This window comes from Balaenoptera physalus (assembly GCF_965194825.1).
Source record: "Balaenoptera physalus genome assembly, chromosome: 6".
Lineage (NCBI taxonomy): Eukaryota > Metazoa > Chordata > Mammalia > Artiodactyla > Balaenopteridae > Balaenoptera > Balaenoptera physalus.
In genome coordinates this window covers 69,259,492-70,404,182 of record NC_138885.1, presented here as the reverse complement: position 1 = coordinate 70,404,182, position 1,144,691 = coordinate 69,259,492, and the positions used below count along the sequence as shown (strand labels likewise).

General features: G+C 39.5%; 5 protein-coding genes and 2 long non-coding RNA genes across 26 annotated transcripts in view; 4 read left to right on the top strand and 3 right to left on the bottom strand.

Annotated features, from left to right (window-relative positions):
• Nucleotides 1-140,171: 140,171 nt before the first annotated feature.
• Nucleotides 140,172-175,811, top strand: NFE2L2 (NFE2 like bZIP transcription factor 2). 3 transcript variants are annotated; one of them, XM_082466717.1, is made up of 5 exons: nt 140,172-140,444; nt 171,819-172,085; nt 172,687-172,776; nt 173,464-173,655; nt 174,073-175,811. In XM_082466717.1, the coding sequence occupies exons 1-5, from the start codon at nt 140,400-140,402 to the stop codon at nt 175,318-175,320; spliced, it is 1,842 nt and encodes a 613-aa protein (XP_082322843.1). In that variant the 5' UTR covers nt 140,172-140,399; the 3' UTR covers nt 175,321-175,811. The 3 variants fall into 3 exon arrangements, with proteins under 3 accessions (XP_082322843.1, XP_082322842.1, XP_082322844.1); XM_082466716.1 differs by lacking the exon at nt 140,172-140,444 and adding an exon at nt 140,903-141,054; XM_082466718.1 differs by lacking the exon at nt 140,172-140,444 and adding an exon at nt 141,449-141,596.
• Nucleotides 175,812-179,061: 3,250 nt separating this feature from the next.
• On the bottom strand, nt 179,062-189,931 carry HNRNPA3 (heterogeneous nuclear ribonucleoprotein A3). 12 transcript variants are annotated; one of them, XR_014265144.1, is made up of 13 exons: nt 189,759-189,916; nt 187,678-187,800; nt 187,442-187,588; nt 187,140-187,350; nt 186,712-186,801; nt 186,533-186,628; nt 186,358-186,438; nt 185,718-185,861; nt 184,731-184,853; nt 184,568-184,637; nt 181,656-181,729; nt 180,775-180,808; nt 179,062-179,168 (listed from the first exon to the last, which is right to left on the bottom strand). XR_014265144.1 is itself a non-coding variant. In XM_082466780.1 (11 exons), exons 1-10 carry the CDS (start codon nt 189,828-189,830, stop codon nt 184,585-184,587), a joined length of 1,140 nt encoding a protein of 379 aa, XP_082322906.1. In that variant the 5' UTR covers nt 189,831-189,916; the 3' UTR covers nt 180,081-181,729; nt 184,568-184,584. The 12 variants fall into 12 exon arrangements, 8 of the variants coding, with proteins under 8 accessions (XP_082322906.1, XP_082322908.1, XP_082322907.1 ...); XR_014265143.1 differs by having other exon boundaries at nt 180,775-181,729; XR_014265145.1 differs by lacking the exon at nt 180,775-180,808.
• LOC309663210 (uncharacterized protein) lies at nt 189,869-759,019 on the top strand (the record flags this gene model as incomplete). 5 transcript variants are annotated; one of them, XM_082466830.1, is made up of 15 exons in its annotated part: nt 189,869-190,186; nt 197,532-197,721; nt 288,634-288,740; nt 291,730-291,804; nt 547,325-547,427; nt 609,346-611,466; nt 613,908-614,045; nt 615,903-615,989; nt 617,571-617,737; nt 618,550-618,675; nt 619,285-619,369; nt 621,144-621,240; nt 724,788-725,766; nt 730,628-742,094; nt 754,320-759,019. In XM_082466830.1, 2 exons carry the CDS (start codon nt 189,869-189,871, stop codon nt 197,613-197,615), a joined length of 402 nt encoding a protein of 133 aa, XP_082322956.1. In that variant the 3' UTR covers nt 197,616-197,721; nt 288,634-288,740; nt 291,730-291,804; nt 547,325-547,427; nt 609,346-611,466; nt 613,908-614,045; nt 615,903-615,989; nt 617,571-617,737; nt 618,550-618,675; nt 619,285-619,369; nt 621,144-621,240; nt 724,788-725,766; nt 730,628-742,094; nt 754,320-759,019. The 5 variants fall into 5 exon arrangements, 3 of the variants coding, with proteins under 3 accessions (XP_082322956.1, XP_082322958.1, XP_082322957.1); XM_082466832.1 differs by lacking the exons at nt 609,346-611,466; nt 613,908-614,045; nt 615,903-615,989; ... (5 more) ...; nt 730,628-742,094; nt 754,320-759,019 and adding exons at nt 190,310-190,523; nt 551,987-552,090; nt 554,735-556,888 and having other exon boundaries at nt 190,005-190,186; XM_082466831.1 differs by lacking the exons at nt 609,346-611,466; nt 613,908-614,045; nt 615,903-615,989; ... (5 more) ...; nt 730,628-742,094; nt 754,320-759,019 and adding exons at nt 190,310-190,523; nt 551,987-552,090; nt 554,395-556,888 and having other exon boundaries at nt 190,005-190,186.
• Nucleotides 759,020-1,015,349: 256,330 nt separating this feature from the next.
• On the bottom strand, nt 1,015,350-1,072,607 carry MTX2 (metaxin 2). 3 transcript variants are annotated; one of them, XM_082466812.1, is made up of 11 exons: nt 1,072,342-1,072,605; nt 1,069,433-1,069,447; nt 1,050,487-1,050,534; nt 1,049,391-1,049,437; nt 1,029,403-1,029,475; nt 1,024,401-1,024,477; nt 1,023,046-1,023,138; nt 1,022,499-1,022,537; nt 1,021,983-1,022,108; nt 1,020,373-1,020,449; nt 1,015,350-1,015,806 (listed from the first exon to the last, which is right to left on the bottom strand). In XM_082466812.1, exons 1-11 carry the CDS (start codon nt 1,072,379-1,072,381, stop codon nt 1,015,632-1,015,634), a joined length of 810 nt encoding a protein of 269 aa, XP_082322938.1. In that variant the 5' UTR covers nt 1,072,382-1,072,605; the 3' UTR covers nt 1,015,350-1,015,631. The 3 variants fall into 3 exon arrangements, with proteins under 3 accessions (XP_082322938.1, XP_082322940.1, XP_082322939.1); XM_082466814.1 differs by lacking the exon at nt 1,023,046-1,023,138 and having other exon boundaries at nt 1,072,342-1,072,607; XM_082466813.1 differs by lacking the exon at nt 1,069,433-1,069,447 and having other exon boundaries at nt 1,072,342-1,072,604.
• A 49,448-nt stretch (nt 1,072,608-1,122,055) lies between these two features.
• The window catches only part of LOC309662610, a 592,813-nt gene continuing 570,177 nt past the window's right edge, over nt 1,122,056-1,144,691 (top strand). The window contains exon 1 of the long non-coding RNA XR_014264814.1: nt 1,122,056-1,126,121. This is a non-coding gene — a long non-coding RNA (uncharacterized lncRNA). The remainder of the gene's footprint in view (nt 1,126,122-1,144,691) is intronic.
• HOXD1 (homeobox D1) lies at nt 1,135,955-1,142,199 on the bottom strand. Its single transcript, XM_082465492.1, has 2 exons — nt 1,138,899-1,142,199; nt 1,135,955-1,138,540 (listed from the first exon to the last, which is right to left on the bottom strand). The coding sequence occupies exons 1-2, from the start codon at nt 1,139,542-1,139,544 to the stop codon at nt 1,138,206-1,138,208; spliced, it is 981 nt and encodes a 326-aa protein (XP_082321618.1). The 5' UTR covers nt 1,139,545-1,142,199; the 3' UTR covers nt 1,135,955-1,138,205.
• The window catches only part of LOC309662601, a 7,778-nt gene continuing 6,967 nt past the window's right edge, over nt 1,143,881-1,144,691 (top strand). The window contains exon 1 of the long non-coding RNA XR_014264803.1: nt 1,143,881-1,144,415. This is a non-coding gene — a long non-coding RNA (uncharacterized lncRNA). The remainder of the gene's footprint in view (nt 1,144,416-1,144,691) is intronic.

Here is a 1,144,691-nt window from a genome sequence, read left to right as displayed (position 1 = left end):
TTAGCACAAAAGCTTGGATCATTTAGCCTATTTAAATTTAATTCACTTACCAATATATTTGGTGTAATGGCTAAGAGCACTAGCCTCATTGCCAGACAGACTTGGGTTTGAATATTGGCTCCACCATTGATCAGATGTGTTGTCTTAAGGTTGTCGCATTAATATCTTTGGGCTCAGCTCCTTGTCTGTAAAATTAGGATAGTAATAGCTAATTCCCAGGGGTATTAAAGGATTAATGAGCAAAAATATAGTAAATTCTAACTGCTCTTATGGAAGTGGGAATGAGGCTAGTATAAGGATGACAGCCCTCCTGCATAAGATAATGCATGCTGGAGGGAAAAGAAATAAGGTTGAACAAGAAATGTGAGACCAAATCTGGGGAGCATTGAAAACTTAGCAGAAGAGTAAACACTTGATCTGGTGGAAGTTATTTTAAGTTCTTGAGCAGGGAATTATCATGACAATCCTGGAAAGACCACTACTTTGGAATTCATTCTCAAGTGGAAGTCAGCCTATCAGGTGTACCTGAGAAGCTGTCCACAGTTGTAAAAAGAAGCTCTACCAGCAAATGATGAAGACATAAAGAACTACGGGGACTTCCCTGGTGGCGCGGTGGTTAAGAATCTGCCTGCCAATGCAGGGGACAGGGGTTCGATCCCTGGTCCAGGAAGATCCCACATGCCACGGAGCAGCTAAGCCTGTGTGCCACAACTACTGAGCCTTTGCTCTAGGGCCCATGCTCCACAACAAGAGAAGCCACAACAAGAGAAGCCACGGCAATGAGAAGCCCGCGCACCACAACAAAGAGTAGCCCCCACTACCCGCAACTAAAGAAAGCCTGCGCGCAGCAACGAAGACCCAGTGCAGCCAGGAAAAAAAAGAACTCCTACAAAAGAAGTTAGTAATGTTTTCGAATGAACGGAAAGCATTGAACTGTGCTTAGCTGTCTGCTCCAGTAAAGGGCACTGAGTTAGCTCAAGAAATGAAGATGTTTAATGTGAAAGTGGCTACAGGTGGTTACGCATTCTATTGCAATACCGTTCTATTTCAGGATGTCACAATCACCCTATGTAGGGTAAGGAGGAACTGCATTAATTAGCAAAATTATTGGGCTGGAGTTGAAAGTACTTTATGTTTTTTTGCTGCTCTGCTACTAACTTGCTATGCAATCTAAAACTCTGTTTCTTCATTTCTTTGTACTTTAGGTAAGAATAATTTCTGGCCTGCCTACCTCTCAGATTTATTGCAAAATGATAAATGTGCAAGGACTTTGGAAACCAAAGTCAAAAGTTACTTTAAAATAAATATTTTCTTTAGAACATATAAAATCAAGATTTGCTATTTATCAATTAATACTCTAAACCAGTAAACTTTTAAACTTTTGCTTTTAGGTAAACTTAAACTCTTTCGTCTCTAGGACTTCTTTATAATCTTAAAAACTGAGAACCCCTAAAGAGCTTTCATTTATTTTTTCCCCCGATATGTCTTTTTTTTTTTAATTGGAGTATAATTGCTTTACAATGTTCTGTTAGTTTCTGCTATACAATGAAGGGAATCAGCTATATGTATACATATATCCCCTCCCTCTTGGACCTCCCTTCCACCCCCACCCCCACCCCACCCATGTAGGTCACCACAGAGCACCAAGATGAGCTCCCTGTGCTATACAGCAGGTTCCCACTAGCTATCTGTTTCACACATGGTAGTGTATATATGTCAATCCTAATCTCCCAATTCGTCCCACCCTCCCCTTCCCCGCCACCCCCCTGCCCCCGCTATGTCCACATGTCCTTTCTCTACATCTGTGTCTCTATTCCTGCCCTGAAAATAGGTTCATCTGTACCATTTTTCTAGATTCCACATATGTGCATTAATATATGATATTTTTCTCTTTCTGACTTACTTCACTCTGTGTGACAAACTCTAGGTCCAGCCACATCTCTATAAATGACCCAATTTCGTTCCTTTTTATGCCTGAGTAATACTCCATTGTATATATGTACCACATCTTCTTTATCCATTCATCTGTCATTGGACATTTAGGTTGCTTCCATGTCCTGGCTATTGTAAATAGTGCTGCAATGAACATTGGGGTACATGTGTCATTTTGAATTATGGTTTTCTCAGGGTATATGCCCAGTAGTGGGATTGCTGGGTCATACGGTAGTTCTATGTTTAGTTTTTTTTTTGTTTTTTTTTTTAAATTTTATTTATTTATTTATTTATTTATGGCTGTGTTGGGTCTTCGTTTCTGTGCGAGGGCTTTCTCTAGTTGTGGCAAGCGGGGGCCACTCTTCATCGCGGTGTGCGGGCCTCTCACTATCGCGGCCTCTCTTGTTGCAGAGCACAGGCTCCAGATGCGCAGGCTCAGTCGTTGTGGCTCACGGGCCCAGTTGCTCCGCGGCATGTGGGATCTTCCCAGACCAGGGCTCGAACCCGTGTGCCCTGCATTGGCAGGCAGATTCTCAACCACTGCGCCACCAGGGAAGCCCTATGTTTAGTTTTTTAAGGAACCTCCATACTGTTCTCCATAGTGGCTATATCAATTTACATTCCCACCAACAGTACAAGAGGGTTCCCTTTTCTCCGCACCCTCTCCAGCATTTACTGTTTGTAGATTTTTTGATGGTGACCATTCTGACCAGTGTGAGGTGATACCTCATTGTAGTTTTGATTTGCATTTCTCTAATAATTAGTGATGTTGAGCATATTTTCATGTGCCTCCTGGCCATCTGTATGTCTTCTTTGGAGAAATGTCTATTTAGGTCTTCTGCCCATTTTTTGATTGGGCTGTTTTTTTGATATTGAGCTCCATGAGCTGTTTATATATTTTGGAGATTAATCCTTTGTCCGTTGCTTTGTTTGCAAATATTTTCTCCCATTCTGAGGGTTGTCTTTTCATCTTGTTTATGGTTTCCTTTGCTGTGCAAAACTTTCAAGTTTCATTAGGTCCCATTTGTTTATTTTTGGTTTTTTTTTTCATTACTCTAGGAAGTGGGTCAAAAAAGATCTTGCTGTGGTTTATCAAAGAGTGTTTTTCCTATGTTTTCCTCTAAGAGTTTTATAGTGTCTGGTCTTAATTTAGGTCTTTAATCCATTTGGAGTTTATTTTTGTGTATGGTGTTAGGGACTGTTCTAATTTCATCCTTTTACATGTAGCTGTTCAGTTTTCCCAGCACCACTTTTTTTTTTTTTTAACATCTTTATTGGAGTATAATTGCTTTACAATGGTGTGTTAGTTTCTGCTTTATAACAAAGTGAATCAGCTATACATATACATATATCCCCATATCTCCTCCCTCTTGTTTCTCCCTCCCACCCTCCCTATCCCCCCCCAGGTGGTCACAAAGCACCGAGCTGATCTCCCTGCCAGCACCACTTATTGAAGAGGCTGTTTTTCCTCCATTGTTTATTCTTGTCCCCTTTGTCATAGATTAGGTAACCATAGGTGCATGGGTTTATCTCTGGGTTTCTATCCTGTACTATTGATCTATATTTCTGTTTTTGTGCCAGTACCATACTGTCTTGATTACTGGAGCTTTGAAGTATAGTCTGAAGTTGGGGAGCCTGATTCCTCCAGCTCTGTTTTTTCTTTCTCAAGATTGTTTTGGCTATTCGGGGTCTTTTGTGTTTCCATACAAATTGTAAAATTTCTTGTTCTAATTCTGTGAAGAATGCCATTGGTAATTTGTTAGGAATTGCATTGAATCTGTAGATTACTTTGGGTAGTATAGTCATTTTCATAATATTGATTCTTCCAGTCCAGGAACATGGTATACTTCTCCACCTGTTTGTGTCATCTTTGATTTCTTTCATCAGTGTTTTATAGTTTTCTGAGTACAGGTCTTTTGTCTCCTTAGGTAGGTTTATTCCTAGGTATTTTATTCTTTTTGTTGTGATGGTAAATGGGATTGTTTCCTTAATCTCTCTTTCTGATCTTTTGTTGTTAGTGTATAGGAATGCAAGAGATTTCTGTGCATTAATCTTGTATCCTGCAACTTTACCAGATTCATTGATTAGCTCTAGTAGTTTTCTGGTGGCATCTTTAGGATTTTCTATGTATAGTGTCATGTCATCTGCAAACAGTGACAGGTTTACTTATTCTTTTCCAGTTTGGATTCCTTTTATTTCTTTTTCTTCTCTGATTGCCATGGCTAGGACTTCCAAAACTATGTTGAATAAGAGTGGCAAGAGTAGACATCTTTGTCTTATTCCTGTTCTTAGAGGAAATGCTTTCAGTTTTTCACCATTGAGAATGATGTTTGCTGTGGGTTTGTTGTATATGACCTTTATTATATTGAGGTAGGTTCCCTCTGCCCACTTTCTGGAGAGTTTTTATCATAAATGGGTGTTGAATTTTGTCAGAAGCTTTTTCTACATCTATTAGGATGATCGTATGGTTTTTATTTTTTAATTTGTTAATATTGTGTATCATATTGATTGATTTGTGTATACGGAAGAATCCTTGCATTCCCGGGATAAATTCCACTTGATCATGGAATATGATCCTTTTAATGTGCTGTTGGATTCTGTTTGCTAGTATTTTGTTATCCTCATCAGTGATATTGGTCTGTGATTTTCTTTTTTTGTGATATCTTTGTCTGGTTTTGGTATCAGGGTGATGGTGGCCTCATAGAATGAGTTTGGGAGTGTTCCTCCCTCTGCAATTTTTTGGAAGGGCTTAAAAAGGATAGGTGTTAGCTGTTCTCTAAATGTTTGATAGAATTCACCTGTGAAACCATCTGGTCCTGGGCTTTTGTTTTTTTGAAAATTTTAAATTACAGTTTCAATTTCATTACTTGTGATTGGTCTGTTTATATTTTCTCATTCCTCCTGGTTCAGTCTTGGAAAGTTGTACCTGTCCAAGAATTTGTCCATTTCTTCCAGGTTGTCCATTTTATTGGCATAAAGTTGCTTGTAGTAGTCTCTTAGGATGCTTTGTATTTCTGCAGTGTCAGTTATAATTTCCCTTTTTTCATTTCTTATTTTATTGATTTGAGTCCTCTCTTTTTCTTGATGAGTCTGGCTATAAAGGTTTATCAATTTTCTTTATCTTCTCAAAGAACCAACTTTTAGTTTTATTGATCTTTGCTATTGTTTTCTTTGTTTCTATTTCATTTATTTCTGCTCTGATCTTTATGATTTCTTTCCTTCTACTAACTTTGGGTTCTCTTTGTTCTTCTTTCTCTAGTTGCTTTAGCTGTAAGGTTAGATTGTTTATTTGAGATTTTCCTTGTTTCTTGAGGTTAGATTGAATTGCTGTATACTTCCATCTTAGAACTGCTTTTGCTGCATCCCATAGGTTTTGGGTTGTCATGTTTTCGTTGTCATTTGTTTCTATGTATTTTTTTTATTTCCTCTTTGATTTCTGCAGTGATCTCTTGGTTATTTAGCAGTGCACTGTTTAGCCTCCATGTGTTTGTGTTTTTTACAGTTTTTTTTCCTGTAATTGATTTCTAATCTCATAGCATTGTGATAGGAAAAGATGCTTGATATGATTTCAATTTTCTTAAGTTTTCCGGGGCTTGATTTGTGACTCAAGATGTTATCTATCCTGGAGAATGTTCCATGTGCACTTGAGAAGAAAGTGTATTCTGCCACTTGGGTGGAATGTCCTATAAATACCAATTAAATCTATCTGGTCTGTTGTGTCATTTAAAGCTTGTGTTTCCTTATTTATTTTCTGTCTGGATGATCTGTCCATTGGTGTAAGTGGGGTGTTAAAGTCCCCCACTATTATTGTGTTGCTGTCAATTTCCCTTTTCATGGCTGTTAGCATTTGCCTTATGTATTGACGTGCTCCTATGTTGGGTGCATAAATATATATAATTGTTATATCTTCTTCTTGGATTGTTCCCTTGATTATTATGTAGGTCTTTCCTTATCTCTTATAACAGTCTTTATTTTAAAGTCTATTTTATCTGATATGAGTGTTACTACTCCAGCTTTCTTTTGATTTCCATTTGCGTGGAATAGCTTCTTCCATCCCCTCACTTTCATTCTGTATGTGTCCCTAGGTCTGAAGTGGGTCTCTTGTAGACAGCATATATACGGGTTTTGTTTTTGTATGCATTCAGCCAGTCTGTGTCTTTTGGTTGGAGCATTTAATCCATTTACATTCAAGGTAATTATCAATATGTATGTTCCTATTACCATTTTCTTAATTGTTTTGGGTTTGTTTTTGTGGGTCTTTTTCTTCTCTTTGTTTCCCACCTAGAGAAGTTCCTTTAGCATTTGATGTAAAGCTGTTTTGGTGGTGCTGGATTCTCTTAGCTCTTGCTTGTCTGTAAAGCTTTTGATTTCTGTCAAGTTTGAATGAGATCCTTGCTGGGTAGAGTAATCTTGGTTGTAAGATTTTCCCTTTCCTCTCTTTAAGTTTATCCTACCACTCCCTCCTGGCCTGCAGAGTTTCTGCTGAAAAATCAGCTGATAACCTTATGGGGATTCCCTTGTATGTTATTTGTTGCTTTTCCCTTGCTGCTTTTAATATTTTTTCTTTGAATTTAATTTTTGTTAGTTTGATTAATATGTGTCTTGGTGTGTTTCTCCTAGTGTTTATCCTGTATGGGACTCTCTGCACTTCCTGGACTTGGGTGGCTATTTCCTTTCCCATGTTAAGGAAGTTTTTGAGTATAATCTCTTCAAGTATTTTCTCAGAATCTTTCTTTTTCTCTTCTTCTTCTGGGACCCCTATAATTCGAATGTTGGTGTGTTTGATGTTGTCCCAGAGGTCTCTGAGACTGTCCTCAATTCTTTTCACTCTTTTTTCTTTATTCTGCTCTGCGGCAGTTATTTCCACCATTCTATCTTCTGGCTCACTTATTCATCTGCCTCAGTTATTCTGCTATAGACTCCTTCTAGTGTATTTTTCATTTCCGTTACTGTGTTGTTCACCACTGCTTGTTTGTTCTTTAGTTCTTCTAGGTCTTTGTTAAACATTTCTTGTGTTTTCTCGATCCATGCCTCCATCCTATTTCTGAGATTTTGGATCATCTTTACTATCATTACTCTGAATTCTTTTTCAGGTAGGTTGCCTATTTCCTCTTCATTTATTTGGTCTTGTAGGTTTTTACCTTGCTCCTTTGTCTGTAACATATTTTTTTGTCGTCTCATTTTTTTTGATGGGTGGGGCTGTGTTCCTGTCTTACTGGTTGTTTGGCCTGAGGCTTCCAACACTGGAGTTTGGAGGCAGTTGGGTAGAGCCAGGTCTTGGCGCTGAGATGAGGACCTCTGGGAGACCTCACTCCAATTAATATTCCCTGTGATCTGAGGTTCTGTGTTAGTCCAGTTGTTCGGACTCAGTGCTTCCACCACAGGAGCTCAGGCCCGACCCTCAGCCTGTAAACCAAGATCTCACAAGCTGCACAGCATGGCAAAAAAAAAAAAAAAGAGCAGAACAATAACAAAGAATACAAAATAAAATAAAATTAGAAAAATAAAAGATATATTAGTAAAAATATAAATGAAACAACAGCAAGGTAATACAGAGCCACAATAGCAAAAATAAATAAATAAATAAAAGGCCTTGGCTGTGGTGGCAGAGCTTAGGTGGGAGTGGGGCTTAGGCAGGGCGGGGTTTAGGCAGGGTGGGGTTTAGGCAGCAGCGGGGCCTAGGCTCAGGACCTGTGTAGCTGGAAAAGGCCCTGTGGGGGGTGGGGCTTAGGCTCAGCACAGCCAGAGGGGGCCTCAGAGTGTGGAGGTTTAGGCCTGGAACCCCAGTAGGCTTGCCGGGACCCAAGTGGGCGGGGGAAATGCTGGCCGCGTTCCCTTCTGCTCCTCCAGTCCTCTGAGGGCCTCTCCCCATCCCCACTGATCCCCTCACTGTGGGTGGGCCCCTCCCAAGTGTGGGAACCCCTCCCCTCCCCCAGCCGCCCCTCAAAGTCACTGGTCCTGCCCCACCTCCACTTCTCCTCCCCCCTTGCTACCCCCCACGTCCTACCCAGTTGCTCGGGGGTTCCTTCCATCCCCTTAGGTGTCCGAGGTCCCCCACCAGTGCCTGGAAGTGCCCTAGTTTTGAGGACATGTGAACTCCCTGTCCTCCTACTCTGCCATCTTGACTCCGCCCCAGAGCTTTTGTTTATGTTTTTATCTACCTACCTGCCTAAATATACCATATTAGAAATTAAAATTTAAAAATATTTAAGGTATTTCTTTATCAATTTATTTTAAAATAATAATGAGAAACTTATACATATTTATAGAAATAAAATATTTTACTAAAAATGACTATATTTTCCGGGGGGGGGGAAGAAAACACGGGAAAAATGGCATTCATTTACATTTTTGCAAAGTCTTTAATGTCTTGCTTAATAAAAGACAGTTGGATTCTCATATCTGCTTCTGAATTCAATCTGTTGAGATACTACATGTCATGTAACTACTGAAAAACTGTTACGCTCATGAGGGAATCAGAGTGAAAAAGACAAATAATGTCTTAGTCTTATTATGAAAATAGTTTTGACCTTGCTGATCCCCTGAAAGGGTTTGGAGGACTCAACAAAGGTTTCCATACTACAACTTGAGAACTGCTACTCTAAAGTATTTCTATAGAAGTCTGCTAAAACGTTTGCTGGGTAAGCTCTAGACAACTGAATGCTGAAAGTAGCTAATGCTCTTGCCACAAAGTAGTATGAAATGCCACTATTGATAAAACAAAGTTGTCAAAAACATTTAAGGTGTAATTTCATATTTTGATACATTCTATATGAAATACATATTTTTAAATTTCGTACAATCACATTTTGAAAGTGACTCCTGCACTTTTTTTAATTAATTAATTTATTTGTTTTTGGCCTTGCTGGGTCTTTGTTGCTGCATGATGCGGGCTTTCTCTAGTTGTGGTGAGCGGGGGCTACTCTTCATTGTGGTGCATGGGCTTCTTATTGCGGTGGCTTCTCTTATTGCGAAGCATGGGTTCTAGGTGCACGGGCTTCAGTAGTTGTGGCACGTGGGCTCAGTAGTTGTGGCTCGCAGGCTCCGGAGTGCAGGCTCAGTAGTTGTGGCGCACGGGCTTAGTTGCTCCGCAGCATGTGGGATCTTCCCGGACCAGGGCTCAAACCCGTGTCCCCTGCATTGGCAGGCAGATTCTTAACCACTGCGCCACCAGAGAAGTCCTGATTCCTGCACTTTAAAAATCAAATTTCCAAATCCAATTCATATATGAACAGAAACTTAATTCTTATAAACGGGGTAGCTGAATTTAGTGTGACTTTTGTGCCATAACATGATTTAAGCTATTTTGTAAAATCAGGCTCACTCCAGTGTTAGTCTTACAATGTTATTTTTATCACTGCATTTAGATTAGTGGTAAATAGTTAGAAGGATGTCCTGGGCCAGTTGTTCCCAAGGTCATTTTTTTTAATGCTTTGGAGATGGGAGTTTGGAAATTATTCATTCACAAATCCTAGCATTTGGACTTTTCATACGTCTAGGTTCCTTAGCCCCACTCGTCATTCCCTTTATGTGTGGGGCCAGTAGCAGTGGAGCTCCTAGTAGCAAGTGATATTCTCAGAGGCAAGTCTCTTCTGTGCTAATGCAGGACAACTCCCAGCAGAACTGTTTTCTTCCCATCGATCAGAAGTTTGCTTTGGGGGTAAGAAGAGGAAGTATCTTTGAGTGCACTAGGACTTCTCCAGAGCACCAGAGAGAGCCAGGTTTGAGGATATTGTGGCATAAGTCAGGGATCTCCAGGGACCTATACCAAATGCTAAATCTGGCTAAATCTGCTTCAGGACGGTAGACTCTTTTAGAAATCCCTACTCCATATTCAGGAGAACTTACTAAGGAAGTAATTTACCTGCTTAACCCTACCAAGTGGCCCTCAGCATTATCTCTACTCTACATTTCCCATTATTTTCTTTGAAATAAGAAACTGATTTCTGAAAGGAGACTCCACTAATTTGGGTTAGAGGGTTATAGTGTAAGAAGCTACTGTGAGTATATTTGGGGTATATACACACCTCTAATGGTCATCCCATCCTTATGCTTTTACAGAAAGTGAAGTTTTCTCTCCAGTCTAACTGAACCATGGCACTACCTGCCGCTACTCCAGCAATCACATCTCCATGAAGCCTGAGGAGGTATATAAGCTACTTTGAATTAGGTGGGGGGGTTTGGGTTGTTTTTTTTTGGCTGCACCATGCGGCATGCAGGATCTTAGTTCCCAGACCAGGGATTGAACCCGGGATCCCCTGCAGTGGAAGCACGGAGTCTTAACCACTGGACCACCAGGGAAGTCCCTGAATTAGGTGTTTAACATGACCTATTAACCACCCATGCAGTGTTTCCACTGCAGCCCTACATCTACCATTTAGAGTAGCAATATCTGGTTTTGCAATCTACTTTTTTATTTATTTTTTTTTTAGTTAAACAGTATTTGTATAATTAAAACACATGACAACAACAATGCAAAAGGCAGAGGGATAAATGGAATCAAAGTGTTGCAAAATACTGTTTTTATTTGAGAAATGATAAAAGTGATACACTTGATTATTTTTTCTTTTGCAATCTACTTTTTTAAATGTTGACATCTTAAATGACTATTTTTCAGGCAAGATATATGGTAGCTACTTCATGCTCTTCTTACTTTTTTTTCCTTATTTTTTTAACAGCCCCTCCCCTTCCTATTTTTTCTTTCTTTTAAACCTATCTATTTCTCTTCTGTTTTTTTCCACTTGGATCAATATAGTGCAAGACTAGAGAAAGGTGAGAAAAGTAAGTATTCAGGGTCAGTAAAATGAGCAATAAAATCGATCCGTGAGCCAAGAGACAAAATCATAGGAAGACAGCCAAGGCTAATGCCAAGAGGTCCCCCTAGGAGAAGACAAAGCAGGAAACACACCTCAAAGTAGAGCCCCTGCATAGAACCACAGATAGCCAGACCACAAAGCAGGAGTGTGAAGATGGTCATTAGGAAGCTGACTAATTCTGCTAAAGGGGGTCCTTTTTGAAATATGCTCTTCAAGGACATTGTCTGACCCTCTGAATATAGACCTCAGAATAGATCCTTGATCCAGCTTACTTTAAGCTTGTATGCAAAATAATGATGTGTCTGAAGTATTAGATAATTTTTCATTTCTGTTTTGAAGGCATTCAAATATCAGGTACTATGAGCACATTCATTGCTTATTTCTTAAAAAAAAATGCCAAAGCTATTGGATCAAAAGTATTGATAATATTCTGATTTGCTTGTATGTGGTAGGAGGAGGACAGAGTTGAAATTCATATAACTGGAATTTTAATTATAGTCAGTTCTAACGCTATTTTTGTGATGAGCCATATGATCCATAAGCAGCTTTTAAACCCATCCATTTAATCACAGTTCAGGTTAGAAGCAGAGGTTGTCTGTGTAGCGTAGGGTCAGAGGATGAGCCCCCATAGAGCAGGCAGGAGGCTGGTAGAGGGGTGAACATCAAGAAGCCTCCTACAGGGAAGCAGTGCACCAGCTGGAAAAACAGGACACCAGGTGCAATAATAATCATGAAGAGATCTAGGCCCTACTGCAGCCAGGGGTTCTACAAAAGGGAGGGGAAGATATTTGAGTGAATGAGCCACTTTTCATGCTCGTTCTGGGTGTTACTTATAAAGCACTAGGGGTCAAGAAAATCAGCCTTCAGTGGCTATGCACCGACCTGCCCTTTTTTGTGCCTTAGCTACAAGTACATTTGCAGTCATGGGAAGCACCATCCCAAGTTCTAACTACAATTTTCTAAGAATCCATCACTGAGAGAGCTTGTTTATTATAACTAATCTACAGATCTTCCAGCTCTCCAGCAGATCTTAAAATGTCAAAGAAAAAATTGCAGAAACTCAGAATTCAGCATATGAATACATAAAATCACCCAAAAATGTGTGAAAATTCAGTTTTACCTTAGAAGAAATCATGCACTAGAGGATGATGACCAGCTATGCAACTTGCCTAGAATAAAAACATATTTCTGCTAAATAACATTTTCCTTAGAACCAATCCGTGAGAGCAACAGGTAAACTTCTGCTTCGCAGATTTGAAATAAGATTATTAAAATTACCTTGTCTTATGGAGGAATATGATGTTTTGGATTTGCATCCGAATAATCCAATGCAGGTGGCAAGCAGGGGAGGCAGTAAGAGGTCTGGAGAACAGATCAAACAAAATTGGCCATGTTAAAGGCTACACAGGGATTCATATACTCTCTGCTTTTGTATATGTTTCAAATTTTCCACAATAAAAACTTTAAGAATTATATTGAAATTTTTTAACTTTATCTTTTTTATTACTCTTTCAAAAACAATGCCAATTGCAAAACATCTAGATGGGATAGTAAAGTGTAAAGAAGGAGAAAAAAATTTTAGCGTGCATGACCTTTCCCAACATTCAAAAATCAAATATGATAATAATATCATTCCATAAATGTAAGCTGATCACTGATCCTGGTAGCCTCAACTAGTCCTTAACTTTAATGCCGTGATTTTTCCAGTATTGACTGAAATTGGTATTTCCCACATTTCTGAAAGTGAGAGATGATAAAAGCAGCTGTAAAATACATTGTGTTACTTAACCACACAGCAGTTGTGATAATTACAAGGTCAGGACCACTGGTGAACCAATGTGAGTGAACAAATATCTTAGAGTAATGTGTTTATCCTCCACGATTTGAAGGAACTCTTTCAGGGAACCAAGACATCATCAGGTCAACTACTGTCTGCAATAGCTTTGCAAAGTACCTTGAAAAACGCACTGGTGAGCAGTTAACTGCCACCTGCAGAAACAGCAAGAGAGGTTATTTCTTCAACCTAACATAAAACCAGTATTTCATATTCCAATACAGTTATATACTGGTTATCTCTTGCTGGCTAACAAACCATGCCAAAATTTAGCAGCTTAAAACAGTAAACATTTATCATCTCACACCTTTTCTGAGGGTCAGGAATGCAGGAGTGGCTTACATAGGTGGCTCTAGCTTAGGATCTTGTAACAAGTTTCGATCAAGTTGTTGGCCAGAGCTGCAGTCATCGTAAGGTTTAACTAGAGCTTCAGAGCCACTTCCAAGTTTACTCACAAGATTAGCCAGCCTCAGTTCCTCACCACAAGGGTCTCTCCATAGGCTGCCTGAGTGTCCTTATGACATGGCAACTGGTTTCCCAGAGAGTAAGTTATCAGAGAAAGTAAGAAAGAGAAAGAAAAGAGCACCAAGTGAGAGTACCCAAGATAGGAGCCACAGTCTTTTATAATCTAGTCCTAGAAGTAACACACCATCATTTCTGCCTTATTCTGTTGGTCATACAGACCAACCCTAGTATATCGTGGGAGGGGAAACACAAGGATGTGAGTACCAGGAGGCAGGAGTCATTGGGGGCCATTTTGGAGGTTGGCTACTACATGGAAGATAGAAGAAGAGAAATAACCCTTAAATATTAGAGATAAGATATATAAAAATGGATTTGCAGGGGTTGTCTTGAAGTGATGTATAGTTGGACCCCAATCCATCTGGGATGGTTATATTACTGAAGTCAAGAGGGAGCCAAACCATAACTTCCAGTTACTTAAAACTTTCAAAATACCTTAAGGCTGTAAATCTCCATGTACAAAAGCAGAGTACCCTATCAAACAATCTAGAGGAGTGCTAATTTTATCTGCCTTCAGAGCTGAAGAGAATAGCAGTGGCAATTTCTGCTGAAGTCTGTTTTATCCCCACTATTCCCAAATGCAGTTATGCATATGCCTCTGCCACAGTTCAATCCCTAGTTTCTGGTTGCATTCCTGACAGACTTCAGTCTGACTTGGCATAAGTGTTCTAGCCTGGCTGCTTGTTGATTCTTAGTCTTAACCATCCCAACCAAAGAATCATGTTAGAAGAGAAAGAAAATGCAGCATATGATTTTTGCCTTCAACTTAAAATCTCAACAAAAGAAGAAAATAATCACTATACCCACAACTAGAGGCCTTGAAAAAAAGTGAGAAACTTTATAAACTGATAGTCCCTAGCTATCCTTAGGCCTCAGTTTATATATACCAAATTAAAAGTTATACTTCAGTCTCAGTCTCTGTATTCCTCTCTAAATCCACACCTATGTATTGATTTCTAGCACCAGTAGTTTTAAAAAATAGTAATTTCAGGGTTTCCTACTGTACTTTCAGAATGCAAATCAGCATTGCAAATAACTTGACCCAATAACTTAATAATTGATATGGGTAAACAACTGAAGTAGTAAATTCCGCAGTCCATCCAGAGAATCATATTTTTTCAACTGTGATATTGACCAGATTATAATAAGGCATGTGATCTACTGGCAAGCAGATATCTTCTCATCAAAAATAGAGACTAACAACATACTCCAAAGTAGCTCTATACTTGGTAAACTGTGGAAACTAAAGAGTGTTATACAGATATAGTAGAAGGGAAAGGGAAAGATGAGTGATATCTTTTCACTTTCATAATAGCTATCATGGAAGAAATAGGCTTTATAATAATTTTACTCTTTGGTAAAAATGAGATTTAATCATTTTTACAATTAGTTGAATAATAAATTAACTCTCTTCAGTGAAAAGAGGTTGATGCAATGACCATCCATTCTGAGTCTAATAGTCACTATTAATCATTATCTCCTTCCAACCCAATAGTACTCTCAATACCCTGCAATTCTGAGGTGCAGATTGCTTTTTGAGCCCTCTCTTGTTATCAGAACATGTCGAACTATATTGTTGTCAGGTATTTTCTCCTTGTCAAGATAATTCATTGCTACCTTTTCAAAGGAGATTTTTTTGGGTTCCAGTCTAAAGCATAAAGCATCTATACTACATCCCCTCCCCACCAAAATTAAAATAAAATATTTTATTCTTTAACAGAGAATAAAATAGTTTAGGATGAAGAGGCTCTCCTCTCTGGTTCATTCTCTATGAGTTATTATATTTATACAGCCAAATTATGTAGGTTTTCTTTTTAGGTTCGCTTTAACAGACACTTTCTCCTCAGGAAAAACAGTGTTGTTGATCACAGCAGTAGGTCTAATTCCTTTCTCATATGTTTATTTTTGAAGAACTCCCACAGACTGACTTGGCCTCAGCCACAGAGAGACGTTTATTCTGTAGGCTTTGCCTGTGTGTGTGAAGTAAGGGGCAACAAGGGTAGTGTAGGAAACAAATCTTGTTTTATGCAAACATGTAATAGAACCCTCAAATACTCTAGATAATTTCTCACCAAAGAATAAATGATTAATGTCAGATTCTTTCCTAAGAGCAAGTTTTGATAGTCCAAGAATAGAGACACCACAAGAAAACAGGCACCTGAAAGAGGGTTAGGAGAGGTCAGGCAGAACAGAGCTACAGCCAAGATTAGTCATCTGTCCTTCTCTCCAAGTTCTGCCTCTGGCCACACCTCCCCAATGACGTCCAAATATTTGGAATTTTTAAAATTTTCCTTCGAAATTAAAATGAATATATGCAAATATTCCTTCACCTTATGACTTCAAAACTATTGTCTACTCAGTAAAACTCTTTTCCTTATTTTTTCATTAAAAAAAACTAATTTCACAATTACTCTCATGTTTCAGGGAATTGTCCCTGATATCCAGACAAGACTCCTTGAGGCTAAATTACATAAGAGTAACATGAAGGATGGTGTTCATTTTATAGGGAAAGATGAGAGAAAGATAAATAAGAAATGAGATGCAATCTAAAATGGATATAAAGTTTAACAGAAAAGCATTCTTCAATTATACATATTAAAGAAAGAGGAAAATATTATACATACTCCCAAACAGGAAAGGAAGGTGCTTACAATTGACCATGTAAAGATAATTGTTTTCCTTTTTTTTTTTTTTGCCATTTTATTTTTATTTATTTATTTTTATAAACCACTTTACTGAGATAATATATCACACAATTCTCCCATTTAAAGTACACAATTCAATGGTTTTTAGTATATTCATAGACTTGTGCAACCAACACCAGAACTAATTTTAGAACATTTTCATCAACACAAGAGATAATCCCACCCCCCCATAAGCAGTCATTCTTCATTCCTGTCACCCCAGTCCCTGGTCACCGCTGCTCTGCTTTCTGTCTCCATGGATTTACCTCTTTGAGTCATTTCATAGAAATGGAATCATTCAATATATGGCCTGTCGTGTCTGGCTTCTTTCAGTGAGACCATGCTTTCAAGGTTCAGCCATGCTGTAGTGTGTGTCAGTATTTCATTCCTTTTTTTTTAGTATTAGTTGTTTGTTTGTTTTTTTGTTTGTTTGTATTGCAGGTTCTTATCAGTCATCAATTTTATACACATCAGTGTATACATGTCAATCCCAATCGCCCAATTCAGCACACCACCATCCCCACCCCACCACGGTTTTCCCCCCTTGGTGTCCATACGTTTGTTCTCTACATCTGTCTCTCAACTTCTGCCCTGCAAACCAGTTCATCTGTACCATTTTTCTAGGTTCCACATACATGCGTTAATATACGATATTTGTTTTTCTCTTTCTGACTTACTTCACTCTGTATGACAGTCTCTAGATCCATCCACGTCTCAACAAATGACTCAATTTCGTTCCTTTTCATGGCTGAGTAATATTCCATTGTATATATGTACCACAACTTCTTTATCCATTCATCTGTTGATGGGCATTTAGGTTGCTTCCATGACCTGGCATTGTAAATACTGCTGCAATGAACATTGGGATGAATGTGTCTTTTTGAATTACAGATTTCTCTGGGTATATGCCCAGTAGTGGGATTGCTGGATCATATGGTAATTCTATTTTTAGTTTTTTAAGGAAACTCCATATTGTTCTCCATGGTGGCTGTATCAACTTACATTCCCACCAACAGTGCAAGAGGGTTCCCTTTTCTCCACACCCTCTCCAGCATTTGTTGTTTGTAGATTTTCTGATGATGCCCATTCTAAGTGGTGTGAGGTGATACCTCATTGTAGTTTTGATTTGCATTTCTCTAATGATTAGTGATGTTGAGCAGCTTTTCATGTGCTTCTTGGCCGTCTGTGTGTCTTCTTTGGAGAAATGTCTATTTAGGTCTTCTGCCCATTTTTGGATTGGGTTGTTTTTTTCTTTAATATTGAGCTGAATGAGCTGTTTATATATTTTGGAGATTAATCCTTTGTCCGTTGATTCGTTTGCAAATATTTTCTCCCATTCTAAGGGTTGTCTTCTCGTCTTGTTTATGGTTTCCTTTGCTGTGCAAAAGCTTTGAAGTTTCATTAGGTCCCATTTGTTTATTTTTGTTTTTATTTCCATTACTCTAGGAGGTGGATCAAAAAAGATCTTGCTGTGATTGATGTCAAAGAGTGTTCTTCCTATGTTTTCCTCTAAGAGTTTTATAGTGTCCAGTCTTACATTTAGGTCTCGAATCCATTTTGAGTTTATTTTTGTATATGGTGTTAGGGAGTATTCTAATTTCATTCTTTTACATGTAGCTGTCCAGTTTTCCCAGCACCACTTATTGAACAGACTGTCTTTTCTCCATTGTATATCTTTTCCTCCTTTGTCATAGATTAGTTGACCATAGGTGCGTGGGTTTATCTCTGGGATTTCTATCTTATTCCATTGATCTATGTTTCTGTTTCTGTGCCAGTACCATGTTGTCTTGATTGCTGTAGCTTTGTAGTATAGTCTGAAGTCAGGGAGTCTGATTCCTCCAGCTCCGTTATTTTCCCTCAAGACTGCTTTGGCTATTTGGGGTCTTTTGTGTCTCCATACAAATTTTAAGATGATTTGTTCCGTAAAAAATGCCATTAGTAATTTGATAGGGATTGCATTGAATCTGTAGATTGCTTTGGGTAGTATACTCATTTTCACAATATTGATTCTTCCAATCCAAGAACATGGTATATCTCTCCATCTGTTGGTATCATCTTTAATTTCTTTCATCAGTGTCTTATAGTTTTCTGCATACAGGTCTTTTGTCTCCCTAGGTAGGTTTATTCCTAGGTATTTTAATCTTTTTGTTGCAATGGTAAATGGGAATGTTTCCATAATTTCTCTTTCAGATTTTTCATCATTAGTGTATAGGAATGCAAGAGATTTCTGTGCATTAATTTTGTATCCTGCAACTTTACCAAATTCATTAATTAGCTCTAGTAGTTTTCTGGTGGCAGTTTTAGGATTCTCTATGTATAGTATCATATCATCTACAAACAGTGACGGTTTTACTTCTTCTTTTCCAATTTGTATTCCTTTTATTTCTTTTTCTTCTCTGATTGCCGTGGCTAGGACTTCCAAAACTATGCTGAATAATAGTGGTGAGAGTGGACATCCTTTTCTCGTTCCGGATCTTAAAGGAAATGCTTTCAGTTTTTCACCGTTGAGAATGATGTTTGCTGTGGGTTTGTCATATATAGCCACTATTATGTTGAGGTAAGTTCCCTCTATGCCCACTTTCTGGAGAGTTTTTATCATAAATAGGTGTTGAATTTTGTCAAAAGCTTTTTCTGCATCTATTGAGATGATCATATGGTTTTTATTCTTCAATTTGTTAATATGGTGTATCACATTCATTGATTTACGTATATTGAAGAATCCTTGCATCCCTGGGATAAATCCCACTTGATCGTGGTGTATGATCCGTTTAATGTGTTGTTGGATTCTGTTTGCTAGTATTTTGTTGAGGATTTTTGCATCTGTATTCATCAGTGATATTGGTCTGTAATTTTCTTTTTTTGTAGCATCTTTGTCTGGTATCGGTATCAGGGTGATGGTGGCCTCATAGAATGCATTTGGGAGTGTTCCTTCCTCTGCAATTTTTTGGAAGAGTTTGAGAAGGATGGGTGTTAGCTCTTCTCTAAATGTTGGATAGAATTCACCTGTGAAGCCATCTGGTCCTGGACTTTTGTTTGTTGGAAGATTTTTAATAACAGTTTCAATTTCATTACTTGTGATTGGTGTGTTCAAATTTTCTGTTTCTCCCTGGTTCAGTCTTGGAAGGTTATACCTCTCTACGAATTTGTCCATTTCTTCCAGGTTGTCCATTTTATTGGCATAGAGTTGCTTGTAGTAGTCTCTTAGGATGCTTTGTATTTCTGCGGTGTCTGTTGTAGCTTCTCCCTTTTCATTTCTGATTTTATTGATTTGAGTCCTCTCCCTCTTTTTCTTGATGAGTCTGACTAATGGCTTATCAATTTTGTTTATCTTCTCAAAGAACCAGCTTTTAGTTTTATTGATCTTTCCTTTTGTTTTCTTTGTTTCTATTTCATTTATTTCTGCTCTGATCTTTATGATTTCTTTCCTTCTGCTAACTTTGGGTTTTGTTTGTTCTTCTTTCTCTAGTTGCTTTAGGTGTAAGGTTAGATTGTTTGCTTGAGATTTTTCTTGTTTCTTTAGGTAGGCTTGTATAGCTATAAACTTCCCTCTTAGAACTGCTTTTGCTGCATCCCATAGGTTTTGGATTGTCGTGTTTTCACTGTCATTTGTCTGTAGGTATTTTTTGATTTCCTCTTTGATTTCTTCAGTGATCTCTTGGTTATTTAGTAACGTATTGTTTAGCCTCCATGTGTTTGTGTTTTTTACGTTTTTTTTCCCTGTAATTGATTTCTAATCTCATAGCGTTGTGGTCAGAAAAGATGCTTGATATGATTTCAATTTTCTTAAATTTACTGAGGCTTGATTTGTGACCCACGACGTGATCTATCCTGGAGAATGTTCCGTGCGCACTTGAGAAGAAAGTGTGATCTGCTGTTTGTGGATGGAATGTCTTATAAATATCAATTAAATCTATCTGGTCTATTGTGTCATTTAAAGCTTCTGTTTCCTTATTTATTTTCATTTTGGATGATCTGTCCATTGGTGTAAGTGAGGTGTTATAGTCCCCCACTATTATTGTGTTACTGTCGATTTCCTCTTTTATAGCTGTTAGCAGTTGCCTTATGTATTGAGGTGCTCCTATGTTGAGTGCATATATATTTATAATTGTTATATCTTCTTCTTGGATTAATCCCTTGATCATTATGTAGTGTCCTTCCTTGTCTCTTGTAACATTCTTTATTTTAAAGTCTATTTTATCTGATATGAGTATAGCTACTCCAGCTTTCTTTTGATTTCCATTTGCATGGAATATCTTTTTCCATCCCCTCACTTTCAGTCTGTAGGTGTCCCTAGGTCTAAAATGGGTCTCTTGTAGACAGCATATAGATGGGTCTTGTTTTTGTATCCATTCAGCGAGCCTGTGTCTTTTGGTTGGAGCATTTAATCCATTCACATTTAAGGTAATTATCGATATGTATGTTCCTATGACCATTTTCTTAATTGTTTTGGGTTGGTTTTGTAGGTCCTTTTCTTCTCTTGTGTTTCCCACTTAGAGAAGTTCCTTTAGCATTTGTTGTAGAGCCGGTTCGGTGGTGCTGAATTCTCTTAGCTTTTGCTTGTCTGTAAAGCTTTTGATTTCTCCATCAAATCTAAATGAGATCCTTGCCGGGTAGAGTAATCTTGGTTGTAGGTTCTTCCCTTTCATCACTTTAAGTATATCATGCCACTCCCTTCTGGCTTGTAGAGTTTCTGCTGAGAAATCAGCTGTTAACCTTATGGGAGTTCCCTTGTATGTTATTTGTTGTTTTTCCCTTGCTGCTTTCAATAATTTTTCTTTGTCTTTAATTTTTGCCACTTTGATTACTATGTGTCTCATTGTGTTTCTCCTTGGGTTTCTCCTGTATGGGACTCTCTGCGCTTCCTGGACTTGGGTAGCTATTTCCTTTCCCATGTTAGGGAAGTTTTCGACTATAATCTCTTCAAATATTTTCTCTCGCCCTTTCTCTCTCTCTTCTCCTTCTGGGACCCCTATAATGCGAATGTTGTTGTGTTTAATGTTGTCCCAGAGGTCTCTTAGGCTGTCTTCATTTCTTTTTTCTTTATTCTGTTCCATAGCAGTGAATTCCACCATTCTGTCTTCCAGGTCACTTATCCGTTCTTCTGCCTCAGTTATTCTGCTATTGATTCCTTCTAGTGTAGTTTTCATTTAAGTTATTGTATTGTTCAACTCTGTTTGTTTGTTCTTTAATTCTTCTAGGTCTTTGTTAAACATTTCTTGCATCTTCTCGATCTTTGCCTCCATTCTTTTTTTTTTTTTTAAATGGAATGGTTCTTAAGTAACCACTTCTTTTTTTTTTTTTTTTTTTGAAATTCACGTTCTTTTATTTATTTATTTATTTATTTATTTATTTATGACTGTGTTGAGTCTTCGTTTCTGTGCGAGGGCTTTCTCTAGTTGTGGCAAGTGGTGGCCACTCTTCATCGCGGTGCGTGGGCCTCTCACCATCGCGGCCTCTCTTGTTGCGGAGCACAGGCTCCAGACGCGCAGGCTCAGCAATTGTGGCTCACGGGCCTAGTCACTCCGCGGCATGTGGGATCTTCCCAGACCAGGGCTCGAACCCGTGTCCCCTGCATTGGCAGGCAGATTCTCAACCACTGCGCCACCAGGGAAGCCCTTTGCCTCCATTCTTATTCCGAGGTCCTGGATCATCTTCACTATCATTATTCTGAATTCTTTTTCTGGAAGGTTGCCTATCTCCCCTTCATTTAGTTGTTTTTCTGGGGTTTTATCTTGTTCCTTCATCTGGTATATAGCCCTCTGCCTTTTCATCTTGTCTATCTTTCTGTGAATGTGGTTTTTGTTCCACAGGCTGCAGGACTGTAGTTTTTCTTGCTTCTGCTGTCTGCCCTCTGGTGGTGGAGGCTATCTAAGAGGCTTGATGGGAGGCTCTGGTGGTGGGTAGAACTGACTGTTGCTGTGGTGGTCAGAGCTCAGTAAAACTTTAATCCACTTGACTGTTGATGGGTGGGGCTGCGTTCCCTCCCTGTTGGTAGTTTTGCCTGAGGCAACCCAACACTGGAGCCTACCTGGGTTCTTTGGTGGGGCTAATGACAGACTCTGGGAGAGCTCACTCCAGGGGGTACTTCCCAGAGCTTCTGCTGCCAGTGTCCTTGTCCCCACGGTGAAACAGAGACACCCCCGCCTCTGCAGGAGACCTTCCAACACTAGCAGGTAGGTCTGGTTCAGTCTCCCCCGGGGTCACTGCTCCTTCCCCTGGGTCCTGATGCACACACTATTTTGTGTGCGCCCTCCAAGAGTGGGATCTCTGTTTCCCCCAGTCCTGTCGAAGTCCTGCAATCAATTCCCACTAGGCTTCAAAGTCTGATTCTCTGAATTCTTCCTCCCGTTGCTGGACCCCCAGGTTAGGAAGCCTGACGTGAGGCTCAGAACCTTCACTCCAGTGGGTGGACTTCTGTGGTATAAGTGTTCGCCAGTCTGTGAGTCACCCACCCACCAGTTATGGGATTTGATTTTACTGTGATTGTGCCCCTCTTACCGTCTCATTGTGGCTTCTCCTTTGTCTTTGGATGTGGGGTATCTTTTTTGGTGACTTCCAGTGTCTTCCTGTCAATGATTGTCCAGCAGCTAGTTGTGATTCTGGTGTTCTCGCAAGAGGAAGTGAGAGCACGTCCTTCTACTCTGCCATCTTGGTTCCTCTCTTGTTTTCCTTTTTTTTTAATGGCTTCTAGGTTGTGGTTGTTTTATCCCCATATTTTATAAGATAATTTATTTGGTAAAACAGTTGGTCTTGGGACTTCCCTGGTGGCACAGTGCTTGAGAGTCTGCCTGCCAATGCAGGGGACATGGGTTTGAGCCCTGGTCTGGGAAGATCCCACATGCCATGGAGCAACTGGGCCCATGAGCCACAACTACTGAGCCTGTGCGTCTGGAGCCTGTGCTCCGCAACAAGAGAGGCCGCGATAGTGAGAGGCCCGCACACCGCGATGAAGAGTGGCCCCCACTTGCCACAACTAGAGAAAGCCCTCACACAGAAACGAAGACCCAACACAGCCAAAAATAAAATAAAAAATTAAAAAAAACAAAGTCCTGTAGAATTAAAAAAAAAAACAACAGTTGGTCTTGGTGAAGTAAAGTAGAAAGCCAAACATTGGGTCAGGGATGGAAATGGCTGGTAAATATTTTTAGTTATTGAATTTATTTAGTATGAGGACCTGAATGGGATATACCTCCCTGTACTAGAGAGAGAGAGAAAAACCTCTTGCTCTTATAGAAATAACTCAAAATCGTGAGTCAGAAGACCTGGATTGAAGTTCTGGTTGTGCTGCTTAAAAAGTCTATGACCTTAGGCAAACTTTTGTTCTATTTCTTCATTTCCTTAGCTTTGTTCACCTAGTTTACCCTTTGGGTAGAGGTCTTAATACCTATTTACCTTTGGAGAGGTCTCATTCCTGGTTCACCTATTGAGATATTGTTAGGGTCAAATGAAATAATGCATATAAATATACTTTTCAAAGTTGAGTCCTGTAAAAATACCAGTATTCCTAAATACATGTTGTCATTTGTCATTCAATTTTTTTTTTTTTTTTTTTTTTTGGCTGCACTGTGTGGCTTGTGGGATCTTAGTTCCCTGCAGGGATTGAGCCTAGGCCCTGGCAGTGGAAGCACTGAGTTCTAACCACTGGACTGCCAGGGAATTCCCTGTCATTCTATTTTACACCTTGGAAGAGAAATAAAACTTCTTAAAAGATAGCAAAAGGCTAAATGGAATACCTATAGCTAAAAAGAAGGGAGAGGACAACCCCAATTTACTTTAGTTTTCATATACATAAAAATACTAAAACAAATCAGTAAAGTAATATTATTAATTCTTTAGGAAAGTACCAATCCCCAGCTCAGATAGCAATTAATATGGTTTCTTAAAGAGTAATGATGCTAAATAAGTTTATTTTATAACATAATAACAGACCATCCACATAAGGAAAAAATAACAGGTAAGTCTGCTTCAAGCCACAGTTCAAATGCTCACAAATATTTAATATGATTGGAGACAAACTAATAAAGCTTTCACTCTGTTTCACATTCTCTTTCTTACTCTATGACTAATAATCGCTTATCAGTGTAGGCAAAACTTGGCTTTAGCCTTGAGCTGGAGTGTTGGGGTATCTAGGGTGATAAATGGGAAATTAAATATAAAATATTTTTTAAAATTGAAGTTTCAGTACAATTGTAAAGTATGTACACAAACACATACAAACACACACACACACACACACACACACACACACACACACACACCCCAAAAAAACAAATGTAATGTAATAGGAAGAACTGTTTACATTAAGGATCAGGATTCTTACATTCTACCCTAGGACTCATTAAGTGACCACACGTTAGTCTGGTAGCTGCACATCTGGTTCTGATGTTCTACCAAGAGTTGTTCTAACCCCAAAATTCAATTGGGCACTTTCCAGAGACCTATGGAATATTCTGCAGTTTTCCCTTGAGGAGAAGAGAAAAGAAGAATATGGACTGCAGAAATCTGCCACTTTGGAAATTTAGCTAGTTCGAGAGTCCCCAATATAAATTCTGTAAGATGCTAGTTCTTCTGGGGGCCGGGCATGTTTCTGCGGTTCTGCTGTCATAAATTTGGAAAACACTTCTCACTATAACTCTGCCCCCTTGAAGTCACAGTACCTATTAGCGTATTAAAGGTTCTGAAAATTCTTTGTAACAGTGCGCTTTACAGAGAAAGCCACAGAATGCTTTTCCCCTAACACCTATTTATATCCCTTTGGGATGCGTTGGCTTAAATTATAAGGTCCTACAGAGCAAGTGCTCAAGATATGAATAACCAAAGCCAGCACCCAAAGCACTATGATCATTGATGAATCATTTTGTGAATGGTGGGCCAAAGTTGTCGGTCCAAAATTTAAATTATTAACATCCTGGATGACGGTCATGGGAGCATATTCTTAACATTTGAAGATGATACTAAGACTAAATCTATGTAATGAAAACTTTTTTTCGTAGCTATAAGGTTAAGTTCAGCCAATTGTACAGAATTGAGCCTTTTAGACAAACCTAGAAAGCTTATTGCACACACAAACCCTCACATGTACACATATAAATTCAATGTTTTTATACATTAAAGCCATAAGATGGTTGACCAATGTCTGTGAGTTTGCTAATTTCCTGGGTGAAAGAAAAAGGATTCAAGCGATATTGAAACATTCAACAAACAGTGGTGTAGAAGAAACAAAGAGTCTAGTATTTCTTAGTTACAATGAAGGAAGAGGTGCAGATTTAGAAAAATGTTGTGAAAAGAAAAGGAAGGGATTTAACAATATCTCAGCACACAGAAAGTATCATGATACTTCCAAATGTATTCCTGTGTTCTTATTTGAGAGGATAATGTTTGCTGTGATAGGACAGTTGTATATGGTGGGGGATGAGATTAGCAGCTCTGTCTTTGATATTCCACTTGAATTAGCAACAGTATTATAGACAGAATGGGGTTCAGATAAAGTGTCATGTTTGTATAAAATGGAGAGAGTATCTCCTACCCTAAATTCCATGAATAATCCTCATTATCCTCTTTCAGCTTTTTTTGTCCAGAAAAAGAAGAAAATCATCTTTGTGCATTTGTCCATTTGTTTAGAAAGTGACCTTCTAGGACTGCATCTTTGGCATGTTCTGGGTGGGTGTAAGCATCCTGGGGGTGTTCAGCAAATAATGATAAAGAAGCTTAGATGAAGAGCACAAAGTCAGAAAGTTAATAAGGTCCAATTCAGGATTCTTAATGCCTGAGATTCCTGCAAAACCAGCTCTCACATCACTCTTAAACTGGGTTTTAAAGCATATTGATTTTGTTCCCTTAAGGTAATTTACTCAAGTAGCTCTGTTAAGTGTTGACTTGAAATGCCAGCAAGTTTCATTGTGCTGAATTATTGTGGAAAGACCAAATATTTTGAAGACATGTACAGTCAAAGACAAGTTTTGCTCTATTACCTTTCCCTTGGCTGGGGAGAAAGAGGACTTGCTACAGCATAGCAGGATTAGTGGATCACAAAATGAATTACTACTCACTCATGCGAAATCACGAACTTCTCGTTACTGTTTTCATGGTCTGTCAGGCATAACATTTTTACCAAGCCTGGCCTGAAATTTATGCAAGTTATTTAGTCATTATTATCTACAAGGCTCCTCAAGTCAGTGATGCCAGCTCACTTGTTAGATATAGTCTTTAAATTTCCAATCAAAGTGTCTGTATAGTCTATAACTTACATAGTAATTAGTTTTACAGTCTTCCCAATATATTCTAGAGTTGTAACTTCCAAGAGCTTGTATTGGTGGCACCTCTAGTAACAAATTTCTTCAAATTTGCTGGTGCTGCCACTGTTCTCCCAGTCTCTAAAGAAACCCGAAAGCTCTCCCTGACTTGTCTCCTGACCTTCCACTTCTATTTCAACCATCACCAAGTTACACCCGAAAAGGAATCACCTTTTCCTGACTATTCCCACTACCATAGCCTATGCCAGGCCAAATCTCCTCACTCCTGGCCAATCTAACTTTCTCCAGGTTCCCACTTTTGAATTACTCTTATATACATTCCTGCCAGAATAATCTTAGTAAAGTACCATTTATAAAACCCTGTAGTAAATCTGACTACTCCACACCTTGGTAACCTCAGAGTACCCATAGTACTTATAGTCAGGCCCATACATCTTAACACTTAAGTATTCCCAGGTGGTTTCATTTGAATTCATTTTGTCTTCCTTGAGGAGAGTGTGTCTCATGTTTCTTTTCAGCTACTATAGCTGTAACATAAGACTTATTCAAGATCAATCCTCAGGGTCAAATCCTACCCAATTATTAATCCTTTATTTTTTTAATTAATTTATTTTATTTTATTTATTTTTGGCTGCATTGGGTCTTGGTTGCTGTGTGCAGGCTTTCTCTAGTTGCAGCGAGCAGGGACTACTCTTCCTTGCGGTGCGCGGGCTTCTCATTGCGGTGGCTTCTCTTGTTGCAGAACACGGGCTCTAGGCACAAGGGCTTCAGTAGTTGTGGCACACGGTCTCAGTAGTTGTGGCTCACAGGCTCTAGAGCGCAGGCTCAGTAGTTGTGGTGCCCGGGCTTAGTTGCTCCGTGGCATGTGGGATCTTCCCAGACCAGGGCTCGAACCCGTGTCCCCTGCATTGGCAGGTGGATTCTTAACCACTGCGCCACCAGGGAAGTCCCCAATTATTAATACTTTAAATGTGCCATAGAATATTCTGTGCTATGCTTGGAAGAGGTAGGTTACCATACCTTACTGTATTAATTCACTCATCAGACATTTTCAAGCAAACTCTGTATGCCAATCACAGTGCAATGGATACAAGAGATGTAAGCCTTGTCTTGAAGGAGCTTGTGGGAGAATCAGACAAGTCCAGTTTGGTGAGGACTAGAATCGAAGTATGTGTGGGTGCTTATGGGCACCCGGAGGGAACACAACTAAATCAGACTGGGAGTAGTAAGGAAGGGAACATTATTGTCCAAAGTGTGTTTCCCAGAGCACTTGTCCTGAAAAATTCTCCATGAAAAAGAAAATACAAGACTATGGTCAAGTAAATGTGGGAAACCCTGGACACTCTCACTTCCTTTCCCAAAGAGTCAATCACAAAGCCCATTAGCACACTAACTCTGTAAAGAAACCTGTGGGAAACCCCAGGTGTGAGATAGAGATTTCCCAGTTATCGAGAGAAAAGTGGTGGTTGAAACCTTCTGCATAAGGTCACTGAGGGACTGACAGAGAAGAACAGTGGGCTGGGGCCAAGGTCAAGGAGAATACCAACATTTAAGCACAGAGTAGCCCACAGGGAGATTAAGATGAACTGGCCAGGGATGTGGAAACATCCCAAAACACAGTGGAATACCAGGAGCAGAGGGAGAGGAGAGAATTTCAAGGAAGGGTTGGCCAGAAACGTCAAAGCCCCCACATGAAGACATTAGAGTGTCCCCTAGACTTAGCAATCAAGTGGTTATTAGGGACATTGGCAAGAGTGTTATCAAGGGAACATTGGAAGGAAGGGGGATTGCAGTGGACTGAGGCTGTGAGGAAGTAGAGACAGTAAGTATAGACTAGCCTTTTGAGAAATTTGGCTGTGAACGGTTGGGATTAATATAAGAAGAGAGTAAGAGTGTTGAAGGAGTGTTATTTTACAATGAGAAGATATGAACCTCTTCGTATGCTAAGGGAAAAGAGCCAAGTAGGAAAGGTTAAGATATGGGGAATCAGGGGTGAGAGGTGCTTGATAGAGGCTAGATAAGGCTAGATAGCCTAAGGCTAGATAGCTGAGAAACAGGGAGGAGGGGACGAATCACAGGTGAGGTGAAATTCGCCACTGACAGCAAAAGGGTGACCTTTTCTGCTGGGCAAAAAAAGAAAAGACAAAACAGGCTGAGGGAGAGAGAAAGTTGTAAGCGGTGAGAGAGAAAGTTATTAATAACATGAATATTCATTGAGGACCTACTCTGTGCCAGGCATAAGTGGCTTACATATAAGTTGCCTCATTTAATCCTTACAGTAACCCTTTAGCATCACACTAATATTATCCCAATTTTGCAGAGGAAGAAATTGCAGTATGGAGTAAGTACCCTGTCACATAGTGGAGTCAGGATGCAGAGTCAGGTTAAAAAAAAAAAAAAAAGATCTCTTGCCTAATGAATACTTTCTAGGGAGGAAGTTCTTCTTTAAGTGTCCTCAATTGTTCAGGATTAAGTGGACAGTACGGCTGTTTCCTGAGAGTGAGCCAGGGTGGTGGCAAGGTAAGGGAGCTGAGGAACGGGGCGCTCTCGACTGGCGTAGCTGTGGAGAAGAATGGGAGAGAGCCAGCTAGGGGCACGTGAGTGAGCATAGCCGAAGCTGAGGGGCGTGCTCTATTAGAGGCTTCAGTTCCTATGGTTTGTGACCTCCACCCCACCCCCACCTGCTATGCCGGAGCCTGGATAAGAAGACAGGGAAAAGATAGGCTGAGACTTGGAGGCTCTTTGAGAAGAGACGCACGCATCCTCAGAAGTGACCACCCGTAGACTGAAGGTGCTTTCTCTGCTATAGATATAAGAAAGGGCTGCCAGGGTACAGAGCGATTTGCTCTGATTGAGGGAACTGGAGAAATCTGAGGGTGTGGGGGAAATTTAAACTAGGTCTTGCCATATAAAACTGAGCAAATTTCAAGCCTGGTTTCCTGAGAAATGAACTGACGTAGCACAAAAAGAAGAGCAAGCTTGGGGGAAAACTGTAAGTTCAGTTTTCAGATGTGTTGATTTTGAAATGCCTACAGTTTCACCACATGGAAATGTTTGGACTTGGAAGTTATCACCTAAAGATAATAGTTCAAGATTTCACACACCAAGTTGCTGGCTCACAGAGAGAGTGAAAAAGTATCACAGAGGGCAGAAAGATACTATGGCCACCTGACTATGATCAGAGTAATATAACGGTACTGCCAAGCACCAGAGCAGAGTTCTCCGGCAATGAGACCAAGATGGAAGAGGAGAAAAAAACCTTGGTATCTTGTGGGGCATGGAGTGGGTAGAGTCACTGATATGGCCCTTTAAAGTGAATGAGAGATTGCATAAGGGGTATATGAAAGATTTAATATTATGCAGAGGGAAGTGGCACCTGGAGCAATTGCAAAAACAAAGTTAACTTCTTTCACAAGCTTGCCTGAATCCAGCCGTACAGGAAATTATAGCAAAAATATTCTGGGTTCGATAGCTAGGTCAAGATGATTGGGTAAGGCCCCAAGGCACCAATGCTGTCTTCTAACTTTTTTCATGATGTCCTCTGCTATCGTCATTGAACTTCACGTACAATGCTCTCCCAGTCTCACTCACGTCGTCTCACATATCCCTCTTGACCCTAAAATCTATTTTAAATGTAAAGAAACCCAAAAGTAACAAATTTGTAAAAGAAAATTATTTTACTGTTTTGTAATAAGCTCCAAACCCTGTGTATGTTTCTGTCTGGTTAAATCCTGAGCTTGAATCTTAAAATTCAAAAGTGCAGCAGCAACAGAAGAACGCTTTAGGAATAGCCCCTGGAAGTCAGATTAGGCAAAAGCCACCTCAATCACATCTGCCAAGTGCGTAACAAATTGCTGGTTAGACACCACTTACTTTATCTACATTTGCACTTATCCCTGAGCACAAACCTTTTTTATTGGACACTACTTGCTGTAACTTAAAATTAGCTACCATAATCCAGTTTCAACTCCATCTAAGAGAACACAGCCACCAGAACTCTTAAATTCTAGTCTCAAACTCATTGTTAGCTACCTATGCTATCATAAACAGGTCAATCTCTTGGAGCCTTATTTCTTCATCTGAAAAATAGAAGTAATATACCTGCTGCCCTTCTTCACATGGTGGCACTGAATCAAACCAGACTGATACTAGATGGGAACATTATTTTATAAGGTGACTATCATGATTCAAAAATAAGGTATCATTATAGTTATAATAATTTTATTAGTCATAGTAATAATTGTTATTATTATTAATAACAGTAGGAAATATGAGGAATTTATTTTCACACAGTCTCATGGCATAATTCCCAAGGGTTATGTACTAGGATCTTAGCGAGCATTAAAAGGCCCATCCATCTGGTACATCATTAAGTTCAGTAAAGGGCAGGGAGAGAGACAAGGAGAAAAAAAATGTAGTAAAAAGAAAAAGGGAGGGGGGTAGGGAAAGGATGAGGAGGAAGAAGAGAGAGAAGGAAGAAGGGTGACAGAGCAGATGGAGAGAAAGGGGCAAAGGGAATCCAGAGAAATAAGGAGGATGAGAAGGAAGGCCTTCCTTTGGCCTCCTGAAACCCCCTTTATCAGAGTTACTAAGAGGTGGTTTTCAGAAGGGATTTTTTTCCATAAGAGGTCATCGAAATCATGACCTACTAATCCATTGTGTTTTGGATAGGTTCTGGTCTTCTACATGGCCCCTGGAGAAAGATACCAAAGAGGGCAGTTTTGATGGCAAAAAATTAAAAAATATTTAAATGAGCAAGGAAATAATCTGGCTCAGGGTGAGCCATTATTTTCAATGAGACCCAACTTGGGGGAAAATATTTATGGTTGCATTTTTTTCAAACTAAATGAAATATCTTTGTTTTATTAAGTCACTTAGGGAAAATGTATATTTTACAATATATATTCCCTATCTATTAAATTTTAAAATGTCAATTAGCAAATTGGCACAGCTTCTTGGGACTTGAATTGCTAATGAAAAGTAGCAAATTGCTAATGAAAAGTAGCAAAGCAGATGCCATTGTCGGATTTCTTATTCTGGTTAGCAGCGTAGGTGAACTGATATGGTGAGGGTGGCTGGGGTTCAGAAAAGGAAAAGAGGGAAGGAGACAAATGCATCAAGTAGGTATTGAAAGATTTAATTTTTCCATATTTCCTCTGTTTGGAAGAACCTCAGAGTTTAACTTTTGTGAGATTTCATTGATTTTTTGTTTTTTGGTTGGCGGTTGGTGGATCCAGAAAAACACCTTAAAACATATATACCCAGGCTGACTCATAGAGGAACAAGACCCATTCCTTCTCTCTCTCTCTCTCTCCCTCTCTCTCTCTCTCACACACACACACACATACACTCACATCATTAATATTCAGTAGTTTCTGAACCTTGTTTTTAATTTATTTTGTTTCTCATGTACAGAAACTTAGGATTATACTCCTCCTCCTTATGTGTTATGAAAGAAGGTTTAGGTGCAATATTAAGGAATTTAAATTAATAACCTTTTACCTTCCAAGTGAAGTAAAAAGTCTACCCCTAGGATTAATAGTTTATGCTTTCTTGTTGGCTTGAATTATGTGGGTAAGTGAGGGAGTTTTTTCCTTAAAAAAAAAAACTATCCATATATTATATATACATGAAAATCAATAGATGGGTGAGAATGAAGCAAGGCTACCCTTTACAGAGAACTAAGACACCTTCCAAAAATTAAAAAGGGGACTGAGCTGTTTCAGCTGAAAGACCAGCAGTCATTTCAGATAAGTCTTCCCTTTCAGCTGAAAATGTGGAAAATGGAGTGGCACAAGTGAGTGTCCTCCTTGATTGTCCCAAATATCTGCAGGATAATTAATGTGCCCCTCACCTTGATTCACAGGAGCCCACTGCTCCATTCTGTTTAAATGAAGGCAGGATCCTTTCAACCATTAGAAATAGGGGGAGAAGGATGTTTTATATATATATATAATGTTCTTTTCTTTTTTTAATTTTTATTGGAGAATAGTTGATTTACAGTGTTGTGTTAGTTTCAGGTATACAGCAAAGTAAATCAGTTATACATATACGTATATACATATACTCTTCTTTTAGGTTCTTTTCCCATATAGGCCATTACAGGGTACTGAGTAGAGTTCCCTGTGCTATACAGCAGGTTCTTGTTAGTTATCTATTTTATATATAGTAGTGTATATATGTCAATCCCAATCCCAGTTTATCACTCCCCCCTCTTATGCCCTGGCAACCGTAAGTTTGTTTTCTACATCTGTGACTCTACTTCTGTTTTGTAAATAAGTTCATTTTTTAAAAGGGTATAAAATGTTCTTTCCTGATTATAAAGTAATTCATGAGAAAAAATTTAATTAAAAAAATTAAATTAATGTTCATTGTAGAAAAGTTGGAATGTACCAAAAAAGATAAGGAAAAAAATTAAAAATAGTTTCTAATTCCACACCAAGAAAGATGTGCTGAGAGTATTTTCTTGTATTTCTTCCTGGTATTTTTTTTTCTTTAATGCTAGACTCTTTGCTTAGTACAAGAAAAATACTGTCATTTGATGCTTTCAGCACAGGTGGACAAGAAATGAATAAAAAACACAAAAATAAAAGAGAAACAATAATTGCATCCAGTTGAACTGTGGGAAGCTGTACCAGCCTCCAGAACTAAGTATTCCAAGAAAGAAGGCTGTTGTGAGAAATCAGCAGAGTGCAGTGGAAAGAATGCACAGAAGATTCTGTCCTAGTACTGCCTGTTACCTCACTCCATGACCTTGGGAAAACCATTTTCCTTCTCTAGCCTTCATTTTCTTAATCTTTAAAATAGGGGCCTGAAGCTCAGCAGTTCTGCAAACTTTATAAGGTATTTTGCCCTGTGCTGCAAGCCAGAGATGGCAGGCAGGAAGCTTCTAATGTAATCTAGTGTGTTTTGCAACTTTGAAATGAAATTCAGGTAAAATTTTGTTATGTCCCTGAGATGGCCCCTGAAATTTAAAGGAAGATAATTTTCTAATTCTTTGTTTAGTGGAATGGACCAGATGCTACTCAAAGTTCCTCAAGCTCCAAAATTCTGTAATATAGTGTCACCAAAAGTCAAGCGCATCTTTAAGATACCACCCTGAACCAATACTGACCATTCTCACACTAAGAACAATCAGTAAATTTATTGAGAGTCTAGAAGAACCCTACTTTCAAAACAAACAGAAACCAGAGGTGAATATTCTGTCAATTCAATTGTCATTATATATTCCCTAAATATTACCAAAGGCCAGGCTTTCACAAAATAGGGTAGTAAAAATCTACCCTTACTCCAAACCTTTTTCCTCTGATCCTCTCCTCAACCAGTTCCACCTTAATCTAGGAATTCAGCAACTTTGAATTTTCTCTTCCATTTCCTATGAAAACTTATTGGAAAGTGGTAAATATGAGTCATTTACAGCTTAGTGTGTTTCTTCCAAGGATATTTGTACTAAATTTTTGTATGTAATTGCTTAGTAAAAGGGTTTTTTTCCCTGTTGAAGGAATTTCATATATCATTGAGTAGGTGGAGAAGTTCTATGTAGAGGTAAGACAAAAGGACTTTCTTCAGTTCCCTAAATTCATACCAGATATGGGGAGCCTTTGTCTAAGAGTCTTTCAAATTCAGGAACAATGTTGGTTATGTCTTTAATATGGTCAGTCCCCAAAATTCACTAGTAAGGACCTTTTCTTCCCCCACCCCCCACTTGGAGCTACATTTAAACATAGTTTTAACTTTTTAACAACTTACAGAAAGACCACCCCAATTACGACAAGCCTTAAAAGAAATGTAATATCAAAGAATCATTTCAAGAAATAGAAAGAAGATTGCTTGCTTTTTTTCTGCTTTTTGTAGTGAGGCTGAAAGAATTTAGGGAGGTGTCTCAATTTAAATGAATTAGAAATTGAATTAGTAATTGATATATTTATAAATAAATGACTCTTCTAAATCAGTGCTTTCCAACAGAACTTCTATGATGATGGAAATGCTCTATAATCGCACTGTCCAATAGGTAGCCACTAGCTCCATGTGGTTATTGAGTGCTTGAAATATGGCACTTGAGATTAAGAAACTGAATTTTTAATTTTTATTAATTTAAATTTAAATAGCCTCATGTGGCTAACAGATATCATTTTAGGCAGAACAGCTCTAGATGATTCTTTATGGAAGCTGGTTGGGTGCCAGATACCCCATTCTGAACCTGACAAGGGAACTTCATCCAAGTAAGGTGAATGTCTTTAGAATTTCAGGTCTATTGTAATTATATTAGTTGCCCAGGCAAAGACAGTTGTTATTGACAAACCAGAAAATCTACAGAACTGCCATGGAAACCCTACTGGAGAAACATAGGACAAGCTAGCATATTGCAGTTTAACTGAGCCTGTCCCTCAGAGTGATCCAAATAATGCCAACTCAATGCTTTTTTTTCCCTTAAATTTGTGTCTACTGGAAGTTTTTCATGTTTCTATGTTAAGCCTTGTTACAGGATACCTTGAAAAGATCTCCTATGACCGAAGATTCCCTCAAATCACAATTTTTTTTAACTAATGAATTAGGAGACTATGACTATTGTCTGTTGTTCATAAGCAAGACCTTTGAGGCCCTTTGAAGAAGTAGCTTGAATATCTGTTATAAGGAAGGAGACTTATACAGTGTCTAAAGGCCCTTTGTTGAAATTTTGTCTATTGATAATTATGTTTTTATCTAAAGGCTCTTTGTCAGAAATTCCTCTTTGAGAATATGCTTGCTCCCTCCTCTGATATGAGTTTCTATTTAAAAAAGAAAAGATAAAGGAAAAGCTTGCGCATCAGTGTTTCAAGTAAATTAAGATGATAAGATGTTACCACTGGTCTTTAATTTCTATCCTGATTAAAACATTAAGGGATTCCAACCATTGCCCCTACCCCTTTTGGAACGGTTAAGCTTGCCAGGGTCTCAGTTACCTGTGACTTGTAGCCCAAAGCCCAGTGAGCTCTACAAGCTTCAGAGATCACTGTTTGCAAGAGCAAATATGCATGGAGATCCCAGCTAGCCTCGCCATACCTACCCTCATTGCCACATGCAGAGAATAGAATTCATTAGAAGTTATAAAATTTTATTTATTTCTAGGGTTTAAAAAATAACTTTTTCCTTAGCTATGAAAAATTAAGGGGCTTGTAAAGGAGGCCACCCTGGGTAAGGACCCTAGGAGGCTGGGGTTGAAGAATCTTAGATGAAACCAAGTCCTTGGCAAGGCTGCTGGGCTTCCTATGTTGTGAAGAAAGTTGCTGGGAAACTGAGGACTTTAGTGAATGGAGAATACTTGTTTCAGACAATAATAGCTGCTGGTATGAATAAAAACATGACAGGAATCACTTCCTAGTCAGAAGCCCAGAGAGAAGAATACACATTTGGATCCTGTCTCAGTTTAAGATTGAAACGGAGTAGAGAAGCCTCCCTAATTGCCTTCAGTAATTGACTTGCTTTCTTTTCTTTCTCCACCTGAATCTATATAAGATTTTGGGCTTTACTTTCCATAGACTTTACTTTCCCTAGACTAAAAATTACACTTGGGGCCCATGTTAAATAATCCCCCTATTTTAAAACAGAAAACAGAGACAGAGACTTGTCAAGGGTTAACTAGTTATTACTAGAACTCGTGGCCCAGAACTTACTTCATATGCCACAAAGATCCTGTTTCTCCAGCAGTAACCAAGCCCCTGTCTGTTCCCTATTTCCTTCTCCTTTCCATAACGAAACGGTAGAAGTTGGAGACTCTAAATTGTGCTGAGAATATAGAGCCCTCCAGATCTTAGAACAGCCTGTCTTACCCTTCATTATGATTCAATTCAACAAATATTTACTGAGTGATTGCAAGGCCCAAACCCTAGTACTAGGTGTTCTTCCAGCAGATAAGAGCCTCAAACTAAAGAGTGACTTTATCTCCACCCAAAACAGGAAGGCCTGGGGGACTTGTTTCAAAACATATTTCTGACTCAGTACAATTGACACATATTTACTCATCTTCCTTTTCTTTCTAGCTGATTACAGGTTTACTCTTTCCCCTTACAGTTTCCTAGCATCCTTGACTGTTATCCCTGTTTAAGGTTGAGCACAAGGTTCTAGGAAGGGAGTGAGAAAGCCGAGGGTGTGACCCCACAAGCCAAATCTTGCACAGTTTCTGTAAATGGGGATAAGGAAAAGAATGATTCTTGAAGTTCTGGTCTGCTTTGGGCCTGGCTTGGGAGTGTGGGGATTATGGCGTGAAGGAAAAGAGAGTATAACTAAAAACGGTGCAGAATTGTTAAGATAATGTCTAGTTCCTGCTTACAGAAATAATCTGATCCCTCTCACTGCTGTGGAACACGCGCATGCAGGCGCACATGTGATCTTGTCAACCCATGCTCTCTCTTCAGATTGTGCCCTCCTCCTCCCAACCTTTCTTCTGGACTCTCTCCAGCCCCACTGTCTCTACCCTAGTGCAAGTCACCCTCATTTCTTTGCCCAAACTCTAGGCAGGCCTATAACCTGCTGACTGGCCTTTCCACACCTATATTTGTCTCACTTTGATCCTTTCTCCATTCCGCCCTCAGAATGACCCTTCAAAAATATGTTGCTTCCCACCCACGCACCCATGGTCAACTAATCTATGACAAAGGAGACAAGGATATACAATGGAGAAAAGACAGTCTCTTCAATAATGGTCTGGGAAAACTGGACAGCTACATGTAAAAGAATGAAATTAGAACACCCCCTAACATGATACACAAAAATAAACTCAAAATGGATTAGAGACCTAAATGTAAGACTGGACACTATAAAACTCTTAGAGGAAAACATAGGAAGAACACTCTTTGACATAAATCACAGCAAGATCTTTTTTGACCCACCTCCTAGAGTAATGGAAATAAAAACAAAAATAAACAAATGGGACCTAATGAAACTTAAAAGTTTTTGCAAAGCAAAGGAAAGTACAAACAAGATGAAAAGACAACCCTCAGAATTTGCAAACGAATCAATGGACAAAGGATTAATCTCCAAAGTATATAAACAGCTCATGCAGCTCAATTAAAAAAACAAACAACCCAATCAAAAAATGGGCAGAAGACCTAAATAGACATTTCTCCAAAGAAGACATACAGATGGCCAAGATGTACATGAAAAGCTGCTTAATATCACTAATCATTAGAGAAATGCAAATCAAAACTACAATGAGTTATCACCTCACACCAGTTAGAATGGGCATCATCAGAAAATCTACAAACAACAAATGCTGGAGAGGGTGTGGAGAAAAGGGAACCCTCTTGTACTGTTGGTGGGAATGTAAGTTGATACAGCCACTATGGAGAACAATATGGAGGTTCCTTAGAAAACTAAAACTAGAATTACCATATGACCCAGCAATCCCACTACTGGGCATATACCCAGAGAAAACCATAATTCAAAAAGACACATACACCCCAATGTTCATTGCAGCACTATTTACAATAGCCAGGTCATGGAAGCAATCTAAATGCCCATCGACAGATGAATGGATAAAGAAGATGTGGTACATATATACAATGCAATATTACTCAGCCATAAAAAGTAATGAAATTGGGTCACTTGTAGCGATGTGGATGGACCTAGAGACTGTCATACAGAGTGATGTAAATCAGAAAGAGAAAAACAAATGCCGTATGCTAACACATATATATGGAATCTAAAAACAAATGGTTCTGATGAACCTAGAGGCAGGGCAGGAATAAAGATGCAGATGTAGAGAATGGACTTGACATGGGGAGTGGGAAGGGTAAGCTGGGATGAAGTGAGAGAATAACATTGACATATCTACACTACCAAATGTAAAATAGATAACTAGTGGGAAGCAGCTATATAGCACAGGGAGATCAGCTGGGTGCTTTGTGACCACCTCAAGGGGTGGGATAGGGACGGTGGGAGGGAGATGCAAGACGGAGGAGATATAGGGATATATGTATACATATAGCTGATTCACTTTGTTGCACAGCAGAAACCAACACAACATTGTAAAGCAATTATACTCCAATAAAGATGTTAAAACAACAGCAACAACAAAAAATATGTTGCTTCCCTGTGTGCAAGGGTACAGACTCAAATCACCAATGAGGCCTACAAGGCCGTGCACAAAGAGGCTTTCACTCATCCTTAGCCTTCTCACTCTATGCAGGCCACCCACACTGGTTTCCACACCAGCCTTGTTTCTTCTGCCTTCAACCCTAACCCCAGCCCCTGCACCCCTACTTTTCCTTCAGAACTCAGCTCAAATATCACTTAAGGCCAACTTACCTAATATGCCAGACTAAGCCAGGTCCCCCATCAGAAGTTCCCCTAGCATCTCACACTTCTCTTTCACAATGCTTATTTCAGTTGCAATTATATAATTAGTTGTTGTTTAATGACTGTCTCCCAAGTCAGAATATAAACTTAGTGAAGTCAGAGACCATGGCTGTCTTGTTCACTGTTTTATCCCCAGCATCTATCACCGTGCCCAGCACAAGTGGAGGGGGCCGGAGGGTGGGGGGGGGTGTTAAATATTTGTCAAGTGGCAACAATTGCATTCTAGAGATGCACACAGCCCCTTCCCCTGACACACTGATTCTGCAGTATAGGGAAACCATCCTGTTCTTATTGTATCCTCTGTTCTATTATTCTTTTAACTTTGATTTGGCTTGCTTATTTTTGTCCTCTGTGCTTTACATTTTATTTCCAAAAGGTGAAAAGGAACTCTCAGGTAGAATTGCAGCTGGCAGTTGCAGCCACACCAGTGTTTTCAGAACACATGCTGTCCTTTCCCATTTCCTTTATATACTGAAACCACCAACAGTTTTGGGTGACAAGTCTACTGATTCTCAGTCAGTTGAAGTAAGATCCCTTAAGGGCCCAATCACATGCCACTTTCCCTCTGACAGCCTGCCTGTTCTTGTCAGAGTTTCTCTCCTCTTGCCAAAGCATTTTGCTTTTACCCATTTGGCAGTTATGTTCTGGCTTTTTATCATAGTTGTTTGATACCCATCTACCTAACCTACTGAACTCCCTGAGGACAGGGACTGAACTGATATATTATCTGAATCATCTTTATAGCTCAGCATCTAACACAATGTTAAGCATTCATTAAACTAAATTGATTTTTTCCATAGGTATAGTACAAGAGTGACTAGGGAAAGTCCTTTAGTCTTATCAGTTCCATTTATCAATTTCATCATGTATTGTCTCCTACTTCCATGAAGAAGTACAGATAATAGAAACATCCTGTTCTCTTTTTCATTCCTATGAAAGTTTTCCAAAATTCCTGAAGAAGAAGAAAGGAAAAGCTTATAAAAATATATAAAAACCAAGTAATGCCAATAAATACACATAAGGATATAGTGCATGTTTAAAGCTGCACAGCTCTTTCTCAAACAGATGACAAGAAGTTTAAAATGCCAGGGGCATGAAACTGATATAAAAAAAAAAAAAAAAGAAAAAAATAGTGTGCTGATAAATCGAACATGCTGTATTGTTGATTCTGTTGGGGGAGGAAAAAATTTCCCCCTACCCTTTCTAGGTTCTTCTGGCTGGTCTAACAAGTAAATTGAAATGAGACAGATTAACAGGGGAAAATCAAATGTAATTACATATGTACGGGGGCCCCATGAGAAAAATGAGACCCCAGGACAAGATAGACAATTGAGGCTTATATGCCATCTGAGAGAAAGAGGAGAGGGTAGGTAGGGGTTTGGGACTTCAAAGGGGAGGAAGACAATTCACAGGGAGATAGAAAAACAAATGTTTGGTAAACAGTTGTTTGTTATACCATGCAGAGACAATGGGACACAGAGACTTTGATTTCTAGGCCCTGCCAAGGATTTTTCCCTACCACACCTAGCCCATATTCTTTGTAAACATCTCTGGTGATAGTGCTTTTCCTGGACCAAGGCTTTATCTAAATTCTTTTAGGCAGTTAAGGGGGAAGTAAAAAGAAAGACATCCTGAGTCTTCTGTTTCTTAAAAATAATCAGCCCCAAATAATCCTCAAGTTAAAGAGACACATTTTGGGGTGGCAGTGTTTGTTCCCCTACAGTCCTGACTTTGAAACTTCCCCAAGAAGTTCCATAGTCTAGAAGTTAAGTTGGTAGACTGTTCCATCCCATTGAACCACTGTCTTAGTCCTGACAATAAGGCAGTTCAGTTAAACTCATTTCAGAAGGCAGTGATGCAGGTGGGCTTCTCAAAGTTAAGCCTATGGTGTAAGTAATCAGGTATTTAATAAAAGGCATTTCTATAGAAACAAAATAAAAACAATGGTTAATGATTGGAGCAGACCATAATCCCAGTTTCTGAGTTCTAAAGGCAACCAGTCAAGAAGATTTTTAGATGTCCAGCTCAAAGTAATTTTAGTTGGAATGAGGGCAGGCAATGACAATCTGATAGATTTTTCTAGTTTGCAGTTTCAATGTCTCTGATGATCTTTTTGAGTGGCCCATACAGTAACAGGCATGAAGATTCTCTATACTTGAGCTGTTGTGATTTCTCTGAAATTTATATCAAGTTGTCCAACTTTAGCTTGCATGACTTCAGAAAAAGGGCAAATTTAGTCCTTTATGATTCCAAGTCAGAAGGTTGAGAGAAAATTTAAGAAATGTTAGCTCCGAGAGTTGTAGCTAGATAGTGGAGGAAGCTAGAAGAATTCAGGATCCAGTCCAGTTTAGAGGTAGGAAAAAAGAAAAAGTCTTAAAAGACAATAAACAGCACTAGATTAGATAGCCTCATCCACCAGAGGGCAGACAGCAGAAGTAAGAACTACAATCCTGCAGCCTGTGGAACAAAAACCACATTCACAGAACGATAGACAAGATGAAAAGGCAGAGGGCTATGTACCAGATGAAGGAACAAGATAAAACCCCAGAAAAACAACTAAATGAAGTGGAGATAGGCAACCTTCCAGAAAAAGAATTCAGAATAATGATAATGAAGATGATCCAGGACCTCAGAAAAAGAATGGAGGCAAAGATCGAGAAGATGCAAGAAATGTTTAACAAAAACCTAGAAAAATGAAAGAACAAACAAACAGAGATGAACAATACAATAACTTAAATGAAAACTACATTAGAAGGAATCAATAGCAGAATAACTGAGGCAGAAGAACGGATAAGTGACCTGGAAGACAGAATGGTGGAATTCACTGCTATGGAACAGAATAAAGAAAAGAGAATGAAAAGAAACGAAGACAGCCTAAGAGACCTCTGGGACAACATTAAACGCAACAACATTCACATTATAGGGGTCCCAGAAGGAGAAGAGAGAGAGAAAGGGCGAGAGAAAATATTTGAAGAGATTATAGTCGAAAACTTCCCTAACATGGGAAAGGAAATAGCCACCCAAGTCCAGGAAGCGCAGAGAGTCCCATACAGGATAAACCCAAGGAGAAACACGCCAAGACACATAGTAATCAAATTGGCAAAAATTAAAGACAAAGAAAAATTATTGAAAGCAGCAAGGGAAAAACGACAAATAACATACAAGGGAACTCCCATAGGTTAACAGCTGATTTCTCAGCAGAAACTCTACAAGCCAGAAGGGAGTGGCATGATATACTTAAAGTGATGAAAGGGAAGAACCTACAACCAAGATTACTCAACCTGGCAAGGATCTCATTTAGATTTGATGGAGAAATCAAAAGCTTTACAGACAAGCAAAAGCTAAGAGAATTCAGCACCACCGAACCGGCTCTACAACAAATGCTAAAGGAACTTCTCTAAGTGGGAAACACAAGAGAAGAAAAGGACCTACAAAACCAAAACCAAAACAATTAAGAAAATGGTCATAGGAACATACATATCGATAATTACCTTAAATGTGAATGGATTAAATGCTCCAACCAAAAGACACAGGCTTGCTGAATGGATACAAAAACAAGACCCATCTATATGCTGTCTACAAGAGACCCACTTCAGACCTAGGGACACATACAGGCTGAAAGTGAGGGGATGGAAAAAGATATTCCATGCAAATGGAAATCAAAAGAAAGCTGGAGTAGCAATACTCATATCAGCTAAAATAGACTTTAAAATAAAGAATGTTACAAGAGACAAAGAAGGACACTACATAATGATCAAGGGATCAATCCAAGAAGAAGATATAACAATTATAAATATATATGCACCCACCATAGGAGCACCTCAATACCTAAGGCAACTGCTAACAGCTATAAAAGAGGAAATCAACAGTAACACAATAATAGTGGGGGACTTTAACACCTCACTTACACCAATGGACAGATCATCCAAAATGAAAATAAATAAGGAAACAGAAGCTTTAAATGACACAATAGACCAGATAGATTTAATTGATATTTATAGGACATTCCATCCAAAAACAGCAGATCGCACTTTCTTCTCAAGTGCGCACGGAACATTCTCCAGGATAGATCACGTCGTGGGTCACAAATCAAGCCTCAGTAAATTTAAGAAAATTGAAATCATATCAAGCATCTTTTCTGACCACAACGCTATGAGATTAGAAATCAATTACAGGGAAAAAAACGTAAAAAACACAAACACATGGAGGCTAAACAATACGTTACTAAATAACCAAGAGATCACTGAAGAAATCAAAGAGGAAATCAAAAAATACCTAGAGACAAATGACAACAAAAACACAATGATCCAAAACCTATGGGATGCAGCAAAAGCAGTTCTAAGAGGGAAGTTTATAGCTATACAAGCCTACCTCAAGAAAGAAGAAAAATCTCAAATAAACAATCTAACCTTACACCTAAAGGAACGAGTGAAAGAAGAACGAACAAAACCCAATGTTAGCAGAAGGAAAGAAATCATAAAGATCAGAGCAGAAATGAATGAAATAGAAACAAAGAAAACAATAGCAAAGATCAATAAAACTAAAAGCTGGTTCTTTGAGAAGATAAACAAAATTGATAAACCATTAGCCAGACTCATCATGAAAAAGAGGGAGAGGACTCAAATCAATAAAATGAGAAATGAAAAAGGAGAAGTTGCAACAGACACTGCAGAAATACAAAGCATCCTAAGAGACTACTACAAGCAACTCTGCGCCAATAAAATGGACAACCTGGAAGAAATGGACAAATTCTTAGAAAGGTATAACCTTCCAAGACTGAACCAGGAAGAAATACAAAATATGAACAGACCCATCACAAGTAATGAAATTGAAACTGTGATTAAAAATCTTCCAACAAACAAAAGTCCAGGACCAGATGGCTTCACAGGTGAATTCTATCAAACATTTAGAGAAGAGCTAACACCCATCCTTCTCAAACTCTTTCAAAAAATTGCAGAGGAAGGAACACTCCCAAACGCATTCTATGAGGCCACCATCACCCTGATACCAAAACCAGACAAAGATACTACAAAAAAAGAAAATTACAGACCAATATCACTGATGAATATAGACGCAAAAATCCTCAACAAAATACTAGCAAACAGAATCCAACAACACATTAAAAGGATCAAACACCATGATCAAGTGGGATTTATCCCAGGGATGCACGGAGTCTTCAAAATACGCAAATCAATCAATATGATACACCATATTAACAAATTGAAGAATAAAAACCATATGGTCATCTCCATAGATGCTGCAAAAGCTTTAGACAAAATTCAACACCCATTTATGATAAAAACTCTCCAGAAAGTGGGCATAGAGAGAACCTACCTCAACATAATAGTGGCTATATATGACAAACCCACAGGAAACATCGTTCTCAATGGTGAAAAACTGAAAGCATTTCCTCCAGGATCAGGAACGAGACAAGCATGTCCACTCTCACCACTATTATTCAACATAGTTTTTGAAGTCCTAGCCACGGCAATCAGAGAAGAAAAAGAAATAAAAGGAATACAAATTGGAAAAGAAGAAGTAAAACTGTCACTGTTTGCAGATTATATGATACTATACATAGAGAATCCTAAAACTGCCACCAGAAAACTGCTAGAGCTAATTAATGAATATGGTAAACTTGCAGGATACAAAATTAATGCACAGAAATCTCTTGCATTCCTATACACTAATGATGAAAAATCTGAAAGAGAAACTAAGGAAACACTCCCATTTACCACTGCAACAAAAAGAATAAAATACCTAGGAATAAACCTACCTAGGGAGACAAAAGACCTGTATGCAGAAAACTATAAGACACTGATGAAAGAAATTAAAGATGATACCAACAGATGGAGAGATATACCATGTTCTTGGGTTGGAAGATTCAATATTGTGAAAATGACTATACTACCGAAAGCAATCTACAGATTCAATGCAATCCCTATCAAATTACCAATGGCAATTTTTACAGAACTAGAACAAAAATTCTTAAAATTTGTATGGAGACACAAAAGACCCCAAATAGCCAAAGCAGTCTTGAGGGAGAAAAACGGAGCTGGAGGAATCAGACTCCCTGACCTCAGACTATACTACAAAGCTACAGTAATCAAGACAATATGGTACTGGCAGAAAAAGAGAAACATAGATCTATGGAACAAGATAGAAAGCCAGAGATAAACCCACGCACCTATGGTCAACTAGTCTATGACAAAGGAGGCAAGGATATACAATGGAGAAAAGACAGTCTCTTCAATAAGTGGTGCTGGGAAAACTGGCCAGCTACATGTAAAAGAATGAAATTAGAACACTCCCTAACATGATACACAAAAATAAACTCAAAATGGGTTTGAGACCTAAATATAAGACTGGACACTATAAAACTCTTAGAGGAAAACATAGGAAGAACACTCTTTGACATAAATCACAGCAATATCTTTTTTGATCAACCTCCTAGAGTAATGGAAATAAAAACAAAAATAAACAAATGGGACCTAATGAAACTTCAGAGCTTTTGCACAGCAAAGGAAACCATAAGAAGATGAAAAGACAACCCTCAGAATGGGAGAAAATATTTGCAAACGAATCAACGGACAAAGGATTAATCTCCAAAATATATAAACAGCTCATGCAGCTCAATGTTAAAGAAACAAACAACCCAATCAGAAAATGGGCAGAAGACCTAAATAGACATTTCTCCAAAGAAGACATACAGATGGCCACGAAGCACATGAAAAGCTGCTCAACATCAGTAATTATTAGAGAAATGCAAATTAAAACTACAATGAGGTATCACCTCACACCAGTTAGAATGGGCATCATCAGAAAATCTACAAACAACAAATGCTGGAGAGGGTGTGGAGAAATGGGAACCCTCTTGCACTGTTGGTGGGAATGTAAATTGATAGAGCCACTATGGAGAACAGTATGGAGGTTCCTTAAAAACTAAAAATAGAATTACCATATGACCCAGCAGTCCCACTACTGGGCATATACCCAGAGAAAACCATAATTCAAAAAGACACATGCACCCCAGTGTTCACTGCAGCACTATTTACAATAGCTAGGTCACGGAAGCAACCTAAATGCCCATCGACAGATGAATGGATTAAGATGTGGCACATATATACAATGCAATATTACTCAACCATAAAAAGGAACGAAATTGAATGATTTGTTGAGACGTGTATGGATCTAGAGACTGTCATACAGAGTGAAGTAAGTCAGAAAGAGAAAAAAAAATATCGTATATTAACGCATGTATGTGGAACCTAGAAAAATGGTACAGATGAACTGGTTTGCAGGGCAGAAGTTGAGAGACAGATGTAGAGAACAAACGTATGGACACCAAGGGGGAAAACCCACGCGGGGGTGGGTTTGGTTGTGTGCTGAATTGGGCGATTGGGATTGACATGTATACACTGATGTGTATAAAATTAATAACTAATAAGAATCTGCAGTATAAAAAAATAAAATGAAATTTAAAAAGAAAAAAAAATAAACAGCACTAGAATCTAATATCCACAAAGGTGTATTATTGTAACATAGTGAAACATAGTTTTTCTCTTTAAAATTACCCCCATTGTTACAAAGAAAGTCAAATGAAGAGTAATTTGTTTGCAAAGTAAGTCTAGATTCAATAAACTTGGCCTGATAATCACATAAGTGTAGCAAGAATAGCAATTGCTCTTATAGGCTCTTTTCAATCTGCTTTGTTGGAACTTTTTGTAAGGAATCTCAGACTGAATGTTTAAAGTCCTCTTAAGTCTAGAAAGCCAAACCAAGAATATATCCTCAGACTTGCACACAGTACCTACAGATTTGGGTGAAATTCTTTCTTCTTGAAATCCCCCAAATATCCTGAGGTTCCTGTACCTGCCAGGAAGTGACCTTCATTATCTCATTAAGGCTGTTGAGAACCCTGTAAGCAACATAGCAGGTAGTTTTTTTAAGGCGCTTTATTGGCTCCATAAAGTCAATTCTCATTTCCTTAAAGCCATCTGATCAAATCTGAGTCTATCCATGACTCTCTCAAATATGGCATTACAGTCAAAGCCTTGGCAATATAACCAGTTTCCAATTGTATTCTGTTACAAGGAGAAGAGATTCCTATTGAACTTGTGCAAATAGCTAAGTTGCCATGAAAATAAGAATACTTACTGAGAGTTTCTGAATTTTGGAGGAATCAGGTTGGGAGAAAAAGTAAAAGTTTCATCTTTATTCACAAAGGCATATCTTACCAAATTGTTGATAGCTTAAGAGAAAAGAGACAAAGATTTCCTTAAATCTGAAAAGTCAAACATTTTTAAAAAAATCAGTAATCTTTCGAACAAAAACGTCATAAAGAATTATAATCATCTTCATCAGTTCATTCATTCCCATGTGATTAATTCTTGTGGCTCCTCATCTTTTGTTAGAAGTTTATGAAGCCATAAGTTTCTCCATTAGGGTTCTGTAAATTCTTTTATTCTAGAGTACTTGTTAGATTCCTTTCCATAATTTTTTCTGAAGATGAAACACATTTGCAGGCAGATTTTGTAAAAACATCTGAGTAAGACAATAACTGTCTATAAATAATAAAAGACTTAAAATGCCCATTATTAGAGTTCATTTGATAAGGAAGTATAGTTATTTTTGTGATGTACGACATTTTAAGGTAACAACTGACATTATGATGACATTACACAAAACATATCAGATTTTTAGGAATTTCACATAATTTCTGGAACATTTATAATATATGCCTATTCACACACAACATAAAGAAGGCCTAGTATTACTTCTTATTTGACAAGGCTCCTCATGTAATTTAATATATCAAATAAGCCAAATTAGTTTAATATCTCTCTTTTATAAAGAGAGAGAGCAAATCCAGCAAATCCCAGGGACCCCCTAGGAAATTTTAAAGTTAGTTCAAGGTAAAAAGAGAGAGCGAGCTCATCTAGTATTTGGTTGAAGTTTGTCAAAAATATTAAAAGGCTTTAAAACACTTGATCAAATAGGAAAATAGATCACTATGAAACAATACTTAGATATCCATTTAACCAAGGTGACAATTAAAGACATTGTAAGTAAATACAAAAAGTTAAATAATTGTAAATAAAATTCAACTCTTGTAATATTAATATTAAGAAGATTCAATTTTAAGCAAACAAAGACCTGATGGACACAGCGTGAAGCACAGTTGGTAAGACCTAAAATCTTTGCTTTCTAGGCAAAAAATTTTCATAACATCTTATCAGGAGCAGACCAATAGTTCAAAAATTTTTTGGTTTTTTGGCAGAAAAAAATCTAGGTTTTAGTTTTACATAACTACACTATTGATGTTAAAGCTTATTTCTAAAATCCTTATAGTGAATCAATTCAATCTTATCCAGCTTGATCATACACAAAATTTCTTTTCCAAGATTTCTTTTTTCATAAACCTTTTACAACTTTCTATGTCCAGAGTTTGTCCTTTATTTTCCTCTTTCTCATTCTGGAATACCAGCTATATTTTAGGACAAAATCACTTTGTTTTCCCTCAATAAAAATGCATCTCCATACCTCATAATTTTCTTACCCAAAAATGCATTTTATTTTCCTTGCATACATAATTGTAGAATTCTTAACCCTTAGAAACCTTAATTTTTAATGAAAACTAAGTAAGCAATTATGAACTGTCTTTTACATTAGCATTTTTGTGAATTGGCAGACTAATTTTTTTTATAATTTCCATAATATGTTTCTTGTACCATTTTTCAAAGCACAAGACATGTTTACTAACAAACACAAATTTATCTTTTAATTCCTTTGTAATAGGAAGCCAAAAGTAGATAAACCTATGTTCAATAATTAATGTACCATACTTTGTCTTATTTGGAAATGATCTAGCTATTTAATACATTTACATCATATAATTTAACTTAGCAAAACTGTACAGTTTCAAGTTACCAAAAGATTTTGGAAGCTGTTTTTTTTTTTTAATTTATTTATTTATTTATTTTTGGCTGGGTTGGTTCTTCATTGCTGCATGTGGGCTTTCTCTAGTTGTGGTGAGTGGGGGCTACTCTTCATTGCAGTGCATGGGCTTCTCATTGCTGGGGCTTCTCTTGTTGCAGAGCACGGGCTCTAGGCGCACAGGCTTCAGTAGTTGTGATGTGCAGGCTTCAGTAGTTGTGGCTCGCAGGCTCTAGAGCGCAGGCTCAGTAGTTGTGGCACACAGGCTTAGTTGCTCTGCAGCATGTGGGATCTTCTTGGAACAAGGCTTGAATCCATGTCCCCTGCATTGGCAGGCAGATTCTTAACAACTGCGCCACCAGGGAAGCCCTGGAAGCTATTTTTAGTACACCTACAAAAAAACAGAATTATTATACCTAAAAACTCTTATATCTATTTAATGTATTAGTTTTCAACAATTGTGATATGAAAATTTTGTCATACCACATTTTTTTTTTTGCTAGTGAATTTTGTAACAAGGATAAATTTGATGCCAAAACCTTAGCCTCTGTGCACCAGGGCCAAATCGAATCTCACGGACAGAGTTTTGGGTGAAGTAGAAAAGAATAACTTTATTTCTTTGCCAGGCAAAGAGGGACACAGCAGACTCCTGCCCTGAAACACTGTGTGTCCCAACCCAGGAGGAATTGGTGAGTTTTTATAGCAATGGTTCAAGGGTGGGTTTGCTGATAAGATTGGGGTGTGTGAAGGGCCTGCACCCCTTTAATCTCATCTCAGGTGGTCTCCTAATCTTGATGAACTTCTCTGGTTCCTTTAATCTTGCCTCAGGTGGTTTCTTGTCTGCTCCTCCCTTGTCTCTGCATCCCCTCCCTTCCCCAACTAGCAACCAGTTGAATCTGCCCTTTGGAATTCAGGGAAGGTCATGAGGCTGGTGTCTGTTCCCTACAAACAAGAACGGGACAGAAAGGCTTCTGTGCCCAGGAGCCCCACAGGGTCCTGCTGGGTTTCAAAATGAGCTTATTTGATTAGTAAACCCAGGTAGAATAAAAATTTTGTATTGAATGCTAATAACTCTAAGACATGTCTGTTTTTATTAAACCAACAAGTTTAAATTAACTTTAATACTCAGTATTTTCCCAGATCATGGAAACTTGAAAAACATTTGGGTTAGTTTTCATCATATTTCTGAGAACTTTAGGAATACTGAATTTATAAGTATTTAATTCTAAACCAGTTAAATAGAGATGTTTTAAAATTAATTTTGGCAATATTGTTACCCGAAAACTGGGTTTGCCTCTTGGTGGGTGTCAAGTCAAAAAACACAACCAAGTCAAAAATCAGGAGAAGGAAGAATTTATTACTTGCAACAAGTAAAGAGAACACTGGGGATCTTTCCCAAAGCAGTATCTCCCCAAACAGCAAAACTGGGGAAGTTTTAAGTGAAGGGTACATGCATATTCGTGAAGGGGCTAGAACAGAGGATAATTCAGCATAGAATTGGGGCAAAGGTTGACAGAGTCCCAGTTTTAGTTGATTGAAGTCACGAGGGCCAAAAAAGTTCAACATCATCATTTCATCCTCCACCTGGGTTGGGGCCTTAGTTCCTGCAGAACTCAAAGATATATATCAGATTGTTACCTATATCCCTTGAGAAGGAACTGGGACTCTGTTTTATCGCTGTACTATTGCTTCTTGACTGCTTTTCCTTTGTTCCTGCATTCCCTCACTTCCTTTAAGATCATTAATTACTGAGACCTATTCAAGGGCAAGCATTGTGGCCAGGCTTAGATCACAAAATGGCTTAGGTCAAAATGGCTTCCTTTTTTTTCTTTTAATTGAAGTATAGTTGAGGCTGTACAGTAAAGTGATTCAGTTATACACATATATTCATTCTTTTTTTATATTCTTTTCCATTATGGTTTATCACAGGATATTGAATCTAGATCCCATAAAGTAGGGATCCCATAAAGATCCCTATACAGTAGGACCTTGTTGTTTATCCATTCTATATATAATAGTTTGCATCTACTAACCCCATACTCCCACTCCCTCCATCCCCCACCTCCCCTCCCCCTTGGCAACCACAAATCTGTTCCCTATGTCTGTGAGTCTGTCTCTGTTTCGTAGATAAGTTCATTTGTGTCATATTTTAGATTCCACATATAAGTGATATCATGTGGTATTTGTCCTTTTCTTTCTGACTTACTTCACTTAGTATGATAATCTCTAGTTCCATTCATTTTGTTGTAAATGGCGTTATTTCATTCTTTTTTATGGCTGAGTAGTATTCCATTGTATATATGTACCACATCTTCTTTATCCATTCATCCGTTGATGGACATTTAGGTTGTTTTCATGTCTTGGCTATTGTGAATAGTGCTGCTGTGGACATAGGGGTGCAGTTATCTTTTTGAATTATAGTTTTGTCTGGATATATATCCAGGAGTGGGATTGCTGGATCATATGGCAACTCTATTTTTAGTTTTTGAGGAACCTGCATACTGTGTTCCATGTTGACTGCACCAACTTACATTCCCACTAACAGTGTAGGAGGGTTGCCTTTTCTCCACACCCTCTCTAGCATTTGTTATTTTGTAGACTTTAATGATGGACATTCTGACCGGCCTGAGGTGGTACCTCATTTCAGTTTTGATTTACATTTATCTAATAATTAGTGATGTTGAGCATCTTTTCATGTGCCTGTTTGCCATCTGTATGTCTTCTTTGGAGAAATGTCTACTTAGTTCTGCCCATTTTTCAATTGGGTTGTTTGGTTTTTTGTTGTTGAGTTGTATGAGCTGTTTGTATATTTTGGAAATTAAGCCCTTGTAGGTCGCATCATTTGCAAATTTCTCCCATTCCATAGGTTGTCTTTTCGTTTGTTTATGGCTTCCTTTGCTGTGCAAAAGCTTGTAAGCTTGATTAGGTCCCATTTGTTTATTTTTGCTTTTATTTCTATTGCCTTGGGAGACTGACCTAAGAAAACATTGGTACAAAACATTAGAGAACGTTTTTCCTATGTTCTCTTGTAGGAGTTTTATAATGTCATGTCTTATGTTTTAAGTCTTTTTTTTTTTTCCTAGTTTTTTTTTTTTTTTTAATAAATTTATTTATTTATTTTTTTTGGCTGCGTTGGGTCTTCATTGCTGTGCGCGGGCTTTTTCTCTAGTTCCGGGAGCGGGGCATACTCTTCGTTGCGTTGCGCGGGCTTCTCATTGCAGTGGCTTCTCTTGTGTTGCGGAGCACGGACTCTAGGCACAAGGACTTCAGTAGTTGTGGCTCGCAGGGTCTAGAGCGCAGACTCAGTAGTTGTGGCACACGGGCTTAGTTGCTCCGCGGCATGTGGGATCTTCCTGGGCCAGGGCTTGAACCCGTGTTCCCTGCATTGGCAGGCGGATTCTTAATCACTGCGCCACCAGGGAAGTCCATGTTTAAGTCTTTAAGCCACAAAATAGCTTCTCTTATGTCAAGAAAGCCATGCCTGGTTCTCTTTCTCCAGGGATCCCATACCCTATCTGCTTGCAATACCATCCGAAGGTAGAAAAATATCACACATCTACAACATATGTATACAGATACACACAAACATGTGGGCAGATGCAGAGAACTTATAGCTCTCATTTTTAAAAAAATTTATTAAGGAGGTACACTAGTACAAAACTCACTAGTTTATAAAAGAATAGTTGGATTCAAATTTTGTTTTGGCAGTTGGAAAAAGTTGTGTTCATCTGTTCAGATGACTAAAGCCTTTTTACTAATATTTATAGATAAGATTTTTAAGATTTCTCATTTGCCCCATTTCCAAATATTTCCACCCTTCTTTTTGTTTTGTTTTGTTTTGTTGGATGAGAAACATCTCCCTAAAGTTTGCATTTCAAAGAATGGCTCTTAGGTCCTACAGAAGATGGGGGTAGAAAATCTACATCACAAAGGCACAGTTCAATGTCCCAGTAACTACAAGCATTTTGAGATGAATAGGCGAGGTTTGGGGATTGGCAAAAGGACAGGTGAACTTTGAACCACTTTCTAGAGCCACACCTCTGGTCCTGTAGAGATTTCCAAGGCAAAGACAGTTGTTTCCAGTTTTCCAAAGAACTGGGTTGCAGCCTGAATGATAAAGAGACTGACCCACCCTTCCGACTACATTTTTTCCAATTTGCTTCTTTTCTCTGGGTACATAGTTTCATTTTAGTTTAGGGGAGAAAGCCTAAAAAAAATTCCTGCCAGGCTCTGAGTGTCAGCTATTGTCATTCACCCTAAAGAGTTTCCCCACATCTAGACTTGATTGCATTCCTGTGGCATCAATTAACATGTTTCTCTGTCCGCTTTAATCATCTACAAACTTCCAGTTAGATCTAGAGGTTTGATCTTATTAAGCTTTAACATTTTTTTAAAACAAAAACATTTCATAAGTGGTAATAAGCTCTTCCATCAGGAGATAGTGATATCTAGTGTTTTTCTTTTTATGTTAACAGCCCTCAGTGATAATTGCCTAGTTCCATTATTTCCATTAAGGGATTGCAAAATGGTAATATTCTAATTATATCTTTTCTTCTTCATTTATTAGCTATACTATTTCTATAATATCTATTTGTATAATTTCCCTGACCTCAACTATTTACCTACCAAGAGAAAGCTTCTTCACTGTTTATATGACAATATTTCCAGGCTCATCTTATACATTTCTTGCTCCAGATCTCAAAGTAGCCGTTTCTCTAAGCCCTAGAGACCACAGTCTTGGCCGTGGTAGTATTTATTTCTCTGAGGTTGTTCACTGTTTCTGAGCCTTTTCAGTGAACAGAATTAGGAAAATAGAAGTTTAAGGATAAAAATGCATTATGAGTTCATACTCATATTTTCAATACAAACTTGAGTACAAAGTTTTGCTTCTTTGGTTTTGTAGTTGTATTTCTTTTTGCTAAAGATCTTGGTCCCTTCTTTTAGACTACTTTAATACTTTCAGAATTTTTACTGACAATTTGGTGATCAAAGATGACATAAGATTTTTTTGTAAGTTTTTTTTTTTTGTCCTGAGGGTGTATCCCACTAGGAATCAAATTACATAAATTACTGTGTTTTAATATCACTGGTGCTCAAAATATTAAACAACCAGCTGGAAACAATCAACCCCTACTATGCCAAGATCTAACCTTTTAGTTGTTGAACTGTGGAGAGCTGGAGGAAGGGTAGTATTTCAGGTCAACCCCAGCTTACCAACCCATTTAGTATTGTTCGAATATTTTAAAAACTAAGAATGCCATACTCTGCATCCCAACTTGTTATAAGCCTTGCTGTCATTGAGTTCCCTTCTAGCTCCAACAGGAACCTATACAGTCACTCAGTTGAGGTACCCTTTTCCTGCTTCCTTACCCTACTAGCCTTTATTTATACATTTATCTAAAAATTTTACAATGATACAAATGATTATTTTACCTGATTCTTGAAGTTCTGGCCAATAAAATAAGCAAATACAGAAATATGAGTTATGACTATTAGGAACTTAAATTAACAGTATTTGGAACCAATATCATTAGAAACCTAAAACAAAACAAACAAGAAAATCTTAAGTAGAAAAAGCAAATTATGAGCACAAATTTGTAGGCCAAGCAGGCCTAAAAATCTCTTATAGTGGTGCCAGCTATAGTGTTAGCATGCCTGGATCAATTAGTAATTAAAATTGAAGTTAAATATAATTAAAAATTACACAATTTGCAGCTGTTTTTATCTAATATCACTAAAATTATTTAAGAATTACTTGAGTGATTGTCTGTGATACTGCCTTCCCTAAAAGCTCTCTTTCCTAAGAAGTGGTATCCCTCTCCCTCTCTACAATCCACATGGTTGTAGGCAGAACTTTTCTTGCTTACATGACCCCACTCCCCTGGAACACTTGTTGGGTCCAGGGGTAGGCACCTGACCTAAGACAGTACAGTCAGAGGCTTTCCTCTGAATTTTTCAAGTTGGAATCAAGAAAGAGAGGCAGCCACATGGTTATTAAAGAACACTGACCCAAAGAACTGTTGTTATCCTTGTTTTCCGCTTTGTGGGGACATCCTGTCTGCAGTGAGAGCAGATGCAGGCGACATGCAGAGAGGAGCTGAGCCAAGTGTCAAAAGGAATTTTGATGGCAGTGGAGTTCCTGCAGTCATTCTGCATTCCTGCAGAAAGCCAATAATTTCTAATTTTGCCAAAGCTAATTCAAATTTGATTTCTGTCCCTTGCTATCAAAAGAATTCCCACTTCATTGACAAAGGGCAATACACAGAATAAATTTTCTATAAGTAATAGATTTATATTTGAGTAATGTCTGTTTTATTATACAATACATAAATCCCCTCAGTTCCCCCAATATTAACAATAAAAAATCCAGAATGTTGAAGGATTTTTGATTATGTGATTTTTCTTTTTTTTTTTTTTTTTTAAAGTCAGATTCCTTTTTTTTTTTTTTTTCAATTTATTTATTTATTTATGGCTGTGTTGGGTCTTCGTTTCTGTGCGAGGGCTCTCTCCAGTTGCGGCAAGCGGGGACCACTCTTCATTGCGGTGCGCGGGCTTCTCACTATCGCGGTCTCTCTTGTTGCGGAGCACAGGCTCCAGACGCGCAGGCTCAGTAATTGTGGCTCACGGGCCCAGTTGCTCCGTGGCATGTGGGATCTTCCCGGACCAGGGCTCGAACCCGTGCCCCCTGCATTGGCAGGCAGACTCTCAACCACTGCGCCACCAGGGAAGCCCCTATTTTTCTTTTAAACATAGGTTTCCTAGTCTAGGATGTGGTGGGAGAGGCAGAACGTAAGTCTAGAAAAGTAAATTGAGATTAGAACATATAGAGCCTTAAGGTTATGTTAAGGAGTTTGGACTTTATCCTGTAGGTGTAAGGATCCAGTTGGAAATATCTTTAGGATATTTGGATAGGTCATTGTGGTGGCAATATGGACCTTCAGTTAAAGTGGGAAAAAGTTGCAGACAGGTCCTCATTTTGGAAACTTAATCATTTGAAGGCTATTCCAGGTATCAGAGGCCAAGTTGATGAGTGACTCACCTAGGAAAGTTATCCTGAAAATGGTTGAGAGAGGGAAGAATTCAAGAGACATTTCAAAGTTAGACTTGACACTACTTAATGACCACTTGGACACATGGAATGAAAGTGAGGAAATATAGAAGGACTGTGAATAGATGGTGATACCATCAACACCGGAGAAGGAGGAGGAACAGATTTGAGAAGAAGACACTAATCTGACTGAGCATCACCACTGACCTTTATGGTCCATTTTAGCAGGTGTGGTGCTGTGCCCCCATGTAGCACTCACAGTCTCTGTCATTTCAAAGACAGCCATAATATGATTCTATTTTGGAAGGTTGTTTGAACTTTATTGGAACGCCTCCGTAATGTAGGACACCAAGGAAATCATTAAGTTCTGGAAAGTTAGCATTCCTACTTGGAAGACATCAGTTGTGGTTTTGTCATGCTGGTGTGTATTAGTCTAATATAATATGTTTTATATATTAGATATGTAATATATATAATGATATATTTTATTTATTTATGGGTTTGATTTAATGAATATTGTAAAAGAATGATTATAGCCAACCTAAAATTTTACATATCAAAAAGAATATCATCATCTCATTATAGAGGAATTAAAATTTTATAGTGAAATAAAATTAGAAATAATATGATAAAGTGATATAAGCCTCAGATTTTCTTTCTTTCTTTCTTTCTTTCTTTTTTCATTCTTTAAGGGAAGTAATTTCATTTTAACAACCTTTAGCAGCTTTTCAAAAGTAGCAACCTCCCCTTATAAGCCTCAGATTTTCAAAGTAAATATTTCTATGTTCAAAGCAACTAACCAATAGGCCCTTTTTCACTATACTTTCCCTGGGGAGCTAAATTGCTTTTGTCCACCTGATTTCTAAAGCAAAATTATCAAATACCATCAATGTAACTTGTTCTGTGTTAAAAGCAGAATTAGACACAGTCCCGGCTTACTGCCATTCCAATATTTTCTGAAAAATGAAAAATTCCAATTTGCAGATGGTGATTTTGTCAAAAGTAAAAACTCAGCAGCTCATAGACTTGTGAAGTAACTGACATCTTTAATATTTTGACAGCTCTAATGAACCACAGGAAACTTTGTCCGAATTCCATTCAATTTGATTTGGTTTTCTCTCATCAACACTGATTAAGGGAAATAGAAAGCAAAGTACAAATGTCATTTTACACTTTCTAATAGCCACGCTGAGGTAAAAAAACAGGTAAAATTAATTTTAATAATATGTTTTATTTAACCAAAAATTTCCAGAATGTTATCACTTTAACATACAGTCAGTATTTTAAAATTTCTAATGAAATATGTTACATTATTTTTTCGTACTAAGTTTTCAAAGTCTGGTGTATATTTTATACAGCACATCTCAATTCAGAATAGCCACATTTCAAGTGCTCAAAAGCCTCATGTGGACAGTGCAACCTTAGATAAAAGTCACAGCTGGAGACAGCAACATCTTTCAGAGATTTATGCTGCCTTCCCCTTAAACTACACGATGAATACAACACTCTGAGCACAATGTATACCACTTGTAGCTCGAAGGCCATTCCAAGTCTGAGGGGAAAATGTATGATGCAGATTATAAATATACATTCAAATATTTAATGTTTTTTATTCTAGTGTCTATCCCTGCAACTCTCTTTTCCACGTTTTGAAGAACAGAAAATGGTGCTACTTTTCTGTCATCATGAGTTATGGATTAGATAACAAGGAAGGGTGGAGTTACCATTAAATGGCATTTATTCCCAGTTACAGAACTAATATGCTATTCTGGTGAGGGCACTAGTTTACGAGGCAGACTTGAGTTTTCATCCTGGCTATGCCACTAACAGTATGACATGCAACATGTCAAGTCAATTCTTTGAACATTTTCTCATCTCTAAAATGAGGATGGACTGACTATATGAGTAGCTTTAATCATACTCTGAATAGCCTACGGGTTTATAAGGGAAGAGTGAGAAGGAAATAAGTAGAATTTTTGTCACACACACACACACTCCACCAGAATCAACCACTGCAGGATCAAGTTTATTTGTTTTATAAATTAATCTTTAGTGTAAACCCCAAAACTAATTAAAATTTTAAATACTGTAACCAGGAAATGTAATCATCTCCACTTTTCAACAATATACAATATGATATTCTCATCTTCTGGCCCATACCTAAAGGTCCTTTCACATACCTTTTTCTCAAACTTCCTTGTCACTAATCTTACCCCTTTCAAGTTGCTCATCAAGTTACCAAATCATTAGCCACTATTGATTCCAGGAAGATTGAACAATGAGATATATTTGTTCAAAATCTGCCCATTGTAAGGACTGTCTTTTTCCCTCGTCCATCTGGTCTCTAAGTGAGCTATAAATCCTAAAGCAGTCCACTCCAAGCCAGTAAGACACATCTGTAACCCAGGTTTTAATTTTTTCCTCCTAAGTTAATTGGTCATAGTGAAAGCCCCCATGAGTCAATATATGTAAGTTGGAGAGGAACAGCAAGGCTCACAGGAATAGGCAACAGGAGAATATGAGTAACTTGTTCATTGAACTTACTTGCTTTCAGGACCTGTCCAGGCCTGGTTCTATATTTACCTTTTCAACTTGAGGTAGGAGTCTCAGATAACACCTGGATCATGATAAGCAAGTGGGATTGCAGTTGTTTGGTGTTCCAGGGTTAGATGCTCCGCTTGGACCCAGTAGTAAACCACTAAAATTCAAAGAGGTCCACCAAAATAGTGTCTCTTCTTCATGGGAAAGGGCTCAAGTACAATGTTTAACCCTTACTTTAGAATCACGACCAAACATATTCTCTACACCACTGAACCCTTGAACATTTTTCAAAGTTTCAAAGATATATATACTTTCTACTCTTTTGTCCCGATCTATGTAGTGTTAACAGTCTAATGAGCCAATATGATGTCCTGTAATGAGGAAAATAGCAAGTTTTCTGCTGGATTGTGGCCCGGAGCCTGAAAGGTAATATAATCCCGTGGCAAGAAGGTGAAACTGTGTGTGCTATTGTTCATCAGATGAAAGCAAACTATTTCTGCTTCATCATTAACAATTATCCTAATAAATGGCCACATGTCCCTTTGCATGATGAAAGGAAGATTCAAGTAGGCACTGCCTCAAGAGTACTCAGATTTCCATAAACTGTGTCTAAGAACTGATTTGTATCTGGAGACTAGATAATGTCTCTCTTTTCTAGCCCTGAAAGTTTTTTGTTTGTTTGATTCTTTGATAAATAAAGCAAGTAGGACCTTAGTGGGCTGCACTGCTATTTCAGTCCTAGGGACTCCATGACCAGCTAGCCACCTCAAAGAACCTACGGGTCAGACCATTTGGGTTTTCAGACTGACCCTACTACCTTTCAAGTTAACCACATATGAATGTTACATGCTGCTACTCGGATCATGCCTCTCTGGGATCCTCTTGTAACTCTGTAAGCCAAATTCAACTCCAGCTTCTCTCATCATCATCCCTGGTCTAAAGAGAACATTCTCCAAAGCACTTTAAAATATGCTGAACTTCTCTTTGTAGATTTGTTTCTCAAAGCCTTTGTGAAGAGTATCTTCTGGACCCTTTGGAAAGACACAGTTGAGGTGAATGGTTGGGTCAGAAATGATAAATCCTCTCCTGCATTCCTATCTCCTGAAATTTTTTAATTTGTTCTTTTACATTTTACCAAAGAGATTTGCATCTCAACTTCATTTTGCATGAGTCACCATTGTGTCCAGATTTAAATCAACTGTTAGCAGAACAAACAGAATTATGCGCAGTTTCTCAAGCTAACAGTTAATCCAGAATCTCTTGTGAAATCTGTAAAATCAGCCCACTCTAAAATTGTGTCCTTCTCTTTTTCATTCAACATTCTTAAAGTCTATTCTAACCCACATTCCACGATTAATCAGCAAAATTCTTCAATTCCTTGGGTGCTTAAGCCATCTATTCCTGAATTTCACTTTGTAATTGGTCCCTTGAAGCATACTACAATTTGACTCTGATTAAAGATCTGAAGATACTGCAGGGTGAGAAAAGGGCATAAGAGAACTGGCCTCCTCTTATAAGGTAACTCCCTTCGGTATCTTCAGACAAAGGAGAAACACTCTTGTAAGCAAAAGGAGATACTGCTTCAGCTGGCAAAGGAGGCTTAGTGGAGTTTGGGGGTGGGAGTCCTCTAACTTCTCCAAATTCTCTCCTATATAGCATTTCAATTTTAAAGCTGTAACTCTTTTTTTTTTTAATTGATGTGATAAAATTTGCATTTTATTTATTTATTTTTTATTGAAGTATAGTTGACTTACAATATTATGTTAATTTTAGGTGTACAACATAGTGTTTCAAAATTTTTATAGATTATGCTCCATTTAAAGTTATTATAAAATGTTGGTGAGATTCCCAGTGCTGCACAATATATCCTTGTAGTTTATTTAGTTCATACATAGTAGTTTGTACCTCTTAATCCTCTTCCTCTATCTTGCCCCTCCTCCCTTACCTTCGCCACTAGTTTATTCTCTATATGAGTCTGTTTCTGTTTTGTTGTACTCATTCATCTATTTTTTAGATTCCACATATAAGTGATAATATACAGTATTTGTCTTTCTCTGTCTGACTTATTTCACTAAGCATAATACCTCCCAGGTCCATCTATGTGGTTGCAAATTGCTAAATTTCGTTCTTTTTTATCACTGAGTAATATTCTATTGTGTGTGTGTGTGTGTATGTCCATATATATATATATATATATATATATATATATATATATATGCCATATTTTCTTTATCCATTCATCTATTGATGGACACTTAGGTTGCTTCCATATCTTGGCTATAGTAAATAATGCTGCTATGAACACTGGGTGCATGTCTTTTTGAATTAGTGTTTTCATTTTCTTCAGATATATACCAGGATTAGAATTGCTAGAGCATATGGTAGTTCTGCTTTTAGTTTTTTGAGAAATCTCCATTTGTTTTCTATAGTGGCTGAACCAATTTACTTTCCTACCAACAATGTACTAGGCTTCCCTTTTCTCTACATCCTCGCCAACATTTCTGACAGGTGTGAGGTGATATCTCATGGTTTTGATTTACATTTCACTGATGATTAGCAATGTTGAGCAGCTTTTCATGTGCCTGTTGGCCATGTGTATGTTTTCTTTGGACAAATGTCTATTCAGTTCTTCTGCCCATTTTTTGATCGAGTTGTTGGTTTTTTTAATATTGAGTTGTATGAACGCTTTATATATTTTGGATATTAACCCCTTATTTGTCATATCATTTGCAAATATTTTCTTTCATTCAGTATGTTGTTTTTTCGTTTTGTCAGTGGTTTCCTTTGCTGTGCAAAAGCTCTTAAATTTAGCTAAGTCCCATTTGTTTATTTTTTCTTTTGTTTCCTTTGCCTTTGGAGACTGATCCAAAAAAAATTCCTATGATTTGTGTCAGAGAATGTTTTGCCTACATTTTCTTCTGGGAGTTTTATACTTTCCAGTCTTATATTTAGGTCTTTAATCCATTTTGAGTTTATTTTTGTATATGGTGTGAGAAAGTCTTCTAATTTTATTATTTTACATGTTGCTGCCCAGTTTTTCTGAGCACCACTTATTGAAGAGACTATCTTTTCCCATCATGTATTCTTTCCTTTGTCATAGATTATTGACCATAAGGGCATGGGTTTATTTCTGGTCTCTGTTCCATTGATCTATGTGTCTGTTTTTGTGCTAGTGCCATACTGTTTTGATTACTGTAGCTTTGTAGCATAGTCTAAAGTCAGGGAACATGAAACCTCCAGCTTTGTTCTTTTTCCTCAAGATTGTTTTGGCTATTCAGTGTCTTTTGTGGTTCCATATAAATTTTACGATTATTTCTTCTAGTTCTGTGAAAAATGTCATGGGTATTTTAATAGGGATTGCATTAAATCTGTAGATTGCTTTGGGTAGTATGAACATTTTAACAATATCAATTCTTCCAATTCACAAACATGGGATATCGTTCCATTTCTTGGTATCATCTTCAGTTTCCTTCATCAGTGTTTAATAGTTTTTGGCTTATAAGTCTTTCATTTCCTTGGTTAAGTTTATTCCTAGGTATTTTATTCTTACTGGTGTGATTTTGAATGGGATTGCTTTTTCTTTCTGATAGTTCATTATCAGTGCATAGAAAAGCCATAAATTTCTGTATATTAATCTTGTATCCTGCAAATTTACTGAATTCATTTGTTAGTTCCAATAGTTTTTTGGTGGAGATGTTAAGGTTTTCTGTATATAGTATCATGTCATCTGCAAATAGTGACAGTTTTACTTCTCCCCTTCCAATTTGGATGCCTTTTATTTCTTTTTCTTGTTTGATTCCTGTGGTTAGTACTTCTAATACTATGTTAAATAGAAGTGGTGAGAGTAGGCATTCTTGTCTTGTTCCTGATTTTAGAGGAAAAGCTTTCAGCTTTTCACCAATGAGTATGATGTTTACTATGGGTTTGTCTTATATGGTCTTAATTATGTTGAGATACGTTCCCTCTGTACCAACTTTGATGAGACTTTTTATCATGAATGGATGCTGAATTTTGTCAAATGCTTTTTCTATGTATATTGAAATGATCATGTAATTTGTATCCTTCCTTTTGTTAATGTGGTGTATCACATTGATTGATTTGCAGATACTGAAGCATCCTTGCATCCCTGGAATAAATCCCACTTGATCATAGTATACGGTCCTTTTTACATATTGTTGAATCTGGTTTTTTTTTTAAATTTTTTTAATTTAATTTTACTTATTTTTTTATACAGCTGGTTCTTATTAGTAATCAATTTTATACACATCAGTGTATACATGTCAATCCCAATCGCCCAATTCAGCACACCACCATCCCCACTCCCCCATGGCTTTCCCCGCTTGGTGTCCATACGTTTGCTCTCTACATCTGTCTCTCAACTTCTGCCCTGCAAACCAGTTCATCTGTACCATTTTTCTAGGTTCCACATACATGCGTTAATATACGATATTTGTTTTTCTCTTTCTGACTTACTTCACTCTGTATGACAGTCTCTAGATCCATACACGTCTCAACAAATGACTCAATTTCGTTCCTTTTTATGGCTGAGTAATATTCCATTGTATATATGTACCACATCTTCTTTATCCATTCATCTGTCGATGGGCATTTAGGTTGCTTCCATGACCTGGCTATTGTAAATAGTGCTGCAATGAACATTGGGGTGCATGCGTCTTTTTGAATAATGGTTTTCTCTGGGTATATGCCCAGTAGTGGGATTGCTGGATCATATGGTAATTCTATTTTTAGTTTTTTAAGGAAACTCCATACTGTTCTCCATAGTGGCTGTATCAATTTACATTCCCACCAACCGTGCAAGAGGGTTCCCTTTTCTTCACACCCTCTCCAGCATTTGTTGTTTGTAGATTTTCTGATGATGCCCATTCTAAGTGGTGTGAGGTGATACCTCATTGTAGTTTTGATTTGCATTTCTTTAATAATTAGTGATATTGAGCAGCTTTTCATGTGCTTCATGGCCATCTGTATGTCTTCTTTGGAGAAATGTCTATTTAGGTCTTCTGCCCATGTTTTGATTGGGTTTTTGTTTTTTAATATTGAGCTGCATGAGCTGTTTATATATTTTTTCCTTTTTATATATTGTTGAATTTGGTTTGCTAAGATTTGTTGAGCTACCAACTCTAGGTAGCTTAAATAGAATGGAATTTGTTTGAAGGATGCCAAATAGTTCACAAAGTCTATGGGAAAGTTAAAAACCAAACTCAAGAAACAGAAGCCAAAAGAGGCTGGCAACAGATAACTTAGCCAAGGACCTCTGTTGGAACAGTCTAGTTAGAATGCTGGCAGAACTTGGCCAAGACCTGTTAAAGGAAGAGTCTAGGCAGAATGCTTCTAGTGACACTGCTACCACCAGGCATTCTCTTCTCCTGGGTTATTGACATCACCACTCTCTCTGTAAATAAATTGCTGGTCCCTGTACCTTTGCACCACTCCTGGATTCAGTGTCAGAATCTCACTGGGTAAACCTCAGTTATATGCTGATGTCCTTCCTATTTAGAAGAAGGAAGATGTGCCCTTCTTCAGTTTCCATACTGGGAAAAGCATTCATATGCTAGGTAACCAAAACACACACACACACACACACGTGCACACACACACACACACACACACACACACACACACACACACACACATCCAGGCCATCATACTTGGATTTATTTCTGGACTTCCTATTCTATTTTATTGGTTGTTTATTTTGTTGCCACTATGATATTGTTTCAGTTTCAGCCATTTTATAATTTCTTTAAAATCTGATCATTCAAATCCCCTTCCCACTCAAAAGTTTAAAATTTTTTTCTTTGCTCTTATTAGCTTCATTTTTCTCAATGAATTTCAGAACTCTTTTATCAAGATTCCAAGAATATCTAATTAGAATTTTGATTGGAATTTTATTATATTTATGAATACTTTGAGGGAATAATTTAAAATTTTTACAATGTTGAACCTTCTTATCCAAGAACATGGTATAGCTCTCTATTTAAGCCTTCTTTTATTTATTTATTTATTTATTTATTTATTTATTTTTGGCTGTGCTGGGTCTTCGTTTCATGCGAGGGTTTTCTCTAGTTGCGGCAAGCGGGGGCCACTCTTCATCGCGGTGCGCGGGCCTTTCACTATCGCGGCCTCTCTTGTTGCGGGGCACAGGCTCCAGACGTGCAGGCTCAGTAGTTGTGGCTCACGGGCCTAGGTGCTCCGCGGCATGTGGGATCTTCCCAGACCAGGGCTCGAACCTGTGTCCCCTGCATTGGCAGGCAGATTCTCAACCACTGCGCCACCAGGGAAGCCCTAAGCCTTCTTTTAAACTCTTGGTTAGTTATATAGTTGTCTTCATGTAGATTTGGCACATTTCTTAAATTTCTGTTTTTGTTAGGGTAAGTGGAATTTGCTCCATTTTGTTTTCCGTTAAAAGAGTGTCAAGGCCCCCTTTTTGGCCCAAGCAAAATCTTAACATCTCATAACCTTACTAAGCAAATAGTTCTATGGCTTCTCTACTAAGCTATATTAATCATCATGGAGCTAAATTCTTCCTAGGTTTATCCAGCTTCCATTATAGAATTAAATCTTATACTTTGTAGTATAAATTTGAGTTTGAAAGTTAAAAGTAAGGAATGTCCATTTATTCACATAATTTTGGTGTTCTATTGTTAAAATATTCAGAAGATTGTCAAAGGAAATGGAAAAACCAATTGCTCTCTTTGGTAAACATGGTGTGAATCACTCAGAAAAGAGGGACATCCTAACTTGTTCTTTCCACTATGAATGCCAACTCTGAAAAAAGAGAATGGACAACCAGATTGGACAGATAGCAAAATTCTGAGTAAAAGAAATTACATTAACTGTGTGCCTGGTGCAGGATTTCTTATCCAGTCCCTGCTCAATCTAATACAACCCAGGCCTTAGCCATGACTTAAGGAGTCACTGGAGAGAGCTAAGAAAACATTTGGAAGACCTTTGAAGCCTTCTGAGGACTGGTCAGAGATGACCTTCAGCATCACCCAGTCACTGAGGAACTCCTGCTGCCAATTCATTCTTGGTAACTGAGACATTAGGAACTCTACTCAGTACTCTGTAATGACAGATATGGGAAAAGAATCTAAAAAAGTGTGGATATAGGTATATGTATAACTGATTCACTTTGCTGTACTGCAGAAACTAACACAACATTGTAAATCAACTATACTCCAATAAAATTTTTTTTAAAAAACATACTTCAAAAAAAAAAAGGAAAAGGAATGTCTTTCAGGGGAGTAAATTCAGAAAAAAAAATCAGAATTGGATAAATTGGAAGACAGTGGCCACTGTACTAGTACTACAGTACCCCCTAGTGGAAACAAACAAACATGGTCTTGTTTGTATCAAGAATGACCCCAGTCTCTTCCACAGGCATTTAAAATCTGGAGGGGCCTCAGTGATCAAGTAGGTCAACATCCCTAGCTCCAGAAAAGGAAACTGAGGAACAAAAAAGAAATGCTTGGCCCAAGTTTACATAGCCAACCCAAGGCTAAAGTCCAAGATTCTTAACTCTCATTTTTCTTCCTTTCCCCTCCCCTTTCTTTCTTCCTTCTTTTTTCAACATGTACCATGCACCTATTATGAAGCAGAGTGCTAAGAATACAAATATAAAAAATATTTAGTCTTTGCCTTCAAGTCTAGTTTTCTTTCAAGCCTACTTCTTTTAACACATTTCAAGGAATGAATTTGCAGAGAATGACCAAACAACCATGCAGGCGAAGGTTCTCAATCATCCACAAATTGACTCACAATGTGATTAACTATTGAGCCTGGACTGGAAAACACATTTGCAAATGTCGAAAGTGCCCTTGACCAGGTTCAAACCATTTCATGAAGAGAGAAGACTTTACGGTTTATAACTGAATTCTACTGCAAAAAATGGCAATAGAATACTGAAGGTTTGATGTGTGCCCAGCACCTAATCCCAAACGTTATCATTTGAGTGCACTCCATTCAGCAAATCCTTATTGAGGACCTACGTGCAAGGCATGTACTAAACACCAGGTTTAGTATGGTAAAGAAAACAGATGCGGTCCTATGGTTTCTGCTCTCATAAAGCTTACGGTCTCCTATATTTGTGTGTGTGTGTGTGTGTGTGTGTGTGTGTGTGTAATTCTCTAAATCCCAGGAAAACTGTTTTCCTCATTTCACTTTGGGAAGTCTTATTTTGATATTGTGGAAATCAGGTAGTATGCAAACATTTTCTAAAATTACTCTGCCCCCACCATAAGGGAAATAAATAATAAAGATTTAGGAACAGATAGGACTGGAATTGAATCCCAGTCCCACCATTTACAAGTTATTAGACAAACTGATTCACTTCTCTAAGCCCCAGTTGCTTCTATAAAATGAAAATAATATTTATCCTTTGGGAGAGATGATGTTTTATCATTATCCTTATTAATTCCTAAACAGAGACATTACTTCTTGAGTCAAAAGCATGAATTATATATTCTTTTTCCTAAAGTTCAGATAAATTATCAAAAGAGAAACATTAATATTGTTCACTCAGTTTCACAAAGAATGTCATTTTCCAGGATTAATGCAGGAAAATATTCATGGCCATTGACATTTTAATTTAAAAAAAAAATAAGGTAAAATCCTCTAACAATGGTTGCTATTACAAAAGCATTTCTTAATTTTTTTAAATTTATTTATTTTGTTTTATTTATTTTTGCCTGCATTGGGTCTTTATCGCTGTGCACGGGTTTTCCCTAGCTGCGACAGGCACGCGGGCCTCTCATTGCGGTGGCTTCTCTTGTTGCGGAGCACGGGCCCTAGGCACACGGGCTTCAGTAGTTGTGGCTCTCGAGCTCTAGAGCGCAGGCTCAGTAGTTGTGGTGCACAGGCTTAGTTGTTCTGTGGCATGTGGGATCCTCTGGGACCTGGGTTCGAACCCGTGTCCCCTGCCTTGGCAGGCGGATTCTTAACCACTGTGCCACCAGGGAAGCCCCTGCAAAAGCATTTCTAAAGGCTATTTTCTTCCATGGGTGAACATGGCCTTGCTGCACAGAAACAAAGCCTGTTATTTCAGTTATGATGAATAAACCTGGTATGACCATTGTTTAAAGGATTTTTTAGTATATTGTATCTAAACTTACCACTCCACCTATTTGTTTGTCAAAAGCAAGAATCATGTTTTACTCTCACTATCCTCCCTGCCCAATGGTACCTTGCATAGATTTAGAGCATGCTAAATGTGTGCTAAGTAAAAAGACCATATCTTATTATTTGCTATTTGATAAGTAAGCTGAGAGAGAAAATCTGGCCTACGTTATAGGTACACTTACTTTGTCATACCTGCAAGTAGCAATTATCAAACAAATTCCATTCCTATAACATTCCTTCTAGAGGAATGGAGGACTGGTATGTTTGCACATGGCGTGCATGCAGCAGGCCAACTTCCTTTCCCTGTTGTAATATTTCCTAAAGCTTGCTCCACACAACACCGGTCCTATGAAAAGCCCAGGGTTTCAAGATCAAATAAGTTTGGGAAACTTTGCCCAGCACTTTCCTCTCTTGCAAGTTCACAGTGCACATTGGTAAACTAAAGACTGTTAGAAGTCCTGGCTGTAATAAAGAAAACTGTTTAAAATGGTTTTACCTAGCATTCCCCAAATTTATTTGACCGATGTTTCACCTATAAACATTCTGCAGAACTAGGAGCTTCTGTGGAACACACTGACTTCAGGAAACTGCCCCTCAGTCTTCAAAGAACCTCTTTATCTTGTTAACACACACACACACACACACACACACACACGCACGCACGCACGCCTGCCATTTCATCTCCAAATCTTGCAGAACTGAGAATATGAGCATTTCCAGCAACATCTTAACTATGGAAAAATTACACCACTTCGGAGGTCCCAGAAAGTTAACACAATTTAACTTTATTTATGTAAGAAGAGTTCAATTTGAATACAGGAAATGGCTCCGCAGGAATGCCTGTCATAAACACCGGTAACAGATATCCAAATTCTGATTTGTATCTGGGAGGGACGGAGAGAGAGGGGGGAAAAACATAAAATTATCGCCACCAAATCTCCCTGATGTTTCTTACAGTTTTCTACAAATCAGTATACAGTGTCCATTTTCCCATAACTCCGTCCTGGGACTTCCAGTTTATTTTTCCAGTTTATGAGTGTTTCTCATTCTCTTCTCTAGATGGCAGCACAGATGAAAAAATGCCAGAAAACCTCAGAGCAGTCTGGCCTCAACCACAGCAAACAGCTCTCAACAGCCTGCCCCCAGCTCACCCTTCCTTTTCATAAAAAAATAGACACAGAACCTGAGGTATGATGGTTGACATTTAATTTTTTCAAATAGATTTACAGGTATATGAGGATGAAAAGAATTAATGACAAGGTGATATCAGTGAGTGAGGAAACTGACTACTTAGCAGAGTCTCTCCCATGCTAGTTGTGTTTTCTGTATCTTAATGTCATCAATGTGCAGGTCATGCATCCTGCCATACAAGCATATAAGCATCATTACGCTGGGCATGTGAAACAGCCAAACTCCAAGCCACTTGGTTTGCTATAAGTATTGGATTCATTTAAGATACATAATAATGCTATTTTACTGATTGTTTTGTGAACCGATGCTTTGAATGTGCTGTAAAGTGATTGCCATGTCACCAGATGCTGCACAAGCTTAGAGCTTAGGAAGTTAGCATGAAGGGAACACTGCATTAAAAGCTGAAAGTTACAGTTACTTTAATAAGGCAAGAAAAAAGGAGTGGAATAGACTTAGAAGATCTTTATATCAAAGCCCCACTAGGATTTTCTTAAAACATCCCTTTTCCTGGGGTCATTGAATCTCTTTATTAAACAATAAAATGAGGTCTACCAGAAAGATGTTCACTAAAAAATCTGCTGACAGAGAGAATGTAAGGAAGATGAAGCCCTCAACTTATGGCATTTCAAGGGTTCAGGAGTACTCCAAAGAACACTAAATTGTTCATGTGTAGTGAACTGGACACACACTAAAATGCGACCTGTGCCTTTTAAACAAACAAAAAAACTCACCATGGAGAGTGAAAATAAATATAGTGTGTAAATAAACCAACCTGAGGCCAAGAGTGGACTGTGGTTCATATTTAAGAAAAAATCAATTTGCAGTGATCAGAGTCCTTTATAAATTTTCTTTCACCTTTCTTTTTTCCAAATATTGACATATTTTATTATTCAATATCAACAATTACATTTTTTTTTGAAATTATTGAATTTTATTTTATTTATTTTTTTATACAGCAGGTTCTTATTAGTTATCCATTTTATATATATTACTGTATTTATGTATTTTCTAGGTTCCACATATATGCATTAATATACAATATTTGTTTTTCTCTTTCTGACTTACTTCACTCTGTGTGACAGTCTCTAGATCCATCCATATCTCTACAAATGACCCAGTTTTGTTCCTTTTTATGGCTGAGTAATATTCCATTGTATACATGTACCACATCTTCTTTATCCATTCGTCTGTCAGTGGGCATTTAGGTTGCTTCCATGACCTGGCTATTGTAAATAGTGCTGCAATGAACATTGGGGTGAATGTGTCTTTTTGAATTATGGTTTTCTCAGGGTATATGCCCTGTAGTGGGATTGCTGGGTCATATGGTAATTCTATTTTTAGTTTTTTAAGGAACCTCCATACTGTTCTCCATAGTGGCTCTATCAATTTACATTCCCACCAACAGTGCAAGAGGGTTCCCTTTTCTCCACACCCTCTCCAGCATTTGTTGTTTGTAGATTTTCTGATGATGCCTATTCTAACTGGTGTGAGGTTAATACCTCATTGTAGTTTTGATTTGCATTTCTCTAATAATTAGTGATGTTGAGCAGCTTTTCATGTGCTTCGTGGCCATCTGTATGTCTTCTTTGGAGAAATGTCTATTTAGGTCTTCTGCCCATTTTTTGATTGGGTTGTTTGTTTTTTAAATATTGAGCTGCATGAGCTGTTTATATATTTTGGAGATTAATCCTTTGTCCGTTGATTCATTTGCAAATATTTTCTCCCATTCTGAGGGTTGTCTTTTCCTCTTGTTTGTACTTTCCTTTGCTTTGCAAAAACTTGTAAGTTTCATTAGGTCCCATTTGTTTATTTTTGTTTTTATTTCCATTACTCCAGGAGGTGGATCAAAAAAGATCTTTCTGTGACTGATGTCAGAGGGTGTTCTTCCTATGTTTTCCTCTAAGAGTTTTATAGTGTCCAGTCTTACATTTAGGTCTCGAATCCATTTTGAGTTTATTTTTGTGTATCATGTTAAGGAGTGTTCTAATTTCATTCTTTTACATGTAGGTGTCCAGTTCTCCCAGCACCACTTATTGAAGAGACTGTCTTTTCTCCATTGTATATCCTTACCTCCTTTGTCATAGGTTAGTTGACCATAAGAGCATGGGTTTATCTCTGGGCTTTCTATCCTGTTCCGTTGACCTATATTTCTGTTTTTGTGCCAGTACCGTATTGTCTTGATTACTGTAGCTTTGTAGTATAGTCTGAAGTCAGGGAGTCTGATTCCTCCAGCTCTGTTTTTTTCCCTCAAGACTGCTTTGGCTATTCGGGGGCTTTTGTGTCTCCATACAAATTGTGCAATTTTTTGTTCTAGTTCTGGAAAAAATGCCATTGGTAATTTGAGAGGGATTGCATTGAATCTGTAGATTGTTTTGGGTGGTATAGTCATTTTCACAATGTTGATTCTTCCAATCCAAGAACATGGTATATCTCTCCATCTGTTTATATCATCTTTAATTCTTTCATCAGTGTCTTATACTTTTTTGCATACAGGTCTTTTGTCTCCCTTGGTAGGTTTATTCCTAGGTATTTTATTCTTTTTGTTGCAATGGTAAATGGGAGTGTTTCCTTAATTTCTCTTTCAGATTTTTCATCATTAGTGTATAGCAATGCAAGAGATTTCTATGCATTAGTTTTGTATCCTGCAACTTTACCAAATTCATTGATTAGCTCTAATAGTTTTCTGGTGGCAGTTTTAGGATTCTCTGTGTATAGTATCATGTCATCTGCAAACAGTGACAGTTCTACTTCTTCTTTTCCAGTTTGTATTCCTTTTATTTCTTTTTCTTCTCTGATTGTCGTGGCTAGGACTTCCAAAACTATGTTGAATAATAGTGGTGAGAGTGGACATCCTTGTCTTCTTCCTGATCTTACAGGAAATGCTTTCAGTTTTTCACCATTGAGATTGATGTTTGCTGTGGGTTTGTCGTATATGGCCTTTATTATGTTGAGGTAGGTTCCCTCTATGCCCACTTTCTGAAGAGTTTTTATCATTTTGAATTGAATTTTGAATTTTGTCAAAAGCTCTTTCTTCATCTATTGAGATGATCATATGGTTTCTATTCTTCAATTTGTTAATATGGTGTATCACATTGATTGATTTGCATATATTGAAGAATCCTTGCATCCCTGGGATAAATCCCACTTGATCATAGTGTATGATCCTTTTAATGTGTTGTTGGATTCTGTTTGCTAGTATTTTGTTGAGGATTTTTGTGTCTATATTCATCAGTGATATTGGTCTGTAATTTTCTTTTTTTTGTAGTATCTGGTATCAGGGTGGTTTTGGTATCAGGGTGATGGTGGCCTCATAGAATGCGTTTGGGAGTGTTCCTTCCTCTGCAATATTTTGGAAGAGTTTGAGAGGGATGGGTGTTAGCTCTTCTCTAAATGTTTGATAGAATTCACCTGTGAAGCCATCTGGTCCTGGACTTTTGTTTGTTGGAAGATTTTTTTTTTTTTTTAAAGATGCTACTTTTTTAAAAAAATTAATAGCTACTTTATTTATTTATTTTATTTTTGGCTGTGTTGGGTCTTCATTTCGTGCGAGGGCTTTCTCTAGTTGCGGCAAGCGCGGGCCACTCTTCATCGTGGTGTGGGGGCCACTCTTCATCGCGGTGCGCGGGCCTCTCACTATCGCAGCCCCTCCCGCTGCGGGGCACAGGCTCCAGACGCGCAGGCTCAGCAGCTGTGGCTCACGGGCCCAGTTGCTCCGCGGCATGTGGGATCTTCCCAGACCAGGGCTCGAACCCGTGTCCCCTGCATTAGCAGGCAGATTCCTAACCACTGCGCCACCAGGGAAGCCCTGTTGGAAGATTTTTAATCACAGTTTCAATTTCATTACTTGTGATTGGTCTGTTCATAGTTTCTATTTCTTCCTGGTTCAGTCTTGGAAGGTTATATCTTTCTAAGAATTTGTCCATTTCTTCCAGGTTGTGCATTTTATTGGCATAGAGTTGCTTGTAGTAGTCTCTTAGGATGCTTTGTATTTCTGCAGTGTCTATGGTAACTTCTCCTTTTTCATTTCTCATTTTATTGATTTGAGTCCTCTCCCTCTTTTCCTTGATGAGTCTGGCTAATTGTTGATCAATTTTGTTTATCTTCTCAAAGAACCAGCTTTTAGTTTTATTGATCTTTGCTATTGTTTTCTTTATTTCTATTTCATTTATTTCTGCTCTGATCTTTATGATTTCTTTCCTTCTACTAACTTTGGGTTTTGTTTGTTCTTCTTTCTCTCGTTCCTTTAGGTGTAAGGTTAGGTTGTTTATTTGAGATTTTTCTTGTTTCTTGAGGTAGGCTTGTATTGCTATAAACTTCCTCTTAGAACTGCTTTTGCTGCATCCCACAGGTTTTGGATCATCGTATTTTCATTGTAATTTGTCTCTAGGTATTTTTTTTTGTTTTCCTCTTTGGTTTCTTCAGTGACCTCTTGGCTATTTAGTAATGTATTGTTTAGCCTCCATGTGTTTGTGTTTTTTACGTTTTTTTCCCTGTAATTCATTTCTAATCTCATAGCATTGTGGTCAGAAAAGATGCTTGATATGATTTCAATTTTCTTAAATTTACTGAGGCTTGATTTCTGACCCAAGATGTGATCTCTCCTGGAGACTGTTCCATGTGCACTTGAGAAGAAAGTGTAATCTGCTGTTTTGGGATGGAATGTCCTATAAATATCAATTAAATCTATCTGGTCCATTGTGTCATTTAAAGCTTCTGTTTCCTTATTTATTTTCATTTTGGATGATCTGTCCATTGGTGTAAGTGAGGTGTTAAAGTCCCCCACTATTATTGTGTTACTGTCGATTTCCTCTTTTATAGCTGTTAGCAGTTGCCTTATGTATTGAGGTGCTCCTATGTTGGGTGCATACATATTTATAATTGTTGTATCTTCTTCTTGGATTGATCCCTTGATCATTATGTAGTGTCCTTCCTTGTCCCTTGTAACATTCTATATTTTAAAGTCTATTTTATCTGATATGAGTATTGCTACTCCAGCTTTCTTTTGAGTTCCATTTGCATGGAATATCTTTTTCCATCCCCTCACGTTCAGTCTGTATGTGTCCCTAGGTCTGAAGTGGGTCTCTTTTAGACAGCATATAGATGGGTCTTGTTTTTGTATCCATTCAGCAAGCCTGTGTCTTTTGGTTGGAGCATTTAATCCATTCACATTTAAGGTAATTATCGATATGTATGTTCCTATGACCATTTTCTTAATTGCTTTGGGTTTGCTTTTGTAGGTCCTTTTCTTCTCTTGTGTTTCCCTCTCAGAGAAGTCCCTTTAGCATTTGTTGAAGAGCTGGTTTGGTGGTGCTGAATTCTCTTAGCTTTTGCTTGTCTGTAAAGCTTTTGATTTCTCCCTCGAATCTGAATGAGATCCTTGCCAGGTAGAGTAACCTTGGTTATAGGTTTTTCCCTTTCATCACTTTAAATATGTCATGCCACTCCCTTCTTTAACCTTATGGGAGTTCCCTTGTATGTTATTTGTCGTTTTTCCTTGTTGCTTTCAATAATTTTTCTTTGTCTTTAATTTTTGTCAGTTTGATTACTGTGTGTCTCGACGTGTTTCTCCTTGGGTTTATCCTGCCTGGGACTCTCTGCACTTCCTGGACTTGGGTGGCTATTTCCTTTCCCATGTTAGGGAAGTTTTCGACTATAATCTCTTCAAATATTTTCTCTGGTCTTTTCTCTCTCTCTTCTCCTTCTGGGACCCCTATAATGCGAATGTTGTTGCATTTAATGTTGTCCCAGAGGTCTCTTAGGCTGTCTTCATTTCTTTTCATTCTTTTTTCTTTATTCTGTTCCATAGCAGTGAATTCCACCATTCTGTCTTCCAGGTCACTTATCTGTTCTTCTGCCTCAGTTATTCTGCTATTGATTCCTTCTAGTGTATTTTTCATTTCAGTTATTGTATTGATCATCTCTGTTTGTTTGTTCTTTAATTCTTCTAGGTGTTTGTTCTTTAATTCTTCTAGGTCTTTGTTAAACATTTCTTGCAGCTTCTCGATCTTTGCCTCTGTTCTTTTTCCAAGGTCCTTGATCATCTTCACTATCATTATTCTGAATTCTCTTTCTGGACGGTTTCTTATCTCCACTTCATTTAGTTGCTTTTCTGGGGGTTTATCTTGTTCCTTTATCTGGTACATAGCCCTCTGCCTTTTCATCTTGTCTATCTGTGAATGTGGCTTTCCTTCCACAGGCTGCAGGATTGTAGCTCTTCTTGCTTCTGCTGTCTGCCCTGTGGTAGATAAGGCTATCTAAGAGGCTTGTGCAAGCTTCCTGATGGGAGGGACTGGTGGTGGGTAGAGCTGGCTGTTGCTCTGGTGGGCAGAGCTCAGTAAAACTTTAATCCGCTTGTCTGCTGATGGGTGGGGCTGGGTTCCCTCCCTGTTGGTTGTTTGGCCTGAGGCGACCCAACACTGGAGCCTGCAGGCTCTTTGGTGGGGCTAATGGCGGACTCTGGGAAGGCTCACGCCAAGGAGTACTTCCCAGAACTTCTGCTGCCAATGTCCTTGTCCCCATGGTGAGCCACAGCCACCCCCCACCTCTGCAGGAGACCCTCCAACACTAACAGGTAGTTCTGGTTCAGTCTCCTATGGGGTCACTGCTCCTTCCCCTGGGTCCCGATGCACACACTACTTTCTGTGTGCCCTCCAAGAGTGAAGTCTCTGTTTCCCCCAGTCCTGTGGAAGTCCTGCAATCAAATCCCATTAGGCTTCATAGTCTGATTCTCTAGGAATTCCTCCTCCCATTGCTGGACCGTCAGGTTGGGAAGCCTGACGTGAGGCTCAGAACCTTTACTCCAGTGGGTGGACTTCTGTGGTATAAGTGTTCTCCAGTTTGTGAGTCACCCACCCAGCAGTTATGGGATTTGATTTTATTGTGATTGCGCCCCTCCTACCATCTCATTGTGGCTTCTCCTTTGTCTTTGGATGTGGGGTATCGTTTTTGGTGAGTTCCAGTGTCTTCCTGTCGATTATTGTTCAGCACTTGTGATTCTGGTGCTCTCACAAGAGGGAGTGAGTGCACATCCTTCTACTCCGCTATCTTGAACAAATCTCCTTTTTTTTTTTTAATGAAAGCAACCATTCTAGGAAATTACTCTAAACACCGCATCTTTCCTTGAAGGAGTACTCTTTGATACTCCTTGGGTTGAAATTAGTTAATGCTATGATGAGTCAGGCTATCTGCTTTTCCCAAAACATCTCCTGGTGCTCTAAGGTTACTGAATGCTTTTCCTTGGGCTCTAAGTTTAGAAACAAAACCAAGCCCTAAAATGAACAGGCATAGAGGCACTGAGATAGATAGTGCAGAATATGAGGGAGTGAAGGAAGCTGGGATGTTGAGTATCACCCAGCCACCGGCTTACATAGGTCACAAGGGTCATACCATCCCACACCATCCAGAACTGCCAACCAGCAGCCCTCAACTATAGCCTTTTTCTGGAGTCAAGACCCAACTCATTCCTTCCAGACACCCATGAGTCTTGGAGGTGTGACACACCAGGACAAAGCTGAATCCCGAGAGGTCTGACCTATTAATTCTCCTGCATCAATGCAGCTGCCAAACCACCATCCCTCAGACCCCTGATATCCCTGATGTGTGCTCAAGAGAGGGGCCCTTTCAATGAGTTATCCTCTTAGGAACACTCATCCTTATACCTGACTCAGTGTTCCACTCCTCCCTCTTCTCCTTCATTTTTCCTCTGTGACCCCTGGAATCCCATTGCATCATCAACAAAGCCCCTGATACCCGCATCCTCTTCCCTTAGAAAGCTGGCTTTACCCCAGGCACAGTGCTTCCTCTGCAGCCCTCACAAGTGGAGACTGCCGGGTCAGGTCCTTTCTGTCATACACACCCATTTCCATGGGTCTCAGTTCTCTGCCCTCTGAGACCCAGGCAACATAGCCATTATGCCACACTCTGTACTCTAGCTGTCATCTTCTGACTGGCTGGTCATACCCTTCATTTATTGAAGTCATTGGCAATGGGCCCACAGTATTCCTTTTCATTCCAAATTCTGCCAACAATCTGGCCCATTTGGTATGTCCATGAGGCATTCTTGACCTCTCAGTTCCTTGATTCCATCTCCAATTAAATTTTCCATTCTGTTTCAATCACTCAATCCCATGGTCACTCCCAGACTTTGTCATCGAGAAACCACAGCACTGAGAATTCCCTGGTGGTCCAGTGGTTACGACTTGGCGCTTTCACTGCCATGGCCCGGGTTCGATCCCTGGTCAGGGAACTAAGATCCCCGCAAGCTGCCCGGCACAGCGAAAAAAAGAGAAAGAAACCACAGCACCTCTGAACCTATGACTTTCTATTCCTCCAATTCTTCTCACTTGGTTATTTTCACTCTATCAGTTTTCCAAAAGTAGAATCTTTCTGGTTTTTTTCTGTCTCCTTATTTATCATCCACTAGCTGTCTACTTTTTCTTCTCTACCCAGGAAGGACCATGCTTCATACCGTTAGCCTTTGACCAGTGTCCTCAACTCTATTGCTCCATTACTCTTCTGTTTCATCTGCCTGACAAGACTTAGAACATATACCTTGAATCCAGTTGTCTGCTTTGACCATTCCTTTGGGCTGCTAGACACTGCTGGAGAAAGCCACATACTCACATAGACGCCCTAAATTCATGTTAGGCAACATCAGGTGGGACTTTGGTGTGGCCTGTGATCCTATCACATTCCCCTGACCTGCTTACTCTTTCTTTCTGAGTCCCCAGAGGGGCTATGTCAAGAATTCTCCTCTCTCCAAACCTCCATGCCTGCCCTCTCTACATTCTCTGTTTGTGATTTTATTTCCCACTTATCAAGGTGAGGGGAAATAAAAGTTATCAGATGTGAGCAGCCTCAGTTTTCCATGGCAACCTGTAAACTTACTTGCATCTTTACCCATCCTGCTTCTTATTATAAAAAAGGTTCTCCTCCCCATCTAAGGCCGATCTCTTGACCTGTGCCCTGGATCCCATCTCCTCCTGACTTCTCATTGACCTCACTCTCAGTTATTCCTTCTCACTCTTATCTTTATAGTCAACCTCTTCCTCCATATTGGCTCCTTCCTTCTCAGGTTAAAAAAAGCCGCATTCCCCTCCATCCACAGCCCTCTCTTCCCCTTGCCAGCTAAACTTCTTGTAGAAGTTGTCTCTACTCACTTTATAAAATCACTTTCTCCAAGGTAAGCAGTGATCTCCATGCATCTAAATTCAAGGGACACTTTTCAGTTCTCTCTTTATTTGACCTTAAGCGGCCTCTGGCATATCCTCCTTCTGGATACTTTCTCTTTCCTGGGCATCTGTGACACTATCTACATGCTCCTAGATATGACTATCTACACCAGACCTTTCTCTTGAGCTTCAGACCCAGATAGCTACCTTTTAGTCAGCCCCTCCTACAAGTTCCATGGGCATCTTAAACTTAACTAATTTCCTCTTCAAACCCGTATCTCCTCCTGAATTTCCCCTGAGTGGTGAGCACTACCTTGAACTCATTTATGCAGCCAGAAATTTGTGTATCATCCTGACTACTTTCTTTCCATCACCTCTCATGTCCAACTGTGTCACCATGAACTCTTGATTCTATTTCCCTTATCCTTTTGCTGATCTCCTTCCTCTCTGCCACCATCACACCTCACCTAACCCTGGTCTCTCTGTTTTTATTCTTCCTCTTAAACCATTCCCCACACAGTAGCCATGTGATTGTAACAAGCAAGGAATTTCACAGATACAAGAATCTCCAAACACTCAGGTATGCAAAAATGAAACATTTTTTCCTAGAGTCAATTTAATGTCTGAATCTGAACCTCCAGCCTTCTTCCTGGCAGACAACTTAATCTAGATTCTCTCAAGTAAATTCAGTGATTTGGCAGAAACTGAGATTATATAAGTATTTCAGTTTAGAATTCAATTTCAGACCTTCTTTCCCCTCTTCCTGCCTCCTACTCTTGGGTCTCCTTGGGTTGACTACCCAAGGGAAGTAGAGAAGGGGATGGTGGTTCATGTCTGATTGGCTGCATATGGCGATGGAGTGGGAACTACCCATTTAGTCTCATCTGGGGTGGTCCTCATGCTGGTGCCAGCTGCTAACGCTGCTGTTTTCTATCCTCTCCACATGGGCAGGGCCCCCTGTGCCCTCTAGGTTTTGGACCCTGCTGGCTCTGATGGGTGGTGATGGGTTGGCTGGGTGCACATGCAGGTCCCGTGTAGCTTCACCCCTCAAAGGGTCAGCCACTTTCCTGCAACCCCAGCAAGCAATCCAGGAACATTTCTTCCTTTTGTCCAACACATCCCCTTTCCAAGCCAGGTCATTTCTTCTCCCCTCCCAGCACAGAGGGAAAAAAATCAATTCACATTTATGCATGTGTGTGAATTGTTTAATCTCATTAGTTTAATCTCTGAATTAAAGTGCAGAACCTTTTGTATTTGAATTTTGTAGTGTAGAGTCTGGGTCTCTCTCAGCAGCAGACTGCCTCCTCAAATGTGCTTTTCACTCTACTAACAAAAGAGTCTGGTGAGTGTGTGTGTGTGTGTGTGTGTGTGTGTGTGTGTGTGTGTGTGTGTGTGTGTGTGTTGGTGAGGTGGCAGGGTGCAGGCTGGTAGCTCAGAGCCCAAGGAGAGAGGTGAGCAGAGAGAGTACATTCCATTAATACTTCACATATCATCCTGTCACATATTCTTTCAAAATCATAAATCTTATCAGGTCATTCACCTGCTAAAAGACCATCTGTAGCTTCCCATTGCCTTTAGAATAAAGTGTAAAACTTTTAAACTTGACTTAAAGTTAAGCTCTGTCCCCAGTTTACCTCTCCCACCTTATTTCCCACAATTTCCCCTCTTCTTTCAGTTCCTTGGGCTCACCATCCCCTCTTTTGCCTCTGGACTTTCTCACATTCCTAGAAGATTTTCTCCATCTTTTCCCTACACCTGGCTAATTCCTCCACATTCCTGTGGTCTCCAGTTAAATGCCACCTCCCTAGGGAAGTCCTCTTTGACCTTCTTCCTACCCCTGACTTTGATGTGTCCCTTCCAGGCACTCCCATAACCTTCTCATGTCATAGCACTTATCGCATTTTAGTTTGTTTTATTTGTCTGCTCTCCCACTAGACTATAAATGCTTTTAAGGCAAGACTGTGTCTGTCTGGATCACTGTTCACCCTCCAGCACCTAGCATATGGTAGGAGCTCAGTAAATAATTGTTAAATAAGAAATAAGCGAATGAATGAAGAATAATTGAACACACAAGCCAGATGAAAGCAAGTCAACTCCACAAAGAAGAGGTAAGCAATGTAGATTTGACTGAAATTTTTATGAAGAGACAGAGGAGAGGGTTTGAATGCAAGCATTTCTATTCTCCCCTCAGTGTCCTTCTTTGGCTTCCAAATTTTGGGTCTCGCTCTCCTTTGACTCTTCCTTCCTCCCCCACCACAACTCACCCTTCCCTTCCCTAAGAAACTATCCCTCTGAGAAGACTATTCAGTATGAATTGGAGAGAGATGAGGCTAGTATCTGTGAATGCCATTTAGAAGACAATTGAAAAAGACCAGGCAGAGATGGTGAAGGCCTGAATTAAGAAAATGACAAAATAAAGAGGAGAGGGTGAGTTTAGGAAATGTTTTGGAGGGAAGATCAACAGGATGTGGTTATTGATTAGATTGGGGTAGAAGAGAAAAGAAAGAAGAATATAAGGTACATCCCAGGTATTGGTGTATGTGAAAGAAAGAGAAAGTGAGAGGAAGGAAGGAAAGAAGGGAAGAAGGGAAGGAAGGGAGGAAGGGAGGTAGGGAAGGGAAGGAAAGAAATGATTGGAAGACAGTGAGTGAAAGTGTAGAATTGAGAATGCCATAGGATTAGATTTATTACCAAGAGAAGTAAGAGAGGGGATTAAGCAAGGAAGGACAACTATAAGAATTATTACCTCTTGAGAGTATAACTGAAGTAACAGACCAAAATTGCTGTTGGCACTAGTCCACATAATTGCATGATTTTCTTTAATAACTTGGGTTATTAATGGTAAGAGCTGAGAAAATTGGTGGTAGATTGATCCAAGACTTGGAATTTGCTGGGAAGATCTGCTGGGGCAGAAGGACCAAGGGGCAAGGGGATTGGTGATGCCATGAAAAAACGTTCAAAGTGACGGGCAATGGCACCTAGGCTCAATAGTGATAGAAGTGAGCCAGGAAGGCGCTGATAGACTGTGGGGGGCGGGGAGGAGTAGAAGAGGGGCCAGGTAATTGGATGTTTTGATGTAGTGAAGAGTAAGTAAGAAAACGAGCATACTAAGAAACAAAGGATATAGAACAGCGAAGGGACCATGTATGTTTGCAGGGAGTAGGAATCCACAGACTCCAGGACCCAAGAAGAAAACAAACCTAGAAAGGAAAGGGTTCCCTTCTTCCTCTGAAATGAGAGGGAAGGAGAAAAGGAAATATCTTGTTTAAATATTTCTTAGCAGAGAAAAATCAGGAAGAGGAAGCTGACATTGTAGAATCTTGATCTCTTCCGTCAAGCAAGATGGGAGTGATATTGCAGGAGGTGGGACTGCAGGAAAGATGAATAAAATGTGGTGGGAAAGCTCCTGTCTTGATTGAAAAAATCAGACAATTGCCAGTTGGTAGTGAGGGCTCAGCTGGAACAGTCAGCTGACACTGGCTTGGATCAGATTTCTAAATTTTCCGCAGCAACATCTTCTGCTTTACAGCAGAAACAGAAAGCATGTGGTGGATTTCATTTGGCATGGAGAGTACAAAGATAGGAGTGGATGAAGGACCAAGGGGATAAGGGCACTTATCAGGATTACTGCTGAAATCATCAGCACTGGTAACAAGCTGAGAGGAAGACAAGCAGGGCTGATGGGTCCTTGGTGCTATGAGAACAGCGGTGGTGAGGTAGCAGGGCTCACTACGAGGAGGACAAACAGAGAGTTCAGTGGCCCTGATAAAAATAACACCAGAATCTTCCAGACATTCTCCCCATAAAATAAAAAGGTGAATGCCCCTTTAAATGATTAACTAAACCAGCATTCAAATCTGGGCAGACTTTCCCAGGTTGGGCTGTTCTGCTTTGCCAGGAATCAATAAGCTTCCGTGAACCCTCCAGGGCAAGTGAGGCATGCTCCATCCTCCCTGTCTGAACAAGCTTGATCTGGCCTCCCTCCTCCTGCTAAAGCAGGCCTGAGGTATGTGCCAGGATTCCGTGTTTTAGGCTAATTATCACATTCCAGAATGCTCTGGACTCCTGCTGATATAGCTTTTCAGCTTTTAGAGGGCCCTGCTCTAACCCTCCCTGGCTGTACCCCTCTCAGAACCCACACTGATTCCCTTTAGACCACACTCTGGGTACCTTGGACCATTTCAGAATTCCTTGCCCAAATGCCCCAAGCTCACTTTCCAGGCCTGCCTACACTTCCTTCCCGGTCCCATCCTCTCAAGGACAGACCGTGCCACTAGTACACTCACTCCTCAGCCTGAAGGTCACCAGGGGATGTGCATAGTGTGGATGTTTGGGCCGGGGCATGTACACTTCTGCAGGAGGGGCCCTTCTCCATCAGAGCCAAGGGTGGGAAGAGAAGAGGGGCAGCTTCAGCCTGGGGTCCAGCTCACCCCGTGCCTCCATGTCTTATTGCAGGACTCCAAGGAGTTCAAGAATTATACATTCAGACTTGGTCTTCAGATCATTAGGAAGATAGAGTTATCAAATTAGGAAAATAGAACATATTTTATTTATAATTTTACATAGTTAGGCATGGGATACAGACCTCCATTTGTACTTTCCCTTGGTTTCACAAATGTCAGGGGTAGTCCTGGCTCCAACTATGTATCATTTGCCCATTGTGAAGAACAGCTCTTCAGAATTATTATTCTAAGCCTATTTGACATCTAGTTAGGTCCAAATCATATCCCAGGATGGTGAAAAATAAAAATCCATTTAAAATCCTGTCTGGATTTCTAAAATGTTTTGGTAGCCTCAGCCCTTTCTCTAATTTTTCTTTTTTTTAATTAATTAACTTATTTATTTATTTTTGGCTGCATTGGGTCTTCGTTGCTGCACGTGGGCTTTCTCTAGTTGAGGCGAGCAGGGGCTACTGTTCGTTGCGGTGCGTGGCCTTCTCATTGCGGTGGCTTCTCTTGTTGCAGAGCACAGGCTCTAGGCACGCGGGCTTCAGTAGTTGTGGCACGCGGGCTCAGTAGTTGTGGCTTGCGGGCTTTAGAGCGCAGGCTCAGTAGTTGTGGCGCATGGGCTTAGTTGCTCCGTGGCATGTGGGATCTTCCCAGACCAGGGCTCGAACACGTGTCCCCTGCATTGGCAGGCGGATTCTTAACCACTGCGCCACCAGGGAAGTCCCTTAGCTTAATGTTTTCAAGGTTCATTCATATTTCAGTATGTATCAGCACTTCCTTTTTATTGTTGAATAATAATCCATTGTATGGATATAACATATTTTATTTATCCATTTATCAGTTGATGGAACTTGAGCTGTTTCTACTTTTTAGATGTTATGAATAGTGCTATTATGAACATTTGTGTACAAGTTTTTGTGTGGACATTTGATTTCATTTACCTTGGGTTATATACCTAAAAAGGGAATTGTTGGATCACAGGGTAACTCTATGTTTAGCCTTTTGAGAAAGCCAGACTGTTTTCCTAATTGGCTACATTTTACATTTCCACTAGCAATGTATGAAGGTTCGAATTTCTCCAGTCCCTCACCAACACTTGTTATTATCTGTCTTTTTTATTATAGCCATCCTAGTGGGTGTGAGGGAAATCACTGTGATTGTGATTGCCATTTTCCTGAAGGCTAATGATGTTGTGCATCTTTTCATGTGCTTATTGGCCATTTGTATATCTTCTTTGGAGAAATGTATATTCAGATCTTTTGCCCGTTCTTAAATTGGGTTGTCTTTTTATTGTTGCGTTTAAATTTTTTTTATGTATTCTAGATACAAATCTCATATCAGATATATGATTTGCAAATCTTTTCTTGCCTTCTATAGGTTTCTTGCTGGTGTCCTTTGAAACACAAAGGTTTTTGATTTTGATGAAGTCAAATTTATCTGTTTTCTTTTTTTGCTTGTACTTTTGGTGTTATATCTAATGAGCCGTTGACTAAAGTTACAGATTTATGCCTGGGTTTTCTTCTAAACTTTTATAGGTTTAGCTTTTACATTTCAGTCTTTGCTTTTGGGGGGTTAATTTTTGTATTTGGTGTGAGGTAAAGGTCTAATTATATCCTTTTGCATGTGATATCCAGTTGTCCCAAACCTTTTGTTGAAAAGACTATTCTTTCCTCATTGGATTATCTTGGAACCCTTGTCAAAAAACCACCTGACCGGGGCTTCCCTGGTGGCGCAGTGGTTGAGAATCTGCCTGCCAATGCAGGGGACACGGGTTCGAGCCCTGGTCTGGGAAGATCCCACATGCCGCAGAGCGACTAGGCCCGTGAGCCACAATTACTGAGCCTGCGCGTCTGGAGCCTGTGCTCCGCAACAAGAGAGGCTGCGATAGTGAGAGCCCGCGCACCGCGATGAAGAGTGGCCCCCACTTGCCGCAGCTAGAGAAAGCCCTCGCACAGAAACGAAGACCCAACACAGCCATAGATAGATAGATAAATAAATAAATAAATAAACCCAAAAAGTTAAAAAAAAAAAGAAACCACCTGACCATAAAAAATAAAAATTAAAAAAAACCAACTGACCATAAGTGTGTGTAAGAGTTTTTAAAATACCTTTTTTCCTAATACTTATAATTTCTTTTCTAAAAGGATAAGTAATAGGTCACATCTCAGGTTACTATGACACTTTTAAATCAAAAATTTCAGAATAGAAGCATTTTAACAATTGTTTTGTTCCCCTAGAGCCATTTAGAAAATTCTACTTGCAGCTAAAACATTCTTTCCCGTTAGAGGTATTTCACCCAGATAGAAAACAGAAAGCTAGATAAACTGGGAAACTGAGGTCACACAAAGGATCCCCTTAATCTCTTGGGTACGTGTTCTAATTTCCCCCTTTTTGCCCTCCTTTTTTTTTCTTTTATCCAGAAGAGTAATATTAACTTTTTAATAAAATTCGTAGCGATCAATCAGCTATCTAGTGTTCAGGCCCAGAATGTATTTCTTGGCTAAAAGATCTCTACCCCACTTCCACATGTGGAAAGAAATAAAACGTGGGACTCTAATCTCATAAATGAGTAACAAGGGTTGTTTCCTCAAATGAGACAAGGATTTAGGATGAGAACATGTTTTGAATTGAGGTGGTTTTCATAAATCTGATTAGCTCTGATTGTAGGCTTATTTTATTGTTCACTGTATTTTGTTCCCATTTATAGCAATCAATAATAGATTTAATTGTACTCTATCATTTATATCATTAATATTTCCCCTAGGTTTGAGTGCTGTGAAGTTCTCCTTTAAACTTGTATGGGGATTAAACTTGGCAGTGATTTAAAGTAATTAATTCATATGTCAGTTGTTAGCAAGGTCCAGTAATTAAAGTCTACTTTAGAGTAAGTTATTAACTCTCCAATAAAAAAAAAAAAAAGCACTTTATCAACTTATCAGTTTTAGCTATTTATTCTGGTTGACAGATGAGATAGGGAAGTTATTGACTGCACATAATCACCTCTGTACTTTCACCAGTAAGCACTGGGGTCAAATGGAAGTCTAGGTTGTTCAAGGTCGTAATTTAAATATAGAATAAACCAGTTCAGATTGCTGGGGTGGGGGAAGGTGCCCTTGGATCTTGTCACCTTTGCAATACTGTCTCCTGAAATTTTGCAAAGTCTGTTTTTACTCTGTTCACAATTTTCAAATTTCTAAAGTAAAAACCTAGACCAAGTATTTCATATTGAGGTCAGATATTAAATTGCTTTACTATTATGTTTTTTTTCCAATATTATTAACTATAGTCACCATGCTGTACATTACATACCCCTGACTAATTTATTTTATAAGTGGAAGTTTGTACCTTTTGACTCCCTTTGTGTAATACTTTTAAAAACTAATATAGTATAAAAATACTAATATTATATGTCAGTTATATCTCAATTTTTTAAAAAGGTAAAATTAAAAATTTTTTTAAACCTTTAGATGCTCTCCTTGTGAACAGGCTAAGGGGAAGAATTCTAGTTAAGTGTAATACCTGGGACACAACAGGTGCAGGCCTTTTATTTGCAGGCCTAAACTAGCCACATTTTTCCATTTCATGATAGCAAGGTTCCTTTTATTCTGCTTTGCTTTTTGGCCTGACATTTGGTTACATTTATTCAGCTTGAGGGCAACCATAATGGGCCCTTTGCTTTCCCCTGGTTGGCTTGTGATGAGCTACTACCAAGGTCAGTTCAGGTCTAACTCTGTATGTAGTCAGCCATGACTACAATAGTGGTTCCCAAGCCCAGCTGATCATCAGGACTATCTGGGGTGGGTTTTTTTGTTTGTTTTTTTGGTTTTTTTAATAGTAATCTTTTATTTATTTATTTATTTATTTATTTTTATATTTATTTTTGGCTGTGTTGGGTCTTCATTTCTGTGCGAGGGCTTTCTCTAGTTGCGGCAAGCGGGGGCCACTCTTCATCGTGGTGCACAGGCCTCTCACTGTCGCAGCCTCTCCCGTTGCGGAGCACAGGCTCAGTAGTTGTGGCTCATGGGCCTAGTTGCTCCATGGCATGTGGGATCTTCCCAGACCAGGGCTTGAACCCGTGTCCCCTGCATTAGCAGGCAGATTCTCAACCACTGCGCCACCAGGGAAGCCCCTCTGGGGTGGTTTTTAAAGAGCTTTTTAGGCCTCATCCCAAACGTACTGAATCTGGATCTAGAGCTGATGAATCTGTATGTTTCAAATCTTCCCAAGGTGATTCTGATATTCAGCCAAGTTTGGGACGTGGTCCGGGACGTGGTCCAGGACCCTCTCCAGGTAATTAGAGATCCCATGAGTGTGGCCTTAGGGCATTGCCTCTGAGAAACTGCCATCTACTTACCAGAAGATTCTAAAAAGACCAGAGGTTCCTATTTGCAGTCTGCCCTTAATGACTATCCACTACCTTGGCAAAGAATTCAGTGTTCTTTCTCTGTCACTCTCACTCCCTCAGGCTGTCCTTGTGACTTATTTACTCTTTCAAGCTGCCCAGCAGTGGTGCTGGTGAAAATAAGATAGGCTTTGGTCTTGTAGACCTGACATGGCCTCTTGGCTCAGCCTCCTCTATGGGTGCCATTTGCCTCATCTGTACAGTGGAGATAATATTGTCCCCCCAAGGATGTTATGAAGACTAGAAGAATGTATTAATCTTACACCCTGCACTAGGCATTATAACTTGTTTGGTTTTACTTATCCACCTCTATGAATATGTTGGGTAAATGAAGCTTGGTCATCACTTTTCCCTGATTGTAGCCCCTGGATTGCTCTAGGCAGTGTTTCTCAAAGTAAGGATCATAGATCACCTGCATCTGAATAGGAGGGAGAGAGGAGAGAAATCTGCTCTTATGTAACTGTAACTTTCTGCACTTTTGAATTTTTTATTGCAGTATAACATACACATAGCAAAGTATATTTATTATAAGTGAACAGCTCAGTGAATTTTCATAAACTGAAGACACTCATGAAACCAACACCCAGATCAAGAAATAAAACATGACCAGAACCCCAGAAGCCCTCTGCACTTGAACTTTGAGAACCAGTGTCATAGGAAGAGCCCAGCTGGGGAGCTCCCCTTTGCCACAGTCCCACTCCTTTCTCACGAACCAAATCTGAGTGCTGTGTGAGCCCTCCCCAATCTGAGAGCCTGTGGCCTCACATACACCCATAATAGCGATGAGACTTCCTTTGTCAGAAGGGTCACAGAGGATGTTTCCATCATTTATATTCTTGCATACACCCTAAACTGCTTACAGTAAATGAATTCAGGTCCTAGCCAACAAGGAGTGGAGATCACTCATTGTCTGAAAGCATCAGCTTATTACAACACTCCAGCATTTTCTCACGGAAGGGTGAATGAGGTAGATTCTAGTGTAATTACCTTTGTGTAATTGAAAACTAAATCACTGATGACTGCATAGTTTAAATATCCATTTAAATACTTTCATTTTCTTGCACTTATTTTTGCAGGACATGCTACTACGAAATAGGCTATTAATTTTTCTAGTGGATTAAAATCTGCATGGGTACATTAAAAACTTAGCACAGCTCAAATAGATGCCCTCTTCTTCCAGAAATCATTAGAGAGAGCTTGTCTTTTTCTTTAATCCAGCTATTCAAAATAATCTATTAGACCAAGACCTATAATAACACAGGTCTTGCCCAAAAGAGATCAGGTTTTTCTATGCAATATAATTTAGGCAAGATTTTAAATAATAGAACAAGAGCCCATGGTGCTTTTGCCTGTATCTCCTCAAATTTTAACATGCACACAAATCACCTGGGGGTCTTGTTAAAATGCAGATTCCGATTTCTTGGGTCTTGAGGCCTGAGAGTCTGCGTTTCTAACAGGTTCCCAGGTGCTGCTGATGCTGCTGGTCTGAGGGCCACACCTTGAGCAGCAAGAGTATTCGGAATAAGCCCTGACTAGAAGCCTGGGTACATATCTGAGCTTCAGTTTCCTGGTATATATAGACAATTTCTAAGTCCCTTCTAACTGTACAATTCCACAATTCAATAATCTCTCTTCACTTATTAGCTCATTTTTCTTTAGGTTGCTGATTCTCATTGTTTATAAGTTGTTGTATTAGGTATTGTTGTGTATTGGAGAGCCAGGTAAAAACTCTTACTTATGGCTGAAAAGTTTTATTTTTCAATCTTCTACAAGTCTACCTCAATCCATGGAAAATTTTGGCTAATAATAACATGATACTGGCCCTGGACCATAAGCTAAACTTGAGTCAGCAGTGCAGGGCTTTGGATAGATAAGCAAGTGTGAACCTGGGAGTATAACCAAAAGAAAGGGACAGCTAGTGGTGGCTGGTGGCACAGTGGTTAAGTGTCCACCTGCCAATGCAGGGGACACAGGTTCGAGCCCTGGTCCGGGAGGATCCCACATGCCGCGGAGCAACTAAGTCCATGTGCCACAACTACTGAGCTACTGAGCCTGCGCTTTAGAGCCCGCAAGCCACAACTACTGAGCCCCCGTGCCACAACTACTGAAGCCCACGTGCCTAGAGCCCATGCTCCTCAACAAGAGAAGCCACCGCGATGAGAAGCCTGTGCACCACAACAAAGAGTAGCCCCTGCTCACCGCAACCAGAGAAAAGCCCACGCACCACAACGAAGACCCAACGCAGCCAAAGATAGAATAAAATAAAATAAAATAAATTTAAAAAAAAAGAAAGCTATGGAGACCACTGCCAATACCACAGCCAGTTCTTACCAATGGAGGTGGTGACAGCATGGAGGCAGAGAAAGTCTAGCCACTGAAAATTATTTCTAATACAGCATACACATCAACAACTAACAGGGAAAACTAACAGGCAGGGAAAATAGCACCCATCTTCCTTTTACCTTCTACATCTCACTTCAGTATATCTAATTGGCAAAATCTAGTTTATATAGTCATAGTTTTTTAGCTACAAGTCAATATTTACTGAAGTATAACATACACACAGAAAAATGCACAAATCACAATTAGTCAGCCTGATGAACTTTCCTAAAGTGAACATACCCATGTAACCAGCACCCAGATGAGGAGATGGAAATTCCTAGCACCCAGAAGCACCCGTTATGCTCTTTTCTAGGCATTATCCTCCCTGAAGTTAACTGCAATCTTGGCTTCTAACATCATAGAGCAATTTTGCCTATTTTTGAACCTTATACAAAGTGGAATAATATGATATGTACTCTTTTATAACTGACTTTTTCACTCAGCATTACTTCTGTGAGATTTATCCATGTTGCGTGTAGCAATTGTACCTTCATTTTCATTGCTGTATTGTGTTCCATTGGATGAATATAACAACATTTATGTATTCTACTGCAGATGGACATTTGGATTGTTTCCAGTTTGGTTATTACAAATAGTGCTGCTATGAAAATAACATATGTATGCATTTCAGTTAGATATATAAGAATAGAATTTCTGGGTTATAGGAGATGCACACACTTAGCTCAAGTAGATATTGCCAAACCATTTTCCAAAGTAATGGATGTGCCACATCCTTACCAAAATTTATATTTTCCATCTTTTACATTTTAGTCATTCTGTTGAAAGGCTAATGCAATGTATTGAAATCATATTGTGGTTTTAGTTTTTATTTACCTGATGTCTAACAAGTGAAGCACCTTTTCTTATATTTATTGGCCATTTGGATATCCTCTTCCATGAAGTGCCTGTCCAAGTCTTTCGCCCAATTTTCTGTTGGCTTGTCTGACTTTTTCTTGTTCTTTGTGGTTCTTTATTCTGAATATGATTCTTTTGTTGGGTATGCATCGGAAACACCTTTTGCCTCTCTGCAGCTTGTTTTTTCACTCCTTTAATAGTGTCTTTTGATGAAGATGTTCATAATTTTGATGTAGTTCAGTTCATCAGAGGTTTTCCTTTATGGTCTATTTATTTTGTGAGTATCCAGTTTAAGACTGCTGACTCCAAGGTCGTAAAGGTATTCTCCTATGTTTTCTTGTGAAAGCTTGTTTTACTGTTGACATGTAGATTTATAATTCATCTGATACTGATTTCTGTATATGATGAAAAGTAGGAAATATAGTTTTGAGCCTTCCAACTCCTATAATGCTGTGCCATGGGGATGGGGTATCTATAGAAGTTGGTGAACATGAAGCTGAGTGCCAAGAGGCCATATCTAACACAGTTAACCTAGGTGAGTTTTTATACTGTAAAACATGGAGCTCCAAACCATGAATTTTACTGAACCTCTTTTCAATACGACTTTCTGTGATAGCGATTTTACAGATTCCACACCTCCCTAATGGCAACAGTCCACTTCAAGCACTCGCTTTGCCTCTTCTTCCTTACCCTACCTCTTGGAATGTCATCATTTTTGCAAGAGCACTGTGTTCTTTTTCAAAACTTACAGCAAGAATTGATCTGCTTTCAAATAAATTAAAAGAAGCCCAAGGTTAGACTTGGTTAGTAAATGTGAATGTTAGAATACTTTTAAAGATTTGTAGTTATATTATCTAATCTAAGAAAGTGTGGTCAAGTATGGAATATTGTTCTAAAAGGCTTGAGGACATGGAAACAACCTCAGCGTCCATCAGTGGATGAATGGATAAAGAAGTTGTGAGATATATTATATATATATGTGTGTGTGTGTGTGTGTGTGTGTATATATATATATATATATATATATATATATACAGCAGAATACTATTCAGCCATAAGAAAGAGGAAATCCTGCCATGTACAATAATATGGACCTTGAAGGCATTGTGGTAAGTAAAATATGTCAGAGAGAGACAAAACTGTATGATCTCACTTGTATGTGGAATCTTAAAAAACAAAAAACCCTTAGAAAAAGAGATCAGACTTGTGGTTACCAGAACGGGTTGAGCCGGGGGAGGAGAAATTTAAGGAAGGTGGTCAAAAGGTACAAACTTTCAGTTATAAGATAAATAAGTACGAGGGATGTAATGTACAATATGATGACTATAGTTAACCCTGCTGTATAATATATAGGAAAATAGTTAAGAGAGTAAATTCTAAGAGTTCGTGTCACAAGGGAAAAAAGGTTTTTTCTGCTTTTTCCCTTGATTGTATCTACATGAGATGATGCATGCTGACTAAACGTATTGTGGTAATCATTTCACAATATATGTAAGTCAAACCATCATGCAGTACACCTTAAACCTGTACAGATATATGTCATTATATCTCAGTAAAACTGGAAAAAGTAAATAAAAGGCTTGAGGAAAAAGCGAGTTCTCCTAGGTGGGTTAAACAAGCTCCATCACCCTACCTCTCCCCACTTAGAGGCACAACCACTTCAGGCAATTTTTTTCATATGGAACAACTGATGCCTCAATCTGATGTAAGGTATTATACAAAGGAGATTTTGAAACAAACTCCCTACAACCAGATTTCTCTGTATAGGATCCTCCTCTAGAAATTACAGGGTGGCCCCTGGAACAATAAAATGCATCTAGAGCAAAATTCTTCTCAACTGCCTTGTGCCTGAATCCCTGCTCTTTCCTTTGACATTTGGATATATCCTTTGATTCCCTAATAATAATAGCTGAAGTGGGTTGTGAAATATGACTTTTTTATTATTCAACTCAATTTTTATTTCATGTCCCTATATCTCTGGGTCCTTAGGAAAGTAACACTGGTCAGTTCAGGTCATACTGAAATGGTCATTTCCAAGCCATGCTATACAATTTCAGGATCTTACATAGTGCCAAGGCTTCTGGAACAGGGTGAGTATTTTAGCTGGTCCTTAATTAGTTCACAGTGATAAGGCCAAGACTGATATACATTGTAGGGGTCCTCTGGCCCCCTTATGTCTAGGAGTCTTCTGTTGTTTCTGGGTTCCCTAGAGATCTGACTATCTGCATAGATGCACCTGGCAGCAATTGCCCCTAGGTTCTCCCAATTCTTATTTGCCAGGCACTCTTCTAGTTATTCTATATGTATTGTCCTACTTAATTTCCATAATAACCCTATATGATAATTGCTATTATTATCTACATTTTATAAATGAGGACACTGAGGTTAGATAACATGCCTAAAGCCCTCGCTTCTCGTTAGTGGTGAAGCTTTTGCTGTGGATTGATTCCCTTTACTCTTCGTGTGAATGCTCATTAATAATCCATTTGCCCACCCTTGCTTTGCCTCTCAGATCTTAGACAAACCTCTTATTATCATCTCCACTTGCCTCCAGAATTTTTCTTTGCAAAGATCCATCACACCAAGGTTTGCCAGTCATCTTAGTTAATCTTCTTATTCAATTTATGAAGCGAGTATTTGTAGGCACCAGCTGTGTGTCCAGCACAAGTTCTGATGACTGAATGGGATAGGGAGGAAAGAAATACAAGAGTCCCTTTCATAGGAAACACAAACGGAATTTAACTTAATTAGAAAGAAACCTGAGTGCTTCAATCACTAACCATTGATTTGACAATTGGGACTCAGATGTATGAACAGCTATTGTTGTTTTTGATGGCCCTTTCATCTGGGTCATCTCCCAGAAGTAGCATATGTTTCCTCTTATGCTCATCTGAGAACTACTGATCCTTCTGAGGGGCCCACCTCCACCCACAGTCCCCCTCAGGGTTCAGTGGGTCTCAAGTGTCAATTTCCCAGCGTTCACTCACGCTTCCACAGGGATTAGGCTAAGTATGGAATCTTTGGGAAATTGAAAGTGCCATTTTAGACTCAATATAGTTTGTTTTTTCAAAGATTTTTTTGATGTGGACCATTTTTAAAGTCTTTATTGAATTTGTTACAACATTGCTTCTGTTTCATGTTTTGGCCTTTTGGCCACGAGGCATGTGGGATCCTAGCTCCCCAACCAGGGATCAAACCTGCACCCCCTGCACTGGAAGGTGAAGTCCCAACCACTGGACCGCCAGGGAAGTCCCGTAGACTCAATATAGTTTTGACAGATTTTATGGATGAATCTGGTACCTAATCACTAAATATAAGGTTTTTATGGAAAAATATGTACATGTTCCCCAAAAAACAATTTTGTAAACTAATCTGACTACAGTCCTTGATTATGAACCATGTTACATTCTTTGCATTTCTTGGGTACCTTAACTTGTAAACCTGACCATTTTAAGTGGAACGTCTGGTGTTTTCTCTATTCTTTACTCTTTCAGAATGAGGTAGATGTCTCTGTCCTGAAAACAGTTCTCAACTTGAGCAAATTAGTGCCTCTAGCCACTTCAGAGAAAACAGATCTCTGGTAGGGATCATTTAAGACTTTACAGCAGTGTTTTAGAAAGTTCTAATTACCCTTGTTTATCTGGAATCTCCTGAAAATTAATCCCTAATTAGCTGAATGTAAGATGATCTACTGTGGGAACTAGTTTTACTGGAACATTTCATCCTAGATTTCTGTGACCACGAGTTTAGTCCTAGAGAAAAGTAAATCGGCACCATTTTCTCCATTTCGTCATGTAGTAATCACGAAATGTAGGAGCCTGATCAAACAGTCCATGATCCTGATGGAAGGCAGAATGTCATGGCTTTGTAAGAGGAAACATAAAATCCCTAACCCTAGAGAGTGATCAGTTTATCTTGTTGCTCCCTCCTTAGATTAAGAGCAATTTCGGTAGGATGAGATCCCTGGGCACAGCACCTGCAGGAAGGAGAGAGGACTGAAATGGAAGATAACTCCAAGCTTTGTCTTGAGGAATTTTTAAACCTCCATCCATCTCAATTTTGTTATTTGTGAAATGGGGTCTTAATAACTATTTAATAGGAGAATTATAAGATCGCATCGGATGTGTGAAAGTGCTTTATGTTTAAAGCAGTATATGCCACTACAGATTTTGAAAATTCATTTTTCTATTTCCTTTGCTTTTTAACCTAGTAAGTGCCCTGACCAGCCATAATGACCACATTACACATTTTAAAACCATTGCTAGACTTTGGTGCTGGTGGTGTGATAGTAGCAATAGCAAGACAAACAGAAAGAGGAGTGTGGGCAGGTGGTGGGGGTGTGTGTGTGCATGCCCATGTGCTGGGTTTTCTTTATGTTCCGAAAAGTTCTGTGAAAGCCATCTAGTGTGCAAATGGGAAGGAACACAAATCAGGTAGGGAATCTACCCAGGTGTCAGAGAGTCCACATTGATCTTACTGACAAAATAACTGTCCATCCCAAGTTCATGTCATTACTTTTTAAAAAATAATAACCATTTTTACTGCTAATAGTTTCAAAGACTTGTGTAGATGTTTTTTACTTCGTTATATTGGTTAAGATTTTTAAAGTTAGCTCTTAAGGTAATAGCTTATCTTAAGATGGCTTTGTTTAAGAGATGAGGTAAATTCCATTCTGGAAGCAAGAATGACCTACAACAGATGCTTTTTTCCAATTCCACTCCAATGTATCCCTTAGGCTGAATTCCACCTCTTAAAAAAAAAAAAAAAAAAGCAGGGATAAGTATGGACTCAGTAAGGGTGGAGAAAGGAAAGCTGATAGTGACTCACTCCAGTTTATAGGAGGAGAGGATTATGTTTCCACCCCCATAAGCCTGATAGTAGGAACTCCCACATAGAAAGATGAGGCAGATCTTGACATGAAAGCAGTTTGTAGTGGCCCACCCTACAAAACAAGCTAAATTCATTGTTAACTTCTAGACTACACAGTTAAAATGTAAGAACAGCAGGTGCCCCCATACACTCAAAGGCCTGAAAAAATGTATATATCTTTTGGTGAGGAATTTCAATTTTAGAATTCTATCCTTAGGGAGTAATCAAGCATAAATGCAAAGATTGAGCTACTGGGTAGATCATCCAAGCTATGTTCATCATACAGAAATAGTAAAAGCAACCTAAGCAACCAACAATAAGGGTTTAGTTAAATAAATACATCCATATAATGTGTACTATTTATATTTAAAGTAATGTAATAGATAAATATTTATTCATATGATAAGATTTTAAAATTTATTAAGGACAAACACAGGTGACCAATCAACCAATTGATTCCAATTTTGTAAAATAAATAAATGTGTGAATGTAAGTGTGGTTTTAAAAGCCCTTAAAGGGCTTCTAACTCAAAATGGTAGAATGTACACACGCATTTAATCTCCTCTTGCTCTCCAAATCCCACTAAAATGATTTTAGGTCAGACCCACTCACAAACGACACAGTTTATAAAAGTGCAAAAAGGAACACCCCCTGATTTCACCCCCAACCCAACTCTGGGTCTTGCCTACATCTCTTCAAGTGGAAGGAAAGCTAAGGAATGAGACACGAGAATGGGAAGAGAAGATTTTTACTTTTTATTTTATACTTTCTGTACTAGTTGAATTTTTTAATTAGTATGTATGTATTTTTGTAACTTTAACAGTTATTGAAGGATAAATACAAATGTATTAATACAGCAGCACCACACCATTTTGCATTTAGCTTCATGAGGATTCACCTAAATTTGGTAAAGGTAGAAGGCAAAAGAGAAAGAATAAAGGAAAGAGGGAAAGGGAAGAAAGAGAGGAGGAGGAGGAGAACGAGAGAGAATGTTTTAAATGGTGTGATGATTTCTGCCTGACCTGCCTGTCAGTTAGCTTGAACTTAACCGGAAGTTAATCTGAAAAAGGTGTTGTAAATTTGATCCATTTCTGGTCCTGTGCACTGTTCATATTTATAGTATCTGGTCATGATGAATGTGATTCTAGCATTAACAGATTCTTTTATTTTTATTTGTTTATTTAGACTTAAATAACATGGCTTATTAACACAACTACTTCATAAGGGCTCAACTGAGGGAGCAACATTCTATTCTGACACTGAACGATGTAAGGTATTTTCAAGGGTAATTCTCATTCCTCCCTTGATTTAGAAGTTAATTCCCAAAACTATGGAAAGCCAGTGCAGAAATTAGTAATCAGTGGTGGTATTAAGATGTTTTTTATTCTCTTCCCCTCTCTCCTTAGTCATGTTTTCTATTTGAAGTACGAGGAAGTGTTCCTTTTGTAATAAGACAAGTATATTTAAAAAAAATTTTTTTAACAGAACGTGTAGCTCTCATTCCACCTTCACCTGGCTGGTGAGCACCCAGTGGCTCCTAGTCTTTTACAGAGGCAACCAGATTTCATGACTCTGTTCTTAGAACCATCTCATTCCCTCCTGCTGCCCCACATGGAGCACTTTTTAGTAATAAGATACCATAGCGTCATAATTTTTTACCTTACAAAACTCTCAGTCCCAGTCTGTGTCAAATGCTGTTCATAACTAGCCCTTCAACTGTTTTTCTTTTTCTTTGTGTAAAGTGCTCCATTAAATTTTAAGCAACTCAAATTTATATTCATCAGTAAAAAAAAAAATTTTTTTTAGAGTTTGAAATACACTTAGAAAAGGCCATTTGCAGAAGAAACATTAAATAGGCTACCCCTTTATTACGTAAGTTAAAAAGCCATCCAAGAAACTTCAGATAGTGTAAAAAGGAACTCACATACTGATGATTAATCTGTGTTTCTGCCTGCAAAATTGAGCAATCAGGGTTAGGCTGTCCCCAAAGAACAACTTCGAAATCCTGAAAGGATAATCAAGCATTTATCCAAATCCTTTGGATACTTAAAAGGTAGAGAATAAGAAGCAGCTGAAGGCTGCCTGCTCTCGAGGCAGGGCTAGCCCTGTGGAAATGTGTCCAAAACTGGTAGCCTGACCAGGTTGCAGTTAATGGTTCTGATCTGTAGAAAGTGAGACTTCAAGACCACGGGTTCTCTGTGGAGGATAGGTACTTGAATAGATACCTAACTACAAGTTAGGAATACAGTTTTAATAACTTATTATGTGATGCAGAACAATTTATTTAATCTTCTGGACTCCTTTATTTTTATAGATTTAAAATGGGAATCATACTATTTGTTTAATCCACAAATTAAATGAGAGGCGCCTTTTGGGTATACAGTGCTGGCTCCTAACGTATAAGAATAAATTTTCAAATATTTATTAAGAAAAAAGATAAAACACACTCTATCTACAGCAGAATTGTTGGGCCGTTTAGTGTGGGAAGTGGCAGACAAGCAGTTCCTGATGAGGCCAGTGGGAAGCCTGGAGACATCTTTATGTTCCCCTTTAACATTTTGCAACTTGTTTACTTGTTAAATACCTTGGCAACAAGAATTGCATTTTTCTTGCATGGAATCCATGTCTAAGAAAACACACACCTGGAAGCTGTCAACAACAATATGCTTGCCAAGTTAGATAAGCCCACTGACGGGGTTGGCATGGATCAGCCTTAATCCTTTCAAAGGGCACTGAAGCAAAAGACACAGGAGAGTAGCTGTCAGGAGTTTTCAGGTGAATCCCATTCTGCCTCTGTGCACCAGAGGCCTGCACCATAGCCGCCTCCTCTGTCATCTGACCAGCAGGATTGCTGCTGTGCTTTACGGATGGTGAAGACATATTTTCGGCTCTTCCTTCTTTTTAATTCCTCCTTCTTTCCTTACTTCTGACATGGGGACTGAATGGAGAGTACCAAGTTGACCTGGAGAGCATGAACTAGATGTGCTTAGATTATGGAGCCTGGCCTCAGTGGGGAAGAAATGTATCCTAACCTACCACTCCAACCATGATATCCAATTTTAAGATTTAAGCATCTAAAACAAGAACAGTTATGAAAATACCAACCTTCTTGTGAGAGCAAGATCAAACAAGGTAATGAATATAAAAGCACTTTGCCAACTGTAAACTATTTTTAAAAAATAAATCATGTTAACAATTATTGTAGCAATTCTTTTCAAAGGGAAACAGCCAAGACCTCGAGTGAATGGAAAAGTCACTGCATCTTCCCACCTGGCCCAACACTCACTGCCTTCTGTAAGACCCAAATCTCCCTCTCCCTCTTCCTCACCCCAGATTTCCTTACACCCTTCAGCACCAGTGGAAACTTCTCAACTAGCTGTTGATCTCAATATCGGATTATAGAAATTCACAGTAAGGCATAAATGAGGATTAATTCTTTTGGAAGACATTTACATGTTAAAAGAATTTGTTAATCAAAAGAATTTTATCTAGATGGAATGATCTGTAGAGAAAAAAGGGAAACTGATTTTTTTTTGTAGTTTAGGTTTATTTTTTCAGATTTTAAATTAATACATGTGATAGTTGGCAGAAATGTATTCATATTTTCACCAAAAAATAGGTACACAAATATTCATGGCAACACTATTTGTAATAGCCCCAAACCAGAAACAATCTGAATGCCCATAGATAAATTATAATCTATTCACATAATGGAGCACTACACAGCAGAGAGAATGAAGGAACTAAAACTTTATGCAACAACATGGATGAATCTCATGAACACGGTGGTGTAAGGAAGCCAGGCACAAATGAATATACACCATGTGATTCCATTTATATAAAGTTAAACAGGGAATTCCCTGGTGGTCCAGTGGTTAGGACTCTGCATTCTCACTGCAGGGGCCCCAGGTTCGATTCCTGTTCGGGGAGATGAATCTCTGATGTTAGAAGTCAGGTCTGTTTTGGTGGGGAAGTAGTAGTGACTAGGAGGGAGGCACAAGGGCAACTTCTGGGGTGGTAATAATGTTCTATTCCTTGATCTGAAGACTGGTTACGTACGTGTATTAATTTTGTGAAAATTTGTTGAGCTATAAACTTATGTATGCATGCATACATACTTCATTAAAACATGCATGTGTTAATTTGATATGCATGTATAATGTACTTAAATTAAAAGTTTACTAAAAAGTTGGCAACACTGGGACTTCCCTGGTGGTCCAGTGGTTAAGAATCCGCCTTCCAATGCAGGGGACAGGGGTTCAATCTCTGGTCGGGGAACTAAGATCCCACATGCCGTGGGGCAACTAAGCCCGCTTGCTGCAACTACAAAGCCCACGCGCTCTGTAGCCCGCCCGCCACAACTAGAGAGAAGTCCGCATGCCGCAACGAAGACTGACGCAGCCAAAAATAATTAATAAATAAATAAATAAATATTTTTTAAAAATTAGCAACACATGTTTATTGTAGAAAATCTAGAATATAGGAAATATATAGTGTTAAAGGATAGCTTTTGAAAAGCTAGGTAAAAGGTAAAATCATGACTCATGTAAATATCAAATTAACACACATTAAAGATTTTATTTAACTCAATTACTGAGGAAACCAGTAAGATGTTATAGGCAGTTCAAATGATTTGATATACAGAGACTTATATTATCTACCAGGCAAAATTCATTTGCATTACATTAATAGAAATCATTTACATAGCTATGGACAGAAAACATTTGCACTACTATCAATTTTCTAAATCTTAACCCTCTTTCTCTACTGAGTTGTAAAGTAGTCTAGTCAAAGACAATGAAAGCAGAATAACCAGAATGGATGAGCTAAATTTCATCCACTAAATTTCAAAGACTTTCTTAACACTAGAGTAAAATCAAAGCAACCTGTAATCCTTGCATTCAGGGATAACCTACATGTGCCATATTTTTTAATATCGTGCAAGAACTGTCTTAAATCTGTAGCAAAACTTAACTGCTTCCATACTGAGTATAGATTTTTCCCTTTGTTCCAGAAAGCATTTGTTCACATTCCTGATTATATCCTTAGCATACTTTCTTAGAAGGAGAAATACTAGATCAAAAGGTTCGACCATTTTAAGACTCTTGATATATATTACCAAATATTATAGGAATACTTTGAAGCACATAGCTGGGCTGGAGGAAGAGAGAAAGAAAAAACCTTTCTAGGCCACATGCCCGTAAGACTTCAGCAGTAAAATGTATGTTTACAGCCTTGCAGCTACCCACTATCAGCCTTCTTCTTTTCCTTCGCTTTTGGACTTCACCAGGATTGAGCAAAAACTCAGTCATCGACTGAGGAAAAAGCGTGGGTTGGCACAGCAAGCCACAAAAAATCTCCAGTTCAAACACAAATCCAAGATTACAAGAGATCTCCCTACACTGATGGCTTCATCTGTATTAGGTTATAAATCCCTTGAGGGATTTTCCAGAACTCAAACCCCACTTCCTCCATATGACTTCCTGTGTTCACATGTATTTTCTGATCTATTTTGCCAGTCAGGATTTAAAATATTCTCTAAGCTACATGTATCTAACCATGAGACCTAAATTATTCAATTATTCAATAGTGTTTATCAATTGTCTTCTAAGTGATGTGCTAGTCCTGGGGTAAGTGATAAGCAAAAGAGACTTGTTTCTGCCCTGTGAGTCTCAAAAGTACGTTTAGCATATAATGAACAAAATATAACCATATATATGGAATGAACATCATGCATTTTAATGTCAGGTTATTTATTGTTTTATTTGCTGACTATTCTCAGGAGATAGGTCTTTTCTTTCCAACTAGATAAGATGCTCCTTGAAGTCAGGGGCTATGTCTTCACTTCTCTAGCATCTTCCTAAGTATTGTGCACTTAATAGGCACCCAGTAGAGAGCAACCAAATTGAAAACATTAGTGCTTCATGTCTGTATGGACCAAGAAATTTATTCCTTCCAGCTCCTCAATTATTCTTATAATCTCTATGGGAGTAAGTAACAAATGATCGGGAAACATAAAGTAACTTATCATGTTAGTGATCGTTTTACATTTTATCTTCACCAATAGGTGGCATCATCCATTTTGAAATTATATTTTATAATGTTATAGCCCCAAATTTTTAAGTATGGAGTTCATTCAATAAATGTTTATTGGGCATCTTCTATGTGGAAGCTGCCCAACTGGCCACCACTAACAGAGTGAAAAATAAAAATACTACAGATATGCTTTAACCTACTTCCTTTCCTAGTATACCCTAAAGGACATTCCACTTTCAGATTTCATCCTTGTTCTATAAAATAACATCTAAATCTCGGATAACGACTATTCAAAAACAACAGTTTTGCGTGCGTGCGTGCGTGTGTGTGTGTGTGTGTGTGTGTGTATTTTCAGCTCAACCTAGTATCATATTTTAAAAAGATGAGAGGGATGCTAAGTTAAATAAAATGTAAACCAGAAAAATATGGATTGGGTAGGGTGGGGTCAATCTGCAGAATCTAATCCAAGTTGGCTTTTTAATTAACACTATTTACCACTTCTCAGTGAAAGGAACTTTCTTTCCTTTTGGAAGATAAGAAAAGTGTGATCCAGGCATAGCAGAACTACTTCTACAGCTTCCAAGGCTGCACAGTCCCATCTGGAGATAATAAAAGGTCCCATTCCTCTGTGTTTATTTCAAAAGGTTCATTCTCTGGAATGACCTGAGGTTGCAAGCTGTAGAGCATTTGCCAGCTAAAAAGGGCTGCTGCCTTAATATTACTCAGGAAGTGTCTAGTCCCTAGGAGAGCTCCTCCAAGCTCTCCTTAGAGTAGAAAGAAGCCCCTTCTGCTCTTCCCAACAACATTACCTTCTCCACAGGCTGGGGGAAGAAAAGGAGAAAAAAGAGAGAAAGGGGGAGGGGGAGCATTGGGGAAATGAAACTGCAGTATTTGCATTAAACACCATGTAACAGCCACTAATTTATCCACCTATTGATGAGAGAAAGGGGACATTTGACCAAATATGTGCTTCTTTTTACTGAGCAACTTTAAAGGGCAATGAATGGCATTAGGTACTTTGGGAGATGCAAAGATGGAGCATACAAGGATTTTTGCCATCTGGGAGCTCCCAGTCTAGTAACCACAGTAGTGTCTTGTGTAGTAGTGGTTAGAAGTATAGGTCCAGGCTCTATTCATTTGAACCCGGACTCCACCACTTACACATTCCTGGATAAGTTATTTAACCTTTTCATGCTTCAGTTTCCTAACTTGCAAAATGGGGATAGAGTCATTAGGAAGATAAAATGAAATAATGCGTTACATTTTTAATAAAGAATGTTTATTATTATTAATACCAATAACTTTAATACACAAAGGAAATGTTCAGTGTCATAAGAGAGGTATATATAAAGACCTATGAAAACTCAGGGGCTAGAGCAGGAACTTCTTAGGAGGGCAGGGCAGAGCAAAGCATTCATTGTTAGTGTTTAAAAAAAAGAGACAACAGACCCCAAATGGAGTCACTTGTGTTAAGCCATGTCACCAATCAAGACTTAATACCTAACTTAATTGTGGTTTCAACCTCCCCCAGGAACATAATCTTAACTGGTCAGTCTGGAATTTCCTGGTCAGCACTAGTGAGGTAATCCACTTGTTAGACCCCTTCCATCCTCCAGAGAAAGATGAGGTAATCTGCTGTTTCCTTGTCCTGCCCCCTTCTGCTTATAAAAGCCTTCCATTTTGTACAGCTCCTTTCTATATGCTACATGGGATGCTACCCAATTCATGAATCACTGAACAAAGCCAATAAAATCTATAAAATTTACTCAGTTGAATATTGTTTTTTTAACAGATTTGGTGGCAGCAGTGGGACCTGAAGTGAACTTCTGATGGCTTCAGGACAACAAGAAACACAGGCATGGTATTCCACAAACCCACTGAGTTCTCTATCTTCCTGCCATTTCCGAAGGCCATGGGTAAGTTCCTCTTGGTTCTGAGTTTCACTCTCTTTGGATCGAGCTCCTGATTTAATTGGTTTTCCAGTCCAGGGCAGGTCAGTTTAAGCTAGCAGACAGTTCCACCCAGAACTAACCCCTAGCCCTTGGTTCAGTTTTCAATTCCCCATTTAATTGGAAATCTTAGCCCTTGGTTCTGTGACCAGATTCCACACTGGTAACTGTTGGCAATTTAGTCTGCAGTTTCCCATTTGTTTGGAATCAGTTTGCAGTCCCCATTCTTTGGGGTCTCTTGTTTCAATTCTCTCCCCAACCCCCATTCCACATTGGGAATGGCTGGCAGTGTGCACAGTGCCTTCTGTTGGCCAGTCTGCAGTAACATTTCTTTGGTTACTGCGTGGTATATTAAGGTTCACATGTTTGTTTGTTTTGTTTTGTATGAAAGGCTATTATTGACAAGGATCTTGGAAGCCTAAAAGCCACAAAAATTGGTGGGCATGGATTGAACACTTAAAAGCTATTAGAGTACTTGCCACCAAACTCTAACACTCCTGTGTTAGGATAAGTTGGCCATAGAATGGGTAGGTTGACACTAGGTCACCAGCCAACCTCAAGAAAATTTGCATGCAATGAAGTACACTGTAAAACACCACACAATTCCCAACCAAGGAGCACATTCCCTTCTTAGTATTAGTTTGACTCCAGAAGCTTAGCTAAATAAATACATAAATAAATAATTAAAAAATAATAAAATTTAAAATTAATTAATAACTCTTAAAATCTAAAATTCTAAAGAGTTAAGCACACCACCTTCCAGCACACCTGCTTATTTTATGTCTAAGTAAATTGACCTGGAAGCTGTAGATTTTTACAAAAATGGCAAAATCTTACTAAAACCAAGCTAGGATTACAGTGGCCATTACGGGGAATGTTCCAGTTAGACAAGATCTAATGAAGTGAACTTGAAAGCAAGCGTTCCCAAATTAAACAGAATGAGATAGTATTTTAATGGGTATGCAGAAGGCTCCAAAAGGCTTCATGATTCCAAAATGACTTCATTGAAAGATTCATTGCAAAGGCTAATAAAAAATTCAAGACACAAGAGGTACCTGAAATAAAAGACTGTAAGACTGACATGGCCCCTACTGCTCCTCTCTATCCTCATTTACCTGAGTATTCACGTTCCACTAATTCTCTGTCTGAACTGCTTTTCCATTCTGAAGAGGCTATTAAGCAGTTTAAAATAAAACCATCCAAGGTTGCAGGCAGTTCTCCTCAGGTATCTTTCACTCCTTGGTCAAAGACTGAACTAAGGGCCATACTTAAAGAATTTGCTAAACCCAGAGAGGATTAAAAAACAAGCACTTCAAAAGTTTTTTGAAGAATTTAGAGTCATTATCGGGCCTATGACCCTGGTCTGACAGATCTTTATCAGCTCGTGCACATGCTGGTAGAATCTGGTGAAGCACAAAAATGAAGGAAGCAAAATGCAAAACGCTGAGGATGATAATTTGAGATCCTCAATCTTCAACATGGTCCCCTGTGGACCATAAAATGCTCTCAGAGTAGAAACTGATCTTTTAAGAGTCGTTCCTAGAGTCTTCCTTGGTCTATTATTCAGACATGCAAACAAAAGAAAGATGAATCTGTGACAGACTTTAAAGCTCATCTGGAAGCGCTCTTCCTACAGCTTTCTGGGTTTCATACAATAGATGAGGTCACCCAACCTGCTCTAGCTACCCTATTTGTAGATGGATTATGTCCTGAGGTTAGTGGATTAATAAAAAGATAAAAAAATGTGATGGGAGGCTGGCTACCTGTTTGACTGAACTTGTGACCGTAGCTGAATACTTTGAAAGGACTTTGGAACAAGATTGTAAACAAAAATCCACCAAAGCTATTGACTTTAAAGTTATAACAGCTCCAAGGCCAGCTTGGATGCTTGGGTCCCCTACATCACAGTCTCCTAAGGGGGTCTGTCATTCAAATGCTGACTCAGGGGTTGATGCCTCAGTTGTATAGTCACTTGGGACTCTGGAAAAGATAATGTCCTCAAACAGCCTATGAATAATTTTCAACAGATCTGTAGGTATGCGCGCCCTCATATCGACCCTCAAAGGAGGGCCCCTGTATGGGCCCCTCCCAGAGTTGATGAGACTCTGAGGGATTTTCTGGTAAACTGTTAATGTTATTCCCTTAAATAACCAAGGGAAACTAAAATTAAAATCAGTGGAAAACCTTGCCAAATTCTGGTAGATACTGGAGCTACACTCTCTACTTTAAACCCCTCTCAGGGCCTGCAGATGTGGTCCTGGAAAAACTGGCAGAAGCCGGCTAAGGGGGAGAATACTTACCAGAGCCCACTCTCCCAGATCTCTGTCTACAGTACCCAATAGAGAGAGAAAAATAGAATATCTTTTGCACCTTCTTTGGGGACAACAAAGGAGTTGTTTAGCACTTCCAGAAATATTTACTGTTTGTCCTGGCTGAAAATGGACAAGATATTTAGAAGGATTTTTAAGCAGCTCTGTGGTCAGAAATTGGCCAGTCTAAAAGTTGATATTCAGACCCTGATAGGAATTTTTTTAGGCCTCCTCCACTAAGCTAAAGTAAAACTATGTACACAAAGAAAAAGAAAAACCTTCTAAAGATGGGTGGAGCAACCTATGATGTCATTTAAGTTGCAACCCAATTCCTTGAAGAATTAAAAACAACTGTTCTTTTCTTATGAATCTTTACAAAACCAGAAATGCTCCAAGAACTCTTATCTAGGTCATCTCTTTAAAATATAAACTTCAGGGAGGTAATTCTCATTAGAACAAAAAAAGTGGGAGGGGAGGTCATTTTAAACTTAAGCAAATGAAAAATCTCTTATATGTCTTCTCCACAAATATTAGTAAAAAGCTCTAGCAATCTGAGCAGGTAACCTTAACTTATTTCATCTACCAGAAAACATTGATACAACTTCTTTTATAACTAGTAAGTTTTGTATTATTATACCTGACCCATGGCAGTAATTTTAAAACAGAAGCTATAATATCTGTTTTCATCTGTCTATATGTTTGCGTGTGTGTGTGTGTGTGTGTGTGTGTGTGTGTGTGTGTGTGTGTGTGTGTAATAGATGTGTAGTATTTTCTACCTTTGGATGGTAGTACCAAAATTAATTTGTAAAAGAACTCTACTTGGCTTGAAGAGAATTAAGCACTTATATGAATTAAGGATTCCTAAAACTCTCAAAAATATAATGGAAACTAATCCAAATGCTTTTCAAGTTCACATGATTTGAAATAATCTTTGGTAAATAAAAGCTAGTTTAAGGTTGTTGGATTAATTAAAAGAGGTATGTCTTCAGAATTATCAGCATTAAAATAATGCAGGCATACTTATTCTACTTGGGTTTCTTGGTCAAACAAGTTCATGTAATCTTTGTTACACAATTTGTCAGCAAGAAAAATAGCTTGGGATGACAGCTGACTTTGTCTAATGTCTCATGAAATTTCTGCAGGTAGTCTAAACATAATTATCCAGAGTAAGTGAATTTAATAGATATAAACAGGATAAAAGTTTTTAGGTGAACTTTTAAAATAGTTTCCCCAAATCTTTTTGGTAAGCTGAAACCTTAAAGTTCTGCTAAGTTAAATTAAATGATGGATAGTCATTATATATCTAGATCATTTCCAAATGAGATAAAATGCTAAAACATTAGTTGCTGAACACAGGCTTTTCTACTTTTTCTTCCTTTCCCAGAGGAACTAAAGATACTTGGATTTATTAGTAAACATGTTTCATGCCACACTGAAAACTTTACTATGAGAAAGCGTATGTTTCTAGAAATTATAAAAAGTATTTATAAATTTGTCATTAGAATGCTAATATAACAGACAGTTCACAATTGTTTACACATATATATACATACATTTATATATTTTTACGTATATATATAATTAAAGCTACTAGAAATAATAAGGGAAACATCTCCATCTGCAAGGAAAGTAGGATGTATGTTTTCAGTAAAAGAAGGTATAAGGAATAGAGATGCATTTTTGTTGAGGAAAAAGAAAGTAATTTTGTCCTAAAGTGAGACTGGTTATTTCAGAACGAGAAAGAGGAAAAACAAGTACAAAATTGTAAAGGTTTGTGGAAAAGGAATCTTGGGGATAGAATTTTACATGTAGTCAAGCTGGCTAAGATTAAAATGAACTTATTTAAGTTAATGAGTTTTAATATCAAAAGTAAGCTGGTACAATATTAAAATTTGGTTTTCTCACTGTTGAAAGGACAGGTTTTTTTTGGATTGTTGGTCTGCTCTTAATATGACGTTGTAAACAAAGGTTTTTCTTTACCTTTTAAGTGATCTGCCTAGAGAGCAAAGATTCTGTGTCTTATCAAAATACTTTCCTGTGTTTGTTGTTTTTATCAGGTCTTTGATTACTTGAGTAAACCTAGTCTTCTTCCTATTAAAAGAGCTAAGTTTTGCTCAGAACTATGTAACCTTCTGTATTTGCATTCAAAGTCTTTCTCACTATGGTTAAATGGCTAAGTATTGTTTCACAGTGACCTATGATCCTATATGACCAATTGTTTTAAAATCTTTTGATATTTGTTTACAAACTTCCCAAAATCAAATTCTAAATAAATTCTTTTTGATTTATAACTAACTTTAGGATTTCCCAGAGGGTCCCTGGAAAATCACAAAAGATTTGTTCTTTCTCCTTATAAAAAGGGAGAGGTTAAACTAATTAGGCTTATTTGATATGTTAAATTACATGGGAAGCATTGTCAAATAAGAAGTAATATTAAGCCTTCTTTATGTTGTATTTGTATAGATATATGTTACAAGTGTTCCAGAAAATGAGAGAAATTCTTGGAAATCTGATATGTTCTCGTCTAATGTAACCAGTCACAATTATTATCTTAAAATGTGTATGTCACAGAAATAACCGAATTTCCTTGTCAATTAAATTGTAAAAAACTCTCATCAGATCTTTTTTTTCTTTTCTTCTTTTTTCTTTTTTAGATCTTTAACCATGTCCATTTTTTATGTCTTTTATCATTTACAGAGTTATTGTTTTACTCTGATGCTTTTTCAAAAGTGTTCTTGCAAAAGTGCTTCATCTTTAAGGAGATTCATGGAAAGGACTTTTACAAGTACAGGTTTCTGGTAACTTTAAGATCATAAAACTGAACTGGGTAAGAACTTCCAGAACTAATGGAAAAACTGGATTCAAGCAAAATAAGTGTTAATTACGTGGGACTGAATGAACTGAGGAGGATGACTATAATTTTTTATGACTTTTTGTTTGAAACATTGCTGGTTCCTTAATGGGTTTTTTCCCAGATTTAAGGAAACCTTTTCTCTTAATTTATACATGACATGCAGCAATTTGGTAAAGTATACCTTTGTAAACACAGATGAAACATTTACTTTTTCTCCCTACCTGATCTCTCCATAATTAGAAAATTCTTGAGTATTCTTCCACAGCAATAGAGTTAGCTATTTGCGTAAGTTCAGTATGAATCAGTTCTCCTGTAACAGGACACAATTGGAAACATTGGCTATATTACCAAGGCTTTGACTGGAATGTCATATTTGAGAGAGATATACATGGACTCAGATATGACCAAAGTTTATATGGTCAGTCACTGTAAGTTTAATGCAAACAAATTGGTTTAACTTTATCTTTTTTTTAATGGGGGAAATTGTGGAGAGAAAAATTATGTTTGCACCTTTGCAGCTATTATATTCTAGTTCTGGTAATTGTCTTTAAGGTTTTGCTATATACCTATAAACTGGTCTGGATTCTAAAGTCTTATAGTTTCCTCAAATATCTTGCTACATTTCCAATTTTCTCCCCCTTTTCTGATTTGGAATCACTAAGAACATAGAATGCCCTTGAACCTCCTTGGAAGGGACTATACCAGATCCTCCTAACTACCTAGATGGCAGCCAGACTTCAGGGATTTGAACCTTAGGTATACATCTCACAGCTGTATTCAAGTCAAACTGACTAGGAAGAGAGGTAGCCGACTTAGAGGTAGACTGCTTCCTCTCAAGGCGCTGGATCAAGACTTCATGAAACCCTTTAAAGTAGTGAGACAATTGGGCAGTGACGTCCAGGAGGCAGCTAGAAATGTGGGCCTTGGGAGAAAAGCTCAGGACTGGAAAGATTTTCAGATGACCTGCAGAGTTATACCAGTAGATGGAGAAACAGAAGACTGGATTAAATTACCAAGGGAGAGTAGAAAGAGTGGCAAAAGATGACCAAGGGTGAGTCCTTGGGGTACACTCATATTGGGGAAAGGGTGACAATGACTCTGCAACATAACCAATTCATCAAATTTCACTATCACCTGATAGCCTGTGGACAGGAGCAGAGAAATTAGACAGTGTGTCCTATCCAGAGTTGGGATCAGCAGGATCGGCTGCATAGGGAGGGCAGCAGTGATGGAACCAGGGATGCTGGTCAAAGCCTTGCTAGAATGTCTCCCTATGGATCTCAGGCTTAGAAAGGGCTGTCCAGGTTTGGTTTTATAGGGGTTCCATAACAAAGTACCACAAACTGGTTGGTTTAAGACAAAAGAAATTTATACTCCTCCAGTTCTGGAGGTTAGAAGTCCAAAATCAGGGTGTTTGCAAGGTTGGTTCCTTCTGAGGACTGTGTAGAAGAATCTGTTTCATGCCTCTTTCCGAGCTTCTGGTGATGACTGGCATTCTTAGGTGTTCCTTGGCTTGTAGATGCATCTCTCCAATCTCTGTTTCCATTGTCACATAGCATTCTCCATGTATCTCTGTGTCTTCACATGGCCTTCTTCTTATAAGGACACCGGTCATGTTGGATTAATGACCTTATCTTAACTGATTACATCTGCAATGACCCTATTTATTGGTAAGGACACATTCTGAGGTATTAAGGGTTAGGACTTCAACTTTCCTTTTTGGGAGGATACAATTCAACCAATAAAAGGCCTGATAGAAAGAAAGAAAGTAGTGTAGGTAGGGGGAGGAGGAGAGAAATGGGGGCTGGTCAGTGTGGCAGAGATGTAGGTGGAATTGAACACTAGAGAATGGTGGAAGTGCTTTTCGCCGCAAATGAGTCTGAGTTTGAGATGACTGTATTGGTTTATACACATTTAATTACACCTCTAGCTTTAGAATATTTTTTTTCCATCAGGAATTGACTTGGATATATGAGTTGGGTGCTTTCCTAAAGTTCCAGCGTAGACGGACCCAGTCCTCTGCAGAGACTTGGGCTGATAATCTGGTTGGAAGTGGGAGGCTAGGGGATTTGCCCTAAGCCATGTTTTATGGCAAGCCCATCATGTTTATATGGTTTGTTGTTATTTGGGGTGACCTGGGGTTAGGGGAGCTGGTGGAAGTAAGGGGGGCCAGACTCCCAACCAACCTTTGGATGTCCATTGATCTCTAGTTTATCCTTTCATCCTGCTGACCTTTCCAGGTGTATTGTAACTATAGTAACTCAAATGTGTTAGTTGAAAATGGAACCAAGACTACATGATTTCCATGCTCTCAGACTCATTTGCTGGGTCAGGCTCATCAGCAGAGAGGGCAGTGTGTGAGTTAACTTTTCTAGTATGGTAGTTCAAGCATTTGGGGGCAGCCTCTAGCAGCAGCGGTCTTACATAATGATGACACAGGCTTTTGCTGCCCTTGGAACAGTGAATAAGAAACTGCACACAACATAACACGACCTGTGTTACAACACAGATTTTGCAACTCACACAAACAGCAAGGTACACATTAAGTACAGTAGAATGGTTGCTTCTAGGCCAAAGGAGGAGGGTGGGGGGAGACCCAAGTAAAGTGAGATGACTGACTGATTGATAAGACAAGAGGGGGGCATTGCAGAGACCGATGAGGAGAGGGTACTATAGACTATGGAGTGTGATTAATACAATCTCCTGCATCAGAAGTTTTGAAAAACAAACAAAAAACAGCCAGAATATCTGGGTCGGAACTGCAAATCCACTATTCACTAGCTTTTTGGAAGTTAGCTAACCTGTCTATCCCTCAGATCATCATCTGTAAAATGAGATAGTATTAGTACCTACCTCATGAGATTGTTGTGACAATGAAATGAATCTGAATGTATAAAGTGCTTAGAAGAACACCTGGCACATAGTGAACACTCAATCGGAGGGTTGAGTGAATTAAGTAAAATAATCCATATAAAATGCTTAGCACAGCACCCGGCCCATAGTGTTCAATCCATGTTAGTTAACTGCTGTTGTCGTAGGCATCATCGTTATCACCACCATCATTTCTTTACATGGCCAACACCATGCCTTAAATGAGAGAGAGAGAGAGAGCTGGAGACCGTTTTGTACCATTGAGAGACAATGCTTTCTACTATGCTAATTCCACCTTCATCATTCCTTTTGTGTAATCTTGGGCAAGTCGCTTCACTTCTTGCAGTATTGGTTTCCCCAAGTAAGCCTCCTGCACCTGTCGTCAGCGTTAAATCTCACTCTTGGCACATCACTCCCTTGGAAGCTCTAGTGCTGGAACCCCGCACTTAGTTGTATTCGTTGCCGTGACAGGACCCAAAGCAAAGGCAGGGGCCTGATCCTTAGGGAAGTCACATTGGTCCTTGTGAAATTGCCTGACCCCTTGGGCATGTCACGCCCTCTAACACAAGCCCTATCAGTGCAGCCTACTTGAACCCCAAATATGGGGTCATTGGGAACTATTGGTGCTACATAGAAGCAGAGGCCCACCCAAGATGGGATAATCTGGGTTACCCACCGTCGTCTCAGGGATTCTACTCGTCTTGTTCTGACCTTTTATTTTCTGTTTTGTGTCAGAGTTACCAAGGACTTGCTTTGTCAGTTGTTGTACTGTTTCACAGCTCTTCTCTCATCACTTTGTGGAAAGAACTGTTACTCTCATCACTTTGTGAATGAGGAAACTGAGGCACAGGGATGCAGAGTCATTTGCTCCAGGTTATACAACTAGTAAGTGGCTGAACCAGTGGCTGAACGCTTGCAGCCTGGCAGCAGAACCTTTGCTACTATACCACCCCTTGGAAATTCCCAGGGAGTTTGGCAGTTTGGATCCAAAGGGAAATTGGACGTCATCTTGATGCAACAATTTCACCTTAATGAATTTATCTGATAGGTCTGTTTGACTGGCTGTTTGAATGCTTATAAGGCAAAAACAAACAAACAGGAAAACAGCTGAACATCCATTTATAGAAGACTGTTTAAGTAATTTACGCTACATAGTTGCAGTGGGATGATGCAGACTCATGAAAAAGAATAATGTAGATTTATATGCATTAATATGAAGCTATCCCCAAGATGTAGTCTTAAGTGAAAAAAAAAGCTTGCACAAGTATGTATATTAAAAAAAAGATTGCAGGGACTTCCCTGGTGGTCCAGTGGTTAAGAATCTGCCTTCCAATGCAGGGTATGCCGGTTCAATCCCTGGTCGGAACTAAGATCCCACATGATGCGGGGCAACTAAGCCCGCACGCTCTAGAGCCCTGCACCACAACTAGAGAGCCAGCGTGCTGCAACCAAGATCCCACGTGCCACAATGAAGACCCGATGCAGCCAAATAAATTTTTTTTTTTAAACTTTTTTTAAAAAATTTATTTATTTATTTTTTTATTGATTGATTGATTGATTGATTGATTGATTGCTGTGTTGGGTCTTAGTTTCCGTGCGAGGGCTTTCTCCGGTTGCGGCAAGTGGGGGCCACTCCTCATCGCGGTGCGCGGGCCCCTCACTATCGCGGCCTCTCCCGTTGCGGAGCACAGGCTCCAGACGCGCAGGCTCAGCAATTGTGGCTCACGGCCTTAGTCGCTCCGCGGCATGTGGGATCTTCCCAGACCAGGGCTCGAACCCGTGTCCCCTGCATTGACAGGCAGACTCCCAACCACTGCGCCACCAGGGAAGCCCCAAATAAATATTTTTAAAAATTGCAAAAGCAATGTATATAACATGCTATCATTAACACTTTTTTAAAATAAATTTATTTATTTATTTATTTTTGGCTGCGTTGGGTCTTCGTTGCGGCACGTGGGCTTTCTCTAGTTTTGGCGAGCGGGTGCTACTCTTCGTTGCAGTGCACGGGATTCTCATTGCAGTGGCTTCTCTTGTTGCGAAGCACGGCTCTAGGCACGTGGGCTTCAGTAGTTGTGGCTCACTGGCTCTAGAGCACAGGTGCAGTAGTTGCGGCACACAGGCTTAGTTGCTCCGCGGCATGTAGTTGTGGCACACGGGCTTAGTTGCTCTGCGGCATGTGGGATCTTCCCGGCCCAGGGCTCGAACCTGTGTACCCTGCATTGGCGAGTGGATTCTTAACCATTGCGCCACCAGGGAAGCCCTCTATCATTAATACTTTTAAAAAAGAGGTGGACACACACATACTTACTTGTAGTTTTAGCTAAAAAAAAATGCCCCTAGAGGCATATGTAAGAAACTGGAACTAGTGCTTATATCTGTGGGCAGAATTGGAAGATTAGAGATCTTCTGGGGGAGGCAAAATTACTTCTCATCCTTTTGTATGATTATGTATTTTAAATCATAAATGTTTATTGCCCTTTCAAAAATTATTTTAAAAGAGAACGGAAAAAAAAAAAAAAGAACGGGCAAGAAAAGAAGAAAGACTCATGGGAGGCATGGAGGTTTCAGCCCCTTCTCCGATGTTCCTGTTCACTCCTGGGTTTCTGGGGAAAAATGGTTTAGCATTGCATGCTAGCATTGTTTGAGTGCTTACTTTGTGGCCACTTTCGCACTAAGGGCTTGGTATGCCTTATCTCACTTAAACCTCACAACTCTCTACAAGGCCATTTTATTTCACCTCTTTCTTATAGAGACTGCTCACAAGCAGACCTGAGTCTGCAGTGCAACCTGAGCGGAGTCACCAGAGGTAATAAACATCTAGAATAGGCCTCACTGCCACTAGCCCATGCCCATTCCATTCAGTTGTTAAGGATGCTGAAGTTCTCTTACAACAGTGGTTCTCAAAATGTGGTCGCCAGATGGCAGCATAATTATCATCTGGGAGCTTGTTAGAAATGCAAATTCTCAGGCCACACCCCAGGCCTACTGAATCACAAATTCTGTGGGTGGGACCCAGTGGATACGTTTTAACAAGCCCTCCAGCTGATTCTGATATATGTTTAATATTTAGAACCACAGTCCTAGGCCAATGGCTTCACCTGGGAAACATTAAAAATACCAATGCCTGAGTCTCACCTCACCCTGGAGATTCTGATCTAATTGGTTTGGGATGTGGCCTGGGCATGAGTTTTTCAATGCTCCCCAGGTGATTGAAACCACTGTGACCTAGACCTTTAGAAGCAGTCCCCTGCATCTGGGAATGGCTAACGGCACAGAGCATAAAATCAAGCTGCAGGGACTAACAAATGTGTAGGAGCATCCCAACTTCCCAATTTTAAGTCCCGTCCCCTTCCCCAAACTCTGCACCTAACCCAGGAGGCAGAGCCATGGGTGGGCAATGCTCTTTGGCTAAGCAGGTATGAGCTTATTAGTTTGAGCCCTTTAGTAGTGTTACTTACTTTAAGCCTACAAATTCAGTCTTTAGTGAACACTGAGAAGAGGCAGGAGAGAAAATATCAAATTATCCACAAAATAATTTAATAGGGGAAATGAGATCTGTAAATGGCACAGTAAAAACCTAATTTTACCAGCTCACCATTTCTTGTACTTAAATATTTTGTACTGAAGATCACATCATATTACATAGCACATCTCCAACAAAAGAGGGGTTCAATCAGCGTTTTGTCTAGTCAATGAATCCACTAATCAATAAATGAATGAATGGATGTCACTGAAGGAGAAGCTGATTCTGTCTTTGGCATCCACGGCCCAACTTACCACAAATGCTGTTCTTGGAGTGGAGCGTGGGGAATAAAAATCCATTGACGATAAATGTGCTAAAATCAGGTGCTAGAGCTGAATGTCACCCTAAGGGGACTATAAACCGCGAAGGGAGTGGGAAGGGTGAAGCAGATATGGTGGTCGTTAGAGCTGGCAATCAAATATTTCCAGGTTTCCTCCCCGGAATATAGTAGGATGGCACTTCCCCACCCCTTGGAGTTCTCTGTGGCCATGTGACTTGCTTGGGTCACTGAAATAAACAGAAGTGTTGTGTTTTGCTTCTACACAAAAGCTTTAAGAGCCAGTGTGTGATTTGTCCTACTTCTCCGTAGGGTGACCAACCTTCCTGGTTGCCTGAGATTAAGGAATTTTCCAAGGTGTGGGATTTAAAGCGCTAAAATTGGGCCACCTCCAGGCATTAATGTTTCAAGTAGTGATCATTCCATCAGCTTGGGTCCAGGAATGAGGGCAATTCATCAGACAAGAGACTCAGAGCATTGAAATAACTTGCCGGGGGGACACACTGCTAGTAAGATTAGAGATGGGTTCCAGGCCATGTCTGTCTGACTTCAGAGACCACAGCCATGCACCACTCCACCTGGGTGTAGGTAGTCTTTATTACAGGTATCTTTTTTTATTTTGTTTTCAACTGTGGAGACTGTGGTCCACAAAGGTAGGTGAGAACACCAGCTTTCCCAAATTCATTGAATGACACTCATTCGGCCAACAGGTGTCCTGGGCTACACAAAGATGAAGAAATGCTATCTATGATTTCTTCCCTCAAGAACTATACAGTGTAGAAGGGAGATAGACATGTACATAGCTCACTGTATCACAAGACAAGCTGATAGACATTATTAAAACATTTTGTATACCTTTCTGTATTTAGCAAATTTACCACAACAAGCACATACTAGTTTTTTTAAAAGCATTTATTTTAGAAAGCAACAATGAAAAACAGTTAAAGTATCTTTACCCTTCAGGTTACCAATTCTCAGCACATCAGTAATAATAACAATAATAATAATACCTAGAGAAAGTATATTAATGCTTTCTTTTGCTGAAGGTCAGTACCATTTATTCAAAGATGATGGTACAGTTGCACTTACCTGCCTTCAGTAGGATAGGAGCATTGAGATTTCATTCTATTATGCTGACAAATTTCCCATTGTATTCATGGTTCCTCATTCATCCTGTGTGACCAATGGCCCAAGTATGCATGCCCACTGGGCAGGATTCTCTGCTATGGATCAAAGACAGCTAACTGGTCCAAAGGAGGGTAGTCTTTGTTAAGGAATGAAGGAACCAGCCCTCCCTAAAGATCCTTCCCTCTGGTCAAAGGCATTAGAATAAAGCCTTATGCAGAGAGGGGGTGATGACCAGACCTGAGGCAGAGGAAATTTGAAGCCCAGGACCTTCCAAGATAACTGGGCTCTCTTGCCAGTCCTGGACAAAGAGAGTGTGGTTTCTGGAGAAAGCATGACTGTCCTGCTGTCTGCAGGTGGACAGCCTCCAGGGCTGCAGGGAAATTTTGGTCTCAGAGTACAGTCAATAGTACCACCTGCTTTGGTGACTTGAGCAGGAGTTAAGCTGCAAATGTGCGCACGTTGGAACTGTTTGGGGAATGGAGATGACAATAAGCAAACAAACAAAACCTACTGCTTTGAGATGTTTTGTAACCGCTGTGCTCCCTACAGAATGGGTTTCCTCATTGCCTGGATCCAAGAGCATCTTCTGGGTCCTCCCTGTTCGAATGCTGAGTGTTCATGGAGAACATGAGCCGAGGAGGGAGGGGGGCTGTCTCCCAGCTAAGACAGGGCAGCAATCATGCAGGTAAAATCTCAGCAGCTGTGATGAGGTGGTGCAGAGGGCCTGGGGTCTGTCAACTCCAGGTGAGAGATTTCCCCCAGGTCTATTGGTGAATGTGCTTCCGCTGAGCAAGCCATAGACTGAATGTCACTGTAACTTGTGCTTGTGACATCTTTGCCCAAGAACAGCACAGATTGAATTTTATGTTCTTTATAATATGGAAGGAAAGATGTAGACTGGCCACTTCTTCATGCCTTGAGACATCTCATAATATATGTTATACGTGATATGTGTATATATATAATAATCATTATATTATTATCCTATTATTCTAGTACTATGCCAGTCAGGAAAGGCTAGATAGGCTGCATTAACACATAAGCCCCAAATATTATTGACTTAACATGATAAAAGTTTATATCTTACACCACAATGCAGTGTAGGTAGGGGGCTCTCCTGGGTGACTCCTCCAAGTGGTGACTTTGGGATTCAGGCTCCTTACATCTCAAAATGCCATCAGCTTGGGACTTCCCTGGGGGTCCAGTGGTTGAGACTCCGTGCTGCTCCCAATGCAGGGGGCATGGGTTTTGATCCCGTGTCGGAGAACTAAGATCCCGCATGCCGCGTGGTGCGGCCTAAAACACAAACAAAACCAACAAACAAAAAATGCCATCAGCTTCAACATTTGGCCTCAACAGTTGCCACCGAGGGAGAAGGGAGTACGTTAAAGTCTGTGGCTACGTCCACTACTTCTGCCACATCCCACTGGCAGAACCCAATCACAGGGTCCCATCCTAACTGCAAGGGAGCCAGGAAATGTTGTCTTTTGTGTGCCAGGAAGAGAAAACGAAATTGATGGGTGTCTTGCTAGTCTTTCCTGCAAGTTTCTCCAGGGTGAGTTATTATGTAGTATTTTTCTTCTAATTATGCTTTGCATTTGATACCATTTAGGCTGCCTCCTTGCTTTGCGCTGTGTTCTGTGACATCCACGTGCAACATCCCATTCCTCGCAACAGCACTGTGAGTTGTCAGGACGGGTATTATTCCACACGTTTTCTAGACTGAGGACCTCGAGACCCAGCGTAGTCACATGACTTGTCCAAAGTCACACACTATGGTGACAGAGCTCTCTCTTAGGTTGGCAGTCTCTCCACTACACCACCCTGTCTACCCCAGAAGCTCAAACTAGATTAGGCACAGATCCAAGTGTGCAAGAAATATATTTTTATTCTACTATAAATCAACCTAATTTATCTTTTAAGCCCCTGCTGTCTCTTGGAAGGTGTCAGCAACGAGTCCCATCATTTTAGTATCTCTCTGCCTTCAAGGGCGTGTCTGGGTTTGGGGTGGGACATGGCGGGGGTGCAGGGGTTAGTGCCAAGGTGCTGGGGGATCCATGTGTTCCTCAAGTCAGCTCTTTGAGAAGGCACCAACCCAGATGACTACAGTTCCTTCTAGTCTCCCCACTGATAGTGATGCATCTGTGCCTCTTTCCTGTGCACACGGCCCATGTGTGTCCAGCAGCTCCCTGCTACTTTGGGGCCACTCCAGGGTCTGGGAAGCTTCGTAGGCCCACACCGCACAGGCATTCTTCTCTCCAGGCGTGTGCCTTTCCGAAGAAGGAGGGGAGGGGAGGAGGGAAGGACTCACCCAGGCCTTTGCTCTCTCATTTTTCATCCATCTCTCCTCCCACCCCAGTGAAGGGAAGTGTTTCCTCATCTTTCAGGGAAAACCCACTCTCCCCAAACCTTTTTCCTCCAAATAACTTTGGCTATACTCCAAATCCTCTCCAGTCCTCTGAGGGCATTTATAACACAAAACACAACTCAGAGAAGTTTCTCGTCCTTGTTTTGCTTTTTATCCTGTCACATCATTCCCCTACCTTGAGGCAATGATACAAGGGCCTGCTGTCCAAGGCATGGAGGTGGGGACGGGGAATACCAAGAAAAAAACATTTCTCAATCACATGTGTATCACATGTAACTTCAGCAGGTCCTTGTGAAGTGAAGTCTCTGTGTCATTTTCCTGCAACTAACAGTGAGGGGAAGAGGCATTGATGGAAGTTGTTATATTTGGGAACTAGCAAGTTAGACCCCTTCCTGCCTGATTGGCCTTTAAATGTACCCTTCCCCCTCCTCCACCTTGTCCCCTATAGCTCCACCCACAAAGGATTGATCTGACAATCTTGGTGATCAGGTTTTCACTTAAGAACTGAAGACCTGGTCTTCTCAGAGGAAAACCCACAGCTGGGAAAGCCTGTCTATAGATGATTCCCTAGTCTTCTAAATGTGGAAAAGGGGATTTGTTTCTCTGTGTGTTTAAATGTTTATCACTTCCCTTACCTCAGTTATGAGCATGCACCATAGTGGTAATCTGTTCCCAGGAGGACATGTCATTGTATGGTACATCCACAGTGATGATGGGAAAAGGAAGCATTAAGACGGCTTAAGTGGAAAGATCACTTGTAAGAGCTGCAGAAGTCAGACCAACTGACAGGGAAAGAAATGCTGCCTTAAAGCAAAGCATCATGTAAAAAAAAATCTGACTTGTACCAAATCCTATTTGCAAAGTGGATTTTAGAATCATTTCAAAACACACTAGGCTTTCAAAAGATGTTTGTTTTAGAGTGCAACTGGCCTCTGGTCAAAAACTGAAGTTTCGGTAATGCACAGTAACAATTGTTGTATAATTACTGGCCACAAAATACCAGGTGCCCAACCAAGCCTTTTCTACCCATTTAAGAGAGCCACGCCAAGCAAAAATGCCCTGCCTAGCCATACCCAGAAGTTCCAGAGCTCAGCCTTTGTCACCAGGAAGGACAAAGGAATTAATTCACAGAGAAAAGCCATTATAAGGCACAACCAGGCGTTCTGTTGTAAACACCTTTTGTTAATACATGTTGAGAGTTGAACTTTCTCACATGTAAAGGAGGCCTGCTTGAGAGAGAATTTAAACCAAGCCAGGCCCAAGGTTGTTTTCTTCTCTTTTTTAGATGTGTGACATCATAACTATGGGATCTACAGAGTAGGGAGCGCTGGCTTTGGAATCCGAAGTCTCCCCCAGCTATCCTTTGACCTAAGGATTGTAGTGTTCCCTGTTCTTGTGTGAACAGATTGCTTTAGCATCAAGGGAATGAACTCGAAGAGAACAGACAAAACACAGGAGTGTTACAGGGAAGAAACATATTAAGAGACCTAAAGATGCACTTCCTCATTATATGCAAGGAAGCTATTTCCTAGATTCCTGGAGCTATAAAAAGCCAAGTGAATTTGCTTAAGTTAATAAATTTTATTGAATTATGATGATAATACCACAGCAAAATGTTTTGTTTCCTCTCTTTTTATTGCCTCCTGTTAGTAACTGAGAGAAGAAATCCAGTGTAACTTTTTTGTACTCTGATAATGATGAGGCTATCTCTCTCATTTGTTTTGCATGTGCTTCCCAATGTGTGTGTTTGTGTGCCTATATAATTAAATTGAATAAGATGGATGCGTTGTGTGGTTGCTACAAACACAGATGTAAGGCTAAAGGTGGGGCCCAGTTTTGTCACAGCAAAACCCCATCATAAAAGCCCTTTGCCAGGTATTGGAACTGATTGTTCTGGACTGAGAGGAAAGGCAAAATCTTCCGTTCTCAGAATGACCTGAAAAATCTGTGGTATGAACCTTATTCTTCTTTCCTAACCCTGGGATTAGAATGAAGGTCCACATTCAGCTAAGATGATCAATCTGCTTTGGTTTGTCAGTGTCACATGTCCCAGAAACAGTCTGGGTGCCCCTGGGTTCAGCTGATGGACCCCGAGTTCCTCCTCACCAGTGGCGGCAGAGGCTGAGGCGGCGGCAGCGGTAGAGTGGACATTGCTGAGCCGGGGGTGTGAGCCAGGGGCTATCTGAGCGTCTCCCTGTCCCCTCTCTGTGTCCCCTCAAGGTTGGTGCCGATCTGCATTCCACTCATGGGGAAACCAAGGAAAAGAGATGTTATGAACCTGAGCCATGTGGAATTCCTGTTTTTTGCAGGTCAAAAAAGTCTAATATCAGCAAGTTCATATGATTCAACCTAATATTTGCCCAGTTAGTAGGCTGTGATTCCAGAGTCTGAACTCTTACCTACCCCCAAAATGGTAGCTGCATATCTGTATTTCAGATGGCAAGCTGGGGCTCTGAGCAAATGCATTCAAAAATAAATAAATAGTGCTATCAGTAGATGACTTCCTTTCTTCTCCAGTCTGAGGTTTCAACTACTGACTTTACTCACGTCATAGTGTGAAAGTTGGTTGGAGCCAGACAAGACTGCCCTGCCTGTGGCTATTGTTCTTGCTGTGAAGCTGAAACCAGCCCATCAAACCAGCTCTGTCAGGCTGGCTGCCTCCAAACCTGCCTGCCTAAATGTATCTTCCTCTCAGGATGGCACAGAGGCATACACCCCATCTCCGCAGCTGAACTACCACCGCTGGAACCACTCACCTATGACCACATGCCTTCCTCCTAGAACCATGGTTAAACTCCTCTCAACCTCCCCTGTTAACACACTGATGATTAGTTTAGCATCAGATTATGTGAACTCGGGGCCTGGATCAAGTGAATTTGGTTTGGAGCTGACGGGTAAGGTCAGGAGCGTGAGGGTGAATCGTAGACTATTAGGTGCAGCAGGAACGTTAGAAGCTGTATTGGCCAATCCCAGCATTTTACAGCCGTAGAAACTGATATACAGGTGCCAAAGCTTTGGTGTCTTGATTGTGGAATGACCACATTTTGCCTGAGACCGAAGGGTTTCCTGGAGTGTGAGACTTGCAGTGCTCAAACTGGGAAAGTCCTGGACAAACCAGGACGAGTTGACCACTCTGCTTGCTTGGGAGCCCCAAACTCTTCTGCTTCTCTGGGCAAGTCAGATTTGCGCAAGCCCTGATGGCAAAGGCCCCACGGCTGCTTGGTACAGCTCAAAAACCCCAGGTGGAGAAATGACAGCAGCACAAACTTACACGGCACAGTTTAGCCCTGGCTCGCTCCCCTGAACGGTCAGTATCCAGGCATGAACTTGGATGCCACATGGAAGCAGCCATGTGAGGTAAGGTTGTGTCTGCCTCATGGCTGACTGAACTCTTAGCCTCTTGAGCCAACTGCATTTGGGAAAGCCGGGTGGATTGAGTCAGTCTCAGAAAATAAGGCTGTGGTCTGCTTTATTGACTTCATAGAGAGGGCCACTGGGTCTGCCTCAGCCGTGCAGTTCACAGAGGCTGCAAGGAGAGGGCCGCTGCATCTTGTCTGTGCTCCGTGTGGCTGCGTGGAGGGTGGAATGGAGAAGTGGTCAGGCAGGGAGAAGGGTCAGCGGGGTGCCCCGTGCTACCATCACTTCCTCTTTCAGAAGTTTTGTCATTCAGAGGTTTTGAATCCTGCAGTAGGCAGTTATTCTTGGCTAACTTTGGACTTTTTCCTTAAATGTCAAGCATCTAATTTTTAAATATTTCTTGGTTTTACTTCTCCTCCTGGCCTATTTTGCCCCTAGCCCTTGGTTGCTTGGTAGCTGTTTCCTTCACCAGGACTCCTGCTTTCTGTTCTGCTGGGATGCAGTCTCTAGCTCATGCCCTGCACCTGGGGATGAGTGTGTGGGGATGAGAGGAGAAGGAAAGGGGGAAGCAAGAAAGGAATAATGCAAGGATTCCAGTCAGGCAAAATTGTCAGATGGTACAGGTTCGCTTCAACATTCTCTTTCCTCTGGGCATTGCCTTAAGCTATGCCTGGACACCCCTGCCCCCATCCCTATTCCTACACACACCTGCTGAGATCTACTTTTTTCATGCCCCACACTTGTTCTCGACCACCACTGAAATGTCTTTCTTAGTGCCCAAATAACAAATTTACAAATTTACTGATCAGAAAAACTAGTCACTGTTAATGGGAGTTAAAGCCAGAGGCAAAGGCCTCAAAAGTGAATCCTAACTATGACCTGTATAATTAATACCCCTCTTAGGTTGTCTTAACACTTTAGTGAACCTGATGCCAGTGGAGGGATTTTGAAATTGGGGGAGGGGATAAGAAGCATAGTGGAGGATTATTTGTGATAAGGGTTGCCAGATTGAGCAGAGAAAAATTGGGCACCCAGTTGAGTCTGAATTTCACATAAAAAAATATGTTTTTTATAGTTTAGTATAAGGATGTCCCTTGCAATATTCGTGATATACTAAAAATTATTCATTGTTTATCTGAAATTCAAATTTAACTGGGAGTCTGGTATTTTATCTGGCAACCCTCTGACCCACAATGTCTCCTGAACATGCAGCCTGTGCAGCAGGAGGTCGGGATTGCTGCAGAATTTGGAACAGTTTCCAGATGTCTGGCAGAAAGGAAGCAAGTCCATCAGAGAGGGCATCATGTGGTACAGTCAGGTGAAATCTCTGCCCCCCAGTGCCAGGCCTGCTGATGTGCGGAGGCTTGTGAGGTAGGCCTGAACGGAATACCCCTGGAGCCTGGCCAAGGTGCTGGTAGAAAGGGCATGTTCTGCTGGGTCCTTCCCAGAAGATACAGTGTCTGGTTCCGGTGCTGACAACTGACCCATCTAATATCCATCACACTAGAACATTATTTTTAGATCTGGGGAGGGAGTGGTAAGGTTTTAAAAATAAGGTACTAGATATAGAGGGAAACTACATTCAGGAAGCTCAATCCTGACTAGGAAATGCAGTCCCTGGGCCTGCTAACATTAGACCTAGAAAAGGTTAGTACCAGCAGCTTTCTATGTAAAAATGTCTAAGACTGAGACCCAGCACTTTTCTTTTACTTTTTTAATAAACAAAGGTAATGCTACTAGCTTCAAGAGAATTGCTTTAGCCACCTATAATAATCTTTTTGTTTTCAATTAATGAAGAAAGTGAAATTAATCTTTTGTTTTCTTTTTGTTTTGTTATCTGTTTTTGGCTTCTGTATGGGATATACCCTGTCTGCTCTTCCAGGTCTACCCTCAGTGATGATGGGAAAAGGAAGCATTAAGACGGCTTAATTAACATAATCCTTCTTCTCTACCCTGCTCTGTGCTCTGGGAAGCTGACCCTTAGGACTCCCTTCATTTCTGTCTTCTGTTAGGACCAGCCAATGGGAGACATCAGCAAGAGATTGGAGGTTGGAAGACAGATAGGTCAGAAGGATAACTTTACTGTAGTTGGCGTTTATTAAAATGCTCATGGTTTCAACAACTTGATAAAAAGCACTCAAAATAGGAACAGATGAATACTTCTTTAACGTGATAAAATACATCAATATCATCCCCCCAAACCAGCATGCTGCTTGACAAGGAAATGCTAGAGGCAGGAATAAAACAGGAGTGCTTTGCTATCACCATTATTAGTTAAAATTTTACTGAAGATACTAGCAATCATAATCAGACATGATCAAGACTTCAAGTATAAAAATGGGAAAGGAAGAAAAAATAGTCACTATGTACAGATGATAAGATTTTATCTCTATAAGCCCAAGAAAAATCACTATAAACAATAAGAAAGGGTTTGCAGGGCAGAAATAGAGACACAGATGTAGAGAACAAACGTATGGACACCAAGGGGGGAAAGCGGTGGGGGGTGGGTAGTGGTGGGATGAATTGGGAGATTGGGATTGACATGTATACACTAATATGTATAAAATAGATAACTAATAAGAACCTGCTGTATAAAAAAATAAATAAAATAAAATTCAAAAATTCAAAAAACACACAACAAAACGAAACAAAACCAAAAAAACAATAAGTGAGGGACTTCCATGTCAGTCCAATGGTTAAGACTTCACCTTCCAATGCAGGGGGTGTGGGTTTGATCTCTGGTCAGGGAGCTAAGATCCCACATGCCTCACAGCCCAAAAAACCAGAACATAAAACAACAAATTCAATAAAGACTTAAAAAAAAAAGAGAATTCAGTAAATTAGAAGGATGCAAAATTAATTGATCTCATATATACACAAACAATAACCTATTAGAAGATAGAAGGATGAAGGATCTTATTTAAAGTAGCAACGAAAAATACCTAGGAATAAATTTAACAACTATGCACAAGCCCTATATGTAGAAAACTTAAAAGGAAAAAAAGAAGACCCAAAATAGATTTTAACAGGTAGAAGACATAACTGGATAGGAAAATTAAAAATTGTTAAAATGTCACTTATCTCAAAGTTAATTTAAAATTTTAACACAATTCCAATAAAAATACTGAATTTTTTCCTTTTGAAGTTGACAAGATAATCCTCAAATTTATATTGGAGACAGGGGTAGAATAGCCAGGAAAATTCTGAAAAGAAGAGAAATATGTACATCTGTTTGTGAGAAAAGGTTGTATGGTTAGCCTTGCCAGATATTAAAACACATTATAGAGCCTCAGTAATTAAAACAACGTGGGACTAGTCCATAAATGAACATACAGATGAATGGAACCAATGAGAATGTTCTGATACACACCCAAGTAGATAAAGGAATTAGTGACATTGCGGGGCTTCCCTGGTGACACAGTGGTTAAGAATCCGCCTGCCATTGCAGGGGACATGGGTTCAAGCCCTGGTCCGGGAAGATCCCACATGCCGCACAGCAACTAAGCCCCTGCGCCACAACTACTGCCTGCGCTCTAGAGCCCGAGAGCCACAACTACTGAGCCCACGTGCCTAGAGCCCGTACTCTGCAACAAGAAAAGCCACCACTATAAGAAACCTGCACACTGCAATGAAGAGTAGCCCCCGCTCACCGCAGCTAGAGAAAGCCAGCATGCAGCAATGAAGACCCAATGCAGCCAAAAATAAAATTAAAAAGAAAAAAGGTGACATTGCAAATCACCAGAGAAAAGAGTAACTATTCAATAAATGGTGTTGGTATAACTGGATAGCCATCTGGAATAAAACTGGATCCATAGTTCACACTGTCTAATAAATTACAAAGAAATCATATATTTCAATGTAAAAAAACATACTAAAATTACTAGAAGAAAATTATGGAAGAATTTCTTTATAACCTTGGAAGGTCTTTATAAATGTGACTCAAAATCCAGAAGCCATTTGAAAACTGATAAATTCAGTTATGTAAAAACAAAAAAATTTCTGTGTGGTGATATATATATATATGATGATATGTATATCTATATAGATCTATATAGGCCTATATAGATCTATATAGATATATAGATATAATTAAACTTAAAAGATAAATGACAAACCAGGAAAAAGTATTTTCAACTCATATTACAAAGTACTAATATCCCTTATATATCAATACAAAGCACTACTAGAAATAAATGAGACCAAAAAAAAATTTTTTTTGACAACTCAATAGAAAAATGGGCAATGGAAATGAATAAACAACTAAGGAGTTCTGGTGTGGTGTTGGGGGAGTTTTGCCACACCAACAAGCTGGCTAGCCTACAATTCAACTCAGTTCTGACACTATCTACCCAGAGATACCATTAGATCCCACAGGTTAGGGGTTCAGTCCAAGACTGCCCACCCTCCACTTCAAAGATCAGTAGCAAGTCCAGGTTGTCACTTGTACTTCTAAAGAAGGGCTATAGATTGGAGTTTCCAATGACGCCCCTCTTTGGTTTTGATTCATTTGCTAGAACGGCTTACAGAATTCAGAGAAATGTTTTACTTACTGGATTACCGGTTTATTATAAAAGTATATAACTCAGGAATGACCAGATGGAAGAGATGCATAGGGCAAGGTATGGGGAAAGGTTAAGGAGCTTCCAAGCCCTCTCTGGGCTCGCTACTCTCCCTAAATCTCCATGTGTCACCACCCCAAAAAGATCTCTGAAGCTCTTCCTTTGGGTTTGTAAGGAGGCTTCGTTACACAGGCATAATTGATTAAATTGTTGGCCTTTGGTGATTGAACTCAATCTCCAGCCCATCTCCCCTCTCTGGAGGTGGAGAGGTGGTGGTGGGACTGAAAGTTCCAACCCTCTAATCACATCGTTGGCTCCCCTGTCAACCAGCCCTCAACCTTAGGTGCTTTCCAAAAGTTAACATAACATGAGACACCTTTACTGCTCTCATCACTTAGGAAATTCCAAGGGTTTTAGGAGCTCTGTGCCAGAAAACCAAATATATATTTCTTATTATAAACCTCAATATCATAACAACTCATGGAAAATTTCATAAATATATGAAAAGATATTCACATAAGAAATGCAAATTTAAGCTATGCTGATATATCATTTTTCACATATCAGATTTTCAAAAATCTAAAAGTTTGCTTATCTTTGTATGATTGTAAATTGGAATAAGTCCATAGAGTTTAATTTGGCAAGATCAATCAATCTTATGAATGCACATACCCTTTGACCCAACAATCCCTTCTAACTGAATATATCCTATGAATAGATTTGACACATAAAATGACCTAGGTACAGGTTAATCGTTAAAGCATTATTTGTAATAGCAAGGTTGGAAACAATCCAATGACCATCAATACAAAACCTGTGAAATAAATCATGATGCACTTATATATACTAATGGAATATTATTCAGCCATAAAAAAGATAGAAATAAAAAAGGAAGATAGTGAGGATGTGCTATATATTGTACCAACATGGGAAAATCTCCAAGCTATATTTAATGAAAAATGCAAGATGCAGAGCAGTATGCACTATCTATCTGCTACATTTTGTGTGATAAAAAGAAAAAAAAATACATATAAGTATTTGCTTGCATATACATAAACTACTCTGAAATAATATCCAAGAAACCAGTAACAGTGGATTGGGAAGAGAAAAAGGGAGGAGATCTAATGAATGTGAGATCGGGAAGGAAGAGAGACTTTCACCTTTTATAGTTTTTAAATATTTGAGTTATGAGCATATGTTACTTATTCAAATATTAATATATAAATAGTGCTTGTTAAAAAAAATCAAACAATTCAGAAATACATAAGGTAGGAAGTAAACATTCCCCTACTCCTAAACTTACCACTCAGAGAAAACCAGTGCCAACAATTTAGTCATTGAGAAGCAGGTAGGAAACTTTTTAAAAAGTATATAGTAGGCAAGGAAAGCATTATTTTCTGAGTCCCTGAAATCACGCAGTTGTGACAGTGCCAAATCCACTTAGACCAAAAATAAGCAGCTGAGATCAATATTGATCTCCTTCTGCAGGCTCACAGTGAGCCACTAGGCTTAAATAGCGCATTCAATCCCATATGTAGAATTGGGACTGGAAAATATTTCTGAGTTAGATAGCAATGTAAAAGTGAATGGTAGGGGTCATTAGCTCTAATGGACTAAGTATTATGTGGTTTTGAAATTAAGACATTAACATTTCAGCAAATGAAAATGTTTGTGCAGTCCTCAAATTCTTGGCAATAGTACCAGAGAATTCAGCCAGCAGTGGCTCCTAAATTACAAACATAAAGAGTTGCAGAGAACACTAAGAATTATTCCTTATTTTCCACTGCCATTATTAAAAATTATTTAAAATATTTTCTATTCAGAATCTGACATTCCCTCATCACAATAAAGCAAACCTCATGTTACAGTCTCCCTCAAGATCATGTTCCTTTGACTCAGAAAATTCCTTGATGAGTAGAAAATGAATATCTATTAACAAAAAATGTACAAAATGACATACATAGCCTCCCTTTTACAACATAAATACCAAGGTCTTAGCCAAACCAGCAGCTGATATTTTTAATGCATGTGCCCTAATACAACACAACAAAATAGTGTTTATACAATGCACTCTCTTTCCTGTCATCTTCTTATAAAAGCAGGGTGTTGATGTTGGAAGAAAATTTAGAAATCAACAAGTCTATTCATGCAATCATTTATTCATTTAACAAATATTTATCAAGAATCTCCCATAACAAGTTAAATAAAAAGCAATAGGGATAAAACAAAATAACAAAGTCTCTGGTCCTTGAGGAGCTTATGTCTAAGCCAACCCCTTTATTTTCATTTTGAAGAATCTCTAGGTCTTCCAAGTTCAGACCAGTTGTTCTTTTCATTATGCCAAATATCAAGCATTTATGAGAAGAACTAAACAATTTATATTTATGAATTGGCAGTGGTCTATTATTACTTTAATGCTTTTCACATCCTAGTTTTTTGGTTTGGGGTTATCATTTCAGAGGATCTAACTGCTTCATCTTCACAAGTAACTTTATATACATTATGCCAGTTAACCTCACAACAACCTTCATTTCACAAATGAGGAAACGGATTCAGTGAGATAAATCAAGTTTCCCAGGATCACACAGCTAGTAAGTAAGCAAACTCAGATCTATCTGTCTCTAGTGCTTATATTCTCTCTGTCATAGTACCCAGCAGGATTTGTCAAAATATAGGCTAGAGAAAGTGTAATTTGTACTAGTCCTTTCAGAACATATGATTGTTAAAGAAGATGTGGCATATATATATATATATATATATATATATATATATATACATACATACATACATACATATACATACATACATACATACATACATACAATGGAATACTACTCAGCCACAAAAAAGAATGAAATTTTGCCATTTGCAGCAACATGGATGCACTTGGAGGGTATTATGCTAAGTGAAATAAGTCAGAGCAAGACAAATACTGTATGATATCACTTATATGTAGAATCTGAAAAATACAACAAACTAGTGAATATAGCAAAATAAAAGGAAGCAGACTCACAGGTATAGAGAACAAACTAGTGGTTACCAGTGAGGAGAGGGAAGAGGGAGGGGCTAGATAGGGATAGGGGATTAGGTACGAACTATTATGTATAAAATAAGCTACAAGGTATATTGTACAGCATGAGGAACATAGCCAATATTTTATAACTATAATAACTATATTTATGGAGTATAACCTTTAAAAATTGTGAATCACTATATTGTACACCTGTAACTTATATAATATTGTACATCAACTATCTTCAATTAAAAAAAAAAAGAGTAGGGCTTCCCTGGTGGCTCAGTGGTTAAGAATTCACCTGCCAGTGCAGGGGACATGGGTTCAAGCCCTGGTCCGGGAAAATCCCACATGCCGCGGAGCAACTAAGCCCATGCACCACAACTACTGAGCCTGCCCTCTAGAGCCCGAGAGCCACAACTACTGAGCCCACGTGCTACAACTACTGAAGCCTGTACGCCTAGAGCCCATGCTCCGCAAAAAAGAAGCCACCGCGATAAGAAGCCCGCGCACCACAACGAAGACTAGCCCCCACTCACTGCAACTAGAGAAAGCCTGTGGACAGCAACGAAGACCCAATACAGCCAAAAATAAATAAATAAATAAATAAAAATTTATTTTTTAAAAAAAGAGTACATGATTGTTATTTGATTGTTAAATCCTTCGCTGCTTCACAGAGAATTTCTTAGAGAAAAGCACTTTATAATGGTAAACACAATGTACTTCTGGGTACCTTAATGTCAGTTCATGAAGACCATGAAATTACACTGGGTCATTGTTAGTTTCGATCATTACAGTACTCTGCATTAAAATGATCAATGTTTAAATAAAGTTACTTTTTTCCCCATTATATTCCTTTACCTTTTTATCCTTGAACTTTCCTATAGCCTTATCTTTCATTTTTTTGAACTTTTTGCTCTACATCTTTTGAATACCCATATCAAATCTACTATATTTTTAATGATCCTACAATATTTTTATTTTATATTATTATTACGTTTATTAAGAGGTATCTGATTTTTCTTCTGTTAGCCACGTTGATGTCAATCTCTTCCTCATAAGTACACTCCTCAACTTAAGCCTTCTGAGAAGTAAGACATTCACTCTATAGTGAGTGACTAATGCAGCAGTCCCCAACCTTTTTGGCACCAGGGACTGGTTTCGTGGAAGACAATTTTTCCACGGACCAGGGTGGGGGGATGGTTTCAGGATGATTCAAACACATTACATTTATTGTGCCCTTTATTTCTATTATTATTACATTGTAATATATAATGAAATAATTATACAACTCACCATAATGCTGACTGGAGAAGGAGCTCAGGCGGTAATGCGAGCGATGGGGAGCAGCCGTAAATACAGATGAAGCTTTGCTCGCTTGCCTGGTGCTTACCTCCTGCTGTGCAGCCCGGTTCCTAACAGGCCATGGACCGGCACCGGTCCACGACCTGGGGGTTGGGGACCCCTGGACTAATGCATAACTCACTCAAAACAGAATAGAGACTATTGCAATCATGAAGGTGATCTGTAGTAAAAGAGAGAATTTTGATGCAGTCCCATGATCGAATCTGACACTGATTGGCAGTTGGCTTTGAAGACCTTGGGCCATGGCATCAAACCATAAAATCTGAATCATAATCCTTAGAGTGGTGTTCTTCATATCCACCCATGAGCCACTAGCAACAAATACAGGTTTCTAGGGGCCCTTATAATTTCTTTTTTATGTATTTACAGACTTAGATCAATAATAGAGGGTTGGTAAGCAGCAATCAAGAAAGGAAAACAAATGCATGGAAACCTTAAATTGAATTTCAATGTGAAAATTATGGCATGGCTTTATTCTATCCCAGTAGCATAAAATTATGGTTCACCCTTCAAAGTATGTCATACACTTAAATGAGGTCCATGGCAAAAATTATAGTATAGCTTATAGTCCCTACACTGTTTAATTATTCACAAAGAATTGGGTGGTATCTTGGGACTAGCTTGGCTCAGGGAAAAGAACAAAGGTTTTGGAATGAGTTAAACCTAGGATTTCAAGGAATTCCCTGGCAGTCCAGTGGTCAGCACTCCATGCTTCCTATGCTGGGGACACGGGTTCGACCTCTGGTAGGGGAGCTAAGTTCCCACATGCCACGAGGAGCGGTCAAAAAATAAATAAATAAAAATAACCTAGGATTTCACCTGAACTCTGCTGTGGAAACTTAGCCAAGTTACTGAATCATGGAACTGTGTGTCTCGGCCAAGTTACTGTACCAGATTGAGCTCAGATTTATCACCTGTAAAATGGTTGTTGTAAAGATTAGTAATAATACATATAAGGTGTCTGGAAGTAGAGCCTCATACATAGTATGTTCTCAGTCAGTGCAAGTCTCACATGGGGCACCTCACACAGTACACACAATGATTTTTTTTATTAAATTGAATTGATTATAAGGAGATTAAATGTTGGTATTATATGTCCTTCTTCCTAGAGTGGACAATTGAAATTGAAAGGACATATTTCTTGCTGCTGACTATACAGTCTTACTTCCCCAAGAGACTAGAATGGACAAACTTTAGCAAAAAATGTCTCTGTAATGTTCCTTTAAGGAGAAGTCTATAGTGTGCAGGAAAAACTTCCTCTATTTTATAAATCAGTATTGTCACAAAATATCTATTTATTTGGTGTTTAGGACCCCTTTTTTTAAAAAATAATAATGAAACTGCAGTGCCTTTTCAGGATGGTTAATAGATGATTTTAACCAATTTGGTTAAAATTGTTCATGGTAACAACTAGCGTTTCAAAAGGAGAGGAGTCAAGGAGGAAAAAGAAACCGATAATACTTGTTGCTTCTCAGTGCAGTTCAGGAACCATGAGTGGGTCCATCAATGCATGGTGAGTGAAAGAAATTCTCAGGCACCAGGTGAAAGTAAAATCTTAGTATTCTGTAGCTTATTTTTTAATAACTCAAATTTGCATTAAGGTGCATATTCTATATTTTCTGGATTTTTAAATGTCATTTAAATCAATGGTTAATGATATTTTCTTACCATAACTCTTTGATTTATCTGACAGCAAAGTTACTAACAATGAAGCATACTGTAGGGATGTATCCCTTCCTCTCAGTCAACATATAAAAAACATTATATTACACATTAAAATTGCTGTGCCATGTAAAGATAGTCAGCATCTTTAGTCATTAGGAGATGTGAATTAAATGAAAAATAAAACCACAATGATATATATTGATATAGATATATATATATAGATATATATAGATATATATATATATCTATATATATATATATTAGAATGACTATACCAAGTAGTCTTGGAAAGGATGTGGAGGAACTGAAACTCTAATAGTTTGCTGGTGGGACTGTAAAATGGTATAAACACTTAGAAAAAGGTCTGGCAGATTCTTATAAAGTTAATCATACTCCTACCATATGACCCAGCTATTCTACTCCTAGATATTTACCCAAAAGAAATGAAATGTATATCCATACAAAGACTTATACATGAAGGCTTAGCAACTTAAAAAATGGAAACAACCCAATATCTATCAACATATGAATGGATAAACAAATTGTGGTATATCCCCACAATGAATACTACTCTACAATAAAAAGGAATTAGCTATTGTTACATGCAACAACATATATGAATCTCAATTATGCAGAGCGAAAGAGGTCAGATTAAAAAAAGAGTACATATTGTCTCATTCCATTTATAATATTCTAGAACATGCAAACTAATTAATAGTTACAGAAAGTAGATCAGTGGTTGCCTGGGGATGGGTTGGCGGACAGGGAGAAGCAGGAGTTAAATGAGGCACAAGCAAATTTTGGAGGATGATAGATGGGTTCATTATCTTGATTGTGTTGATGGCTTCACACATATATATCAAAACTTATCAAATTGTATATTTAAATATATGCCATTTTTTACATGTCAATTATACCTCAGTAAAGCTGTTTTACAAAAATCATTGTGTCAATTTTCTTTAAAACTGAAGAGACAACTGTGACCGTCTGCCGTTAAGTTTGGTAGATTGACTGTCGGCCCCTTCTGTGGCATTCACCACTTCTTGGCTATGGTCAGTTGTAATGTTTTATTACGGGACTATAAGGACTTTGAGAGCAGGATCCAAGCTTAACTCATCTTGGTCTTCCCTCTAACGCCCAGCATGGTACACTTCATCAACTGTTATTTTTTATTTTTTATTTTTATTTATTTATTTTTTTAACTGTTATTTTTTAAATGAGTGGATTACTTGGATAATTTTTGGCAAAACATTTCAGAAGACATTTCTTCCCAAATTCCCTAATTAATTAACCCTTGCCATTTTTTTTAAACATCCATGGGAGACAGCAAATCTTCATGCTTAAGAACTTTAAATCCAGAGTGACCTGCTCAGCTACTTGCTAACTGCTTGAGCATAGGTAAAATTAGCTAGCCTCTCTAAGCCTCATTTTCCTCATTTCTAAAGGGGGTAATAATATACCTATGTCACTGGTTTCCTGAGAGAATTAAATGGAGTAATCCATATACAGTGCATGGCCCATAGTCAAAACTCAAAAAGGCAAGTGAATTTGTACATTTACCATCATAGACTTTTGAAAGTTTATGAACTCCAAAGACTGAAATAATCTATTTTTCACCAGGAGAAAGAAAATGTGATGAACTGGTACCTGAATCTTATGAGGAGAGATGGCTCTAAACTGACATTGAAGTTACCTGCATGTTAGGCTTTTTAGAAGCATACAACCAGAGAAATTTAATGTATTGGAAGAAGTACAAGGGTTACAATAGCTTATAGTCTTGTTCTTAGACCTTTTCATTAAAACAGAAATATTAAAACCTTGTCATTAGGTGGAGAGGCTGAAGTTGCAAATAGCCCATTTAGTTTCTCCTTACACTTCACTTTGAGGTTCTTAAATGTAGAAATCCTGTTCTCATATTTGTTTGCAAGCTTTCTCTCTAGTGAAAAAGACTTTATCATTCCATCTATGGGGAATTAATTGAATGAAATGTGAAACAATGTAATCTTCAGGGAGCTCTGCTGTGAGTACTCTCAGTAAATACAGCACAGCCAAGGGACTCTGCACAGACCTGACCTAGAGTGGACAGAGCCTGGGCTTTAGATCCAGCCAGTTTCAGATAAAATAATTTTCTTGAGCTATGAGCAACTCATTTCATTGTTTTGCAGTCTTTTGATTTATAATATTGGGCCTAGTCACATCGCCATGATTTGTAGGGAATGTTTATAAAATACATGAAATAATTATTATCATTAATAAACTGGGTTATTAAATCTCTTCCAAAAATAAGGTGCTGACATGTAAGTAAAATTTATACCTGATGCTTTAGGTCTGGCCCAGTGCTAGACATGCCTTCAAAAGTCCAAATCAATTTGTTGTGCTGGAAGAACATAATACCAGGAGTCAGGAAATGTTATTCTATGCCTGGCTCTGCCAAAAGCTAGTTCTGTGATCATTTTTAACCACTTCACCCCTCAATTTTCTCAAATGTAAAAGTAGAGAGTTGGACTAGATCAGGGAGGGAAAACACCTGATACTATAATCACTCCTATCTGTCTGTGCCCATGGCAGACGCTGTTAATCAATCACTGAAACTTTTCTACCAAACTAGGAAGCTGCTTCTGAATTCTTCTCAGCAAATCATTGTAGGCACTCACTACCAATCAACCGGGGTTAGCAACCAAAGTAAAACTTACTTGCCATCTTTGAGCCAGAAGATCTCTAAAGGTTTTTTTAATTCCAGTATTACTCAAAGGTCAAAATGAGAGTCTGTGCCAGAAAGAAATATGTTGGCAAATCTTACTTCCCTTTTTCACATTCTAGCCTCTGAATGTTAAAGACTTTGCAAGGCCTGTCCGTGAGGATGCTCTGCTATTCTGTCATTGCATTTTGCTTTTGTTTGTCCAAAATGAAAACAGTTTAGTGGATTTTCCCACTAATTCTGAACATGCATACTGTAAAAATTTGAACAATGCAGAAAAGTACAAAGATGAAAGTGAAAAGTATCTGATATTCAACATCCATTATTAATATTTGGTAACTGGTCTTAGAGACACAGCTCTAGGTGTGTTTTTCTGTACTCTGTTTAATTTCCCTATACAGCAACATTCTGTATGAGCAACTTTGCATATCACTCGGAAGATGTGGTTCTTAGTCTCTATGTACTCATAAAATTCCATCTTTATCTGGGGGTTCCTATTCTGCTGAGTGAAACTTTGCAAATATAGCAGCAGATTGAAAGAGCAAAGGGTCTTTAGACCCTTACCATCAACCACTCTTAAAGATGTGGTCAAGTTCTCCAGTTTCCACTATAGCAAATACAAAATGGAAAGATTGGTAAAGCTTGTGGTTAAAATTCAATCTGAAAATGAGATGGACCCAGTGTCTTGGGAGAAAAGTAGGTGTTCCTCCCTTACCCGTACACCCCACTGCCACTTCTTTTTTTTTTGCTTATTACTATAAAAGTAATATATGTTTATTTAGGAAAAATGAGAAAAATAAAAATCATCAGTAATCTAACTAAGCAGAATAATTGTGGTTAACGTTTTGGAGCGTATATGTTCAGGCTTTCTTTTTCCTATGCATATATTTTTACGTAGGTATCAACATACATAATTAAAAAGCACTCTTTTAAACTTGTGGGGGTTTTCTCTTTACTCACTGCATTGCAGTTCCTGTAGAGCACTGTTTCTACTATGAGCAGGAAACTATACGAGTTAAAACTGGCTTTGGTGATATACAACTCTTTCATTTCATTTCAGAGCAAAATGCATTGAAATGTTAATTTCTGAGAATTTGAGGTGATTTGGGTAAGTACCTTCAATGTTATTTTCATTAAGACCTAAGGTTCTATTTAATTGCAATTAAGATGACTTCCCTGATTTAGAGTTAAATTTGGATGGAAGTAGGCAATTCAAATATGGCAAAACCTTAAGATGTTATTTAAAAATCAACATAATTTTATATTTCCTTGCTTGATTTTTTTGAACACATGAATTAAAGTATATTCCAATTGGAAAAGGAATAAAAGTGAATAATAGTCTAACAGAAATTAAATTTAATCTTTCTTTTTGAAGACACATATGACAAATTTTGAGAAAATATCAAAAGAATATTTCATATTTCTTTAAATTAGTGGGCTAGATGAATACTTCTTTCTCCAGTCATATTTCAAAGTCAACAAACCTAAGCTAGAGGTATTTAATATATATTTTAAATGTTTGAGTGATTCCTTTCTAAACCAGCATCTTTGAGGTCTTTGGAACAGATGACAGTAAAATGAAATTCTTCTGATACTTATATTTTTAAATACATCTCTTTAGTATAGTTGTTCTCAGTTGCTAACAATAATTTCCTGTCAAATGTAAAATGCTGCATGTAAAATATTTTTCAAACTTAAAATGGTTATGGATAAGCAATCAATGTGCCTTTTCATTTGTAAAAAGGAAGAGGAAGTAACTATGAAGCAAAGCCATCTTAGAGCAAGATGAGCCTTAAAAGTTTACTTAGTGCATCCCGTTCCTTTTAGAGCTAAGAACATTGATGTCAGAGGGGGTGATTCTTTTCAAAGTAACACAGAGGAACTGGAACTGGATGTTGACCCCCGAGTCCATGCAACCTCTTTCACTACTTCTGCCACTACTCCCAGGAAGTGAAAATCATATTCATCCCCATTCAACATCTAGAATGCCAAGTATAACATAAAGTATTTACCAACCTAGCTGTTGTGGCCAACAGATGCCAAAGAACTTAACATCTAATTGGAAAAGTAACAAATAGAATAGACAGGCAATGGTAAGTGATACAGAGCACTAAAAATAGTAGAAGATCATTTCCAGTTGGGAAGGATAGGGACATCTTTATAGAGAATGGTTTATTTGAATCAGGTCTTTAAGTGGGCATGAGATTGCAGGAGAAAGAGTGAAAGGAGGACTTTTGGATGGGAAACCGATGTGAACAAACATATAGAGGTAGGAAATCATAGATATAGTTGGAAAAAAATGAAAAGACTAATTTGACCAGGGCATATGATTTGCATAGAGGATGTGGTGATAAAATTAAGAAAGACAGTTGGAGCTCAGTGGTTCTTGTGCATTATAACTTTTTAAGGATTGTAGACAGGTAATTTTTATAATATGAAGGAAAATTTTGTTTGTGTATTTCTACGGTGTTTTTTTTTTTTATATTGTGGCACCCAGGTAGCAAAATGTAACTTTATGAACCTACTAAAATTGGTCCACATGAACTTTTGAACTGAAGATTTTTAAAGTTTCTGATGATTCTTGATGTCAAATTTGTGGTATTCCTGACATTTATAAATAACTTTCTAAAACCTACAGAAGTAGTGAATTATGGTCCTAGTTTCACTCGAAGCTGTTAAACATTTGGAGTTCAACAGTAAAGTTTTTGTGGAAGAAAAGTGATAATTAAATGGCCAAGAAAATAAGTAATTAACATAGAATTTTAATAAAAAAAAAAAAAAGCTTAGGGCTTCCCTGGTGGCGCAGTGGTTGAGAATCTGCTGCTAATGCGGGGGACACGGGTTCGAGCCCTGGTCTGGGAGGATCCCACATGCCGCGGAGCAATTAGGCCCGTTAGCCACAACTGCTGAGCCTGCGCGTCTGGAGCCTGTGCTCCGCAGCAGGAGAGGCCGCGATAGTGAGAGGCCCGCGCACCGCGATGAAGAGTGGCCCCGCTTGCCACAACTAGAGAAAGCCCTCGCACAGAAACGAAGACCCAACACAGCCAAAAATAAATAAATAAATAAGTAAATTAAAAAAAAAAAAGCTTAGGTGGAGACTTGGCATAGTGTCACTTCCAGCCTCCTTCTGTAAGTTAAAGCAAGTCTCAGGGTCAGCCTGGCTGCAATGTTGGGGGACTACACAAGCACGTCAATATCGGGAGGGGGCGTTCACTGGGCGCCATCTGTGGAAACTAGCTACCCGATACGCTTAAATTGTAAGCTGGACAAATTTAGAATTTCAATGATAATTCCAAGGGAGTTTGGATATTTTCTGGCTCAAACATAGAGTACAATTAAAAGGAAGTGAAAAGAAGAGGGAAGAAGCCTCAAGGTGATGAAGGATTTTGAAATAGTAGGTAGTTTCTTGGGCCTTGCAAATTTGGCAGATTAGATCACGGAGAAGAAGCTGAAATAAATGGGTCACTGCATCACTATCCAAACTTTGTATACTTGGAAGGATTACCTGATGATGCTTGTTTTTTATGAGAACTCTGGAGCAAAGTATTACAATTCTGCCCTATCTCAAGCATACACGGAAGGTTCTCTTTCTAAAGATGGCAAAGAACTCAGACATCAATGGAAATGTACAAGGGTTAGTAGAATGTAAAACTAGTTGAGAGAAAAAATAAAATAGCAAGGAGAGCCTGGCAGTAAAAGAACTCCCATGGCACCAGGACAAGAGAGAAAAGCCAGCATTCTCCTGGAACTTCTCAATGCATAGTATCTGTGTCCTCATAGCACAATATATAAGTTTAGAGGGCAAGGCCTAGGTTCTCACATGAATATGATCTTACTTCAGAATTCTGCAAAGACCAGGAACCTCCTTGACGTGGGTGGTCTGAGACTGGGGTTCCCTGTTCTTATGCTGAACCACCATTCAATGCCAAACAGCTTTTCCTTAGCTGTTTCCTTTATTTTTCTTAAACATGTTCAGACTCTTACCATATTGTCCTCCTCCCTTTGAAAATACGTACTCTGCAGGTGCCTGAAATAATATACTCCCAGTAATTGCAGTTTTGCAAAAGTAGAGTTTATTTCATTCAGTCTAAACTCAATGGAAATTTGTTGCCTAACAAGGAAATACCAAACACTTTATAAACTCCCGGAGGGCAGCAACGATGTCGTATGTGACTTTGTTATCTCCTGCCTCCTGGGCTCACTGTCTACCTTCTCGGATGTACTAATTTTAATAAGTAACTTGAATTGTTAACAATATACTCTTGTGCCCTTCTTTGACGCAGAAATGTCATTTCATTTTGTCTTCGCATGTTTCATGTCAAGTTCATTGTAAATCATTTCTCCTGAGCTTGTTGTTAGCCTGCAGATCATTTTGTAGGCTTTTCACATAACAGCTGAAAGAGTTTAATTCAACTTGAAGAAACTTACTTCATTTACAAGCAATTAATTTGGGCTTCACTTACCTTAAGGAATATTCGAACATGTAAATTTACAGATAAATCCTGGGAGTGTCAAATTATGCAACCAAGAGAAAGTTAAGTTCTTTGCAGCTTTGGGGGCATTGGTCGACTGTAGTCAGGCTTTTTTTTTTTTTTTTTGGGCGTCAGGTTTTTGAATGAAATAGTAAAACCGGTGCCAGGAACTGTCTACTTCACCTGGTTTTGCATAATTCCAAGAAGTTAGAAACTGAAAACCAGGCTTGTTAAAGAGTTAGAAAGATTGCTATTGCATAAGAGAAAAAAGCAAAACCAAACCATTTATCTACTCTCTTTTAAATCATAAGATTTCACAATATTCCTGTTTTCAAGTACTTGAAGTTTTCTCTGGGCAATGATTAATTTTTAAATAATTGTTTTTAATGTGGAACGTAATACATACTCATCGTAGATTTAAAACATACTTAAAGTAACAAAGAGAAAGATAAAAATCATTCATGATCCTAAAACCATTAATATTTTGAGGAACGACTTTTTTTTTTTTTTTTGAGGAACGACTTTTAATTTTTTTTCTAGGTACATGTTTTCACAGAACGGGTCCACACTACAGTTTTATAACTTGGTCTTTTGGATTTTTATTTTAAAAATTATATCGTGAGTACGTGAAAAGAAAACGTATGAGGATTATGACATGTAGTAGCATCGCACGGTGTTAGAGGACGCCATCTGTGGTGTGGCGTGTACGGTCTGGCGGGAAAAGAACGCTCCGGGTGGGCAACATCGACCACTCTCCGACCAAAAGAGACTTCATTTGCCCTCGGCGACTAGAGCCTGACGAGAGTGCAAGGCGTGGGAGTAAGTGGAGGGCGTTCAGGGTGACCGCGAGCACAAACTCCCCGCGTGGTCCTCATTTCCCCCCGGGCAAGTCCCACTGGCCCAAGCCCCGGAGGGGAGCCGGGGAGAGAGGGCGGCGCGCGGTGCGCTCGGCCTGGGTCCCAGCCTCCGGCCTCCGCCCCCGGGACTGGCGCCACTCTCGGGCGGTGGGGTGAGATAAAGCGGGGCAAGGTTCTGCAAGTCCAAATCAGGGAAGCGCAGCTCCGATACCAGCGCTTCTACGGGTTCTCCAGGCGTGTTTGTTCCAACTGTTTAAACTTTCAAAGCACCCGCACCCCAGCGACCTTCGGCAAACAACTCTTAATCCCGCGGGCGGAGAGCGTTGGCTGTGTTTGCGGGGAGGGTAAATTGAGAGCGGGGGAGCGGGGACCTAAGGCGACCCTCCTCCCGGCATCCCGCCCGCGGCCGCCCACTGCTACCCCCTCCCGCGGCCCTTTCCCGCCCCAGGACCGCCAGCTTCTTGCGTCAGCCGGAGCGGGGGTGGGGGATTTTCGGAAGCTCAGCCCGCGCGGCCGGCGGGGGAAGGAAGGGCCTGGGCTCTTGCCCCGCCCTCGGGGGTCGGGAGGCGGAGCCGGGCAAGAGCCCGGCCGGCGAGTCGGGCCGAGTCGCTGAGAAGCTAGTTCCTAGGATTCTAGAGAAGCCGCCGCCGCCGCCGCCAGTACTGCCCTCTCTGCACCGCGCCTCGGCAGCCGGGACAGGGCCGCCGTCGGGGAGCCTCAGAGCACTGTCCCTAGCTCAGCATGATGGACTTGGAGCTGCCGCCGCCGGGACTGCCGTCCCAGCAGGTGGTGCCAGGACGGGGGCGGGGGCGCGAGGGAGCCGCGGCCCGGGAGGGACAGCCGCAGCTGGCCTCTCTTCCCGTCTGTGGCCTGAGCTGGGACTGCTGCGGCCGCGCGCGCACCAGAGCCGCTGCGCTTGCGCTGGGGCCGGGGGAGGGGAGCTGGGACCAGAGGGCTTGCGAGAGGGGTGTGGGGACGCGGCCGGGTGGTGGGACTGACAGCGCGCCCGCAGCCCCCGAGGGAGACTGTGTTGGGGTTGGGGGGCTACGCCCTCGCGCGTGGGGCGAAGGGCGTCTTTAACCACGCCCCGGGCCGCTGGAGCCCCGGCCGGGCCCCCTCCCGAATTTGAGCGGCCCGGAGGCAGCGGGGCAGGAGGGGGCGGACGCTGGCGGTCTGAGCCGGCGCGGCCCGGCCCTTCCGGGACTGTGCGGCTCCCCCGCCTCGGAACCGGCAAAAATGTGCCTAGTCACGGGGCCGCTCTCGGGGGAACTGAGGTCTCCTTTGGGCTGGGAGCCGGAGCCCCTCCTCTGCCGCTGCCCCTCGGCCCATGACCTCCGCGGGCGCGGGCTGCGGCGCCCTCACTCCGCTGGGCCGTCTGAGGGTGCTCCTGTGCAAAGTAATCGATCGGTCCATCCATGGGATCTCCCTTAGGCAGCTTGGCGAGAATGCCCAGTCCCCAGGGTGGGGGCGGGAGGAGATCATAAAGTGCCCAGCGCGCTAGGCTGCCCCGACGTACAGCGACCGAACCCCGCCCCGCGCGCCCCCTCGCGCCGAGGGAAAGGTTCGGGTTCGGAGACCGGGAGTTTTCCCCGTGCAACACGCCGGGAAGTGGCGGCGGGGCAGTGGACTCTGAGGTCAGAGGCGGCTGCGCCCCCGGCCTCTCAATTCCGGCGTGGTGCCTCCCGGGGGCGCACGCCGCAAGCGTGGCTTCGGCCGCCGTGACAGTGGCCGGTTGGCTGTCACGGCGGCCCTCAGTTGGCCCTTTCCTGCTTTATAGCGTGCAAACCTTGCCGCGCCGGGGCCAAGGGACAAGTTGGAGCTGTTGATCTGTTGCGCAATTGTTATTTTCCCCCGGGCGGCTTTGTTTTTGGATTTAGCGTTTCGGAATTGTAATTCCAAAATGTGTAAGGCAGGATATTCTGTTCTGTGCTGTCAAGGGTAAGAGTTTCGAGTGTAGATTAGAACTTCTGTTGTTTTTAGACTGTTAACTACTTTTTGTTCTTTCATATATTGATTCTTCCTTGGGTGCTTTATATAGTTTTCCTTTTCTGTTTGAGAATTTGCCTCGATTTCTTATTTTGTTGCTTCATTTGCGAGGGCAGAGGGTGGGACAGCTGTGTTTCATAAGGCTTTGCTAACAAGTTCTGTAAATTGTCACAAATGTGAAAACAAGTTTCTGTATATACTTTGTAGGGACTTTTAAAGGAGTAGATATTTTTATTTCCAATTTTTGTGTGTGAATGGGTTCTTTGGAAAAATATTTGGTTCAAGGAAATGTGTAACTTATTAGGAACGGTAAATACATTTATGCTCTGGAACGTCACGTTTTAGACTAATCCTGAAGATCTAAAGTAAGGTTTTGAGTTATTGACAATGTACTAATTGTGCCTTTTTTTTTTTTTCTTTAAAGCTGTATGTCTTGAACTTTCCCCTAGTAATGATTAGGATTGGATTCCCCCTTCCCACTCGTATGAGGAAGTAAATTGTGCTTTCCGATTTAGCTGCTGTTCAAGACTAATCCTTATAGCCATTTCTTTAATACTCTGTATGACCCAAAGACATATAATGCTAATAGACTTTAGTTTTCCTAGATTCAGGAATGTAGCCTAGAGTGTTATTAAAATTTTTTTTTTTCTTTCTTTACTGTGTGATTTAAGATTCCATCTATACTGCTTTCTCTTTTAAATGTGAATTTTCCAATTACGTTTGTTAAGGTAACTGCTTTTCCACCTTTTGTAATCAGACGTCAGTTTGCATATTTGAAGACTATAAAAAAAATGGAATAAAATTTGGAATCAATTTCATGCCTATAACTATGATTCATATTAAATCTTTGTAGTCCAGAAAGATTTGAAGAGTTAAAAGTGGATTCTAACCTTTTGTCAAAGAAACACCAGGTGTGAAGTGGTACTGGGATACAGTTTTTCACCCTCTGTGCGGAGGAGGTGTTGATGAATAGCAATAAAGAGAGTTTTATATTCTTTATTTCCAGTAGCTGGAAGGAACCATCCATTACTCTTTTCAAGGGTGTTTTGGAGAAAGTATTTTTGTATATGAGGGATGAAGTTGATCTTGGACTAGACCAATGAGATAACTTTTAAAGAAAAATAGGACAGGTTTCTCATCTCCTGAATCAATGTTGAGCAAAGAACAACTTGACTTTTTAGATATTTGAAAAAAATCTCTTGATAGATTGTGAAAGATTGTAGGAGGGTAAATACATAAGTCACATAAGTCTTTCTGCATTAAAAATAACTTGGGCCATTTGGGACTCTTTCTTTCTTGTTAACTTGGGTTCTTATAAACAATGCTGGGGGAAAAAAACCTCAAAACCCGACTTTCTTCAGGATAACCAGGAAGAATTGAAAGCCAGATACATTAGTTTTCTTTCTTGATTTTTATTCAGAATGAATTATACTTACAGAGCTGCATGAAGAAAAGAACCCTCTGTGGACTATGAGCACATTTTTTTTCTGGGAATTTTCTCTCAATTGGCTGAACACATTTAAAGGGGATTTTGCATAAATAATGTTTCCTCTTTGATTTTTCCTTGATCTGTGGTTAACTCGTCACTGTAAACTCTTGGGCTCAGGAAGAGTTCGGCACTAACATGGTCATAGATGAGTTATTGAGTATTTCCTTGTGTGCGAGGCAGCATGATAATTGCTTCACGTGCATAATTTCACAGTAACCCCATGGGAAATACTATTATCTCCAGTTTCTAGGCGAGGAAAGAGGCGTACAGCCGCCCCGAGTTCTGGTTAAAGTGACCCAACTACTGAGTGACAAAGGTGGGATTCAAACCTAGGTAGTCTGACTCCAAACCTAGGTAGAATGACTCCACTTCCAAACTGGACCAGGACTAGTTAAACTTTAAACAGGAGGAAACTCTTACACTTTAAAAAGTGGATAAATTGAGAAAAACTCAGAGAAGGACAGGCAGGGATTTAAAAGGTTAATCTTTGTACCTTTTCTAGTTATCAAGAAATATAATAACTTTATATTTTGTATTTGTGAGAGGGGAGGTGGACCTTGAATACAGTGAAGGTAAATACAACCTATCAATTGGACTTAACACATGGAGGTCTTTTAAGCAAGTTGCACAGGCCTAGCGGGGTTTAATTTAGAGAGGCAGGACTATTTCTTAATATAATAATAGTTTTTAAAATTCTTGGTATTTCATCAGTGTCCGAGATTCTGCCTCACATTTTTCAGGGACTCTTTCCCTTTTTCTTAATTAAAACTCTTAGTTCCTGGAGTCTTTAACTTTATTTGCCTTGTTAGTTGGTACATTCTCCTGGTCCGTTGGCTCTTTTTATTTTTTTAACATCTTTATTGGAGTATAATTGCTTTACAATGTTGTGTTAGTTTCTGCTGTATAACAAAGTGAATCAGCTATATGTATACATATATCCCCATATCCCCTCCCTCTTGCATCTCCCGCCCACCCTCCCTATCCCACCTCTCTAGGTGGTCACAAAGCACAGAGCTGATCTCCCTGTGCTATGCAGCTGCTTCCCACTAGCTATCTATTTTACATTTGGTAGTGTAGATATGTCAATGCTACTCTCTCCCTTCGTCCCAGCTTACCATTCCCTCTCCCCGTGTCCTCAAGTCTATTCTCTACATCTCCATCTTTCTTCCTGTCCTGCCCCTAGGTTCATTAGAACCATTTTTTTTTTAGAGTCCATATATATGTGTTAGCATACAGTATTTCTTTTTCTCTCTCTGACTTCACTCTGTAACACAGATTCTAGGTCCATCCACCTCACTACAAATAACTCAATTTCGTTTCTCTTCATGGCTGAGTAGTATTCCATTGTATATATGTGCCACATCTTCTTTATCCATTCATCTGTCAATGGACACTTAGATTGCTTCCATGTCCTGGCTATTGTAAATAGTGCTGTAATGAACATTGTGGTACATGACTCTTTTTGAATTATGGTTTTCTCAGGGTATATGCCCAGTAGTGGGATTGCTGGGTCATATGGTAGTTCTATTTTTAGGTTTCTAAGGAACCGCCATACTGTTCTCCATAGTGGCTGTATCAGTTTACATTCCCACCAACAGTGCAAGAGGGTTCCCTTTTCTCCACACCCTTTCCAGCATTTATTGTTTGTAGATTTTTTGATGATGGCCATTCTGGCTGGTGTGAGGTGATATCTCATTGTAGTTTTGATTTGCATTTCTCTAATGATTAGTGATGCTGAGCATCTTTTCATGTGTTTGTTGGCAATCTGTATATCTTCTTTGGAGAAATGTCTATTTAGGTCTTCTGCCCATTTTTGGATTGGGTTGTTGTTTTTTTGATATTGAGCTGCATGAGCTGCTTGTATATTTTGGAGATTAATCCTTTGTCAGTTGCTTCGTTTGCATATATTTTCTCCTATTCTGAGCGTTGTCTTTTTTATGGTTTCCTTTGCTGTGCAAAAGCTTTTAAGTTTCATTAGGTCCCATTTGTTTATTTTTGTTTTTATTTCCATTTCTCTAGGAGATGGGTCACAAAGGATCTTGCTGTGATTTAAGTCATAGAGTGTTCTGCCTATGTTTTCCCCTGAGAGTTTTATAGTGTCTGGCATTACATTTAGGTCTTTAATCCATTTTGAGTTTATTTTTGTGTATGGTGTTAGGGAGTGTTCTAATTTCATTCTTCTACATGTAGCTGTCCAGTTTTCCCAGCACCACTTATTGAAAAGGCTGTCTTTTCTCCATTGTATATTCTTGCCTCTTTTATCAAAGATAAGGTGACCATATGTGCGTGGGTTTATCTCTGGGCTTTCTATCCTGTACCATTGATCTATATTTCTGTTTTTGTGCCAGTACCATACTGCCTTGATTACTGTAGCTTTGTAGTATAGTCTGAAGTCAGGGAGCCTGATTCCTCCAGCTCCATTTTTCTTTCTCAAGATTGCTTTGGCTTTTTGGGGTCTTTTGTGTTTACATACAAATTGTGCAATTTTTTGTTCTAGTTCTGTGAAAAATGCCATTGGTAATTTGATAGGGATTGCATTGAATCTGTAGAATGCTTTGGGTAGTATAGTCATTTTCACAATATTGATTCTTCCAATCCAAGAGCATGGTATATGTCTCCATCTGTTTGTATCATCTCTAATTTCTTTTTTTTTTTTTTTTTAAAGAATTTCACGTTCTTTTATTTATTTATTTATTTTTATTTATGACTGTGTTGAGTCTTCGTTTCTGTGCGTGGGCTTTCTCTAGTTGCGGCAAGTGGGGACCACTCTTCATCGCGGTGCGCGGGCCTCTCACCATCGCGGCCTCTCTTGTTGCGGAGCACAGGCTCCAGGCGCGCAGGCTCAGTAATTGTGGCTCACGGGCCCAGTTGCTCCGTGGCATGTGGGATCTTCCCAGACCAGGGCTCGAACCCGTGTCCCCTGCATTGGCAGGCAGATTCTCAACCACTGCGCCACCAGGGAAGCCCGATCTCTAATTTCTTTCATCAGTGTCTTATAGTTTTCTGCATACAGGTCTTTTGTCTCCTTTGGTAGGTTTATTCCTAGGTATTTTATTCTTTGTGTTGCAATGGTAAGTGGGAGTGTTTCCTTAATTTCTCTTTCAGATTTTTCATCATTAGTGTATAGGAATGCAAGAGATTTCTGTGCATTAATTTTGTATCCTGCTCCTCTACCAAATTCATTGATTAGCTCTAGTAGTTTTCTGGTAGCCTCTTTAGGATTCTTTATGTATAGTATCATGTCATCTGCAAACAGTGACATTGGCTCTTTTTATTTTGAAATAGTGTTGAAAAATAAGTTTGGTAGTGAAGATGTTTATGTATATGGTAAAGAGTGGGACAGACAGGGTTAAACCTGGTTGAAGGAAAGTGGGAAAAATGGGGAGAATTTGAGTTGAAAACAGCTAGTAGAAACCTGTTGGCTCAAATTAAACACTAATCTCCTGTTCTGGCATTTCTGATTTGAAGCAAGCACAAGGGCTCAGGTCTGTCTAATTGAAGCTTTCTTGGGGTTTTGAGAACAGTACATTTCAAAATTAAATACTTTATTTCTTAGTCCTTATTATTAAACAAATTGTTTTCAGAATTATTGTCTTATTTGTCTGAGTTAAGGATGCTGCAGGATTTTTTAGGTTTCAGTGGATGATTTGCCTAAAAGTTGGTCTGACTAATCCCAGGGTATTTAACAGTGGTCAAGCCGCTTCTGAAAGTTTGCTGGAATCTCTTGTTGCACACCAGGGTATAGCAGGACAGATTTACAGATTTAGCATTTACTAAATACTAAATACTAAATTTACTAAATTCAACCTGCTTCCTTCACCAATGGCTATATGTTTAAGTTTACTGTAAAATGGAGAACAGAGTTTATATTTTGATAATAAGATTTATAGGAGTTTTAAAAATGTAATTACCACCTGCTTTTAAATATGCTCTAACAAACATTTATTAAAGAGGTTCTAAGATACAGGCCAAGCCTTCTTTCATTGATAATGGTATGTTTTCTGGAAATGAAAGCAAAACATATGTTCAAATGTATAACGTTCCCAAAAAGTGTTAGAAAAATACAAATGGTGTTCTTACACTAACTTTCCCCGCCAAGACAAAACAAGATTGCTAAACAAAATCCTGTCTTTCCTAAAGTAGGAATTTTCTCTGGGTTAGCCCCTTCCACAGTAAACACTTTTTAACTATTGGTACGAAGAATTTTAGGAACACCGAGGATAGGAAGCACTTGAACCTATCGTTTTTATGGCATATGTCCTGTAACACCTGTGTATCACAGAGCCTTATATATGAAAATCTTCCTCTGTGTGTGAGCATGTAAGTTTATTTGGCCCAAACTCTGGTAGAAGTGAAGACAAACCTGGGACGTAAGAAGTATTTAGAGCACCAAATTCATCTTTCAAAGACCCTGTTGATAATTGAGAGTCACTGTAATCCATCAACAGCCTGTATTCTGTTTTTTTAGTTGTTGTTTATTTTCTTGGCCATGCTGCAAGGCTTGCTGGGATCTTCCCTGACCAGGGATTGAACCCAGGCCACGGCAGTGAAAGCCCAGAATCCTAACCACTAGACCATCAGGGAACTCCCAACAGCCTGTATCCTGAAGGATTAAAAAAATTCCCTGGCAATGCTAAGTTAGTCATTCTGTTTCTCACAAACTTGGAAATTGAAACTTTGGGGCCTTTGATATCGGCAGCATACTGATGAGATCCAAACTCTCCATTGCTTTTCTTCAATCAGAGAAGAATGACTGGGTAAGAAAAGAAAACAATCAGATCATTTTGGCTTTGAAGCCTTCTTCTGAACTTAGAGTTTTTATTTTCTGCATTAGGCAATTCTCTAATTGCTTTTTAAAATCTCTGATACTTGTCTTATGTATGTATCTGTGTTTTTTTCCTCTACAGCTAGATTGTAAGTTCCTTGAGAGCTGGGCATAGAATTTATATTTCTCTCCTCTTTAAACAGCTTTATGAGATGTAATCCGCATACTATACAGTCCACTCATTTAAAATGGACAGTTCAGTGACTGAGTGTATTCAGAGTAGTACAACCATCATCACAATCAATTTTAGAACATTTTCATCACCCGGAAAAGAAACCCCATATCCATTAGCAGTCACACCCCATTTCCCCCAAACTCCCTTATAGTTCCTGGTAAGCACTCATTATTCTCTCTCTCTGTGGATTTGTCTCCTGGATATTTCATATAAATGGAATCATAGCATGTGTGGTTCTCTGTGACTGGCTTCTTTCACTTAACATGTTTACACAGATTGACCATATTGTAGCATATATCAGGACTGTGTACTTATTGCCAAATACTATTCCATTATATGGATACACCACATTTTATTTACCCACTTATCAGTTCATGGACATTTGGGTTGTTTCTACTTTATGTGTATATTTTTGTTCCCTGTGGTAATGGTTCTTAAAATTCACTGTATATTAGAGTCACCATCAGTATTTAAAATACTGATGCCCAGGCCTTATCACCTCATTACATTAAAATCTCTGGGGGTGGGACCCAGGCATCAATATCTTTTCAGGCTTTGGAAGGAATTCCTTTGTGCAATTAGGTTTGAGAACCAGTACCCTAGAGAAGCTGGCACAGTGCTTGGTATCCATGAAAGGTATTTATATTTGTATAGTGATTTAGAAAATCTGGTTAGGATGTTGCTTAATTCATGAAAGGAAGTGTTTTTATATTTGATCACTGACCTTCACAGCCTTAAGATTAATACCTAAATCTGGGAAATGTGTTTAAGATGCCTGGTGAATGTTCGAAATTCAATAAGTATAATTTGAGCTCTTTAATCCCTCATGGAGATTTGGGTGATAATTTTATTATCAAAAGGTTTTCCCCAAGTGGGTTAGTAGAAGTGTGTTTGGTCAGGAGTGTGGCGAGTGATAACCTGCAGTGTAGATTATTTGGCAATCACATAGAAAAGGCAGTGAGGACCAATGCAGGGCACTGGGGAGGTTGGAGAGCCTGGAGGCCAGGACCCAACACTGCCTCCTAGAGGAAGCTCTGAGCTCTGCATCCCTGGGCCTCTATCTTCCTCCATTAAAAAACAAAAAACTTACACCTACAAGGCCACTTTTAGCAACTCAGCTTTTTGATTCTCTGTATATGCTTGGTAAAGTCAACTTTATATTCTGACCACAGTAGTTATCGTTTGTACTTACCTGGATGGTTTCTGGTTTACACTTTGGAAACTGGGGCTAACTTCTGAATTGTTTGCGAGTGTGTGTGTGTGTCGTGCAGCACACTCGAGGGTTTGGTTCAGGGCCTTCTGAAGCTGCCTCAGCCCTGCCTTGCAGACAGGGTGAGAACAGGGCCAGCAGGGCGTGGGTGCCCCGAGCCAGCCGTGACCTCTCTCCAGTGTTGCCAGGCCCCTCTTTGTGTGGCCCAGGTCCAGTCTTACCCCGGCCATCACCTGTTGGGGGGGTACATTTAGTCTGCCCTCGGGAAGCTGCCTGCTTTTCTAATTCTAGTCATCAGTAGTTTGAAATTCTTTTAACCTGTCCCTCCTATTACTGTTTTAAGATTTAAAAAACAGTCCTGTTCTTTCGCTTGTTTTGTGCTGAATGATGTACCTACATGTTTAAAGTACCTTAAAACAGAAGGATTTTGGTGTTAACGGTATTTGCAGTGCATACTTGTATTTCAGTGAATCATTCTTCGCATTAAATGCCCTTTCCCTTTCCTGGATGTAGCCGATTTTGGGGTGGGTTGGTGTCCACCCCCAATTCTGTTTGGGAGGCAGGGGCAGTATTAACTGTATGTAAGGGGCCTGCTGCTAAACGGTATAGAAATTTGCTTTACTCCAGACTTGACAGTCTTGTGTGTGCTCTGCTTCAGCACAGAATTGTATGGATTACATGGATGCAGAACCCAGCCTATCCCCCCGGCAATTCTAAGGGATTAGAATACAGGGAGCAATGATTGATCAGGTTCTGAGGCCTTCTGTGAACAGAATCGGACCAAGGGTGTGACCCAAGGTGGGCGTGCACCGCTTCTCCAGGTGCCTGAGGGTTGGCTTATTAAGAACCTGTGCTTTTTGCTGGTGGGTTTTACAGTCCTGGAGCCAGGGAGTCTTGCTGCTGTGGCTAGAGCGTGTTGAAGAACCATGAATTTTTTTGACCTAGCCAAAAAAATAAAATTCTTTTAATCATTACAATCCTGGTAATGAAAACCACCAAAAATAAAAACTATCACTTTTTTTTCTTGTAACAGAAAAAATTGCCAGTTTTTGAAGAAGTTATTTTTGTTCTTGGTACTTCTCAATGAAACATGTTTAAAATGTACATTGAGAAACCAACCTCAGAGGACAGGAGCGGGGCTGGTGTGCTTAGTGCTACCCCCAGCTCGTATGTTCTTTCTCTGCTGCTTCCCAAGCTGAGATGAGGCCAAGAATGAGAACCAAACTGTGGGTTCAGGTTCTTTCTTCTTCAGAGACAGAGGTTCACCCTCTGCTAGAAACTTCTTTACCAGGCTGCACGTTTGGGAGAATCCTTGGGGCAGTGGACTGAGAGTGGGGAGATTCCAGGTAACCTTCCACTTGGAAAAAGGGTTCTAGAAGTAAAGGGGGAGAGGTTGGGAGGAAAAGGAAAACTAGTTTAAAGGATTCCTTTTAATGAACCCAGGAGGGATATAGCTTTTTGGTCTCTTCTGTAACACTTCGATTTGCTCCTCAACATGCAGCTTGTACTTAGGTCCTTCATGTGAGAAAAGGAAAAGCATTTTGGGGAGTATTTACTTGTGCTGTGTACACACTCATTATCTTTAGTTCTTTTAACAACCCTGTTAAGGTAGGTTTTGTTATTATTGAGAAAACTCTTTGGAGAGGTTAAGAAGCAGTCCAGAGTTCGGTTTAGGAACTGGAAAGCACATGAGGTATTTCAAGCAGAAGGATTTTATATAGGAAATTAATTATATAGGTGATGGGAGAGCCAAGAAACCAGACAGCCCAGAGATTAGCAGCCTCTGGAAACCACTTGCCAGCCCTAGAGCTGGAGGGGCAGAGAGAGGAGGTGCAATTCCAGGACCTCACCGGCCCTCCCGCAGCTGGACCGAGTGAGGGGCTGGGGCCACTGAGAGAGGGGCTCTGCCCCCTACCATCCAGAGTCTCTCCAGTGTTCCCTGCCCCTCTCGCAGACCCTTGGTGGAATGTAGTTGGAAGCCACATGGCAAGGGAGCCTGGGGACAGATGGGGAAGGGATCTGGGGGCCATGGGCAAATGACCAAAGCAGTCACATAGCTGGTAAGAGCTAGAGCTGGCACTGGAGCATTCTCTGCCATCAGAGTCCTTGCACTTTTCTCCAAACCATCTTCTTTTTAGGAACCTTAGACCAGAAATGATGCTTTGCCTTTGGGGCACTTGTCACACCTGCTTGGAGGCAAGTTGCATGGGAATCCCCTTAGACCGCAGCGCCTACTTTATTCTGACTTGCATGGCACATTTTATGCTATATATTTCTTCTGGTTAACAGAGTGCACATATGTGACCACAGAGTGATTCAATAATAATGAAATGTTAGGAATTCCTCTCAAGAGTGCGGATGGAGATTTCATTAGGGGAGTTCCCAGATTTGATAAGCATTCCCACTATTGGTAGGTTCTGTGCCCCCTTCCCCCATGAGGTGCCCCTGGGATGCCAGGGCAGGATTGATTATATACGGAAGTTTTTGGTGTCGCTGAAGGACTTGGGCCTCTGGGTCTTGAACTTGGGGGGAGGTTCAGAAAGGAGGAAAAGCATCTTAAGAAGAGCTGGGGGAACATCTCTTCTATTGATCCTGAAAAATAAAGCCTTTTCTCCCTGGAGAGATGTGGGTAAAAATGACACCCCTTTCCTCTGTCCCTGTGGGACTCTTGGAAACCTGCGGCTCCGGAGCACACAGCATTGCCCTGTGCTACAGGTTTCCAAAGTTCACTTGATAACAGCACTGTCGTCAAGCTTCAGTGACCGGTGTGTGTGCTGGCAAAGATAATGGAGGCGGAGGGAACAATTACTCTTTCATTTTTGTTCATGTTACCAACTGGCTTGCATTACCAACTCGCTTGCAACATTGTAAAGAGAACCAACCTTTGGATGTTACAAGACATCAGGATACAGGCAACTGGCAATTTCAGGGGGAAGAAAAAGGGAAAAAACTAACATTTACTGAACAGCTGCTAGTACTGTACTAGGTCCTGGACATGTTCTCTCTTACTTGATCTTGACAATAAAGCTATGGTGATGGCAGCTGTTACCCCCTTTTTATAGACGAGGAAACCTATTCAAAGAGGTAAAGTAACTTGTCCAAGGCCATGCCACTCTCGATGGCAGAACAGGGATTTAGAAAGTTTGTAATCACTGCTTTCCCTTCCCTTCTTTCTTTCCTTCCTTGTCTGATGACTGTGGGTGTTTGGTTAGATGCTAAAGAATGAGGGGCTCCTTTACAGAGATTCATTAAGACAGTGTCTCTCTACCTAAAGGAGCTCCCTCAGTGTTCCTCAAAGAGGGTACCGCTGGCAAAGGGGCTGGACTTCTCTTTGGAGTGGGGGATTGTCCCACATACAGGGTATTTAGCTTCACTGTGACAACCAGAAAGGGCCGCCCTCCCCTGTCCCGACACCATTCCAATTGCTTCTAGGTGGTGGTCCCAGCCCCAGTGGAACCACTGTGATGCAGTGACTTCCAGAGACAGTTTGAAGCCGGGATATTACTGTTTGTTCTCAGGAAACCTCAGGATATTCCTTGTTCTTTGCAGGGTAGCCCACCATCTCCTCAGATGGCAGCCTGTTCATACCTCTTATTCTAAACCAGAAGGGGGTAGTGGGAGAGAGAACACAGAACGTGATGAATCTCTAGAAACCAGAGGGACCAAGTATACTTCATTTACTCAGGTAGAGTGTCTCCTCCAGATCCTTTAACACAGAGCAGTTTTATTTGACCTGGTGATGTTACTGCTGATATTTACCATTTCTCCAGCCTATAGCTGCAGGGGACTAGTCCTAAAAAGATAAGCTAAACATTTTTTAAAATTTCAGGGTGAAGTTAAAAGTCATATGCCACACCTCTCTGGGTCTTGACTGCCTTTTCTACCGGGTACTTTTTGAAGAAGTTTGGGTACTGAGGACAGATAGTAAGGGAAGCTATAGAGTAGCTGAAGAGGTTGAGCTATTCTGTGATAGATTGATGCTTTAGAAACAAAGTCTAGAATAGGGAGGAAAGTGAGGTTGCCCACTTTCTTGTCCTTTTCCTGACTATCAGCCTGAGGGAAATAGCTAGTGTCCTCTATGAAAATACAGTTAATCTGCATTTATATTGACTGATTGTTATATTATCCTGATTACAAAATTCCTTAATGGGTATTTGAAAATACTAACACGTTTGTTGTCTCAAAAGATCAGTTTTATTGTTAACCTGAAGGAGTGTGCATTTATGATTCTTAAGGTATAATATTTTGTTCTTAGTAGAGTACCCAAAGAATAATTTGAATGAAGTTAAATAATTCTTCTATGACTAGTAGTTGGGCTATAACTGATACTAAACATGATACCTTTATTAAGTAATTAGAATTCTTTAACCCCCCAGACACCTTAGGTACACAATGAAAATACTGAGTTCTAAGCCTAAATGTAACTTATTCATTCCACAAGTATTATTAGGTATTAACACACCCTAGGGAACTTTTAGGGCATGAAGTTGTTTTAATCTTCCAAGATAGTGTAGCAAATATATTATCCTCCTTGAAGGACATTTGCTTCTCAAATTACCCCTCCTCTTAATTAATCAGTCCCTTTGTTCTTTGTACACCTGGATTATAGGGCATGTTTCATATCATAATGAGTATAAATTACATCTCCATCTCCCCTGCTTAAGGTATGACTTCCTCTAGGGTAGGGACTGTATTTTTGTCATTTTTGTAATTCTGGTGGCTTGCACCATGCCTGGTGCTTATTTAATAGTACTTGCTCAGCAGATGTGAGAACGAATCCATTACTGCCCTCTAGGAACTTGGTATTTATACAAGCTGTATTCTTTGGTGATATATGACGGCGCAGAGGAGAAAATGTCACTTCCAACTGGGGTGCTCAGAGAGGACGTCCTGGAGGACGTAGCAGTCTATCTAGATTTTTTAAGCTGGTAGGATTCCTCTTGGCTCAACTTCACTTGGAAGCTGGAGGAAGGGCGCAGGCGTGATCTGGCCTGTGGTGGCATATTGGGTCACTTGGAGTGAAAAGGTTAATGTGGGGCATGCTGAACAGGGCCTTCGGTGCCCATGCGTGGCGTTTCACGTTTATCTAAGGCGTTTGGAAATCATGGGAGGTTTTGGAAAGGGCAAGACACATGAGCTGGATGTGGACAGGAAGTTACTATGGCCCGTGCATCAGAAGATGGGCAGGTGGGGGCAGAGATGCTGAGGGGCTCTGGCTGCGGTACGGGTGTGGCTTAGTTGCCTTGGCATCACCAGCGCAGTATTGAGGATCTGTAGCTGTCACTCTGATCTGTACCACCTTTGTTAGCCATTTAAGAAGAAATTTTTTAAGCTCCCTTTTTCAAGGAGGGAGTAGATTTTTCTCCTTCTGTTGGCCCCACTGTGAAACCATCTGTGCTCAAGCTTGCAGGCCCTGCTGTTCCTAGGTTTTAACAGAAACTCATCACCAGGGTGTTCACTCCATTGGTGAAAGGAGAGGAAGAACGGGCCAGAGTTGCTGGTTTGCTTTTAGGATGAATTGTTTTCTTCTCTGTGGTGGCACAGGGGGAGTTTCTCTCTTCCTGACCTTCCCTAAGATCCTTTTGCTCTCACCGTCTTCATTCAGCTGGAACCATCTCATCCTTGCCTTCCAGCCTCAGTGATTAGCAAAATTCACCCAAGAAAGAAAAAACAGACAATATCCTCTCGTTTCTGTCCCACGGCTTTGCTTGTGCGCCCTGAGCTAACGGATGTGGACATCTAGCAATGTCGGGGAAGGCAGCCGCAGTCTCTCAGGCTCTTCCTCATGCCGGCCAGGTGCCAGGTGCTTTCACACACTGATTTTTGTCATGTGTACTCCTTACTCCGCCCTGTGAGGTAAGGAGCCTTATCCCTGATTTATAGGGAGAGAACCGAGGCCCAGAGAGCTTGAGTGAGTGATAATACAGTGGGATGTGCCTCGACTTTATCATCATTAGATGTGGGTGATAGGTATGTCACAGCATTCTTAGAATTAAGTAAGAACTGGGCACAAGATCTAGCACACAACAACTGGTGGCTGTGATGAATATTATCATAATTATACATTTTGTTTGTCAGGAATGTTTGAATGTGTGGCATCTGAGATTTCCTTGGCCCACTTGAAAAAAAAAAATCCCTCCTTGAATCCTGGTTATCCATGCCCCTTTTCGCTCTTTGCTATAAGCTTCATATTCTCCTGTGGCTTGTCTTGGTCTCATGTCAGGGCCTGATTGTTGTGGAGACAGAAAACCAATCCATGGCAAGGCCTATGTGTGCCCTGTCTCCTCTGTGGGATCCTGCAGCTTGTCCGCTGGATCCCCTACTTGTGTGGATTGATGAGCCATCTCTTTGAACCCCATCCCAGACACACTCCTTCACTGGTAGCAGAATTTCTTCCTCTGGGGTTCTGGGCCTAGAGATGGGGCAGTGTCCACAGGCAAGTTGTATGAACAGAAAGAGCTGGGGCGGGGGTGGGGGGGGATGTGTTAGTGGAAGGCTAAACCCAGCCGTGACCTGAGCTGACCCCTGCGGCCTTGCCCTCTTCCCAGCCCATCTTTTAGTCTTTAAAGACTAAAATATTTCTTTTGTAATAACTACCCCTAAGTAACTCTTTAGAAAGGCAGAGTGGTGAAGGGAAAGACCTTCTATAAGAGCCATGGGGGAGATGACACAGCTGAAAACTTTTTACACCTACTGCCCTTCGGTGTTGCCATGTGATGTCTGATATGTAAATACGTTAGGAGCTCACCTTCTATTTTTTGTATAGTGGTTAGACCCAGAAGCCTCAGAATTAGATGCTTCTCATGTTCCTTTGACATCTGCAACAGGTGTTGAACTTATTAATAGCGTTAATACCTCACCCCTGGCTTGTCTTCTGTATTTTTAAGGGGCATTCACGTACCTTTTTCCCACATGAAAAACAGTTCTGTGAGGACAGGTATGATGTCTCGGTTTTCCCTTACAGCCCAGAGCTCTCTGTACAGCTAGTCAGCAGCAGAGCCCCGGCAGGACGGCACTGTGCAGCCTCCTTAAAGAGGCCTCGGGTATTCTGAGTAAGAGCCTCTGTTATGTGAGTTCTTCTGTAATAGAAACAGGGTGTGGATCTTAATACCACCTTCCTTGCCAATTGGTGTGAGTACAAGTGAGCTTATGGATACAAGTGCTTGGAAGAGTCTTGAGCACATAGAAAGCGCACAATAAATGCACTTACTGTTACTATTGTTAGATTGTGTCATACTTACCTTTACCTGGATTTAGAATATTGTCACTGTGATCTTTTGTTTTCAAATCTTAATGTAAAGGCTCACCAGGTAGCCATTGTCCTTATATATTTATTTAGTGGGTTAATGAAAAGATTTACCTTAAGGAAAGTAAAAGATTCCTGTACTGATTTTTTTTTTAAATAAGTTTATTTATTTATTTTTGGCTGCGTTGGGTCCTTACTGCTGCGCGTGGGCCCTCTCCAGTTGCAGAGAGCGGGGGCCCCTCCTGGCCGCGGTGCCTGGGCCTCTCATTGCGGTGGCTTCCCCTGTTGTGGAGCACGGGCTCCAGGTGCGCAGGCTTCAGTAGTTGTGGCTCGCGGACTCTAGAGCGCAGGCTCAGTAGTTGTGCGCACGGGCTTAGTTGCTCCACCGTATGCAGGATCTTCCAGGACCAGGGCTCAAACCCATGTCCCCTGCGTTGGCAGGCGGATTCTTAACCACTGCGCCACCAGGGAAGCCCCTTCTATACTGATTTTAAGAGAATGAAATGTGGTATATATACTTATCAATTACTTTTTAAGAGCTCCAAATTGCTGCCTGGCAGTTGGTGACAACAGTGGATACTGTGCATGTTCAAATGTATACATTTGAAGCAGTTGAAATGTAATTTCCAAACTCAGGGTTAATTCATATCCTTAGTTGGAACAGATAGTATTTTCCTAGCGCCTAAGCCCCTTATTTCTACCCATTTTTCATATGACCTTTGCAGTAACCTGGTAATTGTGTGGCCTCTGGACCATAACATTGCTCATTAACATCAAGGTGATCCCTGTAGTCATTATGAGCCCTCTTAGTAACTTAAGACTCACACTGTCACTTTCAGGTCATTGAAGTAGCTTTTTGCAAATAATTGCTAACAGTATAAATACTGCCTAGTGTCCTTTGGAAGGGTTAATGTTCCCATCATATCTTCAGGAAGTAATTTGCGAAACAGAGGAGTTTGGTTCATTAGAATTCCCCCCTAAGGAGTGTGGAGGACTCACTCTGTAGGTCCCCAGAGCTGCACTGTCACTTGCCATTGGTCACTTTTGACCACTTGAAATGGGACTGGTGTAACTGAGGATCCGCATTTTTAATCTTAATGAACTATTTAAAATTTAAAACAGAAGCAGTATAAGATATTTTTCTGTTGAATATAACTTTATTCTGGGGGACAGCATTTCATGTGATCCTGTCAGGTGAGATTTGTTATGTATGTTGAGTGTTTTGTCACTTCTAATAGCTCGTTAATAATTTAAACATTTGGGTTACATGGTAGAATAATTTTTTGACATTGGGTGAAATAAATATATTGTTTAAATTAAATTCACTTTTTTTTTTTTTTTTTTAGTAAGGCTACTAAAATTGTTTAAATTACACATGTGGCTTATATTAGATTTCTACTGGGAAGTACTGCTTTAGAGCATCTGTTATAGGTAGCTGTAATTAGTTTGTTCTAAAGTTCAAAATCAGTTTTCAGACTTGTATTTTTGACTTTATAGAATCAGAGGTGTTTAGAGGAAGGAATCTTAGGAGTCACTTAACCCAACCCTGTCCTTCAGCAAATGGAGAAACTGAGGTTAAAAGTTACTGTAACATGGCATGCCCTAATTCTAGATGGGTACTGAATTTAATGTTCCTTATAGCCTATTGCTTTGGGTCCTGGGTTTACTTGGCATTGGAAACATGGTGGGCGTCAGGGCTGTAAAGAGCTTCCACGAGATCCAGACCGAAGAAAAAGCCTTTAAAAAGAAATTATTTTAGGCACTGAGAGAAAGGAATTTTTGTGCTGTGCCTACCAGTAGATAGGGTGATTGATTCCATGTTTGACATGTATTTTTGTTGGGCAGTATAATGATACTTTCATGGGGAATAATAATAAGGTACAAATAATACCCATACTTTGTGTGATCATTTACTTTAGAAAACTCCATACATCTGGCTTTCATATTTTAATTTAGAGAGTTCTTTTCCCAAAGCCAGAGATTTTAAACCAGACCCACAGCTTTTGTCCTTGAGAAAAAGACTGAGAGCTTGACTTCATGTGTTTATTGTTAAGGTAGGTTGCCTGAGATCATTCGGTAAAAGTTTAGGCCTGTTGCATGGTATTGTTTTCTTATTAACAAAACTGACTTAAAGGAAGAAGCCACCAACAACTGCAATGGGCACCCTTAGAGCAAACCAGAATTTTATTTCTATTTTGAGGCATAGAGGAGGAAAGGGAGGCATTACGAGTTATTAAATGGTGATTTGATTTATGGGTCTGTCCATCAGGTTTAGAGAGGGCTGCTTCTGCTACAGATGCAGCTGACAAGCTGGGCAACCTTTGATATTTAACCTTTCTGAACCTGTTTCTTCATCCCACTAATCTTCACACAGAGTAGCATGAGGATTAAATGATACAATCATGCAAGTGAAAGTATTTTGTGCTCCGAAAGCACTGCAAATGGAAGGACTGGTGTCTTGAGGGCTTCCTTTCTCCAAGGAGTTGTAGAACTATTTCTGGGGTCACCCTTGGCCTTGGTGAGCCCTTGGATGAGTCAGTCACGTTTGGAATGTGCATTTAGTGGGTCCAAGGCCTTGACCCCATGATTTAGGAGTTCTCAGGGGTCCACTTTAATTTAGAGCCACTTTTGCTCTTGGTAGTGGAGATGATCTGCCTGAAGTAAGGGTTAGAACTGGGAGGCTCTTAGCCCTATTGTATTGAGCATGGGCACAGACCACCCAGGATTTAGAGATTAGGAGTAGGGAAAGGAGAGTTCTCTGCAGAAACTTCGGTCAGGTAACAGAGTTTTATAGGCCATTAATTTGGCTGCAGGGTCGAATGCCATACAACAGTTTTGTAAACGTCTGTTTTCAAAATAATTCCTAGTATTTCATGAATTTAAGGAATAGAAATTGCAATAGGGGTCTTTCCTGGTGGTCCAGTAGTTAAGATTCTGCACTCCCAGTGTAGGGGGCCTGGGTTCGACCCCTGGTCGGGGAACTAGCCTGCATGCATGCTGTAACTAAGAGTCCACATGCCATAACTAGGGGTTCGCATACTGCAACGAAGATCCCGTGTGTCACAATGAAGATCCTGAGTGCCGCAACTAAGACCCGGCGCAGCCAAATAAATGAATGAATGAATGCATGCATGCGTGCATGAAATAGGAAAGTCTAGTTTGAAATCTAATTTGTGTTAGTTGACCAGATGACCCACCCTGGGTTCTGCTCAGTCAAATGAGACCTAGGGCCATTTACCCATTTAGCATCTCTGGGCCCTGGGATCCTCATTTGTAAACCTGGGGTTTGGTCTGTGGTCTGCAAGATCACTGTCAGCTCTCCTTAGTCAATTGTGTGTTCAGTGTAATTTAATGGCCACCAGACATATGTTTCTGAGAGACACATCCCTAGACAGGATGCCTTTTCCTGCTCTTTAAAGAGCTGGTAGATGGGTCAGCCTGGCTGAACTTGCTTTTCCTTTTATAGATTATACTCCATTTAAAGTTATAAAATATTGGTTATATTCCTTGTGCTGTACATTGATTGCATCTTTGTATCTTATTTATTTTATACCTAGTAGTTTGTTACTTCTTAATTCTCTTCTCCCCCAGGCCTCTCTTCACTGGTAACCACTAGTTGGTTCTCTGTATCTGTGAGTCTGTTTCTGTTTTGTTATATTCATTTGTTTTATTTTTTATATTCCATATATAAAATGAAAACATAACAGTATTTGTCTTTGTCTATTGGACTTATTTCAGCAAGCATTAATACCTCCAGGTCCATCCATGCTGTTGCAAATGGCAAAATTGCATTCTTTGTGGCTAATACTCCATTGTATATAAACACCACATCTTCTTTAAACATTCATCTCTTGATGGACACTTTGGTTGCTTCCATATCTTGGCTATTGTAAACAACGCTGCAGTGAACATTGGGGTGCATATATCTTTTCAAATTATTTCAATTATTTCAAATTCAAGTTATTTTGTTTTCTTCAGATATATGCCCAGGTGTGGATTTGCTGGATCATATGGTAGTTCCATTTTTTAATTTTTAAAAATTTTTTTTTATTTTTATTTTTTGGTAGTTCCATTTTTAATTGGACTTGGTTTTTCTTTGGAGTTTACCTTGTCTGTTAGAAGGGCTGAGGTTGCTGATTTTGCCTGTTTCACCTGTTGAGACTTTGCCTAGCCTCTGTCTATCTGTGTGCACCATGGCCTTTACATTTCTTGCCCCTGCAGATGTTTTACCAGCTCCAAAGGCACCAACCAAGGTTACCTTGGCTGGACATAGGCTGGTGATTAAAGAAATGCTGTTTGCTGGACAGCTGATTCTATGTACAGTATATTCTCTTCTTTAGTCTTAATTTTATTATCTTTAAAAATAGTGGGGGGGCTGATTTTGAAATGATTCTGGAATTAATATAGGAGACCTTGTATCAACAATTACAATGTATTTATTGAGTGGGTACCACGTGCCTATATGCCGCAAGGTGTGAAGGACACATGAGTGGGGAAAAGAGTGGGGAAATGAGCATTTCTCATTGCTGGTGGGGTGTAAAAGGTACAGCCTCTGTGGAGAGCTGTTTGGCAATATGTATCATAAATAAAAATGCATATACTCTTTGACCAGCAATTCCACTTCTAAGTATCTATCCCACAGATAGTCTTCACACATTCGTGAAATGATTTATGTACAAAGGTAGCCATTATAGCATCATTTGTAACAGCAAAAGATTAGGAATAACTTAAAAGCCCAATGAGGGACTGATTAAGTAATTATATTATTAAATAATATAGTACATCCTCATAATGAACTACTACTCAACCATTAAAAATAATGGAACAATTCTAGGCCCTGATATAGAACCATCTCTAAAATAAATAGGGAGAAATAAGTGTGGAACATTATGATTATATGCTACTTGTACGTGTGCCTACGGGTGTGTATTTAATAGAATATCTTCCTAAGAACACAGAAAACTGATGCCAGTGGTTGCCTTGGGGAAGGATAACTGGGAGATTACTTTTGCAACTTTTAAATTTTATACTATGTACATCTACCATCTATTAAGAAAAGACATTGTCAGGCTTCCCTGGTGGTGCAGTGGCTGAGAATCTGCCTGCCAGTGAAGGGGGACACGGGTTTGAGCCCTGGGCCGGGAAGATCCCACATGCCGCGGAACAACTAAGCCTGTGTGCCACAACTACTGAGCCTGCGCTCTAGAGCCCACGAGCCACAAATTCTGAGCCCACGTGCCACAACTACTGAAGCCCGCGCGCCTAGAGCCCGTGCTCTGCAACAAGAGAAGCCACCGCAATGAGAAGCCCGCGCACCACAACGAATGAAGAGTAGCCCCCGCTCACCGCATCTAGAGAAAGCCCGCGCACAGCAACAAAGACCCAACGCAGCCAGAAACAATAAATTAAAAAAAAAAAAAAAAAAAGACATTGTCATGCCTTGAAGGAGTTTGCAGTTTAGTCAGACCAGTTAACGTAAGATATACAAAGTACGGGGTAAATATTGGCTTTATGGGAAGATTTAAATGCTAAGCTCTGTGTGTGCGGTTGACTGGGTTTGCCCTGAGTCATCAAGACGGGTGGGTCTGAGCTTCAGCAGAGCCAGCTTCCAAGCCTTAGCATCCCACCTGGGGCTAAAGCAGTTTGCAGCCTTTGTCCTGCAGTGGCGGGAAGAGCCCACAGGCTCGGAATCAGTTCTTGGTTGGGGTCCTGGCTCTGCCACGTGCCAAGCATGCAATTTGGAGCAGGGATGCTCGAGGCCCAAAGCCTAATTGTGCTCATTCGTAGATGAAGATAAGCCACCTCCCCCTTGCTCTGCAGTGAACACCCCTGCAATCCATGAAGTGCTCTGCAAATGTCAGCTCAAATAAGCTGTGAGGCACCTGCAGACTGGCAAGCTGGAGCCAGAGGTGCAAATTGAAACAGTGAAGCAAAAATGTATCTTTTTCCCCCTCTGCCAAATAACTTGGCAGGATTTGTAAAATTAGAAAAGTAGACCATAGTAGTTTTGGAATCCTTGACCTCTGACCTTGGGGCAAGTCATTTCATCCTCTAGACCTGTTTCCCTATTTGAAAAATGGAAGGGGCTGTGCATCCTCTGGGCCCCTCCAGTCGCAGCATTCTGTGACAGTATGGCGTTAGCAGTAATTCCCATCTCAGCTGAGATGAGTCATACTGACCGAAAAGTCCACATGCGAGGAGGAAGTCTCTGAGAATTTTCCTCGTGCTGGAGGATCTGAGCCTCTGGGGGGAAACGGGGAGTCGGGGGGGGATTGCTGCCACCAAGAGGGGAGACCAAGAAAGCAGAGTGAGTGGAGTTGGGTCGTTTGTGTTCTCCACTCCAGAACCTCCTTTGCTTTCAGATAGTCATGTGGACTAGACGTTTGGAAAAACCCGGCTTACCCTTTGTTTAAGCGGGTGGGATGTTCATGCAGTTGTGACCGGCGTACTTAAGTCAGTTGTCACTCCTGTGAGGTCTTTCTGTGCAGTTTAGTGACACTTCCTCTGTGCTGCCTTGGCTCCTACATGTTTCTCCTTGAGTCTCTAAACTGAGATCAGAGACTGTCCCCTGTTTATCTCTGTGTCCCCAGCACCTAGTGCAGTTCCTGGCACCTGAATGGCGAGCTATATGTATGTAGTAGATGGGTTGCTGGATTAATGATCCATTTAGGGTAGTATGGACAGTAAATCTTGTTAATCTTGACCACCACCTTTATTATAACTATCACCATTCTGAAGTGGTCTTTTAGCTATTAGTATGAAATATTTCATACTCAAAAAAGCTCACACTAAAAAAGAAATTAAAGACCCCCCCCTTTGGAAAGTATTTTAACAGGATGCACAAAAAAGAAAAAGAAAAAAATCTTAAGTGTTTTAGAGTCTTTCTATATTACAATATATAATACATATGTATCTAAAATTCATCACTGCCACCACCAGCACAGGCACACAGGTCTTCGGCTAGCGGCAAGAAACAGCAAGCCTTGGTGACTGTCCCAGTTCTTAGCTTTTAAAGCTTAATTGTAGGCAGTTAAATCTGAAAAGGAGCTTTAAGATTGAAATAAATAATTTCTGTTTACAAATGCAGGATCCACAGAGGGTGAAGGATCACTGAGGAAGTTCAGAAGTAGCAGTAAACAGCCCCAGTAGTTCCAGTGTGCTGGGGTACTGCCGTCCCTCATGGGGGCTGCCCTTTAGGAGGAGGGGGCAGGAGGGCGAGCAAACAGGGCTGTTTGAGCCAAGGTAGATATCTGACGACCTGGTTAGTCCACGCTAGGTTAATTTCAGTGTATGTTAGGTAAAGTGAGTTAGGGAGTTAGAGCCAATGCTCCTGAAGGTTATATTGGTAAGATGGGTGTGTATGTTTTCCTGTAGACTCATTCTAATAGTGATGGAAGACCTAGTCACAAAGTTCCTTTCATGTGTGGAGGACAACATCCAGGACTGAATACATTCATGGCTTGTTCAAAAACGGGGAAGAGATGAGAAAAAATATGTCCTGAAGTTTGCTTATCTAACCAAGCCATTCTCTTGACATAGTGACTGACCCTTGCATAAGCTCTTTGATTGAGGCCCAGCAGCAGCATCCTGCTTAAATGCAAACAACCAGAAGTTAACTCTGCTGGCATCCAGGTATGAAACTTCCCGTGGGAAAGTTGGATCCATCCACTTTTCGTAGCAGTGGCATCACCTGCTATTTTGGAAATTAACTGTCCTTTATGATTTCTTTTTGGCCAAACACATATGTGCCTCTTGAGAAAATAAATAGTCCAAGTTCCTATTCTATTCACTTTTCAGTTTTGCTTTTATCTTTGCATCATGCTTTACAGTGTACAGACAAGCGTAATGGGTGAGAGTTCCAGTAAACTGGCTGGATCACATTTCTTAGATTGAGTCATTGCTGAGAAACTTGTTTGTGAACAGGAAGCAGCCCATGAAAATGTCTGTACACAGTAACAAGCTGGACTGTGAGGAAACTGGACCATTTTTTAGCTGAAAGACAAAAGGGTAGAAGGATGCATCTGTGATCCAGGGAATAGCAAATTTGTGATCTAGAGTTTGTTTCTTTTTATTTTTTTGGCTGCGTTGGGTCTTCGTTACTGCGCTCGGGCTTTCTCTAGTTGTGGCGAGCGGGGGCTACTCTTTGTTGTGGTGCACGGGCTTCTCATTGCAGTGGCTTCTCTTGTTGTGGAGCACAGGCTCTAGGTGTGCGGGCTCAGTAGTTGTGGCTCGCGGGCTTTAGAGCGCAGGCTCAGTAGCTGTGGTGCACGGGCTTAGTTGCTCCACGGCATGTGGGATCTTACCGGCCCAGGGCTCAAACCCGTGTCCCCTGCATTGGCAGGCGGATTCTTGACCACTGCGCCACCAGGAAAGTCCCTAGAGTTTTAACTTGTTGAATAATTCATATCTTGATGTGTGTTTAAGATTTTTTATGCTGTTAAAAATTGCTAGTTATTTTAATGAGAACCTACTGTATAGCACAGGGAACTCTACTCAGTGCTCTGTGGTGACCTAAATGGGAAGGAAATCCAAAAAGGAGGGGATATATGTATACTTATAGCTGATTGACTTTGCTGTACAGCAGAAACTAACATTGTAAAGCAACTATACTCCAATAAAAATAAATTAAAAAACAAAGCAAAACAAAAAAAATTGCTAGTTATTGAAGTTGAGGAAATAATCCCTGGTAAGTTTTCTCTAGAAGGAAAACTTGGATTAGTGGTAACTGTTACCTATTAGGAGTCTGCTGACATAGAAACTGGTTGCTAGGCCAGTTATTTTTAAAAATGGAGCTATAGTTAACACAAATTAACCCAGTGACATTTACACTTGGCCTAGGTGGCTGTAAGTCCCCTTCCATCTCTAACATTCTGTGATTCTATATAAATGTTTTTTTGTGATCTTTGTTTTTTATCACCTGCTCGATAATTATTACAGCAGTATATTCAGAAGTTAGCACATCAGTCCAGTAGACTCAAAAGTACCTGAATGTGGGCAGACTATAGAGAATAACCTGTCATCTCATCTGCCTTCTCTAGAAGTCTGAGAAAACAACTGGCCTTGTCTTGTGTATCTTCTTGTAATGAAGCAGGAGAGAAGTAAATAGGCAGATAAATATTTATGAAATAGAATAGTCATCAGTGAGATGTATTTTAAAAACACACCTACCTGCTTGGTGTCATTTTACTTTAGGAGTAAGGTTTGTGACTGCAGAGTAGAACCTTGTGAATCAAGGAGATCTTTGTTGTTCAGTCAATTCTTCAGAATTCGAGCATGCCCTCAGTTGTTTTTGTACTTTCCTATAGCTCTTTGGTTTATACTCTAACGGATGGCAGGATGAGATTCATGTTCCATCTGGTTTTGCCCAAAAATATTTGAGCAGCTTCTATGGAAAAAAATATTAAACCAGATTTAGCTTTTAGGTGAATAATATAACCACCTGGGCATAATATAAAGACTGAAATGTATGAAAGAAAAGCATTACCAGGTGTAATTTAGACTCTGAATGCCAGTAGTTAATATTTGGATGGAGAGATCGATCTCAGGAGAATAAACTTTAAAAGAAGATTTATTATTTTCTTAATGGAAATACATGATTTTAAGAAGGAATCTGTATAAAGCAATTATACTCCAATAAAGATGTAAAAAAAATAAAATAAAATAAATTTTTGAAAAAGGAATCACTTGAGACATTGTCTTAACACTTATACTGTAAAATTGGAAGTGAGGATCAGTTTTCATTGTTTGTTTACAAAGTTATCTGTGCAATTTTTTAAAAAACAGTTTATTGGTGAAATTTGTTTTTAGAAGAAACCTCCCACCACCTTCCTGTCATCCTCTGGACAAAACAGGATGGGAGAGGGAAGGTAGGGAAAGGGGTTGGGAGGTGCAAGCTTCATTTATACATTTGAATGTATATAATAAAAACCATTTTATTTTTCATTTCAGATACTTTTCTAAAGCCTTAGTTTACTGAATTGCTTTAATTTAGGAAGAGATCATGATATCTTTGCTTTATCTTTTCTGATTTTGGGGGATCATCTGAGCATGATAAATGCTTGTTTGTTCAAAGCACTAAAATTGGCTTGCAAAAGACATATTATTATGGGATTCTGTGTTCAAGGGCTTTCTTCTTTTTATCCTGGAACAAAGACATTTGTTTTAAAGTGGTACGAGTTAATAGTCCAACTTCAGATTTCCCATAAAACGTGTAACAGATTACCCAGATGGCAAATGAGGATATATATATAGAGAGAGAAACATTTTCAATATGACTGTTTCCATTGGGCCAGATGGTGATTTAACGTGAATTGTCAAACATTTACGTTTCTTATTAAATTGTCTTATTTTGTCGAAGCCAAGCTAGCAACATAACGTGGAATACACTCAGGAATTGCAAAAGGACAGCAACAACAAAAATTCAGACACCAAGTATGGCAGACGGCATTTGCTCCATATGGCATGTGAAGGCTCACAGCCAGTGCCTGTGTTGCCCTTGGGAAGCTTAACGAAATACCTGTTGAAATGCCATACATTTCCTCTCCCTCCCCAGACCCTTTTTATCTGCCCTCTTGCAGGGCAGCCATGCTTCCTCAGTGCCTCAGGTTGAAGTGTGGGAGAGCAGTTTAGTTCTCCCTCTGGCATTTTCCTTCCACAGTGTCCGTTGTCATGCTCTTGTTTGTTATGGGCACCACCCCAACTATTTCCTCTTAGATGGTTCGGGAATTTTGCAGAGAGATGGGTCATTTGTGGAGTAAGTCATGTGCCCAGTCACGGGGCTCCTTCAAGACAGCTCACTGCCTGAGGTCAGCACAGAACACAGTCCTGGGCCTGCAGGGCTCCCCACCAGTGAGTCGTGGGTCAACAAACTTCTGCTGTTCTCATTTTCAACATAAAGCTTTGAATATTTCATGCAATATCAAATCGCTGCAGGTTTTTTCTTCCAAACCTTATGTGAAAATCTGAGTAACACAGTATATGATATATCAAGGCCATGACAAGCAACCCCTTGTTACTGCATTCTGAATTTGATCAGAACATCTGTTTTAAAGGAATTCAAAGTGGTTAAAACTCAGCTTTTTTTTTTTAAGCAGATGTTTTCTTTCAGAGACCTCGCATGGCAAGATTCAACATTATATAAAAATAAACTTAAAAATGAAAACCTCTGAGAACACTTTGAAACCTGTTTTGGTATATTATCTCACTGAAGGCTGCCCAGCCTTCATTAAGAACAATTAGATGTTGTCACTTGAAACATCTTTTGGTGGCATTCCTGGTGGAGACAGTCAGCTCTGGCTGTAGGAGCCCCTCCACCTCCCAGGGTCCAGCATTGTTTCAGATCAGATAACAAGAACAGGTGCTCAAGAGCTGATCCAAATGACATTTTGTGTTTTATTTTTCCTGTTTGTTGATGAGGACCCGTCAAGGTGTCCTTGGCTAATTATGTTATGGGAAATTTTAAAACACTGAGTTGGTTTGGCGCTGTGCATTGAAGGGTAGTCATGTCAGGAATTGAGAGGGTGTTGCGTGTGTACATAAAAGTGTATGTTATTTACTTTTATTTACAACACACGATGCACGTGCCTAGTGGTCAATTTCAGACCTTCCCTGAGGAGGAACCAAGTAGCTTCATGGCTGAGTGTTGTTTCAAGGCTCCCACTACAGTTCGGTCTGTAACTTCATTATTATCCTTTGGCCTGGAGCTTGGTCTCACTTACAGCAAGTAGTAGGGCCCATCCTACTTCTTGTTGGGATGCAATAACAACACTTACATATAGTTTATAGAGAAATTTCTTCCACATTTCATTTGATCCGCCAACATCTGTATGGTAGGGGTAGGATGGAACAATTATACTAAATTTATAGCTAAAACACCTAAACCCACTCAAGACATCTCATCTGATGGGGAAGAAAGGGGGGGAAAAGGAAAGAACAGAGTTGTATCAACTCTTGGTTTGACTGCCACTGACAATTTTAGAGTAAATTACATTAGAAAGTTTACTCCCACCCATAGTTCTGGGTTCTAGGAATACTTTGGACTAGTCATATTTGTGAGGTGTTTCCAACATAAATTCTTCAGTGCTCTTTCAGTTCTTTTATGAAAAAGTCAAAACTGAGTACTGGTTTTTATCCTGGGATCTCTTAACAAGGAGAAGCCCCAGGCCTAGGGCAGTCTGGGGAAGTGAGGGCAGATGTGGCCGAGTGACCCCCAGGTGCAGGGACAAGTATTTGCGTTTCTCTATTGTTGACCTTCTGAAGAGCTCAATGCACTTTCTGTGTCAGTTTTTGAGAGGTGGCAACAGGTACTGCTTATTTTATAGAGAAACTAGAGTTCAATTTGAGATAGCCTGAGTATGCATTTCCTTAATTTTTGTGCTAGCATTTAGTAGCAGTGAACACCCTGAACGTCTCCTTAGCGCCTTGGTCGTTAGCTCCAGTTTGGAGAATGGCCCAGACAGGATACTCAGCTGTAGCTAGATTCCCCCAGAAGATATGGCCCAACCTAATTAGAATTTTAAAGTAGGTTTCTCTATACATTGGGCCTTTCTCTTTTCACATGACCTTTGTGTAAACATGTCTATTAAAGTGGAAACAAATTATTTTTAAAATGGAAATTCTCATGTTTTATTTTAGTGGGGAGCCCCCTGAGAAGATAGCCACGTATGACGGAATGCTCTACGATTTCTATTTTGTTGCTTATGGCCAGGAAAATAATCCAGGTGACATTTGCTCAATCCAGTCTTCTAAAGTGGTGGTGGCCACTTCTTCCCACCACCAATACGTCAAGGCAAAGTCTACATGTACAACAATGGATTTTATTTCCTGCCCCACTTAGGAACCACTGTCCAATGATCAGACTTCATGTTTTTAGTGTGGGCTAGTGGTTAAAAATCAGGAGTCCAAGATTGACTCATATTGTACTCATGCCTGGGTATATATCCCTGTTCTGGCACTTTCTCGTAGTACGTCTTCTTTCTAAGCTTCAATATACTTATCTGTAAAATAGGGATACATGTTCTCTGTATGTGGTTTTGAGGGTTGGTTTGTGTATATCTGAAGTACTTAGAACAATGCTTGGCATATATAGAAAGCCCTTAATAGATGTTGGCTTACAAACAGGTATACCCTAGCCAGTTCTGAAGAGCTACAGATACTGCTCTAATTATACCTACTGTGTGTGCTTTGTACTACAAGTTATACTGTTCAAAGCTAGAATAATGAACCTCATGAGCAGGGTTTCATAGCATTTAAGATTCTAACACCAACTTTCAGTCAAGGCTAGAGGTGGCCTCTACTATCCAGTTAGCTGGGCTGCCTCTAGGCTGGCTGGTCTGTGCTTGTACTTTGTTGGGTGAAATAGCCTGACTGCTCAGTGAAGCAACAGCCACATTGTTTTTTGTCCTTTGGAGGCTGACAGTAGTAGAGCCGTAAATGCACTGGGCAGCCCAGTGCTGCCAGCTGTTGTCCGAACCGCAATACAAAGTTTGATGTCTGTGCACACTGTGTCTGCTGGCCTTCAGATCCCAATTCCCTTTCTCTCTCAATTTTTCCAGTCTCCATCTCATTATTTTCAACATAGATGATTTGTTAAATGGAAACTGATTTACATTTCCTACCTGTTCAGACTTTTACAAAAACTAAAGTTGTAAATCAGAAAAATTGCTTTTGACACATTTGTGGTTAGGAAAATATGGACATGGTAACCTAAGCCTAGCCTTGTAATATAAATCAGAATAACCATTCCCTCATTGTACAATTCTCCCCATATCTTAGAACGTATTACTTTCCATCCTTCCCTAGAGCCACATTTTTTTGGTTTGTGTTATTAAGAGGGTTATTTATGATTTCTCGGGAGTGAGCCTAGTGGGCACTACCCCTTTCCCAGTTCTTTTGGCAATCTCTTGCTTCACCCACACAAGATTACCATTCGCTAGGACTTGAATTTACTAATTTGTTCATACCTCAGGAGCTAAAACTCAAGTCAAGAGGAAACTGTTTTGGGGCTTCCCTGGTGGCGCAGTGGTTGAGAATCCGCCTGCCAGTGCAGGGGACACGGGTTTGATCCCTGGTCCAGGAAGATCCCACATGCCGCAGAGCAACTAAGCCCATGAGCCACAACTACTGAGCCCGTGTGCCGCATTTACTGAAGCCTATGCACCTATAGCCCGTGCTCCGCAACGAGAAGCCACCGCAATGAGCAGCCCGCGCACTGCAACGAAGAGTAGCCCCCGCTCACCGCAACTAGAGAGAGCCCGCATGCAGCAACGAAGACCCAACTCAGCCAAAAATAAATAAATAAAATAAATTTATAAAAAAAAAAGGGGGGGGGCTTCCCTGGTGGCGCAGTGGTTGAGAATCTGCCTGCCAATGCAGGGGACACGGGTTCGAGCCCTGGTCTGGGAAGATCCCACATGCCGCGGAGCAATTAGGCCCGTGAGCCACAACTGCTGAGCCTGCGCGTCTGGAGCCTGTGCTCCGCAACAAGAGAGGCCGCGATAGTGAGAGGCCCGCGCACCGCAACGAAGAGTGGCCCCCGCTTGCCGCAACTGGAGAAAGCCCTCGCACAGAAATGAAGACCCAACACAGCCATAAATTAATTAATTAATTTAAAAAAAAAAAAAAGAGGAAACTGTTTTAATAAGTAACCACAGACACAGAAGTAGTGAGAAATGATGGGGAAAAGATAATCCACTGTAGGAAAGCCCGAAAGAAAGGTGATATTTCACAACTGCTAGGTTGACAGTTTAACTTGGGGTTTTTTTTCCCCCTGTAAACTGGTATTTGCTAATCAAGTTTAGGGAAAAATTCCACATACTCAATCATGTTTTCCAAACTCCACTTCTTGGCTTCTTGGCTTGGAGTGCTTGCTCTAATTTCTCTATTCCATTAGACAAGTGTGGGATTTCTTTTAATTCAAGAATGTTAATGTGCAACATTTGTTACTTTGTTGTTAGTGACCTCTACCATCACCCAAATAGTTAATAATCCAAGTAATAAGTGATTACATTGGATAGCTATTTGTAGGTGATTTACAAAAAAAAGATACATATGTTGAATAGAATTAACTGTGCCCTTCCAGAACATTGGATCTGTGTTCCCATTCAGATTTTATTTGTAATCTCCCTACCCCCCACCATCAGCAATGGCATAACGTAAATTATGTGGTATCTGCCGTTTTAAAACCATTTTAACCATGGTCTCTCTCCTTCCTTTTTTGTTTTAAACATAGGACATGGATTTGATTGACATACTTTGGAGGCAAGATATAGATCTCGGGGTAAGTCGAGAAGTATTTGACTTCAGTCAACGACGGAAGGAGCATGAGCTGGAAAAACAGAAAAAACTTGAAAAGGAAAGACAAGAACAACTGCAAAAGGAGCAAGAGAAAGCCTTTTTCGCTCAGTTACAACTAGATGAAGAGACAGGTGAATTCCTCCCGGTTCAGCCAGCACAACACATCCCGTCGGAAACCAGTGGATCTGCCAACTACTCCCAGGTACAGGGTACTCAGTTCTTGGGAAGGTAAAACATCTGGATTTGAGTTCCTGCTTTGCCTTTTACTTCATGATCTTATTAAGTCAACTTCCCAACCTCAGCCTACTGATGAGTTCAGTGCCTGACTGACTTACCTCAGAGTGTAAGGATTAGGAGGACATAAATTACATGGAAGAGCTTTGTAAGCTATAAAAACATTATGTAATTATAAGGATCAAACAGCTGCAACAGTAGTGACAGTAGTAGGACTGTTGTAGTAGGGATTATTCATGTATTGTGACAGGTACTGTTCTACTAAAGTACTTGAAATATTGACTGATTTAATCAACACAACAATTATATGAGTTAATTACCATTATCCTACTTTATCTACAGATGAGCAGTTGAAGCCCAAAGAGGTTAAATAACTTGCCCAGAAACTGGGCAGTAAATTGGGGGGCGGGGGCCAAGATTTGAAACTAGATAGTCTGGTTTGATTCTGTGCTCTTTACTATACTAAACTGACTTCTGAAACAAGAGAAATGTTTGACTAACTAGACTGTAAACATTTTATGAACACGGAACAATTTTTTTCTTCCTCTGTGTCTTTCTCTTTTATGCAGGTAGCCCACATTCCCAAACCAGATGATTTGTACTTCGATGACTGCATGCAGCTTTTGGCAGAGACATTCCCATTTGTAGATGACAATGAGGTATTAACATTTAGCTAACAGCAAATCTCCACAACTATATCTAACATATTGTATATTGGTCCCTTTGATGTATCTCCATTTAAAAAAAAAAAATGAAAAACTATTTCAGGAGCAAATTTTACCAAGGAAACCTTAGCCTATAGGTAACTTCATGATTTGAAAAAAAACAAAAAAATAACACCCCTCCTTCCCCCACATAATACAAAACCAAAAACGTTTACTCCTGCATAGCCAGAGGGATGGGTGAGCATAACCGTGGAAACAAGTTATAACTCTTTTGTTATAGGTACTTAGAAATAAATTTTGGTGAGTAAAAAGCAAGCTGGGTAGTACACCAAGACTTGTTCGGTTAACAATTTTAATAAGTTTATTGTCTGAAGCACTATACTAGGTATTACATACATATATACAAATTAAATTCTAAAGATTGTTCTTACCCATTTTGAAGTTTACCTTCAAATGCATAGGATAAAGCAATTAAGCTAGTAAATGAATAAATTTGGAGTCAGCTGGGCAGGACAAAAACATTTGTTTCATTATATAGAAATAGGAGTCGTAAGTCACCATTTTAAGTAGAGAAATACAGAACTGCAGCCAATTCCAGTCTAAGATGTTGTGATGGCCTTGGAGCGTACCCATCCACTGCTGGTGGCAGATTCATGTAGATAAATGCCTTCTCAATTTTAGGTTTCTTCAGCTACGTTTCAATCACTTGTTCCTGATATTCCCAGCCACATCGACAGCCCAGTCTTTATTGCTCCTAATCAGACTCAGTCACCTGAAACTGCTGTCCTTCAGTTAGCCACTGCTGATTTAGACGATATGCAGCAGGATATTGAGCAAGTTTGGGAGGAGCTATTATCCATTCCAGAATTACAGGTAACTAAGATCTAATATAATAAATACCAAAGATGCTATTTTATATTCAGTCCCTTTAAATTAGTCATTCCAGTTGTTTATTATTTATATGCCACCTACTTATAGGAAGGATTGGAGGGTGCTTTTAAATTAGTCACGAGAGCTGCCCATGCTCACTTCAGTGAACTTTTGTTAGTTAAATGGACTGGATGTCTTGAGGGACAGATCAGGTTATAAACCTGAAGTCTGATCTGGGAACTCTGAAAATAATACATATGCTTAGGCATAAGTATCTGTTGGAAATGGGAATTACCTCTGAATTCTAGAAGAGCCTGGTGTGAATGGGGGTGGGGAGAGATTACCATCAGATATGGATTATCAGCTATTAAAAATAGCTTAACCTTGACTTAACATAGTATAAACTTCTTTTCCACGCAGTGTCTTAATATTCAAAATGACAGACTGGCTGAGACTAGCATGGTTCCAAGTCCAGAAACCAAACTGACGGAAATTAACAACAATTATCATTTCTATCCATCAATCCCCTCACTGGAAAAAGAAGTAGGTAACTGCAGTCCACATTTTCTCAATGCTTTTGAGGATTCCTTCAGCAGCATCCTCTCCACAGAAGAGTCCAGCCAGTTGACAGTGAACTCATTAAATTCAAATGCCACAGTAAATACAGATTTTGGTGATGAATTTTATTCTGCTTTCATAGCAGAGCCCAGTACCAGCAACAGCATGCCCTCCTCTGCCACTTTAAGCCAGTCACTCTCTGAACTTCTAAACGGGCCCATTGATATCTCTGATCTATCACTTTGTAAAGCCTTCAACCAAAACCACCCTGAAAGTGCAACAGCAGAATTCAATGATTCTGACTCTGGCATATCACTGAATACAAGTCCCAGCATGGCATCTCCCAGCATGGCATCACCTGAACACTCAGTGGAATCTTCCATCTATGGAGACACACTGCTTGGCTTCAGTGATTCTGAAATGGAAGAGATAGATAGTTCCCCTGGAAGTGTCAAACAGAAGGGTCCTAAAACACAGCCAGTAAGGCCTTCTGGGGATACAGTCCAACCCTTGTCATCGTCTCGGAGGAACAGTGCTCCAGTGTGTGATGCCCAGTGTGAAAACACACCAAAGAAAGAAGTGCCTGTAAGTCCTGGTCATCGAAAAACCCCATTCACAAAAGACAAACATTCAAGCCGCTTGGAGGCTCATCTCACGAGAGATGAGCTACGGGCAAAAGCTCTCCATATCCCATTTCCTGTAGAAAAAATCATTAACCTCCCAGTTGATGACTTCAATGAAATGATGTCCAAGGAGCAATTCAACGAGGCTCAACTTGCATTAATTAGAGATATACGTAGGAGGGGTAAGAATAAAGTGGCTGCTCAGAATTGCAGAAAAAGAAAACTGGAAAATATAGTGGAACTGGAGCAAGATTTAGATCATTTAAAAGATGAAAAAGAAAAATTGCTCAAAGAAAAAGGAGAAAATGACAAAAGCCTCCATCTACTGAAAAAACAACTCAGCACCTTGTATCTTGAAGTCTTCAGCATGCTACGTGATGAAGATGGAAAGCCTTATTCCCCAAGTGAATACTCCTTGCAGCAAACGAGAGATGGCAATGTATTCCTTGTTCCCAAAAGTAAGAAGCCAGATATTAAGAAAAACTAGATTTGAGCAGATCTGACCTTTTCTGAGCTAGTGGGTTTTTGTTGTTGTTGTTGTACTGTTATACTAAAAGCTCCTACTGTGATGTGAAATGCAGAAATATAAATTCTATGCAAAAATTATAGTCAAAACTAGTGTAGAAAATATAAAACTTCAAAAAGCATTAAAATAAGTTATCAGTATGCTGAATCAGTAGTTTCACTTTAACTGCAAACTTAATTTCTTAAAACACCATTGGGGCTAGTTTCTATATACATGTAAATACTACAAAAACTCCTTATTTATACTGTTCTTATCTCATTTGTTACTTTCATAGATTTGTATGATACATCTGGCTAAAAGCAAATTGTTGCAAAACTAACCACTATGTACTTTTTTAAATAAATACTGTATGAACAAAAAAATGGCATTTTTTATATTAAATTGTTTAGCTCTGGCAAAAGACAATTTAGTTGAAAAGCTGGTACTAATAAAGTAATATTATGACCGTTAAATTATTTTTTCGAAGTTCATTCACAATCTTTCATGACAATAATATGGAAAGCACTACACTAAATTGGTACTGGAGATACAGGAAAAGAGAGTATATCAAAAAGATTTTCTCTTCAGCAGCAAGTATATCTCAACTAAAAATATGCTATATATACTCTGACATGAAAACACTGGTTCTTTTACTCCTATCAAGGTATATGCCATACATTTGAAGGTGTGGGAGAACCATCCTATTAACAAAAAGAGTATTACAGACACAGGAAGTTGGAAGGCTCTGAGGCCTGTTTCCTGTTTGAGAAATAACTATATGGCTGAACATGGAGGGGGAGAAAAAGGGTGGTCAGTAGAGAAGCACATGGCACAGATCCTTGTTAAGCCTTCATAACCTTTGCTTTTTTACCTTGTGGAAAACTACTGGCAGTGTTTGTTAAGCAGGGGTAACATCTGAGTTAAAAGTTTGCTCTGCCTTGTGTGTCAGCAGTAGTCTAAAGGGTAAAGGTAGGAGCAGACCAATGGGGAGGCTCTGAAACATTCACATGGGGTAGGGTGTCTTGGTTTAGAGTGATAGCAGTAGTGAGAAGGCACTGGATTCTGCATGTTTCAAAGGAGGAACCAAAAGGATTTTCCAACAGAATGGATGCAGGATGAAGGTAGACTCAAGGACTTGAACATCTGAAAGAACTGAGTTGCCCAGAGATGGTTAGGACTGTGGCTAGAAGGTTTAGGTGGGAAAACCAGTTCACTTTGGGACATATCCAGTGATTAAATATGTAAACAGCAGGTACAATAGCAAGGCCCCTCAAAATTTTGAGACTGCAGGCCACCCAAGAAACCATTCACAGCATTGATCATTTTTTTCATCTGGTCAGATACCTCATTCATGTCGTTTGGTTTCATTTTGAAGTGGGGAAATGGAAGTCACCTGAGGGCTCAGCATGTTTAAAATAAGCACTATGTGCAGGTTATTCACCAAAAGTCCTATCAATCCATTAGGAGCAATATAGTGTACAGGTCCACAGGCCCTAGAGCCAGACTGCCTGGGCTGCTACCATTTTCCAAGAATGACCTCCAGTGAGGCAAAGCACCCAGGCTGCTTCCTCATCTGTAAAGCAGGGATAAGTATGCAGTGAATTACTCCACAAAAACTACTGACCCTAGCTAATAGTAAGCACTCATTATAAATGAGATTTTCTTCTTCAGCCTTTTATTAGCATGCCTTTTGGTTGAAAGTGAAAGAAACTAAAGTCAAACCAGCTTAATAAGAATTTGACTCAGCCCAAAGTTCAGGGTTGAAAACTACTTCGAGAACTATCTAGGCATTCAAATGTGGAGATTCTGCTGTGGTCTGTCCTGTGTGGTCAAGAATTCCTTCCCATAGTGGTGTTCTAGAGATCCCTGGAAGAGACATCACTTTTCCAGCCTCAGAAGACAAAAATCTCATCTCGAATCAAGTGCCCTTAAACAAAATTATGGGTGGGAGTGATGGCAACAATCTGTTAACAGTAGCCCCCATCTGGAGCACGTGGAGTTAACTTGTACCTACTATCTACTGCCCCCCCCCCCAAAGGGGGAAGAACACCTAGGCAGACCAGATTTCTACTATCATGAAAGCAGATGCCTTCACTCACACATTCATTAGTCAAACTTTAGAACTTTGCAAGTTGAAGATAACTGATCACAACCTTTCAGTGCCTAAAAATTACTCTGAAGTACTATATATACTGCATTACATAGAACTAAAATTTTAAAATCTAACAAATCCTGACCCATGACTAGAAGTAGATTTCACCTCTTGATCATGAAATGTTTATCTGACTCCTCAGATTAAACTTGGCTATCCAACTGTTAAACCTTACCTGAACGCAGTTCCTAATTTTAAAATGTGTACCTATGCCTTTTACATTGAGGTACACCCTATTAGAAATCTTAACTGCATGACACTACATTTGTTATATAAAATTCTTGCCGAGATTTTTCTGAAGTCTGTGGAGTAGCTGCTCAAATGTACCTTATAATACTTCCATACCCATTCTTCTAAGTCTCAGAACATATACAAAATATTATCATTTTTAAAGATATTTATCAGGCCAATTACAGCTTTTTAACACTTTTTGAGAACTGGAAAAAAATTAAAGACCACAAGAACTTTAATTCTATGTGGAGGAAAAAACCTCCCATTGGCATTAACTTTGTCACCCTTTAAAATTTAGGTATCGCTTCAGCACATTCTTAAAACAGTACTCATGATTATTACCAAAAATACTATCTTTAGGGACCATGGACCAAGAGCCAGCTTAAGCTCTTTAAATGCATTATCCCATTTAACCATCACTTACTGAGGGCAGGTAATATCAGATTACTGTTGCCAAGCATCTCAAAATACCACTTAACCATCACAAATTCGAAGTTAGAAGTCAGACCCACCACTAGCCTTACCTGACACTTAAGAGCACATATTACCGAATCAAACCTGATTTTTGGTTAACTACTTTCAAAGTAACATATTTAACGCGTATAAAAAAACATTCTAAGAGGTCTGCTACCATCACCAAACTGCCAAAGGGAGCATGGCATTAAAAAAGAAACCCCAAACAACCTGATCAAGGTCACAAACCACCGTGTTAGTTCTGAACTTAAAATTTTTCCTGATAGGCAAAATCTCTCAGAATCAAACAAAATCCTGATTGCATTTTTCTGATAACCTACTAAATAAGGATGTTAAGAGTAGAAAACAGACTAAATCCAAATAACCGATCACTTCTTTTGATGCAGTTTACTCAACATTTCTGCTGGTGGAATAGACTAATACAATGTATTTTTAAACATGAAAATTCCGTGTATTCTCATTTTCAGATATAGTTGGTATCTGATAGTTCTTTCATCTTTGTGATAAACCCTTATTAATTGTAATGGCTATACACGTGGATGTAGTGAAATTTAACCATTTCTCATTAAGCTGTCCACTTTCTTATACATAACACTATCCACATTACCAGTAAATTTTAGAAGTAAAATAGTACATACAGGTAAATCCGTTATTTCCTAGCTAGCTTTCAGTACCATGCCCACTTAACTTCTACCAGGTGAATGCAGTTCAATGCACCCTTGCCATTACCTGATTGAAAATATATTAAGCAAAAATGGCATATATTACCTATTACCTTACTCTTCCCCCCAACCCTTGGTACTTTTTATTCAGTTCCAAGTTTAATTAACCTAATGTATTAACAGGATCCCACTTTTGCAAAACACTAATCCTCAAAAAAAATTTTAATTGCAGTTTGTAATGAGTACACAGGAGATTCCAAATTTATCTTGTTGCCTGAACATTTTGCAGTTTCATTTAATGTATTTTCACTCTGAGAAAATAAAGGTAAACGTTATTTTACAACTCAAGCATTAAACTGGAATTATAAGGCACTTACAGCTGCAGAGAATACAAGCAAAATGTGTCAAAATCCTAAAATCCTCACATGGCTTCAATTCACAAAGCATTTCACATGTTAACAGCTATCAATGCTATGAACCCAAATAAGTGTGGTATGAAAATAACTTTAAAAAAATCACATCAAAACCATACCTCACACACACACAAAAAAACAAACCATACCTCACATATTTGTCAAATTTTTTTGGTGGTGTGCTGCCCAAAATATCTTAGTTCCCCAACTAGGGACTGAACCGGGGCTCCTGAAGTGGAAGCATGGAATCCTAACCACTGGACTGCCAGAGAATTCCCTCAATTTGTCAAACTCTGACACATTATCACTTGGGTTAAACTGCATAACAGTAGTTTAATACTACTTAATTTTATTAAAGTTTCCCCGACCCACCTTCACACCACAAAATGCTCAATTGCATTTCTCAAGATTAAGAAACCAAGTACCTCCAAAAACAAAAAACACGCAGTACCTTCCAACATTTTGAACCCTCATTTCACCGTTCTCCCAAATTACCATTCACGTAATTGTCCTTACCCACAATTTTTCTCCAAAGAAAAGTTCACTGACTCCTCACCAATCACCCAAGTATCTCATGTACTCTGTCCTTTAAGAATTAAATCCTTAAGTGGCAATAAGCTAAGATTTTTCCCCACACCTACTTCTCGTGTGATCTGTTTTCCACTGAATAAAATCTACATCCTTTAAATCAACTGATAATGTTCAAGGCTCATTCCAAGTTTCCTGTTTTTTACTTACTAGTAAAGTATGTAATGTCCACCTATACAGCATTTAAGTCACATGAACATTGTGAAGTGACAAAACCACACACACATTTCTAAAAATATTTTAATGAAAAAGTTATCTTTCTGTAAACATTTCATTATACTACAAATGAAACATTTGAATCCATTACAGACCACCTCTTAAGTCTTATAAATCAGAGTAAAACATTGAGATTTAAAAGTAATCTTGAATATTTATATAGGCTAACAATCCTTACATTACCCCTGCACATTAGCATGCTTACTCACTACTTTGTGACATCAATTACTGGAATTCCAAGAGATACTGGCATTTAATTAGAAATGTTTCAAATGGTGACTTACATATTAGAACTCTTAAAACCAAGTGTATTTCAACTGTTCAGTTCCTTAACAAACGGTCTTTGTTACCAGATAGTTTTTGCTCTTTAGGACATGAGTGTAAAATGAGCTTTTTCAGAAGAAATGTAGTGTGGGAAGCTGTAACCTATGAATTGCTTTGACAAAACGGGTTAAGGTTTGCCTTGACCATTTCTCCCTTGTATAACTTCCTTCGTTTACTGGTGTTATGACTTAACAGCAACGTATTTTTCAGAAATGACAGTGGAACTACATTTAAGTAAAATCGCTTTATTTCATAAAGAAATGAGATGGACTGGAAAAGAACAATGCCTTTAAAAAAGAAAATATTTCCTATCTTAGGAAGTTTGCTTCATTAAAAACATGTTGTAAAGAAAAATTACCATAAAAAGGCTATTTACCTTATTGAACACTTCATTCTGTAGAAATTCAGTCCTGATTTAGATAGATACAGAAAGAGACCCAACCAGTTATTTTCTGAAAATAAAATCTGTGGCAACCTAACTGCTCCTGTATATAAATAACTTGACTTATAATTTAGAAACTAGTTTTATTTTAACCATCTGCCCCCCCCAAAGTGTTATTTTTTTAAAAAGTGAATTAACATCAAACCTCAAATTTTAACAAGCCCTTTTGGGGCAGCAATAATAGCCCTTATGAACAATCAGCATCTGATTTGTGTAGTAATTGAGTAATATTTTAACTATTCTTTGGGAAAGGTTGTCTTAAAAAGGAGCTTTAGTGGAATTAGGCCCCCACTGCCTCTGATTAACAGATTAAACACAAAGAAACCTAAAAAAGAACCAAAAGTTTATCCTATTAGTCCAAATAATTCCCTGAAGTCATATGCGAAAGAACTTATTTATGTATGAGGCCACTTGAACGAAGACCATTTTTGTATCTGTATGATCTGACAGTTCTTAAATTTCATTCCAAGATTTTCTTTTCTCTAGAATGAGGATTGGAAGCGTAATGCTTCTGTTACAAGTCATGCTTATTACAAAAATTCTTTAAAAAAACCTGGTCACTCTTTCTCTTGTCAAAAATTGACTTTATCCTAAAGACACCAACAATGAATTGTATATATCTGACTGAAGATGAACACTCATGGTCACTGCAGGGAAAATTTTAAAACTGTTTAAAATGTGTTTGATGTGGCTCCAAGATAAACTTTTCAGCTGAACAATTTTGCCAATGTATCTAATAGTTTTAAAATATGTAATATAAATTTATAGGGAAACAAATGGTGTCATCAGGCTTTACTGTAAGCTACAAACCTTACCCAGCCAGAAACCTTCGTATTTAAGATGGTAGGAAAGACATTCCTCATTTAGGCAAGTAGGGTTCTCATTCAACCTGCAAATCAAAAAAATTACTCTTACCTTGCTTTACAAAAAATTACTCTTTAATTAGTGAAAAAATTCAAATTCAAGCCTTACCTAATGCTTATTGCCCTTCCTTGCAGGTCTAAATGCTAGACCTAGTGACTGTGGCCAACTATCTCTCATTGGTGTTCCAAAAGGCGAAGAGCTCCTTCCTGCTAGACTTTCTTCGATATTTCAGTTGCAATAAGCAGATTTAACTAGCTTTTGGAAAGTTGCTCACTATCACCATAGTATCTTATGCCTTCACTTCTCTGTAGTTGAAGCTCTTGCTGCTGCCTTGTCATTCTTTATTTATGCTGACTTGTCCATACTCAAAAGGCTGCTGAAGTCCTGTCTTAGTGAGTCTCCTTTGATCCACATTGTGCTTAAAAAGCACATCTTAGGTCCTTTAAAGCTGGTTAAATCGCTCTCCTCATGGCTTAACTTTTCCACACTGTTCACAAGAACTAAGCTAATACAACTTATAAACAGGTCACATACACAGATTTCACCTGCTTATAGGTTGCAAACATCAACTTACTGACAATATTTTCACTATTAAACTAGTTCCAGAACATAGAAAGTTTGTTAACAGTACAAATTAACCTCATATGCCATTAAAGGATACTGTCAAGGTTGTGTCAAACAATTTCACAAACATAGAAACAGGAAATGTTAATCTCCCCCATTCCTTCAACCTTTATTATATGAATAAAAGAACCTGAGACAATTTAGCTTAATTTTAATAAAATGTTTCCCAAGCATTATTTTGACCAGGTACCCAGGTTTAAGTTATGAACATTGACAGTGTCCATTTATATAACCAACACTTGAAGTTGTTAAAGACTTAACCATTTTCTAATAATTAGCCTATTTTCTACACTGCTTATTCACATATGTCCATTAACAAATGGAATGTTGTCTGTTACATTTATTGGTTTGTGAGTGTTTTCTGGAAAACTGCAGTGTCTGTGAAGACCGATTTCCATGCTGGCATTGCATGCATCCAAATACTAATGCACAGAGGCACAGAATTAGAGCAACGAGAGCATATTCAAACACTAGCACGCCCCATCCCCCCTTTTATTGCTTGTTTTGCTTAGTACTTCTTAAAACAAAAATAAGAATTTCAAATTTAACGTTCAACTACCCAAGAAATAATAACAGCAGGGCACATACTTAGGGCTCGAATGAAATTTTAAGCACTAGCTGGCGCGAAACAGTAGACATTGGTTTATATATATATGTGTGTATATATATATATATATATATATATATATATATATATATATATATATATGACCTTGTTATCTAAGACTCTTCTCAACCAGGGTCTTCCAAATTGTAAACTCATACCAACATGATTTAGGTTCAAGCATACACATGGAAATAACAGTGTGTTCTTCGGGATTTTTAGTGAGTACAAACTCTATCCAAATTTGAATTCAGGTCTTGAGGAAGTGAAGAGCTTGTTTGTACTAAGCAACTGTGCTACACTTCTACTACAGTAATCATTTGGGATGATTATATCTAGACTATCCTTGGTTTCATCCAGTAAAATGCAGAGGGTACAAAGAGGAAAGCATGCCAGCCAGTTAAGGGTTCAACAATGCATGATTTTTATTCTCTTGCTCTGAGAGCTTGTATCAAAAAAAATATATATTAAACCAAGGAAAATAACTGAAGATTTACGGGCCTCTTGTGCTTTAAAAAGGAAAAAAAAAAAGGTAGCCACTAATTCGCTCAGATAGAGCAGGCTTAGTGGTCCTGTATTTTGAAGATTTTAAGAATGTTTCTTAAGGTAGGAGGAAACGGAAAACATTCACTATCCCTTTCCAGAATTTAAACAGAGGGCAGGAGACATTCTTTACACCCAAATAAAACTATGGCAGCAGTTCACATGTGACCAAGGTGAATGTAGAATGGAGATGTTCTAAACACAGCTAGGACTCTCAGCAAAGCTAATACACTAAAATCATATGATTACATTTTGAAAGAAAATGCACAAAAACCAAATAGGAATTTTGAGATTTTTCATTTGAAGTAAATCTTAATGCTATTAAATTCACAAATATGCTAATTTAAATACCCAATTCTATTATCTAAAACACACATTGCAAACATACAAATATCTATTCTCTCCACATGTCAGAGCCCATTCATTTCATGGTTTGGAAATGGGGAGAATAGATCCCCTTAAACTGCAAGTCAGCAGGTGTTTCTTTACAGTTAACTTTAGCAAAATTCATACAAAATATTAATTAACAATGATCTTCTTTACTTGTTAACTCACAAGGAAACACCTTCAAAACTGCATTTTGTTAAAGTTTCTGTACTAAAATGTAGAAAAACTGAACTACACAAATATTGAAAAGTTAAAAATTCCTTAATTTTTTATTCCTGGTACCACTACCACAATTTACAGGGCAATATACCTGATGTAATGAAAAGAAAAAGAAAAAGACAAAGCTACAACAGATAAAAGACCTCAGGAATGTACATCTAATTGACACTACATTGCATTAATCAATAGCTGCACTTTTTGCAAACTGTGGCTATGACAGTCCTGAACAAGAAGGGTTTCCTGTTTAAGCTGCAGTAACTTTTCTGACTATGGATCATCGTTCCTTCTGTGGCAGATTTTTACAGTTCCTCTAATGCATTTGGGACGACTGTCTCAAAGTAACCTGCAGCTTTCCTGACAACTCCTCGCTCTCTCTCCTGCTAAGAACTGTAGCCTGTTGAATAATACAGGATAAAAAAATTATTACACTCAGTGAACAGTTCCACATATTCTTTATCATCATGATAAAAATTTAAAGATACCTACCCTTTTCTTCTGAGTTTTTAGAACCTTCTGCTACCATATCCACCACTTCCACCACCAGATCCATAACCACCTGGAAACATACACACAAAGATTTTAAAGAAACACATGAGTTTTTAATTTAAAAGGCTATGAAAAATTTTGATAGGAAAAAAAAATTATTTACCACCATAGGGACTTCCCGAGCTTCTTCCACCAAAACTGCCCCCCTTCATGGGTCCATAATTTGATTGCTGTTGTCCACTATAATTTCCAAAATCATTATAGCTCCCACCACCACCATAGTTACCTGAAATTACAAAGGTTTTATTTGTGGCTGACCTACACAATTATTTTCCTTTTTTAATATACGTACTCATTATCTTTTGACAATCGTGGCAGCATGTGCTCTAACACTTACACACAACTCTTTGAAAAGAGATTTTACAGAGCTACCAAACTCTTTCCACTACAGAGGCCCGCTAGCAGACCTCAGACATAGGCAGGAGAGGAAAAAACAAAGAGTGAAAGACTATGTATTTAGACAGCTACCGTATTTTGTTTATATTAGATGCTACACCCTAGCACATTCTCTCCTTCATACCGCTAAACAGCATCAAAATTGTGTTTGATTCACCCTAATTCTGATACCGTATAACTTTTAAATCAATGACAAAAAAGCATTTCAAGTTGACTGTTAAGAAAAACCTGTTGTTGATACATCAATACAGTTCAACAAAACTCAGTGCATTCATAACTAAGCTCTTTATAGCATCGTGGAATAATGATGCAGACCTGCTTAAGAGTCTGCAACGCACCTGACACATTAAGACTCAAAGTATTTTTGTCACCTAGACTCCAGATGACACCCGATTCATTTCAACATGTCTGCATATTCAATTTACAGTTTCCATCCGTCCAGCTTAAAAGTACCTAGAGTTACTAAAATTCAGGCAACAAATATTACTGATAAATGTCCATTTCAATACAAAAATAAGAGTTGAATACACTTTGCCAATTTACTGAATTGCTAGCAAAGAAGTTTAATTTCCCACCATTTGAGTATTTTCTATTATAAAACATCAAATTTGACCAAATGCTGTTTTAACATGTTTTTAAACACCTGTAAGAAACTACAAAAACTACTGAATATTCAAAACAAGTGAAAGTCTACCACCTCCAAAATTTCCTCCTTCATTGTAACCATCATATCCTCCACCACCGCCACCATATCCACCACCTTGGTTTCCATATCCTGGTCCACCACCACCATAGCCTCCTCTACTACTGTAACCAGGACCACCGCCATAGTTACCACCTAGAACAACAAATTGGGTTGTCAGACAAAAATATAAATGTACAGAGGATCAAGTTATTGAATGCTAGTTTACCATACTTTTAAGCCCCCAGAAAACAGGTCAATGAATTGATTTAACACTCTAAAGCCTGGTAATACCTGGCTAATAGAACAGCAAGAATCTGGGCTAGGAACACTTAGGATGAATGCTTAAATCTTTTGATATTAAAAAATTGTCTCAATTTTTAAAAATCTCACTAAGGAAAATAGTGAACAGTCTCCTCTGAGACCAGTAATTCCACCTCAGCTGCTAGTACAATAAATCTTATCAGCCCAAAAGAACTACGTAATGTTAAATCTTTAGGACTTTAAGGTCTAGTTTTCTACAGTATTAGTTTAAAAGCATACTTTAATGGTCAAGCCACACAAGTTTTAAATTAGGAAAATGTAAACAAACACTTTCATTCTTAATAAAGTACAGAAACAAAGTCAAAATATCAAACATTAAAAAACTTACCGTCGCCTCCAAATCCGTTATATCCACCATCACCTCCTCCATAACTACCTCTGCTGCCACCACCTCCACCACCATAGCCTCCTGAAAAAAAGCAAAGTGTGAATTAAATGAATATGTTCAATTTACCAATAACACTTAGGTAGACATGTTCTTAGAAATAAGGTAACTGTCCTACCTCTTCCACCAAAGTTTCCACCACGGCCAAAGTTACCTCCACCACCTCCAAAGTTTCCTCCACGACCCATAAAGTTGCCAGATCCACCTCCACGACCTTTAACACAGGCAAGAAAGTTCTTTAAGAACCTTACAAACATCACTCAACTCTATTTTGTATGTATATGTGGTACTACTCACCTCTTTGTGATCCAGCAGATTGCATTTCTTGTTTAGAAAGGGCCTTTTTCACTTCACAATTATGCCCATTAATAGTGTGGTATTTCTGAACTAAATTTTGTTTAATCAAACAAACAAACAAAAGTTATTTGATGTTTGGAAAAGCACACATAAATGATATCCTTTATCACTATATAACTTATTAAAACATCATCAAAAAGGTAGTGACTTTGAGTGGTGATGAGGAAGTGTTCTGGGATGTTAATAACATTTATTTCTTGATCCAGATGCTGGTTACACAGGTATAGTCACTTCATGAAAACTAAACCATACACTTCATATGCTATTATTGTGCACAATACAAAGTTATAAGCAATTTAGCAAGTTTAGTAGAGAGCAAAGAAGCCATTTCTGCTTTCTCATTCAAGTTCTGAGAAACTGCTACTTACCAACAATTTTATCAACTGTATCATGATCATCAAAAGTTACAAAAGCAAATCCTCTCTTTTTTCCACTCTGCCTGTCTTCCATAACTTCTATGGTTTCAATCTTGCCATACTTTTCAAAGTAGTCTCTCAAATTATATTCTTCCGTATCTTCTTTAATACCACCAACAAAAATTTTCTTCACTGTTAGATGGGCACCAGGCTTTACAGAATCCTACAAATAAAAAATACGTAAGTTAAAAAAAATACCCTCAAAAATTTTACAACAATTTCACATGTCACACAACATGGTATTATTAAAATACCTCTCTAGAAACAGCTCTCTTTGGTTCCACTACACGCCCATCAACCTTGTGTGGTCGAGCACACATTGCTGCATCCACCTCTTCAACACAAGAGTAAGTCACAAAACCAAAGCCCCTGGAACGTTTTGTTTGGGGGTCTCTCATCACCTACAAAACAAAAATTTTAAAGCACTGAAACACACCTCCACAGGTCCTCTGCCCTCTTCCAAGAACCTTTTGTTCCCTTAATAACTTACCACACAATCTGTAAGTGTGCCCCATTTCTCAAAATGTTCTCTTAAGCTATCATCTGTAGTTTCAAAGCTCAGACCACCAATAAACAGTTTTCTCAACTGTTCTGGTTCCTTTGGATCATGGCCCTGAGGAAACAAACCAATATATTTTAATTATTTCCTTTAGTAGGTAAATGCAAAGATGCACAAGCCTTTTTAATCTCCTACAAATAAACTTTAACGTCAAATTCCTGTACCATTAACACTTTCTCCAGTTAAAAACTGGAGTAGGATCACACACATCAACTGATTAAAGGGACCAAGAAAACCTATAACCAGACTTTGAAATGCCAAACATCACTTAAAAACTAAATTGAAGCCCAAGAGAATTCCAGAATCAAAAGTCCCATAATTTTGAGCTACAACTGCAAGTGTCTGGGGACAGATTATTTTAGAAGTGGCTACTGAGAAACCAGTTTCTAAGACACCAGTAGTGTTGTAAACGCAGTGTTTCATCTATGCCATTTCTTCTCTCGTCTTCCCTCCTGAGTCTACACCCCCAAAAGCATATAATTATAAACCACAAGACTGTCAACTACAACTTAAGAGTGGAGAAATTCACCACTTTCAAGCAAATAAAAAGGTGAAAATAAGTGTTTCTCAATAAAAGGCTAAACCAGCATTTCCCCCCAAAAAAACTATGGAAAAAACTCGCCACGTAAAAATTTTCTATTTGCATTTGTACCACATGACAAAAATGTCAAAACCAACATTTTACTGGGTCACAAAAAGGGCAGTTTGGACTTGTTAGGTATACTGTCTGACAAGAAAAGAACGCAATAAAAAAGAAATGGAGATTTAAAAAAAAATTGATATAACCTGAACTGTTTTACAATTTAACTAGTTCTTTAACAAATCACATAACTACCACTTAATACATATATGCATTAAGATAACTTTCATCCAAAGTCCTTAAATAGAGGCACTCACATTTACATTCTAAGATCTTCCTGTGTCTTCTAAAAGTAGAGACGTTAAGGCATTTAATATGAAGAGACTGTCACATGCCACGAAAAAATGTTAAATGATTAATAGCCTAAAGCATTTATTCACTTAGTCTCATCTTTTCAAGTCCCGGTTAAATGCATCTAATTAACAATACACAAAGTTGAGAGAAAGAAACAATAACCCACATGAAATTATCCCAAACAAATGAAAAATTCGACTCTGGTTGCAGTCCTCTAAAACAAAATTACAAGAAAGTACAACCTGAGCCGACCCATCAGAATAGGAAAAACGAAGGTGAAAAAATTTCAACTTCCTATTTTACATCCACACTCTTAATTATGAAATGGGGCACTTCACCCACATGGAACGAAGCTACGTATAATTCTAAGGGCTTTAGCGAAAACTGCAGATCAAGAAGTACTTTAAAACAGCAAACTTAAAAAAAAATTATTTTCAACCGAGTGCTGCGAGGTACAGAACGGGACGGAAAATTCTCCTTAGCGGTCTGTAAGGCCTGGAAACGCGTTGAGAGAACATCACTGAAAGTACTAGGCCCCAAGCTTCGAGGCCGTTTGCGGCATTCTCTGCTGGGCCGCCTCCTCCCTCTTCCTTACAATCCCACGCTCTCTCTCCCAGCGGAGGAGCCAGGCGGCGGCCATTGCGTGCCAATGCGCCATTTCGTAACGCGGCAGCGGATCAATGTCAATGTGGCCGCCGCCCGCCTGCTCGCTCGCCCGGATGTGCCTGCTCGTCCCCTCCCCTCCCCCACCGCCTCCTCCCAACCGCTCCCGCCGAGGCCCGCCATGCCGCCCTCGGCCTCGAATGGGAGGCCGCGCGGCCGGCGGGCCAGCTCCCCTCCCGAGGTCTCCCCAGCCACACCGCGCCTCCGAGGGACCACTTCTGCAGCCCAAGGAGACGGCAAGGCTGGCGAGAAGCCCCAAGGAGGCCTCCGAGGCCCGCTCCCCTCCCCCTCCCGCCGCCCGTCTCAACGCAGAGCGCGGGAGGGCCGACCCAGTCCACCCGGCCTCCCCACTCCCACCGAGCCCGGCCCCCCTTGCCGGCCACTACCCAGCAACCCCCCGCTCTCCCCCTAATACCTCCTCCCCCCGGCGGCGGCGGCGACGGCCGGAGTCGGGCTGGGGGCGACCGGGCGGCGGTTTTACCTCCATTTTGAGACCGGACTCGCCTCTTCCAACTCGAGTTCAATATGGGACCGAGAGGAAGAGGCGGGGCCAGCCGTCACGTGACGCGCTTTTCGCGCGCCGCCGGCCTAGTGGGGGAGGGGCGAGTTGGGAAGGGGCGTGGCCAGCTGGGCGCGAAGAGGGACTGGACGAGCGGGTTGGTGGGCAGAGGACGGGGGCGTGGCAGGCCCCGGGAGCGCGCGCGCCTCGCTAACTTCCAGTGCGGCGCCGCCCTTGCCGCCGTTCGCGCCCGGGCTGCTGCAAGGACGTCAGCTAGGCTTCCGCCAATGGTCGGCGCCCACGTCGGGAGAACGCCTCGTGACCGCGCGTCACCGGAGAAAAAGGCCTGTTTCCCTTTCTTCTCGCGTTTCTTTCCCCTCCCCCACGTGGGCTTTTCGGTCTCCATTATAGAATTCATTTCATTCCCGCACCTGAATAAAACCACATTTTCCCTTCTTGTACTTTAGGGTTGTAAGAAAGCCCTCTCGGCCCCTTGGCGTCTCCTCGCACGTTTCCAAATGGCAGGGCCTGGTGTCCGTGACTGGGATGCCCACTGTGAGGGCCCGAACTGAAAATCCCTGACACTGACATATGTGAATCATGGGCATCTTGAAAAGGCCTCAAAACGCGGCTGAAACACTGAAATTTCACCCTTAATGAGCTGAGGCAAGACTGGTCGAGGTCAGTTAATTAGGTACTCATTGATATCTCAAGAAATCTGTCGGCACTATTTTCTTAAATTTCTAGTTACTGTGGAAAGAGCTGAAGGAACTGTTCTCGTGGACTGGATTTAAGGAATGATTTACAGGATTGCTAAAAGTAAGACCACCAGATACACTCCCTATTCGCGAGTGATTTTTACCTAATTATTTTCACTTGTGAAGTAAAACAAACAAGATCAAAGAGTTGATCTAATTCTTTCTTGGTCTCCCAAGTGACCTTAAGTCATTTGACCTTACTGAGCTTTAGTTTTAGGAGTTTTTTTTAATGAAAATGCGGATAAGATTTGGTGATCTCCAACACCCATGACAGCTGTAAGGTAATAATCTATGGATCCGTATTGAAGCAAAGGTGCTGGTAAAAGTGACCACAGTTGACAGGTCTCCCTACCATGCTAAGAAATGCCCTATATTTTAATGTAGCAATCCATATGAGCATCTCGTTTAGAATTGATCAGGCCCTCCCTTGGAAAGATTAGAAATCTAATCAGTTATATTCTAAGTTGTTTGAAAAGCAGTTTGTTAACCAGTGGGGAATGGTCAGCTCGGAGTTTGGGGGAAAAAATGAGCACAAAGAATAACAGTTCGTTGATGTTTATCTAATATTGCCCAAGTGGAACAGTGTTTGATTGGGGAGACACGAACAAAAGGTACTCTGTTCTGGGGCAGAAACCAGTCACCAGGCCTTACTGTATCTTGGCTGAAACAACCCTCCAAGCAAAGTAACCCTCCTCTGGTTGCTCTGATTCTATTATCACAAGCAAATTATTACGTATTCTGCTTATCAGGTACTCCTGATAGCCAACAATAGTACTTGAGATATTGGGAAATTTTCTACCCTTAGTGTCTCGTTAATATGTAAAAGCTTTGTGAGTTTGATTACTATGAAATAGTCTTGAATAACTCGGTCACTTCTGAGTATGTAGAAAAACGTGAAGTTAGAGACTTTAGGGAGATGGTATTCAAACCAAGGTGCCTATGAGAAACTGCAAGAAAACTGATCACTTGGCTTCACTTTAGGGCATGTTTGTCTAGGTGTTTTCTAACCAAGTTATTTCTAATCAATAACTTCTGTTATTCTTTCTTTGAATTGTATGAAGTTTTCATATTAATTTGAGAAATGGTGGGGGATGGGATACTAAGTACTTCCATCCAGGAACACGGTATGTCAGTCCATTTGTTCAAGTCTTTTGTCCTACAGTAAAATGTGGATTCCTCCCAGATACGTTGTTCACACAGATTCTGTAGTTTTTAGACATTAGCTATTTTTTATGCTTTTGTCTAAGCCTCCTCTCCAGCTCCGGGGCACATGATATCTCCTTCAAATATCCCTGTTGGAGTTCTTGACCCTGTTGGACACAGACTTGAACCTTGGCTGTTTTCTATCCTTGTAACCCTGGCAGTTTTTGAAATGTGAGAGACAGAGAGTGTATGGGGTAGGGAGCAGAGGACAAGGGTCCTAGAGTGGGATGGGGTGGCAGACTGATTTTATGAATAATCTATATCAGGGCCTCTCAACTTCTTTCACATCACAACACATAGAGAAAATGCTAATTTTTTTAAAATAAATTTATTTTATGTATTTATTTTTGGCTGCGTTGGGTCTACGTTGCTGTGCACGGGCTTTCTCTAGTTGCAGCGAGCGGGGGCTACTCTTCGTTGCGGTGCGCGGGCTTCTCACTGCAGTGGCTTCTCTTGCTGCCGAGCACGGGCTCTAGGCGCGCAGGCTTCAGTAGTTGCGGCACATGGGCTCAGTTGTTGTGACTCGCGGGCTGTAGAGCGCAGGCTCAGTAGCTGTTGCGCACGGGCTTAGCTGCTCCGTGGTATGTGGGATCTTCCCGGACCAGGGATTGAACCCGTCTCCCCTGCATTAGCAGGCGGATTCTTAACCACTTCGACACCAGGGGAGTCCCAGAAAATGCTAATTTTTGTACAACACACTAGGTTACATAAAAGAAGAGATTTAGAGGCATCTAAATGATGGTAAAAAAAAAATTATCACATTTTCTTTAAATAATTATGATAAAGTAAAATACAGTGTATTAGGGAAGATATTAAAAATTAAATTTGGATAAAACTTTCAAATAAAAATTTTCCACATGTTTTAATAATCGACTTGAATTTGTTCCTGTGAATATACTTTGATATTAGATTTTATGGTTGAAATGGCTTTATTCAGTTTCTGATCTAGACTTTTTAATGATAAACTCATATTCTGAATAGTAATTATCAGTGAGGGACTCTGATCACCTAAGAGTCAGAGTGGGTGATAAAATATTTAAAACCATTTTATACAACCGTTCAAAATGTACAATTGTAATTATATTTAAAGAATAACAATTCTTACAACTCTTCCGTTTCGTTTATTGACAAATGTAATGTTGCAGTTTCATATGATAATGCAAATGGATTTCAATCCCAATAGTACATTTTTAGTCCGTTTTTATATCAAGATTTCCACACTGAAACTCTAGTTTTCAGAACACGCATGCATTGTCAATAGCTAGCCTGGGCACTATTCAAAGAGTGTACTGCTGCAAAGGGATAGAGATGGCCAGTATATGTTTAGACAGATATTAAAGGCATTGCCTGGAGCTGAGCCCACCAGCAAACTACACTCTGCCAAGGCTCCTCTCTCATCCCCTGACAGATTACCCCTGAGGCTGTGTGCTGTGCCCCATGGGTCTCCTGCATTGGCTCCAGGATCTTCGGTCCATGACAGGCAGTGGGGTGCTTTGCAGATAGATGCCAGATGTGGCATCTCCTTGGCCGCATGCAGACAGCAGAACTGTAAGTGCTGGTTGCTTCTTTGGCATACACCTCAGACTGCTCTGCACAGGTGCCTGAGGAGACCTAAACAAGGCTGCTCATGGCCAGAGGTAGTAGCCCAAAGGGCTCTGGCTGCCCCTGACTGCTCTCAACTGCCCCATGCAGGAGGGGTCAATTTCTCACTTACATTCAGGACACCAGCACACCAAAGTCCACCAGTTGGGAAGCTCTGTCTGTATTGTGTGCCTCATTTTATGAATGAGGAAGCTGTTTTACAGGTCAAGGAGTTGATTTTTTTTCCCAAAATTAAGAGCAAATATGACAGAGTCAGAACTGAAAGAAAGAAAAGAGAAATTGAAAATATTTTGGACAGGAGGAGGGTAATTCTTAGAAGGGAGGAATTGTAATATACTATAAGCTTTGTTATCTGCCACTATATTCAGAACATGCTAATAGCTTTATTTTTCTAAATTCTTGATTTTTAAATGAGTATATGAAGTAAAACACAAAACAAAACAAACATCTCTCCCTCCAAATCCTATTACACAGATTTGACTGCAGTCAGTGTAACTTGGTACATACGCTTTTACATTCTCTTCTAGGCCTAATCAAAGCTTTAAGTATATATAAATGTGTATACATAGCCATATCTGTTTCATTATAGAACATATAAAACTATCCGGATTGATCTGAAATTTCCTTTTTACCACCCACTTACCAAACCAGTCATTTATTGAACTCTTACTATGTGCCAGGAGATGCTGGCTGCTGGAAATTCATCATGGTCACTCACATTATTGAACACTTACCCTGTACCTTGCACTGTTGTAAGCACCTTATGTTCTTGATCTCACTTAATTCTCATAACAACCTTAGGAGTAGGCCTTATTGTTATTGTCATTTTTATTAGGTGAGTAAACTAGGGCTTAGGAAGTTGAATAAATTGACCAGGGTCATATAGCCTCTACAACTAAGGAGATGAGGTAGAATGTCATGTCATAGCTGTATTTACATTTTAATATTCTTAGAAGTAACAACATTTTCTTAAAAGATTTTCTGTCATGCATTTGTCATGTTCGCTACCTTTTTTCATCATGTCTCCAGAGACTGGATGGCTCATAGTAAGCAATTCATTTATTTGTTGTTGAATAAATAAGTGAATGAACAATGAATGAAATTTTTGGGTCCCCTTCAGTGCTCTGCAGGACCTACTGTATAATTTGTGGGCCTACTGCAAAATGAAAATGCAGGACCCCTTCCTCAAAAATTATTAAAAATTTCAAGACAGTGACACCTGAGCATTAAGCCAAGCCAGGACCCTTATGAATGCAGGGCCCTGTACAACCTTGATGCTGGCCCTGGTGCCTAGGGTAGTGCCCTGTCTAGAGCAGGCTCTCAGTCTCTTTTGGATGATTTATTCATTTTTCATTTTGTGATCTACCTCCACTTCCTCATCAGCCACTCATTTCTTATGTGTTCAGAATCTAGTTTCTGTCCCAAGTTATGGAAATTCCTTCTCCAAAGTCACAAAAGACTATCTAGCTGTCAAATTAATTTCCCTATTCTTAATGTTAATCCTCCTGTTTTAGTCATTTCAGGATGCTTTAACAAAATATCATTGACTGGGTGAACTAAAAAACAAACATTTATTTGTCACAGTTCGAGAGGCTGGGAAGCCTATCAGCATGCTAGCATGATCAGATTCTGGTGAAAGCCCTCTTCCTGGTTTGCAGATGGCTGTCTTCTCACTGTGTCTTCATACGGCAGAGAGAGGGGGACAGAGAGAGAACCAGTGAGAGCGTGAGCACTAGCTCTCGTGTTTCTTCTTTATAAGGACACTAATCCCATTATGGGGACTTTACCTTCATGACCTAATTACCTCCTAAAGGCCCACCACATTGGGATTAGGATCTCAGCAAATGAATTTTGGGGAGACACAAGCATGCAGTCTATAACACCTCCCTAACCCAGGGATTGATATTACTGCCTATCCCTCCTTTTGGTGTTCTCCTCTCTTGTCTTTGTTAAGAACATTGATTCTCTTTTTCAGTACTGTCTCTGCTTCCTTTTGGAGCCTTCCCTCTTTCATTGTCTTCTCCCTCCCATAAGGTTTTGTTAACACTGAGGTATGGAACCTCTGGAGGAACTTTGTGAAGTGTACCCATTGCTCTCCCTGGAGTGGCCACTTTCCCTGGGAAAAATGTGAATGGTGTACATGCCTGAGAACCCTCAAGGAATTTGTACATGCCTCCTGGGAGGCTGAAGTAGTGGTCAGGTCTGATTAGTGTTTTGAGATGATGGGATGAATCACACCCTCCTCCCAACACACACACACACACACACACACACACACACACACACACACACACACACCATGGATAGGTGATTTAAAAGGTGAGGAGGTAATTTGACACTAGAAATATTAATGAATCATACAATCATACAATGACTATGCTCTCTCTCAGATCTCAACTTGGAAATTTGAAAGGGCTAAAATCTTTGTAGCAAGTCTTTTACATATGACTTCCCTGTATTTCCCTAGTCACATCTTTTGGGATGGATATCTGTAATTTTGTCTGCCTAGTATCTAGTTCCCTTCAGGGTTCTAGTAATAGTGCTCTGACTTTCTTATGGAACCACCCACTTCTCTTTCTTATACGATATGGTTCAGGGGGAACTGATCCCACCCCTGACCACAGGGGCAGCATTTGACTTAGGCCTGGCCAATTAGACCATTGTGTCCTCTAGCTTCGGTAACTGGTTCAAGATTGGGCAAGTGTCTTATCATTCAGTGATTCATTTATTCTCTCAACAAATATTTATTGAGCACCAGCCATGTGCCTGGTAATGTTTTAGGTGCTAGGGATACATCACGGGGGAAAAAAAAGACAAAAGTTCTTGCCTTCATGGAGCTTACATTCAATTGAGGGAGGCAGACAATAAAATAAATCAATAAATAATATAGGATATTGCAAGGTGATAAATGGATGCTGTGGAGCAAAACAAAATAAGGAAGTTGGTAGGGAGTGCTGGGAGAGGAAGGAGAACATGCATTTGGATGGTCCAAGATGGCCTAACTGAGAAGGTTGATGTTTGAGCAAAAACTAGAAGGAGATGAGTGATTGAACACTGGACATTTGGGGGAACAGGAAATAAAGAATAAGGAAGAGAGGATAGCAAGTTCAGTGACCCTGAAGCAGATTCACATCTGGAGTATTTGAGCAAGGAAGCCAGTTTGCTAAAAGCAGAGTGAGTGAGAGGTTAAAAGAATTGGAGTAAGGTCAGAGGTAATAGGAGGTATGATCTTACAAGAATTATAGGACTTTGCAAGAATTTTGGTTTTTACTATGACAGGAGAATCCATTGGATAGTTTTGAGCCTTAAGTTCTTACAGGATCACTCTGAACTCTTTGTCAGGTAAATCACTTATCTCTGTTTCATTAAGATCTGTTTCTGGGGTTTTATCTTATTCTTTCATTTGGAACATATTTCTCTGTTTCTTCATTTTCCATGACTCTCTGTGTTGGTTTCTGTGCACTAGATAAAACACCCACCTCTCCCCGTCTTGAAGGAGTAGTGTTGTGTAAGAGATGAAACTTATTGTTCAGTCGGCCCTAGCTCTTGGTGTCTTTTAAACCTTAGTGATTGTCTAAGCAGTCTTCATTGTTCTTAGTGGATGAGGGTATGCCAAGACTTGTCAGTGTTCCAAAGGGGAGTATCTCAGTCATCACCTAGATGCAGGCTGATTGGATGGTGGACCTTCAGGCAGTAACTCTTAGAGTATGCAAATAGGCCTCTTTCAGGGAAAGTCTGGGAGATGGTCATTTCTGTCTACTCCTTCTGCACTGAGCCCTGGGAGGATGGCTGGTTAAGAACTGTTTGTTTGCTACACTTTACAGGATCACTCTAGTTGCTTGTTGAGAATGGATTATAAGGGGGCAAGAATAGAAGTAGTGATACTCATAAGATTATTGGAGTACTTCAGTTTAGATACGACGGTGTCTTATACCTGGGGGATAGCTAAGAAGTTGATGAGAAATGGTTAAATTCTGGATATGTTTTGATGGTAGAGCCAACAAGATTTCCTGTCAGACTGAACATGTGGCGTGAGAGAAAGAAAGGAGTCAAGGGTGAGTTAATGAGTTATTACACTCAAAGATAGAGTTAATGAGTCTAAATTCTGAATCTTTTGTTTAAACAGTTGGAAAGAGAGACTCTTTTCAATGTGGCTGCTGAAATGAAAGGAGGAAGTCTGCAGTTTCTTATTGCCTCCTTATCATCATGAGGAAAAAGCCAGCGCAAGAATGGAGCAAACTGGGAGCGAAGCAGAACCAATAGATCACAAGCACAGAACCAAGTCCTGATGACATTGTTTGCGCTCCTTGATCCAGGTAGGCTCAAGGCAGGATCTGCCCCTTGATGTTTCAGTTACAAGAGCCTAAGTTCTTTTTGTACTTAAGCAAGTTGGATTGGGTTTCTGTTACTCGGGGCAAAAGAGCCCCAACTAATATACCCCAGGAATAGAGCAAAGGTGTATATCTTTCAGGTGAAAAGTGAACCAGCAAGACGATGAGGCTTTACTCCTCCTCAGAGGATAAAGAGCCTCATCCTCTGCCCCAGGCTGAAACGCCTTGAGAAAGAAAGGGTAAGAGACCACTAGGGCCTGCAGAGGCCTTTCTTAAGACTACTCTTTTGGGGGAATTCCCTGGTGGTCCAGTGGTTAGGACTTGGTGCTCTCACTGCTGGGGCACTGGGTTCAATCCCTGGCTGGGGAACTAAAATCCCATAAGCATCATGGTGCAGCAAAAAAAAAAAAAAAAAAGAAGAAGAATGAAGACTACTCTTTTTGAAGAGTTCTTTGAGTTCTTTATTTTAGCCAAGACAGACAAAGAACTAGAAACCCTGTGGAAGGAAGGGCACAGGGTTGTGCAATTTTCTGAGCTGAAGGAACAAAAGAGCGATGGGACAATTCCCTTCCCAAGTCCTTCTGATTATCATAGAGATTCCCTGAGGAGTGTCTCAAATAAATCTGCCTCATATCTTCCTTAACATGGCACCTTGCCTTGCCTCTGCTGCCAGCCACCTCTATGAGAACGTCATCCACACAGCACTGCAGTCTTCTGAGGGACCACCCTCAGCTCTGAGGGTGCACTGTGGGCTGTGGTACAGTGGTGACAGGCTGGGAGAATGGCCCTCTCCCCAGCTCTGTTACACTTGCACCAAGTTTCACAAAGACTTTAATGAACACAGCTAAAAACCTCAATAAATAAAGCAAAGTACAAGTAATTTAATGGAAAAAATAATTTAAAAGACAGAATCTATTAAACAAAAAAACTTTAGCTTTTAAATATTTTCTTGGTTATTTTCTCCCGTTTATTCTTTTTTAAATTTAATTTTATTATTATTTTTAAAAATTAATTAATTAATTTTATTTATTTGGCTGCATCGGGTCTTAGTTGTGGCAGGTGGGATCTTTCGTTGCAGCATGCAGGCTGTTCGTTGTGGCGCGTGGGCTTTTCTCTAGTTGTGGCGCACGGGCTCCAGAGCGCGCTGGCTCAGTAGTTGTGGTGCTCAGGCTTAGCTGCCCTGCAGCATGTGGGATCTTAGTTCCCGACCAGGGATTGAACCCGCGTCCCTGCATTGAAAGGCGGATTCTTAACCACTACACCACCAGGGAAGTCCCCCATTTATTCTTCTAGATAAACTTCAGAATCACTTTGTCAGCTTCCAAAAACAAATTCCAAAAAAATTTGCTACAAAACTGTAAGTTTGAAGAGAACTGACCTCTTTGCAATAAGAAGACTTTCCATCCCAGAGCATGGAACATGGATTATATCTCAGTCAGAGACTTGAGCATATTTACAGGAGGAGGCAGCAGAGAGGGATCATTTGCAAATGCAAGAGAAAAGAAAACTGATGGATGGAATGAGATCTTAGAGGTGGGAGCAGGTGGGCTCTGGGACACAGAGGGAAGGCTTAGCCTAGACGGGGGAGTCGGTTGTCCCACTCAAGGATGGATATAGTACAAGTAAGATTGTAGATAGAACCTCAGGAAGTTGAAGGAGTACCTGCCTGATGGCCTCTGTTCTCCCTCATGAGTAAGAAACAAGGTTATCTGCAGAGATGGTTAGGGGCAGTGGAGGGTGGTAAAATTTTGAATAGATGTTGTGAAAGAACTGATTAGGTCCTCCAGAAACCCAGTTTGAACTGGGGTGGCTTCACTCTCCTTAACTGGGTAATTTCCTCCAGCATGTCTCAGTAGATTGAGAGTAAGATCAAAGAAATCAGCCAGTCAGTTTGGTCCAGGATTGGGGAGTGGAATTGGAGGCCTTAGGGAGCAAAGGAGTTGAGAGTATTAAGAGCGTGGTTGAGGTCATGGGTAATGAAGATTAGATAAAGAGGTGAAGTCTGTGATGGATTGGGAGAAAATTGAGCAATCAAATTAAAAAAGAAGAGTGGAAATAACTGGATGAGAGAACTAGAGGGATCAAAGGTTGTGATCAGGTGGGATACATATCAGAGGTGGAGGAGTCCTCTGTGATGACCGGCTGTGTGGCCGGCTGAAGTGGAGGGGAGATGATGCCTTCTCAGGTGAGGGGGTCAGGGAAATGTGAAGCCAGAGTGTTAGGTTAGTTGGACAAGGACACTGGATTTAAAGGGTTAAATGAGATAATATGCATGAGTGTGCTTATGATACACACACTGCCTACATGACATTCCACTAGATGCGAGGGCTTTGGAAAGCCTCAGGTCTTCAAAGGAGACCACGACCCAGTAGAGTGCTGGTACTGATGTCTGGTTAATGAAATTCATATCCCATCCTACATGAATGGTAGGTAGAACTGCAATACTAGGGCAGGAGGGGCTCAGAACTGGAGAAGCTGAGGGTGAATTGTCAGCTCCAGTCCTGGGAGCAAGTCACAGAGTTTTGAATGGATCTGGGAGGAATCTCAGCATGAAATGGGAGTCAAATGTTAGGAAGGAACTAGGCAGATGGAGTGAGAGGAAGGAGATGGGAGCCCTAGAAAGAAGATGGACTTAATTTTGGTGAACAGGTTCCCCAGCACAGGATTACTTTCATGCAACTGGGAGTGCCCCGAGTAACAACTTGGATCTGGCATTTCTTACTGTGATATCTTGGTAGCTATCACTGGCCAGCCCTCAGTTTTATCTTTATTTCTCAAGCTCGCCAATACCACCACTACCTGTACTACCCTAATTTTGATTTATTTTAGTTTTAACTACACGCAGCAACCTGGCTTCTATGTGGCTGAGAAAGGTCAGTGCACACACAAAATGAAAATAGTACGAAGTGTAAGACTGTAAGAAAAAGAATTTTTTTTGGGGGGGGGGGTGTTGCCGTCAGTACAGTTGGTCTCAGCTTTTGGAAGAAAGTCATCTGATTGAAAGAAATGAGATTAACACCCGAATTGACTGGCAGACCTTCAATTTTTCTCAGGGCTACTTTCCCCCAATCTTTTTATTATAGAAAAAAAAAAAATACCGAAAAGTTGAAAGAATTGTACAAAAATCACCTTTATACCCACCAACTAGGTTCAACAATTGATAACCATCTGTCATTTATTTTTCATCTATCTGTATAGAAATGCATTGCAAATATCATGACACTTTTCCCCTGATATAACCTGCATAACCTAAAAACAAGGACATCCTCTTATATAATCACATTACCATGGGTTTTTTATTTATTAAATGTTTTGTAATTAATTGCAGTCATTATTCCTTTTGATATTTGAATTGCCTCCAATTTGGCATCTATGTACTTTTTGTCATGCTCCCATTAGTCTTAAAGAGCTTACTTGAATTCTGTCTCAGGTACACTTGAATTTTATTAGTCAAAGCAAACTCTATAGTGGATTTTAGGCAATATGTGGAAAAGATGTGGGGATGAGGAGAGGGAGAAAGTGGCCTCTATATAGGTAGGCCAGTGGGATTGTCCTTGGACTCAGCCAGCCTAGGCTTATCTTGACCAGAGCAGTCTTCTCTTGCTTTCATCAGAGCCCCAGATTCACCAAAAGCTCCACTGTTACTCAGAATTTATTGACAGTGGGAGGCCAAAATTACTATATGAATGTTTCGCTTGTTTATAAATTAAGAACTGCCTGCTTATTTGTGTAGGAAGAATGAGGATGAATATGATTAAAATTGAAGGGAAATACTCATCAGTAGAAATATGGGATATTAAATTAGAAAAGCATGTTAATGTGTATGGTGATGAGAGACTTCTGACTGAGACCCGGAGAGAGCAGACCATGGGTCCCTCCGCACACAGAAACTTAGCTGTCCTGTGCCGTATTCCTCATGGCCTTTATGAGCTCACATTGACAAATGAGTCCCATGGCTTTGGGTTATGAGAGAGTTATATTTTAAGAAAATTTCTTGTGACAATAATACCTTGACTCAAAGCAAACATTTTCAAAGGGTGGGAATTTGGGCCACTGAGGCAAGTCAGTGGAGGAATTTGATTTTTCGACAGCGGCTCTTTCAACAAGTCACACCATAATAGCTATTCCTATTCTGCTACCTATCTCTGGCCCTCCTACAGTCTTATCACATTGAACATGTAAAAGGTAGAGAAGATTCAATTACCCTGAGTGGCAGTTATGAAATATCCTTCCTTGTAGAAGCAAGGACAAATACTTTCATGTTGCTGTGAATATAGTAATACTCAAGACATTGTTGATAGAGGATATTTAAATAACTCTCTGTGAAGGCTTAAAGAGTGGAAAAGTCATTCAGGATTGCCTGTTTTTTCAATAATCCCCAACCTCTTCACATTCTATTTGCTTAGATCCCCACTTAGATTTTAGAATATGTTTACTTTATTTGTTGCTTTTAATTTCCTCATATTTCCCTTTCTTCTGGTTCATCTGGTCCTTCTACTATCATTGCCTTAGTTAATATAGTGTCATTTGCTTCCAGCCATGAACTTTTAAAAATATGCTTTAGTCCTCCTAAATAAGGAGCTTTGGGTTTCTTGATTTAGATAAATCTTTCCAGGAGACAAAAATATGAAGGAGAGTCTGCTAATCCTACAACTATATAAAATTATATACAATCCTGGGACTTCCCTGGTGGCACAGTGGTTAAGAATCCGCCTGCCAATGCAGGGGACATGGGTTTGAGCCCTGGTCCTGGAAGATCCAACATGCCGAGGAACAACTAAGCCCGTGCACCACAACTACTGAGCCCATGCTCTAGGGCCCACGAGCCACAACTACTGAGCCCACGTGCCGCAACTACTGAAGCCCATGGGCCTAGAGACTGTGCTCTGCAACAAGAGAAGCCACTGCAATGAGAAGCCCGTGCACCGCAACGAAGAGCAGCCCCTTCTCGCCCCAACTAGAGAAACCCCGCATCTAGCAATGAAGACCCAACGCAGCCAAAAATAAAGTAAAAAAAAAAATATATACAATCCTAGAAGGAAATTACTTTGTAAATTAATCAAGGAGGTGGGTTTGACAGGTTCAAATGTAATTCAGGTGTTCCCTCTCTCTCCTTTGCTGTATGGAGTAGCTGAAGTGGTGCCTTCCCCAGCTCTGGTTCCCTTTCATCTCAGAGCTCTGCTCAAATAAAGTCTGTCTCTGCAAAAGGGATTTTGGTGTGAGCGGCTAAGTCACTTCTCCTACCCCCACGTTATTAAATATACATGGAAGAAGCCATGTACTAAGAAAAGTGCTTTTATGTACAGCTATTCAGCTGAGCAAACAAAACAAGCTGGTTACCACTGCAGCATGTCTCAGGCACATTCTTTAACCTCCAAAAGTATACATAAAAATTAGAAAGCAAAATAAAAAGAGTAGTGTAGGAAGAGACATATGAAGCTTTAGGGGTGGGCATGACGCTCTACTCCCTTAATGGACATTTTTTCTGGCATTTTATTTATTTGTTGGTTTATTTATTTTTATTGTGGTAAAATACATATAACATAAAACATGCCATTTTAACTGTTTTTAAGGTACAACTCAGTGACATTAATTATATTCACAATGTTGTGTAACTATCACTGCTATCTATTACCAAAAAGTTTCTATCACTGCAAGCAGAACTCTGTACCTACTAAGCAATGACTCCCCCTTCCTCCTCCTCCCAGCCCTGGTAACCTCTAATCTATTTTCTGTCTCTATGAATTTATCTGTTATTTTAAAAAGATGAATTTTGGTGGCTATGTAGATGGGAAATGGCTTAAGGAATGCATGAGAACAAGACTTAACTCTTTTCCTTCAGGTAATTTAATGGGATAATATTTTGAAAACCATTATTGTGACTTTCTCTTTTGCTTTTCTCAGAACATAATTTCTGCTCTGTGTGGCAGAGGTGCTGATCTAGCTGGCAGAACTGGGAGATTAGGGTTTGAAATGGAAAGGGCACAAAAAGAAAAAGCTACATGATACTCACCTCTGAAAGCCTCTGAAAGCAAAAATAGTGTTATACATGTTGGTGGCCTTGCAAGCTGTGTTTTTAAGAGAGGATTTTTCCAAATTTCTTTAATATTCACTGAATCAGGAGGGACCAGCTCACAAAGTGCTGCGGTATAGAGAGGATACTCTTCTGTTCGTATTAACAAACCCACAAGTCTTGCTGCTCAATAGCAAAAAGAGGGGGAATAGTTAGGTTAAGGTTGCCTGCAAGTAACAAAAATACTCCAGATAATAGTAGACGAGGGAGAAGTTTATTTCTTTATCATGTTCCTGAAGTCTTTTTAGTTCACAAGGTTGTCAGTCCAAGACTGGCATGGCATTTCATGAGACTTGAGACTTGACTTAGGCTCCTCTGTCTTGCTGTCTGCTGTGCTTCATGCCAGAAAGTAAATCTGCATTGCAGCCAGCAGGCAGGAGGAAAGGGGGAAGGAAGGATACATCACCTTCCTTTAAGGATACTTCCTATAAATTGCACACACAATGTGTGTTCATATCACAGGGGCAAGACTTAGTCACATGGCCATAACTAACTGCAAGGGGGCCAGAAAATGGGAGCTCTGTCATTATGGAAGAAGGGACATTCAGATATTTGGGATAATTCGCACTTTATGCCACAGAAAGAGAGGTCGTTTGAAGAATGAAACTTTAAGATGGAGGGGAGTACTGAGTGGAAGGTCATAATGGGGGGCTCTGGGCAGCCCAAGGGCAACTCCGGGGGAGGTTATTGAGTGTCAGGAGTGGGTTCATTCTGAGAACATCAAGAGGCTCGGAAATGGGTCTTGCTAGCTGAGAATGTAACAAAGAAGTGTTCTTGATGGGAATTCCCTGGCGGACCAGGACCACTGGTTAAGACTCCACGCTCTTGCTGCCGAGGGTCCCGGTTCAATCCCTGGTCAGGGTCCCGGTTCAATCCCTGGTCAGGGAGCTAAGATCCCATAAGCCAAGAAGCGCGGCCAAAAATAAGAGGTATTCTCAGTCTTATAATCTTGGGAAGAAGACTGGTTCTGTCCTGTCTTCACCACAAACTACGTGTGAAATGGCTTCTTCCTTCAGAAAATGAGTCCCAAGGAGGGAGCGTGATGGATATCTCTCTTCATCATGCTGCCTGAAGAGCCTGGAGACAGGGATAAGGGGAGTAGGAAAGGCCTTGACCAGAATCTCTGATACAGGATGTGGACCTGTGGCCTGCTGAGGGATCTGCCTCTTGGGAGTAGCGGCAGGTTAGGGTGTATAGTTTGAGATGTGTGCACCTCTGATGCGTTCAGTTTCAGAGGGGATTCTGCTTTGCTCTGGCCTTCAATTTATTTATTTATTTTTATTTTATTTTATTTATGGCTGTGTTGGGTCTTCGTTTCTGTGCGAGGGCTTTCTCTAGTTGCGGCAAGTGGGGGCCACTCTTCATCGCGGTGCGTGGGCCTCTCACTATCACGGCCTCTCTTGTTGCGGAGCACAGGCTCCAGACGTGCAGGCTCAGTAATTGTGGCTCACAGGCCTAGTTGCTCCGCGGCATGTGGGATCTTCCCAGACCAGGGCTCGAACCCGTGTCCCCTGCATTGGCAGGCAGATTCTCAACCACTGCGCCACCAGGGAAGCCCTGGCCTTCAATTTATGACACATGGGTACAGAGGCCACATCATATAGTGATTTGCAGCAAGGATTTGGGAGCCAGACTGTCCAGATTTGAACCCCAGCACTACCCCTTACTATCCCTTAAGTAACCTGAGACAAGTTACTTAATCACTCTTAATATGAAAGGAGACAATAATACTAGTACCTGCCTCATACTACATGACTACAGGATGTAAATAAGACCAGAGATATATTATCAATATAAAGTTCAATATGGTTGGTCCTACCAAATGGAGATTGTTTGCCTGCATCTTACCAAAAAAAAAAAAAAAAAGACTTTTGGCATTCTATCTACTTTGTCCCTACAGCTTTGTGTAATGTCTCTCCTATTATGTCAGATTTCTTACTAGTAGTCCTGTTTTGTGTTTTTTTTACAAGGTTTTAAAATAAGGATTAGGTTAATTAAAACATGATATAGAAAAAACTAAAAAAAGTTAGCTATTATATATTATTATTATTATTATGACTCATAGAACAAAATGGAGAAAATGGCTGAAAAATGGAACCCTAAAGAGTCTACTTGGGCATAGAAAATAGGTGTTTATTGATTCTTCATAGATGTTGATGTAGCATGATGTGGATGGTGATAACCTATTCAACCTTTTTAAAAGTTAGTAGATGAATAAATACACTTTCAGTGTGTTATCAGTTCATACAATGGAAACAACCTTAAAGCCATAGGAAATGACAGACACAAATGGGTGAAAGCTGAGTCAATGAATTTTTTTAACAGTTGAGCAATATTAAATCCAAACAATGCTACTCTGCTGTTTATATGACAAATCTGTGCTTTTGGTTAGTCCCTTGTAGCAATTATGACAATCACAAAACTGCAAGTAGAAAACAAAGTGCAATTCAGATTGTTCTTGGGAGTAAATGTAAGAGAACAAAGCAAGACAACTAGGAAGAAATCTGACATAATAGGAGAGACAATGTAAAGGGTTGTTGCAACAAAGTAGAAGGAACCCTGAATGATCTCTCTCTCTCTCCCTTTCACTCTCTCTCTCTCACTTTCTCTCTCTCTCTCTCTCTTTTCCTTTTTGTAATATACAAGCAGTCTCCATTTGGTAGGGCTAACCTTGTTGAATCTACGATGATACCACATCTTTGGTCTTGTTTACATCCTGTAGCTTATTCATAGAGCGTGCTAACTAGCACATGCTGTGTGTTTACTTCAAGCTTACAATACCAACTGTGAATTATGTTCAGTCTAAGTATTACATGGTCTTTTAAAATTGTAGTTAGAATATTTTAAACACTATTAGATATACTAGTAAAGCCAGATTAAATTTTTTCAGTTTATAGTTCAGATTTCTTCAATTATTATTATTATTATTATTATTATTATTATTAATTTTTATATTTATTTTTGGCTGTGTTGGGTCTTATTTTAATTATCTACATGTTATAATTATATTCCTACTGTACTTTTTTTCAGCAGGTTAATTATGTCTTGGTATAACGTTCCTTAAATCAGATAATATCATATGAACCATATGAAAAGAGTAATTATAAATATTCTAATATGTTGTGATTTAGATGTAAAGCAGTTTTAATGAGTTCTGAAAATAAAATTTATATATTACTTCATTAATATTATTTTAAATTTGGATTTATCTTAAGCATTAACTAGCACTATTAGGGATAAGACAATTTTTTTTTTTTTAGAAGTTTTTAAAAATTAATTTATTTTTGGCTGTGTTGGGTCTTCATTGCTGCGCATGGGCTTTTCTCTAGTTGCAGCGAGTGGGGGCTACTCTTCGTTGTGGTGCGTGGGCTTCTCATTGCGGTGGCTTCTCTTGTTGTGGAGCACGGGCTCTAGGCGTGCGGGCTTCAGTAGTTGTGGCACATGGGCTCAGTAGTTGTGGCTTGCGGGCTCTAGAGCACAGGCTCAGTAGTTGTGGCACAGGGGCTTAGTTGCTCCGCGGCATGTGGGATCTTCCCGGACCAGGGCTCGAACCCGTGTCCCCTGCATCGACGGGCGGATTCTTAACCACTGCGCCACCAGGGAAGTCCCGGGATAAGAAAATTTAAAAAGCAGAAAGTGGGCTTGTGATCTGCAACAAGAGAAGCCACCGCAATGAGAAACCCGTGCACTGCAACAAAGAGTAGCCCCCGCTAGCCACAACTAGAGAAAGCTTGCGTGCAGCAGCGAAGACCCAACACAGCCAAAAATAATAAATAAATAAAATAAATAGATTTTTTAAAAAAAGCAGAAAGTACTGTTATTAAATAATAGAGCAATAAAAATGTTTTGGGGGTGTGGGAAAGAGAAGGTTCAAATACACCTAAACAGTGACTCAAACAGCCTAATAAAAAATCAATTAGTATTAAGAACCTCAAAATGTGCTAACATGTTCATAACACTTGGTTCCATGTATGAGGAAGAATTGTCACAAATTTTGATCCCCCAATTTGAAATAATTTTGAGTTCTTCTCCTTTTGGCTAAAAAATGACCTTGATTTCTCAATTCTGAAATTACACATTCCTTAGTCTAGACCTTATAGCAAGTAACAAAGACAAACTGGGCACATACTGGTGTAACTACTAAAGTTAGAATTGTATTAGGTAGTTAACCTGAGTTAAGTTTCTAAAATGTAAAAAAGTGACTCTCCTTCGATGAGTTTTGCTATTTGCTGACAGGTAAAACAGTGTTACATGGTGTAGACGATCGGGTAGGTAATCACATCTTCAGCTGGTGGGTGCTCAGTGCTCCACTGAATCAGACCCCCAGCCTTCCTGGGTCTCCAGTCTGCTCTCAGGAAGCACTTTGGGTCAATTAATACCAGGCTAGGTACTCAAATCATTGTTCCCAGTAAACTAGCAACATAGAGCCTTGTAAACCAATCCCTTGGGTGGCCTATGAAGTCCTTTCCAGTGCTGCTTTCTCCTAACTGCCTGTCATAGATCAAGCCAGCACTACAGGCAGTCACTGTGGTTTTAGCTATCCCCAGTGGTTTTAGCCTCAGCCCTACCCTTTTTGTGTTCTTTTGGCTGGTCTAATAATTAAATTGACACAAGACATTAACAGGAGGAAAAAATGTTAATTTGTATGTATGGAGGTCTCATAGAAATAGGATCCCCAAAAAGTTTAAAAGCAAGAAGGTTTTATACTTTTTAGACAAAGAAACAAATTTGTGAGGAGTTGACTAGACAAAGAAACTTAGGCTTGGGTGTTTAATTAGTGAAGAATCTGAGTTTGGGCTTGGGGTAGTAAATTAGTAAAGAAGTAACAAGGTTTGTTTATATAGGCTTCTTAGCCCTGAATTCCCTATCTCTGGTGATAAGGATGTCTCTCTGCCTCCAGATGCAGGGAGTATACCTTTCACGTGGGAGATTTATTTTCTGTTTTCAGAGGGTCAAGGTGTCCTTCTTGTATTGGCTGTCTCTTAAGTAACTTTAATTCAAAATAACCAGTATGCCACCTTGGCATATTTTGGGGCAACCTGCCCCGAGCTCCAACACCACCAGTCTCTGGTATTTGTTATAGCAGCCTGAACTAAGACAGACAAACATAATCTAACAATGTTATTTAAAGATTTCTCTCCCTTGATATTTGATGATTTTAACAAATTTGCATTGGATTGACGTGTAAGCATGAGTGTATTACTTACTCTCTAGGGGCCTCAGTTCTTTTGAGTTACTATAATTTACTTTGTAATAATGAAGTTCCATATACATTCAAACCCATCCAAAAAGAATTGCCTGATTGGATTACAGAAAGGATTCTACACCTCAGGTGTTTCAGTTAATTCACTGTTGCTATGATGATATTTTTCTCCTCTAATTCCCTTTATATTATTTATGAAATTTTATTATAATAGAATTTAGAATATTAGATCTGGAAGAAATATTAGAAATTATGTGGTCCAACTCCCTTATTAATTTATTCCATATTTTGTTCTTTTGGTTATTGATATATTACTGAGGTGGCAAGAAGGAATAGGAAAAATCTGGGACTATGTAAAATGAAGCACTTTTTGGAGAAGGAATGAAACTCAAGTGAGGCCTCATCTTTATTGATGAAACTTTATTCATTTACACCGTAATTATTAACTGAATATTTATACAGGATAGATTTTTGTTTTAATTTGTATTACTTAAATCATACTATTCACAGATATGAAATAAGATCATCATGTTTACAGCAAATAAAAGCAACTTTTAGGTGATTCTCCTACCTTCATAATGAGCCTCGAATATACATAGATATTAAATATATCATTGATGTTGAGTATTTTTTATATATAAATCTGAAAAGCTTGCTTAAGTCTTACTATAATTTTTTTTAAAGCTTGACTTTGATTTTTGTTTTAATTTTTATTGGAGTATAGTTGCTTTACAATGGCGTATTAGTTTCTACTGTACAGCAACGTGAATCAGCTATACATATACATATATCCCCTCTTTTTTGGATTTCCTTCCCATTTAGGTCACCACAGAACATTGAGTAGAGTTCCCTGTGCTATACAGTAGGTTCTCATTAGTTATCTATTTTATACATAGTATCAATAGTGTTTATATGTCAATCCCAATCTCCCAATTCATCCCACCCAAGTCTTACTATAATTTTTGAAGATTCTTTATGCTATTTGATAACAAAAGGTGTATTTCTATAATATATTCCTTAATATGGCAGTGCTCTGATGGACAAGACACCATCTCAGCTAACAACAGTGTGTGTTCTGAAGTCCTCAAGCTAGAGTTCCATGTCAAATGCTTCAGTTTTGTTCATGTTTTAGTGATGGCACACCTTTGAGAACTGAAACAAGTCTTTTAGCATAGTGATGGAAAGGACAGACACAAGGCTATTTTTAGTTGCCAAGAACATCATATTCTAGCCAACACATTTTTTTACATGGTAGTATGAGCCAAGTCTGAGGGTGTCATTAAAGTATCCCTTAATGTGTGGAGCAAAGATTGTTTTTAAATAGTGTTCATAAAGTCAAATTCCTAAATAGTAAAAAAATTTAAAAATAGATATCTAAAATTTCAAAAAAAGTTTTGCTCATTCCTTTGAGAACCTGTTTCACTAGAGTTAAGTAATTCTCAGGTAAGAAAGTTACAGCCATCTCGCCCATTCCTGGCTCTCTGTCAATTTCAACCTTAGACTCTGTGCTATTTCCTGTACTGTGAGCTTGAATTTCTAGGCAATAAAGATAAGGTAGGAACAGGGTGGCTTCTCATTTCCACCCATATTTAAAAACTCAGAGGTGGATGGAAACTTATGTAGATTAAGAGCTTACTAGTTGACAACAGTCCTTGCATACCTTATTTCAATTAATCCTTTTATATGCCATAAGTAGGTTTATTATCTCCATTTTAGAGACTAGGATGCCATGGGTCAGAGAAGCTAAGTAATTTGCCTAAGATCATATAGCTAATAAGAGTAAGATAGGAGCAGAAAGATCTGACTGGAGACACAGAGAGTGTTTGGTGAAATGTCTCACTCCATAAGCAGCTCACCCCAGTCTTTCTCCTTGGTCCTGCCACATGGACAGTAGCAGTAGTAATAGCTTAGGCAGCCCTGGACCTCTGTGCAGGATGAAGACAGCTGCCTAATTTTTTGAAATAAAGGCCATGGCTTGCCCAGTATACTTCAAGCAAAATGCCATAAAAAATTTAAGGTATAATATTGAATTCCTTCTTTCATTAGCAGTTTTATAGTGAAAATTCTCCATATTAGCTCATTCTGCAGGGCCATGTGGGGCACCTGTACCGCGGCTACTTTCTCTTCTGGTGACCTCATAGAAGCCTTACAGGCTTATTTTTGTGCTTTCAAACCTTTCTCCATTTGGTTCTCTCAATTAACAGGCAACTCGTTTCTTAAGACTCAGAATTGGCTTTCAGTAAAGATTCTTTTTCTTCCAAAGTGGTGTGAAATTTAGATGCTCATTGTGTTTTGCTCATCTAATTAGATGTGTGAGTTAAGGGGTATAAAATAAGCCACTAGCTACTTTCTCACAAGAGACAATAAATCTCTCAAATTGAAAAGCAAAACGGCATAAATTGTAATCAAAATAGTGTACGATATCATTTCATGCCAGAAGAATGAATTACTTCCAAGGGCTCTCCCTGAGAAATTAGGCTGGGAAATTGGCTAAATCCTCAAATTCTCTCTACTTCTTCATCCACAAGAGAAACAAAACAGGTATTTTGCAGTACACAATTTAAAGTGAAGCTATAATTATCACCTAGTACCTCTCACCATGTAATGTAATTACATTCCTTACCATGTAATTCTTCACACCATTCTGCTTTGATACTTCTCTGCTCAAAATATTCTCTGCAGTATAAGCCAATGAATGTCAATAATCAATTCCTTGGCTAGATTACATGATAGGATAACAAAACAAAGCCTTTGTTGCTGCACAACAGAGCCTTTGATTCCTCATCCGAAGTATATGTATCCACTCACCCCAAATGCCAGTATGTCATCTGCAGTCAATAAGCAGTACTGACACCACCCCTAGAAACTTGTTGGAAGGCCTTCAGGCCTAAACAGAGCAGGGCCTGTCCGCTGCTTTCAACTACTTACAGCAAGATTTGCAATTCTGCATTTTCTGGGGACAACCCCCTTTCTAGACCATGCTCTGGCTTCCTGGGACCTTTTATTATATATACATTATATATAATTACATATATATATAATGTAATACAATAGATATATAATGTATTACTTTTTTTATTATATATAATATACATTATATATAATAATTATAGATACACATTATATATACATTGTATAATTACATATATATACATTACTTTTATTATGTATATAATATATAAAAATTACATATATATATAAAATGTAATACAATATATATATAACGTATTACATGGAAAACAGAGAAGCCAGTTCCCACTGCTCACTCATCCCTATATGGTAGCTGGCCAGAAGGGGTGCCTCTTTATCTTAGACTATAACGTAATTCTATTTAAGTGAGCAAAGATCCTTGTGCTACGCAAGTAGAATGAAAGCTGGGGCATTCCATTTGATTACTGTAATGAACATATCATGGTGCTTTTGAGAATTCAGTGAAAGACTTCTCAGAGAACATGGGAGATGGTCTTCTTGTCCTCTGAACCTTATGATAGATTATGTCAGAGACATACACCTCCTCAGATTCCCCCTGCCCCTGCAGAGCTGGTTGCTTTATCTTAGCCACAAACACAAGTGACTGACTGCTCTAGGGCCTGCATGAGTCTGCTGCCTGGGGCTGGCCAGTCACTTGTCTGGGATATTGGCTCTTCCGGGCTGCTGCTGTGCCAATCATTTGGAGTTTCTGGCTCCTCCTACCACTTTGAGACTTGGATGAAACCCCACACTAAAGAGCATGGTATCTGGCTTCCCAAATGGCTGCCAAAGAATCTGGATGATGCAATGCAGTGGGCTGGATGTTAACTCACATGGGATGAACTTTGATCGATACAAATAGGAGAGTGTGGCAGATCAGTCATCACCCTCCTTCCTCCCTTTCATTAACTGACTATCCCATGGCATAGTTTTTCCATACAGCCTTCCTATGCATAGCTTTCCATTCTTTCCTGCCTCTCCTCCCTTTTTTCTCACTCTCACTGCCCTGGGTTTACACCTACCAAATAAAGCAAGAGCACTCAATTTCCCTCAGACTTTGTTTTCTAGTAAACTGGGCTAAAACATAGGCCTGCTATATGAATCAGAAAAAATAAAATTCTAAGAATGTGTAAGGTACAAATGCAGGTGGTCTTAGGAATAACTGATATAGACCTATTTTTATACCAACATCTTCAAATTGCATGCATGATAGCTAATTATTTCAATGTGATTTTAGGGACACTATGGCACTTAGATGTAAATTTCATCTCTTTTTTTTTTTTTTTTCCCCTCAGACTCCCAAGACCCTTCCTTTTTATCCTAATTAACCAAGAATTTATTGAGAATCTAGTGTATGTGAAGCACTATGCAAAGCTTTGGAAACATTTAAAGGTCTTAAGCCTTATCTGTCCTCTATCCTCATAATATAGTTAGGACAGGGAGATAATATACAAGTACTGACTTGTGTGGTCTGGATTAAAGTGCTGTGCCTCAGAGAAATGGGGACATAATTGAAGGTTTCAAGTGTCTAGGAAGGTTTCATGATGGAGATGAAACTTGAATGACATTTTAAAGAATTGATAATATCTGAATTATTAGAGGGGAGACAGAGACCAGGAGGTGAGCATTTCAAATCTGAGTGAAGGCATGCAGACTGTGTCTGGCACTTGTGATGCACTCACTACTCCTGCATTCTTCATAACAGAATCCCTGGGGGGTTATGGACCCTCTAAAACTCACCTCTAGAACCCAGGTTAATCTATGATATACAAAGATTCATAACTTGACAATTTTCTTAACACAGTAACAACAAGAAAATACAAAATGAAGCAGAATTTAAACTCCAAATCTGGATCTTCAAACAGGCAAAAATTCTGAAAAGGGCCCTCTAAATTTTATTAATAAAAATAAACATTTCTGATGGAAAGGTACCTTCTTGATAACCTGGATGCTTAAGAGTGAATAAAGTAATACATAGTAAGTAGCATAGTCAGACTTACAGGATAATTTACACACGAGTGAAAACTGAGATAATAATTCACATTAGAGTAATATTGAATTATGGGATATTCTGAGAATAAGTGAATTGAACTTTTGACAAAAGATAGTCTAGGCCGTTATCTAACATTCAAGTATGTGACCTAATAAATTTTTGTTGATCTGGGAGCAAAATTCAAGAATTTAATTTTACTTGAGGACAGTTTATTAGTTGAGAACTCACAATTCAGCATAAAAAACCCTACTTGAATTTAAATCATTGAATTCAATATAATTATGAAACTTAAAGAACATTTTATGAAGGAAGGGAAAATAGAAAAATTCCTAAAGACTCTATGAAAAACTCTCATCATTAAGGGGATAGATTGTGTTCCCAGACCATCAGCTATCTCCTTCCTCTCTTTTCTTGAGTGTAATTAAAATTTCAAAAATTCAGTATATGAAGTATACACTGGTAAACTGATATGATGAAGGAATTTGCTTCAAAATACTCCAGGGAAAAAAAGTTGGGAGAGGAGTGGAGATGAGGATCATGTGATAGGTGGTAGGTCATGAAGGTCCATTATTCCTTCTCTTTTCTTTTGTACATATTTGAAATTTTTATAATATAAAGTTCTTATAAAATCTGATATATTTTCAGTAGATGACAACTGATGAATCAGATCTAAATTTTCTTTGTTTTCTTCAAGGGGTTTATAAATATCCATTAATTATTTTGTTTCAGCTAAATATATCCTGTTATTAGGGGTGAGTAAGGCAGAGGAAGGGATAGGTTTGGCAGGAGAGGTGATGGGCTAGAGTTGTTAGATATAAGGAAAACAAGAAGCAGCTTTGAAGACAGTTTACAGGAGTCAATAACTGATTTGATTAGAGGTGGGGGTTGAAGTTTCTGCAATTGAGTAGATGATGGCACCACTAATTCCTGAGAATGTAGAGATAAGATAGGGCTTAGGAGAGATGAAGAAAGATGTAAGAGCATGGTTTGGCTGGGCTGATTTTGAAACAGCTAAAGGGTATTCTGCCCAAGGAACATGTTTCAGTTTTTCACGTTGAAATAAAATATCACAATCCTTTTTTTTAAAAATTAATTAATTAATTTATTTATTTTTGGCTGTGTTGGGTCTTCGTTTCTGTGCGAGGGCTTTCTCTAGTTGCGGCAAGCGGGGACCACTCTTCATTGCGGTGCACGGGCCTCTCACTATCGCGGCCTCTCCTGTTGCAGAGCACAGGCTCCAGACGCGCAGGCTCAGCAGTTGTGGCTCACGGGCCCAGTTGCTCCGCGGCATGTGGGATCCTCCCAGACCAGTGCTCGAACCCGTATCCCCTGCATTGGCAGGCAGATTCTCAACCACTGTGCCACCAGGGAAGCCCCTCACAATCCTTTTGATAGGAACTACACCTTGATATTTTCAGAGGTATCCTTCCTTTTAATGGTTTTGTCTGCACAGTCGCCTGTGGGCATCCTCGGGAAGACTCAGGAACCTTTGGCTAGCATCACGTTGCTGAGAAAATGTTATGTTTTCAGGATTAAAAAATTAAACATTTAATTTACATTTAATCACAAAAACAAAAATAAAAACTACCAAACCTTGATCCTGTTGGTATTTAGTAATGGGGTGCTTTACAACCATTTATTATCATTTCCTCTCAACTCAGTCAAATTGCTGTCTCCTTATTGTAGGTTGGGTAATTCGACCAAAGTCTAAGTGCTAACCACAGGCAAAGTCCAAGTTAAAACTGCACCTTTTTACTCCTTGTTCCTTTTGCTTGATCTTAAAAAAAAATCTCCACAGTAGTTATAAAATAATAAAAACATATTCATGAAAGAACCAGTAGTGTGTTCCTGTAAGTAGTGTTTCTCGGCTGAGCTCCATGTAACTGAGACCAGAACCATAGCTCCTTCCCTTTCCTATTGCACCTTCACCAAGTTCTTCCAGTTAACAGAATATCCTCTCTGCTCATTTCCCTTCAGTCCATTAACCCATATCTTCTAGGCTAAAAAAACAAACTTCAGTAGATTATTTTAACATATGTATATACGTATGGTAGCTTCTTCACTCCATCCCAGGACAGATTTCTAGCACTAACCAGGCACCTTTTCAGCCTTCCTTACAGAGAAAGATTTTTGTGAATATTAGACTTATTATTATTAGGTAATAACCTTGATGTCTTGGGCTCAGACCAATCATTAATAGCGTTTCCCCTTCAGAGTTGGTTTGGGCAAAAACCAGAAAGGAAATTGGGAGAAAGGAGCAAAGACCTCAACTTTCCTACATGTAAGAAAACAGATTACAGTAAGATTTTGGTGAGGATGGAAGCTTATAGGTGAGAGTATCAGGAGTAAAGTAGGAATGACAAGCCTGGGTAGATCAATGTGGTGGGATTCCTGCACATCAAGGAGAAGCCCAAAGAACAAGATCTCTGGTAGAAAGGGGTGCTGAAACTGAGAAAATGGGGCACCAAAAACAAGTTTTACCTAGAACTTTACCTGGGGTAGGTTCTAAAACATTCATTATCTTTGGCTTAAATAATACATACTAATTTAAGATCTGCTTTATTCCACTGACATTTTGAATCACTATAAAATCCAATTGTAAAATATTTAGGAAGCAAAATGCAGAATAAATACTTTTTTTTTTTTTAACTTGATGCCTTAACTTTTTTTAAGAGCCAAGATACTGGGATGTTTGAAGATAAACTTTTAAAGGAGAAATGTAAATGATCTGGGGGGATAACAGAGCATTTTTGTACATGATCTACTCTAAGGTATTGATCAATCCAACAAGTATTTATTGAGTTAACAAGGTCGGTGTATGGATCACACTCCACAGTAATTCTTGACTCAATAATAATTCTGTGCTAAAAATCAATTTTTTTTTTGTATATGCTCACAAAGCATCTATTTAACTAATTGTGCTGTTGACCTTTGCCCAGGATTGGTATTAAAATCATACATCTTTAGTATTGATCACCCTTTAATTTTGTTCTCTTTACACTATTCTGTTCTGTCTGCTTTTAATCTGTCTTTTTATTTAAAGATGAGATTTTAAAGCAATTGACATAATTTCTTGTTTTCAAATCCCACTTAGAAATTATCTGATGGGTATATTTTTTAAATTCAAATTTGGGAAAATTATTGAAATTTGGGATATTTATTGAAAAGCTGGTATCATTTTAGAAGTGGAATGATATCTCTTGGAAAGTTAAAACTTTAGTTTTGAGCTTGCTGACATATGAACCAGTAAAAATGTTCTTGGAAGTATCTGTGGTGCTAAAGTATAATTTTTAAAAAGTTAAAAAACATAATTTTCGTGCAAATATAAAATGAAGATGTGTCCAAGATTTCGTTACCTTGTTAATTAATGAGGGAACCAGTAAGATATTAAGACCAGTTCAAAGGAGAACCGGAAAACATGTTTTTATCAATAAATATCAGTATTGTGTTGATAAATATATCTACACATACACAGTCAGGAATGCTGAAATGAATTTGTGAATAGATACAAAACTGGTTAATATCCTATAGGGCAGTAAAATACAATGTTTGCTTTTTCCCTGGTCTTTCACATGGAACTTACTCTAAGCTCAATATCTGGGAAATAGACGTCTACCAGCACTCTTCCTTCAGTAACATCTCTCTGATGTGTTCCCCCACACACCATGTAGGATGTATCAGAATGGGGAGGGGCAAATATACAAGAGACTTGAAGAAAGTCTCTCCCTTACGCTTCCTCTGTGTAGGCCCCCAGACTCTAAAATAACTCTATTAGGAGAATGTCTTTCCTTATTCTTGAAAAAAATTCAACTCCCTCCTTTCCCGTCCTCAGTAAAACTTATTTTTTCCTTGTCCCTTTCCTACTGCATTTTACAAGAATGTAGACTTGCTTTTTTGGATCAACTAAGGTGTTAAGTGTATTACATTTCTTGGAATACGTATTTTTGGTTTATCAGGAGTCTTCATTGTCTTAATGCAAAGAATTTACAAGTACAGGGATTTTAGGCATGATGGCAAGTGGTAAAGGAACTAAGTTTTGACATTTGTGCAACAAATATTTCCTGAATCTCTGGTAAGCACAAGGTACTGTGTATTAGGTGTTGTGAAAGAAATCAAGTTGCATAAAACTTGGTCCGTTCACAATTTGGAAAGTGAAATATCAATAAAATATTTACACAGGTACCTATAATGCAAGACCTGTCCTTTCTTTTAAATATTATGAATTTTTTAAATAATAGAAATGATGGGTGATCAGTGAAGAAAATTTTGAACAAGAGAAAACTAGAAAAAACATTATCCAGAATTCTACCACCTGAAAATAACCACTATTAATATTTTAGAGGAATTTCTCCAGGTTCCTTTTTTTCATGGTCCCCTTTTCCTTTTTCTTTTCTTTTTACATACTTGCCACCTTAACAAACATATGATTTTGCATCTTTTTTTTTTTGTAAATCATATTCTTTCTTTTTTTAAAATTTGTTTATTTATTTATTTTTGGCTGTGTTGGGTCTTCGTTTCTGTGCGAGGGCTTTCTCTAGTTGCGGCGAGCAGGGGCCACTCTTCATCACGGTGCACGGGCCTCTCACTGTCGCGGCCTCTCTTGTTGTGGAGCACAGGCTCCAGACGCGCAGGCTCAGTAGTTGTGGCTCATGGGCCTAGTTGCTCCGCGGCATGTGGGATCTTCCCAGACCAGGGCTCGAACCCGTATCCCCTGCATTGGCAGGCAGACTCTCAACCACTGCGCCACCAGGGAAGCCCCTGCATCTTTTTTAAAAATTTAGTTTTATATTTTGAGTCCTTTGCATGGCTTCATAGATTGGTTAGTTTTTTTGTTTGTTCCACAGCCTTTCTCCTGCTCCGAGTGATTATAGTTGGCCAACCACAATACCCTACTCCTCTGGCAATAAAGATTGGTTTAAGAATGGGCTTGTGGCCTGTCTGAGCAGGGGCAACTGTTTTGGGAGATTGACATGAATTCTCAAAGAGGGAGAGTTTTGTGAACTGCCAGGGGCCATATTCCCCACCTGAGAATAAAGCTGATAAGGAAAGGGAGAGGGAGGGAGAAAGGGAGTGGGGGAGAAAGAGAGACTGATTCCAGAAAATACTGTTTGAGCATCTGGATATAGACATGCTGAAGCCAACTCAGAACTGGAACTTTATAATAGTTTTGTGAGCAAAAATATTTTCTTTATTTGCTTAAAATAGTGGAGTGGGGTTTCTGTCACCTGCAACCAAAAAGTTCTGACCATATGCATGTGATTGTGTAGTCTTAATAACCATCATTTTAAAATATTTGATTTTCTATGCAGAGACCTTATTTACAGCAAAGGTAATAAATGTGGTCAGGACTTCCCTCGTGGTGCAGTGGTTAAGAATCCACCTGCCAATGCAGGGGACATGGGTTCTAGCCCTGGTCCGGGAAGATCCCACATGCCACAGAGCAACTAAGCCCTTGCGCCGCAACTATTGAGCCCGCGTGCCTGGAGCCCGTGCTCCACGACAAGAGAAGCCACCATAATGAGAAGCCAGCGCAACGCGACGAAGAGTAGCCCCCACTCTCCACAACTAGAGAAAGCCCGTGCACAGCAACAAATACCCGACACAGCCAAAAATAAATAAATAAATAAATAAAAGATGTGGTCAAAACAAAAAGCGTTCCATACCAGAATTTGTGAAATGTTCTCCCATTTACTTTCCATGATATATTCTCACTTCCTTCCTCCTTCCTTTCCTTTTATTCTCCTTGCATGTTTAGTCTCTTTAAACATTTATTGATTGATTATTTACCATGTGCTCGTCACAGTGTCACAGTGCTAAGTGCTGAACACACAACAGTGAGTAGCACAGACTTGGTCCCTGCCTTCTTAGAAATTATGAGCTCACAAAAATGGATAACTAATAAGAACCTGCTATATAAAAAAATAAATAAAATAAAATTCAAAAAAAAAAAGAAATTATGAGCTCACAGACTTCTTTTTTCCTACATTGTATTGGTATAATATTGTACAGTACAGCATTGGTGGTGTAGCATTTTTTTATGTTTTACTTTGAGTAAAATGGAAATGCTTTTTTAAATAGCAACTAATATTAATATGCTAATATTATTTTTTAAAAATCTCATGATTTTGAGATAATACAATAATGACTATATAGGTTTTAAACAGTGTAAGTCAAATAATAACTAGAAGCCTTTGAAATTGATGAACACTATAAATATTTATGACACTATATAACCTTTTGACTTGATTGCTTTTGAAATACACATGCTTTAAATTTCCCTCATTTTTTGACTACACATCAAATCATTTTCCTTATATTAATAAGTACAATAGTAATAAAAACTGCACAGAGAGATGCCACAGGTACAGTATGTCTGAGGAGGGGAAATAAGTAAAGTGAATGTTATTTATAGAAGATTTTCCCAAGTTTTTTTCATTTGCCCCTTGAACAACGTTTAGCCCTTTCAAAATGTCTTGACTAAAATAGAATGAAGGTGTGAACCTCCTCTGATAAAAATGTATGGAATATTTTTAGAATGAAATACAAAAGCAAATGGGTAAGGTGATGATAAATGTATTTGGAAGGAGCAAACTTTCGCACCGAAATCGTTACAGAAAAGTTGTTTTCTCAGAAGTAAAGGTAGACCACTTTTCCTTTCGTACAAGAGTGTAGGAGCATTTCGAGCAAGTTTCCTCTTCTTGTCGGGAGTCTGGCCCTCTAAAGGAGTTAAGGGTCACTGCTACTCAGCCTTCCAGAGTCTACATACAAAGCAGAGGTAGTGGGCTTGGGGGTGGTTCTGACCTCCTGGAAGCTGTGACTCCCCTCGTCACGTCAGGAGAGGAACAGAGAGTCTGATACCTGGGCTAGGCAGGACAACGAAAGTACACAGATCAGGTGTGTGTCCTGTTGCCTCAGCCCGTCCAGAAAAGATGGCCATCAAAGTCACCTTTTAATGGGGCCCATGGGGTCTAATCCAGACTCTTAAACACGGGTGGCCAGGGATTCTGGGTCTGGCTTGTCTGGACACAAATAATTCACCAATTATTTTTAAGTAGTTAGATGAAAGCCTGTCACATATTTCAAACCTAACATTAATGCTAATTTTCAACCTTGACTGCACATTGGAATCAGCTGGGGGAGCTTTTAAAAGTCCTGATGTCCAAGTTGTACCCCAGACCAATTCAATCAGAATACTTGGGAGTGGAATCCAGGCACCAGTAGTTTAAAAAGCTCCCCAGGTGATTCCACTATGCAGCCAAGTCTGCGAGCTACTGCATTAGAACCTAACTGCCTACAGCTGTAATAGAATCAAGTGGTAACACCTAACTTTTATTTTTTAAGGATAGGCTTTGATTACTTCAGTGGATGCTCTTGTGACTAAGGAAATAAAGACTTGCTACAAAGTGGCACTTGCTTGGAGGATCCCAGAGAGATTGTCATGGGGGCACCTTAGGAAGGTCTTGTATCATTTTTCATCCTCTTTTCTTGTTATGTTGGTTCTATATTTATTCTCACTTTTCACTCTTCTTGGTAGATGCTTACACGTAGCCATTGGATCATGGGGGGTGTGTGTGTGTTAACAGAGCAAACCTATTTTGAGGGTAGAGCTACTTTTACTTGCCTTGGATTGCTTTGTATCTCCACTAAACAGGGCAAAATGGGGGATCCTCGACTTGAACTGGGATCTCCAGAGTTTGAATTACAGCTGTTCTCAACATCCCAGGCTTTTCCCCCACCTGTAAGGGAAGAGTGTGTTGAGATCAGTTTGCCAGCTAGGAGCTTTCTAACAAAAATGCAGAGTAGGTTAAGTTACTAAGGGGACTTTATTCTACCCCAGCACTAGGTGAGAAGTTAGGTAAAGGTGCCACCATACTTTAAGGCTGTCCTGAGAATGCCATTACCTTTCAACACCCTCAAAAAAGGAGGTAAAGGCAAAATGTTTTTCATCATAAACTAAAGATATTTCCTTTAAAGACTTTACTTCAGAACTAACAGGCCTTTAATCTAACATCCCCTTGCTCCCAAATCTACTCCCTGCCCAATACACACATGGATTTTACTGTAAAAATTCATGTATTCAAACTGTAAGAAAATTGTGATTATTATTTAGAAAGTCCATGGGGGGTTAGTTAACTATCATTGACTTTCATTCTTTTCATGGAACTTCTATATTTCAGTGTGGAATAGAGGAAACAGACTTTTAAAACAGGGATCTGGATTTGAGTCTCTGCCACTTGCTCGCTCTGTGACTACTGCCAATTTAACTTTTCACTGCCTTAGTTTCTTTGTCTGTAAAATAGGTACAGAGTTACTTTCGGGACTGTGTAATTACATGTGAAGTTTTTGGTACAAGATAGGGAATCAGTAATTGGTAGTGTTTAATATTAAAGTTTTGATATGTTTTTAAAAGTCTGAGGGTTTTTCTCTCTTACGTTCTCCAGTAATAATCTATGACCACTGAGTTCCCACACTTGACTGTAAACTCCAGGAAAGCAGGAATTGCCATCATTTACCCCAGTGCCTGGAATAGAGGAGGTGATAAATAAATATTTGCCAAGTGAATGTATGTGTCTGTTGTTGTACATTGTGCTCAAAATCTGCCATGTGAGCAAATATCTTTACTATGATATGAATTTGGAGACACATTCTACTAATGAATGAGGTTGTAAAAACACGATCTTATGTTCCTCATTTGAAAACATTAGCTTGTTCTTCCCAGTTTTGTTATTCTTCTTTGGGTTAGGACTATAGCATAGTGATTAAGAGGCAGGCTCTACAACTGAAGAGCTACACTACCTGGTTGTGAATCCAGACTACATTACCTACTAGCTGGGCAGAAATAAATTAACTGTTCTGTTTCTCAATTTTCTCATTTGTAAAATGGGCATGATAATAACCACTGCACTGAGCTCTTGTTGATGGTTAAATGAGCTAATGCATGAAAGTGCTTAGAATAGTGCCTGCCACACAGTATGAGTGTTAGCTCTTTTGCTAGCTCCTTTCCTGGCTCACCCTATACTGGTTATTGCATCATCCTTCTATTGCTAGGTTTAGGATGAATTGTCTCTGGTTCCTGGAGGAGGCTTTTTCCTGACTTTGCTCTAGTTCACCAGCTTTGCCTTCCAGTATTGACACTGTTCTCTCCCCAGCCACCTAACTGGCTTGCCAGCTGCATATCCTGGACTGTATTTCTTGGTTATGAAAGCTCACCCTCTGATCAGTTTCCCTGCGGTGAGCTTCCTATCAGCAAGCATTCTCTTTCTGTCCTCTCCTGCCTTTGCTCCTTGCTGGAGCTCTTCTCTTCTACGTCAGTACATTGTGGAGCCTCTCTTACGGTTTCTCTTGAAAGTCTTCAGCTCTTCACAAGCCCCTCTCCCCAAGCTCAATATGCCTACCTTGATCCAGAGGACACATCTGCCTCCTTCCCCACCTTCCTTCCCTCAGTCCCTCTGGGGCAGAGGGCACAGTCATTCCAGCAGGCTTTTGCTCAGAGTCTTAGATAAGTCCCTGCGGGGTTGTATGCAAGGTATTTAAATATTGCCAGAAATGAGAATAGACTACCTAGCTGCCTGCCCCCACAAAAAACAAACAACTAAAACAATAAAATTAGGGCAAACAGGGGCTCTTGGATAGTAAAACGGATTTGCAGAGCCTCTTCACCTAGCAAGTGCCTAGTGCATAGTAGGGGCTCCTTAAACATGTGTGGAATACTGAGCTGGCTCAGCCTGTCAGCCAGGCTGCAGTCTGGGAAGGACAGCCTTCCAGGGCTCCTGTCTGTACTTTACTTGGGACTCAGTCCACCCCCTTCTTTTGTTGGTTATCTTGATCTGCCTGAGGAGAGAGCTCTAAGTATTTCACTGTGGATTCCTAGCAAGTGTGAGGAAATGTTTATTTCTTGTCCCCTGATAGCATCATCTAGCAATATTAAAAAAAAAAAAAGGTGGCTAGGGAGAGCCATGAAAAGAAGAAAAAAATGGAATGGTTGTCTGCCAACAAGAAAGCAAACACATGAAAGGAGGGGAGAAAACATGGGTATTGCTAAGAAATGGCAAAAGTGGGATTCCTGATCAGTTCCTCCTTGATCCTTTTATCCATAGCTGACTGTCATGCTCCCTGGCAGCATTCTCTAACTGGGCATTTGTCTGTCAAGTGACTATAGCTGACTGTTCTGACTTCCTGGGCTGTCTGAGACAGAAACACTAGACGGAGGGTAATTTGCTTCTGGCCTTCTCCCTATACTCCCCCAAATCAAAAGGCCCGTGTCCTTCAATCTAAGGCTGGGGAGGGTAAAGGATTGAACATGCTCTGGATTCTGTACAAATTCCTCGTTCAACTAGGCTGACTGGCTCCAAATTTATTATAACTTTCCAAGAGAAGATAGTGAAGGAGAGGGAGGGGTGGGCGGGAGATGAGAATTTCAGAGAAAGAGATAAGGAAAAGGAGAGGGAGGGAAAGTGGGTCTTAGATGTCTGTGTGCTCTGATTTTTATAATTTTAAGAGCAAATTTTTAAGAATTTACTTGTGTGCCCTCTTTAGAATTCCATATAATGCCAAATCTGAGAGAAAATACGTAAAATATATACTGGGAATGTCATAGGATGAAGGTCAAAAGGTTATTTAAATGGAGAGGGGATGTTGTCTATTGGTGGTTACTAAATTCCTACTGTTTTTTCAAAGCTCCATCACTGAATCATAAGACTAGGAAAATAAGATTTCTAAGTATTGATAAGCAGCAATTTAGCAATCTTGGAGATAATCATCAAAACGTTTCCCTGTTACAAAGTTATCTTACTTTTAGTTTTCAAACTGGGCCCCCTGGGGTATTAATGTGGAGGAGAATGAGTGCTGGGGGTGGTGCAGAGTTCTCCAAGGTGAGCTGCTCACTGGAACAGATAGGGAGCGTTTCTTCCCAAGTCTTCCTTCAGTGATGGCCATGGTGGGAGCATTTACCCCATAGAAAGCAGCAAGCCTCCAAATCAGTTTCTCCTGGAATGCTCCTTGTTAAATATTTACTAGCACACCCCTGTAGCAGATCTGCTTTTACTTGTTGTAAAAGAGTAAATTATAGGAAATGTCTGTGTAAAATAGAGCTTTTGAGAAAGGTCTCACGGCCACAAAGAAGTTTGAAAACCATGCCTCACTTGGAAATTTTCTTTTTTTCTGAGCAACACACATAGTGAACATTATAATTGGAAGAACTATGAATCGTTCTACTGTTTACATGGGTATTTGTTTTAAGTGACTGCATTGATTTTATTATTTACTAAAACTATAGCAGTTGCATTACATACCATTAGCTTTCTAATAAATCTACAGTGACAGTTTAAAGTACTTTAAGATGTTTTAAGATACATCAAAAGAAAGAAAAACCCTTGGTTGTGAGCTTGGAGTTTAGTAAATTTAGCCTTTATTGGATTAGTCAGTTAAGTAATTACAGAAATGGATGTGTTCCAGAAAAATGCCACTCCTCTAGGTATTATGTGCCAGGGAGCAGTGTTAATATTTAAATTCTTGTTAACATTTTTGTTCCTTTTGGATTATGGTATTGGAATACCATATTGATTTATTCCACATTACTTTTGGCTCCCTAATTTGTTTTCCCTCTCCTGCTTGCTGAAGTGGCTCCCTAAAATTGCACTTTGAGAACTAATACGGTCAATCACGTTATCATCAAGTGTTGGCGATTTAAGCGTTAGATCCCTTTTCCTAGGTCTCCACCCCCACTCCTCTTGTTGCTCCTTTCTCAGGCTTTGTTAGGTCAAATGTCAGGTCATTATTTGGACTATTTTTACTTTGGCCTCTTATCCCATGAGACTAGCTGGCTTAAGGGATGAAAGATGCCAAGACGCAAGTTGGGCGTAAGGGGAGGGAGAGAACTCATTTTGAGTTTAAACCTAAACCATGTTCTTGGCCTGTTAACTAGAGAGCTCTGCATGGGGATTTTGGGCACATGGGCGTTTGATTTCTCATTTCTCATTGCTTCTAAATATCTTTCCCAGGACCTGTGGGGAGGAGAAGTGGCTGGGCTGATGCAGGAGTTGGGTACTTTTGGGTCCCTCAGTTAATAGCACGAATATCATTCCAGTGAGGGCCTCCATGAGTGGCTGTCTGGCTGTGAACTGCAGTTACCTGCCCCAGCCTGTCCCTCAGCCAGGTTTGATGCAGGGCATCTAAGCTGGAGAAGCCGTGGTTGTTTCAGGCTTGTTTTTTGTCCTGGTACCAAAACCTGCTTAAGCCTCTAACAGTGATGATTCCATTAGGTACACAGATTCTGACCTTGTGTCCCACTATCCCAGGACTGAAAAACAAGCATAAGGATTATTTTGAGTGCTTGCTTCGGCAGCACATATACTAAAATTTGACCCATACAGAAAAGATTAGCATAATTGATAGTTGCCAGTGGTGAGGGTGGGGTGGACTGAGCAAAATAAGTGAAGGGTGTCAAAAGGTACAAACTTCTAGTTATAAAGTAAATGTCATGGGGATGTAATGTACAGCATGGTGACTATAGTTAATAATACTGAACTGCATATTTGAAAGTTGCTAAGAGAGTCGATCTTAAAAGTTCTCATTACAAAAAAGAATTCTGAAACTATGTACAGTGATGGATGTTAACTAGACATTGTGGTGATCATTTCCAACATATACATAAATCAAATCATTATGTTATGTACCTGAAACTAATATAATGTTGTATGTCAATTATACCTCAATTAAGAAAAATATTTTGAGAGGGGAAAATAAATCAGTCCTTGTGTCATGCAAATAAGGCTCTCTCTCTTCACTGAGAATGAGTTCTTTTGTTGGGAGATTTTTCTGAATGTCACACATACCCCTTCTCCTCCCACTACTAATTTGCCAGACTTGTCTGGATGTGTTTGAATTTAACTAGCAGACCCAGTCTGAGTCCACGGCCAGAGGCTCATCATGCTTCTGCAAGGTTAGTTTGACAAACATGCTCAGGCATGCTTGAAACCCAGCAATGGACAATAGCTTTCTCACTATGTAAATAAAGAAAGGAAGCAGGAAAAGAAGCAGAGGTCAAAGAAAGGAGAATGAAAGGATAGCGTGACACTACGTCACTGTCTGCCTCAGGTCCCCTTTTGATTTGCATTTTGATGTTTCTTTTGGAACAAAAATTGTGGTACACCCACTGGTCTGCCTTTCTCTCTACATCTTGGACCATAAATACTTTGTGGGTCAGGCTTCTTCCGGGCCTAGGTGTAGTGCTCACCAAAAATGCTTAAGAAACATTTTTTTTTTTAAATTAATTTATTTATGGTTGTGTTGTGTCTTCTTTTCTGTGCGAGGACTTTCTCCAGTTGTGGCAAGCGGGGGCCACTCTTCATCGCGGTGCGCGGGCCTCTCACTATCGCGGCCTCTCTTGTTGCGGAGCACAGGCTCCAGACGCGCAGGCTCAGTAGTTGTGGCTCACGGGCCCAGTTGCTCCGCGGCATGTGGGATCTTCCCAGACCAGGGCTCGAACCCGTGTCCCCTGCATTGGCAGGCGGATTCTTAACCACTGCGCCACCAGGGAAGCCCCCAAGAAACATTTTTGAAAATTAAAAAAAAAAAAAATTTTTTTTCTACACAAGGAGCGGTGACCAAAAGTGAACTTAGATGTGAGACTAAAACAACGAAAAAACTTGTTACTTTGCTTTGAACTGAGTACATTGTGAAAAGAACAAGGCTCTTTCTTCAGTGTGATACAGTTTTGCCGTGACCACTTTCACCGTGTCTGTTTAGCGAGCATCTTGGGAGCTGGATCAGCTGTGGTGTGCACCTTTAAAGGTGGCAGCACTAACTCCTGCGGCCAGCTTCAGCTCAGACACATTGGGAAAACAACTCCCCCAAGTTAGAACTAATCACCCTGATTGATTTTTCTTTAGTTCTGGTCTTTGCAAGAAACAATGGATGTATAGCCAAACTCACTATCCCTGTATTTTGTATTTCTGGGACCGTTAGTAAGATATCATAGCAGATAATATAAATTTGATTTTTGTGGGTTTTTTTCTTTTTTTAAAAAGTAGCCAGATGAGCAAGTACATGGAATTAATACAAATAGTGTCATTTCAAATCTTGTTGAAGGTTATAATGAGGACTGTTATCTCAAAGCCTCTTACTAACAGAGGGGGAAGAAAAAGAGCCCCTCCCTAACAGCAAACTAAATTCAGGTGGCCTCAGTTTCTCATCATCCACATTGATCTGTAGTCTAGTGATTTCTGCATTTGTATGAAAATGGCGGTGGTTGGGGCAGAGCAGTCCCATCACCAGCCTCCATTTGCAAAAGGAGTTTTTGCGAGTTGGAAGCACAGCAGCAGTACCTGTCTCCCCTTATGTAGTGAAACAGTCCATTTTGGGGCTGAACCTCATCCAGCCTTTCTCCATTCCTCTTCTCTTGCAGCTCTAGGGGTAGCCATGTGAGCAAGTTCTGGCCAGGGTGATCTAAGTGGAAGGGAGTCTGCGTCTGGGAGCTTCTGCTTCCTGTTGCTTGGAATCCTAGAACCTGAGCACAGGGCCACACCTACCTGAATAGCAAGACAGAAGAGCTTGGGTCCCTAAAACTGTGGATCACTGTGTCAGTTCTGGCCCTCCCACCCAGACTTTTATGTGAGAAAGAAATTTAATCTGTGGCTTAACACCACACAAGTTTATTTCTTGATCACATCACCTCGTCCAATGCTGGTCAGCACGGAGACCCTGCTCATTGCGGGTACCCAGAGGCCCAGGCTGAAGTGTTCCACCTCAACCAACGCTTCCACCATGGCTGAGACAGGCAAAGGGAATGTGGTGAATTGTATACTCTTAAAACTTTCACCTGAAAATGACACACATTTCATTTTTTTGGCTAATCCAAGTCACATTACCATGCCTAATCTCAGAGGGTATGGAAGTACAGTCCTACCATGTGCCCCAAAGGGAGGAGAACCAGAGTATGTGAACTGTCCTAATGACTACTGCAATTTCTGTTTTGTTTAAGCCACTATTATTTTGGGTTTTCAGCCACTTTCAACTTTACTGAATCCCAACCAATACAGGAATGATCACATCAGTGCTGTGATCAGTAACTTTAAACCAAGTCCCATAAGAGAGGTTGTTGCTGAGTGTCCCCCTTATTCTCTGCAGGATTTGCAGGGGTCATTTTCTCCCCAGGGTTTTCTGGGAGAAACACCTCCTCCTCCCATCTCATTTATAGTCATCCACGAATCATTAAGATCTAGTACGTGGAGACAAATCTCTAAGAATTCCCACTCCTACCGTTTACATTGTCATCCCTAGCTCCTTCTGTTTAGAAAATGTTCCCAATTTTTGTAAAACAGAGCTCTCTTCTTGCTCAATTCTGCCTTGTTCCTGTGTTCAAAACTTACTCCTGGAGTTCTGTCATCTTTCCCAGTGGCTCTAAATATGTTCTGGGACTTCTCTGGTGGTCCAGTCGTTAAGACTCCTCATTTCCAATGCAGGGGGTGTGGGTATGATCCCTGGTCGGGGAACTAAGATCCGACATGCCATGTGACGTGGCCAAAAAAAAAAATGTTCTTACCTCCCTCAATTTGGTAATCATCTTTACTTGACCCTATTACACCTTCCAAATACACGGACAAATGGGTTGTTTATAACTATTGCCTTTATTCTCTCCCTGTTCACCTTTTCTGAACCCCCCGTGATGAGGCTTCTGTTTGCTCCACTCCACTGAAACTGTTCTAAAAAGCCCTTGATGGCCTTTATCAAGAAGTGTTTGTCTAAAACTCTGGAATTCCCTGGAAACATGCTTTCATATATTTCATATAGTGAGATAATAGTAGCAGATAAAAACAATCATAAGTGCAGTAAAACACAGTAGAACCGCATTAGCATTGAGTAGTTTAGGAATGCATTTTGATCTGCTGTAGGTAAAATCGTATGTCTGACTTTCCCTGCCCCCAAACACAGGAACCGTCTGTGGCAGAAGGCTGACAAAAGATATTTATTCTTTAAACCAGCCCTATTCTGTAACACATGCATTAGATGTGTAATCCAGAGTGTTTATTTGCTATGTGTAGCTGTCACCTAGAAGCAGGCCTACTTCATTAAAAAAAAAAATTAGGTTAGTTGCAGGGATAAAAATTCTATAGACTATTGACAGGGGAAGTCTTTTTTTTTTTTTAGTTACTGGAGAACTAGCCCATACACAGAATGGACCACGCTTGCTCTTTTGCAGTCTCATTCTTTAGCAGGAAAGCAGAGCCGTTATCAGATATGAATATGAAGGACAAAAGCAGCCCTGGAAATACAAAGCAATAGTCTATGTTACAGGTTTAACACACTCATTTAATTTCATTGGAAAAAATAATGAAACTGGTAAAAAGTATTTATGGAACCAGAGGAGAGCATATTTTGCTGGTTTTACTTTATGTTTGAAGTTTTGGGTATAGCTCTGCCTATAAATACTGAAATTCCTAACATAAAGAACGCAGCCTGGGGCATACCCCATAAAACTTACAGTGCAATTAAATGAGCAATTTCCACTGGAAATAAAACGGGCATGTTGCGTGGAATATGAATTAAATTGTGCATAGAGCTCAGGCCTGCACTAGGCTTTGGAGAGGACCTGCTGGTTTCAGTAGCAACCTGTGCTCTACTGACCTACATCTATAGGTCAAGGCCAGTAAGTAACAAAAGATAACCCACAGTTAGCCTGAAGATCAGGGCATTTCAAATGGTGGTTAATAAAGTTCCCTTGTCATTATGTCTCCTGGATAGCCGCAGCAAAATGATGACTGATAACAAAGGATTAAATCTGACCCTCCATTACACTGTAGATACACTGAGTTCCTCCACTGCGTTTGCTATACAGAATTTTTGACATGTCCCTCAAACTTTATTTTCACCTTCTGAATGTTCCCTCCTGCATCAAAGTCAGCTAGGTGTCCCTAGATAAGCGTTCACGAAGACTTCAGTTAGAAAACCTAAAAGTCATCAACACAAATATCCGTTGATATTATAAACCACAGTCTGTCCTGGTTCATTTCTGGGACCTTATTTGGAAACTAAAGGTCAATGATTCACTGCTATCCTAAGGGAAAACTCAGCTCAGGAAGGGATTTAGCCCTGTAGCCCTGTGAGGTGCCACATGTATACATTTGACTCAGGGAGGGACCGGCTTGTATGTACAGAAAACACGTTTATCTCATTTACAGTGTAGTTGGTAAAGCAAGTCCGCCCAAGATAAAGCTTAGCATTTTTTTCTTTGAGAAGTCAGGGTGAGGGAAGGAAAGCTTGACATTTTCCTGCCCATGAAAGCCAGAGGCTAGCACAGGGAAACCAGCCCTTCCCTCCCAGTCTTCTCCCAAGCCTCCCACCTCTACTGTGGCAGGAGGAAATGAGGGGTAGGGGTGGGGCTAATAGGCCGGTGACTCGAATGAGTATCACCTGCTATTTAAAACGTTGGCAAGTCAAACAATAAATTATTTCTTTTTGAAATTATGACATTTCACTGTAGTTTTGTCTGTATTCACCTTCTCTTGCCAAAATAAACGGTGTCTGTCATTTTTCTAATTGTAGAAATGTACTACATATATATATGAAACTTTCCCAAATGAAAAATATTTTCCATGGCAGCATATACTTTGAATTTTCTGCGTACGACTTTGTCCCATCCAGACCCACATCTCAGCATATCTTACTTGCATAACGATAATTTCTGTCGTGAACCATGTACTGTTTCCTGCTCTTTTGTCCAGGCGCTGGCTTTCCCTAAAATGAGCAGTTGTGTGCATTTAGATGGCTGACCCGTTCCTCCCCATGGACCTGCAGGCACGGAAGTGCCTGGAAGGGCAGGATGAAAGAACCGAAATCTGGTCTCTTGGAGCCCGGAAGTGGAAAGCTGAAGCTAGTTACAAGAGAGGAAGATGTAGGAGTTAATTAGGAGCTAAACCAGTAAAGTCGCTCTCTGTGTGTGACCTTGTTGTATGGGACATTTCTGTCTTAGACTAAAGGCATAATAAAAAAGACACTTTATTTAGGTTAACAGAGCATTATATAACCGGAAAATTTTAATTTTATATGTATAGTGAATACTTTGTGGAGGAAAAAAGACTTCCCCTCGGTTTATTATTTGAATAAGAAAAAAAAAACCCACTAATTTTTAATGATGCATTTCTTTCTTTTTTGACGACAAAAGCTTGGAGGCATAAAATTGGGTTATTTTAATCGGAATGGCACCTCCTATGCTACTGGTTTACTATATGTTCACAGTTAAAGTCATTTCCTGTTTTCCTGGGAAAACTATGGTCAGTTTAAAAACATCTTTGTTAATTAGCAAGCTGTGACGCAATGTATCACTGCATCTTTAGAGCTCTGGCGCCAGCTAGTGGCCGAAGAGGGGAGCGGCGTTGTCGCTCTCAAATCGGAGAAAGCGGCAGTCATCTTGTTGCCTCCTCTTAACTATCGTTCTTCCCCATTTTTTCCGGTCAGTATAATGGGGGATCACTGCAGTGTGGCCAGAGAGGGGCAGACGTGACTACAGATGAAAGTAGAGGAAAGTGGTGAGCAGGGGCGGAGAGAGGAAAAGCCAGACAAATGCAGTCGTTCTTCCAAAGGATTTTAGAAGAGATCATTTATTTGAACTACTCCTGACATGTTGATGGAGCAGCTCAATCTTTTGCCAGTGAATGTTTAGCCTTTTGTTTTTCATTTATAGATATATTTGAATATATACTTAGGACATGTAATAACTATGGAACTTCACCACAAACACAGCACTGAGGACAGACACGTTGTAAGTCTAAATTTGTGTTCATTTTTAAGTAGCAAATATTTCTACTGTGAACAGGCTCTGCTACCTTCTCACTGGTACAACTCTTAAGATGAATAACTCTCAAATGGTTAATAAAGCAGAAACCTCTTAAGATGATATTTGTAGCTGGTACACTATGAAAAAAAATATAAAAATTCCAGGCAAAGGACACTTTATTTGGGATGTATGAAGTATGTTTAGGCTTGAGCCCAGTCTGTCCTCCAGTTGAAATAGGTTCTGATGATTTGCAGGAAAACTGAAAACATACAGTATTTATTTTAAGAACAAAGAATCTTTGGCAGGTCATCTTTCTCATTTAATTAAGCCATAACTGATCTTACTAGGGTTATGGAGGGACTTCAAATGCTAATAAATAAAACCTGAAGCTGAGACATTTCTTTCATTAAATAGCGGGAGCTGTTTATAACTCTTACTTATTGCTCAAATCAATTACTAGTACTAATATTTGGTGTGGAATTTATTATGAAAACAAGCTGAAGCTTGTGAAGAACTTTCCTTTTTAGATGTCATTTGTATGTCTATGTCTGTATCAGTTATAGAGAATAAGAATAATCTGAACTGGAATTTCTTATAATAATATTTTTGGAAGGCAGATCTAATTTAAGAGGAGGTTTCAGGCAGGAAGAATTGTCAGTCTTACCTGGTAGTCTAATTTATGTTACTCTGTTGTTGGGGAAATGCATTTAAAATCTTCTCTATGTGAGATAGATGGTAGAATAGCTGGTCATGGTTCTGCTCTGTGAGATTTACATAAACTACTATTTTAAGCTTATTTTACACTTTTGCTAAAAGCTGCATATTTCATATTAAAAATTCGCCTAACCTTGTTAGCCAAGTTAAAATGTAGATATTTTCTCTTTGGTTTTAAGCATCTTGTAACTTTTGGTGAATAATAAGGCCCTGGTTAACAATCTTAACATTTTCATTTTATCTGGTCTCCTCTGTGTCTCTTTTATCTTTTTCTTGAGATGGAAGCTGAGCTCATATAATTGAATGAGTTTCAAATCAGTATCTGAAAAGGAGCATTATTATTTTTTTGAAAAAGAAAATTAATATAAACAAGGCTCTTTCAATGACAGTAGATTAATTGAAACTGAAAAGAATGATAGAATTTAACTGCCATAAAATTTTGAGAGTTACAGCAAGATAAAATAATTTATGCTCTTTTAAAACAGCTTTGTGGTATGTAAGTATGTATGTACTTATTTTAAATGCTGAGTTTGTGATTAGGTCTATCTTTAAAACTGTTAATGGTTGCATTAAAATATTTTGATGCCTGCTATAATCCTTATGTAATTTCCCATATGCTGCCAAATAAATGCTTTGAAATGTCATTCCATCATAATTCAAAATTTACTCATATTTTGATTTATCATTTGAATTTAATTTCTCATTACTTTTTGATATTATAAAATTAGAAATTATATTGCAAAATGAACACATTTGAAGGAAGGAAGGAAAACATACCTGAATATATACATAGTTTTCATCTTTGGGATTTCTCTGATGACTTTTTAATAGTGACATTAGCAAATAACTAGTTCACTCAGTTTGGATCCTCCTTTCATTTGAAATAGTCTATAAAATTTTTACAAAAGGATATCATTTTTAATCGTGGGTGTCCCTGAATGTGACAACATGAAAACAAATTTACAAATAAATACACTCATACCTCATTCTGATATTCATATTTGAAGAGACAAGGCATACTAAAATGCATATTTACGAATAGTTAAATGTTGGTCTGGCCTCTAGATAACGCGGTTGCTAAATAGCACCATCTTCCCTCACAGAGTGATACTGGAGCCCTCTACAGACCTCCCCATTAGGAGACGTTGGCACAGTATGAGGGGGGACACATTATGAGGGGAGACACATCTGCCAGCAAAGTACTACAGATGGTTCCCCTCATTAGCCTTCAGAACTCCAAGCAACCATCGTGGAGGAGGCTGGGATCTCACTTGGACAAGATGTTAAGCTAGCCTCCTGTTCAATGTCATTATGGTTTTACAAAATAATCTCCTTAGTGTGCCCTCTTGGGCTTGAGCTGGTCTACACATCTCACTTGCAGAGATTTGAGATTGCAGCCCTGTGTCCAATTTGCTAAAGGGCATTATATGATCTTCAGATTTGATAAAGTTCCACAGCAAGTCGGACTTGGAAAATTTCTTAATCTAAATGCGGTGGCAGGACAGCCTTGCTGCTCCCCAGAAGCTCATTAGCGTAGCTTTTGGAATTCCAGGCAATGCCCATCGTCATGTACGTGCTTACTTATTACACTCAATGCATCGACAGTCTCATTTCTCCTCTTCCTCTCGACCCACTGATTATATTGGCATAATGGCATTTTAATTTTGTTTTGTTTACTGTTTGTTTATGAATCAGCCTTAAAGTCAGGGCACCAAGCCCTGACAACCGGAAGTGTTAGTTAAGTTTAGCAGTAGAAACAGCAGGGGAAGACCATACTGTTTTATGCTCTGCAGTTTCTCTGGCTGGATTATTATTATAATAATTATTATCGTTGTTGTTTTACATTTATAACAAAGATGTTTACAATCTATGTACATTTATAACATAGATGATTAGAATACAGATAATCTCCATTTGCTAGACTCTTACAATTTTAAGTCACAGAGGGTCCAATTTTATTCTTTAATTATATGAAATTATTAGGATACTGCTAAGAATAATTGATAGGCAAGAATTTGGCAGTAAGTTTTCTTTTCTGTCTTTAATCCAGGGAAAGATTCTGTCTACAATTTTTTTAATTTCTTGAAAAGTGAAATCAGCTAAAATCTTTATGTAATCTCTGTGGTTCTTCTCTGGCCTTTACAGCTCTCCCCCCCACTTTTTGTCCTCCTGAAATAAAGCATAGAAGTTAAAATACACCGTCTGACATATTTTTGAGATTGTGATGGTGAGGGGAGGTCCTACCACAATCACTGGGTGTTCTAATATGACTCAGACTTAATTTTCACTTTGGAAGTTAATAAAATACAAAAGCCTAGTGTTCTTTTTTTTTTTTTTTTTTTTTTGAAAGGAACATTTATTTATTTATTTATTTTGGCTGCGTTGGGACTTCGTTGCGGTGCACGGGCTTCTCATTGCGGTGGCTTCTCTTGTTGCAGAGCACGGGCTCTAGGCACGTGGGTTTCAGTAGTTGTGACACATGGGTTCAGTAGTTGTGGCTCGCAGGCTCTAGAGCACAGGCTCAGTAGTTGTGGCGCACGGGCTTAGTTGCTCCCCGGCATGTGGGATCTTCCCGGGCCAGGAATTGAACCCTTGTCCCCTGCGTTGGCAGGTAGATTCTTAACCACTGTGCCACCGGGGAGGTCCCAGCCCAGTGGTTTTTAATATTGTTCTCTTATGCTTGATGAGGTCCTTGGGTTAGTAGGTTTTCACTACCGTAAAATAATTCACAATATCTGAATGACTTTTTACTTTCTAAATCAGCCATTGTAATATCTCTGGACATACATTTTGTATATTGTAGTCCTTCCTAGATTATTCTGCTCTATTGGAGGGGAAGGAACTCAAGAGTAATACTCCCATACCTGAATTGGTGATTTTGCCCACACTGTCAGGAAAATTATGTCTTAATGTGTGGCTCAAACCCATGTCCCCTGCATTGGCAGGCAGATTCTTAACCACTGTGCCACCAGGAAGGCCCCAATTTTTAAAAAAATTAAGAAAGAATTAGTTTTTTTTGTAAAACAGTGTAAGACTTAAAATTCTATGATAGGGAGTTCCCTGGTGGTCCAGTGGTTAGGACTTGGCTCTTTCACTGCCGGGGCCTGGGTTCAATCCCTGGTCAGGGAACTAAGATCCAGCAAGCTGCACTGTGTGGCCAAAAAAAAAAAAAAAAAAATCTATGATGGAATGACAATTCTGTGGATCCACATTTCTGGTTCTCCCCCATGTTGAAATTAAAATCTGCAATCTCAGAGTGATCAGAAAACTTTAGGGAGGAGTAGTATTTGAGCAGAGCTTTGAAGTTGGAAAGAACTTTACGGGGTTGGTGGTGGGACTATAGTAGTGATGAGAGAGAAAGATACTTCAGGCAGAAAGAAGATCATAAACAAAGGGGCCCCTGTTAGACCGGAACATAGCAACTTTGGGTAACTACAGGGGAGTGGGAGGCTATCTGTGAAGTTTCAGTGTGCAGCTAATTAGTTAGGGCTTTATTCTGGAGGCAGTGGGAGCCAGGGAGGGTTTTAGAGGGAGACATAATAGGAATAAGATTCCAGGGAGATTGATTTGGTGACAGGGTACAGGATCCTTAAAGATTTAATCAAATTGATTTAGCATCAGCATTAGAAAGCAAAATAAAGGAGTTATAATTTAAAAGTCACTGTTCACATAATTCTAGAATATGATTTAAAGTGTTTTTATATCATCTTCCTTTATTAATACACTCAATACTAAAGTCTGGGAGAACAAATCTGAGTAGAGCTATGTATGGGTATTTTTGTTCCATGAATATTAATAACAACATTGTGCATTTGGGGAGTGTATTTTATTATTCCAAATGGTTGTTTCGTTCTTCCATCGATCTGGTAATGTTAGCAGATGTTTATAAAAATAACAGGTTTATAAGCCCCTCCCTTTACCTCCATGATCTCCTTTTGATTGCATATGTAAATGCAGAGTTCTAGATTAGACTGAAGCTTATAGCTATTTCAGTTTTTCTGTCAGGAGTTGAGAATATTGTTCTATGGCTATTTGTTTTAAGTAAGGTTTGCATTTCATGTTGTAGGTGTCTTACATTGTGATACCATAGTTGATTCAATTATATGCACTCATAGGAAACACTTTTTGGAGGGGAATAGATTAGAGTGTCATCCAGTTACATGTAAGTATTCAGTACTGCCTTTCTTTTTCTAAAAAAAATTTATAGTTTATAGACATACTACATTAATATTAATAGTGTATTTTATTTTGTCCAGAAAGAAGAAAGTACAATAACATGAAAAAAGCTAAAGGGAGTCCTAATTACAGACAGAGAAGAGATTTAAAAAATTTTAGTAAAATATAATATTTAAAAACTTAAAAACTGATATAAAATACAGTTTATATCAATAAATTAAAAGGCCATATACTATACTTTAAAAAGTATCAAAATATGTTTGGGGGTGGGGAGGAAAGCCCAATAAAAAATCAGTTTCTTCTAAACCGTTTGACAAAGAATGGGAACTTAGAATAATTAGCTGTGCTTAGTGTTCATACTCTTTTAATGCAGTACATGTGTTTATCTGTTGAACCAATAGTACCACGATTCAAGTGACACATCATTTCTGGCTTATGCAGCCGTAATTGTCATCTTTGACTTCCATGTCAATGAGTACTTCCATCTAACTTTATGTAAATACATAGGGCTCTTTAGACCCTGTGTTTGGTGTTATCACAATTTTTGCTTGGCTCAGACAGGGCAGGTTGATTATCATTAAAGTGTTATTTATTTCTATTTTATTAAGCCCCTTTTATATTCATGTTACAGGTTAATTTATACTTTTATTTCATGCACTACTTGGCTTTACTGATTAATATGCCCCATGGCATTCAATAAAATCAGACAGTGGAGGAAATAAGAGTGGTATTAATTTCTAACATTGCTATAAATTTGCCTTAATAAAACTAGCTCAATAGCATTACCGAAGTAACACAATGGATACTTTCAAATTGCTAACAAAGATGCAACCAAACAATTTTCTTTTCTGAATTAACATAATCCTACTGCCTTTTCTTTCTAGTGTTGAAATGAAACCTGCCATATATTTTTTCCCTCTTTCAAAGGTAATTTAATAGTTGGCATAATACTACAGTACACAGCTCTCCATTTGACTTATTCTAATGCCTTATTCAGACTTTAGATTATAAACTGTGCAAATTAACACAGGCCCACAGGCCCCTGGGGGAAGAAAAAACCTTTATTCTTGTAATAATTTTCATAAAGATTAAACTATATCTCCGGCATCAGTTACTTGTCCTTCTTTAGTGTATTAATGCTCAATGCCAATAATAAATATTCTTACTGTGAAATCTGATAATATGGAGTGGTAGTGAAAATCTATGTGCTAGATTAATTTTTTTGTCGGTTTCCCCACCACTGCCACCCCAACCGCTCAATTAAATAAGGTTGGAGTTAGGATTTATAGGAACTTATAAAGACAAGGACACACTACCACCCACTGATTTTTGGATTATAAAATTTTGATGGTAAAGAATGTTATCCATTATTATGTAATCAAATTCATAAGAGAACACTTATTCTCTCCCTGTCGTTTATTAGATTGTAGCCAGACAGGCCAAAAAATTGTTACAAATCAGAAATTTGCCCTCATCTCCATTTTTCTGAAATAATAAGTATACTTTGTTTACCCTGAAGTTCCCCCTTTCTTAGCTTTTCAATAATTTCTTTCAGTTCTAGCATAAATCTAATTGGAAAGAGAATTGATTTAAAACTCATACACACATCTCACAGGGAGATGTGTGTAACCAAGTAACCTATATATTTACATCTCACAGGGAGATGTGTGTATGAGTTTTTTTTTTTTTTTTTTTTTTTTTTAATTAATTTATTTATTTATTTGTGGATGTGTTGGGTCTTAGTTTCTGTGCAAGGGCTTTCTCCAGTTGCGGAGAGCGGGGGCCACTCTTCATCGCGGTGCACGGGCCTCTCACTGTCGCGGCCTCTCCCGTTGCGGAGCACAGGCTCCAGACGCGCAGGCTCAGTAGTTGTGGCTCACGGGCCTAGCCGCTCCGCGGCATGTGGGATCTTCCCGGACCGGGGCACGAACCCGTGTCCCCTGCATTGGCAGGTGGATTTCTAACCACTGCGCCACCAGGGAAGCCCATGTATGAGTTTTAAGTTAGTAAAAATGACTCGAGAGGCAGAGGTTCAAAAACCAACTAAAATCAACATCCCTGGGGGAAATGGTCACCGGTAGCTTAAGGTCTAGATCAAGCATCCAAAAACTACAGCCCATAGGCCAAATGTGGCCTGCCCCTGTCCTATACATATAGCTTGCAAATTCAGCCATACTCATATATGGCTGAACAAATAACAAATAACATTTAAAAATTCTCCTTTGCATAAAAATATCAGGAACTATGTTCCTTCAACAGATATTTATCAGCCTCTGTGCCAGGCACTGATCTCGTCCTGGGGATAGAACTGTGAGACAGTTAGGGCTTCTGTCTCCTTACGATATAGACTTGCTCTTTTATTTACTTTAATATACCGGTGAAATTTCACACATTAGTAGGGAAGATATTTGGGGACAGGAAGAAATTCTTTTTTGGGGGGTCTATTTGTATTTTAAATGGAAAAGGAACTCCTGGATTCCTTAAATCCCCATCACAACAAACATCTTTGCCCACGAAACAGTTCAAGAAGCAGTGGAAGACTGAGTCATCCTTACACCCATGCTCTGCTCAAGGGCTTATTTCTTGGCTTTTATTAAATCAACTTAATGGAGTGATTTTTTCCCCCCGCTCAACTCAAATGAATCCAGGTCTAGTAGATAGGTGGATTTGGTGTTACCGTGCGTTCTCTTGCTCAGTGTTTGGTTAAAATCACATTTTTAGGTAATTCACATTAAAAAAGATGTGCCTTTCATGTTGGTGTATTTATGCAGCCTTCAATTTTATGGAAAAGTGAAAAGTCCATCTTTGCTCTTTCTGTTACTCGGTCAACAAAGATCCTCTTTGCTCATAAAAAGGAGACTTTAAGAAGAAGCATTTCTAAATCACTACTCAAAACAGTTTTTAGTAAAAAGTTATTTTCAAGGGAATAAACTACATCCTGGATCCTGAGAGTGCTGATTCAAAAGCAAAACAACAATTTTGGAGACTTGGGAATGTCCCATCTTAGAAAGTTAGTATTAGCAAGCAGAGAACCATTTGTTTCCAGAGGCCAACTTATAACCTCAGCCTGGGAAATAAGGGGCTTCCACTGGGTTCACAGTCTTCAAGTAACCATTTACTCGCAAACATGCTGACTCAATGAATTGACTCAATCCATTGAGAGAGTGGCCATACTAGCCTCGGTTAGCTCCAGGAAATCTGTTTGTCAGCTACTTTGGAAAAAAGAGTTTGGAATGTTTGACCCAAACTCCTTAATTTCTATATGTCTAGATGGATTTTTTGAAGTGGACAGACAGAATCTAGTTTATTATATTTCAGGATGTATTTGACAATGCCTTTGAACAGTAGCTGGTCAACACACAAAGGACTAAACACACACACACACCCTCAGTCAATAGGCTAAACTAAAACTAAAGTTTTGCTTTATAATCAAATGGGGAAATTTTATCTAGGAAGAGTGGGGAAGTCAGGCCTGTTGGTGAAATGAGTTAGGCAGTGAATTGAAACAGAATATAAGGTTATGTACTTTTAGCTAATAGGTAATTAAACTGTATTGTTTGTGACACCTCATAACTTTGAATCCAGGTACAATTACATGGCTTGGAATCCTCCCACCCCATACTATCTAATCCAAAGTCTTTGCAAATAAAATACAAATTAAATAATGCCCCAAATGCTTCCAACTTAAAATCTTGTTCTATAAATAAATCTAAAAACTTTAGGAGTCTAAAAATGTATCTTAATAAGTCATTCTTTGCAGAGCTTTCTGGGATATGTTGCTTAACAGAATGGATCACCTGCAAAAATATGATAGTTTGGGAGATGTTGGTATAAAGCAAATAGAACTTGTTTGATTGGTGAGAACTAGAGAATATTGATGCAACTTTAAATATCAGATAGTCTCAACTTAAATCTTTAGTTAAATCAAATGATCAGAACTCAGCAAAACATATACAAATGTGAGGTGAAAGGTGCCAAGATTTTTTCCCCTGTATTTATTTTTTAAACAACTCCTTAAAGAGTTACTACTCTTTGAGGATAAGGATATTATATTCTTTTTGAAGGGAAACATTGTACTCTATAGTGAGACTTGCACTGTCTTTTGTGCCATTATTAATACATTTCCTGTTTAAGGAAATGACTTTTTTTTAACATGATAGTTTAAACTTCAAAATAAGTGCTATTGACTTTTAAAATGTCTTATCTTACCAATGTCATTCTGGGCATGAAGAATAAAGTGTGGAAAATGGTTGTCATATTAATCCTATTGTCATGAGATTCTCCTTTTTGAATAAATGGTTTATGTTTGGTGTCTTTTTTTTTTGTAAGGGGGGCAATTAAGAGAGGGAAAGTAAGTTTTGTTGTAGCTAAAACAAACAGACGTTTACTTTTAGATTAATGACATTTAAAAATACAAATATATTTATAATATAAGTTAAGATCAAGAACATCTTCCAAAGATCTTGTCCTCATATTTACAAAGATCATACAAGTGTCCTCATACAATTCTATCTAATCAATTTTATTTTCTTTCACTTCCTTTTTCTGTTCTTATTGCATTCTTCAAAACCATAATTATATTTTATTTTTTTTAAAGAACTATTTTTATTTTATTTTATTTTTTTTGGTTGTGTTGTGTCTTCGTTACTGTGCGTGGGCTTTTCTCTGGTTGCGCTGAGCGGAGGCTACTCTTCTTTGCAGTGTGCAGGCTTCTCTTTTTGCGGAGCACAGGCTCTAGGCGTGCGGGCTTCAGTAGATGTGGCACGTGGGCTCAGTAGTCGTGGCTCATGGGCTCCAGAGCGCAGGCTCAGTAGTTATGGCGCACGGGCTTAGTTGCTCTGAGGCATGTGGGATCTTCCCGGACCAGGGCTCGAACCCGTGTCCCCTGCATTGGCAGGCGGATTCTTAACCACTGCACCACCAGGGAAGTCCAAAACCATAATTTTAAATTTAACAAAATTTGAATTGCAATATTAAGCACAGAAAATAGGAATAGCAAAGGTTTTGTGGTATCAGATTTTTCATGTTATCTACTGAAAGCACATTTTACCAGTGAATGACATATATGATTAATGAGTATTTAATATTATTATTTAATATTAATAAAAGATATGGATTCCACTGTGAAAACACTGACATTTGCTGACTGGAATCTACTTATACTTTCACTTAATTTATTCTAGTTCAGATATTTTTCAGTTATAAAATAAGCAAGGTAGTTATACTGTTAAAGTACACAAGTGTATTTTTTAGTTTTTTTCCCCTGTATATTTATATATTTTAAAAATCTCTCTCTTTCATTATTGAGGTCTTAATCTTAAAGGTTAGGTGACCCTTAGTTCTGAAAAGTACAGAGCATTATAATGAATAATAAATTATAGTTTGTGGAGTAACTGTCTTAACTGTGCATTAATAGTAATAGCTAATATTTATTGCATACTTATTTGTGCTAGGCAATGTGCTAAGTGCTTTAGGTACATTAGTTCATTTAGTCTCACAAGAAAGCCATGGGTTACTTTTACCCTCATTTAATAGGTGAGAAAACAAACTTGCGGTTGAGTGACTTACTGAGTCTCCCACAGCTGTTAGTGGTAGAGCAAACCAAGAGAAGAATTTCAAGGAGTAAGGAACAGTCAACAGTGTCAAATGATGTAGAGAAAAGATGTTCACTGGATTTAATAACTAGAAGGTAGGTCCCTGGTGACTTGCTAGAGCAGTTTTGGGTGAGTGGTTCAGGAAGAAGCCAGTGGGATTGAGGAGTGACCAGGGATGAGTGGGAAGGAAATACTGTGAGTGCAGTCTCTGCGTTTTCGACTTTTCTACTCCCTGTGGTGATTTCTTCCTCTGCTTCCAATCTCAGGGAAAGAAAAAAAACACTTCTTGGGCAATTAATGAAAAGCAGTACATTGTGTAAGCTTCATAGTGACCCTATGATATAACTATGGTCTTCATTTTGTAGGTGGAGAATGGAGGATTTGAGAGGTTTATACACCAGCCCAAGGCCCACAGTTGGCAAGTAGCAGGGCTCTAGGCCAAATTCACGTCTCATTCCAGAGCTCACATTCCAACCACTGCATTCGTCTAGAATTTAGTTGTCTTCATGCTTGCTCTTTTCTCCTTTCCTCCCAAATCTGCCTGCAGTCATAGAACTAATAAACTTATTCTCACAAAAGCACAAATAATGGATAAAGCTTAATGTGTTCTTTTTCCTGATGCATTTTTGGAATGATCATTGGATGTGCTCATTTTACACTTTTATAGTGTAATTTTAATTTTACATTTAATATGTTACATTGTAGGAAATATACAAACAGAAAAGTGAACACAGCATGAGTGTACAATTTGATGAAGTATTGCCAGACCTCCGGAAATTTCCCAGTCTCCTTCCTTATCCCATTCCCCCTCCTCTCAGAGGCAACCACTAGCCCAACTTTTGTGGCATCATTTCCTTGTGTTTCTCTGTAGTTTTCTCATCTTAGTTATGCATCCCTAAGCAACATAGTTTAGTTTGGACTGTTTCGGCACTTTAGGTAAACGGAATTATGTGTATTCTTCTGTCTTGCCTCAGTTGCTCAAAATTATACTTTGAGATTCATCCATATTGTGTGTGGCATTACTGCATTAATTTTCAATGCTGAATAATATTTCATTTTATGAATTTACTATGTTATTCATTTTATTGTTTAGGGACATGTGAGTTCTTTCTAGTTTTGAGCGATTAAGACCAATGCTGTCCCTTTTTTGATTAAATTGAAGGCAAGAAGCTCTAAGAACGCACTTTTAAACATTTTAAAATATTTTAGGAGGTTGGGAGCCCTTTCCAATTCCCGTGAAATGAAACCCCACAGGTGGTTCCTGTGGGGTTCCTGATTTGCTTACTCATGAGGCCAAGCTCGAGGACTAAGAGGGGCATTTCTAAATTAAAATGTTTAAAGAGGTCAGGTGAACTGAAAAAACAAAGAAACAGTTATTACCAGATCTCCCATTTCCCCTAGCTCTTCCACTTCATTGTTGCAATCTTAGCTAAATGCAGTCAGCTTGCATATTTTCCTACATCAGTCCTTTGATCAGCAAAGTAATTTCTTTTCCTTCCTCTGTACAGATCTTTTAATTATAGTAAGCTCATTCTTTGAAGAACAAACATGGTAAAAAATACGAGCAACTTGAATAATTTTCAGTAAGTATCTAAAATAACTGATTTTGCATGGGATCAAATAACTACGTAATTTTTGCAAAATGAATCATCCAAATATAATACAACCAGTAATAAGATCACAGTGTATCATATATTTAATAACATAGACAAATAACAAAATAACAAAATAGGCAAAGTACAGTAGAGTGGTTCAGCATATAGGCTCTGGAGACAGACTGAGATCAGATGCTAGGTTTACCTTTTACTACCTATAACAACTGGGTGAATTTCTCAACCTTTCAAACTCAGCTATCCTGAGCTATAAAATAAGGACAGTAGCAGTACTTATTTCATAGGGCTGTTGTGAGCTGAGCATCCAATAAGAAAATGTATTAAGTGCTTAACATAGTGTCTACTTTAGCGAAGTTCAATAAATGTTAGATACTGTTGATACATTTAGCCTACCAAAAGGGCAGAATAACCAGAGGATTCATTAACAGATCTTTACAGATAGTCATCTACTTATGTCATAGCTATTATTCAACATTTAATAGGCTCCTCTACTGTGCTAGGGGTTGTGGGTCACACAAAAGAACGATTTGTGGAGATAAGCATTAGGAAATCAGAGACAAGTGGCAATGCTAAATAAAATACATTCGGAAACATAAAGTAGGAAGTGATTGTGGATCAGTCAGGAGTACAGCTTTCCAGGAGTTGTATTTTGAATCTGATATTAAACTGAGTAGTAGACATAACTTTGCCAAGGAGAAAGTTGAAGTTCTGTCATCCAGAAAATAATTTGTGTGCAAAGAACAGAGAGGAGAAATAGTAAGACCTCTTTTCTGAGGTGTTAGGAATAGGTGATGTTGGGCTGAAGAAGGGAGAAATACTTGGTGGAGTATTTTATAAGCAGCATCTTTAGGACTCATGTTATATATTAGGTAGTAGGAAAAATAAGTTTCAATTCCATTTGGATTGGCTTAAACTATAAACCCTTAAGGTAAAATGTAACTGTACAGTATCCAACTTGGCAGATTATAGGAAAGTGGTAATATTTTGGCAAAATAAACTTTTCATATTTTCCTTTTCATAATAAGTGTATAAATAATGAAGTACTTTGACCTTTCAAAGACTTAAGATTCATATTGAAAAACCAGTTGTGAAATTCCTATAAGTCATTTGAGTTAATATATATTCTTCTTTTCCTTTATCTTTAGAAATGCCCCCTTTCCTACTGCTTCGATTGTAGTTTGAAGAAAAATTTATTTTATAGTTTGGCTGTAGTAATTGTTGCCCAAATTTTATATAACCTCCATATTCTCTTGACGACTCCCCCAGATCAATAGAATCCACTAGATGGCGCCCAGATCTACCGCTGTGTCTTGCCTCCGCCGGCGGCAGATCTGGGAACAGCTGTGGATTGTCTAAGAGTGGCTGGAGAGGTCAATACGATCCATGTGTAGCAGCTTCCTTAAGGTCTGCTCCAAAATGCTGTTAAGCCTGGTGCTCCTTCAAATTGTTACTGTAATGGAATCACCAAATATGGTCAGTGATGGTGTGGTTTTGAGTATGAGAAAGCCTGCAATTTTGCCCTCTGAGACTTAGCCACAAGCACGCAGACAGGCATGAGCTGCAGTCCACAGCCTACTCATGGGCAAATAGCATGCTGGCGATTTAGAAGCTACATAGAAGCTACTCCTTGATGCCAAAGTATTGATTTAGGCAACGACACTTCTATTTATGGGAAAGGGAAAAAGAGACAAGAAGAAGGTATCTAAATGGGAGAGATTATTTTAATATTAGCTTTCATGCAGGCAGTAATCCTCTCATTTCTGTCAGGCAGTTGAACACTCTGCTTGATATGCAAAATCGAGGATATATTCTGATGTAGATTTCAGAGAGTAGGAAATGAGGTTATTTTGTTTTTCTTTTGAAATAGCACTGGGCAGTTTCACTTATTTCACATATGAAATGCTGAAGACTTTGTAAATTATTTTATACTTTATTAACATTCTAAAAGGGACAGATCTCTTCTTTCCAATTCAAAGTAGTGGATAATGACTGGCAGCATTTCCTTGCCTTTTCCAAGTTTATGGAAGCCCATTTCTCATCATTAGGCTGAAGATGCAGAATAGAAAGGATGAGCCTTATTCTGGAGCTTGTCACATCAGTGTTGCTACTTAGGTGATTAAAAAGAAGCAGCGGGATCTTGGACAAAACGTCTGACAAAAGGTAATGGAAACCCAGTAACGGATGAAAATCCGTGATAGATTAAGCATAACTGGCCTGGAAAACACTCTCTACGAAGTACAGGTGTGCCTTTTAGCTCAAGAGCAAAAATAAGACTCTATTTTTCTGAGGCTCTTAAAAAACTTGACCTGCTCTGGCCCCACAAACTAAGGTTTATTTGAAGCTCCCTGAAGTTGATTAGACCCAGGAGGAGGTGTTTTTCTGCAGTTTAGTTTAGGAATTCAGTGCCAGCCAAGTGCTTAATGCAGCTGCTAGTTGGCAGGTTCAAAGGTATGGAACTTCTTTAATTAAAAATAGGCAGGCTCCTTTTAATTTTGGTCAAAATAGATTTTGTTATTTTTAAACTTCCTGTGGAATAAAACAGAAATATTTCCCTTTCTTGTACTTGCCCAGCACTCTTATACCCATTCCCATCCTCTTCTGTCATAACAATGGGAGGGTTCAGTACAGAATTCTTAAAACTCTCCCTAGGATTATAATTTTGCCTTACACATACAATAGTTCAGCATCATAATTTTTAGAAAAAACATAATTTCGGGTGTATGGAAATTGTGTAGTAGTCACAGAACCTTCTCTTAAAAATGTTTTAGTTAATAATTTTTGTAGGCTAGAAGTAGACAAGTGGGCATTATATTCAATTCTGGAAAGTATTTTGCCTGGTTGTTCAGTTTGTTTATTGTTTTGAAGGGGGAAAATTGATATACAGTTTAACCCAGAAGTAAAGTACTTTTTCTAAAATAAAACACTTATTTTTATTCATTAAAATATGGTATTTCAATATGCAACTAGGAAAATAATGATTTCTGGTACATTACTCGTGAAAAACCTGGAAGTGACAAAAATGATGGCTGAAAAGCAGATTATGGTTAACCATATAAATCTCTAGAAGTAATATACTTTTCACCTCTGGGTGCCACTGTTCAACTGCTTCTTGTTTTTTATGATTGTTTGAAAACCTGATGCTTCCTGTAGATGTATCCTTAAAAGAATCTGTTAAAGAGACATTTCCTCTATCTCTAGTTATCTGCTAAATAACTTTTTGGCACATGATGTAAATTCAGTATGGTTGTGATTTGCCATTTTAATTACCAAATGATGACCAAATAACATTTAAGATTGTTTATATGGGCAGTTGGCCAGGTTAAAAGCCTGACTTCATCTCCCGTGGAAATGAGTCTTGTACTTACCTTTTTGGTAGTCATTTAACTAGAAAAAGCCATTGAAACACAAGGGAGTCTTGGTTTAAATTTGTTGCCATTTGTAGACATGATTTTAATTCTACACATATGTTTCCATAGAACTCAATTTTATAAAAGGGAAATAATAGGTAGACTTTGGAGGGATTAATCTATTAAAATAAAAATTTAAGACTCTAACATTGTTAATTGAGATATTTTTCACTTAATTTTTAAAGCTTAACTACTTCAGTAGTTCCATTAAAAAAACCCTACAGAAATCTTCTATATTTTTTCAGGAATCTTAATTCTTAAGTGATTATTTTAATAATTAAATATAATAACCATATTTGTAATTTTACTAAATGTATGAGTAATCTTTTCTTTTGACAAACTAGGCAGTGAGTTAGTATTCTGTACCAAGAAACAAATGCACATGTTTGGTTGGTTTTTAAATCTCCAATTATTTATTTTAAACTTGGGGTTCATCTGAAATGCCAGAAGAAGGGGTTATAATGCCAAAGTTAATTTTGTTTTGTCATATACAAAGTAGTTAATCTAAAAATTATTGATTGATATTCTCCCTCTTTTAACTCTTTTAGGACTCAATATTTAAAGCAAATTTATCTAGGTGTTCTACTGCACAAAATTAATTCTACTGGGACTGGTCCAGGCCAAGCCCTCATTATGGAACAGTTCTTCTTGCTGAACTAGCCTAAGCCTGACTCTTACTGGGATACTTTTTCAAAATTATTCACAACACAGAACTTAACCCTTGAGATGCTGTAGAACTGACTTCAGTATTACACTTACTAGGCCACTTGATGGTATCAGGGGTACATTAAAATGAAAGTATGTCTTACCCTTGTTGGCGCTGAGACTCTTACATTAGGCAACTGTATTTGTGTATATTGGAGGGATTTTTTAGTTTTGTGATTCATATACCAGGGCTGAGGTAGTCATTAAAAAAACTTTTTTTCCCTTGTCTAGTCTGTTTCATCATAAACATATTGCTGACCCTTTTTTCATTTATACACAAGTGGTGAATTTACCTCTTTGCCTGGGTGGGTGTATAGTTGTTTAGATCACCCAGCGTGTTTGATGGACTTTCTTTGCTCAAATGTCTGGCTGAATCAGTTGGTTATTTTGGTGTTTTGTACATACATAGAGCCTAGGAGTATTGCTGTTAAACATCAGTTTTTGTTACAGCTACAAAAGTAGTTCAGCATCACACGCTTTCCTTGTGTGTGTGTGTATAGTTTTCTTTTAATATCTGTGCAGAATATTATTGGGGAATGGACTTTTTATTTATACATTTTATTTGGAGTATAATTGCTTCACAATGCTGTGCTCATTTCTGTTGCACAACAAAGTGAATCAGCCATATGCATATACATACATCCCCATATCCCCTCCCTCTTGAGCCTCCCTCCCACCCTCCCGATCCCACCCCTCTAAGTTGGGAATGGACTTTTTAATGTCAATTTTTATGTTGACTTTTTGCCTGTTGTGTAGTGGCTCGTGAGGATTTTCCACTGGAGAATCTCTTGCACTTTAAGGTTCTTTGCTCATTATGGGCGTCTCACCAAATTTTTTCATTAAAGTAGTTTTCCTTATTCAAAGGGCCTCATTTTCTGTTACAATGTTACTAATATGGCACTGTGTGTGTGTGTGTGTGTGTGTGTGTGTATATATATATATGTATATGTGGCTGGTAAAAATATTTATTTGGTGGTAGTGAAGAGGCACTGAGCCCCAATCTACCTGTGAGGTCTTCCACAGAGACTCATATGGTGCAAATTTGAGTATGAGTAGGTGTCTTTATGATGGAAAACCAATAATTTAGTCTGTAGTTGGTTGCTTGATCTATATGCTAATAAACCAACACCTTTCCCCCCACGCCCAAGAACAGACAGATTTCCATTAAATTAGTAAATTGACTTGTTGCCTCAGTCTCACATATATGTATACCAAGAGCAGGTGTTGCAGTTATGTTGTGAGATCTAATTCATCAATTTAAACTCATTTTATCTGAAATACAATAACAATTGCTAAGTTTTCCTAATGTAAAAATAACCTAAATCAATTATTCTAGGCTATCATTAAACCACACTAAGTAACAGGATTAATAAGTAAACCTTTAGGTAATTCAGTGGTGCTTAATAAGGATATCCCATTGGTTTACGTAAAATTAAATTGTAAAAATCACCAATAGAGATCCTATTGTTTAAAATAAAGTAAGTTTTTTTAAAAAGCTTTGTAAAAACATAGATTGGCCAGTGAATTCTCCGTAATATAAGAGACTTAATAGAAACTGTTGCCTTGTGAAACTGAATTCTCCATCTGTAATGTGCTTCTGTTATAAATCCATTATAAAAGGTATTTACTCAGGTAAACTGCTAAGGTAAACTGCTTAGATTACCACCCCCATGTTCTTATTAGCCTACTACATTCACTAAGAAAGAATAAAGCTCTATACTTTGTGGACATTTAATAAATGTTAATTTTTTTTTTTTTTTGGAAATTCACATTCTTTTATTTATTTATTTATTTATTTATGACTGTGTTGGGTCTTCGTTTCTCTGCGAGGGCTTTCTCTAATTGTGGCAAGTGGGGACCACTCTTCATCACGGTGCGCGGGCCTCTCACCATCGCGGCCTCTCTTGCCAGACGCGCAGGCTCAGTAGTTGTGGCTCACGGGCCCGGTTGCTCCGTGGCATGTGGGATCTTCCCAGACCAGGGCTCGAACCCGTGTCCCCTGCATTGGCAGGCAGATTCTCAACCACTGCGCCACCAGGGAAGCCCAATAAATGTTAATTTTTTAATTAACAGTTTAAGTATAATCTCCAAATAGATGCAGATCTATTTTCTTTCAAACCCTTTCTCAGTAAGTAACAGATTTATGGTTCTCCAAAAGAAAATGTGCTTAGAGCTTGGAAGGGAACATTTTACAATTTTTTTTCCCCTGCATCTTCCTTCTGCAGATATCACTAATCCCAATCAACAGTGAAGAGAAAACTAAAAAAAAAGAACACCCCCCTGCCCAGCTTTCAATTTATTTTTTATTTCAGTTGGAAAATCCCCACTGAATGAGTTAAAAAAAATTTTAATGTATCCTGGGAACATGCCGTTCAGGATTTTGGAATGGGAACTTCAAACGGAGTTGGTAAAGGAGTCAAATGCGTAAGTGGAAACTCTGAGGAAACTGGCAGTGAGAGACTGGAAATCAGGCAGTCATTTACGTTTTACTCCACCACCCTCGGCAAGAGCGAGTACAAAGCAGGGAGCTGGCACGGCCTTGAGTCAAAATTCTCTTCTCAGGAACTGAGCAGAGAGAGATTCCCAGCATCTGTTTCCTCAACTATCACCCAGAGGATACTGGTGGTAAATCACAGGGAATAAAAATAGCCTTAGAAGTCTAGTTCCAAACAAATGAGACATGGTGGATATTTGATAGTGGTGTGGAGTCTCTTCTCTCAAAATTCTTCATTAGCTAATTAACAAATTTATTTTTACATTAATGAGTTATATTGCTTAAGTCATTCATCAAAATGTTGAGCAAAATCTTGATATTTTTATTGATCTGAATTGAACTATTACCGGAATGACATGGTACTTGATATTAAAATCTGAACCTTGTAGTTGTGTAAAGGTTGGTCTATAACCAATAATCACAGATGTTAAAGCTTTGCCTCAGACACAAAAAACATATATTTCTGAAATTTTAAAAAACCCTGCAAGCTTCGTACCATAATGTCAATTGCCAGTAGACTGATAAGATCGCTCTGCATTTTGGCTGCAGGAAATTTTATGGCTAGACTCTTACAATTTAACACAACTTAAGATCCTTTAAGGCTATATTTCACATATAAGGAAGTATTTCTTAGGTCTGGCTAGACTTGTAGTTTGATATTAAGTTATAGCTTCAGATTTTCAACAAAGCAGCAGCTTTAATAGATGCGATTAGCAAATGGTGAAAAGTTCAAAGCATTTAATGGAATTGATCTACTAAATTAGCATTGACAATTTTTAGTGGCTATCTTAAATATAGATTATTATCATGAAAGAATTAGTCCAATTAAGCCTTTACGTTTGGAAGATGCCCAGTCTGACCTTGTTCTATTCAATGTGAAAAGTGAGAGGGTCTCTGGGCTTATTTAAATTTGGTGCTAAATTAATAGGTTTGGGGACCCTTTCACTGCTTTTTGGAAAGGAAAAGAAACCCAAAGGCTCTTTATGTTGACAAATGGGTTATTAGAATGGTTATATATTGCAAATAAAAATAATGGCCAAAAAATAGAAAAATATAACCTTCAATAAATAGGTCAGAAGAATCAACAAGAGTTGGGTTGTTTTCTCACTATTTCTCACTACAACTGTATATTACTGTGTATACTGAACACATTAGTTTCATTTTGAAACTGAAATAATTATATCATGTTTAATATCAGGTTTTATTTAGAACATTCTGAATTAATAAATAGCCAGCTAATTAAAAAAGAATCGAAATCTATGCAAATATACATAAAGAAATAATTATGGCATTTTCCAGAAATCTGCTTTCTTTTTTTTTTTTTTTTTAAATAGTTTGGCAGATTTTTAAAAAATAATTAATTTATTTATTTATTAATTAATTTATTTTTGGCTGTGTTGAGTCTTCGTTTCTGTGCGAGGGCTTTCTCTAGTTGCGGCAAGCGGGGGCCACTCTTCATCGCAGTGCGCGGGCCTCTCACTATCGCGGCCTCTCTTGTTGTGGAGCACAGGCTCCAGACGCGCAGGCTCAGTAGTTGTGGCTCACGGGCCCAGTTGCTCCGCGGCATGTGGGATCCTCCCAGACCAGGGCTCGAACCCGTGTCCCCTGCATTGGCAGGCAGATTCTCAACCACTGCGCCACCAGGGAAGCCCCAGAAATCTGCTTTCTATACATCCACAGTGTATTTTATATTCTATTGATATATAGACCTCTATGACACCTTGAACATAAATATCATGAAAATAAAATTGAGTTTTGCATTTTCAGCTTAATCATGCAAAGCTTCTGATGATGGCTGATTACTCATACTTATCATGAAATTGTGGGGTCCTGGCTCTGGAAGGGGCTTGCTTTCGAGAGGCCAGCTCCTTAATTCACAGGGGCTCATGTGTAGCCTTCATCACTGGAACCGAGGAGCTAGCTCTTTTGTGAAAGCAGTCAGCAAAATGTATTTTAGTTTTGTTGTTGCTGCTGTTATTGTTATTATCCATTACAATATTTAATGGTTCATTTCCCTAATCTAGGCTTCAGACCCAGCCATTTTGGGACATTTCTAGTGGAAAAAGATATATCCTTTGTGTAAGATGTCTTTAGAATTTGAGAATTGTAACTAATATACCTCCGGCTTTCTCTTCCAGAAATTGAATAATTCAGTTCTATAAACTGAACAATCCCATTTCATTTATCAACCCCCCAGCATTTCTAACTTCTCCCCTGAATGGTCAGCGAATTATTCATATCCATCTAAAATTACAGAACTCCAGGGGGGAGCTTAGTGCTTTAGAGGAGTATACTGAGGAAGATGGGAAGATGATTTCATTTGTTCTTAAGGATTTATTGAAAGACTCCTCTTGCCAGAATCTGCTAGGTGCTGGGAATACAGCAAGGAAAAAACAAACTTGAGGGAGAGAACGACTTGCCAACAAATAATGGCAATACAATGTGCTACTGCTAATGTGAGTGTGTACAACGTGCACTTGTACGTCATAGTCCTAATTCCGTATCCATTGTCAGAACAGTATTTTAAGCTGCTATTTCAGTGTCTATTGGTAGTCTGATTTCTATCCAAATACTTTATTTCCCACAATCCAGGTATACTTGCAGCACATTTTTCATACTAAGTTAAGGTCTGAATTTTGCTTCTGGACGTTTATACAGTTTCATCTTCAATGGTTATTTTACCTTCTGAACACCCTTTTTCGCATGCCCGTTGTTCAGTTTGTTGTTACAAAACATCATCTGTGATCTTCTACATTTGAATGTGTTGATTATTGCTTGATAGCCAAGCTGTAGTTAGCTAATGGACAGTTGTGTGCTCCTGGTCATGTTTTCCCAGCCTGTCTTATAGGACAGGATCAAAAGCCTTCCTCAAGTCAAACTAGGTTTCATCAATTTATCTCCTGTGACCTGCCAAGCCTGCCACTTTGCCATGTAAGAAGATGGCTGTCTGTTACCAAGACAGGACAAGTTCTTTGTGAAGTCATATTGGTTATTCATGATCAGATAATTGCAAACACCCTCAAGAGTTCTGGTTATTTTGGTCCATTTTTCAGTCTTTAGGCATCTACTCAGTTCTCTGATTGTTACAACCAAAGTAGAGACAATAATTTTGTCATTCAGTGTTGTCAGATGGAAAAAATCAGAGCAAGGGCTATCTGAAAAGTGGACAAGCTTTCTTCATCCTGGTCACAATCTATGACGTGTCCACATTAGCTCCTTCATAGTCCAGCACTAATCATGGCATGGTGCAAGCTTTTATTTGGTCACCATGGGCAAGTTTTCTGCATTTATTGGTATGTAATACATAATTCAGGTTTATTGTAGTAAAATAGGACACAACAGATAACAAATTGATAAACAAAACAAAACAAACCAACAAACAAACCACCTGTAACACCCCTATCTAAAGATTGGGATTGTTAACATTTTGGTATACATATTTCTGAGGTGTATGTGTGGGCCTTTGTGTGTAAAATGTGTATATTACACATGCATACTATTTTGGAGCTTCCTTTTTTTTTACTTAGAACTATATAGAGTTCATTATTATAAGGTAATTATATCAAATAACCATAGAAATTCAGCTTTTTAGTACCGAATCTCAATTGTGTGTTTTTTTAATTGTTTAATAATACTTCCCTAATTCCCTGAGTAAAAAGAAACCTCTCCATCATACATACCTTTCTTGTGGCATTATCTCTTTTTAAATTTAAGTAGATCCCTCTTAGTAACTGTGGTCTCTTAGAGGAGATCTGTACATGATTTATTCTTATGTTTCTTAAATTTTAGCTGCATAATAAATATTAAATAAATGAATAACTGAAATTTAGCAATGGGAATTGAAATCCTGAAACTTTGTGTTTTGATCTTAGAGTTCTGCCTCTGCTTTTAGTTGGTAATTAAGTTTACTCAGGGACAGAAAGAAAATAAAGCAATTTCTCACTTAGCTGGTATGAAGTATGCTGCAGAAGGCAAGACCACATGGCTGAAAACAGTTTCTTAATATTAACCTTTTTGGATGAAGCTCTTTCTGATATACTACAAAGCTTTATTACTTTTTTTAACAAGTGAAACCTTAGAGTAAATGTTTAGAAAATACAAAAAAAGAAAAAACAACCAACCTATAATTCTACTACCCAGAAATAAACCTTATTATTATTTCAAGGTACGCCCTTCTAACTTTCTTCTCTGTGTATTCTTATGTATGTAAAATATCATTTTCACTTATATTTTTATTAAAATGGGGTCATAATGTTTTACTATTTATAACTTCTTTTCTTCACTAATGTAAACATCTTTACATGACAAATGTATGCCTAATAACCAATGTTGATGGTTGTATAGTATACTAGTATGGTGATATACCATAATTTATTTACTCTATCCTCCCCTAATTGGGTATTTAAGTTGTTATCTACTTTATACATTATACATTACAAACAACATTGTAACAAATAACCTGGTTCCTACATCTTTGGGCACTTGTCAAGGAAAGGTTTTAAATATCCTCTTTTAAACTACCAAAGGTTAGGTAAGCTTATAGTCCTTTTTCCTTTCATCTCAAAATAAAAATAAAATATAGCTTATTTGAATTTCATCAGTGTATAAGACGGCCTGAGATTTAAAAAATTATTATTGAACCAGGGCATGCTACCCTAATTTATGGTAATAGAATTACTTTCTGTCTCAAATTGATTCTAGAAGACTTGTTTGGCTACATTTGGTCTTTTGTGGCATGCAAAGTGGCCTTCTTTCTCAGTCATATAAGAATCTAAATGTTCACATTTCCTGGAAGAAGTTGATACCTAGCTAAATCTTTGTGTAATTTCATAAAAGTATAGGTTTGTGGGGAGATTGGTTTCTGTGACCAACTCAGTTCCCCAGTTTTCATTTGTGAGTGGGGACAGCAGGAATCACTCTTCTCATAGGGTGGTGAGAGTAACACTAATGGGAACAGCAAAATCACCATAGCTGGCTATGAACATGTGGGCAGTATTACAGCACTGCCTTCAGTTAGAAAGCGGGATGCAAGTTGCATCCATACTTGTGGGAGTCTTCTGTTATTCGTTTTTTTTTAAAATTTAATTTAATTAATTTATTTTTTTATATAGTACTTCTTATTAGTTATCTATTTTATACATATTAGTGTATATATGTCAATCCCAATCTCCCAATTCATCACACCACTACCCCACCCACTTTACTCCCTTGGTGTCCATACATTTGTTCTCTACAACTGTGTCTCTATTTCTGCCTTGCAAACTGGTTCATCTGTACCACTTTTTCTAGATTCCACATACATGCGTTAATATACGATATTTGTTTTTCTCTTTCTGACTTACTTCACTCTGTATGACAGTCTCTAGGTCCATCCACGTCTCTACAAATGACCCCATTTCATTCCATTTTATGGCTGAGTAATATTCCATTGTATATATGTACCATATCTTCTTTATCCATTCGCCTATCGATGGGCATTTAGGTTGCTTCCATGTCCTGGCTATTGTAAATAGTGGTGCAATGAACATTGTGGTACATGTCTCTTTTTGAATTATGGTTTTCTCAGGGTATATGCCCAGTAGTAGGATTGCTGGGTCATATGGTAGTTCTATTTTAATTAATTTATTAATTGATTTATTTTTTGAATTTTTGAATTTTATCTTATTTTTTTTTTATACAGCAGGTTCTTATTAGTCATCCATTTTATACACATCACTGTATACATGTCAATCCCAATCTCTCAATTCATCACACCACCACCCCCACCCCCCCGCTGCTTTCCTCCCTTGGTGTCCATAGGTTTGTTCTCTATTTCTGTGTCTCAGTTTCTGCCCTGCAAACCAGTTCATCTGTACCATTTTTCTAGGTTCCACATATATGCGTTAACATACGGTATTTTTCTCTTTCTGACTTACTTCACTCTGTATGACAGTCTCTAGATCCATCCACGTCTCTACAAATGACCCAATTTCGTTCCTTTTTATGGCTGAGTAACATTCCATTGTATATATGTACCACATCTTCTTTATCCATTCATCTGTCGATGGGCATTTAGGTTGCTTCTATGACCTGGCTATTGTAAATAGTGCTGCAGTGAACATTGGGGTGCATGTGTCTTTCTGAATTATGATTTTCTCAGGGTATATGCCCAGTAGTGGGTTTGCTGGGTCATATGGTAGTTCTATTTTTAGCTTTTTAAGGAACCTTCATACTGTTCTCCAGGAGTGGCTGTATCGATTTACATTCCCACCAACAGTGCAAGGGGGTGCCCTTTTCTCCACACCCTTTCCAGCATTTATTGGTTGTAGATTTTTTGATGATGGCCATTCTGACTGGTGTGAGGTGATACCTCATTGTAGTTTTAATTTGCATTTCTCTAATGATTAGTGATGTTGAGCATCCTTTCATGTGTTTGTTGGCAGTCTGTATATCTTCTTTGGAGAAATGTCTATTTAGGTCTTCTGCCCTTTTTTGGATTGAGTTGTTTGTTTTTTTGATATTGAGCTGTGTGAGCTGCTTGTAAATTTTGGAGATTAATCCTTTATCAGTTGCTTCATTTGCAAATATTTTCTCCCATTCTGAGGGCTGTCTTTTCATCTTGTTTATGGTTTCCTTTGCTGTGCAAAAGCTTTTAAGTTTCATTAGGTCCCATTTGTTTATTTTTGTTTTTATTTCCATTTCTCTAGGAGGTGGGTCAAAAAGGATCTTGCTGTGATTTATGTCATAGAGTGTTCTGCCTATGTTTTCCTCTAAGAGTTTGATAGTGTCTGGCCTTACATTTAGGTCTTTAATCCATTTTGAGTTTATTTTTGTGTATGGTGTTAGGGAGTGTTCTAATTTCATTCTTTTACATGTAGCTGTCCAGTTTTCCCAGCACCACTTATTGAAGAGACTGTCTTTTCTCCATTGTATATCCTTGACTCCTTTGTCATAGATTAGTTGACCATAAGTGCGTGGGTTTATCTCTGGGCTTTCTATCCTGTTCCATTGATTTATATTTCTGTTTCTGTGCCAGTACCATATTGTCTTGATTACTATAGCTTTGTAGTAGAGTCTGAAGTCAGGGAGTCTCATTCTTCCACCTCCATTTTTTTCCCTCAAGATTGCTTTGGCTATTCAGGGTCTTTCGTGTCTCCATATGAATTTTAAGATTTTTTTGTTCTAGTTCTGTAAAAAATTCCATTGGTAATTTGATAGGGATTGCACTGAATCTGTAGATTGCTTTGGGTAGTATAGTCATTTTCACAGTATTGATTCTTCCAATCCATGAACATTGTATATCTCTCCATCTGTTTGTGTCATCTTTGATTTCTTTCATCAGTGTCTTATAGTTTTCGGAGTACAGGTCTTTTACCTCCTTAGGTAGGTTTATTCGTAGGTATTTTATTCTTTTTGTTGCAATGGTAAGTGGGATTGTTTCCTTAATTTCTCTTTCTGATCTTTTGTTGTTAGTGTAGAGGAATGCAAGAGATTTCTGTGCATTAATTTTGTATCCTGCAACTTTACCAAATTCATTGATTAGCTCTAGTAGTTTTCTGGTGGCATCTTTAGGATTATCTTTATATAGTGTCATGTCATTTGCAAACAGTGACAGTTTTACTTCTTCTTTTCCAGTTTGTATTCCTTTTTTTTCTTTTTCTTCTCTGATTGCTGTGGCTAGGACTTCCAAAACTATGTTGAATAATAGTGGTGAGAGTGGACATCCTTGTCTTGTTGCTGATCTTAGAGGAAATGCTTTTAGTTTTTCACCATTGAGAATGATGTTTGCTGTGGGTTTGTCATATATGGCCTTTATTATGTTGAGGTAGGTTCCCTCTATGCCCACTTTCTAGAGAGTCTTTATCATAAATGGGTGTTGAATTTTGTCAAAGGCTTTTTCTGCATCTAATGAGATGATCATATGGCTTTTATTCTTCAATTTGTTAATATGGTGTATCACATTTATTGATTGTTATTCTTGATAAAAGCACTTGCTTTTGCCTCAGCTGTTGCTTTAATGCTAAGCAGTGTTTATAGGTAAGCTCATGTTTATACTAGATCAAAACATTTACTAAATCAAAACACTTGCAAGAAGGAGGATGGCATAGTAGGGTCTCTGGGTGTGGAGTAGGAAGATTAGGAATTCCAGCACTTTTTGTGTTGTCATACTGGCTAAGTCACATAGCCTTCCTGGCCTTAACATCTTAATCAATACTACAAAAAAACTAATATTTATCAAGTGTTTACCTAATGATAGGTTCTTTCTTAGTTCCTCCCAAATCCCAAATGAGTATTTATATTATTTTATTTAATCCTCAGGAAATGAATGAGGTAAATGTCATTGTTACCCTATTTTACAGATGAGAATACTGAGCTTTAGGAGATAGTCTACTTGATCAACTTAACATAAAAGAAGGTGATGGAGTCAGGATTTGAACCCTGACCATCAAGTTCCAGAGTGTGAGCTCTTAACCACAACACTGGGTTGCCTGTCTCTTTTTTAAATAGAGGGGTAGAACTTCTCAGTCCCTTCTGTCTGTAACTCATATAAGCTCTAACTTCAGGTATTTCTGTTAAAAGTGAAAAATGAACTGGCTTTTGGATGGATTATATACACCCCCAAGCATCCACATAATCTGCCTTTTTAAACTTTTTAATCCAGATGCTTTACCTTCTGTGACTCCAGCCTCTGTTTTTTGACACTAGTCAGGTCTAGTGGGCTCTTTGGGGCCCCACAAAGCAGACAAAGCCTCTGCTTTATATGTCTCATTGGGAAGACGTTCATGCAGTAAGTGGTATTGGATTCAAATATATCTACCTTAGAAGGAGGCTACATGAACCTTGCTTGAGACTGTGATCTGATGGCTCCAGGGAGCCAGTGCATAAGAGGATGAATTGTGGTGTCGAAGAAGAAGCACGGGCTGGGGGATGGTTGACTGGGCTGTAATGCCAATGCTATGGCTCACTGGCTGTGTAGCCTGGGCAGGTCTTACTCAGTCTGTGCTCAATTTCCTCTTAAATAAAACAAGGAGTTTGATATTGGATGCTGGAACAGTGATCTCTGTGGTCATTCCCAAATTTGGGGTGTCTTGGTCTCAGGTAGCCTGGGTCCCTAGGACTGGGAGTTTTGTTTGCTCTGAGTGACTACAGCCGTAGTGGCTAAAGGAAAAACTTTGTCCTGAGGCTATGCTTTATATCATTGTGATGCTCAAGGGCAGGGCTAGGGGGTGGATGGGTATTGACATTAATGCTGAGATTTCTTTTAAAGCTTATTTTGATACATTGGTACATTTTATTCTTTCTTAAATTCTTAAACTGGTCTTGTGTTTGTACAAGGAACACACATTCCTGTGAACCTATTTATGTTTTGGAATTTCAGTAGAAAGAAATGCTGTCAGTTAATATTTGAGGTCGATAAGGCATTCTGATAAAAAGGAGTTACTTTTGTTCTTGATAAGATTCTAGAGTAATTAAGAAACAAAGGTGGGAGGGAGGGAGATGCAAGAGGGAAGAGATATGGGAACATATGTATATGTATAAATGATTCACTTTGTTATAAAGCAGAAACTAACACACCATTGTAAAGCAATTATACTCCAATAAAGATGTTAAAAAAAAAAAAACAAATACAGTTATGCTAACATAGTCATCAGGAAACTACCTATAAAGAAAATTCTTCTTTTTTTCTTTTGGCTGTGCCACACAGCTTGCGGTATCTTAGTTCCCAGACCAGGGCTTGAACCCGGGTCCCAGCAGTGAAGGCGCTGAGTCCTAACCACTGGACTACCAGGGAATTCCCAAAATTCTTGATATTTGGTTTCATAAAATATGATTCTTAGCTATTTACCATATTCTTTACCTTTTCACTATTGGAATTAAGATATTTACAAGCCTCAGAAAATAGTATCCTTTCTATAACAAAATGATAAATTGTTTAAAACATTTAAATTTTATTTAAATTTATTTAAATTATTAAAAACCAAACCACACTAGCGTAATATTTAACAATTCTGTTGACATACTCTCTTCTATGAGAAATTTGGAAAACAAATTTCCAAATAAGCAAGTGTTTGGAAAGCAAGTATTCCTTACTTGCCTGTGTACAAATGGCTAATTAATCATTTGTTTTTGAACTGATGTGGATCCAGAAATGCTTCTTAAGGGAAAATTCTGACTCAGCCTATAGGTTCTCCTCGACCCAACTCTGCATATAGTGGACTGACCAGAATCTTGTTCAGACTCCTCAGTGTTTCCCAAAGATATCAATTTTACCATCAGCTCATTTGGTTGCTGATGCCTACAGATTCACTTCAGCCACCAGTCAGGAATATTTATGTTGCAGGTCACTGCCTAGGAGTACCTGTCATTTAACTCTTATCAATTCTTAACAGTTTAAAGGGCAGGTTGGCAAACCTTTTCTATAAAGGGCCAGATAGAAAATATTTTGGCTTTGCCAGTCATATGCTGTCTGTTCCAGCTGTTTAACTCTGCTGTTGTGTAGTGCAGAAGCAGCCATGGATAATAAATATATAAGCAAATGAGTGTGCCTGTGTTCCAATAAAACTTCATTTATGGAGACTGAAATCTGAATTTCATATCATTTTCATGTGTTGCAAAACATTATTCCTCTTTTAATTTTTTTTTCAACCATTAAAAAATGGAGAAATCATTCTTACCTCATGGGCCATATGAAAACAGGTGGTGAAGTAGACTTCACCTGCAGGCTGTAGCTTGCTGAACTTTGATTTAGAAAATTGAAATTATGAAGAAATGTTTGAAAGACACAAGTGATCATTTGTGGATGAAAGTGTTCTAGGTTCTAGCCAGTGGCATGTGAGCAGAAGTGATGTATTGTTACTTCCGGGCTTGGCCCATAAAAACCTCTCATACATGATTCTCTGTGCTTTTTCTCTATGTGTTGAATATGGCAGGGCCTCAAGATGGAAGGAGACTGGTTCTCATTTTGGATTTACATGAGTAAGAAATAAACTTCTATTCCCAAATTTCCCAGATCTCAGTGTTCTGAGATTTTAAGGGTTTCTGTTTCAGCAATTTGTGTTATCTTAACTAATATGTCATTAATTCTTCCAGATATTTTTGGTTTGATTCTTATACTAATTTGAACTCTCAAAGACTACATGCTTGGATGGACTTTTTTTCTTTTTTTAATTGATTAATTAATTAATTTATTTTTGGCTGTGTTGGGTCTTCGTTTCTGTGCGAAGGCTTTCTCTAGTTGTGGCAAGCGGGGGCCACTCTTCATCGCGGTGCGCGGGCCTCTCACTATCGCGGCCTCTCTTGTTGCGGAGCACAGGCTCCAGACGCGCAGGCTCAGTAGTTGTGGCTCACGGGCCTAGTTGCTCCGCGGCATGTGGGATCTTCCCAGACCAGGGCTCGAACCCGTGTCCCCTGCATTAGCAGGCAGATTCTCAACCACTGCGCCACCAGGGAAGCCCTTGGATGGACTTTTTTTTGGGTCTCCTCCTCTCCTCTTCATTTTCTCCTCACATTTAACTGGGTGATGATAGACTGGGTTACTTTCCATGTTCTAGGTGATGATAGTTTGGGGGCCATTAGCTTTCACTGAGAGCTGTTACAAGAAACAAGACACATGGCTTTTACCACAGAGATGTTAGTGAGGGAACTGTCCCTAACATGAAGCCCACCTGAGAAATTCCTTTGGAACTCAGGGCCAGGAAAAGCTTATCTTTCCCTGAGGAACTTGTATGTTTTCTTATCAACAAAGAGAGTATCATTGAATGTGCCTGATTGTATTCCCTTTTCCCTTTTCCCTCTGGTTGCCAAGAAGCTCAGAGCCAAATTTTTGGCTCAACATTAATAACTTTGTGGAACCCTGTGGCCTACATATCTGCATTCTCAGTTTCCTCCTGGTCTTGACCTTCTATTCTGCTCTGTGCTTTCCTTGTTCCTGATTTTTTTGTTATTTATATTTTTTCAATTTTATTGCTTGTTTTCTTGTAAGCTTCCTCAGATCCTTTGTGGAACAAGGTGGGGTAAATAAAAAATGGCTTCAGCTTAATAATAGAACACAGCAAAAGCATTCCTTAATCACCAGTTTAGTCGTCTGGGAACTAGAACTTCAAATTTACTTTTCAGGCTCCCTGCTGAGTCATTGTGTCTCATAGTTTGGTGAAGGGATGCTTTTGCAATTATGAAAGCTGTAGGCCTTCACATTTTTCCATTCTACCGTAAAGGAAAGAGAATGTCATTTTACGAAAAGTTCTTATTATTTACCATTGAAAATGTAGAAAGATGACAGATAACTTGACTGACAGATGATAGTCTGGGAAAGGATATTTGCAGTGTTTAAAAGAAACAAATAGTTAATATAAAGAATTATAATTTGCAGGCCTACTACAAATTAACATGTAAAAGATAAGAAACCCAACAGAGAAATGGTGAAAAGATATGAATAGGTTATTTTTGCAAGGGTGTACTGGAAAATGTAACAAGTATAATGTGAACAGATGCTGAAACGTAACAGTGATCAGAGAACAGCAAATTTAAACAGGTTATCACTTTGCAAAATTAAAAGGTGGACAGTAACAAGCATGGGCAATGGAAACCCCCATGTACTGTTGATGGTAGTCTGGACTGTATAGCCGTTCTGGAGAGCAATCTGTCAGTATTTAGTTAAAGTTTGTAAATGTCTTATGACCTCTCCTAGGTATATATTCCAGATAAATTATTCCATAAGTCCAGTAGGGCATACACACAAAAAAGTTCATCACAGTCTTGTTTGTGATAGCGAGATGTTTGAGACATCCTATGTGTCCATCACAAAGGGAGTGAATGAATAAAATGCGGTAGTTGCATATTTTGCAGTAGTTAGAAGATGTCTATATAGATTTACAGTAACATCCTATGATTTAAAAAAATGGTGTTCAGTGAAAACTGTATGAGAGAGTGATATCTTTAGCATAGTACTATTTATACACGTTTAAAATAGCCACAAAGAAAATAACATGACATAATTTAAAGGGATTCAGACAAATCAAGTTAATGTATCAAACCCATTGGAGTGTGTATGTATAGAGTGGAAAGGAGTAGGAGGGACAGATGATCATCTACCATGAATTCATCTACCATGAAGTAACTGTACTGCAGTTAAAAAAAGAAGTATGTGTCTTCCTGGTAGGAAGTGGGCACTGCAGTGCTGCCTTTCTATATCCTAAGATATCCAAGTCTTATATGAGAATTCACTGATGACAGCAGCACAGATTTTAAGAGTGCATTCAGATTCACCCTGATGCCCCATCCTGCTATCGAAGGGCATCCCCCGAATCTTCTATTTTGGGAGGAAGTGTTTGTATTCTTTCTTTTTCAGAACCATGACCCTGAGAGAATCTCTCCTAGATCTGATCAGTATCAAGGACCAGCCCTGGGTCCAAAACATCAGATGTGGGTGAACAAGCAGAGAGGAACTGAGCAGTTGGGGCTGAGTCACCAGACAGTGCCTGAACCAAGGGTAGCTGCAGCTGGGGATGAGATGAAGCAGACAGAGGGGGGAGGGGGTGAAGGTACAGGCTAGAGTCCAAGCAGCTTCGTCATGATTTGAGGAGAGGGGTGTGAAGGGCTGGAGTAGGCGGAGGGGAGAACAGAGGAAGACTGAAAAACCTGACAGGGCTTCCTGCAATTCTTTCCTCAAGTCACAGATGGGCTTTTTACTGACCCAGTTTCTTTTCCTGATGAGGCCAGTCACCACAAAGACCCTGCCAGAATTTAATGGTCTCTTTAAGCTGGTGGGCCTCAATCTCATTAGAATCATCTGGAAAGCTTTAAAAAAAAAATAGAATGCCTGGTTCCACCCACCTAAGACCAATACAGTGAGTCTCTAGGGGGTTGAGGTGGTTTAGGGTAGGTGGGCTTGGGCCCAGGCATATGTGATTTCTTTAAAAGTTCACCTTGTGATTCTGATGCACAGTGAGGGGTTAGAACCACTGCTTTAAGCAGTCTTACTCGAAGAAAACAGGATCATTCACACCTTTTGAAATTATTTTAAATTAGAGAATTTTGCACCTAGACAATACTCTGGAGTAGTGTGTGTGAATTGCCTGGGGGCCTTGTTACAAGGCAGATCTTGGTTGAGGTGGCTGGAAGTGGGGCCTAAACTGTGGTATTTCTCACAAGCAACCATGTGATTTGGGGGCTGCTGGCCCGAGGGGCACCTTGAGCACAGCAAAGCTTTAGATCTAACATTGGTGGGGTGGAGGGAGGGCTGACTCTGTCAGGCCCCAGGCTTAGTGCTTCACAGGCATTGAATGCTCATAAGCCTGTAAGAGAAGTACTGTCTATATTTCCATTTCACAGATGAGAAAACTGAGGCCTACGGCAGTTCAGCAACTTGCCTAGGATCCGTAATGCTGGTAAGTAGCAGAGCCAGAATTTGAATCTAGGCTGACCGTTTTCAGAGATCGTGAGCTTAACTACAGTGTAATACAACTGCAATGGCAGGATGGGGCATCAGGGACTTGCTTGAAGCTGTCTTTGTATAACAAGTACATTGTATTTACAAGCTTGCATATTTGAGATGGTGCTGGAAGAGGGGGATAAAAATGGAGATTACAGATGGGCTACAGAAGGTATGAACAAACCTGTAAATACATCTGTCTGTTCACTCGGTTAGTAGTTGTCTACTCTTAGATAATGTGCTACACATGGGGAAAAAGGATAAGTCACATGAGTCCTTCCTCCCAGGATTTCACTTTCATATATTTGAGTAGTAACCGTGCAATGTATTGTGCTTTAATAGAGTTCCAGTAAGCACAGGATGGAAAACATGTCAGAGAAGGATTCACATGGAAGCAAGCTACATGCACAGAATACACAACAATGGTGTCAGAGGACAGGGATAACATTTCAACGGTACTGAAAGGACAGCTCCCGGCAATGGGGGTGCCATGTGTTTTTGTAGGAGGAGATCCATGATACATCATAATGGAGTTTTACTGGAGACCCACTCTCAGAAAAAGCTCTAAAAGGTATTTCTAAAGGTGTCTAACTGACAAACACATCGAAAAATCTGGTTTCGTATCTCTAAGTAATAGTAACAGTTTGCTATGCCATCAGAGAAAGATTATGTTGGTTATGGTTTGGTGTACTAGTAAGGATAGGCTAGTTGTGCTTGCAATAAAAATAACCCCAAATATCAGTGGCTAAAAGAAAAAAGGTTTATTTCTTGCTCACCCTTCATGTCCAGTGTAGATGGATGTGTCAGTGGGTGGGGAATTCTGCTCCATGTAGTCATCTCCTAGAGAGATGGCGATTTCACCATCTTGAGATGTGACCTGACAGTACAATAGTTCTTGAAGTGGAGAACAGCTGAATATTGGGGAATGTTACTAATGTCTGCTAAAGCCAATCACTTCAGCCCCACCCATGTGACTTGGAAATAAAAGGGTTGTGCTTTTCATGCATAAAGAAAAAAATAACTTCATTACTATTAGTCATTATTCTTTTTTAATATTTTAATATGTGTAAGATTGTTGCCAATCAACTTTTTATTTAAAAGAATTAGAAAGATCAGTCTTCATTAATATTAAAACTATTGTTTTTAATAGCTTCACTTTGAAATTAAACTATCAAGGCTATTACTTGATGCAGCATGAATATGAATTCCAACCACCAACCAGTATGATGATTGTATGACAAAAACAATTATAACCGAATAAATGTGCCCCTGCTGAGCATCTAGGGATTATAAGAGCAACTTCCATTTCGAAGCTACCCCAGTGAGCCGGTTTACTGTGTGGGACAGCAATACAAATGCAGGCATAGCACCACATTTTGAACACAAGATGTATTTGCTATTTTTTTTTTTAATTGCCTTTGAAAACTCTCACACACTATTACCCTGTTCCTCCTCTGTGCTCAGGAAATATGGGAAAAATTTGAGGAGCAGAAAGGGTAGAATCTATGGGGGAAGGAAAAGGAGGTGGATTTGTAGGACTGAAAATATGCTAGAGAAATAGTGGACTGCCCTATTTCTTCCTTGTCTCCTTGGTTGACACTTCAAGTGGTAAAGGAACCATTATTTCCCTTCTTAGCTATGCCCTCTGGAGACTAGTTCTGCCCAATAGACCTTTCTGTGTCTGCTGTTGAATATGGTGGCCACTAGACACAGATGGCTATTGAGCACTTGAAATGTGGCTAGTGCAACCGAGGAATGGAATTTTAAATTTTACTGAATATAAAAAACTTAAATAGCCTCGTGAATCTAGGTGATAGGGGAGAGAGAGGTTGTTTTTATTTCTGCTTTCTTGGTGTAGATTTATCTGCATATTATGACTATTTTATCTGTCACACAGGGAGTTAAGGATGAACTTGGCCAGTTTTTGGGTGGGGGGTCAGGGGTGTGTGGACCTAGCAGAGATGTGAGTCTGCTGCAATGGTCCCCTCCCTTAGCCTGTGCAGCCCAGGCTCCCATCATGAACAGTGGGATCTAGGGGACCAAATGGTGCCCAAAGACTTTGCAGACATAAAAGTTGGGACTATTACATGGATCTCAGACCTGGTCCTTTTTAAGGGAAGGCTGGAGCTTTGTTTATGGGAAAAAAGGAAAGAGGCAAATGAACGTAGTGTGGTAAACTTTTAGTGTAGCATCACATCTATTTCTTTTTTTTTTTTTTTTTATCTATTTCTTTGTAAATATATTTGGGTATAAAGTCTTTATTGTGCTTGAAATTCTTATTAAAAATGCAGTGAACTTTAGTTTGCACATTTGTAGCCTTTCTTTCCTCAAGTCATTCTTATGTAAGAAATGATTTTTTTGATGGTAGTTGTTTAATGAAAGACCTGGGCAGTTATTGAAGGGAAGCTAATATCATCAAACATTTATTCAGTGACTCCTGTGTGCTGGTGATGTGCTAATAATGAATGGCACTTCGCAACACTATTTATTTTTTAGAAAAATGACTCCTTAGCTGTAAAGTCCTCATGAGTGTGCGTCCTGGAAGGCAATATACTTTTCTACTTTTGTCTTCTGTTCATTTTGGAAAGCATTTACTTTTATTACACAAGAGTAAAAATTAGTGCTCGTATTAAACAATTTAATGATCCAAAGTGCTTCAGACCTCACATAGCCTGACTAGCCTCCCCTAGACCCTTGAGCAGAGGCTAATCAGAGTGCTTTGGTGAGATGCTTGGATTTTATTCTTGGGACTTAACATGAAGGCAAGAGAGTGAAGAGAGGTAGGAAAGCAAGTGTGATTCCAAGATAATTTGATTTAAAAGAAAATAGAAATTCTTGCTTTCTGAATTAAAGCTCTAATTTACCTTAAATAAACTTAGCGCAAAGGAAGTTCTTTTCAAAACATAATAACCAATGACATCAAATGTTTTTTCCACCAGAGCATACGTATAAACAGGAAAATTTTTTTTCAGTGGAAGGTTAATTGTTGACACCACCATATTTACACTCAAGTGCAAGACTATTTCTAGTTCCATCCCTTGTAACATTCCAGAGCCTACTTTTGTTTTACCCTGACATTGTCCCAGTGTAAGATTCTGATATGCTAATTACATCTCCAGATCATACCCTTGGTTCTGATGCCATAAGACAAGTAGTAAAGGTTTAGTTTTTGAGTTCAGAATAATTGGATAATTGGCATCATCCTGTGACAAGTTTCCCCTTTTCCTGAGGCCTTTTGACTGATGTCCCCATTGTTATTGTTGGAGTGGCTCAAGCCCCATAGAGCTATGACGCAAAACTTGATCTTTGGTAGAAATGCCTTACACATTTATTGCCTCCAGGAAACCAAAGGGCAATAAAGCCACATTCCAGATTGAGATCCTGGCCTTTTGCACCATGACCTAACCTGTTACAGGTGAAAAATAATTTCCTAAGAAAACTTCTACTTGGGTTCTTGCCGTGATTCTTAGTCCTAGCTGCACATTAAAATCTCCTGGAGGACTTAAAAAGACCACCATCCGAGCCCCACCTGAAGCTTGTTAAAAAGACTGATTTTTGCGGGCCCATCACATACCTGCTGATTTTGGACCCTCCATAGGAGGGCTTTGGGTATCTGTATTTTAAACAAGACTCCCAGACGATCAGGGAAATCTGGTCAGCTTGTTTTAGGGTGTTGATCTTGGGAAAGAGCATGTAATATATTTTCAGATGAATTTAGTGGTCTTAAAGACATTTCTAATGTTGGTGTCTTTTTTTGTCTTCTTTTACTTATTCACGTATGAATGCTATCAAAGAGGAGTTATTTAACAGAAGAGAAGGTTTAACATTTTTATCTCTAGTCAAACCAAGTCTGTGATCCTAGGGGGTGATTTTTATGTATTAAAAATAAAATTTGTATTTTCATATAACAGCTTTCAGCAGCGCTAGATAGTGTGCTACAGCTCAGAGCCCAGCAGAGTGGCCCTCACACTCTGTTTTAAGAGGAGCTTGATACTAATGGAGGTTTGTCTTGGGTTCTTGTACTGTGAGACCAATTAGTCATTCCGTCTCCAAATGAAATGGCAAGGGATTCATGATTTCACCCATTTCTTCCATTCAGCAGATATTGTTTGAATGTCTGCAATATGTCAGTCTCTGTGTTATGTACTAGGGATACCAAATAGAAGAAATTGGGGTTCTTCTCCCCAAGGAACTGGTAGACTAGAGCAGGGGTTCTCAGTGTGTTCTTGGACCAACAGTATCAGTATTCCTGGGAACTTGTTGAAAGTGCAAATTCTTGTACGCCACCCTAGAGCTACTAAATCAGAAACTGGGGGTGGGGGCCAGCACGCTGGTTTCACAAGCCTTCCAGGTGATTCAGATAAAATTTGATACCCACTGGTCTCTGGGAGGAGCATCCATTTAGCAGACAATTGAGTACACTGTGACAGGTGCAGTGGATATGGGAAAGGGGTAGAGGCATGAGGGACGCCTCCGGGAGAAGGCAATGTTTGAACTCTCAGGAGAGTTGGTGCAGAGCGGGGGAGAGGTGCTCCTGGAGAGGTCAGCAGGGACCACACTTAGGAGTTGGAATTTTACTCTGAATGCAACGTGGAACCTTTCTGAAACTATAGTTAGGTCATTTGCACTCGGTATCATCTTTTGGCCAGACTTTCAGCTGAGCTGTGCTGGGTTTGAGCTCTGTGCTTCAAGTACTCCCTCAGAAATGGAAAGTTAGAGAAATATAGGCATAAAAATTCCTCTTACATTAAAAAATCTAACATAGTAGGAGTTAAACATTTGTTGAATAAGCAAATAAATGAAAGAATGGAGAAAGCTAGGACTTGTGAAGGTAAGGAAAGTGTATGATGGCAGCATAGCAGAGTAAGCACTGGTTTCTGAACTAATTGAAAATCCCATGGTATTAAAAAGATTATGTAAGCCTTCAGTGGCTTAATCAAAGAAAATAAGTATCTCCCCCAGGAGCCAGAATACGAAGGCTCAGAATCACCAAGTAGGAGGGCAATGGTAAGAGTAGCAGTGAATCTCTCTGCAGCTCCGCCTGTCGCATCCCCAGTTTTCCTGAGTTTGCCTCCACATTTGCACAGTACCGTTACTGAGAACTGATGTGTTCCAGGTACTGGACATATAATATTTTCAATATATTCACCAATGCTAAAAAGTAGATATTGTCACCCCGTGTTTTGAAAAGAACTAAGAATCACAGGGCGCTAGAGTCTAAGGAAAAAAAGGATTTCCAGAGATGACTGGGATAAACATTGCTGTTCACTCAGGGTCAAACTGAGTTCAGGGTCAAACTGGGATGTAAGGAGGGTAAGTGACTTCTTCAAAGTCACTATGCTGGTGACTGGAATAGCTGGGATCCAAAACCTGGTCTGTGGAAGGAGAATTCGTCACACTGCTGTCTGCAACCAGAGGGAGACTGAGTGTCCTGCCCCAGGAGATGGCCTGTTAAATGTCCAGACCTCTGGGATGCCTTGTTCATTCTTCACTGACACCACAAGGCACTTTCCTTTCTGGGCAAATTCAATTTTCACAAAAACCTGCCTCATTCTACTACACTACACATATATCTAAATTCATGCAAAAGACACAAATTGTTTGTTCTCAAGTACAATAAACATTTTAATTTAACCTTTTCCTGTGTTGCAGTTAACCCAGTGATTTATAGAACTTGTTTTTACTTTCTCCATCCAAACAATAAATGATTGTTTTATATTTATAGCAACATAAGGAGCCATCTTCACAGATCTCAATAGCTAAATTTTTCATTTAATCGCCCCTAGTGTTATATGACTTCTTATCTCTTCAAATGGCATGTGGACCAGGTACAAAGTGGGCTGACTTCTCATGACTAAGAATTTTATAATTTGAATTTAATGATTGGGTTTAAGTCACTGCATTATGTTGAAAAAACAAAAAGGTATATACGTACGTATATATGTATGTATATGTATATGTGTATATACCAAAAGTCTATTTTACTGCACATTCTTTTTTTTTTTTTAATCATTTATTTATTTTTGGCTGCGTTGGGTCTTCGTTGCGGTGCGCAGGCTTCTCACTGTGGTGGCCTCCCCTGCTGCGGAGCCCGGGCTCTAGGTGGGCAGGATTCAGTAGTTGTGGCACGTGGGCCCAGCTGCTCCACGGCACGTGGGATCGTCCCAGACCAGGGCTCGAACCCGTGCCCCTGCATTGGCAGGCGGACCCCCAACCACTGCGCCACCAGGGAAGTCCCTACAGCACATTCTTGTACCTAGCACGGATTATGTACCATGTATTATAGGTTTTTGTCAAAACTGAAAGAGGAGGGTAATAAATCACATATTAAAAAAGCCTCGCCCATTTAATTCTGTGTTTTTCTTCCTACAGTTAGAATAAACAATGAAAGAGATAGATTTTGGTAAAAAATAAAGCCTTCTATAGTTTTATTTCAAAGACTATTGGCAAAATTTTAGAGACATGTTTCCTAACTTCATCTCTGTGTTCTGGTTTATTTAAAAAACATGGCATGATACAAGATAAACAATTAATAATCACTTTCTATGTTTTCAATTGATTGTAAGCTTTTTCTTTTTCTCCAGACAATTGTAAATATGTTTGCTTTTCTGTAATCTTCTACTATAGCAAATTGTGGGGAAAATATAAGAGACTCAGAGGAGGAGGAAATCAAGAAAAATAACACCTCTTTCAAATATGGGGGCAGCTGTTTCTTGTATGTATGATGGAGTCTCCTGGGGACCAAGGAAAATTTGAGAAGGTCTGCCCCTGTCTCTAGCGGCTCTTGTCATAATGGATAAACTACAGATTGACTCAGCACAGCTCAAGAGAAGAGTTTCCTCTCCTTTCCTTATCCTCCTTGCCTTCTCTTGGTTAAAATCAGCAGACAGTAACTCAGATTAAAACCCACTATCTAGATATAAACAACAGTACTGATTAAATGGATCACTTTGCCAAGGGAGATGCAGCAGGAGTGCCCATTTTTCATTCAAATGTTCCAGTCTAGTAGAAGTAGCTTCCAGCTCTAAATATATTGAATCACCATTAACCTACTGGAAAAATAGGAACACAAACACACACTTTCTTATTAGATGAACATGGCAGGTTGTCTGATAATGCAAACAATTAAATGCAAGAATTTATTTATAGCTCTCAAAGGGTCTTGACAAAATTTCTTCTGTCAGAGAAACACAATTCCTTTCTCTTACAGCAGCCCAACTAGAATCTTGAGATTCGAATCCTTTGGAGTTTGGAGATGTGTGTCGATTTGTTTGTAATGGATATTGGTTAGGGTGATGCATAAAAAGTAAATGTTCTAGGTCCTTGCAACCCAAAGAATGACCCAAGACCAGCAGCATCTAACATCACATGGGAGCTTGTTAAAATCGCAGAATCTTGAGTTCTGCACCCTCCACCTACTGAACTAGGATCTGAATTTTAAAAGCTCCCCAGGTGATTTGTATGCACACTAAACTTTGATTAAAGTTGTTCTAGCAATGGTTCTCAAACTTTAACCTGGATCAGAATCTTTTGGAGGATTTATTAAAATGCAGATTGCTGGGTTCCATCCCTAGAATTCAGACTCAGTAATTCTGGGGTGTGGTACGAGAATGTATGTTTCTCACATCTTCCTAAGTGATGATGATGCTACTGGTCCAGAGACCACACTGAGAACCCCTGCTCAAGGCAGTGCCGTCTGTTAAAATTATGCTGTGAGCTGCATGTGTAATTTAAAATTTTCTGGTAGCCACATTTTAAAAGTGAAGTGTGAAATTATTTTTAATAACTTTTATTTACTTCAATATATCCAGAATGTTATTTCAACATCAGATTAATATAAAAATTATTTCTGAAACATTTTGCATTCTTTTTTGGTGGTAAATCCTTAAAATCCAGTGTGTGTCTTATACTTACAGCATATCTCAATTCAGATTAGCCATATTTCAAATATTCAATAGCCACATATGGCTGGTTAGGGCTACCTTATCAGACAGTGTACTAGGGCACTGGTTTTCAAATGTTACTTCAAAGACTTACCGTTTGTGAAACTTTTACTGACCTTGGGAGAAATGAGAAACATAAGCTCAATTTACTCAATTTAAATGATTCTCCTTTATTCTGAGATGATCTTTCTTCATTTTTGCTGCTGAAATGGACTCTTTAATGCCGTGATTTTCAAAGTGTGGTCCCCCAGACCAGTCGCATCAGCATCATGTGGGAACTTGTTAGAAATGCAAACTCTTGGACCCTAACCCAGACCTACTGAATCAGAAACTGCCAGTGGGGCCCAGCAATCTGTGGCTTAACAAGTCCTCCAGGTGATTCTGATGCATTCTAAATTTTGAGACCCACTGCTTTAATGCAATGATGGTGATAAAATGTGGTAGATTTTAATTATTTTTTTAATAACCATAATTGGCAGAATAAGAAATTGTCAGTTTTATGCTAGTCCCTCAGTTAAAACATGTATTTTTTTGTTGGTTTATGAAACCTGAAAGTCAGAAAACCAATGTACTGAAGGTTAGTTAAATAATATTTTCTGCTGCTGTGGATAAAATACAGTTTAAAAAATAGGGAAAGACCAGGAAAATGAGTGTGTATGTAAGTATACAAATGAGTCCTAGAAAGTCAGTGCTTGGTTCTTATTAGTAATACCTTTATACAATTACTGCTGGAAAATGAATACACTTGCTGAACAACACTTGCTAAGAAAATTCACATTTCCTATGCAAAATAGTGAAAATGAGTCAGAAAAAAAAATCCCATAAATATTGATGATCTCATTCTCTAGCTCTCTGGTAATTAGTCAGTATTTGGCTTTTATTGCTACAAAAGTTCTACAAAAATTATAATATCTGGTCCTTAAAAAATAAGGAAACAAAACCTTTTACCAGTTGTATATTTCCTTTTAGAAACATTATATAGCATGAAGTTAGCATATTAAATTTAGTTCCTGCCACCAATTTAGTGGGAGAATATTGAAATGAAGTAAAGTGAAATATGAAATAATATAAGGAATTAAGCATGAATGATTAGACAGGTGGAAGCAAAAGGAAATCTAATAACCTAAGGAAACATGTATGTGTGCCCAGGGGTTTTAGCTCAGGGACTCAGAATCCCAGACCTGGGTTCAGTTTCTGTCTCCATATGTGATGTTAGCCATTCTTTTCTAAGGCTCAATTTTTCTAAATATACATGAATTGCAATGGCAGAATATGTCAAGACTGTCAATTAGTGAACCAATGTTCTTGAAATGTTTTATTTTTAAAAAAATATTTATTTATTTGGCTGCATCGGGTCTTTTTTAAAAAAAATTTATTTATTTTATTTTATTTTTGGCTGCGTTGGGTCTTCGTTGCTGTGCGTAGGCTTTCCCTAGTTGCGGTGAGCGGGGGCTACTCTTCCTTGCGGTGCGCGGGCTTCTCACTGCGGTGGCTTCTCTTGTTGCGGAGCACGGGCTCTAGGTGCATGGGCTTCAGTAGTTGTGGCTCACCGGCTCTAGAGTGCAGGCTCAGTAGTTGTGGTGCACGGGCTTAGTTGCTCCGCGGCATGTGGGATCTTCCTGGACCAGGGCTCGAACCCGTGTCCCCTGCATTGGCAGGCAGATTTTTAACCACTGTGCCACCAGGGAAGCCCTGGTTGCATCGGGTCTTAATTGCGGCATGCGGGATCTAGTTCCCTGACCAGGGATTGAACCTGGGCCGCTTGCGTTGGGAGTGCAGAGTCTTAGCCACTGGACCACCAGGGAAGTCCCTTAAAATGTTTTAGATTCCTGAGGAAAATGGGCTTAAGAACTCCAAAGCATTATTATTTCCCTTTTACAAGAAGTTCCTGTTAGGCCTAATCCAGAGGAAATTCAGGGATATAAAGAGAAAACTGACTAGTTCTATTGTTCTGTGTGAATAAGATACTTACTTCTACTTAAAGCTAGAATTAGAAATCTTCTCCTTTGTAGTTTGGAGGTCTAATAGGCCTCTGGATTTGGTGGGTGGCCATTTCAGCAGCAAAAATTTCTAAAGCTGATGCCAAGTAGATCATTATTCATGTGGAGACTGTGAAATGGTGCTGTCCAGCATGGTAGTCACAAGCCCCATGTGGCTGCTGAGCACTTGAAATGAGTCTAGTCCAGATCGAGATGTGCTGTAAGTGGTAAATACACACAGAATTTTGAAAATTTAATATGAAAAAAGAATATAAAACATCTCATTAATCATTTAAAAAATACTGATCAGATGTTGAAATGAGGCTACTACAAAGTTTAATATTACATATTTGGCTTGTGCTATATTTCTATCAGACAACACGGCTATAGAGTAATATTTCTTGAGTATTATGAATGCTGTTAAGAATAAAAGAGATGTGATATAAGTTTTAACATGCTTTCAGTGACTATAAAAACCTTCACTGCTTAATTGAAACCTATTGCTAAATAAACAGGGATTATGCATAAAAATACTTCTTTCAGTTTTATCATAGAGAGAAACCTCAAGTTCTGTGACTCCCTTTTACAAGTGCAAAAGGCAAAACTGGAATAATTATTTTTGTAATTCAGGAAAAAATGTTTTAGTTTGAAAAATTCAGATAATCAAGGCATATGTCAAATGTTTTTAATCTTATTTTTATTATAATATATAGCAGGCATACAAAAAAAGTATAAAAATATATGTGTACAGGTTAAAGGAAAATAAAATGGATTCCTCTATTTTTAGCAGCCAGGCTGAGAAAAAAAACATTACTGTATCCCAGAAGTTCCCTATGTGTTCTTCTTCTCTGGAAGTAGCCAAAGTTCTGAACTTTGTTAATCCTTTCCTTACTTTTCTTTATGGTCATCGTTGCCTATTTGTATGTTCCTTAAACATTGTATTATTTAGTTTGAACCATTTAAAAACTCTATATAAATGAAACCATACCATACATATTCTTTGATGATTTGTTTCTTTTAATTTAACATTTTATTTTTGAGATCCATTCATGTTGGTTTATAGCTATACTAAATTTTTATTGCTGTATGGTATTTGATTATGAAAATATACCACAGCTTATTGATCTAGTCTGTTGAATGCATTGAGATTGTTTTCCAGTTTTCACTGCAATAAACAATGCTGTAATACACGTCTTTCTACATATCTCCTGGTGACCATATACAAGATTTCTCTAGGGTATATACTTGGGAGTGGATCACAGAGTATATATGCAAGCTTAATTTTACTAGGTAATGTCAAGCTATTTTCCAAAAGTGTTGTACTAATTTACATTCTCACCAGCAGAGTATGAGCATTTTCATCGCTCCTCAATCTCATGAACAGTTGGTTGTATCACACTTCTTAAGTCTGGCAGTTTTGGAAAGGTCTTCCATGTGTTTAATTTCCCTGATTTGCCATGAGGTTGAACATCTTGTTTTGTGTTTGTGTGCTATTTGTGATTCATTTTTCTATTTGGTTGTTTGTCATTCTTGCTGATTGGTAGAAGTTTAAAAGTACATTTTGTATTCTGTTACATAATGTGTTACAACTATCTTCTCTCAGTTTGGACTTGTCTCCTCACCTTTTATAACACTTTTTGATCAAGAGAGGACATTAATTTTAATGTAGTCAACATTTCCCTTTGTAATTTGAACTTTTTATGTCTAGTTTAAGAACTCTTTTCCTACTTTGAGACCATAAAGATGCTCTACTATATTGTCTTCTGAAAGTTTTATTTTCTTGCCTTTCACGTTTAAGTCTATAATTTACCTCAGACTGATTTTTGTTTACTGTGTGAGGTAGGAGTCTAATTTAATTTTTGCATGTTGAAAACAAATTGTTCTACCACTACTTACTGAGAAAAATATCCATCATCTACCGCTGATCTGCAGTAGCACCACTGTCATATGTTAAACGGCAATTTATGTGTGGGTTTGCTTCTGAACTCTCTATTTTGTTCCATTGGTCTAGGGTTCTCTACCCCCCTCCCTTCTTAAAAAGTATCATATTGTATAGCTCTTCATTAATTAAAGTCTTCTTTAATATCTGTCAGTAAAGGTATATACTTTTCTCCTTAAAGGTCTTATATATCTTTTGTTACATTTATTTCTAAGTACGTCATATTTTTGATGCTATAAGAAATGACATCTAATTTTTTTCTGCTTATTACTGGTATATAGAAATACAATAGATTTTGCATAATTATCTTACATTTAGCATATTTAACAAACTTTTTATTTTAATAATTTATATTTGTAGACAATCACATCATTTTTGAATAATGATAGGTTTGTTCTCTTTCCGAAATTCTTTGCTTCTCTTTTTTTTTTTTAAATAGCATTACTCTGAGGTATTTTTCTAAATTAATGAATTAATTAATTATTTTTGGCTGTGTTGGGTCTTTGTTGCTGCGCGCAGGCTTTCTTTAGTTGTGGCGAGCGGGGGCTACTCTTGGTTGTGGTGCGCGGGCTTCTCATTGCAGTAGCTTCTCTTGTTGTGGAGCATGGGCTCTAGGCGAGCGGGCTCAGTAGTTGTGGCTTGTGGGCTCTAGAGCACAGGCTCAGTAGTTGTGGTGCACGGGCTTAGTTGCTCTGCGGCATGTGGGATCTTCCTGGACCAGGGCTCGAACCAGTGTCCCCTGCATTGGCAGGCGGATTCTTAACCTCTGTGCCACCAGGAAAGTCCCTCTCTTTCTGAAATTCTATACATTTTATTTATTTTTCTTGCTTTATTGGACTGGGCTGGACCTCCAGTTTAATTTTGCATAGGAGTGGGGATATTAATGTTTACTGCATGTCAGGTCATTGCCAAGTAATTTACTTGTATTTTTTTCAATTATCACCATTTTATAGATGAGGAGACAAAGGTTTAGAGAGTTACTTGCTCAATGTCACTCAGTAGCCACCAATCAAATATCCAGAGAGTGCATTTAGATTTAGGGTAAGATAATGGTGTTTGGTGTCCTGTCATGCCTGCTTTGCCTCCTCCTGTACTCAACAGAATAGTTCTAAAGTATTAATAACAACAACTAATGCTTATTATGTACCAGACACTCTTCTAATTGCTTTACATCTATTACTCACTTAATCCTAAAAACAACCCTGCAAGGTAGGTCCTATTATTATCATCATCCCCATTATGAAAATGAGGAAACTGGAGTTTAGAGGGTTAAAGTAACTTGCCCAAAGTTATACAACTATTGAATAATATGTGGAAAATCTGGGATTTGAAGTCTGCGTTATCTATTTCCATTGTCTGTGTTCTTGACTACCATGCTATACTGCTTCTCAAAATGCGAACCAAGACTTTTTTGAGAATGTAAAGGAGATTCTGCTTTGTGATGGAATCAGGATTTCTTGCTAACAAGTAGCCCAGACATATTCACCAGAATCAGGGGGTGGTTAAACAAGTGAGGGGATAAGGAAAGAATTGGTATCATGTTTCAAAACTGTTGATCTTAAAATGAATTGTGGAATGAAAAGGCTGTCTGTCATTGCCAAGATTGATAACCCCTGAGAAAACTGTTGTGTGGGGGAACAAATGTACAGAGTGAAGAGATCAGCAGAGAAAAACAGCTCTCCTGAGACCCACTGTCAATTTCTTCTTGTGCTTCCTTTTAGACAGGTGAAAATTATCGGGTGGGACAGAGGAGAGTTACTAAACTCTTGTGTATGTTACTAATCTTAGAGCATTCCTAACTACTCTCTCATTCCTTGTTTGTAAGGGCCCAAAAGATTAAAAATGGTTAAATTATTTTGCAAGCCATTTGTGACATCATTAAATATAATTGGTTCTGTTTGCCTGGTTTACTTACTCATTTACTCTGGGAGAGTGGACAAACGGGAATTTTAGGGTCATAATTTAAATTATTTTGGTGAAAATTGATACCAAAGGAAGAAATATAATAACTTGTTCTAATTAAAAAATTATTTCTCTTAAAATAATAAACCCAAAACTTTAACCAAAGAGCCCTTCTCTAGAGGAAACTAAAAAGGTATTTTTCTTCTTCCAAAGTTAGTGCCTTTGTTTAGCTTTTCAGTGGGGTGATGAATGTATATGGGGATCTCGGCTTGAGCCTGGGCTAGAGTTTAAATATACATGGACACATTTGGTAGACGCGTGGGACAGCCCTAAAGAAGATTTGTAAGGGGGACTGGGGAGCTTCCGAGGAGAGAAGTCATTTTAAAGAAAGGAGGAGCCAGGCATGCCTGTCCCAGTAATAGAGGTCTCACTACACATCTCTGGCACCTCTGGTGGCAGAAGAGCAGCAGTGTGGTCTGGCAGAGTGCAAGCTTGGCGACATGACAGCAGTGCCTGGTGAAATGGAAGTGCTCAGCAGATGTTGGAGAGAGCCACCACAGATGTTGTGAGATTATTCATGAGAACACCTGAATTCCAGAAGTACCTGACTTCAGAGAGCACTTGGACCTCCAGAGGACTTGAGAACATTTTAGAGGGTATTGAGGTCCTGCTGGATGGAGGTTGGGGAGGCCTGGGGAAACTCAGGGTGCATTCATATTTGTACAAGAAGATTTTCAGTACAATTAGAGGCTACTCTCTCTCTCTCTCTCTCTCTCTCTCTCTCTCTCTCTCTCTATATATATATATATATATCATGTTGCTGAATATGTAGATGTCTTACCATTTAGGGTCTTTAAAGTGCTTTCTAAAAGGGTTAAAGCTGGTCAAAAGGTACAAACTTCCAGTTACAAGAAATAACAAATAAGTTCTGGGACTTCCCTGGTGGCACAATGGTTGAGAATCTGCCTGCCAATGCAGGGGACATGGGTTCGAGCCCTGGTCCGGGAATATCCCACATGCCGCGGAGCAACTAAGCCCATGCGCCACAACTACTGAGCCTGCGCTATAGAGCCCGAGAGCCACAACTAATGAAGCCCGCGCGCCTAGAGCCGCAGGCTCCGCAACAAGAGAAGCCACGGCAATGAGAAGCCGCGCACCACGACGAAGAGTAGACCCCACTTGCACAACTAGAGAAAAGCCCATGAGCAGCAACGAAGACCCAATGCAGCCAAAAATAAATAAATAAATAAATTGATTAATTAAAAAAAAGAAATAGGGCTTCCCTGGTGGCGCAGTGGTTGAGAATCTGCCTGCCAATGCAGGGGACACGGGTTCGAGCCCTGGTCTGGGAAGATCCCACATGCCGTGGAGCAGCTAGGCCTGTGAGCCACAACTACTGAGCCTGCGCGTCTGGAGCCTGTGCTCCGTAACAAGAGAGGCCGCGATAGTGAGAGGCCCGCACACCGCGATGAAGAGTGGCCCCCGCTTGCTGCAACTAGAGAACGCTCTCACACAGAAACGAAGACCCAACATAGCCAAAAATAAATAAATAAATAAAAGAAACCATGTTCTCATGTGAAAAATTAAAAAAAAAAAAAAAAAAGAAATAAGTTCTGAGGATGTAATGTACAACATGGTGACAGTATAGTTAACAATATATATTAACAATATGGTTAACAGTATAGTTAATGATACCGTATCATACATTGCAAAGTTGCTAGAGAGTAGATCTTAGAAGTTCTCACCACAAGAAAAAAAAAATTGTAAGCATGTGAGATGATAGATGTTAACTAAACTTATTTTGGTAATCATTTTGCAATATATACATATATCAAATCATTATGTTACACATGTAAAACTAATACAGTGTTATACATGAATTATATCTCAATAAAACTGGGGGAAAAAGTTGCTAAGCATTCATTAATTGACACGTCACTGATTTGAAGTTTAGCATTGTCATATAGTATATATTCTCAAGCTCTGTACTTGAAAATAGAATCAGAAAATATGAGTAAGTTAAAAACTTTATGGTAATGATATTTTAACATTTGGATTTTATTACTTTTCATATATTATTGGGTAGAGAAGGCTTTGAGGAAGAATGGCTAGATGGCTAGTGGGCAACAGAAAACAAATAAGTTGTTTTAAAATTGCCACTGATTAAATAAATGAATATTTTTCAGCACCTATTTATTCAATAGTGCATTTCAGAGAGTAACTGGTTAATAAATATTTGTTAAATAAATTTTTCTGATAAGGCCATTGGGCCTCAGGAAGCTTAATTGGTCAGTTTCAGGTCACCTAGCAATGCAAATGTTTAAATACAAATTAGGAGGACTAAGCTTTCTAGTGTGAGATCAGAAAAAACCATGAACATGTCAAAGACTGCAAAAACATATAATATGAATTTTTTTGTTAATCCCTTTCCATATATTATGCATCCTTTGCTACAATAGAAACCAATGCTCTGTAGATTGTGGTATAAACTTTTCTTAGTAGTTACTTTTTATCAGTATTTCTGATTTCCAGAGCATGTCTGATTTATATTTAATTTTATTTGAGCTTCAAATAATTATCCAGGGAAATTCTTGTTAGAGTTGACAAGAAGCTTTGGGAGGTCCACAGGTGTCCGTTTCTCCTGGGAAAGTTGGGAGCAGGGAGGAACGCCACAGTCAATTCCACATGAAGACTATAGGCAGGACTGGGTTAACTCTGGCCACATCAGGCATTGTAATTTTCATTTCATTACTATTTGGTTTAACAACTGAAATAATAGAAATAGAAATTTTATGGCAAATGAAATTTACCTGTTGACTATTTTGACAGAAAATGGAGACTGCTAATTTAGGAGACTCCATCTTCATTTTTACAAATCATTATAGTAATGTTATAGTCCGATTAGCATTTATGAAGTAGCCGTAGTGTTGAGATCTATAGAATGATGATTTGAGAACTTGCGTAAGAAAAGGATGGGCCTGAACTCAGTGTCTTTCAGAACTGTCACAGCAATACTGTGTATTTTCCTTTTTTATAAATTGTGTTTTGCTTGTTTTGGACTAGTAATTGAAATTTTGAAACGTTCTTGCATTGCATTATTATACTGACAGTGCTGATTGAAAGCCATCTTAGAAGTTTGAGGAAGATTTGTTAGAGAGATTGCACTGTTTCACTTTTCTACTTTATTCTACACAGAGTCTTTGGGAAAAGCCCAAGAAAATTACCTACCTAAGTTTCTTTAATGTCTAAAATGTCTATAATCCTCTTTATTTGGAAAGTCTATGAAATATGTCTACACTGTAAACTATATTTTATCAAGCCTTTATATCCTGAATCGGAAGGCATTTCTGAGTCTTTTTTGGTTTTTCTGTTCCTGCACTCCACAGTCTTAAGCACTGGCTCCTTTATTTAAACAAACAAACAAACAAACCCAATTAAACAAAAACATTTTTCCCATAATTATCAAAGTGACACATGCCTATTAACATAACAATGAAATAAATTACCCATAGTGCCATTTCCCAGAGATAACTACTGCTATGACTGTGATTTCTTTCTTTCTAGATGGGGGTAGATGTATAATTTTTCATTTTCTTTTGAACATTGGCTTTGCAAGGGGTCCATGAGCAGTTGCTGGCTCCCCACTGGTTCAGTGTTACTACATCAGAAATGGGTCTTACTTTTCATTGGCTTATTTACTCCTAAGACCTACTCAGAGAAGTGGAGTCCAATTATTATTGACTCACCTCCTTTCTTATGCTTACGGAACTAATAGTAGGAATTGAAACATTCTTTAAGCCAAGTAATGCTGATACATGAAAGTTTTCTCTAATTTATTTGCTGAAAGCAGAGCATTATCAACTAAAACATGTTCATTATGACTAATGGTCTCTTCCTAAGGCAAGATAATCACAACAGTATTCTTAAGAAAATTCTCTGTATAATTGGGGTCAAACTCATGTACAGTTTTGTGTCAGCGTTTTCACTCAACGTTGCATTACCAGCATTTTCCATGTCACTAAATATTTTTCAAAAAGATTATTTTTAGTGGCTTTGTGAAATTTATTGAATTGGGAATACCATCATTTACTTAACTAACTTTACTATATTTGGATATTTTGGTTGTTTCCATGTTTTAGAAACATTTTTGCTTTTATAAGACTGTGGCAAAAATACTTGTATATAAACCTTTGACCTTATTTAAGACTACTTCCTTGAGAATATATGCTTTAAGGATTCAATAACCTCTTTTTTTAAACATCTTTATTGGAATATAATTGCTTTACAATGGTGTGCTTGTTTCTGCTGCATAACAAAGTGAATCAGCTATACATATACATATATCCCCATATCTCCTCCCTCTTGGGTCTCCCTCCCACCCTCCCTATCCCACCCCTCTAGGTGGTCACAAAGCACCGAGCTGATCTCCCTGTGCTATGCAGGTGCTTCCCACTAGCTATATCTATTTTACATTTGTTAGTGTATATATGTCCATGCCACTATCTCACTTCCTCCCAGCTTACCCATCCCCCTCCCCGTGTCCTCAAGTCCATTCTCTACGTCTGCATCTTTATTGCTGTCCTGCCCCTAGGTTCTTCAGAACCATTTTTTTTTTTAGATTCCATATATATGCGTTAGCATACGGTATTTGTTTTTCTCTTTCTGACTTACTTCACTCAGTATGACAGTCTCTAAGTCCATCCACCTCACTACAAATAACTCAATTTCATTTCTTTTTATGGCTGAATAATATTCCATTGTATATATGTGCCACATCTTCTTTATCCATTCCTCCGTCGATGGACACTTAGGTTGCTTCCATGTCCTGGCTATTGTAAATAGAGCTGCAATGAACATTGTGGTACATGACTCTTTTTGAATTATGGTTTTCTCAGGGTATATGGAAAGAGCATTGACTTTGACATTAAAAGGATCTGGATTTGAATCCTAGCTCCACCATTACTAAATTCTGTTATCTTAGGCAAGTTACTTGACCTAGTTAGTCTCCATCCTTATACATAAAAATGAGGATAATAGTCTTTGTCCTGCTGAACTATCTATGTGAATGCACCCAAGACAATGCCTGATACATAGTATGTTCTCAGGAAATGTTAGTTTCCTTTCTTCGTCAGTAACTTTGATTCATGAAAGGTGCACTTTAAAAAGCAGCAAATGCTATTTTTTATATTTATACAATTATAAAGGAAATTCAGAGAGAATTTAAAACTGAGATATGATAAGTATGAATATGTGCATATACAACTATAAAGGAAATTCAGAGAGAATTTAAAACTGAGATGTGATAATTATGAAAATGTGCAGAGAGTTTGTGTAATCCTTGCTCTAACTGTATGCTGGAATACAGAGCCCCATAGGCCTTTATCTTATTTTCTTTCTTATAGGACTTTAGGTTGTAGCCACTGACAGAAGGGTTATAAAAGTCAAGTGCATCTTTGGTGCCATATAATGTGTTGGTTAAGGTAGTCAACAACTAGGAACCTTAAATGAAATACTATAGCTCCTTTCATGCTTTCAGGGCCGACATCTATTAGGCACAGTAGATACAGTGCCGAGGGCCCACAATACTTCTAGGGGCCCGTGAAATTGTTTTAATTTCTTTTAAAATCAGAAGAATAAAATAAGCTTTTAAGTTGAAGAAAATATTTCAGTATATAACATTAATATATACATCCTTATACCAGTGCAGTTGAAAAGTATAGTTATTATTATTTTTATTTTTAATGGAGGGGACCACAAAAGTCATAAAGTAGCCCTAGATGCTTTAATAACGTTGTAGGCTTTCTCCCAGAAAACACATCTCTTGAGCATGTCAGACTGAGTAGTTTTGTTATGCTAATTTCACCGTTTCCTGAGATACACCAAGAAAGGAGGCTAATTGGGGTGGTCAGAGACCTATCCACTGCCTAGATCTTTCTGTTTTTATTCGTGGCTCCACGAAAAGGTAGGAGATAAGCCAAACATGAAAACAAAACAGTAAAAACAGGTATTTATAACAAGCCTCAGAGCCTCCTAATGTAAGATTAGAATCTTGGGAGCAGAGACTTCCCTCTTATCACAGACTTATGTAAATTTAATATATAAATGCCATGAATATTAATGAATTTGTAAAGGAAGGTTTGGGGGAAAAAACTTAAACCACAATCACACATACGCAGAAAAATTGGTAATCTAATTTTGGCTGAATAAAAGAGAAAATATGAACTGCTTGAAATAGGATATGTAGAGTAGAGCTGACCTTCTGAGATACGGAAAAGCAGTTACTGTGAGAAGAAAGCTGTGTAGCATAATATCTCAGTATAAAGGACACCATGTAAAGTAGGACATTTGGTCAGTAAATTCAGTGACCTCAGCTCTGCCTCTTAGGAAATCTTGTAGCATTAAAGGTGGAGTAATGTGGAGATCAGCCACTGTAATTCTAAGTCAGCCATTCCTGAGAGCTTGGCTCTGAGAGTCCACCTTAATCTAAAAGGCAGCCTAAGTAGAGGGGGCTGTAAATTGGTGGGAGAGGAAAGCTCGAAACTGTTTTCTCCCACCCTTGGGTTTGTGAGCTTTACTTTTCAGTTTAGACTGATCATTTTAGGTTAATAATTCATGCGAATAGTTGTGCAGTGGAGGCTAACACAACATTGTAAAGCAACCATACTCTAGTAAAAATTAATTTTAAAAAATTCATGCTAATAATAACTAGTGTATTAGGAGCACTTAACTATGTGCCAGACACTGGGCTAAGCACTTCACATGGTTGACAGTTTACTCCTCACAGCCACCCTGTGGGGTAGGAACTATTATCATTCCCATTTTACAGGTGAAGAAATGGAGCTTAAGGAGGTTAGGTGACTCGTTTGAGGTCTCACAGTTAGCCAGGGGCTGTGACTGGACGCTGGAGCTTGCATTCTGACCTTTGCCGTTACCCCAGTGGAACCCGTCTTTGCAGATCATATAACCAAAATGCAAGAGTGTTAGGGAGTGTTATGGGTTGAATTGTGTCCCCTTCCAAATTCATATGTTGAAGTCCTTACCCTAGTACCTCAGAATGTGACTTTATTTGGAGAGAGGCTCTTTACAGAGGTAATCAAGTTAAAATGAGATCATTAGGATGCAACCTAATCCAATATGACTGTTGTCCTTACCAAAAGGGAAAACTTGGACACAGAGACATGCATAGAGGCAAGACATTGTGAGGAGACATAGGGAGAAGATGGCCATCTGCAAGCCAAGGAGAGAGGCCTGGAACAGATCCTTCCGTCACAGCACTCAGAAGGAAACAACCCTGCCAACACCTTGATTTTGTACTCCTGGTTTTTGGAAAATGATACAATAAATTTCTGTTGTTTAAGCCACTCAGTCTGTGTGTGGTACTTTGTTGTGGCAACTCTAGCAAACTAGGACATCTTTTGTGTGGACTAGTCCTATAACAAGATAAGGTCCCCTATTACTATTTTGGATGGCCTGAGCACACTCCTTATTCTCCTTGTAGGTAGAGAATTACCACATGTAAGTAATAGATTTTTTTTCGAGAATTTTTGGACGAACTGAAAATAAAAGTAGACCAAAGATTTGGGGTTAACAGTGTAAGCACCTTGAACTGCTAATTCATGGCGAGTAAGACTTGGTACATAGCAGAATTAAGTTGTCTTCTATGCTTTTCAAATAAATGACTTCTTTAACATCAGATATTATGTTATCCAAGTACTTAATGATGGTAGTGGTGATGGTAGTTATGGATGGAGTTATCTGTCCTTAAGGACATTTGGACACCCTTGAAGCAGAAAGAAATTAGACTGAGCTGAAGTGTTTTAATCACAATTAAAGATATGTCCAACAATACTGGTTCAGATTACATCATATGCAGAGTTATTCTGGCCCAAATAATTCAGTGGAAAGTTTGGTAGGATAGTAAAAAAAGCTTTTTTCTTCCCCCAGGCAGATGAATTTAAACGATTTCTTTGTAAGACCAAGTATTATAACCGCAGTGCTGCTCATATTATTTGCATATAAATAATTTATTTGCATACTAATGAAGGAAGTAATCTATTCTTCCTAAATTTCTCCCTCCTTCTCCCATAACAGTGGACATGATACTCACATTTTGTTAAGGAAGTTAGAGTCATCCCTAACCACCTTACCATAGGTGACCACCTGGAGAACTCACTTGATTTTTGAATGTTTCCTTAGAAGCTTATGTTTAATATTTATTTAATTCTGCTAGTCTAGAGGGGCTTCAGCAGTCTTCTCTAGAAAAATCAACTGTTTTTTCTTTGATTGACGTTTATTGTTTAGCAATACTAGAAATGAAATTCATAGGTAAAAACAATTCCTAAAAAAATTATATACTATTACATATGTCTTCTTCAAAGGCAACCAATGATCAAAAGTTACTTTTTTCTTAGTTGTGATTTGAAAATACAGGTAGGATATATTTAATTTTAATTTTGATAGTCATATTTGACTAGGAAATATACTATGAAAGGGCTTCCATTGTGCATGATAAATGTATCAAGACACCTCTTTTGTGCCACCTCAGATTCTCTGGCCTTTATGTCTCTCTAGAGCTCTGGATTTCTTCTTCCACTCCAGTTGCTGGATGGCAACTTATGGTTGCGGGATATAATAGATGGGAGGAAGCTGATGGTTAATTTCTCTCTTTTTTCCACCGCGTGATGGACTATACCAAGAGAAAGCTTTCTGTATAGCTTATCCCAAGAGACTGTTTGTCTTTGTGAAATGACTAATTTTGTAACACAATACCTTGTATGTGCTTCCCAATCTTACCTGCCTCAGTTCTCTTTTCTATCACTCACACTGCCCTGGAATTCTATCTCCCAGTAAAGCTTAGAATTTAAGACTTGCCCCAGGCTCAATTTTCAAGGGAACTTATTCCAGGACAGTAAAAGTTCTGTAAATGTTTAACAAATTGAACTGAATAAAAAATAAAATCTGAACCAAATGGGGGCTTTTGTTTAATCACTCTCATCTTTCTATACTTCAGAACTTGATCTGCACCTAGTGACTCATTCGTCTTGTGGCTGCCTCTGGATTCGTGAGTATGGTGCCTAGAAAGAAATAACCAACAAATCAAAGTCTATTTCATTGATGGTAAGTGGTCTACCAGATGACTCAAAGAGAAGTAACATTTCCAAAAGGCTGATTTAATAAGGGAAGAATACGGTGAATGAATCTGGGTGAGAAGAGAATAGTCCAGACTGTGGGCCTGAAGCCCAGCTTTTTCTCAAAGACATAGCTTACTTCTCCATAAGTCATGGCCATTTTCTCCTGTTAGAAAAACTCCTACATAAATTAGGTTTTTATTCTTCCTTGAGAAGAAAACAGAATTATTTCTCTAATAACATTCAAATTTCAAAGAATTTGTGATGTGTATATGAGACTTGAAATATCGAAAATGTGAGGCCGCTCTGTTAAAAGGACAAAAGGAAAGAAGGAAAATTTAATTTTTTTTTACCACTCTCTTGCCTTTAGTAACTGGGATTGTTAGGAACTTCCACAGTAACTAAAGGAAAATTGTTTAAGACATTCAAGATGCTAAAAAAAAAAAGAAAGATACACAGCATCTGTCATATATTTTAGTGCATGTTGGTACCCAGAGCCAAGACGTTTGTGCTCTTGGGAAAATATGCAGACATTATTATTACTTTTATTGCCATCACCTTATTAATAATAAAGAAGATTGTTACAGAAATGAAAGTAAGGCGGCACCAGCAATGCTGACCTGTGTGAAACCTTTTGTAATTCAACGAAAAATGACAAGATGAGATAGCATTTAGAGTATTATCTATTTTTTGTGTGTATATGAAATTGGGGTCAAGTAATTTTATTTGCAGGTAACTGTTTTTTAAGGACTATGTAGTCAATCATATCCATAGTAAATGAGGAAAATTATAATTTTGTATAATTTGGCAACTGAAAAGTATGAAAAGGAAAGCCTTGATAGGGAACTTAAAAAAATCCTGAAAAGTCTGCTTTTATCAAGATACACATAGGGAAGATTTATTATAAATCAACTGATCAGACTATGACTTATCTTCAGGGATGTTACTGGAACTGGCTATTTGAATCTTACCATCACTGGAGGTAATGCTGATCTTTTCACTGACTATAAAGATGTCTCAAAACAGTGACATAAGCTGCACCTTGGCAGAGTCCACAGAGGCCACTGCAGCAACAAATGTATTTAAGTGTTTAGTCCAGCAAAGATGTGATGTTCATCTTGCTTTTACTTCTGCTAGAAGGGCAGAAATGAAGAAACATTCATTTTGGCTACATAAAGTCATTACAAATGAGGCAAGAGGGCAGAAGAGAGTAAAGAGCAGGCAGCCCGTCCTTGTCAGGGGGAAAATTAAGAGAAGTTGTGGTGCTTCATGTCCACGGAGGTGGAATAAGTAGGATTTGCATGTGCATCCACCACTGTCATTTCTAGACTGGCGGGAACCCTGGACTCCCACAGCTGATTGGGCAGGGATTGTGCTCCCGAGTTGCATCAGTGTGTTGAGTTCTAAGAGCCATATGTGGGACAGAGAACAGACAACATTAACAGACTTCAGGTTCAGGTAGAGGAGAAAGAAGAAGAAATAAAATATAAAGGCAGACCATTCAGTCCAGACTCCTCTTTAGTGAAGAAATCCCTCTCATTGTGTCCTGGAAAAAAGTATGGCCAAGAGTATAGCCCAGTGGGACCCTAATATCAGCCTCTGAATTAGCTGTATCAGAATCTATCAGGGAGCTTTAGAAATATGCCTCCCAGAGGTTCTGATCCAGTAAGTCTGAAGTAGGACTTGGGACTCTGTATTTTAATAATTCTCTTCAGGTGTTAAAGCCAGTCATGTTTGGGAACCTTTGACTTGAACTCTACTTATGCTACCAATAGCAATACTGAGCTCATTACTATTCTGTTCCTGGTTAGCTGACCTGGTTATAAATTGCTATCTTGTGTCATCAAAAATCTGCATCTTTAAGACTTCCATCCATGTTTTGGTTCTCTCTGGGTCTTTTGAAGTAATTTAAACTTCTTAGATCAAGTTGAAGAATTTGAATTTGTGGTGGAACTAGTCATTGTAGTTTTATGATCTTATCTAGCAGCAAGGTAGTCTGGGAGCAGAGAATGTGAATGATGAAGTGACCTGGATTTGGGGATTGGAATGATGGACGATCAATGAACTGAAGGATTTTAGGATGCTAGAGAGGGTAACCATCCATTGCTGAGGAGACAGTTGAGGCCTTCAGAGCAGGTGTGCACTGGTGTATAGTGAGCTGCTACCTGACCGAGAGGTCCAAGAGGGCACTAGGCCCGTGGTTAGCTGGTCTTACACTGATTTCCCAGGCCTGGGTGCAGTAGGTTCTCAGTTGGTATTCTTTTGACTGACTGATTATTGCAGTAGGCAGATTAAGTAGATATGTGAGAGGAAAGTGAATTGTGCCAGAAGAGGAAAACTGACTAGAGATTTCAGAGGTGAGCAGTTCTTAGTGATGAGAAAATCCAAGTTGTGGCTGAAGTGTGATGGAGTTGAGGATGAGAATTGTTGAGAAATTTTCTGGTCATCAGCTTGGATGATTCTGTTCCTGAGAATGATGGCTGAAGATTGGGGAGAGAGAGCAACTGTGACTCAGATGCTGAAGTATTTGAGCAAAGTGTTTGGAGGTGATATGGATGTGAAATAGAAATGGAAAAGAGGATGCAGAGAGCATGGAGGGCAAGGTCCTGGCTCTGCCTTGTGGGTGAGTTTGGGCAAGTCACACATCCATTCTGGACCTCCGTATTCTTTTGAGTTAGTAACCTGAGATACAGTGATCATGTATGTAAAAGCTACTTTGAAAAGATAGACAATCTCTAAGGGCTGTCCTAGTTTTGAGATCATGTAACACAAGTATAGTTATTACACCATATCAATGTTATGAGATACCATAAAATGTATTACAGTAAAGCTACAATTTCACTTGAAAGAAAAATATCTAAAGCCAGTACTCTAGCCCAAGCAGCCAAACAACCATTAAGCTAAGTGACTTTTATCTCTGAAATTAGTAGGTCAAGTTTGAGGAAGATGATTCTAATATTTCTTTTTCTTTCATTTAGCACATGTTGGCACCCTTTGAAAGATCCAGAAATCCACATGTTGAATATGAATCTAGGGCTGCGGTTGCTGCAAAGGTATCTTCCACAACTTGATTTTCTATAATATCAATTACTCAGGTAAAAATATGATACCACTATATGGTCCTTTGATTCTGCTATTTGGTTTTCAGATTTGTTAGAATTAGTTATAATTCTGTTAACTCTTAGTTCTGGAGACTAGACATTTTCCTCCAAGGTTTCTTTACATATCTCTTGAATCGTGGCTCCTCTTCTGACTTTGGAATATTCAAAACTCCACCCAATCTAGGGGGAAAATGCAGTTACAAAGATTAGTCTAAGCATTTCTTACATTGGCTCTACTTTATATGGTATTGCTTCCACTGTGGAGTACAATCTCAAAATCTCACACATATCCAAAGTTGGATTCAGATATGATTTCTATTACTTGGTCTCTTGTCCTTCGTTTCTCATACAGTATTTGCCAGCTAGTCCTTTAGGAGGTTCCAAAGCTTAAAACATATACTTTTGGCAAAGGAAGGAGATATTCCCAGATTCATAGTGTTCCTCCTTGCAGTATACTTGAGAGAAAGCAAAAGTCCATTTCTAAGAGCCCAGTCCTTGGCAGAGGCATTATTTATGGCTAAGAACATCATAAATGCTGTAGATTCTTTATTTAAACCCTTCCTGAATGGTGTTGGTTCTAAGAAGCTGGAGGCCAGAGGTGAAGAGAGGAAAAACATTCTCTGAGAAAGATGAGATCAACTTTCCAATGTTTGGAAGGATTTTGTCAACTTATAACTAACTCAAGTCTAATGATAATCACCATACACATCTATTATTCTCAGCAAAATATGATACAGAACAGTTGGCTGTAAGTTATTCCAAACCCTTTTGCTAAAGAAATAACAAATATAGAAAGCTCAGGGAAATCCTGTACCTAACAGAATAACCTATTAGGGAACTAGACATCCCAAGACAGATCTGGGAAAAAAGGTTATCAAATTGTTCTCTGTGCTTTGAATTACAGAGATTGAAAGTGAAACAATGGTAGCTTGCATAAAAGGAGACTAAACAATGGAAAAATAATTTTGGAAGGCACGAATGATAATCTTTTGTATTACTTTGGCATTTTTCCTGGTCCTACATTGCTGTAATATGGCTGTGCCATTTCCTTGCTCTGTTTTGCTCTCATTTTCGCATATTGTATATTAGGGGTTGAATTGTGTCACCCAGAAAACATCTGTTGAAGTCCTAACCCCCTCAGAACATGACCTTATTTGGAAATAGGACCTTTACAGAGGTAATTGAGCTAAAATGAGGTCATAAGGGTGGACCCTAATCCAATATGACAAATGTCTTTGTATAAAAAAAAATTTGGACACAGAGATACATGTATGTGGAGGGAAGGTGATGTAAACACACAAGGGAGAAGACAGCCATGTGAAGATGGAGGCAGAGGTTGAAGTTATGCTGTCACAAGCCAAGGAATACCTTGGGCCACCAGAAGCTAGGAGAGAGCCATGGAACAGATGTGCCCTCATAGCTCTTAGAAGGAACCAATCTTGCTGATACTTTGATTTTGGATTTCTAGCCTCCAGAACCATGAGACAGTAAATCTCCTTTAAGCCACCCAGTTTACGGTACTTTGTTATGGCAGCCCTAGGAAATTAATACACTGTACTTATACCAAACCTAGGAACTTTCAATGTTTCATCCCATCCTTTGCTGCCTGTTGGGAAGTAAAATTTCAGACCCTCTAAAATGCCCTTAACTCTATCCTCCACCCAGTTTCTTCTGCACAGTTGTAGGTGAATGGCAGGTAAATATAGTTCCTGTTGGGAGGATTTTCACTTGTTCAGAAAGGTTGAACTGTATAAGTGATGTGAATTACATGTGAATTGTGATGCAGATTACTTCATGTCAGGACCAGTAAAACCTTAGACCTTAAGCATCTCGCAGATGAAGGAATATTGACAGATCTTAACTATGGGGATGGTGTTGTGATAATAACCAATTCAGAGTGGAATATTGCTTTTCTCCAAAGAAGATTCAAACAGGGAGTCAATAACATGAAACTTTACATCATCTAGTCCAAGATGAAATATTAGTTCAGGCATTGACTAATCAAGATTGTCTTGCCCCTTGTGTTCTTGTGTTGGGAAATAACTTAGTTCAATATCTTTAAGATTTATTCACCTTGTGAATTTGCACTGATCACATTCATTGAACTGCGGAGTGGAGCCAAGAGCTGTATTTCGAAACTGAGCTGGTGATAGGCAGACTGTGTTTCAGCCCTTGGAGTAAATCCGCCCATATTAAATATTGAAGTGTTTCTTTATGGTGCTCTAGAGACATTTTCATCATGCTGTATTCTTTGTGATATGCCGAGCCCAACCACAGCATTTGAATGCTTTTTAAAAATAGGTAGATTCTCTTGGTAAAAGTTACTTGAAAAGCTGGTATGAATGAATGACAGAAAATACCCATGTGGACATTTAAAAAATATAAATAAAATATACCTGGAGAAAAGGGAAAATATAAATATTTTAACTTATACATGGGTATGTATGTTCATACTCATATCCATACATATTTTAAGTCCAGTTTATATATCTGTAGAGAAAGGAATTCATTTGCATGCTCATGAGTCCTTTACTTTATGTCATCATAGTCCTTTGTCAGTTAGATATTGTTAACCACCATTGCTACTACTGGTAGTGCTACTATTACTGTAGTTACCATTTAGTGGGTTTTACTAAGCACCAGTGATGTGATAATTGCTTTGTCTACATAGAACCTTTTAACCCCTTTGACAGGAAGTATATATCTTTGTCTCCATTTTTCAGACTAGGATACTAAGGCTCAGTGATATGAAGTAGCTTGGACAAGATTACACAGTGGTGGAGCAAGGATTAGAAATCCAGAGCTTTTTGACCCCAAAGCTTGTGTTCTTATCTACTTTGCAATTTGGTCTCAAGTGTACTGTTGGGAACACAAAACATCCTATTAGGACAGGTAAAGACCCTACTCTGAGAGCTCAGTTCTAAGTTGGCAGAGATCGGTGCACAGCTGACATACATACAAGGAAACAGCAGGAGCGCCTCAGGGACTGAACGATGCAAAAGTAGCACCAGTGGAGAGAGAAGCCATTCCTGGCACTAAACAACCAGCACCAGCTCCTTGTAATAAAAGTAATGAGGACTCAGTCCCTTAGTGTATACCTCATGCAGCCATGGATGAAGACTGAGAACCTTATGTAACGAGGGCCCTGATCCAGGAAATGACCATCCAACACAACACTGCAGGGGACAGGAACATGCCGAGTGTGCAGAACAGACAGAAGGCTAGCAAATTTGGGTGACTTGAGAAGAGGAAATGGGTGGCATGGGAACAGAGACAGCTCTCTTGACCACCATTGGCTAAGAGGAGGAATTATAAGTTAATATAAGAAACCCATATGGAACTGTTTAAAATCATGGCCATGAATCCTTTAACACTCTTCTCATGGAGGGGTAGGGGTCTGTGTCTCCTCTCCTTGGATCTGAGCAGGCTGGTGACTGCTTCGGCCAAAAGAGTATGATGGAAGTGATGCTATGTCACTTCTGAGGCTAGGTCACAAAAGACCATGCAGCTCCTGCCTCATCACTCTTGAGCCCTGAGACTCCAGGTAAAAAGTCTGATTACCCTGAGGCTGCCATACTGGAAAGGTCGCATACAGGTGCTCTGGCTGATAGTCCCAGCTAAGTCCAGTGTTACAGCCATTTTCCTTCCCCTGTAAGGTGTCAGACGTGTGATTGAGGCCATCTTCCAGCTGAATATAGCAGAGTGATCACCATCAACATCACGTGGAATAGATGAATCACCCAGATAAGCTCAGCCCGAATTCCTGACAGATAGAATCATGACTCATAGTAAAATTGTTGTTTTAAACCATTGGGTTTCAGAATAATTTATGTAGCAATAGATAAGTGGAACGCCTAGTTATGGAATTCATAGTTCATTAACCATTTCTACTCATTAACCTGGTGGAATAATTGCCTGTGGAACTTCGGGGTGAGATGTAGAACAACAGGGGTCTCCATCATGAGTTAGGTTGTGAGGTCTCAGAGTATGTATCACAGTGTTATTGAATGATGTTGGTTATATAGGAAAGCAGTCTGCCTGGAAAAGGAATAGATCATGAAAGTGGAGACTCAGGTTCTGGGCCAGATCTCTGTGGTTTGGACTCTAGCTTTAGTTCTCCTACCGATACACTGTCAGAACTTGGGCAAGTCTTGCAAACTTGTTAATACTTGGTAATAATACCTGCTCTACCTACCACCTAGGGGAGGATGTGACCTTAAGAAAACTATGAGCTAGTATTGTGAAAGCAATTTAAAAAGTAGGAAGCACTGCAAAAATGAGTTACTTCTCGGTTGATTCAGAGAGCTTCATTTATACTGCTGCTTTGACTTATCACATTGTATTCCCTACTCCTTGCACCTAGAATAGGACAAAGTTTATAGTAGGTGTTTAATAAGTATTTGTTGAAATGGCTTCTTAGAGTTAACACTAGATAAGGGAGAAGATCTAGTTAGAGACTAGTGGAGACTTTTTATAATGTTTGTAGTATAAAAGATGTTAGACATAATCCATTCCCATCCATCTTAATTTTCTAATGCACTCAATAGAATACCATATATTTGAACTTGACAAATATTAGTAAAAAGCCAGATGAAGCCTGTCATCCAGTGTTTGCAGTGGGTACAATACTTACCAGTTCTGCCTTAAAATAGTAGAAAGCATGATAAGAGAGAAGGATAACCAGAAGAGATAGAGATCATTTCAGTGATTAATGAATACAGCATTGTCCAAAGTTTATTGCCTGGAAAATCAAGCTGCTAGAAACACTGGGTGTCCTATACTGATAGAATGCCTTGGATCCTCTAAAGAGCTACAGAGGAAGTTCACAGGCCAGTGTTGCCTTGTATGGTTAAAAGAATCACCGTGAGCCTCTCCTGTGTCAGACCCCACTCCAGCTGCTCAGGAGAGTAGGTGTGTAAAAGACGCGGTCCCTTCCCTTGGGGAGTTTACAGTTTAGAAGGAGGGCGCTGCCTTCAAGTTGTTTTTGTACTTCATCTGTGAAACAATGTTTTAGATGCTCTCTTTTCCCTGCCCAGTACTTTCTTCCTTCTAGAATTTGGGGAATCTGCTTATAATAACAGAAAGCTACTGGGAAGTTGTACAGATGGGGAGAGCCCTTCCTTCCCTTTTCTTCATCCTTTTTGGCACTCAGTTCCTCCTCTATCAAGTAAGGATCATAGTTTCTTTACTGTCTTTGGAGTAATAAAAAAAATCCAGAATGCATCTAGAACAATGCTTGCAGTGGCAGCTGGGTAAAATATCCTCCCCACAATCTCCCTTTTCCCTTCAAAAGTACTGAAGCGTTCTGTTTGTCCACAATGTTCTGAAATTTGTGCAGCCCTCGCAAGGATTAGGGATATATTTCTGTGGTTTGATTCAGTTCCTTATCTCTCTGAAGTGGGGTGGTGGATGAAAAGAATTACTTGTATTGCAAAATTGAAAGAGTGTCTAAAGACTCTTTATCTCCAAATAGCTTTATTCTGATGCCCTGAAATTCCATCAGAAATCTATTTCTTGGAGGTATTTGGTTTTTAGACTCCCTATTAAAATGCAAAATTTCTCCAAGCCAGAAGGAGGCAGTGGAGTGTAGTGGAAATGGGAGTAAGTTTTAAGCCATACAGACCTGAGTTTAAATACTGAGTCTTCCACTTTGTTGCCTTGGGCAAGTTATTTAACCTCCTGAGCTTCAGTTGTGTTTTTTTATTTTTTCCATAAAATGTCTTGGATGGTTGTCATAAGGCACATAAATAATGTATGCAAAATGGTAGACAGTCAATGAATGGTGGTTATTATACATGAGCTATGCTATCACATCAGCTTATCAAAACTACCATAGGGTAGGTATACAGGGAAGGAAGAGCCAACCAGAAGAGTAAAGAGGGCCAAAAAAGGAAGGTGGACAGGCCTTCAAAATATTGCCTGAGTCATAATTTGTCTAGAGCAAGAGATCTGTGAATTTGAATGGGAAAAACTTAAGTATTTTCACTGAATTCTAACTGAAATTTAACATTTCCTTTTATTATGTATATAAGCAACAAACCCCAATTATATCAGCAGTATCTGTGAATTTTTCACCAAATCATAAATTTTTAAAATAACATATTATAGTGGTTACAGATATTTCAAAATACTTTGTATACTAATCACTACTTTAAACTTATGATAAATATTATTCTTGCTCCTGACACTTGCTATTTAATATATTAATAAAAAAGCACAAATACTACTATGCCACAAAATTGCTTTTAAAAATGTTTTTATAACAGTATTTCAAGATGATTGTCTCCTTTTGCAATCTTACTCATTTCTTATGTGTATTCTGCAAAGGGGTCCATACAATCCCACTCCCAAAAGAATTGAAATCAGGATCCTGAAGAGACACTTGCACTTCCAAGTTCATTGCAGCACTATTCACAATAGCCAAGATATAGAAACAACCTGAGTGTCCACTGATGGATGAATGAATGAAGAAAATGAGATTTATATATACAATGGAATATTATTCAACCTTAAAAAAGAAGGAAATCCTGCCATTTACAATGACATGGATGGATCTGGAGGGCATTATGCTAAGTAAAATAAGCCAGACACACATGGACAAGTACTATATGATCTGACTTATCTGAGGAATCAGAAATAGTCAGTTCATAGAAGCAGAGAGTAAAATGGTGGTTACCAGGAGCTGGCAGAGGGGGAAATGGGAAGTTATTTTTCCACAGGCATAAAGTTTCAGTTATGCAAGATAAATAAGTTCTAGTGTCTATAGTTAACAGGATTGTATTGTACAGTTAAAAATTTGTTAAAAGGATAGATCTCCTGGGACTTCCCTGGTGGTCCAGTGGCTAAGACTCCACGCTCCCAATGCAGGGGGCCCAGGTTCGATCCCTGGTCAGGGAACAAGATCCCGCCTGCCACAACTAAGACCAGGCGCAATCAAATAAATAAATAAATGAATATTTTTAAAAAGGGTAGATCTCCTGTTAAGTGCTACCATAATTTAAAAAAAAGTGGTGCAGCCACTCTGGAGAAAAAAGGGGTTCCATAGACATTACTGGATGGCTAAAGGGGGCCATGGCACGAAAAAATTAGAGAAATTTTGTCTAAAGCAAAACCAGCTGGCTAGTATAGCTAATCAGAGTCACTGAAGAGTTTATCTCCTTTTCTGAGGTTTATTGGTAACAATAGAGATTCTTACCACTCTGGCCTTCTATAAATCAAGCAAAGGGAGTGGGAGCTATTCTATATATCTCTATATCTCTCTCTCTCTCTCTCTCTCTATTTGTCTCTATCTCTCTATATCTATGTATTTTTTTCTTCTCATTTTCACATCCAGGAGTGATCATTGTGGACAAATATGAGAATTGTGTCAATTAAGTGCATTACAAAGAGAAAGTTAAAAAGAAACGTTGGTGTTTGACCTTGAATATCATATCTCTTTCTTATGAGTGGGAAGTAAACATTAAGTTAGTGCTGTGGGGAGATTGGGACAGACCAGTTTATTATTTTTACTGACCAGTTGAGATGTTCAGTCTGTTCATTCCAGTCCCCTCATCTGTAAGATGGTCAAGACATATGGAAAGTGCTCTGGGGACTTTCTGCCTGGCTCCCATAGCTTCTCCCTCGACTTTTCTGGGTCTTTCAGGTTAGTTCTATTTGGGGGTAGCTGAAGGGATACTGAACACTAGTAACAAAGTCTCCTCTCAAATACTGTGATTGATAAAGCATTGTGGCAAGGCTAGGAGACTCAGGTATACGGCTGGGTGCAGAGAGAGGGAGAAAGAGAAAAGACTAAGAAATTTCACATGCAGTTGACCTGGAAAGAACTCCAGACTAGTGGAATTCCTTCCTAGACTAGTGGCTTCAGTCTTTTTTGCTCATGTAGTCTGTAAAATAATTTGGAAAGGTCCTTTGTGAGTTGACATCTAAAATTTTTATCATAAATTTAAATAGTTACAAAGTATATTTTAGCTGATGTACTGAATATTATATCCATGATTAAAACTATATTTTCATCAAAACTTTGGAGCTGCAGATTTAGCTCATTAAATTTATGGAGAGTGTCCATCATATAAATTATTTGGCAAAGCTAGTCCTTATTGTCAAACCATTCTGCCAAATTGGGCTTACTTTCTGTCAGAAAAAAAAATCTTATTTCATTTTTTAATTCAAATGAATGTGTTAGTATGTGACCCTTTGGAACCTTCTTGCTTCTGAATTCCGACTGTAAGAAATGAAGGAAGGAAAGACGAGAGTGAGGGAAAGAAGAAGGAAAGAAAGAGGCTTGCCATGAGTGTTTCACCTCCCTTCAGTGTTTCTTTTTGAAACGCTCCTGCTTTTCTCTCAAAGGACTCTCCCTCAGGAAGAAGCTCTGGAGGTTTTCACACCTCAGGACAATGCACCTGAGTAGGACTGTGGTGGGTGAAGAGTGTGCTTTTCTTTTGCAAAGTAGGAAAAGGATTATTGGAGGAAAAAAAGAGTCCTTGAGACATGATTTTAGCAGATTAATTTCAGGAAAGAGGACATGTGGAACTTGAAGATTTGGCAGTTGATTCCCCAAAGCTCTCTCTTCCCCTGGAAAGCCCTCAGAAAGTCTTCATGCACCAGGGCAAATGTCACTGCACCCCAGTTTGAAGACCACTGAGCTACTTCAACTCATTTATTGCAATTTGCCCCAGTTCATCTTGATAGTTAGTGGCAGAGACCAGAACAATCTATGGGTCTTGAACTCTGCACCACTGTATCCACCACTGCCCCAGCGTGGCCACAGGCCATTGGAATTGAGGTGGGTGGATTGAAACACTGTCACCCCAGGAATTAACCAAGTTGAGTAGATTATTATTATTTTTCTTTGTAAACTCCACATGGTTAACCAGCCTTTTTTGTTTCACAAAACATAAATGCCCTGGCTTTGTTTTTCTGTTTCTTTCTGAAAAACACTGCCTTTGTTCTTACAGTCCCGCTGAGAAGGAGGGGAACACAACTTCTCATTGCTATGCAGTCCTTGCCACTGAGCAGCAGTGTGGAGCGAACGCCTCCTTTGCAACACAGGAGTCGTTTATGTTTGGCACGCTCAGAGGCTGAACAAACGGATAGATCTCTTCCTTCGTGTTTCCACACCCCAGTGGAGTGGGAAGGGGGTGTCCCATCAGTACAATGGTTGGACCAATTGCATTTTTCCCCACAGGCACGAATTTGCATGGAAATTGCTGCTCTGTGTTGGCAGGACTCTTCTAAACATTTCACCCAAAGAATTATACCCAACATGGGAGTTTGCCCTCTGGGCTGTATCTCTGTTGGATGAGGGAAGTGAAATTCCTCAATGAAAAAGGACTTGCCTCAAGTTTTCAGATTCAGGAATTACCAGCGTAACACTCCAGCAGATTTTATGGTCTCCTGAGTTGTCTGTGTAAACGTTGTAAATGCTGGGGTGGTGCAGGAGTCTTTGGGGGTGGGAGGTGGGTTCAGGATTTTGATCTTGTGTTAATGATTGGAGGACGTGTTAAAGTATTTCCCCAAATTCTCTGATTGTGGCAGGCAAAAATACTGACCGTGCTGCAGGTTGGAGGAGGAGCAAAGTGGGAGCAGGGTAGGAAGGAAAGTCAGGCAAAATAGTGCAGTGACTGCCACGCCTCCCACCTCAGGTACCTTGTCCCTGCCTCGGTGGGGCCTCCCGCCAACTTCGTGGCTCCAGGTCTCTCCTTTCTCCTACCACCTAACCTTGCTTTGAGGAATGTGCCCGACATCCGACATCCGGTAGTTATCCCTCAGTATGGATTGAAGTTTACTGAAGCTTTTCCTGGGACACAGTCTCCTGTACCTCGGAGGTGGAATGAAAAGCTTGACCTGAGGTTTCAGTCGTTGTGAACAGGTGGGGACGTTTTCAGTTTTTATTGTATTTGGTAAATCTCCGTAGGTAGGTAATTGCCTACTCTCTCTAGACTCAAGATTGGCCCTGTTTTGACACCTCAGTCTTATGAAATGACCAGAAATTGGGTCTAATCCAGAAAATGAGGGGTGAAAATGTGTCAGTGTTGGCGGAGTGTCGGGTTGCTGAAGTGCTAGATATCTAGAAAATTCCTTCTGAGACCTTCCAGCCATGGCCATGTTTCCTCACAGAGGGTTAGAGCCCCAGGAGGTCCAAGGAGGGCTCCAGGCACCTCTGTCGGCTAACTCCAAAGAGAGAGGTCTGAAATGTTAGCAGTTTTATGTTTGTGGAGAGGAGGAGGGACATTTGGGAGCTGGAGTGGTTTGAACAAGGGAAGCTGACAGGGCTCTTCACTTCAAGAGCTTAAAGAGAAAACACAGCGTATGTATGAGGTAATATCAAGTAGGAATAAAAAAATCAATTCAATCAAGTGTGAGCCTTTGAATTATTAATACGCCTGAAGTTCCCTCGGGACAGAGGAGTCTACTAGGTGGCTTTTAATGCAAGGTTTAAAAGTTTTGCTCATTTTGATTTTTCATAAATTGCTTTATTTGATGGGGGGGTTGGGTCTTTTTATATAATCATTATAATGGAATTTGGATAAGTGGACAGCATTAGAGAAGGGAGTGAGGGTTTGGATTGAAGGAATTAGGATGATGTGAGTGGAAGCAAAAGAAAAGGTAGAGGAAAAGCCAAGGAGGAGGGGTAGAGGCTGCAGGGAGGGCACAATTTAAAGGAACAATCTAGTGAAAGGAAAGAAGCAGCTAATCTTAACTTTCAGGCATCAGGCAGGGGTTGCAAACTGGCAGTCCATAGGTCACATCTGCATGTCCATAGGCAAGGGCACACATAATTTAAAAATATATTAAAATTGTCAATAACGTTTAAAAATTGAGATGTTTCACATTAAAATGTGGGTTTATGAGTTCTCTGGGAAGATCAGAGGAGCTGGCACCACTGACCACAATCCTACAATGCAATGATAGGTGGCTGGCTCCTTCTGCTTGGGCAGGAGTTCTACAGTTTGCATGTGCACTCTTGTTTGTTTGTTTGTTTGTTTTTGGCCATACTGTGCAGCATGTGGAATCTTAATTCCCGGACCAGGGATCGAACCCACGTCCTCTGCATTGGAAGAATGGGGTCTTACCACTGGACCACCAGGGAAGTCCCTGCATGTGCACACTTGATTGCCGCTCTCTTGGTCACCTCACTCATTTACATCATCTGCTCTGCCTGTGTGGCACTTAATTTGTAAGCTCTGGACTCAGCCTGTCTTGGCCTAGGGAAGGGAGGCTGTCTATTGCCTGGCTTCCCAAGGGAACTGCTCCTCCCTGCTGATGTTCCTGATGACTAAAGGACGATGTCAGGAATATCGTCCTTTAGTCATCACTGTAAAGGACATCGGCCCTGGTTGCTTCCCCTGGCGCTCATCATCACCTGCTCTCTTTTCCAAGCATAGCTCTGTAATAGAGACCTTGGGCTAGAGTCTCCAGAAGGCTGAACCTTAAGTGAGGCAGGGCATGGACATGGGTTGTGCTGCCATATAGTATATACACGAGCTTTGGAGTCAACAGTGAGGGTACTTGGTTGCCTGAATTGACAGCCATTATTTTAACTCCCCAAGTACCTTCTGCTCAACACCCCCTGCCACCTTCTTTGTCTTCTTCATACTCTTGAATGGTTGATTTCCTTTCTTTTTTTTACCAATTAAAGTATCATAATTCAGGGAAAGCTAAGAAAATGCTAATGGGTACAAAAGAATAAGCAAATGGTATGTAACATAACAGTAAATAGTCAATAGTAATGGAATATAATGTGAATGGTGTTTTCTGGATTGGTTGGAGAGGAAAGGCCCCCATGGGGCAGAAAGGGTGTTCTATTGGGCAGTAAAGGGATCAAGCTGTAGACATTTAGAAAAGGTCTTTCAGGAGAGAGGTCCTCCTACAATTGAGTTGGTCAAGGCCTGCTGCTAATGTCTATGGATCTTAGAAAGTAAAGAGTACACATCAGAGTGGGATATCAGGAAAGCTAGGGAAATGTATCATGACATCAGGGAGGGCCCATATGGATGGTGGTCACAAGATCTTTTGAATGTGCTTAAGATCAGAAATTGGAAATGGTGCTTTAGGGAAAGGAGTTTGCCAGCCTTAAACACAAATACTGAATTAATAATTTCTATAACAATTAAGTGTATTAATAAAGCTGTGAGAAGAGTCATTGTCCTATACCTTCAGTAGTTCCATAAGTGGTATGAAAAGTAAATACGTAAATTATATAGCATGCCAGGAAAATAATGCACCTAAGAAATGCATCTAAGAATACGCAGATGTGAGTGGGTGAAAACTCAGACCCATATATCTTATTTATTTTCATATTCGTGGTACTATGAATTCCATGCTTTGACATTGTTATTATTTTAAATGAACATATTCCTATACCTCTACATAATGAGGTGATTTAGCCCCCTCTTCCAGCAGGGGCTCATAATGGGTTAGTAGGCATTGCAGGCACTCAGATTAGCCTGTCCAGGCTACCCGAATTCCAATCCTGTCTTTGCACCTTCCTAGCTGTTAATCTTGGGCATATTACCTAAACACTCTAAGCTAATTTCTAAAATGGAGATAAGAATACATAATACATTGGGCTGCTGTATTAAAGGGTAAGCATATCCTTTACATATTTATATGGGGATTAAAGTATAAACAGGTAACACCCACAGGTTAATGTATGAGACCTAGTTGGTCTCAATAAATGGTGGCTTTTATTATGAGGTGATGATTTGTGCTGCTCTTCCTGAAGGCCCTTTTGGAAGGTCTCAGATTCTCTGGGTCAAACTAATTATGAGCCTATCAAGCTGTGTAGCATCTGGATGAGATGAGACTATGGGCAAAATACACAGAGCTGTGATGGCTATACCATTTTATTCTCTTTCAACACGTTTGTAAAGCATTCATAAAACCTGTGTTTACTGAAGAACCCCAGTGGGTAAAATTAGTGACGGGAAAGGCTAAAATGGATGGTTAGCACCAGGTCTGAAATATCAAACAAAAAAGAAGAGAAAGGCTCTTTACAGCCTCTGAGCATGTGCTTGGTGGAGAAGGAAGGCAGGAGAGAGTGGAGGTGCCTGGACTTCATGCTGGGCCCCTGCTGATTGTGCTAGGAGGGCGGCTGGCTTGAATGACTTACTGTGGTTTGACCTTCCGCTACAGCCTAGAAGCTAAATGAGCCTAATTAAGTGAGCAAGCAAGCAGACAAACACTGCAACATGGGGAGCTGTAAGGGAACCCACTGGATTGGGAGCTTTAAAAGAAACTTTAAGGCTGGGGAAGGGAGGTTCTGGGGAGCTGCCCAGTGACCAGGGAAGTGGCCTCGGCCTCGGCCTTGGCCAGCAGCGGCTGTTTTCGTGTTCTCCAGCATGAGCAATGAGTGGGGAGAGGCAGAGGGTGGAAACACAGTCCAGGCTAGAGACACCTGCTGGGGTCAGTGACCCTGCCGGGTGAGAGCAGCTCTAGCCCAGAGCGAGGGCTGTGTGGTCTCTGCCGGTGAAGGAGCCTTCCTGGGCTCCTTAACTTTGAACAGAAATTTCTTCTAATGGTAGTTGATTTTCTTCTAATGAAGTTTTTTTTTGTGATTCATGTGGCCAATATGCTTGCAAGTGAGGGAGTTGGTGTCAACTTATTGGGCTGTCTAAATTTCCTCAGGTTTCTGAACAGGGCTTAGACTCTGATAATGCTGACCCGACCCACTAGAAGGTATCCTGAGAACCAAGTACAAGTGTTAGAGTTGACATGTTTTTGATATTCATGGGTTACCTGGAGCTGTAGCAGCCGGTCATCCCTGTCTTATTTTCCATGCCTCTGCCTCCCTTGTTCCACTAGCTAAATGTAGATGACTCCCACCTGTGTGTTTGGACCAGCACCAGGACCTGGGCCAAACTGACAAAAAAAAAAAAAAAGAGAGAGAGAGAAAGAATATTAACTAAATTATTAAGACCCTCCCTCTCACTTCCCCACTTCTGTGTGGGCTTAGAAGCAATCATACTCTGTGGATTCCGACCTGGGGGTCCAAAGCGTGACTTCTGGGCTGCAGTAGCCTTCTGTCCCAGGGTTCTCGCTGTGCTCTGCGTTCTTAGTTTTCCCCGGCACGTTCACTCTCCACACTTGTCTGCCCTGCTCTTGCTCTGAGGGACTGTCTTGTGTGTCCTGCATCAGCCGGGCGCCCCCCTCCCCCTCTGCTGCATCCGGCCAGCGAAGAGCAGAGCAAGACAACGTGTGGTATTTGTTCCTGGGCTCCCTCCCTGCCAGGCCCTGTGTTAGCAGTGGCTGTGCTCCTCCGTAAAGGCCACAGCTTCTGTTTGCTGGCTGTCTCCCATAGCCACAGCTGGTGACTCTCTAGGTCAGAGCCCCTGAGAGACAATTCCCCCCAGCTCCTTCCCCTTGACCCTTCAGGCACAGGGGCAGTAACTCCTTCTGCTGCCCTGTTCCAGTTCCAGAGCACATCAAGTCCCTTGTTGGTTTTCTTTAACCCTGCCCCTCCACTGAAAATCATCCCTTCGTGAAACTCTTCCTTTCTCTTTCGTGTATGCATCTGTTTTCTTCCAGGACCATGACTGATCTGTCATTTAAGTCCTCGATGCCTGTACGGCTACCCTGGTCCCAGGTTTATCCCCCTCGCTCATTTCAGTTAATCCAAGGATGGGGCTTCTATTCTCAGCACCATGGGCTTCCTGCTTGCTTCTCCCTAAACCAAAGCCTGCTTGACTAACACCCGTCCAGTCCCTCCCTACTGAGTGCTGGCTTCCTCTGCTGGACTATACAAACGGCTCTCCTAGAGCCATGACCACAGCCTCAGACCCCTAAACACTGAATTGCTTCTGCTTCTCTAGTTGCTCTTTGCCCCCCAGACCTGCTCAGATACCCTCATACCCTCAATGCCTTCATCATGAGGGCTGAAACCACTGCACTCCTTCCCTTGCTGTAGAGTCCTCCCCACCACCTTCTGCTAGTCTGGCATCTTCCATCCTCCCTTGTCTTAGTGAGTCTGTGTTGTCGATGGCATCCCACCTCTCCCCTGTATCAGCCAGAACTGTAGTGGAGAGCTGTCTTTCGGAGGTTTTCAATTAAATAACTGAGGCAGAGGAGAAGCTTTGATGCTGCAAAAATTGACCTCTGATACTGCCCTTAAGTTTGGAATGAAGATTTATGAGGTGGAGCTGAAGAGTTAAACTATTTTTCTCAAAAATCTGAGGCAGGGACTCCCCTGGTGGCACAGTGGTTAAGAATCTGCCTGCTAATGCAGGGGACACGGGTTCGAGCCCTGGTCCGGGAAGATCCCACATGCCACGGAGCAACTAAGCCATGTGCCACAACTACTGAGCCTGCACTCTAGAGCCCGTGAGCCACAGCTACTGAAGCCCGCACACCCTAGAGCCCACGTGCCACAACTACTGAGCCCACACGCCACAACTACTGAAGCCAGCGTGCCTAGAGCCCATGCTCCGCAACAAGAGAAGCCACTGCAATGAGAAGCCTGTGCACCGCAACAAAGAGTAGCCCGTGCACAGCAACAAAGAGCAGACCCCGCTCGCCACAAATAGAGAGAAAGCCCCCTCACAGCGCAGCCAAAAAAAAAAAAAAAAAATCTGAAGCATTTGCCAGGGAACACAAACATACCATGTTTTACATCACCCTGATTTGTTATAATACTATATGTTTCTGAAATATTTTCCTAAAATTTGTAAAACTGAATGAAAATGTATAATAAATATAAATATCAATATGTATATATGATAGTCTATTATAGTACACTATATTTATAAAATATATATTTTCTCCTTATCCGAGTGTGATTGTGTACTCTTAGTCACTGAAAGCTTTCAGGGCAGAAGGCACTGAACCCTCTCAGCTAAGAAGCATTAGCCCACCACACTGTCCATGCAGTCAGCAACCAGCCCGCCACCTCTCTACCTTGAGTGGAGTATATTCCGCAATGTACATGTTTATTTTCTGCCATTTGATCTAAAGAATACTTTTAACCCCGTAAAGTGATGTAAAGCCACTAAGAGAGAGTTTTGGACTTGCTGCAAAGAAACACAAGAAAAATAACACCCTGGGTGTTTGTGATTGGAGGAAATTTCAAGGAAGTGGTTGGGGAAAAAAGTCAAGTAGGGATGGGTGGGAGGCCTTTGTTATCTTGAGGAACCTCAAAAACTTCCCTGCAGCCTGAGAGGATCATCCAAAAACGGTAGGCATGGTAACTGGAAGAAACAAGGCAGGAGGCCTGTCATGACTTGAAGGGAGTTGAAGAGACCTGAGGAGGGTCTATCTGTCTGTAGATGATGACTTTGGTACTAAGGTGGAGATGTTATTCATCATACTGCAAAGAGACTGCTCAAAGCACCGGTTCAGCCAGCATGCCCATTTCAAGCACGTACCGACCCTCCGTGCCAAAAGGGTTCCAGGAGCCATTTCTTTTCTGCTCTCTGTAACAGTTACCCTGAGTATGTTCTGATAAATGAAACAAAGGGAAGAAATAGAATTTCCATTTAGAGCTAGCTACAGCTATGCAAAAGAGCCAAACAATGCTAGCTATAGCTTTGCAAAAGAGGCCAAAATAAGCAGCTGTCATGCATTCATCAAATTCAGCACTCTCCCTAGTATTAAATCAATCCCATCAAAGCAGTTTTATTGCTGATGGATAAATGGATTGAAGGAGATGTATAGCTTTAAAAGGGCTTGCCACTTGGAGTAGGAAACATGCTGTGAGGCCCATGGCTTGGCACCAGTCTTTCAGAGCCCAACAGTATTTACTGAGTAGCTTCCAGTTCTATTTCTCCTGGGCTTACTTTGTTGAATTGCACTATTTTAAGAGTATTCTATTTTCCAAGGACTTAAGATCAAACTCAGAACATTTCTGTGATTCTGGTGAGTTGTAAAGAGCTGTGGTCATTCACTCAAAATCATTAATGTGTAGGCCAGTACTCACCTTTGCTTAGTCTTTTGGTAACTGTAGTAGAAGGAATAGTATCTGGTCTAACTTTATTATAATAAATTATCGTGTTGTTTCTCTAATTAGCAATTTGACTGTTTAAACATGAGTGACACATTGGAGTCTCTCATCTCAATTATTATTACTGAAATTTAAGTAGGGATGACATAAAAAAATAAGCTCCTTTTTATGTGTAAAGACTAGCAAGGCATAAGTTGTGTCTATTTCCTGGAAGTGATGATGAGTTTACATTGAGCTACTTATTTTCTTTCATCCAGTCATCATGCTTGGGTAATAAATGGCAGGGGTTTGTGAATTCACCTGAGGCACATGAGAAGTGGCTTCTTTAGCACAGTGAGTTGAGAACAGTGGCTCACCTAAGTCCAGCTGCAAAGAGCCATGTTCTATTCCCTTGATTGCCTGTGTCTCTAGGAGTACTTGTGTTTTCTAGGGATTGGCAAGCTGAGTAGAGGTGAGCAACTGGAAACCAACGATCACTCATCCTTACGGAATGACTTTTTCTTTAGTCCATTGCAAATTTATTACCTTTCAAATGACATTCAATATACTTTTTCAAGAAGTTTTAATGTGAGACAGTTTGGGTGAATGAGCAGAGTTTCCCAGTATGTTCCTTTTTAACACAGCCTCCTTTCTTAGGAAGGAGCCAGCAATGATGAACCAGATAAAGGCAGTGTGTTAACACTAGGCAATCCAACATGACCAAATGCAGGATGTTGAATGTTGGCAGAAGCAAAAATGGCTGACTCATAAATCAGCAAGGGTTTTGTAAACGTCTCATGTACTGCAAACTACTCTCTTTCTGGAAACCCTGAAATATTTATTCTCATTCTCCCTCTGTCTCTATCTCTGTCCATTTCTTTCTCTTACACACACACACACACACACACACACACACACACACAGAAGCAGTTTTGAATAATTACTGGCACTTTTTATATTTTATTTTATTATTATGGGATCCTAATCCTTTTATTGACTGTGATAACTGCATTAGTTCTAATCATTCCAAATTTGAGCTACTTTGTATGAAGATTAGAACATTAATTGTTTTTGAATTAGAACAATAAAAGGAAACAATCTTTATATGGGTGGATTTATGATATAAAACTAATTATCTCATTAGCCTTACCTACAGAATGATTAGCATGGTCAAAAAAATACAGGACAGTATCACATTTCAGTATACAACATTTTTAAAAACAATTTATAGCTAAATAGGAATAAATTTTATTTACACAAATTCCATTTTAAAAAAGTATCTGATAAGTAGCAAGTAGCTAATTATTACAATCTTTCATTTTTGTGTCTAGAAAGTATCTATAAATTTAGCAAATTTGGTGCTGGGATTTTCTTTGGCCCTAAGCGAGTCTTTTAGCTTTTACCTCAGGTTTTCCACTTGTAATGTGGGGTATCATTTTTAGAATCACAAATTTAAGATAGTGAGAAGTGTTAAGAGATGAACTTAACCAACCATATGCCTTTATTTTATTTTATTTTATTTTATTTTATTTTATTTTATTTTATTTTATTTTATTTTATTTTATTTTTAATAATAATGTACCTAACACTCAGATGAAATGACTTGTCCATGGTCTCATAGTTCATTGGAACTTTGGGAGTTCAGAGGGTCTTTCTCTACACCAGCTTGGCCTGAGCTTTCATAAGAACAGGGGTTTCTTGGTGACAGCAGGTATTCCAGGCAGGGGCCATGAGATTATTCGCTCAACAGGTCTCATCAGCCTGCCTGTGGTTTCTCGTCCCTGCAGTGCTTTCTTTTTTTTTTTTTTTCTTTTATTTATTTTTTTATACAGCAGGTTCTTATTAGTCATCCATTTTATACAGATGAGTGTATACATGTCAATCCCAATCTCCCAATTCAGCACACCTACACCCCCTGCCACTTTCCCCCCTTGGTGTCCATACGTTTGTTCTCTACATCTGTGTCTCAATTTCTGTCCTGCAAACCAGTTCATCTGTACCATTTTCTAGGTTCCACATATATGCGTTAATATACGATGTTTGTTTTTCTCTTTCTGACTTACTTCACTCTGTATGACAGTCTCTAGATCCATCCACGTCTCTACAAATGACCCAATTTCGTTCCTTTTTATGGCTGAGTAATATTCCATTGTATATATGTATCACATCTTCTTTATCCATTCATCTGTCGATGGGCATTTAGGTTGCTTCCATGTCCTGGCTATTGTAAATAGTGCTGCAGTGAACATTGGGGTGCATGTGTCTTTTTGAATTATGGTTTTCTCAGGGTATATGCCCAGTAGTGGGATTGCTGGATCATATGGTAATTTTATTTTTAGTTTTTTAAGGAAGCTCCATACTGTTCTCCATATTGGCTGTATCAATTTACATTCCCACCAACAGTGCAAGAGGGTTCCCTTTTCTCCACACCCTCTCCAGTATTTGTTGTTTGTAGATTTTCTGATGACGCCCATTCTAACTGGTGTGAGGTGGTACCTCATTGTCGTTTTGATTTGCATTTCTCTAATAATTAGTGATGTTGAGCATCTTTTCATGTGCTTCTTGGCCATCTGTATGTCTTCTTTGGAGAAATGTCTATTTAGGTCTTCTGCCCATTTTTGGATTGGGTTGTTTGTTTTTTTAATATTGAGCTGCATGAGCTGTTTATATATTTTGGAGATTAATCCTTTGTCCATTGATTCGTTTGCAAATATTTTCTCCCATTCTGAGGGTTGTCTTTTCATCTTGTTTATGGTTTTCTTTGCTGTGCAAAAGCTTTGAAGTTTCATTAGGTCCCATTTGTTTATTTTTGTTTTTATTTCCATTACTCTAGGAGGTGGATCAAAAAAGATCTTGCTGTGATTTATGTCAAAGAGTGTTCTTCCTATGTTTTCCTCTAAGAGTTTTATAGTGTGCGGTCTTACATTTAGGTCTCAAACCCATTTTGAGTTTATTTTTGTGTATGGTGTTAGGGAGTGTTCTAATTTCATTCTTTCACATGTAGCTGTCCAGTTTTCCCAGCACCACTTATTGAAGAGACTGTCTTTTCTCCATTGTATGTCCTTGCCTCCTTTGTCATAGATTAGTTGACCGTAAGTGTGTGGGTTTATCTCTGGGCTTTCTATCCTGTTCCATTGATCTATATTTCTGTTTTTGTGCCAGTACCATATTGTCTTGATAACTGTAGCCTTGTAGTATAGTCTGAAGTCAGGGAGCCTGATTCCTCCACCTCTGTTTTCTTCCGTCAAGGCTGTTTTGGCTATTCGAGGTCTTTTGTGTCTCCATACAAATTTTAAGATTTTTTGTTCTAGTTCCGTAAAAAATGCCATTGGTAATTTGATAGGGATTGCATTGAATCTTTAGATGGCTTTTGGTAGTATAGTCATTTTCACAGTATTGATTCTTCCAATACAAGAACATGGTATATCTCTCCATCTGTTGGTATCGTCTTTAATTTCCTTCATCAGTGTCTTATAGTTTTCTGCATACAGGTCTTTTGTCTCCTTAGGTAGGTTTATTCCTAGGTATTTTATTCTTTTTGTTGCAATGGTAAATGGGAGTGTTTCCATAATTTCTCTTTCAGATTTTTCATCATTGGTGTATAGGAATGCAAGAGATTTCTGTGCATTAATTTTGTATCCTGCAACTTTACCAGATTCATTGACTAGCTCTAGTAGTTTTCTGGTGGCATCTTTAGGATTCTCTATGTATAGTATCACGTCATCTGCAAACAGTGACAGTTTTACTTCTTCTTTTCCAATTTCTATTCCTCTTATTTCTTTTTCTTCTCTGATTGCCGTGGCTAGGACTTCCAAAACTATGTTCAGTAATAGTGGTGAGAGTGGACATCTTTGTCTTGTTCCTGATCTTAGAGGAAATGCTTTCAGTTTTTCACCATTGAGAATGATGTTTGCTGTGGGTTTGCCGTATATGGCCTTTATTATGTTGAGGTAGGTTCCCTCTATGCCCACTTTCTGGAGAATTTTTATCGTAAATGGGTATTAAATTTTGTCAAAAGCTTTTTCTGCATCTGTTGAGATGATCATATGGTTTTTACTCTTCAGTTTGTTAATATGGTGTATCACATTGATTGATTTGCATATATTGAAGAATCCTTGCATCCCTGGGATAAATCCCACTTGATCATGGTGTAAGCTCCTTTTAATGTGTTGTTGGATTCTGTTTGCTAGTATTTTGTTGAGGATTTTTGCATCTATATTCATCAGTGATATTGGTTGGTAATTTTCTTTTTTTGTAGTATCTTTGTCTGGTTTTGGTATCAGGGTGATGGTGGCCTCATAGAATGAGTTTGGGAGTGTTCCTTCCTCTGCAATTTTTTAGAAGAGTTTAAGAAGGATGGATGTTAGCTCTTCTCTAAATGTTTGATAGAATTCACCTGTGAAGCCATCTGGTCCTGGACTTCTGTTTGTTGGAAGATTTTTAATCACAGTTTCAATTTCATTACTTGTGATTGGTCTGTTCATATTTTCTACTTCTTCCTGGTTCAGTCTTGGAAGTTTATACCTTTCTAAGAATTTGTCCATTTCTTCCAGGTTGTCCATTTGATTGGCATAGAGTTGCTTGTAGTAGTCTCTTAGGATGCGTTGTATTTCTGCGGTGTCTTGTAACTTCTCCTTTCTCTTTTCTAATTTTATTGATTTGAGTCCTCTCCCTCTTTTTCTTGATGAGTCTGGCTAATGGTTTATCAATTTTGTTTATCTTCTCAAAGAACCAGCTTTTAGTTTTATTGATCTTTGCTATTGTTTTCTTTGTTTCTATTTCATTTATTTCTGCTCTGATCTTTATGATTTCTTTCCTTCTACTAACTTTGGGTTTTGTTTGTTCTTCTTTCTCTAATTCCTTTAGGTATAAGTTTGGATTGTTAATTTGAGATTTTCCTTGTTTCTTGAGGTAGGCTTGTATTGCTATAAACTTCTCTCTTAGAACTGCTTTTGCTGCATCCTATAGGTTTTGGATCATCGTGTTTTCATTGTCATTTGTCTCTAAGTGTTTTTTTATTTCCTCTTTGATTTCTGCAGTGACCTCTTGGTTATTTAGTAACGTATAGTTTAGCCTCCATTTGTTTGTGTTTTTTATGTTTTTTTTCCCTGTAATTGATCTCTAATCTCATAGCGTTGTGGTTAGAAAAGATGCTTGATATGATTTCACTTTTCTTAAATTTATTGAGGCTTGATTTGTGACCCAAGATGTGATCTATCCTGGAGAATTTTCTGTGTGCGCTTGAGAAGAAAGTGTAATCTGCTGTTTTTGGATGGAATGTCCTATAAATATCAAGTAAATCTATCTGGTCTATTGTGTCATTTAAAGCTTGTGTTTCCTTATTAATTTTCTGTTTGATGATCTGTCCATTGGTGTGAGGTGTTAAATTCCCCCACTATCATTGTGTTACTGTCAATTTCCTCTTTCTAGCTGTTTGCAGTTGCCTTATGTATTGCTCCTATGTTGGGTGCATATATATTTATAATTGTTATATCCTCTTCTTGGATTGATCCCTTGATCATTATGTAGTGTCCTTCCTTGTCTCTTGTAGCATTCTTTATTTTAAGGTCTGTTTTATCTGATGTGAATATTGCTACTTCAGCTTTCTTTTGATTTCCATTTGCATGGAATATCTTTTTCCATCCCCTCACTTTCAGTCTGTATGTGTCCCTAGTTCTGAAGTGGGTCTCTTGTAGACAGCATATATATGAGTCCTGTTTTTGTATCCATTCAGTGAGCCTGTGTCTTTTGGTTGGAGCATTTAATCCATTCATGTTTAAGGTAACTATCGATATTTATGTTCCTATTACCATTTTCTTAATTGTTATGGGTTTGTTTTTGTAAGTCCTTTTCTTCTCTTGTGTTTCCCAGTTAGAGAAGTTCCTTTAGCATTTGTTTTAGAGTTGGTTTGGTGGTTCTGAATTCTCTTAGGTTTTGCTTGTCTGTAAAGCTTTTGATTTCTCTGTCGAATCTGAATGAGATCCTTACCGGCTAGAGTAATCTTGGTTGTAGGTTCTTCCCTGTCATCACTTTAAGTATATCATGCCACTCCCTTCTGGCTTGTAGAGTTTCTGCTGAGAAATCAGCTGTTAACCTTATGGGAGTTCCCTTGTATGTTATTTGTCATTTCTCCCTTGTTGCTTTCAATCGTTTTTCTTTGTCTTTAATTTTTGTCAGTTTGATTACTATGTGTCTCGGGCATGTTTCTCCTTGGGTTTATCCTGCCTGGGACTCTCTGTGCTTCCTGGATTTGGGTGGCTATTTCCTTTCCCATGTTAGGGAAGTTTTTGACTATAATCTCTTCAAATATTTTCTCTGGTCCTTTCTCTGTCTCTTCTCCTTCTGGGACCCCTGTAATGTGAATGTTGTTGCGTTTAATGTTGTTCCAGAGGTCTCTTAGGCTGTCTTCATTTCTTTTCTTTCTTTTTTCTTTATTCTGTTCTGCGGCAGTGAATTCCACCATTCTGTCTTCCAGGTCACTTATCCATTTTTCTGCCTCAGTTATTCTGCTACTGATTGCTTCTAGTGTATTTTTCATTTCAGTTATTGTATTGTTCATCTCTGTTTGTTTGTTCTTTAATTCTTCTAGGTGTTTGTTCTTTAATTCTTCTAGGTCTTCGTTAAACATTTCTTGCATCTTCTCGATCTTTGCCTCCATTCTTTTTCTGAGGTCCTGGATCATCTTCACTATCATTATTCGTTTTCTGAAAGGTTTCTTATATCCACTTCATTTAGTTGTTTTTCTGGGGTTTTATCTTGTTCCTTCATCTGGTACATAGCCCTCTGCCTTTTCATCCTGTGTATCTTTCTGTGAATGTGGTTTTTGTTCCACAGGTCCTTCAGTGCTTTCTAAATTCAGTGACAGTGGGGAGATTCTGTCATACGTTGTTTATGTGTGGCTGGTCCCCTGAATTTCCCTGGTAGTCCTTCTCAACACCTCAGCCATCTCAAAGAAACAGAAGCCATTTCTAGCTTATGTTGTGTAAAACAAGATGATTGTTAATAGGACCTTCTGGGAAACTGACAATTTTGGTGTAGAAACCTGGTCCCAATTGCAGTTCTTCTATAACTAGACCTGCTGTTATCTGTAGCCTTGGGCTAATCACGTGGCCTCTGGGCCTCACCTGTAAGGAAATGATACTCCTATCCACCTCAAGGGTATGGTGGTAATGGAAGGGAAACCCCAGCTCCCTTGTTTCCTAGTGGTGTGTGACCTAGGGGAAGTTACTCAACCTCTCAGTGCCTCACTTTCCTCATCTATAAAATTTGGATAATAAAACAGTATCTACGTCATAGGGTTGTTGTGAAGAATGAATTACTATACGTCAAACACTTAGAGAAATGCCTTGAACATAGTAAGCATTCAATATATGTTAGCTATTATTATTAGTATATAAAATTGCTTTGAAAGAAACAAGTATATTAAGGTAAAGAATTATTTATTAGTACCTAAATGGCACATATAAGAATTGGGTTTAAACACATTTCTCATAATGTGGGAATCCATCGATACTTGTAGAAAGGACTTGTTCTAAGTATTACTTCCTCTTCATTTTCCTTTTTTCCCCCCCCTTCTTTTTATTGTAGTTTTTCCTCTTCTCCTTATCTTCTATTTTCCTTCAATTCTCTGGAAAATGAAAAGTGATCTTGAAGGGGGGAAGATTAAATTCTTTCATCTCCTCAGAAAATAGAGGCTATAAAACTGCAATATAATAATGCTAACAATAGAAGCAATATGTATTCAAATTTGCAAGCAGTGAAAACAAACTTAGCTCTGTTTTTGGAGTGGCTGATGAAAGCCTACAAGTTTTTCAGTGATTTGCAGGATGCAGAATGCAGTTCAGATTGTAAGGCATCCCTGCAGTTTAGTAAAATTGTTGGGAGTGAATGGGGAAGGGCTTTTTCAAATGTTTCTCTCCCGTATATTTGTAAGTTTGAAATGACACAGAAGGTTTATTAAGTAAATAGATTAAAAGTGTGTTCAACTGTGAATGATATATTGGCTGAGATTAATACTATGCATACAGACTATTTGGACAGCCATTTTAAGAGTGGGTGTTGTAGAGGCTGACTATGATAAGGATGTGGGCTATGTGTAACTGAGACTATTGAGAAGTGACTAGGAGGCATTTGGATAGATATCCTACCAGTTCCTGGCATGTGGCTTCTGTTTAATTTACACAGCTGGTTATTTGAAGGAGGACTCTGCAGGATACCCTGCCAGCTGTCTGTAAATAATGGATGGTCCTACATAGAAAAGAGGACTCCAAGACCACCAGACAGTGATTGGTGCCCACTGCTACCTCCACTCCTATCTATCTGTCTACCTATCTGTCTATCTACGCATCCGTCCATTCGCCCATCCATGATCTCAGAATCAATTGAATTCAGAGAGACTCTTGTAGGAATTATCAAGAATCCACACTAAGGGAGGGAACACTAAGTGTCTTAATTCACATTAAGGACAAACTGTGAAATGTGTTTGGATACAGTTAATCTCAGTGGACTGTTATATTCATAGTTTAGTGGAGAAATCACTCATTTGCAAATTGAGAAAGTCCCCATTAAAGCTGTGTGATTTTATTGATAAGAACAATCCCAGAAATTATACTGTTTGAGCAATAGTATACATGTTTAAATCTCTCAGGAATGTGTTTATGCAGAGAAGAGCAGCAATGGCCTATTGTACCCATAATCTGTGTGTTAAAGAGCCCCGCAGTGCACGTTTACACAGCAGACCATGGCCTGACTTCAGTGGCAATGAGCTGTGGACTGAGTGCTCATTGAGAGCTACCAGGCACTTCCCCTTACTTGGTAGTAATAGCTCCAGTGGAACCCTTACACACTTACGATCCTAGTGTAACAAGCAGGATGGAATGCATGCATTTCTGCCTTTACTTCGACAAAGTTGTTGTCAGCTTTTCCTTTTAAAAAGGCTCATTTCCATTGGCATTAACTAAACACAAGAATTCCCAGAAATCTGAATTGAAAAGGAGAGTTCAAGTCTATACTAACCATGCTATTCAGAATTTAGTCATGTTATAATATACCATATATCATATAATTGGCAAATATTGCTTTGGTCTGCAGACATAATTAATATAAGCTAGCCATTAATCGTGTGATATATGATCCAGGAGTCTTTAAAAGCCAGCTAATATTTATCTCTAATGTGCTATAATCTTTACTCACATCACAAAGCATTAACAAAGGGTATATCCTTTAATGCTAGACTCCCAAGGGTTTACTTGAACTTTTTTTCTGGTTTAATTAGCTTATTCATTTTAATTAAAGTACAGTGCAACATTTACATGGTGTTTAATCTGAAAGTTAATCCTGTTTTCTTAAAAGATTAAGTACAGTAATAAATATAAAATAATGGTGGCTGTATCTCATAGGATTGGTACTTCGGCTACATGAACAACTTGTGCTGGAAATAGCAGAAACATAGATTTTCTCTAGTATTCTTTTGTTAAGACATTAATGTCACAAGAATAGCTTTCTAACCAATTAAGAGCTTCCATAAAAACCAGATTCCTACACTGCCCTCTGACTCATGGATTTGCACATCTTTTGAATTTGAGGTGGAACCCCAAGACCTGCTGCAGTGATCCTACAGCCTGTATTCAGGTGTTTATGGACCACTCCCCTCCTAGAATTTTCCCCTTCCATGCCCAGTTCATCTTGACCAGGGAGTCCGACTTTTTCCTAGAGACAAGCATGCTTGTCATCAGCATTCTTTCTTAGCCTAACTCTTGCTTTTGCCTTTGGCAAATTCATTGTGGGCAGCCCGTACAGCAAACACCCCATACCTCAGTTTCTTGACCTCCACATTGATGATGGCTTTCTCTTCCACTCTGACTTAGCCACTCACTTCCATAGTCACTTTCTAGACTTATTGCCAGAGACTGCCTTACCCTGAAGTCACTTACTCAAATATGCCACTCTTCAACCCCTACTTCCTTTCCTCCCTGCTTTCACTCAGCAGTACTTCATTAAGACCTCTAGTCCATCAACCTCTCCATTGTCAATCACATTCATGTTATCAAATTTAATTGACACTTTTAAGTTCACATCCTATTTTGCTTTACAGCAGCATTTGTCAGAGATGTCAACTCCTGCCATTTTGAAATACTTTTTCTCTTGGCTTCAGTGACACTATATTTAACTAGCTTTCTTCTACTACACTGGCCTTTCTATCCAACTCTGTCTTAGGAACTTCTCTTCTATTCAAACTCTACATAGAATATCTCAGAGCTTGGTCCTAGACTTTCTTTTTTTCTTAAATCCTAAAGATTCAAAATCCATCTATATGGAAACACAAGTCCACGCAAAGACTTCTACATAAATGTTCATGGCAGCTTCATTTACAATAGCCCCAAACTGGAACCAACCCCAAAGTCCATCAGTAGGTAAATGGATAAACAAAATGTACTATCTATACATGGATGCCTTATGCTAAGTGAAAGGAGACTGACATAAAGTACATACTTTGATTCTTCTTATTTAAAATTTTAGAAAATGTAGGCTAATCTATAGTGACAAAAGCCAATCAACATTACTTGAGGCTGGGGGCAGAGGGAGGGATGGTCTGAAAAAGACCACGAGGATAGCTTTTGGGGTGATGAAAAGTTCTGTATCTTTATTGTGCGGTGGTTTCATAGGTGTATATATCAGTCAAAGCCTATGAAACTGAACACATTAAATAGGTGCAGTTTATTGTAAGTTATGCCTCAATAAGGTTGGTTAAAATCTGTATGCTGACAGTGCTTGCATTTATGTCTTTAACATAGATCTTTCTTATGAGCTTCAGACTGTGGATCCAACTATTCACCTGACATCACCATTTTGATATTTCGTAGGCATTTCAAACTTAAGTCTAAAACTGAATCCTAGATTTATTCTCCACAGGCTTTTTGTCTGACCTCAATAAATTGCTGTCTCAAGGAGACCTCAAAATACAGTGGCTTAAATAAAACAGGAATTTACTTCTGTTTCACAGGGTAGTCTAGAGATAGGAGAGCCAGTGCTGGTAGTGTGACTCTACATCCTAACCCCAGGATTCCATTTCTGGGTTCCAGGAATGCTTCAGTCTTCATCATATCCCACCAGCAGGGGCAGGGAAAGGGTCAAAGGAGTGCCTGCACATTTCTTTTTTAGAGAAAAAGTGTCAAACGGCCATTCTTCACAACGAGGGAGGCTGGGAAATATTGTCTTTATGTGATCATGTGTTCAACTAAAACTTTATTTCTATGGTAGAAGCGGAGAATTAATGTTGAAGACGGAGCTTCCGGCTTTTTGGAGGGTGTATGGGGGCTTGGGCAAATATATTTTTATAGGACCCCTATCTATCTATGCAGTTTGATTACAAATATATTACAAAATCCATGGGCCTATGTGAAGTAAAGTGATTTATTGATGAAGATTTAGAATAATGGTTATAGAAGAGGTCCTTACATATTTGTGTATTGTCTAATCAGTGCACAGGCATCTCTTCATGTTCTTTATTATTAATTGCATTATTCCTGGCTAATTTTGTATCTCCCATGCAATAAAAAAGTAACAATATTGTTATTACTCACAATGACATGACTCTTCAGAACTTTTGCACTGAAACGGAATACCTAACTTCAGTACCCTAACACCATTTATTTCAATGCTGGTTATGTTATTACTCATGACATGGTGTCATTTACCTTGCATCCTTGCATACTGGCTTTCAGTGACTCTCTGATTATACTGTGCTTCCTTGATGACTACAGATGCAAGTCTTACCCAGGGTATGCAGGAAAATGCAAATGATCATTTTCTCATAGTTCTAAATTTCCCAATCTTAAGTTTATGGCATAAATGTGGAGCAACACATCTTCCAACCATGTCTTTTCTTGAGCTCTTCAGGTTGGAATCACTGCATTCATAGAATGTGATCTCTTAAAATGTTGGCTGCACTTCTGCAGGGAGCAAGGGTGAGGGATCCATGGTTAGAGAGGAGCAGTCCATTTACACAAGGAGTGTCCATCCTTCATCCTTCATCCAGCACAGCTTAAGACTGACCTGAGAGAGCATGGCATTGCCACATCCACGAGGGCAAGAGAAGGCACTGATTGGAAGGGTGTGTTGCTATCAGGGAGCGGTGGCCTTGAAAACCTTCAGAGGGGATACTCACTCCTGCTAGTGGACTTGACCAGTCTTTCTTTTCCTCTTTGGTTCAGCCCAGTGATACAGGCTGTTTTCCTCTACTTATAAAAGTAGCCACCAGCCACCTTTTATCCTGCTATTCTTTTTTCCAGAAGATAGCTATAGAGTGAGACGCAATGTCCTCAATCTCCTGAGTCCCAGCTGACTTTGAAGATAAGCACCCAGTCCCTTTAATGGTAAAGGTATGGGATAACAAGGGGAAGGTATAAACTTCTAGAAAAAAATGACTAAGTTCTCATGATCATGATTCCTGGGCTAGATATTGTTTCTTTAAAGTGTGTTAACTGGAAGTCCCTTTGGACTCTTACTCTTAGATTTAATTTCTAAATGTGGAGTTTCTCAAGGCATTCTGAACACAGAAGACTTCTTCAGCTTCTTCAGGAAACACCGTCTGGGCCTGGCCAACCAGCCGTGGCAGAATCACAGTTGTCATTTTATTTCTAGTGAACAATGTGCAATCTGAGGCCTGCAACACCAGGTCTTCCCCTCCCTTCCATTGGATGGTAGCCTCACACAGTTTTGAGTATAAAATAGTCAGTCTGTAGGTGTCAGTGCAACAAGACTAATGAAATCTGTCATCTGTTACATTTTATAATCATTATCCTGTGGTGCCTCTCAGCAACATAATGGGGGAATGATTGTTTTCTCCATTTTAAAGATAAGCAAAATGAGATGCAGAAAGATTAAATAATTCTCCCAAGTCTGTCTGACTCCAAAGTACTCAGGTGTTTCTATCTCAGTTGTTCTCTCAAAGGGAAGGAATAAAACACAGTTTATGCATCTTACCCTGATGCCACCAGAGAAACAGTTTTGGAGAAATTTTGACTAGCTAGTGCCAAATTTCTGTTTCATAGGCTACTTGTTCTTGGAGGTTGTGAGCTGCAGAAGGAAATATGCCTCCTTAGGAGATTAAGCTGGACATGGCCTGGCCATCTGCTCTCTTGGCAGGGGCTGACATAGGCTGCCTTTATGGATAAGGGAGATGGAGCAGGGCATGTCACTGCCAGCAGTACTGCTGGCCGTGAGGCATGGAGGCAGACAGACTCCTAAGCTGACTGATTGCTGTCAACATCTTAGAGTCTGTGGAGCAGACATAGTGAAAATTGTACATCTTGAAGGAAAGGGATGAGGTGGAGTCTTGACAGCAGTGAAGCCCCAGTGGTAGAAGGAGACCCCGTTTGGGCCAGTATCGCTGTTAGGTATTGTCCTAGGTGCTGCGGTTAGAATAATAAACAAGAGAGTATGGTGGGATAGAAAGACATTAAGTTTTAAGGCACATATTTATTTAATTACAATTATGATCAACTCCATAATGAAAAAGTAGAGTGTTCTTTGATAGTATGTGGTGGGGAGATCTGAGTCTGGGCTTGGAGTGGGTTTCAGGGAAGTTTTTCCTGAGAACGTGACATCTAGAATAAACCCTCTGGGTTGTTTGTAACAGACCCTATAGATTGCTCACTAAACACCCACTTCCCTTCCCTTTCCTTCCTTAGAGGATTGCCCTCCTCCATTAATATTTTCATGTATCCACCTTTCTCTATCTAGCCATGTGCTGCGGGGAAGGTGACCCCAAGATACTGGTCTTGATTTATCTAAGTCAATAATGGTGTTCTCAGTGCCTTGCCATTGATTGGTTTAGGCATGTGTTAGGGCAATATGTTATGATTTTGACTATTCAGACAAAAAAGAAGTCTGTTAGAGGGCTTTTGGGAATGGTTTTCTCACTCTTTACAAGGAAGAGGTGACCTTTTTTGCCTCTGAATGTTGTCATGTCTGACTTTGAGTGGAGCTCGCTTGAGGACAAATCCCACTCACCAAAAGCAGAGCAGGAAGATGGAAAGAATCTGGATTTCTGTTGGCTTCCTTAACTGTATAAGTCAACATGGAGCAACCCTGGCTTTGGAGTTTTCAATGTATTCATCATTATGTGAGCCAGTTGAGTTTGAGTTTTTGTTTCTTTGCACCTGAAAAGATAACAGGAGTAATCCAGGTAATGAGTGTGAGTGGAGAAGGCCACACGATCAGAAGAACAATGCATGCATAGCCCCGAAGTGGAAATAGAAAGTAGTCCCATATGGTCAGAGAGGAGTGAGTGAGGAGGAAGATGAAGCTGGAGAGCTGGTGGGGGTTAGATCATGCCACTTTCGTGCCTGGATATTAGCTAATGATTTATATTTGGACTCCTTACAGACTTAGGCTTATAATTTTTCCTTTGTTTTGGATGACTCCAACAGAACACTTGATGATTCTTACTTTTACTTCTGTATAGTGGAGAATGGAAATAATTGTGTACCTTGATGGTCTACAATATGAATAAAACTCACTAGTAATCACTCAATTCCCTAACTTACTTGGCTTATGTAACAATAGCCTGAAGTGGTTCCTATATTGTTGCTCCTGGGCTCACTATGTAGTAGGAATGCCTGAAGGTTACCCAGTCTCAGTGGTCCTTAACACTTAAGTATTTTGGGCAGTACTTTAGAGGGTAGTTATGCTAGTTGAGTTTATTATTATGAATCTGGAGATCTTCAAATTCTTTGGTCTAGAGATCTCAGGGAGAATCTGGAAGTTCCATAAAATAATGAGGATGGAAGTGCAACGGCCCTTGCAGAGGAATTCCCATGTGGTCCTAGCAGGTGGGAGAGACCCAGAGAAGTAATAGGTCCAAAATATAGCTCCTAGGGGTGTGGTTTACAAGAAACTAAAGTAACTTCGACAAGAGACCTGTCTGCTCAGCTCAACCTTGCCCATTGTCTTTGGCTCTGCACTTTAGGGTCTTTGCTCATTTTTCACCAGACTCCTCTGGCTATCTGTGTCTTCTGGCAGGTGAGCCTTCTCTGGATGATAGCCTGCAAGATTTGGACTCTGGATTTCCAATGTAGTATAGTGTCCAGGAGCTCAGGCTTTGGAAGCAGATGCCATTTAGAAGCTGTGTGAACTTGAGTACATTATCTAACTTCTCTAAGCTACCGTTTACTCATTTGTAAGGTGGTAATAATAGTAGTACTTAACTCATAGAAATGTCGGGAAGAGCAAATGAAGTAATCTATGGCAAGTGCTCAGCACAGTACAGATGTTCAATCTATGACAGCTAGTATTTAAAATCATTATTTCTTGTCATCACTGCCATCAGTATTCGTGGGTTGGGTCCTGATCCTCCTAGGAATGCAGTATGGAGGACCCTGTCACCCTTGCCATCGTCATGGTTAATACAGTGCCACAATACAACTATTTATTGAGCTAGGTACCAGGCACTCTACTAGGGTCTGGGGACTGAAGAAAGCAAAAACAAACAAAACGACCCCACAGTTTTCTAAGTTCCAGAAGGAATAGCTTGGCTTTACCATGAGCATTCATTTCTCACAGTATCATCTAATCCAAGAATATCATTGTGATAGTGTGAATTTTAAAAACTATGACTGTAAAAATCTTTCAAAAAGTTTCCTTGCAAAAATATTTTTTTGATTTTGCTCTTTGATGGGTATGTTGAACCACCTAAATCTACAGACTCATTACATGTGCCTCATATTCAAAGAGGTTGATTTTTTTCTTTTTTTTTTCTTTCTTTTTTGTTTTTTTGGTATATGGACCCTTCTGGGATGTCTCCAGCATAAGCACAGCTCTGAGCAAACCATGCTTTGCAAAGTCAGTTATTTGTTTTACTTCTGCCAGAATATTGAAAGTTTGCCTGGTGAACATTCCCTGAAATCAAAATGACTTATTATCAGGCTTCCTTTGCTTTTGATCCTGCTGCAGGATGGTGTGTTTTCCTAATGATGCAGAATCTCTCGTTAAGTTCAGGAAACAGGATATAAGGATAAGTCAATTGACTCAATTTATGGACATAATAAAACGGTCCCTATTACCTTCAGCAGTCAAGGCAAGACAAGGTGAACCACAGTGCTGTAAAGTTATTACGACAAAATAGTTTAGTATTTACCTGACCAAATAAAGTGAAAATACTGCATTTATTTTTGAAGCGGCATTTCAGACATTATGACCTAAAATTAATAGTGGTAGATGGTCATTTATTCTGTCGCACAGGGATATTGCAGAGTTCACTCAAAGCCAGGAATATCTGCTATTAAATCACGGCAAGCTAAAAAACTTTTTTTGAAGTATTTCCTCATGTCTGCTCTATGTCTACTGTCGGCCCCACCGAGCCAGTGTTAACAGCTAAGGCATTTCTTTTTCCATCTTGTAATATAATTAAAAACAAATTTAGAAGCAGAATAGATGTTTTGTATGTCAGAGCCCTGTTAGTTTGGGGGAAGGCATTGGCAACGCACACAGCTGTTCCTGACAATTATAAACTCAGGGGGGAAAGAAACCAAATTGACCAAATATGGTTGCTTTTGTCTTCCAGTGGGAAGCAAGTCCTTGGGGTGGCTATAGGAAAAACAGATGTAAATCAAATATTTTTAACCTGTTATATTTTAGAAGAGATGGACATGAAGCTAAGGGGATATAGAAGGTTTCAAGTAGTTAAGGACATCTAAGGAGTATATATGGTATTAGTAGCTTATGGAAATACTTGAGGTTTGGGCTAAATTTCAGTTTATTTCTGGCTTTCGGTAATTTCCTAGACTCTGGAGTCTATAGTCTAAAGTGATTTTGTGTTTCTGAGTTAAAGTGGGACTATGACTTCAGGTTAGGTAAGCAAGACTTTGTAGGCATAGAGCAGACATGAAAAAGTCCTAAGTTTTGCTTTGAATATTTAATCATCTGTTTGCATATATTGATTGTGAGTTGCAGAGTGACCAACAATAAGATTCTTTGAGTCTTTGCTAGCTATCGCCTGCATAAGGCCTACTGCTGACAACTCATTTGCTATTGCATCTGGCCATGCTTCCTTCACCCGCCCCCCCTTCCAATCCATTTTACCCCACATGGCTTTTTCTTTTTTATAGTTCTATCTCTTCCTAACATTCTACATAATTTACTTTTTATGTTTGATTTTAATTTTCTGCCCTCACCATCTCCCATGTAAGGCTGGGATCTTTGATTTGTTCACCAATTTATCCCAAGCATCCAGAGTAGTGCCTAGTATGTAGTAGGTGCTCAATAAATATTTGTTGAATGAATGCATTATATCCTTCTTTTGCCTAAAATATGATAATCGGTTTCACTGGCCTTGTGATAAAGTGTAACATCTCTGTGTGGCCAACATGATCCAGATCCTGGTAACCCATCCAAATATACTTCTTTCCATTTTTCTCCTGAATGGTTCCAGCTCTACCAAACCTATTGGCCTATTCTGTTTGTGGGTTTTTACACATGTTGATTCTTTTGCCTGGGATTCTCTTTGCCCTTTTTATTCCTCACTAACTCTGATTAAGTTTTTAGAACTCAGCTTAGATTTTTTTCCCAGGAATCCTTGCCTGGTCTTCTAAGTCTGGGTTAGGAGCCCCTCCTGTGTGTCCTAAAGCACATTACACTTCCTTTATCATAGCACAATTATATTGGTAAGGATTGCCCATTTGTCTCTTTCTCCTTTAGGCTATAAGCTCTATGGGGGCAAGAGCCAGGACTGCCTTGTTCATAGTTTTCTTTGTGCCGAATACGTGGCCTGGCACCTTGTAGGATGTTCATTAAATATGCATTGAATCAATGAATCATGAAAGGAAGGGTATATAACACAGATATCAGCTAGGATCATCCTACCCAATATGATCTGGGGAAGGCTGGCCAAGGCTGCCCTTGTCTAAGGTATTTGGACTATCTCTAGGGCTTATTACTTTCTGCCTCATTTTCCCTTTTGCATTGAATTCTTATTGTCCCTTAATTTAGTATAGTGTAGTATAGTGCATGTGGCCTTGGAGCTCCACCACCTAAGCTCAAATCCCACCCCTGTCATTTACTAGCTTGCTAACTTCTTTCTGCCTCAGTTTCCTTATTTGTAAAATGGAGATGATTTTGGTAAAAACACCTACCTTGTGGTCCCTCGTAAGAATTCAATTCATTTGTACATGTAAAGTACAAGGAATTTAAGATATAGTAGGTCTCAAAATTTTAGCTCTCCCAGTCAACTAAATAAACAAGGCTGTTGGATTTATCAGGATTTTCACTGAAGGTTTGCAGGTCCCACGGTCACACCACAGCAAATAAATGAAGACATCTCTGTTGGGAAAAGTCTTCTTGACCATCCACCATCAGGATTTCTCTCCAGTGCACTTCCCAGCAAAGGGCTCTGGCCTTCGGCTCCCTCCTGGCCCCTGTCTCTTCCTCTTCTCTGCCTTTGCTTTTCCATAACCTACACCTCTGTGCCTCTCTCCACAGTGACGGCTGGGAATGCCCAACTCTTCCCTCTGTCTCTTTTGCAATGCGGTTAAGCTCTACTGCTCCAGGCTGACTTCCAAACTGGACTCCACACCCATCTTTAATATATATAAAGCTCAGGCCGATGACCAGGCTATCTCCAGTTTTAGTAGATGCTCATCTTCCTTTTAATAGGGCCATTTTCCTTAGGAGGCAGCTGCAGTTTTAAATGGCAAATTTCTTTTCTTCATTACAAGGAGAAGGAAAAAATAATGGTAGGTACCTTAACAGATATGTGCATGCGTGTGTGTGTGCATGTGTGTGACGAATAATCACGATCTTTGGGAAGCAGAAAACACTAGGGGCTAGTCAGTCCTCAGCTTTTGCTTTTGAGACAATGCAGTTCCCTTTTGCATGAATGGCACTGGTGGAGGCCTCTTACCCCAGAGAAGCATCCTTTTGCTTTCCTCCCAAAGAAGTCCTTGCCTAAGTGCTATGTTGTAAGCAGCCACATTAGCAGAGCTGAGCTGCTGCAACATTGTAAATGCCAGCAAATAAAAGTGTCAGCAGCCAGGGCTGTGGGAGGCTGGCAGGGCTGGAGTTTAGTGCTGCTCTGTCCAGATCAGCATTTCTAGGGGGCTGGTTCATATCCAGCCCACATGAGTAGTGGTTCAAAGTTATTTCCTGCTGATGGTTCTTCCTGACCCCTGGAAAAGGTGTTTGGAGGTCTCTAGCCTCAGCCCACCAGGAAGGAGGAATACCTGCTCAACTTGAACTGCCCTCTCTCTCCAACAGATGGCACCATCCTAGTTAATGGATGGCATTTTGAATGGTTGGAGGGAGCTTCCCCGCCACTGCCTATACTGATAATAGAATTTTTGTATTACTTCTCATGGGACCCATAATCACATGAAAAAAAATGTAAGAAGACTTGTTTTCTTTTCACCACTGGATGTATTTATTTACAAAGAGGGACTTTAAATGGCCAGAGGCACATACACTTACTGGTAGTAAAACTCCACCCTGTGATTCACTGAATTCTGGGCTGTGTGCTTCCCTCAGAATTGAGGATTTGTAATATCACAGCGCTCAGAGGGGAGTTTCGGCCATTTCTGTCTTGTGCCACTGGACAGATGATTCCTACGTTTGGTGAGTTTGGCAAAAGCAAATAGTGTTTTAGGCTGTAGGGTACCTTTTACATTTTAATTTGAGAGACAAATGCAGCTTTGGCCCTTGAAATTGACCATGTAAAAGAAAATACTTGTTTTTGTGTAGTGGATATTCAGTGGTCTGACTCCCAAAGCCTATACACCCATGGCAAGGTCCTAACTATGTGGCCAGGGAAGTTTCACCAGGATGAGGTCTCAGGAGAGGCAGAAATCAGAGCCCCATATTGCTGAGCGCTCTCTATAATGGGTGTGTTAATGGCTTGGAAATCACAGACGGCCATTTCAAATGATGTTTTCAAAGAGTTTTTAAGACATGAGAAAATGCCTCAGATCATTAGTAAGTGAAGGAAACAAGTAGGATGCAAAATATACACAGTATGATCTAAACTCTGAAATAATAGGTATTAAGAGGGACGTACACCAAAATGCCCATCGTGGGTGGCAAGCTTAGGAGGCTATTTTAGTCTTGTGTCTATTAATGATGTCCAGTGATTTCCAGGTTTCCTAAAGTGAGCAAATATTACTTTTAAAATCTGCATAAAGTAAATGTTTATTTTAAAAAATAGAATGGAATAATCTACTTCTGTCAGTGCCAATTAAAAAGGGTTTAAATTTTTACATTGAGGCGAAACCTATTATTATTCCCTTTTATCATTCTCTGTTGGGAGGTAAAATGACCTCAGACTACGTTAGCCAACTCTTGTGATTTGCTGTGTATATGTTCACTTCAGAAATATTGATGTTTTACATATGACCTGGGTTAGCACATTTGTGACAGATGCCAACTTTTTGGGGGCAAATCAGAACCACTTGGTTTTAGCTTTGATGCTAAAGCTTTTATCTTTTATCTTAGAGCAGTGTGATAAAATTCTATAGGCAAAAATTACAAGGTAGATGTGTATAGCATATATACTTACATTAAAAAATTTGCCAGGGTTATTACCGTTATAATAAAATCTTATTTAAAAAAGTAATCAAGTAATTAAATATCCTAAGTCGCTTAGCTTTTATTTGTGACATTTGACTATTTCAGAGAGAAAAAGCAAGTTCCTTTACTGAATAACTCCAGTCTCCTTCCTATTTCTCTCACACTAATATATAAGGTTTTAATGGACAGTTTATAAGATATATCCTTAGGTCATAGCTATTCATCACAGTTTCATGCACCTTTCACATCTCCATTTAGGTTCTAAAATAGGAATTCTAGAAGTGCATTTTGGCAACAGATAGTTTCATAACATGTTTGTGAAAAAAGTGTTCTGTGCTCAAAAAATTTTTAAAACACTATGTACTATACCACCTCCCAACTCCATTCTCAATTCATATACTCGCTTTAAGTGCTCTGAAATATTCTGCAGCAAAGAAATCCTTTAAACTCTGTTTAAACCCGTATTTCCTAAACTTAGCCAACCAGGATATTCAGAAGTACTATTTCCAAAACAGTGCAAGAGGCCATACCATCAAAGAAACATTAAATGGCTTTTATTTATTTATTTATTTATTTATGGCTGCGCTGGGTCTTGTTGCTGCATGTGGGCTTTCTCTAGTTGTGTTGAGCGGGGGCTACTCTTCCTTGTGGTGCGTGGGCTTCTCATCGCGGTGGCTTCTCTTGTTGCGGAGCATGGGCTCTAGGTGCACAGGCTTCAGTAGTTGTGGCTTGTGGACTTCAGTAGTTGTGGCGCACGGGCTTAGTTGCTCCACGGCATGTGGGATCTTCCCGGACCAGGGCTCGAACCCGTGTGCCCTGAATTGTCAGGCGGACTCTTAACCACTGCGCCACCAGGGAAGCCCTAAATGGCTTTCTTTTGCTGGACTGAAAAAGAAGGAAGAGAGTACACAGATAAAATGAGCAGGCTTTTCTATAAAAATAACTCAAAAAGGGGTTTTATGCTTAAGTCATAACCCTCTGCCCCAAGCCTTTTGATTAACTGTAGAATTCCTCTGTATCTTAAGTGCCTGTAGCAACCATTGCTTTAATTCAGGTCACAGAAGCACCAGAAGCCAGAGTATAGTTCTTGGCCATCTCTGATCATTTCAATTTATTCCCTAACTTAAGGGTAATGCTTGCAGTAGCCGCAGAGTTGATCTATTTGATATAGAATGTTAGCACAAACATCCTGCTCTGGAAACACTCTCTTTGTGTTTCTTTCAGCTTGTCTTTTTTGTTTTGTCTCAGATCTCAAAGTGACTATGTGAGCACAAGAGGATCTCCTCTTAACACCATTTGCTTATCATTTATGAGGGTAGGTCCTTGGAGGTCCATTCTAACAGGTACATGCTTGGCCTGTTTAAAGGATGGTTTTTAGACTTCGCTTAGCAGCAAAACTTTGGAGACATTATTTGAAAATGTCCATGAAGTCTTCTGGGCCTACTTTGTGATACTTATATTTTTTTCAAGGACTGTGGCTATATTTGTTTGTGCAGTACCTAATGTACTGGAATCTTCCATTATTATCTCTTGATGCTGGTGAAATCAGTCCCTGCATTTACTGAAGTGTGGGCAAATTCATAAACAAAGAGAAGTGGTTGGGATGTCACAGTTGTTTTACAAAAGGTATCCATGACAAGGCTAATTGATTCAGGGGACTTTGTTTTTAATAAAGGAACAGAGATTAGTTTACTGTCGATCTTAATTATTCCATCCATCAACCATTTGTTGCCCTGGGCAACTGGCATCATCTTTGCTGCTTGTTAATTTTAGCTCATTTTACTTACTGAGGCTTGTTTCCTTTGTTTCATTTTTGTGGATTTGGATGAGGAAAGAAGGAACTGATGTTTCTATGGGTGAAATTGTTAGCTGTGCTCTGTTGAATTCACCAACAGAAGACATTTATTTCTCTTTTTTAAAAAATACTGCTTGATTGAAATTCATAAGCTATATGTGTTTTGAGGTATATGTGTACAGATGAACCAGTAAATGAACATAAATTATATGAACCTGTAAATGAACATAATCTGACCTACTTGCATATAAGCCAAAATGAGTGAGGAGAAAGTAAAATTACCATCCCCGGAGGATATTTGGTCAAGGTCTCAAAAGAGTCCTGAAGTTCTGGCTCTAGGAATTAAAATATGCTCAGTATTTTTTAGTTGTGTTACTTTTAAATTGGTTTTTGGTTTTGTTTTGCTAACCCCCATGTACCATTCCACCTTTCTGCACATACCCCCAGTGCATTCGTGTGCCTTTATGTATCTTTGCCCTGTCTGCCTCTGCAGAGCACTCTCTTCGTGAACCACTTTGAATATATGCAATTTGGACAGAGGAGCCTTCTAATTGGAGCCATAGGTGGCAGGAAGAGAAGCAAAAGACAGGTGAAACACAATGAGATACTTCCAGAAAAAGAACAACTGCATGGCTAAAAACACTGGGAACATATTTTGAGATTTGGTCCAAAAGTACAACATAATAAAACTGCATTTAGATTTTCACTTGTCTGGGAGGTAAACTCAACTTATTTGGAGACAGCTTAGCTTATGTTGGGGCACAGATCGCAACTGCTTGGTACCTACTGTTCCTTCTTATTGTCTTACATTCTCAGCATGTGACTACACTGTGTAAGTCTGATCATACCTATGTAGAGTTTTCTAGGGTAATCAGATAAAACTCATAACAGGCTAATCCAACACATTTAACTAATATTTCTTCTCTTTTTTGCAGCATGGCAGTCACCTAATAGTTGCCAGGTCACATAAATGACTCCTGTCTTTGTCAGATATCCTCTTTGTTGCAAGGAACAGAAATTCACTTAAGGAAGCTCAAGTCAACAAAGTGCTGATTAAAAGAGCATAGGGTCAATCACATGGAACCCAGTTATGGGAAATGTAGCTGGGCTTCCTGGAAACTAGAACGCCATCAAGGAGCTACTCTCGATCTCTCTGGCTCTCTCTTTGAGCTTATATATTCTTGCATCTAAATTTTTTCTATAAATATACTCCATTCTCCTCTGTGGCAGATAAGCTTTCTTTGCAAGGTTCTTAGGTTTTGCTCCTTCAAAACTTATGCCCGCATGGGGTCTGGCCACTGCTCTACATGATCTCAGTTTCTTACCTAGCACCATCTGATGGACTCTCACTGACTTTTTAGTTCTCTTATTTCAAATGAAGGATTATTGTTGATCTCCCCCACCAGACTATAAGCTCCATGAAGGCAGTAGCCGTAACTGTTTTGCTGATCAGTATATTCTCATTGCCTAGCACGGTTCATGACATGTAGCAGGTATGCAATGAATTGGTGAGTAAATGATAACTCCAAAATTTGGATCTCCTGAGGTTTGTTTCTGTTGTCTGATATATTTTCACCTCTTGGTTTTGGTTAAATGGTCTCCTGTTGAGTGCTGAAAATTGTATATGAAGGATTGAAGAAATCGTTTAAGGGTCTAGATGATGTTATCGTTCCCCAGAGAGGATATACTTTTGCTTCTGGTCCTTGGACAGAGTTATTAGGATAGAGGCTAATTACCTTAATCCAATCTGAAATTGAGCTAATTCAAATTTGTGTTTCAGTCTTTACAGAGATGTCCTTAGGGTGTGGCCCTTCAGTGATTCCAAAGGAAAGTTTGGGGTATTTCCAGGACCCTTATTCTTGGTGAGGCCTGAACTCTGATTTTTTATCTCAGTAGCAGAAAACTGAAAGAGAAGCCTCTTCTCAGCTTTTCAGCCTCTTTGCCACAATGCCTCAAGAAGAAAAGCATTGCCAAATGTCAGGTTAATCTCTCTCTGTGCTTTCCTTTCCTTTTCTCCAGGATCTTGGCTCTCAGGTCTTGCTACCTTAGTAGCTATTTTAGTTTATTTTAATTTTGGCGGGGGGTGCTTCCCTGGTGGTCCAGTGGTTAAGAATCTGCCTTCCAATGCAGGGTTCGATCCGTGGTCGGGGAACTAAGATCCCACATGCTGCAGGGCAACTAAGCCTGTGCGCCACAATGAAAGATCCCGCATGCCGCAACTAAGACCTGACGCGGCCAAAAATAAAATAAAAAAATAAATATTTTAATTTTTTTGGTTTGTATTTTAACTCATCTGGTTGTTCTTGGCAAGAGGGTTGGTTTGATGTAAGTCGAGTTTATTACAGCCAAAAGTGGAAGCCAACTGTTCTAGAGAAAGAATCCAAAGGGCCTATCTTGGATTAGGTGTTTCTAGTCATTTCATCAGCTCCAGCCAAAGGGAATGGCATACTGTAGTTCTTGAAGAGCTGCTCTGCTCCAGGCAGGGCAGGCTAAACTCATGAGAGGTTGTACATGACAGGCATTGTGAAAGGTGTCTGCTTCAAATATCTTCATCATCATCGTTATCATCACTCTTATTAATGCCTCGTTTTTAAGGCATTTATAAAACTCTGATTTATAAAAATTTATGATTTATAAAACTCTGCAGTTTGAGTTTTCTCCTCTCATTTCAGTCTTCTAGGGTCTGTAATTGGTATTTACGTTAACGTTTACTCTAATACCCTACGGTATTTAATCATCCCTCATTTTTACCATTGTCATCATCAATAGCCTATACACCTAAAATATAAATGTCCTAGATCTGATAATGACCAGTTTTCCATTGTTCTCAACATGGTCTCTTTCTACCTTCTCCACCCACCCCTAGACTTCCTCAAGCCCCAGGGCAGGAATGGCCAGTGTTTGGTCATTACACCACTTCTCTCTCTACCCTCTTCAACTCTCCTATTGTTCTGCTACCCCCAAAGGTGTTGCCCATGTCTGCCTGGCTGAAGCTGGCAGTTTGTCCACACTTGAGCCCACGGGAAGGGGAAATGAGAGAGAGAAGAGTGCAGACTCAGATTTCTTAAGCTTTAACTTATGTTCTCGGTATGCATTCCATTTAATTCTTATTACAACCCTATGAGGTAGGCATTGTCACCGTCACATTTATAGATGATGGAACTGAGGTTAGATAGGGTAATTTCCTCAAAGATACATAGACCTTAGTAAGCGGCAATGCCAATATTTGAATTATGGAGTCTGATCTCAGAAATACTACACTATTCTGCCTGCCTAGATATATACACTACATGTTAAAATGTTTATTTTTTGACTGTCCACACAGTAAGAAAAATACATGGGGAAGTTTGGTTTTCTGTAGGAAAAGGGACTGTACAGTAAAAGGTTAAATCAGTATTTCCTTATTTGGGTATTTACTAAACCGCTGTAACAAAATGCAGTGGCTCAGTCAAGACTGATGTTCGTTTCTCTTTCATGTAACAGCCTAGAGGAAGACAGGGGTCCGGCATCATCCAGGAATTGAGATTCTTTCTCTCCTATTGTTCTGCTACTCCCAAAGGTGTTCCCCATGTCTGCCTGGCTGAAGCTGGCATTATGTCCATACTTGAGCCCACGGGAAGGGGAAATGAGAGAGAGAAGAGTGCAGACTCAGATTTTTTAAAATGCCATGAGCTGGAAGTTGCACATATCACTTCTGCTCACATCCTATTTATAAGAATTTAATCACGTGGCCACACCTAGCTGCAAGGGAGGCGAAGGCATGTAATCTTTATCTAGATGGCTCTGTGCTTTGCTAAAGCTTACAAGGGGATTCTATTACTAAAAGAGAGAAGGAGGAGATGAATACTGGGGGACAGTTAACGGTCTCTGCCCGATTTCCAAATTAGTAACACAAACAATAATATATCTATGAGTTTGGAATTTTTAGAGTTAGTTGACATTGGTTATAAGTGATTCTTTTCCTTATTTCTAATAAAACTATCCTGTCTTGTATATAATCAAGATAACCAGAATAATACTCTAACTCAAAGCAGGTTCTATAGTCTAAATTATATTAAAACCAGAAGAGATTCCATGCCATTGTTTTATAGCAAAAGGGATTATAAATACCATTAAGATAAGCTTCACTTTAAGGATATTTATGGATACACCTTGTATAGGGCACCTGACTGGATATTTGGAATTAGCTTATAGGAATTAATTATAAACATGCTATTTCTTCTTTATTTGATTTGTAAGATAAGATTGATGGGTGTACCTGCAGAACAAAAGGGGATTTAATAACAGGGTTCAGCCTTACACCAAGTAGGCGGTCTGATTTAAAACAAACAAAGCACATCAGCACACAAGCTCATAACTCTAAGCCTCTAGGCTTGATTAGCATCCTTAGGCAAATTAAGATTTCTTAAACCCCCTGGGGGTAGGGACATACTGAATGCAGTCACCTGAGTGCTCACAGCCTTAGGAAAATGATGACATCTAGGACTGCAGTTTTTATTTCCAAAGAATGTTTGCTTTGGAAATTTCTGTGCATGAATGTTGATGAAAATTCACAAAGGTCCCAAGTATCATGTAAAACAAAACAGCCTTTTGGGTGCAGCAACCCTCTGAGTTACTGCCATTTGTCATTATTTGGTATGGCTTGGTCTCTGAAGGCAGGGCTTGTTTGTTTTTCTCACATAGTTTCCACAGTCCTCCTTGCCTGAAGCGATCATTAGTTTTAGCTCATGGACCAGGAAGGAGCTTCTCCAGGGATGGGCACTAAAATCACAGAACATGAAGCTGTAAGCATCTCACACAGCACAGTCCAGCAACTGATGGACGGATGAGGGAATTGAGGTGCTGGGAAGTTGAGGGGCTACATCATGGCTTCCTGGCCAGTACAAGACAGTTGGGTCTAGAACCTGTGTCTCTAGACTCCTAGTCCAGTGCTCTTTCCCAGCCCCACTTGCATTTATTAATTGCAGATATTAGGCAGTTGGGGAATTTAATCAAAGACCTATCTTTTTGTTTAAAACCCATTTAGAGTCTAAAAGTCCTTGGATTCTCTAGTGAATTAGGAATTCCCTGGCACAGGTAGTCTGTCCCAAGGGCCCAGAAGGTCTCACCTTGACCAAGGCTCTTATTTAGATTTGGACATTATTTACAAGTGAGTTATCTATATCCAGTCATTGTAGTTGTATGGATGTGTGTTCAGCACATTAATTTGTTAACTCTAAACATTTAAGTGCCCTCAATTTTTATAATTGTCTTGGCATAATATAGTTTGTTTTAATAAAACAGGAGCCTGGACAATTGAAAGTTATGAGGGCCTCATGATCTTTGAGAGATATTTGGGGTGATGCCATGTGCAGGTACAGAGTTGAGGCTGAATAAACATTTGTTGAACTGAGTTTGAGTCCTGATTAGGGAATTAAGTCTCTACTTGATTGCTTTGCTGTTGCTTTCAGTCCTGGTGAAAATCAGCAAAGTACAATACAGGACCTGGTATGAAGACATGGACTTAGAATACTAACTCCACTTATGAGTTATGTAGCCTTCAGCCAGTCATTTATGCTTCCAGAACCTCAGTTTTTTCATCTGTGTTGTGGGGATAAGATCACTTGCTTCACAGTAGTGTTGTGAAGCAGGGTTATATCTTCAAGAAAGACGATGTTTATGCAAGTCTTTTAAAATGGGAGGCGCTATTCAAACGTGAGGCATATTGGTTTTTGTTACTACTGTGGTAGCTTTATTATTATATTATTACAATTGTAGTTGATTTCCAGTTCAGTGGCCCACGTTCTAGTAAGTTAGGTTGTTGCAAACTAGAAGAGGAAAGGTACCATGCTTGATTATAGGAGAGTGCGTTTGGCCCATACAGTCATACAGTGATCTGAGAACCTGACATCCAGCAGTGTAACATCAGACCAGGATATCTTTGTCAACTGATGGGATACCTTCTTTGGATAACCCCCCAGCTGCACACCCCTGCCCACCAACCTGCTGGGGAGGTGACTCATTAGTTTCAGAATCACCCCACCCCCACCCCAGGAAATAAGCAGCAATGAGTGATACGTGACCATCAGCACGTTCCTCTGGTCTCTAGAATACCTGTTCTCTGCAAACCACCTTCATCTCCTGAGGTCCACATGGCTGTGGGAAGGTGGCCAAGCAGACAAAACACTGTCCTTGAGCAGCCACAGGGACTTCCCTGTCTTCTGAACATGCATGATATCGATAGTCTGAAACCCTCATGCTGTCTTGGTTGTCTTGTCTTCTTCTTCTTTTTTTTTTTTTTTGGTAATAAAATCTCACAAATGCGAAAATTTGGGAACATTTGTTCTAGACATAAACTCTTCCCTCCAGTAGTGACCCAGTTCCTTCTTAGAGCTCTACCTTTGTCAAGGTTCTTACGTTACTCTTGCTGATTAAGTTGGGGAGACATTCTTAGTAGAGCTCTGGCAAGGAAGCTGCACATGTAAAAGTTCAGAGGTCACTAAGTCCCTGGAAGTCCAAGTAGTTGAGGGATTCATTGTGTGAGACACTGAGGCAGGAGAGGGCAAGGGCCAAATAGGCTAGCCTTGTAGACCCATGAAAGGAGATGGCCATGGTCCCTGTGGGCAGTAGGGAGCCACAGAAGTGTGTTAAGCTGGGTAAGGCTTGCATTTGATCCCTCTCCTCCTTCTCTGATCCTTTGCTTCGAGGCCCACAGAGCTCCTGGGCCTCTGCACATGGGAACCAGAGAAATGACATCTAAAGGCATATGTTCTGGAATAATAGCTTAGTGGGGTTGAAGGGCAAGTGATTTCCTTGAAAGAGAGAAGTAATAAAGAGGTAGATTATTTTTGGCTTTATAGCAGAGGGAAGATTAAATACTTTGAAGTCAGAAGAAGTCAGTCAGAGACCCTGTTGTCAGGGTCCAGTGTGAGGGGCCATGCCCAGAAGTCTTCCAGGAGCCTGTCCATGGTCACACATGACTCCCACCAACTGGGGCCTGCACTCTGTGAGAACAAGTTCAATTCCAATCAGCCATGACCAGATCCATCTCCAGCCTGCCTGCGCTTTTCTTAGTCTAGAAAGAACTGAGCACAGCAAGCTAGCTTTACGTCATAGCAAAGCTGGCCTTAAGATCAAGGGAAACTGTACCAAGACCGTATGGTTACCGCCGGGAGTCACTGCGTGATCCGGGTTTGTCCTGCATCGTAGGTAAACATTCTTGGCCTTTCAAGACAAACACAGCTTTTGGCATTGAAAATGGTTTTCAGGTTTACATGTGGGCATGTTGGTAGTTCTATAACAAACATGAGCCATAGAGGAGGTCCATCCTGAAAATCATCATGGGAACGGGCTCTGTGTAATTAGAGGTATAAACACAAAAAAATGGAATAATTTGAACTAATCTTTGATGAACTTATTTAATATAATTAGGATATTTTAGCAAACAATATTGTGATGAAATGAACACCTTAATCTACAAACTGGAAAAGAAGTGGGAAGAGCCAGAGAACTTGGAATGATTTCATAATTTTGCCTGGGTCTGGTCCTGGTTTCTTCTTTTATCCTGAGAACCAGTGGGAAGGAGCTTTCTTTTTGGAAAACGCTAGTTGAGGTGTGTATGTGTGTCCTTCTACCTCCCTGACTGATTTTAGCCCAGAACACAGGGACTGCTTTTGTTACATGAAATTAATAAAAAAACAGAGAAGTACATATTCTGCAGGGGCAGTTTGGGTTGGCTGATAGATTTGCGACGTTGCCTTGAGAACTACTCTTCCTTTTCACTGCTTCAAAGAGTAGCAGTAGGACCCAAAGTGAGAGTAACAGGGAGACAAGGAACTTCTCTCACCTCAGGGGGTGTCCACTGACGAGAGAGTGACCTGCCTTTTGGGCAAATCAGCTAATGCTTTGGCATGGTAGGCAGGCATCTGTGAGGGATGCAGAGAAGGACATTCTGATATAGATGATATTGATGGAGGATAAGCTTAGAAGAGCTCTAAAGTTCCCTTTAATTGAAGGGCTTAGCACTCTGGAGAGAGGGAGAGGAAGAGAGGGTAGGGAAGGGAGGGGGGTGGGGAGAGGGGAGGGGAAGGAGGGAGGGAGGTAGAGGGACAGGAGGAGGAGGAGAGAGGGGAGGGGAGGGAGACAATTAATTCCTTTCCTAATTGTAAATATGCCAGCTGAAGTTTAGAGAGATTATTATTTCAACTACTGAGTGAAGCCTAATATAATTTCCTTTTGATTTGTTCTCTTTTTTTTCCTTTTTTTTGTCCTTTTCTCAGTTTGCTGTGGCTACTCCTCCTCCTTTTACTTTTCTTTCTCCTTTTTAAGAGAAACTGGTAAATAGAAGAATTTTAGTACAGTTTAGTACAACGTCATTGGAAAAAAATCAAGAGTTTATTTTATCTGGGGATTTTAGAAACACCGACTGGTAGAAACCATGAGAATGTGCTATGGAACAGAACTGTAAAACGCACAGTCAGTTACACAGGTATTTTAAATCTGATGGTTCTGGGGGTGTGATTTGATTAGGTAATTACCCTTGTAAAGGAGTAACTTAATCTGTGAGACACTCCCCCAGTAGAAAATTCATACTGCCCTGGTTTAAAATAATTTCTTCACAAATTGCACTTAAAAATAATTGGAAATTTTAAAAAACCAAATCTAATTTTTCAATAAAAAATCAACTTTAAAAATTCCTCCCTGGCAGTCCGGTATTATTAAATATTCTTCTGGATTTTTTTATCTTGCTTTATTGGAAGGAGAAAAACAATTATCTGTAAATGTAATTTTTAATGCATGGTAATAAAAATAAATGGCATAGTTCTGCTGCAGTTCACCTAAATCTTCTTCCCTGGTGGTCTAGTGGTATTAAATAATCAGTACCACATGTATTCATCATTTGCTGACAGCAAAAGAAAAACTTTGGCATTTTATTGTCTGAAGAAACAGGCATGATGCTACTTAGGCTTCTGGGGCGACATTGCTGATGGTCTGTGAAGAAACCTTCATTTTCCTTGCTGGTGGGGCTGCGCTTTTTGTTAATTTACACGGCAATTAGTATAGAACCAGAGACAGGCACTCTTTACAAGGTTGATTTGAGTTCCTTTTGCAGGTTGCCCTAAGAGTTTTTTAGCTTTTTTTCCTGCATTAATGGGGGCAATGAAAATATATTATATATTGTTAACTCTGTGTTGGATGGGAAACTATTGCAGCTGGGTAGCACCGAAAAATGAGCACTGAATAAGTCCTCTTTTCTTTGCAATTGTGTTGAAGGTGAATTGTTAGCAATCTCAGGAGAACGTCTCAACACACGCGGCAAACTTTAAACTTGAAAACTGATTCACATTTCTGTTATGTGTGTTAGAAACCATACCTTGTTTCCTCTTGTGAAAAAAGACACACTTATAAAAGCTTAAGTAAGAAAGTTGTCAGTGCCCTTGTTGGGGTATGTAATAAATACAGTGGTTATCTACTGCACCGGAAAATACATTGGTTGTCTGGAGTACACAGATGTGATCTGTATGTCACATTTTAGGAGGTACAATGAAAGGCAAAGTGATCTCATTTGCATACATATTTATTTATACATATTTATTGCCAAAGCAATAAAGTCACTTCTTCCCTAGAAATACATGCCTTACATAATTGAAGTGATTGGTAAAAAAGTAGAGGCATGATGGTTATGAATGTTGATATGTTTAATGAGGTGAGTTTTGTCCCCTGATGCATCAGTAGAGGGAAAATGGAGGCCTCACACCAGTTGTTATTTCTGAGGGGGCGGCACCATTTTATAGCAATAAGCCCTGATACAGTGTTGAGTTCAAATCCTACTACCCTTCCTTATTAGCTGTGTCACATCAAGCAACTTAAACTGCCTGAGCCTTAATTTCTTCACTTATAAAATGGAGGATAAGAACACATACCTTATGATGCTAAGGATTGAGTGAGTGATCTCTTGGCACAATGGCTGGCACATACTAAGTGTTCAGTATTTGCTGGCTTAAAAAAAAGAATTATGATGTGAACTACCACTTTCCATGTTTTGGGGGAATTTGTTACTTTAAATTAAAAAAAAATTCTTCTCCAAAATTACTCTTGTCTTGGATCATTCCGTAAAAATGAGATCTTTTTTTTTTAAAGGGAGATAGTAACCTTGTAAATTCATAAGCTTATATGCATCAGGAAAATTAAATCAAGAAAGAGCAACACTCTCTGACCTCATTTTCCTTAGAAGTTCCTCAGACTGCCTTCAGAGCTACCTTATTTTGACCACCTTAAGCTATGGAAAGAGCAAAATGTGGACATTTAATGTTGTCTCAAATATCCAGAGCTTACCATGCTCCAAAGAGTCTAGAAATAAGAAGTACTCCTTAGGTTGTTACGAGATGCAACTTTGATTTCACAATTTTGAGAAGGTGTGATAACTCAAGGAATTCAAAGCAGAGCTGCAAAACAGATTTCACTTTTCCGGGGTCTTAACACTTCCCCCTCCTTGAATTGGACACGTAGTGGGTGGTGCAGCCTTCTTCCTGAGAAGTCCAACTACGTGGGCTATAGACATTTGCCTCCTCAAAGAGTTTCTCCCATGCCAGCAGTATAAAACAATTAATTTTAACTCTGATAGAAATCTTCAGTTTGTAATGGAAAACATGTGTGCTGGGGTTGAGTGCAGTTGCTGCTGCCAAGCTGTGTGTGGCAAGAGTGAATCTCCACTGAGCTCCAAAGCATTCCTGACTTTATGGCAAGTCTCTCCACTGGAGTCCTTATTAATAGGCTTTAGGTAGGTGGCTTTTTAGTGATCCACTGCAGAGCAAAAAGCTTTTTGTAAAAGGTTTGAAAGGCAGCATTCAAGCCCTGGAGGGAACAGGTTTTAATTTTGTGGTGTTTTGATTTTAAATGATATTCGAAGGTGTGGCTTTGCCATTAAACTTCTCCATTTGATGCTAGCAGCATCCCTGGACTTGTGAGAGACACTCCCTCACAATGTAGCAATTACTGATTTATGTTCCAGTGATAAGAATGTGTTTTATTGTGATCATAATATTTGTTCAATTTAACTACTATGCACTGTAAAGTATCATAAAAACTTCTCCTCTGATCAAATGTTATGAGACAAAGGATCATAAGCTGCTCTTGATGCATGCCCTCTCTGTCTGTGGTATCTGTGGGCATGCCACCACAAAGAGAGGACAGACTATGGTCCTGAGGGTAAATTTCTGCATCCTCCTACACATATTTTAAAGTCATTTCCCAATATAGGTTGTTTAAGCATATCTGATGCTTTCTTGTCATTTGTTGGACTCTTTTTCAAGACTATTATCTATCCCTTTATAAACAAGTTTAGAAAGACTCTTCATTTCTCATGGCTAGATCTCAACTTCTCATCCATCTTTCCCCAGACAGTCTCTTGGGAAGTTGTGAATCTCACTGAGTTTTGCTGTCAACATTTGAACCTGACTTAGGTTCATGTATATTCTATGACCACAGCTAAGGAGAAGGGAAAACCAAAGAGATCCTTCTTATCTTTTATTTTGATCTTTTATTATTAGGTGCCATGGCAAACCTCAACTAAGTAGGCAGGGATATTACCTCGATGCTAGATCACCACACAAGTTCTAGGGAAAGGACTTCTCATCTGTCCTTAAACCGCCACTGTTGGGAGTGATCTCCCTTGGTTCAGATTCTCCAGCGGTTCTCCATAGCCCTCTGAGTCAAGTCTATGCACCCTTAGTGATCCAGCACCTGATTATGTCTTTAGGCTCATCTCTAGGACTGCCTCACTTCACCCTCACCATCTGTTTTACCCACTACTCTAACCTCCAGTCATAGGGAACTACTTGAATTCAACAGATTCACCATGTCATATTCTTCAAACCCAGCATCTTCTGAGAAGCCTTTCCTGCTGCCTCAGTGAGCTTCAGTAGCATCCAGTGTGGACCAACTGGAGCTGGGTAGGTGAGGGAAAACATTAGATACTGCAATGGAACCACCTTAAGAGGGTTCTTCTAGGTGCCAGTCCTGTCCATTTCAGTGTGAAATCAAACAAGAAATTATTTGTAAGCCTATTTACCTCTCCTGATAGAATGAAAAGAATCACATTTTCTGTATATGCTGTATTCCCTCTTCCATCTCGGACTGAGCTGAGACCGGTTTGTTTCTCAGCAGAACCTGCTGAGGAAATCCCAGGACTGAGGGAGAAGAGTAGAAACTATTTTATTGTGTAGTTGTTGGGTATTCCTTTGTCCCTTTTCTCCTGCAAAATGTGGTCACTTGTATGCTGGGTAGTGGAAAATTCCTTCATTGTTCAGGCCTAGGTAAAGGGGGAAGCACAGATGCAGACAAGGATGAGACATGTTCAATGGCAGGCATTGCTTCTGGGCAATAATTTGTATTTATCTTTTGAGACTATGTAGATATTTATGTTCACAAATGAAGAGTTTACAAAGCTGATCCCTCTATAGATTTTAAACGTAATTTTTGTTAAAATGCCAACAATTCATTATGTTTTAAAAATTAATTATCGAACCTCTAATAACTTAATTTGTAATCATTAGGCCTAATAGTCATGGAGGGATCATGGAAGGGAGTGGGGAGATAGACTGAGGCAGGGTAGCACTGTGGTAAAGCAGTGGGCTCTGGAGACCTGCTGTGTGGCCTTAAGCAAGTTACTTGGCTTCTCTGTGGCTTAGTTTTCTCATCTATGGAAATGGGAAACGATAAACATATCCATCTCACAGAGTTGTTATGGGGAACGTATGTGTTAACTCATGTAATGTGCTTACATCAGTATCTGACATTTAGCTAATACTTACTGAGCACTTTCTATGATATTTTGGTCACTTATTTATTTATTTTTTAAAGCATCTGCTTGTCTTTAAATACTTCTAAAGAAGTACCAACCATGTCTGTTCACGTGCCTTTCTCCCCACTAGACTCTGAGTTCCTTTAGCCATCTGTGTATCTGTAGCACTTACTGTGCAGGAAACATCCATAGTTATTTCTTGAATGAATTAATGAGTAAATGGTAGTGAACTACTGCTTCTTCCTGCTTTCTCCTTCATTATGGAAGAATGAAAAAGGAGTGTGAGTTCTGCCACGGTGTATGATTACTCTCTGGGGGTTGTCCAACCACAGCAATTAACAATTCACAAAGATGATTAATCTTACACGGCTGTGCTAGTAAAATAACTTTGATAGGCTCATTGAATGAGAATTTCCCTAAAGGGTCATAGAAGCCATCTTCCTGCTTTTGGGCAGGTGGTTCTAATATAATGTAAGAATGTTAGCTGTGTACTGTTTTTAATAAATCTCCAAGAGAGAGAATTTCTTCTCTTCCTTGGTGCTAATATATAATAATTTAGTGGCCTATATCTCTTAGATAGGAATGTCAATGGGTAGTTTTAAAGGCATTAAAGATTTAGGTGAATTACAATGAAAATGAATGTCAGACTTTGGAGTGAATTCTCATTCAAGTAGCTGTCTTTCCTACTTCAGAAATTCTTTGAAAATAAAGCTTGATAAGTATCAATCCTGTGTTGTGTAACTGGAATCCTATCTAAGACGTCTATTGATATACTGATTGATGTTCCTGATCCGGTCTTTATTGAGTGCCTTCTCTGTGCTAGGCACCAGGCTCTCAGGGCTAAGCTATAGTAGTGTGTACTGTGCATATGGTCCCTGCCCCTTTGGAGCTGGTACTCTAATGATAAAGCTAGACTTTGAACAAGCAATTAAAAGGGCACTATGATTCCATATACATGTGTTAGCATACTGTATTTGTTTTTCTCTTTCTGACTTACTTCACTCTGTATGACAGACTCTAACTCCATCCACCTCATTACAAATACCTCCATTTCATTTCTTTTTATGGGATAGGGAGGGTGGGAGGGAGGGAGATGCAAGAGGGAAGAGATATGCGAACATATGTATATGTATAACTGATTCACTTCGTTATAAAGCAGAAACTAACACACCATTGTAAAGCAATTATACTCCAATAAAGATGTTTAAAAAAAAAAAAGGGCACTATGTATTTTACAGAAGATCTTGGTCAAGGGAATCTTTCTGGGAGAATGACCTTTAAAGAATAGAAAAGGGGAGAAATTCACTCAGACAAGAAGATGGAGAAGTAGGCAGGGATCAGATCATGCCAGCTTTTACAGGGCACATGTGGCGGCATTGGATTGTGTCCACTTAGCTAAGCTGAACCGTGTTTCCCAGAAATCCCTTGCTTGTATGATTCTGGGTTGGTTAGGCCACAAAAGACATTTTGCGGGAGATTTGGAAGGCAGAAGGGAAGCACCAGCCATACTCTTCATGCACTGAAGGTTGGTGCAGGGCTTCATGGGCTGCGGCGGATCGTGCGTGCTGTCTTAGATCCACTAGCTCACCTTAATGGTGTGAGGCAGCACCTGGATCTACTGCTCCTCAAGCTCCCGCCAGATCTCCTACTTTAGCTTCTTCGTGTCCTGGGCCATGAGTGGACAGCTCCATGGCCAAAGTTGAAATTGGAGGTAGTGAGAGGCAGACATGGGTTCCAATTTGTCCTTGTGGATTCCAGTTCATCCTCATGAGTTCCAATTTGTTCTTGCTCTCATCCACATCCAGCTGGCCTTCTGATCACCAGCCTTTCTGATCTATGATAACTTCAGGCTCAGAACTAGATACAGAGGCAATGGCCAAGATAGACTACTCCATCAGCATCCACAATTGTGTAAGGCCTACTCCTTCTATGAAAGCACTTTCTTTATTATAGTGGTTCTTCTTGTCTGGCTGATATACCCTGAAAAGAATTTTGATGCCCTTGAAACCTCCAAGTGGAGGTGTTTTTGTTTCTTTCTCTTCACTTCTGACCAGTAGCTTGTAATGTATCCATATGGCATTTTGTGTTGTTTTTTTCCCTTCTCCTTCTTGAAATCTCTCCAAGATTATGTTACACAGTCTCATCTCTGTCAATTTCTAATATTTAGGTATCGAGTCTTCTCTGCAAAGGGAGAAGGTGCTCATCATTGACCTTGCTAGGTTGTCTTCCTCATCTTTGTCCTTACCTGGGCCTCTTAATGGAAGACAAAAGGCAATGCAAGATGAACGTCCACAGGGACATCTTTTTGTTTGGGTTTTCATGGATTGTGATCACCAAGAGGCTCCTAACCTGCCTCTAGAGGAAAAATGATTGTTGGCCTGTACTGTCCAACCAACCCTTTATGTCTTGGAGGATAGAGATAATTAAAATGGACAATAGTGATTTTCCATTTCCTCTGGCTTTGGATTTTGGCTGCTGGAAATGATGTTAATACCCATGACCAAATAGGAATTTATTGATATCAATTTTCATGTTGCCTACCAAGTTTGGATGCAAACCAGTAACCTCAAACTCCCCATGTACAAAGCTGAACTCTTACTCCTTCCTTTCAAAAATCTGCTTTTTCTCCAGTATTCATTATCTTAGTTAATGACACTGGTATTCATCCTGTTATCCAAACTGGAAACTTGGGACCCATTCTTGCCTCATCATTGGAGACATAGTATCCCATCACTAATCTCTAGATCCATAAACTTCATTTTCTGTGCTTGCCTTACCTTCCTTCCTCTGGATAACAAGTCAGACTGGTCTAAGTGTGCTGGTTTGTTTACTCATTCATTTAACCAACCTTTGTTCCTACTGTATGCCAGCCACTGAACAGAGTACTGGGGATGCAAAACCCAACAAGTTGGAGTCCTTATGTTACAGTTTATATTTTAGTGAAATTATGGACAAATTATTAGGCAGTTGTAATCCAGAGTCGGAACACATGTGAAGGAAACCTAACCCAATCTTAAGGAATTCTAAAGGCTTGCAGAGGACTGACAGAGTGAGAAGGTGAGGGGATTTTGGAGGGGAGGGAAGGAAGAGAGGAATCACTTTTGCTAAGGAGACAGGATTCCTCAGAATCCTCTATTCCACGGGAGCAGGGAAATAGGGGAAGTCTTCAGCTTGTTCTTTCTTTGAGGTTTGTTTGGGATGTGTTTTTTCCAATATTTTGCGTCTAAATTTGTTTCTGGATGTGTGTGTGTGTGTGTGTGTGTGTGTGTGTGTGTGTGTGTGTGTACGTACCTATCTCCTTACCTCTTTTTACCTATTTCCTCCCTAATGTCCTCAGACCACAGAAAAAATTGAATTAGATAGGGTAAGATGCTGGGAATAGAATCAAATAGGCTTTCATTCTTCTACAAGTGCCTGATTATGATTTAAGGGAGACACTGATTAAAAACACAAGGGGGAATGGGTCTACATTTTAAGGCACCAACATGCAGGGGCAAATGTGCTTGAAAATGATAGTTCAAAAAACATTGCTCCTGAGGTATGTATGCAGCTGTGATTGGCAAGAAGAGCACAGAGATTTTTGTGTCAGTGTAGGACAAAGCTGAAGTAACCTGGTAGAGACAATATGTGAAACTTCCCTGAGATTTCCAAGGAACACTCAGGTGATTCAGATGCAAAAGTCCACAGAGCTCAGTTTTAAGAAACAGTGCTCTAAAAGAATCAGCTTAAAATGAGACATTTAATTTCTTTTTTTTCTGTGTCCCCATGGAATTGTTTTCCATTCGTTTTTGGCTCTTCCTGAAGACATTTCCACGTGATGACATAGGGAGAGCACATTTGCAAATCACATTCAGGGTGGTGAGAGATAATGAAATTGAAGTGTCAGCAGTTTGCAAAAGGAAAGCTTTTTTTTTTTTTTCCCCTCTCAAGCTCTGTTATTACCTTATTCAATTTGCACTTTATTTTGAAGCACATGTATAGAAATAAGCAAATTATTAATTCAAGCTTGTCTTCAATTTTGTGCTTGGCCTGCAAACCTCTAACATCTCTCCCAGTACCCCAGGCGGACTGCTGAAGGCTTGGTGATAGGCTGAGGTGGTCATATTCATTATTCAATATGAGCTGCAAGCAATTTGATATTTCATGCGAGCATGTGGCAGAGCTGAGAGAGAGGTGGGGGAAAGTGTCATTCAGGGGAATACAGTCTAGGCTACTACAATTTTCATGTTTAGCTGAAGGCTTAACATTAGCTGTGGTCACAGATTCCAAGGATAAGGATAATTCCATTGAGAATTCTGGTTACAACCAGGTATTTTTGTCTCTGTGACCTGTCCTATTTCTCTGCACAGGAGAGCACATCTTGAGCCAGGCCATATGCTCAGCGTCACAGGGCTTTGTGTGTTCCATCTGGAGCGCTGGGAATAATGAGATCCTGAGCAGCAAAGGGCAGAGTTCCTGGAAAGCAGCCATACTTGGTGGAGGTGGGGAATGCTCATGGCCCGTAGCTCCTGGGGCTCTGGAAGAATTTCTAGATGGTGTCTGCGTCGTCTGTCAGCGCCTCCATTCCACTGGTGGGCACTCACACCGTTTGAAAGAGCCCCGGACCTTATGCCCAGTTATAAGAGAAATGTGCCCACAATCTTCCTTCCTCACCCAACTAAAAGTGTCTTTTTTTCTGCTCTGTATTTGTAGGTTGCCACCAGGCTTTAGGATTACAGAATGTTAGAACAAAAAGGTCATTAGAGTTCACTTGTTTTAGTGTCCCCATTTTTACCATTTGGAAACTTGGGGTTAGAGAAGTTAGGTGATTCATCTGGGGACACACAGCTAGTTAGATACAGCCCAGGGACCAGATCCCAGATATCTGGATTCCACAGTTGAGTGATCTTTCTACTAAGAAGGCAATATCCAGAACACATGGAGAGCTCGATTTATGTGCGCCGACAATGAAAGTTTTTTGTAATCTATCATATTCTCCCCAAATGTTCAGTCCAAGACATATTCATTTTCAAAACCTTCACCATCAGACATCAGCAAATGCCTTCTTGACTGTCTGAGAGAGTGTGCCTGCAGCTTTTGGAGTTCTGGAAGCTGAATGCCTGTGCCACCTGCCCGCCATGCTTTCCCTGTGTTTTGTGGATGGATGGCTCGGGTCTTCCATGGCTGATCTGTTAACTGAGTAATATCAGGGGTCACTTTGGGATGAGAACAGTCTGTGTGTTTAGAATAAACAAGGTAAATTATTGAGTTATCAGGAAAAATTAAAATTAAAAAAGTCCTCACCCCAGCCATTTCAAATGGTTTCCTTAAGCAACACACCTGTGGTTGATGGTCTAGGTTGCTCCTCTGACTCATTTTGCTTGCTGCAGACTAAAATGACTACTTAATTGGCAGGCAAGGACACTCAGGGCACAGACAGTGCGGCTAAATAGTACAGGAAATAATGGTGTTTTAGCTGAACTGCTGGGGCAAATTAACACAACACTCTATTAGGGTAAAAAGTGAGGTTAGAAACAGGAAGGCTTACGAATCTACTTTCCTTAGAGCAACGTTAAGGAGCTTCTGAATTCCCATTCTGTATTTGCTTTAGCTCTCAGTTTTCATACACACACACACAGACGCACACACACACACACACACTTGCTCACACAGACATCTGCATACATACTCACATTCACTCACACACACAGTTGTGTTTATTGTCAGAATCCAGGTGCGACTCTAAAGCAGTGGTTTTCCCAGTGTGGTCTGAGGAAACCTGGGGGTGCTGAGATTCAGGGATTCTGTAAAATCAGACTATTTTCATTATAGCATTAAAATATTATCTGTCTTTCTCACTCTCATTTTTCATAGTGTACAGTGTTTTCCAGAACACACACAACAGGAGCAGGTGTGAGAATCTGGCAGTTTTAAGTCAGAAATTAAACGGATGTGCAAAGATGTAAAACAATGCCATATTCTTGGTAAATTTTGTTTTGTTCTGCAAAATGTAGTCATTTTACATAAAAATATGTTATTTATATTAACATGTAGTGGGGTTATTATTATTATTTTAAAATGAATCAACAGACATTTTACACATTTCTCAGTTTAAATTTCTAATACGGTAAATATCAATAGTTATAACTCATGTAAACAAAAGTTCTTTGGAGTCCTGCATAATTTTAAAAGTGTAGAGGAGTCCTGAGACCAAGCATTTAAGAATTGCTTCTCAAAAGTGATGAGACTTTCTGTTGAGACTTTCTCTCAAACAGATGCTGTAGCATACATCAAGTGAGGGTTTCTCCTTTCAAAACAGTCACTTTGAAATCCTATATTCCTAGTTCAGTGATGTCATTGCTCAGTCCACTTTTAAATGTTCTGTTTTAGAGCTGTCTTGTTGGCCAGTTTTTTATTTCATTTTCAAACTTTGTTTTTGATCCATAATGCTTTATCTCCATTGATAAGCTACATTGCTAATCAAACAAGGTTTCAAATGACTCTGGATTCTTTGCAACAATAAAATCCATCACTCAAGGGACCAACATGTGCAACCAGTAACGTTGTATTATATCAGAAGGATATACCTGAGTTCAGAATGCAGCTCCTCGAAAGGAGCTACAAAAATGTTTTGATAAAAGCAGTATCATGGGAATTACATATCTTTCTAGGATTCTGCTTTGAGGGAGATACCTTTTGTTGAGAAAGTTTAAGTCCTGCCATATTTTTCAAAACTTGATCTCATTATTTTATGGATTTATCTCATAGCTCAAAAATACAGGACATACACCCACATGGAGTTTTTATTTTCAAGCTGAGTACATATTTCTATACTATGATAAAATCTTATGAGTTGTCATATATCTTTTTGGTTGAGTAATAACTTTATCTTGTTTTCAGTGCTCTGTGATAATCTTCAGAAGTAGGTAAGTACAAGTGAATGCCTCGCCCCACTGATGGCTCATCGACCTTCCACGGGACAGGAAGTCTGTTGGTGCTACTTTTATTTTTATTTTATTTTTTTAGTCGCGTGGCATAGCTTATGAGATCTTAGTTCCTCAGACCAGGGATTGAACCCAGTCCCTCAGCAGTGAAAGCGCTGAGTCCTAACCATTGGACTGCCAGGGAATTCCCCTGTTGGTGCTACTTTTAAAAGGATGCATTATGTTTTCTGTGTTCATGGGAGCCTGCCTGGTGATTATATTTTAGAACAATTTGTACACTTCCTGGGAAAGAAAAAAAATGGTAGCGTGCTTTGCAAATCTTTTAGGAAAGAGAAATCTCAGCATTTCTTGTTAGAATCATCTTTCACTCAGTTTTGTAACATCCTTTGCAGGTGAATTACCCAGGGCGGTTTTGGTGGTGTCCAGGACAAGACTGAAGGGTTAAATGCAATCATTACTCTGAACAATGGAGGATTACCTATTCGGTCTTTTAGAGAGAGACACAGGGTATTGATCCAGTTCTGCTGTGAAGTTCTTTGTTTATCAATGAATTCTAAACAGAAAACATCTTGAAAACATCTTGAAGATGCAGGAGCAGAGGCATTTTCGGAAACATCAGGGATAGGCAGGCTTTTGAGTTTAAAAATGTAGGAGCCTACACCTACATCACCGAATTATCTAATGTTAGTGCTTTTTTTAAAAAATGGGAAACTACATGGGTCGATAGATTATAAACTGAGTCATCCATTTACCTGCTTCTCTTCACTTTCCCACTTCTCCCATTGCAATCTCTGGCACATGTGATTTACTTAGAGGTACTGGTATATAATGTGCTCAGTGAACATCACTGAAAACAAAAGAGGAACAGCTTAACACTTCTTCCAGTGTTTATTTTCTTGAAAACATTATGTACTTTAGAAAATTATTTTGTGTGTCTATATATCATTATATATTTTGTATTCTTATGTAGATTATATTTTATCACTTCTCAGTGAGACACAGAAGCTCAGGTCAAGTACTGTGGTTATAACCAAAAGCTAATGTCAGAGTTGAGATTCAGTCTTTTTGGCTTCAAAGCACAAACTCTTTGCAGTACATCAAACTGTTTTTTTCCCCCCAATAAAAGAGTCAGTTGAAATGGAAGTTTTTTGTTTTTGTTTTTAAGTGAACCTAGTTTAAGCATTATTCTGACAAATATATCGTGATGAACTGTAATGGTATGTTATGTTTCCCCATAATATACTGCTTAAGGTCATGACTGGATGGGTGATCATTGATTAGAAGATGGGGAACCTAGATATTTCCCTGGGGAAGGATCCACTTATTAACATGCATTTAAGGTTCCTCCATGTCTTTTCATGGCTTAATAGCCCATTTCTTTTTATCATTGAATAATATTCCCTTGTATGGAGGTACCAAGGTTTGTTTACCCATTCACCTCCTGAAGGACATCTTGATTGCTTCCATTGTTGGCAATTACGAATAAAGCTACTATTAACATTTGCATGCAGGTTTTTGTGTAAACATAAGTTTTCAACTTATTTAGGTAAATATCTAAGAGTCTGACTGCTGGGTCATATAGTAAGATTATATTGAGCTTTATAAGAAACTGCAAAAGATCAGTGTTGTTTTTTTTTTTTAATTTTTTAAACATCTTTATTGGAGTATAATTGCTTTACAATGGTGTGCTTGTTTCTGCTGCATAACAAAGTGAATCAGCTATACATATACATACATCCCCATATCTCCTCCCTCCTGTGTCTCCCTCCCACCCTCCGTATCCCACCCATCTAGGTGGACACAAAGCACTGAGCTAATCTCCCTGTGCTATGCAGCTGCTTCCCACTAGCTATTTTACATTTGTTAGTGTATATATGTCCATGCCACTCTCTCACTTTGTCCTAGCTTACCCTTCCCCCTCCCCATGTCCTCAAGTCCATTCTCTATGTATGCATCTTTATTTCTGACCTACCCCTAGGTTCTTCAGAACCATTTTTTTTTTTTTTAGATTCCATATATATGTGTTAGCGTACAGTATTTGTTTTTCTCTTTCTGACTTACTTCACTCTGTATGACAGACTCTAACTCCATCCACCTCACTACAAATACCTCCATTTCATTTCTTTTTATGGCTGAGTAGTATTCCATTGTATATGTGTGCCACATCTTCTTTATCCATTCATCTGTTGATGGACACTTAGGTTGCTTCCATGTCCTGGCTACTGTAAATAGAGCTGCAGTGAACATTGTGGTACATGACTCTTTTTGAATTATGGTTTTCTCAGGGTATATGCCCAGTAGTGGGATTGCTGGGTCGTATGGTAGTTCTATTTTTAGTTTTTTGAGGAGCCTCCATACTGTTCTCCATAGTGGCTGTATCAATTTACATTCCCACCAGCAGTGCAAGAGGGTTCCCTTTTCTCCACACCCTCTCCAGCATTTATTGTTTCTAGATTTTTTGATGATGGCCATTCTGACTGGTGTGAGGTGATACCTCATTGTAGTTTTGATTTGCATTTCTCTAATAATTAGTGATGTTGAGCATCCTTTCATGTATTTGTTGGCAATCTGTCTATCTTCTTTGGAGAAATGTCTATTTAGGTCTTCTGCCCATTTTTGGATTGCATTTTTTTTTTTTTTTTTGATATTGAACTGTATGAGCTGCTTGTATACTTTGGAGATTAATCCTTTGTCAGTTGCTTCATTTGCAAATATTTTCTCCCATTCTGAGGGTTGTCTTTTCATCTTGTTTATGGTTTCCTTTGCTGTGCAAAACCTCTTAAGTTTCATTAGGTCCCATTTGTTTATTTTTGTTTTTATTTCCATTTCTCTAGGAGGTGGGTCAAAAAGGATCTTGCTGTGATTTATGTCAAAGAGTGTTCTGCCTACGTTTTCCTCTAAGAGTTTTATAGTGTCTGGCCTTACGTTTAGGTCTTTAATCCATTTTGAGTTTATTTTTGTGTATGGTGTTAAGGAGTGTTCTAATTTTATTCTTTTACATGTAGCTGTCCAGTTTTCCCAGCATCACTTATTGAAGAGGCTGTCTTTTCTCCATTGTATATTCTTGCCTCTTTTATCAAAGATAAGGTGACCATATGTGCGTGGGTTTATCTCTGGGCTTTTTATCCTGTCCCATTGAAGATCAGTGTTTTTTAACTTAGAGTTTCAGGGTAATGGGGGAAAGTTGAGCTGGCTGTGCTTTGCTGCTGCTCCCAAAACTTAGACCAGAGAAGTTCTGATTTTATGAACTTTATTTATTGAGTTTCTGAGTAAGACTGCATTTACAAAAGGATTCTGCTGCTAAAAAAACAGTTTGAAAGCTGTTGAATACCTAATGTGCCATTACAAAGGTCCTTTTTCCCCACCTTCTCCTCTACTCTTGATCTTGACTGGGAGTACAATAGGTAAACTTCATTGTAAGGCAGGTAATTAGTAGGACTTTTGAATGTCACCTTGCAGTAGACCCAGCGCTGATCACACCGGTGAGAAGGCAGACAAATCTCTCCTGGAGAAAGATAACATTACAGTCTGAGAACAAGGAAATTGTCCTAACAATAACATATGAGAGTGCTCTGCAGCAGAACATAACTCCCCAGAGGCTTACAACTACACAGTTATTTGTCTAGATAAATATACACACCACCCACTTGTGTACACACCACTGATGACTGATATGTACAGCCTTAATTGACTCTTTTATGTTGCTACAGAGACTGTGTCTTAGTAGTTGGTAGTGTAGCCTCAGGATGGGTTTGAATCCTAGTTTCACCACTAACTTCCCATCTGACCTTGGGAAATGATCGATCCTCTCTAAACCTCAGTTTCCTCGTCCATAAAATGAGGTAATGGTAGTATCTACCTTGTAGGGTTGTTGTGTGGACATAATGAGAAGATATATGTAAAGCCCAATTCCTAGCACATAGTAAGTTCTCAGTAAATGCTAGACATACAGAAAACTACCTTTCTTTTTTAAACTCCCACATTTTGGTCATTTTTCCCCAAATGAGGTTCCAGAGGTAGGATTAAGTAGGGTGGTGTTTAATAGCCTTCATGTTATCCCACTCAGGAATCCCTATCATTTTGGCAACTGGGTTTATTTAACCCCCATCCACCACTCTCCTTACTTTTCCAGCTCAGTCCCTCCCAGATTTCAGTTCCATTCCTAACTCCAGGCAGATGGTTTAAAGGAGTCCAAGAACATGTGCTCATTGATCTGCTTGGTTGGTTTTTGCATCTGGTCTCATTCTGAGCCTGACAGTTCAGCTCTTCTGTGGCTGAGGCCCTGCCATGTGTACCTCTTTCTGAGTGATATTAGAAGAGTTTTTTTCCCCAGTGTTTTATTTCCTGCATTGTTTCTTGTCTCTGAACTGAAGTTCTCCCCATAGCTGAGTCATCATAAACCTAGACACACACACACACACACACACACACACACACACACACACACACACACATATCTTTAATGCCTCTCATTTGGCTGTAAGCTGATCACCTGCCATGTCCTGCCTAGACTGGAACACCAGTTGGCACTTGTTCTAATAGTTTTTTGTGCCTTTTGTCCTGGTTTGGACATGCCTTCAGCTTCACCTGTGAGGTAGTCATCCCTTGTAGCCCAACTCCACTTTTTTTTTTTTTTTTGACTTCTAGACTTTGATGTATCTTGCAATTTATTTGCTGGATGTTGGCTCTCACTGTTTCCTAGTCTGACCTACTTGGATCCATTACTAGAACCTGAGCTACTGACCACAGACCCCAGTGTTACCAAAAGACATACCCTATAGATCTTATAAATTGATCAAAGAGGTAAATTGTGATATAAGGAGTGAATTATTCAGGACTTTAGCAGGAAACAGATAGCATATTCAAGATGGGTGATTGAGGAGAGATTAACAAATGGACTATTTACAAATATGTGGGTAGGGTTTGGGAAAAGCAACTAAGCATAATGTATAACTGCTGGATTAATCCCAGCACAGAGGTATTACACCACTAGGCCTAATGGAGCAGGGGAATAAGTGGTTACTGGAACTCAGAGAGAGACAGAATGTGTGTTATAAGGAGAGGGCTGCTTGACAAGTACTGGGGCCTTCAGCTGAAGCATGCAGCCAGCACAAAGCCACCATGCCGGGAGGCAGTCAATAAAATAAATATCTTTATCTCATTCTCTTCCTTCCCTTTGCTGGTACGCCCAATGCCTGAACCCACCTGGATGCCTGAGAGCAAGGGAGCCCACTGATTCAGTTCACACAAGTTACCCAGAGTAGTGAGAAGTGTAGAGAGTGGGACCTGAAGGGACAAACAGAAGCAAGGGGTCCCCAACTATGAGTAATATCTGGCCACGGATGGCTCTGTTCTTTGTGAACACTGAGGGTAATTATGTTGCTGTTAGTATTAAGGACATTCTGCACCTTCTTAGTGACCTTATGGCTTATAGTGACTCTCTTTGACAGCTGACTACCATTCAGGCAGAATTGTATGATATTGCAGATCCAGGGCTTTGGCAATAATAACAATGTTGTTTTGACCGTAAACTTTGTATGATAGGTCAAAGGCAATAACATCTTGGAAATGATGCTTTGAGGATGAGAAGAGAATCTATTGTTTTATTTATGATTATTAACTAAATTTCATGGGTTGAGTCACACAGTACTCCAAAAAAGCTTGTTTCATCAACTTCCATAATACATAATTTTATGCTCTTGTACATGTGTAAAATCTCTATTCAAGGGTGTGCTACTTGAAAAAGAATCAAATGGGTCCAAAAGAAATCTAGTTTTCAAAACAGGTAAATGAGGGGGTTATTTACACCAATAAATGTTCCTTGCTTCTCAAAGTGATTGAGTATATGTTGCATTAGAGTAGCAGAATCACAGTAATTTAACATGAAATATGCCTTGATTTACCAGAATGTAGTTTTCAAGAATGCATCTTTGAGTAAAGGTAGACTGATACTAATAATATGTGTAAGAATGAATACTATTTAGGATTAATAATAACTTCACAGACTCTGTGGTTGGAAGGATCCTTAGAGTATATGGTGCATTTACTCAGCTAATGCCTGGACCCCTTCTTCTGTACCCTCCAAAAAGGTCATCTGAGCTATGCTTGACATTATTTCCTCAACAAGTGACATTTGTCATGGTTCAGATAAACATAGTCTTGATTTATCATAGTAATATGGCTAATTACATTATAATTGTCTATTATTGAAAAAGAAATTTACTAGTGTATGAAAATAATCAGGTTTGAACTGCAGGAGTCCTCATTTGCATCAAATAGTTTTAATTGGGGGATGACAGCGTAGGGGACTGGCTGAATTGAGATGAAGCTGATGAAAGAGACCTTGAGAGATGAGGGGCGTAACATCTCCCTTTGGATAGGACCTTTGATGCCCATTTTACAGATGCTCGCCCCCCACTGGTAAGTATGATGCCCAAGGTCATGGAGCTGGTGAGCAGGAACTTGAACTCAGAGCACCCTCCACCAGGTCAGCCTTCCTTAGATGAACTTATAAAGGGCAGGAAGGGTGAAGAAAGAGGCTTCCCCTGGCTGGAAGCCTTTATTTCATAAGGTGAAAATGAAGCTGAATATTGCTCAACATTGGTCTGGTACTGAAACACGTTAGATTGGGTTTAGAGATGGCCAGGGTTCATTCTCATTTCTAGGGAAGGAAAGGAAAGGCCTTTATGCGTACCTATAAATCCTGCCTTTTACAGTAGCCTAATGGAATGAAGAAGTTAACAATAGCCAATTTCATTTTCCTACTGGATACAATTGGCTGGTCAAATGTGTCAATTTGGTAGACTCAGCTGATTGAATTGAAGCTAGCATCCTGTTTAGCAAAATATAAACGTGGTTAATATGACTGATTCTTTTCCTCCATTTTGTACATATTATCAATATTATGGCTTCAGCCTTTGCTGGTAGTTAATCCCCTCAAGCTCCCATTCTAACTTGCTGAAGGCAGGCCCAGTTTTGGAGAAGGAGCTTAGGTAGCAGATCATGTGATAATTCCCTGAAGCCAGGCTGTTGATGATCCCTGGCCTGGCTGCCTTAAAATTGCTGGGGTAGATTGCCAGGCTGCCCTCTGGAGATTCCAGCCCTGTGGAACAGACCAGTATACGATCTCCCCAGATAATTCTGAAATTCCTCTAGGTTTTAGGGGCTAATGATCAAAGATTATGTTTCCAAGGACTTAAAATTCCAAATATAATTTTCTCCCCAGCCTTTAAGAATCCTTTGAAAAAATGTAAATGTTCTGGCAAAGTTACTACTTAAGGCCTTTCATCTTGTAGGGGAGAGCAGTGGGGCTGGTGGGTGGGACAGCAGAGAGACAGTGGGGTAGGAGGAGGTGGAAGATGGTGGCGGGGAGGCCTGAGGAATGAGGACTCGGGAATCAAAAAGTCCGGGGGGAGAATCAAAGAGGAACTTGGCCCATTTGACAAACATGCTCAGGGCCAGCTCTGGATGAGTGAACACAGCTTGTAACCTTTGCTATCCTACTTCCTTTGAGATGAAGATGATAATTATAATAAGTGGGGTAGAGGGTTGTTAGCTTTCAAGAATTTATATGGTATTGTGATTTTTATCCTCTTCTCAACCTAAGAAACAAAATGAAATTGAACAGTTAAGCAAACTAACCAGCAATTCTGAGTGCTGAACGCAGTCTTTGAGAACTTTTATTAGAACTTATTAGATGTGAAAGTATCCAACTTCATCCTGAGGAGGCCACTTTTGCAATTTGATGGTGGAAAGTTGAAGGTTCCGGTAGTGAGTATCATATTTTTCTTAACTTTGAAGAAGGTAAATATACAATAATTGAGTATATTCTACAGTCCTAAAGGAAACAGTGTTCTCATGGCATATGTGGTGGGAAAAGTGGAGTGCTGGTGAAATCCTGAAGTTCCTCAGTGTTGGGCCCTGCTGCTGGCCCCAGGCTGAGGCTGCAGAGATGGACCAGACACAGAGCTGCCCCCTCTCAGGTATGAGGCCAGCAGCCTAAATGGCCAACAATGAGCAGTTTAGTTAGCTGAAAAATATTGTCATTTAGAAGAGCTACTGATGGGGAATTCCCTGGCAGTCCAGTGGTTAGGACCACTGCAGGGGATATGGGTTCAATCCCTTGTCAGGGAACTAAGATCCCGCATGCCGTGCAGCATGGCTTAAAAAAAAAAAAAAAAAAAAAAAAAAAAAAAGAGCTACTGATGCTTCTTGCTCAGGAATTAGAAAGAAAAAAGACCTCATTTTCTCATGTATTTGAACAATTTTTAGGTTATCTGAGATTTCACCTCAAGCTTAAGTCATTCACTTCTCCTTGAATTGTGCCTTGTCCCTTTTTCTTAAGACCATGAAACATTAAACTGTGATTTACTCATCTCTGTAATTAGATGTAGTGATTAGAATCCCCTTTATCTTACTCTGCAATTTCACTTTATGGGGAATTATGAAAGAATAATAGGTAAAAAGTTCAGAATGGGGGAAAGAATAAACAGAATGCTGAATGGTAAAAGGAGACAGAATGCTGAATGGATAATAAAATATTTAGTGCTTTTCAATTAACTGTTCTCACGATTAGTACACTAGTATATTATATCATAAAAATCATGTCTATTAATTTTTTGCAGCCATTATCTTGACTGTGATTTACTCCTCTCAAATCATTAACAATGCCATTACAAAGGTGGATGGAGATGAACGTCCTGGAGAGAGTTCAGGGATGTAATAGGATTATCGTTCAGGGTCACAGAGAGATTGAAGACCAGTGAATGGAGGGCAGGGGATTTGAGAGTGTGGTGCTTGGTGAGAGGAGAAAATAGAAGAGGAAGGCACAGAGCCCCAGGGTTTGAGAGACAAGCCAGTCCCCTGGTGCTAGAGTAGGGGCAGAGAGCCTTAGAGAAGGCAGTGCTACCCTAATCCGTGGAAGACTTGGGTAGTGGAAAGCCCAGTGACTTGGAGAGCATGGCTTTTCCTCATGGTGCAATTTTGTAAGCACAGGGAGAAGATAAATATGTGTGTGTAAGAGTCCCCAGGGTCCTGTCGGAGGCAGTGAGCATTCCTGTTCCAGGTTATGCTGGCGGCTTGAGCGCAGCATTTCCATCCAGTCAAAGAAGGGGCTGTGACTTTCATAAATAGTTCTCTTCTTGGGAAAATGAGACAAGCTGTATCACCAGAAAAGTGATAATCAAGTAGACTAGGGAAACCCGAGCTCTGTAAGGTGGTCCTGCAGCCGTGCATTTTTAATTTACTCGTGGAAATCCCTTTCCTTTGTATTATTTTCCTGTCTGGGTGTTTATCTTCAAGTACTCAGTTAATCAATATTCAATTCATCAATCTATTATTGGTTCTGCATCATTAGAGTCTTGAAAGTATCTTTTGGCTATACTTAAACATAGGAATTTTATTACTATTAAAAACAGTTCCTGGAAGATTTTTATTATTTTTTAGTTTTTTTTTTGTCTTCTCACTGGTACCTGGGACAACCATAGGGCCTTCGTGAATATAGAATCTATTTTAATTCAGGGTCTGAAATTCTAATTTTCTATCTGGGCTGCTCAGAGTGCACATTGGAGGTGGGCCAGTAAGTCCTCTTTATATTTATATTGTGCAAGTGAATGGTAGAAGCCAGAGTGAAAATCCTCTGGTTTTTAAATTTTAAATAGGCCTTTTCCAAGTGAGGTTTGGCTGCAAGACCTATCCTCTTAAAACAAGTTAATCTGTACAATTTCATAAGCAGGAAATTTGGACTAACTAATCGATCAGACAGCATTTTTAGCAGCTTAGTATACTAATGAGTTTACACCATTTTTAAGCATAACATTTCTCTCTACTCTAATACCAGCCATGGAAGTCAGCATTACTGCTCATAGCCTGATCTTGAAAGACTAGACTGAAACCTCAAGAAATTAAAAAAAAATTTTGATAACAATGTTTTATAATCCAGAGTTCAGGTGTTATATTTTTCTAGATTACTGTCTTCCTTATTCCCATTATGAGATTATATATATATACATATAAAATATAATTATATATGTATATAAATATATATAATTTAATATTATATATTTGTATGTAAATAATAGAATATATAAACACATTATTTATAATATATTTAAATAATATATAGGACATATATAATTTACATAATTATAAACTTATATAGAATAATATATAAAATTATATAATTTTAAGTATATAATCATATATTAAAATAATATGTAAAATAAAATAAATTTTAATATATAATTATGTATATAAAATTATATGGCTGTCAATGGATAAATGGACAGTGGTCCAACTCACACATGGTCTCACTTTCATGATCACTTCTGATTGCTCCATGTGAATCAAATCATGACCATTTTTTTAGTCTTTAGAATCTACAATGAATGGCTTTGCTGGTGTTAAGTTCTGGCCATTCATGTGACTCTTGAGTCACAAGTGACAGTGGAATCAAAGTCCCTCTTATGGTCCCCATGCTTCTAATGATTGGAGCTCCTTTTCAAGATGCGGTGAAATCTCCTTAATGGAGAACTCAGCAGCCTGGCACTAGCTGTACAAGTTATAAGAAATCTGTTTACAGGAACGTTTCTTACAGGACACTCTGCAAAGAGCATACATCCTACAACAGGAAAATCATGAAGTTCCACTGAGTCTGGCAAGATGCAGCCCACAAGCCTTCCCTGAAGCCCTGGATGAAGACTGTTTTTCCTACCAGGGCCTCCTGTGGTCACAAACTCTTCCACAAAGTTGGCAGCAGCCTCCTCTGCTCTCATTTTCTCAGTGGGCATGCTAGACCAATAGTTCTCAACCTTGGCTGTGTATCAGGGTTTTCAAACTACAAATTCTTAAGCCCTACCCATGGAAATTCTGATCTAGTCCTTGGGGGTGGGACTTAGGCATTAATATTTTTTAAAAGCTTCTCAAGGGGTGACTTCAACTTCCAAGAGCAGAGTTAAGAGTTATTACCCTAGGGAGTTTGAAAGAAAGGCTAATATTATCTTATTTGCACACCCAACAGGTGACAAAAATTTTGAAGACTCACCAAGGAGTAGTATTTCCCCATAGAGTATCAAATGCCCTCCTTCCAGCAGCCCTACTCATTTACAAATAAGGTGGATAAACCTTCTACCTAACTCTGGTGTCCTTCCTACCTCTTAACAATCAACACTGATGTCCCTTCCCTAAGGAACTGCCCTCTTCTAGTCTATAGGTGTGCAGATCATCCCATTACTCACTGGTTGAACTCTCACTTCCACTGTCAGAAGCATTCCAGATGACTGAATCCTGGTTGTTAATCCCATCTCAGATAAATGGGGTGCTCAGCAGCTCTTAGGCACATTGATCCCGCCTTCCCCATGGCTGGGAGAGGTCAAGCTCATGATCCATACTCTTACAAAGCATGGTCATATTTCTTTGAACCATGTCTAGCCTAGGACCAGCCGGTAGACATTATCCTGAGACAAAGAATAGCTCACTTGAATAAGATACCAAATGTTTTTTGATATCTCTAGAAAAGGGTTTCTCAAAGGCAACACTATTAACATTTTAGATTGGATAATTTTTTGTTGTGAGGGCTGTCTTACACATTGTAGGATGTTTAGCAGCATCATTGGCCTCTACACACTAGATGCCAGTAGCAACCCTTCCACCCAAGTCAGGACAATCACAGATGTCTCCAGACATTGCCAAGTGTCCCCTGGGGGGAAAATCATTCCCAGTTGAGAACCACTGCTCTAAGGTGGAACTTTGCAAATTAATCATTATGAATCATAGCAGGGGTCAGTGTTCACTCATGTTGCATTCCATCCCCTTGTTACTGCTTTTAGAATGGTGCACCTTTCGCCAGATTTACTGGAGTTCTGCTTAGATGTTGTCCTAGGTCTGTTAACCTAGGAAGCAGAGATGGAGATTAGCCCAAGGGAGGTTTGTTGAGGGATGTTCCCTGGGACACCTGTAGGGAATGAGGGAAGAGGATTGGGTAGTAGCAGATGTTGAACTGCTGGACAGTTATCCCAAATTGAGGTGAAGTAACCAGACCTTTAAACCCTCGCCAGTCATTGAATTTGGGCTGCCCCCCACCACTGCCCCCAGGGTTGGTAGCGAGGGATAGGGGTTAACCTCAGTGAGGCAGCTGTCCTTAGTCAAGGGGAATTCCTGCACAGGTACTTGGCTTTGATCTGGTCAGGGGTCAAAACTCCAGACAGCAGAGTCATTGCCCTGAGAGGTGTTCTGGGCAGTGCACCACAGATTAAAAGAAAACAGTTTTAATTCATTTTACTGATGCTTTGAGGCTGAGCATGTGATAACATAAGAAATGTAGTCCATGAGTAAATGGACAGTGCTGGAGACCTGTGATGGCTGAAACCTACATAAGGCATCCGTATAAAGGTTTTTCTAATGCAAAATGTGCTCTTCTGGTTTCCTATACTGAATGATCTAGTCTTTGCCTTGATCTATCTCAGAGCCAGAAATTACATTAGCTAAAGCACATTTTGAATGATCATGAAAGAACATGATCCCCACAGAAAGGCAGATAATGCAAAGGGGTGACCTATGATGGATGATCACTGACATTGTTTAGGCAAAATGTCACCTGTCACCATTATGGGTCAAAAGTATGTAATAAGAAGATTGCTTATCACAGCAAACTGCTGGGAACGTTGCTGGGCAGGTTCCCACAGCTACAGAGGCCTTGGATGTTGCATATTTCATGTTTAGAAGCGGCGCGTTAACAACAGCTAAACATTGCTTTGGAGCGTGTAGCTGCATGCTTAGAAAGTGATATTGTCAGAGTGATGGGTTAAATTTTGTGCCGACCATGCATCATTCAATAATGCCAGGGAGGCTCAGAGGCTCACAGTTAGCTCTTGAGATTGGTTTCAGATACACTAGAGGGAAAGAGAAGCAGGAAGAGAAGGGGAAAACGGTGAAGAGGATGAGAAAAAAAAGGAGGGAGAAGAGATTAGGGGAGGAGGTAATAAAGATGATACTGGAGTGAGTGCCTAGTTCTAGTAAAAAACACTAGGTTTCACTGGCATAAGTCTTACATATCTAGAATATTTTATACTGTTTCACTTGACCCAGGTTTTTATTATGAATTTGTATTTACTCTTCGTTTCTTACTCACTACCAGACAAATACACACACACACCCCTTATTTGTTTCATGGCAATAACAAACAACCCCACAAAATACTCTATTCTTTTATTTTGCTCTTCCATTATACTATTCCCAGTAGTGTTTTTATTCTTGTGGATGGTTTCTAATTTGTTTGGATCAACCCCGTGCTTCGTGGTGGCTACATAATTACTATATGGAAGGGTCTTTGGAGTGGCTGTCTGATTGGACGGGGTGGGAAGGGGGGACGGGGACATTGTCTTGAGGCGGCATTTGCCTAGCAAGCACACTATTATATGTACTTATTGGAGTCACATGGGAGGAGGCTTATGGAAATTACAGAGGACCCCTCAGCCCCAAACCACCCTTGGAATGGCTATGCCTGTGATGTGGGAAGAACGAGCGATATTATTTTTACAGAAATTGGGAACTGAACCAAGCTTCTTATTACCAAGGCATCTGCAGGATGTTCTTTATCAGAAGCCACCAGTCCCTTCCCAACCACCTGAAAACACTTATCTGGAGGCTATTTTCATGGCATAACTAGTCGTGGTGATGGAATTACCACTACCACCTCTGCCATCATTACCATCCTGTCTGCCCTCCCTAGGGACACAGCCCCAGACTAATTGCCATCACCCTTTCCCTGAGAGGTTAGTGCTTTTTGGGGCAGCTTGCCTGGTATGTGACTTGAATCTTTCAGCCTGGTGAGGAAGGGGAGAGGAGGGACTGGAGGTGGCAGCTACAGATGGGTAGTCTGTGGGGAGCAGAGTTCAGCAATTTCGAACTCAGGCAGCCTGGCTCTACTGTGTGGGCTTTGGTGAGGACTTTTCATTTTATCAAACAGCACTCTACCTCCTTCTCCACAGCCTCCCACAGCCAGCCTTCTGAGCCATGTGGGAAGACAAAAACAGCTGTGCACGTTCGTGGCTTCAGCTGTTCCCACAGCAGCGCTACACTGCAGTATCCCAGGAGTCATCAAATATTTAGGAGGAGGTTGTAGACCTTTGTATCATGGCCAGAAATGCCATGTGCTCAGGTTTGGATTCCACTGGGTTCTTGTTCATGTTAGCAGAAAATTGTGAGAAAAAGGAAATGGCTCTTTTACCAAATTGTATGGTGCTATCAGATCAACTGTGTCTTTATGCTCACTATACAATGACAGCTTTTTGGTTTCTTGTTAGGGAATAACTAAACAAGAACAATACTGGAATAAGAGTCTATCTCTCCCAGATGAAAAACACTTAAGAATATTTCTCATTATAATCTATTCATTAAATGCCGTAGCCTGGCCCTCTGGGGAGAGTCACGCACTACAACCCATACTGGAGATGAGATTGTGTGTTTAGAGTTGGCCTCGGCTGATGAATGTGGAAAACTACAAGCTGCCTGAAAATTCCCTCGTGACTCTGGATACTGGAAAACACAGCTGGGGATGCCGAGAAGCATGTGGTATTACAGAAAAGTGTGGTCTAAATTTCCATTAAATATTTCCTTTCAGATGTGTGACTTTTTGCAGGGAGAGATATATATTAACAGCTCCTGTAATCAGGGGCTAGAATACCCACTTTGGGTAAAATTTGTTCTCAATTTAAAGTTGTTTTTTTCCTTAACACAGCTAAAATACCATTCTTAACACAGCTAAAATGATTTTAGAGTTTTGTCTTTTCTGGATGACTTGGAAAGCCAATCTGCATTGTAGCTTAATATTATGTCATTGGTTCAGTGTCAGCCAATGGGAAGATTAAGTGGAATTCCATAATGGCCTTCTTTGGTCCAGTCCTAGTCAACGTTTCCTTCATCACTGGGATGATGGAATAGGAATCTGCTCATTAATTTTGCCAATAAAAACAGCTGGGTGGGGTGGCTTGTATCTTGGAAAGTCAGTCTTGAACTGTGTAAAAAAAAGAAGAAATGGGTGATTGAAAACTGTAGAAGTTTAGAGGGTAGTTACCAAGTCATATTAGAGAGAACCATCAAACTGCACAGCACCAGAGAGTACCTAATTCTTGGGGCAGAGATATTGCAGAAAATGACCTGAAGGTCACAACAGATCCAACTGTAGCAAATGGAAAACTCAAGATGTATGTCTTGGAATAGCCAGATCAGCATCTGCATTTCCAGTGCTCAGCCTTTTGACTGTTGCCTGGTTATGAAACATTTACTCTGCACTGGGGATAGTGAAAATAGATCTCTTTACAATTCTGATGAGGGCTGGTGTTGACTTTAAGAAATCCAGATTGCAAAGAGCACTGGTGTAATGGTTTCATTGGAAGAAAAGACCTAACTAGGTATATGGATTTAGAGTAGGAAAGCTTCAACACCCTCAAATGAGTCAAAAGATTTGGATCCTGTTCAGACTTTAATTAGCTGAGTGACCTTGAACAAATCCTCCAACATTTTGGGTCCTCCATTTTTTAATCCCAGAAATAAGAAGTTGGGTTAGTACAGTGATTCTCAGTCTCTGGTCCTTAAGAGAGTAATTTAAGTCTGTGAACTAAAAGACCTAAAGCAATAGTGTATTTCTTATTAAGGAGGCCATGTAGACTTTTATTTAACAAATGCAAATGGTAGATGAAAAATTTTAAAACATGAGTACACATAGGAAAAATAATAAAACTCTTCTTCTTGGTAATCAAAAAATAGGAAGCATTTCAGCCTCTAAACTACGGCTTATGAGGACCCTGATTGCCAGCAGAACTGAGAAGCCTGGAAGACACTGCATCTTTACTGCATGAAGACGGAACTAGGGAAGCATTTTCAGCGGGCAGGTGCACTTTGGTTGCAAGATTAGAAAGAAGGAGGTATCACTAATACTAGCTATGTGCCAGCCACTCTTCTAAATGCATTAATTCATTTAATCCTCAAAACCACCTTGTAAGGTAGGAACTGTCAACATCCCACCTTGAAGATGAGGAATCTGAAGCACAAAGGTAACACTTACTAAACTCATTGTTAGCAACTATTACAAATAACCTGGATTATTCCCAGTGATATGTGACCACTGATCCCACAGAAATGAGAGAAATACATAAAGAGAGCAAAAATGGAGCTTCTCCTCTTCAACCTCCTCTCAAGGGTGTAATTAAAGGCTCTGAACTAGAGGACCTTTGTTCCAGGTGAGCGTCTGGTATTAAATACCTGTGTGACCTTGGGTGAGTCATCCTACCTTTCTGAATCATAATCTCCTCATCTGTAAAATGGGGTGATATCCTTGCCCAGTTACACCACAGGATTACTGGGAAAACATGGAAAAATCTTCAGGTGCTTTGAAGATGGTACAAATATGGGAGAATGAGGGATGACTTGCCTCAGTGGAGCTGCTCCCCAGAGACATCAGTCATTCATTTAACAAACGTTCATGATGTGCTCATTATGTGGGAGAAGAAGGAAATGAAGATCTTAGGGTAATCCTTATCTCCTGTGTTGAGATGAAAAAGTGGCCAGTGATTCTGTTGCTGTTTTTTGCTCAGATATTCTTGCTGTAAATAACATCTTTAGATGATAAAGTGTCCCAAATTTGCTGTAACCTAGTTTCCTGCCATTAGTTCATGGTCTTCACTGGTGAGTGTCTTCATTTTCTTGCTTCTGCCCCATTACCTCCCAATGGTGTGTGTTGTCATCACCCCTTAGCTCCAGGATCAATTTGTGGTCTGTGATTGATTCTACTCCATTCTTGTATCTTGTCCCTCCTTTCTGGAAAATTAGATCAAACACTTCAGGTGACCAGTAAGTATCAAGACCAGCGAAGATGTCTTGACGTCCCCTTTGGGAGGTAGGGCGGGCAGGGTCATTTGTACGTGCAGCTTCCTGTTTGTGCATAACCACCAGGCAGGTTCATCTGACTAGTTGGATGCTGTTTCTGGTTGTGTGATAAAAGCGGGATAGGATGTGAAGGCAAGCGGTTTCTCATTCTTACACACTGAGAACATGGTCTCATTTCAAATGAAATGCCCTCAGCTTTTGGCTGTGATAAATTATACCCATGTAATGCCATGATCTCTCAGGTCATAGGTAATATACTAATTAATGCCATCTCAGTATTGGAATCTCTATGTTGAGCTTGGAATTGAGAAGTCCCCTGCTTGAAATATAAAACCTCATTAAGGGCTCTTTTTCTACACTAGGCCATGAATAACTGATACATTGCACCAGACCAGCACATTCAAGCTCAGCTGGAGAGGGGGCCGGAGATGCAGGGATGTCAGGGACAAGACGCATGTATTGTACCTGGGCAAAAAGGTTTAATTTAAAAAGAAGTCAAAATAGAGACCAAAAAGATCCAGGAGTTCAGAACGCAGGTGCCTTTAAAATGAATATGAATGTTAAAAGAAAATAAAATTTAAAAAAAATACACCATTCGGTAGTTTAAAGAGTTCCCTATATCTAGGTGGGCTGAGAAAGAGCTGAGAACACACAGCATGAGTATTTCTTGTATTTTAACCTTTATGCTCATGATAGTACATGGTGCTTTTCTTTTAAATTACATTTTGTTGCAGAGCTTAAGTAGTGAACATCTCCTTTCTTTGCTATTGCCTGTTAATATCTATGAGAGAAACATTCCATGTTCTCTACATCTTTCAGTATTTACAGCATCATGTATGTGTCCCCTTATGAAATTTTAAAAATTCATAATTATTCCTATAGTTGCCATGTTTTTTAGGAGAAAATATATCTTTATGGGAAGTGTAAGGGTTTGGATCTATTGAGAGACCCAGTTCTGAATCATGATTCTGGCACTTACTAGATGTGGGACCTTGGGTAAGTACTTCACCTCGCCAAGCCTCTGTCTCTTTTGATATAAAATGGGTAATAATATGCACCTCCAACACTTGGGAGAAATAAGTGATACAGTGGCTGTAAAAGTACCTAGCACTTGGCCCAGTAGATATTATTTCTCATTACATCTGTTTTTCTTAGCTTCTTGAGTTCTGCAACAAAGTATTGTGTTTCCTATAATTCATCATAGAATATTTATTGAATACTCAAAATACTATTGAATGAGAGAATCTATTCTATGTTAATACTAAAGACAAAAAATGTAACTTTCTTGCGTTTTTGACTTACCTTTATTCTGGGGTAGTTGATTATTCATCTTTGATAATTTTGTCTTATAGCTTATATTTCTTATATTATAGCTTATTTTTCTATTGCACAAAAGTAATATCTGGTAGGTACTGCTATCACTGAGGATTAGTTCCCGGTCCAGTTATGAACTTCATTTAAATTTACACTGACTTGTTACTCTGGCTCAAGCCAACTCCAAACCATAGAGAATGAGTAATGCTATATATGCATCCTTCAGCATAACTGTTCTTTATAACAATTATGTTTTTGATGGGAAAACTGAGCAAAAATATCTGTCCAATGAATGCCTAAGAATACACAGTAAGTTCCTGTGAATGCTCTGTTCCATTTCCCCAGGCTTCCTTGTTCTTAGCAACCATTGTCTCTTGCCATTAACAGTCTCTTTAAATGATGTATGGGGACTGGGAGAAAAAAGAGGAACAGGACGTGAAAATATTCTGAAGAATTTTTAAGAACTAATTAGGCAGGGCTAATAGGGAGAGCACTTGCATCAGGCTCTTGAAAGTTCTAAGGAAGAGATGCACACCAGTGATCATCATGGACAAGTGATTATTATAAGGCTAAATGGGGGTGCTGGGCAGCTCCAGGAACCCTCTGGGCAGTTACACAGTTGCTTTGACTTCCAGTGCTAACGTGGCCAGAGCTCAGAGGGACATGCTTCCCTCCTGGGGACCTTCTCTCCTGATCCTTCTTGATCACCTGTCATTTATCTGCCCAAGGAGTGGGCTCTGATTTCATAGGTTTCCCAGTACACAGCACACAGCCTTTCTTTCTTTCTATTTAAATATTTATTTCTTTATTTGGCTGTGCCATGTCTTAGTTGCGGCACGCAGTATCTTCGTTGCCGCGTGCAAGATATTTTTTTTTTAACATCTTTATTGGAGTATAATTGCTTTACAATAGTGTGTTAGTTTCTGATTTATAACAAAGTGAATCAGCTATACATATACATATGTCCCTATATCTCCTCCCTCTTGGGTCTCCCTCCCACCCTCCCTATCCCACCCCTCTAGGTGGTCACAAAGCACCCAGTTGATCTCCCTGTGCTATGCAGCTGCTTCCCACTAGCTATCTATTTTACATTTGGTAGTGTATATATGTCCATGCCACTCTCTTCATCACAGCTTACCCTTCCCACTCCCTGTGTCCTCATGTCTATTCTCTACGTCTGCATCTTTATTCCTGTCCTGCCCCTAGGTTCTTCAGAACCATTTTTTTTTTTTTAGAGTCCATATATATGTGTTAGCATACAGTATTTGTTTTTCTCTTTCCCTTTCTGACTTAATTCACTCTGTATGACAGACTCTAGGTCCATCCACGTAAATGTAGTAAATGTAGGTCCATTTACTACAAATAACTCAATTTTGTTTCTTTTTATGGCTGAGTAATATTCCATTGTATATGTGTGCCACATCTTCTTTACCCATTCATCTGTTGATGGACACTTAGGTTGCTTCCATGTCCTGGCTACTGTAAATAGAGCTGCAATGAACATTGTGGTACATGACTCTTTTTGAATTATGGTTTTCTCAGGGTATATGCCCAGTAGTGGGATTGCTGGGTCATATGGTAGTTCTATTTTTAGTTTTTTAAGGAACCGCCATACTGTTCTCCATAGTGGCTGTATCAATTTCCATTCCCACCAACAGTGCAAGAGGGTTCCCTTTTCTCCACACCCTCTCCAGCATTTATTGTTTCTAGATTTTTTGATGATGGCCATTCTGACTGGTGTGAAGTGATACCTCATTGCAGTTTTGATTTGCATTTCTCTAATGATTAGTGATGTTGAGCATCCTTTCATGTGTTTGTTGGCAATCTGTATATCTTCTTTGGAGAAATGTCTATTTAGATCTTCTGCCCATTTTTTGATTGGGTTGTGTTTTTTTTGATATTGAGCTGCATGAGCTGCTTGTAAATTTTGGAGATTAATCCTTTGTCAGTTGCTTCGTTTGCAAATATTTTCTCCCATTCTGAGGGTTGTCTTTTTGTCTTGTTTATGGTTTCCTTTGCTGTGCAAAAGCTTTTAAGTTTCATTAGGTCCCATTTATTTATTTTTGTTTTTATTTCCATTTCTCTAGGAGGTGGGTCAAAAAGGATCTTGCTGTGATTAATGTCATAGAGTGTTCTGCCTATGTTTTCCTCTAAGTTTTATAGTGTCTGGCCTTACATTTGGGTCTTCAATCCATTTGAGTTTATTTTTGTGTATGGTGTTAGGGAGTGTTCTAATTTCATTCTTTTACATGTAGCTGTCCAGTTTTCCCAGCACCACTTATTGAAGAGACTGTCCTTTCTCCATTGTATATTCTTGCCTCCTTTATCAAAGATAAGGTGACAGTATGTGCGTGGGTTTATCTCTGGGCTTTATATCCTGTTCCATTGAGCTATATTTCTGTTTTTGTGCCAGTACCATACTGTCTTGATTACTGTAGCTTTGTAGTTAGTCTGAAGTCCAGGAGCCTGATTCCTCCAGCTCCATTTTTCTTTCTCAAGATTGCTTTGGCTATTCGGGGTCTTTGTGTTTATATACAAATTGTGAAATTTTTTGTTCTAGTTCTGTGAAAAATGTCATTGGTAGTTTGATAAGGATTGCATTGAACCTGTAGTTAGCTTTGGGTAGTATAGTCATTTTCACAGTGTTGATTCTTCCAATCCAAGAACATGGTATATCTCTCCATCTGTTGGTATCATCTTTAATTTCTTTCATCAGTATCTTATAGTTTTCTGCATACAGGTCTTTTGTCTCCTTAGGTAGGTTTATTCCTAGGTATTTTATTCTTTTTGTTGCAATGGTAAATGGGAGTGTTTCCTTAATTTCTCTTTCAGATTTTTTATCATTAGTGTATAGGAATGCAAGAGATTTTTGTGCATTAATTTTGTACCCTGCTACTCTACCAAATTCATTGCTTAGCTCTAGTAGTTTTCTGGTAGCATCTTTAGGATTCTCTATGTATAGTATCATGTCATCTGCAAACAGTGACAGTTTTACTTCTTTTCCGATTTGGATTCCTTTTATTTCTTTTTCTTCTCTGATTGCTGTGGCTAAAACTTCCAAAACTATGTTGAATAATAGTAGTGAGAGTGGACAGCCTTCTCTTGTTCCTGATCTTGGTGGAAATGGTTTCAGTTTTTCACCATTGAGAAGGATGTTGGCTGTGGGTTTGTCATATATAGCATTTATTATGTTGAGGTAAGTTCCCTCTGTGCCTACTTTCTGGAGGTTTTTTATCATAAATGGGTGTTGAATTCTGTCAAAAGCTTTTTTCCATCTATTGAGATGATCATATGGTTTTTCTCCTTCAATTTGTTAATGTGGTTTATCACATTGAGTGATTTGCGTATATTGAACAATCCTTGCATTCCTGGGTTAAACTCCACTTGATCATGGTGTACGATTCTTTTAATGTGCCGTTGGATTCTGTTTGCTAGTGTTTTGTTGAGGATTTTTGCATCTATGTTCATCAGTGATATTGGCCTGTAGTTTTCTTTCTTTGTGACATCTTTGTCTGGTTTTGGTATCAGGGTGATGGTGGCCTCATAGAATGAGTTTGGGAGTGTTCCTCCCTCTGCTATATTTTGGAAGAGTTTGAGAAGGATAGGTGTTAGTGCTTCTCTAAATGTGTGATAGAATTCACCTGTGAAGCCATCTGGTCCTGGGCTTTTGTTTGTTGGAAGATTTTTAATCAGTGTCTCAATTTCAGTGCTTGTGATTGGTCTGTTCATATTTTCTATTCCTTCCTGGTTCAGTCTTGGAAAGTTGTGCTTTTCTAAGAATTTGTCTATTTCTTCCAGGTTGTACATTTTATTGGCATATAGTTGCTTGTAGTAATCTCTCATGATCTTTTGTATTTCTGCAGTGTCAGTTGTTACTTCTTTTTCATTTCTAATTCTATTGATTTGAGTCTTCTCCCTTTTTTCCTTGATGAGTCTGGCTAATGGTTTATCAATTTTGTTTATCTTCTCAAAGAACCAGCTTTTAGTTTTATTGATCTTTGCTATTGTTTCCTTCATTTCTTTTTCAGTTATTTCTGATCTGATCTTTATGATTTCTTTCCTTCTGCTAACCTTGGGGCTTTTTTGTTCTTCTTTCTCTAACTGCTTTAGGTGTAAGGTTAGGTTGTTTTTGAGTTGTTTCTTGTTTCTTAAGGTAGGATTGTATTGCTATAAACTTCCCTCTTAGAACTGCTTTTGCTGCATCCCATAGGTTTTGGGTCGTCGTGTTTTCATTGTCATTTGTTTCTAGGTATTTTTTGATTTACTCTTTGATTTCTTCAGTGATCTCTTGGTTATTTAGTAGTGTATTGTGTAGCTTCCATGTGTTTGTATTTTTTACAGATCTTTTCCTGTAATTGATATCTAGTCTCATAGTGTTGTGGTCAGAAAAGATACTTGATATGATTTCAGTTTTCTTAAATTTACCAAAGCGTGATTTGTGATCCAAGATATGATCTATCCTGGAGAATGTTCCATGAGCACTTGAGAAGAAGGTGTGTTCTGTGGTTTTTGGATGGAATGTCCTATAAATATTGATTAAGTCCATCTTGTTTAATGTATCATTTAAAGCTTGTGTTTCCTTATTTATTTTCATTTTGGATGATCTGTCCATTGGTGAAAGTGGGCTGTTAAAGTCCCCTACTATGATTCTGTTACTGTCGATTTCCCCTTTTATGGCTGGTAGCAGTTGCCTTATGTATTGAGGTGCTCCTATGTTGGGTGCATAAATATTTACAATTGTTATATCTTCTTCTTGGATCGATGCCTTAATCATTATGTAGTGTCCTTCTTTGTCTCTTGCAATAGTCTTTATTTTTAAGTCTATTTTGTCTGATATGAGGATTGCTACTCCAGCTTTCTTTTGATTTCTATTTGCATGGAATATCTTTTTCCATCCCCTCACTTTCAGTCTGTATGTGTCCCTAGGTCTGAAGTGGGTGTCATGTAGACAGCATATATACCCGTCTTGTTTCTCTATCCATTCAGCCAGTCTATGTCTTTTGGTTGGAGCATTTAATCCATTCACATTTAAGGTAGTTATCGATATGTATGTTCCTGTTACCATTTTCTTAATTGTTTTGGGTTTGTTATTGTAGGTCTTTTCCTTCTCCTGTGTTTCCTGCCTAGAGAAGTTCCTTTAGCATTTGTTGTAAAGCTGGTTTGGTGGTGCTGAATTCTCTTAGCTTTTGCTTGTCTGTAAAGGTTTTAATTTCTCCGTCAAATCTGAGTGACATCCTTGCTGGGTAGAGTAATCTTGGTTGTAGGTTTTCCCCTTTCATCACTTTAAATATTCCTGCCACTCCCTTCTGGCTTGCAGAGTTTCTGCTGAAAGTTCAGCTCTTAACATTATGGGGATTCCCTTGTATGTTATTTGTTGTTTTTCCCTTGCTGCTTTTTTTGTGTGTGGTTTATTTATTTATTTATATTTATTTTTGTGTGTCCCTTGCTGCTTTTAATATTCTTTCTTTGTATTTAATTTTTGATAGTTTGATTAACCTGTGTTTTGGTGTGTTTCTCCTTGGATTTATCCTGTATGGGACTCTCTGCCCTTCCTGGACTTGATTGACTATTTCCTTTCCCATATTAGGGAATTTTTCAACTATAACCTCTTCAAATATTTTCTCAGTCCCTTTCTCTTTCTCTTCTTCTTCTGGGACCACTATAATTCGAATGTTGGTGTGTTTAATGTTGTCCCAGAGGTCTCTGAGACTGTCCTCCATTCTTTTCATTCCTTTTTCTTTATTCTGCTCTGCAATAGTTATTTCCACTATTTTATCTTCCAGGTCACTTATCCGTTCTTCTGCCTCAGTTATTCTGCTATTGATTCCTTCTAGAGAATTTTAAATTTCATTTATTGTGCTGTTCATCATTGTTTGTTTGCTCTTTAGTTCTTCTAGGTCCTTGTTAAATGTTTCTTGTATTTTCTCCATTCTATTTCCAAGATTTTGGATCATCTTTACTATCATTATTTTGAATTCTTTTTCAGGTAAACTCCCTATTTCCTCTTCATTTGTTTGGTCTGGTGGGTCTTTACTTTGCTCCTTCATCTGCTGTATGTTTCTCTTAGTTTAGTATTTAGAGTTTATTATCATTGGTAGACTTGTTTACTGATTTGGTTGCTTACTGTGTTTAACTTACTGTGTTCGGGGTCTCTTTTTCGCAGGCTGCATGTTCATATCCCATTGTTTTTGGTGTCTGTCCCCAGTGGGTAAGGTTGTTTCAGTGGGTTGTGTAGGCTTCCTGGTGGAGGGGACCAGTGCCTGTATTCTGGTGGATGAGGCTGGATCTGGTCTTTTTGGTGGTAGGACCACATCTGGTGGTGTGTTTTGGGGTGTCTGTGACCTTATTATGATTTTAGGCAGCCTCTCTGCTAATGGGTGGGGTTGTGGTCCTGTCTTGCTAGTTGTTTGGCATGGGGTGTCCAGCACTGTAGCTTGCTGGTCGTTGAGTGGAGCTGGGTCTTAGCATTGAGATGGAGATCTCTGGGAGAGCTTTCGCCGTTTGATAATACGTGGAGGTGGGAGGTCTCTGGTAGACCAATGTCCTTAACTCGGCTCTCCCACCTCAGAGGCACAGGCCTGACACCTGGCCGGAGCACCAAGACCCTGTCAGCCACACGGCTCACAAGAAAAGGGACAAAAAAAGAAAGAAAGAAAGAAAAATAAAATAAAGTTATTAAAATAAAAAATAAAATTATTAAAAATATAAAAAAATTAAAAAGTAATAATGAAAGAAGAGAGCAACCAAACCAAAAAACAAATCTACCAATGATAACAAGCCCTAAAAACTATACTAAAGAAAACCCAAAAAACAAAAAAAAAAACGGACAGACAGAAGCCTATGACAGATGGTAAAAGCAAAGCTATACAGACAAAATCACACAAAGAAGCATACACATACACACTCACAAAAACAGAAAAAGGAAAAGAAAATATATCTATATATAAAAAAAAACCAGAAGAGAGCAACCAAATTAGTAAACAAATCTACCAATGATAATAAACTCTAAATACTAAACTAAGATAAACCTAAAACCAGAAACAAATTAGATGCAGAAAGCAAACCCCAGGTCTCCAGTTGCTCCCAAAGTCCACCACCTCAATTTTGAGATGATTCGTTGTCTATTCAGGTATGCCACAGATGCAGGGTACATCAAGTTGATTGTGGAGATTTAATCCGCTGCTCCTGAGGCTGCTGGGAGAGATTTCCCTTTCTCTTCTTTGTTCGCACAGCTCCTGGGGTTCAGCTTTGGATTTGGCCCCGCTTCTGCATGTAGGTCGCTTGAGGGCGTCTGTTTTTCTCTCAGACAGGACGGGGTTAAAGTAGCAGCTGATTAGGGGGCTCTGGCTCACTCAGGCCTGGGGGAGGGAGGGGTACGGAATGCGGGGCAAGCCTGCGGCGGCAGAGGCCAGTGTGACGTTGCAACAGCCTGAGGGACACCATGTATTTTCCAGGGGAAGTTGTCCCTGGATCACAGGACCCTGGCAGTGGTGGGCTGCACAGGCTCCCACGAGGGGAGTTGTGGATAGTGACCTGTGCTTGTACCCAGGCTTCTTGGTGGTTGCACACAGGCTTCTTGGTGGTTGCAGCAGCAGCTTTAGCATTTCATACCCATCTCTGGTGTCCACGCTGATAGCAGGGGCTTGCGCCCATCTCTGGAGCTCATTTAGGCGGTCTCTTACCTCTTAGGCAGGTCCAGACTCCCTCCCAACTAGCTGTGGAGCACTAACCCCCTTCAGGCTGTGTTCACGCAGCCAACCCCAGTCCTCTCCCTGGGATCTGACCTCCGAAGCCTGAGCCTCAGCTCCCAGCCCCTACCCGCCCCAGCGGGTGAGCAGACAAGCCTCTTGGGCCGGTGAGTGCTGGTCAGCACCGATCCTCTGTGCGGAAATCTCTCCACTTTGCCCTCTGCACCCCTGTTGCTGTGCTCTCCTCCATGGCTCCGAAGCTTCCCCTCTGCCACCCCCATCTCTGCCAGTGAAGGGGCTTTCTAGTGTGTGGAAACTTTTCCTCCTTCACAGCTCCCTCCCAGAGGTGCAGGTCCTGTCCCTATTCTTTTGTCTCTGTTTTTTCTTTTTTCTTTTGCCCTACCCAGGTACGTGGGGAGCTTTTTGCCTTTGGGGAAGTCTGAGGTCTTCTGCCAGCGTTCAGTAGGTGTTCTGTAGGAGTTGTTCCACATGTACATGTATTTCTGATATATTTGTGGGGAGGAAGGTGATCTCCACATCTTACTCCTCCGCCATCTTGAAGGTCTCTCCGCGTGCAGGATCTTTAGTTGCAGCATGTGGGCTCTTAGTTGTGACATGCAGGACCTAGTTCCCTGACCAGGGACAGAACCCAGGCCCCCTGCAGTGGGAGCGTGGAGTCTTAACCAGTGGACGACCAGGAAAGTCCCCAGCACACAGCTTTTCTGCAGGGCACACACTTGTTTGGCTTCTTCAGTGTCTGCCATAACTTTGGCTTGGGAACTATTATCACTCCAGAAATACAAATAGAGATTTGGGAGTCTGGCAGGTGGTTAGAGCTAGGAGGAGGGAATAGTATGAACAGAGGCACAAATTGCTGCATGGAGCATATTTGGGGAACAGCAAACAGCTCATGATGGCTAGAGAAGTGTTTCAGTTAGGGGTCTGTGAACTTCTAAGGGACCATGAAGGTATTATTAGGGCAGCTGAGTTCTCTTTATGCATTATTATAATTTTAGTTTTATTTCAGTAATAACCCTAAAATAATGAACACAAGCACATTTGGGGCCATCAGTGTGGCCATCTTCTGTGTAATCTGCACTGAGCAGATTATATCATATTCATGGTGCTGTGAGTTTAATTAGAGCATCATGACTAGACATGCCAAATTGATGTTATTTGAATTTTATTGGTTTTGTAAGCTTACTTGTGTTTAATTCATAAATAGTTTTTGATTTGTGGTTGTTTAAGAGCTACATGTGTAAGGAGTTTTTTGGGTTTTTTTTTAACCAAGTTTTTGTTATTACAATTATAATAACAGTGTAATGAAATGTTTAATTCAACACTGGGTATCTGAAAGAATGTATCTCCTTTAAAAGGGGTTCCATATTCTACTCAAATTTGAGAAACAATTGGCTCGAGTGGGAGTTGGCAAACTTTTTCTGTAAAGAGCCAGGTGGTAAATATTTTAGGATTTGCAGATCAAGAGGTATTATGTTGGTTGTTTATATAATAAAAGAGAAAGCAAATTTCCACAATTTTTATTGATAAAATAATATAATAATAATAATATTTGAGTATATATTTTTGGTAATATAGGCCTACTAATGAGCAAAATGAAATTTCTTTTTGGGGGAGGATAACGTTTCATTTAATTGGGGTTCAAAGTTAGTGTTCCCTATCATTAGATAGATTGCTGACATTCATCTGTGAAACTCATTCTTAGCTTGCTGATTATATAGAAGCAGAAGATTTAACCTGTGGGCCAAGTTCGTTGATATTTGAGTAGAGTATAAGGTATGTGTTGGGAGTGGAGTAATTTATCTAACCTCTCCACACCTGTTTTGTCTTCTGTATGTTCTTCTATAAACTGGGGACATTAAAAGCAGCAATCTCTTTGGGCTGTTGTAAAGATAAGTGTGATAATTCATGAGAAGTACTTCAATCACTGTCTTATCATCATCATCATTAAATTTCAGAGAATATTTTATACTTACTTTGGAAAGTAATATAGGTCACAGGAGGATTTGAACAGTAAATAACAGCATTGTAGCTACACTCCTAGAGTCATCTGGCAACAGCATGAGGGATGGATCAGAGCAGGGGAGGGCTGAGAGGGCCAGGAGGACAGGAGTCCAGTTAGGAGGCTGTTAAAGTAGCTCTCAGTCTTGTCATGGCTTGTTGGTACTTTTATCAATATTGGTTATATTGACTCCAAGCAAGTAGGGAAGACCAATTGTGGTAGGCAGAATGATGGCCCCAAAGACGTCCACACCCTAATCTACAGAACCTGTGAATATATTACCTTATATGGAAAAAAGAGACTTTGCAGATGTGATTAAGGTTAAGGACCATGAGATGGGGAAATTATCCTGAATTATTGGGCCCAGTCTAATCACATGAGTCCTTAAAAGTGGAGAACATTTCCCCACTGCAGAGAACCAGAAAGATAGCAATGTGAGAAAGACTCAGCCCACCATTGCTGGCCTTGAAGATGAAGGAAGGGGGCCATGAGCCAAGGAATATTAGCAGCTTCTAGATGCTGGAAAAGACAAGGGAATGGGTTCTCTCTTAGATCCCCCAGAAAGGAATACAGTCCTGCCAACACCTTGATCTTAGCCCTGTGAGATTTGTGTTGAATTTCTGAACTACAGAACCGTAAGGTAATAAATTTATATTGCTTAAGCCACCAAGTTTGTGGCAATTTGTTATAGCAATAATAGAAAACTAATACACCAATATGGTCTAGTTATACATGATAATAAGAAAGTGGAATGAGAGACTTCCAAATATGTCTAAATATTGTTATATTCCAAGAGTTTCCTTATTTTGAATTTGAAGAAGATAGTTGTTTTTATTAATAGACAGTTTTTCTTGACCCCACTGGATAACTGATAAACCAATATTTAAAGAATACTTATTTGAAAGGCACCAAATTATTGGCATACATGGGGTCTTAGCTTGGAAGTATGGAGAGGTTTACCCAAGGTTGGTTCAACAAATTCTACCAATAATTCATGAGTACTTCATTTCAGGGGGGCTGAAAATGATTATTTTATAGTCCCTGCTAACAAACTAGTGAGCCATGCATGAATATGAGTAGCGATATGAACCAGGCATTTCAAGCTCTGAGTTCCTAAGAGTTCCTAGGAAGTAGGGGTGGTGCCAGAGCAGTTGACATTCTTGAAGATGACCCCAGTTCTTGGTCTTGAAGGATGAGCGGGAGTGACCAGAGGAGGAAAGAGCCAAGGCAGAGGTACCCAAGGCACAGTGGGATGAATATGAGGAGTCCTAGGCAGTCCTGGAGAGCTCTGACACTGACCTGGCCAGTCTCCCCCATCCACCCATAGCTGTCATGGTCCTGTGGAGTTGAGTGGAGTAGAGGAGAGATATCCTGGCAGGTCTTGTTCTCTGAGTACTGCATCATGCCTTGACACACTGCTTGGCCTGTCTCAGACTCTTTTCTCCCCACATTGGTCTATTCAATATTTGGAAAAATTGGAAAAAAATCCTATTATCTATAGAATTCTAACAAGTGTTTTCTTCTGTTCTGTAGAGGGAAGGAATAGTTAATTCATCTACCCATGGGTTTAATTAATGACAGGAAGTTACCTCAGTACTGGGGAGATAGAGTAAATTGAAGGATATTTATGAATGTTTTATAAATTGATCATTTCTGATTAATGGAGTTGGGCCTAAGAAGGTGGGAAGGTATGATGGCACCTGGGATAGATAAGGAAATGAATGAAGACAGAGATGTAAGGACAGGTCACCCTGGATGGGGAATGATGAGGGCCTTGATTAATTTTGACATTTTCTTCAGAGAGAGTCATGTCCTGGAGCTTCCTTCCTTGAGGTTGTGGATCCCAGACTTTGAGCTGTGGAGAAATTGCTAAACATAATAACTCATTCATTATCACATCTCTTAGCTGAAGCTGTATAGTAACTCATAAAGCTGCCTCACAGTTTACATTATGTGAGACACATACCTTATAAGATAGCTTCATGTATTTCCAGCTTTTCATAGAGTCTGAATGAAGAGCACCTGGTTCTTGAGCAAATCCTACTTTAGTGCCAACAAAACCCAACAAATCAGCAGCAGCAGCAACAGCAACAATAACAAATACCTAGCATTTCTAAAATAAAGTGCAGTTTACAAATACCTCCATGTGCATTACACCATTTTCTCTTGTTCATCTGCCTTCTAGGGCCAGGTGGACTATGTAAGAATGTTATCAGGACACCTGGTCACTACCTGGTGTAGGTCAACCAAAACTGTGATGTTGAGTTAACCACACCTTAAATGAGACCTATTCCTGGGGCTTCCTTCCTTGAGCTCACCTCACTTATGATGGGTATGAAAGGAAGTCTGCTGGCCTAAGGCACAAAAAGAGCAAGGATTGAAATATAGAAGTAAGGAAAAGAATTCTGCATGTTTGTCTTGTGCTCCCGAGTTTCTCCAGGAACAAGGGGTGATTCAGTTTATAAATAGGGATGAGACCACACATGCTAATCAGGATCTAAAATAAACCCTGGGACAACTCTGAGGGAAAGGTGCTCTGGGATGTTAGTTGTTAGATGTAAGGAGAGAACACCATTGTCTCCTTATGTGTCAGTAGCAACAAAGTAAAAGTTAGTGTGAACATGAACATGTCTCATCTGCTGTTTCTGAATTCAGTCTGGTGACTGGGAGAAATGTGGCTGCTAAGTACTGGCTTCTAGAGCACATGAAGGCAGTTGTTTCCTGAGAATTCCCAGATGATTTAAAAAATTCAAAGATAAAAGATGATAAGAGGAACTGAATTAAAGTAATTAGCTAAATATCTGTGAATAACAGAAGCCTCCGATGGTTGTCCTGAGTTTTTGCTGTGAAGTTCTTGTCTGCAATATTTTAAGGACTTAATAGAATTTTATATTAAAGCCATGGCATTAGCATAGTTAAGCCAATCAATGTATTTTAATAGCCTTTTAGAGGTGCCTTTTTAATTGTGCTCTGTGGGAGGGAAAGGTACATGAAGACTAGAAAATATCTAAAAATGGCTTAGTCAGAGCTTTCAAAAACATTTGCAAGTGCAAATTTCTGGCTTGGTTTGATTGCTGTGAAAGTGGGGTTAAAGTGTGAGATCTAAAGGGCTTATTCCCGAGTGAAAAAACAAAGACTTAACTTGTGTAGATTCACTCAGCTTGGCACCATAGCAAAATATTTGGAATCTGCACCATTTTCCCTTTAGAGCAGCAAGACTGAGAGTTGGGGTTTCTCTTAGAGGAGAATTAGCTCTATGCAGAAGTTTTCCTGCCTTCCTCAGGGCCCAGGAAGGCCAGAGAACACCCGTGTTGCTCTTTCTAGAAGTCCTCTGATCTGAATGTTTGCCAGTGATAGCTTCAGTTTTTATAGTTAGAATGTGCCTAACATCTGGATGAATAGCAAAAAGTACTATTAATGTTCCAACTTGCTTGTTGGCACAGTGCCTACGTTATTGGCAGAACCTTCATAGTCCATCTCCCTTTCTTCATAACTTACTTTTGTATGATGTTTTATTGTTTAAAAAATGTTTTTATATATATTATTCTATGGGGAGCCCCACAATAGCCATGTGATACGAGGGAGTTATGATTAGTTTCTGTTTTATACAATGTAGAAACTGAAGCTTGGAAATATGGAGAGGTTTACCCAAGGTCGGTTCAACAAATTCAGCCAACATTTCACAAGTACTGTCGAATGCTTTGTGTATCCAGGGAGCTTTCAAAATGATTATTTTATAGTCTCTGCTAACAAACTAGTGAGCCACATATCTACCAAATCTTCTCACTTGTTCTCTAGTGCTGTTTCCATGAAATTAGGTTGTCTCTTGCACGTCACGTGGAATTGTCTGAAGAATTTCCTTCTTTAAAAATTTTCAATCCAAGTAGTTATTGGTTTGGAGTTGCAACATAAAGACAGAGTGTGGTAGAGGTAACTTGGGGGGATGAATTAACCAATAGAAAAGAGTATTTGATCTTGCTTTTTGTTTTGATTAGTTTCTGAAAGAGGAGTAATTTGGGGGATTTGTTTTTCCAATCATTTCACTGCAGTGTTTCATCACAGCACTGTGTGCTGCTATATTGATCTGCTATTCTCAGTTCCAGCCAGAGGCCATCGGTGTACCCACACAATAGGACAAACTGAACGAGGTAGAGAGAAGGATTGGAGAAGAGGGGAAGTGCCTGGGAACTGGGCCACCATGGCCATATGTGGCCAGGAAGGGACTATACCAGAAGATTTTAATGCCTTTACGTTTGGCCCTATACTTGGCTAGTCCTATTAGCAAGTGAAGTGCTTGATGGGTTGTTGTTTTCCTTAATTTCCTAGAGAAAAGGTCTCTTTGAAAACTCTAAATTTTTCTAAGTGAAACTGAGAGAGTAAGTTTTCCCCCCTGTATCTCAGTTAGTTTTGGCTGAAGGTCCTCAGTGAGAAATGTATAGGAACCAGAAGTTAGGAGTAGCCATCAGGGATGGTACGGTATTGAAACCAAGGAGAGGTTCTATTCTAGGGCAAAAGAGCATGGTGTAGTCTCACAGAGCTGAATTAGCACACTAGCTTGCTGTGTCATCCTTAGGCAATTAATCTTTAAAGGGACTCTGTTTCCTTATAGTAAAATTGATCTAATAATGCCTATTTTAATTGGCTGTTTTAAGGGTTACATGAAACAACATATGCAAAGGGTTAAGCAGAGTGCGTGGTATACAGCCAGAACTCGATAATGATAGCAACTTCTGCTACTGTTATTGGCACTCTGACTACCACTAGTGCAATCAGGATAGAAAGCAGGAAACCAAGTCTGGTCTGCCACATTTTCCATCCTCTTGGATCCTGTTATTAAGGATAGAAATGGCAAGACTTCTATCAATAAAACCACAGTTAGAAACCCATGCCTCAAATATTTTTGCTAAAGAGGTAGGCACGGGCTTCCCTGGTGGCGCAGTGGTTGAGAATCTGCCTGCCAGTTCAGGGGACAAGGGTTCGAGCCCTGGTCTGGGAAGATCCCACGTGCCGCGGAGCAGCTAGGCCCGTGAGCCACAATTACTGAGCCTGCGTGTCTGGAGCCTGTGCTCCGCAACAAGAGAGGCTGCGATAGTAAGAGGCCTGCGCACCGCGATGAAGAGTGGCCCCCGCTTGCCACAACTAGAGAAAGCCCTCGCACAGAAACGAAGACCCAACACAGCCATAAATAAATAAATTAATTAAAAAAAAAAAAAGAGGTAGGCACTACAAAGATTTTACCAATAATATTTTAAAATAGGTTTTGTCTGGAGGCTACACCAAGCACTACAATTTGAGATTCCAGATATGTTCTCAGGTGCAATTCAAGTGTTCAGCCACTGTGGTGACGACCTTAGTTTTCTGAACTTCAGTTAGCCTTGTGCTAAATGGAAGTAGAACTATGTCTCAATCAAATCAAAGCGGTAGAAATGTTTGAATGATACAGGCCAGATAATTAGTGACTGATTTCTTGTGTCTTGTCCCCCATCTCCATCACAGATACACACACTTCATCTCTCTTGTTCTTTTGGTCATAAACGTTTTGATTCAACGAAGACAGAACCAGGGAGTCCATGCTTTCATTTGTCCATTTATTCAAGGACTTTTTCTGAGCATCTATTATATGTCAAGCATTGACCTATTTAGGGAAATTCTTGGGTTCCCATAGGCATTGTAATGGGGAGCACATGAATCATGGGTTCATATATCTGGCAGCATAAGAACTTTGTAAGTCGAAACAGTGTGCCAGGAAGCAGAGAGGCGAAGTCCATCTCTGTACAATGAGAGAGACTGAGCTTGGAATGATGCACTGTGGCCTGGGAACCTCATTATTAGCAAGTCGGAGACATACTGGAGAGTGTTCAGAGCAAAGCAACAAAGATGATAAATGGGCGGAAAAACTGATTTATGAAGACTTACACAACAAAATATGTATTCTTGGATCAACAAAGACTTCATAAGAAATGTGATCACTATGAACAACTCTCTGAAGGTTATGAATACCCCAGAGGCACCTCAGAGGTGTTTAGCCTGATATTTGAAATGGTGACAAGGAATTAGAAGATGGTAAATTCAACCTGTGGATCAGAGAAGTATGAGGCGAGCAAATCTATCTGTGCCTTATTGATGGAAAGTAGCTTCCAAGGGCAACATCCTTAACCTATTTTACCTCATATATATATTTCTGCAGTTGTAATTATGTGTAATCATTTGTTGTCTCTTTATGTCCAGGGATTTTATGTGTGTTTCCTATTTATACACACCTTCCCTGAAGATGTCAAGAATGAAATATTTGATTATTTTTTTTACCCTCCACTTCAAAGGCTTGAAGATAAAAGCAGTTGAATTATGGACAAACTTTTTTTAAACCAAAGTTTGCATGCTTAACCTTTGTTGAAGGTCATTGTCATGATATAGGATTTTATTCCTATGAAAAGCCAGATGGGTGACTCTTTATAAAACTATCCCTCAGTGACTTGATCAACAATTTTACACAACACACACACACACACACACACACACACACACACACACACACACACACACGAGATACAATATAAAGCTTTTAAAGGCTATAAAATCATTTTAGGGGTAGAATCCAATCCCATGCAATTTTATTTATTCTGGGCTCCTGCAAGAGGGGCTATTTTAGCTCTAAGGTAAAAGTGTAATAACCCAATGGGACTGGGCCTAAGGTTTGGGCGACAGAAAACCCCAGAAGAGCTGGATCCTGTGGACTGACTGGGCTGTTTCCTCTCAGCATTGCTCACTGTAAGTGCTAGGGCAGGTAACTGGCTCCGGTGGAAGACTGCCATTGAATCTATTAAAATACTTTTTGGCTCCACAAACCTGACTTCCATTAATGATCCAACTGTTCCTAGGCAGTGATTCTCTGTCTGGGCTGGGGCTGGGCTTAGGGCATGGGTTGAGGGCACAACATAGGCTAAGACTGGGAGCTTGGTCCATCCCCCTGCCCACAGTAATTGGCTTAGGAGTAGGCATGTGACCTGAGCTGGGACTCAAAAGACATTTTCTGAGAATGCTGCCATCAGATCTTCTCTTTATGGTCAGTGTGGCACGCAGATATAAAGTCTGGAACTGCTGGGGTAAATTTTGCTATCATGATAGGGGGCAGCCTGAGAGTGAGGCCTGTACATGGACAAATGCAAAGCCAGACGAAAACTGCAGGCAAGAGGAGCCAGAGCCCTAATGACGAAATCGTATTTGGATCCAGTGCTGCCCACCTCTGCTGTTTTTCAGTTATCAGAGCTAATAAGTGCCCCTTATTTATTAAGCAGTTTTGACCAGAACTTTAGCCCCTTATGACATGAAGAATCGCTATTTGCGTGAGTACCAAGAACATCTGAGTTGCAGTCTCAGTTCTAGCTATTCAACCTTGGACAAGTCACTTACGTTCCCTGCGCCTTAGTGTCCTCCTGTGTAAAATAGTGACGACAATGCCCACCTTTCAGAATCAATATGAAAGTTAATGAATGGGAAGCACTTTGTTAATTGTGAAGTGCCAGGTGAAAGTGAGGCATTATCTCATTGAGGAAGGTTTCAGGGAGGAAATAACATGTAAGCTAGGGATAGGAGAAGAGGTAAGTTGTTGTAGAGATTTAATGGGAAAAGGATGAACTGAACAGAACAGATCAACCTGGGCAAAAGCAGGGAATACAGCTGAGCACAAGTCATTTGTGCAAAAGGAAAGAAACTGCCTTAGTAGTTCCTGATGGGAAGCTTTGGGGAATAAGATACATGATAGTGTTCCTTCGTATTTTGGGTCTGTTCATTTTTCATTTCATTTATTCAAGGAGAAATATACTCTTATAACTCCATTTAAATGTATTCCTCTTGCCTAAATGCTTGTATTCTACTGATGTTACTCAATACATGTAATTTCTCTAGCTTTCCTCTCCAAGATGACTTTCTTTCCCTCTTATCCTTATCTCATATACTATATGTTTTATTTTTTAAATTAGAAACATTTTAAAATTAAATTTTTTTTTTATTTTTATTTTTTACTTTTGATTCCTTTCACCCATTTCTCCCACCTCCACTCCCCATCTCTGGCAACCACCAATCTGTTCTGAGTATCTATGAGCTTTTTTTTTTTTAGATTCCACATAAAAAATAGATCATACTATATTTGTCTTTTTCTGTCTGATTTATTTCACTGAGCATAATGCCCTCAAGGTCTATCCACGTTGTTGCAAATGGCAAAATTTCATTTCTTTTTTATGGCTTAATAATAGTCCATTGTATATATGTACCACAGTTTCTTTATTTATTCATCCATTGATGGACACTTAAGTTGTTTCCCTAGTTTGGCTGTTGTAAATAATGCTGCAATGAACATGGGGTGCAGATATCTTTTCAAGTTAGTGTTTTTGTTTTCTTTGGAGAAATACCCGAAAGTGGAATTGCTGGATCATATGGTAGTTCTATTTTTAATTTTTTGAAGAACCCCATATCGTTCTCTATAGTGGCTGCACCAACATACATTCCCACCAACAGTGCACAAGGGCTCCCTTTTCTCCATATGCTCAACAATACTTCTTACTTGTTGTCTTTTTGATTATAGCATTCTGACAGGCATGAGGTGATATCTCATTGTGGTTTTGATTTGCATTTCCCTGATGGTTAATGATGTTGAGCATCTTTTCATGTACCTGTTGTCCATCTGTATGTCTTCTTTGGAAAAATGTCTATTCAGATATTTTGCCCATTTTTTAATCAGATTGTTTTTACTGAGTTGTATGAGTTATTTGCATATTTTGGATATTAACCTCTTATCAGATATATGATTTGCAAATATCTTTTCCCATTCAGTAGGTTGTGTCTTTATTTTTTTGATGGTTTCCTTTGCTATGCAGAAGCTTTTTAGTTTCATGTAGTCTCACTTGTTTATTTTTGCTTTTATTGCTTTTACTTTTGGTGTCAGATTAAAAAAAATACTGTCAAGACCTATGTCAGGGAGCTTACCACCTATGTTTTCTTCTAGAAATTTTATGGTTTCAGGTCTTATATTAAAATCTTCAATCCATTTTTTTTTAATATTTGGAATTTTTTTCTTTTCTTCTTTTTTTATTGAAGTCTAATTGCTATACAATATTATGTAAGTAACAGATGTATGATATAGTGATTAACAATTTTAAAGGTTATATTCCATTTTAGTTATTATAAAATATTGGCTATATTCCTCATGTTGTACAATATATCCTTGTAGCTTACTTTATACCTAATAATTTGTACCTCTTAATCCCCTACCCCTTTATTGCTCCTCCCCCTTCTCTCTCCCCCCTGGTAACCACTCATTAGTTCTCTATATCCGTGAGTCTGCTTCTTTTTTGTTATATTCACTAGTTTGTTATATTTTTTAGATTCCACGTATAAGTGATACCATACAGTATTTGTCTTTCTATGTCTGACTTATTTCACATAACATAATGCCCTCCAAGTCCATGCATGTTGCTGCAAATGGAAAATTTTCATTTTTTATGGCTGAGTAGTATTCCATTGTATATATATACCACATCTTCTTTATCCATTCATCCGTTGATGGACACTTAGGTTGCTTCCATATCTTGGCAATTGTAAATAATGGTGCTATGAATATTGGGGTGCATGTATCTTTTCTAATTAGAGGGGTTTTTTTCCTGATATATACCCAGGAGTGGAATGCTGGGTCATATGGTAGTTCTAGTTTTAGTTTTTTGAGAAACTTCCATACTGTTTTCCACAGTGGCTACACCAATTTACATTCCCACCAACAGTATATGAGGGTTCCCTTTTCTCACATCCTCACCAACATTTGTTATTTGTGTTCTTTTTGATGATAGCCATTCTGACAGGTGTGAGGTGATATCTCATTGTGGTTTTGATTTGCATTTCCCTGATGATTAGCGATGTTGAGCAACTTTTCATATGCCTGTTGGCCATTTGCATTTCTTCTTTGGAAAAATGCCTATTCATTTCTTCTGCCCATTTTTAAATCGGGTTTTGTTTTTTTGATATTGAGTTGTGTGAGCTGTTTATACATGTTGGATGTTATCAGCCATATCATTTGCAGATATTTTCTCCCATTCAGTAGGGACAGACTTTTCCCTTGGTAAAGCTGATCTTCTTTTGGAGTATAATTAACTTTGACACACTGACATACTCTCAAAGCCTCTATCTCTTTCCTTTCAAAGATAGCCCCCTTTCCAGGAGAGGATGAAGAAGACCAGGAAAGAAAGGAGAAAATGAAAAAAAATTTCATCCTGTCATACATGTATTCCCAATTCCCTAATTAAGGAAAAAGATAAAAATCAAATTCTTAATTTTTCTTAATTTGGATGAGACAGTATATTGGGCAACAGACCTAATATTAATCACTAATTTTATTTCTCTCACTCCTACCTCCTTTTAAATTTAATGATGCTTTATGCTAAGTAATGGGTAGAAACACAGTCTAGTATTTTTAGTGGTGTAATGGCTAGAATATTGCATCAAGCAAATATGCAAATATGTTTATATCTACTTCTGCTAACATTTCTTATACTATGTAAAACCTTGCTAGTTTTACCTACTCATTTTTCTCTTGAACCCAGATATTCAAATCAAATCGTTTCTGAATTAAAATAGCTATTGTGGGCAAATGGAACGATAAAATTAAGAAGGTGGTCTTAGTCGAAGGATAGCTGAAAATAATCAAATTGATAAAGCTGCAGACTCTAAGGATTTTGCATATTCATTTATTCCAATCCTTAAAATTTCAATTGGAAATTTCAAAGAACCACAGAGAAGAGATGGACAAATGCTATTAAGTCACAGTATGTGTTCTTTGCCAAGATTCTTCCTTTTCAGCCCATGCCTTGATGCTTTTCCTGTTCTGGATATACCATTAGCAGATAGCTCCTGTGTGGCATTTGGGTTAGATTATTTTTATGTGTGGGTAACACGCACCTCTATTGCATCCACTCTGTGGCACTTGGACTTGGCCATTCTTCCTGGGGGCCAGGGTTGCTCATGTAGACTCAAGGTTCCCTTTGGTCAAAGAGAGCCCAGTGTCAGGGTTTGGTCAGCAATAAACCACCATCTGATAAACAAGGATGATGTGATGATTCTGTTCACTCCTTGGTGCTGCCAAACCTGGGGCAAATCTCATCAGTGCAGGCTTCCTGGAAGGTTTTCAGTGTTTCCTGCTTCTGGCTGGAAACCCAGAGGATGCCAATAGTGAAAAATAACAGGGTGGAGAAACATGCTCTGTTAATGTGTGCTGGTGCTGTTTAAGGGAAGAGATTTCATTTGTGAGTTGATTTTAGTTTTAAATTGACCATTAGTCTTGCTTTATGACTTTTAGAAAAAAAGATATATTTTTCAATCATATTTTTATTCATGTGTGCTTCAGTCCATAGTATTAATTTCTAGGTGGAAGCTTTATTTTCAAGGGCATCCTTTCTTTCCTACTTGCCAAATTGTGCCAGTATTAATTCTTAAACTCCAGGAAGAGATGCTTGTAAAAACAGAAGACTAGACTCAGATGAAAAGTAGGGGCTTTGAAGATCAACTAGGGTACAGAGTTTAAAATGGTTATTTAGCTTGTGTAATTATTATTTGTATTTCAGCAGAATCAAATGGCAAGCAGCAAAGGCCAAGATGGCCAAAGTGATATATACAAGTTCAAAAAGCAGGAGGCCTCAAGAATTATGGTGTAATGGGTGGGGTTATGGTACTTTCATGCAGAGAAATACCAACCAGCCAGCTTTTCAGGACTGGTGTCTGAAAACATTGTATACCTGCATCTTTGAGCATACTTTGACTTAGAATCTGTACAAAGGCCTAAATCTGCCAAATGACCTATTCATCTATGAATATTGAAATACTCACTGGTCCATTTTTAATTTTCCTGTTCTTATTATTTCTCTCTAATTTTACAATATACTTTGACCATCCTGTGGAATTCATTGGGTTATATTTCTGAAATCCTCATTCTTTTCTTGTCTGTCCCCAGTTTTATCAAGATAATAATTGACATATTGCATAAGTTTAAGGTGTACAATGTGTTGATTTGATACACTTACTTATTTTGAAATGATTACCACCAGAGTGATAGCTAACACCTCCATCATGTTACATAATGACCATTTCTTTTTTGTGGTGAGAACATCTAAGATCTACTCTCTTAGCAACTTTCAAATATATAATACAGTATTATTAACTATCACAATGCTGTATATTAAATCCCTAGAACTTATTCATCTTATAACTGGCACTTTGTACCTTTGACCAACATCTCACCATTTTTCTCACCTACCCTTCCCCTGGTAACCACCCCTCTACTCTGTTTCTGAGTTTGGCTTTTTTAGATTCCACATGTAAGTGATATCATACAGTTTTTGTCTTTCTCTTTCTGACTTGTTTCACTTAGCATGATATCCTCAAGTTTCATCCATGTTGTCACAAATGGCAGAATGGAATCCTTATTCTTTTTTTTTTTAAATAAATCACATTTGGTGGCTTCACAGTTTTTTGTTTTTGTTTTTGTTTTTTAAAAAATTTATTTATTTTTTAAATTTTTATTTATTTTTGGCTGTGTTGGGTCTTTGTTGCTGCAGGCGGGCTTCCTCTAGTTGTGGCGAGCGGGGGCTACTCTTCATTGCGGTGGCTTCTCTTGTTGCGGAGCATGTTCTCCAGAGCGCAGGCTCAGTAGTTGTGGCACACGGGCTTAGTTGCTCTGTGGCATGTGGGACCTTCCCGGACCAGGGCACCAACCCGTGTCCTCTGCACTGGCAGGCGGATTCTTAACCGCTGCGCCACCAGGGAAGCCCGGAATCCTTATTAAATAATTCTCTGAAAATATCTGATTTTTTTTATAAACAGAGGGAAAAATTTGGCTTGAGAATTCTTGCTTGTGAATTCAGATCTTAATGATATTACATGTAATGTCATGGAAAGATCTTTCTATTCCAGAAATGAATGATCCCATTGAATATTAAGATGTTTCCAATTGGTCAGTAATTCATAACGGGAGAAGGTCTGGAGACCATAACTTTTATTATGGAAAAGTAGGAAAATCCAACTCTAGATGGAGGTATATGGGAAAGAATTATCACTTTATATTGTGTATCTCTAAAGGGCATAACTAGAGAATAATAGGAAAAAGTTATCAGAAGGAGAATTTCCACACATCACATAGAGATTTCTAACAGTTGAAACTGTTAAAAAGGAATGGGTCACCACCTAGTAATGTGGCCACTGGGGTCTGGAAAAGATGCTCTCAGTCAGGGCTCTTGAAGGGGAGTGTATGGAAAGGGAGTGGATAATCATTAAGGAAATGGTGGGGGGGGAATGAGCTTCAGTATGGGGGGAGGGGCAGGGAGCTGGGCAAATAGATGTTTTATCAGTGGAGCTGGGAAGGAAAACTCAGAAAAATGAGGCTGGTGCTAGGAGGGAATGGGAAAAAGGCCAGCCACTAATTAGTCTGTGAGGACTGAGAAGATAATGGATATGTATGATCTTTCTCAAATCTTGCCTTGTTGCCTAATGAGTATATTTGACTTTTCTAACTCTAAGAATCTGTGAAAGAGCACATATTCGTGGTGCACTTGCAAAACCACCCAAGCCCACCAAGACCTCCTTTCGGATGTCACTCTCTCGATATGGTTATTTGGAGCTCTACTGACCTTGTCTCATTATTGGAACTTTTCTAAGTGTCTTTAATGTGTGGGAGGGAGGAGAAGGGATAATAACAATACCAAAAACTGAAGCCACAACAGCATGATTTATTATAGGACGTATTTCTCACAAGAGACAAAAACAGCATCAATGAAGAGCAATCACAGGAGGCTCACAGTTGTCACAGAGCTAGTTCAACAATTCGTAGAGGGCTGGATTCATATAAACAGCTGCAGAATAGCAGTCAGATGATTTTCTTCATGTACTTGGGAGGAGACTGTGTCTCATCTGATGCCATTGTGCTAAAAGAGTGCTGTTAATGACATCTACACCAAATATCAGTTCAATAAATTGCTTCCCATCATTAATCTGAGTGTCAATGTCTGCATTATTGGTGTTTACACAGCAGAAGGTCTCAGGGAGAGATAATAAGGACCTGTTATTAGTGACATGTGATGGTGGCCCCATAAAAACAAGCAAATATATAGCTGGTCTCTTGACTCTGGTGAATCAAAATCACTTCACTTATTCATTCTTTCACTCTATTCTTTGAGTGACTTCTGTGTGCCCAGCACAGTGCTAGGTCCTTACATAGCAATGAACAAAAATATTCAGGGAGCTTATAGTCAGTGGGGAGACAGAAATCATCACCCACATATATAATGGACTGTGAGGGCCATTAAAGAAAAGTACAGATTTCTTTGAAAGAGTGTAACAGGGGAAACAAGTTTAGATGGCACTTGACCATTTTTCCAAAAAGCTCAGGGCTTCAGGCTGGAAAAGCTTACAATATTATATGGGCGATGGTGGGTCTGTTTGGGAGTCTAGCTATGAATGAACGCTGTGCCTCTGTAACTATCAAATCTGTATACGGCTCTCAAGAAAGTGGAAGTTTCCTTATCTCAACTATTAAATAACAGCGTTTTGGTGAGATGCTTGTGGATGACAATGACCATTTGCGTAATTAACAACAGGTGCACTGTCAATGAGACTGAGACACAGTATGTCTCTGGGCAGTTGTGTAATATTTAGGCACTCTCCTCCCACCCTTAAGCTTTAGGTGGATTAAAAAACCCTTTGTCCCTGTGGCGCTCACTGACTATCAGTGTGCATTGCTTCAGGGATGAGCTGGGGCTGCCTTTGGACAGAGTATTTTTTCTCTGAATTCTGGTGTCTGTGAGGTGGTTCAGCTGATTCAGGTGTTCTAGAGCTTTCTGGACTCACCCTGACAATGACATCAACATCAAAGATTGTGAATCTGTTTGTCAGGGGATGCAGATGTGAAGAGCACTCTGGCTTAGCACTGGCTGCATTTGTGCTAGTTTAGGAGGAGCAAATGTCCAAGAAAATGCCACTCACTGGTGGGAACATCCCAGCACCTGGAAAGGTCATAAAAATAGCATAAGAATATACCTTACCATTTTTGCCGCTATCCCATTGAGTGAGGGAGTAGGTATTATGATGCATCATCATGTGACTGGAATGTACCATCATTAGCATCTTCCTCCTCACTGATTACATTGTTGTATCAGTCACTGTTGTATGTCAGCACTGTTTTAAATTCTATCTATCATCTATTTGTCTGTCTAGGACCTCATTTAATACTCATAACTGATCTCCAGAATGTAACTCCCAAACACATGAATTTTCAAATTTATCCTCATTGTAAAAGAGGATATCTTCCAGTTTCCAAAAGGAAAGAGTACTAATTTTATGTACAAGGTGTCCAGTCTCCTACCTGCCCACCTGTGTCTTTGAATGTTATTCAGAATTTGGCTGCCATATTTGGCTTCAAGGGCAGGAGGAAGCCAGCAGAGTTTGGGGTAATCTGTCAGATTCTTTAAGTTCACAGGTGCTTAGTCACATAATATACAATTGTATATATGTGTCTCCCAACAATGTTCTAGGGTTGACAGTGACTGTTAGCCTCTAAGGACAAGGATTGTAACCCCTTTTCAGTGCTTTTCCTCCACTCACTAGAAAATGCCTGCTACATAGTAAGGGCTCAGTAAATATTTGTTGAGTAAAAGAAGATATTTTGTTGAATAAAAGAAGGAAAATCAGGGCTTTCTAATTGGAACTCTTCTAAATCTAATATTTCTGTTTCTAATTTAGCCCTTGGTTTAGTTAGAAATGAAAATAGTGGTTGGAAGCCTCGTAGAGCTGAGAAGGTAAATGGTTGCTTCTTTAGTTAAGCTCTTAACTAAATATTTTGTACTGATTCATTGAAGGTAAGTGAAACAAGCAAAAGTCACCAAGCGACCTTAATACTTCCGCTATGTGCTCATCTATGTTTTATTATCATGCATGTCACCTGAAAAGTTATCCGCCCTAAACCTTCCTCTACTTGGTATTCACGTTGGTGGCGGTGAAGACGAGGGACGTCGTCAAGGCATTTGTGAACGTACTTGATATCTTTCAACTTAGCAGTTGTAGCTTGGAATCCTCAGTGCCAACAAGATGTCATCAGCCCTGGGTATTTTATAAGCCTTTTAAAAGGGTGAGTATCCAGGAATGATACTCGAGCAGTTTGTCAGGGTGCTGTGCAATAACTGCTTTGAGGAGCTGCTTCTTGGACTGAAATCAAATTGCAATGGCTCCACACAGCCGACGGAGGTTTTAATATCAGTCCAGTCCATCACCCGTGGAGAACACTATTAATAACCAGGTAAAAGCCTTTGTGTATAAGCCGGTTCCATTTACAGTTATACCATGTCAGGCAGATGTCAGCGTCCTATCTTGTCTTAGTCATGATGGCTAATATGATCCATACAGGATAATAGACGGGGTGGGAAGGATTATGGAGTTAAAAATCAATCAGGGCTTTCTCATACATTTCTATGCTTTCGTGGCTTGTTAAATCATCAGAGTCTCAAGATTGATTTTTTTGCTTTAGTAATCAATCCTTCACAGTCTGTTACCTTTCCCCTCCTCCTTCTTCTCCCGCCCTACTTTTTTTTTTTTTTTTTTTTAACATGTAGACAAGAGTTAAATTCTTTCTCTGGATAAATACAGAGATGCACTCTTTGCCCCCAGAGGGAAGATTTACCATGTTTTGAAGGCAGAGCTAAAAACTTGTGAATGCTACTATACCAGACCGGCAAGATATGGGGGTTGATAAGTACGAAGTAGTTTGTTCTTTTCAGAAATAAGTCATTTATGCTTGGATATTTGATATTTTATTTTCATCAGTTAAAGCAGAGGCTCAGTTTGTAACCTCCAAAGGAAATCCGGTTTTAACATTTATACAATGAGATGTATCAACATGAAACACTGGTATCCTCAAGCACTGAATGCAGCAACAGATCATGTATCTTTGTCTTTGAGATATATATGATATATATGTGTGTGCATATATAATATGTGTGCATATTCGTCAGGGTTCTAAGATGCAAAGATGAGAGTGCTAACTTGATACAGAGCCGTGCGAAGGGGAAGCCATGTGTTTGCTTCCCCTGAGAATTTAGATCTCTTTGGCTAAAAAACACTAAAAATCCAGGTAGTTATCTCAGAACAGGTTGACAGTAGATATATGAGGGGTGAAAAGGAGAGAGAGTGGGACTTAGAGATGGATAAGAGGTAGGACAGGAACCCTGGGATGGGCCCATCTGAGGAACTGGGAGGAGGACCAGAGTGTCAGCACAACTTGTGCTATGGAGGTGCTGTTACCTGCACAGCAGTTGGTAGGAGGGAGATCTGACATGCAATAATGGCATTCCATAGGTGTGGGGGACATGGCAACCTGGAAGGGGCCATTCATTCATGACTTCCAGCGGAGAAATTCAGTCTTTAAAAGGATAGTGGTTTGGATCTGGTACAAGAAAGCATCCTTAGATCCTCAGCTCTTTTGAGATTCACCAAGCTCTGGTCATACTGGGGTCATTCAAGTGTTCTTATAGAGCAGTGTTTTGGCAGCACTATATGCCTCTGCCGGCCCCCTCCACCTTTGGAGGAGCTGCTGGACTTCCACCTCCAGGCCCAGCCCCATCAAGGTTCTTTAGGGACTCCCTAAAGTCCCTAATATATATTATATAATATATATATTATATAATATATATATATATATTTCATATCACTATTATTGTTGATGCCACTATCTCAAAATACAATTTACATTCATCACTACTTCAGAATTCTGGTGGTTATCAGACACATTGCTATATTTTGTTATTTTGTTATTAATCTATTAAATAAAGCAAATATATTACTAATCACAATTTTAGAATATTTTATAACTGTATTTCAATATGATTGGTTTTTCTTATAATTCTAGATATTTTATTTTATTTCATTCACTAATCACAGTCTTTCATTAAACAGGCACTATACAAGTTATTGTGAACAAATAACTTGGCTCCAAGGAGATAACCTTCACAACTGATGAGTGTGAAAGACCTGGTACTCTAAGCAGTGATCAGGAAGCTCTAGGGTTCACTGGTGATACTCTGGGGACAGGCTAACAAGAACAATCCAGTAGCTTTCTCCACAGTACCTCCCAACACATCCTGCACTTATTGTCTTCTGTTTGCCCCTCCAGAATCACTCATTTTCCTTCACTCTGTAGAGACCTATCATTGGACTTGCTTTCCCTCTGGCCAACAGTGAGTCCTGATAGGAGGTTGGAGAGAGGGAAAAGGGTGGTGTCGGCATGTTTATTCCTGTCGGTGGCCTTCCAAAGTGGTAACGTAGCCTAGGGCTGGCTATGCCCCCTGCCCGAAGGTCAGAGCTTCTCTTGAGGCCGCCATCTTTGCACACTTTCTCCTTCTGGGTTCCAGTAGCCTCACTTCCCATTCCTTTTGGGCTTCAGGTTAAAAGTCTTGGGCTACTGTGCTATCCCTTGTGGTTTCCTTATACTCAGTCCACACATTTGTAAATTGTCCTTTTTAAACTTCCCTCAGATTATCTTGGTTTTGGCACTGCCTCCTGCTGCCACCCAGCCTGATACATATCCCAATTCCATCACTCTCTCTTCATCTCTTCTACTACCACCTGGTCCTGCACGGTTACCACCCTAGCCTCCTAATTCACTGCCTGATTTCACTTTTGTGTTCTTAAAGCCTACTCCGTACATAGCAGCCAAAACAATCTTTTTAAAAATGTAAATCAGGTCATGACAATCTCCTGCTTAAAACCCTTGAATGGCTGCCCAGCACTTTTGTAAAATCCGAAGTTCTTACCCTGACTTAGGACACCCTTCATGAAAGAATCCCTTCTTTCCACTCTGGCTCATCTATGACTACTCTCTACCTCAGAACTGTGTTCCAACTACCCTTGCCTTCTCTGATCACTCAAATACTCCAATGATTTTCCTCTCTGAACATCAAATGGCTGCTCCTACTAACCAAATCTCAGAAAGGTCATGCATGACCACCAAGACAATGTGGCCAAGCAGTCATTTTCCATGACATTGACTTATTCTAATTTTCTACATAGCTTCCTGCCTAACTGCTTCTATCTCTCTATCTCTCTATCTATCTCTCTATCTATCTATCCATCCTCCCACTAGAATCTAAGCTCTACTGGAACAGGGAACTTGTCTTTCTTGTTCTGCACTATATCTCCGCCACATCGTACAGTATCCGACATATAGTTGGCACTCAATATATACTTATTGAATGAAAGAATGAATCAATGAGCAAACAAGAGGACCCGGTTCTGGAAGGAACAGAGAATGAACCAAGTTTCTAAGACAGAAATTCAAACAGGAAATGTAGACGGATTGGGCTACTATAACTGCAACAGTTTTTAGGACCAGATAGAAACTGGCTTTTTTGGCACTGGGTTATGTGGTAATGGCCAGATAAGAACTCCAGAGTCATGCTAGGGTCAAAGTTCTTCATCTTTTTGTGTGTGTGTGCTATGGACTCCTTTGGAAGTATGATGTAACCAGTAAATCCTCTCAGAAAAATGATTTTAATGCATAAAATAAAATACCTAGAATTATAAGAAAAACCAATCATATTGAAATACAGTTATAAATTATTCTAAAATTGTGGTTAGTAATATATTTGCTTTATTTAATAGATTAATAACAAAATATAGCAATGTGTCTGATAACCACCGGAATTCTGAAGTAGTGATGAATGTAAATTGTATTTTGAGATAGTGGCATCAACAATAATAGTGATATGAAATATATATATATTATATAATATATATTATATAATATATATATAATATATATATAATTTCTGTAAGTCCCAGGTGTGCTAATTTTGCTCTGGCTTGCTGTCTACATTCACAATTCAAGGAAATACCAAATTTAGTTAGAATTTAATGAAAATAATTTTTCTCTCACTGAAGTTCACCAGACATCCTGTATTCTATCCATGGATCCTTGGGAGTCCCTAAAGAACCTTGATGGGGCTGGGCCTGGAGGTGGAAGTCCAGCAGCTCCTCCAAAGGTGGAGGGGGCCGGCAGAGGCATATAGTGCTGCCAAAACACTGCTCTATAAGAACACTTGAATGACCCCAGTATGACCAGAGCTTGGTGAATCTCAAAAGAGCTGAGGATCTAAGGATGCTTTCTTGTACCAGATCCAAACCACTATCCTTTTAAAGACTGAATTTCTCCGCTGGAAGTCATGAAAGAGATTACTTTCTGATGTGATGTTTGGGGCTCGTGCTTCCCAATAGTCAAAGAAACAGTTTAAGGAGGAGGCTTCATGCAGTATCCCTGTGTTTCCCCTGGTTTCCATACACATAAAATGAAATCCTGTGGTTCTGCAAGACATTCCACACATATTTGCTATAAAAAAGAATCCCTCTTGAAGAGTGTTTTAGGGTAAGCCATTCAAGCTCTACCATTAAATCTAGAATGCATAAGCACTTACAGATGGGGTTCCTTTGGTTCATTCATCACATTTATGATCCATAGACTCTCCCCAAAGTAGTTTCTTCTTTAACCACATTGGTGTGTGTTGTGTGAAATACATCTGTAATTGATCAGAGTTGGAGATGCTCCCACTCACCCTACTTAGAAGAGGGTTCACTTGACTGTGCCCCTTGTTCCTGGCTACAAGGAAGCAGGCCTAGAGTGAGACAAACTTTCAAAATGCAGACTTGTGGCTTATTGCCTGGATTTCCTGCTCTTCATAAGAGGGCTTTAACAGGATACAAATTTCTCTTGTATGAAATGTCTGAAAACAATGGAGGTCCTTACCTACGTATTTTGTGGAACAGGTCTACAGCTTGGAAAGTCTGTCACAGATTTGGCCCATGATAAGATTGTTTTGGTCTGGTCCAAAGAACAGAGGAATTTAGATCTAGGCACCGAGTAATTCAAGGGGCCATAGGACCCTGATGTGTATTGAACCAAAGACTCTGGTGTGCAAAACTCAGAAATCCTTCAAGGTTTTCTTCTTGTGTGCCACCTATCAGCTTGTCTTATATAGGAGGGTTTTCCAGGGGTAACTAATCCTAATGCTTTGTGACAGATCTTGGCTTTGTGGCAAGTTTTCAAGTGGATTTGAATGGCTTTGGGTTGTTGAAATAATTCACTACAATGTAGGTTGAAATGTGACATCTTATTTTATTAAGCAAAGAAATTGGAATGGAAATCAAGAGCATGAAACATTCTTTGCTAAAATAAATCAGCAATAATTTCCTATAGGGTTGGAGTAGAATTGAGGTTTAGTCTTATAAGCCCACCCTTATGACATCTGACAATCAAATTAAAACCAGGTGTAACCTGTATCACCACAGCCTGTCCCTTCTAACCACTTCCTGGTTTTTGCAGCTACTATATGTGATTCTGATAAGTAGCACATGCTCTCCTGGTAGGAACTTCTGAAAATATTCAATACAAATCATGAAAGCATGTAAAAAGGGCAAAAATCCCCACTTTTTGGTTTGAATTTACAGTGTAGAGTGCTGAGAGCTTGTTGCTCATGGGAAAGATGATTTTTCATCCTGTCCGCTCTAGCACAGCTGATGGTTGTAGGTGGCTGATGGCCTCCCAGGCGGTAGTTCTCAGAGAGGGTCAGATTGAAACACATTAGTACTAACTAGAATTCAATCCCCTTGACAGGAAGTCACGGCTGAACCTGACTTAGGGTTGTGGCCCAGGTCTTCATAGCCAGCACCTCTTTCTCTGTTTCCACTCCTAGGTCAAAGGCTTATTACCCTTTAAGCCTAAACTTTTACAAGTAATTAGCAGTTGAATCTTCTCTGGGCTCAATTCTCTTATCCATTCTGTAACCACATATCCATTGAAAACAACAACTAGACTTATTGATTTAATTTAGACTAATTTAATTTTAATCGATGACTAGCAGTTGCTTTCACTGGAAGTTTAAATTAAGAAAGTCCCCAATGAAATAAGCTAATAGATTTTGGTATTTCATAAATATTTAGCTTGAAAATGCTAAATCTAGTTGTGCCTATAGAGGAAGTAGACTTCTTTAACTTTTGGAAAGCATAAGAATCAAGTAAATAAATGATTTGTCAGAAACAGTACAATACTCATAGGGTTGAAAGCTCTGTCTAAAGTCCTTTTCTCCACGTTGAGAAGTGATTGGTTTAAGAATAATTTCCCACAAGCCACTGTATTGAACATTCATTCACCTTGAAAGCCAAGTCAGAGTGAGGGCAACTTTGTCAAGGGAGCAGAACCTGACAGCACAAATTTCACTCCTTTCTGGTTACTTAAAAAAAAAACCAAACAAACCAACAACAACAAAAAAACAGTCACCCAACCCAGCATGTACAGAGAAGTCCAGGCCTTGATGCTACTTTAAGAAAAAAATTATTCTCTTTCTTGTTATGAAAACTTTGGCTTATCCATTTCCCATTGACTTTCAGGACTTAGGAATAATTTGAAGATTGGACTTGTATGTTGAAGGCTTAAATGCTATGCTCAGAAGTGACCAACATTAATTCATGTTTTAAATTCTGTTTGGTTCCCTCCATTTCCATTCTGAGTTCTAATGTCTTTTCATCCTGGCCAGAAGCTGCAGCTATTTTTCTCCATGCTTGACCTAGCCATTTATCCCACTTTCTTTTGGCAGAAGAATAGAAAACAACATTTGCGGCATCCCTAAATTAATTATAATTTTCTCAAGCTAAAGAACTGTGACAGAACCACAAAACAGCAACTGAAAAGTAATTCCTTAAAAGAATATGAAAAAAGGAAGTTGTATAAGATAGGGCAATTAATCTTGCAATAAAAATAATTGTTTACAGTTAAAATTAATGTAACATGCATTCCTCAGCAGATAATAAATTATGGACTTTCTCATTAGCATTTGAATTGATTTCCTCTAATTTCTGAGGAACACATGAGCATGTGACTAGATTAAGTTTAATTGGACTACAGCTGGTGCTGATTGTATGCACATGGGGTGGGCACTTTGCTGACTGATTGGCTGTCTCTGCATTTTGTTTCCATTGTCTTTCTCCCCTGTTTTTTCCTTACAGGTAGAAAGATTGAAAATACTAGGGTCTTAAAATAGAATTAACTGGAGGAAGGACTGTGGTTTTGGATAATGTTAGGCAATGAGTTCCCACCAAGAATGATTATGATATAATATATGATTATCATATAATTGTTATTACCATCTTCTCATTATTACATAATTATTATTTTGTCAACAGCTAACTTATTGAGCATTCACCGTGTGCTGCTATTGCACTCAGTACTTTACGTGTCATTTAATCTTTACAACAGCTTTATTGTAGATGTTATTATTCTTCCCATTTTATGGATGAGTAAATAAAGGCTCACAGGGGTAAATAACTTGTCCAAGGTAACACAGATGAATATGGTAGAATTGAGATTGGAAACCAGTGTTTGTTTTTTTAATTCTAGGGATCATGCTCTTAACCATTTTATTATTCTGATTGTTTGAAGTTTCGAGCAGTCTAATTACCCTGTTAATGGGGAATGAAAATAGGTAGTCTATGTTCCTAAATAAGCATCTGGGCAGGTAGCAGAGCATCTATAGAAGGTGGAAATAGCTAAGAAGGGGTTAACTTAGAGCTGATGAAGGTCTATATGGTCACCATGGAGATAGCCAAGGTTTCTCATAGGCCCATAGTTAGGAAAAAAGCATGAGTCCAATTAATATTGGGATTCCTAAAAAGTGGGAAGCAACCAGTTTTTCAAAAAAACTGAGGGGAAGAATTGGTAAAACGTAAGCCCAATTCTACTAGGTTGTATCTTATTAGAGCTGAGAAAATTAAGAAGAAAAGAGTAATAGTAGAGTTTTAGTTCTACAATGGATGTTTTCTCTTAGAATAAATTTCTCACTTAAATGAGTAGAAGAACTGTTTAGAGCAATTTGAAAATTAAGCTCCTCTAGAGAGTGTGATGGGACTTTGGTGGTGTCAAGCTTTGGTATCTTTCTCATTCAAGAGGGGACTTAGGTCCCATCGCAACAGGAATGGCTCAAGCCTTTTGCTTTATTGATATATAGTACAGGTTTGGAAGTAGGGGTTCTTTCAGCAGAAGATAAAACAATTTTAGGTGGTCCCATCGCAACAGGAATGGCTCAAGCCTTTTGCTTTATTGATATATAGTACAGGTTTGGAAGTAGGGGTTCTTTCAGCAGAAGATAAAACAATTTTAGGTGAACTTAATGTTTTTTCTTTGGGTTGCCATTAGCACCTGAACTTAACGCAGGGTCCTCATTTTACTCTGCCTTGCCTTACAGTCCATTGTTGACATGACTGTTCCCCAAACACTGGGCACTCCTTGAGGATGGGGCCTCAAGGTGTGATAAATAAAAACACCAAAGTGTAGGTATTAGCTACAATTCTAAATAAAAATTTCCTAATTCTAAATAAAGTTAGGTCTTGAAAGGTTTTCCTCCCTAATTTGCCAAATATATTTTATTACACAATGTTGTATTCAGTAGGTTTATTAATAAATTCAAATGTAGGTAATAATATGGAGAAATAGAAGTCGATCATGGTACCCAATATTAGTGGACAAAAAGGAAGACTTTAGGAAACATGATATATGAGGTTAAACTTTGAATATAAAATTTTGATCAAGGTAGAGACCTGCCAGAGTATTAAACAGGGAACCCATATTTTTAAAATACACACACACACACACACACACACACACACGCGTGTGCGCGCACACACAATTTGGGTTTCTCCTCTGTGCTTCAATATTAATCATGGGAAAGAAATAAAAATTAGACACTTGGCTGGTGTGCTACTGTTTTAGTTGAGCTGATGTGCCCAGTGTAAATGCCAAGGAACCAGTCTGCTTGGAACCTACTTTGATCCTTTGACTTTTGGCATTTTTCACTAAGTTCCTAGATGGCTCCTCTCTTTTTCACTCTCCTCTTGTTTGGAGCCATTAAAAATCTGTAATCCCTATCCTTTGTTTCAGTTTTATCACAAGTTGAAATACAGCACCACTTAAATTTTCCCAATAAACAAAGTGCCATGTTGTCGCAGCCTAGCCTTTCACCTTTTTATGGCGGGAGCAGAGTGTGATGTCACAGTTGACCCAATACCAGCCTGCCCATAAATGATACAGCCTATTCCCCCTTTGCTTCCTGGCTCAAGCACTGGGAAGGAGCTTAGTATGAAATTCATACTGTGTTGACAGATTTAAAAGTTGCTACAAACTCTAACAGACAGCAACTGCAGTTTGTAGACATACACAACATATACCGCTCTCTTGTATTCCTAAGTGATGACATTCTTCGTTTAAAGAGTTAACGTTTATATAGCTCATTACTGTGACCTGTCTATGAAATGAAGGTGATGGAGAGAAGGGGTAAGAAAGCTAAATTGGATATGAAGACATTTACCAGAAGAATTTTCCAAATGTTAATGAGCAGCTTAAAGGGCTGCACACGTGTTGCAACGTAATTGAGTTTGATGCCTTCTGGGAACTCTGAAGCTTTTCCACTCTTGCCCATTGTATTTTGAGAGGTGGAATGAGCCCCTTAGATTTCTAACACTTTGGCTCGGAGGATCCACATGGTGCTAAATTGTAAATCTGCAGACAGCCAACAAACAGGGCCAAGCTCCAGTGACTCTTGTTTGGTTTGGGCTTTTCAAGCAACTAAATGAATGGCAGTCTCTAAATGTCCCTGGGGAGGTACAACGTGCTATGAGGAGAATTTACTGGAAAGGGGCAAGGAGGGGTTCCTTTCCTGTTACTGGGGCTTTTCCTGGAAAAAAAAGAATAAGCAATTATATCCAAATGTGTCCTGAGAATCTTGCCGACCTGTTCCTATCCCTTAGTCCCCATCCCTTCATAGTCTATCTGAGCTCTGTATTGGGAAGGCCTTGGGTTTTTTCCATGTGAAGCAACTACAACTCAGAATGAGCTTATGTTGTAGTTAAATATGTGTATATTTTAAAAGGTTCCCTTTGGTTACCAAAGGGGAGACGGGTGGAGGGAGGGGCAAATTAGGGGTATGGGTTTAAGAGATGCAAACAACTATGTGTAGAATAGACTGTCAGACTGTCTGTTAGGTTCACTGTGGGAGTTCCCAGCACTTAGGACTATGCTGAAGAGTTATAGGCACTCAATAGATAAGAAAGAAAGGGAGGGGATAAGGGAAGAAGTGGGGATGGAGGGGAAAAGGGAGGCAAGAAGGGAGAGAAGGAAGGAGGAGGGATAAAGGAATTATTGAACTTTATTGCCTTGAGGAGTGATGTGCTGAATGATGTTTGGGACGTCTAATCTTGATGTAGATGTTTAGAATGGCATGTGATTGGGGAGCCTAGAGGCAGAGTTAAATGATGGAAAGAGCATCAAATTTAAACTGTAGATGTTCAAATTTGGATTTAGAGAATTTTTGACTCATGATCCATATATGGTTGTTTTATAATTTTTTTGCTGTCTTAAAAATCTTATCTGAATTCATGCTTCGTAAAACAACATTATATCTGGTTGGGACTCTGTCTCACCTGCATAAATAATGTGAAGTGACTGAAGATGAAGTACTTAATAGCTTGTTTAATGTTTCCAATATATACACAGTTGGGACTGTCTTGATGCTACTCAGCCTTAAAATTCACTCTTTCAAACCTTTCTCCTAATAAGTGCCAGGTTATTTTGGTAATCAGGGACAGTTATTGTGATAATGGCCAATTGCACACGAGTCATTAGGCTGTCAGGGTTCACGGCTTTATGTGATCAGTCAGAAATTTGAGGAAAATAAATTTGAATTTCACTTTGGCCCCTGGGGCCAGAAGAGTGCCTGGTGCTTGATAGATATTTCCTATGTGAATGAACGAGTATAATAGTTGATCAGACCACTTAAACTTGACCTGGGTGTTAGATGGGAATAGCAATGAGTTAAAATCACTTAATGACTCACCATAATTTTCTCAAATTAATGTCTCTGTTTTTATTCCGATTCCTGCCTCCTAAATCTAGGTCCTTATCATTTTATAATTGATATTCTGCAGTAGTTTAATAGCTGGTATTCCTTTCTCCTACCATTTTTTCTTCCAGTCCCCTGAAACCCCTAATAGTTCATGTCCAGAAATAATAAGCTCCTCAAAAATTTTTGCATCATTTGTTTGTTCGTTAGTATATTCTTTCATTTGCTTAGAATAATTCAAGCAAATGAATTATTATTTTGGTGCCTCCCTGTGTAAAGTAATCATCCAAGTGTAATGGGAGGTGGACACACAGTCAGGGAGGAATATACAGTATTGTAGCACACAGTGTTTTGCCTGCCCCTGGATTCTATAAGAAACTTTTATATTAAGAAAACCAGGCTTTCCACTTTGGCCCTGGAAGGTCAGGAGGTGGGTTAGGAATAGCCTACTCATCCCTGATGAAACTTCTCATCCTGGTCCTCGAGCCTCTCTTTGCATCTCCCTGTCTTATTTTCTGTTCCTTCCCTTTATGATGGAACATCTGTCCTCCTTTCAGTGATAGAGTATTCAATGGCTCCACAAAGCAAATCATGTCTTGCTCATGTACCATGCTCATTTCTACATTTCTGCTCTTGTTGAACTGTTGCCTTCTTCCCTCCTTGGACATTTCTCCCTCCTTTCTGCCAATTCATTCTTTAATGTCCAGCTCAGTTTCTGTTTTCTCCAGTGAACTGTCTTATGCCTCAGCCCATACTTACTCATTCTTTCCTGAATCATAGGATTTAACCTCTTAGTTGTATTTTCTATCATGTCATTATTTCCCATTTAAGTCTCTCCACTCCTCCTTTTGGAAGACGAGTCTTTATATCAATGACTTTATTTTTGTTCTTTTTGTGGATGCCCTACATCCCTGGCCCAGCACTCCATTTCATTTAACAATAACTGACCAACAGGAGAGGGGTCGCCAGGGCATTTGTTTCTTCATTAGGTGAGGGTACAGTTGTGAACTTGGTGAATATGAGACTATCTGTTATTAATTAACATTTTTTTACAGCACTTAGTAGTAGAATACAAAGAATGAAAAGATGGCTAAAATTTTTTATATTCTCAAGATATCAAAATGAAGTTTTATCTTCCACAGCTGTTTTTGTTACAGGGAATGGTTCCTTTGACTCATGCTGTCCACATTATTTCATTATTGTTGCTATTGTTAATTTTATTGTTGTTAGCTTTCATAAATCCATCATTTTATGACCCATTGAGAAGAATTTTGTTGCAGAATTTAAAGAGAGCCAAACAGGCATGATGAAATCAGAAGGAATTTGCATATTTTAAAGCTGGCTGTAACTCTCTTGACCAGGAGTCTGGATTAACAACATGTCAAAGGAAAACCTGTAGGGACCAATTATTAAATATTGACTCACTGAGCAGGTCCTCATCAATGAATGCTGTGTGCATGTGTGGAGGTCATGCATCAGGCTGTGGCATTATTGTCACTCTATCCTTCATGAACTTTGGGATTCCTGTGTAGCATCTCCAGGAAAGCAAAGAGAAATTTTTCTAGAATGCTTCATCTGTCAATGAGAGTGAATGATTTTCTGTTGTTTTATCCCATGTGTGGTCATTATGGAAACATTTCCAGCCAAGCTCTGGCTGGATCTCGCCTCACAGTTTGAAGCTGTGATACTTGCATCTATATTCTGCAACAGCTTGTAAAATTGTTTTCTGACCACATTAGAGTTTTCTATTGGGATTACTTTATTACAGGTAATAAATATGGAAGATGCAAAGTATCACGTACTAATTGGCACAAACAGGATTTTGAAAATATTGATTTTTCCCCTTTAAAAATATTGATAAATATGTTAACTTTAGTCATCATTAAATTTTTTTTTCTGGTAGTGTTAAGGACTATGGTTGTGTAATAAATAGCCTAAACTATATTTTCAAAAGTTCTAATTTGATTTCCAGGTGACATTTTAATGTTGACAAGATGAGGAATCTATCTTAAATCTCAGAAACTACATAACATACTAAAATTGCATGGCATCAAAGCCAAGAACATAAAGGAAAAAGCTGATAATTTGACTACATTAAAAACAAAAGTGTAGTAAAACAAAAACCCACCCCACAAACAAAGGTAAAGATGAAGACAAACTCAAAAAAGATTTCTACAACATATGGCAAGGGATTTACATCCCTAATATATAAAGAGCTCCTACAAATTGATAAGAATGTGAATATGATAATAGAACAATACAAATGGCAAAAAAATGTAAAAGAATATTAAAGCCCATGAATAATCAAAGAACTACAACTTAAAACAGCAACAGATATTTTCTTCTATGAAATGAATGAATATTGAAATTACTTATTGCTGATAGGAAAGTAGGGAAGCATATGGTTTTATAAACATTTTTTTAAAAAATAAATAAATTTATTTATTTATTTATTTATTTATTTTTGGCTGTGTTGGGTCCTCATTGCTGCGTGCGGGCTTTCTCTGGTTGTGGCGAGCGGGGGCTGCTCTTTGTTGCAGTGCGCGGGCTTCTCATTGCGGTGGCTTCTCTTGTTGCGGAGCACAGGCTCTAGGCACGCACGCTTCAGTAGTTGTGACGTGGGCTCAGTAGTCGTGGCTTATGGGCTCTAGAGCGCAGGCTTAGTAGCTGTGGCGCACGGGCTTAGTTGCTCTGCGGCATGTGGGATCTTCCCAGACCAGGGCTCGAACCCGTGTCCCCTGCATTGGCAGGCAGATTCTTAACCACTGCGCCACCAGGGAAGCCCTATAAACTTTTGATAGTGATAAAAATTCGTCTAACATATTCTGTTGGCAGTTTAGCGTAATGTCAGAATTAAAGCTATATAAACTCCTTGGTTCAGGAATTCCACTTCTGGAAATTTGTTTGAAGGGAATACTTGGATAAATACATAAAAATGTATAGATGAGGGTATCCATCACAGCACTGTTTATAACAGAAACTGAAATCAATCTATGACTGCCAATAGCAGTTCGTTCAATAACTAATGGCTCCACCACAGATCACCTACAGGCATTAGAAATGATGATGTAAATATGTATTTATTAACATGGAAAAATATATCCCATGTGTTGTTAAATGGGAAAAAAAGCAGGCTAGAAAACTGTATTTATGCTCCCACTTTTCTAAAAAATAATAAAAAATCTTTATTTGTACATATAGAAAAGGTACAGATAGAGAAAAGGTTTAAAGGATATAAACAAAAGATGAGAATGGTCATTAATCTTTGATTATTAGTGAGTTACTAATTTTAAAAAAAGTAATGAATCTTTTTATTTTGGGGAAAATACCAAAATATACTTCTGTCCATAATCACAGATATTAATACAATCATTTTTTTTTTAATACAATCATTTTTTAAAGATGGCATTCTCACATCTGTTTCTTAAGGTCACTCCAAGATCATGGTCACAGCCAGGCTACTGGAGGATGCAGACATCTTTGCAGCAAGAAGGATAGTTAATCAGTAAGGCAAGCATGAATTTAGATGTAGGACTTCTTTTTTTTTTTTAGAAATAAAAAGTTTAGTTATATTTGGCTTTGTTGGGTCTTCGTTTCTTTGTGAGGGCTTTCTCCAGTTGCGGTGAGCGGGGGCCACTCTTCATCGCGGTGCACGGGCCTCTCACTGTCGCGGCCTCTCTTGTTGCGGAGCACAAGCTCCAGACGCGCAGGCTCAGTAGTTGTGGCTCACGGGCCCAGCCGCTCCGCGGCATGTGGGATCTTCCCAGACCAGGGCTCGAACCCGTGTCCTCTGCATTGGCAGGCAGACTCCCAACCACTGCGCCACCAGGGAAGCCCAAGATGTAGGACTTCTTGATGAATGTTTCTTTGAATTTTCAAACAACACCAACGTCTGAGAATGAGAATACAACAAGTCACGAAAAACAAGGCAAGGGATGAGGAGTTTGTATGAAACAGTCAGAAGAGAGCTTCTGCCCGAAAGCATGTTCTGTGCACTCCTGGAGGCATTTAACACACCCAGCAGTGTCTTACAGGCATTTCCCGTCAACTGGCAAACTGCTTCGGACTGAGAAATAGAACTCATTTCTCACATGGTTCATTGAGCGTGTCCTATGTGCCAGGCACGGAGCCAGGCACCAGGAATACAAAGGTCAATGCAGACAAACCTGTCCTCCAGGAGCCCAGGGGGAGGGTGGCAGGCACATTAAATAGGCAATTTCAGTGCAGTTTAATAAGTGCTTCGTGAGGGTTTAGGGTTGAGCTTAGTCTGTCCTAACCTGTTTCCTAGGGACTAGGGGAACCTTCCTGGAGTGTATAGCCAAAGGAAGACCTGTTAACTGGGGATGCAGGAGGAGACTTGTGGAAGAGTGTGTTCCAGGCAGAGGCACCATTTTGTGCAGAGGCCTTGAGCTGAGAACACATTGGTGGGCTGCAACTTCCAGAGTGAAAAGGAGAGCAGACAGCCAGGAGGGCGGGTGAGCAGGGACCAGAGTTTTTCAATCCTGGCTGCATGCGAACATCAATGAGAGATTAAATAAATAAACAACAAGCAAGCAAATCCAAAACAAAGCTATACCTAGGCCCCACCCTCAGTCTGATTTAATTGGTCTCTGTGTGGTAAGGGGTGGTCTTTGAACCTGGCCTCCCACCCCCCGCCATAGGACACTCTCTCTGCCACCTGCCTGTCAGATTCCCCCAAACTACAGCTTTCCCTTTGTCTAACAGGTCCCTGGGTGATTGCCATATGCAGCCAGGATCAGAATTGAAGCGAGAGTGTGAGGAGCCTGGTACACCAGGCTAAGATGTTTGAATTTGCCTTAAGGGCAAGGAAGTGCCTTGTTGAATAAATGTATATGCCACCAGCCACCATGAATAATGTTTAAACAGACTTTAGCATGTTTGCCAAAGCCCTGGGATTTTTATGGTAACCACCTGGGTATATAAATGTTTTGCATGAAGGGATGAGGTACAAGAAAGCACAAAAATAGATACGCTATAGAATGGGTTATAAATCTAAACTTTAGTACATTCAGAAGATACATTTCTGAATAGGTGCATGTAAATGGAAAACGTGTAAAGCAAATCATAAAGCCACCTGGGGAGGTTGCTTTTAAAAGAATCAGTGAAGTAAAACCTACTGAAATGTTAACAATAACTCCTGATTTATTTGTTCTGCATTATTTGGATTTTCATATACAGTATTGAGTTTTTTAAAAGATGGTACACACATGGAACATTTGCATGTTCACCTAAACAACAAAGTATGTTTTATTTCATCAGAGGAGAACACGTCGAGGCATTTGGGAATAAACGTGGATTCATTTCCAGACTTAAGGTTGAAGTTTTTTAGGGATATGATTTTGAGACAATAATTTAATCTTTGAGAGACTTCATCAGAATAATAACAATAAACCTCGTTGGAAAAATGAGAATAACACACCCACCTTGCAAGTTTGTAGTACAGGGTTATAGATGGTAAAGCAAGTCAGGCATCTAGCATAATGCCTGGCACATACTAGGTGCTCAATAAATGGTAACTCATTAACCTGCTTTCAGAAAGAGTTGTAGATGGCTTTAAGAATGCTTCTTAGAATTTGAATTCCTCTAACCTTTCCTAGATTCTATTTCCAAAACATATTTTGGGCAAAAATTGTTGATTGTTGCTAGATGTTTGTTACTTACTCAATAACGACTTGGTATCTAACCGGAGCCCCAAAGAGTAATTCAGTGTTACCCATACAAGATGAAAATAATTGTTTTTTGATAGGCAAGCTCCCAAACTCAGTAAACCTGTTACATAATTCCAAGCAGTTAATTGGGAATGCATTTTATAGCTCACGCCTGGGAAGTGACAGAATTCCCATGCTCTGGTTCAGATGAAGCTAGGGAGTGTTTTTGAAGCTGTTCTGTGGTTAGAGTGGATGACTAGCAACACCTGCTTTGAAAATTTTCCGAGCCAAAATGATTTCTGCTGTATGTCATGGAACCCTGGGGACTGAGCAGAGCATTTTTCATGTATTGGAACTGACCCCAAGCTGCTGAAGGAGGACAATGCTGGCTGTCTTTCTGCAGGGACCCTGTCCCCGCCCCACTCCTCCATGTGGTGGGGTGGTCCCTCTAGCTTTCATATAGATGCTTGCCGGTGCCATTTCCATCCTTTATCTCCCTAATGAAAAATTAGTTCTGGGGCCCCCTTAGAGAGAATAATTTCAAACTTTATGCAAGCCAGCTTAATACCTGCCAATAGTTCTCCATTGTCTATTAGAGTAAAATCTTGATCTTTATGTAGGGTGAGCGGACATCCTGTTTTGCCTGTGACAGTCCCCAGTTTTTACCTATTGTCCCTATGCCTATGCCTATTAATAAACACCCTCTTTCACTCTCAAGGATATTCTGGTCTAGACACATACTGTGTAATCACACAAACTCTCAGGCCCCATGCGACTGGACCTCTGCCAGCCTCCCCAGCTCATCTCCCACATCTGCTTTGCTCACTTGGTGCCAGTCGTTCTGCCCTTCTCTTCCTCCTTTGAAGACATCAGGCCTGTTACTGCCTCAAGACATTTGTTCTTCATGGATGGCTCAGCCCCCAGATCTTTGCATGGTTTTCTACTTCTTGTCATTCAGGGCTCAGATGTCACCTCCTCAAAGATACCTATACTGATCACCCCATCTAAAGTGGCCTGCACACCCAGCACAATATTACTTCACCTGCTTTTATTTCCTTCGTCCTATATCCCAGTCTGAAATTGTTCTCTTATTTATGTGTTTATTGTCTATCTCCCTCCTCTAGAATATAAGTTCCATAAGGACAGGACTCTTGTCTGCCATGATTGCTGTTACATCCCCAACTCCTAGAAGAGAGCCTGTCATATAGAAGGTGGTTGGTAAACATATGCTGAATCAGGGAATGAATGTGCAACTCCAGGTTTTGTCAAGAAGTGAGGGGGAGAGAATTGGTGAAAATTCACTTTAACAAAACAGCTTTATTGAGACTTAATTCACGTACCATACAATTCGCCCATTTAAAGTGTACAGTGGTTTTAGTATATTCACAGACTTGTGCATCCATTGCCACAATCAACTTTAGAACATTTTCATTACACCAGAAAGTTACCCCACACCCCTTAGCCATCACTCCAAGTCACCTATACCCCCCAGCCCTAGGCAAACATCAATCTACTTTCTATCTCTATATAGATTTGCCTGTTCTGGACATTTCATATAAATGGAATCATACAGTTTGTGGTCCTCTGTAAATGGCCTCTTTCACTTAGCACAATGTTTTCAAGGTTTGTCCATGGTGTATTATGTCATTTACTTTTACAGATTTAGAAATTCTATCCCTAGATCTTGTTAGACCACCAGAAGGCTACACACTGAGATGGTGGTAGTTAATCCCGGAGGTTTTATTTTATTTTATTTTTTTAAAGTTTTTTTTATGTGGACCATTTTTAAAAGTCTTTATTGAATTTGTTACAGTATTGCTTCTGTTTTATGTTTTGGTTTTTTGGCTGCAAGGCGAGGCATGTGGGATCTTAGCTCCCCAACCAGGGATCAAACCCACACCCCCTGCATTGGAAGGCGAAGTCTTAACAACTGGACCGCCAGGGAAGTCCCTATCTCAGAGGTTTTAAAATCATGGCTGCACATCAGAATTCCTCCTCCCTCTCATTTTCCAGCTTGTGGCATGTTTAGAATACCCAGAGCATCTGGTTCTACTCTAGAGTCTATGGAGTGCAGCCTGAGTTGAGAACCATTGGTTTAGCTAATTACCTTCATTGGGTTGTTATGTGACGTTATGCATTTGACTTCAATATTACAAGTGAAGGTCATATGAAACTTGCTGTTGCAAGATATTGTCCCCTAACCAGCTGTTGGTGAATCAGATCTTGGACACCAGTCATTTTACAAGTATAGGTGCTACCTATAGAATAATGCAAAAGCACAGAGTTAGGAGTTGTGCCATGCTTTGATTCAGCCTCAAGACTTTTCCTTTGTGATGGTAGTCAAGCTGTTTAACTTCTTAGCACCTCAGTTTCCTTATCTGTAAAACAGTCTCTCTCCTAGGGTGGTTGGAAGCATTAAAAGAAATAGTGTATGAAAAGTACATCAAACACTACAAAATGTGTAAAAAGTATAACTTATCCTTACTATTGTTGAAATGTAGAATCATGGACTTTTAGATTTAGAATAGGATGGAGTAGAAGTGGGGTAAGCTTAAAGTCAAAAGAATTGGTTCTGCTTCTGTTGGTCCATGAAATGAGCAACGCCCTCACTTTGATTTCTCTTTCCTTGTTGGTATACGTTACGGTTGGACCAGCTGATAACTAAAGACCCTTCAAATGAAAAAAATATGCAAATCAGATATTCTCTGACCCATTATAGTGACTCCTTCTCTCATACTTCAAATGACTTCCAGTGGCTTGGGCTGACTCTACCCTGACATTACTTATAACGCACACGTACCTACTTCAATTCAGTCATTACTCAGAGCCAACCATCTTTTGTAAAAGTCTACCTTCCAATACTAACCACCTCCCAGTACATTAGTATTATGAAAAATTTCTAAACATATAGAAAAGCAGAGAGTACAGTTGAGCCTTGAACAGTGTGGGTGTGAACTTCATGGATCCACTTACATGTGGATTTTTTCCCAATAATAAATACTACAGTACTACAGGATCTGCAGTTGGTTGAATTGTGGATGCATAACCGCAGATCTGGAGGGCTGACTATAAATTATAGGTGTATTTTCAACTGCCTGCAGGGTCAGCACCCCTAACAACTGCGTTGTTCAAGGGTCAGCTGTATAATGAACAACGATAAACTCATCCTACATAAAATTTACCATATGTTATCTTCTTTGAACTATTTTAAAAAAATTTATTCATAATATTTAACTTTATTCCAGAGTGCCTACATAAGATAATGACATTTACCTACATAACCACAGTGGCATTATCACGCCTAATGAAATTAACAATTTAATCATTTAACATCCAGCCTGTATTCATATTTCCATTATTTTCTCAAAATGTCTTTTATAGCTACTTTGTTTGAACCAGAATGTATTGCAATGTATGCATTTATAACGTCTCTTAATCAGGAGTCCCCCCTTTCAGCTTGTTTAGTCTCCATGAAATTGACAAGTTGAAAAGACTAGTTTTTCTGTAGAACATTCTACTTTCTGGATTTGTCAGTTTCATTGTGGTGTCATTTAACTTTTTCCTTTATCCTTTGTATTTCCTGTATGCTGGGAATTGGATCTAAAGCTTCTGTAGATTTGGAGCTGTAGAATTGGATCTAAATTCTTGTAAATTGGATCTAAATCTTCTGTAGAATTGGATCTAAAGCTTCTGTAGATTTCTGTAAATTGATTAGATTTAGATTAAACAATTTTGGCAACAATGCTTCATGATACCATGTGTTTTATTTGCATCCTATCAGGAGACAGTGTACTACCAGAGACGTAGAGGGCCCCCACTGCTCACTGTAATTTTCATTCAATAGTGTTGGCTACAACAGCACTGGAGAACTAACAAAGTAGAAAAAACATTTTATTTGACTGGTTACTAGTAACATAAATTGTATTAATTTATGTGAACTGTTTACTGTTCTTTTCTAATTAGAGAATAGCACTGTTATGATTATATATTTCATTAACTCATGTGCCTGAATCATTTTGTGATAAGTTCTATTTACTTAGACTGGAAAACCCTACACATGTAATCTTCATAGATTGTTGTTGGGTAACATTGTGGTCTCCTCAGTCCCTCCCCCAAACCTAGAGGAACATTGTAAAACATTTTCACTCCTGGGAACGCACACACACACACTCTCTCTCTCTCTCTCTCACACACTTTGTCCTGGCATTATATATACCAGTTATAATAATAAAGCCCAACAGAACATTAAAGATATATTAAACAAAAGCAAAATTTAATTGTTTACAATATCCAAATTTCTCTCTTATGTCCTCTTTTCTTTGCCACAAATAAAGAGGAATAATGTGAGAGTCTACTTATTTAGGATTTACTAAGAAATTGGTCTATTTGATAAGGAAAATGAATGTAGGTGGGAAATCTTTGCATCTTTTTGTCCCATGCTTATTATTCAATATAGTTACAGGAAGCCTCTCATCTGTTTTTCTTTTTTAAAGTGTCAAATTTTATTGGTAATATTACAAATCTCTTAAAAACATGAGATCTGAAGTAAACATTATTAAATGCTAATATTTTAAAACTAGGTGTTGGGTATTGGTGATGGTATTAATAAGCAGTATTTATTAATGGAGCTTTTGCTAAGGGTTGGGCAGTGTTTCTCAAGCCCAGCTTCACATTAGGGTGACCAAGAGGCTCACATGTAGAGATCCTGAAATTGGTTCTAGGCTGAGGCTGGGGTAGCTGTGTATTTTTTTTTTTTAATTTTTATTGGAGTATAGTTGCTTTACAATATTGTGTTAATTTATACTGTACAGCAAAGTGAATCAGCTATACGTATACATATATCCCCTCTTTTTTGGATTTCCTTCTCATTTAGGTCACCACAGAGCATTGAGTAGAGTTCCCCTGTGCTATACAGTAGGTTCTCATTAGTTATCTATTTTATACATAGTATCAATAGTGTATATATGTCAATCCCAATCTCCCAATTCACCCCACCCACCCCCTTTCCCCCTTGGTATCCATACATTTGTTCTTTACGTCTGTGTCTCTATTTCTGCTTTGTAAATAAGATCGTCTAAACCAATTTTTTTCAGATTCCACATGTATGTGTTAATATACAATATTTGTTTTTCTCTTTCTGACTTCACTCTGTATGAGTGTCTCTAGGTCCATCCATGTCTCTACAAATGATGCAATTTTGTTCCTTTTTATGGCTGAGTAATATTCCATTGTATATATGTACCACATCTTCTTTATCCATTCCTCTCTTGATGGACATTTAGGGTGCTTCCATGTCCTGGCTATTGTAAATAGTGCTGCGATGAACATTGGGGTGCATGTGTCTTTTTGAATTATGGTTTTCTCTGGGTATATGCCCAGTAGTGGGATTGCTGGGTCGTATGGTAGTTCTATTTTTAGTTTTTTAAGGAACCTCCATACTGTTCTCCATAGTGGCTGTATCAATTTACATTCCCACCAACAGTGCAAGAGGGTTCCCTTTTCTCCACACTCTCTCCAGCATTAATTGTTTGTAAATTTTTTAATGGTGGCCATTCTGACCAGTGTGAGGTGATACCTCATTGTGGTTTTGATTTGCATTTCTCTAATAATTAGTGACTCTTATCTGTTTTCTAATTGTTTATTGAACTTGGGAGTGTCCTCCACCCCCATCTACTGCTCCTTATAATACCCATAAGAAAAATCCAGACATTTCGCCTGAGCCACCATCTTGATTTTCTTCTATAGTGATGTTAACATTAGGCATTTCACTGCTATTTGGTTCTTATGTTACTTTTTTATTGTCCTGGGTTATTTTCCCTGATCACCAGAAAGTTATAGTGTTATCTATTTTCACATCAAGCAATCTTGATGCTTACATGATTTATATATATTTTTACAGGTTCCTCACCTCCTTTCTTCTTCCTCTTTCTTCCACCCGCTGCTCCATCATTTCTCAGTTTTTGTACCTTTAACTTGTTTGCAATTGAAAAGGCAGAATATATTCTATTATTTGCTCTGTATTTTAATTCTACTTTCTGTAATCTGGGGTAGATATGAATGTTTGGGGGCAGCTTTTCCTTCTATCTCTAGACCTCCTGAGGGATTTGTATATAATTTTTAAAAAATGAATACTAAAAGGTCAGCTCTGTGCACAGTGAAGAAGAGTTTGAAGAATTTAAGTAGCCTGCTGCTTTTATCTCGTTTGTTCTTATGGTCCTCTAAACAGATTTTATGACTTTTCAAGTTTTGGTATTTCAATAGACTTCTCTAGTTTTTGTTATCTTTGTAAAATGCTTATAAGATGAATAAATTTGCAGTCAGCCCTGCATGCAGAACTTGTCATTTGTGAAACTGTTACTAAATAATCCTGGATAATTAGAACAGAAGGTAGTTGCTTCAAGAAATATAAGAAATATTCAGCTCAAGCCACTAAAATCATTAAGTTTGGGATTTTATCATGTCACTAAGCCCAAGATTTTCTGTGAAAATCAGCCAACTTCAAAATATACAAGCTTCTAGAATTTTCTAGTACACATTTTACAAAGGTAGAATTAATTTTTCACTGTTTCCTCTCCCTACCCCCACCCCCTCACCTGGGATGGGTAGGTAATTAACTTGACTCTAAATTTATTGCCAGTAAAAACTAACAAGAGTATCTGCATTGAAATAGTTGTCTTGTGATATCACTTTTTAAATATAATAAATGAAACAGATATGATGCATAGCTTATGCATACTCTTTGCATAGAGGTGAACAAGAGATTTACCATTTGGTATAAGATATTTACATCCGTTCATCAAAATATGACTCCCTTTGTAGTCTTCTAAAGCCATGCCTATAATATACATTATTATGGTAATTTAAAAATGGAACATAGAGTACAGAAAGAACATGATAAATGCATATCATCTTACTCTTTATAGCTCCAGTAAATTTTGTACCTTAGGCTAGACTGAATACATTTGGAGATTCTCATGCAACAATCATTTGGAAATGTGTCAGTCAACAGGCTTCCTTTACTCATTATTATTTAGCCTAAAGATCTGAGGATCTGTTTTTATTCTGTTATCAATTTATTTCCAAGAAATGTTCCTGCCTTTACCTCCTTGAATGAACATTCCTTTCTTCCCATTTATAGCGATTGTAAAGCTAGACCCCTTTCCACCCTCGTTTCACCAACTATTTCCAAGGGTCCCACATTTCTTTTTTCCACAGGATGCATTCATCTACAAATTGGTATAACAGATATTTGTGAAACAGCAGCTGAGCCTCTAAAAAAGTATATTTATCCTCTCTCAAAGCAAAGGCTAGAGAATATCTTTCAGAAGATATATCTTTCTTTTATTTTCTAAGCATTAAATCCTTTAGTCCAAATCCTGGAAAAAATAAGAGAAGGCATTTGTTGAATTACACAAAGGGCATTCAACCTGGTTTCGACCTCGGTAGCAACGCAGTCTGCAGCCTAGCTGTCCACTATCCTTCCCTGCAAAGGTGAAATGATTTAGAGGCCTAGAGAAACTTAATTTTTCTTGATCACCATGTGCAACCCGGAATTTTAATGGCAGGCATAATTAATTCTTCTGATGTTAATCATCAGGGCTGGGCTCCACAATTATCAGTCTGGTGCAGCTGGGGCATGGTGCAGACATGAAAAATTAGGAAAATGAATCCGTAATAGGGTGGCAGATTTAATCTGCATCATGAAAACAAAGTTAAAAAGAGGAAGATCGAGAGAATTTCAGCTGAAGCTTTTGTGCCAATGTGCAGTGACAGAACTGAAAAATGTTGCCGATGTCCGAAGTGATTGGTAATTACCAAGCCATTGAATTTTTTATTGTCAATTTATCATTGCGCCAGAGGTTAAATTTAACATCTTCTTCTAAAGCCATCACTCTAAGAAGGCTCACTGCGCATCACGTGGCTCAGAGTCAGTGAAAGGTTAATCAGGTATTTCTTTAGTTTGCATGTGTCTCCAAACTCCCCTTCCTTCTGAGCTGTGCCGGGCTACTGCCGAATGCCTGCCATAAGAGGCTTTCCACTATTTCTTACCTATGACTTTCAGATAAATATCAGATTGTATTACTTACACACTTCTCTCTCTCTATTGGCATTTACTAAGAACCTTGGTGCAAAAAAGAATTATACCTCAAGGAAGAAAAATCCCATCATTTCAAGCCCTGGGGATACTTCAGTTAAGGTGCAGCTGAGGCAAGGGGTGTTCTCTCTCTTTTTCTCTCTTCCTAGCTCTTTCTCTGTTTTAAATGCTATTTTGTCAGGAACACTGGAAGAAATGATATTCCCTCTTCTTAAAGCAAAATTAAAATTCCATAACAATTTTATCTGATTCAGATTTAACTCTCTTCATCTCTTTCTTTTTTTTTGCATAGGATATCCATTTATTAATAGTTGGAAAAAAGCTTACTCTAAAAGGAAGGAGATATTTATCCATGTGAATACTGGATACTTCAAATAACTGCTTCTTTAAACAGCTTGATGAAATATTTGAACAGATTCAGAGCAGATACTGAAATTCCACAGGAAAAGCCTCTTCATACTGATTTTTTAAAAGTGACTTTGCTTTAATTCAGTCACTGCCCCAATCTTTAACATCACCTACCTGTTTCACCTTTTTGTTGTTTGCTTGATTGTGCCTCTTCTATGTATTTTGAAATATAGAGCATTCTCTTATTAAGGGAATGGTATATATTTTCTGTAAATTAAAAATGGAAATAGCCTTTAGGGAGACTTGAAAAAATCAATGTGTGCATTAATTACTGCAATTCATTACTCAAATAAATATGGGCTCAACCTTGCATTGGATACAGATTTAGGGACTGAGGATGTTTGCAAAAGACAAAGCCTGTGTTCCTGATCATGTTAATCTGCAGATCAAAGACTGTGAATCCATGCCTGGTAGAAGCTCCTCAGGGGATAGGCGAGCTGGGCTCCATCCCGGCAGCGGGCAGTGAGTTATTATTGCTGAATACAAAGCTGGTCACGTGACTGTCACCTACCAGCAGTGGCACGAGTCCTCTTGCCTGGGCTTCCTGAGACCTTGCTTTCCTGAGCCCTTGCTTTTCTATAATTAACTCTGAACCATAAAAGCCATACCTGTTAAATGACCTCCAGCTGCCCTCATAAACAACACTGGGAATTTTGCTGGTAGCAACTCTTTGCTTTTGGAAGGAACATAGGAAAATATCCTATTTAGCCTCCTAGAGACTTCCTTCCTCTATCTTTTTTTTTTTTTTTCCAATTCTCCCCCTTTTTGGAATTTAAATAGGGGACTCGAAAATGCACAGCAAATAAAAATATAGTATAATTTATTGAAAAGATTCAGCTGTCTTCTTCTGAATTAGTAACCTGTCCTTTTAGGAAGAAGAGAGAGAAAGTGGAATGAAGGAATGTAATTTTTCTAACAGCATTTGGCTGCCTTTCTTTGATCATGTTTTATGGCTAGGGGATAAATTACCATGTGAAGGTTTCTGTTTAAAACCTGAACATGTTTAGTATGATTTGAATCCTGCCATATTTTGCATAGCTGCCTTTTGCCTGAGCAAGTTTAATGCAAAGATCAGCAGCTCAGAGCATAACACATATTAGCCAGCTCTATTCTGCTGTTGGAATCCCCCACTATTTTAATTGGATTCTTTCCAAAACTGCAACTAATTAAGAATCAATTCAGGACCATTAGCAAGTGGGACCAGCTAGCTAGTGTTGCTATTTCAAAAGAGTTAGTTTTAATGAGTGCGGATACTGGATGGGGAAAAAGAAACAGATTAAAGATAGTGTAGGGGCCTTCTTCAGCTAAACTGAGCTACTAATGGTACATGGAAAGATGCTGAACTTGTAGTCCTTTGTAGTTGATCTACGTACTGTTCTTAAAGAAACTTTGAAAACATGAATGCAGGTATTTAGAGGTACATGAGAGGTTCAATAACGATTTATAAATGTTACAGATTGTTGGCTTCTGTAGTGGAGTGCTCCTTTTATTGGAGAAACATATGCTGTCTGCTTTCAGACCCGTTAACCTCAGCATTGCCAAGCCATTTTCTCTTCCCTGGGCTTTGTACTGGCGCACATCTGCTTATCCAGACTGCAGTGCATGCAGATGGTGCTTTTTAATTTGTTAAAGAGTTAGCAGTGCCATATTTTTGACAGCTGTTCTTGAGTTCCTTTACCACAAAGAAAAACTTTGCTAGAACCTGGTGTTTAGGAGAGAAATTTGATGCTCACATCTTTATTAATTTCTTCTACTCTTTCTTGGATCTTAGTATCCAATCCTTCTTTGTTATCATGAGTTGTGTGCAGGCTGCTGTTTTTCTCCAGAGGATGAAGGTGAAAAGTTAGTGTACAGTTAACCTGCTTTGAACATTATAGTGTGAATATATGTGTGGTTTCAATGGGGCAGCCGAATATTTAATCATTAGAAAGGATAGGCAATAAATCAAATGTCTGAACTTGGATGCATTATCTGATATGCTTGATTTGAGACTTAACCTTCCTCATGGACTTCTGTTGTGAGAAATTACCTGGACTAAGTTTCTTCATTTGAAGCAATCATAACCCAACCAAAGAGCTTTTATGATTGTAAGATAATAGCAATAAAAAAGAGATTGTTGACTTCTAGCAGTGCACAAGGACAATAAAATATATTACTCCATAGAAAAATAATTTTACTAAGTTTAGGTTTGATTACATGTTTGAGGTGGTATAGGGTAGACATTGAAAAGGCAATTACAAGGATATTGAAAACTTGTGAATTTAAAGGATTCTCTATAATGCCTAGGGCTAAGGAAAGTCATGCATGCTTATTGGGGTAGGTTTTTCTCTAGTTACAATTGTTATCAAAACAATAGAGTAGCTACTTTGAATCTGTGTACTGTTATTTAAAATTGCAGTATAAGGAAACATTGTCTCCCCTCTGCGCTACCATCCGCCCAGTCACCTGGTAGTCATCCTTGATATGTGGGAAGGGAGTGTGAGTCACCCTCACACTCCCTTCCCACATATACTCAATAACAAAAACCTTTTGATTTTCCCTCCTTCAGTTTTCAATTCTGGCAACTTTGTTCCACCCCCTTGCCTCTGTCTTAGTTTGGACCTTCATCATTTCTTGATTGAAACCAAAACCAGATGTTTCACCTCTGTATCTCCAGTCCTAGCGCAGTACACACAGTAGGATCTCGAGAAAAATAAATCGCTGAATGAATTACTTCCCACAAATATTAGTCCCTGCTCTAGGCTGGGAATGGGACTCAGAAAATCTGTGTCTTTATGGATTCAGCCTCATGTACATGAACATGCAAATGAACAGTTGGTTGATCTCAAAAGCTCACTTGCTTGGGTGCTGTGTGCAATGTTTAGGCTGTGTTCTAGCCCACAATTGACCATCAGAGGCACACACAGAGGAAACCATAAATGATAAGACATTTTCCAAATTCCAAATTAGTATCAGCTTTACTTCATGTACATCAGAGGGCAAATGTTTTAAAGCGGTTGAAGAATGAAGTCACTTTGGGTCAAGGTTGTGTGGTAGATTGTTGTGGTAATGGCCTCCAATTTGTTCATGGCTTCCTTGTACCCATGTCCTGGGGCAGTCCCCTCTTACAATGACTCTGAGCTTGACCATGTGACTTGCTTTGGCTGGTGGTATAATAGCAAATGTGAGACAGTCAGAGATGTGAAAAGTGCTTGCACAATGGGGCTTGCCCTCTTTTGTTGCCCATGAAGCTGCAGCTACTGCCACTATGTGAAGAAACTTTGCTAGCCTGTTGGATGATGAGAGACATGTGGCTCAGCCACCCTCATCACTTCAGACAACTGCAGACACATGAGTGAGGCCATCCTAGACCATCCAGCTCTCACCTGACGAGTCAGCTGACCAAAGATGCACCAGCAAACCGAGCCAAAAGCAGACAGTCCTGACCCAGATCAGCAGCGTCACCCAGCTGACCAAAGACTTGTCAGCAGTAATAAAGGGCTATTATTTGCAGCCATCAAGGTTTGGGTAGTGTGTTATGCAGCAAAAGCTAACCAATGCAAACTGACAACTGTCTTCTCCATTCCAGCTATTTAGAACAGTGTTTGGGAGACTAGATGTTTCACTGGAAGTCCCCAACTAGATGAATCCTAGGTATGGGGTGGGGTGGGGGAAAAAATTGTTTAAAAAAAGCCATTGATTTCAACCTAGGGATGTTTGACATTTTTTGTCCTTAGGTGTAGCTAACTCATTTGCAGAGGATAGTAGGAAACAGAATGAGAGTGAGCAGTGAGTTTATGTGATGGTGCAGTGGGGGGAGGGGGTGGGGTGGAGTATGCTGGGACTGGGACTCAGGAATACTAAACTGAGCAAAGAGCTAAGGAGCATGGTGCTGGGGTGGAGAGAACCTGCAGCTGGAGCCACCTCTCAAACTTAACCCTCTAAACCTTTTCTGAAGGTCATGGGTGCATCGTGGTTTGCAGGGTCATCGCTTGCAAAAAAAAAAAAAAATAGTTGAGAATTTGTTCTGACTAATGTTCTGAGGTTGTTAAGAAGTAATACAGAAGCACCTATTACTTTTAATTTTTGCCTTTTGAAGTCAAAACACTGAAGTTTTATTTCATTCATTTGTTTAACAAATATTTACTTATTTCCTATAGGTATCAAGTACTGTGATTTGTGAAAGAAATACAAACTCTCTTTCCTCAGAGTGCTTTCAGTCCAGAAGTGCTGACAGACAAGTGAACAGAGCAGATATTTACAGTAGGGTGAGCAATATGATACAGGCAAGAACACTCTGCTTGGGACACAGAGGAGGAGAACCTAGCTCATTCTACTGGTGAGGGTAGAGGGAGGGCTGGTTTGCCAGGAATAGGAGCTCTGAGGCTTCTCATAATGTAGTAGTTCCTATATATATTCAATAGAGCGTGATGACTTGAGAAATATTGAGGTACAAGTCCCCTCTTTACCTTCAACCTTATCTCTCACACTTGCTTTCTATTGAGTCCAAATGTGTTCTTGATGGAGGAGGCCCAGGTATTCCAAAATCAAGGCAGCCAGGCACCAGCCTGAGGACCAGCCTGATGAGGTTACATCTTCACCTGATGGCCAGAAGAACAAGGGCTTCCACAACTTGGCTCTTTGGCCACATGCTGGGCCCTGTGACTGTTTCTATTTTTACTCTTGTATATTTAGTTTTATGTCTGAATTTCAAAAAGACTTGCCATGTGTCTTACTGTTGATGTGTGAAGGGTTTATAAGTAAGTGCAGATATTACCTCGTAAAAAGAGACATACATTTAAAGAAGTTTAGAGAAAGTCCTTTGTTAAAGCTGTCCAGCTTTGCTACCCTCTTGCTAAGTGTGGAGAATTTGCCAACTTATGACGCTTAGCACAGCCTTTCCCATTTAGAGAAGCTGAAAAACGCTAGATAACTTTTTCAGTTTTATCAGCTGGGGGGCGGGCACCTAGCGTTGGCCAATCAGATGCATCCATTGAGGATAATGCCCATGGAAGTACTGATGTGAAGGACCAGTGACCTAGAGAATTCCCTTGCCCAGCTGCGGACATTTCCTGTGCCTTTGGTCAGCAGTGTGAGAGACACTGCATTGTGGCTGACGCTGGACTGTGCTTCTGCTGCCTGGCCTCCCTTTGTTCCTGTTGTTTCCAAGCCGGGGTCTCTAGCCCTCCAGGCGATTCTAAGAGCTGCCCAATATCCTTCAGTAATTTTTTTTTTCCTAAACAAGGCAGCTACTCACAACTAAAGGACACTGATATGCTTCATTATTGTAATTTTAAAAGAGAGATTGGGGAGGAGACTTCACAGAGCAGGCTAACTAATTGTATTTGTTGAGGCTTGGTTGCTGAGAACAGAATCCACCCTATCCAGTTTTAGCAGGAAAGGATTTAAGGCAGGGGATTAATTGACTTGTAATCATTGGGAGAGTTGAAGAAATAGATCTAGGTTGAGCTTTATGAAAACTCCCCCAATTCTGTACTTATTTATTGGTTATTGTTCACTGTCTATCTCTTCTATTAGAGCGTAATACTTTAATCATAATCAGTAATACTTTAATCATAATGATAATACAAGGTACATAGGGAGAACTTTTGAAAGAGAGAAACCAGAAAAAAAGGCTTTTACCCTTCCCCAAAGAGACCATAAGTTTTGGGTGACTTTTCTGAGTTGGGAGATAGTAGGACCTTATTGTCCACTAAAAAGAGCTTTTTTTTTTTCCAAAAGGATCAATCAATATATTTATGTTTAATGTGTATAATTTAGGGCATCTCTCATGTAGAGGGTGACATGAGTAATGTATCCTGGTTTCTATTACTTGAAAATTTTGATTAGGGGTTTTATAAATAGAGTAAATTCCAGAATTATGGAATTTGAGATAAGGCTGGGTTGACATAAAAACTGGAATAATTTGGACTAGATAAGCCTCAGTAATATACCAAAATTTATCTAGATGATGAATTTCTTATCGATTCTGGGGAAGAGTTTGATAGGTTTTACAAGGTAGAGAAATCAGAGGAGGGTGGATTCTGTTCCCTCTCTCCCTCCCTCCCTCCCTCCCTCCCTTCCTTCTTCCCTCCCTCCCTTCCTTCCTCCTTCTCTCCTCCACCTCTCTCTGTCTTTTTTAAATTTTTAGTTGTATCCTTTTTCTATACTTAAAAAGCCATGTATGATAGTAGACCAAGATATCTCAAAATTCAATTAAATTCATTCATGAAAAATCCCATTAAAAGAACATTAAAAAAATCTACTCTAATTCAATAGGAGCCAGGGAACTTGGAACAAGTCTGACACTTCTGTTTTTAATCACTAAATTTTTATTGATAGACTTTACAACAATAATCTCTTATTTAGATAACCAAATTTATACTCGCAATAAATTCCACACCAGTGTCAGTTCTTCCCCATGTCCAAATAAAAAGAAAAACAAAATTCCTTGAAGCTCTCATCAGTTTCACAGGACATTGCTGAAACAAATGCTAGAGCCAGAATAGTTACAAAAATTAACTGTATATTTAATTAATTGTGCCCAAGTTAGTAAGTTATCTGCTTAAAATGCAGCTTTAGTTTAAAAATAGACTATTCTTACTTGTCAGTAATGCAGGCTCAGAAAGATGGATTTTCTTGTGTAGGCAAAACAGTTTATCATAGCTAGCTAGCTGGCTGGGATCTGCTGGCCAACTGAGCCCTGGGCTTCTGATCAAGCAGGAAGGCCTCCTCTTCCCAAAGACCTAATCACTTGATGCTAACAAAGCAAAAAAAAAAATGTAGGCAAACTTGCAAACCCTTGAGAATCAGAATTACAATAGATATTAGAGTCTACCAAGATATTAAAGAAACCCTGGGTTTCAATTCAGATTTACTGAGTCCAACAAAGTTGTTTTCAAGTTTGTAGATGGTTCATCATTTCACTCTCTTGACCATTTCACTGCTTGTTTGCAAACTCTTTTGAGGCAGAGATTGAAATCACTGTACTTTTTACAAACTGTTGACAATTCTTGTAAAACCTTTTTCTCCCAAGACAAATCTAAAATTTATTGGCTAAAGGGATATTTGGGTGTTATCAATGATCTATCAAATCCTGACCTCAGGATCATCTTCTGCAACAAGCCTCCCTTCATTATTTGGGAGAGAAATTTCCATTTAAGCATGTATCTTCCTTAATTTCTTTTTTTAAAAAATTGAAATATAATTGATTGACAATATTAAATTAGTTTCACGTGTACAACATAATAATTTGGTATTTGTATTGATATATATTGCAAAATGATCACCACAATGTCTAGTTAACATCAATCACCACACAGTTACAAATATTTTTTCTTGTGATGCGAACTTTTAAGATCTACTTGCTTAGCAACTTTCAAATGTACAATACAGTATTATTAACCATAGTCATTATGCTGTATGTTACATCCCCAGGGCTTATTTATTTTATAGGTAGAAGTCTATACCTTTTGACCCATTTCATCCATTTTGCCTACTCCCCAACCGCCTCTGGCAACCACCAATCTGTTCTCTGAATCTATGAGTTCAGTTTGTTAGTTTGTTTGTTTAGATTTCACATATAAGTGAGATCATATGGTATTTGTCTTTCTCAATGTGACTTATTTCACTTAGCGTAATGCCCTCGGGGTCCATCCATATTGTTGCAAATGGCAGAGTTTCCTTCTCTTTTAAGGATTAAAAAAAAAAGGATGAACAACATTCCATTGTGTGTATACATATAGTGTGTATTTGTGTGTGTGTGTGTATTTGTGTGTGTGTATATATTCATTCATCCAGTGATGGACACTTCTGTTGTTTCTGTGTCTTGGCTATTGTAAATAATGCTGCAGTGAACTTGGAGGTGCAGAAATCTTTTTGAGTTAGGGTTTTTGTTTTCTTTGAATAAATATCCTTAATTTCCTTTTGTCTTACCGCTTATTAATTACTCTGAAACACTCTCTCCCTTTTTTACATATTGGTGTATTTCAAATTCACAATAGCATTGTACTTGAGGTACGATGTGCATAAATACTTACTTGAATCAAATAAGACTTTAAGTGCACCTGGGGAGATTATTGTTAATGGAATATTTAGTATCACTCACTTGTGAGCATCTACTCTGTTCAAAGTACCCTGTGGGATTCAGCAAAGCCTGCTTTTCTTTTTGTTAAACGATAGAAAGAAACAGCATCTGATTTGTCTTTTTGGAAGCTGGCTATTTTCACATACTTGGTTTTATTACGTATCTACTAAATGAACTAGACTGTGCTATATAATACACTTAATTTCCATCTTAAGACTTCATTCTGCCTGGTAGAGAAAATGTCTTCTTTGTCAATTCAGGGTGAAGTCTGTCAAATCAGGATGATTATCAGTTAATTCAAGGTTTATCATTTCTTTGCCTCTTATATTTGAACTCCTGGTTGGTCTTGTGTGGTCTCCAGCTGCATCCAGTACTGCGTCCTTCCTGTCCAGCTGGGCAGCCCTAGCAGGTCTGCTGTCCAGTGTCTGCACAGAAAACACTTTATTACTAGGTGAAGCTGCCTCAAGACGTTTGTCCTAGACACCCCATGCAGGTATTTGTACTCATGGCTCCAGCCTCACACTGGGGTGTGATGGAACTCGAGGCCTAGCTGCTTTCCTGGGCCCACGTGATATGAAGCACTGGTCTTCTCTGCCTTTGTCTTCCTGGAGTCATCAGGGGACATTCTGTTGCTTCATCCCCCACCCCTGGAATCAGCCTAGGAGTGATGGGGCAGGGATTAGGACCCCTTCTCCGGGACACCTACCTGAGTCTTGCATGTTCCCCATCTCTCTCCTTCCCCCAGCCTGGCTCTCTTTTTTCTTCAGGGTTTGGAAAAACTGGCCTTCTTATCAATCATGTACTCTCTAAATTTTTCTGTTTTAAACCTGGGATGCGGCTTTAAAACGTTGATTCCTTTATTCTAGGATTCCCTGAGGCAATGGCCATTACCTGGTCTAGTTGCAAGAAGAAAAGGTTGAAGGGCAAAAGTTTCAGAAAGCCTGTCTTGTTCATATCAAAATGTTTTCCCGCTCTACTGGGTTTTCTTAAGACCCATCAAACCTACTCACTATTTTATATCTCCAATTTAGTTTTCAACATTTTCTTTCTATGTCTCTCTGCTTTACAAGGTCCAAATATCTGAAAGGTCTAAAGTTTTGCCTGTGGGTCTGTCTTGTGACACTTGCCACAGTTTGTGTAGGGATTGCCGATTACTAGTTTCCTTTCTAAATAACCCAGTAATCTGAGCTAATAATCCTACCACTCCCTTCCTCAAGCCCAGAAATCATTTCTGGAGAACAGGATTGCTGTAAATATTAGTGGAAATTATAGCCATTAATGCAGTTTTCCCAGTTAATGTGAAATACTAGCCAGCATAGTTCTAATGACAGAACTCAATCTTGCTTGCTTATGGTTACAGGAAAGAAAATCTGAAGATGAGTCACTCATGAATGAGAAGAGGTTGGATTGTAGTACTCAGGAAGGGGGTGACAGCATGTAGAGGTTGGGTGCGTTGACGAGACTGGGAGTGGGGCTTTATTTGTGCTGATTTTTAGAATGCTCAGTAAATTTTGCGTAGGATTTTTCCTTGGCTGTGAATTTTCTTTGATCATCATTATGGACACTAGCATTTGCCTCATTAAGGCATGTAATACTGTGGTAGACAAAACTCTCTACCTGGACCCCATCCATTCACCTGGAATTTATTATTTTGTACCTAGGTGAATGTTCAGGTATAGGCCGTGCAGGTAACAAAATACAAGCAATAAACTAAGGCACAAGTGGAGGGTTAACTGACCCATATCCCTTAGGTTTTCTTCAGACAGACTGAATTAAGTGACAAGGTTGTGGTAGGGTCAGAATTCAGTGGCTTGAAATTTATCAAGAAAGGTCCACAGAATGATTCAGGGTGCGGCTACTCCAGAGCATGGTCGTAACAAGGAGCAGCTAATAGAGTCACACAGTTCTAACTGGATGAGCATCTGGTCCTAAGAAATGCCCCATGTTGGGGTTCTCCCTCCTTCTGCACTCGCATAGCCCACATTTGGATTTCATCATGTGTCCCACATTGGAGGACTCATTTAATTTTGTCTTTGGGCTGATATCACTTTCCCACTCCAAGCCATTGGCAGGTAGCATTGTGTGCTTTTCCTCCTCTGTCAGAAGTTGAAGAGTCACACATCAACCTGGAGAGAAAAATCAGATCATCAGCATAATCACAGAAAGTACTCCTCTGCCCAGCTCCCCTCCAATTTTGAGTCTCCCCAGGGGTGTCTTACATGTGCTGCAAACCTGACCACCAAGAGACCACCTCTGTTTTCCCCGCCTGGCTGAGCTCGCACTGGGAATATCTCTGGTTGCTGATAATGGCCAAACCCACCAACTGTGTGGCAGGGGCTTCTGTCAGTGCTGAGAGCTCCCAGAGCTGCTGTTGCCACCTCGTCCACTCTGCCCGCTCATTTGCTCCAGATCTGAGCCCTGGCCCTGGAGCTTCTACTGGAATCCTTGAGAAATCAGGTGGCCACCCCCTTCTCCTCTCTGATACTGAGTGTTGTGCTTGCACTGATGTGTCTCGCTGTCGGGATGCATCTTTTCCCAGGAGGTTCCACACCCTCCGCCAAATCTCTGAATGTTCCCCAACACAACCAGATCCTTAAACTCAAGCTGGAACCTTTGAAAATCTAAACACTTGGCAGTCATAGAATGCTGTTGCCATATTTTTTTAAATTTAAGAAATTCCCAGAAGCACTTTCCTGATCATGTTTCCCAAAGGGATCTCTCCTGCTTATTCCTTAAGCCTACCCTCTAAGCCTCTCCTCAACCCTGAGGGACTTACTGGACTCCAAGAGTTGCCTTGTTACTCCAAGCTCACCAAGCTGCTGCCTGGTGAGCTTCTGATAGGTCTGTTTTAGTCTTCCTTATGTGTCAGTGGGGTTAATTTCACTGACTACCCTACAGGTAGGGTGTGGTTGGAGAGCTAGTTTGGAATTAGAGTGCCTGGGTTTGAATCCTGTCTCTACAAGTTATTAGCTTTTTTTAGGTAGCTCACTCAACCCCTCTAAGCCTCGGTGTTCTCACCTGTAAAATGAGTTAATGGTATAATGATAACCTCATGGGTTATTGTAAATATTCACTGAGGCAACATATGCAAAACACATTGCACAGTGCTGGGTACATTATAAATATACATAAATGTTAAGTTATAATTATAAATGTAATTTATAATTATAAATAAAATTTATAATTATAAATAAATGATTATGATACTGGATATGATTCAGGGTTGCTGTTCAGAAAATTATGATCCTTGTGTTCTGCTGACTGCTAATTTCTTTTTTATTATTACATTCTTAAATTATGAGGTGATTTAGGAGGAAAAATCATGGCCTCTCTGCAGAGGAGTGAAAACTTACAAATCTAGAGTAAAAAAAAAAAAACAGTTTAATCTTTTTGAACCTCTTCAATAACTGTCTCTTGTGTGGGTAATGTAATTACCAGTGGAAAAATGAATAAAAGCTAAAACCTTATAAATTACATTTTCATTGAATTTCTTTGCTTATTTTCTAAGGGGATAAGATTTCGAATTTTGGAACATTTTTTTGCCACTTTATTTTTTATGCGCTAAGACATGACATAGTATGCATTTTAATGTATTCATTCATGTCCAGTTTCAACAAAACTGGGTGGGAATTAGTACCCCATAATTCATGTGCTAGGTTGTCTTATTACAACATTTTATTATAAAATGTTTTTTTAATATTTATATTGTTAATTAAATGACGCTGAATCCTCGTAAATTCTGAGCAGGGAGTTATTTCCATTAGTCCCTGCTCATACTTCTTATTAGCCAATCAGAATATTTGATTTCTCCTTCTAACACATTCAGATGTTTGATGGTAAAGCTTGCTGATGATGCTGGTTCCTTTCTATACCTCTGGAGTCTCTGAAAGAAGAAAGCTCTCAAAGTAGTTTACAACCATATTGAGGTTATTACAAGGTGGTCATTTTCTTAGGGCATTTTTAGAGTGCTCTGTGATTATTAAAACAAACAAACAAACAAACTCCTTCTGAGCATTAGTTTCCAAGGTGTTTTCTATACTAGGGATGGAAATATACGGTAACTATAAAAACATCAGTCATATCCTGATATAAGGATTTCTGCCCCCCTCCACACACACGTGCACTTGTAGTCACTACAGCTGTTGTGATTGGGCATTAAATGATGATGCAGTTACCACCCAGGCAGCAGCAATAGGGAGCCAAGAAACCCCAGGAGAATGGTCTAGACTTGCACTGTCCAGTAACGTAACCAGTAGCCACACGTGTGGCTACTAAGTGCTTGAAATGTCGCTAGTGAGACTGAAGAAACAAATTGAAAATTTTTTTACTTTTAATTATTTAAGATTTAAATTTAAATAGCCAGTGAATTAAAAAAAATCGGTTTTTCAGCCACACTAATTACATTTCTGGGTTTTTTGTTCTGTTTTGCCGAATCACACAGCTTGCAGGATCTTAGTTCACTGACCAGGGATTGAACCCGGGCCACGGCAGAAAGTGCTGAGTCCGAACCACTGGACTGCCAGGGAATTCCCAACACTAGTTACATTTCAATTGCTCAGTAGTCACATGTGGCAGGTGGCCCTCAGACTGAGCAGTGCAGGTATAGAAGATACCCATCATCCCAGCAAGTTCTATTGGGTAGCAGTAATCTTCGGAGTCAAGGGGGATGGTAAGAAGACGTAGGAGTCTTTCTTCTTTTTGTTTTACCTTATCCTATGTGCAGGCACTCTCAACACTATAGAAATGCAAGGTTCAGAAGGAGGGAGAGGGAACTGATAATGTAAAACTTACAAAGGAGCTTTGTGGTGGACAGAGCTGTAGCCAACATGCTGGGAGCAGAAGCTGAGGAGGGTTCTACTGCAAGAGAGCTGCTACACCTTTCAGGTGTCCAGATGTGCTGACTGTCAGAATGAATTTAGTGAAAGACTACAATGGTCGTGGAGTTGAAGACAAATGTTGAAAATAACAGCCAGAGGTATAAACCTTTCATCTTTTTCTCCCACACTACTCTCTTGTGTGGGAAGAACAATCCTGGAACCCAAACATCATCTTATTTACATTTCTTCTTAAACTTTAATGTGCATGTGAATCACCCAGGCATCTGGTTAAAATGCAGATTCTTATTCAGTCGGTCTGTAATGCAGTCTGCTCTTCTACATTTCTGACAAGCAACTAGATAATGCACATGGTCAAGGACCACACTTAGGGTTGCAAAGATCCAGAATGTCTAAAAAATATTTGCACTTCAGACCTTCTGTATGAACACTGTCCTAATTGCTGGTTTAAAAGTAGAAGGTCACAGCTCTCCAGAAATCAATATGCCTTTAGTTTTAAAATGACTAGGGAAGTTAGGCTGGGAGTAGGGGGTGGAGGGAGTCTGTTGTTTTTGGAGAAATCAGGCTCATTACCTGGAATAAATGTGTTCCAATGTTTTCATAGAGAAGTATGGAATATTTAAAATTTGAGGAGCACTGACCTACAAAAAATTCAAATTTCTTACATAAATAAAAATCAAGTTACATGTTTCGTTTTAGTACTGTGATTATTTTTGTAACACTAAGCCTTTGAATAGAAGGCGGTTTCTATCTGATACTAAGATTTAGAGCTAGTTGAAGAAGGAATCGATTTTAAGTAGAGGCCAGCTATTGATCAGAAAGGGGAATGGGAAACTGGAACATTTCTCAAATACGGAAAAATTCAGAATTAAAGGCAGAGGAATTGCTGTTTGGAAAAATGCAATCAGGAGTTTTCATAATATCTAGATGCACTATAGGACTTCTCTACTTCTGATAAAGATGGAGAGGCTGGGAATAGCTAAGGAGCAGAGGATCCAAAAGGAATGATGTATCTATCTCTGTTCCTTGGTTAAGACTTGCATGACAAGCAGGATTGGCTGAGCAAGTGTAGCTGCTTGAAAGGACCGTTGGGCTGCCCTGAGTCTAAAGCATCATTGTGCGTATATGCCAGGAGGATTTAGACCCAAAACTAAAGACCCAGCTTTGTTACTTCTGCTCATATTGACGCAGGAGATACATGGGCCCCAGGCTGAGCAGCTGAAGTTTGTCCCCTGTGGACAGATACTCCATAACAGAGGGATAATTGGAGAGGATGAGCCCTGCCCAGATAAAAGATAGAGACCACATATTTCTCATTCTCAAAGTCAAGGAGAACTTCCCGAATATAAAGCTCCTTGAAGGTCAAAAAGGGAGGGATTCCTTTGAGAAGGAATCACCCCATAGTAGGTGATGTCAACCTACCCATAGGCCTTTTTGCTGGAATCCATCTTGGCTAAGAGATGCACGTGCACACATGGGAGGATCCTGAGATATACCAAATACGGACTCAGAACCAGGCAAAGCAAAATGATTGGCCAAAGGAAGCCCAGAAGAAATGCCCCATATAAGTGATTTAAGCTATCACGAAGGCATGATTGTCTCTCTGAGTCTGCCCGTGTGTCTATCCACACATACTTTTTTCCTCCTAATAAACACTTTACTTGTTTCACTGCTTTCCGACTTTGTGGGAATTCTTTTCCCCTAAGCCAAAGGGCCAGGGCCTTGTCACTGGCTACTGGTTCCTGGTGGTCTAGTGGCTAGGATTCAGCACTCTTACTGCCGTGGCCCAACCTCAATCTCTGGCTGGGAACCGAAACCCTGCTTCAAGCCACTGCAGGCCGAGGCCACCCGAGATCAATATCTAGAGGAGAAACAAGACCAGATTGAGTAGAAATTTGAGGCATCCACACAAGGTTCATGCTTTGCTTAGTTGCTTTTTAAATAAAGAGTTCACTGTTCATGGAAAAATCAAAATTGAGAGGAAAAGCATGCCCTCTAGATTTCCCATTTATTCATGCTCAAGGGAACCTGTGATGCCCATTTATTTTATTTGTTGTTTAACCATAAATCCAGAAACCCTCGTCCACCTGGTGGAAATTACCTAAAATTGCAGATATGTCCTATAAGAAGTAAAGTGTCTGATGAGTGCTAGTCATAATAATAAAAACTAACAAAAAAGAAACAAAGGTCTTTATATCTGAAAAGTAACAGCACACAACTCAAAAAAGATAATGTTGTAGTAACCTAATTCACCATTAGGATAATGGTCTGGTTTAACAGAGAGGACTCCACCGGCAGTTAGGAGACCTATTGCCAAGCATAAAAGAAAGTCAACTCAAGATTGAAGAGAGTTGATATGATGTACAATGGATGAAACATTTGGCTTGACATCTTCACAGACTAACTCCACCTACCCTTCCATATGTGGGACAGACTTGCTCAGATGCTACCCTTTGGATCTATGTGGTGCCGAGGTAGCTACACCAATCCAGAAGGAGATAAGGGAGCTTCTGCAGCAATTTCAGGGTTTACCTTTTGCTGAAATTCTTTTCCTCTTCTTCCTTTTTCTTCCTTAGGGAATTCCCACATTCTCTCTCCTCTCCTATTAGTACTACTTCTGCCCCCCTATCTCAATGCACTTAAAAAATTTCCTGTACTGTGAAATTTACTCGCTATATTTCTTTTTCATTATCTGTTTCTCTCCCACTAGAATATAAGCTCCTTGAGGGCAGGGCTCTTTGCTTTGTTCATGGATGGATCCTGAAGAGCAGTGCTGGGCACAGAGCAGGTGCTTGGTGTTTATCTACTGAAGGAATGATGATGTTTTGGCTTTGAGATGGGGTCTGGGTATCTCTGTCACCTCTTATGAATTCCTCCTTTATGCTTTTTCATTATATTGATTTTTAAAATATTCTTTATAGGTGGCAAATTAGCTCCAACCTTTGCAGATCTGTTTCATCTTCATTTTCCTTTTCCCTCTGCCTTTCTCAGTATCTTCTTTTGTACTTTCATGTCTCAATTTAAGTGTTACTTCTTCCAAAAGCGTTCTCTGACCTCACAGACTAAAATAGGATCTCCTGCCCCATGCTCTTGCCACATGGTTGTCCCAAGTCACAAATTTATCCCCCTTTTTGTAACTATCTGACTCCCTCACAAGACTAAACTTTGAGAAGGAATCAAGCCTACATTATTATCGTTGTGTGCTCTACTATACAGTAAGCACTATGCCAAGGACATAATAGGAGCTCAACACATACGTGTTGAATGAATGAAGGAATAATTATTTGTTTTGAGGTCAGTTTCATCAAAAGTATTATAAGCACTTTGAAAGCAAAGATATTTTCATCCCTGTATCTCTCACCAGGCACAGTGCCTGCACATAGTAGATGCTTGCTAAATATCTGTTGAATGAAAATAACACTTTGGTTTTAATATGTCAGATAGTCTACAACTTTAATTATGAGCAAAATAGTGATCGATTGTGAATTATTGAGCTCCAAGATTCTTACAAAAATTCTTTGCAAAATAAAAGATTTTCAAAATAGGGTCAAACTACTTTTATAAAACAGATTGGAAATATTTCCAGGATGCCAGACTATGAGCAGAAAAGTGCCAGACTTTCCCCAGGCTCCTGGGCAAGTGTTCACACACCTCAAGGGCAACCCTACCCTTCTTCAAAGTACAACCACTAAATTAGAATAATGTAGCAGTTTGCAAATGAAAACCATGCGTTATTAAAAGAAAGGAAGTGAAAGGCAAAGCAGGCTGGCCAGTTCTTTATAATTGCTTACTATTTCCCTATTGTGTTTTTAAAACATTACGTTTCAAGGGGAAGCTTTTTAATTTGGTTTAATTCTCTGAGGCAACACTGCAAATAAATATCACTCAGAGGACCCAGATTCCTGCCAATTCTTGCTGATGCTAAGGAGCCATGGGCAAGTGTCTGAGTTCAAATTTAACTTAAGACTGCTGTAAAAAAGAAAACAGGCAGAGTTGAGCTGCACCACGAGCAAAAGCTGTTCTGTTTTCACAGTGGGGGATCACTGCATACCCAGCAAGTGGGAAGAAATGAGAATACCTGCCGTGGAGATTTGAGAGGGAAATTGATTGCACACATTTAAATAGATGGGGCTAAGATTTTTCCCTGACAGTAAAACTCCAGAATTCTAAGATGCAGAATTTAAGAACAAATGCTTTGAGGTGGACACTGAGAAGTGTGAACTCTCTCTTATCCTCCTAAATCCTTCTTGGATGCAAGCCAGAAAGCTTCCCAAACCACTGGCATAACTATAAGTTTGGGGCAGAGTGTGCTGAGTCCTTGCTGAGTCCCAAGCAGGCTTGGGAACTCTGCTTGCTGTTTGCTGCAGACACGGTCTCTTCCAGAGGGAACTCATCTGGAAGGCTGTGGAATCTTGGCTCTGGCCCCACTCATTTATTGGTCAGAGGAGGTGATGGAAAACGTGCCTTGGGAAAACACAGATGGGTATGTGAACCGGCAACCTTGTGCTTAACCCTTGATAGCCTGAGGGAGCGGATCTCACGGTGTGGTTCTGGAACTAGCAGCATCAGCACCAGCCTAGGAACTTGAGAGGAATGCACATTCTGAGGCTGGGGTTGACTGCAGACCAATTAAATCAGAAACTCTGGAGGTGGGGCCGAGTCTTCTAAGAAGCTCTGCAGGTGGTTCTGGCCACACCGAAATTGGACAACTCCTTGCCTAAGATGCTCAGAGAACATGAAAAGATTATGTACCAAAAAGAATACAGTGATAATGACTCAGAATCAATCTGTCACTCATGCTAATAAAGGTAGGGAAAGATCAGACAGTCACAAATATCTTGAGGTGTGGCAATGTCAACATCATCATCAGTACCAGTTAGTATTAGGGAAGGTCAATGTATCGATATTAGTTAGCTATTGCCATGAAATTGTTGTGTAACAAACAAGCACATCTCAGGGGTATACAACAGAGTAGACTTTTTTTTTCTCCTGCATCTGCAGGGTTCAATTGATCTCGTCTGGGCTCTCTCTTGTGTCTCAGGGCTTGCTAGATCTAGTTTGGGCTTGTTCGGGATGACTTGGCTTTGCTCCCCGTGACCCTCATCCTTCTCCTGAAACCCCCAGATAACACACGCATGTACTTGTCATGGTAATGGCAGAAGTAGGAAACGACAAGCCAAAACACTCAAGGTTTCTTGAGGTCTAGGCTTAGTACTGGCACACCTGTCAGTTCTATCTCATTCTGTTGGCCAAAGCAAGTCATATGTCCAAGACCAGATTCAAGGTATGAGGAAATAGTTTTGCCTTTTTAGTGAGAGAAACTGTAAAGTCACAGGGCAAAGGCATGTATACAAGTAGGGGTGAAGGATTGAGGCCATTCATGTGATCAACCAGTCAACTGTAAATAAGCTTCTCTTTGAGCTCATTAGTAGCACTTACACGATTTGGGATTTGCAAATCCCAAATATGAATTTGACTTAGAAAAAAAAGTATCTTTCTTTTTTGCCCCCCAAAGAGTACTGATTTTACTGATTTCAGTTGGATCACCTGTATGATTCTCAGTGAAGACATGTTAAGTCAGATTAACCATGTGAAAAATTAGAGAAAGAATAAAAGGAAAAGTAATTAATTGTGTTTTAAAACTCCATAACATATTGATCATGTTTAAGCCACTTTGTTTCTCAATAATATATCAAATCCAGTCCTTAAAGACAAACTTTCTTATCTACCCTGGGCTTTTATTCTTCAGTAAACTCCTGGCATTCTGTATCTACAAGGGGTCATCTTATGTATACCTCCGTCTCAAATAGACTTTGTAGACTAGATCCCACCACAGCTTTTTGGGTTGGTTTACTGATTGTGTTCATACTGCATTTCTAATTAGCTGCTGACTCGTAGGTGTAGGGGGTAAGTGCAGCTCGCCCATAGTTGCCAGGTGTGATCATTCATGAGCAGAGATTCAAAGCAAGGAGAAATCAGTATGTGGAAACGTGCAACAAGCAGCCAGAGGCAGGGAGATCCCTGCCTTTTTCCCCGCTGGGATCTTTGAAGTGTGAACCCAATAGAAGAAACAGCGAGTAGCTATGGTTTAATTGTCTTTAACTTCTGAAAATGAGCATTTCCCCATGTTGGTGGCCAAACATCAGTTTTCTTTTTGTTTTTTACATGTAATGAAACAAAATGACTTTTTCCTCACTGCCCTGAGTCTTACAGTTGTTTATGGTCTGAAAGAAACCTCAGATCATTTTTGAAAACACTCTTTATTTTTCTGGTGAAAAGACAAGGCCTAAAGCAACAACAGAACTTACTAAAAGTCACCCTGTCAGTTAAGAAAGGCCAACCAGAGAAGCTAGTTTACTCATTACACTACACTTTTCTTTTGGGAAGGGAGTATTCATGGTTTGATGAATCTAATATAAAATAGGTCCGGGACATTAATGGAATTCAATTTTCCTATTTGTGAATTGGAGATAAATATGCTTGTTAGGTGCTTAGACTGTTTGAGTCAGGAACAAGTTCTTTTCTTTTAAAAATTAGGGACTTACCTGGTGGCGCAGTGGTTAAGAATCCGCCTGCCAGTACAGGGGACATGGGTTCGAGCCCTGGTCCAGGAAGATCCCACATGCCGAGGAGCATCTGAGCCCTTGTGCCACAACTACTGAAGCCTGCACGCTCTAGGGCCTGTGTGCCGCAACTACCGAGCCCGAATGCCACAACTACTGAAGCCCGCGTGCCTGGAGCCCATGCTCTGCAACAAGAGAAGCCACCGCGATGAGAAGCCCGTGCGCCGCAACTAGAGAAAGCCCGCATGCAGCAACGAAGACCCAATGCAGCCAAAAATAAATTTAAAATAAATAAATAAATAAATAAAAATTAGTAATTGTCATTAAGTGATTTGGAAAAAAAGCACCACTAGCTAATCATTTTAAACAAGTTCACGTGGTCAACAGTGAATTCTAGTATACTGAGATGGTCTGTGCTAGGGATAGAGTGAGAGATGGAGTTCAATGTCTTTTTCAACAACTGGAGTTATTTGCTTAAATATTTATTTTTAAAAAAGACCTTCGAGGTGCAATACGAGCAGGGAGTGGGGGAGTGAGGACTGCTCCAACACTGCCACTAAGTACTCTCAGGGCACCCCTCCTAACCCCCTTGAAAGAGGGGCTGCCAGAAGCCTATGCCTAAAATTTGCTTGGAATTCATTTCTTCCCTTTCTTTTCTTTATGATGCTGAAGCAGAGGATAAAAAGATAAAGGATTGCATAGCCTGGCACGTGAACGCTTCCCCACTGCGTGCTGCTTTTGTGGGGAGGAAGTAGCAGCCACCAACCGCTGTTTTATTAATAATGAGGCATTCACATAAATTCCATGCAAAATTGATTTTTGACTGTTATATAAGAATCAAATACCAGGCTTTAAAAAGTAATTGAGAAATCTATTTGTAATTTACTTTGCCTATAAGAACCCGCTGTCCTGCCATAAACAATTTTACAGTATCCCCCCCACCCCCCTTAAACAGCTATTTTTATACATCTGTTTGGCCTCTCTTGGATGACATGCAGTCAGGAGGTATAATGAATACAGGTTTGAAACAACATGTGGTCACAATTTCTTTCCGTTTCATCTTCAAGGGGATATCTTGCAAGTTGTGATATCATTTTCATTGCAGTACAGGTGAAGCATGTTAATGGCTAATTATCTGACACTGGGTGTTGACTGATGAATCATAAATGCACTTTGTGGCAGTAAGAGAGCATGATGAACTAGTTAAGCACTGCTGAAAACAAACAAAACAAAAACCCCAAAACAACAACAACAAAAAACCCCAAATCCAAAGAACTAAAAAACCAAAACAATGTTTCTCACTGTCTTCAAATGCCTTAAGCAGCTATGGTCCAATGAAAAGGTCTCTTGTAACAAAGATTTTCTCTGGGAACCTATTTGATATTCAAGTAATTTTGTGTATATTAAAGTCAGCCAAAAGTATTTAAGGTGTCATTGATTTATTTCTAATTTTTCTTGAGATGGAGATTAGAGGGACAAAAAAATGAAAGAAGACAGCCTCAAGAAGTCAACCTTTTTCATATATTGTAAAACTTCTGTGTATATTTCCTTGGTATTATTTTGCAGAAGGGTACACACTGTTCTAATTCTAGAACATATTTTCTTTCTTTTTTAGGGATTCTGAAACCCTAGTAATTAGAAAAATCATTTTACTGAGGTACACTTTACACAGGATAAAACTGTAAGTGTGCAGTTTAATGAATTTAGGTAATTGTGTATGGTTGTATAACCATTTCCATGATCAAGATAGACTATTTCCATCACCCTAAAAAGTTCCCTTGTGCCCCTTTGCAGTCAGTCCACTCCCCCAGCTCCTGGCCCCAAGGCAACTGCTGATTTACTGTCTGTCACTATAGGCTTACCTTTTCTGGAATTTCATATAAATGGAATCATAGTATGTAGTCCTTTGTGTTTAACTTTTGTTCACTTAGCGTAAATGTTTTTGACATTCATCCAGGTTGTTGAGCATATTAATACTTTGTTTCTTTTAGTGTTGAGTAGTATCTCATGGTATGGGTATATTACAATTTGTTTTTCCATTCACTAATCAATATTTAAGTTGTTCTCAGTTTTTGACTATTATGAATAAAGCTGCTGTAAACATTCATGTAAAAGTTTTTGTGTGGACACATTTTTATTTCTTTTGGGTAAATATCTAGGAGTGATATTGCTGGGTCATATGACGCATTGTATATATGTTTAACCTTATATGACACCATACCATTTTATACTTTCACGCATGCAGTGTATGAGAGTTCTAGTTGCCCCACCTCCTCACCAATACTTTATTGTCAGCTGTGTGATAAATAGTTCATGTACTTTTTTTTTTTTAAATGTTGAGTTTCTTTAGAAGTTTTTGTTTAAATTCCTCTACTTTTTAAAAAAAATTTATTTATTTATTATTTATGGCTGTGTTGGGTCTTCGTTTCTGTGCGAGGGCTTTCTCTAGTTGCGGCAAGTGGGGGCCACTCTTCATCGCGGTGCGCGGGCCTCTCATTATTGCAGCCTCTCTTGTTGTGGAGCACAGGCTCCAGACGCGCAGGCTCAGTAATTGTGGCTCACGGGCCTAGTTGCTCCGCGGCATATGGGATCTTCCCAGACCAGGGCTTGAACCCGTGTCCCCTGCATTGGCAGGCAGATTCTCAACCACTGCGCCACCAGGGAAGCCCTAGTTCATGTACTTTTAATTGGCATTTTCCTCATAATTTGTGATGTTGGACATCTTTTCATATGCCTTTTGGTATTTGTATTTCTTCTATTGTGAAGTGTTCAAATCTGTTCAAATCTTTTCCCTATTTTTATTGGATTGTTTCCTTCTTATTGAGTTGTAAGACTTCTTTGTATATTCTGGATACAAGCCTTTTGTTAGATATATGTTTTGTATATCGCAGTCTGTTGCTTGGCTTCCCCCTACTCCGGCTCCAGTTTTATTGAGATATAATTGACATACAGCTCTTTTTTAAGTTTAAGATATACAGCATAATGACTTGACTTATGTATACTGTACTGGGAAATGATACCTTTTTGTCTTTTTAAGTTTTTTAAGAGCAAAAGCTTTTAATTTTGAAAAAGTCAATTTAATAAATATTTTCTTTTATGATTTGTGCTTTTGTGCTTCTTCTAACTGGATGTCATGAAGATTTTCTTCCAGAAATTAGTGTTAGTTCTTATGTTTAAATCTAGGATCTATTTTGAGTTCACGTTTCTATGTATTGTAAGGTAAACGTAGAGGCTAAAATTTTTCCGCTACAGATATCCAGTTGTTCCAGCACCATTTTGCCGATTTTCCCATTTAATTATCTTGGCATCTTTGTCAAAAAAATCAATTGACAATATAAGTTTGGTTCTGTCTCTGGACTGTCTATTCTGTTCTACTAATCCATAAAGTCTATCCTTACTCTAATACTGTCTTAATTATGGTAGCTTTTTTGTAAGTCTTAGAATCAGGTAGGGTAAATCCTCCAACCTTATTTTTCTTTTTCAAAGTTGTTTTGGCTAGTCTAGGTCTTTTGCATTTCCATACAAATTTTAGGATCTGCTTGTCAATTTCTGCAAAGAGATTACTGGGATTTTAATTAGGATGGATTGAATTTATAGATCAACTTGGGAAGAATCCATTCTGAAATATTAAATACACTTTAAACTATTACTAAAATTGTGATAAGTACAACATGCACACTAAAATGTCACATGTAACAATTTTTAACACATTGGTGAAAATTAATGTCAATTTCTGCAACCAGGTTAACAAGTTTTTTTCTTTGCAGACAGAATAAGTTCTTTCTGTCATATCTGTTTAATCAAGGCATGACTTGAGATCCCAAACCACTACTAAGACTATTAAAACCATTATTAAAAGACACTTGCACCTACTGAATCGTTATTTCCTTAATTCTATGTAATCTAAATAAAATACAGCATAAAGAGGCAGAGCTAGAATGCCTGTTGCAGCTGTGTTTATCAAGGCAGCTTCATTATTTCATTAATTGAATTTATAATAAGTATATTATCAGCATATTTAGAAATTAGAATGTCCACAAATTTATACTAATACAAACTTCTTCAAAATGTTTTATATAATTTAACTGCTGGCAAGATTTCAATTGAAATTCTAATAGAGAGTTAGAATAGAGGTACTGTATTTTACTAGAAAGTAAATAGATTTGAAACAACAGAGATCTGAATTTAAATGATAGCTCTATCTCCAAGTGGCTTGTGCAAGTTATTCATATTTATGAGCCCAGTTTGTCCTTCTGTAAAATGGGGATAATAGTGCCTAACTCACAGGTGTGATACAATGAAATATTATATGTAAAACACCTTGTGTGTACATAGGCAAAGTGTATAAGGGAATGGTATTAATAAAAGTGGGAGCAAAATGTAGGTCTTGGAATCTGTTGAAAATTTTGGGGGCCTGATGGGTGCTGAAATGGATTGAAAGGCCAAGCAAGGCAGTTGCTTATGCTATGTGTGGCTTACTCGTGATGGTGTGCCTTCCCTGCCTCCAGGTCCCTAGTAGCAACCTATCCACTCGTAGAAGCTCAAGAGTGAAGACCATCACGTCACCAAGCCATGTTCTAGTGGGAAAGTCTGGGACTGGATGGGTAGTGCCAAGTTTAAGTGACCCTCCAGAGTCTGTTTGGAAACCCTCATTCCTCAAAAGCTTTCCATAAATGGTAATAGGGCTTCAGGGTTATTGGCCTTGAGTGCACTCAGATATTTTTTCAGTTGTTCCTTTGACTATCCCTTTACTCCTGTCTTCACCCTTTCCTTTATTGCTACTTGGCACAGGCATGTCAGTGAACAGTCATCCTGTGACCACTGTAAGCACCTACAAGCCATCAATACTTGCCCTCAGCTGCTCATTCCTCACTGTCCCAGTGCCATCGGAGATAGAGTGGTGTAGTGAGACAATGTGATGAACACAGACTGGGAGACAGGAGCCTCAGGGTCCATTGCTGCCTCGATAAAATGCCTGACTTGTTCAAGAGGCTGTCATGGGGACCTTTATGAGAAATTGCATGGAGAATTGCTTTGTAAACTGTAGAGTGCTATATAAACCTCTGGGGTTTTGTAATATGATGCCACTGTCACCTTGTTCTGTTTCCTCCTGCCACCAGAGCCACAGGAAGTTTAGTCCTATCTAAATTCCCTGACTTGAATGGAATGGGGTGGTGGTAGGAGGTGAAGGTGGAGTGGGGTGGAGTGGTGGAGTAGTGGTGGCAGCTACACACACAAACCAAAAACCAGAATCCTAGACTCCTGGAGCTGCATAGGACCACACAGGCCATCTGTTTAAACATCTGTGTATGGAGAAAACAAGCACAGGTCCCAGAGCCTCAGGGAAATGAAAACTAGGCTTCCCATGGACACCTACCTGAGTATCAGAGATGCATGTATTTTGTAGTTTATGGGTGAGGGAATCTAGACTAAAAGGCTTGCAGATGAGTTGAAGTATAAACGATTCTGGAAAGAATTGGAATATTCTTGGTGTCTAGTAAATAAATAGAAAACAAGAAATGATTCCACGAAAAGGTGAAAAAATATATTTCTGATTTTTTAAAGAGGTCTGTCTGATGGTGTTTTATTATTTAAGGAAAGCAAGGAATTAGAGTTTTCATGGCAGTGATGCAAATAAAGTCAAAAAGTCTTGGATGGACTAGATGAGCTGAATTTTACCGATTTGTTTTTTGGTTACTGGTCATTTTATTCAGTCATTTTCCTGGTTTACTGAATTTTACTGATTTACTTGCTGTTTGTTTTAGTTGGTTAAACTGTCAAATTGCTGTGTCCAGAAGTCTAGTATGTAAGTGATAAATGAATTTTTAAAATGTGGTATATCCATACAATGCAATATTATTTAGCCATAAAAAGGAGTGAAGTGCTGACACATGCTACCACATGAATGAATCTTAAAAACATTGTGCTAACTAAAGGAAGCCAGACACAGAAGGCCACATATTGCGTGGTTCTATATATAGGAAATGTTCAGAATAGGCAAATAGAAACAGAAACAGAAGAGAGATTAGTGATTTCTAGGAGCTTGTGGGAGGAGGGAATGGGGAGTGATTGCTAATGGATATGGGTTTTTGCCGGGGTGGGTAGTGGTGGTGTTGACAATGTTCTGGAATTAGGTAGTGGTGATAGTTACACAACTTGTGAATATAGTAAAAATCACTGAATTGTACACTTTAAAAAAGGGTGAGGTTTATGGTATGTGAATTATAGCTCAACAGCAACAAAAAAGAAATCTAGTATAATATGTTTTTTAAAAAATCCTATCATTACAAAAATTCTCAGGCATTAGGAATAGAATTTTCTTGTCTATCGTCTGTACCATGGACGACGGGCAGTGATGGTGTAATTGAAAGGAACACTGATCATAGCTAGTGGTGTGGTCTTGAGCAAAGCACTGCACTTCTCTTAGCCTCAGTTGCCTGATCTATAAAATGAAGATAGTAAGTCCTGTCCTACCTATGTCACAGAGTAAATGTGAAATAATACTAATAGCATGTATTTATGAGCTCTCATTATCTACCAGCCACTATTGCTGGCATTTTACATGTATAATTGAATTTTTCTTAGGAAGTATTATTCTTATCCTGATTTTGCAGGTAAAGAAAATAATGTGTTTAAAACTGCTATACAAATGAAAAGCATGAATATATTATTTAATTTCACAAAATCATTAAAAATAATACTTATTTTTTCAGTTTATTAAAGAGATGTGTTCATTGAGAAAATCAGAAGATATAAAAAGCTACAGGGAAGAAAATTAAAACCAACTCATAAACCCAAGGAAAACATATTTTTGTATCTTCAGTTTTTTAAAAGTATATGTATGTATGTACATCTATACATATATGCATATGTATATATAAATTGGTTTTATGTCATAAAAACCATATGGTATTCTGCTTTTAAAAATAATTTTAATAACTTGTTATGGATGTACCCTTTTAAGCTGTGTACTCAGGCCAGTAGTTGGTTAGTAATTGAAAAATTTGGTTTAAAGCAAGTGAGGCAGACACTGTTGTCACCCTCAGTACTTTCCCTCTTTATCTTAGTTAAAATGACTCTGATTTTGTTCAGATGTGTGGAAAAGAGTAGTTCAGAGAAGGCGAACATTCTCTAGGCGGGGAGGATAAACTTGGATCCATTTAAGCCCCAAGACTGAGATACCTATGATTGTTCTAAGCCAGTCATGACGGTCTCATTCTTCTTTGCCAGCAAGTAGTTTGGGGGTTATCATGTGATCCAGTTCTGCCAGAGAGATATAAGGGGAAGTCTGTTAAAGCCTTTTGTTAAAGATCTTCCTCCTGCTAAGGAGAGAGAAGCTTGAGGTGAAAACCTCCCCATCTCCAACCTGAGCCCTACCTTCCTGCCATTGGCTCCCCAGAGCTGTGATTGCCATCCTGTGAACATTGGGGAAAGTCAAGACCACCTCAGGGATGCCAACTCGGAGCCCTGCTGTGTTTTAGTTACTGGATTAACAAACCTTGCAACCACATAACTTTCAGACTCCTATGTGAAATAATGAGTGCTTAAGTAACTGTGGCCCAAAGTGCAATAGCTAGTGGGGAACAATAAAATAAATGATGTGGAATTATTCTTAAAATGCATACACTTCTTCCCCCCCCCACTTTATTATTTATTTATTTTCCTTCCAGTTTTACTGAGATATAATTGACATACAACTCTAAGAGTTTAAGGTGTACAGCATAATAATTTGACTTACATACATCATGAAATGATTGCCGTGGTAAGTTTAGTGAACATGCATCATTTCATATCGATACAAAATAAAAGAAAAAGAATATTTCTTCCTGTGATGAGAACTCTTAGGATTTACTCTCTTAACAACTTTCATATATGACATACAGCAGTGTTAACTATATTTATCATGTTGTACATCACATCCCTAGTACTTATTTATCTGATGACACCTTCATCCAACTGCCTCTCCTCCCCCAACCCTGCCTCTGGTAACCACAAATCTGATCTCTTTTTCTATGAGTTTGTTTGTTTTTATTTGAAGTATAATTGACCTATAACATTATGTTAGTGCCTGGTGCACAACAGAGTGATTTGATATCTGTACATTTCAAAATAATCACCACAATAAGTCTAGATACTATCTGTCACCATACAAAGATATCGTGTTATTATTGTGTAATTATTATATTATCATTGACTATATTTCCCACACTGTACATCTCAAATCCATGACTCACTTATTTTGTAACTGGAAGTTGGTACCTCTTAATCTCTTTCACCTATTTCTCTCATTCCTCTGACCCCCTCTCCTCTGGCAACCACCTGTTTGTTCTCTGTATCAGTGAGTCTGTTTTTATTTTGTTTTGTTTGTTTGTTTTGTTTTTGATATTCCACATATGAGATCATATGGTATTTGTCTTTTTCTCTCTGACTTATTTCACTTAGCGTAATAGCCTCTAGATTCATCCATGTTGTCACAAATGGCAAGATTTCATTCTTTTTAATGGCTGAGTAATATTCCTGTATATACACACACACTACATCTTCTTTATTCATCTATCTGTGGGCACTTAGGTTGCTTCCATATCTTGGCTATTGTAAATAATGCTGCAGTGAACATAGGGGTGCATATATCTTCTAGAATTAGTGTTTTTGTTTCCTTCAGATAAATACCCAGGTGTGGAATTGCTGGTATGGTATTTCTATTTTTAATTTGTTGAGGAACTTCCATATTGTTTTCCATAACGGCTGTACCAATTTACAGTCCCACCAACAGTGCACAGGGTTCCCTTTTCTCCACATCCTCAACAACACTTGTATTTATTGTCTTTTTGATATCATTCATTCTGACAGGTGTGAGATGGTATGCCATTGTGGTTTTCATTTGCATTTCCCTGATGATTAGTGATGTTGAGCATCTTTTCATGTGTCTGTTGGCCATCTGTATGTCTGGAAAAATGTCTATTGGAAAAATGTCTATTCAGGTCCTCTGCCCATTTTTAATTGGTTTTTTTCTTTGGTGTTGAGTTGTATGAGTTCTTTGTATATTTGGATATTAACCCCTTATCAGATACATCGTTTGCTAATATTTTCTCCTATTCAGTAGGCTGAGGTAGTCTTTTTGTTTGTTGATAGTTTCCTTCACTGTGGAAAAGCTTTTTAGTTTGATGTTGTCCCATTTGTTTGTTTTTGTTTCTGTTTCCCTTGCCTGAGGAGGCAGATCCAAAAAAATATTGCTAAGACTGATGTCAAAGAGTGTACTGCCTCTGGTTTCTTCTAGGAGTTTTATGGTTTCAGGTCTTATATTTAAGTCTTTAATCCATTTTGAGTTTATTTTTGTGTATAGTATGAGAAGGTATTCTTTTGTGTGTAGCTGTCCAGTTTTCCCAACACCATTTATTGGAGAGGCTGTCATTTCCCCATTGTATATTCTTGCCTCCTCTGTCATAGATTAATTGACCTTATAAGTGTGGATTCATTTCTGAGTGAATCTATTCTGTTCCATTGATCTGTTTTTGTGCTAGTACCCTACTGTTTTGATTACTGTAGTTTTGCAATATAGTTTGAAATCAAGGAGCACAGTGCCTCCAGCTTTGTTCTTCTTTCTCAAGGTTGTTTTGGCTATTCAGGACCTTTTGTGTTTCCATACAAATTTTGGAATTCTTTGCTCTAGTTCTATGAAAAATGCCATTGGTACTTTGATAGGGATTGCACTGAATCTGTAGCTTGCCTTGGGTAATATGATCATTTTTTTTTTCATACACACACACTGTATTTTATTTTTACAAGAGATAAATAGACTGACACCAAGCATTGTAAATGGATGACCACAACAAAAGCAACAATGATTGCAATTACCAAACACGAAACACACTCATATTATGTCATAATATTGACATTCAGTCCAGTAATCCTCCACTGTAACAGCTCCTTTAGTTTGCAGTGAAATTTGATTTCTATATTCTTTGCCTCTGAGTCCTTGTGGGATTTTTTTTTTAATTCAAAGAGAAAGTCACAAAAATTATAATAATCCTCATCAGTTCACTCAGTCCCATGTAATTAATTTTTTTTCATCTTGATCTTTTGTTAGCACTTTTATGAGTTCATCAGTTTTTCATTAGAGTTCTGAAAATGCTTATTCATTCAGTTCAGCAGTACAGTTACCAGAAACGTGTACTTGTCAGAGTCTTTTCTATGAATTCCTTGAAGATGAAACCCTTTTATAGGAACATATTTGCAAAAGCATCAGAGTACACCCAGAACTGTCTTTAAATGACAAAAGACTTAAAAATGTCCACAGTTAAAGATTTGATGAAAGTTCATAATAGTGCAATTGACAAGGAAATTTAGTTTTCTCTGAGACATACATTTTAAAGTAATAACTAGAATTATGACTTATAACATTATACCAGAACATATAAGATTTTTAGAAATTTCACGTAATGTCTGAAACATTTATATTAACATATTTCCATACAGATAACCCAATGAAAGTTTAGTATTAGTTGTTTTGTTTGTTTGTTTGTTTATACTGTAGGTTCTTATTAATCATCAATTTTATACAAATCACTGTATACACGTCAATCCCAATCGCCCAATTCTGCACACCACCATCCCCATCACAGTTTTCCCCCCTTGGTGTCCATATGTCTGTTCTCTACATCTGTGTCTCAACTTCTGCCCTGCAAACCGGCTCATCTGTACCATTTTTCTAGGTTCCACATACATGCATTAATATACGATATTTGTTTTTCTCCTTCTGACTTACTTCACTCTGTATGACAGTCTCTACATCCATCCACGTTTCTACAAATGACTCAGTTTCGTTCCTTTTTATGGCTGAGTAATATTCCATTGTATATATGTACCACAACTTCTTTATCCATTCGTCTGTTGATGGGCACTTAGGTTGCTTCCACGTCCTGGCTATTGTAAATAGTGCTGCAATGAACATTGGGGTGCATGTGTCTTTTTGAATTATGGTTTTCTCTGGGTATACGCCCAGTAGTGGGATTGCTGGATCATATGGTAAATCTATTTTTAGTTTTTTAAGGAACCTCCATACTGTTCTCCATAGTGGCTGTATCAATTTACATTCCCACCAACAGTGCAAGAGGGTTCCCTTTTCTCCACACCCTCTCCAGCATTTGTTGTTTGTAGATTTTCTGATGATGCCCATTCTAACTGGTGTGAGGTGATACCTCATTGTAGTTTTGATTTGCATTTCTCTAATAACTAGTGATGTTGAGCATCTTTTCATGTGCTTCTTGGCCATCTGTATGTCTTCTTTGGAGAAATGTCTATTTACGTCTTCTGCCCATTTGTGGATTGGGTTGTTTGTTTCTTTAATATTGAGCTGAATGAGCTGTTTGTATATTTTGGAGATTAATCCTTTGTCCGTTGATTCGTTTGCAAATATTTTCTCCCATTCTGAGGGTTGTCTTTTCGTCTTGTTTATGGTTTCCTTTGCTGTGCAAAAGCCTTTACGTTTCATTAGGTACCATTTGTTTATTTTTGTTTTTATTCCCATTACTCTAGGAGGTGGATCAAAAAAGATCTTGCTGTGATTTATGTCAAAGAGTGTTCTTCCTATGTTTTCCTCTAAGAGTTTCATAGTGTCCGGTCTTACATTTAAGTCTCGAATCCATTTTGAGTTCATTTTTGTGTATGGTGTTAGGGAGTGTTCTAATTTCATTCTTTCACATGTATCTGTCCAGTTTTCCCAGCACCACTTATTGAAGAGACTGTCTTTTCTGCATTGGATATCTTTGCCTCCTTTGTCATAGATTAGTTGACCATAGGTGCTTGGGTTTATCTCTGGGCTTTCTATCTTGTTCCATTGATATATGTTTCTGTTTTTGTGCCAGTACCATATTGTCTTGATTGCTGTAGCTTTGTAGTATAGTCTGAAGTCAGGGAGTCTGATTCCTCCAGCTCCGTTTTTTTCCCTCAAGACTGCTTTGGCTATTCGGGGTCTTTTGTGTCTCCATACAAATTTTAAGATGATTTGTTCTAGTTCCGTAAAGAATGCCTGTGGTAATTTGATAGGGATTGCATTGAATCTGTAGATTGCTTTGGGTAGTATAGTCATTTTCACAATGTTGATTCTTCCAATCCAAGAACATGGTATATCTCTCCATCTTTTGGTATCACCTTTAATTTCTTTCATCAGTGTCTTATAGTTTTCTGCATACAGGTCTTTTGTCTCCCTAGGTAGGTTTATTCCTAGGTATTTTATTCTTTTTGTTGCAATGGTAAATGGGAGTGTTTCCATAATTTCTGTTTCAGATTTTTCATCATTAGTGTATAGGAATGCAAGAGATTTCTGTGCATTAATTTTGTATCCTGCAACTTTACCAAATTCATTGATTAGCTCTACTAGTTTGCTGGTGGCATCTTTAGGATTCTCTATGTATAGTATCATGTCATCTGCAAACAGTGACAGTTTTACTTCTTCTTTTCCAATTTGTATTCCTTTTATTTCTTTTTCTTCTCTGTTTGCCGTGGCTAGGACTTCCAGAACTATGTTGAATAATAGTGGTGAGAGTGGACATCCTTGTCTCGTTCCTGATCTTAGAGGAAATGCTTTCAGTTTTTCACCGTTGAGAATGATGTTTGCTGTGGGTTTGTCATATATGGCCTTTATTATGTTGAGGTAGGTTCCTTCTGTGCCCACTTTCTGGAGAGTTTTTATCATAAATGGGTGTTGAATTTTGTCAAAAGCTTTTTCTGCATCTATTGAGATGATCATATGGTTTTTATTCTTCAATTTGTTAATATGGTGTATCACATTGATTGATTTGCATATATTGAAGAATCCTTGCATCCCTGGGATAAATCCCTCTTGATCGTGGTGTATGATCCTTTCAGTGTGTTGTTGGATTCTGTTTGCTAGTATTTTGTTGAGGATTTTTGCATCTATAGTCATCAGTGATATTGGTCTGTAATTTTCTTTTTTTGTAGTGTCTTTGTCTGGTTTTGGTATCAGGGTGATGGTGGCCTCATAGAATGAGTTTGGGAGTGTTCCTTCCTCTGCAATTTTTTGGAAGAGTTTGAGAAGGATGGGTGTTAGCTCTTCTCTAAATGTTTGATAGAATTCACCTGTGAAGCCATCTGGTCCTGGACTTTTGTTTGTTGGAAGATTTTTAATCATGGTTTCAATTTAATTACTTGTGATTGGTCTGTTCATACTTTCTCTATCTTCCTGGTTCAGTCTTGGAAGGTTATACCTTTCTAAGAATTTGTCCATTTCTTCCAGGTTGTCCATTTTATTGGCATAGAGTTGCTTGTAGTAGTCTCTTAGGATGCTTGGTATTTCTGCAGTGTCTGTTGTAACTTCTCCTTTTTCATTTCTAATTTTATTGATTTGAGTCCTCTCCCTCTTTTTCTTGATGAGGATGGCTAATGGCTTATCATTTTGTTTATCTTCTCAAAGAATCAGCTTTTAGTTTTATTGATCTTTGCTATTGTTTTCTTTGTTTCTATTTCATTTATTTCCGCTCTGATCTTTATGATTTCTTTCCTTCTGCTAACTTTGGGTTTTGTTTGTTCTTCTTTCTCTAGTTTCTTTAAGTGTAAGGTTAGATTGTTTGCTTGAGATTTTTCTTGTTTCTTTAGGTAGGCTTGTATAGCTATAAACTTCCCTCTTAGAACTGCTTTTGCTGCATCCCACAGGTTTTGGGTCGTCGTGTTTTCATTGTCATTTGTCTCTAGGTATTTTTTGATTTCCTCTTTGATTTATTCAGTGATCTCTTGGTTATTTAGTAACGTATTGTTTAGCCTCCATGTGTTTGTGTTTTTAACGTTTTTTTCCCTGTAATTCATCTCTAATCTCACAGCGTTGTGGTCAGAAAAGGTGCTTGATATGATTTCAATTTTCTTAAATTTACTGAGACTTGATTTGTGACCCAAGATGTGATCTATCCTGTAGAATGTTCCGTGCGCACTTGAGAAGAAAGTGTAATCTGCTGTTTTTGGATGGAATGTCCTATAAATATCAATGAAATCTATCTGGTCTATTGTGTCATTTAAAGCTTCTGTTTCCTTATTTATTTTCATTTTGGATGATCTGTCCATTGGTGTAAGTGAGGTGTTAAAGTCCCCCACTATTATTGTGTTACTGTCAATTTCCTCTTTTATACATGTTAGCAGTTGCCTTATGTATTGAGGTGCTCCTATGTTGGGTGCATATATATTTATAATTGTTATATCTTCTTCTTGGATTGGTCCCTTGATCATTATGTAGCGTCCTTCCTTGTCTCTTGTAACATTCTTTATTTTAAAGTCTATTTTATCTGATATGAGTATAGCTACTCCAGCTTTCTTTTGATTTCCATTTGCATGGAATATCTTTTTCCATCCCCTCACTTTCAGTCTGTATGTGTCCCTAGGTCTAAAGTGGGTCTCTTGTAGACAGCATATAGATGGGTCTTGTTTTTGTATCCATTCAGCAAGCCTGTGTCTTTTGGTTGGAGCATTTAACCCATTCACGTTTAAGGTAATTATCGATATGTATGTTCCTATGACCATTTTCTTAATTGTTTTGGGTTTGTTTTTGTAGGTCCTTTTCTTCTCTTGTGTTTCCCACTTAGAGAAGTTCCTTTAGTATTTTTTGTAGAGCTGGTTTGGTGGTGCTGAATTCTCTTAGCTTTTGCTTGTCTGTAAAGCTTTTGATTTCTCCATCAAATCTAAATGAGATCCTTGCCGGGTAGAGTAATCTTGGTTGTAGGTTCTTCCCGTTCATTACTTTAAGTATATCATGCCACTCCCTTCTGGCTTGTAGAGTTTCTGCTGAGAAATCAGCTGTTAACCTTATGGGAGTTCCCTTGTATGTTATTTGTCGTTTTTCCCTTGCTGCTTTCAATAATTTTTCTTTGTCTTTAATTTTTGCCACTTTGATTACTATGTGTCTCGGCGTGTTTCTCCTTGGGTTTATCCTGTATGGGACTCTCTGCACTTCCTGGACTCGGGTGGCTGTTTCCTTTCCCATGTTAGGGAAGTTTTCGACTATAATCTCTTCAAATATTTTCTCTGGTCCTTTCTCTCTCTCTTCTCCTTCTGGGACCCCTATAATGCGAATGTTGTTGCGTTTAATGTTGTCCCAGAGGTCTCTTAGGCTGTCTTCATTTCTTTTCATTCTTTTTTCTTTAGTCTGTTCCACAGCAGTGAATTCCACTATTCTGTCTTCCAGGTTACTTAATCGTTCTTCTGCCTCAGTTATTCTGCTATTGATTCCTTCTAGTGTAGTTTTCATTTCAGTTATTGTATTGGTCATCTCTGTTTGTTTGTTCTTTAATTCTTCTAGGTCTTTGTTAATCATTTCTTGCATCTTCTCAATCTTTGCCTCCATTCTTTTTCTGAGGTCCTGGATCATCTTCACTACCATTATTCTGAATTCTTTTTCTGGAAAGTTGCCTATCTCCACTTCATTTAGTTGTTTTTCTGGGGTTTTTTCTTGTTCCTTCATCTGGTATATAGCCCTCTGCCTTTTCATCTTGTCTATCTTTCTGTAAATGTGGTTTTTGTTCCACACGCTGCAGGATTGTAGTTTTTCTTGCTTCTGCTGTCTGCCCTCTGGTGGTGGAGGCTATCTAAGAGGCTTGATGGGAGGCTCTGGTGGTGGGTAGAGCTGACTGTTGCTGTGGTGGTCAGAGCTCCATAAAACTTTAATCCAAATGTCTGTTGATGGGTGGGGCTGGGTTCCCTCCCTGTTGGTTGTTTTGCCTGAGGCAACCCAACACTGGAGCCTACCTGGGTTCTTTGGTGGGGTTAATGGCAGACTCTGGGAGGGCTCACGCCAAGGAGTACTTCCCAGAACCCCCACTGCCAGTGTCCTTGTCCCCATGGTGAAACAGAGCCAGCCTCCGCCTCTGCAGGAGACCCTCCAACACTAGCAGGTAGGTCTGGTTCAGTCTCCCCCAGGGTCACTGCTCCTTCCCCTGGGTCCCGATGCGCACACTATTCTGTGTGCGCCCTCCAAGAGTGGGGTCTCTGTTTCCCCCAGTCCTGTCAAAGTCCTGCAGTCAATTCCCACTAGGCTTCAAAGTCTGATTCTCTATGAGTTCCTCCTCCCGTTGCTGGACCCCCAGGTTGGGAAGCCTGACGTGGGGCTCAGAACCTTCACTCCAGTGGGTGGACTTCTGTGGTATAAGTGTTTGCCAGTCTGTGAGTCACCCACCCTGCAGTTATAGGATTTGATTTTACTCTGATTGCGCCCCTCCTACCGTCTCACTGTGGCTTCTCCTCTGTCCTTGGACGTGGGGTATCCTCCTTGGTGAAGTCCAGTGTCTTCCTTTCGATGATTGTCCAGCAGCCAGTTGTGATTCTGGTGCTCTCGCAAGAGGGAGTGAGAGCACGTCCTTCTACTCCGCCATCTTGGTTAATATCCTCCAATATGATCATTTTAACAATATTAATTCTTCCAACCCATGAGCATGGTATATCTTACCATTTGTTTGTGTTGTCTTCAATTTCTTTCATCAGTGTCTTACAGTTTTCCAAGTGAAGGTATTTTACTTCCTTAGATAGATTTATTCCTAGGTATTTTATTCTTTTTGATGCAATTGTAAGTGGGGTTGTTTTCTTAATTTCTTTCTGATAGTTCATTGTTAGAGTATAGAAACACAAGAGATTTCTATATATTAGTTTTGTATCCTGCAGCTTTACTGAATTCATTGGTGAGTGTTAATAGTTTTCTTGGTGGCATTTTTAGGGTTTTCTATATATAGTATTATGTCATCCTCAAACAGTGACAGTTTTACTTCTTTTCAATTTGGATTCCTTTTATTTCTTTTTCTTGTCTGATTGCTATGGATAGGCAACACAGTATTGGAAGAATAAAAGTGGCAAGAGTGGGCATCCCTGTCTTGTTCCTGATCTTAGAGGAAATGCTTTCAGCTTTTCACCATTGAGTATGATGTGGGTCAAGAACTTAGAGACAATTATAAGTGGTCTGAGTACAGACCCCTGTTAAATCAGCAATTCTCAATGTGTGGTCCATGGGCTCCTAGAGATTTCCAAGACTCTATAAGGATGTCTGTGAAGCCAAAATTATATTCATAATAATATTAAGGCGTTATTGCCTCTCTCACACTCATCTGTTCATGAGTATACAGCAAGGTTTTCTAGAGGCTACATGACTTGATAATACCACAATAGATTAAACAGTGAAGCAATATGAATATCCAGCTGCCTTCAATTAAGCCAGGCATTAGAGATTTATAATAATTTCACCACTCTAAATATCTTTGGAAATGTATTTACTTCTTATAAAAATATGTTATTTAACATATAATGAATTTATTATTGTTATTTTAAGAATGAATTCAAAGTTAATGATTTATAAATTCTCAGCTTAATTTTTTTAAAATATTTATTTGTTTATTTATTTCGCCGCACTGGGTCTTATTTGCGGCACCTGGGATCTTTGTTGCAGTGTGCAAGATCTTTGTTGCAGCATGCAGGATCTTTTTAGTTGTGGCCTGCAGGGTCTTTTAGTTGTAGCATGAGGGATCTTTTAGTTGCAGCATGTGGGCTCTTAGTTGCGGCATGTGGGGTCTAGTTCCCTGACCAGGGGTCGAACCCAGGCCCCCTGCATTGGGAGCGTGGAGTCTTAACCACTGGACTACCAGGGAAGTTCCTCTCAGCTTAATTTTTAATATGGCAAATATCAGTAGGTATTTCCCACATAAAAAGAGGCTATTTAAGGTTCTCAATCATTTTTTAGGAGGGTAAATGGACCAAAAATCTTGAGAATCACTGCTCTAGACTTTATTGATTTTCTCCAATGATTGCTGTTGCCTAGTAACAGTAACTTCCTTTCCTTTCCTTCCTTCCTTCCTTTTTTCTTTTCTTTTTAGCAATTTGCTTTTAGCTAAATATTGCAAAGCACTCAACTCAACTTTCATAGGAACTGCTATTGTCTTTCCTTTTGCATTCATAATGACAACAGCAAGTACCAAGTTTGTACAAAGGCCTAGGCACAAACACATCCCACTCTTGGTAAGCGTCCACCTAACTGGAGGGAGAGAAGTGCATGGGTGTCTGAATGAGGAATGCTCAGTGTGTTTCACGGAGTCCTAATAAGTGACAAGAGTCAATAAACTATTGACGAATCAGGCAAGTTGGTTAAGTTGATGTGCATTGAGAATGCTTCTACTGTACATCCTTAACCATTTTCATATTGTTAAACAAATTTTTGCTTATACTTTTTAACTTTAAAAAAACAGAGCTAAAATGAATATTCTTATACATAAATCTTTGAATAAATATTTATTAGGATAAATTCCTAGAATAAGAATTGATGTGTCAAAAAGTTATGGACATCCTTTTTTAAAAAATATTTATTTATTTATTTATTTTGGCTGCACCGGGTCTTAGTTGTGGCACACAGGATCTTTGTTATGGCATGCGGGATCTTTAGTTGCAGCATGCAGGCTTCTTAGTTGTGGCATGCATGCAGGATCTAGTTCCCCGACCAGGGATCGATCCCTGGGCCCCCTGCATTGGGAGCTCGGAGTCTTACCCACTGAATCACAGTTATGGACATCTTGAAGGTTTTGGTATATATACTCAAATTGCTTTCTGCAAAGCTTGTATAAATTCGTGCATCTACCATTTCTCCATGTCTTTACTAATTCAAAGTATTATCATTAGTAAAGAAACATGCTAATTTTAACCCCACATAATTGCTTTGATTTTCTAGAAATATTATAATTTATCTGATATAGTGAGATCGAATACTTTAAAAAACTTATTAACAATTTGTATTTCTTTTTCTGAGAGTTTCCATTTTATGTCCTTTGACCATTTATTTAGAGAGGGGTGCTAGTCAGAATTCTTGGTTGCAAATGGCAGGAACTGTCAGTTAACTTAAGAAGATGCCAGTTAACTTAAGAATAATAATTGGTTGCTAAAGGTGTTGGGTAGCTCACAGAATTGACGGGAAGGCTGAGAACCAGGCTTGGGCAGGAGCCAAGAGAGACAAGGCACAGCTGACATCCTGCCTTAGGAACAGTTAAGACATCATAGCTACCACTAGAACTGCTGGACAATGGTTGGCGCCATGACCACTGTCACCATGATTGCTGATTCATGATTGCTGAATCACTGATTCATGATTGACAATGAATCCTTTGGCCTCTGAATTCCACCGCAGCATCTGTGAATAATCTTTAGTAGATTCTATGCGTTTCTCCCTTACCTTCAAAAAGGGAAAGGCTCAGCGTATGATTGGCTGTGTTGAGATCTCACGGCCTCCCACCCTTGGCCAGTGGGCAAGGATGGCAGCCTGTCCATAGGGCAATTTCCTCCAAATGGGAGGGCACTTAAACTACAGAAATCCACTACATGGAGCTTTATCCGACTGTATGAGCTTCTTATACACAAAGTATATGAACATATTGTCTGTCACATTAAAAAATTATTTTACCAGTTTGCTTGCTTTTAAATCTTATTTATATTTCTTTTTGAAATAGAGAAATTTAATTTTTTTAAAAATTTTTTTAAAATAAATTTATTTATTTATTTTTGGCTGTGTTGGGTCTTCGTTTCTGTGCGAGGGCTTTCTCTGGTGGCAGCGAGCAGGGGCCACTCTTCATCGCGGTGCGCGGGCCTCTCACTGTCGCGGCCTCTCCTTGCGGAGCACAGGCTCCAGACGCGCAGGCAGTAGTTGTGGCTCACGGGCTCAGTTGCTCCGCGGCATGTGGGATCTTCCCAGACCAGGGCTCAAACCCGTGTCCGCTGCATTGGCAGGCAGATTCTCAACCACTGCGCCACCAGGGAAGCCCCGAGAAATTTAATTTTTTTAATGTAGCCAAGCCTATTGACTTTTTGCCTTTTTGATATTTTCCATTACATTTAGGCCTGGAAAACCTTCCCCCGATCCTTACATTATGTATTCATCTACTTTCAAAGGTTTTGAAATAATTTAATTTCTTGAATTTTATATTTACGTCTTTAAACTGTGCCTGTGCCTGTGTGTTTTGTAAGGGAAGGATCTAATTCCTGTTCATCCTCTGTCCTGTGTAGTTTCCTTGCTGCATTGACTGCATAATTCTTTCCACACTGTGTTGACACCTTTATCACATGCTAATTTCTTTATATATCATGTGTGTTTCTAGCCTATTTTTTCTATTCCATTGATCTACCCACTGATTTTTGCAACAGTTTTTTACAGTTTACTTGCTAAAACTTTGTAGGACATTTTAATCACTTCATTACTCATTTTTATTTTTAATCTTCCAAAAATGTGTTGGTCAGTCCCCTGTTTTTATTTGTTAAACTTTAGAAATATTTTGCCAAATTTTGAAAATTATCCCCATGAAGATTGAGTTAAATCCTCAAATTAATTTTAGAGGAATTTTTTAACATCTTTATAAAATTGAGTTTTCCTATTCAGGAACATTTTTTAAAGTCTTTCTTTGTTTCTTGATAAAATTTGATGTTTGTTCATTCTGGTTCTATACCTGAGTTTTAAAGATTATTCTTGTTTGGACCAAAAAAATTTACTGTTTTTATATCATTCTAACCATTGTGCCTTTGATAATTTTCCATTTTTTCTACAGCTTTGTCTGTTCAGATGATCTATTTCTTCTCAGTACAATCAATAATTTATATTTTATTAAGAAATAATCCAGTTTATCAATATTTACAAATTTATTAACATAAAAATAATTATTTTAAAATTATAATGTATCTGATATATCCTCTTTCTTCTTATTTAAAACTTAAAAAGAGATATTTTTTTTCTTTTCGGCCACGCCTCTCTGCTTGCAGGGTCTTAGTTCCTCAAGCAGGGATTGAACCTGGGCCCTCAGTGAAAGCCCGAGTCCTAACCACTGGACTGCAAGGGAATTCCCTAAAGCTTTTTTTGTTTTTTCTTTTTAGTATCTGTTTTCTATATTATGTTTGCCAGTTCTTTGTCTTGTTTTTCCAAAGAGCCAGCTTTTGTTTGTATTTATCATTTAGACTCTTTGGTGTTTTCTAATCCTGTAATAGCAGTGATTAAAGGCAAAGAATTTGGGTGAGAGAAACCTGGAATAAATCTTGATTTTGTCTACTAGCTGTGTGATCTTGGGCAAATTACTTAATGTCTCAAAATCTTAATTTCTTTATAAAATACAACTAATAATACCCATCTCTCAGGAATAATGTGAGGGTTCAACAAAGATAATTTTATAGGCATTAGGTTCAGTACCTGACTCATGGCAAGTGCTCAAACATCATCATCATCATCATTTTATTTTCAATTTATTTTATCAATTATCAGATTAATCACTTTATCAAATTACTTATTTTATACTTGATTTAATAATTCATTAAATGGTATGAATTGATTCTTGATTGGAATTTTGGCCACCTCCCACAATTTTTATTAGTATTCTTAGTCACGTTATTTCTTAGTTACACTATTTAAAGTCTAGTTTATAATTAAGGATTTGATATCCTTTGTAACTTAGTATAAGAGAGTGTTTTTTAAAAGTTCAAAGTTATTGGTTTTGCTTATTTATTATTTTGTTTGTTTAAATATGTGGTAATAGTTTTGTTTTGATTGTATTGTGGTTGGAAATATGTGGCCTTTAGAATTTCTGCTTTGGGGAATTAATTGTTGTTTTTATGGTCTGATATATGGGCATTGCTTATTAAATCTTGTTATGCTATTTGGTGTATAAAAAATATTTGTATTTTCAAATCTGCCATCTCTTAGGTCATTAAAATTTGTTGTGGTGGTGGTTAAAAAAATCCATAAGATTAACAATTTTTAAGTGTGCAGTATAGTATCATTAACTATAGTATTATTAAATATATGCACATTGTTGTAACACAGATCTGTAGAACTTTTTCATCTTGCATGACTGAAACTCTATAGCCGTTGAAAAACTCCCGTTTCTCCCTCCCCCAACCCCCTGGCAACCACCATTCTACTTTCTGCTTCTATGAGTTTGATTATTTTAAATACCTCATATAAGTGGAATCATTTAGTATTTGCCTTTTTGTGATTGGCTTATTTCACTTATTAATAGCCTCAAGTTTCATCCATGTTGTAGCATATGACAGGATTTCCTTCATTTTTAAGGCTTCATAGTATTCCATTATACATATATACCATGTTTTGTTTATCCATTCATCTGTTGTTGGACGTTTGGGTTGCTTCCACCTCTTGGCTACTGCAAATAGTGCTGCTATGAACATGGGTGTACAAATATTTCTTCAAGATCCTATTTTCAATTCTCCTGTATATATACCCAGGAGTGAAATTTCTGGGTCATATGGTAGTTGTATTTTTAATTTTTTGAGGAACCTCCAAACTGTTTTCCATAGTGGCTGTATTATTTTATATTCCCACCAACAGTACACAGGTGTTCCAATTTCTCTAAATCCTCACTAACACTTATTATTTTCTACATTTTTGATTGAGGCCATCCTAATGGGTGTGAGGTGATATCGCATTGTGGTTTTTTTTTTGTTTTTTTGTTTTTGATGCGCATTGTGGTTTTGATTTGTATTTCCCTGATGATTAGTGATGTTGAGCATCTTTTCATACGCTTCTTGGCCAATTGTGTATCTTCTTTGGAGAAATGTCTATTCAAGTCCTTTGCCCATTTTTTATTTTTATTTTTTGTTGTTATTGAATTGTAAGAGTTCTTTTAAAATTATTTATTTATTTATTTTAATTGAAGTATAGTTGATTTGCAATAATATCAATCCTTTTTTATCTCACACATTTTCTTTTCTTCTAACCTTGCTGTCTCTTTCTTGTGACCTATTACCTTGTCATGGATATCTACTTCTGTTCCATAGAGGCCATTACTTCTTGAATTCTATTGAAGATGGAAAAACTTTCTCTGAAAATTTCTTTCAATTCCTGTGATAAATCATTTTCAGAAGTTTGTGTTCCCTCTGAGTCTTAGGATAATATTCTCTATCTCTATTTCTATGTCATTTATCAAAATGCATTTGTTAGTTATTCTTCTTGTCATTTTCTTAACACAGAAGATCTATCCAGATTTGGTGTTTCTAGCAGGTTCTATTTTCTGTTCACTTGAAAACTAGTTCATTTCCCTTTCCAGAGCTACATCTGAAGGGCAAGGTGATGTCCAGTTACTAGCTCGATTTCTGGTGTTTGACTTGCTTTCATTCCATAAGTGTCAACCTAATATTAGCTCTTCTCCTGTCTCCATTGCCTTTCTTTCTGACCTGAAATCTGTAATATTCAGTGTAGATGGTAGCCAGAGATTTTTTTTTTTGTTCTCTCTTCTCTCATATAGTGCTTTCTTCATGGGGACGCCTTTCTGGTTGGAATGAGCCCCCCTCCAACCCCCCAAGCTTGCTTCCCCATTCCCTCTTGCTGACCAGTTCTTTCTGGGTAGCTGCTCTGACTGTTTTTATGGAAAGAGCTGTGGCTGAGGGGTTGGATGTGGAAGGAAAATAACACTCCAGCCTAAAAAAAGAGCACTTATGTAGTAGAAGAATGACTGTCTGATTTAATGAGCCAGGTGGCAGACAGTAGAGAAGGTATAATGGGCGTTTCTCACTTCAGACAGGTGGGCTTTCTCTAAGTCTGGTGGCAAGCACAGGTGGACCACTAAGTGCCTTTAAAAATCCAGGTTCATTGACCTTACAGTTAGTGGTAAGGAGTTGACTGTCAACCTCAATTTTTGGTGGCAATGTAAATATTTGTCTTTTAGTGAATGTGTGTGTGTATGTGTGTGTGTTTTAGTGGAAGAGACTATGTCAGGGCTATTAGCCAGATGCCATTTTAAATTGGAACTCCTTGGGGTCTTTTTATTTAAAAAATTAATTACCAGGTTGCTTTTATCTCTCAACTCATGTAGCATATGTGAGATATAAGTGAAGAGCTAGAATATGCCCAGTGGAATGAAGAGAAAAGGCAGGAATCGCGCTTTGTCTCTCACCACTTTACCTTCCACTCTTCAGCTGTCACCTGGTGCCCCATGACTTCTCTTTGTTCTTACTTCTCGCTTCCTCTTTTTCCCAAGCCTGGACTAAAACCTTATCTTACAGCCATTCTCTCAGGTCTACTTAATACAAGCATCATGTTCCTTCCGTTGCCGCCTGCCCAATGACTCTGGTTTTATTCATCAAGATCTCGATAGGCCCTGATGATCGTGTCCTCAATCGTGCAGAAACGGTATATGCTGGGTGCACTTGCCTTTTCCTCCCACCCTTTATAGAGGACCAGTGTGTCAGCTGGCACCTCAGTTTTAGGAGGCCTTTACAGGTAACAGGTGGAGGAATGACTGCATTGCTCCCCAGTAGCTTGCAGATTCAAGACTGACCCCACTTTGATGCACAGGTACAGCGTGTTTCATGGGCAGAGGATTTAGACCTGGGCATCCTGCCTGTCCCACAGGTGTGATTGCTGCTGCTGCTTCCATGATTTCCAGCCTGATGGCATAGCCTAGGCTCCCACGTTGTAGGAAGCTAAAAGGGGAAGCCAAGGACCAGCTTCTACTTGTTGCACGTCAGGTCAAGATGGGTAACCTAGCAGCACAAATGTCAAATGTTTTCATCTTATTGGTTAAACTAACAAAGTGCTGTAATTATGCAAGTTGAGCAAATATGTAAAAAACCTTTAAAACGACGAAAGTTCAAATCTTGGAAGTGAAGGCACAGGTCACCATTAGAATTCCCTTTATGATCCTGATTTGAGCATCTAGGTTGTTGTCATATTTCAAGTATGTTAAGGGTTTAATGTACCAGGGCTCATAGATAAATCCCATATTTTATCTCACTTTTACATTTCCATATTTTTGTATAGCTGTTGCTAGCCTGAATATCATCCTCGATAAAAGAAATATCATAAAGCCTGTATACTTCAACCATACTTTACCTTTTTATTGTGTTGTTTTGTTATACCTGGTAAAAATGCACTTGTACAGTGAAAACAGGAAGCAATGAGTGTGAGCATATCAGGATATCAAATACTTTTTCCAAATAATCTTTTACCTTTCATTGTCTTTAAAGAAGAGATAAGAAGACTAAATTCTAAGTATTTCAACCATGTGTTGTTACTTGAATAATACTTTCTTTTTTAACATACTATTAATGGTAACATTGTAAACTATGCCTGCACAACAGCAAATAATCAAATCTTCACAGATACTAAGAGGACTTGTCTAAAAAATACCAAACAGTTTGTGTGATTCATTTTGTATGCTCCAGTGCCTTGCACATAGACATGTTAAATAATTATTTGATAAATGAATGAATATTTGATGTGTTGCTAATATAACTTAGATGGCCTGAGGCATCTAATACTTGATAACATGAGATTGGAAAGGTAAGAATGATCATGTTTGTGGTTTGCAGGTGAAAGAGTAAGTTTGGACCGTAAGGAATCAGGGAATGAAATTGTGCAGTTTAATCTGTGATACATTTAGCTTTTTCTGAAAGCGATGGCCTTGCCTAGGCATGGACTGGGAACCCCATTCTGTGCCTGTGCTGAGGCTCCTCTGGGTCCAGGCTACAGGAGGTTTTTGTCCTCAAGGGAGGCACTCTGAGACATCTCTGGGACATGTGTTGATTTCTGGCTCTCTAATGATTCTCTCTTAAGGGAGAGTATGGGCATAACCAATTATGCCAGCAGAGTTGATCAACTGGCTGTTTAAAACTATGTTTTACTTGTTTTAAACAAAGCAACAGGTTAGCTGGTAGACATTTTTCATTTTTATTTTGGTTGCTTTGCTGTTATAGAAATATCCCTTTGAAGTAAACGCTGAGAAGCCTGGACTATGATGGTAGGAGGGCAGGATGCTGTGAATCACCAGAACACAAGCTAGTTGTTGGAAATTCCGAGGATCCAAAGTACCCTATTTCTCCCTCCAAGCCCATAAGATGCATGACTGGTGCTCTGTCAGCCTCAAAGGGGAGAAAATAAGCTGTTTGAGTGATAAAGTAATAATTCTCAAATCAAATAATATGTACTGAGTACCAATAAATGATACATTTGTAAAACACCCTAAAAGTATTTATTTGATTTTCACAGCAATGGAACGTTGGCAAGGAGTGTTGCATTTCTGATTTTTATGAGTGAACAATTTGAGGCTCAGAGAATTTAATAGACTTTCTGAAAGTCACAAAGGTACTATTTGGTAGAGGTGGAACCAGGTTTCTGTTTTGCTCATTTCTAGCCCTGTATTTTTCCTTTGCCCTAATATAATATTAATAATACTAATAAAATATGCTATCCAACAATTATTGAATCAGACATAATTTACTCCTCACAGTCTCATTTTCTCTTTACAATAGGTCTGTAAAGTAAGTACTATCATTATCCCCACTCTACAGATGAAAAAACTAAGGTACAGAGCTTACTATGGCAACTCACTAGGATCTGGTGGGAATACTCCGAGTGAATGGCACAAAACTTGCTCTCAAGGAATTTATAATCAAGTCAGGGCAATAAACTGTGCATATGTAAAAGAGAATAATAATAATTTTGAATAATACTTTGATAGCAGAAAAGCGATATCACAGAGCAGTACTTGATTATAAAATGGATTGCATTGGAGAAGTTGAAAAGGGTGAAGTGATTACTCTGGGCTGAGGCAGTTATGAGGAGTGGAGAGCACAGGTGGAGGTTGAGTTACATTGGAGAAGGGACAGTGAAAAGTGTTGGAGGCCCTTCCAGGAGATGAAACTGTGGGCAAGTCACAAAGCTACAAACGTGCCCCCTGGGGTGTTATGAGTCTCACTCCTCCTTCTATACTTTTACTTCCTTTTATTTAAATTTAATTTTATTTATTTTTGTATACAGCAGGTTCTTATTAGTCATCCATTTTATACACATCACTGTATACACGTCAATCCCAATCTCCCAATTCATCCCACACACCCCCACCCCCGCCACTTTCCCCCCTTGGTCTCCACACGTTTTTTCTCTGCTTCTGTGTCTCAATTTCTGCCCTGCAAACTGGTTCATCTGGACCATTTTCTAGGTTCCACATATATGCGTTAATATACTATATTTGTTTTTCTCTTTCTGACTTACTTCACTCTGTATGACAGTCTCTAGATACATCCACGTCTCTACAAAAGACCCAATTTCGTTCCTTTTTATGCCTGAGTAATATTCCATTGTATATATGTACCACTTCTTTATCCATTCATCTGTTGATGGGCATTTAGCTTGCTTCCATGTCCTGGCTATTGTAAATAGTGCTGCAATGAACATTCGGGTACATGTGTCTTTTTGAATTATGGTTTTCTCAGGGTATATGCCCAGTAGTGGGATTGCTGGGTCATATGGTAATTCTATTTTTAGTTTTTTAAGGACCCTCCATATTGTTCTCCATAGTGGCTGTATCAATTTACATTCCCACCAACAGTGCAAGAGGGTTCCCTTTTCTCCACACCCTCTCCAGCATTTGTTGTTTGTAGATTTTCTGATGATGCCCATGGTGCCCACACCATGCCCGTTGGTGTGATGTGATACTTCATTGTAGTTTTGATTTGCATTTCTCTAATGATTAGTGATGTTGAGCAGCTTTTCATGTGCTTCTTGGCCATCTGTATGTCTTCTTTGGAGAAATGTCTATTTAGGTCTTCTGCCCATTTTTGGATTGGGTTGTTTGTTTTTTTCATATTGAGCTGCATGAGCTGTTTATGCATTTTGGAGATTAATCCTTTGTCTGATGATTCGTTTCCAAATATTTTCTCCCATTCTGAGGGTTGTCTTTTCATCTTGTTTATGGTTTTCTTTGCTGTGCAAAAGCTTTGAAGTTTCATTAGGTCCCATTTGTTTATTTTTGTTTTTATTTCCATTACTCTAGGAGGTGGATCAAAAAAGATTTTGCTGTGATTTATGTCAAAGAGTGTTCTTCCTATGTTTTTCTCTAAGAGTTTTATAATGTCTGGTCTTACATTTAGGTCTCTAATCCATTTTGAATTTATTTTTGTGTATGGTGTTAGGGAGTGTTCTAATTTCATTCTTTTACATGTAGCTGTCCAGTTTTCCCAGTACCGCTTATTTAAGAGACTGTTTTTTCTCGATTGTATATCCTTGCCTCCTTTGTCATAGATTAGTTGACCATAGGTGCATGGGTTTATATCTGGACTTTCTATCTTGTTCCATTGATCTATATTTCTGTTTTTGTGCCAGTACCATACTATCTTGATTACTGTAGCTTTGTAGTATAGTCTGAAGCCAGGGAGTTTGATTCCTCCAGCTCTGGTTTTTTCCCTCAAGACTGCTTTGGCAATTCAGGGTCTTTTGTGTTTCCATACAAATTTTAAGATTTTTTGTTCTAGTTCTGTAAAAAATGCCGTTGGTAATTTGATAGGGATTGCATTGAATCTGTAGATTGCTTTGGGTAGGATAGTCATTTTCACAATATTGATTCTTCAATCCAAGAACATGGTATATCTCTCCATCTGTTGGTATCATCTTTAATTTCTTTCATCAGTGTCTTATAGTTTTCTGCCTACAGGTCTTTTATCTCCCTAGGTAGGTTTATTCCTAGGTACTTTATTCTTTTTGTTGCAGTGGTAAATGGGAGTGTTTCCTTAATTTCTTTTTCAGATTTTTCATCATTAGTGTATAGGAATGCAAGAGATTTCTGTGCATTAATTTTGTGTCATGCAATTTTTCCAAATTCATTGATTAGCTCTACTAGTTTGCTGGTGGCATCTTTAGGATTCTCTATGTATAGTATCATGTCATTTGCGAACAGTGACAGTTTTACTTCTTCTTTTCCAATTTCTATTCCTCTTATTTCTTTTTCTTCTCTGATTGCCATAGCTAGGACTTCCAAAACTATGTTGAATAATAGTGGTGAGAGTGGGCACCCTTGTCTTGTTCCTGATCTTAGAGGAAATGCGTCAGTTTTTCACCATTGAGAATGATGTTTGCTGTAGGTTTGTCATATATAGCCTTTATTATGTTGAGGAAGGTTCTCTCTATGCCCACTTTCTGGAGAGTTTTTATCATAAATGGGTGTTGAATTTTGTCAAAAGCTTTTTCTGCATCTATTGAGGTGATCATATGGTTTTTATTCTTCAATTTGTTAATATGGTGTATCACATTGATTGATTTACGTATATTGAAGGATCCTTGCATCTCTGGGATAAATCCCACTTGATCATGGTGTAAGCTCCTTTTAATGTGTTGTTGGATTCTGTTTGCTAGTATTTTGTTGAGGATTTTTGCATCTATAGTCATCAGTGATATTGGTCTGTAATTTTCTTTTTTTGTAGTATCTTTGTCTGGTTTTGGTATCAGGGTGATGGTGGCCTCATAGAATGAGTTTGGGAGTGTTCCTTCCTCTGCAAATTTTTGGAAGAGTTTGAGAAGGATGGGTGTTAGCTCTTCTCTGAATGTTTGATAGAATTCACCTGTGAAGCCATCTGGTCCTGGACTTTTGTTTGTTGGAAGATTTTTAATCACAGTTTCAATTTCATTACTTGTGATTGGTCTGTTCATATTTTCTATTTCTTCCTGGTTCAGTCTTGGAAGGTTATACCTTTCTAAGAATTTGTCCATTTCTTCCAGGTTGTCCATTTTATTGGCATAGAGTTGCTTGTAGTTCTCTTAGGATGCTTGATATTTCTGCGGTATCTGTTGTAACTTCTCCTTTTTAGTTTCTAATTTTACTGATTTGCGTCCTCTCCCTCTTTTTCTTGATGAGTCTGGCTAATGGTTTATCAATTTTGTTTATCTTCTCAAAGAACCAGCTTTTAGTTTTATTGATCTTTGCTATTGTTTCTTTGTTTCTATTTCATTTGTTTCTGCTCTAATGTTTACGATTTCTTTCCTTCTGCTAACTTTGGGTTTTGTTTTTTCTTCTTTCTCTAGTTCCTTTAGGTGTAAGGTTAGATTGTTTATTTGAGATTTTTCTTGTTTCTTGAGGTAGGATTGTATTGCTATAAACTTCTCTCTTAGAACTGCTTTTGCTGCAGCCCATAGGTTTTGGTTCATTGTGTTTTCATTGTCATTTGTCTCTAGGTATCTTTTGGTTTCCTCTTTAACTTCTTCAGTGATCTCTTGGTTATTTAGTAACGTATTGTTTAGCCTCCATGTGTTTGTGTTTTTTTAATCTCATAGCGTTGTGGTCAGAAAAGATGCTTGATATGATTTCAGTTTTCTTAAATTCACTGAGGCTTGATTTGTGACCCAAGATGTGATCTATCGTGGAGAATGTTCTGTGCGCACTCAAGAAGAAAGTGTAATCTGCTGTTTTTGGGTAGAATGTCCTATAAATATCGATTAAATCTATCTGGTCTATTGTGTCATTTAAAGCTTGTGTTTCCTTATTAATTTTCTGTTTGGATGATCTGTCCATTGGTGTAAGTGAGGTGTTAAAGTCCCCCACTATTATTGTGTTACTGTTGATTTCCTCTTTTAGAGCTGTTAGCAGTTGCCTTATGTATTGAGGTGCTCCTATGTTGGGTGCATATATATTTATAATTGTTATATCTTCTTCTTGGATTGGTCCCTTGATCATTATGTAGCGTCCTTCCTTGTCTCTTGTAACGTTCTTTATTTTAAAGTCTATTTTATCTGATATGAGTATTGCTACTCCGGCTTTCTTTTGATTTCCATTTGCATGGAATATCTTTTTCCATCCCCTCACTTTCAGTCTGTATGTGTCCCTAGGTCTGAAGTGGGTCTCTTGTAGACAGCATATAGATGGGTCTTGTTTTTGTATCCATTCAGCAAGCCTGTGTCTTTTGGTTGGAGCATTTAACCCATTCATGTTTAGGTAGTTATCGATATGTATGTTCCTATGACCATTTTCTTAATTGTTTTGGGTTTGTTTTTGTAGGTCCTTTTCTTCTCTTGTGTTTCCCACTTAGAGAAGTTCCTTTAGTATTTTTTGTAGAGCTGGTTTGGTGGTGCTGAATTCTCTTAGCTTTTGATTGTCCTTAAAGCTTTTGATATCTCCATCGAATCTGAATGAGATCCTTGCTGGGTAGAGTAATCTTGGTTATAGATTCTTCCCTGCCATCACTTTAAGTATATCATGCCACTCCCTTCTGGCTTGTAGAGTTTCTACTGAGAACTCAGCTGTTAACCTTATGGGAGTTCACCTGTATGTTATTTGTCGTTTTTCCCTTGCTGCTTCAGTAATTTTTCTTTGTCTTTAATTTTTGTCAATTTGATTACTATGTGTCTCAGTGTGTTTCTCATTGGGTTTATCCTGCCTGGGACTCTCTGCACTTCCTGGACTTGGGTGGCTATTTCCTTTCTCACGTTAGGGAAGTTTTCAACTATAATCTCTTCAAATATTTTCTCGGTTCCTTTCTCTCTCTCTTCTCCTTCTGAGACCCCTATAATGCGAATGTTGTTGCGTTTAATGTTGTCCCAGAGGTCTCTTAGGCTGTCTTCATTTCTTTTCATTCTTTTTTATTTATGCTGTTCCGTGATAGTGAATTCCACCATTCTGTCTTCCAGGTCACTTATTCGTTCTTCTGCCTCAGTTATTCTGCAATTGATTCCTTCTAGTGTATTTGTCATTTCAGTTATTGTATTGTTCATCTCTGTTTGTTTGTTCTTTAATTTTTCTAGATGTTTGTTAAACATTTCTTGCATCTTCTTGATCTTTGCCTCCATTCTTTTTCCGAGATCCTGGATCATCTTCACTATCATTATTCTGAATTCTTCATCTGGAAGGTTGCCTATCTCCACTTCATTTAGTTGTTTTTCTGGGGTTTAATCTTGTTCCTTCATCTGGTACATAGCCCTCTTCCTTTTCATCTTGTCTATCTCTCTGTGAATGTGGTTTTTGTTCCACAGGCTGCAGGATTGTAGTTCTTCTTGCATCTGCTGTCTGCCCTCTCACTTTTACTTTCTCTGTGGAAATTCTTTCACTATTTCATAACTTAAGATAAAAAATAACTGAAGAGCATTTTCTGAGGGTTCAGTAGTTAACAGAATTAAGCAGCAAATCAGCACAGGTATACTTTTTTAAAAATTGAAGTATAGTTGATTTACAATGTTGTCTTAGTTTCTGGTGTACAGCAAAGTGGTTCAGTTATATATATAATTTTCCAGATTTTTTTCCATTATAGGTTATTACAAGATATTGAATATAGTTCCCTGTGCTATACAGTAGGTCCTTGTTGTTTACCTATTTTATATAAAGTAGAGTGTATCTCTTAAACCCAGGCTCCTAATTTATGTCCCTCACCTTTTCCCTTTGGTAATCATAAATTTGTTTTCTATGTCTGTGAGTCTGTTTCTGTTTTGTAAATAAGTTCATTCATATTATTTCTTTTAGATTCCACATATAAGTGACATCATACGATATTTGTCTTTCTCTGTCTGACTTACTTAGTATGATAATCTCTAGGTGCATACACATTGTTGCAAATGGCATTATTCCATTTTTTTTATGGCTGAGTAATATTCCATTGTATATATGTACCACATCTTTTTTATCCATTTGTCTGTCAGTGGGCACTTAGATTGCTTCCATATCTTGGCAATTGTGAATAATGTTGCTATGAACATTGGGGTGCATGTATCTTTTCGAATTAGAGTTTTCTCCAGATATATGCCCAGGAGTGGGATTTCTGGATCATATGGCAACTCTGTTTTTAGTTTTTTAAGGAACCTCCATACTATTCTCCATAGTGGCTGCATCAATTTACATTCCCAACAACAGTGTAGGAGGGCTCCCTTCTCTCCATACCCTCTCCAGCATTTATTATTAGCACAGGCATACTTTTGATTCGTGAGACAGTTTTGCTTAAGCAAATGCAATTTGGAAGTCTTTTCCTGAACTCTTTCTGCATTGGATGGTCCTGGCGGTAAATAAGGCCCTTTTGTAGGTCCTGTCTCTCTGTTAAGGGTTACAGTTCCCCTCATTAGGCAACGTGCTGCCCAATTCTCCCCACCTAACTCAATGCTCTTGGCAAGCATTGCTCCTCTGTGAATCAGGGAAAGATGTTTTCGAGCTCCTGGATCTGTGAATTCCTAGTTTTCTCTTCCTGACCAAATTTGCCCTTGCTTTGCAAACTTGACTTCCAGTGGGAAGGGAAAAGGTGTCTGTAGAGAGGATATGAAGTTGCAGGTTTCTCCTGTAGGCTCTGATGAAGCCCTTTCCTTAGACTGTACAAACTAAAAAATGAGCAGTGTTTTTAAGCTTTGGGCTAAAGTTCTATTGGCAAACATTAATTCCCAACCTTCTGCTTGCCTTGGTAGAACAAGCCTAAAACTTTTAGACTTGGAAGGGGCTGGAAATCTAATCCACAGCCCACTCTTGATGCACGGGGATAGAAGAGCCTGAGGCAACAGAGAAATCCAATAACAGGTGCAAGGTTACCTAGTCAGGGAATGTCAGTGTTTAGAGGAGAACCCCAGCATTTGACTCTTAGTTCAGTGTTCATGCAGATAGTGTCTCTGAAGTGTTTGCTAGAATATTTAAACTTCTAGGAATAGAGCATTATAATTATTAATTTTTTATAAGCCTAGAGACCCTCAGACCTGGCTGGTGGTGGTAGTCAATGCATAGGAGGGCCAATGTGTAATCACTGATTACACCCATATAATGCTGTACCCCTAGTGAAGCTTCAGTCCAGGTTTGCTGGGATCTTCATGTAAATAACTTTATGGAATATGGACATCTTCTGACTTTGCCTGCACCCCCGGCTCCTAGTCCCCTCTTCTTTGTCTTTATTCACCAACTACTGTCAGCCTTGGCTTCTCTATCCTTCCTTTCCATGGAAGAAACATGAGGTACTGATTTCAGTCATTTACTTTCTTCTACTAAGTTCCAGTCAGTGACAAAAACTCGATTGTCTTAAGGGTGTCACTTAGAGGAACAAAGCAGGAGTGCCATTTTGTTAATGTCAGATATAAATATTTTTATAAACCTTATATGTCTGGATTCATTAGCCATTTAATGAATTTGATGCACAGATGTTCAGGAAATTAGGAACAACTGACTTCACTGGGAAATTATAGCGAGCTTGGTGCCATCCAAGATATCAAAAACATGCTGTTCCTACAATCTGCCAGAAACCAGGTATAGTAATGGTTCCTGTGTTATATATAAGCTCACTATTAACACTCAATAAATGTTAATTGTATAATAATAAAAAATATTGAGCGTGACTCTCCCCAGTGGAAATCAGGTTGTGGACATAAAGGGATGCGCTTTGTGTTCAGAATATATCTTTCCTTGGATTTACATTATATTTACTTGAAGGAAAGAAAGAGTTGAGAAAGAACTAATTGATGCCTTAGGCTGAGGTTATTAATTTTTAGTCCAAGAACTGAATTTGGCTTACAGAATTTTTCATTGAAACAACTGTATCAAATGTCTTGATTTGCTCTGCTAATCACCTTGTGGTTTGCAGCCAGTGTGAGGGAAGAAATTGGTTGAAGAGGAATGGCAGAAGCAGGTCAGACTGGGCATTGAAGCTGAGACTGTGTAGGGACACACCTAGCCTAGAGGTTGGCACCATTTTTCAGGGTATTAGTCCTGCTTTATTGCTAACTTTGTCACATTAAGCATTTTGGAGACAATTAATATGGAGGGGAAGAAAGTGCCACATAATTCTATGGTACTTGGAAATGTTCTTCCTTGGCAGTGATGTGTTGATAAATGTTTAAAAACTGGTGCTCTCATTCCTTTTTTAAAAAAAGCCCTTATTTGTTCTGTTTGCCTATTTACATTGTGTAAATACTCCCACCGTGGCCAATTTCAAGCCACCAACATGACAACAACCAGCTCACAGACTTCCTCAAAATTTAACAATCAGCTCTTCCAAGCTGACACAAGTGGCCCCAGCAAGCCCCTGGTCCCCAGTATACAGTAATCATGGTGATAGACATGAGTAGTAATTGAAGAAGCTCTAGAGTGAGTAATACCCAAGGTTAAATTCTAGCTCTGCTTCTTACTAACTCTATGATCTCTAGCCAGCTATTTAACCTCTCTATCCTCAGTCTCCTCAGTGGCAAATGGAAATAGTCTATCATAAGGTTGATAGCTGTATAAAGCACCCAGCAAGGTTCTTGGCATGTAAGTGCTCAAAAATGGTAAGTGTTATTAGCATTATTATATCTTGAGATTAAATATGACAGTCCCCAACTCTATGTGAAATATTTTGATTATCATAGAATGTGGAATATTATACATATCAATTGGCCCTGGCATTTGGGTTATGGGAAATTCATATCTTAATATTGGCCAGATATTAATTATGGTAGGCTTGTGTACATAGATGGGAAATTGCCTCATAAATAGCCTTGTAAAGGAAAAACATATGTGCTTGATTTCTGAGAAAGACAAAGAACCATCCATGCCATATTATTTTAAAGATGCTTCCTAGAGCATGTCTGTCGTGTCTTCTTTCTTGGTGAGGTGTTAGCAGCTTTTATCTTTAAAAACCAGTGTTTTGAAATAAGATGGGCATAAACAGTAGTGGCAGGTGCAAAACTGTCCGAATGTCCTGCTTCTCCCAGGCTTGAAATGCCCAAGTTTCCTTACTCAACTCAGAGAAACGCTGAACGTCTGTAGGTCCTGTGGTGCACATCTCCCCCTGCCCACCCCTGTCATGGCGCCCATCTCCACTCCTTCAAGCACGGAGCAACTTGATAAAGGGAAGTTCAGAGAAAACAGGCTTTCTTTCCCAAGGGAACCATGGAAATCTTATATCTCTCTTTCTCAGGCACTTAAAAATGATAATTGATCTAGCTTTTGCACTCTCTGAACCAGTTCATCTTGTTGAAATTATTTGAATGACAACTGATGAGGAACTCAAATGTGTAACACTTTGTAAAATAGGAATTCTAGGTAAGGGGAGGAAATTCTGAGCATCGCCATTAAGCATACCTTAATCTTGTCATACACATTTAAGCATCCCAAATAATTACTTGGCTTTCCCCTTCCCACTATTTTCTGGAAAAGCTTGTCTGCTGTTACCAAAATCTAACAAACTGCTCAGGGCTCTATATTTTCCCATTGCTGTTTACCATTATGCCACTAATTCTAATCTGATTCAGATTCAGCGAGCTCTTTTTCTTCATAGCGTGAAAGTGTTTTGGCACCCATTAGCTCCAAGAGTAAGGATCGTGAGCAATCACATACACAAAGAAACTGCAAATTAGAGCTTATATTCCTTATATCTTCGCCTGGCTGACTGAAGGAAGACAACTCCACAAACAATGCATTTTAAAGAACATTGCAGGATGAATATATTACAAATATGGCTACAAAGTGGGCTGCAGTATATCTTCAAAAGTGACTGATTTAAACCCAAACTTAATGTATTTTGGAGGCCAGCAATAATTTGACTTGCTGAGTGGATGGAATTTATGGGTATAATGTAGTGCAAATAAAAACATCCTCTTGCAGTCATAAAGGTGTAAGCTGTGTCCACGCTGGGAAACATAGCTTTCCTTACCCCTGACTTCTGGAGAGAACTCAGGGGAATAGCTAAGTCAGGCCCAATGCCTTTTCTTTGTGGCCTTATGGAAATAAAAATAGTTTTATTTTTGTGTTTAAGGGGGTTTACAGTGCCATCTCTGGATCTGGGCTTTTGTGTTTGAGAACCGAATAAATAAGGGAAACTCAGAAATGCACTGCTGAGCTATAAGTTGTTTTCGTCATGAGGTGACCCAGACCACAGTGAAGGAAAAGTGGAAGGTAGGACTAAGATTTGGGACACAGAATGTTCACATGCACCTCTCAAATGGATGACCCAAGGGGAAGACTGAGGTTTGTAAGAAGCCCACTGTCAAGGGACTTCGGACTTTGGGGGTTTCCTATTTCTGGCCTGTGTGCTTATGATGTGTAACCCTGACAAAGAAACCTCTCATGGTACATGTGTGGTCAAATGTCCATGGAGTGCTGAATTTGAGCTTGGAATACAGGAAGTGATGAATTTCTGTGGGTGAACTGTCATGAAGTGAAACAGGCTGCAGACTCCCTTCTCCGCATCCTCAGCATTTGAGAGAATCTCCTGCTCTGCCCCTCAGCTCTCAGCCTGATCCCGACCCATCCCCCTACTTTATCCCCTCCTCCAGTACAACAGCCTTTGCCCCACCCAGCCCAATGACTCCAGTTCTCTGTGGACGTCCCGAGGAGAAGGAGCAAGATCAGGTCTGGAAGGTTGATCATGGGCACTAGAGTGGGTCATCTTTCCTGCCCTGGCCGCTCTTTATTCATGAAGGAGGAATAAACTCCAGGGGAAGGCTCTACCCTCATATCTACTAGACTGATGATATGATGGGATGCAAAATGGTTAGAGCCTAGGGAGATTCACAGAACATCAATAATTCATGGTTTACATGCCTGCAATGAAGGCAGGGAAAAAAATGCAATGGTATACGCTCAAGGACTTTGTATTTCCTGAGATACTTTCAGTATAAATTGCAGTTTTTGGAGAAGGCATGTTCCCAGCCCAATCCAATAACTTCACCAGTTTCCTAAGAAAAAGTGTAAAGATCTTTCAAGTTGATATTTGTTTCAGAAGTCTGGAACAAATAAATACTGGGATATAGATGACCACCTTCCTCCTACTTCAAAGTTCAAGATTAGTCATGTTGGCCTACCTAATGGGGACAGTTAGAGGGTGAAAAAAGCTGTTGGGAAAAGATGTAGGGCAACTGTGAAATCATGACATATGGAATAGCCACAAAATATTAGGTGTCCTATTGAAAAATTCAGAGTTAGTCCAAATTTCCATTGAAATGTCTTTGTTTAAAGAAGTTTTCTGTTATATATATATTATATATATTATATATATATATATATATATATATAATATATATATACACACACACACACACACACATATATGTATATTTCCTTAATTACTTGGTAAATCAGCCAGAATTTATAGCACCTCCTCATTGTTTAAGTTCATTTTGAATTTCTAGGGCGCTTCTCAGCAATGGTTTTTTCAAAGGAGAGTGGCAGCTTTTAAAGTGTGTGGGAGGTACTGGAGAGATGGGGAAATGGAGCTGGTTTCAGATGTTCCTAGCTTTGCCAGTGGTTATAGTTGTGACTTTTTTCCAACTGTCAGGCTAGGGGAGTACATGACTTAAGGTATATACTGCCAGCCCTTTGGGCCTATGACCTGTATGCTTAAATCCTAAGTTGGTTCTGGGGTTCAGAAGACCAAACATGCAGTGACATTTAGTTGAAATCTTTTGCCCCCATAGGCCATTAATAATTTTTTTATCCTCGCCCATATTTCTTTTTCCTACTTCCCCAAGCCTTGGATAATCCAAACCAGCAGGGTTCTTGGACTTCAGAGATCCTTAAAGCCTTGTCTAGTATGACGTTAGATTTGGGGGGCTTCTTAAGGTAGCCCAGATTTTGGTAATACATGGGCCAGGGGTGCTGGAAGACCACAGAGAAGACATAGTAATTACCCATCTTGTGGCAGGGCCTTCCTGCTTTCTAGATTGATACTAAAATTTGGCATTTTTAGAATGGTTTATTTCAAGACTTGGGGAGGGATATGCCCTATTTAAGATTTCTCTAGATAATTTTTGCCAACTAAAACTTAATTCCCAAAGTTGATAGGTAGCATCCCTCTGCACTTCCCCCTGGTGCTGGCATTTTGTTAGGATGCTATTTATGCTTTGGGAGTGCTTGTCCTGGAGCTGCCTTATAGGGTACATGGGAGGGGGCTGTGGAGAAAATGAGAGCTATGATGGTCAGAAGACCTTGATTCCTATCCTGTTCTAATATTCCACTAACTAATACAACTACTTGATTTTTCTCACCTGTAAAATGAGAATGAGGTAATACCCCCTCTCCTAACCAACTGTTGTTGAGATAGACTCCTGAAGGTAACATGGCACTCTAGTAACTAAACCTGTCTAGATGGGTTCAGACTAAACCTCCTTATTCCACATCTCCCTGTGAGAGATAATATTATGGACAGGATTCATGTAGTTCTATCCAGTTTATTGTTTCCTTTCTCTGTAAAATAGTAAGAGTTCTCACTTATTGAGCACCCGCTGCATGCCAGGTGCCCTTGTATGTGATTCATTACTAATCATCACAAGGCTTCTTCAGGTTGGGGATCATTAACCTGAGTTTACAAGCGCAGTGGACCAAGTACCAAGCCTGCTCTCACATGGGGTGGTGATGAGGCTGGAGCCCACCGGAAACATCAGACTCTGAGATCTGTGGTTTTCCCATGACAGTATATGGATTCCACTTACCTATCAAAGTTGTTTCCCTCTGTATTAGTCTGTTTAAAGCAGTTCTTCTCAAAATATATTCTAAGAGATCAGAAAACCCAAAGTACCACCTAGTTGTTCTTAGATTTAGGCAGACAGTGAAAAAAAATGCTTTCAATAAAATATCCTTTCATATCTAAATAATGTTCTTCAGTTTACAAAACACTTTCACATATAGTATCTCAATGAATCTTCAAAAGCCTTTGGAAGGGAGAATGTGTATTTATAATGTGTTTAATCGACGAGGAGACTTTGAAAGGCCACTTGCTACAACTTTCCAGAGGTAAGGTAACCAGTAGGAAGCAGAGGTGGGGCTTGAGCCTGGTATTCTGGTGTTCTTTCATTGTACCACACTGCTCACATTCACTGAGAAAAAGGGGCAGGGAAAGAACAGAGGGTAGGAGAGTGACATCAACAAAATGATGGAATACGGGTTTTCTGCTGTCTTTCCCCCCAAAAACACTGATTTTGACAAACTCCCATGGGTGAGAGTGCCTTTGTGGAAGTCTGGGGGTTTACTGGAGATGTTCCAGCATACTGCTGAAGAAAAAATATCTGAGACTGGATGCACTGAAGAGGATAAGAGGAACAGCTTTATTTTACCTACATCTCCCTTCTCCCAAGACAGCACAGCTGAAAGCCAAGAGAGACCTTCATGGCCCACCCTTCTCCCATGAGGGAAAGCAAGAGCATGTGTGTGAGCATCTGGGTTCCCCAGTTATGTGGGGTGGTTTCAGAGAGGTCCACTTCTTTCTTGCCCCATCCAGGATACTGGGGTGTGCTGCACAGGAGAGCAGGAGGGGCTGGAAGAACCGCAGCCAGCGCTCTCAGAGGGCATCAAAGGGACACGGATCCTACTAACTACTTCATAGACTGCATCAGGAAGTCTGCCTATGAGCTGCTGGGGATCCCCCCAGCTGGCCTACAGGCACCCCCAATGCTCTGAGTGCATCACCCCATCCTCTGCCCCACCCTGTGACCAACTCCCTGTGCATGCCCCCGAGGGCAGCAAGGGCGAGACTTTGCAGATGACTAGTGAGTATGTGCAGAAAGCCAACCTGAGTCTGAGGGATTGGGAGAAGGCACACAAACTTGAGCATTCAACCCTGCCCTGGGGAAAGCAAACCGGAGGCTGTCAGTGTCTAGTCAGGATTGAGAAACAGCATGCAAGCTTAAGAATTCCCCCAAAAGGGAAGGAGGAGTGTGAAGCAGGCATATCCATAGAAAAGGTCTGAGAAATCTAAGAAGTCTCGTACAAAATCCAAAGCCTTTTGACTCAGAGCTGGGCTCCTTTGAATCATTGTCAGACTGAATATAAGCAGTAGCTGTTGGACTGTAGTGAAAAGAACACAGCCCAGAAGTCTTAAGTACTAGAATCTAGTTCTTAATCTCTGTCATCAACAGCAGTTCATGTAGAGATCTACTTGGAAGGCCCAAACTGAGATTCAATGATTAAATGAGATTTAATGATGGAACCATGTCACACTGTGTCTTTCTTCCTTCTATGTTCAGGTGTCCAATAGCACAAACTAATTTTTTTCTGGAAAATTAACTCAAAGAGTTTCAGTGATTAGGATTCATGCATATATAGGTATTTCTGGCTGATTGAAGCAACCCAGTGATTCCACACCACAAAGAGAAGAACAGATACCCTGAGGGGTAGTTCATTATAAGGAGAAGAAGCTGAACATGAGCAGGTAGATTTAGCAGTGAGTTCATAGGTTGAATTCAGAGAGCAAGAAGTTCTGAATATAGCATAACTGCTGTTACCTGAACTGATCCCAACTTAGGAAATGGGTATATACCCTGAGAGTAAAAGGGTAGGCCAAAAGAACTATTTCACTAGATTTTGAAATAATTTTTGGACTACCAACCCAGGTTTGGGCTCCACTCTCATAGTATAGCACAGAGGGGAGGAAACATTCCCCTTCTGGCAATGAGCATTTCTTTGTCATAGTACAGTAAGTGCTGGCCAATCTGTTGCCCAAGATATCAAGGCGGCAGTGCCTGGAGCTGAGAGAAGGCTGAATTGGATCATCTCTAAGTCCCCTTATGGGGACTTAAATTCTGTGAGTTCTAAGATTATTGAATCTAAAACAGAGTTAATAAGCTCTGTTCTGGGTCTGAGAGGTAATACAAGGGCTAAAGGAAATCAAGAAAAGTCTAAATAACATAGTATACACTGATTAGGGAGCAACTGCCAAGATGTCTCAAGGTGTTTAATTTCTTTCTTTTTTTGTTTGTTTTTTAAAAATTTTATTTTATTTATTTATTTTTCATACAGCAGGTTCTTATTAGTTATCAATTTTATACATATCAGTGTATATATGTATGTCAATCCCAATCTCCCAATTCATCCCACTCCCCCGGCCCCCGCTTTCCCCCTTGATGTCAATACATTTGTTCTCTATATCTGTGTCTCTATTTCTGCCTTGCAAACCAGTTCATCTGTACCATTTTTCTAGATTCCACATAAATGTGTTAATATACGATATTTGTTTTTCTCTTTCTGACTTACTTCACTCTGTATGACAGTCTCTAGGTCCATCCACATCTCTACAAAAGACCCAATTTCGTTCCTTTTTACAGCTAATATTCCACTGTATATATATGTACCACATCTTCTTTATCCATTCGTCTGTCGATGGGCATTTAGGTTGCTTCCATGTCCTGGCTATTGTAAATAGTGCTGCAGTGAACATTGGGGTGCATGTGTCTTTTTGAATTATGGTTTTCTCAGGGTATATGCCCAGTAGTGGGATTGCTGGGACATATGGTAATTCTATTTTTAGTTTTTTAAGGAACCTCCATACTGTTCTCCATAGTGGCTGTATCAATTTACATTCCTACCAATAGTGCAAGAGGGTTCTCTTTTCTCCACACCGCTCCAGCATTTGTTGTTTGTAGATTTTCTGATGATGGCCAGTCTGACCGGTGTGAGGTGATACTTCATTGTAGTTTTGATTTGCATTTCTCAAATAATTAGTGATGTTGAGCAGCTTTTCATGTGCCTCTTGGCCATCTGTATGTCTTCTTTGGAGAAATCTCTGTTTAGGTCTTCTGTGTATTTTTAGATTGGGTTGTTTTTTTATTTTTAATATTGAGCTGCATGAGCTGTTTATATATTCTGGAGATTAATCCTTTGTCCGTTAATTCGTTTGCAAATATTTTCTCCCATTCTGAGGGTTGTCTTTCTGTCTTATTTATAGTTTCCTTTGCTGTGCAAAAGCTTTTAAGTTTCATTAGGTCCCATTAATTTATTTTTGTTTTTATTTCCATTACTCTAGGAGGTGGGTCAAAAAAGATCTTGCTGTGATTTATGTCAAAGAGTGTTCTTCCTATGTTCTCCTCTAAGAGTTTTATAGTGTCCAGTCTTTAATACAGTTTGAGTTTATTTTTGTGCATGGTATTAGGGAGTGTTCTAATTTCATTCTTTTACATGTAGCTGTCCAGTTTTCCCAGCACCACTTATTGAAGAGGCTGTCTTTCCTCCATTGTATATTCTTGCCGCCTTTGTCATAGATTAGGTGACCATAGGTGCATGGGTTTATCTCTGGGCTTTCTGTCCTGTACTGTTGATCTATATTTCTGTTTTTGTGCCAGTACCATACTATCTTGATTACTGTAGCTTTGTAGTATAGTCTGAAGTCCAGGAGCCTGATTCCTCCAGCTCCGTTTTTCTTTCTCTAGGTTGCTTTGGCTATTCGGGGTCTTTTGTGTTTCCATAAAATTGTAAAATTTTTTGTTCTAATTCTGTGAAGAATGCCATTGGTAATTTGATAGGGATTGCATTGAATCTGTACATTGCTTTGGGTAGTATAGCCAGTTTCACAATATTGATTCTTCCAATCCAAGAACATGGTATATTTCTCCATCTGTTTGTGTCATCTTTGATTTCTTTCATCAGTGTTTTATAGTTTATTGAGTACAGGTCTTTTGCTTTCTTAGGTAGGTTTACTCCTAGGTATTTTATTCTTTTTGTTGTGATGGTAAATGGGATTGTTTCCTTAATTTCTCTTTCTGATATTTTGTTGTTAGTGTATACGAATGCAAGAGATTTCTGTGCATTAATTTTGTATCCTGCAACTTTACCAAATTCATTGGCTAGCTCTAGTAGTTTTCTGGTGACATCTTTAGGATTCTCTGTGTATAGTATCATGTCATCTGTGAACAGTGACAGTTTTACTTCTTTTCCAATTTGTATTCCTTTTATTTCTTTTTCTTCTCTGATTGCTGTGGCTAGGACTTCCAAAACTATGTTGAATAATAGTGGTGAGAGTGGACATCCTTGCCTTGTTCCTGATCTTAGAGGAAGTGCTTTCAATTTTTCACCATTGAGAATGATGTTTGCTGTGGGTTTGTCGTATATGGCCCTTATTATGTTGAGGTAGGTTCCCTCTATGCCTACTTTCTGGAGAGTTTTTATCATAAATGGGTGTTGAATTTTGTCAGAAGCTTTTTCTGCATCTATTGAGATGACCATATGGTTTTTACTCTTCAGTTTGTTAATATGGTGTATCACATTGAGTGATGTGTATCGCATTGAGTGATTTGAAGAATCCTTGCATCCCTGGGATACATCCCACTTGATCATGGTGTATGATCCTTTTAATGTGTTGTTGGATTCTGTTTGCTAGATTTTGTTGAGGATTTTTGAACCTATATTCATCAGTGATATTGGTTGGTAATTTTCTTTTTTTGTAGTATCTTTGTCTGATTTTGGTATCAGGGTGATGGTGGCCTTGTAGAATGAGTTTGGGAGTGTTCCTTCCTCTGCAATTTTTTGGAAGAGTTTGAGAAGAATGGGTGATAGCTCTTCTCTAAATGTTTGATAGAATTCACCTGTGAAGCCTATCTGATCCTGGACTTTTGTTTGTTGGAAGATTTTTAATCACAGTTTCAATTTCATTACTTGTGATTGGTCTGTTCATATTTTCTATTTCTTCCTGGTTCAGTCTTGGAAGGTTATACCTTTCTAAGAATTTGTCCATTTCTTCCAGGTTGTCCACTTTATTGGCATAGAGTTGCTTGTAGTAGGCTCTTAGGATGCTTTGTATTTCTGCGATGTCCGTTGTAACTTCTCCTTTTTCATTTCTGATTTTATTGGTTTGAGTCCTCTCCCTCTTTTTCTTGATGAGTCTGGCTAATGGTTTATCAATTTTGTTTATCTTCTCAAAGAACCAGCTTTTAGTTTTATTGATCTTTGCTATTGTTTTGTTTCTGTTTCATTTATTTCTGCTCTGATCTTTATGATTTCTTTCCTTCTACTAACTTTGGATTTTGTTTGTTCTTCTTTCTCCAGTTCGTTTAGGTGTAAGGTTAGATTGTTTCTTTGAGATTTTTCTTGCTTCCTGAGGTAAGATTATATTGCTATAAACTTCCCTCTTAGAACTGCTTTTGCTGCATCCCATAGGTTTTGGATTGTCATGTTTTCATTGTCATTTGTCTCTAGGTATTTTTTGGTTTGCTCTTTGATTTCTTCAGTGATTAGTAATGTACTTAGTAACGTATTGTTTAGCCTCCATGTGTTTGTGGTTTTTTACATTTTCTTCCCTGTAATTTATTTCTAATGTCATAGCCTTTTGGTTGAAAAAGATGTTTGATATGATTTCAGTTTTCTTGAATTTACCAAGGCTTGATTTGTGACCCAAGATGTGATGTATCCTGGAGAATGTTCTGTGCGCACTTGAGAAGAAAGTGTAATCTGCTGTTTTTGGATGGAATGTCCTATAAATATCAATTAAATCTATCTGGTCTATTGTGTCATTTTAAGCTTCTGTTTCCTTATTAATTTTCTGTTTGGATGATCTGTCCATTGGTGTAAGTGAGGTGTTAAAGTTCCCCACTATTATTGTGTTACTGTAAATTTCCTGTTTTAGAGCTGTTAGCAGTTGCCTTATGTATTGAGGTGCTCCTATGTTGGGTGCATATATATTTATAATTGTTATATCTTCTTCTTGGATTGGTCCCTTGATCATTATGTAGTGTCCTTCCTTGTCTCTTGTAACATTCTTTATTTTAAAGTCTATTTTATCTGATATGAGTATTGCTACTCCGGCTTTCTTTTGATTTCCATTTGCATGGAATATCTTTTTCCATCCCCTCACTTTCAGTCTGTATGTGTCCCTAGGTCTGAAGTGGGTCTCTTGTAGACAGCATATAGATGGGTCTTGTTTTTGTATCCATTCAGCAAGCCTGTGTCTTTTGGTTGGAGCATTTAATCCATTCACATTTAAGGTAATTATCAATATGTATGTTCCTATTACCATTTTCTTAATTGTTTTGGGTTTGTTTTTGTAGGTCCTTTTCTTCTCTTGTGTTTCCCACTTAGAGAAGTGTCTTTAGCATTTGTTATAGAGCTGGTTTGGTGGTGGTGAATTCTCTTAGGTTTTGTTCTGTAAAGCTTTTGATTTCTCCATCAAATCTGAATGTTATCCTTGCCTGACAGAGTAATCTTGGTTGTAGGTTCTTCCCTTTCATCACTTAATATATCGTGTCCCTCCCTTCTGGCTTGTAGAGTTTCTGCTGAGAAATCAGCTGTAAACCTTATGGGAGTTTCCTTGTATGTTATCTCTCGTTTTTCCCTTGTTGCTTTTAATAATTTTTCTTTGTCTTTAATTTTTGTCAATTTGATTACTATGTGTCTCAACGTGTTTCTCCTTGGGTTTATACTTCCTGGGACTCTCTGCATATCCTGGACTTGGGTGGCTATTTCCTTTCCCATGTTAGGGAAGTTTTCCACTATAATCTCTTCAAATGTTTTCTCGGGTCCTTTCTCTCTTTCTTCTCCTGCTGGGACCCCTATAATGCGAATGTTGGTGTGTTTAATGTTATCCCAGAGGTCTCTTAGGCCGTCTGCATTTCTTTTCATTCTTTTTTATTTATGCTGTTCCGTGATAGTGAATTCCACCATTCTGTCTTCCAGGTCACTTATCCGTTCTTCTGCCTCAGTTATTCTGCTATTGATTCCTTCTAGTGTATTTTTCATTTCAGTTATTGTATTGTTCATCTCTGTTTGTATGTTCTTTAATTCTTCTAGGTGTTTTTAATTCTTCTAGGTCTTTGTTCAACATTTCTTGGGTCTTCTCTATCTTTGCCTCCATTCTTTTTCCGAGGCCCTGGATCATCTTCACTATCATTATTCTGAATTCTTCATCTGGAAGGTTGCCTATCTGCCCTTCATTTAGTTGTTTTTCTGGGGTTTTCTCTTGTTCTTTCATCTGGTACATAGTCCTCTGCCTTTTCATTTTGTCTGTCTTTCTGTGAATGTGTTTTTTGTTCCACATACTGCAGGATTGTAGTTCTTCTTGCTTCTGGTGTTTAATTTCTTTAAATCTTGCTTCAAATTGTATTTATTTCCTGTGCTTAATAGCCAAATATAATTAAATAGTATTTAGTAAATATTTATATTGATGTTTTAATATAGAGGTTTTTGAGTGGAGAAAAAGATTAAATAAACAACCTAATCTGTAGAAAATACCTCAGTCATTCAGGCCTAATGAGATGCTTCAATTCGTGAGATTAGATAACATCTATTAGTTGGCACTACTAATATTGCAGCCTAGTGTCAAGGAGAAGCCAACTAGTTTTCAGAGTCTATACCTTGTAAATTCAACAATATTCAAGTCCAGAAACATCACTTTTCCCCATTTGATTGTGGCCCCTTCTAGGAAAGCTGTGCTATACTTGTGCCCAGTATAATATTCAGCGACGTGGTTGCTTACAGCATACCTTCAAGTATCTCTGTTTCCATTAAGGGAGTTCCCCTTTTTGTACTCTTAATTCCTTCCCTGGCTACAGGAGGATTTCTAGTAAGAAAGGTTGGGTGATGGATTGTACCACAGTATGAAGAATATCCATATTCTCTCCAGAAGTAGAAATTAAGCACACATAATGTGTGAGGACATATGGACATATTTCTTCATGGTTCTTAATTCTGGCTGCACTTTGGAATCACCTAGGAACTTTAAAAACTACTGATGCTTGGGTCTTGTGTCTAGAGAATTTGATCTCAGAAGTCTTGGGTGGAACCAGGACATCAAGAGTTTGAAAAGCTCCCCCGATGATTCTAACATGCAGCTGAGGCTGAGAACCACTGTCTGATCATACTGAAGGCAGCTGCTTTCTTAGCAGCTTTGCTTTTCTGCTACCCCAGACCCCACTTATCATGAGCCACACACACCCTTTTCTTGGTTTCAAGTCTGGGACAATATATACAGTACATACTCTTCTTTATACATTAGAACATTTGGAGATCCAAGGCATCCTCATTCAAACTTTATAAAAACAAATGTTTGCTTCAGTGGGAGAAAGAAGGAATACAAGCAAAATAGAAAGGGCTGAAAAATATCTGAACACAGTGATGACATAAGGCCTCATTGTGGTGGGCCCTTAAATGGACTTTTTCCCCTCTATATACTAATGCATTCTTTTTTCACGTATTTCAAGACACATAACCCTCCTTCCTCTGCTCTATAGAGCAGCAGGCTTGTAAATAACACACAGTTCCAAAAAGTATGCCAATTGATTGATCTGAAACATGGTACTTTGACACTGATAAGGATGAATACAATACACAGAAATAGTTTAAGGTGAGTGGTTTTAACACATCTTTTTTTCCTTTATTTTAAGTTGAGATATAGTTGATGTACAATATTATGCTAGTTTCAGGTGTACTGCATAGTGATTTGACATTTGTATACATTATGAAATAGTCACCAAATAAGTCTAAGTAACCATCTGTCCCCATAAGAGTTATTACAATATTACAGACCATATTCCTATATATTACATCCCAGTAGCTTATTTATTTTATAACTGGAGGCTTGTACATCTTAATTACCTCCACCTATTTCTCCCACACCCCTCCCCCCTCCCCTGTGGCAATTACCTGTTTGTTCTCTGCATCTATGAGTCTGTTTTCATTTTGTTTTATTTGTTTGGTTTTTTTTTTAGATTCCGCATAGGAGATACACGGTATTTGTCTTTTTCTGTCTGACTTATTTCCCTTAGCATAATACCCTCTAGGTTCATTCATGTTGTCACAATGGCAAGGTTTCATTTTTATTTATGGTTAAGTAATACTCCATTGTGTGTATATATATGTATATACATATATGTGTATATGTATATACATGTGTGTATATATATGTATATACATGTGTGTATATATATACCACGTATTCTTTATCCATTCATCTATTAATGGACATTTAGGTTGTTTCCATATTTTGGCTATTATAAATAATGCTACAAAAAAAGTGGTGTGTGTATATCTTTTCAAATTAGTATTTTTGATTTCTTTGGGTAAATATCCAGAAGTGAAGTTGCTGGATCATATGGTAGTTCTATTTTTAATTTTTTGAGGAACCTCAAAACTGTCTTCCATAAGGGCTACATGAATTTACAGTCCCATCAACAGTACACGAGGGTTCCCTTTTCTCCATATTCTTGTATTTGCTGTCTTTCTGATGATTCTGACAGGTGTGAGGTGGTATGTCACTGTGGTTTTGATTTGCATTTCCCTGATGATTAGCGATGTTGAGCATCTTTTCATGTATCTGTTGGCTATCTGTATGTCTTCTTTGGAGAAATGTCTATTCAGGTCCTCTGCCCATTTTATTTGTTTTTTTATTTTTAATTTTTATTTTATATTGGAGTACCGTTGATTAACAGTGTGTTAGTTTCAGGTTTACAGCAAAGTGATTCAGTTATACATATACAAGTATCTATTCTTTTCCAAATTCTTTTCCTGTATAAGTTATTACAGAATACTGAGCAGAGTTCCCTGTGCTATACAGTAGGTCCTTGTTGGTTATCTATTATAAATATAGCAGTGTGTACATGTCAATCCCAAACTCCCAATCTATCCCTCCCCCCCGATCCCAGTAACCATAAGTTTATTCTCTAAGTCTGTGAGTCTGTTTCTGTTTCGTAGTAAGTTCGTTTGTATCATTTTTTTTTTTTAGATTTCACTTATAAGTGTTATCATATGATATTTGTCTTTTCTCTATCTGACTTACTTCATGATAATGTCCAGGTTCATCCACGTTGCTGCAAATGGCATTGTTTCATTCTTTTTAATGGCTGAGTAATATTCCTTTGTATATATGTACCACATCTTCTTTACCTATTCATTTGTCGATGGACATTTCAGTTGCTTCCCTGTCTTGACTATTGTAAACAGTGCTGCAATGAACATTGGGGTGCGTGTATCCTTTCGAACCATGTTTTTCTCTGGATATATGCCCAGGAGTGGGATTGCTGGATCATATAGTAGCTCTATTTTTAGTTTTTTAAGGAACCTTCATAATGTTCTCCATAGTGGCTGTACCAATTTACATTCCCACCAACAGTGTAGGAGGGTTCCCTTTTCTTCACACTCTCTCCAGCATTTATTGTTTGTAGACTTTTTGATGATGGCCATTCTGACTGGTGTGAGGTGATATCTCATTGTAGTTTTGATTTGCATTTCTCTAATAATTAGCAATGTTGAGCATCTTTTCATGTGCCTCTTGGTCATCTGTATGTCTTCTTTGGAGAAATGTCTATTTAGATCTTCTGTTCATTTCTTGATTGGGTTGTTTGGTTTTTTTTGATATTGAGCTGCATGAGCTGTTTGTAAATTTTGGAGATTAATCCCTTCTTGGTCACATTGTTTGCAAATATTATCTCCCATTCTGTGGGTTGTCTTTTCATTTTATTTATGGTTTACTTTGCTGTGCAAAAGCTTTTGAGTTTAATTAGGTCCCATTTATTTATTTTTGATTTTATTTCTGTTACTCTAGGAGATGGATTGAAAAAGATATTGCTGTGATCTATGTCAAACAGTGTTCTGCCTATGTTTTCCTCTGAGTTTTATAGTATCCAGTCTTACATTTAGGTCTTTAATGCATTTTGAGTTTATTTTTGTGTATGGTGTTAAAGAAAGTTCTAATTTCATTTTTCTGCCCATTTTAAAATCATGTTGTTATTTTTCGATGTTGAGTTGTATGAGTTCTTTGTATACTTTGGATATTAACCCCTGATCAGATATATTGGTTGCAAGTGAAGGCCAGTTTCTGGTGGTACCCAAGAAACTCACTCTTCCTTATTCAACTACCTTAAACTTTGTAACTCTCTAACTCTCAAGCTGCTTTGATGCTGGGCTCTTCCAGAATATAGAGTTGTAAATGTTGTAAGTCAAATACAAGCCAGTTTCCTTTTTGAAATGTCACAGAGAGCATGAGGAGGAAGTGGGCTTTAATGCTATTCCTCTGTGACCTCTGCTATGAGTTTCACCACTCCACAGAGTCATCTATTAGAGTAAGTTACATTCATGGTGGGATTTTGTTGAGCCCTTCTCTTGCTTTGATTCTATATATGGATCAAGCAACATGAATTCAATTTAGGGCCTTTTGATGACCTCAGTGGAGGTAAAGCAGGGGTGTGTCCCAGCCCTTCCTACTTAATATGATTTTTAATAACTTAATGCCACCTTTGGATCAGCTAGATCCAGGATTACCTCATCATATTCTTTCTCCTCCTCTCCTCATCTTCCTCCTTGTCCTTTGTCCTTGTCCTTGTCATCCCCCTCCTTCTCCCTCTTCCTCTCTCTCTCCCCCTCCTCTTTCTCTTCCTCCTCCTCCAATACAGATGACCTAGTTTGGATAAGTTAGGAATGGTCCAAGCCAAAACAGTTTGAGATCCATAGACTAAAACCAGAATTAACATTTTGATAAAAGCTCTTCTGTGTTATCTCACTTACAGAGTAAACATTACAGATACACACAAACAGATATATAGATAGATGGATTGGAGAGTAAGCCAAGTCATCTATTTATGTAGGTGTAAATATTGGCACCTGAGTGACCTTCAAGGTAGACTAGGAAGGTACATTATTCAAAATTAGGTATCGTATGGGTGGTTTACTAATAGTTTTATTTTTTATGACTCTTCAATATCTATACGTTGACAGAAAACAATATTTCGGGAAAGGCATTGTTTGATTCTCCTGCAGAATTGTGTTTATTAAATTGCACTTTGGTGTATGGTCATGGACTCTGAAAAGCTTTATAGTTCTAGCCCTACAAAACACAGTGGTCTATTTACAGCAATTGTGTTAAGGAAGATGTTGTTTATCACATCATCAAGGTTTGGTTTCTAAGGACCTGGGGAAATTCTCTCTGTTCTCAGCACGATGTGTCATTGTGCTTTTTTTGCACATCTGCTTTTTGTTTTGCTTTGTTTTGTTTTAATCTTCCAGACATGGAATCACTTGGCTGATTATGTTTCCTTTTTTGTGCTGGAAGCTCAGAATCAAACTTATGGTTCACTTAAAATCCTTTCTATAGCAAAGCAGGGTATAAATATATAAGCAGGCAAAAATGGTGGTAAAAATATGGTAAAAGAGACAAGGGGAGAACATCAAGTATGGAATCAGAGACCACCTTTTTCCTGAATTCCTTATTCCACATGACAAAGGACTCTTACCACCTACTACTGAGAGCTAGCCTTATTCAACTCTGTGTCCTCATGCTCGGACCAGTATCTGGCATTCAGTGGGTGCTCAGTAAATATTTTCTGTATGAACAAGGAAAGCTCATCTCTTAACACTAATTATTATTAATTAGTGATAATAATTATTACCAAGAAGACTAACTTAAATAATTATTATTACCAAGAAGACTAACTTAAAGTCTTAGCTGATTAAAAAATGTGTGATGAGATCCAGACTGATTTAAATACTATTTTAGACTTGACCTGGACTGATTTTTTGAACTGATTTTTATTTTCAAGTTATCCAGATAGGATTTTAAAAATCAATAGCTAGCTAAGAGAATATCCTTTTCCCTTATATGAGGAGGAGCTTCTTTCAAGCAGGCGGATGAGTTTGTTATTACCTGACAAGAATCGTTTCCCAAGCTATAATTTTTCAACTATGGTAATAAAAAGTTAGTGGTACTATCTATGTATTGAAACAGATTTCATTCATAGATACCTGTCCCACTTTGGCATGTAACCATGTTATTCAAGTGCTTTCTGAAGTTTTATAACTTCACCTGCAAAAATTAATATTCAGTCTGTGCTGTGATCAGTGTCACTGCAGTAAACTGGTTGGCTATCTGCCTCAAATTCTTTTGGAATAAGGAGGGGTATAAATAAACAATTTTATAGAGTTTGTTGACTGAGGTTCTTGACAAATCAACCTAAAAGTAGAGATAAGTGGTATGTATTTTCATTCAGATGAGTAAATCATGAATTTTTTTCAACATAACATGTCACATATATATTTGTAAGGAGAACATTTACCTTATGAAAGACACCAGAGAGGCCATATCACCTTGTTTCCTCATCTGAAAAAGGAGGGGGTAGGATGAGACCATCATGAAGGTTGTTTCCAAAGCAGATTGAATGAAACATCCATGGACAATGGAAATATTACACAGAGCGAAAGGCTTGCAGAAGGATTCTGCATGACATTGTTTTTATTTTCACTACTCCTTCAACTGAGGTTGAAGAATCCATTCTTTAACACAGATGCAGGGTCAAACCCTAGCTGTTTTTTATGGAAATTAGACCTATATTATTCTTTGCTTTTGTATCTTCAGTTGTTTGAAGACAACCATCTTATCAGCTGGGCCAATAAGATCATTAATGGAAAACAGTGCTCTGCACCAGTAGATCTTTACTCCTTGATCAATAGTTATTTACTTCTGAGGGGTTCACAGCTTGGTTAATATAACCAAATAATTTTATTGATAGATAATATAACAATGAAAAATAAAGTTGAAGATAGAAGACGAATGAATATAGAACTTTCTTCAGGCATGAATATTATTATTTGAAAACTGTAATAGCTGCTGGAATGTTGGAAGAGCAGACAACAAAAGCATTGAATAATTGTCCTAGGACTATAATCAGACTTCCATTATTGACCTCTGTTAATATTCTACTGTAACTGTCTGCTAAATTGGTTCCTTGGGGCTTGAAATATACAGTGATGTTATGAGTTCCTATCGTAAATTGCCACACAGTAAAGTAGCAGGTCTCTGAAATAGTGTTGGTCCTAGTTTGATCAATACTCAATTCAAAGCAGTGCAATAGGCAACTGTTTCCATAGAAACATTGATGTCACAGAGGTTGAACAGGGGCTGTTACAACAAATCATTTCCTTTGAGCAGTTGTAATTGACTATATGTACAGTTTGCTGTCACTTGAGACCATTTACATCAAGCAAGTAACAGAACCGCATTAGTTATTCCAGGAGTAAGAGGGTTAGCTCTTCCTTTTGTGACCTTACAAGTACCTAGGAGGATATTGCCATAGCAACCAGCAATATAAAAGGATGAACATTAAGGTAGCTAGCCTTAATTCAGTAGCATTCTTCTGGAAGCTGAAAGGTAGTTTTAATAAAGTTTACCTAGTTATAACATTAACACAAATCCTTTGCACCCCACAATAATGACTTGGTTCATATCTCACAGATGTCACCAATAACACAGACATTACAATTTCATTTGCACTTCCTTTCCCGTTCCTCACCTTTGATTTTCCCTCGGCATCTAGTTGCTAAGGCAGCACACATGCACATTTGGCAAAATCTTGTTTACTGAGTACAGAGTTTAGCCCTGGAGAAGCACTGAAATCTGAAGTGCTTCAGATTTGAAAAGTGAGATAATGAGAGAAAGGAAACTTTGATAAAAAGTTAAATTTTTACTCTGGCTAAATAATCTCTAGATTTTAAGGACATGAAAGAAAACAGATGCAAGCTTAGCTTACTCTTGTTGTGTTCCCTTAGGCTAAAATCACCACCAGAATTGAGTTTCATATTCTAGATTTTTTCATATTATCCCACTGCCTTACCACAGTTTTCCTGGGGTAACTGTGTCCAATGACACATTTTGGAATATTTCACGTAGTTCTGGGGAAATTAAGAGGTTTGTGTATCCTTTGGTAGGTATACAGGCAGAAAATAGTATCAGTGTGTTATCAAACTCCATGCCAAATCAAAGAGCATAGGCTAACAGGAGTATTTCTAGAACCATGAGCGCTAAATATGCCCAGACAGAATATCTAGTTTCCCGAAAATCTTGCCAACATCTCACCTGAGCTTTATGTAGCAGGTGAAATTATCAAGAATGAGAAGCTGTAGTGGCATTAACATTGTGTTCACTGCCATTTGCAATGGTGTCAGGGATAGAAGGAGTTTACGGGGTGTGTCAGGGTCTAAACAAGCATTTGCAGCCAAAACCTAGCGAGCAGCCTGGAAAGAACATGCACTGCCCAGCTCAGCCATAACTGCAGGCATGATTAGCAATTCTGTCGTCTTGGCACCTCCAGGAAAGAAAAACTATATATGGTCATCAATGAAGAGAGAAAGCAAAAATCCTTACAGGAGGTGTTTACTTGGAAAGGATTTTCTAACGCAGACCCACAATGATCAGCCTATAGATTTTTGACCAGTCTGCCGCATTCCTCAGGGTGAATCCTCAGAGGTAATAAAATTGAATTGCAATCAGTATTCTTTGATACTAGCCTTCCACTGACTGTTACTCACCTTGAACTAGAGAGCAACTATTTATAAGATCGTTTAGAGACACAAATCCAGTAAATTACTCTGTTTGGCCTTAAAAGAATGTTTGACTTGAAGCATAGAAATGACTGTAAATCTTACAGGAATAATTTATAAGGCAACATAGTGAGCAGTGGTCCTCCGGTTACAATGGGTAAAGAAAGACAGTTTGAAAGGAAAAAGTGTTCTCCACCCCCAGACCCCCTGCCTGAGGCCAGAGAAATTTTCCAGGGCCACACATACAGGAAATTTAGTAATGGCACCTGGGAGTCCTGAGAGAGAAGGGAAACAGCTGCCCTTTGCACGTATGCCCTTTCCTGGAGCAGTTCTTTTTCCTAGCTGGCCATCTTTCCTCTGACTACATGGCTTGGCAAGTGGAAAAAGAGAATGAGTCAGCTGTTACTGGGTACCCAGAGGGGTCTGTCAGTCAGGAGTCAGTCAACAGCCCAATAACCTTTCACAAAGGCATCCTACTAGTCAAAAAAGCGTGTGTGTGTGTGTGTGTGTGTGTGTGTGTGTGTGTGTGTGTGAGTGAGAGAGAGAGAGAGAGAGAGAGAATATGAGAGGCACCATGCATTCTAGCTGAATATGATAATTCCTAATCATGTACAAAAACATTTGAGTCAGTCTTAATACATGCAACATTTTACTGATTAACATATTATATTAGAGTAACATATCTTAATTTTATTAGTAAAAGAGTCTTTCATTAGTTCAGAGAGTCTATGGATGGGAAAATGACATAGTGAATTAGAATAAAAAAGAAAGGAAATCAGGAGAAATGAGTTATAAATTTGGCTTCTCTATATACTGGTTTAATTCCTTCTCCCACCTTCCTAATGATTTGTGAGTGAAATAGTCAAGGGGGACAGATATTTCAGTAGAACCCCTTCACCCAAGTTAGAGACTTAAAATCCTATTAAATTTGTTATTTTTGAGCCTAGGGGAATACAAGGAAACCTCCCAAACTCATTGCTTCTCTTTTTTCATTTTGTATCTCAATAATTTAAAAGTAGTTACAGAAAGGAATGGAATATTTCAAAAAATGTTTTCTCAGACCACATGAGGCTAATTTATTCATAAGTGATTTAATTTTTGATTTCTGAAACTCATAGAAGCACCAAGACCATCTACAATATTGCCAAAATAAATTTGCTGTGAGACTATCTACAACCAAAGATTACTCCATTTGAATTTGATTAATCCTAATGAGGTAATATCTACCTCATAGGGTGTTGACAAGGTTAAGCGGAATAGAAATTTTAAAGGATAAAATTTTGTTAAGTAAAGTATATGAGCATAAGTAAGTAGTTCTTCAGTGATTGGATCTTTTATTTCAGGGTTATTATCCCAAACATCAGTTCTTGTATGGCTGGAAGGGGCATGAGGGTTGAGTTGAATCTGTATAGATCCTATATTTCTAAAATATGTGCGTGTTTACAATTTTCCTCCCTGTTTTAGAAGTGGAGGACAGAAGAACAAAATCTGGTTCATTAAAGATTCCAGGTAGCTGGGTTTCTGCTGGTCAATATGTTGGTGTCATTATTGTCACCAGGCATAGTAGCACTCCTCTGAGACAGTGTGAAGTACCTAAACTATGCCTTTTTGTTGGTGGTGAGAGGAGAGTGAATAGGTTTTTTTTAAAAGTATTTTCTATACAATATTGACTTAATTTTTCTCAGTTTGGCAACGTCAATGTCTGTGACTCCTTGGGACTAGTTGTAGCCAGTCAGTCTCCGGCCTCCTACCACTGTTGGGTTTTGCCTCCTCCTGGGCAGACTCTGGCTGCCCTTGCCAGCCAGTGTTTGCTCTGTCATCCTGTGCCTGCCTGAGATGAGTGAGTCTGGGTTCCAATGTCTCTCAGTTACTGACTCTCTGTCTGCTCCATCTCTCTCTGCCTGTGGCACTATTGCCCAGCCCCCATTCTTTTCTTTTCTTTTTTTAAAATAAATTTATTTATTTATATTTGGCTGTGTTGGGTCTTCGTTGCTGTGCGCGGGCTTTCTCTAGTTGCGACGAACGGGGGCTACTCTTCGTTGCGGTGTGCTGGCTTCTCATTGCGGTGGCTTCTCTTGTTGCGGAGCACGGCCTCTAGGTGCACAGGCATCAGTAGTTGTGGCACACAGGCTCGGTAGTTGTGACACGGGCTTAGTTGCTCCACGGCATGTGGGATCTTCCCAGACCGGGGCTCAAACCCACGTCCCCTGCATTGGCAGGCGGATTCTTAACCACTGCGCCACCAGGGAAGTCCCCCAGCCCCCCTTCTTAAAAGCTTTCTCTCCACCTTCACTTCTCTGATATTTCCCTTGGTTTTTCCTTGTTCTCTCTGGTTCCTCTTTTCCACCCCCCATCCCTTACATCTTGCATTCTCCAGAAATCTGTCTTTGGCTTTATCCCCATTCTACCCTCTTTCTCTGAGAGTTCACATCTATTTCCATAGCTTCCATTCTTGGGCAATGATTCCCAATCCCGGATCCCATGCTGCTTGTCTCCCTGTGTGTTGGATTCTGAGACATTTGAGTAAAGTCAGTTAAGGAGATATTCCAAGGTGGAAGTCACTGTGAGGGTTTTTTTTTTTTTAATTTATTTTTTAATTTTTTTGGCTCCATTGGGTCTTCGTTGCTGTGCACGGGCTTTCTCTAGTTAACGGTGGGCGGGGGCTACTCTTCGTTTTGCTGTGCGGGCTTCTCACTGCGGTGGCTTCTCCTGTTGTGGAGCACGGGCTCTAGGCACGCGGGCTTCAGTAGTTGTGGCTCGTGGGCTCTAGAGCGCAGGCTCAGTATTTGTGGCGCGAAGGCTTAGTTGCTGCGCGGCATGTGGGATCTTCCTGGACCAGGGCTTGAACCCGTGTCCTCTGCATTGGCAGGCGGATTCTTAACCACTGTGCCACCAGAGAAGTCCCACTGTGAGGGATTTTATCAGGACTTCTAGAGCCTACTGGGGCTCCTTGGGGTAGGGTGGGTGTTTGTGTAGGAGAGAATACTTGAGGGGAGTAGAAGAGCCTATGGGAGATGTCTACTTTGCAGTAGCTTAGGAGAAGTCTTCGAATTGTTAGAATTATTATTACTACTAGTAGTGGGGTACTAGTCCTAGTACTACCACTAGTGAAGTAGTAATACCTGTAGAAATATAAATATCTTTTAAAGGAGTAACACTTAAAGTTATTTACAGGGAATCCCTTAAAAGGAGTGAACTCACCACCTTTTGTGACTAAATGAATACCTGGAGAGTGTGTGAGGAGCTGATACCCAGAGAGTGCAGGAGATGGCACCAGGGAAGGGGCCCGGGAGGTGAAGGAGCAACCTTCCAGCCATCCCAATGCAAGGATGTCATCCTCCCGTGTGACCGTCTGTGTCCTCCTCCTGTCCCACAGCCTGGCCTTGCCTTGGTTTTCAGCTGCTGACGTCAGGGCCACCTTCCTGTGATGTCAGCAGGACTCCAGTCACTGACCATTGTTTCCTGCAGGAAGTGATCCTTTGGCAGTGAAAGTGCCAAATCTTCACCACTAGACCACCAGGGAACTCCCGGCGCAGGAAGCGATCCTTTTAACAAGGCAACATTATTCTGGGTTCTGCTGACAACAGCGCAGGCCCCCCGACTGGGTTTTCCAGTCCCCTTTATGCTATTTGCAAACCTGTCAAGGAGAGACCAGAAAGGGGACTTTGAATCTCCTTTACTCATATCTTCTCCAACCCAGACTGAGGGGCTGAGTCAATCCCAAATTCTCAGGAGAGAAAATATGATTGGCCCAACTTGGGCCAGTGTAAAACTCCCTTTTGTGAAGGGGGGGTGATATAGTTATAAACATAGCTGCCAAGGGTTTACCTTGGAGGGTGAGGCAGGCAGCTCCCAGACAAGTGTGGTCGGTGGGGTCAGAGCAGATATTTCAAAGACTTTTTCTACACTTAAGCAAATGTAAAAAAATAAGAAAAATCATTTCTATGTTCTTAATTAAATAGCACTGATGCTTAGTGTGTTATCAATTGGATCAAAATGTCATTTTATCCAGGAATGGTAATGGATAATGTTGCTTAAAATGTTTCTAAGGGAGCAGACACACAGGACTAATGCTTACACTATCTGTGAGGCTTTGGGCGAGTCTCCTGAATTCATAATTAGTCTGATGCTAATGGCTCTTGAGCAAGGACCTGAATTCAACACCAGCTGAGTTCAGTCAGGCTGGGGCCAGTGGTGCCCATCTGTAACCATGTAAAAGGGCAAAGTAAATGATTCAAATAGAGGTTGAATTCTGAATTTTGCTTAAGGCTGATGAGCATTACTTCCAGTTAATAGAGGTTAATCTAGGGCTTTTCTGGGGTAGGGGGAAGGATGGGGATCTTGCTCCTATTATATTGCAATAAATTTATAATATATATTCCTATATGATGACTATGTGCCTATATGGGATGGGAAGCAAGATTTTACAGACCAGGTTTTTAATATCCAGTTTTGTTTTGTGTATGTGTGTTTTTAAAGCATAGCTTGTAATCATGACCATATAGTAATATATCCTGTATGAAACTAACTGAAATTGAAGAATGACCTGACAATTTGATTTAGGTATAAGAAATTTTTACAGCTTGGCCATAAGAATGAGATGTTCTTGGGGGAAAGTGGTGGGGGGGTAGCGTGGGGGTGGGATGAACTGGGAGACTGGGATTGACATGTATACACTAATATGTATAAAATGGATAACTAATAAGAACGTGCTGTGTAAAAAAATAAATAAAATAAAATTCAAAAAAAAAAATGAGATGTTCTTTCCTTCCTCAAGACTTGTATGCAGTGTCTCTTTGGAAATAGCCAGGTGATCTTCCTGGGGCAAAATGAACCTTCTCAGGCCCTATGTCATCTTTGCTTTCCTGCCATAAAAAAAGGAAACAGGGCAATGGAAATAAATAATTTCAGCTGAAAGAAATTTTGGTTTTGGATACTCAGGATAATGAAAAGAAAGACATTACAGGAAAGATGGCAGGGAGGAGAGACCCTACTTTTATCTGGAGTTTGCTGAACTAGTTTGGACCTAGTTCTGTTATTTCTAATTTAGTGGAATGGCTTAGGTGTGACTTCTGTCTTGAAGGTTTCAATTGCTGGGTTTGCTGTGACTTAAATCTAATACTTATGCAGGAGACGTGGAACTACTCTGTACTACTGGTGCCAGAACAATATTTATAAATACTTATGAATGATTAATATGTGATAAGCAGTATAATATTTTGCATGCATTGCTTATTTTTTTTGTAAATTTATTTATTTATTTGTTTTTGGCTGTATTGGGTCTTCATTGCTGCACGTGGGCTTTCTCTAGTTGCGGCGAGTGGGGGCTACTCTTCGTTACAGTGCGCGGGCTTCTCATTGTGATGGCTTCTCTTGTTGTAGAGCATGGACTCTACATGGGCGCTCGCGCTTCAGTAGTTGTGGCTCGCGGGCTGTAGAGCACAGGTTCAGTAGTTGTGGTGCACGGGCTTAGTTGTTCCGCGGCATGTGGGATCTTCCTGGACCAGGGCTGGAACCCGTGTCCCCTGCATTGGCAGGCGGATTCTTAACCACTGCGCCACCAGGGAAGTCCCCTGCATTGCTTATTTAATCCTCCAAACAACTTTTCATGGTAGGTACTGTTTTTATCCCCATCTTACCAGTAAAGAAACCACTGAGAGGTTAAATCAATTGCTTGAGGTTGCACTGGTGATAAGGGTTAGGGCTAGGATTCAAATCCCAACAGTCTGACTTCAGAGCCAAAGCATTTCACCACCATGCTCAGTTCCCAGGAACCATTTTGGCTCTGAGAAAGTTGTTTAATCTTTGTGTCTAATTCCTTTGTCTTTAAAGGCCTGTAACAGCACTTCCTGACTCGCCAGCTCAGAGAAGTGTTCCAAGATTAATAGCAGTGTTTGTCCATTTCAGCCTCTGTGGGTCTCTCCCTTATGCACCAAGCCTCCTTTGAAGTTGATAAAAGCCCTAGGTGTGTGTGAAGGGAAGCAGGGCCCTTCGCGGGTGAGGGGATATGTAAATATTGAGGGAACATATATAAATCACTTTTATTTTCTTGGAAAATTATCTACATAAACATCAAATAGCGTGAAATGCTTTGTATTGTATGTTTGCAGGTGACATTCTCCCATATGTGAGATCCACATTTTGAAGTCACAGTCCATGGAAACTACCCTCAGGGAATAAATTTATGTTTCTTGGGTTTGTTCCTCAGGTAACCCACAAGCTTCTCAGGGGCAAGAACCAGGTCTGGTTCCTTTTTATGCTACAAGTTTCCTTATCTTCCTCTCCCCACTCCCTTTTAGCATTTGCTTTGGTACTTGGTACACAGGTGCTCAGTGAAGCCTTGATGAGGGAATGGAAGCTTGGAGAGTCAGGTTTTTTGTAGTGATTTCTCAGTTAGCTTCATTACTAGTGAGGGAGACCACCTGGAAGGGCAAGACCTATTCTGGGAGAATTTTGACAAGAGCAATTTAAAAAAGCTAATTGCAAGAGAAGAGAGTATGAGGAATTGAGGCTAGACGTTAGGAGGAGTTTCTTGACCAAGAGGACTGTGAAAAGCTGGAAATTGTCTTATAGGACAAGGCTCCTATCTTTCTTTACAGATTTTGAATATTGGGTTACTCAGTTCTCCCTGGAAGTAGGGGCATTGAGGGAGGAAGAGGTGGTCCCCCATCTGGGCTCAGATTCCACAGCTGGAGAATGGAAGCAACAAAGAAACCATTTACCATGGATGGAGTGCAGAAGAGAGCATATTGGCAGACACTGTGCCACAGGAAATTTTTACTCTTATAGTTATTCCAGTTAAACTTTCTCAGACGGAGTGATATCTCCTAAGGGTTCATAGCAGGTCTGTTTTTCAGATGTTAACCTATCCAATTTACTTTAGCACTTATCAAGTCAAGGGACATAAAAATCTACCTTAAAGCCAGTAACTACCTTCTCCCAGGAATTGAAACTTAATACCCAGAGGAATTTCATCCTTGGCATTCATCACTCCTGGACATCATTAATTTGGGTCCTTGTTTTCTTCAGTATCTTAAGGAAAATAATATCATCATGGCAATTTTAATTACTAAGACAGAGAAGAGCAGTGACTTTGATTTTCATTTTCCAATCAGTCAGTAAATCAATCAATATTTTTTGTACCTGTTTTGTGAAAGTCATCATGCTCCAATCAAATGGAATATTAAAAGAACAATTTAAGGGTAAGGAAGCTTCAGGAATACAAGGATAGGTCAACATTAGAAGATTTGTTAAAAAATAAAGGGAAAAACCAGATAAATCTCATAAGAGAAAAAATTTGATAAAAATCAATATTCAATCTTAATAAAATCCTGTAGTTATATGAGATTATAATGATACTATCAATACTTTAAAATAATAAAATGTATTTATTTAAAGACAAAAGCTAGAGAAATTTGCATAAAGAGAAGAAATAAGACAATGATGTCCATTTTTACCATTATTATTCAATATTGTTTGGCAGTCCTAGCCAATGCAAGCAGACAAGGCAAGGAAAAAAGAGGTATAAATATTGGAGATAAAGTAAAAGCATTTTTATTTGCAGATAAGAATCAAATAAGAACTATTGGAATCAGTAAGAAAGCCAGAAAGCTGGGCAGTTATAAGTATACAAACAAAACAAAACAATAGCCTTTCAAACTAACTCTTTTGTATTTTTAACTAAAACTTTCCGATTGAATAGAATGAGAAATTTCACTAACAATAGAATATAGAAACAACAAAATAGAAAATTTGTAAAAATAAACAATAAGAAAAGTATAAGACCTAAATAAAAAAAAAAAAATATATATATATATATATATATATATATATATACTTTATATACATATAAAACTTAACTGCAAGGAATAAAAGAGACTTGAATAAATTGAGATATAATTATAGGGATATTAACTGTAGATATAAAATGCCATGTTCTTGGAAGGATTCAGTATTGTGAGGAGGTAAAAAATTTAATGCAAATGCAATCAAAATCCTAATGGGATTTTTTTTGAAACCTGACAAAAATGATTATGTAATTCATTTGGAATACACAAAAATAGCCCAGAAAAAATTTAAAAGAGAAATGAAAGAGATGTTCTAAAGGAGATAAAAATGTATTTTGAAGATATACTATTAGAACAGTGTGATACTGGCCTTTAAAAACAGAGATAAATCAATGGACCAGAATAGAAATCCATGGAACACATCCAAGTATTCATCAGAATTTATTATATCGTAAAGGTAAAGTAGAAGGTTGGTTTATTCAAATAAAAGGTATTATGACAACATGCTAACATTTGGGGGGAAAAGTTTAGGTCCTTACCACATGCTTTACATGTAAATGAATTTCAGATAAAGATTTTTTGTTTTATTTTATTTTATTGTGGGAAGCTGAAAATATGGGAGTAAAATATGACTATTTTTATAATCTTCTAATAGGAGAAGACCTTCCTAATATAATACTAAAGGCTGAAACCACAAAGTTTTGGTAGATTTAACCACATAAAAATTTAAAACTTTAGTATGAAAAAAACTTCACCTAAGTAAGGTTACCATGCTCCAGATGTGTGCTTGCACCATCCATCTCTTACCAGATCTGATGGTTAAATTATTAGGAATTTTGCAAGCTGATTGTTAAACAGAGCCATCATTAAAAATTAAATTATATACACTTGCAATTAAATAAATTGTATTAAGAACAAAGGTAATAAATATACAAAACAACTTATCTCTTCATAATTATTTTTTTACAGTTTGCTGTTATGTGAGCTCTTGAGTTTATGTGTATTATATCTATATGGTAGGAATATAATATAATCAGATTATAAGGAGGAGGACAACTGGAACCAGTGACTGGGCTGCCACCAGCATCTTCCATTTCCATTCCTTGTTCTGCTCTGCTATTTTCTGAATGTCAATATCGTCTTCTTTTACTGAAGACCAGTTTCTTTTGCATGGTTGGGACATGTTAGCCAGCAACTATCAGACTTCCATCTTTAATTTTACTGTCAGAAAGTCAAAGAGGCACTAAAACTTGTTCTTATCTCAAGGTAAAAATAGCCCAGAAAGAACTCTGGTTGATCTGTTTGGGTTAAGTGCCACCCCTAGACCAGTCACAATGACCAGAGGGCTTTGCTTAATGATTGGCCCAGATTTGGTGGGGTGGCTGGTCCTAGACCCATGTTAAGTGGGAGGTAAGATCTATGAGAAAACAGCCACTGCTTTTTTTTTTTAATTTATTCTTTTTTTAAAATTTATTTATTATTTTATTTATTTATTTTTGGCTTCATTGGGTCTTTGTTGCTGCGCGCGGGCTTTCTCTAGTTGCAGTGAGTGGGGGCTACTCTTCATTGTGGTGTGCGGGCCTCTCATTGTGGTGGCTTCTCTTGTTGCAGAGCATGAGCTCTAGGCACACGGGCTTCCGTAGTTGTGGCTTGTAGGCTCTAGAGCGCAGGCTTAGTAGTTGTGGTGCACAGGCTTAGTGGCTCCGCAGCATGTGGGAACTTTCCACACGAGGGCTCGAATCTGTGTCCCCTGCATTGGCAGGCGGATTCTTAACCATTGCACCACCAGGGAAGCCCTCCACTGATTTTTGAAGCACGTATTAGAAGGAGCATTTCCTAGAGAAATGTCTTGTTCTGGGCAGACAAAAAAAGAAAAAAAAAATCAATGTCCAGAACTCTGAGCTTCTGCCTAGGTTTTATCCAGCTTTTGGAGAGATACTTCCTTGAATTACAGAAATTTGTGAACTGCAAGAAATTCAGGTCAGAGAGGGCAGATAGCAGAAGCAAGAAGAACTACAATCCTGCAGCCTGTGGAACAAAAAACACATTCACAGAAAGATAGACAAGATGAAAAGGCAGAGGGCTATGTACCAGATGAAGGAACAAGATAAAACCCCAGAGAAACAACTGAATGAAGTGTAGATAGGCAACCTTGCAGAAAAAGAATTCAAAATAATGATACTGAAGATAATGCAGGACTTTGGAAAAAGAATGGAGGCAAAGATCGAGAAGGTGCAAGCAATGTATAACAAAGACCTAGAAGAATTAAAGAACAAACAAACAGAGATGAACAATACAATAACTGAAATGAAAACTACACTAGAGGAATCAATAGCAGAATAACTGAGGCAGAAGAACGGATAAGTGACCTGGAATACAGAATGGTGGAATTCACTGCTGCAGAACAGAGTAAAGAAAAAAGAGTGAAAAGAAATGAAGACAGCCTAAGAGACCTCTGGGACAACATTAAACTCAACAACATTCGCATTATAGGGGTCCCAGAAGGAGAAGAGAGAGAGAAAGGACCAGAGAAAATATTTGAAGAGATAATAGTCAGAAACTTCCCTAACATGGGAAAGGAAATAGCTACCCAAGTCCAGGAAGCACAGAGAGTCCCATACAGGATAAACCCAAGGAGAAACACGCCGAGACACATAGTAATCAAATTGGCAAAAATTAAAGACAAAGAAAAATTATTGAAAGCAAGCAGCAAGGGAGAAATGACAAATAACATACAAGGGAACTCCCATAAGGTTAACAGCTGATTCCTCAGTAGAAACTCTACAAACCAGAAGGGAGTGGCATGATATACTTAAAGTGATGAAAGGGAAGAACCTACAACCAAGATTACTCTACCCGGCTAGGATCTCATTCAGATTCGATGTAGAAATCAAAAGCTTTACAGACAAGCAAAAGCTAAGAGAATTCAGCACCACCAAACCAGCTCTACAACAAATGCTAAAGGAACTTCTCTAAGTGGCAAACACAGAGGAAAAAAGGAGCTACAAAAACAAACCCAAAGCAATTAAGAAAATGGTAATAGGAACATACATATTGAAAATTACCTTAAATGTGAATGGATTAAATGCTCCAACCAAAAGACATAGGCTCACTGAATGGATACAAAAACAAGACCCATCTATATGCTGTCTACAAGAGACCCACTTCAGACCTAGGGACACCTACAGACTGAAAGTGAGGGGATGGAAAAAGATATTCCATGCAAATGGAAATCAAAAGAAAGCTGGAGTAGCGATACTCATATCAGGTAAAATAGACTTTAAAATAAAGAATTTTACAAGAGACAAGGAAGGACACTACATAATGATCAAGGGACCAATCCAAGAAGAAGATATAAAAATTATAAATATATATGCACCCAACATAGGAGCACCACAATACATAAGGCAACTGCTAACAGCTCTAAAAGAGGAAATCAACAGTAACACAGTAAGAGTGGGGGACTTAACCCCTCACTTACACCAATGGACAGATCATCCAAACAGAAAATTAATAAGGAAACACAAGCTTTAAATGACACAATAGACCAGATAGATTTAATTGCTATTTATAGGACATTCCATCCAAAAACAGTAGATTACACTTTCTTCTCAAGTGCATACAGAACATTCTCCAGGATAGATCACATCTTAGGTCACAAATGAAGCCAAAATCTTAGAAAGGTATAACCTTCCAAGACTGAACCAGGAAGAAGTAGAAAATATGAACAGACCAATCACAAGTAATGAAATTGAAACTCTGATTTAAAATCTTCCAACAAACCAAAGTTCAGGACCAGATGGCTTCACAGGTGAATTCTATCAAACATTTAGAGAAGAGCTAACACCCATCCTTCTCAAACTCTTCCAAAAAACTGCAGAGGAAGGAACACTCCCAAACTCATTCTACGAGGCCACCATCACCCTGATACCAAAACCAGACAAAGATACTACAAAAAAAGAAAATTACAGACCAATATCACTGATGAATATAGATGCAAAAATCCTCAACAAAATACTAGCAAACAGAATCCAACAACACATTAAAAGGATCATACACCATGATCAAGTGGGATTTATCCCAGGCATGCAAGGATTCCTCAATGTATGCAAATCAATCAATGTGATACACCATATTAACAAACTGAAGAATAAAAACCATATGATCACCTCAATAGATGCAGCAAAAGCTTTAGACAAAATTCAACACCCATTTATGATAAAAACTCTCCAGAAAGTGGGAATAGAGGGAACCTACCTCAACATAATAAAGGCCATATATGACAAACCCACAGCAAACATCATTCTCAATGGTGAAAAACTGAATGCATCTCCTCTAAGATCAGGAACAAGTCAAGATGTCCATTCTCACCACTATTATTGAACATAGTTTTGGAAGCCCTAGCCACAGCAATCAGAGAAGAAAAAGAAATAAAAGGAATACAAATTGGAAAAGAAGAAGTAAAACTGTCACTGTTCACAGATGACATGATACTATACATAGATGCCACCAGAAAACTACTAGAGCTAGTCAATGAATTTGATAAAGTTGCAGGATACAAAATTAATGCACAGAAATCTCTTGCATTCCTATAGACTAATGATGAAAAATCTGAAAGAGAAATTAAGGAAACATTCCCATTTACCATTGCAACAAAAAGAATAAAATACCTAGGAATAAACCTTCCTAAGGAGACAAAAGACCTGTATGCAGAAAACTATAAGACACTGATGAAAGAAATTAAAGATGATACCAACAGATGGAGAGATATACCATGTTCTTGGATTGGAAGAATCAATATTGTGAAAATGACTATACTACCCAAAGCAATCTACAGGTTCAGTGCAATCCTTATCAAACTACCAATGACATTTTTATAGAACTAGAACAAAAAATTTCACAATTTATGTAAACACAAAAGACCCTGAATAGCCAAAGCAATCTTGAGAAAGAAAAATGGAGCTGCAGGAATCAGGCCCCCGGACTTCAGACTGTACTACAAAGCTACAGTAATCAAGACAGTATGGTACTGGCACAAAAACAGAAATATAGATCAATGGACAGGGTAGAGAGCCCAGAGATAAACCCACGTGCATATGGTCACCTTATCTTTGATAAAGGAGGGAAGGAAATACAAAGGAGAAAAGACAGTCTCTTCAATAAGTGGTGCTGGGAAAACTGGACAGCTACATGTAAAAGAATGAAATTAGAACACTCCCTAACACCATACACAAAAATAAACTCAGAATGGATTAAAGAACTAAATATAAGGCCAGACACTATAAAACTCTTAAAGGAAAACATAGGTAGAACACTCTATGACATAAATCACAGCAAGATCCTTTTTCACCCACCTCCTAGAGAAATGGAAATTAAAACAAAAATAAACAAATGGGACCTAATGAAACTTCAAAGCTTTTGCACAGCAAAGGAAACCATAAACAAGACGAAAAGACAACCCTCAGAATGGGAGAAAGTATTTGCAAACGAAGCAACTGACAAAGGATTAATCTCCAAAATTTACAAGCAGCCCATGCAGCTCAATATCAAAAAAACAAACAACCCAATCCAAAAATGGGCAGAAGACCTAAATTGACATTTCTCCAGAGAAGATATACAGATTGCCAACAAACACATGAAAGGATGCTCAACATCACTAATCATTAGAGAAATGCAAATCAAAACTACAATGAGGTATCACCTCACACCAGTCAGAATGGCTGTCATCAAAAAATCTAGAAACAATAAATGCTGGAGAGGGTGTGGAGAAAAGGGAACCCTCTTGCACTGTTGGTGGGAATGGAAATTGATACAGCCACTATGGAGAACAGTATGGAGGTTCCTTAAAAAACTAAAAATAGAATTACCATATGACCCAGCAATCCCACTACTGTTCATATACCCTGAGAAAACCATAATTGAAAAAGACACATGCACCCCAATGTTCACTGCAGCACTATTTACAATAGCCAGGACATGGAAGCAACCTAAATGCCCATCGACAGACGAATGGATAAAGAAGTTGTGGTACATATATACAATGGAATATTACTCAGGCATAAAAAGGAACGAAATTGGGTCATTTGTAGAGACGTGGATGGATCTAGAGACTGTCATACAGAGTGAAGTAAGTCAGAAAGAGAAAAACAAATATCGTATATTAACGCATATATGTGGAACCTAGAAACGTACAGATGAACTGGTTTGCACGGCAGAAATTGAGACACAGATGTAGAGAACAAACATATGGACACTAAGGGGGGATAGCGGCAGGTGTTGGGGGTGGTGGTGTGATGAACTGGGAGATTGGGATTGACATGTGTACACTGATGTGTATAAAATGGAAGACTAATAAGAACCTGCTGTATAAAAAAATAAATAAAATTCAAAAATTCAAAAATTAAAAAAAAAAAAAAAAAAAAAGGAATTAAGGTCCTGCGTAAGCCCAAAGCCTATGTTATTATAAAAGTGATTCTGGAGATTTTGAGGTACAGATATGGTTTTGTCTTCTCCTCTAAACTGATACTCCTCTACCAATCTTCTTTGCCATGGCCAATTGAATTCATAACTTCTGAAATTTCCTTTTTCTTAAACTAACATTATAATTTAACTAATATTTTAATTAATTAATTAATTATAAAAATAAATTTGTTTAATTAATTTATGTATTTTTGGTTGCATTGGGTCTTTGTTGCTGTGCTTGGGCTTTCTCTAGTTGCAGAGAGCGGGGGCTACTCTTCATTGTGGTGCATGGGCTTCTCACCATGGTGGCTTCTCTTGTTGTGGAGCATGGGCTCTAGGGCATGTGGGCTTCAGAAGTTGTGGTGCACGGGCTCAGTAGTTGTGGCGCTCAGGCTTAGTTGCTCCGCAGCATGTGGGATCTTCCCGGACCACGGATCGAACCTGTGTCCCCTGCATTGGCAGGTGGATTCTTAACCACTGCACCACCAGGGAAGTCCAAACTAATATTTTAGAAACCATAAAAAATTAAAACTGTCACCATTTTTCTACTTACTATCCCAAACAGCTATCATAGACATGAATTTACTAAACATTTATTGTATTAGAAAACATTATCACATCTTGCATGATCGGATTTATTATGCTTCACGTGGATGTCTTAGTTTGGGGAAGTCAAAAAGTATCTGCTGACTGCAGTATTTTACCCAGCTATGGAAAGAGTTAAAGGACTGTGTTGGGGTGGGGTGGGCTGGGAGGTGGTACTCAAGGTGCAAAATTCTAATTTTGTGGACAAGGTGGGAGTCTCAGGGGCCTGACAATTTTGGCAAGCCCATTCCAGGCTGATACACTCAAGCCCGTTTTCATGAGCCACTGTAGCAAGGCAGGATTTGGGCCTCTTCCTCTGACTTTGAAAATGGAGACTGCTCCAGGCCAGAGGTGTCAGTGTATATAGTTAACTGTTATGGATTTTACAATAAAAATTTGTTGAAGGTCATTAAACACTCATCTCTCTATGTTTATTACTTTAGTCTTTTATTTGTTGGTAGACATGGATCGTTTGATGTCCATTACCACCACACTTGGCATTTTATGCAGTAAAGGTCCTTATGGTTCTTGATGGGTAAATAAACAAGCTAGTGAAAAGCTATAGTGACAGTGGTTCTTACATTTCTGCTCACTTAACTGCCTGAAGCGAGAGGAGGAGAAGGTTTCTCTGGAGTTGTGTCTTTTGTGAGTGATGCTTTGGGCTTGAATCCATAGCCCTGCCCTGCTCCCTTCTGCACCCCACATGCTTTCCTCACCTAGGTGAATTTGGGACTGGGCATTTCCTTTCTTAGTTGTTTTTCTTTTTAAACTCATCTCAAAACACTTGTTTATGTGGACTGCTGCTTTCTTTAACACTATATGAAGAGAGAAATTTATAGTCTTGCTCAGAGCAACCATTGTTTTTTACTTATTTTAAATGGGTTGAGGTGAACATTTCCTCTGTTCCTTCCTTCCCTCCCTCCCTCCCTCCTTCCTTCCTTCCTTCCTTCCTTGTTTGATAATTCAGAGTGATCCTCCTTGTGTTGAGCCCCTTAGAGAATATTTTTGCTCAGCTTTTCCGTAACTATATGCATGATTATATGTTTCCTCAGTTTCCCATAATGGTCAGTATACCCAAAATAATATATTAGTTGCTCTCTTAGAGTATGTATCTTGTGCCTGTTTTTGTGCTAAATGCTCTGCCTATATGATCTGATAACTTCATGACAACCCTGTAGGGTAGGTACTAATGTAATCCCATTTTACAGATGAGAAAACTGAGGCAATCACTTGCTCAAGGTCACATAACTAATAGGAAGCAGGACTGGAATTCCAAATCAAGTCATTCACACTTGACAGATGTGCCCTTGACCACTTTGCTGAACAGCTCAAACTTCATTACTCGCATGCCTGTTGAATCAATTGTTCTGAAAAATAACATTAATATATATACTCAAGACTCAGATAATTTTCAAATTATGATAAAATATGCTTAACTCTAAAATGATACCTCCCATAACTTATTCTTAATTTAATGTTTTATAAGATTCTGCAGAAAATCAGAACTACAATGAGGTACCACTTCACACCGGTCAGAATGGCCATCATCAAAAATTCTACAAATAATAAATGCTGGAGAGGGTGTGGAGAAAAGGAAACCCTCCTACACTGTTGGTGGAAATGTAAATTGGTGCAGCCACTATGGAGAACAGTATGGAGGCTCCTTTAAAAACTAAAAATAGACTTACCACATGATCCAGCAATCCCACTCCTGGGCATATATCTGGAAAAGATGAAAACTATAATTCAAAAAGATATATGCGCCCTAATGTTCATAGCAACACTATTTACAATAGCCAAGACATGGAAGCAACTTAAGTGTGACATATATATATACAATGGAATATTACTCAGCCATAAAAAGAATGAAATAATGCCATTTGCAGCAACATGGATAGACCTAGAGATTATCATACTAAGTGAAGTATGTCTGACAAAGACAAATATCATATGATATCTCATATCTGGAATCTACAAAAATGATACAAATGAACTATTTACAAAACAGAAATAGACTAACAGACATAGAAAACAAACTTATGGTTACCAAAGGGGAAAGGGTCGGGAGGGAAAATTGGGAGGTTGGGATTAACAGATACACACTACTATATATAAAATAGATAAACAACAAGGACCTACTGTATAGCACAGGGAACTGTATTCAATATCTTGTAATAACCTATAATGGAAAAGAATCTGAAAAAGATTCCCTGATATATATCTATGTATCCAATATATCTATGTCTATATTTATATCTATATCTGAATCACTTTGCTGTACACCTGAATCATTGTAAATCAACTATACTTGAATAAAGAAAGAAAAGTAAAAAATTTAAAAAAAGATCATGAAGACTCTTACTACAGTCGTTATTATGAAACACCAATTATCCTGTCTTGTGGGTATAAAAGGATGCTGGGTAATAGAAATTTTTGTTTTAAAAAACCCAGATAAATCGTAGCAAACATTGTATATGATAAAGAAATTTTTAAACAAATTTAATTCTGTGTAGCTGAAGAGAGAAGAGATGGGTTGTCCCTGAATTCCAGTTGAGTAACTTTAAAAGAAAATGTAATGAGCTTAATGTCGAGGAATAGGTAGCCTGCTCACATTAAAACACTCCTTATTCTCTCCTATATATTTTTTTGAACTCCATTTTACAGTGATAGTTTGTGCATTGTATACTTGGTCATGTAATGGTCATAACATTGTATGGCAAATCATTAGTATTTGTTTTAAAGAGAAAAATAGTCCAGGAACCAATTTTATTGATTTATTCATTAGATTTATTAAACACTCACTAGCTAAAAGCTATTAATAATCTATTCTCTCAAATATAGAGGTCAGTTTGAAATTATACCTAATTTTCAAAACATAAACTTTCTCTTAAAGGGAAAAATGCTTCTGAAGAAAGAAACCTTTCATCCCAGCCTGTGATAAAGCCCGAGAATTTTAGGTCTCTACCGAGGAACACTCAAATACACGTTTTGTGATGTCCTCCTGAAAATTAATTGCAGCTTCAGGAAAGTGAAACAGGTGAGGCGAACCATGCATGTGCCTTTGTCTTCAGACCTGGAACATCTCACCCTTAAGTTAGCTGTAGCTCTTTCTTCTGTCACTGTGTTATTACCCTTGTCTTTTGCACTCACAGCACTTAGAGTAGATTGGATTCAGAGAGTTTATAAGGTGCTGCCTAACATTATCACCTTTTATTTACAAGCACATTTGGCATATTTATTAGAACTGGCCATTTCACGAAAAATATTTTTCCTCTAACATTACGTATAAAATGCTATTTGTCAGCAGGTGATGAATTATTCGTCATATTTAAATTCCTTTTGTGCATTTAGGCATAGTAACACATCTAATGCATTTCTATTTGAAGTGTGTTAATCTTTTATTTATTTATTTATTTATGACTGTGTTGGGTCTTCGTTTCTGTGCGAGGGCTTTCTCTAGTTGTGGCAAGCGGCGGCCACTCTTCATCGCGGTGCGTGGGCCTCTCACTATCGCGGCCTCTCTTGTTGCGGAGCACAGGCTCCAGACGCGCAGGCTCAGTAGTGGTGGCTCACGGGCCCAGTTGCTCCGCGGCCTGTGGGATCTTCCTGGACCTGGGCTCGAACCCGTGTCCCCTGCATTGGCAGGCGGATTCTTAACCACTGCGCCACCAGGGAAGCCCTGAAGTGTGTTAATCTTTAAGTGCAATATTCCATTACCCAACATAATTCCCTTAACCCTTTTATGTACATAAAAAGCTCACATTCATATTAAACAATTCTTTTCTTTTCCAAAATAGAAAATGAGGACATAACATAACATGTGCTATACATTTCTCTCCAAAGCAGTCTGTGATTGACTGAAGCCAAAGCTTTTGAAAAATGCTATATTTCTGGTATTATAGAAAAGAAATGGTCATTGTGAATCATTCTAATACTCAGCCGAGGAAATTCTTTAAAATGTCAATGGTCATATGACAGGATATGTATCTGTGTCCAGATCTGAAATCTGTCACTCATTTTTGTCATTCTATAAGTCACTTCTGTATCTAACTTTCCTGAATTGTAAAATAATCATAATGCTATTAATTGTATAATGATAACAAGGGATACTATTTAATATCTTAACAAGTAAATGGATAACAGCAAATTCAAACTGAAATATATGTTTTGTAGCACAAAACATATCAGTAGTGACCATTTAAATTAGCATTCTTGGAAATACCATTTCCATTTGTTCTTCTTAGAAAACTGGACCTGAATTCAGAAATTCAGGTTCCATTTCTGACTCACCACCTTTGCAAGTAATTTAATCTGTTTAAAGTTCAGTCTCCTTTTATAGAAGAGATTATATGACATGGACCGCATCTACTCCCCACCAGTTGCAAAAGTGTTTTACATATTGTAAAGGGATATTTACGTGGAAAGTGTTAATTCAACCTATCTAAATATGTCATCCTTTAGGAATACTTTAGATGAACTGTCTTCGATTCACATATTACACACATTGTTTTTAATTATCAGAGAAGCCTTTTGTGCTAAGTATTATTAACTTCCTTTTACAGATGAGGGAACTGAGGTTCAGAGATTTGATGTAACATACCCAAGTTCAAATACATAAAAAGTAGAGGAGCCAGAATTTGAATCCAAGTGTGTCTGAATAAAAATTTCTCAGTCATTCTACCATATAATGCCAACAGCTAAAGAATTCACCAAGCTCAGCTGATGGGCACATGTGGGAAGGTGTCACCGTCCTGGTCTTCAATGCTCTCGGGTGGAATATATAGGCTTTCAAAATGGCGAAGAGCCTCAGTAAAGAGAGCTGCATTGTATGTCAATATTCCATTCCAGGAAAATCCAGCATACATCCAAAAGGCATAAAGAGGCCAATTCTTTCCTGAAGAATGAATGAAGTGAAAGGTCTAGATTCATTTCCAGAGCACTACCACCCACCATTTATAATCTATTAGCACTGCCCTACAATGTATTAAATAATACTTTAAAAGACACTACCTAAATAGATTCAAGAAGCTCAGAAAATCCCAGATAGGATACATCCAAAGAAATCAATGCCCAGACGCACCACAATCAAACTGCTGAAAACTGAAGACAAAGAAAATAAAATGAAAGCAGCCAGAGGGAAATGATGCATTTTACTTATGGGGAACAACAGTTAGAATGGCTGTGCATTTCCCAGCAGAAGCCAGGAAGGCCAAAGGAAGTGGCATAACATTTTTAAGGTGCTGGAAGTAAAGAACTGTCAACCCAGGATCCTATATCAAGTGAAAATATCTTTTAGGAATGAAAGTAAAATAAAGATATTCTCAGATAAATGAAAACTGAGAGAATTCATTGCTAGCAGACCTACTCTAAAAGAATTACTAATGGACAGAAGGGATGTGATGTTGGAAGACACTTGGAATGTAGGGAATGAAGGAAGAGCAATAGAAATAGTAAATATCTGGGTAAATATAATAGAGTATTATTCTCCTCTTAAGTTGTTTAAAATATCTTCGACCATTGAAAGCAAAAATTAAAATGTCGCTTGATAAGGTCTTCAAGAATGTAAATGTAATATGTAAGACAAGCATAACATAAAGAGGAGAGGGTAAATGGCCCCATGTGGTGGCAAGTTCCTGTAATCCAGAAGTATTAAAATATTGATTCTAAGTAGACTTTGAATAGCTATATATGTATATTGTAATTCCTAGAGCAATCACTTAAAATTATGGAAAAAGATAATTTGTTAAAAGGTAAATTAAAATGGAATATTAAAACTGTTCCAATAATACAAGAATTCAGGAAAGATAAAACAGAGGAACAAAAAACAGAGGGTACAAACAGAAAACAAATAATAAAATGGCAAATTTAAATCCAAACATACCAATAATGTCAACAAATGTACACTGTCAAACACATCAATAAAAAGAAATAATCAAAATGGATTAAAAAAGATATGACCCAACTATGTGCTGCTTATAAGAAACTCACTTCAAATGTAATAATATAGGTAGGCTAAAAAGAAGGATGGAAAAAGATACACCATGTAAACACTAATAAAAAGAAATCTGCAAAATAGATAACTAGTAAGAACCTGCTGTAAAAAAAATAAAATTCTAAAATTCAAAAAAAAAAAAAGAAATCTGGTTCTTTAAAAAGATCAATTAAATTGATACACATCTGGTAAGACTGCGAAAGAAAGAAGACACAAGTTACTAACAGCAGGAATGATGAGGAAATATAACTAAACCCCGTGACCTTAAAGGATAGTAAGGAATGCTACAAACAGCTCTACACACAAAAAGCATCAACTTCTAAGAAATGGATCAATTCCTCAAAAACTACAAACTTGCTTAGCTCATCCAAAATGAAATAGTTAACCTGAATTTACAGTAAGTCCCCTCATATGAACGGGTTCCATTCCAAGAGTGTGTTCATAAGTCCAATTTGTTCGTAAGTCCAACTTGTTCATAAGTCCAACAAAGTCAGCCTAGGTACCTGACACAATCGGCTACATAGTACTGTACTGTAATAGGTTTATAATACTTTTCACACAAATAATACATAAAAAACAAACACAAAAAATAAAGAAAACATTTTTAATCTTACAGTACAGTACCTCAAAAAGTACAGTAGTACAGTACAACAGCTGGCACTTCTTAGCAGTACCAGCTGCATCACCACTATTTTTATGCTTGCTTCTGGACATCCTGGGCTTGAAATAAAGATACTGTACTACTGTACTCTATATAGTACTCTACAGTAAAGTACACAAAAGCACAACCACTTGTAGAGGATGCACACATGTGACAATGTATGCCAGACACGTGAATTAACTTAGGTGATTGGACATGTGAACACACGTTCGCACCTTTGAAAGTTCGCAACTTGAAGGTTCGTATGTAGGGGACTTACTGTAAATTAAATTCAGTCCTATTACTGAACTATTATATTAAACTATAACTATTAACAGAACTGAATTTGTTGTAAAACAAATAACCAGCCTTCCAAAAAAGAAATCTCCAAGCCCAGTTGGCTTCATTGGTTAATTTTACCAAACATTTAAAGAAGAAATAAAATCAATTATACACAAATTCTAGAAAATATAAGAGAGAGAAATATTCTCTCTTCTATTTTATAAAGCCAGCATTACCACGATACCAAAATCAGACAAATACAGTCCACAAAAACCTCACTACAGATCAATATTCCTCATAAAGGTAGATACAAAATGCTCAATTAAATATTAACAAAATTAATCCAACAACATATAAAAAATAATAAGCATGACCAAGTGGGATTTATCTAGAGATGTATGTAAGACAGATTTAATATTCAGAAATCAGTATAATCCCCCACATGAACAGTCTAAAGAAACACTGCATGGTCATATAAACTGATGCAGAAAAAGTACGTGACAAAATTCAACACACGTTCATGACAAAAACTCTGAGCAAACTGGAAATAGAAGGAAACTTTCTCAATCTAATAAAGGGCATCTATAAAAATCCTACAGCCAACATATTTAATCATGAAAGACTGAATGCTTTCTTTCTAAGATTGGGAAAAAGGCAAAGATGTTCACGCATACCACTCCTATTAAACATTATACTGGAAGTACTAGCTACTGCAATAAAGCAAGAAAAAAAAGATTGGAAATGAAGAAATTAAACTGCCCTCTTTCAAGGACAACATGATTGTTTATGTAAAAAAATCCCAAGGAATCTACAAGTAACTTCTAGAACTAATGAGTTTAGCAAGGTTGCAGGATACAAAGTCAATATATACAAAAATATTTCTACATAATAGCAATGAGCAAGTAGAAACAGAAATTTAAAAAATAATACCATTTATAACAGCACAAAAATTGGTGCAAGTCTAGCAAAATATGTACAGGACCCATACGCTAAAAAATTTTTAATGCTGATGATTAATATAAAAGAAGACCCCCAAAAATAGACATGTTCATGGATTGGAAGACTTAACATAGTAAAGATGCTAATTCTCCCCCAAATTGATCTATAGAACTTAATGCAGTTCCAATCAAAATTCCAGCAAGAGTTTTCATAGATATCAATAACCAATTAAAATTTTATATGGAAAGGCAAAATAACTAGGAAAGCTAAAATGATTTTAGAAAATAGTACAATTGGAGGAATCCCACTACTCAATTTTATACTGAAAACTATAGTAATTAAGACAGCATGGTATTGGTGAAAGGATAGACACATAAATCAATGGAACAGGCTAGAGAGTGCAGAAATAGACCCACTCAAATATGAACAATTGATTTTTGGCAAATTGAAAGGTGATTCAATGGAGAAAGGATAGTCTTTTCAACAAATGATGATGAAACAATTGGACACCCATAAGCCCTAAAAAGAACTTGAATCTAAGCCTTACATCTTTTACAAAAAATTAACACAAAATGAGTCATAAGCCTAAAAGTAAAACATGAAATTATAAAACTTTCAGAAAAAGCATAGGAGAGAATCTTTGTGACCCGGCGTTAAACAAGTACACCTTTTGGTATGGCTATAATTAAAAATTGTAGGATGTAGAGTAACTTTAACTCTCGTATATTACTGGTGGGAATTCAAAATGTGCTCTGGAGAACAGTTGGAAGTTTCTTATAAGGTTAATACATTTATCATGTAACCCAGGAATCCCACTCCTGATATTTACTCTAGAGAAATGGAAACCTATGTTCACATAAAACCCAACTCAATTCATAATTGCCCCAAACTGGAGACAACCCAAACAGCCCTCAAACAGGAAGTGGGTAACAAACTGTGGCACAGTCATATAATGGAATACTACTCAGACCTGTAAAGGAAGGAACTTTTGATACTTGTGACAATAGGGATAAATCTCAAAGGCAGTATGCTGAGTCAAAGAAGCCAGTCTTAAAAGGCTTCATACTGTATAATTCCGTTTATATGACATTCTCTGTATATATATGTATGACTGAATCACTTTGCTATACAGCAGAAATTAACTCAACATTGTAAATCAACTATACTTCAATAAAATAAATTTTAAAAAAATATATAACACCCTCAGAAAAATAAAACTATGGTGATGGAGAGAAAAAGAATCAATGGTTGCCAGGGGTTAAGGGTGAGGGCAGGATAGCATGAGGGAGTTTTGGGGGACGGTGGACTGTTCTGTATCTTGATAGTGGTGGTGGTTACACAAATGTTTACATTTATTAAAATACATAGAACTGTATGCCCCCCCAAAATGTCAATTTTACTGTATGATAATTTAGGAAATATACATTTTTAAAAAGTATCCAGAGTGAGGTTTGACTGACTCCAGAGTTCACATTTTTAACTACTAAATACTAAATGCTGCCTTAGAAATCTTCGAATGAGTAGGTAGACATCAGTGAATTTGCATGTTTATTATCAACGCTGAATAAATGAAACAATGAAAAATGTGAGTTCCCATCAAAAGGTAGAAATGTCTATATAATAACTACCTATTGTATTTAGATCAGAAGTCCAAGTAAAGGGGCTGCACTTCATCTGGGCTTTGTTCAGTACTTAGTGTACAATTGATTTCAGATGTGCCTTGAATCTGTCTTCTCCTCTTCATCTCTCTAATCTCTGTGTAGGTCCAGCCACTCACTTCCTCTTACCTGCAGTGTTACAGAAATGTGTCTCCCAGTCTCCAAGCCTCCAGGCCTGTCTCGACCAAACCTATTCTCCGCAGAGCTGCCAGAGAGGCCTTTCTAAATCTGACCTTCCATGCCCCTGCTTGTTGGATATACTCCTTCACAGGGAGCATAAGCCCTTTTGTGATCGGTTTCTGCCTTTTTTCTGCAGCAACCCCTCCCTCGTTTGTACCACATATGTTCCAGCCATATTGAACAACTTTGACCCTTTCTGCACCCCTTTTCACTATTGTTTTCTTGGTTAACCCCAGCTCATGTTTCGAGATTCAACTCTCTGAAGCCTCCCCTGATGCCCAGGCAGGCATATGCACCCTTTCTCTGAGGTTCCAGAGCAGCCCGTGTCTGCCTGTGCCAGGGCCCTTAACTGCAGTGTATTGTAACTGTCTACTTTCTCATCTATCCTAATTAGACCGTGAGGACCTCTAGAGCAGGGACTATGATTTCATCCCATATCTCTAGCCCCTAGCACGTAGTAGGAACTCAGTAAACATTTATTTATTTATTTATTTAATGAAGTCAAACTAAAGCCACCCAGAACCTTTTTGGAAGTAGACAATGTACAAGTGAACAAATACAAATAAAAGATGGCCCTGTCAATGCTTTGTATGATCAGATAATGATTTATTAGGAATAACCATGATGATACGTATGACCAAAATAACTGTTTCTTCTGTGTAGAAGAGCATGGGAAAGCTGCTGGCTTCTTGATCTACAGGGCTTGGGGAAAAAAAGGACACAAGGAGAAGGCAGCAGCTGGAATTAGGGAGCAGGAGTGTCAGGGTCCCCCCCCCCCCCAGTGAAGAGCAGAAGTGGAGGGTCAGGAGATGAATGACGTGCCTGCCCAAGGGGATTTCAAACAGGTGGTTCCCTTCTCCCGAGTGTGGGAGTCAGGATGGAGGCTCTCAGCCACCACAGAGACCTTGAACCGATGGAAATGCCTAAACCTTGACTTCCTCAGCGGAATTCATGTTAGGAGGAAGCCCTGAAAAGAGAAAATGAACCCTGTTTCTGTCATCATGATTTCTTCAGTTTGGGTGTATTGAGGGGGAGAGGTGAAAAGAGTTGGGGGGGTTAGTGCCTGATGGCAGGGCAAACCACACCTCACTCATCTATTTGCTCCACAGCTGGGTCTTTCTCTAAATTGATAGACTATTAAATTAAAACCAGTTCTTTTTCTGATTTGGAACCTAAGTTTTTAAAGTTAATTTTTGATTTACATGCAGAAATATTCATTATTTTGTCTACTGTTCTATAAGTTTTCACAAATGCACAGAGTCACGTAAACACCACCATAATCAAGTTACCAAATGGTTTCCGTGCCCCCTGCTCCCTAAAATTACCTCATGCTACTCCTTTTTGGTCAGACCCTTCTCCACCTTTGACCTCTTGCAACCTCTGATCTTTTGTTTGTCCTTCTAGTTTTGCTTTTCCAGAATATCATATAAATGGAATTATATAGTATGTAGCTTTTTGAGACTGGCTTCTTTCACTCTGCATATACATTTGAGATTCATCTATATTGTTGCATGTAACAGTAGTGTTGAGGCTGAATTGTGTTCCCCCTGACCAAATTCTTATATTGAAATCCTAATCCCCAACACCTCAGAATGTGACATGGGGTAGGATCCCTTCTTTGACTTCTACCAAAAGGAAAAAAATCTGAGATGTGCTCAATATGCTTTACTTGAGACTTTTGGGGACACAAGAGGGGTTTACATTATAACAAAGTGAATAATCTCAAGTTGAATTTATTCATTTTCTTCTTAAGAGTCCCCCCTCATACCCTTCCTACCACAGGGGATTTTTTCACCAGTTTCATCATCTCCACGTGCCCCATCTTACACCATCTTCCTGGCTTCTCGTCCTCCTTTGTTTCCCTTTCCTCTATTTCTCTCTTCCTCTGAAGAGCAGTCTTAATTCTCTTCTGACCTTAGCTCCTGCTAATACTGGGTCCTCTGGGTTTCATCGTCTCCCCCTCAAAGCTTATCAAGGGCTTTTCCTAAGCAGGTAGTTTACTCCCTAAGAAGAATTTTGGTGCTAGCTGTTCAGATATCTTTTCCCCCCCATCTCAAAATGTGATAATTACAAAATGCTTTGAGATTCTTGCAAGTCTCCTTACCCTTGATAAGGCATTTTGTTATTTTGACTGATGGCATATATACCTCATAGGATGCATATTTGTTTAAACTGCCATGCAGAGTCTGCACTATTTTAAATGCTTTATAAAGACTTCACTCGGGGTGGGGGGTGGTGGTGGGATGAATTGGGAGACTGGGATTGACATATATACACTAATATGTATAAAACAGGTAACTAATAAGAACCTGCTGTATAAAAAATAAAAATAAGAGTTAAAAAAATGAGATGAATAAAAATACGGTAATATTTAAAATTAAAATAAAAAACAAAAATAAATAAAAATAAAAATCAAATAGCTATGAAATCTAAATAACAGTAATTTGGGGTAGTATCTAAATGATAGTCATAATGATGCTTTTGAAGATAGCAAAAACCTCAAGTACCCCTCAAATCATTGGAAATTTTAAATCTCACATTGTTTTAGTGTTTCTTATTCTTATATCTTTAGAATTTTGTAAATCTGGTGATATTTTTTAAATGTCCAACATGGTACATTGATTAAAATGTATTAAAAATAATTTGTTTTAAAAATTCAAAACAAACAGACAAACAACAGCAACAACAAAAAGACTTCACTGACCACATAATCTCTGGCAGAGTGAAGTGGGAAAATATGAAAAGTTAATCCAATATCTAGAAAACTACAGAGAAAAAAATGTATGTTTTTATATCTGAGAATAATTTGCCTCTCTTTGTGTTCCATAATCCATATTCCTAGTATCGCACATAGTGTGTTGAGGACTCTCAACCAGTTTTACAGTTTGTGAGGGGAAGGGAGGGTATCAGATCCTGATCTGCAAATCTGCATTGCAATGATGGTTAGGCTCTTTTTGGAGACAGGGCCTTTATGGGTGTTGACATAGGTCCCTGTGGGCACCATTATTTGACCATTTCTTCTTGGTGCCCTGAATGCTTTTGCTCTTCTCCTTTCCTCATGCTTTCTAAGTGCTCCCCATTTGATCCCGGGCCAACAGCTTGTTTAGAAGGTCAAGGAGAAGAGAAACAGAAATATGGTGGAAACATGGAACAGCTGTTTCTAAGATGGGAGCTCCCAAGAAGGACAAGTTAACATAGGAAAGGAGAAGGCATGTATATTTTGTTCAAGGGGCAGAAGGAGGGGGAGTGATTGTCTGGAAAGATGATGATTTGGCTCAGGCCGACTTCATTTTCTGCATAAGGAAGGAGTTTCTTGAATTTGTGATGATGATGCTTTTTGCAAATAAAGAGACAGAGAAGGCTGAATCATAGCGTTCTTCCTCCTTTGTCCAAAGAGCTCTAACTTTCCATGTATCTTCACTCACCCCTTTATCACTCTCTGGGGTTATTAACAGTGTTTTTATTTAAATGCAGAGCCGGGAGACTCTAAAGTTACCTGGGCATATTTGCTTACGGTAATTGGAAAATCATCTGGTTGGGAAGGAGAGTGGTGGGCAGCACAGGCCTGACCCTGTGGGGCCTGCCTTGTGGGTGGCCCAAGGCATTTTTCAGTCTCCCATGAGAAGGGCCTAACTTTGCTCCCTGGGGCAGCTCGTTGACATGCCACACCTCTGGCTTTTAGAGAGGCTGCTTTTGCCTTAGCATACACAGTATACTTCTCTCCTTGCTGGAAATTTCTCTTGGAGGTCATCTGTTTGTATAAAAGCCTAAAAACTTTATTTAATTTGGTTCAGCATGCAAAGATTTGCATAAGAAAATGTCATTTTGTATCTGCTTCCATCTTGGGTATACTGTACTCTATGGATTTGAAATCACTAAACCATATACTAAATGGCAATTTTTTCCTGCAACACCTGTGTCCTCGTTGAACACCAAACTAAATACTGTCTGTGTCCAGCTCTGATGAGCCCCAGAGTATGAGAGCACAGGATGAGAGAAGGGAAGACCACTCTGCTGTGGCATCTTACCATATCCTGATTATGTTTCCATCTTCCTGTCGTAACTTCTCATTGTAAAATCTTCCCTACAGCCTCTTCTCATTTCTTTCCAAGAGCAGTATTTTCCTTTTGTTTTCTTTATTGTCTTTAGTGATATATTCTCAGGGTGGTAATGCTAAAGAGGGCCTTTTAGGTAACCTCTTCTTCAATTTACAGTTGAGAAAATGGACAACTCTATGTTTACATTTTAAAAATTAGAAACTGCTATTTAAGAATCCAGATGGTTTGTTTTATTACCTATTTCTCTCTGGCTGCCTTGATTTCCCCTTCAAACTCCATTACTCTCAGACTATGCAAACATCCTTTGAGCTCTCTCTATTTTGAATAATCCATGGAGTGTGCCTTCATTTCTTTCTGTTGGATGTGTTTAAAGGGTTGGTTCAAGCTAATCCCAGACTTCCTATGTATCCACAAATTCAATTCTTCTCAACTTCTTGAATTTCCTTTCCATTTATTTTTGGACATGGATATGGGCCATGCTGGTTTTAGCGGCCCTTTCAAAATCTGTGACACACAGGCTGAAGAAACCCTAAGAACATAGTGAGACTGTCCAGTGTGGAGGCCACAGTAATAGCACATTTCGAACAATCAAATAGACAAAATTTGCAATTTGTTATAATAGCAATATAGTTAACTTCAACCAACTCACTAACCCCATAGGTGTTATCAATCTGCTACTACTCAGGCCATCGAGATATTCAAGTGGCTCTGGCCAGCAGTGGAGAGAAGTGCTTATATCCTCCTTTTTCTTCCTTTATGGCTATTAATGCAGCTCAATTAAGTATTGCATCATTGAAGGAGGGTTGGACAACAAAAACTAAAGTGAAACCTTGTGAAATATTTGCTGCAGGATCTCAAATTTCTAGATATATGCCAACTACAGAAAGCAATGATATTAAACAATACAACTAAAGCAAGAGTTTGAGCTCTGGGCTTGTTTGAATATGAGAGAGCCATTTGGAGCAGCCTTCATTTAGAAACAGGATTATCAAATTCTCCCGTACTATAAAAAACTAGAACTGGAAGAGGCCTGAACAACCATTTATTCCAGTTGTTATCCTTATCTGGATTATGATCTTTTTTGAGAATCTCATAAAAGCTATAAAGCTGAATCCAGAAATATATGTATATGTGAAAACAAACAACATTTGGTCCATCATTTCAGAAGATTCATGGGTATAATCAAGCCCATCAGTGGATCCCCTAGGGGATACAGGAAACCCAGATTAAGAACCTCTGATCTGGTCCAAGACCAAAGGAGGCAACTGAAGCCCCATAGTGTAAGTGACCCACCCTGGGTTGTCCAACTTCATCATTTTTTTTCTGTTATCGTCTCCCTTTCTTTTTGTTACGTGTATGTCTATTTTTTCTTTGACGCTAAACTGATATGTGTGTAGAAAATTTCTCTTACTGCAAATCTCTTCCCAAATGATAGGTGATAGGAAGTCTGTTCACTGTCTCTCTGCCTCATTTAATTGATGTGGCACCATAAACTCTATCAAAGGGCCAATATAATAGATCTGCTTTATTACAGTGAAAGTCGGCCATGGTGTTCAAAATTACCAACATGTCTGCAGATGTGATAATTAAGAAAAACCACAAAAGGTCCTGAGGGTTGTGTGGGGCAAAGGTGAAGCCAAGCTCTACTCTGTTCCCTCAATGGGCAGCTAGAATCTAGGAGTTCTCTCTGAAGTGGTTTGGCTCTTGATTTGGAAACTTCTGGCACACCAAACCCCTTATTACTGTAACACCTTTTTATAAACATTTAATGTTGGGAAATTACACATTTTGATCAAAAAGCTTCCTTGTTCTTCTTCTGCCCAGTAGTGAGTAGTAATGTAAATAGCACTAGCAATCCCTGGGTGTTAATGCCAGACAACCCAGGAAACAAAATGTATATGTTAGCATTCTAGATGCTGCTGAAAGAACTTCTACAGCCCAAGGAAGAAACTTGGAGAATTCTGTGCTGTACTCCTTTTGCTCTTTAGAAATTTAGAATAATAATATATCCTGTAATCTTGATCTGTAAAAACTACGCATTTTCTAAAAATCATCTTATAATTCACATCAGGTTCTTTAGGGCAACCTGAGTTGTGGCCATGAAGCTATGTTACCCAGTCAGCTTTTGTACCCTCATGGCTTTCTTTGTCAATTCATTCCTGGCCCTCTGAAAGATCTTCCTACAAAAATAAACAGCATAGTCTTTGTGTCTTAGTAAAATGCTTCTAAGTAAATAATGATTGTTCTGACTCAGATGCTTTTTTGGCCCCAAATTGATGTTTCAAAAAAAGGAGGGGGTTAGATTAAGGTCTTGTGAGATATGTATATATGATAACCCAAAGAAGGAATTCTAATTTAAGGATGGCATAATCGTTGTGCCTTGATAGGAAAGCATCCATCTTCAAAGGTTTCTCTTTTAAAATATAATAAAATCAAAAGCAATCACTTAAGGAGGCTGGGTAAATAATTTGCCATTTGTGAGCAATAGCTGCAAAATGATGCGACTGTGAGGACTGCCTTCCCTGGAAAAGCTTGTAACCATTTAAATCACCATCCTAGTGTTATTGCCTGAATCACCAACGGGAGCCAGATACACACCTGTGATCTGCTGGTAATTCAGCGAAGGAAGCAGCCCTCCCGTGTCCTGCTTGTTGCTTTTAAGTAGTTCTGGTGTAGTAAACCGTGTGCACAATTTTGGACATGCAAAGAAGATATGGTGGTAAGCTGAGGTTACTGCTCCTTGCTTAACGCCTAGCCGACAAAGCTAATAGCAGGAAAAGCGTGGTGGTTTAGCATCTCAATATGGTGTACTTGAAGATGCAAGGTTAGGCGTGCAGACAATAGATACCAGTAGTACTTGGAAGGAAATTCAGCAAGTCGGCCTAAAAATGAGAGTAAATGATGCATCTTTGGAAGAGCAAAAAAGGATAGCTGTCTTGTTTAAACTAAATGTTTAAGCCACGACATGGCCATTGGAATAATAATCTCCTGGGAAGCAGTATTTAAATGTATCCATCATCATTTAGGTTTTAGACACACAGTTAAATATTATTGATCATTTGCAATTGTGTGCATCCATGTGTACATATATTAAACTGAAAAGTAACAGTAGCATGGAAAACGTAGAAGATGAAGTGTAAAAATAGTACTTGAGTTTCTAATTACCAGTTTTTAATTAAGAAAGCCACAAGCAAATTATAAACATCCAGTTTATAGCATTGCAATCTTAGAGGCTTACACTCATGAATATGGTAATTTTTTATTTTATGCCCTCTTGAGATGTCTTGTTAAAAACATTTTATTGGTGATCCTAAAATTCAGTAAATTTGAAGCCCTTGGCACTTTGTAGATAAAGTTCTTCAAAAAAATGTCAGCAATAAATATTGGACAAATATAAAGAATATGCACATTTTCCCAAGTGGGTACTTTTTTTTTTTTTTGCAGTTCTTATATTCAGGTGATGACACTGCAGTTCAGAATGTGAATGCATATTGATATTTTCTTCCAGAAACTGCACGGGTTGCTGGGAGAATACTGCTCCCCCAGAGTTATTTTTATGCAGGCACCTGGAAATGGAGGCATACTTGCTCCGGCTTGCAGAGTTGTTTTGGACAATCAGGTGTACATATGAGCAAGTGGTCTTTATTTAGAGCAATTAAAATTCTCACATTCTCCTCTCTTGACATGCAATTACTAGGGCTCTGCTGTTCCCACTAATTGCTCTTGCTGGGGACATTGGTGAGAAGCCAATGATTTTGATGGGTAGCAGATTATCATTTTTACTTTGCTACCTGAGAAAAAAATCATTTGCAAAATCCCATGTGTAATTAGCGAGACTCATGATTAATTGTCCTGCAAAATTAGCTTCACTGTTGCTTTTATTTTACTGCTTCAAATATTAATTAATGTTAACTCCTTTCCTTCAGTTCCAGCTTTTGAATATTCAACATGGCTTTGAAAAATTATCAAGGTTTCTACTTGCATTAGCATGCTGGAGCTTTGATTTCAGGAATAAGTATTCTGATTTAAAAGATCACACTTGGGTCATAAATAATTTTTATAGGAGGACAAACAAAGCATCAGAGCATCATGGGAAGGCATTCATGCACTAACTGAAAGTAAATTGTTTCAATAATGATTCATTCCCGCGTGCTTTTGGGGGGAAACATCAGCAAATATGCAAACCATTGCATTGTGTGGGGCTAAAAACCATTCCCCAGTGACAAGCAATCTACACCAGCATTTTTCTACCTGTAATTATGTGGTGGGTGAGGCTCAGAGCCTTGGCAAGAAATCATAGACCCTCGGGTTTAAAGGAATCATGAAGGTTATCCTATCCAAAGATTCTCAGTCCTGGGGGCACTAGAATAGCTGTGACTTTTATGAAAATTACAGATTCCTTAAGTTCCACTACAGACCTAATGAATCTAACCGTATGACACTGAGCCCAGCAATATGTATTTTTTCAAAGTTCTCCAAGAGACTGGTGAACATCTAGGTTTGGAAGCTATTGATCTAGTCAAACCACCTAGATGCCTGAATTCCCTTTATAACATATGGGCCAAGTGATGCTTGAATACTTCCAGTGTCAAGGAGCTCACTCTGTCACCCTTGAAACTATCTTTAACCTGTGTCTTATCTTTAGCATTGATTCCTTCTGTTCTGTTAACTGCAGGTGGTTAATTTTGTGGTGCAAGATTGCAAATGCCTCTTGCCTATGTTGCGAGAGCAGTTCTCCATCAAAATGCTTGGAATTTGACTGATGGTATCTATCACACTGACATGGTCAAGGTTTCACATTATATCTAGACTCCTAGGAAAGAAACCAGTGCTTGCCCTTTCCTCGTCAAATCCTTTGTGCCATCTGGTGCAGGGAGGGCACTCTGGTCCAGAGCACCGGGCATTTGATCGCCGAGATGGGTGTGAGCCCAGCTGCCACTTCTCCCCCCTGCCTGCCCTGTCTGTCCAATCACCCAGCCCTGGAGCAATGGCTCTTGCATATCTCGTGGAGAAGGTTTTGCCTGGCATCTTTTAAAGCTTTTATTATTAGTCTTTGTTTTCCACTGAGATCTCTTTTGGTGCAAGATTCTCCTCCCTCAAGTCTAGGGTCAAGGAGCCACAGAGTGGACTCTGCTTTGTCTCTTCCTTCCCTGGCTTAAGGGGCCTGAAGGTGTTTGCATTGAAGATCTCTTGCTTTTCCTGGCATTGAGCAGATTTTGCTCTGGATACAGGGTTCAGGTGGGAGCATTTCCAGCAGGTAGCAGAGAATGGGGTGCCTTGGGGATGAACATGAGCTGTTCAGACTGTCATTCTCAGAGCTTCCCTGACAAACAGATATCCAGACAGATTAGAAAAGATTGTGTGGAAGTTGCTACTCCCACCTGCTGTGTGACCCTGTGGATATTACCTAACCTCTCAGTGCTTAGTTTCCTCATCTGTAAATGGGGTCAATAACAGCACCTTTCTCATAGAGTTCCAATGAGGCTTTAATGGGTTAAAACTAGTGGTGTTTAGAACCATTCCTGATACACCGTGAGGCCTAAATAAGTGATTGCTGGACAAATAAAACTAAGTGCTACTTCCACATCTGTTTAACATAAATTCATTTTAAATCCCCAAATACTACTTCCCAATGAATATTAGGAAGACAACTTATAAAGAAATTGGTAACTGGATGCAGGACCTAACAAAATCCAGTCTTTGCTTATATTCTAAGGAGGCAGAAGTTCTCATTTAGATTTACTTTCTAACCTGGAAAACCTCCAAGAATATAGTCAGAAATCATATCTGGGCCTGAAAGACTACACATTCCTTTCTTACCAAAGTGGTTCAAAAGTTTTCTTTGCCCCCTTTAAGTTGGCCTTATGAAGGGAAGGTGGCCTCTGTGTGGTCGGCCTGAGAACCTCCATTTTTATCGTTGATATAGTTTTTGTTCTCATTTCCTACACACTCATTCCACCTCATAGGAATGAATTGTCCCTTGACTTAGAAGCTGAATGAGAGCAAGACCCTGGCTTCTGCGGGAGTCAGGATAGGTTTGTTGAGGGGCTAAGAGAGAGTAAAGGTGAGTCAGGGTAAGGTCCTGGCTGAATACTGCCCACTGACAGACCACTAGTACTGCGGCTTAGGAATCACCTATCAAAACGGCAGGAGGCACCATGAGATATTATCTGCTGTAGAAATTTCCTCCTTAGCAATCGTCCATTTATGTAGGGTCCGGCTGATTTTTTTTCTATGTGTATCATTAGCCGGTGTTTCAGAGAGGTGAAGATAAGTACATAGCAGCATTCAAAATAACTCAGAATTTCTGAGAAGCGGCATTTGTATATAACACCTCAAAAAAAATGGATTTGGCCCAGGATGTGGGGTGGTGGGTACCTGTGTGAGGAGATATGAAGGGACAGCGCAACGCATGCATGGTTCATGTGCACGTGGGTCCGCAGCTGCTTTGACTTACCCCGCCTGGCTTCCCAGTAATTGCGATAATACAGAAAACAGAGGTCTTGACTATCTGGGGTCATTAAAGGAGCCGATGCCCCTCTCTCCCCACCCCGGAGGGAGGGAGTGTTAGCTCGGGTGCTCTGGTTAAGGTGCAGCTGAATGAGCTGCCTCCTGCCTGTCAAATACCCCTCCTCCCATCCAGCTTCAACCAGGCTTCTGGTGTCCTTGGGTCCTCTGTCCCTGTACCAGGGCTGCTTCCTGCTACGACCAGTCTTGCAAGAAGAGATTGAGATTGGCATTGGATCAACAAAGTCTTTTTTAGTTTAAAAGCAGAGTGAGAAAATGTCTTCTGTAGTTTTCAAGGTTTGATCTCACTTTTAAAAAATTTACCTTAACTTTTATTTCTTTATTTCTACACTATTGATAAAGCCAATGGGGCTTCTCACTGACTGTTGGCAAATGTTTGCAATGCCAGGATAGAGAAGATGGGTTCACGAAATTCTGGATTTCTGCCTGGTTACCTTTGGTACATGAATTTGAATTGAATATGCCATCGTATGGTTGGAGTTTTACTGCAGGTGATAAGGTGGAGAAGAGTAAAAAGAGAGGGACTATCTTCTGATTGCTTTTATCCCATTCACTTTTCAATTCTAAGAAACCTGAAGCTAAGAGATTAAAAGAATTAAAAAACCAACAAACAAAAAACTGGACGAGTCCAAAACTTATTTTGGCCTTTCCGTAGATTTTTATACTTTTCTGCGGCCAACTTGGGCCATGGAAATGTTTATTTTTAGTGTTTCTAGTGAAGAATAATCCCTTATACACACCAGTCACCAACAGTAATGCAGTGATGTAGTAGGAACATGGGCTTCTTCCCCATAAGTTAGCTTGGGGTCAGGGTTACCTCTGGTTGGGGATAGCTGGCAAACCACACATGTGCGGGTAAGCTGTTTAGTTTTGAAATGACTTTGACATCGTATTTACTGCTAAGTGAAAGAACTATAGGCCAGTTGTTAATATGAGAATTATAGCCAGGAGATGGCTCTAACACAACACTAACGGGAAGTTAAGGCCTGCAGGAACACTACATAAATAGTGTTCCTCCTGTATTATGTGAATTCTTAGAATAACCTCACAGCAACATTTCATCATGACATTTGCATCTATCTATACAGCCTCGTGAAGTCTTAGGTTGATTCTTCAAGTACAGAAATATGTTCTTCTTGCCTGTGCCTGCCAAAGTAAATAGAAATCAATGGAAGGCAGCAGAAGTGCTGAAGTCATTCCAATAAGGGAAGTGCTTGTTAATTTAAATTTTGCACTTGACATTGGTAAGGACTAATAGCAGAAAATAATGTCCTACACTGACTTCTAAAGTCATTTTGGTCATCACTTATCCCACATTTCTTTGTTGTTGCAAAAATAGTGTTATAAATAAGAAACACATCTAATTGTGATAGGTCATTAAAATAAGGGGAAAAAAGTTTTGTATATCTGAGTGATATTAAGTCCTTGGAAAACTTTTGCACGAAAGGGATCTTTTGTCGGTGGATCGAATGATCTGTGTGTGTGTACATGCACACATATGCACATACCCATGTGTATGCATTTCAGAAACTTCAAAAAGCACCTCCCGCTGCTTTCAAAACCAGGCAAATATGTTTGAAGCCTGGTGGTAATTTAAAATAGGAAGATATACGCAGAGGTGAAGGTGGCTACACAGGAAATTAGAAAAGTCTTGGCTTCTCTGAACAACATGAATGTGCCATTGTATCACTAAATAATTGGAGAGGTGGGTCTGTGATGCTAAGCAGGTGTCCATAAATCAGAATAAATGTTAGTAATTAATTGTTATTAATGTTAATAACAAAGGGTTTTAAATACGCTAACGTGCTTTTCCTCAGTTCAATCTTTTAGAGTTTACCACTTGTCATTTCAATCCTAAATAGATTGAGAAGCTAAAGCATTCTTGAGGCTTTTGTGCTAGATCAGTAGAATATGATAACCTAGAATCCATCTTCTCTTTTTCCTGAATACAGATCCTAACTTTAGAAAAAAGTTAGATTCCTGGTCTGAGCTGAGGCATCCCACATGCTGTTGGAACATCCACTTCAAAGCAGATGCTTTTTAAAAAAGGAAACACCCAGTTTGTCAATCCTTGAGGTGGAAGTTTTAGATTGCATTGTTCTGTCATGTTCGCCTGCTGTGCTGTGGGTCCTTCTGGCTCCATACCTGACTCAAGAAAATCAACTTTGTTAGGTGGACTCAGACATCTGTTCTCTCTCCATCTCTTTCCCTTCAAAGATAGCTGTTAAAGAATAGCAGAACTATCTAGATTCATTTCTCAGATTTGTGGGAAAGCCTGAGTCAGGCACTTTGCACCCCACCACACCTCCCCAAGCCTGCTGATGAGGATTGTTACTGTTTAATCCATATACATTCCTGTAAAGGAGCAATTCTGGAGGGAAAGACAGGCTATGCATTCGCCAAATGGCTGGGAAGAGAGACCACAGAAAATAAATAGCCTAGCATTTATTCTAGGGCTCTAACCTGGAGCAAGGACACAAGCGGAAGGAGGAGTCTTGAATCATGTGGGATGAAATCAAGATATGGAATTTGCAGTGAGACTGTTTCATAAGTGGACATAGAAGAATCTAAGGCTAATTGCCACAGATGAAATTCAAAGCTTAGCAAACACAAGGAGGCATTTATTCTAACTCAGCAAAGTGATAGCAAAATATTTTTGAGAATAGGGTAGCAGTCAGAAAATATTTCATAGCTAGCTTGGATCTACAACCATGAGATGGGCCTAATGGGTTGAAAGGAAGCAGATTATATGCTCTATTTTCTGTTGTACTCTGGTTTTTGGTGCTCTCCCGTGTGCCATAGTCATCAGTTGTCCAGAGGAAGATGCTGTATAGACCACACCACCATTAGATGGGTGTTCAACTAGCTAACAGAATACAGCCAGAGTGGTTACCCCAAGACCAGGTCAGCATGACCCAGAAGGCAGAGGAAGGTGAGGTTTATGAGTATTGGGCTGAGCTCAACTCTTGCTTAAATGTTTTAGGAATGATCTTCTTGATGGAAAAGAGAGATAGGAGAGGAAACTCATTAAACTTGCCAAATATGAGATGTAGCTAGGCTGGCTCCATGCAAGCACGACAGAAAAACATTTAGGGGTCATAATGTGCTTACTGGAATGCTATTCAGCCTTAAAAAGAAGGAAATTCTGCAATATGGAACAACGTGGATGAACCTCAAGGATGTCATGCTAAATGAAATAAGCCAATCACAAAAAGATGGATGCCACATGATTTCACCTATAGGAGGGTCTAAAATAGTCAAATTAATAGAATCAAAGAGTAGAATATAGTTTCCAGTGGCTGGTGGGGAGAGTGAACTGGGGAGTTACTACAGCGGGCATAAAGTTTCAGTTGAGCAAAATGAATTAGTTTTAGAGATCTGTTGTACAACATTGTAACTATAGTCAACAGTACTATATTGTACTCTTAAAAATTTGTTAAAAGGATAGATCTCAGGTTAAATGTTCTTGCCACAATAAAATAATTTTTAAAAATGAGCTAGCAGCATAGCATTAAAGTGAAGAAACCATGTGTTCTGTTAGAAATTTGAAAAGACTTTTATTGTGAAAGATAGTGAGGTTTAAGCTGATAGCTTTTGAAGCAAATGCACATGGGTCGTGTGGGTTAACAGGGCACAAAGGGCATGCAGAGAGGACCCTGTTTCTCCACTCCTGATCCGATTTCACTGAGTCTATGTCAGGACGTTCAGAAGCTCCCTTCACAGAACCCTCTGAAGGACCAGTTAGGCACTGGCCACCTCCCTAAGCCTGGGTCAGGGTGAGGGTCTACACCATGGCTTAGCTTTGTTTTGTACTGAAGATTCTCCTGCAGTACAAGTTATCATTCTGGAAACATTTGGAAGAGTGAAATGCCACATCTCCAATTTCTAGCAATATATTCATCTGCCATCATTTGGCCTGGAAGCTTAAGCAAGACCACTTGGAGCCAGACTTCAGAGTGATCTGTCTCTAAGGAATAACTTTTATATCGCACTGTTCAGTTTTGTAATTCTTAAGCTACTGTAAATTCTCAACATAAATCTGCAGAGAGACTTCACTGTCCACATCAGACCCTTATAAGGCTCTATTTCTGCTCTTATTTCGGAATCTCCTTTCTAATGGCTAGACACAGACAGAGGCAAAGCAAGAAGTCCAGACAGTGCACCAATGGGTTAAATCATATGTCAAAGGTACAACCATAACGTATTATAAGCTTTTCATCCCATAATACATCACTCGGGAAAAAAATATTAGGGGCAACTTTTCTGATTCATCTTCCTGGTGTGAAATGAGCACATCTCCGGTATTCGTGTCTTTCTGCTTCAATTAAAGCAGTCATGCTTGCTCCCTTAGGAAACTATTAAGGGTTATTGCCCTCTTTGTTTCACTGCTAATATTCAGTTTCTCTCTTGGTTTCCCATTCCCAATACATCTTTAAAATTTTTTAAATTCTCTATCTGGTTTTGCTTCTCAGCACAAAATACAGTTTGAACTACTCTTTGATGAGATGGCTGCTGATAAGATATAACTTGTTTAATGGACATCGACAAGTATTTATTGTCTCCTGTGTGCTAGACACATTGGGTGGGTGGGAGTGGGCAAAAGAAATACGAGGTGGCTCATGTTCCTAGTAGGGAGAGAAGATGTCAATACTCAAAACAGCTAGGAAACAATTCGTATCAGTACAGAGCGAGACACTTGATTTCTGTCTGGCCAAGTAATCAAGAAATCTAAAATAAAAAGAGCAGCCCTCTTAGTTAAGAAAGTCTTTCTAGAGGGGAGTATAAAACATTTCTTAGCAGAGAAGAGAGGGGAAAGCATTAGGGGTTGAAAAAAATGGCCTGAGCATACAGGGAAGAAGGGTCAGGAAACACAGGTAGAGATGCAGATGGAGCCCATCTGACGAAAGGGGAGGGACTTCTCTGCTGGGAAAGTCAGCTTTAGGCACTTACTGATGGGGATGCTGTACTGCAGAGCTGAGGGGGCACATATTGGATTGACCAAAAAGTTCATTCGGGTCTTTCCGTAGCATCCTACGGAAAGACCCGAACGAACTTTTTGGCCAACCCAATACTTAAGGCAGGGACGCTGGAGTTTCCCTAACAGGGAACAGATTGCAATGCAAGGAAGAGTATGTGGATTTGTCCAGCAATGGTGTGCAGTAATCCCTGGAAGAGGAGACAGCAACGGAACAGAATCATAAGTGTTTGGACCAGATGTCCGTTAGCATTCCTTTCAGTCCAGCCTGGAAGAAACAATTATACAATTCTATGCTAAGGGAAGTAGAGAGAGACTGACCTAATTCGAGGTATCTGTAAAGGAGTCATAGAAGAGGTGACATTTAAACTAGTTTCATGGAGATGGTAGGAAGAGACATTTCAGGCAGCAAGAATAACATAAACAAAAGCACAGAAGGATTGGAAAGCGTGGAGCCATATGGAGAATAGCTAGAAGTTCAGTTTGCTGTGTAGGGGGGTTCTGTGAAAAGGAACCCTGGGGTAGATTAGCATGGGGAGAATGCTGGGTGTTGGAGCTGAGAGTTGTAAGGAATCTGAGATTATCTCAACCAGTTCCCCTGCCCATCTCCATGATCAGAGCCCTCTTTCCAACATTTCTCGTATGCCTAGCCTATTCTTGAGCATCAAAGCTCACAGGATGCTCACCATCTCCCAAGAGAACCCATGTCATTAGAGAACAATTTTAATAATTAGAAAACTTCTTCACATTGATCCAAAATTTGTCTTCCAATATCTTGCTTCTATTGATTCCCCTTCTGTTCTCTGAGGTGAACAGAAGAGGTATCAGCTTGTGAAAACTTGAGTTTCCAGATGCCAGGCTGAGGGGTTTGGGCTGAAATCTGTTAGCAGTATCTCTAGGAATAGGGAGTAGACTTCTCAGTTTAATGGAAGCATTAGAAGTCCCTGAAGTTTTTGAGTAGAAGAATGTTGGGGTCATCTCCATCTTGAGGAAGATCGACATGACAGCTGTGTAGGCAAGAAAGCCAAGCAGGGAAGAATATTTTGGAGACAAAGAAGAAGACTATCTAGAAGGAGAGGTGGAAAGATCTCTAAAGTGAATGCTTAACTCAAGTATTGAGCAAACTGTGGGGTTGTCTTTGGGATTCAGTTTGGCCATTTCAAAAAAATGAGGAAGTTGGACAGGTTGCCTCAAGGGATATTTTCAATTCTACCATTTTGTGATTCTGAGTTTTGGGAAATGAAAGAGACATTTACAAAGTAAGAAGAGTTTGCATTACTGTAGGTAAAAACAGAGGGGGCCTGAAATGGGAATGGGAAAAATGTTGAATCCAAGAAAAATGTTGCAGAGAAGACTCAGAAGGCTGAGATGACAGCTTGGCTCTCTAAGCCAAAGGGAAAACAGGAATTAACTGTAACTCAACTCCTGGGTTTGGGGGCAGGGTGTTTCTAAGAGAAGGAGAAGAATAAAAAGTTAAACCATGGAGGATGTTCTAAGTGTGAGAATGGGGAGAAGCCAGTGAAAGGGAGAGAGAAAGAGCAGTCAGCTGGGTAGCAGGAGAGAAGTATTATGGAAGGAAAGGAAGCAAACAGTAGAAGGAGAAGGAGGTATTCAATACACAGCAGAGGTGGGGGTGGGGAAGGTCAAGGTTAGAACTAAAATGCTATTTCTGGAGGCACCTGAAAGAGAGTACTTTCAGTGAAGTAATAGGGCTGGAAATCAACTTGTAAGAAATTAAAGATGTACATTCATTCAACAGAAGTTTATTAACCACCAGTTAGGGGCCTGACACTGTTTTAGGTATGGGGAATATAGCAGTAGACAAGACAGATGAAGAAATAAATAAGAAAAATGCCAGGTAGAGATAAGTGCCAGGTAGATTACAACAGAGTGATGTGACAGACTGGCTGGTTATTTTAAATTGGGTGGTCAGGCATGGCCAAGTAGGAAGGGCAGTGTCGACAAAGATACATGTCAGTGAAGGCCCTGAAATGGGAAAAAATTGGCGTGTGTGAAGAACAGAAGAAAGACCAATGGGTTGGAGAGTAGAGGCACTTTCTGAGAAGGGTATGATATTATATCGAAGAGGTTTTCAGAAGCCGGAAGAGGCCAGGGTAAGGAATTTGAATTGTATCTCAGGTGTGTTTCTGGGTGTGTTGGGAAGTGATGGTAGGTTTTAAGCAGGGGTCTGACATGATCTGATGTACTTAAAAGGTTATCTTATCTGCCTCATGGAAAATGACTGTCTAGAGACATAGTTGGAAGTAGGATCCAGTTGGTAAGCTATTGCAATAATCTAGGTAAGAGCTGATTGTGGTTTGGACTAGGGTGGTGGTGGTGGAGATGAAGGGGAGGGGAACGATTTGGGATGTGTTTTAGAGGTAGAGTTTATGGGATTTACTGATGGATGGGGGAAGGAGGAATATATTATGTTTAAATCTTAAAGTCACATATGTTGATTTGATCAAAATCAACAGAACAAATTCAAATCGCTGTCTCCAGCTCAGTTTGATTCAGTGATTGTCAATGGAGCTCCCACTATGTGTAAGACGCAATTCCAGATTCATTTATTTGATAAATATTTACAGAGCACCTCCTAAGCCCCAGGTGCTGTGTTGGATACTACCGATAAAATTTTGGGCAAGACAGATACAGTTCTTCCCTCAGAGGTCTTGTGGTTGAGTGAGGGAGATAGTTATTTATCAAATACTCACACAGTGAATGCATGACTATACATCATAAGAAGGGCTAAGAGGAAAAAGTGCACAATGCATTGGAGCCTAAAAATAGATGGATCTAATCTAGCTTGAGTGGTCAGGAGGGCGACCCTGAGAAGTTGACATTTGAGCTATCTGAAGGATGATGGTGGAGAGAACATCATGTTCAAGGGGTCTGTGGCAGGAAGAAACATTGATTCAAGGAACAGAAAGAAGGCCAGTGTGGCTGGAGTCCAGAGAACAAGCAGGAGAGTGATGATGCTGGAGGGGTGGTGAGTCAGGTCAGATCATGCAGAGCCTCATGGACCTTTGTAAAGGATTTTGATCTGTATTCCAAGGGCAAGAAGAAGAAGGTGAAGTGATTAGGTTTTTAAAAATCTCTTTGGCTACGGAGTTGAGAACCGATTTGGAGAGAATCTTCACATTTTTAAAATCTGTTTTATTCATGAGTATCACATTTTATTTCAGATAAAGTTTATGAGCATCCTCAGTCTGCAGATATTACCCTGTCCACATTTTTCTTTTCTAACAACAGAAGTCCTGATTCCTCTTTCCCACACTGAAGAGTTTTCATTCACACTGTGTAACATCACACTGTGTAACATCACCCTGAAGAAAAGATAAACGTTTATGAGGTAGCAAGTGTCACAGCTTGTGAAGATGCAGCATCTTTTGTTTAGCTGTTAAAAATAACACACTTTTTACATTTATAGAGATCAAACATAAATAGAATGTTTTATATGTAAGGTGCCAGACAGTTTATCTCTAAAATGTTGTAATCTCCTATAATCTGGGGTCCAGTGCTGGGTTCTCTGTGCACTTTGATTGGTGATTCCCACCTTCTGGTGGGTGGCTCTTCCCTACCACCATCCCTTCCTTCTTTCTCTGAGGATCTTCACATTTAGAATTTCTAGGGGAAAGCATGGATTGGCTAAAGCCTGAGTCGCATGGGCTGCCTTGGGGAGGGGATGGTGACCAGAACAAAACTGGGGATCTGTTAGAAGGCAAGGAGAAGGAAGTGCATGCTGGGCAAGCAGCACCACAGTGTCTCCTGGTAACCTGTCCGTGTCAGCACATCTAGAAAGACTACAATTTTTCCCAATGGCTCCATAACGTTCAACTGTATTGATAGGTCATACTTTAATATTTAGCACCTCTCTATGAGTGGACATTTAAGTTGTTCCAAGTTTTTACTATTGCAAACAATACTGCAGATTGGAACAACCTTAAACCTCGATCTTAGCTCTTGTGAGATACATAGAAGCAAAAATGCCAGGTCAGAGTACATGAAAGTTTTAAATTTTAATAGGTTGTGATAAATTTTCCTGAAAAATGTGATGCCAGGTTTGAGCATATTTGAATAGTCCTGAAGTAGTGCGTAAGACCAGAGCTAGGAAGTCTGACCTTATGACAGCCAGTGAGGATGCAGGGATGAGGTGCTCGGTTTCTGATCTCCCGTGATGGTCTTGGTCGGAGTTTGCCTCAAAGCTGGTAAGCCCCAGGTGGGAGGTTGGCTGACAAATCCTTTTGTTAAGTAAATCCCTGAACTTCGGGTGTATAATCACATAGAGGAGCCGAAGCCTTCTGAGAAACCACCTCCTAGGAGCTAGAATCCGGGGCAGGTTCGCCTTGCTTAATCCCTCAGTCCTACTCTCTGAGGATCCTGGCAGTATTCAACAAAGCTAACCTCTCCATCCTTCTTGAAATGCTTTCTTTTTTTTGATTTCCATAACAACACACTCTACTATTTTTCCTTTTCCTTCACAGGCCATTGGGTGAGCTCCTCACCTTTTGTTGATGCTCCTCAGATTTTGATTCTTGTCCCTCTTCTTGTTTATCTCCAAACTCTCTCCTTAGATCACCTCTTTCCTTCCCATGTCCAGTATCTTTTATATGCTGACAACTCCCCAATTTTTCTTGTTAGCCCAAACCTCTCCTCCGAATTTCAGAATCATATACCCACAAATTAAACTTGTCCAAAGGGACCACTTAATTTCCACTTCCAGTCTATGCCCTCCCTTACCCAGTCTTTCCCATATGGGGAAAAGGCACTCTCATCCACCCAGCTCCTCAAGTGAAGGACCTAATAGTCATCTTGGATTCACCCTTTTCTTCACCCTCTCTATAGAGTCTGCCAACAAGACTAGTCTGGTCCATTTCCAAATGGAATCCAACCATTTTCTGCCTCTTCACTTTCCCACCCTAGTCCAAGCCCATCTCTTCTCACGTACACATCTGCCCTCTCATCTATTCTGCACAGAGCAGATAGATTTTTGTAAAACGTAAACCAGATTGTGTCACTTTCCTGCTAAAGAACTGCCCGAGGATTTCTGTTGCTCTTTGGGTAAAAGTGTGAATGAATTACCTTAGCCTCCAAGGCCTGGCACCACCCGGCCAGGACCTATCTCCAGCAACCACCTCCTACCACTGCGCTGTCAGCTGGTGTCAGCAGGCCCCACCTCTCTGCTTTCCAGTCAGCTCCTCTGCCTGCCAAGCCTCTGCACATTTCAGGGCCTATTCACTTGCTAGGAACTTTCCACTCTCTGGTCTTTGCTTAGCCAGCTCCTTGCCTCCCTCATGTCTCAACCTAAGTGTTGCTCCTCGGATAAGCCTTCCCTAAGCACCCGACATAATACAGGTTCCCTGTATTTGGCATGTACCTCAGCCCTTTGTCTGTTTCCTTCATACTAGTTATTGAAGCTTGCCATTTATTTACTTGTTTGCCTTTTCAGCTCTAGAATGGGAATTCCATGAAAGATGGCACATGTATGTCTTGTCCACTATGGATTCCTCAGTATTATAGGGAGCAGTAAATATTTGTTGGATGACTGATTAAGAGTCCTATTCATTGGTCTTCTTCTGCCAAACAAAAGCCTCATGTCCCTGTGATAGTGAATCACTGGCAGCATCACTCTTTGCTGTATACCATGTAGAATATAGCATTAGTTGATTTTCTGCTTTTACTCTTTAAGTTTCCAAAGAGACAGCATCCTCTTTAGCTGTCTTGGCTGTGAAATTGCCTATTATCTTTTGGGCTTCATCAAGTCAGAGACTAGAAATGCAACCAGGTCTTTTTCCCTGCACAATGTATAAAAACCACATCTCAAATAATGTGCTGTACCCTGAGTTAATTTTTATCAAGTGTATTTTCTTTGATTCTGGACCTACGTATGCTTTACCGTGAAAACATTTAATTAGCCTTAAGGAAGATGTACAAAGGTCTTTGAACGCTTGGAGTGAAAAAAGCAGTGTTTGCTCTTGTGGTGTGGAGCTCACGCTGAGGCAGGGTGGAAGTCATTCCCTCAAACAGCCTCAAGGAAATGAGACAGGTCTCTGTGTCTGGGGCTCTTCATGTTCTTTCCTTGAGGCAAGAACACTCCTTTCTCATCTGAGAGCTGATCAGTACATTCAGTGCTCCATCCCTCCCACCTCTTCAAGACTGGTCAAGCAGTAGGTATCTGATAAATTAATCATGACCAGCTATCGGCTCTTTGAGGCATTGAAATCTACTAAATTTAGTAGTTGGCAGGATAGCAAATAACAAGAGTCCTGTGACTTGGGGCTTGACCCTCTCCCACTTCTTATTCTTAATCTTAATCTTATTCTTAATCTATAAACCAAAGATTTGCATGTTTACCCTCACTCGCCTCCTGGATTCATGAGCTCTCTCTCCCTTTCTCTCTGCCCACACATGTGGATTAGGATGGAGGAGGAGAAGAGGAAGAAAGGGTGAAATCCTTTGTGATCTGAGAAGACATTATGAAAGTACAGTACTTATGGAAGAACTACATGAAACCTTTCCAAACAAAGTAAATCTAGCTTTTAAATGTTATCTGTTAGCACAACATGGACTCCTACCTCAATTCCAGCAGCCTGTAAAATGTCATTATCCTCCTAAACCAAAGTCCATCATTTTTTGGACATATGAGGGCTCTGATTAGCCTGATTTTATTGCACATTAAAAAATTTGAAACCAAATTTGTCCTAACAATGGCCTGTCATATTACAAAGCTATAGTCATTAAAATAGTGAGGTATTAGAGTCAAATCAGATAAATAGATCAGTCAAAAGGAGAGAGCTTATAAACAGAGCCACGCATTATATCAGAGATAACATTGCAAATCACTGAAGAAAGGGTATAGAATAGACCTATCCCATGGGAAAAAAAAATGAGATTTCTACTTTATATCATATGCAAATATAAATTCTAGATGGATTAAAGGCCTAAAATGTAAATCACATTACTCTAAACCTATGTGGAAAACAATTTTTTTCTTGGAGTGGGAAAGGCTTTCTTTAATAAGATACAAAAACACACACTATAGAGGAAAAGGTACTTAAATTTGACTATAGCAAAATTTAATTCTTTCATATGGCAACAAACTAACAAATAAAACCCATTATAAACAAAATTAAAATACAATCGAACAGAACAAATGGCACTTTTCTTTTTATTGAGGTATCACTGACATATAACATTATATTAGTTTCAGGTGTTCAACCTTAAATTTTATATATATACATGATCATCATAATAAGTCTAGTTAGCGTCCATTGTCACACATAGTCACAATTTTTTTCTTGTGATGGGAATTTTAAGATCTACTGTCTTAGCTCCTTTCAAATATACAATACAGTGTTGTTAACTATAGTCACCATGATGTACATTACATCACTATGACTTATTTATTTTATAACTAGAAGTTATAACTTTTGACCACCTTGACACTTTTTTCTTTAATAAATAAATGGTGAGAAAACAAGGGGGAGGAGGGCTGTTAGGAACTAAAAGAAATTTAAGAGACGTAGCAACCAAATGAAATGTGTGGACCTTGTTTGGACTCTGATTCAAAGAAACCAAATGTAAAAAGATGTTAGTGGGTTGGTTGGGGAGATCTGTGTACTGACTGGTGACTAAGTGACCATAAAAAATTATTGTTAATGTTTATGGCATGATAATGACACTGGTTACTTTTTTAAAAATCCGTATATCTTAGAGATGCTATTGAAATATTTATGAATGAAATGATACAATGCCTGGCATTTGCTTTAAAATAATCTAACAGGTATGTGGAGAAGAGAATGGGGGTGGATATATAGATAAAAGGAGATTTGCCATATGTTCTTTTTTTTTTCTTCCAGTTTTATTGAGACATAATTGACGTACAGCACTGTAGATATGTTCTTAATTATTGAAGCTGGGTGAGGGGTATGTGGGAGTTCATTACCTTCTTTTCTTTTATTCACATTTGACATTTTCCATGATGATTTCTTTAAAATACAAGCAATGGATTTATAGCTATGCCTGGCCTATAATAAACATTCAATAAATGTTATCTGTTATTATTATATTAATCTTTAAAAAAGACAAGTGACACCTACATTGCTGGTGGGAGTGTAATTTGGTATGGCCTCTACAGAGGATAATTTGGTAATACCTATTAAAATTTAAAAAACACTTAGCTTTAACTAGTACTTTTACTTCTGATAATTTACCCTACCGGTATTTGTATATGTATAAAATAATATATGTATAAGAAACACAAGTTTTAATAATAAAAAATTGGAAGCAACATAAAGGTCAATCAGTAGGAACTAGTTAAATAAATTTTGGTCCAGGAAACACAAAAGACCCCAAATAGCCAAAGCAATCTTGAGAACGAAAAATGGAGCTGGAGGAATCAGGCTCCCTGACTTCAGACTATATTACAAAGCTACAGTAATCAAGACAGTTTGGTACTGTCACAAAAACAGAAATATAGATCAATGGAACAGGATAGAAAGCCCAGAGATAAACCCATGCACATATGGTCACCTTATCTTTGATAAAGGAGGCAAGCATATACAGTGGAGAAAAGACAGCCTCTTCAATAAGTGGTGCTGGGAAAACTGGACAGCTACATGTAAAAGAATGAAATTAGAACACTCCCTGACACCATACACAAAAATAAACTCAAAATGGATTAAAGACCTAAGTGTAAGGCCAGACACTATCAAACTCTTAGAGGAAAACATAGGCAGAACACTCTATGACATAAATCACAGCAAGATCCTTTTTGACCCAGCTCCTAGAGAAATGGAAATAAAAACACAAATAAACAAATGGGACCTAATGAAACTTAGAAGCTTTTGCACAGCAAAGGAAACCATAAACAAGACGAAAAGACAACCCTCAGAATGGGAGAAAATATTTGCAAATGAAGCAACTGACAAAGGATTAATCTCCAAAATTTACAAGCAGCTCATGCAGCTCAATAACAAAAAACCAAACAACCCAATCCAAAAATGGGCAGAAGACCTAAATAGACATTTCTCCAAAGAAGATATACAGATTGCCAACAGACACATGAAAGAATGCTCAACATCATTAATCATTAGAGAAATGCAAATCAAAACTACAATGAGATATCATCTCACACCAGTCAGAATGGCCATCATCAAAAAATCTAGAAACAATAAATGCTGGAGAGGGTGTGGAGAAAAGGGAACACTCTTGCACTGTTGGTGGGAATGTAAATTGATACAGCCACTATGGAGAACAGTATGGAGGTTCCTTAAAAAACTAAAAATAGAACTACCGTACGACCCAGCAATCCCACTACTGGGCACATACCCTGAGAAAATCATAATTCAAAAAGAGTCATGTACCAAAATGTTCATTGCAGCTCTATTTACAATAGCCAGGACATGGAAGCAACCTAAGTGTCCATCATCGGATGAATGGTTAAAGAAGATGTGGCACATATATACAATGGAATATTACTCAGCCATAAAAAGAAATGAAATGGAGGTATTTGTAGTGAGGTGGATGGAGTTAGAGTCTGTCATACAGAGTGAAGTAAGTCAGAAAGAGAAAAACAAATACAGTATGCTAACACATATATATGGAATCTAAGGGGAAAAAAAAGGTCATGAAGAACCTAGTGGCAAGACGGGAGTAAAGACACAGACCTACTAGAGAATGGACTTGAGGATATGGGGAGGGGGAGGGGTAAGATGTGACAGGGTGAGAGAGTGTCATGGACATATATACACTACCAAATGTAAAATAGATAGCTAGTGGGAAGCAGCCGCATAGCACAGGGAGATCAGCTGGGTGCTTTGTGACCACCTAGAGGGGTGGGATAGGGAGGGTGGGAGGGAGGGAGATGCAAGAGGGAAGAGATATGGGAACATATGTATATGTATAACTGATTCACTTTGTTATAAAGCAGAAACTAACACACCATTGTAAAGCAATTATACTCCAATAAAGATGTTTAAAAAAAAAATTTTGGTCCATCATTATAAAAGAAGACTGCAGCCAAAAATAATAAATAAAATGAAATAAAATGGAAAAGAGAAGGAATGTAAACTGATTTAGAATGATCTTTAAGATATCTTTAAGTGAAAAAAAGCAAGATGCAGAATGAATGTGTAGTATGCTATCTTATGAGTTTACAAAAAGTAATTGTAGAAGAACATAGAAACTATTTTTTTGCATATGCATAGAACTCTTTGGAAGGGTGCACTAGAACATTGCTTTTCTCCAAGAAGGTAAAATGAATGGGGTGGGGGAGAGGGTAATAGACCTAGAAAGATACTTTTCACATTGTACTCTTGTAACTCTTTAGGTTTTACCATGTGAATATATTACCAATTCAAAAATAAGAAAAGAAGATTTATTTTAAAAGAAGATGTATATCATATGCAAAAGATTACTATCCAAGGTACATGTGAAACCCTTACAAACTAGTAATAAAAATATAATAATCCAATAAAAAATAAGAAAAGGATATGATAAAAGAAAACTGCTATTGACAATAAACCTATGAAAAGATAATTAAACTTACTAATAGCCATGGAGATGAGAAATAAAACCAATACTTAGCCATTTTTTTTAACCATTCAATTGGAAAAAAATTAAATGTCTGATAATATTGATATCATGTATTGACCAGTATGTGGGGGAAATGGTCCAATCACCTTCTGCTGGTGGGAATGTAAATCAATATAGTCTCTTTCAGTCTTTTGGCAGAACCTAAGTAAAATAGAAATTGTGCATACACTAGGCCCATAAATTCTACTACTGAATATATTTCCTACAAAAACCGTTGTATGTGTGTACAAAGAGACATGCACAAGAATGTTTGTTGCAGCATGGCAGAAAATAGTGAAAAACTGGAAAGAACCTAAATATTCATCAGTAGTGAATTGGAAATGTGATATATACATAATGGAAAGAGGCGAAATAGATCTACATACCTCAACTTGGATAGATTGCCAAAAACCTAATGCTAAATAGTGGGGGAGAAAAGCAAGTTGCAGACACTATAAAGAATGATGTCATTTATTTAAATAACAAAATACATATAGAAAGTAATACTATATATTACTTGTTGCATACATAAGTGTATAAAACATATATATTTTTAATAGATTGGAAAGATCCACACCCAACTCATGAAAGTGGCTTTCTTTCCCTTGGGTGTGGGTGTGGGAGGAGTGGACTGGTTGAAAGGGATGGAATTTGGAATCTGAAACATATTATTTCTTTAAAAAAAACTTGGAGGAAAATATGACCAGATGTTAATAGTTGTTAACTCTGGGAAGTATGAGTGTGAGAGTTTAACTTTTCTGTGTTTTTTAAATTTCCCAAGAAAAGGGGTGGGGTGGGAGAAAACTTTGTCAGGGAAAAAGACTCATATAGATTTCCCTTTGAGCTTTGGAGGACCCCAGCAATGTGCACTTCCCTTTGTGAAAGGAAGAAAAACTGAGTGAATGCTTAACTTTCCCTGGAAAAAACTTTTGCTGATGACAGCTCATTTCCCTTCTCCTGACTTTTCACCCCATCCTACACCACAGACAGAGCCAAGAGCATTCCGAGGAGAAAGGCAGCTACTTCTAACACGGGGAAGTTAAGGCTCAATCTGCCCACATGGAATAGTGTTTGTGAAGAATAAGTAATTTCCATGAAGATGACTTGTAGGTTTTAAATTAAACTCAACCACTCTGTGTGTGTGTATTATTACTAGTATAAATAGTACTGGAAAACTTGCTGTATCATGGGGAATAAATAATAGAAAGTGGCTTAAGATGTGGAACCAAAGTCCCAAAGAGTATATGCATTTTAAATGACATTCTGAGAGAGTAAGCAATCCTCCCAAATTTTCCAAAAGAAAATATTGCCAAAGATTATTCAGAAATTGTTCAGAAAAGAAAACATTTCAGACAATGTGACATTGACAGACCAGTAAACATATTTGGTGTAAAAGGCCTTCTGTTTACATGGGCTCCTTCTACTGTACCCATGAATAAGGCTGACCTTGAACAGGGGGAAAATGACACCCCCAACTCTTGTGATACAATGTGGATGGGGAGTGAGCACAATTTGGGTGTTAGGGTAGAAAGGCCATTATCTGGGCCCATCATTGATGCTATACTTGAGCCCAGGTGTGAACAAGAAGAGCAGAGATCCTTCTTGGAAGAGGATATTTGAGGTCAGTGAGCATCAAATAGCACCTTTTCCTTTTTTTTTACATTTTGATAAAATAGTAGTAGATTATTGCACCAGTTGGCGGCCACCATACTCTGCTGTTATCCCCTCGATGACAATGACAGAACTGTACATCCGTTCAGTATTCAGGAATGAGACTTGCTTGTTTTGACACCATTGTTTCTGTGAAAGAGAAAGGAACTAGACTGGAGAGGATAGTCATCAATTGGCAGAATCAGTTAAGAATAACAGCAGCCCCAGTGTGTGTCATTTGGGAGAGGTAAAACCTTGACTAGGCCCTGGAACTCATCAGGAAATGTTAGCCCAACTCTTCTTCCCTTAACTCAGACAACATCTGGTCTCATTTCCACGCCTTCTGTGTACCGAGTTGAAGGGAAGCTCACCCCCACCCACAAATCACTTAACCTCTTAGGATGCCTGATACTAAAAAAATAGTATGTTAGCAACCATAGGGATTCCTATTTGTAGAGATAAGTCTTTGCTTCTTACTTAAGCCTTGATTTATTGTCTTTGGTTGTTTGGGGTAGGGGATGGCTGATTTTTAACAAGAAGATAAACTTACAGCTGGAAATTCTTTTAAGCCATAAATACCACTAACTTGCCTGGTCCAGGGAAGTTCAAATAAAGACACTGGGATTCAGCAGCTCCTGAAATGTTTTCCTTCTTTTCCCATTGGCCAGGAGAAAGACATGTCCCACCATCAGCAGTGTAGGCGCCAGGGCCTGACCCAGACCTGGATACTTAAACCATTCAGAGCTCCTCTTGCAAAGAAAGGAAGCAGAAGATGACAAATTGGTCTACACCATTTAACCTCCAAAGGGGGCGCATAACTTTACACAGCAATCTCTGATGGTTTCCTTATCTGCTTTATTTAGTATAAACACTGTCCTTCTTGAGTCCACCCTGATTCTCCTTCAGGCTCCAGGGATTAATTCTGTGTCATTAGCTGAATTCACCTCCTTTGTTCTGCTCCCTAACATTGTTTCTGTCTTCCCTCTTAGTCTTATGCAGATCCTGGAAGATATCAACTCCTAGGGCTAGTGCAGCATCTTATTCACCTTGGCATCTACCACTGCATGGAGCACAGCACCTATCACCTAGTAGGTAAGCGATAAATGCTTGTCCATTGGCCAACTCTGTAGTCCCAGCACTGTCTACACATTAAACAGCTGGTGGATCTTTAAACAACAAATGAGAAATGCTGCCCTGGTGTCACCCCAGACCAACTAAATCCTGATCTCTGGGTGTGGAGCCCCAGCACTGGAACATTTGGAAAGCTCCACAGGCGATTCTGGTGCATGAAGAAAGTTGGCAACTACTGGGTTAAATAACCTTGCTTTACTTGGCTGTGTTCTGTTTGCTTCCAAGTTTGGAAGAAACCTGTTTGAATTCTTTCAAGGAACAAATATCCCAATCACTGAAAAGATACCAGTGCTATTTCATATGAGAGTAGAATAAGTTTTCTCATCTGTAAAATGGGGATAATAGTAACTACATCTTAAGATTGTTGTAAAAAGAATATGACCTGATTTATCTAAAACTCTTAAAATAGTATCTGGAGTATAAGTATTTGATAAATACAGTCCAATATGAAGAAGAGGGTGATGTGTTTGTTGTTATTATTGTTGTTTTCTTCTTTGGTTAATGATTCCAGTTTCCTCCCAGACTAAGCTCCCAGAATAGTTTTTGACTCCAGTCTGTCCTTTGCCCTGTCCATCTCATCCCTTGTCAAGTCCTGTTCCTCGGACCCTGTGCTGTCTGGAACCTGCCCCTTTCTTTTCATTCCCATTGCCCCAGTGCTAATCCTTGCTCCCTTTCCTCTCTCTCTCTCGGATTATGGCTGTCAACCGGTCTCCTTGCCACTGATCTGTCTGTGTGTCAGTCATCCCTATATGGTTCTCAAATTGCCTTAAAGTCAAGCTGTGACTGCCAAGCTTAAAACTCAACCTATATCCTCATTGCTGTGAAAATTCAAACCCAAGTTGTATGACTTGGGCAGTTTCATTACTTTCTCCAAGCCTCCCTTTCCTTATGTTTAAATGGGGATCATCTAATAAACACTTTCTGCTCAATAGGGTTGTTGGTGAGAAAGAATATTCTAGAATAACATCTAGAAATCTACATGGCACATGATAAGGGCTTAGTAAATGTTAACTGTTATTATTATTATTGTTATTATTTAATAACATTAATATGTTATTACTGAAAGTTACCAGCAACTCTTGCAGCCATCCTAGATGCTGGCCATATGGAAGTCCTTGCTGTTCCCAGACCACCCCCCTGGATCAGGCCTCTGCTCCCATTGCCTTCACCTTTGGAATGCCTGTTACCCATCTCCAGGCGTCTGAATCCTATCAGTCCTATAGGGCCATCTCCTAGAAGTACTTCCTCTTCTGACTTGGCATAAAAATCTCCTTTTAAGGCAGGGGTTCTCAAACTTTAGCAGACATCTTATTCACCTAAAGGGCTTGTTAAAATACTGATTCCTAGCCCTGAAGATCCTAATTCAGTAGGTCTAGGGTGGGACCCAAGAGTTCACATTTCTAACTAGTTCCGAGGTACTATTGACCTCGCTCATTCACACCTTAAGTAGCACTGTTTTAGGGCCCTGAACACCTTACAACTTCTATTGTAGTTATTTGAGTACAAATTTCTTTGCCAAGGAAACTCTAAGTTCTCAGCAGAAGGGCCAACATCTACTTTCCCTTCTATCGGAGGAGGCAGGCCTTGGGCTGGGACTTGAAGGATGGGCGGGGTCGGGAGCCCTGCAACACGGAGCCCAGCACGGCGTTGGAAGGTATAGGAAGTGGCTTGGTTGTGAGATGGTGAGTGGATGGGATATGAAGGCATAAGGGGAAGTAAGCCTAGAGAGATGTGGCAGGTTGGATTTTGAGAGGGGGGGAGGGGGGGAGAACCTTGAAAGGCAGGCAGAAGGCTGTACATTTGAGCTTCTAACCTGCAAAAGCCAAGGGCTGAACTGCATGGTGTTATGACAAGGGTCTCTCCCGTTACCAAGGCTGCGTGGGGCTCTGACTTACTCTTGGCATTCCCAACAAGGTGCACCTCTTAGAGGCACCATAGATATTTGCTCTTCTAGCTCCCAAAATCTGTCATTCTGCTAATGACTTTTGTCCGTGACAACATGGACCGTGGCTCTGGAAATGCCAACTGATCCTGCATACTGGACAAAACCCAGGCCTTGAGGTCACTGTGACTGGTACCCCCTCCCACAAATTCTGGCTCATTCCTTCTCTGAACACCACTTGTGCTGGTTTGTTTGGAAGTTGCTTGACCAAGAAGCCAGAGCCATCACTGTCTCTAGAAATTGGGATCTTTTCTCACTTTCAGCATAAGCTTGGTTTAAGGAGATAATCACGAGAGAGAGAGAGAGAGAGAGAGAAGGAAATGGCCACCTGGAGGTAACAGATCTGGGCTCAGTGAGAAGCCCTTGGTGCCATTCTGTGGGTTTTTTGCTCTGCCTGCCTCACAGAGTACTGATGAGGTTAAATAATTAATGTCTGTGAATGTACTTTGTAAGCTCTAAAGCACTGCAGGAATATAATTAATTATGTTTATAATTACAGGTAATGTAATTATAATTGTAATTAGTTTGTGGGTGGAAGCAGAATAGATCTATCCCATGCCCGTTCTCTAGTAGGATATCCTTGGTGGATATCCTTGGTGAGATCATCAATTTGTATATTTGAGCTTGACTCACTTTCTCTGAGTTTATTTTCAACATTGGGGATATATGTGAGACTTTGGCTCAAGGACTTCTGGCTGTGTTTTAGAAAATGGGAAAAGATGCATAGCGTGAAGCTGGGAGACCCAATACCTCGGTGGTAACATTCTTTGGCACTTATCTATCAGGTAGATAAAGTTAAGGCAATTTATTTATGAATTTACCTGTATATAGCAATAATGCTTGCAGGGATCCTATGGCTAAACATAACAAAACAGACACACACACATGTAATTTGTATAATTGATGTATGTTAATAATTACTCAAAGTGGCAGTTATTACCAGAAATCCACTAGAATCCAATACAATCTAAAATGATCATGCTATTGATAAATTATGTCTGCTCTATATATCAAGCAATGCTTATTAACACTAAGCTGAAAAATGTAATATGTTATACTGTTTTGTTTGTTCAGCAAAATGAATAAGCTTGATGGAAGTGCCAGCTAGTTTACTTCCTTCCATTAACATGCTTAATCTTAAAAAATGACGGTGTTTGGGCCCATGTTCTGGAGTGACAGCTGTATTTGTGTCCGAGAGAGATGTACCAAGGCTAGGAATTCTCAGAATTCATCAGAGAAATCTGTACTGTTAAGATGTAAGACTACTAGAACCATTGTCTGTATTTTTTCCCATTTGAAAGATCAGTATAATGGCAACCTGTGTAACAGGGAAAATGCTCCTGGGGTCTCCCTCCTTGAAACCGCAAGATTCTACCTGAGAAGCTAAATTGTATTTCTTTGGAGTCTCTGACCTTCTGCCTTTGTTCCTATGCACTGTTAATTGTTGTTAATTTCTAACACCTCATTAATTATTTCCATTAAAGATGTGGGAGAGGGAAATGCCCTTCACTCATGGGTGGTCACACAACTAAACCATTAATAATTTTAAAAAGTGTGTTACTTTAAAAGTGAAAAGTGAATTTGAGCCATTTGCGTAAGAGTCGATGTGTTTCTGACGGCTGGGCTGTGACACTCTGAAATCCTGCCACTGGCAGTGTGGCTGGGGACACCCAGAAGGATACAGTCGTGGCTGAGGAAGAAGCTGAGTCTCCTTTTGCTTCCCTAGTGACTGTAACATTTGGCCTGTAGAATGTAATGTGCTTTTCAGAGAACTTCTTCTCTTTACAGCTTTTTCTTCCTTTGCAAAAGAAGCCTAGAGGTGGAACAGTTTCCTCCAATGTCACAGCCCAAGTCAGTCACACAATTAGTACTTTACGTGGAGTTCCTGACTCCCACTCCCATTCGGCCCACCAGATCATGCCAGGAGGTCAGCGCCAGGGCTGTGACGACTTCCACTCCCACCTCAGGCTTTCACAGAGATGGAGCCAAGGCCATTTCACTGACATCGGGCTGCCAATCTTTGAAAAACTGCTGGGATTGACATTTAGTGTTGAGATTTTTATTTAGTGCCTCTCTTGAAAGCTGAGACAGAAGATCCTTCCCACAAGTTTTTAGGAGTGTTGAGAATTAAACATTATATTGGAAAAGAAGCATCAAATATGGTCTCTAGGTTTGATCAACCAGGGGAAAATTTTAGGGTGTGGACAAAAGATTTGGGAAAGTGGATGAAAAATTATTTTATGGATGAAGATTTCAACAGTGAAGATCTAGACAGCCAGATTCTATACCTAGAAGTAGATTCGTTGCAAGGATAATATTTTGAACTTAAGGGTGGATATAATTCTTCTAGTTGAACCCCTTGTTTTGCTAATAAGAAAATGGAGATCCAGAGAGGACCGGGAGACCCCTTAGGTATGAATGTAGGAAATATGAGAACTGGTTACTTAGGGGGCTTTTATGGCTTCCAGTTTTGATCCTGCTTTTCATCTGGACTGTGACCTCAAGAGCAAGGGGTGACATCTCTCTTTCTCCTCTTCTTCCTCCCCTCTCCCCTCCTCTTCTTGTTCTTCTGTGCTAGCATACTGGGGAGATCAGAGGGAACAACTTTCTACTTCCTGGAATAGACTGAAAACTATACCAGGCAGCTTGGGGTATCAGATGACATCATGGAAAAAACGCCAGGTCAGAAATGTAAACAACAGGCTGGTTTTGAGAAACCATTTAACTTCAGGCCCCTCTTCCTTCTCATCTGTAAAACGAGGCACTTATATTTCAAGTCTTAAGGCTTATCAGGCAGTTGGATTCTAAGGTCTAGATTTCCCTATAATTTCTTCCTGTTGTTTAAACAATGTCTTTGAATTGCTATACAGGATGGGAGGGGAGTTTGGGGGAGAATGGATACATGTATATGTATGGCTGAATTCCTTTGCTGTGCACCTGAAACTATCACGTTTTTAATTGGCTATACTCTAATATAAAATGAAAAGTTAGAAAAAAAAACAAACCAAAAAGAATAGTCTATGGTTGACCCAAAATTCCACATTTAATTTATTCCCTCTTCTGTGATTGAACATTTAAGTTGTCAGAAGTTGTTTTTTTTTCTTTAGAAGTCATGCTGCAAGAAACATTTTTGTACAAACATCTTTACATATATGTGTAAAAATTTCTCCAGAGTTTCAATCTTACCAAATACTGTCAAATTCACCTCCAAAGTAACCATACTAATTTACCAATTTCACTCCCTCTACCTCCATCAATCGTGGGGGGTCTTCCCTTTGGTTAGAGGTGAAGAGGAAGAGCCTAGCTTATATTCATGTCTGCTCCCTCCTCCTTCACCTCTGCCCTAATAATAATGTCTTTATCCCCCCAAGGGGCTGTGCTTTTGAAATACGCAAGTCAGGAAGAAAATGCTTCTTCTGCTTAATGCTGTTTCATCCCTTCCTTGAGCTAAAGAGCAAGAGACATGGTCAGCTGCGTGAATAGGGGAGGAAGAAGGTCAAAGGGAAAAAAAGAAATGCAAAAAAAATCAGATAATATTTTAAAATTTTTATCTTTCAACATATGCATTTTACAAATTACCTGTATTGAAAATTTTAAAAACTACATGAAATCTGAAGTGTCTGGGAAATCTAGTACTTAGGGCCATTGTTACCGTAACACTCATCATTTCTGTCTTCGATTATGGGATAGTATTTCATTATTTGCATGTGGGTCTTATATTTCCTATAGGAAGGGCAATGATCTGGAATTAGGTAGACCAGCTAGATATATGCCCAGGCAGGGAGAGGAAAAGAGTGAATCCAAGAAACATTTTAAAGGGGAAGAGATTGAATGAAGGGAAGAATGAGGAGGAGAAGCTCATGATTTAGAGCCAAGGAAACGAGAATGCTTGTCCCTCTGATAAGAAATGGGAGAGGAGTGTAGCTTGAGACGACAGGTGGAAGTTGATGGATTTGAATCTGGATGCAGAGAGTGTGTTCATCCCCAGGAGAAAGTTCATCCCAAGAGATAATGCTTTTCTTTAAAACTGCAGCCAAGCTGGTATAGCACTTTTGCTGTGTTTCCATGTGATCCACAAGGATACCCTACTACTGTGCAGAATGTTGTTTTCCTGCCCACACCCGTCATCCTCCTTCAGCCTGCCAGGCAGCAGCTTTCTGCTTATTTGGTTCTTTCCATTCCCATCACAAGTCCTAGACATCTGAACTTTGCATGAGTGTGTATGAGCATGTGTGCATGTATGTACATGCACACACACACACACACAACACACACACAAGTCCACAGACTGGAGACACTGGATTCATACTTTCCCCCAGAGGAAGGGCTAACTTCCTTCCACATCCTTAGAACAGGCTTCCTTGACTTTACTAGAGAGCGTCCTTGAATGGGGGGCAGCCCTGCCACAGTCCTTTCATATATCTCTGGAAAGTGAATTACCCCAACCAGGTGAATATTCTACTGGAGGTTCCCACTTGGCAGTTGAATGCCTCCCAGCTCCACCTTCTTATTAACTCTCTGGTAATATTGCTATTCCTTGCCCCCTTTGAAGTTTTTCAAAAATAAATTATCCGCAAATTTTATTCCATTTCCCTCCTGTCACCTTCCACAACATCAAGGCCATAGATACCTCAATGCTCACTGTACCCTCAGTTCAGCCCAGCCAGAGGCAAACAAAACAAGGACATTTCTACCCAGTTTATTTGAAACACTATCTTAAACAGACTGCTCTGAGTCATCAGTGATGTCCTGTTTCTAGGACAAAGAATAATTGTTCTGACCTCATAGTTGCTCTTTTCAAGGTCTCAGGTTTAAAGGTTGTGAGGAGCTATTCAAACTCAATTATTTCTAGTTCCCATCTCACTTTTTCCACTGACTTTAAATGTATGATGGAATGCCTATTCATAGTCATAGACCAGTTCAAGCAATACATGCTTCCAAGATTATAGAACAAAGGTTCATTCATTCCTTTATTTGTGATTTCAGCCAACACTTCTTGAGGACCCTGACATGCTAGGCACATACACTAGGTGCTGAAGGTCAAAGATATCCTGAGAGATACCTTCTGGAGTGGAATCCAACTGCAAGCAACTGGCTATAGCTAACTTGAAATAAACTTCCTATCTTTTGTGTTGTTGTTGTTTTCTCTACTTTTTTTTGTCTTTTCTATATTTATTTATTTATTTATTTTTCATTCTTTATCTCTCTTGTTCTCTTTTTTCGTTTTCTGTATTTTCCCCTTCTGTTTCACTGTCTCATTCTGCCATGTTATTTTCAGAAATCCAATCTTGTCTTCTTGTCTTCTTCTCCCCCACTTCTTTCACAGTGCCAATATTCATCAGTGGACGAAGGACAAACCACCACTCTGCCCAATTAAGTGTCATTTGGCAATCTTAGGCATCCGAGATTATACCAAAAGCATGAAAAAATCTGTGTAAACCACTGAATGAGTGGATAAAGTTATTGGAAAAAAGATAAAGGTGTTAAGAGTTGGAAAGAAGGACCACATTTTCTGAACAAAAAGTCAGCTCCTGGATTGATCAGGGTTGTCTGGGTTTTACTGTGGTAATAAACAGCCTCCAAATGTTGGTGACTTAATCCAAAAAAAGTTTATTTCTTGCTGATGTACAACGTGGGCCTGTGGAGGACTCGGCTCCACCAAGTCATTTAGGAATCTAGGGTACTGGGCCCTCTGTCATCTCAACACATGCTTCCAAGCTCACTTCTACAGAGGAGGAGAGAGCTGGAGGGTCTTCTGACAATAAAATGCTTTGGCCTGGAAGTGACATACAGTACCTCTGCTTACAGCAACAGACCAGTCACACGGCCTATCCAACCGCAAAGGAGCCGAGCTGTGTAGCCTCCATACTCCTGAGAGGAGAGGACCCCTGACTCTTTGTGACCCTAGTAGTGTCCAGCACAGCGCTCAGGGTCAGCAAGTTTGAATGAAGACTACGGAAGATCCCAAATGTCTGGCTGCTGTGCCTGAAGGACAAGTGTACAACAAATAGCCAGGCTATGTTCTGCAGCAGCAGACCTCAGTCCTAGCCCCTCTGGTTGCTGTTTCACAAGCGCATCTCTCTGGCTACACAAACTCCTCACCGCCTCAGGCAACCTCTTCCACAGATCCTTGTACGTGAAGGCAGCAATTTATTTTTTTAAAGCTTATTTTTATTTTTTTAGACATCTTTATTGGAGTATAATTGCTTTACAATGGTGTGTTAGTTTCTGCTGTATAACAAAGTGAATCAGCTATACATATACGTATATCCCCATATCCCCTCCCTCTTGTGTCTCCCTCCCACCCTCCCTATCCCACCCCTCTAGGTGGACACAAAGCACCGAGCTGATCTCCCTGTGCTATGCAGGAAGGCAGCATTTTTAATAAACCCCTGTGTGTCCTTTTATCCAATAAAGCATCAATCTCAAATTACTAAAATAATTCATCCCTAAGGTTGAAATATTCCTTTTAATTTACTTCTTTAATTAAGGGAGGTGTGGGGTTTGTGAGGCTTGGACCATCAGGAAGCGTAACTGTTCTGAGCTAATACGGGGAGGCCATCTCTGGCCTGTGACAGCGTGATGGAGCGAGGCTGCCAGTGAGCCAGGCTGTCAAGGATGACAGGACAGCTCCATCTACTGTGGCCACCAACCTGAATACATAACTAAGTGCATCACCTCCCTCAGACACATTCTCTCAAAGTGGAATTAACTTTATAGGGTACGCAATTGTAAAGTCTTTTTGGATGGTTTTATGTAACGACCCAGGAGTTTGCAGGCAAGTGACTTTTGGGTAGCTGTAAACCACAGGTCGCATATACTTCTGGACTTCCTGAAACACCAAAGATTGAGATCCTAAGGGTCATTCATCTAAGAGTGAGTACATGCTCATGACTGATGCCTTAATGGAGCCCAGTCTGGAAGAGGAGAAAGCTGACAAAATCAGCTCAACACAGTGGAAATTAAGAGCTGAGACTCCAAATCTAGGCTGATTCTTTGCATCTTGGCTGCCCAATTATGAGCTTTGTGTGACCTTGAGCAAGATACAGATCATGTTTAAACTTTAGTTTCCCATAAAATGAGGATGAAAATGGTACTTGTCTCAGAGGCCTGTTGTAAGAATTAAATGAGGTGATGATACTTAGCATAGTGCCTGGTTTATACCAAGAGGTCAGAAAATGTTACTAGTAGCTATTATATTATTAATATTGTTAGGGTAGCAAACATGTACGGAGTGTGAACTTAAGCAAAACACTGTGCTAGACACTGAAAGGTATGCTTGAATGCATAAGTCAGAGTCTGCCTTCAGGGATTTGCAAATGTGTGTGCGTGTGTGTGTGTGTGCGTGTGTGTGTATGTGTGTGTGTGTGTGTGAGAGAGAGAGGGAGCTAGAGAGAGAGAGAACTGGAAGATGTAAGGGTAGAATGAAGAGAGAAGAACCAGGAGAGAAAAAATACAAGATAACTAAAATAAAAATAAATAACATTTAATTGTGGGCTTACCCTGTAATAGGCATTTTACATAGATTTTCATATAACAAATCTCATTTAATGTTCATACAACCCTGTGGGTAGGTATTATTAAAATCCTCATATTGCTCTTGAAGAAAAGAAGCCTTAGAAAGATGAGGTCAGTTGCATGTGTCAGTTGAGGATGACACATGGGGTTGGGGAAGTGGAGGGGGCACAGGGCTGTGCGGTTAGCTTGCCTGGAGCACAGGAGAGGGATGCCAAGTGGAACATGAGGTACCGGGTGCTCCAGGGAAGTTCTGCTCACCAGCACAGGTGATCATTGCCCACTCGGAGTCCAAGGCCATCTCTGATTTTGTCCACACAGTCATTAGTGGTGTGCTGTTTGACCAAGAAACAGACGACTGCCTTGAAGCAGTCACCATGTCTTTGAGAGGCTGGAAGACTAAAATACATATTCAAGCTGTGCTTAAGCTCAGCTTCAAATCTTGTGGCAAGCCCAGGACATGCCAAAATGGCCGTCAGTGGCAAACCAGCCCCACACAGGGGCCACGGAAGGCAAAAACTTCATGGTGATCCAAGGCTGACCACTAGATGGAGCCCGGCTGGACTTGGTGACAAATCTGAGGACAGTGGTTAGAACCCAAACCAACCTCTGTATCTCTCCACCTCCTGTTTGTCTTTCCAGCACTACAAGACCAAGATCATCATTACTACCAGAGTTTTTACTCCACCCCCCCCAACTAATATGTTTTATTACGAATTCAGAAATAAAAAATAAAAGTATAAAGAAACTTGGAAACTTCCAGATTCTTCTAGACTTTTGCTCCATTAAACATTTTGGGAAGAAAGGTAATCTCCACGTAAAATCTCCATTAAAATAACCTTGTAGGCTTATCTGAAATTAGCACCTCCAGAATTCTTGCTCTGACTCTTGGTTTCGTTGACCTACTTGTGTCTTGATCTTATACTTGATAAGTCCCTCTAATCAATTAAGAAAACAGTTGAGCATTTCTGTACTATAGACCAACCTTAATGTTATTTGAAAATAGGAGCTGGGCTTTGGGTTTAGGCTTTTCCCTTTTTATTTGTGTATGATTTAGTGTTCATCCTGCACTAGACACTAAAATGCATTGTTTAATTATCTGAGCTCAACACACCATTTTATAATTCATTAGTCAGTTGCTCTTTGCAAAAGCTTATTTCTTATGAAACGAAAGTGGGAATCATGCAACTGGACTATTTATCTCTCTTTAGGGGTTGGGGGTTAATATCTGATAGCTCATAACATCTTTATTATAATGCATTTATAATGATTTACTGGAATCATTCTATGGCTGAGTATCTAATGTCAAAGCAGGGATCTGGCATGAAATAAAATGCTGTATCCTTGGGTAGCTCTAGGGGAAAAAAGGCCTCATCCAATATTTTCTGTGTAATTCTACAAACTGTAATAAGGGTAGGGGTAATTGCCTTAATGTCAATTAAGCTATTAATAATGCCCATCTTGTCATTCCTAAATATAGCAGTGTCTCAATCATACATTACTGTCCCCTGTTAAGACTATACAGAAATGAGATCACAGCTTCTGCAGATCGGGAAGTCTGTCTAGCAGCGAGTCTTTCCTCCTTTACATAAAAGAAAGTTTGGAGGTTGATTTACTTGTTTTTGATGAAAAATTTATACTTAGACACGTATATGTATTTATAAGGGCAAGTGTTGGCAATCCTGTGAGCAGGGACAATCCATCCTTAAAAACTGTTCCCTGTTCTTTTTTTTTTTTTTTTTTTAAATTCTAACAATGGCTGTTTAACAACCAACTCACACAATTCTCTAACATTTATTTATTTATTTATTTATTTATTTATTTACTTATTTATTTATTTATGGCTGTGTTGGGTCTTCGTTTCTGTGCGAGGGCTTTCTCTAGTTGCGGCGAGCGGGGGCCACTCTTCATCGCGGTGCGCGGGTCTCTCACTGTTGCGGCCTCTCTTGTTGCGGAGCACAGGCTCCAGACGCGCAGGCTCAGTAGTTGTGGCTCACGGGCCCAGTTGCTCCGCGGCATGTGGGATCCTCCCAGACCAGGGCTCGAACCCGTGTCCCCTGCACTGGCAGGCGGATTCTCAACCACTGCGCCCCCAGGGAGGCCCCATGTTCCCTGTTCTTATTCTGCTTCTAGATGATGAGAGTAGGGTGCTCCTTATCAGGGCCAGTGTTCCAGGGTCCAGGTCCCTGATTGATGGTCCAGACAGTCCCGTAATAACTAGCCAGGCATTTTAGAGTTGGGAACATTCATTCCAGCTACACGTGGTGCTCTGCTGTGTGCTTGTTGTTCCCAGGCAACTTGGATGCACCCAAGTTCCACAAGGACAGACAGACGACAGGGTAAGGCACATGAGACTGAGATACTGTCACAAAGAAAAGGGTCCAGTGGTCCATCGGCAAATTTCAGCAGACACAGTCAAGGGTAAAGGCGTATTTGGAATAGGGACTAGGAAGTGAACTGTGGGCTCTTGGTGAATAGAGATAACGTTGCTAACTCTCCCAGATCAGCTCTAAATCAGAGCCACTTATCTCACAGCGAAGAAGGACCCAGACAAGACCTCCTTCTGTAGTTGGCACTTATATTTCTCCTGGGCTAAGATTTCTGAGCAGCCACTTCCTTTTGCCCCCCTTGTTGGCCATCTTGGTGAAGTGAACTTCTACTTGATGATATTTAGAGCTCATTAATTTGTCCCAAGGAAGCTTATTGTATGGCAGTTTAATGACAGAAACCTGTTTTAATGCAAATGGACATGTAATCCCACTAAGCCACTCTGAGGGTGTAAATTTAAAACAATTGCTAGGAGCTGACACCAGAGTTTAATAAGATGGAGGGCTAGTTCCCAGATCCTGGTACGCCCAGGGGACCCAGCCTGGACACCCAGCCCTGGCAGTTTTAGTGCAGCTGGTGGTTACCATGGCAATCAGAAGGGGGGGAGCTTCAGCCAGCCCCTCTGAGGTGATGGGGATCCAAGCTCTGGAGGAGTGGGTGGGAGTGCAGGGAGCTGGAAAGCTCTGTGCAGGGAGGAAATGAAGGGTGAGTGGGTGTCTTCTGCTCATTATTCCTCAGGGCACAAGGTTGGGGAAGATGTGACTGAGACCCTGGAGGCAGCTTTTGCTCTGGCTTATAAATGCCTCATCCAGGCAAATCACCACAGAAAGAGCACAAAACATTGCCTGGGACCCCACTTTTTCAGCAGGTAAAGGGGGAAGCCTGCCCCTTGAAAGGGGGCGGAAATGAAACTGAGGAGGGAATTGTTTGTGGATATTTGCTAGATAATAATCCTGTTGGGTACTACAGCATTCTCCTGAGAGCCCTGAATAAGGTTTTTATGGGTGAAGTCATTTTTGTAATAAAGTTGGCTCTAACTCTGGGTAATAAATCATGGATTCTGGTACTAAAAAATTACTAAACATGCCTCCGTTACCACATACTGTCCTCCTTTTAAATACTTTGATTTTACTACAAATCTTCCATTGACTATGATGGGGGAAATACACACAATGAGCAAATGATTCCTTCCGTCCCAGGCAGCAGCCTTACCGGTATCTGGGCCTCCTGGAATGATTTCCTGAGGTGTGATGTTATTTATGGCGTGCTTTCTCTATCAAAAAGGCAAACAGCATCCCGAGTGACCCTGGAGCATTTGCATCATTGCTTCTCTTGCTAATTGATTCAGGCCCTTGGCAGGGCCTGGGACGCGAGCTGTTAGCTGGACACTCTCTCCCCACTGCAGATCCTATGGATTAAGGTCCATAATAAGCAAAGATGCTAATAAAATTGTTAAATGTCAAAACTGCAAAACTCACACCCATTCCATCAGCTCTCCCGGAATGATTCCATAAAATACCATTTCCTCCCCTTGTCCTTTTCTCAGTCTAAACTTCATAACCTTAGTTAAGAAAGAAGATTAAGAACTGTTATTAACAACACTGATTGTTTAATTTCTTTCATAACTTCTTCCTTTCAAAGAAGAGTCCGGCACAGAATGAAAAGGAATGTTATCATATGAAGTGCATTTCAGACGTAATAAAGCAGAAAGGAGAGGGTGGCCCCAGTGGCAGTTGTAAGAGGGACAAAGTGTGGATCTCTATAGCTCAGTGGCTGCAAAGCAGAAAATGAAGATTGTAAAAACGTCACATAAAGAAAAAATGCACAGTGGATTCGTTTTGCGATGCCCATAATTCAGTAATGCCTTTAAGTAGCTAGAAGAAATATAATAAATGTTTTTCCACAACATTGATCATACTGTATCAGAGGAAATATTAGTGTGCAGGGAGCCATGATTACACTGGTAGTAATTTTTGGTGCAGAAAACTAGTAGAAGATGGGACCCTTTATAGGCCCAACTTTTATTGGCTGCAGTTATTTACCTTTAAGAATACGCCTAATACATTGTCCTATAGCTAAATATTTTTGTGAAAATTCAAACCAGCAGTATCAGTAAATCAGAAATCCTGCCACCATTTTATAGAATTTATATATATATTTTCCTGTAGATGCTCTGATATGTTCCAGAATACAAAACCAGCCAATTGACCATGTAAAAATTCTAGAATGTCTATAAAACAGATTCTTCTTCTGTATTCTGAACCTGGATAGGAGCAGATAGATTTATGGCATGTGATTCCATCCAAATGCCACCTGTATATATATAACATCTCTCTAAAGAAATTAAATGGATTATTAGATTATATACTGCAGTAAAACTATACCCGAAGCTATAAGCCAGGAGAGGATATGCATGTTGTGCAACTGCGTTTTTTTTTTTTTGGTCCTGAAACACTGAAGAAAGCTTTGCAAGGCAGGATTTTTCTTTAGGGAGAAAAGAAGGGAACTGATCCCTCATGCCAGCCTCTTGCTACTCGGACGGGCAGGAGCTGGTGATGCGGTGGCCATGGCCATCTTGGTGTAGGAGGTCCCAGCTTGTCAAGGGGAGGTTCTACCTTTGCTCTCGAGGGACCCCAATCTTGACTCTAGAAATCTTTAAATCAGAGTTCCAGGGTGCACAAGATAAGAGCCACCCAGCCAGACTCCAGCGGAACTAAAAGGAGAGGTGAGATCTGGGTGTGCTAATTCTCCATATACTCCCCACAAAGAAGCAAGAAGCCAGAGGCATCTCCAAGTGAAGATACTAGGAGAGCAGTGATAGGAACACGCATTCTTTCGCTTCAGAATCTGGATAATCCCCCTTACAGTTCAAAGGCCTCGTAAAAGCAAACAAACCTGGCTAAAGCCTGCAGATTTTCCTGCTCTGTTTCAGCATACATCTCCCCTAACTCTCACTGACACAAATGGGAATCGTTTCCCAGACTTTCCTCACGGAGACCATCCCCACCTCTTTGTCCTGATGCTCTCTGCTGAGTGCCCCTCACAGGTTTCACGTGCACGTGCTCCTTCAATCCGACACAGCTTCTGTGCGGTTCTTTTTCCTCTGTTAGGGCACAACGGGGGTATATGAGCTAAAGGGCATTTGGAGCTCTTTATGGAATTATGTCTTGATTATCTTATTGGAGTTGGATAGATGTTCAGCTTGTTTGTTAGTTTCTTCCCTCCTCTAACAAGGAGAAGTTGAGAGGGTGCCTGTAAGTTCTTCCCATTGTGAGAACTTTAAGGAGGCAGGCGGATGAAGGGGAAAAAAAACCCAATATGAGGAGGGAGTCTAAGATTGAGAAACGGCTTGGCACAAGACGACGGTTTCTCAGAAGGAGTGCCGCCTGGGAAGTTGGTAAGCAGTCACCTGCTGTGCTCGGCATTGACATGGACATAAATAATTTACTGGTTGAGGTGACCTAATAGGCTTCTGTTGAGAGTTCTTTCCCAGCGTGATGGAGCGGCATGCCTTGCTAGCATCCTCTTACAAGTGGCACTGTTCTAGGTACAGCAGCAGCAGCTTTTCTCAGATTGTTTTAAATGAAAATTATTATTATTTATCTTAGTTAATTGGCTGGCAGTTGAAGGAATGCAATTTAAAACCAGAAGTTGGGGGAAGGCTAATTATCTTTTTTAATTCCCTCTTTAGATCTATTATCACACATGGACATATTACCAAAACTTGTTAAAGAGCAGTGAGTAGTCCTGTTCTTTCTTCTCTCTCCTCCCTCCCTCCCTTCCTTCCTTCCTCGTCCTCTTTATTTCCCTTTCCTTTTCTTCTCTTTCCCTTTCTTCTTTCTCTTCATCTTCAATGACTTGGAAAAAATCTTAATGAACTTCTTTGAGCAATTCCACAACAATGAAAATGTTCAGGGTCACAGATACCTTCCCTGGAGTATTTAACGGTGGAGTCAAGTACAGCTTTCACTTCTGCTGTGTGTCTGCAGCATGCACACAGTCTCAGTTGTGCTTGCAAAAATATCTAAGTGTGCTTAGGAGGGTCAGGGAGACCCTTGGAGAGTAGACCCACTATAATTTTAGTTAAATTATAAAACATCAAAATAAGACTAACAGAACAACAGACTTTGGAAACTACTTAGGAAATAAACAGAGTGAGTTTTGCTTTATTTGGCATCCAGCCTGAATTATTGACTTACACTGTAGCCAGATAAAGAATGTAGACAACATTTGACAATACAGAATATTCAATTATAATTTAAAACTTACTTTGTATTTTAAAATGAGATTCACTTGTAATTATTTCCACAACCGCTGGATGTCACTGTTGCATACGTCTGGGCAGTAAAAACTTCTCACTTAGGCAATCTGAAACTGGTATTTTAAGGGCTGTCATGTTACCTCCTTGACACTCTACCTTTTGATTGAACACAGGCTGTCATGCTAAGAGAACTCTCTTCTCCATTCAGTGCAGTCAGCCCAATTCTCAATTATGGCACTCTACTGGGAATTCTTCTAATTTACACAGGATGAGATTCCTCAAACACAATTATCTTCTTCACTATATTTAAAAAGAGTATGGTACTTTTATAATAGTTCCCAACATTGTGTATTAATTATAACTAGCACACTCTGGATACCAAATGGAGTGAAGTGAACACATAACCATAAAATACCCTGGATTTATAAGTGCCTTTTTCCCCCTGTTGTATGAAAGTGCTTACAACAGTTTCATATCTATTTGCTCATCTGTCTTCCCAACATCCCTAGGGGGTTACCTGCTTTAATGCTTTTATGAGTCAAAGTTGACCTGTGAAATAAATTGAATGAAGTAATTATTTGCACTGGCATCCCAGGAGTAAAGCAAAAGCAAACAGTGAAAATGTGTTCCAGACAGCTAATTATAGTTTGCAAAAGTAACTCGTTGAAATTTTGGTAGTTCTGTTTTTTTTTCAATTACTTTAAAAACTTCTTACTTCCTGGACCGTTTACCTCTTCTTTTAAGCATGCATTAAAAAAATCCAGGCCATCTTGTACAGCTGACGTTATATAGAAATTAGATCTGGAGACTTTTCCAAACCTGAAATAAGCCTGGCCCAGTAGAAGTGCTAGACCAGAGCATGACCAGTGGAAAAGAAATGGGAGAACCAACTGGGACAGTAGTTAGCTTTCTCTATAGTTAGAAATGACCACGAGCTTCACTTTAGCTGTTCAGTTTAGTCTCTTTCTTTTTCCTGAAACCTTGGAGTGGTTTTCTTTAGCTTCCTCTCGTGACTTTGCACTAGGGAAGCCAGAGCTGTTCCTGGAGGACTGTTGGCCTAGATTTTAGGGGGGGAGGTGGGAAGGGGAGGTCCCCTCTGTTCTAGTGAATAATCAGAGTGTTGTGTTGCCTGCCATCTATGAGATGCTTTGATCCAAAATTTCAGTCATTGTTTCCACATTTAGGGGCTGGAATGAACATCAAAGAAGTGGGTGTACGGAATTTACTGAATTCCAAAGAAGTACAATAACATACAGAGGATATAAGCAAATCCCAGTGGCAAAATTTGCTGCCAATTCTTGCACATAATAGAGGCCCTGAAGTGACAGTCTATCTTTGACAAATGCATAATGATATCAATGCCAAGGGAAGGAACTAGCATGCTGAAAGGTGAATAAAAGAGTTGGGAACAATTCAGTGGACTTACACATTTCCTTAGTGTGTTTTCACACAACAAGGAAAGCAGATGACACAAATGCATTAGGTAATTATTGGACAGGGCTGCAAACTCACCAGCAGTTTAAAATCGACCTGGCTGTTTCAGGATACAGCTCTAAAGATGAAAATAAAATGTGATTAGGAATTACTCATCTTCTGGAGGAAAAAAAAAAGGAACAAGGAAAGTGAAAATAGCTTTCTTGTTCTGTCTTGGATAGTTCCAGGTTTTAAAGCCCATATGTTGTTTGCTATAACTTCTTCGCCTCCCAGGGCCAATGCATTCCAAACGCTTCAGCTAGTGTTAGGGCTTATTTGTATACACAGTCTTTGTTCAAATATGGATTAATTTTGGTTAATTTCAGTGAGTGCACATAAAGTAAAATGCACAGAACTGAAACCACGGAAATCAGGCCATCATGTGATCATCTAAGAACCTAGTTTTCAAGCTCCTTTAAGTTTTATTTTTGAACTAAAAACAATAAAACGACTGTAAAAAGTTTCCAAAAGCATTGACATTATGAGCAATTGCTAACCAAGGCTATTCCCAGAATGATGGAGCAAATTTGGATATAATTCTAGAAAAGCTAACTGCCCTGCAGTGCTGGCTATAAATATTTCATTCAGAAGGTGATTTAATAAGTGTCCTGTGGTATATGGCTCTTGCCTCCGGGGCCAGGTATCTATTTAGAGGCATATTGTGCTGCTGTCACCAAGGTCAGCACTGGAGGGCAAAGCAGACTCTTGCCCATGAGCTTCCATCCTTTTACTATGGAGATGAGTACTTAAGAGCTTCTGGAGGCTGCTTTAAAAAACCAGACTGGGTGTGGATGTTTAAAGGAAGGAGTCTCAAAAATGCCACAGTACATGGAAACAGCTTACAGGGTTCATGAGCACAGTCTGGTAATGAATCAGGTACGAGTAAGACCAAGATGTGTGTGTTTATTTGAAACCCTCCAGGGTTGAGCAAAAAACTGTGCCAGCTGCAAATACAGCCAGCGTTTCTGTCCTATGCATTAAGCAATCAGAGCATATTTGCTTGCATACACCAGAACCATTTCCAAAACACCCCCCCACAGTTCTCCAGTGTTTCTCACAAAATTCCTCCTACAGCCTTGCACTGCATAATAAAGGAGCTCATAGAAGGATCCTGCTCTGTTTATTGTGCATGTTAAGTAAATGCAATGCTTTTCATTATTTCAAACTCTATAATGAAATGACTGAGTGCCCAGCAACGTTAGAAAATGGACAAACAAGTATTCAACTGGCTGGATGAACCATAGCTTTCTGGTATTAAAAGTGTAATATTTATGAATTAATTTAATCATAGAAGAAAATATTGAGTAGGTGACTGAGTAAAATGATGACTGTGTATTATGTTTTTGCCATGCAGCTGGATAAACATATTCAATGACAAACCTTGGCAAGAACTGCAAAGATGCTCTTGACAATGGCATGAATAAATATCAAGTGCTGCCTAGAATTCACTGCATTTGAGGACTTGAGCAAAGCCAGATGAGTTTTAGCAGGAAAATATGAAGAAGCCATGTATGCACATTAGGATTATGTAAACGTTGGGTTCTTTCTCTGCTGCCCAGGAATTGCTCTAACGTTCATTTTCATCTACATCACTGACAGATATTTTTTTTTTACACATTATCTTTGCACTTCTGGGAGTGCACTTTAGCATCAAGACCCAGCTTTTGGGGAAGTTCCTGGTAAGTTTTTCAACGACATGGACTTGGAAAGAAAAGAAATACTTTGCCTAGAGCCGACAAAAAAGATTGTATTTTGTAGTGACCCAATCCAATCTATGTAAAATAGTAAATTTAAAAATTCCTTTAGATTGATTCTTGAATTTCCTTAGAATATGTGGTTTCAGATTCCAAGAAGGACCATAAGAGAAAACAATAGATGGGTAGATATTCTGAAGAGAGGAGATCAGCAATAATAACAGTCACTTAATGAAGCATTTGATCCAGGGCAGAAAGAACCAGTGTGCAAGAGAGGATTACAGAAACATGTTTTTGTGGGTTTCTTCCCCACAAGATTGTCATTTTATCAATAAAGAAAATATCTTTTATCAGCTTTATTGAAACATAACTGATATATAACATTGTGTAAGTTTCAGATGTACAGCATGTTGATTTGATACGCATATATTGTGAAATGATATATATACCACCATAGTGTGAGCTAACACCTCTATCACCTCACATAATTATCATTTCTTTTTTGTGGTGAGAACATTTAAGATCTACTCTCTTAGCAACTTTCAAGTATATAATACAACATTGTTAATTATAATCACCACGCTGTACATTAGATCCCCCAAACTTTTTCATCTTATAACTGAAAGTTTGACCCACATCTCCCCATTTCCTTCACCCCCAGCCCCTGTTAGCTGCCATTCTACTCTCTGTTTCTATGAGTTTGGCTTTTTTAGATTCCACAGATAAGTGATATCATACAGCATTTGTGTTTCTCTGTCTGCCTTATCAATATGTCACATAGCATAATGTCCTCCAGTTTCATCCATGTTGTCACAAATGGCAGAATTTACTTCTTTCTCATGGCTGAATAATATTTGATTGTATATATATTACATCTTCTTTTTTATTGAAGTATAGCTGATTTATTATATTAGTTTCAGGTGTAGAGCATAGTGGCTCAGTATTTTTGCAGATTATTCTCCACTATATATATCAAAATAATGACTATAATTCCCTGTATATACCACATCTTCTTTTTCCATTCATCTGTTGATGGGCCCTTAGGTTGTTTCTGTATGTTGGCTATTGTGAATGATGCTACAGGTATCTCTTCAAGATCCTGATTTTATTTCCATTGGATATATACCCAGAAGCAGGATTTCTGGATCATATGGTAGTTTTAATTTTGTGAGGAACCTCTATAACTATTTTCCATAGTGGCTGCAACAATTTACATTCCTACCAACAGTGTGCAAAGATTCCATTTTCTCCACATCCTTGCCAATACTTACCTCTTATCTTTTTTTTTTAAATTTTATTTATTTATTTATTTATTTATGGCTGTGTTGGGTCTTCGTTTCTGTGCGAGGGCTTTCTCTAGTTGTGGCAAGTGGGGACCACTCTTCATCGCGGTGCGCAGGCCTCTCATTATCGCGGCCTCTCTTGTTGTGGAGCACAGGCTCCAGATGCGCAGACTCAGTAATTGTGGCTCACGGGCCTAGCTGCTCCGCGGCATGTGGGATCTTCCCAGACCAGGGCTCGAACCCGTGTCCCCTGCATTGGCAGGCAGATTCTCAACCACTGTGCCACCAGGGAAGCCCCCCTCTTATCTTTTTGATAATAGCTATCCTAATATGTGTGAAGTGATATTTCGTTGTGGTTTTGATTTGCATATCCCTGATGATTAGTGATGTTGAGCATCTTTTTATGTACCTGTTGGCCATTTGGATGTCTTCTTTGGAAAGGACCTATCTATTCAGGTCCTTTGCTTATTTTTTAATTGGATTGTTTGGTTTTTTTGCTATTGAGTTGTCTGAGTTCTTTCTATATTTTGGGCATTAACTTATTGTCAGATACATGATTTGTAAATATTCCCCCCATCCCATAGGTGGGCTTTTCATTTTGTTGATTGTTTCTTTTGCTGTTCAGAAGCTTTTTAGTTTGATGTAGTCCCACTTACTAATTTTTGCTTTTGTTGCTTTTGCTTCTGGTGTCATATCCAAAGAAATATTTTCAAGACCAATGTCAACGGGGTTTTTCCCTATATTTTCTTCTAAGAGTTTTATGGTTTCACATCTCATGTTTAAGTCTTTAATCCATTTTGAGTTAATTTTTGTAAGACAGGGGTCCAATTTTATTCTTCTGTATGTGTCTACCCAGTTTTCTGAACACAGTTTACTGCAGAGACTATCTTTTCCTCATTGAGTATTCTTGGCTCCCTTATCACATACTAGTTGACTGTATATGCAAGGGTTTATTCATGGGGTCTTTATTCTGCTCCATTGGTGTCTGTGTCTATTTTTTATGCCAGTATAATACTGTTCTGATTACTACAGCTTTGTAGTTTAGTCTGAAATCAGGAAGTGATGCCTCCTGCTTTGTTTTCTTTCTCAGGTTGTTTTGGCTATTTGAGATCTTTTGTTGTTCTATACAAATTTTAGGACTGTTTTTTCTGTTTCTATGAAAAATGGCTTTGCAATTTAATAGGGATTGCATTGAATCTATAGATGACTTGAGCAGGATGGAGATTTAAACACTATTAACAGGGAATATCTTTCCATTTACTTGTGTCTTCAATCGCTTTCCTCAAAGTCTTATAGTTTTCAGTGTACCGGTCTTTTACCTCCTTGGTTAAATTTATTCCTAAGTATTTTATTGTTGTTGATGCTATTGTGAATGGGACTGTTTTCTTAATTTCTTTTTGAAATATTTCATTGTTAGTGTATAGAAACACATCTGACTTCTGTCTGTTAATTTTATATCCTGCAACTTTACTGAATTCACCAATTAGTTTTAACAGTTTTTTGGTGGAGTCTTTAGGATTATCTATATATAAGATCATATCATCTGAAGAAAAGACATTTTTAGTTCTTACTTTCCAATTTGGATGCCTTTTATATCATTTTCTTACCCGATTGCTCTGGCTAGGACTTCTAGTACTATGTTGAATAGGAGTGGTGAGAGTGGGCATTCTTGTCTTGTTCCTGATCTTAGAGGAAAAGACTGAGTATGGTGTTAGTTGTGGGTTTGTCATATATGGCCTTTATTATGTTGAAATATCTTCTTTCTATATCCAGTTTGTGGAGAGTTTTTATCATGAAAGAATATTAAATTTTGTCAAATGCTATTTCTGCATCTATTGAGATGATCATTTGATCTTTATCTTTCATTCTATTAATGTGGTATATCACATTTATTGATTTGCACTGTTGAACCACTCTTGCATCCCAGGGGTAAATCCAGTTTGATCATGGTGTATGATCCCTTTAATGTTCTATTGAATTTGGTTTGCTAGTATTTTGTTGAGAATTTATGCATCAATATTCATCCAGGATATTGGTCTATAGTTGTTTTTTTTTTTCTTATACTATCCTATCTGGCCTTGTTATCAGGGTAATGCTAGCCTCATAAAACAAGTTTGAGAGTGTTCCCTCCTCTTAATTTTTTGGAAGAGTTTGGGAAGAATTGGCATTAATTTAAAATGTTGGGAAGAATTCACCAGTGAAACCATCTGGTCCTAGGCTTTTCTTTATTTGGAGGTTTTTCAGTCTCCTTACTTGTTATTGCTCTGTTCAGATTTTCTATTTCTTTATGATTCAGTCTTGGTAGATTGTATGTTTCTAGGAATATATCTATTTCTTCTAAGTTATCCAGTTTGTTGGCATATAACTGTAATAGTCTCTTGTGATCCTTTGTATTTGTATAGTATCAGTTGTAATGTTTCCTCTTTCATCTCTGGTCTTATGTATTTGAGTCTTCTCTCTTTTTTCTTTAGTCCATCTAAAGGTTTTAAAATTTTGTTTATCTTTTCAAAAAATCAGCCAGGTTGGGGGGAGTAAAGTTGTAGATGGAAGACTTCATCTTGGTTAAGGTGTCTATGCTCTGATGCAAGTTGTCTTATGTTGTCGTCTTTGCTTCTTACATTTATATTTTTTTCTCTGTTTCATGCCCGAGAATTTCCAAATGCAACAACAAAAATATGAAAACATAGTCCAAGCTATCCCCCTATTCCCCTATTCCCCCTGTCCCCCGATTTCCAATACTGAATGCTGTTTCTGTATTAAATTTTTTTCCAGCTATGCTCTATTCCTAGTATCTGAACACAAAACTCTTATTTCCTGGGTATTATGTTTTCATTCTTTAATTATTGTCTCTAGTATACATGGCATGATGTCTTGAAATACCCCAAAAAGAGGCCAGTTGTTAGCAAATTTTCATAGCTATACAAGGAATCACTGTAAACAGACTTGATGCTATACTTCTCTTGCTACATGCATAGGGGAGACTATATATTACTCCAAAGAGAGAGGAGCTATTTAATATTTTGTATATGTAAAGTATTTAGGACAGTATCTGCATCATAATAAGTCCTTTGTAAATCTTAGCTGCTGCTGCTACTAGTACTAGTGAAAAGCCTGCAGTTATGTGTGACAAGGGGTCAGCTGGGCTGGTTTCATTAAGTCTACCAACCCCTGCCACGGACCTAACACATGTGTGGTTGATTAGATACCTGCTTCTCACCTGTGAGGGACCTTCTGACCCTTTGGGGAGACCATCTTTGTAGATCCACATTTTTTGCCGTTGGCTGCCCCTTGGGAACCGTCAGAGTGTCAAAATGAAACCCTGGGATGTAGCATGCATGTGGGCTATTGCTCTGAAGCAATGCTTCTCAAACTATGCGTGGTGAAGGATCAGTTTCTTTTTTTATTTCCAATCTGTCACAGCCTGATATTTTGCAAAGTGCAATAAAAAATAATTTAAAATGGAATAAAAAAATCAATATACACAAAATTCAAGTCCCATTTTTGAATTAGATTCAACAGACATAAACTTAGGCTGCCACATGGCTGTCAACAACTCTAAATGCTTCCTCTCAACTCCGTTCTTGTCTCATCTCTGAACAATAACCAACAGATTACAGACAGTGGGCCTCACTTTGAGCAGCAACGTCACAGAGAACAATGAAGAACCCCAAAGTCCTGTCATTGCCATACTATTTTTCTTCTGTAGAGCTCAAAGGGCTCTCTCATCAAAGCAGAGGATGCTATGGGTCCGCAGGGCTCAGCCCCCACCTTCACTGGTGCAAAGCTGGTGCCCAAGGGGTAACAAACGCCACAAGAGAAAGCTGCTTCTGCCAGGTGCTGGCCATTCTCTCAGCTGGGAATTTACACACAGCTAAGTGGTGGGCTGTTTAGTGCAGATGCACAGGTGTGGAAACAGTCTCTGATAGGCAGGTTTATGGCAAGTAAACACATTGTATGATATACTGTAATCAACTATATAAACAACTTTAAAATTGTCTATACTTCATATTTCCAGCATTTGGTTTTGTTAATCATATGTCTTCTTGACAGCAATTAAATAGCCTTGAGAGAAAATGTACACCTGCTGTCTCCCCTGGGGAAACGACGTCTCTTTTGTGAATGACATAAGTTCTCCATAAAACATAAGCGAAGATAGGAGAATTGAATTTGGAGATATGTCTCCTTCCTCTCTTGTTTTATCTCCAATTGAATTGGAGGGCACGGTTTAATATAGCTAAGCTTTTTCTGGATCCCTATTCTAAGATTCTTTTCAAACCCAAATATTTCCCAGATGAGCAAATTGGAGACAATAGATAAATGAGGTTGTGACGGGTGTCACTTAGTGAGGAAGGAGCCTCACTTGGCCTGTGCTTTCACCCCCCCACCCTCACTTCTGGACCCCAGTGCTCTCAGTTCTTCCTGATTTCTGCAGCCCATCTCATCTACTTTTCATGAACACCATACTGGTCCTGTTTTCCTTAAAACAGCACATAACAAAATGTTTCCTTTGCTTGAGTCAGGTTCCAAACAAGCTCCATTCATTAGGCTTGGTTTATTAAAAGTCAGTAAACCAAGAGAGAGGTGTCCCCACTCTCGGGATGGGGTGGCAGGCGAGCGGCTGCTGCTAGGAGGGCCGGGAGGGCGCTCAGGGCTCAGCATGGGCCGGGGGCCACTGTACCTGGGGTGGGCTGAGTCTTGACTCCGGGCTGGCTCCACGAGGCAACATTTGGGGTGCAGTGGCCTGGAGTATGTCTTGGGCACGAGCCTGGGGCAGCAAGTGGTTCTGGTGGCACTGGAAGGGCGAGTGGCGGCCCCAGGACAAGCACTTCAGGTGTGACAACCACCCACCGTGCTTTAGCTACTTGGATTTGGGGTGGCAGTTCACCGAGGCTTCTTCCACCCCAAGCGGGCTGACCTCTTCCAAGCTCCATATATAGTCTTGACCACAAAGCATCACCAAGGCTTCACAAACTGGCTGAGTCCTGTGTCATGGAGCTGGAACTTGGAGGACCTGAGCCCCCACTGTGTTTTGATAAGTTGATGAGTTGGGAGCAGCTGTCCTGAAGAGGAACATACAGCTATGGACTGTATCACCCATTCTTAGAATGGTTCCACCCACTCTACGTATTTTAAGAAAAATTGCTTCAAAAACACAGTATTTTTCAGTGTGAAAGCAATGGCAGAGCTTTATGACCTTGTTAGCAAGTAGAAACCTGACCTGCTTTTGGTCTGATGGAGAGTAAGAATATCCTGATACTTATTGGAACTCTACAAATTTTCTTTCTTGGCTCTACAATGATATCCCTGTCAAGGATGAAGTGGTAGTGATTGATGATGGGGTCAGAAATACTCCTGTTATCATGGAGGATACTGCAACTATCAATGTAAATTCAAACCAGGGAGGTTGCTACATCACAAGTAGGAGATGTGCACCACTATGGACAAGGCATCCTAGGACTATCATTGGGACATGGCCCATCGCAAGTGAATCTGAAATCATTTCAGAACTGGTTCAGAGAGAAAGTCTGGGGGGCAACTGTCGTCTCAACATTGGACCAACTAAAGATGGACTGATTGTTATCATCTTCCAAGAAAGGCGTCTTGCTGCTGGAAGTGGCTGAGCATAATGGGGAGGTTATCTATGCATCTAAACCACGGAGGGTGCAATGGGAAAAGAACACGGTGATTGTATAGTATACCTTCATAACTACCTCAGCTACAAAGGTAAGGATGCTGGGATCCAGGAAGATCTGAAGTGGTCCACAGATCTGGGTAAAGGGCTCCTCCTTTCTTCGATCTGACCCTCTGCTCTCCCAGTTGAGTTTGCTTGGACCGTAAAGCTGACAGGAGTGGAATGATCATTGGAGTTCAAGAGGAAAGGGTCACTGCCTGCTGCTTGCTGCTTTGATTTTCCTCATATAGTACCATCATTATAATAAACTAACTTCTCTTCCCCATCCAAAGATGGCTTTTCCAAAGGAACTGAGTGCATTACACCAATGACTCAATGGACCAAGGATCTGAGCTCCATCACTAGCATACTTCACTCTGGACAACAAAAGAAGGGACTGAATAATTAAGCTCTGAGTTCATCCATTCCTACCTTTGGAAATTATCTACAATGGAAACTTCCCTCCATTCTGTGTTTGATAAACTTACTTGATTACTCAATGACTATAGTTAAAGAATAATCCAAGTCACCCCGTTGCCTATGGGAGGAGGTAGAAAGAGTTTGACAAATTCACCGTCTGATATTTATTTAGCATCAATCACCAACCCCTCCCAGCAGCACCCCACCCCAACAAGTGCGGGAGAGCCTGGAGGGGAAGGAAGAGGCTTGCTGGGCTGCTTATGTTCACTCTTCAGAAGTCTGTGAAGCAAGCTAAGAGCTCTGAAATTCAGTCTGTTTACAGTGATACCATGAAGAAAATGGATTTATTCTACCCTGCCTTTTCAAATATGATCAAATAAATACATTTGCATGTCAACAAAATTTTGTAGGTCTTCCTACCATTTCTTTCTTTGTTTATTTTCCTTGCAATTTTGTTCATTTGTTATTGTTGAAGAAACTGGCTGTTTGTCCTGGGATTTCCAACAGTTTGGATTTTGTTGATTGTGATGTTGTATAATGTGTTCCTCTGCCATTGTAAGCTGTAAATTGGTAGTTGGATTTAGAGGCTTGATAAGATTCAGGTTCAATTATTTTGTCAAGAATGTTTCACACACAGTGTTTTGCACTTCTGTTAGAAGGTATAAAATGCCTGATTGTCTCTTTTTGGTGATGTAAGCAGCCATTGGTGGTCATTGCCCAGATTCATTAATTCATTAGGAGGTTGCAAATGGTGATATCCTAATTCTGTCATTCCTTATTCATTTATTAGTTGAAAAAATTCTGTAAAGAGAAAGTTCCTCTTGATTCTTTCATTACTCTGAGACCAGTTTCTTGTTTTGTTTTGTTTTTGTTGTTGTTTGTTTGTTTTTAAAGCACAATGGATTGGTTCCCTAGCATCCTCTAAAGGTGATTAATGAGTTCAGTTTTCTGGTATCATACGGAACTTATGGATTTAAATATACTTGATATGTTTCAATCCATTGCATTTAGCATCCCCTGCTGATGCTCAAATGATCCCATCTTTAAGCTAGAGCCCAAATCCTTTGGACAGAATCTTGGTAGTTTTCCATCGCTGCTTCCTTACTACTTGATATGACAAGATATTCCAGATTCATTTAATAAACTTCCTGCCTCACACCTGGAATCAGCCATCTTTCCAAGAGGTTTGGTTCCTTTTGGTGGGAAATAGTATTTAGAGACACAATCAGGGTTCTGAAAGTGCTCATTGCTGTTGGGTTAACCATTGTTTACAGGCTTTTCCAGTGGACAGAACTAGAAAATGAGTCTTTTAAAACACATATTATGAAGTAGTATTGCTACCTCAGATTCATTTTCAGAACTACAGGATTTTTACTTACTGTCATTGATCTTACATTTGTGTCTGCTCTCACCAAAGCTGCAAATCCCAGTTCTCAATGACACCAATATATATACATTTTTTATTACGTACACAACAGTTTCAGAACAACAATACTAATACTACCACAATATGATTATTGAATCAATAGACACAAAAACTAGTTAGAAGACATAATGGAAGAAAAGACTGTATGTCTGATAGCTAAAAACAAAATACCTCAGTGTATGTTTAACAAGAAATGTTCAAAACCTATGTGAAGAAAATTATAAGCAGTCATGAAGATATAAAATTAACTTAGTTGGAAAGACGAACTGTGTTCATAGAAAAATGCAACATTGTAAAGATCTTAGTTATTCCTATGTTTATATAAACAATTTCATAAAATTCCAGTAAAAATGCTATCAGGTTTTTTTCCTAGAGCTAAATAAATTGATTATATAGTATGTTTGGAAGAATAAACATGCAAGAATAGCCAGGAAACCCCTCAAAAAATCGTATAATATTAAATCATATCATAAACCTCTACCATTAAAACAGTTTGGTATTAATGTATGAATAGCTAGACAAAGTATAAAATTCAGAAATAGACCTAACTGCATGTAAAAATTTAGTTATGATAAAAGTGGCATCCCTAATTAGTGAGGAAAAGATGGACTTTTTAATAAGTGGTATTAGGATAACTGGATAGCCATATTCAAAGAGATAAAATTGAAGCCATTCCTTATACTGTATACCAGGACAAATTTTAAATGATTGGGAAATTTACAGGTAAAAGATCACATATTAAAAAAACTGGATGAATTACCCTAAAATCTGGCATGGGAATAATTCTCTAAATTACAACTGAAAATCCAAAAGTAATAGGTACAAAGTTTGACACATACAATTACATAAAAACAAGTGCTTTACATTTAATCCACAGGAGTTACATCAAGCCCATTTTGCAGATGAGAAATCTGAGATTTTTAAAATTTATTTATTTATTTATTTATTTTTGGCTGTGTTGGGTCTTCGTTTCTGTGCGAGGGCTTTCTCTAGTTGTGGCAAGCGGGGGCCACTCTTCATTGCGGTGCGCGGGCCTCTCACTATCGCGGCCTCTCTTGTTGCGGAGCACAGGCTCCAGTCGCGCAGGCTCAGTAGTTGTGGCTCACGGGCCCAGTTGCTCCGCGGCATGTGGGATCTTCCCAGACCAGGGCTCGAACCCGTGTCCCCTGCATTGGCAGGCGGATTCTCAACCACTGCACCACCAGGGAAGCCCAAAATTCATTATCTTGCTGAAGTTTACAGTTAGTAAATGGCAGAGGTGGGAAATTGTAACTTATTGCACACTGAGCCATCTAGACTTCTGTTCACCCTAAGCACATTGAGAAAATCAGAATATAGACATTTTCCAGATCCCACTCATAATTGGGGAATAAAATCTTATTAATACTAGTAGGCCAGTCCCACTGTTTGATACAGACTTCATGTTGAGTTGAGAAGAGCTTTAAAAGGCATAGGAGTCTGGGGAGAGAGAGAGACTTCAGTGTATTTTGAGGTTAAACCTTAAATACAGTATGACACTTATCATGGAAATTTATGCCTCTTAGTTTTTATTCTCTGTCAGAAACTCTCCTATTACTGCAGCACCTTCATCTCATGCTTCCTCCTGTATCTCTATACAGTGAAACATTGTATCAACCCCAAGAATCCTGTCTTAAATATATGGAAGTTGAAAGAATCTTCAGATCTTTTTGTTTACTATCAGCAGACAGTGTCTTGGCTAAGTTATTTTAATGGGAATAATTCAAACTGGCTGTTGGGTTTATAAAGAAAGAAGGTGCCAACTGATTGAAGGTTTCACTTCCCAGCTGATATTTTGTGTTTGTGCAAACTAAGCAATTAGTACCAACCTTTATTTCTGCTCTTCCTGTCATTTAATTTGTTTACATCTTAATTTTTCATTTCCTTCCAATGCATCTCATGCCTAGTCAACAAATACTGAATTTCTCTTTCCGTTTCTTCAAGAAACGTTTAGGGATGCAGCAAAAGCAGTTCTAAGAGGGAAGTTTATAGCTATACAAGCCTACCTAAAGAAACAAGAAAAATCTCAAGTAAACAATCTAACCTTACACCTAAAGAAACTAGAGAAAGAAGAACAAACAAAACCCAAAGTTAGCAGAAGGAAAGAAATCATAAAGATCAGAGCAGAAATAAATGAAATAGAAACAAAGAAAACAATAGCAAAGATCAATAAAACTAAAAGTTGGTTCTTTGAGAAGATAAACAAAATTGATAAGCCATTAGCCAGACTCATCAAGAAAAATAGGGAGAGGACTCAAATCAATAAAATCAGAAATGAAAAAGGAGCAGTTACAACAGACACCGCAGAAATACAAAGCATCCTAAGAGACTACTACAAGGAACTTTATGCCAATAAAATGGACAACCTGGAAGAAATGGACAAATTCTTAGAAAGGTATAACCTTCCAAGACTGAACCAGGAAGAAACAGAAAATATGAACAGACCAATCACAAGTAATGAAATTGAAACTGTGATTAAAAATCTTCCAACAAACAAAAGTCCAGGACCAGATGGCTTCACAGGTGAATTCTATCAAACATTCAGAGAAGAGCTAACACCTATCCTTCTCAAACTCTTCCAAAAAATTGCAGAGGAAGGAACACTCCCAAACTCATTCTAGGAGGCCACCATCACCCTGATACCAAAACCAGACAAAGACACTACAAAAAAAGAAAATTACAGACCAATATCACTGATGAATATAGATGCAAAAATCCTCAAAAAAATACTAGCAAACAGAATCCAACAACACATTAAAAGGATCATACACCACAATCAAGTGGGATTTATCCCAGGGATGCAAGGATTCTTCAATATACGCAAATCAATCAATGTGATACACCATATTAAAAAATTGAAGAATAAAAACCATATGATCATCTCAATAGATGCAGAAAAAGCTTTTGACAAAATTCAACACCCATTTATGATAAAAACTCTCCAGAAAGTGGGCATAGAGGGAACCTACCTCAACATAATAAAGGCCATATATGACAAAGCCACAGCAAACATCATTCTCAATGGTGAAAAACTGAAAGCATTTCCTCTAAGATCAGGAACGAGACAAGGATGTCCACTCTCACCACTATTATTCAACATAGTTCTGGAAGTCCTAGCCACGGCAATCAGAGAAGAAAAAGAAATAAAAGGAATACAAATTGGAAAAGAAAAAGTAAAACTGTCACTGTTTGCGGATGACATGATACTATACATAGAGAATCCTAAAACTGCCACCAGAAAACTGCTAGAGCTAATTAATGAATATGGTAAAGGTTGCAGGATACAAAATCAATGCACAGAAATCTCTTGCATTCCTATACACTAATGATGAAAAATCTGAAAGAGAAATTATGGAAACACTCCCATTTACCATTGCAACAAAAAGAATAAAATACCTAGGAATAAACCTACCTAGGGAGACAAAAGACCTGTATGCAGAAAACTATAAGACACTGATGAAAGAAATTAAAGATGATACCAACAGATGGAGAGATATACCATGTTCTTGGATTGGAAGAATCAACATTGTGAAAATGAGTATACTACCCAAAGCAATCTACAGATTCAATGCAATCCCTATCAAATTACCAATGGCATTTTTTACGGAGCTAGAACAAATCATCTTAAAATTTGTATGGAGACACAAAAGACCCTGAATAGCCAAAGCAGTCTTGAGGGAAAAAAATGGAGCTGGAGGAATCAGACTCCCTGACTTCAGACTATACTACAAAGCTATAGTAATCAAGACAATATGGTACTGGCACAAAAACAGAAACATAGATCAATGGAACAAGATAGAAAGCCCAGAGATTAACCCACGCACCTATGGTCAACTAATCTATGACAAAGGAGGCAAAGATATACAATGGAGAAAAGACAGTCTCTTCAATAAGTGGTGCTGGGAAAACTGGACAGCTACATGTAAAAGAATGAAATTAGAATACTCCCTAACACCATACACAAAAATAAACTCAAAATGGATTCGAGACCTAAATATAAGACTGGACACTATAAAACTCTTAGAGGAAAACATAGGAAGAACACTCTTTGACATAAATCACAGCAAGATCTTTTTTGATCCACCTCCTAGAGTAATGGAAATAAAAACAAAAATGAACAAATGGGACCTAATGAAACTTCAAAGCTTTTGCACAGCAAAGGAAACCATAAACAAGACGAAAAGAAAACCCTCAGAATGGGAGAAAATATTTGCAAACGAATCAACGGACAAAGGATTAATCTCCAAAATATATAAACAGCTCATTCAGCTCAATATTAAAGAAACAAACACCCCAATGCAAAAATGGGCAGAAGACGTAAATAGACATTTCTCCAAAGAAGACATATAGACGGCCACGAAGCACATGAAAAGATGCTCAACATCACTAATTATTAGAGAAATGCAAATCAAAACTACAATGAGGTATCACCTCACTCCTGTTAGAATGGGCATCATCAGAAAATCTACAAACAACAAATGCTGGAGAGGGTGTGGAGAAAAGGGAACCCTCTTGCACTGTTGGTGGGAATGTAAATTGATACAGCCACTGTGGAGAACAATATGGAGGTTCCTTAAAAAACTAAAAATAGAATTACCATATGACCCAGCAATCCCACTACTGGGCATATACCCAGAGAAAACCGTAATTCAAAAAGACACATGCACCCGAATGTTCATTGCAGCACTATTTACAATAGCCAGGTCATGGAAGCAACCTAAATGCCCATCGACAGACGAATGGATAAAGAAGAAGTGGTACATATATACAATGGAATATTACTCAGCCATAAAAAGGAACGAAATTGAGTCATTTGTTGAGAAGTGGATGGATCTAGAGACTGTCATACAGAGTGAAGTAAGTCAGAAAGAGAAAAACAAAACAAAAAAAAACAAAAAAGAAACGTTTAAAGCCAATTGTGCTTTCTCTCCATTAGGAACATGGTTATTTAAAGGGGCTTGTGAGAACAATGCAATTCATTCATTCATTTCATAAAGATTTATTAAGCACCAACTAATGTATCAGGAATCGTTCTAGGTGTTGGAGATATAAGGAGGATAAGGCAGACAAGCTTTTGTTCTCAAGGATCTTACCTTCTGTAGAAGGAGACAGAGGAAAAAGCAATGAACAAACACAAAGCCAGATAATATCAGAGTGATTTGTTCTGTGAATAAAACATTAAACACAGTGATGTGAGAGGGACTGGGGCAGGGAACTTCCTTAGCTTGGATGGTCAGAGAAGTCCCTGTCTAAGATGTGAGTCACATGAAAACCCAGGCAGAAAGATGTCTAGGCAGAAGGAATAAGTGCAAAGGCCCTGAGGCAAGAATGCAGGTGTGTAAAATGACAAGGAAGAACCCATGTAGCTGGAGGGGAATGAACTACACTGAACTGTAACTGACCTCCAAGTAGTTAAGGATTCGCTTATTTGTTAGTTTATTCATTTATACTCTACCTTGTTCCAAAAAGGATTAAAATAGCTCTTGAATGTTACTGTTTCTTAGAGTGCTATAGGCACACTTTTTATCTGAGAAAAATAAAAGTGAGTCCTTTAGCAAGTAAAATCCAACAGATAGATCTAGGACAGGGCATAAAGACTATGGATGCAGGATGTTCACTTTTTTTTTAGAGGCTCACACACCTTGAAATGTCATTTAAGAAATTATTTTTAGAGAAGACTGTTGCACTGAATTTAATTTCAAATCAACAGACCCATTATATTCTCTAATTAATCATGGCACATGCTATTTACCAAACTCCTGTAAAAACAAATTTCTTTTGTACACATTACAAAGAAATGTTACATAAAATTAAGCACCAAGTAATGACTTTAATTTGCGGTTAGTTAATAATACACAGATGATCACGCGGCTGTAAAGGAAGCCACTTGGGACATTAACAGATGTGCTGGCACAGAGGAATTGCAAACAGGCAGACTGTGAGCTCTGGGAATAAAGAGGACCCAAGAGATAGTGGACATTAGATGTTCTGATTCCAGTAACAGGCAGAAACCTGCTGAAGGCCTTTGCCCAGAGAAGCCTGTCTGAATGAATTTTAGGTTTCTTCATTGGCTTCTAAATTATTTTTTACTTCTTGCCCAGCAAAAAGGTTTTACGAAACTGAATGGAATTTTCCTTTAGCATGAGCTTTGCTGAATGGCCTTGACTCAAAAGCTCTTCTTTTCAGCTTTGCAAGAAGCTATAATTGCCCCAAGTTCTATAAGCCACATTACTTAGCTAATTTCTTGGCACTTAATGATCCCAAGCTAAGACACTCAGACTTTACATTTTTGGAAGTGAAAATAAAATAGAGCAAAGCCCTAATATTTGAAAGAAACCAATGTTACATTTCTCTGAGGTCTGCAGGCTACATAAGCAATCATATAAACAGACACACAAAAATGAAAATTCCCTATCCCATGTTGTAGCAGATGGGTTGGAAAACCAGAAGATTTGTGATTAATATTTGTTTAAACCTTTAGGAGGGAGGAATGGAAAGTTGGTAGGAGACTGAAGTGGCTTACCTTTCTCTTACAGAACTTTTCTGATATTTTCTCAATTCCACTTCTTGCTCCCATCTAAAAGCCATGTAAAAGGGGATTTGTGCAGTGAAAGATTCATGGTGCCGAGTCTCAAGAGAGGACTTCAATGTCCTGAGAAGCAGAGACTCCTAAAAGTCATTTAAAGCTCCCACAATTCACAGTGTGACCCTTATTTGTTATTTAATCTGTCCACGTGCCTCCTTTTCTTTGTACATGAAATGGGTATCAAAGAACTGTTGACTTCAAGATGATGTTTAGCTTTCTAAACAGGTGACAAACATCCTCAACATCTAGGTTGCGAATTACGTCGGTACCAACCTTGCTTCTCTCAGCCATCTATGGCTGGTCTCTGTTTCCCAAGGATGCTGGATTAAGTCATTCTTACCATTCTTCCTGGAACAAGATAGGAAAGAGGAAGCCTGTATGACTACGTCCAGAATAAAGGTTCACCATAGTCCTTACCAGGCTTTGGGGCAACAAGAAAATGCACTCACGCAACCTGGCACACACCCCATTACGGGGCTAACGATGAGCTGAAAATAAAAGGAAACTTAAAGAAGGGAAGCCTAAGGAAGGGATTAATCAACAACTCCAAGACAATACCATGCTGTGCTTACGTTTTTTGCAAATATTGACTTTGAAGAATTAAACATGTGACTAAACTCTATGTCATTGTTCCTGTGAAAGAAAGTTTCTATGTGACTATTTCAGACCAAAGGCAATGCAGAACAATAGAGGCAAGAGGGGGCCCCAGCATAGTGCTGTAACTTTCCTCCCCTGTAGGGAGGGCAAGTGCTGTGCATGTGGTTACTGAACATGGTGTATCACATATAGAGAGATACATCTCCCCACACACATGTAACTTGAACTGGACGAAGGAGGGAGTTAGGAAGGGACCTCTGTTTCTTCTTCTTCTGAGTTTACAAAGCCATCATAGACTTCTCCAGAAGTAGTCTGGGACAGGGAGAGAAGTATGAACCCAGGGGAGTTGAAAATGGTCATGGGATAGGGAGAGAGAAAGTAAACAGAAGGTTCTGGAGCCCAGACAACTCAAATAGCTTGTAATACAAGTCAGAGAAGAAGGGGTGATTTCTTTGGAGACAAGGCTGCATTGGTTCTGGGAACCAGGGTCCCTCACTGGGCAAGTCATGACTGTTTCAAACAAGATCATCCAGTAGCTGACCAAGAAGCCAAGTGGTAGTGCTTTGATGTGAACTATTTGTACTATATAAGACACGGATGTGTTCTTTCACATAACCTTCTTAGAGCAATCTGTCTCAGACCAAATCTTGACTTCATCCCGATGGCATGTTTACTGACCCTGTACGTTTGGATTTGGGTGCATGGTACATTAGGTGATTATTCAGCAAATATTCACTCCTGTCCCCAATTCCTGCCCCTCCATACCTTAACAGAGGAGTGTACTTTCCTGCTCCACTGATGTTGGGCTGGGTCATGGGACTTGCCTTGCCCAGTGGAATAGTAGCAGATGTGACAGAAGCAGAGACTGGAAATGTGCTGGTACAGGTGGGCTGGCCCTTCTTGTGTTTCTGCCATGAGAAGAAAATGCCAAGGCCAGCCTGGTGATCTAAACAGGATGAGAAAATTCATGTACAGCAGATCTTGACCCAATCTGTAGCTTGAAATCAAGGCCAGCTGAACTAAGCTTGGACCAGCCAAACCCCATGTATGAGTGAGAATAAATGATTGTTCTTTAAAGCCACCGACATTGGGAGTGGTTTGTTGTATAACATTTTGTGGCTATAGCTAACTGACCCAAGCAGAACTGCTGACTGAGCAGGTGAAGGAGACAAGGAATATGCATTGTATAGCGTTTACAGGGCACACTGGGTTAGTGGGATGGTGGCATCCTTGAGCCATGAGTGGTGGGGGCTAGCATATAGGGCATACGCTTGGTGCACGGTAGCACAATGATATAGCTGAACACAGATCAACGGTCAGAATGCGGTTGCTTGTGAAACAGGAGAGACTACTCTGGGTCTCCTAGTGTGTGTGTGTATATGTATATATATATATATATATATATATACACATATACACACACACACATATATATATATACCAGTATGTACCAGTTACTATTGTGGGTACAACTTTGTATGAGTTGGTATCCATGAGAGCTCTTGTTTTTGGAACAAGGAGACAGAGTGTGCTAGTGTTGTTCTTGGTGGTGGTTTCTTTGTTTGTTTGTTTTGTTTTGTTTTGCATGGCTTTGAGAGGGGCACAGAGACATGGAGAATTGAAGACATGGTCTAGCCTTTGCCTGCAACTGATTCCCTGGGCCGGGTTACCAGTTGATGGGAGAAGCTGAAGGAGCTATTTTCATGAAGGACTTTGTCATCTGGACCCCAAAGTGGCCCCTCCTGTGCACACTGAAATGTGGCACAGAACCCGGATGAGGACCATTGCCCTTCCTGTTCTGAGGAACCCAGAGAGCTCTGGCTCCTTGCAGATTGGTCAGTGAGGGAGATGTCGCCTGTGTTACAAACACTGTGTTCCCATCATGGGCATCATCCATTGCTGCCATGGTGAGGTTCCCTCCTGCTGTGTCATGAGTGGAGGAATAGAAGATGTTGGAGTGCTTGGGGACTTGCATGAAAGGTGTGCGAGCTAGAGGAGACACTCCTTGCGGACTCCCAGGAATATACTGGGGAGGCTTGCCAAGGAGGCTGGAGCTGGGTGAGGCTGAGAGAAAGTAATTTAAGGTAATAATGTTAATGGGACCTCATTTGAATGCACATGTTGATGGGCCACAGAGACATACCAGTTACTTTATGCATGTGCTTGAAAGGTCTAGTTGGCCCAATGCCCACTGTCAGTGAAGCTATCATGATGATGCTGGGGGGTCTTTCTTCAATGGCACATTTGCCTCAACAGACGAGCCAGCCCTACTGGAAGGAGAGCATCACCAAACTAGTGCCTCTGTGGAAATTCCACTGCATCACTTTAGGATGATAATAACACAAAGGAAAATGGAGGAGAGAAATCAAAGGATGAGTGAGAAAGGGTGGTGTGGTCAGTGGATCAGTATATTTAGCAGGTATCTCAACATGCATTCAGCTGAGGATCTACTGAGTTCTAAAATAGGAAGTAGTTCCAGACTATACCGAGAAAAGAGTTTTTCTCTCAGGTACAGACCCCCTGAATCCTCTGTATTGCTTTCTGTGTCTACATTTCAAATTCCCAATAGAATTATCATATACTGGGTTGGCCAAAAAGGTCATTCGGGTTTTTCTGTGACATCTTATGGAAAAACCCAAATGAACTTTTTGGCCAACCCAGTATTTAGGAGGGTATAGATGCGCTTAAACGTGTGGATATTGAATCCCAGCTGTGTCACTCACTAGCTCTATGACCTTGGGCAAGGCACTTAATTTCTTCCCGTCAGTTTTATTCATTCATTCGCTCATTCGTTCGTGCATCCATCCATCTAACACTTACTGAAATCATACTGTGTGTCCAGGTACTCTGCTAGGCAGTAAAACAAAAGATACACAACCTCTAGCCACATGGAGCATAATATACTAGTGAGGGAGATGGCAAAAAAAACCCAATAAATGAACAAATAAATTTAAAAGTATGAAGAGTATTATGAGGAAAACAAACAAGGAGCTGAGATGGAGAAAAAGGTACTTGTATTAGATAAAGTAAGTAGGGAGAACCTTTTTATAGAGGTGTCATAATCTTGGGAATGTGCTTATGCATAAAATTGGGATAACAATAAAGCCTTCATTGCATCATAGTGAGAGAGGCCTAACCAGATAATGCTATTTTAACACATTTGATTTAGTGCCTGGCACACAGGAAATGTTCAACAAATATTTATTATTATTTCTTCTATCCTTAGCACATAGACTTAGTACATACTACCTGGTACATAAACTTAGCAGACAGAACTTAACACATGACTTTGTACATAGTAGGGACTCAATAAATGTGTGCTGCTGGTGGGTTATGAAAAGAATATGGTGGCATGGTGACACCCATCACTGTCCACGGTTGCTGGCAGCATCGGAAGGGCTAAAATTGCCCTCTTAGGCACGTACATGTGACAGCAAGGAATACATCAGCCTCTGGACCCCCAGAGGGGGTCCCTGCAAGACAATATTGTTCCAGGCAGAAATCAAGAGTAACTTGGTGCTGATTTGTGCCACAGTTGCTTACAGTGTAAACAGAAGCCACCAGGGCTGTCCACTCAGCACTTCTTACCAGGCACAGAAAAAAAATGTTTTTCTTTTTTAAAGGAAAGATGGAAGAAGGGCATTTTTAGTGCAGGCTGCAGCTCTTTACAACATAAATTGCTCAGCCCAGGGGAACTGAAATGGATGAAGTGTATGCAAAGTCAGCTAATGAATGGAGTTTGGGTGAAAAAATGATAAAAGAAATTGCTTGATTTTATTTTTCTATCCGTAGCGATGCTTGTTTTTAAAGTGGTCAGTGATGCAGGTCTCATTGACATTGAGCATTTGGGGGAAGAAAGCAGCAGTACCTCTGTGATCGCACAGTGGGTATAATAGGATTAAGTATAATAATTTATTTGCAAAATAAAATTTCAATTGGATACTAATTGTATGAATTTCCAGGACCCTTGTTTATTAGACAGGAGAAGGAAAGCTACCACAGTGCTGGTGCACTGGTAGAATGGGGGAGAAATTACCTTCAGCTCAAGGATGGTATGTTGGCCAGATTATTAATAGAGATGCAGCTTGGAGAGGGTTAAGAGCGCAGATTGAGTGGCGGACAGTGCCATTCTGGTCTTGGTCTGTCACTTGCAGACCTGGGCCTCATTTGTACCTCTTTGGGCTTCCTGATTGATGTGCTCAAAGAGGTTACAGGTATATTGTGATCTAGTGAACCCTCAGCACCTAAGGTCTGGGGTAACTGAGGTCCCGAGCTGGTTGTCAGTCCAGGACTCATCAAGGGCAGCCTGAGAGGCTCTGACAGCACGCCCCACAGTACCTGTAGATGGCAGATACCATGAGCTTCTTGGCAAGGCACCGAGCTCTCCCAAGAGGTGCTCTTTACTAAATACCTCAACTGTCCGCTGCAGAGCACACTGCTGCCCACGGTGGGCAGAGGGCTGAAGAGATGCTAGAGACTTGTTCCAGGGGCCCGAGAAGACTCATGTGCAGTCCAAGCCTGGGCCGAGAGAGGAAGATGGGGAGAAGAGGAGGCCAGGTGGGACTCCTGCAAGGCATAGCTCCAAAGGCAGCACTGCACCTCTTTCTTCACATATACTGGGTAGTTAGGCCCATTTAAATGTGCCCTTTTAAAAATGTCCATGCAGGTGGCCGGGCAAGGGCTCTAGCACTGAGTGAACATTCTGCATGTTCAAGCACCTTTCTTTTGAAATACTTAGAACAAAAAAGTTTGACTGGATTTGAAATCCATTTCCATTATCAAAAGACATTTTCAACATTTACATCGGTCAAAGAAAATAAAAAGGAAGAGTTCTTCAACTCTTTAAAGATAATTTCAACTGTTGTAAATTTTTGAATGGCTATAAAAAACGGCTTTAAATTTTTTATCACCACTTGTGGGAACAAAGTTTCTCATCAATGGTGACTATCAAGAATTTGAAGAGAGATCATTAAAAAGACTTGATCAGGACTTGCTTGTAGCCATTTCAAACATAAAACTTGGTGTAAAACAGTTATGTGCATGAAAGCAAGCTCAACTTTCTCATTAAAAATTTTGGAAAAGATTTTATTTTGGGCTTTTATACAAATTCAGTATTTAATATCTATCTCTAATTCTCTGTATTTTATTTTTATTATCACAGTAATACAATATAAAGAAAATGTAGTAAATATTTTCACCTAGCCCATGTAGGTGTCCTCAAGTACCCTCCAGTTTATTCCAGTGTGATGAACAAGTATTATCATATTAAAAAATATCTTGGCTTCAGTCACACATCAGAACACCTGGGTGCTAATGCTGGTTTGCTGCTAACTTTCTTTGACCAAATTGCATGAACAACTTGGGCCTCAGTTCTCCCATCTGTAAAATGACTGGATTAGATTAAATTACTCCTGAGTTTTAACTTGAACAGTCTATTTACTTCTATGGTCATGACCAGGATTTATTTCTTATGAGGATACATCTTAGCAATTGATCATGATTTTTGAATAACTTTAATACAAAATGGTCTGCTACAAACCAAAGAAACTTGTATGCATAGTACAGATAATGGAATTGGGTACGACTTTGTTACCAAAACATTTAATAGTGAAGAAAATCTAGCCATCGCCTTGACTCCAAAGAATTCAAGGTACTATGCTAATGCCACAAGCCTATCTGCTCAAGTTAAAATTTCTTTTTTTTTTTTTCCCCTTCAATATTTATTTATTTATTTATTTTGGCTGCGCCGGGTCTTAGTTGCGGCATGCAGGATCTTTTTTAGTTGCGGCATGCAGGATCTTTTTTAGTTGCGACATGCGGACTTTTAGTTGTGGCATGTGGACTTCTTAGTTGCGGCATGCAGGCTCTTCGTTGTGGCATGCATGTGGGATCTAGTTCCCTAACCAGGGATCGAACCCGGGCCCTCTTCATTGGGAGTGTGGAGTCTTACCCACAGGAGCACCAGGGAAGTCCCAAAGTTAAAATTTCTGCAAGCATTTCCCTTGTTCCTTTAAGTTTGGGAACACAGATCAATTTGAAGGAAGCCATTGTATCCTTTCCCTTTGCAATCAGAAGGCACTGCTGATATGGACTGTGCCCATGTTGATCACTTTTACATCCCAACAGGCCTGCCCATTGGTTTCTAGCCATCTCTTTGCACCTTTGAAAACAACTCTCCCAGACTGAGAGTGAGGCCGAGGATCTGAAAGGCAATCACTACTTTTTAATCAACTTGTTTTGAGCCAGAATCCTACCTTACCTGCCTTCTTGTTCCCAGCCTCCTGCCCCTCTACAAGCAGACATAGAATTTTTAAAAAATAAGTGAGCCAGATACATTCCACAGCCAAGAGCAGATAAAAGCTTACTGCAGACCCTAAAATCAACATACTTTAAGAAGAGGTCTGGAAAAGTATATCACTGAATATCAGAAAACTTTGAAGCATTAAAGCATCCATTTCAAAGGAAAGGGTTCAGAATACCCGAGCATGTGCTATCCAATCACACATACCATTGAATATGTAAGTGCATGACTCCTAACTGCTCACAGGCACTCTTAAAATTAGAAATATGTGCAGCCTGGAGAAGTCTGAGTAGGAGAAAAAGTTGTAGGTATGTATCGTGATGCCTTATACTCCCTCTGAGATGTGTAGCCGGTTTTTCTCGGAAGATTGAACATCAAAAGCTATGTGAAGAAATGATCTAACATTGTCAGCTCATTTGTTCTAAGGATTAGTGTCAGCATCACAGAAAACAGGCACTATAGAGTGGAAGCAAGAGTTCAGGGTTTGGTCTTTGGGTGAAGAAGATAAAATAAAAGTCAGAAATTAGTAAGGTCTTAAAAACAATGGGGTCTCTTGGGTTCCAGCAGGAACTCAAGTTACATAAAAGGAGCATTTAGTAAAGATGAAAGACACCATAGAAAACCATCTGTAAAATTCAAGAGCTTATATTGTGAAGCCATAGGAAGGAAATAACATTTATTAAGCACCATATATAGGGCACCGTGATAGGTGCTTTCAAATCCTTCAAGCTAAGTATAACTATAGTATCATTTCCTTTCTAATCGGTGAGGAAACTAGGACTAATAAAAAGGTTACGAAATTTGGTATAGCTCATACAGCTGGTAGATGATCAAAACCTGCTAAGCTCAGACGTGGTGTTGACTTAACACATACATGTGATGGATGTGCCTATTTTTTGGCTTAATTAAGGGGAAAGTCTCCAACATCATAATATCTTCCCTACTGGTCCCATGGAGTCCCACAGATGCAGCTATGTTCTTTAAAATCTTGAGGATTTTTAAAAAGTATTTCTGATCTAAATTCACTCAAGGTATAGGGCAACTTAAATGGTTCCCAGGCATTTATTTGAAAAGGAAGCATTTCTTTTTTTTTTTTTTAACATCTTTATTGAAGTATAATTGCTTTACAATGGTGTGTTAGTTTCTGCTTTATAACAAAGTGAATCAGTTATACATATACATATGTTCCCATATCTCTTCCCTCTTGCGTCTCCCTCCCTCCCACCCTCCCCATCCCACCCCTCTAGGTGGTCACAAAAGCACCGAGCTGATCTCCCTGTGCTATGCGGCTGGAAGCATTTCTTAATGAGCTCTACCAGGAAGCCGAGAATGAGTCCCCATAGGATTGGGGGTATCTCAGGGGAGGGGGTAACTCCTCTGGGTTATGGGGCTGATGAGGGGGCCATACCACTACAATACTTTTTTTCTACACTTTTTTTTGGCTGCATACTCTGATTCACTCTTCATATGACAATTTTGTATTATTTACTATAGAGAGAATAGAAAGATAATTGTCTTCCCTTTAACAAGATTGATCAAAATTTGATAGTTTATTAGTGATAGGTTAGAAAAGTTCTCTTAAGCTTCAAAACTTAATACTGTAAATGCCTTATCTGTGACTTTCCACTGCAGTTACATTCCAAAAACAGGAAATGCTCCAAGGAAAAAGCAAGGTTCTGAAAACAAGCTTTCTATTTCATACTGTGGCCAGGGCCAACTAGAGGCGGATTCACAGCATAGCTGGAGAAGCTGAAAACTCAAGGTCTTTTCCAAGGCTCTTGCCCACAGGAGAAAGTAGTCAACTGAACTAGGAGACAAAGAACACTGCTTCAGCCTTGGGGCATCGCTGCCCTTGCCTGCGGTAGTCGTGGGGCTGCTGGTTGGGCTGGGGGGCTGAGCACAACCTCTCCATCTGCCTGGCCCCTAATGACAGCTCCTTCCAGCAGGCCACCTTGAGCAGCCAGACCCATCTCTTCCTTCAATGAGAAAGTATTCAAACCAGGCACAGCTCATTACCACTTTGATCTGGGCTTCATGGCCACCTGGTGTCCTGACCCCTTTCTCCAGGTCAGGCCTGGAGAGGAAGAAGAAGGTGAGGACCTAAGACTGTGGGTAGTAGAGAGGCTACAGTCTCCAAAAGCTATGGCCTCAGGTAAGAATGACCTCTCGGGCAAAAAAACTGATAAGGACTTTACAGATATGGCATTGCCAATAAAAGGCTGAAGCAAAAAGTCACTTTTTGAAACCATCAATAATAAATGCATTTTGATCAACCATGCTAGCGGAAAGAATAAATTACTTGTCCATCTTCTTTCTAGAAAATATTACAAAATCGTTATCATAGAAAGAGGCAATCAAAGAGTATGAAGTCAAAAAATGTAGGGGAACCAGCATTATAGAACTGTATCAGACAATAAAAATATAGTGTTATTTGACATTTGTCAGTTTTATAAAATTTCTGATTTGATGCCATTTCTTTACTCATTCAAATTAATTTTCTCGTTCATACCTGATCTTGCATTCATCTTTTAAAATTCTTTTAAGAAAAAGAATTTTCATACTGTGAAAATTTCATACTGTGAAAGAGTGCCCCATAAGTTTAAGCTTCAGGTGCCACAAATGAGGATCTGTTCCTGGAACTTCTGCTGGGACACAAAAGGCCATGCCCAGTATCCCTGTGTTCTCAGGGGATATCTCTGCCGACAGGGATGTTAGGAATCAGTGCCTAGTTCAGTTTCATGGAAAGAACAATGGACTGGAGTGGGACTTCAATTCTATTTCTGGATTAACTTTGTTCTAATTATATGCCCCTGGGAGACTGTAATGCTCTGTGACCATAGTTTCCCATTAATAAAATGGGATTCTAAATAAGAGCCCCTCCTCATCTCATAGGGGTGTCCTTCCTGCGTGTAGTATTACAATATAAATGTTAAAACCTTTGTAAAAGAAGATGGCCAACAAAAAGGAAATAGCCTGGTCTCACTCCTTGCATATTCCTCTGGCTGGCAGCAAACTGAGGTTACTGGTAGCATCTTGGTAAAGCTTTACCACCTTACTATGCTGTCGCCACACCACCCTTGAGACCAATTGAAAACTGTCACTCCCTTTCTAAATTTCTAAATTCTAAATTTCCTCAAAGTGTTGTTGTTGGTTGTGGTGGTGGTGAGTTTCCTTTTTTCTTTTTCTTTTTTTATATATGGAAGAAGTGGAAACACTCATTTCCCTCCTGTTCCCATTTCTCTGTCTTTTTACCTTACTCAACCCTTCCTCTTCCACATCCTCATTAGCCTTCCATACCATCAGTAACCCAGTGTCACTGCCTCTACTCCCTGTTGGATTCTGACCTGGCTATTATCGTCTTCCGGCTCTTCCAGAGGCTTGTGAAGCATCCTGGAATTGGGCTGTTATTCCATTCCCTCAGTCTGGGCAAGAGATGGTGGAAGAGTAACAGAGGGTTGACCTTGTTCAGATTTAGGGAAGGTCCCCTAGTGATGGAGCCATCAGTGCTTCATATTCCTCACTGGCCACCCAGTGGGGTCACTCAGGCTCCTCTGGTCCCTGAGGCAGAAACCCCTGACCTGTATTCCCTTCCTTGCCACACCCTCACCCCACCCCAAACTACTTTTGGCTTCTGAAATGTGCAGAAAATGAGCAAATGAAAACAGAGGGAAATAATCCCTAAAGTCAATGGCTAGTCAGCCACACTTAAATATCTAAGAAAGGAGAATAACACCCTCAAAGGTGTCATCAACCAACGAGAAGGGCAATGAGTTGGTCTCATCTGGAAGTTTTCTGTGTCTCTGTAGATTTGTTTCTCAAGGTAAATCACCAGTCTGTCTAGCCACATTTGTTAACAATGCATGTAACTCTTAATGGCATCTCAAAAGCCTACTTACTCTCAATTTCACTTCTCATTCGTTTTTATGATGCTAGAAAAATTCAGATTATATAGGCTTTTTTTGTGCTGAGATGGTAATTTTATATCACTGTAGATTAATAGCATTTTTAGTGATATTTGGTATCACTCATTTGTCTCCTGTGGTCATAAAGATATATATTTTTTCTAATTTGGCTTTGCCAACAAATAAAAAATAAGAGTCTTTTTCTGTTGAATGAGCCAAAAAGTCATTCTGATCATGAACAATTATTCCCTTTTAACATACCCACAATCCACCATCTAATTGTTTTTGTTATGGCAGCAATACAGTTTCTACAAGAATGTGTATGTGCGTGCCTGCGTGCGTGCATGTAGTTTGGCCTGCAGATGAATCTCTCCTTGTTGCTACTTGATCTTCATTTTGAGTTCTGATTACTGAGCCTTCAGCTTACCTGTTTAGAGCCTGTTCATGCAGGCACCTCTACTTAGGAAGACTGAAACCTCTCATTGCTTCCCCTTCCTCTCCCTTGGTCCTGGAGTTTTGCAGATATCTTGCCTTTGTGAGCATATTGATATGTCTGGAATTCTATTCGAAGAACTGGTCCTGCAGTGCTCACAAGGAGCAAGTTTCCATTCCAAGGACGGTTATTATGGAACAGAAAGGCAGTCAGACTCGGTTTAGCTATCAGCTTTTAAGACCTTCCTCCATCTGCTAAAATGTGCACTGAAAAGTTTCACATAAAATGCTGATTAGTACCTCAGTGTAGATTCATAGAACCATCCACTCTCTCTCGGTTTACATCCCACTTTCCTAACTACCTAGTCACCTGTTCTATTGGAAAATTTTAATCATCTCTCTGACATTAGCTTGGCAATTTCAGTGGCCACTTCACAATCTTTCAAAGTCTTTCTGCTCCATTTCATTCCTATTTCTTTTCTGCTTGTGTTAATTATTTTTGCAGCCAGCATACATGCTTGTCAATAATGCATTACATTTTCCATGTGTCAGTTCCTCAGCCCATCAAAGAACCCCGCTTTTACATTCTGAATCTATTTTCCCCTTTCCCGACTCAGCTCATTTTGCTCTGGGCCTGCCTCTACTCCTCATTCCAAATCCATCGCAAGTTGCAGGAAACTTGGCACTTGCAAAGCAGTCCCTCAGATTAACGGGGTCTAGTTCTCCACAGAGCATTAGGTTTGGGCCTGCAATGGGCTGCATGTTGTCTGAAAGCCCCATGATTTTTTCCATACCCGAGATGCCCTCACCTTCTGAGATGCCCACTTCTGGAACGTGCAGAAGACAGTTCTCCCTTCTCAAATCAAGGACCGGGACATAAATTCCCCATTAAGCTTGAGGAGCATGAAAACCACTCCTGACCCCACTAGCTCCATCCCCAGTGTGATGCCTTTGCTTAATGAAAAAAGCCTTCTCTTAATGGCCATGCAAAGAAACACCTAGCACAGTCCTAGGCATGTACCAAAGCTCTGTAAATGCATACACAATTGAATGTGTTGCAAAAGGCTTAAGACCCACAGGCTGCATTTTGGGGGTGGTGCAGGGGGAGGCGTGTGGCTCCTTTAAAAAAAAATTAGTAGTGTTCTCCCCTCTGTCCCAGTATAACCTATTCTTGGGAAGGTTCTAATGGTTGATATTTCCTTTCATGATTAATATCAAGGATACCTACAAGTTGTCATAATCCCAAGACTACCTTTATCGTTGCTTCTGAGAATTCACTGACTAGTTCCCTCTCACAGGCCAAGGAAATGCCATTTTAAGAGACCTCTGTCTGCCTCTCAGAATGAATGCCCTTTTGGTGAAGGGCACATGAAGGGAAGTTTCTTTTTTGTTTTGCTTTTGTTTCAGATTCCCTTGGGGGTTACACACATCCTGTTCTAATTCCCCCGTTCCTTGGGGAAGCACTTAGCCTGTGACAGACGGGAAGAGGAGGGGTGCAGGCCCGGAGCCCCATGGACAGAGCTGAGGCTCCTCTGCGTCTGTGCTGCCCACTTGGTCTTCTCTTTTGCCCAAGTCCGTCACTTATGTGCACCGGAATCTTCCGAGTGCCACCCACTGACCCTTGGTAAGATTCCATTTCTTACTTCCCTTCACTGTGACCTTCCTTGGCCAGCTCCTTATCTTTTTAACAGCCTTCTACCATCTGGGAGTCCTTCATGCCTGTGCTGCAAGAGAATGCTGGCAATGGCTGGGCCGAGAAAACCGAAGTATGGAAAATGGGAGTGCTAGGAGGGGAGGAATACCAACTCAGACTGAAAAACAATAGGCTCCTTCATACTTCGGGATTTTAGGTCATCAGGAAATGTCTTTCACTGTTAGCCCTTTGCAAACAATCACAACAAATGATCATTTTCTGCTAATTGTCCCACAAGGAACATTGCTTTTCAAGTGTTCTTCCATGTACTCTCTGGCAGTCATGCTAATCAGAGAAGATATTGACAAAGGCCGACCAAGGAAGAAGGAGACCGGATGAGGGAGTCACATCGTTCCGATGCCCACCTGACCCCTTGACTGCTCACACAGAAACAGAGGCTTCTCCTCTGCAGTCCGCGTCCTCTCTCTTTATTCCTAAATCTTCTTGGAAATACCTTTCTTGAACTTGAAGACCCCCTCGAGATATTATTTTCCAGGTGAAGGACTTCTGCTGGAGTCTTTAATTCACAATAACAAGAAGATGAAACATTGTTGTGCCACTTCTGGACTCAGTGCCCTTGTGTTGGAAGTTGGCACAAGACGAACACTGTGCAGCTCACCTCTTCCACTCCATGTTCAGCTCTAGTAGCTAAGTCAGGCTAAACACTGCCTCCCCTGGCCACTTGCCCAGGTAAACTGAAAGGACAATCAAAATCAAGTCGATGTTGCTAAGAGAGCTCTTTAACATGGAGCCGGGCGGCCATTGAGGAAGTGGGACTTCTGCACGTCTCAACGTGCACAAAATCTGATGTTTTGACCACTCATTGTCCTACTCAAGATACCTATTGGATCCTTACCCTAAAATAACGTGACAGCCTATCTACTTATCAAACCCTTACCCTAAAATAACTTGTGATTCCTTAAAGGACAAGTATCTCCCGACCTGCATCAGAGTCAATCACAATTCTCGCCTGGCAACTTTAACAACCTTGTTAAAGACTTTTTCTCTTTCCCAGAATACTCTTTCAGTTTTACCTGAATCTGTGTTTTCTGAATTGCAGTTCTTAAGACCCCCAAATAAAACTCTTTGTTCTTTGCAGCCTCGATATTGATTATTGTTCGACAAAATAAAAATGAATTGTTAGTTTTATTTCGTTTACTAACTCCACAAGTCAGGGTAAGCTAAAGAAAAGTATAAGAGGAAATGTGGACAAATTCTCTGTCTTTATTTATAGGCAATATCTACAATTAATCATGCTTTAAGAAAATATTTCCTTGGAACAGTCACAGAGAAGGGTTTTGTTAAGAAAAGTTGAGAGCAGGAGAATTCTACATTACACTCTGCTGAATTAAAAAAAAAAATCAAAGCTTCCATAAAATTCAGATAACTTTAGCCAGTGATAATCTCACCCCGTTTCCACGTGTGTAAAATGGGGATTATGAAATTACCTGTCTCGTGGGCTTCTTGGGACTACTTCATATAATTTTTAGAAGAGTACCTAGTGCTTAGTAAGTATTCTGTAAATGTTAGCAATTATTATTATTATCAACTAATAAAATTCCCAGTTGCTCTTATACTAGATGATCCATTAGGGAGAGGTTGCAAACTAATAGTCCATGAATAGGATGCCATCTGCATGAATAGATTTTTAGAAATTTTTGTTTTAGTTGCTGCATTTTAAAATTGGGAGATTTCTCACATACACAAAAGATATTTCCAATTTTGCTTTAAAATAGGAGGACCTGTGACATGGGGCCTGCATCCTGCAAGGCAGCCCTGGGCAAGAGCTGAAGGGCCCTTTCCGGGGGTGTGTATCACCTGTTTGCAAAATCCCCGCTGTGCCCTCCAGTCGTCCACTGAGCCATTTGCATTTCCCTCTCCTGTCTTACACACTACCAAGCACTTTCAGAGAGGCTCTTCTATTTTGTTTTGCACAAACTGTAAGACAGGGGGTTAGGCAATACTATCCACATTTTATAGTTGAGGAAAGCAATAAAAGGGTAGGTTAAGTGAATTGAAAAATGCTGCACAGTGAGTCTCTTGGGAGATCACCCTCTTCTCCAAAAGCATGCTGCTTCCCGAACCCCGTGGACAAACTCCGTCCTCAAATTTCCTCAAAATGTTCTTTGCTGTGATTTTTAAGCAGCAGGGTGACTTGATGTGCCAATTTCAAACGGTAAATTCAAGTGTGACCTAAGGTGTCTGAGGAATGTCCTCTCCACTCTGCTAATAAACAGGGCAGTCTCTATTTGCATGGAGTTTGGCTCCCAAGATAATTCAGTGTCCGTGTGGCTCCGTTTCACCTCTGCTTATTTCCATTACCTTGCATATTAGTTCTGTCAAGTTGATGGGCCTGCTGTTCCCCAGGGTGGCTATTATAAATACCGGTGCTACAGTGAAATGCTTCCAGTCTTCTGGAACCTCATTTGAACTAAGCAAGTTCTCCATAATGATCATTAATGATGTATTACTTGTATATAAATGTTGGATATTAATCTTCTGTTTACTTTTTCTATGCCATCAGACTTTTTAGAGGTTCTTTGTAATGTGCTCTTAAGTGATGGCCAGGAGCAGCTTCTCCATTTGGGACTGAGTGACTTTTTTAGCTGACAATTCACAGTGGCAGGTGAAAGCTTGATCTTGGAGACCTGGCTGATAGACCCACTTCCCTTGGCAGATACGGCGACCTAGTGCTCACTCAGGTTACAAATCATCAGTGCCCAGGTACAAAACCTCACCTGAGCCTTTTTGTAGGTCTGCCAAGACTGTCTACTGGTTTATAAGTTTTATGAATTGAGTCCATGCCAATAAGTTCCTGCAAGGTGACTGAGACGAGTCTAATGACCAACCCTGGAAGGAAGGACATGGTGGATGCTGGATGCATTCTGTTCCTTTCACATAGGAAAGGTTGGACCCATGCTGTAGTGGCTCTGAGGGTTCATCTGGTCTGGATCCTTTGATAAATGTCCTTCTGCCAAGGACCAGGTTCCAAGTACTGGATGAAATCTAAGAGAGTCTCTCATGACTTGGGACAGACTCTTCTTCCTATATTGAATTAGACTGGAAGAAATGCCTGCTGTTTGGTTTAGTTTGACCTTACACCATGGGGTTGTACAGAAATAGATTAGCATCTGTGCAGGCGATGGTGAGGTGCCAGTGTCTTCTTGGCACGAGGTCATGGAGCTTGAGCTCAGGAATAAGACAGACCTGGATTTGATCCCATGCTCTGCCACCTACTACCTATGAAATTGTAAGCTTTCTTTTTTTTTTTTTTTAAAGGAATTCCTTTATTTTTATTATTTATTTATTTATTTATTTATTTATGGCTGTGTTGGGTCTTTGTTTCTGCCCGAGGGCCTTCTCTAGTTGCGGCAAGCGGGGGCCACTCTTCATTGCGGTGCGCGGGCCTCTCACGATCGCGGCCTCTCTTGTTGCGGAGCACAAGCTCCAGACGCGCAGGCTCAGTAGTTGTGGCTCACGGGCCCAGTTGCTCCGCAGCATGTGGGATCTTCCCAGACCAGGGCTCGAACCCGTGTCACCTGCATTGGCAGGCAGATTCTCAACCACTGTGCCACCAGGGAAGCCCAAGCTTTCTTTTTTGGTGTGTGTGTCATAGACTGTGTATTTTTGTCCCAGTATTATTGGGATATAATTGACATATAACAATGTACAAGTTTAATGTGTATTTAAGGTTTCTTAAATTTTACTTAAGCCTTGGTTTTTCTCTTTGTTTAATAGGAATACTAACTACCCACGTCACAGGGTTTTTGTGAGAATTAAATGACAAAATATATATACAACACAGCCCAGAGTCTGGTACAAAGCAACTGCTCAGTACAAAGCTGTAATAATTATTCATTTATTATTAGTCTGTGAGTCCACGCTGATCTCAGCTTTAGAGTCCCCTCCTGACCTTACTCATCCTGAAGGAGAAAGGCTGTTTATTGGGCTGTCACCATGTGCCCATCCCTGCCTCGCCTGTCTTTGTGATCAGAAGTTTAATATGATAGAGGCAAAGGAGATCCTTCTGGGTTTAGTTACGAGCAGGATGAGGAAATGGCCCTGTGCCAAAACCATAAATTCGCCACAAGTCTCTTATGGTAAAAAATGCCCATTAAAACCTATTAGAGGCAGGCATGCTTATGACATGTACACTCATGTCTGAGGAAGGTATGGAAGATTGCATGGGAGAAAGTAGGCATAGGCCTGAGGCCATTAAGGTACGCCTGACATGGTCTGGGGTCATGTGGAGGTTTGTTAGGTCCATGGTTTCTCTTGACAGCAATAACTGTAGTCACAGGTGGGTCAATGTAATTGCCGCTGTCCTCCTTCAAATTTTCATCATCTCTCACTTGAAGGGTATGAAAAGCTATGACTCTGCTCCCTGCCATCATTCTCTTCCTGCTCTAATTCATTCCTCCATACTGCTGCAGGAATGATCTTTCTAGAACAGAGTTCCAGTCATGCCCCTTCTCTGCTCCAATGGTCTTTGCTGGTGTCCATTGCTTACCCAGGTAAGTCTAGTGGGCAGAACCAAAGGATAACGCCTTAGACCTATCCATTGCCAATCCCTTAAGCCTTGGCTCCCAGGTGGAGTTGGTGGTCTTGCACTAGAGGACAGTGCTAGCAAGAGGTTGGAAAACTCAAGGAAGACTTTTCATCACTCCCTCTAAGTGTTCACCCAGTGATCTGGATTAGAGAAATCTCAAGGAGAGACACACATGAATTTCTCCCCTTGCCTAGAGATTAAATGTTTTCACAACCAAGGAAATGTTTATAGCTTCATATACCTGAAAAGCTGTTCAGTCCCTAACGTTGATTCTGGAGTCTCCCTGAAGATCCACTACAGGGGACTTGGGACTCAGATTTTAAAATTGATTCCTTTTTCCCTTTGGAACCAAGTCTTCATCTCTGCTGCCCCAGTGCCTCTAATGTCCAGCCATCTACTTTTCTTAAATGTGTGCTTGTATATCTGGTTGGAATTCTATGTAATTCCTAGGGGAGACTTCATTACATATGGCTTTTTAGTGTTCTCTGAATAGTCACTTAAATCATGTATAAATAGAATTTGAGGTTGCTCATCTTCAGAAAAACTGACTTTTTCTTTGATAAGTAAAGCAACAACTCCTTCAAACCCAGGAGGACTTGACTCAAAGGCAAGACAGGTCACTTTGGCAGAGGTAGAAAGTACCTGTTCTTTCCCACATGTTTTTCAATCCCCTAGTCCCCACATCAACAAACTGGAGAACTCTGCCTCCCTCCTGCGGATTTAGGAGATTTCCTGGAGGGTTACAGCAGAGATGATGGTTGTAGCAGTCTTCCTCAGGCCCTCTGACTTTGTTCCAGACAGGGCCATCGTTGTATGATATGTTCCCATTTCAATACCCCAAACCAAGAGGGAAACATTATATCCAGCCCTTCCTCAGTATTGGTCTCACAAAAAGTATAGATTGGGAAAGCATTTTTAAAAAGAAATGATTCTGTGGGACCAGATTTACCTGCCTGACACAAATCAGGAAAACTTTGGTCCCTGGTTTTGAGTAAGCCAAAGCGCCTTGGCTTCTGGTACACAGAAGACTCTGGGACTTCGCTGTACAGTAGAAACTAACATAACACTGTAAAACAACTATACCCCAATAAAAATAAAAAAATAAATAAAGATGTTCACTGTTAACAAAAAAAAGAAGACCTTGGGAGTCTGAATGTCCTCTGGCAGAGCTGACTGTTTTAGTACCAGCTACTTATTGAAAAGCTTTATTTATAAAATGTTTTGTTTCAAACATTGAATGAAAGGGAGTACTTTAATTCCATATCATGGCAAGCATTTCATAAAGAAACAGAGAATAACATTAATTTTTCTCCTTATCCAAGAAAAGGGCTTGTGAAATAGTAAAAAAGTTCTTCAACTACTTGCTAGGAATGGGAGAACTCAATGATTTGACTGCAGGATTTCCATTTGCACAACCATTAGCTTGTAGATCCAGTCAGTTAAGAGTCTAGTGGCAATCTAGTGGCAAGACGGGAATAAAGACACAGACCTACTAGAGAATGGACTTGGGGATATGGGGAGGGGGAAGGGTAAGATGTGACAGGGTGAGAGAGTGGCATGGACATATATACACTACTAAATGTAAAATAGATAGCTAGTGGGAAGCAGTCGCATAGCACAGGGAGATCAGCTCGGTGGTTTGTGACCACCTAGAGGGGTGGGATAGGGAGGGTGGGAGGGAGGGAGACGCAAGAGGGAAGAGATATGGGAACATATGTATATGTATAACTGATTCACTTTGTTATAAAGCAGAAACTAACACACCATTGTAAAGCAATTATACTCCAATAAAGATGTTAAAAAAAAAAAAAAAAGAGTCTAGCCAAATGGTTCCTAAGATTATTGACCCATGTCCCAAATCAGTTTTTTTAATACAGGACTGTTTTGTTCCTGTCACCCCTGTTTGTCACTGGAGATATGACCTAAGAAATGCCTGTCATGAAAACTTGTGCACAGCAACATATTTCTTATTAAGTTAGCAGTGTGAAAAACAAAAATAGAAGTTAGTGATTTCCTACAGCCCCCAACTGCTTTTTTCTTCCAACAGAAATGTAGCAGCACATTCCTCCAAAATGTAGACAAGGACCCTTGGGTATTTTACAAGTGAACAATGGCTGAGTCATTTAATTTAAGAAACACAGCTAGCTAAGCACTCATTTATTTGTGAAAAAAATTCAGAGGGTTTTTTATCTTGCTTGCACAAGATCCAGATATCTGAAGACTCTGTAAATCCATAAATATCCTCTGACATGATGGGCCATTACAGCTCTTAAAGACTCATTGCTGTCTGTTGGATCAAACTTGTGCTTCATGCTGAAGCCTGGGAAGAAGATTTATATGTCGACTATTCCAAATCATATATCTATTTAAAACTCACTATCTTGGGAATGAACTTTAAACTGTTTTTGCCTGCCAGTATGAAGCATTAAGTTCCCCAGCCAAGAGAGTCCTAGGAACATTTCAATTCTCTAGGCTTACATCTGTACACACCTGCAACCAAACCTCTTCCCCTTTTCTCCTCCCCGGGGAATGGAACTCAGTCTGGTAGATAAGTCTTAGGGTCTCAGATCTACCACTTAACTCCAACTTGACCCGAGTCACATAAATCACTTAATCTTTTAGAGAGATGAGTGTTGGAATGAAGAGCCAAATGTCTTACAGAAGGTCATTAAGTTGTTGCTCATGACCAGAAGGAGAAGCAAGGTAGTGCTGCCTCATTAAATGAAACAGAAGGGAGCTTCAAGAAGCCGGGAGTAGTGAACAGTGTCATGGGGGAAAGAAAGGTTACAGAGAATGAGAACTCTGAAGAGAATCTTGTGTTCCAACCTCTCCCTCACTCAACAGGTCTTTCTGTCTTGTTGATTCCACCTCCACAGTGTCTCAAACACAGCCCCTCCTTTCCATTCCCTCTGCTACAGCCTCCATTCAGGCCATTCTTATCTTCCCCCAGGACTATTTGTCTCTCCGTTCACCCACATTGCCGAGAGCAATATCTTTGTAAGATGTAGAACCAATCGTATGGCAAACTGGGCCTTCCGCAGTTGGACGGTGCTTCTTCCATTCTCCTGACCTCCCCACTTCCTGTCATTTCCTGAAAACATCTTGGCTCATTCCTGTCCCTCTCACATCCTTGAACACCCTCTCACATCCCTGCTCTCATTGTTAAAATCCTAAACTCTGAAAATTCATAGCTCCTGCCTCCTATACCATATTCTCAAAACACTGTCTTTTTAGAACTCATAATATTGATCTCCTGTCTTGTTCTATATTTATTTATCTGAGTACAGCTGCCTTTTATCCAGATTGTAAGCTCTCTGAAGGCAGGGATCATATCACTCAATATGTAGCAGAGGGCTCTGAATGTAGCTGATGCTTGGTAAATATGCATTGAGTAAATGAGTATTTGGACACAAGTAAGTGAATTTGGCAATTGATCTTTGAAAGGGGAGAGTTAATGGAGTCAAAGAGACAACTCAGAATTCAAGACAGTAAGGTGAGAAAGGGTGGTGAGAAAATAGAAGTCTGTACAAAATGATATTACAAAAATACAAAAATGGAGTTTTTATTTACAGAGGTTGTTCTCATGTACTACTAGCTTCTCTCTTCCTATTTCTCTTCTGTCTATAGCCTAGAGAAATCCCATTTCTCATTCTCCTATCCAGCACTGAAAAGGCAGCTATATATATAATAAGGTCTTTGATGGTGGTTGCCAGAGGGGAGGGGGATGGGGGGATAGGCAAAACAGGGGAAGGGGATTAAGTGGTATAAACTTCCAGTTATAAAATAAGTCATGGGGATGTAGCGTACAGCATAGGGAATATACTCAGTAATATTTTAATAACTCTGTATGGTGGTAGATGGTAACTAGACTTATCATGGTGGTCATTTCATAATGTATAAAAATATTGAATCACTATGTGGTACACCTAAAACTAACACAACATTGTAAGTCAATTATACTTCAGTAAAAAATAAACAAACCAACCAACAAGGTCTTTGCTGGTCTCTAAGCCTTACAAGTCTCGTATTTGTTTAGTTAATAGGATTGGCATCGAAATATTTCTACAGACTAGTTTCATTTTTGCTTTATCCAGTATTACTGCTGATGCATTCTGACACATCAGCTATTTTTTCAATCCTTTTCATCTTCAGAACATTTTGGAATTATCTCTAGGTCAATTCAAGTCTCATATTTTCAATACATTTCTTATTTCCCCTGCAAATTAAAACGCATTTTACTCTGTCACCTTAAAAAAATTGAATGTCAGCATCTAATACCATTTACATTCATTCAGAACCTTTTATTCTCTCCTTTTCCTCAATGTCACCAATTTCCTGCAATCACAAAACCTTTCCACTTGCATCACCTTCATCTGCATGTTGAGACTCTGCAGGTCCTATGGTCTCTAAGGACCTTCTAACAGCATTGGCAATAACCCTGTGAGACAGTCTGGAGTTGTCCTCACTTTGGTTTCCTTCCTAACAGTCAACAGTTAGCCTCAAGAACCATCTCCCCCTTTCTCCTGCCTTTATACCCACATGTACCATGATAGCTATGGCCCAATTCTTACCACATCCAACAACTACTGGGTAAGTTGCCATATAATTATTATTGTCAACAAACCAGCTTCTAGCATAGTTTCTGATTTACTCTCCCACATCCACCGCTTTCCTCTATTTATCCCAAAGGATTCCCATTCCTTGGATAAGGCTCCTTAGTGATAAGGAGCCCTGCAACATCAGATGGAGAGGGAGTCCAATCTAATTCTATTCCTCACCACCTGCATGTCCTCTACCCCACTATGCCATCCTCCAAGTCTTTTTTTCTCTTATGTGCCTTCCGATGCATTTCTATAGTGCCCCAAAGAAAGCCTCGTTTCCATCTCCTTCTCTCTACACCTCTGATTCATTTCTCCTTGTCTACAGAGTTATTATTTGTAAGAATAGCTAAAAACTGTTGAGCTCTTACTGTGAGCCAGGCAATGGACTTTGCATTTTATTTGGATTATCTCGTTTATTCTTCATTATGGTTTTATGAGGAAGGTACTACTATTTTCATGTCCACTTTATAGAGTGGAGAACTGAGGCTTTTAGATGAAATAACTTGCCCGAGTTTACAGAGCTAGAAAACAACAGCAGCAGGCATGGGACCACGCACTCCTGTTGTGTCTGTCGTGCTGGAAGGCCTTGCACTGTGAAGCCGGGGGCGACTCACTGATTGCTGGTGCAGCAGCGCAGGACAGAGATGCGGACATCTTGCCCCCAGTCCACTAAGTCCCAACCAGCCTCCCTGGCAGAGCACCCAGTGACAGCTGCCATGGAAATGACCTTTCTCCGCACCTGCTCAGGCGACTTCCAGCTGCAAGGTGGGGGGGAGGGGCTCCCTGCAACCTTGTCTAATTCTAGTCTGATCCCTTCTTCAGCTAACCTGCCTCAGGACAGGGGACACACCAAGGAGCGTTAGGCAGCAAGCAGCCACCTGTGGTCCAACTTGCCCTTGGAGAAACAGCACTGAAACAGACTTACATACTTCCTAACAAGACCTGCCTTTTCTTTCACACTTTTCTTTCACAGCCTCCTAGAAATGTACAACTATCCACATCATCCCCCTTGATGCAACCCTTGCCTGCAACTTATTAACTGGACTGCTTATCAAGAACTGATGAAAAATCTGAATACAGTAAAAATTGAATCCAGACACAAAAGAGATTCCCTGCACATTCTTTCCTGTCATCTTTTCCTGCCCTTTGCTTAAATAGGTTATATTCTTAAATGTAGTACTTTTATTTCCCCAAATGAAATTTTCGAAATCAACTGAAGTATTTGAAAGTGAATAAAACATCATGTATTATTGCTATCATCATGATCAGTTCTGCATTTGATGTAACGAGCTAAATATCAGATTGGTTTTAGCCCCAGCTCAGCTGTTGAACTTCAAAATTTAGGATATTTCCTCCCTGTAAACCTCAATTGCCACCACCAACCCCGCCACCTATCAGAAGGGTTTTGAAGAGCAAAGGTTACTAGATTCTGATTTTTTTTTTTCAAGTATTATAATCCTGATTTTGAAACAACTTCACTGATGATGTGCTCAGAAATTCTTGAAATTTATATAGGGCTTTAGAAGCTAAAGTTTTTCTACGTATCTTACAATTTTTCCACCAACTTAATTGTGTCACTGGCATAGTCTTCCTTAATAGAATTCAGCACCTAAAACCATGCTAGCCTGGAGATTTAGCACCACTGCTTTTGTGTTTTCAAGGCCATTGTTCTCTCACCACTTTTCATTTGAAGTACAATTACCTGGGCATCCAGTGTCACCGTGTGCTTTCCCTGCATCATAGTAAGTGGGAACGGGACAGAGATGGCTAACAGAGGAAGCAGCGGGGACCAGGGAAGAGCACATCTGGGCATTTGGGGGCGGCGTGTTAGAACCCGTGGCTTAGGAGGAGGGGGCTGAGTGGATGAAAGGAATCAGCAGGTCTGAAGCAAGTGATGGTGGAGGGAAGACAGGAGCCCGACAACACTCTCACGGTTTGCCTGTCCCCAGAGTCCAGGATCTGGTCTCTCCTCTCCGCCAGCTGGGCCTACTGAGTTTCTCCTTTTGGTTCTCTTTCTTCCCCTGGTAATCAGTTCCCTGCCTCACTCTCTCCTGCTGTGGCTGCACTAAGTCTCTCCTGCTCTTTTCCTTTCTCCCAGACCTTGCCTTCGGCTGTGCCAGTGGTGTCCTTTTGTCCCTGCTACTGGCTCCAGGGCCCCAAGCGTTACTGTTGCCAAAAGCTACTGGCTTTGGGGGCTGTGACTGCACTTCTATTTTGTTAAGGAGGGAACAGGTGGTTTGTGTGTCTCTAGTGGGCTGGAGCTTAAAATGTGAACTCCTGGGCTGCCTTCTGGGTGCTGCTCCCCATTTACTACGCATGCGAATGATGTGGTTAGTGCCCTGGGTCACTAGGTTGCCCTTTAGCATTGAGAGTATATGCAACAGAGGGTTTACCTTGTAATACAGCCCTGGAAAGTTGATCTGGACACATTGGTTTGTGGAGCAGATGGGATGGAGTCGAGTGTGAGCCCTGCACGAAGCTTGTGGATCCTGTGCGCCTTCCACGCCCAGCCTCAGCTCCAGGCTTGGGCCTTACCGCTCAATTAGAAGCTACAGGACAGGAATGAATGAATGAATGAATGGGTGAAGGGTTGAATAATGCTATCTGGAAACAAAGAAGGACTGGAACGTGGAAGTCAAGGGATCGTACAGGCAGTGAAGGGCAGTAGTTTCTGGGCCCCTGCAGCTCATGCCCAGCACTCAGGGCAGCCACACTGCCAGTGGCAGCTCTCAGGAGCTAGGACACTGCACAGAAGGCAGAGAAGCATATAAACAGGCTGCACTGCTCCACGGCTTAAGATTAATATTCCTACTTAATACTGGTTCTAGGGTATGAAGTTTTAGACTATAATTCTTTAAAATTTATTATAGTTTTAAACTTAATTGGGTGAAAATATTTCTTGGTGGGGGAGGGAATGCAATTACTCAATTATCAAAGCTAGAATGAATCCTAGGAGGGGTACTAAAACTATCTTTAAGTACTGAGAGGATTTTATTACAGCAACTCTTAAAACAATAATGAATGTTACAGGTTCCTCAGTATTTTTTTTTTTTTACAATAGAAAAGGAACACACAATTTTCAAACAGAAAACAGATTTGCATTTGTGGAGAAGAAATAAGAAAGGGCTTTGGGCCAGTGAATTCTCCTTGCAAACCCTCACCACCTAAAATTGCTTTTCCTTTGACGTTAAGGAAAAGGGGATGCAGTGTGGAGGGGAACTCTAGTGCGGTGACAGACAATGAAATGGAGATGTGGGAACTAGCATTAAAAATACGCTGGCATTTTCCCAAACAGGGAGTGCTGACAAGTATAATCCTATTACTAAAATCACATCAGCAATGAGATAATGAAATAAAAACAGGATCCCCTGAGACCAGAGTGGCTATTTGTCCACAAAGTCTTTTTGCGTTGTATCAATCTGTCCCCACAAAAATAGTATGTAGTTGAAAACAATGTTAAGGAGGCTTTTAAAACACATCATTGAGATTACAGCACCTTTTAACATAAACAGCGCTGAATACCAACCCAGGTAAAATGTCACTGTGAGATGGGGATCTGATATTCGACGGCATGCTTTATGGCTTTCCAGTGTGTGATAAAATCTGTTCACCAGATGTACTATTTGTCTCCTGTGTAGCATACTTGAGCATCCTGTAGGCCTGAGGCCCATTTATTTCATGTAATTGCCTTTCCTGTGCACACCTTAGGGCACCCTAATTCTCCATTTTATTTCAGGCACTGTACAGGGTACCATCTGGTAGTTTAAAACTCATCCCGTTTTATTGCACTACCGCAGTGGCTGTATTCAGCCGTACTGCAGGCTTTCAGGTGGGGAAGGACTTCTTACTACCAGCTATTTATTTTTGCCTGAAATAAAGTCGCCTTGAACTATCAACATGCAGGATTCACATGTTGATCATCATTGGTCCATACAAGCTTGACAGAGGTTCCCGGGCAACCTGCAGACTCAAAGCAGTTTTGAACTGCTTCACGCACAGCTGTTAACTTATGGAATTGGGATTCTAAATTCTTCACCTACTTCTGCACGTAATCATATCTTTTTAGTATCTCATTTGTATTATTTCAGTTCAGATGAGCACAAAAATAAATGTATTCCATCACATCTGGAAAAGTACCTCAGAGAAATTGCTTAATATACAAAGCTGCACACCTCATTATGAGGTTCGTCACTCATTTCCAACCCAACCCTACCTCTGTTCCTCATCAACATGGCTTTTGTTTCACTGTTGTTTTCATTAAATTGTTAAATCATTTTTCAAGGGAATTTGCAAGATCTTGAAAAGGCGAGTTTGGAAATAATATACTTGGCAGAAGGAAAATAAATCTCAGAACCTCGAAGCTTTTCTGCAGCAGATCCCGGATGAGAGCGCCTTCCCCCAACTTGTGCACAAATTAGATAGGAAGTAACTCCGCTCTCCTGAGAATTCATCTCCCACCCCACATCAGCCCTCATGCGGATGCACCCACACAGCTGGGCAAGCCACTTTAACAAAGGGTCCCTGATATGCAAATAACACACACCCAGCTGCACGTTTCCGAATGAGTCACTGTTCACCTGCTGGTTCCTGACTCACCAAATCCCTCTTGCTGCCTGTGTTCTGTATTCCCCCTTCTCTCCCTTCCCTCCCAGTCCAACAGCTAAGGTCTGTCGGCTTCTGGAATGGCAATGAAAAGGCTGCAGCAAGAGCAGGCCAGGCGGGGCGGTAGGGCGAGGTGAGTGATGAGTTGGCTTACCAGCCACTGCTGCCTCTTGACGTGTGTTATCTTGGCATTGCCCAGGGAGATTACCAGTCTTTGGCCGGAGACACAGAAAGACTTCCAGTGTACAATCTGCTAGCTGGCACCAGTGACCTGTGTAAATCAACAAACCAGTCAGGATATGCTGCTGTTACTACAGGCACCTTGGCCCTTCCTGCTGGTGTTGGGTGACCGTGGCTCAACCACAGTTGGGGTTGGAAGAATATTTAAGGTGGAAAAGGGCTGGCTAGAGACCCATTTGCAGCAGATGCTTTACATGTTTTGCATTCGTGGCAATGACAAATGTAGCTAAATGCACCTGGTTGTAGCTGTCTGCTGCGATCTAAAGCCTGTTTGAGTGAAAAAGAATAACTCCCTCTGTTATTTATTGTTGGAAGCAGAGTTTACTTTGCTGTCTTTAACCTCAGCAGAAATCAGCAATGCCAGCTTGAGAGCAAACTGATGAGTCCTACGCAATGGAGCAAAGAGTCGTTGGCTGGAGTCTTGTAAATCTACAGAAGAAGACCCGTGACCAAATAGATTCGTATTTATTTTCCTGGAGTTACCCCCTTCTTTGACTCTCAGGTAATCTCATTTTATAAAAATGTTAATGCTGGTCCGAATATGAAGGGTGATTTTCCCCCCACAGCTCTGTCAAACATATCTTCCCAATAATTAAATGTGCATCCTTGGGCTCTAAGAGCAGTCTTGTTGAACAAAGCAACCGCAAATCCAACTAACCTTTGAAGAATGAGGGTGTCAAAGTATAAGCAGATGTTTTAATTTGCACAATGCTGAGATTTTTTGGATGCCAAATGTTCCTGAAATAGTTATTGTATCTCAACAGAGGAAGAAAGACACACTCAGAAATAACCTACAAACCTCTCAGTTACAGCGACATTTTCTCATTCAGCAGAAGTGATGTCAGAAGTGTTATTAAGAAAGCTATATATTAATCAGCATCTAATGAGAAAGTAAGATAATTCTATGATTATAATATATAAGAAGAATAAAACAAGAGGGCATAGCAAAATTTTAAATGCACACACACATACACACAGTCTCTATAAAGTCCATAGCCAGGTTAGAAACAGATTTAAAAGAAAACACTCATGCTATCCCTTGTGTATGCATTAAAGATTTCTAAAATGATTTAGAGGATATATGCTATTTTTAAAAAAAGGAGGATACATACTCTAGCCATGAAATTATAGCATCATGTTGTCTAGCTAGTTGAACTTGCATTGCTTTGGGGAAATGTTAGCACACGTTTTTCACAAGTGGATGAGTGCAGGAAAGATTTATATTACACATAAGGAAAAATGTCCTGACTTTCAGAAGAGTTGTGAGAAGTCCAAATAGTTTACCCAAGAAGGCTGTGGAATTTACCTCCTGGAGATTTTTAGCAGCAGACAGGAGACCCATATGTTTGGGTTTATTTCAGCCTAGTTTGAAATGAATAGAATGGGCTCATCAAGAGTTTCCCAGTCTTTCTCATTTTGTCACATGCCTAGGAACAGGCTACAGTCCAGCTGCCATCCACCAAGCCAGGCCTCTATACAGCCTTCCCCTGAAGCCATCTTCCCTCAGTTCCTAGTCATCGCTTACCAGACCCTCCTGATAGAAAAGGTTAAGCTAAAGAATTCTCATGTGGTGTTGGTGGGTTGGGGAGGAGGGGACTGTAAATTGGTGCAGTCTCCATGGTGGATAGTTTTTCAAAATCCACCAAAATTAAAGTGTATATCTCTCTGTTCCTACAATTACATTTCCAGGACTTTATCTTACAGAGCTAGTCACACGTTTCAAAAGGACCTACGAATTAGTGATTTACCGCAGCAGTGTTTGTAATAGCAAATAATGGGGAACAACTTAAATATCCATCAAAAGAAGACTGATTAAATAAGTTAAGGCACATATGTGTTAAAAGAAAGAGTCAGCTCTATATGTCCCTGTAAAAAGGATCTCAAAGATACTAATAAATGAAAAGATTAGAATATCATGTATAATATGCTCCTGTTGGTTTTAAGAAGTAGAAAAGAGACTTTTCACAGTATAAAAAATAACTTTTGAACTCTTATACCTTTTGGATTTGCATTGTATACTTATTAAAATTAAATAAACCAAAATAAATGACTAGGGAAATAAGAAAACCTTTTTTCCAAGCTAAAATCCCCCAAATAAAGTAGGAGATTTATTCTGTGTCATTTCTGTTCTCCCTCCATCTTTGTCAGGAAGCCCCTAGTATAAGGTGGCATCCAGTGAGGACAGGCCTGTTTGACTCTGGTTTTCTCTTCTCCTTCCTGCAGCTTTAAATTTCAGAAGAGAGAGAAGAGGAAGAAGGTGGCAGAGCCTGGTGAGAGGACACTAGAGAACATGTCCTTGCTTCACAATTTGGTTGCCATATAAACATGAATTGAGTAGAGCTTCCTGAGGTTGCACAGAGGGCTAAACTTCTGCTAGGACCATGGGAAAAGGCTAGAGGGGCCAATGGCCAAGAGATGACCACTTCCGTAGAGGAAACACTCTGACCAGGCCCCACTAGGCACAAGGTGAGTATTCAGCCCAACCATTGGGGTTCCCTTTATTAAGGTCTGTGTCGATAAAGCCCGGTAGAAATGTAACTCAGCAACATTAATTCTGGAAAGTCTCAGCTAGAACTCTCCGAAAATTATTTGAAAACACAGTTGTGGAATCACTTGAAGGAAGAATCAAGCATCTGTACTTAACACTACAGTTGAGTGCAGCAGTTGGAATATGGTAGTTAACAGGTATGGGCCTACCTCTGAGAGATGAGAGATGAAAGTGTGCAACCATTTTAGGCTGTTTCATCATAAGGGGTATATATCCACCTCACTGAATTAATACGAAGGCTCTTTGTTATAATCTAATCAAGAGTCTGCCACAGTGCTGAGCACAGAGACTGGATCAAAAGACCATGGCCAGTGGGTTCTCTGCCAAAATACTTGCCACCTCAGCCACTCTGACTCTTTCCCAGCCGGCTCCTTCATGGATGAGGCAGAGACCCTCTAGTGGGGTCACGAGAGAGACCCTAATCCCATTGCGGACACTAGGCTGGTAAGTCAGCGATACTTCTCAATCAAATCTAAAAAGTCAAGACACCAGTCCACAAAAGGCCAGAATCACTGTGCAGGCAACTGTTTAACATGGTAGAGATAATATTCCTCCGCCTAAAAATATCGTACTTAAAAGAAAGGAGGCCTCAGTTCCAGGCTCCTACTCTTGAGGTTTTTATTTAAAGAATACCCCATCCTTACTTGCAGCTGAGAGGCTGAAGATTAAAAATTAGCCACTGTATAGTAGCTGAGCAGTAACAATTTTTCATAAAGGTTTTTACTACACATTTGGGATTATAATTTCAATATTATGCAAATGCATTTTATGGATCTGTAATACGGAATGTGTACTGGCGTTAATGTGCATTAGCGGGTGAGCACAGAAAGGCTCCAAATGAGCCATTTTGGTGTCTGCTTTCAACGTGTATTATGAACAATAAGTAAAATGTTCTGGTTTAGAACAAATAATATAAAATCTGAATTCCTCTTGATATTCATCAGTGATGAACAGCCCTACGCAACTCCCAAGGAATTCTTCCATTAGACACGATTAAAAACTGGCTCTTAACCAATATATTCCTGTTTATGGCTTCTCTTCTTGGATGTGATGTGAAAGTAAAATAGATACGTTTAATAGGGAAAGGGGTAGTTTCCCCCTGTTGATCAGAATCAGGCATTAATCAGATGCGTGCGTTAGGAAGGGCGTGACCCCTTACATGTCAAGGTAGTGGCCCAGGCTACTTCTGTTTTTAGAGGTTCTAAGTATTACGAAGTAAAGAAACATCTAAACAGGGTTACAAAGCTTGTGGCATATATTTTCAATTAATAAACAGATTTCATGCCTTTACCACAAAATATTTCAGACAAGATAACTGTTGTTCTAAACGTATTTAAATAACATGTAAATAATATTCCTTAATAGTTGTTGCAAGCCTTGTGATCCAACATGGGGACCCAGGTTGAATTTTGTCTGATGTGTGTTTTCTTTAACTCTGTCAGTGTGTCTTTGTGGGTGGTTACAGATTAGAAAAGATGTTCAAAGACTAACTGAAGGCTCTTCCTGAATGCAGAGGCCTGAGCCAAACTGCTCTCCAGGCTTCTCTGAGATAAAGCTTAAAAAATGTTTCTTTCCTTTTTAATTTCTTTAATATTTCCACATTCTAATCTTGCATGATGGCAAAGAAAGCAAGACTAAGCAATGTCACATGTACTGAAGGTGGTAGCTGAGTATATTCAACAAGTAATGCAAAATTTCTATTTGCATTGATTTATTTAGGGCCTTGGGGTCTATTGATCTTTTTTCTTCCATGTGTGTTTAACACCTGCCTCATTCTTTGGCAGTCTGGAGGAAGACAAGGTTGCACTGTCTAATAATTATAGGCTGGGCATTCAGTTGAGTAAGAGTAATGTGAAAATCTCTCTCAAACAGGCATCCTTAACTTAATGTATTTCAAAATGCCACAGATTCCATGACTTATATTCAAAATGGTAATAAAAATATCCATGCATTGAGTTCTTAACGTGTGTTAAGTGTTTTATATGCATTGTCTCAATTAAGTCACAAAGTAATCTCCCAAAGTAGGTTTTACAATCCCTATGAAATGGCTGAAGAATCTGGAGTTTAAAAAGATCAGGTAATTTGTACAGTCACACAGCTGTGTAGGCCTGTCTAATTTTGCAACCCAAATTCTTGATCACTGTATAGCCCTGGGTCTACTATTAATATGGTGGCCAGTAGTCTTAGCTTCCTTTACCATGTAAATTACAGCAGTGGTGTTTGGTCCTTCAATCCGACATGGACACTACAATTAATATTAAAGTCTGATTCAATTTCAACCGGTCATTACATCACTGTTGTCTACCTTGCTGCAGTTGCTAACTGCTTTCCATTTCCCCCTGACATTTCTCCATTCTAGATAAAAGTCCGTGGAAGGAAAGATGGATACAGCAAGAAGGTCTATCCAAGAGCTTAGTAAATATGTGCTGAACAAATAATTCAGATTTTTAAGTTCTCCAATCAAATTCAACAAAAAGTATTTGACTATCTGCAGAGTGTAAGCTATGATTTCTGTTCCTGAGTCGTTAAAATTTCAAAAATCCCAAATGAAAGCCTATTAGTAGTAAGGCAGCCCTTCCAAGTATTAATTTACAATCAGTTTTGAAAGGAGCTGAGTATATTGTGTCCAAATTTGAAAATGAGCTATGGGCTATATGCCAATAAGCAGATAAGGCTCCTACCCCAACAGGTAAAATATGAGATGCTGAATAATAAAGCCTGAAGTACAGTAGAGCATGCCTGAGAAAACAAGTAGCACATCCTCTTGAAATATTCCCAGCACCATTTGCTGAGCCTTTTCTGGGCACTAGCCCTCTCTTAATCGTCACAGCACCCTGTAACGTAAATAATATTGTCTTCATTTTGCAGATGAGGAAATTGAGGCTCAGGTAAAGTAAACCATCTAACATCACATTGTTAATAAGTTTTTTTTTTTTTTCACACACACACACTGTATTTTATTTTTACAAGAGATAAATAGACTGACACCAAGCATTGTACATGGATGACCACAACAAAAGCAACAATGATTGCAATTACCAAACATGAAACACACTCATACTATGTCATAATATTGACATTCAGTCCAGTAATCCTCCACTGTAACAGCTCCTTTACTTTGCAGTGAAAATTGATTTGTATATTCTTTGCCTCTGAGTCCTTGTGGGATTTTTTTTTTGTAATTCAGACAGAAAGTCACAAAAATTATACTCATCCTCATCAGTTCACTCAGTCCCATGTAATTGATTTTTTTTTTCATCTTGATCTTTTGTTAGCACTTTTATGAGTTCATCAGTTTTTCATTAGAGTTCTGAAAATGCTTATTCATTCAGTTCAGCAGTACAGTCAGTTACCAGAAACCTGTACTTGTCAGTCTTTTCCATGAATTTCTTGAAGATGAAAGCCTTTTATAGGAACATATTTGCAAAAGCATCAGAGTACACCCAGAACTGTCTGTAAATGACAAAAGACTTAAAAATGACCACTGTTAAAGATTTGATGAAAGTTCATAATAATGCAGTTGACAAGAAAATTAGTTATTTCTGAGATATACATTTTAAAGTAATAACTAGGATTATTACTTATAACATTATACCAGAACATGTAAGATTTTTAGAAATTTCATGTAATGTCTGAAACATTTATATTAACATATTTCCATACATATTTCCATACAAATACAAATATAAGATTTTTAGAAATTTCATATAATGTCTGAAACATTTATATTAACATATTTCCATACATATTTCCATACAAATACAAGTATAAGATTTTTAGAAATTTCATGTAATGTCTGAAACATTTATATTAACATATTTCCATACAAATAACCCAATGAAAGTATAGTATTAGTTGTTTTGTTTGTTTGTTTTTTTATACTGCAGGTTCTTATTAGGCATCAATTTTATACACATCAGTGTATACATGTCAATCCCAATCGCCCAATTAAGTTGTTGAATGAGGATTTAATTCCTGGTCTGCTTGATCTCAGAGAACATGAGAGAGAAGCAAAGAGAAGATAATGATTTTTTTTTTTAATAGTCACTATCCTCTTTTTTAATTGTGGTGTAATATACATAACATAAAATTTACCATTTTAACCAGTTTTGAGTATACAATTCAGTGGCATTAAATACTTCACAATGTTGTACAACCATCATCACTATTTCCAGAACTTTCTCATCATGACAAACAGAAACTCTACCCATTAAACAACCTGAACTGGGTTTTAAAGGAGGAGTGGGAAAGAAAATGTAGTGGGTCAGAATAGCATTGCAGACACAAGGAACACACAGCGTGTTATGTGTGTAGGAACTACAAGCAGTTGATTGCCGGTTTTTGTTTTAAATAGGCCCTTTCTCCAGTGCTGTGTGGAGGTTGGATTTGAAGAGGAGAAAGCTGGGAGCAAGAGACCAGTAGAGCTGTTGCCGTGGTACAGGTGAGCTATGATGGCGTAAACCTGGTGGTGTTAGTAGCCATGAAGAGAGGGTAGAATCAGTCAACTCATACAAATAACATCAATCTTTAGTGACTGACTGAATAGATGGGATGGAGGAGGAGGAGGATTTTTAATAGTCACATAGATAATGATTTTTAAAGAATGAATCTCACTATTCTGAAACCCTGTAGCAAGTTTTGCCTGTACTGTGGTCCTTATCAAATTCTGCTTTGTTATTTCTGATCTTCTTTTGTTTTTAATTAATTAATTAATTTATTTATTTATTTTTGGCTGTGTTGGGTCTTCGTTTCTGTGTGAGGGCTTTCTCTAGTTGTGGCAAGCGGGGGCCACTCTTCATCGCGGTGCGCGGGCCTCTCACTATCGCGGCCTCTCTTGTTGCGGAGCACAGGCTCCAGTCGCGCAGGCTCAGTAGTTGTGGCTCATGGGCCTAGTTGCTCTGTGGCATATGGGATCTTCCCAGACCAGGGCTCAAACCCATGTCCCCTGCATTGGCAGGCAGATTCTCACCCACTGAGCCACCAGGGAAGCCCTGATCTTCTTATATCACCCTTACTTAATTATAAGCTACTCTATTTGGGAGAGGGGAGCATGTGCAGACCATTTGTTACATTCTTCATAGGCCTTGTTAAGTGCCTGAGGCAAAGTAGATATTCAATAGGTATTTCATTTATTCCTCATATATTTACTGGGTGTTTATTCTGTGGCCAAGTCCAGTAAAGAGGACAAGCCATGCCCTCCAGGAGCTTCCAGCCCAGCGGAGAAGGCGGTTAAAGAAGCAAGGCTCTCACCTGGGTGTGGATGTGCTCTAACAGCGGAAGCAGGGGCAGACGTCTAGCTGGAGGGCTCAGCAAAGGTTTCCCAGAGATGTCATCTGAACCCACTTCTGCAGCGTAAGAGCCAGGCAGAGTAGGGAGGACATCACAAGCAGAGGGAACAAACAGCGATGTGCAAAGGCCCCCCCGGTCAGAGATAAGCATGTGGATGGCCTGTTCCAAGAATTCCAAGTCATCTGGAGCTTACTGTTCACATGTAGGGTGAGGGGGCTGCTGTGGGAGGGGAAGGCAGGGGCAGAGGGGGACCAGCAGGAGGGGTGGTGTAGAGGTTCAGAAGGACCAAGTGCCCCACGCTAAAGTGCTTGTTCTTTATCCTGGCCATTCTGGGGACGGTTTTTAGCAGGGGAGAAGCAAGACAGGCATACAGTTTAGCAAGATGAGCAGCTAGATTGTGGAGAACAGAAAGGAAGGGGATAAGACTGGAGGCAGGAAGGGAAACCAAGGAAGTGATGAGTAAGGCCGGGGAGAGGGAGGATCTTGCCTTCTGGAGAAGAGAAGGCCATTTTGTATGTAATTTGGAAGGACACACACATATTTTATTGTTATTCTTAGAGCCCCCCACATCTGTTTTCTCTCTTCATTAATTTGTGGGAGCCACCTGGACTAAAATACTGAAGGAATCTTCATTTTGAATATCCTTGTGTTTAGGCATCACAGTTTAGTTCTCAGAGATTTAATTAGAGCTGCATTGAGGCACTTTTTATCTTAACAATCTCTCTGTGGGCAGAAGTAACAGAATAACAGGAATCAATATAAACAACCTAAGTGGAATACCTCGGAAAGAAAGAAATATTATTTTTGCTGATGCACAAGTTTTATTTTGAAAAATCATGAAGATCTCCATTAGGAAATCATTCTTCCTTGGCATTGTGTTGCATGCTCAACAAATAGAAGGTAAATATGCTAAAATTGGTGTCTTTTTCATGAAAATAGCGCATAACTATAAAGCTCTTTGTTTTCACCCAACTGCTGAAAACATTTGTGTGGGCAATTTCAGTAAACATTTGGAGAATTGGAAGTGCTCTCTCCTACACATATGGTTCTTTATGAAGAGGTAATTTTTATCTATGTTCTACTCAATTGAATATTTATAAGTCTGTTTGGCCTCAAAGGTGCCTGATCTCCCCCCAAAATACAATCGCCCTGTACAGCTAAAGTGAGATTTATTCAGTTACCCTTTAAGAACTTTGTGAGTTATTTTCATTTTCTCCCCATGAATTTATTCCCAGTACAATCCTAAATTTGTCTAATTTGCTGTGTTATTGCAATTAGTCAACTCTCCCTTACTTACACAAATAATAGCCTTATAAGTTTGAGGCTGTAAATCACCCATCCATTAAAAATGCCATTTCCTTGTACTGCAAATTCGATTCATTTAGAAGAGAAAAAACCATGGCATGGAACAGAATTATGCAATGTCATGGACACATTAACATTTGGATCAAAATTTTACATTGTGTCAGCCAGTAAACAGTATAAATGGTCCAGATTTGCAATAAATAATTGTCTATTAATACTCTGGCATGCTGTAGCAAATTACAGTCGCACTTCAGTAAACACAGCTGTAGGTAGACTCCAGGGCCGAGGGAAGCAAGTACCACAATTGGTTTGAGTGGAAAGAGCCCGTCGTTCAGGGATGCAGGGCCGCATTTCTCCAGCAACTGGGAGCATGGCTGTGGGTTAAAGGCCCCTTTTTGTAAACGCAGAAGGAAGACCCACTGGGCCCTTACTGTAGCTGGAACATGGGACACCGGGACGCAGCTCCTTGCCGTAAAACCTACAGGAAGTGTAGATGCTGAACTCAACAAGGGCATCCTTCATGTTTTCTAAAGGTGAAAGGGATGGCAGCACATTATATTAACTAGAAAACTCTTCCTGGCGCACGGGACCGACCTGGACGGGAAATAGGCTTATGGCTGGAACAGCCACAATATTGGGTGTTGATTATGGAGCCACTAAGGGACCGCCCCGAAGCCAGGCTCTCCCCAGAGTCTGCCTTATGTGTAGCCAGATTTAGGCCCTCCTTCCATCTCTCCCCTCCAGAATCTTCCTCATTAGCCAATTGAAGAAACTAAAATTAATACCATTTTCATTGTTTGGCTTAAGGCTTTTAAGCCCTGACAAAATGCAAACAAGGTGTCAGGAATGGCTGGTAAATAGATATATTCACATTCATTAACATCTTGGCCTGCAGCAGATTATCAAGTAACCAAAATCAGTGTACTGAGTAGGATGAGCTGGAACTCAGGACAGGTAACCTTTCCTATGGGTGAGGGGAGAATGAAGTGTTGCCCAGAAGATATCATGAGGGCACAGGTCGTGACAGGGTGCAGGGAGCACACAGAAGGGATCAGGGAAAGATTCAGAAAAGTGGCTAACATTTGTATAGTTTATCTGTGAGAGAAAGCACTGCCACTACTATTATCATCCCCATTTCCCAGATGAGAAAACGGAGACCCAGAGATATTACAGAACCTGCTCATCAAGTGTATCCAGCCAGTGTGACTATTTATACGGAAGAATCAGGTATCTCCAAAAGCTAATTTATCTTAGTCCATAATTTAGTCCAAGGCTTTCTAGGAATAATAGAATTTACTGATCTTAAGGCCATGTAGTTCAATTAATTGAAATTATGTCCCTTAGCAAATACCAAAGTTTTATGGAATTCTCTGTAATACAGATTCTAGGGACTTCCTTGGTGGTCCAGTGGTTAAGACTTCGCCTTCCAGTGCAGCGGGTGCGGGTTCGATCCCTGGTCGGGGAGCTAAGATCCCACATGCCTCAGGGTCCAAAAACCAAAACAGAAAACAGAAGCAATAGTGTAACAAATTCAGTAAAGACTTTAAAAATGGTCCACATCAAAAAAAAAATCTTAAAAAAAAAATAAAGATTCTAGATTGAATTCAAAACGTTAAATTTATTTTTTTTTCCTACTACTATCCTATTCAGTGTCACTCAGCTCATAAAGAAAAAAAGGTTCTCTATTTGCCTCCAAATTTAGTATTCATTTTATCTACATCTGTACATTTAAAATACATAGAAAAGTTAAAGCAGCTTTATAAGTCATATTTTAACAAAAATATCGATATCTTAAAAAGCTGGCCATCTAGAGAAATATGATTTTTCTTGATTGAATTGGATACTATTTTCATCAAAATTATAAGAAAAATTTATTGAGCACTTATTAAGTATAGGGTATTGTCCCAGATTTTAGATGATTGCCTAATTTTGCTTTTCATGTCTTCTGAAAGCAGAGCTTAATTTGGAGTTATTTCTCAAGAATGGGGAGCAGCTGTGACTGATTTATTTAAATACTTTAGAACATTTGAAAATTGTTTTTCTAATTCACCGGAGAATTATTAAATCCTTGTGATTGTATACCCTCTTGAGCAGTATTAGTTTCTTTCTCATGTTTGGACAATTGCTGTGGTCTCATAGCTGTGACTTTGCCAACAATAGCTACTTATTCTTGAGTACCACTAGGCTAATCCCCATAAAGGTCATTTTTATGACATCATTCTCCTACTCAAAACTTTCAGTGGTTCCTCACATTCTTCCAAACAAACTCTCGAGCTTGCATTCAAGGACTCTGTCATTTGGGTACTGCCTACCGTTCAGTACACATTTCCTATTGCTTCCTTTTGCAAACCCTCCATGGCTGCCACATCCTCTGACCCCCAGGATGCTGCACCCTCCATCCAGCATCTTCCATTCCATCAGCCTCCAGCGTCTCTACCATTCTCTTCAGACCCCCTCCCATGCACTCCCCACATCTTCTTTGAAATCTTTTTTTGATTATCTAAGCTCCTTTCCTCTCTAAAATCCACAATTTAACATTTACCACAGAAGATGAAAAGTTTTAGAATGGGCAGGGACATGACTGGGGCCATTTATTAGCCTTTTACACAGCTCCTCTCAATCTTGATTCAGTGGAATTGTACTGGATTAAGGATGAGAAGACCTGACTCTACCATCTTCTCCACAGCTGACCTTGGGCCAGCCATATGAGCTCTATGAGACTCAGTTACCACATCTGTGAAATGGGATACCTCGCCTACCTGCTCCACAAGTTTGTTTTGAACATCAAATGTGATCATTCATAAGAAAGTGATTCATAAATTCTAAAGCACTAAGTGCTGTTACCATGTCAGATGTCCCTGTACACAACACAGCCCTCCTGTCTCCCCCACCCCATCCATGAGGACTTAGCAAATACTCTAAAAAAGATGTTTCACAATTCAAGGGTATATCTCTCTGTATTTAAGAGAATTTGACAGATTGTTCATTGTATCCCCCTCAGATGGCTTTTTGGGTTGTGGAAATTTCTGCCACCTCCTTTTACCATATTGGAACTGGCAGGATTTCTGGAATCATCAGGTTCCACCCGGTGCTTGGAGGTATGACCTAAATCTTTAGCTGTCTTTCTCCCATAGAAAATGGTAAAGAAATCCTTGTTGGCAAAATGAATGAATATTTATTTCTTATCTTTCAATGAGAATATAATAACTTTTGGTTATTTATATTTACACTTCCAAGCACATCTGCTCATGTTATTTCAACCACATTCCTCAAATACAACTTTCTTCAGTGCTAACTGCTCCAAACATCTAAATATCGGCATAGGTACAGAAACCGTTGACTGTTAGTACTTTTCACATTTCATTGCTGAATGTATGCTTTAGACAAACTTAAAAAGATGATCTGTCTGATCGAGAGGCCCCTTGGTCCTCGAAATGTTCTCAGCTTTTAGCGTTGAAACAACAATAATGATTTGCTTCATTTGTGCACTACACACCAATGACACAAGCTAATTGCGTATCTACTATGAAATAATGTCTATTATTACATGCATAACTACACATTAACTCCATTGGAAACACTGGTAATTACACAGTATGTTACGTTAGTGCACCTGTGTTATCATTGGATTGCCATATCATTAATTCAAGTGACCTCTATAAATCTGTTTCCACCATCATTTCCTCATTCTGGGCCTCTTTACTGCACTTTACAGACTGTTAGGAAAACAATCAATTAATCACTTGAACTATACAGTTAAAACTATTTTTAGAAAAGAGAATCTGAAGTGTGATCTATTGCATTTTTTGTTTGTTTTTCATCACTTCTTCTTTGCTCGATATATGCAAACAACTTTAGATAGAGCTACATTCCATTTCCTTTTGTGTGAAATTAGAACTGTTTTCACTTTGGAGAGAATTACAACAAGTTTTTGATTAAAAAAAAATTTAAACCTGTCTGGTTCACAAACAGAATCACAGCCTAAACAGGTCTAAGTTCACGCTAAAAAATGTCGATCAAATGTTCACACCAACACATTTAACAAAGGCAAGTTCACATTTGCTGCTAAAACCTGAGTTGACTCCCAGTCAATTTGCATATCTATCTGGTTACACCAAACTGGACTTTTCTACTATCAGTATGGTCCGGACCATCCCCTCTCCTTACAAGTCCCTCATTCAACTGCAAAGCGACTCCAGCCCAAAAGATGAAAACCCCATCAGCATTTTCATAGTTAACGACAGGGCTACAAAACAGAAAGTAACAGCAGGAATCTGAAGCCAGTGCTTTTATTGGACTAACTAACGATATAAATAAAATGGTCCCTGACTGAGCTTCAGAGAATCACTGTCTCTTTATCAGGCCATAGAAAACAGATCCAGGAGGGCAATAAATACGGCACATAACAGAATGGAATTAAATGATTAGGCCTGAATTAACACCCTGTTTCTGAGCCTCACTTAGTGTTCCATGGCCCCAATGAAACACTGCAATTCACAAACGCTCAAGGCCCATTTAATTTTTATTTCAAGCTAGTTCGGAAGAAGGGATTACCTATAACTCCCCCCATTCCATTGTATAACTCTTGAAGTAACAACACTGATCCTGTCTAGATAACTGTGAGGAAAATAGGCTGTGCCATAAGACTCACAGATTCTATCCAGAACCTTGCGTCTAAGAAGTCACATTAATTAAAAGGGCCCAAATCCCTGCCCTGTGAAAGTGACAAGGCTGCCCTTGATGGGAAATTAATGAATTAATTAAATCAACTTGATTGGTTCCCTTGGTACTGAGAACGTAACTCAGCAAATGTTGGTCCACATTTTTTACTTTTTGAAATGTGACTTTACTATGACAAAGATCCTAAGTCCTCACTGCAAAATGGAATTTAATATCGCCTTGGAGGATAATACATGGTGGCCCCATTCCCCATTATGCTATATGCAGTATTAGGTGAGTTAAGCTTAAACCCTATTCGAAGGAAATTAATACTGTTCTACCCTTTTCCATTTATACAACGACTCTAGACGTTAGAGGACTTCACTATACCAGTGAAGTACTTAGAAATTTCAGATGAAATATGCAGCCAGATGAAACTGAGGCATAAAATCCACTTTGAATACCTGTGACGTGAAATGATGTATGAGATGGAGGTATATTTATAAGGCAAGGTACTTGAGAGTCGAAAGGTAAGGGGGCTTGCAGTTTTGAGCAACTACTAGATGCTTGGTTTTGGGCTGTTTTCTCATTTAATCCTCCCAACGTCCTGTAAAGTAGGTATGATCATTCCAATTTTACAAATAAGGAAACTCAGGCTCATGGAGTAGTGTATATCTGCCCAAGTTCACACAGAAAGTGTGACATTCAACTTCAGTTCTAGCTGACTCTAAAGCTATACCTTTCCATCAGTACTATGGTATCCCTTGCTTAAGAGTGTTAGCCTCACTAGAGCTTTGACTTAGAATTTTCTAGAATAACCAAAGAAGCCAGCCATCATGTAGAAGAGGGGTGAGATTGATTCAGTATAGTACCAAGAGGTAGAGAAAGAACCAAAGGGTTTTGGCTCTCTGTGAGAACATTTTTTATAAAGTCCCAGGACATCCAGACATTTAACCAATTGAGGAACTCCCCTGGAAAGTAGATGAACCAGACTATCCAAGTTTGCTTCAGGTTGTGAGTTATGGCCTGAGTGGAGTCCAGAATTTATCTGTTATTGTCACCTCAAGAAGCACCATGAGCCCTGACTGGAATAGAGCAGGAGGATCCTTCCACATTCTGAAGAATATGGAGCCTGACCATACCCAAGGTTTCCCTAACAGTCAGCTCATTATAGCACGTAGTTGTGTACATGACAGTTCGGGAGGGACTCCTATTAGATCAAACCTTCTCTCCCTTGATACTTTGGACAACAAAATTACTGTAATCCTAACTCAAGTGTATGCTTGAGTACCTTCAGTGAAACATACACTGACATACACATAAGTTTCTCATAAAGCAATCTCAATGGACTGGCACAGGCACTGAAGACTACATTGTGGAGAAGTTACAATAACGATTTTTTTCTCTAAAGATGATCACTAGCAATTTGCTGGTGATAGATTCATTTCAGCTTAAGAATGTCGAACTGTGTCTATCTGTTAAATTATGATTAGACATTTAATAGGCAGAAAAGCATCTAATTGCATGTTCTATGCAGTATCCTTATACATTATTAGTACCCAATAAATTAATTAAAATGCTTTTGACAATTAATGTTACATGGTAATAATTATATCTATTCCTTTATGAGTGATGAATCCCTTGAAATTTTGTTCTGAGAAAAGATCTTTGTTTACTAAAGAGATACTAATATGATTTCAGTGAGTTTACTGATTTTTCATTCCTTGGCCAGCAGTTCCTAAGAAGCAAAGGTCTAGATTATAATTGCTCACATCTGAGTCTCAGCTTTAGTGATTGTTCTTGGCTAAGGTTTTTAAAAATAACAAGACCCCTGATATCTTCTGGCCTAGACTTAGACACAATCCCAGGCTTTCCTTTGACCTTCACTTTTCAGTAGTAATTTAAGTGACGTGAAATCTGTCTCCACTGTATCAGCAATAAGAGCCAAACTACATCTTTGAACTTACATCCACGATGCTAAACTACAAAGCTACTTCTAGAACCATGCTGCTTGACCATCTTGGTTTCTTCAAAGTCTAAACCCTTTCATTTGAGTTTAACAATATATTTTTATTTTGAGCTAGATTTTGAAGAAGCAAAACTGTCCAGGAAATTATTTTGTCAGATCTTCTACTTTTCTGATTTGACATTACAGAAGCTATCTTCTTGGGCGAATGTAGAAATTCTCTGCACCCCAGGCCAAGTCTCAGCTCAAAGTTCCTCTTTATTATATGGGACTTACTGTTATTGTGATTTGAAACCATTCTGTTCACCTATAGTATTTATTTACCTGTTTATTATCCATCTCCTTTCTCTGATATGTCTGTTCCAGAAGAGAAGAGGCAGTGCTTGTCTTTTTTGCCACAGTCCTCTAGGCCTAGAATACTTCCTGGAACATAGTAAAAGCCCAATAAATTGTTTACTGACCAGATGAATTGCTATAAATAGAAAAGGTCACATTCGATATCACTAAAGCATTTAGGTCTTAATACCATTTTTCCCTTTCCCAAATAAAAACTTTACACTTTTCTAATCTCCTACAATAAAAATTTCACTAGCTAAGTCCTTAGCAATATTAATTCCTCACTTCTGTCACTGTCTTTGTCAGGGCCCGAGGCTGAGCCAAACATGACTGAGGATTTCAAAAAATATATTTTTAATACAATGTTAAAATATACTCACTAGGGGAAGGCTCATAAAATTCAGCTTCAGCCACAATCTGGACTATGGGCTGCCAAGTGCTGCATAAATAAATCATCAAGTCATTTTGGCATCCTGTGGGCCAGAAGGAATATCTCCCTCAGTAGATTTAAAGAGACATGATTCTGAAAGAAACAGGAGCAAAGTGAGTGATTAAATGTGTCCTCTCATATTATCCTTCTAGAGTTAGGACAGGTTCCTTCAAGTGGTAATTGTCCATTTTACCAAGGGCAGATTCTCTTTTTTCTCTTTAATTGAAATCCCTTGTGGAGCTGAAAGAATCCATTCCAATATCCACAGCAAATGCCCCCATCCACTTTGCAACTATTGGTACACTTGAAAGAGGAAAATACAACCCAGCAGTCGGAAGAGCAGGTTACAAGGACAGCTTGTGGCCATGTACGTGTAGCATGGATTCAGATAAGTCAAAGGCCAAGCAAAAGAAATCATGGAGGACAGTGGAAAGTGGTCTGTGCGATGAAGGAGTCTGGGATGGAGGCACTGCTTGATGGGTAGATTCTGCATCAGTCGCCCAGGGAGGGTGTCCAGACTAGAGCTCACCTATGCTTATCCCACACACACACGCACACACACAAACACTGTGACCGTCTGCTTCCCTGGTCAAGTCTCCCTGGCTGATCCAATCCAGCTTGCTCAACTGCTGAACGCAGTGGCCTTTGGAAACTTACCAGAATGAAGAACACAATAAAAACGATGTGATGTATCCCATTTCCTGTGGATTCAGATGCCAGGCCGGGAATCTGAATCCTTTCCATGACCTCAAAAAAAAAAAAAAAAAAAAAAGGAAAAGCAACTCTGAGGTTTGCAGAAAGCTCTTTTTCAACACTGTTTATAAAAAGAGACTGTGTAACCATCAGGGCCAGTGGGGGCAAAATTGCAGCATGTCTTTTCAGAACAGTTGATTAAAACATGGTACCATTGATGTACGAACGTACAAACTCCAACTCATCCGGAGTAACGCCTCAAGATCTGATGTATGCGGTACCTGTGGGAACACACATTCTGACACAGAAACATCAGGCAGGTCCACTTGTACCCCCAGATCTGAACGCGTACACATGTGCAGACCCGTGCACACACACACATATGCAGCAAGCCCCTTCTTGACAAACATCCCTTTTTTGCTGCCTTGTCTTACATGTAACCATGGCCCAAAATTAAAAATTGTGCTTTGTATTTACTAAAACCCAGGCCAGTTCAGTTTTTACTCTCAGGAAGAAATTTCTTACCTGGCTACTATCTGTATCTGTCTTAGTCAGTAGCTGATAGGCCCTCCTTGGGTTATTAACCAGTTAGTTTCTCCCAAAAAGGAGACGATTAGCTTCTAACATTACTCAGGGTGTCAAGACATGCAGGTACCAGATCCTCTCATCCTAGTTTATCTTTCATTTAATCTCTAGATTTCTCAGCTCCGGCTGTCAGCTGGCTTCCAGTTAATAACACATTTTTATCTGTTGTTATTGGTGATGGTGGGTTTTTTTTGGGGGGGGGGGCACTAACAACTCAATCACCAATATAATGATGACAGAACTGACAAATTCTGTATTAATGGATTTCCTTCCTGCACCTACACTCCAAGCTGCCAAAAGCCAGAAACGGTAAAATAGATTCCAGGCAGTTACAGGTTAAGGATCATTTGCATAAATTAGCAAATTTTGCAAATGAATTCATCTAGTGAGAAGTAAGACACGGGACACTGCATTTTAATAATTGACATTCCACATGAAATGCAATGTTCTTGAGGAGGAAATTGAGCTCCAGGTTGCTATTAGAACCAGCGGAGCAGCACAAGTGGAAAGAAATGCCATCCCCCATTATGTGAGTTACCACTCCTGCATAACAACTACCCGCATTCTGGTGGACTTCTTTTAATAAAAGTACTAGTGCGTGCTCACCGAGAGGGAGAATCGCGAGGAATCTACTCATCAGCAACATCGAACAGGAAATGAAAATAAAGAGTTCTCTAGGATGCGGCCAGTAACTCTTTACATTCTCTTTCCAAAGTCATCTTTCATTTTCCATTTGGTTTGTCAGCCGGTCACCCCACCCCCTTCCTTTCCAGTTTTATGAAACACTTAGGTTATTTAAAACATACAGAGTGTGGGTAAATATTTTTAATTATCCAATTTGGAGGTTGTCTCTCATCCTGTTGCTTAAATTACAAATAAAGATAAGTGGGCTGTTTTGCTGCCTCCTTCTGGCCTAATTTGTTTAAGAACATGCCACATCACAAATATTGGTGGGAATGCCAAATTAATGCCTTTCCTAAGGCGTTAGCCAGCCAAAGTCAGGGTATCCAGAATGTCGGAAGTACAAACTGCTCACATGTACAGTCCAAGAGCTGGAAACAAGTCCACCCTTAATAGTGTTTCCTGGCATAATTTATAATTAACATAAAGTGAATTAAATCACTCACTCGATAGACTTTTTTCCAAGTTCATGTAGAGTAAGCGTGTCATATCAATTAATTCTCAATGAACTGCAGCAGCCAATAAAATTTCTCCCAGACACTGGTAATAATCCAAGATATTGATGGAAGAGGTATCATCATTAATATGGGTATAAGCCTCAAATCATGTACAGAGAACAGGCAGACACAGTTCCTTCCTTGGAAAAGGAACACGATTATTGCTAGCTGCCTGTTGTTCTTTCCAATTTGTTAAGCTTTCTGTCTGTTCTCACTTTTCACACTGATAGCCTTTTAATTTTGCCTGCACAACTAAATTCCCCTAGTGGAGCTGTCTCTTTTCACAGGATATCATTAGATATCACAGGATATCTAATCTGAAAAAGTTAATACACATGAACAAATTAAACAGATTCAAATAGAAAGGATGGATTATATTGCCCATATAATTGAGACATTTTCAGTGGCTTTTTTACATGTTCACAACCACAAATAATTGATATATAAAAAAATTAATGCAACCCGATCTTCTGTCTGTATATTCAAACAGGCATCTTAACTGATATTTGGGGGGAGTTTTTTTTTTTTTCTGAATTAACCAGTTGATTTTGGTACTATGTAGACAAAGCTCCAAAGCCCTACATGTCTTTGTTGATAATATGTGATTATAAAAGAAAGGAACCGACGGCCATTTGATTTATCACTTCTGAGCTTGTGTTAAATGACACGTCACTGATTCACCAAGCTTTTCCTAAACAATAACACCTGTTAGCCATAAATGTTTATGATTTTATATGCATCTTTCTTTCACCTAGGGAATACTAGTTGCTCTCGGGTTAAATAAGTTTGATAGTTTGAGAGGACAATCTTTTGTCTGTGTCTTCCTCGGCGTGCTCATGGCAATATCAAATGAGGGAATCCTGACGAGCCTGTTGGCTTGTGAGATGAGCAGCCGTGGCTCTTCTCCCAATAAAGGGTGTGTTCAGACTTGGCTTATTTATAGACCAATAAAGAGAAATTTCCACTGTTCTCTTCAGCAGGCTGAGGATAAATAGCTCTTCCGTTTCTAACACATAATGTTCACAGACACAAAAACAACTGCTCTGAATATTAAGCCAACATTCGTATTTTTTTTTCCTATGAAGGGGAGAAATCCTTGACTGTGAAACAATGGAGGGTCCAGATATAATCTTTCCCATTTTAGAACTGTTTTATTGCATTTTCTTTTCCTTAACAAAGAGGCACTCTAGCCTTAATTTGGTTACTAGATGAAGCATCAACTCACATGCTTCAACAATTCTCTCTGCAACCTGAGAGCTTAGGACTCCACGGAATGAAATCTCATTCCTGAAGGCACTGCAGCCATAGCACCAAATGCCCTCTGACAAGGCTGTTACTGCTGGGTTGAGTGCAGCAAATGCTTTCTGTTTTCACATTCTAGAGCAAGGAATAGCATAAATTATCCCTAACTCTTGATTCTGTGATGAAGTAGCCGTCTGGTCTGATAGTACAGTGACAGTGATATAGGAGTGAACACTCTATGCTTGGTCTACTGCACAGAAAAGGACAATAGGACATATTTTAAAATGTCAGGATCCAACAGAACCATATTCAGGAAAGTTCTCATTTATGAAAATAGATAGTATTGAAGATACATCATGATGCAAATCTAATCATGGCTGCTGGGCTGTTGAATTAAATTAAGGGCAAATCTGAATGTCTCCAATTAAAAATGTGTGACTCCTTTTCCTGCCGTGTTTGCCATCTCTGTAAAAAGATGCTTTATTATACTTCTTTCAGGAGGTTGTGTCACAAAGGCTGTTGACCTACCTACTTCTCTCCTTTGATACGTGTATGTGGAACTCTTAAGCTGTAGATGTAGGATGAGTTTAGCTATTTCCAGTCAGTTATTAGTGAAAATTGTGTTCACCACTATATGTGTGATAAGGTATATGCATCACTGGCGTGAGGGCTATTGAGAAATCACAAGGTGTGTCGACAGACTAGTAAGAGGTATATTTTTCTGATAGCCCCCCTTTGAATTTATTCATCGTCCATTCAGTCACTCAGTATTGAATAAATACTTTTCATATACCAAGCACTGAATTTGGGGTGTCTGTGAAGTTTGGGGGAGGAGAACAATAATTTATTTTGATAGTCCTAGTGTGGTTGATGAACATTACTTTAGTATGAGTGATTTGCAACTACACAGTGATCACCTAGGAATGCCCAGAGGCAGTGTCTGTATCATTGCTATAGGAAGACAGTCAGATGACTGTCAGCGCTGCAAGATCTTAGGTGGAACAGATGGGAAGCTGGCTGAGGCCAGGGAGAAGACGACTTGCTCATTGGGTGGGTGTTGTGGGTGCCAAAACCAGCTGGTAGATGCTGGTGTAGGCACAGAGTCCAGAAGATCTAGGAAACTTGCCTATGTTTCAAGCAGTCAGAACCAGGAGGTCTAACCCAAAGGGCAGAACACCGTATCAAGACCTGAGTAATAATGAGTACCTCTGACTCTTAGTGGAGGACAACTTTGAATAAAAATTGAGCCTTATGAGACGCTAAGGCTGCTGCTGCAGCCACCAAGAAGCCTGTGTGCAAGCACAGGTCACTATCCACACCTCCCCTCCTGGGACCCTGTGCAGCCCACCACTGCCAGGGTCCCGTGATCCAGGGACAACTTCCCCAGGAGAACGCACGGCATGCCTCAGGCTGGTGCAACGTCACGCTGGCCTCTGCTGCCGCAGGCTCGCCCCGAACTCCATACCCCTCCCTCCCTCCGGCCTGACTGAGCCAGAGCCCCCGAATCAGCTGCTCCTTTAACCCCGTCCTGTGTGAGTGAAGAACAGACGCCCTCAGGCGACCTACATGCAGAGGCGAGTCCAAATCCAAAGCTGAACCCCAGGAGCTGTGTGAACAAAGACGAGAAAGGGAAATTTCTCCCAGCAGCCTCAGGAGCAGTGGATTAAATCTCCACAATCCACTAGATGTACCCTGCATCTGTGGAATACCTGAACAGACAATGAATCATCCCAAATTGAGGAGGTGGACTTTGGGAGCAACGATATATATATTTTTTTCCCTTTTTCTCTTTTTGTGACTGTGTATGTGTATGCTTCTGTGTGTGATTTTGGCTGTATAGCTTTGCTTTTACCATTTGTCCTAGGGTTCTGTCTGTCCGGTTTTTTTTTTTTTTAAGTATAGTTTTTAGCGCTTGTTATCATTGCTGGATTTGTTTTTTGGTTTTGTTACTCTCTTCTTTCTTTCTATTTTAAAAATTTTTTTATTACTTAAAAATTTTTTTTTAATAATTATTTTTATTTTAATAACTTTATTTTATTTTATTTTACTTTATTTTATTTTATCTTCTTCTTTCTTTCTTTTTCTTTCTCCCTTTTATTCTGAGCCATGTGGATGACAGGCTCTTGGTGCTCCAGCCAGGCATCAGGGATGTGCCTCTGAGGTGGGAGAGCCAAGTTCAGGACACTGGTCCACAAGAGACCTCTCAGCTCCACGTAATATCAAACGGCGAAAATCTCCCAGAGATCGCCATCTCAACGCCAAGACCCAGCTCCACTCACTGACCAGCAAGCTCCAGAACAGGACACCCTATGCCAAACAACTAGCAAGACAGGAACACAACCCCACCCATGAGCAGAGAGGCTGCCTAAAATCATCATAAGGCCACAGACACCCCAAAACACACCACCAGACGTGGACCTGCCCACCAGAAAGACAAGATCCAGCCTTATCCACCAGAACACAGGCACAAGTCCCCTCCACCAGGAAGCCTACACAACCCACTGAACCAAGCTTACCCACGGGGGACAGACACCAAAAACAACAGGAATTAGGAACCTGCAGCCTGCAAAAAGGAGACCCCAAACACAGTAAGTTAAGCAAAATGAGAAGACAGAGAAACACACAGCAGATGAAGGAGCAAGGCAGAAACCCACCAGACCTAACAAATGAAGAGGAAATAGGCAGTCTACCTGAAAAAGAATTCAGCGTAATGATAGTAAAGATCCAAAATCTTGGAAATAGAATGGAGAAAATTCAAGAAACGTTTAACAAGGACCTAGAAGAACTAAAGAGCAAACAAACAGTGATGAACAACACAATAAATGAAATTAAAAATTCTCTAGAACGGATCAATAGCAGAATAACTGAGGCAGAAGAACGGATAAGTGACCTGGAAGATAACATAGTGGAAATAACTACTGCAGAGCAGAATAAAGAAAAAAGAATGAAAAGAATTGAGGACAGTCTCAGAGACTACTGGGACAACATTAAACACACCAACATTCGAATTACAGGGGTCCCAGAAGAAGAAGAGAAAAAGAAAGGGACTGAGAAAATATTTGAAGAGATTATAGTTGAAAACTTCCCTAATATGGAAAAGGAAACAGTTAATCAAGTCCAGGAAGCACAGAGAGTCCCATACAGGATAAATCAAAGGAGAAACAAACCAAGACACATATTAATCAAACTATCAAAAATTAAATACAAAGAAAAAATATTAAAAGCAGCAAGGGAAAACAACAAATAACACACAAGGGAATCCCCATAAGGTTAACAGCTGATCTTTCAGCAGAAACTCTGCAAGCCAGAAGGGAGTGGCAGGACATATTTAAAGTGATGAAGGAGAAAAACCTACAACCAAGATTACTCTACTCAGGAAGGATCTCATTCAGATTTGATGGAGAAATTAAAACCTTTACAGACAAGCAAAAGCTAAGAGAATTCAGCACCACCAAACCAGCTTTACAACAAATGCTAAAGGAACTTCTCTAGGCAGGAAACACAAGAGAAGGAAAAGACCTACAGTAACAAACCCAAAACAATTAAGAAAATGGTAATAGGAACATACATATCGATAATTACCTTAAATGTAAATGGATTAAATGCTCCAACGAAAAGACATAGACTGGCTGAATGGATACAAAAACAAGACCCGTATATATGCTGTCTACAAGAGACCCACCTCAGACCTAGGGACACATACACACTGAAAGTGAGGGGATGGAAAAAGATATTCCATGCAAATGGAAATCAAAAGAAAGCTGGAGTAGCAATTCTCATATCAGACAAAATAGACTTTAAAATAAAGACTATTACAAGAGACAAAGAAGGACACTACATAATGATCAAGGCATCGATCCAAGAAGAAGATATAACAATTGTAAATATTTATGCACCCAAAATAGGAGTACCTCAATACATAAGGCAAATACTAACAACCATAAAAGGGGAACTCAACAGTAACACAATCATAGTAGGGGACTTTAACACCCCACTTTCACCAATGGACAGATCATCCAAAATGAAAATATATAAGAAAACACAAGCTTTAAATGATACATTAAACAAGATGGACTTAATTGATATTTATAGGACATTCCATCCAAAAACAACAGAATACACGTTCTTCTCAAGTGCTCATGGAACATTCTTCAGGATACATCATATTTTGGGTCACAAATCAAGCCTTGGTAAATTTAAGAAAATTGAAATCATATAAAGTATCATTTCCGACCACCACGCTATGAGACTAGATATCAATTATGGGAAATATCTGTAAAAAATACAAACACATGGAGGCTAAACAATACACTACTTAATAACCAAGAGATCACTGAAGATATCAAAGAGGAAATCGAAAAATACCTAGAAACAAATGACAATGAAAACACGATGACCCAAAACCTATGGGATGCAGCAAAATCAGTTCTAAGAGGGAATTTTATAGCAATGCAATCCTACCTTAAGAAAAAAGAAACATCTCAAATAAACAACTTAACCTTACACCTAAAGCAATTAGAGAAAGAAGAACAAAAAAACCCCAAAGTTAGCAGAAGGAAAGAAATCATAAAGATCAGATCAGAAATAAATGAAAAAATAAAAATGAAGGAAACAATAGCAAAGATCAATAAAACTAAAAGCTGGTTCTTTGAGAAGATAAACAAAATTGATAAACCATTAGCCAGACTCATCAAGGGAGAAAGGGAGAGGACTCAAATCAATAGAATTAGAAATGAAAAAGGGGAAATAACAACTGACACTGCAGAAATACAAAGGATCATGAGAGATTACTACAAGCAACTATATGCCAATAAAATGTACAACCTGGAAGAAATGGACAAATTCTTAGAAATGCACAACCTTCCGAGACTAAACCAGGAAGAAACAGAAAATATGAACAGACCAATCACAAGCACTGAAATTGAAACTGTGATTAAAAATCTTCCAACAAACAAAAGCCCAGGACCAGATGGCTTCACAGGCGAATTCTATCAAACATTTAGAGAAGCGCTAACACCTATCCTTCTCAAACTCTTCCAGAATATAGCATAGGGAGGAACACTCCCAAACTCATTCTATGAGGCCACCATCACCCTGATACCAAAACCAGGCAAAGATATCACAAAGAAAGAAAACTACAAGCCAATATCACTGATGAACATAGATGCAAAAATCCTCAACAAAATACTAGCAAACAGGATCCAACAGCACATTAAAAGAATCATACACCATGATCAAGTGGGGTTTATCCCAGGAATGCAAGGATTCTTCAATATACGCAAATCAATCAATGTGATACACCATATTAACAAACTGAAGGAGAAAAACCATATGATCATCTCAATAGATGCAGAGAAAGCTTTCAACAAAATTCAACACCCATTTATGATAAAAACCCTCCAGAAAGTAGGCATAGAGGGAACTTTCCTCAACATAATAAAAGCCATATATGACAAACCCACAGCCAACATCATCCTCAATGGTGAAAAACTGAAACCATTTCCACTAAGGTCAGGAACAAGACAAGGTTGCCCACTCTCACCACTGTTATTCAACATAGTTTTGGAAGTTTTAGCCACAGCAATCAGAGAAGAAGAAGGAATCCAAATCAGAAAAGAAGAAGTAAAGCTGTCACTGTTTGCAGATGACATGATACTATACATAGAGAATCCCAGAGATGCTACCAGCAAACTACTAGAGCTAAGCAATGAATTTGGTAAAGTTGCAACATACAAAATTAATGCACAGAAATCTCTTGAATTCCTAAATACTAATGATAAAAAATCTGAAAGAGAAATTAAGAAAACACTCCCATTTACCATTGCAACAAAAAGAATAAAATACCTGGGAATAAACCTACCTAAGGATACAAAAGACCTGTATGCAGAAAATTATAAGACACTGATGAAAGAAATTAATGATGATACAAATAGATGGAGAGATATACCATGTTCTTGGATTGGAAGAATCAACATTGTGAAAATGACTATACTACCCAAAATAATGTACAGATTCAATGCAATCCCTATCAAACTACCACTGGCATTTTTCACAGAACTAGAACAAAAAATTTCACAATTTGTATGGAAACAAAAAAGACCCCGAATAGCCAAAGCAATCTTGAGAACGAAAAATGGAGCTGGAGGAATCAGGCTCCCTGACTTCAGACTATACTACAAAGCTACAGTAATCAAGACAGTATTGTACTGGCACAAAAACAGAAACATAGATCAATGGAACAGGATAGAAAGCCCAGAGATAAACCCATGCACATATGGTCACCTTATCCTTGATAAAGGAGGCAAGAATATACAGTGGAGAAAAACAGCCTCTTCAATAAGTGGTGCTGGGAAAACTGGACAGCTACATGTAAAAGAATGAAATTAGAACACTCCTTAACACCATACACAAAAATAAACTCAAAATGGATTAAAGCCCTAAATGTAAGGCCAGACACTATCAAAGTCTTAGAGGAAAACATGACAGAACACTCTATGACATAAATCACAGCAAGATCCTTTTTGACCCACCTCCTAGAGAAATGGAAATAAAAACAAAAATAAACAAATGGGACCTAATGAAACTTCAAAGCTTTTGCACAGCAAAGGAAACCATAAACAAGACGAAAAGACAACCTTCAGAATGGGAGAAAATATTTGCAAATGAAGCAACTGACAAAGGATTAATCTCCAAAATTTACAAGCAGCTCATGAAGCTCAATATCAAAAAAACAAACAACCCAATCCAAAAATGGGCAGAAGACCTAAATAGACATTTCTCCAAAGAAGATATACAGATTGCCAACAAACACATGAAAGAATGCTCAACATCATTAATCATTAGAGAAATGCTAATGAAAACTACAATGACATATCATCTCACACCGGTCTGAATGGCCATCATCAAAAAATCTAGAAACAATAAATGCTGGAGAGGGTGTGGAGAAAAGGGAACCCTCTTGCACTGTTGGTGGGAATGTAAATTGATACAGCCACTATGGAGAACAGTATGGCGGTTCCTTAAAAAAGTAAAAATAGAACTACCATATGACCCAGCAATCCCACTACTGGGCATATACCCTGAGAAAATGATAATTCAAAAAGAGTCATGTACCAAAATGTTCATTGCAGCTCTATTTACAATAGCCAGGACATGGAAGCAACCTAAGTGTCCATCAACAGATGAATGGATAAAGAAGATGTGGCACATATATACAATGGAATATTACTCAGCCATTAAAAGAAACAAAATTGAGTTATTTGTAATGAGGTGGATGGACCTAGAGTCTGTCATACAGAGTGAAGTAAGTCAGAAAGAGAAAAACAAATACCGTATGCTAACACATATATATGGACTCTAAAAAAAAAAAAAAAAAATGGTCATGAAGAACCTAGGGGCAAGACAGGAATAAAGACACAGACCTACTAGAGAATGGACTTGAGGACACGGGGAGGGGGAAGGGTAAGCTGGGACAAAGTGAGAGAGTGGCATGGACATATATACACTACCAAATGTAAAATAGATAGCTAGTGGGAAGCAGCCGCAAAGCACAGGGAGATCAGCTCGGTGCTTTGTGACCACCTAGAGGGGTGGGATAGGGAGGGTGGGAGGGAGGGAGACACAAGAGGGAAGAGATATGGGGACATATGTATATGTATAACTGACTCACTTTGTTATAAAGCAGAAACTAACACACCATTGTAAAGCAATTATACTCCAATAAAGATGTTTTTAAAAAAAATTGATCCTCTATTATCTTAATTCTAATAGATACACTCTTTCTGTGTGGGGCCCAGATATTGGGAAATAGTCATTGCTTTTCTTTCTGAAGGAGTAAGGAATTCACATATTTAGTAGTTATTGAGTGCCTGTTCTATGCCACAAATAGCTCAAATTCACCGTGCACAGTACAGCCCCATTGCCTCCTCCACACTCAGCCTTCTCTTGCTCTCTCCCAGTGAATATGGCCCCATTATCACCATCTCCCAAGCCTGAAACCTGGAAGTCATCACCATTCACTTACAACTCTCTATCCCACTATCAATAGCTCACCAAGTACTGTAGAGCCTATTGCCAAGTATTTGATCACTATCCTCACCACTGCCATAATTCCCAAATCATCATCTCTGGACTGCAATCGCTTCCCCGGTGAGGTTTCTAAGATGAAAATCTAATAATGTATTGTCCTGAAATGAATCCCACGATGACTCTACATTGACTCTGGAAGCAAATCTAAGATCTGGCCACTGTCCATTTCCCCAGCCTCATCTCCTACTCCTCCTACCCCCTGAAGTATCATTACAGCCAGGCTCAACCACTTGCACACTGCCTTTGTCTTCCAGAGTATAGCCTTCCACTGGGGGGTCTTCCCATTTCCTTTATTCCAATCTCCATCTAAATTAACAAGATTTCCTGCTTCCTTTCTAAAAGTTGTCTCAAAGGTAAGCCAAGCCCTTGTCTAGGAGCATTGCTCCCCAGGCCTTAGTCTGGGTATTGTCCTTCCTCCCCACACAAGAGATTATCTCTTGATAGTCTCACCCACTTCGAGAAGAGAATTCTGCTGCCTCCCTGAGCAAAATGCCTCTCAACCCTGGATTCCCTTTGGAGGGGAGAGGTTTGCTTCTTCTTCAGAATATTCCTAGAATCTTATGCTTGGCACCATGAAAAGCCTCTTTCTCAAGTGAAACCCTACTTCCTGCCTACATGCGGTGTGTCTTTGACCTTTATCACCCAAACAGTTAAACAATACCTTTACCAAAAAGTAATCTTCATATCCATACAACAAGAATAACTTATAAAAAATGAGGGAGAAGGAATTATTTTATGAGTTATATTCTGCTTTTATATGTCTAATCATAAGCATGGATGTTATGGATACATTTAAATATGTCCCATTAAACAGGAGCTTTTAAAAAAAATAGTAACATTGAAAGAGCCTGTATTTTCACAGAATCAGATGCAATAAGTTTGCAACACTCCCTCAGAATGCTGAAAACTCCCTGAATCAGGCAGGTGCTGTTCACTGAATATCCATGTGTCCCCATCCTGTGTGATTGCATCTGGGCAATGGGCCATGAACAAGAGGCACTCCTGGGCTGAAGCATTCAGGAATCAGTGTGCAATGCTCTGACTCTCTTTTCTCCTGCCATTATACAAAGAAGGGCATGTACTGAGATGGAGGATCCATAGGATACAAACAGCCTGGATCTCTGTGTCGCAGCAAGGAGGGCAGCGCCCCTGAAGAGTTAGCTGACTGACATTAGGACTTAGCAGGAATAAGAAATAAACCGTTATTGTGTTAAGTAACTGGGACTCCAGGGTTATATTTTTACCACATCAGAGCCCATGCTATCTTGACATAAACATTTCATTATCTCAGATTCCAACATACACAGAATACTGAAGGATATTTAAAATTGATGGAGGTATTGATGTAGGGAATCAGACCAATTAATGTCAGTTTTTATAAAGATTCAGTTCATCTTATCTGAATATACTGGAGACAAGGAGAATATCAATAAGTAGCCTGAAAGCGTTCAATGCTGGCATATTATTTAAGTTCATATGAACTTTTATCACTGAAAGTCTAGACAGGTTAAGAAGTTGGACTCACACCAAAAACACATGCACTGCAGCAAATCATTTTGAAGACTCAATAGAAGCTTTAAATAGAGGTTATGTAAAATGAAACCTTTTATATCTAAATTTGATTAAAGCCCAGCAGTTCAAAGAAGATTTAGGGCACAATTTGTCTGATGGAACTACTTGAGGCACAGATCTATTCAGTTTTGGAAAATACATTCCATCTTGAAGAGACTGTTTTCCTTTCTATGGTGGATATATAATCCACATTCAGCCACTCATCATCAAATTCTTGGTCTTTGGAAAGATGTTGAACTTGAATATCTTCTCTTTGTTGCCCACTTATTAATTACTAATGATTTACCTGCCTCCTGCGCATCAGCCTTAAAATAGTAGTCAAAGCAAGACAGCAACCTGTTAAGTTTTATAGTTTTGTTTCAGTTCTGACAAACATAATGTTAACAGTAAGGGTTACTGGTTGACTATTTAGATCATTAAAAAAATATTTTAGTGATCTGGTCTTCAGCAGCACTGCATCCTGCTGAACCAGAGGAGGTTGCTGCAAGTTTTATCTCCATGAAATTAAATTAATGTACTGGTCGAATGAAATTATTTCATACTGTAAATTCTTTTTGAATACTAAAGTGAGGAAATTCTGAGGAGTAGAGAAACAAGTTTATCAGGATAGAGACCCCCAGCATTCACGATGATAACGTAAAGATTTTTCTCCTGGAGTCTTTTTCCACTGAAGTCAAGCAATCGTTTGCATTTGTGTGGATGGTGGTTGGCAGATCCCATCTAGAGAGAGTTCTCGAGGGTCTACAAACTGTGTAACAATCATTGTGGTACTGGGGAAAACAGCTCACTCTGATGTTAAAGGGAACGTTTCCCTATGTGGGAGACTAAATCCCGAAGTCTTTATTGACCAAGTCGGACAATGCTGCAAGCTGTTCAAGTATATTTTTCATAAAGAGTGTTGCTACAAAGAGATAGCACATTTCTTTGTGCTGTCCTCTGAGGCTATCTTATCTAACTTTGTTGGCTTTTGTGGGCTTCATGGTAGTGTTTGCAAATCCAAGAAAGGATGCAAAGTCACACAGTCACAAAACCCAGAGCAGGCAGTGTCTATTTCAACTCCGTTATTCCTCATATGTGATTAACAGGGATGCCCAGCCCAAGAGTCAGGTGTTGGATCACAGAGGGTCACCTACAAAGTGGCATCTTTGCTGCATCCTAAACTAGAGACCTGAGTTTTACCACTGCTACTGCAGGACACTCTCAGCTCTGACGGGTCAGTGCACACCACGGCTTCCGAAGTCCAGGAAGTCAGTCAGTCTTTTTTTTTTTTTTTTTTTATCCATTCATTTACCTACTTAATTTATTTATCCTTGGCTGCGTTGGGTCCTTGCCTCCTCGCGCGGGCTCCCTCTAGCTGCGGCAAGCGGGGGCCACTCCTCGCTGCAATGCGCGGGCCTCTCACGGTGGTGGCCTCCCCCGCAGCGGAGCACGGGCTCCAGGCGCACGGGCTTCAGCAGCTGTAGCACGCAGGCTCAGCAGCTGTGGCTCGCGGGCTCTAGAGCGCAGGCCCAGCAGCTGCGGCGCACGGGCCTAGCTGCTCCGCAGCACGCGGGATCCTCCCAGACCAGGGCTCGAACCCATGTCCCCCGCACTGGCAGGCAGACTCCCAACCACTGCGCCACCAGGGAAGCTCCCAGTCAGTCTGTCTTTGAGCTTGGGTTGACACCAGTGCTCACTTTATTCACACCCCATAGAGACTGTTGGCAGTAAGAAGCTGACAGGGAGTATAGCTCTTGACTCCAGAGCTTAAAGAGCAGGATTTAGAGACCCTTTCTGAGCAAACTTGCTGTGGGAGTCTGTGTGATGCTCAATCCCTCCAAGAAGAAAAGAGATCCACCCAGGGATCTGCCTGGTAGCATAACTGTGTTAGTCACCTTTGGATGCTCCTCTTTCCATAGCTCACCTTGGGGAGAATGGTGGAGTGGAGGCCATAGGAAATGTAGATGAGTCTTAGGTATGGTTCTCTGAGAAAGAGACTCAGAGACAGCAGCTTACATGGAGAGGGCTCATTGGTGAGAGCTCGAGAGCCACACCTGTAAGGGAGTAAGGGAAGGAGGACTGGGCAGAAGGGGAAGTTGAGCTGTGATGAGGTTGCAACAGGAGTCTCAGATGAGCCTTTACGGAGGTCTGGAGCTAGGATGGCCTGATTCAGAGATGCCCCCCGAATTGAGGCAAGGATGCTGGGCTTTGTACCCACTTATAGTCCAGGCATTAGATGTGGGTTGTCTCCAAGGAAGACAGGTAACCTTGGGTAAGGCAGCTTCCTTTGGTCAGGGCAATTCCTGAGGAGAGTTTCAACCATGAGGCGCCAGCAGACAGCACTCCTGGCAGCTGCAGGGAATGACACCATGATCCAAAAGGAGGAAATTTATTTTACTGAAGTATAGTTGATTGACAATAAATTTATTTTATTGAAGTATAGTTGATTGACAATGTTGTATTAATTTCTGCTGTACAGCAAAGTGATTCAGTTATACATATGTATACATTCTTTTTCATATTCTTTTCCATTATGGTTTGTCATAGGATATTGAATATAGTTCTGTGCTATACAGTAGGACCTTGTTGTTTATCAATTCTCTATATAATAGTTTACAACTGCTAATCCTAAACTCCCAATCCATCCCTCCCCCACTCCCCATCCCCCATGGCAACCGTAAGTCTATTCTCTATGTCTGTGAGTCTGTTTCTGTTTCGTAGATAGGTTCATTTGTATCACATTTTAGATTCCACATATAAGTGATATCATATGGTATTTGTCTTTTTCTGATTTACTTCACTTAGTATGATAATCTCTAGGTCCATCCATGTTGCTGAAAATGGCATTATTTCATTCTTTTTTTACGGCTGAGTAGTATTCCATTTTATATAACTACCACATCTTTTTTATCTATTCATCTGTTGATGGACTTTTAGGTTGTTCCCATGTCTTGGTTATTGTGAATAGTGCTGCAATGAACATTGGGGTGCATGTATCTTTTCAAATTATAGTTTTCTCTGGATATATGCCCAGGAATGGAATTACAGGATCATATGGCAACTCTGTTTTTAGTTTTTTGAGGAACCTCCATACTATTTTCCATAGTGGCTGTACCAATTTACATTATAAAGGGCTAATTATTAAGCAAGCAGTAACACCATACTTTATTAGAGAGGTAAGTGAAGTGACTCCATGATTTTGCTTACATGACCTAGTAATAATCAAGCCATCTAAGGTCCACCCACTAAAATTGCTCCAGCTTGGAGTGGAACCCTGAATTGGTTATCTTTCAGACCAAACTTGACCTTTAAGGTCTCTGTGGGAGGCATACTCACAGCCCATGATTATCAGGTCCCCAGCAACAACCTTAGAGCTTGGGCTTTCAGAAGACTACCAGACTCAAATTTCCCTTGTAAAGAGACATTATAAGGATAGAGCCCATGGGAGCCCTTGCCATTAATAGTTTCAACCTGAATGACTTCTCAAGGTCAATTCAGGTCTTATACTACATTTAAATAAATACATATACTTGTACATCATCAGAAATTCAGAAAATACAGAATGACAAAAATGAAGAATTAAAATTACCTCTAATCCCACCACTGCTTACATAGTAGTATATATTGATCATTCTAGTCTTTTTTTTTTTTCCTACCCATATGCAAGTCCTATTTTTAAAAAGTAGTTTTACTGTGGAGACAGACAGCTCTGGATTCAAATCCTGGTTCCACCACTTACTCATGGTGTGACCTCCAGTAATTTACTATTGATTTGTTTGTTCATGTATAAAATGGGAATAATTGCACTCATGGAATTTTGTTAGGCTTTAAAATGAGGTGATATCTGAAAACCATCTACTTGCACAGCCTGGTGCTAAACAAATGTTCAATAAATGTTACATACTTTTCTTCCCCACCCAAGTGGCTAAATTGGAAAAACCACATAGGACCCAACTTCAAGAACTGAGTTATGATCTGAGAAGAACCTCCTTAAAAAGATCTCAAGATTCATTGCTTAAATTAATTCCAAACTTTTTCAAGCTTTTAAGAGGCAATGCACAATTTGATTCAGATATGTAACATGAGGCTATGTAATTAAACATACATATCCTGAAATTAATTTTACATTCGCTTTTATAATACAGTACACTTATATAGAATAACACATGGCTCTTGATTAAACAGCAGACTGCCGTTCAATCAAACAGCTCAAGATAGACCATAAAACGAGAAAATGCAGCATCAGCACCAAAATATGGTTATGGGATTTTAATATTCACATCCACACTCTTACCTAGGTATCATAAAAATAAATGTTTCAGGCAGAAAATGTTAAGAAAATATTAAGCATTAGGTATATCACATTCGTGCTTAAACACTATTGGCTCATCTAGATTTATTGTAAATAAGATGAGAAATTTGGAGATTTGTCTTTCAAAGTGAAGTTAATTAGGACCAATATAATTGTGGTTTAAAATTTTCAATTATGGAAATAAAAAACTTTTAAGGGCATTTGAGTTTATTATTTTCTATATTTCTTAGTTTATTTTCAAAATAAAATCTACTGAACTATGCACATATTATGATGGAAATATTTTGTAAATCTCAGCTCTACATAATCCAAACTCTTGCACAGTTGTGGGGGGAGGGAAGGGATACGTCAGATCTGCAGATGATTCCTCAAAATCTTGTTTTACTCTTTAATGTGATTTCCTCCCCTTCTACAAATCTTTATCTGAGCAGTAAAAAAGACAGTAAAATTGGCCATTTGAATTTCATTTTACTCACCATCCTATGTTGGAAGACTTCTGAGGTAGGGAAAACCTATGCTCTACTCAAGCTCAGCTGCTCCCTGTTCCTTACACAAAACTTATTTCCCCTCAATCTGATCCTGCTCAAAGAAGACCTAGCTAAAATACCACATAATTTTAAATGTAAGCTTTTTGTTGAAGTATGCCATGTTGCGAGATAACGCTCTGGGGGGGGTCTCACGTTTCTGCCTATCTTATGAGTAGAGAGGCACCAATAGCTTTTGTTCTCGACTATCTTTGCAAGGATGATTATGGAGAGAACAGCCTTGGAAGATAGTGTCTCCCTCCCAAGTGGAGGACAGGCTTGTGTACTATCTACTATAATGAAGATATTGTCTCCCTCCATGCCAAACGTGGGGCAGGTTTGCTTGTATTCCATACTGTATGAAAGATTTGGGTTCCATAAGCTTGGGGTTCCTCAGCTGACACAAACCCATTGTGTGTGTAGCATCCATCTGAACCTCCCCTGGGCAACTTTGAGCCGGGGGAGCAAGGGAAACCAGAGCAAACACAAAGCTCATGCTGCTGGCCGGGCTGTGAGTAATCAATTCCTTTGTCTCTGACCCAGGGATATCAGGTCTCCCGCCAGCATCCACGAAACCGTGGCAGGCTTGCAACGAGGACAGATCTCAGACCCATCACAGTTCTTGACATATGATACATTAAAATGGTGCACAGATCCTAAGTGTACAGATGGGTAAATTTTTATGAAGTGAACACATTCACATAAATAAAACCCAAGAAACAATGTAACCAGAATCCCAGAATTCCCCTCCTGCTCCCTACCAGTCACAACCCCAACACAGGTAACCTCTACCCTGACTTCTAACACCAGAGGTTAGTTCTGCCTTTCTTGAACTTTAGACAAATGGAATCAGACAGTGTGTATTCTCCTGTGTGGTTTATTCTGCTCAATATTATGTTGGTGAAATTTATTCATGTTGTTGCATATAGTTTCTTCATTGTCATTACTGAATGGTATTCCGTCATGTGAATATACCACATTTCCTGAATTCCGTATCTTCTTCTGAACTCCCGCAATCCTTTATTAGTACCTTTCCTGTTCAACTCACCACTTTTTACCTTGTATTTTATTTATTAAAGTATATATTTATTATTTCCTGTCCTAGACTATTCACTCCTTGAAGACTTAAGCCTCAAGAGAACCTGAGCACTGTATTCATTCATTCATTCAACTATTCTAGAAACATTCATAGAGAGCCACTATGTCTGCAGTACGTTAGAGGCCAGCATTGTCCTCATTCACGTAACGAATACTAGAAAATATTTGGTGAATGCTTGAGTGGGAAATAGCAGGAAGCAAAGCTAAAAAAGTCCACAAGGAAGTGGCTGAGGAAATTTACCAAATAGAAAATGTGTCTTGACTAGAGCTGATTGTATTGCATGAGGAATGAGACTAGTTTTTAACAAAGATTCAAGGACTTGTATGGCAAACTGCCTAGTAAAATCTTCACATGATTATCCTGTGGGCATCTTAATGAAAGAAAACTTGTGATTTACACATCCCCAAATTTGTTTGTCCACAAATCTTTCCCATCTCATTAAAATGCACCACAATCCATTCAGTTGCTCAAGCGAAATATATTAGCATCATTTTCTCTGTCTTTTATTCCGAACATCCAGCAAATTAATAAGCCCTGTGGACTCCATCTCTAAAGCACATTCCAAATCTGGACTTGTGTCCATCTCTGCTACTGTTTAGTCCTGATCATTTCCCTACTTCTCATCTGCTCAAGTCACAAAAAACCCACAGTTATCCTTTGGAAACATAAGTCAGGTCGTGTTACATCCTTGCTTAGAGCCCTCTGATAGTATCTCATTGCTCTTAGAACAAAATGCAAACTCTTTACTCCAGTTTTAGAAGCACATTCTTAAATGTGACTTTATCTTGTCCTCATCTGCTCAGTTCCAGCCACCTGGCCTTTGATTCACCAAGCTTGCCTTGCCTTATGGACTTTGCTGAGGTGAGTTTAAAGGAAATAGGTAACACATGCACATTGATGATTTAGGGTCTTTCTATGACAAAAGAGTGAGACCATACCGGACTTAGCAGTGAAATCAAGTTCCTCTGCTTTTATAGTTTCTTTTCCTTCTGTAGGCTCCAAGAATGCATACAGTAATAACACAAAGGGCCTGAGAACCATTCCCAAATTTAAAGGTGCTTGAGAACATACTAGAGTATACAAGAAAATTAAATAGCTGGTTTTCCCCAGGACCTTCATTGTCATGTTTGAATCTGCATTGTCATGTTTGAGCTGCATTCACAGGTATTATTCATAGCATGTCTAGTACCATGATGACCTTTCAGATCTTATTAGCTTTGTTGAGGTTGGTAGAATTACATTTACATTGATTTCTAAAGGGTGGTGTATTTGAGAGCATGCTTGGATGGTGTTTACCAAATGGGGCTGACGGGGTAAACATAGATAAAGAATTAAGATTGCTCCAGAGCCAGCCAGATGATAAAGGCAAATCTTATTTAAGAATAATTGGATTTATGTTACCCATAAATCTGAATTGTATCTGGGAAATTCTCCTTTATATCCCATCAGTGTACGGATGGGGTTAGAATAGGAATAACATCTAATCTCTCAAGATCACTGCTTGACCATGGAGAATATTTCCTATTTTGTTTCCAGCATAGCAAACTGAGAATTTCCAGTGTGTGACCATAGTGCAGCCTCTGCTCGACTCATGATGGATGTCCAGTACGTATTAAATGATGTCACTTGGACAGAAGTCTCTGACAGTGTGGGAAGACAACCCATTAATGTTCATTATTAGAGGATTTTCATCTGAACATGCGTCATCTTGACTTAGTCAGAAGATTTTACTTGGTTGGACATTCAGATTGGTGATGATACGTGTGATACACTCTTAGATCTGAGCAGCTTCTGAATTACACATGGCCAGACAACCTCTCTACAGGAGGCTGATGGACCAGTGGCTAAGGGTCCAAGTGTTGGAGACAAATATACCTGGGTTTGAATCTTGGCTCCATTCCTTACTGGCCATAGGCTTTTGGGTAAATTATTTAACTTTGCTGCATTTCAGATTCCCCACCTGTAAAATGAGAATTAATGATAATGTCTACTTCTTAGAGGCCTTGTGAGGGGAGGCATATAGAGAGGTGAAAGGGTTATTGCTGTTGTGAGTGCTGCCTCTTCCCACCCCACTGCCAGCTTGACTGACTGACATAGAGTTTCCTGTTTCTGAGTGTTGCCAGCCCACCTGAACCTCCACCATTAGCATAAACAGGTGGGGACTTGCCCAGCATCCATGCTGGCCTAGTGGGCAAGTTTAAGGTCAGGTCCCGGCCAGTCTTACCTCAGCTGTGTCTCTGTGAGCATCTGGCCCTTCCCTGCCTTTCTCGTCTGTGCCTTCTTCCTCCCCTCTCTCCTCCTCCTGCATCAGTAGTGGGTTGCTAGGAAAAGAACCTGCAGTCCAGAGACATGTTTAGGTGAAGTAATATCTCAATGGTACAGTAAACAATTGTAGTGGCCCCCTCTTCCTGGCTCTGTTTTTTTTTTTTTTTTTCCTGAAAAAATGCAGACCTCACTTTATTTAAGAAAGCTCTTTGAATATTTTTAAGGTTATACCAAATACAGAGACAAATAAAACCCAACACTGTAACTTGTTACACCACATGAAACAGGAATTGGGTAGAACTTGTGCATCTCAGAACCCAACAGCCAACTTGGGAGAAGCTGATATCTTTGCAACCTTGCATTCAATGCATTTATATAGGTAATAATATTATTACACAACTTCTTACTGTTACTCTTTGAGTCATCACAGACCTTACAACCTTTCATTTTTATTAAAATTCCAATTTTCCCTTTCACCTATTCTGTTTTATAAGATGAGATAGGTGAGTGGAATGCAGTGGAAATCACTTCTCATTTCTTATTATTTTTTCTCCATACTTAACTCTCAGTCTGTTGTTACTGTGATTATACTTCCAAAGTGAATTATTTGTCAAATTCAATAAACATTTCCTTTCTAATTGCCTGACTCAGTAGAGATGTTGTAACTTAAGAGATGGGTATAGCCTGGAGTGTTAATCCTTGGCAAAGCATGGCCCAGTGGTCACTGTACAAAAAGTGGGTGAATCCTTCAGAGCCTTGGAAACCCAGAGTCCAGTTTCGAGTCTGAGACTCCAAATCATAATGCAGCTTTGAAGGTCCAGCCTTCTGCATCTCTGAAAGTGAAATTTAAAGCTTTAACTTCTCTTTAGAAGTTTAATAATGAACTTCCTCAGCCTCTTTTACTATATAAAACTCTGACGTAATATATTCCTGGTAGGTCACATGTAAATCTGCGGGCCACAACTTGACAAATACCCTAAACCCTCTTTACCTGGCTCTGTTTTTCCTCCTACTGCTCTGACCTCTTATATGTCTGTTTCTCTTCACCTCCTTCCAGCAGCCTCTGGTTTCACCTCCTTTCATTGCATGTTCTCCCATCATTTGCAGGAGCCCAGTGCCGCAACTCAAATGTACAAGGCTCTCAATCAGAAATATTATTACCAACTGGTACTGACCAGTCAGAAGGGTGTGTGGCAGAGGTAGCTCTGGGGCAGAATCCAGAGACCCCTGCAGGCCAGGAGTCAATCCTTCACCTGTTGGACTCTGAGGGGAAATCCTGGAGGGGCCCCCGGGAAGGGACAGAGCAACCAGGTGGCAACCTGGCAATGGCCCACCCAGGGGGTTTGGGCAATGGCTATTTACACAGAAATACTTTAGCTGTTAGGCTGTACCTGTGTGTACCACTTAAATATCAGCCCTGATCCCAGCCGTCTCCATTTTCAAAACAAGTTACCATTTAATTTTTCTTCTTTCCCTTTTTCTCCCCTTCTCTTCTCGTCTTTTGTCCATTCTTTCATCTGGTAAATGTCCAATAACACACACACACACACACACACACACGCACAGGGCAAGATATCCACTCCCTCCTGCAAAGAAGCCAGGTGGAGCCCGGGCTCAGGAGATTTGAGGCGAGCCTATTCGTTTCCTAGGGCTGCTATAGCAAAGTACCGCCATGGCTCCCAGTTCTGGAGGCTGGAAGTCTGAGGTCAAAGTGTTGGCAGGGCCACGTGCCCTCTGAAACCTGTAGGGCAGGGATCTTCCAGCTTCCGATGGTCCCAGACGTTCCTTGGCTCGGGCAGCATAATCTCTGCCCCCATCTTCACATAGTGCTCTCCCTGTGTCTTTTCCCACATCTTCGCTCTGTATCTGTCTGTGTCCAAATTTCTCCATGTTATGAGGACGCCGGTCTTCCTGTGTTAGGGCGCACCCTAATGACCTCATCTTAAGTCGCTTAAATCTGCAAAGGCCCTATTTCCAAATAAGGTGACATTTCTCAGATTGAGGGTTAGAACTTCAACATCTTTTTTGAGGGGATGTAATTCAACCCATACTAGGGGTTCTTCTCCACTAGGTAGTCCCTGGGTACAAAATTCATGAGATTCTCTGTCCTTGTGCCAACACCTCAATTTAAAAACTAAGAGCCTTCACTCTCTACTCAAACATAAACCATGCTGGGCTAAGGACATTTGCTCAATTTCTGAGAGCAACAATGCTCACCAAGCTTCAATAACTTCAGAGATCTCTATGAGCAACCTACCCACTTTACAGATAAGGAAGCTGAGAGCCAGATGCATGATGTACCTGAGACTTCAGAGCTTGAAGAGTCACAGCCAAAAGTAGAACCCATGTCTCTACTCTCCTTTCACTATTCCAAGTAATATGAGGTAAGGTGTTGGTTTAACAAACATTGCATTTACCTTAATTGGAGGGCTGCTTTAATCTTCACCTTACCTTGTCTGTGTAAGGTAAGCTTAGACATAGCTTCTAAGATAATCCCTGAGGAAATATTTCTCAGAGACATCAGTGCATCCAATGGGTCTGTAAGAGTAATAATGAGAATCAGTGGGTAAGGCATTCTAACAATTCCCAAATGTGTTTTTAACACTGTTATTGTTGTTTTAACATTGAATACACTTAACCAGGAAATCCAGACTTCTTTCTGAAGCATTCCAACTGTTGTGTTTATACCCAGTTGCCATACAACATTTGCTCCTACTGTGTTTTAGTTGGCAAGGACTGGAGAAAGGGTTTCAGGAGCCAAGTAGCCTCAGATAGGGAATCTTTCCAATCCCCAGGGACCTGGCAGAGCCCCAGAATCAATAGTCACAGGGACAGATGCCAACACTCATCTCATCCGGTGCTTAGCTAACCTTGGGCCAGCCCCCTGTTTAGACGCTGAACCTGAATAGGAAAAACCAGCTGAAAAAATAGAGCCCTGAAAATGTTATAGATAAATAAGTAAAAGCTGCACTTTTTTCCATTAGGGAAAAAAGGGGAATACTGCAGAGGATATATTAAATGTTCACTCCCTCCCTCCCAAAATCTCAACTACAGCCATGTTGCCAATCTCCTGAATTAAAAATGGATAAACATGGCAATGTTTTACTATCATTACATATTTTCCAGACACAGGGTATTTCCTACTTTCATTACACAATTTGGAGACTGTGAAACGAAAATATACATGATTTAAATGGCAGTGTATAAATCTGACATCTTTCTCCGTAAGACATATCATTTATTTATCCAGCAAACTTTGAGCACCTACTATTACATACCAGCACTGTGCTATGCCCTGGGATTCTTAGGCAAATGAATCTGGGCCCCAGAAGTGCTTAGAGATTGTCAAGGAAGATGTTGTCCACCAACTACAGTTCGCTGTGTCACTTGCTATAATGAAGGTATATGGACAGTGCTGTAGGGGTATATATGAATGATTAATTCTGCCTTAGAAGGAGAAGTGGAAGATGGGGGGTACACGCCGAGAAAAGGTTTGGTCTAACTGGTGTTTTAGAGAGACGACCACAGCAGCAGTGCAGAGTCAGGCAGGCAGTACATTCTGTGCACCTACTCTACACCCTGGCATTTTGCGTGAGTATTTAAAAATTCCTGCAGCTGTGTCTTCTCCGAAGGTAGATGGGTATGCGGAGATTCTTTGTGACCATTCTAACATACCCTGCCGTGAAGAGGGTAGAGCTCTGAGGGGCAAGCTTCATCTCTCTGCAGATAGACCTGGTGCAGGGTGAGCTGCAGCATTTCTGATGATGTAATGCCCCGTCCAGGGAAAGGGTGCATTTGTTAACTTTTCTGACCAAGTACCAGATTATAGCCTCTAACTGAGGATGTACCAGGAACTGTAGTTGTCCTAGAGGTGTGGGTATGGGGTGGGGAGAGGAGAGGTGAGGAGGAAAAGAAGGGGGCAAGGAGGAGAGCAGGACCAGAGAAGGCGAGGCTGCAGGAGGGGAACTCCTCTGGCTTCATTTGGATATTGCTCTACTGGACTCCAAATAGAAAATCGAACTGAACACCCATGATTAAAAAAATGCACTACACGGCTTCCCTGGTGGCACAGTGGTTGAGAATCTGCCTGCCAATGCAGGGGACACGGGTTCGAGCCCTGGTCTGGGAAGATCCCACATGCCTCGGAGCAACTGGGCCTGTGAGCCACCACTACTGAGCCTGGGCGTCTGGAGCCTGTGCTCCGCAACAAGAGAGGCCGCGATAGTGAGAGGCCCGCGCATCGTGATGAAGAGTGGCCCCCGCTTGCCGCAACTAGAGAATGCCCTCGCACAGAAACGAAGACCCAACACAGCCAAAAAATAAAATAAATAAGTAAATTTTAAAAAGAATAAGGAGACAAGAAAAATCAATATAAAATAGAGGTATTATAATATTAAAAAATAAATGCAATACATGCTAAGAAAGTCTAAAGTTATTTATACCAGGCATTCAAGTGTTTTGCATGAGACTATAGTATGACATAGACAACCCAAGAATTATGTCTTTCATTAAAAGGTTTGCAACTCAGTGTGCTGTGATCTAACTACAGCAGTTTTCCTGTCTTGGTGACTTTTTTTTACTTTAAACAGGGCCTTACAAACCAAGGAATGCAAATGCATCAGGAACACTCAGCCTCAGGGTTTTAACTTATTGTCACGTCTTCCTAATCACTTCCTTTCAGCACTTTACCTGCTTGTGCCAGGTGAAAGGTGAATAGTTATACCGCCATTGCCCCTCAACCCCATGTCTCCTAAACCAAGCTATAAAGTAAACTGTCATTTCTTTCTTCATTATTCAAAGTTAGCATTCGCTAGTTCAAAGCCCATTGGAGATTATGCATCAAGAATGATCTACATTAAGGTTGGGATTAAAGGAAAATCAGTTACATGAAAGAAAGGTGTTTTTGCCACAAATCTTGTGTGTGCATGTCAAGAAGTATATTCATTGCCTAATTTGAAAAGAAACCAGGACAACTCCCAGAGATATATACCTGCATCTGGCCAGTCTTTCCATAAAGACACTTTCTGTTTGAAGTTAGCCTGTGAAGTTAGAGGAAAAACATCTTTCCCTGGCGAGCACATGTAGCTTATTTGAAAAATAAATAAATAAACCAATAATGCTAGGTGTAATTCTGATTTTAGGCACTCATGAAGAATACAATCAAAAGTTGATTCATCCTAGACATGTTTAGACAGGGCAAGAAAACTAGGTTTACAAGTAAGGCTGAGAGATTTTGGTTGGCTCTAAGGAGAGGTTGGATGAACTTTCAAAATCCCTTCCAGCCCAATGATTGAATAAGTTTATCAATTATTGCCTAACTATATTCGTGATCTTGCAAGCTTGTTTGGAGCAACCATTTGCTGATTTGATACAAATCTTGGTGATGCCCGATGTGAATCAAGGGACCCACAATGGGCTGGGCACTAAATCAGGTGCTTTTCACGAATCGTTCCATTTACTCCTCAAATCAGTCCCTCGATTCAGATATTACAAATTTCTACTATGTATCATCTTCTGCAGCATTATTTATCACATACTTTAGACTATTATTAAACTGGGCAACTGAGGTCTCAGATCTGATGCAATACTGAATTTGAAAGTATGGTGATTATGTTCTGTGGAACGTCTAGAACACTGTGAAAGTTCACAGTGCATAGAAAACAACAAAAATTAATAATGCCTGTATTTTTGCTGGACCAGTTTTGCAACATATAGAGAGAACATACCGTGAAATCAAATGTCTGATGTGAATTTACCAAGGTGCTGGTACCCTGGAACAATTCTGACTGCAGAGGCTAAGTGCCTTCTGGTCTCTGTGATGTTCCTAATTCCACCCTGGCTCCTGCCACGTCTGGCACTAGGGATGGGTTTGATAAATGTGTGTGGAACTAAGCTTAGGCACCATAACCGCTCTTCCAGGCCCCTCCTAAAGTGCCCTCAGTCCTCTCGTTTCCAAATATTATGGTGGAAAGGTCAGAGGGGTGAGATCTTTCCATGTGTTTCTGGCATCCTCTCTGATCAAGGCTTGATAAGCAAGGGTGTTATCTGAGGCCTCCAAAGCAGATGCTCAGAATCTATTTCTACTTTTAACTCAAAGGCAGATTTTGCTGAAGGACTTTTGGGGTCTGGCTAGGGGCTCTGTGATCTGTAGACTTTGAGTAGAAGCACTCTTCTCCTGTAACCTGGGGAGGGTGCAGAATATTTCAGTGGGGGAAAACATACCTCTGTCTCATATTTTTGCACCCAGCTTAGCCATTTTATCACTTCCATCTGGCTTTGCTCTTTTATAACAAAAACATCAAAGTGGACTTGGCAAGGATCATCCCCCAAATGTGCTTTCATTGTCTAGGTTAGTGAATCTCTGTCCAGTCAATAAAGAAGAACATTTTACTGTGGTTAATGTCACTTGCTTCATGGAAAGAACTAACTTAGCAACTGCACCTAACTCTGACTAAATCTAATGGCTTTATAATTAATGAGAAAATGAACATTTGTTGAGTCCCTTAACTTGAGCCAGGCGATGTATTTATTACTACCCTGTTTTGAATTATCTATCTTACTGGTGAGGAAACTGAGGCTCAGAAAGATTGAACAATTTACTCACAGTCATGGAGTGAAAGTGGAGTTAGTGACTGAGTTAGGATTTTCAATCAGGTCCATGTGAGAAGTGAGCCCAACTCTTTCTACTAGACTCTAGGATCTTTCTTACATCAACAGAGACACAGAAGCACTGGATCCTAACTCTGCCTCTGTATCCTGACATGGTATGAGTTACTCAGGGCTGTCACTCTGTTCTAAGGAGGACACATGAAGCACTGCCCAGGGTCAATAGCCACCTCTGTGAATACAAACACCGGAGGATGGCTGCTGGGTGTGCTCGAGGTTTTGATAAAGACCTGTGGCCAACTCAGCATCCCTGAAGAGGCTGGATGGTTGTTACCACAGTGTTTCTGAGCAACACAACGCCAGGGGGAAGCCTTTGAGGCTCTGGATGGACAGGACTTTGTTGACGCAACTGAGAGAGTACTGGGGTGCTGGGGTACTGGGGTGCTGGCGAGCATTGGACAGCAGTAGTGCCAGCGTGCGACCACACTTTGCAAATAAAATGATTCCTGTTTTTGTCAATGAGTTCTCCCTTAAACACCTAAAAATTATACAAAAGTGTAGATGAAAAGCACCAGGCTGAACATGACTTTGTCCACTGTGCACAGTACCCTCTTTAAATGAAGGGAAGTATCTATATCATTCAAACGATCTCACACGTTTGTAAACAACCCAGTGTCTTCCTTGTGGAACCCAGTTAATGAGAGAAATGAACAGAATCAGCACGCTTTTCCATTCTGTTGGCACATTTTTAATCAGCTTGAGTGAGGAGGTGAGTGTCTGTTTCTCAGGTTGGTTAAAAACACTGTATGGTTAAAAATCTAGAACTGAATTACTTATCACTTGATTGACAGAAGAGTGCTTAGGTATCACTTTTATTACGTATTTCCCATGGAGAACCCATAAGATAGTGCAGCAGCCTTGACTCTGTTTTCAGACATGAAGAAGAAGCTACAGCACAGAGAGGTCAACCATCTGCTTCAAAGTACACAGCAGGTGATGAATTCTAACACATGCTCTGAGTTTTGAGCCACAGCCACTTTGCTTAAATAACCAATAAAATGGCAGTAGGCAGAGATATAAAAATGATAGGGTAGCAGTACAAAAGCTTTTCTGAGATATGCCTATTCTCAGATGAATTCTTGAAATCACAGTTTGGAGCAAAACATAAAATCTAACAAATCTATGCTATACGAACTTCTTAATTTGCACTTATTTAACAGCATCTTGATGAAGGGTTTTGCCTGTGAGAAAGATTTCAATTTGGTAGCTACAGATATCTTTCTTTTCTTTCAGTGTGAACATTTACTAAACATCTTTCTATATGGCCTCTACTTAATTTCTGCTCACAGCCTGTAAGAAATGGAACTGAATTCAGGAGGTTAAGTGGCTTGGCTAAAGCCTTAGGGTCGGTAAGTGGTAGAACCAGCACTGGGGACTCAAGCACATGCTCTTGCCAAAACCCTGCCTGGAACCTGCTCAGTTAGGCTTTCTAGAAGGGCCCCCTACTCATACGAATTGGATAGGACATGGAGACCATGAAGAAGACCCAAGCCAGACACTCACAGAACCCCTCACAGGCCCAAGGTTGACCCACAATAAAATGGTGGTGTGGCCTTCCCCACCTCTAGGGTCATTTGGACTTCATAACTATCACCAGCAGCCCTGGAATCTCATTCTTGTCCTGTTTTTGATCCAGATATTTTCTAACTCTCTCCATCCTCAAAATCTTCCCCTTCAAAAATATCTACAGCTACCAATAGATGAATAACTAGTGAATCAGATTATCCAGGACTGTTTTTGACACTGACCCTGTAGAGACATTCTTATCCATAGACATGACTATGGAAATTTCAGACACATCAGCGGATGAGTGGAGAAATCTTACAGGAGGACTGAGGAGCTTATAATAACCCAACAACCACTCCACCTTCCTGGACTGGATGTGGCTGGCCCTAGACCAGCTACAAGTGTGTGTCATGTCCTTGTCTCAGGCTCAGGAAAAGCTAGATCAGGGAGTAGTTTGGATGAACATTTTTGGTTATAAATAATGGAAACTGATAATCTAGCCTAAGGAAAAAAAGTACTTTAAGTATTAATATACGGAGGCAAGAACTCAAGGAGGACCAAGAAAAAGTTGAACAATCAAGTTTCAGAAAGAAGGAGAACAGGGAACGCTCTGGGGATGCAGGAGTAGCATTTCAAAATCTTTCTCTTGCTGTTAATGTGACTCGGTTCCCAATTCCCAGACTGACTCTCAGCCCAAAGTTTTGAAAGAAGGAGCCGGACTGATCCAGTCTGAGTCAGGTGATCACTTTGATCCACTCTGCTCTAGCCTGTGAGGCAGGGTCATGAGGTCCAAACACAGTGTGGGGAGGGGAAGAGAGAGTTTTCAAAGAAAGATATCTAGTAGGAGGCAGATAGTGACGACCCTTGAGTCAACTCTCTTCATTTTACACAAGTGGAAGCAGGGGCCCAGAAAGGTGACGCGACTGCCCCAAGGCCAAGTAGCTGGTAGTGGAAGAGCTGGACTAATATACGGCCCCACCCTCCCAGCCAGCTCCTGGGACAGGGCTCTTTGATCGGTCCTGCTGCTTTTGTTCCTTGCATGTTTTATGGCCTCAATCTGTCTTCCCGCACCTGCCCTTCCCACTGCGACACAGCAGTCTTCCAAAAGCCCAAATCTGATCATGACATTGCTCTGCTAAGTAGCCATCTATCACCTCTAGTCCAGACTCCTTAGCACTGCAGGCAAAGCCCTTTTAATCCCACCTCACAGAGTGTACAAGTCTGCTCAGGCTGCCATAACAAAATACCATAGACTGGGTAGCTTAAGCTACAGAAATTAATTTTCTCACAATTCTGGAGGTTGGGACGTCCAAGATCAAGGTGATGGTAAGGTTGGTTTCATTCTGAGGCCTCTCCTCTTGACTAGTAGGTGGTTGCCATCTCACTGTGGGCTCAGAAGACCTCTGCTTTGTGTACTCATGGAGAGAGACCTCTGGTGTTTCTTCATCTTCTTATAAGGACACTAGCCCTATTGGATGAGAGCCCCATCTTTAAGACCTCGTTTAACTTTAATTACCTACATAAAATCCCTGTCTCCAAGTACAGTCACAGTAGGGGTAGGGATGTCAACCCATGAATGTTGCGGGGACACAGTTCAGTGCATAACATGGAGCTTTTCCCATTCTGCAGCATGGTCACTCCCTTCCCCATCCCCCTTACATTTGGCCACTGGGCCTACCTCAGCCCAACCCCATAAGCCATGCTTTTTCAGATTCCCTCGCCTTGGAATGTACTCTATTCTTTATTCTCTGCTTGTACTTCAAGTCCCAACTCAATGGCTGTAACACCATGAAGTTTTAGGCATGGACATCTTTTGAGTTAGACACCCCCCCAACTCCGTGCACTACTTTAGCACTGTCATGCCTGTGTGTCACAGGGTGTGTCCTATGTATGGGCCGCATGTATATATCATTGCCTTTGCCACATTCTATTTTAATAAATTTGTGTATGTGTTGGTCTTTTAAGTAGACTGTGAATTCCTGGAGGGTGGGAACTATCTTATTGCTTTTAATCTTCTCTCTCTCCTGTCTACCCAGCATTTGGCACATGGTAGATACTCAATAAGTATTGGTTGAATAAATAGGGAGCATGATTATAGAAAGGAAAGACTACGTACCATATTCTTTGCCTCCATTATATCACCATCTCTTTCAGGAAAAACATCTCATGAACGATGGAGAAATATAGGTGCAGCAAAAATTGAAGGAGAAAGAAAGCAGAGAGTAGAAATTTGAACATTTTTCTAAAGTGATAAGGAAAGCAGAACTTTGCTTATTCACTAATGACAATGGGGACACCCACCTCAGATTATGAGATTTTGCACAGTGGGTCCCTGGTGCATAAATAAGGGAAGAATTTATCATACTTTTTCATGTTGCTCTCTAATACTGCTACCAGGTTATGTGGAAACTGCAGTGGGAGACCCCATGAAACATCCCGATAGGCAGATGAGAAACAAACATGGTAAAATACAAGAGTACCACACCATACGACTCACTTTTTCATTCATTTTGACAAGGATAATGTAGTTTTAATTACTAATGATAATATGTATTGCTTCCTAGTAAATGTCTTGTTGTGTATTTTGTAAACCTTTCATCTTAGAAAAGCACAGTCCTCCCAAATTTGTTCATTAAACTTTTGTTAGAAACCAAGAGGTTATTGGCTGTCAGGGAAAAATGAGCAAGTTTATGAATTGGCAAAGAGGCATTAATAACCTTCTCCTATAGCAATTGTGTACTATGAAAATTAGAGAGCAAGAGGCAGTGGTCTTTTAAAATATTTTCATTTAATTGGCATTATAATTTCAAAATTAATAAATTGAAGAAAGGCCACATTCAAATCTGTCTCAAAATGACTGAATAATTGATTAAAACCTAGTTTCATTTTCAAAGTGGTATATAAAATGAAGAAGAAGTGGTATATAAAGAAGTGGTATATAAAATGTGTTTGCAGACAAGGTAGCAGAGATAGACAATTGTTTTACTTTGTTTATGTTTTACACAACTCAGTGTTCCTATCAATGTGTGTTTGCCTTTGTAACAAATCACACACAATTATCAATAAGAATTCAAAGAATGCAACTAAGGTGTGAAATTATACAAATCATTCCACTGCAAAGAAAAGGCCCCAGAGGTGAACTGTATATTGAATTTTTCAAAGGAAAATTATGTGTTTGTGTGTGTGTCACTTGATGAAATGATTGTCATGGAAGATTAAATCTTACCTTGAAAGAAATGAGTAAGAATGAGAAAAATCACCATAAATTCTCTCTGTATAAAGGAATTGTACCTTTTTACAAAAGAATTCTTCTCTAAGTCTCTAACCATAGTATATGCTACATGTCAACCACACATATCTTCACATATGGGGTAATATAAATACGTACTTTTATCTGCACTACATTCTTTGGACCTAGTTCACACTCATGTCAAAGGGAAATAAAGAACTTTGGTGTCATCTAATTCTGTGTTTCTCAAAGCATAGCCCATGGACTGCCTATGTTAGAATCCCCTGGGATACTTGTTGAAAATACTTCTCAGGTTCTAATCAAGACCTGCTGAATCAGAATCTCAGAGGTAAATCTTATGATGAGGCAAATTAGGGAACCACTTGTCTAGATAATTCAGGCAAGACTTATTTCTAAACCATCCAATTGATTTCAATACATTGGTAACAAAGAGTGAAGCCCGGCAGATTCAAAGATGGTGGAAAGGCTTTTGTGACTTAGAGAAAAGCTTCAATTGCAGAATGCTTTTCAAAAAAATGGAGTTTTATATTTTTAAGTGTTGTCTATACTATAAATGAATACATAAATGAGTATTAATAGATTAAATGAGGAGCATTCATGAAAAAGTTATTATTCACAGCCTGTCCTATATATTAGTGCCTCCTAAACATAAAACTTTTCTAATATTCAAGACTTGGTTACTGGATGCATTGGTGAAAGTGTCATGAAGAAATTCATCGTTTCTGAGTCCCTGTTTGTAAAAGCTATACTTTTCTTAGACTACATTCTCTACTTGAGAGGAAGATCCAGGAATTGATAAAATAAGAAATTTCAAACCTTTTGCTAAATAAGTATTACATAGACATTGTCTGAATTAGAGAAAGAGCTCAAGTTAATGTAGCATGAATTGACGATGTTTGAGTGAAAGAGTTCTGTAGAGTATCTTGACCATGGAGTGTGGGACATCTTGGTAACAAACAACAAAATGATGAAATCCATCATTTCACCTCTGGATGAACTGCTCAAAAGAATATAAATGTAAATTTCAATATAAATATAGCCTCAATATGATATGCTTTGCTCTAATGTTCTTCAGGGTTAAGCTTGGATTCCTGGATTTTATGACATTTAAGAAATGTACCTGGATCCCTCAACATTGCTCTTGGATCACTGGAAGGGTCCCAGACCTCAGTCTCTGGGATAATCTTTAACAAAGCTGTGAAATGGGTAAATTTTCCCTTCTTGCCACTATAACCCGCACCTTCCTCTGTTGTAGCCTCTGCTTTTGGAACAGGTAATATATAAGGCACTGGTTAAGTCCATACTGCTTGCAACCAGAAAGAGGTTTTGTTTGAATCATGGCTTTGTCACTTACTAGTTTTGTGCCCTTGGGAAATGCACTTAACCTCTCTGTACCTAATGAGGTATCTGTCTTATCTACCATGCTATCTGTGTTACCTATCATGCCAGACTAAATGGAATAAAGCATGTTACACATGTAGCAAGACACCTGGTACATAGTGAGCATTCACTGTGGCCTATTTGCCTCCCATCTCACCCCCATCCCACTCCCCAGTGGTCTCTGAGCAAACATAGCTCCGAAGGGTTCCTGCTGCAGGTGTTCCCCAGGCCTGACCAAGGGCTATTCTAGCTACTCTGCCCTTGACAGTTAAGTTGTTAGGATTGGGTCCATGTATTCTCCTTCCCATGGCATTTGCATTTAAAGGGAGCATTAGACAGGACTCCTTTGATTGCAAGTGGCAGCAACCTAACTTGAATTAGCTAAGGAAAGGGGGCATTTATTGGCTTCTGTAATCAAGAAGGGCAGGGATGTAGCTAAGGACGATTGCCTCTCATCTCTATTTCTATCAATTGGTCTCATCTCCTTCCTCTGCCTATAGGCTTCCTCACTGCACAAAAGCCATGGTCACTGGCACCTACAGGCTCATATCCTCATTTCCAGAGAGGAAGGGGCTCTTATCTCTCAGCTCCAAATAAAATCCTGGGGAAGGACTCAGGGGGGTCCAGTTGGGCCCCCTGTTCACCCTTCAACCAGTTGTGGTGGCTAGAGCTTAGCGAGGGCTCGATCCCTCTGAACTGGACTACATGGTGACAGCAGGGGCAAGAGGAGTGGACCTCCAGAAGAATGGATGGAGGTAACACAGGCACGACTTTGGGGAGAAGTCTTGTAAGGTAGGCAGATAGGTTCTGTCTATTTTCTTGAAGTAGAGGAATGAGTTGCTAATGACAATTTCAAATAGCAACTGCTGGTCTATAGAGAATGGAGATGCATGACATGAAGACCTAGAGCCCTCCAAATACATGTCTTGTTGCAACAGGACTTTTTTATTTGGTCACCAAACTGTTAACTAAACGAGTAGAAAACCGAGATGTTACAGATAATCAAAACCACCTGATTCAGTTTTGAAATGTGCCCACTTGAGTGGCTGTTCGCTACATGTTTTAAAAGTATTGATAAGCTATCTGTGCCTGAGCAGGAGTCCCTGAATGACTGATGTAGTGCAGTGGTTCTCAAAGTGGGGTTCCAAGCCAGCATTGCCAGGGAACTCGCTAGCAATGTAAATTCTTGGGCCCCACTCCAGACTTAATGGATCAGAAATTCTAGGGATGGAGCCCAGGAATCTGCATTTTAACAAGCCCTCCAGATGACTCTGATGTACCATGTCAAAGTTCAAGAACCAACCGTGTAGAGTATGCCATGGTAGCTGGCCCAGATTCCCCCTTCAGGACAGTACTTCAGGACTCATTCCTTCAAACTCTGGGAGTTTGGCAGCTGCCAGCTCTCAGCTGAGTCCTTCTCCTGAAGAGAGTCACCTTATCCAAGGTCAAACTTCCTTTCCGGGATATCCTGTATTCCTGATTGGTCTATGGAGGTAAGGAGGGGGCATCCGAAGTCTTGACCCCCTTTCCTTAACTTGGGACAACTTTTTTGTTTTGTTTTTTTAAATTTTATTTATTTATGGCTGTGTTGGGTCTTCGTTTCTGTGCGAGGGCTTTCTGTAGTTGCGGCAAGTGGGGGCCACTCTTCATCGCGGTGCGCAGGCCTCTCACTATCGCGGCCTCTCTTGTTGCGGAGCACAGGCTCCAGACGCGCAGGCTCAGCAATTGTGGCTCACGGGCCTAGTCGCTGCACGGCATGTAGGATCTTCCCAGACCAGGGCTCGAACCCGTGTCCCCCGTATTGGCAGGCAGATTCTCAACCACTGCGCCACCAGGGAAGCCCATCTTGGGACAACTTTGAAGGTCCATCCCAGCCCAGAGCTCCCCATGGAAACCACTGAGGACTTGGTCATGACTATATCGCTGTTCAACCCCTCCCTCCACCCAAGCCTGCTGCTCTTGCTCCGTCACAGGCATCTATCTAGGGAACAACCCAATAAACTTCCTGCATGCAAATCACCATTTCCAAGTCTGTTTCCAGGACAACCAAACTAAGACACCTGGCTCCTCCAGATAAGAGTTAGGACCACCCACAGCCAGTCCCATAAGAGAGAGGGTGGCATAGCCACCATTCTGGAATAGCCCAAGGCAACAGGATGCCCTTTCAGTTCCTCTCAGATGAAAAGGTCTGTACTTCATCCAGTGCAGTTTCCAGGGGACCCTACTGGGAATATTCTGTTCATGCCCCTTCTATGCCAACATCATGTGCTAATCCCTGTGCTGGTGGTGAGAAATTATAACCCATGACCATTCACTCCCCTCTCAGGTTAGAACCTCCCCTTCTTCTCCACTAGGTCTTTGGAGGATCCAAAGCATCAAAAGTCTCTCCTGTATTTTTCCCCGCTCACCATGTTTGCATCCTTATGTAAAAGCCAACTCATTTAGAGGAAAAAGGGTCTGCTTTTAATGTCATGTCTGGACTGAAAATTATCTTCAGTGCTACCAGGATGGGTACCCTCCTGAAAACTTGGCCACATAGTCTGCTTAGGCATAAGACCTGCCCTGGGCCGTGTAGCAGAACTTTCCTCACCCATCCTCTGAGATCGCAGGGACAGGAAGCAATCCAAATCCTCCACGTGCAAAGCTGTGGCATTCACAACTGCCCACCATCTGGCCTGACCCATATCTCCACCTTCATTCTCATCCGCAAACACTTCCACCCAACAGCACTCAGCTGCTCGTCACTCCCTAATCCCAGCAGGGCTTTTCGTCTATGAGCCTTTGTCCAGCTTGACCGTACACGGCTTCTCTCGTCTCCTAAATGACAAGTTCCTTGAGGCCTGGGGTCATGTCTTGGACAACTTCATAGCCCCCATAAGGCCTGGTACAAGTGCTTTCACATAATGCAGAGACGATCCAAAATATTTGGTATATTGCTGTCACCGTTACAGAGGAATACTAGCCTGTTGTTACTTCTGAGACATTTTTATAAACACGGTCCTGTCCTCCAAAAGAAACATGAGCATTGAAATAAATAAAAACAATATTCCTAACAATCTGTGCCCAAGGTGAACATGTGTAGTGTTTTGCCCCCTAGAACAGTACTGATTTACTCCTGCCGTTCTGCTTATAATTATTAATACTATCTCCTTTCACTCTCAAAAGTGTCCCAGATTGGATGATAAAATTTATGGTCACCCTACTTATGCAACTCAAACCATTAGCTAAAGTGTGCTCTGCTTACCTGTTTTTAGGAAAATAGCACAATAAGAATTTTAAAAACAGAGTGTGCCTTGCACGTATTTTTACCTGCATGTTCTCACACACTTCTCTTCCTGTACACACATTTCAAATGAATTTTTACTCAGGGCCAGTGCACAGAGTTTTTCCACACCAGGGTTTTGAGGGACGCTCTCCAACAGATGGACACTGGTACAAGCCAGGTCAGAGCCTCCGTTTAGGGTCCAGGGACTGGTCTCCTTTTTGCCAATGACAGAATGTGGAGGCCATTTGAGGGTCCTGGTCTCTCTCATTCAACTTAACCAAAGCTAACGATCTCTGCTGGAGGTCAGATATATCCCCCGCAAGGCTGTTCAGTAAGATTACTTAGATTAGCATGGGAGGATTGGGGGGATTGTGACTCGTTTCTCTGCTCTCAAGATGCAAACAGCTTCCGCTGACAGAAAATATCCCAACCTCACAGAAATGGTGAGCGGGACCTTAATGTATTCTCTTTTATATTTGCTTCAGTTAATCATCAAGTAATTAGATAATAATAAATAACTCATAAATACACGTTTCATCTAATCCTCGCAATAGCCCTATTAGATGCTATTGCAATTACTATTTTATGCATTTTCATATTTATAGCTAATATTAATAATAGCTCCCATTTCTTAGTGTTTACTATGTATCAGGCACTGCAGAAGCAATTTATAGATATCAGCCTGTTTCATCCTTGCCACACTAGCTGAATAGAGGTCTATTGTTTACTACCCTCCATGTCCCCTCAAATACAAAACAGGACCTTGTCTTGTTCACAGCTGTATCCCCTGTAAACACACTGAGGGTTGTGTTTGGCACAAAGCAGGTTCTCAGTAAATACTTTTTGAATGAATGGATAAATGAATGAGTGAATGAATGAATGAGTCAACAAACCTGTGAGGAAAGTGTTCTTATCTGTGTTTTGCAGATGAGAAAACCAAGGCTTGAAAAGGGCAAGGAATTTGCCAAGATCTTGTAGATCACAAATTGGGGACTGTGAGATCGCAACTTCTTAAACATGACAATATATCCCCTCCCCCATTTTCCTGATCAGAAAGTTAAGTGACCTGCTCAGGACCAGCTAAGCACTAAATTATTAGAACTCAGACCCAGGAACTCTGACTCCAAACAGCACTACTTTCTCCTTGTCATGATGGTGCGGGGGTGGGTGGTCAACCCCATGGGCTGAGTGCGTACAGCCATGCACATGGTGTTCTTTGCCGGGGAGAAGGGTAGGCAGTTGCCTCAAGTAAAATACAAATCCTTCTGGCAGGAGGAAGCTTGATCATAATCTCCTGACTTACCTCTGGGCATTAGTGTTCAGCCAACTGAGAATGAATTAGGGACCAGAATTTATTATCTAGGCTAGGGTAATGCCTGCTATTTAGACAAACTATAAAATTTCAGTGATGTAAGATAATAGCTTCTTATTTCTTAATCATGTGATATATAAGACAGGCATCTTGGTGAGTGGACATCCTTACTCCAGTGGAACTTCAGAGACCCAGACTCCTTCCACATTGTGGCTCTAGCATCCTAAAAGCTCAAGTCCTCTGATTTCAGTTGAAGAAAGCTTCTTAAACACTCTGGCCAAGAATAGACACGCCTACTGCAAACAGATCATTGGTAAGAACTAGTCCATGGCTCTGCCCAGATGCAAGTGGGGCTGGGAAATGTAGACACCAGGCAGTCACTTCTCAGGGCACTGTGAAAGGGGGAGAACAAATATTTGGTGGGTGGCTAGACATCACAGCCATTATGAGAAAAGGGGCCAGGGAAGAGATGGGAGACAGGATTCTGGGCTGCCATTTAGAGAAGGGTGGGAATTAAAAGGAAGCAGTGGGGAGAGGGCAGCATATGCCAACTCTGCCAGCCTTAGAGTCTTTTGTAGGCTTTTCCTCTTCAGTAGTGATGGAGGTGGAGCAAACTTGTCTTTGCTGCCAGTTTGATGCACACTTGGAGAAGAGCTTGCAACCTCTCATCTTAATTATTATCAAGCCTCCACACTCAAAAGTACTACCCAACAGATTTGCAGTTTCCATGCATGCCCACCCTTGCCTTCTCCATTTGAGTTGTAAATTATGAATCATGCAAAAATTGGACAATATCATAAAAGCCACAAGATGTATTGAGTGTCGTAGCCTTCAGTTATCTTAGTTCATTAAACGGAAAAATAGGTGCACTTTTTTTCTTTATAGGAAAACAGTACCAAGTAATGTCACATAATATTTCAAAATAGAATTTGTCTTTATCAACCAAGTAGTGAATAACAAGGAAACACTGAATGTCCTTTTTAAGAAATGATTTGAAATTAATTTCAATCCCTTCTGATGGTTCAGGAAAAGAGAAATGTAGACTTCGGTAGGTTTCTTAATTGTAGATTGCTATAGTAATTTAAAAACAACAAATAATAATAAAGTAATGATTTTATCATGCTGCCAGTGGGCTTGACAGCAAACAGTATATTTTGAAAAAATAAATTTGCCACAGCAATATATGCCAATGACTAGACTCTCAGCATCACTTTCAGATTAGAAAGCTTCACAGGATCATATTCATGTATTTTAGAAAGTTATTTACTCTGATAGAGATAAAAATATTAAAAGTATAATTATTCACGGTCTTTATCCTCTCCTGCCTCCCAAGGAGGATCCTCTTGTACCAGGAGTAATGGATATGTGGGATGATAGGTAGAGACGCAGACCTGGAGAAACTGAGAGGCTTACTGGCTCTGCATATGTGTGAACATGAAGCTTTCTGCAGAAAACCAAAAGAGCAGAGAGTGGGGAGAAGGTGAGAGGATCTTGGCCAGATAGGGAAGAACTGAGAACTTTTCAGAAGCTGAACTGAACTGCTACTAAGAGGAAGGGACTGTGGGCAGAGAATTCATGTCAAGAGGAATATTCAGAAGTCTCACTTGGTGCTATCATAACCATGGTTGCTGGAGAGGACCTCTCCTGAACTCCACCTACAGGAGGCCTTAGCTTTGGAGAACGGAGCCTAGCAGATTGAGATAGTGATAGTAACAGCTGATGCTTACATAAACACACTTCCTATTTGCCAAATAACAAGCTCAGCTCATGATCTACATTAACTCTTTTAATCCTTACAACTTTATGAGGTAACACTATTATTAATCCTCTTTAACAGAGGAGAAAACTGAGGCACAGAAAGGTTACATACCTTTCCAAGGATACACCAGCTAATAAGCAGTAGAGCTGGGACTTAGGCCCAGGCTGTCCAGCTCCAGGGTCTGTGGGCTGGACCACTATACTATCACCTCTCAGGCACTTGAAAAGTCAATCTAGTCAACACATAAGCCTTATGTCATAGGCGCAATCAAAGATCTCAACTAAACTCTGAGTCAAGCTGCACCCTTTCACACACACTACTCCATGTGTGAACACCCCGTAAGAGAACAGCATGTAATTGTAAGTGCCAAAATGCCAAGTTGTTCACGTGCTCACGATATTGAGTTCATTATTTGCTAAATTTTAAGAAATAAGATCAAGCGGCGGGGGGGCGGTTCCCTGGCGGTCCAGTGGTTAGGACTCTGTGCTTTCACTGCCAAGGGCCTGGGTTCAATCCCTGGTCAGGGAGCTAAGATCCCACAAGCCGCACAGCGTGGCCAAAAAACCAAAAAAAAACAAAGAAAAAAAATTAAGAAAATGGAGGTATAAGGAATCACTCTTTTTCCAGATTTTACTTGTCTCTGGCCTATTTTCTATGATTACATGCATTTGATAATAACTAAGGAATATTGCAAAAGATCTCTGCAGCATTTAGACAGGCTCTTCACTTTAAGGGCTTCATTTTGACTGGCAATGAAATGAATTCATAGGAAACCACAGACTCTCACTTGTCCAGTTCTTGGTCTCTGCAGGTCTTTTTTTTTAAGGTTAACTTTATCCCCCAGCCCTGCTGGGTCTACATCGAAACAAATATCAGGGAGAAGGGTACATTCCATAGATGGTCCGGGATACTTATTGAAGTTAAGACCACAGACTCCTGTACCCAATCTGGAATTTGATCATTCTTAAGTTGATTCTAGAACCAATCATTCTCCCAGAGTTCATAATGAAATAAGATAAAGAACGTAGAACCAAAATGATAAATGGGTATCTGGGGAGCCAAATGAAGGGGTGAGTTACTCCAATCAAAAGAGATTGGGGTGCTCTGGGAAATACTAATTTAACTGATGATGAGCTCTGGATAAATTGGAGGATAAATTGACATTAGAATCAAAGTAATCCTTTGCTCTCTTGCAGGTTGAGTCCGTGACTATAAAATGGCCTGCATGTCTTAGATTTATTTTTTTCACATCATGTATCATCACCAAGAAGTAAATTGCAGTTTATTCACTAGATAAACTCCATGAGTGGTCATGACCTCCAGGATGTGTCTTTCATGAATTCAGATAGGGATAAGGACTCTACCCTTGCCCTCTTCCAAAAGTGAGAAGAGGACAGAATTCTACCTTTCACAGTTTGAGAGACAGTGATGCTTTGTTCTGCAAAACTAGGTTGGAAGATTGGGTTTCATCAAGGGGTATCCATTAGGCTATCTTCTTTGGGTTGACAGTAAATGTTGTAGACCCAGTCACACTGGGAGTGAGTTTACCAATGAGATGTCAGCTTAAGGACTGATCTTTAGTCCTGAGGGCAAAGAGGCTTAGATGACCAGTAGCAGCAAATAGCGGCAATTTGGTCCATCTGCTCCAGAGTCAGGGCTGCTGCTTCTACCTTATGATAAATTGCATGGATCACGTAGGTTACAGAACTCCTATCACTTTCAAAGAAAAGACATTATGTTTTGACATTGCCAATTTCTAGAAGTGTCACAAAGTGCTACGAGGAATGGCTCATTTAATTTCAGTTTATAAGTTAAACAAAACAGAAAACCAAGATCATAAATCTAAAATGTTCCAAATATTTAAACTTGGAATATATCAACTTCATAGAATTGGGGACAAAATTTATGCTACCAAAACTTCACACCAAGACCACCTTCAGAATAAAAGGTTAAGAAGCTCAGAGTTAGAAAGTTTGTCCTGCTTGCCAATGAGGAAGAAAGAATTCTCTCTCTCTCTCTCTCTCTCTCCCTATGGTAGGAGTACAATTATAGGAGGTAATTTTTCATTATTTTAGCTTATTTTGTCCTACTGAGGCTTTTAACTTCACTTTCAGCTCTTCATTTTGCCATTAATATCTTCTTTTCAAAAAGCCAGAAATAAATTTAACCTTTTGAGACTAGCAAGCTCCTCAGGCCTTTTGGATGGTAAGCCAGGAGGAGCCCCCAGAAACAGTGCTCTGGGCGTCTTTGGCTATTTTTATGAGGTGGGTCGCACATCTGCGCAACCATATGCAGCCAGGGGTCTCACCTCTGGGCTCCCCTCACAGCAGCCTCGTGGAGCTTCATTTGTCTTAGGAGGGGAAGTGGTGGCGTGGAGCCTGCCCAATTCTGGACCTGCGATTCCAAGGTGGAGAGAGTCCAAGATTGTTGTTCAGTCCATTAAGCAATCCTTTTTAGCTGAAGGGGTTCATCTATCAATCTCATTTTCAGCCAGTAATCTGCTTATTTAGAGGTTTAATTACATTTTCAGGTCACCTGAGCACTTCTCTTAGATCTTTAATAAAATGATTCCTTATTTTATTTATCCCACGGTTTATTTTACATGGGCTGTCCAGTGCTGGGATGGAATTAGGGGGGGCGGCAATTACTTCTAAAAAGATAAGTGAGATTTCCACCTTCAGAGTGTCCAGAGATAATGCAGGAATTATTTGGGTCTCGGGGCACCATGATGATAGCAGATTGATCTAAAACTGCATGTAGCAGCCACCGTTGCTGAAACAGAAAGTCAAATATTGATTTCCCAGGGCTTTTATGACCCATTTAACAACAGGCATTTTGGACTGGTTATTTCTTAGGCCTGGAGAGAACTTTCCAGACAACCTCCTTTTGAGCACCCTCTTATCTTCTCTGAGAGATGGGTAAAAATTGTTGCTCAGCCCTAGCCCTGAACACACACACACACACACACACACACACACACACACTAACACGCACACCATAAAGGAGGCTGACACAGCTTGTGGTATCTAACGTTAAGTTAGCTTGGATTAAGGGTATTTCGATATTTTCTTACAAAAACTACCAAATTGGGTGAGAGGGAGGTCCCATTGGGTATGTCTGCTAAAAAATTCTCCCTAATTGACATCAAGCCAGTAAATTTCTATGTAATAAGTGTTGAGTGATTCAAGGGCCAGCCAGACCAGCCAAGGCAGGTCCATACAGAGACCTCTACCCTGTTTGGCTCTCAGAATGGAACATCTAATGTTTTGCCAAATTTTCAAAAATGCTGGGGGAGTAGGAACAGCGTTTTTAATCTTTTTCTCTTTGGGCTACTAATTATGTAGCAAAGGGTATAAAGAGGGCTTTACAAATCATTATTTCCATTACGAAGGTGTTAGAACCAGTTCCACCGAGAGCTCTCCTCCTATTTGCGCAGCTGCTACTCTCATGGGAGGCGGCCGCTGTGGTGCCGCTGGAAGCGGGGCTTCTGTTCTGTTTCCCCAGCACTTGGAAGAAAAACAAAACAGGCCTAATGAAAAACACACACGGGAAATGCTTTATTATTTCATCATCCTCACCTACTGCGCTCTGGCACTGCTCTGTGATTAGGAAGGACTTCTCCCTCTTGGAGGCTCCCTCTGCGAGGGGAGGCCGAGCAGGGTGGTGGGAGCCTGACACTCTGTCATTTCCTGTCAGATCGTTTTGGAGGAATTTGCTCTTATTTCCTCCTGGCCACATCCCCACGACTCCACCCCTCCCTCCCCAGCTCAGCGTTGGCCACACGCCCCACATTCAAGTTGTATTACTTGCTCAGTGGTTTGGGGGGGTCGGAGGGGGCTGGAAACTCTGGACACCAAACACAAGCTGTTGTAACCTCCAAAAGCTGAGAAATGGGTCAAAACCACTGAGTGGATCCTAACCTCCCAAGAGGGCCGAGGTACCCCCTTCGCTGAACAACCAGTGGGTTCTGGGTGGAGGGGTGTCAAGGTGCTGCAGTGAGTCCGAATATTAATTCAAACTGTAATCTTCCCACGTGCATTTTCTTGACTTTCCACCAGAAAGGAGTCAGAAAGCAGACATTCCCCAAATCTCATTGGACCATTCGGAAGTGAATAACTCCTTTCATAAAAAAAAAGTCTCCATTTCTTTATTCCACACAGAGTGCAACCTGGATACAATAGACAATGCATTTATTCACAGGGAACTCAGCACCCTACCCCCCATCAAATAATCCAGGCATGGTCAAGCAGGTATGGCTACCCAGGAAACTGGAATGCTTTAGCTCAGACCTCGATGGGGCCACTAATGCCTGTCTGTAGTAAAGCATCAGTAACAGCTGTTTCCTATGGCAACTTGGAAAAGGTATCATGTCTTCTGCACAGAAGATGCTTAATAATTATTTGGTAGATTTTCAATAAATATCTGATGAATTGAGTTGGGGCGATATATCAGAGGCTATATGCCCAGTTTTGTGGCACTGAAAACCACAAGGTACCTTCAGGCTGTGCCCCCATATACTGCCACTCTCTTGGGGGCCAACACCACATACTAACATCACTAAGTAGTAAGAGACTTATGGGCAACTCTCCCTCGATGCAGTTTCCACCAGACTGGCTTATATAATGGGTAGCTGTTTTCCAATATCTGTCAAACTAGTTAGTGGCATGAGTAATACAGTACTGTACTTAAATATTTAATTCAGTGCATGGTATCTTCTCAATGAATATCTGCTAAATAGATCAATGAATAAGTGTGATGTTGGTATAAGTACCAAATGAGTTGGGGGGGGGTGCTTTATGGTGAGAATTGGTCTGTGTGGGTAGATCTGCCTAAATTTATGGTAGTCCTGCCTAAATTTAATTCCCAATGAAAATGTAGAAATGAATCATGAAAAGTAACTTGTCAAATGGAAAATTTTAGAGATGAGAACAAAATGATCCTCCAAAGCAGAAGTGGGTCAATATGCCTGCCACCAGTAGATGACAGGAAAAGTTCTGTCTGGCGTCTGTACTTTGTTTTGAGTCATTTGGTAATCATTAATGGAACATTATTAATCCCTTACAGTTGATAACCACAAAAGCACTGAGAATCTTAAAGATACTAAGTGTATGATTACAACAGAAACAATAAACTTTTTTTAAAGCAAAAGGGCTAACACAATGAGAAAAAAACAAACATTGCTCATAGATAGGGAATGAAACTTTGACAGGCAGGGTAATTCAGAAGGACAAAGTAGTTTTCCAACTTGTGGAGAGGTATGTGCCTAGGCGGTAGATGAGTGTTGCCAAGAGATGGATGAAACAGGAGACATGGTTTGTCTGGTCTATTATAGTGATTTTCAACCCTCACTGCATATTTGAATCACCCAAAGAGCTTTTATAAAATACATATTCCAGGGCCACATCCAGATCAATTAAATCAGAAGCTCTAGTGGTACAGGCATCAGGAATTTTTAAAGCTCCCACATCATCCCAATGTGTAGTCCAGGCGGCCCATAGCAAAGGGGCTCAGGTTTTAGCATCAGGATCACCTGGAGGGCTTATAAAGTGATGGTTTGCTGGGCCCAATCCCCCCGGAGTTCCTGGTTCACCAGGTGTGGGGCGAAGGCTAAGAATGTGTGTTTCTAACAAGTTTCCAGTTGGTGCTGATGCTGCTGTTTAGGAGCCACACTTTGAGAACCACTAGCCTAGAGGCTCAGCCTCAACATTTAGATGCTATTAACCTGATATTAATTCAGGAGAAACCTAATGGTTCGTTCCTGACTTTTTGGTGATAATGCACCCGAGAAAATGTTTTTTACCATCTATGGTTGGTTCTTTAGTTTCAAGGGTCATGTGACTCTACACATGATGAAAGTAAGTGCTGGAGCAGAGGGTGAGATGCTGCAGTTGCTAAGTTGTTTTCTATACAGTTGGGTAGATCATCAAGAAATATGACCACCTCAGTACAGATAGAATTGGTCTGTTTTAGAAGAAGACACCAGATAAAAACATATATCATGTTCATTGCAGCACTATTTACAACAGCCAGGACGTGGAAGCAACCTAAGTGTCCATTGACAGATGAACGGATAAAGAAGATGTGGCACATATATACAATGGAATATTACTCAGCCATAAAAAGAAACGAAATTGAGTTATTTGTAGTGAGGTGGATGGACCTAGAGTCTGTCATACAAAGGGAAGTAAGTCAGAAAAAGAAAAACAAATACCGTATACTAACACATATATATGGAATCTAAAAAAAAAAAAAATGGTTCTGAAGAACCTAGGGGCAGGACAGGAATAAAAATGCAGATGTAGAGAATGGACCTGAGGACCCGGGGAGGGGGAAGGGTAAGCTGGGATGAAGTGAGAGAGTGGCATGGACATATATACACTACCAAATGTAAAATAGATAGCTAGTGGGAAGCAGCTACATAGCACAGGGAGATCAGCTCCATGCTTTGTGACCAACTAGAGGCGTGGGATAGGGAGGGTGGGAGGGAGATGCAAGAGGGAGGGGATATGGGGATATATGTATATGTATAGCTGATTCACTTTGTTATACAGCAGAAACTAACACACCATTGTAAAGCAATTATACTCCAATATAGATGTTAAAAACAAAAACAAAAACATATATCAGCAAGGAGAAGAGAATGGCTGGGTTTAAACCATTTCAGAAGTTCATCTTGGGACTGCAAGTTCATACCCTTCCTTCACTGGGTATTACCAACACATGAACTTACAAGCACACATTTGGAACTTCTATGTTAACCAATGTAATTTTGCCATATTTGTAACACTAAAATTGTCATACATAGTATGGAATGAACACCATTCAAAGTTATTTGAAAGAAAATAAAACTTTAAGAATTGGCTTGGAGGAGTCAGGAAGTCAAAAAAAAAGACTATGACTTAATTACCATACCAATTACTATTAATTCCTAGCCAATAATTGTTCCAAGGAAGAGCCCAGGTTTCACTTCCCTCATCATCTCTCTATGGCCACATGCCCATCTTCTCACTGCATCAGTCGCAGACACAGCACATGGAACCATCACAGGATGACATGAGTAACCATCTGCAGTGCTCCAGTGGGTGTGGCCACAATCCCTTCTTCCCTAACCCTTTCCATTCACTTCTAGTCATCTTTGAGTTCCCACAATTCCATAGCAGCTCTAACCTCATTTTTTTAAAACATAAGTTCTCCAACAGAGTTACATAGGCTACCATTTCTAAAGCTCTCCATTAAGAAATGCAATCATGTTTTCGAGTCTTCTCTTTAAAAGACACTTTTTTTAAGGACTAGTGAAAATAGTGTAGTAGCCAGCCAGACTGAAGGGAACTTGTAAGCCCATTCATGACTTACTGAGGTTTTGGGGTGTCCATGGGCAACTGTCTTGTGGCATTACATCCAGTGCAGCTCTATCTATCTATTCTTCCAATCTTTCCATTAAAATTGGATCATGTGATACGTATGTTTTTTATTTTCAATGATAAATGGTGGGCATACAGAATTTAATTTGTTCTTCAAGAACCTGTGATACGTACAATCTTTGGATTCATCGTGTATTTTGAATGCGAGTTGGCTTTCATGTGGAAACCTGTCAAGTAAGCCATAAAGCATTAACACTCCAATTGAAGATAAAATGATGGGGTTGTGGCTGCTTGATGGAGGGAAGATTGGACCATATGTGTGAGTGAGGAACACAAAGGAAAAATATGCATTTTTATGGTTAAAAATTATAGCATATTTTCAGGATATGTACTCAAATATGTTTGATCTGATTAATCAAATCAGAATGTTTAGAAATAAGACATTCTGACTAATATTCCAATTAACTGAGTAGTGATCAAAATTTGGGGGTGGGGTGGGAGGAGAAATCCTTATTTGAAATTTTTTGAGGGAGAAAAAAATATACTCATCAAATTTCTCATCTTAGAGGTTCATAAAATAAAATTATTCTTTTAAAATTGTAAAACTTTATGTTTGTGTTAATTAAGGTCTACTAAATGTGGAGATCAGTTTAGTTGTTACTTATTTAGTTTGCTTTTCAGTGTGAGATTAACCTAATAATTACCAAATAATGACTTCATTTTGGGGGCATTACAAAGATGAACAGGAAAGGTTACAGCCACTTTAGTTATATAGGAAAGGTGCATGGATCCTTTTAATTGTTTAAACACGCTTTACTGTTTAACATGTTTAATGTAAAAAATATCCTGTTGGTGTCAGTTTTTGCTTGAACACATTTTTCTTTTAAGAGTGTCTTTTTCAGTAAAGCTGTGGGAGATTTTTCTTCCTGGTATTTAAAGTAAGATAAAGTTACGCTAAGTTCTTTCCCTGACTATCCCCTTCCCCCTCCAAAGCCTTAATAACCGCAATCCTAAGATTTATGGTGAGTGAAAAAGAAAAATAAGTAAATTATCTGACTGAGGAGTCATTCTTCCTCTCTCTGACCATACAGACTATTTTAAATGCTGCTAGCAGCAGTCTAATTAAAATAATTTCTGTCATAAGTCTGTGAAATATGCAGCCACAGCCCAGCTCAATGTTCTCGAGCAAGAATGACAAATCTCTGCTTAATTGGTACTTAATATGGTAGTGAAGGATTAGTAATTCTCCAGGATAAAAGGAGATAACAAATAGAAATCTCTTGCTTGGGGCAGGGAGTCTTGGAAGATGAACAGACCAAATGGTGCTTACCCCCAAACTGTTCCTATCAAGGGTTGTTATTTTGGCCATCATTTATGAAATAACAGATAATTAATGCACATTTTATGGCTAACTCTAAGTCCTAATTAAATACAACTATGTACAAAGAATGTGAACAGCCTGACTTACAAAGACCAAAATAAATACTGGCAGAATTATAGTGACCGCTGCAGCCTCATTATCTTATCTTGAGGATAAGCACCTTGGCAGGGGCATAAGCTGCTTCTGAGGTACAGCCATTAAGCTGAGATTCATAGTGCATTTTAGAAAAACTGGGAAACGCAGAAAAGTAGAAAGAGGAAAGCCATTCATAGTCTCATTGCTAATAAGTGGGGTAAAAAGTTGGGAACACTGCTAGTAACTTGGAGTATTTCCTTCCTGTGTTGTTTTTCCCAGTGCATACTTATTATGCTTTACTTCTTCTACAAATTGTTGCAGGACATTCTGTGCTTTGCTTTTTTCACTTAATATTAAATGGAGACATTTACATATGTTTTTATGAATACTTAGAATAAATATCGCTTTTAATGTTTGCACAGTATTCTGTCAAGTAGATAATAGTAGCTATTATCTATCTTGTGCTGACCATGTATGTGCCAGATGCTATTTTAAGGGCTTTATATGTATAAAGTCATTAAATCAACAATAGCCCTATGAGTTAAGTCCTTTCATCATCTGCATTTTGTAGATGTGGATACTGATGCACAGAAATCCTGTGTTAATTGGTACAGGCTACATAAAGTGGTTAGTAGAGGCAGGATTTGAACGAGGGCAATCTGACAACAAAAACTATGTTTTTAATCACTCCACTGTACCATCTCTTGATGCACTACCTCGAATTAACCCAGACAGTGCTCTAGATCAGTGAGTAAACTTTCTCTGTAGAGAGTCAAACATTCTAGATTTTGTGGGCTGTGTACAGTTTTTATGGTATATTCTTCTTCTTCCTCTTTATTTAAATGACATTTTAAAAATGTAAAAGCCATTCTTAACTTACTGGCCATACAAAAACAGGCCATGGGGCAGATTTGGCCCATAAGCCAACTCCAGCTCTAGATTAAAAGTGAGTTAAACTTAACTTTGTATGAGTAGCAATTACGGTAATTAATTTTTTAAAGTTTTTGACATTGGATAAACCAAGTAATTGATTTGATTGAATGAATGATTCTCAGTTCAATTTGCAATATTAATATTATAAATAGACTATGTATGCATTTGCGTGTATATTTATTTATAACAGCAATTGAAATGACTGAAATATTTATGTTTTCATCAACACTGAAAATTTTGAGTCATTGTGACAAGAAGTCAACTCAAGGCCAAAATGAATTTATTCTTGGTAAATCTCACAAAGTTAATAGGAAGTCACAAGCTGCAATTTAATCATCAATTCATCCCTGTTGATGGGCCACATAAAGTTATGGTGTGTTCTGTTCATCTCTTTATGGTAGCAGTTCTCAAAGAGTGCTCCTGAAACCAGCAGCAATGGCATCATCTGGCATTGTCTTGTTAGAAATGCAAATTCTTGGACCTCATCCCAGAAATACTGAATCAAAAACTCTGTGGGTGGAGCATATTCAAGTTTGAGAACCACTGTTCTAGGGAAAGCCAGTTGCAAACAGATTATTTTTGAGAACAAAGCTCTGTTTATGTGTGTGTGTCCATGTGCACACATATGCACAAACAAAAACAAAAAATTATTTGTGAGCTAAAAATGCCCCACGTTATGATACTGTATTATGATACATTATGGAAACACCATGTAGACAAGCCACCAAAATCAGAATGAGCAAATTTTAGGGTTGCATATGTATCTTATGCAGACATATGAATGAATCTATGTTCTCATGCCTATCTTGTCATATGACACTCTATTGATTTTGTCATAGTTATTTCCCAGTTCATTACCTAAGCATGCCATTCTTTAAAACATTAGGGGATTTAAGACTTAAATGTCTGAAAACTTCCTTTTAAATTGAACGTCCTCAATTATTGACACTACACCTGAAAATTTAATTGACAAGTTTATTGTAATAAAATGTGTCATTTAAAAATGTCACTCTCAAGATTTAGGTTATGGGTAAGATGGAGAAAACAGACTCCTCCCTACTTTCTCCCTGAATGCAGCTATAAAACCTGGACAGAATGTGTGGAGTAGTTATCTGAGGATGCTGAAAAGTAAATAATAAATAGCAAATTGGAGAAGAAGACCAAACTTCAAAGTACCACTGAACTGCTGTGAGTTTACCATTAGTTTTTCCCTGTTGCATGGTCCTGGAGGGAGGCACAGCTGCAAAAGTACATGGCAGAGCCCACATTTCTGACTGAGGGCCTCAAAAGAGCGGGTCCCAGGAAGCCAGAAAGCACTATGGAGTTTGTGGAAAGGGAGGAGTTCATGACTGCAACCAAGTAAAGTTATTTATTGACTCCAAGACACTAAGATTTGCACATAAATGGATCTCATCCTAATCAGCATATACAAGACTTTGAAAAGTGAATAGATAGACTCCTATCCAGGTCTCAGACTTACCACTGGCTGGTGCACACATGAGACAGATCTAAATAGCATTGGGCCTTAAAAACTGAAATGTGATGGGGACCATAATCCAGAAAAAGCAAGTTGGAACTTGCAACCTGAACATAATTTGGCTAATTGCCTGCTGAAACAAAAATACCAATATTTTCTATAGGTTTTAAACAAGACCCAGAGTCTCATAATATAATATACAAAATTTTCAGGATGTAATCTAAAATTACTTACCATAGGAAGAACCAGGAAAATTCAATTCTCATGGGAAAAGACAGTCAACAAATATCAAAATAACACATTCACATTATCTAATAGAATTTAAAGCAGGCATTATTTAAATGTTTAAACAAGCAATGACAAACTCTCTTAAAGCAATTAGAAAAATAGAAAGTCTCAGAGAAAAACAGAAAATTTTAAAAAGAACCCAATGAAAATTTTAGCACTAAAAATACAGCAACTGAAATAAAAAACTCACTGGATGGGCTCAATAGCAGAATGGAGATGACAAAGGAAAGAGTCTGTGAATGTAAATTTGATCAATAGAAATTATGCAAACCCAACAACAAAGAGAAAATAAGATTGAAAAAATTAACAGAGACGTAGGTATCAGTGGGAAAATAATAAAAGGCTTAATATTTATGCCAATTGAGTCTCAGAAGAAGAGGCTAAAGAGTGTGGTACTAAAAACAGCAACAGCATAAAATAGATAACTAATGAGAACCTACTGTATAGCACAGGGAACACTACTCAATACTCTGTAATGGCCTATGTGGGAAAAGAATCTAAAAAAGAATGGATATATGTATATGTATAACAGATTCACCCTTGCTATATAGCACAAACTAACACAACATTGTAAATCAACTATACTCCAATAAAAATTATTTTTAAAATTAAAAAATAAAAATTAAAAACAACAACAACAAGAATTGAAGAAATAATGACTGAAAACTTCCCAAAGTTGGTGAAAGATATAAACCTAAAGATTCAAGAAGCTCAGTGAAAAAAATAAAAACAGTGAATTCCCCAAAGGACAAACTCAAAGAAATCCATGCCTAGATACATCATAATCAAACTGCTGGAAACTCAAAGCAAAGAAAAAATCTTGAAAGTAAACAGAGAAAGACAGCATATTATCTATAGGAGAATAAGGATTCTAATTACTGCAGCTTTCTCATCAAAAGTCATGGAGACAAGTGGGAAGTGGAATAATAGTTTTCAAGTGCTGAAAGAAAAGAACTATCAACACAGAATTCTGTATCTAGAGAAAATATCCTTTAGGATGAAGGTGAAATAAACATTCTTAGATGAAGGTAAACTAAGATAATTTATTGCTAAAGGACGTTTTTCAGAAAGAAGGGAAATGATATTAGAAGGAAACTTGCAACATCAGGAATGAGATACAACAGAAATGATGCATATCTGGGTGAATATAATAGACTATTCTCCTCTTGAGTTCTTTAAAAAATGTTTGATGGTTGAAAGGAAAAATTATAGCATTGTCTGATAGACTTTTCAATGTGTGTAGATGTAATATATGACAACTATAACATCTAGGGGGGAATATAAAAGGATCAATATGGTGGTAAGTTTTCTACTTTCCACTTGAAATGGTAAAGTATTGAGTCCAAGAAGATTATGAAAAGTTAAGTGTATATACTGCAATCCTTAGAGTAACCACTAAAAATCTATACAAAGAGATATAGTTAAAAACACAATAAATTAAGATGGGATACTAAAAAATGGTTCAAATAATCCAAAAGAAGACAAGAAAGGGGAAACAGATGAATTAAAAACAGATAATAGGGACTTCCCTGGTGGTCCAGTGGTTGAGACTTTGCCTTCCAATGCAGGGGGTGCAGGTTCAATCCCTGGTCAGGGAGCTAGGATCCCACATGGCTTGCGGCCAAAGGGCCAAAACATAAAACAGAAGCAATATTGTGACAAATTCAATAAAGACTTTAAAAATGGTCCACATCAAAAAAATCTTTTAAAAAAACCCCCCAAAACAAAAAAAGATAATAAAAAATAAAATGATAGACCTAAATCTAAATATATCAATAATTACATTAAATATAAACAGTCTACACACATCATTCAAAAAACAGAGGGGCTTCCCTGGTGGCGCAGTGGTTGAGAGTCTGCCTGCCAATGCAGGGGACGCGGGTTCGAGCCCTGGTCTGGGAGGATCCCACGTGCTGCGGAGCAGCTGGGCCCGTGAGCCACAGTTGCTGAGCCTGCGCGTCTGGAGCCTGTGCTCCGCAGCGGGAGAGACCACGATGGAGAGAGGCCCATGCACCGTGATGAAGCATGGCCCCCGCTTGCCACAACTAGAGAGAGCTCTCGCACAGAAACGAAGACCCAACACAGCTATAAATAAATAAATAAATAAATAAATAAATAAATAAATAAATAAACAAACATCTGATTGTCTTTAAAAAAAAAATAATGTTAGTGTACTGAAATATTGACTATGTCCTAATTTAAAAAAAAACAACAACAGAGATTATCAGAATGAAGTTTTAAAAATTCATGTCCCTCCACTATATGCTTTCTACAAGAAACTTACTTCACACGTAATGATAGAGGTAGATTAAAAGTAAAAGGATATGTCACATATAAATAATAAATGGAAAAAGCAAAATAATAAATGGAAAAAGATATGCCACAAAAACATGAATTAAAATGACTCTTCCATCTGCTTTTCCTGGGAAAATATCTGCCATTCAAGAACTCTGACACTACAATATGAAGTAAACTCATTCACTTAAGTGAAATGTTTTCAGTGATCATCAGCCCTGCTTAAGCTGTTTCTTATTTTCAAGTGAGCTAAATACAAGCTTAATTAGGAACTAATGAATCTTTCTTCTGTCATTTCAAAGGGAGCCTTACACTTTCATGGATGTTTTTGTGTAGTGAGAAACACCGCAAAATACAAAGATTGATTTTAATTCTAAGGCAAAATCAACCTGAATATTCACATATAAACATTCAAATGAGAGAAACACATAGCCCTCAGACTTACATGTGGCTCTAAGTGTTTATTGAATATTCATACATACATCAGATTTGTACATGAGCTCCCAGGTAGACATGCATATGCAGGCAGGTCACAGCTCCTTGGAAAACCACCCATGTTCTCTTCCTCAGCTATAGTATGTAACACATATGGTTCCTGTCAGTAGCACTCATTTAGAGAGATAAAAATCCTCCAACAGCTAAGTTCAGCCTCTCTCCAGTGGCCCTTTCCTTTGATTTCCAAGATATCAAGTGGCTATTCACTAAACCCTATAATTACCAACCTCACCCAGTTCCACCTCTAACAGAAAAGGAAAGAAATGGCCTGTTTAAAAAATCTTGTTCCAATACATTGCATAATTAACATATCTTAATTCTTTCTGGTAGTAGCCTTCTTGTTAACTTTTTAAAGAAAGAAAAGACAATTGAAAGATACATGTGTTGATTAACTGCATATAAAAATTTGAAAAATAACCTAGGGGCATATAGCATAATTTTTATTGTTAATATACAGTATTAAATATATTCGGTAGCTTTGTAATAAACAATAGTCATGGCATGGGGAAGTTTCTTTCTTGAAAACTTTTGAAGATATGAAGCTAGCATTGTTTTCTTCAAAGCTGGCTTGAATTCAGCTTGAAACATTGTTTTCCTTCTTTTTTGTTCTTCCTGTCCTTAACTTTTCTTCTGCAATGTGAAAATACAAGGCAGATGTCTTCATCTCACTGGAATGCTTTTAACCTTAATGAAGGGTTGTAATAAATCAGTACTTTTCAACCTGCTTTCTATCATCAACACATACATACTTTTTGAGATATTAGTCTCCACAGAGATTATTAGAAATAATTAAGACAAGTTAGAACTTAGAGTTATTAGTTTGTTAATGGACATATCATTGCTATTTGTTAACTACCTTTAATATGCAGAAAGTTATCGTGTTCATATGTCTAGAATTGTAGTTACTGGACAAGATCTTTTCTAAGTCATCAATAATTTATTTTTATGTTAGAATGTGTGTGGAATATGTATGCATATTTATGTGCACATACAGATACACATACTTTTAAAGGATTATTAAAGTATTATTGGGTGATTTTTTTTTGAAAGTTACATGTATAGATTATATCAATTTACAAATAAACTAGGAAATAAAGAGCATTTTTCACTTTAAGATTTTCAGAATTAATATAAAATTAGAATTTTCCTTTTCTTGGCCAGATAAGGTATTGCATTATTTCACATTTTCTATTTTTTATTTACTCAGGAGTCACAGCTGTCAATTTCTTCAATAAACAAAATTCAGTACTCTGAACTCCTCTCATTAATACACAGAAGAAAAATAACCTGCAAAGCTGCAGCCCAAAAAGAGGGAGGTAGTATAAATAACCTCATAAAATGTGACATCTTGGTGACCTATTTTAAATGGATGAAATTTGGCGATAGCAAAACAAATCGCTACTTTCCAAGATCACATGAATTAAGATGCAGCTAGGATTACTGCTAAAACCCTCAGCTAACAATGACTGAATGTGAAAATGTGATAGATTTGAATAAGCTTCCCAGTGTACTAAGCTAGGATAAATTTATCTGATGGTGACATCCATAAGAAAATTTTATAAGGCAGACTAACTACCTATCTTGATTCTCAAATGTTTAAAAAGCTGTTCTGACTTCCAATGAATCAAACCTACTCATTCACCTTTCAAGAGGCCATAAAGTTTCATGCCTGAAATTCTGGATCGGAAATTATGAGATTTAGGTTATGGGCTTCCTTCTCTGCAAAGAAGAAGTAGGCCACCCCAATTCTGTGGAATCCTTCTGCCACTTTATGTTTCCCTCTCACCTGGGTGACCAGGTTATAAAAGCTTTTTTTATATATTTGAGTCCACAGGGTGATGAAGTCTGAAGACTCAGCTTCCAATGTCAGCTCCGCCACTTGGGTGACATTAAGAAAATCACTTGCCTTGCCAAATCTCAGTTTTGTCATTTATCAAATAGGGCTGAAGGTATTCTGAGGATGTGTGTGAAATTGCTGTGAACAGAACAGCAAAGTGATATTCAGCCTTCCAGGCAAGCTATAGATGCTGTTGGTGGCTTGATATTTATTGACCTGCCTGACCTTTAGCTTTGCTAACTGCTCTTTCCCTTTCCAATTCCTTTACAACACAGCATACATTCTGGTCATAATTCCAGGCAGAACTGTACGGGATCTCAAAACTGATCAGTTTGAGAAACAGGAGTCCAGAGAGGAAGCCAAGATCCCTCAAGAAATCAGGATTTGAATCTAGGTCTTTAAACCACTGGTGCAACTCTCTTCCCTCTCTCTTTTATTCACTAATTCAGTCATTCCACAAACATTTATTGAGCATGTATTTTGTGCTGGGTACAAGGCTACTCTAATCTCTCTTTCAAATAATGGTCTGTAAAAGCATTAGAGCATCTTTCAATGCTGCTGTCTATGGCTGAGTTAAGATTCTGGTTATAATTTAATCATTATTAAATAATTATTAAATCATAGTACTTTTCTGTTGCTGTTATTGTTGTCACTGTTACTATTGCTAAGGAAGCCTTTCTTTAAGCGTGTACTGAGAAAGAGATCTAAGGTAGAGCTCAGATAAAAGCAGGTCTGCTCTGGGTGAAGCAAGAGTAACCCTGCCCCAGACCTCCCAAGATACTTCAGCCAAACTCCTGGAGCTTTAATGGTGTCAGAGTCTGAGAACCATGGCTTTGCATGATTCTCTTTCTTGGGCTTGACTTAATTAGAGGTTTCATCTCAAGACAGAGTATGGAAGCATTTACTATTATTTCAAGAAGCCAGAGAAGCTTAGTTCAGTCAAAGAAGGTTAAAGTGCTTTCTTTCCATCATTCCTTGAGATACAGCAAATGAGAACTTTGCATTTCCTTGTTAGGGAAGATGCTTCCTTTGGGTATCCATATGTTACTTTGGCTCTCACTGGCTACTGTTCTCAAATACACAAGTCTGTTACCTATTCTAAGTCACTGCTTCCTCTTCCTGCTTCTCAGACCAAAATAAATGATTTGGGTCTTTAGAAAAAAAAAACACTTCTAACTCCAAATGAGTGAGGTTGTTCATTGGCCTGGTTACAGTCTGTAATACTATGCTGGTGATATTAACAAACTCATCCTCAGAGTGTATTTTGCAGCTCCAAAGTCTTCTTTTCTCCCAGGAGCATGGGTGCTGGGTTTGATGTTTTGATAAAGTCCTCCCATCACTATAAATACACCATCAGTGAAGACTATCGAGTTGGGAACACATCAGGGCTAATTATGGTGAACAAGTCAAAATACTAAAAATACATATTAATAGATCTTCGTATGGAATCTGAAACAGCTGTATTTGTCTAGATTAAGAAGAGGTATATGACATGCAGTAAATGGACTATTTTGAACTAAGGGGTTTGGGCAAAAGGTTACATTTAAAACACAGGATAATTTAGTGGGACCAATTTATTTTATAAAGAATAAATGTAATAGAAGAAAACCTTGCTTTGAATAATTGAGTTTGGAATGCCCATCAAGCCAATCCAATTTTTGCACTTTACAGTCAATCCATGGGCTAAATGGCTTTCAGTTGTCTCTAGGATTAATGTGTGACATCTCCAGTTTACATATGCCTTGGACTAAGCCCATTTCTGTCAACCACTTTGGAGGCATATAGCCAACATTTAGGTTCACGTTTGGGTTATGAAATGTATTTTGCTGTAACTATATCTGTTTGCTAGATGTTTTATTATCAGAGCTCCACTTTCTTCTTTGTGGTCAGTGGACCACATCAGCTTCAACTGACTTAATCTCCAAGATTTTTCACACTAAATAACTTGTTTTGCTTGTTCACAAGAAGAAAAGAAAGGAAAACAGTATTTCTGCTCCATGTGAGTCTACAGGTAAATTACAAAGAATTAAAGCAGTTGGCCCTATGGTTTATTATGCAGACATAATTGGATAAAGAGGGCTGGTGCTATTAACCAACACTATTTTAATCCAAAATAAATTCATCTTATTTGAATAAGTGATTTTTTACTATATTTCAGATAGATTCCTACGAGTTTATGTTTCCCTATTTTGTTCATGTACAATATATGTAGGAAAGAAAAAATGATCATTCCAAGTGTTTTCTAAAAATAAAAAGCTGGGATTTGATTTTTTCAAATCTCTGCTTAAAGATGAAGTAGTCCTTTAAGAGTTGAGGGCAGGTACCATCCTTCCAGGAGTCCAACTCAATTTAAAAAGAATTTCTCTGTGGTTTTAAGGACCACAGTCATTCTAGCTTACTAGAGCAAGCCACTGTTGACCACAGATGAGGAGCAGAATCTTGCTAAGGGGGAACTCCAAGCCACCATGGAAAGGACACACTGAGCAGGGCAGAACTAAGAAACAACCCAACAGGATTTTTTATTTGTTAGTTTCCTTTCACACCCTCTAATATAGTGTTCCAAATGCTAATTTCTACGGAAGATGAATAAAAATAAGGAGCATCATTTTTCCCCCTCTATCATAAGTCTGTCCATGGAAAGCACTGTATCCTAAAGACTCAGGATTAGGATAGTGTGTTTGCTTCTTTCCTCACCCTGCTCCCCTGCCATTTCTCTCTCCTTTGCGACAACCTTACCAAAGTGCGATAGAGCAAATATGAAGCCTGAGATAGAGGTGGAAATGAATGGACAGGTGATTGACCAACAACTGTCTCAGCTCATCCATTGTCCACTGGACATACGGACAAAGAGGGGCCCTGTTTTGCTGGAAAGAAAGAAAGAAAAAGAAAGAAAAAGAAAGAAAGAAAGAGAAAAAAGGAAGGAAGGAAGGAAAGAGGGAAGGAAGGAAGAAGAGTGAGCTCACCAAAACTACACAAAAGAAAGATCAGAAATGCCATATTGTGTGACTGTAAATTGGTACCTTTCAGGAGGAGCAATTGGGCAGTGTTATTTCCCAAATACTTGGTGTCAACAAGTCCAGTTATAGGAATTTATCCTAAGAAAAATAATCATAAATATATATGCACCAAGAGTTAGCTACAAGTGTGTTCATTGCAGCATTATTTATAATGGTGTAAAACAAGAAACAATTTAAATTTCCAGCATAATGTTTTGGTTAATATATGATACAATCACCATTAAAAATGATGCTGTCAAAGAATATTTAATAAGATGGAAAGATTCTGCAAGTTCCCCACAGTAAAGGCATTTGGTAAGGGTGCAAAAAATAGTTGTTGAATTAATTCTTAGGCAGATAGTACAACCCAGTATACAGATTGGTTTTTGGAAATTACAGTTTACACCACAGCTCTTTTCTTCCTGTGGTGGAACAGCTACTTCAAAGCCCCAAACATACAGGGAGAGTTAAAGAAGTCCTCAAACATTCAATAACAAACTGGAGGTTGGTATGTCGGAAGTCCACAGTGTGCCTCTAGGGAGAGATGTTGCCTAAGACTCCTGCATACCAAGCAGAATAATCTCACTTCAGTTCCCACTAAACTCATAATAGAAATCAGTATTTTAAAAATCCATCTTAAAGAAATTGTTCTCTCCTTGCTAATATCTCAAAGAATACATTGGGGCTTAGAGACTGCCAAGTCAAAACAATCCCAATGATATTTTTTAATCCCCTTTTTGAGAGGCCGTAGAATAAAAACAGTTGAACTTTAAAATGATCAAGTCAGTTTCTCTTAAAACCACACTGTGAGTTCCTCAAAAGGTAGAGCTTTGTACCTATAGGACCCAGCAGATAGAAGGCACTCAAATAATATGATCTGGAAGAAAGGGAGGGAGGGAGGGAGGAAGGGAGGGAGAAAAGAGGAAAGGGAAGGAGGCAGAGAGGAGGGAGAGAGAAAGGTAGAGAAACTAAGGGAAAGTAGGAGTAATCTCTGAGTGAATGAATGAATGAATGAATGACTCTTGTTAACATTGACCTTATGTTTGCCTTTTTGATAATCTTTATGAAACCAGAAGGTAAAGATGCTCACCCTCTTCATTATAATGATATTAAATGAATTGTTCCAGATAGTCTTTGATAAGTGCAAAAAAAAAAAAAAAATGGAAAGATTCTGTGATATATTATGTGACAAGAAAGGATTACATTAAAAAGTGTGTGTGTGTGTGTGTGTGTAAAATAAATATTGGAAGAATCTATACTAAAATGTTAACAGCATATATCTCTGTATTGTGATATTCTGGGTTATTCATATATTTCTAGATGTTCTACAATAAATATGAATTGCTTTAAATAAAAAGAAAATATTTTTTAAATATTGGAAAAAGAGAAGCATCCTGAAAGAGATGAAATGGCTTTGTAGAAATTGAATGAATGATTAATTATTTAGAAATCTGCATTTTAAGTGCAATCCAAGATAAAACATGATTTCTTTGTAGAAAGGCTTAATTGTTTCTTTAGAAAAACTGTCTTCAACTTGGCAATTTAGTAGCCTATCCATTCACATGTTTTACTTTTATTCTTTTCTTCCCCAAAACAAAGTTCAGATTTATAGCACCTGCTGTTGCTTTTAATGTAGTAGTCGCACCTAATTTCTATAGCACAGTGAAATTCCACCACTCTCCATTCCTCATTTTGCCTTCAGCAACAAGCAGTCTGGGAGACATAAAACCAAGATATTTTCCAAGGGCAGGTAGCAGACACTTTCACTAAATATGAAATACCAAAGCCACTCTAAGCGAGAAGGGCATTTACTAAAAAGGTTGCAAGTAAGCACCAGATAATTTTAAGCTGCTCAGATCCAGCAACTTTTAAAGTTGGAAATAAGCCCCTAAGTCAAAGAGGTCTTTGAGAAGTATCATGAACCATCCTCCACAAAGAACCACAAAATGTCCATCTGGAAAAGATGTGAATTTGACCTTTGAATAAACAGCATGAGATAAAAAAGAATACAGAATTTTGTTTTCTCTTGCCAAAACTTGACAGGCATTGTAAAAAGATGGTTCAAGAAGGCATGGGCTATGGGACCCCCACCCAAATACTAGCTATGTGAGCTTAGGAAGGCTTTTGATCTCTCCATGCCTCAGTTTCCTCAGCTGTTCAAGGGATACTAAAGTACGCTAATCTCATAGGGTTAAGATAAAAGTGAAATAAAACACTTTCTGTACTTTGCATATGTTCGACAAATGACAAACAAAATATAAATGCTACTGGGGGGGTTTTTTCAGTTATTTTATTTTATAATTTTCATTTAGTTCGGTCCTATAACCAATAAAGGGACTCATCTTCTTATGACTTCCAAGAACTGAAAGAAATTCTTTGGAAATGTTTAGAAAACAGAGGCATATTCCAAAACTCTATTTCAGATTCATAGATATGGACCCAACTGATTTTTGGCTGCAATCCATAGCTTCCATTCATAATTGCAATTCATAACTTCTCAACTGCTCTTTGCTTCAAATTACATTCCTACATAGCTCTCTATCCTGGAATGCATATATAGGATACAAACAACTGACTTTCTCTGTAGTGTGGGATAATGTGGGGCAGTCATATGTAGTGCTTAAAAAAACTGCCCTTTAAAACAGAAAAGGGCTTGTGTGTTTCCCTGTTTTTTTGAACCTAGTCCATTAGCATTGATTTCTCCATTTCCTGGTAATCTCACTGGGGTCATAGGGATGTACAAATCATTAACAATTCTGAAAATAGTTTCTATGGGGCAGAGAAATCCTACTTAATCACTATGCCCACCTTTCCTAATACTTCATCAAATCACCATCACCTAAAGGAACAATTAACATCTTAGGAGGTCCTGAATTCTACTCCACTGAGCACAGTATAGGTTGCTACCAATTTTGGTGTGCAAACTGAATCACATACTCTGTTAACCATCTTTGCTGAGAATCAAAAGTAGCTGTGATCTTGACATTATACCCATCATTTGAACATGTAAATCCAGGCTATGACCACCAGACTGCAAATACTATTATTAGCATACATTATAATATCAAAGAGAATAAGCCAAATAACACAATAAATTGATTCTATTTTTGAAGGTGAAAAAAGTAAAAGGCAATTTACCACAAACAAAACTAGCCTCTGCAAAACGTTAATGGGCCCATCAATTAACTAATTGTCCAAGTATTACAGACACTCAGGCACATAAGCTCCATTGAAATAATTCCAGTTTTCTTCATTAAAAAAAATGCTCCCATGACACACTTTATTAAGAAAACACATCCACTGCAAAGGCTCTAAAGAAAGAAATGATATCAGATTTTTTAAATTAATTAATATATATTTGGGTTATATTTTAAGAACGAGACATATATGTTCATATAGCATAAAACAAATAATTCTGAAATGAAAATCCTTACTGACCACATGAATGCATAGAATTATTTACTACTGTTGTCAAAACCTAATGGTGGAATTGAGGCAAAGGACCAAGGTCTAAGAGGTTCAAAGAAGGTCTTAGAATTAGGATCCATGAAGACAGGTGTATTTGTGTTTTCTTTTCTGCTGGGTACAGAGTAAATATTCAACACTTGTTGGATGGATGGATGAATGAAGAAAAATTAGACGATAATACCATAAACACCCTGTATATTTTTACAGTTGTGTGGTTGTGTAAGTGTGAGTGCATTATTCTAACAACTGCAGGTGTACACGGGCACCCTGAGTAAGAAAACTAGGTAAGCAAAACTCTTTGGCAAGTGGTGTCCCAACAAGCCTCGTTCCTGTCAAGCACAATCACTTTGCAACAGAAAGTGGAGGAATTACGTATTCCCTGGCTTTGCTTCTTCTGGCGCTTAGGATATCTTGGCCAGTACCTACCTAGGAATTACATAAAAAGTAAAATTCTGATGCTTAAGTTAGCAATGAATTTGTCAACAAGAAAAAAAATATTTACTGTTTATGTAAATCACAAAATTGGAATAAGGCCTTGAAAAGGTTAAAGTTTTGGTGTAAATGGCAAGTGTCCAAACAATTCTACATTCTTTTTTTTTTTAAAAGGTTATGCTTTCTTTTTTTTTTTTTAACTTTATTTTTGGCTGCATACGTTATTTGTTTTTCTCTTTTTTGGCTGCGTTTGGTCTTCGTTGCTGCGCTCGGGCTTTCTTTAGTTGCAGTGGGCGGGGGCCACTCTTTGTTGCAGTGCATGGGCTTCTCATTGCGGTGGCCTCTCTTGTTGCGGAGCACGGGCTCCAGGCATGCAGTCTCAGCAGTTGTGGCTCGCAGGCTCCAGAGTGCAGGCTCAGCAGCCGTGGTGCACGGGCTTCGTTGCTCTGTGGCATGTGGGATCTTCCTGGACCAGGGCTCGAACCCGTGTCTCCTGCATTGGCAGGTGGATTCTTAACCACTGCGCCACCAGGGAAGCCCTACATTCTTAAGGGTACTTGAGAAAGAACTTTTGTGAAATTTTTTAAATCATAGCATTAAAAAGGGAATGAAAGTATTCTCGTACAGTATTGCTATAAAGCCCAAGTATTTGGGGGTGCTTTTTTGAAAGCTTTTGACAAGGCAGTCTCTATTCATGAGATACATAAAAATATATATGTAAATATGTAAAATGTCGGACTTCCTGGTGGCGCAGTGGTTGAGAATCCGCCTGCCAATGCAGCGGACAGGGATTCGAGCCCTGGTCCAGGAAGATCCCCCATGCCATGGAGCAACTAAGGCCGTGCACCACAACTACTGAGCCTGCGCTCTAGAGCCTGCAAGCCACAACTATTGAGCCCACGTGCCACAACTACTGAAGCCCGCGTGCCTAGAGCCCATGATCCGCAACAAGAGAAGCCACCGCAATGAGAAGCCCGCACGCAGCAACGAAGACCCAACACAGCCAAAAAATAAATTAATTAATTTAAAAAAATATGTAAAATGTTAACCGTAAGTCTTATCATTGCTGTGGTATATTCTCTTTTTTTTTTTACTTTTTCAATCTTTTACTTTTATTTTCCTTTACACTATTGCTGTAAACATATTTAAACTTGATACATGTTGAATACATCTTATTACTTGTTCTTTGTATTACTAGTGTTACTGTGGTATATTCTTGATGGCTCTGTTACTTCCTGGTATTTAAAAAGAGTATGACCGTGAACATAAGCTGGTGATACGGTTTCGTTTGTTCTTTGTGGCCTTGTGTCATTATTTGATACATAAATCAAAAATAGGACTTTGGTCTTCATACTAGATTGCATGCACTATTACAGAACTAAAAAGGAAACACCAGATTTTCAGAATCTGTGTTATAGCAAACGTCATAATTCCACTCCAGGCACGGTTTATTTTTGTTTGTTTGTTTGATGTGTTATTTTGGTTTGTCTGTGGTGTTTTTGTTTCTGGCTACAATGCTCTTATTATATAAACTATTTTAAAAATATTATAAAATAGATTTTATAGACAATCTCCATTAAAATAGTTCACCAGCCATCACTGGAATCAAGGCTTAATATTTTGAAGGTTTTCTATTTTAATTCTTTGATACAATGATTTTCAAGCATTTGCTACTTGCCCTTCACTATGCTAGGTCCTGTAAAAGATGCAGAAGAAATACATTATATAACTTACATCAGATGAAATAATTAAAGAGCATTATAAGACCAAGAGTCAAGTGCTAAAATGTATACTGTGAGCTGTGCATGGGAAATCAGGTGCATCAGGGTGTGTGGAGGACCAGGTGGGTAATGATAGAGGGAGCTAGAACTAAGAGGAGCCTCAAAAAGGAGGAGAGAGGAGAGTATTCAGGGCACAGAATTGTATATGCAAGAAGGTGGAAGTGGGAAAATCAAACAAAATAAATTGGGGTATAATTTTCTTCTTGGAAATTCCAAAATGATCTATTAGCTAACATTTATTGAATATTTATTAAGGACCAGGCTGACTTGACTTATATCATTTAATTTAAACCTTAAAAAAATGACATAAGATACTATTATTATCCCCATTTGCCAGATTAGGAATCTGAGATTTGAGTGCAAGTTACACTGCCACACAGCTCATAAGTAGTGAAATCAGAAGTGAACCCTGGCAATGCAGCCCCTAAACCATATTTTTTACATTATATTGATTCACAGGGTTCTAAATGCAATAATACAGGTAAGGGAGATAGACAGGCTTAGCCTAATGTTCGTTATACGAGCTTCACTGTGGGCAAACTGTCTAGAGGTTGGGAACAGTATTTCCAGGACTGTGAAATATTCTAGGTCCTGAAGACAACCTTTAACTGAATTCCTCATTTTATAAAATGTGCACATGTTCACCAATGATACAGCTGCGATATCTCTTCAATCATAGAATCTGCTGTCATGGAGTTCAAGGAAGGCATTCCAACTCTACACAAAAGTCAGCCAAAGAAGTCGAACCCTGGGCAAGTCACTTAACCTTTCCTGATTTCAGTTTCCTCATCTTAAATGAGGGGGAAGGACTTGGTGATCTCTAGGGTCCATTTTAAAATTCTGCAAGCATTTTATAAATGTCACTAACAATTTCAGACAAACTTTAGAATTCCAGAAATGGAAATGTCAACTGAATAATGAGTAGCAGACGCCATGTGGAAGTTCTGTCATGATCGTTCTTAAAAAAATAAGCCTTCTTTGTTTCATTAGTGACACAGGAAAGCAAGTACCCCAAAGACTTCCTTTAACAATTGAAAGTCTTTATCATAAGACAAATACAAAAGAACTGAGGTGTATTGCGTGAAAAATGGGAAATATGTATTTAATATCAATTTTTTGTCATAAAAACACTGTAGCCTCATATCTTAATTAATCTAAATATTCAGGAGAATGAAATACATTTTACTGAAGAATGCTTGAGGCCAATGGTATCATTAGCTAATTGATCTCTTGCTAAGACAAGTGATGAATCCACCTAAAATATCTATTTCCCAACTGTTTATGTTTAAACAACACCATTTCCTAAGGAGAAACCTGCAAATGAAACACTTCCTAATTTAACAGTATCATTCTGAAAATAAACCGTTAAAGAATGCTCAGTGAATTCCTAAGCATATCGTACAATGATTTTAGTTTCCTAAGTCCCAGCGTTTTCATGTCCTGTGATAAAAGTGAGAAGTGAAAGGCTCATGTTTTTTTCATTTACTCTTTAGATTATCTTCATGATTTTATCTTTGTTCATGATCATTCTTACAAAGTGAGCTTTTCTCCATGTATGTTTTCCAGAGAGCTTTTTAAGTTTTTCATTTATTAAGCTATAATTTACAAACAGTAAAATGCACAAATCTTAAGTAAATATACAGCCCGATGATTTTTTTTTTACATATTATATGCCATGTTAACCACTGCCCAGATTAGGATATAAAACATTTTCATCACCTAGAGTGTTCCCTGTGCGCCTTTCTAGTCAATAACCCTCTTCCCACTGAAGTAGCTGGAATTCTGATTCGATTTCTATAGATTAGTTTTGCCTGTCCTTGAAATTCGTATCAATGGAATCACACATTATGGACTCCTGTGTCTGGCTTCTTTCACTTAGTGTGACGTTTTTAGATTCATCTTTGTTGTGTCGGTATCAGTAACTCATTCCTTTTTATTGCTGAATGCAGGGATATAAGACAGTTTATTTATCCATTCACCTGTTGATGGACATTTGGGTTGTCTGGGCTGTCATGAAGAAAGCTGTAATGCATTTCCTTGTGCAAGTCTTCTTGTGGACATGTGCACTTGTTTCTTTTGGGTGTACTCCCCGAAGTGGAATTGATTTGTCATAGGGTAGGTAGGTGTTTAAGTTTCTATGTATTTTTATGAACACTGTCTGAGAGTTAAACACCTATTGTCTAGGTGTACAGAGTTGAGATCTGCAGGTAGGAAAAAAATGGGATTTCCGGGCACACTCTTTAATAACCTCCCAGATCCAGCATTCAGACAGCAACTATATAGAAGCTCCAGCAATTTTTCAGCAGTTACCTGTTCACACAGAGAGGGTGGATGCACCTCTCCCATCCTTCATGGGTGCTGAGGAAGTCCTTCCATCAGGGAGATTGTTCACTGGAGATGATCAGATGATGGTTCAAAACTCAGATTTGCTAGCAGGAAATGCATCACAAAACAAATCCTAGCACGTGAGAATCCTGAGCAAGGCCAACCTGACATCTCCTTTGCCCACTCAGGCTTCCATGGAATTTGATAAGCCATCAGGTCTAAGACTTCCCTGTGTCCCTGAATCAAGTGCTAGACTTCAGCCTCAGGAAGTCCAGGCATTTTAAAACCCATCTCCCTCTGTTCAGATAATCATCTTTGCTCTGATTTATGGTGGCTGGCCTGCAGGTGTTGAAAAGGCGGTCTTGATTTAGCCAGAAAGCAATATTCCCAGAAAGTATATTTCCATGGCTACCTCCCCCTCCCCCACTACCCACCATCGAAACCAGCCAGCTCCTCACCCCCTCCAGCTGTGAATCTGGAATGTGCCTTGGGTCATATTTGTGTCATTGGTAGCAAACCCTTATAATTCTGCCCCCAAATCGGAAAGAAAAAATATCCATAGGGATCAAGGTGAGTGTCTCCTTACACAAATCTTTTTTCTGATAAGAGGTGACCCATAGCCAGAAGCAGAGATTTATATATGCATTTTGACATAAATCTGCATCTGTAATTATGGGTCATAAGGATCTTTATAGGCTGCATTAAGTTGGTGAAGAAGAGTTACTGTTATTGACAAAGCATTGACCTGAACACTAGTGGAGGAAGAGCTAATCATTTTTTTTCCCCTGAGGAATGAGACTTCTTGACTAGCTGTGAATCCCTTCCAACCTGGGCCTCTGTTAAGTATCTTTACATCTGAAAATAAACATAACGGAGTCTCCCAAACACGTCCTATACCTTCACATAACACATTCTAGAAGCTTTTCTAATCGTTTCCAAGGTAGTGATGAAGGTTTGCGAGGTGACCGAAGAGGCCCATCTAGATGTTGTGACAGCAAGTTGTGTGTGAGGTACGCTCCGTCTGAGAAGGACCAAAGCCTATTTTTAGCCGGGCCCGCTGGGCTCCAAGCTCACCTCCACCGTTAACGTTAATAGAGCTCGGGGCGGCCGACTGCTGTGTAGGCGGCCCGGAAAACGTACTCTTTAGAGCAATGGAAGGTTAAAGTGAGCTTTAAATCACAGCCTTATCATACTTGCATGTTATTGCCCAGTCTGCCTAAAAATAGAATCTCATTACTTTAATTCTACAGCATTCTTAGGTGTGCCGAACTTTATTATTAATAACAGCATTTCACATTTATGTAGCACTGTCTGCTTAAGGGAACTTCACAAATTATACACAGAAAACTTTCCTACCTTGATGTAACAAGCAACGGGTTAGGAGGGCAGGAGCTGGTGGTGAGCAGCGGCTGCCCTTCTCTCTCCAGACAGGAGGCGGATGCAGTGGCGCCAGGTGGCTCTAAATGAAGCCGCTCTTTGAAGGTGAGCCATTTGAATTCTTTGAAAGTAGGCTGTGTTTTTCACCGATGATTCGCAAGGCCTTGGAGAGGATCGCAGTAACCTCAGGAATAACAGGCTGCTTCTATAATACACTTCGTGTGTACCTAGTCAGGTCTTTTAGGCGGGTTTTGGAAACAACAAGGGCAACAAAATGGACACCTTTCCCCAGACCCCCAATCAATCAGGTGGTTCTGAGGAGGCTTTCTGTGGGCTCCCAAACCCAGCTATTTAGATTGCAAGGAGGAGGGAACATTATCATCCCCATCTAGGCTTCTACCAGTTCCTCAAGACTAGTTCAGCCATGGAGCTTAATAACCATGTGTGAGAGAGAGAGAGAGAGAGAGTGTGTGTGTGTGTGTGTGTGAGAGAGAGAGAGAGCTGGTGTGGTAGCAATAGGTATTCAGACAGCCTGCCATTCAGTGACTCAAACCTAGGAATGGGATACTAATTTCTATACAGTTAGTGCATTTTAGCGTAAGCACATGTCATCTAAAGAAGCAGCCTAAGTCAAGACTTCCACCACAACAAGTTTATGCTAGAGTTTGGTAAAACTCTATTCACACAGTGTACTATCAATGGGAAAGCAATTTGATAACATATATCAAGATCCATTAAAATGCTTACTTTTTAAAACCCAGTCATCTGTCTTATTTCTGAGAATCCCTTCTGAGGAAATCATCTGCAATGTGGGCAGGTGGGGTGGTGGAATATAAATGTAACTATGTTAACCGCAGGACTGTTTAAAGAATTTTAAAATTGACAACAATCTAAATATCTACCCATAGAGTTCTGGTTAAATTCATACTAGTGTATCCAATCAATGGACTATTAGTAACTCAATTCTGAGGCTCCACTGGGAATTTTCAGAGGGATTCTGCAGTGGCTTTCACCGGGAGGAAGGTTTGAAAGAAGAAGCTTAATGGACTCTTTCTAATACAGCTTCCCTTTGAAAACGGTTATTTTCAAAATAGCCAGCCAATTCCTCTCTTCAAAGATGAACATAATGGCTGGGTGGCTCTTTGAGTGTAGCTGCCAAACCCCAGCAGCACAGGATGACAACATCACGCTTTCTGATAAGTCTTTAGGATAGGCACAGTTTACTGAAGGCTACAGGCTGTGTTTTAGTCAATTTACACGCATGATTTCATTTTATCCTCCCCCAAATCTCATGAGGTATCATTACCCCATTTTACAGACAAGAAAACTAAGTTCTAAAGCAGTGCAACTGATCTGCCTGACTTCAAAGCCAGTCAGGAAATCATCCTAAGGATTAGATGACATCATGCCTCAGGACATAGCGGCAGTTAGTTTTACAAACCACTATACAACGTTGCCTCTTGGGATGTTAATCTAATTTTTTAAATATAAAAAGCAATTTTTGGTCTAAAACAGAAACTGTTGATGCTGTGTAGACAAGTTCCAGAAGAACCATTTGGCCAGCACCTTTAGCCAGCATAGCCTTTTAGTAATTAAAACTCCTTTTCCATCTGTCACTTACAGTTCCAGTTCCTCGCCAAGCTGGAGATGATAAAGGTGAACAATGCTTTTGGTAAATGGAATTCTTCAGTATCGGTCTTCACTATGAGGAGAGCCTTCTGCAGTGATGGACCACCAGACTTCCTTGGGGAATCAGGCTATGACACTTTAGAAATGGAGAAAAAGGGAAGGAGAAGGCTAAGAATATAGAAGAACATGAGTACATTTGCTATGAGAAAGTACTCCTAACAAATGGATCCATCAACACAGATGTATGAACTGTCATTTGATGAAATTACATGGGGCAAATATCGGTTTCCTTAGAGTAAGAGCATTGTTCTTAAAAAGAGCCTTTTCACGTAACATATGGAACTCCCCTTTGATGAACATAATCTGCATCTTTTATTACATTCAAAGCTTATTTTTAAAAAGCACGTTGAGCCAAGTCCCCTTTTCCTCCCTCACACCCAGTTCCTGCTCCATTGTACCTTCAGGCAGGACGACCGGATCAATCTGGCTTCCCATCAGGTGTTCAGATAGTCCCCAGTCGAGTTGGAGCCCAGAGACAGGAGGGAGCAGCGGGCTGCCCCACACTTCTGGAGGCATTCCCGCTGAGCCAGTCTGCAGCCCTGAGTGAGCTGATCCTCTTGTCAAGAGGAAAACCCAGGGTGAGGAAGCCCTTGCTTTGTTCCAGACAATCATAAAGGCTCACTCTATTAAATAGAGTATGTGCTTATGCCTTTCTGTACCATTTTTCCACTTCTGCAACTTCCAGGACAGACTCTCTTTAGCTGAAATGGAAATAAGCATTCGTTTGCCTCTCCTCTCCATTTCTGCTCTCGTTTTAGAAGGGGTGTTTATAAGACAGGTAAAGTTCAGCTTCTTGGCCTCTCTTGCTTAGAATGCGAAAACTATGGAAGAAGGCCAACATTCTGAGGCCCGAGGAAAACTGCATCTCCAACCCGTGCATGGAAGAAGAACCACAGAATGAAAAGCACAAGATCCTTGCATCACCTCTCAGAAAGCTTGCTCTGAGCTGCTTGATGAGCTATATTTGTGTCTCTTCATGGATTTTTTTCTTTTTTTAGAAAATGAGACCAGACACTTTGTATTTTCCCCTCCGTTGGTGTCTTAGAGGTTGTTTAATCTCAAGTGAACTCAGTTCACATTTTCCTGGCAGCGTTAGCTCTCGGCTCAAACCATTTTACTCATTGCATCATCCTGCCGGTCGGCAAGCAGGGACCTAATTAGCTCTTTGCTTTAATGGCAATAGTTAAATTTACATTATTAATTTAAATATTACAGACTCCGTGGACTTGAGCACATAGCTGACATAAAGATGTAAAATGAATAATAAGGTGCCGAAAAACACCAGAGTCATTATTCCCATCATGTTCAAACTTCTAGCTATAATGGTATCAATTAAAACTCTAATCCTAGCAAGAAGCTTTGCTGGTTCTCTTTTGTTATAAAAGCTGCATTTATATTTAAATGCTGGGCTGGAGTATTCAAGTTATACCTTGCGAAATAGAGTGGTCACATGTGTCAAGAGACATAATTACAGTTCTAATTATATTTTTGATTTTTTAAAACACCCAAACGGTAAAATTGTAGTAAATTCTTCAGCATCCCGTTCTGTATCACTGGCTTTTCCTACCTCCTGAAGTGCTGCAATCACTCTGCAGTGTCAAAACCTGTTTAGGTTGCAAGACAGATGGGACTTTCAAAATGAAATGTACCTATGACTGTTTGCTACTATATATATAAAATGTCTCATTTAGTCTCATCTGTGATTTTCCAAGAGGAAAATGTTTCCAGGAGCAATTTATCTCAGTCCTACAGGTTTGTATCACTGAATGACCATCTGAAAAAGAGGACCAGCATCTTTTCTTAAAGGGAAACTGCCTAAGTGTGTTACAAGGAGATGTTTCAATGCAGTAGCTGAACTGCATGAAATCATTTTTAAATGAATGAAATGCAAAATATGAAATAACTGAAAATATGAACTTCAGATTTTGCATTTGGTGTATGAACCTTTCATCTGAGTTCATAGAATATTTCATACCGTTATCCGTGAGAACAAAACAACTGGTAGGAAAGATAAAATTAATAGACAAAGACATTTTTCATTTTTGTGCCAGATTGAGCTTTTTAGCCTCCCAGTTATCTAACCAGCTCTCTGCTGAGTAAACCAGCTTAGTGCTTCTTTGGCATGAACTCCCTCCCCTGCTAAGGTAGCCCCCTCCTTTGTCAGGGCTGCAAGACCCTGGCAAAGACCCCTCAATCCCCTGACTCCAATCCCTCCTTTATGGCCATTATTATTATTATTATTATTATTATTATATCTTTGATTGAACATTCTAATGTGCCCTCTCAAATAGGTTCCTTGTGGTCAGGCTCTGTGTAGGATTATGCCGAGCACTTGGGAGGGGCTCAGTGATGTGACTGAGCCAGAAATGAACTAGCTATGGAGGAAGGTTGCAATGGTTCACCCACCGGGGTTAAAGTCACTTTTCCTTTGGATGTGTAGAATGCATTATTCCAATTTTACAAGACTAACAATAACTTCATTATTTATTTGGATCAAAAAATCCGGTTTCAACTATACATGGATCGTTCATCAGTGTGGTGGCCGTGGTCTAGTCCTGCGCTCTCTCCAAGGTTCAGCTTCCTGAGCAGCAAACAGGGGGTAAGAATAACCTCCCGGTGAGGATTACATAAATGCAATCTTTTTGGTAAAACAGGAGGTCTGAATAACAAAGCATGTAACACCAGTCTGTCAACTGGAAATGGCAAATAAAAGTGTGAAGGATTATGGTTGCTAATAAATGCAATGCAGCTGTGTTTGCCTGATGGCAAGGAATTAGGATTCAGTCTTCAAAGAGGACAGACTGTACTGGACGAACATCTAGAACTTTTTAAAAATGGGTTTGCAATCAATCCCATCTTAGGATGGTAGTTTAAGGTAGTAGTTAAGGGTATAGACTCTGAATTTGAATCCTTGGGTTCAAAGTTTAGAATAATAATGGAGTCTACCTTTTAGGATCCTTGTGAGGATAATTTACAGAAAGTCCTTAGCCCAGTGCTTGGCCCTTGGTGAGCCTTCGGTAAGTGTTAGCTATTATCAAAGAATCAAATTGCATAAAATTCAAAACCAGCTCATCTGTATGTGCAGATAGGCTTCATGTTGTTAATAAAGTAATTCCATGTATTTTCACCTTACCAAAAGATAAGAGCTCTCTCTTCAAAGGACTGGTACAAGCTGCCCACAGAGGCCCTAACTCAGCACCTTCTGAATGAATGGATGAAGAAATCCAGGTTAGTATCTAGAACAGGAACTTCAAAATTAATGGGCAGGATGTGTTGACAGGAGCCAGAAAAAATCTCTACCAGTGTCTACTGTTCCAGACCACTAAGGGCACCATCTTCAGCCAAGCAGAAACTTTGGGTCACACATCTGAAAAGTCCCATCTAATGATAACAAGAGCAAACATTTAGTGATGGTTTTCAATGTACCAAGCACCATGCTAGGAGGCTTACATGCATTATCATACTTAGTCTTACCATAACACTCTAACTTGCTTCTATTCTTATTCCCATTTTTGGAGGATGTCACTGAAACTCACAGAGGTGAAATTAATTTGACCAAAGTCAAACAGTGAACAACGGTGGCACTAGGGCTTGATCTCAGATCACTGGGCTCCCAAGTATATATTCCTGAAATTATATAATACTGCCCCTCTGGAAATGCTTAGGGATAGGGCACGCCAGATTTTGGAACTCCTGAGACCATGCTAAATTGACTAAAATTTTAAGATGCTCAAATTTCAACTTACCTGGAAGTAAGTCTCAACTAAAGTGAGTCTCCCAGTCGTTAACTCAGGGCCCATTTTGAGCCAAAGTCAGCCCCAAATCCTGTGAAACAAGCTTCCACAGAATTAAAAAGGTGATACAGCCCGATGGGACAAAAGGCCTTCCTTTTTTCCTTGTCCTTGTCCTCTGCCATCTGCCACATTTTCAACGTGTTAAAACCCATGGGGGCAGAGAATACTTAGCAAATTAATAGAAGAAAAGTCCTGACTTTCCTGGCTCATAAAAGGTTGATGCCTTCCAGCCATGCTACTGAAAAGAATGGGATTTATGCTGCACCTTTCTTCCCAGATGGAAAAGTGCTTTACAAATAATGGAACTAATGCAATTCATTGGTAGTGAGTAAATTTGTCACCGTGGATGTTGTATTAACTCTCTAAGGCCAATTCAATTGGGGATTCAATAAATCAGCTCTTTCAGGGTATCTCATGATGCCCCACTGGTTAGAAGGAGTCCTAGATAAATAACAATTTGATCCTTTGGATTCTTTAATCCTTGAAACATGCTTTTAGGAAACGTGGAAAGGCTTAATGCCTCCCTTTTCCTGCTGGAGAAGCTGAGGAATCTGTGCAATAAGGGAGGAATCAGGAGACCTCAGGCCATGCTCAATACTATGACCATTTCAACTCCGGTTTCATGAATATCTTCTAGGCTTATTCCTGGGCCATGTTTTTCAAAGTGATCAGCAAAACTGTGCTTGAGAACATTTCCCTGACTCAGCCACAGGTATTGCTGTCACCTCAGGTGAAATTGAAACTACTTCCTTAAGTCTTCCGCTCTCCTGAGCTTCTGTTTTCTTCTCATCCTTGGCTATTCTGAAGGGTTTCCTTCTTTGAAGGGGCACTGCTCTATGCATTAGGTACTGGATGCTTCCTTCATACTAAGCTGAAGGTCGTTGTTTATTGAGCCAAAGTTGGCACCGAGAATGGAAACAAATGGGAAAAGAATATGTATTTGAATTCACATCAGATTATTTATGCCCATGGGTCCACGGCATGGAGCATGTATAAAGATTTTCTATTTATGTATGTATGTATGTATGTATGTGAAGTCAAGGAGTCCTTCAAGAAATGAATAAATATAGCACAGAATTGGATTTTGGAAAAGAAAGAAACTTGTATTAGAGAGCAGTGCTTGTCATCATGCTGCAATGTAGTTCTCTAAACAGAATTCCCTTGGAAAGGTAAAACCGACACATCTGGCCTCACTAAACTGTTCAGGTGGGTTAAACATTGACTGTGGGGAAAAAAACAAACCCTGAACTAGAGGGGAAGCCGTTCCTTATAACTCGATGGGTAATAAATCTGTGGCCGTGCCGTGCAGAAGTCCGTGTAATGCTCTTTAATTCCAGCGTATCTTATGTAGGATTTAAAATGTCTTGAGGGATTTGCTGGAAGCCTTGTTTTATTTTGTTTTAAACAAACATTGTTTTATTTTGTTCTAAATATGGGAGGTGGATCAGAATTGATCGGGTATTTTTTTTCACCTTAAATAAGAAGGCTCATTTTTAATATGACCACAATTTTGGCAGCCGTGTTTCTTTATTAGTTGTTAGTATTGTTATAATTCATTTTGTATTTTATTCTCATGTTGTCACCATACATTGCTTAGTATTTCTGGGCTTTTTCAGATTCTTCCCTGTGAGTTATTTGCCTTCTTTGGAAATTTGATGGATGGCATCGTATGAAAAAAAATATTAAAATCCTCCAATGAAAAATGTACATATCTATTGTGAATTCTGCACTAAAGTGGTCTAGAAGCTTGTTACGAATACAGAGGTTTGGTTCATTTGCTTTTTCTAACCCGCCTGTTTCCATATTGCAAAACATGCTAAAAGTACTGTTTGTCTTGATGTAGACTGTGTTATTTGTGAAGGGTCTGCTTGGAGAAAGAAAACATAGGCCGTGTTGTTCGAAGAATCATTAAGGAGATATTATTTCAGATCATAATGTAATTAGACTCCTTTAGAGGGAAATATGAGTGTTCATGTTTTCAGCTTTTATATAGGAATGTAACTGTGGCTGATTAAGGGAAAACTCAACTAATTTATAATGTCTAAATTTAGTGTTATACCAGATAATATATCTGAAATTACAAAAGCTAAAACAACTTCAGCTCTGGCTCAAAAGCAGTTCTTTAATCCAGGATCCGGTATACACTGTTTATAGTAACTGAAATTCTAATTTTGTACAATTAGGTCTTAAAAGGAGTCAAAGGCAAAAGAAAATTCCCTACACATCTGCTGTGCTCAAAGTATCCACTTCAGAAGAGAACTTTTTTTTATCTCCAATTTATTCTGACAAAAATTCTCTTGGGCTTTTATTTCAAAAGATGAAAAATGAGCCATGGCAGTCAATGGTGTATGGTGACTATTTATCTGTTTACACCTATCCATGCGATTGCTAGAAAAAAACAGATTAGACTTTGAATGTGGTATGAAGAATGTATGCTGTTCACAAGCCCATATTCCTCAGAGGAGAAATAGGTTAAAAACTCAAAACTAAGTTTTAGAAACCATGCATTTTATTTTGAGGAACAATAATTCAAGGCCTGATTTTTTTAAGGTAAAATATATATGCTCAATCTTAAAGTAAACATATTCAGCAAGTCAGTTCATGGTTTACAGTTTTCCTAACCAAAAAAATCATGAAGCTAATTATTTAATAATGTCCATGTTATAATTTACCTGACAGGTGTCTATCTGAAAAATATCTATACATCTACTTTTGATTAATCAAAGAATATCGTAAATGTACTAGAGAAACCTTTTATTTATTGACTTCTTTGGCAAATACCTTTACAAAATAAAGGGAGCCTTATAAGATTAGTAATAGCCCTGAATCATTCTCCTTAGTTCCAGATTTTCATAGATTGGGCTTTCTTTTAAGAGGGTGTGCACCTGTAGGAAATTTTATATGGCAGGCAGCCTCCCTGCCATAATCAGAAACCAAATTCAATTTTGGAGGAAAGTAGGAAATACACAATGGCATACGTGCCTCTTTTACGGCCACATCTGCACAGCTCAGGGAAAAGTTTGCAGATATGTCTGCTGATCACATTACAAGGCTGTTATGAGAGAATAAAGTTGCACCTTTGATGGGCTATTGCAGCTGAGTTAGAGGTCCCAGTCATTAGAAGTTTGGCATGTCATAGAGCAGAGCAGATTGGAGACCCAAAAATACTTTATGCAACTAGCTGAATTTTGGTCATTTCCATCAAATATCAGTGGACCCGTTAGACAAAGATGAACAATACATGTGCACGGGCGCACACACACCTCAATACACACTGGCAATAAAGATGACTTTAGGTGTTTCTGACTTTCACCTCTGCGCTAGAAAGTCCATTGTGCTTGTACAGTGCCTTCAGGACACCAGCTGAGAACAAAGCTGCTTTCAGAAGCGGTAAGTGATTTCATTCTATTAATGTCCAGGTGATATGTGAAGCCCATTATCACATCACTAATATGGCAGCAGACATTTCCCGGCCAACCCCAGGTAGCTCCAGTGTTTGTGAAATGTGTGACTGGTAAAGGTAGACCTCAGAAACACTTTTAATTTTCTGCTAGTGTCACCAAATGCTAAACACAACCCTAAAAGTCATCTTTTAAATTTCAAAAGAAGATGAAATTGAACGCCACATAAAAGATCACAGGAAACGTTTAAACAAAACAATTTGCAGGATTTAATTGAAGGGTTTTGGTGAAGTGTTTGTGTTCCAGATGTAATGTGTGACACGTTATCAGAGAAAGCTTGGAATATGAGGAGGAAGGCCATTGATGTAAAAAATGAGTAATTCCAGTTCCCTGTCACACAGCACCTGGAGGGAACAGGGATCATCCCTAACTGTCCACTGTCTCCCGAGGACGTCTCCTAACGCATCAGGGCCGCCTCGGTGGTCTCCGGCTGGCGTTGTGCCCCGTAAAATTAACGTAGTTGGTGAGCAGGAGAAGCAGCTCCTGGACACACCAAGTTACTAAAATACAGAGAGAAATAGCCAGGCTGAAACCAGAATCCGCAATATGAGTCAAAATAACCACTGCTACCTAATTCTGAGAAGATATTGGAAAATGTTGCACATTTTCTTGTTTTAATATTTTATCAACAATTCCAAATCCATATTACCCAGAACTGTCACTTCTTTTCTGATAAAGAACCCACCTCAAATAAATGGAAATTTGTCATTTTCCAGATGGCAATGAACATCTCCCAGTAAGTCTGATTTTTTTTTAATGAGCTATGTTACTTTAAAAATTCTAGGTAACATTCTAGGTAAAATTTTAAAAATCCAAAACGAATAAAGTAAAATCAATATTGATTATTAGGAGCCAAAGGGCTAATTGAGACTGTAAAATCTTTTAAGAACTAAGAGGAGAAAATTTCCAGTAAAACTACGATAAATTACTACTAAATAACCAGAATATTTGCATGGAATTTAATGTCAGTGTATCAGCCTCCCTTTAATTTTTTTTAAAATGTGGTGTATTACTGGTTCAGAAAGACTACTCCAGTAATATTACAAGAGCAGTGTCACTTTGGCAAGTTACCTTCTCAACTTACATTTCATTATGTTCTAAAAACCTACTTTTTAAAGTTATAATGCTTTTAAGAATTCATTTTTAATTATCACTTGTTTTTTGGCCCTCAGGCCTTTCAGGGCTTAATGCGTACTGTTGCCACACTAAAGTGAAAGCAAAACCATTTTACTGAGAGACCACATTTTAATATTTAACACAACATTCTGACAGCAGATATTCTTTTTTTTTTTAACATCTTTATTGGAGTATAATTGCTTTACAATGGTGTGTTAGTTTCTGCTGTATAACAAAGTGAATCAGCTATACATATACATATATCCCCATATCTCCTCCCTCTTGCATCTCCCTCCCACCCTCCCTATCCCACCCCTCTAGGTGGTCACAAAGCACTGAGCTGATCTCCCTGTGCTATGCAGCTGCTTCCCACTAGCTATTTTACATTTGGTAGTGTATATATGTCCATGCCACTCTCTCACTTCATCCCAGCTTACCCTTCCCCCTCCCCGTGTCCTCAAGTCCATTCTCTACGTCTGCATCTTTATTCCTTTCCTACCCCTAGGTTCTTCAGAACCTTTTTTTTTTTAGATTCCATATATATGTGTTAGCATACAGTATTTGTTTTTCTCTTTCTGAGTTACTTCACTCCGTATGACAGACTCTAGGTCCATCCACCTCACTACAAATAACTCAAATTCGTTTCTTTTTATGGCTGAGTAATATTCCATTGTCTATATGTGCCACATCTTCTTTATCCATTCACCTGTCGATGGACACTTAGGTTGCTTCCATGTCCTGGCTATTGTAAATAGAGCTGCAATGAACATTGTGGTACATGACTCTTTTTGGATTATGGTTTTCTCAGGGTATATGCCCAGTAGTGGGATTGCTGGGTCATATGGTAGTTCTATTTTTAGTTTTTTAAGGAACCTCCATACTGTTCTCCACAGTGGCTGCATCAATTTACACTCCCACCAACAGTGACAGCAGATATTCTTGATGACAAGTTTAAAAGATTAAAAAGGGCTCTGTTTTTTACTGTGTTCTTATAAGATCTGACCCAACTTTTTAGTAAACTGTCTTAAATGGGCAAACTCTAGCAAGGTCCAAATCCCCCATAAGACTGCTTTAATCAGGGTAGAGGCTGGTGGTGATTTCAGGTCAAAGAACCCCAACATTAAATCTGTATGCCAACGTTTAAACACGTTTAAGAACTGTCAGAACTTTTCATTCCAGAACACTCTGAGGGCTCAATCAAGACTGCAATCCACCGTCTGGAGCAGCATTTAAATGCCCTGTAATATATTATTGTTTCCTTTAGAGGCAAGAAGAATTCTGGGTCTTCTCAACAGCTGCTTCTCTTTCACCCTCTCATTTAGTCCCATCTTTTCCATTTGAGCTACCTACTTCTTACCCTTTGGGGAAAAAAATCTATAACCGATACACATTTCTGACTTTTCTAGCCATACTTGACGTTTTATTCATTCACCCAAAGAAAACAAGAGGGAAATGGAGACATTTTAAACTGAGCAATAAACTGCTCCCCAGAATTTTTGTTGACTGGGTCCCTTCCCCCCATCTTATGGGTGATATGGCGTGACAGTGCTGTTCAAGATTCCTGAAGGCACCCGGAAATATTGGGGGAAGTGCCCTGAGCTGACATCGAGCAGGTCTCACCTTCCCGATCGGTCCCTATTGGTGCTTGGAGAGTCCACCAAAACAACAGATTGAGCAAAGACTCATAAAAACCATACCTGGAATCTACTTCAAAGAATATCACTTCCAACAGATCATTTTCCAAATGAGAAAACTGAGGCCCAGGAAAGTGAAGAGTTAACAGAGGATCGGGATTAGAGCTCTGCCCCCTGATCCCCGTCCCACGGGTCTTGGGACAAGTGACAGATTCTATGAGCACCTGAAGTTTTGCTGGTTGGTTACTTCTGAGGAATCTTTTGGTGGAAACTCTTTAAGTGGCCCTAAGGGTTTGGGCATCATGGGCAGCGTGCAGCCACCCCGAGCTCCCAGGCAGAGTTTTTGAACATGCAGGGAGGCAAACCCCAATAACATAGGACTGATGCTTCAGACTCACCAGGGTCTGCACTTAATCTCCCAAGTCCCTCAGTCATATTGTCAGTACAGCTCTTATAATTGTCAAATTTTCCACAATGAACATGTATTACTTTTATAAAAAAAATTTGTTATAAAAATCTTTTGACATCATTTTATAGTTTATGAAGACTTTTCATGTAGTTATTCATCATATCTTCACAAAAACTGTGACATGGAATCAGTGTCCCTATTTTACAGATGAGGAAACTGAGGCTCAGGGGGATAAAGTGATTTGCCTAAAGATATTCAGCTGCTATGAGGTGGCAGAACATGAACCCGAAACCCAGGTCCTCTGATTCTAAATGCTTCTCCTGTTCCATCACAGTCCCCCTGGATGTGAGCTTTCGAATGGCTTTCTTTATAAGTTTTCATGAGCATCTTGATAAACTCAGGTCTCTGGGAAGCCCAGATGTTTTTTTCCAACTACCGCCAGGCTTCTAGTTCTCTTTTTCGTTTCTTCTTTTAATCTCTTTTGTATTTAATTTGGAGAGAATAAGATCCTGAGGAGCCTGATTGTGGCCTGGGGACACTTCAGGGTTGTGAGCTGGGAAACTCACACTCAGGGAATCTGAGGCAGGACTAAAAAAGGCCCATGCACACAGTTGGGAACACATCTTTTCACGGACTTAATGCATTTTATATGCACACTTTTTTATAACCTTCCTGTGAATTAATTAGAACTCCATTTTACTGGAAGTATGTTTAATGAATAAAACGGTCCAAGAAAAGAAGTAAATAACACAATAACAGCAACAACAAACCCCAAAGAATTTAGTGGTTTACTTACTACTAACTTAACGTTCATCATGGTGCAGGTAGCATCTCTCAGCTCATACAGGTGAAATGCTCTTCTCTGGGAGATGTCTTAGAATGCACAGCAATTTAAGATTAGGACTGATGTCCGAGCTCTTGGGACAAAAATGAAAGCTGGAGTGTCCAGGAAGTTGAAGTGACCTGCCATCTGTGGGGTTTTTTCTTTTTTTTTTTGGCCTCTCATTCCTCAAAGAAGCCTTTCTGTCATCCACAGCCTTATGAAGGAAAGAGGGTTGCATAATAGGGCCAATTTGGGGGTCCTTAGATGATTATCTGAGAGCATTGGTCATCACTATTGTTACTGACATGCAGCTAGATCAAGGTCATGGCTCCAACTAGGAAAAAAAAAAGACTCTACTGTCTGGCTGCATGAATGGCTGCAATCTTGGCTGCCTGCAGTGAAGTTCTGGTGTAAAATTTTGTGATTCTTTAGTTTTTCTGTTATATTTCTAGGAAGAATAGGGAAGCTACAGTATACATGCCTGTGTATGTGTATGCACACACACATACTCATTCATACATGTAACAAAAAACATTACTTGGATGTGGAATTCTGGCTTAGGGATCAACTCTGCCCCAGATTGTATAAAAATAATAGTAGCATAATCTTTTAAACCATAGTTTTCCTTCCTAGTTTATTTTTATTTTGTTTATTAAGCTTTTTATGTACATTTTATTGTTTCCATTTTATTTTGTTCTTCTAATTATTCACACTTCTTAGCACATTTCTACTATAGTTTTCACTTCAGGCTAAGGACATATTTGTTAACTTCAAAGCTTTAAAATAGAATCCAACATGCTGAGTTAATTTCTTCTTTATTCAAAGTGTCACTAAGAGGATAAATGTGAAAGCACTTTACAGATCGTAAAGCAGTACACAAATGCAAGATGATATGATCGTTAATTTAATTCATTAACTGATTTTCTATATTCATTCGTTAAATGAATATTTATTTAGTGTCCATTATGAGGCAGTACAATGTCAAGGGTTTGGTAGTGTCAGAGTTGCCTGAAGACTCCTATGATTTTGGTTTGGAATTGTGGACAGAAAGTTATCCAGTGAGTAATGTTCCTTTGAAATCACTCCTAAATGAAAAGGATAACATACAAAGCCTTTCAATTTTAAGTTTGCAAACAATTGAATTTAACTAAGTAAGACTTTGAATACACACTATTGAGTTCAAAGCAGGAGTAATTTCTTAGCCTAATGAACTACGAGAAATTTTACCTGGCAATCAAAGCCTGGGTCTATACAGTGCAAAGTAATGTAGCTATTTGGTAAGTGTTTACTTAATTTTTTCACTGCAGAAAGCAAATTAGAAAAACGTATGCCCTTAAGGGGATTTTTCTTCTTTTCTTCTCTTCTTTCTATTTATTGTTGTTGTTAGTTGGTGGGTTATTTTGAGAGGAAGGCTATGCTGAATAATCATTTTGGTGAACTAACTGCATTGATCAACTGAATTGATTCCACGGGCTGGGCATACTTTAAATGTTCTTTGGTTTTTGATGCCCCTAAATTACATTAGATTCTGTTATTTGAACTTCATTGTCAGAGTGATGTTTTATCTAATTTTATCCGATTGAACAACTTCTGCCTAACTTTATCAAAAACCAGGTTTAGAAGGCAGAGTGATAGCAGAGAGAGAATTGTTCTCCAATAAGCTTATATTCAGGACCAATAGACACATGCTCATGTCACAATTTTTGCTTGTGTTCTATATAACGTGCCTTTTGTGCCTCATGGCACAAAAAGGATATATATATACAATAAATTTTTTTCATTTTTAATAACAGACTCTTGAAAAGGAGTTTCAAGCTCCTTGAGGGCAGCAAGCTTATTTTTTTCTCTCTAGCACATGGCCTGAGTCTGTCCATGTTTGTTAACTAAACAAATGAGTGAATGAACAAATGAATAAAGAAATGAACTACAAATGAGGGAAGCATGGCCTTCTAAACACAACCTAAAAAATAATAATAATGCAGGATTTTCCTGTGTCTTGAGACACCGCACAGAGCTTGACCCATATTATGCTTTCAATGAATGTTTGGTGTGTGGTAAATTCCACTAGCAAATGCTAGCAACCTTTTAAGCAAAAAAAGACCTTAATCATCTAGTCACACACATTCACTCAATTTCGATTAAGAACATTGAGGTTCTGAGAGTATCTAGTAAATTACAGTTTCCAGAGTGTGGCCAGTGGTGTTATCTCCATCTTATATACTAGAAAACTGATCCAGAGAGTTTAAATGATTTTTTTTTTCAGGATCATCTCGCTAGTTAGCATCAGAACATCAAATTACAGCCCAGGTACCTAATTCCTTGTAGAGAGTTTTTGGTGACGCCTCAATATGCCAGCCTAGCTGTAAGCCTTTAGAAACTTTTGTGCACTGGATGGAAGGCGGAGCTGCTGGAAACATGGGGGAAACATGAGTGGAATCCAGGATTCCACTCCTGCAATATGGAATTGGGTGTTGAGTCAGAAGCTGGGTCTTTGCAAGCATTACTCTGAATTAGAACACTTGCATATATTTGTGAATGAATAAATTATAATTCCAGCAGCACCCACCAAAACTAGTGAACAAGGCTCCAGCCGGTATGAAGAGACATTCAACCAGAATTTAAATACAGTTATCAAGCACACAGAAAGTTAGTCTGAGCCAGGAGCAAAGCTGTGCCATGGTCATAAGCAGTGAGAGTTTCGTGACGATGCTCAGTGTACAGCAGTGTTTTCTCAGAGGGAGGGCCGTGCAAATGTTTTCAGAGGCCCACAGCAAAATGAGAGGACTTCTTTTTAAGAGATGCAATGTGGGGACTCTTTCCTAAAATTAAATTTGTTCAATTTGAAGGACTTCAATCTTAGATCATGGTCCTTTCATATTACAGTACTAAAGTTTCCCTTTTTATATGAAACAAAGATAAAAGGAGACTGGGTGTGTTCAATGTCTTTACTGGACTGGGGGTGGAAGGGAGTTGGCAATTCTCTGTTAGTCCTCAAATTATTTTTGGAAACCTTGCTAGTTCATGAAATGCCAAGGTAAGGTAACCAGTGGGCCACTTAGAACTTGGCTGTGAAAGTACGTGGAACCTACAGCCACAAATCGCAGTGACTTTCACTTTCATGCAACAAAGGTGTTGACACCAGCCCATCCTCTGCTCCCGATGTCTGCAGCTTCCTGGGTATGGCACTGACCATAGGTGAAGTTTTCACAGTGTGTTTCTAATTCATTCCCACACTGACCCGGGCTACATTTTAAACAAATTTTTCACTCCTAAATGCTTTGTTGGATTCTCCTTTCTTGGAGAGACTTCAGAATCACTGGGTCCCCACATCCACATAGCATCCTGATGCACTGGGGTTAGGAGAAGCAGAAGCAGTACTTGTTTCAAATGACAGCAAAGGCCTCAGCCAACTTCCCCGTACACTGGCCTGTTTTTCATGATGGGATGCTAATTTCAAACCAGAGAGTCTATTTAGTCAAGAAATGAAAAACTCCTCATGTGACAGCAGGGCTGTTTAAGATCAGAGCGACACAGTCTACTCTGATCGCACACACATGGGGCTCTGAAGTCATTAAAGAAAAAATTACGCCAATTCTGGGCACCCCAGCTGTCTGAGAGTTCAAAAGCTTAGATTGTCATGTGCTTTTTTCTATTATTCGTGTGGAGAAGATCTTTTCATCTTTTTTTTTTTTTTTAAGTTGGTCAGAGAAAATAGGTGGTGCTTTTCCTTAAAACAACTTGAACAAAAATTGGAAACAAGGTAACATCTGCCACAAATGAAAACTCTATGGTACTTGTTAACTGAAAACTCTCCCAGCAATGATGGAAAAACCAGTCAGCTTCCCTATCTGGGGAAATGCCGTGAGGGTGGACAAATGATGACACTGAGCTTTGAGCCAGTATTGAGCTAATCCAACGTAACATATTGTTATATAGCAAACTCAATGAGAACTTTGGTTTAGCAGAGAAATTATGTAATGTCAGAGAGCTCCAGACTTGCTTAGCTACATGTCTGAGAATGCTTGAATGGTCCTTCCAAACCAGATGAAAAATTCACTGACTTGGTTTTCCCAATTTGGAACAGTAGTGAATGATAAAGACTTATTTCCCAAACCTTCCACTTTGATCTTCTATAAGCAACCTAAAAAAAACATAGAATTCAGAGGGGGAAAAAAATCACATGTTCAAGAGAATGTAGAATACCCGGATACTGTAAATTCTGTTGCAGAGTCACTGGCTGATATCAGAACACATCTGTAGCATTAGAAGCTGCTGACAGTCGATGAACACATAAGGAAAGAACAAAGGGCTGGCACCTCAGACATTTATAAGGATCCATTCATTCATTCATTCCGATGAACAAACCTAAGGAGGGGCATGTACACGGATGTTGACATCAGATGGCATGCTAAAAAGAGAGTTTTGGATTTGGAGGCAATGAAATTAGAATTCTGATCCAAATTCTGTCATTATCTAGCAATAAGTCTTAGGCAAGTGATTTTGCCTCTTTGGGCCTTACTCAGTTTCATTATATGTAAAACAAAGATTAGACCAGACCGTCTCCAAGGTCCCAAGCATCTCTAACATTTTCTAATTCAAGTCATTGATCAAGTATCAGGAGAGGATTGTTAAGGACTAGCATGGTTTTCAAGATTAATTTACATCATCACCCTCAGTGCATAATGATGATCTTCTATGGTAGACCACAGCCCCAGAATTGGGGGAAGTGGACCAAAATGTCTAAATCCAGCCTTTGCCTTGAAGGGTCTGACTCCAGTTCAGGAGATAGGACACATGTATAAATTGCAACACAGGGCAACCCATGCTAAGTGACAAAGTCCAGCACGGATACTATAGAGAATTCAAAGGAAGGAAGGCTTTGCCAAGGTTTGGGGCAGAAAGAATCATTTTCAAGGAAGAGGCAGAGCTTTAGCCTAATCTCTAAAGGTAAGAAGCTAGATAAAATAACATCTCAGGATCCTTGGAATTCTATGATTGAATTAATTAACAACAATTAATGTTAGTAAATAAAGGAGACTTCCCTGGTGGTGCAGTGGTTAAGAATCCACCTGCCAATGCAGGGGACACGGGTTCGAGCCCTGGTCCGGGAAGATCCCACATGCCGCGGAGCAACTAAGCCCATGCGCCACAGCTACTGAGCCTGCGCTCCAGAGCCCGTGAACCACAACTACTGAGCCCGTGTGCCACAACTACTGAAGCCCACGCGCCTAGAGCCCGTGCTCCACAGCAAGAGAAGCCGCTGCAATGAGAAGCCCGCTCACCGCAATAAAGAGTAGCCCCCGCTTGCCACAACTAAAGAAAGCCCGCGTGCAGCAACAAAGACCCAACGCAGCCATAAATAAATAAATAAATAAAATAGTAAATAAAGGCTCTCTGATGGGTATAATATAGGCCTCTAATAGGTATAACTACTAGTAGCATGAAAATTAGTAAAATTTATGAAAGACCTGTTTTTCCAGTACAGATATTTCATGATAGTTAATTACAAATTACTTTGGTTAATCATATCATACAAGCTAACTACCTTATATGTGACTAAATAACTAGCTAATTCTGGTTTAAGCAATTGTTTCAAAATAAATTGAACATGACTGTTGAAAACAATTGCTGCCAAACTACAAGGATTTCCACTAGGAAACTTCCCATAACTATCTCCTCACCATTGGTACTTCTAGGGTGGCACATAGGCAATTAAAAATAATTAAAACCATTATTTGGCAACTGTAAAGAAGTCCTCTCTTGCCATACCACTGACCTTTTCATTTTTAAACTGGTGGACAGGGAGAAGACAGTCAACTTAACTGTTCCGCCTTCATCAAGCAGCTTTATTATGTTGGGCAACTCTGCTCAAAGCAAAAAGAAATAAGGACACAAATGCAAGCTTCCCCATGGCAAGTGGTGAAGAGATGAGTGTAGTGTATTTTTTTTGGTGTCCCCCAAACCTCACAGTGCCCTGGAGAGAAGAGGAATCCCACTGGCAAAATTCAGGGTGGAATCTGAAGTATACCAAATTTAGAATCAGAAACAGGCAAGAGGCTAATTGCACATAATCGGGCCATTCTGGGTTTGCACTGATAATGGTTGAAAGGGGGAGAATTTTAAAAATAAAAGGAAAGCAGAAGCAAAATGGGAAAATACTTATTTAAAATTAATGCCACACCTCATTTTCAATTAGTCTCTCGTGACATTTGCCTCACTCTCACACCCCTGCTTGTGTGTGCTGAAACCTGTAAACAGCCATAAAATTAGTTTACATGAAAGCACTAATTAACATAGAACGCTTGAGGATAAGAAACCAATCTTTTCATCTATTTTTCTTTTTTTTTAAAAAATAAATTTATTTATTTATTTATTTTTGGCTGAGTTGAATCTTTGTTGCTGCACGCCAGCTTTCTCTAGTTGCAGCTAGCGGGGGCTACCCTTCGTTGTGGTGCGTGGGCTTCTCATTGTGGTGGCTTCTCTTGTTGCGGAGCACGGGCTCTAGGCCCGCGGGCTTCGGTAGTTATGGCTCGCGGGCTCTGGAGCGCAGGCTCAGTAGTTGTGGCGCACGGGCTTAGTTGCTCCGCGGCATGTGGGATCTTCCCGGACCAGGGCTCGAGCCCGTGTCCCCTGCATTGGCAGGAGGATTCTTAACCACTGCGCCACCAGGGAAGCCCAGCCCTTTTCATCTATTTTAAATTCTTATTGTGAATCCTTAAAATATGCCTTATTTTAAAGCATCACTGACTCAATTTTAAAACATTGCCAGAACCTGCTTTGCTAATCTGCAAACTCGATAGTTCTACCCCAAACCTCAGCACACTCAGCAACAATTTAATAGCAAATATCTCTAGTGACACCTCATATTACTAAGATTCTATTACTTTCTACATTACAAAAAAAGTGCTAGTACACGCTAAAGTATTATAAATAGTTCAGACCAGGCAATGCTTGTCAAAATATGTGAAAGTTTATTTTTTGCACTCAGTAACCTGAGATTTTTATCTTATGTATTTATAATCTATAATGTGCCTCCCATAATTAGTATAAAATGTGGATTACTAATCAAATTCCTAGTTTCTGGACATTTTATTTCTGTTAATATGATTACTAAGGGTGATAAGTTGTATGGTTAATAACCCAATCCTGCCGCTAAATGCAAATTCTAAACATATCTTAAAATAATTGCATAGATGCCTAAAATCGGCCTCTTTAATTATATTTTTCTTAGACTGCTAAGCAATCCTTTTCGTGATTGAGGGCATTTTGTTTATGCTTCTTGAGGATTTTTAGCTTGAGGTTTAAAGACAGATATAAATCTGGATACTTATTTAATAATTGTTGTAATACATTTCAAATGACATAAAAGAAGTATATATTCCCCTGTTAACCAGTAATACTTCATATCTTGACAGAGGTCTCTGTAAAATTGTTCAACTTTTGAAATGTTCAAGTTTTTAGACATTAATATTAGTATAACTAGAAGTATATGGAAGTATATCAATCTGTAAATACAGAGATATTTCCACATAGAAGAGACTACAATGCTTGCATCTTTTCAGCAATTTCAGGCTAGCTCAATTTTTAAATTGATAATTGCTCATTTATTCTAAGACCGCTATGCTATTTATTTATTTGTAATAAATGCCACTCACAATGCACATCAGTCTTTAATAAATGATTCATATTCTTTATTAGTGATAAATTGCAAATTGCTCCCTTGATTATAAAGCAAATCTACTACTGACATTTGCACCAAATGTGTACATGCTAGTAGCACAGACACATGGATAACCTCCAACCTGCATCCCCAAGCTCTACAAAATGTCTCTAAGGACCACAGGGTGATACCCTTTTGGCCCAATCCCTTGACCCTCCTCCACCCTTCGCTGTTTCTCTAGTACATTCTATCCCTTTAAATTCATTCTCTCTCCACATTAATACCATCTACTCTTGTTTAAACATTTACAATGAGCTATAACTGTCACAGGTTCCCTTTGGCAAACGTGCTGCCCTACTCCCTTACCATTTCTGTGGTATAACGGGGACCAGGCCCCAGAGTGGGTCTGATTCCATGGCAAAGCCAGGATGGCGCTCGCGCTCTCTGATGCACTAATCAGGTACCCGGCAGTGACAAAGGTCAATACACCTTTTGAGAGTTGACAAGCAGAAGTCACCTTCTCTATCAATCTCTTATTCAAACAATTTCTGAAAAATTCAGAACTGCTCCAAAAATGCATTTGTGCCCCAGACATGGTAGTCAATACACCTAATGCCCAGGTGCTTAGAATCATAGAGTTCAAGCTCCTTCTTTTACAGACACAGAAAACAAGCCCCAGAGAGGTTAAAAGGTTTTTCCAAAATATAACAGCTTAGCTGGAATGCTCCTGCCTTTCTCTATAGGCTTTTTATCTCATTATTCTTTTCAAATTTTTTGGATGAGCCTTAGCATTCAGCACCAACTTTACTGGTTTTCCAGCTCTTAAGTAAACTAGACCACAAGTGACCATTGCAATGAGACCGCTGGGGCAGAGGGAGGAGCAGTGTGTCCAGCTTTGGCTGAGGAAGTCACCTTTAGGCTCTTGTTAATGAAAACATCTGCAGCCTGAATAAAACTTAATAATAAAATTCAAACTGTTCAACTTAAGGTTAGCCTCCTCATAGTGAGGGGCTCTAAATTCTGACTCCAAAATCAAGGAGGGAGATATATATATATCCCTGCTATCTATGCAATCTTGAGAATAAAGAATATTTTTTAATATTCTCAAGCTTCTATAACTGGAGCTGATGTCAGTTGTGACGATAACTAGAATGCATGGCTTGGCTGTGTTGAGGACGGATTCGGGACGTGACTAGAGGGTAATATTCTGCTGTCCTGGTCCTCAGTGCCCACCTTCCTTCCTCCTTCCCCTCCGGCCAGTTAAACAGAGGGCATGAAAGCCATTTCCTCACACAAGTGACACCAGGAATGGTGGAAGAAAGTCATGTAGCTCCTATAGTGAAAGAGATTAGAACCTACTGTTCAGGTCAGAGGATATTTATGAGCTCAGAGTCTTACTAATTATACCATGTATACACTTCTACGTGAATGAACTGTGCTGTCAAAAACCCGGGACAACAAATGGTTCACCTTTAGGTGCTTCTTCTTAACCCTGACAGCACCCCCCAATTCTCTTGATTGATGCCACCCCCAAAGCCTCACATAAGTCTGCCCCTTCGCATTCCTTATGGCTGAACCAGTCAAATGTTAGACCTAGAACAGCCTGTGAAGAAGTTTCTCAGGAGCTAAGTGTCAATGCAAGAGATGATAGAAAAAAATAATGAAAACATTTTGGAGGTCAAAAGGCACTCGGCTTTCTGCCATTGGCCAATTTCCCCATTCATTAGTAGCCTTTGAGCCTTTTCACTTCTCTTCCTGTTGTTTTTCAGAAATTATATCACTTCTGACAAAAGAACTCAAAAAGCCAGTGGTCTGAAGGTTGTTGTAGGTTCTGAGGACACCGTTGTTGGTGTAACTCAGCCGTGTGTGTGCTCTCACACACCTGATCCTGGCTCACCAAGGGGAGATTCAAAGTCTACACTCTGTACAACAGCAGGCGAGGGATCATACATTTTAGAAAGGCTTCATTATGAAGTATTCAAAACAAAGGTAAAGTCCCCAAATCTTAACTCTTCAGAAAATCCAAATCCAGAGATCCAAGTTTTTGAGGTTCTGAAAAGATCTTAGAGACTATTTCATATTGCTTTATTTTAGGGATAAGGAAACTGATGAACAAAAGGGCAAGAATCATTAGCTCTCTGAGATTTTAAGAGACTAAAATGAGAAAGACAAAGAATTCATTGGTGTCATTTTTTTTTTTAAAAAGTAAACTTTTGTTTGCATAGATCTTTTTATATAAACCTCTGGTTATTATATAAATATGAATGCTATAGATCTGTTCAGGAAAATAACCATACTAAGTTACAGAGAATATCTAATAATAATGACTTTTCTTAAATACTAGTTTTTAGGGACCAGTGGCCCCCCAGAGAAGGCTTCCATGCCCCTGCCAACTCCAGAGCAGGATGGAACCGGCAGGGCTGATGAGAGCAGAGAGTTGCCCTTGTCTTCTCTGATGGTACTTTCTGGAGGAAGCAGCAAAATCCTAGGAAATAAACAACCTGGGTTCTAGTCTTAGATCTGCCGTTAAGCAGCTGTGTGGTCTTGGGCAAGATATCCAGTCTCTCTAGGTCTTGATTTTTCATATGCAAATTAAAAGCTTAGAAATTCCTCAGCACTTCCTTCTAGCTCTGAAATGCCTTGAGTTCATTATGCAGAGCCTGAGAGCGATCACATGGTGTCCGTGTGTGTGCTCAGGGCAGATGTGGGTCCAAACATTGCAACGAGCGTAGAGTTAAGTGTGCAGGAAAAGGTTAAAGATTTAAGCATGTTGGAGTTGCAGCTGAATGAAGGAGGACCCCAGCTCTTGCATGTTCCATACAGCCATTTTATAGATAAGAGAGGTAGAGAGAAAGCAGTGTGTTTTTTCCAGGGGAGATCAAGAGAAACCAGAGTATCTTTCTGACTCAAGAGTTCACAAAGATTGGAGAGAGGTGATGGGCAGGGTGAGGACTGCCCTGAAAGGAGACCAAATACATAACTTAAGCGGTATGCGTGACTAGAAAGATCGGGCCGATAAGGTCACACCTCTGTCCCTGCGACCAGCATGGTCTGCAATTTTCAAACTTCTTTTAGCTCTGGAATCCTGCTGGGGCAGCCACCGCTTAAAGAACCAGTAGTCCTTTCCTCCACTCCTGCTTCCTGCCCCTCTACACCAAATCGCAAGCAAGCATGAGCCCCAGATAGACAGGCTTCCTCTTCAGACCCAAAGTCCAAAGTTGAAGACTCCCATTCAGGTGTTAAATACAAGTGGCTGAACCAACGCTCAGCTGGTCGTTTGAAGGTCTTGCCAGGGCCACAGCTACCTACACACAGATTAGACAACCAGCTTTGGAAAGGGAGCAGCCCTGATTTAGGTGCCAGGTAAATCAATGCTCCATTCCCACATTTCTACTTGTTGTGTCAACAGACATAGCAGAGGATGGGAAATGAGATCCAGTTGCAGTGAGGAGGAAAGATGAAGATGCAGCTCATCATGCACTCCTAACTCATTCTTGAAAGACAAGCCTGAGCGAGCAGACTCCGACCAGAGAAACCCAGCTGGACCACCTAGGCAGCAGTCAGGAGATGGTAGGGCTGTTTTGTGTATGTTTTTTGTTTGCTTGCTCAGTTTTTAATGGAAAAAATGTTGTACTTTTTTGTGCTTTCTGCACTTTCAAAGTTTGTTAGCATTATAAATCTATTACTTTTATTGTTAGAAAAATAAACTATGAATATTTTAATAATAGTTCAAACATTGAATTTGATAACTACCACTCCTAAGAATATACACCTTGCTTTTAAAACATGATATATAAAGTAATATGTATATGTGTGTGCATATACATTTTAAAGGAACCAGGAGTTAGCATAGTACTTCAGAGAAAAATTGTGAATATTGATTTTTTTCCCCTAGTGAGATATTACCTGGGAATCACAGCCAAGGTAGGACTATTTAGACCGCTTTATCATTAACCTTTCTCTGTATGTAAATTCACAGACATCAGACTGTAAAATGTGCTTGCTGCATCACCAAAGGAAACCAAAATCTGGTACAAGCCCTTATTTTGAAAATGAATGCTTCTATCTTCTTTTCAAAGTACTCCGAAAGTTTTTGGGACAGCCCGTTCTGCAGTTCAGTCATACTCACAGATCACAAAGTCTTTCTTGTGTCTAAAAACAGACTCTCTCCTGATGCTGTCAACTCAAACTCCCGTTCTTCTGCTGCATCCAGTGAGAGGGAGAAGGCTGGCTAGAGTTCTCCACAGCTCCACCTCACTGCCCAGAGGTTGTTAATTTTGTCTGCCTTCAGCCTTCTCTTCTCCAGGATAAATAACCCACCTCCTTTCTTGTGTACATAGCCTCCAATCCCTGTCATCGTTGTCTTCTTTCTATACGTGAATTCTATGCCATTTTCATACATACGTTTTAAGTTACAGACCTAAAGTGTAATGTTCAAATGAGAGCCTGACCTACAATGAATTTACACAAGGATTACTTCCTGGCTACAAATGATGCTTGTCTTAATACAGCTCAGGATAGTATTTCTTTCTTAATGCCATCACTAGGTTAACGACTCATGTATTTCTGGAATGCTGGATCTCCTCCAGCCAAGTTCATGTCAAAATACGCTCTCTATCTAGCCCTTTCTCCCACCACCAACTACTCCCCAAAGGCAGTCACTGTTAATAAATTTAGATTTTAGTTCTTCCAGCGGTTTCTACTTGAGCTCTAAATAAATAATATGTCTACATCTACCTGTTTTGATTTTTCAACCTTAGACACTCAGTAGCTATTGACTTCTCTACATGAATGATGAAAATTTTCACTCATTCCTTCTCTATCTTCTCCCCAGTTTAGGTTAATTCATGACTTTTTAGTTCTTCAGTTGGGTAGATGTATAACTTATCCGTATGTATAACTTACAATTATCCCTCCACTTCTGGATCTAGCAGCTTTAGAAAATATTTATTGACCTTAGCACTCTCAGATAAGAAAGTTAACACAGCCCTCCACCTCCAGACTTCTGTCAGAGTATAGCTTTTAGACTGTCAAAGTTTATAATATTTATACTGTTTTATAAATATTATTATGAATTCTGATATTATTATCATAGAAATAGCATTTATTGCAGACACCAGAAAACAAATTAATCCTATGTCACCAAAATCATGCTATTCAAAATAGAGTGTCCTAAGCATCACAGTCAAATGGATTCTCTATTCTTAAACTCCATCAAACCCTCAAAATCATGCCACAACTTAGTTTACTTCTTATTTGAATACTGGATTTTGAGGCAGTTCTATAAATACTATTACTGGTTGCAAGCAGTGGAAGCTGATTAACTTAACAAATTTGTTGGAAGGATATAGGGTCACTCTCAAAACCAAAGAAAAAGCTAGGGATGAATCAACTACAGACTTTCAAGATATTAGACTATGAAACTAGAGACAGATCCTGCTCATTCCTGGGGAAGAGCCCCTGATCGGCCTACCTTGGATCACAAGCTAGGAGTAGGACACTTGATTGACAGTCCCGTCAAGGTTGCATGCAATGGTGAAGGGTAGTTCTCAAAAAATAAAATCAAGTTGCTGTCACCAGAACAAGCTGGGTAGACTTAACAACAGCATTTATCACATATGATAGCAGTTGTCACATTTTAATTAATAAATAATTTGGGTAGTTATCTGTTTGACATTGTCCTTTCCCATCAGATTTCACAAAGAGAGGTTACATATATTATTTGTTCTCTTAATCCACATGCCTAGCACAGTATATGGCACATAGAAATACTTACTAAATATTTGTTGAATATTGTTAAAAATAAAGAAGTGCCAAGGGTTTCTGGGATATACTGCATAGACTACCTGTATTCGTTTACTTTGCTAACAAAATATTTTTAGATGGCTGAATTGCATATTAAAGAAGGGATTATTCTTTCCAATGGTATAACATCATGGAGGAATACAACTTAAGTTTTCCATTGCAAGTATTATATTTTATTTTATTATTATTTTTTGTAAACTTTGGGTTTGTTTGTTTGTTTGTTTGTTTATTTATTTATTTATTTATTTATGGCTGTGTTGGGTCTTCGTTTCTGCGCGAGGGCTTTCTCTAGTTGCCGCAAGTGGGGGCGACTCTTCATCGCGGTGCGCGGGCCTCTCATTATCGCGGCCTCTCTTGTAGCGGAGCACAGGCTCCAGACGCGCAGGCTCAGTAATTGTGGCTCACGGGCCCAGTTGCTCCGCGGCATGTGGGATCCTCCCAGACCAGGGCTCGAACCCGTGTCCCCTGCATTGGCAGGCAGATTCTCAACCACTGCGCCACCAGGGAAGCCCCAAGTATTATATTTTAAAAGAAGAATATCTCTCAAAACTTCTGGATAGTGGCAGGATCCCATGATCTTACACATTGCCCAAACAACTAATGGTTTCCAATGACCTGATCCAAAGAACTGGTCGGCAATTTGAATGTTCAGTATTCATTCAGGATTTCATAGCCTGTGGCTCTCTGCAGCCAGGATTCGACACAGCAATATTTAAGGCCTGATCTAATATCTCCTTTGTAAAGCTCCCCGTTCTCCCAAGGAGTGAATCCTTTTCCCCACTCCTCTCCATGCCACTTTGCCCACTTCGTCACAAATTGAGGGAGAGTTATTTGTTTATGTACCTGCCTCTCCATCTAAACTATGAGTCCTATAAAAGAAGAAAGTCTGTCTGATTCACCTTTGTATCCCCAGTGCCTAGCAAATAGGAAGCATTTATTAAACGTTTATTTAATCTAAACACTCAGTCTAAGTAAAGTCTTTGACAAAGAAATATAATGAGTTCAAAGAAATACCAGACTCTAAAGGGAGAAGGTTTTATCATCTAAAATAATAAGATCATAAAAAGAAAAGACAAGAAGGAATGGAGGGAGGGAGAGAATGAAGGAGGGAAGAAGGGAGGAAAGAAGGAAGGAAGGGAGGGAGGGAGGGAGGGAGGAAGGAGAATGTTAGTGTTCTAAGCTGTAGAGAAATTTTAAGTTATTTTTCAAATATACCCGTTCATGGATAGACCGTAAGGGCTTTAATATCTCTAAATCACAAGATGACAAAAGAAACAATTAGGAATGCAGAAATGGTCCTCTCTAAAGTTTTCATTCTTACATATCAATCAAGGAGAATGTTAATGAGGAGGCTTCAGCGGGAGTCAATAATTCCTCACCAATATCAGAAATTTAGTTTCACTTTTCAGAGGCTGTTGGTGGCCATGCTTGCGAAATCAAGAATGTAATTCATCTCCAGACAATAACAATTATTACCGATTACTAAGAAATAAGTCAACAAAGATATTTTCCTGTTTACATTCTTATCAGACTGTATCAGAACCATCTGTTTTCAAGTTTGTTGTTGCTGGGGGTTTTTTTATCCCAAGGGATAAATACTCCACATTGTTCTCAGACTATATGCATGCAAAACTGCCTCTTGCTGCACAGCTGCAATGTTCACTGAAACATTCGTGTAGGGAAAAAACACATATTCTTCTGGGAAAGAAAATGAAAAGAAGTAGATGATCTCTCTGAATTTACTCTATCTTCAAACGAAGGATATGTTGGGGGTCTGTCCCATCTCTAATTACCATCTCCTCATTTGAATGGGTGACTATTGATTTTGCTAAAAGTATACAATGTGGAATTTTAGACACTAAAGTAACTCCAACCTAGAAAACACAGTAAAAAACTCCACTAATACAAGAAAGATTCTACAATTTTAAAACAAATAATATGCGACCTCTTTATGCCGTTGTTCATCAATGCCTATCTCCTGTGATAAAAGCAATAAGTTTCCCTCCTTTGAAGACAGTTATAATTGCTCTATTGCCAAGGAAGCAAGAGTGGGAGATTTAAATCGTGGTACTGACAGAGTTGCTGCATGGCTTTGGGCGAGCAATTAACCTTTGGTGTCTCAGTTACTTCATCTGTAAAATAGGGATAAGGGTTTTTGCACAGGTGTGATGCCTGGACTAATTAGTACAGTTATCATTATTGATGGGAAAATAATGTTGGTCACTGATTTTGCATCTTATGTTCACACCGGGGAATCATTTTTATCTCCTCTACACTGAATCATTTTTTAAGGAGTCTGTAAAAAATGATAATGATAAATGATGACAATAGCCACATATTGCAGGCTGGCACAACACAGTTAAAATGGACCATGTCCACGTAGGTGCATAGCCTTCATGAATTATCTTTTGATCATTTGTATTTATCACTTAGATGTTTTCTAAATTTAGACTAAACATGTAAACTATGAAAATGAGGAAACTGTTCAAGGCCCACACTGAACTGGTAAACTGTACTGCAGCAAAAGGCTTTCCAGTTTATTGGTGGGTGACATTATGACAGTACTAGGGTAGTTTAGGCTTGAGCCATACAATTTAGGGTAATCAAAGTCAAGTAAAAGTATGCACTGAAGATAGTGCTCATATGACATAGAAAGCCCTCACTTCCATGTGCATATCTGCCCTGCAGGAACTGCAGCTCTAATAGCCAGGGACCAGGACAGACCACGGAGGTACAGGAGATGCCAGCTTTGCCAGAGTGGGAGCATCGGCGCTGGGCACAGTAGGGCATCCTTACAGGAGAGCACAGGTGATGTCTCTCGAGTCAACGAGAGAGACAGAGGCGAGGACGACAAAAATGGGGACTCCCTGCTCATCTAGTACTCCTAAGTGCTCTTTCTATTTCCTAAGTCAGGGTGAAATATCTGCTTTAAAAAAAGTTACCTTTACATGTCGGCAAAAATGGCAATGAACCATAGAGGGAAACATAAAACATGGAAGTGCTCCAAATGTCAGTACTCAACCCCGTAACCTCTGCATCCTTTTGTGTAGACACGTGATGTTCGCAGGTCCAAAACTTCTCCCCACGGCTTCTCATACTCAGAGATTTTCTCCCAGCAGAGAATTCTCTTTTCTTGAACTGAGTAAACATCAAGCCTCAAATCTCTAATGTCTCCCAAGAAATTAGCCTCTTGACAAGTCATTCGCACTAAAGACTCTGTCCCTTTCCTCCATACTTGCCTCAAAATTACAGGCAACAACTTCCGAATGGAAACATAGCTGTTGCCGTTTTCGTATTATCCTCACCGATCATACGAAACGTAAAAATTAGCATTTCTAGCAGGATTAAAACTGCTAACACAACTTCTCTCTGTCCTACACCATTAAACGTGATTAGAAATCCCTTCACGATTAACATTCATCTCGCTGTACCGTGCTTGAAGGTTAATAATATCCACCATCTCCTGAGAGAGGGGGAGGGGAGGTATTTATTCAATGGGGAGAGGCAATTTCCCCTTCCGTCCACTAGAGGGGGGCTCCGCGGGGCCGGCCGGAGGATGGCAGAGACACCGAGACACACACAGCATCCCGCTCTGCTCGCCTGCACTTTAGTTGGTAAGATGAAGCAACATTAGTATTCATCGTTCTCTATTCTTCACCCTCTGTAGGTTTTGACTTCTCATAAAGCCCCTTCACAAATGCCGGACGGCCGTGTTGGCCTGGAGGGAAAAAAAAAGATCGACCTACCATCTTAAAACAATATCCAGTCTAATTCTTCTAAGTCAACACTGCGTGAGATAAATACACAACCTGTAAGAACAAATCCTAAGTTTAAAACCTTCGTTTATTCTGTAGCAGCACGTGTGCGCTGCAGAAGTGGATACGGAATGAACGGTGCGTGGACGTTCTAGGGAAAAGCATCTCCATTATACACAATGCATAAAGAAATGTACCTAGCCCTTAGCACACCAGCTGTTTCTGCTTATGGGACTGAGTTATCCATGAAATGCAGTAGGACATTTTGTAGTAAATATCCTACTTGACGGACTTTTTTAGACCTACCCACCTATGCAGGTTTGTATAATTAAGGAAGAAACAGACATTTTAGCAATGAAAGACAAACCTTATATTTTTCCCTCATCAAAATACATTGTGTTCTAAGAAAGAAGGGGTGGGGAATGAGCCTGTTTTGAGTGGACTCTACCTAGATGGTAAAGCAAAATATAATACCTTTCTCTATCTGTAATATTGTTCAGTGTAGCAAACTCTTTTGCTTGTTACAGTACAGTAAATGGGGTGTTTAATTTGGGATTCAATGTAGTCTAGTGTCAAGGTGCAGCAGTTTTATTACAGAAATACAATTTTATTGGAGGCTGAAGATTTAATTTCCATCTTACATCAAGAGCCATAAACGGTGTGCCTCTTTTACATTTTGCATAGCATTTGGTATGTGTAATTCCTGGTCTAATTTTAGAGTTTGAAAAGGTGGAAGAGTCACAGTATGTAGATTCAGATTCTTCAACATTTCAGCCACAAATGCCATTTTAAAATGAGTAATTTTCTGTTTCTTAGTCACGTATTTGAAATTATTTCTTCCCTCCCCTGATTGAATTCTGCACTACATCCTCTCCAGTCCTTCCTAATGAGGTAAGCCACAAAGTTACCCAAAGAACACCCTTGGGTTGGAACAAATGCTTTCTTTGTTTAAATTTGTCTACTGGTTGGTATTTTACTTAAAAGTAAGACGATCAGATGATCTGGATAGTTTGCCTTCTATTGTGCGTCGTATCTGTCAGGGTCACATGTTAATGTCTGTTCTTACGGATGCATTTGGAATCAAATAATTTGTAAATGTATTGGGAGGATCGAATTTGAAAGAAATAAATGATGATACCTATAAAGCTATATCAACATTGAAATCCAAATTTGGGGAATTGTGTCATTATCCTTCCTTCAAATATATTTATTACCAGAAACACACACACACAGAGTAGATGCTGCTCTTCCATCTGTTTGCCCTTTACAGCATTAATTCTCCTCATCAACAGTTCATACCTTCTCTTTACCACCAGGTGGAGCCATTTGTTTATGGACATCTGTCCATTTCCTTTTTCTCCAAGATGCTACCAGATAAATAGCTCCGGAGTTAACATATTGTGGCAAGCATGAAAATTTAACGCCCACAGATTTAAAAAAAGTAAAGCTTTTTCAGGCATTGGTATAACAAACCTTGCCGTTAAGAGTCCTCTTGCTACTAGATTTAATAGCTTTACGCACGTTCCTATTTACAATTTCTGCACACCAAAGAAAATAATATTGTTGTGTGTACCATGAACAGTGTTGCAGGTCTATTTTATGTAGCACCATCGTTTTTATAATCTCAAATGTTTGGAAACTTCATTCAAATGGCAAAAAAATACTCTATGCTGTGAGCCTCTGTTTTCTTCAGTCTTAAAAATAGACACCTCATAGAGAAGAAAATGTTTTCCTTCAGACAAAAGAGAGTGGTGATTCAGCCGTAGGCAGTAAGGGGCAATGTCAGATTCTTCTCTCGGTCAAATTTATCTCTCTTCGATTTGAGGTCCAGTGAAAGGTAAGTCAAAATCTATCTTACCTTTGGTTCTATTTAGGAGCTAGTTCAAAATGAATACTAGTAGCAAAGTTCAATTATTACATTGTTCAATTTTAATATTTTTATTTTAAGAAATTAATCAAAGAGCTTCTCATGAACAAAAGGCAGTAAGATAAGAAAAATTTAGAAGCCTGATTTGCATGTGCAAATAACTGTGGAATGAGCTCACCTAAACTCACTTGCCAATGACCTCAACCTTGATCTGGAAAGATCATTTATTCACAAGTAAAACTTCACATTCTCTATGCTAACACTGTCTTGGATCTTTCCTTAAGGTAGATTACTAACTGTGACGTTGGACAGTCTATTCATAACATCTGCATTTACCAACATCATGGAGTTACATGTGTAACTGAAATATCATTTCTGTTGCATTCTTTATTTTAATCAGGATTTACTCTCTTTGTATCATATGTATCTAAAATTTTCCTTGAGCATCTGCAAAGCAGTGAGTGGAGGAAGATCTGTGTATATGCTTTATTGAATCCGTCCCTGGGCCTGAGAAATCTGGCTTTTCTCTCGTATGTGAACTGGTTCTGGGAGCCGAGATGGGAGGCTGTCTGCAAAGAAGCCCTCATACAACAAAATGCTGGAACCACCATTTTGCTGTCCGCTCTCACACAGTGAAATGGTGGCACAGAAAACAGTTAACACATTGTGCCCACGAGAGTCGTCTTTGAAAGTATTCTACTCTCTGATCCAAATATCTAGCTGCTTTTTAAAATGTAGCTACTAAGGGGCTAAAGATTTTCATTTTCTTTAAGTGTATAAAACTTGTGCGTGTGTGTATGTGTAATGCTGGAAGCATCGGCTGTGTACATTCAACTGAAGGATGGAAAGAACTCATCAAAAATGCACACTTATTTTAGCAAACCTGAATAAAAGCCCAGATCCTGAGAACTGCTTCTAACAGCTCACAAAAGCTGTATGGTGAATTTGGCCCTGACGCCTCCTTTCGTTTTAGCATTCACGGCGTGCAACTGCGAGTGAGGAAATTTAAGAGAGTTGGGGTTTTTTTCCCTTCTTTTTTAAAAAAAATGTCCTGTAAAAATTAAAAGCAGGCCCACATTTGACTCTCACCTGGGAGACCCCACGCTCGCATTTTTTTATGGGAGGAAAAAAAAACAGAACAAAACAAGGACCCAAGATCCCTTCCTCTTTCACTTCTGTTCTTATTTTTAATCATTAAAAATGCTTCTTTGGCTGCGTTTAAGTGTGGAAATTCTCATTTTTCTGCAGTGCTTCAGACTCACATAGGCTCCTTGGGGACGCGGTAAGGAGCTAACCAACTGCACATGGGTAATGAGGATTTTCATGGTTAGAAAAACGGCAGTGTTTGGTAATTTTCCACATGGAGTCAAAGTCACGAGTGACTTTTTTCTTTCAAACATAATGACTTGACTTGAGCACTTGGTGTAGAGTTGTAGGTTCGAATTTGAACGCATCAAAATGTCTTACTGAATTTAACTTGACTTCTTTTTATAAATCTTTCCACTATTTTCAAGTGCATAATAAGTAGATTAAAACGGGACACCCTCTCTCTCCATAACCCCCTCCTCCCTCCACAGAGAGAATTATAAAAAGCTACTGTCTATAAATAAAATATAGCCCTGGAGGACTCACCAGCAGGTTATGTAATATGTGACATAGACCACCAGGGGCTGAACTGAAACCACTAATACTTTTTTCATAGGATCATTAGCTAGAGTGAAACAAGGTACCCAAGTGAAAGGCTGAGGAAGCTGACCTGGCTCATTATGTTTGTGTGCCTTTAATTATTTTTTGCGTTGAAATTAAACACAAATATTCAGTTTTATCATTTAAACATATTGTCACCCAAATACAGCACACTACTTTTCATATTTTTAATGATTCATAATGTAGTATGTTGTGATCAATATTTACAGTTGGTTTCAATAAATACTAAAACTCTTGTGAAAAATGCAATTTAAATTTAAGGCTAAGGAGAGGTTATTAGTTAAATTTTTTTCCCTGCTGTACTTTATGAGATAAAATCAATTGATTTGTTTTGAAATTTAGATCTTAAATTAAAATCTTCCTCCAACCAAGATGAGTAGGTCTGGGGCTCATGGAACCAGCTTGCGTGTATTCTTGACCTTGTGCTGACAGTCACCAGGAAGGGTATGTTCCCTTTATAATAGCTGCTTTACAATTTTGGAGGCGTTGCTAGACTTTTACATGCACTAATGTTAGTTGCCCCATGTACCTTACATAAAGCCAATTCAATAAATTTAGGACTGTGGTTGAGAAATAAATGTCATGTCAGCAACCCTCAACTAGATACCAGAAGAAAGAGTATGTGATTGTTTAGTCCAAAAATTAAGTTTCATGTTTTTAATTGGTGTCATAGCCTGTCCTAAGTCTATAGCGCTTAAATTAAAGGCAACCACATTAACCTGGAAAGGAAACATAATAACAACTCCTTTCATCCCCTGGCTCAAATGTTTTTACGCTCAACCCTAATTTTTGTTAAAAACACTTTCAGGCAAAGACAACAGGAAACGGTAAACATGGCAACACCATGAAAATAATTTTCTGATGCACTATTTCTCTCCGTGTCCAAAGAGTGAGTTGTACAGGGTGCAGAGGAAACCGCTGTATCATTAAACCCAATGCCGACGAAAACAGCCACCCTTCCAGCAAAATGGATACCCCTCCTCATTTCATAAATCTTGTTCCCAACTAGACTAAAGCCAGGAATTGACTCTCGATCACATCAATGGCCTGAAACTGGTGTATCACAGTAGGACGTTCAAAGGGAATCAGGAGTATCCAGCAACAACTTCAGGGGCAGGGATGCAATTATAACTGACAGCCAGATGTCTGGCCAGGCTGCTCTAATACCCATCAAGGCTGCAAATGGTCTTGAGTCCTCTTCATCCAAACAGGGAATGATATACAGATAAACACCAATACCACAAATCATCAACACAAACCAAAACGATGCCGTGGCTGATCAAGATTTCAGATATCAAGAGTTGGCCAACTTCTCCCCTATCTTCCCCTCTCCCCCCCTTCCCGCCCCCTTTCCCAAACAAAAAGCTTGTTAGTGGTTGAGGGCCCCATGGGAAATGTTTTTACACCCAGTGCCAAATGCTAATCCTTCACTGAAGCCTTTAGTGTATTTAAATGTTTCAGTTACGGGGGCAAAAGGGATTCCAATAGAAATTACTTAGGGAATATGGAGATTTAATAATTTGGCTAAGTATATATTACATTTATTGGACTTCCTCTTTAATTAAGGATTACCTTAAAAGAGCACATTACAATTCAAAGAGAATAGGAATTTATTTTAATTATCATTTAAGCAATAACCAGCATAAAACTTTGTGTTCCTTAAATATATGTTTGGGATGGGAGAGGGGGGATATAAGTAAATTCTCTTAGTAGATTATATAACGTTTCTTAACCTATCTAGATACACATATTTCTTCATTTTCACAGATTCCATATTGTATTGTCTTGAAATACTTTTTTTTTAGAACTAGATTTGACATGCATTTGTGATTCATAAACTGCTACAGATGTCAAGCCATTCTAATCTGAATATAGATAAAGGATTCTGGGGAAAACTCAGTAAAACTTTGTAAAAACGGTTTGAATTTTTAATTAAATTAATTAATTGAATTAAATTCATGGTATTTGCAAAAATAATAGAACCATATTCAACATATTTATTATTTTAGTATCGGTGGATTTTTCAGTGCCATGAATGGTTTTGCAGATTTCATAACATCTCTTAGAGTAAATGAAAATTATGTCTTTTCAAGCAAACTCCTCTTTCATGAAATTTTTACAAACGTGTTTAGACTTAATATTTCAAATACATTTCCCTTTTGTGACGTTCTTCTCTAGGGCTCCTGGGTCCAAACCCATTTTGAGGTCTCAGCTTTCTCAATAAAAAAGTCAAAGCCAGAGGTCTTTCAAAGTAGCTGCTGAGAACACGGAGGCCCTTTCTGCACTGCCAGTCTGACAGGATCCTGGGTCTCCATCCCAGACAGGCTTCACGGGGACACACACAAGCAGCTCTCCAAACAGAGAAGCATCTCATGCTATTGCCTTTCCCTGAAACAACACTTCCAGAAAATATGCTGACCAAGAAGAAACAGCAGGGGTGAGAGAAGTGGCCAGAGCACTCACAACATCTTAACAAGCACTAATTAAATGTCTTGCTTTTAAAATACGGCTTAAGAAAGCCAAATACGGGGCTTCCCTGGTGGCACAGTGGTTGAGAATCTGCCTGCCAATGCAGGGGACACAGGTTCGAGCCCTGGTCTGGGAAGATCCCACATGCCGCGGAGCAACTGGGCCCATGAGCCACAACTACTGAGCCTGCGCGTCTGGAGCCTGTGCTCCGCAACAAGAGAGGCCGCGATGGTGAGAGGCCCACGCACCGCGATGAAGAGTGGCCCCCGCTTGCCGCAGCTAGAGGAAGCCCTCGCACAGAAACGAAGACCCAAAACAGCCAAAAAAAATAAATAAATAATAATAAAAAATGAAAACTGACATGTGCTATTACAAAGTAGGTGCAGCTGAAGAAAAATGCTTTAAAAAAAAAAAAAAGAAAGCCAAATACAATAACTTCTTACAGATGGTTTTAGGAACTAACAAGAGCTGTAGGAAATGGTGTAGTCATAAGGATCCGTGTCCCCAAAGTCTCCTACAGCCATTAGTGACGAGGTGCTGTGCACTTTAGGAAGAAATGATGAGACTCTGTCTGATGTGAAGCTGGTTATTTTTTTTCCTCATTTGTCTCTGAAGGGAATTTTGCATGTGTTTTAGTGCATTACACAGTCAATTATTGAAACGGCCAGTCAGTTGAATATAAAAAGAGCATTAGCAGCCTTGAAATCTATTTTTCTGATGAGGTACAAAGCCAGGCTGAAAAAAAATTGTGAATACCAAGAAGGCAGGAACTGTGTTTTATCATATCGATAGCCCCAGTTCCAGTACCTAGTGGGCATTTGATAACTGTTTGATCATTTATTGAACAAATATTCTTTCAGTGGTTATGCTATACCAGACATGGGCTGTTTTGGAGATAAAGTAGTCAAGCAGACAGACAAGGTACCTACATTTTGGAATCTATAGTCTGTGTGAAAATATTTGTTAAAGAGTGGGATGGATGGATGGATGGGTGGGCAAATGAGTCTAAAAGAAAAGTGTTTCTCAGATACAGGTCTGACATTCCTTTAGGATGAGACCCTTGGGCTGAGCTCATTGCAAAGAAATGTAAAGCCAGATTCCCAGGTAAGATGGCTCAAGACAAACCCAGTCGCAGCAACTGGCTTCAGCATCAGCCTGAAAATAGGTGTTGCCATGGCAATCTGAGTTTCAGGTGATGGTGCAGCTAAAGTTAAGTGAGGTTGCCAGGATCTTAGAACCTGTTCAAGATGACTATTAGCACTGGCGTTCCTGGTAGAATCTGAAGAAGTGCTTCTGGTAATAGAGGAAAATACAGGCCTAATATTAAAAAAAAATTTTTTTTTACCTTCAAAGTATGACTAAAACACTAAAGGGTGGGATATCTCTGTTTGACTCTATTATTAAGAAGAGACCTCTTGTTTCCAGGTATTAGTGTAATACCCCTCCGGAAGATATGTCTTGCTGGCCTCAAACTACTTTTCACTCTGGCAGACTTCTTGATCTCCTTGCTGTCTTTTTCAAAAAATCCTATTCCCATTTGCCTTGTATTCAGCTGCTTAATAGTGCCATTCTACACCTTGTCTATACTCATGATGCAAAAAAGAACAAGAAGACTCAATGGAGGGGCTGGAGATGGTCAAGCCAGCTCTTTCCCAAGCAGCTGACTGAGTGCTTTGGGGCTGGAAGACGCACTGAGCTGGAGGCTGTGTCACAGGAGCTTCAGGTAAGGCTGGTTGGAACACTGAGTCAGTCTAGCCAGGTCCCTGCAGGGCTGGGGACAGGACATCAGAGAAGAAAATCCTGCCAACCTGGATGTTTTCCATAAAAGAACAAGGTAACTGAATTTTCCATTTCCAACTGGTTGCTTTGCAGTATAATGAATAGGAATTTCTGAATGACCGAGTTGAAGGCCTAGGACCTGACCCCACAGAAACCCCTGTACCAAGTCACTCCTGTTTATCAACACTACTTACCAACCACCACCATCACCCTTCACAAAAAAAGAGTCCTCACTGGATGTGATGTGATTCATTTCATACATTCGCTCAACAAACATGTACTAAGAAGCTCTTTAGTGTCATTTGTTGAATAGATCTAGATAGGCAAGTTGGTAGGGGGAGAAAAGGCTGCCAAAGGCGGTTATAAGGGTAAAAATGATTGAAATTGTAGCATTATGAATGTAAACTTCAGCCTTGAGAGAGTCCAAAAGCTAAAGGAAGCAAGGCTGCTTTTCTCTAATGCCACGGGCTAGGAAGGAGCGTTTTTGGTAACTCAGCTGATGAAGATGATGAGCCGGTGACGGTGACAGTGGGGACGACCATTCACAAGGCGATCGCTGGCACTCAATTCCTTATATTCAGTTTGTTATTTAATTGCCACACAGACCTGTTAAATAGGACTCATTATTCCCATTTTACAGATGAAGAAACTGAGGCTCCAAGAGGTTAAGTAACACCTAGTAAATCGTAGAATTTACTACCATTCCAACTTCAGTCATCTGCCCCCAAAGCCCACAGGATTAGATGGCCTCTCTCCCATGGTCTAATTGCTTATATTTGAGCCCATTATATTTTCAAGTCAAAATCTAGGTGATTTTCACTCACACATGTGAGAGTTGGGTGAATATTTTTGAAACCAGGTCTGGAATCCCATTAAGATGGTTTTTTAAATGCATATTTAAATGCAACACTCACAAGTGCAGTCCAAATGTTAGTTAATATTTGACGAGATCCAAATCTCATCCTTCATGTTCTCTTTTACATCAGACCTCTTCAAGAGGTGCCACAGAAGTCATGTTTCAGATCCAAAAGGTGTTGCTCTTGAGGGCATTATGCTGTGCGAAATAAGTCAGAGAAAGACGGTAACTGTATGATCTCACTTATATGTGGAATGTAAAAAATAACAAACTCATGGACACAGAGATCAGATTTGTGGCTACCAGAGGCAGGAGGTGGTGGGTGGGGAATTAGGTGAAGGTGGTCAAAAGGTACAAATCTGCAGTTCTAAGATCCATAAATTCTAGGGATGTAATGTGCAGCATGGTGACTATACTTAACAATACCGTATTGTATACTGGAAAGTAGCTAAGAATGTAGATCTTAAAAGTTCTCATCACAAGGGAAACAAACTGGAACATGAGGTGATGAATGTTAACAAATCTTACTGTGGTAATTGTTTTGCAATATGCAAATTTTGCAAACATGCAATTTGCATTATATTGTATATCTTAAACTTAGACAATGTCATATATCGATTCTATCTCAATAAAACCAGGGCTGGGGGGAGGTTGCCCTTTCCTCCCTGGACAGTACAGCATGCCTGAAAGCTGCCGCTGTGGCAGTCCCGGAGCCCACATACACGATGCTTAACAGGAATGTCCTCAGAGGTTGGGACGCTGGCAGGGAGGGAGGGAGAATGGGGGAGGAAAGGCAAAGTTAGCGAAGCACAGGGCGAAGGAGAGAGAGAAACCTGCTCTCCTGCCTTCCTTTCCAATCCCCGGAGTAGCACCATGGTCACCTCATAAACAGCCATTTGTCATCACCCCCCAGCTGGCTTCCCCCAACACAGGCCAGCCTCAGCAGAGAACTGCTCCCAGAAAGGAGCCAATGAGGTGTGATGAGGCAGAAGACCCAGAAGTCTTGGCTTGTCCTCTGAAACATCTGAGCTCAGGCAAGCCATGAGCCTCTCTGGGCCCCTCTCAGTTTCCTCCTCTGTGAAATGAAATAACGATCAGGTGCATTTCCCCAAATACCAAACAGCTAATGAGGTCATGTATTTTCAATAGCTTCACTGAATTATAACTGGCATATAATAAACTGCACGTATTTGAAAAATAATGCATTTGAAAGAGCACTTGTAAACCACAAAACTCTCATCTCTACCAGGCTCAGAATCTCCCAGTAGGGCCCTAATTTTTTAAGCCATTCTCCGTTGAGTTTTGAAGAGCCTTTGTAAGTGGGCTGCCCCTTCCCTGGCCAACCTCATTTCTCACCACTTCCTGGTGCAGACACTCTGATACAGTAAGACCAGCCTTCTTCATTAACATTCTTTCAAGGGGCTTTTCCCTGGAACACCAACAGCAAGCCCCAGGCTCCCACCACTCATGTCCCAGCCCCTTCGTTCTCCTGCACACAGTCAGCGCTTGAACACTGAGGCCGTACCCTCTGCCAAGCACTGTCCTAGGTGCTGCGGATGCTTCTGCGAGCAAGAAAGACAAGGTTCACTGGCCTCCACAGCTCCCACCCCTGAGAGAGCTCTCCGAGGTCAACCTGCTGTTCTCCTGCTAGAGCCATCCTTCCCTAACCAAGTCTCCCAGCTCCAGTTCCCTCTCCTAGGAAATCTCTTTCTATTCCTGTTAACTAATATCCTATCCCTCTTTTTCCTATAGCACTTGTAGGCTGTTTCGTGTAATTTTATGTTGCAAAATTCTCACAGGTGTAAGCGCCGTACAGGGATCTACTTTTGCCATATCCTCATAACCCAAAGTAGACATATGAAATGCTTATTGATTTCAACGGAGTCCATCAGAAAGGGAGGGCGTGTGTGAGACACTTTCTGAGGGAACAGAACCCATCATTGTCCCTCCGTGCCACATGCACCGTGGGCTGGTAGATCCTATTGGGAGGGTGGCACTAGCGAGGACAGACTGATTCACGGCTTGTCCAAAGCCAACCACAGGGGAAGCCATGCTCAAGGACACCTTCCTGCCGCCAGCGAAAGGAAGACTAGTGTCTCCTAGCAACCAGATTCCAGCGGCTTCCTGTCCTCACAGCCTGCCAGGGCTCGCTGCTTTGTTGCCTTGGGTTTTGCATTTTGGCATTGCTGATCATTGCATTCATTCTCAATTCCCAAACTTTAGGAATAAGGTCTGATCTGCAGGCTAGCTGACTAGGTTAGAGCTGAGAACCATTTCGTTCATAACACGCTTTCAGCAATCACATAATTTTCAGGGAGAAGAACGTTTGCTCTTAGCTTAAACAGGGTGGATACGTTTTTCCAAGATTTTATTTATATCAGAGCAGTTGGTTTGAAAGATACATAACAAGGAAAAAGTATACTTCTTTCCATCAAATAATCAAGAAGTACTCAGACCTTTTCAAAAAAGATGCACTATCATTCGGTTATAGCAATAAACTTTAACATGGCAAATTCACAGCTGCAGAAAGGCAAGTCAAATTTGAAGAAAATGACTCAAGATCCTTAAAAGTTTTGATGGCTTGAAATTATATCTGCTGCCAAATGGCTCGAGTATCATCAATTCTCTCTTTCCAGAGATTTCCAACTTCAATTCTATTGTCCATAGTGCTACATTTTTATGTTAGTGAGGTTAAATTCAACAGATGATGTTGCTTTTTTAGTTTTCTCTTGTTCTTATCAAATATTCAGCAAGACACAATACGGTACTCATCTATTTTTTAAAAAATGTATTCAGACTTCATAGTGAAGTGTTCAAAACCAACTCTAAATATAGGCTTAATTCCCAAAACTCTATACATGTTAGTTAAGACTCTGATTACTTTTCTCTTTCAAGAAGGAGAAGCCCGAGTTAGAAAGGTGAGTTGAGCGCTCTGAGGACTGCTCAACCCAGAACTCTTGCCCGGCAACACCGTCGGTGCTTGGTCTGGAGTACCCAGCAGTGAATCCGGGCTCATGAGCCTGCAGCCTCTCTGTTCATGCAGGGAGGGAGCCTGGGCTCTGCAGAGTCATGAGAGCCTTGGAGAAACCCTCATTTCCTCCCACTTTCCCTCCCCTTCTCCCAGCAATAAAGTCACGAGTCAAAGATGCATTCTAACCATTCTGGTGGTGGTGGAATCTCACCAACCCAAGATTGAGCCGTTTCTTCTCAAGAAAAGTATAGGGTTTACCAGGCAGCTGCTATCGGCTTTCATCTTTTCATCATCCACTTTTGAAATCTAGCTTTGGATGTACTTTTACTAAGGGGGTGTTAAATATTCCCTAGAACATCTCTCTCTCATGAGCTCTTTGATGACCTCTTTTGGGGTTCTACACACATGTGTTTCAAGGGTGCAGAATTAGTCATGTGGTTAAAGCAGAACACTCCTGCACTTCCCTTTGCTTGCCATTAAGTAACCTTGTATGTGGATCAAGGCTTTCCTTATTGTCTCGGTTTGTTCTTTATTCCCTGAAATGGTCAGGACACCTGTCAACTGTCTCAGGAGAATGAATATCTTTAAAGCCCGTAAAGAACTTTTGATGAAAAGGAAAAAGTGCTCTGCCACCCACTTGTCTGAGTTCTGCTGTTTTAGTTTTTAATTGCCCGCCATGCAACTCCATTCACCTGTTGTTTTAATACTTCAGGTAAATTCAGCTTAATCATATTTTTCCAAAGGGGGAAAAGAGTAACCCTGACTTCTTCTCTGGCTCTTTTCAAACATCTGCTTGTAGCTGTGGAAGGAACTGAGGTAGGCAAGGCCCTGGGAAGCAGGCCTGTGTCTCACTCCCCTGAGCCCCGCAGGCATTCAAATCACTTCACAAGACACAGATGAGTCAAGACTAACGGGCCTGGGTCCCAGCCTTCATCATTTCCATTTTCATGACGGTTTACACAATAATCATAAATGACCAAACTGATTAGGGGTTCTATAAAACCAAACAGATTGGGAGGCAGCATAGAACAGTGGTTGACTAACTGCGTAAATTTTACATTCCCACAGACCTGGGTTAAGCTTCCAGATCTGTCATTTACTAGCTGTGTGACCTTGGGAAAGTCACTCGACTTCCCGGAGCTTCCTATTTCTCACCTGTAGAACAGGGATTATGATAACTACCTGTATGAAGGTCAGTGTGAGGATGAAGTGAAATCATGTATCAAAGAGTTTACCACAGTGCCTGTAACTACTGTTTATTGAATAACAGATGATAATACATCTGGGTGCTTTGATATGTGTTCCTATATTAGATTATTTTATCAATTATCTGTTACTTCTATACAAAGCACTGTGCTGAGTATGGGGGCCCCCTCCCAAAATTTGAACTCCCTCTTTCCTCAGAAACTTTATACCCCAATTGCTAATCAAGAGGCGAAATAGAAACCCACAGAAGAAGTAAAAGAGCAGTTGAACACACCTTTTCCTGGAGTGCTGTCCATTCTCAGTAGAGTCAAGTGCAGACCTGAGGCTGACACTGCCTTAGTTACTGCCCCCCTGGGTCACACCTGCGCAGCCAGGGCACTCAATGAAATAACAGTCAACACTCATCCAGCAAATATTCATTGACGTCTACTACGTGCCAGGCGTGTGCTAGGTGATGGATCCGTCAGTCTTCCTGGGGCTTAAGTAGCATTCGGGGTTTGTTTTAAGCATTTCACATTAACTAACTCTTTTAACCCTTCAACAAAGCTAGGAAGGAGGTACTAGCATTAGTCCCATTTTACAGATGAAGAAACTAAGCACAGGGAGGTTAAATAACTTGTCCAAGGCCACACAGGGGCTATGCAGCAGAATGAAATCAGACCCAAGCAAAGTGGTTCTAGGGTCTGTCCTCTTGACCCCCATGCCTTCCTGCTTTCTGACAGCACTTGGTCACATGAGGGGACCATTTCACACCTCTGGCTTGGTTCGTTTACTCCTCTTTTCGAAGATGGACTCCCTAGGTGATAGGATTGAGGCTTTACTCTTTCCTTTCAGCTCTGAATACTTTAAAAGGGGCTGTACAATCCCTGTGGACACTAGTTAGGCCCTCCATTGACCAAGCCGTGTGTCATCAGTTATCATATTTAAGGCAATCTCCTGCTCTTTAGAAAAAGAATTACAAACACACTTCGCTGCATTAAAAATACCTACCTTAGCAGAGGTTTACTTCATAATCTAATAAAACAGATTTCTAACTTGAAGGCTTTTACAGCCTTTGAAGTATTATTTAAATTGTCCTAGACAGAAATTACTTATAAAATCAAACTGTCACTTTATAGCAGAATTAAAATTAATATGCTCCTCTTGATTCCTGCACTTGGGCATAAATGCCCTTGAGTACAATGCTCTGAAATTTGTAATGCTAAAATCTGAATCCTTTTCTCTGTCCAGTCTGTGTCTCTTGCGGTAAAAGGCAAAGAATACGAATCATCAATAACAACCAGGATGAAGGAAGAGTGTTTACTTCCAGCGTAAGGTCACTTTCTTTCCGAGCTCTTCAGCTACGTTAGAGAAATCATTTGAACAAGAGAAAAAAGGAAAAACTGCCTCATATTTGCAAATGGAAAACACTGTAAAAAGAGAAAAAGGGCTGCCCAAATAGTCTCAGGACATAAATTTTTCTTAACGGTTGGGTGTTAGCCTTCAGATGCTCTTTTTAGAACCTAGACCATCCTGTACACACAGTAGATTATTAGACCGGGCACTAAGTTTTGCCCATGGTTAGCAAATGACATACAAAGAACAAAATTGCTCCCTTGAAGTTGAAATCAAAGAGCCTTCGTGAGCAGCCGTATACACATTGGAACCCGAGAGTACACACATGGGTGTGGTAGAGGCAATCCAGAGAGAGGGGCACGCTTCCCAGGGGTTGTTTTAAACAATGACAGACTCCAAAATCCAAACGTGACGTGTTGGAACATGAAACACACGCGCACACACACACTTGTTAAAATACTGCCAAAGTCCCTCAAAGCCAAAGTTTAGAAGAACACGTGCTCTGGATACAGCAACAGTAATTTCAAAATCACTCCATTTATGATTCCATTCCTCATCTCTTTGATCACTTTGGCACACCACTTAGCAAATAACGGAGAAAGAGAAATATGAAGCTGGAGACAGAATCTGTAATTACAAAGCAAAGCCACCCACCTTGCTTTTGGGGTCAGGAAGTACAATGGCCTTCTTTTGCAGCAAGAATGAACTTAACACCAGTGTGTTAAATGAACACATATATATTTAAAAGAAAAGGAAATGGTTCTTTAAAAGAAAAAAAAGAGTTGCAGTATTGTCCTCAGAGCAAGTCTTACCCAAAAAAATCAACATAAAATAAAAGCACCATACTGTGGTTCTTTGGTACAAGGCAGAAAGCAGAGTCCGCAAGGCACTATTCCCCTGTTTTGCGAAACAAAACAAAAAGCAACAGTAAAAGGTGCTGTTTGGCAGAAGGGGGAGTTCCTTCAAACACCTTGAGCCCTCCTGGGGCTCTCCCCGTGCCTTCTCTCGGTGTGGGCTGGAGAAGTCGCACCGATCAACACCAATGTCACCATCGGCTGCTTAAATGCCACAAAAGTACACTTAGAAATGAGAAGAAAGTGACACGGATATGCTGCGCCAGCCCCACTGCCACTAGAACAGCCTTAAATGCCCACACAAGGAGAATAAAAAGAAAAGCACATTTTGCAATAGAATAAATTCTTTTTTTTTTTTTTTTGTTGAGACCGCGGAAAGTCACATGACCCTGCATGTAGCCTCTTAGGCAAACAACCGAAACGGTAGACAGACGCGGGGGCTGCCTCCTTCCTCCCGCCGCCTCTCAGCCAGTCCTGCCCGTGTCCGCATTCTTCTGGGCGCATCTGTGGAGCTATTAAGTGGGATAATCCCTCTGGCCTTTGATACATTTCTGGACATGATTATTTCATTACTCGCAGTATATCAGTAGGATCATAATAAAAAGGACTTCTGACAACCTGCCAAGAGTTTTGTGGCCTTGTAAACACAAAAGTGCTCTAATAAAATTTTATTAAGTGTTAAAAAGTCATAAAAAGTGAAATAACATAAACTACAAAATTTACTGTCCTCAGCAAATGCTGAAAATATCGTCCACAGTAAAATTAAATTAGCATGTAATAGACGGACAAGCGGTGTGGAGTGGATTTAAAAGAGGATCCAGGGAGAATAACACTGTAACCCAATCTGGGTCACGGGGATTTAATTCGGATTCTTCTCCCTCAATGTGAATAAATGTGCTGATTACAGACAAGAGCTCCGGGGTTACTGGAGTCTCACACATTGTCAATACTTCGGGAGAAATAATATATTGCGGATTGTAATGAGCTCGGGGAGACGCAGCGAGCTTCGCGGGGAGCGGGCGAGGGGCAGGGCGGCCACTAGGGTGCGCTGCGAGACCGGGAATCCCCGCCGGGGCACTCCACCCCCGGCCGCCGCGCCGCCGCGCCTCCCGGAGCCGCGCGCAAGCCGGGCCCTCGCCCCCCTGGAACTCGAATTTACAGGTTTTTTTTTTTTTTTTCTTTCCCCCTCTCCTGTGACATTTACTCCAAATCGTAATATGAAGTGTAAGCCGAGCTTTGCCGCAGGCGGCTCTCGGTCTCCGCTTTCAGACTCGAGGTCCCGGCGTGGGATGCGCTGCCCGCGGCGGTGCTAACCCCGGGGGACCGGGTGGGGCCCCCAGCGCCGCGCCGCGGGCCTGGCCTTTCCCTCGACCGAGGCCGAGGAGCGCGCGAGGCCCACGTCCGGCTCCGCCCGGGACGCGGGTGCGCTCGGACCGCGGCGGGCGGCTGGCCCCGCCGCCGGTTCAAGTGCATCCCCGGGGTTGGAGTCCGCGGCGCTGGGAGCGAGTTCCCCTCGCAGCCCCGTCTCCGGAGTCCAGCGTGCCCCGCCGCTCCCGGGAGCCCTCTCCCCGGCCCTCCTGGTTGCGCTGGGCCGCCGGCCTACGGCAGGGACCCGGCCCCGGGCCCCCGGCCGCAGGCTCCCCAAGTCCAACGTGGAGGCTCCGCCTGGAAAAGAAGTCCGACTTCCTCTCCACGCTGCTCCGAGGGGAATCTGGACTCAGCAGGAAATTGTTCGAGCGCCCAGCCTGCGCCTTTACAGTCAGCCCTCGCTCTGCTGAAGAGAAGCAGCTCCCACCAAAGTCTTGCCTCCCCCTCCCCCTGAAAGCCCCGCGCAGGTTTGTAAGGAGGGTGCGAAATCTGCAAAGTATTTGTCTTCGAGGGAGAAAGATGTCGGTGACGGTGCCCAATGAAAGACGGGTGTTTTTTTAGCTAGAGATAACCAACGGGCCACGTCTTGTTTTGCAGTCCAAAATGATGCAAACGCTGCCGTCTGAGGAGTCAGTATCAGGAGTGTATTAATTATGTTAGTGAAATAGGAAATAAATGGGCAGTGACACATTTCGTGGCATCATTTTTCCTCAGGGATGTCTAAGGTTTTAAGCTTCATTTAAGAATGAGCTACGTTCTACCAGGAAGTAAATATTTTTCAGTAACCCCTGCTAAAGCCCAGAAGAGGTAAGTTAAAGTTACCACCTAAGCTGCTTTAGTTTGCTATCGAGGCTTGTGCGGGTTACTCGGAGGAGGATGCCTTGTATTTTTAATTTTCCAGTTGGCAAGAGCATTTGATTTTTATGTGGCCAGGTAATGTCCAAGGCAAATGGAGGACCCGAGGAACTTTTGATAAGCAACGTTCGCTTGACACTTCTAGCCTAAAATAACTATAATTAACTTATAGTGGGAATTATAGCCCCATGTTTTACATTTGTTTGTCATAAGTTACATGAAAAAAGTGTTCTTTAACAGTTTTTAAAACAACCCTGTTTATTGTCATTTGCAAAGTATTGAATTTGAAATAGCGTGGTGTGGAGCATGGAGTTAAGCAAAACAATTTAAATATGATTTGACATTTGCTATGAAAGACTTTGAGAACTAATAAAAACAGAATTAAAAAGAATGGATATAAGTAATAAAATTTCTTTTTGACTCAACCGTGGCTGCCTCGGGGAAGGGACAGATGACATGGCGGTGACTCTGAGCCATTCCCTGCAGAGGGCAATTGTGAATGTGGTTGGTCAGTGCTCCTTTGAAAAATGAAGGGCAAGTAGGTTTAAGGAACAAATATACAGACAAATATTTTACTACATAGGATTTTCTTAAGAGTTCAAACGGAAAGTTTTGTATTTAAAATTTCATGATTTCTTCATTGATTTATGAAATTCAAAAGGAAACTTTATGCTTGTATTATTTTGTTCTGGGATCACATTTCATATTGAAGTTCATCTGTCCTTCATAAAAAAATATTTTCATAACTATTGAAAGCATCAGGATTAGTATTTTTAACTCTCTTCAGGTAGATGTATGATCGCTGTCAGCAATTTTTAAAAAAAACGTTAACCAAGATTAGCGCAACCCTATTCAAGGAGTTTGGTTTAGTCCAAAACTATAAATGTAATCTAGATAAAATTGTAATATCAAAGGTTTTTGTAAAGAAACTTGGGAATGAATACATTTTAAATGAATATTAAAACATGTTTTAAAAGGGTTCTCCCACTATTCCCCCCTTCCAAAGAAAAATCAGAGTTTTCCATTCTATAGAAATATTAAAATCAGGTATAAGAAAATTATTACTATAATAACAGTTCTGTCAAGATGGTGGATACTTTTGAATGTATTATGAAGAAAAAAGAATATTCTCAGTTCTTCATATGTTTGAGGTACTTGAAATGGCTAGAAGTTTGTAAAAACATTTTACTACCAAAATATACAAGACCATTAAAATGTGCAAGTAATTAAATTCTAAGTGACTAAGAAGTATTTTTTCCAACTGCTTTTTAATCTTTGAAATTTTTATGTGTACTTCAATGAGTGCCTCTCTTTTAACTGTTCCAAGTATTTTGTTATATTATCTATATGATAACAGTATTGTTGGAATGTGTTGTGTTTTACTTTCTGCATGAACAGTTGAGAAATATTTTAATGTTCTTTTACATGTCTATGGGATAAATTTGAACATGTGCCTTGGAGTAAAAAACAATCCAAGTTCATTTTTCTCTCCAAAACTTGACATTGATCCTGATCTCATAGTTTTTATGTACACAAACTGTTATTGAAATCAATTTGGACATGCCGGTTTATAGGGAAATTTTAAGACATTACAAGTTTAATATGGAAGAATATATATTAAGATAAGAAATAGCTAATAGTCAACATTAAATCAGGAGGTGTACTTGTATCATTCACTCATTTAGATGATCATTTTAAAGGTAGTTTTGCACTCAGGAAGGATTTCCTTATGCTCTGTATTTATGAATATCTAAATTATTCTACTCGGCAACTTAAAAACTCAATAACCAGATACCAAATTTATGTATTTTTAAGGTGACTAAGGCTAAGGATATGAGAAGCAGATTGGCTTCATGAAACAAAGAGAGCATTTAAAATATAAACTTAATTTCAGTTTCTGACAGAAATACTGTGGCCAGCTCATCAGTTTTCCAGATGAGTTTTAAAGCAGCATGTAAAAACTACCTTTTCCACATTAGAAGTTCATATTTAAGTTTCCTTAACTGCAAAATCACTCTAAAACAGTGTTTTACGTTAAGGGTCATTTCATGTGTTGGTCCCATTGATTACACATGAATGTATAAAAATCTTGTTTAAAGACCTGTAAAAGTGAGGAAATTCCAAGTCAAGCTGGCTAATTCCATTCATAATTCATCCCGAGTGCCCGACTTAGGAAACTTGCACACAGTTTATATATAGCTATACATACAAAATAAGTTGACTTGTTTTGTAAGCGGGGAAGCAGAGTTAACTTTGACCTCCTTGCTCAGAGAGGCTTAAGATGACACAACTATGGAATGTAGGTTAAACTTTTTGGTTCCCCAGGAACTTTCCAATGTCAACCTTTTTTGGATTTTTGCTTTTTGAAAATGTAAACACAGAAGGACAACTTTTGTGTTCTGAGATGGGGCTGACTTTCACCCACCCGTTTCCTTCCTGCTTGCACATTTGTTCAGTAATTCTTCCGAGTACTGGGGGAACGACAGAGGCCCTGCCATGAGAAAACAGCATTCACCATATCTCTGTCCCCTTCAGCTGTCCCTGGCCCTCCTTTTATTCTGAGCGAATTGGGCAAGAATTTAGTACTTATACTCACGATTCAAACTGCTAGATCCACAGCCCAAAGTACTTTGGGGGCTGGCAAGAAATCCATCTAGACTTTGCATTCTGAGCTGGGAAAAACTATTGGGGAATCCCGTGGCTTGACATTGGGGAACTTCCAGGCTGTCTGTCAAACTTGAAACAATACATCTGCTCATTTTCAAAGGCTGCGCCGTAGGCTGATGCCTTCCCTTAGTTTTGATGTTTAGGAAGATGTTAAAACATTTTCATAGAGTTTCTTAAACATGCTGAGTAATTTGTAATTTTAAACCAGACTAATTTTAAGGGTGAAAACCGGCCCAGAGAGAGTTTTTACGCAGTAACTTCAATCTGCTGTGAACGCAAGTGACTTTTTAAAATAAGATCTTGAAACTGTGGGTTTCTGGTGGCTGCCGCCTACTTAGAGTAGGAATCCTCAGGACCAGTTAATATCCACCAAACACGCTTCATTAAACTGGAACAAACATGATGTTGAATTCCTGGCTCCGCATTTTCCTGAACGTAGGTCATTTTCTGTCCTTACGATTTAACGTTTGAAGGGATTTCCTGTCTTTGAAGTACAGCAGTTTGTCACCTGTTTGGATAGCCTCTTTAAAAGTTGGGGCTCCCGTCCTACTTTGAAAGACGAAGTGACTCCATGTTCTCTGGCTAGAGTGTCCCAGCTCACTAAAGGCAGGGATACCTGCAGGTGTGGGACTTTCCAAGTCAGCGCCTGCAGATCCCATATTCCAGGTCGAAGCCGACAAGAAAAGCCCAGAGCAGTGCACTCACCTGGGTGAAGCCATAAAGAGGTAAGCTTTCATAATGAGGAGCTATATATCAAAATTCATAGCTTTTGAGAACTGGAGTAACTAGTGCTCAGGCATTAGTCTCATGCTAGAGCAGAACACAACTGGGGTCAAATGTGCCATGGTGGGTGAGACCCACCTAAGTAATGACCTACATTTAAATGTCCTTTTAAAAAAGGTATTCTTTTTACTTAAGAGTGCCCAGTATTTCATCACCTTTTCTGATATGGACCCTACTACACTAGATCCAATATTTCTAGTGAAAATGTGCCTGTTTAATAAGAAACTGTCATTCACAAAAGACCAATGAGTTAGGAGACAACTGTGAATTGATTCTAGGAGCTGGAGGGATGCTTATTTTTACCAAATAAAGCAACACACTCCAGACCTCTTTGTGAACTACAACACAACCGGCAAGTGAAAGCTATTTTCATATATTTACATGACTCTGTTTACCTTGGGCATATCCACCAATTCACTGCTGCCAAGACTCAACTTGTTCTTTGTTAGAGCGGTACCCTAATTGTTTGAAAGCCTGGGCGAAAATAAGGCATCTTCACAATACCCCTCTCCCCAAGAGCATTTTCTTCTTAATATTAAGTAAACATTTAGAAGTTTATGAATTTGGGGGCTTTCTCTTTGGAGAACTGGACTCAGGTGTGCATGAAATTAAGGTATTCTGGTAAGTGAGGGGGAGGAAATTAAAATAGATTTCAACACTGTTCTGGTTTAAGTTCATGATCAAATAAGGTCATGATCAAACAGAGAAGAAAGGAAACAGAAATTGAGCCTGTCAAAGGAAGGGGTACAAGGCTAAATTCTGTATGATTGTTTCATAATAAATTAGAATGAAATTCTGATGACTAGGCATTTTCTTTTTGTGGCTATCACTTTAACCCAGTTAATTCCTCTGGAAGAAATTGTAGCCATTGTAATTGAGCTGCCCTGCTGGGTTGCTTTCTGGCTAGTAGCATGGGAACCATCTGGAAAAAACATCACCTTCACAAAGCATCCGTCTGAAGGGCACACCTCTGTGTCTCTCACAAAGCAAGTGGCACTCCATTCAACTAAGGAGGTAGACTCAGATTTATGCATTTGTCTGGTTTTTGTGAGTTTTTCACTGATCATCTTCCTGGTCCTTGCCCTTGGCAACTATAAGCCGAGGATGTGTAGTATCAGAACGGATTCTGTAGCTACCAGATGAAAATTCTATCTTTAGTCACACACGCCTGCACCTTTTGCATGGGTAAAATGTTCCAATTTTTCCTTGGTTACATCACAGATGATGTGAGAACAGGACAGGTGGAAACAGGGTACTGAACAGCTGAATATTTCTGCAAACTTGGAGCACTTAAAATGCTTTGAAGTCACGCAGCTGCTCTTTCTTTTTTTAATTGTCTTCAGTGAAACTCCAAAAACCCCATAATGTCTACCTTAAAAGCATCAGGAGTATTTTAATTGGGTAATAACCATCCATATTTTCCTCTGATAAATTAAAAGGAATTAAGAATGAAATTTTATGATGATTATAAACTGTATTACTGACCCAAGGGACAAGAACAATTATGAAAAATATGTCCTACATATTTGGCATGAATATGAATTTAGACTTTGAAACCATCTTAAACGCTCAAGCAACTTATTAAAGCTTATAAAATAATATTCACAGTGATAACAGGGTAACATAATCACGACTGATATTACATCATCAGTATTACAGCAGGCTCCATGCCAAATAGTGAAGCTGACTTGGTATTTGCCTGTCGAGCTTATGATAAAAATAGATACACTGTAAAAAAGATGAAAGATGGTTAACAGATTTTGTGTGTCTGAGATCCCTTTTGGTCAATGATTGTTTTAAAAATGCTTTTCATACAGATCACATCTCCTCTTCCCCTCTTGTTCCCTTTTCTTCTCTTGCTTTTATTTTTCTTCCTTTCTCCTCCAAGTAAAATTACAAACCATGAGAAGGAAAAGTACTTTCCGAAACCGGTGAAAAATTAGTGAATTGGACTTTTGACTACTAAGTATCAGGAGTAGATCTGATCAAAACAAAGCTTTAATAACTAGCAGCTGTGTGAGGACACATTCAGCTTTACATACGAAACCCAAATATGAAGCCCCATTTGGGACTAACCCATCACACTTAGCCCCGCTTTGGCCAAGCCCAAGATGGGAGTCTTCTTTGAGAGCAAGAGAATGTCTAGCTTTGAGTCAAGGCTACTTACAGCCCTCATGATCGGTTTTTGATCATAATAAACTTTTTTTAATGTATTGAAAATGACTGGGGAAATTGCCAAATTTCCACAACATGGGCAAAAATGGGCATGCTAATTGGAGAGCCTGCCTATGTCCACATGTTACTTAGACCCAGCCCTGCAGAGTCCTACATGTTGCCATTCAAACACATTGTATGTTAGAATTAAGCCCTTTAGAGTATATATTTAACTGTAAGTAGTTTGTTCCACTGAAGCATTGGTACTTTCTAGCATGACTTGCCTCTGTTATGACTGTATAGAATACCCAAGGATTGAGCCTCTACCCATGGGCCAGGGTTTTTGCTCCCACTGTACTGTGTGACCTCTGGCACGTTACTTAACTAGTCTGAGCCTTGGTTTCCTCGTTTATAAAATGAAGGCAGTCATGCCTCTTTGCAGCATTAGTCTGAGTATTGAATGGCCTAATATTCATAAAGTATCTGGAACACAGTTTGCAGCAAATATCTGTTACTGGAGTTGCTAGAAAAACAAGACTGAATATTTGATCTCACAGTTTTTCATTACCTAAAATTTTAAAGATCTTTCAAAAAGAGAGAGAACATCGAAATGCACATTTGTAATACTAGCGTCTTGTTTACACTCAGAAATACAGCCCTGAACTCAGATTTGAGGTTTCAATATTAGCCAAGCTTCCCTCCTCCTTTCACAACCTGCAGGAAAATATCTTTGCATAACAAAAAAAGAACTTAATACTTTTCACTCCAAATGATAACCTTTACTAGACAATTAGGTCAAAAATTGACCCAAAGGCCCTGAAATACATAATTTACTTGGAGAAAGGAAAAAAAAGAAATGAGGGAAAAGGATTTCCTAATTCATTTGGGGGCCTGTAGGTAATGTAAGAATGACAGAACATGTGGAGCTTTTTTCCTAATTTGTATTTAAAAAAACTTTTTCTGGGAAGTAGCTTTTATATGCCAAGATTCATTCCATGATTAGTTGTTTTTAAATTAATTTTTACTGGAGTATAGTTGCTTTACAATGTTGTGTTAGTTTCTACTGTACAGCAAAATGAATCAGCCGTACACACACACACACACATATATATATATATATAAAACCCCTCCCTTTTGGACTTCCCTCCCATTCAGGTCACCACAGTGCATTAAGTAGAGTTCCCTGTGCTATACAGTATGCTCTCATTAGTTATCTATTTATGGCCAAGTTATAAACTCTTGAACATAAGCACCTAGAATAGAAATGCTGACACACCTGTAACTAGAGCTGTGTCATTGACATCCCCATCATGTAACTGATACATAAAACAAACTTTGGATAATTGCAGCATAGTTTGAGCAACAGAGGACCTGTAGTAACTTTTATGTCTGAGCGTATTGTAACCGTCTGACAAACTGCTTGATCTAGATCAGCACTGTGAAGCCCATTTATTGTCTGTCTCAACAAGGCTTAAGGAAAACAACCTCATATCTTCACCAAAAGAGAGTTTACTGCAACATACTGCAATTTTTGAACTGGAGTCAAGAAATACCACACTGTTTTGTGTTAATCCATTCACTGGTCCTTGAGAGCTGAATGAAGTAATCATTATTGAATCAGTACCAAACAACCAAAAGAAATGCTGTGATATCTTACCCCCCAAATAGAACTGTTCCTGCATATTTCACTTCATTAACTTGGATATAAATACTGATCATCCTGAGGGTTTTGGTTGTTTATACAGTTGGCCAAACTTACTGAATTTAGTTTTTAGGTCCTACTGGATATCCTTGTGGCAACTGCCTAATTTGAGATTTGCCTTTAAATTTTGGACATTCTACTTTTGCTCTTTACAAGTGCCTTGCCACCAACTTAGAGGACTTACCAGCCTTTTTTTTTTTTTTTGGCTAGAATTCACTCCACTAAATTATAGCTGGATAATGACGCAAAAGCCTAGTTCTTCCCCCTGGTTTTTCCTGCTGTCATACATATGCCTAGAGGTCCTCATATGTAAAGTGAGACTCTTTAAAGCATCATTCTAAGATTACAAAATGCCAAAGTATAGTCAATAATCTGGACCTCGATCAATTGGTATATTTTTGGAAGACCCTAGTGTGTCTCATCCTTTTTCTAGATGGGTGGGATGTGGGGATCCTTGTTTGCAAAAAGAGGACATTCTACTTGGGGTCATAACGTATCCGTTTATTCAAGAAAGTAGGCCATTAAGATCTAAACTGTGTGATGTGTACCTTAGCACTTTAGGAGATCAAAGGAAAGAAATATCAATGAGGACAGAAAGAGCTCCAAACGGGTTCTCCAGAAGAGGTGGGCTACAGCCGTGCTCGGGAAGGGTAGGTAGTTTTGGACAGATGAAAGGAACGTTTCCAGTGAGGGGCACATGGTGGGTGGAAACGCTGAAGTGGGAATGAGTTCAGTCTGTTCCTAGAACTGTAAAGATCCCAAGAAATCATTCCGTTCGTACCCTCTGTGCTGACTACTTTTGTTTGTTCAGAGTCATCTAGTTCTCCCAGGGACAGATTTGACAGTCTGCACACACTGAGATCTGCTTCATTGTAGCTTTTCATCTTGCTTCTCTCAGATCTGTTTAAAATGCTGTTCTGGATCATGTCATTTCCCTGCTCAGAACCCCTGCCTGGGTCCGTATTGCTCAGTCTTTGTGACCACCCCTGACCCCCAACCCTGCCCATCCCTTGAGCTTCATTGCCCCTCTGGACCTGTCTCACTTCTCACAACCTGGCTTCAGCTGCCTGGAACTGTCTGTATTCTCTCTTGTCTCCTGTCCTTCCTGTAAGCTCAGGTCTCAGCTTAAACACCATCTCTGCAGGGAGACCAGGTTGGGCTCGTCCACCGCTCACCCTCATGGCTTCCTGCAGGAAGCATGTTTCATTTGAATTTCTTACTTACTAACTGTCTTTCCCACAAGACTAGACACCCCTTGCAATGAGGAACCATGTTTGGCTTGACCATGAGTGGCCAGCACAGAGCCTAGCCCATTCATTCATTCATTCATTCATTCAAGAATTCCTATTAAGTCCCAGGCCCTAATACAACAGGAAGCAAAACAAACAACGGTCTGTCCTTAACGGTCCGCTTGGGGAGACAAACACGAAACTACCTAAAAATAAAATATATAGGGTGTATATATTTATAGTATAGCAGTAAATGCTTAGGAGAAAAATAAAGCCGGGAAGGAAGACAGAAAATGTCTGGTAGGAGAAGCTCTAGGCAGGGTGGCCAGGGAAGAGTGCCTCACTAAGACAGACGGAGACGATTGAACAAAGACCTGGAGGGAATGAGGGGCTACGCCATGCAGACTCTGGGGAAGAGCAGGCAGACTGAGGAAACAGCAGGTGCAAAGGCCAGACTGGGGCACCTCGGGAGCATCTGGAGGCCGGTGGGCTGGAGTGCAGAGAGTGAGGAGGAGAGAGGGAGGATGTGTGGTCCGAGCATGAGGGGACAGTGAGGGCAGGACACTAATCGTGCACAGAAGTAAATGGGTGTAGGACTGCTGTCTGTTATTATTTAATAGGTGCACTTTGGACTAGAAGACCCAAAGACAGAGACTAGGCTCTGTCTTTTTTCTGCTTTAAAGACTATTTTAAATGACAGTTTTAATGATGTAAAGTAATGCCAGTAATTCCACATGGAAAAAAGCCCTGCTATCATTAGCTTGCTGAGTGAGAGGACACCAACACAATCAAGCCCCCTCCTCTGGCCCCTGGATCTTATGCAAAATGCAGAAGCACCACATGTCACATAGTAAGCACATGACCCCCAACTCAGTTCTTTGCAGGAGGTTCATGCGTGGAGGTGAAAGAACATGAATGTAGGTAACTTCAGTGACCAAGGTTTTCATTTTAGAATCCACCTTCAGAGGACAAGGCAGGAGAGTGCACAATTATCTAATTGCAACAATAGAGAAAATAGCTGTGGTTTTGTTCTTGTTTTGATTCAGTTCTTTGGGGCTTGCTTCTTTGGCCACTCCTGGTATCATTAGCAATTCACGTAACAATTTCTCCAGGTGACACTCAGCATCATAACTAATGAAATACTCCGTGCACAGGGAAAAGTTCAGACCCTCCGAAAGAAGGGGTGCAAGCAGAAGGAATTCCTGCTTTGAATGACTTCCCCATAGCTACAGTCTCCCGAGTTCATGACTTGTGGGTCACACACATCCCTCTGTATGGGACATCTGGGCTGGGCCTGTGGTGCAGATCATCACTCAGCACGCCCGCCGGCTCCCCACCCGCCGGCTCTGTCAGCTCCCAACACACAGCAGCTTTCCTTCTCTCAACGCTTGGCTGCCAGCCAAGCCGACCCCAAGAACAGAGCTTCCTAAGAAAAAGGTACGCGAGAAATGAGGGCTGGACACATACCACATCTTTTTCGAGACCAGCCAACTCTCCTCATGAGAACAGCTTTCCAAACCCAGGGCTTGGTTTCAGTTCCATCACAACAAAGAAAAACAAACCTTTATAACGTTTGTCCAGAATCTAAGCCACATGACAATTCTCTGACTGCACAGCACGTGACATGGCGTGGAGAGTATAAATGCACTAGAGAAAGAAACATTATCATGCAAAAGCTATTAATGCACCAGAACTTCATAAGAAGCGGGATATGTGAAAAGACAAAAATATCTGTGCAGGAGATATGCGTGCCTCTGTTCTGACCCGAGGCTCGAAGCACAGTGTGTGAGGCATTGGCTGCTTCTCAACACAGCACTATCTCCTTGGCATGTGATTGAACTTGGGGACCTTCCTTGCTTTTCTCCCATCTCCACCTTTTGTCCTTGTTCGTGAAGGTAGTTGAGCTTCAGTATGGTCTGAAATCCCATGGCACTTAGAGCTACAAGATCAAAGTCCATCGTAGGCATTTGGGCCGGTGCCAGCAAAGTTCAGGCTGTGCTTCAAATGGGGCTCGAGTGCCTCTCAGCCATGGCCAAAGGCTGGCTGGGTTTGATCTTGAACTGCACGCATTTGGGGAGTCACAGGTCCCTGGTTGGTAAGCCCTGCTCAGCAGAGCTCTACTTTAACTAACGTGCTTTAATTAACTTGGCTTGGTTCGATTTCCCATGTTTCAGCACCTCCCTGGGTGTAACCTTATCTCTCCATTTCCTACCCATGATGGATCTGAAACAGCACAGGTGAGGTTTGTCTTTGACTCGACAGCTGGATTACTTCCAGTTTTCATAACCACCGAGGAAAAGTCCCAAACTCTAGCAATTCTTCTCATTTGACATTTTATGGAGCAGCCACTGTGGGTGAGATGCTAATATGGTTAGACAAGATTCCAGTAAAATGAACTTATTGCTTAAAAGTTTATTCATCCACTATGTGTAAATGTTAGAGGCGATAGATGGTACTGGGTGGAGGGGGTGGGGTGACAGCAAGGTGTCTCTCAGAAGCTTGGAAAGAGGGCAAGTGGTTGACCTCTAAGCATTAAGCTACTTAAGTAAATGCATAAGTGAAGGAGAAAAAGGGTGTCATTACCCTTTGGGAAAAGTGATTTTAGGGGAAATAGAAGGATAGCCCAGCATCCTGAGGAACACAAGCCCTGCAAGATGCTTCTCAAATCACTTTGGGACAATCTTTCATAGTCACAATGCCCATTTCACTTTGTTTGCACTTGCATTTCTCTCAAACGTTTTTTAAAAAACCATGAACCTCCATCACCTCCCCAAGGTTCTTTTTTTTTTTAGGTCATAGCATACCAAACAAGGAACTGATCTGAAAAACATACCTACTGTGGGTAAGTGGGAATACAGCAGGACCCAAACTAAAGAAAGAATATGTCCTCAGATGAGGTGTACCAGGGCACAAAATAAATAATCAGAGGCAGAGTTTTGTGAATTGTCCAAAACAGCCCCAGGAAAGAGAGGATGATGGGGTGAAGAGGGGAATAGCTCCAGTCATCAGAGATTGTGTGTGCGTGTGTGTGTGTGTAGAGAGAAAGAGAGAGAGAGTTAATGTCCTTACCATGGTCGGCATTGAACATCTTCCAACACTATTCACAATCCCTTTGAAGATTTCTGAATAATGATGCAGCTTCACAGATCTTGTGACACCAGGCAAGTGTTGTCATGGATAGGAGAAAATGTATTGTGCCCTCCGAGAAGGGATATCCTCCACAGATAGTCGACATTTTCATTTAGGCACCAGTTTCTTGTGAGTTAACTAGAGTATGACCATCTCTGAATACTCTAAAAAGACTTGGCCCAAATAACAACTTTGCCACTTACTAGAATGTAGAATATAGAAAATAGAAATAGGCTGGGCTCTATGCCTCAATTTCTTCATTTGCATATTGGGGTTACTAAAACATTATGGGATTACCGTAAGTATTATATAATACAAGGTAACATATGCTTAGTGCCTGTAACATCATAAACACTCCACAAATATTTAACATTAAATTTTGTTTCTATTATGATTCTTATTTCAGAGATCAACAGACATCAACACATTTTCCAATGTACTAGAGCTCTTTAACATGTTCCTCAAAAGGCCATTGTTAATGAAACGTACTTTTCTTTCTTTTATTCACTATAGAGCGAAGATCCAGTCTAGCATTCACCGCAGCCACTCACAAGTGTCACTCATCTTGCAAAACCTAAAGAGGGTATAATTACAGTCCCTGCTTTAAGAATTTTACTCCCTAGTAGTGAGTCTGTGATATCAACATCATTACCCAGGCAATGAAGGTCATAATGGATTTTTTTTTCCCTGAAAGATGAAAAGAACACAGGTAAGGATATGGTTATTTAGGTTGTCACATCTTTTCTCTTACAAGACCAAATATTTGTGAGTGATATTGAGTTGGGAACATAAGAGATCAGCTCTCTGGCCATGGCCCTACAGACCAAACACATACAGTTGTGTTTGAACAAGTAAACACTTTTGAATTTATTTATATATATTTAAAAATCTGGGGACTTTCCAGGTGGCTCAGTAGTTAAGAAACTGCCTGCCAATGCAGGGGACACGGGTTCGATCCTTGGTCCGTGAAGATCCCACATGCCGCAGAGCAACTAAGCCTGTGTGCCACGACTACTGAGCCTGCATGCCTCAGAGCCCATGCTCCGCAACAAAAGAAGCCACCGCAATGAGAAGCCTGTGCACCACAGTGAAGAGTAGCTCCCGCTCGCTGCAACTAGAGAAAGCCCGCGTGCAGCAACAAAGACCCAATGCAGCCAAAAATAAATAAAATAAAATAAACTTATTAAATAAATAAATAAAATAAAAATTTGTTAGATTTTTTTCTGTATAAACACGCTCATGCTTTCCAATAAACAGACTTAAAAAGTGAAAAAGCAACATTTAAATTTGACTTGGTGACATTGGGCACACAAACACGGCAATGCTAGCAAAATGCATTTTCTGGTGCAAGCCATGGGCAATAGAAGAAACAAGGAACTGAATATTAAGAACGGCTTATATGCTCCGGAGCCACCCGTGAGCTCTGTGGGCTGCTGCCCAGGCTCAGGCAGTGACTCGTGACTGTTACTTGTTACAACACTGATACTGCTCTCACTGGGTCTTTCTGTTTGGTTGACTTAAAAGGATTCACCACCACCTGGTTCTATCTACTTACTGCACAATTTCCAGTAGGAATGATGCTTTTCTTGCCAGGACCACTACTGCTGGAAGAACCAGATCTTTGGGCACACTGAAAACTCAGGATCCCATGGTATGAGAATCCTGAACAAAACATACTTGTGTTTTGAACCAGGAGCCATATTCTTTGTACTTGCCACAGACTTGAGTTTAGGAATAGCCATACTCAAAAGCTGCTACCGAATTTAAGTATGTATTTTAGAAGTTACCAGGATTCCCTAAAACTATCAAATCATTAACTTCTGGGAAAAAATAATAGAGGAGTTACCGTTGGGTGGAGGCCCTTCCGTCAGGGCTGACTCGGTAGATGCTACAAAAGATTTGATTTTCAGATTTCTGGAAGAAAAGGGGAAATCTGAAAACGAAACCAAAGCAGTCTCACATGGTGGGGGAGATCACTGAGCTGGGGTTGGTAAGCTGAAGTTTGATGACACATTGAAATGTTATTCAGAGTCCTAGTTTTCTTCTATCTATGACTTTGGGTGACACCACATGTAAGTCAGAGCTTCCGCTTCTTGCAGTTGAGTTTAATAGTGCCTCCTCTCCCTTGCATGAGATTGTTGAGGCAAAACGAGTGATGATATATGTAAAAAGCAAAAGAAAGTCTAAACATTCAAGATTTCTGTCTTCTCCCCCAGACTGTGAGCTCCTAGAAGAGGGGACCTTGCATCTCTCTACCCAGAGTGACTGCTGTATAGCAGGCAGGCACCTGTATCGAATGATTAGGTACACTAATTATGAACCAGATGGGCCCGAGAAAGAAAACTGCCATTGGAGTTGCAGACTAGACCCGTTGTATCAACTGGGTCCTGGAGGGTTCCCCAGCTTAGAGCATGCAAATGGGAAGTGGGCCCCTCAGAAGCTGTTGCTGTCTGTGACTAGAGAGAAAGGGGAATAGATTAGGAGATGGAATGGCCTAAAGGATCCCTGTCTTTATTTCTGTCTTTATTCAGACAGAAACGTGTGAGAAAAGGTCCCAGCTCTCAGATGCGAGTGAAGTGGGAAGTCGGGTGACATCGGTTAGGGTGTTCTGCTCAGCACGGCTGAGTGTGATGGATGGCTTCGTGCGCTGTTTATCTAGTGCAGGCTGGTATTTCACTGCTGTTTTCATTAGACTGATGGTAAGGTAATAATTCTTTCCTCTGGCTGAAAATTCTGTCTTCAGCCATTTGTTGATCTTCTTGAAAGAGCACTTCAGGTGCCCAGAAGTCACCCTAAAGGAGGCTTTGAATGAAAACTTAAATAATGCTGGTCGGCGTCCACGGAGCTTGCAGCAAGACATCTGCTAGACTTGCTGTGGTTACGAGGTGCAGAGTCACATCTATGCAAAGAGAACCAGCCTCAGGAATGGCACGAAGGGACCACGCCTGCAGCAAACAAAGAGGAAACAGCACACTTTTTTCATTTGAACATTTCAAGTTTATCTGCAAATTAAATTGAGGTGGTGCCATCTTCTTAGGGTGTTTCCATGAAGCAGTGTGTTATAGTGGGAAGTACCCCCGACTGGGACTCAGAAGTCTCCTTCGTGATTCTCCCTACAGGCAGATTTCATGACATCTCTATGCCTCAATGTCTTCATCTCTCCAGCAAAGATAATAACAGTATACGTGGTGGTTTGAATGGAAAACACTTGTCAAGAGAACATAGCTTTTAGTTTTTCTCCAAGGCTAGTGGGAACAAGTTGAAAACAATGACAGAGGCGTGTGGCATTACTAAGTGGCAACATGATAGCCCCACCCTCCTTCCAACCCCTTCGATGAGGAGCATGAAGGCAAGCGGAAGGTGTTTGGCTCAGTAAGCCCTGGTCAGAAAAGCTGTCCTTTCCTTCCAAGCAGTGTTGTGGCTTTGTGAGCTGATGAGCAGGTGATAGGACTTCTACTTACAGAACCCACGAAGTTGCTTCATCCGGAGTGGACCTGCGGAAACGTCTCAGCTGCTCTTATATGTATGTATATACCACCTATGTACAGATGGTATAGTCAGGCCATGGGCTGTCAACGCTCAGGTCTGCCATTCAGAATGAAGGTCCTTCCTCCCCATCATGTGCGGACGACCCATCCATCCTCTCTGTACCATAGGCCACTTACCTTGATAAATGGTTCTTATTTAATATAACTAGGGTGGACATATATCCTGATTTGTCCTTAACAGTCCACTTTATGCCTTTTGTGCCAGATTAAGTATTATAGCACTCCCATTAACTCTCAAAGGGTTTGAGTTTGGACAATAAATTATATGACACCCCAAATACAACAGATTCATTTTTCTGTTGGCACCTTCTCCACTCCCCACAAGTGCGTCATGTCTATCACCAATATCCCCTCTGTCATCAGCTTAGTTGTTTATGCTATACAAATAAAAATAAATTGTTACTTTATAATTTTCACACAGCAATCTGTATTCATCAATATCATTTTCAGGGCACTCCTGACATGAGGGGGCACTCATTATGAAGAATCGTGGTTAATAAAATGTAATAATTCTAATGAGGAAGGATTCTCCCCCAAATACTTTTGTGGGGATCGACTAACATAACTTTTGTAAAGTGCCAATCAAATGTAAGCTACTATTATTGATAATTCTGAAATAACAATGTCAACTAAAGAATTCTTTTATTCACTCATTCTTCAGTTAAGCAATTATGCAACAAATATTTGTATAATGTTTCCAGGCACTGTACTAGATACTGGAAATATAAAAATGAAAGAATATCTGAGCTCAAGGAATTTATAGAAAACAGGGTAGAGGCAAGCTGGTGATGACGGTCTGGCTATGGTAGCACGGAACAGGAGGCCTTAACTCAGCATCAGGCCACTAGACTGGGACAGAACAGGGGAGGAGGTGGTGAAGGAAGGCGTTCAAGAGGCAGTGATGTGGAGTGGGTCCTTGATTTTTTTTTTTTATGTGGACCATTGTTTTTTAAAGTCTTTATTGAATTTGTTACAATATTGCTTCTGTTTTATGTTTTTTTTGACCATGAGGCATGTGGGATCTTAGCTCCCCGACCAGGGACCCAACCAGCACCCCCTGCCTTGGAAGGCGAAGTCTTAACCACTGGACCACCAGGGAAGTCCCTGGAGTGGGTCTTGAAGGATGTATAGGAGTTAGCCAAGGGAGGAAGATGTGAAAAGCTCAGATCTTTTCTAATATTAGAAAATAAGAAGGACAGGAAATTTCCCTGGCAGTCCAGTGGTCAGCACTCCCTGCTCTCACTGCTGGGGCCCTGGGTTCCATCCCTGGTCGGAGAGCTATAATTCTGCAAGCCTTGTGGCACTGCCAAAAAAAAGTAAAGGACAGTAAGGAAGACAAATTCAAAAGTCAGGACACATTCTGATGCCTTCCTGTTGATTCTGAAGGAAGCTGTGGCTAACAGCGGAGGCTTCTGGCTGTCTGGGGGACTCCGTGACTGAATAAGCTTTCAGAGTTGGGAGACTCTTTAAGAGATGGCAGCCTATCAAAGCACTTTCCAATAGAGAGTTGTGACCCACATGTGGCATTGTAAATTTTCTAGTGATCATATTATAAACGTGAAAAGAAACAGGCGAAATTAACTTTAATAATACGTTGTTTTTAACCCAGTATATCCAAAATATTATCATTTCCACATGCAGTCAGTATAAAAAATGAGGTGTTTTGCTATCTTGTTTTCACATTAAGATTTTAAAATCCTCAGTGGTTGTCTGAGGCCTACGTCGTCTGAGATGGGAGGGTGGGGAGTGAATGGAACTGGGTACGCTTTGGGGATGGTGAACATGTTCTATATCTTGATTTTTATTGTATTTATTTATTTATAAACTCACTGAACTGTGAAATTAAAATTGATGCATTTTCTTGTGCATAAGTTGTATCTCAATAAAGTTGATTAAAAACAAAGATTTTAAAATCAAGCTTGTATTTTACACTTAGAGAACATTTCAATTCGTAGTAGCCACAGGTTGCTGGTGGCTCCCATATTGAACAGTGTAGTTTTACGACATCGAATCTCACTGTGGTCACAAATGAAAATGAAACCAAAGTGTCCTGGCTGGGTTTATTCATGACTATTAATTGCCTCACTTATATAAATAAGATACATCTCTTCAAGAAGGGAGAAACAAAGTTTCTACAGAGATCTATATTCTGTCCTAAGTATTTTTCTTAGACTTGACAGCCAACAGTTTATGAGAGGCCTCTATACCTCATAACCAAACTGTGATACAGTCTTAGAAATATAACTGTTTTAGTTGTTGGGGTAGCCAAAGCTCAGGTTGGTTATAGATTCCATTACCACGAGGGCTAGTTTGCGGAACCAATTATTCCATCACAAAAGATGTCATCAAGGCAAACCTTCGCACATGCCGTCAGTCATGCTAATTTCTTTCTTTCTTTTTTTTTTAATAGATCTTTATTGGAGTATAATTGCTTCACAATACTGTGTTAGTTTCTGTTGTACAACAAAGCGAATCAGCCATATGCATCCACATGTCCCCACATCCCCTCCCTCCTGAGCCTCCCTCCCACCCTCCCTATCCCACCCCTCTAGGTCATCGCAAAGCACGGAGCTCATCTCCATGTGCTATGCTGCTGCTTCCCACCAGCCAACTATTTTACATTTGGTAGTGTATATATGTCGATGGTACTCTCCCTTCGCCCCAGCTTCGCTCTCCCACACCATGTCCTCAGGTCCATTTTATATGTCTACCTCTTTATTCCTGCCCTGCAAGTAGGTTCATCAGTACCATTTTTGTTTTAGATTCCATATATATGTGTTAGCATACGGTATTTGTTTTTCTCTTTCTGACTTACTTCACTCTGTATGACAGACTCTAGGTCCATCCATCTCAGTACAAATAACTCAATTTCATTTCTTTTTATGGCTGAGTAGTATTCCATTGCATACATGTGCCACATCTTCTTTATCCATTCATCTGTTGATGGGCATTTAGGTTGGTTCCATGTCCTGGCTATTGTAAATAGTGCTGCAATGAACAAAACAGTCGCACTGCTATTTGTATACAGCGTATTATCGTTCTGTGAACTGAGACAGAAGAATGATATTAGGAAGAAAGTCCTGCTAAAGATTCACTACTGGAATGGCAAGTGATCTCAGGCTCTGAATTCCTCTGTCTATGCAATGGCAATAATAATTCTGGCCCCAAGGTCTTAGTACCTTGAAGACATGAACAAACACTTCTCATCTTTCCGAGTCTCAGTTTAGCACAGAGCTGATGATTGCAAAAGATTTCTTCAGTCTCTAGACGTGTTCATGAGCTATAGGGCCATCCAGTGAGTCACTTTTTCTTCTTTCTCTTTAGTGGGTCACTCACAGTTTGTGACAAGAACACTGCTAATTGCATAGCCGGTGCCAGGGGCACCGTGGAGTCTCTGAGGAAGTCGCTGTTAGCTACAACCCATATAAAAACTGACTAGTCTCTAGAGAGGCTGCATGCCATCCTGAGAGAATGCAGGCTGGTGCCTTGAAGTTCTTCTTACGACAAGGTGCACAGCCTGGGGCCAACTATTTTAACTGCAGCCTTCTCAGCTGTGAAAAATGAGAACCGCAATCCTCACTGCTTTAGAAGAGAGTTGTGTTTATTAATTAGTCTGTATTTCAAAGTGCTTCACAACTGGAAAGTTTCACTATTGAATTAAAGAAAATTCCCTTTCATTTTATCCCCACCACATTAGGATAAAAAGAAACTGTGCTAACTGAGGCTGTGAGAAAAATGGAGGGGATTCAGGCTAAAAAGCTAACAAACCTGACTTCCAAAGGTAGTGGCTCATTTCCCTGACTGTAAGATGACACCCATTAAAGAGAACTTGTGTAAATTAAGTATCTCAAAGGGCAAGCAAACCTGCTATCTGAAGAATTGCATTTGTTTTAGACTTAATTTTTATGATCCCTTCAAAAAAAAAAAAAAAAAAAAGGAAAGAAAGAAAATGAACCAAATCACACTGTGAAGGGGGATTTGAAAAAGAAAGCTTCCCCTTCTTCCTAAGGAAATGGCATTAACTTTATCATGTTTTCTTTCTTGAGAAAAAAACCTTAGACCTGCTTGTATCTCCACCTTTAGCTCCTCAGATCTCCTTGTCCTTTTTCTAGCTTATGCTAGAAAGTAGGCCCACCAAAATTTTCCAAATGTTCCATTATCAACAGAAGATCAAGTGTTCAAAAAAAGAGAATTTATTCCTTGTTCTCCTTGTGGCTAACTGTGCACTCAACTTTTTGTTTCCCTCCGTACTGTGGAAATGCAGTTGCCCAGCTAGAACAGTTCTTCCCAGTGTCCTTTGCATCTAGCTGAGGTCACGTGACAAGTTCTCACCAATGGAAGGTGAGAAAAAGTAGCGTTTCTAAGAAGGAGATGTGCTTCTTCACTCTCTCTGAGGGCTGGAAGTGATTCTGAAGACCCAGGGCAAGGCTGAGCCTCAAGACAGAAACCTGAATCCTTTATCCCACAGCTAAGGAACATCTGCTTTGGATTGTTATCTGAGTGAGAAATAAACTTCTATTGTGTTAAGCCAATTTTTTTTAAGTTTATTGTTACAGCAGCTAATGTTACCCTAATACATATACTTGCCAAAGCTGACACTCTTTCCCAAATTTCCCATTATAGTTGTTCTTCCATGCCAGACCACAAACTCCTTCAGGACTTTCATGACACCCAGGATAGTGTGAGACATGTAAGCTATTTAATAAATGCATGTGGAATGGAGGGAGGAAGGAAGGAAGGAAGGAAGGAAGGAAGGAAGGAAGGAAGGAAGGAAGGAAGGGAGGAAGGAAGGAAGGGGTGATTGAATTAATGTGAATGCATTTAATGTGACTCATTTTCTTTTAAGCTCTCAAGCTCAGCACGCCTGCCACCCCATTAACTGGTAAAGAGTGGAAATATTTCTCCTTTCTTCATGGTTTTCTAAAGGATGGACAGAGCCATGAGAGAATTCACTGGCTAGAAGAAAGCAATCCCTTAGAGAAAGCAATCCAAATATCATCACCCTTGAGAGCTGGGCCACCTCCAACATCTCCATCAGCAACTTGGAAGAGTTGTCTGTCTTCCCGACACAATAAAACTGGAGACATAAGCACGCAGAGCTCCAGCCAGCACAATTACATGAAGCCAGAGCACATTATCACTTCTAGCTTGCAGGATTTATGACCAACTATGATGGAAAATAAAGACAGAGATATTTTACTTGTCTGAATTCATCACTCACAAAAGGCAATATGTTTTAATCATAGAGAAGTTGTATATATTGTCCTTTTTCTAATGAAAACGTTCGCAAACAGAGCAGAAACAGATGCTGGCATGTTAGAAGAAAAGAGAAAAATGAAAAAGATGGCTACTTTGCTCCTGTTCAGAAAATATGCAATTGATAGCCTTTATTATTGAAAACCCCCTTTCAAATACATTGAGGCAAGCAATGTTATTTTGGCGGTTTCCTGGGTTTGGGAAACTGCTTCTAACTACAGTGGAACAGGGGAGCAGGTTTGTATACCCTATTAGTGTCTGCTGATCCAAGTATTAAGTAGTGAAGCTAAACTCATTCTACTTGTAAGAAGCCTGTGATTTCTACTTGCCACAAGGATGTTACCCCCTGTGGCAGTCCCCCTGCCATGAACTCTGCCAGAGCCAGTTTCTTCCCCAGCAGATCATTCCTAGGCTTTATCACAGCTGCTCATTAACTGTCTCCACTCTGGGATGTACACCCTGTGAGCGCAGGGCCCGTGGTGTTCCTGGCCCAGTGCTGGTACATGGTGAACGCTCAGAAAATATTGAAGAGCTCTGATTAGGTTGTGACTTTATGTAATTAAAATTCTTTACACAGACCATTTGTTTTCACCATCAGTTCCCTCACAGACAATGAAAAGGTAAACCAGAGTGGTTTTTGTCTAATGTTTTCAAATTTTGTACCATTGAAATACATGTTGGTGAAACCACTGTTTATGGGAACCAAAATTACAGCCTCTAAACTTCTGCAAGATAGGAAAGGTTGTTTGAGAAAGGAAGGAAAGTGCTACATAATCCTTCAAGTGCAAGATTCGTCCCTTCATTCTGTCGATGTTTAGTGTGGCGCCCTAAACCCTAAAAGCGAGTTTGTTTCCCGAACACCTGAAACAGAGACCACATTTTTATGATGTTTGCCTTTCACTGTCAGGTTTACGTTAGGGAGCTATATCTTCCTTGTATTTATTTTTAAATAATTTGGGTTTTCCAATAAAATAACATTTTCATTTTCTTCCCTCCTCCCAGATGAACATACTTATTGTTTTTATCCAAGAACACGGGGCTGTGATTGGTGGTTGGGATGCCCTGGAGTGGTACACTTTGGAAAGGATGTGTTGTTTGCATTTAAGAAAATACTTAGTTGGCTGAATGTCTGGAGACTAAAATAATAACAGTTCATCAAAACACGGTTATCCCAGATATCCTTTCAAGAGCGGCAATCAGATTTCCTAAAGAGTCCAAGAAAAGGGTGGGAATTGCGAGGAGGGGGAGACCAGAGGGACAAACCATGTTTGGAAGCTGGAAGCAGGTCAAGAATCTAAAGATTTGAAATAAAAGACAGCGAAGGGGGAATACATGGATCTCCTCTGTAGTCATCCAGTTTGAACCTAATCCAGATTAGTGGGAAGTAAGATCATTATCTGATGTTCTGAAGCCACTTCAAAAATGCAGTGGTATTTTCAACCAGACTAGAGTCAACATTGAAAAACCAGCAACACCTCTGACTCGGGCTGCAAGGCACAGCTATGGGCCCACACCTGCCCCGAAGGGCCCAGTGTCACTTACGGTCAGGATGGGGGTCAGGGGAAGGACAGAGCAGCATGCTTACTCAAGCTGGCCTCTAAGGGGAGGCTGGGGGCATACAGCCCTGGGCAACTCATTCAACTGCTCTCTGGAGCAATAAACAGAGAAGTGGCAGGAAGCTAATCTCCTTTAGTTAGGCAATCTTAATCCTCTAAGGTGACCACAGATTTATTTTTTTAATTCAGTAATAACTTAGAGTATATGTATAGACACACTCACACATATATATACACATACCTATATATGTATGTATTATATATACAAATACTAGTCATGGGTGTACATATATATGGGTGTGTGTGTATATGTATAAATATGCACGTGCATGATTAGTATTTACATAAAAGTGAATGTAAAACATTCCAAACTTAGATAGTGGGGTGGTTGCACAACTCTATGAATACACCAAAAACCGTTAAATTGTATATTTTAAATGGGTAAATTTTACGATATATGAATTATGTCTCAATAAAAATGGTTTTTAAAAATGAATGTATTTAGGGGGCTTCCCTGGTGGCGCAGTGGTTGAGAGTCTGCCTGCCAATGCAGGGGACACGGGTTTGAGCCCTGGTCTGGGAAGATCCCACATGCCGCGGAGCAGCTGGGCCCGTGAGCCACAACTACTGAGCCTGCGCGTCTGGAGCCTGTGCTCCGCAACAAGAGAGGCCGCGATAGTGAGAGGCCCGCGCACCGCGATGAGGAGTGGCCCCCGCTTGCCACAACTAGAGAAAGCCCTCGCACAGAAACGAAGACCCAACACAGCCAAAAATAAATAAATAAATTTATTTATTTAAAAAAAAAAAAAAGAATGTATTTAGCCCTCTATTTTTCTAAAAATATCATACACTGGGTTTTGTTATTGTTGTTGACTTCCTTCTATGCTTTTGTTTTAACGTCTTCAAATCTTAGTAGTCCTAGAATACACTCCAGGATTGCTAAATGGTTAATGAATGATCGCTCTATTCCAGTTTTAGAGCTGCCAGGCAACATTGTCCACGTTATGGGCTCAGCAAGAAAAATTATACCAAAAAACGAAACTCATCCAGAGTGATGCCCTTCATGTGCTCCTGTCCTCTCTTCCCCACCTTTACAGCTTCTCATCATTCTCTGAGTGTGGATGCTTATTGTGGTCTCAGTCATCATCATTTGAAAGATGACATTTTGGATGATACCTTCTACTTCTCTAACATTCTGTGATGTGGATGAGATTGGCAGAAATTGTTGTAAATGTAAGAAGTGGTGGTTATTTTTTAAACTATCTTCAAAGCCAGTTCATATGCAATAATTCAGTCTTACAATGTCTTGTGTGGCATATATAATTGCAGTTGTTTCATAGATGATAAAATCTTATAGGGGTTATATTAGTCAGTTTCATAGGAGCTATTCTTTTTTTTTTTAAGGGTTGGTAAATCAAGTGAATAGCATAGAGCAGTGCTTCCCAAACTATTGAAAAAGGTCAAATTTTATAAAATTTCCAAGAGATTGGTAACTTTTGTAAAACCAATAAAAATTAATTACCAGTAAAAAAACAAAAAAAACAAAAAAACATGAAAAACAAAGAAATACAAAATACGAGCCTCCCTTTTGTTTATTTATTTTGTGTGTTTTAAATATTTTTGTTTTTAATTTTCAAATCACACCTCTCTCTACTCTCCTATCTGTACCTGCTTACAGACTTCAGTGTGCCCTGCCACCCAGCCCCTCACCAGTCCTCCCAGACACTCACTGCCCTCCTCCCCCACTCCGACCAGGTCACTCCCACTCAGAAAAACACCTTCAAGCCCCCATCTTCCAACCATCCTCAAGGCCTGTCCCTTGCCCTCTATTTTTAATATTAAATTATTGAATAGACATTAAATTACATTTCAAAAAATAGTATCAAAACAAACATAGCATAGGGAAAAAACTGAATTTTTTAAAACTATATAGGTTGTTCACTGAAAATATCTATGGGGTGAATAATAGAGAAAATTGCGTTACATTCATAATTTTTATAATTCTGCCATCATAACATGAAATTATAAGTGGAATAAATTCCCATACTAAACACCTATATTCATGCTTTTAATGAACAATTCGTATATCAATATTTAATTTTAATGTGATGGATGAGTTTGCTTCTTGCTTCTTAGCTTATCTAATCTAGGATAGATTAATGACAATACTACTCATAACAGAAAGTGTATATCAAAACTGTTTCTATGTTTTAATAATACTTAAAATAGAGAAACCTGTCTTGTAGAGATGTATTCATGGCAACAAGGACAAAACAGGATATTCATTTTTAACATTTTCCAAAATGAAGCAAATGATACTCTATTTGCAAAATTTTTCAATTCTTTATCAGTAACCAGTTCCAGCTATTTATTCTGTAAAGTTATAGTTAAATTTAAATTAATTTTTTATGAAAGACAAGGATTCTGTCTTTAAAACTTTTGGGTTACAGTTGACAAATTAACCCTAAAATATCACGTTTAATATGGTCCTACTGTTCACCTTATACACTCACCTCACAAGTTCAATACTCCTTGATCCGATCTGTATGCTGTTCAATGAAATGAGTCCATTGACCATGCATTTGGATGTCAAGGCAATGTCAAACTTCTAAAAAAAAAAAATTTGTGTCCACTCACTCTCAATTTCTGTACATATCTCATTGTGGACCAGTAATCGTTGATGAACAGCACTGGGCCCATGGAGCACACTTTGAGTAGCACTGCTATGTACTGGGTTGGCCAAAATGTTCGTTCAGTTTTTTCCATAAGACGGCTCTAGTAGCACTTAGTTGTCCTTAACTTCATTCTAAACCATTTTGTTAGATTGTATTGTGACAGCTGTCATATCAGCGTGCATTTAAAAAAACCATCAAAATTGGTGACTTTTGTGTAACCATTTCAATATTGAAGATGGAGGAAAAAAGCAACATTTCGGCATTTTATGCTTTATTATTTCAAGAAAGGTAAAAACACAACTGAAACACAAAAAAAGATTTGTGCAGTGTATGGAGAAGGTGCTGTGACCTATCTAATGTGTCAAAAGTGGTTTGCGAAATTTCACGCTGGAGATTTCTTTCTGGACGATGCTCCACGGTCGGGTAGAGCAGTTGAAGTCGATAGCGATCAAATCAAGACATTAATTAAGAACAATCAACGTTATACCGTGTGGGAGATAGCCGACATACTCAAAATATCCAAATCAAGTAGTGAAAATCATTTGCACCAGCTTGGTTATGTTAATCACTTTGAGGTTCGGGTTCCACATAAGTTAAGCGAAAAAACCTTCTTGACCATATTTCCACATGCGATTCTCTACTTAAACGTAAAAAAAGTTCCGTTTTTAAAAACAAATTGCGAGAGGAGATGAAAAATGGATACTGTACAATAACGTGGAGCGGAAGAGATCGTGGGGCAAGCGAAATGAACCAACACCAACCACACCAAAAGCCGGTCTTCATCCAAGGAAGGTAATGCTGTGTATATGGTGTGATTGGGAGTCCTCTATTATGAGCTCCTTCTGGAAAACCAAACAATTAATGCCAAAAAGTACTGCTCCCAATTAGACCAACTGAAAGCAGCGCTCAACGAAAAGCGTCCAGGATTAGTCAACAGAAAACGCATAATCTTCCATCAGGATAACACAAGACCGCATGTTTCTTTGATGACCAGGCAAAAACTGTTATGGCTTGGCCAGGAAGTTCTGATTCATCCACTGTATTCACCAGACATTGCACCTTCAGATTTCCATTTATTTCGGTATTTACATAATTCTCTTAATGGAAAAAATTTCAATTCCCTGGAAGGCTGTAAAAGGCACCTGGAAGAGTTCTTTGCTCAAAAAGATAAAAAGTTTTGGGAATCTGGAATTATGAAGTTGCCTGAAAAATGGCAGAAGGTAGTGGAACAAAACGGTGAATACGTTGTTCAATAAAGTTCTTAGTGAAAGTGAGAAATGTGTCTTTTATTTTTATTTAAAAACTGAAGGAACTTTTTGTCCAACCCAATAGATGTAGCATTCCTTTAATTCATCAAGCAATTGAAATCATCTCTCATGATGGACTCAAGCATAAGATGGATGGTTGGACTCTAAAAGCTGAGATTTTATGATCCCATGGATTCATGTTAACCTAAAGGGAAGGTTCAGGAAAATTGCTGTAGAGGTCTTCATTTGAATATTTTCTATTCAATAATTTTACCAATGACTTAGATGAAGGTGTGAAATTATACTCATCAGACTCAAAAAATAGTTTATATTTATGACGTGCTTACTTTGTATAATCCACACGCTGGGCTAATTGTTTTACACTGATTGTTTTGTTTAATCTTCAGAACAATAATTCTGTGATGTAGGTACCGTAATTATCCCCGATTTATAGCTGGGGAAAGTTAAGTAACTTCTGCAAATTCACACTGCTGCTTAGTGGTGGAGCTGGGATTTGAGTCCAGGCTACCTGACTCCACACCCAAAGCTCTCATCCACCTAACTGGCCACCAAAACTGGCCAGGCTTGGCACAATTATAAGTGAAGGAAGCAGTATACTTAAAATATTCTCTAGGCGAAATTCCTGGGCAAAAATCAATATTATGAAATTTAAGAGGAATAAATATCAATTCCTCTATTAAAATAACATAAGTCAATTACACAAAAGCAGGCAGAGGAAGGCCTGGTGCGTCAGAGTCCCTTGGGATCATCTCATATCCTGCCAGCCTCACCTCTGTTACCAGCCACTGCAGCAGCACATGTCCCTAGAGCGTCTGCAGGCCACTTCTGCTAACAGCACCTCACTTAAAGAGCTTACCTCTCTGCCGTGAGATTCTTAGGAACCACACCTCGAGAAGACTGCTCAGGTTACCTGCCATAGCAGCTGGAGTAATCCCTAACCAACCAGGGATGACAGCTGATGGATAAATGCATTTTGCTGTCAATGCTTTTTATTGAGAGCAATTCTGACAAGCATTCTATGGCCTCAGATGGTCCTAGTAAGATGCAGTCCCAGTTGCCTGCTACAGGACCCAACTTCACAAGGCATCTTTGAATGTTTTTTCCTCCCTCTCCATTTCCTGCTCCCTGGTCCACCTCTGGTCCCTGGAATCACCTCCAATGACACCACCTGCACACATATTCTTGTCTCAGACTCTGCTTTTGGGTAGTGTCTTAGTTCAGGCAGTTATTTTAAAAAATACCATAGACTGTGTGGATTAAACAACAAACATTTATTTCTCATAGTCCTGGAGGCTAGGAAGTCCAAGATCAAGGTGCTGACAGATTTGGTATCTGGTGAGAGCCCACTTCCTAGTTCACAGAGGGCTGACTTCTCAGTGGCCTCACAGGGTGGAAGGCATGAGAGTGCCCTCTGGGGCCTTTTTCACAAGGGCATGAATCCCATTCATGAGGGCACCACCTCATGACCTAATCACCCCCAAAGGCCCCACCTCCAAATACCATCACATCGAGGATTAGGTTTTAACATAGGAGTTTTGGGGAGAAACAAACAATCTATTGTACCAGGTAAAAACACTGGCCTGGCAGCCAATCATGTAAAAATTAGATCTTACTAGATGACGAATTCAGCTGAAGGCACGAATGTGATATGACAGAAAGAAGGAGGGGGAAGGGAGAGGAGAGAAAGAGAAAAGAAGAAAAGGGGAAAAGAGAGAGAGAGGCAGAGAGAGAGGGGGAGACGTTGGCATAAAGACATTACCATCTGAAGAGCTGCAACAGTTCAGCTGGCAGTATCATCTTACAACTCTCAGCATCCATGGAGAATCAGTACTTCTCACATTAGGGCTCTTTGAATCATTTTGTGGGTACCAGAAGGGTTTGATTGACACCCCCCCACACACACACCGTCCTGAGCTGCGATGTGGTCCCCTTGCAATTCTGCTCTCCAGCTCTGTGCTCAGCCCTCTGCAGCCTTCCTGAGGGCAGATCTTCCATACTCATTTTAAAGGATGCTTGGCTGGGCACCCCTGGATTGTCAAGGGAGTTGCTGTTTGCTTTGTTTGTCTTGTTTTGTTGTTTGTTTTTACTTCTTGGGCTTTTTACAAATGACTCTTATGCTGCGGCATCCTTGAAGAAGAAGGCCCGCCACAACAGGTAACGGGAATAATGCTAATAATACCTTGGGTATATATAGCACCTCTTTTCCTAAATGCTTGAGGTGTCTTCACATCTATGATTATCTTCATGACATCCCTATGAAGTGGGCCAAAGCAGACAGCACATGGGCTAGGATATAGCCTGTCAGGTTTCCAGTGTTCCTAATAGAAAGAGATACTTAAGAGATACTTGACTGAGTCATAGGCATTTTCAAAATCTTGCAACTTCTAGACTAAGAGTTTATTTGTCTGTTTGCTTTGCTTTGGGGTTCTTTCCAAAGTTAATTACCAACCTTAATTAGTTCTAGTTATGAGATCTCCAAGACTATGTTCTTTGTAAACACATGCTAATTTATTAGTTAAGTCTAAATATTTACAAAATCTTTCAGTCTAGTAGTTTGGCTTCTCTGATAATGGTTGTCTTTATCTCTTTATGAAAGAAGATATTGAGAGAGATATCCAGCCTTAGTGCCCAAAGCTTGCAGGAAACAGAAGAGCTTCTACCTTCCCTTATTTCGTCTTCTGTGTTTTACTTTTAATTGGAGACTCTGTGAGCAGGAGAGGTTGGAGCAGAGTGAAACAGGTAAATTACCATGGTATTAGAGTGGGTGGGTATATCAAAGATGAGGAAAGGGCCAAGTTCGTAAGCATAAGTAATGACCACACAACATTTTTCAACACTGATGGCTTTGTGGTATCCAAAAATGAAAAACTATTTTCAAGGTACCCCTGAATGACCTGTTCATGCCCAGGTCTCTGCAGGGTGCCTTGACGTGTCTATAGACTATACCACTCACGAAGAATCTGAGCCATTTGTCTGAATATGAAATTATTCCCTCATAGTTGCTTAGAGAAGACCCATGTGTATGTTCACATGAGAAAGAAAATTGGTCCACAGCTTAACTGCTGTGTTTCTTAGCTAAGGTCTTTGGATAAACTCCAAGGCAATAAATCATCACATGCACCAGGAGAGAATTTTTTTGATAGTTAGATCTATCTGTATGACCCTACTATATACTGCCACACAATAACAATAATAATAATGGACACCTGACATTTGTATACCATTGTACAAGTTACAAAGTACTTTCTCACTTGCAATAAACATATCAGTAGAGGTAACTTGGATTGACCCTAATCCTAACCCTAACCCTAACCCTATTAAGGTAGTATGGTATAGGAAGGGTCTTTCTCAAGAATGTAAATGGAGATAAACAGATCAAATGAGGGCTAGCAGTAAAAGCTTGGAAAAAAAGTTGCAGAGTATATTATTCGAATGAGGGTTGAGGGCATGAAGAGTCATAGAAAACCAAAGTTATGGAGGTTCCTTAAAAAACTAACAATAGAACTACCATACGAGCCAGCAGTCCCACTACTGGGCATATACCCTGAGAAAACCATAATCCAAAAAGAGTCATGTACCACAATGTTCACTGCAGCTCTATTTACAATAGCCAGGACATGGAAGCAACCTAAGTGCCCATTGACAGATGAATGCGTAAAGAAGATGTAGCACATATAGACAATGGAATATTACTCAGCCATAAAAAGAAACGAAATTGAGTTATTTGTAGTGAGGGGGATGGACCTAGAGTCTGTCATACAAAGTGAAGTAAGTCAGAAAGAGAAAAACAAATACCGTATGCTAACACATATATATGGAATCTAAAAAAAAAAAAAAAAAAAAAAAAAATTCTCTGAAGAACCTAGGGGCAGGACAGGAATAAAGATGCAGACGTAGAGAATGGACTTGAGGACACGGGGAGGGGGAAGGGTAAGCTGGGACGAAGTGAGAGAGTGGCATGGACTTATATACACTTCCAAATGTAAAACAGATAGCTAGTGGGAAGCAGCCACATAGCACAGGGAGATCAGTTGGGTGCTTTGTGACCACCTAGAGGGGTGGGATAGGGAGGGTGGGAGGGAGACGCAAGAGGGAGGAGATATGGGGATATATGTATATGTATAGCTGATTCACTTTGTTATAAAGCAGAAACTAACACACCATTGTAAAGCAATTTTACTCCAATAAAGATGTTTAAAAAAAAGAGATAGTAAAAATACAAATAAGCAGAAGGAAGTACAGAAAATATGTAATATATATATATAAACCTATATAGAACAGTGGTCACAAACTCAAATGCCTTCATCTGAATAAAGTAAATGTGCAAATTTGCAACTATATGATAATAATAATACATGCTTTGCCAAGAAACATTCAAATTCAAAATTTGGTCTAAACATTGAGCTGGTGAAATAAAGCACATCTTCAGGCCATATTTACCTTCTGCGTCACCATATTCTAAACCCTGGAGGATGAGGAAGGAAGAAGCCAGTCAGCGTGGAGAGAGCAGTGAGGTGCCCAGAGGACAACGAGGTCACAGATAACAGATACCATGTGGTAAAGACCCTGTGACTTTTGTGTGAGAGACAGAGTGAGAGAGGAATGGCCAGAAGGGACCCTACAGTGCCCTCCATCCCCTGGGACTCTGCTTTCCCCTCCCAATTCCAGTCCATGTGGGATCTTGCAGTAAATACCTTTTCTGTTAAAGAGTGAGAGTCTCTTCCTTATAGTCAGAACAGCTGCACAGAAACCACTCACATGGCTTTTCTGATTTTCAGAAAACCCCTACACAGGAGAGGGATGGAAATTGGGGTTCCTGGGCTCTCATCTAGTGCTGCTTTCAGTAAATCCTGCAAGCTTTACCTTCCGAGTAGGAGACTGAGAGGCAAGGGTACACGTGCCCTCGTGGTGCAGCATGACATTTCAAACCTACTTGATTCACAGTGGCCATGAGATAATCTCTTTTCTGCCCCTTAGAGAAAAAGGGCTCCATAAAGAGGAATTAGTGGTGGTCTTACCAGTGCTGGGAGAGACGTCCTCTCAAACTGATCCAATTCTGTCTTCAAAAAACCATGCAGAGGATCTGAACACCTAAATATGTCATTATGTAAAGAATATAAAGTAAATACGTAAAATAAAGCAGCAATACATTAACCTAAATAGCACTAATAAATTGTTAGGCTTAGCAGGAAATGGAAAATAGCTAATGGAATAATGAAGAGTTTGTTTATTCCTGGAGCAGATGGCCATCATCCGTCATGTTCCCAGTTCCCCTACCGAGGGCAGCAGCTAAGAGGCTTGCTTGGGGTGGTGAGGTGAGCCCAGTAAACCACTGCTTTCTGAATTCTAAGGGAAGTTGTTACTCGAGGACCGAGAGAATCAGCCACACAAGGGAACTCTGTAACAAGAACCTGCAATGAGGCAGGATCGGGTAGTGGTTAGGGTCGTGGCATTTGGAGATTGTCAGGGTGGCATCTGTGAATGGATTTTTGGAGCAGGAGTGGGCACCTGACCCAAAGGAGATTAGTCCATAGTCCAGCACGCAACCTACTGTGTGCGTAGACTTGAAAGGTTACCTAACCTGGCTAAGTCTAAGTTTTCTCTCTTGTAAAATGAGAGAACAATACCTAACTCAAGTGTTACAAGTACCAGATGAGGTCCAGCAAGTGAAGTGTCAAACACAGTTCCTCAGACATGGAAGATGCTCAACAATTGTTAGTTATTGTTAACATTTAGTCAGAGTAGCAGCCACAGAACCCAGAGGTCAAGATTCCATGTCTTTAAGGCCAAACTAGGAGGGCAAGTTTTCCCAGGCTTCTATTCACTCTCAGAGTGAACAGGAAGTCCCTTAATTTCAGGTGTGCAGATCACAGTACCAGCTACAATTCACTTATTCGTTCAGGAGACAAAATTCACTCTTGGATTAAAGTAGAAAACAAAATACTTGATATCAGAAATTATCAAAACCTGGCTTGTAGGATATTGTTTTATTTTATAACAAAAATTAGAGAAAGTATGTTTACAGATGATATGATACTATACATAGAGAATCCTAAAGATGCTACCAGAAAATTACTAGAGCTAATCAATGAATTCAGTAAAGTAGCAGGATACAAAATTAATGCACAGAAATCTCTTGCATTCCTACACACTAATGATGAAAAATCTGAAAGAGAAATTAAGGAAACACTCTCATTTACTATTGCAACAAAAAGAATAAAATACCTAGGAATAAACCTAACTAAGGAGACAAAAGACCTGTATGCAGAAAACTATAAGACACTGATGAAAGAAATTAAAGATGATACGAACAGATGGAGAGATATACCATGTTCTTGGACTGGAAGAATTAACATTGTGAAAATGACTATACTACCCAAAGCAATCTACAGATTCAGTGCAATCCCTATCAAACTACCAATGACATTTTTCACAGAACTAGAACAAAAATTTCCACAATTTGTATGGAAACAAAAAAGACCCCGAATCGCCAAAGCAATCTTGAGAAAGAAAAACGGAGCTGGAGGAATCAGGCTCCCTGACTTCAGACTCTACTACAAAGCTACAGTAATCAAGACAGTTTGGTACTGGCACAAAAACAGAAATATAGATCAATGGAACAGGATAGAAAGCGCAGAGATAAACTCACGCACATGTGTTCACCTTATCTTTGATAAAAGAGGCAAGAATATACAATGGAGAAAAGACAGCCTCTTCAATATGTGGTGCTGGGAAAACTGGACAGCTACATGTAAAAGAATGAAATTAGAACACTCCCTAACACCATACACAAAAATAAACTCAAAATGGATTAAAATCCTAAATGTAAGGCCAGAAACTATAAAACTCTTAGAGGAAAGCATAGGCAGAACACTCTATGACATAAATCACAACAAGATCCTTTTTGACCCTCCTCCTAGAGACATGGAAATAAAAACACAAATAAACAAATGGGACCTAATGAAACTTCAAAGCTTTTGCACAGCAAAGGAAACCATAAACAAGACAAAAAGACAACCTTCAGAATGGGAGAAAATATTTGCCAATGAAGCAACTGACAAAGGATTAATCTCCAAAATATACAAGCAGCTCATGCAGCTCAATACCAAAAAAGCAAACAACCCAATCCAAAAATGGGCAGAAGACCTAAAAAGACATTTCTCCAAAGAAGATATACAGATTGCGAGCAAACACATGAAAGGATGCTCAACATCACTAGTCATTAGAGAAATGCACATTGAAACCACAATGAGGTATCACCTCACACCAGTCAGAATGGCCATCATCAAAAAATCTACAGACAATAAATGCTGGAGAGGGTGTGGAGAAAAGGGAACCCTCTTGCACTGTTGGTGGGAATGTAAATTGACACAGCCACTATGGAGAACAGTATGGAGGTTCCTTAAAAAACTAAAAATAGAACTACCGTACGAGCCAGCAATTCCACTACTGGGCACATACCCTGAGAAAATCATAATTCAAAAAGAGTCATGTACCACAATGTTCACTGCAGCACTATTTACAGTAGCCAGGACATGGAAGCAACCTAAGTGTCCATCGACAGATGAATAGATAAAGAAGATGTGGCACATATATACAATGGAATGTTACTCAGCCATAAAAAGAAATGAAATTGAGTTATTTGTAGTGAGGTGGATGGACCTAGAGTCTGTCATACAAAGTGAAGTAAGTCAGAAAGAGAAGAACAAATACCGTATGCTAACACATATATATGGAATCTAAAAAAAAAAAAAAAAAAAAATTGTTATGAAGAACCTAGGGCCAGTACAGGAATAAAGACGCAGACGTAGAGAATGGACTTGAGGACATGGGGAGGGGGAAGGGTAAGCTGGGATGAAGTGAGAGAGTGGCATTGACATACATAGACTACCAAAGGTAAAACAGATAGCTAGTGGGAAGCAGCTGCATAGCACAGGGAGATCAGCTCAGTGCTTTGTGACCACCTAGAGGGGTGGGATAGGGAGGGTGGGAGGGAGACTTAGAGGGAGGGGATATGGATATATATATATATATATATATATATATATATATATATATATATACACACACATACATATAGCTGATTCACTTTGTTATACAGCAGAAACTAACACAACATTGTAAAGCAGTTATACTCCAATAAAGATGTTTTTTAAAAAAAGGAAAAGAATTAGAGAAAGTAAATCATCTTGCTATTGGATTATGAAGGAAAGAATATCACAATCCCTTGCTGATGATATAAGGCAATGTACATAACACGCACTGGCAATCGTGAAACAATGTATAGGTCAGTGTAAGTCAGGGCTGGTAGTGCTGCCAGTGTATGGCTGTGCCCCGTGAGGGACTGTTACTAAAGCCCGTCGTGAAGGATGCACGCGTGTTCCCCACGCCCCCATCCTCCCTGGAGCAGTGTGACCTAGAGAGACTACTGAGAGGACTACGTATTTTTGTTATGATTTTAAATGTTAAGGTTTTTGAAGGCAGGAATTTTATCTCGTGCATGTTCTCTAGTACATTTATGGGTATCAATGAGAAAATTAAAGAAATCTTGGAAATAAAAACAGACAGTAATTAATCACAATAACCTTAGTATCCAGGAGTCATTTTCTTTCTTCAAAGCGCTACTGTGAACTGGAGTCATGTATTTATACAGTCCAGGGTCATTTTGAGGGATGAGTTTTTTCAGCTTGCTCATGGTAAGTAAGTGATTAAGTGAGGCAGAGAAACGACGAGAAGTGCGTGATTTCGCCATCTTGCCCACCACGCTCGCTCTCCCCTTTGCGCCAAGGCCACGCTCATCACTCCATGCAGTCATAGAGGCAGGCAAATTGGAGAGGCCCGACTAGGGGAGAGGCTGGGCATCTACAGACCTCACTGGAGGCCAGATCCTTTCTGTCCAGCCTGTTTGTCTTCTTCAGATTCTTAGAGCCATTGCTCCAACACCCTCAGGAAAGCCTGGTTATCACTGAGTGCAACAGGAGCTGAAGACATTTTCTCCATTCTCACTGACACAGACAGCAAATGACTCTGCCAGGAGATAATACCTAGCACCTCATTATTCCACCACGCGGAGACTTGGGGCTCAGATAACTGCATTCTAACACACGCAGCAAGCACACATGGACGCTAAAATAAATGCTTCTAATTAACAAATGAAAATACTTCTGAGCCAAGTGAGAGCTGTCAGCTGCTTAAGAAGCGTCCGTAGTCACTGGGGCTGCCCATGACAGATCAAACCGTTTAAAAACATTAGAGCTACAGAAGGGACGTGATTCTCAGACTCATCCACAGAATGGCTTTTTGGTTCACCCTGCAGAAGATTTTTTTCCTATTTGTAATAAGTGAGTTTAAGCCAGAATCAAATTTTGATACTTAAAAAAAAATCAGCCAGTACAATTGATAGAACCAGTTAAAAGAATGAAACACTTTTGCATGGAAACAATGATTCATGAACTGCTCTTCCCTACAGGAGATGAAACCATTTGGGCTTTCCTCAGAGATGCTTATATTGCTGGCAACGTTGAAAAAAAAACTTCATTATATAGAGAAAATTCCGGCCTTCAATTTTTCTTCTTGAGAGGGTTCAGTGGTTGCTTTGGTATATGTGTGTCTCTTGGTGAGTGTGTGTGTGCGTGCACACACACATGAGTGTGTTTCGTAAAATTAGATTCTAGCAAAGGGAAAGTGCATTTATGCAAAAGCAATTCATCAACCACTTCTGTGCTCAGAATTCACGGAGGTAATTTAGATACTTTAATGGCAAGGTAGTTTAGGTAGGTGGGAGGCGATGTCCCCTCCCCTACCCTACAGCTATGGTAATAGAAAACGTGTGCTCTAAATGAATCTTTTCAGGAAAGTAATTCTCGTTTTAATTATTTATCCACTACCAAATATAAAATATAATTACACAGCCAATGTCCAAGGGAGCAAAATCTACAGCACAGGATAGACTAGAAGAGCTTTCTGCTTTGAGAAATTTTCCATTTCAAAAAGAAGATATTAAAAAAAAAATAAGATTAGCCAAATGCAGCTTTTAGTGCTAATCTTATTTTCATAATGTTACTGTTTAGCAAGAGCCCGCCGCTTGCTCAAACAAAATGGCTCCAGAATTTGCAGTGTTTTTACCATGGCCTTGACCTTTATGATGTCAGACATATATTACCTCTCTGCTATAATTTACTATTGACATTACGGATTAAATTTGTTGTTTCAGCTAATGTAACTGAGCAAGCAAGGTAGATTGTGAAACCGAAGCCAGCTACTGAAATACGAGGGTTGTCAAGTATAAATTTACAAAAGATATTCAGACTGGGCGTGGAAGACAAAAATAAATGGACAGAGAAGCTGTTTTTGACAGACTGCAAGGGGCTAGAGACTTCAACTTGAACATTGTAAATCCAAATGTCACGAAACGCTGCTGCAGAGTGAGAGATGCGTCTATTCCTCACGAATATAAATGGTGATGGGAAACCAAACTTTCAAGTTGCTGTGCGTTTTTGAAAAGTATATCCCTGCTGCCTGATAACAAACTCACCGATCTCTTCCTCTTCTCCCCCTACCCCAGCTAAAAAATCACTGCAAGTCCCCCCCGCCCCAGAACCTGTAATGACCACAAAGCCAGGGTTCCCCAAGACACCATTTGGACAAGAGGCCAAGGCGTGTCAAGAAATACGTTAAGATGCATCTTTTAAAGAAAAATAAATTACCTCAGTGGCTGTATTCCCCAAACGTGAGCCATGACCAGTTTTCATGTCTCATACAAATAACGTTTTTAATACCAAAGTGTAAGTCGCTTACGAGGGGATATTGTAACCACTGAAACACGTAAGGGCGCTCACATCACTCAGCACGTAACCCCTAGGGAAGCAGTCAAGCCCCCCCTCCCATGGCGGGTCTCTTAGAATAACAGTCTGGTCCGCAAGGCTGTTGTAGGACCAGGCTTCCTTTGTAACGTCCCTAATGTTTTATTTTCCCAGATACCTTGCCACCTAAAAGGATTTTAGAATAGCTGAAATCAGAACACAATAAATGTGGGCTGTGTAGACGGACTGATGGGTGGTTAGCACAAGAAGCACAAGTCTAGAAAGTGAAAACGCTTCTCCGTGTCACAGCTTGTTGTTAAGGATGACGCCCATGTGGATTGCTCAGTGTAGTCTAGGGTTAGACGGCTCATGCGCGTGTCCAGTGGGCATGCATTTGGGGCACTTTTAGGGGGATAAATAGCCTGGGGTTCCTCTTGTCCCTATAAACTCAATTAACTTGCTATCCAACCTTCTCTATGGAAGGTGAAAGAACTCTATCCGAGTCTATGAGTCAGATATACAATGAACATTATGGAATAGCACCTAGTGCTTTATGCTGGACTGGACCTTGAAATCATATAGTATCGCTACAAATAGACTTTGTCCTCAAGTTCATAGTCCAATGTCCAGGTGTGTCTATGTGTAAGAGAGAAAATGCGTATTCTAAGAGCAAACCTAATGTGGGAAATTGAGGATATGAGTACATTTCTTTGCTCCTTGACCCGAATAGTGCCTTTGAATAAGCTGTCAGAAGACTCGGTTGGGGCCAGGCAGTGTTTTCAGGTAGTCATGGAAAGAAATGACACCACAAGTGCTCACTTACATCCACTTTGGTTAGCCATGGAGAGCCTAGATGGAGAATGGGGTGACCTTCAGAGGCCCATTATCATCTTGGGTGTAAGAAGCCTGGGATGAAGACGTGCTGTGAATCTAATCCAAAAAGAGAGACCAAGAGCCCCTTGAGCTGAATCCAGAGCCACCTTAGGGAGATGCACAGCCTGCAAAAGAGGCTCTAACTCACCTGGACCTCTTGACATCTCTTTAAGTTAATCTGCAGGTGATTGACTGCAGGTTAATTGGACATCCTCCAGGGCCCCCTCTTCTGGTGTAATTCAAATGCTCATGGTCCCAGAGCTCCTTGATTCTTAGTCCTACATGTGTGGGAAATGTATCGTAAAAGCTGATGGCTTAACTCCTTCTGAAGAAAGTATTACTATTTCTTTATTTAGAAAAATACCTCTTTTGTTTAAGGAAATCCACAGCTCTTACTTTGCGTGATGCTAGCACTTGTCAACATCCAATCTCATATTTTCATGAACTGTTTATGTTGGATTGGAGCCACTGAGTATTAATTTATCTCTGTCTCCCTCCGGCCCAGTGGATTAGTTCAGATGTGTTCAGCTGCATTTAACAGAAATCCAAATACAGTGGCTTAACCAATATTTTCTCATATACCACAAAGTTCACGAGTAATGTGTGCACAGTTGGTACAGCAGCTTTTAAACCATCCCTCTAGCTTCTTGCTCTGCCATTTTAACATGTGGCTTTCATTCTCCTGGTTTCACATGAGGAAGGAGAAAATGGCAAGGATGTAGGAAGAAGTGGAGCCTTTATCAGGAAAAGAAAACTTTCCTACAAATCCTCAGCAAAATTCTACTTTGAAGTAAGAGTAATTTTACTAAGAATTACTTTACTAAGTAATTCTACTAAGAGTAACCTGGTTTGGACCAAAGGAGACTGGGAAACAGATGTGTTATCTGGGCACAGTGCCATCAAGAACAAAATAAGGGGTCTGTGGGCAAGGAGAAAGGAAAAGAATGGAGACCAGGTAGACAGCAGGGTGTGTTGCCACACCCATATACCTGGTAAGTCTGCCGTATTTGCTTGTTGATGTGAGTTAGAGGCGATGCAAACTTTAAGACTGCTCTCACTTTTTCTAACACACACACGCCCACCCACACACACACACGCACACATACACTTAAAAGTTTTCCATAATAATATTTTTTCTGAAGACTGGGAAGATGATAAACTTTCCAGATGCTCCTGTATAAACAGTAATTAAGGACCCTTGGACATTTCCTTACTTGTAAAATGACAAGAACACCGGATCTTGAGGCAGGAAACCTGGGTTCTGGAACTGATTCAGTTCCAACTCTGTTATTTCTCCTCTAACTGGTCTGACTGCTTACACTCCTGGTAGCTCTACAAGTCCATTCTCTACCCAGCAGACACATATCTCACCACTGTTTCAAATGCTTCAGTGGCTTGGGTTGAAACCCAAAGTCCTCAGGATCTGGTCCTTGCCTACGTCTCCTGCTTGCCTCTCCCCCCATGCCCACCTCACTCAGCCACACAGGCCTCCTTTGTTCCCTTAACCACATCGAGTCACTGTAGGCCTTGGCTCGTACAGTTCTGTCCGGAACGCTCCACCCCAAGGTCTTCAATGACTGGCTCCTTCTCATACTTCAAGTCTCAGTTCAAATGGCACTTCCTAACAGTGATATCTAAATACCATTTTCCACCTAAACCCTCTCTATTCTATAAACCCTGTCCGTTCCCTTCGGAGCGCATACCACAATCTTTAATCATCTTGATGATTTATCTATTTGCTTATTGTCTGCCTCCCATTGAGAATGTAAATTTTTTGAGAACAGGAACCGTCCTCTCTCTTATTCACCAAGGGTAATTCTGGCATTGTTTCAGTTAAGTCCACATATCACAAATATTGTTGAATAAATGAATGAAGAATGAGAGTCTTTAACTTGATCTCACAGATCCTTCCACTGCTAAAACCCTGTGATTTCCATCTCACAGGGCTACTCTCTGAGGATAAAATGAGACAATGTATGTGAGTGTATTTTTTTTAACTGGTAAGCAGTACACAGATGTTAAGGCTCTTTTAAAAATCGTGTGATTTCGGGCAATTTGTAAACTGTTAAACAAAACTTGGCTCTTTGAACATGGTTTACAAAACAAAGCCTGAAATAATAGAAATTAGATCCAGAGCAAATGAACCATTTTAAAACAAAGTGTTTTCTAAAGAGGTGACATTCTGGAAAACGATGCCAACCGAGCAATTTTTTTCCCTCAATCAGCTCTGTAGAAAGTAACACTGTTTTCCTACCCTATAATACTTGAAGTTCTATTTGCAAGTCATTTCTAAAGGGCAGCCATTTATTTTGTATTAGTGATTCTGTGAACTGTGGACCCCACTGAGTGAGATCATACATCTCTGTAACATCTACCAGAAACGAAATTGCATTGGTGTGAATTCAAGATTACAGAAGATATTCCCATTTGAAAACTTTCATTGGCCCAGTTGTGTTTCCAGGTGGAGTACCGGACGAGAAACGGAACCCAAGAGTCGGCCTTGATGTTCTTTAGTTGTGTGCAGACTTGACTGAAGCCATTCAAGACTTGTTTTTAATGATAGAATAATCATGTATTCCCAAGCGGTGACTTGAAGCAGTCACCTCACTTCATGTGGACATTCATGCCACCTTATTTTTGAGTAGTTTTGTTAGGAATACCTGGCCTCATGTCACTCTTCCGCATCTAAACAGGCACTGCATCTAAATTCCCACTGCCCCGAAGGGAAGTCTGATCTTCTCCCGGCATTCAAGACCCTCCCAATGCGTCCCAGCCTAATTCTTAAGCATGTACTCTCCCTGCCCCTTTATAGGTAACCACTGTATTCCAGCTAGACAGCCATGTCTCCATCCTCTTTGTATTTAATGATAATAATTACAGTTCACACTTATTGAGATCATGCACCGGCCACTGTTCTAAATGCTTTAAGGAACCCTCAAATAACTCTCTGAGGTAAGTACTACTATAATCCCACTTTCCAGATGAAGATGCTGAAGCCTAAGGGAGTTGCAAAACCACCACCACAACTAGCACGGGACAGAGCTGAGACTCAAGACCAGGTGGATCATCTCCAGAGCTGGTGCTATGCTGGCGCAGCCTCGCACCAGCGAGAGAGCCCACTGTTAGCATCTCTTTCCGACTCTGCCTTCAGTGATGTCATACTGACAGCTGAAAATAGGCTATAGTGAGAGTATCTACACCACGTAAACAGACATGATCTACAAACCAGCACAGCCCTCATTTTGTTCCAGATCACCAATTGTTAAACGTTTACCAGCAAGCCCCTGGCTAGAGTCCACCCTCTCAACCATTGTGTTACACTGCCCCTGCCTTGCCTATTTGCGTGCTTAGGCTTTACTACTACTAGATTGTGATTTCCTTGAGGTAAGGGACGACATCACACTCATTTCTATCTTCTGCTTTCTGGGTACATGGTCTTCCTCTACACAGTAAGTATGCAACACACAGTTATTGGAGTGACTTGTATTCATTCCCAAGATAGCTAATACCAATATTCTATTTCAAGATGGAAAAAGCAGTACCTCTTCTGGATAAACCAAAGTATGTCTAACTTTTTAAAATAGTACATACTCCGAGATGATGTTGTCAGCATGAGCAAGCCTTGAGAAAGTAATCCTGGACTCTGAACCCAGAAAAGATCTTAGGCATCATCGAATGCAACCCCATGTTTGGCCAAAACTGAGCTCTAGAATCTAGTTGTTGTTCCTCTCGGGAGCAGAAATTGTCATCAAGCACTGGGATGGAGTAATGGTCTTTTCAAAATAAAATCCTCCCTCATTAGTTCAGATATCTGTCCCCACCACTAACACACCTCCTCCTCCCTACTGGGGACCAATGACACACAGAATCTCAGTTATTGACAGAGGGTTGGTGTTGAAAAGGGATACTTAAGCAGTGAATTTCTCTAGAGATTATGAACAGGTCCACATTACCTTCAGAATGAGAACATTAATGTGATTATTCTAGGGACGGTGCCCATTTTACTGGCTAATTTTCCCAACTTCTAAACCTAAATTCTTGTAAATATAGCTCACCTTCATCTTTTACCTCCTCATCCCTGTATCTTTGCTCCCTCAGTTCCATCCACAGGAATTGTGTTCCTGTCCCATCCCCATCTGCGAAATCATACCAATACTAATGTCTCACTAGGCCTAGCTTATTGCCACATTGTCTGTGATCACGGCCAACAAAGAAGAAATCACTGCTAAAACCTGTAGACCTTTGGATTTGGAAAGCTTATACTGCTTTCATCTAGAATTTGACCATAAAGGCTATTTGGGAACATACTGCTTCTCCCTGATAGGCCTGCAAAGGCCCTTACCTGCTCTGTGCCCTCCTTAGGCCCAGCCTGATCACAGAGGGGATCAATAAGAACCAGGTCTCCTTCATACATGGAGGCAAGTAGGAGCCTGACCCAGAGCTGGTTGGAGGCCTAATCTTGTTAGGACTCTGAATGAATGGAATCTCAGGCTCCTCCAAATACCATTGTGTGTGATGGGTTCTCTGACAGGCCTTCTGCCCTGGTATTCGGTTTCTCTTCAAGGTCTTTGCAAGGATCACAGCCCAGGGTTGATTGCTGACTGAGCAGGACCCTCAACCTCTCCCTCCTTCCTGCCATTGCCTTCAGTACAGCATGGGCACCAAGCAGGCAGAACACTAACTGTATTGGCCAGGGTTCTCCAGAGAAACAGAACTAGTAGGATATATATACATACATATATATATAATTGATTTACACAATTATGGAGGCTCAGAGGTCCCCCAATCTGCCTTCTGCAAGCTGGAGACCCAGGAGAGCCAGGGGTGCAGTTCTAGTCTGAGTCCCAAGGCCTGAGAACCAGGAGAATCAATGATATAAGCTCTAGTCCAAATATAAAGGTCTGAGAACTGGAGGGATTTTCAAGAGTGTAAGTCCCAGACTGAAGGCAGAAGGCTGATGTCCCAGCTCAAACAGTCAGGCAGAGAGAGTGCATTTTTCCTTCTTCCCTCTTTTTATTCTATTCAGTCCCTCAATAGGTTGGATGAGACCCATCCACATTAAAGAGGGGAACCTGCTTTACTCAGTTTATGGATTCAGATGCTCATGTCTTCTGGAAATACCCTCACAGACGCACCAGAAATGTTTAACTAGATCTCTGGGCATACTGAGACCCAGCCAAGCTGACACATAAAATTAGTCATCACATCAATGAATAAGCAGGAGAGATGCCAGGTAAACACTGGCCTTTCCCTGACCTCAGCAGACCTCTGTGATTGACCCTAAAGCATCTTTCCTGACCCCAAGAACTGTCCCCTCCAGGAGTCCCCATTGCCAAGCCCTGCCCCATCCTACCCGATTTAGCTCAGACCCCTGGTCATATCTGCCCCTCTTACATTGCGCAGACTAAACTGCTGAAGTCCCCCAGGAAGGGGCCAAACTGCAGGCCTCCTGTGCCCCCTTAGTGCCTAATCCATCCCACATGCCCAAACTTGTTCTCTCTTCCCCACTGGGGACTCCCAGCAAGCCACATGGCAGGGACAATGCTTTTTGTTTTGGTTTTGACCAACCTTAAGCTCCCTGAGGACATAGCCTGCATTATTCATCCGTTCTTCTCTTGTTGCACTTAGCACAGTCCCAACCCTAAAGCAGGGATTGTCTAAGGATGAAAGAAATTATAACATGCCAGATGATAGTCAGCATTCTGACAAAGATCTTCAAGAGAGTGACAGCCTCTATGGAACATCTAAAAGGAGTGAGGATTTAATGGGACTCAATCAAGCAAAATGTTGACCTGAAACAGTAGGAAATGGCAAGAGCCAGAAGGTTTGCACTTTATTTAATACACACTCATAATATTTACTATGTGCCAGGCATGGTTCTAAGCACTTTTTTTTTTTTTTTAATTATTAGCACCTTTAATTATTATTTATTTATTTATTTGGCTGTGTTGGGTCTTCGTTTCTGTGCGAGGGCTTCCTCTAGCTGCGGCAAGTGGGGGCCACTCTTCATCGCGGTGCACGGGCCTCTCACTATCGTGGCCTCTCTTGTTGCGGAGCACAGGCTCCAGATGCGCAGGCTCAGTAGTTGTGGCTCACGGGCCTAGTTGCTCCGCGGCACGTGGGATCTTCCCAGACCAGGGCTCGAACCCGTGTCCCCTGCATTAGCAGGCAGATTCTCAACCACTGCGCCACCAGGGAAACCCAGCACTTTTAAGATAATAACTTGTTTACTCTTGAGAAGATAGAGAGGCTAAGCAATTTGCCTGAAGTAGAACAGCTGAGTTGTGCAGCCGAGCGGTCTGGCAGCAGAGTCTTGCTCTCAACCAGGACATGATGCTGCTTCGTGGACCAGGCAATTATGAGAGAAGCCTGAAGTCAGGCCAGTGGGGCAGAATCAAGTTTGGGGAACTGCTAAAGAGCCAGGAGCCAGGGAGGCAGAGTGTCAGAGAAGCCTGGGAGACAGAACAGTGATGGGGGCAAAGATGGCAGACTGTTCTCAGCAGGCGCAGGGGCAGCTGGACCCAACAGGGGCAGAGCTAAGGGAAGCAGTTTCTCCATACCAATCCCACCCTCCCTAGAGAGTAAAAGGCAATTGATCCACCCTTGGTACGCAGTCTGGTGGCTGGGGACAGGCTCTGGGGACAGATAGCCCTGGATCTGGATCCCAAATCCACCACTGAACAGCTGTTGACCTTGGACAAGTGACTTAGCCTTGCTGAGCCTCTTGTTTCCACACTGAGGACGACCAGAGTCCCTCTCTCATAGGGTTGTTATAAGGACTGAATGAGATAATGCACGTAGAGGGCCATGTTGGTTAATACTACTATAACTGTTGCTGTTGTTACTGATTTCAAATCCCCTCTGGCCTCCTATACGACAAAGCAAACTCAGGGTTTATAATCTGCTCCTAAATTATGTCTGGTGCTGCTCTTGGGCCAAGTACATCTTCATTATGAGGAATTAACTCATTCTCAAATGTTCATGTGTGCCTACCATGCATATGCACCAAGAACTATCTTAGATGCTTAAGAGACAAAGATGAGTAAAGCTCTTTGTGCTTTAGAGTAAGTAAAAATGTAAAAAAAAAAACCAAACAAAAAAACTTGTTGTAATAAATGGTATCGTGGTGGTACGAATAAGCTGCTATGTGAGAATGGAGACTAGAGTGCCCGGCTGCTTGGGAGGGACTGGAGTTTTCACATTTGAGCTGAGCCTTGAGGGGTGAGGAGCTTGTGGTGGGGGGAAGTGGCTGGCATTCCCAAGGAAGGTGCAGGATGAGCAGAGGCACAGAGGTGAAACAGAACAAATTATTCAGCTTGGCTGTGAGTGGAGCTGTGGAAGGAGATGAGTTTGGAAAGGAGGCAGGCGTAGATCCTGTAGACAGCGGAAGAGTGCTGAGGAATTTTACATAGAGGAAATGATGGGATTTGATTTGATTTTAGAAAGATTATTCTGACAATAGTTTAAAAAATTGATTAATAGTGTTGTCCCAACTTCAGCAAAAATTTTAGAGATTTGCATATGCTAATCATAGTTTTTGCCCTAACCATGTTCCTCCTGTACTCTAAATTCCTTAACATTTTTCTTTAAACTGGATGTCTTTTTTTCTTAGAATTATTTTAAAAGAAACTTTATATCACAAGCATAAATGGAAAGTCAGTGTCATTTGCCTTAAAAATGAACGCAGTAGATACAATATCAATGAACCAATATTATAATATTTGATCCAGATAGTTTTCTTATCAAAAGTGTAGAGCCTGAGAACTGTTCTAATTTTATTATAAACAACAGGAACAAAAAGTAGTTTAGAAAGTGTCAGTGAGTGTTAAGGATATCCTAGCAGCAACGTGAGATGTTCTTCTTGACCCAGTTAGATAGACTGGATAAGGAACGAAACAGCAATAATATTCTCACCACATGATCCAATATCAGGAGCCCAAATTGCCTGGAAACATTTTACACTTTGGGAAGCATGGATGAGAGCAGAGGTTTTCAAACTTTTTTATCAGGACCTACAGAAGTACATTTTACATCTGGAACCAATGAGAGTAAGAGTATGCAGTCACACACACACACGCACACACACACACACACACACACACGCACACACGGCTGAAGAAGAGCGCCAGGCAATAACGCTTGCCCTTACTTTGTGCAATGTGCTGCAATATACTTTGTCCCGTTCTGTTCTCTTTCTTTCTTTTTTTTTTTTTTAATGTTAATGGGGGAACACTAAATTGATTTCACCACCCACTAATGGGTCGTGAAAATCTCCTCCTTTGAAAATCTCTGAATTAAAGGAAGCTGGACTGGAGGTAAGAAAACAACAGAAGAGGTTATTGTAATACTCTAGTCAAGGAATGATGCATCCTAATGGACTCTAGTGGCACTAGAAATGAAACAGAGGTAAATTGACATGATTATTGTACTCGCATTTAAAAAGTCATAATATTTCACACAGGGAGGTGGCATTTATAAATCCATTTCCTGTGAGTTGCTCTAATGTGAGTGAACTCCCTTGCAAATAGTTAACTTTGGGGTGACTTGTTGGGAAAGCACCGCTTCCTGGAAAACTGGCTGCCGGTGTTGACCTTTCAGACAACACATTCAATGAGCATCACATCTGACTGTGTTGGTTTTTTTCCACGTTGGAAAGCATCCTGCCTTGCAAATTCTATTCACTTTGTGCTCTTCAAGAAATCTTCAACCATAAACACACTTGGGTCTTTAAAACTGTACAGCAATTGTTGTCTTGGATGTCAGCTTGTTCTGTAACTCTCTGGTAACTAAATGAGTGTGACAGTGATGGAATTAAAATCGTAATTACATTGTGCTCATATTATTTGTTCGAGTGAGACTTAACAACTGGGTTCCCTTGAGCAAATGCAAAATATGAAAATGTATCAAGTTTATAGGACCGGGAAAAAAATACCTTTTCTGGAATGGCTCTGGAAAGGCCACCTCTATTTACAAGTGTGGCTGTAAAATAAACAATCTTCATCTTTAATTTACCTTTGCAACCACACCAAGATGCCTAGGTGTTAAGAAAGGAGGACTGTACAGCGATGCATTTGCCAGGCAAAAAGCTTTCCCTGTTATTAATGACTGGTGGTGCCCCAGTGTAATCAAAGGGCACAGCTGCAGTGATATACAGCAGTGACAAACCTCGGGATCTTTCCTTCTCAATGCTAACCTAACAGCCAGCAGCCAAGAACGTCCAGCGCTGTGTATCTACAAGATAAATAGCACAAGAGAGGAATATACGTATTGCTTACAGTCTTGAAAAGTATTGTTATATCCCCCTCCACGATCATTCTAAATATGATGCACGTGCATTTTTCACCATTTCAGTACAATGCTTGTTGTTTGTAAACAGCAATAGTTTTCTAGTGGAGATTTAAAACTCTCCAACTGTACCAGTTACTGCAGTCTAATTTGAAAACTGGTGCTTACACTGTTGATGGTGTTTGTAAAGCAGGTTTCCGGAGATTTATAACCCTTTTTACGTTGACAGGCGGCATCAAAAGAAGGAATCACTTCAAGAATATACTAGAAATCATTTTTATTTTTGCTCCTCGATCATGCCAAGATGATCTAAAGGGAAAAATCAGAGTCACTCATGGTATGAATTTGACATGAAGGAATCCATAAGAAAAATTCACTGGTGTTTTTATTTCCAGCTATTAAGCCATTTCCCCCCTCTCTCTCCTGCTTTGAACTTGTGACCAGTAAGTGCCATATTTTGCTTTCTTAAGGGTTCAAGAAATGCATTTAATTGGGAGTTATGGCCAAGGTAAAACACAGGCTAAATAACCAGCATGAAAAGAGGTTGGCTTTCTGCACTTAGTCAGGTGTGAATTCCGGTGGAAAAATTCTATAATTACTGATCAGGTTTCCATTAAAAATAAAGTGAACAAAACCACTGAATGGACAAAGCAAGGTCTTTTCCCAGATCAATAGCAAAGACACGTCCATGCACACACAGAGGAAGTCAGTGCAGCTCCATGACCTTTTCATGAACTTTCTGGGAGACGGAAAGATCATTCAAAGGGCAGAGGTCAGCGCTCATGCTGGTCACAAACAAAAATCAGATTTAGGTTTGTAATGAAGGATTCAGGGTTCTCACCTACTAGTGCAAATTAAACACTATTATTGCACATTTTCATACATTATCAGTCGCAGAAGAAATTGCTTTTGTATTTGCAGCATGTATTAGCATTTATTTATCGACATATATTATTTTGTTATCTTTATCAAGCATTGCAAGATTAAAGATGAGTTTTAAAAACCGGAAAACTTCAGTCAAGATGGGAATCTTAAGCTTATCACAAAGGACAAATGCTCAAGATAGTCCTCTCTGAGTAATCTCCCCCACCACATACACACCAGCCCCAGCACACGCAGCACAAAGGGAAGAGCAGGATTATTGAAAAACCAGACAATGGTGAGTTAAGGAGAGAGCTTCAGCTAGAAATAAATGATTCAGGTCATGAGGGGAAACCTGGGCATTGCTCCTCTGTGGGTACAGACCCACCTGACAAAGAAATAGGGCAGCTCAAAACCTCAGAGATGTTCAGTGTGGAAGAGACAGCAGTGGGAATAAGTAGGAATCTAGAGCATTTTACAAAAGAGCCTTGTCTTCAGATCAGCATCATATGAAAATTGAAAGCTAAAGAAGTTTCCTGAGCAGATTTCCACACAGAGGTGCCAACTGGTAACTTTTCTTGCCAGTGTTCTCTGACAAAGTGGAGCCCAAACAGACCAAAGTCTGTTAGAATCAATTAGTGACGAGGTGTCTTTGGGGCTTTGACAAATCAGGCAAGTATCAAAATATAGGAATCCTACTATTCTGAAAATTCCATATCCTAGCTCTCAGTTAAGAAGAAAAGGCATCTTCAGAGGAACAGATGCAACCACTACAGGTCACAAACGGCTTTGCCTCCCTCTCTGGCTGGCGCACAGTAGTGCAAAGTTTAGAGAGTTCTGAAGCCTTTAATAAATGCACATGTAACCTATAGTGAAATCTGGGTGCTAAATCTCTTGTGTTTCAACTTGTGTCCTAAACACACTCATTATTCTTGTCTGGGCATGTTCTACTTTCCTGGGTACTGCATTTAATTTTCTTAGTTACTTGACATATGACACGAGCAAATTTCAATATGTCCTAAGGCCATTCTGAGCAGTAGTTGCTTTGTGAAACTTTAGTTCTCAATATTGTATGCTAAATTGGAAATTAGCTCTTAGTAAAACAAGTTTTATCTATGTGGGCACGTGGGAAGTGGAATAGGCCTGGGAGGGTGGATGCCCATGAAGCCTGCAGAACTTAAAATTTAGAAGGAATCTTGGGAGGGCATTCCAGCTTACCCTCTTTGTTTTCCAGAAAAGGAAACGAGGGCTTGGTGATGGTGATGGTGATGGTGATGGTGATGGTGATGGTGATGGTGTTGCACATGCACACGCAGCACTGACCAATCAGAACAGAGGCAGGCCTTGACCAATCAGAATGGAGTATGGGTCTGGTTCTGGGGCAGGATCCTGGAAATCTTTTGCAGGTCCCAGTCAAACCTTTTAGCTGCTGAACTGTGGGAAAGTGGAGTATACACTGGGAAAGGGACTGTTAGTTCAGGTAATAGATGACATATAGAATTGCCTGTCCTGGGAGAAAGATGAAAGATGGTGTTTGTTTAAATACGCAACTACCTAGGTTAGAATCCTGACTCTATCACTTCCAAGATAAATATCCTTGGACAAGTTATGCAACTTCTCTAGGCCTCAGTTTATTCATCTGTATAATGGGGCTAATAACAGTAACCTCATAGGATCATAGAGAGAAGCATATATAATGCTGCACTAAATGCTTTAAAAGCACTGTTGATCTACCCTCAGTGACCTCCTGAGGTGGACACCTTTTATTATTTGCACTTTACAGATGAAGGAATGGAGGCTCCGGCAGGACAACTAACTTGCCACCATCTCACATCTGGTAAGAGATAGAGAAGGGACTCAAGCCAGGACGTCCTCCCTGGAGCCCTGTGTCAACTGCACAGACTGACCCAAGAAACTCTGTTCAATGTTGGTCTTTATGACTCTGCTTAAATGGCCTCCTACTGAAAGCCATAATATTTATTTAAAATAAATAAGGTGCTTATAAAAGGACTTAATGTAATAAATTTCTGCCTAGCTTTTTCCAGAGAGATCAGCTTGCCCAAGTTTGCACAACTAATTCATGACAAAATTGCACTGAGAGCCCATCTTCTGGCCTTAGTTAGTGCTGTGTTCTTTCCATTCCACACACAGCCTTGAATACAGTTTCAAAACAGGTTGTAAGACCACTCCATGAACATGGCATAGTGGACAAAAATGTGAGCTCTCAAGTCAGACTGCCTGAATTAGAATCCTGGTTCTACTGACGTGTCCTGTGACCTTATAAGAAGTTCAATGACCTCTTTGTGCCTTACCTTCCTCATCTGGAAAATGGGCATGATAATAATATGGCCTGTCTCCTCTAGGTTATTGTGAAGATTGAGGAATGCCCATGGAGCATTTAGAACAATGCCTGGGGCATTAAAACCACTCAATAAATGTTAGCTTTTTTTTTTTTTTTCCCAATTCAAGCAGGTAGGCTCTGTGTATTCAGATCAACAGCTGAATTGCAGAAATTTTGCCTTGTGCTTTTCAGAACCGTGCTGGGTCAAGGGGACAGAAGTGGGTACATGGTGGACTGAAGTACTAAATTAGAAGGATAAGAGTTATTTTAAGTCTCCTAAAGAGGAGTGATTAAGCCTTAGTTCTGAAATCAGATAATACTTCAAAGAATCTTGGTAACATTATAGAGAAGGAGGTCTGAAAAAATATTTTAGTTGAAAAAGGAAAAAAAATAGAGGGGAGCCCACGAAAACATACCATACCCTAGTGACAGTAAATTTCATTTAAGGGAAGAGTTGGGCTTGCAAGAATCATGGTATTATTCAAATCAAAAGGGAGGGTGAACTCAGCTAAATATAATTTGTGTGAAACATTTTATTTTAAATGTCTATTTTTTAAAGGAAATATAATAGGGAACATAAAGTAACTATATCTTGGAATGAATGGACAATTATAATTAACCTGAAATAAATATCAAATCCAATTTTTTAGGGAGAGGGCATAAAGATTTGTAAAAATCTATTTCCCTTTCATCTACGCTCATAAAAAAATACAGAGCACAGTGCGTAGGTTTTTGCCTCTTCTCCCTTTTAATGTGTTCAACTTGGTTTTAAGCACGCATCAGAAAGCAGCTTTCAGTGAAAGCCTTTTGTCATCTGTAGACAGAAATGTCAGAAGCTGAGCCCTGGCCAGCCCAAGGTATAAAAGATGCCATCTGTCCTTCAAGTTCAAGTCCTGCACAGCTGCACACTCGGGATGGCCCGGGATCACCTGGGTAACCTCTGGGCGATGTTCATATTTGAGACGTGACCTAACATGGGGAAGAAGGGGGAGAAATAGCAACATGATACGTAACACATTCTGGTCCAAGTGCTCACACATTTGACTTCCTGCAAGGCGTAAATCCATTATCTTCAAAACTGGGCAGCTTTCAATGCAGGCATTTCTCCTAAACAGCTGGAAACGATAAGCACATTCCACATAATTTTCTTTAAAGCACCTTAGAGATATGATTAACCATATACATATATATGATGGACCCTATTTTCCTTGTTTCAGTATAAAAGATCTAGAGATTTCAGTGTCACCCCCGCATTTGTAATTACGCCTATAAATGGGTCCTTCAAAGCTGCTTCATTCTATAGAGATTCAGATTTCAACATTGAGACCATACCTTAAAAAATAAACTTTTTAAAATGACAGAGCTAGATCGCCATTATAATCTACCATTCTATTTTTCTTCATGTAGGAAATTTTGTTTCCTACAACATTTTGTTAAACAAAGTGATTTTAACCAAGAGCTTCTTGCAGTGCTTGGGTAAGTTCAGCCCATATTGATACCTAGGGGCCTGAGACACAATAGTTTTCATAGCTTTTGGGTAAAAAAAAATTTTTAAACCAATGGAGCTCTTCTTTTCCAATCTGTTAAATAATCATAGAATCATAGTCATGTAACTTGAAGGGGGCTGCAAGAATGTGTGGAAGCCAACTTATAGCTGGCTGGCAAAAGTCAATCATGTGTTTCTCTTCCCAACTCATGGCAGATGTATTTACACCTTGGTCACTGGCAAATGCTTCCTCTCCTACCACCCCAGGGGCTGGTTGTTAAACATTTACCAGCACACCACAGATTTTACAGGGTCCTGGTTTCAGCCTTGGACCCTAAACCTGGGGAAGGTTATTTCTGTGGACACTAGTCATTGAAATGCATTAGATACTTGAATAGTGTCTATTGCATTCATGACTGAAATAGATATGAATGGACAATATGATACAGAGGAGAGAAAAAAATGCAAATAATGATGCTTGTTAAACTAGTTTTAATAAAACTACCTTTCAATAAATATAAAAAGTACTATTCAGTCTTTATATTTATTGATTGACCTGGCCATGATTGTCAGCTAGATCTTGTAAAAGTGTGGAAAAGTTGAGAGTAACAAGGCTGCTAAAAACAGCCTTTTTTAATCAGAAGAAAAATATCTCTACTAAATGTTTGTTCTTTTATGCCTCTTAAGAAAAATCCTTACCTCACATATTAAAAACAACAACAACAAAACAAGACTCTTTCCATATGTTTTGCATTAGTGAAGCAAATTCTTCTCAGAAAAGGTTAAGTAAAGTGGATTTAACTCTGGTGCATCGTTAGGTCCGCCTCCTTCCCTGTTCTGGCATTCTCGACTTTCAGTACTACACATCCTTTCAGGAGAGTTTAGTAGTAAAACCATAGAGGGAGTTTAGCTTTTATTGATTCTGAAAGAACAATAAACAAGATACTGACAATAATAAACAGATACAAAGTTGTTTCAGCCTGGAAACAATTGCAGCCATATAACCCTTGGTGGCCTCTTTTATATGAACTGTCCTTTTTCTCTGCATAATGACTAACACGGGAACTATCATCCATCCAATCAAGCAGGTTCTAGTTGCTCAGGAAATGGTTAAACTATTGCACATCAGCCCTGCAGCCTCATGGAAATGCTTTGACTTGTCTCCCACACAAAACCAATTGGAGTCATTTATTCTACTAACAATTCCCAGCAGAATCAAGGCACTGCACAAGTCTCCCTCTCAGAAAAATTTACCCTCACACACGACTTTGGCAAGGAAGTTTCTCCTGAGAAAGACACAGATTTCATGAATTGTCATGAAGGGTCTATGAGCCTTTACTTAATCTTAAGGAACTGCACAGTTTGACAATTTTTTTAAAGCAGCCACACAATTTCCATCTAGTTTAATCTGATGCTGTTTCTGTTACATAAAATAAAAGCTTGACTCAGAAATACTCTGGGATAAACAATTCAAATGCAAGAATTGCTCCAAGTGCTCCTAGTCACAGAATAGGAGGATGCGGGTCCCTGACTCAAATCTGGTGGTTAGCCAGTCAGTCAACAAACACATATCCAGTATCTTCTGGATACATGATGTCATAATAGGTGTATGTATAAGTTATTCTTGTTTGGAGATTGCAAGTAATTCTAAATCTTTTCTTCCAAAACAGAGTCTCCAAGGGAAAGAAAATCAAACAGTTAACAATACACTTCTCAAATAACAACTCTTGCTCCAAAATGGGTGATTCATAATCAAGTCGGCTTCTCCCTGCTTGAAGGTCACTGGGGGAGCAGCCAGGACGGTGACGTTCTCCTGTGATGTCATGGCCCCTGGAGGGTCATCGTACAGCTAACACACCACAGGGTTCAACACATGTACACCTGAGTGAGCAAGATTTTTGGTGATGGTTAAAGAAAAGAAAAGGAAAAGGGAAAGAGGAGCGAGAAATTCCAGGACTTTGAGATAGAAAATAAAACCTCTCTTTTGTATTCCAGTTTCAACGTGAACTAAGTTCCACACATGCCACGCTCAAAAGGTAGAGCTTAAGAACACAAGCCTGCATCAAGTTGTTCACCTTTTAGGACCTACTCAAAGCAATGTAGTGTGACTTTATTAATGAATGCTTTAATGTGGCCTATGAAAGCTAACAAACACAGGCGCTTGCTCTGATTCATCCAATTTAATATTCCATCAAACCTTTCAGTTTAAAGACCAATGATATTTTTAAATACCAAAACCTCAAAATGGAAGTCCTGTACTCCAATTAAATGTCATGCATCAAAAAATTAAAACCGTAAGAATTTAATGCTAGGTCAAAATTTTGAATTAAAAAACAATAAAAGAAATAAATGCTGTGCAAAAAAGAATGAATAACTCCAGAAAATCTTTTATTAAAAACCAAGACAACCAAGAGATGTAGCCTTGAAAACAGACTTGCTCTTTAAGGCACACATTGTGTTCTTAGGAGGCGAAAGACCCTATTGTAAGACAGCTGGGCTTTTCAGTCCAGGCAAAGGCAAATTCTACAGTCAAAAACTTAATTAGAAGCTTCCAGAATTTTTGCACTGTTTTACTCAATGACCTTTATATTTTGGAAACCCATATTTATGTGTCTGACTTTCTCTATACGACCCCTTCTTGTGTAGTTACAATATACTGTATACATTTTCCCACTGATATTTTATAATCTGTCCTACAAAAGACCAGCCCACCTTGCTTGCATTCTGTGTCCGTCTGCAAGAATTCTTGGACAAAGTTTTCAAAAAGTCCTTTTGCTTTAAAGACTCCTTTATGTCTCTCTTTGTAGATGTTTATGTGATGTGCTGTGGCATTTATCAGAAGAAAAATGAAGCAGAAGAACTTTGGTGGTCCAATTTGCCCTCTTTGATCTTGTGTTCAAAATCTAGGTCATGGTCAGTGCCTGATACGTGTCAAAAATGAGTACAGTACTAGGGAAACACAGCCTCAGGTCCTAAAAGCCCACTGTGGACAAAGAAAAGGGCTTATAAATTATGTCACCAGGACAATCCACCATGTTATCAGAGAAAAATCCAAGTGGATTATTATCTTTTTCTCTTCAAATCATCCTGTAGAGGTCTTAAGCGCTTTGCAAACTTTATCTGGTTGTCAGATAGGTTATCTCTCATTTTAGTAATGAAGGAGAGACACAGTGAAGTTAACTGATGAGATGAGGCTCCAATAAAACTAAACCAGGAGGCTACTGACATCGGGATCTTCCCATCATGCAAAATGCCATTTCTTACCTTCTGGAACAGAGAATGCCAGGTTAAATGAATTTTACCCAGTATAGTTAATTTCACTCAAACACATTTCTCACAATGCAAAGTTCTCAAGCATACTCCAAAACAGAGAAAATGTGCATGTGCACTAGATTTTTTTTTAATGCAAACATAGAATCTAGGAGATATTTTAACTGACATGGGAAATGAAAATCTACTATGTTTCTATTACAGGATGTGAATAATTCACTCACATCATCTGAGATTTGTGTGGCAAATTGACTCATGAATCATAAGGTAATCAAAAAAAAATAGTGTCCATATGAGAAAAAGTGGGGCAATTTAAAAATTTCGGCTATATGTCAATCCCTCTTAGAAATAAATAAGAAGGTTACATTTTTAGTGAGAATTAGACTCATGTCCAGGGAAAGAGTTTGGTGTAATTCAAAACCACAGAATTTATGCTTAGCCTGGACTTTCAAAGATATATTCCAAACTACTCATATGGGAGATGAGGGTGCTAAGTTCTGAGAAGTTACACAACTTATCTTCCACAGCCCTAATCAGGGCCACAGTTGACACAAGTTTAGCTCTCTCATTTCAACTATAAAATGGGCCTCCGTGAGGAGAAAGGGTTGTACTAGCTACATTCCAAGCTCTCTTCCAGCTATAATGTCTCACTTGTCATTACCTCTTCTCAGGGAATATCCAGGTCCCCTGTTTCCCATTTGGTGCTCTATTCATCCTTATTTCATTCCCAGAACAATTGAAAGACAGATGTATGATAATGTGAAAGTCACAAGTCACATTATTGTGAACTCTTGGATTTGTTGGTGGGGATTGTCAGTAGCAGGGATGAATAAAATCTTAGAAATTTAGAGCATGGCTCTGGTACCTTCATAGGAAACAAGAGGACCAAAGGCTGGTCCAAAGGAGCAAGTCGCTGGATGGCGCTGTGGAGCCTGGTTGATAGTGAGGCGAGAGCTCTCAATTGTGTGGTGGGCTGGCTGGGAGCAAGTGCCGAAACTCACTCCCCCACTTGGTCCTGGGCAAGCCCTCACTACTCCAGTTCCATCCACACCTCTTGGTCTTAATCCCCACAGATACACCCAAGAATTTGACTTTTTTTGGCAGCAGATGGAAGGGTAGGGTAGCCACTCTCTTAGCCAGGAACATGGTGGTGGAGGGGGATGAGAGTTGTAGAAGACTGCTTTAGAAGCTGACGGAGCACGGTCTCATATGCAGCTGGGAATCCTCATCAAATAGAGTGTAACACGCGGGACAAGAAATCAGAAGCCCACAGGGCTAGCGTTCCTTTCATTTAACCATCATGTGATGCAGCACTGTGCTGGGTACTGCAGATTCTACAGTGAGCAAAAACCCAACAAGGTCACTGCAGTCTGGCCACACGTCTTTGCTGGTCAAAGCTGCCTCATGCAATAAACGCATTCAGCACACACAGCACCAGACTCTCTCAGGAGTGTTTTGTCATGAGCTCATCTCTGCCCAGTTCCCAAGAACTGTCTACCTACCCCCTTTGACCTCTATCTTCCAGAAATACTGAACTAATAACTATTCTCCAGAGCTTCCATGCGATCTCTCATCTACACGTCTTTCACTCACTTTTCTTTCTCACTACAATTATCTTCCCACTACCTCTTTCCTGATTACTTCCTTTGAATCTCTTCGTACGTACCCAGGAATCTGTCTCTTTTCCTCCAACCCCATCCCTGATTAAGCTGGGTCCCTTCGTGTGTGCTCCATAGCGCCCTATACCCTCCTATCAGAGTTTTAAATCACCTTTTGCTTTGCTGTCTCCTCCACTAGGCTCTAAGCTCCAGGAGGGCAAGGTCCCCCTTAATTCCTGTTATTTTATGTCTTAGCATGAGCATAGGATCCGGCCACACGGTGCAAAGGTAAACTGTATTTCAATTTACTTGGTTTCCTTTGTAATTCTGTGTATTTTAAAATGCTTTTTAAAACATCATTCTGAGAAGTCATCCGTAGGTTTCATCTGGCTGCCAAAGGAGTCCGTGGCATAAAAAAAAAAATTAAAAACATCTCCTAGATGCTCAATAAACAGGATGAATTAGTTGGACAAATAAACGAATGAACGAATTAAATGGAAGAAAAGATCCCCGCCTTCCAGCAAAGAAAGGAGGCTTGACTCCAGGTGTGATAGTCGTAAGAACCTGCCCCTCATGAACATGATTTTATTCCACAAGGTGGAGGTATGAAGTTTCAGAAAAGGTTGAGAGTTTCTTGGATACCCAATACATGCGTGGCCTGTGGAAAACCTTTTTGGCTGCCTACTTTACCACCAATCCCTCCCCTTTCTTCCGTGCTAGCAAAGCCTGCCTCCAATACCAGTGCTAAACCTGCTGGATACCTCTCTGTGGCTAGTTCCGGCCATGTGGCCCCATTCTGGCCAATGAAATGTAAGGGAGAATCTGCTAGAGCTTCTGGGAAATAGGTCCTTCTCTGACAAACGGGGGAGGGGGGATCTTGAGAGAAGCTTGCTTACACCCTGCCTTTGAGCACAGCTTTGCAAAGGTATGCTGTCTGGAGCTATGGTGGCCATATGATGTTCAAGATGCAGGATGAAAAGAAAACATGCTGAACACAGCAGATTGAAACGGAAGACCCTGGGTCCTCAATGCAGGTAGAAATGGAAGAAGAATCCGGTCCTCAATAATATGATTAAGGCACTAAATCATCTGTGGGACCATCTATCCCAAACATCTTTATATATGAGATCATTAAATACCTTTACTATTTAGCTCATTCATTCTTCAGTGGGTCTAATACTCAGTGCCTTCCTATCTCATGTAGCCACACAACCCAGTGAGAAATTTGGCTGTCATGAAGAGCAGGGCTGCAGTTCTGAACTAGCTAAGGACACCAATCCTTGTTTTCAGTTATCTGTAAACATTTCCCTGTGCAAAGTTCAGATTCATTCAATAATTATTTTACCCCTTGAATACACCAGACAGAAGAGGAGTATTGGCTCTGTAGTGGGGATTACTTCATGATCTTCTAATCAAGATCACCAGCAGACCTTCCTGAAGAATTTCTATCTGTCTAACTTTCCTTTGCCCTGACCTAACATGCCAGGCCTGGCCTGAAGGCAGCATATACAGAAGGCTAAGGTCCAGTCTGAAGTGGGAGGCTGCTGGGATTCACACCCAGCATCCCTGCATCACTCTCCCCAACCCCAGCCCATCCCCTAACATACCTCCTGACATCTTTCACTTCCTAATTCTCTCTGGTGATTGACATGCCTCCTCATTGGACTATCAGCTCCTTCAAAGTCAGGGACAGTATCCTAAGGATAGCTGTATCCTCCCTCAGTATCCAAACAAGGGGTCAATAAATGTTTATTTGTTAATACTTTAAAAAAGCTTAAGACTATCTGTAAGCTAGAGTTGACAGTGTGTAACAGTGTCCCTGCAGAGAAAACACAGGTATGAAAAGATACTTATGATTCCAAGCAGCAGTCACTATAACAGCTGCATGAAGGAGAATGTCAAGGTCACTTGGGTCTGAGATGGTAAAGGAAAGCTCTACAGAAGAACTGTACCTCAAACTAGTTCTGAAAGTGGATAAAGACTTAGACAAGAAGAGGAATAGAAGGGCGTGCCGGGCAGGACAGATGGTGTGAGCAATGACAGAAGCAGAAGGACTGTTTCAGGACAGTAAAGGATCAATGAAGAGAAATTAGGAAATAAAATGGGAGAGGTAGTTTGGTGTTAAATGGCAGAAGGTCTTTACTGCCAAGGTCAGGAGATCCAGCTTTATATTAAAGGAAATAGGGAACCATTGAAAGTTGTAGGGGAGAATTACAAAGTATGTACCTTGCAAATACCATTTGCTACACTCCTTGCTGCGAAATCTGAGTCACTCATTGATAACAATGCCGGAGGCTCTATTGTCAGTGAGTAGATTATTAGATAGTGAAATTGCCTGGATCACAGTCTCCACCTTCCTGGTGACTAGGTTGTACGGGACAGACTCAAATGCTTTCTGATCTATGAACTATGGCTTCTTGCTAACAATCATACTTGATTTGAAGGCAAATATTTCCATTACATTCTCAGAGTCAAACTAAAATTATAGTCACTATTTTATCCTTCATTTTTTTGGTAACATCTTTATTGGAGTATAATTTACAATGGTGTGTTAGTTTCCGCTGTATAACAAAGTGAGTCAGCTATACATATACATATATCCCCATATTCCCTCCCTCTTGTATCTCCCTCTCACCCTCCCTATCCCTATCCTTCATTTTTGACCTCAAAGGCAGAGGTCTGTAGTAATCCTACACCTCATTTTGTAGCCCACCATCTCATCATTCCAGCAAGATGCTTCTCTTATTTCGTTATTTTCTCCTCCTTACCCCAGAATCCTTATCGCCCTTCCTCTCACCCCCACATAGGCATTCTCATGTTGTTGATATGTGCATATACCTTTGTATATCTAGTGCTGTATTGTATTTAACAAATTTGAATTTTTTTAAAAATTTGGACAAATGGCATTATGCTTTAAATCTCACTCTTTCTTACTTTTTCACTCATAATTTTGCTTTTAAAATTTATCCCCAGTGCATAGCCATAGACATCTAAAATATTGCCTCTGTTTGCTGCATAGTATTCCACAGAATGCAAACACCCAACTTACTTATGCATCACCCTAGCAAAGGGCACCCATGTTAGTTCCAGCTCCCAATCACCACAAACATCACTAAAAAGACATCCCTGTACATGGTGCCTTTGGGAAAGTTCTCTGGGATACATCTTCAGCAGTGGGCTTGCAGAAGTAGGGCGACTACATAATTTATTGTCTTTCCTAAGAGGAATATTTTGGGAAGTGAAAAAGGGGCATGGGTTTTCCCTGCGATCCTGGGTACATGGGGACCTCTTGTCACACACACCTTACTTAATCTCACTAAGATTATCAGATCGCTTTCTGAAATGACTATAGTCATTTACTCCTCCCCCAGCAATCAAATAGAGCTCCCATCACCCCATATTCTTGCAAACACCTGGCATTTTCCAGCTTTCTCATTTCGACATTCTGATGTGTCTAAAGTGGTCTCTGCTGTCTGATTACCAGTGATTTGGGGTAACCCTTCTGATACCAGTTCATCACTTGAGCTTCCTCTCCTGTGAATTGCCTCTTCAGACCCTTTGTGCATTTGTCTATGGGGTTTCCTAACTACTTTGGTCAGTTTGCAGGGGTCTTCTGTATATTCCAGGTATTAATCCAGTGTCACTTTTTTTTCAGAGTCAGTTTTAAGCATTGCAAATATCTTCTCCCAGTCTGTCATCTGTCCATTAACATTGTTGATGAAGCTTACAGTTTATGGTTGTCAAGGTCACCACCATTTTCTCTTTAAAAATAAAAAGATATTATTATCTTCTTCTCCAGGCTCTGGCTGACTCCAGCTCTTTGCACATTCTCTGCCAAACAACAGTAAGATCTACAGTGACTTCAGCCAAGCCACTGCCATCCCTCATGACAGTGGTGCTTAAACTTCACTGTGAGCCCAAACCACGTGGGTGGGGCCCAGATTCAGCATCTTTAACGAGCTCCTCGGGGAGGCTGATACCAAAGTCCAAGAGCCGCCTGTAAGGAGACGTGGCCCAGGATATAAGAAGCTGGGGCCTGCAGAGTGGGATAAAAGAGCTGAAGGGACCTTGGCAATTACCTAGTCCAGCCCTTCACTTTGCAGATACAACATTCGGAATCACGAGAGTACAAGCAACTTGACTGAGGGGCCAAAGGCATCTGTCTCCTGCCTGATTCCAGGCTGGGGCTCTTGTTAGCACAGCAGGCAGGTAAGTCTCTCTCTTACTCCAGTGGTTCCTTACTGACATCAAATCAGGCCCAACCCTCTCATTTCACACACTGTAGAGTGAGCCCTGTTTTTGTTTCACAGTTGACTACTTACCCTGGGTTTGGGGTGGTAAAAGGATGAAATGCTTTCATTTTAGGATGTCATTATCATCAGCACATGTATATTTCTTGCATTTTCAACATTTTCAAAGTAAAGCAAAAGATGGGTGACCTTGCTGTGGGTGGCATCTCTGAAAACAGTCCACCAAACCTCCCGAGACCGATGCAAACAAAACTCGGTTCCATGGATGGCTTCCCTGTTTCGTATTCACATGAGGCAAAACACATGGGCCAAATTTATGTCACTGCAATTTGCCTGGCAGCCTGCATTTAAATCACCGAGGTTTGCAGCTCCACGTTTTAGGGTGTCGTTTGCAGTCCTATAACCAAGAGCTCTGAAGGGACAAGCTCACATGAAGGAGCGTTAGCCAGCCGGCTGTGATAGGGCTCGTCTAGCAGAACTAATTAGTATGCTGCAACGTATCTGCATATCTCTCAAATAGACATTGTTTGTGTCTCTCCTCAGTGACAGGGGAGATTGTTCAGTAGGACACCTTACCTTTTAATATGCAGGGTTTGTTAGAAGAACAGCTCAATTCATATTTCCCCTGGTTTGATGGTAAGTGAACAGCAGTGGCAATATTAATCTGTAGTAACCTGTCAGTGAACTCTACAGCTAATATGATATAGTTATGATTTTACCATCAATCAGGACTGAACAGGCTCTGGGCAATCCTTACAGCACAGCCTCAAAAAATCTAATTGTGCAAAAGCTTCATTGGTTTCCAACATTTCTTTTTTATCTGTCACAGGCTTTAGGCCTAGTACACAACCTTGTATTATTGGCCTTATTACATTAGCTTGTCGGACAAAGAAGAAAAGGCTAGAGCAGAGGGTCCCCCTGCATTCCATCATTTGTTTGCATGCAGGATTTTATTTGACAGTCCTGTATTGTTTTAGATGTAGATAAACATTATTAGGACATATGGCATCATATGAACTTTTGAACCGCCAATTGCCAGTGTATCCTAAAGGGCTAGAGGCATTTAAAAATTCTGCTCTACCTACAGAGACAGAGATGCTACATGACGAGCAAATGAGGTCTCCCCGGGGAATTGCATTTTAGCGTCAACATAATCTTGCATGTTCTCCTTGACCAATTTTTATGCCGGGGAGGAGTAGAATCACTGGGAGATGGAACATTAGCAACTGAGATGATTTTTAGCCAAAATTAAGGTTGGATATTTTTGATATGGCAATAAAAAGCAGTTCACTGTCTCTAAGAACCTGAACACACAGTGAGAAGTAGCGTGGGGTCACGTGGCCTCCGTTCATGTGCAGAACATTTCTCTGGATGTCTGAGATGCAGATTCAGTTCCAATGAAAGCATGTGCTGAAAACACAAATCCACATCAAAGGAGATCCAGCCCTTGAGTCCACAGGGTTGGGAGGGACTATAAGACCTAAAACATATAAAAGCATTTAACTGTATCTATTTAGGCATTTTAATCTTTTGCATCTTAAATGCAATCTGGCTTCTTGGAACTGGGAAATTGCTAATCAGAATGTTGGATAAGTGTTTCTATTTTGAAATGTGCACATTTAGAAATAACAGCTGGCCATAAAGTATGTATTTATGTTTGTGATTTAATGTATCACAAACTTTATATTTTATTTCACTTAGCTTCACAAAGAGACCACACAGTTTTTTTTGCAAGCGCTGTATAACTTTTACAGCAGCTTTATGACTCAAAAACACATATGGCAATAAATCAGAGATGTATACAATGCCCAAGTTTTTTCAAATTTGAATTGCCTTTTAAAAAAAAAAATTTAAGGATGACATCCATTTCTTATACTGTTCTAACTCATTTAAAGATTCAATTGAAAATTCCTATTCATTAATCAGGAAAATCTGCATGGAATTATAGTGATTGTCTTTTGAAACACTGCACCCTTGCTTCAAAGGAAACATATTGTGACTAAGGGCACATCAACAGCACAGCTGAGTGTTAACCCTTCACAAACCTGTGTGCACATTGTCCACAACCTAATAAAAACATCAGCACAAAATAAGGAAATTGCTGTGGCATCCTGCAATAAGCCTGCAGGAACGTGCCTGGGAACTACTGGGGCAGCTGCTGGAGCAGAAAGACAAAAACAGGATGTGAAAATGGTCTCAGCAGTTGTGGTGATTTTAAGAGTTCTCTGGCTACCACTCTGTCATCTAGGACATGGGCTTTAAAAAAAAAAAAAAAAAAGTTGTCTCTGGGTGATCTTTGCAAATATCTAAATCTCAATGATCTTGAGGAAGACCACCTGAAGTCATCCCCGCTTTGCCAGCGCCCTTAGAAAGTGACAGCTCCCGGTGTAAGCATTCTTGACAATGTGGTCAGCACAGCAGTAGCACGGGTCCTTGTCAGGACAGGAAAATGTTCACATTAGTCAGAGCAAGTTTAGTTCCAAAGTATCTAAATACCTAAACAGTGGGGAAGACTTACTAGGTCCTTCTGTGCTGTTATTAACAAGCAAAACATAACATAGAACGTTCACATGAGCAGGTTCAAAGTCTGAAAACTAGGAAAGATCCCCGAACTGGATAATTACCTCCAAATCGAAAATCTAGACAGTTTAACTCAGACATTGCTGAATACCCACACAATTTTTTTAATTAAAAAAGCATCTACAGAGACATAGGTACATTACATGTAACATTCACGTCAAATGCTAATGACAGTGGAAGATCTCTCCACAAGTAAAAAGGGCTAAATCAATTAAGAGTGTTATTTCACCAACGTTCTCCTGGGGTGAACTGGAAAAAAGATAACTGGATCCATCGTATTAATGTCTTAATAACTGTAAGTTGAGAAAAGAGTCTTTCAGAAGAGTTTGCTGAAAACAAAGACAAGTTGAGAAAATAGTTTTTCAAAAGAGTTCGTTTAAAACAAGGGCAAAAGGTTTATGGACGTTTATGGGGGCAGAGAAAGGGTGGAATTCCGTAAAAAAGGACGGTCTGATCATAATGATAGATACAGAGTTATGGGGGAGGAAGGGAGAAAAGCTTACAAAACCCACATATTAATCAACTGTAAATCTGAAATACAGATAATAAATATTATTGTGCAAATTGTTTATATTTCCAAACATTCATCTCTATATGTATATATTACATATAAATGTAAAATATACATTTTCATGCTATCATAAAGGGTTTTCTAGGAAAATGTCAACTATATGCACCTTAGGTATATATTTTGGTGGGTTTTGTCCTTTTTGAGAATATTTTCTAGATCCCAGAGAATCTAATGCAGTTTCATATAATTTATGGTTTTTTAAAAAATTATACTCCTGTTTGGAAGGTATAAAGAGCAATAATTACTCTGGCAATATTGCAGAACTGGGCACGGAAAGAACTGAGAAATAATACAAAAGTCATAATGGCAAAATGAGTGAAGATCGGCGGCCAAGGAGAGGGAAACACAATTATAAGCTCAGTTGGTCAGAATAAAATAAAGCTGATAAAAAATACAAAGATTAATTTCAAAATTATTAGAAAAATGTCAAGTAATGTATGAATCATTAAGGTCGGATCAGTCAGGTTCCTCTGGTACTTTGCCACAGAAAAATTAGAGGAATTGAATTAGTCTTCAAATACAATCACATTCACTTGCATTCCTTTTTGAATAATTTTATGACATCAATATAAAAAGTTTGGATTAAGTCTATAGTTCAAATGAAATATATGTTGTGGGTCAAATGAAGCGTTTGGTTGAACCATATGAATCTGCCATTTTGTAGGCCAGAATTGTTTGAACTTTATCAATTTCATGTGGTTCATGTATTGTAATACGTGTTGCAATGTAGACAATTTAGGATAGTTTTTGGAGTCAAATGGGACATGTATGGAATCTATCTCAGTTCCACCACCACTTTACTGGCCGTGAACCCTTAGGAAAGTTACATGCTTTTATCTCTCCTGTAGTGTCCCCACCTAGATAACAGGCATCTGGTGTCTATTCTTGGAGCGTCGTGTGGATTTGTGTGGATTAGATGAGTGACCTACATAAAGTGCCTTGCACAGGGCTTTGTCCCCACCTAATGTAGAGGTGATTCCTCATACATTTATTTTTAAAGTCGGTAGTTTAGAACTCAGAAAGGAGGGACATTTTTTGGGTTTTAATGAACCTTTTGAGATGCCCCAAGATTTTAAATGTTCTGGGCTTCTGGGCACCTTCCAGAAAAGCCACACCTAACACAAGCCAGCTGTCCATTATAGGTGAGAACATCCCACCAGAACATCTGCTTTGAATTAATGTCAGCTTCATCTTTGAAAGATATCCCGAATCTTGTTCCCACACCTCACTCTGCCAAGGACAGTAGAATTTAAAATAACCAGGAAGACACAGAGAATAATTCTTTGAAATTCAATAGCTGTTAAATTGTGAAGTAGGGTGGGTGGGGAGTTTACGTCAAGCCCCTCACACTTCATAAGCAATTTGATAACTCCTGAATTCCTGATGGTATTATTCCCATCGACCTTAGAGCTTGGGTTAATTTCCTTCAGGGTAAGCTTTCTCACACCTGGTCCAACCAGAGAAGTAGGTGCTGGGAAAACTCTGGAGGGCGCTAGTGGGTGGTTTTTTCTCAGTAGAGTCCTGACCTCAACACCCGCTCTGCTTTTCTCAAATCAGCCTGCAGAGTGAATCCACTACTGATCAGCGTTCTGGCTGAGGAATGCTGAGCCCTGACAGCGAGTCTGATGATGAGCCCGAGGCTCTGATAAGTGGTTTCCAAGTAATATTTCATTCCATTCTTACAGCTCTGCAGGAGTATCACGGCCAGGTAGAGATGAGGAAACAAGTTCAACCCCACCAAATTCACACTACTAAGTAGGAAGGAATTCTGGGATCTGACGTCTCGCTAGTACACCCTAGTGCTTCTGAAAACCAAGAACAGCTTAAGAATAGGCATGATATAGAGGACTTTTTTTTTAGTAGAATTTCCACATCAAATAATCAGTTAGATTATATTTCTTCATTACATCCTCCAACTCATGCCCATTATCCTTCAAAATGGGTCAAAATTCACTCTGGGGCTTCCCTGGTGGCTCAGTGGTTAAGAATCCGCCTGCCAATGCAGGGGACACGGATTCAAGCCCTGGTCCGGGAAGATCCCAAATGCCACGGAGCAACTAAGCCCGTGTGCCACAACTACTGAGCCTGCGCTCTAGAGCCCGTGAGCCACAACTACTGAGCCTGTGCTCTAGAGCCCATGAGCCACGACTACTGAAGCCCGCGCGCCTAGATCCCGTGCTCCGCAATAAGAGAAGCCCCCTCTTGCCGCAACTAGAGAAAGCCTGCACGCAGCAACGAAGACCCAATGCAGCCAAAAATAAATTAATTAATTAAAAGAAAAAAATCACCCTGACTTCCAATAAGATGACTAAAAGTGTCCTCTTTTTTCTATACGATTCCTACTGTTTTAACATTAAAGGGGACTCTTTCAACATTAAAGGGGACTCTTTCAATGAACTGGAGCATTGTTTTCAGTCTCAGCTTTCCTTCCAATCCTTGTCACTGGGTATCTTTCAACTTCAGCAACAGTTCCTCATACCACAGCTTCTTCTGGTGTTAAAAATAGCAGACTTTGTCCATTTGCAGGCCCAGGTTACCCGGCACAAGTCAATATTATGCATTTGAGAAATGCAGGAATGAGCCAATAGAATTAGCAGAGTAATTTACTGTGCCTCAGCTACAGCTGGCAGGGATCGCAGAGGGAAGCTAGCAGATGTCTGTTTGCTAATGGTGGCTTCCTCAAGCGGTCAGAGCCCAGGGCCCCATACCTCCGTCAGCCAGTCTGTCCAGCTTAATACAAAAGGATAAGGGACATTTGGGTTTCCTCAGTTTGTGATGCCAAGTGAGTTCTCCTTGTACTATTCACTGTAAATTTCCATGTTTTTCGTGGTTATAATATGGAATAATATTGTATGAAGTTTTAGATTTGTTGTAGTGAAAAAGGGAAAGGATTTTGTTGTGGACAAGGCAGAAATTGATATCGGGGTCATAATTTCTTATAATTACAGGAATTTCTTATAAGTTGAGCATTCAGAAAATCATGGCCAATGATACCCCACTATGAGCTTGGCAGATAGAAAATAAAACGGCAGCAGGAGGAGCTTGTAAGAATATGTGGGTTTCCCTTTGTTACAGTAATGTAGTAATTTACAGACGTTTTCTTTTCTCTCTCTAAAAAACAATGAATAAACATGTAACGATAAAACATAGAGTCAAGGAAAACCCTGTTTCCTTTGGATTAATCTCTGTCCTTGTCTATTTGTGCAACCTTCTGGGAGGAAAACCGAGACTTCAAGGGTAGCAATGCTGTCTTTTGCGAGGCCGCTGAGGAGATAGTACACTATGAACCCACAGTAAGGCTTGGTATCTATTTTTGTCTTTGTTTCGTCTTCTTGATCTTATCTATTACACTGGGATTTTTATCTATCAAAAAATATTCACCTGAGATACATTTCCTGAAGCTTACAATGGCAAGGTCTGAGTCAGTTTCATGGGGAAGACAGTCTCACAAATGGGAGAATGGTAAATGTACAAATAATAATAAAACAGGAAATGGGTATAAACTTTGGGGGATGAGGTCAGGGGAGGGTGTTTAAAACAGGAAAGATGAAATAATAATATAAAAAGAGTGTCACTTCAGCTTGAAATCGTGGTAGGACTTACATGCAGCCAGAGGTGTGGAGGGGGAACTTTGGAGGCGGAGGAAAGGGAGGGACAGAGGCATGGACTTGGTGAAAATGAGATTCTAATATTTGAAGAACAGAGAGGAGTCGCTTGGGCTGCATGGGATGTTGGTGGAGAAGCCGTCAAAGATAAGCCTGGAAAAGAAAACAGTCTAGAGCTTGGAACACTTTGGATACCCAGCTCAGCCACACAGACTTTATGTGGTAGACACTGGGCACCACTGAGGGGGTCTCAGCATGATCTGCCCAATCAGTTCTGTGATTCAAGGTCATTGGTCATCCATGTATAGGTTGAATTTATGGGTACAGACCAGCAGGAAGTTAGGGGAGAATGGAGGCATGAACTAAGCTGGTGACATGGGAATGAAATGTAAGCTAAGGTGAGGATTAAATGATAAAGGGCTAGAAAATGCAGAACTCCCCAAACGACTGGGTGATGCACTAGGAGTGGGTTGGTTTAAGAGGAAGGAAGAGCTAGAGGCAACTGAGTTTTCAACCTTTCAGAAAAGGAACTGGTTTGAAGACACTGCTGATCGTCCCAGCACGTCAAGTGCTTTGCATGCACCATTGCATCATACACAAACAATTTTTATTAGAAACAATATTATTCCTGCTTTACTTCTGAGGAAACTGGGACTCCGATAATGACCAACTTGCCCACAGTCACACAGACAGCATGTAGAACAGTGAGGATTTGAGCTCAGCTCCATCGGGCTCCCTATTCCAGATGTTTTCCATTTGTGTCCTGAAGAATTCTACAGATCCTCAGAAGCTCCTTGGGATCTCCTGGAGGGACCTGAGAGAGTTTGGGCCCCTGGGTCCCATCTTGGCTTCAACCTGGCTTAAGTTTTCCTTTGATGAAAGGGTTCTCCTACTAGCAAAACCAGTTCTATCCCATCTTAAGAGAAAGACTTGTTTTCAGACATGCTGAATTTTAAGAGCAAGTAGGACAGGTGGAGGTGTCCAAATGTTAAATACAAAGAGCTGATCTTAGGGATGAAGATACAGGTTCAAAAGCATGTGCGTGGAAGAGACTGGTGAAAGGAGCTGCCTCGTTGCCTGCCAATATTAGCTTTCTAGGATAAGAGATCACATTCTGGTATTTCTAATATTAGTAAATCACATTCAGCTGTCACGTGCTGGAATGGCTACAAGTTCCCAGTTTTCCTTTGATGCTGGTTGCCCCTCTCTCAAGCACTTACACACCTCTCCTCCCACCAGTTGGGTATCCAACTTATCAAGAGCACTTGGGTTTATTCGCAACCCAGCTCTTGCCAGTTGCCATTTGTTTTTGTAATTCATCATCTTATTGAATAATATGTAAACCAGTGCAATATGAATGCAAAAGTAAAGAAAATTTTTCCTTGAAAAATAAGTGGAATTACTTGGAAGGAATAGGCAAGTTATTCTGCCTTTAAATGAGGTTGGAATGACACTGTTATAAAATATTGGAGGAAACCGTAAAAATCTAGACAGATTCTGGGCTCAGATTGCTTTTCAAGTGTCTTTAAATTCTTACAGCACTAAGAAACTAACACTGGAAGCTGTAGGTGATGCATCATAGGTACAGCTTATACAAGAAAGTTGACTTGGCCTCCAAGCACCAGATCTTGGTTCCTCATCAAAAGAATGGGAGATTCTAATTCTAATTCTAATGGGAGATAACTAATTTTCTTGTCAACTGCATTATTATGAACTTTCATCAAATCTTTTTAAAAAAAAAAAAGAATGGGAGATTAATATATATTTGTAAGTTTTAAGTGAAAATAAAATGTTACATGAGTTTGTATGTATCACTTTTTACAATGCCTTGCTTCAAATGACTTCTTTATTAACCTACAATGACTAGTCCTGACGAAGTCTCATAAGAATGGGTCTACCATGTATTTCTAGTCCCTGAACAGAAAGGGGATTTTTACCACTTGAGCACAAGTCAATCACTTGACTCTTTCAATCCTTAGGTCAACCCAACTAGGAGATGTGGCCAGAAACAAAAAATCATTGAATTGGGCTGAAGCTTCCTAGAACTCAAAAATATGAGAGGGGGTGAGAGTTTAGATGTTAAACGACTTAATTATGATTTCTATTTAGCAAACCATGTGGAAAGAAATTTCTTCTTACTTTATAAGCATAATTCTGCCAATCTCCACGGTAATATAAAAGAGGGTTTCCGGCTAGGCTAGCGGGGGATGGACTATCGTGAAGGCACTTCTAACTGCGTGTGCAAGGTCAGATTTTACTTTGCTGCCCTGGAGAAATACGAGGAGCTGGAGCAAGCAGAAGGAGAGGCCGCTTTGCTCCCCAGCAGCTGCTGCACCGTGACCCGGAAGCCCCGAGCGTTCAGCACCAGCCGTGAGGCCTGTGTCTCTAATTGGCACTGCGGCCAGTTGAGACTCCTCCCTTTGTGTGCCCCTCACTGCCAGAGCCAGAGAGGGGGGAGAGAGGATAATACGTGTTTGTGGTGTGTGATCACCTGCTTCCCTTCTCTTGTTGCCATGGGTTACGGAGCCCAGAGCTGGAGAGTGGAGCCAAGCACTCTGGGTGGAAATAACTGCGTCAGCCTCTGAAAAAAAGAAATCAGAAATAGGGAGCAGGGCAACAAAGGGCAGAAGAACAAAAATCAACTTCCCAAGGCGGCCCAACTGTGAGCGAGGAAGCCAAGCAGCCAAAACGAGAGCGGCTCTTCCTAAATCTCGCTCCCACCAGCCACGCTGGTCTAAACAGCGGTGAGGAGAAAAGAACAAATGCAAATCTGTGCGGCAATCCTGTGCCTCCGCCCACTAGGGCCTTAGGTGCATGTCTAGGATCCACCTTGGAGATAAACAAACAAAGTCTGTTAGGAGTTAAGTCAACAGCTGTCAGGGAGCCCATGCTTTGCATAGCATTATGCAGCACCAGGCGCTGAGCGGAGAGACACACCAACAGGAAGGAAGCTGTGACCTTGGGGAGGCCATCATTTAATTAAGCATCTAATGTCTGTAAGTCAGGCTTATTGTGAACCCTGCACCCAAATACACGTTACTCTTCTTATTTGATGGCCCATCAGGGAAAAGAATGTGTTTCCTCCTCTTTCCTATGATCTCTGACTATTTTGTATGAAATATCATAGACTTTAGAAATGGAAGGGACTTTTCAGCCAGTTCAATCCCCTCATTTTGCAACTGAAAAAAACAAGCTCAGAGAGGTTATGTGCCTTGACCAAGGTAACCCAGCTTGTTTAGGGCTTTTTTGTTTGGCTTTGGTTTTGTTCGCTTGCTTGCTTTTTGCAGAGGGAGAAAAAGGAAAAAAAAAAAAAAAAGACTTAAATGATGCAGCTAATATTTAACTGTATGAGTCTCAGACTGTATGGCCAGGAGGTTGAGATGCCATATCTCTTCAGACTGAACTATCAAGAGATAACTAAGATCTCTGCTTTGGCGATAGGGCCACCCACTGCCTTTGGACGTGAGGGCAAGGGCTGCTTCCCACCAACGTTGCTTGGTCCAAGTCTCACGGATGGCTGGACGTCTGGATGGATGTGGTTGTAGCAGGTGTGATCTACAGGCCTTTCTCATTCATACCAGGACGCCGCCATGAGCCGCCAGGAGCAATTTCTTCCTTCTTTGAACCCGGTCAAAGGAGATGAGACCTCGGGTTCTTGCAGTGCCGGTAGACTTCACTCATCCCCTCCATCCTGGGTTCCTGTGCTCTTCTCCGTTACCATCTGCTACTGGCAGGAAACTGATTCCATGAGAGGCTGTGGCTAATCTGTGCCTAAGGAGAATGAGTTTCTGGATGCCGAATGACCGACTCGTCCTTTGCCCTCTCCCTTTCCTGCTCCATCTCCCACTTGCTGAACACCGTGAGGTGGCTGTTCTCCTCTTGGCTTCCAGTGTATTTTGCCACCTCAAGAATTTAGCCTCTCACATTAAAAGACGTGGGGAATGGTGTCACCTGCATGCTTCTGGCAGCTATTGTAAAAACGTAATATCTACCCGATGCCAATAGAGTAGAAATAACAACTCTGGCTGCTTGCCTCCAGGCCCCTCCTAGAGAAGGCTGCCGTCAGAGAGAGACGAGCACGACCCTTCATAGAAGCGTGTCAGGCTTGTCCAGCTCTTCCCTCTCCCTCTAGTTCCTGGGGTGGGGGTGGGCAGGACACAGCGGGCAGAGCCTAGCCCAGGTGTCTTAAAGGGCAAAGAGACTGTTCGGCAAACCTCTGAGAGTCTTTATGAGGAAGCACTAGAAAGCTCCGGACCCTGGGAGCACACAGGAAGCCGTAGGCCACATCTTAGAATGCAGACTGTCCCAGGAAACCCCAGGAAACAGATGTCCAGGTCCATATCCCATCCGAAGCACCACAGCTATTCCAAATGCTTTAGAAGGAAGTTGAACTTCTCTCTGCTAAAGAAATTAATCCAGAGACTAAATCCTGCTTATTGTTAATGGCTAGATATCCTTGACATGGATCCCTCGGCCAAGTCCTTTGATCTCGGCCAGCTCTCTGGGGGCTGCATATTTCTCTCAGTAATCAAAGTCCATAGATCTTTTTTCTTCCTTCAGAGGTCCATCTATACTCCATGTGTTTTTAAAAACTCTTATACCATGTCCTTCTCTATTTCACTTCACTCTCTTTCTCTTTTCCTTTCTCAAATCACTCTTTACCTTTCACTTTTGAGTTCCACCCAGAAATGATAACTTCTTGGAGTTCTGGGATTCAACAGCCCCCCACTCACAAGAAATGTTTATTCCAGCACCAGAAATTCCAGGGCCAGGGGCTGGTGGGTAACTGCAAACATAGCAGATGTATTTTCCTTCCTCACTACATAGTCTAGGGAGTCAGGAAAAGTCAGAGGAAGTGAAGTTTCAGCTGAGAAGGAGAAGAACTGAGGATGGGCAAAGGGAAAAGCAAGTACAAAGCCTCCAAGGCAAGAGAGAACACAGCAGGTGTGAGAAAAAGGCAGGAGTTGAGTTGAGGAAGCCAGAGGGTAGACAGCAAAGTAGGGATGGTGATGGAAGAAATGATGTAGGAGGACGCTTGTGGAGAGCAAGTCATGGAACACTTTAAACCTTCTAAACCACACCAAGGACTTAGACTTTACCCTTTGGGCAATGGGGAGCCATTGAATGTTATAAGCAGGGTGTGGTGTGATCAGATTTGAATTGTAGAAAGATGGATGCAAGATTGGAGGAGCATCGCAGTGTTAGCAGAGAGTTACGGAGAAATCAGGTGGGAGTAAGTATGACCTGGACAAGGGTAGTGACAGTGAGGATGGGAAAACCTGAACAGATTAGAGACTTATTTAGAAGTACAACTGACATCTGGTAGCTGTGTGGGCTGGTGCATGAGAACAGCATGGGCTGCTCTGAGAGACCTCATTAATTATGGACTAGGAATACAATAGTGACCTCAGATGTTGATCGCTGTGCTTGTCCAATCACAGCCCCCGCGAAAGGGACAGATCTAGAGGAGCTTGTGTTAAACAATGTAATGTTACTCCACCTGTCCTAGTGGATGAGACCAAGGGTAAGCACCTGACCCAAAGGCAGGCCACCCGCAGGCTGGCCAGCAACCAATGATGTGGCCTGGCCATAACTATAATCTGGACCAATTAACTTTGCTCTCTTGGGAATATGGACTATGAAAATGCCAAAAGAATGAGTCAGTAATAAGAGCTGAAGTTCAAAAAGGATGAATTAAAGCGAGGGTGAAACAAGAGGGAAACTGTGCCTGTGAAGTCACAAGGAGGGGGATGTTATGAGCAAGAAATGGAAGCCAGTCCACAGAGAGGGTAGAATGGAGCGGATGACAGACACAAGCAGATAAACCCACAGAGGCATCCCTGTGGCTCTGAGAGCAACAGAGAGCATAGGTGGTTTCTAGAACTATTTTGGGCCCTGAGCACTGTCTGTTTCCAATGCTGGTCCACAAGTATCCTTGCGATAAATCACTCCCGTAACTTGAGAGTCTCTGTTCATTGCAACAAAAGAGCGTTACCAAAACACTCACCTAATATTTTGCCCAGTGTCACATGCTTGTCTCTGCCCATCTTGCAGCTGGTCTCCAGTGTGGTCCAGAGATGCTTGCCTGCCTTGGATCCCTCAGGAGGAATTCTTCCATCCCTGATGACTTTCCAAGAGCTGCCTTTGGCCACACTCAGTAGGTACATTAAGATCAGAAGGCATGTACAGCTTCATTGCAGAGATTCTGCTCTATGGCAGAATTTTAAACCCACAACGTGTTTCAGTGGGTTGAAGATGTCTTTAAACATGTGCTCCCATCTCCAGAGCTATGATTAATTACTGGCGGTTGCTGCTGGTTATGACTGCAGCTCTCAGCAAGAAAATGAGTAAAAAGTATTTGAGCTTTTACATTTTCTGACAAAAAGTCTCTTTGAAAGAGAGGAAGAATGAAAGAAAAGAAAAAGCTGGATATAACTTATAACAATGTCTATATTTTCTGGGCAGCTTTGGCCCAGCCAGCTCCTGTCCTAGGATAAGCGATGATGGAGGCAGGTGTGCTGCTTCTTCCCCACATACCAAGTTATCCTCATCATGCTCCGTGCACATTTCTGAATTAGTTCCAGCTAGTTAGTGTCACTGCAGAACAATTTAGACTGCCATTGTTTGAGTATTCAACATATTCTTCGATGAAGAATTCCCAGAAAAGGCAAAATCCATTATCTACACGTAGTAGGAAAATAAACCTTCTCCCCAGCCTAAGACATGAAGATCAAGAAAGCTTTTCATTTTAGGCAGTTGGAAATTTCACTTCCAAGTGGCTTTGTCAACTCTTTTAATCAATGTCCTTTGGAAATACAAATTTAGCAATTTGGCTTCCTTATTCAGTAGGGGTGAGGTGTAACTAAGGATATTAGCTATCAATCGTTCATAGTCTGTTAGCCAGCACTGGCTTATAATAAAGTGCCGCTAACTGACAGCTGTGCCTTGAAGTAGCATCACAGAAAATAATAAAAATAATAATAACTAACAAACCTCCAGATTTGACAAGTACAGGGAGGGACGTAGGGAGAAAAGGGTATTTCTCTCCAGCTAGCAGAAAAATACTCTTCCCAGTGCATGAAAGCTGCTCCTACAGCATAGTCAAAACGTTTTCAAGTCAATATAGCAAGTTGTTGATGTTCTCTGAGCTACATTTCAACAGATGCCAAATGTTCTCAGGGCCAGCACAGGGAGAGGATGTGAACGGTGGCCATGCCTCCTGTGGATGGGGGATCAGGAAGTGAAGAGACCTCTGCTTCCTAGCAAGGACTCTATAGGGCACCACACTGGTGGCCAGGAAGACTTCAGGTGGGTGGTCAATGTAACTGGCCTGGGAGAAAGCGCTATAAAAGGGTGTTTCTCAAAGTGTGTTTCTAGGAATGGATTAGGTATAATGTAAGAATAAGGTCCAAGGTCAAATTAATTGGGAAAATTATGGGTTAAGTAAAGCTGAACAGGTCTGTTTGTTGTAGGACTTCTTGAACCACTTCATAGGCTAATGAATCTGTAAGAAGAGTGTAGTGTGCCGTCTTCTGAGTTTCCTTTTGCTGGGGGAGCACGGGAGCATTTTCTGGAGAAGCTCATCTCACTGGACGAGCGCGCTGTGGAAGAGGCTTTGGGAGAGGTGCTGGTACTCACTCTGTCCCCCTCCTGACTCCCCACAGAGCCTGTTCACAAGGTCTCCCGTAACCAACTTTAGCTCTGAAGTCTTACCCAGACTCCGCCTTGCCCCTGCTCCATCCCGTTTTTAGCCTCCTTCTTTGACCTTGACAACACCGAATCCATCTCACCTTGACTGCGTTCTCCTAGATTACACTCCTGAGGGCACTCTTCGCAGCCGCCTTGAGCAAACGCCCGCCCCCGCTTCCCCTCACCCAGGACCTCGGGGCCAGCTGGGTTCGCTTGGGTGAGACCCTGCTCAGCGCCCCTCGGTCCCTCTAGCAGGCAAACTCGCGCTGATTATCCAATGGTCAGACGCACTGAAGAGCCTGGCTGGGTCCCTGCCTTCCCCCTCCCCCTTTCCGGGCACACCCTGCGCTGACTCTGCTATCTATGCGGCCCTGAGGTGCCCCGAGGGGCTTACAGACTCTGGGAGGCTTTCAGGGGACGAAGCAGAGCTGAAGTTGCTCCCCACCCCAACACATTCCCTTCCCAAATCTGCCACCTTCTCCCTCTAATTACAGTCCCTTCCTGTCTTGCATAAACAGAGCTGGCTCGGGGCAAAGCAGTGACGGAGGCGGTGCTGTCCCTCCTCCCGCCACTGTTTGTGTCCCATGCCCCAGCGTCCTTCTTCTGAGCCTCTTCCTTCCCGCCCTCACTGAGCCGTCGTCTAGCCTTCCTTCCCAGCACAATCTGCTCTTACCTAGTATCAGTCGTTTACACATAAGTATGATTTTAAGCCTTTTTTTCCCCTCTGGGGACATTTTTTTTTTTAATATTAGGTAATTAGGGAATGAAATGAGTGGCCTCAGGAAGTAGGTTAGGGAGATATATTCTCTGCATGCTAAAAACCACAAGATTGCCTTTGCAGAATGCTGGTCCTGGCTATGACATTAAGCAGGAGAGCAAATTCAGGGACTAAATCATTCTGTGCCATTGGCTAGGCTCCCAGGTGTTGAGGGTGGATAAGCAGACCTCATATTTCTAAAATGTTATACCTGGAGCTAACCATTCAGTACTGTGATTATGACTCTTACCGGCTGAACTTTCATGCCATTTAATATTTTTATGTCTTGCACTGCAAAATGGTATTACTATTTGACTCTGCAATATGGGAAAGAAGACAAGAAAGTAACCAGAGTTCTAATAATACATTTTCCCTCTTAACATTGATAGGTCAGTCATTCAGCCCTGGAAACCCAACACCTAGTGAAATTGAGGAGAGACGGCTGATGGGAGCAACAGAAGGCACCACGGACCCACTGCCTGACAGAGAACTATGGGGACATTTACTGAGAATGGTGAGCATATCTGCCAACAGGCAAGCAAGCAAACCAGCTAGCTAAGAGGAAGGTAATTGCTGAGTTAGTGAATATTCGATTCCCCCCAACGTTGCAAAAATCCCTTGCTAACTAAGTTATAAGACTTTATGGATTCCTTGGTCTGTGGCATCTACCATTGCTGCTCACAAGAGAAATCCATTTTAACAACCTCCCTTGGCCGACCAGCTTTGGCATGGTGTGAGAAAGCACACTTAGGATTTGTACCATCTCCTGAGTCCAGTTCTATGGACTTTCTCAGGATGGAACTTTCTTGGTACGGAAATGAAGTTGCATATTAGGTGACTGAGATCCGCCAGCCATCTCTGCCTTCCAGGCTCTCACACATAGGTTCCCTTCACAGAGGCCTTCCTGGGGGACACTACATCCATTAGTATCCTTCACAAACATACATGCTTCCTCCTCCAAAGCTTATTTCTCTCATGTATCACCTTCTCATGAATTAAATACTCTGATCTTTTACTTTGTCTATTTCTGTCTCCTCCACTCATTCCTCATAATGTAGGGCCATCCAGGCAGAGACTTTTTCATGTGTTTTGTTCCCTGCCTAGAACAGTGTCTTGCACATACTATACGCTCAATAAAAATATGTTGACGATGAACTAAATCAATTAAAATTATTAACCTTCTGGAAATGGACAGTCCCCTCCCTTAAAATATGAAATCTGTTGTTCTACCTATACACTCTTAAATTTCATGCATGTTTTTGGAAATGTGTTAAGTCCAAAAGTAGGGTACTACCAATCCTAATATTTAAAAGTAAGTGCTATGTTTCAGTGGATAGAGATAATTATTTCAAAGTCATTAAAGATTATTTTTCTTTTGTGTGTGTAATAAATCACATGTCTGAGTTATTTTTTCCTAATATATAGTATTGGGGTGGTACCTTACTTGACATAGACTACAAAGTGCTTTCCTGTATCTTCAACTTTCTCCAGTAAGTTTCCTGAAAGATACCTAAGAAAATTTCAGTATATAAACAGCAACCTGAGGAGGAGAAATGTGACTCATGAAGGTCAAGAGATTTACCAAAGATCATGCAGCTGGAAATAGACATATTTAAATCAGGAATTTGGCATCACAATTTCCTCATCACTGAGATTTCTGCTCACCATAAGTGTTGTAGTAGAATAGTGCCAGGCATTTTCACATTATGTACTAATAACTAGATTTTATTAAATTTTCAAGATTGAAAGTGAATTCCATGAGAAAGTCTGAATAAAGACCCTAAAAGTCATATTTACAAGATTTCACAGCTTCTAAAGCATCCATTTTGAGCTGGAAGTCTATTTTAAGCAATATGGAGTATTTCTAATTAACTTTTATCACCTACCCAATAATTAGAAGCCTGTCCCATCAAGAAACCCTTTTAATATTTACTTTATAAAGATAGCACTGGAAAGGACCTTGGCCATTGTCTTAGTCCATTTGGACTGCTCTAAAAAAAAAAAAAAATACCATAGACTGTGTGGTTTAAACCACAAATATTTATTCTCATTGTCCTGGACGCTGAGAAGTCCAAGATCCAGGCACCAGCAGATTTGGTGTCTGGTGAAAACCTGCTTCCTTGTTCATAAACAACTGTCTTTTCACTGTCCTCACAGGGTGGAAGGGGTGAGAGCTCTCTGAGGTCTCTCTCATAAGGGCACTAATCCCATGCATGAGGGCTCCACCCTCATGACTTAATCACCGCTCAAAACCCCACCTCCAAATACCATCACATGGCGTATTAGGGTTTCAAAATATGAATTTGGGAGATACAAATATTCCGTCCATAGCAGCCATCATCTGCTGAACCCCCTTGTCTTTATTTGAGAAATCTAAGACCCTTGGAAGTTCACATATCACAAGCGAGGTAGTGGCAAAGCCAACACTAGGGAGAAGCTCTGACTCCCAGTCTAGTGTTCTTCTAGGTACCCTCTATTCTCAAATGGCCTGCTTGGACCGATGAAAACAACCATTAAATTACCTTTTAGCTTTCCTTACTCCAGAGTGGCTAATTCAAATCATGTTGGTATTTTACCATGTCATTTTCCCCAACATGTCATAGCTGTATGGATTTTGAAGAAGTAAAATCTCAAAAACAAAACTAGTAAGGAAGAACTGAAAGAACCAAGCCCTCCTATCCCTGTCAGAAGTGACTCTTGCCTAGCCATTCAAGAGGAACAAATTTTGTCCTTGGAGCTCTGGAGAGCTCAGGCTGGCCTTGGTAATTGGAGGGGTCAAGAGAAGACCCGACCCTGGGAAAGCGAGGACTGGCACTGAGCAGTGCACTTTGTCAGCACCTGTAATCCCTTCCTCACCTAGCTCAATGCTCAATATTTAATGAATTGAATCTATATCAAATTTAAAACTGGGCGTGGGGCAAACTCTATCTGGTGTGTTAGAAGACAAGACATCAGGTGAATTGTCAGTTTTCTTTGTTTAATTTTACCCTTGGTGTCCTTTTAAATGAATGCAGTTGTTTTAAAAAATTAAATAGTATTTACCTCATAAGATTATTGCAAAAACTAAATGAAATAATTCATATAAAACAACACAACCAGGGCATAGATTTCAATAAATGCATGTGATGATGATGATGATGATATATATATACATGCCTTCTTCTTCCCATAGACAAGGTGTCTGGGCTCAGTAATTTATTTTAGTATTATAAAGGGGTAGCATGAGGCATCCTTGTGGTGATGGGACAGTTCTGTATCTTGATTGCAGTGATGGTTCATGCATTTTGTACATGTGACAAAATTGCATAGAACTACACACATATATAACTGAGTGCAAGTAAAACAGATGAAATCTAAATAAATTCTGTAGAGTGTACCAATGTCAATGTCTTGGTTTTGACATTGTATTATAGTTAGGTAAGATGTCACCATTGGGGGAAACTGGATGAAGGTACAGAGGACCTCTCTGTACTATTTTTGCAACTTCCTGTGAATTTATAATTATTTAAAAATAAAAAGCTTTTTCAAATAACAAATGTTGGCAAGGATGTGGAGAAAAGGGAACCCTTGTACACTGTTGGTGGGAACATAAATTGGTGCAGCCACTGTGGAAAACAGTATGGAGGTTTCTCAAAAAACTAAAAATAGAACTACCATATGACCCAGCAATTCCACTCCTAGGTATATATCTGAAAAAAACAAAAACACTAATTCGAAAAGATACATGCACCCTGATGTTCATAGCAGCATTATTTACAATTGCCAAGATATGGAAACAACCTAAGTGTCCATCAACAGATGAATTGATAAAGAAGATGTGGTATACACACACACACACACACACACACACACACACACACACACACACACAGTGGAATACTACTCAGCCATAAAAAAGAACAAAATTTTGCCATTTGTAGCACAATGGATGGACTTGGAGGGCATTATGCTAAGTGAAATAAGTCTGACAGAGAAAGACAAATACTGTATGATATTTTATATTTGGAATCTAAAAAGTACAACAAACTAGTGAATATAACAAAAAAGAAGTAGACTCACAGATATAGAGAACAAAGTAATGATTACCAGTGGGGGGAGGAGGGGTAATTTAGGGGTGGAGGAGTGGGAGGTACAAACTACTGCTTGTAAGACATGCTCAAGGACGTGTTGTACAACATGGGGAATACAGCCAATATTTTATAATAACTGTAAATGGAAAGTAACCTTTCAAAATTGTATTATAAATAAACAAACAAACAAATAAATAAACAGGTTTTTAGAAAGGATTCACGGTTTCCCCATATTTTTGTAACCTCTGGAAGATTTCATTAAAAATGTAGATGTTTTTATGTTTCCTCATTTATTGGAAAAATTCTTAAGAGAAGGAGTCTCACCTCTTCCTGGAGATTACTATCATTAAAATGGAAACTATTTTTGCCTGTAAATGTGGTTCCAAGAGTTTGAGACAGATTTATGCAAATGGCTGATTTGTAATATCACTCATTTTTAAATATTTTACCTTTAAATATACATTATAGGTGTTGAAATTTAAAATATTGCTGAGCAGCTGCCAACTTTTAAAATTATAATAAAATCAAAGTGACCATTACCTAAGAAACCAAGCACAAGCCTGCAAAACTAAAGAAAATAGATTTAGAGCTCCAATATGTTCGTAAGAAAAAATTACGCACTTGCCCTGTACCCCAAATAATATATTTTATCTACGCATTATGAATAATATATCTTTCTTTGCATTCAAAAAAAGATGTAAATTATCTTTATTTGCCCCTAAAGGAAATTTTATTTTCTGTAAAAAGCTGCTTAACTTGGGATGAAAGGACTGATTTATATTTGACCACTAGGTGTCACTGTTGGTGGTTGCGTGAGCGGTAAGGAGGGGGAGGGGAAATTGAAAGCAATCTCAGAGGATTTTGGGGGGTTGTGAGTTTTTTTTTTTTTTCTGGAACATAAAATTCTCACATTATTGCCATTCTCCCTTTCTGTGTTCAGAGGGGTGACGTGGAAAGGAAATAGAGAAGTATGAAGATACAGCTCTTGGAGTGTTTGCATACTCAGGGGCCATCATACCACCTTAGGAGATGGGGCTATAATACCCAACAAAAATAGACTATTAAAGACCAGTCCATTTTAATAATTGCCTAACCACGTAGCAGGGAAACAGAAAAACGTCAATTACTTCACGTTCAGAGAGGGAGGCATTCCTCAACGATGTCTGCCTGGTGCTGAAGAAATCAGATGAATAATTATGTCACAAAGCAGAGGGTCAGCACGTGTGTGAAGGGGATTTGAGGAAGGAGCTCTCGAAACACGTCAGAAACATCATCCGTGAGGCTGCAAACAAAGCCAGTAGGAAGAGCCTTAGGAAGCTGAATGGGATTTATTTTCCAGCAACCGTCAGCCGAAGTCCAATTTAATTCTGGACTTCACTATAAGAAATGGGAAATTGTTCAAAGCCCGTGGAAAAGCAAACAATGAAAAAGAGATTTTCCTGGTGTTGTGCTTGGCAAAAGCTCCAAGGATAGCAAGATGGGTGGTGCCTGGCTGGTCTCGGGAGGGGGATCGTCTTTTTTCCTTCTAGAACATCCCGGGCCTGCCGCCAGGCCGCAGGGTCAAGGGCCGGTTTCCGGGGACCCAGCGGCGGCGTATCCAGCATCTGCGGCGGCTGGGCTCATTGGCAGAGACCTGAGAAGGAAGCTGCTGTGTGTCAGTGCTATTTCAAGCAAGCGTCTCTAGCTGGAGCTGTTATTCTTTCACTTTCCGAAGGGCGGAAAAAAAGTTTAAGAAAACCAAGGAGCTGAAGTGGAAGGTAGATTGGAGGGGAGACCCCAAATGAGGGGTAGAAACCCCTAATGAGCGTCCAGAGGAGAATTTTTTAAAAGGGGTTGCGGGGAGAGAGAAGTTGAACCTCATGGCCCCCAACTTTTCATACTTGAAAATATTTCCTTGTTCATTTATGTTATAAATTGATGCACGAAATGATCGTTTCTGTCCTCTGCTTTAGACGTTTCTCAGGGCAGTGTTAGTGGTTTATTCTGAACTACATTCACTGGAGGCAAGTTAGTGGGCTAATCATTCAATTAATGAAAAAAATGAAGAAAGTAAGAGGTAAGCAACTAATGTCGAGTGCTAACCACATGCTAGGTATTACTCTCAGTGTTTTCTTGGTATTAACTCATTTAATCGTCAAACCACGCTATGAAATAGGCACTATTTTATTCCCATGATAGATGAGGAAACTGAGGCAGAGAGGTCAGGTAACTTGCCCAAGGTCACAGAGCCTGTAAGTGGCAGTCTGCCTCTTTGGTCACTCAGCAAGGCAACAACAAAATCAGGACCAAAACTTGGAGGTCTGACCCGCATCACCCAGTCTCTCCTTATTAGACCTTTGCCCATTTGTGACTTGTGAAATGTTTCCACCTAAGTCAAGATACTGAACCCTAAGACCCACAAAATGTTTGCACAGTGGGACTTCTCCACTCTCTACATTCTGACGAATGTGCTACACCAAAGGATACACATGCTGGAGTAAGAGGTGCTAGCCCTTGAGCCATGCCTCTTGTGCTGACAGCTCCAAACGCTACCTGAAGCAAGCCCTTGACACACCTTTCTTGACCACTTATGTTCACATGTCCACATAATGTATAGTCAGGGTCCACTAGCTGTATGAGACTACACACCATCCTTTCATTGTGATGTACATGAGATTGACTTCCAGAAAGGGCAAGTAATGGTACTTTTGTATGAAAACACACGTAGATGTAGAGAACAGACATGTGGCCACAGAGGGGAAAGGGGAGTGTGGGACAAATTGGGAGATTAGGATTCACATATAAACACTACCATGCATAAAATAGGGAACATGCTATAAAGCACAGGAATCTCAACTCGGTGCTCTGTGATGACCTAGATCTGGGGAGGGAGGGAAGCCCAAGAGGGAGGGGATTTAGGTATACATATAGCTGATTCACTTCATTGGACAGCAGAAACTAACACAACATTGTAAAGCAATTATCCTCCAATACAAAAAAATTTTAAAAAAAGAAAACACATCTTTTCCAGAAGGTTTTTCATGCCCATGATGCATCTACACACAAAGCTTTTGCCAAAATAAGTTCAAGCCAGTTGTGCAATTACACTCAAAATAGCTGAAGCTACAAAAAACGGATTTTGGGCACTGACTCAGGGTAGGGGAAAAGACAAAGAAAACACAACTGTGTTCCCTAATAACCCTGGTAGCAGCACTGATTCTAATGGAGAGTCTTCTGGTTCAGCGACAGTATTGCAACTTGTCATTAATGGATGTGAGGAGGCCAGTTTCCTTAGTTGGAATGGAGCCACAATTATTAGTAGATAACTCCCCCCCCCCCACAAATAAACAAAAACAAACAGGAACAGCAGTCCCAAGAAATAAACCCAAAGGAAGCATTTGCTCTGGATATTAAAAACGAATATCAGAGCACAGTCAAAAGATTTTGTGGAGTTTCTTCTTGTATTACTTTTAGGACAGACTCTAAGCCTGAACAATGAGATCATCTGTCAGATTTCTCATTCCTGTTGTGCTTCTAATGAGCCAGGGTCATGTCACTGATAACGATTTGCCCAGGAAGCTAGTTACACAACCAGAATTAAAGGAGCTTTAGGATTAAACCATCTTCAATTCAAGTGACCAAAGAAACTTCACTTTCAAAATCCCCCGTAAGTTCTGATAGATTTTTGGAAAATGTTTTCTCTTTTACTTTGCCACATACATACATATCCAGATACCAATGATAAATTATTACCAGGGGAACTACCGTGGTTAAGGAAAAATAAAAAAGTAAAACACAGATGTTTATTAAGGGAATTGCACTCGAATGCCAAAGTTTCATAAAAATTAATTCTTCCATATTTATGAAACCTAACTACAACAAGCGACCAACTGTTAATCTATTGGAAGTATTTTTTCATTAATGACTGTTTTTTATATTCCTATTTTCAACAAATATTGTTGGACTCTGATATAGACTGAATTGTGCCCCTCCCCTAAAATTCATGCATTGAAGACCTAATCCCCAGTATAACTGTATCTGGAGATAGGTCTTTTAGGAGGTAAAGTTAAATGAGGTCATAATAGGGTCCTAATAGGATAAGATTGGTGGCCTTATAAGATCTCCCTCTATCTCTCCCCACATACTTCGAGGAAAAATCATGTGAAGACACAACGAGAAGGTGGCCTTCTGCAAGCCAGGAAGAGATCCTCACCAGAAATGGACACTGATCTGGAACTTCTAGCCTCCAGAATTGTGAGAGCTGAATTTCCATTGTTTAAACCATCCAGTCTATGGTAATTTGTTATGGGATCCTGAGCTAACACGAGCTCCTACTCTGTGTCAAAGATATTACTGGGTATCAGTCTATGCTGGTGTTCAGCTCAGATGTGGTCCCTGCCTTATTGAAGCTTATGGTCTAGTTGGGGTGACAGACATTTCAATTAAATATAAAAATTAATCATCAAAATAAATGTAGGATTATTAATTATAACAAATGAAATTAAAAAGTTAATGGATAATTGGAATTAGTGTGAGAGGAATTCAATTTATTCTGGGAAGCCAAGGAAATGACATTTAATCTGAGCCTTAGAAATGAGCAAAAAATTAGCCAGATGATGGAAAGAAAGTTCTGGACAGAGAAAACTGTACATGCAAATGCTCTGAAGCAGAAAAGAGGATACTGATGTTAAAAGAACTGAAAGAAGTAAATGAAATCGGAGCATGGCTATCAAAGGGAGAGGGACCACAATATAATTCACTGGAGCTTCTGTGTAGAGAATAAATGAGGGGGGAGGTGGAGAGTTGATGCAGAAAGACCAGCTAGGAGGCTGTCACTGTAGACAGGGGACAAGAAGGCGATGGCTTCAACTAGGGTGGTGCCTGTGAAGGTAGACAGAAGTAAAAAGACTCTGGGTGTACATTGTAGGTAGAAACAAAAGGACTTGGTGATTCAATAAATGAGGAGGGGGTTGCTTACAGAGAACATTGTGCTAAGGATAACTCTCTGGTTCAAGGCATGAACAACTAGTGCCCAGATGTGATGTTTCCAGAAATGGGAAAGACTAGCAAAGGAGCAGAGCTGGGAGTTGGGAGACACTGTTTGGAATTGCCCTTGCATTTTGTTTCTGTCTAGGAGACTTATCGTGAGACTGACCCTGAGACTGTTCTCTGAGGTGAGACTTTGGATGTATCATAAGCATCAAATTCAGTAGGTGACGAGGATAAGTGACGAAACCACCGAGACCAGTTCAGTTCTAGTCAGACTGCTTGGATGTAGATTAGTGCAGGCTTGGGTTGAGCTCCTCCTGCAAATCTGCTTCCAGGGCCAGCAATATCTGTTGCTGGGCAGCTGTCAGGGGAGTATCAGGAAAGGAGAGCTGGTGAACTTGTCCAAACGTCCCCTCCCCCGCCAGAGCAGGGCTGAATCACAAAGGAACTGAGGGAATTCTCTAACCTGAGCCATTATATGACTCAAGAAACGAGGGCAAGGGGGCTTCGAGAGTGGATTTTGCCACCCTTGTTCTTTTCCCCCACAGACAGGGGGCCACAACCACTGTGGTCTGTTAGACATAGGACTTAGGAACTCCTTTGCCAAAAGCCTTGAAGAGGCGAGACCCTTCCTTGGTCTTCTAAATGGTCTAGTGTTAAACAATAAGATGCAGACTTGAGAAATGTACCGTTTTATTGACTCTTATACTTATCCTACCAGCAAAGGACAGTGTTGGTTTCCTTTGCAACTTCCATTCTTTCCTCCCCTCCATAGCACTGGAACCTCAGTTCTTAGTGAGAGATAATGGAAGTCTGGACTAGCATTGTAGTGGTAGAGGTAAAGAAATAGAGTGAGCAGGAGATCTGCCTGAGAGGTAAAGCCAGCAGGAGTTAGTGGTCGATGGATACAGGGGATGCGGAAGGGAGAGGGCTCCAGCATAACTCCTAGGTGTCTGACCTGCAAAAGAGCATAAATAATGATGCTATTTCCAGAGAGGAGAGAGAGAAGAGAGAAAAAACACCAGGTTTGGGAGGGGAGGTCATGAGCTCCATTTTGGATATGTTGACACCCATGAAGAGATCTGAAGGAGGCAGCTGGATATGCAAGTCTGGAGCTGAAAAGAGGAATCTGGACTGGAAATATAAATTTGTCAGTCATCTGAATATAGAAAAGAAAGATCACCTGGGGCAAATTACTGAGGGAAAAGTAAGGGGGCCTTGTGAACACCAATATTTCTTGATCAGGTAGAAAAGGATGAGCCTGGGAAGGAGGCTGAATAGAAAAGGTAAAAGATGAAGAAGAAAACTAGGAGAGTGGGGTATCATGGAAGCCACAGGAAGAAAGTATTTCAAGTAGGAGGGGCTGGCTTATGGCATAAAATACTTCTGAGAGTCTAAGTTAAATGTGGACTGAAAAATATCCTGTAAATTTAGCCATATGGAGGCCACTGGTGACTTTGGGGAGAACTCTTTCCAAAGATGAGAGAAGCCAAATTAGACTGAGTGGAAGAGTGGCTGGCATGTGAGAAATGGAGCCAGCAAGTATGGTCCACTCCTCATTTCCTTGCCAGCTACTCCCCACCCGGTCACTATTATTCATTAGTAGTGGTCAGCAGCTCCCCTCGCTACAGTCTTTTCTATAAAGATCACTATTACCATCAAGAGTAACACTACTCAGGGCACTAATGTAGGTTCTTCATTGTCTTTTTTTTTTTAACATTAATTTTTGTTCACTCTTTTATTTATTTATTTATTTATTTGGTTACACCAGGTCTTAGTTGTGGCAGGCAGGGTCCTTAGTTGCGTCTCACAGGCTCCTTAGTTGCAGCACATGGGCTCCTTAGTTGTGGCATGCGAACTCTTAGTTGTGGCATGCATGTGGGATCTAGTTCCCTGACCAGGGATCGAACCCAGGCCCCCTGCGTTGGGAGCGTGGAGTCTTAACCACTGCGCCACCAGGGAAGTCCCCTTCATTGTCTTTTGAAGATGATGTTCACCTTTGATGGAAGAAGAGTCTGAATGGCTTTGATGCCAATGATGATAAATGTAGACGTTGATTTATCCACCCTCTTTCCCTCAATCCCTTTTGTAAGAAGGTTGAACACAGGTAGGAGTGAAGTCCATGGCCATGGAAGTGACTAAAGCTTCAGCTGGGGTTTGCTGTCTGACCCTCTTTGTTCTCCTATCAGCATCCAGGTAACCTACGGAAATCTCCCATTGTGAACAGCCAGTGATTAAGGAATGAGATAAAAGGATGCCCGTTCTGTGGGCCATCCGTTATAAGGGGACAGGGAAAAGCAAATGTGTCCACTAAGGACAGGTGAAGGAAGCATTATTTCACCCAAGGCCAGAAATATAAATCTATTCATAGTATAAATGCAAGTTCAGACTTGGTGGGAAAAGGAGTAATAAAAGATGAGGGCAGTTAACTAGAGAATGGAATGTACCTACCAAGGGGAAAGTTCTCAAGAAATGGTTTTAAAGTGAGAATTCTGTAGCTTGGCACACATTAGAAAGGATATTTATGGCCAAGGGGAATGGAATACTTGGAAATGGCTTAGACATCAGAGGGACAGAAACAAACAAAGAATGAGGAGTCGATTCTAGCTCCAAGGTTTCTATAGGTCCACGATCTCTGATTGGCAATCCCAAATTTGAAAAAGCTCTGAAAATTGAGCTAACTCATTTGGCAGTTAATTCTAACTTGACCTGAACACATTTGACTGCAAAACCTGATCTGAAAATATGTGAAAGTATTCACAATTATTTCACTTCAGGGTGAATAGTCATACGTTTCACTGCAGAAATGTTCATGATTACTGAGGGCCGCCTGGACCCCACTGGAGTGTTAAGCACTATCAACAGACAGCACTGAGTGATCTTCCTGAAATATGGAAAATTCTGGATTCTGAAACACATCTGGCCCCAGGGATCTGGGTAAAGCCTTGTGGGCCTGTAGTGGGAGGGGCCAAGAGGACTGTACTCCTGACAGCGTGAGGACCATTGACACAGAACAGATGCAGAGACACACCCCAGCCTGAGCAGGACACCCACCTTCGTGGAGCATATGTGGAGCCTGCAGTCACAGCGAGGGGCTGTGAATCAGCCTGGGGCTGGACCAGGCTCGTGTTCTTGTAAGAGGGAGGTCTAAAGGGCCCTGATGGTTTCTAGTCAGGAAACCCATATTTTTTGAGAGCCTGCTGCATGCCAGGCACAACTTATTACCTCATTTTCTTCCTCACGCCAGCCCTCAGAAGGGAAAATAAGGATCAGAGAGTAAGGTCACAGAGTAAATGGCACAGTTTGGGATCATACCCGGTCGGAATGACTGTAAAGCACATTCGTTGCCCATTACGCCATGCAGATCTCTTGCTGAACATAAGTCAGTGGGCTGTGGGCTAGAGAGAGCAATTATAGCTAATTCTTATGGAATGTATTCTACATGCAAGCACCTTGTTTAATTCTCAAAACAATCAAGCTGGGTTGGTGTACTATGACCCCATTTTTTAGAAGAAGAAAATGAGACTTAGAGAGGAGAAGTAACTCGTCCAAGGTCTTACAAACTTAATAAGTGGTGGAGCTGGATTTCAAACCAACATCTAGCTATCCACAGAGCTGGCCCTGCTCCCCTGTATGCTATGGGTCATCCTGAACATAGATTGCTGGTGCCAGTGGCCGAATATTTACACACACACACACACACACACACACACACACACACATACACACACACCCTTTTTTTAATAGCCATGTGATTACCCAGAGTTAAGTGTCAGTTGCCTTCTGGGATCCCTCTGATGGTGAAGGGATAAAGGTCATAGTGATGGCCACAGAAACCTGGTTATTATCAGGAGATAACATTTCCTGTCACTTTAAACGAGTCAGAGACCTCCAGATCCTCCAGCTCATCTCCCATTACACAGGAGAACAGCTTCAACATCAAAAGAAAACGAGATATGGGCAAAGGACGGGGAGACGTGCTTTTCTTCAGCTGTTGATGGTTGGTCAAGTGAGTCTAATGGCTTATTAATAAGAAGAAATTAATTGTGTAGCCAGCCCAGTAGTTCTAAGAAATGAAATCCCAAATCTGATACATGAAGGGCATCAGGGATTGAATAACTGTTAAAAAGCAGTTTCTGGCACTGCTTTGCATCAATATAGATGTAAAGAACAAAGGAATAGTGTGCAACTACTGCACGATCAATAGACACTTGAAATACAAAAGCTGAAAAAACCAAGAAGCGTGGAACCTGGTAAAACATTAATATTTGCGTTCCAGAGAGAAAATCAGAATCAAGGAGACACAGAGTTGGAAGAAACTTCAAGAGGTCATCCTGTCCCACAGCTTAAATTCTCCTTGGCTGGCGATAGCTAGTCTCTTATTTAAAACGTCCGGGAATTACAACAGACTGTATTCCAGGGAAATGGGAGAATGTGCATTTACTTACTGTGGGCACTGGACAGCTGGCCCACCGAGAGCAGTAAATCAGAGTCCAAAACAATGAAATACAAGGAATTTCTGGACTCATCAGACCTCTGATGCACAAGACTGACATCTGCCTGCATTCCAACAGAAATCGTGTGAAATCAAAATTTCAGCCAAAAGAGGTCTGGGTCCTGCGATGGGAATTCTTATCATTCTAAAGCCAGAATTCATAATTGTCAGCCACTTAAATGAAGGGATGCAGAGGTCACCTGGGGGAAGTCCCTGGTCAGTGTGACAACCTGTGCTACTTGGCAAAAAATAATATCCACACGGAAGGGATGTTCATAGTTTGTAATCATGAGCTAAGAGAATTCTAATGCCAGACTGAAATTAAAACACATACACACATACCCATTCACACACAATTGGAGACTCCAGGAACATGAGAGACATAGGATAATAGCATTTGTACAACGATGCCAATTTCTTAGTTAAGCCAAAAATGTGTAAGATTGTCATTTTAAGTGAAGTTACACCAGCAATGTACCTGCATCCTAAATGTCCTCAGTTCCTATTAATTAGGGTAAAGGAAAATGTTTGGAATGCTTTGACAACTTTGAACCCCATGGGAACAGTAGGCAAAATAATGGAACAGATTTAATGATCTCTGTATCATGCAAAGCTGGTTGCCTAGAAACATACCCCAAAGATTAGTAGATGCTGCTTTTGTCCATACTCTGTATTTCCAAGCCTTTTTCACTTGTCCTTTCAATCAAAGAGGAGATATGTACAATTTATATCTGTTCAGACATTGTTTCATTCTGGGTGCTTTTTAGGGAAATGCCAAAGAACTCAGGGAACCTAGGGAATTGTTTAATTGGTTGTCAGAGTGTTTCTGCGAGTTTAAATACATTTGGTGGTAAGTATTGTCATATCAATGCTGTAACTGATGAAATAGAATCAAAGAATCGGGGGTGAGACATTTGTAACAGTGATCTCTTTTTTTTTCAGTCTAAGAGACTATCTTAGTAAGAACAATTCCCTTTAAGGGACTTGAAGCTGCCAAGCGAAGGCCATTTGTAATGAGACTTTTCCTTTAGTTACAAGATTGTCTTCTAAATTAGTTAAATCCCATAGGTCTTAAATATAAAACTGGTGGATGCAACCTAATTTTAATATGGCAATGCACCATGCTATGTTTGCAATGTGTGCAAGTGATGGGGTTTTAGCCCTCTTCCTTAAGAGGGTTTGATAGCTATTTTTGCCTAGGCAGCCTAGGCCCTGAAAGACTGACCTCTCTTTATAAGTCAGCACTACGCCTGGCTGATTCCATAAAAGAGGAACTGGTGGCTATCTCTGGGATGGCAGGAGGCAAAAGCAGTACATGCACTGCCCATGTTGCTACTGTCACACCTTCTGAGATCCAAAGTGTTCTTCCATCCTAGACCGTAAAAGGAAAGGCCTGGTTTCTCTGGGGACACCCATGCAGTGGGTATAACTCATCAAGATTCATGGTACTCTGCCTAGATGGTGGGAAATCCTTCACATTTCTCTTTGAATATGAATTCTCCACTTTGTCTACTGGATCATGGAAGGGAAGGGTGTGGCATTAAAACTTGCTTTGAGCTTTATCACGTCTGTGAGTCTGTGGCTTGGGGTAAAGAGGAGAAAAACCTGTTTCAGATTCTAAATCTGGAACTAGAAAGTTAATCCTTGATTAGACATGGTAAGATCAGTAACAGTTAGAAACCATACCTAGAATCTTACCAAATTATAAGGTCTTATGAACCATTGTGTCTCTTAAGAGGAAAGGAATGACAGGCGTACTCACCACCATTTGGCTTCTCGAGAAGGATCGAAAAGAATACAAATACTCTAAGATATTTCTATAGGGTTGTTTTGCCCCTCTCTGTTGCTCTTTTTGTTTGGTGTTTATGTGAAATTCCAGGGAAGAGTCACTATTAATGAATATACATTGAGTGTCAAAGATGTACTAAGGGGATTTTGAAGTACAGAAACCTGATACTGTGAACCAGAAGATTAACGCAGGCACATACTTTACTGTATGTAGGCTCTGAAGTTTTTCTGCATTGACCCCATCCCATAAATCAAGTAAATAAACAAATATAGTTAGCAGTAGCTCATGTATACCTGTGGATTATCTAGACAACTGCAAGTGGGAATGAAATTTTTTTCATATTTCACCAAACTTGCTAATTTTATGATGTGGAATGCCTACTTTTTCTGAGGCTTTAAATGTTAAAAGCCCCAAATGAACAAAGAAAAAATTAATCGATTAGTTAGGAAAAAAAGTTTATGAAATTACAGTACAAAATATGCTCTTTGCCACATGTATTATATAATGTAATATCGTGTTCATCACCAATGAACCCTCTGAAGTCATTGCCATGTGCATGCTAGATTGGAGAAAGAGTTGAAACCTTGCACAATGGTGATTATTTTCCCTTTGAGTCACAGAATGGAAATAACATAAGCCACCTCTGATTTTTGAAAGTATAAGCTGAGGTACTAAAAAGATGAGGAACCCTTCATTGCATCAGGCTTTAGAGTTAGAACAGAAAAATGAGCAACTAGAAAAACAGCAAGAGGAAAGTTTATGAGACTATAAGCTCAAACTATAATCTTAAAAAAGAAAAAGAGATGAATCAAACACACAGGTTATCAGGCAATGTCCACATGCAGTGGACCTCTGGTGTTCTGGCCTGCCCAAAATCTCCTTTCCCTTTTTCTGATAACCATACCTTTAATTTCTGGGAGGAAACCATCTTCCGCTAATCTCAGGGCACCTGAGATTGGCATACTGCCACTACTGAAGTAGACGTGTAATCCAAGCATTTATCATGAACGTATTCCCTCCCCCTGGCAACAATGATTGGCTCAAGGATAGGCACATGACTCTATTTTGACCAGTCATAACCAGGCCCAGAAGCTCTTTGCTGAGTTGAACATGAACCCAGGAGGACATAAGTCTGAAGTTGCTGGGGGACATCGAAAGAAAAGAATCCATCTAAGCGTGAAGCCAACAAATGGGAAAGTTGAACTCCAGGATCCAGCCATGCCTAAAATGTGCCTAGATGATGATGATGATGATGATGATGATGATGATGATGATTATATGATCTCCTAAATTATTTTTTTAACCTAAGTCAGCTTAGAGGTGGGTTTTCTTTTCCTTGTAACTGAGACAGTCCTGACTAATACACTCCAAAATAATCAACACTCACTGTAGTAGGCCAGTGAATATAAAGCCTGAGTCTGTTGTTCTGGCAGATGTCATAGAAGAGCTCTCATCTGTGCCCCAGATGAACCAAGACCCTTCACTTGCTAAGTCCATGTGCCAGGGTCAGCTGCAGGTAGAAAGGTACCATGAAGGATTATAATGCTCATATTGGGGAAAAACCATTTCCAGGCTAAGATGATTTGACTCAATTAAGAAACTGAAGTCCAAATTGACACAGGTAATCTCTGATGTATCCACTGCCAACAGCAAATGCAGAAAAGAGAAGACAGGAATGGAGACCAGCTGGTGGACATGTTTTGGATTTTCAGAGCATCAGAGCAGTCTGAGATGAGGCAACACAATGGGTCATAGAGGTTCCATGTCTGCAGACCAAGCACAAACTTCCAGGAAGCTTTTGATAGGCAGGCTTCCCTGGGTTGTTTCCACCGTTCCTTCAAGTTTCCTCTGACCACTGTCTGATATGATTGACAAATATCCAGAATTTTAAAGTGGAAGCAAAGCAGAGAGAAGGAACTCCTCTCCTTTGATCAATTGGGTACAGTTTTATAACAACATATTAAGAAAGAACTGCTTTGTAAAATAAAAATATAAGCCAAAGTTCTGTGTAGGAGGAATTGGAGGCAAGGATAAGTGCATCAAAGGGTGACCTGTGCAAAGAATCTAAAACCTAATTATTAAATGTTGACATTCTCAAAAGAAAACTGAAAAGGAGAATGCGGAACAGATGAAAGATAAAGAGAAAGATTTTTTAACACAGGTGAGAGAATTCAAGTCTCAAGAACATGATCTACGATAATGATAAAAAGAGAAGTGTCAATAAAGGCTTAAAAATCCAGCCAGATTCAGGAGATATTCCTGGATTCCACATTTCCGGTGTGATTGTGAGAACCAGATCTTCCCCAGGGAACCACTTACCCATCCATTTGCTTTACCCCATCTAGAAAAACCATAGACTTCAAGCCAGATTAGGAGCTTCTCAAGGGCAGAAGAGATTTCTTTTTCTTTTTTTAATCCCAAAGCTTTCCATTATGGCTGTCAAATACTGTTGAATTGATTGATCAATTAATTCCAAATGGAAGTGACAATGGCAGTCTGAACCAACCCCTAACTTTACTGATGAGAAACTAAGGGTCAGAAAGGTGAGGAGTTTAGCTCAAAGTCACAGGGGATACAAGAGTTCAATATTCCCAAGCTGAGGGAAGAAATGTTCATATGCCTAAAAACGTATCGTGGATGGTAGTGACTCTCCTAATGGATTCGAAGAATGTTACGGAAGAGGGTATCTCATTAATTGTAGGGAATAGAAGATCCCTTCCTGTCTTGTTTTGCCCTAAGACAATTCAAGCAAGGACAGCAGTGAACTCAGGAACAGAGAACAGAGGGGGTGGGAATAAAAGAGTCTTTTGTGAAAAGTTTATTTGGACTCACTGTTTTGGCAGAAGCCTCTATACATCAGCCTCCTGGTAAGCCAGTGGTGTCTTGTTAGTGCCTTTACCATGTAGACCCTGGGATAGGGGCAGAGGAGGAAGCCAGAGAGACAGATGACAATCCAGGAGAGGGGGAAACCTCACTCAAACGCACTGGTTTAATTCCACACAGCTCATTTCATGGAAATTGTTGGACCTGGACTAACTCTGCCTTCAACATTATCTAACTGTGCAGCCCTCTGTAGATCTTAGTTGCCTCATCAGCAACTGAGGGGTGCGGACTGAATGATCACTGAGATCCCTTCTGGCCCTAACATGACCAAATTCTGAGTGCCATGAGGATGTGCACAAAGACCTAATTAAATTCAGTTGAGGTTAATCTGGAATTGTCCTCCCTGACTTCCTCTTCTGGCTTTCACTGACAAATGAATGTAAACCTGAAATTCGTTTTGTTTCCAGAATGCTGAAATTATTCAAATTTTAATCAGCTTTTAACAAGAATGGGTAAGAAAGAAAATTAGGACAATTAAGAAATAATGAAGCCACTATAAAAACAGTAATGATTTAAAAGCAGGTAAGGGAATACTCTTATTGGAAATGTTGAATACCTGCAAATGAGCAGTTAGATGACAAGCACACGATGGGAATAAGGGATTTCACTAATACAGGAACAGAACCACTTATAATAATTTCTTCCCAAAATTGAGGCTAAAGCAAGTGTCCTGATTTTTACTGGAAATGTATATTCTCCTGAAAATTGACCACCCTGCAGAATGTTGGATACTATCTCTGAAGATGTTATCAGTACTTTGCTCAAATGTATTCTCTTTTCAAAGATAGCGACTTCCTAGAGTTTTTCTTGTAAATCAAAACATACTTTTGAAAACTACTAGAACCAGAATTGCTCTCGTAAAAATAATAATAATAAAAAAATCAGGGTGTGATGCTAGCAGCTGTTACAAGTCTCAGGTGCTTGCTCACCCTGGGCCCCTGTGAACACCCCTGCCTGGGGAGTGCTCCTGGGGCCACCTCTTCTATGCAGTGAGTCAAGGGTCCAGGCCCCTTCCTTCACGAGGATCTTCCATCTTCTAGGCTCTCAGAGAATCTCACTCTCAGCCCCAAGGACAGTGAGGGGGAGAGCTTGGAAGGTTGACAGAAGGTTTTATGGCCAGGCCTGGTGGTAGCCAATGTAGCTTCTGCCCACATTCCATCAGCCAGAACTCTGTCTCAGGGTTTCACTTAGCTCTCAGGGGGCGGGAAGAATAGCTCAGCTATGTGCTCGGGAAGGAGAGGAGAACTGGAGACTGGGGAACACTGGCTGTCCTAAGAGGAGATCTCAGAGCTGTGGGGTGGCTGCCGGATGGAACCCAAGGAAAAAGTCTCACCAGGGCCAGGAGTTCTGGAAAAATTTTACTGCTTGACAAAAAGAAATACACGAGAAGAAACTTTCCCTCTTGTCCTGCTGCTGTTGTGCTGGAACATGATAGCTGGAGCTGGAGCAGCCACTTTGTAACTATGAGAGGACACACCCTAGGAACAAAGCCAACACACTGAGAATGGCAGAGCAAAAGAAAGAGGCTGGGGACTTGATGACATCAGTCAGTTGCTGAATTTATTAATTTTACAATTGTCCTACTCCCACCTTCTCTTTTGATCTCAAGTTATTATTGAGATGAATTATCTCATTGTTGAGGCTGCTTTTGCCTAAATGGAGGAGGTTGATCATTGACAAGGGCCTAAGGGCAACAGAATTGAGAGGCAAAGAAGAGTAGGGAAGAGTTTTCTATAACTACATAATGGTAATAATATCTACAATTTACTGAGCATCTACTACATGTAAAGGAAGGGACTTCATTTACAATCTCATTTTTTAAATTTATTTACTTTTAACATCTTTATTGGAGTATAATTGCTTTACAATGGTGTGTTAGTTTCTGCTTTATAACAAAGTGAATCAGCTATACATATACATATATCCCCTCTAATCTTCACAACAATCCGGAAATAGACAGTTTTATGCTAATTTTATGCTAATGAGAAAACTTACAAAAGAGAAAACTTGATAAAATGAGAAAAAGAGTTAAGTGACCTGTCACAAGCCACCCACCTATTATGCAGCAGCACCCAGTTTCTGTGCATCTGCAGATATTACACTACAGCTATGAATTTTAGACCTAGCAAATGTAGCAGGCAAATTCTCAGAAACTGAAACAATGTTTTCAACACAGGAATCAAGCCTAAAGATATAAAGTAGGTGAACAACACTTAATGGAGTTATTGTGACATGTCACCAAGAATTGAGAAAATCTGTGTCTTTGCTTTCCTTCAAGATGCCATATCCTCCTAGCATCTTCTTTGCCATTTATCTGCTGCCAAAGTGAAAAAATAACCAACTAGTTCTATTCAGTCTGGGGCCAAGCACAGTAGGGGTTGGTGAGGAGCTCTTTTTGGCAGTCCAGCATCCCTTCCCCTTTCTTTTGTTGGCAGTCCCCTGTTTTTCTTAAGGGAAACTACATACTCAGCCCCCTGCATGCTACACATTCTGGTGGGGCCATATATTGGAGTATAGTTGATTTACAATGCTGTGCTAGTTTCAGGTGTACAGCACAGTGATTCAGTTATACATATTATATATATATACATACATATATATTCTTTTTCAGATTCTTTTCCATTATAGGTTATTATAAGATATTGACTATAGTTCCCTGTGCTATACAGCAGGTCCTTGTTGTTTATCTACTTTATATATAGTAGTGTGTATCTGTTAATGCCACACGTGCCAAAGCCTCTGACCCTTAAAGAGGGTGATTAGGTGGCGAGTGAGGGAATAGAAAAACCAGGAATGGTTCCAGAGGAAACCTCAGTGTCCCTCTGCTAAGAATTGTAAGGCCAGGAGTGGCTAATTAGGCCTGGTAGGCAATTATTCTTACTACGTAAAGAATCGGGATATGAGTAGAGCAGGGAGGAATCCTCGGCACACTGCTGCCTGTTCTTTTCCCAACTTCTTTCAGTTCTCTCCTAATCTCTCCCAGTCTGTCTCTCTGTCTCCTTACACCACACACACACACACACACACACACACACACACACACACACACACACACACACAGAGGCTGTGAGAACTGAGAAACATACAGACATAAAACAAATGGAACTGAAAGAAATCCAACACCACAACCCCTGGTAACGATAATGATGAAGAAAAGCTGCTGCCAGATGCATCTTGTGATGACGCCAATGATCTAATTCTCTTATTATCAAAAGATGCAGGGAAAGGCAGCCTTGACAGAAAGCTTTGAAAAATCAAAAGAGTGCAGCATCACTGGAACTGTTATCTGATTTATGCCTTTTCAAAAACCAGGCTTGTGTCATATGCTGATAATAGACTCTAGCCATCAAAACGTTATTCTATCCGGTATCTTGATTTTAAAGAATTGTGGAAACTAGCAAATGGAACTGGGCTATTTATACAATGTTTGAAACTATGTTAGTCCACTAGGGGAAAACGACAGCACACACACAACAAAAATCAAAACCCAAACTAGATCATAATATAACGGAAAGCAATAGCCTTGATGCTATAAATGGCCAATGACGTGGAATGTAATTTTCAAATTAGAATGGACATTTTTCTTTCAGAATTTCATAATGAAAGTATGAATGAGTGATCAGTTGGTGTATGGGTGTCCACCAGATGAGACCCTTACCCACAAAGGCTTGGGCACTGCCAGATTTCAAAGCCAGCACTGCCAGCAGATGGAGGCTTGTGCTAAAGAAGAATCGACATCAGGAAACAAACTCATCTGTTAAGTTACGAGGGTCTCCTTGGAGCAGACATAACACACAAAAAAATTTTTTCTTAAGTTTTTAAAAAAGTTTAAGTAACTGAACCTAAAAACTCCCCAGAAGCATGACCTAATCATTTCACATTTCATGCAACTTAGAGAAGACATCTTTTCCCTTAAATGACTAGACATTAATCAAATGGACCTCCACACTTGAGAAGATAAATGCCAAGCAAAGAAAAGGAAGGCTTCTGTATATTTACCTTAACTTTTAAAGCACAGACATTAGAAACGAATGGGATTTTTGACCATTTATCATACAGAGAGACCAACTGTCTCACAGAAATTTTTATGTCAAACCACACCTGGCCATACATGTTTGTCTCTTGATTCATGAGCTCTAAATATCACGTTGCAACATTGTTGGGCTTAAGCCAAAAGCAATGTTTAAAACTCCTTCCTTGCAGTCTTAAATTAGCTGCAATACTGGAAGGAAAAATCTGCCTTGATGATCCAAAACTACGGATAATCTAAGTGTTATTTATTCAGTGTTTCAAACATATTATTTAATGGGGCTGGGGCAGTATATTGACCTTCCTAATGAGGTTTGACTAAAGCCAATATTAAAATTAATGTGCCCTCCCTGAGCACCCAGTGACAGAGTGTGAGAGGAACTGTCTCGGAAGGGTCTGCGTGGCAGGGAGAAATCAGCCCGGCAGTAAAAACTGGCCTTGGGCAATCCACATGCAGATGATCAAGAACTGTCTTCATCACTGTTCGGGATTCCAGGAACCAACTTCTCAGACCAGGCTCAGTGTTCAATGATTAGAATATATTGGTAGAAAATATTGACTACAGTGGTTATAGCTTATGGAAACACAAGAAGAGAATAGAAAAGCTCTTGAAAGTGGCTTTAGTTGGCAAGACCAGTACTGCATGCATCAGAATGCCATGGTCGTTGAAAACCCCTGCAGGGTAGTATTAATGCTTAGGCCTGGCCAGTCCTACAGCACATCTACACGCTCTTCTAGAGCTTGTATATATTCCAGCTTCACATGCATTTTTAAGCAGTTATCAAGATGCTTACTTGCTAACTGGTCTCCTCAAATGGTCCTGATTCTCATCCCCAAGCATCAGAGAACCATGTCACCCCTCAGCCCGACTGCACAGCCAGTCCCAGCCAATGGTGACATAGGTGAATGTTATCATCTTCATCTTCCAGCTGCCCCATTTTGCCCCCCTCGCTCCCCTCCTCTCCCTGAATCTCCAGGCCTGAAATGACTCATCATAGCTTATAGCACGATGTCTCCTAGAGCTCCAAGGTAGATTTCAGAGTATGGCCTTTAGGAAAGCTTGCCCCCTCGTTTCATAGCTGTGTGACTTTGGATGAGTTATTTTACCTTTCTCATAGTTTCTCCACTGGAAAGGAAAAATTGGGGATAAAGAATGAAATTATATTCAAGAAGTTCTTAGTACCAAGAAGTACTTCTTTGTAATAGAAAGGCTGTAAGTGGAACAGGTTTCTCATTATTCTAAGTCTGGAGATTCTAAAACTGGATGCTGGTTTGTTTAATATAGTCCATCTGGATATTTCAAACTCCAAAGGGAATTTGAAAGACCAAATTACTCAATTCATCCTCTGAGTAACCATAATTACACTGGCTGCCTATGCCACTGTGTCCCAGACAGGATAATTCCTATCTCAGATCCACTTTGGTGAAATCCTCAGCCATGTTCTCTGAGCAGATGACTCTAGATGCTTTCCTTCTCGTTGTGTTTGAATCTTCAGCCCGCGTGGACAAGACAAGCAGGTCAGGGAGCAAGGAACAAGGCAAGCAAAGGACAAGGACTGACTTTCCGGCGAACTTGCCCAACTTCCATTTCAACTTTAGGATACCAAAATAGTTCTTCAAGTATGCTTGCAAATAGTGGCACTGCCCTTGAATATGTTCCCCTGGCTCCTGTCTGAGTCAGTGTAATGAATCTGCGTTTTATAAGAGCTGAGCCTGGTCCAAATGGAGCCGTGTAACTGTTAGAAATATTAATGGACTGTATCATCCCACCCTTGACTATAAACTTCTAATTGTGTGAATCTCAGTGTGGTGTCTAGAGCTAAATCGGAGTCTGCTTCCTCAGTCACTAATATCCACTGATATTGTTCATTATTTTTCTAATGCCAACCCTAGGTACATCAGCGCTGGGCAGATCCCTGAGGAAAACAACAACTTTTGTTGTAGGTACTTAAGAGCAGTCATTATCACCATTGCCAATTAATTCATCAGTCAGCGCTTACCAAGTTGCCACCGAGAACAGGGACCAGCACGGAGCCCTGCTGAGCAAGGGAGGATGGAGGGGTCTGCAAAGTCTGAGCAGCTGCAAACAGGAGCCAAGAGATCTCTTTCCAGGTTGGGACTGTGTGACCTAAGGCAACTCACTTACCCCTTTTAGCCATAAACTGGGAAAGAGGACACCAGTCAGGCCACCTACCTGAGGAACAAGGGACACAATGTGTATGAACGCGCTTTGAAAAACATTAAGCTTGACCTAAAAGAAAGCATTCATCGTGACCTATGATAGAAAACACAGATCCTGTAGCACTAAGAACAAATCAGGTTAATGGGGGTGTATTTGCACCTATTTTCTTCCTTATAAATTCACGCCCCTCTCTTCCCACATTTCAGAACATTTTGAGTGGTTTCTCCACATAAGCAACCCCTATTCTCTTTCAGCTTTAAAATCAGGTGCAGTGGCTTCTTTAAGCTGCACTTGCTTTGTCCTTGACAGAACCACATTCTATTAAAAGAACTGTCAAGTGTTGGCCCCTGGTTAAGATCAAGGGAAAGCTTAGAGAGGATTTCTTTCCCCCGCCCCTACCCACCTGCTCCTTCCCCCACTCCCTCTTTTCCAGCTCCCTTCTGCTTCCTCTGAACAGGAAACACAGAATTCTCAGCCACAGGATGCTCCACCATCCTACAGGACACTGGACCTTTGAGCGGAAGTCACCACCACCACTGGGTCCTTCATCCCAGGCACCTACTTTTATAAGTTGCTTTTAATCACTTTGCAAAAATGTCCCTCTCTCTTTCCTTAAAGTTGCATTAAATAAACATATTATCTTATGTTCTGAACAGTGTTTTCTTTTCAGTAAATGAAGGAGAGAGGACTATTAGTTAGCTCTATTGTTACAGTGTGTTGTGAAGCTCTGGATGGCTTAATGCTGGTTGGCAAATGGGACTGTAAGTCTCCAAAGTTAATCAAGTTGCTGAGGTTTTCAGGATCTGGATGTTGGCAGAATTTGCCCACACCCAGCCCCGCCCTGCCAGTTTAGATGGTTAACTATCTGGGGAACGGTAAATATAGAACACACAACTGCAGCGTTAAAAAGGACCGTGGCTGCAGTCCTGTCTAACCAGCATGGCCCTGTATATCTTCAAAACTTCCCTTTTGACTACATGGGGAATAATAATATATATGCCTTCCTCAGTCCTAGAAAGAACTTTGCTGCCTCTCTCAAAAATGTTAGGGCTTTTGCCTGCCACCTCATTTATAGCAAACTAATTTATGCTCTGTAGATCAGAGAAGTGGGTTGATTAGGAACAGATTTGTGTAGATTTGAATCTGCCCTTTGAATGATGGAAAAGTGTAAGCCTATTGCACTCTAAGGTTTAGAAGAAACTCTGATTCCATCAAGTGTCTCCAGTTGCGACAGTGAGGCCTATTAAAGGACAATCCCAAAGAAGCCTGAAAATAACGAATTGGCAAAAGATGTAGTATCACATCTTACCAGCCATACCCATAAAGTTCTTTAGCAGAATATGTGAGGATTGTATGTTAGCCAAGATGCCTTTATATATCGCTAAAGGAATGATGGCCAAGTTTGGGTCTTAAGACTCATCACCAAACATTTTCTGCTGCTTTCCGCAAGGACAAGTAATAGTATGAGATCTGGTCCTGCTGGAGTTACTCTGCCGCATGAGCGGGGGAAGAAAGTTTGGGGAGGGGAAATTAAAGCAGGAGGAAATAATAGAAGAGAAAGACTCTGAACACCAATGAAATCCCGCCATTCCCTAACACAATTTTCTGTCAAATCTGGACCGTGTGAACTTTGGTAAGTGAAGAAAACTCCCTGGGTGCTACAGGAATACAGGAAGAAATGGTTAAAGCCCCAGATATACAGAGGAAAGGAGTCTGTGTTGGCTGAAGGAGCTGGTGATTTTCCTTTCATCCTTAAGAGTATAAATTGTGGAGGGTGTGAACAAACAAACAAAAAGCCCAATGAGACTATTTATGAGGAGAAGCAATAAAACCCACACAGATAATGTATGACAGAGAAGGAGAAATGAACTTCCCAAATAGAGTTCTAATGCCCCCTTCGTGGGTGCAATGCTCAAGATTAACAATGCCACCCTCAGACTCCTTGGTGGCATTTCAGGACCTGGCTTACAGCACTTTTTCATTTCATTGGGATGTAAATAATTGATAACTTGAAAGGACCCGAGAAACCCACTGCAACTGAACACAGATATTTTTTATGACATCAATTACAGGGCTAGTGACTTGATGAGAAAAGGAAAATATTTCAAACCACACTTTAATGATCTTCACCAAGAACCCCTAGTGTTCCAAATGAAACGTGGGTCTCTGGGCCTTGATTTTTTTTTCCTCCATTTTGCTCCTCATAGGGAATATAAGTTACAGCTGAACAGAAGAGATGGTTAATTATTTTCGTGTCTGTGCTTTTCAGTGGTGGATTGCAGGCTTCCTTATTCTAATAGAGAAGGAAAGGCCTGGGAGAGCAGAGGGCTTGAGGGGAGGTCCCTTGTGTGTACCCCATCAGAGCCACATGTTATATGACAGAGCTGTTGTGGAGTTAGGCTTGGCAACTGGGGCTACGATTGTAGTTGAGACTGTCATTTATGACATTACAACACCGGAGCATGTTAAAATGATATGGTGAGCAGTACCATTAAGGCTGTTGAAAGGAAGTCAGAGTTCAAGTATTTGTGCATGAGGTACTTTATGTGGTGACGACTTCTGAATTTATAGTTGTCAGGACGGGAGTAGAAATGTTGATTTGGTCTGAGAACGGGTCTGTTCACGCTTGTTATCTGGTTGATTGTGAAGTCCAGTTCGTTTTTCTTTTTTCCTGGCAAAACTCTTGCAAGGCTGCTACTGCTTCATGAGAAAGGCCCAGAACTACGTCTGGAGGGTTGTCCAAAAGCCCAGATGATACAAAGCAGTGGGAGGTGTGCTGAATACTCACCACACATTGCTCCTAAGGGAAGGGTGCTTTGAGGTAACATTGGGGTGAGGGTAGAGAGGGCCTGGGTATGTCTCAGAATGAAGGAGTGGAGGGTAGGGAAGATGCTTCAACCTAATTCTAAGAACAAATAAAATCCTATTATTCCATGACTCATTACATACAGTTGAGTCCACTACAAGTCAAACACATACCTTGAAATATCATTACAAGATACAGGAAAAGTCTCCTGGAATTAGGTTATAATTGGGGCTTGGGTGTGTTTCTCCATTACCAGCACTGTCACTGTTGGACTGCATTTCTTTCTTTCCTTGGAAAGACCTGAAATAAGAAGAGAATTTTTTTGATCAGTTAGTTTAGAACTTGAGAGATCTGCCAGACGGCTTGTTCTCAAGTTGAAAAAGATACTGGCTGGCTCTTAGGCCAGAACACTGAAGCCCTCATACTTTAAAGCAATGTAATTCTAAGCTTCCACATCTTGTAAAGAGCTGTTCATTAACTTGGCTCATAGGCAGGAAGAAAGGGGGGTGAATGGTGCCCTGAAGGGGAGAATTCTTTCTCTTCCTTCCAGTTTTTTGATACAAATATGCCCTTGTTTCTGCAGTTTCAATTCCTCGCCATTCTTCTATGCTTTCCTAATACTCAGCATCATCTGATGATGTCAAATAAGCTATAGGATGGAAGATCTTCAAAATCTCAGCAGCAAAGTGCTTCTTGTGGCTTCCTTTCTGGCCTATCTTGTAAATGGCACCAGGGAAACTCAATCTATTTTTCTAAGACTTCCAACCCAACTGGGTCTACTTGAGAAAAATCTCCAGATGAAATGTATTGAAATGTTCCTAAAATGCCTCCTATTTCTATTTCACAAATGAAACTTTATTCACAGATTGGAAGTAGTTTATGGAATAATTGAGTCTTTTCAGATCGAGCCTGTAAGTATAGTTCATAATGAAAACTGATCAATGGAGTAGACGTTTCATCACATCTGTGTTAATCTGGGACCGCTGATTTATCATTACTAAAGCATTTGGCTAGAAAACAATGTCCACATTTGATGGTCTAGTAACTTTTTTCTCCCATTTTATGCCACAGTAACTGCCCAGTCTTACTGTTGCCCATTATAAGTTTTATGGACTAAGTAATGTCAAATGACACAGTGTCAAGCAGAGCTGGAGACAAGTTGGGAGGGTTTAGAGGGAAATGAAGTGTGGTCTATGCCAGCCTTGCTTGCAGTTTTACTGGGTATTGACCCCTTTTTATACACTGATTTAGCATCCTGAATTATAACGCAGTATTAAATTTCAACACCAGTCGAGAGCTTCTACCTAAAAGGTTACGCTAAGTCACAGCCATTTTTGACTCGATGGTCTCTGCCTCTCTGGAGTGGGTGTTTTATTAGAATTGTTCCTTTTAGGAACTGCAGTCAGCCTGCAGTGGAGGACACATGGGGCTTTATAAGCAACTGGAGTGCTAGGACACAAGGCATAGTTTGTACGACAAAAATATTCACAAAATCGCAGTCTGGAAAGGAGCCTCCTGAGGTCATTCAGTCCAGTCTGCTGCCTCTGGGGAGAACTGCACTTAGAACATTCCCTAAAATCTTCAGAAAAGGGGGTTCCACAGACTTCCTGGATAACAACATTCACAGTACAACAAGCCGGACCCTTAGGGAAAGATTCCCTAGTGCCTCTCCAAAACCCCTGCCCTTCATACTCATTCCCATTTCTCCCAAATGAAGGGGTATTAAAATCCCACATGGTCTACCACAGGAGGAAGTGGAGTACAGTGTATTGGTCAAACTTTTTTTTTTTTTTTTTTTTTTTTTATTTAGTTTTGGCTGTGTTGGGTCTTCGTTTCTGTGCGAGGGCTTTCTCTAGTTGTGGCAAGCGGGGGCCACTCCTCATCGCGGTGCGCAGGCCTCTCACTATCGCGGCCTCTCTTGTTGCGGAGCACAGGCTCCAGACGCGCAGGCTCAGTAATTGTGGCTCACGGGCCTAGTTGCTCCGCGGTATGTGGGATCTTCCCAGGCCAGGGCTCGAACCCGTGTCCCCTGCATTGGCAGGCAGATTCTCAACCACTGCGCCACCAGGGAAGCCCATGGTCAAACTTTTTAAAAATTAGGAGTCCTTACATTTTTAATTAGGTATAATGCATTACACTCCAGGTGTTATTTATACAGCTTCTATTTGTTGCATATGCATCAGAGCTATTTTTGTGAGTGGAATATGTCCGAACACCATACTAGAACTTATTTCTTTTAGAATCAGGAAAGATGGATTGAGTTCTAGAGTCTCTTTTTAATAGGTGTCAGTTGCCAGTATTGCAAAATACATACTATACTCCTATGATATTTAATATCAAGGTATAGGAAAAAAGGAGAGAGGAAGAAGGGGGAGAGAGAGGAAGGGAAGGAAGGAAAGGAGGGAGGGAAGGAGGGGAGGGAGGGGGGAAAGTGTTTGTCCAGTGATTTTAAGTCTGCATGGAACTCACTCCCATGCTTCCCAAGTCTGATGTGAAGTCATATCACTTCTCACTGCTCATCACTGAGGCAAAGAAGGGAAAGGGGAAGGAGCACACAGCTGGTGGGCCACGATTGCCTTGTGTTCCATGCAGGTGAGAGATGATTCCTCCATTGCTGTGTCTAGCTTCCAGGAGGGCACAGAACAAGCAGGGGCCAACAGGAGAAGAGAATGTGACTTATTCATGGCAATATAAGATAATTCCTTTCTTGCTCACCTTTCCTTTCAATGCTTTGGGCAAATCTATTAATCCTTCCCTTACAGTGGGGGAAGAACAAGAGACAAACCCAGGTTAAGACCAAAATGAGGTTAAGGTGTGGATTTTCCCTTTTGCAGTATGAAGATAAAAAGGTTTCAGAAATGAAATAGTATAGTTATATGTGGAATCGCCATTAATCTATACTGTTTATCAAAATGCAATGATTCATCAGGTTTTGCACAGAGTTAAACATTGAACCTCTAACAAATTAAATATAACTTTTTATTTCAGTCAAATGACTAACTCACTAAACCCTGTGTTTTGCACAATTATCACTTTAAAAAATTTTTTTATTATTTTTTTAACATCTTTATTGGAGTATAATTGCTTTACAATGGTGTGTTAGTTTCTGCTTTATAACAAAGTGAATCAGCTATACATATACATATATCCCCATATCTCCTCCCTCTTGTGTCTCCCTCCCACCCTCCCTATCCCACCCCTCTAGGTGGTCACAAAGCACCCAGCTGATCTCCCTGTGCTATGCGGCTGCTTCCCACTAGATATCTATTTTATATTTGGTAGTGTATATATGTCCATGCATTCTCTCACTTCGTCCCAGCTTACCCTTCCCCCTCCCCGTGTCCTCCAGTCCATTCTTTACATTTGTGTCTTTATTCCTGTCCTGCCCCTAGGTTCTTCAGAACCAATTTTGTTTTTTAGATTCCATATACATGTGTTAGCATATGGTATTTGTTTTTCTCTTTCGGACTTACTTCACTCTGTATGACAGTCTCTAGGTCCATCCACCTCACTACAAGTAACTCAATTTCGTTTCTTTTTATGGCTGAGTAATATTCCATTGCATATATGTGCCACATCTTCTTTATGCATTCATCTGTCGATGGACACTTAGGTTGCTTCCATGTCCTGGCTATTGTAAATAGAGCTGCAATGAACATTGTGGTACATGACTCTTTTTGAATTATGGTTTTCTCAGGGTATATGCCCAGTAGTGGGATTGCTGGGTTGTATGGTAGTTCTATTTTTAGCTTTTTAAGGAACCTCCATCCTGTTCTCCATAGTGGCTGTATCAATTTACATTTCCACCAACAGTGCAAGACGGTTCCCTTTTCTCCACACCCTCTCCAGCATTTACTGTTTGTAGATTTTTTGGTGATGGCCATTCTGACCAGTGTGAGGCGATACTTCATTGTAGTTCTGATTTGCATTTCTCTAATGATTAGTGATGTTGAGCATCCTTTCATGTGTTTGTTGGCAGTCTGTATATCTTCTCTGGAGAAATGTCTATTTAGGTTTTCTGCCCATTTTTGGATTGGGTTGTTTGTTTTTTTGGTATTGAGCTGCATGAGCTGCTTGTATATTTTGGAGATTAATCCTTTGTCAGTTGCTTCATTGGCAAATATTTTCTCCCATTCTGAGGGTTGTCTTTTTGTCTTGTTTATATTTTCCTTTGCTGTGCAAAAGCTTTGAAGTTTCATTAGGTCCCATTTGTTTATTTTTGTTTTTATTTCCATTTCTCTAGGAGGAGGGTCAAAAAGGATCTTGCTGTGGTTTATGTCATAGAGTGTTCTGCCTATGTTTTCCTCTAAGAGTTTTATAGTGTCTGGCCTTACATTTAGGTCTTTAATCCATTCTGAGTTTATTTGTGTGTATGGTGTTAGGGAGTGTTCTAATTTCATTCTTTTACATGTAGCTGTCCAGTTTTCCCAGCACCACTTATTGAAGAGGCTGTCTTTTCTCCATTGTATATTCTTGCCTCCTTTATCAAAAATAAGGTGACCATATGTGCATGGGTTTATCTCTGGGCTTTCTATCCTATTCCATTGATCTATATTTCTGTTTACAATTATCACTTTTAATCTTCACCTAGGGGATTAGGCAGTCGTTCTAAAAGTGTGGGTGCTGGAGCAGCAGCAGGGAACTTGTTAGAGATGTTACAGATTCTCAGGCCCCATCCCAGACCTACTGAATCAGAGACTGGAGATAGGACCAGCCCGCCATGGTCTAACAAGCTCTCCAGGTGACTCTGATGCACACTACCGTTGAGAACCACTGGGTTAAGGTGTATTTCTATTTTAGAGATAGGAAAACTGAAGCACAAAGAGCTTAAGCAATTTCCCAGCACCATGCAGCTAGAAAGTAGTCAAGGCTACATGACTCCAAAGCCCTTGCTATTAACCACTAGGGTATGCTGTGTGAGAGACCTCAGTTTACTTGGGAAACCAGTGTCAAGAATATAGATAAATGAGACATATTACCCAGGAGGAAGAACTTAGATTTTTTTTTTTAAGCTAACTAACAACATCTGGCTTCAAACATGTCTTACTTGGCTGAATTTCTGTCTATAAAATATTTGAACTGAAATAGTTATGACTCAAAATGTTAAAGTCAAATGCCAGGTAGGTGATGGGAAATCATGCCTGGAATCAGAAGGTCCAACAAGAGGATGGTTCCTGCCCCCCATGAAGGAAGCAGCCACTGGACTCAGTTCCAACAGAACAGTGCTACGTCTAAATTCTCTCTCTCTCTGTCTCTCTGTCTCTCTCTCTCTCGAGGCCAGGAGTCCAAATCTGTGAGTGAAATCTTGCAACTTGAAAACATTAGCTACTAATTCATAAATTTTGAAAAAACTATAGATTATTTTGAACATGGATTTTGCTTACAGGTTGCCATAGTGCAACCTCTCATTGAGAAATTCTCATAAGAGCTAAGGAACACGGATCAAAAGGCTGAAGGGATGTGGAAAATATGTGTGGGGAGAGGCATGGGAAGTTGAACTCAGATAACTATGCTAAGTGATCACATTATCAAAAATGTGCTGAAACCTGATGGCTGTGTCATAGTGGCCAATCTTATTAATTCGCAGTTTGGAACAGTGTTTCATAACATCACCGTGCCTATACAACCTTCATGGAGATCTTGTGGCTGCAGGCCCTGACTTCACGAGCACTCGTGAGCGAGTGTTGGAAAATGACCTTTTGAGGTGTAGGCCAAGTGTTTATAGGGGCACCATTTTAAATTCTCACTGAGAAAGCCACTCTATGGACTGAAAAACATTCAGAGGAAGCAGGTTTGGAAAGGTTACTGCAAAATCCATCTCAACTGCAAAATCCATCTCAACTGCAAACAGAAGTGATTTTAATGCCGGTTGTTTTGGAAGCAGTTCAAAGTTGTTTTTTCCATTGTAAATAGCATAAAAGTGCTCCGTGGAGGCAAGTATTACTTTTTTCTTGGCCCACTGCACTTCAGTAATGGTTCTTACACACTGAAGGCCCAGCAATCAGACTCAGGAAGTTATGCACAGCATATCAGGGACAGCAAAGGAGAAGTGGGAAGGGAGAGGAGGTCATATGGTAAGTGTAGAGTGGAGAAATTTGGGGGTGGAGATGCTGTGCATGTGAATACCAGCCAAGACAGGGAACATCTGGAAAACCTGCTCTGTATTATGTGGTCATTCCACAAACTTTTCCAAAGAGTCACATAAGGAGAATATTACATTTTAATTAGGGCTGGGATTGATCCAGAGAAAAGGGAGGGGGAGGGGGATGGTTTGGTGAACAAGCTGCATTTTAGTTTGGCTGGGTCCATGAATTGCAATTAACCACTTAGCTCCCTCTAGATGTGCTCTGCCCATTCCAACAGGTCAGTAATTTAATGAAGCATCACACTGCACTCGTGCCCAGCCCCAACCTGTAAAAGAAGAACAGAAGCAGTGGGTGGGTGTGGATTGAAGAAATGAGGTCAAACATGGGGCAGTTCTCAGAGGAAGGCATCAGAAAGCCAAGGTGATATCTGTCTCTCCATTCCTTTCTTATTTTTTGCCACATGGCAAGTTCATCTGCTATTCTCCAATAATAAGAAGGTAACAGGGAAAAGGACAGACACAAGAATGTGACGAAATATGTCATTTCTTTAAAGTAATATCATTCTATTTCATTTTATGAGAAAATACAAGTATTATGCCAAGAAATAAAATAGTCCATGTGTCTTAAAGCCTCCTTAATAGAAATTAAATGCATTTTTAAATGCTAATAATTTTCGTTTTTTAGTTAAGTATCTAATGAATTAAATTTAATAGATCTAATATTAATAGGAAGGAATGAAAGAAACATTTCTCAGTACTTTCTTGTTGTTGCTCTTTACAAGTTCCTCACTGTACACTTTTTGAATGCAAACTACGTAGAGGGCACTGTCCTAGATTCCCCAACCCCTCCGCTCAAGAAACTAATAGTCAAGGAAGACCGACAAAGTGTAGTAGAGCCTTGAGATGTCAATAACAATATAAGACAATGACCTATATCAGCGGTCCCCAACCTTTTTGGCACCAGGGACCGGTTTCGTGGCAGACAGTTTTTCCACGGACTGGCGGGGGGAAGGGATGACGGTTCAGGTGGTAATGCGAGCGATGGATGGGGAGCGGCAGATGGAGCTTTGCTGGCTCGCCTGCCGCTCACCTCCTGCTGTGCTGCCGGTTCCTAACAGGCCGAGGACCAGTAGCGGTCCGCGACCCGGGGATTGGGGACCCGTGGTCTATATGATGGCAGTCAGCAAATTGCCAAGCTAACGGCTCAGAAAGAAGCATCACGGGCTCCGGGGGTTGAGAAAGCGAGGGGGGGCGGTGCTTCCTGAGAGAAGTAGCGTTTGTCTGGACCTCCAAGGCTGGGTAGAATCTGGGTAAGTGGAGAGGAGAAGCAGAAAGTGAGCTGCGCTCTGAGCAAATGCCCAGGGAGGCATTTGGAATCTTCAGAGAACAAACCAGAGTGGCTGCGAAGAGGCTTCTGGGGGCAACACAGGGAAGGTGATTTGAAAGGAGCCAGTGGCCAGATTATATAAGGCATTGACAAATGCCCTCTGTACAGCATTGTACAGGGACTGTAGAGGACCTTTTCTGAGGAGGGATCCCTGATGTAGGGAAGAAAAGTTTGTAAGTGAAAAGGGCCCAAAATGAGTAACTAAATATTTCAGGAGTACGTAACACCAGGAATCATGAAAGTGGGGTACTACTTCCAAATGTTGAAGGAAAGTTTTTCTTGAATGGGATCTCTGTGGCATGTGACAGTTTGGACATCATGTCCATTGTGATTTCTGTTTCCCTTCCTTTATATCCCAGGCCCCAAATTGTTATGCCATCTGAAATACTCTAAATTCCTGACCCCGTGCATTACTGACCCCATGCCAGCAACATGTCAACTCCTTTTCTCTCCTCTTTCAGCATATCTTCCCCAGACAGTATTTCAGCCTTGTACATGAGCTACAGACTTTCCAAAAGTTGCAGAAATCTTCCAAAGAAGGAATATGGTATCTGATTCTCGGAATCACCCTCCCCTTATCCTCTTACAGCTGCTGCACATACATACACTGCTTGATTTTATTTAATCAGAAAGCGCAAAATGTTTCTCAATTCAGAACATAACCCTGCATGCTGCTCCCTCTAGTCTAACCAGAAATCCCATTCTCCTTCTCCTCTAACTCAATAAACCAAATCTAATCGGAGAATAATTCTAAAATACACTGTGATGTGCAATTTGTTTCACTAACCCAATAATTAATTAATATGCTACTTATGGTTCGGAAGAGCTCTTAAAACACAGCACAAATTCCACTAGATGAAGGAGGATATAAAAGACATAAACCAGGGGCAGCATCTTTACATAAGATGGGCCGGGAGGAAAAGATAAGAGAGAAAAACAAGACCGATTTGGCCTTTTTGAATCTATGGTGAGATTTGTTTTACCCCGTTTAAGGATTCTCTTCTTGCCCTTTTTTAGAAGTGAGGTAGATTGTGTGTTTTGCAGATGAACTGGCAACAATATTCATGCAGCTGAATCCAGCTGGTGGATGGACTTTTTAATGTTTAAAGTTTTCAACCCCCAGATGCCTGCAGGTGAGAGAACAGACCTAATCAATGGAACCCGTCTCCTATCGACTCCTGGTTGGTTTGAGTACACACTCTGTGCTCAACCATGTTATATACAACTCCTAGCCCCTTTTGCCTTTACACAATTGAAGCTTGCAGCAGAAAATGCCTTGGATTTTCCCTTTCATTGGTTAAAATGTACAGGGCACGTAAATTGCTCCAGAGATTTCATTTTAAAATAATTAAAAACCTATCCTCTATTTGCCTCTGGAGAGGTGAGAGTTGAAGCTAAATCAAACTCTTTGTAATTACTGCAATGCACAATTATTAAATAATCACTAAATCAACCAAATCTTCTAAAAAAAATGTTTTCTTCTTTTTGGACAATTTAAACTTATTGCTCATAGCTGGGTACAAGATTCTGGGTGACCCCAGACAATGGGCCACCAATGCATCTTCATAAACTGAAGGATATTATGTTTTATTTTAATCCTTTCAGCTGTCATAAAATTGGCTTTTATCTTTATAAGTGTAATGAACTCTCCTTCACAGTACCAACCGCCTAGGGAGCAGCGTGTTTCTCATCTGAGCGTGGCAGAACCTCAGACGATCCAGAAGGCTTAATGTCTCTACACTCTCTTCTTCACAAGGCTCCTGGCAGCCTTTCTTTTAATCAGTTCCTTTTCTTTGGCAAAGCATGCTTCAAGCGTGTCCCCAGGTCGGTCTGGGTGTGCCCGTGTCAGAACCCCATTTTCCTGGAGACCTCGTGTTTACGCAGCAACATAGTTCGCTTTGGCAAGCCAGTACCACACATGACGAATGAGGCCTCAAAACCTACCAATTCAGCTGATTTCTAATCTGAGGCCTTTATAAAGGAAAGAGTAAATCTGCTGCAACATGTTTCTTCGCCAGGGTCTGCAAACGAGTACCGCTTTATATTTTTGTTGCTCTTAACATGAGGTTTGCGATTCAGCTGAGATTTGCCTCATTGTATAAAAAAGCAACTGATCAATTACCTCCCTACTGTCTGCAACAAAGGATGTAGTGCCCTAAGTCATTGTGTTTTTAATCCACATTTCTTTTACACAGGATGTTACTTAGAGAGGGGAGAGGCTTTCTGTTCACATGCAGCAGAGTTAATTATGGAAATCTCTCTCTTCAGCGTGTTACCTGATCCTTTCTATCCTGCATTAGAAATCTCCTGAACTTGGCAAAAAGAACAATTTTTATGCAAGCTTACTTTTTAGGAACATGGGCCTATTTTGAGAAATTCATTTTTTCTTTCAAAAAAATGAAAGAAAAAACACACAGTTTCTTTTACAGCCATGGGGTTTTCCTTAACAAAGAGAAAATTAGCCAAGCCAAATACTCTGGACTCATCCCGCGTCATTTCATGAAAGGAACGCTGATTAGGAAATTATATGAAGCCATATTGGACAAAGATAAGACAAACTTGCTTAAATGAATTACTATTTCAAGACTGGAGGAATTTCCAAATTGTAGAAAACTGAAAGGAACACCCTTCCTCTCTAACTCTTTAAGTTCTGCACTGTACGTCTTCGATGGTACGTCATAGTTCAGATTTTAACTGTCTAGAGTCTAGAGGGAAATATTTTCTCATTCTATAGAAACCTCATCATGGCACACTATGTGTATGGATTTTTTTAATAAAGATGATTGTGGTGATAAGGCAAATAGATGCATCCAACATTGGAAAGACTCAAACAACCTCATAAAATACATAAAAACAGATTACAGACTTCACACAGGTCATTTTCATAGAGTGGAGACTAAAATATGCAATCCACAGAGTGCTTGCTTAATAAATGTTTATTGATGTGATGATAATGTCCACATAATACAACACCTCTCAAACTCCTTTGTACAAAAGAATCATCTGGGGTTGTATTAAAAGTGCAGATTCCTGAGCCCATCCCCAGAAATTATGATTCAGTAGTTGTGGAATGGGGCCCAGGAGTTAGCAATTTTGACCAACACTTCAGGTAATTTGGATATAGGTGGTCTGTGGGCCACACTTTGAAAAACTACTGCGATAGGGCATCAATTGTGAAGAAAGTACCATTTATTTCCAGTAAGTCAAGAAGCACTTCACAGAGCTATAGGGTGACAAACGCTCTCTGAAGAACAGAAGGAACATTGCCAACCTGGAAGAAAAGGACATTCTGTTCGTTTGTTCATTCACTCATTCCTTCATTCATTCTTTAAAATCCACTGAGCACCTATTACAAAACACTTCTTTGTTTGCCAGGCCCTGCTGCTGCTCTGAGTGCGGGGGGTGGGGGTGGGGGGTTGCCCAGGCATAATGAGGGGTTAGCCAAGAGAGAAGCCCATTGTCAGAAACAGAATCATCAGGTGCAGAAGAGCATTTCTTTTCCACTCGAATTTTCCTGTCTATGAGGCCACAAGCAAACTGTCCTTGCTTCCAGAAAGACCTGACATGAGCACTGCATTCTGCTTCCTGCTTTCAGCTTTCAGACCACCCTTTGACCCTGAAGGAGTCAGTGGTTGGCTTTGAGCTTGAGCCTGCATCAGTCTGCATCAGGCTGGACCCTCTTTGTTTTGATGACAGAGCTAGAGCATGGAAACCAGTTTAACACTAGCTCAGGCAAAGTGGGGAAATGCTGTAGCGGGGGAGTTGAGACTATTTTTCTCAACTTCCAGTTTGCTTTCTACTGAGGATAAATTTATGACATCGTATAACTCATTTTGAACACATATCAATTTTTTCCTCAAGCAGAAGGACACACCAATTAAATTTAGCCTTTAATATAGGCGACGGGACTTCCCTGGCCGTCCAGTGGTTAAGACTCCGCACTTCCACTGCAGCGGGCACAGGTTCGACCCCTGGTCGGGGAACTAAGATCCCACATGCCTCACACGTCATGGCCAAAAAAACCCTAAATAAATAAATAAATAAATAAATAAATAAATAAATAAATAAAATAGGTCGCATCCCAAATTCCTTAGAATTGTATGAAAAGAACTCCCATTTACCACCACCATATGTGGTATAGGGCCGGTATAGGGCTCAGATAAATAGGATTCTCATAAAATCTCTGATACAGGATTTCATAAATGCCAAATGGTAGAACAAGCATTGCCAGCTAGTAGAGGAGAAGTGGAAACTGGTTTCCTTGTTCTAAGCCTTGAAGCCCTGACTTAATGCAAATCCTTGAGCTAGCATCTGTTGACTATCAGATGGTTGGAAACTTTCAACTCAACTTTATATCTAGAGAAGTTCTATTTCTGGAAGTTCTATAGGGTTTTTTTTTTTTCAGACCAAATTTCCAGCAGAAAACAACTAAAAATATTGGATAAAATATTAACCAAAAAGTCTCATAAGTGTATGGTAAACGCTGACAAGGCTGTAAGGAAATACCAGGCAAAATCTAAGGGAAAGAGGGAAGCTAGAGAAGAAAGCAAGACCTGAGCACCACAGATGCTTTTATCCAGAAGGTATTTGCTAAGTTTTGTTGGTCTGATGCAGAGGTGTACAGAGGTCAAGGCTTAGGGCCAATGCAGGAGAGGAGCTTAAGAAAAAACCTTCTCCACATTAAATGGACCCCAGAGACAACATCCTCGGAGTATGTGTCAACCAGAAGTAAACTAGCCTCCACTACACCCATAGGTGGAGAAGGGAAGGAAAGAGGGGGGAAAAGAAGAAATCTGTCTCTGAGATATAACAGCCACAGGTCAACCCTCGTGTGTATTTGTAGCTGGGTTTGCCTTGCCTAGAGGTTCCAGAGAACCTCAAACTCTGAATTTGACGAAAGGTTGTCAAGGAGTGGTAATGCCCACAAGTGCCAGGCAGAAGCAAAACCTCTCTAGAGGAATATGCCTCCATGACAAGCCTCAAAGACTCCCACAAATAATGTTTCAAAGACAATGACAAGTATACACACACAAGTTACCAAATGCACCAAAACAAGGCACCAGGAGCAAATTTGTTGTCTGCTGGGAATCCCTAAACTCTGCTCCACAGAAGAAGAATCACTAGGAGAGAAGGAGACCTTCTGGAGGAGATCTCCAAAGCAAGTGCCCTTTAACCCATTTAATAGGTGATTAAAAGTTTCTGTGAGGGCTTCCCTGGTGGCGCAGTGGTTGAGAATCCGCCTGCCAATGCAGGGGACACGGGTTCAAGCCCTGGTTTGGGAAGATCCCATATGCTGCGGAGCAACTGGGCCCGTGAGCCACAACTATTGAGCCTGCGCGTCTGGAGCCTGTGCTCCGCAACAAGAGAGGCCGCGATAGTGAGAGGCCCACGCACCGCGATGAAGAGTGGCTCCCGCTTGCCGCAACTAGAGAAAGCCCTCGCACAGAAACGAAGACCCAACACAGACAAAAATAAATAAATAAATAAAAATTAAAAAATTAAAAAAAAAAAATGTTGGGGGGAGCACGTAAGAAATGGCTTTAAAAAAAAAAAAGTTTCTGTGGCTAGAAAAGTTAGAAATACCTGTTTAGGTATTTAGGAAAATATAAACACTGGGGTTTCTTAATTACATGACTCAAGAGTGACACTCCACTTCCTGACAATTAAGAAGCTTAACAGAGTAAAAGTCATCACTTCCTTCAGGTAACAAATGGATTTGCTTAGAAACAAACTTTATATACTTGGAATGCAAAGAGCATATAATTTATTTTAGAATCTAAAAGAAATGACAAGAGGAGGGATTTAGTATCTTTATTCATTTTCAGAGGCAAAAACTGAGGTGTGAAAGTGAATCTCAGGTGACAAGGAGGTCAGAGACAGCACGAAGGAGTGGCCTGTGGTCGCCTCAGGATTCTATATGGCAGATCACCTTAGTGCAAGTGCTATAATCTGAATCCATTGGGCCTTTTGATTTTGTTCATGTGTTTTAGATTCAAGACATGTATTTTGCCAGAATTCTTTGCCCTTAATTTTTAAAACCATGTGTGTTTTAGGGTCAATTTAATCTGCATGTTTCCTATTTCCTTATAATTAAACCATCAAAATATTGTCCTTTAAAAACTATTTGATGTCCATAAAATCTTCTGAGCCATTTCAATAAGCTTCTTAAAAAGGTTTTTATCCCACTTTAAAACAGAAGTTGCACTGTGTTATGGGTGACCTGATGCAGAAACCAAGAATCCCCTTTAAATTCCAAAAACCTTGAAGTCTGAATAATTTCTGAACTTGGAGAAAATGTGTTCACCCATTGCTGAAGTTTCTGTGTTGCTAAAGAAGACATTTGGAGCAAAGATGAGTTCCATAAGAGGGGAAATCAGAGCTGCAGGAGAAATTGGAGGTATGTGAATTTAGCTAAGGCCCCTGAGGAATAGCTGGAAGCCTAACTTGTCACACTGCCATCCATAGAGCAAGGAAAAACTTGAGTGCACATCAGATGTTTGACAGGACTAAAGAGAAATGTGATGTCCATATGAAATAATATTTGCTCACAGTGCTAGGAAAACAATGGAATATAAATGTATGGATTTCAGCACATCCAATTTGCTCTCTAGTATAATCCTCTGCTGTTGGCAGCCCACAGTAAACTTTTAATAAGTTTACCAAAGTTGAATAATTAATTCCTCATAAAGCATAAATAGGATCTGTTATTCTAACACTAACTCCTGTTACACGGAATTGGAAAACTGCAGTGGCAGGGCCAGTGGATGGAGAAGGTCTTTTGTAGAAGGCTATGGATAGCAAGCCAGGAACATGAGCTGGACTCTGTAGAAAATTCTCTCCCCTGCTCTGCTGGTGTTGACAAGAGCTCACTAGCTGAGCAGCAGCAAGCATGCTTGTGCAGGGGAAAGCTCTCCAGCCAGGTTCCAGGGTGCGTTCAGCAGGCATTTCCAGGGAACTCATAAATACTTCTGTTCTGAGCAGTTCCCAGCTCTTGGAGAGCGCGGGCCTATTTTATCACCAACCATCAAATCCTGAGCAGACAGGATGCAGGGGCTTCCCTACCAGGGGAGCTGGCACACGAGCTCTAAGGAAAAGGGATCTGAGTCCATTTCCTGCAATTGTTAGAGAAGGATGATGGCCTGGCCCTTGGGTATTTAGAGTCCTGTGTGCATTACTGTTCTCATGTGACTGCTAGGATCTCAGTATATCCAGGCCTTAATCTTCTACGGAGAAACCCCCTCTGCTTAGGTACCCATGAGAATAAAAAGATTTTTCTATTATAGTTAATAAAATAACTTATAGAGCGGTTCACAGTTTGCAAAGCTCTGACATGTGGATTAAATGTCTCCTGTGATAATGTTTATGATTTTAATCACAACAGCAACAATAATAGTAACAATAACAAGCATTATTAGAACGAGTGAGTTTAGCAAAGTTGCAGGATACAGGGTCCATAGGAAAAAATCTATTATATTTCTATATACTAACAACAAACAACTGGAACTTTTAAACAGCTTTGTTGAGGTACAGTTGACATATAATAAACTGCATATATTTAAATGTACAATTTGGTAAGTCTTACATATATATACACTCATGAAACCATAACCACAATCAAGAAAATGAACTTATCCATCACCCTCAAAAGTTTTCTTTGACCCTTTGTAACCCCTCTCTCTCACCCCTCCATGCCCTTTCTCCACCCTCATCTGTTTTCTGTCACTATAAATTGGTTTGCATTTTCTAGATTTTCATATATATGAAATCATAGACTATGTACTCTTTTTGGTCTGGCTTCTTTCACTCAGCATTATTTTGAGGTTCATTCATGTTTCTTGGGGTGCTTTGAGCTTCCTGGATCTGTATGATTATAATTTTCATCAAATTTGAAAATTTGTTCAGTCATTATTTCTTTAAATACTTTTTATGCTCCCCTCTCTCCCCTCCCCTTCGAGGAAACTATGACACACATCTTAGGCCGTATATTAGGACTCATAGCTCATGCATGCTCTCTTTTTGTTTGGGGGCTTTTTATCCCCAGTCTTTTTTTTAATCTCTGAGTTTCATTTTGGATAGTTTCTATTGCTTCAGATCTACTATTTTTTTTTCCTCTTTGGTGTTCAATCTGCCATTAATTCCATGCAATACATTTCTTTACCCAAACATCATAGTTTTCATCACTAGAAGTTCAATTTAGGTCTTTTTTTATATTGTTCATGTCACTACCTAACATTTTTCATCTTTCCTCTAGTTTCTTAAACATATGGAATACAGTTATAGGAATTCTCTTAACGTCCTTGTCCACTAATTCTATCATCTGAGTCATTTCTGGGTCATTTTCAATTGAATGAAATTTCCCCCGAATTATAGATCACACTTTTCTGCTTCTTTGTATATCCAGTAATTTTTTTTATTGGATGCCAGACAATGTGAATTTTACCTTCTTGAGTGCTGGATTTTGTATTCCCAAATATTCTTGAGTTTAGTTATGGGGTGCACTTACATTACTTGGAAACACTTACTCTTGATCCATTTGAGTCTTGCTGTTAAGCTTTGTTAGTTAGAACCAAAGCAGCATTTAGCCTAAAGCTTATGAATTTTTTGAGGTTTTTCTACTGTCACTGGTAGGAACAATAACTATTCTTGGCTCTGTGTGGGCTCTAAGTATTGTTTACTCTAAACTTTTTGAGTGATTCTTTCCCTGGCTTCTGGTAGTTTCCTCTCCAGCATGCACTGATCCATACTCAGCTGAAGACTTTGGGGGACTCTCTGCAGACCTCTGAATTCTCTCTCAGTGCAGTTCTATTCTCTCTAGTACCCTGACCTGCAAACTCTAGCCAGCTTGGCCTCCCTGAATGCCTACCTCTATTTTCTCAACTCCAGAGACTGCTGGGCTCTGCCTGAGTTGCTGCCCTCTCTTCTGTGGCCTGGAAACACTCTCCAGGTGATAGGCTAGGCAATCATAGGGCTCGCCTCATTTTTTTTTTCCATCACTAAAAAATCACTGCCTTTCATTGCCTGATGTCCCATGACTTGAAATCCTTTGTTTTATCTATTTTGTTCAGCTTTTTAGTTGTTTTAGTGAGAGAATATATCCAGCCCCTGTTACTGCATCTTGGCTGGAAACAAAAATTCCACAATTGGAAACTGAAACTGAAAAAAAACATACATCATTGACAATAGCATCAAAAGTATAAAAAAATCTTAGGGAAAAATTAATACAATGTGGATAAAACCTGTATACCAAAAATCACAAAACATTTTTGAGAGAAATTAAAAGTGGACCTGGATAAATGGAGAAATGAACTGTGTTCATTTATCAGAAGACACAATACTGATAAGATGTCAATTCTCCCTAGATTGATCTATTGACTCAATGCAATTTCAACCAAATCCCAACAGGCTTTTTTGTAGAAATTGACAAATGGATTTTAAAACTTATATGGAAGTGCACATGAAGATCTAGACAGTTGAGTTACTTGGAAAAGAAGAGCAAATTTGGAGTAATTATACTACCCAATTTCAAGACTTATAAAACTATAGTAGTAAAGATGGTGTGGTATTGGAGTGAATAGAGACATATAGATCAATGAAATAGAATAGAGAGTCCAGAAATAGACCCTGATATCCAAAGCCTATTGATTTTCAACAAAGGTGCCAAGGTAATTCAATGGGATAAAGGATAGTCTTTTTCAATAAAAAAGGTTGTTGAAGAATTGATCATATGAAAAAAAATCCTAGACCCTTACCTCACACCATGTACAGAAGTTAGCTCAAAACAGATCACTTAAATGAAATATCTAAAGCTATAGAAACTTCTAAAAGAAAATATAGGAAAAAGCTTTTTATTTAAGTTATGGAAATATTTCTTAGGAAACACAAAAATAAATGAACCACAGAAGAAAAACCATGATAAATTAGTCTTTACAAAAATTTAAACCATAATAAGGAGTCTGACATTTTGATGTTTCATTTTTACTGCTGACATCTTTCAAACCCCACAATTCCACCTTCCCCTTCTGCCCCACATCTGGGCTAGCTGATAAAAAAGCCCAGGTGCTCCCACCTTTGTTGCCAAGTTCAAAACAGGCAAGGCCTGGCTCTCATACACAGGAACCCTCACTCCAACCCCATTCCCTAACTACAATAAAAACAAAACCAGTCTATTGTCCCTGCTTTCTCAAGCCGTTTTTGGACCTGTTTAGGGGCCTGCCCTGCTCTCCCTAGAAAGTCTCATTGTTGAGTAATAAACCTTTTCATACCTTCTTGGTGCATGTGTTGTATCAAAGTCTCAACACCTAAATCAAATCTGGCGGGGAGGAACACATCTTGTTTCTACGAGATAGCAACACAAAAACTCTCACACTTCAAAAGACACTACGAAGAAAATAAAAAGGCAAGTGACAGACCAGGACAAAATATTTGCAAACACATATCTATAAGGGGCATTTATCTAGAACATATAAAAGAACTCTTACACCTCAATTAATAAGAAAACAAACTCCACTTTAAAAAGTGGCAAAGATTTGAACAGATTCTTCACCAAAGAAGGTATACAAATAACAAATAGTCATATGAAAATATGACGAACATCATTCATCATTAGAGAAATGCAAATCAAAACAATGAGATATCACTTCACACTCACTAGATTAACAAAATTACAAAGATTGACAATACTGAGTGTTACTGAGGATGTGGAACAACTGGGAATTTCATACATGACTAGTGGAAATGCAAAATGATGCAGCCACTTTGGAAAGCAATTTGACAGTTTCTTATTAAATTAAACATGGACTTACTATACAACCCAGCAACCTCACTTTTAGGTATTTACCCAACAAAAATGAAAACATATCCATACAAAGATTTATACTCAAATGATAATAGTAACTTTGTTCATAATAACCAGAAACTGGAAACAACCAAATGCCTACCAACTAGTCAATGGCTAATCAAAATGTTGTATATCCACAAAATGAAATATTAGTCAGCAATAAAAAGGAACTACTGATAAATGCAACATCACGGATGAATATTAAAAGCATTATGCCAAGTGAAAGAAACCAGACACAAAAGACTACACACTGCATGATTCCATTTATATAAAATTCTACAAAAGATTAAACCAGGGATATGGGAAGGCATTGTTGGCAACAAGGCACAATAGAATACTTTGAGGTAAGGGAAATGTTCTATAACATCACTGTGGTGTCAGTGATATGACTATATACACTTGTCAAAACACATCAAATTGTACCTTAAAATTGATACATTTTATTGTAGGTATATTACACCTCAATGAAAAAATTTAAAAACAATAGCTAGTATGTATTGACTGATAAAGCACTGTACAGTGCTATTTAGATTGCTCTCCATTTCACATACATTACCTTACTTGATTCTTGAACACTTCCAGAATGGTTCTGAGGGATGATTCTACAAAGACAGGGTCAGGGAGGCTAAGGAACTTGCCCAAGATCATACTATCTGTAGGTAAATTGCAGAGTTGGAAGTCTTTATTCTAAATTTAATGCTCTTTCATCTATAAAACCTGTTTTTCATGGAAATCCATGCTTTTAATTCTTTCCTTGATATTTTCAATATGTTGCTTTACACTACCTTAAGTAATCAAGAAAAAAGACAGACCATTTTTATCTATTATTTTAAACTATGGTTAAATTATTTATAGAGGTCTTTATAATTCTGTATGTGACCACCATATTTAGCACTTATTTTATATTTTATGATAATTCCTCATCCTGATAAACAGATTATTCTCTTATAACTTAGAAATTAGCATCTTTTCACTTTTAATGAGAACCTTGGAAGACAGTGGAACAAGATGCACTTCTGTAAATGACAGACAGAGCAAGGTATGTGAACTCCTATGAGCCACATGGATGATGCCCCAGAAGACAGAGCGGTTAGTGCCATCTTGAAAGGATGCTGCCTAAGATCTATATGCTGGGGTCAGAACCCCAGTAGACAGAGGGGTTAGTGCCATCTTGAAAGGATGCTGCCTAAGATCTATATGCTGGGGTCAGAACCCCAGCAGAAAAAGGCTGATTGAGATAAACTGCCAAAAGATAGGATCCAAAGGGGTATCATACAAAGTCAGAGAGCCCACTAGCTCATTGGGGAGTGGTCTTTAGTAGAATGGTGGAAGCAGCTCCAAAGGAACCATAAAAACACTTCCAGAGAGAGCCAGCCTCTGTCACAAGGAAGGCAATGACCACAAGCTTACAACAGCTCCAGGCAAGCCAGTCTTTCTGTTTTCCTCTAATCTTCCTCCTGGTTTTGACTCTGGGAGAACCAGAGGCAACATTGTGAATTGGAATCTGTGAAGCAAGGAAAGCAAAATTAAATATCACTCCCTTTTCCTACCATTGGTCTTCAGTATCAGGGGTCAGATGGTAGAGGGTAGAAACTCTGAATTGGATAAAAGATTAAAATTTTGATTTTCATTTTACTATTATTTTCAATACCTGAACATGAAACTTTTTTCATCTGTCAATGAGAAAAACTAATTACCCAAAAGTGATTAGAAAAGTTATGAAACTGGCCTAGAATATTATCCAGAAGCAGGATGAAGATATGACAGAGCAAGTGGGAAGGCAGCAGGGAATCAAAACAATGCTGTTTCCTGATTGTACCTTATGATGTTCAGTCCATTCAATAAATTCTTAAAATTAGAAATATTAATTCATGTACCCCCTAAAATCATGTTACATTCCCCCAGTGATCCACATTCCCCATTCTATACTTTGGGAAAGACTGAGTCACGTCACGTTAGAATAAGAAGACCATGGAAATGACAGCATTTCAGCCTTGAGAAGGCCCTTGGCTATTGCCTTTGTTAAGTGTCAAATAGAATCATTTAGCATTAAGGACAGGATCTCAGAAATAGCAACTGACTTGTCCCAAATTACCCAGCTACTTAAACAGAACTCAGGTATTCTATTTCCTAGATCAGAGTGCTTTCCTGAATACTACATTACATCCCTGGTTCACCATTGGTAGGTTTTAATATTGTGTTGGAAATTTAATTATTGAATATATATCATTTTTCTGCCTGATTAGTTTAGTTAAAAAAAAGAACCAACAACAACTCCCTGAATTGCCCAATTTAATCCAGTATTAAAATTGGAAAAATTAATTGTCTTCAGATTCCTACTCTATCTCTAGTATGTCTGCCAGGCCACCCACTTACCTCAGAGGCTGGGCTGGAAAAGCTATGAGTAGGAGCTTTTATGTAGAGTTATCATTAATTCAACAAGTGCTTATTAAACTGCTCATGCGCCAGGCCTTGTGCTAGTTATTGGGAGCACGACAGAAACAAGTTAGGGTTCTCACCTTCCAAGTTGTCCTGCATCGACAGATGAGAACACGGACAAACACAACGGAGCACGAAGAGCGTTCTGAGGGAGGAGTTCTGACTGTGTGATGCAAGACCCCAGAGACATCTGAACAGTCATAGCAGGCCAAGGGGGCTCAGGTAAGGCTTTGCCTAAATAAATGCATATAAATATTACATGTTTGGTTTACAACAGAGGTCATGACTAACCAAAGTGGCATCAAGATTTCCACTAGTTTGCATGGTTGGATGGTCAGGAAGAGATCTCCTGACAGACCCTACACCCCTCCCCTGTGGGCTCTAAATGTAGGCCCCTCCTCATCTCCCTATGATTTAAAAGAAACACCAGTGCACCCTGAGCAGACAGAAAAAGAAAACTGGGTTGTTCCAGAACAAGAATCTCTGCCTTGAAATGGCATGCATCTTTTTCTGTGATTTTGCAAATGAAGAGATCAAAATGAGCAGCTAAATTTTGGTCGGCAGAATAATAGCCCTCCAAGATGTCCACATCCTAATCCCCAGAACCTGTGAATATGTAACCTTAGTCGGCAAAAGGGATTTTGCAAACGTCACTAAGGTTAAGGACCTTGAAATAGGGAGAGTACCCTGGATTATGAAGGTGGAACCAATCTCCTTAAAAGTAGAAGAGGAAGTCAGAGATGCAGAAGGAGGTGTGACTACAGAGGAAGTAGTCAGAGAGACACAGCCTTTCTGGCTTTGAAGAGGGAGGAGGCGGGGGTATGAGCCAAGAAATGTGGGCAGCCTCTAGAAGCAGGAAAGGGAAGGATTCTCCTCTAACCCTGCCAACACCTTGATTTTAGTCCAGTGAGACCTGTGTTGGACTGATGACCTACAGAATTGTAAGGAGATAAATTTGTGTTGTTTAAGCTGCTACGTTTGTGGTAATTTGTCACAGCGGAGATAGAAAACTAATATAAAGCCTGTGACTCCTCACTAGTGTGAGCTGAAAATGTGGTTAAGAAATAGTTTCCAGAAGTTAATGACCTACAAATAAGCTAATGTCAAAGATGACCATCTAAACTGGTGTGTGTGTGTGTGTGTGTGTGTGTGTGTGTGTGTGTGTAAGGCTGGATACAGAAGGCTATTTTAGTTATTAAAGAAATGTATTTCATTGCAGGGAGCGATGGTTTCTTGAGGAAGATGTATAATTTTCTGCAGATGTTGGTGGCTGGCCTTGAGAGTCTGAGTAATTCACTGTGAATACCATGTACATCTTCTCCCAAAGGGAAAACAAAGGTGGTGATTGACCATCAGTGGACTGTTGGCCATGAGAAACCATAGGGAGGGATGCAGGCCTGAGCACCAGAACCTACGCGTCCATTCTCTTCTGAGTACTCGGTGTTGCTGAGAATGTACCTAAGAAGACAAATAGGTTGTTGGGGCAATAAAATCCAGAGATATGTGGTGTGAGACTCATTACTTGTTTTTACTGTCCAAACAATCAGAAAGAGTAATCTGTAAGTATGCTTTCACAGTGACATTGGAAAGGAATTCTTCTTCCCCCTTCTTAGCCATAAAAAGACACCCATGAGGATATGTGGAATTGCATCATGAATTTTTCCTTTGTCCTCAGCAGGATCCTGCCTTTCGTTTGCTAAAAGTGGGATTTATGTGAAATAGACTCTTATCCTCTCTAAAAGTTCACCTTCAGGCACAGATCAAACAAATAGCTGTGTGATAAAGTACCTCTGCCCTTATGATGTAATGAAACTGCCCCAAACGCAAATGCTTCAGAGTTCTTTTCCATCTTTGCTTTCCCTGAAGTACAAGTCATTTGCTCTTTTATTTTCCTGCAGCTCTGCTCTTTGCACCCCTTTCTTGTTCATGTTCCTGGCGATGAGATGTTGGGTTTGAAGAGCTTTACACAGTATCACAAACCCCTAGAACTGGCGAGGTCTTCAAGAGTTCATCTAATCCTCCTCTTTGCTCCTCTAATCTGGGGCTTTGCCCAAGCAAGCTGAGGCATAAGATGTTTTCCACACTCCAAAAGACTGCCCGACTTGGGGATTGTTATAGGCTGAATTGTGCCGCACCCCAAATTCATACGTTGAAATCCTAACCCCAGGACCTACAGTATGACTGTATTTGGAGAAAGGATCTTTAAAGAGGTAACTAAATTCATATGAGGTGATTAGAGTGAGTCCTAATCTGACTAGTGTTCTTATAAGAAAAGATTAGGAAACAAACACACAGAGGAGGAAGACCATGTGAAGACATAGTGGGCAGACGGCCATCTCCAAACCAAGGAGAGAGGCCTCAGAAGAAATCAACCCTGTGACACTTCGACCTCGGACTTCTAGCCTCCAGAATTATGAGACAAGAAATTTCTGTCTAAACGACCCACTCAGTGGACCTTTTTTACGGCAGCCCTTGCAGACTAATAGAGACCAAACCTTTTAGTCTATTTACTGTTAGGAAAATTATCCTTATGCCTAATAAAAGTCACACTTGCTCTAAAGAGTGGCCTTTTATTTTGTCTTTCAGGAAAAGGTTAGCAAGTTCTTTAGAAAGTACCCTGAATATGTTAAGGGAATCCAGACTGTTAGACATAGAAGGGGTGTAGAGATTACCATCTCGGCCCCTTGTTTTTACAGATGAGGAAACTGGAACCCAAAGCGGTGAGCCGAGCCTTCCGAAGTCACCTTGCAAGCTGGCAGTCAAGCCCAGGAGGCGGGCACAGGGCCTGGAGCCCAGCCCACCGCTTTCTAACTCATGCCAGAACAACTAGAAAGGTTTTTTAAGAGAAACCAGTGTTGGGAGGCATAGCATGAATCAAGTGGGGAGCGGAGAGAGGGTGGGAGCAAGGTTATACGGTAGCTTTGGGTTCTTATTTTCCATGATAATAAAAATTGTGCAAAATGTTAAACTGTTACAGACCAAACAGTTCTGGACTTACATTTCATAATCGGTTCCGAAGATTCCCTGTACTTCTGACAATCTACCATTATCTGATATTACAATTTTTCTCCTCTGGGAGCGGAGGGCATCACCATTTTCTCTCCCTGCCATGGAGACTCTCAGGATGGGACGCACCACTTTGTGTAACCCACGCATGTTTCCTTGCCTCTTATGGTTTCATCCACTCCCCCATTTGTCCTCCGTCTCTCCCTTTCGTGCTTAGGACCTTTCAGCTCACATCTATCTTTTTCTAGAAGCTCTTCGATGGACAGAAAGCTCTGTAGAAATCATAAAGTAAGGAGAGATAGAATTTCATTATCTTACTCTTATTTCTCTCTTTTCCTCTTTTTTCTCACCAATCCTTCAATCTCTCACATGGCAAAGGAGTGGCAGGGTTCACATATAAAACTCAAAGCACTAAACTTCCTCACTTAGAGTCCAGCTCCCTTTCCACTGGAGCACATCATGTCTATCCCTTGCCCTGGTGACCGCTGATGCCATCGGGAGCCAAGGCAGGGGCTGATCAGCTGACGGTGCAGATGTGTGGGGCAGCCGCCCTGCAGAGGCTCAGAGGCAACAAGTGGAGGCAAAACCTGCAATTCAGGGGTGAGATTAAGTCCATTTAATAGAGCACAGAGGTGGGGGCCAGAGCTGAGTTGCACTGTGATTTCTCTGCCTGTCAACTAAGCAAAATTGTCTCCCGTGAACCTTTTGCCTTGTTAGTCCGGGATTCTCAAAATGAAGTCTGTAGACCACCTGTGTCAGAATCACCTAAGGGACTGTCAAAGACTCAGATTGCTGAGTCCCACTCCAGACTTAGGAGTTTAGCAGCTTGCCAAAAGCAGGGGTGACAGGCTTTGGGACACCAGCCTCATACCATTGTGTTTGTTTTTAAAAAGCAATGGGATGGGGCTTCCCTGGTGGCGCAGTGGTTGAGAATCTGCCTGCCGATGCAGGGGACACGGGTTCAAGCCCTGGTCTGGGAAGATCCCACATGCCACGGAGCAACTAGGCCCGTGAGCCACAGCTACTGAGCCTGCGCTCTAGAGCCCGCGAGGCACAACTACTGAAGCCTGTGTGCCCTAGAGCCCATGCGCCTCAACTACTGAGCCCACACTCCACAACTACCAAGCCCGTGCACGCTCTAGATCCCGTGCTCCGCAACAAGAGAAGCCACCGCAATGAAAAGCCCGTGCACCACAACAAAGAGTAGCCCCCGCTCGCCGCAACTAGAGAAAGCCCGCGGGCAGCAACGAAGACCCAACACAGCCAAAAATAAACAAACAAACAAATGAATAAATTTATTTAAAAAAAAAAAAGCAATGGGATGCACATTCTAGAATATCAAGAATTGTAGTGAAATCCAAATTTTAAATATCTGTGTGCTTTGTAAACTGAAAAATACAATAGAAATATTAGTGAAAAGTGATTTTTTCTAAACTTATACCTATTTTCACAGAAGCAAAAAATTTCCACTCAGCAAGAAGTATTTTTAGAAAGAGATTCTTGGTTTTCTTGTGTGACTTTAAATTTAACATCCAACTTGCTGATTTTAACATCATGAGTTTTTATATTTTACTAAGTCCCTGTTGTTTTATCTGTTATCAGGCAGGCAAATTCCCCAAAGGAATAAAAGCATTAAATAGAATGCTATACACACTACAGTAAAAACTTCCATCCATTTCCCAACAGCTGTTGCTTTTTAGAGAAACCAAATATTTTTGGAAAGGGCCACAAACATTCTGGATTCGAACCATTTATTAGCTTTGGAAACGTAACATGCAGTCATCTTGCCAGTTTTAATCTTTCAGTTCCATTAAACACACCACAACTGCATCATAAAACAGAAAAGGGAAGAATTTATAAACAAATAAAGCAGTTAATTGGGGCAATAAAATAGCAGTTCTCTCCTGAGTGTGGAATTGGTTGTTTCAACCTACGGAACCCTGAAATCTGTTTTTCAGGGGTCTAGTGACTACCAGAGGCAAACACAGATCAAAAATTTCAGGATTGCTTCTGGGTCTAGGAGGCTTACCTCTGCTGCCACGCCCTCAGCACCACTGGTCCTCTCACCTTGCATTGGCTGCACATCTTTCCAGGGAGATGAGCAGCTCCAAGCCCAATACTCTTCTGTTCTCTGTTCCATAGCTGGGATTCCAGAGAACAAAGAAGGAAAAGCTGGGAGATCCGCAACTATGGCTGTGTCTGCAACACAGCCCTCAGGTGCAGAGATGGAGACATCTTCTCAGGTGTGCTACTCTTTCCTGAACCACACCCACCTGAGGAATGGGCAGTGACTTAACTGTGTTGTACCTTACATGCACTGTTAAGAAAAGAGCAAGCTTTGGAGCCACGTGAATTGGGTTCCAAGCATTGCCTCTTACTTGCTTTACGACCATGAGCAAAAGCAAGATTTTTAATCTGAGTTTCATTCATTTAGTCATTAACACATATTTATTAAGCATCTACTACATACCAGGCTCTGATCTTTAGATTTTTTAGCAGTTAAACGGTGGTCCTAAATCCCTACCACAGAAAGTTGTTGTGAGAATCAAATGAGGAATATATATATAATGTATATAAAATATATGTTTTATATATTTTTATGTATTATACATATATTTAAATATATATAATATATATAATATATAATATATTATATATATATTATATATAGTCTTGCATATAGTATGTGCTCACAAATATTCATTCATTCAAGTAGCAGATGAGAATTGCAGTAACTATATTGTGTGTAGAATTAAAATTATAATATCTTGCATAGAATTGCTTTTAGTCAAGAAGAGACAAAGAAGACTTAAGAGTATCCATCCTCCCCGCCATAAATGAGTCCTGGCTTCACTCATGTGAACTACGGAATAGTCAGGGTGGATTACCTCCGAGGGGGCCTCTGTGACAGTGGGATGGAGCAGAGCCAACTGGACCATGTGGGAAGTGCACTCATGACCTCTGCCTTGTTAACACCCAGGACCTGCACTCTCTCCCGCCCCTGGAAATGTTTACAGTCCATTTATGTAATCTGATGCACACACACACACACACACACACACACTATCTAGCAGGAAATTGTGCCTCTTCATAGAGGTCTGGCTTTTGGTATGTTTTGTTTAAGCTCTCTAGAGATAAACCGCCATTTACCTTTGTTTAATAGCCCTCATAATACATAGACTAGAGCTGTACCCAAAAGATGCTCGATTAATGACTTATAGTACTATGCACAGTTATTGCCCCAATTTTAAAAAAGAATGAGGTTAGTATATGGGACTCTTGTAAACTATTTCCCACGTCCTAAGTAAACCTAAAAGAAGGCAGTACCTGGCAGTCAAAATCTGTGTGACGCCTACATAAATGCTCGGTACTGCTCGAAACATTCCTTAGACACAGCAGCTGCACGTGGGCTGCTGCTTTAGAAAATGTCAACTAGGACACTAACGATTGAAGTTAGAACCCATCATTAGCCCTGAAAGGGAGGCCAAGGAGGTGGGATGCGGGAAGGAAAAGAACTTACTCTCTTCTCCAGGTTAGTAACTTAAATACTTATAATTCAAAGGTTTCCAGGCTGTGCAGGCAATACGTTGGGTTAACTGGTTTCCAAATGTACTGGGTTTGCTCAAACCAACATGAACCTTTTATTTTTGGAATCTTACGTGGCTGGAGAGATTGAACCCAGCCACATTTGGGTTCATTCATTTGTACATTGGCTATAAAAACATCTTTAAGTTATACTCTGGAAAAGATCCGTAAACCTTAAGCAAGCATACCGTCTCTTTCACCTTAAGATCCACTGAGAAACTTTATGGGGGATAGTGCCTTCTTGTCCCTAAGCCTTGACAGCCCTTGTCTCCCCTTACACGTAAACAAAGCTCAAGTGAACCCGGCGTCATTTGGAAGGCAGTTGGACTGCTGTCCTTTCATCAGCTCACCTGGTGCTCTAATAAAACATCCAAGAGGTCCACATCTGGTAGGTAATAAAATCCAGAGCATAAAGAAGACGCCTGGCTGCTGAAGTGCTCTAGCCACTAGACAAAGCCATCGCGACATTATTTCAACAATAGCCGATGCCAGGATTTTAATGGGGCAAAGCTGAGAGCCCTCTTTCTATATATTTTTCCTGCGCTGGGTTCATTGGCTACACTGCTCCCATGCCGCTGAGTATTCCCTCCACAGCACCATCAAACCGACTCACAACCCAAACAAGGAAAATGTTTTTTAACATGACAGAATCAAACACAATCACACTTATCTCATACTCCCATTTCCCCAGGGTGGTGGCACTGAGGGTGGATCTCCTTTTTTTCCCACCTCTTCTTAGTCTCCCAAATAAGAATAAATGTTAGATCTCTTTGCAGGCAGAGACAAGCTATGCCAACCGCAGAGGACATGTTCTGACTGTCAACAGTGATGGATGAGATTCTGTACATTTAATAAATATAAATGTCATAATCCAACCATCAAATTTAATAAACAAAAATACCACAAACCATCTTTCCTCTATGCTCCATGTGCTCCTTGAAAGCTGATAACATTAGAACACATTTTGCCCAAGTTGTAACCTCACCATCTGCCTGGCTCAACTTCTGAAGACTTGGTATGGGCTAGAAAGAAAAGCAAATGACTTCACACTGAGAAAAAAATGGGGGGGCGGGGGGTGAATGGTTTTTTTCACTCCTTCTTTTCCTTCTGACCCATTTGTTAACTGTAGAACCAGATGTAACTATCTGAGCATAAGTTCAACCCTCAAGAATTATTAGGGAGGCAGGTCGCAGGGAACATTTTTTGCATGAGCTACACAAACTAAAAAGCCTGCTTCACCAGCAGGCTGAGTTCTGCATTTCAGGGCTTTGATTTTAGAAATGTGTGAGATGAGATGCAGAAACTAACTGATTAAGGATACACTTTCTTTTGATGACAAATTAATAATCATGACCACCACGATAAACACATACAAAAAATAGTTTCATTCCCAGGGGATACAGAAGGCCAGATTCAAAGCTGTAACTAGAAGGGGTTCTTTATGTTGAGTTTAGGAAAACTCAGAGGCTAGGGGAATGATAAAAAGAGTAACCAAGTCCAAAGAACCTTAGAGAATGTCTAATACAAAGGGAGAGCAATAGATAGGCTAGCTCTAAGTTTTCAAATTCCTTTTTATGAGCCTGCTATGTCCCAGATACTTTACACACAGTTTTACAATTTAATCTCATTGAGTCCTTTCAAGAACACACGCCAAAAGATACTACTAACCCTATTTAGTGGTTAAAGTGTACTGAGGCTCTAGAATGTGGTCAGGTCTACAGGGCTAAAATGTGGGAGAACTGGTCTAACTTACTCCAGAACTACTACTCCTTCCTCTCTGGGACACCTCAGTTTTTCTTTTGGGGAGCTACTCCTCCCTCACTCTCACACCACACAGTTTGACCTCACCTCCCAGTTCCAGAACTCACATTTGTGACGTTTGGCTCTGAGTCCACGTTCACAACTACCGTGCAATGGTGCTCAGGAAATAGATTCAGATGCTCCAGTGACCTTGGTGGCTGGGGCCATCGTCAACTGTAGAAAGGACAAATCTTCATAACTAAAAATCCCCAAGGTGTTCAAGTTAAATCAAAGGAGACTGTGGGTTCCAGGACACGTTGGTTGGTTAGTGCTATTCTCACTTCCCATCAGAGGAATCCAGGCAGCACCCTGTGCCAACATCTGCAGGAGAGAATCATTTGACCGCTTCCAGCTGTGGTGTAATTCCTCTCTCTGTTGTAACTAGCCCTCGCCCTGAGTTCTTCCAGAGCATACTTCAAACCTCACACCATACACTGCATGCTTCCTGATGAGGCCAGGGAAGCTGAGGGGCCATCCTGTCTCCCTACTGTTTCTGTGTGTCCAGAAGTAAGCTAGGGTGTCCGGGGCCTGCAGCTTGTCTCAGCGACTAGCAGAGTCACATGTGCCCCGAGACAGAATTAACCCAGCACGGAGAAGGGGGAAATGGAGAGGGGTGGTCTCTGTACATCTATCATCTAGGCAACCTCACTGGAAACTCTGAGTCTCCTGGGTTCCTTAATATATAAAACTAGATGCCTGCAGCGCTGGGCAAGAGGAGGGGCGAGAGGATGGAGTCTGAGTAGAGGAGTCTTTTTACTTAAGTTGAAGTCTCCCCGCATTCCCTGGGTTCACGGTGTGGGAAAAATGCAACATAAAAATCTCATCGAGATTTTGCTGCCAAATTACTATGAGGACATCACATTGCAATTGAAAAATTTTATGTGGAGCTGGGTGGGATCTCTGACTGCAAAGTATCTCTTTCCCTTCTTAGTTTTGATTATTCTGCAAGTAATTTTGCTAGTGTCACAAAAATGCAATAACTTCAGTTATAACAATTATCATTTTTCCTCTTGACAGAACTCTCAGGCAATGGGAAGCTGCAATACTCGACACAAATATTGCTACTTACCAGAGAGGACGATAGGGATAGGCAAAATTTTGCAAGAGATAGTCCTTACCCTGAAAGCTAGGAATCAAATTTACACAGGGCCATGGCCACAGTGCTATAGTTTGGAGATTTCTACAGTTTTTATGGCATGATTTCACACCTTGAAGGCCAAAATTTTACTATTGCAAAGTTCTTCTCTACAGGGTCTTCCATGATATAAACAAATAAATAAATAAATAACACAGGTGGGGGGCATTGGAACCAAATTTTTCACCCCTAATGCCCCCCCCCAAAAAAACACATATAAAAGGTGGTAGTTGAGAGGTGGGAAAATTGAGGAAGAAAAAGATGGAATCCATGCCTCCCTTCTGTCCAGACCTGCCTTTTTTACTTGCTAATGTTTTTAAAGAGAAGGAAGAGAAACAGGGGATCCTGTGGGCCACTCAAGAAAGGTCCTCCCCTCTGGGCAATATTCTTATTAGCACCTCAGTCAACAGCAGAAGAATCTGCCGTCTGCTGTTAATTATCCTTTCTAACTCAGAATACTAAACAACCTTAAAATGCCCATGTCATTTTAACTGTCCTCCTTGCACTCTGGAATCCAGAAAGGTTAGGTGTGTTCCCCAAAGATGCACAGCAAGTGCTTAGAAATTAATCCTGGACGTCTGACTTGTTTCTGCCTCTACATGAGTTAACAATGGCTGACTAATAGCAAACTTATTTTGAAAGTGCTTGCTAGCTCTTTCCCATCACTAGATATTACCTGGTAGTTTGCCTCATAAATATTGTATCATTATAATTCCTAATATCTCTGTCAGAGTTCTTAACCTTTACAATAATAGGCAACTTGGAAATACTTTGCCAGACACTAGACCATAAGGCACAAAATAAGTGACTTACAAATGGGTTGTAGCTATCTAGAGCATGTCTGGGAAACAAATAACTGATAGTGGACAACAGTGAAAATCAAAGCCTAAGTGCTGTCTTTGTGAAATGAAATAAAATAAAATGAAATGAAATAAGGACTGCTTTCTGGTTCTTTGTCTCACTGTGAACTGCTACAGCAGCTGCTTTCCTTTTAATTATAAACAACTCCTTGAAACCATAAACCCAGGGAGAAACCATGGAAGGCAAACACAACCGTTCTCTAACAACACCTATTACACTCTTTGCTGAGTGACTCTATTAGTGTAAACTGAATGTCTAATTCCCTAAGTTTTAATCTCTTTCAATTCCAGAAGCAAAGTGCCCCCATGAAGGATTGAGGCCATCCTTTGAGGGTGGAGACCCAGAAACAATTACTTTTTGGGATACAGTCAGCCAAGTTCCAACTGAGAACATTTTTATACAGATGAAACCAGATTAAAATAAATTTCAGGGGCACTCTTCTCTCTTTTTTTTAAATTAAATTAAATTAAATTATTTATTTATTTATTTATTTGTCTCCATTGGGTCTTAGTTGCAGCACATGGGATCTTCGTTGTGGCACGCAGGCTTCTCTCTAGTGGTGGCGCACAGGCTCTGCAGTGCATGGGCTCAGTAGGTGCAGTGACCGGACTTAGTTGTCCCGCGGCATGTGGAATCTTAGTTCCCCAACCAGGGATCGAACTCACGTCCCCTGCAATGGAAGGCGGATTCTTAACAACTGGACCACCAGGGAAGCCCCCAGGGGCACTCTTGATGAGGAAAAGAAATAAGGTTTTTAAAATTCAAACTTTGGTGAAACCGGGAGCAGGATGAAAGGTGTTTGGTTGGGTGATGGTGAGAGGTTTAGGCATTTTTTAATTTTTATTTTACTTATTTTAATCCTCTGCCTCATTTCTACCAAGCTTTGAGGTGGCTTACAGTAATATAATAGAAAAGTACTTTTAGAAATTGAAGTAATCTGAATAAAAATTTTAGATAAGAATATACTAACTCCAAGAGTCATTATCTGAGAGGAATGTAGACCATATGCTAACAGACTTACTCCTAAGCTTCATAAAAGCCAAAATAAAAAGGGAAACAGAGTCATTTTTAAGATTCAGCATGTCAACAAGACCAAAACAAATCAGATGTTCAGGAGAATCACACTTCCTGGAACTGAGATGTGGAAGCATGTTTCTGGCGGCTTCTTGTGAAGAGGATGCAGGCTGATGCCCAAGAGCATCCCTGCAGCAGATGCCACCGTGGGTTCCTGCAGGCAGGTCCATCCTCCTATGTCTGCTGTAGCATCTGGCCAAGGTTCTAGCCCACTCCCTGGGGGTGGGAGTCAATGAGAAACTGTTCAAAGGACACTTAGAGAAAACCTTGGTAGGGTGGGGACAGATTTCACCAGTTTCACAACTTTGCTGTGGATCAATTGGCAGGTCATAGAAAGGTCTAGCTCAGGTGGCAACAGGAAACGGAAAAGGGGTAAAAATATATATAAGCTAGGCAATGCTATACTCATAATTCAAATCCTACTTCCTACTCTGTTCTGTAATATTAATTTTCGCCAGGAAGATGATTGCATTTCATCTAGAGTTTTGAAACCATTAAGAATGCACTCAAGTCCTTCCACCACCTTTGTCCAGCAATAAACATTACTGAACCCAGTGGCAGCCAGCTCTTCCAGCAGTATATGAGGGACTATTGGGGGAATTTGAAAATTTTATGGTCTGAAAAGTGGGCCTTAGCACTTTAGCTTTTATTCTCTCAGAGAGCTTATAAATCCCTCTTCATTTAGCAGTTTTCAAGAAAGTGACAGCTTTTGTTAGTCAGGCTAAAGAGAGATTAGAAATAAAAATTTTAGCCATTAATCCTCACTGATTAAAGTGAAACCAGAAATCAAATTGTTACCAACTGTGTGCTAATTTCAGCTTAATTCTTTGGCAAGAGGTGGAAATTTTCAACTGGCTGCACTAATTCACAATGCCTTACTACTGATGGCAGAAAGTCAAGGTCTCCTTCCCTCCTGGGTCCAGGGTGTGAACAATGACTATTTCAAAATCAGTCCAATAAAATATAAACGTTAAATCCTTAGCTATGTTGTTTCTCAGCCATAATTTTCCAGACCGCTCTCTCCTCCTATTCCCCACCGACCTCCCCCCACTCCACCAGCAGCAGTGAAAAACTATCTCCCCCGAGACCAGAGCATCACAGCTGAATGGCTGGCCTTTCCGCATCAAACAAAATGTCTGCAGCATCAAAGAAGGTGTCACCCTCACACAAGCCGTTTCTATTACATACAGTGTTGGGAGGGAAGGAAAATCTTCATGCCAATAAGCCACATCAATTCATCAATCAAAATGAATTCACACGCTAATTAAACTAGCAAAAATTTTAAAAGCCATTTGTGTTACAGAAGGGAGAGGAGGGTGGGGACAATGGAGATGGAGAGTCACAGTTCCAGCGAAAGTGAAAACTTGACAGACACAGCACCAAAGAGAAAAGGCAGTAAATACACGACTGGAATTAACAGTGAGCCTTTCCTTAAGTTAAAAATAAAAACTAAATATATAAATAAATAAATGGATGGTACTCACACTTGAGGGAAAAAAGGCAAATCTTTTTCTGGTTGGGCCAAACAGAGACATTAGCAGGAGTATCCTCTGGATTGTGTACATTCCTTGGGGAAGCCTGTCAACAAAGTAAAACTCTGTCCCTCTTCTTCATATCCATTTCTACCTTCTTATGAACATTTCTCCTACTCCTTTTGATGACTTTCCAGGGCCACCCATGTACAGTTGTATGGTTAGCACACTGCACAAAAGCTTCTCGCTGAGGGAAGAACAGAGGTAGTCCACACTCTGACAGCCAAGTCACACACCCTGGAATGGGGTTGCTGTCATAAGGAAACAGTGCCTTTTGCTTCATACAAAGGTGCCTTCTGCTTGTGCACCCAGAGGGCTGTGATCCCACAGAGGAAGTCCTTGTTGCTTTTATTTACTTTCTTGTCTCCTGTTTCTTTGTTTCCTCCCTCTGAACTTTGAACTGAATACCTCTTCACCTGTTTCAGTATATCATACATATCTGAAGGAAAAGAGAAAAGAATCTCAACTATCCATCCAAGTGTTTCATCTATACGACACCAAGTATCCACATACAGGGAAACATCTTAATGCTTACTATTGTGTAGACAAAACATCTGGTTGATCAAATTAGTTCATGTTTCTTTCAGATGTTTGAGTACCATAGAAACACTCTCATACCCACTCACAGGCTGGATTCTCCTTTGTAGAGTACAAATTAGTTGTTTTTCTAGGTTCAAATAGTCTAATTCAGTATAGCAAGGGCCTGAGAGATAATATAGGGACAAGGGGGCTGTTTTCCCCTTAACACTAAAGAAGTAGCATTTAACCCATATGCTAAATATTATGGGGTAAGAACTTACCTTTAGTCCACTTGTTCTGATGCTTCATTTGACAAGATTCTTTCACTGGCTCTTATCTGTGTTGTATTGAGAGTAGAAAAACATTTACCTCAATATTCCAATATTTATAAAGTCTTCCAGGTACATCTTTTTCTCTTAAAACCTGCTCTTGAAAACCAGACATCCTGTTGAATGACCTTCCTAAAGTTAATATCAGGGCAAACACTTGGCCCAAACTCAGCTACGTTGTTTAAAATGATGGAGGAAATGATTATACTGAGCATGTCATTTGAATCTAGTCTCAGAGCCCTTTATAGCATCGCCGTGAGGTAAATGGCAATCATTCTCCCCATTTCCCAAAAAGAGAAGTGGAGGCTGGTCAAGTTAAATGTTAGGTCCACGGTCAGATTGTGAGTCAACAGCATAACAAAGAACTTTCCAGAGCTTTCCAGAACTGGCCTCAGGACAATGCACTTGGTGCACAAGGGGTGAAAACTAAAACTCCTTTTCTTTTCCCCAAGGCAGACCATGAAACTGTGAAGATGAGTTGGCATTTTGTTTTATTTTGTGTAATACACTGTTCTTTTCACAGCAGTTGGCCCTGGGGGAGTTTCAAATAGCACCGCTTGGCTGCAGCTGTGGGTGTGGCCCCAACTCAGTCCAAAAGCAACTTGGAGAGCACAGCTGTGTCAGGCAGCATGGATCTTAAACGTTACATCTGGGCTGCACACTTTCAAGTTCACCCCCCAAACAAGTTGAGTTATTTTCACAAGCCAGAACCCCTCCGATGGAGGTTCTGTTCTTCCTCTGCCTATGGTTGCTTGGGGAGTAACCAAGTAACATCAGATGTCCGCAGAGACTGACACCCACATTTGGCTCCCGCCCATTTCTGAATGGTCCCTGAGCCGTCCCTTTCTAGTCAGGAGGAGACTCCACATTTGAGTTGATAAAAGTGGTCAGTATTTTCACAGGGGCTACTGGATGGTAGGTTTTATTGTTGTTTGGGGTTTTGTTTGTTTGTTTTCATTTATGATCTCTTGGGTTCTTCTTGTGTGTGACTATCGCAGACCACTCTGATAACTGGGACCCGTCCCCAAATCCAGTAGGTTCATACACATTCCCAGAAAAATTTTCTTCAAGGGTTTTGCTTTGAGCCCCTGCTTCCAGCTGGAGCAAATAATTGACGAAGTCAGCCTCCATCCTTAGGCCCGAAACCCAAGGACGGAAGTGTGAACTCTGAACCCCTTCTCACCCTCTAAGTGGAGGGAACAATCACTTGCTTCTTTGTTTCGTGGAGGAAAAGATCTGGTCTTGTGAATGGCTCCTTTTCTGACTGGATTACAGGAACGTCAAAATGGTCACAGTCTGAGAGGGCCCGAGGGAGAAAGCGCAGCCCCAGGCTCGGGACTCGTCCTCTGCCTCACGACCCGCGTTCCGGCGCGGCCGCCGGGAGGTCCTGGGAGGCGGGGCGCGCCCGGGGCTGCTGTCTGGGGACCCGCCGCCAGGGGGCGCGCCGCGCGCCGGGAGAGCGGCCTTTGTGTGGGTGCGCCTGGGCTGGCGCCTGGCGGGGGCTGCGGGGGCCGCTGCGGGGAGGGGCGCCAAGAGTCATCCATCCCTTTGCAGTGGGACAGTGGGAGTAGCCGGCATCTCGGCGACCGGGATCGCAGTCAGCCTTTTCGGCGGGTGCTTGGGGCCGTAAGCCTCTCCCTCCCCGCCTCTCCGGCCTTCGACGATCCGATCGAAAAGCCACTGCAGGGCCCGCAACGCGCTCGCGTCCCGCCAGCCCCCGCCCCGCGCCCGGGGGGGACAGGGACAGACACCCCGCGGGCGCAGACAGACGCGGGCGGGAACAGCCCAAACAAAGCGTGAGGACGACTTAAAGGCCGGGGAGCGGTGTGCGTGGGAGAGAGAACAGATGAAGGGCAAGGGGGACAGAGACAAAAAAAAAAGACTCAACCCAACAAGTTCCTGAGTGCAAAGGTGAATGCTGTCCCCAAGGAGAGGCACGCGTCCTTCGGGGGAACCTGCCATTGGGTGCTCGTGGGGGAGACAGAAGAGCGAACAGATCTTTCCATAGAAGACAGAATCGGTTTAGAGGTGTAAGGAACAGGACAAGAGATGCCCCAGTCTTCTCAGGGAGCCTCCTTCCTAGAGAAGGGGGCCAAAGAGGCCCTCAGAGTCACAGCAGCTTCTCTGGGGAGTGTCAGGCTATCCCAGAAGAGGTTCTATGATGTAAGGGTCAGGGAAGAGTGATAAAAACACAAGTTCTTTTCCAGCTAGCAACTCAGAACCACTTCCTGGGACCATGGCCACTTTCTCCCCTTGTCACTCTTCCTTCTCCATTTCAGCCAGTCTGCCTGTCTGGTATTCCTGTGGACTTGTGACCCATTTGCCGATGCCACCAAGAGGGAAAGACTGAATGTGACCCTGGGAATAAAGGTCACAAGGAACATCTTTAGACCTACTTCCTTAGTCTAGAAGAAGAGGAAGAGCAATAGAAGTGTAGCCATGCGGGTTTAAATACCGGCTTTGAATTTTAAACTCCACCCAGGGTACAACAGGAAACAGAACAGGTGCTTGGTTAGCTCATGGCATTTCATTTTGGAAGATGAGCCCTTTAACTCCTAAAATAAATCATTTTTAAAATATGAGCATGCGTGAGTCAAGTGGTCTTTTCCTGGCCTTCTTTCCTTCGTCAGTAAAATTGAGAGGTTGGATCAAGTTGTCTTCCAGCTCCAAAATTCGAAGAAATGTTATGTCTATTTAGGTATTTGCAGAGGAACTTTCCTTATTTAAATGTACAATGCAGTCCTGGAATGAAGAACATGAAAGACAACGTTTCAGAAGGAGAAAATGAGGTAGCACAGCATTTTCTCCAGCTAAATCTCCATTTCCAAATTTTGCATTTCTAATGTTGATAATTTACTGTTATATGAGGTCGTATCTATTGATAAAAATAATTAATGCTCCTTTGTGAGAAGACATATCCCCTCTGAGACCCGATGAGGAAATCAACCAGGAAGACCTATGAGCAAGACAGTTTGCTGTTCAGCAGGAAACCATTTTCTTCCACTCAGGAAAGGATCATCACTCAGACGTTAGAATCCTTGGGCATTCAGTACCAAACCCTGGCAAGATGTAGCTGATTTTTCAGAGCATCTAATTCTTTAATTCACGTTTTGTCCTCTTCTCCTTGTTGTTTCAGTTTGGGGGTTTGGGGACAACAGAGAGATACGAATCCAACTTTGCAGCAAGAACATTTCTCAGTATGCACGTCAAATTATCACAGTTGTGAGAATGTCCGTGATTAAGGCTGTTTCACCTAACATTTCCTTAAGCTGAGATGGTTCCAACAGTGAAATTTAAAGTCTGTGAGGAGCTAACGAGGAACACAGACTTCTTTTTTAAACTTCACGTTTGGAGGCAGCCCTTTCGCCTCTCTGTTGGAACTATGACAATGTGAGTCTGATAAAATACGACTTGGTTTCAGATTATCCAAGAGCATTATAAAAATTTTTGGACTAGATTTAGTTTTCCTAAAAGGTGGCAGATTGATAGAGCATGGATAAAGCGAGTCAGCTTCCAAGAATTATTACTTCGTGAGAAACAGGACCCTTCTTTCTCCAGAGAGACATGGACATTCCCAGACAACGTCTTAACTTGCAGAGTTCTGTGAGCCTGGATCTCAGCTTCCTTCCCTACTGAGGCCTCTGGCAAGGGTGGGAATTTCTGCAGGGACTTTGTAGTGGAATGACACCTTCCTGAAACTAGGGCCACCAGGGCATTGCCATCTGATCGGCCTGAAGCCCGCACGGCTCTCACCATGGCTAAACCTTCCGGAAGAAGCCTGTGAAATGTGCTCTCTGAGCACCTTGATCCCCTAGGTCAGCCATCTCCCTCCTGTGATTTCCCTCCCCTCCCCGCCCTGTTCTCGCACGGACCACAGCCCCCCTCTGCTGGCCTGGGCCTCCTGGCCCCTCTTTAGCTCTTTCCCCTTCCTCCATTTCTTTTCCTCACTGCCCTTCTACGTACATTTGCATCTCATTTGTGTGATTGCTACACCTAAGGCCGGTTGGCACTGTAAAGTAGGAATGGCTCGACGTCATCATTCCGGAGGAGCAGTTTATAAAGCTGGGGAAAGTCATTTGACTGGAAACGTTTATTGACTCCAAATCATTTAAGCATTACTTCTTCAAAATTCCAGAATTCGTTTTTAACTCAAAACTTTTACGGACAGCAAAAAGAATAAAGGAGTATTGAGACAAATAAACTCTCATTATGGAATGACCAATACAGAGCTTGCTAAATAGGTAATTTACACGTACATGCATGTGTTCATAAATGCACATAAAAGCTCCAAGTAATGTTCAGCTGGGTTGTCCCCATGGTTTGGCTCTCAACTACCTCCAAATCTGTTGGGAACCTTTAGCACAGACGGGCTGAAGGAAATGTGTCTGTCTTGTTCACCTTCTACCGTCATTAAGGGACAGTTCCCTTCCAAGTTTTATTGCTGATCTGCTAATTACAAAACGTTCTGTCTGTGTCCACATGTTCAGAGCGCGTACTTTACAGAGCAGTCACCCTCTCCTCTCTCCATGTCCCCCTCTGTCTCCTCCTGCCTCTCTCCTGCAGGGACAGGAGGGATTTTACCGACTATCTCGGCTTTTTACCAGATAGAATAATTGATGGGCTAAGCACCTTGCCTGCCCCTCAGAAGTCAGTCCCCCACGGTTGGTGCCTGGGTTGACTATTAAATGTTCCTTCTCTTCCATGTTCCGTGGTTGCAGCTGTGGTTTCAACTGTCCAGCAGCCGTCTGGCTGGAGTTTCAGCACATCACACCGGTTTCTAAAATGCTCCATGAGCATCTTCACAGAGCAGGCCCAAAGTCAGGAGCCAAATCATCAGCTAGACCCCGTGACCACCCCTTCAACATGGCCTCAGTCACTTTTCTTTCCACAAGGAAGCAAAACCATCTGTCTAATCCTCTGACCAGCCAACAAGTATCCTACTTTTGTATAAACATGAAATCACCCACATCTATCAATCGTAAGTGTTCTTAGCAAAGCACTCCGCTAGGCACTAAGGAACCAGATACAGGATCAGGTAAAGTTGCTAAGAACACTGCAGAATTTCTGAAAATAGCCAGCGGAGCTCCAGGAAAGGGAGAGGGCTCCCAGAGGCCAAGCTGCAGCGAATCCTGGAAAGCGATGCCTGACAGCGGAGGTCCAGACGGCCAAGCGGCCTCAGCAGAGCAGCATATTTTTACCGAGTCCGTTTAAACCATTATGTCATGTACCTTCTCTTTTTTCAAAATGATACATCACCGCTGACAGTTGGCATGTACTGTTTTCATAGCTTAGCCTTTATAAATATTACAAGCACATATCACAGCAGTATTGTTATAACGAGTTACAATGATGTACTCTTTGAGAGAGTGCCAGTGACTGGTTTATATCCTTGGTGATGTTGTGGCATCAGAATAAATGTGGTATAAATCTTTCCCAAGGTTCAGCAGTTCCTTTAAGCCAAGAACACTATGTGTGGGTTGTAGGGTTCCCTGTGTCGTCCCCCCAGCCTTTGAAACCCCTGCTTCCTCGATGCTTTGATATATAGTCCCCAATTTTGAGGATTTTAATATGGTCAGTGATCCAACTGCACTCCCTTAATAGAGGGCAGCCTTTATTATAATCTGGAAATAATTTTCAAATAAATATCACCAACAGCCAAAAAAAATATGTATAAGTCAAGTAACATTACACAGAGGCCCCAGGAGAGGGCGGGAGCGGGGAGCATCTCCGGCTGCCTTCACAGGGATGCTGTCATTGTTGGGGGGACATGGGAGAAAGCAGTCACCCTCTACTAAGATGACTGTTAACTGCAGAGGAAGGCAGATCGGTTTGCTCTGTGAATATCAGGAGCCAAAAGGCGAGGCTGAGGCAGTGAAATAACCAGCAAGCTGGACACGGAATGCTGAGAGAGTTAACCTCTTCTGGCTGTGAACTTACTTTCTTGGTTTGGACAGGTGGCGGGTCCTGGCTCTCTCATTTCTACCATGGGGGACCAGGATAATGGCTGAGAAATACAGACCTTTAATAATAGCACTAAGTCCACGCTCACTATTTTGGGGAAATTCTGGGTGGGAATAACCCTGCCGCCTTCACTTTCATCAGCTCTTGGGTCACTTCCTCTAGGATGGCACCATCACTGGCCCTTGGGTCCCCAAACTGTGTCCACAAAAACAGGTCCTAGATGTTCTGCTCCCTCCAAGGTAAGGTGCTTTAAAATGATTAGGTGGAAATTATAGGTGTACTGAAAACTAAACAGCTGAATCCTGGGTCATTAAATCTTCATTTAACCCTGCTAATGGTATACATGAGCCAAGAGCTGCCTTCAGATAATCTTGCTCAACAGAAATTGGCTGTGGGAATGGAATTGATCTATAGTCAGCTGTCCCAAGCTTGAGGTGGTAATTCTTTTGCCAAACACTAATCTATTGTATATCATCAATGAAACCACACCTGAGTCAGTTAGAACAAACCCCAGAGAGCGTGTTGGGGATGCCTAACGGGGCCAGGGCGAAAACTCCCTGGAAGTTCTGTCCTTCATTTAGGCTCTAAATCACCTCCGGTCCTGACTAGGCTGGGGTTACTTCATTACCTTTTCCTGTGAATTAGTAATACCAGAAACACTGAGCCTTGAAGCAAGGGTTGGAGAAAACTCCACGCAGGGAGGAAATGAACCCCACCTATTGTCAAGTGTTCCCCTTTTCTCTCGCTGGAATTTCCTCTTGTTTCCCCCAAGCTTCTTAGGTATTTGTGCATTTGAAATAGCTGGTGTTTGGGTCATTAGTGGCCCTAGTGCTGTTGCTGGAGTTTGTTTGTTCTTTTATAAATATATTTTTGAAAGAAAAAAAACTAGTTCCTGTAACTTTTTCACAGAGCATGTCCCAAGTCCCAAGTGACCTGTGAGGACGTGAGTTCTGAGTACATGCCCTACCCACTTTTTCCTTTGGTGAGAGAATAAACTGGTGGTTGAAAAATGACTTCCATCAGTGAACACTTCCTGTTGCCACAGTGATCTATAATCTCTGAAGACAGATGCCCAGACTCAGGGTGCCAGGATCCCTCTCTCACACACAGCACAGATGTGCCCTCCTAGGTTTCATCTCTGAGGTTCCTTTCCAACCCGTGGTGCCCCGCTAGCATGCCCCCTTCTTCTCCTCTTCCTCCTCCTCCTCCTCTCTCTCTAAACCCACTGCGAGCACACTTGGTCTCAGGACTTCTAACTTGCCCTCTTGTTCTCGCACCTGCTCTGTAGCCAGGGACACGCTCCCTTAACCGTCCAGATGTCATGAAAGGCATCTCGTTCAAAATTAATGTTATAACATGCCACATCCCCCAAGGACCTTTCTCAGCAATGGGTCTCCAAGAGATACTGAATAAGTCTTTTTTGGGTGATTGAAATCAGAGAATTTAACTCAAAAGAAAATCTTGCCATGCATATGCAGTTTTTTTTTTTTCGGGTTCGCCATTCCAGCGCATATGCAGTTTTTAAAACCCTAAATCCATAGACCAAAGACTTAGAAAATTGGAGATTGGAAGAGAACTGTGGACACTTTTTGACCATAATTTCTGAAGCAGACACATATCAGGAGGAAACTTCGATGATTAAGTTACCGACTCTTGGTTCAAAGTGGTCTTCTAAGCCTGAGAAAGAGGGTTTAACTGAGTGGGAGAAAAAGTGTTCATGAGGCTTCTGGGACCTCAATCACGTCTCAGAAAAGAACCTCTTGAGGAATTAGGGATAAATGAAATCAGAAACATGTGGAATATATTTCCCTTTAAATACATGTGAGGCTAGAAATTAAGGGAAAGTGTTCGGCTAAAGTTATTTAGGGTTTGGCTTTACCCACAACATCTGAAAAATAGTTCAAGATGTTAGATGAACCCAAAGTGCAACCACGCCACCTTCTCCTACTGAAAATAGAGTGTGTGTAGCAGCTGAGGGGAGACATGTTTAATGTCAAGCTAATAAAAGGAGAAAAAGGTATGTTGGAGCTGAAAGGAGGATGGGGCATTTGAATACACACAGAAAAGTATTTAAAAGCTAGAGGGCTTTGGTAGAGAAAAGAGAATCTGAAGTCTTGGTACTGGTTCCTGAGACACACAGTTCCCTGGGGCATGTGTCTCACTTAGCAAACAAAAGTTTTATGAGACTCTTTCTTTGGTCACCAGACTTTCCCTCAAAAATCTAAGCTATTGCACCTTGATTATAACAGAGGTGTCTTACAGGCACCAAAGATAGGTTTGAAATGTGACTGGCTTTTAGCTAGATGTGCCTCGGTAGTGGAACTCCCGGATGCCCAGACACTCAGTAAGTCATCTCCCCTGTGAGACGGCGGGCCTGAGGACCTTCTCTCTAGGACTGCTTAAGGAAGCAGGACAGACTCTTAGTCTGCTGGGCAGATATTGTCCTACTGGGACCCAATGGATGATAGAACTCTCCCTCCACTGGCCAGACATGGAAGGACCAGTTTTCTTCAGAACCCACAGGCTGTACCTCTACCACCCTTTCTGCTGTGCCCACTCTGTCTGGATTCTGGATTGATGGGAACCATGGCCCTAAACTCCCCTTTTGACCAGAGATCATCCTCTTTCTTTTATCACTGTACCTCAAGACAAGAGATATCAATGAAGTTGACGTGTTCTGTCAATACTTGTGGAGTCTGGGACTCTCTGTAAAGAGAAAAAAACCTACTTCTTGCCCATGTGTAGAAAATTAGAAAACAAGCCTTAATCAGGATAAAACACTCAGGAAGACTTTGAGATGGATGAACAGGACCAAATGACCATGTCCCAGAGGATGCCTTTGGGTTTGGAGACATGAATTTGGCCAAGTCTCTGAACATCTTTTTTGTTTCAGTTTCCCCACCTATGAAATAAAGGATAAAAATATCTGCTCTGCTGACTTCATACAGGGATTGTTATGTGATTAAATGAGATAAACTTTGTATAGGTGCTTTGAAAGACATTACATGTCCTGAAATGTTAGTCTCCAGCCCTCCACACCTTTCTTCTGAGCTCGGGGTGGTCTATTTGAGATTTGTACCTGAATGTTCTACTGACATCTCAAACAAGTCTGAAATGGACCTCTACAAGTTTCTACCTACTCCAACTTTCCCATTTCTGCAAATGGCTCCACCACCCAACCAGACGTTTAAGCCAGAAACCTACAAGTTTTCCTTGATACCTCCCTCTCCCTCACTCCTACTGCCAATTTGTTACCATGCCCTAGTGATTCAACTCCATTTTTCTGGAATCTGGGCACTTCTCTAGCCCAGGTTCTATCGCCCTCACATGAACCACTGCAAGAACCAACTATTAATCTCCTGCTTCGTCTCCGTCCCCCACTCCCCACTTCCTTCCTCCATCTCTCCCCACCTCCTCCCTGTGCCTGCAAAGTACTTTCTCCTCACTGCAGCCAGAACAGTGTTTTAAATCTGATCATATCACTCTCCTGCTCAAAATGCCTCAGGACCTTTTCTGTCTCCCAGGGACTTGAAGAAAAATTCAAGAACACAGGAACTGAGAAAAGGCTCCACTATGTTGGGACCTAGGATGTGTGACTTACCAACTGGCTGTTTGCTGTGGGACACACATGCAGAACTAATATATCCCCAAACGCTTCCCTTTCCACAACAGCTCTGACAGAACTGACAACCGGGTCCTCTTCAGCCAGGAGTCCCCACTGGACACCCCGACAAACAGGTCTCCCCATTAGGAGCATGTGTGTGTGTGTGTGTGTGTGTGTGTGTGTGTGTGTGTGTGTGTGTGTGTGTGTGTGTGTGTGCGTGCGTCTGCTTATTTGTGCAACTGTTGTGCCTGCCATCTGTTTACCAGCTGTAATTTCAAAAGGGAAGAGGGGAGGGAATCAAGTATAATGAAACGGATAACAAGATGGGTTCTTTTTTATTTGTATTTCTTATTGATAATAAGTATTTTAATGGTCTGAAAATCTCTCTCCAAATTTTGAGTATTAATGCCTTAAAAATGCTAGATCGGGAAAAGACTCAAACTATTTTACTGAGCACCTGGAAAGTTTCTGGATAACAAGTACATTTAAATTTTGAATACAAACAACTCTGTAACATCTGTGTGCAAAGTCTTGGCTCCATGGATTATCTAAGACAAATTTTTAATTCAAAACTGACTTCCTCTACCAGTCACTATTTCTGATTTGTGCTCAGGACTGCCAAACTAATTTTAACATTTTCCTTTAAAAATATATTTAGGAAAGATAAATCCACCCCCAGAAATATTCTGTAAAGTTTTACAAAGCTAAACAGAAATGCTTTCTGAGTTATCTGCTGTTCTAGAATGATCAGTTCAGAATTTTAATGCTCTTGGCCAGAAGTCATTTCAAAACTTTCAGAGTAAAAATAAAATATAATGTTATTTTGAGAATAAGTCATATATTGTAAAACAGAACAGAGCTGAAATATTTCTAAGCGTTCAAAGTTTGGGTTTTTTTTCCCCAAGTATCTGCATGTTCTTTCTAATCCAGAGTCAAGAGTTAACTAACTATATTGAAATTTTCAATAGCACTTTTTCTTAATGATCTTCGAAAACCTCATAGACAGAACCTGGTGCCAAATATAGTTAATCTCAGATGCAGAGGACTTGAGTGATTTGGCAGAGTTGTAGAAGCATAGTGTAGGAAGACCTGTGTAGCATGTCATGAGTCTGAGAAGTTTGTCTGTTCTCTCTACCTGCCGTGGCCCCAACAATCCAGCTGTGTCATCCAATTTCTTAGGTGTTCAACCGCAAAGTGGGAATACAAAGGCAGATGGTTTCTCGAAAGTGTTTTCCAAATTCCAAAATGCCTGATCCATGACTCTTTGATTTATTATACAACATAATTTAGAAAAGCTTCTTCAAGTGAATCCACTTAAAGCAGAAAAAAAAATTCAGAGTAAATAGTCGGTGCTTGCAGGTAAGGTGTGAAGGAGATTTCACTTTGAAAAGCAAAACTAAAATGTCTTGAAAGATGTTTACTTTATCATGTTTTAAATTTGGGGTTATAATTGCAACCGTAAATTACTTTTTGGAAACAAGAATGAAACAAATAAGAGGGTTTTTTTTCACGTAATTTTTTATGATAGTATAATACCACATTATGACATCCTTTACTGTCATAAAAAGAGGAAAATATTTTGGGACTTCATCTTTTTCTCAAGGGCCCTCTGAAACAATTGATTTTCAAACATTTCTGATGAATTACTATTCCATCATCATTCTCCTTGATCTTTTCCCTTTTACTTATTGCTCAGTTTTCTAAGTCTTCCATTCCCATCTGTCAGCAGCTCTGCACATGATTCAAACAACTGTCAACATCGCTTTTATCAACTTTACAAAATCCTGCATCTTTTGCAAAATTTGCAACTTCACTTTGCAGTAGATTTATATTAGTTTGTCAAAGTAATTGGCAAGTCTAGCCTTAAGTAGGGGAGAGACTTTTAAGTGGAAACTAATTATATAAGTAAACGAATAACATTAGTGAATGTTTTCACATCATGGTTACTTTTGCTTCTGTGCCCATTTTATAAAGGAAGGGTCTCACATTATAAGACCGCCTTGTATTTGAGAGTTCTGGAATCTATTTCCCTTTTTGTCTACACAAACCCATCTTATATAAAAACAAAAGATGTTTCCCTGATTCCTGGTCCCTAGGACAATCCCTGTGGGAAAACACTACATTTTAGAAACACAATACTAACATGATTGGAATTCTCCTCTTTTGAATAATTAATAAATGAAAGACTTGACAAAATCATGCTGTATCAACTCCAAAACAAGTATTTGTTGTGACAGCTCACAGAAAAATTGTGATAACTGCCTTCACAGGATATTTCACAGTGAGAAAGATTCCTTTTTAAAAATATTCTTGGCGGCAGAATCCATGATATCTTTATGTGAAAGGCCATTTATCAGGTAATAAGGCAGCAGATCACCTCACAAGGATTCTCAGTTTGAGGTCATTTGTTTCTAAAAAAATGTGTGGTCTCACTGGGACTTCTTTCCATATTATGGAAGGAAAAGAAATGGATTGACGTACTGACGCTGGAAGGTAACTTTTAGAATATCTAGTGAAAATAAATCCTTTTACAGAAGGTATTTGACCAGCCATTGTGATGATTTTGCTTTCCCTGCCCTGCTCTTTTTCTGTATTTTGCCTGCAGATGTGTCATTTGGCTCTAAGATGGAGCCCCAATGTCCACGATTTAATGGTGCTAAGCGTGGGTTTCTGAGCCAGGATTCCTCCTCAACTCTTTACCCCAAACTGTCACTTCCAGGCAGAGTCTAAGATGGTGGGTTGCACTTGGTGGAAAGGCAAACCCAGGAAATGGGAGTGAGACGCTGTGGACAATAAAACAGGAGAGAAAGGTGTGTTGTCCAGTTGGTCAGCACTGTGATGGGAGCTCAGCCCTACCGGGACCTTGTGAGCCACTGTGAGACTGTACCTCAGCACCACTGGCCTGTAAAACAGAAGGGGAAGCACTTCTCTTACAGCCCCTGTTCCCATCCATCACGGGAAGTGCAAGTTCCCACACTTCCAGGTTGCATGTGGTTTCCAGGTTTCCACAGGCATCTCTCTCATCCTTGATGTCAGAAGGACACGCAGGAAGAGGTCCATGGTGTACCTGAGGTGAAGCACTGTCAAAACTGGCCAGCATGAAGCTAATTACAGGAGCAGCAGCTGGATTGAAAGGTGGGCCAAAAGCAGGAGGCGATGAGCATGAAGTATTCAACACGAGGAGATAAAATCGCTGAGGTGAAGGCTGACAAGTGGATTCCAAGCAGGGTACCCAGCAGTCATGTCAATTCTAAATGCTGCTGGGGATGCCAAGAAGATAGGTGTCTTTGTAGCACTTGCATATGGTGACACATGGGGCACAGGTAAATGACCCTCACCCTTTTGTTCTATTTTCCACATTCTTCCTCAAATGCCATTTTCATCATATTTGCTACCTCTGCCTGTTCAGGAGTTGGGGTGAGCTCTTGTAAGCTTATCACTTCAAAAGTACACTCAACTGGACTTCAGGGGGGCCCCTAAATCAGGGTAGTCTCTGATTCCATATTTAAGATGCTAGTAGAGGGTATGGTCAGAGTAGGCACTCTATAAATAGTAACTTTTTATTTTTACTCCATAACTGCCAACCAACTCTTCATTCCTTTTGCCTGTACTGTTCATTTCTTTTCTTTTTGTTTGCTTAAACCCCGCCTTACTCGAAAAACTCCCTCACCTGATGGCCTCTACATGCCATGTGAAATGAAAGGTAATGACAGCAACAAAAGTGTTTGCTGAACCTTATAGACTTAAGGAAGAACTACATACTGTGAGAGAAAGCTCATGAGGGACACAAGAAAAACGGACACCAAAGGCAGCCTGGAGTGAGAAGAAAGGTCACATGGGAGCAGCGTGAACCAGGGTATGATTGCAGGCCGGCACTTACCAGCTCCGCTCAGGGAAGTGCTTCACCCTCTCTGAGCCTCAGTTTGCTCATTAGAGAAAGGAATGAACATGTTCTGTCACATCCAGCTATGATGCACCTTAAATGAGGTTAATATGCCTGAAAGTGGCACAGAACTGGAGTCTGGTGGATCCAGACTTTTGTGGGGCTTGGAATTCTTACAATTGGGAGAACACTCTTAAAAGACTAGAATACAAAATAAAAGTGACTGTGTACTCAGAATGAGAAAAGAAATCACCACAAATTACGTATCTTTAAACTGCCAAATGCTACTTGCCTCACAAAATCTAGAAAAACAACACAATATTTTAATTAATTAATTGCCTTGCATACTTCTATAATGTTTTTTTCTAAATTATTTGGCTGTATAATCTTGATCACTTCTTCATAAATGATTTTGTAATATTATTTTTATAAAGAGGGTAACGATTCAGGCTTTGCTCTAGCTTGGTTGAACTAAATTTGTTTATCATTGATGGTTGGGTGCAATAACCATTACACACAGACATACCTCTTTATAATGTGGCTGCAAGTTTGTATCCTACAAATACAAGCACTGTGACTAGTTCTATTTCACACATTGCTATCATGAAAGAAAAAAATGTATGGTGGGTATCTTAGTCCATTTGGGCTACTATAACAAAAATACCATATACCAAGTGGCTTAGCAACAAAAATTTACTTCTCACAGTTCCGGGATCTGGGAAGTCCAAGATAAAGTCGCTGGTAAATTCAGTGTCTGGTGAAAGCCTGCTTCTTCCTTGATGACAGTCTTCTCACTGTAGCCTCACATGGCAAGAGGGACAAGGGAGATTTCTGGGGTCTCTTTAATGACAGCACTAATTCCATTCATGGGGGGGGGTCCACTTTCATGATCTAATCACCTCTCAGAGACCCGCACCTCCTAATGCCATCACCTTGGGCGTTAGGTTTTCAACATATGAACTTGGGGAAGGACACATTCAATGTGGTGATATATGGTTCATTACCGAGTATATTTCTGATGAAAAGAACTTCCATTTTCGTTGGTGAGACTAGCTTCTGGCTCTGTACATTTCAAACCTCATGTCTCCTTCACCATTCACTTATTTCTTTATTTGTTTTATTTATTTTTGGCTGTGTCTGGTCTTAGCTGCGGCACGCGGGATCTTCGTTGGGGCGTGCAGGCTTCTCTCTAGGTGTGACTTGCAGGTTTTCTGTCTCTAGTTGTGGTGCGCTGGATCCAGGGCATGTGGGCTCTGTAGTTTGCGGCACGCGGGTTCTAGTCGAGGCATGCGAACTCAGTAGTTGTGGCGCGCGGGCTTAGTTGGCCCGAGGCATGTGGGATCTTAGTTCCCCGACCAAGGATCGAACCCTTGTCCCCTGCATTGTAAGGCGGATTCTTTACCACTGGACCACCAGGGAAGTTCCACCATTCACTTATTTCTAATGCCAGGCCCTGTAAAGCATGTCGATGCTGTGGTATGATTTCTGCTCTCTGCTTCTTGTATTCTGATGCTGAGTGGGTCAGCACAGTGGGCAGTAGAAATATCCTGGGGCACTGTGTCTGCATTGGGATGGTTAACAAGAACCTGACTGGACATGGAATTGACTGCAGGCCACATAAATATATCTCAGGAAACCCAAACTAAATGCTGTCCCAACCCAATTTCCCTCAACTGGATCATCACAATACTGGTGGCCATTCCAAATACACTGGTTACCGACTAGGGGAAGTTGGAGTGATCTTATCCAATTGCATTTAAATATCTGACTTTTCCAAATTTTACAAAACATGTGGCCATGTGAACACATTACCTGGGCCTTACCCAGAGTCTTGGAAGACACTCATACAAATGAGGGACCTCATTTAAATTTAAGGTTCATTAGCATTGTGGTAAACCTGAGTCTAGCTGGAACAATAACAGTGGTGGTCAACACATCACTGTTCTTCCCTTCCTCTTGTAGCCTAGCACCTCCTAGGATTCCCACGCTCAGCACCCAGCACACGGCTGGGCTTACATGATATGCTCAACCAACACTAGACAACCACTACTCAACTCAACTTGACTACACTTTGAACGGATTTTTATTTGAAGTGGGTCTAATTTTTTTCAATAGAAAAATATAGTTGATATATATAATACTCTTTCTGAGAGGAATTCGTAAAATGTAGTCTATAATAACCATACTTCTAAGAATAAAAGAGCTGGAGTTTGGCTTTTGAAACCAGATAAATTACATAGGAACAATGCCCTCATAATAAATTCAACCAACACTTTGTTTACATCAATATTGTACAGATGGACACAAAGAAATTTATTATGACTCTTGGCCCCAATCCACACTCTTCACTAAAGTGTATTGGGCTTGGATTACTTTTTTCCTCCACCAAATAACAAAGAAAAGAATAAAAGCAAAAATCCTCCCTACAATAATTTATTATATTTACTTTTTAAACAATTAATTTTTTCTCAAAAGATAAAATATGTTTCCATAGCCTCTTCTATCTAGAGAGCAGAAGTAGAAGGCAGTCTTTTCCAGGGGCTTGAACACTCTTTGTTCTAAGCAACACTCTAATAAATGCACACAATTTATAAGTGATACTTTGAGGACTATCTCACAGAATTTAAAGCCATCTAGGATTTAATAGCAATCAACAGAATCAAGGCAAAGTGAAACTATTACAGCTGAACACACTGGAAAACTGGAGTTTGAACTGATGCTGCATATTATTCATTTTGACAAGCGCAAACTCACACTGAAGATAGCAGGAGTATAGACGGGGACTGAGAGGAAAGGTAATACAAATGTATTACTAACACAGAAACAAATCTGACTTTAAACCTGGCATGTCTCCTGGTTAGCAAGAATAATAACAAGGCCTTGAATTCTCATTGTACTTTGCATCAAAAGTAATCAAAGAAGTTCCAAATTTTCACGGGAGATACGATGGTCGGTCTACATCAATTATATCTTCCAAAGGAAACCTATCACCAAATTGAATGTGTGCATATTGGGGATGGCTGCAGATAGGCAACATCAAAAACGCACTCAGATACTGAGAAATATGGAAAGTAGAGTTGCAGCGTTCTCCCCCCAAAGGTCAACCAGGCAGCGAATCCGAGATTGACCCAATTCATACAGTGTGGAGAGGCACTGAGGACAATGGCAATGCAGTGAACTCCAGCGAGTCTCTGAGCTTCTACTGCAGACTAGGGGGCGAGAGCCCTAACACAACATCTCAGAAAATTGCCTGTGATTGTTGGGGTCCAATGGACTTTCACAAATACTCCAGTAGGATGGAGAGTGCAAAGGTACCATCAGGATTCCAATTGTGCGTGGTGTCTGCCGAGCCCCAGAGTATGTATTGAGCCCACCTACCACACGCACATACAAGCACTGTGTATTGTATTTGTCTCCCTTACTCTCAGTAATCTTATGAGGCAAGTTCTATTACTATCCCCATTTTACTTATAAGGAAACTGAAGCAAAAAGAGGTTGAAGAATTTGAGAGGGTCATAACTAAGTGATGCCAACAAAATGGCAGGGAAGTAAGAAACACAGTTTAGTGGATATAAAATCTGTCCTTTACAAATGAGTATTTTTGTTTGTTTGTTTGTTTGCTTGCTTACTGGATCCACGGACTGCCCCAAGACTTGCAGATATAGTCAAACATCCTGGGTTCTGATTTCTCACAAAACCCATCCTCTGTCGCTTCACTCTGTTTCCGTGACTCCTTAGTGAGAAATTTATAAATACAATTACTAACCTAATACCCCAAACGGAACCAAACAAAAGATAGAGAATGTGGACAGAATGCACTTACCAGAGAAACTGCTCGTGACAGGGAGTTATCTGCCATGTCTGCTCTACACGGGAACATCCATAGCCTACTAAAGAGTTAAAGTAACACTCGTGGCTGTCACAGGTAGCCATTATTCTAATATCGCTTCTTCTCCTGAATTAGTGTCAAGTATGTAAACCCAAATTTATATTAGCATAAATATTGAGGAATGTTTAACGCTGTGCTGTATTCTTGATTTATAGGAGGACAAAACAAAACAAATAAATCATTTTCCTTAAGTGCCATGGCAATACATCTTTAAATAACCAGCCCCTCCACTACAAAGTCACTGGTTTACCCACATTTGTAATTCTCATTAGTATCCAATGAGGGCTGTACCCACCAGGGAGAAATAAAAGTGAATGGATACCTTGCACTCCAGATTTTCAGAGTAACGTGAACAAAGCAGATTTTTTGACTTAATCATGGTTAAGTAGTGCCACTAAGGCAAAGAATACCAGAACGTCAGCAATTCAGAATTAAACATTCATTAACATTGAGCTACATTAAATTCAGCAAGTGGAGATCTTAAATGAATTAGCTCCGTATAGAAATGTTGCAGACTATAAGGAGACGAAGAATATTTGAATGAAAGCACAGCTTTCTTATCTGCCCTAGAAGTCTGATTTTCAGATCAACCAGGAGTATCAATACATAAGTTCTTTAAGAATTAAAAAGGAGAAGTAATTATCAATGATGTAGTCAGCTTGTGTATGTCAGACGGATAACATCAAGCCACTTTCAAAAAATCAATGAGATACAGAATATGAATTTGTCTTCTAATGGACAGGAACAAATGAAGAAGAGAGGAAGGCATAACCACAGCACTAGACTCAAGATTTTCAAGTCGGATCCAAAATTTTCACACAAGATGCTTCTTAGCACCAAAAATGAGAGTGGAAAAGACTGAAGAGGCAACAGCCAGCGGTGAGCTAGCTTCTTACCAGCTAAGAGCCTTTGTTAAATATCCAGGAATTTCCTGAACTAGATCTTAAACTGCTGATAGCTTAAAATTGGCTCTGGTGGGGTTATTTACCCAATGGAAATCAGCAAATGCTACAAAGCAGGCTTCCCATCCACACATCTACCTCCCACCCTTCACCCCTGGCCCCAGAGCCACTCACTGCACACCACTGGTCAACTCCTAGGATGCGTCCAAATATATCTTGAGTCTGATTCCAAAGTCATAGACTTCTACTCTCACACTTTTTAATGTTGAGTCAAAATTCTGCATTAGTGGTCAATTTGGTGAATAGGAAACTTGACAATTTGTTTAAAATGCATTGGGGGGCTTCCCTGGTGGTGCAGTGGTTGAGAATCTGCCTGCCAATGCAGGGAATACCGGTTCGAGCCCTGGTCTGGGAAGGTCCCACATGCCGCGGAGCAGCTAGGCCCGTGAGCCACAACTACTGAGCCTGCGCGTCTGGAGCCTGTGCTCCGCAACAAGAGAGGCCGCGATAGTGAGAGGCCCGCGCACCGCAATGAAGAGTGGCCCCCACTTGCCGCAACTAGAGAAAGCCCTCACACAGAAATGAAGACTCAAAACAGCCATAGATAAATAAATAAATAAATAAATAAATAAATAAATAAATCTCATTGAAAAAAAAAAATGCATGGGGTAGTGAAGGTGCTTCCTAGTAAAAGGTGACTCAGTAAAAAGTTATTGTCTGGTAAGAACCCTGGCCTGGGAATATGAGGAAAATTGCTTGACTCCCAGCTCTACGGCTTACCGGCTGGGTAGCCTTGGGCAATTCACTTTGCCTTTCTAAGCCTTCCTTTCCTTCCTCATCTGCATAACGGGAGTAGGAAAACATTCCCTGCCTTCTTTACAGGATTGTTGCGGGGAGGGGATGCACATGAAACCATATTGTAAATTGTGAGGCACTGAAAAAAGGTCAGGAAATCCACAAAATTAGCGGAGTATTATATTTCACCTTATTTTTACCCCTTCCTCATAATTTACCCTCTATCATCACAGATGACTCTATCTCCTTGTGGTCTGGACCTGTATCACGACTCCCTAACTATCCTGTTAGTCTTAAGGGCAGGGATTACATCATGTGTTTGTTTTGAATACCCACAATGATAGTTTTTGCCCGCCAGGAGTAAGGCTGAGTGCCCTGTTTGGGTCTTTGGTGGCACTTGTTTCAGCACATTGTCTCCCCCAGACTTGCTGCCCACATGGGGAATAAGAAAAGGCAAATAAACTTTATCCCTCCCTGGAGAGGAATTTTAGCAAACCAGGCCTCAACACAAATCGTGGATAGTTAGTTGTCTTTATTACCTTCTTAGCACTATAACCTATGAGCCTTTAAAATTCGGCAGTTGCCATTTTTGGTTGTGATGGTTGTTTTTGTCAGCTTTATCTAAAAACTACACTGAGGTCTAGAAAAGAGTTGCATCTTTATAAGTATTAAAAAATAAATTAAAAATTAGAACATAAAACCTGTGTTCTTTTTATTTTAAATTTTATTTTCTCTTTCTCGCTGAAGAACTTGGTCCTGTGCATCTACAGAGCTGAATTCAATCTTACCAAATTAGCGTCTTTTTCTGGTCTGGGTACAAGAGTTTGGGTGTGTGTAACTGCTGAATCTTTTGTCTTAAAGTGACAAGGATTAGCCACGAGATGCTCCTTGCAATATTCATCAGTGTCTCATGCATGCAGAATATTGGTTAACATTCAGGACAATATAATCGTGCCTTTTCTTGAATTTCATCTTTTGATTAAATGGCAGCGGTATTCAAGCAATAGAAACACTGATCCTTTAAAAAACATATATATAAGATAGATATCGATTCCATTTGAGAGTAATAGCAACCCACAACACTGCTGTGAAATGATCAAATTTGGGTTAAAAAGCCTTAAAGAACGAAGGCTGGGGAATTTATTGTACAATCGCATATTGCATCTTTGCAATCGCAGAGAAAAAGCATGTCGCAGTTGCGGTTGAAAACATCAATGTAAATGTTATTATGCCTTCCCAGCTCTCACACTGGCGGCTGACATCTCTCAGTGCAGGTTGACTGTCAGTGGCAAAGCAGGTCTGTTGTCAATTGGCTGACCAGCGTCACATGATCCCACTGCCTGCACCCACGTAAATCACCCAGTGAACTGTTGTGTGAAATCATTCCTATACCCTTTGGTGAATTTGCAGTGTGACATCTCCACCAGAAATAGATTGGACATCTTCAAACCACACTTGCCCTTTGGACAATCCATCCAGGAAGCTGAGGTTCCTGGGGACCTCAGGACTCACATTCTTACTGTCTCTAATTCACACGCCAGGTTGTGTGGGCTTTGCTCCCTCACAGGCACGCCATCTGCATCTTTATTTTCTGAGTCTCTCTTTACATTTGTGTTATGTGTCTTCATGAGCCTTCATGATGAACATTCTGCAGCAGCTCAGACTGCCTTTCTGGTTGCTGTTATTTCCCCAGATCTGATAAAGAGCTTAGCAACACACTTCAGTCTTTGTGTTTGGATAATTTATGTGGTGAAGATGTAACAAAATCAGAATTGGACAGACAGTGAGACATCTCCTTACCTACAAGAAAAAGATACTACGAACTGCATCCTCAAATCTCAATGTGAACATTTTGCTTCACAGATTTCTTATTTTCTGAATACATAATAACATTTTCATATGCTGATAGTGAGGGTGAAAAATAGTATAACCTTTCCAGAGGACAATTTGGCACTATCCTAGATGAAAAATTTGTAATGTGTGCAAAAATGCAGTTATAACAATGTTGAACCAAAGTTGTTTATAATAGCAAAATAGTTACCTACAATTATATGTATTTGTAATAGTTATAATATAGATACTTATATATTTTAATATAATAATTATAATACATTAAATGGATAAAGGATAGATATGAAAATAACCTAGATGTCTGTTCATACATGAAATACTCTGCCATAATTATTGAAATTTTTTGATATTGTGTATAAGTTTAGCATACCTAAGTAAGCAAAACACCAAACACAGAAAACAATAATTTTTGCTACCACAAATTTAAAATAGATTTGGTGTAACAAACAAACATAAAAACAAAACAGGATAAACAAAGTCAAATGCTTGTGACACATATATTGAAAAAAAGTATCCAAAGAGGACTTACGGATTGATTTCAGAAGAAAGGTGGAAAAGACAAAGAAGAGGATGCTAATAGAAAAATAGACAAGGAGAATAAACAGATAATTCATAGAAATCCAATGGCCAACAGACAAATGTAAAGATGCCCAGCTTCAACCAATAATCAATGGAAAGCAAATGAATGCCATCATTAGATAGTTTTCAGCAGTTAGACTGGGGAAAAGACCAATAATATTCACTCATGGCAAAGGAGTAAGGAAACTGGTAGTGAGAGTACAAACTGGTCCAACACTTTTAGAGAGCATTTGGAAACACCTAAAATAATACATACATGTATTATAACAATATAATGATTGCTTTCATTTATTATGTGCTTAACATGTGCTCGGGCTAAGTGCTTGTACAGTTACATGTATTAACCATTCCATCCTCACACTTGCCCTGTGAGCAGTGTTGGGCACTCTGCCATTCCAGAAGGTACAGTTCACATACTTCCGTGTGAAGGTGCCCCCTGGAGCAGGCAAAGCAGCCTCCCTGACTACGGGGCAGGACTTCAGCTGTCTCCATTCTACACAGGAGAAAGCTAACCCCCGGGAGGTTATGTAACTTTCCTATGGTCATGGCAATGGTATGACAGCAAACCAGCAATCTCAAAAAAAAAGAAAGAAAGAAAAGAAAAGAAACAGGACAACGAAAAAGCCCTGATGTGCACTATTTCCCAATGTCTGTGGTGTAAATACTTCCACCATGACAGATTTCAAGCTACAAACATGAGGTCACGGAACTCAGAATTGGGAAGAGATGTGTGTAAGTGCCTCTCATGTGCTCGCCTCAGCACTCCACACTTTGTAAGTGGTACAACCCAGGATATAAATCCAGACAGCTTGGTTTCCAAAACACGGGTTCATGCTCAAAATTCTACTTCTCGGACTACACAAAATCTACAAAATACATGTGGCCAAAGTTTTATGTGGAGGAATGTTTCTAATGGAGAAAAATTGGAAACAATATAAGTTTATTCATGTATCAATTATTGACTGAGAGCCTATTATGTAGCAGTCACTATGCAGGTGCTGGGATACAGCGGTGATAAAAGTGCACAGTTCCACACAGCTTGCAGTCCAGAGGAAGAACAAGAGATGAGTAGTTAGGTAAATTATAATTCATCTAATCAAAGGATATTGTATAAATGGAAAAAATGAATGTTATATATGTATGAATGTGAAAAGATACAAAGTTTAAAACTTTTAGCATAAATTACCTCAAGTAATGTTTCTTCTTTTATTTATTTATTTTTTTATTTTAAATTTACTTATTTATTTATTTATTTATTTATTTATTTATTTTTGGCTGCGTTGGGTCTTCATTGTTGCGCATGGCTTTCTCTAGTTGCGGCAAGCGAGGGCTACTCTTCGTTGTGGTGCGCAGGCTTCTCACTGCGGTGGCTTCTCTTGTTGCGGAGCACGGGCTCTAGGCACACGGGCTTCAGTAGTTGTGGCACGCAGGCTCAGTGGTTGTGGTTCACGGGCTCTAGGGCACAGGCTCAGTAGTTGTGGTGCACGGGCTTAGTTGCTCCACAACATGTGGGATCTTCCCGGACCAGGGATCGAACATGTGTCCCCTGCCTTGGCAGGCGGATTCTTAACCACTGCGCCACCAGGGAGGTTCCTTTCTTTTTTTTAAACTATGTACGTATTCCTTTTATAATTAAACATTAAAAAATTAGATAAACATCATTGCTGCGCAAAAATGCACTGAGGTTGTGGTTTAAAATAGGCAACAAAACACCATGCATGGTATGAGTCCTTTTTCAAAAGAAAAAATAGTTCTGCATAAGAAAAATGCCTACAAAGATATACCCTGACTCGTTAGCAGTGGTTGATTAACTAATGTTTTTGTCTCCCTCTTTTTGCCTATTTTTATTTAGCAAGTTTTCTACTCTGAACATGTACAGCTTTTGCAATGAGGAAAATAAACAATATAGATTATGTTAATAAACGAAAGGAATAAGAGAAAAAGTCAGCTAATGAGACCTCTTTGTTTTACCACGTGAACAAGCTCAGAGCCACTTTCCTGCAGTAAATCCACTGGAAAGAGTGAGCTGGTAGGGTGTCTGCTGTCCCTAAAGGATGAACGTGGGCTCTCTAAGCTTGGAGGCACCATGACAATTGGCAGAATGTTTCCCTTTCACCTGGGTGTTCGCCTTCATGTAATCACAGCAACTCCCTGAGCTGATCCAACCCAAGGGGAAAGCGAGAGAGAAAGATATCCAGTAAACTCCATACACAAAATGACCTCCCCACGGAAAATCACAATCAGGTTCCAATGAAGTCACACATTTTTACACATATTCCTCTGCTTCCCCTTATAATGCCAAAGGTCAATCTACGGTTTTCATTCATACAAATATGACGTGTCCCAACCATTGTACTTCTTAGAAAAATACAATGCACAACTGCACACCAGAAAAACAACCTCCTAGCCAGGGAGAAAAAAAAAATTCAATAGCATTAGGATTGCTCAACAAACCAACAAAAGCCAGGAAATTCAAAGTGAAGTTTTACACTCCCTCCTTAGCTCCACACTATTGTGAAAGGGAAATAAAGGGCACAATGGCGTGTGTTAGGGGTGCAATGTCAGCAGTAACAGCATTTCCAGGCTTTTACTGATTTGTGTCATAACCTTAACATTCTATAAACAGGGGATTTGGCTTAACACCTGGGACCTTTAAAAGAGAAGTATCTTCTGCAAGTCTAGACTAGGGAAACCCAGCGAGGTTTCCCAGTCTCTTAGGTCTACACAGTAAATCATTAGAGAGAGAGGAAACAGATAAAATTATCGTTAAGATTACAGCCTTTCTGGCCTCTCGGGGAAATAAATAATTACAACAAAGAAATCATATTTACTTATGAGACCAGAAGAGACTCCTGAGGAATCTGGTCTACCAGCTAATTATTAGACACGTCCTCGTGCAAAGCTGTGCATTTAGGGAATAAAAGTATTGCTCAGTGATACTTAAAAGTGCTGATAGTTTAACGTCTCTTTTCTTACCATTTGCCAAATACAGCAAGCTTTGTTTTGAATGTTGAATGCCTGAATAAATTGACATTCCAGCCAATTCAAGGAGGACAGAAACTTTTCGAAAATAAGCATCATTTCATCATCAGGCATGAGACCTGGACTTTTTTTTTTAACCTGGTTTTTAAAAAATCAGATCGTGGATGTGGAATGGTATCAAATGCTTTTGGGGGCATCTTTGAAAGAGATCATACATTTTCCCTCTTGTAATTTATTAATATGATGAATAACAATAGATTTCATACTGTTAAACCATACATGTATTTCTGGAGTAAACATCAATCCATTCAGTTGCAGTTGGCCAGAACTCAGTTACATGACCATACATAATGAAAAGGAGACACTTCACGTGCTCAAAAAGAAAGGGAGATGGGTTTGGTGAATAGCTACCAGTCTCTGCAACACCGGCCATGTCAACTGTGGACCTACAAGAACAGCGGGTGCCACAGGGGGGATTCAAAGGACAAATCACTTCCCTTCTTCTCCATTATATCCCCAACTCAAAAGAACCAAGGGATAGCAGTAATCTGGAGTGACTGGGGCTGAGTTGAACTTTCTTACCTCATAAGAATGAAGTCATTCTTGGGCTCACATCTCAAGACTCTGTAATCATATCAAGAATGCAGAAGGTCTATACTTTTTACTCCTCTATGAATTGACTAGGTATATACCATTACTTAGATGTACTATTATTGTTAGTTTTGTAACTGTAAAATGGTACACATTTTCACATATTTTTATACTGTCTGATAAATTTATTGTCTAGTAAATATAACTAGTACAGAAACCAAATTATGCATTTTATTTTAAAAATTATAAACAGGAAGCAAAGGTAAAGCAACAAAACATTTAGCTAAGAAAAGTGAATAACCTATTTTTTAGACTTTTTAAAATTGCTAATATGAACACAATGGTTATTATATCCAAAGGTAAGTTCCATCTAGATGTGAGTACGATGGATGGGACCTTGACACTCTGCTCTGCCCAGGAGCAATTTGTATTCAGATGACAGAAGCTACTCAGTAAAGGAAAAGGTCTATCAATATAGAATGGTTACTTGCCTTGCCTTTCATGCATCAGCCTTAATTTGATTGATCAACTAGATCTTACAGAGAGACCTGATGAGGTCTGAGTGACATTGTATAAGGTTAGACTGAAACCATTGATTGTTACGGTCCCTAAATCATTGATACACATTTCTAGCCAATTTATTTAGATCAAATCATATGACTATCATTTGGCCCAGGACTGCAAAAAAAAGTCATCTTATATTTTCAAATGAAATATTTAAAGATTTTGCATGTTCTAGAAGGCTGAAGGAAAGAGTCAAAAGTAGGAAAATACGAATGGCAGTTGAATCTCAAAGATGATTCTAAGCCAAATATTTTAGAGCACTTCTTCATTGCCACTGACTCCCTCTCAAAATCTCCCTTCTCTTCTCAAGGCCCGAGGAACTCACCATAATGTCTTCACTCTCCCTGGTAGCTCCCCTCAACACCCCTGGAAGAGTTAGAACTGTTTCCTTTTTCAGATAAGAATTGGGGCATTAGAGACCTTAGATGGTGTGCCCAGAGTCGCCGACACCCATAGTGAGGGAGCCAGGTACCAACCTCGAGCTCTCTGACAGACCCCATGGCCATGTTCATCCCAAACACCATGGCACCCTCCCTGTGCTATCAGGCACTTGATCCTGGGCTAGGTCCCACCAAAAAGAGGCTCACGGGCTTATCCTCCCCCCACCCTTGGTACAAAACCTAATGCTCAGGCATTCTTTTTCCCCAGGACAACAATTGAATATTTGTCTCATGAAGAGCCTGGAAATCCCACACTTCTTACATGGGAGCTCTTCAGATTCCAGGACTCTATCACTTCTCACCACTTTTACTGCCACCACCCTGGTCTACCACCATCTCCCACCTGAATTACTGCAGTGACTTCTTGACTGGTTCCCCCCTACCCTGTTCCCTCCTTTCTTCTCCCCTACAGTTTAATCTTAGCCAGACAGATTCTTTTAAAACCTAAACCAGATTGTGGCACCAAAATGCTCAAAGCTCTCCAGGTTAGCCATCAAATGAAAACCACAGTGAAATACCACTTTACCCCCACTAGGATGGCTGTAAGCAAAAAAAGACAGACACTAATACATGTTGGCCAGGATGTGGAGAAATTGGAGCCCTCATACACTGCTGGTGGGAATGTAAAGTGGTGCAGCCACTTGGGAAGACAATCTGGCAGTTCCTCAAAAGGTTAAAAGTAAGACTCAGCAACTTCCCTCCTAAGTGAGAAATAGAGATGAAACATATTTCCACACCAAAACTTGCTCATGAATGTTCCTAGCAGTCTTATTCATAATTTCTAAAAAGTAGAAGCAACACAAATATCCATCCACTGATGAATGGGTAAATAAAAAGTGGTCTAGACATACAATGGAATATTATTCAGTATTAAAAAGTAATGAGGTACTGATGCAGACTACAACATTGATGAATCTTAAAAACATGACAAGTAAAAGAAGCTCGTCACAGGAGATCACATATTATATGATTCCATTTATGTGAAATGCCCAGCATAGGCAAATCCATAGATTAGTGGATGTCTAGTGCAGAGGGGGTTAGGGGGATCAGGAATGACTGCTGATGCCTGTGGCACTTCTTGTTGGGGAGATAAACATGTTCTAAAATTGATTATGGGGAGCTCCCTGGCGGCCTAGTGGTTAGGATCCTGGGCTTTCATTACTGTGGCCCGGGTTCAATCCCTGGTCAGGGAACTGAGAGCCTGCAAGCCGTGTGGTGGGGCCAAAAATAAAAATAAATTTTAAAAGTCCTTTTAAATAACTAAATAAAGAAAATTGATTATGACGATGGTTTCACAACTCTGTGACATACTAAAAGCCATTGAATTTTACACCTTACGTGGTATATGGTATGTGAATTATATCTCAATAAAGCTGTTATTTGTTTTACCTCTCTAGGGCCAAGCACAGAACCTGGCACCGAGTGGGTGTTTAATAACTACTAGTTGAATGAATGAATGAATGAACAAATGGGAGTTTTTCATTTGTAAATCAAATTAATATCATGGAGTGAGCGAGCAGAGTTCAGACCAGAAACTTATGTCTTGCCTCTATAAATCATTCCTTGGGAGGCCTTCACTGAAACCTCAGAATCTGGTCACTCCCCTGGGTCCAGTGTCCTCCAGTGTCTGCTCTTCCTCCTTTGTGCCACACATGTCCCGTGAATTGCCTGCTCTCCCTGAGGACAGAGGCCATAGCTGCATCCCCACATACCGCGACCCCAGCTCAGATCCTGGTACTCAGTGACCGCTTGTGAACTTAGTGCCTGTATGTGAAATCAGTCACTATTTATTTACACCCACTTCACGCCAGGCAATATAGTAGATGCTATGGAGACTACATAAAGATGAATAGGTTTCTGAATTGTTTGACTTGTTATCACAAGCACGTGTTACTTTCGTAATGCAAAAATAAAATAACGCTAAAAAGTTTTTTAAAGCTCTCAATCCTAGTTTCTTTTGAATATTTGGAAGAAAAAAAGTGATAACTAACTCAGAGGGTAGGCCATTGATTTCTGGATCACCACAGATATGAACATAAATAATTTGGGCACAAGCCATGATATGCTAAGTGGCAGAATGGAGTGTATTAAATATAAATGCACTTCCTGGTCTGATCCTTGGCTTAGCCACAAGTCAGTTGTGTGATTTCAGATGAGCTGCTGGGCTGCTCAGAGTCTCAGTTTCCTCATCTGTAACTTGGGGATCTTGACGCGATGCCTACTTTCCAGGGCTATTGTGAGGATAAAACGAGATAACCGACTCATTGTAAATACTCTGCCGGTTCTCAGGGGCAATATCCGCGGCAGCACAAAGAGGAAGAGGCGGTCTCTATGAGAGCTGAGGAGGAGGTGACCCTTTGCCTAGTGCTTCAGGGAGGCTTGGTTGACCCCATGGTCTAGGAGTCAGACTGCCCAGGGTTCTAATCCTGGAGTGACCACTCACTAGCTTGGGGAATTTGGGCGACTTACTTCTCAGCAGACTCATTTTCTTTAAACTTTTAAATGGGGAAATTAAAAGTCCCTACTTTTGGAGTTGTGACAAGAAACCAATGAAAAACTGGTATGTCGTATGTCTTCAGATAGTAAGCCTCCCATCAGTGGCAGCCGTAACTCAAATCCTGATCCGTAAGAGGGAACTGTGCCGAGCACTTTCCAAACTGGGTAAAGAGATAAGGTGCAAAACAACCTCCTAACCAGAGAGAGGCACACACATCACAAAGCCCTGTGAAAAAATTATTAGCCTCCTAATAATAGTTCATTGTGATCACATCCCACAGCTATCCTCTAACAGTTATCACAGTTACTGAAGCCAAAGATTTCCTTTCTGGAGCTGGTTGGAAATACCTTATAGAGAGCATTAGAAAGCTCTATAGCAATTTGGCAGTCCCTGTGTTTCCCTACAATGGACTGTCAGAAACTCCACTATAACATTGATCATTAAGCAAATTGTACTCTCCCACAAGAATGGTATCAAAGTTGGGGACAGTATTCCTGTCCATTCAGCCTCAAAAGGACACTGAAGATGTGCCGTTCCAGAAGGAAAGGAAACCAACAGGCTCTGTGCATCAAGAACCTGCCTTTGGCCTCATCTTAGTTGGAGGGTTTAGGTCACCACTTGACCAACTTCTCATCTTTCCCATTATATATTCCCATAGTAACTACGTTATGAACTCCTCCGCCATTTCCATGGTTCTCCAACATCAGTGTGCACCAGAGTGATCCAGAGAGCTTGTGAAAACACAGATTGCTGGGCCTCACCCCAGAATCTCTTACTCAGCAGTTCCAGCCTGGGGCACTAGAGTTCACATTTCCATCCATTTCCAGGAGAAGTGATGCTGCTGGGCTGGGGACATACTTAGAGAACCAGTTACCTATCCTAACACACAGCTACTTGGGGGAAAAATTTTTTTAAGGCTGCCTTTATTTTAAAAAGAATTCTGACAGTAGTAGAGCCTTTCGGATAAAGTTCAATGAGCATAGCTTGGGAAGTTTCTAAAGGGTGGACCTTCGGAGAGGCACTGAGTCAAGAGCTGATCAGTTGCAGCTGCTCTGATGAAATAACCTATAATCAGTGGCTGCTTGTCTCCGCAGACCTCCCTTAGCACAGAGGGTTCCCAGCCCAGCTGCCTGCTCCCAGCTTCCTGGAGCAGAGCTGCAGGTGACCCCACTTTCCTCTGCTCGGGGGACCCGTGCGTGTGGTGAGGACCTGAGCCCAGCCTCCAGGGTGGACTTCCTCCCCACTCCCTCCCGCCTCCTGGCATCAGCTCTCCACCCCAGGAACCAGCCTACACCATCTTGAGAGCAACTGCTGGAGGTTTGGTTGCCATGGTAACTGATCCTCTATCCACAGAATGGTAGAGGAACCCTGGTGTGTGATTTGATGGGTGGGCTACACCATTCCCGTTTCCCCCAAATGACAACGATTTTCACCACGAGGAACTCCTGCTTTTGGATTAAGCACTTTTCCATTCAGGAATCCCAGCTTACCATGCAAACAGTCCTCAGGAAGAGTGGGGATTCTTCTATCAAATAGAGCCTGTTACCAGCCTCAGAGGAGAGAATGCCGGACCTCACCCACAAAGGGATGCTGACAGCAGCAACTTTGCCTCCCACACAACTGTACTGAAGTCCCGCTGTGAGGTACCCACTGAGGGTGGGGAGGGGAGTGACTGTGGCCACAACAAACTGAGGTTGGGACCAGTAGCTCTCCCTACACGTGGCAATGTTTTTAAATCCTTATGACCAAAAGCTGAGGACTAGGGATGGTCACCAAGCGCCTTACCAGCCTGCCTGTCATGAAAGTGTGGAGAAATGAAGAAATAATCTTTGCGATTGGAATCCTCCTTAACAGCACAATTTGTTGACGTTTCAGGACAAATGCACCTTCATGGTTTGTTCTTTATTTTATATTTTATTTTGCTATCATCTATTTTAAGATCTTGAGTCAGGTTTCACATAAAAGAACTGGAGCCAGGATGTTTGGGAAATTAACAGATGATATTTAGCAAACATTTTGACGGGTCATAAAGAAACATCTGCAGCGAGTCTGGGACTGGGAGTTGTGTGTTGGGGAAAGGAGGCCCCTTTCTAACAGCTGCATTAGTTTACAGGGTTGAGCCTAGCTAGGAGTTCAGAGCTGATGATGGTGCAATTCAGCGAGTCCCCAGCAGGGGGCAGCCTTTTGCAGTAAACTCTTTTTTTTTTTTTTTTTTTTAATAGCTTTGCTCCCCAGCATCGGACCTTACAGATAATTGGCATTTTAATTTCTTTAACCCTCTGCTTCCTCCTTCAGAGCAGATACTCCCCTCTAGGAATCTTACCTCCCAGCTCTTATGAAAATGGACATTTTGACGGGAGGTGGCTCTTGTGAGGATTAAAAGCAATATCTGAAGAAGAAAGACAGTCAATGAAATTAAATAGATTATGAAAAAGGTTGAATATATACTCACAAAAGTTTAAAGATGGTCTCATCTGATTTTCATGACTGACCCAAAGAGCACAAGGAATTCCTAGATTGTCTCATAAAATCTGTCAGTAGTACACGTGGGCATCAGTGTAAAACTGGCCTCCTAGTATTTCATTTCTCAAGGGTCAGCTGTGTTACTTGACAGACAGCCCATGCCTGTGTGGAAAGCACCCCATGCTCTCCCAGCAGTGCATAAATAATCACAATAAATAATCCACTCATTAGCCAAAACTATCAGCCCTGTTTTAGACAATCCTAAAATGTCTTGGAAGCAAATAATTCAGAAGTAGTTCTCAGTGTTCTTCTCTCAAAACCAGGCTCCAATATTGCCAGCCATTACAATTTAAACATTTTGAATAACCTATTTCTTTGTCGTTTGAATAAAATTAGTCGGTTTAGTTTACACTCACACTTCACAGTTCTGTAGACACATCTGGGCAATATTCTCATTTTAAACTTTTATGGATTTTGTGATTTGATAGGTGCTTTTTCATTTCTCCTTTAAAGATTTTCTTGCTGGAGTTATTGTCTAGCAACGTTTCACTGTTCACACTGGCACTCTTCTCAGCTACATTTTAAAAGCCAATTCACTCTAGACGTTTTAAGTCATATAAGCAGTAGCTGAAGTCATATAAGCTGTTTACCCATCACAGATGGGTAAACTGAGGCACAGAGAAATTAATAACTTGCCAGAACACACCTACGGACAAGTAGCCCAGTCAGGATTCAAGCCCAAGAGGTATGGAGCCAAAGTCCAAGTACTTAACCACCATGCTGTGTAATCTGTTAATAAGGAAGAGTCCTTAGTTGTATACAAACTCAACTAGTAAATGCCTCTTTTAACTAGATGTGCTAACTTATATATCCAGTCCTAGCCCTGGCTCATAGTAACAAGAGATGCTCAATAAAAATTGGGGATGGAGGTGGAGGAGAGATGTATACATGTATATTGACCCTCAGTATTCATGTAGTGAAGAGGTTGAAAGCACTGGATTAAACGAACTAGATTATTTCCAGCTCTTTCAATCACTATCTGGGTAGCCTTACTCAACCAACCTAATCACACTAAACTCAGTTTCCCCACCTCGAGATAACACTGGAGTCTACCTCATAGAGCTGCGGTCAGGATAAATGAAAGAATGCATGTAAAAAGTTAGTAAAGTGCCTGGCACAGGAGAAAAGGTTGCAATTCTTCCTTTCAGCTTCATTAAGACTCAGTTTTATTTAAGGATTTAATCAGTCTATAGTCTCATATAAGGGCAAAAATTTACCCAAATGTTGCCTCCAACAAGGCCAATCAAGGAGCAAGTTCAAGTCTTTTTGGAGAGACACAGAAGCATTTGGTCATCAATATTGATTGAGGGTTTTGAAAGGAAAAAAGATTAAGAGCACTATTAGAAAATCAGTTACGCACTGAAATTTGGCAAGGTTTACAGAGCTTCAAGTTCAGTACTCCTCTGCAGCCAATACTCTTTAATGCGTACAAGAGGAAGCTGGAAGCTCTGCCCTAGACAGGCCCAGAGGATAAAGAAAGCAGAGAGGAGAAGCTTGGATGAGCCATGCTCAGGGCCACAGAGAGGAGAGGAGGTCTTCTCCCACCTGCCCTCTCCTTGGTGCATCTCATCCTCTCATTACTCCTCATTTCATTCCCACTTCCCCTGACCTGACTCTTCCCCACCACCCTTCCTGGAGCAGCTGTTGAAAGGTGAAAGAGCATCCGAGCTGCCTTTGCTGCCCAGGGGCTGTGACAGGAGCTGGGTGGCCTTGGTGAGCGACCAGGGGTGATCAAGGCCCAAGGTGGAGGAAGAGAGATTTCCCTCAAACCACCATAGATGTGTAAGGGCCATGGGCACCTTTGCTGAATGGTTGTCTTTGTTATAAGAAAAGGAAAACAACATTCAGTCCTAAATGCTGTATTTGAGACCTTTGCATGACCCATGATTGGTGAATCAACCTCAGTCTAGGGTAGTATCTTTCCAGTGGTCACGTGCTTTGCTGGGACGTAGCCCTTGCACTATGTCTTCCTGAGAATCTCGGACTCATAAGCAACTTTTAAGATGAGATTTTAAAGTTGCCATTACTTCACCTTTTCTTGATGGTTTCCTTCTCACCCAAAACTGATGAGGATCACATAATTCCAAAACACATGAAGAAAGAGTGCAAGAGATCCTGGTGCTGGTAGGAGTTAGAAATAGTGAAAAACACCAGAAACCCCTAAGATCCCACACCCAATCCTGGAGACTCTGCTCTGTGACATGTGTCCCCACATTTGTACAGCCCAGGGACCCCCAAAGAACAGTTGGGGAACTTTTATCAAAAACAGTAAGAAATAGATCCCAGAGAGATTTCACTATATAATTTATTTGTTCTCTCACATTATTTCGAGCTCCATTATGTGCGCAACACTGGGAGCTACAGACAGGAAAGAGGCATAGTTCTTGCCTTCAAGGAACTCATGGTCTTGTCACAGGGGAAAGCCAAGGAGACCAGCCTTCCACAGGGTGACGAGCACAATGACGGAGGCACAGCAGGGTGCTGTGGATGCCAGAGGGGAGCTCAAAGAGGGGCACATAACTTAGCTGAGGCTGTCCAAAAAGAAGGCTTTGCAAGGCATCAGACCCTTAAACCCAGTGGACCTAGAGTAGGAAAGGGAGGGGACGATTCTAGCATCAGGAACTGACCAAAGCATGAAAGCACACAGGGCAGCTGGAAACTCTAAGGAGCAAAGCTTATTCGTGGAAAAACCACGAGAGATGACTCTAGACAGGGAGGCAAGGGCCAGAGTGTGAGAGGTGCTACAGGCCAGGCTAGAGAATGAGAGCTGTATCTGCCAGGCAAAAGGAAACTACTATGGTGTGAGTTTGAGACTGATCTAATCAGATTTGAATCTTAGAAAAAGCATTCTGGTAGGAGTAGAGGAGCTCATTGTCAAGGGTTGGTCTATGGAAAGACCATGACCTGGGCTCACTCCACAAGTCCTTTCCAGAGTGAGTGCTCACTTTACATTAAGCAGAAGTTCTGACAGTCCAAGCTGGAAGGAGCCCACAGCTCCATCCCTGACCCTCCTACCTATGGTGGATTAAGCAGGGCAACAAATTATCTGTAGCTCTTCCCACCAAGAATTGGACTCCTTTTCCCACCCCTTGAATCGGGCTGGCCTTGTGATTCACTTTGACCAACAGAATGTGGCAGAAGGGACTTAGTGAGACGTCAAGCCCAGGCCTCAAGAGATCTTGCAGCTTCCGCTTTCACCCTGTGGGGTGACCACTCTTGCAATATAAGAAAACCCAGACCGGGACTTCCCTGGTGGTCCAGTGGTTAAGACTCCACACATTCCAGTGCAGGGGGCACGGGTTCGATCCCTGGTTGGGGAACCAAGATCCCACATGCCGCTCAGTGTGGCCAAGAAAAACAACAACAAGAACAAGAGAAAGAAAAGAAGGAAAGCCCAGACTAGCCTCCTTGAGGTTGAGAGACCCAAGTGGAGAGAGAGGCCCAACCATCAAGCCATTCCAGCAATTCACTCACATATGAATAAGACCATCCCCACCCAGCCAGCCTGCGACCAACCCACCAACCAATTGTAGCCACATAGGTGGCCCCGGGTAAGACAGGCAGAGGAACCATTCGGTGGAACCCAGTGCAAATTACAAAATCGAATTCATGACAGCTGTTTGCGCTACCATAAACATGTTTAGTCTTCGAGCAGTTAGTTACACAACAATAGAGAACTGGGTCTCCTCCGTACTGTAATTCCTGAAAACTGGCACTGCCACAACTAGCTGTCCAGAGCTTGACTGGAATTAATACTGTCTGGAGGGTAAATATACTCCATATACCTTGCAGAGAAAGGGTTTCCGCTAGGATTGTCTGAGTATCCTTCCCTCCAGAGTGCCGATTAGGATGCTTGACTTCCTCTAACTTAAATCTAACTATAAATGCACTGCCGTGATTGATAGAACATCAATATTAATTAATAATTCATAGTATGGTCAGACTTTTTCACGTGTAATCACAACTTTAAATCTCGAGAAATGCTCCTATAGATAGCTGGAAAGGCAACTTTTCCTTCAAATTCTGACTTAAAAAAAAAAAGTTATCTTAGTCCCTCAGAACAGAATTTTGGGAAAGTGTGTGAAAAAGTCAAAGTTGGCCAGAGATGCTATTTTTCTCCTCGGGGCAGGAGGCCCCTCCTGCGGGATGTAGCTTTCATGTGAACAGACCCCACCGTGGGGACAGACAAGGAGAAGAACGAAATGATTGGGATTCATGGCCACTTGGATTCCATATGGTGGGGAGGGGGGAGGGGTGCTGGACTAGGCACTTGAAATCATATTGATGTTATGAAATTCACGGCATCTAGATCCCTGCGTGTACATCAAAAGGGAAGGAGCCTTACTGCCACACGCTTGAACTCATTTTGAAACTGCAGAACTACCAGGCCTCATCTTTGTTCCATAAATCTAAAGTTACGTTTCTATCTCTCTGCTGTCACCACATCATACCAAAACAGCTAGACAGATTTTTACCAAATTTAGAGGATATGTTTGGGATGTCCGGACTTGAAAAAAAAAAGTAAGCCCTGGGATTTGCAAACATGAAAGTCACTAAAGGAGCCCCCAGTGACTTCGGGAGGCTCATTTTAGCTGCAGAGAAAAGCGGGATGTGAAAGACACTTGTAACTACAGATCAGAGGCAGGGCGAGGAATCAAAGTGCTTGAGCCAGAAAAAAACCAGTTTCAAATGTGAGCCTAAACGAAGACTCATTAAGGGCTCCCACTGCAGGCGTCAGCTTCTCAAGAAGCTACGTTTGTAATGTTCTCCAGGGTGAGGAGCAGCAGGGATTTATTTATTTAGCAAAAGCCCTCAGGATTCTTCCCAGCAACACTGGGGAGACCGATGAGTGTCATAAATACAGCCGGCCAGTGCCCTGAGGACACACGGTCGAAGCTGAGTTCAGACCTAAGAGATGATGTCTCGGATTCTTTGGGGTAAGCCTTTTCCTCACAGTAGGGTAGTTCACAGCTTTCCCTATGAACAAGCATAAGTTGTTCAGTGTAAACACTTCTGTCAGAAACCTACTGGGAACCTTCCAAAAATCACTTGCATGTTCCCATCGTGGTATGAAGTTGTCTGTGTATTCGCATATATGCTCACAGAGGCATTTAATAAACAGTAGTTGGATGAGGGAAGGAAGGAAGGAAGGAAGAAAAGTGAAACAAAGCATCTAACAGACCCTTCACAGGAAGTCAACCTTGTTAGCTAAGCTTTCAATTGAATGGCATGTTTAGTTTCATTACCTAATAGAGTGTTGAGATTTTTCAAACCATGTTTAAAGGATCTAAAATGTAAAACTGTGGCTTTAAAAGGCAAAGATTACAGTGCTTCCGTAATGCTTTTCCTAAGAATGGTTCACCTCGTGTTTAATATTGGCACTGCCACTGTTCCTGCAATGAATTGACGAAACAGTTCAATACACCTCATTTAGAACCATTATGGGGCATTTCATCAAAGATCTGGTTATGAATGTCTCCAAAGAAAGGATCAATGAGGTTTTTATTATGGTCGGGAGGGATTCCTTTACGAAAAAACAAATCCTTATAAAATGAAGGTGACTGGAATAAAGTGTGACCTGGGCAAAGGACATGTTCTATTTGATTCTATTGAAGGTAAACATAATTTTTATTTTTACAATAGTCTATTCCCGCATATATTACCCATGTAATTGTTTATGTTTCAAAACCTACTTGATGGCAGTTTTACAAGCGGTATAGATAGACTCTTCTCAGGAGTTTGTGCTCGGGGACTGACTTAAAGAGAAAACTGCCTTATAATTAGCATGTTTGGTATATTAGCAGCAAAGTACCCCTTGGAGGGAAAAACAAGCCTGCAGCTCACCAAAGCCCTCCCTCTCAGAGAGTGTCAGAGCCAGGTTCTGGTGGCTTCCACATCCCTATAATTGGGTCAAAGTTCTCCTGCACTGTGGTCTTAACTAAAGGGCCTGTGAAACACGGTACATTTAATCATTTATCTGTGTGTCTTCTTTATGCAAAATGCATTAATGTAGCCTTAGTGTGCTTCTATTTAGTCCCAGACAGTTTTCTAATTTGATAAGAAAAACATTTCTAACTGGCTTTAATATTTTTCCTGAGTTTCTACCTGCCAAGTCAATAATTTAAAGCAAGCTGAATAAAATTTTCAAAAATGTTCTGTTTTACATTATCTCCCCGGTTTTGTTCAGCTTTATTAATAAGCTGAAAAAAACCTTACACTTTTTGTCCTGTATAAAATATCAGAAACATGTTAACACAACTGTTTGAGAAAAGCAAGCACTGTTTTCCTGTAGTTATCAGTCAAGGGTCTTTGGGTGCAAAGCAAAGAACCAGACCCCGGCTAATGTAAGTCAAGAAGCAGGTGATGGGGAAGGAGACAGGGGCAGCTCAGGGTGAGGAAGGAAGGGCTGAACAGTGAGTCTCAGGCAGCGCTGGAGGGCTCCCCATTAGCACCTCAGCCTGGGCGCCACCAACCTTCAATCTCTCAGGATAGGGAATCAGATTGGCCCAGCAGGATCTAGAATCTCTACCCTTGAACCAATCAGACATGGTCAGGAGCTGGGGAGGAAACCACAATGAGCTGAGCAGCCACCTTTCCTCATGTCCACTTCACTCTAGACTTATATCTTGTAATTATCTCTTAAGTGACTTCGGTTGTTTTGTATCTGCCAGTGGTAAGTGGTTATATTTTTTCAGAATACACTCAACAATAATAACACCTGGTATCTGTGCTGAGTTTTACAGTTTCGAAACACTTGGCATACATTATTATTATTATTAATAGTCAAAAGCTATCATTTTTTGAATGCTTACTAGCTTTCTGATGGTAAATTACCCCTACAGTGTGCTAGCAACGTGCTAGGCTGGTGCTAAGCACTTGGCACAGATTACCTCTTATCTTCCCCGAGAACTATCAGGTTTGTATTATTATCCAGTTTGTCAGATCATTTCTAGAATAAGACAGGGTATAAATATAATAAATAAGTACAAAACCAAAGTGATATCTCACATATGGACGTATTTGACCTTCCCAAGACCGTGATGAAATCATAATTATTCACAGTGCACAGACAAGGATGCCAAGGCCCAGAGAGTGTCTGCCCTGGACTTATAAACCTATAAATGGCAGAATTCTCTTCTCCTAACTGCCTGCCCAGTGCTCTTTACAATATTAGGCCAATAGAACTTGAGTGAATTTATTGGTAACGATGTTTCTAGAACTTTGCCTAGCTTAGACAAACTCAGTTTAAGTATATAGGATCAGGAGTAATGACAAATATAAATCCTTGCTGAGTTGGGTTTATTTTTTGTTTGTTTTCTCTGACAGAGACGGAGGGAGACATGAATGAATTAAAATATAGTATAAACTGCCATAATTAAGAGACTCAAAAGTTAAGGGACTTAATTTCTCTTGCACCTAAGAGGCTGGAGTGAGCAGGCCAGGAAAAGCAGGGCAGTGCTACCATCCTTCACCTATGGCATCTGTTCATCACCATTTCCCAGCCAGTGAGAAAGAGGAAGAGGGAGGTTTAGGGCAAGCAGCTTAGGCTTTAAGACTCAGAATTCCTACATTCTCACTTCGGCTCACCTCCTACTGGCCCAAATTTAGACACATGGTCATACTGCAGGGCACGATGGGAAATATACTCTCTAGCTGAGTGGGCAAGTGCCCACCTAAAACTTAAGGGGTGCTGTTACTGAAAGGGGGTAGGGGAAAGCAGAAACCAGGGGGAAATTAGCCATTTCTGACACAGGAGTATTTTTACATCTTCTTTCTTTAAGTGATCAGAATTTTAAAAACTAATTACCCATAATCAAGGGCAAATCTAGGCTTTCTGTGTCCTGAAGCTTATACAAGTTGGAAGGAAGTGGTGTGTGGAGATCTTTTTCAAAAAAAATAATATAAAAATATCTAACTTTTGGATGTGTTACAAAAACATATGATCTTAGGAACACATTGCTTGCCCCTCCCAGGGCCCTACCCAGTCTGGGGTCTGTTCAAGCGAGAGGCCTCGAAGCCTAAGCCTCACTAGCTGCAGGGTAAACCGGTTCATGCCTGTAACAGCTGCATTTCTCCAACTCCTTATCCCCGCAAACTCTGAACACATAAAAGCTGTGACTTTGTATCTGAAATAAATGGCTGAGTCAATGACAGAGACCGTCAGCGCAGTTTTCATAGTAGCCAGTTCAGCTGGTCTGCAGCCTGGCAGCCCAGCTGGTGGTTGGGAGGCCTTTAGTGAGCTCTACTGACCTGTTAGCCTCAGCCGGCCATAAATAAACGTGGTGGAACAGTGACTCATAAAAAGCAAATGCCATGTTTGTTTGTTGTTTTTGAGGCTGAACTGGAAGGGCTGGGTCCCATTTCTGACCATCTTTACCAGCACCAAGGCCTGGGCAGCATGTGGGCAGCATGGAGCCGCATACTCTGCTGGCCTCAGGTCCCAAATCCGTCCAAGGAGGGTCAGAGCTGGGCCCTGCTCCGGCTTCTTACACTGGAGGGAAGATTCTGGTGGAATCTTAGTGAAATGTGCTCTCACCCGCTTCATCTCATGGGCCTGAGCTCAGAGAAAAATGATCTATTGTCAAGACGGTCAGTTAACCATTTGCCCAGAGAAGATCACAAAGTATGGCAAACACAATTTTCCTAAAAATATACTGTGAATGGGGAGGAGAAAGCTGGTTGGAGGGGTTTACCCCTCCTGGAATGCATGATTCTCCATTAGATGTTTCCAAATGTGCACAGTTCTCTTCAGCACAGCTCAAATATTCATTAATTCATTCATTTCAGGAACATTTATTTTCTACTTGCTCTATGCAGGTGGGCCTGAGGATACAGGAATGGATAAGGGAAGGGCACTGGCCTCAGCAGTGTACACACAACACACACACACACACACACACACACACACACACACACACACAATGCAGGGTGAGAAGGGCTGTGCCAGGGTTATGCATAGAGCCCATGGGAACACAAGCATCATGGGAGGGAAGTGGAGGAGCCCCACAATGGAGGACAAGAGAATATCAGATATTAGTCACCACGAAGATTCTCTCTTGGACTCACCAGGCTGGAGCGACCTCTCCCCTTTCAGAGTACTGGGTACATATGACACCAGTCACATCCCGCTGCATGGCACACAACATCAGCCTACTCTCTCCCATTGGAATATAAGCTGTGCAGGATAATAGGATGGAATAGGAGCAGGTAGGAATCTGGAAAGGACACTGATATTTATTAAGCCCCTATTTTAAGTCAGGCAGTTTATATGTTCTGTTTCATTTAAATTATATTTTTAGAAACTCGGTGAGGAAGATAATAACCCTATTCTGCAGATAAGAAAGCTGAGGCTAAAAAAAAAAAAAAAAAGACTTAGGGAGTTTGTCCAGGGTCACATACCAGTAACGGTGGAGTGAGGAGTTGAGCCTCTGACTGCAAAACCAATAGACTTTCTAGATACAGACTTACTTATTTTTCTTTTACCTCATGGTACATGGCACACTTGATTACTATTTGTGAATAAGGGAATCTTTCTGCTGAAACATCAGCCTCATGGGGCCTTTCTCTTTGGACCTTGTTTAGACTAATGACAAAGAAACCTACCACAGCCTGGTTTCTCCCATATAGACGTCCGTCGGTTCTGGATGAACATGTAGAACATGAACTACCTTAGCAACAGGCATTAAATAGCGATCACTTGGTACCAACTTTGACCTTAGCCACGTTTTAAAAAGAAGTTTGGCAATTAAACCCTCCAGAATGTTATGTCAATATAGTGTCAATCCCAAGCCTGCTGGTAAAACTCTGCACTTTCAGTTCCTAGAAAAAAATAAACAAACAGAAAAACAAGGCCATGATTATTGGAAGTGTTGGTTTCATAAACCGATATCTCTGCTGACTGGCAGCTATGTGATTTAATTTGGCTACTTGTGGTCATACCGAAAGCAAATTTTCTTTTTACCAAATCCTATTATATACCTTATTGCTGGAGCATAGGAAAATAATACATCGTACTTTCTATTTAGTGTTCTTAGAGAATATCTATCTTCCATTCTAAGCAAAAGTAGCTAGATATGATTTTTAGTTAGTATTAATATTCCAGCCACTAAGTTCCATTATGAAAATCATATACTGAGAATAAAATAAACCTTGGCCATAACCCACATGAGATATACTATTCCATCACTGATGTTAGACCAGCCCAACCACTCAGCTGATTTAGGATTCTGTGTCTATGCACAAACACCCAGCAGTCTGTCTTCTGATGTTCTTTCTAAACTCTTATCTCAGCCAACTTTGCATTAAATTTTTGAAATAACTTATTGTAACAGTCAAATTTTATTGGAATTCAACTCATTTTAAAAAATAAAAAGCCTTCCCACTCCCTAAGAGGAAGATTCAAGACCTTCAAATGATACAACAGAAAACTAACGTTAACTGTTAGATAGAAACTGTTCTCAGAAAATAATAATATATATGTGGAGATGTGGGCCACTACTAGCAGACTAGAAGTAGCAGGGTGATTCGAAGCAGCCAGCTGGGAAGAGAGAACAGATACTCCGGTAATAATGTGGGCAAAAAAAACAGGTAGTTACTTCCTATTAGTTCATTTCAATGTAAATAGAACCTTTTAACTCTAATATACTTTAATCCTTACTCAGATTTCATGACGAGCAGAATCAGCCCTTTTTTTCAGGCATGGACATTTTTATTTACCTTCTTTAATGAACCCAGAATGATAGAATTCATATAGCTCTGCAAACCAACTTTACAGCTGCAGACCCTGAGGCCAAGAGAAGCAAAGTGACATGCCCATGTTCATACCCTTTGGAAAAGCCAGGATGAGAAGCCAGTCCTCTAGACCAAGTGTCCCAGCCTCAGCACTATGAACATTCTAGACCAGAGAATTCATCGTTGTGAGGGCTTTGCTGTATCTTGTTATCTATTGGACAATACTAGCTCATTCTGAGCCTATTATTTGTGAATGAACTAATTCCAAACCCTGAACTGTCTCTATTCTACTTTTCTTTATAGTATCAATGTGTGTGCATTGAAGGATATTTATCAGCATCCCTGATCTCTACCCACATGATGCCGGTAGCAACCATCTCCCCAGTTATGACAACCAAAAACGTCTCCAGATTTTACTAAATCACTTCAGCCAACATCACTCCAGTTAAGAGCCACTGCTTTAGACCTACCTCGATGTGCCTAGTGATTCCTCAGCCCAAAACCAGTCCCAGATTTAACCAAGCTTGCTTTAGGAGTCTATTTCTTACAAGTCCATGCTTTTTCTTGGGAGGAATTGTGGTATGATAGAAGAACACATAGGATTGAGTAATTGACAAATTTAGGTTTAAATTCTGGTTTTGCACTCACTTGGACAATATTTTTAATTTCTCTGCCCCCCGTCACCATTTCTTCAATTGTAAATGGGAATGTAGTGGGTGGCACAGATTCAAAGGGCCTGCAGCACCATGAGAGTCAAGGTGAGGGACTCCAAGTTCCTAGGGGAGACCTCCAGCCTTGTTCACGCAGACCAGAGGCTATACTAGCCCTGGGCCTCAGCCTCAGCTACTTGCCAACATTCACTGTGAGATAGCCCCACCCAGGTGGTCACCCTCAGAAAAAGCCAACAGACCAACAATTTTACAACAGGGACAAATAAGGATCCCAAGGGAATCTCTAAAGATTCAAGGACCCCATCTCCTTCTACCTCCTCTCTCATATGCCCAGATCCTTCTGAAAGGAGGAGGGTAGGGGCAGGCCTGAGCAGAACCCATTTTATCTAAAGCACCTATAAAGAATACCTATAAAGACGGTTTAAAGGATTGCATCAGACTAAATTTATCAGTTAGCAAAAATCTAGTTTGTAACATTTTTTTCCTGCTACCAAGACACAAATTGGGGATTCATGAGGAAGATCAAACTGGTCTTATGTAAACAAAAAGCTATAAATTTTGCATATCTGAATGTATTATGAGAAAACTTGTGACCCTATTACATAGGTATATAGACAAAGATTAAAAGGAAATACCAGGGTCTTCCCTGGTGGTACAGTGGTTAAGCATCCGCCTGCCAATGCAGGGGACACAGGTTCGAGGCTTGTTCCAGGAAGATCCCACATGCTGCGGAGCAACTAAGCCTGTGTGCCCCAACTACCGAGCCTGCTCTCTAGAGCTTGCGAGCCACAACTACTGAGCCCACATGCCATGACTACTGAAGCCTACACGCCTAGAGCCCATGCTCCTCAACAAGAGAAGCCACCGCAATGAGAAGCCTGCGCGCCGCAACGAAGAGTAGCCCCCACTCGCCACAAGTAGGGAAAGCCCACACGCAGCAACCAAGACCCAATGCAGCCAAAAATAAATAAATATTTTATAAAAAGGAAATACCCAAAATGAATTTTTTTCAATATTTTTCATTATTTTTTAAAAGGAACATCTTGCCTAGTCCTTGTCTCTAAAGAAGGTTCTACAGCTGCTGCATAATTGCATATTTACAATAAGACTAAGTTTTTGGAAAGTAAACATCTTTCCAGCCAATGCCTGGTTCCCATATAAAGATTTCAATAAAGTTAAAGATGCAGAAAATCTCTCCTTTTTTTATTCCTCAATTCGTCCTGCTTTCTGGAATGACCAAGAGTAAAAAAGGGGATAGAGAAATAGAATTGGCTCAGAAAATCTTTACAACATCATTCATTCCGTTCACCTGCTGATAATCTGCAGCTATCGTGTGTGAACAGCAGCCTTTCTCAGCTCCGCAGAGCTGAACATGCTCCAAAGAGCCGCCACCAATGTCCCGCCCTACATCTGTGACCACATGTCCCTTCACACACTTTTCAGAGTTCACATGGTGTCTCCCCAAAGTAATTCAAACTTAATGTGAAAGAACTGTCTGTGTGTTTTTGTTTTCTCGCTTCTCTCTTATTTAGAAGAAAGGCCAGCTGTCCCACTCAGGTTGCCTGAGAATAGAATCAGTCTCACGACTGGTAGTGCCCAAGGCATGTGGTTTGAAGGGTACGATGACAGGGCGGCCCTCCTCCCATGGAACATCTGTTCCCTCTGCGTAGCAGGTGCCAGGAATCCTAACATCAGGGATTCATTCCACTGGTCTTCAAGATGCCTCTGCTCTCAAGAACTGCATCTTAAAATGCATCCACTAGCTGGCAGAAGTAACACCTTTAACATCCGTCAGCTACCACTCACCCAGGATTGATCAGCCAGCTATGTGAACAACCAGCAAAGCCCTCAGGGATAGGAGCCAGGGTGAGGACCGCAGGGAAAGCAGAATCATCCAATCGGTGAGCAAAAGTAGGAAAAAGGAATCTCGGGCTGATTAGGCTGATTACTTTACTCTCGGGAAGTAATTACAAGAACAGTAGTCACCATTTTAAGTGACCTCTTTGTGCTTGGTATTTTACTACTGTACCTCATTTAATTTTCATAACAATGCTTTGAGGTAAGTATTATTATCTCCAGTTTACAGATGGTTAAAATGATGCTCAGAGAGGTAAACAAGTTGCTCAAGACCATGCAAGTTGTGGAACTGTGAGCTGGAACTCAAGCCCGCTGATTCTAAAACCCATGCTCTCTCCTCTATTCTGAGTGTGTGTGTGTGTGTGTGTATGTGTGTGCAGGTGCGCAGACACTACTGGTAGAGGATAATTTGAAGGTACTTGTTAAAGCACTAAAAATAATAACTCTGGCACTTCTTTTTGAATTTTAGTAAGTTATCTTGAGAAATAAATCGTAGATATGTACAAAGATTTAGCTAGAAAGTTTAGCTAGAAAGCAAAGTAATCTAATATTCAACACTGGGGGATTAATTTTAAAACAGAATGCTATTTCCATACAATCAAACTGCTATGCAACGATTAAAACAATGCACAAGGAAATGGAATGAACCTAAAGGGTTCACGGTATGCCGCTAAGTTTATTTGTTTGTTTTAATCATGTGTTCTAGTTACTACTGCTATATAACAAAGTACCCAATTACTCCATTTGTTTTTTCTCAAAAACTTGCAGATCCAGAATTTGAGACAGGCTCAGTGGGGCAGTTCTTGCTGGGGAAGTGATTGCAGTAGGATGAAAGCTCAATCATCTTAAGACTCACCTAGACTGGATATCAAAGATGGCTGCCAGCTGGGCAGTGAGCCTGGACTGTTGGCTGCAGAGTCTATACATGGCCTCTTCACGTGGCTTGGGCTCCCTTACAGCATGGGGGCTTCAGGCAATTGAAGTTCTTGCATGGTGGTTCAAGGCTCCGGCACAAGTGTTAGGAGGAACAAGGTGGCAGAAGTGGAATCCCCTTTTCTGATCTAGCCCTGGAAATTACCTAGAGTCACTTCAGCCACATTCTATTGGTTATAAGTGAGTCACAAGCCTGCTTAGTGGGTACAAGGCAAGAGAACAATGAAAGGAGTGTTGAAAACTTTGCAACCTTTTTTTCAAGCTGCCACAGCATGTTATTAAAGAGTTTCTTACACAGTTGCATTTTTGTTAAGTTGACATGTGGCTAGGAAAAAAAGATTATAAGAACATAAATAAAATAGTGAGAGTGATTTTCTTGGGAATTTAGATGTTTTATTTTCATCTTTTTTTACCTGAATTTTTATACAGAATCTCTATTAATTGTGTGATCAGAGACAAATCAAAGTATTTAATTTTTAAAGTTTGAAATGAACACTTAAATAATATTTTATCTCCATATTCTTTACTAGCTAGGAGCTTTTTCCCACATATCCATCTTCTGAAATCACCACAGAGCAATCTATCACACATAAAACCCTCAGGTACAAATTACATGTGAATTCATACTTGTTTTCTATCACCTTCATGTCAATAAATCTCCTCAATGTCTTAGACAACTGGTTACCTACCATGCCTAGCAATCCATAATGAGTATGGGAACACAATCAGTGCAGGACGCCTTGGAGGAAGTGATCATGGCCATGACCTTCTCATGCAATACCTTCAGAAAAACTCACAAGAGCCCCAGCCACAGTCTCCTAAATATAGGAAATCTGTGGCCGTTTCGGTATTTTTTTCTCATAGATAGTAAAACGAGATCTCAAATCAATCTGTAACATCAGTTTTTGAAAATGTTACCCCGGGAAGAAAAAAAGAAAAAATCAGCTCAATCGGCTAAGTCCATCAGAAATGAAAAATACTTCCTTTCAATCAAATGGATAGAGCATGACGGGGATGAGCCACTCGTTTAGGCTAGCTTCAATGTCAATACCAACTGCTGCAGGCAGAATGAACAGATGTCTTTCACTTAGTGAGTGGAGGCATGTACTAGACCAAAATATTCCCAAAAGTCTCAGAGGTTAGACCATATTAATGACCCTCTCTTTTTCTTTCCTCCTCCCCTGAAAACTCTATTCAAAAAACTGAGGTCACCAGCTGTTGTGTGCCATCAAAAACTAAAGAATTTATGGCAAGAGTCCTATTTAATTACAGCTTATGAAACTGATCCTATGGTATTGCAGACCATATATATAAATATTATTTATATTCCCGACTTTCAGGAAAGCAAGGTCTGTTTCACAACCTTGCCAAAGGTCAGGGAACTGCCCCTGATGTTAAACATAAAAGGTGTTGTATAACATAGCTAAACAGATTACAGGCTGGTTTGCAGACATGGTTTTCTTCTCCACACAACTATAGCTCTCCTTCTCTGACAGTGGAGAAGGAGCTCCATTCATGACACATCTCCTTACAGCCAAGAGTACCTGTCTGAAGAGTGTGTACTTAATTCAGAGGGCCACAGGGAGCTATTGAGGGCTTACCAAGAAGGGAATGACGTGATCTAAACTATACCTTAGGGGGATTAAAGCTGAAATTAGTAAAATAAAAAACAAAACTACATAAATTTGAAAACTGGTTCTTTGGAAAGATGAAAAGAAGAGGTAGACTCCTCCCAAGGTTGATTAAGGAAAAAGAGGAAAATAGTAAAATTAGGACTGTGAAGAAGAAAGGGTATAAGCTCAAGTTCCAAAGAGGCTAAAAGGACTATAATAGAATATCATGTAAAACTTATAGTGACGCATTTGAAAACCTAAAAACAGGTGATTTTCTGAAAAAAAAAAAAAAAAAAACAATTTTTCCTAGTCAATTCAAGAAGCAGTAAATGTGAATAGACCACGTACACAGAGAGGTAATGACTGACCCCCTACTGGATGAATCCGAGAGATACTTTTGGATTGCAAATTGTTTGTAAGGAATAAGAAAGAGGTGGCTGAAGGTAGTTCATACTAACCTGGCCTAACTGAGCGAAAAGACTGATTTCATGCACAGAGAAACCAGGAGGAGGAGCTGCATTTAGGGGAAAGATCATGAATCACTTTGGAAACACTATAAGGTATGGCCAAATGACAATCCAAGTGACACAGTAGAATGGCGACCAAGTGTGTACACTCACAGACTAATCAGCATGATGCACTGGTATGCAAGGAAAAAATAGGTTATAGTTTAATCTCATTTTTTCTTAACTCTTAGATGTATATGTCATTTTATTGTGTGTAAAATATATTAGTACTGTTGTACAAATATACTGAGTATATGTATAACGTGGTGGATACTCAAAAATGTTTTAGTAATATGGATGAGTAATCAAAAACATTTAGAGGTATATCCAGACAGCAGAATACTACTCAGCAACAAAAAGCCTAGAAAACAAACGGTCCCAGTTAGAGCACAACAGAAGGCTTGCTTTCTTCAAGAAGATGCCATTTATGCTTAATGTGTTTAAACCTACTGAAAAGAAGTTTGTGCAATTTCAGGAAAGTTTGGATTGAAGTCAGTGATAAGTACATAGGTATTAAATAACAACAATAAACTTTAAGACAATTATAAGCTCTAGGATACACAAAATATTGTATGAGACAGAAAATTTATTAAATTACACTACATGGTTCAATACATGAATAGCATTTCCATAGTCATAATTATTTAAATGCAAAACAAATGTTGACATAAATAAAATTACCGTATAACTACACGGAGTGGGTGAGGACACAGGAAGGGTGTGTGTATTACAGGAGGAAGGCAAAAGAGAGTTATAGCTTCATCTTCCAAGTGAGAAGTCAGTGTGATCGATAATGTCTGACATGGAAAAATAAAAGTAAGTAGTATCTATATAAGTGTGAAACAAGAAGGTAAATTCCAAGAAGAAGGAAACATTATGCTTGACCTCAAAGAGAGCAGAGACTCAAGGGAGAAAAAGATGTGCAAAACATATTTACCATAAATACAGGACCCAGAGGACAGAGAAACAAATTCTGCCTAAGGACCTCAGGAAAGACTTCACAGAGAAATAGGGGCAGATAATGGAGAAACCCCATCAGCCATTCTCTCCTCCTTTACGTAATAGAATATACTCCCTGTACCCTATCTCCACTTTGGGTTTTTAACTGAGCACAAAGTCACTAGAGATTCTATTTCCAGCCTCCCTTCCTGCTAATTAGGACCGTGTCACTAAATTCTGAAGGGGGCAGATGTGATGTGTGCAGCTTCTGGATTAAATCCTCAAAAAGAAGCTCCTTGTTCTCTACTGCCTATTTTAGCCCTTCCTAGTAGTAGACTATTTAGACCCTGTGGACAAGGACAGAATCTTAGGGGACGGCAGAGCAACAAAGTAGAAGGTACCTGGGCCCTGGATGACCCAATGGAAGAGCACAGCCTACCCCCAACCTGTCCAGCAGCTCAGACTTTTATGTGAAATAGAAATAAACCTTCCCCCTTTTTACATCACTATTAAATTATATCAGTTAAAGTATCCAAGCCAATATCCTAGGAAACATAAGGAACCCTGTCTGGAAGGAGTTCATAGACAGGTGCAAACGGGAGAGGTCCCGGGGCCAGGAATAATGAATGTGGGGCTGGAGTAGGGATGCTGGAGGAGGCTGAAGGGAAGCTGGGACTTGATGGTGAAGCCATGCAAAAGAGTTTTCACTCTATAATAAATCGGAAGATATCAAAGTTTCCTTTGCATCAATAGTGCAAACTCTGTCAGTAAAATGACCTTGTAATTATCTGAAAATAATCTGTAGCCTAACTCATGCATTTTAAAACTACACACAAATAGGTTACATGCAGACTACGTACAACAGATTGCATACAATACTTGCCACCTCGAAGAATAACCTGGTTGAAACTAGTAGTTTTTCTACTGTATCCAAACTGGTCTTCCTCCATTCAAACTATCACTTTAGAGTCTTGGAAAATAAATTTCTTATTTCATACACAATGTAGGCATTTCTAGTGACAAAATTATCTTCCCAGTATTAAAAAAACCTTATGAAAATGCTCTTGCTTTATTAAGCAATGTTTCTAAATAGTCTGTGATACTGAGTAGAAAGTTCAACCAAGACTAGTAAATTGATTGGAAAGAAATAAATATTTAATAACATGCTGGTGGAAAGATTAGCTGGATATCTGTTTGGAAAAAGAAATTAAATCCACTTTACATATGATAAAACAATATGAAAGTAAAAATAAAAAGACTACAATTCTCATCCCAATAGTAGTCAAACGAACTGAAAGACATTATTGACAAGGTAAATGAGATCAACTAAAGGAAAAATGAAAAATGTATCCAAAGTAGGAAGAAGCCAAAAGAAGAAATGTAATAAGTAAAATTATTTGCATTACACATGAATAAAGTATTTAATTTTTTAAAAAGTAGATGCCAATTCATAATGCTTTCTACTTTTTACTAGGCACATTTTATAAAAGGGTAGAGAACAGATGAGAAAATACAAATACAAGTCAATGTTTAGAATAATATTCATATTTCCTAATATTAAAAATGAAAATTGAAACAACCGTGACCTAGTTCCTGCTGTTATATTAGCAAAAAAATTTAATTGCATGTATTCTCATACCAGTAGCATTGTACATTCTTTTTAAAGAGCTATTTAGAAGAATACAAGCGCTCTTTGATAGATCTATCTTTTGACATTCTAACTCACCTTGAGTAACATATGCTCAAGAAAATATTTAAAAGAAAAGGTTACTTGTACAAAAATGTTTCTAGCAATTCTATTCATATGAGATTTTCAAGGCCCCAAATTAGGAAATGGATAAATAAATTTTGGTGTATTGTTATTGCTATCATAGAGTTTATATAGTTAATAAATAATATTGATATATGTAAATTTGTATGCAAAAATGTTTGTGAGGCCCAAAACTGTTAAATAGAACATAAATTATTCTGTTACTGATTATGTAAAAATTTAGGCCTCTACAGTGAAAAGTATCCGTAAAAGGCATATATGTAATTAGCTGGAGTTTTAACATTAAATGATTCTTTATCCTTTTTTCTGTAAAATGTTGAAATGTGCAATAAAAAATAAAAGATTAATTGGTAAAGTAAAAAGAAAAATAACTTCTACCAGCTCATAATCACCTTGAACCCCAGAATAATAATTACTATAAGTACTATTTGTTGTCTACTGTGGGCCAGCAATTCTGCTAGGCTCCTTAAATACATTATCTTGTTTAAACATCACAGCACCCCTGCAAGCTGGAAGTTATCTTCCTCATTTTACAGATGATATATTGAGGCTCAGAGACATTAAATAATTCACCAAATATCACTCAACTAGGACATGGTAGAACCTCAACTAGAGTCTAGTTCTGCCTCCAAAATTTTTATTAAATCATATTTTTCCATGAGAATCAAAATAACCCACGCTTGTTGAGTAAGATATGGAAAGGTAAAAATATTATTCGGGGGAAAAATCTATAATTCCACTATCCAGAGGCAATCACTCAATATTTTCCCAAATTTCCTTCCAATGGTTTTCCAGCATATTTTCTTTCTCACAGTTGAATTCATAGTCTATGTACAACTTCATATCCTGCCTTTTTATTTAACATTACATCATACTTATAAGTTTTAATGGTAGTATAATATATATTATATAGATATTTCATCATTCCATATTCCATAGTTAACTATTCTACTAATGTACATTTGGATGCTGCTGGTTTTTCTCTATTACAAAAAGCACCACAATAAACCTCTTTATACACAAATCATGCTCAGCAAGAAAATCGATTAAAAGACAAATAATTGGAATAAAGGGAAATGGGGATTTTTAAGACTTTTGTTACATTTTGCCAAATTTCTTTCCAGGAAGGTTGTGTCAATTCACATCAGCAGTGATTGAGAATGTTTGCCTTACAACACCCTTATCATGATTATTGTTACGTTTAATCTTTGTGAATGGATAGGTGGAAAATTAGGCATACTATTCTTGTTGGAACTTACAGATGGAAGTTGCTTTTTCACATTTTTTTTAAAAATGTAATATTCTTCTTCAGCAGTTATGCTAATTCCCCTGAATTGTTCCAGTTACAGGCATGTCATGAAGCAATCATAAGCCCTTGAACTTTCTGCTGCCTCCTGAAATAAAGTGCATCTGCCATCTTTACTTCATTTATTCACCCCCGTATTCATTCAATCCTTAACCTTTATGTAAAACACTTGACAAAAAGCATCAAGTCTTTAAAATATTATATCCTTTTAACCCCACAGACTTTCTTCTAGTCAAATGCTTTCTGAGGACCAGTCACATTTGATTTGGTTTCTAAAGAAACTTGAGGAAATTAAACCCCAAGGAAATAGCCCCTATCTTTTGCTTTTCTTTCTCTCACCTCATTTCAGAAGAGGAAAACATATTACCAAGAACAGCTGTCTTGAAAACAGTGGAAACTAAGCAGGTGGTACCACCTGTAGCTGTGTAATTACAAGCTCTGTAAGAGGCTACCCAGTTGTGCTGATATCCAGTTATTCTCGATTTTGTTGGGAACACCGCCAAGCCTGGACAAGATTCTAGTTCAGAATTCTCCAGATAGATGATGATAGATAGATAGATAGATAGATAGATAGATAGATAGATAGATAGATATAATTGATAAATGGTAGATGATGGGTAGATGATAGATAAATGATATATAGCCACTGAAATAGCAATTAACAATCATCTCACTCTATTTTCTGTGAAGCACATGCTCTATTTTACAGCTGTCATATCAGTCACAGCAGGTCCCGGGTTTATCTATCTGTAAACCCACTACTCACCTTAGGTCTGACTAACAGGTCTCTCAGTAAGAGAGAGCAGATTGGTGCAGATTAATTCCCTCACATCCATGATCATTTCCTCTGCAACATCACAAAAACCTTATTTATGACTTATGTGTGTGATGTGGGGATAGGTGGGTTGGTGAGTATTCTAAAAGCCTTAAGTTGCTACAAACCAATAGGGCTTCAAGCCTTATACACCTAAGCACGTATGCATTTGTTCACGTAACAAATGTATTGGGTGCTTACTATGTGCTAAATTTTAGAGATAAAAGAAGGAATAAGATGAATAAGGTCCCTTTCCGTGTGTAAGGTCCTTGCATGGCACTTACACTCTAAAGAGAAAGACACACAACATAAGGAAACAAATATAGTAAAAAGATGTCAGACTGTGATAAACATCAATAGGGTCATATGGTAGAGTAACTGGGGGTTGGTCAATTTAGAATTCCTGAGCACAGAAACCTCTCTGAGGAGATGGGTTTCAGCCGAGACCTGAAGGGTGCGAAGACAGGGAGCCAGCCATGATAAACCTCCAGGGAAGAGGGTCTCCGGTAGCAGAGAGAGAGGGGTCTCTAAGGAGCAGAAGGGCGCCCAACATGGCTGGAGTAACGTAAGCGCCAGAAGAGGAGAGGAATGAGATAAGGTTTGAGAGACGAAATGACCTTCTATGAGAGCCTCTTAAAGGGTTTAGACTTTCCTGTAGGAGCTGTGGAAAGACTTTGAAAGGCTCTAAGTGTGAGGAGGAGGTCGGGGAGAGCCACAGTCTGTCTGCACGCTGTCTCCCTCACCTCTAATTGTTTGGCTTAACTAACATCTCGCCCAATGAGGTCTCCTCTGACCGCCTTATTTAAAACTGTGGACACTGGCCCTCCTCTCCCCCTGCTCACCTCATACTCCTGATCCCTTGAACCCACCCGACCTTTTCATTTCCCGGTACACTTATCACCTTCTAACACACCACGTAGTTTACTGATTTGCTGTATTTACCTTTTTTTTTTTTTTTTAAATATTTATTTATTTATTTATTTATTTGTTTATGGCTGTGTTGGGTCTTCGTTTCTGTGCGAGGGCTTTCTCTAGTTGCGGCAAGCGGGGGCCACTCTTCATCGCGGTGCGCGGGCCTCTCACTGTCGTGGCCTCTCTTGTTGCGGAGCACAGGCTCCAGACGTGCAGGCTCAGTAGTTGTGGCTCACGGGCTTAGTTGCTCCGTGGCATGTGGGATCTTCCCAGACCAGGGCTCGAAGCCGTGTCCCCTGCGTTAGCAGGCAGATTCTCAACTACTACACCACCAGGGAACCCCTGTATTTACCTTTTATTGTCAAGTCTCCCATGTGAATGTAAGTTCCATAAGAGAAGGAATATTTGTTTGGTTCATTGGCCTATCCCAAGAGCCAGGAACGGTAGCCCACACGTAGTAGGCTCTCAGTGAACACGGTGATTAAATAAATAAGTTTACATGAAGATAATAATTGGAGTAATAAATAGCACTTTCATGCTTTAAACCAGTTTTTTTTTTTTTTCCATAGAATGATCAGAGAAAACCATGCTCTTATCCACAGCAACGGAAGAACTGAGATGGGACACTTCAATACCTATTTTCACCACTCTCTTCTAATCATTCTCAGTGGCAATTTTCTTACGATATTAGCAGCCAGCTTCCTCAAGGGGTGGAGAGCTGCTTTGTGTTTGTCTGTGGGTATTACCCATGCTGAAGTGTCATTTCACCTGGACTGGTGTAGGGGCACGAAGCAATGTACGGTTTATTGCTTGTGAATTTTGTGCTTTATCATACAGTCCTGCTGCCAGTAATAATGGGACCATAAAGCCCATTCATTTACTGGAGTGGACTGTTCTGTATTATGTAGCTGTAGCTGTCAATATTATACATAAATTCAGAGGTGTGCCAGATAATTAGCTACTACAGTTACTAAAGCTTCAGGCATGGATGACACAGAAAGATTGCAAGGTTTTTATATGTTATATTTATTATATAAAATATGCTGACGAGTTCTGCTTTTGTACCTCAAGATTATACGTATGTTCACATGCTAGGCAGAGTCATAAAACAGAACCAGGATGACAAAGCAGCCACGGTGAGGCTCTGCTACAGGCACAAGACACCTGAGGGATGTGGTCCAGACCCTCATTGTGTGAATACCATTGTTTCACAGTGTCTACTGCTTTCATCTGTGAATGACAGAAAACACTGGCTGTGCCTCAAGATTTAATAAAATTGTAATCCATTTTATATTCCCAAAGAACATCATGAATAGAAACTATCAGAAGAGTGCCCTGAGGCACTGTGATTTCAAAGTTCCTGATCCTGACAGCGGCAGCTGATTGGTTAATCACAAGCACTGCTCCCACATTTCTGAAGATGCTTCAGATGCTGCTGGTGGCCTGTCCAAGAGCCATTCCCCCTTGCTCCTCCCGTTGAGAAACCCCCCATTACTCTGGCTTTCACTCTCCCTCAGCCGCATGCTTCAGAGGGTGAAATGTGGTGTGTCACCATCCTGGCCAGTGAGACACAATCTTCTTGTAAGGCTTTTGAAAAGATTTTCATCCCTGGTAAAGAGATCCAGGAGAAGAAACAGCCTCTACACACCCCTTGGTTGCTTCAGCTGGAGGTGGTTGCTTCTGCAGTGCCTGAGATTGCAACCATATCACACCCAAAACCAAGAGACAGGCTGGCATGTGGAAGATGGTTCAGCAGAAAGATGTCAGAACCGGGGTGCATGATGATGTTGCACAGCTGTTACCCTCCTGGAGCTACTTTGCTTCTGGACTTCTTGATGTGTATGATCAAAAAGCCCTTTATGGGCAGGATGATGTGGTAGGCTGGGTAATGGCCCCCCAGAGATGTCCACAGCCTAATCCCTGGCTCCTGTGAATATGTTAGGCTACAGGTCAAAGAGGAACTAAGGTTGCTAATCAATTGACCACCTTAAATTAGGGAGATTATCCTGATTATCTGGGCAGGCTCACCGTAATCACAAGGGCCCTTCAAAGTGGGAGAGGCAATCAGAGAGAGGACCAGAGAGATGGCAGTGTGAGGAGGATTCAGCAGGACATTGCTGGATGAAGGGGCCACAAGCCAAGAAATGTAGGCAGCTTCTGGAAGTTGGAAAAAGCAAAGAAAGAAACAGATTCTCCCCTAGAACATCCAGAAGGAAGCTGCTAACACCTTGATTTTAGCCCAGTGAGACTGATGTTGAACTTCTAACCTACAAAACTGTAAGATGACAAATTTGTGCTGTTTTAAGACACTAAGTTTGTGGTAATTTGTTACATCAGCTATTAACTATGTTTAATCAGCTATTAAACATACACTTTATCATCCAAATCTGGGCACTTTTGAGAGTGAAAGGGGTGTTAATAGTTAGGACAGAAAAACACGGGTCAATTGCAAATGTCCTGGGAACACCTCACTTATTGTTTACATCACTGAATTGGGTTTTCTGACATTTGTGGCCAAAAATATCCTAATTATAGGGAACATACCAACACATTCCACATATTGGCATAAATTCATTTTTGAAGTTCTTTAAGATGTTAATTTCAACACACAAACAGAGCCAACACCACAGGAATTAGTAGCTACCTTAACCCGGTGCCAGCTACACATGTGAAGGGTTCCCTCACAATACGGAGAGTCTAATGGCAAAATGAGCTCAGTGTGGAGGAGAAGGAAAAGAAAGGAAGAACCAGCCCCCACTTGCAAAGAGTTTACAATCAAGTTGGAAAGACAAATGCCACAGATATTAAGGGCCTAATGAACTGATTTATAGAAGTAGCTGTTTCTTGGCAGCCCTCAGAATGTTCCTATCCCAATTTTTGTATTCCCCAAAAGACAAGGGAAATGGAAAACTAGTATTTTCACTCCCTGGTCTAAGCATCCTTACTCCTAAACGCTGGGAGAGTTCTTTCTCCAAAGGGAGCTGAAAGAAACAGAAAGCAAAGGTTCACTTCGTAAAGCTCAGTTAAAAAGAATTTGGCATTATAAAAAAATGACATTAGGGGCTTCCCTGGTGGTCCAATGGGTGGGACTCCACACTCCCAAAGCAGGGGGGCCCGTGTTCGATCCCTGGTCGGGGAACTGGATCCCGCATGCCGCAACTAAGAGTCCGCATGCGGCAACGAAGATCCCCCACGCCACAACTAGGACCCCGTGCGGCCAAAATAAATTAAAAAAATAATAATAATAATAAATGACATTCAATCTTTGAATATAGGAGAAAATATATGTGCATAGGAACCTCATTGAAAGAAACTATATCTTTAACGCAACTCTATCTTTATGCAAGACAACCAGAATCAGAGCTGGAACAAGCTTAGGGAATTTGCCTTGGGTATTTAAGTGGAGAGTGGCAGCAGAATTAAGAGGCAAGGGCTAAATGCATAAGAACCCTGAAGGAATTAACTCAGATTATCTATCTATGAAGTAATGCAAGAAGAAAGAGGTAAATTCAGGGCTCCAGCTTGGGAAAGGAATTCCATTTCCTGGGATCACTGGAGCAGTGCTGAGCCCTGAGCACGGAGCCATCAGCCTGGGGTGGGGGGGTGGGGATCAGAGGACCTGTTGCCGCGGCCAGTCTGGGAATTCCTGGGGGAGGGATTCCATCTCCCAGAACATTTCCTGCTCTGGGAGGAACGAGGAAAGCAGAAGGGAGAGTGTTGATTTAAGATGTGTATAGGAAGAGATTCAACCTCCTGTGAAGTCACAAAATCTGTCGGAAACAGCAAGGCAACTTTTTCTTTTAACTGATTTGTTCAGGTGTATTAGGAAATGTTTGGAGAAAAGTGAAATGCCCTTTGAAGAGAGAAGGCAAGTCTACAAAAGACCCTAACAGGTTAGGGGAAAAAAACTGCCGAGGCTGTAAAGCAGATTTAAAGAATACTTGGGTATTCCATGAAAAAGAACTTTTATACCAAAGCAAATGTGTCTCTGGGGAACAAGGCACCTGGAATTCAGCTCCTGATGTGTTTATTTCCATGAGAGGGGAAGCAGGGAGCATAAAGGATATGAATATTGATTGGTGGGGAAGTTGAAGATCTGGTGTAACCAGGACATCTAACTGAGTCAGAAAGATCCAGCGCCTCCAGCTTAACTTCCATCTCCAACACGGCAAAAAGAAACCACAATTCCCATCTAGTTAATGACTTCTTCACTCTTGTAAAGAAAAACGGCTCTACTCCATTCTGAATCTACGTGAACTCTCCATAGCCTCCAGCCATTGATCAATAGCTATTATCTTCTCTTGCTTCTGAAGCATCCCCTCCAATTTAATCAGCTTCCTTTCTTCCTTCCTTCCCTCCCACCCTCATTCATTCAATAAATATGTATCCATACCCCCAGAGTGCCAGACCCTAAGGGAAGATGAATAAAACCCAATCTGATTCACATCCCAATGGAACACTCTCCTTGGGCAACAGAGACAGAAAGGTCATCCCCCTTTCTTCGGTTTCACCCTTTCCATATTTTCCCACTTGCCATCCTAAGCAAGGCCCTCCAACTATCCTTCCAGGGCTTTATCAACAACCTCATGATAGGCCTCCTTTCCCGATAAAGGTACAGTATAAACCTGTCTCTAACCCCAGTTTCCATCACCCAACCCCAGAGACCCAGAATAAAGTGACACCTCAACTTGTCCACTGTGGTGTTCCAGTTACTGAGCAAGGGCTCACTGCCCGATCACACTCACAGAAGCCAAGACTATGGCACCGGCTTTTGAGAAAAGAAAGAGCTTTGTTGCAAGGCCGACCAGCAAAGAGACAGGAGGCAAGGCTCTCAAATCTGTCTCCCTGATCCAGGCTTCCGGGAGAAATTTAAGGGTTAGGGGAATTTCAAAATCAGAAGCTGATTGGTTAGTCTTCAATTAGTCCATATGAGCTACTCGTGCTGCTGGAAGCCAGATTTTCCTTATTGAAGGACTTTTCACTTTGTAAAGGGCTCTAGGGACAACATTTCTATTCTTTAAGTTCTGTAGACTAAAGATTCTTGGTTCCGGGGTCATCCTGGAGACATGAGTTCCAATCTTGCACGTGTCAAGTGTGGTCTGTGTAAAACAACTCAAGGTTTGATTAATCAACAACCTATGTAGGGAGGCAAAACCAGTTTAAGCTGCTGCTGTTTCAATTTGATTAATCAGCAACCTATTTAAGGAGGCAAAACCAGTTTAAGCTAGTGCTATTACACTCCTACCAAAAAATACCTTCCCCACCTGCTTCTACTGATCAGGTGAATTCTTAGGAGCTTAGCTCAAAACTGAAGAGAGCCAAAAAGTTGCCTTTGGCCACCCCACTTAACTCATTGTCGCTCCTGTTATCCGCGATGTACTCCGAACACATGGAAACATTTCTGTCTTCTCTTGTTCACGTGTTGCTATTTAATTGCTCCATGGTTCTGTGTATTTTGGCTTCCTCAGAAAAGTTCCCTTTTATTTTATATTCTCAAAAGTGCCTAGTTCAGAACTGTACTCAGTACAACATTTAAAATGTTTAACAAATCTTTGCCTCACCATTAATTAAATGTGGAAAATAAAGAAATGTTCCTCTTCCTTCCCCAATTTACCACAGTGCTCTACTTACTCATTACCATGGCAACGGTGGCATTTCAGACTCCTCCCAGCCCCCCCCAGGTCCAAAAAAAAGGCCAAGAGTCATGTTGAGCCCACATCATTCTCCACGCATCCTCTAGGACCACAGCAAAACACTACTGCTCTGAATGCATCACCTTTTTGTTCATCTCCTTCCTCTCAGTCTCCACCACCAAAGTGTTAGCCCAAATCCTGTCTGCTCTAATGACAGGAGCCCATCTCCAAGAATTGGAGATGACATCCACCACCTCATCCACTGGACTCAGTAAATGAGGCGACGTGTTGAGTGCTCTGAAGATGGCCAGGGCGCATCAAATGCACAGCACCACGGACAATTCCACTCTCCAGGTCCTCCACTTTCCACGGCATTTTCAGGAGCAGCCTCCCGTGGCAGAAAGTCACCTGGAGCCAGACAGGTCCAGGTGTGAAGGCCAGAGAAGCCACTTACAAAGAGTATGAAGCCTGACAACACTTACCCTCCCTGTGCCTCAGTTTCCTCATCTGTGAACTGGAGATAATGCCACCTTCTTTGCAAGATCATTGGGGGCATTAAATGAGACGGTAAATGCCAATGATGTAGCTTTTCACCATTAATTCCCTTTCGTCTTGCCCTGCTCTGCCACGGCACCCACCCCACCTCATCCTTCTTTGAAGGGTCACAGTGGCTTCTCTCTGCCACCGGATAATGTTTTTATTTTCATCAGATGAAAATAGAAGGATTTTGTTTTCTGATGAAAATTAAAATGTTGTTCAGTGGCAGAAAGGACTCCTTTTTGAGGCATGTGTCAGAAAGCCCAATCCAAACTCTTTCAACAGCAAGGGAATTAATTGGGTCACAGCTAAGAAGTCCGGGCTAGAACCCGAGGCAGACCCAGCTGGACTGGGACTTCAGGATATCCCCAGGACCCAGCCCTGGCCGGCTCTTAGCTGAGCTCTGCTTTTCTTGCATTGTTGATGCCCTGCTCAGGCTCCGTGTGGTCCACAACGGTGCAGCTGTTCCCTCCTCCCAGGTTCAAGTCCACAGGAAAGCCACCCTCCTTTCTCTTAGCTTCAAAAAAAACCAAAGAAAAGGACTTGGATGAACTCTGATCAGACTAGCTTGGGCCGTGGACCCATTCCTGAACTAATTACTGCGGTCGGGGATCCGAGCTGGATTGAGCAGGCCAGCAAGTGAACAGCCCTGAGCGGCATCGCCCCGGGGCATACGCTGAGTTTAGGGGATGGTCAGTTACCACGGTAGGTCTCTGCTTTGAGGGGTGGTGGTGGTTCATGGCCAGCGTGTTGGTAACTAAGGGCCAGGAGAGGGCTGCTTCTGAGCAAAGAAGCAAAAGGAGGATTTTGGAGATCCCAGAATGACTTTCGAGGGCTTCACCCTTTTGCTCTGGCCCAATCTGGGTCATGGTTTAGTGCGCAGGTTCTAAGCTGCCTGGGTCCAAATTCTGGCTCCCTCGCTTAGACAAGTCTCTTCTCTGTGCTTCAGTTTCCTCCTGTGTGAAAAGGCGATAATATGAGTCTTCAGCAAGTAAAGAGCTTAAGGCAGGGCTTGGCCTTGTAAGCACTCAGTGAAACTTCTCTGTTAATGGAGACCTCGGGGAAAGATCACGCACAACATTGCCACGGGCATCTCTGTGGGACGCAAGTGGATGATTAAAGCTGAGCTTGTGGGAACCTCTTCGGTGAAACAAGGACCCCAAAGTGGCACTCTGAGTTTCCAAATCCCCTGCGATGTGAGCACGAAAAAGCTTGTATTACACTGTTTTTAAAAGGTTAATTAAAATGTGGTTAAAATAAAAAATATTTGAAAAGAAGTATGGCTATTGAACTTTCTAGCTCCCAGGTGCCTTTGCTCACTGAGCTCTTACCCTCACAGACATCTAACACGCCTTTCATTAAACCGGGAAAGCTAGAGGCTGGCTAATTGCATACCTGGTAGCAGTATTCATTACAGAGGCCCCTTAATCAGATGGTTAGCGTGAGTGATTCCCCTTGGAAGGTGACCTGACTAGTATCTAAAAACACTCAGATGTCCAGGTCCGGTTGATGGAGGGCAGGAAATGTAACCTTTGACCAGGCAAGTGGTAACAGTGTTGCCCTTTCCGCAACCAAGAACCAAAGGAATTAAAATTGAGTCAGTCACCAAGTAGATTGCATTTAGGGTCACCTATAAATCTCTCCGAGGCATTTACCAAAATGTTTACTTTTCTTAGTAATTTAAAACGAATGGGAACAAGCTTTGTACCAAACACTGGGAAAAGAAACTTGGTCCCTTCTCCGTGGTTCCATTCCAGCAATCTGGCTTGACTTTCTATCAGAGTACACTTTCCTGAGCACCTCCTTGACAGGATAACCATCATGCAAATGACAGTGAATTCTTCCACAAATTAAATATATTCCTGTCCCTTCAGCTGAATAAGCCGAAATTATTCTTCAGTGATGTGCATATGGGGATGACATTGACTTTCTCCCAAACTAAGGCAGAGATGTTGAAAATTCGTTTCATGTGATTTAAATCCCCCTTTGTTTTCGACTTCCCCTTTAATAACATGCAGATTGTGTTGTGCAATGCCACCAAGAATCTGAGTGGGACACAAGGGACCCAGTTCTGTGGTTGTTCCTGTTTATACTTATGCTGTTTATTCTATGGTTGGGGGGAGGTCACGGATGGAGATGTTCTTTTACAGTTAGGTTAAAACCAAGCAAATGTGAGCATAAAAGCTACTTAAACCTGATTTTCAGCCTTGTCCTATACCATAAGTTTTGGTTAGTAGAGTGTAAAGATTTAGGTCAGATTGTAACTCTGCTTACAGACCTTCCTCTCTCTGATGTTTCAGCACTGACCAGACTACTTAAGGACTGATGCGAAGTAAATGCAGCTTTGATAATGCTTCCTACTTTGACACTACAGCCCAGTATCCTGCTCAAACAATGTATTGATTTTAAAATTGGCTTCCTGACTTCTAAGTAATTGTCAATTCTGTTTTTAATGGAGTTCCTGTCTACTGAATATACATTCCCTTCTTGTTTTTCTCCTTCTATAAGTGAAGTCCATTCTAAATCTCTCAGAATCATTCTTGTATTCTTAAGGTAAAAGAATCAAGGAAGATGAATGGAGTTCTAATTCATCTCCAGGAATTTTCTCTATTGTTTCATGAAGATTCTCTCCCTGTTTTCACACTATCCCTGAACTTTAACTTCAAAACCACATGCAGCAATGGTCTAGTTGTAAGAGAGACGATTTTGTTTTCATATAGCCAAGATTTCTGTTTAGGTTTTATATTTGTTTTATTAGGCTGGACCAGTTTGATTGGCCTCTACCCCATAGACCCTGCTGGGTCAGCATGACACAGAAGGCATTTACCTTGCCTTACAATTTCACTTGTAATCCGAATTTTATACGCATTGTCAGGGATGAGTTAGAAATGCCATGTGGATCTAGAAATCCCTTGTGACAGAAAAGGAAAGAACCTGAGGGTCCAGGTCATTTCTCGGGAATCCAGCTTCTACTGGTTTGAGTCATTGCTGAGAAGGCCTGAGATTATCTCTTTATTAGACACCCAGGTAGATGGAACTTTCTCTGCAATGAATGCCCTTAAAGGTTATAGAAAAGTAATGAAAAATAATAGCAAGACTACAATAAACTACAGTGAGCTTTCCACTCAGGGGTACCATGGCCCCTGAGACTCTGCCCTCTCTTTCAGGGACTCCTGAACACCTGCACGGCCTCCCGCTACTCAGGCCCCAGAGGTCACCTTAATGCTATCTCTCTGTAGCTCTGCTTCAGGATATTAATTGATAATCACTCATTCAACAGTGTTTCTGGAGTGTTGGCAACATCCCCCTTAGACCACGACGACCGCTACCCTGCCCTGGACCCCACAATGTAGAGGGCTTGCTCTGGCCCACTCCCCCCTTTCTAAGCCAGGCTCCAGGTACCCTAGACCCCAGAATTCCCAGTCCAAACAGCCCTAAGGAGGAGGCAAAGGACTAGCTATGGTGGGGAGAGGAGCATGGAGCTTGAGTGTAAGGCTGGGATGTTTGGGGGTAGAGGAGAAAGGAGAGTGGACCAAGGCCCAGGGCCTCCATTTGCAGCTTTGCCTCAGGTCCTACATGCAGAGTGTTGGGTGGTGAAGGAGAGAGACAGTCCCATCACTCCTGGGGTCTCCAACCCAGCCGGGAAGACGGGTGGGGAAGAGTAATTAGAAGGGTGATGGGTTCTGCACATGAGAAGCGCAGGGTGCGCTGGGAGCTTCTGCTGGGGGGCTGGGGGGGTGGTAGGCAAACCAGGTTTCAGTGAGGGGGCAGATAGAGGAAAGTAAAGAGGCCTTTTCCAAGGAAGCCCTGCCCACAATTTCTACCCCAAATTTCCCACATTCCCAAGCCAAAATTCATACACTAGGACTCATATACATAAGTTTCTTTATTATGCACAAGTCTGATGTGCTGAGGTAACTTTGTCTCTGATTTCAGCGCTCTTTTCCAGTCTAACTCATTCTCTTTCAAGTTCTCCTTAACTGACAAATACTTATTTTTCTTCCATCAGCAGCTGAGTGGTGTCTTAAGAGCAATATAAGATCCTTTTTTTTTTCAACAAAGAAAGCTACCGATTTTCTCTTAAACTGCAAAGTGTACAGTCCCCACCTCACTACCCATTTCAGGTGTAGCTTGACTCCCAGTTCTGTGACCTTGAGCAAGTCACCTCATCTGTATACTGGGGAGAACAACGTCCATCTCAGGGGCATGAGGGGTAATGAGATGAAACACTTAAAGCACATAGCACAGAGCCTGGAATAGGGTAGGTTTCAGTAAATGTTAGTCACACTTCTCTGTCTCCCATTAACCTTAGAAACACAGAATGTTTTTTTTCTAACTTTTGAATTAAAAAAAAAAGAAAGAAATGCTATATTCTTCACCACAATAATACTCTCGTTCACTTTAATGCTAAGAAGCCATGATTATATTTTCTACAAAGACGGGTACCTAATAATAAATACATGCGCACATATATAAGAGAGAGACAGAAACAGAGAGAGAGAAGGAGAAACGTACTTCTTAAAGGTGAAAAGAAATACAATTAGTGCAAATAACATCATCCAGATGGCTGTGTTATTTGCAGCTAAATCTGTAGTTTAAAAATCAGACAAATGGATTCCTGACCTGGACTGGCATTTGGGAGAATATACTAGACAGAAGTCACATGGTGTTGCCAGGGCTACAGGTTGCAAACAAGTGAATGGATGTGGAGACAATGAGCATTCCCTATGAGTCAACATCTCCCCGCCTTCTGTTGCTATTCGGGGTATAGATATTCCACACCTTCCACTCATCTACCTTTGGTCCCCATCGGGCTCCCACCTTCTAGACTCTACTTCTTAGTTTTACTAAAAAGCCTTCCAAAGATAAAGTTCTAAGACAAAGCATCAAATTCTGGAATTATCTAAACTCCAGTAATGCTGAAGACACGAAAATCCACAGAACCATAGCTCTCTGGGGATTGATAAATAGGACTTTCATCCTCACCTTGGGTTTCTGGTACGTTATGGTAATGTAACATGCCACCTTTCTCGATTTACTGTCTCTGCCTCCTTTACTTATAGGGACTGACAAGAGCAGGCATCTGTATTTTTTGTTTTGTGTGCTTGGGGTCGGGGGAGGTGGCTCCATAGGCATATAAATGCACTGTTTTCAAGATAATGTAGTAAGTGCAGCCTAATAAAGTTTTTCTAAAGGCAGCGTGACTACCTCCATAAAGTAAATTTAAAGAGAAAAGCTGTTTGGAAGTCTGTTTTTAGTTGTCGAGAAAAATAATGAATGCAGTAAATAAAATGTTAGAAAATTTTTCTATAAAAAGCCACACCCATATTTCTCCCATTCACTTATAGCTACTTTCACTATTTTCTAGACCGTCTTTGTCTTACGCATGCATTTCACAAAGCAATCTTAATTTAAACGTCATCGTGGTTTTTGCTTTCTACACTTATCAACATATCCCCAGTTTTCTACAGAATGAACAAATTTTGCTCATTCACTTTGAGCCTATATAATTTAGTTACTATTAATGACTCTAGTCACAATGATTTATATTTTGATAATAGCTGTCTTCTGAAGAATTCAAACTCTTTTAAAAAAGCACCTTGGAAACCACAGCACAGCTCAGAAATCCTCCTAGTGCAACGTCCCAGTTTTATTAAGGGGGAAACTGAGGTTCTAAAGAGCTTATGGGACCAGCCAGGATTCTTCTTGGCAGATCCAGGACTGCAGCCCACGTTCCCAGAACCCCAGACCCAACCACAGCTGCCGCCTCTCAGCCCTCAGCAGCTCCATCCCATACTGGGTGGACATTGGAGGGGAGGGGAGGGGAGATCACAGAAAGATAACATCCCACTTCTCAGTTTTTCCAACTCAAGTGGACCAGGTAGCTGGTACCTGCCTGTACCCAGGGCTTGTTTGAATAGCATAATCCTCACCTGACTGCCCGAAATGTGATTACCTTCCTGTCTTTGAAAAACTTTTTTATTTCATGGGAAACCGAGTCCTGGGTACTAAGTAGGTGCCAACAGAGCTGCAGTCCTGAATACGGTGTCAGAGAACTGGAAGCTCTGTGAGCATGATATGTACCTTTCTGCAGCTGTTACTGCAACCAAGTCAAATCAAAGGACCCCGCAGAGACTCTTCTGGACGTACATTTGGGGTGGGACGGGGGCCTGGAGGAAACTCAGAGCTGCGTGACTTGTTCAAAGACAAGAGTCAAACCCCACCAAGTCCTCTGCACACCAGCACGATTCTGGGCAGCTGGATTCATGCATGAAAGGGTTTCCTCGGGGCAGCTGGAATTGGTGCAGCTCACAGAGTCACAGGTCAGGTTCTCTCCCAGCACACTTCCCGGCGGGCAGAGCCCTGGGGAGGCGTTAATACGACGAAGGGCAGCGGGGCTCAGCGGCCCAGGGGCGCTCTGGCAGGTTCAAGTTTCCGTGAGAGCCAGCTGCAAATGGTGGTTCTCCTCTCCGGGTTGCAACTGCCCAGCTGTCTGCAAGGGAACCCAGAGCACCCGCCCGCTTCCCAGCCGGCCTCTGCAGCCATCCCGGGCGGTGACTGTCATGGCTGAGCACAGCTGCATTTGAACTGATGACCTACTAATCTGCACTAGAAAGGTCCGCATCCTTTTACAAATCCCCCGAGCCTCACCATCTATTTAACTTGTTGCTCTTAAAGTTTCACATCATTTTCAACATGTTAAGCCACCACTTCAAGAGTATTGAGTCTGAGAAAGAGAGCCGCCCCTGAGCGTGTTTGCCACTTTCGCCCTCCGCCTTTTATTTCACAGTTTACACACCCAGAGCCGGCAGGCTTGCCGTTGGTTTAAGAATTCCATGCTGCGTTGCTCTCTTGGAGGATCTGTCTCCTGATTATCTATAGAGAAATCAGCACTTGAAGAAATGCATTAGAGAACGCCTCCAGCCCTATGCAGAAAATCCTATATGACAAATAGGGACACAGCATCCTACACGATCTCAGAAACATACAGATGGCTTCTCCTGGACAATCAGGCATTTGTCAGGAATGTTAGACAAAGAAAGTTTTGTGTTCACAACATTATTACCACTGCCAGCAGCGTTTGTTTAGTACAGAACTAGCTGGCAAAAAAAAAAAAAAGAAAAGAAAAATCATCTTACTTTTGCTTCATGAGTAATATTGCACTTCAGTACATTGTCCCAGAAATGATAACTACAGCAATATGCTTTAAAATATGCACTTCCTTCCTAGTCTTTCATCCAACCAACATATGACCACAAATATTTAGTGACTCATATGTATGTTTATTAAGTATATGTTATCTACCCTAAAAAACACAGAAATCGTATAAAATCTGACACAGTTAGAACTCCTAGATCACTTCAGAATTTTCTTAAAAATATTCTTGTTGCTTTATACAGCTTCCTAGTACCTTATGGATTTAAAGATGCCAAAACTTATCTAAAATCTGGCACAATTAGAAATTCTGGAGCATGTTGGAATTTTGTTTTTCTTTTTTTTATTATGGTTGTCATTTTGCCACTTCCTGGTGCTCTATCGATCTAAAGGCATTAAAATCTTCTACATTCCATCAAAATTGACAACTAGCTTTTTGCCCCAGTATAACTCCTCTTGAAGAATTCTCTGGTGGTGAGTGTTTCGCAGCATTGTTTTTTATCTTATGTGCTAATATTTATGACAAGACTGAGAAATAAATGTGCAGGTTATCCAGACTCCTTCCCTTCACCCATACACACATTTTATTCCAAAAGAAAAGTGATGTTCTTGCTCATGCTGTTTTGCAAAAGACCTAAAAAGGGAAACATTACGCAAAAAGTTTTAATATTCTTCTGAGTTTGGGGGGAGAAACAGAAGGGCTTGTAATGAATAGTTTTCAAATAAACTGGCAAATAATAAGTACATTCTAGTAGCATCTTAAATTCGAAAGTTCCAGGTAGAAAGATAACTTTCCAAAGCATCTTTTTCCCAAGAACATTTGTCATGGTCCCTCACTGTGGGAGCCTGGGGGTGAGGGGTGGGAAATGAGTATAATTTCCCTGATGCCCCTTAGGATTGCTGGAGCTTACTTTCCAAAGTCCATTTTCTAAAAGCATAGCTGTCTTTTTTTTTTTTTTTTTTAATTTATCCCCACCAGGTAAAGAACAGAAATTTTCCTCAAAGTAGACAACTTCCAGCTAAAATGGCTTCATTACTGACCATGCCACAGGCCAGTTGTTCAGCCAGAACTCCCTGCCCTTTTTACCACGCTGTCACACCTCAATCTAGAGCCCTGCCCAAAGACAAGGAAAACCAGCAAGATGGTCAGTGTTACTTTGGTTACTACATTTACCGTGGATTTCAGGAAGCTGGTGATTGCAGGGGTGAGCAAAAATGAGGAAATATTTCCGGAGCCCTTAGAAGAGAAATTCAATTAGAACTTACCTTGAGGGGAACCATGGTGTATACAGAGGGGGTACTGTATCCTGAACTGGACAACTTTTTTTGCTAATGAGTCTTTGCAAAGCAAATATTTAGGAAACAAAGAATCCTTTAATGACCAAAAGGCTTTCTCAAGTATCAATATTCCCAGGACTCCACGGGCTGTAACAATTGCACTGTATTAGTCAGCTCAGGCTGCCATGACAAAAAACCACAGACTGAGTGGCTTAAATAACAGAAACTTCTTTTCTCACAATTCTGGAGGCTGGAAGCCCAAGACTAAGGTATCAGCAGGGTTGGTTTCTTCTGAGGCCTTCTCCCTGTGTCCTCACATGGTCACCCCTCTGTGCTGTTTGTGTCCTAATCTCTTCCTTTTCTAAGGACACCAGTCAGATTGAATTAAAGCCCACCAATACGACCTCATTTTACCTAAATTATTTCTTTAAAGGTCCTCTCTCCAAATACAGTCACATTCTGAGGTACTGGGGGTTAGGATTTTGACACAGGAATTTGGGCAGAGACACAATTCATCCCATAATATATGCTTAGGAGAAACAACGTAACTCTTAAGTGGTAATATTTGTTTTGGTTATTCATAATATTCTTACATTTCCATTAATGTAATGGTAGCAGTAAGTTATTTATGTGCCTATATGGTGTTGACGAACAGTAGATTTGAAACACAGGCAAACTTTAGAATATTTTGCTGAAACTATTAGAAGTATTTACTTTCCTGCAGTTATGAGTCTCAACATACTCCAGCTGACAACAGGAAGGTTCCAAAAGAAATTGCAATTTATCTGACATGTTTTTATATAGTCTGGTGAGGTAGAAAGAATATTGTGGCAGAAATTGAGAGAGCTGAGTTTTACCCTTATTGAGAAGAAGTAACTTGCTTCAGGGCCCTTCTAGCTTATTTCCTCAGTAGAGTGTAGCAGTTAAAAGAGTACACTTCTGGAGTCAAAACTACCTAGACCCAAATCTACCACCCATTAGCTCTGTGATCTTGGGCAAACTAATTAACCTCTTTGTTGTTCTGTTTCCTTATCTGTAAACAACAATACTAACCTACCTCAGAGGCAGTGAGATTAAATGATGCTGTATATTCAGGGCACTTATAATAATGTGTATCATCATCACCCCTTTCAAGGTGATTTCCTTCATGGAGTTGAAACTGGCAAATAGTTAAAGGTACTTCTTCCCAAACTTCAGCATGATCAGAACCATCTGGAAACCTTGTTCAAACACAGATTACCAAAATTACAGCTGAAGACTTCACCACTCCTCTCAGCAACTGATAGAACCACTAGACAGAAAATTAGCAAAGATGTAGAAGAACTGAACAACACCATCAGCCATCAGGATCTAAATGATATTTATAGAACTCCACCCAACAAGAGAATACACATTCTTTTCACATGGCCATGAAACAAATACCAAAGTAGATCATATACCGGATCATAAAACAAAATTCAACAAATTTAAAAGAATTGAAATCATACACATATGTTCTCTGACCATAATAAAATCAAACTAGAAATTAATAACAGAGAAACAACAGGTAAATCTCCAAATACTTGGAAATAAAACAAAATACTCCCAAATAATACATAAGTGGAAGAGGAAAAACTCAAAAAGAAATATTTTAAATTCATAGAAATAAATGAAAGTGGAATGCAATATAATAAATTTGTGGGATGCAGCTGAGAGGGAAACATATGTTTATATTAGAAAAGAGAAAGCTCTCAAATTGAAAATCGAAGTTGCTATCTCAAGAAACTACAAAAAGAAGATCAAATTAAGCCCTAAGCAAGCAGAAGGAAGGAAATATTAAGAAAAGAAAAGAAATCAATGAAACTTAAAACAGGAAAACAATAGAGGAAATCAATAAAGAAAAAGCTCTCTTTTTTAAAGCAGTAAAGTTAATAAACTTCTAATAAGACTAATAAAGACAAAAAGAAGATACAAATCACCAATATCAGGAATAAAATAGAAGATTTCAATACAGATGTTGCGGCCATTAAAGCGATAATAAGGGGGTATACAAATAACTTTATACATAAATTTGACAACTTACAAGAAATTGACCAATCAAACTAGAAAATCACAAACTACCAAATCTTAGCCAAGATGAAATAATCTAAATAGTCCTATAACCATTAAAGAAATTAAACTCATAATTTAGAATTTTCCTTCCCAAATTCCTGGTTCTGTATAGTTTCACTGGAGAATTCTATCAGACACTTAAAGAAGAATTAACATTAATTTTATACACTCTCTTTCAGAGACTAGAAGAGGAGGGAACAATTCATCTTATGAAGACAGCATTACCCTAATACCAAAATCAACAAACAGCACAAAAAAAGGAACCTACAGACAAATATGAACTTAGACACAAAAATCCTCAACAAAATTTAGAAAACTGAATTTATCCATATATAAAAAATAAAAATTATATACTACAACCAAGTGAGACTTATTCCAGGTATACAGGCTGGTTCATTATTCAAAAACAAAACAAACAAACAAAAAGAAGGCAATCCAACAACTCAACAGGCTAAAGAAAACAAATCATATGACCATTTCAACTGATGAAGGAAAGCATTTAACAAAATTCAACAGGCATTCATGACAAAAACTCAGCAAACTGTTTTTTGCTGATGAGAACTTTCTCAACTTGATAAAAGCATCTGCAAAAAAATTTACAGCTAATATCATACTTAATGGTGAAAGACTAAATGCCTTCTCCCTAAAATTGGGAAAAAGGTAAAGATGTCCTCTGTAACTGCTTTTATAGTTAACTCAAAAGGATCAGAGTCTTAAATGGAAATGGAAAATTATAAAACTGTTAGAAAAAAAAAAGAGAAAATCTTTGGGACCTAGACTTGACATCAAACGAAAAATCCTTAAATGGAAAATTTGATAAATTGGACTTCATCACAATTAAAAACTTTTGCTCTGCAAAAGACTCTGTTAAGAGAATGAATAGATAAGCTACAGACTAGGAGAAAATATTTGCAAATCACACATCTGAAGGACTCTCAACACTCAATAGTATAAATCAAACAATTCAACTAGGAAAGAGGCAGAAGACATGAGACAGTATTTCATCAAAGAGGATATACAGATGACATATAAGCATATGAAAAGGGACTTCCCTGGTGGCACAGTGGTTAAGAATCCGCCTGCCAATGCAGGGGACACAGGTTCCATCCCTGGTCCGGGAAGATCCCACATGCCTCAGAGCAACTAAGCCCGTGTGCCACAACTACTGAGCCTGGGCTCTTGAGCCCATGAGACACAACTACTGAGCCCACAGCCCAGAGCCCACACTCTGCAACAAGAGAAGCCACTGCGATGAGAAGCCCATGCACTGCAACGAAGAGTAGCCCCTGCTCGCTGCAACTAGAGAAAGCCTGCACACAGCAATGAAGACCCAATGCAGCCAAAAAAATAAATAAATAAAATAAAATAATTTTTAAAAGCTTATGAAAAGATGTTCAAAATCATTTCCTATTAGAAAAATGCAAAGTAAAACTACAATAAGATATCAGTACACACCTAAGAGAACAGATGACTAAAATTAAAAACAGTGGCCAGAAACTGGATCACTCATACATTGCTGGTGTAAACATAAAATAATACCATCACTCTGGAAAACAGTTCGGCAGTTAAAAAAAAAAAGACAACTAAATATGCAACTACCATATGACCCAGTAATTGTACTCTTGGGTGTTTGTCCCGGAGAAGTGAAAACATGTTGACACAAAAACAGGTACAAGAATGTTTAGAACAGCTGTATTCATAATAGTCAAAAATAGGAAACTACCCAGTTGTCTTTCAGTGAGTGAGTGGTTAAGCAAACTGTGGGACATCCCTACCATGGAATATTACTCAGCCATTAAAAAGGAACAAACTGTTGATTCATTCAACAACCTGGATGAATCTCAGAGAATTATGTTGAGTTAAAAGAATAAAAGCCAATCCCAAGAGGTTACATACTATATGATTCCATTTATATAACAAAAATAAACTTACAAATAATAAATAAAATTGAAATAATGAAATTATAGAGATGATGAATGGATTTGTGGTTGCCAGAGGTTAAGGATGGGAATGGAGTGGAAGGGAGGGGAGTGGGTGTAGTTACAAGGAGAGAACACAAGGGAGCATTTTGGTGATGGAACAATGGTGTATCTTGATTGTGATGGTGGTTGCACGAATCTATGCATGTGATAAAGTTGTATAGAAGTAAACACGCACACAACTGAGTGCATATAAAACTGGTGAAGGCTAAATAAGTTCTGTGGATTGCCCCGGTGCCAATTTCCCGGTTTTGCCTTTGTACTCTAGTTATACAAGACATTAGCATTGGGAGAAATTGGAAGAAGGACCTCCCTGTACATTTGTTTTATGCAGCTTCCTGTGAATCTATAATTATTCCAAAATTAAAAATTAAAGAAAATAAGGTCAACTATTTTTACAAGGGATGAGGCACTCAGGAGAAGAGGTTGGGTGGGTCTTTCTTTCACTTTTAACTTTATATATACATTTCTAAAATTGGTTGAGGTGACCATATCATAAAAATACAGATCTCAGGAGAAAAAAAAACACGGAGTGATGGGCTGCACTCCTAGAATTTCTGATTCAGTGAGTCTGGAGTAGAGCTTAAGAATTTGCATTTCTAATTGGTTCCAAGGTGAGCTGGTCTGGAGCCCATACTTTAAGAATCACAGATAAAAGGAAGTGGGAAATCATTTCAGTCCTTGCTTGTTTGGTCTGATCTAAAAGTGCTTCTTAATCTGATGGTTAGATAGCTGTAGAAACTAATCTGAGCTCTCATTTCAAATTTCACAGAGGCCGTTCCTCTCAAATAGACAAATACAGACAAGTATCAGTTCAGATCAAATGTCTTTCAAGTCAGACAAATGGCTGCTCAATCTGGTCCTGGAACATAAATAAGTTAATAAAAATAAAATAGAATAAAATCAGTTTGTAAAGGGAGGTATCCCCATCTAATCTGTATCTTAAAATGAATCAATCCTTCTAAAATGTCAGGCAAAACAGCCTTTGTGAAAAATCTCCTGCTCGGCCAGGTAATCCAGAGCCTCATATTTTTATATCAACCTCCCATAGGAAGGAAGGACAACCACTGTCTCCCTGAGAGAGAAGCTGAGGGTAGCTCAGTGAATAAAATGTTATTTTCTTTTTCAGTTCTTTTCTCAGTCACATTTCCTGCCCTCTTCTCAGAATGTTTATCACCACTAAGAGTCATATTTCTGTTTGACTATCTGGCAAGTGACTCCCTGCTGAACGGGCGGGGGAGAAGCCCCATAAATCAGAGACCTTCAGTCCACATGCAGCCTCCCAGCCAGTAGTGGGACCCACACATATTCTTCAAAGCTAAGTACTTCAGAGCAGCCCTCTTAAAAATGACGATCCAGTTACTCAGAGCTGGAGAGTGTTAGAAATACCCCCAAATGTCCAAGTGAGTGGCAACCTGAGGGGCTGTGAATTGTTCCCTTGGTTTCCCAAGAGCCCTGATGAGTGCTGACTCTGGGAGCTCAAGGGAAGCATGCCTGTCTGCAACCCAGCCCTCTCTGATGTGAGGACGAGGTTCCCGCTGGGACATCAGCAGATGGAAATAAAGTACAAAATCATGGGTCTGTAATTATCAATAAGAGATCATGATAATTCAATATATTTAGGAAGTTCGGCATGTCTGCAGTACTTTACTCTTTAAAATAACAGTTTGGAGCATGAGCAAATTCTTCTAATTATTCCTACATCTAATTATTCCTTACTATTCAAAGTGTGTTCCTCAGATGCTAGCAGTGGCATCACTTGGCAGCTTCTGCAAACTGAGACTCTCCACCCAACCCATCAGAATCTGCATGCTAACAAGATCCCAGGTGATCCCTGGGCACAGTGAAGTTGGAACAGCACTAGCGCCAAGGTAGCATATACCTGTGGATTACAGTGGGGGGAGCTGCTGAGAAAGGGGGAATACAGAAGCAGAGATCTCATGAGTGATGGGGTCACCACCACGAACACTACAAGACCAAGACGACACTGGTAAATTAAGTAATGTGGAGTTCAGACCTGAATGATCAGGAAAACTGCTGTAATCTTGACACTCTACTTGCCCTTCTAAAATGCCCCCAAAGGCTAGAAAGCTCAGTCCTAAATTCAAACCTCACACCTTCCCAGAGAAGCACTAATTCAACCCCACTTACCATTTCCTAACTGAATTTCTTCTTTCCCAAATAACTAGGAGTTGGGCAGTTTGCAGAGGTTTCTTGTTGGGAAACGTTTGGAATAACTGAATAAAATTCCAGGTGAAATAGTCTGGAAAGACTGAAAGATGTATCAGAGAATCATTATGAATTGTTGCTTGTTCTTTCTTTGTTTTCAAACCTCTTGTTCTTAGTGCTGAAACCATAGACATTCACCAAGGAGGGAGGCTGGGAAGTTGAGAGGGTCTAGAGAGATCTTATTGGAATCAGTAGAGGGTTGAGTTTGGTAGTGTTTTAGAAAGCTTCTTGCTGTCTTACATTATATGAACCTTTATGTAAAACTATAGTTTTGTAATAATCATAGTAATCGTAAATATATTTTGAATGACTAAAGTTTAGGTTTTACGCACAGTTTCAGCACCCGGTTTAACACATTTTATCTAATTACACAAATTTTTTAAAATGCATACTAAATAATGAATCTGATATTGGATTGGGGTAACCACGCAATACCTTTTTCTTTTTTTTTTTATAAATTTATTTATTTATTTATTTTTGTCTGTGTTGGGTCTTCGTTTCTGTGCAAGGGCTTTCTCTAGTTGTGGCGGGCAGGGGCCACTCTTCATCGCGGTGCGTGGGCCTCTCACTGTCGCAGCCTCTCCCGTTGCGGAGCACAGGCTCCAGACGCGCAGGCTCAGTAGTTGTGGCTCACGGGCCCAGTCGCTCCGCGGCATGTGGGATCTTCCCAGACCAGGGCCCAAACCTGTGTCCCCTGCATTGGCAGGCAGATTCTCAACCACTGTGCCACCAGGGAAGCCCCACGCAATACCTTTTTCTTTTGAAATGATATTATTTTGATAAGAAGATAAATTTGTCCTTCTTTCTCATGGATAATAACTACTGTGTAAAACATTGGAGGAGCTTTTCTTACTTATTAAGGAGAATTTGTGAGACTTCTATTTGCTTAGGACTTTGCAAGAAGCCATATTCACACGTGTATCTTGCCTTCCAGGAGCCTACAATCTAGATGAGGAGCCAGACATAAAAATATGAGATAAATTTTACAGGAAAAATGGATAGAACTTTAAATCAGAATATGGGGGTTGGGGGGCAGACAAATGAATCTCGCTGAGAGATTAGAAGTGTTACTGTCAGAAACGAGAATGAAAGGTGAGGAAAAGACAGATGGATTGTGAATGGGAAGATGAACCCGGCTTTGCGCCAATGAGTAGAACATGACCACGAGGCATGGATTGCTATATGTCCGTGTAAAATTAAGTGTAAAATGGACACTTAGTACTAGAGGGACTGAAAAGGGGAAGCTAAACAGACTAGTCAGAAATGAGCAGTGACTCAAAGCTTCCTGAGGGAACTATGACTTGTATTGAGCCTTAAAAGGGAAATGAATTGATTTAAGGTAAGATAGAGTCAGATGATGGGAGTTGTGAAAGCACAGCAGGCATTTTAGATTTGAATGTTTAGGAAAGAGACACCAAAGATTTTTAAAGAAGTGATGAAAACAGTGTGAAAGGAATTTGGGAGCAGGGAAAGTTTTCATCCAAGGCTTCCAGAGTTAAAATCCCCATTGAGAGGAACAGATAAGAGAAATATTTTAAAAGAAAAATAGATAAAACTTTGAGTCCAACCATCAGGGAGTTGGTAAGGGAGAGAACTGAATCTGACAGGGAGATTGGTAGTGCTAATGACAAAGACCAGAGGTATAGACGGGGGAAGAGAGAAGGATTGTGAATAGAGAGATGATGAACTTGGCTTTGGACATCAATAAGTTGGAGGTGATAATAAGATAGCCCAAAGGGTAATAGGTACAAGGCAGCAGGGCTGCTCAAGTCTCAGGTCACATACCCCTGGGAGGGAGTGCCTCCTTAACTTTTGCACCTGGGATTTCAATTGCTTCATCCTAGTCCCTGCCCTGCTGGGCTGATGGAAATATGGAACTTGAGTTTAGATGAAAAACAAGATTGGAGATACAGGCTGGAGGTAGCCGCACAAGAGCAATTGTCATATTCATGAGGTCTTCAAAGTAGGCACCAAAGGGAAGAAAGGAAATAGGGCTGAGCCTTAAAGACTCCCCTTTGGAAACCAGAGAAGAAAGAACAAGCAAGCCTAACATAGGAAGGACAATTGAAATTAGGAAATTGGACACTTCTACTTAAACATGATAGAGTTCTTAGGTGCTCTTCCTGTTAGTCCCTTCCAAATAACCATTGAAATGGTAATTCAATGATTTTTGAAAAAGCATTCACTCACAAGGATTAAGAGAACAGGTGAGGAAGTGGCCATAATAAAATTGTGGAAGCTTAGAAAGCAGTGGACAAGTGTTAACTGTCCAGGCAGACTCAAGAAAACAGAAACTGAAGCCAGCAGCGGGGAAAAGCCCCACAAATATATTTGCACCATAGAACTCTGAAAGGTTCAGGAATTGGAGGCACTTGATATTTCTGGAGTCAGGGATGTGGGTGAACCAAAAACAAAAGGATTGGTTAAAATTCTACATATTCTATAGCAGTTATATACAACAGGTCCCCTTCCCCAGCCACCACAGTTAGACAATACCCTAATATACCCCTAATCTGGCAGAAGTCTAGAGTTCTAGCCTCTAGAAAAGTTGAATTAGAATGACTTTGGACACAGGGCTACAATCACAACCAAGCACAGAATTTCCTTACTAAAATCAGAAGGATTAAGTGAAAGTCTACATATGGAACGGTACCCTTCCCCAACTGAATTCCAAGAATGCTGGGAGCCTGGCTTCTATCTCCCAGGCAGGAATCCTCTCTGAAAAAAAAAACTGACCAAGCTGAAGAAAAGACAAGTAAATGTGAACAGCTGAGTCACTGCCCTAATGGAAGAATGCTGTCAGGTCTCCTGATATCAAAGCCTCGTGGTTATCCAGCCCTGAGTTGGGCACACGTGCACACAACTTCCAGATTGCATGGTAGAGACTCACTCTTACAAATGGACAGACAGCCAAGGATCATTAGACATTTAAGAAACACTTCTAACATGAAAGACAGAAAAGAGATAAGGAAGGAATGCAGGATGGGTGGATCACTTGGGGAAAACAGAAACAATGCAGGAACAGAAGAAACATTGAAAAATAAGAAAGATCCTCAAAAATATATGTTATTAAAAGATATTCAACGAACAGTGAAAAGTTTTTGGAAATAATGATCACTGACATTTTTTTTAAAGCAGTAGCATGGTTGGAAGATAAAGTTGAGAAAAATTCCCAGCAATCAAATTTTTAAAATAAATATGAGACTGTGGAAGAAATAAGATGAAAAGTTCAGATGACCTGTCTGGAAAGTTTATCTTCTGATTATAGCAGCTTAACAAAGACAGAATGGAGAAAGAGGCGGGGAGGAAATCATTGAAGTAACACCAGAAAAGAACACACAGAGGAGAAAGACATGGGGTTCCATATATGAGGGCTCTTAAGTATCCAGCATAGTAAGTGAAAAAAAGGTTGATATCAAAGCTCATAATCATGAAATTTCAGAACTCTGGAAACAAAGAGGAAATCCAGAAACTTTGATATAAGGGCCACATACAAAGGATGGCACAGGAAATCTTAACAGCAAAATTGGAAACAAGAAGACTTTGAAGAAATGCCTCCGAAAGACTGAAGGAAAGTTATTTGCATATAGGAATTCTGTTCTCAGCTAAAATACTGATCAAATGTAAAAAGAGATTAAAACATTTTTGGAAATGCAAAGACCAAAAAAATGATCTCCTCTGCTTTTTTTTTTTTGATTAGAAATCCAATAGGCTAGAGGCTTACTACCCAAAGGGGTGGTAAAACAAGAAAGAGGAAGATTTGGGATCCAGCACAGAGAAAGTCACAGGGAATCTACATGATGATGGTAAAGCGAGCTTCTAGGGCTCCAGCCATGAGGCAGTCTAGACTGTGGCAAGGTGAAAAGGGGATCCTGGAGGGAAGTATCTAAGAAAAAGGTTACCTGATTTGTTTGATTGTAGTCACAGAAAATTTACCCCTTTGTCCAAGATTTGGGGACAAACTAGAACAAAAACAGAAAACTAAGCAAATGAAAAAGAGAAAGAGAGTATTAATTCCAGGGGAAACAACAAAGTAGACAATAAAGGAAATGATGTCATATGTTATGGCTCAGCTGTGAAAAAAAGGTACATAGTTATAAACTTCAAATATTGATCTAACCAAAATGAGGGAAGGTGTCTGGAGGCAGGAAGGGTGTGAAAGCCAAACCTCATCATTAAAGGTAGGAAACCAATAGAAAATATCTAAAGCTGAAAAGAAAAATTTTTAATTAAGGTATAATTGATGTACAATATTAGATGTTTCAACTATACAACATAATGATTCACAGATTTTAAAGGTTATACTGCATTTATAGTTATAAATATTGGCTGTATTCCTGTGTTGTACCATATATCCTTGTAGCTTATTTATTTTATACATAGTAGTTTGTATTTCTTAATCCCCTACCCATATCTTGCCCCTCCCTCCTTCCCTCTCCCCGCTGGTGACCACTAGTTTGTTCTCTATATCTGTGAGTCTGTTTAGTTTTTGTTATATTCACTGGTTTGTTTTATTTTTTAGACTCCACATTTAAGTGATATCATACAGTATTTGTCTTTCTCTGACTTATTCCACTTGCATAATACCCTCCAAGTCCATCCATGTTGCTGCAAATGGCAAAATTTCGTTGTTTTTTATGGCTGAGTAGTATTCCATTGGATACCACATCTTCTTTATCCATTCCTCTGTTGATGGACACAGGTTGCTTCCATATCTTGGCAATTGTAAATAATGCTGCTATGAACATTGGGGTGCATGTATCTTTTCAAATTAGTGTTTTCGTTTTGAAAAAAAAATTTTTTTAATAGTCATGTAGGGAAGTTATTCAGAAACATGATCACAAATACTAGAACAAATTAGAAGAGCTACAGGCGGTTGCCACTGGAAAGGACTCAGGAGGGAAAAGTTGAGTCAGGGGCTGCTGTTCTTAATTTTAAACCTTTAAAATACTTCACCTTTTAAAATTATTATCTATGTACACCTTTGTAAGAGTTTAAAAAGTAAAGGGACCAAAATAAGTAGAATCAAGATATCAAAATAAGTTCGTTTTTTAGAATCAGATGCATTTATGATAGTGAATGCATATTTCAAATTTAATGAAAAACACTTGTTAAATTACCTTTCAAGTCTTGTAATTTCAAGTTCATATGCTTTTTAAGGAAGAAAACTGAGAGGATTGTGATGGAATGATATAGCCACAGTACTAAAAAATTGGTTTTTAAGGTAGTTTCAATTACATTAAGTATATTTTGAAATCATAAGTGTGTTGTATTCTTCTTTATAACATATATCAATCACTCTTTGCCAAGTACGTGTTCATTCTTGTGAGTATTTAGAAACAACACTGGTTAAGTACAAGATCTCCAGTCCTCTGAGGTTTAAAAAAATTCATTTCCCATGTTTTCCAGATGTTTATCTGCTAGAATTCTTCACTGATTTTCTTTTTCAACTCACTGTTTGAATAGTTTTTCCCATTTTTAAATATGAATACCTCCAAACAGAGGCTCACAACACATTTCAACTTAGACACAAACATTTCGATGGGACAGAAAACTGCACTTTATTCAAACAATAGATTAGGGATGAAATAGTGGTTTTAAGGTTGTTTTTGACATTTAAAAAGGCCTGAAGTATTTTTTATCGCATTGCTGTCTATTGTTCCTCTAGATACCTAATAACTTTGAAGAGAAGATCCTGGCACATTATATACACTGAAACCCTGTCCAATGCAAAGTGATATTTTTCTTTCTATTTTTCATTTGTGGATGCTGGCTCCAGTCAACAATATAATCACTTTCTCTTATTGATTTTCTTATAAAATGCGTCCTTGTTAGATTCACTGATGACTATACATTACTGAAGTACCTGGTAAAATTTCATTTTGTTATTACCACCGCACAGGAGATGCTTTTTGCTGGATGAAAATAACTACTTCTCGAGAAGAAGATGAAACTGGGTTTAATGCAGAATTCCAGAGAATGGCATCCTTATTTGAAAGCTAATCACCAAGAGCTCCTACCCTCAAATCAATTCAATATTATTCTCCGTTGAGAAGCTGCACTATATCACTCTAGCTTGACCTGGGTTTTCCGATTGAAAAAAAAGATGAATTTTCCCACTTTAAACACTTAACAATTTAAAGCTTTAGCTCTTCAAAAGAATTCTGATTCTCTCATGACTGGCCTGTGCAGTGCACCTCCTAAATCACTCTGGATAGTTTTCAGTGGCCTGTATCTGATTAACTTGAATTGATTTGGGCTAGAAGATTTGTTAAAACAGCTCAAGTCAAATAGTGACTTTGTATTTGCAGGCCTGAGTAATATATAACCCATAGTTATTTTTCCTTCTTATTTGGGGTATCAAAATAAATTATGATATCACTGGATCCTCCTTTTTACTGAGAAATACTGAAGTAGTCTCTTTCATTTTGCCAGAATTATAGGCTTCCTGAAATTCCTAAAGCACCACACTGACAAAAACAACAAAAGATACATTTATTTAAGTTTATTCAAAGGTTATGGATTATTCCTAGGAAGTCCACCTAAAAAAGAAAATAGAATGTTAATACTTAAAAATTTGACAGGACATACTCTTACCCAATCATTTATTTTTCAGTTAAATTCCATCTCAGCCTGTGCTGCTCCCTTATGGACTGTCTCATAGAGATAACTGTTTTAAAAGATAAAGTTAAATTTTCTTCTTGGTGGGAAATGGTTTTTAAAATCAATTTCTTATTTGAAATTAGAATGATTTTTAATTCTAAATAATGAAAGTATTCAGAACCCCACATAGATTTGATAACAGCAAATTTATGAGTAAATCTTTAAAACTTAATTTTAAAAATTAAGACACTTAAAGCTAGCACTTTGCTACATAAAAGATGGCATATGATACTGCAACACTTAGTCTAACCTGAATAAGAGAATATTTTAAATCAACGTCATTTTATTCCTTTAAATTATGCACAAGAACTCTAATTAGGTATTGCTAATAAGAGATTATTCAGGGACCTGACTGACAAATAGAGGAATGATTCACAATTATCATGCCAATTGCACAAGGCTGGCTGCTCCCCCAGACTTAAAGGCTGTCCTTTGTAGATCATTAATTTGCTTAACAAATCCTTTCTCCAGCCTAGAGGTAAGCGCCCCGTTCTTGTCTCCATTATCAGAGCTCTTCTGACTAAGGAGGTTTCCTTACAGTCTACAGGCAGCACACTGGCTAGATTTTCCAACAATCTTACTTTGCTCCTGATTACCCTGCTGTCTTTGGCTTAAACCGGAGCAAGTTATTCATATATCTGCAAGCCTTAGTTTCCCCATTTGAAAAGCGGGGCCGAGGGTCTGTACAAGTTCAAGTGAATCAAGTGTTAAAATCGAATCTGATTCTAAAAAAGATGACCAGGCAGATAGCCATTTTCTCCATAAATCATTGTGAGGGAGTTCTGACCACAATAACATCCCACTTGGCCATTGTATTAAATGTGTAAACGAAGCTACTCTTTTAGGCCTTTCTGAAAAATATGCACTTAGGGACTTATAAACAGCATATTTTTATTCATTAAATCATTTTTAAAATAGGCTGTGAATGAGAACTTAAAAGTGCTTAAGAAAATATTATTCATTCTGCAAAAGTTACTATGGCCCAGAATGCAAGCTGGTCACTTGAGACTATTTTAAAGTTAATAGCAGAAGGAGGCAGAGGTCACTGCCTTCCTCCTTCTATGACAAGCCAAACCTCCTCAGACTTGGCCTGTCCACTCCTCAGCTGGGCTGGGCCATCCACAGGGGCTGATGCAGCCTCCACGTGACCAAGATCTTTGATTTGAACAAGGCAGAAAATCACAAAACTAAACACAAATCTGCTGTTAAGGAAAAAAAATGTACTTTGCTTTCCAGATTTTATTTTAAAACATTTATTCAGGCTTCTCTATGATTTCAAGCCCCACAGCCCAAAGGCATTAAACTGTATTGAAGCTTAATGGCCTGAAAAGTTTCCTTTTGAATTAAAGCACATCCAGTTACAAAGGGGGAGGGGAGGGCATCTGCAACTAATCTGAAAATTCCATTTCTGATCCTGGACTTTGAGGACATAAAAATAGCCAGCAGAATACTTTCAAACCACATAGGGGAGAATATGACTTCTGGGAGCTGGGTTTCTATACCAGTGCCTAGTTAAGAGAATTTTCCATTAGTGAAGAATGACCTTTAATATAGAGAGGTTTAGATGGACGCTGAGAAGAAAAAAATAAGCTACATATGCTTCTCCAGACTCTGTTCTCACTAAGTGATTCATTTATTGTAGAGGAAAATTCTAGGAGCTTTCATTTTATAGGTAAAATGGGGACCTTGTTTACAGATCAGTGGGCTCCAAAATAGGAATGAGATACTGGGTACATGTAGAAAATTAAATTTTTTAAAATTTAGGTGTAGTACCTAGATCATCTTTAATTTTTCATTTGGTATATACAAAGTACATGTAACAACATCCCCTTAAATAAACAAATGTACCTATGCTGGGTACTTAAGTAAATCCAGAGACAACTCCTCTAGACACTACACCTGAGGCACAGTGAGATTATTCCCAATCTTAGTCCATAAAGGAATCCCTAGAATGCTGCAGGCACAGACCCCAAAACCCCAAGAACCAGATCAACAAGAGCTCTACCCACTGGTATTGCATTCTGTTCTTTTTCCTTTCATAAAAAAAAAAAAAAAATGTGCTACAGTATATCACCAATAATGGGGTTATAAGAAAGGTACAAACAGATGAGTCCTGTGCAAATCTTTATTATCAACTGTCATTGTAAAATATGTATACTTGTGTTTGTGCAAAACAGAGAAACTCCGACACAATCGTGTTCCATTTGATGCCCTATTTATTATGGGAGCATAGATTATCTCAGGAACAGAGACAGAGAAATGCTCACTATCAAAGTGGACATTTTTAATATCAACTTCAATCTGTTATTTTTGAAGAGCTATTTTCATCCTCCATACAAACAGGATATCAAGTACAACTTTCTTTTGTTGACTATATGTCAGTGTTTCCTCGTTTAAGTGTAAGTTGCCTGAATGGTTATTTAGCAAAAAGAAGAAGGGAATAATCTCTGAGAAATTCTTTTTCTAAGCTTCAGAATGTTCAAAGGAAGACAGAGTAGCACAAACTGCTGTTTGAGGATTTGAAAAACATATTTTTAAAGATCTACATGACTTAACATTTCAAAGTAAGGAAGAGTCTCCACCCTCCAAAAAATGTGCAATCACATGAAAGTATTCCAATGATCATTGCCAATGGACATTGTATTTAAACAGTTTTTGTTTTTAAAAAATTTACATTCTCATAAGGTTTAATATATCATACTTTTATTGAGATATAATTGACATATAACATTATATTAGTTTCAGGTTTACAATATAATAATTTGATATATATATATATTACAAAATGATCAGCACAACAAGTCTAGTTAACATCTATCACCACACGTAGTTACAATTTTTCTTCTTATGATAAGAACTTTTAAGATCTACTCTCTCAGCAACTTTCAAATATACAATACGGTACTGTTAACTACAGTCACCATGCTGTACATTACATCCCCATGACTTATTTTTTTTATAACCAGATGTTTGTACCTTAATATATCTTACTTTAAAGGTAAACTACCCAGCAAAGTCATTTAAGTCTCAAGGAAAACTAAAAACAATTAATGTGATCAATCTGCTTTGTAACAACGATAGCCTTTCCTCAGGACCTTTCCTCTTAGCTCAGATGGCCAAACCCTCACTCCCTCAAAGGTCCCTCTGTTATGAACCCTCATATCTCTTGGAGACCCTCTCATAACTGTATTAAATGATTGTACACTTCTGGTTTTAAGATGCTATAGACTGACTTTTCTGTTCTGCCATATGACTTCTGAAAACCACCCCCAAAACAGTAAATGAAACAAGAAACAAAAACACAAGCTCCATCTCTATTGAGCCTAGGAGTCATCTGAAATCCTCAGCCATGGCTATATACACATGGAAAGCAGATGGAAGGTGGTAACTGACTTAACCAAGTGGAAAATTTAAAGCTAAGTGCCCGCAGAGGGATGTACTGAAGAGAAGCCAGCCAACAGAATTCCAAAACCAGGAAAGCCTCAGGTATGGGAAGCACCAGGTGCTGGAGAGATGGGGATTAAATGCACCATGAAACTAGAGTGTTGGGCCGAAATCCACATATGGAACAATTGTTCACCCCCTCCCCTATCCTGGATCCTCACCTCCACCCTGCAAGGCCAGGAGGTGGGAAGTGACACGAGCTAAGGGACACGAGGCAGAGCAGAGAGCACTGGGGAGATGACACTGACTGCTCATCTTCATGTTAAGCAGTGAGGTACCAGGCTCTTCTCCCACCTTCCTTCTGAATGCGACAATCAGATTTACACACTCTTCACCAGAGATTATAGCCCCCTGATGGGCAGCCCCAGAAACAGACCAACAGATACTATATTTGGGGGCTTGTCAATGAAAAAAGCAGTTCATAGTCTGATTATTCTATACTGACTCTCACCACCTAACAAGTTCCTCACATACAAGCACCTCCAGTCTTAAATATGTACCTCACTACTTTCTCAGCAACTTCCCTTTAGGAATTTTTCCTAAGGGAAAAATCAGACAAGTGGACAAAGATGTGTATACAACAATGCCTAGTAAATACAATATTGTAAATCAGCTATACCTCAATTTAAAAAATAATTAATTAATTAATTAATTAAAAGAAGTGTGAAAAAATGCCTAGTGCAGCATTACTTAGAATAGTAACAAATTAGAAACCTAAAGGTTTTCAACAATAAATGATTGGTTAAAGAAACGTTGTAGCCAATAAAAAGGGTACAGTACATGTATTGACATGAAAGATACTAATGGTTTAGTGATTGCGAAAAAGGCAGGTTTCAAACATGTATGATACAATTCCATTTATATATCTTTATATATGCATGAAAATATGAAGATTTGTTAAATAGTGGTTATCTCTAAGAGGTAGAACTATGAGAAGTTTTTCATTTCTCTGTAAATGAACATTTTATCAAACTTATATCAGAAAATCAAAGGGAATTCCTATTCAGAAAATAAAATATGTTACAAATAATTTTAAATATGGTCCTTGCTCTTAATTATAAACTTATAGCCAAGAAGTAGCAGACATTTGAGGAAATCCTCAAACATGAAGGACAGAAATTTAAATCAATAAACTTGGTAGGAAAGAAAGAACCTTAGCGGTAAGAGAAACAATGCAGGGAGCACTGTTGGAAAACATCCAAAAAAACTACCATTAATATCCTTAAGGGGAGCACCTACTGAACACTGGCAGAAGACCTCAGACTTCCCAAAAGGCAAGAAACTCCCCACGTACCTGGCTGTGTGGCTGACAGGGTCTTGGTGCTCTGGCCAGGTGTCAGGCCTGTGCCTCTGAGGTGGGAGAGCCGAGTTCAGGACATTGGTCCACCAGAGACCTCCCAGCTCCACGTAATAACAAATGGCGAAATATCTCCCAGAGATCTCCTTCTCAATGCTAAGACCCAGCTCCACTCAACAACCAGCAAGCTACAGTGCTGGACACCCTATACCAAACAACTAGCAAGACAGGACCACAACCTCACCCATTAGCAGAGAGGCTGCCTAAAATCATAATAAGGTCACAGACACCCCAAAACACACCACCAGATGCGGTCCTGCCCACCAAAAAGACAAGATCCAGGCTCATCCACCAGAACACAGGCACCAGTCCCCTCTACCAGGAAGCCTACACAACCCACTGAACCAACCTTAGCCCCTGGGGGCAGACACCAAAAACAATGGGGACTACGAACCTGCAGCCTGCGAAAAGGAGACCCCAAACACAGTAAGTTAAGCAAAATGAGAAGACAGAGAAACACACAGCAGATGAAGGAGCAAGGCAAAACCCCACCAGACCAAACAAATGAAGAGGAAATAGGCAGTCTACCTGAAAAAGAATTCAGAGTAATGATAGTAAAGATGATCCAAAATCTTGGAAATAGAATGGAGAAAATACAAGAAACATTTAACAAGGACCTAGAAGAACTAAAGAGCAAACAAACAATGGTGAACAACACAATAAATGAAATTAAAAATTCTCTAGAAGGAATCAATAGCAGAATAACTGAGGCAGAAAAACAGATAAGTGACCTGGAAGATAAAATAGTGGAAATAACTACCACAGAGAAGAATAAAGAACAAAGAATGAAAAGAATTGAGTACAGTCTCAGAGACCTCTGGAACAACATTAAATGCACCAACATTTGGATTATACAGGTCCCAGAAGAAGAAGAGAAAAAGAAAGGGACTGAGAAAATATTTGAAGAGATTATAGTTGCAAACTTCCCTAATATGGAAAAGGAAAGAGTCAATCAAGTCCAGGAAGCGCAGATAGTCCCATACAGGATAAATCCAAGGAGAAACACACCAAGACACATATTAATCAAACTATCAAAAATTAAATACAAAGAAAAAATATTAAAAGCAGCAAGGGAAAAACAACAAATAACATACAAGGGAATCCCCACAAGGTTAACAGCTGATCTTCCAGCAGAAACTCTTCAAGCCAGAAGGGAGTGGCAGGACATATTTAAAGTGATGAAAGGGAAAAACCTACAACCAAGATTATTCGACCCAGCAAGGATCTCATTCAGATTTGATGGAGAAATTAAAACCTTTACAGACAAGCAAAAGCTGAGAGAGTTCAGCACCACCAAACCAGCTTTACAACAAATGCTAAAGGAACTTCTCTAGGCAGGAAACACAAGAGAAGGAAAAGACCTACAATAACAAACCCAAAACAATTAAGAAAATGGTAATAGGAACATACATATCGATAACTACCTTAAATGTAAATGGATTAAGTGCTCCAACCAAAAGACATAGACTGGCTGAATGGATACAAAAACAAGACCCGTATATATGCTGTCTACAAGAGACCCACTTCAGACCTAGGGACACATACAGACTGAAAGTGAGGGGATGGAAAAAGATATTCTATGCAAATGGAAATCAAAAGAAAGCTGGTGTAGCAATTCTCATATCAGACAAAATAGACTTTAAAATAAAGACTATTACAAGAGACAAAGAAGGACACTACATAATGATCAAGGGAGCCATCCAAGAAGAAGATATAACAATTGTAAATATTTATGCAGCCAACATAGGAGCACCTCAATACATAAGGCAAATGCTAACATCCATAAAAGGGGAAATCGACAGTAACACAATCATAGTAGGGGACTTTAACACCCCACTTTCACCAATGGACAGATCATCCAAAATGAAAATAGATAAGGAAACACAAGCTTTAAATGATACATTAAACAAGATGGACTTAACTGATACTTACAGGACATTCCATCCAAAAACAACAGAATACACTTTCTTCTCAAGTGCTCATGGAACATTCTCCAGGATAGATCATATCTTGGGTCACAAATCAAGCCTTGGTAAATTTAAGAAAATTGAAATCGTATCAAGTATCTTTTCCGACCACAACGCTATGAAACTAGATATCAATTACAGGAAAAAATCTGTAAAACATGCAAACACATGGAGGCTAAACAATACACTACTAAATAACCAAGAGATCACTGAAGAAATCAAAGAGGAAATCAAAAACTACCTAGAAACAAATGACAAAGAAAACACGATGACCCAAAACCTATGGGATGCAGCAAAATCAGTTCTAAGAGGGAAGTTTATAGCAATACAATCCTACCTCAAGAAACAAGAAACATTTCAAATAAACAATGTAACCTTACACCTAAAACAATTAGAGAAAGAAGAACAAAAAAACCCCCAAAGTTAGCAGAAGGAAAGAAATCATAAAGATCAGATCAGAAATAAATGAAAAAGAAATTAAGGAAACGACAGCAAAGATCAATAAAACTAAAAGCTGGTTCTTTGAGAAGATAAAAAAATTGATAAACCATTAGCCAGACTCACCAAGAAAAAAAGGGAGAAGACTCAAATCAATAGTATTAGAAATGAAAAAGGAGAAGTAACAACTGACACTGCAGAAATACAAAGGATCATGAGAGATTACTACAAGCAACTATATGCCAATAAATTGGACAGCCTGGAAGAAATGGACAGATTCTTAGAAAAGCACAACCTTCCAAGACTGAACCAGGCAGAAATAAGAAATATAAACAGACCAATCACAAGCACTGAAATTGAGACTGTGATTAAAAATATTCCAACAAGCAAAAGCCCAGCACCAGATGGCTTCACAGGCAAATTCTATCAAACATTTAGAGAAGAGCTAACACCTATCCTTCTCAAATTCTTCCAGAATATAGCAGAGAGGAACACTCCCAAACTCATTCTACTAGGCCACCATCACCCTGATACCAAAAGCAGACAAAGATGTCACAAAGAAAAAAAACTATAGGCCAATATCACTGATGAACACAGATGCAAAAATCCTCAACAAAATACTAGCAAACAGAATCCAACAGCAAATTAAAAGGATCATACACCATGATCAAGTGGGGTTTATCCCAGGAATGCAAGGATTCTTCAATATACACAAATCAATCAATGTGATACACCATATTAACAAATTGAAGGAGAAAAACCATATGATCATCTCAATAGATGCAGAAAAAGCTTTTGGTAAAATTCAACACCCATTTATGATAAAAACCCTCCAGAAAGTAGGCATAGAGGGAACTTACCTCAACATAATAAAGGCCATATATGACAAACCCACAGCCAACATCATTCTCAAAGGTGAAAAACTGAAAACATTTCCTCTAAGATCAGGAACAAGACAAGGTTGTCCACTCTCACCACTATTATTCGACAAGGTTGTCCACTCTCACCACTATTATTCAACACAGTTTTGGAAGTTTTAGCCACAACAATCAGAGAAGAAAAAGAAATAAGAGGAATCCAAATCGGAAAAGAAGAATTAAAGCTGTCACTGTTTGCAGATGACATGATACCATACATAGAGAATCCTAAAGATGCCACCAGAAAACTACCAGAGCTAATCAATGAATTTGGTAAAGTAGCAGGATACAAAATTAATGCACAGAAATCTCTTGCATTCCTATACACAAATGATGAAAAATCTGAAAGAGAAATTAAGGAAACACTCCATTTACCACTGCAACAAAAAGAATAAAACACCTAGGAATAACCCTACCTAAAGAGACAAAAGACCTGTATGCAGAAAACTATAAGACACTGAAGAAAGAAATTAAAGATGATACCAACAGATGGAGAGATATACCATGTTCTTGGATTGGAAGAATCAACATTGTGAAAATGACTATACTACCCAAAGCAATCTACAGATTCAGTGCCATCCCTATCAAACTACCAATGGCATTTTTCACAGCACTAGGACAAAAAATCTTAAAATTTGTGTGGAGACACAAAAGACCCTGAATATCCAAAGCAATCTTGAGGGGAAAAAATGGAGCTGGAGGAATCAGATTCCCTGACTTCAGACTATACTACAAAGCTACAGTAATCAAGACAGTATGGTACTGACACAAAAACAGAAATATAGATCAATGGAACAGGACAGAAACCCCAGAGATAAACCCACGCACATATGGTCACCTTATTTTTGATAAAGGGGGTAAGAATATACAGTGGAGAAAAGACAGCTTCTTCAATAATTGGTGCTGGGAAAACTGGACAGCTACATGTAAAAGAATGAAACTAGAACACTCCTTACCACCATACACAAAAATAAACTCAAAATGGATTAAAGACCTAAATGTAAGGCCAGACACTATCAAACTCTTAGAGGAAAACATAGGCAGAACACTCTATGACATAAATCACAGCAAGATTCTTTTTGACCCACTTCCTAGAGAAATGGAAATAAAAACAAAAAGAAACAAATGGGACCTAATGAAACTTAAAAGCTTTTGCACAGCAAAGGAAACCATAAACAAGATGAAAAGACAACCCTCAGAATGGGAGAAAACATTTGCAAATGAAGCAACTGACAAAGGATTACTCTCCAAAATGTACAAGCAGCTCATGCAGCTCAATATCACAAAAACAAACAATCCAATCCAAAAATGGGCAGAAGACCTAAATAGACATTTCTCCAAAGACGATATACAGATTGCCAACAAACACATGAAAGGATGCTCAACATCACTAATCATTAGAGAAATGCAAATCAAAAGTACAATGAGGTATCACCTCACACCAGTCAGAATGGCCATCATCAAAAAATCTACAAACGATAAATGCTGGAGAAGGTGTGGAGAAAAGGGAACCCTATTGCACTGTTGGTGGGAATGTAAATTGATACAGCCACTATGGAGAACAGGATGGAGGTTCCTTAAAAAACTAAAAATAGAACTACCATACAACCCACCAATCCCACTACTGGGCATATACCCTGAGAAAACCATAATTCAAAAAGAGTCATGTACCACAATGTTCATTGCAGCTCTATTTACAATAGCTAGGACATGAAAGCAACCTAAGTGCCCATTGACTGATGAATGCATAGAGAAGATGTGGCACATATATACAATGGAATATTACTCAGCCATAAAAAGAAACGAAATTGAGTTATTTGTAGTGAGGTCAATGGACCTAGAGACTGTCATGCAGAGTGAAGTAAGTCAGAAAGAGAAAAACAAATACCATATGCTAACACATATATATGGAATATAAAAAAAAAATGGTTCTGAAGAACCTAGGGGCAGGACAGGACGTAGAGAATGGACTTGAGGACACGGTGAGGGGAAAGGGTAAGCTGGGACGAAGTGAGAGAGTGGCATGGACATATATACACTACCAAATGTAAAATAGGTAGCTAGTGGGAAGCAGCCGCATAGCACAGGGAGATCAGCTCGGTGCTTTGTGTCCACCTAGAGGGGTGGGATAGGGAGGGTGGGAGAGAGACGCAAGAGGGAGGGGATATGGGGATATATGTATAGCTGATTCACTTTGTTATAAAACAGAAACTAACACACCACTGTAAAGCAATTATACTCCAATAAAGATGTTAAATATATATATATATATATATATATATATATATATATCCTTAAGGGGAAAAGAGAAAATATTGTATCCATGAAATAAGAAGAAGCTATAAAAAGGGAACAAATAAGAAGGAAGAGCTTTTAGAAAAGAAAAATATGAGAGCGAAAAGAAAAAGCCCAGTAGAAGAACTGGAAGATTAAGTTTTAAAACAAAAAAAATCTGCCAAGGAAATCCACAATGAAAGAAAAACATAAGAGAATTTGAGTATCAATGTAGACTGTTGTTGAACAGCTGATGAACAGAACTGACAGAAAAGGGACAGTGGTTGGGGGAAAATTATCAAATAAATAATATAAGAAACATTACCAGAACTAAAGTTTACAAATCTGAAAAATGAAAGACCTTGTGAGAGTCTGGTATAACTAATGAAAAATATCCACGTCAAGAAATTTTAGGACACTAGGGATAAAGAGAAGATCCTAATAACTTCCAAATGAGAGAGTGGTAAACCCGGGACACACAAAGGGTCAGGAATAAGAATGGCATCAGACTTCTCAAAAGCTATATTGGAACACAGAGGACAATGAAACAATTTTTTTTCTCAGGAACTCTTTTTTCTCTCAAAACAAGTGAGCAAAAGAAGAAAGAGAAAAATATGTGCTTCAAGAAAACAGAAAATCCAATGAAGGAAAAAGGCAAAGGAAAATCCCAGGACCACAGGCCTCCAGAGCTACTGGTTCAGATCAGGGCAAGAGGACACAGGATCCAGCAGAGATGTTTCCAGGGAGAAAAAGTCAGGAGGGAGGGTACAGGGAGAATGTGAGAGAGAATCTGATAGATTAACCCAGAGGGAAATTGTACTGGGAGACCAGAAGAGAGTATAGAAAGACATATTAATGGGTACAAAGAAAACAAGTCCAGTGAAAATCAAGGGAGTTAGTAACTCCAGGGAAAGGAAAACATACATGAGAGAAGAAATGTAATCACGGTACACTACTTGGCTCAGGCAACAATATTTATAGTCATAATTTTATAAACTCTGAAATACTGATTAAACCAAAAATCATGGGGAAAGATTGGAGGGTTGTGTAAGAGAGCTAAGTTTTCTCTACCAGAGGAGATATTCCACAGATAGTGAGTAAAACTGATGACTCAGGGGAAGGATCATGCACTTATTGAGAAATATGGAAGTCATTCCAAGAGAAACAACTGAAAGAGCTGAAAGTAGTCAGAGGATGGGAGGCAGAGCTTTATTATGTAGTGAATAAGACAATTACTCTTCACGGAAGACTTTTATAGCTTTTACCTAACGATGAACATCAGTTCTGATATACTACTACAAAGTGCCTTAGTTCTATACTTTAAAACGTAGATTATCATGTCCCTGTAAACACTTAATATCAAAAGGCAAAGAAATTCCTTCCATCCTACCCCTTTCATCACAGGCCTGCAAAGCCCTCCGTGCCAAGATGAATTGAATCAGACTAGACAGTCTTCTGCTGGCCTGAATATAATACCAACTGTCTCCAACTTGCAGATGGATTTGTTTCAGAAATCCCCAGGCCAGTTGTTTGGAACTTGGGAATGTTTTTTCTTCCTCATCCTTATCCCAGGAGACATATTTTAGATGATTATTCATCACAGGATTCTGGATGGTGGCTTCCTTGGATTGAGGAGCAGGGAAATGGATGGGGGGAAGGGGGGATGACCATAAGTAAGATGTAGGTTATTGTTAAGACTGAGCTTTTGTGTTGGATGGTGGGTTCACGGACACTTATTACTTTATAAAATTATATTAATAAACAAGTAAACAATAAAAGCAGGACCAATGATAAGAATGTGTCATGAACCAAAAATTATCAACCCATTTCTACATACCTGAAGCCCAGTGGAGACAAAAACATATTATCCCAGGATCCTGTTTAACTGATAATATAATAGATGGCACATTTACCTATATAATCAGCAATTACCTGAAATAAATATTTATTAAACATATCCTCAGGGGTAACACACTGAGCAAGTCCTATGGTTATAGTAATCCATAGAGACACAGCCCCAGGGCTGGGGGTATTGGAGAATCATCTTTATCTTTCAGAATTCAGAAATTATATGTAAATATATGGACCATTTCAAAGGTCTTTAAAACATACACGTAGTAGTTCCCTTATGTATCCCATGACTAGTCATCAAAAAAAAAAAAAAGAAACACAACAGTAAAATACGTTAGGAAAAGTATATTTTTATATTGATTGTTGGGACTGTGAAAGCAGATTTGATTAGGAATATGGAGAGTTCCAAGAAGATCCAAGCAGGATCTGAAGAGACACCAGGGCCCTTTTGAGGTCTATAGTTGTTGATGATGCTGGTCCTTCCCTCTCCCTTGACACGTATGTCCTTGAGTGCTGCTTTAAGCTTATCAGTCAAGATTAGGGACATATTTAGGTAGAGTAAGTACACGTTAATACTGTGAAAGTAACTAAAGTCTCTAAATTCTCTACAAAAAGCAAATTTTCCCATTATTTCTTGATTCTTCCTCTCTTTTAAACACATTCTTTTTCCAGAGTCTCTCTCTAGTTCTCTTGAGTTTCCTTCTCTCATTCTAAAAATGTCTCCGAGAGTCTCAAGTACAAAACAGGCTTTAACCCAGAGAGATCCTGGTGTGACACGGTATTCCACACACCTCACAGACCACACACACTCACCTCACATATACCTGCTGGCTGGTCCATAGCCTGCAGGACCCTGAAGGTCAGGTCATACATCAGGGCCAAGGCTTCACATGGGCTCATTCAGAGAAAATGTACTAACCCTGCAGTTACACCTTTGCTGGGGGCTGGGCCTGTAGGCAGGTGATGCCTGATTCCTGGTCCCCAAACACACAGCGTTGTCTGCCTGCCTCCCAAAGGAACAAAGCTATAGGAAAATAATAGGCGAGGTAGTTAGCAGAAAGGTTTAGGAGGAAAAAGTTCTCATGATCTGAGCAACACTTCCATAGCATTTACTCTTTGCCAGGTCCAAGTGCTTTACGAAAACTATTAACCTGTGAGATAGACACTGTTATACGCATTAAAAGACGGAGGCCAGAGAAATTAAGTAACCTGTCTAAGGTCACACAGCTACAAAGTGATGGATTTGATCCAAGAAGTCTGGCTCCAGAATCTGTGCTCTTAATTATGACTCTGTACAACCTCCTTCAGCCTGAGATAGGAAGCCTTCTCTCTACCCTTCTAATTCCTGGAATCACTAATGAGCTGATTTTTCTATAAGAACGAAGAGAGTGCTTAGCATAAACCCAGAAGCTACCTTTCCAGCCAAGCAAAGGGGCAGAAGCTACAATGGGGAGTGAGGGAAGGAGGGCCAGGGAACAGGTGCTTTAGACACTGAAAATCGGGTCTTCCTGACCAGACGCACATGCAGTGGATAATCCTAGTGGCCAAGGGAGGGACAGTTGATGCCAGGCGTGGAGGTCACTCACAGATAGAAAATAAACCATAAGAATCCACCTGCCAATGCAGGGGACACGGGTTCGAGCCCTGGTCGGGGAAGATCCCACATGCTGCGGAGCAACTAAGCGTCACAACTACTGAGCCTGCGCTCTAGAGCCCGTGAGCCACAACTACTGAGCCCGCGAGCCACAACTACTGAAGCCCATGCTCCTAGAGCCCGTGCTCTGCAAAAGAGAAGCCACCACAATGAGAAGCCCGTGCACCGCAACGAAGAGTAGCCCCCGCTCCTCGCAGCAACTAGAGAAAGCCCGCGTGCAACAACGAAGACCCAACGCAGTCAAAAACAAATATAAATTTAAAAGTTAATTAAAAAAAAAAAAAGAAAAGAAGCCAGAAGTGGAGGTTAACGTCTGCCTGAACTGAGAAGAGGGTGCTCTGGCTCTCTGTGGATGGAGCACGTTGAAAAATGAAGCCAAACCACTCTCATCAGAGAAGCATAGGAATAGCATTTACAGACCTTGGCTTCTGGGCCCATTTAACTCTGTGAACTCTCAGAAAAGGCCTACTATGAGGAAAGCATGACATACGACAGAATGGAGTAAGGAACACGGCCCAGATTTTTCTCATCTCAGCGAAGTCTTGATTGTGGGCTTGGTATGCGTGAGTGGAGACCTCAGCTGCCAAGGGCACTTGAGAGCATCTGACAGCACAGTCTGTGGGGCTGAGAGCAGCTGGGCTTCTTGGAAGCACCACCAGTTGGAGGGAAAATAAATAAATAAATGGGGAAAAAACAGAGGAGCCAACGTTAGTCAAGATAAAAGAAATCCACAATAGGAAGGTCAGCCACTCTAAGAATAACTGTCCTGCAAAAACAAAACCAAGGCGAATATAACGTCCCCTACCTCAGCCCCAATCATCTGCCTTTTGAAGTCAGTGTTATGTTTCTGTATTTTTTTCTCCTTTATTCCCTATGGGTTCTTCTAAGGTAGGCCATTCTCTGTGAAAAGATATATGTGAGGGAGGTTTCATTTGACATCCGTTTTCCAGCTACTAAATTTGCGGTGGTTATTTTTAGAACAAAAGATAGTTTAAGAAATAATTAGATGCCCATATGTGACACAGGCCAGATAGCGGCAAATGTTTTTAGGATTATGTCTAAAAAATTCAAACTGACTGAAAAGTAGGAAAAAATAATGTGGATTTGAAGTTTATTAAGATGATCGGGTTTTTTTAATTCAGCAATATAATGTAGCTGTACCTCAATTTCCCCAGTTGCATGCCTCACTGTTGTTTGCATAAAACAACTGCCCTGACCCCTCCCAGCCCCCAGTCTGTGAGCATGATCAGTTGGGCTTCCAGCAGTGGTGATGGATTTGCTGTGATCCACCCTCACCCTCTCCCGTTTCTGCCCATGATGAATGGACACCATTACAAGACGGCGTCTGGGGTTAGGAGTGCCGCCTAGGGGAGCTCACCCCCATGGGGGAATCAAACACTGGACCTTGGCCTCTTTTGTGTGATGCCTTAACCTACGGAACTAATCAGCCACGGAAAAATAAGGATGCTTATCACTGACTTGCCAAATAGCAGCGCTGTGAAAATATATTCTTTTTAAAAAAGAAAGAAAGAAAGAAGGTTGATCTTAGAAGCTTTGCTTCCCCAGTAAAACATCTATTTAAATACCAACTAATATTATTTTAAGTCAGGAACAGAGGCAGTGGCAATAAAAGCGGTTTCTCTAAGTCAACAACTGGCTAGAGACTACATGTGCCTACAAAACGAGTTTCATAAGATCGTGCTTATTTTAGAAACATCAATACTAAACCAACAGTAACAGTTTTTCCCCTCAGTTGAAGCACCGCTTGGATATGCATTATATATCCAGCCAAGCTATAACGGAACAGATTCCCCTCTTTAATTTCCCCAAGTTCAAGTACAAGGCTTTGAGCATACCACAAGCTTTATAAAACAGCCCAGCTTTAAGTATGCAATAATCGCTCATTTCCTGGCCATTAATTCAGACATCATGCAATCACTCAAAGGCATCCATTTTCCTTTGCTGCTATTTTGGGGACTGCCGCCCTATTGTCATCCCTGCCTTAGACCCCTGACTTCGCCGGCTTCTAATTAGAGCAGCAAGAACGACAGGCGGAGTCAGTCTGCTGAGGGTGATCCATCACAGGGCTCACTTTGCTCCCCGGCCTCGTAGATGACAGTTTATAAACAGCACATCTTGGATATCAAGATAACTGCTTAAGGAAACAGAAGAACAAATGGTGACCATCTTGTAAGCTACTTGCCTAAGACTATAAACTCTAGTCCGGGGCTGTATTTACTGACACTGTGTTTTGATTAAATATCCAAATAGACTTTACCAATGATGATACTTTAGAAGATGTTTTGTCTGAGCTTGCTCTCAAACTGCTGTCATAACCTAAGAGTTGCCCAAGGTGTTAACTCATATTCTCGCAACTGAGCGACGGGATCTGCTTTTGAGCTAAATCCTTTCCACATTGGTCAACAGCAGTAGTCCCAGTCCTGAAAAAGAAAAAACCTCAACGCTCGTGGGCTCATTCATTGTCATTACAGAAAGCACTACATATTAGCCTGCAGAGTATTGAATACTACTATTCAATAGTACTTTCCAAGTAAAACTAAAGGACTAATTTATGCCTGCTGTAATCTAACCCTGTTATCCGGAAGAGAAGACATAGGACCCAAAGTTATATTGCGCTGTAATTCAACTCTACAATGTGGTGAGCTGGTGCGTGTGCTAGGCGCTGGGTTACAGATACCCAGCCTTGCACTGCAGAAGCTCACTGTTATAGGGAGCGGTGCTGGTGAGGCTGAGGTGTACAGCATGACACACGTAAAACCAGCAGTGTACAGTACAGAAGATGTTAAGATACAGGCTAGAGCCAGTCTGCCTACATTTGACTCCCAGCTCCTCCATTTAGTGTGCAGTTTACTTCAAACATCTGTATCTGTTTCATTACTATTTTGATGTATTTCCTTCCAGTCCTCTGAGTGTGTCTGTATCTAATATATATATATACACATATACATACAACGAAGCTGAAATCATATTTTTGCGTATTTACATATTTTATACACTAAGGAATACATCAGAAGATTATTCCATGTTAATATTATTTCTCATGCCTTATAAGAATACACTGTATAAATACCCATTAACTTATTAAGCACCTCCCTATTGTTGGACATTTACACTGTTTCCATTTTTCACTGTGGTAAATTGTGATGCATATTTTTTCCTATTTTCTAAAAGAGTTTAACAGTATTGGGTTGAAATATTCCATGAAAGATTTTAAAATCTCAATAAAATTGTTAAAACCCAATAGTTTAGGAGGTAATTAATTATTCCATAACTTTTTCATTCTTCCTTGGTGATGTTCTATTCCATTTTTTAAAATAATGCAGAATTTACAGATACTGTAAGATAGAAAATAAATTCGATACTGAACAACGAATGTTGATTGACTTCCTAGGCTATTTCCAGGCATTGATTTAAGTGCTGAAGATACAGCAGTGAACAAAACAGACCAGCTTCAGCTTTCATGGAGTTTACCTGACAGCAGAGGAGACAGAAAAACAAATGCACAAATAAACATAAAGTATTTACATCAGAAGGTGATGGTACTTGAGAAAAAGCTTGAGAGGGACACAGGTAGTTCCTGACAGGATGGGGGAGGTGCTATTTTTTTCTAGAGTAGCCAAGGAATAACTCAGTAAGAAGGTGATATTTGAGCAGTGATTGAAGAAAGAGAGGTGAGAAAGTGGTCCAGGCTGAGTGAACAAGAAACAGCATGGAGGTCCGTTTGACTGGAGCCTGGTGGGTGAAGGAGGATGTGGTAAAGGTGTGTTCAGAGAAGTAGAAGGGGCCAGATCATGTTGGGCTTAATACAACTTTGTAAGGACTTGGAGTTGAGTTGGTAGACGTGAGTTCTTAATAGATGCTTTCATACACATTCTGAAAGTATCCACTCCTTTCTAAAGTCCTTACACTCCAAATAACATTATCTGGTATGCATTCTCACTGATGCATTTTTATAGACCTTCTTCCCATTCTAATAACCCAATATAAGTCCTATTAAAATCATTCTTATCCAAATGGCTATTCATGAGTTTAAGAGCTCTGTTCTTAAAAGCTTTGTGATTTTGTCATGGAGAGAGAAGTATAAAGGCTAAAAACAAAAAGCAAGTAGAAGTCAACATTTTCCTGTACAAAAAATGAGTTTCCATAGAGATCAGAATGGACCTGCACGTAATTGGGACCATCTGATGTTTTATAAGTATCCTGCAAGAGAGCACAAGAAAAAGCTCCTGGATTATAAATGATACTAAGATAGCTAACATGTGAAATGCCCATAGAAACAAAATACTAGAAATCTCTCAAAATTCTGTGATTTCATGTAAGTGAAATGAGTGATGAGTGTCAGCACTTAGAAGTCATGCAAAATGTACCTATGAAACTCCAGGATCTGGGCTTTCAGTTTTACCAAAGAATTCAGGGGCTTTCTCTACAGATACTGCCCCCCTGCCATGGGTACAAAGAAGTGAATAAATGCAGGATGGCATCAGAGAATGTAACAAATAAACATTCTTTCAAATAAATATGTACTGAACACAGACTATGTGCACTGTGTTTGCTGATCTCACAGCATGAAAAACTGATGGAATGTGATGAATTCTTTCCTAGATGACATCACATGATGCTATATGGAAAAAGAACACATAGCCTAGATGGTCGGGGGCAAGGAAGGTAAAAGAAGTGGTGGGAGTTAGCTGGATGCAGATGGGTTGAAAGGATTTGGTGTCTCAGAATGAAAAAACTAGAAGAGAAAAGGCCCACAGGGAGCCTAGGAGGTGTTGATGAAGCTCTTCTGAGTGGCTGGAATAGAAGTGGAGGGATGGGGCCTGGGAGTGATGAGGGGTGAGAGGTAAATACTTGTTCTTATCCTCCTGAGTACAATGGTACATCTCTATCTGGAAAAGCGCATGCAATTCTGGTCCTTGTACTTAATATCCACACATGGTCAGAAGCTTAGCTAAAAGGCAAGTAAAATGATCATGTTCATGAAGCAGTTTTCATAGAAAGAGAGTCTTAATAAATTAAGATTCCCTACCTCATAAAGACTAAAAGGGAAAATGTACCAAAATCTATGAAATTAAGATAAACAATTAGTAGGGTAACATGATGTACTTACTCATTAAATCCCACAGATCAAATTCTAGACAAAATCCAGCCAACCAGAGTATTTCATACATTAACCCTTTCTAAGTCAATGTCTCCTAAACTTGCAGAATCTCCAAAAGATGGGCCTTGAAATTTATATTTTAACAAATGTCTCAGATGCTTCTTACACTTAGGCAAGCCTTATACAGCTTAATGAATATGGTATGTAGGTGCTTCTAAAACATACTTACGTTTCAATAGTTCGTAATAAATGAACGTGTTCTAAGTAAGAGCTTGGCTAACTAGAATCACAAATACAACTGTTTCACAGCCCAAATCCCAAACTCCAAATGTTTGGAACAAGGGTAAGAGCTTCATTAGTCTGAGTCAAATTTGATCCCTTGTTTTTTGGTCATTTCACTGCTTGCTAAAGCCTTCAACAAACGGCAGAGGAAACGTCATAAATCAACCAAGGACAGATGCTGATTCACTATATAGGGACACCCACAGCCTGAAAAGTCCAGAAAGACCTTTTCCTGGATAATATAGGAGACCAAGAGAAGTTTCTTCTGGGCAAAATTTCTCATATGCTAAACAAGTGCAACAACTGTACAAACTACGTTTACAACTTAATAAAGGTTACCAGCCTAGATCAGGATCACCCTACTACAGCCAAGTAACCTCTTAAGAGAATTATGTGAATTTCTTATATAATAGGGAAAAGACACTATCGCCAAAAGAAGGCATCTGTTATTTTTAAAGCACGTATTGCCCTCACATGATGAGTGTGCAGGCCATTTGATAATGGTAATTCACCTATCCAGATGCTTTCCCAGGAATGGGTTGTGTTCATTCTATCACTTCTGTTTCTCCATATAATTAAAGACTGGCCACTTGTGATGTGGACCCTTATTTAGAAAAGGGGATAGTTCTCTAAAAATGTCAGCCCTAGTCATAGGTACCTATCAACTATCTTTCATTACTCAGCACTTTGTATTACAAGACCCTTTTCAAAATAAATTATGAGCCAATATACTTGTTCATCTGGTATATTTGTGGACCCCAGACACACATCAATGTTATTTTCTTATTTCTCCTTCAGTTCACTGGATGATAGATCTTAGCGCTGAAATGTTTCTTTCAATTAAGCTTGCAGTAGATCTAAAGATTCAGGATTGTAAACTCATTATGATGGGGGTAACATAGGAGAACAATACCACTGCTGGTGGCCCTGGATATCCAGATGTAAGCGGGTAGGGGTCCCTTATAACAAGTTTCAAATTATATCTTTGTGTGAGTGGATTCAATGTCTATGAAGGAGACAGAATCGAAAAATCAAAATCCAATAAAAGGAACACTGGGCATGCAAAATCCGTAGTTGCGAAATATTTAACAAAAGCCAAATATTGAACTTGGACTGGGGAAAGAAGACTTTGTTCCTATTTTGACCTGTTGGAGGTGAAGTGGAAACACCCAGTCTCACATCAAGCCAGACAGCAGAAAGCGGCTGTGTGATCCAGCTCAGAGAGACTCTTAACTCCCTATGGAAGGGGGGTGTTTTCATTCTCAGAACATTGTACCTTACTATTTAATCATTCTAAAGGTTCTAAATGCCGAACAGGTAAGTTGTACCAGGGCCTCTGGACAAGGATTACAGACAGATGTCTATAAAGACAAAATAAACACATAGGTTTGGGCTTATTTTAGCCACAGTTCTGTGTTAAACTTCATAGATAGTAAATTCTTACCATATTCTTACCATGAATATGGTAAGAAGGGTCTCTTGCCAAGAAGCCCAACAACTAGGGTTGCCAAATTTACCAAAGGAATATACTGAACACCAGTTAAATTTGAATTTCAGATAAATGATAAATAAATTTTTATTATTGAAGTAGGTCCCATACAATACTTGGAACATACAAAAATATATTTGTTCTTTACCTGAAATTCAAATTTAACTAGGCATCCTACATTTTATCTGGTAACTCTACCAGCTCACTGCCACAAAGGGAGACCACACTTGAGTCTACTCTAAGAAACTAAATTTGAACTAATTTGCCTGGTTCAATATTAGCTGAAGACCACGAGTGCTTAGGCCAAAAGCAGTAGATTTGGTACAAAGGAAAACCTCAGTGATAATCTTGTCCTTTCCTAAAGTAGAAGGACATTGCATGTTAATGTAATGCTTTTATTTTTGTTAAATTCCCTTGAGTTAACATAATACAAAAACGTAATACTTTGTATTTTATAGTAGCCTGTGTGAGGAATATCGTCTCTACGAGAGTTTATGCACATTTCTCACAAGACTACAGTGACAAGGGACTAAGTACACACCTGAATTATATTTAACATAGGGAAGGAAGGGGTTGTTGATATGATCCTTAACACTTATAGATGGGCAAATTTGGGGGGGGGTTGACTTGTTTGGGTTTAAGGTTTATGTATATGAATGTGTTTCAGGGTTCCGCCTTACAACAAAATAAATCGCAGAAAAGCACTGACAGGACTCCCCTGGTGGCACAGTGGTTAAGAATCCACCTGCCAATGCAGGGGACACAGGTTAGAGCCCTGGTCCAGGAAGATCCCACATGCCACGGAGCAACTAAGCCCGTGCGCCACAACTCCTGAGCCTGCACTCTAGAGCCCGCGAGCCACAGCTACTGAGCCCACGTGCCACAACTACTGAAGCCTGCGTGCCTAGAGCACGTGTTCCACAACAAGAGAAGCCACCACAATGAGAAGCCCACGCACACCGCAACGAAGAGTAGCCCCCGCTCGCCGCAACTAGAGAAAGCCCGCGTGCAGCAACAGTGACCCAACACAGCCAAAAAAGAAAAGAAAAGAAAAGCAGTGACTATCACACTGATATGAACAAATTATTTTTTTAAGTCGGCAATAAAAAATAAAAGTATAAATATTTTGGGCAATGCAGAATATGTTTATCTCTTGTTATAAACAGGTAACTGTAAAGGGCACAGAATACCTCTAATTAAACATTTATTTGATTTAAGAAATTAATTTGTAGTAAAAATACCAAGGTGACTCAAGATCAAAGATTACCATACATCATTCATTTCCAATTATATGGAATATCTTTGAGACTGAAGAAATTATTCAGCCAGCTACTATATTTCTTGGGTATTTGGATTTTTTTAGTATACATAGAATCCTATTATTTCCCGTTATGCACCTGGAAATCAGAAACTGATTTCAAAATAAAACTGAGATTGAACTTTATTACACACATTAGTTTCCCTCTTTTTATCCAGAAATCATTTAAGCAAAAGAAATTCACCTTAATTGTTTTTTATGTCCCTGCAACCTGGCAGTGCCTTACTCACCATAGGCACTCAGTAAGTTGTGTTAAATGGCTGAATCAATGATTCCAGCAAGATTTGTTTGGAAAATAATTCAGATACTATATACAATATTAAAAAGTGTCGAATGCCTTTTGGCATGGGTTTCATCAGATAAGATTTGAAATGAGTTTTTTTTTTTTGATCTATATAATTGGGGAATCTAAAAAACAACTGAAGTCAAGCTTGAGCTCTAAGCCAAAATGGTGTATTGGTTTTCTCTACATCGGGGAAGGATTCCATTTGCATCTGTGGAGGAGAGCAGCAGACATTCCTGGACCTATTCATATCTTCAAGGAGACTCCCCCATGAAAGGAGGAATTTTACCTACCACTTTCTAATTTGCCAGCTCTTGTTTTGAATACCATTCTAGCAAAAAGACAAACATTCTTTTTCTTCTATAACATTCTAACTCCAAATAAAATGAAATAAAAATTAAATGTGAGTTTCTTCACCAACACAATGATAATAAAGCCAAGATCACAGTTTTAACTCCCAGATGTGTCCACTGGCATACTACAGAGAAAAACCAGGGCATGAAAATAAACCATAGCCCTCTCTACTCACACCTCCATTCATGATGCCTTAATAAAAGAGACTGCTACACACTTTACATTTAACTAGTTCAGCACCTAATAAGGTAAGCATTACATACTCATCTTACAAACAAAGACACTGACTGCCCAAGGTCATAACCAGAAAGAAGTGTTAAGATTTGAACCCAGGTCTGATTGATTCCAAAAGCAGTGCTTTTGCTAAAGCATCAGGATGCCCCCCATTATACCAAGGGCAGATGGCTTACAGCAGGCCATCACTGCTAGTGGCTAGTTACTTTGGTACACATATCTGATTAAGAATGGATCAGGGGGGCTTCCCTGGTGGTGCAGTGGTTGAGAATCTGCCTGCCAATGCAGGGGACACGGGTTCGAGCCCTGGTCTGGGAAGATCCCACATGCCGCGGAGCAACTGGGCCTGTGAGCCACAACTACTGAGCCTGAGCATCTGGAGCCTGTGCTCCGCAACAAGAGAGGCCGCGATAGTGAGAGGCCCGCGCACCGCGATGAAGAGTGGCCCCCACTCGCCGCAACTGGAGAAAGCCCTCACACAGAAACGAAGACCCAACACAGCCAAAAATAAAAATAATAAATAAATAATAAATTAAAAAATTTAAAAAAAAAAAAAAAGACTGGATCAGGGGTGTCTTTTCCTATCTGAAAGGGCAGCAGACAATTCTGTTCTTTTATGGGGTGAGAAATGCCAAAGTTAGGACAAATCAGCTTTCACTAAGAACTGCAGAGGGGCACATAAAATCAGATTAGCACGAAAATAATGAGATACATTATTATTTCTTTCATTGTTATTTTTGGATTTCTGTTCTCTGTGTTTTTCATACTAGCTTGCTGAAACATCAAGGTTAATGTCTCAGTCAGGTTCCAACTTCCCAAATGACCTTTATCCCAATTACCCTTTGATGCAACACCTGCTTCAGAAAAATTAACCTTCAAAGTGCTCCTGAAATGGAACTTTCTCTATAGATCTGTATCCCCTAAAAAATAAGCACTTCCCTCTCATCTTCCACTCACTTTTGGAGTTAAACAAGTTGAGGTAGCTGGGTCTGCCGAATATAGCACATACTATCAAGGCTCAAATATTAAAACAGTATCATTTTGGTACACTAATAAATAGAACAATGAAACAGAATGAAAATCCAGAAGTAGATCCAGCTGCATATGGAAATTTAGTATATGATAAAGGCGGCATCTCAAATCAGTAGGGGAAAATGGATTTTTTAATAAGTAGCATTGGATGAACTTGAGAGCTATATGTAAGTTTTCTAAACCTGAGAACGATATAAATCCAGAGATCCCAGAAGTTCAATAAACCCCAGTAAGAATAAGTGTACATGCATGCACACACACACACCCTACACCAAGGTATCAAATTGCTGAAAACTAGGAAAAATTAGAAAATCTTAAATATAGACAGAGGAAAAAAGATACATTACATAAAGAGAAACAAAAAAAGAATGACCACACATTCACATCCAAAAGAATGTAACAAAAAGACAATATCTTTAAAATGTTTAAGGAAATTATTGCCAATTTAAAATTCCATGCCTAAAAAAATCCTTCAAAATGAAGGCAAATAGACAGTTTTACAGACAAATAAAAGCTGAGAGAATCTGTCATCAGCAGACCTGCACTGCAAGGAAGGTTCTCAGACTAAAAGCACAAAAAAGAATGAAAAACACCTAGCAATGGCAAATATGAGGATTTATGTGAAAGACTTTTTTTCTCATTTATTAATTTCATTAAAAGACAATTGACTAAGAGCAAAAATAATAAAAATATATTTTGGGGTGTATAACATATGTATCAATAAAATAAATGACAATAATAATCAAAGGATGGGAGGGGGAAATGGAAGTATATCATTGTAAAGGCCTTACATTATACAGGAAGTGGTACATTATTATTTGAATCTAGACTGTGACAAGTTAAAGATGCTTATTCCAAAGCCGACAGCAACCACAAAAATGAATAAATAAATAAATAATAATGAGAGAGAGGGAGCAATAAAAAGCCAATAGTAAAATTCAAATGGAATACAAAAAAAAAAATTACTCACTCTCAAATAAAGAAAGAGAAGAGGAAAAAAGAAGGAATGAAGAACAGATAGGATAAATAGAAAACAAAGAGGACTATGGTAGACTTAAAGCCAAATACATTGATGATCACATTAAACATTAATGGAATAAATATTCTAATTAGAAGTCAGAGATTGTCACACTGGATTTTTTTTAAAGCAATATCCAACTGTATGCTGTCTAATATCCAACTGTATGCTGTCTAAAGAAATGTACTTTATAAGCTAAAAAGTAAAATATGGGGAAAATATACCATGCAAGCACTAACTATAAGAAAACTGGAGTAGCCACAGTAATATCAGACATAGTAGATATCAGAACAAGGAACAAAAAGGAACATTTCATAATGATGAGAGTAAATGTATCAAGAAGATATAACAATATTAAATGTGTATTCACTTAATAAGAGAGCTTCAAAATATAGGAAAGCAAGAACTAACAGACCTGAATGGAGAATTTACAATCCACGAGTATAGCTGAAGACTTCAATGCTCCTGTTCTAGTAATTGATAGAACAAGTATACATAAAATCAGTAAGAATATAGAAGACAAATAACACTATAACCAATTTGGTCAAATTGACATTTATAGAACACTATAGACAAAAACAACAAAACGTAAATTTTTTTCAAGTGCATATGGAACATTCACCAAGATAGACCTTAGGGTGGACCATAAAACAATAAATGTAAAAGGACTGAAATCATATGGAGCATGTTTTCTGACCGTAATGGAATTAAGTTAGAAATCAATAATAAAAAGATACTTGAAAAATCCTCAAATATTTGTAAATAATACATATATGGATTGAAGAAGAAATCACAAGGGAAATGACATGCTATTTTGAACTAAAGGATACTAAACAGTCATCATAAATCTAAGCAGTGGCAAGAGAGACTTTATAGCTTCAAATTCTTATATTAGCAAAGAAAAAAAATGTCTAAAATAAACTATGCTTCCACCTAAGGAAGGTAGAAAAAGAAGAATAAATCAAACCCAAAGTGAGTAGAGAGAAGGAAATCATAAAGCTGAGTATGGAGCTAATTGAAATAGAAAATGGACAAAGTATAGTGAAACTCAATGAATCCAAAAACTGGTTCTTTAATAACATCAATAAAATTATAAACCTTTGGCCAGACTGATCAAGAAAAAGCAGAGAAAACAGAAATTAATAATACTCTGTATAAAATAGGGGACATCACTACATATCATACAAATATTAAGAGGATAAGAAGGGAATTTTATGAACAAGTTTAAACCAACATATTTGATAACTTAGATGAAGTGGACAACTTCTTTTAAAGACACAATCACTAAAGAAACACAAGAAGAAACAGAAATTCTCAATATTCCTATATCTACTAAATATATTGAAATCATTAACAAAACTCCCAGAAAGAAAAGTTCAGGACCAGATGGTTTCACTAGTGAATTCTATCAAACGTTTAAGGAAGAAATAATGTCTATAGAAAATAGAAGAGGGGGAATTTTTTAAAAATCATTTTATGAGGCCAACATTAATCACGTTGATACCAAAATAAGACAAAGACACTACAAATCCCTCAAGAACACAGGTGCAAAATTCCTTAATAAAACATATGCAATTTGAATTCAGCAATATCTAAATATAACGTACTATACCATGACCAAATGGGTTTATCTCAGCAATTCAAGGGTGGATTAATACTTTAAACCAACCAATGTAATTCATTATGGTAACAGAACAAAAGAGAAAATTTCGTTTTACTAGAAATTAAACAGAAAGAAAAACCCCACAACAAAATATTGGGTTGGCCAAAAAGTTCATTCGGGCTTTTTCATAAGATGTTACAGAAATACCCAAACGAACTTTTTGGCCAACCCAATACAACTAGAAGGGAACTTTCTCAACCTGATAAAGGGAATCTATGGAAAAAATTACAAAAATGTCATGTAATGATGAACATATGAGATTCTAATATTGAATAATAACATGGATTACTTAGTGATAAAATTTTTTAAAAAGTGTTAAGAACTGTACACTAAAAACTATAAAACATTGCTAAGAAAAATTAAAGAAGACCTAAATAAATACTATGATAATTAGATGGAGGAAACAATATTATTTAGATGTCAATCTCCCTAAATTTAAGGAAATCCCAGTAAAAATCTCAGAAAGTTTTGTGGGGTTTTTTTGGTAAAAATTGATTAATGGATTCTAAAATTTATATAGAAATGCAAAGGACCTAGAATCACCTTAACTATTTTGTTAAAGAAGAATAACATAGGAGGACTTACTCTGCCTGATTTTAAGACTTACTATAGAACTATAGTAATCAAAACAGTGTGGTATTGGCATAAGAACAGACATATAGATTGATGAAACAGAGTAAAGTGTCTAGAAACAAACTATTACATATGTGGTCAACTGATTCACAATAAAGGCACCAGAGTAATTCAATATGGAAAGAATTGTCTTTTCAACAAATGGTGTTACAACAGCTGAATGACCATATGAAAAAAAAAAAAAAGTCTCTGACCCTCACACCATACACAGAAATAAATGTAAAAGTTAAGACTCTAAAATTTCCAGAATAAAATAATAGAAAATTTCCAGAATAAAATAATAGAAAATCTTTGTGGCTTTGGGGTGAGGAAAATGTTTTTAAATGGGACACAGAAAGTACAAACGTAGAAAGAAAATAATAATAATTGTACTTTATCAAAACTTACAACTTTTGTTCTTCCAAAAACATTCTTTATAAAATGAAAAGGCAATCCACGTCCTGGGAGAATATATTCATAACGATGACAAAAGGCTTATACCCATGATATTTTTAAAAATAAACTCTTGGAACCCAGTTGAAATTGGACAAAAGATTTAAACAAACACTTCACAAAAGGCGACACATGACTGGCCAGTGAGCCTACAAAAGATGCCCAATATCACTGTCATCAGGAAAATGTAAAATAAAATCACAGTGAAATACCACTACTCATGCACTAGAATGGCTAAAATTTAAATGACTGCCAACACCAAGTGATAGCAAGGATGTGGAGCAACTGAAACTTTTAAATATTGCTGGTAGGAATGGCACATAGTACAACCACTTTGGAAAATATTCTGTAGTTATTAATAAGTTAAACATACATGTGTCATATGACTCAGCAATTCAACTCCTAGATGTTTACCCAAATGAAAACATATATCCACACAAAAACTTATACACAAATGTGAGTGTTTATAACAACTTTGCACAAAATAGTCAAAAACTTAAAACAACACAAATGTCCATCAACAGGCAAATGTATAAACAAACTGTAGTATATCCATATGATTTATAAAATGGATTTTTAAAAATGAACAACTGATACATGGGACAACAGGGATGAATCTCACATAGTGTTGATTGAAAGAAGTCAGACACAAAAGAGTACATATAATATGATTCCATTCATATGAAATTCTAGAATAGGTAAAGTTAATCTATAGTGATAGAAAGCAAATTAGTGGTGGTCTAAGATCAGGAGTTGGGTAGGGAGTGAGGATTGACTGCAAAGGGTCATGAAGAACTTTGGAGGATGATGGAAATATTCCATAGGTTGATTTTGATGATAGTCACCCAGATGTGTACTTTTCTAAACCTGAATATTGTACACCTAAAATTTACATTTACTATATGTAAATTATACCTCAATAAAATTGATTTTCAAAACTAGACTGAGATACTATTTCTTACCTATCAGATTAGTAAAAATCAAAGAGTTAGAAAAAATACTTTGTTGATGAGGCTGTGAGGGGAATAGGAACTCTCATACATTACTATGGACAATACAGAATTGGATTATCCATAGGAAACTTGCCAATAGTTACCAAACGACATATGCATTTACCTTTAACCCACATATCTCACGTCTAGGACTCTATTACAAAGGTATATTAGCAAAAATATGGAAAAATATGCACACAAATTTTTATTAAAGCACAGTTTGTTCTGCAATAGAATGCAGAACAATGGGAAAACACCCAGATACCTAGAGAATATGGTATAGGACAGAGATACAAGCTAGGCTTCTCTGAACATGCCTTGTGTATCATTTACATATATGAATATACTTATATAGTTCCTAGTTCTGTTCACTGAAAATGCCTAAAATGATGATCAGCCCCAGGAGCAATGAGTATCACTAGATACCACTAACCACCAAAAAGAACCAGAGTTTTTAAGAGATATAGCTGATCCCAGGTCTGAGAAAGAAAATGTATAAATAGACCACAATAAAAACCAAGGAAGCTGCCAAATACTACCCCAGTCAAAAGGACTCAGAGGACGGGGCTTCCCTGGTGGCGCAGTGGTTGAGAGTCTGCCTGCCAATGCAGGGGACACGGGTTCGAGCTCTGGTCTGGGAAGATCCCACATGCCGCGGAGCGGCTAGGCCCGTGAGCCACAATTACTGAGCCTGCGCGTCTGGAGCCTGGGCTCCGCAACAAGAGAGGCCGCGATAATGAGAGGCCCGCGCACCGCGATGAAGAGTGGCCCCCACTTGCCGCAACTAGAGAAGGCCCTCGCACAGAAACGAAGACCCAACACAGCCATAAATAAATAAATAAATAAATAATCTAAAAAAAAAAAAAAAAAAAAAAAAGGACTCAGAGGTCAAGCTGAAAAACCTCCCACTGGCCAAACCTCCCATCTGAGCATCAATAAAGATGATAAATGCGTGGATTAAACAAACAAACTTTTAAAAATCCATTTGTTCATAATGATTCTAAAACAACAACAACAAATACACTCATTGGTCATTGAAGAGCATTAGGGAACAAATTCATTCATTTGGAAACTGGTAAATAAAGGGAAAGAAGATGCCATCAGCAAATTCAGACTGCAGAAAAGGCTACAGGACAAATACCTAGTTTTTGCCACAACTAAATGCCAAGAAAAAATAAAGAGATGGAGGAGTTCTCTACAGCTTAATCAAGAGTAAGTGACGCATCAACCTGACAGCAATGTGTGGACTTTATTTAGATCTTTATTCAAACAAACATAATTTTCAAAATACCTTTATGAGACAACAAAGGAATATGAACATTGACTGCATATTAGATGATAGTCAGGTATTATTGTCAATTTTGCTAAGTGTTATAATGGTACTTAATAAGGTTTCAAGAGAGCCCTTATCATTTAGAAATATATACTATGTTTAAAGATGATATATATCATCTAGGATCTGATTCAACACAATGACTAAAAGAAAAAATGGGAAGAGAGGTATAGATGAAACAAGACTCTCCACGAGTTCATTACTATAGAAGCTGGGCAATGGGTACAGGGAGTTTATTATATTAGTCTCTCTAGATTTTTGTATGTTTAAAATTTGTCATAATAAAAAAGATTTTTTAAGTGCCAAATGTTAACAGTTGAAAGAAAAAGGGAAATCAAGAACTGGACATGTGAGCTAAAAATAGATGTCACATACAGGAGAAATCAGACTTGGTGAAAGCTATAATAAAATGTAAAGAATTAGTTCCAAAACTCAATCAATGCAAAAAGTTAACAATCAGATAATATTTGATAAGTCCTGTTTGATTAATTAATCAATTAATTAATTAAGGCCATGAGGTCCCTGGAGCAGGAAGTTCCCTGCTAGAGCAGAGACAGAAAGGGGGCACCTCAGTCTGGAGGGAATAGTTAGCAAAAAATAAGAGAACAGTGAGGATCTGAAACCAGGAACAAAGCAGTGGAATGAAGATGATGGGTGAATTCTAGAGACCATTCATAAGAACAATTGACAGTACTTAATACTGCAACGAGGAAGAGAGAGGAGCCAAAGCTGATTCAGTTCGATTCAACAAATATTTACCAGGTATCCGCGTGCCTTTCAAGGTCTCGAAGACCTAACGGTCTTCCTGAAGAGATAAATAATTAAAACTATATCATATACAAATGTTTTATAACAGAAATTAGAATGAAAGTTGTAGGAGAACAGAGATGAAGGAACAACTGAATAAATATTGATATTAACCAAAATGGGGAAAATACTGGAGGAACAGTAGTTTAGAAAGGACTGTATTTTTTTTTAGGTGCTTATGGGACATTCTGTTGAGTAGCTTCAATAGAGATTAGACATAGAGGTCATACATCAGCATAACGGCAATGACTTTCAAAATAAATAGACTAGTTAAGTTTGTTGGAAGACAATTGCCACCTTTACACTTTGGTCCTATGAGTAAAATATTTGCTATTATCAGCACCTTCATCACGTCTAATTATTTATTTATTTAAATCTATCCTGAATGCTAAAGAATATTTTAATTTAATGTTACAATAAAGAATTCCTGAAATCATCTAAACCTTAATGTCAAATTCCCTGATGTAACATTTAAGTGCATCATTTAAGAGAGATTAAAACAATTCATTTATAAATGCTTGCCTCACTGTACTTATCAATACAAATATAAATCAGTACAAATATAAAATAGCATAGTGATAATGGCTACCATTTCATTTTTCAATGAGAAAAAATGTTATTTCAAAGATGGAAATGTAATAAATCTTTGTTTTAAAGGTTATATAATGAGAGGGCAGATGCAGCTCTGCTGATATAACTGAATGGAAGTAACTTTTCCAAATGAAAACAAATCATATGTCTCTTTAGAAATTTTTGTACTCAATTTCTGAATGCCCTGTTTTAGAATTTATAATTTCCTGTAAATTAGAATTTATAGTTTTCTTGGAAACTCTGGGAAATTGAGAAACTGTCTCTAAAGTTCATTTATCAGTGATCCAAATACATGCAATAGAGCAATGACTCAGGAGTGTTTATAACATTTGCTGTGAAAGTTTACACTGAAAAACACAGTTTTCAATATCAATTGGCATCAAGAACTCAATAGTAAAAAGTGCCATATGGTATTACATTCATTTGGTAGAAACAGGGACAATGCTGTCTCATTTTAATCACCATTTACAGTCATTTTCTTGGGTTGAAAAAGAAATCCAATAATACCATATATAAAATTAAAGGTGACTATGAGGTATCATTGAACATTTGCATATTAACTTCTTAAATTTATTAGAAAACATAAGAAAAATCCTTATGATGAGCCATTTTCATCTTATACACATTCTATATATCTTTAGAGTGAGAAACAGAAGTCAGTATTCTAAAAAATAGCCTCGTCAATTTGAAAAGTGAAGTAAAGTTGAGTAATGGTGTGGATGGAAAAGTTTATTTAACTACAACCTCACCTAGATATGGAATGGAAGACTGCCTCAAGATCCCTATCCCATACAATGCGCGTTTTTATTTTTATCTAAGCACGATACAGTCCATGACTAAACATAATCCAATTTGATTTGTGTTGCCGTGGTTCTCCAAAGAACAAATCTGTAAAATTACAACATGTGAAAGCTTAACACAGTGATATAAAATGGCAGTGGCACGGTTCATATCTTAAACTGACAGACTGATGGTGATTATTGCAAGGACAATGTCCTGCATATGTCAAACGATTTGCAAATAATTTATGTCACCTTCCCCTCCATTATTGTTTTTGCAGAGGACGTAAACTGTGTCACCAATATTAAACTGTCTGCAAAAAGAGCCGAGCTCAGCTCTCTCCTCTCTGAGAACGCAGAGCCATCTGCACCCAGACAAACATGCACGTGGCCATCATTTGTCCAACATTTTACACAGTGTGAAGGTTTTTTACTTGAAATGCCAACCTGTGTGGCAGATGATGTATGTGTTTCCTCAGTCCTGTGATTACCGAGCCCGCGCCGCTGCGCCGCGCTCTCACCTCATCAGTTCCACAAGCTGCCCTCCAAGGTGCGTGAGGCATTTGCCGCAATATGGCTTCTGACACGCGCGGGGCGGAGGCGCTCTGGTGTGAATATCCGACTCCGGATTTTGTTCCAATCAGGGTCAAAGCCTGACCCGCAGAAATTAGTGTGGGTAGGGATTTAGGACTCGAAAACAGCGATTTAAAAACTGGAATGAATATATTTTGATAAAGGGGAAAGCAAAGGGCACTCTTGCTATCCCCTGGTTAACTACTGTGTCAAATGCCTCGGAAATGGCCTTTGTTTTGTTCCTTTGGAAGAGAACGCGGTGTAATGTATACTTGAAATCACCGATGGTAAACCGAACTGGCTACACCTACAACCAGAAGGTGTGATTAGTTTTAGGGATTTGCCATTACTACAGACAGGAAGTAGAGGGAATTACCATCCCTGGAGGCTCTCTCACTCACACAGACACACGCTAAGAGTGAGATCGTAAAACATAATTTCTCAACTATTAAGATATCTTTTCTTTTAAGAGCTCTGCAGAATCCAGACACTCGATTCAAGGCAGAATACAGCATTTTCCTGTTTTTACCAGGGAGGGAGAGGGAACCACAGAGGAGAACTAAGAAGTTTAAAGACTGTCCCAAAGGGATCCGTTTAGACATCAAATAGCTTTTACAAAACCACACATTTTGATGAGTGAAGTGTAAGTTCATCAGAAACAAATGGATTTATTTTCCTGTAAAATTCACGTGGACATAAAATATCTCCCCAACCTCCCTCTTTCAGTGGTGGGTGGGCAGCGGCGAGGGGGAGGGGCACTAAAATCAGACCTGATATTTAGTTCTTGTCCTCCACCATTTATCAGATTTGGATATAAAAAAGTTTTCAAACGTGGACATTGAAACTTCGACCAAAAGTACCTAATTTTAATTTAAGAAAATAATCCCTCAAAATTTTTGTTTGATTTTTGTTTTAATTTGTAAAACAAAAATCTATGTACTTAGCAAAATGAAACATCCCACTTAGGACCAGTTATGCTTATGGAAGTAATGAAATAGAAGCCGTCAAGGCCATCTTCGTAGTGACTCAGTATGATATGATTTCCAGAAATTGAACACTATCAACTGAAAATAACAGGCAGTTAACAGAATTTCCGTCAATATTTGTCACTTCCGATTACCTGTAATTCTTTCAATTAATGACAAGAGGGAAGAAAATGGAAACATACATATGTTAATAATAAAATTATGGAAAAACAAGCATGATGGATTTTGTGAATTTACATTTGGGGACTTTTTAAGATGTGGCCAGCAGCCCCTCAGGAGTTTATCCTGACAAGTTTAATTTGCATGTTTTTAAATGAGCATTGTCAAGGTTGGCAGAGCCAAATTATACCCGGTTTACCCCTCCCCCATCCCCAGGCTTTTTGTTCTCCTACACCCTAAAAATACCAAGGAAACGCTTATTAAAATTTTCTCTATGTACAAAAGATTCTTTGGGAGATTCATTAAATTCGAATTGTGAAAACTAACATCTTTGTAAACTGCCTACTGGATATTTCCATTTGGATGTCCAGAGTAACATGCCTAAACTGGCCTCCAAACTGTCAACCATTCATGAGACTGCTTTTCTAGAAACTATACTTTTTCTGCTATTGAGGCTCAAAACCTTTGACACTACTTTTTCTTTCTCCACATCTGATTAGCTATCAGCCCTGTACGCTTTTCCTTCCACACTTTTCTCAGATTTGCCCTCTATTTCCTTTTACTTGGTGACCTTCCTAATCCAGGTCTCTTACCTCAATTTAAAGTAATGAAACGGCCTTTCATTTTTGCTTCCTAGCTGCAGGAAGCATCCAACACCTCCCTTCCTGATCAAGCTTGCTCAACAGCCAATTTAATCATATCTTATTCTTCTCTCCAATAACAACAACACTTTGGATTTGTGGAATGCTTCATAGTCCACAAAGCACTTTCACATTAATTAATTTGTTTGATCGTCACAAGAAGCCTGTGAGGTTGGCGGAACGGGTATTCACATTTCCATTTTGTAGACCAGGAAGCTAAAACTTGGAAGGGGAGTGACTTGCCTGAAACCATGTACATAGCTACCAACTGGAGCCAAGGGTCCAACTCAAGTCTTTTTGACTCCAAGCCTGGAGCAATTTCCATTATACCACTCTGTGTAGGATGACTGCACATTGCCTAAATGTCAAAATTTCTGGAGTGCACTCAAAGCATTTTGTAATCCAGTACAAATTTACGTTTATAACTTCATCTTTCATGGCTATCCTACAGAAACCTTCTGATCCAACCACACTGATTTACCTACTGTCCATGAACTTGCTGGGCCCTTTTTACTCATACTGTGACCTTCTAATAAAAGTTTTCCCCTATTCAAAATCTACCTACTTACATTAAAAAATGTAATTTAGCTGACCTTCTCCATGAATCTTTCCACAACCATTCTATTAAATGTCTATAATTTTTCACATGTTTAAACTCAGTGTCATTTCTTGAATACTTAACTATGTATTACCATGTCCCTTCTTAAATTGTTGCTTTTTTGTACTCTCATTTAACTTTTCACACATCTTTGTCTGATCTACCCATATAGATTATAATCTTTTTGACAGCAGGAGCTATGTCTATCTTTGTACCTCCTTCAGAACCTAACAAATGCAATATTAAAATGTTCAACAAATATGTTTAATTGAATTGAATTCATTTTGATTGAGTTTTGTTAGCAGATGGTTTTTACACTTGGAATTTCCATTCTGGCATTATAATAGGATTCCATATACAGATATCCTGACTACCCTCTCTTAGATACTTTCAATCTAATTTGATATATTCTTTTAAATTTTATTTTAAATACTATATTATCAATCATCATTAAATGAGGAGTTTAAAATAAAGTAACCTTTTTCTTGGTCTCTTTTAGAAAGCAAGTTTTCATCTGACACATTATTTTCTGATTAGGTTTACACAGAGATGGTGTTCACTGACTCCTATTAGAAAACCACTTGAAACAACTTCACTAGGAGAAATGTGTCATTAATCAGTGGTAATTATTAAATATATTGTAACGCTTTGATGGCATACCAAATGAAAAGAACATAAACCTACATTTTGTTTATTCTTTTGTATATTTTTAATCATTTTAGGATAATTTTAACACAAGCATAAATATAATAAAGTTCAGCATTTCAATTTGCCATTCAGGATAATTTTCCTATTGTTTGAAAATATAAATGACAAATTTTTCAAGGCTTTCTCTACTTACTAAAATGCATCTTCTGAAAAGTCAATCATATTAATCCTGGCTTATTTGCATTGATTCAGTCCTTAGCACACTTTCAAAGCTCTAACATCAATTGTCTACCTAGAATAACACTTATTTTACATAACATTCTCTCATCTACCTTCTTGTACATAGGGAGTATAACAGTTGTTGTAACATCCTTATGTACTAATTCTGTCACCTCTGTCATTTCTAGGTCTATTTCTACTGACTAATTTTTCTCCTCATGTTTCTTTGCATGCCTAGTAATTTTTTCTTGCAGGCCAGACGTGAATTTTACATTATTGGGTGCTGGAGATATTTATGTTAAGGTTTTGTTCTGGGATGCAGTTAGTTATTTGGAATTCCGTTCTCTTGAGCCTTGCTTTGAAGCTATAGTAGGCAGGTCCAGACAGCCTTCAGTCTAAGTCTAATTTGGCCCTAATCCCCTTCTGAGGCAATGCCCTTCTGAGGACTCCATTTGATCCCCATGTTTACCAGGTAATCTTTCCAATCCGAACTGGTGGGACCACAAGTTCTTTGCAGCCCTCCATGAGCTCTAAAGATTGTTCTGCTTGTTCTTTTCCAATAATTTTTTTCCTGAGTCTTGGTAGTTTCTTCATACCCTTGTGATGATCAACACCCAGTTGAACACTAGAAGTGGAACCCTCTACAGCTCTCCAGAGTTCTCTCTCTGTGCAGTTGGCTTATCTCCAGTACTCTGCTTTGTGAATTCTAACCACCTTGGCCTTCGTGAACTCTCAACTCTTGTCTTCTCAACTCAGGGAATCTACTGAGCTCTGTTTGGGTTCCTCTCTCCTTTGCTGTGGCGTGGAGATGCTTTCTAGGCAGAAGCAGGGGTAAGTGAAGGCTCACCCTGTGTTTCCCTTTCATGCAAGGATCACTGTCCTGAACTGACTATTGTTTCGTGTCTGAAAACCATTGTTTCATCTATTTTGTCTGGTTTCTTTAGCTGTTTAAGGCAGGAAAATAAATCCAGTCCCTGTTACTCCCATAATGACCGGAAGTGGAAGCTCTTAGATGGCATTAATGAAAGGTAAAGATTACTCTAGAAGTCAGAGTAAAAATGAGTTTTTCTTATTTGGAATTGTGAAAAAATAAATAAATAAACCTAACGAACAGAAATGAAAATTTACCCTTTCTAAAATAAGCCCTTCAGAAATGGTATTTATTTCAAAGTAGAAAAAGTAAAATACATTGACTGTTTATAGTAAAGTCTTTAATTTATACATGTTTGAGGAGATAATTCAACATTTAAGAGGCTATTTACCTAACCTCTTTTGAACTCAGTTTAATTTCTTAATGGTCACAAAAATCATTGCTTTGATAGCCAGAAATATTTCCTAATGTACTATTAAAACATAAAGTATTTGTCCATTTGTGTTATTTGGTAGCAAAAAGCAAAAAATAATGTGACTGGCTACACAAGTCTGTTCATAGTAAAAAAAGAGAAAAAGCGAGGGAGAATGGAGAAAGAGCAAGAAAAGGAATGAAATAAACAGAAAAATTGGTCTGAGCAAGCTGGTACTTTTTTTTTCTTACATGCCCCACTTTGTATTGGTAAGACCAGATAATGAGTAGCACTTTTTCTTTGTAACAATTCATTAATCAGAGAAATGATCCTTGCTAGTGTTTAGATGTTTTACTTAATTTGGTACCTCTGGCCTGCTGCCCCACTAGTGCCAAAATTATTATTTCTCACCCAGCAGGTGATAAATAACAACTTCAGTCCTGATTAATACCATGAATCCTTCAACCTGACTAATGCAAAAAACTGGAGACCTACAGAACAAGTGGGTGATAATTGTTGTGAGAACTGTTGAAGCTCTGCTCAGCTTGTGAGGAAAGAAAGCCACAGGAAATGAAGCATTTGCTAGCAGTCCAGCTGATCCTGAGGCTTCATTAAGCCCATCTCAGTGACATTCACCATTTGAATACCAGTGCTAGATATTCTCCCACCCAACACTAAGTTTTAAGTATCTTCAGAGAAAAGAAACCACTAACTCATTTTTGCATACATTTAAATATTTATTGAATGGATGAATAAATGGATAAATGAATAATACATGAGAAAATAGAATTCTTGCCCAAGTACTCGACATTGTAATATGGGTCATTTGAGAGCTACATATGGTTATCTCTTGTCATTTCTCTAATAATGCAATTGTGCACAAATGTAGTTTTGCTAAAACCCACAGCAAAATTAACATTCTCTGCTGGCAAAAAGAAAACTGTTAGTAATGGCCAGTAACTAAAGCCACATGGTGCCATCAACTTGATTATGATTATTTAGCACTGGATACCAAGGTAGTATACCAGTCGTCCTCAATTAGGCAGATGGTAAGGGGAATATGTATTGTTTGAAAAGCTTCCCAGGGTATTCCTTGCCTCTTAATTGAGAAACTTCTTTAAATGATACTATATATTTTAAGTCACAAGTCAATGGATTCAAAATGGTGTCAACCAGTTGAACGTGGCCTAAAGACATATTTGCTTGGCAGGCAAGTTGTTTTAATTTCTTTATGCTATTTAAATGCCTTAGGCAGAGGGACGCGTTCTCCAGTTTTGCGCAGCCTCCACCTTTCTCTATTGTCTTAATATCCTGTCCATCTCACTCATTCTGACTTCCAAACTGAGTTTATGATCCCTAGCTAAATGGAAAGATATAAATAATAACAACCAAGGGAAAAAAAAACTGAGAAAGTAACCTGGATCAAGATATGTGGCTAAATATATCCAGAGATTTTTCAAGAATCACAAATTATCTAAGCATCAATTTCTTCAGTTCAGAAATATTTTACCTCTGCCCTATCTAAACAAGCAATGCCTGGCATGGTATCAAGATCTCTTGAAAATTGCACAATGTTATAAGTGATATGGAAACACAGAAGAGGGGAATGTAACCCAGCCTAGATCTCAGAATAACTCTTAAGAATAGTTTTAGCCAAGATTTGAAATAAATGGAGAAAGAAACAGAATGAAACAAGAACCCTCTTCCCTCAGTAACCAAACATCTCATAATGCTTAATAAAAAGTGAAGAAAAGTACCTTAAATTGAAATTCTAGACTATTGATTCATCACTGATTTGCTCTTTAAATTAAAATATAAAATCTAAATAAATTAAAGACAAATAATATAAATTGAATTGGTAGTCAAAAATCTACTCCTCCCCCAAATCCAGTAACCTTTAAGAATGACAATCCCTATATCATATAAGTTTCAGAGAACAGTGTCATCTAATTCATAACTTCATATCAACTTTATTGACGTACAATTTGCATAGAATAAAATGCAGTTTGATGAGTTTTGACAAATGTATACAACTTATATACAACATCAAAATCAAAATATAGAATTTTTTCATTCCCCCCAAAAGCTCCCTTGTGCCCCTCTGTATTCAAGCAAAAACAAAAACAACCCCCCCAAAACCAAAATACCTCACCCCCGGCAACCATTGATCTGCTGTCACTATAGGTTAACTTTCCCTATTCTAGAATTTCATATATCCATACATAGAGTATGTATTTTCACTTCTGGCCTCTTACCTTCTGCCTACGTAATGGTTCTGAGATTCATCCAGGGTGCTGTAAGTCATAGTAGTCTGTCTCTTTTATTATGAGTAGTATTCCATTGTTTGAATAAACCATAATTTATCTATTCATCTGTGGATGGAATTTGTTGGGTTTTTTTTTTTTCAAATTCCAGGCTATTCTGAATTCAACTGCTGTGAACATTCAGGTACAAATCTTTATATGGACATGGTTTCATTCCTCTAGGGCAAATACTTAGAAGTGGATTTGCTCAATCATACAGTAAATGCATATTTAAGAAACACAGTTTTCCAAAATGCTTGTACCAATTTATACTCCCACTATCAGTGTGTGAGAATTCCAATTTTTCCACATCTTTGTCAACACGTGGTAATGTCAAACTTTCCAATTTTAGCTATTTTAATAGGTGTGTAATGATATCTTGTGGTTTGATTTACTTTTACCTGATGGCTAATGACATTAAGCTTGTTTTCATGTATTTATTGGCCATTTATATCTTCTCTTTTGTATAATGTCTGTGTTATGTCTTTTGCTCACTTTTTCACCTGGGTTGTCTTTTTATTAAGTTCTAAGAGTTATTTATCCGTTCTGGATAACAAGACTTTTATCAGATATATTATTAAAAAATATTTTCTCCATCTGTGGCAAGCCTTTTCATTTTATAAAGTGTCTTTGGAAGAGCAGAAGTCTAAATGAAGTCCAATTTTTCAATTTTTTTTTTCAAAAGTGCTTTCTGTGTCCTATCTATAAAACCTTTGCCTACCCAAGGACACAAAGATTTTTTTCCCAGTGTTTTCTTCTAGAAGTTTTAGAGTTTTAACTTTTACATTTAGATCTATAATACATTTTGAGTTAATTCTTATGTATTCTTGAGGTAATATTGGGTTTTTTTCTCCATATGACATTGAGTTGTTCCAGAATCATTTATCTAAAAACCTATCTATTCTCCCCTTTGAATTATCTAGGGTTTTATTGATTTTCTCTATTTTGTCTCTGTTTTCTATGTCATTTGGGGTTTATTTTCTCTATTGTTTGTCCATTTCCTGTTTTATTGATTTTCTTTCTTTGTTATTTCCTTCATAGTACTTATTAGGGGTTAATTGCTCCTCTTTTTCTGGATTCTAGAGATGGAAGCTGAGATAATTGATTGTAAACTTTTTTCCTTTTCTAATATAAGCATGTACAGCTATAATTTTCCCTCTAGGCACTGCTTAAATTAAATCACATGAGCTTGGATATATTTTCATTATTCCTAAATTCAAAACATTTTCTAATATCCTTTGTGATTTCTTCCTTGACCATGGGTTGTTTTGAAGTGTTTTGTTTAATTTCCAAATATGAGGGGATTATCCATGACCTAAATTTACTCGGTAACTATTTGTTGAGCACCTGCCATATGCTCAACAAGTTATTAAGTTTCTGGAGATAAGGGACAGGAAAATAGCAGATCTTCATCCTGACTGCTTAATCTTGCACAGTCCCTGGCAAATTAAAGGTGTTTACTGAATGAATGAATATAAGCACTTTGGGGGATGTAAAAATGAAATTTGATTAGAACTTAACTCTCAAGAGTATTAATCTAGTGATGAAGAATATGATTGATACCAAGGGACAAAGACTACATGGGTGTTCAAGAACTTGCCAAAATAATGCTTCTTGTGCTAATGAGAAATTCAGCACTTCTAAATTCTCCAAGGGAACAGATAATGGATGCCTAATCTGATACTGTTTTTAGTTGGAAAAAACTTTTTTTTTTTAATTAATTTATTTATTTATGGCTGTGTTGGGTCTTCGTTTCTGTGCAAGGGCTTTTCTCTAGTTGCGGCGAGCGGGGGCCACTCTTCATCGCGGTGCGCGGGCCTCTACCATCGCGGCCTCTCTTGATGCGGAGCACAGGCTCCAGACGCGCAGGCTCAGCAATTGTGGCTCACGGGCCTAGCTGCTCCACGGCATGTGGGATCTTCCCAGACCAGGGCTCGAACCCGCGTCCCCTGCATCGGCAGGCAGACTCCCAACCACTGCGCCACCAGGGAAGCCCCTGGAAAAAACTTTTAACATCGCATAGTCAAATGACTGCCAATAAATGATACAGTAGATCTACCCCATATGAATAATGTGTTAAATTCTTGTTTACACAATTATAGCCTTATATGCAGGAACATATCATAGACTGTTAACTAACTTTCCAGTCTATTTAAAAAATCAGGGACTTCCCTGGTGGCACAGTGGTTAAGAATCCGCCTGCCAATGCAGGGGACAGGGATTCGATCCCCGGTCTGGGAAGATCCCACATGCCGCAGAGCAACTAAGCCCGTGTGCCGCAACTACTGAGCCTGTGCTCTAGAGCCCCCGAGCCACAACTACTGAAGCCTGCGTGCCCTACAGCTTGTGCACCGCAACTACTGAAGCCCGCACGCCTAGAGCCCGCGCTCTTCAACAAGAGAAGCCACTGCAATGAGAAGCCCGCTCACCGCAACGAAGAGTAGCCCCTGCTCACCGCAACTAGAGAAAGCCCACACGCAGCAATGAAGACCCAATGCAGCCAAATAAATACATAAATAAGTAAATAAATAATCAACTATCATAATAAACAACTAGTTAGTAGGAGAAAGGTCTTTCCTATTTAAAAGCCTAGACATTTTAAAAAATTCAATTGACAATTTAATTAATTAGCTTTGTCTTTTCATTTTGAAACTCCATGTATGGTCAATAATGAGACTCTCTTATGTTTTTCCTCATGCACTTTCTTCTTGTCTTTCAGTTTCCCTGTTTGTGATACAAATTCTCAATGATATCCTTAAGTACATACCTTGCTTATTCCAACAGAAAAAAGTAAAGAGAACTGGGAATTCAAACTAAATATTTACAATAAAAAGCTAAAAATAGCAATATCCTTACTGTTTTATTTTTAATGCTCTCTGGTTTTATAGGAGTGAAACATTACACTGATGAAAGTACATTGTATTAAACTCGGTAAGCCAACATTTCTGATTAAAATACCATAAAATTAGTCATTTTTCTGGTCTAAGCTATATTATAGTCTTTTATACATTATTTTTAAAATAACTTTTGTTTAGTTTTAAAACCTAGGCAATGAAAAACAATAAGGAGCTAATCCCCCAGAAACAACTTTGCGCCTATAAATGGTATTTCTTTTGAATGTATGATTAAACCAAAATGAAATAATTACATGTTCAACATTAACAAAATACATGTTATGTGGGCACAGAGAGATTTAAGTATGCTCTCCCCTCCTCAGTTTCAGCTCAATAATCACTGAAAGTTCACATATTAAATATTTGGGTGTGAAACCCACAAACATACTGAATAATATCTAACACACCAAACTTAGGACATTGATCTAATACTCAGTATAAATTAACAGTCCATCACCTAAGATATTAGGTAATATTTATAATTTGGTAAAGTTTTCAAAATACTTAGTAAATACAAAGGGTATGATTGTTTTTTAAGGTATAGCCTTTTACTATCTCTCACTAATGGAGGAAGTTAGGAATCAGGAGGGAGAAACATTGTTTTTCAAATTAGAATCAATATTTTTTCCTCCCATACAATCTCATCAAGTAGGCAGGTGAGGATAAAATGAATACCTTACACCTTTAGTGTTTAAATAGAATGTGAGCAAATCAAATAAGCTATGTTTTAGAACTTTATAAAGATTAATAATTATGATATATACAGATGTATCTAGCATTCTAGCAATATATGTAATCAATTGGCACTAAAATTCTTCATTCTAATTATAACTGATTTTCATAAAAATAACCTGAAGCATTATAATATCCTAGAATACATTCTGCTTCATTCTGAGTAATTAAGTTATGCCTGATGCTATTTCACTATTAATTACAACCTACTGCATTTTAATGATTTGAAAACTGAAAATCCATGTAACAAGAAATACTATAATTTACCATAATAACAAAAGTTAGTGTAACATTTCTGGACAAAATTTCAAATTGGAATTTAGTATGATAAGTATGGCATTTCTAATCAGCGAATTCATAAAATGGTGTTGGAACAACTGGCTAGCCATTTGTATGAATAGGTAAATAAATGAACATACAAATAATAAAGCCAAATCCTTAACTCTCTCAATTCTTGCCTCAAGATAACTTCCAGTTAGACCAAAATAAGCATACAAATCAGAAAGCCATAATAAAAAAGAATATATGACAATACATTTTAAAAAATTTAACTTACTTCTGGAAAAAATGAAGCCAAAAGCAAATGGCAAGCTGAGGACAAAGATCCACAATACCTATGAAAACAATGGGTTAATTTATGCATGATACAAAGATCACATGTAAATCAATAAGGAAAAGAAACAATCTAATTGACAACGAACAAAATCAGACATTACAAATAACTAATAAAGATATGAAAATATGTTTAATCTCACTTATATAGAAATATAAAATCAAAGAGTAATGAAATACTACTTTTCACTTAGATTGGCAAATATTTAAATGTTTCATGGTGAAACACAGTTTTGTGTGATGTAAACTGATATAATTTAGCTATATGACCGTGAACAAATTTCTTAATCTCTCTGTGCCCCCTTAGTTTTCTCATCTCTAAAATGGGGATAATATTACATCATAGGGTTATTGTGAAGAACACATTATTTAATATCTGTAAAGAGCTTAGAATAATGACTCACATCTGCAACTACTATAAGTCTTTACTAAATAAATACACTTTTAAAAATTAAAACTTTATTTTTTAGAGCAATTTTAGGTTCACAGCAAAATTGAAGGGAAAGTACAGAGATTTCCCATATATTCCCTGCCCCCAAGTATGCAGAGCTTCTCCACCATTATCAACATCCCTCACCAGAGTGGTACAATTGTTACCACTGATGAACCCACAATGACACATCATAGTCACTCAAAGTCCACTGTTTGCAGTTCATTCTTGGTATTATACATTCTTTGGGTTTGAACAAACGTAAATACAATTTTTTAGAAGGATAATTTGACAACGTATACTCTTAAAATCTATCAAAAGGAAGAAACATACATGCTTTCACAAAAAATTTCCATTATAAATTTACCTTTCAGAAATATTTACATATTTTAAGATATATGTTCAAGAATGTTTATTACAATATAAGTTATGTACACTGTAAACCACCTAAATCTCTTATTAATGAGGGTGATAAACTACTTATGGTACACCTTCATATAATGAAACATGTAACCACTGAACATGTGTCCACAATATTCTACCCTATAGCCCATAAACTGTCAGAAAAGATAAGTATTTTAAAAGAATATATCTATAGCAACAGTGGAAAACAAACAAACAAACAAAAAGGGCTACCAGAGGGGCAGAAATTTTGAAGAAATTCTGCTTTAAAAAATAATGCAGATGGCATAAGATTTACACAGAAATAAGTTTGGAGGAAACCAAAGCTCCAGGTAGAAGCAGAAGGTTATCACAAAAAATGGCAACAGTCCAAGGTAATTCCGCTGGTAGGTACCACCTTATACAAATTGCAGGAAGGGATTTTATGTATTCAAGTGATTAATTAGGAAAATTAATTCAGAGCAGCTTGGCTAATGGGGCTCTCCTCCATCTCCAGCTTTGGCTAAGAAAGAGGTGCTCAACAGCAATATAGTATTTGCTCTCAGAATGATGTGGTGAGCATAGATCTGAGATTAGAGAGACAGTGAAGCACACAAGTAACAACTAATCCCAAGAATGAGGAACAACACACTCACAAACTGCCACCAAACTCTATTTAGAAGCACATCATGGAAAATGAGAAGAACCAGACAAGGTAATATAACTAGCACCCACAAAGAAATGTGTCGCAATTCTCAAAAACAAAGAAAGACAAGCAGACAATGAAGAATTGGCAAACATATAAAGAAAACCAATTCCATTAGAGAAAGACACCCAAATTCAACAGAAAACTGCATCCCAGAACAAAGCTCAAGAATATTCATAGGAATACAAAAATATCCAGCCCCCCAAAAGACAAAATTAACAATATCTGACATCAAGAGTTACGAGGTATGCAAAGAAGCAGGAAAATATAACTTCTAACAAGGGGCAAAAAATCAGTTTATATGCAGCACAATATAAAACTTTCAAGAAGTAGTCAAAAGAAAATCTAAATGAATGGAGATATTTACCATGTTTTAAGAGCAGAAACTCAATATTCTTAAACTGTCAATTCCCATCTAATTAATCTACAAGAAAAGGATCTTCCATTTTTATTTAACATTAACGTAGAGGTGCTAGTTACCGCAATATGACAAGTAAAAGAAATGAAGGTTTAAAAGAAACAAAACTGGGGCTTCCCTGGTGGCGCAGTGGTTGAGAATCTGCCTGCCAATGCAGGGGACACAGGTTCAAGCCCTGGGCTGGGAAGACCCCACATGCTGCGGAGCAACTAGGCCCGTGAGCCACAACTACTGAGCCTGCGCGTCTGGAGCCTGTGCTCCGCAACAAGAGAGGCCGCGATAGTGAGAGGCCCGTGCACCGCGATGAAGAGTGGCCCCCGCTGGTCACAACTAGAGAAAGCCCTCGCACAGAAACAAAGACCCAACACAGCCAAAAATTAATTAATTAATTAATTTAAAAAAAAAAAAAGAAACAAAACTGGGGCTTCCCTGGTGGCGCAGTGGTTGAGAATCTGCCTGCCAATGCAGGGGACGTGGGTTCGAGCCCTGGTCTGGGAAGGTCCCACATGCCGTGGAGCAACTAGGCCCGTGAGCCACAATTACTGAGCCTGCGCGTCTGGAGCCTGTACTCTGCAACAAGAGAGGCCGCGACAGTGAGAGGCCTGCGCACCGCGATGAAGAGTGGCCCCCACTTGCCGCAACTGGAGAAAGCCCTCGCACAGAAACGAAGACCCAACACAGCCATAAAAATATAAAAATAAATAAATAAATAAAAATTAAAAAAAAAAAACTGCCATTATCTAGGCATTATATTATTTTATCTATAGGAAACCAAAAAGGATCCTTAGAAAGATCATTAGAATAAAAACATTCAACAAGATTACTGGATAGATTTCATACAAAAGTCATGAACATTTTTTATATCAACAACTTAAATTTTTAATTGTTATTTATAATGGCTAAAAATAGAGTGAAAAAATAGAAACAAAATCAACAAAAGATGTTCAAAACCTCTATGGAGAAAAATCTTACTGAAGGACATTAAAGAGATATGTGGAAGCATGACACATTCATGAATATAAAGACTCAATTTTGTAAATGTAGTGATTCTTCCCAAAATGATCCAGAGATTCAATGTAAACCCAATCAAAATTCTTCTTGTTTTTGATGGAATTTTAAAAGTTGATCCTAAAACTGACATTGAAGGGCAAAGGTCCAACTTCAATTTATGAAGATAAAGAATAAAATGGGGGATTTGCACTATCACGTATCAAAATTTGATATAAACTATAGTAATTAAGAGAACTTGATTTTGATGCAAAGTAGGATAGCCATACATGGAATAGACCGATATAATAGAGTCATCATAAATTATCTCCAAAAAACTCTGTATAGAACACAGAAGCCAGGTAGGCAGAGTTTAGTTTTTTGTAGAACAATTCTTCAAGCTAACCAGTTCTTGAAGAACTTGACTTTTTTCTTTTCCTTAAGTTTTATATAGGAGTGCTATGCAGTTGAAAATTATACCTTTCTCAACGTATCTGCTGTCAGTTTCCCATTGTCTTTCTCCACAAATTTCAACAAAAAGTAAACTGAATGTGCTTAGGAATTTCATAAAGTGTTCTTTGTGGTATTACCTTTAACATATCAGTTAAGGTCTCCACTCAGTTGATAAAGTAGGCAAGAACTTACAAGGGGAACACTAAAATAAATACATGGAAATATTTTGCTTCACATCATACAATGGGTATAGTTTCCAGTTACCTGCTCTATGACACTGAGATCTACCATAACCATACTGGTTCACAAGACTGTGTCCACTGGACTGATTAAAATACAGAAAGTAAACCAGCCACAAGGCTTTAGGAGTCACTTCCCATGGAAAAAAAGTAAGGCCTTATTTTGGAGTCCCATGAATGAGAGGACCAGAAGACTGAAGCCTGACTTATACATAAGGATTAGGAAGGATGTTCTGTATAAACTAGGCACAAAAATCTCAAATCATGAAGGAAAAGATTGATCATCACTGACTATATAAAAATTGAGAACTTCTGTACATTAGAATACACCATAAAGGGAGTGAAAAGACAAACAACAAGCTAGGAGACATTTGTAACCCTTATAACCAAGTAGGCATTAATATCTATAATACAAATAGGACTCCCATAAATCATAAGAATAGGCAAACAACCCAACAGAAAAATAGGCAAAGCCACTAGAAAGAGTCATTTCAAAAAAAAGAAAAAAAAAAAAAGGAAGAAGAAAATGGCCAATAAATATAAATATGTACTCAGCTCATTGGTAATCTGGAAAATACTAACTAAAGCCCAAATGGAAAAAAAAAATTGTCCAATAATTCCAAATGTCTGCAAAGTGGTAGATAAGTGTAAGTGTGTAAACTGGCACAAACATTTAGGAAAACAATTTGGAATTACCTAGTGAAAGACACATACCTGACAACCCGGCAATTACACTCCTAAGTATATACCCTGGAAAAATTCTTACACATTTATATCAGGACATATGTACAGAATTGTTCACAAGCAGCATTTTTTATAACAGCAAAATTCCATACACAGCCAAAATGCCCACTGACAACAGAACAGAGAAATAAAGTGTTGTATATGCATATAAAAGAATACTATGTAATTAACCACTGCTAGGTGCAACAAAATGAAATTTTTAAACGTAATATTGTGTGAAAGAAGAAAAACACAGCAGAATGCATATAGTATGATTCCATTTATAGAAATATCAAAGTAAAAAATTAAATCATGGGAATGATTAACACAAAATTCAGGATAGCGGCAACCTCCAGAGGTAGAGCAAGGAGTTGGGATTAGATGAAAATAGTGTCAAATAGAGGTTTTAAGATACCAGTAATGTTCTATTTTTTAACCTAGGTGTGGATATGATCTACGTAACAACAAAATATTTTTAAGAACATGTTTATATATTACATCTTCAAAAGGAGACTTACATGAACTTTTGGGCAACATATATTATAAAGTAAATAAAGCATAGAAAAAAGAATGGGGGTACAGACCACCCTGAGTTGGTAACTATTGAAGTGAGGTAGTGGTTCATAAGTACATGGGAGTTCTTTTTATTTTCTCTTCTTTTTGTATGTTTGAAATTTTCCATAATAAAAATGCTTTAAATAGTCAGCACTTAAAATTCTTAATGAGCATTTCTTGCCTCAAGAGTAAAAAGCAGATGGCGGAGTAGAAGGACGTGTGCTCACTCCCTCTTATGAGAGCACTGGAATCACAACTAACTGCTGAACAATCATCGACAGGAAGACACTGAAACTCACGAAAAAAATACCCCACATCCAAAGACAAAGGAGAAGCCTCAATGAGACAGTAGGAGGGGGCAATCACAATAAAATCAAATCCCATAACCGCTGGGTGGGTGACTCACAAACTGTAGAACACTTATACCACAGAAGTCCACCCAGTGGAGTAAAGGTTCTGAGCCCCACATCAGGCTTCCCAACCTGGGGGTCCGGCGATAGGAGGAGGAATTCCCAGAGAATCAGATTTTGAAGGCTAGCGGGATTTGATTGCAGGACTTTGACAGGTCTGGGGGAAACAAAGACTCCACTCTTGGAGGGCACACACAAGGTAAGTGTGTGCACCAGGACCCAGGGGGAAGGAGCAATGACCCCATAGGAGACTGAACCAGACCTACCTGCTAGGGTTGGAGGGTCTCCTGCAGAGGCGGGGGATGGCTGTGCTCACCATGGGGACAAGGATACTGGCAGCAGAAATTCTGGGAAGTACTCCTTGGTATAAGCGCTCCCAGAGTCAGCCATTAGCCCCACCAAAAGGCCTGTAGGCTCCAGTGCTGGGTAGCCTCAGGCCAAACAACCAACAGGGAGGGAACTCAGCTCTACCCCTCATCAGACAAGCTGATTAAAGTTTTACTGAGCTCTGCCCACCAGAGCAACACCCAGCTCTACCCACCACCAGTCCCTTCCATCAGGAAGCTTGCAGAGCGTCCTAGATAGCCTCATCCACCAGAGGGCAGACAGCAGAAGTAAGAAGAACTACAATCCTGCAGCCTGTGGAACAAAAACCACATTCACAGAAAGACAAAATGAAAAGGCAGAGGACTATGTACCAGATGAAGGAACAAGATAAAACCCAAGAAAAACAACTAAATGAAGTGGAGATAGGCAACCTTCCAGAAAAACAATTCAGAATAATGAGAGTGAGATGATCCAAGACCTCGGAAAAAATAATGGAGGCAAAGATCGAGAAGATGCAAGAAATGTTTAACAAAGACCTAGAAGAATTAAAGAACAAACACCGATGAACAATACAATACCTGAAATGAAAAATACACTAGAAGGAACCAATAGCAGAATAACTGAGGCAGAAGAACGGATAAGTGACCTGAAAGACAGAATGGTGGAATTCACTGCTGCAGAACAGAATAAAGAATGAAAATAAATGAAGACAGCCTAAGAGACCTCTGGGATAATGTTAAAGCACGAACATTCGCATTATAAGGGTCCCAGAAGGAGAGAGAAAGGACCTGAGAAAATATATGAAGAGATTATAGTCGAAAACTTCCCTAACTTGGGGAAGTAAATAGCCACCAAGTCCAGGAATTACAGAGTCCCAGACAGGATAAACCCAAGGAGAAACATGCTGAGACACATAGTAATCAAATTGATAAAAATTAAAGACAAAGAAAAATTATTAAAAGCAATAAGGGAAAACGACAAATAACATACAAGGGAACTCCCATAAGGTTAACAGCTGATTTCTCAGCAGAAACTCTGCAAGCCAGAAGGGAGTGGCACAATATATTTAAAGTGATGAAAGGGAAGAACCTAAAACCAAGATTACTCTACCCAGCAAGGATCTCATTTAGATTCGACAGAGAAATCAAAAGCTTTACAGACAAGCAAAAGCTAAGAGAATTCACCACCACCAAACCAGCTCTACAACAAATGCTAAAGGAACTTCCCTAAGTGGCAAACACAAAAGAAGAAAAGGACCTACAAAAACAAACACAAAACAATTAAGAAAATGGTAACAGGAATATACATATTGATAAGTACCTTATATGTGAATGGATTAAATGCTCCAACCAAAAGACACAGGCTCGTTGAATGGATACAAAAACAAGACCCATATATATTCTGTTTACAAGAGACCCACTTCAGACCTAGGGACACATACAGACTGAACGTGAGGGGATGGAGAAAGATATTCCATGCAAATGAAAATCAAAAGAAAGATGGAGTAGCAATACTCATAACAGATAAAACAGACTTTAAAATAATGTTACAAGAGACAAGGAAGGACACTACATAATGATCAGGGGATCAATCCAAGAAGAAGATATAACAATTATAAATATATATGTACCCAACATAGGAGTACCTCAATCCATAAGGCAAATGCTAACAGCTCTAAAAGAGGAAATTGACAGTAACACAATAATAGTGGGGGACTTCAACACCTCACTTACACCAACGGACAGATCATCCAGACAGAAAATTAATAAGGAAACACGCTTTAAATGACACAATAGACCAGATAGATTTAATTGATATTTACAGGACATTGCATCCAAAAACAGCAGATTACACTTTCTTCTCAAGGGCACACGGAACATTCTCCAGATCACATCTTGGGTCACAAATCAAGCCTCGAGTAAATTTAAGAAAATTGAACGTATCAAGCATCTTTTCCTACCACAACGCTATGAGATTAGAAATCAATTACAGGAAAAAAAACGTAAAAAACACAAACACATGGAGGCTAAACTATGTTACTAAATAACCAAGAGATCACTGAAGAAATCAAAGAGGAAATCAAAAAATACCTAGAGACAAATGACAACGAAACATGACAATCCAAAACCTATGGGATGCAGCAAAAGCAGTTCTATGAGGAAAGTTTATAACAATATAATCCTACCTCAAGAAACAAGAAAAATCTCAAATAAACAATCTAACCTCACACCTAAAGGAACTAGAGAAAGAAGAACAAACAAAACCCAAGGTTAGTAGAAGGAAAGAAATCATGAAAATCAGAGCAGAAATAAATGAAATAAAAACAAAGAAAACAAAAGCAAAGATCAATAAAACTAAAAGCTGGTTCTTTGAGAAGATAAACAAAATTGATAAACCATTAGCCAGACTCATCAAGAAAACGACGGAGAGGACTCAAATGAATAAAATTAGAAAAGAAAAAGGAGTAACAATGGACACCGCAGAAATACAAAGCATCCTAAGAGACTACTACAAGCAACTCTATGCCAATAAAATGGACAACCTGGAAGAAATGGACAAATTCTTAGAAAGGTATAACCTTCCAAGACTGACCCAGGAAGAAATAGAAAATATGAACAGACCAATCACACGTAATGAAACTGAAACTGTGATTTAAAATCTTCCAACAAACAAAAGTCCAGGACCAGATGGCTTCACAGGTGAATTCTATCAAACATTTAGAGAAGCGCTAACACCCATCCTTCTCAAACTCTTCCAAAAAATTGCAGAGGAAGGAACACTCCCAAACTCATTCTACGAGGCCACCATCACCCTGATACCAAAACCAGACAGAGAGGGGCTTCCCTGGTGGCGCAGTGGTTGAGAATCTGCCTGCCAATGCAGGGCACACGGGTTCGAGCCCTGGTCTGGGAAGATCCCACATGCCGCGGAGCCACAATTGCTGAGCCTGCACATCTGGAGTCTGTGCTCCGCAACAAGAGAGGCCGTGATAGTGAGAGGCCCGCGCACCGCGATGAAGAGTGGCCCCCGCTTGCCACAACTATAGAAAGCCCTCGCACAGAAAGGAAGACCCAACAGAGCCATAAAATAAGAAATAAATAAATAAATAAATAAATAAATAAATAAATAAATAAATAAATAATTTAAAAAAAATAATAATAAAGTATATGGGAGAATGTGTGTAGGTTATTGCAAATACTGTACCATTTTATATGAGGGACTTAAGCATCCAAAGATTTTGATATTTGTGGGAGGTCCTGGATGACTGTAGTTATTTTAAACCCAACAACGTACACCATTCAGAAGTCATCAAATGACAGGGTAGGCTATACCTATCTTGATTTAAATTTTCTCATTACTTATGACTTAAATTTTAATTTAAAAAAGGAATCATGCTACTTACTTTAATACCTACTCTATTTATTTATTTATTTATTTTTAGCTGTGTTGGGTCTTCGTTTCGTGCGAGGGCTTTCTCTAGTTGCGGCAAGTGGGGGGCCACTCTTCATTGTGGTGCGGGGGCCACTCTTCATCGCGGTGCGCAGGCCTCTCACTATCGCGGCCCCTCCCGTTGCAGGGCACAGGCTCCAGACGCGCAGGCTCAGCAGTTGTGGCTCACAGGCCCAGTTGCTCCACGGCATGTGGGATCTTCCCAGACCAGGGCTCGAACCCGTGTCCCCTGCATTAGCAGGCAGATTCTCAACCACTGTGCCACCAGGGAAGCCCATGCTACTTACTTTAAAATTCAGTACACACCTAAGTGTTTTGGCAGCAAAACCTTTAACTCTTTGGTCAGCAAACTAGCTTTTCAGTGGTAATTTTTAGCTACTGTGACTTGGCTTGATGGACCCAAATTTAAAAGATAAAAGCAGGTATTAAATAACCATAACTGAATGTCAAGGTTTCTACTTTTTAAGGCATTCTGTTTTGATGGTGATTCACTCAACACTAGAGAAAAACAAGACCTCTATCAAAGTGATCCATAGTCAGTAAGTCTTAAATAAGAGTAAATATCTCATCTTGGAATAAACCACCATTGTCTGCCAATGTTTCTCATATTAAGATAATACAGCCAGTTGTAATGATTAAGATTAAAATATCAGAGCCCATGTTTTGTAATATCTTTATATCCAAAAAACTCGAAGAAAAAAGTCTAGATTTTATATACTGAGTACAGAAGGTACTTGTTCTATGAAACGAACTTTATGGTATTATTAAAAGAGCATCATTCAGTATAAAACAAGCATACAAAAATACATACCAAAAAAAAAAAAACCTGTCATAAAAATTGTACAAAAGCACAGGTAACTTGGAATTTTTATTTTAATAATAAAACAAATTACAAAATCAGTTCAGGAAAGCTATAATAAACAGCACTATAGTCAAAAGGGAGTACCCAAAGTTTATGTGGGACTTGGGCTAAGGAGAACCTAATACATCCCTTATAAGGAATAAATCTATAATCCTAAAAAAAAAAAAATGTAGTGTTCTTTAAAAGCCAAACAGATGCCAGACGCCTAGGTTTGAATTCCAACTCTACCACTTACTAACCTTATGACCTTGGGCAAGGTATTACCCATTTTGTGTCTCCATTTCCCCTTCTGTAAACTGGGAATAATAACCTTCATAGTTTTTGTAAGGATTAAATGAGTTAAAATGTCTGGTACATAAAAAGAAATATAGAAGTACTACTATTCTAGACATTTTCAAGAAATTATTTGTACATCTGACTCTTTTATAGCATCCCTGGCTTTACATAAAATATTAGAAAAATTGAAAGAAATACAGCATATAATCTTTTATGCTTATGTATAAATTGATACTTCTGTGAAATCTATACTCTCTTCCCCACAAAAGGAATAAAACAGCATTATTAAAATATTATTTTCTCCAAAAAGAAGTTTCAAAAAAATAAGGTCCTTGAAACTTATCCCTTTATCAAATGTAAATTATAGCTGCTCTGATAAAATGTTTTTAAGTTCAATAAAGTTTAGATAAGAAAAATGCTCTTAAATGGTAATCTGTTCCAGGATTTCATCACTTTGTAATCATGCGCATTTTCTAAGTGCTCACTGTTAAGAACATTCTTCCCATGACCAGGTTTACCATGCATTACATCTAGCAAAGTAATCTTGGGAGTATGGAATACAAATTATTGCCTTAGAAAAGACACTGTTTATTCCATGTATAAAGCTCAGAGAGTAGCTTTCAGAAAAATGGAAAGAAAGTAAATACACCGGCCACAAAGTTGTTTGAGCTTTATTTTTATATGCATACATGTGTCAAAAAAACCAAAAATTTCAAGACATAGAGTACAACATATCAAATGAAATCATTCAAAATTATTTTAATGTATACACAAATAGCAGTATAAGGTACACGTATACATTATGTAATTTGTTTTGAGGTTTTGAAAAGCAGTATTTTTGGTTTTAAAATTCTGATACCATTATCTATTACATCATTCAAGTAACATATATTTCAAAAGTTAAACTTTTTAAATAACTAAATTAACACATAACTCTAAGACAATCTGATGGATGAGCTGACTTTACCAAAATAGTGTTGTTCGATTCTTCTACAGAAAGCAAGGAGGTTGCTATAGTTTTTCACCTTCTCAGAAAGTTCATCATTGGTCAACTGTGTGGTAAGAATGGTGTACAGATGGCCAAATACCAGTGCATCTAGTTCAGTAGGCCTAAGACAAAAGCAGAAATGAGAGTAACATGAACCGTGTTTAACTTGTATGGTAGACTACATACTATTTTTTTAAACACTTTATTCATCTATTTAAAAGAAAAAAGTCATGTAAGCAATAAATCCTACCCCAACTTGATAGAATTTATTCTATTTTATTGGAGTTTCTGTTATAAGATATGAAAGAAAAAAAAATCTTTTAAACTATGATTTGCTAGTTGTGTGACTTGCTTTTTTAAATAGCATCATTTAAATATGTTAAAATAATATTGGTGTAAAAAAAAAGAATGTCATACAAATGGAATTATATAGTATGTAACCTTAAAATAATAATAATATTGGTGTAAATGATCATATTCATTTTATTCATTAATTTATTCACTAAATATATACAACAGGTCTCCAGTGTGCCAGGAACTATGCCAGATGCTAAAGATATAAAAGCAAGAAAGATATTCTAAGACATGGACACAAAACATAAATTACCACAACACAATTTAGTAAGTGCTTTTGTAGATGCATAACCAAAATGCTGTCAAAGCAGAGGATTTCACTGTGGTGCTAGGAAAACAGAATGATACCCGATTACCTGATCATCATATTACAACATGATTTAATTTTAATTTTACCATTTTAAAAGTAAACTTAGCTTCTGAAGGAGATGTAAGAATGGCTTCAACAAAAATTTTTCTATGTTTTTTTTCCCTTTAATTATATATTACTAACAAAAAGATGAAATGTATCTACCTTGCTACTAACGGTCTATAAATGGGACATCACCAATCTATATTACGTTAAAATAATTATAGTAGACCCTTGAACAACACTGGTTTGAGGGCTTCCCTGGTGGTGCAGCGGTTAAGAATCCACCTGCCAATGCAGGGGACACGGGTTCGAGCCCTTGTCTGGGAGGATCTCACATGCCGCGGAGCAACTAAGCCCGTGCGCCACAACTAAGCCCGTGCACCACGCCTCTGTGAGCCTGCGCTCTAGAGCCGTGAGCCACAACTACTGAGCCCGTGCTCTGCAGCAAGAGAAGCCACCGCAACGAGAAGCTCGCGCACTGCAACAAAGAATAGCCCCCACTCGCTCCAACTAGAGAAAGCCCGTGCGCAGCGACAAAGACCCAACGCAGCCAATAATTAATTAATTAATTAATTTTAAAAAAATACTGGTTTGAACTGTGAAGGTCCACTTACACGCAGGTTTTTTTCAATAAATACGTACTACAATACTACACAATCCAGGGTTGACTGAATCTGCAGATGCAGAACCACAGATGCAGAGGTCTGACTGTAAAGTTATACATGGATTTTCAGCTGCAGCAAAGGGTCAGCACCCTGAGCCCCCTCATTGTACTGTACTAGTACAATATTACTAAAAGGAGAAAATACGATCATTATTATGAACTAATTATTGCTGTCAGCTCTACAGTGATAAAGTTACTGAGAAAACACATTAGTCGACCTAAAATGTAAAAATGTGTTGCAGTAATCTGGTTTGGCAGAATAGATTTGGGGGTCCGTCAAATCCTAATTCTGTCACTTACTAGCTATGTGGCCTTGATCGCCACTGATGAATGACTTCTTTTAATAGTTGCATGGCTTTGTATCTCTTCATGCCACTAATTCCTAAAATATTTATCTCCAATCTGAGTCTCTCCCCTAAAGTCCGAATCATACATTCAAAGTCCTATATAACAATTCCACTTGAATGTTGAATAAGCATCTCAAACCTGCTTGTCCCCTCATCTTCCCAAAATAAAAGTCACCACTACCCACCAACTGTTCAAGCCAAAAATCTGAGTTACTCTTCAGTCCCCTCTTTCTCTTACCCTCCCACATCCATTAGCAAGCTTGGTGAGACACAGCCACCAAAATATGTCCTGAATGCCACCACTTATCTATATCTCCTCCAAGCATAAAACATTCGAATGAATTTCCACTCCACTTACACTAACATGCCAAACTCCTTATCCAAAACACACAAATCTTAGATGATCTGGCTCCTGCTTACCTCTTCAGCCTCATCTCCTACCATTTTCAACACACAACCATAAATGGTTTTGCTTCTTCCATTTGAACATAAACTCTAGCCAATCTTAGGGCCTTGACCCAACTATTCCTGCTGCCTGGAACACTCTGCCCTTGACTTCATACTGCTGGCTCCTCCTTGTTTTTCAGAATACAACTTAAATGTCACATCTTAGTTTGAGTGGTCAGCGTCCCCTGACCATTCAAACTAAAGTGGACATACAGCCGCTTATTGTGATGTGATCCTATTTTAATTCTCTATATGGCACTTAAAACTATCTAATATTTGTTTTTAATTAACTGTCTATCTCTTTCTACCAGGACATTGTCTACTTGTTTCCTGCTGTGTCCCCAACACCTGGAACAATGCCTGGCCCAAAGTAGGTTCTCAAAAAATATGTGTTTAATGAATCAATAAAAAGGTGAAGTACTTCTCATACCATACTATAACTGTTTACTTAATGTTTCCCCCATTATACTCTAAGTTCTCTAAAGATAACACTGCATGTATCTTTATAACCACAGTTCTTAGCAAAGTATCTAAGGAACTGAATGGTTATTTGCTGAATGAATACATGAAAGAGAAAAGAAAGCATCCTGCCTAAGTTGTATAGGATACTTAATTTTTCAATAGTAGTTATCCACATTCTTCCAAAGCCTTCCCTCTTTTGACACATTCATGAAGTATTAATCAAAGTCAAATGTGCAATTTATGGCCATGTTTAAGAGGGTAGTCAATAGGATAGTTTAAAAAAATCACAAGTGTCCTGGGACTTAATAGCACCATGATCCTAGCATTACAGATGAAGAATCAATAACAAATGGATACCTGTAAAAACCAAGGATGTAGAAGGTGGATAAATATTGAGCTGAGGCACTTTGTGAGAAGTAATATAAACACCAACTCCTCCAGATCCCTAAACATATTTCTTAAAACGTGTATCTTACCAATTCAGGATTTATTTTCCTAATCCTTATTTAGGATTAACTACCCTCTGCTTCTTGTACTAGAGCCTAAAAAAAGGTGAATATATTCTCTGATGCAACTTCCAGTAGGGTAGATGGGCATCTTTTATCAATAAGTGAAGGCTCTGAATGAGCTCAGGTATGAACGTATGTTCAAACCAGAGTAGTCTAAAGTACCCCTCAAGTGGACAAAATATTATTTGCTTCAAATATGCATCCACATAACTCAAAAGGTCCTGAATTATGTAGGGTAATGAGCATACAAAACCTGATCTGATGTTACCTAAAGATAGCAACTTCGTGACAAATTACTTTTAGAACATCTAACAGGAAGTAGAATATACTATACTAAATCAAACAAAACACACACATAGGGCTTCCCTGGTGGCGCAGTGGTTGAGAATCTGCCTGCCAATGCAGGGGACACGGGTTCGAGCCCTGGTCTGGGAGGATCCCACATGCCGCGGAGCAACTAGGCCCGTGAGCCACAATTACTGAGCCTGCGCGTCTGGAGCCTGTGCTCCGCAACAAGAGAGGCCGCGACAGTGAGAGGCCCGCGCACCGTGATGAAGAGTGGCCCCCGCTCGCCGCACTAGAGAAAGCCCTCCCACAGAAACGAAGACCCAACACAGCCAAAAATTAATAAATAAATAAATAAAAATTAAAAAAAAAATCATTCACTTAAAAAAAAAAAATCAACAGAGCCCAATTTTATTTTAATATCAGTTATATAGCACATACATTAATATAACTTTAATATTTCCAAGCTATCATCATAGTCATTTTTGCTACAAATATTAATATCTCTACCAAAAGATGTTTGATATAGCTATAGATGAATGCCTATGAAGATGTAATAAATAATAGCAAATAAACCTTTTTAAAAATTATCAATCTAAAAGTCAAGAGATTTTTATTAAAAAGCCAAGAAAAGATTAGAATTCTAAGCAAACCAATGAGGTTAAAATGCTAATTTAAACCCATCTTAAACTGGATCACAGGATAGCTGATTCTGATATACTAAAATTGTAACTTAAAAAAAGGAAGGAAAATTCATTCTTTGCCTACATTAGATATTATTTTTCAAATTACAAAAAAATTCTGTCTTAATAAAACATGAATTACTCAATTTACATATATACACATACATATATTTAATCTATATTCTTCACAATTATTTCTATGCTTTACAAATATTTTCATTAAATTTTAAAAGAAAAGTTCGTAATAATGCTTGTCCATCCAACAATAATTTTTACGGTTTAGTTTTATTCACTTTTCTAGTCCTCAGGGTATCATCCTATACAGACAAGTATGGCTACACTTCACGTATAAAATTCTTAATAGCTAGCACTGCATTTTAGAAATCTTGGTCTTCCAGAAGCTAGTGCTATGCCTGACACCCAAGAAATTAAATGGTTAATGAATGCAAAAATGAACTTTAATATAACTAAATCTTTTCATAAATATTTCTTGATAAAACAATTCCTCTATGATAAAACGTTTGATACATGTATGATAAAATAATAATATAGAAAAGAAACTAACTAAAAAGAATAAATTCTTACTGCTTATTGAAGAAATATGGTTGTGTTCCCAGTCTTTGAGAAAGAGCTTGACAGCACTGGTCTACATCTTCTAAGACCTAACACAAGCAACAGACCCCAAAGAAAAATATTTAAATTAGCAAAGCAATAAAATGTGTCTAAAACTTAATTTGTATCATAGTTTATAATAAAAATATAAATTTAGGTAACCATTTATAGTATATTTAAATCAGACTATAGACCACATAGAGAACATACGTAATAATTTCTATACAAGAAACAGGAAGAAAATTTGAGAGCAAATTTCCTTTAAATACAAGTACATTTAAGTTACTTATAAGGATTATGATCAAGAAAGTTTTTATCTCAAAACTCTACTCCCGGGCTTCCCTGGTGGCGCAGTGGTTGAGAATCTGCCTGCCAATGCAGGGGACACGGGTTCGAGCCCTGGTCTGGGAAGATCCCAAGTGCCGCGGAGCAGCTGGGCCCGTGAGCCACAATTACTGAGCCTGCGCGTCTGGAGCCTGTGCTCCGCAACAAGAGAGGCCGCGATAGTGAGAGGCCCGCGCACCGCGATGAAGAGTGGCCCCCGCTTGCCGCAACTAGAGAAAGCCCTCGCACAGAAATGAAGACCCAACACAGCCATAAATAAATAAATAAATAAAATAAAATTTAAAAAAAAAACTCTACTCCCTACAAAAATGTTTTCCTGAATCCATATAATCAAATGACTTCACATGTATTAAAAAATCTGCTTCATAAAGATGACACTGCTGACCTACCATGAGTAAAAAACATTTGAATTGTTTTCCCAATAGTGGAAGTAGATTTTATCTACTCCATCCCTATTCATTTACCCAATCCCCCTTGTGGCCAATGGCACACATCAATGAGTTGGCTGACTAGGACTAGGGGTATCCTTGAAAAAGAGACATTAATTAGCTTAATGATGCTCAAACTCATGACCTTGACAAGATATATATTTTTATAATTTTGCTACTTCAGTAAATTTAAGACCAAAGAAAAGCAGGTATATTAAGCACTGCATCTAACAGGGTTGGGTTTTTCTTTTTAAGCCCTGATGCTGCAGATCTATATTTATTGGCATAAAAAAATGTCCACAATGTATTGCTGAATGGATAAAAAAAATTAGGTTATAGAGTAGCAGGTATAATATGACCCCATTTAAAGAAAATGTTATTAAGAGACACCTAGAAGAATGTTCTCCATATAGTTAACAGTGGCAATTTCTAGATAGTAGGATTCCAGCCAACTTTTATTCCGTTTTTGAAGTTTTCTGTATTACATAATTTGTTTTACAATAAGCATGTGTGATTTTTATAAAACAAAAAAGTACTTCATGTCAGAGAAAATAAGAGCAAATGTTTTGTTAATTTTTTTTTATTATGTTGGGAGCTTTTTTTTTTTTTTTGGCTGAGCCACGCAGCATGTGGGATCTTAGTTCCCCGACCTGGGATGGAACTGGCGCCCCCCTGCATTGGAAGCACAGAGTCTTAACCATTGGACAGCCAGGAAGTCCCCTGGGATTTTTTTTAAAGGACTATCAATTAAAAATCTTTTTTCTTTATGTATTAAAGTTGAGGGTTTTATCAACTTCAATCTGAACTGACCTGGTCCAGAGTCTTGTTACCCCATCCAATAGCTTTCATCTTACGTTTGACCTCCCACTGTTTCTGATAGGCCAAAATATGATTCAGAGGCCAAGGGTAAGGAGATCCATACCTAGCATGAGTGATCTAAAGCAAAAAGATTATGTTAAAAACATGATTCTAAAGACATAGCCTGTTTTCACAAATAAAATTCTAAGGGAAATATATTTCCAGAGACCACAAACAGAGCAATCTGAAAAAATAAAACAAAACAAAACATAGCTTGCAATCTAAAAATTAAAATTTTAAACCATTCCCTTTAAAAATATATAAACTTTCACATACTCTGCAACCAGTTATATCAAACAATGACACACAGCTTCCCTAAAATGTATGTGCAAGCAAAATTAAAGTGAAAAACTATATCACTAATGGTATAAACCACAATGTTTCATTTATGAGCAGGGACTTATGATTCTGAGCAAAAGTGTTTTTTCATTAAATTTTAATTAAGATAAATGCTGCAGAACCACTCACCTCCCCTACAGTAGCTTCATCACACCACTGAAGATACAACTAGGAAAAAAAAAAACAGTCACCAAAACTTTAGAGTATCAAAGAGAAAATGGATAAAGAAAGTTATTTCTTGCCAGGGTAATTTTTTATAAGCCAACATCATAAAAGTCACATACGTGAGGGTTGTTTTTGTTTTTTCTTGGCTAATGTTACTACATAGAATTATTAAACTTAATGGTGGTACCTATAAAAATATTTCTTATTCATAGAATACATCTCTAAATGCCATTAAAGTATTTTACAGATACCATTTAAGTGAATTTCACAAGACCAAAATAAAATAATGAGTGGGCAAGAGTCACTCCTGTTTACAAATAGAAAAACAAGAAATGATAATATCAGGCAACTTGTTCAAAGATAATGATCAAATAATTTGGGTAACCACACTAGCCCTAGAATTTGCTTGACTGTTTTCCTATTTTTCAGTAACTTCAACATAATCCATAAGAAAGATGATCTTTTATGAGAGAAAAAGCTTATTTTCAAGGCCTATTATCTTCTATTATACCTCTGCAGTCAACAGCATATTGTTGACTAATTCCATGTAGGCTTTCATTTCTGCTTTTTGGACTTCATCCAGCCCATCACTAAGAGAATGGCCCTAAAGGGAATTTAAAAAACTTTAAAAGAGCATCATATTAAATGCACAAAAACTTTCAGTTATCTTACTACCAAGTAATACAACATCAATGTTTTACTGCAAATGTCCAATGGCTTAATTTCCAAAATGCCCCCAAAACATAATTATTTTATGTGAAAAAATAATTAATACTTTGCTATCACTACAAAATATTAATAAGAAGGATTTACTTGTCATTATAAAAATGTATCTTTCAAGAGACAAAATTACATTATTATTTCACAAAAGAAGAAAACAATGATGGTCAGTAAACCTTGTTTTTTTTAAGAGACTAACCTTTTTAGTAATAAAATAAATTCCAAAGATTGACATGTGTTACTTATAAAAGTGGTCAAAGATTTTTTTAAATGTTCTTAGTAAAGGATAGGGAAATAGACACTAATTTTTAAATTCTAATACGGTATAGTAATGAGTGGATGCATAAAATTGTATAAGCTTTAGTTGTAAGATTTTTAAAATGCATACCCTATAACACTGTATTATCACTCTTAGGAATTTATCCTAAGGAGATAATTTAACAAGTGTACAAAGGTGTATGTACAAGAATATTTATATTAGCACTCAATAACAGCAGAAAATTGGCAACAACTTCAGTGTCCGTCAATAAAGACTTAAGTAAATAAATTATAATACATCCATACGATAGAAGATTATACAACAATTTAAAATGATAACATATATCTATAGTCATTAAATGGAAGAATTTCCAAACACATTGATGATTTTAAAAGGCAGGTTGCAAAATAATACATAATAGTATGACCTGTATTTTTCTACATATGCAAAAAAATTCTGGAAGCATGTTCCCCAAAATGTTAATGGAGGTTGTTCTTTGATAACTATTAAAATCTAAACTGAATAATAACTCAAACGGGTGAATTAGTATTGATACATTCAACTTTTAAACATATTCTATAACTCCCTTCTCAAAGGTTAACCTGATATTTTACAACAGTGAAGAGTTTTCATTTGTGACCAAAATTCTCATAAGCATGAGTTAGAAAATTATCTATCACTTCGTAAAGATCAAATGGCTTCTTTTGCCATTGACTTACATTATGGGGAAAAAAACTTACTCTTTAGAAATATTTCTCTGGTAGTTTATATCAGCATTTTGTAAAACTAGGTTAAAATCAACGTAAATGTTACAACACCCTAAACAATGATGAATGACTTACTTAAAAGTAACTGTGATCAAATGTATTTAATATCATTTTTATTACCTTGGCTTTAACGAATTGGACTATTGGACCAAGTTCCGATACTACTTGATTTCCTACGTGAATAAAAGGTACTTTACCTGTTGAGGGGGAAAAAAAATGTGAAAACACTCTCCATAAATTAAAGTTTGTGCTAAAAAGGAAATCAACACAAAACTGGGATATGTTTTATTAATACACAGTTTCCTAACACTATGACTTTTGAAAATTATAGCTAAATGCGTATGTTAAATTTTAAAAATTTTAAAACATTAATTACTAATTTTAAAACAAAAGAAAAAAAACAAGGAGATTCATTTCTAGAGTTCTTATATGTAATAACAGATCACAATATTCCCTTTTCAGAGTTAACACTAATAAGTCACTATATAGCAGTAAATACTAATTATTCAAATTATATGACCCAAGCCTAGTCATTGGTTCATGACCACTGATAGATCTGAAAAAATTTAACTGGGCCTTCTCTTCAGAGTACAATGAATCAATCTATATTTAAACTACATTTATGAAGCTCTTTTTTTTTTTTTTTACACCTACTACTTTCAAATCTCAGGTACCCATTCAGATCAATTGTTTAAGCACATAATGGTGCATTAATAAATGTATCTGACTCAAAAATATCAGGAATTAAGGCAATAACAATCTTTGAAGGTATGCTAGCTTATGAATTATAATACAAAGTATGTTCCCAACACATGTGGGGAAAAAAGAATTAGTATGCTTACAAAAACTGGTTTCCCTAAATAAATGCCACATTAAAAAAGTAATATTTCATTTTTTAAATACTAATAATAGATGAAATTATCAGAGATGACGATCTCCAAATAGCAATAAAGTCTACCTCAAATGCTAGAGGATGAAACTTTGTCAGACCTAGTTCAAATAGAGTTCACACTAACAGCAGGCTTCTTCGTGGTCCTTTTCAACAGATTCACTCCTCTCTGGCTTAGACAGCCTGAGGGTAATGGATGAGGTGCACAGCACCAACAAAAGCTTCATCTGCGTCCACAGGACAACATTACAAAGGAAAGGCAGGCCTTTTGGAATACAACTCAACGGAGGTATTTAGAAGACATTTCCATTTACCAATATAAAAACACTGAACTCTGCATTCCTTTTTTCTACCGCTTTATAAATCTTGCAAAAGAGAAAAAAAATTCTTATCTGTTAAGAATTAGATCAAACTCTTTTTTAACTTGGGATAATATCTTTGTAACTACTATACTGCTAGAAATAGTGCAGGTCCTCTGAGATAATATGACCAGAGAATGAAAACTATTTGTGAATGAATGTCTAGACTGAAGAGTATTTTGGGGTGGTACATTTTGAGATCAAAGTATATTTCTCATTTTCATTATCCAGTTTGGAGTTCTTAGAAGACAGAGTTTATACTGGTATACCTTGTCTTATTGTACTTTGCTTTATTGGGCTTTGCAGATATTGCGTGTTTTTACAAACTGAAGGTATGTGGCAACCCCGAATTAAGTAAGTGTATTGGTGCCATTTTTCCAACAGCATTTGCTTACTTTATGTCTCTGTATCACATTTTGGTAATTTTCACAATACTTCAAACATTTTCAATATTATTATATTTGTTATAAATATAAAACTTTAAAGGATGAGGAGTTGCTTCTTATGGATGAGCAAAGAAAGTGGTTTCTTGAAATAAAATCTACTCTTAGTGAAGATGCTGTGAAGACTTGAAATGACAACAAAGAATTTAGAATATTACATAAACTTAGTTTATAAAACAGCACCAGGGTTTGAGAGGATTGACTCCAATTCTGAAAGACGTTCTACTGTGGGTAAAATGCTATCAAACAGCATTGCATGCTACAGAGAAATCGTTTGTGAAAGGAAGAGTCAATAGAAGAGGCAAACTTCAATGCCGTCTTATTTTAAGAAATGGCCAGGGACTTCCCTGGTGGCACAGTGGTTGAGAATCCGCCTGCCAATGCAGGGGACACGGGTTCGAGCCCTGGTCCGGGAAGATCCCACGTGCTGCGGAGCAACTGAGCCCGTGCGCCACAGCTACTGAGCCTGCACTCTACAGCCCGTGAGCCACAACTACTGATGCCGTGTGCCACAACTACTGAAGCCCACGCACCTAGAGCCCGTGTTCCGCAACAAGGGAAGCCACTGCAATGAGAAGCCCACACACCACAATGAAGAGTGGCCCCTGCTGACCTCAACTGGAGGGGGCCCGCGCACAACAACGAAGATCCAACGCAGCAATTAACCAATCAATCAATCAATCAATGAAAGAAACAATAAGAAATGGCCAGAGCCACCCCAACCTTCAGCAACCACCACCCTGATCAGCCAGCAGCCATCAATATGGAGGTAAGACCCTCCGCCAGCAAAAAGGTTTTGACTCACTGAAGGCTCAGACGATGGTTAGCATTTTTTAGCAATAAAATATTTCTAATGGAGATATGTATAGTGTTTTTTTAGCCACAATGTTATTTCACACTTAACAAACTACAGTATAGTGTAAACATAACTTTTATATGCATCGGGAAACCAAAAAAATCCATGTGACTCACTTTATTGCGATATTCGCTTTACTGTGGCGGTCTGGAACCAAACCCCACAGTATCTCAAGGTATGCCTGTATTTTATTTCTTTTCTTAAAAATACTTTGAGCATTGTAGATTCTGAAGCAGGGAAGCAGTGTGGGTAGTCAGTTGAATACTCATATATCTCTAAATACAAATAAATAAATAAAAATCAAGGCAACAAGGGACTTACCTGGTGGCACAGTGGATAAGAATCCACCTGCCAATGCAGGGGACACGGGTTTGAGCCCTGGTCCAGGAAGATCTCACATACCATGGAGCAACTAAGCCCGCATGCCACAACTACTGAGGCCCAGGCGCCTAGAGCCCATGCTCCGCAACAAGAGAAGCCCGCGCACCGCAATGAAGAGTAGCCCCTGCTCGCCACAACTAGAGAAAGCCCGTGCACAGCAACGAAGACCCAAAGCAGCCAAAAACTAAATTAATTAATTATTTTTTAAAAAAAAATCAAGGCAACAAATTAGAAGTAAATAGTGTCTTCTGTCACTAGCCTGACTTAAAGTGGAGCCAGTGTTATATCCTTATTATTGGAGGTGATCAGGCAAAGGCAGAGTGAGACAGTTATTCTCTGGCACCAATCAAAGGTCATAAAAAAAAAAAAACCGAAGGCCCTGCTTCTCATTTTAGGCAGAATAATCATTTTTGGAACGATTATATTTAAAGAAAGCAAGAAGATGTTGCCAAGCAAGTTTATTTATTCAGAGAATATTAGAAATAGAAAGGACCTTGGATGTCATCTAATCCAAACACCTCATATTACAGATGAAGCCACTGAGGCTCAAAGAAGAGAAGTGAAATTTCCCAAGAAAACTGTTAACATGTGACAAAGTCACAGAAGGGTTAGACTAAAAATTTCCTAACTCTTAGCCAAGTGGTCTTCTGACTATTCCATGATGTTCTCTGCTTTAAAAATCTACCAACAACCAGATCAAACAAGCAAATTAAATATAACACATTCCCATGGTCACCCAAATCATATGATGAAAGAAATACTAGAGACATGATGAAATTTAAATACCTTAATAGAAAGTGCCATTTTCATCTACCTATAGGAGACTTCTCCTATGCATATATGTATATATGCATGTATTGTAGTCTCTATACTATTTATGTTTGTCTTTCCTAGAATCTATAAAGATGGATACCTATCTAGGTAATACTACATATAGTACAGTCATTTTAGGAAATAGGTGGATAAGCTATATGGCTTCTCCTTGATTTGTCAAAGATATTAACTTTAGTATTAGATTACTAACCTTTTTATATGAATATTTACACTCTTTGTATGACTACACAGAGGAAAAAGATGGACAGAACCCAATATAATTCATTTCACCAGAATTCAATAAAGTTTATAAAACCTATGTATAAATTTAAAACAAAATGATTCAATTAATAGCCTTCAAGAATCTAAAAGATGTCTATGTTTATAAGTCTAAAAATGCATTTATTGAAACGTTTTTAAAATGTATATTCATAAACCTATAAATGTAGAGGTATTCATATAGAATTTTCAGTGTGTATAGAGAGGGTGTCTTCACAGCTGTTGACAATTATTACCACCCTTAAGAGTTTATGATGAAAAAAATGTCATTCCTAACGATCCAAGTCATTCCTAAATTATCACCACAATAAAGAGATCGATAAATGTCTCCCTAAAAAGCAACGTAACACACTTGTACCAATCAGTTATATTCAACGAATTTATTCATAAAGCAGTGGTCCTATGTGTTATTATTGCTCCAGCAAAACCATAATTATAATAACCCATACCAATTCTATTTATTTATCAGATTTGGTGGCACTATATTTTTATATTAAAAATTACCTGAATCATATTTATTTAAAACTGTACCTTAATCTACTAATACATGATACACGAAAAAGGCAATACTGATTATAAAAAATAGCAGAAAGGCTAAAACCTTAATAAGAAAAAGTACCTTAAAAACTTAAAATGAAACAAAAAGAATCAGAAACCAAAGACATTCAGATCTATGACATGTTAATTTAATTATTCCACAATCTCTCTTCTTCCATCGGCATAATGGGAGAATACAATTTAGAGAAGTGTATTTAATAGTAAATGGATTCACATATTAAAATTTGTTTTCTGAAGAAGGAACAGTCTTATGTAAATAAGACTAGGGGAAATCTGAGATTATGTATTTTCTTAACATTTACTATTTGAAACAATTCCCCTAACTTTCCAGTAATCATCTCTGACCACAGAGTTGAAATGAGCAGACATGTCACCCCAAGACTGTCAAGTTTGCAACTGTTACTTTATAGAACAGGAAAATTCTTCAAAGGGTAAACAAAAAATATAGGCATTTAGAAAATCTAGGTACAAACTGGACTATCACTGCAATTTTATCAATGCAGAATATTAACAGAGAAGAAAAACAAAACTAAAAAACACTTACCAGATGGAGACATATATTCTGCATTTGCCCTGCAAACCACTTTAACAGGCAGATTACACATCTGCAAAAAGGCCTGTCAACCAAGAGAAGTCTACAGTAAGTCTAGTGAAAGTATATGCATATTCGAACACAACTTTTTATTTATTTCTTTTCTAAACTTAAGTAATAGCTCAGGAAAAGAAAAAGAATGAATCAACTTAAAGTGAAAGATTTGTACTCTAAAACAAAAACAAAATGTCATTTCAATACTCAAAATCAATATGACTTAGACACCAGTAAATGTATAAAACTTAAAGCATTTATACACACAAATGTAAATTATCCACTTATTTTACTGCATTAGTTTATGTAAGTCAGCAATACTGTATATTTATTTAATTTTCTTTAACAGATGACTAAAGTCCAAACTTTATAAGCTATTACTAACTTCCACTCCTCTTTACAGATTCCTTATCTTTCCTGTCTTAGGGGAAAACTCTCAAAACGTTATTTTTACTACTTCAAAGTTCTCTCCAGTAATACTCAACATCCTAATGTGTAGCTTTCATGCTTATTAACTCACTTTTTAAAGATATAGAATTGTTTATTTTTACTTTGTTTATAGCAACAAAAATTTTATAAGTGACTTAACTGTCTAACAATAGGGAACTGGTAAATTATTTATGGTAAATGCAAACCATATAATTTTATACAACAATTTTTAAAAATCATTAATTATATCTTCACACATGACTGCCTTAAATAAGAACTTTATTTCCAAAGCTTCCTTCCAACTGGGTGTGACCAATGTCTAAATTCTGGCCAACGGGACTCAAAGTTCTGGGCAACTGCTCGGGAAGTTTCTTTAAAAAGAAGAGATATGACCTCTCCTCTTTTTCCTTCTTGCTGACTAGAATGTGAAAAAGATGACTTACAGCCACCGTAGCCAAACTGAATCACAGTAGAAGCTGAGTGTTGAAGATGGTAGAGCAACAAGAAGAGGCAAGAAGCCTAAGTTTTTGATAATCATTCAGTCCCAAACCTGGATTACTTGTATTAAAAAAAAAAAAAGAAAGAAAGAAAAGAAATAAACTTCTATCTTTTTAAGCCACTGCTATTTTGGGTTTTCCATAACTCACAGCCAAACCTAATCCTAACCAATTTACCAACAATTACTGTTTCTAGGTTTAAACAGCACCTCACCCAAACAAAAGTTGACTCCTCTATGTCTATGTAAGTATAACTAACAGTCCTCTAAATACTATAACCTATGCTCCCAATTTATAACAATAATAGTGAGCCTCTTGGTTGGCCCACAAGTATGGACTCCAGGTAGTGGTTCTCCAGCTTCAGTGTACCATCAAAGTCATGAGGAAGGCTTGTTAAAACACGGATTGCTAAGAAGGGAAGAATTAGAATAAGTATAAAGAGACCTTTCAAGAAGACTGAGAAGGAAGAAGAAGGGAATTAAGAAGGGTCAACTCCCTTCTATTATATATGTATCTGTACCCAATGATGGAAAAAGGTTGAGCTCATTAAAACATATATAGGAAATAGGCTGAAATGACAAGAACCAGGCAGAATAGCTGACATACAAGATCCATGAGAAGATAAAAAGGAATGAAATAAGAGCACAGGTGGAAGCATCTGTTTTTTTCAGGAAACAGGACACTTTTTCCACTGTACTTGCAAGGGGTGGTCAGCATCAGTGATGATGATTGCAAGCTGATAAGTGAGAAGGTCAAGAAAATGAGGGAGTGCTCATATTCTGTGAAATGGGAGAAAAAACTGTCTGCCGAGAATGTAGGACTAAGAGGGGGTTTAGGCCTTCAGAAGAACAAAAAGAATTTGAAAGAACTGCTAATGCATCTTCTCAAAGGTCAGAATAATACTCAGTTGTTAGTTAACAATCATAGTACTATATAAAATAGTAAATATGGTATATTTTGCTAACCTCCATGAATATTGGTAACTGTACTAATCATTGTTCCAAAAAGCTGTGTTTCACTAAAAGAGATTAAGCAAAATTGTAACGTTCTACAATCAAAGCCGTGTTTCTAGTCCTGTGAATTTTTTACTTCTTTACTAAAAAATAACTGGCTTAATTTTAAACAATTTAACAACATTCAACTTACCACAGACCTCAATTGATGGCACAATTCTACTTAGCCAAAGATTAATTTTATAGCATTTACTACAATTATTCTTCATCCCTGATTCAAAAGAAATTTTCTGAATTAATCTGAATTAATCACAAAGAAGTCTGTCACAAACACAGTATTTTCATCCAAACATTAAAAATACAAACCAAAACATTACCATTACTGTCTTCAAGAATATAAAAATTCCAAATCCAAAACAGACTTTGATTCAGCAGTATTTCTCCTTTCTCTTGTAGCATAGGAGAAAAATCTCTTAGGCTCCAAAATAGTACTTTCACCTTTCACTTGCATTTTCAATCTCTTATCAGCACCTCAAATACTCTAATTAAAACAGGTATGATACACCAACCTAAAACACATTTTATTTTCAATTCTGAATAGCAATCTGCATACTTTTATTCTTATGTAAATCCAAAGAAAAACGTAGTTCTAATTATAATAAGGAAAGTTAGGAAAATTCAGCCAACTCCTATTCCTCTGTTGGATACATTATTAAACTAATTATTAAACTAATTATTAAACTAATTCAAGTGATTGACAACATAAAATAATTTAAATAAAAAATTTAGCACACCCTATAAGAACAATGATTTATAACTGTGCTGTCTAGTATGGTAGCCACTAGTCACCTGTGGCTATTTAACTTAAATTTAAATTGATTAAAGTTGAATAAAATTTTTAATTCAGTTCCCCAGTCACACTAGCCATTTCACAGGCTCAACAGCCACATGTGGCTAGTGGCTACCATATTTATTGGCCAGTATAAATAACAGAACATTTCCATCATCACAGAAAGTTCTACTGGACAGTGTGGGTCTATTGCAATAGCAATGGTAATCAGTGCATAAAAGATACGTTAGCACAACAGGCTGACATCATCTGAAAGAGATTAGGCTAAATATTATAAAAACAACCTGCATAGTATTACAGTGATGACTGTGAGACATTAAACTCCATAATATTTTCAATTTTCAGAAAGAACTAATATAGGGTTTACTCATTTGCTGAGCAACCCCAGTTGACAAAATGGGTCAGGTAAGTTTATGAAAATGTGAAAACTAAGAACTTTAGAATGAATAAATTAAAGCACAGCCAATAAATATATTCTTTGAATATAAATTTACTGAGTACCTAAACATATGACATAGTAGGACTTTTTTAAACATACACACACACATGCACACAGAACATAATACCCAGTACCTAACGTCTAAGACCCTGAAATTTAATTAGCTTCATGTAGTTTCAACATATTGAGTGAATTAATTAAGTTCATAGCGTCAAAAAAATTCATTGAAGGGTGTGTATATTTTTTTATTTCCACAAAAAAATTCAAAGGAAAAAAGTAATACTAGATCATCGAGAACCAGTTAAACATGAAGGATTGAACTTACACATTTATCTCTGCAACCTTTCAAAAAATCCAATGAAATAACAGTGAAGAAACAGAAAATGTGTAAACCCAGAAAAACACAAAGAATGGAAGAGGAGACCAAAGCAGACCAGAGATGTCAACCCATTTTTATAAGCTAAAAAGCAGACTTAGCAGGGCAGAGGAAGCTGAAACCTAAGGGCATGCAGAGGAGAAAATCAATACATTTGCATCAGAGAAACTGGGAAGATTCCAAAACTGGAGGCACCAAGTACCACAGAAGGCAGAGGTGAGGTAAAGGACTAAAAATAGGAGAATTGGATGAAAGTCTGTAAAAGCATCAGCCAACTAGCCCGCCCCCAATCTGGCAGGAGAGAGGGGTTCATTCTCTGGAGAAACCCAACCAGAGAAGCTCCTGACTCAGGACCCAAGCACAGCAGAGGGCCCCAGGTAGAGGGTCACACTGGAAGGAAGGTTAAGGGAAAGTATGTACACTGTAGAGAGCCACAGCACCCTCTCCCTCTCAGCTCCCAAACACTGGCAGTCACATTAAGTCCTCCAGAGTACCTCTCCATAGAAAACACCTACCGATACTGATGATTTTAGTGAGGGGTAGGGACAGTGGCCAAAAAATGGCCACTGTGCAGTCTATAGTGAAGCCCGCATGTCAAAAAGTCCCTCAATGCCCCATCAGCTTTTTAGTGCCTCACTCTTAAATATAAATTGTTAGCAGAGATCAATAGATATTTGAGGAAAGCCTCAAACATCCAGAGCCAAAACAAACTACAAAAAAAAGTAGTTGAGAGGAAATAGAAAATGCAGACAGCAACTTCAAAGAAAAATTATAATGGTTAATATTCATTGAGCACTTACTATGTGCCAGGTACTTGTATAAGACCTTAACTCTATGAGGTAGGTACAAAAAAAAAAATCCCTATTTTAAGATGAGAAAACAGAAGTACAGGGAGGTCAAGGAATCTATTCAAGGCATATAGGAAGAAAGGAAAGGAGGGAGGGAGGGAAGAAAGGAGAGAAAAAGGGAAAGAAAGGAAAAAAAGAAAGAAAGAAAAAGGGAAAAAAGGAAAATGAAAAGAAGCAAAGCACAAAAAGGACTGAGATGACACTGAATGTCTCAAAAGAAGCTCCAAAAGCTAAAGGATGACAAAAGGCTTTCAAAATTCTAACGAAAAATCTTGCCAACCTAAAATTCTACATGTGGCCAAGGAATCAATCAGGTGTGAAGACAGAATTAAAAAGAAACATAACACAAGCAAGGTCTTTTTTAAAAGCCTAAAATAAAAATAATAAACCAAGAAAAAAAGAACATGGGATGCAGAAAATTAGGGAATCCAACATAAAAGGAAGGCAAGAAGAATTCCCTGAATGATGATGAATAGCAGTCATAACAACCAGCTGTGACGCCAACCAAGAAAGAAACTGTCCCAATTAAAGTAGAAGGAACAGGGCTTTCAGAGGTAATAGTTCCAATAAATAAATAAATAAATAAAGGACCTGACATGTTTGACCATTGTGAGGGGGAGTTTTACAGTTCAGTCAAAGAGTTCAGGAGAGAAAACTACCCAAATGAATTAAATAAAGCAATTATTTACACAATGGAAAAAAAATCATATAGAAAGAATATGTTCATTGTACACTAAGCCACTCAGCTGGGGTCAATATTTACATTCTAATTATAATATAAACACTGAATATTAATTTAACAAAAGTTAAAGAACTATTGGGAAGATGGGGAAGGAGAAGGGGAAGAGAGCTGCAAATGGTAAATTTCGTAGTGGAATTCAATAGATATATTTAAATTAAAAAATGAAACGGCAACACAAGCATCTTACTTCGAAATACAGAGGTAAATACCCAGGCGAAAAAAATACAGCTGAAAGAACAGAAAGTGGTTGTTTCTGGGTATCAGGATTTGGGGTGAGGTAAGGGTGGGACAGTCGACTGTTTTCTGTGTGTGACAAGACTCCCATACATTGATGGTGGCAGTGGTAAACGAGCCAACCACTTTGAACTGTTTGGTAATATTGCCTATTAAGCAGATGCCTACTCTGTCAGCCAACAATTCCCCTCCCAGAAATACACCAAAAAGAAACGAGGCATATAGTCACTAACATACAAGAATGCTCCTAGCAACTTCGTCCATATAATCAAATAAAGGAACTCAAATGTCCGTTAACATGAGCAGCAACTCTAAAATTCCTAATTCCAAGCTAAAAAGGATATATAATATTACCAATTGCTATTATAAAAAAGCGAAAAATATAAAAAGATTACATATTTTTCTTAACTCTAAATTCTTTAGAAAGAGCATACTTTGAGAACTTTTAAATCAGAGAAATTCTAGAAACAGTCCCAGAAGGTAACACCTATGATAATCCACGAAGATTCTAAATTCTATTTCTTCAGTAATTACTTCTGAATCATATCTTCTGGGAACTACAGCTCAAATATTTTGTAAAAACTAGTTTTGAGAAATAAAATATATTTCATTTACATATAATTGAAACTAAGGCCAGGAGTCTAAAGAAATAAGAACAATCTGTTACCAATCAATTCGACCCTTACAAATACTTTAAATCCTATGTTCAAAAGTTGTTATTTTAGATAACAGTGCCACTCCTTTTATTAGATCATAAAACTAGCATCTTAAATGTTTGGGGAAAACCTAACACATGTTGCAGATAAAAGAATGTCTTGTGATTGCCGGGGCCGGGTGGGGTGGGGGGGCGGCAGCAGCGGGAGGGATGAATGAACCGGGAGGGTGGGGTTAGCAGACACAAACTACTATATACAGGACGCATAAACAACAAGGTCCTACTGTAGAGCACAGGGAACTACATTCGGTATCCTGTGATAGACCATAATGGAAAAGAGTATGAAAAAGAATGTATATATATGTATAACTGAATCACTTTGCTGTATAGTAGAAATTAACACAACATTGTCAATCAACTATACTTCAATAAAATAAATTTAAGAAAAAAAGAATGTCAGGAATATAGACAGGGATCCTGTAACAGCAATCCTTCAGTAACACGGTGGCAAGGCTTCTGATTCCTCTTCCTTCTCATTTCAGAACCCTCTGTCTTCTAAAACTAGCTTTTACTGCTGTAATTCCCAGTTATGTGCCTGGTACATAACTGGCAGATAATAATTATCAGCTCAATGAATAAATGAACAAACACACAAAAATCTGAACAATACGTAAACCACAAAATAAAGAGTAGAGAATCCAAAACTCAGTACACCTAGTTCTAGTCATATATGAATTTTTCTAAATGAAACAACAGAAACTTCTGATAATAAAAACACAGGGGGGGAAGAAAAGGCTGCTTTTGTCAAAATTCAAAACAAAATTTATACTCAACCACTGGTTGGGGTATAAATCAATGTAATCTTTTTAAAGGGCACTTTGGTAACATCTACCAAAATTCTAAATATACATAGCCTTTGACCCAGTAATTGTATTGCTAGAAATATATCATATGGGCATATTTACATAAGATTATACAAGATATATGTAAGGATAGTCACACCTAAGCCCTATTTATAGTAACAAAGTAATAATTATAACAATAGCCTAATATCCATCAATAAGAGACTGGTTCAATAAACTGTGGTGAATCTATTAATGGAATATTTGTAGCCTTCAAAAAAGAATGGGGTTGCCCCTCAACTGAACTTCTCACACTAAATTCCAAAGACATTGCTCATCTGGGCTACTGAATGACATAAGACAGTATACACCAAATGCAGAATTCCTTTTTGTGTTATTTTTCTTCTAAAGGCCTGGAGCAAATCACTAAAACCATAGCTTAATAAGGCCTGCAAAAAGCTAATTTATTTGGTCCGTTGCATAGCTTCCTGTGAACTAACTTGGTAGGAGGATATAATTTTGAATATCTAGAAGAATGAATGGAAAGCAATTATTCACTCATTCACTCACTCAATAAATATTATTGAGCACGTGCTATATATCAGAAACTGTTCTTGGCACTGGGAATAGAGTGCTCCCAGACCTCATGGAGTTTACATTCTAATGGAGACAGATGATAAGCAAATAAACCAGAATAGATCCACTGTGATTCCTGCTACTTAGAAATACAAAGCAGTGTCAGGGTATTGCTATTATATGTAGGATGGTCAGATAAGGGTTCACCGGTAACATAACATTTGAGCATAAACCTGAAGAAAGTTAGGGAGCAAGCCATGTAGGTTTCTAGGAGAAGAGCAGTCCAAGTTCAAAGCAGTTCTATGCTTCAACTGGAGGGTCTGAGGAACAGCAACAAGACCTGTGTGACGATGCAGACTAAGGAAGTGAGTGGTAAGAGATGAGCTCAGAGAGACAACCAGGAGATCGTGGAGGACATCTAGATAATTGTAAGGATTTTGGCTTTTAATTTGAGTGAGACGAACAATCATTACAGGAGGTTGAGCTGAGGATTGCTGGAATCTGACCGACATTTTAAAGGACTACAAACCACTATACAGAGATTAGATTGTAAAGAGTAGAAGGGTGGAAACACAAGAACTAGTTAGGAAAATTTTGCACTAATCCAGGCAAGAAATGATGGCGGCCCAGGCCAGGATAGGAGAGCTGGAGGTGGTAAGAAGTCAGATTCTGGCTATGTTTTCAAGGTAGGGCCAAAAAGATTTGCCGGTAACTGGATGTGGACATAGCAAAAGAAGAGAGGACTCCAAAGATGACTCAAAGTTTCTCCCGCCAGCAGTTAGAAAGATGGGATTGCCATTTGCCAAAACAGGAAAAACTGTGGGACGAGCAGGTTTTGGTGGGAGGAGGAGGATTCAGGGGCCTTTAGATGGTCTTCTCTAACTATCACTTCTCTGTTAGACTTCTGACAGGCAATGACTAGCAGAAAACTCTGCTCTCTTTTCAAAGGCCTGGAGTTGCAAATGGCACACTTATATGCTTTGAAACCAGATAAACAGATTCTAATGAAACATCAAGAAGCCTGTTCTCAAAGGCCACCCCATCTCTTTTATGAACAAAGGTGACAGAAATACCTACAAATCAGTATCATCTTTGTCAACACTTTCCTGCAAGTATGGTAATATCAAGGTGTTAAGAAATGGGTAGAGCTACAGATACTATGCAGAACAAAAACACAATCAAGGACAGTTTTTAATCTTTGATCTTTTCTGCATCTATAGCCCATCAAGCTTAAAAACTGAAAAGTCAATTTAACACCTGGTTAAACAAGAAGCTTTAAGAAGCTAAGAAACCATCTGATAAAAACAGTATTATCTTCTGAAAATTTACTGAGAAGTAACACATGAAGGAGCCACTGTCAGCCGGAGTCCTTTAAAATCTCAGCAACTATGGCCCAGTTGTCAGAAAATTTAAAATAAGCATGCAAGTCTCACAAGTAATATAAGTAGGTAAGCAGAATAACATTAATGAGCAAATCAAACAAAACATCTCAAATAGTATACATAACTAGTTTCTTCAAGTCTTTATTCCCAAAGAAATATATTAATAATATTCCAGAAAGAATCTAGGGGGAAATCAGTGAAATTAAATTTAAGCCAAAAAGTCATCAATTTCTTTTACAGAAAACAATAATTATGATGGTCCCTGACAGAAGTAAGGAAACAGAATCTACAACCTTAAAAACCTTAAAATATCAAATATCCTTTGTTTTAATTGCATTATGTTAACAACAACCAAAAAGGTAATTAAAAATATTCAGTTCATGAAATGGTGTAAAGGGCTCAACCCTGGTTGAATGGAAACACAGCCAGCCAAGAACAGGCCCACCCTGGTCACTGCCTTTGCACACGGAGGATGCTGCCTCATTGAGATGCTGTTCTTACCATCATTTAGAGTAATCTGACTTTCTGTTGCTGACTCATAAGCCATACCACTCTTATGACTGGGTTACTATTAGCACACTCTCACTCCTTATTTGTCACTGGTTAAGTGCCCTAGCAGAACCTAATGGATCCTAACAGAGTAGAGATTTAAGAAGCAAACTGTTTAAGTGGGAGACTATAGTGTCTTCTGAAAAATGGGAATCCCCTGCATCAGTCTTAAAAGTCAATATAGAACAAAAAAGGTTAATAGAGCAGTGAGACAGCTCTGGGTGGAATCACGGTGATGACTGTGTTAATCTGAGAAAGTTCCTTTACCTTGTAAGCGCTCCCATTTCTAAAATGAAGACACCTTATTAGGCAGATTAACTGAAGTGTTGTATGTAAAACATTTTACATACTGTCTGGCACATAGTATTTCAATAAATATAAGGTATTATTATTAAAATTTGTAGTAATAATATTAGTAATAATAAATACTCATAGATCTATCTGCAAAAGAAGAAAGACTATTTAACCTTGGTGATTGCAAAAGAAAAGTTCACTTATTTTATTACCTATTAACACCTCTTTAAGAGAAAAGGGCAAATAATAATTATATACTGTAACTTAGTTATATTTATTTATAATCAAAATAGAAAAATTGTGTACTAAGACAGAAATCTCTAAGTAGATATTAAAAGAATAAGGGAACATAACCAAAAGCTTATACAATATAAAATCTTCTCAACAAGGCAAAAACAACTGAAGACATTTTGATATTGACATAAACTTTTACTTTACAAATAATTTTTCAAAGTCATATACACTGATGAAACTGATAAAAGGCCTCCCCCCCCAGAACATAAGTTCCATTAGTACATGATGACCACGCCTATCTTGTTCACTACTTTATCCTCAGCACACCACAGGTTCTCAATAAACGTTTGCTTAATGAATAAGACACAGATATTCATAATAGTAAATACAAACATACCTAAGTTCATAGAAAAAGAGTAAGCTACAACAAAGATTAGCATTTTGTTATTTTATGTTACCAAAGCTCACTGCATTAAGAAGATCAACGTAACTCCTGTTAAATTCAGAGGTTGTTTAGAAAAACAACAGGAATTCAACTTCTTAAAAAATTAGCTATGCAGAAATCATCAGAAACCACAATTCAATATGCATAAAAAGCTCTAAATAGAGCAAATTTGTTACCAAAAACATGAAATGCTATTGGGAGCACATACGAAACGTCACATCAGAGAATAGGACCTTCCTAATTAACACAACTCTCACCTGAATACCACTCTTGGAATATATGACTCAAGTTAAGATATATCAATATCTGACAGCTGTAGAAAAAAATCAAGTGCAGAAGGAAAGCAACAAAAAAGCTAACCAGAATAGGAAAAGATATAAGTTTTCCCTGTTAGAATTAAATATAAATAAAAGTAAATCGTAGGGTCAAAATTAAGTAAAAGAGTTATGAAATAGTCAAAGACACAGAAAGAATAATTCTTGTAACCCAAGAACCTAATACAGTACCAGTCACAGAGTTGGCACTCAATGAACAATTTGGGAGTAATGACAGGAAACTACTTTTTTTCTGAGTTCCTATAATGAATGTTGTAAAGTTCTGTGATTTACAGATTAAATATTCCCAACTGAGAAAAATAACAATAACAACAAAAAAACCCACTAAGTTTAAAATTCTTAGGATAAGTTAAATAGTAGATGGCAATATAAAATGTATTCATTTCATTTTAATAACATAATGGTAACTCGATACTGAATCATTTACCAATGAGCAACACCAATTAACTTCTTTTCTTTATTCCAAAAATAAAATGAACATTTGTCTTATAAGTTAAATACATAACAATACTCTTTAATTGCACTTAAGCAATAAAATCAACATTGCTTGCCAATAAAAATATTAAAAGAACTCAAAATTTTAAAGAATTGTCCTCAATAACCTTTTAAAAGATTGGGTGCTTTAAATTGATCAACACTGTGGAATTTAAGGGATTATAAACATAGTTTCTAAACGTATGTAAATTTAACATTAACAAAATTATCCGAATTCTAAGTAGAAAAAAATCCATTTTCAGTCCAACCGTTACCAGTTATCCTTAGACAGCAGGCCTCAGGTTTTCTTCTTTAGGACAAAGCTTCTATTCATTTCATAATTAAATTTGAAATATTTTAGGTAAGAACTCACTAAGGACTATTCTAAAGCACGCAATGCCATTTTCAGGGCACAAAATAAAAATGGTTCTGAATTTTAATTCATATCTTGTTTTACCCAAACACCAAGGAAAATCTGTGACAACAACTGAAGGATTATTTTCCACCTTACTGAAGAGACATGTTTTAAAATTAAAAACCACAAACAAACCTATCTACAAAATAATTCATTTTTTATATCAAACCGCTGCAGACCCTGTAATTGAAATAATGTATCTAAGGTTACAAATGAAAAGTGTTAGGTATCATTCTTGAAGTGACAGATTAAGTTCCTAATCCAGTTAAAGTAATAGCCATATTTGTAGTTTAACATAAATTAAGACCTTAATTATATTTGTGACTATTTTAAACAAAATAACAAATTCCTTTGTACCTGGTAATGTAATTTATATCAAAGCCAGGTTCATTTTCCAAACCAATCTATTTCACACTGCAGAAATACTCTGGTATAATGGTATAATGTAATTCTTGCTGTAGAATGTTGAAAGAGTAGATTCACTAAAAGCACAGAAGAGGTTTGAAGATAAATGAAGATGCTATTCATTCAAGGGTAATTTCATCTTAGAACTATATGAAAGATGTTTCGCTCACACGGGGTAGTGTATGGTCTCAAATTTAAGTGCATTTTCAGCTCAAATAAAATGCTGCTAGATCGATTATGTTGATACTGTATATCTAATCATGAAGAATTCTAGCATTTTTTCTGTTTAAAAAATAGACTTGTCATTTTTTTCATCTTACTGCTATGTCTCTATTGTTCTGTTTAACAGCAACAAATTTTAAAATCCTGCTTGCTATTTACTTTTTAAACAGAAAAGTATACGGTTGATACTCTAACTTGCAATCTCTCAGAACTACAGAAATGTAAATTTCTGCTAAGTTAAATAGATATTTATATTAGCAAACCATTACCCTGTATAACCATTTTACATTATTTCACTAATTACTAAAAATGACAACTCTAACAGCCACCTAATTCTATTTTGAATATACTTCATTTTCACAAATCTGTAAGATTAATTTAAATGTTTTATATACACCATACCATTTATGTGTTGAGGGATTAATATTAATACTGAGAATTTTTTAATCTACTAAATTCTATTTGCACTTTAAGTTCACAGTCATCTTTCCTAAAGGTCACATTTTATACATTTAAATCATTCCAGGTGTTATATGCATATATCACCAAAACGCTTTATAATACTTCTGATATAAAAAAGGTAATGTAATGTAACACATTCAATCTGAAGAATTTAAATTCAGTGATATCAAGGAAACATCTGCGGCCTCTATTTTGCTCATTTTAGAACACTGAAAAGGATCCACTAAATTCTCCCTATCCCTTAGCTTTCCTTCTCCTAATCCTGAAAGTGAACACAGAAGCCTCATTTTGCAGAAAATGATCAAAGTGGAAGGGATAAACATACTTTAAAAAACTAAAATTTTACACTTTACAAAACTTTAAGAAAGTTATATCAATTTTAAAATGTTTTACATAAAATAGTATTCTATTAATTCTCTATTAAAATAAATGCATCGGTGCATTCCCACCTATTGTATTTATATCAGGTTTAAACTGACACTTAGAAACTACATACAACCATAAACAAGCTGTTTAAAGTAGAAAATGTATTAAACCAAACTGAAAATTCAAAATCATTTCCTCTAAAATTCTATAGGTAAGTTGTCCACTGTGACCATCTGAATGACACAACAAGTTTACAACAGCTGTAATTTCATAATCACAGTTCTTTCTCCAATGCAACAATTGACCTGCAGTCCCGAAGGAGAGATACTCCTCTTTCCTGCTCTTCCTCAATCACTACATTATGATGTTATCATTTAACTTCATATTAATATGTCCACCTAAAAAGCATCAATTGTGAAAAGGAAAAAGCAAGGGTCAGCTAACTGCTTATCAGCAGATCTGACATGTTAGTGTTCATGGCCCAGTATTAATGGGGCCTATAAAAATGCTGACATTTTTAATGATTAAAGTTGGGGGAGCATATAGAGAGGCAGGCTCTCAATGGAACAGCTTAAACTATATTTTCCTACTGTTAAAATAGGACTTCGCTCTCCCAGTTTATTTCCTTTTGTACCAATAGTAAATAATTCTTTGGGGTTATATGACTAGATATAATTTTTAAAAAGCAAAACAGAAGTTTTTTTTTTTTTTATAACAGCCTGTGTTAATAAAAACCACAAAACCTGAAGGAAAAAAAACAACATATTCAACAGAAAGAATACAGTTTTTTTCTGTTGTGTTCCCTTTCATTTTTAGAGATTAAGTATTTATTCACAAAGGATAGGAAAAAATAAGAATATTATTTCCCTTAACCTAAGCTTAAATGTTATTCTTACTTGAAGTAAAAAGTGAAGAAGTAAAAAGGAAGATTACTTTTTCATTCACCATTCTAATAATCATCAGTTTGAGACACTCTCTAAAAAATAAATTCAATAACTAAACTTTTACAATATTTAGATTAAGCCATACAAAAAAGGAAAACAGGTTTCTTTTTAAATTGGCTTCATATATAATAAACAAAAATCCTTTCTAAAACTTACTAGAAGTAACATTTTATTATATAAAGACATTCACAAAATACGTATATAAATCTTTGAAGCAAAAATAGGCACTAATTCAGCATTCAACATCATCTTGTAGTTCTTCTGCTTTCACTTTTTTCAAAAGAATTTCCCATTTATTACCTAACTTGAACTTCCTAAAAACCCATAACATAGGTAATGCTACCCTTATCACATCTCAGAGATCCAAAAGCTGCAACATATCTATCCCTCACATCTTAATGTAATCCGTAAATGGTAAGATATAATTTTCTAGGAAATGTCAGAAATGATTTTTGAATTAAGTGTCTACTTATTTTTGGATAAAACTCCAAAGGTCTGTATCACTGGACTGGACTGGTATGCAGCAAAGTGTTACAAGGGTGGACTCTATACCCAGACTCCCTGGATTTGCATTCCAGTTCTGTCAAGTACTAATTATATAAGTTTGGGCCAATTGCTTAACCTCTCTGCCTCAACTTCCTAATCTGCAAAATGGAAATAATAATGCTACCTACCTCATATGGTGCCTGTGTGTAAGCATTATCTATGATACCTAAAGTACATAGAACAAGACCTGGCTCATGGAGTAAGTGCTGTGTAAATTTTAGCTACAGTTATTATTGTTGTTCTTATTAATATTATCTGCAGAATGGGGATTATAAAAGCACTGACCTCATACAGTTATTATAAGGATTAAATGAGTTCATAAGAATGAAGTGCTCAACACAGTGATGAGCACATAGCAGGCACTCCACCAATGCTGTTGGTGTCTGTTTACCTCCGCAATTTGTGGGCTCTATGACCTTGGCCAGAGCTTTCCTGAGCTTCAGTTTCCACATCTTTAAAATGAGCTTAATAATAGTGCCCTACACTAGGGTTATGGTAAAGATTGAATGAGATACCGCACATGAAAGCTCTCAATAGAGTGCCTTAGACAAGAAAAGCATTCAATAAATACTCAATTTTAAAACAAACCTTATTTAGTATTATTAAAACAATGGTTTGTTTGAATTCAAGCACTCTATATTAACAACTTTTAGTTACGGAATGGAACAATGATTATAAAAATTATTAATGTTCATGCAGATTTAAATATGTCCAAAAATAATTCTTACACCTAACATTTATTTTAATTACTTTAGGCATTACAAAGTCTGCAAGCTTCCATTCCTGCTGCTGACACTGATTATGTATATTTCTGTCAAAGAATCAGGAAAGAAGGAAATAACCAATATTCATTGCATGTTTACAATATGCCAGGTGCTTTTCTAAATGCTTTAATTTTTATATATATTTTACATATTTTTTAACACATTCAGTCTTCACGACACCCAGTAGGATAGCTCCTATTATATCTCCATTTTACAGATGAGGAAACTTGAAACAAAGAGTAATGTTTAAGGTATGTGGAACAGAGACCAACCACCCATTTCATTTGTGGAATCTGCTATAAAAGACAACATATACTGAATCAGTAAAGACATAAACTTCTTGAAGAAAAATCAAATGAAACATTTTCCACAGAAAACTCTGAAGTTCATATGCATTTGCTCATACAGTATTTCTGGACACGTGCTGCCCAATACAAGAGCCACCAGCTACATATAGCGTACTTGAAATGTGGTTGGCAGAAATTGAGATGTGCTGTAAGCGTGAAATACACAACAGATTTTGAACTTAATATAAAAAAAACCGAAAAACATCACGTTAATAAATTTTGTACTGATTACATGTTAAAATGATAATATTTGATAATATTAAATAAAATATATTATTAAAATTAATTTCACCTGTTTCTTTTTCCTTCTTTTAGTGGGGCTACTACAAAATTTTAAATTACATATGTGGGCAACATTATATACATTATATATCTACTGGACAGCTGATTTAGGTTTAGGGGATGAGAGGATAGCAACAGAGAATTGTTATCAAAATTCTTTTACCAACCATTACAAGCTTCAAAGTGGAAGTAATATTATGAAATGGAAGATTTCTCTCCCCCATGTTTGTGTATGTAATACTGTGTATGTGCACCTTGCCATATATATGTGTGTGTATATATATATTTATACACACACACACTGCTCATGAGAACCAGAGGAACACGCTACTCTAATACTTCAAAATATTCAACATATAAGATTATTTTATGACTAGGCAAACACTTCAGGTAATACCAATACCTTGTGGATGAAAGAAGGAACGCAAATCTAAGAGGAAATAACAGCCATGGGAAAAAAAAAATTTTATTTTCTTTTAAACTGAAATCATAAAAGTTCCTTTAACCAAAAAAAATAAAAAATCTAACCACTTAGTTCCAGGAATATAATAAATGCCAATTCTATGTGGTAAGTAAAATTTAAATTTCCTGATGGCTTAACTGGCAGACTACTAAAATATCTGATGCTTGATATCTGATATCTTCTAGAAAATATCCAGTTTATGGATACTCATTACATTGTTTTGGTCAATTTTATACATTTAACTGATTCTTCTAAACGGATACTGGTCCACTATATAGAAGAAAATTACTCCATAAAGTTTACATCAGATATCTGGAAAAGTCACATTTATAGTCATGGCTACTATCAGCTGTCAAGTCAAAGAATATTGAAGAAAACCAAGAAATTTTAATATATGCTGGTTAATTTATCATCTAAGTGACATACGTAGGATAACAAAAAAAATTAAAACGGTTATGCAAAATTCTGCATTTTAAAAGGTTCTTATTTTCTGGTTTTAATTGCAACTGTGATTTGAGATGCCACGGTGAGAAAGCAAATTAATAAGAACCATAAAAACAGAATTACTAGATAAGGTACACACTAAGATTTCTTTTTTCTTTCCTTCCCCAGATTATTTAAAATGTTAATTTTTTTTTAACAGTAATATAATGATATCTTGGTTTGTGCTGAAAACTAGTTAAACCGTCTATTCTAGGGTTTCTCAACATTGACACCATTTACATTTGGGGCTGGATAATTCTTTCTGTGGAGGGACTGTCTCGTGCACTGTTTCACAGCATTCCTGGTGTCTACCCAGTAGATGCCAAAAGCAGCCTCCCTAGCAGTTGTGACAATCAAAAATGTCTAAACACTGTCAAATGTCCTCTGTGGGGTAGTAATCCTCCCTCAGTTAAGAACTACTGGTCTATTCCTACCCAAAATACAAATGGGACCTAATGAAACTTAAAAGCTTTTGCACAGCAAAGGAAACCATAAACAAGATGAAAAGACAACCCTCAGAATGGGAGAAAATATGTGCAAACGAAACAACTGACAAAGGATTAATCTCCAAAATATGCAAGCAGCTCATGCAGCTCAATACCAAAAAAACAAACAACCCAATCCAAAAATGGGCAGAAGACCTAAATAGACATTTCTCCAAAGAAGGCATACAGATTGCCAACAAATACATGAAAAGATGCTCAGCACTGCTAATCATTAGAGAAACGCAAATCAAAACTACAATGAGGTATCACCTCACACCAGTCAGAATGGCCATCACCAAAAAATCTACAAACCATAAATGCTGGAGAGGGTGTGGAGAAAAGGGAATCCTCTTGCACTGTTGGTGGGAATGTAAATTGATACAGCCACTATGGAGAACAGTATGGAGGTTCCTTAACTAAAAATAGAACTACCATATGACCCAGCAATCCCACTACTGGGCATATACCCTGAGAAAATCATAATCAAAAAGAGTCATGTACCACAATGTTCATTGCAGCTCTATTTACAATAGCCAGGACATGGAAGTAACCTAAGTGTCCACTGACAGATGAAAGGATAAAGAAGATGTGGCACGTATATACAATGGAATATTACTCAGCCATAAAAAGAAACGAAATTGAGTTATTTGTAGTGAGGTGGATGGACCTAGAGTCTGTCATACAGGGTGAAGTAAGTCAGAAAGAGAAAAACAAATACCGTATGCTAACACATATATATGGAATCTAAAAAAAAAAAAAAAAAAAAGAAAAAAGCATGGTTCTGATGAACCTAGGGGCAGGACAGGAAGAAAGATGCAGACGTAGAGAATGGACTTGAGGACACAGGGACGGGGAAGGGTAAGCTGGGACGAAGTGAGAGAGTGTCATGGACATATATACACTACCAAATGTAAAATGGATGGCTAGTGGGAAGCAGCCGCATAGCACAGGGAGATCAGCTCGGTGCTTTGTGACCACCTACAGGGGTGGGATAGGGAGGGTGGGAGAGAGGGAGACGCAAGAGGGAAGAGATAGGGGGATATATGTATATGTATAGCTGATTCACTTTGTTATACAGCAGAAACTAACACACGATTGTAAAGCAATTATACTCCAATAAAGATGTTAAAAAATATATATATATTCACTGTGCCCTGAAGCTATCTTTTCAAAAGTATAAAGACTGAAGACACTATTTCACACACAGCAAGTAATTTACTTGTGCTATCAGTTATCAAGCAAGATTGCTTCTACCACACTTATAAACGCTTCATTCAACAAATATTTACTGAGTACATTTTATAAGCTAGGCACTGTGTCATTAGTATTTGAAAACTAAACTTAAATTTCAACTTCCTTATCCCCCCCTGCCAAAAAGGCAGTATAAAGTCCATATTTATTAAATATAACCAACTAAGAAGTTCTGCCTCTCAAAGATTACCGTAAGAAAGAAAATACACTAGTTATAGTACTAGTGCCTAAAGATAAAATAAAGGTAAGTAAATAAACAAAATTTATATTCTTGGTAAAAATATATAAATCTTCTAAAAGAAAGAAACTTAAAAAAGCTCATACTCATACAAATAAATTATTGTCCAAACACATTTCTTTCTATCTTTTCCTTCTTTCCCTGCCTTAAACAAAATTAAAATGTACTGAATGACATACTATGTATCAGACATAGTTATTAAGCCCAGATGATATCAAGTTGAATTTAAAAAAAACAAGATGACCAAGTGCCTAGCATCATGCTTAGAACGCAGCAAAAGCAGTCCCTCTTCTTCCTTTTCTTTCTGTCCTCAAGAAGCTCACAGTCTCATCTCCAACAAATGTCACGTCTTAGATTTCTCTTTTAAGTTATCTTTTAGGTGCTACACAATAAAATCCTCTTTGTGATTCAAACTATGTAAGCTAACCAAACAGCAACTAAATACGTAAAATGTTTCAATAATTATAATTCCATAATCTACATAAACATTTCTCTTTTTTTTAAGGTAAACAATTCCCAAGTATCCTATTCTTCCTATAGCGCAGTTTAAAGTTTACAGGACCACTAATCTTTTGGATTACACAACTGTGATATACAACTTGAAGAGTTACTATTATATTCAGTAAGTGGTCTGGGGATAATAGACACTAATGTAATCGATAAATATATAAGGAATGGCTGGAGAAGAATATGTTTGCTTCATGATTACCAAATGGGTTAAGGCTAGAATGAGAAGAATGAGAGAATGATGCTTAAAAATATGTAGTGAATAAATCTTTACAAATAAGTTAGAAAATAGTTTTGTGCCTATAAATGAACATATCACCCCAAATAATCAATACCATCATATCTAGCCAAAAGCAAAACAGCAAATAAAGAAAATGCACCTACAACATAAGTGATGTTTATAAAAAGAATGAATAATGAAGATTTTTATGTTCATTTTACATACTAACAACAATTACCTGAATAATATTACATAATAAAATTATACTTCACAAAGAGATGTTATATTGATAATGATAAATCACAAAAGATTCTAAACATACAGTATCAGACTGGAGAAGAAAAAAAATTTGCAACTCAAAATTTAAAAAATTACATTATTTACATACTTACCTGCACAGCAAGAGAAGCTGCATTGTCAGAAAGCAAAATTTGCTCCCCTGTAGAAATACAATGAAAGGTCTGAGTCAAAAGCATAACTGCTAAACAAGTAAAATACATTTATAAATGTTTTTATTTTTAAAAACTATTCCTATTTCTAAAAAGAAAATGTAATCATGAAGTTCTATATCAATGCTGTTGTGTCTATATGTCTATATCAATGTGTGATTATAATTTTGATTAAATTATCATAGTATGTAAATAACAATGAAACAAAACTATTTACTCTGAAACTATTTGATCACTTATTGTATTTTATCAACAATTTCCTCTAAAACTAATTGATCACTTACTGTATTTTATCAACAATATGTAATGAAAATCGCTCACTTAAAAACAAATTCGTTTTCCAAGTTTTCAAGAAACATTCCTCTTCTTTTCATTAAAATTAAGTAAAATAGTATCTCTACTCAAACCTCTCTAGTTAAAAGTAAAAGCATTCAAAATCATATAAAACCAGCTTACAGTTAATATTACACAGTGTGTCTAGGTCTGTCACACAAAAGAAAGATGACAAGTTTGCTGCGATAAAAATTCCATGCTTAGAAGACTAGGGCTGCTGCCTATTAGTCTTCATTACTTTGCAGTCTTCTGACAACTGTAGCAGGCTGCTGAGCCCCAAATGGGGTCCATAATGTGACCTGATGATATATGAAGAGCTGCTAAAGGGAGCCTGAACCATCCTAGCCTATACATTTTAACAGTTCCTTTTTACTGAGAGCCCACTTTACCACAGGACTTCAAAAATCTGCTGTGTCAGCTATTGGCACAGTAAATCTGCCAACTGCTCCTGCAACCACATCATTTTACACTGCCTACAGCAGCCAATATAATGAGTCAATAATAAACTAAGGACCTTATAGGCCATGAATAGTTGGTTTACACTGGCAGATATAAATTTAGGTAAAATCTCCTAGACAAATTATACAAGGGAATCCCTTCTTTATGTTTTATGTTCTCTTTGCAAAGGATTATATTATTGAAGGGTGTTTTTGGTAATAAATATATTTTGATACAAAGCCATTTTTAACTGAGAACAAGTACCTACCTTTCAGTTGCTGATATAATGTAGCATTTTCAGGCCAAGGTTCTGCAGCTGTGGAAACACAGCAGTGATAATTAGGCACATAGGGCAAAAACATATCAATAACCAATCAAATTAATAATCACATACATTTGCCTACAGCATTTAAAGTCAATTGCCAAGGATACCTTAAATATGGCAACTAGTCACACTACTTTAGATTCTATGGGAACCTATATAAGCAGGTTAGATAATTTCTTTTAAGTGAATGTTTGGTGGTAGTTTCATTTTTTATGGGGAGGAGGTGGAAGACATCTTGCCCAATCAAAAGGGAAAATTTTAAAAATAAAACAGCCTAAATGCTACTATTCCTTTAGCCTCCTTCAAACACAGACATATCCAAAATGTTACTCATGCATATAAAAAGATAATTTCAGTTCACTATCAAAGAGAAAAATAGTGAAGCAATATTTATAATATTTTACTGTAAACTTTTAAGGAAGTAAATATTCAAAAGACAACACTGTATGAAAGAATCAAATACATCTGTATCAGGCTGTGCATCTTTCCTCATAAGCTGGTAGTATTTAAACAGACAGAGGAATCCTGTTGTTGTCTACATTTCATTGCCTTGACCTCACCAATACCATCTCACAAAAACAAAGGGAAGTAACATGATGAAGCAGTTAAGTACCTGCAATGTGAAATAGAGCTGCTAAAGCTAATTTTAGGCCTGAAGCCAGGCTGGACCTTGACTCAACCTCTCATCCAGAGTAGACTCCAACTACAAAGAGAATATTAGCAACCTACCAGTGCTTGGAAAAAGCACTAGATTTGAATTTGTCTAATCAACTGCACTTAAGAAGCAATGCCTCCACTGACAGAATATTCAGTATATCATTTGTTGAATTCTTCTTTGTAAAAGCCATAAAACATCAGAATCACCAATTCTAACAATCTAACTATATTTGCTGTCAGGAAGAAAGTCAAATATGAAATTTGACAATAATTGGTATTTTTCTTACTGTGTTTAAATTAATACAGTCTCTGTGACACAGTAACAAATTATTTTTTTAATATATACTTCCAGCTGGTTTTTTAAAAAAGAAATTTATACACATGAAGCATTTTTTTCTTAAGACTGATCATTTAAGATGCACTAAAACAGTCTTAGGAGTGGGAGGGAGGGGTGGACGCCTTAATTTCCTTTTACTTCCACTTTAGAATGAAAAGAAAAACATTGTACTATTATTGTAAATTATAAATTTTGGTTTGGTCTGGGCTACACAAAATTAAACTCATACTTAGGGATAATACATGAAGTCACCAAGCAAATAATGGACCATACACAGTTTTGCACACTGTTATCCACAGTATTACAGACCTCCCTTGACGTACCATGGGTTTACATCCCGATAAACCCACTGTACGTTGAAAATGCATTTAATATACCTCACCTACCAAACATCATAGCCTAGCCTAGCTCACATTAAACGTGCTCAAAACACTTACATCGGCTTACAGTTGGGCAAAATCATCTAACACAAAGCCTGTTTTATAATAAAGTGTTGAATATCTCATGTAATTTATGGAATACTGTACTGAAAGTGAAAAACAGGATGGTTTTATGGGCACAGAATGGTGGTAAGCATATCAGTTGTTCACCCTCTTGATTTCGTGATTTCGTGGCTGACTGGGAGCTGTGGCTGACTGGGAGCTGTGACTCCCTGCTGCTGCCCGGCATCAAGAGTATCTAGTTACATATCGCTAGCCCAAGCAAAGATCAAAATTCACAATGTGAAGTACAGTTTCTACTGAATGCGTATCGCTTTCGCTCTATCGTAAAGTCGAAAAATCGTAAGTCACACCGTTGTTAAGTTAGGGACTGTCTGTATACATATTCGTAAAGGCTACTGAATTTCAACTCACATACCAAAAAGGCAGTGCAACTAAATATTACTGTATGTTACTGTAAACTTTTTAACAAAGTAAAATTTCAATAAGAACCCAATTAACCTGTGTAACAGTTTTAAAAATAAAAGTCAGGGAAACAAAAACAAGCTGACATCAGCAATTTACTAAAAAATAACCTTTTAGGATAAACTGTATGATCAGCACACCTACACTGTTTACATCTATATAAGAAACAATACAATGAGGTTCATTCATTATAAGAGTCTACATCATTAAAGACTCAATTATATGCATTATATTAATCTTATTAAAGAAAGCAATAAGGCATAGGAATAAAATTTACAAAAGTTCCTAAGACATTGAAATTAAGTTCCTTGAGGGCACAAATGTGTCATATGCATCTGTGTATGCCACACTGTGCCATGTTTTGCATACAGTTGGTGATCATTAATTGTGCATGGAAAGAAAGAAACCTACCAGTCAATCCCCTAAATATTCTGGCTAACCAAAGTTTTACTGAATTTAATTATCAACTATGTTAAAGTAATAGGGTGCTCTAAATATTCTGGTAATTTTAACTTTTGGTTAGCTATTTTGTGTACATATTAGACATGAATTACAAAATTTCAAAACAATGGAAAAATATACATTTAGCATTAAATATATGCTGAATATAATTTAAGTGTTCTTTGATAAATTAGAAGCTACATCACTACTCTGCAGTATCAGAGTTCTCATATATTCTTCTGTGTTCAGTAATTCCAGTTAAAAGTTCATTTATCATCACTCCCTTTCTCCCGATGTAATACAACCAACATATGTAAAAGTAACAGAAATCTTGCAATATATTACCCGACTGCAAATAAGAATAAAGGAGTTATCTACAAATACTAAAAGCTCTGTTATTAAGAACCTAAAGCTGGAAATGGGGATGACGGAGTATATTTTCCTCGCTCCAACATACAAACTATGTTCCAACTCAGGAATTATTGAAAATAAATTCTCAGGGCTTCCATGGTGGCGCAGTGGTTGAGAATCTGCCTGCTAATGCAGGGGACACGGGTTCGAGCCCTGGTCTGGGAAGATCCCACATGCTGTGGAGCAACTAGGCCCGTGAGCCACAACTACTGAGCCTGCGCGTCTGAAGCCTGTGCTCCGCAACAAGAGAGGCCGCGATAGTTGAGAGGCCCGCGTACCACGATGAAGAGTGGCCCCCGCTTGCCGCAACTAGACAAAGCCCTCGCACAGAAACAAAGACCCAACACAGCCAAAATTAAAAATAAATAAATAAATCAAATTTTAAAAAAAATTCTCAGAAAGTAACTCTGCCAAAACATTTGATGTTATCTTCACAAACAGAACCTATCATTTAAAAAGAGAAGGCAAGTAGGCTGATATAAACCTATATAACCATGCTATTTTAGCAGCTTGGAATTCCAGTATATATCCACAGTCCAGGAGGCAAGAAATAGCAGAGTATGCAGGGAATGATCAGGGAATGAATGACATGGGAGAAGAAATGGCTGGTGTGTTATTCAACAGAGAGACAATAGTGAAAATCCTAAGTTGTCTGGCATGGCAATGGATCTACAAATCAACCATGTAGGTATCTTTCTAGGAAATGAGCTTTCATAAGTAAGTCCATGAATCATGAACATTATCCACACGTAACAAAGTACAAAGCCTACTTCTTGGTTTGGGTAATATTAATTAAAGCCTTTTCATTGAGAATGCCTATTATGTGAAAGACAAAGTCCAAAAATACAATTTCTTCCCCACTCCTCTTTCCCAAGGTTAGGGAAGTTAATATCCACCCTTGTCCCTGATCATGTGTAAAAGAGAGGGAGATTAAGAATTCAAAATTATAGTACTCACAACAGACCTTAAAAATCTGCAGCATTTAAAAAGAAAAATCTTTAAAAATAAATAATAAAACATTTTCATCTCTTACTAGTTTTACTTTAGTTAACCTAAAATGTTTTAGACCACAGACTAATTCAATAGTGAATAAAATTTCATGACTCACCTATCCTATTTTCAATTTCTACCACCAAAATCTCTCCCTGATGTGAAGAGCCTTTTTAAACCTGCCTTAGGGAAGGGCCAGCCTTAGAATAAATATAGAAGGTGAGACTAAACGTTTCTGAAAAGGAGACTGATAGAAAATGAGGATTGAGAGACAACGTTGTCCAACACTGTCAAGGTGCCAACTACTGGTATTATTTGCATATTAAAAGTAATTTTTATGCTTCATACACATCAGTAGTTTGTGTGGCTCTGGGAATAAAGATCGACTTGGCCTTACACATCACCCTCTCTCCCTCTCTGGCCTCATCGTTCCTCTCCACCCACTCTATACACCAGCCACAATGGCCTTCACCCAGTTTCTGAATGCATCACGTTCCTTCTGGCCCCAGAGATTCATTTAAGCTGTTTCCTCTACCCTGGAGCTATCCTCCCCTCCTATCGTGTCCTTACATCTCAGCAAAAACATCACTTCCTCAGGTTGGGCCAGCTGCATGGACTTACAACCTGAACAGCTGCACGGGTGATTTTAGGTTCTGCTGCACCAGTCTTGAGGCCCCTGTTCTTTTAAACAGGGGCCTCATATTTTCATTTCACACTGGGCCCTACAAACTATGTAGCTGGTCCTGTCCTCAGGGAAGACTTCGGTGACCTCTGGAATAGTTCAAACCCTCTCTTTTTCAAGCTTGAATAAGATGCACACTTCTTTGTACCACTTATCAAAGTCAACATTTTTACAGGGATTTGAGGACTATTTGTTTATCTCCCCCACTAGAAAATAAGCACATGAATCCAGTGTTCATGTCTGATTTTTTGCTTACCACTTCATCCCTAGAACCTAGCACCAAACAGGCAATCAGTAAATGCTGGTTGAATAAATGTTTGTGTTTACTATTACTGCTATCATTATTATGATTCTGTACTGTTTAGGCTAAGAATGAAGCAGGGAAGATAAGAAAACTACACAACCTGGCCAAAAAAGGGAAACTTTTACCCAGAGAACTCCAATACTACAACCAATAACACAACTATAAAAATATTAAACAGCTGCCTAAAATAGTTGGCAGAATCTAATCCTGTAAACTTACCTATGCACTGACCCTAAAACTGGAAATCTGTTTCTATGTTTTATACCAAATATACAATTTTCACTGGATATTACTGTTGAAATGCTCCTAAGACCAACACAAGGCCCTCAACCATCTGACAAGTCATCTCACTATTCCCCTTTCCATATTCTTTAACTCTAACATAGGGATTATCACTTTTTAAAATCTCATGTCCCCATCAATAAAATACTTGAGTATGCAGACCCAAATAGATTTGGAAATCATATGGCTGGTATTCCTAAGCTAATAAATCATGCACATTATAAAACATACACTAAAAAAGAAAACAGTTAAAAAATAAATTGAAACCTAAGTTCCAATATTTTCTTCCTGTACTTCAAAGGATTGTCCTGCATAAAACAGGGTGTATATATATCTCGCCTCACCTTGGAAAACACTGTTCTAATTAAATAACTACTTATTTGAAGTTTCAGCAGGGAACCCAGCCATTCACGTACCCTTGAACAAAAAAGAGTCCTCCTCTATTCTAGTGAAATCACCTTTTTTGAACACGAAAAAAGCTTGGAAAGAACACACACAAATTAATTGGGGGGGGGGGGGAATACCTGCCTACCCATCTACCTAATAATAGGACCCTTGTATCCTACCAGAGTACTTAAAATTTCCCCCATATACTTCATACTTCCTCACCTTAGTGACTTTGCTCAAATTGTTCCCCTCTGTCCAGAATATTCCTTCCCCACCACATACCCAAATCCTACACCTTTTTCAAGACCAAGCTTAAAATGCTACCTCTATCAAGAAGGCTTTTGTAACTAAACAAATCTAATTTCTCCTTTATCTATACTGCTCATAGCAGTTTGTACTTGTCTTATATCATATATTGCTTTCTTTTCTATTCTATTATTATGTCAATACCTTATCTCCATTTGTAGGCAGTAAGTTCCTAGAATGTGAAAATTGCTATGGTCCTGAGATTATTTATTAAAGACTAGGCTTCTCAATTGCTCCAAACTTGAATATGGCATTTATAATAATATGTACAATACATGCCAAAATATGAAATTCAAATTAAGCAATATTTAAATTTTTTTGATCTAAGTATCATTTAAAACTACTCTTTATCACAAGAGTTCCAAAGTAAAACTACCCACCTTTCAGAAATTAATTCTTTCACAATCAGAAACTACTATATCATTTTCATACCAAAGCAATAACTTACTCCAAGATACTCTTAGTAACCTACATTAATTCATTCTTGAAAATTAGAATGACTTCTTATTCCCTAGCAAAAGGTCCATGAAAGTGTTTATCATTTTTATAAAGAAGAAATATATTCCTATTTTACAGGTATAAATAAAAAACATCTAGAAATAAAGCAAATATCAGAACACCGCATAACTTTCTATCCAAATAACATTATTAAAGGTCTTTTAACCCCTTCATCCTTTACTTTCTTTCCAATTTTGCCCAGGTAAAACTGCCCTGAGTATTTCACACTAGTGTCTCTTTTACCAGGAGCAAAGGTGATTCCTCTTAAAGTCTCAGCCTTTAGTGATAGCTTTTTTTATGCAAAGGAATGTTTTTAAAGTTTTCAAAGTTATTTTCTACCTCCCATAAGTATTTATGTTGGAGGAGAATAAAGCTTAGAAAAAGAGAGAATACATACTTTTGGACTTTTGAAAGTCCTAATATAAAATAAACAATGCATAAATAAATAAATTTGTGCTAGAAATACACACATGATAAAGCAAAACCCATAGCCCCCCAAAATACATACTTGATTCTCATTTAATTATCTTTAAGGTACCTATTATTTTCAAGCTTTATCAACCAATATAACAAAAACATCAATATTCTTTACTACAAATCCATTACAATTTTTAGAGAAATGACTACTGGCCAACAAATTCACATATCTAGGTTTCTTAAAGACTCCATTTTACCTGCAGTATTCTCTATAGTATCAAGTTGGGTGATAAGTCATTCTGGTGGCAAATGATCTATCTATTCCATTCAATTCAGGGTATTTCACAGTATGAAAGTGCTATGCCCTAGTAAACAAGTCTAATTCTAAAGTCCATCTCTTGATGATCTAATCTAAAAAGACAAGAGAAGGGCCATAAAAAGAGATGCCCTCTGTTGTTGGGGTTTTTTTTTTAATTCTTCATTCTTAATGTACAACATGACTCCTCTGGCATATGAATGTAGGTGAAGACATGATTTGTAGGATAATAGGCACTAATATTACATGCTGCTTCAGTACTGTCATATTTCCAATCCATCAAATTGATTAATGCTATAATAACTGTACACAAACCTATCATTTGTGCACTAATGAAGTCAAACCCAGTTTATCCTTAGGCAACTAGATTCCAAAAGCTCATAGATGTCATCTCTTCCGCTTCCAAAGGCTATTTAGACAGTCTAAAGGAATAAGAAACGCATGTAACCTATCTCCAAATTTGGATGTCGTTCTGCCAAAGGTGTAAATGCAAATACGACTAATAAAACAAAATGCTCAAAGAATATTTGACAGCTCTTAAACATGGACAAGTTACTGCAAGACACACAGAGAAAAGAAGGAAATAATTTACTGTTTGACATAAATACTATACTGGTGATCTCAGTGATATCAACATAGACACTAAGTTCAAAACCTGTCAAGTTGTTAAATGAAGCCTTCATTTAAAATAGATTTTTAAGATGTTTAGAGTTAAAATATGATGACATGTGACTTCATCAAAGCTAGAATTTTAAGAGCTATGTATTAGATTCAACAATTCAGCCTGCAAACTATAGTACAATTCAAAGATAACACTATATCCCAGATAATGCTGATCATGAAATGATTAAATAGTGATATCCTTGAGGTACTGTCTCATAGGGGATGTTTAATGATACTACATAGGATGTGTAAGCAGGACGTGACTCTTCACACAATAAGAGTTTAAAATCATTCTCAGACTTCCCTGGTGGCACAGTGATTAAGAATCCACCTGCCAATGCAGGGAACATGGGTGCGAGCCCTGGTCCGGGAAGATCCCACATGCCACGGAGCAACTAAGCCCATGCTCCACAACTACTGAGCCTGCGAGCCACAACAACTGAGCCCACGTGACACAACTACTGAAGCCCATGCGCCTAAAGTCCGTGCTCTGCAACAAAGAGAAGCCAACGCAGTGAGAAGCCTGAGCAACGCATCGAAGAATAGCCCCCGCTCGCTGCAACTAGAGAAAGATCGCGCACAGCAACGAAGACCCAATGCAGCCAAAAATAAATAAATAAATTTATTTAAAAAAAACAAAAAAACATTCTCCCATCACCTCAACAGTTGGAGATCAATGTTCATGTCAGAAAGTGGCTCATGTATCATACAACCCAGGGAATATACCCAATATTTTATAATAACTATAAATGGAATATAACCTTTAAAAAATGTGAATCACTATATTGTACACTTATAACTTACACAATATTGTACATCAACTATACTTCAATTTTTAAATACTTTAAAGAAAGTGGCTCATGTTAGAGAATGGAGAGGTGTAGTGCCATGCTGTCATTTCCATAAACTTAAAATAGTTCCGATACTTAAAATACTGACAGGTAGTATTTTGTAACACAGTGGTAAGGCCACTCTCTGTCTTAGTCCACTTGGGCTACTATAACAAAATACCACAGATTGGGTGGCTTATAAACAACAGAAATTTGTTTCTCACAGTTCTGGAAGCTCAAAGTCCAACATCAGGGTGCCAGCATGGTTGGGTTCTGGTAGGAGACCTATTCCAGGTCACTGACTGCAGACTTCTTGCTGGGTCCTCACATGGTGGAAGGGGCTAGGGAGCTCTCTGGGATCTCTTGGCACTAATTCCAATCATGAGGGTTCTGCCCTCATTACCTAATAACCTCCCAACAGTCCCCACCTTCTAATACCATCACCTTGGGATTAGGGTTTCAATGCAAAAATTTGGAGGGGGACACAAACATTCAGATCATAGGAGCCACTTAAAAAATATACTGCAAGGAAGGGCAGATAGAAAGATTAAAGAATACCTTAGATTGAAATAAGGGTCCTGAAGCAAGGAGCAGACATTCTAAGACAGACTAGAGAAGTGTAAGACAAAAATACAAAGGGATTGCCAAACTTTGGAAGAAGATTCACACTAGAACCATTCCCTTGGCTACAAGTTATCATCAGTCCTTAAAAACTTGTTGATTGACATCAGAATCCACTGCATATTCTTTATTGCTTGTTGCATGTAAGTATGTGTAGTAAACTGTACATAGCTCTCATTTTAGAAAGTAAATTAAGCCACATTCTACAAATCCGTTTTATCAGTCATTCAATAAATATTCACAGAACACACACACACACACACACACATACACATACACACACACACACATATATATACACACACACACACACACACCGTGAATATAATGTGCCAGGCACCACTCTAAGCACTAGGGATAAAATTATAAAGAAAATCAAGTAACTGACTTTAAGGCACTTAGACTTTAGTGGTACCATATGGCCCATCTCCCTATCTATTATCTTTATAATGTTCCAAGTTTAAAACTCTGACGAATACTGGAGCTTATCTGAAAATAACAATAAAGATTATCTGATACACCCATAACAAGGCTTAATTCTGTCTACATGTTACACAGAACTAAGAAAAAAAATTACATAAAACAGTGCACAATCTCCAGAATGCCAAATGAATGCCAATTTACTGAGCCCATGGCAGACAAATCATCAGCCCCACAAATCCCTCATCAATATCTCCAACCACCTATTCATTTGTAACAAAGTGGTAAACAAAGGACTAAAATGATTCAAAGTGAGGGCACATGAATGAATGATACATTAGAATTAATATCCAAGGCAAATGGGTTCTAATATCCTGCCATTCAGGAGGCAGAAGAAGGAAAGCAAAACAGATTGAAAATTCAGGAAAACTTGTAAAGGGCAGAACTTCTCTCTTGCAACCAAAGCTGGTGCCCAAATGAAACTAGAGAATAATGAGAATCTACCTCTTTCTGGTCAAAAACTACCTAGACTGCTATTGAGGCAGATGATAATGGTGGTGGGGTGGGGGTGGATGGTGACAGCAGTTAAGAGTCCCTTAAGACCCTTACAGCTATTATCTAGAATATATAAAAAACTTACAACTCAATTACAAAGATGACAAATAACTCAATCCTTTCAATGGGCGTAGGATATGAATAGATATTCCTCCAAAGGAGATACATGAATGGCCAAACAAGCACATGAAAAGATACTCAGTATCATGAGTCATTAGAGAAATGCAAATCAAAACCACAATGAGATGCCACCACCTCACACCCACTAGAATGGCTTTAATCAACAAGACAGACAATAACAAATGTTTAGAGGATGTAGAGCATTTGGAATTCTCACACATTGCTGGTGGGAATATAAAAAGTTTGGAGGTTTCTCAAAATGTTAAACACAGAATTGCCATTATGACTCAGCAATTCCACTCCTAGGTATTCACCCAGGAGAAATGGAAAAACATATCCACACAAAGATTTGTACAAGAATGTTCACAGCAGTGTTATTCACAGTAATCAAAAGGTGGAAACAACCTAAATGACCATCAACTGATGAGTCGATAAACTAAATGTGGTATATCCATACCACAGAATACTATTTGGCAATAAAAAAAGAGCCAAGCATTAATACCTGTTACAACATAGATGAACTTCAAAAGCATTATACCCAGTGAAAAAAGCCAGTCATTAAAGAAAACACATTGTATGATCCCATTTATATGAAATGTTCAGAATAGGCAAATCTATAGAAACAGAAAGTAGGTTAGTGGTTGACTCAGGCTGGGATGGGAATGGGAATGACTGTAAACAGGCAAGAAATTTCTTTTGCGGGTGATGAAAATGTTTCTTCTACAACTGGATTGTGGTAATAATCACAACTCTGTAAATATATTTTAAAAATTAATTGTACACTTAAAACTGGTATATAAATTATACCTCAGTAAAGCTGAAATAGATTTTAAGACTTATTGCATTTATTGTGTACTTAAGTGCTTGACATAGTAACTACCTCACAACAACTTGATGAGGTAGACACTACTATTATTATCCCTATTTTACAATAAGAAAATTAAGGTACAACCATAAGTAATTTGCAAAGTCACAGTGACTAATAAGTGACACGAGCCAGGGTTTGAACCCAGGTAGTCTGGCTCCAGATTCAATGAACACAGAACTGTATTAGCTAACCTCTTACAAAGCCCACAAATAAACATTCTTAGGTAATAATTATAATAATTAATTAATTATAATTAAAGAAATTACAATCACCCTACAACAATGGTTCTCAACCCTTAATGTATACGAATCCCCTAAGGAACTTTGTAAAATTGCATATTTCCACCAAACCCTAAACTCAGAGATTCTGATACTGTAGAAACGAGGGCCGAGAATCCAAACTTGCCACACACACTCCCAGTAAATCTGATGCAGATGGTCTGCGACCACCATCCAAAAAAAAGAAAAAAAAAGAAAAAAAAAGAACTGTCCAAAGGACATGGAGTACACTTGAAATAAAATTAAGTTCTTTTCACCCCTTTCATTCATTTGCCTCACAGAATGTGGCAGTAAGGATCTATGTAGATTAATTTTATTCAAGAAGATTTTTACCCATCTTATTCTACTTAAGTATTTGTGGATATGGCTTAAAGCCATGTTTTAAAACATGCTTTAGTAACAAGTTGCAATTTAATAGTGTTCCAGAATAAGATTTTAAGACTAATGAACTGAGGCTGCACTTGCTTTGGAACCAAAAAGTGGTTAAATGATAGTTTTTCCATTAGATGTAATCAATAAGGAAAGTAAAATTAAGTTAGTAGTTATGAGACTTGAACGTGAGCCATCTGAACCTATCTATGTGACACTAGAGATCAATTTCAAAATGGTATCCAAGGATCAATTTCATAAAACTGACAAACTTCTGGAGGTTAACAAGGGTGAAGAAAACAAATTCACAGCATCAGCAAGCCAATAACTCAGGCTAAAATGAATACAAGTTAAACTGAAAACCTTCCATTCTTAGTAAGGATTCATGTGTCATCCTCTCAAATGGTTATGTTTAGACTTCGCCCCATTATAAAAAAGATCCACCATTTTTCATTAATTTCCAATAAACAGCAGGCCAACTCCAGGTGACTATGAATAGATATGAACCTTGTAGCTAGGACTCAAAATTTGAATTCTCTTTTTAAAAATGGTAATCTGTAATTCATAAAAGAGGAAACACTGACACCGTGTCTGAACTTTTCTCAGAAATAGAGATGAATATGAGATCAATAGCAGAACTATGCAAAAACAGCTGGTTAAGATTAAAAGTGCAGTATCTGGCCAAAAAACAGAGAGAAGACAAACAGTCCCACACAAGTATCAGACCTCAACATTGTTAACAGTGTTAACCTTCAAGATTTAATGGTTCTCTAAATCTAATCCTAGAAAACGGAAAATAAATGTCCCTCCAACTAAGAAACAATCCTCCCCACTACTCTAAACCAATTACAATCACTGTAACAACAGTACCTATTATTTTAAGGATCTGCCCTTTTCTAGTACGTGACATATACTCACTCTCTCATATCAAGCTAGGTAACCAAAGAACTCTCTATTCCTCCTCCCTTACTCCTCTCAGCTAGCCGTGAAACAAATGACTCCTTACAGAGGATTTGATCTGTTGTTATACCTGCAGAAATCTTGGCAGAACTGCCAGATTCCCCAAGAACAACAACAAAAAAAAACAAGAAAAAACAAACAAGAAATAAGATAACATAAACTAACCATCACAGAATCCCTTCATGAACAGAAGCACAGGGATAGAAAATCCTCAGAGAGGCAGAAAAAATATATATTAAAGCATTTAACTAAACAACCATAGGTTATTAAACTTGGAAAAGGGACTATGATAGATAGACAAAGATGAATATAAAACTGCCATTGCTCTCTAAGATCTAATTTTGTTGAGCGGGTGGGGGGCACAGAGCAGAGGGAGTGAGAGGAGGTGACTGAGATACACATAACCATTTACAATACAATAAATGAATACAGGTGGTGTAGGGAAAAAACATAGGTCCTGAAGTGAGACATGCCTGGGTTCCCCTCCCAACTCTACAACTTATTGCCTAAGTGACCTTAGCCAAGTTGCATAACCTCTTCTTGCCTCATTTACTTCATCTGTAAAAAGGGGAAATATCATCTACCTTGTAAGGTTCTTGGAAGAATAAAATTAGATAAACTATGTAAATGCCATATACAGTCTCTAAGCTCACAGACTGTACTCAGTAACAATTATTAATATAAGCATCAGACCAGAGGGATGTATAAAGCACTATAGGAATCCTCTTGAAGAAATGACAATCTGCTTGAGGAAGACAGGAAAGAATTCACGAGAGGAGACGAAATATGAACTGGGTAAAAAAAAATAATCACAAGTGCACTAGACAGAAGGTGAGGGGCAGGGAGAGGAGTTGAGATGTTCACTAAATATCTAACACCCCTAATTCAGTTTGAGAGAAGGGAGGTAAAAGGCTCAGTAAATTAGCATTTGTATTACAGGATACACCACTTTGTTTCAATGGATCTGTCCAACACAAGAATGTAAGTTCACCAAACGCAACAACTGTTACTCATTTTTGTACCCCACCACTTAGCAGAGCACCTAATGCAAATCAGATACTCAACCTAAAAATATATTCTGTGGAAAATACAAGCAGGTCTTTTGCTATCTAAAGCCTAAAAGATATCTGACAGCAAAAAATTGCTATAAGTCTGGAAATAAAACCATCTAACCAAATTAGGAATGATAACATCTCAGGTTAAGCCATGAAGAAACTTCTCTGGTTTATAAAAGTTCTTAGAGATAAAAATATATAATCAGTACAAAAACATAGCTAAGTGTACAAACATAATGAAATGCTTTTTATGGTTTCTATTTTGCTAATGCAGTTACAGTTAATGGGAATTGCCATGACAAAATGACTGTTTTTATGAAAAGAATCTTCTTTATTACTAACCAATCAAATTTCATTTTTATTACTGATGTAGGAAAGTTCAAAACCATGATTCATTTATAGAGCGTACAAAAATAAGAAAAGTGTTCAAGAATAGAGCACAGGATCATTTACAAAGCAATAAAAAATTAAAACGTGCATTTCTCTTACTGGCAAGGCAGAAACTTCTACACATAAATGTCTGTAGCTGGATTTGCTGAATATTATAACTTCTGTCTTTGAACAAAGAATGAGAAGCCTGAATTTAATATCTCATCTTCATTTGACATCTTCAGCCCATCTGAAAACTGCTTATCAAGAAATATCAAAAATGTTTGAAAAATGTTAAGAAGTTTGATGTTTTCTTTCAATTTTCACTCATATATGAAAGGCTTGAGCTAACATTAATAACTCAAAAGTCTTCATAGAAGAACAACTGACAAATTTTATGGGGCATACATCACCAAAATCTTTTAAGTTAAAAATGAAAAATCATGTAATTTCAGAGTACAAAATGTTAATGAAGCACACAAGAAAATCAAAACTCACATTATGCTTAATATGGACTATTATACGATCAAAAACAAGCCTTTCAAGTGATCTTAACAGCATACTAAAGTTTTCTAAAAGGAAATAAACATTGCCTTTAAGAATTTGGTTTTCAACCTATTCATATGATAAAAGAAAATAGGTCACACTGCTGTCAATAAACTGTATTTTGCCTCTAATCTGAAGTATAACCTATTTTGTCTTTGTTTTGCTTCTCCATCTGCCCCTTCAATATCAACTTTTCATGTGCCAAGGTGATAAGCACTACGGTTATGAGTCTATTCATACAACTAATACAAATGAAAAAAGATTCTCTGAAATGTAATGGCCACTTCAATAACTTCTCAATAATTCCTCAGTGCCTTCCTCAATACTGGAGAATCCTCAGAATGTGGACTACAAATAACTAACAAAATATCTTTATTTTCAAGAGCAAAAGAATTGAATGCATTGTATTTTTTCAAATATCTGTTGCAATTATTAGATATTAGATATACAGATGTAAGAGCCTTGACTACCATTTTCTTCACTCTTAATAAATCTTGTGAGCAATAGCATCACTTCTTTTTTACAAAGGACTTTTAACCCACAGTTTCCACTTTGGGCCTCTAAGACGCTTCTGAAATGCTTTCAAAGTCCAAATTTCCCAGTATTCATGTGGAAGAAAGATGGAATAAAAAGCACTTTATTATTGATATAAAAACAAAATTTTTTAAACATGCCTATATTGATTATACTTACTTTCAAAATGCTTACATATGGGTGCCATGGAACCTGTAAAACTACTTTCCTAGATCATACCATAAATTAATGCAACTGCGAGAATGAAATTATTAATAAATTTAAACAATTAAGCACCTGCATGCCCACAGTGAGGTAAATGAAATATTCCAAGTCTTCTTTTTCATCCTTTACATAGTTTACAGAGCTTCTAAATAAAGAACAGAACAGATATTGTCCTGATTTCAAAAGATTAATAACCATAGTATGATGAAATTAACTAATATGCTTAAACTATATCAACACATTAGTGAAGTAATAAGATCATTCAGAAATGATGGTATAGAAATTAATAAAAATAAAGACACTTTGGATAGTTTGCTGACCAAAATGGTAAAGGGATAACAGTACAAAGGTAACATCCTCAAAGGCACCTAGGAAACAAAAGCAGTAACAAACTACCACATACTGAACATACCATGTACTACCCTAGGTGCTTAGATTATAAAATATACTATCCCCTTTTCACAAATAAGGAAACCGTGGCCTAGAAAGCTCTGCCCAAGATCATAAAACAGAAAGCAGAACTGAGCTTAGAATTCAGTTCTGTCTCACTCCAATGGCCTTGTTCCTAACCGTTATACACTATTACCTAACAGAGTTTCAATTTCCTGATCCATAAAACAAGAAAAATGCCTAACATGATCAAATTGTTAATACTAGCAACTATGTATCAATATATCATCTAGCACAGTGGGTCAAAAATGGACGCTTACTCTTATCATCAACCAGATACTTAGCAGCTAAGTTTTTAAGGCTAAAACCTTTTGGCAATGCTAACAAACAAATCACACTGAAAAAGTCTCAGAGTATTTATACCTATGGCCTATACTGAAGATTCAATTATATAATGAAGATAAATATGGCTGGAACTTATCAAAGGTATAATCTTGAAACAAATATCTTAGAATAATTTATTAAAGGAGTAATTTTAATAAAAGTAATAACTGTTTACAGATGTTTTATATTATTGAAATAAATTATGTATTCTACTTATAAGTAATTTTAAAAGCTTTACCAAACTTGTATCTTCACACAGGAGGACAGAAGCAAAGTCCAGTAAAAGAGAAAAACTGATAGGTAAATGAGCTAAAAATAATATTAATGAACACTTACTGAGTGCTTACTATGTGCCAGATACAATGCCAAGCATTTTCTATCTTTTGTCATCTATTCCTTAAATAATCTATAATTATCTTTACCACTTTGCAAATAAGAAACCTGAGGCTTAAAAAGGCAAGTAATTTGCCCAAGGTCACACATTTAGCAAGTAGCTGAATAAGAACCCAGGTCTGACTCTCACTTCCAAGTCCACAGGAAGAAAGCAAGGTGAAGGAAGTGATCAACACTGTAGGAGATTCCTGCAGTTTAGCGCTCAGCACCTCTCTAGCTTTTTGCGTGTATCTGGCGGCACTGTGGAGCCCTAAAAGCTGGAGTCACTCCGGGTAAACAGATGGGCAAGTGAGTCAGGCCTGTCCATCACAGTACTCTGTCTTTTTGGCTACAGTGACTACGCCAAATATGGTCATACAACCCAAATGGGAATACTCAATCCTTCCCCAGGATATGTGCCTACCCAACTATCTGAAAAAAATAATTTTTTTTCACCTGAAACTCAACTAATGTATTGGAAAATTTTGCCAGTTAAAAAAACAAGTGAAAATTTAAAATACACAGGTTGTTACAAAAGATTTTGAAAACCACTCAATATCCAGGACTATTTTCATCCTCTTTTTAAAGTTCTTAAGCTAGCATATCGTTATCTAGAGATCCAAGCTATTAATTCAAAATTATAAGTTACCATTTCTTTCCATGTCACTGAGTTAAAAGAAAAATTCAAAATTCTCTCCCAGTTTAAGAAATTTATCCAAAGAAACTACTCAGATACACAAATATGTATTTGCAAGCACTGTTTACAAAGTCATATACACCTGTGATGGTTTTGAGGTACATTAAACTGGCTAGACTGAACTACATCTCCCAGAATACCCTTTCTACTGTTTATTAGGGTGAGCTACAAGGGGTATCCTCCAGCAGGTGTTGGGAAGACAGAAGGGAGGCAACAGCCATTTCATAGCAAACACCTCCCAGTTATTCAAATGCTAATCTAGGCGTTGCTGTGAAGGGATTTTGCTGATATAATTAAAGTCCAGGATCAACTGACTTTGTGTTAATCAAAAGAGAGATTATCCTGGGTGGGCCCAACTTACTAACAGAGGACCTAAGTCCTCCCTGAGCTCAGGCTCTGCAAGCAGCACCTTCGGCACGTGCTCCCTCCTCCTCCTGGAACCCCTTCAGGGCTGTCTGCCTGCGGACTTAGCATTTGCTTGGCCAACCCCACAACAACAGCATAAGCCAGTTCCGAGCGCCTGCGTGCGTGTGGGTGTGTGTGTGTGTGTGTGTGTATGTGTAGACAGAGCTAGAACTAGCGCTAGAGCTCCTACCACTTCTGCTTCTCAGGCCGAACTAATACAACACCCAAATACCCATCATAATAAGATTAGATAAGCTAATTATGATTTCTTCATTACCGTGAAATACTAATGCAACCATTTAACAATGATGATATACATGTCAGTCCATTCATAGACATGGAAAGAGATGTCGATATGCTACATGACAAAACAGATTACAAAAAAGTAATCATATTATATATTATTTATGTTCATTTTTTTTATTTGTAGGGAGAGTAAATGAGGTAGCTTTGTTCACCAAAGTTTTAATGATGAGGATGAGATTTTAAATTTATGATTTTAGGTGATTTTTACTTTGCATTCTTTTGGATTGTTTTCATTTTCTACAGTAGTAATGTATCATTTTTATTATGAGAAAAAAAGAAAAAAAACAATAAACCTTTCTTATTACACAGGAAAAAAATGTCAGGTAGAGTTACAGGCTAAAATGTGCTCAGAGTCTTAAAGGACAGACAGGAGTTATCCAAGCAAAGTGGACAGTTCAGGGAAAAGGCAACATTTGCCAAAGATGGACACTACTAATAGTTTATTTATTTACTAATAGTTTAGAAAGGCAAGAGTTCAAGGAAAGGGGTGTGAGAGATGAGGCTGGAGAGACAGACTTGGAATAACTCACGGAGGCTCTTGTATGCCTCACTCCATTCTACTGACAGTGGGGAACCAATGAGGTGTTACAACAAGAGGAGTTAAATCTGCATTTTAGGAAAATAAAAATAAAACAACACAAACAGACAAAAACCCACTGAGGCTTTGCAGTGTAGAGGCTGTACTAGAAAGAGACCAGACTGAAAGCAGGAAAACCTATTCAGACACTACTACAGTAATCCAAGCAAGAAAAAACAAAGCCCTAAACTAAGGTAATAATATAGCAATGGAGATGGAGAGAATAGCTACTGAGTCATAATAAGGAGTAAGAACTGAGAGGACTTGGTGAGGGATACACTAGTGGTAAAGAGACAGAAGTGGTTCATTTAAATGGGGGAGTTCAGAGAAGGCTTTCAAAAAGATGTCCTTATGAATGAGGTTCTCAAGGAGGGCACTTCATGAATATCACAGATAGATGTAAGATGCCGTTAAATGTTTCCAAAAGAAATACCAGTTTGTTGGCCCACTGAAAGAAAGAATAATAAGCAAAGTGTTAAATACATTAAAAAATAGAGCTCTCAACTACAAAAACAGATTCACATTTACTTATTAAGTTATAACGGGACTATGTAGATATATATCTCTAATCTCTTGAGGTTGATCTCTTCCAAGAAAACCGTATTACTGCCAGAAGCAGAATGCTGTGATTAGTTGTTGGATTTGAGTCACACTTACAAGTCAAATACAAGGTTTCATATAAATTATTGGTATAGCCACCCTTTTTCGCTGTTGCCAAAATATAATCTTCCAAATTTTTAAAATTAGAACCATTTAAATTCAAAAGTAAAATATTCTCACTCCACCAACATCCTATCCTTATTACCCTGACATTACTAGTTAAAATTAGTTGAATATTCTTCTACACTTTTCTTTGCTTACATATACATGTTTATACAGGGTTCATTTATTTAACGACAGTGGGTTCATACTATATACATATACACACAAACACTATTCTATAACTTTTTACTTAAGATAATCAGAGTTTTCAAGCCAATACATTTAACAGATATACCTCTTCATTTTTAGTATCTGTAATAATGTGGACATGCCATAACTTAGGACATTGCTGGGATTTTGCTATTAAAAATAATACTACAATTATTACTGTTGTATATTTCTTTAAATACTGGTCCTTCTATTTCTATCAGATAAATCCCATGAAGAAGAATTTCTGGGTCAATTAACAGCATTTAAATAAATATTGCTATGTTAAGTTCCCAAAAAGCAGTGATTTCTTACAGACTCACCAATACTTTGAGGGTCCAACTGAGTGGAAATTAGTGGAGAGCATCTTTTCATACCTTCACTGCTATTTGCATTTCCCCTTTTGTGAACTGCCTGTTCCTGTCCTTTATCTTTGATTCTGTTGGACTGTCTTTTTCTTAATTTGTAGAAACTTATGTCTCTTATCATACAAAGCTTTTTAAATTTATGTGCAATAAAATCTGTAATTTTTTTCTTCCATGAACTCTGAATTCTGTGTCTTGCTTGGGCCTCCTACGCTGTATCTCCTATATTTTTTCCTAATTATTTTATTACAATTTGGTTTTTGTTCTTATTTTACACTTAAATCTTTAATTCATCTGGAATTTATTCTTGAAATGTTATGACTTAGGAGTTGTCCCAACACCATTTACTGAATTATCCATCTATAAACGCCTCCTCCTAGAGTGACCACTCCAAATAGCTAAGATGGTAGACTGATAAAATTCCTAGAAATTCTTAAATTTCACTAATGCAAGCAAAGTTCCAAACTTATTAAAAGCTTACTAAAAGATATTCATCATTTTTTCTTTAAAAGAAATCACACATTAGGGAATACAGTATACCAATATCAGCATACACTGAAATATTTTAACATAGCAGCAATCTAAATTAAATTAATGATCTAACTTTTTTTAAAACATAAATGGTATAAATAGAAATAATCGTTGTTTGAAATCTCAAGATTATTCATTGATTCAGGTCGCGAATATTTACTGAGCACCAACTGACAGGTCCTCAAGATACTAGAGACAGGGACTTCCCTGGTGGTGCAGTGGTTAAGAATCCACCTGCCAATGCAGGGGACAGGGGTTCTAGCCCTGGTCCGGGAAGATGCCACATGCTGTGGAGCAATGAAGTCCGTGCGCCACAACTACTGAGCCTGCGCCCTAGAGCCCACGAGCCACAACTACTGAGCCTGCGTACCACAACTACTGAAGCTCACATGCCTAGAGCCCGTGCTCTGCAACAAGAGAAGCCACTGCAATGAGAAGCCTGCGCACTGCTACAAAGAGTAGCCCCCGCTCACCGCAACTAGAGAGAAGCCCTCACGCAGCAATGAAGACCCAAGGCAGCCAAAAATAAATAAATAAATTTTAAAAGGAAAAAAAGATACTAGAGACAAATTAACTATTATCCCAGCTTTCATGAAGCTTGCAATCTAGTGGGAGCTTCCCTCTCTTTTAGAAAACAGTCTTTAAGTGAAAAAAGGAAAAAAGAAGTGTATGTTCACACAAATGCAATGAAAAACAGTTTGGCAAATTCTGTAACACATTCAGTATTTTCCATTTCAAAAATACTACCTTATTGTAAATGTACCTATTTATCCTCGTGACTGAATATTTACCGTACTCACCGTGAAAATACTGCTAGGATGTTTAAGATTAACTCCATTTAAAGATTTACTATTACCCATCAACCTACGCCTACAATAGTCTCCTCGCTTTCTCAACAATATTTAATTTCTTTCACTACAGTTAATAAGAACCTCGATAACAGAAATATATTATAAATCTATTTACATCAGTCATGTTCAGTCCGTCAAGTCAAAGGTGTTTCAAAAAATTCATGTAGACTTAAAAATGTGTCAATGAATCCTAGAGACCTAGCAAATGGTAATGCTGTGCTGCTCGGAGAGGACACTTCGGTGGCCACTCAAATGACAATGGCGACTCACTAGTGACAATCACCTTAAACTTCAGGTCCCACACCGAGGCTGCCCCCATACTTAATCACTGAAGCCTTCGGAAGCCCTGCCCCTGTGGCCACGCCCCCACCTTAATTCCAACCCACGGCGTTCTCCACGCACCCCAACAACTCCAGACCCAGTGGGCAGCTGGACAAAGCAGTGCCCAAGAAAAGCAGATGGAACTCCCAGTCCTACGGGGTGACCTTGGCCAAGTTTCTCCCCCTCCGTTTTCTCATCTATGAGATGCGGCTGGTAGTCAGTGCCCACCTCCATCCCCAGGCCTGGGTTCAGCGTCTAATGCTGCCAGGCTGGAGGAAACCTGCAGTCCTAAAGCCCACAGTGCTCCCCACGACTGCCCCACGCCGGTCCCCGCCTCCGTCCGGGTCCGCGGCCATGCACGCTACCTGCAATCTGCGAGACGAAGGCTTCTGCCACTAGAGACATGTCGGCTGGGAGGCCCTGCGCCCGCGCTTCCTACTCCCCGGGAACCTCAGCGAACTCCTGCGCAACCCGGCGGTTCCTGGCACCTAACAGACCTGGCCCCGGCTGAGGCTCGGACTAGCAAAGCCCACCCCCGCGGCGGCCGTGGCTGCTCGGGCGGCGAAGACCCCAAGGTTACCGCCAGGCCGGGCCAGGAACTTCCGGCGCAGCTGACAGCGGCGAGCGAGCACTTCCGCCGGCCCCGCCTCTGACTCCTCCCGGCCGTGCTGTTCCGGGCTCACGGCCGCTGGGGGCCGCCGGTGGGCGGGGGGAGGGGAGGGAGAGGGGAGAAGGGTGTTTGATTCCGGACTCCAGCCTACCTGACAGGCGGGGGTAGCCCAGAGGTTTTCAGTTTCCTTTCTAAGCGAGGATTTTGTAAGCAAGTAACTTTTTTTTAAAGTCGTTTCAAACAACAAGCATTTGTTTGCTCTTGATTGTATAGGTTGATGATTTTTTTAATTCTATTTTTTTGTATAAGTTTTAAAGGTTAAACTCCATTTACAGTTATTACAAAATATTGGCTATATTCCCCGTGTTGTATTGATACAGTACATCCCTGTAGCTAATCTTACACCCCGTAGTTTGTACCTCCCACTCCGCCACCCCTGTATTGCCCCTCCCCCCCGCCACTGGTAACCATTAATTTGTTCTCTATATCCGTGAGTCTGTTTCCTTTTTGTTATATTCACAAATACAATATTTGTTGTATTTTTTTAGATTCCACAAATAAGGGATATCATCAAGGCAAGTAACAGTTTTAAGTGTCCACTGGATACTAGGCACTTAAAAAATATATACAGTATTCTATTTCATGTCATCCTCTAAATGACCAATAAGATGATGTTATCGCCATTTTACAGATAAAGAAACAGGCTTAGGGATTTTAAACTGCCTGCGCAGGGAGTCCACTCAAGCCCAGATTCAAACCCACATTAATTTCCTCTGTTCAACTATACTGTTAGGTTGATTAGTCCATGAACAGATGTTAGTGTTTATTTCTTTATTCAAACATGCTTGCCAGAGAGAAGGCGGCTTGAGCAGCACCTAAGCTAAAAGTTTGCCCTTCATCTGTGTACACCTGAAATGAAGCTCATCTTGGAGAATAAAATACTCTAGTCACACACTTCAGTTCATCCTTTTCAGGGGTAAGAGGGGCAGGAAGAGGAGACACCTAAATCCCATAGATGACTTTTTACCCTTTAACCTAATAACTTTTTAAAATATACATAAACAATTAAAGAAAAATCAGACTATATTACAGATTTAGAGGAATGAAATATTACAAGTGAAACAGACTTCAGAGATCATCTGGAGGGCCAAAGCCCCTCTTTCACTGATGATAAACAGGTTCAGAGTGATGAGGTGACTCATTTTAAATCACACAGTAATTGGAAATCCAAGCCATAGCAATTAAGCAAGAAAAGGAAATAATAGAAGTTCAATTTGGAAATGAAGAAGAAAAACTGTCACTATTTGCAGATGCTATGATATTAAATGTAGAAAACCCTAAAGACCACCAAAAAAACTTTAAACTAATAAATGAATTCAGTGAAGTTTCAGGATACAAAATCAATACATAGAAATCTGTTGTTTCTATACAGTAACAACAAAGTGTCATAAAGAAAAATTAAGAAAACAATCCCATTTACAATTCCATCAAAAATAATAAAATAGGGACTTCCCTGGTGGCGCAGTGGTTAAGAATCGGCCTGCCAATGCAAGAGACACAGGATCGAGCCCTGGACCAGGAAGATCCCACATGCAGCGGAGCAACTAAGCCCACGTGCCACAACTACTGAAGCCCGCTCACCTAGAGCCCATGCTCCGCAACAAGAGAAGCCACCACAATGAGAAGCCCGCGCACCACAACGAAGAGTAGCCCCCACTCGCCGCAACTAGAGAAAGCCCGTGTGCAGCAACGAAGACCCAACGCAGCCAAAAATAAATAAATAAATAAATTTATTTTTTAAAAAAATAATAATTGATTTTAAAAAATTGAAGAAGACACAAATAAATGGAACATATTCTGTGCTATGGATTGGAAGAATTAATATTTTTTAAATGTCCATAATGCCCAAAGCAATATACAGATTCAATGCATTCCCTATAAAAATTCCAATGGCATTTTTCACAGAAATAGAACAAACAATTCTAAAATTGTATGGAACCACAATAAACTCCAAATAGCCAAAGTAATCTTGAGAAAGAAGAACAAAGCTGGAGGCATCATGCTTCCTGATTTCAAACTATTTATGTTACAAAGCAGTAGTAATATAAAGAGAATGGTGTTAGCATAAAAACAGACACATGGATTAATAGAACAGAATAGAAAGCTCAGAAATAAACCATGTATATGTCAGTTAATTTATGACAAAGGAACCAAGGATATACAGTGGGGAAAGGACAATCTCTTCAATAAATGATACTAGGAAAACTGGACAGCTGCATGCAAAGGATGAAACTGGACCGCTACCTTACACCATACACAAAAATTAACTCAAAATGGATTAAAGACTTGAATATAAGACCTAAAACCATAAATCTCCTAGAAGAAAACATGGGTAGTAAGCAACTTGACATCAATCTTGGTGATGATTTTTTTGGATTTGATACCAAAAGCAAAGGCAACAAAAGTGAAAATAAACAAGTGAGACTACATCAAACTAAGAAGCTCTGCACAGCAAAGGAAACAATCAACAAAATGAAAAGGCAACCTACTGAATGGGATAAAATATTTGCAAATGATATATGTGTTAAGGGATTAATATCTATAATACATAAAGAACTCATACAACTCAATATTTTTTAAAATCTGATTTAAAAATGGGCAGAGGGAATTCCCTCTCAGTCCAGTGTTTAGGACTCTGTGCTTTCACTGCTCAGGGCCCGGACTCAATCCCTGGTCAGGGAACTAAGATCCCACAAGCTGTGCAGTGCAGCCAAAATAAAATAAAATAAAGTAAAATAGAAACGGGCCGACAACTTGAACAGACTTTTTTCCAAAGAAGACATACAGATGGCCAACATGAAAAGATGTTCAACATCACAAATCATCAGGGAAATGCAATTCGAAATCACAATGAGATACACCTCACACCTGTTAGAACAGCTATCATCAAAAAGTCAAGAAATAACATTGTTGGTGAGGATATGGAGAAAAGGGAAACTTGTGCACTGTAGATGAGAATGTAAATTGGTGTAGCCACTATGGAAAACAGTATAAAGTTTCCTCAAAATAATTAAAAATAGAACTACCATACAAACCAGCAATTCCAATCCTGGATGTTCATTTGAAGAAAGCAAAACACTAACTCGAAAAGATATATGCACCCCCATGTTCACAGCATTATTTACAATAGCCAAGATTTGGAAGCAACCTAAGTGTCCATCAACAGATGAACGGATAAAAAAGATGTGGTATTCGTATATACATGCAATGGGGTATTATTCAGCCATACAAAATAATGCAATCTTGCCATTTGCAACAACATGGATGGACCTTGAGGGCATTATGCTAGCTGAAATAAGTCAGAGAAAGACAAATAACATATGATCTCATTTATAAGTGAAATCTAAAAAAAAGAAAGAAAGAAAAGAAAAGAAAAAAAGCTTATAGATACAGAGAACAAATTGGTGGTTGCCAGAAGTGGGGTGTAAGTATTGGGTGAAATGGCTGAAGGGAGTCAAAAGGTACAAACTTCCAGTTATAAAATAAGTCAAGGGGATATAATGTACATCATGGTGACCATAGTTAACAATAATGTATTGCATATTTAAAAACTGCTAAATCTTAAAAGTTCACATCACAAGAAAAAATAGAATAAATCTTAAAAGTTCTCATCACAAGAAAAAACTTCTGTAACTATGTATAGTGATAGACTGTTAACTAGACTTATTGTGGTGATCATTTTGCAACTGTACATACAAACGTGGAATCATTTAGCTGTACATCTGAAACTCATATAATGTTGTATGTCAATCATACCTCAATAAAAAAAGAATCACACAGTACATTTAAAAGTCAGATAGCTTACTAAGTTTCTGCAAAGAAACCTGATGTTCCAAAAATTATTGCCCATGACGTTTAGAAAGCAATGTCTCCTTTCTTTATGTTTCCATAGGTCTCTAAAACTGTGTGACAGTTTATAGTTCATATTTCTGCCTCCTTAACTAGTGCATTAGTTTCATAACAGATAACCACAAACTGAGTGGCTAAAAACAGTAGAAATTTATTCTCTCAAAAATGTGGAAGCTAGAAGTCTGAAATCAAGGTATCAACAGAGCCATGCTTTCTCTCCAAGCTGCAGGGAACAATTCTTAGGGAATTCCTCTTTGTAGCTTTTGAGGGTTGCCAGCAATCGGTCCTTGGCCTTCTTTGGCTTACAGACACATCACTCAAGTCTCTGCCTCCATCATCACATGGTGTTTTCCCTCTGTGTCTATGTGGGCACATTTCCCTCCTCTTATAAGGCACCAGTCATTGGCTTAGGGCCCACCCTAATCCAGTATGACCTCATCTTAAATTGGTTTCATCTGCAAAGACCCTATTTCCAACTAAGGTCACATTCACAGGTACCAGGGTTTAGAAATGTGTACATATCTTATTAGGGGTGGGGGGAGGGAACACAGTTCTACCCACTGTACTAGATAATAAATTTTTAAGGATAAGTCATCAATATTTGTATCACCCTCTACAACTAGGAAACTTGTTAAACTAAATTTAAATTTATCAAAAACTCATGGGGACATAAACATAGTAGTGTTTAAGAAGCAGCATCTTCTCTCTGGCTGAGATTCAGAGTTGCCAAGAGGCAGAGATAATAGGTTTTTTCTTGTGCTGAAGGACTTAACACTGATAGTAAAGTGTATGTATGCTATGCCCAGTTTCCTCCTCCTCATCCCATGGATGACATTGACCAAGGGAAATGAACTGTTCCGGGTACTTTGGTGTCAAATGAAAGAAAAACTTTCAGTTCCTGTCTGTTGTCTCACAACAGGGAATTATATATAACTTTTAAAAGTGAAGAATATCCATCATCTGTTCAAGTTCTATTACCAAGTTTAGTTTGTCACCTTTAAAAAGCTGAAGATAGAATGTTTTGACTGCTTTTTGACACAAGCAGTTTTTTTTAAAGATTTCTCCATATCATAGACCCTGTGTGGGAACCTGAACCAAAGCCCTGAGAAAGCGCTGAGGATTTGGACTGGCAAAAACAAAACAAGTCCAAAGGGCAGAGGTGAGCCCCAAAATGGAAGAGAATGGCAAGAGCCAGGGACTGGGCACACATGTAAGAGAAACAGAACAAGATTAGAAGAAAAGGAGAATTCACCCTTGATATTTCAGTTAAGCGTCTATGACTTGATGTGTGGTACATGGATGAGCTGGGCTGGCTGAAAGGTACTGCGTTGGGACTGACACCAATCCTGTTCCAGCAAGCTTTTGACAAAAAAACAAAGATCTGCTAGGGGAAACTGTCTATGCTCAACTCTTTCTGCATTGTAGCCAGGGAAACAGAATCATTGGCACCATATGGATTCACTTTTTCTCCCTGACTGATGGTTCTTTGCTTCCCACACAGGCTAATTTGTGCTGGAAAGAATCTATAAATGTGGGAGGTCTTTATTACTAAAAATTAAATCCAATAAAATGCAGATGTCCTGACGGTGCCCACAAACAAGCTGTCTTTGTAATAAATAGCCAACTGGAGAAAATATATTTATTCATCTGTATTAGAACAACTGGCAGATTTAAAACTGAAGATCTGTTTAAGATCACCACAATTAGGGAACATACAAGAAAACAAGCCACTGGAATTTTTAAGAATGAGGTTATACAACAAAAGTGCTAGGGAATTCATATGTTACTAAAAGGATAATAACACAATTATTTAAAATAAAATATTAATGCATGACGCTAACAGCCTTACTGTTTGCCCTAACAAAATCAATTTTCTTGCAAAACTGTTCTGTCAATGTCATTTTCATGTCTTAATCTGGATTTTATATTACCATGTTAAATTAAAAATATAGAGTGATCACGATGAATATATGCTTTATTAAGCTTAAAGTACTAAGGCATTTTATCTTCATTTCATTTTTCTGTAGCAGAATGTTAATATTTTAAATGTAAATATTTTCTTTTTTCAAAAATGCCTGCAAGAGAAAATTTGAGGCTGAGAGTTCTTCAAAATTATACTATTTACTTAACAATGATATAATAAATTCAGGTCTTTTTTATCAAATTAGTTGCCCCCCAACTCCCAACAACAGAATTAACTATGATTAATTCAATCAATCCAAATAGAGTGTTAATATAGTTAAAAACACCAAGGTAGCCATGTTATGCACCAGAGCTTTTCTGTTCATCTGTTAACAGTTTTTACTTCTTTAAAAACAATGGAAATGTAGGCAACTATAAGCAATCTATTACAGAGATTTTTTTGTAAAGGGTACAGAAATGTGACAGCCGTTGGTTCTTATCTCTCTCAACCCCTCTTTCCTGCATTTTGTTTAATTCCTAAGACATCATGGTCAATCCAGGACTATTAGGTTCTTACCTCTTTCTCACTTTCTGATCCCACCCTCCTGCATGTTAGATTAGCACACCCTCATATGAACTGCAAGTCGATTGGCCTACACTTTGGGAACTATCTACATTATCGATTCTAGTGGGCCTAGACTCTTCAAACATTAACCGGTTATCAAAAGAAGTGAAAATGCTTAATTTCCAAAATATTCTGCAGAATATGTATGTTACCTCATTTTCACAGCTTTACGTTATTATTAGGAGCTGAGTCTCTTAACCGTATCTACTGAGGATGCTCTTCACTGGTGGTGGATAAGTGTCTTATCTACAGTTACAGGAACTGAATGAGTTAGGACTTTTCTGGTTGCAAGTTATAAAAACACAATTAAACCTAACATAAGAAAGTTTAAGTTTTTTGCCTCATAGTGGCAGAAAAGACACGAGAGTAATTCCCAGAACTGAATGAAGAGCTCTAGGAACCAGGACCTTAGTGCTTCAGCTCTCTGTCTCACCACCTCTCATCTCTGTTCAGCTTTATTTTTTTTTTTTTTTATTGAAGACACACCTTCTCCCAGATGGCAGGAAAAATAGCTGCCAGCGGCACCGACCTAACATCTTCCTAGTTGGGCAACCCCAACTTCCTTAAATCAATCCCAGGGAAGAATGATCATTGCTTGGATGTTCTCACCTCTGGATTAATATTTTGTCCAAGTGAATGGGTTCAATGATCAACCAGGCCAGGGAGAAATGGGACCTGCTATAAGGAAAAATGGAAGAAGAGATGCTAGGAGCCAAAACCATAGTACCACAGTCTACAGTAAGACTCAAGAGTGCTACACTGTGGCTGCCACTTGTTTTAAAACTAGAAAAGCCATTTAAGCTCTTTGGTATTTTTCATTTCCACAAAGGGGATAATAAAATGTAATGACGCCTTAACTACAGTCTCTGAGGTGGGGGAAGGAGAGAGAAATTCAGATGATTGTGGTAACTGAAAGGAAGAGCTGAGGATACCTTCAACAAGTTATATTTATTATTTATATGTATTTATTGTGACATTATTATACTTACGGAAAAGTAATTCCTTTTACATAAATGTAATAAGCTAACTCAGTCCTAAATCACTATAGCAGTAAACTTACAGGTTTGCAAAACAAAACGAAAAACCCACACACAATTGTCTCATCCCTTGGTGTATATATTATCCTTCCAGAGCTGGCTAACAAGGATATACGCTTTCTGAAGCTATAAATAATATGTGTGAATATAACAACATGGAAACATGGAAAATATGAATGATGCAATGTTAAGTAATAACAGCAGAATGTGAAATGTATTTTATTGTGAATACCGCTATGTAAAAATGTGTATAAAAAAACGGGGTAGGATTTCTCAAATGTAAAACTGTCGCAACAAAAGGATGGGATTTTGATTTTTTTTCTTTTGGCTGTCTTCTAAACTTTCTGTCATATTTTGTACCACTTTTACGACTTAGGAAAAAAGTGTTTTTACCACACTGAGTAGAACGTTTTAGAAGGTGGCTAAGATGGCAAGCACGCTGGCCTGTCTACATGCAGGCCTCACAGTACAGGTCTCCACGGCCTTAATTATACTCTTGAGAACCTGCCTTAACCGGCTCCATGTTCCATAGCAGAGATTCACTGCTACGGTAACGAGAGAAGAACGCGTGCAGACAGAACAACATCCAAAATACGTTACTGCTTGATTGCATGTCCTTAGTCAATGCTGCACACACCTGGACGAGACATATCTCAATGCGTGACTCCTATCGTCAAATACTGATGGGTGCATTGAATAGGGAGAAACTGGCAAACTTTGTAGACTGGTTATAGAGACTCTTGCTTTTGATGATGGTTTGACATTGACTTTAAACTTTGTCTGAGTTTTCATATTTTACCTTATAACCCTTAAACAAAGCTGAAGAGGAAAGTGGTTAAGGAACCTGAAGCAAGAGTGTCTACAACATGTATGTCACCAACAACTGGTAAAGAATGGGCCTAAGACAGCAGAAATTTGAAAGGACCCCTGAACACTTGGAGACACTTCGAGAAAAAGGTTCCCATTATGGAAAAATAGGTCACCTCTGATATAAAGTTGGCATCTATAAGATTATGTCCATCGACATGGCCACCACTGTTTTCCTTTGCCCTTTTTTCAAATCAGAATCTGTATTAGAGCATGAGATTTATTCACTCATTCATTCATTCATCAGGTAATAATTGGACCCCATTTTGTAATGCTAGGCCCTTAACATGATCATGGAGATACTATGGTGAACAAAATTCAGTGTCCGCTCTGAATTACCATCTAATTGAGATGGACCCAGTTGAGAAGATGGACAAGCAAACAAACCATTTCAACAGTGTAACAAGCGTTATGAGTGTCCAAACCCATTCAAAGTCACAGGCAATGTGACCTAAGAAATATTTTAATTTGCTGTGTTGCCATAGCTACCACAACTCTTCAGGGTAAGTGAAATGCCCTTGCCAGGACACCAAATGCCTTTCTGAAATTAGATGTCTGCAAATTAACTCCTTAGGCTGGTACGTAGTGCACCTTCAGTAACCTGAAAACTCATCAAATATCTTAGCCTTCACAGGGGTAATGAACAACCTTATTTTGGCACATGTGTGAACCTCACAGTCTCTCAGGGGCACAACGTGCTTCTGTTCATGGCAATTCATTATTTTTTTCCTTTCTAGATAAAATGAAAACATCTCACCATATACTCCTCAAAACTAAAAGCAACGATTTTAAGCTGTTGGTCAGTTCAAATTTCAGCATGAAACATTTGGTATCTTACCAGCTTCCCTTTTTTTAATACAGTATCCCAGAAATAAAACACAGGAACTCAAAAGGAATAGAAGCAACTAATATTGGAAAGCAGCACTTCTCACCAATCACAGCAATGTTTCCCATTTTCTTCCTGGAAAGTTTTTAATAAGTGAATGAATATTCCTCTCTTTGCTGTTGAACACAGTCATTCACATGAACCCACATGAACTTTACTGAGATCTTCTATTTAGTTTTGTCTGTATTTTACTGTCAGTAAAGAACCTAATTCCAACTATAAAAGTCACAAAGAATAATTGCCTTTGCTTTGTTTAAAGTCGTATTTATAACACCAGTAGTGTTGTTAGGCTACTACTCCAAAATCATGAGAAAAAGGTACTGTATGAGGAACACTCAAAGCACATTAGTTGCATCTCAACTGTAATCTAAGGCTGAAGTATTAAAAACTCAAATAGGAAGGCCTTTCACTAGCTAAGGAGGGATAAGAGAATTTTGTTTCTTTGCACAGGACTCCCTCATCCAGTTTTCTCCAGAGGATTTGTAGCTAAACTCCCCCATATCTGAGAAAGAGAACCTGCATATATAATGTATCTAGAAAGATGTAGTTTCACACATACATAAACACAAGTATGAAAAACAACGAATCTCAGTACCTTAAAATGAGATGAAGACAGAATGAAAAAAGATGATACTTAAGAGAATTTTTTTTAATAATAATAAATTTACTTTGGTATCTAACAACTTAAAGGTCATATAAGTAGCCAATATATATTCCTATGATAAACTAAAAATATATCTTTCAACTTTTCTTTAATGTCCATCATGTTGAAGTGTATGTTAACAGCAAGATATAAGGCTTTTAGAAAAAGAATGGCATACTGGAAAACACTTTAAGCTTACCAGCACTGCCTGATCGTTTTGTGGTAAGAAAGCATATTAAGGAAAGTGTAAGTTGGATTAAAACACACAATAACAAGCCTAAAGTTAAAATTAGTATCATAGCCTTCCCAGTATTTTTTAAAATTTCAGTTCCTGAGTATTGAAGTATATCTTCCTAGTAGCTGTAGTTAAGTCCTTTTATCTAATTGTTTTTAACTATTGTTTTGAATAATTTTAGACTTATAGAAAAGTGACAAAAATTGTACAGAGTTCCCATATACACTTTATTCAGTTCTATCTACTGTTAATATCTTAGAGGAAAATATAGTTTTATATTTTATGTAAATACAAAATTGTATTTGTAAATGTAATGTATTTGTAAAATGTATGTGCTTTTGTAAATGTAGAATAAAACATAATAAAATTACTGAAACCAGGAAATTAACAGTGATATAATACCATTAGTGAATCTACAGACCTATACTAATTTCTCCAGTTTTCTTACTAACTTACTTTTTCTGGTCCAGGCTCTCACATGCATTTAGTTGTCATGTCTCTAGTCTCCTCCAATATGTGACAGTTTCTCCGGTTTTCTTTTTCGTTGTCTTCCATGACATTGACACTTTTGAAAAATACTGCTCAGTTATCTTGTAGAATGTCTCTCAATTTGAATTTCTCTGATATTTCCATGATAAATTGAGGTTATGAGTTTTTGGCAAGAGTCCCCCAGAAGTGATGTTGTGCCTTTTTCAGTACATCATATGAGGGGTACACATCAATATATCTTATTACTGGTCATGTTCAATGTGATCATTGGTTAAGATACTATCTATGAGTTTTCTCCACTGCACAGTTACATTTTATTTTGTAATTGATAAGTATATTGTGAAAGATACTTTGAGACTATACAAAATCCTGTCTCTGATCATACTTCTGTCCGCTAATTTTGATATCCATTGATGGTTCTTGCCTGCAACAATTATTACTTTGATGTTTGCCTAATGGTGATTTTCTACTTTTGTCTTTCCTCCCACATTTATAAATAGAATCCTACTTCGAGAAAGGGCTGTGCTTTCTCCTCTTTTTAAAATTTATTTATTTATTCGATTTTTCATTTATATCAGTATGGATTCGTGAATATTAATTTTATTCTATTAGTTATAAACCAAAGCTATCATTGTTTATTTTGTTGCTCAGATTTCCCCAGATTTGGCTATTAGATCTTTCGAGTTGATTCCTGTGTCTTTTCAAAATGGCTCTATCATTTTTTGAGCATTTCCTTATTTTCTAGCACTAGAAGATGTACCAGGCTCATTTTGTATTTTCCCTGCTCCAGCCATGGAATCAATCATTTTCTAAGGAAGCCTGATTTCTTTAGTGGAGTGGTAGTTAGAAACCAAGATCTGGTTGCTAGGTATGCCCAATGCTACTGGGCTGTTATTGCTTTCAGACCCACTCAGTGAACAAAGGTAGGAAATAAATGTGTGTATAGTAGTGCATGCACACACACACCTATATTTATTTCTAAAACTATTCATCTGTGTGTGTGAATATATATATATATATCAACATATATAAAACAAAAGGGTAAGTGGTTTAGCTAGCAAAATTAAGTTTATTCAGGAATAGCAGAGGAATTGCAGTTCGGGACATGCAAACCATGGTGAACCATAGGCAAATCTAGAGAACAGAGGAGAAGCCATCTTCTTTTACAGAGAAAAGGAGGAGGTTAGGAGGGGCTGTCTGCCACAAAAGTTTATTGGAGGAGAGCAGGAGTTCAGGGTGGTGGTAGCTTCTGGTTGGCTGAGTGTAGTGGTTTCTCATTGGCTAGGGAAGGAGAAAAATCTTTCCACCTTCTGCAGAGGTGTAAAGCAAGCTTCTTCCTGCTGGAGTCTGCAAGGAGTGGCAAGTGGTAGTATATGAGAGCCCCTCCTTCAGGACTTCCCCACTCCATTTTAAATGAGGTTTCCTTTATTTTCACAATACATATATGTATACATTATATAAAATATACATTACAAATATATAAAACCGTGAGTTCATACTGATACCTTCAATTTTAATCCAACACCACAAAATTCATTTTAGCCTTCCCCCCTTTCCTTGTTTGTAACTTCTTTCTCTGACAGTGAGAAGCCTGGCTCGCATTATCCACAATATATTTTCTTATTTCTTCAATCATAGTGTACACATAAAGTAGTTTCAGAATTGCAAACCCATATCCCCATGGGAAACAAATTTACTAAGTAGAGTACAATATTTCTGTGCAGGATTTTGGGCTTTAGCCTTATAGTTTATAGCTAAAAAACTATTTTTCCAAGGTTAGTTAAGTTAGTTCTTTTCTTCCCCAGCCATTTCAGTGTGACTATGTTATTCATTTCATACATTTAGGTTCATTTATGGCTCTTCATGTTCTAGTTGAAGTTACCCCCAAGTCCTGGCTTATTTCAATGATTTGTTTTGGGGAGGGGGGAGCAAATGAAACACTACCATGGTTCTAAGAGTCAAAGCAATATAAAAAGACAGTCACAGAGAAATGTGTCTCCCTCATTCATAGTACACATTCTTTCCACCCATTCTCATCCACTCCCTATAAGTAACCAATCTCATTATTTCTGGTTTATTGTTCCTGCATTTCTTTTGTAGAAGTTAGAAGATAAATGTTTCTTTTCTTAAAACCTCCTTCCCTTTTACATGAAGTAATTTATCTTCTTCAGTGTCTTTCTTTTCTCATAAATTTTGAATGTTATCCTGTATATTCTTGCATGTTTATTTTTACACATGAACTTCAGTATCAACTTATATTGCTCCATAAAAAAAAGCTTGTTGGTATTTTTATTGGAATTGCATTAAATCTATACACTGATTTAAGGAGAACTGACATCTTTATAATGTTGACTCATCCTATCCAGGAATAGAGAATGTCTTTCCATTTGTTCAAGTCTACATTTTTGGCTTTCAGGAGTGTTTTAAATTTTTCACATCTAGGTTTTTCACATTTCTTATTATGTTTATTCCTGAGTATTTAATCTTCTTTATTGCTATTTAAATGGGGTTTTCTCCAAATTTATAGAGTGTAACTGGTTATTGTTTGTGTATGTACACAGAAAGGGGCACATATTGTGGGAAGACAAGTATAGACATGTTGAATTTGAGGTGGCAGAACAATATACAAGTGAAAATGTTTTGGAGGCATTTTGAGATGCAGGACTCAAGCTAGGAGAAGTATTAGGGACTGATTTTTTTTCTTTTAATCTAGGTATGGATAATAATTGAAACCAGGAGAGGGAATGTAATACCAAATGAAGAGAGTTTTAAAAAAGAAGATGAAGAAGAAAACTGGGAGCTGAGGCCTGAACCTTGAAGAACACCCAGGCTTAGGACACAGAGTGGTAGGAAGAACATCAGACTAAGGGAAGTCACAGAGGCCAAGAAAGAAGAAAGATCCAGAGAGTAAAAGTGAGCCTCTATGCAGAAGCTGCAAAGTCAGTGAGGCCTGAACAAATGCCATTGAATGCAGGTAATTCTGGTGTTTTCCAAAGCTCAGTTCCCAGCATTCTAGTTCCTTCAGGATGATAACAGATATTATTCAAAAAATGTTATGGAGATCAAAAAGTTTTGAAAAACATTGGATTAATCAAAATTAAAAAGGATTTCTCAGAGCTGTTAACATGCTTCCACGGATTATGAATTCCCATAAGAAAGAACAGTATGCAGATCTCTACACTTTTTTTTTAACCAACTAAAAGTTAAAGAAATTATAGTAACAGTGGAAGCCAGATAACAAAGAGTTGGATGGATTTCTCATAAACCTGCTCATGGAGATGTAGCATTCATTTAAATAGAGGTCATACTATGTGCAAAAATAAATATTTTGCATATGTTTTGTAGTAAATTAACCTAATGATGCCTTTTTTTTTTTTTAATTTATTTTGGCTGCGCCAGGTCTTCGTTGCAGCAAGTGGGATCTTCACTGCAGCATGTTTAGTTGTGGCATGCGGGATCCTTAGTTCTTAGTTGTGGCCTGCAGACTTCTTAGTTGAGGCATGCATGTGGGATCTAGTTCCCCGACTAGGGATGGAACCCGGGCGCCTGCATTGGGAGAACGGAGTCTTACCCACTGGACCACCAGGGAAGTCCCACCTAATGATGCCCTAACCAATCTTTTTTTCCAAAGGGATTCTCGGAACAAGATGTATCTTGGAATACACTTTGGAAATTTTAGAGCACACTGTAAACCAATTTTCTTCAGCCTCCTCTCTGCCCTCAAAGTCAAACACAGAATCGAGGAATTTTATTTTTATTTTACAGGAAACAGAACTTTGCTACCCTGGAAGATTGCCACAGAGTACTCCTAGGGTTGACACACCGCAGCCCCAGCTGAACAGCATGCTGAGAATTACTCTGAAGCAGGCACCTGTGAGCTGGGGGGGAACAGGAGGGTGATCTGAAGAAGAGAGGGCCTCTGCGGAGGGTTAGGGAGAACACCAAACCAATGGAATCAAAAGGCCCAGGAGTATTTGGAAACTCACATGCAGTGTAGCAGCGCAGTTCCGGAGAACTTTGGTTCTCAGGAGCAGACCCTCAACCTGGGGAGCTCAGCAGCTGCAGGCTCTTTCCAGAAGGGAGCAGCTCCTGACAGGGCCTGTCCAGACGGGACCTATAGGTGGGCACCAACCCAGCAGGCAGTTAGGGTGGGAACAGGGCTGATTGGGATTCCCCCTCCCAAACAAAATATTCTAAACTCAGTCATTTAAAATTTTATTCTAAATTTTCTAAAATGAAAAAATCACTCCTCAAAAAATACTTTATCAGCAAAGGAAAAACTACTTCTCTTAATAAACACCTACAAAGAAATTCTAGTGACAGTGGAAGCCATACAACAAAGAGTTGGATGAATTTATCATAAATCTGTTCATCGAGATTATGAATTGCATTAAATCTGTACACTGATTTAAGGAGAACTGACATTTAATCTTCTTTATTAGGGACTGATTTTTTTTTCTTTTAATCTAGGTATGGATGATAATTGTGCATTTGTTCATTTAAATAGGGGCCATACCGTGTGCAAAAGGAAATATTTTGTATGATATTTTGTAGTAAATTAAAGAGGACAATTGCTTTATTACCCAATACTAACGTGAGACTCTTCATTTTTTAAGTCCTAAAGGCATTGCACAGTCAAGAGATAAGTGGGTATATAAATACAGTCAGACGTATCAGTGCCTGCCTCATGGAACTTGACCCAAATTTAGGTTTTAAATTTGCTCAACTTCTTACCAAGTCCTAACCAAGCCTGGCAACATATTGGAAACCCCATTCTCATCAGTATGTGGGGTCTGGAATTAGTCTTGTTGTTTGAAGGCTGGTACCCAGGGTACCTGTAGTTCAAATCCTGAATGAACTATGTCTTCACTGCTCCCTATCTTCTTTATGCACGCCTAATCTGCATTACGGGACTTCTTTCACAATTTGTTTTGTAACCCATTTCTCTCCTAGGATGTATGTCTGCCCTAAACTCAAGCCCTCTTGACTAGAGTCTCGACAATCACCCTAGTGTCAGCAGCTATCCTCCGTCTCTCCCCCTACCCCCTGTAACCACCACCATCACTACCACCACTACCCCTATACTCTACCTGGTGGCTGGAGTCTTGCTTCCAACTGGACAGAACTGTTCTTTCATCATTTGACTTAAATTATCACTACTTCATGGAGATCTCTGCCGCTAAGCCTCACCCCAAAACGTCTCACATTTTAAATATCAACATTAAATGAATAGGATGGAAGTTCACATCATCCCATGGACATTATGACAACTCCTAACCACTAGTCTTAGCCCTGCTTATGCCCAAATTTCTCCCTTTCCCAAGCAATCTGCCCAGAATGAGGCTCCAAAATACTTCTTTAAAATTGTAATAACTTTTTTTCTTATGTTCTTAATTTCTTCTTTGAGAACTACAGTTGTATAAGTCAGATATTTTAACCAACACTTTCATTAACTGAAGTTCTTGGGATCTAATCATCCTGTCGGATGCATGTATTTTCTGACCCCCACTCACAGTAGATTATTTCCTTGTGTATTTTGTAATTTTAATCTGTGTAGCTTCCTCTGTGGCAATTATGTGCAACTAGGGTTAAGGATATAACCACCACCACCCCTGACAGGTTTTGCATTTACCTCTACCAAGCACTCTGGAAATAATACCAGCCTAGCCTAGACCACCTTTTTTTTGGGTTGATTTCTCGGTGTGGGGGAGTTCCTGGGCCCCTACAGATAGTGTAAATTCAAATGACAAATCCATATGAGGGCTTGTGGTTATTAACCTCAAGTGGATACTGTTTTGGTCGACCCACCGCACAGGTGGAAAGCATCAAGCTCCTGGTTGCCTCCACATGTTGGTAGGCAGATTTTTGTTAGCCTGTCCTTTCTCTGAGGCCACAGCCTTTCGGGGTTCCAGCATTATGGGGTCACCTAACCTGATACCAGCCCAAGGCCTCTCGTGTTCTTGCATGGGATAATAAACCCAGGGCTCTAGCTTAACAAGACCAGCAAACTCTCCAGGGCACCGTAAGAGCATCTTCCACCACACCATTTTCGTTTTCAATTCCCTCTTCACTTTTGATGTATAGGGATGTTGCATTTTCCCTGATTTCCAAGTGGTTTGTAATGAGAGACTTTTTCATGTTATCTAATTTTCAGTTTTGCTGGGAATAGAAGTTTCAGTGTGCCTTTAAAAATTTTTTTTAATTTATTTATTTTTGGCTGTGTTGGGTCTTCGTTTCTGTGCGAGGGCTTTCTCTAGCTGCGGCGAGCGGGGGCCACTCTTCATCACGGTGCGCGGGCCTCTCACTGTCGCGGCCTCTCTTGTTGCGGAGCACAGGCTCCAGACGCGCAGGCTCAGTAGTTGTGGCTCACGGGCCTAGCTGCTCCGCGGCATGTGGGCTCCTCCCAGACCAGGGCTCGAACCCGTGTCCCCTGCATTGGCAGGCAGATTCTCAACCACTGCGCCACCAGGGAAGCCCCTAAAAAACTTTTTAATTTTATTGAAGTATAGTTGATTCAGTGTGCCTTTTTAATAACAAAAAATTCAACTGGTCTCTCTAAGAGTGTAATTATGTATCATTTAATATGATTTTTACATAAACAAAAAGTACCTTCAGGGCTTCCCTGGTGGCGCAGTGGTTAAGAATCCGCCTGCCAGTGCAGGGGACACGGGTTCGAGCCCTCGCCCGGGAAGATCCCACATGCCGTGGAGCAACTAAGTCCGTGCACCACAACTACTGAGCCTGCGCTCTGGAGCCCGCGAGCCGCAACTACTGAAGCCCGCACACCTAGAGCCCATGCTCCGCAACAAGAGAAGCCACGAGAATGGGAAGCTCGCACACTGCAACGAAGACCCAACACAGCCAAAAATATTTAAAAATTAATTAATTAATTAATTAGTTTTTTTTAAAAAGTACCTTCAAGAAAAATAATACAAGATCTTACAGTGATGTATTTCAGAGACTGTCTCACTATAGTTTATATATTAGTTATAAATCAGAAAGCTTAGGATATAATTTCTGCTCTGTGAAATAATAAAATATCATTCATTTCCTATTATCTTTTTTCATATTCCTTGTACATCCACTATCACCCTGGTTCAGGCCAGTACCTCATACCAGGATTTATAAAATAGACTCAACAAATTTTACCATTTCCAATCTCTCTCAATTCCAAATCATGCCACAGGTAACCACCAGATTAATCTTCCTGAAAAGCTGCTCTTTCAGTGACGTGCTTTCTACATTTCTCTCATACTTCCCTACACAACTTAGACATTTACTCACTATCTGCTGTACTCCTTGTTAATTCTTGCTTTTGTTCATAATTTTACTCTCATCTAGAATGCCCGTCTTCCTTCTCTATTCCTTTTCAATCCCTGCTCATTTTTTAAAGTTTCTATTCAAATCTTTCATCTTGAAAAGCGCTCTCATCTACCCCCTGGAAGGAATCTTGCCCTTCTGAGTACACCATTAGGTTCTAGCATCTCAAATATTCACTCATCATTGTCACATAGAGTACAAAGAATCCCCAATTATTCCAAAGGTATCTTTATAAATTGGCTGCTTGACATGCTAATACGATCTCCCTCAGGAGTCAGATTATAAATGCTGTGGATTTTTTTTTAACTTTTTATTTTATATTGGAGTATAGTTGATTAGCAATGTTGTGTTAGTTTCAGGTGTACAGTAAAGTGATTCAGTTACACATATACATGTATCTATTCTTTTTCAAATTATTTTCCCATTTAGGTTGTTACATAATATTGAGCAGAGTTCCCTGTGCTATACAGTAGGTCCTTGTTGTTTATCCATTTTAGATAGAGCAGTGTGTGCACGTCAATCCCAAACTCCCTAACTATCCCTTCCCACTACCCTTCCCCGCTGGTAACCATAAATTCGTTCTCTAAAGTCTGTGAGTCTATTTCTGTTTTGTAAATAAGTTCATTTTTATCTGCGTAGATTTTGAAGCTGGCTCACAAAAGTCTACTTAGCCTTTAAGGAAACAACCCAAGTTCTCAGGACCAGTTTAAGAATCTGTGGGTCCAAATTTTGTGTTGTCCAAAATAAGCAAAAAGATGAATAATAATTTACTCCTCCCTTTTGATAAAGAAATAATTTCTGCTCTTGGGCCACTTTCTACTTAATTTAACAAACATTTATTGGACAATTACTAAGTGACAGATTCTGTAGAAATACAGTGATTAAGACAGGCACATGCCTTGGCCTCATAATGGTTCCTTATCCCTACCCCCTTCGTGTATGCAATACTGCCTCATCTCATCATGCCCTCCTTCCAGGGTCCAAAATTTCTGACCTAGTGACTGGGTTATTGGAAGCAGTGTCATCCACCAAGGTGGGAATTGCCAGAGAAAGGATGGGTTTGGATTTGTTTGGTTTGGAGTTTTTTAGTGGCTGCTTTTTTATGATGGTAGTGGCAATGGAAGTGGTTTCTGCTTTTATATATTTTGTTTGGGAGAGAGATGTTGTGTTGGGGAGAGAAGATTATGTCAAAATCTATTGGAGCTTAAAGTTTGGCATGCTTGTGAGATAGCAGGTAGAGATCTGCAGAGTGAAAAAAATAAAGGAAATGCTGTTTCAGAGCTTATGAGGAGAAGAAGTGACTTAGGGGAATTCCCTGGCAGTCCAGTGGTTAGGACTCCTCACTTTCACTGCCGAGGGCCTGGGTTCAACACCTGGTCAGGGAACTAAGATCCCGCAAGCCATGTGGCATGGACAAAAAAAAAAAAAAAAAGTGACTTGGACCAGAGCTAGAGGTTTAGACTGATCAGCATACCAAGATAATCATTCGCATCATGGGTATGAGTAAGATCATTTTTGTAAGTATAGGTGGCTTGAAGGTTTATTTTTTAAGGTGCTAAACTGGCTATATGGTCTTGTATTTTATTTTGCTTTTCCTCGAGGGCATTTTATAACAGCAGCTAGTGTTCTCCCTTAGAGCCAGAACCTTTCCAATCCAGCTTTAGGCCCCATAAAGACTTGCACACTATATGGATTCAATAAATATTTGTCGATTTTTCCACTGTGTCAATGTTAGATTTTGAGACACATCAATAATTTCCCTAGGGTTAATAAAAGTAATTATAAACAGTTGGATAGTCTGATTCACCACAGGCTGGCTAAATATAACCATAATAACTACCACATTTGCTAAAATAACAGCTAAGCTGCTATACACAATTTGGGATTAAAGACTCATTAAATAATAACACAATTCTTTCCAGCTGAACTGGCCTACGCATTATTCCAAGACAGACATTAAATATTCCTGCTCCTATGTTCCCAGTGACTCTGTTTATCCCACCTAGAAAGGCCTTATCACTCCTTTGCACAGGTCCACCCTCTTCTACCTTGTTAACTCTTTCCAGTCCGATCTGTGAAGGCCTTCCTCAACACTCTGGTCCTAGGGTGTCATTCCCAACCAGTACACACTATTCTGTTCCCTTAATTTTATCTATCTAACTTATCTTCCAAACCAGACTGAAGAGAAATCTTTTAAACTTTTTAGTATCCTCCTTGCCTAGCCCAATAACACCCATAACACATTGTTGTTGAAGATGATTGAAAGATAGCCACCAAATAAGTCATAGGATCATAGACGGTTAGAGATGGAAGGAAACTTTGAAAACCCCATCATCCTAGTCTAACATCAAACAGACATTGTGCATTTGTCCTCAGATTGACTACATAAGCTAATCGGAAGTTCCCAACTAGGACACCTCTGACAACTGCTGAAATGAGGTACTCTGATGATGAAGCTAACTTCATCAGTCTAACCTAACTTTCTTATTTTGAAGATAAAGAAACATAGTTCCAAAGAGCTAAAATTACTTTTCCAATGTTGCACAACTGCCTACTGTTAGAGTTTAGAAACCTCGTTTACTGACCCGTACCTTGAAGGTTTTTGCATAATGCCAGAATATTTAGAGACTGGTACATTAGCTATATTACTTTTATGAAGGACAACTTGACAACTTTCCCTTTCTGCTTTCTATAATGATATTTTGAGTTCAAAATCTATTGAATAATTGAACGAGACAGTGACTGGATAAAAATTTTTCTTTGGGTTAACCAAAATAACTTTGCACTTAAAAATGTTCTTTCTTTGTGGTTATTATCACTGAATCTCAACTCCGAATGGAGTTAAGTAGGAGAAAGTTTCGAGAATGAAACTGCTTTTACTCTTCTATCGTCGCTACCAACTCCCACAAGGGCAAGGATGTTATGAATTCTCCAAAATACTTCTGTAATATAGGTGTGGCTTTTTGATGTTGTGAAATCACCATGCTTCGTTTTGTTTTGAACATCTTAGATAGAATTCAATCTATTGTCTTAAAATATAGGAAGTTTTAAAAATGGAGTGTACTATAACACGGTCAATACCTCAACAAGAGAGTTTATTAAGTAAATGAGCATATTTAGTTTCCGTTACTTCCTCCTGAAGATCTGTAATAGGAATATTCAATGCCAAAATAAAAAACTATTCATTTCATGTCTATGCTTAATAAGAATTTGCTTATAATCTTGATAAGAAAAAAATATTGTTTAATAGAGGAATTAGCTCTCTTGTTCTTTCCCTCCCCCATCTTTCAAACTAACAATAAAAAAGAAATATGAATTTTACTTTTCAGACAATTTATTCCGTCTTGCTATTGTTATATCTCCGGGGACTAGATTTACATTTTGAAAAAATACCACAGTGTACAAACGTGCATACCCTACTCAGCCAGCATATCATAGATACTGTACAATAACATCTGGGAATATTAAACTTTGCCCTTACTGGCAACCCAATTGGCATCTTTAACTTACAGTGCAGATGTTTTATACTGATGTGTTTTTAAAATATTTGAAGTATTCTCAAGACAGTGTTCTGAGGTTTCTGCAGTGGTCCACTTTAGTCTTTTGAAGTTTTCTATACAACAGGATACATGCATAGATTTTTCAAAACATGCTTTGGTGGGAAAAAGAAAAAGAAATCAAGGTGGCATTATACAAAGTTTCCCTGAGTGGTCGGTACCTAATTCCTTTTGGGCACTGTTGTTTTGGCAGTTCATGAACTTTATGACACGCATCTGATAAAACCGTTCCTGTTCCCACACTGCTTTGTGGAATCAATCATTTTAATGCCTTGTATTTATGAAATACTTATATTTATAAAGTACAGATACAAAATTTTAATTTTACTTCTGAGCACATCGTGTTTTGGCTGTGCGTTATCCAGAGGTGATGCCCCATGATAGCAATTACTGCCTGTGTGTGCAGAGATGGCTGAGGAATCCGATGTATGTTGGTGAGTCCTTCAGCAGTGTTCCCACTGATCAGTGTTCTTTCATTAAAGGCCTCGGCCACTTCTCCTGGAGCTTGCTCTGGTTCACAGCACTGGCTTCTCAACTTGAGCACAGTCTGGCTTTTGTCTAAAAGAAGCTGCCTTAACTGTCTGTTGCTAGTGTCTGCCAGCGGTCCACTACTGTGCCACATGCTTAAAATGTGGACCTCAGAACATTTTAAAAACAGAACTGACATCTCCCCTACTGCGGTGTGATGGGGTTAGCGTGTAGAAAGCACATACACTTTGGAGACACGTTTGCTTTGATATAATTCCCAGCTCCATTGCTTACCAGCTATATGACTGGATAAGAATACTCTCTGGCTAACAACAAAGACCTACTGTATAGCACAGGGAAGTATATTCAATATCTTGTACTAACCTATATTATATATATATACTTTTTCAGATTCTTATATATATATATTTTATGTGTGTGTGTGTGTGTGTGTATATATATATATGACTGATCACTTTATTGAAACTAACACATTATAAATCAACTAAAAAAGAAAACAAACAAACAAACAAAAAAAAGGGACACTCCCTGGCTCTCTGTTTTCCTTCTCCTATGATGAAGATACTTATACTTCCCTGATGAGGCTGAGTGAGGATTAAATAAGAGGAACTGAATAGAACACTTTTCACAGCATTAGACCCCTATTAGTGTGTGCAATTGACATTCTGTGAACTCACTTGGATTAGCAAGTGTTAAAGTGCACACTGCTTCAATTTTTTTATTGTGGTAAAGAATAAATGACATAAACTGTACCATTTTAACCATGTTTAAGTGTGCAGTTCAGTGGCATGAAGTACATGCGCATCATTGTGCAACCATCACCACCACCACCATCTATCTCCGGAATTTTCTCATCTTCCCAAACTGAGATTCTCTACCCATTAAACACTAACTCCCCTCCTTCCTCCCTTGGCCCTTGGCAGCCACCATTCTTTCTGTCTCTATGAATCTGACTCCTCTAGGTATCTTAGGTAAGTGGAATCATACAATATTTGTCCTTTTTCTTCAATTCTTATAAATTAGCTACAATTTGGGACTTCATTATTGATTACTTGGCCTTGGCATTAAATTATTTATTTTTTTAATTAATTTATTTATTTTTTAATATTTTTTTTATTTTTTTGGTTGTGTTGGGTCTTCGTTTCTGTGTGAGGTCTTTCTCTAGTCGCGGCGAGCGGGGGCCACTCTTCATCACGGTGCGCGGGCCTCTCTTGTTGCGGAGCACAGGCTCCAGACGTGCAGGCTCAGTAGTTGTGGCTCACGGACCTAGTTGCTCCGCGGCATGTGGGATCTTCCCAGACCAGGGCTCGAACCCGTGTCCCCTGCATTGGCAGGCGGATTCTCAACCACTGCGCCACCAGGGAAGCCCCTAAATTATTAAGTTAACTTTGCCACATGTATATCACGTTTAAGATGTTAGGGCCCAACCCTATGCATCTATATGTATATGTTTCCCTACTACTCTTCTAATAGGCTGTTAGACTACGTGACGATGACGACAATGATGACGATGATGATGGTGATGACATAACCTCCCAGTGTTATCTCCTGAGTCTTCTCCTTCGTGCCCTCTGAATAGTAATTCTAATGTTAGCAAATTCCTCTCATCCTCAGTCTCTTTACAAAATCTGACTCATCTCTTGCCTGTGGAAAATCTGAGAACATTCTGTGCCCCAGCAACCCTCTGCAGCCCTCTGGAATGGAGGTTGCTCATTTTCCATCCCCATATTCAATGGGCACAGAGGCTATATTGGCATTCTCTTAGTATTTCTGTTTTAAAAAGTATTACTCTTCAATCTTTATGCAAAAACTCTTTATCATTTGGATAAATTGAGATACCTAACAAGAATCGCTGAGGGATTAGATGTGGTGTGTGAGAAAGAGAAATGCCAATGATGATGCCAAAGTTTTAGGGCTTTGGAAGGATGGAGTTGCTATTAACTAAAATACAGAGGACTGAGAAAGCATTTGGGGGCAGAAGGAAGTATCTGGAGCCATGCTTGAACACGTTAAGTTTGAAATGCTCAGTTGCTCACTAGACACCCAATGAGAGATGATAAGCAGGTGATCTGGGATTCAGGGGAGAGGTTCTGAGAACCTGAGATTCATCAGCCTATAGATGATATTTAAAGTCATGAAGTTGACTAAGGTCATGTAGAGAATAAATGGAGACAGGAAAAAGGAGAAATCCAAGGATTGGGTACTCAAATATTTCCAAAGGAAAGGCCAGAAAAGTCGGAGGAAAAGCAAACTAGTGTGGTGTCCTGGAAGACAGTAGAAAGTGTTCCAAGGAACATTGGCAACAAAGTGTTCAAATGTTTCCAATTGGTCAAGGAAAATGAGGACTAAGAAATGACTACTGGTTTGGAAATGCGAATGCCTTTGGTGACATTAAAAAAAAGAGCAGTTTCAATGCAGTGCTGGGGGTGAAAATCTGTCTAAAGTGGGTCGAAGAGAGAATTAGGGAGAGAAATTGGAGAGGGCTGGTATAAACAACAAATTCATAGAGTTTTGCAGGAAAGGGACAGAGAGGTAAGTGTGTAGCTGGACAGGAAGGGAGGGCCAAGGGAGGTTTTCTAAGATGGGAGCAATAACAGCATGATTGTATGCTGATGGGAATGATGTATAGAGAGGGGGAGGGGGAACAATGATGCAGAAGAGAAGGGGAGAATTGCCGTGGCAACATCCTAGAGTTCAGAGAGTGTGACGCCGTAAACGGATGAAAGGATTGGCCTTTTCAAGGAATGTGGCACTTCATCCACAGTAACATGAGAAAGGACAGTGCATATGGACACCGATAGAGGTAGATAAGTAGACATGATGGTGAGAGCTGTGAAAATTCTCTTCTGATTCATTCAAGTGTCTTGGTGAAGGGAAGTCATCAACTGAGAGTAAAAGAAGGCAAGGAGGTGGTGGCGGTTTGAGGAGAGAAGGTACAAAATAGTCTAGACATTTACAGTAGTGCTACTCAAAGTGTAGCACGCAGACTCGTGCTTTCTTGCAAATTCTCTGTTACCCGTCCACGAAAGGATAAATACAGAAATTAAGAGTAAGCATTTAGAATCTTTTATAGCAATTTGACAGAGTAATTTTTAGACAAAGTTAGAATTTGCATTTTGCATGTCTTTATTTCGTTTTTCTTGTAACCCATTTTAGTTGTATTTTATAAAAGGATTATTCTAAAACGAATTTTAAATTATAAGAAACTGGCCCTTCACCACAGATAGTTTGAAAAACACTTGTTTAAAATGTAGGAGAAACTGACTAAGCAAACAGTGTAACTGCTAGGAAGCATGAAGCCCCCACTTGATGCTAGTAATCATGAATTTAAAACACACAGTCAACATAGTTGTTTCTGTCTCATCTCATTCAACATCACAGATAAGTTCTTATTGGTTGGAGAGCTGGATTTAAGCAGAGTTCTGGTTTCTCCAGCTGAGTACAATAAACAGAGAAGGGACAGAAGAGTTGGGGTGTAGCAAGTGATCAATTATAGAGTGACTAGTTTGTCAAAACTCAACAAACGTAAACTTAAGATTTGTGCATTCCCTTGTATGTAAATTTCACACCAAAAGAAGAAAACTGCAAACAAATGTTGAACTCAACTTAATGATATGCATACTGAAGAACTTAGAAAGTAGGTATGTCTAATTTACTTTGAAATGCATTTTTTAAAATTTATTTAATTTTATTTATTTTTGGCTGTGTTGGGTCTTTGTTTCTGTGCACAGGCTTTCTCTAGTTCCGGCGAGCAGGGGCTACTCTTTGTTACGGTGTGCAGGCTTCTCATTGTGGTGGCTTCTCTTGTTGCAGAGCACGGGCTCTAAGTGCGCGGGCTTCAGTAGTTGCAGCTTGTGGGCTCAGTAGTTGTGGCTCACGGGCTTAGTTTCTCCACGGCATGTGGGATCTTCCCAGACCAGGGCTCGAACCCTTGTCCCATGCATTGGCAGGTGGATTCTTAACCATTGTGCCACGAGGGAAGCCCTGAAATGCATTTTTAAAGAGATGAATTGATAGATGAATAGACGAATGATTAAGTGGATAAATATGTGATAAAACTTAATGGTAGAATTCAAGTGAAGGAGATATGGGTGGTCACTATAAAATTCTGCCCTTTTCACTGTTTGTCTTACAGTTTTCATAATAAATGTTGGGAAAATATTGCCTTGAATTTTTGTGAGCGTTCATTTTAACTTTCCAGCCAGATTATTGTCCAAAAGACAGAGGATGTTATGTAAAGAAGGTTATTGAGTCCATGATTCTTTTTTCCACAGATGGAGAAACTGAGTCCTGAAGATGATGAATGACTTCACCAAGATGAGATGGCAAGTTAGGGGCATATCTGACTCCTACTTAGTTTCTTCCCAGTACACTAGGGGCAACTGAAGTCCATAACTCACCCCCAGAGGATCCATGAAAGGGCTTCTGGAAAGCCCACTAAACTCCCCAAAACCAAATGTAAACTTTGGAGTGTATGTTCAGATGTGCATTTTCCTGAGGAGACAATTCATAGCTTTCAAATGATCCTTAAGTAGTCTATGACTCAAAAGAGGTTACTGTCTCTTTAAAAAGTTATGAGTGGGGCTTCCCTGGTGGCGCAGTGGTTGAGAGTCTGCCTGCCAATGCAGGGCACACGGGTTCGAGCCCTGGTCTGGGAGGAGCCCACATGCCACTGAGCGACTGGGCCCGTGAGCCACAACTGCTGAGCCTGCGCGTCTCGAGCCTGTGCTCCGCAACAAGAGAGGCCGCGATAGTGAGAGGCCCGCGCACCGCGATGAAGAGTGGCCCCCGCTTGCCGCAGCTAGAGAAAGCCCTCGCACAGAAACGAAGACCCACCAGAGCCAAAAATAAAATAAATAAATAAAAATAAAAATAAAAAAAAGTTACGAGGGCCAATTTCTTTTCATCTGCCTTCCTTGGAAGTACCAAACACAGTGAACACATATTCAAGAAATATTTTTAAACTGAGAGTGTTTTATTGATCAGTGTTAAACTGATAATATTTTAAACTGATTCGTCATAATGGTATTCCAGAAGGCTTTTTGAAGTTCCCAGATTGTAAGGTTGTTTATAATGTAAGACACTCAAGCCCTTTCTCATTTTTAATTATTGTTGAGCTTGTCCCTTAGGATCCACATAAGGCTGGCTAAGCTCTGAAAAAAGAGTTGCTTTTCTTTTTCTTTTCCACTTCTTTGGCATTCACAGATCACTGTGTTGTTTAGCAAAATCCATCCAAGGCTTTCAATTCTTAATTTCCAGCAAAATACTTTATTATGTAACATCCTTCAAGTTCAGGCTGTAAGTTACCTGCTTTTGCATATGGGGTGAGTAAGGGGTTGCCTGTAAGCATAGAGTTAGGCTTGTGTGCTCTCACCTCTGCCATGAGTTAGAGGAAAGCCATCTTCCTGAGCTTTAGGGTCTTTTTTTTTTTTTGCCTCTGAATTCATACTTCCTGAAGTATGACACAAGGTTTTGTCACTATTAAGTGAATTACTACTTTTAAAATTGTTTGAAGAGTATGAAACAACAAATAAGATATATTTGGTCAAGCCAAGGGGGCAAAAATGATATAGATATAGATATAATTTTTATACTCTAAGAGGCCCAAGAAGTTGTAAATTATTGAAGAAATGAATGATTTGGCAGAGCTGCTTCTAACATTGGGGGGAAAATATTCCTCATCTCATATAAGCGTCATTCCAGAGTGACTCTCCCCTCTACCTGTGCCTGAGTTTGCCATCCCACTATTTTTCTTATTTGTCAACTCAGTCAATGCCTACCTTGATCTCCTAAAGGCCACATTTGTTAAGTAAATATCACAGAAGCTTATAAGCTAACTGCAACAGGTTTCACCTGAATCTCCTAAGGATAAATTGAATAGGCCGGCATAGCTAAAACAGAAATGTCTGTAAATCTGCTTGGGCTGCCAAAAGAAAAAGAAGAATTGTGCAGGAAGTAAAAGAGTCAATGAGACAGATTAAAGGAAATAAAGGATTCTGGTGTGGACTGAACTGACAAGCTCAAGAATAAAATGATAAAGACCTTTAATCACGTCAGAAAGTCTATAAAACTATGTAGGTACAAGAACAAGAAAACGTTAATAATAAACCTTATCCTGTTACATAAGAAACAAAATGAACTGTCAAAACTTCAGAAAGGTCAGCTCTATCAGATAGTATATCTGTATTGAATGCTCATATTGAAAACTAACTGGAAGCCTAATGAAGAATTTGCTAAGAAAGATTGCTCTTTTTAATGACTCAGATTATATCAAATATGGAAAGCTCTTGGACCTCTGTAATTACCCATGAGGACATGGGCTCATCCCATCCCACTGGAGGCCACCCTAGATCAGACTGCTAGTTGACCAACTAGTGTGTGAGCCCTAGATGAGCCCAGAAAAATCACCCAGCCAAGCCCAGCTGACCCACAGAGATCAGTAGAATCACCCAGCCAACCCACAGCTCAGTCCCCCCAGAAAATACCCCTTATGGAGTGGGAGCAAGGGCAAAGTGGGGAGACCAGTGAGGAGGATACTACAGTGCGCTCTACTGACAGCCCCTAAACTGCCGATCGATGCCAACCTCACACAGAGAGAGACAACCAGGCATTATGCAGCTTCCGAGGTGATGTAGCAGGGAGTACACGGTACCACTTATGAAGTAGTCTTCCCCAATAATAGGAGATGCTCTGACCAAGCATCCAGATCTAACTACTAATTTACAAGAAATACAGGGGACAGAAAACATGTTAATAACAGGGGGATGCAATCAGCAAAATTAAAACTATGGGAAACTCTATGGGACAAAGTACCTGGTTTCTTCAACACATAAAGGGTAAGGAAAAATAAAAGACAGAAGTCAACCATAAAAAACACTTATGAGACAATCAGGGAGATTTTAAGAGTAACTGGATACTTAACAATAGTAAGGAATTCCTGAGAATTTTCTTAGATGTGATAATGTATTGTGGTTATTTTTTTTTATAGTCCTCGTAGGAATACATACTGAAATATTTATGGATGAAAAGATAGGATATTTGGATTTGCTCCAAAATAATTCAGTTGGGAGGGGGGAATGGTTGGGAGTATAAACAAAACAAGATTGTGCATAAGTTGACCATGGCTGAAGTTGGGTGATGGATACGTGGGGCCTCGTTTCTCTCTACCTTTGTATATATCTGAATTTTTCCATTTAAAAAATGTTTTAAAAGTGTGAGAGAATATCATTTACATACAACATATGCCAGGAAAAGGCTCACGGATACTGCTCTTCCTCATGATTGACAATTAAGCCTTTCTATTGCAAGAAGTGCCTCTCCTTTGCAGACGCTTGTTTCTCTGGGGACCCCCAATGACATTATTAATGCAAAGATTCCCCCCTGGCTAGAGACTGGCTGCAACCAACTTAAGAAAGAAATGAAGGCAAGGTAGAAACATGTATCTTCCTTGTGTGTCTGTAGACTGTGTTTTAGTGTATACACACTGAATGACTACCTTTGTTAATTAACCAGTTTTTAAATTATTAAAACAAAATCAAGTTCATGACAAAAAATCCAAATAGCATAGAAGATAGGGAAAAGGTGAAAAGTAAAAGTCTTTCTCTCAACACCCAATCTCACTCCCAGAGGTGTGGAACCACCTAACTACACATTCTTGAACGTCCTTTTAGAAATATTCAACGCGTAGTCAAGTGTGTGCGTGTGTGTGTGGGTGGGTGTGTGTACGTGCACGCATGCGTGTGTGTTTGGAAGAGTTATTTTTAAGGACTATTTGATTAAGCACAAGAATAATCTGGCTTTTGGTTAATTTTATTATAAAAAATTATTAGTGAGTGTATAATACATCTTTATTTTGCAGCAACACTTTAATACTCACAGAGCTGTATATTCATACAACTTAATCATGGCCCTCTTGTCACAAATGATTTTCTGTATCATTCTAATATAGTTATTTATATTTTTATTGATCATTTGAAAATGTAGCTGAATTTTTCACCCTAATATAAAACAAGATACATTAAAATGAAAACAAATTAATGGCTTATTTATCATTGTTTCTTTAAATCCTTCAAGTTGAAAATATTTAGATGGATTTTCCTTTGGGGCTATTATGGCGCTGACTCTCATCAACAAAGTTATACAAAATTTGAGTGCATGAAAAGAACAAGACTGTTTATTCTTAAGTCATCTCCCTGAATTAGGAGTAAAAATGGTTATGTTAGAGATATATGCAACAAATTTTTCAAAATATATTAAAATTGTGAGTAGTTTTTTAATACGACCGCTCTGTAATTTTTAAACTTTAGTTCTTAAAAGTTGTAAGGTTTGCAGCAATAAGCAAAAATGTTTAATTCTTTTTTTTTAAAGTATATTAAGACTCAATTTTTATTTTTTTAAAAAATTTATTTATGGCTGTGTTGGGTCTTCGTTTCTGTGCGAGGGCTTTCTCTAGTTGTGGCAAGCGGGGGCCACTCTTCATCACGGTGCGCGGGCCTCTCACTATCGCGGCCTCTCTTGTTGCGGAGCACAGGCTCCAGACGCGCAGGCTCAGTAATTGTGGCTCACGGGCCCAGCTGCTCTGCGGCATGTGGGATCTTCCCAGACCAGGGCTCGAACCCATGTCCCCTGCATTAGCAGGCAGATTCTCAACCACTGCACCACCAGGGAAGCCCCAAAAATGTTTAATTCTTTAAAAATTTTTAATCCACTAATTTTCCACACAACTATGTAATTATTGCACTTCAGATGTCTCTCAATTGAACTTTGCCTTCGGATTCTTTTTTTCCTATTAACTCTTTTAAATATTTCAAGATTCACCTCATGCTTGAGTTACCCATTACAGTACTATTTTTTAATATTGCCCCTATTGGTATGTGCTCATTTTGTTTGTGCTCTTCATATAATTACACATTTTTCAAATTATTGAAAAAGAAAGAGTAACTCTTACTTTGGTTACTTTCAGGGCTGGCTTCATGGATGTGTGACCTGGGCAGTCACATAGCCCCACATTCAGAAGGGCCTCATACTTGGTTTAATGTGCTACTGTCACTGTGTTGAAATTCATAATAATTTTATCTTTGAACTTGTGTTTTGTAAGTGAAGTCCAAAGGCACAACATAGCGCAGCATAAGCAGATATGCACAATATATGTGTGTCCATAGTTCCTTGCCAGCCCATTTGCATGTAGCATTCCTGGTGCTGCATGAGCATAGAATTCCAGTGGACTCAGCATGGGAGTTCAGCAGGACTCAAAGCAAGTACAAGGTAAGCATTTTATGGAAGACATTGGCTTCTGTGGGGTGTTGGTAGAATGTGCATGTATCGAGAAGTGAAATAAAAAAACAGTTGAGGTCGTTTTTTGCAGCATTTCCAGTGTTCTAGTAAGAACAAGATACATATGCAGGTAATAGCTACAAAATACAAATTGTGTAATTTCGCTGATCCTGCATGCAAGTTAAATGTTCTCATATTTATATTTAAAACTGGAATTCCAAGATAAAAAGATGAATGGTAAAAATCATGCCAGTAATTTAAACTGTCTAATTCTTCTTTACTTAGAGCAAAACTAAGTAATAATAAAAAGCAATGTGACAAGTCAAGAGAGAGGCAGTGGAAGAAAGGAAAAAGCTTTATATTTTAGTAACTTTAATGGCACTTTTTTCCTGACTTTTGAACAAAGGGCCCCAACGTTTTCATTTTGCCCTGAGCCTCACAAACTCTGTAACCCGTCCTAGTTGCATGTTCTTTGTCTTCCTGGGGAATCCTCCTGCAGGAAGCATCTGTCTTCCATTCTGAAGTCATTAGTTCACTCTCACAGCTGAGGTTTGGCTGGAGAAAGAACGTCTTTATTTTGGCAAATGGGCAGAACTGGCAAACAGAAGTAGCAAAAGGAATAATCGTGTATCCTGAAATGTAGTATGGAAAAATGCTTAAGCTCTTATAGATTAGGTTTTCTTTGCTTCGTTGTGGTTTACAGCTGTGGATTTTTCACACTGAAGAGCAGTTGTCAAATAAATATTTTTCCTTCATCACTTCTTTACAAAAGCTCAAGACTTCCCAGGGCCGTCTTGCTGTGAATTTTCTTCTCTCTTAGAAGTACTAAAAACAACCCAAGACTAACCAAGAGCTGTGTTGTTAATTTTTATTCTGTGCTTTTCCGTCAATGTCTCTGATGAACCATCTTCAGACTATTTCAACAAATGTTTACGGAGAGCTAGCTTTGTGAGAGCCACTGTGCTAGGCTCTTGGGATACCAAGTGAAATAGAAAGATCCCTAGCCTCAAGAGATTTTGATCTGAAAGTCCTCCAGAGGGAACAAATGAGGCCAAATGTGATGGTAAGTGATCTGGTGGTTCCTAGGGAACATTCTTTTGGGTTTTTTCCCCACACACAAACTAGTGAACTCTATTTTTCAGGGTACATGAATCATTCCCTCATAACAAATTAAGCACATTAAGTTAACTTGGAGTACACTGGGTAAATATATTATTGCTTCAGGAAATGGCAAGAAGGGACTGAAATGGACTCATTTGGGAGGAAAATGCTACTTTGAAAATAACTGGTATCCTTTGGAGTTGAGATTTCAGTTTCTCTGATTTGAAAATCTAAGTACAGATATTCTGCCCATGAGAACATGACCCAAATAAAACTCTGCAAGTCCCAAATCTGTGATTCAGAGGTACTCCTCTGACAATGATCAAAATCATTCCTCACGTTGTGACAGGCTGCTGTTACACTTCTGGTGTGCCTTCATCCGAAAGTCTCTGAGGTCTTTGTTTTCAACAGTCACTCACTCTTCTTCATTCTCAGCACCTACATTAAGAGTTATAACTTGTCATGTGCTTCTACTACCGGGCTCTTGAGAGTTGTGCTGTAGTTCTATTATAAAAATGTTCCGGAAAATGATTTCACATCTATTTTAAATTATTTGCTTAATGTTAGAAGGCAGAAATTCTTTGGGAGTTGTTTTCATAGAATGCTCATGGATCCTTTTACCCCCAACAGTCCCCAGTTACATCATATTTATCTATTCCCCAACATCTTTCCTTCTTCCTTGCAATAGTACTGATTTTTAGCTAGGCATGTGGCCACCTGGTAAAAGACATTTCCCAGCTTCCCTAGCAGCTAGGCATGGCCATATGACTAAGTTATATCTAATGTGATAAAGTAATATATATATGTAATAGCCTTCTTTCCTGTTGGCTGGAATGCAAATGTGACAGCTGGAGCTTTAGCAGCCACTTTGGGCCAGGAAATGGAACACTAGAGACAGTAAAGCCAAAAGATGGGGGAGCCGGAATCCCTGATGACTTCAAGGACTGCCTACAGAAGTAGAAATCTAGAAATCGAGAAATATTTTTACATGGAGAGAAATAAATCTCCACTTAGGTAAAGCCACTATTATTTTGGGTTCCTGTTACTTGCTACAAGGTCTAATCCTAACTGATATATTTTCTTATAGATTCCTGGTTTATTCCATCTTAGGTGAATTCAGTCTTAATACTTATACTTTTTTCTCTACCTTGAAAATCATTGCTCCTTCTCCTAGAGATTCCTTGAGAAAAGTTATGCTTTTCACAGGTCCGGTTAATTCATCCTAGTTATAAAAAGGATTTAAACAGCAGAATAGCTGAAAATATTAAAGTAATAGCTGAAAATACCAGTTATTGGCTTTCTGCCATATTCTAATTCTGCTAAAGCATGCTATATTCTAATTCTACCTAAAGCATTCATCCCTAACCCCACCTCTAGGTTGGTTTCTGACCCAATCCATCCCACCAGTTTCCACAATTCAACATTTAATTAGCAAAAAAAAAAAAAAAAATTTTTTTTTTTAAGAAACAGGGCATCTGGGTTCCACCTCAAGCCTGGGACAAGTCTGATGGAAGCATCATTTCCCTTCCAATGTGGAGGTTGGGAGAACATTTCCTGTGGTAGCCATTGAAGTTGTTGCTGGAATGGGGAAGTTAGGAGATGCCGAAGTTGTAAGCCAGAAGACAACTGGAGCACTTCCAGTCAGAAGGACAAGGTAAGAACTAGATGGATAAATGAACTATATGGAGAAATGAGTTATAGTCACCTGTGGAGAAAGTCTCAGTGGGATCGGGGAGCACCAGATTGGGTCTAGAAGAGTAGTTTAGGATTTAGTCTAGCAGCAGAGTAAACAGCAGAGGAGCCTTTTACCTAGTTCCCTGCAGACAGTAATAGAAGAAGTTCCAATGGCCTCAAAATTACAAATAAGCCTAACCCAGAAGACCAGAATGGGCATTCTTCCAAAGAAGACATACAGATGGCCAGCAGGCACATGAAAAAATGCTCAATATCACTATTCACCAGAGAAATGCAAATCAAAACTATGAGACATCACCTCACACCTGTCAGAATAGCTATCATCTAAAAGACCACAAATAACAAATGTTGACCAGAATGTGGGGAAAAGGGAACCCTTGTACACTGTTGATAGGAATGTAAATTGGTGTAGCAACTGTGAAAATCAGTATGAAGTTTCCTCAAAAAACTAAAAATAGAACTGTTATTTGATCCAGCAATTCCACTCCTGGGTATATATCCAAAGAAAACAAAAACACTAATTCAAAAAGATACATGCACCCCTATGTTCATAACAGCATTATTTACAATAGCCAAGATATGTAAGGAAGCTAAATGTCCATCAGCAGATAAATGGATAAAGAAGATACGGCATATATGTGTGTGTGTGTATATAATGGAATACTATTCAGTTGTAAAAAAAGAATGAAATTTTGCCATTTGCAACAGCACAGATGGATCTTGAAGGCATTTTGCTAAGTGAAATAAGTCAGACAGAGAAAGACAAATACCATGTGATCTCACTTACATGTGAAATCTTAAAAAAAGGAAAAAACCAAGCTCATAGAAAAGAGATCAGACTTGTGAGGGGAAATTGAAGGAAAGTGGTCAAAAGGTACAAACTTCCAGTTATAAGATAAATAAGTACTAGGGACGTAATGTACACGATGACTATAGCAAACACTGCTGTACGATAGGCAGGGAAGATAAGACAGTAAATGCTAAGAGTTCTCATCACAAGGAGAAAATTGTTTTCCATTATTCTTTTCTTCTTTCTTTTCTTTTTATTGTGTCTATATGAGGAGATGGATGTTAGCTGAACCTATTCACAATATATGTAAATCAAACCGTTATACAGTGTTATACAGTGTTATACAGTGTTATATGTCAATTATTTCTCAATAAAACTACAAATAAATACATACATACATAATAAAGCCTAAGATCATGAACAAATTACTACAGATATAAGATGGACATGCTGGCAGATTAAGGTAACAATCGTAAATAAAAATCATAACTGGTTAAGATGAATGAAAATTAAGGTACATAAGTGGGTAACTTCATAAAAATAAAATTTTGAGGAAATTTATGAATGTAATTATAACTATAATTGATTTAACTCTTGAATTTGCATTTAATTTAAGTCTTTAATTTGATCTAGATGGAAGGGCTGGTATTAATACTAAATGATAGTGACCAATATAAGGGCTACTGTCCATTTAAAACCACTCAGTTTAAAAAGAACCTCGCAAAGAACCATTTCCATCATGCAAATCCTGATGCATTTAACAAATTCATCTTAATTAAAAGTCTTAAAATATCAAGAATGTTGGAAATTAAATTAATAATTGAAACTAACCATTCTCAAACAATCTTAGAATATATTAGTTGGAATAACTGGGCTTTAGTTCCTAAAAGAGCAATAATAAAATACATCAAGCAGTGGCAATAAATATCCAGAATTTAGCAAGAAAACCAAAGTAAGAGATAGTGGCTGAGCTCCAGTGAGCCTCAGATAGACTCTCCTTTCCCATTCCCTACAATGAAGTCATTTGGAGAACAGCTTCTTATCCCTGAGAGATGAAACTGGTTTAGCTACAGAGCTTTCTGTTCTTTCCTCTTTTTTCTTTTCCTTACTGGAAAATAGTTCTTCCCAGTGCGGTGAGCAGACTCATCAGTGAGGGAGCACCTGTACCTCCAGGAAGAAGGCTTAGAATGGGGGAGCTGGCCAGGTCTCGCAGACACTCGAAGCAAGCTAGTCTGCTTTGACCGCTGTCCCGGTGTGTAGAGAGAGGGCTGAGCAAGCATCAGTTTGCAATCTGATTTCCTTCTTTGCCTGGAGGCCAGATCTGATGCCTTTGACACCAAAGAATACACAGAGTAACAAACTTTGAACTATTAACAGGAAATGTATAAAACAAAGTATTTACTGAATGTCACTATGTACTTGGTATGTGATGGATACAAAACAGTAGGTATGAATTCTGCCTCCTGCTTACAATAAAGTTGGCAAAACAAGGAACAAGCATGTGTAATTATCTTTCCATGTATCTGTATCTTCCACTAAACTATAAATCCTAGGACAGCAGAGATTATATTCATCATACTCACAGTTGCCCATTATAGCCCAGTCCCTGCCCACTCAATAAATAATTGAATAAATAAATGAACATACACCATTGAAGTAACAACAAAAGGTAGCCTCTACACAGTCAGGTACCAAAGTGAGGGGTAGAAAATTAAAGCCTGAAGCAGTTAGAGAAGCGAAGACAGCTAAATGACAGTCAAGGGGTTTGGAGGTAAGGTTAGAATTGGGCTTTCCCATTTCGTACAGAATAGAAGAAGCTCTCCCCGTTGGCTAGAGCCTGGCAGCCTATCAAATGTATAAAACATTGCCAAGAGAGGGCATAAAGCAGCAACTCCAATGTCAAAGCTGCTGTCCCCATATGGAACAACAGTGGTCTTGTGGTAGGGCTTCCCAGGACAATCTCTTCTCTGGAGTCTAGAGACCTCCAAACAAATGACTTTATTTGGTCACTAAACTGTTCCTTAAAGTATCCAAAGTCTGAAAGCCTTAGATATAAAGCTGGATTATAATACTGTAATTTAGGGATTCCCTGACAGTCCAGTGGTTAGGACTCCACGCTTCCACTGCAGGGGGCATGGGTTCAATCCCTGGTGAGAGAAATAAGATCCTGCATGCTGCACAGTGTGGCCTAAAAATCACTGTAATTTAGGTGCCAATGATAGTTCTGAAATGTAAGGATTCGGCTGCCTTTTAGCCCTATGACTTTTAAGAATCAGTAGATGCCTGGGCTGCCCAGCCCCAGATTGCCTGGCCACTCTAGACAAAAGGCTATACCCAGGGGAGGGGCCTCACGGCCAACTCTCCAGGACAGCCCAGGTCTCTCTTCTTGTCCTGGTGAGACCCCATCAATGCAAATGTCATATCCCCTTTGACTGGAAGAGGAAGGATCCAGTTTTCTGGAGGACTCATAGCTCTTGGAATAACTCCACTCACATTCTTTTCCCATCAGCATGGGCCAAACCCAGTCTGGAGTGGTAAGCATCTAGAACCCTCTTAGGCTAGGTCACCTCCTCTTTCTTCCCCAAAAGTTCTGGTTAGCAGCAATAAAGCTTGTGTATCAGTTGGAGTCTCAGCAGAAAACTGATAATATGGGGACTGTTTGAGGAGATTTTGGTAAAAGGACTATTTACAAGGTTATGATCAGGGTGTAAGGAATGAACAAGGAACAATACGGTAGTGCACTGGGGCTGTTTTCACCCTGCACTAACAAGAGTGTAGAGAAGTTACCGGAACCTGCAGACTGAGGGGTTGTGCCCAGAGCGCTGCCAGACAGAAGCCAGGACACAGCCAGCCTGACCCAAGCCCACAGGGAGGAGACCAGAAGGATAATACTCTCCTCCCTCCAGTCTCCTTGGCCAAAAGTAGCAGAAAGTTGGAGGGCAAGAGAGCCCTTTAGAACCTAGGGGCAGGACAGGAATAAAGACGCAGACGTAGAGAATGGACTTGAGGACACGGGGAGGGGGAAGGGTAAGCTGGGACGAAGTGAGAGAGTAGCATGGACATATATACACTACCAAATGTAAAATAGACAGCTAGTGAGAAGCAGCCGCATAGCTCAGGGAGATCAGCTCGGTGCTTTGTGTCCACCTAGAGGGGTGGGACAGGGAGGGTGAGAGGGAAACGCAAGAGGGAGGGGATATGGGGATATATGTATGCATATAGCTGTTACACTTTGTTATACAGCAGAAACTAACACACCATTGTAAAGCAATTATACGCCAATAAAGATGTTGTTAAAAAAAAAAAAAAGAGAGCCCTTTAGTGCAACTTCTGCCCGCCAATTCTGATGCAAGGTGGAGAAGGGTAGGCAGGGATCTCAGAGGACAAATGTCAGCTCTGCTGCTCAGCTGTGCTCTGTCTATTCTCCATGAGTCTGTGTCTGTGTAAAGACCCACTTATTCCAAGTAAAAACGACCTCCTTCTAAAATCAGTCCTTAATCAGTGAGCCACAAGCAAATGGAATCGTGGGATCAGGAACCTAAATTCTAATCAGCCGATGAATGGCTGTGTGATGCTGGGGATAGTAAGCGTTCCTGTATTTAGGCTTAGGCACTCTTCACTGTTTCATGAGTGTATTGTGAGGATATTTGCAGGACTTGATTGTACATTCATCCCCTTTTTCTCTACAATTGCTTTCCTTAATGGATTAATAACTAGGAGCTTCCCTGGTTCTCTCTCTATTCATTTTTTCAAAATCAATCTATTTCCCTCTCTCTCTGTCTCTCTCTTTCATTGTTTTATATTCTTTTCCACTGCACTTCATCTGATATTGAAATCTGCCTTGTGGTGTGCTGTGAATACTGCTGTGGTTTAATTCCATGTTCTGTAAAAAGGTGATCCTTCAAGTCTAACAAGAATCACCTCAATGGCACCTTATATAATCCTGATACTATCACAACTTGTTCAAAATGCAAATATTGTTTAAAATATCCTTACAATATGGCGGTAAAATGCCAGAAGTTACAGTATTCAAAGAATAATTGATTCTATATGATTGTGAATATGATGATAATAATGATAAATAATAGATTTACATACTACATATGTTTACATATTATTAAATAAATAATGGGTGTTTACTATGTGCCAGGCACCATACTATGTACTTTATATATATAATTTCAGACAGATTATTATTAGGTATTATTAGGTGCCATTATTACCACCACTTTGGAGAAGAGGAACATGAGATTTAGTGAGGTTAGATAACTTCCCCAATGTTGTAAAATATTACTCAAGACTCAAATCTAGGTTTGTCTAACTCTATAATCCATGCGCTTGACACTACAACATTATTGAATTTCAAAGCAGGCAGGTGATTCAAACCCTCTAACCGCGTAATCACACCTACAATAAATTCCTAATCCAGAAGGAAGATAATACCAATTGGAGATAGATAGTAGTGATGGTTGCACAACAATGTAAATGTACTAATGCCACTAAACTGTACACTTAAAAATTGTTAAAATGGTAAATTTTATGTTATGTATATTCTACCACAACAAAAATATTAAAGAATTCAACAAGAAAAAAGAAAGCAGTATTTCAAACAAAAAAATAGTGATTTTTAAAATATGTTTCTTTAAATCTTGTGTTAAGAAGTTAAAATTAAATATTATAAATATATATTACCTATTTTGTTTGCATGTATAAAATTGTATATTCAATTTTAGCGGATAACTTTTAAATTATCTTCTTATTGGGGAGATGGAATTTTTCTTGTTTGATATTGCCATATATTTGCGTGTGGCAATTTTCAACCCAAAATCAGTAGCCATCTAAATTAATATTTAATGAAGAGAAAAACAAAGATAGCTTTGGACATGAAGTGACTCAGAAATTTTGCCATCCACTGACCACTGAGGATTATCTGAGGAGTTACTACAACAAATGGAGAACTATACCAAGGAAGAGAATGGCATGGGAAAAACCGAAGTGGTGAAAGAAAAAAAGAAGACAACACCAGATACACAAGACGATAATTGCTGTTATTTTCAATTGCAAATTGAAATAACAAAATAGGAAGTAACCAACATGCCCAAAGAGAATGAGGAAATCAGGTAAGTTATTGTACTTCCACTTACGAGAATATTATGCAGCCATTAAAAGTTGTAAGTACAAAGATTTTTTATAGCAATATGGAAATACTTTGAATCTTTTGACTTGGGAAAGATCCTTTATATCACATTTTTTAAACGGTCAGAAGAAGAATGAGAAGACAATAGAGAAAAACCAAGCCCAATCTGGTGATTTGCCTCAGTTACATAGGATTCTGCTGTAAAAACTTCACACATTTCACAGAATAACTTATACCCTTCCATTTGCGAGGCGCTGGGTAAAGACACAAGCAGGCAGAAATGAGGGGTGGGAGGAAGAAGAGGAAATAAAGATGACTCCCTACCCCCAAATTATCAGAAAGAGACAGAAAAAGATGCATCAATTATGGAATGATAGTAAGTATCTAATTATGCGCCAGCTGCCAATCAAAGCCATTCTCTACAAAATTGCCCATCCTGGATTGCCAGTACGGAAGTCAGGGTCTTCACACCTAGAACAGGAACTTGTAATGTAAGCTTTTAGGAAAGGGGAGACATCTAGCTCTCTCAGCCCAGTTCAGATTAGAATGATACATATTTAAACTGTTTCCTCCAGACCCCTGTAAGAAAGTAATAGTTTATTCCAGTTTACCGTTTGAAACAGGCAGTGAACCCCCAGAGGACTCAGAACTTTATTTTAGCTGCGACTGTCACTAGTCTGGGAACTCCTCCAGCTCGACAAGGCTCACTCGGAGTTTGTGATTCAAACATTGTTACTCCCAAGGCTCCAACCAAATGACAAATGTCTTCATCTGAGAAGGGTTTTTATTCTACTCTTCTGAAAAAGGGAAATGCATTGCCTTTTTTGTTGTTGCTTGTTTTTATTTGTTTTGGGAGGAGGTTTTATTCAGCCCATGGCAGGCAAAGGTCTGTGTCCTAATCCCCGGAAACTGTGGATATATGTTCCAGAGCAAAGAAGAATTCAGGTTACAGATGGAGTTAAGGTTGCTAGTCAGCTGACCTTAAAATAAAGAGATTATCCTGGGTTATCCAGTATTCACAAGGGTCTTTAAAAGTGGAAGCAGGAAGCAGAAGAAGAATCAATGTTGAGTGATGTGATATGACAAAGACTCACCCTACTATTGCTTGCTTTGAGAATTCTGAACCAAGGAATACAGAGCGTCTGGAGCCTGGATGGGCCAGGAAACAGGTTCTCCCCTAAGGCCCCTAGAAAGGAATATAGCGTTGCCAACACCTTGACTTTAGGCCAGTGAGACCCACATCAGATTTCTGACCTCCAGAATTGTAAGATAATCCATCTGGATTGGTTTAAACCACTAAGTTTGTGCTACTCTGCTAAGGCAGTTACAGAAAACTAATACCAGCCCCAAGCCAAACAACAAATTGCTAAAGGGTACCTTTTTCAGTCTCGTTTAGATTGAATGGTTGTTTTACTAGGAAGGATTGCACAGAGATATAAGGATTCTTTGGGGCCTGGCTTATAGGACTACTGTGTAGGCAGTCTAAGCCTGCTGTCGTAATCGTTACAAGTGGTGGCAGAAACAGTAGTCTTAAATTTCTCATTGATTTTTCACACTCAGTTGTGATAGTAACTTCCATCCACCGCAGAAATTGATTCCAGTTAGTGAAGAAATTGGAAAATATAGGCTTGTTTATTTCAAGGGAAATGAATGGAAAAATAAAGACATTTAACTTCTCCTGATACTCTGAGAGCATAAAGCCTGTTTTCAGCTTTAAGTCTAAGAATTCAGAGACATTTTGACCAAGGCCAAAAAAAAAAAAAAGTGCTTTACTGTCCATCTAAATCAGAGGGGCCTGGCTTTTTAAACCTTGTCCTTCATGTGGGTAAGTGAGATGAAACTCATTAATCTATTCTAGAAAGGTAAAGGGCCAAGTCCATCCTCCAGAGATGAGAACACGTGACTCTAAACAGTTCAGCCATTTTAAAGCTAAGGCTATGTTGTGATGAACTGGTAAGTGCAAAGAGATGGACTCCTCTTACTTGAAAATTCCATGGGATTTTCTTTCCTTTTTCACCCCCCTTCAGGAGTCTGTGAATGGAGCTTGAGCGATGAACAGGGATGTTAAGAGGTAGATACTCTTCCGAGGATGCACTTGCTGAGCTTCCATTTACACTTCGGGGAATTATGTGGGAGAATATATCCCTAATACTCTATGTTTAATTTTTTTTTTTCAATTAACAGTTATGTTTAGTCAATCCCCAGCAGGATTGTTGGTGAGATTGCTGGCTTCCTAATGCAAGTTTCTTTTCAGTTAGCTGAGCTAATGTTGATGACCTGTTTTCACTTGGTGATGCACTGTTAGATATATCCACTGTCTACCTAAATGCATTTGAGAATTAAATCTCTTCTGGGAAGGTTTTCTCATTCAATCTAGGGATTAGAAATTATATTGACCCAAGGAGCAAGATGTGCTATATTTAGTCTGGGACCAGTGCCAAGCATGCACAGCCAGACCAAGAAATTAGGGGTCCCCAACATCATTTTTACTCCAGTAACTTATAAAACATCAAGGTTAGCAGTTAAGCTACATCGTTTGAAAGTTATAATTCCCAGGTTTCAAATTATTTTAATTTATTTTGTTTGGAGCCTTGTTTTCAGATCAGTGATATTCAGTGCTTGAAGGGAAAGGAAGGGACTAGAAGGGGAAAGAATTGGCTTTTAGCAAGGACCAACCTATATTTCTATTCCCATTCTGCAATGAGGAAAGCAATCTATGAGGAGGCTAGTTAAGTAAATTACAGAAAGGCACAATCCAACTGGTAGCAGGATTAGTATTCCAGCCCATACCTTCCTGACTCCAGAACCCATGCCCTTTTCTTGTTACTATTCATCCTGCCTTTGTACGAGGGAAAAGGAGTGTGTAGGTTTCATTTCACTTGGAGAACTGAGACCATTCTAATAATGGAATGAGTTCAGGCTTCTGACTCAAGCTTCCATTCCTTTTTTAGACAATCATTTTCCTCCTCTTCTGCCTTTCCTTCCTAATAAAAGCACAAAAGAAATTAAACATTAAAACTCCAAGAGGAAAAAAATCTCTAAGAGGGCACAGATTGTCATTTATCTTTGTATCTCTAGTGCCTTGTACATTACCTGGCCCAGATTAGGTGCTCGTCACTGGCTTGTCTTAGGAAAGAATGAATTAATAAACCAATGAAGATAATTCTATTTATAATGCCTATTGGAACTGCTGTTTCACTTTAAAATGTAGGAAAGCATTTTGTTAGTATTTTAAGCCAGCTGTTTTGATTATGTTAAATATTCCAAATGTATGAAGTGTGTTACTAAAGACTGATTCTGGACATGGAACTATTTTTCTCTCTCACTATACACAGACACACATATGCATATATATTTAGTACTATATTTTTATTGTGCTTCCTAAAATGACTTGAAACAGTTTATATTCAGAGGTGTAAAGCACTCTGAGCTCCCAAGTAACATTCTCTGAAAGGGTCTTTTTAAATTTCATTAATTAAAAATTAGCTCTCTAAAAATGAGGGCACTCATAAGTCTCTCTAAAATGTAGGTATCTCTTGGGCAGGATTTATAAATCGTCCACCTGTAATGTAAAACAGTTTCAAAAACTTGGGTAGATGTGGATGATGAACCATTAACAAGGAATTAAGAAAAAAACCAGTAGCTCGTATTTAAAATCTGGCTGCATTTGAAGCAGTGGTTATAGCTATATCTATGCAAATCCAGACAGCAGTCAAACTTTCCAAAAGTAATGTGTAATGATTCTCTGAGAATTATTCTCAAAATGTACACCTAACGTTTCCCACATTATACTTTTCTTTAGAATAAAGTATGGCATCTTAAGTGTCTTTCCAGCAAAAAGCAAATACATTTTGGAATTTTTCTTACATAGCATTCCATGAAATGCTTTATTTCCAAGTAAAAAAAATCCTATTTGTGATTAATTAAACGTAAGTTTTGCTTCAGGAAAAAACATTTCCAGAACTTGAAATAAAGTGGGACATTTTCTATGAAAGACTTTCGTTCATATCCTTAAGAAGAGATTTTTTTTTTTCGTAATACCACCTTTGCAGGATGTTTTGGTATGATGAAATTGTCAATACACTTATAGGTCATACATGAGGTGTGTTTGGATTGATTATGTGTTCTAATAGTCTGAAATCTAAATGAGAGATTTTCTAATAAGAAGGTAATAGGACTATAGAGATCCTTGTATAGCATAAAAATACATGGGGAGGAGTGTTAAAATGTGAATGAGACTAATTGATCATCTTACTGGAGAAACGCTTATCTCAAGATGAAAAATGGCCACATTGTTGTTTGACATTTGGACTGTCGATGGCTTGACCAGAAGAAACCTTAGTCAGACACTCCAGAGACATGAGCAGTTCAAGAGAGCAGGTGCCTGGCAAAGGTCACCGATAGAATAATAGGGTTTTTTCTTCACAATCTTAAGAAAGTTATCTGATGCTGCTTATAGCTTAGTGAAAGGGGAATAAGATGATGGCCAAAAGTCATGCTTTTATTAAAAATAATACCATTCATATAACAACCAGTATGAAAACTCCAAAATTTCTTCATAATAGAATCCCTAAATAGCATACCGAGATATGATATTCTATTCTTTGCTCATCTGATGTACATCAAAAGCAAAATATTGAATCTTTTTTTCAGAAAACATAAGCTAAGAAAATATCCAAGTTGCATCACTAGTTATCTAGCTTGAAAATCATCCAAGTGAATAGAATTCTCAAGATAAGTTTAGACTCCATATTTGTTTTTAAATTTCCATAATAAAAAGAGACTTTAGGTAAGCTTAAAAGTACTTTTAAAAAGAAATAAAAACAGGGCTTCCCTGGTGGCACAGTGGTTAAGAATCTGTCTGCCAATGCAGGGGACATGGGTTCGAGCCCTGGTCCGGGAAGATCCCACATGCTGTGGAGCAGCTAAGCTTACTACTGAGCCCGCGTGCCTAGGGCCCATGAGCCACAACTACTGAGCCTGCGCTCTAGAGCCTGTGAGCCACAACTACTGAGCCCACGTGCCACAGCTACTGAAGCCCGCACACCTAGACCCTGTGCTCCACAACAAGAGAAGACACCACAATGAGAAGCCTGCGCACCGCAACAAAGAGTAACCCCCGCTCGCTGCAACTCGAGAGAGCCCGCGTGCAGCAACAAAGACCCAACGCCGCCAAAAATAAATAAATAAATAATAAAATTTAAAAAATAAAAACAAAGATCCAAGAGGCCTCTCTACTCTGGAGTTAAGATTTTCAGGTAGAAGGGCTGGTGGATCTTCTTAGTCATTCCATGCCCCTCTGCTAATTTCAGCATTTTCTGTCCCCTGAAGCCGCTCACATTAAAAGCTTTAATTTTTTTTAATTGTTTGGGATTTTAATACCCACATTAGCAAATACCACACAACCGAGTTATTTAACAACGTGTTGGTAACAATGCTAAGGCTACTGGTGGACATGAGGCACTTCTAAACTTTGGACTCCTCACTCTTCAACAGGGAACAGATTTCACAAAACTGCAAATTTTAACCAAAGTAGTGCCACCCTGAGGGAGATACAAAAGCTAGCACCATGTTTGGGAAAGTTAAAATTTCCTCACTACCTCCCGCACCCCAGAATTTTTGCACAGTGGACTTCAAGTTAAAATACACAGTATGGGCAGACTTGAAAGCAAACAAAACGTCAAAACAATGCAATATGAATATATATCAATAATATGAGTCATACTATATATAAATGCAATATGAATAATATGAAGCCTGAAATGTGTGTGGCAGTTCCATTCCCTTTTACCTTGATAAGAGTTGGCTGTACCTGAGCTTCAGCCATCCTACCTCGACCCTCCTCCCACACAACAAATGTACACTCCATCCTTGCCTGTCTTGGTCACTCTAGTAACAAAGGACTCTCTCTAAGCATTATTGCCCCAATTCATGCTAACCCCATGGACTGTTCTGAAAATTATCTGATGGTGCTTGTGAGTAACTAAACTAGCCACTGACCTTTTTTCTGCCCATAGCCATGTGAAATAAATTTTGAGTTTTTTAGGTATGAACAGTCTGTCTCATCTTTTTAACTAATGGCGTTATTTATCCATAGGCTCTGACAAGTACAGCACAGTTTGGGTAGAATCAAAGGTTGACCTAATAACCAAATCACTGTGAGATTAAAATTCTCACTAGCACTGCATCTATGGTGCCTAGGCCACTCCCACATAGCTCGAAGAGCATGGAAGAAGCTCAGAAACTACATCTTACCTGTCCTCTTCAATCAGGAATCCACACTTTGAAGTCCCAGAGGAAAATGTACGAATCTCTGAAGTACCCGTTTCCAGGTGGCTACCAGTTCCATGAATTCAGTAAAATTAGCTTTTTGCCAACATTATTTTTGCAAAATTCTCTGCAGATCAAGGTATCACTTGCAGCCAAAGATCGCCCAAACCTCACAGCTTCTTATGACCTATACACGGGAGATAGCTCCAGGATCCTCTGTGCTCCAGAAACAGCCCTGAGTCTGGAGCTCCAACTACCTTTGGAAAGCTGACAGATTACTTGCAACCAAAGTGTCATGAAGGACCAAGCTGAATTGCCATCTACAGAAAGATGGGAGCATCCAATCTTCTATCTGATTTTGAGGGTGGGTTGCAGCCTAATCAAACCATTCAAGTGCTTGAAGAGTTTTATCACTGTCACCTCTGAATCATAAACCTTAAGCTAAGAATGGTGAACAAGGACTCCCAGAAGACACCCTGTCCACCACCATGGACTTTGTCATTAACCACTGTGATGTTTTCCACTACTCCTTAGGAAGACGTCCATGTAAGTAATTCCAAAACTCTCTTTCTCTTTCTCTTGTCCCCTACTTTTTAAGGATGATAATAGTCAAATTATTTAATATTGAAGTCCTCTGAAACATTTTGTTTCAGATTATCATGCAGCAGAGTCTGGTGAAAATTCTGAATCTACCATTTCCTACCTGTGTGATCCTGGGAGAATTATTTACCCTCTCCTGGCTTGTTTTTTTCAAAATGGAGCTAATAATACCTGCCTCACTGGGTATGTTTTAAGGATTAAATGATTATAAAGTAACTAGAATGTCATACGCACATAAGAGGTGTTAGATTCTTTTTAACAAAAATTCATTTACAAAAAAAAAAAAAAAATTCATTTACATAGAAACTTGTAAATGGATGTGTTTTTCTTTTGTCAGTAATGTCTTTAGTGTTAAATTATCTAAAAAAGGGGAAAAGCCAAGCTTGTTTAAAATTTGCACATTAAGGACTGACTTTAAATGTTTATATACATACAATATTATACATTCTGTTTCTATTGTTTAGTTAACTTTATATTTTAAATAAAATTTCATATAATTCCAATCTTTATAATATTCGTTTTGTGCATGAAAAATTTCCATAGAGGGATGTATGATAATTATTTAATTCTATTATTGGATATATAGTTTGTTTCCAGTTCTTCAATATTATCATCAATAATGTTGTATGGGAGAGGAAACTTTGTGCACAAGAGCTTTCTCTCATTTGTTAATTTTTCATTTCTTAGGATACAGTTCTAGAAATGGTATTACTGGATCAAAGAGTATGCACACATTTTTATGGTTTTGATCTGTTTTGTTAATTTTAAGTACAGGATAAGAAGAAAGTACTGTGAGGCGGGTTTATCAGAGGTCTGAATATGGAGAACTGAAAGATGGGAAAAGGAATATTTCAGGAAGAAAAAATGCCTGAAAAAATAAACAGAAGCAAGTAAAATCTTAATATGAATAAAAGAGAAAAGGAAATTAACCTGACTGAAGTGAAGTTTTTTTTGGCAGTAATGGAAAACCAGGCTGGATGAGTTAAGCAAATTCTCATTAGAGGTGGCCCTTGAGAGTGAGGTAAACTAGTTAAGCTTGGTGCAGTTTGCCTAGAGGCCAGGGGAGCAGCACAACGGAGAGAGAGAGAGAGAGAGAGGACACAGGAGTCATGGCAAATAGCTAGAATCAAAGCTTCCCATGCAGTGTCAAATGAGAAGAACATGGAAAGTGAATCCAAACACTTGAAGGGAAAAATGAGAAAAGGGACTTAGACATTAGTGTAAGACAATGAATAAAAGTATACTTCCCAAGCGTTCTCATCTGGCTGACTGGAAGTGAAGAGAAGTAGGTGTCACCGCAGGGACAGCAGTCAGGTAACTGGGAAAGGGAACCTCCAGTTCTGGGGAGTAAATTGGGCAGAGGGTATTGATTCTGAGATGAGAGTAGGATATTCAGCTGGAAAAGTCAAGTATAGGCAGCCCTCACATTGTTCAGGACTTCAGTGGCTTAAGTAGGGTACACAGAAAACTAGGAGTTCATAGTGCAGTAGATGACATCCTACCAGGAGATGGAGGAGGGACTGTAGAGCTTCTGAGGTGGTCAGATGAGCCAAGGCCTTGGATCAAGGCAGCAGAAATCCTGATTTATCAGAGTGTGGCCTCCCAGGACCGCGACATGAACATCAGAATTCTATCAGAAATCCTATCCCATTCTCTAGTTCCATGATCAAATGCATGGTAAAACACCATTGTGGTGAAACATCAGGACAAACAATAAAATAAAATGTAGAATTATTTCATTTAAGGTAGGCGCAAAACTGGCAATGCTATTATAGGCTCAATCCATTTTATTTGGGGGCCAATAACATTGTTCGTGAATTATTAATTTTTACTTTAGAAAGTACCTGTGTACTTTCTAAAGTAAAAATTTAGACTCCTCTAAAATACATGGTAGAGACCCTGAAACTCAGAAAATCTCTGAAGAGCCATAGGAATAGCTTTCAAGAAACTACACAATAGTGAAAATGTGGCAGGCCTCACACCTGACAAAGCCTACGGATGAGCTCCAACACACAGTCAAAATTCCAGATTCCTCTTTTAACTACAGAAAATTCCACACGAAGAATCTAATAATCCCCTGGGTCATCCAGAACCACTGAACACATACCCCATATTCTAAATATAACCCTTGGCGTGTCTCCTTGGAGGAATACTAATCACATGTGTGGGCCATATGTTGCATCTAATATCTCCCCAATCAGCAAGGAATTTCCTTGGATTTTTCACAGGATCCCTGAGGAACGAGAAATAGACAGCAGGCGAATCCAGTTCAAAGTAATCATCTTCGATGGAATTAAATATAATTGTATATGTAATGGTACCAGGATCTGCTGGAAAAATTTGGGTATATTAAGTATACCTGAACTTGTGTGTTTTATCTATTGATATTTTTAATTATCAGTTTTAAATTTATGTGGGAAACCTTCCCTTAAAATATTTTATAATTCAAGAATCATAAATAAGATTGTTGGTGTAAGGCCATGGTTAGTCACCTCCAAAAAATGCTCAGACTATCTGTGAGGTGAGTGAGGAAAGCGCCGGAATAACTCACAACGAGTGGGACTGCTTGTGGCTGCTGCGCCCACCCTCTCCCCACCCCCCCACCGGCCCCTGCCCCTCGCCAGTCCCTGGAAGATCTATCTGCTGAGCATTCTCAGACTGCAGAGGAGGAAGGCTCTGGAAAATTGCTGGTGGGGAGGCACCCTAAAGCCCTGTATCAGAATCAAACCAGGAGGCTGTTAGATACATCCACCTCCCAAGAGTTCTGAGCCACGGGTCTCGGGCCTTCTGAGTGTAGAAGATGCTCTGGCCCAAGGTCTCCTGCTTTCTCAAGGTCAGTGGAGCTAAGGTGAATGAGCAGAGAAGGGAGAGAGAGGGAGAGTGAGAACATGAGGAAGCGTTCTCTTACCCCTTTCCACGGGTTGTTTTGATTCCTTTAAATTGATAGAAGTTCACAGAATTATATATTTTTTCTTTTCTGTAACTCCAGTAAATATGTTCGTTGCAATTAAATAACATTTTGCAGTCCATTACCCTGTAATGGATGTAGCCTTCGGGCATTTTTGAAAACTAAAGTTAAAAGAAAAATGAGCAAGTAAATGTGTTGATTAATGCATCTATGAGAATCTTTGTACTATCTTTTAAACACACTAATGAACTTTTTAAAGCAAAATGATAACATGAAAATAAGTATATTATGTATTGGTAATGATAAACCTGTTCTTCAAAACAACCACCAGGGAATTAATATTGTCACACCCCTTCTAGGGATGGAGACAGTAAGACATGAAGAGACTGACTTGACGTCACACACATTAGACTGGCAGAAGCAACAGCAGCTATCTCAAACTGCTGTCCAGCCAGGTGACAGTGAGTACCAGGACATTTGTCAAAAGCTTCAAAGTTCTCACTGCTTTGCTTCAAAGAGGAATAATTTTATCGGTATTTTTCAGTGGTGACAGTGCTTCTGAGGTCTGTCACCTCCTCAGGGGCTACGCCTTCGTGATTCAAGCTGCCTCTCGGGCCCTCTGGTAGGGCGGAGAAAGGTGGATGAGGCTTGCTTTCCTGTCTTCCTGCCTTCCCCCTCGGGGCCAATTTAAGGCCTCCCCCCAGACGCCACACCACCTCCATGTTTCTCCTATTCCTGGGTTAATTCACGACTGGGATTGGAGCTGAAGATGGGCGTGGTAGCCAGCCTCTGAGAGCCTCACCTCCTGGTCTTCGTACCTTGCTGTCCCCTCCCACCGCCAAGTGGAGTTGACTGTGTGACTGACAGAACATTCTGAAGTGATAGTGTGTCAGTTCAGAGGCTTGTTCAGAAAGACCTTGGGCTTCTTGGACTGCTTGGGGATTTTTTTGTTTTTTTTTAATTTTTATTTATTTATTTATGGCTGTGTTGGGTCTTCGTTTCTGTGCAAGGGCTTTCTCTAGTTGCGGCAAGTGGAGGCCACTCTTCATCGCGGTGCGCGGGCCTCTCACTCTCGCAGCCTCTCTTGTTGCCGAGCACAGGCTCCAGACGCTCAGGCTCAGTAGTTGTGGCTCACGGTCCCAGCTGCTCCGCGGCATGTGGGATCTTCCCAGACCAGGGCTCGAACCCGTGTCCCCTGCATTGGCAGGCGGATTCTTAACCACTGTGCCACGAGGGAAGCCCGGACTTCTTGTTTTGGAGGGAGCCAGTAGCCATGTCAGGAGGCCACTCAAGCAGCCCCACAGAGAGGCCCACATGAGAGGACCGAGTTGCCAGCCACGTGAGCGAGCCGGGTTGGGACTGAATCCTCAGACTCAGTCAGGCCCTCAGGCTGATGCAGCCCAGCTGACGTCTGGCCATAACCTGGTGAGAGACCCTGAGCCAGAGCCGTCCGGCCACACCACTCCAGAATCCCTGACCGCCAGAAACTGGGGGTCTAATGAATGATTATTGTTGTTTTAAGCCACTAAGTCTGGGAGTGATTTGTTACACCACAATGGATAACTAATGCAGGAGGTTAATATATAACCCCTCTTGAGGGGCATTTATACTTTAACCAGAATCTCTCACTTAAAAAAAAAAATGCCGAAATAACAGGTAGGGGTGTGTGTGTGTGTGTGTGTGTGTGTGTGCGCGCGCGTGCACGCGCGTAAAGGAGTCTCACTGGCAGTCAGCCTCTGCGTCACCAGGCTCCCCCCCTCTGCCTTCTTTCTATCGTGGGAAAATAAAATGCAGTGCTTTGGGCAGTAGGTCACCTTCTCCCTCAGACTTGGATAGAAACATTCTTGATTATGACCTGCTATTCTCCCTCTCCTGGCTTTAAGAAACCCAGAGATGTAAAAACACTAAATCACTACGCTGTACACCTGAAACTAATATAACACTGTAAATCAACTATATTTCAATTGAAAAAAAAAAAAAGAAACCCAGAGAGCTAATGGGCACATAAAGCTTCCTATTACTGTAGCTTCAATCCTGGCTCTACACTGAGCCGTCAGGGCAATACCTCTGGGCCTCAGTCTTTTCCAAGAGTAAAGTGAAGGATGGCTAACATAGATGTAGTGCTTACTATATATCAAAAACCATTCTTAAATACTCTTTAATAGATTGTCTTTATTTAATCCTTACAACAGTCTTATGAGGTAGACACCATTTGTTCATTTCCCCACAGGCAACTTGTGGGGAAAGCACAGAAGAGGTCAAATGACGTGCCCAAGGTCATACAGTAAGGCATGAAACCAAAATTCAAACTCAGGCCCTCTAATTTCCAAACCCATATTCTGGAACCGGACTAGGCAATCACTAACGCTCTTGCCAGCCCAAACAGTTAGGATTCTGTGCCGTGAGGGGCTCCTCCTCCAACCTACCTCATGGCACCTAAAGCACCTCCACCTTTTGGTGTGTGCCGGGGCCATGCAGCCATCCTGGGTGCTCATCTGCACGGGAGGTTTGGGAGAGCCCCACACCTGCCCTGGCCACATGAGTCTCACCTTCTCCTCCATCAGCTTGCCGCTCTCCTGACATTTCCATTTCCACATTGTCTCCAGGATTCATTAGGGTCTATTAAAAATACTCCTGGTTAAAGTGTAAATATTTAACCTGGGAAATGCACACCAACCTGTTGTTACCCTCCTTGACCTATTAGCAGAGAACAGAGCCCAAAGGGAATAGGAGACTGACCAGATACATTTGAATCTGGGGTGAGTCCAAGGAAGATCTGAAAATGTAGCGTCTCCAGGTGTTGGAAGGCCTCCTGAGCAGTGGAGGAGCGCCTAGTAGGTGAGCAGAGAGTACCCCCTACACACACACACACCCAACTCACACCCCAGACACACATAGAGAGAAAAGTTTGGCTTCAATTATCCAGAAGTTTGCAATCAGAAAACCCAGAAACAGGCTTTTTAAATTTAAGCATATACATAATGGATGTCATTTTGAAAAATACAACTTTATCTTTAAGTGATTGTAATGGAGGTGAGGCACAGCAGACTCATTTGTTTTGAAAACTCTATGCTAATTTAAATAAGCCAGACACAAATGGACAGATATTATGTTTCACTTATGTGAGGTGCCTAGAATAGGCAAATTCACAGAGACAGAAAGTAGGGTAGAGGTTACCAGGGGCTGAGGGGAAGAGTAATGGGGAGTTAGTTAGTTTTTAATGGGTACAGAGTTTCAGTTTGGGAAGATGAAAACGTTCTGGTGATGGATGGGGTGATGATTGCACAACAGTATGAATGTACTTCACACCACTGAATTGTACATTTAAAAATGGGTAAAATGGTAACTTTTAATTTATGTATATTACCATGATAAAAAAAATTGTTTTAGTCATTTCTGTTTCTAGAGCTCTAAGGTCTGTATCTGGTCTTATCGCTCCTCTTTCACATCAGTCACGAACGCCTTCCCATTTTTCCTCCAAAGTGCCTGTTTTATGTTTTTGTCTTCTTTGCCTCAAGCCTTCAACATCTCTCATCAAGGCTATGGAAATGAACCCTGAAATGGCCTGGCTGACTTCCATCTCTTCCCATCTAATCCATCTTACAACACTGCTTTCCATGTCAACTCAGAGCTCAGTACTCTCAGTGTCTCGTTCTTGCCTCTAGAAGCAGCTTAAAATGTATTAAAAGTCTTCTCTCTCACACAGAGGGAAACCCAGTATATGTAGTGGTAGATACATGTCCTTTTTTTTTTAATTCAAATTTAACTGGGCATCCCATCTTTTTTGTTTGTTTGTTTGTTTGTTTATTTACTTATTTATTTTTGGCTGCATTGGGTCTTCGTTGCTGCGCACAGGCTTTCTCTAGTTGTGGCGAGCGGAAGCTTCTCTTCCTTGCGGTGCACGGGCTTCTCATTGCGGTGGCTTCTCTTGTTGCAGAGCATGGGCTCTAGGTGCGTGGGCTTCAGTAGTTGTGGCACATGGGCTCCGTATTTGTGGCTCACGGGCTCTAGAGCGCAGGCTCAGTAGTTGTGGCTCACGGGCCTAGTTGCTCTGCGGCATGCGGGATCTTCCCGGACCAGGGATCGAACCCATGTCCCCTGCATTGGCAGGCAGATTCTTAACCACTGCGCCATCAGGGAAGTCCCAAGATACATGTTCTTAATGTGCATTATTTCACTTATTTTGATTGCAGAAGGGCACATTGATCTTTTGGGTACAGTTTAAAAAACAATAAAAGAGACCACTCATGTAACCAGGTTAAGACAGAACATTGCCAGTGAGTGCTTTAGAGCTGACTTAATCCAGGACTGACTGGAAGGTGTGGGTAGACCCACAGGGGAGTTACGACGGAAGGAGCCTCAGAAAAAGAAGATACAAAGACAAACTTGTCTTACTTTATCATTCTAACCCAAGCATGGGAGGAAGCACCTTCTAAAAGGATCAGAGTGGAGCACATGGACAACTCTTTAAAAAAAAAAAAAATCTCTTCAGTAATTATGGTACATAAAATCAGCATAACACCAAACATAGCAAAAATGGGTGTGGTAGAGAATCCAGAGTTAGGAAGATGAGCATATTACAGCTCCTGCCCTGGAGGAGAGAGACGTGGACGCAGATCATTGCAATAACCAGCAATCCGAATACAATAAAGATGTGTATGAAGTACAGAGTGGAGCACAGAAGGAATTAAAATTAATCAAACTATGAAACCAAGCAAGAAGCAATTGGTAGTGAGAGCTTTGTTATCATTTAGTCCAAAATTCCCACTTTGAGCTGAGAAAGTTCTTCGGAACCAAAAGAGACGAAGGAAAAAACCCCACTCTTCTTCTCCATTGCCAGAGTCTGTGAAGCAACTCCCAGCAAGCTCCCAGTGGAAGTTGTAGGATCCCCTTCTCCAGAGATCTCATGATCCACTCTGCAGCCTTATGTATTCAATGGGCTGCCAAAATTATTAAAGCAACTGGATGCATGCCCAACTGCCACTTCATTTTGTGCTGTGTAGACACCGTCTGCAGCATGTGAAGCTCCCCTAAAGCACTTAATGTTATTTTTGGACTCGTCTGATCTCCCTTACTCCCGAGTTTATAAGTTCCTTGAGGGCAGTGCATCACACAGGGTTCTGAGAGACAAATATTGCACCCATTCAAGCCAGTTTAAACAGAAAACAAAAAAGATTAATTTTAGTTATCTCCTGGAGGGCCAGGGAACTAGGCTTGGAGGTGGCTCCACAGGTGGCTGAGAACACCCTGAAAGTAAGTCAGGCTCAGGCCCCAGAGCCGGCATCACCACTGTGGCCACGAGAATCAGCCATTCCTTTCCCCTAAGGAAAAGTGAAGGGCTGTTAGGGGAAGGAAGAGTGGATACTGGGCAACCCAGAACAACCAAACGACAGCAGCCATTGTAGAGCAGATGCTCCACAGAATTTTCACAATCAGGCAAATGGAGATATCCAATACAGTTAGAAAAAAATAGGCAGCTATTTTAAGTTTTCTCACACATACTTAGAGGTACCAAGTTGCTAATGAAATAAGCCAACTTCGAAATAAAACAGTGAAAGAATTAGCATTTTCTCATCATGGTTATCTAATTCCTAACTACTCTCTTAGAGGCTTAACTAGACTTGTTCTTTTGTGTGTTTATCTCACAGACCACTATGAAATTTTGTCTTTCTGCAACAGAAATGCAAGAAAGAAATTAAAGAATATTTTGGTGTTGCTCTCCAGGAAAATGCAAAGCTCATTAAAAATGTGCATTCTTAGGGACTTCCCTGGTGGCGCAGTGGTTAAGAATCCACCTGCCAGTGCAGGGGACACAGGTTCGAGCCCTGGTCTGGGAAGATCCCACATGCCACGGAGCAACTAAGTCCGTGTGGAGCAACTAAGCCCGTGCTCTAGAGCCCACAAGCCACAACTACTAAGCCTGCGTGCTGCAACTACTGAAGCCCACACGGCTAGAGCCCGTGCTCTGCAACAAGAGAAGCCACCGCAATGAGAAGCCTGTGCACCGCGAAGAAGAGCAGCCCTCGCTCTCTGCAACTAGAGAAAGTCCGCACGCAGCAACGAAGACCCAACGCAGCCAAAAAAAAAAAGAATATGCATTCTTATAGAAAGTTTGTTTGTATCTTTATAAACTTGCTTTTAAAATAAAAGGCAGCATTTCTTTAGTTTTGCTTTATAAGTACGGAAAAAATGATACTTTGAAGTGTAGTTTTCCATATTTCTTGGTTCTCCATTTTCCTTAGGCTAAAGGTAATCTTATTCTTTTGCTAGTCACGAATTCTGCTTTTATCAGCACAATTCAGAGCTGGTTTCCAACTGGTAGGATGAATATTGAACATATGTGACACCCAAGTACTGAATTCCCTATTGAAGAAATGAATGATAGACCTTATCTATCATTTATTTGACTCGTGTGTACACCCATGTATATTGCAGACATTTTTATTTAATTATTCAGGAATTGGCACATGAGATGCATTATCTAATTCCTCTGGGGTCTTCCACCGGCAAAAATAAATGCAAAGAATGTGGCTACCAAATGCATTTTCCCCTTTTTCATATATTTTAAAGTAATGACTTTATTATCTCTACATTTAATGAGTCATTATTTGAAAATTTTAAGCAATATAGAAATGTACTACAGAGAAAACAAATCAACAAAATTCTTCTATGTAGAAATAATCATCATTAATATTAACATCTCTCTATATACATAGATGTGAGGAATGATAGATGAACACATAGAGAGATAGTTTGGTACACAGAAATAATTTTATAAAACTGGCTACATACCATGAATATTATTTTTGAAATAAAAATATTAAATTTAACAAAAGAGAGAAACAGATAAAACTAACAGTTAGATAACTGTTTCTTCTTCACTAAGAGAGCAACCTCTAATAGAGCCTTCTGACATTAAGGGAAGAAAATATTTAAAAGTTTGGATTTTTTAGTAACCCAAATGTGTTTTTGAATTTTATTAAAGTGTCCCTAATACCACATAACCTTAATTGAGAAAGCTTTAAGTTAATTCTATCTCTCCTGAGTTCAAATGATAATTATGTTGTATAACTAAGATTGAAAGAGGACAGAATTGGAAAATATGAAACTGTTACTTACGAATAACCCGGGGCTAGCTTGCCTTTGTCCTTGTGATGCACACTGAGTTAGGGACAGGTATAAAACAATACATTTATTACCTTTGATCATTCAGAATGAAGATTATTCAGTTCATTGGTATAATAAAATATGTAACTTACAATAGCCTGTGTTTATATGGGATGAGTTAAGAAACCTGTAACATTTTCTTATAAAATATATACATTTTCAAAATCGAGGGGCAAGGCAAAAATCACAAACCTTCGGTAACAGTGGACTTAGTTCTTGGATAGCGTAAACATGTGACAAATTCCAAAGCATCTTCAGAGGTACAAACACAGCTGCTTTTGAAGTTTGCAAAGGAACCATATGCTGCTAGAAAAATAGATTATTCTGGTTGCATGTGGGATTTTATTTGCAGTCAAAACAGAAGAATAAATTGGGCTTTTTGTCAGGTTAACTGAAGAAAGTGTAAATTGCTTTTAAAGTCAATTGAAGATTTTAGGGACAAATAGTATGCTATCTTCATCTGAATGAGAAATATTATAGTTTAATTTGTCCTTTGGAGCTCATTTTATTTATTTACATTGAATCTATCTTTTCTAGAATTCTTTCATAAGCTGATAATTTCTTTCTTGCCCCCCATAGTGAAGCCAACACAATTCATGAATTTGAAATGTAGCTCAGGTTTCAAATGGAAGAGAAGATATAAACATTTATATATGGTAGAGTAATAACTCATACAAGCAATTGAATACTAACACTATTTTGACAATTAGGTCCTAGGCATTTAGGAAAAATAAAATACTTTCTATTTATATAGGACTTTATATAAGACCTCAAAGTGTCCTTTTCGCAGCAAGTTGTTTTGTTTTGTTTTGTTGTTGTTGTTTTAGGTTAAGAGCAGGCTTTCTTAAACCCACAATGGAAATAGTTATAGGTTTATGCACAGTTGAGAAATTCACAATTCCCCACTGGCAGAGTAGGTAAAGAGAGGAATTCCTTCTTTCTGCAGCAACAAAGTGAAAAACGTGGTTGATCCTATTTTAACTTTGAAGTCAACAGAACACAGCAACCAGAGTGTCTGTTTTTAAGGATGATCCATTCAACACAGGGAGGTGACCCAATGTAGGAAAGTCATGTAAATCAGCACTTGGTTCTAATTTATGACACCTGACCCTTGAAATACCATGCATGTCAATTCACATGTCCTTTGGATAGAGAAAAATTGAGCAGAAGTGTGATGGATTTAAGTTTTCTGTGTCGCCTGGAATGAGCCAGTAAATTGAAAGCAGTGTTTAATGGTCTAATGCCCCTATTGTTTTTTATTTCCCCCAGGCTTCTTCAAAGGTCCTGGGCTCTTACTTAATTCAGAGTACTCAGCCATTGCTCTCATCAGGTATCCATTAACTGCCACTTTACCTTAGTCTGTTATCATGTACCACCAAATTTTGCTAATTTTATCAATAACCCTAGGACTTTACTTATTCTCTCCAAACTGATTCTCTGCAATTCTTGTTTTCTTCTCAATATCTCTTCAATTCTGGTTGTTAATATTCTGTGCCTGGCACCCAGGAGCTCAATAAATATTCGTTGTATATCTAAATTATTTCTCTCCCTTAGCCTGCATCTTTTCGTTCTGGCTGCCTATTACAACTCTCATAATCCATTCTGTATTAGTAATTAGTGATTGTTTATTAAGCATCAGACATTGTGCTAAGCAGTCTGCATGTATTATCCCTGTTCATCACCAAAAGTCAATGAAGTAAGGACGTTATCATTCCCATTCTTTTTTTTTTTCTTTTTCATTTTGTTCATTTTTCCTTTAACTGTGCAGAAGCTTTTTATTTTATTTATTCTTATTTTATTTTTATGGTTACTTTGGGGCTTTTTTAGGCCGCGCTGCGTGGCATTCGCGATCTTAATTCCCCCACCAGGGATCGAACACGTGCCCCCTACAGTGGAAGCCTGGAGTTTTAACCACTGGACTGCCAGGGAAGTCCCGTTATTATTGCCATTCTTAAGGGAGGAATGTAGAAACTAAGCATTACTGAGTCATCTGTCCCAGCATTTGCTCCCAAGCCTATCTGCCTCCACTCTTGTAACCACTACATTTAATTGTTTCCAGACCTTTCTTAATAAACTCCACACTAGACCTTGTTTGGTTTCAACAACCCTCCTCTAAAGGTTCTGTTCCCATAAGGTCCTCAAGTGACTGTAGCAAGTAATTAATGCAATATATTAGAAAGCCTCAAACAACAACCAAAGTGCATTATAAATTATAGTCTGAAAGGATAAAAGGGATCGTTTTAGACAACATTCACACTCTTTGTTAGTTTACAATGTATTCAATCAAAAGAATGTGTCTCGAGGCACAATGAAAGAAGTCTATAGTTCTCCCTCCTTCACCTGCTAGCCTGCTATTGGTATTTTATCCTGTGGTCAAGAATAGCTTGTCTTCTACAGTAAATAATAAAATATAAAGAGTACTTAGCAAATAAGTGGTTATAGTGTTCTTCACCTGGTAGAAGAGGCACTTAACAAGTAGCACTGTACACTTCATCTACTAAAACTGCATTCAACTTTCAGCAAATAGTATAGAGAGAGAACTAATGACGGAGGGGGAAGAGGGAGACAGTGGCAGGGAGGAAGAGGGAGAAGGAAAGAGAAAGTGAACAAGAGAGAGGTCTCATAAAATGCAGGAGATTGTAAGTGCTGAACAAGTAATACAAACAATAAATGCTACAGAAGCTCAGAGGAGCTCACTTTAAACTTGGATGATGCAAAAAGATTTTACAGAGGTGATAGGATTTGAGCTGTGCCATAAAGGATGACGTAGGATAGGCAAAGAGAAGGTGGGAGAAAATTACAAGAGAGGAATATCACGAGAAGTGGTTCAGAGGCAGAAAAGCATAAATTGCCTTGGGGAAAGAATGAACAGATCACACTACCTGGGGTTAAATTTTTATGTCAGGCAATGGTATGAGATTAACATGGATGAATACAGATGTAAGGGGACTTGAGTCTCAGGCTAAAGACATTTGAGTTTCTCCCACTGACAACCAACCAGGAGCTACCAAGAATTTAAAAGTGGAACAACAGGATGGTCCAGTGGGTAAGATTCCATGCTTCCAATCCAGGGGGCCCCGAGTTTGACCCCTGGTCAGGGAAGTAGATCCCGTACGCATGCCACAACTAAGAGTCCGCATGCCGCAACTGAGACCCAGTGCAGCCTAAATAAATAAATAAATATTTTTAAAAAACAACAGTGGAGGGCTTCCCCGGTGGCGCAGTGGTTGAGAATCTGCCTGCCAATGCAGGGGACACAGGTTCGAGCCCTGGTCTGGGAAGATCCCACATGCCGCGGAGCACCTGGGCCCGTGAGCCGCAACTACTGAGCCTGTGCGTCTGGAGCCTGTGCTCTGCAACAAGAGAGGCCGCGACAGTGAGAGGCCCGTGCACTGCGATGAAGAGTGGCCCCCGCTCGCCGCAACTAGAGAAAGCCCTCGCACAGAAACGAAGACACAACACAGCCAAAAATAAATAAATAAGTTTATAAATTAAAAAAAAAAAAGGGAAATAATTACTTAACCTTAGCCAAAAGGATGTTCTCCTTAAAAAAAAAAAAGTGGAACAACATGGTGAAGAAGTGGCTTTAAAATGGATTGGCCAAGGAGACTGAAGGCAAGGAGACAAGGAAGGCATCCATTGCACAGATGAATGAAGGATGATGGAGCCCGTGAAGGAAAAATAGGCAGAACTTGGTGACTAATGGAAAGCAGGAGTGAGTTGGTTATACTTATCTCTTGTCTTCAACAGAACAAAGCATTTACTTTGGAGTCCCACATATCTTCAAAGAAGACAAATTCAAAATTACTTCTTTATTCTGAAAGCTTGAAATATGGACTTAAGAACAAGGAGATTGAGAATCTGCATGTAAAGCGCTGACACCCATTTGAAGTTTCTTAGTAGACCCTAATTTATCTGTTCAGAGCAAAGTGGTAACTTCAGGGGAGGGGGCTATCACCATTGTTCATTGTTAACTTTTTTGTGCATCAAGACCCATGAGAAACATTACCCAGTTCACACATACCACACACACATTCTAAAGCTCCATAGGTTAACTTATCAAAGACTCAGCTATTACTTCAATAAGCGCCTCTTGTTGATGCTAATCTTACAGAGCTACATTATAGTTAAATAAACTTTTCAGTAATAACCAGCAGAGTAAAGGATTATGGAAGGATACTAAGATGATAAGGAAATGTAATGATCATCCAGACCAACCCCCTTCGTTTTATAGGAGAAACCGAGACCAGGGAAGTTATTTTCCCATTTAATCTGAAAATACAATTACTGCTAAAATCCAGGTCCCCTCCCTTAAGAACAGTGTTCTTATTTTCCCAGCCCTTTTCCTCAGCCTCAGTGATGCCACCCTTCCAGGAAATGCTTAGAAGTCAGCAGTGCAGCTGTGTCATCTTTAGCTCTACAATTCTCTTCTCTTTGTATCATTGAGAAGGAAACACACCAGAAAAGGACCTCCAGGATGAGACAGAGCTCCCACTCCAAGGCAGTGAAGTAATTCATCCAGCCGGCAGTCCAGAAGAACAGAGTGGGGTTGAGATGCTCAGAGAGCAGAACAGAGCCCCAGTCCGCCATTGTTCACATTACCTACTATTTGATACACTTGAAGAGGAGCAAACAGTAATTCTGGCTCCAAGATGTCGGAGAAAAGCAATTATTGATATCATCTTACAGGTAATGGCTAAGTAGTGGGAATAGAGCAACCATTTCAGGAAGGGACAGAGATGAACCAAGAGAAACTTAAACTTCACTAACTTGGGCCCTACCAGGTCTAGGGAGGTGCCCTAGCAATTTTGTATTTATGATTTTCAGGTTTGTTTTTTTTTTCTTAAAGAGTTTCCCTCAAATTGTAGTTTAGGCTGCACAAAACCCCTAAGAATGGGATCTGCTAAATAGTCTAGAGCCCTCTAGAAATGCCTCAAAGATCTCAGTGACCTGCCTTATTAGCTATTACCAGTCCAAATGACCACTCTTTGGCTGTTCTTTATAGTTATTAAATATACCAATAAGACTATTAGAAATAGAAGACATAGTGTTTAAAACTTTACAATCTAAATAATAGACCTTACTTTCATACCAATATTTAGGATTTCTTTCCATTTGGCTTGAATTAGTTAAACAGTTTCTATTGAAATTATATCTCTGCATAACAAGTATAACTTCAGAAGCAGTTACAAGTGAGATGTTAAATAGAACTATTTTGTATATTTGTTGCATGTTCCTGCCCCGGAAATATGCTATAGAATTCAAAGCCATGAAAACCTTGATTTCTATTTAGATGGAGATTTATCATTATTTGTGAGATATGTCCAGTATGGTTTCACTTTAAAACCACAATAAAGTTTTAACAATGGGTATTTTTCTCGTTGAGAGGTCTGTGGTCAAACTAAACATCTCTTAGAACCTGATTAGGTCCTGATGTTTTCAAATTCAATATTCAGCAAATACAGAGCATTTGTTTGGCCGTGAGAAATAATTAAGAACTTCGGAGTTAATGCAACTCTCCGGAGCCTGCTCCTCTTTGCTGATGACATGATAATCAGACATAACCTCTTCCGGTCTTAGGCCTCACATTATATAAGATTGAGGCAGAATAAATCACATACAATTAATCTTTTGAGGATCTAGGTGACATTGCTTTTGGTTTTTACATCAGCAAGTCCTTTGTTTGCCAGTAGTCAGGAACAGTAATGAAAATTTTTTATGTTATTAAATGCTTTATTTCTTCTTCCTCACTCCCAGCTATCCTGAATCCAGAAAAATAGACACATGGTCATTCTGTGAAGACAAAGGAACATTGAATAGTTAATTATATAACAGATAGAGCTGGCCACTGTGTATTCATTCTTGTAGAGAGTTGCTAGAGGGTAAATTAGCATATTTAGTTCGAAATCTTGTAAAATAGAAATGGGATGGATTGTTTTAGCAATTTCACAATTTGTGTAGTAACCATCATACTTCATCGAAGATCTGACTCAAAATAACACAAGGCTCTGAATAATGGGAAGGGGAATGTTCTACAAACATCCACATGGGCCAGGTTATCTCCAATGATGAGATGTATTTAATAATGTCAAAAATCCACTTTACCTGTATAAATACAGTATCACTGTAATCCTAGGGGCTGCATTTGCTTTCTCAGAACTGAACTCTTTCTTCCAATGATAGGCCTAAAATAAAATTGGCAGAAGTCATTGAGTTGTTTCTGTAACATTTTCATTGCTGGAAGGGACCTCCAGAGGTCACCTAGTTCGTCCCAATCTCCAGCCAGGACTCTCCCTAATACTGAATATAGCTGTAGAGCGATCTGCATTAAGAAAGCTTTTAAAGATCCCTGGGGTTGGTCAAAAAATAGCTAATATTGGTCTGATTCATAGAACAGCATTATACATATGACAAAATAGCCACCTTCATCAGGGAAGACATCCATCAGGGCTAAGTGCTAGTAGTAGCTTCAAAAGGAAAAGCTTTATTTTCTCAGAGAAAAGGGTGGTAGATTAAGGAAATGACCAAGCGTGTTGGTATTTTTTTGTTTAGGTGTACTTTTGAATGCTTATCAAAAAAGAAACATTGTCTTGTCAAAGACCACTGCAGGGTAAGCCCAGAGATAGCTGTGAGCAAGCAGATCACAACTCTTTAACAAGTCCTTTCAAATGGCTACAGAGCTCAGAGGGGGAGCTGTTGTCTCAAACAAGATCCAATTAGCATCAAGTTAGTGAAGGGCAGATGGTGAAACATAAGAATAATATTGACAGACCTGCTTTTTAAATGGTATCTTTCCCCCCTAATCAGCTGAGTTTGTTAGAGCTGATAATTTTATTTCCTCAAACCCATTCAACTGCGGGTGCAATGGACAGGAGTTTAAGTGTAATTTCATTCTTCTAAGAAAATCACGACTGTTTTATAGGTAAAGTATTCCTCCACAATTATCAAACTTCTGAATTATTGGGTTGAAGTACTACACTACAATCTAGAAATTCTGCTAACAGGAGAGCTGAAGCTCTTAGCTGGATTATTTTGGGCCTTTAAGCCTTTCCGTTGAACTATACAGAGAATTTAAAGATAGAGCTATAGTTATCTATAAAGTGAGGGAAATGACCTGCCCTCTCCCCCAACAATTGTCCCAAGTATCCACATGATTTTGCGTATTAACACCACAGTTTTTCAAATCATATTTGTGTAAGGTTACATAAAAGCCTGCTCAACCACAGGTGCCTTCAGGGATGGGAACTGGGGGGCTGGATGGAAATAAGAAGTGTTTTATCACATACCTTCTTGCCAACTTTCAAATTTTCTGCCTGTACTTCTTCCAAAGAATTCATTTGAAAATATATCATTTTTTTAAAAACAGAAAGGCACCCCTGTGCTCTTACAAGGCTAGACACTCAGTCCGGGTTACAGGGAGTGGAAAGCTGCGACTACTGGCCTCTCCCATCCTCCTTTGTAATTCTTGACTTTGGAAATGGGAATTCAGACACTGAGATTTTTTGATGTGCAGCTGCCTTTCTCAGAACACTAACCAACTAACAAAGTCTTCAAGTTGTCTTTCCTCTTCCTTTTGTGAGAGCAAGAGAGAAAAGGACAAGGAGATCTCTCTGCAGTGTCTCCTTGGCTATACAACATTCCCACAGTGGACATCTAAACTTAAGGTGCAGTCTACATATTCACCATAAAACTAGGGCACTTAAGGAAATACTTCCATAATTACTTGGATATTGGGCAGAGTAGGTTTTTTTCTCCCTTAAACGGCTCAGATAATCGTCCCTAACTAGTTCACATACACAGCCTTTAAGAGGTGTTGTTTTTTAAAGTTATCAGCCTAACAAATTCCCATAGCTGAATCAAGAAATTCCAAACAGAAGAAACTGAATCAGCTTTAAGGAAAGATAATCAAAACATAAGAGTGTAAGGAAAAGCAGAAGGTAGCACATTCTGTTATTTTTATTACAAAAAAAAAAGTTCAAACCCTTTACATGCTATGACATTAAATGTCATATATGAGTTCACTGCAAGCAAACCTCTTTAAAAATATACATACTGTATATATTTACATTCAAGTTTGAGTAACTGGTGTCAAGGTATAGTTCAGGATCTTTACCCACCCTGTGGATTTGTTCAGCTACAAACTAAACAGCGATTGTATCTTCACTCAGGCACATGGAGAGGTAGAAACTGCTTTTTAAAGAAAACAAACAAAACCTGTAGTGCAAACGTGAAGATCATTGCTGAAGCAGCTTATACATCAAGGAGGCCCTAACTATAACTAGCTTTGGTCATCTCTAGAAGCTGAATACATGTAGTCTTGTCTTTTAAATTAAAACCAGATAAAACTTTGGGTAGATGCTCTTCTGAGCACATCAAGGTGTTGGTAGAGCTCAGCAAGGAATACTCTGCCACTCTGCACCGAGAATTGCACATGACTAAGTTAGGCGACATAGCAGCAGGGCTGGGCGGGCAGCTGGGCTCCTTTTCCCTGATAAGACACAATTAATACACAGATCAGTGGCTTTAGAGACTTCAAATTAACATCTGTACACCCACCGCTCGGAACTCAGAAGCCACCAAGATACTTCCTCTCCCAAGTGAAACCTCTATTATTTCTGCCCTGCCCACCTCCATCCCAAACTGAGCTAATAAGTCCAGATAAGGGTAGGGTGGCCTATAAGTTCTACAGGCCACGGTTCCTCAGCCTCGTGACTAAACCTCATGAAGGTTCTTGGGCCTGGGAAGGGCTCCCCAGGTTCTTGGCAGAGTTGGTGGGGCTCGTTCCTGAGAGGGGAAGTTGGAGGGAAGTCAGGGTGGTGGCCAAGGGCAGAAGCCCTTCTCGTTCCCTTTTCTTCTGTTTCATCCTGCGGTTCTGGAACCAGATTTTGACTTGGGTGTCATTCAGCTGCAGTGAGTTGGCTATCTCGATTCGTCGGGCCCGAGTTAAGTACTTATTGAAATGAAACTCCTTCTCTAGTTCTGTTAGTTGCTTAGTGCTGAAATTCGTGCGGATCGCGCTGGACGAGTTGGCGGCTCCATACTTGGCGAATTTGCCTGCAACGTAAAGACAGGGAATCAGCGGGGCGAGAGGACGCGGAGACGAGGCTCGGGAGAGCTTTGGGTCCACATTAGAATCAAAGTCACTGAGCGGCCCTCTTGGGTCTCCGAACACAGTTGTGCCAGGAGAAAAGCTTCACCGAGTGCTCCTTCCCGCAATTTTCTCAACGCCTGGCACTCGGGGCACGCTCAATGGAATTCGCCTGCTTTAATGATGCCTCGGACCGCGCTTCCCCCATAAAACCCAAACCGCCGTCCAGAGCGACAGCTACAGCACGCCCCCGGCGCAATTCCGCGAGGCAGGCTCCGTCCCCAACCCCAGTGGCGTCCGTCCGTCCAAGGCCCAAGCACTTACTTTTCTTCGGGGCGTTCCTCTTCACTTTCATCCACTCGAACGTGCTGAAGGCGGCGGGGAGGCCGGACGAAGGGGACGCAGACTTGGGGTAGAGGCCGGGGGAGGGGGACGCGGTCTGGAAGGCCCCGGAGTGGCCGTCGGCCGGCTCTTTGAGACACGCCGGGAAGGGGGCGGGCTCGCCGAAGGCCGCGTAGTCCACCTGGCTGCTGAGGAGGAAGGAGCCGCCGCCCGAGAAGACGGCCGAGGTGGCGTAGTGGACGTGCGCCCCACCGTCGTCGGCCGGCCGCCCGAGCGCGCACGGGAAGTCGTACGGGGGCCCGGGCCCCGGGAGACCGTAGTCCGCGCCCCCAGCCGCGGCAGGTGCCGTGCCCGGCTCGTAGGGCCCCTCCAGGGGGCACGGCGCGTACGCGGGCGCGGCCGGGGGCGGCGCGGGAGGCTGCTCCGGAGCGGCCGGGGGCGAGGGCGCCGCTCGGGCCGCGGCCAGGGGCAGGCAGCTCACGAAGGCGCCGTCGCCTCTGCCTATGGGGAAGGCGGGCTGCAGGACCACTGGCCGAGCGTCGGCGCGGCAGAACTTGGGCGCGAAGCTCAGCACGTCGCCGCCGCCCCTGCCGCTGCCGCACGACACGTAGTCCAGGTAGGAACTCATGGTTCCGGTCCACCCCACCTGAGCGCGCCGGCCGCTCCCAGGTGCGGGGCCCGCAGGACCGCCGCGGTCGGCGCCGCTTCGCCTTCCCTCTCTAGCCGAGCTGCCCTCGCCGAGCCATGGCAAGCCAGGCGGGGGTAAATAGAGGCCTAATATAGGGGCGGGGTGGCCACGTGGCGCCGGCCGGCCAATGGGCGCCGTCCCAGCACGGCCTGGGTCCCGACTGGCGCTCCGCTCCACGCGCCTGCCCCGCCGCCAACTTTGCCAACTGGCAGGTGGCCTCCGCCCGGCGCCCTACCCCGGCCCGGCGGAGAGGCGCCCTGTCCTGGGGCTGCCTGGGGAAGGGCGGGGCGAGAGCGCGGGACGCCTGCTTCCCGGACAGGTATTGGACCAGGTGGGGGCAGAAAGGCAGGACTAGCCGCTCGGGTAAGGACGAGAGGATGGAGAGGGTGAGCGCTCGTTCTTCTGCATCGTGGGTGGCTAGTCTCTCGGGTGTGAAGGGTGGGCGCCGCGGTGTGGAAGGTGTTAAAAGGCCCTCGGGGACCGCTCCTAGCCTCCTCCAGGGAAGGTAAAATTATTCCTCTTCCCTTTTTCTCTGAGCCCTTAAGCGCTTTCAGTGTTCTCGGCACTCCTCCTAATCTCTCTCCTAAACCTGGAGTAGACGTTTAATTTTCCCTCTTTTCCCTCTCCCCCCGACTCTGGGGACTAAATTTTATGCTGTAGGTGCTGTGTAGCTGGGGCGGCACAAACTCTGCACTTTTAAGCTAGATTTTTCACGTTACTTCGCAGCTTCTTCGATTGCTTCCATTTGTGGCGGCATGATAAGGGCGAGTATTGGAGTCCAGGGGTTTGATTTGGACAGAAGAAAGTTTCTGCCTTGTGGGACGTTTAGCAGATTCCCCCCCTCTGACTAGGTTGTAAAATAAAGAATCTGCCCTTGGAGTGAAACGCTCGTTGTGCTGCTCTCTGGGAGGTTGGCACACGCACCGTTGCTGCGCACGGTTTCTCTGAGGCGCTTTGGCTCCAGGGCGCAAAGGCTTCCCAGGGACCGGTCAGATCTCAGAGGTTTGGAGAGCGTTGTACCTCGAAGCAATTAAAGCTTCTGTTCCATCAGATAAGTGCTGCGTCGTCTCTTGCGAGTGAAATCTGAGGTCTCACAATGTTAATGGGCTCACGTCTTTCCCTTGATAATATGGTTTTGTTTACTGAGTGTAGAGAGACGGGAAATAAAAGTGCAATTGGCACGGGAAATGAAAAGTAGAAGGGTTACAAAGACAAGCTTTACATTGATAAACCTTCCAACTTCCTTGAACATTTTTTTAAATGTTTCCCTCTTTTGGGCTCTAGGACAAATAACAAATTAAATAAATAAATGTTATTTACACACAGCGGTAATGAAAGAGGGTGGTTTCCTAAAACTCTGTGTGAATAAAGAGTCTACTTTTGGCTTATTTGAGTGCCCTTGAAGACTTGATCTATTACAGCCTCTGAGTTATGGTGACCGAGGTTTTATTATTGTTTTACTGATCCACTTGTCATGAAAGAGCGATTGAGCCCTTGCCTAAAATTCCACTCTGTGGAAGTCTGGAAAATAGGAGCTTTTACAGTCCAGGGAGCCAGTTCCTTACAGGGATGTGAACTTGTGAATAAACAGAGCCACACCAAAAGTGTTACCAGTGTTGAGGCTGAAGTTGAGCCAGGATGGGGGAGGGTTGAGCCTGGAGGAGAGGGGGTAGGTAGAGGGTAGACACCTAGGAATGAGCACAAAGCTAAAGAGGTCTAGGATTCCTGCACTGCTGAAGTTCTTGGATTTAATTGGGAAATAAAATCCTGGGCTGGAAAATAGCCCTTCAAACTTGATATTGCTACTTCAGTTATCTCCTGTAGCCAGTCACACAACAAAGGTCCTAAATAGTTTTTATTTTTAATAGTTTTTAAAAAGAGAAAAAGGCTCTTCTCTAGCACCTTGGTTGGGAAATGATATAGCTCTTCAGAGCTAGCTCAGGCGTCAGATATAGATGCATTTCTTCACTGTCCTTCTTCTGTGCCCTTAATGCAAAAGTATCAGCAGGTCAGATGCTGCTGAGTTCACAATGCCCCCTCATCCCCCGACTGGCTAGACTTTAATTTTTACCAGTTTTTACCAGCATAATATCTCAGCTCTCACACTCTTGTCTCAAAACTATAAGACCCGCTCTCAAATGGTACTCATCTGATCACAGCTCCTAGGTCCAGAGGCCCCAAGGGGTCAAGAAGGAAGGGTGGCCTTGTAAACGTCTCCGGAGAAAGACACCAGCTGGCTGCAACCCAGATGTAGGACAGGAAACCCAGACTGATTGTTCGGCAAATCTGACCAAAACCTAGCAAATTAAGGGCCTTTTCTCTAAGGTTTCAGGAAAAACAGGCAGCTAGGTGCCTTGGCAACCTTCATTGCAACAAAGACCAGGTTTTTAATGCTAAGCATTTGGAACAAAGGTTGGGTCCTTCATGTCACAGTTGAGCATTGACTTTGGTGCACCCGTGAGCTGTACACACTATTTCCCCAAAGAGAAATTTTGGAGATTGAGCTTTTGCTGAGAGAAGGCAATGTCCTGAAAGGGACATCTAAAATTAATAATCTAAAAATTAGATTATTAAAATTGTGCTATTTTAACAACTGTGGGTGAGGGAGGGTGGGTGGGGTGTTCAGTATGTGTTCAGACCCAGTAACAGTTCCCTGATAACTGCAGGCAGAGAGCTACATTCTGTTCCTCCTTCTCTCTACTCCCTTTCATCTCCCAGCCTTTGGCATATGCTACACCTTGGGGCTCAGAGTGGCCATCTCCACTCCTGGGCTGGTTCTTGACTTGCTCAGGATGAAAGTCAAGACTCTGATCATCTCAGACTCAGATTCAATAAACATTTGCCAAGGACCTACTGTGTAAGAACTTTTTTGTTAGGGGAAGTTTAGGCTGAGAAAAAAGATATTCTCAAACCAAAGGAACAAGGGATTCATTTCTGGCACATGTTAGCTATACTATAAATCTACTCTAGGAAAATCTGAATCTATAATTTTCTAAGGAGATGTTGGAAGATATTATTGGGGCAATTGTGTGTATAAAGATACAAATATAGCATATTTTTGGTAACTTTAAAGTTTGTCTCCTAGAAGTTCAGAGTATGGAAGAAATGTCTTACTGATTTTATTGCTTGTTCAAGTCATGGATTCTTGAGGGTCACTTACCCTGCTGCGTCTTGGTGCTGTGAGTTCTCAGCAGGAGGTGACAGCCTAGGGGCCTGATTGCCAGGTTGTGTTTGATGTAGGAATGCTTTGAAATCTGTCCCATCGTACTCACCACAGCAGTCACCCCCTAACCACCCCCCAGGACTACCTTTCTCTCCCACTCAAACAACAGTCTTCTTTTCTGTAGACAGAAGTGATGGAGGGTGGCAGTCTGGTCTTCTGTGTGTTTACAGTTGTTCCTAAGAAGCCTCTTACAGTCCCTCTCCGCAAGCCTCACTGTGTTATCCCTTGGAGATGCTTGAGCACATGCAAACTCTTGGCTCCACAGCCCCAAAGGACAGAAAGGCTCTTGCTTGTTGGGATAAAAAGGAGGGTTCTTTTCTCTTAAGCAAGATTTGCAGCTCTCTGCAGCATCCTTCTATCCTAAGGTAGAGGTAGGGATGAACGGGATCCTAAAGACAGGAATTCAAAACCTGTCCGAAGTCTGATAACATGACCCTCCCTGAAGAAAACAGTTTAGTCTGCTGTGCCTTTCCCTAGAGTTTTGTGAAAGACTTGTGGGTCAAGCCCATGCCTGGCACACAGGAGGCATTCAAGAAACATTTGTTGGCATATGGACACCAAGAGGGGAAAGCTGGGGGGGCGGGGGTGGGGGAGCGGCAGAGGGGGATGAATTGGGAGACTGGGATTGACATGTATACACTAATATGTATAAAATAGATAACTAATAAGAACCTGCTGTATAAAATAAATAAATAAATTACAAATCAAAGGGAAAAAAAAAGAGAAACGTTTGTTAGGCAGAAATAAAAATGGACAGAATGGTGTGTCTTCACCATGACCAATATTGGCTAAAGGATATCCTTAGATTATTGGCTCCCGGCACCACTCCAGGTGGGTAGGAATCACCAGAGAAGCTTGTTTAAATGTGCAGGTTCCTCAGCCTCCCCTGCATCCGCACTGAGCTTCTAATCTAATAGGTCTGACTCAGGAGTTTTTCTTTTTAATAAGCCTGTTGGGTGATTCTAAAGCAGTGTTCTTCGGAACCACACTTTGAAAATTTCTGCTTTAGGAGCAGGGGTGGGGGGGCAGTGTGGGGAGAGAGGGGTGATTCTTGACCAGCAAGGTGAGAGTTCATGGCTAAATGGAGCAGGATTATACCTGAAAAGTGTCCAGAAGTCTGTTGGGTAGTAGGGGCAGAGAGGTCAATGTCAAGGTCAAACTTAAGTCTAGCTGGACTGAAGTTCCAGAAAATATCCTTCAAAGGTAGTCAGTAGGAATGTCTCAAGTTTTGCTGACAAAATAGTGCTTTGAAGAGACCCAGCTTACTTCTTGCCACTTCCCTAACTTGGCTTTGAGAATGCCAGTGGGGTAGGAAGTGAAAGAAAGGGATTTGTCTCTCCCAATCCCTTCAGAGAAAGCTGAGTGGTTCTGAGGCAATGGGAAGAAGGAAGGAGTAGGAATGGGAGTCTCAAGAGAGAGGAGCCAACTCTCATTTCCTTCCATGTCTCCCAGATTGCCTGGAATGAGCATTTGAGCCCTCAGGATCCAGAGGGGGCCAACCGTCCCTTGGCCTGAGATGTAACTCTTACTCTGGCTAGAGATTGACCTTTAACAGCATAAGATGTCAATGCTAGAAGACCCCTTAGAGGTAAGCGCCATCAAACCCCTCATTTTAGTGGGGAAGTTACTTTATTTACTCAGACTTAAAAGGCAAAGCCATCCTGCAAAAGATGAGGGAACGAACTTGGGTCTCCTGAATCCCCACAGTGTGCAAAGAGGGCGGAGTCAGGCAGCCTGTCCTGTGCACAGTGGTGGCCTCCATGCTGAACAACAGAGCAGTGTTCAAGGACACCACACAGCCAGTGGGGCTGACTGGGAGGCCTGCAGCCCTCCCTTTGCCATTTGTTTGCTAAACCTGTGCCCC

Excerpts from the sequence above, each read along its gene's own strand:
- NFE2L2 (XM_082466716.1), top strand. The coding sequence starts at position 140,986 with ATGACCTCCGCGGGCGCGGGCTGCGGCGCCCTCACTCCGCTGGGCCGT. Across the intron at positions 141,055-171,818 it reads TGAGGGTGCTCCTGTGCAAA|GACATGGATTTGATTGACAT; the intron begins GTAATCGATCGG and ends TTTTAAACATAG. Across the intron at positions 172,086-172,686 it reads GATCTGCCAACTACTCCCAG|GTAGCCCACATTCCCAAACC; the intron begins GTACAGGGTACT and ends TCTTTTATGCAG.
- HNRNPA3 (XM_082466780.1), bottom strand. The coding sequence starts at position 189,830 with ATGGAGGTAAAACCGCCGCCCGGTCGCCCCCAGCCCGACTCCGGCCGT. Across the intron at positions 187,351-187,441 it reads AGAGAGCTGTTTCTAGAGAG|GATTCTGTAAAGCCTGGTGC; the intron begins GTATTTTAATAA and ends TTTTATTTGTAG. Across the intron at positions 186,439-186,532 it reads TGGAAACTTTGGTGGAAGAG|GAGGCTATGGTGGTGGAGGT; the intron begins GTAGGACAGTTA and ends GCTTTTTTTCAG.
- MTX2 (XM_082466812.1), bottom strand. The coding sequence starts at position 1,072,381 with ATGTCTCTAGTGGCAGAAGCCTTCGTCTCGCAGATTGCAG. Across the intron at positions 1,023,139-1,024,400 it reads TCCAATTCGTTAAAGCCAAG|GGCCATTCTCTTAGTGATGG; the intron begins GTAATAAAAATG and ends AATTCCCTTTAG. Across the intron at positions 1,015,807-1,020,372 it reads CCATATTTCTTCAATAAGCA|GCCTACTGAACTAGATGCAC; the intron begins GTAAGAATTTAT and ends CTTTTGTCTTAG.
- HOXD1 (XM_082465492.1), bottom strand. The coding sequence starts at position 1,139,544 with ATGAGTTCCTACCTGGACTACGTGTCGTGCGGCAGCGGCAGGGGCGGC. Across the intron at positions 1,138,541-1,138,898 it reads GAGGAACGCCCCGAAGAAAA|GCAAATTCGCCAAGTATGGA; the intron begins GTAAGTGCTTGG and ends TTTACGTTGCAG.